At 43.3% G+C, this 905858-nt stretch overlaps 57 protein-coding genes, 5 long non-coding RNA genes and 1 other non-coding gene across 145 annotated transcripts in view; 28 read left to right on the top strand and 35 right to left on the bottom strand.

Annotated features, from left to right (window-relative positions):
- vrtn (vertebrae development associated) overlaps positions 1-4591 on the top strand; it is a 4738-nt gene extending 147 nt beyond the window's left edge. The window contains exons 1-3 of the mRNA XM_058056937.1: positions 1-465; positions 1840-2166; positions 2326-4591. The exon at positions 1-465 is cut by the window's left edge and continues 147 nt beyond it. Coding sequence (XP_057912920.1) covers positions 1855-2166; positions 2326-4068 — 2055 coding nt within the window. The 5' untranslated portion in view covers positions 1-465; positions 1840-1854 and the 3' untranslated portion in view covers positions 4069-4591. The remainder of the gene's footprint in view (positions 466-1839; positions 2167-2325) is intronic.
- A 21211-nt stretch (positions 4592-25802) lies between these two features.
- syndig1l (synapse differentiation inducing 1-like) lies at positions 25803-78218 on the bottom strand. Of its 2 annotated transcripts, none has more exons than XM_058057402.1 (4): positions 78113-78218; positions 50810-51466; positions 33909-34046; positions 25803-29626 (listed from the first exon to the last, which is right to left on the bottom strand). In XM_058057402.1, the coding sequence occupies exons 2-4, from the start codon at positions 51341-51343 to the stop codon at positions 29468-29470; spliced, it is 831 nt and encodes a 276-aa protein (XP_057913385.1). In that variant the 5' UTR covers positions 51344-51466; positions 78113-78218; the 3' UTR covers positions 25803-29467. The 2 variants fall into 2 exon arrangements, with proteins under 2 accessions (XP_057913385.1, XP_057913384.1); XM_058057401.1 differs by lacking the exon at positions 78113-78218 and adding an exon at positions 58088-58403.
- Positions 78219-83598: 5380 nt separating this feature from the next.
- LOC131106749 (uncharacterized) lies at positions 83599-113535 on the bottom strand. Of its 2 annotated transcripts, XR_009120136.1 has the most exons (14): positions 113431-113535; positions 109226-109292; positions 108878-108967; positions 108360-108491; positions 98208-100079; positions 97977-98090; positions 96313-97719; positions 94808-94873; positions 94622-94722; positions 91003-91098; positions 90831-90883; positions 90324-90476; positions 86568-86863; positions 83599-85735 (listed from the first exon to the last, which is right to left on the bottom strand). It is a non-coding gene; the product is annotated as an uncharacterized LOC131106749 (long non-coding RNA). The 2 variants fall into 2 exon arrangements; XR_009120137.1 differs by lacking the exon at positions 108878-108967.
- Positions 113536-173092: 59557 nt separating this feature from the next.
- Positions 173093-183438, top strand: dll4 (delta-like 4 (Drosophila)). The gene is made up of 11 exons (XM_058056126.1): positions 173093-173451; positions 173522-173773; positions 173932-173989; positions 174702-174965; positions 176400-176460; positions 177605-177735; positions 177903-178072; positions 178892-179111; positions 179810-180536; positions 180614-180722; positions 182128-183438. Exons 1-11 carry the CDS (start codon positions 173404-173406, stop codon positions 182131-182133), a joined length of 2046 nt encoding a protein of 681 aa, XP_057912109.1. The 5' UTR covers positions 173093-173403; the 3' UTR covers positions 182134-183438.
- A 4111-nt stretch (positions 183439-187549) lies between these two features.
- Positions 187550-188952, top strand: chac1 (ChaC, cation transport regulator homolog 1 (E. coli)). The gene is made up of 3 exons (XM_058056127.1): positions 187550-188200; positions 188278-188313; positions 188396-188952. Exons 1-3 carry the CDS (start codon positions 188030-188032, stop codon positions 188777-188779), a joined length of 591 nt encoding a protein of 196 aa, XP_057912110.1. The 5' UTR covers positions 187550-188029; the 3' UTR covers positions 188780-188952.
- ino80 (INO80 complex ATPase subunit) lies at positions 187604-221904 on the bottom strand. Of its 4 annotated transcripts, XR_009120135.1 has the most exons (38): positions 221751-221904; positions 220551-220584; positions 220226-220437; positions 219816-219970; positions 219692-219750; positions 219462-219608; positions 218706-218826; positions 218380-218585; positions 218250-218303; positions 217972-218175; positions 217412-217616; positions 217279-217346; positions 216999-217217; positions 216822-216902; positions 216104-216199; positions 214916-214975; positions 214688-214830; positions 214109-214193; positions 213912-214029; positions 213734-213819; positions 212612-212779; positions 212397-212530; positions 212261-212328; positions 212091-212184; positions 211123-211333; positions 209498-209638; positions 208963-209188; positions 200603-200730; positions 197312-197406; positions 196845-196917; positions 195801-195959; positions 195619-195721; positions 195462-195550; positions 193575-193730; positions 192849-193059; positions 192200-192415; positions 190041-191951; positions 187604-189956 (listed from the first exon to the last, which is right to left on the bottom strand). XR_009120135.1 is itself a non-coding variant. In XM_058056123.1 (37 exons), the coding sequence occupies exons 3-37, from the start codon at positions 220375-220377 to the stop codon at positions 191746-191748; spliced, it is 4734 nt and encodes a 1577-aa protein (XP_057912106.1). In that variant the 5' UTR covers positions 220378-220437; positions 220551-220584; positions 221751-221904; the 3' UTR covers positions 190831-191745. The 4 variants fall into 4 exon arrangements, 3 of the variants coding, with proteins under 3 accessions (XP_057912106.1, XP_057912108.1, XP_057912105.1); XM_058056123.1 differs by lacking the exon at positions 187604-189956 and having other exon boundaries at positions 190831-191951; positions 193575-193727; XM_058056125.1 differs by lacking the exon at positions 187604-189956 and having other exon boundaries at positions 190831-191951; positions 192849-193020; positions 221751-221903.
- Positions 221905-222385: 481 nt separating this feature from the next.
- On the bottom strand, positions 222386-228028 carry vps18 (VPS18 core subunit of CORVET and HOPS complexes). Its single transcript, XM_058057524.1, has 9 exons — positions 227601-228028; positions 227369-227510; positions 227064-227155; positions 226094-226344; positions 225669-226022; positions 224282-225547; positions 224003-224212; positions 223087-223323; positions 222386-223014 (listed from the first exon to the last, which is right to left on the bottom strand). Exons 1-9 carry the CDS (start codon positions 227698-227700, stop codon positions 222718-222720), a joined length of 2949 nt encoding a protein of 982 aa, XP_057913507.1. The 5' UTR covers positions 227701-228028; the 3' UTR covers positions 222386-222717.
- On the top strand, positions 227814-230760 carry rhov (ras homolog family member V). Its single transcript, XM_058057525.1, has 3 exons — positions 227814-228449; positions 228560-228618; positions 229465-230760. The coding sequence occupies exons 1-3, from the start codon at positions 228245-228247 to the stop codon at positions 229909-229911; spliced, it is 711 nt and encodes a 236-aa protein (XP_057913508.1). The 5' UTR covers positions 227814-228244; the 3' UTR covers positions 229912-230760.
- Positions 230761-241763: 11003 nt separating this feature from the next.
- Positions 241764-244650, bottom strand: pigh (phosphatidylinositol glycan anchor biosynthesis, class H). The gene is made up of 4 exons (XM_058056430.1): positions 243932-244650; positions 242980-243189; positions 242816-242899; positions 241764-242744 (listed from the first exon to the last, which is right to left on the bottom strand). Exons 1-4 carry the CDS (start codon positions 244106-244108, stop codon positions 242673-242675), a joined length of 543 nt encoding a protein of 180 aa, XP_057912413.1. The 5' UTR covers positions 244109-244650; the 3' UTR covers positions 241764-242672.
- Positions 244651-244709: 59 nt separating this feature from the next.
- zfyve1 (zinc finger, FYVE domain containing 1) lies at positions 244710-249892 on the top strand. Its single transcript, XM_058056423.1, has 12 exons — positions 244710-246008; positions 246082-246325; positions 246426-246686; positions 246755-246969; positions 247050-247156; positions 247503-247611; positions 247681-247778; positions 248105-248222; positions 248294-248464; positions 249121-249301; positions 249381-249494; positions 249570-249892. Exons 1-12 carry the CDS (start codon positions 245514-245516, stop codon positions 249803-249805), a joined length of 2349 nt encoding a protein of 782 aa, XP_057912406.1. The 5' UTR covers positions 244710-245513; the 3' UTR covers positions 249806-249892.
- Positions 249893-250819: 927 nt separating this feature from the next.
- Positions 250820-257231, bottom strand: wdr21 (WD repeat domain 21). Its single transcript, XM_058056424.1, has 13 exons — positions 254851-257231; positions 254618-254721; positions 254338-254495; positions 254189-254271; positions 254039-254120; positions 253801-253944; positions 253637-253686; positions 253464-253543; positions 252672-252764; positions 251737-251834; positions 251479-251658; positions 251300-251414; positions 250820-251234 (listed from the first exon to the last, which is right to left on the bottom strand). Exons 1-13 carry the CDS (start codon positions 254991-254993, stop codon positions 250990-250992), a joined length of 1575 nt encoding a protein of 524 aa, XP_057912407.1. The 5' UTR covers positions 254994-257231; the 3' UTR covers positions 250820-250989.
- On the top strand, positions 255586-267715 carry dpf3 (double PHD fingers 3). 5 transcript variants are annotated; one of them, XM_058056428.1, is made up of 12 exons: positions 255586-255743; positions 259739-259899; positions 261042-261149; positions 262512-262645; positions 263373-263468; positions 263551-263623; positions 264000-264041; positions 265207-265347; positions 265453-265581; positions 266079-266191; positions 266267-266348; positions 266574-267714. In XM_058056428.1, the coding sequence occupies exons 1-12, from the start codon at positions 255592-255594 to the stop codon at positions 266639-266641; spliced, it is 1299 nt and encodes a 432-aa protein (XP_057912411.1). In that variant the 5' UTR covers positions 255586-255591; the 3' UTR covers positions 266642-267714. The 5 variants fall into 5 exon arrangements, with proteins under 5 accessions (XP_057912411.1, XP_057912408.1, XP_057912412.1 ...); XM_058056425.1 differs by having other exon boundaries at positions 266079-266348; positions 266574-267715; XM_058056429.1 differs by lacking the exon at positions 264000-264041 and having other exon boundaries at positions 266574-267713.
- Positions 267716-268905: 1190 nt separating this feature from the next.
- Positions 268906-271258, bottom strand: ccn2a (cellular communication network factor 2a). The gene is made up of 5 exons (XM_058056836.1): positions 271000-271258; positions 270710-270926; positions 270375-270629; positions 270076-270287; positions 268906-269954 (listed from the first exon to the last, which is right to left on the bottom strand). Exons 1-5 carry the CDS (start codon positions 271060-271062, stop codon positions 269658-269660), a joined length of 1044 nt encoding a protein of 347 aa, XP_057912819.1. The 5' UTR covers positions 271063-271258; the 3' UTR covers positions 268906-269657.
- A 13668-nt stretch (positions 271259-284926) lies between these two features.
- Positions 284927-294780, top strand: LOC131107470 (uncharacterized). The gene is made up of 3 exons (XR_009120263.1): positions 284927-285041; positions 292052-292191; positions 293116-294780. It is a non-coding gene; the product is annotated as an uncharacterized LOC131107470 (long non-coding RNA).
- A 2753-nt stretch (positions 294781-297533) lies between these two features.
- On the bottom strand, positions 297534-302356 carry stx7l (syntaxin 7-like). Of its 2 annotated transcripts, none has more exons than XM_058057549.1 (10): positions 302288-302356; positions 301685-301778; positions 301481-301550; positions 301286-301376; positions 301074-301211; positions 300708-300754; positions 300152-300242; positions 299780-299852; positions 298447-298529; positions 297534-298226 (listed from the first exon to the last, which is right to left on the bottom strand). In XM_058057549.1, the coding sequence occupies exons 2-10, from the start codon at positions 301767-301769 to the stop codon at positions 298131-298133; spliced, it is 774 nt and encodes a 257-aa protein (XP_057913532.1). In that variant the 5' UTR covers positions 301770-301778; positions 302288-302356; the 3' UTR covers positions 297534-298130. The 2 variants fall into 2 exon arrangements, with proteins under 2 accessions (XP_057913532.1, XP_057913533.1); XM_058057550.1 differs by lacking the exon at positions 302288-302356 and adding an exon at positions 301953-302280.
- A 1550-nt stretch (positions 302357-303906) lies between these two features.
- LOC131107623 (protein LEG1 homolog) lies at positions 303907-307187 on the top strand. Its single transcript, XM_058057824.1, has 8 exons — positions 303907-304264; positions 304375-304455; positions 304720-304793; positions 304873-304977; positions 305066-305184; positions 305255-305396; positions 305488-305584; positions 306876-307187. Exons 1-8 carry the CDS (start codon positions 303967-303969, stop codon positions 307025-307027), a joined length of 1068 nt encoding a protein of 355 aa, XP_057913807.1. The 5' UTR covers positions 303907-303966; the 3' UTR covers positions 307028-307187.
- Positions 307188-307209: 22 nt separating this feature from the next.
- chga (chromogranin A) lies at positions 307210-310365 on the bottom strand. 2 transcript variants are annotated; one of them, XM_058057827.1, is made up of 8 exons: positions 310003-310365; positions 309867-309919; positions 309464-309557; positions 308724-308792; positions 308560-308649; positions 308194-308313; positions 307657-307928; positions 307210-307579 (listed from the first exon to the last, which is right to left on the bottom strand). In XM_058057827.1, the coding sequence occupies exons 1-8, from the start codon at positions 310040-310042 to the stop codon at positions 307496-307498; spliced, it is 822 nt and encodes a 273-aa protein (XP_057913810.1). In that variant the 5' UTR covers positions 310043-310365; the 3' UTR covers positions 307210-307495. The 2 variants fall into 2 exon arrangements, with proteins under 2 accessions (XP_057913810.1, XP_057913808.1); XM_058057825.1 differs by having other exon boundaries at positions 307217-307582; positions 310003-310347.
- Positions 310366-312904: 2539 nt separating this feature from the next.
- Positions 312905-318935, bottom strand: si:dkey-177p2.18 (phospholipase B1, membrane-associated). Of its 2 annotated transcripts, none has more exons than XM_058057469.1 (16): positions 318807-318935; positions 318661-318725; positions 317494-317584; positions 317361-317419; positions 317158-317225; positions 316327-316370; positions 316124-316244; positions 315957-316008; positions 315803-315883; positions 315652-315717; positions 314785-314876; positions 314601-314682; positions 314423-314524; positions 314251-314349; positions 314109-314180; positions 312905-313281 (listed from the first exon to the last, which is right to left on the bottom strand). In XM_058057469.1, exons 1-16 carry the CDS (start codon positions 318862-318864, stop codon positions 313141-313143), a joined length of 1293 nt encoding a protein of 430 aa, XP_057913452.1. In that variant the 5' UTR covers positions 318865-318935; the 3' UTR covers positions 312905-313140. The 2 variants fall into 2 exon arrangements, with proteins under 2 accessions (XP_057913452.1, XP_057913453.1); XM_058057470.1 differs by having other exon boundaries at positions 314251-314346.
- Positions 318936-319104: 169 nt separating this feature from the next.
- On the bottom strand, positions 319105-327105 carry sel1l (SEL1L adaptor subunit of ERAD E3 ubiquitin ligase). The gene is made up of 21 exons (XM_058057465.1): positions 326578-327105; positions 326406-326443; positions 326106-326304; positions 325557-325724; positions 325367-325472; positions 324874-325036; positions 324057-324110; positions 323594-323653; positions 323433-323514; positions 323207-323361; positions 322970-323026; positions 322557-322625; positions 322339-322416; positions 322195-322257; positions 321447-321534; positions 321207-321355; positions 320748-320913; positions 320589-320663; positions 320352-320524; positions 320160-320288; positions 319105-320044 (listed from the first exon to the last, which is right to left on the bottom strand). Exons 1-21 carry the CDS (start codon positions 326666-326668, stop codon positions 319808-319810), a joined length of 2400 nt encoding a protein of 799 aa, XP_057913448.1. The 5' UTR covers positions 326669-327105; the 3' UTR covers positions 319105-319807.
- Positions 327106-327398: 293 nt separating this feature from the next.
- On the bottom strand, positions 327399-341777 carry arhgap18 (Rho GTPase activating protein 18). 2 transcript variants are annotated; one of them, XM_058057467.1, is made up of 18 exons: positions 341689-341777; positions 334834-335038; positions 334645-334774; positions 334405-334487; positions 333475-333624; positions 332825-332894; positions 332491-332609; positions 331904-331975; positions 331742-331835; positions 331539-331630; positions 331401-331478; positions 331164-331323; positions 329749-329831; positions 329468-329674; positions 329261-329395; positions 328254-328375; positions 328119-328174; positions 327399-328041 (listed from the first exon to the last, which is right to left on the bottom strand). In XM_058057467.1, exons 1-18 carry the CDS (start codon positions 341772-341774, stop codon positions 327953-327955), a joined length of 2031 nt encoding a protein of 676 aa, XP_057913450.1. In that variant the 5' UTR covers positions 341775-341777; the 3' UTR covers positions 327399-327952. The 2 variants fall into 2 exon arrangements, with proteins under 2 accessions (XP_057913450.1, XP_057913449.1); XM_058057466.1 differs by lacking the exon at positions 341689-341777 and adding an exon at positions 339640-339962.
- A 45-nt stretch (positions 341778-341822) lies between these two features.
- Positions 341823-345352, bottom strand: fkbp6 (FKBP prolyl isomerase 6). 2 transcript variants are annotated; one of them, XM_058057473.1, is made up of 9 exons: positions 344956-345079; positions 344586-344703; positions 344418-344507; positions 344155-344357; positions 343974-344093; positions 342870-343067; positions 342678-342787; positions 342501-342591; positions 341823-342419 (listed from the first exon to the last, which is right to left on the bottom strand). In XM_058057473.1, exons 1-8 carry the CDS (start codon positions 344959-344961, stop codon positions 342510-342512), a joined length of 927 nt encoding a protein of 308 aa, XP_057913456.1. In that variant the 5' UTR covers positions 344962-345079; the 3' UTR covers positions 341823-342419; positions 342501-342509. The 2 variants fall into 2 exon arrangements, with proteins under 2 accessions (XP_057913456.1, XP_057913454.1); XM_058057471.1 differs by lacking the exon at positions 344956-345079 and adding an exon at positions 345137-345352 and having other exon boundaries at positions 341827-342419.
- A 330-nt stretch (positions 345353-345682) lies between these two features.
- Positions 345683-377024, bottom strand: tmem244 (transmembrane protein 244). 4 transcript variants are annotated; one of them, XM_058057475.1, is made up of 9 exons: positions 376552-377024; positions 374641-375585; positions 373922-373988; positions 356611-356769; positions 347236-347321; positions 347093-347169; positions 346885-347010; positions 346684-346728; positions 345683-346263 (listed from the first exon to the last, which is right to left on the bottom strand). In XM_058057475.1, exons 3-9 carry the CDS (start codon positions 373937-373939, stop codon positions 346166-346168), a joined length of 609 nt encoding a protein of 202 aa, XP_057913458.1. In that variant the 5' UTR covers positions 373940-373988; positions 374641-375585; positions 376552-377024; the 3' UTR covers positions 345683-346165. The 4 variants fall into 4 exon arrangements, with proteins under 4 accessions (XP_057913458.1, XP_057913457.1, XP_057913460.1 ...); XM_058057474.1 differs by having other exon boundaries at positions 345684-346263; positions 375316-375585; XM_058057477.1 differs by lacking the exon at positions 356611-356769 and having other exon boundaries at positions 345687-346263; positions 375316-375585.
- On the top strand, positions 353561-364423 carry tmem200a (transmembrane protein 200A). Its single transcript, XM_058057468.1, has 5 exons — positions 353561-354172; positions 360992-361130; positions 361199-361500; positions 361574-361737; positions 361952-364423. Exons 2-5 carry the CDS (start codon positions 361000-361002, stop codon positions 363023-363025), a joined length of 1671 nt encoding a protein of 556 aa, XP_057913451.1. The 5' UTR covers positions 353561-354172; positions 360992-360999; the 3' UTR covers positions 363026-364423.
- A 128-nt stretch (positions 377025-377152) lies between the features above and the next one.
- epb41l2 (erythrocyte membrane protein band 4.1 like 2) lies at positions 377153-415009 on the bottom strand. 14 transcript variants are annotated; one of them, XM_058057452.1, is made up of 23 exons: positions 414849-415009; positions 403093-403326; positions 402820-403014; positions 401520-401741; positions 398099-398203; positions 397968-398010; positions 396567-396642; positions 395118-395214; positions 394924-395048; positions 394758-394845; positions 394051-394203; positions 393779-393876; positions 393539-393711; positions 392540-392622; positions 387097-387156; positions 385100-385267; positions 384846-384902; positions 384095-384601; positions 382325-382453; positions 382034-382132; positions 381201-381281; positions 380619-380733; positions 377153-379811 (listed from the first exon to the last, which is right to left on the bottom strand). In XM_058057452.1, exons 2-22 carry the CDS (start codon positions 403309-403311, stop codon positions 380629-380631), a joined length of 2883 nt encoding a protein of 960 aa, XP_057913435.1. In that variant the 5' UTR covers positions 403312-403326; positions 414849-415009; the 3' UTR covers positions 377153-379811; positions 380619-380628. The 14 variants fall into 14 exon arrangements, with proteins under 14 accessions (XP_057913435.1, XP_057913436.1, XP_057913433.1 ...); XM_058057453.1 differs by lacking the exon at positions 387097-387156 and adding an exon at positions 387567-387617 and having other exon boundaries at positions 414814-414980; XM_058057450.1 differs by having other exon boundaries at positions 414814-414980.
- Positions 415010-419468: 4459 nt separating this feature from the next.
- On the top strand, positions 419469-437312 carry itpkb (inositol-trisphosphate 3-kinase B). Its single transcript, XM_058056255.1, has 11 exons — positions 419469-419786; positions 421732-421902; positions 422411-422801; positions 423024-423902; positions 431195-431294; positions 431720-431757; positions 431836-432011; positions 432160-432364; positions 434290-434391; positions 434688-434759; positions 435144-437312. The coding sequence occupies exons 2-11, from the start codon at positions 421856-421858 to the stop codon at positions 435351-435353; spliced, it is 2220 nt and encodes a 739-aa protein (XP_057912238.1). The 5' UTR covers positions 419469-419786; positions 421732-421855; the 3' UTR covers positions 435354-437312.
- A 208-nt stretch (positions 437313-437520) lies between these two features.
- coq8aa (coenzyme Q8A, genome duplicate a) lies at positions 437521-451001 on the top strand. Its single transcript, XM_058056256.1, has 17 exons — positions 437521-437831; positions 441222-441325; positions 442032-442114; positions 442179-442390; positions 442458-442620; positions 442690-442756; positions 443953-444027; positions 444401-444529; positions 446802-446887; positions 447160-447300; positions 448294-448375; positions 448464-448557; positions 448709-448850; positions 448965-449072; positions 449135-449200; positions 449272-449358; positions 450142-451001. The coding sequence occupies exons 2-17, from the start codon at positions 441232-441234 to the stop codon at positions 450436-450438; spliced, it is 1926 nt and encodes a 641-aa protein (XP_057912239.1). The 5' UTR covers positions 437521-437831; positions 441222-441231; the 3' UTR covers positions 450439-451001.
- A 366-nt stretch (positions 451002-451367) lies between these two features.
- LOC131106819 (uncharacterized) lies at positions 451368-468872 on the top strand. Its single transcript, XR_009120144.1, has 5 exons — positions 451368-453384; positions 453497-453641; positions 457738-457884; positions 463963-464078; positions 468324-468872. It is a non-coding gene; the product is annotated as an uncharacterized LOC131106819 (long non-coding RNA).
- LOC131106820 (uncharacterized) lies at positions 452704-456057 on the bottom strand. Its single transcript, XR_009120145.1, has 2 exons — positions 454472-456057; positions 452704-453614 (listed from the first exon to the last, which is right to left on the bottom strand). It is a non-coding gene; the product is annotated as an uncharacterized LOC131106820 (long non-coding RNA).
- stum (stum, mechanosensory transduction mediator homolog) lies at positions 457051-461455 on the bottom strand. Its single transcript, XM_058056258.1, has 2 exons — positions 460827-461455; positions 457051-457888 (listed from the first exon to the last, which is right to left on the bottom strand). The coding sequence occupies exons 1-2, from the start codon at positions 461035-461037 to the stop codon at positions 457641-457643; spliced, it is 459 nt and encodes a 152-aa protein (XP_057912241.1). The 5' UTR covers positions 461038-461455; the 3' UTR covers positions 457051-457640.
- Positions 467042-480679, bottom strand: ehd3 (EH-domain containing 3). The gene is made up of 8 exons (XM_058056257.1): positions 479766-480679; positions 475388-475564; positions 473771-473868; positions 470528-470669; positions 470349-470448; positions 470020-470190; positions 468889-469053; positions 467042-468825 (listed from the first exon to the last, which is right to left on the bottom strand). Exons 1-8 carry the CDS (start codon positions 479990-479992, stop codon positions 468298-468300), a joined length of 1608 nt encoding a protein of 535 aa, XP_057912240.1. The 5' UTR covers positions 479993-480679; the 3' UTR covers positions 467042-468297.
- A 324-nt stretch (positions 480680-481003) lies between these two features.
- il20ra (interleukin 20 receptor, alpha) lies at positions 481004-484594 on the bottom strand. Its single transcript, XM_058057057.1, has 7 exons — positions 484271-484594; positions 483478-483601; positions 483198-483409; positions 482937-483112; positions 482700-482844; positions 482491-482627; positions 481004-482417 (listed from the first exon to the last, which is right to left on the bottom strand). The coding sequence occupies exons 1-7, from the start codon at positions 484320-484322 to the stop codon at positions 481545-481547; spliced, it is 1719 nt and encodes a 572-aa protein (XP_057913040.1). The 5' UTR covers positions 484323-484594; the 3' UTR covers positions 481004-481544.
- Positions 484595-485293: 699 nt separating this feature from the next.
- On the top strand, positions 485294-497332 carry med23 (mediator complex subunit 23). 2 transcript variants are annotated; one of them, XM_058056301.1, is made up of 31 exons: positions 485294-485691; positions 486133-486164; positions 486254-486341; positions 486417-486541; positions 486636-486747; positions 486890-486988; positions 487050-487151; positions 487221-487290; positions 487494-487606; positions 487672-487767; positions 488917-488934; positions 490848-491054; positions 491331-491474; positions 491542-491681; positions 491761-492006; positions 492072-492214; positions 492812-492986; positions 493061-493224; positions 493308-493432; positions 493519-493724; positions 493873-494053; positions 494134-494304; positions 494379-494595; positions 494670-494779; positions 495407-495533; positions 495616-495781; positions 495843-495915; positions 495995-496209; positions 496290-496410; positions 496470-496601; positions 496775-497332. In XM_058056301.1, exons 1-31 carry the CDS (start codon positions 485641-485643, stop codon positions 497060-497062), a joined length of 4257 nt encoding a protein of 1418 aa, XP_057912284.1. In that variant the 5' UTR covers positions 485294-485640; the 3' UTR covers positions 497063-497332. The 2 variants fall into 2 exon arrangements, with proteins under 2 accessions (XP_057912284.1, XP_057912285.1); XM_058056302.1 differs by lacking the exon at positions 488917-488934 and having other exon boundaries at positions 485295-485691.
- A 2695-nt stretch (positions 497333-500027) lies between these two features.
- Positions 500028-502084, top strand: LOC131106847 (uncharacterized). Of its 3 annotated transcripts, none has more exons than XR_009120153.1 (3): positions 500045-500137; positions 500822-501014; positions 501749-502084. It is a non-coding gene; the product is annotated as an uncharacterized LOC131106847 (long non-coding RNA). The 3 variants fall into 3 exon arrangements; XR_009120152.1 differs by having other exon boundaries at positions 500822-501022; XR_009120151.1 differs by lacking the exon at positions 500822-501014 and having other exon boundaries at positions 500028-500137.
- On the bottom strand, positions 501157-525615 carry LOC131106845 (A-kinase anchor protein 7-like). Of its 3 annotated transcripts, none has more exons than XM_058056304.1 (9): positions 525082-525614; positions 524824-524995; positions 524588-524736; positions 524380-524516; positions 522891-523051; positions 517199-517311; positions 516878-516924; positions 516619-516719; positions 501157-503932 (listed from the first exon to the last, which is right to left on the bottom strand). In XM_058056304.1, the coding sequence occupies exons 1-9, from the start codon at positions 525196-525198 to the stop codon at positions 503733-503735; spliced, it is 1197 nt and encodes a 398-aa protein (XP_057912287.1). In that variant the 5' UTR covers positions 525199-525614; the 3' UTR covers positions 501157-503732. The 3 variants fall into 3 exon arrangements, with proteins under 3 accessions (XP_057912287.1, XP_057912288.1, XP_057912289.1); XM_058056305.1 differs by lacking the exon at positions 501157-503932 and adding an exon at positions 504129-504893 and having other exon boundaries at positions 525082-525615; XM_058056306.1 differs by lacking the exon at positions 501157-503932 and adding an exon at positions 512638-515780 and having other exon boundaries at positions 525082-525615.
- A 3724-nt stretch (positions 525616-529339) lies between these two features.
- Positions 529340-559670, bottom strand: LOC131107248 (triadin-like). 5 transcript variants are annotated; one of them, XR_009120230.1, is made up of 6 exons: positions 538112-539043; positions 534253-534442; positions 531131-531188; positions 530144-530191; positions 529865-530032; positions 529340-529718 (listed from the first exon to the last, which is right to left on the bottom strand). XR_009120230.1 is itself a non-coding variant. In XM_058057101.1 (6 exons), the coding sequence occupies exons 1-5, from the start codon at positions 538139-538141 to the stop codon at positions 529921-529923; spliced, it is 438 nt and encodes a 145-aa protein (XP_057913084.1). In that variant the 5' UTR covers positions 538142-539051; the 3' UTR covers positions 529340-529718; positions 529895-529920. The 5 variants fall into 5 exon arrangements, 4 of the variants coding, with proteins under 4 accessions (XP_057913084.1, XP_057913086.1, XP_057913085.1 ...); XM_058057101.1 differs by having other exon boundaries at positions 529895-530032; positions 538112-539051; XM_058057103.1 differs by lacking the exons at positions 531131-531188; positions 538112-539043 and adding an exon at positions 559579-559670.
- On the top strand, positions 540910-612542 carry nkain2 (sodium/potassium transporting ATPase interacting 2). Of its 5 annotated transcripts, none has more exons than XM_058057093.1 (9): positions 540910-540996; positions 541071-541184; positions 550885-551122; positions 584442-584579; positions 585492-585572; positions 595056-595256; positions 602108-602168; positions 608386-608467; positions 610767-612542. In XM_058057093.1, the coding sequence occupies exons 3-9, from the start codon at positions 551069-551071 to the stop codon at positions 610774-610776; spliced, it is 627 nt and encodes a 208-aa protein (XP_057913076.1). In that variant the 5' UTR covers positions 540910-540996; positions 541071-541184; positions 550885-551068; the 3' UTR covers positions 610777-612542. The 5 variants fall into 5 exon arrangements, 4 of the variants coding, with proteins under 4 accessions (XP_057913076.1, XP_057913077.1, XP_057913075.1 ...); XR_009120229.1 differs by lacking the exons at positions 540910-540996; positions 541071-541184 and adding an exon at positions 550405-550554 and having other exon boundaries at positions 610767-611439; positions 612465-612542; XM_058057094.1 differs by lacking the exon at positions 540910-540996 and having other exon boundaries at positions 541052-541184.
- A 2154-nt stretch (positions 612543-614696) lies between these two features.
- Positions 614697-623698, top strand: rnf217 (ring finger protein 217). Its single transcript, XM_058057076.1, has 7 exons — positions 614697-615921; positions 617805-618026; positions 618113-618277; positions 619468-619565; positions 619662-619765; positions 620293-620364; positions 620789-623698. Exons 1-7 carry the CDS (start codon positions 615007-615009, stop codon positions 620866-620868), a joined length of 1656 nt encoding a protein of 551 aa, XP_057913059.1. The 5' UTR covers positions 614697-615006; the 3' UTR covers positions 620869-623698.
- A 256-nt stretch (positions 623699-623954) lies between these two features.
- tpd52l1 (tpd52 like 1) lies at positions 623955-633130 on the top strand. 8 transcript variants are annotated; one of them, XM_058057080.1, is made up of 11 exons: positions 624011-624113; positions 626143-626214; positions 626423-626596; positions 626750-626767; positions 628032-628138; positions 628803-628951; positions 630035-630136; positions 630758-630772; positions 630976-631014; positions 631751-631811; positions 631912-633130. In XM_058057080.1, exons 1-11 carry the CDS (start codon positions 624095-624097, stop codon positions 632056-632058), a joined length of 903 nt encoding a protein of 300 aa, XP_057913063.1. In that variant the 5' UTR covers positions 624011-624094; the 3' UTR covers positions 632059-633130. The 8 variants fall into 8 exon arrangements, with proteins under 8 accessions (XP_057913069.1, XP_057913071.1, XP_057913063.1 ...); XM_058057081.1 differs by lacking the exon at positions 630758-630772; XM_058057082.1 differs by lacking the exon at positions 630976-631014.
- hddc2 (HD domain containing 2) lies at positions 632769-634652 on the bottom strand. Its single transcript, XM_058057091.1, has 6 exons — positions 634527-634652; positions 634146-634267; positions 633972-634074; positions 633838-633906; positions 633617-633755; positions 632769-633558 (listed from the first exon to the last, which is right to left on the bottom strand). Exons 1-6 carry the CDS (start codon positions 634596-634598, stop codon positions 633431-633433), a joined length of 633 nt encoding a protein of 210 aa, XP_057913074.1. The 5' UTR covers positions 634599-634652; the 3' UTR covers positions 632769-633430.
- Positions 634653-635471: 819 nt separating this feature from the next.
- clvs2 (clavesin 2) lies at positions 635472-643306 on the bottom strand. Of its 2 annotated transcripts, XR_009120228.1 has the most exons (6): positions 642908-643306; positions 642169-642343; positions 638582-638692; positions 638280-638512; positions 637549-637970; positions 635472-635928 (listed from the first exon to the last, which is right to left on the bottom strand). XR_009120228.1 is itself a non-coding variant. In XM_058057079.1 (5 exons), exons 1-5 carry the CDS (start codon positions 643294-643296, stop codon positions 637877-637879), a joined length of 1002 nt encoding a protein of 333 aa, XP_057913062.1. In that variant the 5' UTR covers positions 643297-643306; the 3' UTR covers positions 635472-637876. The 2 variants fall into 2 exon arrangements, 1 of the variants encoding a protein (XP_057913062.1); XM_058057079.1 differs by having other exon boundaries at positions 635472-637970.
- Positions 643307-647253: 3947 nt separating this feature from the next.
- Positions 647254-651739, bottom strand: smpdl3a (sphingomyelin phosphodiesterase acid like 3A). The gene is made up of 8 exons (XM_058057077.1): positions 651534-651739; positions 650522-650735; positions 650116-650260; positions 649940-650036; positions 649684-649847; positions 649415-649595; positions 648893-649017; positions 647254-648218 (listed from the first exon to the last, which is right to left on the bottom strand). Exons 1-8 carry the CDS (start codon positions 651658-651660, stop codon positions 647877-647879), a joined length of 1395 nt encoding a protein of 464 aa, XP_057913060.1. The 5' UTR covers positions 651661-651739; the 3' UTR covers positions 647254-647876.
- A 361-nt stretch (positions 651740-652100) lies between these two features.
- Positions 652101-654652, bottom strand: fabp7b (fatty acid binding protein 7, brain, b). The gene is made up of 5 exons (XM_058057089.1): positions 654513-654652; positions 653161-653415; positions 652905-653077; positions 652723-652824; positions 652101-652416 (listed from the first exon to the last, which is right to left on the bottom strand). Exons 1-5 carry the CDS (start codon positions 654580-654582, stop codon positions 652366-652368), a joined length of 651 nt encoding a protein of 216 aa, XP_057913072.1. The 5' UTR covers positions 654583-654652; the 3' UTR covers positions 652101-652365.
- A 113-nt stretch (positions 654653-654765) lies between these two features.
- LOC131107247 (cysteine-rich protein 2-like) lies at positions 654766-659425 on the top strand. 3 transcript variants are annotated; one of them, XM_058057097.1, is made up of 10 exons: positions 654766-654889; positions 655158-655237; positions 655702-655932; positions 656729-656823; positions 657738-657795; positions 657881-658003; positions 658206-658274; positions 658452-658546; positions 658627-658684; positions 658803-659425. In XM_058057097.1, exons 3-10 carry the CDS (start codon positions 655890-655892, stop codon positions 658853-658855), a joined length of 594 nt encoding a protein of 197 aa, XP_057913080.1. In that variant the 5' UTR covers positions 654766-654889; positions 655158-655237; positions 655702-655889; the 3' UTR covers positions 658856-659425. The 3 variants fall into 3 exon arrangements, with proteins under 3 accessions (XP_057913080.1, XP_057913081.1, XP_057913082.1); XM_058057098.1 differs by lacking the exon at positions 655158-655237 and having other exon boundaries at positions 654769-654889; XM_058057099.1 differs by having other exon boundaries at positions 654839-655237.
- Positions 656351-656423, bottom strand: trnat-ugu (transfer RNA threonine (anticodon UGU)). Its single transcript has one exon. It is a non-coding gene; the product is annotated as a tRNA-Thr (tRNA).
- A 106-nt stretch (positions 659426-659531) lies between the features above and the next one.
- LOC131107244 (proline-rich nuclear receptor coactivator 1-like) lies at positions 659532-662387 on the top strand. Its single transcript, XM_058057090.1, has 2 exons — positions 659532-660150; positions 661126-662387. The coding sequence occupies exons 1-2, from the start codon at positions 659803-659805 to the stop codon at positions 661543-661545; spliced, it is 768 nt and encodes a 255-aa protein (XP_057913073.1). The 5' UTR covers positions 659532-659802; the 3' UTR covers positions 661546-662387.
- LOC131107238 (tigger transposable element-derived protein 1-like) lies at positions 662045-666483 on the bottom strand. Its single transcript, XM_058057075.1, has 2 exons — positions 663421-666483; positions 662045-663314 (listed from the first exon to the last, which is right to left on the bottom strand). Exon 1 carries the CDS (start codon positions 665791-665793, stop codon positions 663979-663981), a length of 1815 nt encoding a protein of 604 aa, XP_057913058.1. The 5' UTR covers positions 665794-666483; the 3' UTR covers positions 662045-663314; positions 663421-663978.
- Positions 665457-683312, top strand: LOC131107236 (triadin-like). 8 transcript variants are annotated; one of them, XM_058057073.1, is made up of 28 exons: positions 667347-667667; positions 670817-671032; positions 671241-671291; positions 672318-672440; positions 672509-672535; positions 673079-673105; positions 673676-675175; positions 675239-675424; positions 675504-675566; positions 676554-676589; positions 676675-676728; positions 676800-676868; positions 677346-677381; positions 677453-677512; positions 677593-677646; positions 677721-677768; positions 677853-678299; positions 678461-678520; positions 678598-678648; positions 678732-678773; positions 678854-678886; positions 678964-679011; positions 679078-679119; positions 679195-679329; positions 680086-680115; positions 680533-680565; positions 681484-681528; positions 681716-683312. In XM_058057073.1, exons 1-26 carry the CDS (start codon positions 667652-667654, stop codon positions 680562-680564), a joined length of 3486 nt encoding a protein of 1161 aa, XP_057913056.1. In that variant the 5' UTR covers positions 667347-667651; the 3' UTR covers position 680565; positions 681484-681528; positions 681716-683312. The 8 variants fall into 8 exon arrangements, with proteins under 8 accessions (XP_057913051.1, XP_057913052.1, XP_057913054.1 ...); XM_058057072.1 differs by lacking the exon at positions 681716-683312 and adding an exon at positions 681622-681714; XM_058057068.1 differs by lacking the exons at positions 667347-667667; positions 680533-680565 and adding an exon at positions 665457-665575 and having other exon boundaries at positions 681622-683312.
- Positions 683313-683784: 472 nt separating this feature from the next.
- Positions 683785-686529, top strand: cenpw (centromere protein W). 2 transcript variants are annotated; one of them, XM_058057106.1, is made up of 3 exons: positions 683785-683982; positions 684058-684171; positions 685530-686529. In XM_058057106.1, the coding sequence occupies exons 1-3, from the start codon at positions 683896-683898 to the stop codon at positions 685554-685556; spliced, it is 228 nt and encodes a 75-aa protein (XP_057913089.1). In that variant the 5' UTR covers positions 683785-683895; the 3' UTR covers positions 685557-686529. The 2 variants fall into 2 exon arrangements, with proteins under 2 accessions (XP_057913089.1, XP_057913087.1); XM_058057104.1 differs by lacking the exon at positions 685530-686529 and adding an exon at positions 684550-685045 and having other exon boundaries at positions 683787-683982.
- Positions 686530-692974: 6445 nt separating this feature from the next.
- LOC131107581 (microtubule cross-linking factor 1-like) lies at positions 692975-694985 on the bottom strand. The gene is made up of 3 exons (XM_058057754.1): positions 694515-694985; positions 693688-694429; positions 692975-693616 (listed from the first exon to the last, which is right to left on the bottom strand). Exons 1-3 carry the CDS (start codon positions 694958-694960, stop codon positions 693362-693364), a joined length of 1443 nt encoding a protein of 480 aa, XP_057913737.1. The 5' UTR covers positions 694961-694985; the 3' UTR covers positions 692975-693361.
- Positions 694986-696704: 1719 nt separating this feature from the next.
- Positions 696705-704732, bottom strand: LOC131107575 (protein SOGA3-like). Of its 2 annotated transcripts, none has more exons than XM_058057738.1 (9): positions 704092-704732; positions 703300-703524; positions 703060-703218; positions 702922-702984; positions 702458-702727; positions 702019-702387; positions 701112-701765; positions 700747-701013; positions 696705-696856 (listed from the first exon to the last, which is right to left on the bottom strand). In XM_058057738.1, exons 1-8 carry the CDS (start codon positions 704239-704241, stop codon positions 700903-700905), a joined length of 2001 nt encoding a protein of 666 aa, XP_057913721.1. In that variant the 5' UTR covers positions 704242-704732; the 3' UTR covers positions 696705-696856; positions 700747-700902. The 2 variants fall into 2 exon arrangements, with proteins under 2 accessions (XP_057913721.1, XP_057913722.1); XM_058057739.1 differs by having other exon boundaries at positions 700747-700809.
- A 2192-nt stretch (positions 704733-706924) lies between these two features.
- On the bottom strand, positions 706925-712831 carry LOC131107584 (elongation of very long chain fatty acids protein 4-like). 4 transcript variants are annotated; one of them, XM_058057763.1, is made up of 8 exons: positions 712763-712820; positions 712582-712683; positions 711628-711713; positions 711359-711546; positions 711199-711279; positions 709288-709459; positions 708973-709100; positions 706925-708379 (listed from the first exon to the last, which is right to left on the bottom strand). In XM_058057763.1, the coding sequence occupies exons 3-8, from the start codon at positions 711692-711694 to the stop codon at positions 708095-708097; spliced, it is 921 nt and encodes a 306-aa protein (XP_057913746.1). In that variant the 5' UTR covers positions 711695-711713; positions 712582-712683; positions 712763-712820; the 3' UTR covers positions 706925-708094. The 4 variants fall into 4 exon arrangements, with proteins under 4 accessions (XP_057913746.1, XP_057913745.1, XP_057913744.1 ...); XM_058057762.1 differs by having other exon boundaries at positions 712501-712831; XM_058057761.1 differs by having other exon boundaries at positions 712582-712831.
- Positions 709349-751679, top strand: LOC131107582 (inactive serine protease 35-like). Of its 4 annotated transcripts, XM_058057759.1 has the most exons (3): positions 709349-709477; positions 745607-746583; positions 751572-751679. In XM_058057759.1, exons 1-3 carry the CDS (start codon positions 709453-709455, stop codon positions 751605-751607), a joined length of 1038 nt encoding a protein of 345 aa, XP_057913742.1. In that variant the 5' UTR covers positions 709349-709452; the 3' UTR covers positions 751608-751679. The 4 variants fall into 4 exon arrangements, with proteins under 4 accessions (XP_057913742.1, XP_057913738.1, XP_057913741.1 ...); XM_058057755.1 differs by lacking the exon at positions 751572-751679 and having other exon boundaries at positions 745607-748975; XM_058057758.1 differs by lacking the exons at positions 709349-709477; positions 751572-751679 and adding an exon at positions 743175-743528 and having other exon boundaries at positions 745607-748975.
- Positions 732233-736943, bottom strand: LOC131107583 (terminal nucleotidyltransferase 5A-like). The gene is made up of 2 exons (XM_058057760.1): positions 735933-736943; positions 732233-734060 (listed from the first exon to the last, which is right to left on the bottom strand). Exons 1-2 carry the CDS (start codon positions 736344-736346, stop codon positions 733245-733247), a joined length of 1230 nt encoding a protein of 409 aa, XP_057913743.1. The 5' UTR covers positions 736347-736943; the 3' UTR covers positions 732233-733244.
- Positions 748446-768630, bottom strand: snap91b (synaptosome associated protein 91b). 8 transcript variants are annotated; one of them, XM_058057748.1, is made up of 23 exons: positions 768156-768630; positions 767819-768059; positions 762702-762844; positions 762557-762632; positions 762301-762403; positions 761434-761527; positions 761228-761339; positions 761046-761152; positions 760923-760964; positions 760125-760198; positions 759530-759535; positions 759187-759199; positions 758978-759108; positions 758608-758681; positions 758514-758528; positions 757873-758043; positions 756021-756137; positions 753824-753895; positions 751895-751981; positions 751674-751735; positions 749986-750072; positions 749765-749871; positions 748446-749672 (listed from the first exon to the last, which is right to left on the bottom strand). In XM_058057748.1, the coding sequence occupies exons 2-22, from the start codon at positions 767946-767948 to the stop codon at positions 749785-749787; spliced, it is 1803 nt and encodes a 600-aa protein (XP_057913731.1). In that variant the 5' UTR covers positions 767949-768059; positions 768156-768630; the 3' UTR covers positions 748446-749672; positions 749765-749784. The 8 variants fall into 8 exon arrangements, with proteins under 8 accessions (XP_057913731.1, XP_057913723.1, XP_057913725.1 ...); XM_058057740.1 differs by having other exon boundaries at positions 751704-751735; XM_058057742.1 differs by having other exon boundaries at positions 751704-751735; positions 751895-751966.
- On the top strand, positions 751618-773699 carry pgm3 (phosphoglucomutase 3). 3 transcript variants are annotated; one of them, XM_058057749.1, is made up of 20 exons: positions 751618-751766; positions 755675-756250; positions 758412-758693; positions 758988-759115; positions 760154-760289; positions 761257-761353; positions 764797-764881; positions 767320-768618; positions 769351-769432; positions 769734-769942; positions 770023-770207; positions 770277-770344; positions 770411-770544; positions 770639-770831; positions 771181-771338; positions 771416-771598; positions 771666-771785; positions 771876-771998; positions 772749-772922; positions 772987-773699. In XM_058057749.1, exons 10-20 carry the CDS (start codon positions 769736-769738, stop codon positions 773074-773076), a joined length of 1635 nt encoding a protein of 544 aa, XP_057913732.1. In that variant the 5' UTR covers positions 751618-751766; positions 755675-756250; positions 758412-758693; positions 758988-759115; positions 760154-760289; positions 761257-761353; positions 764797-764881; positions 767320-768618; positions 769351-769432; positions 769734-769735; the 3' UTR covers positions 773077-773699. The 3 variants fall into 3 exon arrangements, with proteins under 3 accessions (XP_057913732.1, XP_057913733.1, XP_057913734.1); XM_058057750.1 differs by lacking the exons at positions 751618-751766; positions 755675-756250; positions 758412-758693; ... (2 more) ...; positions 761257-761353; positions 764797-764881 and having other exon boundaries at positions 767313-768618; positions 769791-769942; XM_058057751.1 differs by lacking the exons at positions 751618-751766; positions 755675-756250; positions 758412-758693; ... (3 more) ...; positions 764797-764881; positions 767320-768618 and having other exon boundaries at positions 768910-769432; positions 769791-769942.
- A 29-nt stretch (positions 773700-773728) lies between these two features.
- Positions 773729-777712, bottom strand: ngs (notochord granular surface). Of its 2 annotated transcripts, XM_058057752.1 has the most exons (12): positions 776972-777712; positions 776368-776568; positions 776139-776292; positions 775918-776067; positions 775726-775845; positions 775489-775584; positions 775216-775350; positions 775039-775149; positions 774860-774970; positions 774670-774794; positions 774372-774605; positions 773729-773933 (listed from the first exon to the last, which is right to left on the bottom strand). In XM_058057752.1, exons 2-12 carry the CDS (start codon positions 776544-776546, stop codon positions 773831-773833), a joined length of 1518 nt encoding a protein of 505 aa, XP_057913735.1. In that variant the 5' UTR covers positions 776547-776568; positions 776972-777712; the 3' UTR covers positions 773729-773830. The 2 variants fall into 2 exon arrangements, with proteins under 2 accessions (XP_057913735.1, XP_057913736.1); XM_058057753.1 differs by having other exon boundaries at positions 773729-773930; positions 776368-777712.
- ccnc (cyclin C) lies at positions 776996-782294 on the top strand. The gene is made up of 12 exons (XM_058057765.1): positions 776996-777159; positions 777494-777600; positions 777680-777764; positions 777859-777928; positions 778232-778283; positions 779620-779675; positions 780101-780136; positions 780202-780293; positions 780385-780452; positions 780538-780617; positions 781037-781155; positions 781223-782294. Exons 1-12 carry the CDS (start codon positions 777128-777130, stop codon positions 781275-781277), a joined length of 852 nt encoding a protein of 283 aa, XP_057913748.1. The 5' UTR covers positions 776996-777127; the 3' UTR covers positions 781278-782294.
- Positions 782295-782810: 516 nt separating this feature from the next.
- faxca (failed axon connections homolog, metaxin like GST domain containing a) lies at positions 782811-788369 on the top strand. Its single transcript, XM_058057804.1, has 6 exons — positions 782811-783365; positions 784282-784417; positions 784494-784690; positions 784778-784995; positions 785665-785781; positions 786416-788369. Exons 1-6 carry the CDS (start codon positions 783097-783099, stop codon positions 786721-786723), a joined length of 1245 nt encoding a protein of 414 aa, XP_057913787.1. The 5' UTR covers positions 782811-783096; the 3' UTR covers positions 786724-788369.
- Positions 788370-789600: 1231 nt separating this feature from the next.
- Positions 789601-792491, bottom strand: pou3f2a (POU class 3 homeobox 2a). The gene has a single exon (XM_058056935.1). It carries the CDS (start codon positions 792353-792355, stop codon positions 791159-791161), a length of 1197 nt encoding a protein of 398 aa, XP_057912918.1. The 5' UTR covers positions 792356-792491; the 3' UTR covers positions 789601-791158.
- Positions 792492-820176: 27685 nt separating this feature from the next.
- Positions 820177-828643, top strand: tmem63a (transmembrane protein 63A). Its single transcript, XM_058057410.1, has 23 exons — positions 820177-820332; positions 821790-821962; positions 822042-822121; positions 822364-822442; positions 822514-822551; positions 822625-822767; positions 822992-823043; positions 823341-823449; positions 823526-823596; positions 823668-823748; positions 823932-824049; positions 824301-824434; positions 824537-824680; positions 825300-825453; positions 825538-825644; positions 825708-825794; positions 825933-825998; positions 826123-826285; positions 826395-826500; positions 826609-826776; positions 826853-826968; positions 827027-827077; positions 827955-828643. The coding sequence occupies exons 2-23, from the start codon at positions 821792-821794 to the stop codon at positions 828099-828101; spliced, it is 2385 nt and encodes a 794-aa protein (XP_057913393.1). The 5' UTR covers positions 820177-820332; positions 821790-821791; the 3' UTR covers positions 828102-828643.
- Positions 828644-831379: 2736 nt separating this feature from the next.
- On the top strand, positions 831380-833280 carry rsph9 (radial spoke head component 9). 2 transcript variants are annotated; one of them, XM_058057413.1, is made up of 5 exons: positions 831380-831984; positions 832294-832450; positions 832541-832670; positions 832742-832888; positions 833009-833169. In XM_058057413.1, the coding sequence occupies exons 1-5, from the start codon at positions 831758-831760 to the stop codon at positions 833026-833028; spliced, it is 681 nt and encodes a 226-aa protein (XP_057913396.1). In that variant the 5' UTR covers positions 831380-831757; the 3' UTR covers positions 833029-833169. The 2 variants fall into 2 exon arrangements, with proteins under 2 accessions (XP_057913396.1, XP_057913394.1); XM_058057411.1 differs by having other exon boundaries at positions 831384-831984; positions 832957-833280.
- Positions 833095-835081, bottom strand: mrps18a (mitochondrial ribosomal protein S18A). Its single transcript, XM_058057414.1, has 6 exons — positions 834895-835081; positions 834683-834714; positions 834300-834404; positions 833718-833841; positions 833572-833641; positions 833095-833488 (listed from the first exon to the last, which is right to left on the bottom strand). The coding sequence occupies exons 1-6, from the start codon at positions 835037-835039 to the stop codon at positions 833344-833346; spliced, it is 621 nt and encodes a 206-aa protein (XP_057913397.1). The 5' UTR covers positions 835040-835081; the 3' UTR covers positions 833095-833343.
- A 23173-nt stretch (positions 835082-858254) lies between these two features.
- Positions 858255-888777, top strand: vegfab (vascular endothelial growth factor Ab). Of its 4 annotated transcripts, none has more exons than XM_058057293.1 (9): positions 858255-858372; positions 858766-858910; positions 874992-875760; positions 876836-876878; positions 878380-878576; positions 878899-878975; positions 880992-881024; positions 886745-886876; positions 887474-888777. In XM_058057293.1, exons 3-9 carry the CDS (start codon positions 875635-875637, stop codon positions 887493-887495), a joined length of 630 nt encoding a protein of 209 aa, XP_057913276.1. In that variant the 5' UTR covers positions 858255-858372; positions 858766-858910; positions 874992-875634; the 3' UTR covers positions 887496-888777. The 4 variants fall into 4 exon arrangements, with proteins under 4 accessions (XP_057913276.1, XP_057913274.1, XP_057913272.1 ...); XM_058057291.1 differs by lacking the exons at positions 886745-886876; positions 887474-888777 and adding exons at positions 871959-872049; positions 885270-886583; XM_058057289.1 differs by lacking the exons at positions 886745-886876; positions 887474-888777 and adding an exon at positions 885270-886583.
- Positions 888778-905858: the final 17081 nt, after the last annotated feature.

Below are 905858 nucleotides of genomic sequence, written 5' to 3'. Positions count from 1 at the left end.
GACCAAGTATTCCAAGGACTAAAATATCAATGTGCTTTCCTTTTGTCCTCAGTGAAGAGGTGCTAGATGGCCATGATTGCCCTTTAGTGTGACAACCCAAACAAAGCAAAGCAAGACATCATCTTTCCTAAAACACGAAGAGCCTGCAGACTTTTAACAAGCCACCTTGAACTTTTTGTTGATTAAAGTCAACTCGTCCTTTTGTTAGCACTTCACATTGAAGTTGACCCTGACGATGAGGAGAAGGAGGAGGAGGAGGAAGAGGAGGAAGAAGCAGGAGGGGGAGGAGAAGGAGGTGTTTCTTTACGTGAAGACACAAAACGCGATGGACAATTTCCTGGGGAGGTTTTTTTTGGAGTGTGCTCGATGGTGAAGCTTTTACAGTCATGATGGAGTGAGGAAGCTGCAGGAGGAGAAGTCTTTGCACACCTTTCCTTGCCTCCGAAAACAAGCGGATTATCTCAGGTAGGTTTGCACTTTTTCTGGGTTTCCTGCCGCTAAAACATTGCGCTAACGACGCAGGTAAATATATTAATCCCAAACTTTTCCACGTCATTGCGTCAGCGACGCGAGAAATGCGGCGTTTGAGTTGATTTTCTCACATGTTTGCGTTGTGCTGCGTTCACAGTCGCGTTTGTGTCGATATACGAAAGAGGCCAAGTTCTCGTACAAGGTGAAACTCCAACCACTGTTTGGCTCTTTGCAAGGAACCCTTGGCGAAAACCTCAACTCAAATTTTAGCTCTTAAGTTACCAAATATGGTTCCCATGTGACTTGGAGAAAGGCTAACTAATTCTTAAGTTACCAAATATGGTTCCCATGTGACCTGGAGAAAGGCTAACTAGTTCTTAAGTTACCAAATATCATTCCCAGGTGACTTTGAGAAAGGATAACAAGTTCTTAAGTTACCAAATATGGTTCCCATGTGACCTGGAGAAACGCTAACTATTTCTTAAGTTACCAAATATGTTCCCAGGTGATTTAAAGAAAGTCCAACCAGTTCTAAAGTTACCAAATATGGTTCCCAGGTGATTTTGAAAATGGGAAAATTCCTTTCCAAGTTGTTGAAGCTAATTTAGCTCCTTGTCCGGAACCTAACTTGGCGATTTCACAAGCCTTGTTTTGATCATTCATTTGTATTATGTCATATTTTCATACTAAAAGATGTTGTGATTTTACTATGCAGTGTTCTAGTTCTAGTAGTTACCAAATGTGGTTCCCAGGTGATTTAAAGGAAGGCTAACTCAGCTACAGTTGTGTAGGTGGAAATTGGAAAATTGTATAAAATGTTGCTTCTTGTACAATAAATGCTACGAATAGGTTGAACAAGGTGAAACATGAGTGCAAATTTAGCTCTTAGTGGGGAACCTTGAATTAATTACAATCCCTGATTTTGGTCATTCATTTGTATTATGTCATATTTTCATACTAAAAGATGTTGTGATTTTACTATGCAGTGATTTTTACTGTGCAGTGTCCTAGGAGTAACCAAATATGGTTCCAATGCTGATTTGATTTGATTTTACCAAAATATGGTTCCCAGGTGATTTAAAGGAAGGCTAACTCAGCTACAGTTGTGTAGATAGGTAAATGCAAGAAATGGTTGAACAAGGTGAAACATGAGTACAAATTTAGCTCTTAGTGGGGAACCTTGAACTAATTACAATCCCTGATTTGGTCATTTGTTATTATGTCATGTGATATTGCAGTGTGCAGTGTCCTAGAAGTAACCAAATATGGTTCCAAGGCTGATTTTATTTTATTTTGAAGGGTAATGGTCATCTTCCATTTGTGACTAACTGAGCTGTTGCTTTGTCCTCATTCTTGTACGCTTCTCAGAAGTCCAGCGCAGCCATGATCCAGAGGAACGAGTTAGTGCTATCCGTCCTGAGGGATCTCCAGGAGGCCACGGAGAGCCCGGGCCTGGACACTTTGACCAGGAAAGCCCTGGAGGCAGACCAGGTCCTGACTCCATTCCAGCTGCCCCGCACGCCTTGCCAGGATTTCCCAGAGTGGGTCGGAGTGGATGAAGTGGCTCAAGGATTGTACCCGGGTGACGCCCCCGCGGAACTCCTGCCCCTGCGCTGTAAAGGAAAAGGAAACCTGTTGTTTGACGCGGCTAGCATGCTGCTAGTGGGCAACAGTGCGCTGAGCTTGGAGCTTCAGGTAACAATCCAACACAGAATTTAGGTGTAACCGTGTATCACGTCCAATGAGAGTTGAGCGCTACGCAACTTGATGTCCTGCAAGACTCTTGTTTGATTTCTTGGTAGTGACGTTGGGTTCCCCAAGAAACCGTTTTGACTTGTGTTTTATCCTGCGCAGGTAAGGACCGTAGTGGAAATGGTCCTGTGGAAGAGGTACTACCTGTCCGGCATGATCGACTCCAAGATGATGCTCCAGGCGGTCCGCTTCAGCCTCTGCGCTGAAGAATCCGAGGACATGCTGAACCTCCCGGTGACTGTCCTGGAAGCCATCTTTGACGCCGACGTTAAGGCCTCGTGCTTCCTGGGCTCTTACGCCAACATGTGGCACGTGTACGCGTTGTCGTCTGTGCTGCAGTTCAACATCTACTCCATCTACCCCATGTTCAACCTCAAGATCCGACCTTACTTCAACAGACTCATACGACCCAGGACGTGGCCCCAAAACTCCAAGCCACAAACCCTGCACATCATGTGGTCCGGAGAACTTCATTCCGAGTCCTTGTTCCGACCAGATCATTTTGTAGCGTTGGTAATGTCAAGCGATGTCGCATTTCGAAGTCCTGACAGCGACCCGAGGCCCTCTCCTACCAAAAGCGTCGAGCTCCCGAACCACGAGCCGCAGTTCTCCTATCCCAGTCTGAAAGACAAGTACAACATCACCAAGAGGACCTTCTACCGCTGGAAGAGGCAGTCTCAGGAACACTGCAAAAAGTCTGCAGCCCGCTACGAGGCTAAGTACTTCCTCCAGGCGTGCTACCTGGAAGGGAGGCTCATCCCGCTGCACCAGTTCAAAGAGTTCTTCCCCGAAATCTCTCGCTCGTCTTACTACAACTGGAAGCATGAGCTCCTGAAGTCTGGAGGAAGCTTCTCCACGTCCTCGTCTACAGGAGAGATCAGTCCAGGAGAGAGCACCGAGCAAGAAGTCTGGTCCTCACCAGAAGCCAGGCAGGACGAGTCGGACCAACACGACAGTGTGGCCAGCATGTTTGGCCTGAGCATGGCTAACTTGGATCTGGACCGCGCCCAGAATGTGGCCCACATGCAGGAAGCTAAACGCTGCTTGCAGAACTGCATCGCCGTGAACGCCTCGTTCCCCTTCAGGATCTTCAAGCGTAACTTCCCGGGAATCTCCAGATCCACATACTACAACTGGAGGAGGGAAGCCATGTTGTTCAATAGAGGCTACAAAGCCAGCAGCAGCGAGGACAGCTCGGATGTCGATAAGAGTCAGAGTCCGAAAAGTCTCTCGCCCGTCTCGGAGAATGTCGCCCGGGATGTGGCACCCAGGACGAGGATCTGCAGGCAAAGGCATAGAAGTTTCCGCTTGGCCTACATGGGTAAGAAACAACTGCGAGACGGCGCAAAGTTGCTCATCCGGAAGTCGAAATTGTCCTTAAGCAAGTTCAAGATCAGGTTCCCGTCCTTGTCGCTTTGCTTCTTCTGGCTCTGGAAGAACAGCAACAGGAAGATGAAAGCAGCCAATCAGAGTCCAGAGGCCATTAAAGTTGAGGAAAGGCCCCTAGCCGCCTCCGCAGAAGTCCCGATGGCGGACAGCCACAAGTCGCTCCTTTTTGGGGAGAGCCTCAATTGCGCATCTCGTCCCAGCGTAGCCGATTTGGACCCCCCGCATCACCAGCCCAGCTTGGCGGGGGCGCGGCTGGACGAGCGCATGCTCGCCATGGATGTGGTGGCTCTGGCCAACTTCAAGGCCAAAGCCAAGCTGTTCCTGCAGCAGCGCTTTGAGGAGAAATCCTTCCCCACTTTCAAGGAGTTCCGCTCCTACTTTCCCTTCACGCCGCGCTCCACCTACTACATGTGGAAGCGGGCTCTGCACCACGGGGTGTCGCTGGTTCACGGCTAAAGCCTTACGCTACGGCTTGTTCGCACCCTTTCCTCCTGCTGGAAATTTGCACATGTGTGGAAATGCTGCGGGCGTGTTGGAAACCCACAGGCAAAAGGCAGTTCAAAGCTTTGACTTCCTGCTAGGCACCGTACCGGGCACCCTTGACTTTTCAATGTTATTATGACCCTCCTTGGATTTTTTTTAATGACTAATTCTGACAACTGAGCCTTTTTTTAGACAAGATTTTAGGTACACGCAACCTTTTTTGTTTTGCTAATCAACACGATCGCGACTTGCACTACACACACTTGATGAATGTCACGACCTTGGATTTAAAGATGCTGAATATAAATGAAGATGTTTTATTTTTTCTACTCATGCCAGAACTACCTACGACTTACGATAAGCTATGACTTGAGTCACTCCAGTGTTGCAGGAAAAAGTACCACAGAGCTGTTGTATTTATTTTCTGTTTAGACAAACTGTACTATGTTGGTCAAATAATAAACCGTGCACCGCCAACTCATACTTTTTGCTCTTTTTTTTTGAATACCGATGCAAATTTACACCTTCAGGTATACGGATGGCATGAAAGAAGCGCCCGGCATGCATACAACGTGCAAATGAGATGCTTTGAACAATAGCATGCTAGGTTTTGTGTGTTTTTTCTCTTTATTGTGCTCATGCTAATGAAGCTAATAGTGCTCCAGAGTGGAGGGAAGGGGGTTGGAGGTAATTGTATGCATGGGGATCAAGGTGTTGGAGATAAGGCTGAAGACACTCAAGGTTTCTTTTGGGGTGCGGGGCATGCTAGAAGTGGAGAGACAGGGTGGGGGTCCAGACGTGAAACTGGGACTTTGATCAAGTGATACTGCTTGCTGACCTCTAATGCGTAAAAGTCAGCTATGTTTCCAGCTATAGCAGGTATGCGTAAGGGACAACATGGTAGAATAATTCCATCATTTGTGAAAGCAACATGGTAACTTTCAAACTACCTTTTTATGAAAACTCATTTCAAAATGATTAGATTTTTGGAATAATTACATAATATGTTCAACATATTTTCTTTAATTGCTTTAATTGCATTGCTTTAATATTGTAGTTTGATGCTTTTGTATTGTATGTATTGTACAAATTTACTGTATTGATATTTGTAATTTTATATAACGTTGTTCTTATTTTCAGCACTCCCCTCTCCCGTCAAAGTGCTTTTCCTCTTTGTTCAGGCTGCATTTGTAAGAATAAGAATTTGTTCTTAAATAAAGGTAAAATTAAAAAAATAAATATAATATTAAAAAATAATATAAATATTTTCTATTCGCAAACTTCCCCCCCTGCAGTATAAAATGTCAAATAAGTATATTTATGATAATATGTTAAATAACCTACGCTGGTTTCTTCCTGAACTGGAGTAGAATGTAAATGCATCTCATTTGCATCAAAGTTATTTCAGGTAAGAGGCCTCACTGACTGTTACAATAGATGATTCAATGTGCGTGGGTGCTCAATAATAAGGGTTGGATGGACTTGGCACACTGAACTTGTACTAAATAGTTCATCAAGAGGCCTTTTTAATCAGTGCCGTCTGAACTACTCTCCATTAATGATGTGCAGTTGGAACAGGCTCACGTGCAGCTCCGGTCTTTGTCCACTAGATGGCAGTAATTGGCTGTGATATAAGCCATTGCATGATTAATTCAGGAAATATGCTGCCAAAATGTTTCACTTTGGACACAAAGTCGATTATTACAAGCTAGAATTTCACTTTTGGCTTGTATTTAACAGGTGAACTCCTGAAAAGGCACACACAAGTGGCCATGTGTTTGTTTGTAAGTGCATACAAACATGTACACTTAACTATACTGTTTGTTGGAAATGTAAACATACGCTTAAATCACTTTTTTGTGCTCCTGAAAGCTAATATCTTGATGCCTCTGCCCTGATGGTGGAATGGTGGTCCCATTCATTTTGCCCATGTAGCATACAAGTGTAACTGAAGTTGTAAATCGCTTGTTAATCCAGTAAAACTGTGAGAGCTTGAAGGAAAAGTAGTCACATTTAAACCCGCTCTCATACTCTTCCACCAGTGCATTTTAATATACCTTACATTAATTTAGGCCACTTTCTTTTGCGGCTGAGCTTCATTTTCCATCAGCACTAATCGTTTATGCTGCACAACGCTACCAATTAGGCATAATTCCATAAAAGAGGAATTAGTCTCACACCGCTGCCTCAGGTTTCCATGAAATCATAATGAGGAATCCCACACTTCCTGTTTTGCATTAAACAAACATGCTCTCTGTATATATATTTTTTAAGCTGAAGTGTGTCAGTGAAGGATGTGATGGATGCTCAATATACAGGCGGCCGCCAAACACGCTGCACTGGCACAAATCAACAGATAGATGTCGGTAGAGGGGTCAAAGGTCAAGCAAACACGAGCTGAGTCTATGTCTGCGTTCATCATTATGATGCACCGCTCCTTCTGGTGCAGTCTCCCATAGTTTGGATTCCTTGCAATGATGCCGAAAATAAAGGGGAGCATCTTCTTGTCTCTGCAATGCACCATTTATGTTATGAAAGGTTTCTGCAGCGGACATTTTTGTTTTTAAGTACAACTTTTCAGGGACTCTCGTGCTCATTTTTGTAACATATACATCTGTTTTTTTGTATTTTTGTCTCCCTGTGCTCCTAGACCAGGGGTGGGCAAACATTTTGACTCGCGGGCCGCATTGATATAACAAAATTTCCGGGGGGGGGGGGGCAGACTATATATTTTACATGTAACAGTCCACCTGGTATTATTGTATCGGTAAAATTGTCATGCAATCTGCTATTATTATTTATTATTTTATATTTATATTTAAATATTTAAAGAATAATAAAATATTATAATAATTAAAATAAAATTAAAATAATAATTATTATATTATTATTATGTAAAATATGCAAATATAACAATAGTATTATATATAATTAATATAATAATTAGCATAAATATAATAATCATAATAGTTATGATAATAATATAATAATTATTATTTTAATTTTTATTATCATTATGTGCTTGTGTCTCTTTTTTCAGGAGCACTTTGTAAACAACAGACCATGTCAAACAACGAAATTGATACAACCATCAAAAGGTTGGCTCAGGCCATGATGCCAGGTTGTATGTTGAGTTTAAATTAAATACTTTTGAAAGATTGGGCGGGCCGTATTCAAACACTTGGCGGGCTGCATGTGGCCCCCGGGCCGTAGTTTGCCCACCCCTGTCCAAGCCTGCCTGTTTTCATGCAAACTGTACCACCAGGCACTAGGACCCTGAAGAAGGTCAGCGATGCTTCTATGTTAATGAGCTCGAGCGTAAGGACCCTTGGGCAATGCATTAAGGTGCTGCTATGATACCATAGCGTCAGTAACAGCCTTGGTAAATGTTTGAATTGACCCATCTTGGAGTTTTGTACCTTTTACAATTGTAAATATGTACCAATAAACTGCTTAACCTTTAATAACTACAGGGAAGGTGGTGGTGGTGTGGTAACATCCGGGCGTCTGTATTTATTTGCATTACTATCGATGTAGCCGTTTGCTAACTAGCGACACAACAGCTAACTTTGCTAACTTTCTTGTCTGGTAACACAAGGGCGTTTTCTAGGATACTTATATGTGTAAAAGGTACGTTTTTATTTAATTAAAAACAAGGAATGACAACGTTTTACACTCAATTGACACTGTGCCTTCTTGTTTACTGATTTGCAAGCACAAAAGCATTGTAGCGTCCCCTGCCGTCGCCAGGTAGAACATATCTGCTAGCTGACCATACTTGTGTTGTCTGTGTGCTGCGTTCAAGTGCACATGTTTAGCAATGAGACAAATTGCTGCTGTTCTTCTAATTTGCTTCCCCAGGGAGGAATTAATGATACCATTTAGTGTATTGGTAATGGTAATAAAAAGTAATACAGCCGAACAACACACACCAACATTGTACATAGTGTGTTTGTGTGTCTCAGAGGACTGAATCACAGCATTGTCACATCCAATCAAGTGTATAACGTTTCACACAGAAAGCCAGGGGAGTCCTAAACTTGTCTGTCTGATTGTATTTGTACATCCAGGGCGATGCCTTGCTACTGTCTAGAGACTGTTGGATGGCTTTCTGCGAAAAGAGAGTAAGTCCCTCACATATATGAACACATTTTATGGTAATAGTAGCACCCTCAGCTCACGTGGAAGCAATCTAAATTAGAATGTAGAATCTCTTATAGGGATTGCAAACGTGGAGGACGTGTATGGTGACCAAAGCACTTGGTGCTGGCTCAAGTGGGCTCCTGTACACCCTGGACTGGTGGCCAGCCAATCACAGGGCACATATAGACAAACAACCATCGACAATAGACAATTTGGAGTGGCCAATTAACCTAGCATGTAACCTAGGAATGTGGGAGGAAACCAGAGTACCCAGAGAAAATCCACGCATGCACGGGGAGAACATGCAAACTCCACAATTGAACCCTGGTCTCCTAGCTGTGAGGTCTGCACGCTAACCACTCGACCGCCGTGCAAACCCATGGAAATATATATCTAGTGACTAATGGGGGTGTCACCAGATCTCGTCTCACCAGATCTTGCGAGATTAAAAGGGGACAAAGATTCTCATTCATTCGTGGGCCGGGGCAATAATAACTCCATTTATTAATTCATTAAGCACTTTGGTGTGTTTGTTCCATAGAACAACGGCACGAATGGAGTGAGCCCTTTGTCTGTCTTGTAGTTTTTTGACTCAGTGGGTGGAGGCGGTATATTGCAGTCTAATTTTTAATTCTACTTTTCACAAAAGTAATGTTAAAATCTTGTCTCGTCTTGTAGACCCGATCTCGTGTATGGTTTTGTGTCATCCCTGGTGATTAATTAATTAATTAATTTCTTGTCACATTTTAATATCGCAAGATCTTGTGACACCCCCACAAAACAAGAAAACCAATGAAAAACCCAATCAGATGTTTCTGGTGTCATGCCCGTGCTGTTCTCAGCCACTAGGGGGCACATACGTTATTGTTGCGTTATCTGGGCATCGCTAGACATAGTAAGAGGAAGATCCTCTTTCCCGAATGATATCCCCCCCAGTTATCTTTATTTATATCATCCGGCCTGTCGCTGTTGAAGTGCGATATCACGCTTATTGGCTCGCCTCCCGTTTTTCTCGCCGTTAAGAGGATAGAGTGGTTCTCCATCCCACATCTCACCGCTCTGATGTCCCGATCTCGTTCCCTTCCTGAGCGCGGGTGGTGAGCGGACTTGATTAAAAAGCTATAAAGGCAGCGAATGAGAGATGGATGCTTTAAGAGCCAGTCGGGAGCGATGTATGATTGCATGGAGATCCTCGCCATGCGTTCCCCCAGAGCGTCTCTTTTGATGGCTCGGCTTCATCCGGCGTCAGTTTGCCAGCGGAGACACTCTTGGCCGATAATGAGTAATGCGCCTAATATTCTCCAGACGGATAAGGCTTGTTTCAAATCGGACGTGCGGCCCAGATCGCACTCGAAGAAGCCGACTCACGGGATTTGGACGGTCATCTGTTGCGCAACTCCCGTGCTGTTTTTCCAAAGCTAATAAATCAAGACGGATTGAAGCTTCGGCCCACAGGGAGGGGGGGAAGTTCCATTTAATTTACAGTTAATAGAAACAAAGCGACTTGTCCTTGTATTTTTCCTCTTGGTTCCTAGCACGGGTCACTTCATTAGGTACACTTACACGTAGCGTGCAAGCTTCCCCGCAAAAGGATTGTATTTGGGGTGTAATGTACTAGACCAGGGGTGGGCAAACTACGGCCCGGGGGCCACATCCGGCCCGCCAAGTGTTTGAATACGTCCCGCCCAATCTTTCAAAAGTATTTAATTTAAACTCAACATACAACCTGGCATCATGGCCTGAGCCAACCTTTTGATGGTTGTATCAATTTCGTTGTTTGACATGGTCTGTTGTTTACAAAGTGCTCCTGAAAAAAGAGACACAAGCACATAATAATAATAAAAATTAAAATACGAATTATTATATTATTATTATAACTATTATGATTATTATATTTATTATATTAACGCTAATTATTATATTAATTATATATCATAATATTGTTATATTTGCATATTTTACATAATAATAATATAATAATTATTATTTTAATTTTATTTTAATTATTATATTTTATTATTTTTAAAATATTTAAATATAAATATAAAATAATAAATAATAATAGCAGATTGCATGACAATTTTACAGATACAATAATACCAGGTGGACTGTTACGTGTAAAATATATAGTCTGCCCCCCCCGGAAATTTTGTTATATCAATGCGGCCCGCGAGTCAAAAAGTTTGCCCACCCCTGTACTAGACGATTACAAGTGTTGCAGAGCAATATCAGCCATGGCCTTTAGGGGGCGCCAAAAACAGAAAAATTAGACTTTTGGTATAATTACGGTCATCCCTTGTTCATGAAGTAAAGCCAATTTCCCAAACCAGCTTCCATTTCCATGTAGAAATCACTAAAAATCACCTTCCTGTTCGTCCTTGCATTCCTGGACGTTCGCCATCAAGCACAACTTTCCTGTCATTGAGTTTGTTTTCTGTCTCATGACTATTCCAGTCTATGTTTACACCGGGAACGTGTGATGTGTTTGCGCCGCGTGTCCCTGGAGGCAGCGTTGAAGGAACAAAAGCACTGCCAGGAGAACCCCGAAGAGTTCTGCTAATAACTTTGCATGGAAGATTAGCAGCGATAAAAATAACAGTGATACTAATCCAGTAACAGGTAATCAAATTAACAAACTACACTGTGAAATATGGCGTGTCAATATGCGCTGATATCTATCACTACCGCTAGCGCTGTCACAAGATCTCGTGCAACAAGATCTCTCGAGATTAAAACATGACATAATCTCTTGTTCTCATGGGCACTCGGCCTGCGACGGTAATGGAATATTTTAATGAATTCATAAATGAATGAAAATGAAGTGGATAAGTTGGCCAGCCTCGGTATATTTCCTTGTGTACGCATCTGTTTCCCTCAAGTTTTGCCTCTCATGAAACATCTTTCAATGGCACATGTCGCTTCTAGCCCCCAATATGTCGCCAATTCATTTGCACATTTGAAGGTATTTAAAAAGTAAGACAATAATCACTTTAGAGATATTGTGACATGATTAGCTTTGTAACGGTCGGTAGTATCCGCCAAGCATCACTGAAGATAGCAACGCAATACAATACTGCACCATCCCATAGTGCAGCATAGCATACATCATCATAGCATAGCCTAGCATACCTTATTTATGCATGTACTTACACAATATGCAATGCTATACCATGGCATAGCATACATTACCCTTGCCTTATTATAGCCTGGTATAGCATATCATACTCGACCACACCACACCATACAGCACAGCGTGCCATACTGACAGCATAGCCTAACATAGCATCACATACCTTTATTGTAGCATAGTACCTGCTAACATATTTTCCCCAATGGATAGTTTTATTTATTTAATCCCCAAGTACTTGAAGGGGCTTCCAGTACCCACACTGTAGAACCAATAGCATAGCATAGCATAGCATAGCATAGCATAGCATAGCATAGCATAGCATAGCATGGCATATTTTACCATGTAATACTAGACTTGTCCTCAGCACACAATATACTGTTCTATACCACACCATAGCGGAGCATAGCATAGCATAGCATAGCATAGCATGGAGGACGTTGTTTGTTCTGCTGGAATATTTGACACTTAATTAGTCCAATGGCATGTATGGATGTATTAATATTTTGCATGCAGTGTAGAAACTGTAAGTCGCCCTGAGGCCCAAAGCGTATCGCTAATTGCACATTTCATATTCCGGCGATGCCAAATGCGGGTGCACACGCAGGCTAAACAGAAGCGTTCTGTAAGACACACTTGATAAAAGACTCTTGAATATTTCATCATCATCAGCCAGAGGAAAGCACTGACACAAGCCCACATTTATTCTACAGACGTCGCCGATCTATAAGAGAACGTCTTCATGATTCCAACAAGTCTTGGGGTGCTGTGGAGGATTTGATGAGTGTGGCTCCGCAAATTGATCCCAGATTTGATGGAGGAGTTCTTGGATGCTCAGGGGGGATCAATGCTGTCGCTTTTTGAGGCAATTTGCATTCAAAAAGTAGCTCTGTGCTAAAAAAGAAGACAAGTGCAATCCGGAGAAGGGTGTGTTTCCACGTACCCCTCACCCAGTCGCACCATATATGCACTCTGTGAAGTACCGCACAAAGGCACAGCAAGACCCCCCCCCCCAGGGCTTCAATAGCATATTTTCAAGAAAAAGATAAAATGAAAGAAAAGAAGGAAATTGTGGATTTTGGTCTTTGGAGGTAGCAGAGATGAGAGAGGATGCTGAGGTTCTCATTGGGAGTGACCAGGATGGATAGGATCAGGAACGAGTGCATCAGAGGGACATTACATGTTAGAGGCGTTGGAGATAAAGTCAGAAAAAACCATATCGAAACCTTAGCCAAAGTTGGAAGTTGACAGCTATGATCGATAGTCGTTTCAAAACCTGAAACAAGGCCGCTCTAATTGGCAATCAATGCATTCTCACATAAAGCTTTGTCTTTTTTCTCCTTTGTGAGCTCCTATTACTACACCAGGCACAACAAATGAGGATGATATTAAAGCGTCTGATGCCAAAATAATTAATGTCCCACTGTTTTGACACAAACAAGCCAATGCTCTAAGCTGAAGCAATTCATCACAACAGTGGCTTGTTTTCGGATGTTCCTCGACTGACATTTGCCGTTTAATCTGATGCAAATGTGAAATTAAGCGCAGGGTTGAGAAGACGGCGCAGCGAGTTTAATTGACTCGGCTTTTAACAAGATACTTTGTGCATTTCTGCCCGCGGGGGCTCACACGACGAGTAGCGGAATAACCTCCTCCCAATCCAGCCGACGCACACCCAGCATGCAAATAAGGGCGCTAAGCCTTTTTATTCCAGCGTTCGTCGGATGTCGGCGGTCTTAACTGAGACGCACATCTGGAGTGGAATTTCGGGGTGGGCCCCCAGGAGCAGGGGGAGGAGGGGGGGCTTAGGATCATCACGCCGCCTGCGCTCCAAAGCCGGGAGGGTATCGATGCTAATGGCTGCCAGCCAGCCCTGCAGGGCGCCACCTGTATAATCTCTGCTAATACTCTCACCACCCACGGCTGTTTACTTGGCCGTTTGCATGACTTTAGTCCTCCACATATTCCCCACAAATGCTGCACACCATGGATACCTCCAGTCCTTTGGCCCTACGCATTAACCTGGATTTGCATTTAGCAGGGGAGTTTGGTTTCTGAAACAGCTTGGGTGACTTTGATACGTTGGACTGAAATGTGGCAAAAGACTCAAAACGGGCAAACACGTAACACATGTACATATATATACACTTATATACTATGTATACTAAGATTGTGAACGATCATGTTCACAATGATATTTTAGTACCTTTTGGTTCAGGCTGATCATGTTTGTGATTTGAAGAAACATGTTTGCTCTTTCATCGCTGAACACGATTTATCTTTCACAGTTGCTCAATCGCTCGTGGATGTGAAAAACGTTTCAGTGGATAATTTTTTTTTGGAGCGACGTATATTATATTACAATATTATAAAAAATTGCAATATTATATAAAATTAATAAATTATAATATTATAATTAATTAATAATTATAATATATATTTTTTATATATATTTTAATATATATATATATATATATTTTTTTGACGGAAAAACAGTTAAGGCTCAGGATTTTTTTAACTTTAAGCCCTAAACATGCAAAAACTTTGATTTCCAATTCTATATTATTTTTAAAATAAATGAATGGCCATGATAAGCATTTACATAAAATGTGATTAAGTAATTATTTTATTAAAGAATTCGGCCTGACTATTTCCCGCGAGGGACCACTGCCTGACAGCATGCTTGGGGATATGATGCGCTCTATTACACATTTTAAAATATTGTAAGAATGCCCCTTCATACATTTGGATCATGACTCTATAGTGTAAGATTCATGTTTACATCAACAAATGTAACCCTAAAATCATATTGAATGGAATCGTTTGTTCACTATATCTGATCGTTATATCGTTTTTGGCTAAATGTGTGGCTAAATTTGTGTATCTTGATGCGTATCAAATCGTCCATCCCGACGTTAGACCATACCGTAAGTTGGCACTGCCTACCATGCCTTATCGTAGCATAGCATGACATTCCATACAATGCCATACTATACCGTGCCATGCCATGCTGATTTCAATTTCTTAGCATAATTCCGGAAAAACGGAAACTCTTTCCCAATGACCACGTCCACCAGGAGCGTTTCAAATCCTCTAAGCCTTGTGGACCTACTGAGCTGGCAAATGGCAAAAGTGTGGAGTTGGTGGCCCCGCTGGGATTACGACAGTCGTGTTTTTAATTAGCATTTAATGACATTATAATTACATTTTCCTGTCAATGTCCCCCAGTAATTGTCCCTGTGGGCGTTCAAACTATATGGACGCATGGGCGTGATATCGTCTGAATCGTGCTGGGCAGAGACAGACTACACGGGCAAACGTTTGCCACTTTTATCCAAGTTTTCGGGTTATGACTAGTCGGGCGCTCGGGTTTGATTGTGAACATTGCTGTGCATACAGCTGCTATGGTGTCCCGTGTAAACAACAGCGTTATAAATAATCTCCCAGCGTGAACCATCTGCTGTTTGTGTTTGCATCGCACAGTCTGCACCTGCAATTAGCATTCGTTCGCCAGAGACTGACTCAAACCTTTAATTATGTCAGAGGGGCCTACAATTTTCAAAACAGAACCCGTGCTGTGTGCTTGGTTCTGGCTCATGAGATGGGATCTTGATTTTAATTGTAGTGCGCTTGTAGAAACGTGTGAAGCAACTTAATTGGTTCCACACCTGCCCATGATAAGTGAATTTACTGTAAAGTAGGATTTACTGTATTTATAAATATTTTCATAGTTAGAGCTAAGAAAAACCTTCTTAATATGTTTTTTTTTTAAAGATTATTAGAGCCCTCTAGACATGAACTAGCACCCCTACAGTCACCGTTACATGCCTGTTGTCATTGTCCAATATAGTAGAATTAATAAGAGCAGATTTAAGACAGGTGCTTGTGTGTCACTGTTATTTGTGTTTTACCTCATTTAGCCATTTTTATGTTTGGAAATTCATGTAGTTAAAAAAAAAAACGGAAAAGCATGATTTATTATATTTTAATTATATTTTTGTAAAACCGTATTCGATGAATAAAGCTGCCAGAGATTAATGTACATATTTTTTATATTTAATACAGAGTGGGATTCAGGTCTGACATGAATCATGCGGGGATGTTTTTGATTGTAATTAATGTTTGACGCCTTTTCTGACTTCATCCCTGCCGGTTTTTCCTATCTTTTCAATTCAATTCCCTGCAAATTCTGCTTAGCAACAAGGGAAAAGAAGAAGTGTTGAACTTTTGTTATCTCAGCTACTAAATAATTTCAGCAGGAAGAAAAACTGGGAGTAAACACGGACGGACGTTTCACTGGTGGATAGTATCTAGCAGTATTTTTTTTCTTCCATATAAAAAGCCCACATTCCTTTCACCCATAGTCCAACCTACACTAATGTATCATTTGAGGTTAATTATTGAACTGTTCATACCTTTTCTAGGCTGAAATTACAATGTTGGACTTTTGAGAGTGCTGGATAAGAAGGTCCATTATGTTTGGTCTAGTAGAATCTAATAGAATTGTGTTGCGGTGAGATTGCACATTCTCTGTATTTATTACTGGAAACATCTACTGAGCTCTGCCAGGGAAAAAAAACCCCTTCTATTTCCAGTTTGTGTGCAGTGAGTTGGAACAGAGGTCTCTCACAGAGGACGCTGGTGTATAACCCACATGACAGCCAATATGCAAAAATGTCTGTCTGACTATTTCTGGTAGTGATGTGACTTAATTCCCAGCTTTGGGCGCACACTCCCTCTCGGTGGGTTTTTTTTTGCGTGGGTGGGAGTCAATCTTCTCCTGCGAGGCTTCTGTTTCGCTCCATTTAACATCCCGCTGGGGCATGAAGAATGTGTTACTTCTGAAATTTAGCAAGGCTCTTCTTTACAAATGAAATACAAATGAAAGGCAGATTTTCAAGTCATTTCTAGACCAAGTTTTATACAACGTGTATAGTTGTATGTAAAGTTTTCCATCATTTTTATGAATAAATCAATGGATATTTGGTTCTATTATTTCATTCTGATATATGGTAATGGTAATGGTTTTATTTCATTTGAACATGCATCAGATTACAATTGAATGCATCACATAATCAGTTCACAGTTCCACATGTCCAAAAGGAGTAGATAGAAGCAAAGCTTATTAAATCCTACCCTCCATCTGGTACTTTTACAATCAGTAACTGTTACATTTGTTCACTTCCTGCTTTCCATAATACAGTTTAAGGTTGTTTTTTTGTTTTTCTTTTAAATAATGCACCTCGTACAAGGTGTGCGAGGTGACTTCTAGCCTGAGATCATATTTCTCCTATATCACACAACTGATGGACCCAGTATTATTTCAGAAGTGAAATGAGGTTTATTGGATTAACACAATATAATATCCATCAAAACAAAATTAGGCAGTTGCAGCAATCTGGTCACCCCTGTCATTTTGTTGATTTGAATACCTCCATCTATGTTGTTCATTGAACAAAAAATGGGTTTTGTTAGCTATTTAGGCCTGGAATTGCATACATAGATACATCCACGCATCTAATCAAAGGTATTTAAGGTTGCCGTTTCCCTTTGAATAACCAGTGAAGACGAGCAACATGGGGTCCACAAAAGAGCTGTCAAATGACCTGAAAATGAAAATTGTTCAACATCACATTTTACCCAAAGGCTGCAAAAAAGCAGTGAGCTTTCCAAAGTGTGGAACATAATGAGGAAATGGAAGAGCACCAAAACAATTACTGTTAAGGCCAGAAGTGGTAAGCCAGAAAAATATCCGAGGCAAAGGTGAAGGATGGTGCGAATTGTCAAAGACAGCCTACAGACCACTTCCAAAGAACATCAAATTGTAGTTTGTCGCATGAAGGATACAAAAGCGAGCTTCATTTTGGAATAAAGTGCTGCGGTGACGCATATTGCACATCTTGTGCTAATCCAATAAACCTCATTTCACTCCTGAATGATTGCTCTAGCCATCACTTTATTTCATAGTAGATTTGCAAATACCTAATGATTTATAATTGAAAATGCTGATAATTGTCAGAGGGGCTCAAACGCTGGCATACCACATGACTTCCCCATTTCTCTTGTGTGAGTTGTTGGAAAAGAACAAATGTCTGATCATTTTACAGCGCCAGTTTCCATCGGAGAACCCCCGCAGGGGGTTCATAGATGAAATGGCCAGATTACATCAAAGCAATTATTTGAACACAGGGAGATTTTTTTTTCTTTCCCGAAATGAAATGTGGGTATTTTGCATTCAAATGAGATCCCGCCGAGCATCCCTAATCATTCAAACAAAACAGATTACGCATGTACGATAGATAGAGCCTCTTAAGTCCAGAAATACTCAAAAGAACCTCCCCCTGCTGTTTCTTTGACCTCTTCCTGTACACTGAAAATGAAAGAGTGAGAGAGAGAGAGAGAGGGAAGCAAATCCCATCCCTCCATTCCCCTGATTAATTAGTTCCAAGTTAGCCGTGAAAGTAATACGCTGATAAGGGCCCAAACAAACACAAGCCAATTATGGGGCGTCTCCGTGTGAACTCACCAGTCGTGGATCCGTGTCAGGCTGCTTCTGATTACACAGATTGTTTTCACCGGACCCTGAACAAGATGTTCCCGTGCATGATCCAAAACTTAGATACACCTGGAGATGTCGATGCTAACTGTTTGTAGCTATAGGCAGCCTGTGATCTCACCCGCTTCATATTGCGCCATCCACTGATTCTTCAGCCACCATGCTTCACTGACACCCTTTGACCTGGTGGCAAGTTTTTTTTTGTTATTTTCCCCCCCGGCAGCCAAAACAGCTGGAGGCTTCAACTTGCGGAATAATTCTGGATTGATTCACGGCAGAGCGGCAGGCTCATTCAAAACGAGGCAGTCGGAAGCTTTTTAGCCTTGACTCCAACTGTGCTTTGTAGCGCATTTCAGAGAGTTTTTGGAAGGAACCAGCATGAGCAAAAGCTTCCATTTTTTCCATTACTGTTCACCGTGGTGAAGTGACATCGTCGAGTGCAATTACCCACACAGCAATCAGCCTTATCTGCATGTTCAGGATATACTTTCATGTTGTGCTACAGCTACAGATACAGGATGTGCATCTTGTTTGTGGAAGCTAACTCTCCCACTCCTGAACCTCTGCATACAAAAGGGTGTCTAAACACGCTTTTGTCTGTGCTATTATTTGTTTTGACAAATACACCGCATCATGGTGTTATCATGAAACCCATAAGTGGGACTGAAATTTCCCCCGACAGCTCATTGCGCTCCCAGAATGCACCCACTGTAACTTTAGAGTGGTTAGCTGAATCATAATGACATTTGCTACGCACCATATGAGGACTGATAAGCACATGTGGGTAAAATCTGAGCAAGGTTGGTTGCAAAACATGGCTGCCGTCAAGCAAAATATCTTTTCTGGACCACGGGTGAGACTTTTCCAATGAATTGTCGATAGTCATTCACCATTGGTCTCATGAGTATAAAAAAAGGATATCTATATTACTTGTATGCCAGCATGTATTCCAAAACATTCGAAGCACATTGTATCATTGCGTGAAAAGTAGTTACAACCCGACTGGTTCCCGCAAATCAGTTGTAGAATAAATTCAGCAGGTAATGCATGTTCATATTGTTGCTAACATCATGCAAACGCTAACCAGAGATATATTTCAATGTTATTTTGAACATCAGTGTTTTTGTAAATATTGAAGAGAATTGTGTACCGTTCAATTCCACCCTCGGCCATCTCTGTGTGGAGTTTGCATGTTCTCCCCGTGCATGCGTGGGTTTTTTCTGGGTACTCCGGTTTCCTCCCACATTCCAAAAACATGCTACGTTCACCCGCGGTCGAAAATGAATGAATGATTCATTCATTCATTTTCTACTGCTTTTTCCTCACAGGGGGTGCTGGAGCCTATCCCAGCTGTCTTCGGGCGAGAGGCAGGGTACACCCTGGACTGGTGGCCAGCCAATCACAGGGCACATATAGACAAACAACCATTCACACTCACATTCATACCTATGGACAATTTGGAGTCGCCAATTAACCTAGCATGTTTTTGGAATGTGGGAGGAAACCGGAGAAACTCCACACAGACATGGCCGAGAGTGGAATTGAACCCGGGTCTCCTAGCTGTGAGGTCTGCCTGTACCTACAACAGGATCACCTGAGGTTCTCATGACTAATGAATATATCTGCATTGATGCAAATGTATTTTTTTTTTTTAGAATGATCATTTACATTAATTGCATTGCTTCTGTTTGAACCTTTGAGAGAGTTTTTCCTTAACTCTATCACCATTCATTGTTGAGAGGCAGGGTTGGAGACCACATCATGTTTACCCGCCTGGTTCAGCCAGCCCTGTGTTCAACCTGGGTTTGAGCCAAGGTCTGCAGAATGAGAAACAAGAGTGCAGGCTGTTGATCTGTCAGCTTGATGTCAAGTGCGACTCTTAAGGTGTGGGAGTGAGGTTTACCACTGCACTTCCGCACGGCCACATTACACTCACTTCTCAGAACCCTTAAACCTCTCTTATCGGGTCACAGCATCAATGTAACCTGACTGATCCGGCCAGCCCCTCGTTCCGCCCTGGGCTGGAAGCAACATCCACAGAATGAGAGACAAGAGTACTGTCAGGTGTCGAGTCGGGAAAGACGTATGGATAGAATACAGTACACGGCACAATCCGCCTTTTCCTGTAGTGAGGTAGCCTAAATACCTCGAATTGTGAAGGTGCACGTCTTGGCACCTCCTACCCAGGAAATCAAAAAGGAAGCCACAGGGAAGTCAAAATATAAAGGGACAACAGAACATAACAGGGGATCTTCAACAATGGGTCTTTCTTGCATACCGACCAGAATGATCGATCCCTCACAGCAGTATGGGCTTCACCTCGGGGATGACAACAGAGCTTCCACAAAGACTGGGTGGCCACTGGACGGGGGAAGAAGATAATTAAGTGTCAATTACAAGGAACAACACCAGGCAGTCAGTCAGTCAGTCAGGTGACCTTGGCTGCAGGAGAGGTTTGTCTTAATTTGCTCCACTCGCCCGAATGGCCGTCTCTCTCTGCTTTATGGACAGCTCACTCACCAACAATCCGCTTTCTTTCCCTCTCTTGTTGTCACTCTTGCCGGCGGTATTTACGACCCCTCCAATGCCGTTCTTCTCCTCCCCTCCTCCTTCATTCAGGAGAACCATTCAGGTCGATGGTACCCGGCGAGCTCTAAAGGCCACTCGCTCATTGCCGCTCATGTCTTCCTTTGATTAAAAGGCCACGACAACAGCCGCCGCGACATTCTCCACCCTTTCTACTCATCGACCGTTATCTTGTTGCGGCAAAGCGGAAGGTCGGAGCGTCGTTGGAGCGCCATTTATCCCCGGCGAGCTCGATTGAGTGCCGGCTTTTGTATGTGCAAACACAATGCACTCAGGGCGCTTTAAAAGGCATTTAAATGGAGCTGTTAATATGCCTGGACTCTAACACGTCTAGTTCTCCGGCTGTGTCCTGGAAGGTACATCATTTACCTAATCATTATTTATGTATACAGTCCATTCTTGCCATTCGCCTGGATTATGTTCCTGGCGGAAGACCCCAAATAATGGAACTATTCATTAGGAATGTGTGGTTTTCATTGTCTAGGGCAGGGATTCTCAACTGGTTGGTTCGTGGAGCCGTTTTCCGCATGACTATGCCCTGGCAAAAAAAAAAAAATAATGTAAAGATCCGATGTCCATGAATACACCTCGCATTCTTGTCTGTGTTCATTGCTTGTTATCCGCCACAAGCTGCGAAACGGTTACAAACGTCATTTTACGTATAAGATATTTGAAGGAAGCTGCACGGTAGTCGTGTGGTTAGCGCGCAGACCTCACAGCTAGGAGACCAGGGTTCAATTCCACCCTCGGCCATCTCTGTGTGGAGTTTGTATGTTCTCCCTGTGCATGCGTGGGTTTTCTCCGGGTACACATTCCAAAAACATGCTAGGTTAATTAGCGACTCCAAATTGTCCATAGGTATGAATGTGAGTGTGAATGGTTGTTTGTCTATATGTGCCCTGTGATTGGCTGGCCACCAGTCCAGGGTGTACCCCGCCTCTGAAAGAAAATGAATGAATATTTAAAGGAAGCAGCTCTGTGATTAGGCAAGGAATAGTACTGTACAGTATTGGGAATAATACTGGGGGCTTACAAGGTAAAACATTAAATACAGCCATGGTCCAATCACAAAAATGACAGCACAAGGTGTAACAAGAAAGTAAACACACATGGGACAAGTAGTACTACTATGAGGAATAATGAACAACTGTGTTAACTTTAAATGCGTAACTTGTTACAAATACAAATACAAATAGCGGAAGCACTCCCAGTGGAATACTTGCTGCAAATCAACCTCAAGCCGACTTTACCTCCAGCAGCCCCCAGGTAAGATGGTTTCTAGACTCCTGCTTTAAACCCTACAGTACGCTTCTGACAGTTACTAAACATATTTATATTCAGTGTTGCACATTAAGAAACAATCATAGGAACATAGTAATTGTACTTCCAAAAGGTGAAGTTAGACAGTATCACGTTTTGTCAAAGCATCATTCTGCTGGAAAATGTTGAGTGTGACAGAGCCTTCTGCAGATAGATTATTTAAATCAATTTGGGTGTAACTGATTACTGGCCTCCTAGGTGTAATGGTGCATCTTTAAAATCAATGAGAGTTTTCCTTTGTAAGCTTTTCTGGGCTTCCAGGGCTTTTTCGCCTGGGAAGTCACATGACTCACAACTTTTTGACACCCTGAAGAAGGCAACAAAGTTCTTTTTTTGCAGACGAGAGGTGGTTGGGGTTGTTTTTAGTCGGGACTCCAAAGCGGAATCAACTTTCTGGGCTCATTAGCTAACTAGCTAGAGGAAACAATGACTTGTTTATGAGCGGCGACAAACACAGAAAACAATGCTGAAGCTGCTAGCAGACTCACTGTTTACTGACACACATGTACACACACACACACACACTGAGGAAGGACTACGATGGCGGCCGCAGGCGATGTTCTCAGCGGGCCGGGTGCATTGTTAAAGATAATGACGGCAGCCAGTGTGTGGGAGGGCGGGCGCATTATTCAAAGTGTCGCTCTCGCTCGCCGTTTCATGTTCGCTAGGAGAAAGTGCCATCGCATCACCGCCGCTAACTCAGGCAACCGTGACGACGACGGCGCGGAGGTTAGAGGTTTACCTCGGGGAATGGTACAGACACAGAAGTGGACGCCGGCGTCGCTTTGCAGGGTCAATGGTGACTTTTTCAGCATTTTCTCTTTTAATGTTAGCGCTAATGAAACAACAATTTCATCCCATTGGTGACACAGCACCCCTCTTTGCATACGATGCTATGCTAAGCATTGTAAGTCTAAAAAAATAGGAAGCAGGTCACGTCCACACAACTTTTTGTTGTTGTTTTTGGCACTATTCTAGCTGGGTTATTAGGCAAATGGAACACACACACACACACAATGAAATGGGAAGACAACAAAATGAGTTTTCTTCCAAATGAAATGTTTTTGCCAGAGGCTAAGTGAAACTATTGTGTGTGTGTAACATTGTCAGAATGGTAATCAGTTGAATGTGTTTCATGTAGCATAGCTGAATGTTGATGCTAACCAATACTCAGGACATAAAGGTTAAAAGTGCAATAAATAGTGTTACTTTGCGTTGTTTGCTAGCTGGAAGGTTGTTTTTTTGGTGATAATAAATATTAATTAATAAAACTGATAACACTTTATGCTCTGTTTTTGACCCTATGCTAGCAGTTAGGCTAATGTGATAGTTTGTGTACAGTAATAGCCAATCAGGATTATAAAGATAAATATAAGTTCTAGTGTCAACTAGCAGTAGTCTTAGCGGTGGTTTGTCTGTTTGTGTCATTATTTAGATGGAACTAAGCCAGATAATTCCGTTATTCTATGTCACGCTAGCTAGCTTCCTGTAAAAATGACAGCTGGATATCGATTTACACGTCCAAATCATTAAATGTGTCAAGCAAAGGCTTCCGAGAATGTCAAATGGTTTTTTTTTAAATGTCAAATTGTCCAAATGTGACACGGAGCAGGCCTAAGCACATGATTGGTGACCTAGCGGCTAAGCTAGTGTTAGCCTGCTAACAATAATGTAGTTTCTGCATAACAGTCGGGAAGTCACTGAGTGAGTTTTTATGTAATGTTCTCTGCGTTTTCATACATTAGCCACCACCTTTTCAAACATTAGTTAGGATCTACTGTAGATGAAAACATACCATGTATAAAACACTACTGGCTTATTTTACTCCCCCCAAAAATGTAGAACGCTTCCTCGAAGGAAGCCGGCGTTCTCCAGCGACCATGTGCAAATATCAGTACATGAAAACATCTCATGTCTCTCACTCTGCTTGCATTGGAATTGATAAATCTTTACACAAGCATCTGGCGTGCTCCGCGGGGCACCCCCAACCCCCTCCAACAAATCCATAAAATTCAGTTATATCACTCCCGCCTTTTCCATTTCTCGCTTCTGCGGGCTTGCAGACAAACCAGAATAAGATATGTCAAAAAAAAAAGAAGACAAACAAATAAACCATGACGATAGCTACTGTGAACATATACTGTAGATCATTTCTTATACACTTATTGAAAAATAAAAAGGATTTTCATACATTTTCTTTGTTTAATTTTATTATATAATTATACAGACATTTAATAATTTATTTTATGTTATAAAAACAAATAAATGAATAGAAATCTAATTAGAATTAAATTTTCACTGAAAATAATAAATAGACAATGTTGAAAAAAAAACATTGGAAAATGGTACCAGAAGTACAATAATTCCAGATTTCCCGTGTGGGCGGGAAGAGGGCAGCCATAAGCCAATTAAGACTGTGAACTATGGCATTGCTATTATGAAAGATAATAAATGTAATATGGCCGTGGCAGTGTGCAAGGCATTATAGGAAGCGCACACTGAATTCTTAATGCACACCTTGCAATCCAACCTGCCCCCCCAATGTTCACAGTTAAAACAGCTGCTTGCTACTTGTTGATGTCCAATAGGAAGCTGTAGTAATTCTACATTTGATCACATTTAAGTTAAGGTTTGTCAGATCAACCCACGTAGACGTTTGGGCTTGTGTGGACCGGGAATAGCATTTGACTCAATACCAACTTTCAAGCACCAGCGATCACAGGTTCCGTTTCATAACACACCTCATCCATCCATCCATCCATTTTCTACACGTCTTATCCTCATTAGGGTTGCGGCACATCATACATCGACGAGACAGTCTAGCAACATTGTTGCTATATTTAGCATATGTACTGTGTTTCTTGCGTCATGCGTTTATTTGATAATTAAAAACCAGCCACAAAGTGAAGAATTCCCCAAACAGGTGAGCGGGAGCGTTTTCCATCTCTGTAACACAGTGTACATTCCAAACGCTGTAAAAAACCCTTCACAATGCAACCCACCCCTGACAAACTGAGCCAAGAAAGTAGAGTTTGGACATAATCCGATGTCACCCCCCTGCAAAACCCGCATGGGTGTCCAAAGTGTTGCATTTGTGGAACGTGGCTCAATGTAGAATCAACAAAAAAAAAATAGGGCAAATAATTCGATTATAGTATATTATTAAATTAGCACGGTGGTCTAGTGGTTAGCGCGCAGCACCTCACAGCTAGGAGACCAGGGTTCAATTCCACCCTCGGCCAGTTTGCATGTTCTCCCCGTGCAAGCGTGGGTTTTCTCCGGATACTCCGGTTTTCTCCCACATTCCAAAAACATGCTAGGTTAATTAGCCACTCCAAATTGTCCATAGGTATGAATGTGAGTGTGAATGGTTGTTTGTCTATATGTGCCCTGTGATTGGCTGGCCACCAGTCCAGGGTGTACCCCGCCTCTCGCCCGAAGACAGCAGGGATAGGCTCCAGCACCCCCCGCGACCCTTGTGAGGAAAAAGCGGTAGAAAATGAATTATTAAATTATACTGTAAAAAAACCCACAGAAAACGATAGACCTAAAATGAAGTGAATTAAATACACTTTATATGAATAGGCTGTTTCTTCTACATTTGCAGCACACCGCCAGACGCAGCAGTGGGTGACTCACTGCCACCCCACCCACTCAGCCACCCCTTCAGTCCATTATGGGACCTCCTCCCACCCACTGCATGCGCACCCGACACCCGTCTCCATCATGTGAGCGTCCGCTGAGGATAGTTGTTGTTGTTGTAGGCTTGTTAGCTTCATGCGAGCATCCCTGATGTAGTAGCGACACTGAGTGCGCCCGCCTGCTCGACGAAACCCGCCCCCGCTGGTGAGTCAGTGTGCTGTTGCTTTAAGGACAACACATGCATCTCAATGACTGACCGAGCCACTTCTCACCTCGCCTTGTTTGAATGCGATCCACCAAAGAAACACAGATGCAAGCTTCCAAGAAGGAAAGGCCCTTATTTTCGGATTTATTTGCCATTAAATGTCCACTATGTACACGCTTGCCGGCACACACAAATCCTAAAACATGAAAACCAAAGAAAACCCCGTCTTTCATTCATGTGCTTATTAGAGTGACAGAGGAGAATCAAAACATAATCACACACAAAAACAAACACAACAGCAGGTTGCCTGTACGCAATATAACATAAAGCATGGGGTGAAAGGTCGTTAACCACATGTTAACTCCATTTTGAAACCTGAAAAAGAGCACATAAAGGAAAAGTGAACTTTTTTTGTATTTTTGCCCATCATCCTCAGTCCTTACAGTCTGTGGGACATGACCACACATGTGTTTTCTAAAGATACACAAACAGATAAAAAGAGGCCACAATGGGACACACCTATTCCACGTATACAACACCTCCAAAAGGCTCCAACATGGTTTTCTGGTTTTTCATGTAGTAACAAGTACATTCATGATAACATATCATACTTTTCACATAGCAACATAGACAGCGACGCTACACCTAGCCTCCAAAACAAAACACTCCAATGTGGCTTGAGGCATTGGGAGCCAGTGTGTTGGAGCTAGTCGCTAGCCGGCTGTGGTGTGGCAAGGTGTCACTACGCCAGGAAGGTAGTTCTTGGGTGTAACCACGTTAATAACAACAATAACAATGTTGACCTAGCTTTGTTAATATGCAGTTAATATATGTATGGAGCCTTGTTGGCCGTTTCTGGAGGTGTTTTCAGGACTCTATAAAGGCGGGAAAGATGTGTCACATTATGCGCATTCTTAGCCGACTCTTTTTTAAAAAAATTAGTTTTATATCTGGAGAACAAACAGAAAATAGAAAGATATGTCACATGTCACACAAGGGTTGTGGATGATAGATCAACAGTATCAAATTTTAATTATTTTTAAACTCGTCTTAAAATCGGGATGTACACTCAGCACTTGTCCAAGGTAATAGATATGATATACATATAATGTATTGTATTGTATTGTACAACAACATTAGACAGGAGACAGGAGAACACAAATGTTAGCAGAAAAAACAAAGATGCGTTTGTTCATGTCTCACATAAGGATTGTGGATGATGGGCAAAATTCCCAAAAAGAAAAAAATGTCCGCCTTGGAATTAGCGTGTTCCCTCGTGGAGACTTCTTTAGTGGATCGTTTACTCCACGCCACTGACGCCATGCCTATTATTGAAATTAATGTGCTTGTGCTATTTTAGAGCCACGCTCCAGAGAGTACGCACATTCCCTCGGAACAAAAAGAAAGAGGCCATTACACGGAGCTAATTTTGCTCCATAAATGTCAGGTATGACGGATGCCGGGAAGCTAAGTAGAATGTTACTTCTTGTGGTTTTGCGTCTTGAACCCCGCACCCCGCCTGCTTATAATGACAAATAAAATAACCTCGGTAATTAATAAGCTTTTTCACATCGAATGTTCCCAACTTGTGTCATTTATTCAAGTCTCACTCAATGTTGCTTGCTTTGGAACACGACTCAAATCCTTGCGCTCAGTTGATTTTCTCTTTCCAACACGATCAATTTCAATTTACCTTTTTTGTTTCATATAACCGAGGACAAAAAATGTATCAATCATGCATGGCAGCGCGCTGTTGATTGAACACGCCTGACAAAAAGCCAAATTTATTGCCGCTAAATCCGACGCAGTGTCGGAGTAGACCGCTACACGCCTCTTAATGACAACATTCATTTGATTTAGGACCTTTGTTTCCCAACAAACTTTGGGAACGTTCTGGGCTGTGATGTAGCGTGAGGTGTGGACGGGGGCCGGGGACGGGTCGGGGCGTACAAAATTTTGATTTAAAAAAATCCACAAGTCCAAATGATGGAAAAATATTCAACATGTGTAGTCATAATTAAAAGGAAAAAAGTTTCTTAGTTGCCACTGAACCCCAACCAATGCATGATGCCCCACTACAGATACTTTTGTCTTTCATCACCCCCAAAAGGGACCTCCTTGTGTAGAAACGTATTCTGGATTATGGTGAATTATGGTGTTAAGTTGACCTTCTCATGGGGGTAGGGTGTTATGGCGACAAACGACCACGATTGGTGAAACTCATCGCCAAGGCATAGCAAACTCTCGAGTTACATCAGTGAGCATCCAGAGCAAATTATGAATTTGGGGGTATCAGAGAAGTTCAGAGGAGGAAAAGCGGCCAATGATGCTCGTGTAGTCTTGCCCGTAACGGATCTTTTTAGTATCCAGAATAAACTTACATAAATGTTGGCGTAAACTTACCTCATATGCTTACTCTGACGCTAACAAGTTCCCAAGCCGCTCCTTTTTTAATTTCCATATTCCTTTATAAAAAGGTTAAATAGTGACAGGAAATAGTGACATGTTTACCTTCGAGAGAGGACCGACTGGCATCCGTCCGTTTGTCGGTCAGTTAATGAAACTAGTTTTTAATTTTTCATATTTTTGGGATTGTGTCGCAAGCCAGCGTGCGCACAAATTGACACAAATTTCGCAAATTGCGCGGCTTCCATTGCAAATGAATGGACTAGAGGCGACGTGGCCTCCCGTGGGTGGAGCCCATTAGGGCGCTGTAGCGTGTGGTGGTGGATAATTTTGTGGGTTTGCACAATTTGAAATAACTGGCAAATATATAGTATAATAGTAGTGGTCCTAAATAAAAACACCTAGTTTCATAGCGGCCGCTGAACCCCAAGGAATGTGCGTAAACGAATGGGACCGTTTATGGTGATTGTTGAACTTGGGGGTCGGTAGGTCCTTACAGTGGTGGTGAATGGTGGCTGGTAAAGGGTGGGGCTTGTTTTACCTCATCGACGCCATCTCCCAATGAATGATAAAAGTGGATATGATTCAGAGTATGAATAAATCCTTCAGTGTTTATTGTTTGGAATGGTTACTAGGTGGGCGGATAGACGGAATGCTGAGGGCATTTTTTTGACATCCCCGTCCCCTGGCAACGCTCGCTACAACTCAGGTAAAGGCAGATGTACGGAGGTGTCATTAGACTGCGGGGGGGACGAACACAAAGAAAGCACACTTGGGTTGTAAGCAAACAACATCTGGCATGAGAGGATGGTGTTAGATTTTTGAGAAAGACTTTGACAGATGGGTAGTCACATCTTCCCTAAGGTGAAGTAAAAAGCTCCGCTAAGAATGCCGTTATCAGTTCTGGTGTCTCCAGAAGTCCTTTGCTTGTTTATTAACATTAGGATCCCAGGTGGCAATTGAAGACAACAAAGATGCGGTTGGATTTTTTGGGGGTTCTTCTCCTTGTGATGGTGCTCACAGGCTTGTTTGTCTCCTTTCACCTCTTGGAAGTTTAGAAAAACAGCCAACAAGAGGTCAAGTCCAAAGGGGGGGGCGAGGTCAATAGAATGCAAACTGGGTTCCCATCCATTCCTCAAAACTTTTCCTGGCCTCAACAACATGAAAGCCGCCCAAATGCTTCCAGCTTGACCCCTTTTTCCTGTCGCTGTGCTAATTCTGGCTGACAGGGAGTCTGCAGGGAAAAAAAGGAAGGTGGAAAGGAAAACTGAACCAACCCACCCCTCAAAAAACTTTTCTCCAAATTTGCAGAAACAGCACTGCTGGTTTCCCCCCGAGGGGACTCTTCTCCTTCTGCGGCTCTCCCCAGGGTGGATGCGAGCAGCCGCTATATGTGTCCCGGTTTTGAAAGGTAGGCGATGAGCGCCACCACCACCCCCACGTAGACGCCAGTGCCGATGGTGATGGACAGAGCGGCCAGGAAGAGAGCGCGTCGGGAGGCGATGTTGGCCAACGGGAAGTCGCCTTTGTGCACCGCCTTGGTGGTCTGCAAGAAGAAAGTCAAGAAACAGCTCTGAGATCTGCGTGAGTGTCTTACATTTTTTCAACTTTGCAATTACACAAAATGTCTCGGTTGAAGAAAGTTGGAGAGCGGGCTTCTTGACAGATGAGCCAGAAGAAGCCTTTTTCACGCATGGCAGCCGCCGAGAGACGCAACCATTAGTATGAAAATGTCAAGGACCGGAGGTTGTGCTATCGGCGGTTGACAAACAACAAAATTCATCATCATCACTTAATGTTGAGGTGGCTCGGGCATCTAGTCCGGATGCCTCCCGGACGCCTCCGTGGTGAGGTGTTCCGGGCATGCCCAGCCGGGAAAAGGCCCCGGGGCAGACCTAGGACACGCTGGAGGGACTATGTCTCACAGCTGGCCTGGGAACGCCTTGGTGTCCTCCCGGTGGAGCTGGAGGAGGTGGCTGGGGACCGGGAAGTCTGGGCTTCCCTACTAAGACTGCTGCCCCCGCGACCCGGATAAGCGGAGGAAAATGAATGGATGAATGGATCACTTAATGCAGAATCCTCATCAACAACATCACCAAAAGCTAGAAATAGGACCATTTTCACCACCACAAAACGTTCGTGTTTTAGGACTAGCACTGGACTCAGGCCCAGTCTGCTCCCCTGGAAGCAGCAATAGAGTATGACAAGTGTCTCCTGTATTTACTTCTCTTTATTGAACTACTAACCACAGTAAGGAGACATCTTATTCAAAAGGCAGCAGCAACCGAGTGCTGTCGCAGCCAAACTGAGGGCTTGGCCACACGGGAATGTTTTCAGGTCCAAATGGTAATGCTTTTTATCATTTCAGCCTTTCAATCACTAAGCAACAGCGTTGTGGCTGCCCTGAAACGGTATCTTTTGAAAACGGCTTCCAGAGTGTATTGGCCAAAAGGATAAGATCCGTAGGGTGGCTGGGCTTTTCCTTAGAGATAAGGTAAGAAGCAACGTCATCCGGGAAAAACTGCATTGATGGGAGTCGGATGAGTTGGTTCAGGTCAGGATGCCTCCTGGACGTCCGACCGGTAGGAGACCCAAAACACTATGTTGCTTAATTGGCCTGGGAATGGATCGGGATCTACCGACAAAGTAGCCAAGGAGAGGGCAGTCGGCTGCTACCCCTGCGACCCGACCTCGGATAAGCAAAGGAAGATGGATGGATGAGCCACAGTAAGGAGACGAAAGGGCCAATTATCACTAGCCACGTTTACATGGACCCAAATATTCCAATTCCATTCGGGTTATTTGAATGTAACCTTTGTATACACATCATTCCGAAAGAAAAGTGCCAATCCGAATGAATATATAATCGGATTCACAGGGGTGGAATATTCCTTTCCCCAATCCGATTGAGGTATCTTGTACCCGCTCAATCGGAAAGTTGTCAGACTGCGTTCTTTTTCGTGGTGTTTTTCTTCTTCTGTTGTTGATTGGCGGTTGGCAAGCAGCTTTCGTGTGCATTAGCGCCATCTGCGGAACAGAATCTAAACCCTTCTATACGCCATTCACAAGTCCAGTTTTATTCAAAAAAGAAAATACATATCTATATAAAACATGTGCCGAGCTTAATTATAAAATATTAGCAAGTTTGAACTTTATCTTCAAAACGTTCTTCCATTTAAAAAAATGGAGGCGAGCAATCGGCACTGGACTGCTGCGGAAAGTCCAGTTGATTCAAACTAAATTTCAAGACTGGACGAACGAAAAACTGACAATATGGAGTTATTCCAACAAGTGAAAGAAAAACTCCAGGAAGTCGGTATCACGTGATGTTGATGTTTACGCTTTACTGCGCATACCCCATTGACTATTCTGGTTGATTATAGCGCCGCATGTAGACACACGATTGGAATATTCCTTTCCATGGATACCATTGCTTTCGGAAAGGTCATTCGCAAAGAGAAAAACTCCTCATGCAAACGTGGCTGTCTTTGAACGCAACAAAACCTCTTGGAAAATGCTAATATTGCAATTGCTACGTGACTTAGCATAAAACATGAATACACAGTCAACACACAACACACTTTAGCTCCAGATAAACAACCCCCTTCATCATGTAAACACTGACACACACACCATTTCGCAATAATTAACTCATTCATTCTCATCTATTATCCTGAGACCACGGCATGCCGTATGATCGTAACTTTGAGGATAGGGAGTAAGGGTGGCTCATTTGCATAATCATGAAAACAATCATTGCTTCTCTCGACTTGCGCCGAGAAACATTAATCAGCAATCTCCAAACGACACGCTGTCATGCGATTAGCGGCAACTTGATTCCGCAATCGCCCAAAACACTTCAGGTAGTTTAGTTCTCGCCGTGAATCATGCAGCTTAATTGAGCACACAATTAAAAAAAATGTACCAGGAAGTAAGCGAATGGATTTGTGACAGTGATTTAGTGGCGAGCTAGCTAGTGCCTCTCAGTGTGGTGACCTTCCAAAGACGCCATTGATCTGCCATCTGCAAAGCTCGTTACAGCCGCAAACTTGTTTGTCTTTTTTTGTCTTCGCAGTCAATGTGCCGGCCCTCATTTCGGCATGAACTCAAGAACCTGGACAAATTTGAGCTTTGACCTCAGCCATCATGGATCTTTTTTCGAATCATCTGGGTTTTCAACTAATCGTTTCAGATCATATCATCTAATCCCAAACGCGGTACGACGACAGAATAGATGAGTTTACTTTGTCTGAAGAGCAGCCAGGTGTGTTATTGAGCTATAAAATCAAAGCCCGCCCCACGCCCGCTAATCTGGAATCTTAAGTAAGGGCGACCGTGGCTAAAAGACCAGCCATCACTTCCACATAATTAGCTCAGAAGGATGGAATTAGCTGCTGACAAGATAATTCACTGAGTGCTTTCATCTTAGCTCCAGTAGCGCTCACTTCAACGGGAATCTACATGCCTTTAGGTGCTCTTACAGACTTTTTTTTTTTTGCTTTTTGCCTTCAAACAACAACGCTTCAAGGGAGTGATGGTTATCGATCAGCGCTGAAGCAGGAGGCGACACGTGGTTCAAACTATTCCCGGCAGGATTGACACTGTCGGCTTAAGTCCTACATTTTCCAAACACAACACCAATCAAGAGCTCAATATGGCAGCCAGTTCTTCGCCAGTCCTGCCAGGCCCCAGGGCACTGTGGCTGGAGATGCTGCATCCCGAGAGGACAGTTGAGTTTGCTGATGTTTGGTAATGGTAATGGTAATGGTTTAATTTCATTTGAACATGCATCAGATTACAATTGAATGCATCACATAATTCAGTTCCACATGTCCAAAAGGAGTAGGCAGAAGCAAAGCTTATTAAATCCTACCCCTCCATCTGGTACTTTTACAATCAGTAACTGTTACATTTGTTCACTTCCTGCTTTCCTAATATAATTTAAGTTTGAAATGCTATGGCTTTTTAATGTAGTCCTAGCATATAAGTGTTCCAAATTTACTTCTTCATATTTCTCCTAGATCATATTTCTCCTCTCTTGTCGAGATGTTTTGGATGACATTTTTAGCTAATTTGTTATTTTTAGTCTTATGCATTATTTTAGCTGTTTGAAGATGAACTATATCAGCAAGTTGAAGTATTTGTGATTTTAGAAATAAGGAGTTAGTATGTTCTCTGTAGGCGGCATTATGAATTATCCTGACTGACCTTTTTTGCAGTACATTTAGCGAGTGAAGATTGCTTTTATAGTTATTAGCCCATATTTCCACACAATAAGTAAGATATGGTAGAACCAGAGAGCAATAAAGAGTGTGGAGTGATTTTCTGATTGAGAACAAATTTTGCTTTGTTTAATATTGAAATATTTCTGGCCACCTTATGGTGTTTAATTGTAATATGAGAATTCCAGCTCATATTTATTTTCCTTCACCCTTTCAGGGTTTTTAATTGGTGTGGTTCCGCCGGCAGTCATTTTTCATATAACCCATTTACGTATACTTGTTTACCTGTGTAGCCGTGGATGAACCTCACATAATGTTTCTAGTTTTTTAAGCGAGTCTCGAGCTTAGGGACCAAAACTCCGTTTTTAATTAATTCATGAGGGTGCCTCCATAGCAGTGCCGTAACCTGAGGTCCACCGGTATATTTCATTTGTGTGTGTTTAGGCCTTTAAAACGGCCATTATTTACGTATATGTGGTAACTCCCAGTTGTGTTATGCATGTTAGCATTTTACGTGAAAGACTAGCTCCTGGTGATGTTCTGGGTCCATACAGTATTTGTAGGCATCTTCAGGAAGGGAGCGTAATGTAGTGTGTAGTCTCTCACCCCTTGCGAGAAGTAAAACGCTGCAATTCCCAGAGGCCAGAAGCAGCACAGCATGGAGAAGATGGCCAAGCCAAGGTGGTCCCGCGGAGGCACCACAATAAAATTATCCTCGCTCTCGCTGTCGCTGGAGCAGTCCGTCTGCACGGGAAACACATGGATATAGAAAATATAAAAATTTTATTACATGGCACAAAAGTCTGAAACCAGGATTCTCTTGTTACTCATCATGCTGACCTGTTTTTATTTTTATTTAGGTATACGTTCTTACTTACATCACAGTCTCGGAAGGGGACTCATTGGTAAGCCGAGGAGCACCTGTACGTGCTGCACTGCATCATTCAGCTAAGGAATTCATTTTCATACGGTGGGCTTCATATGGTGTTGCATTTTAAGGCGTGGTAACTGAGTGTGATTATATTTTCATTTTCAAAAACCAGGACTCTCAGGAGATGATTCTAATATTTTGGGAAAATGTGCCTTTTAAAGTCAGAAGAAGTTGTGCAGTGGCTCCTCCCGATCTACGACTACTCCTTGTAGTAGTAGTGTCATGATATTTAGAACCAACAGGTACCTTTGGGGGGCTGCACGGTGGATGAGTGGTTAGTGTGCAGACCTTACAGCTAGGATACCAGGGTTCAATTCCACCCTCGGAGTGTGTGGAGTTTGCATGTTCTCCCCATGCATGCATGGGTTTTCTCCGGGTACTCCGGTTTCCTCCCACATTCCAAAAACATGCTAGGTTAATTGGCGACTCCAAATTGTCCATAGGTATGAATGTGAGTGTGAATGGTTGTTTGTCTATATGTGCCCTGTGATTGGCTGGCCACCAGTCCAGGGTGTACCCCGCCTCTCGCCCGAAGACAGCTAGGATAGGTTCCAGCACCCCCCGCGACCCTTGTGAGGATAAGCGGTAAAAAATTAATGAATGAATGAATGTTTACTAATGTAAAGGTCACTATAGGGTTGTAATTTCATATCTAGAGATCTCTAATAATATTAAAAATCCATATTTAGAAGGTCATAAACAGGTTTTCTATGTGTAATATGTGTTATTATCTGTTATTATGTCTACTATATTGAGTAATAGTATATAATATAAATGTGACTATAGGGGTATTATTTCATGTCTAGAGGTCTCTAATAATGATAATAATGGTAATCACTCCCTGTGTCCTTATTTGGAGCAAGTCAACTCCGGTGTTGTGTTCGTGGACACCCCAGGGAGTGGTAAAAGTGTAAATGTCCAGGGGGCAGCATGTGAATGTGAGTGTGAATGGTTGTTTGTCTATATGTGCCCTGTGATTGGATGGCCACCAGTCCAGGGTTTACCCCGCCTCTCGCTCCAGCACGCTCCGCGACTTTTGTGAGGAAAAGCGGTAAAAATGAATGAAAGGTACAGTTGGTCAAATCCTGGTTTTCATTTTTAAAAAGTCGATCTAAAAAACATTTTGGTTATTGTATCATATTGGTTTTGAGAAGCAGAAAGCATCGGTTTGAAAAAAAAAAAATATTTTGTGCGTCCTTACTTACCAGAAACTGCTTCAAATAAGATAAGCTAGGATAAGATACACCTTTATTAGCAGATTAAAAGACTTGTTGTCCCCCTACACTTTTCTAGATTGTCGTATTATTGCAACCCCCCGTTACTTGTCTGTCAGCCTGATCAATTCCTTGTTTGGGCTTTTGTTACACGTTCCTTTGTGCAGATCGCCGACAAGTGTGCTCATCAGCTAACGCCTTTCTGTAGGAGATCCATCACTGGTGAGACTTTTTTTTTTTTCCCTATGCATGGATTTGATTGAAGCCTTGTCAAAAGGAAGCGCGGCAACACTGAGAGGAGGTTTTCAGGTTGAGTGGGTGTGGAAATAATATGTATTCAGTGAGAAAAAAGACAATGGGAAAAGACAGACTGCTTGTTGCCATCATCAAGGCTGGTATTCATAGGCTTTTTGTCACGGTCCATTGGTTTTTCATTAGTCTTTTGATGAACATGTCCTCCAAACATCACAAAAAAGGGAGTCACGCTTGAATGTACGCTTCATGTCCGACGTGAAGTGTTTCTGCATATTGTTAAAGCATGCTCCATGTATATATAAGTACACATTGAAAGTACCCAAAAAACCTTCCCCTCGAGACAGCCAAGGGACGGACAAAGACGTGTTGTGTAATGAAAAGACATGGGAGATTAAGGCCACATTTTGTGTGCGAGCCATTAAGCTGCATCCTTCACACATCATCCCCTTTGAAGGATCATCCAGCACCACGCCACAATGTAAGAAATGAATGACAACAACAAAAAAAAAAAAAATCCAGGGCTCACAATATGGTTTCATGGTAAAAGAGAATGGTATTTTCATCTGCGGTGGTGAGAACATCATTGCAAGCAGTAATATGAATCCACGTAATCCTTGGTTTTGGGGCGTGGGTTTATTGCCTTTAATCCTGACATGTTATTTGCGGTGTGTCTAATGAGTTTGAATATTGGTTTCACCTTCTGGAGCCAATGAGAGAACATCCCACTCTGATTTGTCTTTGCCTTCTCTGATGAAAAAAAGGGTTAGACAACTCAAAACAACCCAAGCTCACTAAAAAATAGATGTCTAGTTGACCGGTTTCTTTGTCTTTGTCTTTGTCATACCATCAGGACCCCCTCACTCAGACGTGTCTAGAATTTTCCAAAGCAGAACACAACATGGAGCGGTACGGTGGTCTAGTGGTTAGCGCGCAGACCTCACAGCTAGGAGACCAGGGTTCAATTCCACCCTCGGCATGTTCTCCCCGTGCATGCGTAGGTTTTCTCCGGGTACTCCGGTTTCCTCCCACATTCCAAAAACATGCTAGGTTAATTGACCACTCCAAATTGTCCATAGGTATGAATGTGAGTGTGAATGGTTGTTTGTCTATATGTGCCCTGTGATTGGCTGGCCACCAGTCCAGGGTGTACCCCGCCTCTTGCCCGAAGACAGCTGGGATAGGCTCCAGCACCCCTGTGACACTCGTGAGGATAAGCTGTAGAAAATGAATGAATGAATAAATATTAATTAGCATATTGGAAACGAGGTCGCACGGTGTTCGAGTGGTTAGCATGTTGGCCACACAGTCAGGAGTTGGGGAAGACCTGGGTTCGAAGTGGTTTGCATGTTCTCCCCGTGCGTGTGTGGGGTTTTGCCGGGTATTCCGCTTTCCTCCCACATTCCAAAAACATGTTAGCTTCTCCAAATTGTCCATAGGTATGAATGTGAGTGTGAATGGTTGTTTGTCTATATGTGTCCTGTGATTGGCTGGCCACCAGTCCGGGGTCTACCCAGCTGGGATAGGCATGTTCTCCCCGTGCATGTGTGGGGTTTTGCCGGGTATTCCGCTTTCCTCCCACATTCCAAAAACATGTTAGCTTCTCCAAATTGTCCATAGGTATGAATGTGAGTGTGAATGGTTGTTTGTCTATATGTGCCCTGTGATTGGCTGGCCACCAGTCCGGGGTCTACCCAGCTGGGATAGGCTCCAGCATCCCCCCGCGACCCTAATGAGCATAAGCGGTATCGAAAATGGATTAGTAATGACTGTAGGGGTGTTATTTATTTTCTAGAAGACTCTAATAATGTTAACAACCATATTAGGAAGGGCATGAACAGATTTTCTATGTGCTAACTATGAAATGATTCCAGTTCTAAATAATGAATTACTTATTGCAGGATTACTGCACAAGAGAGTTCTTTATCTTGCAAACTCACTGAGATTGAATCAACAGCGCCTCTACTGGTTGCAGCCAAGTACCGCACGCCTCCATTTTGCCTCCATATGCAATTTATCAACAAGACGTTTCTGTTTTCAGCCAATTTCTTTTCAAAGTACCTAATGACTTGAGAGAGCAGTTATACTTTCCATGAATAATCAAAGAAAATAAGCAGCTCTATGTTCTCAAGGAAGCTCATTACCTCCAGCCAGCCACTTTGTATTCAAAGCTAATTGTCCTCAACAAAGTATCCGCCCAGCCAGACTTTGTGGGAGTGAAATGGTTTCATTCTAATGGCCTTTGCCACTTCCTTGATTGATGTCGGAGTTAGCCAGGTGGGTGGTCAAGATCTACCCACCTGCCCGCTTAATGCTCGCGTGAACAGCGTATTAATAGACTCCTAAAATAGAGCCTAGGAGAAGAAGGTGGGGGGGAAGTTAATTTGAAAAAAGAAACAGCAAATGCAAATAGGAACACCCTGCTGCGCTTCTGATTATTTTGTGGGTAAGTTCATCAAATCATCAATTACCTTGATAAGTGTAAAGGTCCCCTGTTATGCAAAATGTACTTCTTAATGATGTTCTAACAGTAATATGCGTCCCCAGGGTCTGCTCACCAGCACCAAACATGAAGAAAATCCATCATCTTTCATCACTTTGAGAGAAGAAGCACTCACAGGCTTGCTTTTTGGTGAAGGGAAAAAATAAATATTTCTCAGGCTTTGCTACACGTCTTCAAATGCAGCTTGAAGACGTATTTGTGATATGAAGTTTGAGGTGTTAAAAGTCACACATCACGCAAAGGAAGCAACCGGATGCTCATTTTCCCATCGAACACGTCACAGCAGGCTGCCAATCCAATCCCCCTGGAAAAAACTCGTTCCCATGAGCCAATTACCGGCGTGATCACTCCAGAAAAACAGCCCTCCGATCTCTGGCTTTAACCGCAATGTCATGGGCCAGATGTTTAACGAGCGTGCGACCATGCATTGTCACGGCGTCACCGGAGTAATGGCCGTATGCATGCATGCATGCAGTGCAGGCTGAGCTCCGATACATCACGCGGGCTGTAAATCCTGTCAACACAAGGCGGCGTCCTGACAGGTAACAACCAGCTAATGGATGATTTCACAATCCTCCCTAGACACTTTTACAGAGCAGGCGCTTGGAAGGATTTATTTGTTGCTCAATGTCTATATCCATGATTTTTTTTTCTTACTTTTTGCTTTAATTGCTTGGCAGTTGCACATGGCAGGTCATTATGTGACAATGTCAGGAGTGTGAACGAGCAAAGGTTTCAATTGGACAGTTGGGAGCATTATTTTTCCAACAATTATTGCTCAGTTAGCAAGATTCAACTAAAGCTATGCAGTCGTGTTACGCAATAATTAGTGGCGTGCATTGAAGAAAGAACCCGTCAAATATCTGTCAAAATCTGGAATTGATTTTTGTTTGTTTTTGGTAGCCATCCTGCATGAACTCATTCATTCATTCATTTTCTACCACTTTTCCTCACGAGGGTCGCGGGAGTGCTGGAGCCTATCCCAGCACCCCCGGGAGGCGGGGTACACCCTGGACTGGTCGCCAGCCAATCACAGGGCACATATAGACAAACAACCATTCACACTCACATTCATACCTATGGACAATTTGGAGAAGCTAACATGTTTTTGGAATGGGGGAAGAAAGCGGAGTACCCGGCAAAAACCCACACATGCAAATCACTTCGAACCCAGGTCTTCCCCAAATCCTGGCTGTGTGGCCAACATGCTAACCACTCAACCACCGTGCGACCTCGTTTCCAAAATGCTAATAAATATTCATTAATTCATTCATTTTCTACCGCTTTTCCTCACGAGGGTCGCGGGGGGTGCTGGAGCCTATCCCAGCTGTCTTCGGGCGAGAGGCGGGGTACACCCTGGACTGGTGGCCAGCCAATCACAGGGCACATATAGACAAACAACCATTCACACTCACATTCGTACCTATGGACAATTTGGAGTCGCCAATTAACCTAGCATGTTTTTGGAATGTGGGAGGAAACCGGCGTTCCCGGAGAACCCTGGTCTCCTAGCTGTGAGGTCTGCTCGCTAACCACTAGACCATGTTACTGTAAATCACGCTGAGAATAAGCAAACTAATTTTCACGCTTTACTTATTGCCTTGGAAAATTGCGGGGCAATCCCGAGGCAAAATGCGCTTTGCAGTAGGTTAGAATCCGGTATCTATGAATGTTAACAAACACGTGCCAAAGAACGATTGGTCAAAGTCGATTAGCATCAATCTTCAACCAAGCCATGAGAGACAAACGGGCCGTCTTCTCCGTCCGTGTTTCTAAGCTAGGCTATTCAGGAAAACCCCCCAAAAATTGTCGCTCTGCATCATCTGGCACACAGAACCACGGGGGAACAACCGTAGCGAAAAGACGGAGACAAATCGGAATGCAATTAGAACTCCAACAGAAACCAACGCAGGCTTTAAATTGTCTCATGACTCAAAAGTCCGCGTTTGGAAATGACACAAATGAATCGCTTCACACGTGGTAAGCGGAAGCATAGGGAATAAAGAAAGAAAGAAGAAAAGAAAAGAAAGAAACGGACTCGCTGCCAAAAGGAATTCAATTACTTGGCTGAATGAAAAAGCAAAGTTAATGAGAAATTGCCATGTAAGATTAATGAGCAATTGATTAAAAATGCAGCAGGGTAAAAAAAATTTGAGCACATTTCTCAAACCTGATGTGCGATGCGTCTTCGCGGGAAGCGACAACAATTACGTCCTTTATCTGCGGCTTCTGAAAAATGACCACAGTCGCGTCAGATGGGGGGGGGGCTTTCACACGGGGAGTCCACCATTCATGTAGTCAAGTAATTACGCCTCAACAAATGGCGCCGTGTGTTCCACTTTGCATAACATGCTGCCGGCGGGCGGTCGGCCCTCCCGGGGGCGGGGGCGGGGCGGGGGGTTCGCCATCGCCGGTCCCGACATCCATCGTGCACCTGGTCTAAGCTCCTGCTCCAGATGGTCAGGTTAAGTTATGCCGGGGCCGGAGCCCAAGGTCCCAGAGGCGGGCAGGCTGTTGTCTTAAGACTTAATCATTCTAAGGTACAGTGACAGACCCACTTCCCAAAGGGGGAGGGGCTTTGTTGGGACGCTAATCGGTCCTTGAGATGTGCACGCCGAGAGGTCACTGTCGATTGCATTACACAGACACTTGGAGGCATTCATTACTGCCATTGCAGCTGTTATGTAGCGACTGTATATGTTTCCTTCTGTGGCACTTCTGAGTCTTAGATGTGTTGCCAGGTACAGTAGAACTGGAATGTGACTCAGTGAATCCATGACCTCCGCCAAGGCCACACTATAAGCAAAAAGGTGAAATTGCTCCAGACTTTCACAAATGAAATCATAAATAAATGATGGCTGTTACATACAAGTGATAAAATTGCCTTACATGACATTACCTTAACACTGCATGAACTCAGACATGGCATATCCCACATGATGGGACGGAAAACAAGTTCTCCTATTCCATGTGGAAGTTTTTGGCTTCTTAACTTTATAAGAAATAAATTCCAGCCTAACTGGCTCACCAGCTAGCGTCCATTTCAAGTCCCTGCGGCATTAGAGTTGCAGAGTATAATGATGACTATAGGGGTGTTATTTCATGTCTGCGGGGCTCTAATAATGTTAAACAACCATATTTAGAAAATCATAAACAACTTTATTGAATCCTATATAGTGGAAATGTATTTATGGCGGGGGGGGATCTGGAACCAGTGAGCCGCCATAAAGTGCCCCGACTGTAATAGTCTCCTTTGGACTGCCTGTAAAAGATGGCATTTCCCCCCCCAATCCCGGTTCTGTATAAATGACACCAACATGAAATGGAGGGACAAATGTTCCACCTTTGGTAGTGGTAGTAACCGACACTTCTTCCACCTTAGGGTGGAGGGGTTTTTGCTGGATGTTCATATAAAAGGAGCTAGTGTTTTCCTCTATTATTGCACTATTCTCCACTTTTAAATAAATAGTGTGTTGTTAGGGTTAGGGTTAGGGTCACTGTATTTATTGTCTGGGATCTGTTCTTAATGTTTAAATTGAGTGCCTCTGCTTAACGGATGACAATAAGAAAGGCATTTTGACTCTGATTCTGCTAACTGATAAACGAAAAGACTGCTGACTTGGTAAAAACGGTGATGACGATGACAACAAAGCATCAAGTAACATGCCCCATAAAACGACCTATAGCACTTAGGTAGTAGTAGTAGTAGTCAGAAAGTGGAAGTAATCTGCAGTGTTGACATCATTTTCATCATGCAATCATACCCCCCCACGCGGCACAATCAAAGACAAAAAACAATCCACTCGCTTTTCTTGTTGGGAGATCAGAGCTCAGTGATTGTGGCCGCCTGGATGACGGAGAGTGAAGCTTCTGTAATTTGTAAGAAAAATGTGATTAGATGCTGCCTATCGGCCGTAATAAGGGATATAATTAGCTACATTGAAGGCGTAAAAGACCCAAGGCCCCGAGGGGGTGGGGATTTGCTGTTGGCTAATTGCAAAAAAAAAAAAAAAAAACCCTCAGCTGTATCAGCCGGTAAATGAAAAATGTAGCAGCTTGCCAACCTGACACTGTGGATGATTTCACCAATGCTGATAGTTCCTGTTTAGAAAAGGCGAGATTAGAGGTGATTCACATCCGTTCACATCCGCTCAAAGGATGATCATAAATTTACCAACAGATTGCTATTTCACGCCATATCTGTCTCATTAAGGGGGAGATTTTAGCACCTAATATTGACTGATTGCATCCGACAGTAGACCTAATTGACGCGTTGATTAAAACTCTCCAGTTTGAACCTTCTTATTGTTGATTTAATCAAACCATTTAGACCAGGGGTCTCAAACTTAATTTACTTGGGGGCCACTGGAGCTAGGGTCTGGGTGAGACTGGGCTGCATCAGGTTTTCCAAAAAAAAACCAAACAAAAAACGCATTTATTAAAAACAGAAAAATGAATAAACTTTGCTTTGGTTTCGATTTTCTACAATAAAAGCTCTGATAAAACATTCCACTGTTCTCAAATATCTTAATTTGTATTTTTCTTCACAAAATAAGATGAAAAATAAATAAACAAATCAAGAATAAAGAAAATCAATCAATCAGTAATAAATAAATAAGTATAATAATAACAATAAAACGGCAAATAATAAAAACTTAAGAAACCACATATAGTTTTGGGTAGACAAATTATTTTTTTCAGATTAAAATTAACAAAGCATTATTAGAGCCCTGCTAAAACTTGCTAATTGGATAAAATGATTAAGTTTCATTAATGTTCTTGTTAAAGGTTAAATAACTGTTAATATTGTACATTTTAATCTGAAAAAAATAATTTCTCTACCAACTGTATGTGGTTTCTTACGTTTTTCTTATTTGCTGTTTTATTATTTTACTTATTTATTACTGATTGATTGATTTATTGTCTTTATTCTTAATTTGTTTATTTATTTTTTAATCTTATTTTGTGTATAGAAAAATAAAAATTAAGATATTTGAGAACAGTGGAATGTTTTATCAGATATTTTGTTGTGGAAAACCGGAACCAAAGTACTGAAAAAGTGTAGCAGAAGCAAAAGCATTGAAGATAGTTTTTTTTATTGATTTTTTTTCCCAGTTTTTAATAAATGCGTTTTGGGGTTTTTTTTGAAAACCTGATGCGGCCCGGCTTCACCCAGAACCTAGCTCCGGTGGCCCCCAGGTAAATTAAGTTTGAGACCCCTGGTTTATGGGAAAGAAGAGCACAAGACACTACACATTTTTACTATTAGTGGAATTTGTCAAGTCAAATGAGTTTATCTCTTGAATGACGTGGTTGAATATCGCAAACATCAACACAGAGCCCAAAATGGATGTCTGTGTGTCTGTAGCTCAACTTCCTGCCGCCGTGTTTTCCTTCTTTGGACAACAAAGCGGTTAAGATGCCCGAGAAAGCGCTTTTGTCATGTCGGGTTTGTTGACGACCCCTCCACCAGCTTTGTTTTGAACTCCGAGATGTCATCACATGATGTGTCTGCTGTTATTTCGGGTGCCTTCAAGAATCTTCCAGAGACAGGAAGAAATCTGCTGTAACAAATTCCGCACGTTTTAATCAGCATTCATTCATTCTTCCATAATCAGACCTCCTCAAGGGCACGTCTTTTCATTTTCTCCTTCCCTTGAACTCACGCTTTTTTTCCCCCTCCCCGGGAAACCATTTGCGTGACGTATGCGGCCATGTGATGCCACGTGCCAAGGGGAAGTGAAGAGGGCACGGCTAATGATTATTGAGCTGTGCTACATCAGCCTGAATGGCCCTCTTTAGAAGGGCTCTATGGCAGGAAGAAACCATGTCGTAAGAGTTACTTCCCCTGCCTAGATCTTCCTTCCTAGCACTGGACGTTGGCAATCACTGAACATATTTGGAAAAACACACCCAGAAGGTGTAGAAAAACATACTATTCATGGCTGGGATCACATTATGTGGTATACTTTGACATACTTACTTGTAATGGTAATGGTAATAGTTTTATTTCATTTGAACATGCATCAGATTACAATTGAATGCATCACATAATCAGTTCACAGTACCACATGTCCAAAAGGAGTAGGAAGAAGCAAAGCTTATTAAATCCTACCCCTCCATTTGGTACTTTTACAATCACTAACTGTTACATTTGTTCACTTCCTGCTTTCCATAATACAGTTTAAGGTTTTTTTTAATAATATACCTCGTACCGAAGTATGAGGTGATATGAGCATCCAATGACATAATGTGTACCATAGTAAGTGTCAATATAGTGATATATATAGCACATCATGACTGGTTCAAGACTCTTCATCCTTGTATTTAGCAAACATCAACTGCTTGTATTGTTTCTTGAATTGGCTCATCGTTGTGCATTGTTTGACTTCCTTACTCAATCCATTCCATAGTTTGATTCCACATACTGAAATGCTATGGCTAGCATAACGTAGTCCTAGCATAGAAGTGTTTCAAATGTACTTCTTCCCTGAGATCATATTTCTCCTCTCTTGTAGAGAAGTATTGGATGACATTTTTAGGTAATTAGTTATTTTTAGATTAACTATAGATGAACTATATCAGCAAGTTGAAGTATTTGTGATTTTAGAAATAAGGAGTTAGTATGTTCTCTGTAGGCGGCATTATGAATTATCCTTACTGGCCTTTTTTGCGGTACATTTAGCGAATGAAGATTGCTTTTATAGTATACTTGTGATATGAAACTTCCTTTTACAGACTGTGGTTTTTCTGGGTCATAGTCGGGTGTCATAAAAAAACCTAATGCGGACACACCCATAGATACAAATGTAAACACCTCATAGAGGTGATGGTTGTCAGATTAAAATGAACAAAGCATTATTAAAGCCCTGTAGACATGACAAAACACGACTATAGTCACATTTATACTTTTTTTTATTTACAACATATTGCGCAACTGCAGGGTCTTGAGACACATGCTAACTCGCCAACTAGAGAGCTAGCGACCTCAACGGTAGCCTCCAAGTTATTTCCTTTCAACTTAAATAGCCAAAAACTTACCACTTCCACACGGATAGGGAGGATAACTATTAACAGTTATTTAACCTTTAACATGAACATTAATCAAACGTAATAATTTTTTCCGGGTACATGATACCATACAGCATCCATATCAAACTTGCGTGGTGCCGCACTAACATTAAACTTTCATATCAAGGCGGGGGCCGCAAACTAGTGTCTCCCGTTGCAGCGATACGTTTGGATGTGGCAGATCTGCCCCCCTCAAGGTAACTGACATGTCTTCTCCGCTTTGCTTAAATATGTTATCGATTCTTCATTTCCCGAAGTACAGGGATCGGAGTGCTATGACTGAGGTAGCCACACAGCGTGTACGAGACGAAGGATGTTCATGGTGGTTCTCGCCATTTTAGCACTGTTTCAGAAATGGACAACTTAAGCCTTAAGACATGGAGATGAAGATTGGTCGGCCTTACAACACAGAATAGCGAGTGTCAATTCCTCTGGAGTTGCTTGTCCTTCAACTGTTGTTTTAAATGGGTGTCATCCAAGCCGGAACCGCCACTGCAAGTGTGTGCTGGCTGATTATAAGGACCTTTTTTCAGCCATATATTTTGACACGGGGGCCATTACATTCCCATATTCACAGAAGGCCGCTTATGGTTTTTATAGGCGGGGGAGACACGCAACCCGGCGGGATAAATATCGTCCGTTCGCGGTGGACAGCCGGTGCTCAAATCAATGGCGTAAGACTCGCTTACTGCCGCATTGGAAAGGATCCAATCGTTATTGTCGTTTACTACCAAATGAGAGAATGGATACCTGTGGAAGAATTTATGACTCAGGCTGCTGCTGCTTGGCCCTTCAATATGTGTGCGCTGAACTGAGACGTGACCACATTTTAGATTTAATGACGGTATAAGCGCTTTTCTCCCCCAGTGAATATGGATAGCCCTTCCAATCAGACCCACCATTATCCCCGGCACTGAAGAGGTGCTGCGCTTGGAAATACATTTATTCTAAAAACGGATCACTATTGATTGACACGTTTCTCCCTGTGAACACCACGCTCGTCAAATCCGAGACGAGCGTTCTTCGTTGAAATTACGCAGGGGGCGATCCGACCACATGCTCGTGGCATCACGTGCATATAAAATGTGAAGATAAATGCAAATTTCATGCAACAGAGGTGGCGGAACAGATGGCGGACAAATAGAAACGGGTGCTTCTTGCTTTTGCGCGAGTGCTGTTTTATATTCAGGCGAAAACAGCGGAACATTTTAATGGGGGATCAAACAGGCTGGCCGGTTGATCACAGGTGAGGTGCACATTGACCGGGAAGGTGGAATGTCTAACAAGCGTGTAACAAACGCAGCCGTCATAACCTGATCGTATAGCCTGTTCTTCACATGAAATGCTTTTCCTCACATTAGTTGGCGGCCTTAATTGAAGCGGCCCGTGGGTTGGGTTGTAATGGTGGAATTATTTCATTGTGAGTATGATAGGCGTATTATGTAATAGTGCTGGAGGCATCGGCCTTGAAGACCTACTGCTGTTCAACGTCACTTCTACTGGAGTCTCTTTTACTCGACCCGTCCAAACTGCAGTTGATTGCTGTTGTTTGGATCAGATGGAACGAGTCTTTGCTTGGTTTTCTCATTATATTTTAGGGATGTCATAAAAAATGATTAGACTAGCCTTGTTTCTTCAGTTTCTTCTTCATTTTAATGCCTGGTACAACTAATGGTTTTTGTAAACCTTTGTTTGCATAAATATAATGGTAATGGTAATGGTTTAATTTCATTTGAACATGCATCAGATTACAATTGAATGCATCACATAATCAGTTCACAGTTCCACATGTCCAAAAGGAGTAGGAAGAAACAAAGCTTATTAAATCCTACCCCTCCATCTGGTACTTTTACAATCAGTAACTGTTACATTTGTTCACTTCCTGCTTTCCTAATATAGTTTATTTATTTATTTATTTTATTATAAGTTAAAAAAAATAAAAATAATATAATAATATGTAATAATAATAAATAATTATTAAATTTATTTTAATTTAAATTAAAAAAATTTGTCACGTACCAAAGTAGGAGGTGATATGAGCATCCAATGACATAATGGGTACCATAGTAAGTATCAATATAGTGATATATATAGCACATCATGACTGGTTCAAGACTCTTCATCCTTGTATTTAAACAATCAATAAGCATAAATCAATAAGTTTGATACATTTTTTTACAGGTATGGACATTTTGATCAAGCCACAGGTTTATTGCACTGGTATTGCATGGTTTATTGCACAGTTTTTGACCGGTTATGGTGCAGGATTGTTGGAACCGTTTTTGTGATGGAGTTAAATCCTACCCCTCCATCTGGTACTTTTACAATCAGTAACTGTTACATTTGTTCACTTCCTGCTTTCCTAATATAGTTTAATTTTGAAATGCTATGGCTTTTTAACGTAGTCCTAGCATAGAAGTGTTTCAAATGTACTTCTTCCCTGAGATCATATTTCTCCTCTCTTGTAGAGAAGTATTGGATGACATTTTTAGCTAATTGGTTATTTTTAGCCTTATGCATTATTTTAGCTGTTTGAAGATGAACTATTGTTGAAGTAGTTGAAGTATTTGTGATTTTAGAAATAAGGAGTTAGTATGTTCTCTGTAGGCGGCATTATGAATTATCCTTACTGACCTTTTTTGCAGTACATTTAGTGAGTGAAGATTGCTTTTATAGTTATTAGCCCATATTTCCACACAATAAGTAAGATATGGTAGAACCAGAGAGCAATAAAGAGTGTGGAGTGATTTCTGATTGAGAACTAATTTTGCTTTGTTCAATATTGAAATATTTTTAGCCACCTTATGTTGTATATTTGTAATATGAGGTTTCCAGCTCATGACAACAAAGTAGTTACATTTTTTTGGCAGTACAATGATATAGTTATTCATGTAAGAACTTAAGAACTTTTGGTTATCAAGAAAACCATAGAAGCTGCTGGATGTCATCTTTTAAATGACACTATTTTTGTTATCATCATATTTGTGGACAGACAGATTGGTGCGATCTGCACTGACGCGGACGCTTCATTGGTCCGTTATGTTGAACCAAAATGCGAAGCTCTCAACTTAGCGTTGAATCTACGTTACAACCGTCACCTATGGTCGTGAACTTTGAATAATGGCCGACGGGACAAGAGCGCAGGTACAAGTGAGTTTTCTCGGAGGGCGGCTGAGTGAGAAACATTGCCGGCATCAGGTCAAAATAAGAATAAAACAAGCCCTTCTAAATACGGATATTTTTCCAAACTGTAAAGAAGAATGTTGTTAAGTATTTGTGGGATTTCATCGTGTCAGACTGGAGGCTGGTGTGGTCGGCGGAGTCAGTAGTCGACTCCTAGCAGCAGGCTACATAATGAGTCCCACTGTGTATTTTTCCTCTCTCTTTATATCCGGAAAACTGTCTTGTGGAGCCCCGTTGATAATATTTTGATGTGCTTATTCATTTGTAAAAGGCAGGCGTGTTAAGAAATCATGAGCAAGAGGCTAATTTGTTTGATCACCTGGGAGGAGTCTCCGGTCAACTTTCTTTGGAATGCATTTGCAAGCAAAACAACGCATGTTATATTTCCCTTTTTTTTTCATTTTAATGGTCTTTCTTGTCTGTCACGTTGCATTTCCAGCTTGTTTATCAGCGGAATGCAGCGTAAATCTCGCCGACTTACAGCCGTGTGTGGCAGCGGTGCAGGGCAACCGGTCAAAGTTGGACGCCCTAGTCCTGCTTTGGCAATCCCCCCTAAATCCTTTGGAGTATTTTGCACTGTTGGCCGTGCCAGTTGAGAGCCAAAATAGTGCGGCTAATGCAGCATTTTTGCTTAATATCCCAGGGTAGAGCCGGCATCGGGGACTTACTGTATCGTGATGGGAATTTACTGCAGTGGGAAATTGATGACAAGGGTCAGTGGATGGAGTGGGATTTGTGGGCTGGTAAGACACCCGATCCTTTTGGTGTGGTTTTATTTTTTTTTTCCCTACAAGCGTGCCCCTCTGCAGGAATACAAACCTGAGGCTTGTCGGTGTCTGTCAGTATCAACACAGAGCAGCTGGTGTGAGATGGATGGAGCTGACAAACAATATCACTGAATATGCTCTTCACAGATGATGGAGTCGTCTGTCAAACCCGCACATTGTTTCTTTGTAGGGGTGAGAGATCTTTACACAAGATTTGAGCATCTTTGGTGGTAGTTTGTGCCCAATTTGTTCGTTCATTCATTCATTCATTTTATGGTTTTCTAGAAATTTGCAATTACAGTAAACCTCGGATATATCGGATTCAATTGTTCCCACTGGTTTTGTCCGATATAAGCGAAATCCGTTATATGCGTATACCGGAAAATGTCTGTTTTACGTAAATCGGATTTGATCCGTTATAAAAAGGCACTTCCTTGACTATGTTTCCAATGTACCTGGACGCGCAGGCAACGCTGCAAACGCTGCAAATGACGTCGTATAGCGGCCTGTCACGATTCAGCGAATTGGAGCGCCACGATGCGGCCATCCGATATATGCGAGGGAAATTTAATGGAAATGCATTGGAACGGGACTGGAGATTTTGTCCGAAATAGGCGAAATCCGTTATAAAAAATCTGATATATGCAATGAATTTTTATTGGAAATGCATTACAGAAAAATCGGTTCTTTTTTATCTGTCCGTTGTGAGCGAATTTCCGATATATCCGAGTCCGATATATCCGAGGTTTACTGTATAACAATTATATATTCATTCATTTTCCAATAATGACTATTTCCACCAGTCATTATTTGCACTATGACCCATTTATCATTGCACTAGAATTAATATGTCTGCTCCTGCATATGCTCCTGTGTAATACTATGTGTATATTTTGGATATCTTGTATATAGCTTGTATATATCTTGTCAAATTCTCTTTTTTTACTCTACTTTTGTATGCTTTTTTTTTTAACTTGACTACTGCACTGAAAGGGGAAGCTCTCCAATCTCGTCGTACATCTTGTATAATGACAACAAAGGTCATTCCATTTCTACCGCTTATCCTCACGAGGGGTGCTGGAGCCTATCCCAGCTGTCTTCAGGCTGGACTGGTCGCCAGCCAATCACAGGGCACATATAGACAAACAACCATTCACACTCACATTCATACCTATGGACAATTTGGAGTCGCTAATTAACCTAGCATGTTTTTTTTGGAATGTGGGAGGAAACCGGAGTACCCGTAGAAAACCCACGCATGCACAGGGAGAACATGCAAACTCCACACAGAGATGGCCGAGGCTGGGATTGAACCCGGGTCTCCAAGCTGTGAGGTGTATGCGCTAACCACTCGTCCGCCGTGCAGCCCCAATTCGTTCAATGATCAATGGGATTTTCCATGTTGAGTTTACATTCGGGATGACTCCTTGGGGAGGTGCTTAGCGCTGGTAGGGAGCCTCGGGGAAGACCCAGGGCACGTGGGCGAGACTATGTCTCTCAACTGGCTTGGGAATGCTGGCCGGAGTAGCCCATAGACTACTATGGGTAACCTAAAGATGGAATAATAACATCAAAAAGTATCCTACCTCATACTCCACGTATTCTTCCTCCTCCACCTCGTATGAAACAGTCTGGATCTTGACATGCTCGCCGTCCTCCATCATCTTGGCCTGCGGGTCCTCGGGGCCGGTGCCATCCCCTCCGACCGTGTTGGACGCCTCCTTGGCCTTCTTCTCCGTGAAGGTGGTCTCGCAGCACTCGCTTTTGTATTCCTTGGCCTTGATGCTGCCATTGTCCTCCTTGTACAGGATGAAGTTGGGTCTGTAGAAGGCCTCCACGGCCAAATGCAGCGAGGTGGCGTCCAAGAGCTGCTGCGACTTGATCTTGGCATTGCTACTGTAACCACCTCCGCTCACGACATTGCTCGCCTTGCCTCCACCGCCACCGCCGCCGCCACCACCGCCGCCGCCGCCGCCGCCGCTCTCGCCACCACCTCCGGCAAAATAATTAATAATGTTTTCCTGGTACTGGTTGTTAGGGAAGTCTCCTCCATAACCGTTGACCATGTGCTTGCTATTTTTGTCCAACAAAGGGTTCTGGAGCTCGCTGAGATTCTCCATAGCAACAAAAGTCAAAAGGTGAGGTGCCAATCACTACTTCTTATCTAGCAAAGAATCGGAATAATGATCTGTGCTTCCTTAATGCGCACGGAGGACTGTAAAGGCACTCCACCACTCAGAGATCTGCGGAGAAAGGAGACAGTAATAGAAAAGGAGGGGAGTCTTTAGAGTGGAGGTAACAAGCAGACATTTTGAAGAGTTTACTCGCGACACATCAAAGTTGTCGAGATCCGCAGCTTGCAGGACGACTCAATTAGGTTCAATTTGGCTGCTTGTTTCAGAGACACCAACGCGCCTTGACGCACAACCCGGAATAGCAGCAGCCATCTATCAAAGACGGCGAGGATGGTGGCTGTGTTTGTTTTGTTCACCCTTGTGTGATTGTTTTCGCTCCAGTGCTCGGGTCCTTTTACATTAGCTAGCAGTAAGGTGACGTACGTCAGAGGCTGTAAAGGCTCAGAAACTGCTGCTATCCATCTCATCTCTGAATCGCCTTGACATTGGTGGCGTATTTTCCCCCCCGAGTAAGTCATGGACGCTACACAAGCTAGGTGGTGATTGTTTATTTTGGTTAAAAAGATCAAAACATTGGTAAATAGTGGCTATACCGGTTTCAGGTTATAACATTTAAGCTACATTTATTGGTTTGTGCTTTTAGGCTCGGCTAGCATAGTAGAAATAAAAACAGGACAGTGAAACCTTACAGTTTTGGAATTTTGATCATCGTCCACAATCCTTCTGTGAGACATGAGCATTCTAAAGATATAAAAACTGGTAAAAAAAAATGCTAATTAATGGGAGACACCTATTCAGCCGAGAAAGGCGCTAATGAAACACCTCCAACAAAGTTTTCTGTTTTTCTAGTTTTGTGGGAAAATTTGCAATTATAACATTCATTCATTCATTTTCTACCGCTGGAGCCTATCCCAGCTGTCTTTGGGCGAGAGGCGGGGTCCACCCTGGACTGGTCGCCAGCCAATCACAGGGCACATATAGACAAACAACCATTCACACTCACATTCATACCTATGGACAATTTGGAGTCGCTAATTAGCCTAGCATGTTTTTGGAATGTGGGAGGAAACCGGAGTACCCGGAGATGCACGGGGAGAACATGCAAACTCCACACAGAGATGGCCGAGGGTGGAATTGAACTCAGGTTTCCTAGCTGTGTGGCCTGTGCGCTAACCACTCGACCGCCGTGCAGCCCACAATTATATATATGCAATTATATATATTGTATTAAAATAATAACAGGTGTGTTGAGAATATCTGTCGATCGGTTAAGAACAGAACTTGCACGATATCAACATCATCATCGTAAAACACTTGTTTGCACGAACAAGACAACCATAAACACAACATGATGTAAACACACTCGTAGACCCTGAGTCAAACACTCGCAGCCACATTAGCATAAGCTAAACCAGCTAGCTAAAACCATTTTTTCTGACAACTTTCAGGTGGCCGTATCGTATGTTTAGTTTGGGGAAGGGGTTAGTGTTTGTGATGACATGATGACATTTCGCCACGATTGAGCGGACAGGTAAATATTTCCCCACACAAATGTTGGATGTCAATGTCTGTGAGATTCCGCGTTTTTATTGGCCAAATTCCGCGATCCCAGGCAGATCCAGAATAAACAGCATAGGCGGATAAACAGCATAGGCGGGGTACACCCTGGACTGGTCGCCAGCCAATCACAGGGCACATATAGACAAACAACCATTCACACTCACATTCATACCTATGGACAATTTGGAGTCGCCAATTAACCTAGCATGTTTTTGGAATGTGGGAGGAAACCGGAGTACCCGGAGAAAACCCACGCATGCACGGGGAGAACATGCAAACTCCACACAGAGATGGCCGAGGGTGGACTTGAACCCTGGTCTCCTAGCTGTGAAGTCTGCGCGCTAACCACTAGACCGCCGTGCCGCCCTCCGTTATCAATCAGTGTGCTTCAGTGTCATTTTCGAGTCGCCATGACGGTCAAGTTCTCCCCACCAGGTTTTTTTTAACCCCGCTTAAATGCGTGCGACAGACGAGACATCAAAATCCCATTTAGTCGTCAGGAAAACATCAAAACACAATCACGCCCACGCCTTCGCCCTTCCAGCTGTTTTCCCCTCCGCGCTCGGAGCCTCCTTTTTCTATGACGCCACCCCTTGACCTTCATCTGATTAATGTGCTTCGGAAATAGAAATGGCAAATGCAGATGAATTCCGGGGGTCCCGACCCCAATCGTGCGGCGGCTGTGTGGTATGGAAAGTGCTTAAAGAGGTACGAGTATAAACAAGGCTCGAACAAACGCTCGATGGCTGCGTTAATACGTCTTTTTAGAAAGCTTAAAGTTGCATGAGAAATTGCATCATATATTACGTCATTCATGCGTCGATTTAGAAATGATTAAACTTTCTAGCTTTCTGGAGGGTACACTTTTTCCATTTTTCCTCTCTCTGCCTTCATGAATAAAATTCAATTCCCACGTTCGCTGTTTTTTTCCTGGAAAAACAGTTCCGGTCCCGCCTCCCGGTCAGACCTCCTCCTTGCCTCCTTGCAGTATTCTGACACTGCAGTTCCAGCGCTCTCCCACAGGTCCACAAATAGCTCGGGGGATGAAAACTCATGCAGTTCTTCGGTAAAAGTGGATGTGATTATGCACAGGAAGTATAAATAAAAGGCATCCCCGCGGTTGCTGTTGTCTAGTTAGCATGCCGCTCTGGCCCCTCCCCCTTGTGACTGCTGACCCGGGATCCAGGCTCCCGGCATTATCAACTTTGCACGTTATTCTAAGTTATTCTAACAATATGAAACTTACGGTTAAATGGAAAGTTGTACTTTCACTGCATATGTTTTATGAATAATAATCACTTTTATATACAATCCTATTTTTTAGTTTGCAGCAATTTTTTGCTTGGAAAGATGGTTGATACACAACATGAACAACACAACATGTAAGACGCCATTGCTTGTGGTGTTTTCCCGGCCTGCGGCTGTAGTAAACATGCAGCCATTCTCTGCTTGCCTGCATTTTGACGTGTCGGGAGCAGAAAAAAAGGCGTCAGTGGGGTCGAACACGTGGAGCATCCGTAACCAGAGGTGTCGGACACGACGCTGGCAGATTAGCGAGCGACCTGTTGGCATCCAAGTACGATTGGTCAGCAAACTTCAGTCCCGTCAGAGACGCTCCGTCCGCTTGTGTCAGCCTGCCGCCAATCATTCTCCGACCTATGACCCCCTGAGCCAAGAGCACGTATTATCAGCCGGCGTGGCGAGACGCACCCGAATACCAATACGCCTTATCTGTCGGCCATGTTTATCAAGCCACTCCATCCCGCTCTGCTGCGGGCGCTTCGACAACAGCAAATTCATCTCTCTGTGATTTCATTTGGAGCGCTGCGTCATGCGCCACGCATAATAAAATCCGGCGTCTGGCTCCTTATTGATGAGCGCCGCGGTTCGACGCACACACTTGACGCCAATGTAGTGGAGAATGCGCATGCATCATGGGAACGCCATCAGGAAATAATAAGTCACTTATGGAGCTTTTTAGGAACTATTAGCAAGAATAAAATGTCCTAATCCACTTTTGGAATGAACAACATGCCCCCCCCAAAACAAACCCCCCCCTCGATGTCACCCCAACACCCCATTGGGTGATTTTAAGTGTTCCTTGATGTGTAAATCCTGTGCTGCAATAATGAATAATTCATTGGGAGCTTGCTGTCAATATAACAGGCTGCTGCCAGCGTTGGGGGGGGGTGTGTGGGGATGGGGGGGCGACCTGTCTTCACGGCCAATTGATTGAGGTTGTTTTGTCTGCTGCCATTATATCTGCCGTTTGTTTTTTGCTTTGCGGCTTTTGTCTTTTTCTCTCAAGCAGGCTAATTCATTTCTTTTCCCAGGAGCAACAAAAAATGACAACACTTAGGCCAGTTTGGAAATTGGAAATGTAAGAAACAACAAAACCGTGTTATTGTGGCCTCCTTGTACCGTTTTGCCTCTGAGAGGGTCGGAATGGGTCCTCCGTGCTTGATGACAGGCTTTCACAGAAGCTGAACAATACTGGCTGTGGTGGGTTTATCATAATGGGGATGGCAAACAAATGATTTGAGAATAATGGCCGATGGCGTGCAGTAGTGTAAGGACAATGTGACGATGCCAAATAAGAATACGTAACAAAAGGGTCAACAACAGTTACGCTTTTCCGGGCCTCCTCCCTTCCGCTTCTGTGTACGTAAGCCGCCATCTTATTATTAGTCCATAAATATGCATATTTAAGCCAATTTCTCTATTTTATGCCTAAAGGAAGCCTGAAAATGACAAAATGTAGTCAAATACAAATATGAGGCATTCAGATGCTGTGATATAAATTAAGTTTACATGCAGACAACAATAGAAACGAGGAAAATAATAAATAATAAATGAATGTTTAACATGATTTTGGCCTTCAATTGTGTCTCGACGTTCTTTGGCCCCATGTTGGCTTATTTTGCAGCCATACACAATTCAAGTAAAACAGAGACTTGTGGTGGACCGGTGCTAAAAAGCAAAGAACTACAGAGTCAAGCGGAAATGATGTCCGAAATGAAAGTTTAGTACTTTTCATACAGTGTCCTGGCATTATACTGCATATGTTAGCATTACATTTATGAAAAAAGCTCTCAAAATAACCCATTCATCATTTTTCTATGCCGCTTATCCTCATTAGGTTGGCAGGGGTATGCTGGAGCCTATCCAAGCTGACTTGGGGCGAGAGGAGGGGTGCACCCTGATGGCCAGCCGAGTACCCGGGAAAAACATTTAAAAATAATTTGCCATAAACAATACATGAATATGAATTTTATACAAATCTCTTGTGCAGTCATCCATCGCTATATTGCGTTTTCTCAGAAAAGAATGTGTGAATAAATGATGGTGTATTATTAGTCAATAATCAGTGGCATGTATTTATTATTGTGGCCACTAGGGAGCAGTAATGCCACAAAACATTGAGGGATTATAGCAGGGGTGGGCAAATATTTGGACTCGAGGGCCGCATTGAGTTAACAAAATTGTCCGGGGGGCCAGAACATATACGTATTTAACACACACACACTATTTTATGCTTATCATTTTCCTTGAATTATTTGTCTAATTTTATCTGTAAAAGTGTTATCCTATATCAGTTGTATGTTCTCATGTCCCTTTTTTAGGAGCACTTTAAACATCACACCACATCAAACTATGTCATTTAATTTGACAGTTTTGTTGTTTATTTTTTACTAAATCAGACATCCGACTTGCAAGTCATGTTGCCAGTTTGTATGTTAAAAGTTGAAGTTACTTAGAAAGCAACTGGCGGGCCGGATTCAAACGCTTGGTGGGCCGCATGTGGCCCCCGGGCCGTAGTTTGCCCACCCCTGGATTATAGCGTCAGGCCCTGCTTAGTTTATTTCTCAGCTTCAGTTGTTTTGCTCTTATTTTGTAGTACTTACTTTTTTGTTCCGGCCTATTTTTTTGTGCACCTGCTGCTAAATTGTGTTCCCTTCATTTAGTTCAGCTGGTTGAAGCATTGTTGCATGTTTGTGTCGGTGTCGACAATTAGCTTACATGGCATTAGCATAAGAGTGCATGAAATCAGCCGTAGCATGTCATCAACATAGAGTGAAAAACAGTTCTCCTCCCATCCTGTGTGGCAGTGGTAAGTTTTTGTTTTCTTAAATTCGGGGCTAGCTGATTCGCTCGTTAGCCTGCGGCCATCTTGCAGCATAAGGGTTGCAACATGTGATAATGAAAATGTGAACATGTGTAAAGGTGACTATAGGGCTGCTATTTCATGACTACGGGGCTCTAATAATTTTTAAAAAACTGTATTTAGAACGGTTTCTATGCTGTATGAAAATATTCAAAAATTTATTGACACTGAATCCTGTTTTGCAGAAATTCATACAGTGGAACCTTGGTTAGTGTACGTCCCGGTTAGCATTTTTTTGAAGTTATTGCCTGGGTTTGCGGTGGATTGTGAAAAATGTTCGAATAAAAGACGTCAAATAAATGAAAGGGATGACATGAACATTGAAGCTGACTGTCACCTTCATCTGAGACGGGATTGTTCCCAAAGATGCGATGTGGCAGCGAGATGTTTTCAGGAATGACGTCTTCAGTGAAGGTAGAGGCAAACCTTAAATGTTCGCTAACCCCTTTTCATTTATCATTTATGCGTCTCACATTGTCTTCTGCATGTCAAACCATTATTATAAAACAATAAAAGCGCATTTTGTGTTAATATTTTTGGCTTTCTGGAAGGTATTGATTGGATTTAGATGATTTCCTATTGGTGAAATTGATTCGGTTCCAGTCGGACCTTCTGGAATGAATTCCTGCATTTTCTCCCTAATCCAGATTCTTCCCAAGATCTTCCTCACCAACTCCAAAGTTTTTAGAAACAGGCAGTGTAGTTTTATAGTGTAATCTTGCAAACTATGTGATGAAAACTACGCGTAGTACAAATACCTCCAAGCATATTCCTCATGTTCAAATCCACTCAACATCTCCATCGTGACTCACACACACAAAAGAGGATGCAGGTGGAAGTTGTGGACCAGCATCCATCCACCTCACTCATGAAGATGATGACGGACACATTACAAAGCTGATTCCAGCCAACAAACGCGTGGTGCCTGGTCCCCCCCCCAAAAAAAACAGTCCGTGTGGCTTTGTGACTTTAAATGTCATCAAGATAACAATATGGTGTCCTACCTTGCCTGTTCGCAGGCTGTGCATGACGCTGTGGAGGCATGTCGCGGACTTTCCCATGCGGGGGGGAACAGGCGATGGTCTCCGGCCGAGCTGGTGTGCGCTGCGCTCGGCCGAGAAGCTGCGCTCCCTCCTCCGCGTAAAGCTCTCAAAAAAGCGCTCCTTTCCCCCATCCAACTCCTCCCTGGCGTCTTTAAAGTGGAAGCATCATGTTTAGGTGCGATAGGATGACGGGGTGCAGAGTCCCGAATCCTTGTTGTGCAGGCAGCGTCCTTCCCCTCCCTTTTGCGTGTGCGCGCCTTCACTTGGACTATTTGGATGCTTGGACGAGGTTAATCATGTGTGGGAGTGGGCTGGCTGATGCTCCTCCTGCACTGCAATATATTGGCTATTTTTACTGAAACTGTTGCCGCGGCAGGTGAGCGGACTGGAATAGAATAGAATAGGTATATAGGAATAGGTATACCCTATTGTACCCCATATCACTTTGGATGGACACTTATTAGTCACATATTATGATTGGGAGCTGTTCCTAATGTTTGAATCACCCAAGAGGGGGTCAAAATATTAGGAACAGCTCTGCAGTGCACCGCGGCAATCCTAAAGTGTGTGTGTGATACTGGACTGTAACGCACGGGGGTGTTTGGAATATTTAGCACCATCCTATGTAGGTGAAACATTAGGTACAGGGTACAGGGTGCACCCCGCTGGGATAGGCTCCAGCATATTTGCATTATGTGAATGATCTGTTATGTTTTAGCAAGTTGTCTTTATCTTCCTATTGGAAAGCATCAAGTCGGATTTTATCTTCCAGAAAAGTCCCATCCATCTGTCATCCATCCATCCATCCATCCATCCATCCATCTATCATCTATCCATCTATCCATCTATCATCCATCCACCCATCCATCCATCTATCATCTATCCATCCATCCATTCATCTATGGTCCATCCATCCATCTATCATCCATCCATCCATTTATCCATCCATCTATCATCCATCCATCTATAGTCCATGCATCCATCTATCATCCATTCATCTATCATCCATTCATCTATCATCTATCCATCCATCCATCATCCACCCATCCATCTATCATCCATCCATCCATCCATTTATCTAGTATCTATCCATCTATCATCCACCCATCCATCCATCTATCATCTATCCATCCATCTAGCATCCATCCATCCATCCATCCATCCATCCATCTATCATCCATCCACCCATTCCTTCTCCATCCATCCATCTATGGTCCATCCATCTATCTATCTATCATCCATCAATCTATCATCCATCCATCTAGCATCCATCCATCAATCATCCATCCATCCATCTATCATCCATCCACCCATTCCTTCTCCATCCATCTATGGTCCATCCATCCATCTAGCATCCATCCATCTATCATCCATCCACCCATTCCTTCTCCATCCATCCATCCATGGTCCATCCATCCATCTATCATCCATCAATCTATCATCCATCAATCTATCATCCATCCATCTATCCATCTATCATCCATCCATCTATGGTCCATCCATCCATCTATCATGTATCCATCCATCCATCTACCATCCATCCATACATCCATCCATCTATCATCCATCCATCCATCCATCCATCCATCCATCCATCCATCCATTCATCCATCCAGTGTTTTCCCCATTTTCTACACTAAACGTGAAAGTACATGTTTATAGATGTTTATAGAATGTTGATATTTAGTTAGATATATTTCTCTAAATTGTGTTTGCAGCAGAGTAGAACATTGTGTCCACTTTGTGTTACTTTCTTCATTGATGGTTTTGTGGGTTTCCTCCCAACAGAACTTTGTTCTTGGTTATTTATCCATGAGGTGTTAAGTTAACAGTCATACAGTATGTCATGTTTGTTGAACATGTAACATGTTTGTTGAACATGTAACATGTTTGTGAACATGTGCATCTTAAAAAGCCTCTCCATGGAGTTGTGTTGCATGAGTGGAGAAAAAATACAAAATAAAGGGATTGCCGTCCAGGCATAATCTCCTCTGCTCCTCCCATCTCTTGGCTAAAGTAGATAAAAGTGATAAATGTTCAGTTGCCCATTCATTTGTCATTATTTTGTAAAACGGTAGTTTTTTTGTAAAACTGAAACAGAAACATTTAATTTATATTATTTTCTATGGGAATATTTGCTTTGATTAGAGTCCGTTTTGGTTTGAGTCTGACCTTCTGGAATGGCTTCATGATGTTAACCAAGGCACCACTGTACTTGCTTTTTATGAGTTTTTAACATCGGCTCAGCGCAGCTCAGATTTGCAGTACTCTTCCATGTCAAGCCGTGTGCTGCAAAATATGACGTGACAGGCCTAAAATGGCCCGCAGGCTGCAGATTTGAGACCCCCCATGAAGCCCGAAAAGCCTCTGAGTGTGTTTATTTCCCCGTATGTGGTGAATAAGCAGTCATTATATTGGGCGCTAGCGTTGGGTCATGACGCCATCTCTTACCGCCCAGTTGTTTATCTTTCTTTCGCTCATAAATTGTGTGCTGATTGTGCCCCCCCTTCCCCCGCTACTGTATTATTTCGCTGATTTGTTATTTATGAAAGGTCATTTTTTTCCCCAGCACAACAACTTAAAGCATGGCGAGCTGATGCTGATGATGCATTAGCGCCTGTTTGTTTGCAGCAATTTTGCAGAAATATGTGACTCATGTTTTATGACCGGCCTTGCAATAGGAGCTAAATTATGCTGTTATGCATTTTGCTGAAGCTCATTTTGGGCGCTTGCTTGCTTGAGAACAATGGTGTCGTCTTGCATTTCCACGTTGGAGAAAACTTGGTTAGGTTTTGGTGCTTTTTTTTGTGGGCACATTTGATGACAAACACTTTAACAAATTATATGTGTAGCACCCCCTTGTGGTTAAAAGGCTTTGTAAGCCATGCTAGCATGCATGTCAAAACATCAACAAACTTATGGAGCATTTGTTGCAAAGTCCCGCACAAGCTTCTGTATTTGATCAATGGCGGCCATGTTTTTCTACTAATTTTGCTAAAATGTGACACCTGGTGTGGCCCAGCAGGTGCACTGGATTCGGGCACACACTCCAAGCAGCCGGTGTGACGCCATGGAGGTCTCTGGCAAACCTTTTTGCACTGTGGAAATCCCGCGGCGCTGGCGTTTCAGGTGGATGAGAAGGTTTTTGTGGCTTTTTTCTTGTTTACAAGTGAGCACAGGCAGGAGAAAAAAGGAGCACTTGATTTACTCACCCAAACAGTACAGGTAACTTCGCCTCAGTGTTGTGTTTTGAGTGTTTTTATTTAAATGATGAGTTATCTATGTTATATTTATTGTGATCGGATTCGACGTCATAATTCCCTCATCTCAGCCCAATTGATAATTATTGTGCACCCCTAATTTTGATGACTGTGCAGTACAATATGAGTACGACTGTGATTGAGTAGAGCTCGAACGAACAAGGCCTTTATGCCTTTGAGTGCGATGCAGGCTTTGTGAGCGTTTAACGCAACTTCAGCAGTAAGTTCAAAGTGACTTCAAATGCAGGCCCCGCCAAAATCCCGCCTCATTATCTTGGATCTACATCTCCCGGAACAGCACGTGCTGTAAGTGGAGTCCTGACCACAATCTTCTTGTCGTGATCTTTAAAGCGTCTGCAGCTCAGGGATTTTGCAGTATTGACGTTTCCTCGCTTTTCAAGTAGGATACAATGTCGGGTCAGACCGAGAATAGACTCACTCATATCGGGTAGGACTTGGGCAAGATTCCCCCAAAACGTCATGTAAACAAACGGAAACTGAAGCCCCTAAAGGCGATGTTTGCTCCAACAGTCTGCACACCAAAAGGCTATTATTGCTGCTTGTTCTTTTTAATAGAAATTCCAATGTATTATGTGGATGATTGAAAATAGTGGATGATACCATCTGTTGTCTAAGGCATGCAAGCGCACCAATTTGTAATTCATGTGGCTGATATGAATGAAATTTTGACTCAGTGGAACCTGAACCATTCACAAGTATTTGCTATCATCGGAAGCCATTATAATTATCGAGATGCACAATTTTTTTTTTCTTCAAACCCATACTGATGACTTTCTGTTTCACAAGATCGATATCGTACCAATAACTTTTTTATAGTTCCTTTTTCTAAATGTAGTGTAGGTAAGAAGGTGCAAATTTGGATTTGACCAACTGTACCTGTTGATTTGTCCTAATGCAATATCAATCAGCTGCACGGTGGGCGAGTGGTTAGCGCGCAGACCTCACAGCTAGGAGACCTGAGTTCAATCCCACCCTCGGCCATCTCTGTGTGGAGTTTGCATGTTCTCCCCGTGCATGCGTGGGTTTTCACCCATTCCATGCTAGGTTAATTAGCGACTCCAAATTGTCCATCGGTATGAATGTGAGTGTGAATGGTTGTTTGTCTATATGTGCCCTGTGATTGGCTGGCCACCAGTCCAGGGTGTACCCCGCCTCTCGCCAGAAGACAGCTGGGATAGGCTCCAGCACCACCCATGACCCTTGTGAGGAAAAGCGGTAGAAAATGGATGAATGAATGAATGTTTGCTGGTAAGTCAGCCATGGCAAAATGTTCACCTCCCAGTAAATGTGGAAGTGGTCATTTTTGGCATGTTTGTTATTGTGCCCAGCACCACCCACGACCCTTGTGAGGATAAGCGGTAGAAAATGAATGAATGAAATATAAATCATGATATTACTACGAGCACATGACTACTACCAGGAGAAGCAGAGTATAGAGAATAGAGTGGCCCAGGAAGGTGCACTGTATTCGGTTACATGTTCTGAGCAGCTGGTGTGCGGCTATGGAGGTCAGGAGAACCAGAGTATAGAACGGGAGGAGCCACCTGATGTGGCCCAGGTGGGTGTACTGTATTCGGTCACACGCTCCGAGCAGTCAGTATGATGCCAGGAAGGCTATTAGCTATTAGCTATTTTTAACCTTATTGGATTTATCGGTATGACATCATATTTCCCTCATATTGGTCCGATAGTTATTGTGGATCTCACTCGCTCTTGATTCCGGGGACGTTATCTAAACAGGCTGAAACCGTGTGACGTAAACAGCGCTGGGGGGGGGGTGGACAGTGTAGACCACCTTATTCCCTTCCATGTCGACATCCATTATACCGACTTAATATCTCTGCTTGGTGGTCTATGAGCTGCGGGCTCACCTTGCACGTTTCCGCCACGGTTGTTGAGATGATTCCTTGGCCACGCGTCATTACGACCACGAGCCTGATATCCCGCAGCAGCCTCCAGACAGCAGACAGCTGAGGATAATGAAGGATGCAAATAGACAATTCTTTACCCACCCCTGAGGTATCTTTGTCTACTCCACTCGCCCCAATCTTTTGACTTTCCAATCCCCTCCTGGCTTAATCTGCTCCCCGCCTTCAGGAAGCGGCGCCTAAATGAGTTTAGACGGCGGAGGCCGTGTCTGTGTTGCTGTCGTGCTTAGGGTTCCAACAGCCACTAGACTCCTTGAGAAGGGACCACATACAAATGAGCCGTCATATGAAAGTAAAGTTTTAAAGAACTTGGTTGACCTCCTCTCAGAGAACAGCCTGTACGTGTTCATGGACGGCCACGCCTTTTTGTTTTTGTCGGGGTTAATTACTCTGCCCACTAGGTCATGTTTTCGTCTACGTTGCAGCAGAGCGGGATTATATTAAAATGCCTAACTGATTTCTACAAAACGTTGGGTCAGGATGTTGACATTTCGACATTTCGAGCTAATCTTCATAACAAATCCCGGCTTATCCAGGAAGTGGCTACAAACGTGTACGATTTACTACTCAACACCGTTCTGGACTGACTTGACTTGCAGTACCGCTTTCTTCCTCAAGAGGCAGCGACAATGAATAAATGATGTCAATGCTAGGTTAATTGGAGACTCCAAATTGTCCATAGGTATGAATGTGAGTGTGAATGGTTGTTTGTCTATATGTGCCCTGTGATTGGCTGGCCACCAGTCCAGGGTGTACCCTGCCTCTCACCCAAAGACAGCTGGGATAGGCTCCAGCCCCCCCACGACTCTCGTGAGGAAAAGCGGTAGAAAATGAATGAATGAATGAATGTTTGCTGGTATGTCAGCCATGGCAAAATGTTCTCCTCCCAGTAAATGTGGAAGTGGTAATTTTTTGGCACGTTTGTTATTGTGCCTTCTACCTAAATGGTGTCATATTTTGACACCGGAGTGGTGCAAATGTGTTTGTGTGGTGTTGCGCTAACTCTGATTGTGCTATGTGAGTGTGCGTATCCAGAAAGCCTTCTACAGGAAGGTGTTAGACTGAAAATGCCCTGAGTTAAAGGTGACATAGTAACTGTCCAATGTATTAGAGGCCTTGTAGCGCATGCAACAGGAGGACACACTAGCATAGCTACGTGAGCTACACGTAACATTTTAGCTAGGTTAGCTTGTGGTCAGACTTACAGTTCCCACATGTGTGGCTAACCTATATTTAGTTAAGAGTTGGCAGCACTCCGGGCTTTATTTTAAGATGTGTAGCAAAGCCTGAGGCAACTTCAAAAGTTAGCGTTTGAGAGCCTCTTCTCTTCCATACTAGCATAGCTGCACTAGCATAGCTATGTGAGCTACGAGTAATTTTAGCTAGGTTAGCTTGTGTGCTGAAGAAAAACAAAACAGACTTACAGCTCCCACATGTGTGGCTAACCTATATTTAGTTAATAGTTGTCAGCACTCCGGGCTTTATTTTAAGATGTGTAGCAAAGCCTGAGGCAACTTCAAAAGTTAGCGTTTGAGAGCCTCTTCTCTTCCATTTGGAGGAAACAAGTAGGGGAGGTGTTCATAAACAGGCCCCCAGGACACATATTACTGTTAGAGCATCATTAAAAGTCCATTTTGCATAATAGGACGGCTTTAAAAACACAAATCTACCGTCTCCTCGCTTTTAAGTCGTGAGATTCATATTTCATCACACGCCTCGGATGCTCTTTTCCACCACCTCGGTGTCAAACAAGAATTGTTGTTCCCCTCATACGGTCTGTTCCGTTTGGCGCCTCCGCCTAATAAGCTTCACAGGGAATCTGCCAAGCCTTTTTGCATCATCACGCCTTTGTTGACGTTGACGTTCTTATTTCTACTTAGTGCCGGCAGAAGCCAAGCGACAATGTTCCCTCGACAGATCTGCACGCTTTATTGCTACGCTACTGCTGGAAGCTGCAACTTATCATGTTTAATCTTTGTTGTTCTTTAATGGAGGGAAAAAAAGAGCTCTTCTGCGTGTCCTTGGCTGCGTGAAGGACAAACGGCGTCTTTGCGTGTGTAAAGCTGAATGTGACCAGGACAATACGTCACTGCTGGATGGCAACCTTGTGAATGGCGTTGTTGGCGTTGTTGACGTCCTTCTAACCTCTTCTGCTGAATGTGCTATTAAATCTTATCCGTCAATTAACCGCAGATTTGGAAATGTTTTGGCTTCACAAAAACACACAAAAATATCCAAGACAGACTGACGGTTACAAGCTGCAGCCGCAGTTCTTTCTCATTGTTGTTTTTTTTCTTTTTTTGGTTCTGTCACCAGCATCAAAGTCAGCACGTGAGGGAAGGACGAATGACAGCATGAGCGATCGCTCAATCAAATTGTGGTGAATAGGCGGAGGCTGATAAATTTAGCGACTCTGGAGGATTCCCTCGGACAATCGGGAGGTGATGGGACAAACCGGGGTTGGGGTTTTGGCCTATGCGTGAACTTGAGAAGCTTGAGGCGTACCTTCAGGCCTTCTCTTGTGTGAGTGACTGACAGTGGACGGGATTCCCAAGGTCAAACTTCACTCACGCTTTTAGCTAGTATATTTTTAATTTTATTTTCTCACATTTTAGGAGGGATTTAAATATTGAATCTATATGTTAAATATAGATAAATGCTCTATAAAATGTAAATGTTATATATACTAAATGTAAATGTTGAATACAAAAGTAACTATAAATATAGATTACATAAATGTAAATCCAAAATATAATATAAATGTTCAATAGACATAAATGTAAATATTAAATATAAATGTAAAATACAAATCCAAAATATAAATGTTCATCAGACATAAATGTAAATGTAAATCCAAAATATAAATATTCAACAGACATAAATGTAAAATACATATCCAAAATGTAATACAAATGTTGAATAGACATAAATGTAAATATTAAATATAAATGTAAAATATAAATATTCAACAGATGTAAATGTTAAATATAAATGAATGTTCAATAGACATAAATGTAAATGTTAAATATGAATTCAAAATATAATGCAAATGTTCAATAGACATAAATGTAAATATTAAATATAAATGTAAAATATAAATCCAAAATATAAATATTCAACAGACATAAATGTAAATTTTAAATATAAATCCAAAATATAATACAAATGTTCAATGGACATAAATGTAAATATAAATCCAAAATATAAATATTCAACAGACATAAATGTAAATGTTAAATATAAATGTAAAATATAAATCCAAAATATAAATATGAATGTTCAATATACATAAATGTAAATATTAAATATAAATGTTAAATACAAATGTAACTAAATGGTTTAACCTGTTAAAAAAATTATCTACAAATATGCAAACGGCCCACACCTCCCAGTGTGCAAACTCCACCCCACCCCAACCCCCATCTCCGATTGCTGTGCAGCGAATGCGGGGAGGGGAGTGAGTGGGTGAGTGAGTGGGTGTATGGGAGAGAGTGAGTGGGTGTATATCGCAGGTGTGAGAAGGAGCGAAAAGTGAATATTGAAAGTACATCAGGTAAAAGAAAACAGTGAATGTCGACATGCCTGCACGTAGAGCTCACCGTGGCGGTCCCATACTAAAACCATCCCGCTTAAACCTGGTGCCAAAATGGTCCAGTCTGATCTTGTGTTCAGAGACATGAAAATGCAATTTAAAAAAATGTCCCACTGAGCCCCTCTCATTACCAGCATCTTTGGGTCTCCCGCCGAGCGGCAGTCTGTGTCTTTGATTCGACCACCTGCCTGCGCTTGTTGTGGCGTACTCGGCCTTAACCCCCCAAGCACCAAAGCGCCGTCAGAACTCAGTATGCGTGCACCAGATTGAACCCAAGACCGCCACTGAAGAGCCAACATAGTCTCAGCGGTGTTGATTTTATGCCGTGGACCTACTTTCCACTGCAGACTGACGTGGAACAACGCAATGATCTCTTTCTGTCACTCAGCTCAGACTACCAATGTTCCTGAGTCCAGATACCAAGATATGTGATTGGCAAGTTTTTAATGAGGGCCGGTGTGCCGTTGATTAGTCGACCCCCGCTAACGAACCCGGTGTCACTTTGGCCTTATTAGCGAGAAAGATCATCTCTGCACTCTCAGCAATCAGTACAGCAGCGTATCCTATCCAAATGCCAGTCAAAGGGCACCATCGATATTTAATGCGGATACACGAGGTCGGCTCTAATCAGAATCAATTTGGTTTCTCTGGGTTCCATCCTTCTTGGCGCCATCAATGACACCATCCGGGAACGCTAGAGCATGAACGCTTCAGTGGACAACTAGGACAGCGTCTACGTAGTAGAACCTGAACCTAAATGAGTAAAACGACGAGTCAAAGCAAAGCAACAGATGACCTCCTTCTCCTCCCGCTGACTTTTTCTTAGGGTTTTATGCTTTTTCCTACTTTTGGTTTGTTTGCATCTATAGATTTTTGTTTTCATTTAGTTAGTGATCAATTTTCACATGTGTGCCCAGCATTCTTTGGAAGAGAAATGCTAGCATACTACATGTAATAAACATATCCTGAAATGTAGACAAATCATCATCGACTTACAGCTGGATGGCGGCCATATTTTTAAACCAAACTCACTAAAATTTTGCACACATTTGGCTAAACAACATTGTAATGGTAATGGTTTAATTTCATTTGAAGATGCTACAATTGAATGCATCACATAATCAGTTCACATGTCCAAAAGGAGTAGGAAGAAGCAAAGCTTATTAAATCCTACCCCTCCATTTGGTACTTTTACAATCACTAACTGTTACATTTGTTCACTTCCTGCTTTCCTAATATAGTATTTAATTGAATTGAATTGAATTTTATTTTATTTTATTTTATTTTATTTTATTTTATTTTATTTTATTTTATTTTATTTTATTTTATTTTTTATTTTATTTTATTTTATTTTATTTTATTTTATTTTATTTTATTTTATCCCAAACATGACATAATGTGTACCATAGTAAGTGTCAATATAGTGATATATATATATAGCACATCATGACTGGTTCAAGACTCTTCATCCTTGTATTTAGCAAACATCAACTGCTTGTATTGTTTCTTGAATTGGCTCATCGTTGTGCATTGTTTGACTTCCTTACTCAATCCATTCCATAGTTTGATTCCACATACTGAAATGCTATGGCTAGCATAACGTAGTCCTAGCATAGAAGTGTTTCAAATTTAGCATGAAGTTATTTATAGTGGCTGTTTTGTAGAACTGCACAAGTGTACAGTGTATCTGTTGGGTATATGATGACTAAGAAGCCAACTTGTATTGGGGCTCATTAGAGGGTGCAGGTGTATGAGTGACGATGGGTACCCCCGACTTTCTACCGATCGCATGTATCGATATGCAATGTAGAGCAATCCGTAGGGAAGCAGGAGATTATTTGAATGGCCGCCAGGCAACTGCAGCGGAGGAAGGGAAGAATTGCTGCATTTTGGTGCCACTGAGAGCAGACGCGGGCGGCTGTGCAGATAAATAACCCAAACTCATCGTGACTTTTCCAGTGTGCTCGTTTACCGCTAAAAACGTACGCCTTGCATCCACAGCTCATTTCCCAAATCAGCGCTCAGTCAGGCGCTTCATCAACTTCATTGCCGCTCTTAACCCGTAACCTTTTAGCCCGCTTGTTTACGTTCCACTTCACCGCGCTCACAAATGACGACTTATCAGGATTTATCTGATGAGCTTTTGATGAAAATGTTGTGGAAGGTTTGGATCTGAAGTTGTTAACTGACAGCATGATGACGGACATCATCAAGATACTTCTTGTTATTGTCTGGTTGGTAAAGTACAGGCAATAAAGATCAATTAAGGTTCGGATGATACAAGGGAAAATGTTTCAAGATTCACGTTTTTAAGTACAATAATATATTCATGATACTTTTGAAGTGATGAAACGTTTTGGAGTATTTTGAGGATATTGAAAGTAAAGTGGCTGCACGGTGGTCGAGTGGTCAGCGCGCAGACCTCACAGCTCGGAGACCGAAGTTCAATTCCCCCCTTGGCCATCTCTGTGTGGAGTTTGCATAATGATATATTCATAATACTTTGAAGTGAAGAAACAATTGGAGTATTTTGAGGATATTGAAAGTAAAGTGTCTGCATGGCGGTCGAGTGGTTAGCGCGCAGACCTCACAGCTAGGAGACCTAAGTTCAATTCCACCCTCGGCCATCTCTGTGTGGAGTTTGCATGTTCTCCCCATGCATGCGTGGTACTCCACTTTCCTCCCACATTCCAGAAACATGCTAGGTTAATTGGCCACTCCAAATTGTCCATAGGTATGAATGTGAGTGTGAATGGTTGTTTGTCTATATGTGCCCTGTGATTGGCTGGCCACCAGTCCAGGGTGTACCCCGCCTCTCACCCGAAGACAGCTGGGATAGGCTCCAGCACCCCCCACGACCACAGTAGAAAATGAATTAATGAATGAAAGTAAAGTCCGAATTTTAAACCAAAAAATGTTTTTAAAAAAACAAAAAATCAGTGTAAAAACATCGTAATATTCCCTGAATAATCCATATGGTGCTGCTGTTAGATGATGGATGGATCCGACTTCACAAAATGGAACCAATTAACAGTGATAAACGAGGGACGACAGTATTGCCAGAGATGTTTTTCCGAGAATAACATGAAAAGTTGGAATTCTCTGAGGTCTTAAAGTTAATGTGAGAATTTCATGACATTTAGGAAGTACATATTTGTAGGCGAATGAAGTTGTGGTAGCATAAAGACGCGCTAAAGTGTTTGTCGCTTAAGAAAAGCTAACGATGAGATCCCTCATTGAAGGCGTAACGAACAAGAAGCTGGTGTTGCGTTGTGACGTGCGTGGCTAAAAAAGAGCCGCGATGCAGTCACCTTCGTTGTGGACACGCGAGGACAGAAAGCTCCTGATGAGACGCAGACAGACTGCAGAAGAAAGAGGGAAGCCAATCAAAGCTTTGAGTTTGAACGAAGAGATGCGCTCTCATCAGCGGCCAAGACTGCAGGCACGCATCACAGGGAACCGCAGCCGCATTGAACGGTGGCCACAATCCAGCTCATGCGGACCACGATAAGAACATTCTGAACGCGGGAAAGCCTGAACGCAAATGACATCCGAAGTCGGCGCTACATCGTTTTAAAGGCGACATGATTTGTCAACTTTGCTTAAGTATCGTATACAAATGTTGCACGGAGGTGAGTGGTTAGCACGCAGGCCTCACAGCTACGAGACCCGAGTTCGATTCCACCCTCTGCTATCTCTGTGTGGAGTTTGCATGTTCTCCTTGTGTGGGTTTTGCTTCCGCTCCCATTCCAAAAACATGTTAGCATGTTAGCTTAATTGGTTCATTGGCTCAAATTGTATGAATGGTTTTTGTCTATATGTGCCCTGTGATTGGCTGGCCACCAGTCCAGGGTGTACCCCGCCTCTCGCCCCAAGACAGCTGGGATAGGCTCCAGCATACATGCATGAAAATGAATGAATGGAAATGGAACAATGTAGAGAAAAATTACACAATAAATGCGTATAACATTCATTCATTCATTTTCATGCAGGTATGCTGGAGCCTATCCCAGCTGTCTTCGGGCGAGAGGCGGGGTACTAATGAAATTCATACTATAATTCATAGTATGATGAAATTCAGTGAAATAAAATTCATACTATAATAATAACTATAAATAATAACTATAAATGTAAATACATGAATGTTCCAATGAATGAATAATTGCAATATAAAGTACAGAGGAGATAAAAACCAAATCATATCAAATATGTGAAACAATAAAGCATTGACCTGAGTGATGAGTTATTAACAACATCTTTAAGAATGAAAACTTTATTGGTCAACGTTCCAACAGACAAACATGAGCCGACATGACGGACGTTCCAAAGTATTGATTAATATTTCCTCCTTCAGTGCATGAAGAGCCGGCATGGGAAGCGTCCATACTGCCGTATCGACATATCGCTAATGTCAATCCTGATAGTGTAGTAGGCTTATCCCCAGTGTCTGATATCATTTATCCAGGCTGGGATCCATCGTATCGCCACAGTCCGCACATCCAGGAAGGCTTGCATGTTCAGTATTGGGGGCAGATGTGTCCAGGAATAGCAGCGTGTTTGCGTGTAATAAAAACGTCATCACACTCACACGGTCCTGCCTTCCAACAGAAGGGAAAAAGGCCTCAGTGAGCGGCAGGAGGCAATTTTGTCTCCATTATGGTGTGGAAAGCGACGAGGACTAAATGAAACCAGCCAAGCCGTTTAAGGACTCACCGTGTCAGACATTTTTTTTTTTTTTGGATAAAGCAGCCGGAACACTTGTCTACCAGATGGGCTCTTTTTTTAAATCACGCTCATCACCACTGATATCATCAATTTCTATGTAGAGTATGAACCTATGCAGCGGCTATGCATGATGACGCAATCAGGGTCCCGTGTCCATACTTTAGATCAGGGGTCTCAAACACGCGGCCCGCAGGACACTAGTTTGAGGCCCCCGCCTTGATATGAAAGTTTAATGTTAGTGCGGCCCGCGCAAGTTTGATATGGATGCTGTATGGTATCATGTACCCAGAAAAAATTATTACGTTTGATTAATGTTCATGTTAAAGGTTAAATAACTGTTAATAGTTATCCTCCCTATCCGTGTGGAAGTGGTACGTTTTTGGCTTTTTTAAGTTTAAAGGAAATAACTTTAAATTTCTATGTAGAGTATGAACCTATGCAGCGGCTATGCATGATGACGCAATCAGGGTCCCGTGTCCATACTTTAGATCAGGGGTCTCAAACATGCGGCCCGCGGGCCAAATGTGGCCCGCAGGACACTAGTTTTGAGGCCCCCGCCTTGATATGAAAGTTTAATGTTAGTGCGGCCCGCGCAAGTTTGATATGGATGCTGTATGGTATCATGTACCCAGAAAAAATTATTACGTTTGATTAATGTTCATGTTAAAGGTTAAATAACTGTTAATAGTTATCCTCCCTATCCGTGTGGAAGTGGCAAGTTTTTGGCTTTTTTTAAGTTTAAAGGAAATAACTTGGAGGCTACCGTTTAGGTCGCTAGCTCTCTAGTTTGCGAGTTAACATGTGTCTCAAGACCCTGCAGTTGCGCAATATGTTGTAAACAAAAAGAGGCTCTAATAATGCTTTGTTAATTTTAATCTGAAAAAAATAATTTGTCTACCCACCAACTATATGTGGTATGTTAAGTTTTTATTATTTGCTGTTTTATTATTATTATTATATTTATTTATTACTGATTGATTGATTTTCTTTATTCTTGATATGTTTATTTTTCAGCTTATTTTGTGCAGAAAAATAAAAATTAAGATATTTGAGAACAGTGGAATGTTTTATCAGAGCTTTTATTGTAGAAAATCGGAACCAAAGCACTGAAAAAGTTTGTATATTTTTCTGTTTTTAATAAATGTGTTTGTTTGTTTTTTTTTGTTGGAAAACCTGATGTGGCCCAGTCTCACCCAGACCCTAGCTCCAGTGGCCCCCAAGTAAATTGAGTTTGAGAGCCCTGCTTTAGATCATAATCATAATAACCATCATCAGAACTCTGCCTAGCGACAAGGTGTGAAATCTTCCTTGCTGTTTTGCATGCTGACATGTAGAAAGTTTGCAATGAAGTCCTTAAACACCCCCCCATTCTTTTCTAGAAAAACATCACGTCCAGCGTTCCATTTTTCCAATGACATCCCGTACGCCAGCGTTGGTTTTCCAGTGAGCAAGAGAAGCTTTTTCTTTTTCTCATTTTCTCGGTCTGATGAAAGCGTGCTCCAGCAGTACCTTCTGGCGCCATGCTTCTGGCATTTGGAGCAAGTCGTGGGGCCTTTCTAATGGACACTGACACGTTTCTGCAGAGACGAATGAGGCTGTAGCGTGGTGCACGTGGACGAAATGTCAACTCCTGGGCTTTGTTGTGTGCGGCAGTCTCTCTCCGTTGGCCAGGTGAGAGAAACATCCATAGTTCTGACTTTATTTCACATATTCCATCCAGTAGAATACCCCAAACATGACGCATGCTTCAGTTTTTCTTTGAAATAGCTTATCAGGTCATGTTTCCCTCTGAGGCATAGTTAGATAAAAAATGATTATAAATAAATGTTTTTTTTGTGCTTTTCCACTGTGGAACGAAAGAATAACAATAAAAATGAAAAAAAAAACATCCCCCAAATAATTTCAATTCAAATGAAAGCTCTGTGCCCCGCCCACATCCTAAAATCCTCAGCAAGGCCCCGCTGCCCGTCCGTCTAGTATCTGTGATTTTCGTTTGGGCTTATTTGGTCAAAGTTCCCGGGACTCCATCCATCCATTTTCTATGCCGCTCATCCTCATTTATTATAGATAAAAATGTATTTCTATCTGCTATTAAATGCGATTAATTGTGAGTTAACTACAGACAAAATGCCATTAATCGTGATCAAATATTGTAATCAATTTACAGCCCTAATATGTATGTATGTATGTATGTATGTATGTATGTATGTGTATATATATATATGTGTGTGTGTATGTATGTATATATATATATATATATATATATATATGTGTGTGTGTGTGTGTGTGTATATATATATATATATATATATATGTGTGTGTGTGTGTGTGTGTGTGTGTGTGTGTGTGTGTATATGTATGTATATATATATATATATATATGTATATGTGTGTGTATATATAAAATATACAGTAGATAAGTATTCATGTTTTCCAAATGCCTCATTTTGAATTGATATTAGACTCAATCTAAATGCAAGGTAAAATTAAAAAAAAATTAATCAGCCTGTAATAAATAATAATAATAATACATTATATTTGTATAGCGCTTTTCAAAATACTTCAAAATACCAGAGGGTGGGGGCAGCGATGGAATGTCTCCCCAGGTTCGGGAGAATATTACTAATAAAGTCAATGATTGTGGAATTCAAATGACATGTGATTTTCATAGCCTGTCGATATGATTCCATATTAACTCCAAGACTCCTGCTATCACCGTAGCAACGTTTTGTTGTTGTGACGGAATCCTCCTCCGTACCTGCATCGTCTTTGCTGCAATCTGATTGGCTGAGTGCCACGTTCGCGTGCTGGCAGAAGCCGTGAGGGCGACACCGGGGTCAAGTATGTTTCTATCTAAATAATATTTACCTCGACGGAGAGCAGGAGCTTTTCTAAAAGGGATTATTTATGCCAGACGTATCTGCAGCACGTCATATCTCGGCGTGCGCTTTGTGGAGCAGATGAGTAAATATAGAGTTGAAAGTGATTATAGATTGCTGCTATCTGGGAGTCCATCTGGGCTTCTGTTCTATCTGCTTTGGGCAGTGCGACCCCGAGGCTACTCTCTATCTGCAGCCGCAGATAGCGATTGGACGATTGGACGATTGGACGGCGCTTGTCAAAAACTCTCAAAGCTTCTTCCTTCTGCTGTCTTCTTTCTTTGCTTTTTATCACGTGAAACTCTCCAGACGCGTCCTGTCTCGTTACCGTGATGGATGGACGGATGGACGGATCCAGAGAGCCAGCAGAACATGCTCTGACTGGCGTTGTGTTGCTTTTTTTAGAGAGGTTTCTTTACTTGAAAGTATATTCCCGTTTGATATGGGGACGGTGTGCCTAATGAAATGGCCAGTGCGGGTATGATGATGATGGTACAGAGGTCATCCCAAATATGAAATCTCGTCAACGGTGTTGAGGTTGCTTTCAGCTTTGTGTTCTTAGCTACTTTTTAGCTTACTGTTTTGACGTTAACGCTAAATTAAAGCCACATTAGGTGATACCGTGAAGCTACTTGGGATGCTACAGTATGTTTACTTGTGATATGTCGCAGATTTAGAAAAAATAACGCAATGCTAACCCGGACACGCCGAAGCTGTGTGCAATGCTTACAATAACAAAAAAAAGAAGTTTTGTTGTTGCCATGGCAACCCTCAGTCACCTGGCTGGACACCTCTCATGCTGTGTTAGCATTAGCTTCAGTGCCAATGAAAGTTGTCTAATGTTGAAGCAATACTACAGTATTTATTATCAGCTCTGTTGTTGCCATGGTGACAGGATCATCTACTTTAGTAGTGGACCAGCCTGGACACCTCCAATGCTGTGTTAGCATTAGCTTCAGTGCTAACATTGGTGAAAAATGTTTGAAGTAATACTCCAGTAGTGTCAGTTCTGTTGTCGCAGTGGTGACAGGATCATTATGTCACACTATGTTAGCATTAGCATCTGTGCTAACTTTATTGTTGTTCAAAGTAGCGATGAATGGTTTTAGCAACATTTTTATTTATTGTTGATGGCACAGAGGCACCTACTGTAGCAGTGGACCAGCCTGGACACCTAGTATGTTAGCATTAGCTCCAGTGCTAACATTGGTGAAAAATGTTTGAAATAATACTCCAGTAGTGTCAGTTCTGTTGTCGCCGTGGTGACAGGATCATCTACTTTAGTGGTAGACCAGCCTTGACATCTCTCATGCTGTGTTAGCATTAGCTTCAGTGCTAACATTGGTCAAAAGTGTTTGAAGTAATACTCCAGTAGTCTGAGTTCTGTTGTCTCCGTGGTGACAGGATCATCTACTTGAGCGGTGGACCAGGCTGGTCCCCCAGTCACACTATGTTAGCATTAGCATCTGTGCTAACTTTATTGTTGTTCAAAGTAGCGATTAATGGTTTTAGCAACATTTTAATTTATCGTTGATGGCACAGAGGCACCTACTGTTGCAGCGGACCAGCCTGGACACCTAGTATGTTAGCATTAGCATTAGCTTCAGTGCTAACATTGGTGAAAAATGTTTGAAGTAATACTCCAGTAGTGTCAGTTCTGTTGTCGCTGTGGTGACAGGATCATCTACTTTAGTGGTAGACCAGCCTTGACATCTCTCATGCTGTGTTAGCATTAGCTTCAGTGCTAACATTGGTCAAAAGTGTTTGAAGTAATACTCCAGTAGTCTGAGTTCTGTTGTCTCCGTGGTGACAGGATCATCTACTTGAGCGGTGGACCAGGCTGGACCCCCAGTCACACTATGTTAGCATTAGCATCTGTGCTAACTTTATTCTTGTTCAAAGTAGCGATGAATAGTTTTAGCAACATTTGAATTTATCGTTGATGGCACAGAGGCACCTCATGTAGCAGCGGACCAGCCTGGACACCTAGTATGTTAGCATTAGCATTAGCTTCAGTGTTAACATTGGTGAAAAATGTACCCAGGATAATCTACTTGAGCGGTGGACCAGGCTGGACCCCCAGTCACACTATATTAGCATTAGCATTTGTGCTAACTTTATTGTTGTTCAAAGTAGTGATTAATAGTTTTAGCAACATTTGGCACCAACATGGCACCTACTGTAGCAGTGGACCAGCCTGGACACCTAGTATGTTAGCATTAGCATTAGCTCTAGTGCTGACAGTACTGTTGAGATTTGTGACCGTGTTGGTGGAGATGAAACATATGGATGAGTTTCCATGCCCTGAGGCTACGGCACAATAATAACAATGACAATAAAAAATAATAGCGGTAATAAAAATAGCAAGTTCGTGGCTGCTATCACATCCTTTTGATGTGCTAACAAAGCGAGCTAAACCCAGAGGATGAGAGTGCAGAGCAAGTGCAGCAAAACACACTGATGGTGATGCATTTAAAAAAAGCAGCTCTCCCAATGGAGTGGTTTTTTTTGTTTTGTTTTTTTTTCATATTAATTCTCAGTCTGGCTTTGTTGTAGCAGGGGACTGCGACCATCCATCATACATGACAAATGCACAACACGTACGCTACATAATGCACTCTCAGTGGCCCAGAAACCTTCCGAGTGGAACAGAAAGTTCACCGGGATGGATCAGCGCCCATGGGACCACCTTCTCCTTTCCGCTGGCTTGCATGACAACAAGAACACGGGAAGTACAAAACGGTTTTTAGCACCTTCCACTCTTGGCAGCCATATTAATACAAAATTGTCAAATGCGTTGAAAGATTAATTAATTTTGTTAATTCGGATCAGGGTTAGGCTTAGGTTCAGGTTGTCCCTCACCTCCTAAGATCCTAAACCTGACCCCTTTTGTTGTTACCGCAAATACAGTTTTCCGAATTTGTGTCAGTTTTTGCCGGTTGAGTTACGTTACATTTCTTCCCAGATGGTAAAATCCTGTATGTCCATTCCTAACGTTCCTAACTTTCGCCTGGGCACAGAAATTAATTTTTAATTAATTTAATTAATTAATAAAGTTTGCCAGAAAGTGTGTTAGGTTTTTGATTATTAGGGGTGCACGATAATGATGTGAAGAAATTGAGACGTCCTACCGACAAATAATAATTATTATAATAAATAATAAATAAAATAAAAAATAAAATAAAATAAAATAAAAAATAAAATAAAAAATAATAAAAATAAAAATAAAAATAAAAATAAAAATAAAAATAACAATAACAATAACAATAACAATAACAATAACAATAACAATAACAATAATAAATAATAATAAAATTGAAAAAAAAATCCAATGAGGTGAGATTTACTCGTACTGTACAAAACCGGAACAGATATGACGATTTGAAGAGTCTGCGTCTAAACGTGAATAAACATGGCGGATTCTTAACAGGCAGCGCCAAATCTACGGTAGCTGTACTGGTCCATATGGGAATCACTGGTTTCTGTTGGCCTGCATCTTCATGAAAAGAGCATCCATCTTCATGAGAAGAGCACTCAGATGATGCAAAAATGGGCAGAGCTTTTATTTTGCATGATCCTACCTCGAGCAGAGGAACATTCCACTTCCCACACGTCCTCTTAACGACGCTTTGCCGCGTTTCCCATCAAGGAGAAAGATCATCAGCTGAAGCCATTTCATTTGTTTCCTCATATCTCTTCCTTAAAGTCATCCTCCGCTGTCGTAGCATGGCGGCTCCATTAGGGACCACGTCGGTCTGTGCAGCTTCTCCTCCTTCTGGCTGATGTGCTAATGGACTCTGTGGATTCCGCCTGACCCCCCCGCCAGTGGAGCAGCCGAATCAGGCCAGCCGGGTTAGACGGGCCTCGTCGCTGTCATCTCGGCTGGTGTTGCTCCATTTGAAGGCTTTTTATAGCCCCCGGGAGGCACGTCGGCCGCTTCCCAGGTCGTAGAAGCTCCCCTGCTGTGCCAACGTGGAGCTATCAGAACAGACACAACATCAAACCCAGGACCGTTATCACTGGTCGGACGGTTGCAGACTATATTTTTATTCTAGACCGGCCATTTCATTTCCAAAGTAGCATATCTTACACGTTTCTGCTCCTTAGGGGAGACACAATTCCTCGTTGGCGCTCGAGGAGGACAATCCAGCCTTTTTTTCACATCAGCATTGTTTAGTTTTGAGGCGTTCCTGTGTATTATGGAAATGCTATCAGGTGTTATGTCACCTTCTCCAGGCAAGAAACCAAACAGCTGTACTTCCACTTTATTATCTTCTGGTAATATCATGCCTTTATTCCCATCGTATATCTTTTCCTCAAACTAATTTGACATTTTCTTTGTTTGTTGCTCATAAAATTATGATAAACAACAACAAAAAAAACAACAAATATGTAATGTTTCAACTCTATGCTACTAAAATGAGTATTTATCCTCATAATATGACAAGTTTATTCTCGTGAAATTGACACTTGTTTTCTCGCTACAAGATGCCTTTTTCCTCTTAATATTTGGACTTTATTCTCGTAAAAATTAACTTTAACTAATTAATTTTTTGCTTTTTTTTTAATGTTCCAACCTTTGTTTGTAAATGTTCTTCTCATAATATTCTGACTTTATTCCCATGATATTTTTTACTTTATCTTCTTCCCAAAACAATTTTCAATAAAACACATTCATTCAGGGTCGCGGGGGTGCTGGAGCCTATCCCAGCGGTATTATGGCGAGAGGCGGGGTATTGAATATTTTTGCTAATAATTACTGCTTTAATTGCAGCATGCACGGTGGGTGAGTGGTTAGCACGCAGACCTCACAGCTAGAGACCAGGGTTCAATTCCACACTCGGCCATCTCTGTGTGGCGTTTGCATGTTCTCCCCTTGCATGCGTGGGTTTTCTCCGGGTACTCCGGTTTCCTCCCACATTCCAAAAACATGCTAGGTTAATTGGCGACTCCAAATTGTCCATAGGTATGAATGTGAGTGTGAATGGTTGTTTGTCTATATGTGCCCTGTGATTGGCTGGCGACCAGTCCAGGGTGTACCCCGCCTCTCGCCCGAAGACAGCTGGGATAGGCTCCAGCACCCCCGCGACCCTCGTGAGGAAAAGCGGTAGAAAATGAATGAATGAATGAATTGCAGCATGCACGGTGATCGAGTGGTTAGCGCGCAGACCTCACAGCTAGGAGACCAGGGTTCAATTCCACCCTCGGCCATCTCTGTGTGGAGTTTGCATGTTCTCCCCGTGCATGCGTGGGTTTTCTCCGGGTACTCCGGTTTCCTCCCACATTCCAAAAACATGCTAGGTTAATTAATTAGCGACTCCAAATTGTCCATAGGTATGAATGTGAGTGTGAATGGTTGTTTGTCTATATGTGCCCTGTGATTGGCTGGCGACTGGAAATGCTGTAATTCATTTTCAAGCGCTTTTCCTCACTAGGGTGGGTTGCTGGAGCCTATCCCAGCTGTCTTTGGGCGACAGGCGGGGTACACCCTGGACTGTGTATTCCCAGACAGGCTGTTATTTGTTATTATCGGTGTGAGAAAAGGACAGTAGAAGTTGTTAGCAGTACCGGTCATGAAGTATAAAGTATATATGTGTATATATATGTAAAAGAGTATATGTAATTGTGTGAAAGCGTTGAAATGAAAGAGACAAAGTCTGGTGGCAGCTGAGTCTTATCCACAGTCGCTCCTGCCTGTTCCTTCCTCACACTTTGGGGGAAGCTGACAGACACATCACAGGAACTTTTCTCTTTTCTTGTCCCCTCTCCTCGCCTTGCGATGCGCCGCGACGCCAGCAAGGCTTTAAAACATCATCTGAAGTTAAGCCGCAGAGGACGAAACGCTCGTCTAAAGCGAGGTGATTGTTCTCTTTTGAATCCGGCACGAGCGAGCGTCACTTTCACCAAGTGAAGAACAATCGTAAAGGACTGATGGTGGTGCTAGCTCTCACCGTGAAAGGCCATTCCACCGCCTCCGACTGTAGGTGGCCGTTTATTTCAATGTTGAACGTAGACATTAGGATGCACATAAAAAAAGGGGACTAATCTTGTGCTTGGCTCGCGTCCTAGCAACAGATTTCCCTGCAATCTGCAGGACTCAGATGTCATTCTAAAGCGCAAACAAACACAAGTGAAAGCATCTCCAGCTTGGCTAAGACTTAGCATGAGCGTCTGATGGATTTCATCTCTTTGTCGTCACTAAAGAAGCAAGATTGGAGGAGAAGACACAAATGCATCTGCACAAGACGTTGCCTTCTCTAGCCTGGTGATCAGGCTGGAGCCCACACCGTGACTCTCCATGCAGCAGTGTTCAATGTATGGCACACGGGGCCATCTGTAGCCCGCGGCTGTTTTTCATTGGCCCGCGGTACATTCTAAAAGGATAAAGTGATATTATCAATAACAATAACAATAGGAAGAAATATGTTAATGTTATGTCTACTATATTGGGTGAGAGTGTAAAGGTTACTGTAGGGGTGTTATTTCATGTCTAGAGGGCTCTAATAATGTTAAAAAGAAAGTGGTAAAGGTTTTTTTAATGCTATCTTTGAAAAGATTTGATTAATGAATAAGGAATCCAACTTGGGCTGCACGGTGGACGAGTGGTCAGCATGCAGGCCTCACAGCCAGGAGACCCAAGTTCAATTCCACCCTCGGCCATCTCTGTGTGGAGTTCTCTAATAATATTAAAAAGTTTATTTAGAAGGTCATAAACAGGCCAATTATGTATAAAGGTCACTATAGGGTTGTTATTTCATATCTAAAGATCTCTAATAATATTAAAAAGTTGTATTTAGAAGGTTATAAACAATGGCCAATTATGTGTTCTTTTCTCTTATGTTTACTAGTGGGCGGCACGGTGGACGAGCGGTTAGCGCGCAGACTTCACAGCTAGATCAGGGTTCAATTCCACCCTCGGCCATCTCTGTGTGGAGTTTGCATGTTCTCCCCGTGCATGCGTGGGTTTTCTCCGGGTACTCCGGTTTCCTCCCACATTCCAAAAACATGCTAGGTTAATTGGTGACTCCAAATTGTCCATAGGTATGAATGTGAGTGTGAATGGTTGTTTGTCTATATGTGCCCTGTGATTGGCTGGCCACCAGTCCAGGGTGTACCCCGCCTCTTGTCCGAAGACAGCTGGGATAGGCTCCAGCACCCCTGTGAGGATAAGCGGTAGAAAATGAATGAATGAATGAATCCAACTTGGCAGAAACTAACTCATCACTTAACCGCCATAAATTAGGGATTCATAAATATGTCTTGCTTGACTTTTTTTTTTTTTTAGATTTTTCTTGGAAAATTGGAAAATTGGAAAAAATATTAAAAGAAGCAAGAAGACTTTTGAAAAGAACAAGACTGCTCAGGATCAAGTCCAGATATTTTTTTCTTTTCTTCCAGCAGTTCATTTTCCTCCCAAAGCAACAACAAACGAAAGAAAAAAAGCGGTGAACAATGTCCTTTTTGCACCCGCAGGCTCTTTCATTTGCCTAAATTCCTTTTGTGGAAGTCATTTTTGTAGCCGAGAAGCCGTGTGCGTACTAAGATTAGGTCTTTGAAGGCAGCACACGCTTGACTTTGCACTGAAAGGTTCATATTGTGTCTGTAGCACACTAAAAAGATGACTTTTTTTCTTCCCCCAGCGACTGGCAGCTTATCAGTGACGGAGCAGGCTAACAGAATGCTAACTAGCATGCAACGCTCACAGGACAATACAGGCAGGAGCTCGGTAGAGCACATTTAGTCCTATTTCAAATATTGTTCAAGTTTCCAACACTTGTGTGTCTACACAAAAGTCTGTTGTGTACTTAACACACATTTTGTACTACATGTTGTAATACATGTTATATACTGTATCTACCAATACAACCAAATACATGTCATATGTCTACCAATACATATTATATACTGTATCTACATGTCATAGATCTACACACATATACACATACACATGTACATATATTCACAAAAATATGTGCAAAAAATATATACACGCACACACATATACATTTATAAACATACACATACGTATATGTACATAGTACATATATACATTTATAAACATACACACATATGTACATACATATAAACACACATATACATTTTTACACACAAATGTATACATGAACACACACACACATATACACAAAAATACACAAACATGTCAAACATATATACACACATACATACACCTGTATACACATCTTATACACTCTTATGATTTTTTTTCAAAAAATCACCGCCCTCAAATAGTACATGTATATATGTATGTATGTTCATACATGCATGTGTATGTATGTGTGTATGTATGTATGTGCGCACATGTATGTACATGTATACATTCATGTTTCAGTATGCACATATGTGTATGCATATACGTATGTGTATACTGTATCTGTGTGTATACATTTATGTATGTATATACTGTGTATATATGTATCTATAAATGTGTGTACATGTGTATATATGTGTGGGTATATGCATTTATATGTGTATCTATAAATTTATGTAAATGTGTATATACGTGTGTGTATGTGTATATATGCATGTACATATGTGTGTGTATATATGTATGTATGTGTATACATATATGTACACATGTGTGTATATGTGTGGATACATGTATGTGTATACTGTATCTGTGTGTATACATTTATGTATGGATATACTGTGTGTATATATGTATCTATAAATGTGTGTATATATGCATTTATGTGTATCTATAGATGTATGTACATATGTATGTAAATGTGTATATACGTGTGTGTATGTGTATATATGCATGTACATATGTGTGTATAAATGTATGTACATGTGTATACATATATGTACACATGTATGTACATACAGTATGTACGTATGTGTAGCAAACAAATGAAGGAGCTGATACATATTTTTTCTTCCTTTGCTGCTGGGGTTGGCATCATTTATTGAAAACCAATGTTTGAACAAAGCTTAAAAAGTGAAGTAATTTGAAGCAATAACAGGAAGTACGGTCCCAGCGTGTACACTTTTGTCATGAAAGAACACACCACAGGACAACAGCAAAAACACGCTTTTAAAAAGCTGACATTTAAAACAGTGGAGGTGGGTGGGGGCTTGGGGGGTGGGCATTGTTGCTGAGGAAAAAGGTGCTTTTAGGGAGGGGGCAAGAACACACAATCACTGGTTCATGTGTGTGGGTGTGTGTGTGTCAGGAGTCAAATACCAGACTTGAGCGCAGATCAAAGTGATGCAATCCCTTACACTGATGACCACAGCGGTGAAGCAGAGACGTTGTGGATGGAATGAAGAGAATAGAAAAGTTACGTGAGATAGAGTTCAATTCCTTTTTTGGTGCCCTGCTATTGCTGTTGGAATTTAGCCTGGAATAAAAGGTGGATGCATTGGAGACGTTCACATCAGTCACGCATTCAAATGCTGCAGTGTGCATGCCTGGTAGAGCGAAGGTTAGGGTTATGCTTATGGTTATGGTCAGGGGTATGCTTATAGTTATGATTAGGAGTATGTTATAGTTATGGTTTGGATGGGTTATGTTAGGGTTTAGGGTTGTGTGTGAGGTTATGGTTGGGGTACGGTTATGGTTAAGGTTAGGGTTATGGTTAAGGGGTATGGTTATGTGTAGGGTTTAAGGTTATGGTTAGGGTTACGGTTATGTGTAGGCCTAGGGTTATGGTTTGCATTGGGTAGGGCTAGGATTAGAGTTATGGTTAGGGGTCATTTTATGGTTAGGGTTATTGGTAGGGCTAGGACTAGGATTAGGGTTATGGTTAGGGGTAATTTTATGGTTAGGGTTATTGGTAGGGCTAGGACTAGGATTAGGGTTATGGGTAGGGCTAGGATTAGAGTTATGGTTATTGGTAGGGCTAGGATCAAGGGGTATGGTTATGTGTAGGGTTTAAGGTTATGGTTAGGGTTATGGTTACGGTTATGTGTAGGCCTAGGGTTATGGTTTGCATTGGGTAGGGCTAGGATTAGAGTTATGGTTAGGGGTCATTTTATGGTTAGGGTTATTGGTAGGGCTAGGACTAGGCTTAGGGTTATGGGTAGGGCTAGGATTAGAGTTATGGTTAGGGGTAATTTTATGGTTATTGGTAGGGCTAGGATCAGGGTTATGGTTAGGGCTAGATTATGGTTATGGTTAGGGTTACAGGTGGAGGTATCCCTTTCCAGCAGCTGTATGTACTCGAGGCCAACATGATAACCACAATATTTACGCATGAATATATATTTTTTCTCATTACTTTTTTTTTCCAACTTAACCTTTTTTTCATCAGGTCTGACTAAAGTGGTCCAAACCACCAGACGTAGACTTCTCAAGCCTGGGTTAGATGAACCTACAGGGCCCAAGGTTGATAAAAAGTGCAGTCAAGGTATGTTTCTATCGTGTTATTAGACCTGGTCCACTTTAAAAACCTGATAGGCAGTCAAAGAGGTTGGACGTGAAAGCGAGCAGCTGCTCGCCGTGTACTTTATGGCATGTGAGACAGGAAGAGGAAGCTTTATTTTCCAAAGTGTGGTCTGATGAAATATGCAATGATCACTTTACACGTTTTACTCCCTTGCTCTCTTCCCCTCTCAGTCGGGGTCTGCAAGGCTTCACGCATGGTCAAGCTTGCAGCGCGTCCTTTTTGTCCCTGACGTTCCATCTGGTGCCCGGCGGCACGAGAGCATGCACGGAGGCAGCGGGCAGGTGCGTGTCTGAGCCTCTGCCAGTTTGGACAAATCACAGCAGGTAGGCATTAGCTTGGACGGCGGCCCGGTGGGACGGCGTCCACCAAATGCTGCACGCTCGCACGGGATAAACAACAGCTGACTGCGTGCTTCTTGTATACGGGTGGACGTAGTGTGCACGTAGTCAGCATCTTGCTTCATACTTCACGGCAAGGAACATCCTGCAGGGATCTGGAATGCACGGTTTTCTCATCTGAAGACACAAAGTAAAACTTCTGTAAAACTTTATTTCCAAAGAAAAGAGGTTGGTAGGTGGTGGGTGGGGTTGGGCTGGTTGGTGGGTGGATGGGTGGTTAGGTAGGTAGAGAAAAATTCCAAGAATAAAAATCACAAGATTTTGCACCAAAGTGTGCAAAGACAGGATGATGCTGATTTGGTTGCCTAGCAACAGAGGCCAGCCAAGCGCTTCTCCTCCAGGCGTTGATGCTTTCCTAATTGGAGTTGATGACTGCGGGAGCAGCAGACGAGCCAGCCTGTGATTCAAAAGCCAAGCAACATGAGAGGCACAAAGGTAACACAACTGCTAAAAATACACATCGGTGTGCGGCGTCCGTGTACACGTACACACACACACACACACACACACTCTTTCTTTCTCTCTCTCTCTGCTCCGTCAGATGAGGCTGCAACCGTCTTGGCCCGCTGCTTCCAAAGTGCCGCCTAAATCTTTGAAAGGAGCCGAGTGTGTCTCACTATATTTTTCGGCCCGGGTCAGTTGGCTAGCCAGGTAGCTAGCTGGGTGCAGCTAGCTTATCCAGGTGCAGTACAAGATCCAGTCATCGAAGTTGGCATTTAAAACTATTGATATATTGATCATTACGACCTATTGTTTGTAATTGAAACAAAAATTATATTTAAGCATAAAACTCAACTTCAAACCTCTGACATCACTTCCTGTCCCCCACCCACCCATTTCTGTCCACTATGTCTTATTTTCTCTGATTATGTCTACTATATTGATGAATAAGAGTGTAAATGTGACTATAGGGGTGTTATATCATGTCCACAGGGCTCTAATCATATTAAAAAGTGTATTTAGAGGGTTTTAAACAGGTTTTCTATTCCCAAACTAAGAAATATTTGACCTAATAATAAGAAATGGATTTATCCCAGTTGGGTCTGGAAGCAGTGAAGTACAATAAAGTAGGGATCGCTCTACTGCCTGAGAAAGATCCCAGTTGATTGTCAGTGATTTATGTGTGAGCCAAGATACTACAATATATAGTAAAGTATGGGATATAGTCTTATGTATAATCCCCGATTGCTTTCTCTGAGACCAATTTGACAGTCTCACAATAAAATCACCTTATTGATCCGGTTGTGGTGATCAGATTAGATGGTTTCTTGTTTCCTCTCTCGGGAGAGTGGGGGGGGGGGTCCCCCCCACCCCAACCCCTGATTACCATGGAAACACGGCTTCCATCCATCATCCACGTTTCTTTGCTCTGAAGGCAGAGCTTGGCACGAGCACCAAGCCGTCTTTCACGTTTTGTCTCGTGCGTGATGGAGACATCCGTCCAGCTGCGCTCTTCCATGTTCCGCCTGTAAGCAGGTACTCGTCTGGCACGGCCTCAATCCCGGCGTTCCGGGCAGCGTGCCTGCTGGAGGAACCAGAAATATAAGAAGAAAATAGTTTAAAAGGTTAGAATATTATAATATCATGTTGTTGTTTTTAAAGAAAACAAACTGGAAAAACACTTCTAATATCACAAATGTTGTTGAAAAATTTGCCAAAAAATGTTTTATGGTGTTTGTAGGTGTTGTTTTTGTTTTGGATTATTAGTTTTTTTTTTTAAGACAAATATGAGAATAAAATAGCTTTTTTAAAGAAAAAAAAAATTAAATTATTAATAAATTATTACCATAATATTGTATGTAATTGTAATGTCATGTTATATTTAAAGTATTATTACTGAAAATAAAGTTGAAATATTAGAAATAGATATTAGCTATGGAATATTAGATATGTTTATATTGTATTATTTTAGTATTTTCTTTTAAATATGAGAGTAAATAATTTTGCAAACAGAAATTTGAATCAACTTTTGTTTTTGCATAATATATAATTATATATTTATTTATTTATTTATATATAATTATATATGTAATATTGATAATTATAATTATTATAATGTTGTTTAACAACAATAAGGAGTCCATTTATGACAGGAAAAAAGTTGTCATGTTAGAAAATAAATTTTCGAAAATATGTTTTATGGCGTTGACATGTTTTTGGTTTTAGATTATTTCTTTATTATTATTTAACAATAAAATATATATATTTGTTATGTTTGGGATTATTTCAGGGTTTTGTTTTTGTCTTTTTGAGAAAAAAGTCTGATAATAAAACAGCTACGTTAGCTAATGTTCTGCGTGTAAGCAGGTCGTGGTTTGGCACGGCTTCAGTCACGCAGCGTTCCAGGCGACGTACCTGCTGGAGGCTGGCGTCGGAAACATGAGGATGAATTTCCATGCACGCGTGCACGTTTTGGCGTGGGAGTCCCACGTTGGCCGGCTCTTTTGCAACGCCGCAGGACATGAAAGGACTGCAGCAGCAATTAGTGGCTGGGCCGCGTCACACGAGAAGCGGAGGAAAGCTGGCGCTGACACCCCCCTCATCTTTAGCAGAACATCTACATGACATACGCTCGCGTCTGAAAGCTGAAAACGGACGTTAACCGAATCAAATGTTCCCGTAAGAAATCATTTCAATCCAATGAAACGGATGAGAAAACACGTTTGTATAGTTTTACAATGGCGCTTTGTCAGGCAGAAAGCAACGTGAAAGGCATAGCAATGATGAATGAAATGAACAAAGAACACTGAAGGTGACGTTTACCTTGGCTGAGGATGTTATTCTTAACGGGAGCAAAAACAGGAAGGCGGCGGTGGTTGATCTCGCCGCCACATTGTATCTTTGGGAACAATCACGTCTTTCAGCAAGGTCAGAAGAAAGAAGGTTTTAATGTTTATTTATTCCTTTCATTCATCATTTCCATGCATTTACGATTCTTTCATGCATGTAAAAAGTCCTGATTTGACCATAATTCATCAATTCATCATAATTAATCAGGATTGTTTAAGCAAAACATCCCAGTCCCACTGGAGGAAGTTGTCATGTTGGAGAGGGAATTTAGATGCTTTGTGGGTTTTTGTATTGATATGAACCGATTTATGTTTTCTTTTTTTATATATAAAAATTTTATTTGCATTTTCTCAAGTTTGTTTTCCAAAATCAATAATAATACTAATAATAATAATGTCATAGTAATATTAGAAATGTTATTTTAAAAATTACAAAAAAATTCTTTATGGTGTTTTGAGTTTTGGACAATTTCTGTATTTTTAATTTAATTACATTTTTACGAGAAAAATCTGAAAAATTATATATTTTTGCAAAGATTAATTTGAATGAAGTTTTGTTTTCGTGCCGATATTACCATAATGCTGCTATCATTTGTTAAGTTAACAAGTCATTGTACTGCGGCTAAAAAGTTGTATGTGTGTTTTTGGTTTCAAAGTATTTCTTTTTTTAGGCAAACATTTTTAAACATAATTTGTTATTTTTAAAGAAGTTATTAACTTAAAGACATTTCATTGAAGAAATGTCCAGAAATAGTTTCTCTCAAGAAAAAACATTATATGAAAAACATAAACAAACATAAAGAAGCTATGTGGCACATGGGGCACAAAGTGGAAAATGTACGTAAACAATACGCAATATTGCGGCGTACATTTTCACGTGAACTGAAATGCTAGTAAGACGTGACACAGTCTTCACTGGGAAGGCAAAAAGCAGTCGGGATGCAACTTTCATACTCTGCAACTTTAGCGCTCAAGCACGTTAGCAGCTAGCCGCTTTAGCTAAACGCTACGTCTCCCCAATTCCATGGTTTCATCAAGTGCATGCGATTTCGTGTCTCGTCTGTCATGTTTTTCTTCTTGCTACTCTGCTAAACATCAACCTGCCCTCAAGGAAGGAAAGATGCAAATGAGCTACTGGCTACAATCTTGCATATTTGCATGAAATGCTGATTATGAATATGCACTGTCCCCGTCTTTGGGAGGTCCATACATCTACGGCATTAAAAAAAACATGCACACATGCAATGTGCCAGATTGGACAAATGTGACGTCTTCATGCATTTGTTAGGCGCTCGTTCAAAAAGGTTTTTCCTCAAGTCCCGCCCATCGAGCTCACGGAAATGTGTTTACGTTGCTTTAAATTCCAGTCAGACGCGAGCGGTCCGTGTTGGGAGCGCCAAGCCACACCGGGCTTCCAGACATGAATTATGGCTCGGCTTTAAACAGGTGGGGAGAAGAAGTGAGGACAGCTCGCTGTTCCCCGATTCATCACCCTGTCCACATCCAACTGTGGCAGCGGACCCCAGATCAAGTGCTCCATTTATTAGCAGGGATCTCCCGGTCCCCGTCCCCATTTCGTTCCTCCTCGGATCCCACGGGCCTTTTAGCGCCGACAAGCGGATGGATCCTCCTGCTTTGGCGCCAACAAATGGTCGCCATGCTGGGATCATCACATCAAACTTAAACATCTTAGGTCGCCAAGGGAAACCTTGGCTGCAAACTGATAAAAGAACTTTGGAATTAAAAAAAGGTAATTAGCATCACTCTCATATCTCGCTAGTCTTTTCAATCGTCTTTACGGGAAGAAGTCCAAGCCGAGGTGGCTTGATCTGGTGTGAAAACGCTATCAATACATGGACGAGCCCACGGCGAGAGGACCGGTGTTGGATAAATACTTCACCCCTTCCTCAGCGCCGTGTCAGCGCTGTCTGCTTCCCAGCGTTCTAAACGTGACAGATATAAATGGAAATGTCAGCTGGAAGGAGTCCCTTCCTCCGCTCCTCGGCGCCCGGATAATGGCCCTTCTGCCCACGGTTTTCCGCAGGGGCCTCGACTCTAACCCGCACGTCCTCAATTACCGACAGCGCCAACAGGTTCCCAGATGGTCCAACCCCTCCCCCCACACACCTACCTACGTTTTAAAGATGAGCTGAGGGTTCAGCGGTAAAGCATACACGTTCTTTCACAGCACGCTACCTTGCTGCTAGCGGGGACGCGCTAAGCTGCTAGCATCCTCTTGGGTTGGTTCTGATTTGGGGAAACGACGCTGGTGTTGAGCCGCAGGGCCAGATGGTGATCAGGTGGTGTCGCAGTCGGTGGCAGGTTGTTGGTTTGACCTCCGTGTTCCCCCTTGAAAGCAAAAAGTGTCGTCAAGTTAGCATCAAAGAGGATGCCGGGAGTCAGCTACTGACTAGCACAACAGTTTCTGACATCTTACTGATAAATCCCATAATAGAATGTAATATTTTCATAGTTGGAAAACCTGTTTATGACCTTGTAGTTCTTAGATTAGAGCCCTCTAGCACCCCTATAGTCACTTTTACATTTGTATTAGCCAATATAGTTGACATTCTAACAGATAATCAGACATCTTAGACATCAATAAGACATCACATGGACGCGCACGTTAGCATTCATAGTTGGTGGTCATTTTCTTGACAGCTAGTGACCGGTTTAGTAGAAGTAGTCGCCACAACTGCTTACCTTCTTAACACTCAGTAGCTAGCTAGCTAGCGTCACTTCCCAGGTCCCGGCTCCTAAAGAAAAACATTAAACTGCGTATAATATCTTCATGGAACCATTTTTAGCATAAAAAACTTAAAGCCGGCATCATGATACAAACATTAGCAGGACTGGATCAGGTGCAAGGACGTACCCTGGGTTCATCAGAACCTGTTGACATGGAAACGCCATTGGAGAAAGTTGTGTTGGAGACAGAGGAGCTGGAGCATCGTCTTTTTCGTCGTCTCTTCTGCTAGCAAATCAGGACAGGACATCACATGTTCAAGAGGCAAAAAGAGGTGATGATGCAACTCTCCACGAATGCATTTCACTTCAGAGCAACGATGATATCCCCCACGACCATGACTGATCACATGGATGGATACAAGCAGGACAGGACCTCCTTTCTTGCCTGCCAGGGGGGGAAAGGTCATGTGACGTTCTCATAGAGCTGCAGAAGTCCCATGTGGCCCAGATGACAAAATGTCAGAATTCAATCGCAGAAATTGCGGTTTTATTTCCCAGAGGTGGTAACCTCAATCACTGCCAGACAGCGTTCTTTTTATTTTATGGAAACTTGGCCACAAAGCCACACCCCCTCCACCCCCACCCCCACAACTTAACAGCCCCTTTTTATCCCAAGCTAGGAAGTCATCTGTTGCATCTATTGTCTCTTTGTGACATGATACCTTCACTTGCGTTGCAGCCGCCGGAACTTTATGTTCTGCTACTTTTACAACAATGAGACGATAAGTGAATGTGGTATATCTTAGGGGGGGCAGGGGGGGCTCACATCAGTCCCCCGTAAAAGCGCAGTGTTCTGCACCATGAGGGACAAGGCGGTCCTTTCATGAAGCTTTTAAGCGACGTCGCCAGCATCCAGCATCCAGCATCATCCAGCATCATCCCGCATCCAGCATCATCCAGCATCATCCAGCATCCAGCATCATCCAGCATCATCCAGCATCATCCCACATCCAGCATCATCCAGCATCATCCCACATCAAGCATCCAGCATCATCCAGCATCATCCCACATCAAGCATCCAGCATCATCCCACATCAGGCATCCAGCATCATCCAGCATCATCCCACACCCAGCATCCAGCATCATCCCACATCCAGCATCATCCCACATCCAGCCTCATCCCACATCCAGCATCCAGCATCACCCAGCATCATCCCACATCCAGCATCCAGCATCACCCAGCATCATCCCACATCCAGCATCCAGCATCATCCAGCACCATCCAGCATCATCCCACATCCAGCATCCAGCATCATCCCACATCATCCAGCATCATCCCACATCCAGCATCCAGCATCATCCCACATCATCCAGCATCATCCCACATCATCCAGCATCATCCCACATCAAGCAGCATCATTCCACATCCAGCATCATCCCACATCCAGCATCCAGCATGTGTTCCTGCCATGAGGTCCTGTGTGTGTTTGACACCAATCTCTTGCTCCGTGTTAATGAAGAGCCCAGAAAGGAAAAGCAAGTTCACCGGCGTTAATGAAGAGAAATTGCTGCTGTCGGCTAGCGTTAGGGCGCACACTGTGAAATCCATCATATTGTGGGGAGGGGGGTGGGGTGGGGGGGGGGTAATTAGGCGTAGATAATTGCATTGTGTATCCGTCGCACTCGGACAAAAGCTAATGCTTGTTTGTGTTTCTCGTGCACCGCAAATAACCTTCTTCTTGTTCAAGCGCTTCTGCCTGTCAACTGCTACAGAGAAAGCAACTTAACAAACGAGGCTAATGAGTGATGAGCACGCTAGCGACAGAGTCCGATCTGGTTGCTGCTTTGGTGTAAACAAACCCAATGAATGACTTATACTGCCTCTGCAGGCCTGGCATGCAAACTACAGCCTTATACACCAAATGAAAAGTCTGCTTGAGGATCATCAAATTCAACTAGGCCTAATTTTTTACATTATTCGCGTGTAAAGTATAAAAAGAAGCTAACCACTTCTCCAGTTGCTTGTTTGGAACAACTTGTGTGGAAAAAATGCACAAAATGCCAAAAAAACGCTAGCTTGCTAAATGCTAATAACACTGACAATGACAATACTGAGGACTGTGACAGTGGGAAATTGCCACGCCATTCCTGCGAGGGGACGACTTCCATCTCAAAGTTCTCCCCCCAGCTGGCAGTGCGTCCCAGTCTGACCCAAAACCGGAAGATGCCTTGGCCGTGGAATATTTGATGGAAGACGACCAACCTCAATGCTTCTTAAGCTCTGCTCTTCAACGTGAAGCAGAATTTGGACTTAACCGGGGGCTGCACAGCGGACGAGTGGTTAGCGTGCAGAACTCACAGCTAGGACTCAAGGGTTCAATTTCACCCTCGGTCATCTCTGTGTGGAGTTTGCATGTTCTCCCCGTGCATGCGTGGGTTTTCTCCGGGTACTCCGGTTTCCTCCCACATTCCAAAAACATGCTAGGTTAATTGGCCACTCCAAATGTATGAATGTGAGTGTGAATGGTTGTTTGTCTATATGTGCCCTGTGATTGGCTGGCCACCAGTCCAGGGTGTACCCGGCCTCTCGCCCGAAGACAGCTGGGATAGGCTCCAGCAACCCCCGCGACCCTCGTGAGGAAAAGCGGTAGAAAATGAATGAACCATACCATAACCGGATTTACGTAACCAGAGGTTTGGAAAACCTTGGCTTTTAGTGCCAGATATCTGTGGGCTTGTGTAAAAATAAATGTGTTTTTATGAGATACCCACCCGTGTGGACGGAGCCTGAGCAAGATTGGTAAAGATAAAAATATAAAATGTTAACGTGAGGGGAAAATAACAGCTTATAAGCTAGCTAAAGTGGTGCAGAAAGCTAAGATGTATCATTTCTTTCTGATATTGGACTTTCAACGGATGACTTACTAATCTCATGTAAAACGGCTCAGGTAAAAAAAAATGGCAGCAGTAAGCTAGCGATGCATGCTAAAGTGAGATGAGGACTTTTTAGCAACACGTTGGTGACGATTCCGTGTTCTAAAGCAGTTTTTAAGGATTGTACTGTATGGCTCCACTCTGACGGCTTGACTTAAATGCCATCGCCTCTTAAGGTACTTTATATTCTAGACGCCCCCCCCCCTCACCCCCACCCCCCACCCGTATCCCACTGCTGTGTCTCTGGAGATGATGATATGTCGCATTTCAAGGGGAGGAAATGAAGCCGCATGTATCTGGCGGAATGTCAGGGGCACCCTTAGCATTCCGGGTGTGACATCATGAGGCGCTATCATATCCGTAATGGAATTCTCTAGTCTGGGATACGTATTTGCTATTCTGACAGCCACGCTTTGTGCTCCTGGATTGTGTGGGGAGGTTTGCCATCCGGGATTATTTTAATGGGCTCGGACCGCTGCGGTATTAAACCCTGTAAGCTGGCCCTTCATTAGGCAGCAACATTTGCTGGAAGGCCGGCAAATGAGGGGAGCTCCAGATGCCACAAATGCTCTGCTGCCTGCAAGGTTTAGACCACACGGCGAGGTTTGGTTTGTCTAATGACCGCTGGCACATCTGCCTCCGACTTTGCCATTCCTGAAGTGGATCATCATCCGGTGGTGACCCCAAAAGCTCCTTGCACCCCTGCTCACCTCTGCCACTGCTTAGTAAGTCCTCTGGGTGGGGGGGTCGCCCCTGACACCCGCTAATTAAAATGTCCCAGAGGACTCTGTCAGGGGTGAGTGGACCAGGCATCCCAAACAGACATACACGGTTGTAACACAAAAAAAATAAAAACAGCATGAAGCTGTTACCTTTTTGCCATGACTCGCAGAATACTAAAAACGTGAATCCCTTTGCCGTGGAAAGGCGCAGATGGATTTCCACGTGTAAAGCCGGACAACATGGAGGAGCGCTTGAAGGATGCCGAGAGAAAAGCACCATTAAGGGCTGGCCTCCTTGCACAGGTTGGATGATTAAGCAACAAGCCGGGTCCCCACCAGGGCTTTACTTCTTTGCATTGCAGGCTTGTTCATGTTTCCTTCGCGTGGGCGATCTCGGCGCCGCTGTAAATGAAAATAGAAATGTCGGGTGTTAGGAATCTCCACATGAGCTGTTTTTTGGAGGGCATTCATTATCATTTAAATGACAACTTTGACTTTTCATCCGACTGGAGCTTGTTTTCATCTCACACTGATAGCAGTTCAGAGGGGGGGGGGTTATTGCTTTTCATGGAGGAAGTCAGTGGTGCACAAAGGCTCTACGTTTATTGGCAAAATTAAAAAGCCAGACATCAGGAATCCATCCCTCCATAGCCGACTGAGAATCCGCAAAGTAGGATTCTTTGTTTCTAAGTGGAATATTAGGTTCATAGTTAGAGGATAGAAATCCTGTTTACCACCTTCTAAATACAATTTTTATCACTATTAGAGCCCTTTAGACATGAAATAACACCCCTATAGTAATAAAGTAGTAGTATAAAATGTATTTAGTATCAACAGTGTCACTCTTTGCTCCTTTTTCCCCATTTTAGCAGTTTTTTAAAAATGCATTTTGACTTTCTAATCTTTGTGATTTGTATTTTTTTAGTTTATCCTTGTAAAAGTGTGACTATTTCTCTTCATCTTTTGACTTTATAACCATAATATTGCAGCTGCTTCTGCTGTCATTGTTGTATATTTTTTAATGACATATTTTGACTGTTCTTGTAAATTTTCTACTTGTAGTTCTGACTTAAATTTCCATAATATTCAACTTTAGAGAGAACCTTTTCTGCAGCATAATTTTCCCAAAACTTTGTTTGTATCTTGTATTGTTTGTTGTAACTTTTTGATCCTTTTCCACACAATATGTTCTTTGACTTTTTCTCATTAATATTTTTACTTCTTGTAAAATTAATGCACATTTTTCCATTTTGGCTGTTTTTTTCATTTTCTTGTTAAATTATAGATCATTTGGAATATAATTAAAATTTATATCTGAATTTAGTACAATTTAAAAGTAAAGTAAAATAAAAATGTCATTTGAAATACTTTAATTAAAATACATTATTTATATTATTTTATGTGACCCCCCAGCTGCACTTTGAAAGCTCTCCAAAATAAGGAACTGTCATTTACTAGAACTAAAATGATGGAGTAATCATTGGCGGCCTCCAGACTGCAGGAAAAGGAAAGCTTGTAAAAAAAGACATTGTGAATAAAATAGAGAACGTCTTCGCCATCGGGATTCCAGGGACTGCACTTCGCACACGGTCAGAGAGGGCAAATATAAAAAAGACCAAAAGATAAGACACAAATCTTGGCCAGCAACTTGGAAGTGCACGCTTGAGTCTCTCGCCGTCTCCGCGCCGCCGCCGCTATCATTTCCTGCCTGTCTAAGCCTCCTTCTTTCGCCCGCTTTATTGCCAAACGCCACTGAGCTGTGAAGAGCTCCGTGATTCCATTTCAGAGGTGATTGGAGCCTCCGTTTGTGAAGTGTCGGCTGTGCCGGGCCTCGTTCTTACCTGTGGTCGATGCCACGCTGACGAAGCACCTTTTCACTTGATGGCAGTCTCTCCATCTCCAACCCCCAGGTGCTCATGTGTGAGGAGCCAGTCACAGCCATTACAGCAAGTGGGCTGCAGACAAAAAAAAAAACACCCACGTGCAGCAAATGGCCCTCGGGCACACTTTGGACAAAGTTGCTTTAAGGAACAGATTTTTGTGGCGTATTTGACTGGATGTATGGCAGGAAGTAGGTTTTTTGGTGGATTTATGAAGGTGCCAAGCAGAGCCATACACCCGCAGAGTTTCTGTCACACGGGTCACTTCCCCTGGCGGAGACACCAAATCTTTTGCTGAGTATGGACGGCTCTCGTCTTTGTCCATTTTAAGCGGCGGGGGGGCTGACGCTTCATTTTTCCCATTGTGTGGTCCAGGAGACAAAGAGAAGAAGACAGAAGAACATTGAAGCCTCCATGGAGCGTATTAGCAGGAAGCAGAGGCCTCGCTCCAAATGACGGATCATTTGTGGCACGACTTGCAGGATCTAAATCACCCGCGTCAAAGTCAAGGAGGAGAGTGGGGACGAAAGGGCTGTCACGGATGGGCGGAATCGGGGCGGGGCCCGGGTCAGCCAAAAGCTAGCCCGTCTGCTATACAGCCGGGCAAAGGCACGCGTTATTAAAGTTGAGGAATGCGGCGGAAGAAGGTTGTAACGACTCATTAACGACCTTGACGGGTGACTTGAGCAAAGGCGATGTTGTCAGCGTGATGAAGTACGCGCCGCGACAAGGACGCCGAGATGGAAGCGCTCCGTCTTCATCCGTGGACGCCCCCCCTCTCTTCTTCTTACGCCTTCTCACACTTTTACAACTCATGGAAGTGTGACCACGTCATTGTCCTTCTGATCAACATCGTCTGTGATAGCTTCACTCATTATTATGGATGGGGGGGTCCAAATGGGGCCAAGTGGGTGCCCCTTTGCCATAATTGCTGTGGCTGGCCCCCAGTGCCCATCCCCTGGTGGAATACCATTTAACAAGAAAACTAAAAAAAAAACGAAAGCTGCAAAAGTGTAAAAATCAGCAAAGTCAAAATATTATAGGAATATTATAGGAATAATCCGATTAATAATAACGGGCGGCACGGAGGTCGAGTGGTTAGCGTGCAGACCTCACAGCTAGGAGACCAGGGTTCAATTCCACCCTCGGCCATCTCTGTGTGGAGTTTGCATGTTCCTTCCTCGGTTTCCTCCCACATTCCAAAAACATGCTAGGTTAATTAGCGACTCCAAATTGTCCATAGGTATGAATGTGAGTGTGAATGGTTGTTTGTCTATATGTGCCCTGTGATTGGCTGGCCACCAGTCCAGGGTGTACCCTGCCTCTCGCCCGAAGACAGCTGGGATAGGCTCCAGCACCCCCGCAACCCTTGTGAGGAAAAAGCGGTAGAAAATGAATGAATGAATGAATAATTTACTAACATAATTGAAGAAGAAAGTTTAAAAATTTGGAAAATATATTTTTTTAAAAACTGGGGAAAAATGGTGATTGTCATAATAGTTTTTTCACCTGTATATAAGACAAAGCTGAGATAACTGAAATAAACAGTATATGACTTCCTAGCATCTGATCTAAATGTGTTCCTGATAGCCCAGTCCAAACCCAACTGTAAAATAGTTACTCACTGGGCGGCATGGCTCACGCGGTACGGTGGTCGTCTCCCAACCTGAAGGTTGCGGGTTCTATCCTCCCGTGATCATGTGGAAGTATCCTTGGCCAAGATACTGAACCCCTTGCTCCTGACGTTGCGTCATCGGTAGGTAAATATGGTAATAAGGTAATAGATGTAAATGTTAGCATGTGACGCATCTTCCCCCCCATCAGCAAACATCTGACCGCCACCATCTTTATCTCACCTGTGTAGAGAGTTAAGAGAAGGAATTGAATTAAAGATCCAAACAGAGCCTCCGTCCATCCATCCTCCTTCCGTCCATCTCCTGCCAGCGATGTTCTACTTACAAAAACGAGATAAGGAAATCCCATTAGGAGAAAACGCCCACTCAGCAGCTCCTCAGCAGCGTGAGGAGAGCAGGTTTGGCCTCGTGGGGGTCAACCGGAGATAATGCCGCTTTGATGGTGGCGGCCCAAATATGTGTAACAGGATATTGTTGCTGCGTGACCGCCGTTATCCCAGCCCCCGTTCTGGAATGCAGGGTGACGGCGAGGTCACATCTCAGCCGCTGTTGGAGTTATTGTGAAGATAACAAGTTCAAAAGCATCTGCAGATACACCAGTTCACTGACGTCCAAATGTTCCAGTACACACACGTGCACATACACACTGCTACACAAACACACACACATGATGAATGTAATGTAAGATTAATAAGATTAATCTATTGTAAGATAAACAGAATGTAAGATTAATCAAATGTATCTAATGTAAGATTAACAATATGAATGCAATATAAGATGAATAAAATTCATGTAATGTAAGATTAACGTAGTGTAAGATGAACATGAGATTAATTAAATTAACACAATGTAAGATTAAGAGGATGAATGCAATGTAAAATTAACAAGATGAATGCAATGTAAGATGAACATAAGATTAATCAAATTAACACAATGTAAGATTAAGAGGATGAACGTAATGTAAAATTAACAAGATGAATGCCATGTAAGATTAACATAAGATTAATCAAATTAACACATTCATCCACATTAAGAGGATGAACGTAATGTCAGAAGGCAAACGTTTCTTTCTACCCATTCAGTCTTTTTCCCTCCACACACTCCGAGCCTTCACTTGGTCTTCCTCCGCTTTGCGTACACACGCGTAACCATGGCGACTGACAGACAGACAGCATCCTGTGGTTTCAGTGGTCTTGCTGCTTCCCCCTGAGGAGCTGCTGGTGTGAGAGATGGCAACCTCCATGCGGTCCACGCTGTACACAAGCCATTCCGACTAAAAGATCTGCATTCTGGCACCTCGGTCCTAACCCGACCAAGATCGGCGATTATGGAAAAAGACTGAATTTTCAAACCAAGACCTCATTGAGGACGCCGCATCAAAACCAGCGGGCTTGGACCTTGGGAGGAAGTAGTGGATATCCAGTCGTGGGATCCCTTCTATCTGTACAACCCACAGCAGGACGGCCAAAAGACAGCCTGGCGTTGGCATGTGATGGTGATCCTGGTTTTCCTCTTGTGTAAGACTGGCCCTCAGATGCTGACCAGGTGGCCTCCAGGTAATCCATGAGCCAACGGATGATGCCTTAGCCTGCCTTGGCAGCCTGGACTTACCCCTAGTATGTCCGAGATGGAACAACACGGCATGAACCTACCTTGAGGGACAAACGTCCTCTGAGATCTTTCTGTTTGATGGCCACCGAAGCCGTGGCCTGAACTGTTCATATGGCGACAACTTAAGGATTTTTTTGGGAGGTGCTGATGGTACTCTTAAGGGAAGAACTGCAGAGGGTCGTATGTGCGAACCGTCGAGTACTTCAGTTGCTAGTACGAGTATCCATCCTCTGCCTGCCACTGTTCATCAAGCAAAAGTTCAAAGAAAGGAGAGAATGTTGTTGCTGGGTTTTTACTTCTAGCTGGCTGAAGGTGTCCCGACAACAATCCTGTGGTCCGCTGGCCGTAAAATGAGCCGAATTTCAGCCAGCTTCACACACACACACGAACACACACAGCATACCTGGAACAATCAGAGGCTTCAGATGGAATTCCAATTGAAGGCGAAAAGGCCAGCAGCACTCTGGCAGACTCCCAAAGGCACTGAAACACAGACACAAAATGCTGTTTGGATGGTGACGAAAAGAAAGACGCCTTCCTTTAAAATGTTGAATCTAATATCAGACAGCATTATGGGCCCATGTTGCCATAGCTGTTCGTGGTTATGTTAAACTCATATTGGTATTGTATATTCCCAAGGTACTGTACCTTGAGTGTTAAGTTGTTGCGTGATGATTTTAATTATGTTACATTCAGTAATGACCTCTAATGTAACATCCAATGTGTTAGTAAGCCTGTGGTGTTTCCTTGAGTGTTAAGTTGTTGCGTGATGATTTTAATTATGTTACATTCAGTAATGACCTCTAATGCAACTTCCAATGTGTTAGTAAGCCTGTGGTGTTTCCTTGAGTGTTAAGTTGTTGCGTGATGATTTTAATTATGTTACATTCAGTAATGACCTCTAATGCAACTTCCAATGTGTTAGTAAGCCTGTGGTGTTTCCTTGAGTGTTAAGTTGTTGCGTGATGATTTTAATTATGTTACATTCAGTAATGACCTCTAATGCAACTTCCAATGTGTTAGTAAGCCTGTGGTGTTTCCTTGAGTGTTAAGTTGTTGCGTGGTGATTTTAATTATGTTACATTTAGTAATGACCTCTAATGTAACATCCAATGTGTTAGTGAGCCTGTGGTGTTTCTTTGAGTGTTAAGTTGTTGCGTGATGATTTTAATTATGTTACATTCAGTAATGACCTCTAATGCAACTTCCAATGTGTTAGTAAGCCTGTGGTGTTTCCTTGAGTGTTAAGTTGTTGTGTGATGATTTTAATTATGTTACATTCAGTAATGACCTCTAATGCAACTTCCAATGTGTTAGTAAGCTTGTGGTTTTTTTTCATAGCATATGATTGGCTCCTGTGAGATAAAGAGCTACCGAGTCCTCACAGACTCGTGCGTGATGACGTTTGCGTGCTGAAGGAAAGACATGATGAATACTTAAATGAGGCGTCTCTGTGAGTGGTAAATGGCCGCCATGTCGCCGCCATCTTGCAGAGGCCGCTGCTTCTTAACGTGTGAATTGAGTCGAAGTCGGCGGGCTGAATTTTCGTTCCAAGTTGAAAATGTCATGTCAGCACTTTCTGTATGCACTGCAGGGGGCGCCGCTGCGGAAAGAAGCGCACACACGCGGAGGTGAAGATCTGTCATGCAGCTCGCTAATGACGCTCCTCTCAGCAGCAGTTTGCGGGAACATCTTCATTCTCTCCTAATTAACACTTTACCTGATGATGCTCCACCGCAGCACCGCCGCTTATTTGGCCCTAATGCCTTCATGCAGATATACTCGCATCTTCTGCATCCCAATCAAAGTGATGATGGTGGTTTTGCTAATTGAAACAAATGAAAACGCTGGGAAACAAATGCAGGTGTGGTTTGTTGTTTTGATCTCGGCCGCTAAATCTCATTTATTTGTTTGCCTTTTTTTTTATAATTGCCAATCCCAGGAAGTGAGAGTGAGGGCCAAGAGTGAAAATCAGCTGGTAAATTCTTACTAACAATTCTATTTGTTGCAAAGAGGAATGAACAAACACATCTCTGACCCAAGTGACCGCTTGTGAACGCTTTCCTTCCTAGCAGCAACTTTGGAGTTGTGGGAGTCTTTCCAAAGGACTGATGTTTACATGACTAAATGACAAATGAGCAAAGAGCAAATCTAGTCTGCTAATAAAGTTGTCCCTGGATTATTGTAGCGAATTGGTTCCAGACTCGCCCCCTGTACTGTTACTGTAATACACCTGGCAGGCCAGTAGTTGGCAATGTTGATACATTTTCTCATTTTTGAGTGTTAAGTTGTTGCGTGATGATTTTAATTATGTTACATTCAGTAATGACCTCTAATGCAACTTTATCTCTGAGATAAAGGGCTGCCTGGTCCTCACAGACTCGTGCAGGCCACGTGCGACTTATAGACCGGTAATAACCGTTTCCTCGTAATGCCAAGCGTGATGACGTTTGCGTGCTGAAGGAAAGACATGAAGAATACTTAATTGAGGCGTCTCTGTGAGTGGTTAATGGCCGCCATGTCGCCGTAATCCTGCAGAGATGTTCCAATTAACTACTATAAACGAGGGACGGCGGTACACTCAACAAAATTCCAAATCTGGCCACAATAAAAGGCCACCCCAAAATGTGCAGATTAATTATATTTGGAACAGGGGGGTCAGAGAACCAGACAGTATCTGGTGTGAGCAGCGTTTGCCTGGAGTAGCGGGTACATGACCAACTGGGGCCGTGCATTAACATGCTGCAATATGACACTTTTATGAGAAAAATGTATTGGACTCATTTATTCATTGCATTTTCATGTATTCATGTTCTTAGAATCAAACCCTAACCCTGTTGTGTTGTAACCAAACGACTGAAATGATGTGGTTTTTAGCATCTAACAGACACGCAGGGAGCCTCAAGGAAAGCATGAAAAACCCCACCAGCCACACAAAGGCCTTATTGCCACTCATCCTCTGCTTCGTGCAGCAGTTCCTCGTGCTTCGGTCTCAGCATTCGTTTGGGACGCCAAGAGGTGCCGTGTTCCGAGCAGCCGGACTTGCTACATAATAGAACACGCCAAGGTCAAGCGTACTGGGCATCGTTTCTGGGAAATACAGAAGTGCATGAACACTTCTGAAGATTAGCTGTCGTTAGCGGGAAGACAAGGCAAAAGTGGAGAGCCTGGGATGGAATGGAAATAATGCATAGCTTTCTTTATTCTGTATTTTCTTTCTATTCTATTTGAGGTAATGCCTAAGGGTTTTGGGGGCGGGGGGCTGCGGTCTTAACGTGTTGATCAGCTGATGAACAGCCTATTTCATTTTAATGCTTTGTTGCAATAAATTGCATAGTGAAAATAGTTTCTGTCTCGCTGGCATTTATTCTTTTTGCATGGAACTTCCTGAAGATGTTAAATGTACTTTCTTGACACTTTTCAACTACTCTTACATTTTTAATGAGTATTTATGCAAACACTTAAACGTATGTGTCTTATTCTCAAATGTACTTTGATGCATGAAAACAAAGGGAAAGTGATGGACTTGTGGTTTCTCTGTAAATATTTAGTTATCTACGAGTACAAGCACATCCGATGAGGCTGCATGACACCCGAGGACTAAATCAACACAATCTTTGTGGTGCTTCCTGGCCTAAATGTCAAACGCTTGTTTTTCTCCTACGATGGTGTTAATTAGCGGTGGGATGAATGTCAACATTATCGATGGCTGATAAGTCACATACATTACGTGCTGGTGGAAAAACATGGGAGGAAAAAAAAGTCTTTAAAGACGGGCATCCCTCTAGTCAGTCCGTTTGTTTGCGTGCACTTTTGTGTTTTTCACCCTGAAGGAGATTCATAAAAAATTCAGTCTTAATGAAGATAATAAAATGACTTGGAATAACATGTTTTTTTCTGTAATACTTGATTGTCTATATGCGCTCTGTGATTGGCTAGTGACCAGTTCATGGTGTACTCCGCCTCTTGCCCAAAGTTAGCTAGGTCACATCATAACCCCGCAACCATGATGAGGACAAGCGGCACAGAAGATAAATACATTAATTTGAAGGTTATGCTACTCATGCTACATACTACTACATTTAGAGTTTCTTTAGTATATGATAATTTCACAATGTGCCGTGGCCAATAAAAAAACGCTGCAGGGCGCATATGGCCCTGAGCCGCACTTTGGAGACCTTGATCTAACATGCTGTGTTTTATTTGCAGCTTTAAAGAAGAAAAAAGCAGCAGCAGCTACTTCCTGTTGGTTGTTCAGTCTAAATGGTTTTGCTGAATGTGAAGAGCAATCATGTTTAATTTAAAGAAATATGAGCCTGTTTTTTCTTGCAGGAAGAGTTTTTTGGGTTTTTTTGGGGGGGGTGGGGGCGTACTTGATGGCTTCTCTGCTCACAGCAGGGATGATTCACTCCAACGAAAAAACAAGCCTAGCCGGGACTTGTAGCAGAGAGGAAAACAGGAGGTGGGTCAACTCTGGAGTGGTGGGATTAGGAGGTGCAAAATAGCTTCATCGGCGTCTGAGTGGAGGGCAAACACTTTTCACGTGTCTTAGCGACATGGGAATATACTCCAATGTACACAGAGACAATTATTTGAAGTAATTATACACACTGAACATCAGGGTTCTTAATGCATTCTCGTGCCATTAAAAGCATAAATACAGTAGCTATAAAAATAAAGGAGGAGCCACATGCTGTGGCCCAGCAAGGTGCACTGTATTCGGGTACACGCTCCGAGCAACCATTGTCATGCCACAAAGGTCTCTGGCAAACCTGTTGCACTTTGCAAACGCCATGATGCTAGGGTGAGCTCAGGGGACGTTACAACAGGCCATTAACGTCAATGCAGGGGAAAAAAAGAAGCGCTCGATTTGCTCACCCGCACAGTATGGGTAATGTCGCTGTAATTGGAGCATTTTTTTAAATGATCAGTTATCAAGAAATGATCAGCACCACAAAGTCAGCTGTTTTGCGTGTTCATGTGAAGAGAGTCCCATCTCTGCCGTTCAGAAAGGTTCTATGATGGCCAAGTTTGACCCTGGAACAGACCAAGTCCATCCCAGTTCCAATATTTGCAGTTTTCTCCACGATTCACACAGTGTCTTTGAGGCCCAACGGCATTGGAACAATAATTGAGCTCTCTACAAGGCCGCCGCTGCATGATAAATAGCAAACACCTGGAGGCATTGACGCACCCCCTCTTCGCCTCCCCGACCTGTGCGAGCTTTGTACGAGCCAACGTCGTTCACCTTGACAGGCAGCAGCGTGAAATCTGCCGGCGAGGGTTGCACCACCAGCGGCGGCGTGCAAGGAAAGCTTCATTACAAGTTAGCGAGTCACGTGCACTCGTCATTCCTGCCTTTTTCCAAGACACCGGCAGCATCGCGCTCACGGCAAAATCTAAATTTTAGCATCGTTTTCATTGTTTATGTGAGCCATTTAACGCAAAGACCTCACAGATGCCGCACAAGAACCACAAATACTCGTTTATGGTGGTTAATTGGTTCCAGAGAGAAATGACTGTTAGAACTCCTCACATATAAATGGAATATTTTCACGGTTCAAGCATAGAAAACCTGTTTACTACCATTCAAACATGCTTTCTAACACTTTAGAGCCCTCTAGACATGAAATAACATCCCTATAGTCACTTTTACACCCCTATTACCCAAAGTAGTAGATATAATAAGACAGAATACGACACATTGGACATAACAAAGGACATAACATAGACTCACACATTAGCATTGGAGATTTCCTTTTGTTTTTTTTTCTGGACAGCGTACTTCCTGTGGTGGCTATCGTCTCATCAATGTAACATTACTAACATCTCATCACAATGTCAACGGCTCTAAAAAGTGTAATTAAGTGTACAGACAATTTAAAGGATGTTCCTTTTAGAATGGAAAACACAATGAAGCAAACGTAAACTGGAGGTGCAATGATGTGGTGGCGTGTTATGTGTCATGTGACACCTGTCATGTGATCCAGTATAGTTGATTTATGTATAAAGTATCAAAAGTGAGCTGGGGTTGCATTAATGATGCTGTGCGGTTTAAGGTATACATTTGAAGATTTGGGTCTCTGCAGCATCCTGGACCTGTTCTGAAACCCCCACCCTCACCCCACCCCCCATAATCCCAGACAAGAGAACGTGCAGTGCTTCCCAAGAACCCCCAAGACGATACAAACATTTAAAAAGCAGCAGCTGCCTGCCCATACTGAAGCGTCAGGATTTTTTTTCCCCCCGCATTGAACAGTAAATAATCATTTGTCCCAGCTGGATGGTAGATGAAAGTGATATTTCACTGGAAAAGCCCTAAAAGGGACTTTATAGCTGCGGACAAGGGGTGGGATCTTCAACATCATTTATCATTCATTATCATGTCTCATTTAGCAAAGATTATGATGGACACGCTTTCTCACTTCAATTAGGCAGACTGGCTTTCCTAACTCATGTAGATTCATGTAGTAATTAGGAGAATAATAATAACATGCTGTCACAATGAATGACAGTCTACAGTATATACTGTTCACTGTAGGATTTGGGAGGAAGGCTTTGGTAGTGTTTTTGGTTTCTACCTCAAAACCGAAAGCCAAACTTCTGCACGCTGACATTCTCTACTATCGGTCCAACATTTGCATTTGTCTTCTATTGCTTAGTTTTGCACTATGGCCATCTGTTATGGGGACATTCTTACATTTATTGGTTGTTTTTTTTCTTCCAGAAGCTTCCATGTGTAGCTCAGACCCCAACCCCAGTCCAAATCATAACCCTAGTTAACCCTAGACCAACCGTGGTCCAACATGAATGCTGACTCTAGCCCCAACCCTAACAGAACCTAAAGTCAACGCTAGCCCAAATCCCACACCAACCGAACCCCAACACTGACCTCAACCCTAGCCAAACCTAACCCTAGCCCCAACCCCAAACTTAGCCCAAACCCCAACACTAGCCCCAACCGTATGCACAGCACAACATTAACCCCAACCTTAGCCAAACCTCAACCCCAAACCCGATCCGAGCCCCAAGTCCAAACCACCACCCCAACATGAGCCCCAAGCCCTAGCCTCAACACTAACCCCACTTTTAGCCCTCGCCCCAATACTAGCGCCAACCCCAAACCCAACAGCACCCTAATCCTAACCCAAAGTTTAAGGTTAATGTTAAGGGGCTAGGTTGAAGTGGAAGTCAGTTTCCTTCCATCCTATCTGTTGGTAAGCTAGAAAGATAAAAGCGACCGTCTGTCTACCTTCTCTGTCTTTTACTGAAGAGTTTTGGTTTCTAGCGAAATGAGGGCAAAAAAAGAGACCCGATCCACCGGCTCCGGCTGTCAGAAGTAATTGTTGCCTCGGCTCTCTTATCGCCGACATCCTCAAGCAGACTGAAAGTGCACTTGACTGACTGACTTGATGGACAGCCTTGATTGACAGACTGACCTGTGTGTCACCTTGACTTCACCAAAACATTTAAAGATGCCGCATCTGCTGAACAATGGATGAAAGCGGCTGAACTACAATCATGTCTCCATGGACCCGGCGTAAAATAACATGAATGCTCTCATTATTAGTCACACAGGTTTCTATGCTCTAACCACCAAAATATTCCATTTATAAATAAGGTCTTCACTTATCACTGTTGGGTCTGGAACCAATTGCCTGTGATAAATGAGGGATTGCTGCATTGCACAACACAGCAGCAAGAGAACCAATGTTGTAATCATGCTAAGGAGTTGATTAGTTGCTTTCACACTAACTGCTGAGTAGCAGGCTGCACGGCGGTCGAGTGGTTAGCGCGCAGACCTCACAGCTAGGACACCCAAGTTCAATCCCACCCTCGGCCATCTCTGTGTGGAGTTTGCATGTTCTCCACGTGTGTGCGTGGGTTTCCTCCCACATTCCAAAAACATGCTAGGTTAATAGGCGAATCCAAATTGTCCATAGGTATGAATGTGAGTGTGAATGGTTGTTTGTCTATATGTGCCCTGTGATTGGCTGGCCACCAGTCCAGGCTCCAGCACCCCTGCGGCCCTCGTGAGGATAAGCGGTAGAAAATGAATGAATGAATGAATGAATGCTGAGTAGCAATGTTTTAAAGTGCCCGCAGAGGTAAATGCAGCTACTGCCATCTTGTGGGGTTCATTACAAAACAACATCATCAGGAGGTTGCCTGCAGCCACAGCTGTTACTGTCAACAGCAGTTATTCGTTTTTGTGAACTCTGAAGTTCATCGGAGAATTTTCTCTTTCTATAAGACAAAAAAAAACTCCAAAAACTATGACATTATTTTCTTAAAAGAAAAGGTTTGATGGATTTTTGAAGCCGTGTTAAGTGAAACTGAAGTTACCAAATATGTTCCTCTCCTTGTGAAGGGGCTGCAGCGGGTGATTTATTTGTCTTATCTGCGGCCGCGGTCCATCCTGCAGATATCCAACCAAGCTTGACAGCCTTCCCCGTGCACTTTTCCAGGCACATAACAGATAGCTGCCCCCACTGGTGAAAAGTTTGACAGTATATTAAAAATAAATCAGTAACTTTCCACAGTCTCAGTGGCATCGGGCTCATCTTCTCTCTCTCGGCTTTTTCCAGCCGCCCGCCCGCCTGTGCTGTGATGATGCTTCAGCTTGGGCTAGCCGAGTGACAACTTGTAGCCAGCAGACAATACCAGTGCATAACGCTGGATTTTATGTTTTCTCTTATATTACAGTATTCGTGGTGGTAAAAAAAAAAAAAAAAAAAACGGGTAGGAGACAGAGTGAGGTACCTTCTAGAGTCCACAAGCCTCCAGGCGTTGAGGAGGAGAACAGAAGCATCCATGTAGCGGCTTGGGCTCCTGAGGCGAGGTTAGCTCGATATTGACCTCCCTCGGGTACACTTCTTGCTTTTTTTTTCTACCCTGTGGAAGAAAAATATATATAAAATACTTTTTCTATTTCTGCTGCTATATCGTACAGAGCACGGTGCATTTCCAAGATGCTTAAATGTAGAAAAATGCACACACTGTATGACTCTTTAAAGCAATAACGCAAATCATTGCATTGCAAATGCATGCACCTTCTTATACCTACTGGATGTTTAATTCATAAAGAAGAGATTGAATTATCACGTTTTACCACCACTCCACCTCAGCAGGCTGCAGGCTTGTCGTAAAGACTAATAAAGGTGCGGGCGCAAAATACCACACACATGCATTACACCACGCAGTGTGTGTGTGTGTGTGTGTGTGTGTGTGTGTGTGTGTGTGTGTGTGTGTGTGTGTGTGTGTGTAGCTCAGCTCCTCACAGGTTCTTAATGGATGTTTTGTTTCCAGCAGTCACACGTCTTCTTCTGCTTCTCCTCTGTTTTTTTGACCTCATGTGTCGCCTCGTGCACCTCAGCGTACGACACACACACACACACACATTAAAAATGTATCAAGTTATACATAAGTCATTGATATTAAACAACGCCTCGTCTTCCTATTAAAGTGAATAAACTAGCATACATTACTAGGTAGGACCTGAACTATACCGTGACATCCAATACAACAGAGGTAAATAGAAGCCTCTACTCTAATGGATGCCACAGCCCTAATTAATCACCCCACCTCAAATAGGCTTTTTTTTTGTCCCAGGTGATGCATGTAATTACCTTTTTACACCAGCCTGTGTTGCTGTAGATGTTTTTACAGCATACGTGGCATCTGTAAAGCTGTCGTCTGTGGAGGAAGTAGACAGAAAGCTATATGAGAAGCAAAGCAGACCCTTTTTCCACAAGGATTTAGTACATGAGGGACAAACAAAACAACTATATTGTGTCCACGTTGAACCCAACAGAGATTGTAATACATTAGATTAGATTAGATTACATTACATTAGAGTAGATTAATCTAATCTAATGTATTACAACCTCTAAAGATTAGATTAGATTAATCTACTCTAATCTAGATTAGATTAATCTAGATTAGATTAATCTAGATTACGCTAATCTCGATTGGATTAATCTAGTTTAATCTAGACTAGGTTAATCTAGATTAGATTAATCTATTCTAATCTAATCTTTAGACGTAATACATTAGATTAGATCTGAATAGATCTACTCTAATCTAATCTTTAGAGGTTGTAATACATTAGATTAGATTAGAATAGATCTACTCTAATCTAATCTGGATTAGATTAGAATAGATCTACTCTAATCTAATCTAGATTAGATTAATCTACTCTAATCTAATCTAGATTAGATTAATCTACTCTAATCTAATCTTTAGAGGTTGTAATACATTAGATTAGATTAGATTAATCTAATCTAATCTATTTGGTGGGGGCCGCCCTTCTTAGTTTTAGCGTTCAAACAGCCAACGCCAATCGTCATCACATCCACGATATTTGGCAGAATCCAAACATGTTTACATTTTCCGTGAAATTATCCGTTTTTGGTGGGGCCCTGCGACAACGCAACAACAACGCGTCAACAACTGTACAAATGTGAGGAATGAGAGTGCAACTAATTCAGGCCCGACTAGTTTGCTGCCTAAATGGGCTACGGGAGAACTCAAAACAGGAAGGACTTTCAACATTTTCAACACATGGACCATAAAATCAAATTTTTAAAAAGCCGAAAGAAAAAAAGCAAACAATAATAAAAGACAATAAAAATGTAGGAAAAAATAAACCAATATTGGAAGTAGTCTTGAACAGGAAGAGGGGGCATGTTGTGTAAAACTGTCTGGTGAAATGGAGCGAGGTTCCCCAGGATGCTAATGTTACTAACATTTTGGTAACATTTTTGTACCACAGGAAACTGACGTACAATGAAATGCTCCAAAGTGAGAGGAAAATCGATATCCGACATCGCTGCCTGTTAAGAGAGCGTAACCAATCTTTCCTATTATGGTGACACGGACCCATAAATTAGCACTTATCAAGCATTGTTGATGTGTGCTGGCGCCACGGCGATGGCCTGAAGATGAGCAGACATGACGTGACCTTTTCTCCCCGAAGACAAACGAGGTGAACGGCAGCATCCTCTCACAACGGAGACTCGCAGCTCTTACCACCTCGCTCTGCAGTCATTTTTTTCTGTTTGTTTCTTCTTATTTGCGAGCCTCTGCCGCAGGCGCAAAGAAGCCGCCACCTTTACGTTGACTTTTCTTGAGGATAAAACCAACACGCTGCCCCCAATGTCCCTCCCAGTGGATACAAAATGTGTCCACGGCAGCACAAACGTCTCTTTGCTCAAACAGAGGTGGAATATACTTGGATGTTCTCATGGGGGATTTCAAGATGGCCACCATCACAGACCAACATTTCATATCGATAACCAACTTCCTATTTATTATGTCCTCTGCAGTACCCAACAACAAATGAAGTAATACCGGTATATATACCTTTGATCTTGTATAATACTATTATGAATGTAGTAATACTAGAGTAATGTAATACAATCATGAATGACAACCAGTCGCATACATTCCCAATAGAAGCCCAGCGGCCATTAACCGGCTCAAGCTGCACACTAAAACTATTTGAATATTGACGCAGCCTAAAACGTCCATCATTCCGTCTCGCCGGACCAAACTGGGCCGCCTTCATTGTCTCGCTGCTTCTTCATTAGGCAAGAAAAAAAAAGCCAATTATCTCAGACGAGCACCCCGGGAAGTGACCTCGGCCGGAGATAAGAATTTGATCCATTTATGGGGAATAAGTTGGCCGCTATCAGCGGATCGTTGCAAAGACCAGACATCTTGTCGTCCTCACGACGCTGGACAAGCAGACGGTGTTGGGACGTGGGGGCGGAGGGGGTAGAAAGAGGAAAGGATGCCAGCTTTGTACCAACCTACTCAAAGGGACTCCATTATTTAGTGGGAGCTGCAAATAAAGCTTGATTGATTACTTTAGCACACGAGGAGTGTGTGTGTGTGTGTGTGTGTGTGTGTGTGTGTAACGGTTAAGAGTGATGGGATTAATGTATGCAATAATTGAGGTGTTTGGGGTCAATGTTGGATTGTGAATGAGGTTCTTTCAGGGTCGAAGGGGGATGGGGGGCGGGGGGGCATGGTGCCTTGTGTCATATACACTTATACATATTTCATATGTACACGTATACATACATATACATATTTCTGTATGTCAGTAATAAGATATGTATGTTCAGATTATGCATCCTGCATGGGCAGTACACCAGCTACTACTCCTACTACTAATAATACTACTTTGGGTGTCACAAGGTTTCTCCTTCCTAAAAAAAAACTGTCTCCAGGTCACTAGGCCTGGGACATTCCTAAATTAATTCATCACATCAGTCATGAAAATCATGGATCATTTTGTCGGCCTCAATATATTGCAGAGGGTGGAATTGAGCTCGGGTCTCCTAGCTGTGGGGCCTGCATGATAACCACTCGAACACCGTGCAGCCCTGCAGTATATACAGTACATACTAATAGAGTGCGATACAACTAGAGTATGATAGCAGTACATAGAGTACATACAACTAGAGTACGATAGCAGTACATACAGTACATACTATTAGAGTACAACAGCAGCACATACTACTACAGAATGATAGCAGTACATACTACTAGAGTACAATAGCAGTACATACTACTAGAGTATGATAGCAGTACATACAGTACATACTACTAGAGTACAATAGCAGTGCATACTACTAGAGTACGATAGCAGTACATACTACTAGAGTACGATAGCAGTACATACTACTAGAGTACGATAGCAGTACGATAGCAGTACATACTACTAGAGTACGATAGCAGTACATACAGTACATACTACTAGAGTACGATAGCAGCACATAATACTAGAGAACGATAGCAGTACATACTACTAGAGAACGATAGCAGTACATATTACTAGAGAACGATAGCAGTACATATTACTAGAGAACGAAAGCAGTACATACTACTAGTGTATGATAGCAGTACATACTACTAGTGTATGATAGCAGTACATACTACTAGAGAACGATAGCAGTACATACTACTAGAGAACGATAGCAGTACATACTACCGGAGAACGATAGCAGTACATACTACTAGTGTACGATAGCAGTACATACTACTAGTGTACGATAGCAGTACATACTACTAGTGTACGATAGCAGTACATACTAATAGAGTACGATAGCAGTACATACTACTAGAGTACGATAGCAATATATAACACTACTATGGCCGACCGTGATCCTCTCCGGCAGTGTCAAAATGGAAATGACGGACAGGTAATCTATATGGAAATAGTACACAGGTGTAACAACACAATGTATCCTGTAGGCTTTATGGACATCCCTCCTCTTAATCTGTGCTTCTTCCCTCCGCAGACGGATTTTCTATTTTCTCTAAGGAAATACACTGTGTGTATATATACTGTGTGTGTGTGTGTGTGTGTGTGTGTGTGTGTGTCACCATCTTTCAGAGTTCATTTCAGGCACAACTGTCTGCTTTGGCTTTCTGTATATTCAACTGTGCTTGTTCTTTCTGGACATATCACTATTTATTTTTCATAATGAAAGCAAGACACTGGAGGTAAGATAAGCCAGCCACAGTATCAGCAAGGCCTGCATGATGCAAACTGTAAGGTGTATCATACAGCAGAATTGTGTGCTGCATTTGATTGGATGGTGCAGGTGTACCTAATGTTGTGGCCTGAATGAGATGACTATGTTTGTCCCACGAGACAAGGTTTACAAGCCTTTTCCTCTAATCACGCCACCTTATGTTGCTATAGCTATAGCTAGCCAAAACACAGACGTTACTCCACCAGCACGTCTCAATAAACATATTCCAAGTAAAATTTCAGGAACAGTTGAGACTACTTGAAGTGTTTGTACTCAAAGATACTCACAAAGACGAAGGCTTGCCGAGGCTCAAACGTTTTAGAGCTAACATCTCGTTAATGATCTTTTTTCGGACTTCCTTTCTGCCTTGCTTGTGTTTCACTGGGGAGGAAAAACCTCAAAGATTGTCTAATAGCGAGAAGAGCGCTCACTGTTGTGGTCACAGAAACGATGATTCCTGGAGAGGATGTTTTTTTATTCAGTAATAAATAAGATCTTATTTACACATTTTAAACCAACCCAGAAAACACAATGATATAATAATGTTAATAATAATGTTAATAATAATAATGTTAATAATAATAATGTTAATAATAATAGTAATAATAATTGTTATTATTAACATTATTATTATTAACATTATAATATTAATAATAAATAATATTAATAGTTATTATTAATATTATTATTATTAACATTATTATTATTAACATTATTATTATTATATCATTGTGATTTCTGGGTTGGTTTAAAATGTGTAAATAAGATCTTATTCATGAGCGCTCCTCTCGCTATTAGACAATCTTTGTAATTAATAATTAATAATTATAATTATTATTATTACAGCACAGATTGTTATTTACTATTATTAAAAATATTGTATATAATTGCATTCACTTATTACTGTTTTTTATTATATCATAAAATTGGTGCAAATCTAATCTTTTATTTTATTTAATTGTACTAACTATCACTATAGCAATTTAGTTTTCAACAGTAATTACAGGCTGTGTTGTTTCCATGGCAACGGGTCATACTCTCAGTCTAAAGGGAAGAATAGTAGTATATATATTTATATATTTTTTAAGTGCTCAAACGTTGGATGCGCTCCCTTTTATCCATCCCATCTCAAGCCGCATTTCCCCGCTGATCCCGCTTCTGTTGACTTTGACTTCATCCTCCTCAGCCCTGACTGGACCGTCTAAGCTCTTCTGAGCTGGACTGGATCGCTAGGAACACGCTGCGGTCCTGCTTGGGTCGTTTCCGTGCTTTTAGGTCACATTGCACCAGTAAGAAAGTCAAAGTACAAACTTTATACTCTTGATCAAAATGTGAAGGGAGGAAAAAGTGAGCCAAAACCAAAATTAGCGTAAGTGATGGCGATGGCTATACATTATGGAAATGGAACCTCGTTGGCGCCATGTTTCCATTTGTGTGCGTAACAAGCAAGTGTTTCCAAGCCTGTTGCATTAAAGTGGGATGCTTGTGTTACCTTGACAGGTTGCTGCTGATTTAAAGTAGGCCACCCCGTTTGATTGGCGGCTCCAGCAAATCCCGATGTCGTTAGCCGTCTTCCGGTTCAGGCCGGGTCTTCGCATCAAAGTGCATTTCGTCCCAAAAGCAAAACCGGCGGCTGTCAAAACAAATAGGTTAATGACGCTTGACGTCGCTTCCAGTTCACCTGGGAAGCAGCTTTTTATACTTTCCTGCTGCGTTCAGGACCACGGGAGAAAGAAAAACAAGTGGAATTTATCAAAGGAAATATATGTAATGTCCTGTGAAAGGTCCATTCAGATCCTCCTTAGAAAAACAAAACAAGAGCTTTATACCACAAAAGTGGTCTTTGATTTTTAATTGCAGTGTTTTCCGTTTGAGTCAAATCTCTGCAGGCAGCGCAGAAAAAAAAAAACGCCTATCAACACACGCACCGTTTGCAGCGTTTGATGAAGGCTGCTTATAATGAGGCAGCATGAAACTCCACCCGTCAAGACTATCTGGAACAAAAACCTTTGCAGACTGAAAGAGAATCGACAAAGTCGGCCTCCATGTTGGAAAGCGGCACCGCCTTAAGCGCTTTTCCAATTTATTTTTTTCTGATTCTCTTTTACATTGTGACTCGCCAATGGCTTATTTAACACAACTGCCACAGTCAGGGGCCGTTTCTAGGGGCAGGTACCAACACTGCCCCACCAGATCCAGCAGATCTGGTGGGGCAGTGTGGTAGACAAAAACCCAACAACCAATGAAATTATTTCATCTTCAATCCTGTCGGAGTAGTGGACTCAAACCTTGAAAAGTCGTTGATTTGACTGAGTTGCTGCCTTTCCTGTCCTTTCTCTGCTGGGTGGGGCAGTAGAGGCCTGTGCCCCACAGACCACAGACAGGAAGTGTTGCGTTTTAGCTTGGTGCAGCCTATGTAAGGGATTATTGTGCATGTTGTGAGATAATTCAATCCTGCAATAAAAGGCTATTATTGTGGCATTCCTCAGAATATTACAGTAAAATTAGTGACCGGTGTCGAGTACTACAGTAAACCTCGGATATATCGGACTCGGATATATCGGAAATTCGCTCACAACGGACAGATAAAGAACCGATTTTTCTGTAATGCATTTCCAATAAAAATTCATTCAATACATTCAACGGATTTCGCCTATTTCGGACAAAATCTCCAGTCCCGTTCCAATGCATTTCCATTAAATTTCCCTCGCATATATCGGATGGCCGCATCGTGGCGCTCCGATTCGCCGAATCGTGACAGGTTGCTATACGACGTCGTTTGCAGCGTTTGCAGCGTTGCCTGCGCGTCCAGGTACATTGGAAACATAGTCAAGGAAGTGCCTTTTTATAACGGATAAAATCCGATTTATGCATATACCGGATATAAATCCGATATATGCGTAAAACGGACATTTTCCGGTATACGCATATAACAGATTTATCGGACAAAACCAGTGGGAACAATTGAATCCGATATATCCGAGGTTTACTGTACATCTACTGAGTGCCTCATACATTTAGACATTTTTATGCTTACAAATGCTTCATTTAGGTGTGAATATTTTTGTAATAAAAGGCCATGTTCAACAGCGAAACAATATGATTTCTTAATGAACGTATCTTAGTAAAACTGTGACAGAGTGAAGCTGCTAAATTGGAAGCAGGAAGCGGTGAGGGATTAGTGTCCATGCATGTTTTCCAGTGAGAATGAAGCTAGCAGTAGCATACGCAGTGATGAAGACAGAGAAGGTGTCCTCCCCGCAAGAACACAAATATTCCTCCAGGGACAACACAAATATTTGCCTCCCAAATGAGGAATTCACTTTAAAAAAAAGCGCTGCAGCAACAAGAACCCAAATAGCCCAGAAGCAATTACCAAGGCTGTCTAAGGAAGGATGAGGATGAGGATGATAGTCTATTCTTAGGAACGTACAGGGTCCCTTTGGACAGGTACTCGTCCCTTTTCGAGGTGATCCCACACCAGCTTCATTTTTAGCTGCTTTGGCAGATTATCAGCTTAGTTTTTGTGGTCCGGAGCTTCCCTGGCAGGATTTCTTCTCATCAAGCGACTTCTTGGTTGGCAGGGTGAAGCAAACAGCCACACACGACTCGCCATTCAAGCTAAATAGGATCCAAAAGCTGAAGCTGGATGGGGAACATTTATTTGCTAAAGCCCAAAGAGAAAGAAGAAGAAGCAGCACATCAGCAAACAAACTGTGCATCTCCTCCTCTGTGAATACCACATGAGAGTAAATGTTTGTTGCGAGTGTTTGTTCGATGGTTCTCGAACACACCATCTAACTTCCTCCGACTCTGTGCAAATAGACGACTATACTGCATTTACTGTCTTTTTCTTTCACATCACGTTTGGTCCCAAATGCTGGTACTATGTGGGGGTGGATATAGGGAACATTTGATGACCCGATTGGGTGCTAATGTATGTATTTGTTGGGTACACAGTTTTTCAGCTCTCTGAAAAAAAACAAAGTCCAGGCTGGGACTGGTGGATGGTGGCTCTGTATTCATTTGGTGCTTTTAATTTTGATGTTGTTCCTGTCAGTTTTACTTCTTCTTCTTCTTGTTCATTTATTTCAGACATGCATGCTATGTTACATTAATGTATCTCACATATACATTTAAAATACAATGCACTTACAATAGCTATATATATATATACTTATATATGTATATATACACACATATACACACACACACGTATATATATATGCAGAATACATACACATATTCATACATATACATACACACATATATACATATATATATATGCAGCATACATACACATATTCATACATATACACACATATATACATATATATATGCAGCATACATACACATATTCATACATATACACACATATATATATATATATACGTATATATATATATGCAGCATACATACACATATTCATACATACACACACACACACATATATATATACACACATATATATACATACACACATATATATAGATATACATAAACATATATACAACATACATGTATATATATAGATACATACGTGTGTGTGTATATATATACATATACATATACATACATACATACATACAAGGAGCAGGAAGAAGCAAAGCTTATTAAATCCTACCCCTTCTCCACGCCTGAGCAGTTACCAATTCAATAAGTGATTTTTCCACACTTATAATCACAGAATCTTACATAAGACAAAATAACGTACGTAAGATAAATGAGATGGCTATAGTATTTGTATGTTTTGTCGAGGTGTTGGAACTCTTTCCCGGAGACTAGCTAGTGTGTCGCTAATGCTATGTATTTACATCCATTCTGGTCTTTAGTCATGCTAAGACAATCATTTAGATGGTGGCCCAGGCGATTGCGTTGTTTAAGAGATGGACTGCCAACCGGTTGCTAGCCTAGCGATAGCCGTGCATGTCTGTACAATACATTCGTCGAAGGATTTACGGTCGATCCAGGATTTCATCGCTTTTCATCGGATGTCCGGTAGCATCGGTTTATTCTTTACAACCCGAGCAGATCGCTCGATCAATATATTGTCAAATATTGTTTCATTGTACCTTTCTTAAAAGTCACGTTAAAGTCTCGTCTCGTAGAGCCAATCTCGTGGATTGTCGTCACGTGAACCGAGTGTCCCCTGACAGGCCTTAGTACTGAGTCCTAATCCTAATCCATGGTGATGGATTGCTGATGTGAATGATGACAGGCTGCATGGAGGTGCTTTGGAGAGGACGGCAGTCTATCAATCTAGTGGACAATGGCGGCCCAGCATCATGGTGCAAACAGTTGGCCATTTAACGCTCGGTCTGACAGCTATCGAGTGTGAAAAGAGACCCTAATTGCCAAATCAAGTCACAATATGAGAGCGCGGCCGCTGCGATCGATGCCTGGATTTCAACGCCACCGGGATCTCGTTCCGGGAGTGAGAGGCTTCTGGCGGGCAATCTCAATGAGGCTCCCTGCGATGTGGAGGGTCTGTGTGACCTTTTCCACGGAGCACCTACAGGGAGGGGAGGCGACCTGGGGCACTCCCCCGGCAGAGCGGATCGATGAAGGCGCAAGGCTGGAGTCTGGAGTCAATAGCGGCCTTAATATAGTCCAAAGCAAACATTGGCTTTTAATGGGAAACCAAGTGAACTTTTTCCACATGGCTTCATGCGTTTGGCTGCCAATCCGCCCCCCCCCCCCCCCGCCGTAGACCGTCTCACAGCAAACATTTGGTCTCTGGGGCCACTGATGGTTATTAAAAGTGATGCAAGTTAGCTTGAAGCATAATATAGACATCAGCGACGTGCGGGGCAGAGGAAGCAGGTGAAGCAGAGCTTCGGCTTCCTGCTGTGCCAAGCTGTGCCAACCCTCTTTAACAAAGGGTTTTAACAATAGTCCACTGTACCAACGCAAACTGCAGTAATCGATAGGAACGTCCACAAACATCCTGGTCCTCTACCCGTGCTTGAAGTGATGAAAGATGGTATCTTCCAAGTCTCACAATATCACAATCAGAGGAGTTGGATCGTGTTTCACAAAAAAATGCCAACATTTGTCCAGATGGATGGTCGCTTATTCATGCTAAAATGTCACATTTGCATCCTTTTGGAGTCGACGGCTCCGCTCATGGCCGCCTGCACGGCTTTACCTTTTAAAGGAGACATTCACACATGGATAAGGAAAGGAAATGTACGTCTCGTTCTTGTAGACTCGTCTCGTGACACCACTACTATTTAAGAATGAAACAATAAAATAAATCAAATACATTTGTTAAAGTGTATTTTTCCAGACTTTCATAAAACTACATGGCAGGCCAAATCTGGCTCTGGCCTTGAGTTTAACACATGTGGTGTAGAGGTTGTTCATTCATTCATTCATTCATTTTCTACCGCTTTTCCTCAAGAGGGTCGCTGGGGTGCTGGAGCCTATCCCAGCTGTCTTTGGTCCAGAGGCAGGGTACACCCTGGACTGGTCGCCAGCCAATCACAGGGCATGTAGAGGTTGTTTTTCTAGGAATTCTCCCAAATTAGAATACTCAAGACTCAAAAAAATGGGCTACAGGCTGCATGGTGGACAAGTGGTTAGCATGAAGGCCACATAGATGGGAAGACCTGGGTTGGAATCTCCACTTGGGCATCTCCGTGTGGAGTTTGCATGTTCTCCACATGCATGTTATCTTCATTGGCCACTCCAAATTTTCCATAAGTATGAATGTGAGTGTGAATGGTTGTTTGTCTATATGTGCCCTGTGATTGGCTGGTCAACAGTCCAGGGTGTACCCCGCCTCTTGTCTGAAGACAGCTGGGATAGGCTCCAGCATACCCCCACCCAAGTGAGGATAATTGGCATAGACGATGGATGGATGAATGAATGGATGGATGCAGACAATGGAGGTTTATTTTAAGGCTGCACTGACCTCTAGTGGTCATTTATGAATGTACCACTACTTCTACTACTGTCACCTTGTTCAATTACAGTATTTTCCTCTGACAAAACTTTGTCATGCTGACACAAAGACTTGCCAGGCCAATGAGGATCATAACAAAAGCCCAATTCAGCAACAAATAACGACAGCAGCTACTTAAAATGTGCGGGGAGAAGTTTGTTGTTCCCTCAATTGGGATTGAAGGGAAATCTTTCCACATTTTTTTGCAAGATGTTTCCATCCCAGAAAAATTAATTTTCATAGCATATCTTTTAATTGTTATTTTCAAGCTGCTGTCCCTCCCCGCTCCAGGTCATATTCATTGTGTTGCTGTACTTACTTATTGTGACTGGTACAAAGGAGTCCTTAGAGGGGTGGGGGGGCGGTGGGGGTTACAGGATATCCCTCCCACGGGTACCACATAGACCTCCTGGCATGACCTTGTTGCGGGGTCAGGTCTGGATCGCTCTGCCCTGCTCGTCCTGAGAAGAGGAAAAGGAAGCCATTAACAACTTCCTGTGTGATTGACACATTCAAATACCACCAATGGACCAATGTGTGTGTGTGATCGTTGGAAAACATTTTAGAATGATTTATTTTAGAGTTCGTTGTTTATTTTGGAATACTTACTGTTAATTGTGCTTTTAAGAAGTGAACATGAAGACAAAACGGTCACATTTCATGTAAAACGCTATCGTTAAAAAAAAATGGGACAAGCAGTTCTTGTCTTTGGCCACTAGAGGGGAGCATAGTACTTATGCTTACCTGAAAGCACGCAACAATACATTTTGTGTCAACATAGTAATTCCTGTCATAAAAAGCACAGATTAAATGTAGTATTTGAAAGCGTTTTTAGCACGATACTAATACATTTGTTATGTTTCATATAACATTTTAACAGCTGTTTTTTCTTCCTCTTTTTCAGGTTTAATTTCAACAGCATTTGGATTAAAACCAATAAAGGCGTACATTGGAATTAGAGTCACAATCATCCACTTTGACTGACATTGTTCCTCCTAAAAAGCAGCATCCATTAAATGTATCCTCTGAATGGTATATGTATATTATGGAGACCTATGGAAGGGGGGCTGATTAAGGCCTGAGGGTTTGGGGGTTGTTCAATAGGCTTTGAAGCATCAGAGGCTACCTTCATCAGTAGTCTTTTAGGAACATAACAACCACAACATATAATAAATATATTTTTGTCAAAGCTAAAGTAGTTAATACTCTTACTGTGGCTTGATTTAATTCCCGCCCAAAACAGGCACAGACAGATTGAAAAGGGCTTTACGGGCTCAGCGATGGATATAATAGCGCGCTTATCTTTACAGGCCTGATGTCCATGTATGTATGTATGTATGTGAGAGAGCGTGTGCACACTGTGTGTATATTTCAAGAAAAGAAGGTGGGGGGTTGTCATGCACAGATAGATTAAAAAGGGGGGGTGCAGGGCCTGATGACAAGAAAAAGGGGGTAGCCGAGGGTTCCCAAGGCAACCTGCTGCTGCTTGGTTCTTGCAAGGTGGCATCGGAGGACGGAGGGTGGAGCACCTGCACAATGTTTACACAAGCAGGGCTGCTTATTTTTATGCTCTCTGCTCGCTCTCATCTCCCTCTGGATTGTCGTACATTTGGACAGCTGGAATTGGGAAGGAGGACAACGAGGAGTCGCAGAAGTAAAAACACAAAGAGTCCAAACCTCGGAGTTAAGAAGAGCAACAATCAAGACATGAGTCAACCTCCGTTTGACGATCCCCTTCAGGCTACGAGCCCCCCTGGTGATGGCTGTAGTTTGCTCATCAAAGTAGGGAAGAAAGAGTTTAGTTTCAGTGGTCTAAGGATCTGCTACTTTGCTCCTGAATTTTTTTGTGGAAAACCACTAAAAATGAGGGGAACCGCACTGAAACGTGGTCAGAAGTCGTGTTTTGTGTTCGTGTTAAACTGGTACCGTTTAGTCTAGTAAAAACTGATCATAACAGCAGTGTTCCAGGTCAAGGTCTTAGCTTGGAGGGGGGCAACGATGGTCTCAGACATAGTGGTCTATGATAGGTAGCCCAGAAAAGCGAGACATGGGTCTACACTTCAGCCTGGCATGCAACAAGTAAGCAAACAAGGCTGAGAGAGTGAGGAGAGAAGGAGGTCTCTGGAGACAGATGACATGAAAGTCATACCTAGCTTCATCCTGTAGTTCCCCAGCATAAGAGTACCAAGAACCGGAACGAACCAAGAACCGAACTGAAACCGCGTCTCCTGTGACTGAGCGTCCATCAGCATAAGCACGACACGGTTAAAACCAATGAATTCATAATAGTCAATGAGGGAATCCTTCTTGGATATGGTCCCCAACATCAGAGCACCAAGAACTGGAACATCAAGACAAGTCAAGACAGACAAGTGTTCATACGTAAAGTTACTAAGAAGGAATCAACCTCATGAATTTGGGATCTACTGTCACAATCAAATCAAAACAACAGCAGTATACCCGTTGTGTTCATGGTGCCCCTGTTACACAGGACAAAATAAAGCGTCAAGACAACTTCACCCCTCCTGAAGACCTCATGCATTTCCTGTTAGTTCCAATAATGTAGGAACACTTCCTGATTCTCAGGCTGGCGAGGAAGGAACCACAGTCTGGCCACACGGTGCTCGCCACTTCCCCTCCACTTGGACCCACCCTCTAGCTCCTTTCCTCACTTCTTTCAGGTTTTCACCCAAGCTGCCTCCCTTAGTGGACGCGCTCCAAGTAGGTTTTACCCCGTCCAGGTGAAAAACTGCTCAGCACCGGCAGGATGTTTGACGGGATATTTTGGTTCGGCATTGATACAAATATGGTTTCTGTATTTATAGATGGTGTTTGGACCCTGGAATTAAACACTGCAGAGGTACTGGACGGAAGTCAGGAAGAGTCTCAAATCAAATTCTGGTACGAGTAACACAGAAACGTTACATAATGGTATAGATCACATGTTTTGGTACCTTTTTCTACTTTTGTGGGGTTTACAGAAAAAGGAAGCATGTGACCACAATCATCACATTCATCGTACTCATGTACTCCCCCCAAAACTCTTCCATAAGTCCCCCACCCAGGCCCATCCCCGAATTTGCTGACAAAATATTGCAGTTATGCGTCCCTGGAGACGTGTAGCAGCATTAGTGTCTGCTGCTGCTAGCACGCCCCATTAGCGTCCCGCTACAACTCACTGGCGGCACGAGACACCCCCGCTGCTGCATTATTAACCAGCCGCTTGTTTACGCTCTCCCCGCTATGATATGGCGCACATGTTGTTTACTCTCCCCCCCGTCCCCACGCACCCCCTTCCATGCTGCCTCCCAGGCCTCAAGCCCCCCGAAATTGGCACTCTGGTTACGGTGGGCAACAATGGTGGCATTTAATATGGGCGCTGGTTACTAGGCAACCGACAACCAGCGGACCGGTGTTGGATTACTGATCGTTTCATAATTAATTAGGGATTATGAATAATTGATTGAGAGGAGTTGGGTAATTTACAGTTGTGTGTAAATGGGAGACACTCCATTGCCTTGACCCAAGTGTGTGTGTGTGTGTGTGTGTGTGTGTTCTGTAGGACAAATTAGACAAATTATTTCTTAAAGGGGTTGGAAGTGCTTTTAAAAAGATGTTTTTCCCAACAGGAAATAATGTTCAGTGTGGCCATCGAGTAACCGAGTAACCAACATTTCACACTGTAATGACCGAGGGAGCGTCTCCAAACTTTTGACCGTCGGTGTTTGTATCTGCTACACCGCAAAGCCTCGCTGACCCTTTCCTGTGTTGCTATTTCCCGTTCTATGGTTATCATCACCTGTCTGTAGGTTAGGTTCAAGGTATCTTTATATGGAAAAACATATCGGGGAATAGCATTCACCTTCCAGCTTTATCACTTGCCTTTTCCTGTTTTTATGTCATTGTAGCGTTGGAAGAGGACTGTTGCTGTGGATGTTGGCATGGAAACAATAATGAGAGGGGTGAGAAGTGTGTGTGTGTGTGTGTGTCAAAAGAAGAGAGAGGAGGATGTAGGTGAGAGGTAGACGAACGCGTGTGTGGGAGTTTTTGAGTGGGACGAAGAGCGAGCGAGGGAGGAGGGAGGAAGGGGCGATGGGGAAGGATGGATGGAAGGAAGGATGGAAGGACGGATGGAGCTGAAAGAACCATCATGGCGAACAGAAGCCTCCTCATTCCTCATTACATCATCTCAACTTCGAGCTACACAAAAAACAGTTTACTTTCAAATCATTTTAAATCTTAAAATACTTTTTTTCAAATGTATCCAGCAGATGCATAACTTTTGAATAGAAAATATGCATCAAAACGGTACGAATATGAAGAAATACATATTTTCATGAAATAATATTAATTATATGCAGCTTCTTAGCCCTGCAGGTGGAAGGCGGGGCTTACAAATGAAAAGGAATGATAATACCTCATCATACATTCTAATATTTTTATACAATTCAAATTAATCCCTGAATAAAGCATGTATAAAAACGTAACTAAACTAAAAAGTAATTACATTTTAATTCAGAAAAATACAAATAAAGTAAAAGTAATGCCACTAAAGCGGACATTTGAGCAAAGTAGGACACCAGCAAATTAACTAGGATTTTATACCAAAATTGTAATTACTGTAAAACCTGCTCTTTTTATTTATTTGGTATTTTTAATTCATAAATGTGGCTTAAACCCACTAATCCTAATAGCTTCGGAATGATTGCAAATATAATGATTTAAGCCAAGGATGTAACGATAACAATCATTACATTCAATTCCTGGTTTTGTTTTGGTTTTTTACATTTTTTTAAAAAAGAAAATAAAGTTTTACTATAAGCAATAACTAACAAAAAAGTAAGAAAATTATTTTAAAAAATTAAAACAGAACAATTTTAGCCAACCTAATGGTAAAGTAGTAGTAGTAGTAGTAATAGTACTTCCTCCCTTTGACAATAAATGCAGATTAATGGAAGCGCGGCAAAAGAGCAGAAGAAGTGATGGAAAGAAAGAAACGGACACCGCTTGGAGAAGCGGCACGGGCGGGAGATGTATAAAGGTGGGGAGGGAAAAAAAGAAAAGAAAAAAAAACAAACAGAGTGTTGGCTGTCAATAGAAAGCAGAGGAGGGAGCTGAAAGGAGAAGCAGATTAGCGAGGTATCGTTTTCCTCCTTAAAGGCCCGCCATCGCTACTCCATCCCCTCCACACACACACATACACACACACACACACATACATACACATGAATACCACTATGCGTGTTTCTGGTCAATGCTTAGAACACACACAGCCTTCTGCGTCATTAACAGGGTAGAGCGTTATGGGGGTCAAAAGTTCCGTGATTCACATGTGTGCTTTCGCTAATGATGCAAGTGACTTGAAGTTTACTTGGTTCCACGACAGCACCACACTTTTCAGATGACGTTCTAACAGTTCCGTGTGTCCCTCTCTTGTTTGCTGCACTTTTGAAAGAAGAGGTGCTCAAATGATGGTTGCGGGAAAAGGGGAACACGTTCTTCAGGCTTAGCTACACGTCTTAAAATAAAGCTGTGCCGACTATCTGCCACTCAACTACAGACATGGGAGCTGGAAGTTTGACCAAAATATGATGTAATAGAGACATGACAGATGACAAAGTAATCTGCCTTTAATAAATTTAGCATAACGGCTAGTTGGTGTTGATGGCCGCACTTTTCTCAACACTGTGTCGTTAGGATGTTTCCTAGGTGACATGGCATTGTTCCTCACAAAGCTCCACTCGTGTGCACGCTCGCAGCCCCGCCTCCCCCCACAAAGACAAAGCGACAGGAGGTCTCACTCTGTTTGCTGTTGTTCTATAAAACACAATATGAAGTGTTTCATTCATTTATGATCACAATATTTTTTTTCAATCTTTTTTCAATCTTGTAATCACGTCGTAATCTTGCGGGATCTTGTTGGGACCATTACCAGGTTGCTGAGATTTTGAAGCGCAATGACTCTTCAAAAAAAGCTGAGCAGCGCTGTCAGAAAGAAATACGAGCGGCCGTTTTGCTGACAAGCGGCGTACGTGGAAGCTGCCAGGAGTCAAACTGGAGAAGACGTAAAACGGCGGACAGTTTAATGGCGGCCTGCTGTTCGTTGCGTCTGTGTTTGTGTCTCACGTCGAGGATTTTTTTGGGCGTGTTAGCCGGTGACCTCATGAAGGGGTCTCGCCCTCCTTAAAGGTTAATGTTGGATGATGGGGGGCATCCTGTGTTAAAAACTCCACCACCGCGGTAAAAGCTAGCTACTGTACTGTAACAACCTTGCGCCGCAGGAAAGCTAACGTGTAGTTTTCAGGCGTTTTGCAGCGCCAATGACAACCTCATGACAACGAGCGGGCCGAGTCAGGAAGGATATACCTGAATAAACATGCACTGTGTCCTGCAATAAGGGAGACGTCCTCTTTTTTTGTTTGTTTTTTATGACGTGCTTTCAGCCTGCTGGTGCTTGCATGGAGTGTCCGTATGTTAGCAAGACAGGGAGCATGGACGCTCATGTAAAGGGGGCAGGGGGCCGGGGGGCCGGGGGCAGGAAGGACCCCGGGGGAGCCATCAGGGTGAACTTGCTCCTCCAAGGGGACGTGCCCTGGGAAGAGACACCATGTCACGGCGATAAAGACAACATACACACCCTGTCAAACAGCGGGGAGGGAAGGATAGATGGGCGGAGGGGAGGGGGACGGGGGGGATAATGAATGGATGAAATCAAAAAAAGGAAATAAGACTAAATGGAGACTATTGTGGAGTCGCATTTTAGAATCCCAGTGGGCTTGGAAAAATACAGTATATGATGTCTTTTGTTGAAATAAATAACCAATAAAGACACCAGATGCACTTTCCAAAGCGAACCAACATAACACTGCAGATGTGATTATTTGGATTATTATTGGATTATTTGGATGTGATTATTATTTGTGTTTTAGCTTTATTATTTGTGTAAGCTTCTAGCTTACTAGGGGCAATGAAACAAACACTAAATAACATTATTTTTTAAATTTTAATTGAAATAAATACCAATTAAGTCAACTTAAATAAGTATTTCTATATTTTTAGTATTTTTATTTTTTGTGTTTTAGCTTTGGCCACTAGGGGCAATGAAACAAACAAACAAACAAACAATAAATATCATTATTTTTTAATTTTAATTAAAATAAATACCAATTAAGTCAACTTAAATAAGTATTTTTCTATATTTTTAGTATTTTTATTTTTTGTGTTTTAGCTTTGGCCACTAGGGGCAATGAAACAAACAAACTAAATAACATTGTTTTTTAATTTTAATTAAAATAAATAGGAATTAAGTTAACTTAAATAAGTAATTCTATATTTTTAGTATTTTTATTTATGTTTTTAATTGAAAAAATATTTTTATAGGTCTATCTTGCCCAATGGCTTCCAATTGCTACAATCATTTTTTCTATTGACCACTAGGGGTGTCAGTGAGCAATGGGACCGATAATTAAAGTGGTCAGACATTGGGCAACGTAATTGAGTATTTCTTTTTGTTTTATTTTGACTTTTGATTTTTTTCCTCCCATTGAAATAAATATTATTTTATTATTTTATTATTTTGTATTATTATTATTTTTATATTATATATAGAAAAAAATGCATCTGGGCCAGGTTCCATAAAACATATTTATCTTGCTGTACATCTTTGTATCATAACCGCCTTCATTTAGAGCCATGACAGCAACATGGACGACACAGACAGGTAGTGAAATCTTTGTCCATCCATGAGGAAACACTCCCCGACTCGGTCCCATAAAGTGTCCCGAGCTGCGGGACACCATCAAAGCCTGTTCCTTGTCCTGCGGCATCAAACAAGCTTGGAATATTTATTGCTTTGTTTGGTTCTGTGGCAAAGAGTCCACCCTTGCACAAGATGCAGACAGGAAGGATGCTCCACTCGGGGCGATAAACAACTACTAATGGCCTCCAGAAGACATCCTGGAGTTGGACTTCTATTTTGTCCTAAGTCTAGATGAACCTTGGAAAGCGGAAGACGATTGGTTCTGTAATTTGTAGTTCTGGGTTCTTTCTTCTTCTGTAGTTTGGTGTGTCACGTGGTTCAATTATCAAACTCATCAAACTTAGGCTGTTCCCGCCGCAACCCGACCTCGGGTAAGCGGATGGAAATGAATGGATGGAGCACTCTCAATGGTTCCTCAATGTTCTCAACAAAAATGAGGGATACAGTGTGTTGACATCTGGAATTGTAGGCCGCAACATTCACACAAACACCCTGTGAAATCCCGGAGGGACTGACCGAGGAGCCATGCGATAAACAAGAAGTTCATTTGTCCAGTTCCGACATCAAAAAGAGCATATGGCCAATAAGACTTTATTGGATGACTTCAGTTTATAACACTGATAAAATATCCACTAAAGTCCATTATGACAACACTGAAACAGATGTTTTATGGCTTAAGTGTGCAGTTTAAGGACTACAGGCCCAGAGCCATTAAGACCTGGATTGACATATCACGTATTGCCACATTGGTCCATGTTTTGTTTACCCTCATTTTTCATTTAGAATGATTTTGGCCTGATTTTTAACTATTGTCTATAAAACGTTAAATTCTTTGGAAATTACATTACAAAATGTGCTTTGGTGAGAGTACGTTTTGGTTTGAGTCCACCCTCATGACTTTAACCAAGGCACCGCTGTACCATAATGTATATTAGGTGAAACTGGACTTGAAATGAGGCGAACTGCGCAGTACTAATATGTTGTGTAGCTCCCTGTACTAAACACGGAGGTACACATATCAAGTACTATATGATGAATTACGGTGTATAAGTATTCTTCTTTACTCATTTCGGCTTTGGGTTGGACACCAGTCCAGCTTGACTACCGCCTTTTACCCGAACCAAAGCCCTCTTGGCAACAGGTGTGGCGTATTGGTGTGATAAATAGCATCCCTTCTAATTGTCAAGGCCGCCCAGACCCCGATCTCTCGGTCCCAGCTGCTATCTCAGCCTCACAGTCACTCTTACAGAGTGAGAATATTCATTAAGATAAGCGTAGCCTCGCCAATGTTTGTGTTGCGGGGCCACGAGGGCCCGTTTAAGCACTTTGGGTTGCATTTATCGGCGATGAATGTGGAATGTATTTTTAGGCCACGTCCCTTATGAGGACTACATCACGACGCGCACATTGCTTCCATTAAAATCGCAAAATAAAAGAAGTACAGGATGTTGGCTAGTAATCGCCAAGAACTTTCCTGTAAATCTTTTGGGAGAAAATGAAACAAAAATGCGTTTAATTGTGTCCAGGAGGACTTCGCCACAAAAAAAATTCTCGCAACCAGCCCATCCCAAATAGTTTCAATTTATTTCCCTTCTTGATCCTGCAAGCTCTGGATGGCACGGAGATGCTACAAAAACCAGTTGGAGGCATGCTTCCCGCCTACACCAACAAATCACTATTTTCAAGGCTTGAACGCACCCCCGCCCCCAGAGAGCCAAAGCTCCTTCTTCCCCAGTGGTGTACTTAGCGAGAGCTTTAATGCCTGAGTATGTCTTGCCCAATCCCGTTAGTCCAACAAGGACCCCCGGGCAGGAGGAGATTGGGTGGAAGGCGTAAGAGCAGATGGTCAAATACCCGCAATTTGCTTTCCCTGCAAATGAAATTGGCTGGAATCAAGACAGCTGCCTGATTTCTTTCACTTCAGGATATCTTCAAATACCATTTTTAATAAAGAGGAAAAACGCTTGGCATTGATGGTGGCTCCATCTTTCACTTCTAGTTTAGTGGCTATGTCGGTCCATTCACACACACAGTCATATCTACCCATGGATGTAAACACCTTATACACACACAGTGTCAACACCGGACGACCATTCACATTATGGAAACATCACTACCCATGTGTCGGTCCATTCACACACATAGTCATTTCTACTCATGGATGTAAACACCTTATACACACACACACACACGCACACACACACCAGATGAGTATTCACATAACGTAAACATCACTACCCATGTGTCGGTCCATTCGCACATTTACACAGTCATTTCTACCCATGGATGTAAACACCTTATACACACACGGTGTCAACACCAGACAAGCATTCACATTACATAAACATCACTACCCATGTGTCGGTCCATTCACACACACAGTCATTTCTACCCATGGATGTACACACCTTATACACACACACACACACACACACACACACACTGTATCAACACCAAACGACCATTCACATAACTTAAACATCACTACCCATGTGTCGGTCCATTCACACACACACACAGTCATTTCTACCCATGGACGTAAACACCTTATACACACACACACACACTCACTCACACACTCACACACAGTGTCAACACCAGACGACCATTCACATAACGTAAACATCACTACTCATGTGTCGGTCCATTCACACACACAGTCATTTCTACCCATGGATGTACACACCTTATACACACACACACACACACACACACACACACACACACACTGTATCAACACCAAACGACCATTCACATAACTTAAACATCACTACTCATGTGTCGGTCCATTCACACACACACAGCCATTTCTACCCATCAATGTAAACACCTTATACACACACGGCGTCAACACCAGGCGACCATTCACATTATGTAAACACTACCCATGTGTCAGTCCATTCACATACACAGGGACTGTCACTGATAATATGAAGATTCACACATACTATGCGAGTCTCTCCATTCGCATAAACACTGTTCACATAGGCACGTCATCCAAACATATACACACAGTGTGATCTGTCCATTCACTTATAAAGATGACGTAAACACCATTCATGTCATGGGAACATCTGTATGTCCATTCACGTAGGCATTTATTCTAAACATCAGTTGGTTCCATTCGGATTCACATGCCTTATAATGTAAAAGAAAAATAGTTTGTCAACTCACAGAACATGAGAATCCACATACACACAATGTGATGGTCAGTTTGTCCATTCACATATTATAATGTGAACATCTGTCTCTCAGTTCACAAACATGGTCTAAGAGCATTCTCTTCACTCTGTCCATTTGCATACACATGAAAGGTGAGTGTGGGTCTGTCCATTCACGTAATTGCCCTCTCTTTCCTCTGATGAGTCAAGTGAGACCCGGGGGGGTTGGAGGGGGTTTCAGTCAAATCAGGCTGGAGAAGGAATGATGACTAGATTTGTGTTGGGGTGCGTATTCAAAGAGATGTGGTGTCAGCACACCCAGCCGACCTCCTGGAGGCTAAATGGCCAACCTCTCCTGACCAACTTCCTCCCTGGGAATGGCACGCCGTGCTGCCTGGTTGCCATGCCGGCTGCGTGTCCAGCAGCAGGGTACAATTTCACACCATTGTGTCCCGCACCATGCGCTAGCTACTGTTTATTTTTGAGGGCATCATGGGAATGCCTTTTCCAGCGAGAATGAATGAGCGACGGCACTTGGCTGATGATTTAAACACACTTCCTTCACGCTGGGGATTTATGGGGGCCGGGCACAGGAACAGGGAGTTTTTTGTTTATTATTTTCCATTCATTGCACCAGTGACGTAAGGAAAACCTTTGTGTGCCCCCATCCTTTAACATACGCCTCAGCCGCAGATTTATGTCCATAATTGTGCCATTTCGGCCATATTTAGCAATACAAACTGATTGCAATCGCCTTGTGTTTATTATTGTGGGGATGACAACTTCATCGCATCACACTGACACTATTTTGTGGAAGTGAGCATCCGATGAAACAAAACACTGACATCGCCAAGAAAGCACACGACTTCAGGAAGCAGGGGAAAAAACGATGGCATCATCTCCACGACGCAGCTTCATGTCATCAACAATAACGCTCCAATAACGCTAACATCACTTGTAGTCAATTCAGCAATACATTTCATTCATTCAACGTCACCAATAAGTTATGAAAATATATGCAGAAATTAGTTATGGTTCATATACCTACTTATTCTAAGTCCTTTATTTATTTGCTTTTAGCTAAAAGTTATTTCAAAATGAAAAGAAAATGTTCCTATTACATTTTAATCTGATTTATTGTTCATTTTATGTCTTCCTGTTCTTTAACTATACATATACAATTACTAATAATAATTAAAATTAATATTTTAAACAGATTGGCTGGCGACCAGTCCAGGGTGTACCCCGCCTCTCGCCCGAAGACAGCTGGGATAGGCTCCAGCACCCCCCGCGACCCTCGTGAGGAAAAAGCGGTAGAAAATGAATGAATGAATGAATATTTTAAACATTTACTTGAACATGAAAACTAAATATATTCTAATTTTATGACTTCTATTACCTTTTCAATGTGTAAAAGATATGCTGCGAGCTGGAGAAGGGGTCTCACTCCTTTCAATGTAATGCATGTTCCTTAACGTAACTTGTTAAGCATGCCTGAAACAAGTAAGCTACGCCATCGCCGCGACACCCGACGCCGTCGCTGATGGATGTACAAGTGTAACGTGACAGCTCCCTTCCTTCCAATCCACATCCGCTCCATTTCATCTGGACACTCTGATAGAGCGGCTGGCAAACACGCATGCATACTTTTCTATAAGCTCCTGTGTCAGGAGGGCTGCAAGGGAGGATTCAGACATCAAGTATTCATGACAGCTAAAGCGCCGGTCAAGCTCCATTAGGGAGAAAACTCGCTCATTTTTAATCGCAAGCACAAGAAAACAATCCCTGGTTTCGTCAAGTTGTTGGCCAACTTAGACGGAACGTCCTGGAAATGGTCCGGACAAGTGAAACGGATCCAACACAAATCAGCTGGATTGTTTCAGCAGCTGCTGGAATACAAATCCAGGCTCAACGGTTTTTGATGCTGTAGTCAAAAATCTAAATAAACTATCATTCTACTCTAAATTACATTCTCTGCAAATGAGGAGTAAAAACAATATTAAATACATCAGTGACGCCTCGTTTCATTAAAATGTGTTCACATCTTTTTGTCGGGTATCTTAATCCTGATCCAGATTCAAGGTTCAGATTTCAACCTGAGATCCAGATCACTATCAAACATAAATCAGGTCTTTCTTCAGACACCATGAAGACTCACACTAAACAAAAATGCTGTAAATGTTACAAAGACTCAAGGTCCAGAGCCCAATTGGGATTAAACTTTTGTCTGCTACACAAAAAATATCACAACTGGATTCCAACATTTTCCCATCATTTTCCCAACATTCCAAAGATGGGTAATATTGATGATTATTAGCAAGTGTTGTATCTTTTCATCCTAATCTGGATCCACATCACAAACGTAAGGCAAGTCCTTCTACTGCTGTATGCAGCATCCACATCCTTAATCCATATCCAGATCAGGATTAAACGTCTGTTGGATAAACTAAAGCTACGCTCGACAGCTCAGGAAGTTGCTTCCAACCTTTTAAAAAAAAGGATTTTGCAACCAGATTCAGATGATTGAGAAAAACATACTTTTCCCGAGGTAATACTAAAAGTAAACACTGCATCTTTCATCCAGATCATTCTCAAAGTTCATCAAATTAATCGTGAATTGTTTGTGCCGTTTAAAGCAGCGGTCTCAAACACGCGGCCCGCGGGCCAAATGTGGCCCGCAGGACACTAGTTTGAGGCCCCCGCCTTGATATGAAAGTTTAATGTTTGATATGGATGCTGTATGGTATCATGTACCCAGAAAAAATTATTACGTTTGATTAATGTTCATGTTAAAGGTTAAATAACTTAATAGTTATCCTCCCTATCCGTGTGGAAGTGGTAAGTTTTTGGCTATTTAAGTTTAAAGGAAATAACTTGAAGGCTACCGTTTAGATCGCTAGCTCTCTAGTTTGCGAGTTAGCATGTGTCTCAAGACCCTGCAGTTGCGCAATATGTTGTAAATAAAAAAAAGTATAAATGTGATTATAGTCGTGTTTTGTCATGTCTACAGGGCTCTAATAATGCTTTGTTCATTTTAATCTGAAAAAATAATTTGTCTACCCACCAACTATACGTGGTTTCTTGAGTTTTTATTATTTGCCGTTTTATTATTATTATTATATTTATTTATTATTCATTTGTTTATTTATTTTCATCTTATTTTGTGCAGAAAAATAAAAATTAAGATATTTGAGAACAGTGGAATGTTTTATCTAGCTTATTTAGCTTTTATTGTAGAAAATTGGAACCAAAGCACTGAAAAAGTTTGTATATTTTTCTGTTTTTAATAAATGCTAGCTCCAGTGTCCCCCAGGTAAATTGAGTTTGAGACCCCTGGTTTAAAGGGTCTTTGTGCGTCTGGTGATTCCATAGTCCAGCTCTGAATGAAACCAATGTAGACTCATTCTATTTTGTGCTGTAAAAATGATCAGTTGTGTTGTGTTTACCAAAACAACCGACCATCTTCTTTTCATCTGGAGATGACGGGGGCCACAAAAACACCACAAAGTCTTAATTTAACCGGAGGATTTGACCAGCACAAACCTCAGAGTCTACTTTGAGTCCCGCTCTGCATGTGGCGGGCGGCCAACTTGATGTAAGTGCTCGTAAAGGCGATCGAAGGAAAGCTGCCAAAAACCCAACAACGTTAGAAACCAAGCTTATTTTCCAGACAAGTGCACATCCCAGAGAGGCTGAGTGTTTTTACACCTGATGTGGGAACAACCATTGGCTGACTGTCATTAGGGGCCCACTGGGGGGAGGGTGGGGGGGTCCTGGACATCCACCACCTGCTCCACTTCACACATTGTGTCACACCTTCGGGGGGCCGCGTCTCGTCCCTGTCCACGATGCAATAATTACTCTGTGACACGTTTGGATGGCATCAAAATCCACACAGTGGGGTGGGTGGTTGGGGGGCTTCCGGGTAGCCCGGCTGTTGCCATGGCCACCATCACTCAGAAGACTTCCAAGGATGGGAAAACGAGACGGTGGCGCAGTGATTGGCTGTGTGAGGATTTGGACCAACAGATACTGTCGTTATGCAACTTGAAGCTATCGGAATATTTCCGAAGGCCGCCTCGTCCAACTGGAGGGAGATCAGCAAATCAGGATGGAGTGGGATCGGTACTTTTTTCCTTGTTTGCCATGAATCAGCGGCATGTGCTCCCTCATATGATCTGGGAAAGTATTGGGACAAGGACGAGGACGGGGACGGGCCCCACATCCATTCATTCATTCATTTTCTACCGCTTTTTCCTCATGAGGGTCGCGGGGGTGCTGGAGCCTATCCCAGCTGTCTTTGGACGAGAGGCGGGGTACACCCTGGACTGGTCGCCAGCCAATCACAGGGCACATATAGACAAACAACCGGCCCCACATCCACTCTGTGATATTTGATGCTACAATGGTCCCTGTCTCCTTCCCATTGATGCGTTCAATGCCACTGGGCTTTCACATTTCTAATGACAGCACATTACTTTTAGTACAAAACCAATCCAATCAAGTCAAGAGACACCTAAAACCTTCCGTTTGGGTTTATTACCCCACCCCACACCCCCGCCCGCCACCGCCTTCTTTCACTTTCTAACATTGCTGCGACCCCCCACCCAGCCTCCCGCCAAAACGGTCGCTGTAAAAAAAAAAAAAAGTCTATCAGACAAAATGTGAGGCCATCAAAGCAAAGGAAACGCAGCGCCGCTCCATCATGGAGTACAAACACGCTGCCCAGGCCAGATACCAGAACCAAACGGATGCAGAACGGAACCCACCAGGCTCTTTTATCCATCGTACTCACAGATACTGTACTGGAGGGGGTCGAGGGGGGTGGGGGAGACGGTCACTAATGGGGACCAGAGGGCTGCCTTGTACGTGACGCTGGCCAGGGGGAGCAGACGGCCGATGACTGATCTAGGAAGGAGGTGGGGGGGGGGCATTAATGAGACGCTGTAATCGCACAATAACACTTTCACTTTTATCTCACTGGAGAAAAAGCCAAAGTTCACCGATGCGTCTGCGAGACATCTGCAAGACGTCCATGTGGAAGAAATAAAGGCGACTGCTGCTAGAGGGGAGGATTAGAGACGCTAGAGAGGAGGATTCATGGGATTTACTGTGTTCGAGTCCGGGGTTTGCCATCTTCACACAAGTCCTTCAGCCACAACATTTCCATTTAGAAGCTTCAACACTTCAGTCTAGAGCTGCACGGTAACATTCTGGTTGCCTTACAGTCTGACGACATTTTAAAATAATTCAATATGTCCTAAAAATGGAGACCCGAGTTCAATCCCACTCTCGGTGTGGAGTTTGCATGTTCTTCCCCTGGATGCGTGGGTTTTCTCCATAGGTATGAATGTGAGTGTGAATGGTTGTTTGTCTATATGTGCCCTGTGATTGGCTGGCCACCAGTCCAGGGTGTACCCCGCCTCTCGTCCGAAGACAGGTGGGATAGGCTCCAGGATAAGCGGTAGAAAATGAATAAATGATGTCTATCTTTCATGAGATGTTTGGGAGTGGAGAGGAGCTCAGCCTCAGTCATGGTCTACTTCTTCGGTCTTGAGAGTGACTCCTCAGCGCCTCTGCTGGTTGCATCCAAGTACTGCACTTCATTCTGCCTTTGTGGTGATGGAGAACGACCGTTTGTGATCAAGACAGTCCCGCTCAGATGTTTCCACAGTGGAGCAATCTAATTTCTTTGGCAAGGCATCGGTCACCTCGTGAACTTGCACTCACCGCGCACGTTGGCACGCAGCGTTCGGTCTGACGTCCATTGTGGCTCGGTCTGTCAGTGGGGCGGCCAAACAATGGGCAAGAATGAGTGGTGCCACAGTGAAACGGGTCCCCTGTTAAAAGGCCGCCGCGTCCCGGCCGAGCCATGGATGGATGAATGGGAGCACGACCCCAGCTGTAAATCAAAAAGTTGCCAGGTTGACGCCGACACGAGTGGAAAAAGCTGCCCTGCATGACCTCGCTGTCACCTCTTTGTGGAACGTAGAACCTCTATTTTGATTTCTAAGAATTCAATTCATTTTATTAAAAAAAAAAAACAATTTCAGAAAGGTTGGCACACACGAATCTTAAAAAGACAAAGTAGAGTACTAGTAGAGAAAATTAACTTGCAATTAGTAGCATAACAACATAAACACTAGCGGAGGCGTCTATCTGATATTTCATGGTGAGACGCTCTTAGGACGCGCTGAAAGATAAAAGATGAGAGATATTTCTGTCTCAACACGCTAGTAGAAACGTGTCAGCGGCACGCCCATCCCACGAGGGACGCCAACATCCCAACACAAACACACCAATTTACTATGAGACACTATTTTGCAAACACTAGCAGGTGCATCCGTTAAAAATGCTAGTCGGGCTTGATAAAAATGTTTTAATTTTATTTATCACTCGCCATAACTGCCAGTGACTTCAAGATGGCAATGGAGGACCTTTTGAGTTAACTTTGTGATTAAGAACAAAATCAGACCTGGAATGACATGCTGGAGTCGCTAGGAGTTGCTCTACCTAGTGGTGAAATTGGGAACTGCAGTTTGGTCAAGTTTGGGGGAAAAATAAATTTAATTGAGTAAATAATGCAGTTAGAGCAGGGGTCTCAAACTCAATTGGAGTTCGGGTCTGGGTGAGACTGGGCCGCATCAGGTTTAAAAAAAAACACAAAAAAAACAAAAAAAAAAAAAACGCATTTATTCAAAATTTAAAAAACATTGCCTTGGTTCCAATTTTCTACAAGAAAAGCTCTGATAAAACATTCCACTGTTCTCAAATATCTTACTTTTTATTTTTCTACACAAAATAAGATGAAAAAAAAATAAACAAATCAAGAATGAAGAAAATCAATCAATCAGTAATGAATAAATATAATAATAATAATAAAAACTTAAGAAACCACATATAGTTGGTGGGTAGACAAATTATTTTTTTCAGATTAAAATGAACAAAGCATTATTAGAGCCCTGTAGACATGACAAAACACGACTATAGTCACATTTATACTCTTTTTTATTTACAACATATTGCGCAACTGCAGGGTCTTGAGACACATGCTAACTCGCAAACTAGAGAGCTAGCGACCTAAACGGTAGCCTTCAAGTTATTTCCTTTAAACTTGCATAGCCAAAAATGTACCACTTCCACACGGATAGGGAGGATAACTATTAACAGTTATTTAACCTTTAACATGAACATCAAACGTAATAATTTTTTCTGGGTACATGATACCATACAGCATCCATATCAAACTTGCGGGGGGCGCACTAACATTAAACTTTCATATCAAGGCGGGGGCCTCAAACTAGTGTCCTGTGGGCCACATTTGGCCCACGGGCCGTGTGTTTGAGACCCCTGAGTTAGAGACTCTAAACCAGGCAATTGTTGCAATTGAATTAAACGCGTATCTTTTATGTCATCATGATAGCATTGCTCATGCAGCTCAAACACCACTTGAGTTAAAGTCACAAAAAAGAACAAAAAAAACAAAAACAGGATTGTTGGAATGTTCCACTTTCAAATGGGGTTATATTAAATTACCTTTAAGCGGCAACAAGGACATTGTTGCCTGCCAAGCCCTATTCTCTTGGTCAAACCTAAACTAGAACAATGTGTCCCCCACCTTAAGATCACACACAAAACACATACTCTGGTGACAAAACATATAAAACATAAAAACTAACGTCCTAACGGGCCAAGAGAGGAAATGGCATGACGCTAGCAACAACATCGCACACGCACATCCCCGGGGAGTCCTAATAAACGTAATAAACGCAGCGTGCAAATTGAATTAGCTTGATTGTACCTGCGCTCCTTCCAGAGAAAACACACGTTATTACTTCACTCACTGGGACTTGGATCCCACAAAATAGGGCTTGAAACACCACGTCTGTCAATCACATAGTCTAACGCAGGGGTCTCAAACACGCGGCCCGCGGGCCACACTAGTTTGAGGCCCCCGCCTTGATATGAAAGTTTAATGTTTAAGTTTGATATGGATGCTGTATGGTATCATCTACGAAGAAAAAATTATTACGTTTGATTAATGTTCATGTTAAAGGTTAAATAACTGTTAATAGTTATCCTCCCTATCCGTGTGGAAGTGGTAAGTTTTTGGCTATTTAAGTTGAAAGGAAATAACTTGAAGGCTACCGTTTAGGTCGCTAGCTCTCTAGTTTGCGAGTTAGCATGTGTCTCAAGACCCTGCAGTTGCGCAATATGTTGTAAATAAAAACAGTATAAATGTGACTATAGTCGTGTTTTGTCATGTCTACAGGGCTCTAATAATACTTTGGTAATTTTAATCTGAAAAAAATAATTTGTCTACCCACCAACTATATGTGGTTTCTTAAGTTTTTATTATTTGCGTTTTATTATTATTATTATATTTATTTATTTATTACTGATTGATTGAATTTCTTTATTCCATTTATTTTTCATCTTATTTTTGGTAGAAAAATAAAAAGTAAGATATTTGAGAAAAGTGGAATGTTTTATCAGAGCTTTTATTGTAGAAAATTGGAACCAAATTTTTTTGTTTTTAATAAATGCGTTTTTTTTTTTTTTTTTTGGAAAACCTGATGCGGCCCAGTCTCACCCAGACCTGAGCTCCAGTGGCCCCCAAGTAAATAGAGTTTGAGACCCCTGGTCTAAAGGAGCAAAAGTCCTTTTTTAGGTGGAAAGTGAAAGTGAAAGCAAGAGCTGATGTCCTGGTACGAGTCTCCCTCTCTGCTTGGCGTGTTATTTAAGACAGCGTACGATGCTGCTGAGTCGCTGCGTCTCCGGTGAGGACGGAGAGCTGAGCTCAGCGGCGTCAAATTTCACCAGGGGGCACGTCGGCCGGCTCAGGCGCAGGTAACCGCAAATCGAGTGTAGGGCGTAAAAACATCTGAAGGGCCCCTGAGGGCAAAGCAGACGTTCCTCACACCTGCAAAACAACTATTTCCTACTCTGACAAGAATTTGGAGCCAAACTTTAAGAACCCATTCAAAACTTCAACTTAACTTTCAACGTGCCTTTTTTTTTTTCTTTTTACAATGAAGCACTTAAAGGGGCTGGGAAAGCTCGGTGGACGTCCACTCCATTATTGTCTGCATGTGCTGCCGCCATTGTGAGCGACGGTGCCCACCAGTTCTCACCAGCTAATGGCTTCAACAGAAGGAGCGCCACTTGGAATGAAGAATAGTGTTTCCGGGCCAGCCGGGGCGGTCGCTGGCATTAGAAGTGATAAAACATGTGTCAAGGGTATTTTTTTTTTTTCCCAACTATTAGACTCTGACTAGACGGGCTGCAGCCTGCTTGCTCTACGGTGGAACCTCCAACATCAAATACCCCCTGAGGGCGGAACGTTCATTCATGTTTGAAATAACATTTCATCCCATATTAGCAGCGATAATGCGTCTTGTTTTAGTCACATTTTATATGTGACAGTTTTAGTTCAGATTTAGTCAAGAAAAACTAAATGTCAGAAACTAAAACGGAACCCTTGTACTGTTAGGAATGGAATATTTTCCACCCTTTTTTAGTGGGTATTGTAGGATAATTGCTGAATATATGAAAATGTATTGGAGTAGGTTCTTGAAACACACAAACATAAAGAATATTCACATGATTAGCAATTTGATAAGGGCAACAAAATGGAGGGACTAGGCTAAAGGTGGGCTGTGCTGTGCACGTGTTCTATTCCGTAGAGAAAAAGGTGCTGATGAAAGACACAATTATCAGCTGTTGTCATCGCACACACACACACACACACACACACACACTCCACTGAAGAATGAGAAGGATGAGATAGATCTTGGCTGGAGGCGGCTAACCACTCACTCCAGTGCTGGCATTGGAGTTGTTTATTTCTACTCCTTTGAACACTGAATTGGAAAGCTAACTTAAATTTTTTTTTGGGTGATCCAAAAAAATGAAAACCCAACTTTTTCTTGCACAAATACCACTTTTTCAACTTTTCTACATAAAATATTGCTATAATAATGCTAGATATATTGCTATAATAATGACAACTTTCAACTGAGACCGTCTTTGTAGTCAGTCGGAAGTGGTCATCTCGGCCTTCTTTTCTTCCTCGGTCCCCCCCCCCCCCCCCTCAGCATCATAGCTTGGTGTTACCGCCTACAGATGTGGAAGGAGGTCAAAAATGATGACCTGTCTCTTCGTACCATTGCAGCCTGAAAGTCTGATGGAGGTGATTGCCTCAACGCCCTCCCTCCCTCCCTCTTTCCCTGCACTCCTAAATGCCAAGGAGGTCTGCAGCATTCCACAGAGACTGCAAGAATGACAGCTCGCCTGGTGATTGTCTCAATTTGGGTTTTGAGAGGCGAAAACGCACTCACACACACACACACACACACACACGGGCCAAAGAGCAAACAGGGAGGAATCTCCTCCATGCTAAATTCTCATGAAATGAGATGAGAAAGAGTTGGGAAATAAAACATAGTTTGTTGTTTTTTTACAGCTGCATAAAGTATAAATCACTATAGTTGACAGAGAAAGTGTTTCCTACCACCTAAAATACAAACTTTGCACCACTACTACTGGTACTACTACTGGTACTACTACCAGTAGATTGTATGAGCTGGCCATGAGTCTTGGTACAGATGGTGGCCGGTTGTGTTTATTGAGAAGGGCCCAAATAGTTTGCACGTCCTCGCTTATCGAAACATCGCAGCACATTTCGCTTTCAGAAGCTGCCAGTCTGCCATTGTTGTCCTTATCTGCCTGACAACAACATGCCCCTCTCCCTCCCCCATGGGAACAACACAGCCTCACAATGACAAGAAAACATGAGTGGAAACTTTGAATGCTGTCATTAATGTGCAGTATATACTGTATATACATACTATATACGGTATATACATACTGTATACTGTCAGTGTGTGTGTTGACGGTGATGACAAAAAGCAAAGTGATTGATTCCTTTGTATTTCTCTCTATTTGTTGGTAAATACCACTCAGGGCTGCAAGAGACTAAAAACACAGGTGGAGACAAAACCACCTGGAAGCAAAGCCAGAAGCTTTGCTATGACATGCAGTATTTTTGGTAAATATTATTCATTCAATTCAATAATTTCATCCAGCCCCGACTGTGATGGGTGAATTTCTGCAAAATAGGATTTTTTATGTACCTTTCACACTGCATGGAGACTGGCTACTGAGCAGGCAGAGCCAATACGGCATGTCATGGCTGAGATGGAGACGGACACGCCACGGCTGAGACGGACACGGACAAGCCATGGCTGAGACGGACACGCCATGGCTGAGACGGAGACGGACACGCCATGGCTGAGACGGAGACGGACACGCCATGGCTGAGACGGAGACGGACACGCCATGGCTGAGAAGGACACGGACACGCCATGGCTGAGACGGAGACGGACACGCCATGGCTGAGAAGGACACGGACAAGCCATGGTTGAGACGGAGACGCCATGGCTGAGACGGACACGCCATGGTTGAGACGGAGACGCCATGGCTGAGACGGACACGCCATGGCTGAGACGGACACGCCATGGCTGAGACGGACAAGCCATGGCTGAGACGGACACGCCATGGCTGAGACGGACACGCCATGGCTGAGACGGAGACGGACAAGCCATGGCTGAGACGGAGACGGAGACGGACACGCCATGGCTGAGACGGACACGCCATGGCTGAGACGGAGACGCCATGGCTGAGACGGACACGCCATGGCTGAGACGGACACGCCATGGCTGAGACGGAGACGGACACACCATGGCTGAGACGGAGACGGAGACGGACAAGCCATGGCTGAGACGGAGACGGAGACGGACAAGCCATGGCTGAGACGGACAAGCCATGGCTGAGACGGACAAGCCATGGCTGAGACGGACAAGCCATGGCTGAGACGGACACGCCATGGCTGAGACGGACAAGCCATGGCTGAGACGGACACGCCATGGCTGAGACGGACACGCCATGGCTGAGACGGACACGCCATGGCTGAGGCTGAGACGGACAAGCCATGGCTGAGACGGACAAGCCATGGCTAAGACGGACAAGCCATGGCTAAGACGGACAAGCCATGGCTGAGACGGACACGCCATGGCTGAGACGGACACGCCATGGCTGAGACGGACACGCCATGGCTGAGACGGACACGCCATGGCTGAGGCTGAGACGGACAAGCCATGGCTAAGACGGACAAGCCATGGCTGAGACGGACAACCGATGACACCAGCAGATACACTTTGGCTGTGTTGCGGTGTCTTACAGAACAAACTTTGTTGTGTAAAAAGGTTGCATGTGTTGTGGTTTGTGTAACTATGCAGTGTTGCTGTGTGAAATGGGCATAATGTGTTCTGTGTGAAAGGCACATGAGAATAAGTATCCGATACGGCAACACTGTGGGATCTCTGTGTAAAAGCGCTTAAAAGACGATCACCCTCGTCTTATGTGAACACGGCCCAAGAGTGTCAAGTCAACAAACGATTCATCATCTCGGCAGCGTAAGTGCGCCGGTCTCGCTTGAGTTGAATGAAACGACGCGGCGAGCTCACTACGCTCCTCGCACGCCATCCACGCAGCAAGATCCCACACGCTGGATGAAGACGTGAGGAGGGTGTCGGCATGGTGACTGATCCATGTCGGCCATCATCCCACCGGATGAGTCTGAACAAGACGGCGGCGGTGCTGATGAAAGGTCCATCAAAATGTCCACGTGTTTGCTAGCATAAGTATATGATTTTAGGAGAATAAAATGGTGTGAAAAAGATTGTATTTTTAAAACATTTCTAATATTACAACTTAAAACCGCGCCTGTTTTGTGTTGTATGAGCGGCATGAGGCACGTGAGTGCATGAGGTGAACCGGACCCGATGATGCGGTCTGGCCCAGATGGCTGCTGCGCTGTTTGTGTGCTAGAAGGGAGGCCATGTGTTCCACACGGTGATGGAGGGGCTGCCTTTCTCCCACCGAATCAAACTCTGGCCAATGTCACACTCGTGCCTCGGGGAGGAAAATATCCCTGGGAACCCAAGACCCCACTCCCACCCCCCTCACCCCTGCTGAGAAAGGCTGCATAGTCGGGCTCCTGCATGAATCTCACTTGCTGCAAAGTGTTTCCAAACATGCTGCATTTGTCATCCAAAGGGGTCCGATGGGGCCGTTAAAGCCACGTCGTCTCAAGTTGCAAGCAAAGCCCACCAATGAACGCAATTAGCATCCCCGCCCCATTTGTTGCCCCTGCCTTAAATGATACGTTCTTAAAGATCTGAAGACCACAAGGAGTTCACTCCCAGACTTCATTAAAAGCAAAGCAGGGGTGACAAAGCTTACCAATTAGCAAAGGAAATCACCCCAATGACCCTTCTCCTTTGTTTCTTCTACGTTACTAAGGGGGGGACGGGGAGGGGGGGGTGGCTTGGCAACACCTGCTAGTACAAACACAAACCGAGACGGGACAAAAAGAAGGGGGAAGAAATATTCCTACTGCAATTTTAGATTATCACATCCAGTGCAACACCGGCATCACAACAATGAAAAGGCTGGAGCCTACCCCAGATGACTTTGGGCAAGAGGCAGGGGTGCACCCTGGACTGGTGGCCAGCCAATCACAGGGCACATATAGACAAACAACCATTCACACTCACATTCATACTTATGGACAATTTGGAGTGGCAAATTAAGCGAACATCCTTTTTCTTTTCATGCTAAACACCTGCTAACCAAAGTGTCAAGTTTTTCAAGCTCTACGACAAAGCAAGAAATATCTAGAACTTGTTGGGATGGCCGTGCATGTGTGCCTAATAAAGCGGCCAGTACAAAAAGGTTTTGTAGTATTTGCAGTATTTGCTTTCAAAGCCAAACAAATCAGACAATTTGTCCGCCACAGGAGGAAGAGGTCCAGGGAGGCTCAACAAAGCTTGTATTATGGTATTGTTGTCCCCGTAACCATGACGACAAAGCTAGCCTCGCTTAACCCAGGGTTCGGGTTCCTTCCGGCTCAGACTTGGGACGTCACTCACCACAGGCTCCGCACCTCCTAATCTGGATTTCACTTCACGTATGACGAACACAGCTAGCATGTAAACACAGCTAGCTAGAAAACTTTTTTCTCGTCATATTTGGATGTAATTTTTGTCAAATTTCAGCTGTTTTTATTCCAATTCTGTTGTTTTGATGTCTCAACTCTCTTTTGGTCAATTTTCTTCTCGTAATGATGAGTTTCTTCCCAAAGTATTTTGTCTTTATTCTTGTAATATTAGCATTTTTCCCTCAACCAAATTTTTTTAATGTTTTTCCTTTGATATTTGTTTGTATTTTATTATTTATTTTGTTTGTGCTACCAAAATGATGTTATTTTGCCAATGTTGTTCTCAAAAAAACTTTTTTCTTTTCATATTTGGATGTCATTCTCGTCAAATTTCTGCTGTTTTTATTCCAATTCTGTTGTTTTGATGTCTCAACTCTCTTCTGGTCAATTTTCTTCTAGTAATGATGAGTTTCTTCCCAAAGTATTTTGTCTTTATTCTTGTAATATTAGCAATTTTTCCCTCAACCAAATTTTTTATAACTTTTCCTTTAATATTTGTTTGTATTTTATTATTTATTTTGTTTGTGCTACCAACATGATGTTATTTTGCCAATGTTATTCTCATAAAAACATTTTTCTCTTCATATTTTGACTTTATTCTAGTAAAATTTCTGGAAAGTTTTTCAATTTTTGCTGGGTTTTTTTTTTTTTAAGATAGAATGCTACTTTTAGAATGTGCCCCAGACCACAAATGGCCCCCAAGCTAATTTGCTAATGCGTGTGGAGAATCAGAAGAACATCATATTTGCTCTGCTGTTCCATAAAAGACGTATGAGCGTTTTTGTGTGGACAGCCTTGGACGCAAACAGGACGTGGATCCCAAAAGGAAAAAAAACGTGCCCTGCAAGTATAAATCCTGCCATATTTGCTAAGTACCCCTTTGCGTACATCGGAGCGAGGTTAGCTGGTGTCACACGGCAAAGTAATTGAATCCCCCGCCTTGAGGCCCCGTCGTATGGAGCCGTTTTCTTACCGCCACTCCCGAATGCTTGGTGGGCCGTCCAATGGGCCCATTTGTCAAGGCGCCGCCGCTCTTAAGGCACAACAGTCGGCATAATTTAGCCAAGCGGGGTTGCTTGGAGCGGTTATTGTCCAAAGGCGCTATTAGGCCGCTTATTTTAATACATCGTGAGGCAGAGTGGGGGGGGGGGGGTTGTCCTTGTCCAGACAAGGACGCTGCGTAAAAAGGAGCTTTTTCAACTCAATGATGATTGCTGTCGACTTTTTCCTGTCTGCGGACGGGTAACCTTGGCGTTGGCACCGCGGCGGAGGAAAAGAATATGAGGAATAAAAACGGCGGAGGAAGGATGCTGGTTTTCGTGCTTAATCTCATCACGGTGACCAACAGCGGATGACATCATTAGCGTTGGAAACACACATGCAAATAATTGCGTCTGCTGGGTGGACGTAGGGAGGGAATGAGGGGAAGGAGGATGTCTGCTTTTTGCCGCTCAACCCCCACCCCCCCCACCTTCACCGCCGCCGTCATCGTCACTCGCATGAGTCTCAAAATGTAACGCGTTCTTCAGGAAGCACCAGCTGCTGGGATCCCAGCGTACAGTGGACCTTCCTTTGAAGGGATCAAGGAAAAGCCCCCCACTGGGAAACAAACTAAGTTCAAAAGCGCCAGGCTGGAAAACAAGGACACGTTTGTTTGACAGAAGTCATTTCAAAAGTCAGAGGTGACCCTTTTACACCCAGACTACGCCACGGCATCATAGCTTCTTTGCCAGGCTATGAACAACTTCACCATAGACGCCCGTTCAGGGTCTTACAATATTTTACTTTCTTTTTTGAACTTTTTTAAATGCCACAGAATTTTGCTGAATTTTTACTATAGTTTACATTTTTGTAAATTTTTTCAAATGGCCCAGAATTGTCCCAGAATTTTGTTGAATTTTTACAGTATTTTCATTTTTTTTTATTTTTGAAATGCCACAGAATTTTGCTGAATCGTTATATTTTACCCTTTTTACATTTTTTAAATTCCCCAGAATTTTGTTGAATTTTTACAATATGTGACTTTGTTGAATTTTTACAGTATATTCAATTTTTTTTTTATTTTTGAAATGCCACAAAATTTTGCTGAATTGTTATATTTTACCCTTTTTACATTTTTTAAATGTCCCAGAATTTTGCTGAATTTTTACAATGTGAGACTTTGTTGAATTTTTACAGTATTTTCATTTTTTTTTTTGAAATGCCACAGAATTTTGCTGAATTGTTATATTTTACCCTTTTTACATTTTTTAAATGCCCCAGAATTTTGTTGAATTTTTACAATGTGTGACTTTTTTACTTTTTTTTTAATGGCCCATATTTTCTGAAATTTTTACAGAAATTTTTAAAAACTTTAAATGCCACAGAATTTTGACATGAACACACATCTTTCTTTTTTTGTGTGTTCTAAAGCTATAAAAACAGATTTAAAAAAGTCTGGTAATAAAAAAAAATTTAAAATCTCTTTTCCTTTTCTTTTTAGCTCCTCGAAATGATTTGATTGTAGAATATTTATTTGGGGGCTTTTTCAAAGCGAGGTGTAAAAGCTGGAGAGAGGAGTATGAGAGCCAGCCAGGCGGCAGCCCCCCCTCCCTTGTTAAAAAAGATCAATGAGGGTCTGCAGCGGAAGGGGCGGGGCTTAAAGGCCACCAATCACAGCCAGCCTCGGGGAGCGGCAGGTCTGACGCAAGCCAGGAAGCCACCTGATGTGAGAGGGGTCAGATAAAACGCAACACCACCGACGGCCACACGGGACAGGTGCTTCCTCGGCCGCGCACGCACACACACACACACACACACACACACACAGAGGCCTACTATTTTAGGCTCAGCTGTGTCAGAGGCTTTCCCAGACGTGGGGCGGGTGGGGGGGTGCACGCACGCAGGAAACTCTTGAAGAGCGTTCTTGTCTCCTCCTCCACGATCCCAGCCTTCGTATCAGACAAAAACACTACAAAGGCTAAAATAAGAACGTCAACAGTTTTACGTACGAGAGGGATTTGAACGGCTCATCCTTCCCGTCTTGTTTCCTCCTTGAAAGGAAAGCATGCATCAAACAGCAGAGGCTCCATACGTAGCAAAAAAGGAGGGGGGGGGGGGTCATCTCCATGATGCAATCCTCCAATCCCTTGGATGAAGCTAGTGATTTGTTTAGGACAAAGTCACGAAGCAAATGAAACATATCTGCTAACGCTCGCTAGTCAGTCGATATGAAACGTGAAAATAAAAACCAATCCGCAGCATCACTGAAACGCCAAGTTGCATTTTTAATTTTACACCAACAAGCCGTTGGCGGTTTTCAAAAGAATGAGGGTGGGGGGATTTGTAAAATCTCACAGCCAAGAATGTTTTATTGTTTGTGTAACAAAGCAAATTATGGCACTAGCCCAATGGGGTGAGCGGCAGTTGTGTTTTATGTTGTTGTTGTTGTTTGCCTGTAAGCTGCCAGAATGGAATTATTATTTTTTGAAAAAAGAATATCTATCATATTTCCACAACCACATTTTTAGGAGAGAACAAGTAGGATATTTTCTGCTTTATTTGCCCATAAAAAGCTCCTTATAAGGTACCAAATGTATGATTATTAAATATTTATTCATTTACAAAAGCAATTTTATTCTAAAATTAAAACAACATAATAGTGGGTCCTAGCTTTTATGAAAGAGGCTAGTAATCATGTGAGTTAAGAGCAATTCTACAATAAAAGTCCCCAAAATGTTTTTATTAAATGTATTTATTAAAAAAAGCCATAACGCAAGAATATTTGTATTTCGGAGAAAAAGTCATAAAACTGCCAAAAAAAGAAGTCAGAACTCCGCAATAAAAAGTTGTTATACAGTAAACCTCGGAAATATCGGATTCAATTGTTCCCACTGGTTTTGTCCGATATAAGCGAAATCCGTTATATGCGTATACCGGAAAATGTCCGTTTTACGCATATATCGGATTTATATCCGGTATATGCGTAAATCGGATTTTATCCATTATAAAAAGGCACTTCCTTGACTATGTTTCCAATGTACCTGGACGCGCAGGCAACGCTGCAAATGACGTCATATAGCGGCCTGTCACGATTCGGCGAATCGGAGCGCCACGATGCGGCCATCCGATATATGCGAGGGAAATTTAATGGAAATGCATTGGAACGGGACTGGAGATTTTGTCCGAAATAGGCGAAATCCGTTATAAAAAATCCGATATATGCAATGAATTTTTATTGGAAATGCATTACAGAAAAATTGGTTCTTTTTTATCTGTCCGTTGTGAGCGAATTTCCGATATATCCGAGTCCGATATATCCGAGGTTTACTGTACATTTTACACTGCTAGGATATTCCAAAAAAGTTCAGGGTAACTCAGAGACAACTGCAGGAAATGCGAAGAACGGTTCTAATTGGAGGAGAAAAGGCCGTTAGAATGTGAGAATAGTCATAATTCTGCTCTTAAGTCAAATAAAAAGTCGTTACAACGCGAGAAGTAAGAATGAGGTAAATCTGCGATAAAGAATAAAGAACGATTTGACCATCAGAAGATGCTCTATTGCAAGAGGATGAGGAAAAAGTGTTACTCGTGCGACAACGGTTGGAACTGGAGGACGGAATGAAAGTGCAAGAATACGGTCATCAATTGAAAAAAAGGGAAAAAGCAGTCCAGTAATGTGAGAAAGGAATGCTGATTGAATGATTGGGTCCCGTACGCAGCCAACACTCTGGGATTGTTTTGAGCTGTGTGGCGGAGGAAGGAAAGCGGTGTGAGAAAGTGGCTGTTTTTGCGGAGCGGACAGGAATTGCCCTCACGGTGCACGGTTCCTCTCCGCGCAGCGGGAACAATGCCGTGGCGTCACACCCCAGCTCTGACCCTCGCCGTTTCACATGGAAAAATGTTCCCAGAATTCCGCTCCCAGGCTTTGGGAGGTTTTCGGGCTGTGAAGCGGGGAGGAGGGAGCCGTGTCAGGCTAGGTAAGAGGTGCCTCTGGGCTCATTTGTTACCGTGGCGACCACTCCTGGGGCGGATTAGTCAGACGGCGGCGGAGGCGTGGCTTCATGGGTGAAGTAAACGCTGCAAATTGTTGCATTGTCATAACACAGAGCCTTCGCTCGTTAGCTCATTGGCGGCCTTCCCACTTTGTTGTATGACGAGCTAATTAGCTCCTAAAACATACCGTGTCACGCAAGCATCAACCTCATAATGAGCCACAATAGACACAAATCCATCATCGCACCACTAGGAACTAGGGGTGAGGGAATTTTGACGTCATAACTATAAATATGAAAAAATAAATATCTTTTTAAAAAACCCTCGAGATTAGTGCAGGTGAGCAAATCAAGCACTCCTTTTTTCTCCTGCCTGCACTTGTAAACAGACATTTTGTGTGCTTGTTGTACCAAATGCTCCACAATAAGACCAGACCAGAGACATCCGTGGCCTCGCACTAGCTGCTCAGAACGTGTGCCCGAATACAGTGCACCTTGCTGGGTCACGCCAGGTGGCTCCTCCCCCTCTATACTCTGGTTCTCCTGGTAGTAGTCATGTGCTATTACTTAATGTCATGATATTTTCTAGGACAAATCAACACGTACAGTTTGTCTCTCCTTGACCTCCGTAGCATCACACCAGCTGCTCAGAGCGTGTGCCCCAATACAGTGCACCTTGCTGGGCCACAGCGGCTGGCTCCTCCCCCTCTATACTCTGGTTCTCCTGGTTGTAGTCATGTGCTATTACTTAATGTCATGATATTTTTTAGGACAAATCAACACGTACAGTTTGTCTCTCCTTGACCTCCGTAGCATCACACCGGCTGCTCAGAGCGTGTGCCCCAATACAGTGCACCTTGCTGGGCCACGCCAGGTGGCTCCTCCCCCTCTATACTCTGGTTCTCCTGGTTGTAGTCATGTGCTATTACTTAATGTCATGATATTTTTTAGGACAAATCAACTCCAATCAAATCCAAATTTTTTGAGTCCTTTTTACCTGCCGGTGTACACACACTACACTTAAATCGAAAGCAGAACGTTGTCGGTATCACTTTGAAAATATATAAATATATATTGTGCATCTTCTAGCAGGGCAAAGCTGTGAAAATCAAACAAGAGACACATTTTGAGAAACTGAAAGACGTCATTTTGCAAGAGAAACATAATACTAAGTGAGAAGGGTGTTGTATATTTTAGTGAGGCTTGAGTTGGTCTTTAGGCAGATGGCAGATGATGGAGCAGTCGTGCAAACGTAAAGCATAATCGTCCTCGTGCATTGATCTCTCAGGTCTCTGCTCGCGAGTAAAGTTAAGCACATGAGTTCATAATTCTTTTACCGGAGCTATTTTACCGTTTTTATAGCCTCCCCCCACCGGTAACGTTATACCCCCACTTTGGTGCGCCATAAACAGTTTTATACGTCTCATGAACTTACAAACATCTCAAGCCATCTTGATAAAGCCGGCTCCATTACAGCAGAGACAAAGACGGCAAATATATGACGTGTTTTCCATTGCAGCTTCTTGTGAGGGAAAACTAGGGCTAATGATGCAATTCTCCTGTTTACAATATATCAGCGTTTTATAGGAAAATATTACCTCTAAGTGGATGCTTTACACACGCCACACCAACATTTTGAAAACAGCTGAAACATTTCAAGAATGTACGTAGTCGTACATGACGTTAAAAGGAAACCTATGATGCTTTCTCCAATTTTCTGACCGACAAACGCCGTTACATGAGCCATGTTTACATGAGTTTTTCTCTTTCCGAATGGAATCTTTCCGAAAGCAATGGGGCATGCGCAGTAAAGCGTAAACACCAACATCACGTGATACCGACTTCCTCAAGTTTTTCTTTCACTTGTTGGAATAACTCTGGACTTATGAATGGCGTATAGAAGGGTTTAGATTCTGTTCCACAGATGGCGCTAATGCACACGAAAGCTGCTTGCCAACCGGCAATAAACAACAGAAGAAGAAAAACAGCACAAAGAAGAACGCATCCTGACAACTTTCCGATTGAGCGGGTACAAGATACCTCAATCGGATTGGGGAAAGGAATATTCCACCCTTGTGAATCCGATTATATATTCATTTGGATTGGCACTTTTCTTTCGGAATGAGGTGAATACAAAGGTTAGATTCTTTCCGTTTGAGCAAATAACCCGAATTGAATTGGAATATTTGGGTCCATGTAAACGTGGCTAATGTTGTGTTCTGGTGTTAAACCAGGCAAAAGTTTGGAAGTTAGCAAAAAGAATTCGGAGATGGCTCTGAACACTCTGTTTCAGAGAGCTTTTTCTAACACTGGCCGACTGTGACATCACAGACTTCCTTATACGGGCGTGCCTGGGTACAAGCTGTGGGACCAATCACAGCAGAGTGGGTGTGTCCGGAGGTGGGATCGTGGGTGGAATAAATAAAAGCAGAGCGCTTCGGAAATCCAAGTAAATCCGGCTGGAATAGGTGCAGGTTCTGGAAGATCTAGAAAGCTTTCATTGTGGATTATGGTGTGTAGCTGCTCTATAGGAGTCCAAAACACCTATTATCATCACTCTGATGACGTATGATGATAGGATAGCTCATGGCGTCTCGTGCTCTCAGCCTGATGTGCACGCTAATGTGTACAGGGCTGTCTAAAAGGTGGTTAAATGCAGCTCTTTGACAGTATAAACATTGTACCCGCCTCTCCCCACTTATTTTCGGCAGCTCCTATCCGAACGCATGACTTCAATTGATTGAAGCGACTAAGTGACCCCTCTAAAAATAATATCTGCCAGCTGGGTTTTTAAAACAGACCTCTGGTGCACATACAGTACATATAGTACATTATGGAATTCATCGCGGAGGCCGCAAAATGTCTATAAAGTCGTGTAAGCGGTGCTCAGAGAGCAAGATGATTGTTTAGGCGTCGCAGTTTATGGGATTTTGCAGACGCTCATTAAGTATGAGAAGACGCTTGTTAAGTTGTTTTATGGTTTGGACATTTTTGGACTGTTGAGGTGCTTAGGTAGATTGCTACTGTATATAAGTCTACAGTGCATGGCTGCGGTCATGATGATTCATGTGCTGATCAAAGTTAGTTAGTTAGGTAAAAATAGCTCACCTTGGTTCCCACACCGTAAACAACCTTGTGATGTCAGCGATGAACCCGGGGCCAGGATGAGGCCAATGCACAGGAAGCGGCTCAGCAGCAAGCTGCATCCCATAATAATCACGACGACAAGAAAGAAAACACGCACGAGGCGACAGATAACCCGAAAAACAACAGCAACAAGCACGCTCGTATCAGATTGTCTGTTTAGCAAACGCGAGCAAACAACACGAGTCGTTTGTAAACAAGGAACGTGTGGCAAACAACATGGAAGCCATACTCCATAATTCCCTTTGAACTCGCCGGCCGTGCCTGCGAACAGCTGGTCCGTGTTTTTACCCTGTGTAAACACAACGCTAACACGCCATTGATTCGTCTCATTCCGTCCTTTGGATGACAACAACTTGATAGAAAGCATCTGCACAGCATCCTCATCACGCTAATGAGATGTGACTCAGCATCCTGACGTCAAATTTCGCAATTGAAATGACTAGTTGTCAGATCGGGGGCGCCCGAACACATTTAAAAACAATAAAATAAGAAATAAATAAAGCAAAGCTTGGGGTTCTTGCAAGAATTTAGCGCAAACATTCGGTAAAAAAAAAAATAATGTCGTGTATAATGACTCCATCAAACACATTTTGGGAGGGTTGGTGGAACCTTGGTTAGCAACATAGGAAGGTCCGACTTTAACCAAAACGTACTCTAACCGAATACATTTTTCCGACAAGAGATAATATAAATCTAATGGAACACCAAATGTGTTCTTGTAGTTGTTAGAGTATTACATTTTTCGAATTTGATATTTGACAATCTCCCACATTCCAAAAACATGCTAGGTTAATTGGCAACTCCAAATTGTCCATAGGTATGAATGTGAGTGTGAATGGTTGTTTGTCTATATGTGCCCTGTGATTGGCTGGTGACCAGTCCAGGGTGTACCCCGCCTCTCGCACGAATACAGCTGGGATAGGCTCCAGGACCCCCCGCGACCCATGTGAGGATAATCGGTAGAAAACGAATGAATGAATATTTGCCAATAATGTAATCAATGTTGGGGATAAATGAACATTTATGGTTATTTTTGAGAAAGTCACAATGTGGCAGCAAGATCAACAAAGCCACCAGGATTTGAGGGTACGTCATTATTCCTTCCTGTCACCTCTGCAGCTGTTAACCCCCCCACCCAGCTCTAGAACTACAGTGATGACCCCCACCATGGCAGCAGAAGGAGTGATGGGAGGCGAACTTGAAAGGCCACCTAAGCGACTGTACTTCACACCTATTACACACACATGCTGTCACCAACGCACTGCAGCCTGGACGCTGAAGATAAGGAGCTGTGAGAGATGGAAGGATGGGGGGGGGTGTTTGTGTCTGTTTGTGTGGGGAAGGGTAGGAGGAGGTTACGCGACAGGACGTCCTGAGAATGGCCAGCTTCTGAATGAGAAGGCAGCGACAGCACAGAAACAATGGTCCATCATCACAACCGCGATCAGGGCTAGCTTGATGACGCGTCACAATAAGCGTACTAAATAAATACAAGGATGAAGAGTCTTGAACCAGTCATGATGTGCTATATATATATCACTATATTGACACTTACTATGGTACCCAATATGTCATTGGATGCTCATATCACCTCGTACTTCGGTACATGATGAAAAATAAAATAAAAATAAAAATAAAAATAAAAATAAAAATAAAAATAAAAATAAAAATAAAAATAAAAATAAAAATAAAAATACTTAAACTATATCAGGAAAGCAGGAAGTGAACAAATGTAACAGTTACTGATTGTAAAAGTACCAGATGGAGGGGTAGGATTTAATAAGCTTTGCTTCTTCCTACTCCTTTTGGACATGTGGAACTGTGAACTGATTATGTGATGCATTCAATTGTAATCTGATGCATGTTCAAATGAAATTAAACCATTACTATTACCAAATATCTTAAGTATAACAACCTTGTTACTGTTCAAAAAGAAAACAGTGGAAGAATAAAAGGGAGCGACTTCTCGGTCACTTTTTTACTTTAACCTGCATTGTTCCTCCCAAGCACAAGGAGGCTTGTCAGTGCATCAAAAAGGAGGAAAGTGAAAGTGAAAAGTAAAATTATAAAATGCAACCCTACATTCGCGGCATGCCCGGTCCCAATTGCTCAAACACGGCGACCATCATGAAGAATGAAGATGGTATCCTGCTCCTATGAAAAGGACACTGATAGCTAGGGCGGCATAGCGGTTTCCCAGTAAGCCTGTCTCTCCCTCCTTTGCAACGACCCTTTCTTCAGTGTGTAAGACAATCACATGGATAAAAGGTTTCATTTCCTTCATGTGTTCTGTGTAGTTCCGACTGAAATTAAAACATGGCCATCGTGGGACAACCAAGGACTGTATCTTGTAATCCCCTTAGTCAGGGTACAAGCTGGAGCCTATCCCAGCTGATGTAGGGAAAAAGTATCAACCGAAATCCATCAACAGTACATACAAGTCAGCAAAGCGAACCACTACGCTACCACTTGCCCACCAGGAACGCCATAGGAAGAAGTTAGGAAGGAGTCTTCCCAGCAATGGTTTTCCTCTTATGCGTCGTAAAGGGGGAGAGGGTTTTTTGGGGGGGGTGGGGGGGTCTTCCTAGGAAACAACAAGAGTAACCAAAAGGAAGAGCAGAAGGAAAACAAGGACCGCTCCCTGTTAGACAAACACGGTGGACGTGCGCGTGTTAACACGCACACCTCCCCCGCTGGAAGGGACACCTTTACACAATTTAACGTTCCAAGACCCCCCCCCACACACACACTTCCAAACAGCGTGGCTCGTGCACCTCCCTCTTTGAGCTGATGGCAGGTGGGCGGAGGATGGGAGCTGGCAGGCTGCCCCGCTGGAGCAGGTGCAGCCATACTTGCCGATAACAGATCAAGAGCTGGTTGAGGTTTTGGATGAGCGGCAAGTGGGTGGGTGGGTGTGGGTGGCCCTGGATTAGAGGAAGGGGGGGGGTTGGGGGCGACATCAGCATGTGCATTAGTGCGGTCTATGCCAGCACTCCTGTGCGGCATCGTGGAAAATCCTCAGTGGTTTCCTGTGGGTCTCCATTATCAGCCACCCCCCCAACCCCCCCTTTCAACTTCCTGCCTGTTTTCCTCAACCTTTTCCACCCCACTTCCCCTCCCACACTCTGCTCAATCCCATGAATCACCGCTGCCACAGGGAGGGTGATGGGGCTTGGCGGGTGAGGGGTCCACAAACACAAGCGCCAACCCCGGCTGATGCGGGTCACTGGACGAGCGTTTTTAATCGACATCCCCGACGGCGTCCGGCGTATCGCTTTGTCACAGACGTTGAGTCACTTCAGCATGAGGTCATTCCTGATAGCGGCAGAGCAGGATGGAGCGGAGCTTGTCCTGTTCGCGGAATACTGACAAAACCGGGAAGATTGTGGGTCACACAAACCGCATCCACGCATGGTGTACACACCACAAATTTACCAGTAAAAATAAAGACAGTCGTCCTTCCTTGATCATTGTTTCCAGCCCCCACAAGGAATTTGGGTCAAGATGTAATTGGACCATTCTTACAACAAAAAAAGTGATGCACTGTATGATTAGCACAAAAGAATTCATTCATTCATTCATTTTCTACCGCTTTTTCCTCACGAGGGTCATGGGGGGTGCTGGAGCCTATCCCAGCTGTCTTTGGGCGAGAGGTGGGGTACACCCTGGACTGGTCGCCAGCCAATCACAGGGCACATATAGACAAACAACCATTCACACTCACATTCATACCTATGGACAATTTGGAGTGGCCAATTAACCTAGCATGTTTTTGGAATGTGGGAGGAAACCAGAGTACCCGGAGAAAACCCACGCATGCACGGGGAGAACATGCAAACTCCACACAGAGATGGTCGAGGGTGGAATTGAACCCTGGTCTCCTAGCTGTGAGGTCTGTATGCTAACCACTCGACCGCCGTGCCGCCCCACAAAAGAATTATAATTCTTTTATTTATTTATTTTTTTTTTGGGGGGGGGGGGGGGGGGTGCAGATATTTGGGTATACAAAATGGATTTTTTACATTTTACACTAAAATATCTGATTGGTTAAATACTTGTTAGCACGTGCATCCCGGCACGCCCCCTACTACGTCCTCTAGTTCTTCTAACCTCCATACCAGCACCCCCAACCGCTGGAGCACGTGCCCGACATGAGGGCATGCTGGCGGACAGACAAGGTGTCCACGCCCCCCTTCGCTCTGTACTCCTGAATTCCATAGCCCAGCTGCTTTGTAAGATAAAAAAAAAGTGCAACATTTATTTTCTGAGGTTCCAATTGGATGATTGAATTATTTGGTCGGACCCCATCACGGGACAATGCACTTTACACTATTTGCACGGTGCCTCTCATGTTGCTCATTGTCCCGAGCTTCCAAGGCAACAAAAACAAATCCCACCTAAGGAGGAGATGGTAATTAAAGATGGCCACTGGTCATTAACGATGCAACATGAGAGTCGTGAAAGACTTCCAAACCAGAGGCTCAAAAAACATGACTAATCTTGCTGTGAAATTCTCCACTAAATCTTCCCCCGACTTTGTCATGTATGCACGGAGGGGATTGATGGATGTGCGCCGATTCCGCCTTCCAGGGACGGTACAGGACGTGACACGGAGCATGTGCGGGGAGCCTGATAGAGCGTCGCGGGCCAGCGAGAAAAAGGAAAGAAAATAGAGCGAGGGAGGAAAGGGAAACACTTAGGTGTGCTTGATATCCTATCAGCACCCCAATAGCCGTCTCTGGGCATGAACAAAAACAGCTCAGCCATGTGAAACGTCACTTCGGGTTGTGGATGAGAGCGGAGATCAAATGGTGGACGGATAAAAGCTGTTGAGGGAGGTAGGGGGCAACAATAAGACAAGTTCCTTTTTGTTCTTGAAAATGCTGCTCAGATGTCCGACGCGGGACAAAAGCAGAGGAGGCGGGGGCTGAGGTCGGAGGGAGACAAAACAAACAGCAATTAAGGTCGTTTTTTGTGATTGTGTCTGAAAAGGTTTCATGGTCCATCCTTTAGGAAACATCTGCCATATTGATGTACGACGCCCGGAAAAGACAAATTCCTTCTATCCCTGAAAAAACCTCCCGGTCCAGGCGGGTTGCGTGTTTATTCATCCCGCTCGGGCCGACATACGCACACGGAGCCGATTGAAACACACACAAACATTCACGGGCTGTGTTGTTTGCAGCACTGTGAAATATATCCCTTGTAAACATTGATAGTCCAAACACAGATAAGACTACCCCTATCACTCGCCCGTCAGCTCGGGAATTCCAGACCAGATCGGGAACCGGGATAAGGAAGATCTCTAAAGGCAAAGAGCTTCTGCCCGTCTGGCGAAGAAACGTTTTTCATAATCCGCAGCAAATGCGACACATTGTCTATCTGCCGGCGAGATAGGAATGAAAGGAGTTCAAGCGTCCCCTCGACTTGTCTGTCCAAATATCCCTTAAGGTCCGTGAGGCAAAGCAGACGACACCGCAAGATAGATTGGGGGAGATACAAACAATAGTGTTGCAAATTCATCGGGCGCTTTTCCATGATCGTAAAAGTCAGTGAAATGCTTTCTCGGGTGCTCAAAGCACAGAGCCTTCAGGCGAAACCGGTTTGGAAAATTGGAAAAAGTGGGTCAGGATTTACAACACATATTTCCAGTGACACAATTCCGATGTTTTTCCTTCAATGTGTCCCAGTTCGGATCGGAACCGCTTATCCTCACGAGGGTCGCGGGGGTGTCATCGAGTGAGAGGCAAGGTACACACTGGACTGGTGGCCAGCCAATCGCAGGGCACATATAGACAAACAACCATTCACACTCACATTCATACCTATGGACAATTTGGAGTCGCCAATTAACCTAGCATGTTTTTGGAATGTGGGAGGAAACCGGAGTACCCGGAGAAAACCCACGCATGCACGGGGAGAACATACAAACTCCACACAGAGGGCGGGATTGAACTCGAGTCTCCTAGCTGTGAGGTCTACGCACTAACCACTCAAGCGCCATGCAGCCCCACTAGGCATCAGTACCCATGACCCTAGTCAGTCATATTATCGAGTGAAACAACTTCTCCTCCCCTTCAGTGTGGAAGTGGTTTTTGACTTCTTACTTTTGTTCTTCTTCCCCAATCCATTCAAAAATGTTTTCTGGAGGCGAACAAGCTAGCCCAGTAGCATGCTATCTGTAAAGCGTCTGCCGTCTCCATTCCTCATTTTGAGTTATTTAACATTATTCTCAATAAAATGTCTTTTCTGTTCATATTTTGGGATTGACATGATTTTCTATGGGACATATTGCCTTGGTTTTCATACGTTTTGGCTTTCATTGGTTTTTGAGAATTAATGAATAAGATGGCTGCTTGGTGGTCGACTAGATGCTAAGATTAGAGAAAAGATACTAAAGGTGATGTCATTCTGGGAAGTTAACGGATGTGATCGGATCGGATAGGATCGAATGTGACTGAGTACTGAGATACTCAGGTATGGGGGGGGGGGTGATGTCGCTTAGTTGAAGTGCGAAGTTAGTCTGTGTTGATGCTTTACATTGCAAGGTGGCCGTGACTAAGTCGCTAAAAAGAGCTCACTGAGGCATAAGGAGCTTTGTTGTGCAGTAAACAGAGCCGTGTGCTCATGTTTTGATATCAACAAGGAGTTCTGCTCACCACGCCTAACATACACACACACACACACACACTTTGACCGAATAAGTCAACACTTAATCCTTGCATTTTTGTTTTCTATTAAGCCTCATCATGTGTGCCAAAGTCCGAAAGAACAGATCCTAACCTCTTCAGCCAAACTGGTTTATGACCCCCCCCCCCCCCCCCCCCCCCGCAGTGTATTAAATAAAAGTCATGTGTGGCGACGGGGAGGAGAAACGGCTCTCAGATGAGGAGCAGAAACACGCTTTGGACTGGGCCAGATCCTGCAAGTGTTTAGGCTAAACGTGCGGCAATCAAGAGCCAAGGTCGCATGTCTGCACGGAACAAGACGGCTTCATGTTGCTGACATTGCTCCATGAAAAAAAAAAATACACAATCATCTTTATTTTGTGTTTCATTCCAGACTTGTACGGACCGAATGTATATATTCACGTCACGTGTTTAGAACTAAACCAAATCATCTGAGCTGCTGTATCAACACGGCACCGCAGCTCAAATCAAAAGCAGTATTTGTGTACTCGGGATATTTACTGCTCTTTGAATGCTGCTCGGCGCTCCAGTGGTTAGCGCACCGACCTCACAGCTAGGAGACCAGGGTTCAATTCCACCCTGGGTCATCTCTGTGTGGAGTTTGCATGTTCTCCCCGTGCATGCGTGGGTTTTCTCCGGGTACTCCGGTTTCCTCCCACATTCCAAAAACATGCTAGGTTAATTGGTGACTCCAAATTGTCCATAGGTATGAATGTGAGTGTGAATGGTTGTTTGTCTATATGTGCCCTGTGATTGGCTGGCGACCAGTCCAGGGTGTACCCCGCCTCTCGCCCGAAGACAGCTGGGATAGGCTCCAGCACCCCCCCCCGTGACCCTCGTGAGGAAAAGCGGTAGAAAATGATTGAATGAATGAATGAGTTGGAGTAGCTTAGCACATGGCTAACAGGGTGATTTATAATCATTATGCACAACCTCTGGGGGGGTGGGGGGGGCATCCCTGCTATTTGAAAGTATTTTAAACATGTTGTAAAGTGTTAGCGATGATGCTCAAACAAGCTAGCTTTGCACTCTTATTGTGATGGACGGACACAATGACATTTTTCGGTGCAATTTCCGACTTAATTGCCGTGAAAACAAGTGAAGTGTGTTTTCCGACTCAGACGGCGAAGATCCATCTGTCTGCTCTACGTGCACGCGCACACACACACGCGTGCACGGACACACACCTCCCATCGCCAGCTGGATCGGGGAAAGCAGCACTTGGGGAACAGTTGACACTCTGATCTCCTTAATGGTTACATCCTCCACGCCCGACACCAGAGACGCTGCCACACAGCAGAAAAATACAAATTGCAACATTCCCTCACACACACATGCAAACACTCTAATCGCATACGCTATCTTGTTTAGCAAGCCCCCCCCCCGACCCCTCCTTCCTCGTCCTCCTCGCAATCAGAGTCTCAGAATAGGAAGCAGGGAGAGGAAGCGGCCCAACATTCACAGGCTGGGAACAAGGAGAAGGAAAAACAGCCGGAACCTGGAATTTACGAAGGAAAAAACAGCAGCCATCCCAAAATACCTCAGAAGCATCTCGGCAGATAAACACTCTCATCCTCGTTTCTGTTGGTTACGCTACAGCGTCATGGCGATCGAGGAAGCGGGTTTCCTTTAAAACGCCACGTGTAACAACCTCATTAGCAGACGCTCAGCTAATCAGCGCTAAGTGCTGCAGACCAGACACCCTTAGCAGAAGTCTCTGGCCAGCTGGGGGACGGGGACGGGGGCGGGGGGTGGCACCAGTGATTTGGAACTGTGCAATAATGCTTTACATCAGGGGTGCTCATTAAGTCGATCGCGAGCTACCGGTCGATCGCGGATGTGGTACTGGTCGATCGCTGGTCGATCGCGGCGTGACTTAAAAAAAATATCATCCTAGCATCAATGCCGTTACTTGATTGACATACAGGACAACCAATCAGATGACAACTGAATTTTGACCTTTAGGTCACCGCTCATGCGTAAACAACGATGCAAAGTGCTAAGCTAGTCGGCGAATTGCGAGATTTTAAGCCCTCGCTAAAGTTTATGGTCACTAAAATGAGTGAAGGAGCTGGACCAAGTAAAAAGGCAAAAAACATATCACTTCCATACGGATATGGAATATTATACGGATATTATGATACGGATATTATCCATGACTGATAAACATTTGGAAGTGTGCTTGAGGCTGGCTATCAGCAGCTACTGTCCGGACTATGCATCCCTGGCTGGTTCAATTCAGTGCAAGTCATCAAAGTAAACTCAGGTAATTACAAAAAATGTTAATAGTTAATTATGTGTGTTTTGCAATATTGGCTCATTTGGTTATGTAAGGTACATCAACATACATTGTACGTACAAATAATCCTCAATACATTTGAAAATAAATAGATGTTTTGCATTTTTGTAGTGGGTAGATCATTTTGACTCGGTCATTTTAAAAGTAGCTCGCATGCTGAAAAAGTGTGAGCACCCCTGCTTTACATGATAAGGTCTTTACATGATAAGGTCTTTGTCACAGCCAAAAAAAGCTAACAGCTGTCCAGTAAATGTTGCTATCATTCATACTTATATGGAAAACAGCATCACAACAAACCACATGACTTTGTCCTGGTCTCTAATTGGGTGCAAAGATGTAAACAAGCAGAGGCTTTATGCACGAGTAAGTAAAGGCAACATGACAAAACAAATGAGGCTAACTTGACTCGCTCTGGGGACGATCTAGCAGGATATGGTACACCAACATCTCAACACACCACGTGGCATCATTGTCTTTTTTTAATGGTCGCAAGGACGTAAACAGGAAGAGGTCTTTGCACTAGTGAGTGAAACAGCGCTAATAAATGACAAAAAATGTCAATAACCTGACTCACTACAGGTAGAATGTACCAGGCTATAGTACACCAACTATGTGGCATCATTCTCTTGGGATAACTTGAATCTAGTAGGTTCACCAACATGCCATCAAACCAAGTGGTTTCATCCTCTTCTCGTGGGTGCAAGGATGCAAACAGGACGGTTTTTGCTAAGCTAATAAACACAACAGAGAAATAAAGAAACAATAAATGTAATAATTAGTCACAGCATTCTGAGAAATCATGTGCTATTACTCTCCGCCTACTGGCTACAAGGTAAACATCCTTCTGTAAGCAGACAAAACATCTTCCTCAGACTTCGCTACGCGTCTTAAAACAAAGCCAGGAGCTCTTCCAGCTATCCGTCAGTCAGCTCCAAAGTTTGATGATGTTTTACTCCAGCGAATAGCTAGCATGATGTTGCTATAAAATTGTCAGCATCATGTTAGTGCTTTAGCATGACATATGCTAATATTGCTAACATTTGCATTCTCCTGTTTGATGCATTTATTACGTTGGACAAGCGAAAAGTGAATGAAAGTACACGCTAGCCCTTCTTGGAGATACAAACACGTCTCATTAGCATTAAAGCTACAGACAGTGTTTGCTGGTGGGCTGACTAAAAGTAGTCTCAAACACTTATGGGACATTGAAAATACTAAATGTTATAAATAAATTCCTCGTTGATGTAAATATAAATGAAGTGTTTCATCTGTCCTTCCTGTGGTTGAGGTTTGGGATCAGCGACCCTGAGGTCATTTCCTCTGACCTCTCCTTCCTAATAGATTCCTAATTGATTGAATTTCCCCCTGCCAATGGCCTTCTATTAGGATGTCTTCATCCACACATGCAATATCCCTGTGCTTCGTTTGCACAACGAGGGACATGTTTTCGGGTAGCTTTACATTGCTCTCCCAGCGACATCAACATTTGTTGGGGGGTAAATGTGGGGCAAAGCATCCAAACTGGACGCCGCAGCTGCGATGTGACGCTCAACAGCACAACCGTCAATCAAAAATGTCACTTAATGATGCAATGCAAGGGGTCATATGTAATCAGATCACCGCATGCTACCATGGAGTTAGCAAGTTGGGCGGGGGAACATGTGACCGCTATTTAGCCTGCAGACGTTGGCGTGTAGTAGAATGAATAAGTTCTATAGACTATTTACGGATGCGTACATGTTGATCGAACCATGGGGTTTTTGTATGGTTATTGTACAGGATTTTTGGAGCAGTTTATAGAGTCTGACAGCTGAAGGAAGGAAAGCCCTGCAATAGACGTTTGCACCATCCATCCATCCATCCATCGGGGGACGTCAGTTTGAGTACGTGGAATGCAGCACCATTTAAATCCTGATTTAATGGTCTTTATTGGTTAGCTTGTACCCTCAAGTTCAACCAAAAAAAATGGACTCCTGCGCAAGCTTGGCGTTTCTGTTTATTATTTTTACTTTTCGACATTTCTCCGGCACAGCGTCTTATACAAACAAGCTAGCCGCAGCTTCAACCGCGTACGTTGAAAACAAAATACCACCGGGCAGTCCGTCCACAAGACATGTCGCAAAAGAAAAAGTTTGCGGTCGCCGACATATGGCGATGTGTGTGTGTGTGTGTGTGTGGCCCCCACCGAGAGCGTTAGTACAAAGAGCCAATGGCAGCAAAGGACCTCACTCGAGCACATCCTGTTTGACTTGACCTCAGAGGATATTCTCCTTTCCCAAGCAAACAAACGGCTCAGCTTTTTGGATCGTACCAACGTCGGAGGGGAAGGGAGGCGACGGGAGAGGACGGGGAGCCGGGGGACCGCTCTGGCAAAGAACCAGCGGCCACAAGTTTGCAGGGTATGCGCTTGGAAGCCATGCAGGTGTGAAACTGTCGGCTGAAACGTTGGACCCAGCCGATATACTTAACGACAGACACAACTGGCCAGTGACGTTAGAAAGTGCAGCGGGTTCAAGGGAAGTGAGAGACCGAGCACACAAGCAAACCTTTTACCTCAAGCGCACCCCTGGGGTTGCACCAATGGGGGTTGTCAGGTCAAGCCCTCCAAATTGGACCCGGTACTTTTTATCCACGTTCCTGTCCATTGGCTGTTGCATCACCCATTTGTTGGGCTTCGTGTACGTATTAAGCAGAAAAAGACAAGGCCACCGCCTTCTCTGATTAATCCATTATTAGACTAAGTCGCCGCAGCCCTCTGCCCCCGGCGTGCCCGCCATCTTTTACTCGGCTAATGGCGCTTGCTGGGAGACGATGGGGATTAACGCCGCCGACTGACACTAATCTCATTGTGCCAGAGGATTTGGAAGAGACGGCGTGCGACCCTGCTACTTCACTCTCACTCGCAAAAACATCAGAGATTTATGCGTCGGACGCTAGCGGTTCTGATTTGTACTTGTCTGTGTGTGGGCTTCAGTGGCATACAAGCTAATGCTAACATGCAATGTATAGTATAGTGTATGGTTACTTCAAAGTAAGTACTCCAAAGACCCCGTCAGTTACTTTGTGGCAAACACTAATGACGTTTTGCATCAGAAGCCAATGAGGCTTCACTACACATCTTGAAATAAAGCCTAGAGCTGTGCCAAGTACCTGTCAGTCAGCTACAGATTTTTCTATGTTCCATATAATAGGCTAACCTAGCATAATGTCACTGTTAAAATATTAGCATTAAAGCTACAAACACACAAAACAGAGTGTTGCTAGTAGGGTTTAAGAAAAAACAGGATTTTGGACAATGTTAGCACCGACATTAGCAATAATAACATGAGATGTGGTCCTGGCTGGTCCACCATTATTATACAACAGTAACATAGATGATCCACGGTCACCATGACAATGACAAAGACGCTATTCTCCCCATTACAAATCACAGTACCACCAAAATGATTTCAACCATGTTATGTTCAGGTCCAATTATTCCATATTGTTGCTTTAATGCGGCCATTCACTAATGCCGTGTCACTCCACCTGATGAATAAGTGCTAACCATCAGGGCTATGAGTGGTGCCACACCAGATTGAATAATGGAGGCTCTTCGCTTATTGTGAGAGAGCTTTTCATCAACTTGCTGCCACTATATTTAGCCTATATAGCCTGCGTTTCCATGGCTACGGCGGTGCGGTGAAGGGGTTATATACAGTATATGCTTTGTGTGTGTGTGTGTCAGGAATAGATGGAGGTTGAAAAGATTGGAGTCCCACCCAAAAAAAAAAAAGTGCAAGAGGCCTACTGAGAATTTCAATGTTGCAACATCCCTGACACGGACACACACACGCACACACACACACACACACACACACACACACACAAACGTATGAGCTAAGACAGAAAGGACGTCACCTTCTTGTCAGAGACTTGTGGATGAGGACGTTGATGTTGCCAGTCCACTCGGGTCGGTGCTGGTAGGTGGTTGTTTGGGGTAAACAGTGGAAAGGTTGGACAGGAGAAAGCGAAGTTCCAAAACAGAACATGGCGGAAGGAAAGTTAGGTAAGATGAGGATAGAAAATGGCCGATGTGGTGCCGAAAAAAGGCAAAATATCAATGAGGGTAGCAGACAAAAATATATGTATTATTTTCAGTCATTTATGAATAATATATAATTCTATATATGAAATTATTAGTGCTTGTGGGGGGACGCTACCTTTGCCTGAAATTATTTAAAAGACCTAAACATTATTTATAATTGATGTGTAATACATACAGAAGTATTCATTGCAATATACAGTACATTTATTTGCAGTGTAGCGATGATGGAGTAAAACCCATGAGCTTATACTCTATTCCCCCTTTTTCCTTATGCGCCTATAAACCTTTCAGGGCCTAGACCCGACCCTGGAGCGTTCATGGACCTCCATCAAAGACGTCTGCAAGTCCGTCCTTTCACCTGCGAGTCACGCAAACGAGAAACGCAGCCTACACCTTTCTTTCATGTGGCTAACTTCCTGTTGGGAGCACGCTGAGACGGGGATAAAAAAAAGTGATCTCGCCCCTCGAGGAGCTGCTCGTAAATCCCCCCCCCCTTTTTTTCCCCTCCTGGTCGGAGCGCTGATGTCACCGCCAATCTGTGGCAGCACATTGACCCGGCTCCTTAAATCACGTTTTTTACGACTGTAACGATATGGAGGCCAGGCTGCCTGGAGAGCAAACAGTCGTCAGTGCAACAGGTGGCCTGTTAGCCAGCTTAGCTTTGGCTGATAAATATGACATACTGTACAACAGAGACCGCTGTCGTATACACTTTGTAGGATATAGCAGCACAAAAGTACTTTATATCCTCGAGTGTGCGTCACCTCATGAATCAATATCGGTAGAAATAGCGTGTGAATGCTCAAATGCGAGGATGGAACCAGCAACGTCGTTTATTGGGAGACTATCCCTCTCCCCGGCTTGAGCCGTGCCACCATGCAGAGTATCAACAGAATGTTACATGCAATGCTAGAATGGTAAAATGACATGAAAGAACATTAATTGCTTATTTTGAGAAAAATTCCGACTTATGAGCCGAACATACGTATATCGGAATGGTTTGAAGCGGTTGGGAAATCTGGGAATATTCTTCTTCTTAGTGAGACAAAAAACATCAGAATTTGAAACGTTGGAATCGTTCGAAAAAAACAATAGCGGAAGAACTGAGGATCGAACCAGCAACCACCGGGGTGGGTCATGGAAAATATAAAATTATTTTTCACCAGTAGGGGGCACCATTTTATTTGCCTGTTTGTTTTTAGAAGGCTAAAAGGGTCAGAATTTGAAATTTTGCAATGTAAAAACGGAGAATGGTGGTTGAAATGATCACACCAGGACTAAGGATCGAACCAGCACCACCACTTGAGCCATGCCATCCTTAGGAATCAGTAGAATTCTACAGTTATATAATAATTCACCAGTGGGTGGCACCATTTAATTTGTGCATTCTTGAATGATACGGGGGTGGAGGATCGAACCAGCGACCATCTAGTTGGGGAGGCAACCACGCTACATGCCGAGCCATGTCATACTGTAGAAGAAGCTGACTGTTACATTAATGGGAAATGTAAAGTGTTTTTTTTCACCAGCAGGGGGTGCCAAATCAACTGCCCATTCATTTTCAATGGGAAAATATATAACGACGTTAATGATGTTAAAAGTCCTGATAGATAGCCATCGTGTCCTGGATGCGCTCAACGTTTCAGCATTCCAAATCTTCACACTCCAAATCACTATTAAAGCGCTTGTGTTGTACTACAGCGATTCATGTACAACGTGAATGCGAGGCCGTGGATTTGGTGTCAAGGCCGCAGTGACATTGAATACAGCAACATTCCTCACATTCTGACACCAAGCCTGTGTCACCTGGCGGATCCATGGCGCTGGTTTATGTTGTCACCGTATCAAACGACACTTCTCAGAGCTTTTGTCCAGTCATCCCTCGTTATATCACCATTTTTTCCAGAAATGACTGAATGAATAAACAATGGCTGTTTTGTTGTAAATTATGATCTGTTATTGTCAAAACGAGTTGAAGTACAAGTGGTATGTAGTACTGTGGTCACTACGCGGCAGTAATGACACAAAACATTGATGACACATTAGCATGAAATCATCAAGTCAGTCATGGCATGTCAAACATGATGATTGAAAAACATTCTCCTCTCTTTCCATGTGGAAGTGGTACAATTAGCAGCATTAGAATGAATACTAGGAGTGTAAAGGTGACTATATGCAGGTTTTTTGTGTCTACAAGGCTCTAATAATGTTGAAATAAATATTTAGAAAGTCATAAACAATTTTCTATGCTCCAACTACAAAAATATTTCACTTTTAATTTAAAATCCACATTTAATGCTATACAGCGGAAATGTATTTATCACCCATTAACTATTATAAACGAGAGATATCTGTACACAAAAGGCCTAGTAGTACATATATAGTGTTCCCAAATCTGTCTAAACCTGTGTTGCAAATGTGTGACCAAATTGTCCTGCTTTCCCAGGACATGTTTTCACATCCCGTCCAGGCTGTCCTAGTGTTATTTTGGTTTGTTGGTCTTCAATTGGGCGGCACAGCGGTCGAGTGGTTAGCTAGGAGACCAGGGTTCAATTCCACCCTCGGCCATCTCTGTGTGGAGTTTGCGTGTTCTCCCGGTGCATGCATGGCTTTTCTCCGGGTACTCCGGTTTCCTCCCACATTCCAAAAACATGCTAGGTTAATTGGCCATAGGTATGAATGTGGGTGGGAATGGTTGTTTGTGCCCGGTGATTGGCTGGCGACCAGTCCAGGGTGTACCCCGCTTCTCGCCCAAAGACAGCTGGGATAGGCTCCAGCACAGAAAGCCTCAAAAAGCCAAAGAAAAAGCTAATCATTTGCACAAAGTTAAAGCCTCTGAGGCTTGCCAAGTTGAAATCTAGTTAAATTAGGGATGGCCTGCACAACAGCAGTACAAATTCTCAACTTCCTGCGACTTAAGGGGGTACATTTGTCCTGAAAATATTGGTTACATTCCAAAATATCAGCATTGGGCACAGGTTCCTGTATCATTCTGGTTTTGGAATTATTTCTGCATTCTGCTTAATGCCATTGCAGATACTGTACGTATATAGAGTATCTTCACAATGACTTTCTTTTGGGGCTTTAGGTCTACCTTGTCCTTTGTGTGTCTAAATCACAGCGTTTAGATAACAGATGTGATGACAGACAAATAAAAAGCAATTGGCTTGCACGTCAATCACTTTTCCTCAAAGCAAAGAGTGTTATCAGCTCTGCTCGGCTACTAAAGCTGCTGCAAACTGTTCCTGTCACACCTTTTACTGCCCTTCCATTGCAGGTAGACGGGAGACGTGGCCATAAAACAAAGCAGATAGGGCTGACTCTATTTGCCGTGAGCCTTCATTATGGCACAAAAATCCCAGACGACAACACGGGAAAGGACGGACGAGCAAAGACCGATGAAGGTTTTGAAAGTCAACAAGCAGGAGAATTTGCAGCTGATGGAGCGTAGTATGTGTATATTTAGAAAGAGAGCAGCATGCATAAGCCATTGTGCCCGTGTGGACTCACTGGGGACACAACAGGTGTGTCAATAGCAGCGCAGCCCCGCGTAAACACAATAAACGCTCTCCATTTTCACTCTCGGCGAGGCACACGGCTACTGTAGAACGACAACAGAGGGCACGGCAACAATCAACAGTTTTGACCAAACCTATAAGACAGGGGTCTCAAACACGGGGCCAAATGTGGCCCGCAGGACACTAGTTTGAGGCCCCCGCCTTGATATGAAAGTTTAATGTTAGTGCGGCCCACGCAAGTTTGATATGGATGCTGTATGGTATCATGTACCCAGAAAAAATTATTACGTTTGATTAATGTTCATGTTAAAGGTTAAATAACTGTTAATAGTTATCCTCCCTATCCGTGTGGAAGTGGTATGTTTTTGGCTATTTAAGTTGAAAGGAAATAACTTGAAGGCTACCGTTTAGGTCGCTAGCTCTCTAGTTTGCGAGTTAGCATGTGTCTCAAGACGCTGCAGTTGCGCAATATGTTGTAAATAAAAAGAGTATAAATGTGACTATAGTCGTGTTTTGTCATGTCTACAGGGCTCTAATAATGCTTTGTTCATTTTAATCTGAAAAAAATAATTTGTCTTCCCACCAACTATATGTGGTTTCTTAAGTTTTTATTATTTGTCGTTTTATTATTATTATTATTATTATTATTATATTTATTTATTACTGATTGATTGATTTTCTTTATTCTTGATTTGTTTATTTATTTTTCATCTTATTTTGTGCGGAAAAATAAAAATTAAGATATTTGAGAACAGTGGAATGTTTTATCAGAGCTTTTCTTGTAGAAAATCAAAACCAAAGCAAAGTTTATTCATTTTTCTGTTTTTAATAAATGCGTTTTTTTTTTTTTTAAACCTGATGCGGCCTAGTCTCGCCCAGACCCGAGCTCCAGTGGCCCCCAAGTACATTGAGTTTGAGACCCCTGCTATAAGACATAAATACATGCTTTGATGGAAACGGGTTTCTTTGTCCCACCTTGTCGTTGACCGTGGACTGTGAAGCCTGCCCAGATGAACAGTCCGGTTCTCGATGCCCTAAGAACTGGTTTGGTGTTGTGCAAAATTGTATACGTACTAAATGACCATGCTTTCAAAAGAGAGCTATGCTTTCTCATGCACTCTACAGCATTATCAGTTCAATTCTCTATAAAGAAAGAAATACAGCCTCTGTCTATTTTTAATCGCCCGATGAGAACTGACGCAGTGTTAGCTAAAGAGCTAACGTGGTAAGACCACACAACACACGTCCGTCACGTTGGCAAAGTCAGGCCAGTGTGGAGACGTTACAGGAACAGGTTGGAGGTTGGAAAATTGGCCCGTTTCCCTCTGTGAACAGATGACCAAAAAATGGCGGGCCCAGCCCGCCAGATGGTAAACGAGACGGATAGAATGACAACTTCGAGCCATCGCACGGTGAAAACACGTTTTGTGCACGTTTATTATCAGAAAAGACCGCTTTGATGTCATTTTCCATAGATTTGGAAATACATAAAGATACATCAGCTACAATAATGCTTCTCTTTATAACACAATATGGAAGCGAGGGCTGCACATTTCATGCAACTTGACATCTACAACCTAGTGTGTGTGTGTGTGTGTGTGTGTGTGTGTGTGTGTGTGTGCACTCATTTGCATACAGCTGAATAGTGATGTGCCCGCACACTGTGCACCCGTGTGAAGGCGAGTGCGGGACACGCGCCTCAACAATGGAGAGGGAGGGATGCAGGGGAGGGGGTCACTGCTTAAACTTGTCACGCGCCATCAAAGAGGGCGTGAGGGGGGGTGAGGGGGGCGGGATTACACACCTGCACACATTGATGATGGTAAATGTGTGTCAGGTAGAAGTGTACAGTAAATCATAATCCCTTGTTTATTATTTTCAATGTCAACTGGATGTTTGCCCCAAAGGCCCGAAGTCGCTGTTATGCCGTTATGTTGTTATGTTGCTGCAGCTCATAAAAGCACTGCTGACACCTGTTAATAGTGTTGCTGTTTCTGGAAAACGCATCATTGATCAAATGTATCTATGCGGCTTTTTGACCTGCAGCGTCTTTTTTAAAAAAAATTATAAAAAATGATGATGCATGAGCAGCAACGTTTTGACTGTCAATTAGCAAGATGGCCGACTGGATAGCAAACACCACCACACCGCACCGTAATAACACTGGTAATCATTTATCTACTCCATAGAGTAACACTTTATCTACACATTATTATGACCGCATTTAATAAGAATAATTATTAATAACAAGTAGGAATATTTAAATTGATTAATATATGTGTTATTAACATGATTATTAATATGCAGTAGCAGTACAAATTATACTAATTAATTGATACATAGCTTTTAAAAAGTGTTTACTAGTATAATTCAAGCTAATTTAGATGTATTATATCAAATATTTATTTATTATATATATTATTTATTATATACATTTGTCATTTAAATAAGCGATTATTATTTTCAGAACTACGTTTCAATATTATTCATTAAATTAGCTGATATTGACTGATAAGTCAGTTAAACTGTATTTTTAGTGATATATTATAATATGAATAATATATTTAATATTATATAATTACTGTATATGTATCCTTATGTTCTACACAAATTATATATATTTAATATATTGACAATTATACATAATATATCTGATATATTCAATATTTGTCAAATAAAAATGTACATAATTATATTAGAGTATTTTTTATGAATAATGAAATTAAATCCTGATTTAATTAAATGTAATACATGAACGTATAAATGCAATTAGTCCAACAGCATTTGCTTCAACTTAATTAAAAGTAAGGTCATTTAATACCTTTCATTAACAAAGAATAATCCAATGCAAACCAAAATAAATCATATTCATAGGTTCTATGGCTTCATTAAATATCATACAATTAAATCATTGCCCCCCCCCCCTCCAATGAGACACGTGACATGGCTAAATATTTGCACTAATTAGGCAGCCCTCATTGTCCGCCAATCTTTGCACATACTGAGCAGCGTGTGCGCCAAAAAAGAAGTCATCAGATGTTGGTGCTGGCTAATAAATGACGCAGCGTGCACGTATTCATCTGGATGTTTGTTGTTGGGTCGTACAGGGAGGGGGGGAGGAGGAGGATGAGGAGGAGGGGGGTGAGTACTTAAAAAAAATAGGAAAGTGGGCGTGGTCCCGGGCCGTGGTGATTGGCAGTTTACGTAATGAGGCGGCTGGTGAAAGTCTATAAATGAGGGAGGCTCACGAGCCGTGGCTCCAATGAAGAGGAGGAGGGCTCCGTGGACGCACCGTGGACCTCTGCGCAAAAAAAAAAAAAAAACACAACAACTCCTACTACTACAAGACGCCGCGCGTACACGCTGCAGCGGAGACGTGCACGTTTGTGGAGTACAGTGCCATGCGAGGGGGGGCTGCAGGAGGCGGAGGGGGGGCCAAGCTGCTTGTGGTTGGATATTGGGTCACATTTGGATAACTTTTGGGAGATCCGGGAGCTGCGGGAGTGGGAATTCGGAAGGATTTATCCCCTCTTTTTTTTTTAATTCTCTGATTTCATTCATCTCACATTTGGAATTGTACGTCTTTTTGGGGAAGGGGGGGTCATTCTGCTGAGGAAGGATGGCAGCGTGGTTCACCTTCACCCTCGCATTCAGCACCATAGCACAGGTATGAGTGAAGGACGGGACTGGCTTGTTTTTTTGGGGGGGCTCTAACATTTTCATTGCCTATCTTGTAGGTTTTTTGCTCGGGGGTTTTTGAGCTGCACCTCCACGAGTTTCGGAACCACAGGGGTCTGCTGGCCAACGGGAGCGCGTGCAAGCCCACCAGCTGCAGGACTTATTTCAGGATTTGTCTGAAGAACTACCAGGCCGTGGTCTCGCCGGGGGATTGCATTTTTGGGAGTACCAGGACGCCGGTGCTGGGCTCCAACTCCTTCAGTGGCACGCCGCCCGGACCCATCCAGATCCCCTTTAACTTTGGATGGCCGGTAAGATTTGTGGAGGGGTTCTTTTCTAATCATTAAACACGCTGCACTCAGTTGATTGCTTTATCTTTGAAGCAACTCATTCAATTACGAAAAATATAAATGATATGTTCTATATGAGGTGAAAAGATCCACTCTTCCTTTTTGGTTTCTCCCTTCAGGGCTCCTTTTCTTTAATAATTGAAGCCTGGCACTCTCCTCATGGAAATCTACCTGTAGGTAAGTGCAGTGTTCGACTTTCGCCACAGGAGGGCGCCCCAAGTGCACACTCTCCATGCAAAACTCAAGTTTACCTTTCAAGATGTAATGGTTTAAAAGAGCTAAAAGCAACATTGCTACATTTCAAAAGCACTTTTTTTTTAATCTCCTCCATACTTTGAACACATGTTGACACCTTATTCGGCCCTCTTTGTTATGAACTCGCAGACACCTTCTTCATTCTTCTTCTCAACACAATTGAACTTCCTGCGGTTTATTTTTGGCGTGGGAACGATCCGTGGGCTTTGGTGAGAATACGCAGCGGCTGCCAAGAAGCCCTGACTGCATCTTCCTGTATTTTACACCTTACTCTGTTCCGCCCTTCTGGAAGACGGGACCGGGGGCCTGGGAATGTTTTTGCCGACGGAAGAGAAAGAGGAAATTTCAAACTTGAGTTTATCTTTCATCTGGGCTGTATAGGATGTGATAAGGGATGCAGCTTGCCACCGGGCAGATTAGTCAAGTGGAATGAGGCGACGTTTGAAAACGCCAAAATTTATGATACGCTCACATGGGAAGAAAGGAAGTCATTGTACCTTTAAGGGTACAGTTCGTTCTGATTTGGTTCTGGAAAAGCTAGACATAGTCACCTTGGAGTCCCAAAACCACCACACAACCTTAGAAGATGTCTCTAACAGAACCGTAACTCATTCTGCCTCCTCTCCCCTTCCAGATACCGAAAACCAGGACTTTTTAATAAGCTTTTTCGCCATCCAAAGACAACTGAGCGTCGGCACCGACTGGTGTCAGGACACGCAGACGGCCGAGCAGACCGAGCTGAGGTATTCCTATCGCTTCGTCTGCAACGACAGCTACTACGGCGAGAGCTGTTCCAAGAAATGCACGGCCAGGGACGACCGATTCGGACACTACACCTGCACCAGGGACGGACAGCTGTCCTGCCTTCCTGGCTGGAAGGGGAAATACTGCGATGAACGTAAGGCATCAGCTGTTACCTCGGTTTGGGTTTCTACTGGGGCTTTGTTGTCGTTTGGTCTTATGGTGGACTTGCCGTGGTGCTGTTGTGGAACAAAGATGCTAGCATGTCCGAACATGACTATTGTTTGCATTTTAACTCTGTTTTCATTGCCAAGACCACAGTGGTGGTTTATTTACAGACAGAATTACGGTGATTGACTTTTGTGTAAGTTATTTCTACAAACAAAGACATTTTCTCTTTTTGACAAACCTGGGTTATGGTCTAATTCTGCCTTCACGCCCAGTTGGAACTACTTATCTAAATCATAAACCAGCACATTGTCTTTGTCGGAATGGGCCAATGAGGAAGCCTGCTGACATTCATCCCCCAGAAAGCGGTTTTAAAGATGGCGGAGACTTGCAAGTATCCAGAGATTAGACTGCATGCAGAAAAAAAACAATTTTATTAAGTTGTAGTTGCTTTATGAAGGAGATTAGCATCCAAACGAATACCCATTTGTCATGGTGAAAAGGAAACATCACATAAAGATACTTGGTTTCCTGGGACAGCAACACAACAGCTTTCTGTTGTATATTGAAGCGATTGTACGTATTCAAAATGTACACCGGAAAAGGTGGGAACGGGCCAACCAGGAGGCCCGATAACATTTGCAGGCCACCCCCAATGTGACAACAAATTAATCAAAAAGTGGCGCCCAGAGACTAATGGCAACCATGTGCTGGGTAGGAACACCGCGGGCGACAATGGATCTGTCAGCCATGCCGTTTGGTGGCCAGAGAGAAATTGGCACGTTTCTATTTCGACCAAAATTCCAAACATATGGCGTGATGTGCTGCAATTAGGAGAATCATACTTCATGAGTGACTGCGGGGGAAATAAGCCAGACTGGGAGTGTTTGGGGGGCTGCTAGAGTAGCTTCCGAGCATGTCGGACATTTAGCATAGACAGGTGTGCTTTACCTGATACTCTATTATTTACCACAGTACTGGGCCGCGCGTGCGCTGTAACCTAATCCGCCTGGGGAGAGGCTCGCGCGTGCGTGCCGCACACGGCGAGGTTAATCACGCTGCTATTATCCCGCCACGCGCCACCGAGCAAGCGGGCGCGTGGCGCTTGCAGCAGCAGCTGCAAATATGGCGGCGGCGGAGCGACAAAAACAACAATAGTGACAGCTGTCTGCTATTGAGAGCGAGCATCTGTTGCAGGCTAAACTGGCTGCTTTTACCGTCAGCCGCTGCTGTAATGTTTGAGCCCAGCGAGTCCGCCCCATCAGCACAAACAACTCCCCCCTCCCCGCCGTAACGGGCGGCGGTGGAGCGAAGTTATTTATAAAAACATCAAGTTTGACCTCTAACAAGTTGCTATTTCTCTTACTACTAGAAGCAACAAGAGATGTATTTTCATTTGTTTGTGTGTCTATGTACCCTGCAGCGATCTGCCTGGAAGGCTGCAGCGAGAGGAACGGCAATTGCTCCAAGCCTGGCGAGTGCGTGTAAGTATTTGAAAGGGGTCATATTATTAGGTACGGTTATTATGAGGTCCAGTGCAAGAGCAATGCGTCAAAATCTTCCTAACCCACCACCGTGAGGCCAAACTCCACGAGTGATTAACACACCCATAAAAATGTCATTTTGACACATGCCCCACCCCCCATCCACCCAAAACCCTCCTGCCATTGTTCACTCGCAACACAATCCAGGTTCAAGCCCTAAAAATATTCCCCACACACTTAAACACATTTTCAAGTATAAACTATACATGTGCTCATCACTAATGGATGGTCATGTATAAGATGATTGATTAACATACAACAATGGTGTGTTCAAGGGCCGCTGAACAAAGTGTGACATTGCAAGCTTGGTGAAAAAAAAAGCATGACTTTTATTTATTGCGTCGTATTTCTAAATGAAACAGTTTGGTGCCAAGGTACTTCATGTTGTTTTGGGATTCAAGTAAACAACCTCATCAGACACAAGCTCAATGCAGCAAGCGTTACTGTAGTCTTACCGTCACCTACTTCGCCGACCTTTTGTAATAAAAACAAGCTATGATCATCAGTAAATTCCCTGTCTGTGGGGCATACGCTGAGACAAATTCTTACCCGGATCATATTTTTGCCCTCTTTTTGAGAGACGCAAATCCATCATTCCCCAAGCAACAGAATGAGGTTAAAACCCTTTTGGATGCCATCATTAAGCCGCTCCCACGTCTCCGCACACTCAGCAAAGCAGCGTCCTACAGACCATAATAGCATAACATCTTGGCCCGCGCTGGGAGTTCTGATGAGAAATTTAGATTGGGAATTGGGGGACGTCGGTGTCACCTGTTTCTATTTTTGCAAAACTTGGAACTGTTAGTGATGAATAACTGATTAGAATATTGGACTATAACACTTCACTAAGGGGTCCAAACATTGGATCAAAATATTCAGCCTTGAGGTTTTGATTAGTTGTCTGGCATTTAGAACTTAGTTGCCTGTTAGATTTTGCAGATGTGCCTAATGGTTTGGGGCTTTTGAACACACACATGCACACAAATAAATCATGATTACACTAAAAATCTGCTCAAAAGTCAAATAGTGAACTAGTTGTAGTGCATATGAGTGGAAGATCAGTATGTTTTGTCGCCCCCTACAGGTGCAGAGAAGGCTGGCAGGGCACCTTCTGTGACGAGTGCAAGAAGTACCCGGCCTGCAAGCACGGCACCTGCCAGCTACCGTGGCAGTGCAACTGTGAGGAGGGCTGGGGAGGCCTATTTTGTGACCAAGGTAAGAGCAGTGCAGTGGTCCACTTTCCAAAACCCCTCTCATGTTGCCAGAGTCTGCAGTACATTAGCTCAATTGGGTTTCCGCCCCGAGTGTCCCCTCGATGGATTACACACATCCGGGGCGGATAACGTTCTTTCCACTCACTCCTCTCTCCTCTGTCTTGTTAGACTTGAACTTCTGCACGCACCACCATCCCTGTGTCAACGGCGCCACCTGTATGAACACGGGCCAGGGAAGCTACACGTGCACGTGCCTACCAGGGTTCACGGGGGTCAACTGCGAGCTGGAGATGCAGGAGTGCGACAGCAACCCCTGCAGGAACGGAGGGATCTGCACGGCAAGTTTTTTCATTCATTTCTTCCTGCTTCCTGCAAACACGTTCGTCCTTAACGGGTCAAAAATACCCTGGAGACTGTTAACATGTACGTCACAACAAGTAACCGTTAGCCATAAGTATGTTTTAGCTCATCAGAAGCCAGGAAAAAGTCATTTTCAGTAATTTGCAGAGAGATTAGGACTGCTGGTGAGCTGGAGCCTATCCTAACTGACTTCCAGTCAGAGGCGGGGTCCATCATACAGAGACATTTACACCAACTGACTAGATTCTCCAATTAGCCTAACCTGGATGGTTTTGGAATGTGGGAAAAATCCGGACTACCCAGAGAAAACACCCGGGAAGATCATGCAAACTCCACACAGACATTCTGCAAATTCAAACCCGTAGCACCTGACTATGAGGAAGACGGGCTGAGCCACTACGACTCTGGGCTTGCAAGCCTTGAAGAAAGTTCATCAAACGTCAGGTTCACACAAAATGTACTGCAGTAAGTTCAAGGTTTCACTAGTCAAAAACCTCCAGACCCTTTCAGTCAACTGAAACATGATTTGTTTCAAAACGGGCTACCAAACTGGAACATAAAACCCTGGCAGACTTCCACCAGGGACCACACAAGCCTTGTTTAGATCAGTAACAGAATTCTGAATCATGGTTAAGAAGTAATCAAGACCGAAGCTTGGAACAAACCCTGCGCTACTAAAACAAACAAAAACCTGAATTCCTCCACTGGCAGAACTACAGGTTTAGCTGTGTTTGTAAAAGTATGTCTAAGTCTTAATGTGGAAGTCTAAAGCCAAATTTCCATCTGTGTTCCCTCAGAATCTGGAGAGCGGCTACATGTGCACGTGTCTAGAAGGCTTTGAGGGTTCTCACTGCGAGCACAGCCTCCTGACGTGCGACGATTCGCCCTGCTTCCACGACGGCAAGTGCTGGGAGAAAGACAACGGGCGGAGCTACATGTGCGAGTGTCCCCGCGGCTACACCGGACTCAACTGTGAGAAGAGAGTGGACAAGTGCACGTCGCTTCCCTGCGCTAATGGTACGACCTTCCTCCCACCCCGACACCCTCCCCCCAACTGGAAGTTGTGCGGAACAACAGGAATTGCTGGGAACTGGGTGTCCATTGTCCTCCGTATAAACAGTCGACAGCTCGGAGCTGAAGCTTGTAAATGTCACCGCAGCTCGGGGCGGATGGTTGTTGATGAAAGCGTGGGACAAATATCTTGTTTGATTTGGGTGGAAATGTTCTTTGTGGGAATAACAATCACGGCTTTGTAGTGTGCTACTCATTGGATGCAGATGTGTGAATTGAGACCTCCTCTTAGGCGAATTTGGGATGTTGACAAGTCAACACTACATGGATACTCGAATCAGTAATAATCAGTCAGCAGGGGTTGGACTAGATCGCTTAGATCCCTCCGAATTCTCCATTACTTAAGGAACAATTTCATATTTTTAGTGTAGAATTGGGTGTGGAAGAACTTGAGAGTCCTGACTGTCAAACACCTTTGGGGTTCGCTGCGAGAGAGATGCTGAGTTAGGCATCATTGGAATCTTGTAGGAAGGGGGGAGGTACCCGCAAAAGGGTACCGTCTTGGCCTCGTAAAAGAAAAACACTTACCCTGGAGTCTGACAATAAGTCCTATGGGGTAGCTTAGTAACGTACCTTGAGGGACTTGGTTTCTAACAAGGTTGGCGTAAGGGCCGTGTTAACAGGACTCTTCCTCCCCTCTGTAGGTGGTCAGTGCCTGATCCACGGTGGCATGCGTGTTTGCAGTTGCCGTGCAGGATTTACAGGCCAGCGCTGTGAGATCAACATCAACGAATGCGCCGGCAACCCGTGCATCAATGGCGGCACCTGTCTGGACCGAATCAACGACTACACTTGCGCCTGCGCGGCAGGCTACAGCGGACGTAACTGCGACAAAGTCCTGAACGAGTGCCCCCTACATCCTTGCCTTAACGGTGGCGTCTGTACCGTCGGGCCCGGTAAAAGTCCAGGGACCTGCGTCTGTCCGCCTGGTTTCACCGGTCCGAGCTGCGAGTTCTTTGCCGCCGTGACTTCACAAGTGGGAGAGATTCAAGATGGCTTCCAGTGGGCGGCGGTCTCCCTGGCCGTGGGGCTGGTGGCGCTGCTGGTGCTGCTGTGCATGGTGGGCTTGGCCTTGAGGCACATCTACAGGCAGAGCCGCAGGCAGCACGACGACACAGAGACCATGAACAACGTGTCCGGCGCTCAGAGGGACAACCTGATCCCGGCGTCGCAGTTGAAAAACACCAACCAGAAAATGAGTCTGGAGGTGGACTGTGACTCGGAGAAATCGAACTTTATCTATAAAAACTATCATTTGGACCCTTACAGCTCGAAAACAAAGGAGTTTAAGGATGAGAAGTCACAGGAGGACAAAAGTCTTATTTATGACAAGTGTTTAGAAGAGAAGAGACCCTTGAGTAGAGTGTGCAGGTAAGACAAGACCTCCTGAATCATTTGCATGGCTCTGCTTCCTGTTTGCGCTAACACCGCATGATTTGTGTCCGCAGTGAAAAGCCGGAGTGTAGGATATCCACAATATGCTCCCCCAGAGACTCCATGTACCAGTCGGTATTTGTCATAGCCGAGGAAAGGAGGGAGTGTGTCATAGCCACCGAGGTGAGCCACAGTACCGTCTAGCAACTTCTGATACCACTCCGTACCAGGTGTCGGGGCATTAGTAGAAACTGTTTAACTACTCATCCAATCTTTTCCGGTTCGGATAAACTGCCGTGTTAGCAGCCATGCTAACCCCTACAACGCACGTAGCTATCCTAAGATACCAAGAATCTGAGATCATGACTCAGCACAACTTGTGTGTGACTGTTTACCAACTTCCTGCTTCCATGGAGGGGTGGGCTCAAGGAAGAACACACTTCGGGGTTGCTGGGTTTTTTTTGGACATTCTGCTTCGTTTCTCAGTGAATAACACTTGAATCTTGACATAATTCAGGAATATAAATATGGACATTTGACTTGTACAAGTGGCAGGTTGAAAAAAATAAATTGCGTCTCCACTGTGTCGGATTAGTAAGTAGTTGCAACCAGACAGAGACAGGATCCGTGTAAGTTGGTAAAAACTCAAACCCTCAGCCTCAAGACCGTTGGTTTGACAGTCCGGGCTTTTTCCAAAGGTCCTGTGTTGAACACACACGTGGCGCTGAATCACGTTACATCAAAACTATTGAAGAAAGAAAGCATGCAGATAAAGTCAGTCATCTTCTGCTTCCCAAGGCTTATCTCGACTGACAAGGAAGTGGAATTATTTCTGCCAGTCAGTTCGTAGTATAAGACGACAAAATATCAGGGAGTGAGCCAAGTCAGTGGAAGTAGTCAGATATTTTGTCGGCATGTCACTTCTGGTCACATGACTGTGACATCTTTTTTGGAAAGCAGCGTTTGCTAGTTTACGCAGCAACGACAGGCCAGCGTTTTCAGATTTCCCGTTTTCCAAAAATAGCCTTACAGACCACCCAGAACATGTGGATGAATGATGTAAGACTCATTCGTTTTCTACCACTTATCCTCACGAGGGTCACAGGGGTGCTGGAGCCTATCCCAGCTGTCTTCGGGCGAGAAGCGGGTTGCCAGCCAATCACAGGGCACATATAGACAAACAACCATTCACACTCACATTCACACCTATGGACAATTTGGAGTGGAATGTGGGAGGAAACCGGAGTACCCGGAGAAAACCCATGCATGCACGGGGAGAACATGGGTGGGATTGAACTCGGGTCTCCTAGCTGTGAGGTCTGCGCGCTAACCACTTGACCGCCATGCAGCCCGGATGTAAGACTGGAACGCTAATATACTAGACCTGAAAACGTTTCCTTGTGGACAGCTCAACCATAGTGACGTTTTCTGAGGTCCCATCATCAAAACAACTTAAGTTAACTTAAGATTCTGGAAACCCCAGAATCCAAAGCGTAGTTCCAGAATTGAAGCTGCCATGCCCATGGTGTCAACAACAAATGAGGCCGAAGCTTTTGCTGACATTGTCCTCTCCTTTTCCCAACTCCAGGTTTAAAACTGTGAGCGACGCAGGAAGAGAGGACACACAATCGAGGCAGAATTCAACATTCTGGATTGTTTACAAATGCCGAGGAGAAGAGACTAGAGAGGTTTTTCCATGTCCACTGCTGCTCTCTGGAACACTTGAGGGACCCATGAGAAGCCTGCAAGGCCTGAGCAGTGGGAGAACATTAACTTATCATCTCTCGGACTTGTCAGAAGGAGGTGAAGGTGGATTGCCCGCCGCTCCTTTCCTGGCCTTGTGTGATAATCACTCTTACCAGCCAACCAATCAGTGAAAGTTGCCTGAGATTTTGATCCCGTTCCGGAAAATCCAACCCAACTTCTTTGCCCAAAAAAAAAAAAAAAAACCCAACCGCTGCTGCCACCTTCGCCTTCTATGCAAATAAAAAAAAACTCAGGGTGGAGCCCCACAATCCGACGTCACAAACACTGAGAGTAATGAATGTCTGAAACGTCGTCTGCAAGAATGAAGACGACATGCAGCCGAATTTCACTAGAAGCCTTAAAAGTGGGATGTGTCGCTTCATCTGTGCCCTTGCTTGTCTCCTCTTGGATTGTTTGCACTACAAAAAAAAAAGTGGGGCGAAATTAACAAGGTATGGAAGCCCGTTTCGCCACTGAAAGAAAAGAATATCCCTATGCGAAGTTGCAATTATGAGATAAAAATTCTGAATTATGAGACTAAAATGTCAAAATTATGAGATAAAAAGTCTTCAATATGAAGTAAGTGAAAATTATGATATAAGAAGTCACAATTATGAGATAAAGTGAAAATGATGTGAAAAAAGTCATAATTATGAAGTGAAAAAGTGAAAATGATGTGATCAAAAAGCCATAATTATGAAGTGAAAAAGATGTGATAAAAAGTCATAATTATGAGATACAATGTCAAAATTCTGAGATATAAACTGTGTATGATATTGATCACATGGCACTGGGCACATAATCTAAATAAATAAATCTCATAATTGTGACTTTTCACCGCATCAATTCCCACTGGGATCTTTTTTTTTTTCTTGGAGCAGCGTAGCGGGCCTCCATGAGAAGGACTGTGAAGAGAAGCATGCATAGAAGTGTTTCTATGCAACCCAAACCAGATCACACCACTGCCTGCCTACGACACATTTCACATCTACACAACCACTTTTTTTAAAGTGATTATTTCCAGAGTTTAATTTAAATACGACACATTGCTCTTTATATGTTTTATAATATTATTTTGTATATAATGCATATTTATAAGGACCAAACTTCTGAGGAATAAATTTTTTTGTGGAAAAAGAAGAGTTCAAAGAGCTTTTATTTTGAAAAAATATGAAAAGGAGTACACATGATGATCAGATGTCGTTTTGATTTATTGCTCTTCCGCAGAGGATCACTTGGAATTGAACAAATGCGACCTGGCTTAAGAAGATGAAACCCAGCTGAATGTTTTTGGACATCATTGCCGCTTGAAGTCATTCCTGGAAACGCCTCTGGCTGTCAGCCCAAACCCTGTCCTGCCCCCCCCCGCCCCCCCGCTCCTCAAATTGGCTTGAAATTCAAATCCGTTTCCAGGGATACCGCCCCCCCTTGAGCTGGAAACGATGAAACAAAGCTTAAGCACGAGGGAGGCAAAGAAAGAAGAAGGGGTAAAGCCCCCCCCCACCTCTCATAATGCGCTCACACACGCGTCACCATAAAAACAGATGCTGCAAGGGGAGCCCATTAAAAAAAACAGCAGCATATGCCAGCCATAAAATAACACACACGTGCACACTCCCCAACTGCCGGCCTCCCCCTCCAGGGTTAAGAGCGATATTTCACTACCCGCTTCTGTACCACCCACTCGGGGGCAAACAAAAGGGGCCTGGCACTGGGGGTGTCACCTCAGAGGGGAAGGGGCAAAGGGGGTAGGCTTTTTAGACCAGATGGGAGGCAGTGCCATAAATCCATGAAAATAAAAAGAACAACATCTCTATTTTGCACAAAAAAAGGGGGATATCGTTTTTTTCCAGGGGAGTGGGAGGTCATCCCGTGATAAAAATCTTCATCCAAGACATCCGCTTCCTCAAAAGTCCTCTCCTGCCTCCAATTAATGAACCTCACGCGACAAATAACACCCGCTAATCAGCAGCATCCCGACTGTTTGGACCGGAATTTTCCCCTCACATGCATCCTGTTGGCTTGCGTGTGTGTGTGTGTGTGTGTGTGTTGTGTGGCGTTTTTAATGGGACAGAGGGAAGAATACCAGGAAAAGTACTGTTTCATGGCCTTTTTTTATTTGAACTATCAAGCCCAACAATGTACAGTACTTTAAAATAATGACTGTTTTTGTTGAATGGGCACATGGCACATTTGGATGTCCACTTGTTGCTAGGCAGAATTCTTTGGGCTCAATTGATTTTTACTTTACTACGGTTGTAAACAATCAATTTGGGTCAAAAGGCACTTTTCGCCCTTAAAAGTGCTTGAAAGAGACTTGATAACAAGTTCAATATAATAACTAGAGCTATCAAATGATCAAATTAATTAGTTGTTCAAATTAATTCATCATGATTAATCTCCATTTAAGATATGCCTTTATTCGTCCCTCAGTGGGGAAATTTGCAACTATGTTTGAAATATGAGCAAAAAGATAAAGGACAGAACACAGGCAGAATATCGGGAAGACCTGGGTGTGGACTCTGTGTGGAGTTTGCATGTTCTCCCCGAGCATGAGTGGGTTTTCTCTGGGTATTCCGCTTTCCTCCCACATTCCAAAAACACGTTAGGTTAATTGGCAACTGTAAATTGTGTGAATTTGTTGTTTGTCTATATGTGCCCTGCGATTGGTTGGCGAGTCTAGGGTGTACTTCGTCTCTTGCCCAAAGTCAGCTTGTGATAGGCTCCAGCATTCCCTAACCCTAACACCCGTGAAGTATAGAAAATGGATGGATGTTTGTAATCACAGCGCCAAATGAACTGAAAATGTAACACAAGCTATGATAGAACACGTCTGAACATCTACTAGGCCAAGACTGGTCTCTTGAATAGTAGCACAACAAAAACTTTTATGTAATTAATGAATTCAATTAGTTACTGCCTCTAACGAGTTATTTTTGACAGCCCTAGTAATAACGTGTCATAGCAGCTGCTCAGTCGGTGGTTAGTTAGCTAGCGACTAACGCTAGCAACCAGTGCCAGTAGGAATAATGGACTGGCTGTCCAAGAGCAGGTTATGACGTAAAAGCACAAATGTCTCTCTTCTGACACACGCTAAAGCTCCGCCATTTGACCCCTGGTTCACCACGCACATTACAGTCAGGCATTTTCATTGTGTTATAATCACAGCATCCTGTTTGTGACCCAGTGACATCACTTCCTGTTTCCGCCCTGATTAAAACACATACACACGCAGAAAATAAAAAAAAAAAACAACACACGATACAGATTTTCTCACGCATGGCGTTTTGTTTTTTTCTTATTTTCCAGGAAGCAACGTCAAAACAAGCGACCTAATCAGCTCCGCGGGTTATGAGGACAGAAAGGACATGCAGCTCCAAACACAAAATTCCAATCCTCACAAAACAAAATTTGGTTGTGGAAAAGTTATTATATTATATGACCGAGTTGAGATGCCTTGAAATATATACGATAGAACTTCTTAGCATATCTACATGCCTTGTTTTACAAAACATTAAAGTTGGATGCTTTCATTTTTCACTATGTGGCCCTTGATGGCCCTTGGTTTCCAGTAAAAGCTGCATTGCATGGGGGTTTTGTGGATTATCACTAGGTGTCAGTAATAAGCACAGACAGAAAGTACTGTACTGTATCGAGTACACTGGATGTTCTTTTACACACACAGCATTAGGTACACCGATGCAATTGAATGACAGTGGTGCAAAAGTCTTGGGCCACCAATAATGTTAACATTTTTGCCATTCACTTTCATATATATTAGCTTTAAGAGAGGCTACGTTCTGCTATGGCTCTATTTAGAGCGAGAGATTCAACTAAATATTTGATAAAATAATAATGTAGAATATACTGTATGATATAGTTAATTCAACAAAATGTCATGTTTAGATGCTGGAATTAAAATGAGTGGCGCTTGTTTGACATCTTTAGTGACGTGAGAAGGAGCAAAGCATCAGATGTTTTACAGTATATTGCTGTGTTCCAGCCTGGAGGCTCTTCTGTCTGCTGTTGACGTACCAAAGAATGTTCCTCATCATAAGACAACCGCAACGTTCGCTTGTGTTTAGGTGGCATCTTGTTTGTTTGGATAGGACAGGCTTTAAGAACTGAAGCTTTTAGGAAGGCAAGTTGGTTGCAGTGTGTTCTTTGGACAAAACGCAGCTGCAAACAACACCTGAAATGCGGCATTAAAACATGTTTAATGTTTGTGATCACACCAAACGCCTGTAGCAGGAAGGTAGCAAAACAACCATTTGGTCTGCTTTGTGTTTATCAAACAAGAGCAGCGATAAAGTGCACTGGAGTTTGGAAACAAACATGAAATGTGAACCCGTGGCCGCGTGGCCCAAGTGCCTACAGCACTTAAAGCCAACTCATGTTCCCATCAGGAAGGTCCAAACCGTTTCCAGTAATGCATTTTTTTCTTTAATATTTCAACTTTATACGACTAAAATGTCCTCATAATATTACAATGTTATTCTCAGAAATTCCAACCTTTTCTAATTAGATTAGATTTTTACCCACAACCCTGGTGACGATAAGCGGCATAGAAAATGGATGGATGGGTTAGATTTTTTTAATCTCTTAATATTTTCATTTTATTCTTGTCAAGTGACTGCTCATTTTTCCATTTGCTGCTATTGCTTTGATGTTTTAAGTCTTTTAGTAGTCTATGATAATTAAATAATTTTTCCACATAATAGTATTTTCATAAATTCTGACCTTTTCTCATTATCTTACATTTTTCTGTTCATATTTTTACTGCAAATTACTTCAAATGTTTGCTGTAATTGGTTTTTATTATCTCGTTTAATTATATTTTAGATTAAAAATTTTAACATTAGATTCGAGCTTTTATGAAAAACAAAATCACAGCACATTTTAGGACTGTGCTGGTTGCAGTCTGATGCAACGTCTTGAGGTGTTGCTTATCAGGGCGGCTGAAATCCTGAGAAAGGGTTGCATCAGCCAGACGACTTTAAGAGAATTGGATTGACAACGCAGGTAACCAATAGCACTCACAGCTGCTGTGAGTGACACCTCGTAGACCAGTGAAGCAGGAGAATAAAACGACGGTTCCGCGACAGGTTTCAGCCAACAGAGTGACGAGGTCGTGGAAGGATGCCGCCCATTTCAGCGCAAAGGCATCTCATTGGCCACAAGGGGAAGGCGGCTACGAAAATCCTTACTTCTATTGGTCGAAGCCGGTGGGGAGCTGCACTTTCTGAAGTATATAAAACAGCGAGGCTGAGCTCAGATTTTCGTCGAGATTCGAAGACGACAAGAAGAGCACAGCAGAAGTCAGCATATCAAGCCAGTGTTTCTTTAGTATCTATAGTATTTAATTACCCGTCGTCTTACTGCTCTTGAACACGGCCGGCGGAACTGCTGGCCGAAACGGGTTCGTCTTTTCCCCTCATTTTGACACGTCGTTAGGCCCCAAGCGGCTACCATGGATTTTTGAAGGGCATAATGCGGCAACTGTAATGCAATGGCAATGCATCGGCAAAACCCACCTCTCACCCCCATCGTCGCAACTGCCAAGCAGTTGGGCTCAAGTACCGTCCGCGGTATACCATCGAGCCAACCGGTACCGCTGCTGTTGGACCGGAGGAAGCTAACGTTAGCCAGCTAGTTGGCCTGAGGCGACGACTTGGCGGAAGTCAATCCATAGATTCATCATCATCTTGTTTTTTACTAAACAAACGTCGCGTTTGATACACAAAATGAAGCCTCAAGACATCTTGGTCGCCAAGAGCAGCCTGTGGATCTTCGGCTACGGCTCTCTGGTGTGGAAGCCCGACTTCAAGTACAAGAGGAGCAAATTGGGCTACATTCGAGGTTACAAGAGACGTTTCTGGCATGGCGACAACTTCCACCGAGGCAACGACGAGTTGGTGAGTTTGATTTTTGTGGCTTCTTGCCAGCATCTGAGACGACGTCTAATCACGTGACCCTTTCTCTCCTCCTCCAGCCCGCACGAGTGGTGACGTTGATCCCAGAGGATGACGTAAGTAATCCACTTCCGGTTTGCTCACCACATCCTGCTTGATTGACGTGTGTAACAATGTTGTCTTCTTATCCAAACACAGGCGAGTACGTGGGGCGTGGCGTTTGAGGTGACGGGCACTCAAGTGGAGGAGGCCCTGAAGTACCTGGATGTCCGTGAGGGCAAGTGCGGCGGCTACGTCACCCAAATGGTGGAGTTCCACCCCGAAGGGCACGAGCAGCCATCTGTGCCGGCGCTGCTGTACATCGCCACTGCCGACAACCCCATGTACCTGGGGCCCGCCTCGCCCGAGGAGATCGGCGCCCGCATCGCCGTGTGCCAGGGCAAGACGGGCCACAACCTGGAGTACCTGCTCCGGTTGGCTGCCTTCATGAGGAGCAGCTGCCCTCAGGTGGAGGACCACCACCTGTTCTCTGTGGAAGCAGCGGCCCTGTCCATGGTGGCGTACATGTTGGCGGCGCAGTAAAACAAAAAACCCTCATATGAGGCTTGTCATCAGTTGACGTGTAATAAGTGAATGCACTGTAATGCTAATATGCACACTTAAATGTTGACGTCCATTCACACTGCATTGACGGTTGTGTATCAAAAGCTGTAACAATGTGAAAAGATGTCATAATAAAACATGGAACAAATACATTGAAGTCGTAAGTGGTCAAGTTTGCTGGGGGGCTGGGCTATACAGTACAAAGTATCATTTAGCACCTAGCAAAGTGTTAAATGGTCTGCCATGGACCCCTTTTTTGTCAGAAGGCTTTAATGGGCCATACAGTGTCCCCACAGACTGTTGCACAACAAGAACACGTATAAAGGTGTATGCAAGCCACTGGTAAACATAGTCCTTATGAAGTCCTTATAAAAGTCACTAGCAGCTATTGGATGAGATTATTAATCAGAATAATCCAAGTGTATAAATCCCACCAAGATATACTTTAAGGGAACTATTCTCAAATACTGATTGTAATTCCATATTCCGTTTTCACTGTAAACATCCCATAATGTGGTGTCATATCCTTACAATATTTTGTGTACAAAAATAGAACTAAAATAAAAATTAGGACACAATAAAAATGTCATTGCAAAATTAAACTATCCTACCGTGTATCAAAAAAAGTCAGTCAGTTGACATTTAGTAATATCACCTTCAAAATTGCTGATGATATTTGAATACAATGCATTTTTAAAAAAATCTAACTTACAAATAACTTTAAAGCATTGTCAAATACAGATCATTATTTGCACTATTTTACAATTAATATTGTCAGACCTTTGTAGTATCTGGGGCAATAACCTAGCACAGAAAATGAAACATGATTGAATAATGAAGTAATAGTACTGGGCTGTCTAAGGGAACCATACTCGTGTCTCATTCAAATGATTCCCCCTTGCCACAGTTTAACATTCAAAAGGTTCCCATCTGCGTATTTTGCCCAAAACGCGCACGCTTATTTACATGTGTTTTATTTTTAGGTCATTATTGACGTGTTTTAATTGCGATTCACCCAGTGTAAGAAAATAAAAGTTCTGATATGTTTACTGTTGTTTGTACCTTTTGTTAGAAAACATATAGTTGTGAAGAGAAACACTTACCCGGCATCTGCTTGTAGTTGGGGAAGACCTTGGAGAAGTTTTCGTTTCCAAAGCTGTTTAAAAAAAATATTACATGTAAACGTGTTAGTGGTCTAACACAATGAGAAACACAAAGAAAATTTAAAAATGCTACTCACATTTACACCAAAGCCACAAACAGTCTCGCGATGTGTGTAGCAAAAGAGTGTGGTGATAATTACAATACACGTAGATCAAGACATTAGTGACCAAACGCTGAAAAAACCTTGCTAATTCAAACTCTACCGACTGCTGACGAATTATTTCCCGGAATTGTATTGTTCCACGCAAGACGCCATCTTGAATCCCGCAGAGAATTGTGGGAAAGGTTGGGGAAAACCCGCCATTTTGAATTCTAACATTCTATAGCATTTTTGCTACATACAGCACTGTATACAGTATAGTAATTGTTGTCAGCGTTTTGGGTTATTGAGTGGTTTAAAAAGCTTTCAAAAATTCACCTTTATAACCAAACAGTCTTGTTGTTTAATGGCCTTCTGATATAACGCGACTGCACTTTATCTGGTAATTATATGCAAAAAATATGTTTAACGCTCATGAATACCTTCCTGTGCACTCAGGAATCCAAATGTGAAAATGAAAACAGTACATTTACGTTACAGTAACAGCACTTCAAAACAGGAAGTGCACCTGAGATTTCAAAATAAAGGCGTGTATGAAGTCTTGATCACTTTTACCACAGAATGGTGCTGTTATTAAATTGTGACTTGATCACTGCTATAATTTCCAATTACATTTAGTTCAAAAGCATAAATTATCCCTTTATATTCTAATACTTAGCAAAATGGTTCTTGTCCACACAGGTCTTGTACACCAGGGATTTCAAAATAATTATCTACTCAACATGTATCTCCTTGTAATAGTCGCATTGTGGCACAAGATTTCAACTCAAGACTGACTCAGCACGTTTATTGTTTCCACCTGACTCTTCCTGTTAGTAAAACAACAGATGCATTTATCAATTATGTACACGTGACCTATAAAAATAGACAGGTGAACGTGGGGGAAAGCCAGGTGCGACGTTGGCCCTCCCCCTCGTCGCTATGTACATATATGCCAGGGAAGATCATACATTAATCACATTATCAACACAAACCTGAAACTCACACATTGTAAACAACACCAACGATGAGCCACGTTAGTCACCCCTCACCCTCCCTACCCCCCCAAAAAACAATATATACCATATATAACGTATTTACTGACTTCAATACAATGTACACAAGTTTTACAGGTGGATGTGCTATTCACAGTTATGGCAAATTGTCAACTGAAATAACTTAATGACGAGAGGAGGCACTCTACTCAATGAAATCATTCACCTTCATAGCAGCATCTCTGCTTTTGACAATTTAAGCCTCATTTTGGAACGTGTTACATGGCATATTTGACAAAAAATATCTATTCTATATAGAAACCCTGCTGGCTAGTCTTTTGATTAGAAAAATAGGCGCTTTTAGTACAAACGCTGCGGGTCGGTGAAATGCATGTGGAGCGTATTCAGTGCACGAGGACAAGCGCTAACAAATATGGAAGACGTGGCTCAGTGTGTTGGACAGCCCTTGGAACCCGGCGATGCATGAACAGCTTCCTGTCAAAGGAAAAGCAGTACATCGTGTCGGTGACCGCAAAGTGTGTGTGTGTTTTGTGACAATTAGCATGAGGGCGTTGATAAACACGGCACGGTACTGTCTCAGGCACGGGGTGTGGTTGAGGATCACAGTGAGAGTAGGTCGGCGGTTGTCGTTCGTCATGTCGCGCAGCCGACGCACTTGTATGCAAGGTGAGGTGCGCGTGAGCGCATCATTGTGGTCCAGAAACGCCGGTGCCCTTCGTCTTCCTGACGGCAGCCAGGTGATGGCCGTGGACCAGCTGCTTGCTGGGGCTTGGGGCAGAGGTGCCGCCGCCCGTGGTCTGCGGAGACGAGGAGCTTCTGGCGGCATTAAAAACGGGACCGGCGCCGGAACGGCCCATTGAAGGCTGCAGGGGGCTGGACATGGCGAGGCCCGCTGCAAGTGCAGACAGCATCAGGTTGCAAGCATCATGCATGTTTGTTTTTTTTAATAGGGCTGTCAAATGATTAAATCAAATTAATCAGTTTTCAAATGAATTAATCACGATTTTGACTATTTTATGGTCAGAACGCTAAATGACGTTTATGTTTGCATTAACAGCTCCAAATGAACTACAAATGTACTGTCCCCTTAAGGTGCCAACTTTGAGAGCTCTGCTTTTAAACTTTGGTTTCATAGCTAACCTTTGGAAACACTGTAGCCATAGGCGGCGTAGGCTGCTGCCGAGGCGGCCGCCGCGCCCGCCATCGCACCCGCCATGGCCGCCGCGCTTCCCGCCGTCGACTTGCGGCCGCGCCCTTTGCCCCCTGTCTTGGGCCCACCTCCGGATCCTTTAGGACGTCCTCGACTGCGACCCGACCTGCCTCTGCCTGGGCTGATTACATCCGAGGCAGAAACACCTGAACGATTGAGGGAAAGGTAGACCAAAGTACATAATATTATTTGCAAATGTGAAGTCTGGGTGTTTTATCCATTAATTAAAGTCGATGAGATATTACGACCAAATTATTTATTAAAGTATAACCAGAAAATATAAAAAAAAGCAAAATTAGCAGTAAAGGAAGAGAACCCACATAAAACACATATGAATCTGATCTACTGCTGATGGCTAGTGGTGACCCAAGACTTTTGCACAGTGCTGTCCATCAACACTGTATTGTGTACTACAAAAACAGAGAACAAAAAGCCAATTTCCATATTGTCAAGGTACTATTGTGTGTTAAATACGCCAGCAGCTTCTCCAGCTCTCCTGCTCCACCGGTCCCTTTCTGACAAATGTTTACTACAAGCACAGGCTCGGGGGTGGGGGCGAAGGGGGACAGGTGAACTCACCGTTCATGTTGTCCGAGACGGAACCGGACACGGATGCGGGGGAGCTGGTGGCACGGGACTGCTGCGCGGACGACAGCGGCTCGTCCACGATGACTAACATGTCGCTGCTGCTCTCGTCGGCGTCGGCGTCCGGCGGCAGCGAGCCGGGTTGAAGCTCGCTGCTCAACGAGATCTGTTGGCCGACAGGAGCACACAAAGACACGCACACAGGCTGGGGGTCAGCGCCACGGAGGGGACAAGGGGCAAGAGGGGAGGGGGGGGTCATAGCAAGGGACCGGTTCCATAAAGACACCCGTAGAGAGGGACCAGAGTGAGGAGTGAAGTGGAACGCAATGGAGAAGAAAATGAAAAGGAGGAGGAAGTAAGAGCAGTAGGGCCGCAGGAAAACATGAAAAACACACAGAACAACCATTAAAGTTGGAATTATTATTATTATAAGTGAGAATATTAAAGTCAAAATATTAGAAGATCATTTATACATAAAGAAAGTTGAAATAGTTGGAAAAAACAGCGGCCAAAATGGAGAAAAGTGCTGAAATTTTACAATAATAAGGTCAAAATATTAAAAGCAAAAAGAGAATAAACTAGTAATATGAGGAAAAATAACATCATTTTGGTAGCTTAGAGTTGAACTATATCATGAGAAGAAAGGGACAGGAGGATGAAGTGAGAGCAGAACTTGATGAAGAGTTTGTGGATGCGAGCCACGCCTTCGTAACGCCTCACCTCGCTGAAGGGGCTGGGCATGGCCGAGTCCATCTCCACGCTGAGGAAGGAGTCGTCTCCGTCCGCAGACAAATTGGAGTTGTCGGCCGAGGGCGCGTGCGAGATGACCAGGTTGGTCTCCTTCCTCTTCTTGTTCTCCGACTCCTCCGTCTTCTTCTGTCAACCAAGAGCAGACCTTCAGGTGATCCAGTACAAAATAATGCCAATAATTCTCTTGTTATTATTAGCGAAGGCAGCGACTTGTCCTGGAAGGGAGACCAAGACAACCCTAACCCTCACCCTCTCTCACAAGGACCACCGGCCAGATTGGGAGGATATCTGATATATGATTCCCCGGAGGAACATCTCTAATGATTCCCTGACCTCACATGTCGCTTCAACGTCACTTGTATACCATCAAGCGCACCATCTGAACAGATTTAATTTCGGAGTCACATTATCAGCTCAAGGGTGAACCTTCACAACAGTGGACATTGAGAATGATCGGAAAAATACACAATATTTTTTCCAAACGTTCTGCTCCTCAAGACCAGTATGGTAACAAGAACATTGAACACATTTGGATTTGACCAACTGAAGATGGTTTGGCCTGAAGATGATTTGTCCTAATCCAGTATCATGACATTACTGCTACCAGAAGAACCGGAGTACAGACGAGGAGGAGCCACCCGGTGTGGCCCAGCAAGGTGCACTGTATTTGGACACATGCTCCGAGCAGTCGGTGCAATGCTACAGAGGTCTCTGGCACATCTTTAGCACCTTTCAAACGATGCGGTGCTGGCGTTTGGATAATACGTTTTTTTTTTTTTGTGCTTGTGGGTTTTCTTTCCCTCCTTGCGGAATTTTGGTACAATTAGCACACCAAATGTCTTCTTAGGAAATATAATATTACAAGAAGAAAATGTACAAAGATCATTTAAGAAGAAAACTGAAATATTTGGAAAATGTAAAAAACAAAAAGAGTGAAGCCGATACTAATAAGCTTCTTCACCAATATGACAAAGCTGAGATGCTATAGAACAGGGGTCTCAAACACGCGACCCGCGGGCCGAATGTGGCCCGCAGGACACTAGTTTGAGGCCCCCGCCTTGATATGAAAGTTTAATGTTAGTGCGGCCCACGCAAGTTTGATATGCATGCTGTATGGTATCATGTACCCAGAAAAAAATATTAAGTTTGATTAATGTTCATGTTAAAGGTTAAATAACTGTTAATAGTTATCCTCCCTATCCGTGTGGAAGTGGTAAGTTTTTGGCTATTTAAGTTTAAAGGAAATAACTTGAAGGCTACCGTTTAGGTCGCTAGCTCTCTCATTTGCGAGTTAGCATGTGTCTCAAGACCCTGCAGTTGCGCAATATGTTGTAAATAAAAAGAGTATAAATGTGACTATAGTCGTGTTTTGTCATGTCTACAGGGCTCTAATAATGCTTTGTTCATTTTAATCTGAAAAAAATAATTTGTCTACCCACCAACTATATGTGGTTTCTTAAGTTTTTATTATTATTATATTTATTTATTACTGATTGATTGATTTTCTTTATTCTTGATTTGTTTATTTATTTTTCATCTTATTTTGTGTAGAAAAATAAAAATTAAGATATTTGAGAACAGTTGAATGTTTTATCAGAGCTTTTCTTGTAGAAAATTGGAACCAAAGCAAAGTTTTTAAAAAATGTTTTGTTTTTAATAAATGCGTTTGTTTTTTTTTTTGGAAAACCTGATGCGGCCCAGTCTCACCCAGACCCGAGCTCCAGTGGCCCCCAAGTAAATTGAGTTTTTAGACCCCTGCTATAGAACTTCCTAGCACATCGATACGTGTTGGTTCACCAAATATCAAAGTTGCATCTTTCATTTTTCTCGATGTGACCCTCGCTGACATGGTCTTACCTTCTCGGCGTACTTCTCCCTCTTCCTCTTGCGCTCCTTGACTTTGCTGCTCTCCTCCTGCTGTCGCTTCTCCTCCTGCCTCTGACGCACTACAGGGGGCGACAGTCCAAAATAACCCCAGATCTTTGCACGTGTGTGTTTGAACATCAGCACTCACGTTTCTTCTCCAGCTCGTCATCATCCAGCAGCAGGCTGACCACCTCTTTGGGTTTGAGCGTGTCGGGTTTGAAGTTGCCGCCAGAGATCACCACCCTTTGGATCTGACCGCCAAACCAAAGAAACATAAGCGAAATGTAATTTACCACTTTTTTTTAATTTTCACAGTGAATGACGACAGACCTCGCTCTTTTCCTTGGCGCGCTGCAGAATGCGCTCCTCGATGGTCCCCTGGCAGATGAGCCGATAGACGGTCACCTGTTTGGTCTGACCCAGCCGGTGGGCCCGGTCCATGGCCTGCTGGTCCACTGTGGGGTTCCAGTCGCTGTCATAGAAGATAACCTGGAGAAAGACCAGGACTGGTGAGTCCCCCTGAGACCCTCACTGAGCTGCTCTTTTAACCTGACAGATGTCGCTGGTTAGCCATCGCTTCCACGTCTTTTGTCAGGGAATGTTAATTCCACTTGAACTCACGGCAGAGAGAGCGGCAGATTAAGTCAAAACGTGTTAAATGCAGATATTGGTGGCCAGCCAATCACAGGGCACATATAGACAAACAACCATTCACACTCACATTCATACCTATGGACAATTTGGAGTCGCCAATCAACCTAGCATGTTTTTGGAATGTGGGAGGAAACCGGAGTACCCGGAGAAAACCCACGCATGCACAGGGAGAACATGCAAAATCCACACAGAAATGGCCAAGGGTGGAATTGAACTCTGGTCTTCTAGCTGTGAGGTCAGCGTACTAACCACTTGACCGCCGTGCGGCCTACTAATTGGTTCCAGACCCAACGAATTAATTTCTGCAACACAGGATTCAATGTTAATAAATGCGTTTTTACATTTAGACGTTTTTAACATTGTTAGAGCCCTGTATACATAAAATAACACCCCTATAGTCACCAATTCACTCATATTAGTCATCGTTTACTCTAAGCTAGCTAGCTAACCAGTGAGACCCAAATTTTCAGATCTACTTTTTTCCTTTGGATGGAAGTTCCAGCATTCCTGGTAAATTGTGCTATCATGTGATGTGTTAGCATGCTCGCAGTTAGCATGTAACATTGTTAGCATGCTAACATTAGCACAGTATCATTTTCTGCCATTTCGATGAGTATTAACATATGCAGACACTTAGCGCTACCATGCTAGGTGTTACATGCTGATGTCAACACGGTAGCATGCTAATACTTTGTCAAATGTAAATAAATGCCGACTCACCGTGTCTGCAGCAGTCAGGTTAATGCCCAGCCCGCCGGCCCGGGTGCTCAGCAGGAACACAAAGATGTCCGTCCTATTGAGGGGCAGCGATAGGGCAGTTACATCACATGGTCAGGCGTCATGAGTCATAATGTTGCAATGTCAACTCCAATGAAACTGGATGAAAAGTGGAAAAACTGATGGAACAAACATAACAACGTCCACATGACTGTACATGACTGAAACCGGTGTTGAACATGAAGTTGACATGCGGAAAACCGGCTTGCAGCTGTGCATTATTATCCGAATGGAAGAACTTTTGAACCTACAAGGGGCTGCCCAGTAACATAGACCAGAGCATGTAATACACAACACAATGACACTTGCACACATAAACACACACAGGGGTCTTTACTGCTCCCTCCACATTCCTCTTGATGTTTGCATTCTGCAAAAAACACACACAGGTGGGCTTGACGTGCACCCACCGACTCTGGAAGTCCGCCACCATGTCTCTGCGCTCGGAAATCTTGGAGGATCCGTCCAGGCGCATGTAGGTGAGCTTGCGGTACACCATGTACTCCTGGAACGCACCAAGCAGGAAGAGGGAGTGAGCGTACAGGAAGTCAAGCCTCGTCTCAGGTGGCTGCCACGTCTCCTATTGACGCCGGGGTCGTGGGCTACCAAAGTTAATAACCGCCGGGGTTTCCACTGAGGTGGTCAAAGAGAACTTTTCCTTTCCACTTTCTCATGCACTCCAAATTATTATTAAAGTTTTTAAGAAATGTACTGAAAAATATATTGTATATAAAATTAGCTTTAAACCTGCACTTCAAACCAAAGATGCAGGTCACCACTTAGATATATTATGTATTTTTTTTACATTATGTAACAATTAATTAATGTATTTATCGATTAGCATCCGAGGCCCATTCGTTTTTTTTTTTAACAAGAAATCTTGTCACTTTTAATCTTGTTTTCCTTTGTGCTCTACGTTCTCACCAGACAGCGTGGCGTGATTTAAAAGCTCCTACCATTAGCGCATCTTTGATCAACTCATCTTTAGGAATTCCTGCCCGACTCAGACATCTTCAGCTCAGACACGCGGCGACATTCCATCTTCCCGATTGTGTGCGCGTTGAAGAGCAGGGGTCACACGGCGGTGATGAGGTGACATGTTGATCTCTCTTTAAACGTCCTAACCCCTGTGCCCGCCCCTCCGCCCTTCCCCCGACGCTCTTGATGGACATCAACACCCACCTCTCCCCGAATCATTACAGATGATAGCAACCATTTGATACTAGGCACCCCCCCTCCCCCCATCCCACCCCTTCTCCAAAGCTCCATCACAACACGGCCTGCCCTCGTCAGGCTCCCATCTGTTCCGAGTGAAGGCAACAACATTACGGGCCATTAGAAAAAGAAAAAAAAACACTCTTGGATTTGCTTTTTGATTTCTTGCCAGCAGGGTTGAAGCCTTCAGCAATCAAAATCCATCAAAAGTGATTATTAAGTTGGTAAAATGCTGCATTTTTTACACAGCGGGGGTGCGTTGACTATATATACCCTAACAGCATGCCTCGTCTTTTATATAAGACTGTTCCTGATTTATTGTTTTTTTTTGTTTAGTCTTGTACACGTGGATGGGTCAGGTTTTAAAGGTTGTAAAGTTCTTTTTAGGGATGACGGGGCGGACAATAAAAGTATTCGCCGACATAAATTTGTTGAGGACAGCAGTAGGATTCCTCATTTAATATTTTCATAGAGCATAGAAACTCTGTTTATGACCTTCTAAATACACTTTTAACATTACTGGAGTCTTGTAGACATGAAGTAACAACCCTATAGGTACCTTTCCACTTGTATCGCTCAATGTAGTTGACACAATAATAGACAATAAGCACGGCGGTCGAGTGGTTAGCGCACAGACCTCACAGCTAGGAGACCAGGGTTCAATTCCACCCTCGGCCATCTCTGTGTGGAGTTTGCATGTTCTCCCCGTGCATGCATGGGTTTTCTCCGGGTACTCCGCTTTCCTCCCACATTCCAAAAACATGCTAGGTTAATTAGCGACTCCAAATTGTCCATAGGTATGAATGTGAGTGTGAATGGTTTGTCTATATGTGCCCTGTGATTGGCTGGCCACCAGTCCAGGGTGTACGCCGCCTCTCGCCCAAAGACAGCTGGGATAGGCTCCAGCACCCCCCGCGACCCTCGTGAGGAAAAGTGGTAGAAAATGAATGAATGAATGAATAAACTAACATGTTAGCATTGACAGCACACTTCCTGGTGTATGCCTTTCAGTGTCAAGTTAACAGGATTAACATGACTCTGTGTCATGACCACTTTTAGGTGTGTAGCAAAGACTCCTTTTTAGCCATGCTCTTGAAGTAGTGGGAAAAAGTCCTCTTCATCTCAATCATACCGCATCATTCATGAAACAGGAAGTAGCTTGCCTGCCAACAGCACTTTTAGCAATTTAATCGGCGGCCACTGCGCTCGCCTCAGCAACATTCTAGTCGATAGCATGGCTAAGACTTTTAGTGTTAAGCCGAGCTTGCAGGCAGACACAGATGGAGTCTTGTGTTTTTGGCCCTCTAAGCAGCCAACTTGATCCCAAATTCAGGCGTTTTGCAAGAACTCCAAGAACTCCAAACACCCCGTGAGAACCCCGCTGTCACCACCGACACAGTTGGGTTGCAGCGGCCCAGCAGCAGTGTTATTCTTCTTCAGGCCACCTAGTTCTCCACGATCCATCACCTCCAGCAACATGATGTTTGCAAGGGCTGGGGTGGGATAGGGTGGGGTGGGGCGTTCGCTCTTTCTGTCTCCAAATCAACTCCATCTGCAGAAGTGTCACTGCTGCTGTGTGATTCTCATAGCGGGCCTCTTTAACCCATTAGCGGAGGGGACGCTGTCACCGCCATCCATTATGACGGTATGAGGTCACTAGCAACAACACGCCATCTTGGCGTTCTCACCTCCGACGTGAGATACTCCCAGAGTTTTCCAGACACACAGGAAAACGGCCCTTACCAGCGTGGGGCCGGCTGCCCCCTGGCCATCCAAGATAATGGAGCCGGGCTCCATTGTGGTGTTTGCGACAAATATGGAGGCAACAACAGATTGGGGCAAGAAAAACATTCCTAATTGCTGTACTTTATCTTATTCCCCTCCCTTTTCTTGTGCTGAATCGCTTTCTCCCTTTTCAACCCCCGAGGCTACTTGCCAGTCCCGTCGCCGCCCTCCCACCCCACCCAGCTGGCTGCCTCTCGCTCCCCTCCAGATGAGACCCAGCTAATTAACCCCGACCTGCTAATTAGTTGCCTAATGGCAGCACTAACGAGGGACAGGCAGGCTGATTAGGCAGGAGCTTCTACCGGTGGAGGTGAAGCACTTAAATGAGAAGCTTCGGGATAGGAGGGGGGGTCACCTGACAGCTTAAAGCAGGGGTGTCCAACATGCACCCAGTTTTAATAGTGAAGACAAATTCTTAAAGTAATTCATTTTCTATATCACTTTTATGAGAAACAAACTAAAGTAAATAAAGTTGCTATTTTGGAGAAATTACGTTGAGGAAAAAGATATAATAGTCTAAATATTATGGAAATAAAGAGTCATCATATTACAAAAACAACATTGATGAAGGTCATTTAAGAAGAAAGTGGAATTATTCTGAAAAATTAAAAAATTACAAAAATAAAGTCTAAATATTAAGAAAATAAGTTGTGATGTAACAAGAAAAAGTTGTGTGTGAGTGTGTGTGTGTGTGTGTGTACCTCCAGCAGGTCGATCATGCGAGTCATTTGGGAGTAGATGAGGACTCGGTGTCCCTGCGCCTTTAGTCGACTCAACAGGACATCCAAGGTGTGAAGCTTGCCGCTTTCCGTGATCAGACTCTCCTTATCTGCAGGTGGGGAGGGGGATGAGAAGCATCAATTCCCAACACGAGAGCCTCGGCAGCCATCTTTATTCAGAGGTCATCCACAATCTGCTAATCAATGGCAGTCTTCAATAAGCTCTATTCTTCAGGATAAAGGTCCTTTCACCTAAGGAGATCAGCTCAGGGTTCAATCCTCTTAAAGCAGCCTCCACTCGGCTGATGGGTTAAAAAAGCCTGTGCCCTTATTGAGCGGGCCGCTAATCGGAGCTAGAAGCAGGAGAAAGTGTATGCTTTACTCCGCAGTGGCACAAAAGAACAAACGTGTAACGGGGCAGTTGGTGGTTGGAGGTTAGAGAGCAGCCTGAGGCCCGCTTGATGAGGAATTAACGTCAGCTGGACAATGGAGGGGTCGAGTGAAGGGGCGAGGGCCGCCACCGACCCGCTGACGGACACACTATGGTCCCGAGTGTGACCGGGTCCGGGGACGGGTGACAGGGTCAGGCTAAGGTTTACGAGACAGTCCCTACGGGAGAACGGTCACAAGTCTTGGAAATGATATCTAGAATTATTCCAAATGATGGCCAAGGATTGTCGAATAATCATAATTTGCTTCAAACTGTCAATGCATCACAGGTGGTATGCCCAACGGACCCCTATGAAGACCAACAGGGTCTTGCCCCCTTCAGTGGCAGCATTCTATGCTAATGTACACTCCTACTGAACCGTGACCCGTGACCCTTTAGTGCAGCCACCCCTGCAAGGTCAGGGCCTGTCGAGGTGTTAAAGAGGAACTAATAGAAGCGATGAACAAGAGGGAAACACCCTGGGGGGCTATTGAAGGGTCTCACCTCCGGGTCAATGGGCTAAGTTCAGGTCGACGAGGGAAAAAAAAAAAAGGGGGACGAGTTAAATTGTGAGGTAATTTCTGGGACGGCGATATGTACGCACGTCTGAGAAGAAAGACTTCATTGTCAAGGTACATTAACATCGACCTACTTAGTAGTGAAAAAGAAAATACCTTTATAGGCTTTAAGACGGAAAAACGGACCTACGATGTCTCCATTGACGGAATTGGACAATGAAAACACAACTTACTTGGGTGTCACAAGATGAGATGACACAAGATTTTAACATGTCTTTTAAGAAAAGTACAATGAAAAAAAATATATGACGATGCACTGGAATAGACTCATTTAATTTCTACTACGTTACACTCCATGTGTATGCCAGCAGCCCCGCCTCCACCCACAAAGACACTGCTGTTCTACGGAACAAAGGCACCAAGGTGCTGAACGAAACAGGCGGCGTGAACCCTCTTCCCGCCTGTTTGGAGGCGAGAGACGAGGAAAACAGACACGTTTGTTGCACATGGCAATATATGGAAGCCGGCAAAATGATCAAGTTCATTTTTATTTGTTGTGTGATTTACATATTTATTACCGTCCCAGGTCTTGTGCACGTAAGTCATGTTTTAATCTGGCGAGATGGTTGTGACACCCCTGGAATCTACTGACGTTTGAAGGCCGCCCACCCCCCAGCACTGCTGCTGCTGATGTGTCGGATGAGATGGTGTACGCCACAAAGTTTGGAGGTAAACAAAACTCATTTAACAGCTTCTTTTCATGTTTGTGTCTGGATCATGAGCCCCTTCTCTTTGGGCAACATTTAGTAAGAACAAGCAGATGACTTCCCAGCGCAGCGAAGTAGCACGTGACATGGAGGCAGAGGTGGGCGGGTTCAAAACGCTTAGCTCGTTAGACCACTGGACACCATCAAGTCATGCCAAGAAGATGAATCAATGTTGGGAGGGTTTTTTTTTTTTAGGGGTTCTGTGGCTCGTCTGGACCCACCATTGCACTTATGGTTCATATTATATAACACAGTAACCTCATGGCGGCGGGGAAATGCAAGACCGCTGGGCAAAAATACGTGAGTAAACTTGGGAGGGGAAAAACCCCAGAGGAACAGTTATGCCAGAGACGGTCATAAACCATGACACGATTAATGGGAAGAAACATTTGTTTGATCTTTGCATCAGATTTTCTTCATAAATTTCATATCGGACATCAGAGTGCATATTTGCTTGTTGGTTCGGAGACAAATGGACTGCCTACTAAATTGGGTAGGACTGCATATTTTGGTCCCGTGCAAGAACAAGTGCTGTATTCCTTACTGCCAATCCTCTGTAGAGAAGTACTATGAAAAATACATAACATTATCGAGACATGACAATACACATACAAGATTAGTGTGCCGGAATAGTGTGCCAGGAATTGTGCAAAAGCAAATGAACCAAACCATACCAAAATGACGGCATGGGGAGACCCCGCCCCGACAACACAAGCAAATCCCATTTGGTGTCACACCACTCCGCCGTTGCCATGGCAACACATATCAAGCTTCACCACCTGCCCCGCTTTCACAGCACCCCCCCCCCCCCCCCGAACCTCCCCACTCCAATCCAGCCTAACAGGGGTGTTGGCCCTCCCGCCTCCTCCTGTCCGTGCCTCCTGCTGGCAGATTAGGCAGCGCTCCCTCTCTCCCCGCCACATCCTCCAGCTCCTTCGCCATCCTCGCCACCCTCCCAGCCGCCACTCCCTCCCTCTGCTGTCTGTCCCCTGACGGTGTAATCCAATCCCTGTAGGGCCAGAGCCAGAGGCCTGACACGGTCCTGACCCAATTAGAGGCCTGCTGCCAGCTAATTAACCCCGGCCCAGCCCCGGTGCCTGGTGCCTGATACTCCCAAACTCACTACGTTGCTAATTTCATTAATATGACACGACGCTCTTCTCGTCCTGTTCTGCCCCCCCCACGGGCCAGGAATGGGGCCAAACTGGAAAAAAATGTAATGGGGGACGGCCTGATGAACGATGATGGATGGTGGGTTATGTGAGAAAGAGAGACAGATGGGGGGTCGATGGCGGGCCCTCACTGTATAATGATACATTACACTGTAATCAATAAGTCAATGGGCAACACTTGTTCGCCACTGCTGATGATGGAAATATCAGCTCACTGCTACTTGGCCGCTATTGACGGGGACCTCAACTTAAACTTAATTTCCTGGTGGAGGCAGATGCCAGACACTTTTGGATGCCGGAGCTCCCCCCACCTCAAATTTTTTTAAAAATCTCACCCCCCACATATAACCCCGACGCCGCTGCCTTCCCCACTAACTGCAAGGAAGACAAAGTGAGAGGACTTCCATGGTCTGTCATTAAGGTCAATCATAGTGGCTGTGGGAAGCACACTAGTCGACTGTGTGCATCATGTGGGTACTGTCGCCCCCTTCAGTCTGCATTGGGATGTGCACCTGATAGTACTTTCGTATTATTATTAGAGATGCACTATATTGTTTTCTTTTCAAACAAATACAGATAACTGTCAGCGGTCCCGATAACCTTTTTGACATTTTAAATTATTAAACTGTAATTTGTACACACCCGGAGGTAATAAGGATTGAAACTAATTTGCATTTGACCAATGTGTCCTTATCAAATGACATGATGTAGAACCAGAGCACAGAGCAGGAGGACCGACCTGCTGTGGCCCAGAAAGGTGCATCGTATTGGGGCAAAATGTCTTCCTCGGAAAGTGAACGTTTGTTTACAAGTGAGCTGAGAGGACGCTATGACAGGCCGTTAACATCACAGGCAGGAGGGGAAAAAAAGAAGCGCTTAATTTGCTTACCTGCACAGTAAAGGTAATCTCACCCCAGTGAAGGTTTTTATAATTATCATGTGAGCTATTTTAAATGTTATCTGATTTTTCGTACGCCACCATAATAATTTCTTATAATTTCTTACATGCTTACTTGCACATTTTGAATTCCACAGACGGGACGGCGGTGCCAGTTAAATGCGGCTTTAAAAAAAGTGATACCATGTTGTTATGAGCCCGACTCTATCAGAGCGCTTCCTGCCATTTTGCCCGGAGAGCTGAGTTCCTTTGAAGGAACAGGAAGGCCGAGCTGCATTTCCCCACAAGGAGTCAGACGGGACTCTCTCTCCCGTGGCCTCCTGATTGATGCCTGATCCTTTCAATGCTTGCATATTTCCTCTCATCGCAGTGCTTATGATAGCGGTACAAAAAAAAAAATTGCCTCTCTACTGTGAGAAGGCCATCATTTTGTGGGGGAGGAGGTTCTTCGAATTACCGTAACGCGAGCAGGAGCCGCCGAGACAGCGTGGACGGTTATTTCTGTGGCGCCGCCGGAATGTTCCGCAAGCAGATTTCCTTTCATACTGGTGATGTTTCTCATTTAAACACAAAGAGGCTCCGTGTCGAGTACAGCGGACCCTTGGAGAACGTCACTTGGTCCGACTCTTAACTCAAATGGATGCTGACCTAATCCATTTTTCTATAAGAAAACCAATGAATCCCTTCCAGAAAGCCAGAAATGTCAACACAAAGTTATAGTCATTATAGACATGCAGAAATCAATTGGAAATGCGTATGAATGATCATTTCTTTTCCCTTCATTGAAAACGTGATTCTTGACGTGGCTGTTCCCAAAGACACGATGTGGCGGCGCGATCAACACCTTCCTCTAAACATCACCTTCCTGTTTTGCCTTGAATGATTTGTGGAATTCAATTGACTCTCACGGCAAAACAGGAAGGTGGTGTTTTGAAGGGGAAGGTGTTGATCCCGCTGCCGTATGGTGTCTTTGGGAACAGTCACGTCGTCAATGAATTGTAAAAGTCGGAAAAACGGGTTTTGCGTTAACATCGTTGAGAGCCAAGTGCTTGAGTGATGATATGATATGAGTGATGTGATATGAGTGATGATATCTGACTTCCAGTTCCGGTTGCCATTTTATTAACAAGCTAAGGATGCTAGCAAGGGCGTTTTGTGATGGAAATACACAGGTGGACTCGTGCAGTGTATTCATAAATTTTCAACGTTAACCAAAAAAACACGCTAACCAAGATTCCACTTGGTCATGGGTACGTGACATCCCGTCAATCGTGTGGAATTAATAACGGATTAGTCCTGTCACGACGCATTTGAGGCCAAATGTAACGCAGTACTTGGTTGCAGCCAGCAGAGGCACTGTTGGGTGAATTTGGACCTACTAGAACAGGGGTCAGCAACCCGCGGCTCCAGAGCCGCATGTGGCTCTCCAGCCTCTTTGTTGCGGCTCCCTTTGCAATGCTTGAATATTTTTTAGCACCCGTGTGGTGAAAATGCACGTCTTTGTTATGAGTTTACAAAAATCCAACTTTGTGTGAGACCATGAATGCATCCTGACTGAGTTCTGACTGGTGACTGAATGAGCAGACAGGATGCTATCCAGTTCTCTCTGACAGGTTAACATGAAGGGAAATGAGTAATACTTTGAGTTATTTGAGTTATTAATTATTATTAATGAGTTATTTGACGATTCTAAAAAATAAATTAGAGCTCATTTAAAAACAAAAGTTTATCTCCAGTACTAGCAAGAGTACTCCAACTCGTCTTTTTTTTTCCCTCCAATGTTGTTTTAAACATACAACGTTTTGCGGCTCCAGGCTATTTTTCTTTAGTGGGCAAGTGGGTGAAATGGCTCTTTTCATAGTAAAGGTTGCCGACCCCTGTACTAGAAGAACACTGCAAAACACACCTGCATTGTTTTGTGACTCGGTTATATAAGCTTTGTTTGTCCAGTCATAGTTTTCATAAATACTTTTCATAAAATTAATTTTAAAATCTCATCTGGCCTCGTTCTCGTGGCCGCAAACTCACACATTGGCTCGTTTTGTGACACCCCTAGTCAGTACAGTGAAAGACCAAGAGACTAAATAACCTTGAAAGATGGCAGCTCCGACTGTTTTTTTCCTTTCCTCATTCCTAATCTGTCCCAATTAGATTCTGTCGTCGATATCAGCAGGCAGCCGCACTCACGCTACGGCGCTGAAAACAAACAGTCACTCGTTTGTGACAAAGGTGTGTACGCGGTAAGGCTGGGAAACTTGGGACCGGGCTACTGTACATATCTGAGCCTTGATGTGGCAACAATGTGTTCGGCGAAGGACGGGTGTCGCGGCGTTGGGTCACTTCCTTCCTGCTTAGGCTGAGAAAGGAGCGGTAGACCAGGACGCACCGAGAGGAGGTCCAAGCCCTATTACTCATTCAGCAGACCACAACGGACCACCAGTCGGGACTGGCTGAGACGGACGGGAGGCTTTAAGCGTGAGAGAGCCTAAAGAGACAACTCACGTCCCTGAACGCACGCACGCACGCACACACACACGGCATCTAATAGTGTTACCTAACGAAACACTTGAACAATGAGCAGCAGATAAACTTCCTCGCTTTGTCCGCCTCCTCGTGACTTCACAGGAGCACTCAGACGGGTTCTCACAGACACGCAAATACTTGTTTTGTTTTCTCACTTGGACGCATTCACGGGCAAGTGGAAACAACTCTAAGTGTTTGTGGGGGGCTGAGGGGGGTTATTGATGGTGTTATTATTTTCCGTGGGATAAAGCGACTGTGGAGTGAGTCGGCCAGTTGCAATAACGGCATTAAATGAAGGCGGCCAAACCTTCCGAGGGAGAATAAAAAGGCTTGTGCAGGTTAGCTGCTATTTCTCACTTTCAGCTGTAAAAGTATTGGAGACACAAGGAGACCCAATATCATGGCCTATGCCGATACAAGTACCTACACCAGGGCTGTCCAAACATACGGAAACATGGATGCAAGGACGACTTTCATATTTTGTATTTGAGGCTATTTAGAGAATATTTAAAAGAAAAACTGTATCTCAGCTTTTCATAAAGGTAAAAAATAGACTTATTATTTGCTAGCTCTTTCCCATTTTTGCTGTTTTTTTTTAATTCTAATAATTATTTTTAATTATTTAATATTTTAACTTTATGCTAGTATAATTACATATTTCATCCTCATAGTATCATGTGTTTATTCTTCTAAAATTGTCTTTTTCTCCAATTAGAATACATTTTTTCTCTTAAATAATTAGATTTTATTTTCATAAAATGTACAGCTTTTTTCCATTTTTGCTGTTGTGTTTTTTTTTTTATTGTCTCATTCACTATTTTAACTTTCTTCTTGTAACTTTTTGTCATCTCATTGACCCTAAGTCAATAATCATTTATGAAAATGTGATAATACAGGTCAAATCTCCTTGAACGCACCATAGTCGCAGTTGCTGTGAAACATGTCTACCGTATAACAATCCCGCCTCAAAACTAAAAAGCTAAGATGAAATAAACCTGGATGATGCTGCATACGCCATGTCGCCTGGCTCCTCCCCTGCTAAATCCTACCTACCTACCTTGACGTTCAAAAGATCTAATCTCGCCTCGGCTGCAAGGGCTGTGATTGGTCGGCTTGTAGTACTTGTTCACATGCCCAACTGCTTATTTTGACTCAACATTTACAATAAAAATGACAACACTCCCTTTCTCTCTTTAACTGCCATTGTTCACTCATGACGAGGGAAGCTTATGAGCTCATAGTTCAATGATAGCACACTTGAGTGCCAAAATGCTAGATGCTATTGTGTCAACACCTGCTGGTGCCGCGTGTCCTTAAATGCAACAATGCTTATGTCACCCATATGGTATCATCACTCCTGGCTGAGCAGGTACTATTAGCAAGTCCAGCACTGATGCTGTTATGTAAAGTGTAGTAGCACTAATTGCAAAAACGACCTAGAAGAAGTCATTGTGTCTATAAGAGCAAAGAAAAGTGCACACAAGAACATGCGTGATCACTTTCCCCTGCCAAAAGACTTTCCTGTTGTTTCGCGCAGCCAATGTCTGACAGAGACAGTTTTATCGTGACCGGCGAGGCCGAGCGGGTCAGCGAGAAGGGGAAGTGCTGTGTGTACGACTGCGGTGGCCTCTCTCCTCGTGCGCATCCATCAGCCGTGCATGTGAGAGGCCGGCAGCCAATCAGCCTATGCTGCGACCGCTCTCACCGCTTGGGCTCGGAGCACACGTACGCACACGTAATCTCTTGGGGGAAAAGCGATTGTGATGACGCGTACGTCGAGGGGGAGAGGACTGCTGATGCGACACTTTCGACCCTGAGCTGACCTCTTGTGGCATTTCCCACGGGCCGCGGAGCAGGTAGAGGTGTGCATGTAGGAAACGAAGCTGGAAATTCAACCCGTGTTGATCAGTGTGGGAGCACAACAGTAAAAAGCACATTCACCGGCCACTACATTAGGTACACAAACGGCTCTCAAGTGATGCAATACAGCTGCACGAAAATAACTCAAGAAGTTCCAGACATGATAAGCCTTACCTGGTATCCGTATGTAGGACCAGCCGTGTTGAGGGTAGAGGGCCATGACGCCGCCGGGGCACGGCGGGAAGAAAGCGCCGCTCCTCTGGCGCCAATCAGACGCGAGCTCCGGCGTGCCGTAGAGGAAGCACTCCTTGAAGACGGTGCCCCCGCCGATGCGCGTCACCCGCCACTCGTGCTCGGCGCTGCGGTCGGTGGAATAGCGCTCCATGGGAACTGCGGTCACCTAGGAAACCAAAATCACAAAGACTTTCTTTGTCACTTGAAGTGAAACAAGGATTTACTGACTCAGCAGGTTTTGTGTGTGTTATGTTTCGGAAATGAGAAGCTGAGCACCTACTAGCTAACCGTGTTTGTTTTAAAGGCAGCAGGAAGCCGCAGTAGTCATCCCCACTCCCTTAACACACACATGTCACAGATAACAGCTCCTCATTGTTCACTGGGCTTCCCACTTCCACGACCACCCAAAATGCCGGTCCGTGTTACACATAAAAACAAATAAAAACAGGCATTACACACACAAACGTACACACACCCTGGGCGTGGTGCTGAGCAGGAACTTGGGTGGAAGCGTGGGCTGGCATCTCCACAGCCTGGAGGTGGAGGAGCGCCTGCAGTGTATCGTCACATCCGAGTGTCCCACCAAGCCGGGCCTAAGGGCCGTGAAGACCAGATTCTGTTGCACATGGGAGAAAGTTTTCCTGAAGCCAAAACCTTGACTGGAAAGATAGCTAGAACGAGGCCTGTCACGATAACAGACTTTGCAGGAAGCTAATTGTTCTACAAATGAATGCAGATAAACGAGATAATTGTCAACATGATTTTGATAGCATTTATAGCACTGCAGCATGGCCAGTACGCCCGGGAATACTTCCATTGGCTGGCAGCCCGTTCAGGACAAACCGTTTGTGTTTGCTTGCTCGTTACTCCTCACCACACTCGCTTGCGCCTTGCTAGCGGCAACAAACACGCATGCACATGTCAATTAGTTGCAGACGGAACAATTGCAGAGTTCCTTTGTATTAATTGTGCAATTTCATCAATTGATTATCTAGCTAGAAGTGCAAGTTATTATGTAAAAGTGACTTTTTCATGATGTTCTAACAGGAATATGTGTCCCTTGACAAAACCATTTTTAATGGAAAATATTCCCGAGGCTTTGCTACACATCTTAAACATGTAGCCTGGAGCTCCGCTAACTACTATATTGGGATTTGCACATTTGATCAATTTGCTTGTCTTCAGCGAATAGGCTGGCTTTGCATGACTTTAGCGTAGTGTGACTTTAGTGTAGCATCACATGGCTATGCTAGTGTTGCTGCTTGTGCCCTCCTGCCCCATTCTAATGTTACTTTGCTGCAAGCGCTATAAGGCAGTGATTTTCAACCACTGTGCCGCGGCACACTAGTGTACCTTGAGAAACCGTCAGGTGTGCCGCGAGGAATTATCCAATATCACTTTTTATAATTAACATTTATTAATCATCATTTGCAAATATTATATCAATAGCCATTATGTCAATAGTATACATGGACCCAAATATTCCAATTGCATTTGGTTTATTTGCTCAAACGGAAAGAATTGAACAGGGATGGAATATTCCTTTAACCCAAGGGTCTCAAACTCGCATATGCGGCCCGCGAGACATTTTGTAACATTTTTGGTTAGTGGTGTGCCACAAGATTTTCCCAATGTAAAAAAACGTGTTGTGGCTCAAAAAAGGTTGAAAAACACTGCCATAAGGCATCGATGATGTTGGCCAAGTGTATACGGAAATGGTGGATAAAGTGCATCCGGAGTTCTTGCTTTGTCTCATTTTTCAACATGAGAAAAGTTCAGTGAGTGCATGCTCTGTGTTGTTGGCGCTCAACTGCCAACAAAAAAGTGTTTACGTTAGTGACGTGCCAAACGTGTTATGTAAATGCCTGACGGTCGCAGCTTAGCAGGAGATGGAACGAGGATGCGGGATAAATTTACAGCAGCGGCGTGATGACGGTCTTTCCTGCAGAGACATTGTGTGCTTCCAGATGCAAGTTTGACTGAGGATAATTATCTATAATGTGTGGACACAGAAATGATGGATACACAGTGCCATCTAATGGCAAAGGATAAAATGACACACTCTCATTTGTCAATAAAAGAAAAAAAGGTAGGAATTACCCGCAGCACGGGGCTGGTGTGTGTGTTGGGGAAGGCGGTGGGTCTGTTGACCCACAAGATGAGGTCTCTGCGAGACAGATGGCGACTCGAGGAACTCTGTGACCTCCCCCTGTTATCATCGCCTTCATTGTGGTCGTCTTCCTGGAGGTCAAAGAGCCGCTGAGAGTGTAGCCGGTACGCTGCCTTCAGAGACAGAAAAAGGGCTAACCACCTGTGGGAGGGGCCAGCAGCAGGAGGAAGGGAAAATATATTAAATACAAATATTAACTCATACACAACATACAATTTTAACCAGTTTCTGCAGCCTGTGGATAATTTTTTTTATTTAATTCTATTTTTAAGCATCCTTAAAATGCTTATTTTACTTTGTTATATTAACATAGATTGGATAAGATCAACCAGACCCACCTGACCAAGGTATATTGTTATGATTGACGCACCTGACCAATGTATATTGTTATGATTGACCCACCTGACCAATGTAGTATATTGTTATGACTGACCCACCTGACCAATGTATATTGTTATGAGTAACCCACCTGACCAAGGTATATTGTGATGATTGACCCACCTGACCAATGTATATTATTAAAGGTATATTATTATGATTGACCCACCTGACCAATGTATATTGTTATGATTGACCCACCTGACCAAGGTATATTGTTATGATTGACCCACCTGACCAATGTATATTATTATGATTGACCCACCGGACCAAGGTATTAAGATATGATTAAGATATGCCTTTATTCGTCCCTCAGTGGGGAAATTTGTATGTATGTATGTTGTATGTATGTTGTATGTATTATTATGATTGACCCACCTGACCAAGGTATATTGTTATGATTGACCCACCTGACCAATGTATATTATTAAAGGTATATTATTATGATTGACCCACCTGACCAAGGTATATTGTTATGATTGACCCACCTGACCAAGGTATATTGTTATGATTGACCCACCTGACCAAGTTGCCTTGCAGCATGAGGTTGGACATCTCGGCCGGTGACACGTCGATGAAGCGTAGGAAGGCAAAACAGCTCCCTTGGTCGTCACCTGAAATCAGTGCATGCATAGATGATGATGAAAACACGAAGGGGGGGAGAGGGGTGTGACTTTGATAGCAACCCACCTCTCCTGTGAAAGAGCGACTGCTGGATGTTATTTGGGGAGAAGGGAGACAGAAGCACTCGCAGTAACCTGATGCGGAGACGCTGGGTTAGCGGGTTCTGATCAAACACTACGCTACACTACGTCTATTAGCTTACTTGTCCTTGGCCTGGCTGTGAGCGTGGAGGAGGCCGTGGCGGTAGAGGAACTTGGACACGACGTAAGGCGCGAGGGACATGTGGAAAGGAGAGCGTGTGTCCTGCCGCTCAAACAGGTCGGGGTGATTGCACACCTGCATAAGGAAAATGTAAACCAATGTGAGAGGCAACCCCAGCTTCCCGGAGTATGGGTGAAAACCGAACCGAATCCGAACCTTCCTGAACTGCATGACCAGGTTCATGAGGGACGACGTAGTGCTGTGGGCCTGCTGGGCCGTGCCCATGGAGGACTGCAACAGGTCCTCGATGGAGATCTTGTTCCTAAGGGCCTGGTAGAGCAACCTCTGGCGAGACGTCAGCTGGCAGTAGGTCAGGATTTCGATCTGGACGAGGGCGGAGGACAAAGCGGATTGCAGATTTATTCCTACCACGATGATCAGCGTTTCCCTTCAAGTGTTTTTTTGTTGTTGTTTTTTTTTTTTTTACACATATCCCCTTGCAAAAAAATGTAAATAAATAAAAAAATAAAATAAAGTGTCTCATGCCTCACTAGGAGAACAGGTAAGATTGGAGTGTAGCTAACATTGCAAGGTTTATGCTGTAATGCATCTTTGTGTAAATATGTTACAATGTGGACACCTGTGGCCTATGTACTTAAAAAAAAAATTCTCCCTTTAAATTTGCTAGCTCATATTCAGGGCCGCTCGGTAGTTAAGATGGCAACAGTTTGACCCCGGAACAGACTATTTGTCTTTGCAGCACTGCAGTGGACTAATTGACTTTCATCAGGTTGGCTCCAAGAAAAGAAAAAAAAAAAGACAAATATGGGGGAGTGGTGAACTCTTGACTGTTTTGGGACTCCCACAGAGGGGGTGGGTGGGCATCCTGACACATAGCAGCCCCCCCCCGTCCAACGTGGACCCTCATTTCATCGTGTCAGCACAGGCTGGTTATTTCTACATGTTGGATTTATTTTGTCAACAAGCAGCCCGAGAGACTAATGGGGGAAAGGTGCGGGTTTACTAAGCATGATACTTTGTCTGCATCCATGTGGTACCCGTTGACAAGAAACTACGGTGGTACCTCTGTTAACATCCGCCCCAGTTAGCATCCAAACGTTTTGCTAAAATGTTGCCTTGGCTTGCATTCGCTCACTTGTTTAGCATCCAAAATACCAATTCATTGCATTACATTATTCCCTATGGGGAAACTTGCCTTGGTTAGAGCCTGTTTTGGTTTGAGTCTGACATTCTGGAAGGGCTTAATGATGTTAACCAAGGTGGCACTGTATTTCATTTGTGAGTTTTGGATTTTAGAGAAGGAAGTGTGCACTCTACCTTGTCTGAGAGCTCGTTCTCCACATCCTTCTTGATCCTGCGCAGCATGAAAGGCTTAAGGATCATGTGCAGTCGCGAAAGTTGGTCTGAAACATCCAAAGATTGTGAATCACAGGAATAAAAAAAGTTGTTGTAATGTGTTTGTGGGACAAATAAACAATGGTCAGGGAGTACTCACTTTCATCAATGGCCGATTTGTTCTCCGCATGGCTCTCGATGTCCTTGGAGAACCACTCGTTGAACTCCTCGTGGGAATCGAACAACGTTGGCATGATGAAGTGGAGCAGGGCCCACAGCTGAGAGGGACAGTGGCGAAGGTTTTATTTTTTTTTAACAAAAGCGGCTGTGAGATGCGAGTTACACATGAACACTCACCTCCGCCATGGTATTCTGGATGGGCGTTCCTGTGAGGAGCAGCCTGTTTCGACATTGGAACTGCAGGAGGATCTTCCACCGCACGCTGAAAACCAGAACAGTGGCCAGGAATCACACGTGAGAATTATTATTATTACTATTATCATTACACACGATGACCGGGAATGTGGATGCTTCAACCACTAAAAATGTGATCAATATTTCAACTCCTAGTTCTTAATATCAACATTTAAGCCTGCTTCTTGTTGTATTATAGCTTTGATGTATTGTTGCCATTTTTTGGGTTCAGTTTTTAGTTGCTGCAGGCCAATAACATGTCCACCGGACACCATTTAGAGAGTTGGACTAATAAAACATTCCTGTTTATTAGGGATGTCCCAATCTGATATTGGTATCGGGTCAAACAGCGGGTTTCTCCTGACACCCCTGTTACTATATTCTACCTTTTACACTCTTTTAACAGACCAGCTATGCAGCTACAATAATATTATTATTTTACTAATAAGCCACACTTAAGTCAATGAATTTCTGTGAACACTGTGTGAAGCCTCAGACCTAAACTAGACCCACTTGGTTTACCTGGTACTGCTTTTCAGTGCCTGTGCCTCGTCCAGGACCATGTACTGCCACTTGACTCTCTGGAAGTACTTGACGTCCTGGACCACCAGTTGGTAGCTTGTGATCACTACATGGAAGGGGGCGTTCTGCGTGTAGAGCGTTTTCTGAAAGCAAACATCATCAGAGGTGAAATGATGCCCTGAGGAGCAAAGAGTGAAGGTCAAACTATTATCATCTTCTCCTGCTCACCTGGCTCCAGAACTTCCGAATGACTTTGCGGTCATGAGGGTTTCCCCAGTATGGCAGCACCTGAGGGACAAATGCACAGGCGAGGTATTTCATACATTTGTCTTGGTATGAGAATCAAACGTGAAGAGTCTTGGATCCCGATAACTATCATAAAAACAACGCCTTATGAAAACAGAGCTGCAACGATGTTCCCAGAGGAAACATGGAGGCATTACGTTTGATTCACTGCGTCGCTGACGAATGCGAATGTGAAAAGAATTCATGCGTGGTTCCATCCGTCGACATGCAGCGCCATTCAATTGTTTTCTGTGAGTCTTGAGGAAGCTTATCTTCCAAAGTGTAATACGGTCTTTTCACACCTCATTAGCAAAATAGACGGGCCTTGATTTATTGTTCAGACGTGTTGGGAAAATGCTATACTCTGTGTGTGTGTGTGTGTGTGTGTGAGCACTGCCTGTAACTTGATTGTTTTGGGATGCAATTACAGTTGTGTAGTGATATTTCCACACGGTCGGGACAATACTGCCCCCTAGTGGGCAGTCGGTATGAGAGTCTGAGCGCATGAAAACCTTGAGCAAAAATATCACTGTTTGCTAGTTTCATGGCATTCTAAAAACAAACCGTCGTTTTTAAACCATATAATGTAACACAATGAAAGTGGAACATAAGTATATAAAATAGTGTGTTAATTTTGATTTAATTAGTTACATAAACATTTGCATCATAATTAACAAATCCGCACAATGTCAAAGCTCTGCATCCCCACAGTGTCCTGTCACTGCAACGCTGCATGGCTCATGATATAAAAAAGGTTAAAGTGTGATTCAAATATTCTGATACCGTTCAAGTGTCAGACATTCTTGGTTTAAAAATGCATTTTTTTGAATGGTTATTATTTATTATTATTTATTATACTGGTTATTATTTGATAGTGGCAGGCCAACTCTTGTTTCCAGGTCATGTGACCCCTTCTCAATCCCATGACTCTCCGTGTTAGTAACAGTTTCAACAGTGAGGAACAACACAGGACGTGAAAAAGTATTTCCACGTACCGGCCGCGCTGGACCTCCACTTTCTCTCACGTCGCACAAACAAAAATGTGACTTTTAGATACCGTGGTATACGACGAAAGCGGTAAAACGCCCATGCCTCATATATACGGTTTTGCTATTTCCCATCTTTGCCCACCTTGAATTTGGGCACAAAGCGCGTGAACTCCTGATGCCAGTTGTTGAGCGTGGACGCCGGAGAGATGATGAGAAAGGGACCCCAGATGTTGTCTCTCTGTGGTTAAAAAGGACAAAAAGAAAGAAAAAGAAAGCGTGTGAATATCATATATATTTCATTAGAAATAATGGCAGCCACTCTAAAATAGAGACGACAGTAAAACCTCTGTTTTCATATTGCCTCGCTTTTTATACACCGTCTCATTAGGCTGCACGCTACAAACCAGTTTGTTAGTCTCGGGGATGTGCGGTTCCACCAGACAGCACCATCTGTGTTGCTGCAGTACGTTCCATTCATGCTGCATTCACGGTTATGTCACATTGTTTTATGCATGAAAGACGATAGCTATTCTTTATTTTTGTGCCAATTGATTGGGTTTACATTATTTCATTTGGAAAATTGCCTCCGTTTTCCTACGTTTGGGTTGCTGTTGTTGAAGCTTTTCGAAGAAATGAATGACAATAAGTGAGGTTCCACTCTATTACATTAGAGCGCCAAACAACGTTTTCAGGGGAAAAAATAATAATTTTATAAGTGTACCACACAAGAGTACTGGTGGAGGAACTACAGTTCATTTGAGCAACCGCCAAGTTACTTCCTGGGATGAAGTACAAACAGCTCTAAGCAACAAGCACAAACCAGGAAGCATTAACGCTGTTTTAGCTGTGTCTTTTGGTACCTCTGCTAGGTGGGCCAACAGCGCGATGCTCTGGACGGTCTTCCCGAGCCCCATCTCATCTGCGAGGATGCCGTTGATACCCTGCAGACACCAGAAGGAAGCATTATATTCTATTTCTCCATGACTACTACGACTACTATAACTGATGGCACATCGCTACTAATCATGGTTCAGTACCTGCTCATAGAGGTTGGCCAGCCAGTTCATGCCTTTCAGCTGGTAGCCCTTCAGCTTGCCGTTGAAGATGGTGGGCTGAGGGATGTCCTCGCCCGCTTGGATGGACGGGTTGGAGAGGCTGTAGCTCTCGCCGAAGCCGCAAGCTGCGGAGGAGGAGGAGGAGGCCGATGCCAGCGATGCATGGCGGCTGTCCTGGGCGTCCTCGTCAAACATTTGCGTCTGCGGGGTACGAAAAAGGGAAGAGCGTGCCATACCAACCAACAGGGTGGTGAAAACTTACTCTGGCCTGATGGATCTGGTAGGCCTCCTGGGCGTTCCTCAAGGCCTGAGACTTGTAGTATTCACTGTCTGAAATGACATGATGCGTTTAGACCCCGAGGACTTTGTACTGGGTGGAAATAAATAAACCGCACCGTAGTCTTCCTGCCCCATGTTGACCATCACGCCTCCTCCGATGTCGATCTGCCTGTTGGCGCTGGTGTCATCCAGCTTCTTCAGAATCTCCTCCTGCGCTTCATCTCCTCCCGGGCCGCCCACCGAGGCTTTGCCGCTCATGAAGTGGGCGTACAGCTCCGTCTGGGTGATGAGGAAGTTGAGTTTGCGTTGCTGACGCTTGGCCTGAAACAACACAAACAACAAAGTGGTTTGAGGCCCCCCAATATGCAAACGTGATCATGTCAAGTAGCAAACATGAGATCATTCATCACTTTACGAAGAAAAGGCACAGTCAGCCCTTGTTTATCGCGGTTCGTTGACTTTTCCGCCAAGTAGAATTCCTTATTTGTATATGGAATGTTTTCATAGTTGTTTACAACCTTCTAAATACAGATTTTAACTTTATGAGAGCCCTCTAGACACAAAATAACACCCGTATAGTCACCTTTTCTCCCCTATTAACAATATAGTAGACAGAGAGGCTGTAGAATCCAAACTGCAAAGTGACGACGGACTTTGTTGTGCCGCTTCCGCTTACCTCTTTCATTTCCTCATCCAGTTTCCGCTGCTCCAAGGCCTCCTTCTCGGCCCTCTTCCGGTGCTCCTTTTCCACTTTGTCGTACTTCTTCCAGTAGAGCATCATCTCCTTGGTGAGGCGGCGGGCACGGGGAAGGGTCTCCTTGCAGTTCTTCTGGGCCTGGATGGCCGCACGTCGAACTTCCCGCATGCACTGGTGGGCCAACTAGGGCACGGCAGCGGAGAACAGCGGGCGGCGATGTTAGAGAGGTCAATTACGATATTTGCAAGGTCACTTACCTTCTTAGCGTTGGTCAAGACGAGGTTCTTAGCCGAGGTCTTCTGCTTGAATGACTGCGAAACAGATAAGATAAGGTTAGAAACCCTTAGGGAACACATGTGTTCAAACAAATAAAAAGAGCTTACTAACCTTGGGGATCTCCTTCTTGGCAATCGTAAGCCACACTTTGCGGCGTCGTGCATTCAGCTGTTCCACAGTCAGATGTTTCTTCTTCACCATGGGCACTGGTGCATCGTGGGAAAACTTAGCAAAGGTCTTGGTGACGTAAGGGAGGCCATCATCTGTAAAGTCTCCTTCTCCACGTTTCTTCTTCTTTTTCACTTTTTTCAGCTTTCCTGCAAAGACGACCATGGAAAGTGCGTGTTAAAAATGGAGATTTGTTTTCATTTCCAAACTAGATCAGGTCGTCACACTGCAAACACTTTATTTACAGTATATTTGGACTTTTTTTTAACCTTTGAATTTCTTCTCGTCCTTGATTTTCTTCTTCTTTGGACCCAGTAGGTAGCGCTGTTGCTCACGGAAAAGGTCTTGAGTGGAGAGCAGGCCTGTGCTGTAGAACTGGTACTGCTGAAGCTAAGACATAAACATCTTAAGTACAACATGGCTTCTATGTACCAAAGCGGCACTCAAATCTGAAATTGTGCTTAGCTTCTCGTACAGAAATGAATATAAATCTTGATGGGTGCAACAAAAATTAGAAATAAAATCATGAAATAAAAAGGCCAATAAATAAAGCATAAAAATTAAGTCATTAGGGCATGAAATAACATGAAATTACAGTCAAGAAATGCATTAGGCTCAACATAATTATTATTTTAATTATTATACTCCACAATTGAATTAATTAATGGACCATTAAATGAATTAATTCACTTTTTTGCAACATTTGATCTATTTAACTGGCTTGATCATTTTTTTCATTTTGGCACAAAATAACTAATAAATGTAAAATGTCATTCAAAAGAGGTATATGAATGATATTCATGTGTATGAACAGCTTTTGCTCCATTATATTTGTTTGTATTTGTATTTTTGTATAAGGTCAGTCGGTGCGTCACACTGTTCTGTGTGGAAGTTGGTGTGACGACTATGACCCACGATGCTGTCTTTTCACACAGCGTTAACCACAATGGAAACAATTCTCGCCGCCGTGTATTTTTCCTCAGAGTGCCAGTTAGCTCAAAGGCAGCCTGAGCGTCCTACTTTACCTCGGGGTCCACGTGGAACTTGCTCTGGTGCTGCCTGGTGTAGCGATGCAGCCTCAGCATGTCGTGGAGCTCCTCCCGTGACAAACTGAAGTCTGAGTCGTCCGAGTCCGTGTCTGAGTCCGTGGTGTTGTCGCTCAGTAGTATGCTCTGAAAGAGCGGACGGGCGATGAATGTTAGGGGATGCGCATCACGTGTATATATCCATGAATACGAACGTGAACGCTGCGTACCTTCAGCCATTTGCGGTTCTTCTTAATTTTAGAGAAATTGTAGAGATTTGTCTTTTGCTCTGCAGAGACAAAAACAGCAGCATGACAGAACTTGTGCAGTCAGAGAGCAACGTCTTATCGTTACCTTGCAGCAGGACGCCATTGAGGGGCTTGCCTTCCGCAAAAGCATCCCCTTGGTCACATGGCTCACTTTTCACCGTCATAGTGGCGTGTTGCACAGAGCAGGGGTCCATGGAGAGGGTGGACCCCAGAGCGCCATCGCTGTCGTCACTGTCATCACTAAACAAGAAAAATGTAAATATGGGTCATATGCTGGAATTTATAATCACATGAAATATACTTGGGTTTTTCTTTGGCTTTATTAGTTGTAAAAGGTGGAAAACAGGAAGTGTGATGATAACCATAGAAGAGGAAATGAAACCTAAACATCTGACAATAATAACAAGAGATATAGTTAATACAGGATTTCATGGCCACAGTTTGACCCTGGAACAGATGAGTTCCACTGACAGGATTTCATGGACGATATACTACCTGGTGATGTCTCTGTTGAAGATGGCGGCCGTCTGGCGCAAGAAGCTGTCCAGCCTCAAAGACCGCTCCAGGCGTTGCAGGTAGAGAGGTTTGGCCAGGCCCGAGCCCCCCGCTGCTCCGACCTCCGGCCTGCCACCCTGCCCTGACGCCATACAGTACGGATAGGCCACCCCCCCCACCCCACCCGTCCAACTGCTGGCCAGGGACTTTCACTGGACAAAAAGGGAAGAAACTCAAGGTTAAAAGGATCATTTATTGCATATACGGACGTTCATGCCATGATATTTGGCATCTTTATTCAGTGAAATACGTATGGTAGACGTACCTTCTCAATAAGAGATGTCATTATTCCAGACTCCCTTAAAACAGGAGAAATGTATGGTCACTTGTATGGTCAATTGTAAAGAAAAAATATTGTTTTCAGTCCTTTCATGAAATCTGAGCTGGAATATACAGCAGAATTGGAAAATATCCAACCCATTCAACCAATAATACAACATTTTGGCTTGGAAAAATAGAGTTATGTGGCATAATAAGCCAGCAGTCATGTCCTTACTTTATGCTTTTTTGTACTTTTCAATGAAGCAGACAATACATATGATGAATGAAATATGAATGAAAAACACACACATTACATATATATAGTATACTCTTAACACATATTTGCAAAAACAGGACTTGAAAAGGAGTGGTGTCTTCAAGGTCGTCAGTGCAGTATTAGCAGTAAGTCAGGTTTTTATTTAAATGTGAACATCTCGGGTATCATTATATTCTGTATACATGGCTGCAATATTTAAAATCATTTTTTTCTAACAATTTATCTGACAAACAAAAACACGCAATGTCGTTTAATAATTTATGTTTTTGAAGTCATACGAGCAGGACATTAAGTCAATAATGACACTACATTTGTGGAAATTGTTTCTGTGAAATATGTAAATAATGTCATACTGCATCCTTCACTCGTCACGCTAACGGTAGACTCGGCTAGCTTAGTCAAGCTAGGCGACTAGCTAACCTTGGACGTTGAACTGAACGTGAGTTAGCCTACGTGCTAACTCCCAGCTGCTAGCATGGCATCATATCAACTTAAGTTAAGGGGTCATCGATGCACTGTAAACACTGACATCTTGCACATTAAAAAAATGTACGGGTGACATTTGGGGACTTTTGGACATTTTTGAGCTTGTCTGTTTGCTTGCTAGCGATATTAGCATTAGCCCGTGAGCAACAACTGTGTTTTTGACACTCGCACAGCATTAATATGAAGCAATCAAGCCCGCCCTGTCTCTTTAAGGCCACCACCTCCATGCCTAAACAATCTATTAAGGTGTAGCTGTAATGCTTTATTGTTTATCCAGATAGTCGCGTTGCGAGGACAACAAGGCCCTCCGCCCGCCCCTGGAGTGTCCTTGCAGCGGGAGCTTGACAGTGTGGTGCACGATCCCCATGTTTTTTAATTCTTTCTCCCTCCCCGGCCGTCTTCCCCCCCGTCGCCATAACATCCAACCACGGAGTCTCTCACCTCGGCCCCCTTTTGCGTCTCTCTCGTCGCCGCTGCCGACTCTCGGTTCCCTGACTCCAAAATGGCGGTGAAGGGCGCCGAGCGAGTACTGCTGAGCTTTGAGTCGGCAGCGGCGGCGGCGGAGAGGCGGCCACTTTCTGTTACTGAGAGAGCAGAGACACGACGCCATGGAGGCACAAGCAAAGGAGCAGGCTTTCAAATCGAGTGCAGAGCAGCAGCAACTCGCTTTTTATGGTCTCTAACCGTAATGCGATGGCATTCAAGTCCCACAAAACACAACATTAAATGTAAAAGTGTCGGCGACAAAGTTTGCGTCACGTTGTCGCGACTATTTTACAAAACACACACATATCGATGAGTTTCCGAGGTTGATTAGTAGTGTCTGTTCCTTGCGAAGGCTACCGAGCTACGTCTTACGTCATCAAGGAGGAACTCCATATTTGGCTTGGTCAAGTACAAAGAAAACCATGTTTGATTAATATAATTATTATATATAGTCATAAAAGTAAAAACGTCTGCGACCTATATATGAGTACATTGGTATTGTTTTTGATTGACACTAAATTACAGGTATTAAATAATAGCTTTCTGAATAAGTGACCTATCAGCACAGATCAGCTTCATCACACCAGCTGTTACATTGAATGTAGTTTATTCATCTTTCATGATTTGGGAGACACAAACAGAGCAGGAGATGTTCAAATAAGGACATTCAAGTGCAGCTTCTGTGCACGAAAGGTTTAGATGCATCGTGTACACATAATAAGAGCTTGTTTGATCCAAAAAAATAAAACAGCCTTCAATACTGGTAAGAAAAGCATGATATCTGCTGCAAAAAGCTGAAGCTGTCCTCAGTAGCGGTCATTATCAGGCACTAAACAGGCAACCCAACAGGTGAATGTCAACATCCACTGAATCCAACCCCTTTTAGAATGTTGGATGTTAAAAACAGCGAACATCATCTGAGTCACAGCCAGCTCGATTTCTCCTCCTCAAATTTCTGCGGGTCAATAAACGGTTTGTCGATGGACTTGATCATCAGCTCGCCGCAGTACGTGCACTCTGAGGCGACAATGTCGTCAATGTCCGACTTCATCTGCTCGCAGCTTGTGCCGGCGCTGCTCTTTCCCAGGCCGGAGGTGTCGTCATCCTCCTTGAGGGTAGGACGGTGCCGGGACTTGGACGACTGCGCGGAGGCGGAGAGTTTTTTCTGCAACTCCTCCAGGCGACTCTGCTTGTAGGCGGATAGGTGGGGGGTCACTTCCTGTGAAGAAGAGGAGGATACACAACATATGTGTCATCCGAATCAATAAGGGACAATGTTGTGCAGCCTTACCTGTATGAGGCAGTCGTAATGGAACATGTGTCCGCACAGGAACAAATAGAAGGGCCTGTTCAGCAGCGGGAAGTCACACGCCGAACACTTGTCTTGGGAATCCACCATGCCGTACTTGTTTCTCATTTCTTGGATGTCTTCTCTGATGCGTTTAGCGCTCTCTGTTGCCTCCTCCATTTCCTGCTTTAGCTCTTCTATGTGCTTGTTGTACTCCTCCAGGGAGCTGCAGATGGCCTCCTGCAAGGCCCAAACAGAGCATTAACATTTACATTTCTTCTCAAGGGACAATGCCACAGAAAGTAAACTTGAATACAATTTAGAGTAGACCGTGTACAGCTTGTATAAACAAACAAAATACAGCCACTATGTCTATAAATGTATTTATTTTGTCTTGCCTACAGTCAAGCATTCTAGCATGGTGGTAGCGTGAACGAGTGCTGCCGGCAATGGGGAGCTGCGGTTCACTGAGGGAAAGATAAACCCCAACATGTGCCTTGACATTGTGAAGCAGAAATTGGCTTTCCAACATGATAAGGAGCCCAAACGCATCTCGAAGATGATCAAGTGCTTTCTGATAAAGCTGATGGAACCTGAACCCACTTGAGCACCTGTCTGGTATCAGGAAGGTGAGGGAGCACATAGTGTCCAACGACCACCAGCGTTGTTATCATGGAGAGAGTGGAGCTCTGGTCAATTTCGTGCCCAAGAGGATTAAGGCAGTGCTAGATTGCAATGGTGTTCAGACTACATATTTACAGACACAATTTGGACACGGTGGACTCACTTGTTGTCTCATGTGTGTTGTCTCGCTGTGTGTTGATAGTACATCTACTGTTATATGAGCTGTACACTGTCTGCTCTATAATATTGTCCTCATAAATATAATGCTGAAATGGCCTCCATCAATGTTACAAACCTTAAAGTGGTCAATGGTGACAAAGTCAGGGAAGAACGGGAGGATGTCTTCAATCTTGAGCAGGTTGCAGCTGGACAAGCAGTTCATGGCTTTCTTCACATCCTTCTCCTCCTGCACTACGTGACGGGCTATCTTCAGCCAGAGCTTCTTCCTCAGCTCCTCGTCATCCTCGGGTAGGTCTGCACAGGTCTTGGCCAAGTCTACGTCCACCTGTGGACAACACAGCATATTGTCACAATGTTCTGATAGCACCTCCGAAAGTCACTCGTGTTTACTTACTTGCAAAGCCAGATCCACCGCCTCCTCGTACAGTTCCATGATTCTGTAGACCAGCACACATGCGCGCAGGTAGCCATGCTCGGCGCACAGCCTGAGAGCATACTTCAGGTCATAATAGATCTCTGAGGCGTGGTTGCCCGCCTGCTCGAGGTACCGCAGCAGCGAGTCGGGCTTGTACTTGGCGTAGAGGGACAGCAGGTAGTTATGGATGGCCTCCTCGGTTACCTTCAGCTCGTGCACGCAGAACTCCATGTAGCGCAGGGTCTCGTTGGTCTGCTGACTGGTGCTGCCCATCTGGCTGTAGTTCATCAGGGCCGGGATGAGCTTCTTTGGGTCCAGCCGCTTGCCCATCTGAATCCAAGCGTCTACCACTCTTTCCGGGATGTGCTGCATGAGCACCGGGGAGAACTTGTAGAAGAGCTTCTCGTCACAGTGTTTGGAGAGAACGTCCAGGGCGCCGTGGTAGTCGTCGTGCTGGCAGTAGTGTGAGATAACTCTCTCGTAATCCTGCATGACCACTGAGAAGTAAACCATGTCGTCCACGTTGCCGTGGCTGGCAAGAAGGTCGTATATGATGCTGCGGTTGTTGAACAGGCAGTCCCTGTGCTTGGAGGTGTTCAGAAAATGGCGGAACTCCTCGCGGGTCTCCCGGAAGATGACGCTGTTGCCGTCGTCTTCCAGCTGGCCCAGTCGGTTGAGGTACAGCTCAGCGAGCCACGTGACCAGCAGAGTGATCTGCGTCCTCTCACTTGCCTTCAAATTGTTCAGTTTCTTCAGCAAGAACTCCTTCAAGGCGTCCTCTTGCTTAGCCTCGATGAACTTGAGCGCTATCTCCTCGAAGTAGTTCTGCGTCAGGGCGTAGCACTTGGCGCTATCGAGGTAGCGCTTGTTCTGGAAGCAGTGCTCGGCCTCCTTGGCCAGCACCATGTCCATGCACTCGGGTCGCTCGCGGCAGTATTCTTTGGCCAGGTCAAATTTATTCATGCTCATGTACATCTGCCACACGTCCCTGGACTCGCGCTGGATGTGGTACCGGAAGACGGCGCGCTCTGTGTAGAGCCAAACCAGACCACCCACCGGGTCCTTGATCATCCTCAGGAGGGAACCAAACTTGTCCGGGAACACATCCTCATGGACCACCTGACCGTTCAGAGTGCAGATGGCCTTGACCCGGTCGTGTAGCAAGAGCAGGAAGTGGAACTGGGTCAGCACGATGGAAATGGGCTTGTTGACACTCAGGTCGATGTCGGCGGTGTACTCCCACACCTTGTTATAGTTACCATGGAGACAGCATGAGAGGAAATTTTAGAACATAATACAAGAACCACTGAAAATAAATGCATAAATAAATTTATTTTACTGCAGAATAAAAGATTAATGGGGTTACCTGTACGTCACTCAACAAAGAGTCCAGCCTGACGTAGTCCAGCTGCCCGTAAAGAACGCCGTTGCCCATCATCCAAGCAAAGGCCTTGGGGGAGGTGCGAAGCTTGGACGTGTAGAAGGTGATCTCACTGTAGCCCATATTGGCCGGGAACTCTTGGAAACTAGGCAGCAGGTCCTGGTTCTGCGTGAAGATGGAGCTGAAGCCCTGTTGCTCCGAGCCCTCGGCCACCTTGCCCACAAACTGGAACAACCGCTTGCGGGTGGTCGCAATGATGAAGTACTTGTTCTCCAGGCCACGTTCCACCTCCAGGCAGCAGACCGGCGCCGGCCTCCCATCTTCCTCCAGGGAGTGGACCTGCCTCACGGAAAGGAACGGTGTCATTTGTGTACTATTAAATCGAAACAACACCCCGACTGTGAGCTGACCTGTCTGAAGTACTGGTCAGGGTTGGTGTTGAAGAGACTGCCCTCGGTCGCAGAGATCTCGGCCTCGAAGATGACGCCTTGGCTGGTGCCGACCAGAATGGGCCCCGTATTGGTCTCGTTGCCCAGCAGCTTGTTCCAACCCACGCTCTCCACCAGGTGGCCTCGCCAGCGAGACAGACTGCGCACCTTCTGTGTGTTCCTGTTGAGGTACAGACACTCGCTGGTGCTCATGCTGATCAACAGATGGGAGCCTGGAGAGAAATAATATCTATTCAGGTCTGGTAAACACACACCCTTTATTGTTATTATTTTTTAAACCTTTACGTAAATATACTTCAAAAAGAATAATGAACCCACATAGCGGTGGGAACAAAGACCAAATAAAATGTTAAATGTGTTTTATGTTAACATTTTTGGGTCTGTGGAACGGATTAACTGGACTTACATTATTTTCAATGGCAAAAACTTGCTTTGGTTAGAGTCTGTTTTGGTTTGAGTCGGACATTCTGGAAAAGATTAATGATGTTTAACTAAGACAGCACTATTTTTTTTCCCACATGTTATTTTTGGCTCACAGGGTGGCCAAATTATTAGCATATTGGCCACACAGACAGGAGATCGGGTTCGAATCTCAGCTTGGGCATCTCTGTATGGCGTTTGCATGTTCTCCCTGTGAGTGCATGGGTTAAGTTAATTAAGTTAATTGGCGACTCCAAAATTGTCCATAGGTTTGAATGTGAGTGTGTGAGAACAAGTGGCATAGAAAATTAAATATGGCTACTGCTGGGCTTACATTTAACTCTTTATTTTTTAAATACTTTTCCCACTCTGCTTCCTGTTTGGTGCCGCTATGCATCGCCCTCTTACTTTAGCATTTGGTAACATCATATCCGTTGTTTTAGTACGTTGGTCCACTTGACCGAACAAACCACACAAGTAGAACAAACTGACTTTAGTCTGTTTTCCTTACCTGTGGGATCCAGAAAAAGCTTGTGTACTTTGCTGTCATCCTTTCTTCCCAATTCAATCTGATTGGGTTGATCTGGTTTAGCCAAATCAATCCTGGGAAAGAAGATAAAAAGAACAAACATTAGCATCTGCCTCCTTCATCTCCAATGTCATCATCTTTGAAAAGCTACAATAAACATCATCCCTGTTGATGAGGACTACTGATCACAAGATTGCCATTGATCTGTCATGTAATCCAATCAAAAAGTTGTGCTTCGGGTGAGCATTACGGTAAGTGAGTGGGCTGTTTATGATTGTGTTATTTGCCTCAGCAGGGTGTCCTTTCCCAGACTCATGCATAGCTGATTGTTGCAGACGGCCAGGTGATTTATCTTGTCGGGTGGAGTAAAGTCGATCCTCTGCTTGTTGAAAATGGGCTTTTCCTCCTCCAGTCTCACATTGACGAAGCCTGGCAGAAGAGAAAAGCGAAGAGAAGCATGACCCGAAGACACCGTGTTCATAATGCCATCTTTCTTTCGATAAAGAACCGGGTGCTGACCTGAGTGTGTTATCCCGATGTTCGATGACAGGCGGTTGTGCTGCTGCGAACTTTGCCTGGTGTTTTGGGAATCCTCGTACTCGTCCAAGATCGAAGCCATATTTTAGTCGACTTATCTCAATTGTTAAAAGACGAAAACGACATGAATGAGCAGCTAGCTTGCTTGCTAGCTAGCTAGCTAGTCAGTTAGCCAGCCGCCTTAGCGAGCACCTCTGTGGCGTAAAAGATGTCACCGAGGCACTTCCTCCAGTCAAATGTGCACATTTAGTCTGTTTTGAACATGGAGGATCCTTAAGAAAAACGGTTAAACGGTAAACATTGTATAACAGCTTCCGACGAGCAGTGCGGACTCCAATAGATGAAGAGTCAGGTGACTCAGTTGGCGCAGTGTTTTTCTCTGACACCCGATGTCGCTGTTAGCAAAGATAGCCGAGTCTCTCCCGAACACATTCGACAGTTTCCGCCAACAGTGCTTGGAGTGGGCGTGGTTATGCAAATGACCAACCTGTCTTGAGTAGAAAGTAAAATAAAAAGAAGCGCCCATCCCTTCCGCACCAGAGCAAAGACAAGACACCCGATGAGGAGAGTCTCGATCGGAAGGGGTGACTTGAGTCCGCCATCAGACCCTTCTTACACGGCACGAAATGCCACCCCACATGGAGTACTTCTCCCATGAGTCCCGGGTCTCCTCCGGTTGCGGGCTAACCCGGGAAGACGAGCTGGAGCCCGGTGTCATCAGTTGCATGCTGGTCGGGGACGGAGCCGTGGGCAAGACCACCATGATCGTTAGCTATACCTCCAACGGCTACCCGGTGGATTACCAACAGACCGGCTTTGACGTCTTTTCAGGTAAGAAACATCTGGTGGAGGAACTGTCTGTATGATGCAACGTATACTAATTTATGAATTTATTGTTTTTATTCAATTTAATAATCTAAATCATTACTGGTTCCCAACAGGTCAGGTTCAAGTTGATGGATCCCCAGTCAGAGTTCAGTTGGTGGACACAGCAGGACAGGTAAGACAGACAGAAACCTATTTGATCTCATTTTTTGTTGTTGTTGTTGATACCCTGTTAATATTTACTTTAGCAAAATACAAGAAACCCTTTCTTGCATTGTAATCCTATGTAATTAATAATAGAACTAATAAAACTGCATTTTTTTCTACTAACATTACAACTTTATTTCCATAAAATTATATTTTTCTGTACATTTTATATTTTAATACATATTTATATATTTTTACATTTTACATTAATTTTTTTTACACTTTTTTAAAATGTCAATGTATTATTACTTTAGTTCTCTTAAAGTTCTAATGCCTTTTTCTTGCGTTTTAATCCCATTATAATTAATAAAAACAATGAATTTTTTCCTTTTTCTTGCAAATTAAATTTTTGTCATGTAAAATTACACATTGTTTTTTCATATTCATTTTTGTAAGAAAAAATAAATAAAATATATATTTTTAAAAAGGCTATAATAGTCTCAGAAAATATTTTTTAAATGATAAAACAGTCGTGGGGATGGATGCATTGAGCAGAAATATTTTTCCACATCTAAAAAGTTTATAGTTTCATAGTAATCTCCATTTCTATCTCAACAATCTTGTGCTGACGCTGCTCTTTGTAACAGTTTCCTCCATTGTGTTGCTAACACAATGGACTCCACTGTCAGTCAACTTTATTTAAATAGCACTCATTCACAACAAAAGGCTTTTTTATATGGAGCAGGTTTAGGAGATTTAGCTTTAGTCAAGCAAACAAAAACCAGCAGTGACCATTGAGTTTTGTAGAATAATGTATATGATGTGTAGATTGACTCATCCTAACCGTCGTAACCGTCGCTCTCTGTCCATTCAGGAAGAGTTTGACGAGTTCAGGTCGCTGTCCTACTCCCACACGGACGTCTTCCTCCTGTGCTTCAGCATGGTCAACCCCGCTTCCTTCCACAACATCACCAAGAAGTGGGTCCCCGAGATCCGCGCCTCCAACCCGTCCTCACCCATCATCCTCGTGGGCACCCAGTCGGACCTCCTCCTGGACGTCAATGTCCTCATCAGCCTGGACCGCTCCAACGTCAAGCCCGTGGTCAGCGCCCGAGCGCAGAGCATGGCAGAGAAGATCCGTGCGGCCGACTACATCGAGTGCTCATCCCTCACGCAGAAGAACCTGAAGGAGGTGTTTGACGCTGCCATCTTTGCCGCCATCAAGAACAAGGCTCGTCAGGCCAAGAAGAGGAGGTCGTCGGACAGGCGTAGTAAGGCCTTCTCCCGGTGCAGCTGGAAGAAGTTCTTTTGCTTCGTCTGAGCATCCGCCTGTCCACGTTGTCGGCCATGGACCCAACTTTTAATTTATTCTCAACGTCTAGACGTTTTTCCCAAACGGAAATGACTTTAAAGCAGAGAGAGAATATGCTGGAGCTCCACGTTGGCCTTGTGGTCCTGTTTACATGCAGTGGAGTCCGGCCACCACGGCATGCAAATGACGTCACTTTGCATGCCTGCATGGTGAAACACAGGGCGTCAAGCTTGAGTTTCATCACACGCTCAGAAGCGCTCTCGTTGTTTTCGTCTATTTGAAGGTGCCACATTCTTACCAGCCGCTAATTATCTCACTGGGACTTTTTGCATTGTTGTGTAAGGAACGCGTGTGCACCTTTTTGTCTTACATGTCTGGAGGCATAAACTAACTTTTGCTTCAGGTGAAAGGTCAGAGGAGGCCAATCCCCTTTGACTTTCACCCTCCCGTGCAGATTGTAGCTCAGTGTGTAGCATTTAAAACCAGGGTTTGAGGCTCTGCTGCCCCACAAAGCAGAGAAAGGACAGTGAGAGTCGGCATGAACTCAGTCAGGCAAAATGACAAAAACAGCACTAAAATGAAATTGTGAGAAATTGTGGCGGGGCGCCGCCCCAATGCCAACACTGTGGGACATGTATGCAAGAAAAGTGTCCACTGACACTTGAGTGGATTTCAACGTGTATATATATATGTATATAATTCAGATTACGCTTCTTGTGGAAGTCAGCTGAATGCATTCTGTTTGTTTCAAAACAGTTTTTGTATCACTTATCTGCTACCATGCCTCACTCGCCTCGAGCCCATGTGTCTTCTTTCCATGTCAGAGTGATGTGACACAAATAAATCAAGTGCAAATTACCTCCTCTGTGTTACGTATATTTTTAGACTCTACAATTCGCAGGAGAACTTTACATTCAAGGAAGACTTTTTTTTTTCCCCCCGAGTCAGTGAGTCCTGCTCTCCATGGGGATCCGGGATAACCCCCATCACCCCAACAGGGACCTTTCCTGAACCGTCTCCCGCTCCAAGCATATGATAATTAACGCCCTGCCTGGGGGGGCCTGAGCCTTTGGAATGGCGGCGCCACGCTGGGACTGCTTTTTGTGTCACTTTGAAAAAATAAAGAAGATGAGTTGGAGAAACATCCACGGGGACGGTGATTGATAATCCATTGAAAGGGAGTGTGGGGGTGGGGGTGGATAAGCCTCGCTGACATGAGGCTGAATAGCCCCACAGGAAATACTAAATAAATAGCGATTTAATTCAAAGTAATACCTCTATTAACCACACAGGCATAAGAAACTATAACCTTCAAAGTGTCAAATAAAAGTAAAATAAATAAAAAGTACTCAAGATTAATTCAAGCTAAAAGGAAGAAAACTGCTCATTATTCATAATTGTATTGATCATCTTGTACTGACTACAAAACCTTTATTTACCATAATTTTTGAAATAGCTGTAACTGTCATAGAAGTGTAAAAATAAATTAACTAAAATAAATTAAAAGTAAAACTATTATTATTCATGAATTAATTGTATTGTTTACATTGTACTGAGTAGTGAGACCATTTCCAGCATCCTTGACTAGGCCATGGTTTAATGATCATTATTTAACTAACATTCCTAGCTATACAATAAAACTAAAATAAAGTATATCTGCTCATTATGAATTAATTAATCTATAGTTATCATCACACTATTAAACCCATCCCATCATGGGTGTGAATACATGTAGACTATTATTGTGTACGTACTGTATATACTCACGCATTCCTACACTGAACTGTGTCGTGTTCCAATATGTCCATTTCAGATCTTCCCCCAAGCGCTACATTTCTGTTGTCATGGCAACTAACAACCCCCAAACAAACACAGAGCAAAGCCGAGGCAATAATAAAACACTTTGACCTGACATTTGTTCTGAAGGCAGGGGGGGAAAAACAATACATCAATGATCTGGTAGCCATTAGAGCCATCACGTAGTCGATATCAGCAGGCAGACACAGACCCCTCCCTATACTTCAACAAGGAGGTCAAAGAGGAGCGGCGGTAACACTGTGAACTTCACCGTGATGGACTGCAGAGCTCTCGTATTCAAATGGTCATATTTGACTTCCTGCCATGTGTTTCTGTATTGCGTTTGCTCTGCTCGCAGCTGTTTTATCTTCCTGGGTTCATGGATCATTGAAATTACCTTTAATGGTTTTTAGGTACTTCAAAAAATGCTGAACTCTTGACTAATGACTATTTTGCAGACGGCAAATCAGTTTGTTTGTTGCATTTTTCCCAATTTCCCGTGCATGCGTGGGTTTTCTCCGGGTACTCCGGTTTCCTCCCACATTCCAAAAACATGCTAGGTTAATTGGCGACTCCAAATTGTCCATAGGTATGAATGCGAGTGTGAATGGTTGTTTGTCTATATGTGCCCTGTGATTGGCTGGTGACCAGTCCAGGGTGTACCCCGCCTCTCGCCCCAAGACAGCTAGGATAGGCTCCAGCACCCCCCGCGACCCTCGTGAGGAAAAGCGGTAGAAAATGAATGAATGAATGAATGAATGTTATTATTATTTCTAATGATACAATATTTTTTTGTCATTATACCACGAAAGGAAGCCATTTGTGTTTATTTGTGAAGATAACTAAGACAAAACAATACATGGTAAGGGCATACACTAGCTTCTAAACACACAACTGTTCCCTAAATGTAAGGTTGTGTGAAAGGCTGCTAATGATAAGGTGCATGTGAAAGAGGTGAGGGATGTTTGGGGTTGATGTTAAGGTCAAAGCTGTGATGACCCGGCAGGGTCAAGGCCGGCTGTCTCAAATGCACTTTTTATTTATGATGCTGTTCCGTTCAAAGACAAAGCACAGATGCTTCGCCCAACATCAAAAGGGTGTGTGTGTGGGGGATCATCTTTTAAGGGATGTGTGTGTGTTGTTGTGCAACGATGAAGGCCACGTTGGACCGGTTTTATGTTCCCAGAGTCACAGCTCACCTCTCGTTTCACGGGGTTAGTCATGTCCTCTCCTTCTGCTTCTTCTCCCAGGATATTTTTCCCCAATTTGGCGATTATGTCGGGAGGAGTCAAACAAGTCCTCCTCTGGCTGAGGGCCAGTTTCGCTCTCGTCAAAAGTTGCAAAAGTTTGGCAGGCGTGTTGTGGGAATCAGCAGGTGCACCGACTGGTCCGCCGGGCTTTGCAGTCAAGACGCAAGGACTTGTGGGTCCGGGCTCAGCTTCTGGGAAGAGAAACAGTTTATTGTTTTTATGAGGTAAATTGTTTTGGCTGGGAGAAATGTTGAATGGACTCCATTTGAATCAGCCCCATGTTGTCCATCCATATATATATATCCCTCTGCTTTATGTGCTGGATTCATGGATCATTTACTGAAACCAATGGGAGGGAATGGGAAACATCATTACATTTTATTATGTAATATTGTATTTACAGGAGGGGTCTCACAAGATTTTCTCGTTTGGGTCTTGAAAATGAAGTGGAGAATTTTGCCGGTCTGGAAGAGAGTTCAGCACCTTGGAACGTTTGTTCCACAGAGCAACGGCATGATGGGAGTGAGCCCTTTTATCAGTCATAGAGTCTCGTTGGGTGGAGGCGGGGCCACAAGCATACACACAGAGAGCAGAAGACTTTTCCTAAAAGCAACATTAAAATCTTGTCTTGTAGACCCAATCATGTATAGTCTTGTGACATCCCTCAATTTACATAATGTAATTTTATTTCATTCAATTATAATCTTATATTGCATTATGTATCATTAATAATAAAAATACATAAATTAAATATATGGTATAATATATGGTATAAAATACATATATACAGTAAATCTCGGATATATCGATTCAATTGTTCCCACTGGTTTTGTCCGATATAAGCGAAATCTGTTATATGCGTATACCGGAAAATGTCCGTTTTACGCATATATCGGATTTATATCCGGTATATGCGTAAATCGGATTTTATCCGTTATAAAAAGGCACTTCCTTGACTATGTTTCCAATGTACCTGGACGCGCAGGCAACGCTGCAAATGACGTCGTATAGCGGCCTGTCACGATTCGGCCAATCGGAGCGCCACGATGCGGCCATCCGATATATGCGAGGGAAATTTAATGGAAATGCATTGGAACGGGACTGGAGATTTTGTCCGAAATAGGCGAAATCCGTTATAAAAAATCCGATATATGCAATGAATTTTTATTGGAAATGCATTACAGAAAAATTGGTTCTTTTTTTATCTGTCCGTTGTGAGCGAATTTCCGATATATCTGAGTCCGATATATCCAAGGTTTACTGTATAAATGAAATATATGGTATACAATACATATATATTTCAAAGTATATAACAAAAACACATCTTATTTTTCATTTATCATGCATAAAGCATAAAGCCTTTTAAATGCAACATCAGCTTGTGAAATGTTTAAAAAACACATCCCACTCTCGTTTCCCACGTAAGCCTGTGTGCATTCCCGTTATTTCTCCTGCGTAAACTGCCAGTTTCGGTGTTGCGTCCGTGAGAATTGTCCCAGACTGATTTCACCTTGAGGCGACGGCTTTGTTTTTTTTTCAAATGCTCCTCGCTGGTGATGAGTAATACACATGTCAATTGTTTTCCTTCCTCGGCACGTACACGGCAGCCATGATGCAGTCTTCATGGTGTCTATGAACCTGCAGGCGTCAGGAGGTAAATAACGACCCTTGCAGAGGAAGTGGCAGCTGCAGAGTGTATTTTTGCATGACTGCACGGAACAACGTTTGTTCTCTTTTTGATGTTCGATGCCCGATAGAAGCCCGCTTTGACTCTTTGACACCATTTTCCATGCAAAAACTGGAATAAAATAATGGCCCATATTTACATTTAAAATGTGATGCAGAAATTTACATCACCACTAATAGATAAAAACTTATGTATTTCTATCTGTGATTCAGTTAAGATTCATTAAGTTAAGTGTGGACAAAATTCATTGAAATTAAATATTTTTTGACTGACAGCCCAAATATAAACCGTAAAACCATGTTGAGGTTTTTGGAGGCGTTTTAATAGCAGGCTTTCTCGAAGGAAGAGGTGTGTCCCATTTCCTTTTTGAGCTGTTTTTCTATCTGTAGCATGAGTTCATGTCTCATAAGGATTGCAGATGATGGGCAAAATTCCAAAAACAGCTCACGTTTGATAAAAGTGTCGTCCTTGCACATAACATTATTGCATTATAACATCAGGAAGCAGGAAGTAGCGTGCTAATGCTAGGAGTCCACTGGACAGGCGCCAGTTGCTGCCACTTTGTGCCAAAGATTATGTGATTGGCGCGTAGTGGCCCGCTGTGGCGGCGAATAAACGGCAACATGGCAACAAGCCGAGGGAACATTAATTCGGCCCCTAGCATAACATGCAACTACAACGAACCACCAATGTTTCTTTCACTAGATAACCCTCTTGACATCTTTCATTCGTGCTGTTAACAAATGCAGATTGTAACCAAAAAAAAATCAAACAGTGATGTAAAGATGTTCCCCTCTTATCAACAACGCTAGCAGGGAATATCAGGCCACCTATTCTCTTGCAGATCACTGCACCAAAGCTCTAAAGCACTAAAGTACTGTTATCTCCGCAGAATAGACAATGGAGTGGTCTAACACCTTTCCACTTTAGAATTCAAAAGAAAAAAAGAAGTCGTCAGCGGCTCGTTCGGAATTAAAAGAGCAAAATGAGGAGGAACCTGCTGGGACCCATGCAAATACTCAACAAGTAGGAGATACACAAAAGGTTGTGGATTTAAAAAGCGTCTACCCCTGCAATAAGCAACCAGAGCGTTCTTTGTCAACGATATGCTGGGCTCTTTAACTGAGCAAAAAGTACATTCTTGCAATATTATATCAACCTTTTTTGAGCCACGGCACGTTTTTTATGTTGGAAAAAATTTTGCGGCACACCAATAACCAACATTATTTGCTTCTTTCAGCTTTTACCTGATTTTTCCTGATTACTCGCCACAGCAGATCCTTTTGATCCGCATACTAATTTAACCAACAATGTTACAAAATGTCACCACTACCTCTCACGTGCATCACTAAGTCTATTAGAGGAACGAGGCAATCAGCTACGTGTTGCCACACGGACAAATATTACATTGCTCTGCCAGTCTTTACACCAATGACATGCAACAATGACATAATATTTGCAGAAAATTATTAATACATGTTAATTAAAAAAGTGATATTGAATAATTCCTCACGGCACACCTGACGATTTCTCACGGCACACTTGTGTGCCGCGGCACAATTGTTGAAAATCACTGATTTAGTGTGTGTCAAATAGCAAGACCTCTATGACATTTGAGATATCTGACTCAAGATCATCCAAGGCCAAAAGCTCCTTTGGCCCCCCCATCTTGTGGCCCTGTGTCTTCTGGCACAGCACGTCACACTACAATGTCATCAGGATACGGTGTATGATGATATGAGCTTGCATATAGATCTTTGGAGACGTTAGCGACACCAGCGTCAACAGCTGACGACTTTCGTCTGTGTAAACTTTGGTGTGTCAGGACTTGCTCAAGTCTGGTAGGTACACACTGCTGCCGCCGCCGTCAGCTCGACTCACAACACACCGTAAATCACCTTGCTCAGCCTGTTTCTGTGTCATGCATGAGTGAGTGTGTGTATGTGTGTGTGTCCGCGTTTGGGTGGCAGGGGGAGGGGGGTATCGATACCTCTCCCAAGGCTAACGGTTGAACTGCTGAAATACACCGATGATGTGGAGGCTGATACTGTTGTCTGAAAATGAGGCAACACACAAACATTACAGTGGAAAATATCTGGCAACGCAGGTTTTTAACAGTCTGAATAACTCAAAATTCCAACCTTTTTTTCTTGTTTCTCTTAATATTTTGACTTTATGCTCGCAAAACTTTTGGTGTCGTTTCTATAAAAAAAATGCAAATATTTAAATATTTATATTTTAAAACAATTAATAATTGTAAATATTATTACATTTAAATTTACTTTTAAAAATTTCAATTTCATTTGCATTTCACAGTTAAAGTATTTTGTTTTAATTCATTATTTAAAATGCACATTTACATTCGAAATGAATGTTAACGTTTGAAATTAAAAAACGTGAACATTCTAAACATTTTTATGTTACTTTGAAAAGGTGAAAATATAAAAAAAATTAAGATTTCAACATTTAAATTTGATACAATTTATTACATTTTAGTTTCAATTTAATTGACTGATATCATTAAATATATAATGTATATCATGTAAATGTAAGATTGTACTAAATTCCATTTCAGAAAACCTTTCCAAAACAAACGGTTAGTTCTGAGGTTCAGAATAGATTTCAATAGATTAAAAATGAGAAAATGTCATATTTGTAATATCTAACACTTATGAGACAGTGTTATACAAATACAAAAAGGTGTACGTTGATTTGCCTGGGGGTATTTTCTTATACTGAATATTAGTAGTAGAGTACTGTAGTACTGAATCTGTAGTCTGCAACGTCTCTCAGTATGATGCGGGGCAAGAATATACAAAGTCACTTGTTGCGGTGAAATAAGACAGGCCTGCAAAGCCTTAGTAAAGTAGCGAAAGTGATACATAATAAATGAGAAGAGTCCTGAGCACCACTGTTGGTGCGGCCTCTCCTCTAGTCTGATGTTAGGATTAACACTTGACGTCAAACAGGACATCACACGACACACCCTTTTTAATGACTATTTTAATGGTGGTTACTGCCACTACTCTAGTCCCAATACTTATGCCAATAAATGCAGAGTGGAAATGATTCACCGTCTCTGAGTCACGTGCGGGTCACCAATGAATTGCGTATTGGCATCCCGGTTGCTGATGTGGCGTGACATACCTTCACAGTGATCCTTATGATCTTGTGACATAGCGTCTTCATCATCACCGTCGTCATGGTGCCGAGGCCCAGCAGATTAGAGGCTGCATCCATTATCTGTGTATGTTCAGACATGAGGAACGCTGTGACATCATTCCCGGGGGGCCATCTGAACAGGTAAAAAAAAAAAAAAAAAAAAGACCAAGGTGAGACAAAGCATGCTGCTTGTTTGTTGTTTATCAAACTGATGATGATAATGATGATGATGAGGACACCAATGAGGTCACCAGAATGTATTAATGACTGGAGAGCCCCGTGCAAGCTGCTGCTGCTCGCTCTCTGCCTGCCGACGAACCGGCAGAACCGGCTGCCAGCTGGTCTGACGGGAAGCTCGTTTCACTTACCTGACGCCTCGCAGGTGACGCGGCCTTGTTCCACTTGCTGTCTGCTGTCGTATTTTTAAAAAAAATGCTTTTACTGATGCGTCATTAATCAAGTGACATGTACCAATAGAGTTGGCATAATGCAGTTGTACATTTTATCCAATATGGCAGATCATTCATTCATTCATTCATTTTCTACCGCTTTTCCTCACGAGGGTTGCGGGGGTGCTGGAGCCTATCCCAGCTGTCTTCCAGCGAGACTGGTCGCCAGCCAATCACATATAGACAAACAACCATTCACACTCACATTCATACCTATGGACAATTAATTGGAGTCACCAATTAACGTAGCATGTTTTTTTTTGGAATGTGGGAGGAAACCGGAGTACCCGTGCATGCGGGTAGAACATGCAAACTCCACACAGAGATGGCAGAGGGTGGAATCGAACCCTGGTCCTCCAAGCTGTGAGGTCTGCGCGCTAACCACTAAAACGCCATGCCGCCCCCCATGGCAGATCAATGGTTGGTAAATATTGGGAATTTTCCAGCAAGGAAATGAAAATGTGCTAGGGAGAAAAACAATGATGTCATGGCACAGTCTGAAAGCATTCAATCAGACTGCTGTGACTTCATCCTATGTACAAGGGGGAACACCGGAAATAGTCCCGTTTCCACTTGAGGGAAATCTCCCTTTAAGATTCCTATGCAGGAACTTCTCATTTACAAGGAATTTTGATACATTGTTTCTACAGAGCACGGCGGTCAAGTGGTTAGCGCGCAGACCTCACAGCTTGGAGACTAGGGTTCAATTCCACCCTCGGCCATCTCTGTGTGGAGTTTGCATGTTCTCCCCGTGCATGCGTGGGTTTTCTCCGGGTACTCCGGTTTCCTCCCACATTCCAAAAAAAACATGCTAGGTTAATTGGCGACTCCAAATTGTCCATAGGTATGAATGTGAGTGTGAATGGTTGTTTGTCTATATGTGCCCCGTGATTGGCTGGCGACCAGTCCAGGGTGTACCCTGCCTCTTGCCCGAAGACAGCTGGGATAGGCTCCAGCACCCCCGCAACCCTCATGAAGAAAAAGCGGTAGAAAATGAATGAATGAATGAATGTTTCTGCCGATTTTACCCAGGTCAAAACGGTCTAACTGTCTCCTGGAAAAGTCATAAAAATCCCCAGGATGTTGCTGGAAAAAGGGTTTAGATTAAATAACCATTAGAGAATAATCTGTAATGGACAACCTGACAATACTGTAACACTGGATCTCATCGGATTGTACATGCAGGCGTACCTAAGGAAATGGTGAGCTGAGGTGTCGCTTACGCTATTGTGACACGTCCCACACTGGCACAACTACTTCCTGTCCATCATCACCACAAAGCCTGCAACAGAGCGGCAGTTGCGTAAAGACCGGTTCTAGGGTATTACCCAACGGACTGTAGTGAAGCTACCATGGGCTTCTTTCTATTGGCTAGCATGATGCGTGTGTCATTTGAATGGGCCGAGCTCTGTCAGGTATCCCAGCATGCATGTGTCATGATTGATCTACTTTCAGATTCAAATCCAAACTGACGCCACATTACACCTGTCTGCCTGCACGGACCGTTAAGAATAGACACAATTTCAATAAAAGCAAGCCGTGACTCACGGGACCTCCGGCAACAAAATGGACGACACTCGACACCACCACGGCGAGGCATGGTGTGGTATCAACAAAGCCTAAACACTAGTTCTACATTCACACAACGCAATGGCAAACCTTGGCATATGTAAAAGAAGCTAAGCCATGGGTGTCCAATGTGCGGCCCGGGGGCATTTGTGGCACTTGGCTGTTTTTTTATTGGCCCATGGCACATTCTAATTTAGTTTAACAAGGAAAAAAAACAGCAAAATAGTTAGGACTCATTACTCAGCTCGATGGTATTCATATTTCCAGCTAAGCACTCTTAGTAATAAAATTAAAAAAGAATGGAATAGCCTCACTTTCACTTTGACATTTGAGAACAAGTAAATGCCCCCCCCCAAATAACCAAAGAAAGTTGATCTTTTTGTTTTATGGTAATGATAATGGTTTTATTTCATTTGAACATGCATCAGATTACAATTGAACGCATCACATAATCAGTTCCCAGTTCCACATGTCCAAAAGGAGTAGGAAGAAGCAAAGCTTATTAAATCCTACCCCTCCATCTGGTACTTTTACAATCAGGAACTGTTACATTTGTTCACTTCCTGCTTTCCTAATATAGTTTAAGATTTTTTTTTGTTTTTTGTCACATACCGAAGTAGGAGGTGACATGAGCATCCAATGACATCATGGGTGTCATCGTAAGTGTCAATATAGTGATATATATAGCACATCATGACTGGTTCAAGACTCTTCATCCTTGTATTTAGCAAACACCAACTGCTTGTATTGTTTCTTGAATTGGCTCATCGTTGTGCATTGTTTGACTTCCTTACTCAATCCATTCCATAGTTTGATTCCACATACTGAAATGCTATGGCTAGCATAACGTAGTCCTAGCATTTTTAGCACCCTTTAGATGTATAAATAAATAAAAAAAACAGCGAGAAAACACTAAAAACATTCAGGCTGCTGATTTAAAAAATGTCTGAACTCCAGAAAAATGCATAAAAATATTGGATCTTAACTTTCAGGTGTTTATAATGGTACATTATTGTTTGAAATGATGAATAATAAAGCCCAGGAAAAATCAATAAAATCATTTTTAAACTTACCGTGTTAAAGGAATTTGAGCAGGGACCATCCAAGAAAGATTATACCTGCAGTGTATTTAAGCAGAGTCAACAACCCTGCTGTTTATTCTAATTTTACAGGAACTGCTGACCCGAGGTTCTGGGAAAGATGAATCTCAGGACATCTCCACCATTTATTGGAAATCTTAAGGGATTATTTTGCTATAAAAAGTACAGGAAGTTTTAGTTATAGCCTCAACGATGTTTGAGGAGAGGTCAGATGTCACTAGTCAATGGTTAATGGGGGCGGGTGGTGGGGGTGGAGGGGACCACAGGTGTTAAGGGAACCACCGCCCTGCTCGGTGGGGAGTTAAACTCCCCTCACCCGATGCACAACACGCTTCTCACACGTGAGCAGACTTCACACGTCCACAAGTGGTGTCAGTGATGGTAAAGGTTGAGTAGATGTTCCACAAGCGTACGACTTTAGACATTCGAAAAGAAGAGTACTGCATGTACGTAATGGCTGATGAGGAAAAGCAGAACTTAATGAGAGTTAAATGGGCATAATTACCAGTCCACACCTGTGCCTGAAGAAAGCCTCGCATCTGCATGAGCTATAATTGACACTCAGGGTTCACCCCCCCCCCCCCCCCCCCAATCTGAAGGCCCGAGGTGCGCCCCCCTCCCTCCTCTGTGTGGTTCCCGGCTGTTCGCACCTCCGAGGTGGTGGCAGAGGGGGACTATTATCCTGTCAGGGGCCGTTCTTCACAGGGCCGTAACGCTTCTCGCCGTGAAAGTCACACCCTTGTGCTTGTTTTGGCGGCTTCGGGAGCGCCGGGTTCAAACGCTCGGCCGACTCGGGGGGTCGCAGATGGTGTGGGAGAGGAAAGAAAACACAAGACAGGGCGGAGAGGGGCTTTGGCACTTGGTTAATGAATCTTAGTGGCCGTTTAATGCAAGCATTGCGGTAATTACTGGCGAAGGGGGTCTCAGGGAAAGCAGTTTGATTGACAGCCACATTGTTTGACATTACTACACAGACAACACACAAATACACCAATTTAAGTGGTGTTCCTTGAAATAGTACAACATACAAAATATATCTGTTTATTGACTCACTGTGTTGCATGTCAGCCTGGTGCTGCCACCTGCAGGAGAAATCTATGTACAACAGTTCCAGACTTTTTGGAAGTCAACAAATAAATGTCAAGTGACGCCACATTTTTCTTTCAAATTTTTATGTGGGAAAGTATGTGGAAAGTACAAGAAAATATATGTATTATATTTAAATAATATCCCAAAGAAAACTATTCTATTTTGGCACTCAATTTGAAAAGCTAGTGTGTTATACTTTAAACTGGCAAACTTTTCTATACAATTTAAAGCAGGGGTGTCCAAAGTGCAGCCCGGGAGTCATTTGCGGTTCACAGCTTGTTTTTTTACAGGCCCGTGGCACGTCATTGTGGGAAAAAGTTTGGACACCCCTGATTGAAAGCAAACATCCAACAGTGCAATTATACTGTAACAATATTATTGTTGCACACACACACACACACACACACACACTCATAAGGGACTTGATTAGCTACACCAGCAGCATAAAAATAATGCCTTTATACAAATAGTAACGCTCAGTATTAAGAGGTATTCGTTTAACAATATGTCCATTCAAAGTAAGCATTACCTTTACAGAAGCTTACAGCCCTTACATGTGTACCTAATGTTGTGCGAGTGGACCTACCATGAGAAAAGGAGGAAAAAATGGAAAGTAAAATGAGCAAATAATGTTTGAAATCATGACCTGGCTTGGCTTTGACTCCTGTTAGCACGTGGAGAGAATCTCCTGACAGCTTTTGTAAACTTTCACCAAACAGTTCAGCCTTGGCTTGGAGCTCTGGAAAACAAAATAATGATATGATGTGATAACAGGAAGTATTTGAGAAGCAGGTGCACGTCCGTTCTCACCTGAAACAATGGAACGACATGTGAAACTCCATCAGGAGTAGAAGGGTCCTTCAGAAGTATGCATAGGTAGTAAATGATTTGATGCTGCAATGACAAAAAAAGCACTATTCAGCTCATAATGTACATGAAACACAAATGGTGGAACCACAATCCTTTCTTATCACCATGTACACAGCTTCATTGATGGCGATGTCCTTGACTCGGCTCATTTCAATGAAAGTGCTTGTCTCCCGACCCGAGGCGTAGCTGGAGGACACCTGGATGCCCACAGAGCCGATGATGAGCACCGACTCGTGATCCACCTTCACAAAGTGAATGTGGAGCATCATTCCCACCAGGGTGACCAGGATGGCACAGGACAGCACGGCAGTGTTCTGCATGGGGCGGGAAGATCAAAATGGTTACAAATTTATATTATTTAACAATTGTTATACTACTGCAATGGTTGCACACACAACCACAATAAGGCAATTGCCGCAACATAGGGTTCCTATTTTAGAAATGGATATTTTCATATTTATAGCATAAACACCCTGTTTACAATCTTCTAAATGTTTTTAAAACATTATTAGTACCACCAAGACATGAAATAACACCCATATAATCACCTTTACATTCATATTACCCAATATAGTGGATATATTAAGAGTTGTAAGTTGAATAAGTTGAGTTTTAGCTTGATGTGGGCTATGGCCACAACACTAACCATTTTAATTACTATGACTGTTATTATTATTTTTGCGGTTAGTGAGATCATTTAAACCTGCAATAAAAACCAGTTCTTGGGAGCCTGGTGCTTCGGTGGTGGTCTCAATCGAACAATTACTGACACCTAGCGGCCAATGTAGGGTACTACATTCACAAGTTGTGGTTTTCATGGCTGTTTATGCTTGAGAATGCTTAGCTTAGGTGGGGGAATGCACAATATGCTTAAATATGTATATATATTTTGACTAATAATATCACTGACTGTTTTAATATTAATAATTGAATAATATTTGTAAAATGTACAGTTATTAGCATTCGGATTGAACTTGTCAATATGTTTTCAAAGCCATTTTCTAAAGCGATATTTGACATATTACTATGACATTGCCGACAGTGAGTCTCACTTACTTGTGTGAAGAAGAACACGGTATATGCAGCTAGCCAAACAGAGCAGGTGTACACCATCACCTTACCGATGGACACTTTAGGGGAGCTGACAGTGAACTCCCTGCAAAAGCCAGAGTGATTTTGACACTCCAGGGATATTGTTCTGCCAGAAATGTCCGTGTAGGCTTGGTCCTCCATCTTCCAGTGAATAATAAAAGTTAACCGAGTTGACTCAAGCTAGCATGGAAGCTAGGTGGTCAGCATAGAGCTAGAATTAGCATCCAAGGTCAACTGTGCAGATATTGGTAACTTTCCCGCAATTAATTAAAAAAACGAAAACTGACTTTGACTTTGTATGCAATGAAGAATATACTGTATTACATTCGAAAGAAACTAATACTAATTGACTTATCCCAACTCAATTGACGTTAGGAGACGAAAGGCTAGACGTGTAGCTATTGACACCCGGGCGTCCCAGTTACACTTAAAAGAGGACGATCAAAGGCGGGTCTGTAAACGTCGGTGTGTTCCGGGCATTATAAGAAGCAAACCCCCGACAGCTGGCGGAGACAAAGCATTCTGGGAAAACGTACTAAGTAGAAACAACAGTACAAACATCGCTTGTTGTCGAAATAGACAAGCAATTACCGTCAAAATAGCTACCTGCTGTTATATAATATTGTTGTTAATGTTATTAAAATCCAGCTACAATTACACAAACACGGCGGTTTATGGCTCAGCGCGAAACTCACACAGAGGCCACGGGACTACAATTCCCAGAATGCATTGACTGCCGATGACTTTTCAACCCTCGATAAAAACAAGCCGATCAGCTGATGTAAAAGCGACAACATCATTTCTTGGGGTTTCTGACACATAATAGCCCAACAGCAACCTAACTTCCGCACTGTCAGGTCAGTACGTGGCACCGGGCCCTATGTTTGCTGCTATTATTAGACTTCGGGGCTAGTTTTAGACCGTGACAAGGCAATGGTTTACAGTTGTCAAGTCAGTCGTCGTCGGCCGGACTGCTAACAACAACTGTGAGGTCAGTCGATGGAAATGGTGACGGTTATTGCTTTCGTCCACGGTACCACGTCTGCCTGCATGGCTTGCTAATTATTAATAACTGTTTGGTGTATTTGAGTAAACACCTAGCTATGGGCATAGCAGCTAGCATTTAGCGAGCCATTTATTACTGTGTAAACAAGGCAGAAGATGCTGGATAGATAATGTTTGCTTCATTAGTGTTGGGTCACAACAACACAACCATTCAAGCCTGTACTACTTTTTGACAGTAATTGTGCAATAAAATAAAATAATCAACACCGTTATATTACATATAGTTGGGGTAGTGTTAAGGATATTTTCAGGGCTCAAGTTTGAATGCTTTTTATCCAGTATCCTACACAATGAAAGTCCAAAAAATATTAAAAACAAATGAATAAAAAACAATAATTAACCTCTATGAAGGAGGAACAGCATTAGTCTCAGACAAAGGTCAAAGGTTGTGCTTGTAGTGAAACTTTTGGCTTTTTTAAATAGTCCTCTGTAGTAAATAAGCAGTCTAGTCCTCCATTATCAGCATCTGTAAAAGTGGGCTATGAGCGGTCAAGGTCCAGCTGTAGATAAAGGGATGAACACAGTACTAGTCTGCCAGGAGAGTTACGCCTGCGGGGGCTCCGATGAGGCTGCCTTTGAATGCGACGAATGCAGCAGCTTGCAATGCGCCCGCTGCGAGCTAGAGCTCCATCGCCAGGACCGTATGAGGAACCACGACCGCGTGCGCATCTCCCCGGGTCACGTTCCCTTTTGCGACGCATGTAAAGGGGACGGGGGCGGCGGGGGCTCTGTCACGGCTGGACGGCTGCGAGCTGCGGTGCGCTGCCAGGGATGCAAGATCAACCTGTGTTTGGACTGCCAGAAGCGAACGCACAGTGGCGTGAACAAGAGGAAGCACCCTGTCATGCCGTACCCCCCGGCCAAAAAACCCCAGGAGAACAGTGTCATATCCGGGGAGTCGGAGATGGAGATCCTTAGAGAACAGCTGGACAAAGTGTGCAGCTTCCTGTTAGTGGACGAGAGAGAGGAGATGCAGGTGAGTGCCTTGAAATGAAAACTCACGGATGCATGGATGGGAGGGGTTACTCTTGTGAGCTTTTCGCGTGCAGGTGAAGGATGAAGAGGAGTTTGTGAGCAGACTGCAATGCGGAGCCGATGAGCTCCTCAAGGTGGTCTCCATCTTTGGGAACACCGGTGAGGGGAAGTCCCACACGCTGAATCACACTTTCTTCCACGGAAAGGAAGTGTTCAAAACCTCGCCCACGCAGGAGTCCTGCACGGTGGGCGTGTGGGCAGCCATGGACCCTTTTCACAGAGTGGTTGTCATTGACACAGAAGGACTTCTCGGAGCTGGTAAGCTTTACAGAACTTGACACAGCAGAATCGGCCTTCAGTTGGACAAAGTGACATCATTGCCTTAGCACTTTCTGCATCCTTTCCCGTTTCCACTCAGGATCCAGCCAGGGTCAGCGAACCCGCCTCCTCCTCAAAGTCTTGGCCATCTCAGACATCATCATCTACAGGACCCATGCCGACCGCCTCCATGACGACCTCTTCAAGTTCCTCGGTGATGCCTCGGAAGCTTACCTGAAGCATTTCTCCCGGGAGTTGAAGGCGACCACGACGCGCTGCGGCCTGGACGTCCCGCTGTCCACTCTGGGCCCCGCTGTCATAGTCTTCCACGAAACGGTCCACACCAAACTCTTAGGATCAGGTACAGAAACAAACGAGGATCGCAGAGATTTTCCACGGAAGTCTTAGAAAAGATGTTTTGATGTGTAGACAAGCCGTCCGAATCTGCAGACCGTCTCCTCCAGGAGCGTTTCAGGAAAGTGGGTCTATTTCCCGAAGCGTTCAGCTCCGTGCAGTACTGCGGGACTCGGACCTACAACCCTCCCACGGACTTCAGCGGGCTGCAGAGAGGCCTGGAGCAACAGCTGGACAACAACGCCACCCGCTCGCCGCGGTCTGCCGGCGTCATCTTCAAGGCTCTGCAGGTCTACTGATGCGTTTTGGTTAGCCAGGGTTGTCACCAGTGACGACTCCACCGATATCCCGCCTTTCCTGCTCTTTCCAGGCGCTGAGCCAGCGTTTCAGTGGCGACATCCCAGATGAACACACGACCAGTAACTCCTTCTTCCCAGATGAGTACTTCACCTGCTCCTGCATCTGCCTGAGTTGTGGGTATGAATGCATACTGTTTCACTCCTCCTGGGTTAAAAACACCTGATGTATTTGAAGCATCCAGAGTGATCAGCAACTTTATCTACCTCTGTATGCGCTATAAAAAGTTGCTTGTGGTACTTAGCTGTTGTTGTGCAAGCATGCAGGTTACACTTTTGTACTGAACTCATCAGCGCTGTTACTACTATTAATCCTGGCTGAGCAGTTAGCTCTTTACCGCTGTTACAACATTGGTTCTGTTTCTTCTGTGCTGTTCAATATACCTGTCATATATATATTTACATATAAACTTGAGAAATGTCCGCTCTCCAATTATGGAGATATCCTCACTGACGCTGTCTTTCAGCTCAGGCTGTAAGAGAAGTATGAATCACCTCAAGGAGGGACTCGAACACGAGGCCAAACATCGATGCCGCTACTCGGTGCAGTACGACAACCGCATCTACACATGCAAGGTGAGCGCACGTTGACGCTGTTGATGTCGGGAGCTGCTTGTTGAGGATCTGAGCGTCCAAACGTTGCAGGCCTGCTACGAGGGAGGGAAGGAGGTGATTGTGGTTCCCAAAACGACCGCCTCGTCTGACTCGCCGTGGTTTGGCCTGGCCATCTACGCGTGGTCTGGGTGAGTCAGTTGGACAGTTTCATGACGGATGCATTCAAAAACTGCACAGTCCGGTCTGGCCCACTATGCTGTTTTCATGGGGCTTCCCTGTCTCACCCGGCACAGAAAGGACAGGGAGATATGGCAGGAAAATACACTTATGTGTATTATTCCAAAATATAGGTTATTTATTGGCATGTAACCAGCATGAAAGTCAGTTTAAAATACTACTATAATAATCATATATAAAATATTTACTCTCATTTTAAAAGTTGGCTTCAGGATGGTAAAAAAAAAAAAACAACTCTAAAATATGCAGCACTATTTGGCTCTTGTGTGTGTTCCAGCTATGTCATCGAGTGCCCCAACTGTGCCGTGATTTACCGGAGCCGGCAGTACTGGTACGGAAACCAGGACCCGGTGGAAACGGTGGTGCGAACCGAGATCCAGCACATCTGGCCGGGGGTAAAACAACCTTATTCCCTATTGCCTGTAGTTATCAAACGACATCTATACTCACTCTGCCCTCATTTCAGTCTGACGGTTTTCTGAAAGACAACCACAACGCTGCCCAGAGGTTGCTGGACGGAGTCAAGTACATCTCCCAGTCCGTGTCTGAGCTCAGCGTGAAGCCGGCCAAAGCCGTCACCTCTTGGCTGACCGACCAGATCGCTCCCACCTACTGGACACCCAACTCTCTCATCCTGGTACTGTGACCAACATGCATGATGAATCAGTTTCATCTTGTGAGGGGAAAATGAAGTTGCCACAGCAGCATCCACTGTATGGTGAGAACAGGGCAGCCAGAAGCTAACCAAAACGGAGAAATCTTGCATCGCTACTATGAAGGATAATGTCGTAATGTGGAAGTGGAAGGCAGGGTGTGAGGCATTACTGGAAGGGCCAGTTAAAGGGACCCTGACATGATTTACTTAAATATGTTGTATATTGTATGTCATGATGTTCTGAAAGTGAACTGTAAATTCCATGACGAGCTACTGCTTGTAGTTCAGCCTCATTTGCACAAATGACACCATTGTGGTAATATCGATCAGGTAAACCGAAGTTAACCGTAATTATAGCAAAGATTTGAGCAATGTGTCAATAGATGTGGCAGAAAGTAGGTACGGTAGTTATGTGCATGTTCTAATCTTGTCTTGTAATACTCCTGTCTACCTGTAGAGGTCCTAATCAATCACCATAGCATGAACTCTAGCGTCTACAGTTAAACAAGATATAGCATAAACTTTGGAAGGGCAATGCTTCCCCTGTTGTTTTACTGTAACACACCCATGAATGTGATCCTTTTAGGACATTGCTAACATTAATAAAAAAAACATGGTTTGTCCTGTTTAATGTGCAGCAATGCCAAAAATGTGCGGTGGCGTTCCAACCCAATGACACGAAGCATCACTGCCGGGCCTGCGGTGAAGGGTTCTGTGACGCCTGCTCCTCCAAAACCCGGCCTGTCCCAGAGAGAGGCTGGGGGCTTGCGCCCGTTCGAGTCTGTGACGCGTGTTTTCATAACAGGGGGATCCCAGCGGGTATGCAAATGAAGGACGGTACCCAAATAAGTGAGCTGTACTTCAGTGTGTATCAGTGATTGATGTCTGTCTGTTGTAGAGCTCCTAGATGCGGCCTTGGAGGAGGAAGGAGGCACCCTGATGGCAAGGAAGGTTGGGGAGGCTGTTCAGAACACCCTCGGCGCTGTGGTCGGCGCCATTGACATACCTCTAGGTGAGAACCATTCAAAAAAACTGACCTCTACACTGACCTGAAGCCACCGTGTCACCTCCCCTGCCGTTCCTCCAGGCTTGGTGAAGGACGCCGCGCGCCCCGCCTACTGGGTCCCGGATCAGGACATCCACTCCTGCTGCGGCTGCCAGAGGGAGTTCTCGGCCTCTCGCCTCTCCATCCACCACTGCCGTGCTTGCGGTCAGGGCGTGTGTGAGGACTGCTCGCAGGAGCGGCGTGCCGTGCCCTCCAGGGGATGGGATCACCCGGTGAGGGTGTGCAGCGTTTGCAGCCAGAAGACGGGAGAACTCTAGCAGAAGCAGCCAAAGGGACATTTTGATGGCATTTCCTGTTTTCAACTGTTGTCAGTCAGTGACTATAAAGAAGGCGAGAACACACGAGATATCAAGTTGTGGACAATCCCTACTTGTGTTCTTACAGGTCTCCATTGTTATTACCCAACATGTAGCCCTGCTATCCATTTCCTGTTTGGAGGAGGGTCGTTTGCAGCTGGTTGGTTTGGGGGGGGGCCCTCCAGTCACCCATCAATCACAAGACTGACAAAATAGACACACAACCTGCATTGTTTTTGGAATTGTAAGGGTTTATCTATAAAGATGCGTCCCATCATGTACATTCTTAGCAGCCTCCTTTTAGCTGTTTTCACGTCTTTTAGAACACAGAAAAGAGCAAGACGTGTGTTCATATCTCACATCGGAATTGTGAATGATGGGCAAAAATTCCAAAAAGTGCACTTTTCCTTTAAGTACACTTCATGATTCGTGATGATAGCATTGCTACTATAATGGCGTCCTGAGACTTTTGCACGTTTTTGGTGCACATTGCTAAGAAACCTCATTTTGACCTTTTAGCTCCTCAAGCTTTTGCTTTATTGCCTTTTTCATTATTTTTTTAGACGTATAGATGCATTCCAACTTATATATAGAGCCCATATCTATGTAATACTTACCTACTCCAATAACCTTGCCAGCCTTTGTAGCTAGTGCATAAAAAGGGCAAAATAATAGAAGAGCCTTAATAAGACTGTTGTACTTATTTGAATTGAATTAGAGTTATGTTGGTTTTTTTTTTTTTACTTGCAGTGTGGCATTAGCAATACGACAACTTGACGCCAACTTTGAGGCTGGAACCTCAAACCCGCTTTGCTGCTAGTTCAACTCAGTCAAGGCATGGTGGGACCTGAGAATACTGTCTTTGTTATTGAAACCCTCAGTATATCTGCCAAGGACACAATCCGAAGGAGTATTTTGACCTTGTGTTGATGATGATGTCAGATAAAGCAGCTTGAAGTCACTGCACTCGTGGAATAAACTGGTCACTGTTTACTTTTTTGTTTTTTTTCCCAGCATTTTTCAGTTTAAACTCACCCAGACAGTGATGTATCCAAAATATTAGAAACAACTCTCAGTATGAACCACAATAATAAACAGTGGGCATTGTCTACAAAGGCAGTGTACCTAATGAAGTGTCCTGTCATTTAAAAATCCATCTCCCCGCCTTCCGGGTCGTCTGTGTTGTAAGGGAAGTAGAAGACGTCCTGCTTGATGGCCATCAGCAAGCCAGGGAATGGCGGCCATCGATGTTGGGAATGGCGGCCGCCGACGTTGGACGAGAATACGACGCTCGGGATAGCGTCGTTAGCAGCCGGGTGGGGCGACGGGACGGTCCTCAGGAGATGGCCGTCCCTCAGGCTCCAGAACCTGGTGTGGCAGTCCTGACCCACTGTGGACAAGAAGAGGCGTTGTGAATATTATTTTTGAGCTTCTCAGGTAGTTTATTTGTCCTACCAGCCAAGAGAAGCCCCTCCGGCTCGCAGACGTGGACGGGGAGGAGGGCGTGCTCGTTGTGGTGACCCCTGTACTCCTGCACAGGCTTTGTGGCGCGCACATCCCACAGCTTGATCTGCACACACTTCCAAATCAGCTCTGAATGATTCTCTCCCGTCTTAAGAGTCGCCAATCCTGACCTGGCCCGACATGTCTGCAGCCACCAGGAAGTTGTCATCCTGCAGCACGCGCACACACGTGATCGCCGACTCCTGCCGGAAGCTTGTGGTCTTCCAGCTCTGATACCTGCGGCCGCCGAGCTGTCGCAGGTCTGTGCCGAAGATCTCGCCTGATCGACAGCCGTTGAACAGCACGGGAACCTGGACGGCATCCGTAAACAGTTGGCCGTCATGTTGTAATCCATATAACACTAAATCGAAATCTTGCTCTTGACTCACTTGAGTGCAAAACTGCTGAGCCAGGACGTCACTTCCAATGTCGATGGTTAGTTTGTGTGCCCTGACTGCATGCTGCACTACCACCTTGTGAGACAGACCTGTATGAAACACGTCAACACAACCACACTGTTTCAAAATGTACTTCATTAAAGATCTTCTAACACAAATAGTGTATGTGTCCCTAGAGCCTAACATAAGAAAAAGGCCACTGGTGTGTGCTACTTTTGACAGAAAAGGTGCTCAAATGCTCGCTTTTCATACAGGCTTCACTGCACATCTTGAAATAAGCTCTGCCAGCTATCCAACAGTCTACTACAGACGTGGGCGCTGCAAGTCTGACCGTGTGTGTTTTTCTTCAGCAAATAGGTGAACCTAGCATGATGCTGCTTTTATGTGAGCGTAATGTTAGCACTTTAGCATCACACAGGTATGCTAGTGTTAGTGTCCTTCTTGTTATGTTGCTGTATGCAATATATGGCATCTGCAGTATTACAGTACAAAGTCGAGATGCACAATACCTTGTTTTCAAATACTACAATACCGTTAACTTTCTGCTTCTTATATTGACCTTTTTAAATTTACATATTAAACTGTCGTCTGCGCACACCTGGAGGTGAAGCACTGCAGTGCAGGCGTTTCAGGTTGCTGAAGTTATTTTATGTCTCCTCTAAGTAGGTTTTCCCTCATCGTGAAGCATTAGGTAGAACATCCTTCCTCTTAAAGTGAATGCTTGTTTACAAGAAAGGAGCACTTGATTTGCTCATCTCGTCTCATTCCAGTGTTTTATAAAATGGTTATTGGATTGATATGCTTACCCAAATCTTTCAATGGTCTACCTTCCAGCATCAAGGCTAACACAATTCCAATACACTAGTGTGGAACCCATTTCTAGTTGTTGCCATATAATAGAATGTGAAGAACAGCGTTCTACTTACCCACACTGAACATCTTGTCAAACTGGGGATGTAGACACCAAGAACAAGACCAGGCTGCAGGCATCTTAAAGTTGTAGAGCATCCCTGGTTGATCTGTTGATGGAAGGGAAGACTTCATTAGGTACACCTCTACCATGCAGTATCATTCTCAGGGACGCCTTTGGCCAAGTTGGGGCCCTGAGCAGAATTTTGTTTGGCGTGACTGTGACTACTAGACACTGTCAGTAGCGGGTGAGCCCACTCAAGCAGGGCCAAACCATTTCACGCAGACATGGGGGGTGGCCGGCCAATAAGGGTGTTTACTTTATGGTCAGTGTGGATATGGAACATTTGCAGAGTATGCACCCCCTTGGATCGTAGGGCCCTACATACAGCACATGATCTGTTTATAGGGAGTATGGATACAAATGTCTTTGGGATAGACGATTTGATACATATTTAGATACACGGGTTACGATATACAGTATATTTAAAAAATGGAACGAAGCTGCTTATCTTCACTAGGGCAGCGGTATGCTGGAGCCTATCCCAGCTGACTTCAAACAAGAGGCAGGGTACACCCTGCACTGGTGGCCAGCCAAGCACAGGACACATATAGACAAACAACCATTCACACTCACATTCATACATATGGACAATTTGGAGTCGCCAATTAACCTAGCATGTTTTTGGAATGTGGGAGGAAACCGGAGTCCCCATAGAAAACCCACGCATGCACGGGGAGAACATGCAAACTCCACGCATAAACAGGGCCACCAAAATAGAAGGCAAGCATGAAAACAGTGATGTAACCTGGGTTGGAGTTGCCGAAGAGTGAGGCCGGAAGCAGAGTCACGCAGCTGGGATTGCGCTGCTCCCCATCCAGACACAACCTAGACAGCGTGTCAAGGAGGGTAGCAACAATGAACTGGCTGAAGAAAGCAACAAAGATTCAAGTCTATAAGGTACACCACATCTGAGGATACAACATGTGAGAGTTGGGGTAGTTGACAGAAGCCCAGCAGAGGGAATTCACCTGAAAGACAATAAAGAAAGACTCAAAAATATCAAATAACAGCAAATTTACATTTGGCTGGTATTGAATCTAATTAAATGGTGCATGATTGTATAGTCCAGTGAGTGCAGATACCTTTTGATAGGTAACATAGAGCGTGTCACAGGTTTCCACCGTCAAAGACCCTTGGCTGTTGCTGCTGAAGTTCATGACGCCGTACTTGCAGCCCGCATGAGCCATGTCGTTGACTGTGAAGACTTGCTCGCACGTAGAGTCGGCCTGAGGAAGCAACAAGTCGGTGAATAACTCCAAAACATTCGCTTCTCGACTGCACTCACAGTGCCAAAAGTTTACTTCGGCCGCAGTCACCGACCACAATGTGCCTGATGTTGTCCGTGGTGTTCGTTTGCAGTTGGTGCCGTCTCATTACGCCGACCTTCCCCTCGTGGACTCGCCTGAAAAGTGCACAGGAACTGTGGTAACACAAACTTGGGACACAAATGTGTTTGCCACCACACGGTACCTGCAGTAGGACATCTCAGGTAGCAGGCCAAGACGTCGTTTGTGCAGCAGCAACAAAGTGTTGAGTCCCGGCCTGGGAGCTTTCTATGAAGAGATAACACTCATCTGATTTGCTGCCATATTGTATATAGTATATATATAGTATAGTACCTTTCTGCTCTTGCCATCCTCCTCTAGCATCCGGTTTCTCTCTTTCTCCCGTTCCTTATTTCGGAGCTGCTCACGGGTCAGAGGGTTGCAGTTGTTGTGTCCCGGCAACAAGCGGAAGTATCGGTTTTTCTCCGGGTCAAAGTAGAAACCTGGTAGTTCTGATGATAAAACTTGTACTCAGGGGTTGCTTGTGGTGTGTTTTTTTTTAAGATTGTTTAATAAACAGAAGCAACAATTAGGAGGTAGCGTGAGATTGGCTGTGTTTTTGTCTGGCACCTACCTGGTGCTGCACTGCTGCTGTTGGAGGAGGAAGACGAGCTAGATTGGTTGTCAGATCTTCCCTCAGATCTACTGAATGATGGGCCTGCATCGTCATTCCCATTCCTGTGAATATACGTATAATAAAGTATTACAAATTATATTTACATTACTTGCTATCACTGCTTCACGTTCAGGGCAAAACACACAACAGATATGACATTCCCTAGCATTGAATTAAGTCACTAAACGCACCACCGGTCGTCCCATGAAGGTCTCCGCTGCTTTCCTCGGTACCGTCGACGGTTCCGAGTGGCTTCTTGTCCTCTGTGGGGGAACTGAGTCTCTCTTTTCGTCCCGTCGCACTTTTTCATCCTTGCTCTTTTCGTACCTACCATACGGACGCCACGTTGTTATGACTGTTGTTGACGTTCATTCGTTCCAACGTAGCCTCAATCTAGCTTTCCAAAGTTGGGTGATTGTTAAGTTGCACAAAACTCGCTGCGTAAGATTCAACAATTATAAGGGACACCCAATAAAGATGTAACAAGCAACACACCACAGCTAAAAAAAAAATATGACACTTAAGTAGTTTTGTAGGAGTAAATAGCATAGGTTAGTTTCCTGGCAGAGCTTCCGCCATGTTGGCCCGCCTTTAAACGCTAGTCATTGGTCAACTTCTTACCGTAGTAAATGACGTGTCAGGATCTCATTGGCTGACTCTCGTTTAAGCGATACTGTAATATAAATAACACAACTTCACCGTAAACATCCAAATTTCATTCTAGTGTGCCATTTTATTCTATTTGTATTGAATTATTGTGACTGTTTTGTTTATTGTGTTCTTATTACATTCAATGAATTTATCACAGAACGAGACGTTCTGTCCTCGCATCAGAAAAAGTGAATAAAATAATTTTTCACATATAGTAATATGAATATAATAAGCTAGCGGATTGAGTGACAGCTTTCTCAGAAGCCACGCCCAGTGCATCGATGCTGCTGTTGCATTGGCTGCACGGCGTGCAGGACCGCATTGGTGCTCCCCCCCACCACCTCATTTGGGTCCCAAACTACACCGAGATTTGGAATATTACGTTACAGTCCTGCTGGAAAATGGCGACTGTAATTCAGAATCCATTAAAATCGTAAGTAAGCCTTTATTGTGGTAAAAAATCATTTACGCGTGACTGTCGTAAGGAATGCAAAGGAGCGCATTGTCGGTTTCAACGTCAGAATAAGCGATAACCGGAGATTTGTTACCCTTTGTTATTATTACAACTGGGTGCTCATCTGCAGGTTTCCCCCTTTTCGATGCAATGTATGGAAAATGCAAAGAAAGGACGATGCGTGTGCAAATGCTTTCTCAGGTGCGCTTTGACTTGACTTTAAACTCACGAAAAGCTTGTTGCCGTAACCGTTTATTTGCAGCGATACTAAGCCGTTTTGCACGCCGAGCGCTCCATTTGAAAGCCATACTTTCTGAATTGTTGTCATTTTCAGTTCGTTACTAGTACCGCTTGAACAAACTGCAGTTGACTCCTGCAGTCTTGCGCACAAGAGCCATTAAGTTGGGCATGATTTTTAACCCTTTTTACTGTCTGCCATAAGATACATTACATTTCACATTCAATTACATGATAGGTTTGTTTCCCTTCAATATGGTTTATTTGACACTATATCTTCCTGGTTGAAGGCTCTGAACCAGAAGTGCATTCTGTTACTTTCCCTTTACTTCTGTGAAAGTGAATTGGGGGCATTAGCTTTACACAACTCCACAGGAGGCCACCAAGGTTGCTCTTTAAGCTGTTGTATTCCTGCAAAACAGTACTGTAGCGTACAGTATGCGTGCATGATTGTGTCGACGTGCATGTGGAAACAGCAGATTAGCGAGCGTCCCAGTGTCCTCCAGGGTCCATGTCTTGTCAGCATAGAGCCAGGTGGATGGAACCATGCTGGGGTACGCTCAAGCAGGGGGGAACCTGGGAATAACCCTCGTAAGGATAAGACTCTTACATGCTTCAGTTTTGTCATTTAGAATAATGCATTATTTACCGAGACGTGAAGACAAATGTGCAAAAATGGCAGAAAAAAAAAATCCTGCACCCACACATTTATCCAGACTTTCACCAAAATGTAATAGCTGTGTGTATGAGTCAATTTGACTTGGTCTTATAGTTCAACCATGCGTGTTTTCAACGCCTCCTGGCAGATTTCATTGTCATATTTGTTGTTTTGATGTGATGAAGACGTCGTTGGTGTGTGGCAGGGTAACTAAGAAACAAACAGCAAAAATTATTGGATGAAATCCTACATGCCGCTCCAATTTTGATGTGTTGTCCAGTAATAAAATAGAAGGTGTTTTTTTCAGCTGTGAAGAGGAAAAGGAAGTGCATGTTTTGTGTTGAAAAAGCTCATTACTGCTCGTGTGTTTATGCATGGCGAGGGTGAAGGGGGTCAATCGGATTGTGTATTTTTATTATGATGTGCATGTCGACGTGCGCCCCTCCCCCCGTACTGCATGATTCAGTGATGGAGGGGTTTGGTTTTGGGGGCGGGTGTGTGTGTGTGTGTGTGCTGCATACATTCACACAACAAGACAAGCTTGGCCTTTGTGTGTGAAAGAAACGAGGGAACTGTGATGACATTATTCTTTAAAAAAACACCACAAGCGGTATCTGAATCAGAGTCTTTAAAAGCCCCCACCCTTTCCCTTCGACCACTCCCGATTATGCCCCCCCCTTTCCCCTTTGTGCCTGCACATAAAATGAGGGTGACATGGGTCGAAAGGGAACACGTGTGCCCCCGCAGCATGTCAGACCACCCCCACCCCCACCTGGCCCCATTTTTGCCATCTTGGCTCCCCCCCTAAACCTGCCATTTATGTTTGCATTGACCTTAACCGGTCACTCCACTGTATAACACGTCGGAAATGGGGGCGGTTAGTCTAAAGTTAGTGTTGATCGGGATTGAATTGATGATAAATAAATTAAAAAATCAATGAGCGCTACGTGTGTCTATAGAAAGTCTGTGTATACTAGTTTAGCATCATAGATTCCACTTGGAGGAAGCTGACAAGGCAGTAAAGTCAGGCCCGACGGCCTAGACGGGCTGCAGCTGTCAGTCACAGAAGTCGTTTTTAACCCCCCCAAAATGTAAATATTGCAAAACTACACATAGCTGAAAACAGAGATGAGAGGGGATGGTGTGATGTTACACGTGCAAGCGAAGTCACTATTTCAAGAAAAATGAGTAGTCCGAGTTTGTCAGGTCTGCAAAGATCGCAAGGGGTGTCATAACTTTTTCCACCGACAAGCAAGGAAAAATGAAAGGATGCAAAGCTGAGATGTATCAACTGTACTCGTTCCCATTTTGCTCCATTTCCCACTAATATTTCATCTTTCTTCTCAAATAATCTTGGTATATTCTCTTCTTGGAATATTATGACTTTAGTCTCATGATATTTTGACTTTATTCCCAATTTATTTTTTTTGTAATATGGCTTTATTATTTCTTTATTATTTCAACTTAATGCTACTAAAATTATGCAATTTCTTTTCATAAAATATTCCTGTAAAATTAATTTTTTTCTCATTAGGATCAATTTTTTTTCTCTTAATATTTTGACTTTATTCCCAATTTTTTTGTTTTGTTTGTTTCAACTTAATGCTACTAAAATTATGCAATTTCTTTTTATAAAATATTCCTGTAAAATTGGATTTTTTTTCTCATTAGGCTCAATTTTTTTCTCTTAATATTTTGACTTTATTCCCAATTTTTTTGTTTTGTTTGTAATATGACTTTATTTCTTTATTATTTCAACTTAATGCTACTAAAATTATGCAATTTCTTTTTATAAAATATTCCTGTAAAATTGGATTTTTTTTCTCATTAGGCTCAATTTTTTTTCTCTTAATATTTTGACTTTATTCCCAATTTTTTTGTTTTATTATTTCAACTTAATGCTACTAAAACTATGCAATTTCTTTTTATAAAATATTCCTGTAAAATTGGATTTTTTTATTTAGGCTCAATTTTTTTTCTCAATATTTTGACTTTATTTACACACAATTACAATTTTTTTGTTGTGGCTTTAAAAAAAAAATCTACAATGAAAAACACATCCATAAAGATCCGTAAACAGGTTTTTCATGCTACTGTATACCTATGACAGTATTCCATTTGTTAATGGTGAATCCTACTTTATCATGGTCTGGAACCAATTAATGGGGATCAACAAGAGATGACTGTAATCTGTATTCCATTCGAGTCCAGAAAGTTCATCGATTGGCTTCTCAGGCCTCAAAGTCATCCGAGCATGCCTTCATGGACCTTTGCCCATGTCAAAGTGTTTTTTTTTTACATATGGCAAACACACACTAGCTGCAGAATTCATAAGTACGCTGGAAGCCGTGGACCCAGAGGAATGTGTTTTCTGCCATAAACGTTACGTAAGCGCCAGACGACTAAATGGGAGGCAAACAGGAGATACATAATGTCATCTTTGATGCCGGAGTCGTGCTCTTGGTGGGTAAAGCTGCAAGCTAAAGGATGCTCCCAGGTCACGCATCATGGAGCCACGCATGCAATCATAACACGCATACACACAACTGGAGCCTGATGAAGTAAATGCATGTGATGGTGCGCGCACACACACACACATACACACACTCCCTCGGACACTTATGTAAGAAGCGGCCTGCGGACGTCTGAGGGAGACGCATGCAAAGCAGCAGAAGAGCAGTATTATCTTATGCGAGGCAGAAGTGTACCTAATGTTGTGTCCTAAGGGTGGGACTTTTGCTATGCCTCTTGACCCCCTGTCACCTTTCACCCCACTCCCCCTGCCAAACAGTGCACGTCTTTGTGAGATCTTTATGTGCTGGTCTCTGTCCAACGTGGCATTCTTTGCATATCTGGGAAAAGCCGCTTAGAAATCAACATGTTTACACACAAGTAGAACGTCGTTCTAACCGCGGGTTGCATTTTAAGATGTGTAGCGAAGCCTTGGAAATTAGGAGTTTGGGTGCAAACGAGTGAGGGAGATGATTAAGGTGTTCATTAACGCAGTCCACTTAAATTCAACAATCAAATCAAGCCCTTAACAGGAAGTGTCCACCTAAGACTGTCTGTGTGTGTCCAGGCTGGGGGACCAGTTCTACAAGGACGCCATCGAGCACTGCCGCAGCTACAACGCCCGCCTGTGCGCCGAGCGCAGCGTGCGCATGCCCTTCCTGGACTCGCAAACGGGCGTGGCCCAAAACAACTGCTACATCTGGATGGAAAAGTGCCAGCGGCAGCCAGGTGAGATGTCTCACTCGGAGCGGAAACCCCCTTGTGGGGACGTTTGAGCAAGATCGGTTGGAAAATGGCCGCCATCAAGCAATACGTTTTTGTGGGGACCCGGGGGGGGGGGGGGTCTAAATGTTTATAGGTCACTTTGACTATATGAGTGTGGCATGTGTGCATGCATGTATTTGTTGGAATACAACTTGTTTCTCGGCGGCACGGCGGTCGAGTGGTTAGCGCGCAGACCTCACAGCTAGGAGACCAGGGTTCAATTCCACCCTCGGCCATCTCTGTGTGGAGTTTGCATGTTCTCTATGTGCCTGCGTGGGTTTTCTCCCACATTACAAAAACATGCTAGGTTAATTAGCGACTCCAAATTGTCCATAGGTATGAATGTGAGTGTGAATGGTTGTTTGTCTATATGTGCCCTGTGATTTGCTCGCGACCAGTCCAGGGTCCCGAAGACAGCTGGGATAGGCTCCAGCACCCCCCGCGACCCTCGTGAGGAAAAAGTGGTAGAAAATGAATGAATGAACTTGTTTCTCTTCATATTGGGACGTTATTTTGTGAGACACCACAGAACTATTAGGACACATTGTCATACCGTCTGCAGGAAGTGAAAAAGTAAGAACGAACGCCATATATTCATATGTTTGTAGATATTTAGCTGTGTATTTAGTTATCTATTCTGCACCTGTGTGGCCTGCACGCTCAGCCAGCGCATAGCAAGGTTGTTGTCGTTCCCGAGCAGGAGAAAGCCGGACACAAATAGACCGTTCTGCGGCCGCACCCTACACTTTGTGGCAGACCTGACGCACGTTATGTTTTTACATTTATGCCGGATCGTCTCCCGCCTCCTTCTTCTTCTTTGCTCGCAGGGACACAAACAAACGTGGATTGAAACTTTATCTCTGGCTACCTCATGTATGGGAGGGATCGCATCTCGCTAGCCTAAGCAGGATTTCCTGAAATATGTGGATCATTAGCCTGAACACTGAAATAGTTGTGTGTGTGTGTGTGTGTGTGTAGGTCTCAATGGGAGTTTTGTTCCAATTCTGAAGCTTGACAGTGGTTGTTAAAATTCTTCCTGTCTGCCTGTGTCGTCTCATTTGTGTATGTTTATATGTGTGTGTGTGTGTGTGTGTGTGTGTGTGTAGGCAAAGCGGCGGGACAGATGTACGCCTACCCGGCACGTTGCTGGAGAAAGAAGAGGAGACTCCACCCACCCCTCGACCCACAACTCCGCCTTTGCGAGCTAAGGCTAGGTAGGCAACACAAACACACACGAGGAGCGTGCTGACATAATCTCACTTTTTTCCCAACAGGACCGCAATCTATTTGTGGGGTTGGGGGGGTTGACCTAATGACAGAATCATCAAATCTGCATTTGCATCTGGCCATGACGCAGTGGCAAAACGTAATTGGAGTGACAAATATGTTTACAACTGCAAAATAATTTTGGACTCAGACTAAGAGGACCTTTTTTCCCCCCACTGTGGGGACCCAAAATCAGGAATGCAAATAATATGAATGCAACAGCTTGTGTGTGTGTGTGTGTGTGTGTGCCCTGTGATTGGCGTTGAAGCTAATATCTGACCATCTGGCTGTGGTTAGCCAGGTCTCCAGGTTCATTCTTTCCTCCAAATCAATGCTCCCTCACTGTTGTACACACACACATACACACACACACACACACACAACACAGAAGCACCCTAACCGGGCCTCTAATCATTTGACCATGAGGCATTAGACTGTAAAGTGAGTCTTATGAAGTGGATGTGTGTCCTTGATGTTATGTGCATACGTGTATGTGTGTGTGTGTGTTATGGGTTGTTGGTGGTGGTGGTGGTGGTGGGGGGGTTCTTTCCAGCAAAGGAATGGCCCAGGAACCTGATAAGCCATAAAGACAAGCCATTGTTTTTACCTACTCCCCCCCTCACACACACACAGACACAGACACAATGTCAAAGTTGTTATTCATTCCAAAAACACGAGGAAAAAAAAAGAAAGTTGTTCAGTGTAGCCCAGATATCAATCACAACACGGCGGAGGAATGTGACTGCTCCCCTCTTAGCAGCGTTTGGTGTTTATTTAATACTTCCTGAGCGGGTTTGTGTGCCTGAAGGTGCAAGGTTAGCATCAAGAAAACGTCCAAATGCAGAAAAAGCTGTAGTTGAAATCTGTGTTTAGTGTCAGGGACGTGTTGAAAAAGCTTTGTAAGACATGCTAGTGTACATGGAACACATACACCATCCAGCTTTGATAATCATTAAACAAATCATCAGTGACTTATAAACTATGGCGGCCGTGTTGTTACACCAATATTGCTGAATGGACACACATGTGCTTGTTGGTCTCCCAAGGGTGTGTACCAAATGTCATTGTAATTGGGAAAAACACTCAAGTCTTACTGCTTTCAAGTCAATCCAACTCATGACAGCGCCACCATATGGTGCATTTGTCAGAAAAATAATAGCAGCAGCACAGGAGCGGTGCGTGTTTTGACAAATTTTCACCCTATAGTGTGCAGCGGGTCAAGAGTAGAAGCGTTAGCTTATACACACAAACAAGTATCAGCCATCCTGAAAATATCTACTGTATATCTTTTTTTCATATTCTTTCCTCAGAGGCAGAGCTGGCCCCCAAACGTGAGGGCCCCCCTGGGGAGGCAACTGCCTTGGAGGCCCTGCTGAGGGGGGACAACCTCCTGGAGAAAAAAAATAACCTCTGCAAGGAGGAGGAGACCCTGCTGGAAATACAGGTCTTTGTTTTTGCATGGAAAATGTTTCTTTTTGTAAGCAAATGCTGGTGTATAGCTTTTTACTTTTGTATGGTGTTTACTTTTTTGGGAAATATACTTTTGTATGGAAAATACAGGTGTTTACATCCATGTGTATTGTTGAGGTTGGTGCCCTCTAGTGGCCGTAGTGATGTGCGACCTGTAAACAATGTGTTCGCTATTGCCATACACTAACACTTCGCTATGTTGCGTTTTTTCCCAAAAATATAAATTAATAATCGCTGTTTTATGAGTGAATAAATTATGAGTAGAAATAAGCATGGATATTTAAGCACATTGTACTTATTATTAGCCTAAATTCAGCATTTTCAAGAATAAAAAAGGCTAAATGTGTCTCTAAATGAACAAAAAACAAAGGGCAGAAGCGTTCCATTTTTACTGTGTTCTAATTGGTCTAACTGGTGAGGGTGCTGGGTGAGACACTGACTCCTCACAAAGGTTCCGCCAGGGGACACATTTACTGTGACACTGCTCGCGCAGGGGTTTTATTGACGTTTTGCGTTTTACATTTACTCTTATTATGTCTACTGTATAAGGTAATACGAGTGTAAAGTGACCACAGAAGTGTTATTTCTTGTCTTGAGGGCTATATTAATGTTTTAGAAGACCGAAAATAGTTTTCGTATGTGCCATAACTACGAAAATATTCATTAGCTATATTCAATTCTACTTTGTGTTTGCTGTGTAGAGGGTTCTCGAAGCCGAGGAAAACGGCGACGGCTTTCAAGATGACGAAGACTTTGAAGTGGATACGCCGAAGAGGAAGAACAGAAACAGAGGGAAAGTGAGTCGCCACTCGTCATACGTTAATGCAGCTATACCGCCATCTTGTGGTGTTAGTTAAAAATGTGTCTTCCGTTTTCCAGAATAGAGGGTCCAGTCGCAAGAAGACAGAAGCGGCGAGCGTGGACGACCAGGACAAACCTTACGTTTGTGACAGTAAGATAAGAAAAGTATTTTTTTAAAGTATATAATATATATATTCTGTGTACTTGTTGGTTAAATCGCACATTCCGGACATGCAGTGTGGCTGTGGTAACACTTCAAGTCACTTCCTGTCACCTGTCAGTGATCGCCCCGCCCCTCGTGTTCCTAAAAAATGCAGCGTTTTGCAGCATGAAGAAAGACTTTGTTGTTCAGCCCTAATTAGCATGCTACTCTCCTCCACAGGAAGGATGTGGACTGATGAATGAACCTTTTATACGACAAAAAAAAAACAATCATTCAATCTCATCCTCATTTTATGTCTTGTTCGTTTTTTCTGTCTTTCTTTTTGTTTGGTTTTTTTTTTGCTTGTGTGTCTCCTCTGTTCCAGATAGACACAAACAAAAGCATAACTCAAAAAAGGCTGGAGAAGGTATCGGAACCCGAGGCACCATGTTTGCAGATATCTAACATGTCAACGTGCTGAATGTACCAAACGCATGGCCTCAATGCTTTGCAACGTACCTGGAATGCTGTCTCACGATCAAACATGCTAACTCGCTAACTCGCCGCCTTCCACGCGTGCATGTGCCCCGCCCCCGTCCCTTCATGTACTGTACTGTACTCCTATTTCCACGTGACTAATACATCCTGTAGATATTCATGTTACACAAAAGGAGTCACACTGGGGGCCACTCTAAACATCAAAAGATGAACTAAGTCGTAAAGTTACGGGAATAAAGTTGGAAATGGTGTTATGGAGAGAAAGAGGTTGGAATATGATGATGAATGTTCACATAGAAGCTGCAGGAACTTTAAAGTTGCGGAATATTGCGGCAGTAAAGTGACGTGAAAAAAATCGCAACTGTGTGATAAAAGAAAAAACGTGTTTTATGAGGAAAAAATAATATTTTTAAGCAAATATTTAGAGTTCTAAAAGGATGAAAAATACTAAGATACAAATTGTAGGAAGTTGAAAGAGTCATAATATTACCACAAAAACATTTCTTATGTCAGGAGAATTGTTGTGAAAAAAAAGTTTGAGGAAAAAACTTGTATTATGTGAAAGTAATATGAAAAAATCCATAAATTCATAATATGATAGTAATGCAATGTAAGCGTTCAACAAAAGCAGTGGTAATATCACAACAATAAAGTTACGGAAGTATGAAGACAGACATTGTTGTAATATTACATGGTATTCATTTTACACCAATAAAGTCTTACAGAAATGTCAAAAATAAAGTAGCGGTATGTTTTTGAGGAAAAAAAAGTAACAATAAAGTCATGAGGTTAGCGGAATAATGTTCTATCAGGGCTTGGTTACATCATAACATTACTCTTCCCCTCATAATACAACTACGTTTATTCTTAATTATCATTTTTTTATGTCATGCTCATATTTTTAATTGTCATTCCTGTTTTCTTCCTTTGTGTGTTTGGGCTTTAAAATGTATGGCCAACTTTATTCCCATCACTTTTATTCCCAACCTCATTCCAGTATTGTTACTTTTTCCAGTTTAAGGTGGCCCCGGTACTCCTTAGTAGTTTCCAATATGAAGGAAAGAAGATGTGATTGCCTTTATTTATGCTCACAGTCTGTGGGAAGCGCTACAAGAATCGTCCCGGCTTGAGCTACCACTACACGCACACACACCTGGCCGAGGAGGAGGGCGAGGAGGAGAAGGAAAGCGATCCGGCCCCGTCTCCACCGCCACGCGCCTCTGAGAACCACAAACGTACGCCACAAAGCCAAAAGCCAGAAGCTAAAAGCCATCCTTTACAAATACAACAATGGCTGTTAACACGTGTGTGTGTGTGTGTGTGTGTGTGTGTGATTGCAGCCCAGAAGGGTCCAGACGGTGTCATCATTCCCAACGACTACTGCGATTTCTGCCTGGGGGACCAGGACTCCAACAGGAAAACGGGCCAAGCCGAGGAGCTGGTGTCCTGCTCGGACTGCGGGCGCTCAGGTGAGTTCTTGCCACAAGAACGCTCTGACACTCCCTAGTCTAAGACTAATGAATGTATGGATATTGTATTTTAATGCATATTTTACTCTGTTTTCACTCTAGTCTATTTTTATTTATTTTTCTCTACTGTAAAGTGTCTTTGAGTACTCTTAAAAGCGCTATACAAATGAAATGTATTATTATTATTTATTATTAGTCACTAGGGGGCAGCATAGAGCCAGCGTAGAGCCACCTCCATTGTCAGGGAGCAAGAAGTGCTAACTTTCTAATATTTCACTAATCCAGCATTGTACATGATAATATACATCAAGGGTGTTAAAGCCTAAATGGAGCTACTTTTGCTGCTAGCTAGATTTGAGCGGGTGAAGCTTCATGAAGCTTTGAGGCTTTTTTCTTCAAGCTCCGAAGCGCTACGTTGAAGCAGTGTGATTCAGGAAGTCTGACACAAGCCTCGTTGCTTCGATCTCATTTGACCATCCCTACTCTTGCGTCCGCAGGTCACCCGACATGTCTGCAGTTCACGGACAACATGATGCACGCTGTGAGGACGTACCAGTGGCAGTGCATCGAGTGCAAGTCGTGCAGCCTCTGCGGCACCTCGGAAAACGACGTACGCACCCGACTGTTGCGGTGTGGAAGGTTTGCGTGTGCGGAGGAGGCGTTCACGTGTGGCGTTTGTGTGCAGGACCAGCTGCTGTTCTGCGACGACTGCGACCGAGGATACCACATGTACTGCCTGAAGCCGCCCATGACGCAGCCGCCTGACGGTACGACTGAAGATGGCTGGAGAATGACAAAAAGACTTTTTCAAAATCATTTTATTACTACGATTTATATTTTTTTATTATTATAATTTATATAATTTTGTTTCTTTTGTAAGTATTTCTAATAAAGTAATTAGTTAAAAAGAAAACATATTCTATAGTGCTATAATATAGTATTTATGTTATTACAATTACCATACTATAAGACTCTACTGTGTGTTTCTACAGGAAGCTGGAGTTGTCACGTGTGTCTGGACTTGCTGAAAGACAAGGCGTCATCCTATGGAGAAGCATAACCCCCTGGATACATTGTGGGCGTCTACACCCTTGCAATTCTGCTACTTACCCTAAATGCTCTAATTCCAGCCGCCCCGGAATGAGAAGACGTGAAGACAAAAGGGGGCGTGAAAAGTCATCATATTAAAAACAGTTCTTTTTGTTACCTTAAATCATAATTTGGAGTGCATGAGAAAGTCATTTATGAAGTAGGTTCCACGACACGCATATAGCAACAGAACCAATGTTGTATGTTGGTAAGGAGCACTCACACGGACAGCTCAGTAGCATCTTTAGCATTTTAAAGCGCATGCAGAGCTCAGAGATACCTCAAACGCAGCAACAAGCGACTATCGGAGCATTTGGGGTATTTTTGGACATCCGTCACATGACGTCCGCATACGTTAAGACAGGATTTCAGGTGTTTTGGGCTACACTGCTTTCATGTAGCTGAGCCGCCATTCTACCTCGCCGCAGATCTTTCCATTTAGGAGAAATCGTAAACACGGCGCATACGCAAGGTAAACACATCCTTGATTAGAAACAAAACCGGTTTTGTTGTGACTCCTGTTATGCAAATGTGACTTTTCCGCACGGATCTAAGAGTAACGTGTCCCTAAATCTATCATCGCCTCGCTTTGGAAGTTCTGGCTTGTTTTCATGAAGCCACCAAGGCTTCGCTACACATCCTAAATAAATAAATCCCAGAGCTCTGCCGTCTGTCCATCAGCCAGCCACACACATGGAAGCTCCAGGTTGTGTTGACTTTTTCTATACAATTAATCTACCGTGTTAGTGCTCATGTCGTGTGTGTGTGTTTTAAAATGTTAACACGCCACTGTGACACACTCCACAGTTACACACCTTTTTCCTTGCATCCTTCAGGCTGTGTAGATTTCTTAAACCACGTCTGCTTTGTGTGTCCTTGCAGTCCCACGCCACCGATGCCCAACCTTTACATTCATTTGCTTTGCCGCAGACAATCCTGGGGTGGTTGTGTGTTTTATATCTCTGTCTCATTTGATGACAGCAGCGTGTCCTATTTTTCTTATGTAACTGTTAGTTTTGTTGTAATAAAGATTTTTTTTTACAAAAAAGAATAAGTATCGAATTTCATTTGCCATACAATTATGTCATTTCCAAATATACAGTGCCTCACACAATACACAATAGTGTTTATACAACAATATATGTACGCAGTAATGTGGCCACTAGGCGGCAGTAATGACAAACATGAGCTTACGTTACCTTAAAGCTGCATGAAGTCTAGCAGTCAGCCACGGCATGTCCCAAATTCGAGGTTAACTGGCTAGCTCGCTAGCTGGCTAGCAGTTGCCCCGAGTCACTGAAGCACAAGAGTTGCAATGTGGTCTAAACAAGGAATAATAGCAGTGATTAAAGGGGTGTTTTCATGGCCACAGCCTAGGTGTCTAATAACATTAAAAACATGTTTTCAAAATCATGAAAGTATTTGCTACAAAAATATTTAATTTATAAACGCGGATATCGCGGAAGTTCATTAAACGCGGTCGGGTCTGGACACTAATTAAAACTGTACATGCAGAACAGCATGAAGGACTGTCAACACTTCCGCATTTACTTCTTCTACGGATTCATTCACTATGAGGCGTAGCCAGCATGCAACACGTCACTGCCCTCTGCAGCCCATGCCTTGAACAGCAGTTTAGGAACACACAATACACAGTTCCATATGTCCAAAAGGACTAAATATTATTATTACAATATAATTACATTATAATGATAATATTGCATTAGTTTACAAATATGGAACGAATGTGTTTTTGTGTAGCGTTGCTAATATTTAAGTTAATTTAGGCTAATTTCACGTGACTGAATGAATGTCTTCGGTCAAATTGATTGATAGGTGTAGTGCGTTAATCTGCCACTAGAGGACGACAGACAACAGCAAACTACTGTGACGCTTGCACGTAAATACAAGGTTTTGCCCTTATGGTATTGCAACAAAGTGGACACCATAGGACGCCCCCTGTTGGTTGGTCGTTGAAGGCCCTCAATTTATTCATCATGAGAATATATCTCACAGAACACTTTGTTAGGTGCGCTATGTAATAAGATCCTGGCTTCATAAATATAAAAGCTCGTTTTAGAAGTATTTCACAATTTGTTTTATGATTATTATTGTAGTTTGCAGCGCTGTAGCATTCATTGCTACATTATTGCATAATAGGCCACATGATGCTTAATTTGGCAGACGTTTGTCTTGAAATTGATGTGACAAAAGCAAAGGAAGAAAGGGGAGCTGTCACGTTTGTATCAAAAAATATAACCTTTTTATTTCCAGCTACAAAGTGAAACATGTAACAATGTGTCACACTTCTCAATAAAATAGTACAAAATACTGTCGTCCAAGAAACACTAATGATACATTTTCCAAAGCACAGAACAAATTTGGCTTTTAAATTAACTTAAACTGTACAAATATATACATCATTTACACAAAAAAAGAATGAAATCACAATTCTTCCAGTCTTTTCCTTCTATTTATGTACAAAATAGACTCTTTTGTTTCCTTCTTCTTTTTTTCAGTGCGTCCTAACTTCTTTTTTTTTCCTCCTTGGGGCGGAAACTCATACATACACGCACACACAAACAAAACACACACACATATTCAGCCATGTTTGCAAAGGGAAGAAGGGTGGCCTGCTGTGGTCTGCAGACGCCCTCTATGGGTGAGGGGGGGTTATTACACACCTCATTTACAGAGGAGGTCAAAATTGAGAGCAAAAAATGGACGGGTTGATTTGGAAAAGCTGCCCAAACCAACATGGACGTGATAGTGCAGGAATCTCTCTGAGCTGCGAGGCAACTCTCCGTCTGAGCTTTCAAAGTGCACCAGCCGCTCACGCCACGGACACGACACGCGTCCGACTTACTTTTTCAGCAAAGAAGATCAAAATAAAACCAAAAAACTTGCAGGCTTTTGATATACCGAGCTGCGAAATGAGATGTTTTCAAGTCACAAAGCTGCCGCGTGGTCGCCCCCTGGTGGCCCCATCACGCCATGTCGCCCATCATCTTCTTGTAGTACATGGACTCGAAGATGTCGTTCTCGCCGGGGCAGTTGTGGTGGCAGGCGCACGACTTGATGAACATCATGTGCTTCTTCATCACCTGCCCGTCGGGGCACTTGAACTCCATGGGCAGGGTGGTGGTCCGGTGGGGGGTGCAGCAGCGGCCGTCCAGGCACACGCCGCAGAACTTGGGTCTGTAGGACTTGGTGGTGGTGCAGCCGGAGATCTCAAACTTCATGGGCTTTGAGAGCCTTGGGGTGCGGATGCATTTTTTCCCTTTCTGAGAAAAAAAAACAATAACTTTAAAAACTTTACTATTTAGCTGAATGTAATGCAATGGTGTTGCATTCAAGTGCTATCATATTTGAAGGAAACTAGAAAAATGTGGATTTAAGACTCACCCTGATGCTCTGCTCCAGCTGGGACTCGCAGGGCCGTACCATGCAAAGCCGGGTCTGCTTCTCTAGTCGGCACTCGCGGTTATCATTGGTGACCCGGGTGGAGACCCCAAGACCGCAGGTTTTGGAGCAGGCGCTCCATTCGGTGGTCTGAACCAGGCAGTTCTCCCTCATCATGGAAGGATCTGGACCGTAGGTCTCTTCTTGGCGGTAAGCTGTATGGACAAGAAGAAGCTGCTTTTAAGAGTGTGTGTCGGGTGGGATTGGGGGGTGGGGACGGGGGGACGGGGGTCTTTACTCACCAGGCAAAACAGAGCCCATGAAGCTGTTTGTGTGCTGCGGAGTGTCGCACACCCACTCCTCACAGCACTTCCCTGGAACTTTGACCCGTCGAGGCATGGGGCAATCGGGGCTGGGGAGGCGCACGTCCATGGAGCAGAGGGGGACGCATCCCACCGCCCCGTCCAGGCACGTACACTGGTACTTGCAGCTGCTCTGGAAGCTCTCACCGCTCTTGTACACCATTCCTCCAAACACACAGGTGGCGCCCTCTCTCGCTGGAACAAAAACACACACTCACCATCCAGCTCCTTAAAGACACCTTAATGGGGCGGGGGACGGGTGGCAGGTGGCTCACCTGTGCAGACTCCGATGCGTCTGTTAATAGGGGAGCCAAAGTCGCAGTAGAGGCCCTTGTGGGGGTCGCAGGCGTCCCTCTCGGTGCAAAGCTCCCCCATCTGCTTGGCGCAGACCCTGCAGCAACCGCAGCCGTCCGGTACCAGGCTCACGCCGGGGGCGCACTGAGGGGGGTTTGAGGGGCACGTGCACTGCCCGCTGCACTCCTGGCCTGCCGCCTGGAAGCAACGAAGACGCTTAGTTGGGGACGGGACGGACGCGAGTAGACGCCAAGAGAAGGTGAGGACTTACCAGGCAGGAGAAGAAGATGCAGGCAAAAGGCAGGAAAAGAACTTTCTTCATCCCGGTGAGCATCTTTTTCTTTCTGGAACTTTGACAAAGATTCTTCCTGGAAGTCGGTAGAAGGGGGAAAAGCCTTGCTGTCCTCGGAGAGAAGAAGAAAGCGTCCGCGATCGAGTGGATCTCGTGTCAAAGGAGGTGGGACTCCGTGGTGAAAGCTAGAGTTTAGCTTCGGTTGGTCCGACGGCTCGGTCTGAGTTCTGGTCGGAGCGCGGCGCCGCTTTTATGGCCAGTCGGCCCTCGTGGCGACACGTCACTTGGGTGGGAGGGATGAGGTAGGAGCGGGGAAAGGAAGGGGGGGGGGTCTGAATGGGGAGCCAGCCCTGGACAAACATGGACATGCTTGGCATTCTTTCCTGGCTTCCTGACCCCCCCTCCCTCCCCTCCAGACATCCCACATTCCTGCTGTCTGAAGCGCAACACCAGCGCCCCCCCCCCAGCGGCTTTCATCTGGAAAGGTGAAGTCTGCCTGGAGGCCTGGGACCCCCCACTGGGAATTCCTCAAGGCTGACTTCACAAACACGAGCTATAAATATGGATTTAAGGAAAGCAGAAGAAAGGAAGGTGCTGTGGTATTTTTACTTTTTTTTTGGGGGGGGGGGCGTTTATTGTTATTTTTACACTTATACGACTGATATGTTAGGATGGGGGGGGGGTCCACTGCGGTGTATGCTGTGGTATTTTTACTTTTTTTTTGGGGGGGGGGGGGGGGGTATTGTTATTTTTACACTTATACGACTGATATGTTAGAATGGGGGGGGGGGGTCCAACGCGGTGTATGTTTTTTTTAACAGTGCTTAACTTCTTTTTACACTTCCACGACTGGCTACCGTCTTTGTTTACTGCTAAAAATGCTGAAGTCTGACCTGGAACAACATGGCCGACGCCTGTAACCATTTCCACGTGGGGGCGGAGCCCAAGGATTAATGTGTCGTAACATTTGCTGAATGAACACGCGGCGTGAAGAAAGAAAAAAGAAAAGTCATTAGTCTGAGCCGGAGATCCATCAAAGTGGAGCGGCCTGCTCATGTCGTAGCGCTCTGGGCTCGTGCGGTTACGTCTGAGGACGCCGCAAAAAAGGCATTTTTGTCGGAGCACGTCACGGCCTTATGATGCGTTGGATGAATGGATGTCATCTCAGCGCCTCTCATCTACGGCCAGACTGACGTTTTAATGGCATCTGTTGCAGTCGTTAAAGGGCCAGCGCCAGGATCTATGTGCTCTACGTCTATGATACACAGGCAGACTGTCGACACAAACATACCATGACGTGTTTGTTAGGTTGCATGTCACACATTTGAATTGATCTCACATTCTATTTCATATTTAGGGCTTTATTTTGAAATATTTTATATTGTAATTTCATTATGTTGTAAAAATGTTTGCACTTCATCTCATCATTATGACTCTTATTTGGTAATCCCGACTTTTCATGAGAAAACATTAGGATTATTTTTCTTTTAGTGGCAGAAACGGGCTTCCATTGTTTACGTTAGGTGGTTAACGTCTTTTTACTGAGCGTTAAAAATGCTAAATTACGGCTGAACACATCTCCTTCACAGGTAAACAACTTAAAGTGGCCACAGTTTGACTCTGGAACAGATGATTTCTACTCCAGTGGTACCTTAGTTTGTTCTAAAAGGTTTGACAAAAACCCAATAATGTAGATCCATGGCCACAGTTTGACCCTGGAACAGATGATTTCTACTCCAGTGGTACCTTAGTTTGTTCTAAAAGGTTTGACAAAAACCCAAATATACGAAAACCCAATAATGTAGATCCATGGCCACAGTTTGACACTGGAACAGATGATTTCTACTCCAGTGGTACCTTAGTTTGTTCTAAAAGGTTTGACAAAAAGCCAATAATGTAGATCCATGGCCACAGTTTGACCCTGGAACAGATGATGGTACCTTAATTTGTTCCAAAAGGTTTGCCAAAAACCCAAATATATATCAATTTTTTTTTCATGTAGAGTACAAACGGAAGAGGTTCTAATTGGTGATGGAATTATCCAATGACTTTGGCCCCATGACGGGTTATTTAGTCAATAAAAACTGCACGGACAGTGAGTTAGGAAGCTTGTTGCTACTTAGCCGCTAACAGCAGCAGCTTGAAAAGGCATCAGAGTAAATAAAGACACGGGATGTACTTTTGTACCCTGTGTCCCACTTGAGAAGACAGCCAGTGTCGGTACGCAGCAGACATCAAATATGTACGTTTGTTTGGTACAACATGAACCTTGAAAAAGTCTGCTTTTCAGCTCGTCTGAGTCAGGACAAAGAACTGCCAAAAAGATCCCGACTTAAGTGAAAAAGCAGCCGGCGAGACCCCGCCTGGACGCACGTACAGTATGGCGGAACATATTGACGGGAATAACAACTCCATGTTCCGTGCTCATCTTCCTAATGACCTGTGGCGGGCCTTGAAGAGACCGAGCGTACCTGGCCGGCCTTGCTAAGAAGCAAATGCAGGAAAAAAGGCGAGACAGAATGGCTGTATTGTTTTGTTCACACACCAGGCGAGACTCTTATGAAAGGCATCGGAAATGAAAGCTGGAGCTGCAGGAATGTGTGAGGAACGCCAGCAGACAGGCTCGTAGTATGTGGAGGAAGCGTTGCCATATAAGGGCGTGTGCGCTTGTCCTAATATGGATATGTTCTCTTTCCACGCTGGATCAGCACGCCGCTGAGCAGGAAGCAACACGGGGCCTCAGTGAAAGTGATGTCAGTCATCACAGCCTCAGGACTATCAGGGGGGGAGCATTCCATCCAAACACCGAAACCAACCATATGGAACTACTTCACAGGACAGCGAGGCTGGCGTCTCTGCTGTTGCCATGGTGACGTCACGTACTGCTTTAGCTCTGGATCAGCCAGGACACCTATTAGCCAACTTGGCTTATTATCAAGAAAACCATTGAAGTTCCGCCCTTAATGAACACTTCATTCATTCATTCATTCATTCATTTTCTACCGCTTTTTCCTCACGAGGGTGCTGGAGCCTATCCCAGCTGTCTTCGGGCGAGAGGCGGGGTACACCCTGGACTGGTCACCAGCCAATCACAGGGCACATATAGACAAACAACCATTCACACTCACATTCATACCTATGGACAATTTGGAGTCGCTAATTAACCTAGCATGTTTTTGGAATGTGGGAGGAAACCAGAGTACCCGGAGAAAACCCACGCATTCACAGGGAGAACATGCAAACTCCACACAGAGATGGCCGAGGGTGGAATTGAACCCTGGTCTCCTAGCTGTGAGGTCTGCGCGCTAACCACTCGACCGCCGTACCACCCTAATGAACACTTATGAGCTTTTTTTTGTTGTTGATCAATGAAGTGAAGAAACAAGGCCACAGTTTGACCCTGGAACAGATGATTTCTACTCCAGTGGTCCCTTAGTTAATCATTTTCTCAACAGCTGTGTTTATTCTGTATATTTTTTGTTCAATCTCGTGGTGTGTTAAGTGCGTCATTGGCTTCCAAAAAAACGAACGCTAACAGCTCACAGCCTGAGAGAAGGTGAGAGAGTGTGAAAGTAAGGCATACTTTCTGATAGGAGTCACGCAAAACACACGCTCCCCTCCCCAACCCTCCCAGTCAAAGTGCTGACATGGGCACAAACAAGCATGGCGTCATGCTCGACGTCAAGTGCGAATGGCAACCTGGAGGTCACGTTCAGGGATCCCGGGCGGCGATGCCAGCGCCGTGACCTCATGGTGTGACATCACGAGCGCCTTCTAAAGTTAGTCAGCACCTGTGATGTTGACAGACAGATCTGGTCGGTGCGGCTGACGACGGAGGCGGAAAGATCACGCCACTGCCGGTGATGTCATACACGACGCTAAAAAGGGTGTCTGTGTGTGTTCGCTAGCTCTTCTACTCACAGCCTCAATGTGCGCTTTTATGAGGATTGATGAACATGGCTCCTGTTTCGCTGCTGCTGTAAGGCCTGGGAGGTGACCAGGCAAAATTATACTGCAGCAATTTGTTTCTGAGGTAAAAAAATAGGATAAAAATTAAAAAATCAAAAATGCTAAAATATATAAACCTCCGAATGTCCTTTTTTGTAACTGTGGCTAAAAGTAGACAGAACATGAATGTCTAGGAAATAATATTCATTCATTTTCTACCGCTTATCCTTACGAGGGTCGCGGGGGGTGCTGGAGCCTATCCCAGCTGTCTTCAGGCGAGAGGCGGGGTACCTAGAAAAAACCCACGCATGCACGGGGAGAAACTCCACACAGAGATGCCCGAGGGTGGAATTGAACACTGGTCTCCTAACTGTGAGGTCTGTGTGCTAACCACTCGACTGCCGTACAGCCTGAAAATAATATTAATAAACGGAATATTTTCGTAATTAACATAGAAAACCTTTTTCAATACAATGTTTACCATTATTAGAGCCCTCTAGACAGGAAATAACATCCCTACAGTCACCTTTGCACTCCTATTACCCAACATAGTAGATATAATCAGAAGGTATTTAAGAAATAAATAAGACTTGAGCTTGTGTGTGTTTCAATAAATGTTATTATTGTGCCTGTGAGATAAATAATAACAATATGTGAGTTCATTTATTTTGTTTTCCTAGTTAGCAATGTTGTGTCCGTACTATAGAGTATAATACATTTATATATCATTGTATTATTATTGGGCGGCACGGCGGTCGAGTGGTTAGCGCGGGAGACCAGGGTTCAATTCCACCCTCGGCCATCTCTGTGTGGAGTTTGCATGTTCTCCCCGTGAATGCGTGGGTTTTCTCCGGGTACTCCGGTTTCCTCCCACATTCCAAAAACATGCTAGGTTAATTGGCCACTCCAAATTGTCCATAGGTATGAATGTGAGTGTGAATGGTTGTTTGTCTATATGTGCCCTGTGATTGGCTGGCGACCTGTCCAGGGTGTACCCCGCCTCTTGCCCGAAGACAGCTGGGATAGGCTCTAGCACCCCCCACGAAAATGAATGAATGTATTATTATTGTCCCAAAATGTCTTTCATTTAAAAATATTATTTGTATCGAGTGTCCCCGAATGCACCGTGCTGGATGTGAGCGCTTCCACTGTACGAGCAGAGAGTCCCACGCATGCGAGCCAAAGTGTGTCCGTATTAAAAGCGTGTTTCCATCCCAGCTACGGTTTCAGCTATATATTATATTATATTAGCAGAAGCTGGCAGGCGCACGGAGGAATGTTCCGCCGCCGCCATCAAAGCGCCAGCGCTGTGTAAACTCCCCTGCCAGAGAACCACATCTCAGAAATGATTAGACTTGCTTGTCCATATTTTTGGGCGCGTCTTTGAACTGGCGTGGGTGTAAACAACACCTGCACTAAAAAAGATAGAAGAGTACTCCCCTCTAGGCCGCCCCATGTGATACTCGTTGCTAGGCGGACTTTGTGATGGCGCCCACCTCAAAATAACAACGGTTAGGGACACAGCAGGGAAAGGACAAGGAGACGGGGGTCACATGATGCATGGTACTACTCCTCTTGGGTCATTGGAGAAGCAGGAACATGATTCAATTCACTCCGACACCACTAAAACATGCAACAACATGAATAACAATAATAATGCTGGAGTATACAGCTCAGGGGTCACAAGGAAATCATCTGTTCCAGTGTCAAACTGTGGCCATCGCAAAGTGTACAGGCAAAGTTATGGGTAGCATGGTCATACAAGTTCAGATAAGTAAGAAAAATGTAAAAAACATTGGTTTCGATAACAAGTGACACAGAGTCTTACTTAGGAGAAATGATCCGTTCCAGGGTCAAACTGCGGCCATCCTTAACTACTGTACAGGCGATGCTTAAATAGCAGCATTTCAACTGAAAAAAAGTTTTTTAAAAAGTGCAAACATAAAAACACGACTTTGGGGTGTTGGGTTGACTTTGGAGGTATCCGGTGCAGGTGTGCCTAATGTAGTGACCGGTGAGTCTATACCGAAATGCATTATGGGAAGACGACTCCTTAATGATAGTTGGCATCAATGGAAACTTTCCTGAAGCTTTGAGAATGGAAAGTAATAACGGGCAGGGGGCTGGGGTTGGGGTGTCCTAAATGATTGGTTCAGGTTTTAACAATAGCGGGGAGTCGGGGTGGGGGGGTGGTTGGTGGGTAGATGGATTCTCAAGATGGAAACAGTGTCTATTTAAAGACTCGCCGGCTGGGAGAAAAAAAAAATGTCCAGACTGGAAACATGCAGCCATCTTTTTTTTTTTTTTGACAGGCACCAAATAGCTGCGTTTTGAATTACGGGGCCTTAATGGGCCGCGATATAATATACCGAGCGTCTGATTCCGCTGGGGCATACTTGGAAGGTCGGTCGCATTTTTGGGTGCAAGGCTTTCTCATTAATCATTTAGCCGCGCACTTTTAAGAGCTGGGCTTATGCTAACAAGGGAGGCCGTATCGCTTACGCCGGCGCTGTGGACAAAGCGCTAATAAAAACCACGCTCACAGGTGGAAACCAGCAATAGATGGAAGGCACGGCAACATGGACGCACGGCGGGGGGCGGGGGAGGCTAACAGAGAGTGGAAAGTGTTTAGACTGCAAGACGCGGGATGACCATTTCGGCCTCTTTCAACAAACATCTCAGCTGCGGACGCTGCGGCGCCACACACATGGACGCCAGCAGTCAGGTGGTCTCCGTCCACGTCGTGTGCGTCCCGGATGGACTCGCGTCTGCTCCACTGACCTTTCCGTTGTTAGGTCAGCGAGGTTTCTAATCTTAGACTCCTTGTTGCACAGCGGCTACTTCCTGTACTGGACCTCACACCACTCAACTATTCACGGCTGGCGGTGGTGACCATCACTTTGTCTCGGCATCTAACCGTGCACGGACAAATCACATCTGTGACCCCCCCCCCCACAGCAAGCTTTCTAAATATAGCAGTAGGTCTTCCCCGCACACGATGCCGACGGAACACATCCAAACACAAGGAAACCTCCGACATCTGACACAAAGTCCAACTTCCCCACCAGGACACAAGAGAAGAGAAACGCTATTACATAATGGGGGGGGGGGGGTCACATGATTAAAACATGACAAGATTTGTAGTACGAAAACAATCACACGCCATGTGCATGCGTGTCTGTCCTCATGTCTGGCCTGCAAACGGGCACGTTCACTCTTAGCACCCTTTTGTCATACAGTATTATTGTCTCCGTGGGTGGAGGCGGGGCCACTAGGATACACACTGAGTGTAGGTTGCAGAAGAGTACCGGAGAAATGAAATTAGTAGCATTCAGCATACTGTATAAAAGTTACTACCTATTCATGTACTCATCGTATTACCAGCATACTGTATGGAGGTTACTACTTATTACTACTCATCTTATTACCAGCATACTGTATGGAGGTTACTACCTATTAAAGTACTCATCTTATTACGAAGCATACTGTATGGAGGTTACTACCTATTAAAGTACTCATCTTATTACTAGCATACTGTATGGAGGTTACTACCTATTCATGTACTCATCGTATTACCAGCATGCTGTATGGAGGTTAATACCTATTAAAGTACTCAACTTATTACCAGCATACTGTATGGAGGTTACTACCTATTCATGTACTCATCGTATTACCAGCATACTGTATGATGGTTACTACCTATTAAAGTATCTTATTACCTGCATAATGTATGGAGGTTACTACCCATTCCTGTACTCATTGTCTTACCAGCATACTGTATGGAGGTTACTACCTATTAAAGTACTCATATTACCAGCATACTGTATGGAGGTTACTACCTATTCATGTACTCCTCGTATTACCAGCATACTGTATGGAGGTTACTACTTATTAAAGCACTCATCTTATTACTAGCATGCTGTATGGAAGTTACTATCTATTAAAGTACTCAACTTATTACCAGCATACTGTATGGAGGTTACTACCTATTCATGTACTCATCTTATTACCAGCATACTGTATGGAGGTTACTACCTATTCATGTACTCATCATATTACCAGCATACTGTATGGAGGTTACTATCTATTAAAGTACGCAACTTATTACCAGCATACTGTATGGAGGTTACTACCTATTAAAGTACTCATCATATTACCAGCATACTGTATTGAAGTTACTATCTATTAAAGTATGCAACTTATTAACAGCATACTGTATGGAGGTTACTACCTATTCATGTACTCATCATATTACCAGCATACTGTATGGAGGTTACTATCTATTAAAGTACGCAACTTATTACCAGCATACTGTATGGAGGTTACTACCTATTAAAGTACTCATCATATTACCAGCATACTGTATTGAAGTTACTATCTATTAAAGTATGCAACTTATTAACAGCATACTGTATGGAGGTTACTACCTATTCATGTACTCATCGTATTACCAGCATACTGTATGGAGGTTACTACCTATTAAAGTACTCAACTTATTACCAGCATACTGTATGGAGGTTACTACCTATTCATGTACTCATTGTATTACCAGCATACTGTATGAAGGTTACTACCTATTCATGTACTCCTCGTATTACCAGCATACTGTATGGAGGTTACTACCTATTCATGTACTCATTGTATTACCAGCATACTGTATGGAGGTTACTACCTATCAAAGTACTCATCGTATTACCAGCATACTGTATGGAGGTTACTATCTCCCCATCCTGCAGGAGGGGGCTGTTTATTGCTGCTACAAATGAGGATGGCGGGGCCTTGGAGGAGGTCTGCGGCCCGACTACTTGAACACATTTTGATCCTTGCCACATTCTGAGCTGGGACCAGCCAGGTGCGGCGGACGCTTTGAGCATATTTCCAGCAGCACCATTTCAAAGCCATTTCTTTGGCCCTTGGCAGCTCTAGCGGCCATCACACAAATTTGCTCAGCTTTGCGGCGCGGCGATGCTGACCACATCCTAACATGTAGCCATCGCCGATTGAATTAAAACTCTTGCGGCCAACACAAGAGGAGAGCGTAAATGTAAACATGTACTCCTTTGAGGAAGGCAGCCGCTTCCCCAGTAAAGGCCAAGTCGCCGCCCCCCCCCAGCCCCCGCGCCCTATTAGGCTGGCACACGACTGCATAGCTGCACTAATTAGCTTCCTGTAAAAGCCTTGGATGAAAACACGGCCTTTAATCACTCGCCGCTGCTTTTGTCTCAATGGCTGCCAAAGTAAATGTTGCCTCAAGCCCAAAGAGAGAGACTGAATGTAAGCGACTGAATCTGCCTTTTTTTTTGGGGGGAGGGGGGGGGGGGGGGGTTGTTTGCTTGGCCGTGCAGGTGTTTTCATGTTGTGAAGACTTCACCTGAACATTCCTCAAATGTCCACTTTCATGTCCATGCACAGGTTCTTCTTCAGGATTCTTGTGTGTACGTGTGTGCACGTTGTGTCCAAATTCTCCCCGGCTTCTCTAAACATGCCAATCAAGCTGCTTTGACCCACACAGGAAGTTAGACGCAACGCTGCAGAGCTGGGAAGTCTTATTATGGGACAAATCTGAGGTTGACGTGTTTAGACTTCCAAGGTCCAGTGTTGCTCTGGAAGCCGTCATGAAGTCCTCGTACGTTGTTCTCACGGCTACAAAAAGCATTTCTTCTTTGGCTGCACGGTGGCGTGGCTTTCTGTTAAAGTCCCGCCTTCCTGGGTGTACCGCAACCTGTCAGTTTCTGCAGTCCTACATGTCAATCATGTTAGAGATTTCTTCGACAGGGGCATCTATGGTCAAGTCCCGCCTTCATACGCGAGCAGACTGTATGGCAATTGAACAATTGATTCTCAGTCATCGTTTGTGCAGTCATTGTTCAGTCTATATGTCAATCATATTAGATATTTCCTGGACAAAAACTTGTTGCCATTGGACAGATTGTCATTCATTGTTCGTGCAGTCATTGGGTAGTCTACTTGTCAATCATGTTTGAATCTTCCAGGACAGAAATATTTTGTACCTTATTTTTTCCTGTTCAATCTTACGGACAGATCCTCCATCATTGTTCAGTCTATATGTCAATCATGTTAGATATTTTTTTCTCGACTAATCCGCCATCATTGTTCAGCCTATATGTCAATCATGTTAGATATTTCCAGGACAAAAGATATTTTGTTTGTTACTGTTTCCTACACAATCTGACTGTCTGGTGATTGGACAGATTCTCAGTCATTGTTCGGTCTACATGTCAATCATGCTTGATGTTTCATGGACAAAGACATTTTGGTTCTTACTGTTTGCTGTACAATCTGACAGTATGGCAATCGGACAGATCCTCCATCATTGTTCAGTCTATATGTCAATCATGTTAGATATTTCCTGGAGAAAAACTTGTTGCCATTGGACAGATTGTCATTCATTTTTCATGCAGTCATTGGGTAGTCTACTTGTCAATCATGTTAGATATTTCCAAGACAAAAGATATTTTGTTTGTTACTGTTTCCTACACAATCTGACTGTCTGGCGATTGGACAGATTCTCAGTCATTGTTCGGTCTACATGTCAATCATGCTTGATATTTTATGGACAAAGACATTTTGGTTCTTACTGTTTGCTGTATAATCTGAGTGTATTGACAGATTCTCAGTTTGTGCGGTCATTCAAATCATATTAATATTTCCTGGACAAAGCCATGAGGCTTCCTGCACAATCGGACTGACTGTATGGGAATTCGACAGATTGACAGTCATTGTTCGGTCTACATGTCAGACATTTTTTTTTCTGATTGACCGTATCGCTGTTGGTTTGAGTCTCAGTCATTGGTTGGTGTACATGTCTGTCAATATGCTCGAGCATTTTGACATTTTTAAACTTAATTTTATTCATTTATTAATTTTAAGGACATATTTTTTGGTATTTGTAATACTAAATGAAACAGCGCTGTGGCTTATGGCAGCAGCCGGGCTGGTGTTCCCATGTGTTCTAATTGTTTCCAGATATTTTTTTGCACACTGGCTAAAAGGACCCCTCCCTGTCTGGGTCTTTCCCCATGTGAGTGTTAGCTGCAAGGTCAAACACCAGCTCGTGTTAGTCCGTCCATCCGTCCGTGCGTCAGCTAGCTGGCAGGTCACGGCGGGTCGTTTTGTTACTCGACGCTTTTGCACGGATTTGCGAAATGTAGCTCGCGCGCTGACAAGTTGAAATCAGCCAATTTGGGGGGGATTTATGACTGATTGTGATGAAGAATTGTGCCTAGGCTAATAAAGAGCGTACCTGGCAGAGAGGTAGTCAATGAAGAAACGCACCTTAAGTGTGGCGCTAATGAACCACCATATAAAATGTCTTTTTTTTTGGTGTCAGCTGCAGACTTGGCAGAGGGAAAAATAGAACGTTCCCATCTTCGCGGCTTTTCACAACGACATGCAATTATTCCCCCTGCTGAGACAGAGCGGGGGTGAAGGTGGATTCCTCACCGAGGTGAGGAGGAAGTGATGACGCAGGAAGGAGTCATCGCTCAGCTCGCTGTCAAAACTTTCACACGCTCCTCGTAGGGACCACGACACGAGTTAATAACGTTGCATGCTAAACTGTGCTAGGCGAGGCAAAATGTCTACTTCTTGTACAAGTAAAGTTGGCGTAAAGTGTGAACATGAAAAGGAAAAATAAGTAAACTATATCTGAATATGTTTTTAGCGAAATAGCTATCTAATCTCTTGGCTTGTTAATGCTAAAGCAGCCCGATGTATCTTAACAATTAAATCTAAATATTCTTAGCTAGTTAACCAGACATACTATGTCGCTATCATTTTGCTAAGCTATGCTACCTAAATGCAAAATTTGAAAATAATCTACAATAAACTTTATTTAAAATGTAGCACTGTTCGCTAGTAAACTCCTAGCCTAGCACAGTATATGTTGCTACTGAAGTAAATAGCACTATTACTTGCTTGTTAACCACCTTGGTTAGCCTCATTAATTCATTGCAGAAAGTCTGGAACGAACGTTAAGCAAATACATTTTTACAAAAAATACAAGAAATCAGGTCAATCATGTAAATTCAATTCATCCATTTCATTTTTTTAGTTTTCCAATTATACTTCTACCAGGAGAAAACATTAAGAACACAGTTGACGTTAACAAAAAAACACGCTAACCGGGGCAGACGCTAACCAAGGTCCCCCTACAAACTTCTAAGCTAGCTAGCAAACTGCAGAATCTGAAAACATTTGACTACTTCCACAAATATACTTCATTTAAAGTGTAAATTGGTTGATTAAATGTGAACATTTAAAGCAATAGCCGGGAATAATTATTGAGTTGTGCGGTCATCACGGCACCAAAACGTCTACTTGAGAGCTTTAGCGTGCACGCAAAAAGGATGCTAATGCTAACGCTGACTATGACATGATATATTCGATTCCCAAGCATCAAAATGTCAGTCGCACATCATTAGTTGACGCCCAATGGCTTCCTAGCTAGCTTCCCTGTTAGCTTATGAATCCATCAGCGGCTAAGGAGGAAGGAAGGAAGTCAAAATTTTTGCCCTTGCAGATTGCAAATGTCTCCATTTTTTTTCTTTCTGATGAAAGTTAAACTACGGGAACTTTACGGTAGAAAAAAGACGGGATCTTCCCGAGGGAATCGGGAGGGTCGACAGGTATGCGCTAGCACCACATTGGATGAAGTAGCCATTTTAGCTGCAGCGGTGTAAAGGCCAGACTGTGCCAAAAGACATTCATCAGGCACTCCTCATTCGTCTAAGTCCAGTCCCTTGTGTCTTAAAGCGGCGCAGCCATTTTCGGCGGGCTGGTTCACAGTACAATTATTGAAACAGCCGTTACGTAACACGGAGGTGTTGTGTGACACCGTGTGAATATGAAGCCTTGTCCCACTGAGGACAGCCTTTAACGGGGGCGCCGTCGACCGCTAGGTGTTCCGTCAAAATCTCCGGAGGCCACATTCTCACACATTTTTTTTATATTGCTCCTAAAACACTTCAGTCAAATATTCCACAAGTCCCCTAACTGTTTTTCCACATCGATACGGTCTCTTTACTACCTCACCCCCATTAGCTAGCTTTGTGTTTCATGAAGACAGTGCCGTTGTTTGTACCAAACAGGCTAACTATGTTACAAATCTTACCATCGACGTCATTTGATTATTCTAGAACTCCACAAGGAAAAAGAAAAGTTTTGCTAGCTACCAAACACAGCGGCGCAATTGCTCCAATTGGACTTCCTGGTTTGCCCGGGGCTTGTTGCTAGGTAGAATTCGAAAAGCATTGCTCATGCTCAGGTACAATAAGTAGATCCACCCATTTTCTATGGCGCTTAACCTCACTAGTGTCGGGTATGCTGGAGCCTATTCCAGCTGTGTTTGGACGAGATGCGGGGTACACCCTGGACTGTACAATAAGTCGATAATAATAATAATAATAGTCATCATCATCATAATGGAAGTAGCTACTGTTATGGTCGTACTGGAACTAAAAGTCAACTTTGAAATCACCTCTGAAAGTCACTTCCTGTCCACACGTCTGTAAGACACACAAGCATGGGTCTTAGTTGTATCTTAAATGGCTTATTTTGTCTGATGATATACACTTTATTGGGTAATTGCAGTGCAAGGGTGACTATAGGGGTGTTATTTTATGTCAAGAGAGCGCTAATAATGGTCAAAACGGTATTTAGAAAATCAAACAGGTGTTCTATGCTCTAACTATGGCCGATAGCTAAACTAAAATATTGCATTCATTATTGTTAGAAAGCCCATAATTTACATTGCATTGTATGTTCAGCTTAGAGTGCAGTGTTAGTTCTCAGGCAGTATTCAAGATTACATTCTGTTACTTAGTATTTGATATTGATATTAATTTCATAAACATTGTGACTGTTAGAAAGCCCATAATTTACATTGCATTGTATGTTCGGCTTAGAGTGTCGTTTGTCCTACGGTGTTCAGCGGTCAGTAAACGCACCACAGTGCGGGACGTTTTTTCGGTTTAACAATATATAGATCTCTGAGCCTTATTGCGCCTCATACATCATATCACCACGTTGATGCTGTGCGTGAATGCATAAAGGTGAGTTTTTTTGGCTTATTGTGGGAGCTGTGGAGTAGTTTGGGCACCCTTTTCACAAAGTTAGGCTCCCTTTTCATCGGTGCTAATATCAGTATTTAAGCTAGCTATGACTAACGGTTATTCTAGTGAGTGTCATGTTTGCTTGGTTTCTTTGTTGAATTTCTGTGTGTAGCGTGCCTTTAGCTCATCATACAGGAAAAAAACACATCTAAAAGTCCCAAAAAAGCTTGTTTTTGCAACTTTACATCAAAGTAGTGATTCAGTTGCTAATCTAACAATGATTCCATCCATATTTGGTTGAATTGCAAATTCCAAAACCTAGGAGGGAATACTGACCCAAATTTTCAAACCGCCGACATAGATTTTTTGTGCGACATTAAGAGGCATGTTTTTCCCCCCAAAACTGTGTCAGAATTTTCATCCGTTACTGTTTAGCGGGCATGACGCCGCCTGCCCCGCAGGCATCCATCTTTGCTTGTGTTACTGGATATGTTTTGACGGTAACTCCACTTTGCACGCCGACTTTGATTTGCATTAAAACGACTCTGCTGAAAAAAGGCCGCTCTTGTCTACGCCGGCCGGCCGACCGACTTGCGGTGGACTCGTATTCTGGTCTTCTCACGGTAAGCAGGTATGTTTGCTTTAATGTGCCTGGCAGGGCGGCCATTCAGCGCTCCGAACTCGCCGTGTTTATGCAGGTGCAGGACGTTCAGGAGAGCTTTTTTTTTTTCCTCTCTAGAGCGGCCCTATTGGAAAAGGGGACGCCTTTATGTGGCGTTTACTGGGACGGGCCCATAGAAGGCATTTCCTCAGGTTACTGGAAATGGAGCAGTAAAGGGTTAGAAGCATGTCACGCCAGGGGGAGAAATATTTTAGTGTCAGGAACGAAATGGACCCTCGCACCGGATTGGACATCGCTTAGCACAATTTCTGAACATTTATGTTGACTTTGTGCAGAGCTGTGGCTTGTTTTTCTTTATTTTTTCATGCCATGATCGTTCAGAACCAAGAATGAAGACATCTAGTGCAACATGAATGGAGTGAGGTTCCCAGGCTGTAAAAGTTAGCACATGGATTTGTGTGTTTGCTCTTTTTGGCCAATCAAGTAGACTAGAAATAGTTTTTATTTATTATGTCAACACCTCACTTGTGCAAAAGTTAGCTTGGAGCCTCAGGCTTAGCTTTTTGACAGTTTGAAGCAGGGGTCTCAAACACGCGGCCCGTGGGCCAAATGTGGCCCGCAGGACACTAGTTTGAGGCCCCCACCTTGATATGAAAATTTAATGTTAGTGCGGCCCGCGCAAGTTTGATATGGATGCTGTATGGTATCATGTACCCAGAAAAAAATTATTACGTTTGATTAATGTTCATGTTAAAGGTTAAATAACTGTTAATAGTTATCCTCCCTATCCGTGTGGAAGTGGTAAGTTTTGGGCTTTTTAAGTTTAAAGGAAATAACTTGGAGGCTACCGTTTAGGTCGCTAGCTCTCTAGTTTGCGAGTTAGCATGTGTCTCAAGACCCTGCAGTTGCGCAATGTGTTGTAAATAAAAAGAGTATAAATGTGACTACAGTCGTGTTTTGTCATGTCTACAGGGCTCTAATAATGCTTTGTTCATTTTAATCTGAAAAAAATAATTTGTCTACCCAGCAACTATAGTATGTGGTTTCTTAAGTTTTTATTATTTGCCGTTTTATTATTATTATTATATTTATTTATTACTGATTGATTGATTTTCTTTATTCTTGATTCATTTATTTTTCATTTTATTTTGTGCAGAAAAATAAAAATAAGATATTTGAGAACAGTGGAATGTTTTATCAGAGCTTTTATTGTAGAAAATCGGAACCAAAGCACTGAAAAAGTTTGTATATTTTTCTGTTTTTAATAAATGCGTTTTTTTTTTATGCAGCCCAGTCTCACCCAGACCCTAGCTCCAGTGGCCCCCAAGTAAATTGAGTTTGAGACCCCTGGTTTGAAGTGTCTCTAAAAACGTCCACAAACACATTGAAAAGTCCTTTGTGTTGGAGTGAGGCGATGATGTCACTACACCAAACAACAGGCGTCACCTCTCACCTAACTAGGCAACCCTTGGCTACATTTAGCTAAACATGGATGAGAGCCATGAATATTCTGGAAATGTACAAGAGGAGGCAAGGTCAGCAAGATAATCAACTACGCATCCACGTTGGAATAATTCAGGCCCACACAGAGGCCGACTAGCGTGTTTGTCCGGTCAGCACAGAGGGCGTTAGCAAGCTTTATGAAATGTGGCTAATTGCAGGTCACCGCTGGAGATAAGCCGATTTACTCGAAACGACGTGAGTCCACAAACACAAAACAACAAAATGTCCAACCTTTTTTTTTTCTGGAACCAATCAAGCCTGATTGCTTGTTCAAACATCACAACAACACATTCACTGTGGTCCAAAAAGCATGTCAGCGTCCATATAAACAAGCTGCGCGGGGGCCCGGGATGTACACAGCGCTCAAAACCCGACGGCTTCTTATGTACGCGCCACTTTAAAAGCTTGTCAACTTTGGCTGCGGTGCCAAATGAGGCCGCGCTCAATGAGCCGCACTGTTGCTGCGTGGACGCAAACACAGATGCGCGCTTGAGCACGCCTTTCAAAAACGTCGGTGAGCGCACACATACATGTGCCGTGAACTGGGTTGAGAAATTTGAAAGAAAACAAACAGGATTCCTGAGCGGTGCGCTGTGGCGTGAGGCCGCTGGACGCCGACACAAAGAGGGGCCTGTTCGGCGGGCGTACACGAGCATTCCAGCTAACAGAACAGGCTCTGGGACGCTGTTGACCTAAGCTACTTTAGAATGTTTGTGCAATAGGTTTTCGACCGCTTGATTAAAAATATCGTTTGATGCCCGAGTGCCCGTGCCCCGAGCCAGGGGGCAGTTCAGACCGGTCTGAGCCGAGCGACGCGAACAACATGGCCTCTCATCAATGTGGAAAAGTCAGCCACAGTCAAACTATTGAGGCTGATGTCTGTTGCTTGCTTTTTTTTTTTTTTTTTTAATTATATAACACAAGCGCCAGTCAAAGAGCAAATGTCACATCACACAATCTGCCAACAGTTCCAGCATGGAAACATCAGTCAGTCAATGCCACGTTTGAGCCCAGACACTTCTTAGACGGACGATCAACGCAGATGATCATGATTCCCAACTTCCATTTCTGGATGCTTGAGAAAATTCCCAAAACATTTCCTCTTCAATTACGGTGACGGTTACAGTCTGTCGGGATAACTTGAAACCTTCAACCTGCCACAGTCCATTACCGTTGCCTTGACGTTCCTATGCCTGCAGACTCATTTAAGACCTGTTCCACCATACCATCCATTATAAAAGCTCCCGATTGGTCAGTATACTATACTATACTGACCAATGGATTTATGTATTTCATGTCCATGGTCTCTAACAATGTTAAAAATCCGTATTTATAAAGTCCTAAAAGTCCTAAAGGTTTTCTATGCTTTAATTACAAACAAATTCAATTTATTAATGTTAATATGGACAATTTGGAGTGGCCAATTAACCTAGCATGTTTTTGGGATGTGGGAGGAAACCGGAGTACCCGGAGAAAACCCACGCATGCACGGGGAGAACATGCAAACTCCACACAGATAGCCGAGGGTGGAATTGAACTAGGGTCTTCTGGCTGTGAGGTCTGCGTGCTAACCACTCGTCCGCCATGCAGCCGAAAACAGCATTTTTTATGTAAAAAATATTGCAGTAGTGTTTCAATGAATTTAATAATAAAACATAATCAAATAATTAGATTTAATAATTATGATTGAACTCATTGACTTCAGTGATTATGAAAGATGTACAGGGGAACCTCTTTGAGTGTAGTTCCTACAAATTCCACTTTGTGCAACCTCAGTGTTATTTGGTTTTAAAGCTTTTTAACTGTACTGTGTTTGGGTCAACATTACTGTTTCTTGGGGTTATTATTTTGTCATTTCCAGTCAGGGACAACAAAAAATAGTCTCCATCATCGTGCTTCCAGTTCGGTGTGACCCTCGAAGCTATCAAACGTCCACCGCATCAAAGATTTTCTGAAAAGATCTTCATATAGACTTCTTTTTATGGTGGCCCTGGACTGGTCGCCAGCCAATCACAGGGCACATATAGACAAACAACCATTCACACTCACATTCATACCTATGGACAATTTGGAGTCACCAATTAACCTAGCATGTTTTTGGAATGTGGGAGGAAACCGTAGTACCCGGAGAAAACCCACGCATGCACGGGGAGAACATGCAAACTCCACACAGAGATAGCCGAGGATGGAATTGAACTCGGGTCTCCTAGCTGTGAGGTCTGCGCGCTAACCACATGACCGCCGTGCCGCCCTGCTCAAACAATAAAGGAAAAAAATGTGACTTATAGTTGAGGAAAATAGGGTTAACAACATGACCGATCTACCTCTGGTGGGTTTTTGGTTCTTGTTGTGGATCAGCTTATGCTATGCGGCCTGTGTAGACGCACATACTATGACTGACAGAAGATGTAAAAACACAACCAACTTCTTCATGTGGACCAGACAAGCCAGTTGGAGCCAGTGACTGCACCGTCAGTCGAGCAGGCAATGTACCTTTTTCCCACTGCAGACAAAAACCAGATGTTGGCGGGCGTTTGTGGCTTTTCGTCCGGTGGGAAAGGTTTCTCGACGGAGACAAATGTACAAAGAATCAGACATAGAATAACACTTTAAACAGCACATTCGCATTCCTCTGCCAAGGCCAGTGTGAGCAAAAAAAAGTGTTTTCCTCCAGAAATCTAGCACAGTAAAAGTTGGCCTGCGTGGCGTTTTAGGAGCAAAACATCCGATGTGGAAAAATAACAATATAATAAGAGTTGCCTTGGCCTTGGTTACACCATTTTGCTGACTTTCAACATGGGCCAAGTTGTAGCAGACACATCCAAGAATGTGGTATTATGCCATAGCAAACCATTACGTCCCAAATAAACACACGGGAGAATGGCTGTGCAGGTGCCAGTCAGGAATGTTCAAACTGTGTCAACGTGTGTGTTTGATAAACAAGGGCATGTGTGCCTGGCAAATAGGAACAGGATAAATTAAGGCCACCATAAAAAGAAGTCTATATGAAGATCTTTTCAGAAAATCTTTGATGCGGTGGACGTTTTATAGCTTCGAGGGTCACACCGAACTGGAAGCACAAACGACGGAGACTATTTTTTGTTGTACCTGACTGGAAATGACAAAATAATAACCCCAAGAAACAGTAATGTTGACCCAAACACAGTACAGATAAAAAGCTTTAAAACCAAATAACGCTGAGGTTGCACAAAGTGGAATTTGTGGGAACTAAAGAGGTTGCCCTGTACATCTTTCATAATCACTGAAGTCAATGAGTTCAATCATAATTATTAAATCTAATTATTTGATTATGTTTTATTATTAAATTCATTGAAACACTACTGCAATATTTTTTACATAAAAAAAATGCTGTTTTTGGCTGCACGTCGGACGAGTGGTTTAACGCTCAGACCTCACAGCTTGGAGACCCGAGTTCAATTCCACCCTCTGCTATCTCTGTGTGGAGTAGCTAGAAAGTCAAAATTTTGATAAAATGTAAATTTGGGGCTGAACGGAGGACGAGTGGTTAGTGTGAGTAATTACCATGTTCGATTCCACTCTGGGCCATCTCTGTGTGGAGTTTGCATGTTCTCCCCGTGCATGCGTGCGTTTTCTCTGGGTACTCCGGTTATCTCCCACATTCCAAAAACATGCTAGGTTAATTAGCGACTCCAAATTGTCCATAGGTATGAATGTGAGTGTGAATGGTTGTTTGTCTGTATGTGCCCTGTGATTGGCTGGCCACCAGTCCAAGGTGTACCCCGCCTCTCGCCCAAAGGAGGTCATGACTCAATGTTGTCGTTTGACCCACAGTTTCATCTTACATAGAAGGCTACAATCATCACACGGCAACTTAACACTCCAAAGGGTAGCTAAGAAATATACAATACAAGTACTTAGTGACTTCTCATCGTGCATTCGGGGAGAGGAAGCTAGAGTCAAACATTTTTTTTAATATTCTAATCTGTTATGGCAGCATGGCGGTCGAGTGGTTAGCGCTCAGACCTCACAGCCAGGAGACCCGAATTCAATTCCACCCTCGGCTATCTCTGTGTGGAGTTTGCATGTTCTCCCCGTGCATGTGTGGGTTTTCTCCGGGTACTCCGGTTTCCTCCCACATTCCAAAAACATGCTAGGTTAATTGGCGACTCCAAATTGTCCATAGGTATGAATGTGAGTGTGAATGGTTGTTTGTCTGTATGTGCCCTGTGATTGGCTGGCCACCAGTCCAAGGTGTACCCTGCCTCTCGCCCAAAGGAGGTCATGACTCAATGTTGTCATTTGACCCACAGTTTCATCTTACATAGAAGGCTACAATCATCACACGGCAACTTAACACTCCAAAGGGTAGCTAAGAAATATACAATACAAGTACTTAGTGACTTCTCATCGTGCATTCGGGGAGAGGAAGCTAGAGTCAAACATTTTTTTTATATTCTAATCTGTTATGGCGGCATGGCGGTCGAGTGGTTAGCGCTCAGACCTCACAGCCAGGAGACCCGAATTCAATTCCACCCTCGGCTATCTCTGTGTGGAGTTTGCATGTTCTCCCCGTGCATGCGTGGGTTTTCTCCGGGTACTCCGGTTTCCTCCCACATTCCAAAAACATGCTAGGTTAATTAGCGACTCCAAATGTATGAATATGAGTGTGAATGGTTGTTTGTCTATATGTGCCCTGTGATTGGCTGGCCACCAGTCCAGGGTGTATCCCGCCTCTCGCCCGAAGACAGCTGGGATTGGCTCCAGCACAGGATGAATTAGCATTGGCAATTGAAAATTAAAGCCTTGAACGTGCGCTTCCTTAGGCTTGTTTTTGATATAAACCGAAGACAAACGGTGATTGAGTGGACTGGATTGGCTGACTAAAATAATAATGTGTTTATAGATCTACAGAGTCTGAGGTCTGCTTGCCGTCCCAAACCCTGCTGCATCCTCACTACTGTAAGGAAATCCAGACGGCGAAATGGAAAACTGTCGTCTGAGGTTCCCACAGGTGTGAAAACATGACGAACATCTCACGATGCTGTGAGTAAATCCCTCTTCCTTCCCGCCGTCACCCCTTCGTGATGGACCTTCCTGTCTCCCTCTGCACGTCACACCTCGCCATATATCACCTGTCTGTGTCGTCGTTTGCATCTCCGCCACCTCTGCCCCACCCCTCTTAACCTTTGACATAGAGGGCCCGCCTTGACCCGTCCCAACACAATGCTTCTGTTAGCTTTGTCCGCCTCTGACGTCAATTCACTCCGGGCGCCAAGTCAAAGATCCTCTAGGTGACAGGAACTCTGCTATCTATTCTGCTCTTTATCAGAACCTACTGTAAAACCGCCATTGAAAGATTCTCCATACTATGCTCTTTTTCTTATTTGCTTCAAAGTTTTGGGCCGGTCTAATGGAATTCAGGGCTGAATTTGGTCCACAGGCCACCAGTTGAATAAGCCTGCCCTAAACCCGAGCCTCAAGACCTAAAACCTAAACTCTAATCCCTTAACTCTCCACCTCCCAAACCCCGACCCCAAGCACCTAATCCCAGAATCCCCAAAGTCCCAACCACATGAAAGTCCACCAACATTCAGAGTTGGTCGGGGGCCACCTTATCTTGAGGTGTTTGCGTCCACCTCAGCCTCATCGTCAGATACTTCCACCGGTCTGGGTGGCCTGGAGGGGGTTTCTCCGAGTTGGGAAGGGATCTAATCTCAGTTCCTCCATAATCTCCTTAAATCCCATGCTTCCTGCTTGCCCCTCAAAGTTGAAACCTTTCGTGTAAGGCCTGATCTCCAAGCTCAGACTTTTCAGCTCGCCCTGATTTGCGTTAACAGTTTCCACACGCCTGCAGACATTCCTTACGGCCCGTGAGGCCGCTGATTTATCTGCAAAAAAAAAAAAAAAAATACAAATGCCATCTCAGTTTGCCGTCCTTTAACACAGCTCTTATATGTTTGCTCGCAGGAACGTAACCAGGGGAAGCAATGCGAGGAGACAAACTCCAGCGACCTTGCGTGACGCTACTGATGTCATAACCTCCGTAACCGCCTCACAGCTGGTGGGAATGCAGAACCAAGCATGGAGGCCCGGGCGGTCTCAAAGGTGGCCGTGTTGTTCCGCCGCAAAGGATGTGGTCACTGGTTAGACCACACACGCACACAGACATGCAGGTACACACACACATACACACACACACACACACACACAAGCAAGACCTCACCAAATTGTTATTGTGTTAAATCGCCGCAAGGATTGACACAACACTGCGGTGCATCTTGGAAGCGGAGGAGTTAGCAATCTGCTGGCTATTTGACCGCTCGGTTATGCTGTCATACATAATTATTATGTATATTATATTAATTAATAATAAACTATTAATGGGGCTGTGTGTAGATGGCCAGAGGGTAGAAATGGAAATAAACGGGCCTAAATTAAGCATGTTCAGGCATAACATTGTTGAAGTAAAATACAATAACATATTGTAAGAATGAGTGTATCAGCGTAGTGTTGTACACTGGCCACTAGGTGTCAGTAATTGTTCAGCAATACATGCTGTCCAGACTGCTAATGTGTGATTCTATGTTATTTGTACAGTATTTATTTAACTTCCTAGCATGTGTGAACAAAAAGTATATCAAAGTATCCTTTATATTTCACTCTGTGGCTAAAGTCTGGACACCGCCGGTGTCAGTAATATCTTGCCAATGTCCGTAAGAATAATAATATGAATAACATAATATGAATAATAAGTGTACCCAGGTGTGCTCACTGGCCAATTGCAACTTTAAACACGCCGTCATCCGTTGCTTAACTGCATACCGAGCGACTTCCTCTTCATGTGAAAAACATCAATATTTACCCCCAAACAAGACCAAGAGAAGCCTGCAAAGCTGAAAGACGGGCAAACAACGCGCCGCAAAGCTTCTGTCGAGCGCCAGTCGCCGCCACTGCGTGCCAGCTGTAGCTCATCTTTATTTATGACAAATATTTCTCTCCTCCTCCGGAGAGCCAAAGTACATGACATGCGGAGACTTATTTTTTTTAAACAGCATTCCTCCCGCTCGCTGCACTGGCAGGGTCGTTAGGCGGACGCCACAAGTAAAGCTGACATTCCTGGGATGCTGGGAGGACTTCTGAGGATGCAGCTAGGTACCAATAACATACACCACGTTCCACTTTCACTGTTGATTCTCTTCTTTTCAACTTCCTCCACACATGCTAAAGTCTCGGGGAGGCTAGTTTTTTGCACGGTGTCATTAATAAAATGTAAAAATAGCACAGACATCTGGACTTGTAATAGTGTAAGTTGGCACGCCACACCGCGGAAAGGAACGCTGCAGAAACCATTAGAACACGTCACAGTGTGACAATGAATGAAGTTATAAATGATGTGTGTGCAAAGTGGGCAGGCTAGAATATGACGCCACTTATCGTGGATCATGTGGGGAAAATTATTCAGGAGATGAAAGAAAATGAGGGGTGATTTTACGGCATGGGTGGTGTCGGGACAGCTCATGAAAATGAGGTTTAAAAACATTGCATTTTGGGGTATGTGTATGTTACACAACATAACCACTAAGCAACTACTGCCCCCTGCTGGGAGCAATAACCACCCACTCCAGAGGAACAATCAATGGGCCATTTTAATAGAAAAAAAATAATGCTATTTTGGGGAAATATATATATATATATATATATATATATATATATATATATATATATATATATATATATATATATATATATATGTATGTGTATATATATATATATATATATATATATATATATATGTATATATATATGTATATATATGTATATATATATATATATATATATGTATATATATATATCCCCAAAAATATTTTTTAATAAAAAAATTATATAAATATATATATTTCCCCAAAATAGCATTTTTAATTGTATATTATTATGATGTATTATTGATGTATTTTATTCTAGCATTTCATTATTGAAAAAATGCTATTTTATATATTTCCACATAAATATACATATTTCCCCAAAATAGCATTTTTTTCAATTAAAATGGCCTCTTGACGCTCTCTCTCTCTCTCTCTCTCTCTCTCTCTCTCTCTCTCTCTCTAAATGGAGTGTATAGATGACTATAGGGGTGTTATTTCACGCCCAGAGGGCTCTAATAAAGTCAACCAGAATTTTTATGATCTAACTATGATAATACTGCATTTATTAATACTGAACCCTACTTTGCGGGAATTCACTAGTCGTGGTTGGGCCTGAAACCATTAACTGCCATAAACGATGGGTCATCTTTAGAATATTATTTCATTTAATATCCATGTTATAATAAATGATGTGTCATACATTTCAGAAATGTGTTATGAACCTTACACCTTAAAATGTAAATTATTCTGCTCTCTCTGCCCTGGTAAAAATGGAAAAGAAATATGTGCTGAACGGTTGAAGTGACCTCATAAAAATACGCGTAATCATTCCCTCCCTTTCACACCCAAAAGGCCGCAGTGTGAGTTATTCCTCGGCACGACAACAAAGTGAAACATCACTCAGACTGCGTGATTCATCTGGTACAAACAGCCTCTGTGCTCGGGTTCTTTTAATTCCGTAACGAGGACCTCTTTGATAAACGGTGCCCGTTGACAAGTTTGGCCTTGACTACAAGCGCAATATAAGGTGGAGTGAAAGGAAGCAAGCTAAGTAAGCACGATGTGTTCCAGGAAGTAGGACATATTGTTGATGTTTCCAAAGAACCAGCTAAGAAAGATTGCAACTTGGTGCATCAGCGTTGTCTTGATGTCGTATTCCTGATCTCAAAATGCCAGCATTTTGACCCATGTTCGATGTTTTGACCATGTCAACACCAATACAGTCACCTTTCCATTTCTATTACCCAATATAGGAGTTATAAAGAGAAAAATGAGCCTCAAACTCAACACCTCATTACGACTCACAGCAGAAGCCACCTTAGCTTCTGCTAAGGAAGGAAAAACCAGCTGGTCTCCTTTGCAGCTACCTGCTACATTCTCCCTAAGCCATTCACCTATGCCTGGACGCTGGCTGTCCCGCTGACACACCTTCCGGCCTCCCGCCGGCCAAAATGATGTATTGGCACCTCCTCATCTCTCTCCGTGCCAAACAAACATTTTCCTTCAACGCACCAGCAATCCGTTACTTCCACCGCCGTCGTCCAAGTCAAAACCATGACTCGTTCGGCGTGATCTCATCCCCTCGTGGCGGGGCATTTCCAGCGCAAAGGTGACGCACGGTGCGGTTTTCAACTCTGTCAATGTTCATTTCAATTTGACCCAAAACAGTCACCCTTCTGGATTGTGGTCCGCTAGTGTCACCTTTGACTCTCATATCGTTTTTGGTCATTTTCCACCTGTTAAGGAGAACATAGGGGCCAACTACTTCCAGACCACATGAACTTCAGCTATATTAAGATTCAATGCTAATATTTTGATAGAGCATAGAAAACCTGTTTATGACTCTCTAAACACATGTTTTTCAACATTATTAGAGCCCTGTTGGTATGACATAACACCCCTATAGACACCTTCATACTCCTATTATTCATTGTATACTTTTTTCAATGTAGCAGCATACTGTGCTCTCTGGCCAATTGCCTGCAACTTGTTTTTGCAAGTCACTCAGCTAAGCTAGTGAGCTAACAAGCTAGCAAGGTAATGTCATGTACATGTCATAATGTTGTGTGGCATTACTGCTGCCAAGTGATCAGAATACTACATATCACTTGTATTTCAATAATAATAGACCGTAGTCTACCAAACAGCCATCATTCATTCATTTCTGAAAACCCACAATATAGCAGAGGAGCAGTAATCGAACCGCAGTATTGCGGGTCCGTAGACCTCGTGTACTGTCTTGTTGTTTTTAATATAACTACGACACAAAATCTGTCAAGCATTTACTGTACAATAGAATGGCCTTTTTATCCCAATATTTTGGTTTGGCATTTCCCTGCCCTCTAGCGGTGGAACATGGAAATGACTGAATTCATTATTTTAATTACAGGTGCACGATAATTACATATCTGACCGATAATTCTTGGGACCAATATGAGGGAATATGACTTCATATCGATAAACACAATAACAAAAAATACATCTCCAATAACCAATAATTTAAAGAAAAATGTTCCAATGAGGGAGCATGAGTGGTTAGCATGTAGGCTACATTCAGGAGACTTTGATCCAGTCCTTCTAATCCTCCAGGTGAAGACCTGGGTTGTAAATAAAAGCAGATATGAAAAGGTTATGGGTACCATATCGGTGTTGAGAAGCAGGAAGTTATCGGTTAGAAGAAGCAGCTGTCGTGCGTCTGTCATTTTGCTCAATTCAAAGTGTCACAAACAGGACTCTTCTCACTCTGCTATGATAAGGTTCATTTATTTATAGTTTTATTTATTTAATCAAAACATTTTCACACACACGAGGCAGCATAGTCTTAAAAAAAAACAATCAGCAGTTTATGCACTTTTTTGGCAGCTACCTGCTTTTTAACTTCCTTCATATCACCAAGTTAGAAAAGGCAGCATTGCCATAACTTCCTGTGAGGTATGTTCAGGTTATAAATCTTTTTTTTTTTAACTCAAAACAAAGATTTTTTTTAAGGCAAACTTGAACATAGATTTGGTGTTATGGCGTTATGGTGTATATATTAATGTTTATGGTGAGACTGTGGAGTGTATAAAACATGAGCTCATCAAGTTCCATTGTTCAAATATGTCAGACCCTCAATTAAAACTATGTGTACATTAACAAGTGATTAGAACTTAATGCTACTGTACATGACAATGTTTGCGTCAACTTTTCCCTGCAGACGGGATTTGTGGACCGGTAAGGATTGTCTGCATATCATTGGCCATTACATTAGGTACACCTGCACAATCAAACAAAGGGTCGCTTGAGAAAGCCAGCATTTGTAAAAAGAATAACGGTCACTTTGAGGAGCGTGAGCATCCCTCACTTACGGACTGACGCCCAAATGATGAGTCCAATAACAACAATGACAACAATCAACACTAAAATCAGGATGCACATCTTCTTCCGAGAGCTCCGCTTGATTGATTGAGGTTTAGGGAAAGGGGAGGGAGGGACAAAAATGAAATAAAAAAATCTGATTATTCATGTAGAGAGTGAAGCTTTTTTGTCCAAGAGACAGAGGTTAGAGGGTTTATTTGCTATGCTATGGTTTTGTGACTTATGCTTGGAACACTTCTTGTTACTTTGTCCTACTTCTTATCTCAAATGTGTTTGTTGTGGGGGTTCTTTTCTTTACCTGATAGTCTGCAGCACGTGCCAGCTGCTGCGTGGCTCTCTGGACGTTCATATCTGCATTCTCCACGTTGGCCTCTATACTGTCTGTGGACGACAGGCGAGCTTTTTAACATTTATGAGTGTATTTGAAAAGCTTTTAGGGTTTCATTTTCATGCTTTTTGTTTTGTTGAGATACAGTGGGATTACACTTCTCTTGAATAGACCATTGTTGTTACTGTATTTCAAACAGTATTTCTTTTATGTTTATAAATGGAAGACAGGAAGGGAAAAAAATAAAAGTAGTTATCGATCCATTATTTAACTATACAAGATGTTGTCAGTCTATGTGTAAGTCACAACATATACATAAGTTATACCCATCTGAACTCCTAAATACGCTAAACACATGACAGCCATGAAATACAGTAAATCTCATAGTGTTGGTGGGCTATGTGTCTTCACTTTGCCTTTACATGCTACACTACTGACCTTCATGCTACACTACTGACACCTTCATGCTACACTACTGACCAAGATAAGGAAGAGAGATATTTTTGTTTTTGTTACCGTTTTGATCAAAGCGTTCACTTTCCTTGTTCACATTTAAAAAAAGACCTACAAATGAACCCTTAGAGCAGAGGTAGGGAACCTATGGCTCGGGAGCCAGGTAGGGCTCTTTTGATGACTGTATCTGGCTCTCAAGCATTTACCACAATAAAAATGTAACATTTTAAAGTAAACATCACAGAAATCACTGTTAAAAATATTAAAAATCAACAACTTTCTTATGCATTTTAATCCGTCCATCTATTTTCTACTGCAATACGGCCGACCATATCTATCTTTCCTGATGATATTTTCCAGGTCAAACACCAAAACTTGATTATTACTGGGTAATGCGGTAGTCTACCTCGGTCATTGAGATGTAAATGTAAACTTTCCTCCTTTAGTCAAATAGTCACCTAGCTAAAGCTGCAGAACCAAGCCTTCTGGCAAAGATGGCCAAAAGAATGAAATATACGGAGTACGGTGCAAAACCATGCAGCAGCAGAAGTTGCATTAATGGCAGCAAGTATTTGATTTATTATTGGACACTGCGCTGCTCACAAAAGTGTGCTGGCCACACCCTCTTGGCGTGGGGTAGTGTGCCTGGTCTACATAATTAGAGCCCATTATATCTAAAACTGTTGGTCTTACATAAAAATGCACACATTTTATTGCATTCAATGTTTAAAAAAATGTATATGGCTCTCACAGATACACATTTTAAAATATCTGGTCTTCATGGCTCTCTTAGCCAAAAAGGTTCCCGACCCCTGCCTTAGAGGCAACGCATGCATGCACAGGAGCTTACCAATCATGTCGCCCTGCTCGTGGACCATCATGCCCAGGTCCTTGAAGATGTCATTGATGTCTGTGATGTCCGACTGAAACGCAAAAATAGAAGCAGTTCAAGTTTAAATGTCGCACAGTTCAAGGAAACGTGCTCCTCTTTTGTCATGACGGCCATCATGTACAATCCTTCGATCCTTATGTGAGACATGAACGCACAGGTCTGTCTCTTTTCTGTGTTCTGAAAATATAAAACCAGCTAAAAAGAGGCAGCTGTACATGCACGTATTGGGACGCACCTATTCACAGAAAAGAGAAAGACCTGTGTGATCATGTCTCACATAAAATTCCAAAAATGCACACTTTTTTTGAGACAGCTCAAAGTGTTGGATACCTCAAGCTGCCTGATGGCGGACTCTCGCTCCTGGATCAGCCTGAGGTCGTCCTCAGTGACCGCCTCCACCTGATCCTGCAGCTGGGCATCGCTGCAACACCAAATCACCATGTTAATCAATGCACATGCCTGAGATTCAAACACTATATACACAGATTAAGAAAAAAGAACATTTCAACTCAGTACTTGAGTAGTTTGGGTTTAATCCTAACAAATGGTTATGGTAATGGTTTTATTTCATTTGAACATGCATCAGATTACAATTGAATGCATCACATAATCAGTTCACAGTTCCACATGTCCAAAAGGAGTAGAAAGAAGCAAAGCTTATTAAATCCTACCCCTCCATCTGGTACTTTTACAATCAGTAACTGTTACATTTGTTCACTTCCTGCTTTCCTAATATAATTTAAGTTTTTTTTAAATTAATTTTATTTTTTAATTTTTATTAATGTTATTTTATTTTATTTTTAATAATTATTATTATTATTATTTTTATTTTTATGGAAACATAAAGCTTCCTTGGTGGCGGTAATAACAAAACACAAGTAACTACCTTGAGAAAGGGCTCACATTTCCATGGTGGGCCTCAGGCTGGCCTCCCTGCGGGAAAGAACGTGAATAATAACAGTTTGACGAAATGCTAGAGCTTCTTTTATGGCATCACCATGGAAACCAGGAAGTCTTGATACCAAGCTATATGATGCAACTTTCAAATGTGAAACTAATATAAAGCACACTGCACAATCTTATACCGTATCTTATGTGACAGTTAAGAATGTGAAAAGGTCCCTGCACGGTTAGTCAAGGGTTTATGATGGCCACAGTTTGACCCTGGAACAGATCACTGCTATTCCCATTCTTTTTCTAAGGCAATGTGGTTTTCACGTCTTATTTAACAATTGTGGCTCGGGCTACTTACCGACACCCTGGAGCTGGCTCTGACTCTGGCCACAAACTCTCGCTCTTTGTCGGCCGCCTCCCGCTGAGTCCTCTGGAAGTTGTTCAGCGCCGCAGAGAAGTCGTTCAAAAGACGCTCTTTCTGGATCTTTCTCTGACGCTAAAAGAGAAGTGTGAAATAAGTAAGTCACACAGCGAGAAATGTAAACAAAAACATAAAACAAGACTCTGCACCTGGTCGGCGCCGACCGGAAGCGCGCTGAAGGCCTTGATGAGTCGGTCAGTGTCCTTGGCGAGTTGATTACCTTGTTGCTGGTTCTGTTGCCTGGCAACCAAAGACACAATCAGCCGTGGGTGATCACTCTCCTACCGGAAGGGATTCAAGTTTTCATCCTTCACAGTTGATGATGAGAAACACGTCCAACTCACAGCGTCTGTTGCAGCTGGTCGCCATCGTGCTCCGTTCCTAGCAGTGACAACGCCCTCTGCAGCTCGGAGGCTGCACAGGCGGGAGAGAAGAATGGTCACATTAGTCTCATCATCAATTTTACAAGAATAGTTTTTATAATACAAGAAAAAAATATGCATAGTGCATGTTTTAGCTTGTAGCTATATGAGTGTGTGTGTGATTACTGAGCAAGGTGAGCCTCTGGATGTTGGAGCTGATGTTTTGGACCAAAGCATTAGGCTCCTCAGCATACCCAGCCTGGTAGGCCATGGTGGACACCTGCAAGATGACAAGACTTCATTTTGTACTTGTATACAATATTTAAAACACGTACACAACGTGATCTTGGTCCACACATAAACACAATAAAAGGGCGCGAGAGTAACGCTGAAGTTTACGAAGTGATACAAGTCACGTGGTTCGTTAAGACTTCCGGAGTGTAAAACGTCTTACCAACCAGGAGGGTTCGGCTTGGTGCTTTCACTTCTCCAAAACGCCCCCCGCCCAACAAAATAGATGCGGAATTGGCCAGATGTGGTTACCAACGAGACGGTGGACGTTCTGAAAATGACTTATTTGTGGTTTGACGTGATTTACGTCAAGGTTTATGCCGCCCTTTTATCCCAAAGTCGAAGCTTGATGCGCAATCACGTCGACTCGTTCAACTCTTTTTAATCACAAACCATTTCACCAACACTATAACATGTTAACTTAAATCCGATTTACATCTACAAACTAGAAAAACAGTCGAAAAGGGAGCAAAAACTGTTAGAAGTTTTTACTTTTACCTTCAGTAGCGATGACTTGCCGAGCGGCTGCTTCCTAGTTCTTGACCACGCCCTGTCATGTGACCTGCAGTGACGTCAGCCAGTCAAATCACAAGGAAATCACAAGCTGATAAAAAAACCACAACAAAGCTGGATTTATTTTCCTGTCCTCTCGTGCAAAATATAAGATAACTTAAACATTGTTAGTATGGTCACCTATTAAATATGCATATTAAAACGTGCTTCATTATGTTTTACAAATTATGGATTAACCAAAAGAAAGAAAAATAAATTAATGACAATAAATAGTTGGAATCTATATATATCTATATATATACTTTTTTCCCCCACTCACTGCTCTGTCCCCGCCCCCGACTGCTGAACACCAGTCACTCATTGGCTGATCCGGGCATGCAGTGCGGCCTCACCAAGAAATGCAGCTTTCTGATATGTTTTAATTGTTCCCGAATACAAACATTTTTGTTCAAATTAATTATTCATAAAAAAATACGTAATTATTCAAGCCGTTCCGAATACCGTATTCGGGTTCGGCTCCACCCCTATAGCATGCACTAGCTTCTTGGAGCACAGCACACAAAAACATTACACCTTTCCTCGAGTTGTATTGAACGCAGCATAATCGTAGGATTGGACAGTAGCATTTTGGGGGGGCAGGGCCACTAAGGGGGCCCCAAGAGCAATTAACTTCCTTGTGTGAGGGCCCCAAAATCAAATTTTGCTTAAGGCCCCGTGGAGGCCCTGAATTTAAGCTCCCTTTCTTTCTTTGCACGCCCAGTGCGATATCACAATATGAAGCACATCAGTTTGTGGTCCAAGAACCGGGGTCACTTTGAGTAATGCATGCACATGATAAAGCAAGTCACATGTTATTGGATGAACTTTAGCCGCCTGGTAAATTTACATTCAAACGCATATGCCTTCATCTGAGCACAGTGTGGTGACCTGCCGGCTAGTGCATGAACGTTCACCTTGCTTGTCTGACAGGACGTTGGACTTTTGGAAGCCAGCTAAGAAGTTCACCAACGGGCTACAGAAATCAAGGAAATTACAATAAGGTTCATATCAAAGACGCTACATAGCAAGATAGCTCACTTTGCCACAAATGCATGTAACCGAGTGGAATACTGTAGGTCATGGAGTCGGTCATGATGGTAAGCAACACAAGCCAGCCAGCAAGCTGGGCGGGGCTATAATGTCTTCACTAGCTCTTAGCTGAGTGTGAAATAAAGTTATGTGCAAACTTTGACGTCAATAAAAACCTGACATCTTTATTTGACTTATTTTCTTCATTATGCTATTACCAACAATTAATAAACAACATAGAAAATAATATTTTATTATTATTATAGGAGTGACTTATAAAGTTGATATGTTTGTTAGGATGTCAATGATTACATTACATTACACAAAGCTAATAAAGAAGCTAAAGCTAATAAGAATAACGTTAGTGAGACATGTGTCGTCTGCTTGTCTGACGACTGCATTGTGAAAGTACACAGCGTCCATTGATCCAAAAGTCAATAGTTTTCGGTCTCAGGGTACACAATCCTTTATGTAACAGTCACTGACCTCAGGTGGGTGGACCGTCACCCGAGGCGGAGTATAAAAGTCCCAGGCCTCTGCGCTCCTCTTCAGCCCGGCATCTCTGCTGTTGACTCCTTCCTCCCCAGCTTCCAACCATGTTGCGTCTCCCGGCTTCCTGCCTCCTCCTGGCCCTGGCGGCGTCCCTGGCCTACTCGGCGGTCATCGTCGACAACGGCATGCCCATCAAGTGGTCTCAGACGGCCACCCAGGTGGCCGAGCTGTCCGTGCAGGACAATGTTGTGACGCCCGACCCTTGGAACTTCCTGCACCGTATGAGCTTCTACCGCTTGATGATCGTCGCTACTAATCCCTTCATGGGCTCCATGGGGACCAACCCGACTGACAGTCCTATTTGGGGTCTGCCTCTGCAGTTGGGATGGATGCAGACTTCAGGTCAGCCCTTCTTTGGAACCCCCTTACAGCTAAAACATGCATTTCCTATGCAGTTTCTGACTGGTTAATGCATGGTATGTATTATCATATGTCATGTTCCGTCTCCACAGGACGTCTCGCCGACCCGACCAGTGCCGCAAACGGCGGCCTGCAGACCGGAGACAACATCTCGCCCAATAGCTGGTGGGGCTGTAAGTACAGGATAGCCTGCACACTGGTGGTACCATCAATGCTCTAATTGCAGCCATGTTATACCAAAACATTAATTAGGTTTTATCATTTTTTTTTACTTTAATAATGACTTGGAGTGCATGAGAAAGTGAAAAGAAAAACGTAGCCACATGATACTGTCATCTTGTGATGTTGATTCAAAAACTACATCTGGAAGTTGCCTACAGCCGCAGTTGTTTATGTTTGAAAAGCAATAGTCCTAAATGCTCGTCATTGTCCTCCAGGTGTGAACCACTTCACGTCCGTGCTGCCTTTCCTGTCCGCCGCCCAGCAGGGCATGTTCGGAGAAGTAGTCCCGGTATGGACTCACACAGAGTGGACATGCAGACCAAGGATATTTGAAGGTGATGCTAATGGTCCAAGTGCGATGTCCCCAGGTCCAGATGCAGGCGCCTGAAGGTACAGAGGACTACTGCACCACCTACACCGACTGCGCAACTCGGCACTCCGATGTCATGGTTAAGTGGGACGCCTTCTTCCAGGTGTGTAAGGAACCGCCCTATTCGGGAGTCACAGTTGCTCCACTCGCTCCAGAATTGCATCTTTGAAGGTCTTTGTGTTTGTCTAAAGGGGCTGAAGGCCTCCATTGACTCCACCCTGCCCAACAATGAGAAGAAAGACGCCATCCTCGGTCTCTACTGGGAGGCTCACATGGCTTCACTGCACGCATCTGCAGTCTGCAATACCAAGTAAAGTCCAGCGTGGAAACGGTACGTTTCTTGGCGTAGGTCACCGTGGCTTACTGGTCTTCATATCCAGGCAGAACCTCTACTCCTCTGCTGAGATCAACTTCGCCTCCAGCTGGCTTAACTCGGCCGAATACGTGTCAGCCACCAACTTCCAGTCCAACCTGGAGAAGTCCATCTTGTTCCTGTCACCGCTGCCGGGCCGCATCCTGCAGGTCGGGATCGCCACTACTTTATTCATCTGTCCATCAGTCCAGGTCCTCTGTGATGAAGGTAACTGAGGTTGCGTTTGATCTCATATGCTAGGAGGGCGACAGCGCCCCCAACATAGCCGACATGACCCAGGAAGAGAACCACACTCTGTCTGTCTTCTCCTGGATGAAGAACATGAACACCATGCTGGGTAAGGAACAATCTAAATGTCCTGTCCTATTGCCTCAGATGATGGCCTCCACCCCATTACATGCCATCCCTCAAAGATGCTGAAATATAAACAAATACAAATAGACGGTGTAGACATTGAAAGGGTGAAAGAAAATACATTTCTGGGGATCACAATAGATGAAAATATGAGCTGGAAAAATATGAGCTCATATTACAAATATACAACATAAGGTGGCCAGATATATTTCAATATTGAACAAAGCAAAAATGTTTCTCAATCAGAAATCACTCCACACTCTTTATTGCTGTCTGGTTCTACCATATCTTACTTATTGTGTGGAAATATGGGCTAATAACTATAAAAGCAATCTTCACTCGCTAAATGTACTGCAAAAAAGGTCAGTAAGGATAATTCATAATGCCGCCTACAGAGAACATACTAACTCCTTATTTCTAAAATCACAAATACTTCAACTTGCTGATATAGTTCATCTTCAAACAGCTAAAATAATGCATAAGACTAAAAATAACCAATTAGCTAAAAATGTCATCCAATACTTCTCGACAAGAGAGGAGAAATATGATCTCAGGGAAGAAGTACATTTGAAACACTTCTATGCTAGGACTACGTTATGCTAGCCATAGCATTTCAGTATGTGGAATCAAACTATGGAATGGATTGAGTAAGGAAGTCAAACAATGCACAACGATGAGCTAATTCAAGAAACAATACAAGCAGTTGATGTTTGCTAAATACAAGGATGAAGAGTCTTGAACCAGTCATGATGTGCTATATATATCACTATATTGACACTTACTATGGTACACATTATGTCATTGGATGCTCACTTTGGGACGTGACAAAAAAAACAACCTTAAACTATATTAGGAAAGCAGGAAGTGAACAAATGTAAGAGTTAGTGATTGTAAAAGTACCAGATGGAGGGGTAGGATTTAATAAGCTTTGCTTCTTCCTACTCCTTTTGGACATGTGGAACTGTGAACTGATTATGTGATGCATTCAATTGTAATCTGATGCATGTTCAAATGAAATTAAACCGTTACCATTAGCATGGTTGGTATGAACAGTACTACACAGTAAAACGTGCAAGCTCTAAAGGCAATTACTGCCATCTAGTGGCACGTGGAGCATGTACATATTATCGTGTAGTTGTGGGGGGCCTTATTTTGGAAACGGAGGCCATTATTTGAGGATTTCCATATTTCTGTGGCCTTTTACTGACATTATGGTAATGGAAGTACTGTATTGTAAAGACGAGCACTGACACGTGAGAGGTTGGCTTTGACAGGGGGGTCCCTGGTGCGCATGTGGCGTAGCGCCATGTGCTCCGTGACCAACAGAGAGAAAGGCAGAGAGATGCTGGAGCAGCTCATGCTCAATCCCAGCTTCGCTACCAGCACCTTCCTGTCCATCATCACCGGCATGGCCACCAGCTGCTAAGGGACGGCAGGACGGGCCCGGAAGGGGGCCGGACGCTCCATCAAGAAAAAAAACCCAAACAAATCTACATTGAGTAACATGATTGAGTCTGTTTGACTTCAAAATGTACCAGGATGCTGAGATGGAAAACAGGTCATTAAAACGGTTAAAAGTCATCAAATATTCTGTGATTTCTTTTATCATTTGAAACTGGAAATAACCTCCATTCAAGCAGACAGCGTCCACATGTTGAAAGCAAGTTTATTTTATTGCAATTTAATCACTTGGACGCAAGAAGTGATTGGCGTTCACAGCCGCTGGATTGATTATCAAACAGTTTTTCAGTCAGTGCCTTTAAAATGGGTAAAAAAAATGTCCTCCGTACGTCCGTCATACATCACTTCTAACACACAAGGATGAGTGACAGAGGAAATGAAGTTGAACAGCGTGAGACCGGAGTTGGCGATGTGTGCTCACGTGGACGGCGTCTCAGCCTCGTCGGAGTTCGTGGAGCTTCTGAGCCACGTCCTCCAGCTCTGATTCGATGGCGGAGAGGCTTCCGACGTCAGCGTCCTGCTGATGTAAACATGGAAGATATTAAACATGGAGTATTTATGGAGTATTTATTTGACATGGAGAGTCGGTGGTACCTCTGTCTTCCGTCCGGCGCTGCCCTCCTCCTCTGGTCCCTTTCCAGCAATCATCTGCAGCTCCTTCTCCTCTGGAGTCCTGTTCCTCTTGGTCTTCATCTCCTCCTCCTTGAAGTGATGCTGCTTTGTGCTCCTCTTCATCCCGTTCTCCTCCTCCTCCTCCTCCTCATCACTCTCGTCCTCCTTGGAGTGCTGTGAGACGGTATCTCTCTTGTCCTCCTCTTCCCCGTCAGCGTGAAAGTCTTTAGCTGCTGTTTCTTCTGGTCCTGATGCTGAAAAAGTTGAATGTTAGCATCTCATCATGTGTTGAAGAAGATGGTGAGCACTTCCTGCGAGGGGACCGTTGAGTTAATCAGCTAAAAAGCTCAACAAATCCACTTTGGTGGTGGAATTGATTCCATTCAATCCATCACGTCAATGGAACGCTGTGACCTTTCACCCACATGCTTATTCTTATTCTGTCATAGCGTATCATTCATCTGGCGTGTCGACATGGAAACATGCTACAGTTTCGTTTGTTTTGTTTGGTGGGACAACCTTTATTCTCCATTCTTGCCTCCTCTTCCTCCTCCTCCTCCTCTTCACTGGCAGTCCTGCTCTTCTGGGACAGGATGGATCGCTCGCCAGGACCTCCCAAAGCGACCAACATGGATCGATCTGGTAAAAAAAAAAAAGGAATTTACAGGAAGGGCTAGATGTACAGGGACGGCTAATGGAGGCAGGAGTGGCTCAGATTGGATCAATAAGAAATTTGTCTTTATAATTGTGGCCTTTTTTACTTTTTAAAAGGCAATCATGCCTTGTAGTACCACTTTCTGCCACAGGAGGTGCTAGAGTTGATGTTTTACCATCTCTACTCATGAAATTGATGGCTACACTAATGGAGTTATTCTGAAAGCTCACCTGGGACGTCCCCTTCTACGCTCAGAGGCGCTTGCGTCACATGATGAGGTACCATGGCGCCCCCATGTGGCCGGGCTCTCTCTTTCCCTCCTAGGAGATGCAACGTACGGTACAGTGTTATTGCCACATGTTCCACGTAACAATACGGGAAAAAAGAAACGCACCATGGGTGGCGATGTCCTGCAGCTCCTTGAGGAAGTCGAAATGGCGAAGAAGTGAAAGCAAGCGCTGGTCTGGAACACACGCACGGTGATAAATGTCAAACGGTAATAAAAGACTTATTTTGCAGCTCTCAGGTGGCTCGTTATACAGTAAGGACGTTTGACTGCCAAGACTGGGATTGAACGTTCTGGCTGCAGCGTCTCCACACCCTCGTTTCCAATCAGTGGATTACAGCCGTGGCTCCGACCCAGAAGTGTCTGTGATGCTCCAGCGGAGGGGTCCTGTTTCAGGAAGGGGGGGCGGGGGGGGGCTTTTCCACAAGGTCACATGTAACTTCATTCCAGTTATTTGCTTTACCCAGCATCCTTTGCATCATCAATCCATTAGCCTGATGGAGTTGAGCCAAGCCCAAAAAGTATTAGCGGTAGAGAGGGGCAGTGCCCCACCACATCCAGCAGATGGAGCTGTTTTTCCTAATTGTGCCGTTTGGATCGTATTGTAATGACCCTTATGGGTTGAAATGGAGAGATATGTTCCAGGGTTGGGAAGGAAAAGGGGTGACGGACAGGAAGTGAGGCATAACCCGCATGTTAGGGGAGTTGTAGGTGTGGGTTACGGTTATTTTTTGAGTGAGCAACTGACCAGTCAAACGAGAAATGAACACAATACATCTTAACCTGCTGCTGAACACACACACACACAAACACACAAAAGACACACAAAATAAATAAATATATATCACCTGTCCTCAGCGTATGCAGACATTGGTGGCTGACAGGTAGGGGGCGTGGCCTGGCCAGCACATCAGCAAGCGCTTCCACGACACATTTCATCACCTGGACATGACAAACGCCATCACAGTTTGACTCCATTGATTACACTTTCAAAGAAAATGTAAACATTTAAGATGATGTTCAGCCGTGAGATCTTCTCATCCAAGGTCAAAGTTCTCCACTGTCATGGAATACGGCATACATTTAGATGGCATGAAAGCCACATCGCCCCCTAGTGGGCAATCTACTAATAAGCGCTTAAATGAAGCACATAAACCAGAATATTAGGAAGCACTAGACCTGCGTAACAAAATCAGCATGATTACAACTGAGTCCCCTTCAGGGACATATAATAAAATAGTTTTTTTCTACCTTGGCGTCGTCGTCATTCTCCAGCACACTTGGAGTCACCGGCAATGACAGAACTGTAAAAAAAAAGCAACAGAAAAAGACATAAAAATACGGAGTGTATGTAAACCAATAATGGAAGAAAAGATAGTAATCTCACCGCATTTCATCAGGAGCGTCACAGTCAGCAATGCAATCATTTTTTTTCCCCACGAGAAGAACAGTCAGTAAAATCCCTCCAGAAAAAGAAGCTTCTTTCACGGTGTTAATCCGCACTTTTCAAAATATCAACGTCGAGGGATTTATGGACGCATTCCGGACTAAATAAAAAAGTGCCAGAGTGAGGATGGAGCCGGCGGCAGCCTCCTTCTGTCCTCCTTTTGTCTCGGCTGACACCTTCACTGACAGCCACCGCGCTAATTTATAAGGAAGCTGGGGGCGGATGTGACGTCACGGCGGCACCTGCTCGTAACCTCCACTGTTAGCTTCCAAATACATTAGCACTGCATTTCAACCAAATCTGCCCTCTTTTGTTAGCATTGTAAATGACATTTCTTTTATTAAATAATTGTGTATTACCTCATAATACTTAAAAAAAACTAAATATAACTTTTTTTGGGTGTAATAAACCCTGAAATAGAGAAGAATGTTGCTGCTTGGCTACAACACAAATAAAGTTTGTACTGAATTACAGAAGAGCATTGTTGACACGGCAGCCATCTTGGCTCCATTGTTCCTCCCAAGTGGGCTTTATTGATTATACTGACATATTCATTGAAATAAGATTCATGATGGGACTGTTTGCTGGCTCAAATGTCCACAAAGGACTCCTTACATCATTCCTTTTTTAAAAGGCATAATAAAAGGCTGCTGTGCGTCAGAAGCGTGCCGGTGTTTGTCCTTTTTGTTTAAACATGAATGAGCTTTTCTTTGAAGCTCATAATAAGAGCATTATGCAAGCCGCCGGCGTGCACGCACGGCCTGGATGGAGCGCAGGTGCACGACGCCATTGTCCATCCATGAAAGCACATCATCTATTGATCCATCCTAGCGTTCTAAAAGCCATCCTTGGTGGAGTAAAAACACACACAAGGAATTCTATGGCTGTTAAAGCTATGCTAACATGCGTTGCAAAACTTGTTACTCTGGCAAACACACCTCACCATGGGACAGCATCACATGATAATATCACAGATGAGATTAAATGAAATGGTGCCATAGATGATATGAGATGAGGTCAGACAAGATCATATGACATCACATGAGATGATAAGATGAGATGATATGAGATAAGAGATGATGACATGATGGGATAGATTATACCAGATGAGATAACATGAGACAGATGATGGCATGATGGGATAGATGATATGAAGGAGATGAGATAACATGAAATGATGAAATGATGGAATAGATGGTATGAAATGAGATATTGTGCGAAAATGAGATGAGGAGACGATGATATGAGATGATATAGATGCGATAACATGAGACGATGAGATGAAACAGATGATAACATGAGATAAGAGATGAGATAGATGGTGGCATGATAAGATGGATGATATGAGACGATGAGATAACATGGGACGATGACATGATGGAATAGATGATATTGATGAGATATTTGTAACAATATGAGGAGATGATATAGATGACAAGATGGCATAGATGAGATGATGAGGTGAGATAATGAGACTATATGACAAAAATTGATATGAGACAAGATGACATGAGTTGATGAGATGACATGAGACGATCACATGATATGAGGTGATGATCATATGAGATGATGGGATAAATGATGGCATAGACTATGAGATCAGACGATGAGATTATATGACATGAGATGATATATTACAATGAGCTGATGAGATGATCGTACATGATATGATCATATGTGATATGAGATAAGAGATGATGTGAAATGAAATGATGGGATAGATAAGAGATGATGATATGCGATGAGATGACGATGATGAGATGACAAGATGTGATGATGTATGACATGACGATGAGAATATCACATACATCATATATGATATATATCAGAATATCATATTATGATATGAGATGGGATGATCAGATGAGATGATAGTGTATATAGGACATGACATACAGTGAATGCAAAGCATGAGGTAGAACTGCACTATGCACTGACATCCATCATGCAGACCTTTTGATTGACGCTGTCATTCAACAGTAAACAGAGCTGTTTCTCATATTTTTGTTATGGGGGGGTAACAATATTAAAAACAGCTCCGGGTGGCTGACGGCAGACGACCACAATGTATCCCACAGGGAGTTTTCACTGTTTGTACTTCCATTTGACCCAGATAGCGGGGTGCCTTGTGGTGGTCTACAAGAGTGACAAGTGGCAGTGGTGGCTCATATTGGCGTCTCACTGCTGATGTGGTGATGATGGCCTGATATGGGGATGGGGGGGGGGGGGTGCATTGTAATGCAGACGACACACACAGGAGCATCTAAATGGAAGTGGGCCAGCAATAGTGTGTGTGTGTGTGTGTGTGTGTGTGTATGCGTCACTCGTCTCTGGTGACAAGCTTCAGGGAGACTCCGCAATGCCAAGGCGGCGTTCGTTCTCACAGCAATGATGTGATGGAGGCAGCAGGGAGAGAGAGATGCTCATCATCCTTTAAAGTCAGCATACGGTTTAAATGAAGCATACGGTGCGTGATTTCCATCAACTTGCCAGTTGATATTACAATGTGCGAGCGTTACTCTGTGACGATGAGGGAGGAAGGGAAAAAAAGCTCAAGGCAAATCTCGCCTCATCAATAATTCACTTCCACTTCAACTAAGGGGAGAGAAAAGTTCAAGTGGGAAGGAAAAACTAGTCAAAGAAATCAACAGGAGAGCCGTGTGCTACGTGATGGAAGACTGGAAACCAAGATGGAGGGAAAGCTCTCCTCTTGCTTCTCAGTAGTAGGGGATGCTGGGGGTGCGCGGTGGGCAGAGAGGCCGGTTTCAGTTTCACTTTCTTGATAGTATTTCAAACCGGGAAACTGTCCCCGGACAGAAAATAACTGCCATATTTTGTATTGAAAAAGTCCAAATAGTCCAAATAAAGCTTTATAAATATATTTGTTTTTCCAAGGTAAAAACAAGAAACAGACAGAAATTAAAAAGAGATGAAAATTATTGTTGAAATGTCCATCCCGTGGAGTGTAGCTCATTATTGATAGATCATTGACACACTTCCTGATAGCCAACACTTACGGTACGTCTTCCCCAGACAGCTAATAAAGCCTCAGTGGGCGTGGTCGCCTGCTCTGCTGAGCTACAACAAACCAAGACGCCCCGACGACGACGCCACGAGGAGCCATAGCAGCGAGGAGGCGGCCGCCAGCGATGGAGCGTCTCGTCCGCAGTGAAGTCCGGGCTGGGCCGAGGCGGGCCGGGTGAAGATGTACGGATGCTCCTATGGACGGGATACAAATAATTATTCCTAAAAATCATCACACTCTTATATCCGAGCTTACCTGAACGCACCCTGCAACCGTTTGTGGGCCCTCCTCATTTGCAATCATATTTGACAAAAGACTAGCTAGCAAGCTGTAAATGTAACATCTTTCTTCTGTTTGCTGGAGCCTATCCCAGCTGTCTTCGGGCGAGAGGCGGGGTACACCCTGGACTGGTGGCCAGCCAATCACAGGGCACATATAGACAAACAACCATTCACACTCACATTCAAACCTATGGACAATTTGGAGTGGCCAATTAACCTAGCATGTTTTTGGAATGTGGGAGGAAACCGGAGTACCCGGAGAAAACACACGCATGCACGGGGAGAACATGCAAACTCCACACAGAGATAACCGAGGGTGGAATTGAACCCTGGTCTCCTAGCTGTGAGGTCTGCGCGCTAACCACTAGACCGCCGTGCCGCCCTATGGACAATTTGGAGTCTCCAATTAACCTAGCATGTTTTTGGAATGTGGGAGGAAACATGCAAACTCCACACAGAGATGGACGACGGTGGAATTGAACTCGGGTCTCCTAGCTGTGCTGCCTGCGTCCTAACCACTCGATCGCCGTGAAGCTTCAACCACTGAATATTAGAAGTAAATACCCGTAGAATGTCAAAGCCAAAAATATGGCTTATTATTATATTTCAGTTGATTTGATATAGAAAATCAACATATAATCATATAGAAAATATATAGCGGTATATTGAACATTTGCCCATTCCATCCACCCACGTATTGATGCTGTGATGGCCAAGTGCATACAAGAAGAAAGCCTCACCACGGGTGGACAGACGAGGCTGATGGGGTCAGAGAAACTGCTTACGACCGTCTTGTCTCCCTCAGGCTGAAACTGAGAAATAACGACTTGGTTAGTAGACGAGGCTGCTAAGCGAAGGTGAAAGTGGATTTGTGCGGCGCACCATGTTGTTCCACAGTCCTTTGGCCAGCTCTTCGTGACCTTTGATGGTGAAGTGGAAGCAGTCGTGGGTGAAGAAGGTCATGTCGATCTTGCCGCTCTGCTGGGAGAAAGAAAAAGGAGAATATTGGAAGAGAGAGGAGGAACCCCCTGCGGTGTGACGTGCTGTGCAGTACCGGGAGGCGAGGAGGGTCGGCGTGTTTTAAAAACGGCTGCAGAACCACGGCAAAGTCCTCCCTGAAGAAGCGGTCGCCGCGCAGCATGGCCTCCAGTCTTCTCTGAGGACGGCAAGCCGATTCCAAAATGGAGTGTCACCCAAAACGTGAGCGAATGATGGCACGAGGCAAGCTGTACCTGGAACTCCAGATTGACCTCCACCAGCTCACGCAGCTCAGCCGAGCGACCCACAGGTTCGATCAGACACGAGCAGAAAGAGCTGGAGAACATCATGGGAACGTCACCATCAGCCTTTTACATACCTCGGTGGTCAGATATGAGAAGACAGATTCTTCTGGAGGTTTGTCGCTGCAAAACTCACCGCTGGAGAAGGCAGCCCGGCGTGGGCTTGTGCACCTCCCGGAGAGTCTGCATGGGAAGAATCTGCACCACGTTCACGATCATACGAGGAACCTGAAGGTGCACAAACAAGACAATTCTAGAGGAAAATGGCGCATATATACACAATACTATATACACGCCTGAACATTTGAAGAACGGACATGTTGCACTGCTGGATCTCAAGGAGCTTCCAGGTAGAGCTTCAAAATGCAAAAACAGGAGCAAGAGCTTTCTCTCTTTGAACGCGGTGGAAAGCCGGGACCATCCTCGGCCCAAATGAAGGTTGCTACTGGTGCCGAGTGCAGTCCGACAACCATCAGATGGCATCTGCCAGGGAAGGCTTTTAAAACCAAAATGTGTCTTCAAAAGGTCTCGTCTTCTTCAAGGCCACAACATTTCTTATTTGGAATTAGCAGGAGAGCATCGAACATGGGGTATGACGGTCCTGATGGCTTCCATCGTTACTGACAAGGAGATCCCACCTGAGATGTTGGCACGGTGGAGAGGGCGCCATTACGATCCTTCAATGGAACAATGGAGCTTCAGGTTGTGCAGGGGTGTCAAACGGCAGAGAGCTATGTGGGGTAACTCCACCAAGGACTCTTTTGGAGCATCCTGTGTCTTCCCATCATCTAGCACGCCCAGACCATTGGTGGAGCTACTCATTACTTACTCCTTTTTTCAGCATTTTATTTCTATTTCACTTGAAGGCAATAAATGACAATAAATGTCTGACTCCCATTTCTTCTTGTTCTGTTTGGTTTCTGCTTAGAAGCTCTCTAAGATCCAACAGTGCAACATATACATTCTTGGTGGTTAACATTTGGATGAGTTCATCCTCCCTGACCTCGTTCATCAGCATTTCCAAGGAGACGGTCATGTAGTGAATGAAGTTCTCCGCCGAGAAAAGAGCCTGTGAGGAACACAAGCGGTTTCAGGAGAATCATATGAGGTCATGATGATTAGGATATGTTTTCATAGAATGAGAGCAGCACCACCTTGTCTTTGCAGTAGTCGCAGATGTCGTTCATGCCCATGAGGATGGTTAGAAGCTTCCAGTCCTGCTCAAAGTTCAAACCCTGGAGGAAGATAAAAGCAAGGGTGAGGAACCTGCGGCCTTACGATGGCAAAACATCTTGCTTGGAGACCAACCTCGTAGCCTCTGAGGGTGTCAATCAAATGTCTGGTCTGGCTGGGGAGGTTGCTGATGAAAGAGAAAGATGAATATCTCACCTTATTTGCGGCGTATGGAATGCAATAAGGCGAAGTGGCATGTGAGGCAGTTGCCATGACGACAGAACAACAGCAGACGACCTTACAAGGTGTTATGCCCCGTCACGGCCAGATTGAGGCCGGTCTGGCTGAGGTGGGCCTCCATGCCGTGGACCGTCTTCCCCCGAGCGGCGCCCAGCAGGTTGGGATTGAAGAGTTTGATGATGTCTGACACACGACACACACACAGGAAGTGAGCAACTGGCGGGAAGGAAGCAGGAAGTGAGGTTCCTGGGGACAGCAAACCTACTGGGTAAAGTGATCACGTCCTCGTACGAGCCGTAGCCGCCGATGCTGGGACACAAAATGACAATTTAGTCAAGAGACAGTTCATTAGGTACACCTGCACGATCCAATAGGAAGCAGACATTGAAAAAAAATATAGCTAATACTAACTATAATATATTATAACTAGCTATAACAATATTAAAGCACAAAAAGTTTTACAATTAAAAATTTAAAAATGTGTATGAAATACAAACTATTAGCTATTAGCTAGACAGAAATTACTACAATATAATGACAATATTTTATACAAAATATTTCTTCAAAATTGGTACAAAATATTAGCTACAAAATATTTTAAATATTAAAACATATTACGAAAAACAATTAAATATTTTTTTCTACAAAATCTGTACAAATTAATAAAAATATAAAAACATAAATTACACATATTTGTGAACAATTAATATTAAATTTGAGCAATAACAATATTAAAAATAATACAGTAAATAACTAAATATCCATTTTCTATACCGCTTATCCTCTAGGGTGGGGGTGTGCTGGAGCCTATCCCAGCTGTCCAGGGTGAGAGGTGGGGTACACCCTGGACTGGTGGCCAGCCAATCACAGGGCACATATAGACAAACAACCATTCACACTCATCATTACTTTCATTTTTAAATAGTGAGATGTATTATTTCACTAAAGCCTTCATTAGAAACCATACAAATAAATACAGCATCACTCAGAAATATGGAGACACAAAGGCCTCCCCGTCTATCCACAGTGGCTGCCTGGTACTCTCTGCAGTCTATTCATCACCTCACGGCTTTTATTACAGTGCCAAGTCATTTACCTCCAGGAAACGTGACGAAACTCGATGGGAATCCCGAGGACGGTGGTGGCGTTGGCGCCGATGGCCGTCTGAAAAGAGGAAAAAAAAAGCAACATGGAAAAACGGAACACCTTTCTGGAAAAACCACAACCAATGGAAGCCATCATTCAATGAATACCTTCTTGCAACCAGAAGACAAAGGAGGAAGTAAAAGCGGCACGTACTGTGAGAGAATCTCCCAGAGCGGCGACGACTTTGATATCAGCCGCCTTCACCAGCTCCACTGTGAAGAAAGATGACCACGTTAGCATTGATGAGGTGTGTGTTGGGGGGTGGGGGGGTGAGACAGCCACACACCTGAGGAGGGGGCTGAAGTAGAGGGGCTCATATCCGGACACTGGAAGACCGGATGCTTGAAGCTGATTGGACGAGTTTTTTCTGGAAACTCCTTGAAAAAAACAACAGAGAAAAGGGCAGCCATCTTTATTTGTTGTTAGATGTAGTTTCATGACTGTAGATGATGTTAGTGGCGCTGCCTGTGGGCTGGGTTTAAAATGCTTTGTAAGGCATCCCACTATACACGTCTTCAATGTTTCATCATCAGAAGACAGATGCTCACTGGTTCATATGGACAATGAAAACAGCAAAGATGGAAGCTGATACTAATAGGCTCCTGTATATCACAAAGCAGAGATGTACTTTTTTCTTAAACTATAACATTTTTGTGTGAAAAAGTCCTGATTTCTTTTTTTTTACATGTTTTATCATCAAACAAATCTAACCATTAGTCATGAACACCATTGGTGGAGACCAAACACTGACCACTGACTCTTTGGATGTTGTTGTGGGGTCTTTTGTGACCTCTTGGATGAGTCGTGGCTGCTCTCTAAGGGCCACCCATGTGAAAGTTCACCACTGTTTGTGGATAATGGCTCTCACTATGGTTGGCTAGAGTCCTAACGCTTTAGAAAGATGTCAATACAAAGTTTTGACAGGGGAAAGGCAAATCACTTTTTCCACACAGGGTCATGTAGCTTCGGACTTAATAAATTTTTTTATTTAAAAACAGAATTTAATGTTCAGTTGTGTTATCATAGACTAATATTTGTTATAATTACTGCAGGAAGTGAGCAGGTATCGGGAGGTCTGGGCTTCGCTACTGAGACTTCTGCCCCCCGTTTTCAGGATAAGATTGAAAAGAAATGTAAAAAATGTACGTGAGATGCTGCCCCCGCGACCCGGGCCCGGATAAGCGGCGGAGAATGGAATGGAATGACTAATATTTGCAATTGTTAGACAATATGAAAACATTCAAATGTGACAAATATGCAAAAAAATAAAATTAAGCAAGGGGGCAAACAGTTTACCATCTGTTGTTCATATGTTGGTTTAGAAAATATCAGTGTCAAAGTCACATGCTTTCATTTCACACTCCATGGCCCTCACTAGAAAGTTATCCATGTTGGTGAGCTTTACCAATAACCAGCCAAAAGCCTAAATGCGGTGTTAAAAGGTCAAACATACCTTGGTGAGGGCCTCCTTGCTGTATTGTCGTATCCCTTCTTCATACTTCCACCACCAGTCGTTGCCTAATAAAGACGATTAACACGCATGATATGCCATACTTTCCATTTAGCTTCAGACAATACAAAATGTTCCAGCACTTTTACCTTTCACACAGCGCGACACCAGCACGCACGTTGCCAGGGCGATGCAAAGCCACCCCATAGTAAGTGTGCACCGGCCAAATATGAGTGGGGCACCCCTGCAGCAAAAAAGCACAATGCATCCTGGCTTTTTTTAACACTTAGTCAGGCCCCGCCCACAAGGGATGACTGGCAGGCCGGCTGGTCCAATAGGAGCCAAATAAAACAGTAACTTTACTTCAGACACAAATCAATCATCAAACAAAATATAATTAGGCAGGAAAAAAAGACTATTTTTAATATTCTCCTATCATTTATTAACTTATAATAATGTGTTAAAATGACCAGTGTTTGATTTTGATGTGCGGATGTGATGTTTTCATGCAGGGTAACTAAAAGTGACATGATGTTGTTTTGGTTGACTTGTACCCCCCCAGATTGGATGTCAGGGTCATACTGAATGACTGAACGTGTGCAGGAAGGGGGCAGAAACTCTAAACAGATCAAGTTGTGGAAACAAAAAGACATTTCCAAACATTCATCGACATTCTTCCGTGTGAAATTAAGTGAAATTATCCATCAAAAAAAGAAGCTGGAAGATCCAGTCCAGCTTTTCTATAAATTAAAGTTTAAACACGGAACCCAACATGTCTAAAATCAACATCTGCAAAGAAAAAACATGCAAACATTTTTTTTCCATGGTAAGATTGAAAAGAAATAATTTCCCCCCCAAGATGCAGCAAAAACCTCAAAAGGAAGCAGGAATGAGAAAATAAATTGCACGTGAAAAGTTGCTGATGAGTCCAAAGCGTCTTTCATCCATCCGTCAAAAAGCTCAGGGGTGTCTCCGAGGTGAAAACGCGGGATGCCGCATCCCGAGTCAGTCCCAAATCTATGTTTGGGGGCCCCACACACTGGCAACACTGAACACGTCAGCGGCCATTTTGGGTCTTTTGGAGCAGGCAAGCACAAGCTTCTCCAGGGGGAGCGTCTGTCCAGGTTTTACTCAACTTCGGGGCTTCTTCTCACTGCTGTTCCTCTTCCTCGGGACGGCCTGCTGCCTCCTCGGCTTGGGGCGGCTCTTGTGGGGGTCTGGGAGGAGGAGGCGGGGCCTGGGGCCGAGGGGGCATGATGATCTGGTGCTGACGCTGTCGGTAGGCGATGACCGTGCCCAGCAGGAGGGCGATGACCGTCATGAGGTAGAGGTCCCACTCGGGGCCCAAAAGCTGGTCCAGGTCCACCTGAGAGACGAGCTCACGCAGCTTACGAGCGAGCACAGATTGAGAGGTGGTGTTACAATCAGGACAGAACGGCAGTGGTTAACTTATTTTTACACTTGCATTACATGAATGGCTTCCATCAGTGTTGAGGACTCACATTAAGGTCTTGCAGGTACTGCAGCGTGTAGATCAGGCCCAGCTTGCACAGAGCCAAGAAAACTGGCACCTGTGCATCAGGACTGGCTTCTGCTGCCAAGTCGTAGAAGCGCTTGGCCAGGTGGATGTCCTGGAGGACACAAGTGGCGTTTATTGTCTGGTTTCATGGTGGAAACCCGGAAGTATCACACACCTTTTTGATACCCAGGCCCTTCTCGTGCATGTAGCCCAGGTTGAACATGGCCTGGGCGCTGTTCTGCTGCTCTGATGCCAGCCTGTAGTGGATGACGGCCGTCTCGTAGTCCACGTCGGTGCCGAAACCATAGAAGTGGTAGTCCCCCAGTTTTATCCTGGCCACGGTGTAACCTGGATTGATTGTTTAGATTGATGACTAGTAAATGATGGGAAAGAGGAAGACGTGTGAAGGCACCTTGAGCAGCAGCTCTGGTCCAGTGAAGCAGAGCCCGAGGATAGGTCTCGTTCTCGTTGAATATCTTTGCACCCCCTTTGGATGAACAATTCAGAAAAAAAAAATCAGATGGCAAAATTAAAAACAAACTCAATGAAAACTGATTGAAAGTTCTCCTACTCTGGTCCAGGATGAAGGCCACGTTGCTCTGTGCCACCTCATAGCCCTGCTCGGCCAGCAGCAAGTACTGGACCAGCGCCGCGTCGCTGTCGCCCTCCTTGAAGCTGCTGTACGCCGACAGCAGGCGGTCGGACCAGCGGCCACGCTCGCACACGTTCTTGAAGAGCTGCAAAAAAGACAATCTGTTCATTTTGTTGCAACTCTGCAGCAAAAAAAAACACTTTCTGTCGCTGAAAACATGGGGAAAGGACGAATACTAATTCATGTAAATAATAAATATGCAATTGTACATGAACTTTGTCATTAAAATTTAAGGTATATTCATCAAAATTATGACCATGAAGCCTCATTTTACAGCTTTTTTGGTAAAAATGGGTTTCTAGTGATGGGAGAGAATCAAAATGGCAGCAAACGTGCAAGTTCTGCATGTGTCAGTGGGTGCAATACGCGGCTCCTCACCTCCACCGCCGTGTGACACGAGCGCATGACGCCGGTACCGGTGGCGTGCATCTGGGCCAGATTGTAGAAGGCCAGGATGTGGCCCGCCTGCGAGGCCAGGTTGAAGAACTTCAGAGCCTGCTTGTAGTCGCGCTTTACGCCGATGCCATCTGTCGGGTACCAAAGAAACAAAGAACTTTTGTGGATGAAGAAGGATCGCATACAAGCGTCCAGGGAAAGAGAAGAGGTCACGTGACTTACTGTAGTACATGGTGCCCAGCTGCAGCTGTCCGTCCACCCAGCCCTGCTCTGCCGCCTTCTGGAAGTATTTCAGGGCCAGCTCGTAGTTCTTAACACAAATTGTGTATATTATCTGATTATTTCACATACAGCTATTTTTTATAGGGGTTTTGTCCACCATCTACAATCCTGATGTGAGGAATGAACACATTGATCTTTTCTGTGTGTTCTAACAATATAAAAAAAGTTATAAGGAGGTACGTAATGGGACACACCTATGCAAAAACAACCTCCAAAAAGGGCTTTATTTACATAATGTGAGATGCATATTAAGCAAGCTAAAGGGACATTAGTATAATTACTGTTATTAACATGGTTACGCCCAAGAACTACGTTACTGGTGTAGTGACACCTCACCACATCGGCTAGCAAGTAGCTTCACCACATGCACTCACATTGCCTCAAGCCACTCGCTAAAGGTAACGCTACATATCGGAGCTGCCACCGCTGCTGCTGTCTTTTTGTTTTTGTCCCGAGTTGTAGCATTTTTTTGATGAGGCTGGGTGAAATCATGGCATCCAGGAAGGAAGTTCCACTAAAAATGCTGTTTTGATCGAAAAACATAAACCCCTGTTGGAGGCGTTTTAGTAGCAGCCTTTTTTGGCTAGTTTTTATATCTTTACAAAGCACAGAAAAGAGAAAGACATATTCATGTCTCACATAAGGACAGTGGATGATGGGCAACAGGTTCATGTTTATGATGTCATACCACTGAGACGCCTCTTCCGTACAAGTAGGCCATGCCCAGGCCGCTCTGTCCCACTGGGTTTCCCTGCAGGACGCACGGAAACAAAACTGTCAGGAAATTAAAAAAAAAACCAGCACATGCTGACTGCAAAAAAAAAAAGTCTACCAAGTCTGAAGCCTTCTTAAAGTACTGCAGGGCTGTCTCATTGTTCTGAGGCAGAAACTCGCTGCCTTCAGAGTACATCTGCGGGACAAAGAGACTTAAGACACCAAAAAAGTCCAACAGCAGCAGACAACAATCCCACCAGTCCTGTGGGTGGCACTATTGCCCATTGCAGGCTGGGAGAACAAGATGTCTGCCATGAAGGACAGTACAGTACTCACCTTGCCGAGGAAAGCCATAGCGTGTGTATTTCCTGCATTTGCAGCCTGGTTGAAGTAGTCATACGCCCTCTGGTGGACAACAAAGCCCGACATTCAGACATATTAGCATACAACAGTTTACAGTCATCCCTTGCTATATCGCACTTCCAATGTGTGGCTGTTTAGAATAAAATAACTACATGAATGAGAGTGTGAAAGGTCGTTTGTCTATACGTGCCCTGCCATTGGCTGGCAACCAGTCTAGGACGTACCCAGCCTTTCACCCCAAGTCAGCTGGGATAGGCTCCAGCACACCCACCCAAACAACACTAATGAGTATTGAGCAGCATAGAGAATGAAGTGAATCTGGAACCCATTAACCACGATAGAGGAGGGATGCCCATATCTAAACTCAACTCCAGGCTACAAGATACCTGGTGGTTTTGTTCCACGCCACGTCCTCCGTGCAGGTGAAGCTGACCTAGTCCCACCTAAGGAGGGTGACAAACGCACAGCTTTAGACCATGTCTGCAATGGAGCATCTAAAGTGACAGTTAAGAATAAATGACATGATGACAGTATATGGTGGTTTAAATGCAAATGTTGCCCCTAGACTAGAGTATTTGTGTTATTTCTGTGTCTAGTATACCTCCACTGTAGTACATTCATACCTGAGCCTGCACATCCCCCTTCTCAGCCAGAAACTGGTAGTACTGGATCAGATCCTCCTCCAGCATTCCACTCGCGGATCCCGGGTTCTCCAGCTCGTCGAGAAGCCTAATCTTCTGCACGGCTGTGCCTCCCGTCAAGGACACGTCACTGGCCACTGTGGCAGGTGAGGGGGAGCAGGTTATGTGTGGGGGGGCTCATGACTGACCGAATGCGAGATGGTCTTACCCTGATTGGCCACCAGCCTGTAGTGTGTGAGCGCAGACTCACAGCTCTGAGGAACACCCACTCCCCCCCAGTATCTGTAGCCCTTAGAAAAGGAAGAAACAAACACATACATTTATATTCATGCCATCATGTCGTTGCTTCCCTCAGTTGGGAGAACTCACCAGAATCATATGCGCAATCAGATTTCCTCCCAGGGCCCCAAAGGTGTAGTAAACCAGGGCCTGCAGAAGATGAAGCATTCAAATTGATCTCTCTGCAATGCTGCAACATTCACACATGACAGCCCATCATAGCAATTCCCAGCTACAAAGCAAATATACCCCCTTCTGACGATGCCTTCAATGCCGCATTTCTGTCCCTCTTTGGATTCCCTTGCAGAAAAAGCACCAAATTCTCTCAACTATAAAAATAATACGCTAAAAATACATTTCACTGTAAATACAGTAAATAGCACAACTGAAGAGAAACTAGCTCCAAATACTACAATATGAGCGAAAATTAAGAGAAACAAGCTTTGATCCCTTTGATGTTCCACTGACTAATGGTAGTGCACATTTTTGTCCACAATAACATCAGCACAAATACTTTACTTCCAACACCCACAATTCTTAAAAATAATAATACCTTTGCCTGACTGGAGTTAACGCCAAGTCCTGCAGCATACAGAAATCCAAGCGCCTGTAAAGGAAAAGAAAAGACAAGAGCTAATTTTATATCATAGACATTTTATTATGCTCATTTTATTAGCAATATAGCTTAATGTTCATTTCTACCCTAAAGAATTATTTACTACTTTTTTCCCACAGTTATTATTCTTTAGTACTGGGTTGTCCAAGCGTTTTCCACAGAGGGCCGCATGCTAAAATATGAAAGGATGAGGGGCCACTTTCATAGTTTTTCTAAACTGAGGAAAAAACAAAAAAGCAGCCTGCATCGCAAGCTTGTGTTGTTTGTTTTCTGCTTACATAGCAATTCTTTGGTCATTGTTCCATTTTCACTATTTTTTTTTTTCCTATATCCCCCGATATTATGACTTGAATAGTTTGATTTCATTTTTGTATTTTAAAAAAAGTTGTGTTTTGTTCCTGATAAAATACTTTAAAAAAGCATCATTTTTTCCCTTTAATATTTAAACTTTTAGCTTCTAAATACAGTTTTTCTTCATATTAGTTTTGGAAAATTACGACTGTCAACATTATAAAACATTAGTCGCCTAATATTTGGACTGCTTCCCCCTTTATTTTAGTGTTTTTTGACTTCCTGTTTAAAATGTGCCATGAGCCATTAAATAAACAGCTTTGGACACCCCTGATTTAGTCCATTATTCTTATAAACAAATAGCTTAAATCAATTTTTTTTCTTTTCCAAGCAACACTTTACGAGGAATAAGAGGAACGAGATGAAGCGTGAACAAATAGTGATGTGACATAGGACTGTGTACCATCTGCGCTTTGGGGGAACCCTCGGTGGCCAGCTTGTCAAACATCTCCCTGGCTCTGCTGATGTTCTGGCTCATGTAGTCTCCAAAGAGCATGGCGTACGCCACCTTCTCCATGGCCTTCTGGTGACCTTTGTCCGCCACTTTCAGCAGCTTGTCGTACAGACTGGGCAAGCACAAGTTGAAGATTACCTCAGACTGCTAAGACGTGCACAGACACCCAAGTTGTATGGCAATAAAAAACACACACAAAAAGACATCGCTGTGACAAACTGGGATATAAAACAAGCAGACAGAGCACACTGATTGATGTTGGGTGATAAAAAGCACACTAAAAATGATCATCTATGTGCAGGTTGGGGCTGCTATCCCCAGATTGAATGCTGAACATTCTGCAGTCTTACGAGAAGTTTGTATTGGGGGAAATTTTTTTTTTGACAAGACAGCCCTGTAATATCTGCATCACTTTTATCTTTTGATACTTTGGGGCACTCACTCCTTCTTCCAGCTCCGCTTGGTGGTGGTGTTGAGCATTCGCAAGACCGTCTGGTACTGATCTTCAGCTTCCTCCGCCTGCAGTCTCTGCTGTGCCTGCTCCTCAGCTGGAAGAAACGACAACAGCAGCAAAAAACATGAGGGAAACGGCAAAATGTGTCAGCGGAGGAGGTGCCGCGTTGCACGCTTACTCTCACAGAACCCCCACTTCTTGTCCTGGTCGTAGTCGTAGGTGGTGGAACACCACAGTCGACCGTCCCCTCGGCCGTTGGTGGTGCAGTCGGCGTACTCTTTGCCTTGGAAGACGAAGGGGAACATGCAGGTTTCTCCATTGGCTGTACCGCCGTTCACCACAGGAACTTTAAAAATAAATAAATAAATAAAACATGTTCATCCATCATACATTTATATCTTTAAAACACACATAAAAGTGTGTTCCTGTCACACATAAGGATTGCGGATTTGTACAGTTTTCCTTTAACGTCTATTTTGGTTAAGAGTCAGATCTTCTGAAACGAATGAGTGACGCTAACCAAGGTTCTACTGTAGCTTGCTTGGTAGAGACACTAAAGTGTGACACAGGGGCGGACCCAAGAGGCAACACAGGTGGCACGGTGCTTATCATTTCTCAGGGGAGCAAGACAACAAAATTGTTGGCATTATTTAGACTTTCACATTAGTTACACTATGGTACAACTTCTCATGCACTCTACTGTATACCCATTCTTTTGAGTCCTTGCCTTCTTTAGGTCTGTCCAAAGAGACACGCTGTTCCGGCAGGTCTTCCTTCTCCTCTACCTTCACACCATCTCCACCTGGCTGCTTGCTTTCCTCTTTTTCTCCGTCTTCTGTCACAGACACAGAGGTGATAGATGCACTTGCTGCAATTCTTGAGGCCAAGTGAGCGTCATCCTCCTCCGATTCTGGATCATGGTAGGGCTGCAGACAGTATAGAAGGGAAATGGATGCACAGGAAGCAGGCACATTTTTACATAGTCGTTTTGCTAAATAAAGGTGATGATGATACAGTATAAGCTTACCTTTAGCTCTGGGCTTTCATTCCCGTTTTGCTCCTCATCTGGAAACAACCAACAAGTCACTGATCTGTTAGCTTGACTATAGTAAAGCAAAGTGTTGCTGGACGCCCAACAGCTGCCAGCTTGATGTTCAAGCTCCAGCAAACCCAGTCAAAGTGTGGATTAATGCACTTACCAGCCGTTACTCCACTGGTCACAACCACTAGCAGAAGTGTGCAGATATAAAAGGCTCTCGCAATGTTTAAACCTCCTTTTAAAGAAGCCATTGCTGGTGCGGTGACTAGCTCCCAAGCTGCTAGCTGTTGCTCCCGTCTCCACTGCTGCCACACATTCAGCCACGAGATGTTGCTTTAAATAAACAACCTCCTCTCAATTAGTAATGTTATTTAAAGCTACTCCTGTGTGCCATCGACCGTAGTAGCCGTCAAAAGATGCTAACGAGTCCAGCACTAGCAGGAATGACGTTTAGCTAACTGGGTGCTGTGACATTAGTCCTACAAACACGTATAAAATAGCTCAAATTGCAACACAAATTGTGTTTAAATAGTTAGCCGGCTACTTCGTCATGCTTGTAAACAGCTACGTTTGACGACGAGCAGCTACAACACAAACAAACTGACGTGTCGGTGAAGAGATATTGTAGTACTTAGCCATTAAGCCCTTACTACAACAGGTCGGCACTTCCGGTTCCTGGAATTCGACCTATCGTTGCACGGGATGTGGGCCAATCAGGGATGAGACGGGGATTTGTAAACCAATCGGGTACGTACACAATTATATTTCGAGCAGATGGGTGGGTCCAAAAACACGATAGTGATTTATTAATTTATTAACAAGGGTGATACTTATTATAGAAACAAATATACATTGTTATAGTATCTTTAAGACGTCAAACCTTACCATTAGCTTATTGACATATCATACAATGATGCAACTCTCTGCGTTTGCATATACTGTTCACTGTCGTCACAAAAAGACTTCACACAACAATACACACACTTTTAAGATGTAAATGTTTATTTACAGGCAGCTTAAGTGGTGTTTTGAAAAGTAGATAAAAGAATGTCATCACCAATAATTATACAAATCACAGTAAACAAAACAAGTACAAGGCTTGGTTCAATCATTATTTTCAAGATACGTTTGTTTTTGTTTTTATGTGTTAAGATTGGTCTGTAAATCATTCACTGCATGCCCCTTTTAGCGGATACATTTTTTGGGTGATGAAAGCTCACTGCTGACGAGGCTATGCTTCCTTATAAGTAACATAGTCCTTGCCTCCAATCTCTAAAAAGGTGTGTGCCATTCAGGTACACAAAAAGAAGAATATTGATAATAATTTTAAGTTAAAATAGTCAAAATAGGGTGGCTCAAATCTTCCAAGTGTGTATTTTGGAAATACATGACAAATTTCACAACTAATATTATAATCTTTTTTTGTAATACTAAACACAGTTGAAGTGGTTATAAGGCATTGGAAGGTCATAATAACCAAGTAGTGGGTGTCTGTAGATTGTGGTGTCAGTGGCGTCTTGCGGTTAAAGTGGTCGTTACTGTGCCGATTTAATGACCCACTCTGCTGCTGGGTTGAGCTGGAAGAGGTCTTTCATGTAGGTTTCCCCGTCCAGACATCTCTCCTCTGGAAGAAGGGATATTTGGAATTTACACACGCACTATCATTAAAAATGGACCGTCTTCAATAGAAGCTGGACTTACTGATGTTTCCGCCAATCTCATAGAGACACAGCTCCTCTCGCCCCACTGCCACAGAACTACGTGGAAACAAAATAGAGGGCAGTGACAGATGCAAATAAGACTTCATGTTAGGTTGACTAACATACATACACATACCTATCCTGGCTGAGAAAGCGTGTAAGTATGTCGGCCGCCTGCAAGTCTTCAGTGAGCTGAACAGCCATGGATACTTTGCTGAACTGTGGCGCCTGGACGCGGATGAAACCCTGCGAGCTCTCCTGCATGTCATGAACACACACGCAAATGACACAACAGTGACTTCCTGAAACTGTCAAAGTGCAATTTGGATGGAATAAAACTACAAAAGAATTCCACTCAGTTACAGAAATACAATACATTTAAATAAAAATATTGTAGTGCATGTTAGTGCAGCAATTAAAATGTTGCATTTTTACACCTCGTCACTAGATGTCGCTGTTACCCACAACACTGCAATGGCGTTATAAATGTAGTCATTGCAGAAATTATGAAACCTTCATACCTACAGCACTCAATAAAAAAACTTTTCTTTACCTCAGCAATTTTTAAAATATGTGATTAGTATTTATATTCGCCCCAAGTCAGCTGGGATAGGCAACCCTAATCAGGATTAAGCGGCAAACAAAATGAACAAATTAGGTATGCTCCGATCCCTTTACATGAATAAGGCGTTTGAACAACAAACACTGCATTGTTGACTATTATACTACTATATTTATAATATATAATTTCAACCACAAGCAAGTTTTGCAATATTTGATTTTACTTTTTAAATTCCAATCATATTAATACAATAGCAGCAGAATTAATTTTTGTTCATTTGATTTGGAGTGTATCTATTGCTGATTGGCTGGGGAAAAACACATGATTTTACTGGCATAGGTTGAGGTGTCTAATGTCCGTTTTCACCTCAATTCAAGTGACCAAATATGGTTCCTTGGCACGCAAGGGGCGATGTTTGAAGGACATCATCAGCTTGTAACTGATTTTATGTCCTGTGAGATGTATAATAAACAATTTGAAGCACGGCTCTCATTTCTTTCAACAGCACACACTCCATTATCACTTTAATAACAAAGACTGACAGGTTGTTTTAATGGTGTTGGACAGTAAGCTCCGCCTACCTCAGGCACAGCTTTGTCAGGTGGTTTGTCAGTGGTGATCTTCTTCAGCAGCTTCCTCATTGCTTTCTCTTTGTTCTGCTTGCGCTGGCTCTCCATGTTCTGCTGTCGCACCTGCGTCAGGATGAACTTGGGGATCTACAACACACACGCACACGCAACGTCACACTCATGCAACGCAACAACACGGGATGTCCTTCAGAGTCTTACAGTCCACAGCAGGTTCTGGTATCTAATGAGCAGGCGCATGATGTTGGCCGTACCGGTCGCCATGGACAACTCCTGCTGCTCTGTGACCTTTGAGCGACATCCCTTGAACATGAAGATGTTGGGCGCCATGACGACCGAGACATTGTTGAGGGTCATTTTGTTGTTGGCCTGGTGGTCGATCACGCGCTGGAAGAACTCCACCAGGGCCTGCCGAGGAAAACAGCTGTGGCCATCTGACGTGCCGCACTTAAAATGCTTGTGTACTTTTAAACCTTAAATACCTTTAAACTGTCCCGATTGGCCTCCGGTAACAAAAGGAGCAGAAGGTTCAAAGCCTGCAGCTGCTGCTTCTTTGTGGGCAACTCTGAAAACCCAAACATCAAAGTTCAATGTGTGATAATTAATGGTACCAACAAGGAAATGACAATCATTTAAAAAACGCTCCAATGAGGTGAGATTGCTTCTTGAGCAAATCAAGTCCTGCCTGTGATTTTACCAGCCTGTCGTCTTTCTCTGAGCTCACTTGTAAACAAACATCCACTTTAAGAGGAAGGACGGCGTCCCAAATGTGGCTTAACGAGGGGGAAAAAACCCATGGAACACACAAAAATCACACAGGCAGCTCGGAGCATGTGCCCAAATACAGTGCACCTTGCTGGGCCACAACAGGTGGCTCCTCCCCTCTTATACTCTTCTTCTCCTGGTAGTAGTGTCCTGCTTTGACCAACACCGGGGCGCTCCAAGAGTGTCCGACCGCAGTGCACCTTGCTGGGCCAGTCTGGGCATCTCCCCCCGCTCTCTACCCTGGTTCCCCTGACCTCCACGGCGACAAACTAGCTACACGGGGAGTGGGTCCGACTACAGTGCACCTTGCGGGGTCAGGTTCAATGTTGCAAGCTCTTTCAACAAGACGTCTGGTCTTTTAAAAAGAAGGATGAAGACGGCAATGACAATGCAACTTTTCTGGTGGGCTGCTGTTAATGTTAGCGTTTCATGTAACGTCTTTCTGTCTACTAAATGTCCTGTGTCACGACGTGGAAACATGCGGCTTATCAATGGATCTGTTTTATTAGTGGGTGTGGCTTACTGTAGTCCGGAAATTAGGGTAGATGTAAGGAAGTTATTGCTTATCTGCACCTTATCGGTCTTGAGAATAAAGAGATCCATCCATTTTCTATGCCGCTTATCCTCACTAGGGTCGCGGATGTGCTGGAGCCTATCCCAGCTGTCTTTGGGCAAAAGGCGGGGTACACCCTGTACTGGTCGCCAGCCAATCACAGGGCACATATAGACAAACAACCATTCACACTCACATTCATACCTATGGACAATTTGGAGTCGCCAATTAACCTAGCATGTTTTTGGAATGTGGGAGGAAACCGGAGTACCCGGAGAAAACCCACGCATGCACGGGGAGAACATGCAAACGCCACACAAAGATGGCCGATGGTTGGATTGAACTTGGGTCGCCTAGCTGTGAGGTCTGGGCGCTAACCACTCACCACCGTGCAGCACAATAAAGATGTTTAAGTTGTTAATTTGTGAAGAGTAACGTGAATGCTGCAATGAAGTATTTTTAATTAGCCACACATTACAGCAGGTGTCTGGCCTACATACGCTAATAACCACCAAGGCAAGGAGGAACGTTTGGTGCAGAAAATGGACAAAGTAGAAGCCAGGAAGGAGTCGTACGCACTGTCAACGGCGATGAAGGCGTTGAGGTACTCGACAGTCAGCAATGAATGCGGCAGCTCCCTGATGAACAACTTCAAGAGGCTAGCCGCGTCGTGCTGTTTCAGCTGTTGCCACGGAAACGTCCCATCGTAGAAACAGGACTCCAGCTCCTGGCACAGCAACTAGAATTTTTTTTTCCCGGGAGAATTAACAACAGTAAAACACGCGCTGGTCTGAGCTGTAAAATGAATTTGTCTACCTTGACTCGAGTGGAAGCGCCGGGGATCCTTAGCAGGCCCTCTGTGTCTAATCCTAATTCTTCTATGTGGTTGATCAGCTAAGAAGGACAGAATGCGTTGAAAAATGCACGTGGAATGATGGAAGCGGGCGTGCTCACCCTCTGCAGGATGAAGGGCACTTTGGTCCCGGCGGCCCTCCTCTGGTCCTGTTCTAGTAACGTGACAAGGGGTACCCCAAAGAGACCACTTTCTGCACAAAACCCAAACATCGGAAGGTCATTTATCGACATTATCCTGAGTGGACTGGAGTCTGTTCATCTGGATTGCATATTATGTGTATTTTTTTGCACGTGCTGCGCACCTTTCGTTTTGGTTTTGCCAGCCTTGTGAGCCTTTAGGTCGATGCCGCCTGTGTCAAAAAGGGCCGTCATCTCCACCAGAGCGAGTCTTCGAACCTGACGGGACATGTAGACATTAAGTAAGACGTCACCGATGTATTATGTATCTGTGCTTTTTATTTTACCTTTTTCATATCCAGGGGGGACAGATGTCCAATTCTGGTCTGGCCAGTTTTGTCTCTCAGTAACCTAAAGTTCTACAAAGGGAACATTAATCAGATTAAAAATTATGTTTTCAACTGTTGTGTATATATTTGTACTATATTTAATTTTATAAATATCATTAAAGTAGTAATTATATATAGAATTTTACCATATTTTTACCATTATATTTAGGTCTAAAAATGGCTTAAAAAAACGTTGAGCATAATAATTCCTCTGCAATACCAGCTACCACCACCACATGTCACTGTTTCCCTTTCTACACGTACACCGAAAGCAAAAGGCCAGACGGCACGCTTCCAATTCTCAAGTACACTAAGTTGTTTCTCTCCAGATGTGGCCCACCACATCATTTTAGGTGGCCCACGGGCGTTCTTTATCCATCAATTTGTTAGTAAAATCTAATGAATGCATGGGCAATTGTGTAATAATATGATGAGGTTATACCGTATTCATATACAATGACAGATACAAGCGGCCCTCTGAAGGGAGCCATCGTGGCACCTCCATATTGGCCCTCCTTGAAAAGGTGTTTGAATCAGTATCTCACCGGTAACTTGTCATCTGGCGAGTTGGGGCTGGTTTTGTTGGCAAGGCCATGCTGGTTGTCCCTGTAGCTGAGCGCCTGCTCTGAAAATGCCACGTCAACGTTCATGACCGTCTCTGCTTCTGTCCGACACAAGAGACAGGACGCCATTTACAGGACATTTATTACGGCCAAAGCAAGGGTTTGACGTTTGTTTATGGCGCTAAAGTGCAGTTCCGTGTTGCGTGTTTTACTAATAGAGAGTCTACAGACATGGAAAGGAGCTAAAAGTCATCCCTAACAGTGAAGTGATGACTGCATGGAATGCTTTAGCTGACTCATGTCGCTGAGACGTTACCGGTTGAGTTGGAGTCGCTTGGTGGGCTCTCGTTTCTCTCTTTGACCTCTCGTGGCTCTCTGTCCTGTAACTAGACAAAGACACATAACAGCGTCATTAATCATCAGCTTCCCTGCAAGAGTCTTATGTTAAATATTGGCTTCCTTCAGTTAATGGGATACTTCAGTACAGTGTAGTCCACAAAACTAGCACTACTCTTTTATAAATGCTTTTCACCCGAATTATTACACATTTTACACTTGAAAGTACGGCTGTTGCAATCATAAGACTTGAAAGTTAAGGAGGGATGACTAGTTTTGGACTTTTGGAGGAGGAACACAAAGTGCAAAGTCAGCGATGTTGTGGGCACTTCCATTGCCTTCCAAAAACAACAAAGAGTTGTCTTATTTAGAAGAAAGGTTTTCTGGGGTTGTTTTGTTTCCTATTCCTATTCTCAGATGCTAAAACTTATTTGCATTGTGGCAACTCTTCATCAAAATGACCCTGGGTGTTCCACAGGGATCTTTACTATGCCCCATACTGTTCAATCTAATGGGCTCCAATACACACAAAAAATATACAGTATGTATACCAAACTTGAACAACCGGCTTTTATTGCAGGTACCTAAGAGTACTATATGCTTACTATTACGAAACGTGCGTGTTCCAACCTTTTCGGGCGGCCTGAATATATCCCTGACGTCGGGGAGGTGCTGCCGGTTGCGCCGCCGCAGCGTTTGATGCAGCGAAGCCACCCGTCGCTCCACAGCCGCCGCCTGAGTTCTGGTCAGCGTGGACAGGAACACAGCGCTGTCTTCTTCCTGTACGATAAACCCCGGCAAGTATGTGTGAGTGTTTCATAGCGCAAGGGTGTCCAAAGCATTTCCAGTCAGGGCAACATACTCTAGATATGCTGAGAATTTTTCATTTACCGTATTTTCCGGACTATAAGTCACACTTTTTTTCATTGGTTGGCTGTTCCTGGGACTTATACTCCAGAGCGACTTATAAATGAAAAAAACACCGGACACCTTTTGTGTTCATGTTTATTTTTTGTGTAGCTGAATAACCATTGTGTTAGCATATCTTACACCTATTCAGCCTGTTGTATATTCTTTTATTAATGTTAGAACTTACCTTCCAAGATGACATAATGTCTGTTTTGGTCAAGTAGTTTGTAAAATAAATTGCCTACAAAAAATGCGACTTATACTCCATACATTTTTGGCCTTGTGCGACTTATACCCCGGAGCGACTTTTAGTCCAGAAAATACAGTAATAGTATTTGTACATTTCCCTAATATTATTAATGTATTCCCATAATCAACTTTTTCCCAAACCTAATTTTCTAAAAAAAAATGACAAATTTATTTTTTTCGCATGACATTATGGTTTTGAAATTGATGAAAATGATATTTCAGCTCTATGCTACTAAAATGAGATTATTTGCCCTCAAGTTTATACTCGTTAAATTACTGCTGATTGATTTATTTCTTTAAATGTACTGTATATTTTTAGCTTCTACCACAGGCTAAATATGCCCCCCCCCCAATCCCCTGTGACGTCTGTGATATGTGTCCTGACGGAGCCATGATTGACACCTGGTCCTGGTCAGCTGCCATTGAGTCATCAAAGAGCTGCGTAAGTCCCGCCTCCGTGAGCCACGCTTCCTCTTGCTCCCCTTCTAAAAAAAAAAAGGGTAACATGAACCATTCATTACACATTCGGTGCAGGTGCAGGAAGAGGAAGTAGTGTTTGCTCCAAAGAACAATACCCCTCATAAAAGTGCCAAAATAAGACCCGGATGTCCATTAAGAACGCTATTTAAGGGCCGGTCCTACCATCAGGGGTTTTCTGCTGCTCCTCGTCTTGCGACTCCCCTTCATTCTTTTCTGCTGCGGCCCCTGCAGAGCGAGTGATGTTCTCCACTTCCTTCCAGTAGTCGTCCATCTCCAGCTCATCCAGCGAGTCCTGCCGGATATAGTTGTGATAATAACAATAATGATCATCCCAAAATAGCGGTAGCATACCTGAGAGTTGCAGCGCTGGCATGCTGGTCGAGGTCTGAGCCTGGAGTTGGGGCTTTGTTGTTTGGGGCTGGAGCCAGGGTTGGAGCAGACGGAGGACCGGGGATGCTGAGTCTCTACGTTTGGATTGGGCTCCACCGAGCCGCCATGTCTGTTCCCAGGAACGCCGCTGTGGTTCTGCTGGACACTGTAGTGGCCTGCTTTTCGGCTGCAAGACAGACACACACGACCCCTGTGATGCAAACGTGACTTTTCAAGGGTGTTCCAAAAGTAACATGATGTTCTCAGAGTCTGTCGAGGAGCAAAATCTATCATCTCAGAGAAAGAAGAGGCTCTAAAACGCTCTGTCAAGTTACAGCTTCCCATGAAGGAAAACCCCCAGGCTTCACTACGCATCTTAAAATGCAGTTTGAAGCTCTGCCAACTATTGGTTGGCATCGTACCTCACGTAACTCCTTCATGTAAGGTGGTTTGTCGTATATCTATTATGCAATAACAGTATTAAGCTGTTTTTTTTCCAAACTGACGTACACCCTGTTCTTGCTTTCCTGCAATCCCTGCACTTTGCACCATGTTTAACAGTTAGAGGAGGTGCCGCCCCATGCCTAATAAAAGATAGCAGCCTGCTTGTACACATGTATATATCTTTCACGACACAAGTGGATCATATCAATCAGTCTCTGTGTATTTTTTACTACTACAACTAGTGAAGCGCGGATCCATCCTGAAATATCGATACCAGGTCTTCATGCTCTAAAATCGATTCTCAAATATTATATAATATAACGCTTTTGATTCTTCCGTCATTTAAGGTCATGTCTGAAACATTTGTCTGTTGAAACAATGGCCAATACTAAACGACGTCATGTATGAATAACGTTTTCATCATTGTAACAGTTCTTAATAATTCATTAATGTAAATCCGGTGTATAAGCTGCAAAGGTCCACGTCATAAAATGGCACATTGACAGGAGCCAATCATGAGCTATGAAAAAACTCACCGCAAGCTGAGTGAGTCAACCCATTGGAAATTGTATTACTCAATATAACAGTCTGACTCACGGTGTCATCTTACAAACAACACTAACCTCATCACACAGCAACTTAACACACAAAAGGTATATCTAATAAATATACAAACAAATACCAATGCAAGTTTGAATGAAATACAACATTCATTGGAGAACAAGCGGCGTAGAAACTGGATGGATGGATAGATGGTGCTGCAATGCTGCCTCTGTCCACTAGAGGGATGCTAACGTCAATGCAGCACCAATGAAAATGCAGTAGTGCTAGCGCTAATACATGAGAAGTGTCCTGGCTTGTCCAACGTCACCATAAAAATGACCAAAATGAGGCTTTAAGTTGAAACTACAACATGTTGTAGCGTTCATGTTAACAAGTCAAACACAAGCATAGAAAACCAGAGATATTTGCTACCTACAGGTGAACCCACAGAGACAACTTGCCTCCTCCCGTCATCGTCCGCCTCAACTTGTCTCAACCCGTCCTTTCCTGGAGCAGTTCTTACTTCCACTGGCCTCCTATCAGCTTCTCCTCCCAGTCACACGTATCCATGGTTCCATAACTTGATTATGACCATCATCTGCTTGCCCCCGTTTGACTCAACACATGCAGCGAACGCTTTGCGGCTGTGGGTCAATCTCATCATTCAGGAATGACAAAAATGTTCATGTGTTGACCAGGGAAGCGGTTCCTACACCTGGCAAGCCGCACATGAGTTAATCATTTAACTTCATCAAGAGCTGCACTGTGCAAAAAAAAAAACAAAAAAGAAAAAATATTTAACATAACCATAAATCCGTTGCAGCGCCGGTCCTGATCCAGTTCGCTTTGCCGCAAAATGCCACTCACATTGACTCCGGGAGGCACTGCGGTGAGAGTCCGCTCCGGCTGCTCGCAAGAGCAGATGTTCACCAATACCAAGACTTCCTTGTATACAGGAAGTCCTGGTAAACAATAGCCGTATTTGCCTAGTGTCCTAGATGTTTGTGGGGTTTTGTTGGTGCCTTTTGACTTCATACAATGAGCACGTACAAAACCCTATCATATCTCTCTATATGTTAAATATGTTAAATGTTTGAGTGTACAATGTTGATTAACCGATGCTCACTGTAACTTGTATTGTATTGTTTCTTGTATTGCCACCTGTTGGTCATCATTGAAATGGTGACAAACTATGAAGGGCAATATTTGCATATTAAAAAGGAATATAAAAAAGCGAGACATTGCTTAAATTGTGTTGTCTTGAAAAATACTGATTAGTTTAATGTCTGACCTTGGAAAGATCCTTTGTCAAAAAGCCTGTCTCCAAAAATTAACATATTTGAGGTCCACTTTAGAGGTTCTGCTGTATTCCACGGTTGTTGTTTTTTTTTTGTTCAGCTAAAAGATGAACCTCTACTTCCTGGAATGTTCTGGGTCATCTACAACTTTCTGTCATTTCTAGAGGAAACAATGAGCACCAAACAAGGACGAACACACACACACACACACACACACACGCACACGCTGCGGGAGGCAAGACAAAGGCAGGCTGTAATGTGACGCTGTGGGTTTTTTTCTGGATGGAGGGGCAAGCCATCTGGAACACACACACACAGTACATGTACACAATACTGTGCAAAAGTCTTGGGCCAACACAACACATTATGGATCATTCATTTGGGTTCCAGTCCATTTGTTAAGACTACATATGAGACCTAAATATGACAGCTTTTAGCCAACACAAACTGTTTTTTTAAATAATAAATTACGGTCTCAAGTCGCCTGGCCAAAACCACAACGCTGGAAGGGGGGGGGCAAAGACGTGTGTCAACAGGTGTGTCCATTTGTGCACCATTTGGACTTTTGCTCTGAGTTTACAGTGTGTTGATCTAAACATGCACACACACACACACACACACACACACACACACACACGCACGCACGTACGTTTCCAGCATGTAAACAAGCTGCTTATAAATAAAAGAGTACGGTTTCCGTCGTTTCCAATACGAGCTTAGTTCCTGCTAGACAAACCTCAGGCTTGCGTTAAGAGCGTTCCCCTTTTATTGTCACGGTTGTCATGTGATGCAAGCAATGAGCTGTGACGTCCAAAAAAAAAGCAGAACACAAACACACACACACGCACACATAATCATGAATGAATTGAGACATATAAAGTCATAGCCAAAAAGATTACCATTGCCCATCATCCCCAGTCCTGATGTGAGACATAAACACACGTCTTTCTCTTTTCTGTGCCTTCTAAAGATATAAAAAGAGCTAAAAAAGAGGCAGATAATTAATGCATGTATTGGGACACACCTATTGCACTTCCACAAACCTGCAACAGGATTTTCTGATGTTCTCTCCACGCTGTGAGCATGTAGCAACAGGTCCACTCATGATAACATGTAATACTTACACTATTTTACTCATTTTAAGCATCAGCGCAACTTCAATAAGTACAGCGACCTTTCGCTAATGGCCTGAGGCATTGTGAACAAGTGTGTGGTGAAGCTAGTTGCTAGGCAGCTACTAGCTAGCCTGTGTGGTGTGGCGAAGTGTCACTACGCCAGTAAAGTAGTTCTTTGGGGTGAGAATGTTAATAATAATAACAATGTCGCTGTAGCTTGTTAAATATGTAGGTCACATTATGTAAATGGAGCGTTGTTGGCGCTTTTGGAGTTTTTTCAGAATGCTTTATAGGTTGAATAGGTGCGTCCCATTACCGGCATTCTTTATTAGCTGTTTTTCTATCTTTACAGCACACCAAAAAGAGAAAGATATGAGAGACACGTCTCACATAAGGACTGTGGATGGGTGCACTTTTCCTCAACACTGAAACCAGCGGAATAGTTGTGAAGCATACAAGTGTATTCAAGAGTCATATTGTATGCTGAGTGAGATATATGCGTACATGTTGGCAGGTCAGTACGACCATTGAAAGTCCTTCTCAACTGTCAACAAACAGTCTAGCTTAAGTCTGAGGAGATCCTGTACGCTTCTGCGTAATATTAGCTATCATGCATGCACTAACTGCTTGTTACTCATTACTGTTTTAACCCAACAGCTTCACACATGACTTTGGACCTGACCCGCTGGAGATAAGATACATACTTAACCATCTCCAAAAGCAATAATAATAATAATAATAATAGCATGTAACTCAGACAAGTTATTCCTTTATTATTATATTGTCTTCCATATCAAAGCAATGCCCTGCCATACCTTTGATATTATTAGAATATAGGCATAAATGAAAACAAGCAATATGTGTGCTGTGGTTTTCTTAAGGACATGCTGTCAAAAAGCCCCTGTATGTGCTCTGGTGCTTTTAGGAATCTACGGCAAAAAAAACTAACCTAGTTAACCTCCCATCAAGTTTTGAACTTAACTCGCTGACCATGTTTGGAGTCTTACTGGCCCGCGGGTCACCACTTTCATATCCCTGCTCTGTAATGTCCATGTGTGCCTCATGTTTTGGCCCAGTTCCTGTTGTTACAAAGTGTTCTTCCACTATAAAGTGTCTACTTTGCAAAACGAGGGCATGAATAACAAGTTGGTGATGATTAGAAAGGTACAAAGGGGACCACAACACCAAAAAAACATAACCCAAGGCAGTGGGCGGGGCTAGAGTCATACAAGTCAAAGCATTTTGGTGGCTTGTACCTCTAAGATGTTTGTGCAGTTAACGTGTTAGTACTAGCGTGACTCATTCATGCCGGAACACACAGCAGAGAATAACACTCGGTATGACATGTCATGATTGTTATCGCACAAAAACACATGCAGGTGTCCCACCTGGCCGCAGGGGGGTGGTGCTCCTGGCCTGATGGACACGGCACACACAGTCCAGGTTTGGCCAAGAGTTCTGCGTTGCTGTGGTAACCCGTCAGGACCACTCCCTGGGACTGCTGCTGCTGCCGACTCATGTTTCCCCTCCTGCTCGTCCTTCTATTTTAACAACAATATGACGTCCGGTGACCGCACGCTGCTGTGTGCCACCCGACCCTCCATCTACGCGTACGCTACCGACTCACGGTGATCGCAAACGAACAGAAAGTTTCCATTCCCTCCGTCCTTGTGTTGCACTAGAATAAAAGTGTGTCATCACAGCATGGGTTGGACACTGAGTACAGGGGCTGGACCGCCGGTGGAATACAGCGACCTGATTGGCTGGGAGCCTAAGGCAACGTTTTAATGTGATGGCGTCCTCTGTTGACCGCGAAATGAAATTGTCTAGTTGGATATCAAAACAGTTTGAATGTGGAGAGTTACTTTCGCAGTCGTTGCTCTGAATTACCAGTATAAGATACACATTGAGCGTGTATAAGTACTTACTCCCCACAATTATTTGGGGAAAACTATTTGGAATTTGAGGTTTGCCTGTAGTTACTTCCGTACTAAACACATCTGACCAATAAACGAGAGTCTTAGTCATCCCGTGGTTGGAGGTGATGCATTTGTGTCTCCTCGGATTTCTGATGCTAAATTGTTCTATAAACTCGGACCATAATTTGTCTTATTAATGTACACACAAGAGATAGAATACGTATAACGTATGAAATGTTGTAAACCTTAACTATTTTGGCAACGAAGTTTGCATCGTATTTTCTTTCTGGGTTTACTTCGGCAATAAGGACGTTTGACAAATGAACTTGTGGTAGTAGTCACGTGGTTTGGAACGAGCAAATTTCGGGTCTGCTCAAATTTTCGTAATTTTGACGGGAAAAAAGCTTCAAACTAAACAAAAAATATGCGGATATGTGTTCACACTTTATTGCTCGTTGATGAATATGAAATATTCTTCTTCTATGACGGTATATCGCCTTAAAACAATGATTCTTACAGAAAACTATTCTATGGGTATGCTTCAGAAACGTTTTCATAACATTTACTGAAGTTCAAAGAATCCTAATTAAAAAGAGATGGGGGTTCTGGCACGTGTGTGTGTTTCGAAGTAGTTTATGAGGTTACTAAGTGGACATGAAGGATGCTTGGTGGTGGTGTTCACGTCCATATTAGGTAAAGAGTGAGAGGAATCCTCCCCATTTTAAAAGACACTCCTTGCACATTTGGGACACAGACTTCCCCTAACATAGTGACATAATGAACAAGGATTTATCAGCCAGAAATGTTCATAAGTGCTGCAAACTGCAACACACCTCAAGAAATTGATGTATTTAATTTCAGAGGGAGGAGGAATTATATTACAACTTGGGCGCTATCGCTTTAAATCCATATTGCCATAACAATACACACTCAAAAATATAAACAACTTTTGCTCCCATCTTTCATGACCTGAATTCAAACAAGTAAACCTTTTTCGATGTAGACAAAAAGGCTATTTCTCTCACTAATCTGTCTCAGTGAGCACTTAGTGGCTGGCTACACTAAAAGGCCTTTCCAAAATGTGCTGTCGTTGGAGTGTATTTTTCGCCATCTTCCCATTTGCTTCTTACATGGTTGTTGTGTTGCACCTTGTCGCTCTCAATTTAGCAGGCAGCGGCTACTTTGCGTCACCGACATGCAGGGTTGCTTTTGTGTGTGCTACAGATATGTACGTGAATACCAAGAGTCGTGAGTGACCAGAAACGGTGGTTAATATTCACAAAAAAAATTATGCCATTGTGAAAAATACGGCTACATATATTTTGAACAAAAATTATTGTATTTTGTGTTTCCAAACAATGTAATCTGGATCGAGTCACATACAGTCCCTTTAAATGTCTTACCATAGGCAAAATATAGTTCCTACTAGTTCTAATGACACTTAAAATGCTGACAGGTAAATATGACATGAAAAAAACTCAATACAAGTTGCATTATATATTAATATATGCCTCTTACCTGAGGTGACGGTAAAAGGGCAGCCTGGAGACCATAACGGCTGCGTGTGTCCAACCAAACTGTCTCTCTACTGAGGAGATCACCATGTGCTTGGGGATGATGTTAACACACACACACACACACACACACCCAAGTCGATTAGTCTGAGAGGTCAATCAGATTGTCCTGCTTCCCTGCTTGCCCCTCCCCCTTTCTGATCCCATTTCATCCCTTCTATTTTTTTCCATCCTTTCCTGCTGCTTCTCACGTTTTTTTTTTTTTAAACATTGTGCGTCCATCTATCTCTGGCCATTAAGAACCAAAAAGCAGTGTAGCAGTACATTGTAGTGGGACTTGAAGCTGTTTCCATTGTTTTGCCCCCTCATGAGTCTCTTAAGTCACTGAAAAATATGTGAAACAGCCCTGAGTATGATTCAGTGCAGCTTCACACCAAAGCCAACGATAAACGCCAGTACATAGTTTTCAATTGCTTTATGACTTTACTCTCTGCACTAGTGCTCCCCCATGTGTTCGCGTTTGGTATTATCACAATTACCTGGCATATAATGCAAATTCACACATTTTTATTTGTGCTTTTGCCAAAATCACAATCCCGTCATCATAAGGTGGAAAAAAAAAACCCCAACGCACTTCAAAGTACAACACAGCGCAACAATTGTGATAAGATTAACAAAAAAAACCACAAGCTTAGTGACTCAGGAATTGCAGTGGCTCGTCACTGACTGGATCCACTGTAAAATACACAAAGCTTTTACTACACGAGATAAGCAGGATGCTAGCAAGCAGTAATACATAATAAAGTAAAGCGGTACCGGTTGTGTCTACATTTCCACTGGTCCCTTGAAGCCTTGAAACATCTTTGTGTACAAGTCTTTCTCTTTGTCCAAGCTGTCTTTGTAGGCCCTGCATCACAAAGCAGCAGAGGTTGTTCGATAATGATTGTGCAGTGTTCCACCGTCTGTGTGGGTGAACGTGTGACATCAGCTTACAAGGTGACTTTCTTCAGCAAGTTGTTGATGTCACAGTCAAACGGCTTCTTGCGCTGGGCCTTGACGAGGCATTCGTGAGCCTTCTCGTAGTCTTGCAGCTCCACGTAGGCCTGCCAAGGACGACAGCGCTTTTAATCGATTTACTTTGAGTTTGCTTATTACAACCGATGACTGGAGTGGATCAAGTCTGACCTGTCCGCAGCGGAAAAGAGCCTTGGTGCTTCCCGAGTCCACGTCTAAAGCTTTGTTGGCGTATTTCAGAGCTTTCTGCAGGTTCTCCAGACGCAGCTCTGTGAGGGACAGGTTCAGGTAGAGAGGCAGCAACGCCATCTGAAGCTCCCTGGCCTCCACATCGCTCTGCTGGACCCGGTTGGCCAACACCACCGCCGCCTGTTGTCCGAGGAGTGCCCATGATCAAACACTTGATGCATTAACAAGCAGATGTTCATTAGAGTTGCACATCTCTTTTTTTTCAAACCGATATGCCTAACTTTCTGCTTCTCAAAACCGATATCTACTTTTTACATGTGGTTTTGACCTAATCAAGTATCCTGACATTACTACTACCAGGACCAGAGTATAGAGCGGAGGAAGCCACCTGCTCTGGCCCAGCAAGGTGCACTGTATTCGGGCACATGCTCCGAGCAGCAGTTGTGCCGCTACAGAGGTCAGGAGAACCGGAGTATAAAGCGGGAAGAGCGACCTGGCGTGGCCCAGCAAGGTGCACTATATTCGGGCACATGCTCCGAGCAGCTGGTGTGACATTGCGGAGGTCTCTTGCAAACCTTTTGTACTTTTCAAATGGTCGGCGCTGCCATGTCAGTTGGCTGATAAGGTTTTTTTTGTGCTCAATGTTTTTTTTTTCCACACAGAGCATTTGGTAAACTGTCTCCCTCGGTGAATGTTTACAAGTGGGGTATTGACAGGCTGTTAAACTAAGGAGTGCTTGCTTTGCTCACCTGCACAGTACGGGTATTCTCGCCTCATTGGAGTGCTTTTTTCCTGTTATGGAAGCTATTGATATGATGTCATATTCCTCTCCTATCGGGCACCGCTAATTTTAATGATGTTGGACCATTGATACTTGTCCCAAGAGGCTGTTTATGAGCACCAAAAGGTGAGAAAAAATCTGGTTTGCTGCACTTTTCTAAGTTGAGGGTTTTCATGAGGCTTCACTACACATCTTAAAATGTAGCCTGGAGCTCTTCCAACCGTCTGTCTGTCAGCAAGTTTGTTCATGTTTTTCTACAACCAACAAGCTAACTTAGAATAATTTAGGAGCATTCAGACTTTCACCTGCTTGTAGCGCTCTTTGGCTTTCTCGTAGCGATTCTGCTTAAAGCATCGGTTGCCGAAGCTGCGCAGCGTGTTGACCACTTCCATCAGTTTGGACAGAGGAAATGTGTTCTGCTCCTCCTGAAAGAAAAAAGTTGTTATTGATGGAAAAGCTTATACTTGATGTAGCGGATCACCGTACTGGACTCAGTGTGACAAAGTCATCCACTTCGCCGGAATTGAATATGTCGAGGATCTGGATTTCAAACAAAACTGGGGATGCGGCTGGGATGAGCGGAGGACAGCCCAGTTCTCCGTAGGCGTAGCAAGGCTGCAGCAGGAAGCGGGAGAACTCCCCTTTCCGCATGGTCAGCAGGCCGAACTCCATTCCGGGCAGCGTCAAGTCTGTTTAAAGCGTTGTCTGTTAGACATGTTGAGCTTGTTTCTCTTCCATCATTCTCCAACCTTGGCCCAGCTTCATCATGCGCGGGTACTTCAAGTGAGTGGTGGTCTCGAACGGCCGGTCGGAATATTCCAGGAAGCCGGAGTAATGGACTGTGTGGGACAGAAGGAAAGTCTTAATACACAGTTATTAAAAAGTGCAGCAAAGACGTAAGAAAGATATGTAGCTACTCAACACTGAAGCATTTTGGGGGACAGGCGGGCCTTCTCCAGGGTGGACCATCTCTTTCAGGATCCCTCCATTTCCCACGATGTCATCCATCTGCTGGCGGATATTCTCAAATGGACTCTGGGATAATATTCAAATAATAGACACCAATTTCAATAATTCCATTCCTTTCTCTTCACTGTTGACCATTGATGCCTTTCTCAAACTTCTCTTATTGGGATTATGCTGAATATTTGGCTTCACTGAACCCCTTCTATCATGTCATTTTCCAAAAACTATTTTCATATACATTTAATGAGGTATTTATATGTTCTCGTTTATAAAATACAGCAAAGTTTGCTATTCGTGGTAGCTTAAAACATAAATTCATACTTTCATCTACATTACTAAAATATCACTCATAACTCTTAAGTAACTTTAGAAGCTAAATGCAAACAATGTTGAGCTAGCTACTTCAAAGGCTAGCTAGCGACAAAGCTTGGCGACGGGTTACATCCACTTCCGTTAGCATTTAGCGGCTAGCTCGCTAAAAGCTCGCCAGTTGACAACTCACCAGATTTCGATTTCCCACCGGTGAGCTCCACGGAAAACTTAATCCGTTTGTTGCCATTTTGTCGGCGGAGAGATATTAGGTAGTCGTTGACCGAACAGAAATAATATTTTTGGACGGGAGGGGAGGACACTTGACTTTCCATACACCTCTGTGAACAGTCACGTGACGTACCTTGGCGGCCATGATGCCTTTGGAATCGCATTCCTTTATTTAAAAAATGACAATTCGACAAATGTCATTGATAGCTGCATTAAAAACGAAAAAATAAATATTCCAATGCTTATGGGGGCGTATAATTTACAGGTTGGCATATGTTCCCAAAGTGGGGTATTCATCCACTTGTAGGAGACCATTTTTGGACCACTAGGGGTCCCAATTGTAATGGGAGTACGTGATTAAAAACGAAAAACTCTAAGACTACTTATCTATTTATCAGAGTTTAAAAACTTTACCAAACTTACAAAATTTTACCAAAATATGACCATACAAATACACATTTTAAAATTCTATTAGACACATAAAATATGTGGAATAATTGTACAAATACACATTTTTACCCACCTCATATGCAGCTCATTATGAAGCTAAAACACGAAGTACAATTACATATTTTTTCAAGTACTTGGTGTAAATGTTTGAGAACCATTGAATTAAGAGTTAGGAATATGAACCAAAAAATAATGTCATTGCAGTTGGTATTTAATCTAAACTAAACTAATGCATACAGCACAGTGACGATGGAATTTTCACATCTAAACAACAACAAATATTCAAAAAAAATGGTTAAACATGACACATGTTCAAGCCTAATAAGAAACAACAAATATATTGCATGTTGTATGTGTAAGGTGTCATACTCTAACCCTACTATCACTTCAACGATGTAGTTCAACAATACAAAAACAGTGGATCTGTACAGAATAATATAGAATATAATATACAGTATATATATTTATATGTACAATATTGGGGTATTTGTACAAGAACGGTGCTATTCCACATTTAACCAAATCGTTGTCATCATCGTCGTCAGAAGTTCTGCAGCTCAGCCGGATAGACAAAGTTGCTCCTGAAGAGTTTGTAGGCCAGGAGCTGTCCTCCGAAGATCATCATCACTAAGCCTGAGCCTACGGAGAGGAAGAAGAAGCCTCAAATGCAATCATGAATCTGAAATCCGTGAAGGAGTTCTATCCTGCTCATTTGGGGCACTAGAGTCAAAATTATTTTCATGAAATATAGCCCATAAATCTCACCGTAGGCCTAATGTGGATAAAGAAAATGGATGGATGGTACTACATAAATCTGCAGCCTCCTCCCCTGACCACGCCCACTCCATTGCAATTGGTCAGGGGTCAACGGTCGGCTTGTGAAATTTGCTTACCCCCGCTCACGGGATTTAGGAGTGGCATAAAAATGAATGAAAAACCCAAAACACACCAACTTCCAATGCGGACGGCACTTGTGTATCATGTAGAACACGAGTAGAAGAGTTATAAAAGTTCCAACTGTAGCATCGGGCCCCCTTTAAGAACGTGAGGAAAGCTCACCCAGTGCGATCCACCAGTGCTCCGTCGACGGGAAATCTGACATCACTGCAAAAATGGGCAAAATATGACATTTGGTGAGGTCAAATTATATTTTTAGTATGTGCTGTGGGCCAATAAAAACAACAAATGGCCCCCAGGCCACACTTTGGACACGCCTGGGCTCTTAACCTTATGGTACCCCCCATGTGTGTGTGTGTTCACCTGCTACAGTCATAGCCACGTGCAGCAGGGTGACAGTGATGGCGTAGTCCCACACCCACTCCTCCACTATCCAGGCGAACACCAGCCCCCCCAACACATAGGTGACCTCCGTGGAGATGACGCCCACTAGAGGGGAGGTAGAGAGTGCATGCTATAGAGCGAGACACCTGCAGCCATTTAGGGAGAAAAAGAGGAAGAAGATGCTCACCCAGGTATTTGGGGTTCTGCCATGACGGTTGTGTTGTGTAGTCAAACGGCGCCAACAGGCTGTTGACTTCGTGAACCCTGTATGTGACACGTAAACACGCTGAAACGTCAGGAAGAGACCATGGAGTTCCAGTGTTGGGCTACCTGAGCAGGCCGATGCAGAGGCCGACCACCGTGTAGTAGAGGGAGTAGAAGCAGACCATGCACATCAGCAGATTCTGCAGGACGACCTAAGGAGAGGAAACAAGCGAAGGTGACGATGTTGCTATATTTGTTGTATTTGTTGTGCTCCCTTTGGGTTACGCTCAACATGCTAGCATGCATGAGATACTTGGCCCCCAATGGCAGAGATTTAACGCTTTAATGGGAGTATTCAAGTGTGGTCTTGCACCCCCCCTGGGGAAACTCAGGTTAGACAACATTAAGATAGAATCCATGCTGATCAGGCAAAGATGCAAAGACGTCTATTCCAGGAATTCATTCATTTTCTACCACTTTTCCTCACAAGGGTCGCGGGGGTGCTGGAGCCTATCCCAGCTGTCTTCGGGCAAGAGGCAGGATACACCCTGGACTGGTCGCCAGCCAATCACAGGGCACATATAGACAAACAACCATTCACACTCACATTCATACCTATGGACAATTTGGAGTTGTCAATTAACCTAGCATGTTTTTGGAATGTGGGAGGAAACCGGAGTACCCGGAGAAAACTCATGCATGCACGGGGAGAACATACAAACTCCACACAGCAATGGTGGAATTGAACCCTGGTCTCCTAGCTGTGAGGTTTGCACGCTAGTCTGAAACTAGACTAATTCTGTCCAAATACAGTACAGTATACTGACCTACACTGCATTGCTTTTAGCATCTTTAATGCATAAAATGTCTGAAAGTATAGTGCCCTCCATCTTTAGTGTTTTGTATGCGATCCCAAGGGTGGAAAAAGTTTGTACACCCGTGGCATATGCGTTTGAAAAATGGAGAGCAGCAGGCCAAGTGTGTGCTGGTCTGGAAGCAGAGCTCCACACGCACAGATGAGCTGGTGCTATACTTAGCGGCAGTGATACACATCAGCCAACCCTCGGTTGGGCTTGTTTTCCCATCTCCGGACTAGACTGTACTTACATAAAAAGTGCTCTTGGAAGGAAGCACTGAGACTAAATAAACATGGGGGAATGTGGGAATGTTTCCCGCTATGTCAAGGAGGTGCACACCGAGGCGTCCTTACCCAGGTGTCGCTGGGTGTGGCTTTAAGCGACACAGGTCCATGGCGTTTTATCAGCGTAAATCCACAACAACGACAGCAAAAGTCCAACAACATGAATGGCTGCGACTCTGGCAGAGAGCACCTCACCTACATTCCTTCATTCATTCATTCAGTCTGTGCTGGGGCGAGAGGAGGGATGGATTGAGGGGGGCTGGATTATTGAGAAATGGGATTACGACTAAGAAGTCTGAGTAAATCCCAGGAGGGATAACGGCGTGCAGAAACCTGTGTGCGTTGAAACTGAATCCAAATTAGGAAAGGAAGCTGTGCTTTCTGGTTTACTTTTCCACCTGAAGCTGCTAACCTCATCACATCGCCGCCTCACTTTGTCTCCTCATCTCATAGTTTTGGATTGGCTCAGTTCATTTATCTCTCCATAATGTAATACATACTCATATTTGATAAACATTTACCATATTTGACTCTATATTTGCAATACAATAGGATATTGCATTGCAACTTCACTGTTGTATCTCTTTATTCCTCATACATAGTTGTTTTTACATTGATTTATTTCCACATTTTTGTCCTTTATTACATATAATTTGATTTTTTTATCTTTCAAAAAATTACATTAAAATAATATGCAATAATAAATAGCATATTTATACCTAATTTATAAAAATACAATAATAAATATATAAAATAAGACTAGTTCAAATAGCAATAAAATAAATTAGAATAATATTATAAAATATAGACAAAAAAACTATTGAATGAATTTCCCCAATTTGTTGTTTTATCCTGCAACTTCACAGATTTACGGTAAAAAAAATTATGTTTTCCTCCAAAAATAGAAAACATACAATACACCATAGTTGTGTTCTATATTGATATTGATATTGATATAGACCAGGGGTCAGCAACCTACGGCTCCAGAGCCGCATGTGGCTCTTCAGCCTCTTTGTTGTGGCTCCCTTTGCAATGCTCAAATATTTGTTTTAACACCCAAATGAGGAAAATATACATCTTTGTAATTACTTTTGAAAAAAATGGGACTTTCTGTGAGACCGTATACTAGCAAGAGTACTTGATCAACTCCGCTTTTTCTCCTCTGAACTACTTTGATACCCCAAAATTCCCTCCAAATCTGGGAGTCAATCAAAATCTTGGGAGACTCGCAATTTGCTCTGGATGTGAGCATGTTGCTACACATTTCTTGCACGGGGAGAACATGCAAACTCCACACAGAGATAGCCGAGGGTGGGATTGAACTCGGGTCTCCTAGCTGTGAGGTCTGCGCGCTAATCACTCGACCGCTATGCAGCCCCTATATTCTGCTGTTAAATTATGTTTCGCGGCTCCATTCTATTTTTCTTCAGTGAGCGAGGGGGTAAAATGGCTCTTTTGATAGTAAAGGTTGCCGACCCCTGATATAGACACTTTTACGGGCTTATAAATGACTCTTGTTATTTAGCAGTTGATGCCAGTTCCTAAAATGACCAGTAGATGGCAGTAAAGCCTGGCTCATTAGACTGGACGCGATAAGAGCCGGATAAAGTGCAGCCAAGCATTTTCGCGTGTGGCGTGTCGATAGCAGGAGCGCTATCCCAGCCCACGTCAGGCCAAAGGTGGGGAGCACCCTGGATTGATTAGCCGTCGATCACAGCACACAAATAAACAAGCATCCGCACTCACATTCACACCCAATTTAGGGTCTCCAGTGACATGCATGTTTTGGGGGCTGTGGGAGGAAGTACACGGGGAAAACCCACACATCGTATAAGCAGAAATGCTAACAAAAACAAAACAACCGGAGATTCAAACCAGGGGCGCTGCCAGCAATTCTGGATGCCATGAACAATAAATCACATCTACCACTATAGCTGCTGTCATCAGCACACCTTGAGACCTTACATTTTTTGTCTCCATCTGTGTGCATGTACACACTGTGGAACACACACACACAACAATGTACAGGTGAGAGGACGTAATACGAACGGAGAGGAAATAACACCGAGCAGTCTGACTTTTTATGAAAGCGACGGTTTTGTGATGGAAATGTGATGCTCTTTTGAACTCATATTGTTTTGGTGAAGCCATTACTTTACTTAACTGACCCCAGCAACTAACTGGAACTGTTCCTCCTCGCCAAAATCTAACCAGAACTCACAGGACAAAGTGTGGGGGTGGAACTATCGCTTTAAGAAAGGGTTTCAAAGAGTGGGGAAAAAGGACAAAGTACCACTTCCACACAGAATGGGAGGAGAAGCTTTTTTTTCACTCTGCATCCATGGCTGGCTCCATGGAGTGCAAGGTAGGGTAATGTAACAAGGATGGATGTCTTAGCCATGTAACATTACTGCTGCTTAGTAGCCAGAACACTACATTTGCCTTTCAAGTGTATTTTGGCTAAAGCAGCAGTCATTATAATGCGATGTAATGTAGATCATGTCTTCCCATATATTCCATAAAGAAGGGCGACCCCATCCTGAGCAGCGTCCCATCCACAAATAGCAACTTTTGACTCACAGCTTGTGTCAGACACACACTCCTTGGCTGCCTGAGTGAGGTTAATTTGGCTGCCACGGTAACCCGCATCAGTGTAACCATAGCGATGGAGTGCGGGGAATGTGGCGAGAGAAGAGTGGGGTATTTGTCCTTCAACTGCTGTGCATTTCTTTACTCCAAGTAAGTGTGGGTGTTTGTCACAGCACATCCTCAGTGTGATGGATGAAAAAGCTTACATTTCCACGCATTCATTATTAAAGCGGGCCTAAAAACCTGCGTGTTGTTTTAGAAGACACTCAAGTCAGTGTGTGCTTCCAGACGACAACGAAACGAGACAGAAAGAATGAAAAGACAAATCTAAAAAGATGGCGAGCGAGATGAAACAAATGGTGTTGTGTAAAGCGATGTGAACACACTACTTACAGATCCCAAGGAAATCAATGCATCCCACAGGGAGGATGCTGACAGAAAGATTGAAGCTCGCTGAGAGACGTTAGTGATGGTGTGTGTGTGTGTGTGTGTGTTTTATAAGTGCACACTCGCAGTATGTATGATGAATCATAATTAATTCAAGATATGTAAAAAAAAATATGGGGGAGGGCAAAGGAAGGATGAAAACAGAGAAAATCAAATAGACTGAGTTATTTTCACATATGACAGCCAAGAAATACATTTGATGTGTATACATATTCACATATGTATGTATGTAAATATAATATTTGACCCCCTTCTGTGGCTAAATAAGGCAAGCCAACCAGAATAGGAAGGCTGTCATTGTCAGGGGCTGCACGAATGCTACCGACACTGGGGGGGAGCTGCGGTTCACCGTGACCATACATGAATTCCAACATGTACTGTGACATTCTGAAACACAAACTGGGCCAAATGGCAGCTCAAGATGTCTTGGTATAAGCTATACAAGCTGTACAGTGACTACTCTAAAATATATATCCAACTTACTTGCTACAGTATTGACCTTTGACAAGATATAGGTGCATTACAATGTCAGAAAACATGTTGGAATTCAGATTTCCTCTCAATGAACCGCAGCTCCTCCACTGCCGACAGCACTTGTGCAGCCCGAGACAACATGATACAATTATCTAACAGTGCACTCATGTTGCTAGCTATTTAGGCAATAGCAGCTGCGTGTCAATACCAAAGCTATAAAAGCTGTACACTGACTCATCTACGTATACAGTACATCCATCCATGGATGACGGACTCGAGCCGCTTGTGACCAGATACTGGTTCAGGGTATCATCTGTTGGCTGAAGCCGAGAGTGAAGCCACGGTACGTCGTGGTGGGCTGTCTCGCTTTGTGCTCATTTTCCAGCCTCTGAGAGAATGTAAACACCACCAGAACTGTGTGTGACCATGTCAACAAGCCAAAAGGTTGGACTCACAAAGGACCACCGCGGTCGGGAAACATCTGAGGACCCCCTTGGGAGTTATTTCTAGCAGCCAGGCTTGTGGGGTTGTCCGGGTCGAGGTCGGGGGGGGGCCTGCTGAGGATGACATCCACAGGGCCGTGCCAGCAAACAAGCCGTTTGTAGCAGTCAGGTCCGGCAAATAAATACAGGAAATGAGCCGCATGCCAACATCTGTCATGTGTTTTCGGGAAATAAACTTATGCTGATAACATCTCACGGCCATTTTGAAAGTTGTACAAGAACAAGAACATTGTCAGGAGAGTGCAGACCTCTACCAAGGCTCAGCAACAGTGCCAAATAGCCACAACTCTCTCCAGATGCTTCTTCAAGTGTTGTGCTGTTATTCTAACACACAGCACTAAGTATCAGTTGTTGTTATTCCACCCCAGTCTGGTAGGTGGCAGTAATGAGCAGTACAACGTGATGGAGAAATGCCAAACACTGATTGTTGTGTGGATTAGCATTTCATCCAGGATCCATACAAATAATTAGAGTAGCTGGACATGCACAATAGTGGTGGGCAAAACTGTTCATTTCAGTGAATCAGATTATTCAGTAAAAAGATCCGTTCATTTCAGTCAATTGGTCGTTAGCCTGTGATCTCCCCCTGCGTAAAGACCCGTTCAGCCGTGTCGAGTCAGTCCATTCACTCATGTTGACGTTCGTTCCGACTCAACTGTCATTTACAACTGAACGAACTAAACGGGTATTTTAGGGGTGGTGACCTTGTTGATTTTGTTCACAAAAAAGAAGTAGTTCTTTTGACCCGTTCGTTCATGACCGACACACCACTAATGCACAAGTACATTATTTTTAGGATAACATTTACTATGTGGAAATATAATACACATGTTTTCAAGACAATATCCAAAAAACATCAAGATTTGTGATTTATAACACGAGTTTACACGTCAAATACCTTTTTAGCTAGCTACAAGCCGCAGTCACACAGATTATGTTGTTATGATTGGTTACTTGTTGCTAGGCGGAATTCTTTACTTAATCATAACTTTCCTAATGACAAAATGAGCAAATATTTACTAGGTGTAGAGTAAGCACTCATTTATGGTGGCTAATTGCTTCCAGACCTGACCGTGATATGGGAATCCCACAAAGTAGGGTTCAATATTAATAAATGAAATATTTTCATATTTTGATGGCATAGAAACCCGTTCACAATACCCGTTTAGGACATAAAATTGACATATTTTAAAAATAAATCATTATTTATAGAGGCTAGCCAGTTGTGTACAAGTGGTGCATTCAAAGACCAATTTACCCCCGGACAACCCAATGGCAAGCCCCTCCCCCTCCGTTATATCCACGCCTGACACATGTTCGCCCGCACGGAAGGGCTTTGGAAGCATTTGAAGAAGAAGAAGAAGGAGCGTAGAAAAGAAGGAGAGAACGCTGAAGGAATACTTAGAAATATTTTCCCACAAAGACGTGTTTGTGTGACTCATCACCGGACCCAGAAGGCAACAGTTTGCTGCGGTGGATTTCGTGTTTTGTTGGCTTTTAAGAAATCAACATTTTGACGCGAAACCACGGACGACGAGGGTTTTTTTTGTTTTGTTTTTTTTTACGCACAGCCAGTCTGGAAGAAGGACGTGACGACGGCAGCTCCTGTAGGTGTATTCTTCCAACTTGGTCGACTTTGGAGTCATTAAAAGTGGGCGCTTTTTGCAGAGCTTTTTTGATGAAGTGGTAAAAAGTGTTGAGGTTGGCAGCTGAGGGAGAAAGTGGTGACATTGGAGTCTGCAGCATGCATGCATGCATGCATGTATGCATGCATGTTGGATGTGCAAAAAAGTGTGGATGCTTGCAGCCTTCGCAAGGGAAGATGGAGATGTCTTCGGTCCAGACTGCATCCTCTAACGGTCCTCCCTGCCTAATGGACCACTGACCCCGGCAGTTCTTCGTGTAAAAGGTAAGTAACAACACTCACTGTGCTGACTGAACAATGCACAAAGCATCTCTTCTACAGCGCCTGTTTATACATATTTCATCTTCTTCAATATTGCATGCACGACTAAAAGCCTATTCATTATTTCTCAGCACTTGGCGGTATTTACTCATCTTGAGAGAGTCCACCGGGGTACATGATACACTATCTGGTCACGTCATTAGGCAGCCCTCATGTCATGTAACACCGGCATCAACAAATCTGCATTAACTCCAGATCAGAAAGTTAACTTTTGGGGGGTTAACTGACGAAAAGAGAGTTTAGAGCAGCGGTCTCAAACACGCGGCCCGTGGGCCAAATGTGGCCCGCAGGACACTAGTTTGAGGCCCCCGCCTTGATATGAAAGTTTAATGTTAGTTTGATATGGATGCTGTATGGTATCATGTACCCAGAAAAAATTATTACGTTTGATTAATGTTCATGTTAAAGGTTAAATAACTGTTAATAGTTATTCTCCCTATCCGTGTGGAAGTGGTACGTTTTTGGCTATTTAAGTTTAAAGGAAATAACTTGAAGGCTACCGTTTAGGTCGCTAGCTCTCTAGTTTGCGAGTTAGCATGTGTCTCAAGACCCTGCAGTTGCGCAATATGTTGTAAATAAAAAGAGTATAAATGTGACTATAGTCGTGTTTTGTCATGTCTACAGGGCTCTAATAATGCTTTGTTCATTTCAATCTGAAAAAAATAATTTGTCTACCCACCAACTATATGTGGTTTCTTAAGTTTTTATTATTTGCTGTTTTATTATTATATTTATTTATTACTGATTGCTTGATTTATTTTCTTTATTCTTGATTTGTTTATTTATTTTTCATCTTATTTTGTGCAGAAAAATAAAAATTAAGATATTTGAGAACAGAATAGCATGTGCCACACATCAGCGTATTCCGGGACAAGAAATGGAATAACTGAATACAACATTCTCTTATTGTTTCTAGCATAAATAGAACACTTTTGCGAGATAACATTAAACTTTTGCAATTATTGCGAGATCTCGCAACATTATATTCCCCCCAGGGGCTGTGTTTTTTTTATAACACAAATGCTAGCCATCATACAACGACAACACACATTTTATCCACTTGTAGGGATATTTTGGAGAAAGAAATAGCCATTCATTACGATATTGACATCGCACATCATACTGAGAGCTGTTTGTAAATATTCAGTTGGTTCATTTATTGCTGGAAATTGTTTCTAGATAAGCCGTGATAAGTTAATTTCCACAAAGTAGGATTAATAAACAAGATCTTTTTATCGAAAAAACAGTTTACGATAATCTAAATACAGTTTCAAGCATTGTTAGAGCCCTTTAGACATGAAATAACACCCCTATAGTCACATTTACATACATGTACTACAAGGTTTAACATCTAATCATTAGACAAATGGATCATGACTTGCAGACCATTATTCAGAAATTCCATCCGTCCATTTTCCATGTTGCTTATCGTCACTAAGGTCGTGGGGGTATGCTGGAGCCTATCCCAGCTGACTTTGGGCAAGAGGCAGGGTAGACCCTGGACTGGTCCCCAGCCAATCACAGGTCACATTTCATAATTTGTCCCTGGCAAAAACGTTTTGCTTGATGGCGGCCATGTTTTTCAAGCAATCTTGCTCAAATTTGGCACACGTGCGCTTACCCGTCTCTTCAAAGTCTGTTCCGAATCTGGTGGCATTTCAACTAGACAGCGTAAAGTTACGGTGGCCGTTTGGTAGAGCTGTGTGAGAAATTTTAATGACATGCGTTTGTGATGGCGTCTCGTATCAGCCGTCTGTGGCTTTACAGATGCCACCAGGGTAAGGTTCAGAGGTCATCACTGCAGGCTTGTTTGCAACCGTCCTTCCATGGTCAACTATCCATCCCTCCTCCTCTTCCTCCTCCGCAAGTAAAAAAGAACAGTAAAGTGTACAGAGTGTTCTCAGCGAGGTCAAACGGGAGCTTTTAACGACGCGTGAGATGCTACTGCTTCTACGTGGATGAAATTTTTGGCGGCCAAATTCTTCATTTAAGGAAGTCAACAGGTGACGTGACATTTTTAAATGCAAGTGTTGGAGAAAACAACAACCAGGGGACAGTTTTGTGTCAGGATGGAGTGTGGGTGACTGACAGAATGAGTAATCCCTGCTGGAATCCACACACACACACACACACACACACGCTTGGCATGATTCTGCATGTGATGATTCAATTCCAGATTCAATGGAGTGCAAAGAGACAGTCAGTCACAGCTAAAAGATGCCAGACGTTAAAGACACACACACACATCTGAAGGCATGCATCATCAATGGAACAAGGAGCTTTCTAAAAAGGTTGCTGAGGAACGTACGCTGGTGAAATAAAAAGAAAAAAGGCTGGGAGGGAGAAGACAAAATGACATCTTTTCCTGACGAGTGACTCACCCCTGGAGGAGGAGGCCAACAAGAGAGAGAGAGAGAGAAAGATGCGCGCCGCCCTTCCCGGCCCCGGCGCTTCACCCTTTGATTGGGACGCCCCCGTGATGATGCTCCTCCCGGCTTTCCTGACAAACGATAGACGGGTTCTGGAGGGGGAATGGCTGGCTGCAATATAAATAGACACGTGTAAGCTGTGCATATACACACAAGGATTTCATTTGCACTATTTCAGTCATGCCTTTTCCGTCAAGTTGCTGGAAAAGCCAGACGCGAGCAGGAAAACATACCAAGTTGTCTGAAAAAAAAAATGTTATAGAACACCAGAAGACGGGCATGGACCACAACGTATCCTTTCAGGCATCCAGCTACTCTTTATGATATTTTACTTAAAAAAGTAAATGGCCCCCGGACTACATTTTGGACACCCCTAGTCTATGCACATAGCTATTTAGCTTCCTCCGTCGCAATCGAACAATGGCAATTTATAAGTGACTGGAAGGGTTTTATTGCAAATGTGGATGTAAAATCGGAGGAGAATGTCAACGTCAAGCTAGGATAAGCGTTTGGGTGGGGGTCAAAAATAGAAATTTTTATTGGTGTCTCCATTGCTGGCATTTTTTGCCATTTGCGGGTGGTCTCACACGTAGCCCCTACGAATAGCAGAGACCTTCTGAGAGCTGTCATGTAGAGGTACGGTATACGTATACAGGAATTAAAAAATGGAAAGGAAAATCTTCTCTATCTTTGACCACATGGTCATTTATGGATATTTAAGTTTAATGCAACAACACTGCTGCTATTGTAATAAAAAATAAACAAATCAGGAGGTTGCCTACAGCCACAGATGTTAATGTGAGTGTTAATTGGAGACCTTTGCTGTTATTTAGCAGTTGTAATGGTTTTATTTCATTTGAACATGCATCAGATTACCATTGAATGCATCACATAATCAGTTCACAGTTCCACATGTCCGAAAGGAGTAGGAAGAAGCAAAGCTTATTAAATCCTACCCCTCCATCTGGTACTTTTACAATCACTAACTGTTACATTTGTTCACTTCCTGCTTTCCTAATATAGTTTAAGTTTTATTTTATTTTATATGAGCATCCAATGACATCATGGGTACCATAGTAAGTGTCAATATAGTGATATATATAGCACATCATGACTGGTTCAATACTCTTCATCCTTGTATTTAGCAAACATCAACTGCTTGTATTGTTTCTTGAATTGGCTCATCGTTGTGCATTGTTTGAGGGTCTTACTCAATTGTGATATTGGATCTATGAGAAAAATGCCAACAACAAAACACCTCCCAGCTAATAAAATGGACAAGGTTATTTAAGAAGTTATGCAGCCAATTTCTTGAGGTGAAAGAGACGTTATTATATTATACAGAAAACCTCGGATATATCGGAAATTCGCACACAACGGACAGATAAAAAAGAACCAATTTTTCTGTAATGCATTTCCAATAAAAATTCATTGCATATATCGGATTTTTTATAACAGATTTGGCCTATTTCGGACAAAATCTCCAGTCCTGTTCCAATGCATTTCCATTAAATTTCCCTCGCATATATCGGATGGCCGCATCGTGGCACTCCGATTCGCCGAATTGTGACAGGCCGCTATACGACGTCATTTGCAGCGTTTGCAGCGTTGCCTGCGCGTCCAGGTACATTGGAAACATAGTCAAGGAAGTGCCTTTTTATAACGGATAAAATCCGATTTACACATATACCGGATATAAATCCGATATATGCGTAAAACAGACATTTTCCGGTATACGCATATAACGGATTTCGCTTATATCGGACAAAACCAGTGGGAACAATTGAATCCGATATATCCGAGGTTTACTGTATATTTAAAGTTTCATGTCCATTTCATCCTTCTCAGGAAGTCATGTCTTCATAACTCAAATATCTTCTCCAACTAAGCCTTTTACCTCCAAAGCCCGCCGGAAGCGTGTCAGGTGACCTTACCAACCACAACAAGGATTGTGTATTCGTCCGGGCAGGCCAAAAAGCCATCTTTGACGCCTTAGTATTTCGCTTAGTCAGCCTGGTTTCAAGTGAAAACACAGGTTGGCGTGTTAAATGACTTCCACTGTTGCCACACATCCAAGGGCGATGCATCCGCTGTTCCATACGGTGTGAAAGGCATACCTGTGCTCACAGCTGGCAGTTGCCATAGAAACGTGTCACCTAGCAGCAGCGGCAGCTTCGAAAACGGGCCGTGCATCATGTGACGTCCGTTATAGATCAAAAAGCATCTCCTTGTGCGTCTTCTGTGGCAGAGAAAAGCGCTGTGGGCCACGGTGATTTGGTGATCAGTGGGGAGTTAGCTTCCTTGCGTTGCCACAGCCACTGGAAGGGTTTTATTGCAAACGTTGATGGGAAATCAGAGGAGAATGTCAACATCAAGGGGCAGGAGTGTGGCATGTGTCAGCTACGGGTCCCAAATGGCCACGCATCACACACTCTTATTGTTTTTGGTTTTAGTTTTCCTGTTAAATACTATTTTTTCAAATGTGTTGGGGGCCACTTTGGATTACCCAGCATGTAATAAATATTACTATTTACTAATCCGACACAGTGTGGATGCCGAAATCCAAATCCCGGGAGCGTTCCTGTGTCATTAACACCCCCTCGAGCGCTCCTAGTTAGCGGGTGTGAGGCGTTGGTTTGAGTGTTGTCTTGTCGTCAGGCATCTGATGTGCTATGACAGCTCTTTGAGACACCTAAAGTAGACATGCACTTGTCACAGTAATGGAGAAGTTTTCTACTCCCGCTCCTTTAAAAAGTAAAGGTGCTGCACCGCACAATACAAATGAACTCCCTTTTCTTGACGCATACTTGACTGGTGAGGAAAGGAAGTCATTGTCCTTGTGTAATTCTACATCTGTGGCAAAGCCTTTCTTTTTCTTTGCTGTGCAGCACCACGAAGATGACTGACATGGAAAAGGCATTAAAATGTGAGACGGAGACATGAGAGAGCGAGTGGGCGGAGGAAATATTTGGTCTTTTGTGCGACTCCCAGTTCTGATTGGTAAATGTGCAAAGAAGGTAAAGTGACAAAAAGAACACTAATTACATTTGAGAGAGTTTAAAAATAGATCCGTGTGGGGAGCATAAAGCGGAATAGATTGAAAACATTCCTCCACGACTCATCCTGCAAGGGGAAAGTGGGAACCAAAATGGTCACCCTGGTTGTTGGACGCCAGCTACGGTGGCGCTAATCTTCTTAGCGCTTCAAACGGGACAATGCTAATGTCCATGCCATCTGAGATTAAACAAGCATTTAAACCCAAATGAAGGACGTGCTCAAAATAGACATGTTTGTTTTTAAGCCCTCTGACATTTGAATAACTATTCATATCCCAGATGAGGGCAGCTGGTGATGATTCAGATTCACTGGAATGCTATGTTAAGATACCGCCATCAATATGTAAACAATCAATAACACTGATCCTGTTTCCCTACGCCTTTGTCATATTGATTTATATCAAAAATCATTACCACAAGAAAACTCTTTCTAGAGGAGAAATGGGTGCTGTAAGAAAAACGTCACTGTCATGTTAGCAATGTATTTTTCATGACCTCCTTTCCGAGGCTTCGCTACACGTCTCATAATAAAGTCAGTCAGTGTGATCATGTGATTTTTCATCAGCGAATGAGCTAACTTAGCAGGATGTTGCTGTGAAGTCATGAGATGGACGAACACAGCTCATTAGCATTAAAGCTACAGACACACATCCTCACTTTTAAACATGTCTGAATTTCAATATCAAGGCTACTGTACATTTTGGACAACATATTTCCAATACGCTATTGTGGGACCTTTCAGACATATTTGAAATTGTTGAAAGATGCTAGAAAATGGGCAGAACTAAGACATTTTGCTGAACAACAACTGTCCTACAAATGACTGCCAATAAATGATATTATCAACATTATTTTTTCAAAAGTAAAGAGCATATATGGCAAAATTAAAGTACACCATATAAAAAAGAATACACTTTGATTTTTCAGGAGTATTTCACATTTGAATTGGAATGTAAAAAGAAAAATTACAGAAGCTAGGTATGACGTCTGGCGTCACACGGAACCGCATGAGCAATCCAAAGGTGGTGGTGACAAAGCATACCCATGCGGGAACAATGCGTGTTTGGGGCATAATGCATGTACACTAGACATAAACAGTACTCGGAGCGCGGCATTTCGTGCCTATGCGCAGTGCACAAATTGGTCTCCATGCATTGCCGGAGGGAACTTGCGGGACACTGTGGAGGCAAACTTGGCCCAAGTGTCCTCAGAATCCACAATATGGGAGTAGATTAAGCAAGGTCACTACCTTGTGTTTTTCCCATGTGTCTGTCCAGGTCTAAGTATGACAGCCGCAGCGGGTGTGCTAACAGGCTTGGCAAAGCTAAAGCGCCAAGACTCGGCCCGCTCTCAGCAACGGCCCATCCCGCCCACATCAGGGGGCCTGAGCACTGGCGCCTCGGAGGGTGCTCCAAGGTACTTCTTGCACATCCATCAGAGAGTCAAGCTATTGATGTTGTGTTTGTTTAATATTATTTCTACAGGAAACGTAAGCGGCGTGCGGATGTTGTGGTCGTGCGCGGCAGGTTGCGCCTCTACTCTGCATCGGGGTTCTTCCTCCTCTTAGGCTTGGTCATCCTGGCAGTAGGGATTGGCATGGCCACACTGGGCTACTGGCCACAAAGCGAAAGCTCATCCTCAGGTCAGCCCCCGCCTGGAGGAGGATCTAAGACGCAAGCTGGCAGGGGAGCCAAAGCGTCCGACCGGGGAGACGCCAGCGATGCCAGAGTGACTGCTGCAGCAGATGACGCCACGGGGAACACCAGCACAAGTGGAAATGTGGAAGGTAATTTGACTCGCAGGTTTTGGTTTGTTTATTTGACAAAGTGTGAAGAGGATGAGTCACTGTCTGCATGCAGGTTCGCCTTCCAAGCAACCGGGGGGCGCTCTGACGCGTTTCCTGGAGCAGCATCGCCACTCTGAGAGGATGAAGATGCTCGGGCCCTTCACCATGGGAATAGGGATTTTTATCTTCATCTGCGCCAATGCTATTCTCCATGAAAACAGAGACAGAGAGACAAAGGTGGGCTTGAGATCCACAATCCTCCCATCAGTCATTTAGTCTAAAGGAGCAAGTGCAATGAGTCTTGAATGGAGAGGGGTTTCCACGACTCGACTGGCAACTTGTTTGTTACAGGACGTAGTTTCTTTAGTGACTGTAGTCGTCTGAAAGCAAACTTTATTCCAAGCTGATCATCGGCTCTTGCCGTTCTGTTCTTCTTCGTGCTGTGTCGTAGATCATCCACATGCGAGACATGTACTCCACAGTCATCGACATCCATCGTCTGCGGCAGAGGGAGCACAAGCAGCACCTCCAGAACAACAACATCTATGCAAGAGAAGATCTCCGAGCCTTCGGCGCCGATTACAACCCTCTACTGGACTTCTCTTGGGTTGGAGGCGGAGGGGTCTCCATGGAGGAGGAGGTACTGCTGGGTGAGGAGGAGGTGGAGCGGCAGAGGGAGCAGATCAAGTTGGACTGTAGCTTCGCTGGGTTGTTGGCGCCGCTCTACAAAGATCGGGCTTTCCCTGGTTTGGGTGCATCGGACTCGGTGCGCCCTCAGTGGTCAGTGGATGGGGACGGCGAGAAGGGAGGACACCACGCTCGCTCCATCGTGTCCTCCTCCATCTCGGCATTTACACTCCCTGTTATTAAACTAAACAACTGTGTTATCGACGAGCCCGACATGGAGGCTATTACCGAGGAGGAGGCAGGAGGACACAGGAGAGACGGTGAGATGTCACAACCTCTCAGCGCCATGGAGTCTTTGGCGGTTCCGGTGGCGTCTGTTGCTAAGGCCTCCAAACCACCGGGCCTGCACCGGAGTAATTCCGCATCCTTCGCCTCATCCTCCTCCGCCCGCTCGTCAGCGTCTTCATCCTCCTTGTCTCCAGCTCCGTCCTCTACCTCCGGCTGCTGGCTGTCCCCCGGAGCAGCCAGAGCCGACTTTGGCTCTAACTCCTCCCTGCACATGCTCAGCAGCCACTCCAAGTCTCTAGACCTGGAACGCAGGCCCAGCATGCTCAGCGTGCACCAGGAGCAGCAGCGCAAACACCCCAGCTGGCCCCGCCTGGACCGCAGCACCAGCAGCCGCAGCATCGCCAAAGGCTACACTCGGTTGGAGGACAGAGAGGACCACGGGGAGCGCCACATGGATGCGGCGGCGCCTGCCGCGGCCAAGCATGACTACAGCAAGCGAGAGAAGCTTCTAATGATATCGAGGTCGCACAACAATCTGAGCTTCGAGCACGACGAGTCGAGCGGCGGTGGTGGCGCGCTGAAGAGGGGCAGCTCCGAGACCCGGTTCTGAGGTGTTCAAAGAACTTGTTTTGTGCTTGTTTGTAAAGCAAATGGCGGGCTTTTTGGGACAAGCTGCACTTTGCAGGGAAGCAACTCAAAAGATACTTGAAAGTAGAGCTGGAGAAGAGCTTCGGCAGGAACACAAGCAGGGCGCAGGTTTTTGGGTCAACGCCGTTCTGCTACAAAAGGCTTTGAAAGTAGATTTTTTTTGTAGAAGTGTTATTCAATAAAAGGTGGCAAGCTGTCATTTCTAGCAAGGTCAGTGGAAGTTATTTTGTAAGCCAGGTCTGGTCACAATAAATGAAGGGCAAAACTAGCACTCCTACAAAGCTGAGCAACCTTAGTTAGGATCGGCACCGGCAAAGATCCTTCAGGGCAGCATTTGCATATCAAAATATGGGAAATAGGAGAAAAGAAGGGATTTTCATTCATTCCCATTTTTTCATGGGAGGTAAAAATACAGGAAGGAGACAATGGCGCCAACTCACCACCAGCTGCGCCCATCTCTTCACCCGAGAGTCCAAAACATATGGCTTCGAGTCCAACAACACGACTACGAAATCGACCATTGAACTGCGGCCCAGGGTGCCTTGATGCCAAGTCCACATGTGGACTCTCCGAGTTGGGGATGAGAACCTGCCCCAAGTGGAGAAGCTCAAGTATAATGAAGGAAAGAATATCAACAGTGGGATTGGTGCGGCGTCTGCAGTGATGCGGACTCTGCATCCGTTCACTGTGGTGAAGAGGGAGCAGAACCATGTTCCAACCCTCATCCATGGTCATGAGCTTTGGGTCGTGACCAAAAGGACAAGATCGTGGGTACAAGCGAATCAGAATCAGTTTTCTCCGTAGGGGGGTTGGGCTCTCCCGTAGAGATGAAGTGAGAGGCAACCAGAAGACACTCAGAGTAGAAGTTTTAGAGGAGGAAGTTTTTGAGGTGGCTCCCGGTAGGAGGCCTCGGGGAAGGTCCAGGACACATACTGGCCTGGGAACACCTCGGCATGTGCCAGGAAGAAGAGAAGAGGAAGAGATTGGAAGAGGTGGGCCAGGGCACGGTATGATTGCTGTTGATTGATTGTTCTTCATGATAACCAACACACATCATCACAGCAACACACTTGTGAACTATAGGTGGATAAATGCGTGTTGGATAAAAATCGTTTCATTCTTCATTTCACTCCTAAGAATCTCCATTTAGATACAAGGTTGTGTTTGCAAAAAGTGCTTTTTCCTCTTCCGTTCCATCCAGTGTGTTTTGTCAGCAACAATGCTGTATGTCTTCCGTTTAATGGCACCCATGAATGCTTTTAACAGTTTAAACAGTCCCCAGTCAAAGCACAAGAAGTGCAAGAATGAGCTCAATGAATCGTTGATGTCTTGAATAAACACTTTTTCATGGAAACCTGCATTGCTGCATGGAAAATACTACTTACTCCTACTTTCAGGAATTCTACATAAGAGCAAAGGACGGGTGAGTCATGATTAATCAGCACTCAGCTGTGTCTGATACACACACACACACACACACACTGAAGCATGAAATACGTGCACACAATTCAGAAGCAGGCAGCGGATGACGCGGTGTTGTCGTCAGGTGTAACCGTGGGAACAGCTTCTAAAAGACTTTGTGTATTTCATTCAATGACTGAATATGAAGAATCTGCTACTACGTAGTACTACTACCACTAGTGCTACCGCTGTTACATTCAAGGCACAAAACTTCAGATACTTCCTTCCCGTAACCATGTTCTGGTTGCTAAGCGCATCATCCTAACACAGATGGCGAGTAATCAAGTGGTCCATGTGGAACACAACGTGCAAAAGACAGCGCTCCTGTCATATAGAAGATCTTTGAAGCAGTAGATTGAGGAAAAACAGCAGTGTTGCGGTCATATTGATGGTCTTTGACTCATGTTATTGCAAGAGGTCCTAAAAAAACAGCAGAGCCAAATCATTTTGTCATTTGTCAACAAAGGAATAAGCACAGGTACCTCTATGAGGGTTTATATGACGAGATGAAACTACAGTAAATCCCAACGGATCACATGTTTCTAGACACCTTGATGGAAAAAAGGAATGACTTTGAAGGCGTGGGATACAGGTGAGACCTCCCCAGCGTGAACCGACAGAATTGATTTTTATTTCTTTCATGTCTCTGGGTAATAAGGCGGTGCTTTATTGTGGGCTGCTCGGTCCTACCCTGCACACGGCAGCAGCAGGAGGTGTGGGCAGTTGGCTGACATGATAACGAACAAGCTAATTACTCCAAAGCATCAGCATGGGAGTGAATGGATGTAGTGAAGTGTGGTACAACACTGCTGCAAAGATGATGGTAGTAGTTGGGAATATTTGTTTTAACGGTATTTCAATGATAATCCAAAAAATTAGGGTTCATTTCATAACAATCCTGCATTATCTACAGTCAGGATGTCATCGGCTTCACAGATATGGAGTTTTAGCTTGTATTTAGCTTGTATCAAACACGCTAATACACACGCTAACCCTGTTTCTGTGCCTCAGCTCTGGAATATTCAGCTTTAACAGTCTATAGTCTCCACTTTACTGCAGTCTTACATTTTACTGCTGCCCGCAGTCTCCCCTCGGATAAAATGAGCGTGAAATAACAGCACATTTTGTACTTGGATTGACTTAAACGGGCGTAGAGGAACGGCACAGCAACTGCTTTGGATTTAGTGGAGCACGGGGAGGATTAATAAGCAAACAAGTGTAATTTCTGAAGGCTGATTTAAATGCGGCCATAAATAGCCACACGGGCATCTGTCTGTGATTTTATTTCTCCGCAGGCGCCTCATGTGACACACTGACAACACTCCTCATCACTTTGCACCAACTCCAGACCAATTAAGCAGAAAAGTCAGCATCCCTGCCGCATGGGAGGAAGACCCTCGCGGTGACAATTCCACACATGTGTGTGTGTGTGTTTGCATGACTACAGGGCATCAGTGGGAGTGCCCGACTAGTTGCCATGGCAGCCTGCGCATGGCGGAAAAGTTTATGTCACATGTGCAAAACAGCGGGGTGGACACGTCAGGAAAGGTCAACACAATTCATGTACAGTATGTGACACACACACACACACACACACACAGTGATGGGGTGGACTAAAGGGATGTTGTATGAATATATTAATGAATGCGTTCATATCTAAATATAGATAGTGGGGGATGCTCCCATGTTGTCATACCTTGCTCGTCTTGGGGCACGTTGTGAGATGGAGTACAAGATGAAGGCTTCTTCAGACCTTGCCAACCTTCAAGTCACTGAAATATCCTGAAAGATCAAAAGGTGTGATATTGAGGTTAAAAACATGTGATGTCTGAAAATGGTAATGGTAAGGGTTGCGTTCAAAGACACCATGTAACTGATGTTGAATTGACGTGTGTTGAGTGTAGATGTTTAAAGATTAAAGAGTTACAGCATGTTACGTTATATACCACATTGACGACTGTAATTGGATGTACACAATTTCTGATGGAAAAAATGGATTCCCTTAATGTCGACTTGGGTTAGACTCAGACCTTCTGGGACGACTAAGGGATGAAGACTAAGGTTCCACTTTATATGTAAAAAGTGCTGTACCATGGCACTTCTTGGAGACACACACACAGAGTTCTTCCCTGGGGGGGGTTATTAAACCCTGCTAAGCTGTCTAAAGTCCAGCATTAAGGCGAGCACGCTTCCAATACGCTATGGTGGCACCTCTGACACCATCAGTAAGGTTCTCTATTGAAGAGCATGTGCGTGATGCGAGTGCATGGGCTCATTCAATGGGTATGGATGCAGTTGACAGGTGAAATCTAGATTCATCTTGATGCGTTTGTGGGTATCGGTAAAATCCGATTCGAGAGCCGTTTTATTAATGTTAAACTGCACCCCATAAGCTGTTCCTCAGGTGCATTGAATGCACCATCATTATTTCGCATTTTGTATTGAATACGGACAGAAGCCGTGAGGCACATACAACTATTAATAAAACAGCATGGTATGTTTGGAAACACTACAGATTCGCAAAGAGCGACAGAAAGCTCGACAAAACGTCCGTCATTTGCAAAGAATGCCACACAACGGCAGCATGACAAACATGCAGACCCCCTTAAAAAGGGGACACCACAACACGGACAAGTCTACCGCCAACCCCCAACTGTTGGAAGTGTCACTTTAATTTTGTTGTTGCTGCGTACTGTATTTTTTACAGCAGTAATTATTGTTTAATTGTTTTACTCCAAGGCTGCACGGTGTTCAAGTGGTTCGCGCACAGACCTCACAGCTAGGAGACCCGAGTTCAATCCCACCCTCGGCCATGTCTGTGTGGAGTTTGCATGTTCTCCCCGTGCATGCGTGGGTTTTCTCCGTGTACTCCGGTTTCTTCCCACATTCCAAAAACATGCTAGGTTAATTGGTGACTCCAAATTGTCCATAGGTATGAATGCGAGTGTGAATGGTTGTTTGTCTATATGTGCCCTGTGATTGGCTGGCCACCAGTCCAGGGTGCACCCGGCCTCTCGGCTAAAGACAGCTGGGATAGGCTCCAGCAACCCCCGTGACCCTCATGAAGATAAGCGTTAGAAAATGAATGAATGAATGTTTTACTGCCAAGTGCGTACGTATAAGGAATAAAGCCAAATCCTTTTTGTGGTAACCATACTGAATTCCATTTTTCCCTTTGCTTATTTGCATCATGTTGAATTGCATCATATCACAAGAAATCGGATCGCATTGATTTGAACTAAATGATTATCGCATCGTATCGCCATAAAATTCCATGTATCGTTAAAGTATCGTATCGCTGGCAGTGCATCGAGATGTGTATCGAATATCGTTCTCAGTGCTGACATTCACACCCCTACTTGGTGTGTATGTGCAGATTTGGAGACAACTTGTGACCCTTGGGCCAACCGTAATGAGAAGCAGGATGTCTATGGACCATGTAAGCATGTCTTCTGCTGTCTCATGAGGCATCCATGCTCGCTCGTTTTCTCCAACTCTGCCAGGCGAGTTCATCCCCCCATCCTCTTGTCTGCCTTTCAATTACTAACTACCTCTCTCTCTCTCCCTCTCTCGCCCTCCCTCCTGTACGTCTGTGATCCTCTTGCTGCTCTCCCGCTCGCCTTCTCTTTTCCTCCTATCATGTCTGCTTTGTTATACAAGATAGGAGACTCCAGCTCCAAGAAGAAGCAGCGAGCTGGAAGCCATGCTGCTTCAGTATAATGCTTGGAATGACAATCGGCAGAGGACAGGCGGCCTCACAACAACACAATGGGACACACAAGCACAAAGATTATATACAAGTGAGTCAAAATGCTTCTGTGTGAGTTCAACTTCCGACGCCCCCCCCTTCTCTTGCATACCCTGCGGGCCCAGGCATCATCCACCCACTCACCCAATCAAGCAGAGGCATCCTTCATCTCTGGTAAGGAGCCAATTAAATGAGCCGGGCTGCAAGGAGCGACCTCTGGCCACGTCTTGCCTTGATTTGTCTTTTTTTGGTCTCCATTAGAGGCCGTGTCTCCAGGAGATCATGTCAGACATGTGTGATGAAGATTTTTGTACATTGCCAAGTGGCGTCGTCACACGAGCCAATCAAACACAACATTTCCATTCTGCTGGTGTAAATGGTGCATATTTTATCTAAAGCCACATGAATTATACACAAACGCATTGCACAATAGCTCCATCCCATCCCTGTCTGCACTTTTGCCCATTCAAGTCTTGATTTGACTTCAAAGCCTCCGTTTCACCCCTTCTATGCCTCCGCTTCCACTCCCCGTGCCGTCATTCCGCTCGCTTTTGAAATGCTCCATGGCTTCCCCCTAAAGCCTCTCCCAGATGTGTAATGAATGGCAGGATTACCGATGCTAAAGGTATTCTTTAAGGGATCATTAGTTCGGGGGTAAGGAAACCAAGCATACTGAGAATACGCTTTGCTGCATAGTCATACGGGGTCTTGAAGGCGGGGGAACTTTTTCCATTTAATCAGGAATAAAGTCTATAGTCAGAAATGAAGACAAAGGTGCTCCATGGTAACACTAGTCAAAGATCCTATATTTAGCAGCAGGGTGCTTCTGTTTTTACATTCTGCTGGTTTTAAGGATGTACTGCACAAAATGCTAGCCGGAGCTAGTCTGAGATCCCGAGCTCACTTGCTAACAAACTTCCATTTCACATGATAGTTGTACCAAATGCTCTGCCCCCTCCCCAACTGAGCACACAACAAACTTCATCAGCCACCTGAAACGTCATTGCTGAAAAGTGCAAAAGGTTTGCCAGAGACCTCCGTGGCGTCACAGCAGTTGCTCTGAGCATGTACCCGAATGTAGTGCACTCTGCTGGGCCACAGCAGGTGGCTCCTTCCCCTCTATACTCTGGTTGTCCTGGTAGTCGTGATGTGCCAGTAGCGATGTCATGATCTTTGACAAATCAACAGGTACACTTGGTCAGTTTGTTGGAGTCCTTCTCAATATCCAGGTGTGCACAAACTTCTAAAAGGTTATGGGTACCACATGGTCTGGAGAAGCAGAAGGTATCAGTGTCATATATCTTGCGTCTCTAGAATTGACCCTTTATTTTGTCTTCACATTGCTAACTGTTTAAATTTAAACATGGCAGGCTGAAAGGAACATTTGTACGTCTTATTTCTCTTCCAGCACCCTGGCTGTATTTCCTTGTTCTTTTTTTCTCCAGTGTTTTTGTACTCTAACCAGCATTTCTGAGTGTTTGATCTCAAGCCCACTTGTAATAATGTGAGGAAGCTGTAATAAAGGCTGCTATGATATGAAGCCTGCCTCATGAAACCACCGCATCTGGCCTGGTGATGCTGATTTGTTGCCGTAGCAACAGAATTAGCCGCCCACATCCGCTGTTGTTTTTTTTCCTGTTTTATTACCCATCTCGCCCTGAGTTTTAATCCAGCTTGAAGGGGCTTTGCAGGAGTTAATGCTCCTTTCAGTCTGCCAGACATCTCCCACGTGTCAATCAAAGCTTAATTAGTGGACGCCTGCCACGTCCACCTCTCACTAACAGAATGGCCAAATTAAATGAACAGATGCCTCGGTATTTCTTTCCTGTTACTTGATGTCTCACGCGTCCATCACACCCACCATCCTTCCTCACCTCACTCACTCACTCTCCTGGCATCATGTCTCAAGTCCGTGTCTCCAGCCTTCTGTCCACACTTCAGTATCGTCATCGTCACAATCATGGATGTCCCATGGAGAGGGGGAATGTGGAGGGCAATGGTGTCTCTGTTTCCCTCCGTGTCTCTGATGTGATTACATTTAAATTTGTCTTGCCTCTCGCCCAACACCGTCTGCATGGCACCGTGCTGAAGGGCGTCTCGGGCTTCAAAATGCTGCCTGCCTGGAGTGTAAACAGGCGTGGGGCGGGAGGAAGGAGGGAAATCAAAGTGTTGTTCTAAGCAGAGATGAATCGAGGCATCATTGACTCTGATCGTGTTTAACAGGCGCAGGAAGCAAACTTCTTCAAACGCTGCTCGCACATAACTTGGATTGACCTTGAATCTTTCATTTTCTCACATCAACTATCTTCTCATACGGTGGTAAAAAGCAAAGAACAAAGACCAACAAAGAACCTCGCCAGCCAGTCTATGGCTTAAAAATCAGCAGATCATGTTGTGACCTAGGCTGTTACGGACCTCCCTCGGCCCAAATGAAGGTTGTTACTGCAGCTGAGTGCAGTCCAATAACCATCAGAACCAAGCATTGAAAGGTGGAAGAAGGTTTTCTTCTCCCTTGACGGTCCTGATGGCCTCCAACGTTGCTGGCATGACAAGGAGATCCCACCTGAGATGTTTTCCACACGGCACAGTGGAAGGAACAATGGAGCTTCAGGTTGTGCAGGGGCGTCAAACGTCAGCCGGCTACGTGGACACGTTGCGGGAGGGCATACCTCATGACTGAAGGCCCTGGTCTGTGTGGTAATGACTGGCTTTTTCAACAGGACAACGCTGCACTTCTCCAGAGGAATAAGCTGACTTTTTTTGGACCATCCTGCGTCTTCCCCTCATCTACATGCAACTGAGAACATTTGGGGATGGATGGCAAAGAAGGTTCCAGACAGTGGACGCCCTCTGTGAAGACATCTTCACCATCTATTTGACTACTTTCCTTTCATGTATTTTATTATTGTTTGTGGGTGGAGTCTATTGTTGAAAAAGGAGGAAAAAAATTAGCTTAATGTTGTAATGCATGACTAACAATGCATTTGGAGCACATGAACTGGGAGTTAAGTAATGCTTTGCAATTTGCAGTACGAGAATCAAGAATTTACAACTTATTTGTTGTTTTTCTACCATAAAAAGCATACATTTTACTTCCAAAATGCTCCCAAAGAGGGTTCGACAAGAAGAGAACCAAGAAGATTCGACAAGACGGCGTACTTCCGCTACTTTCCTTGCGGCTGTAGGTAAATGTCACACCTGTTACACTGCCACTCATTAACCAAAGGAACTCTGTAACTATGGCAATGAGCATCACGGGCAACCCCCGGTGTAACGTATGCTAAAAAAGGGCCAGATGGGTTGCCATGACAACTGGAAGAAATAGTAAAGAAGATGAAGATAGTAAAGGAAAGCAGGCTTCTTGAAGGCAGGATAACAACGTCTTTAAATACGATGGCAGCGTTGGGTATGTGCCCCACGTTGGATCTCTGTGCCTCAGCGTCATTGTCGACTCCTTATGCTAATTAGAATACAAAGCAGCGAGATGGGAGCATTTGCAAATGAATTACAAATTAAGTGGCCGCGCAGCAACAGAGGCTCATCATGGCGAGGTGATCGTCAGGGTCTGAGGCTTTTTCAGGCAATATTTGAGACAGACCTGTTCACAGCGGGTCAGGAAGCAAGAACGGCTGTGGCTGTAGGAAACCTCCTGATGTCCTTTTTATGCATTTTAAGTGACATAAGTCATCCCCATCTCTGCGTGCGCTTTAAAATATTGGAAACTCCAGTGTGTTGCACTTGTCGTACGGTTTGCAATCACGCTATTACAACATTGGTTCTTTTGTGGTCCAAAAGAGCGACGCTATCCCTTCCACTTTCTCATGCACTCCAAATCATAAAGTTAAAAAAAATAATATACCTGGATGTACATGAGATGCACAAGATATTGTTTTCAAACCGATACTGAGGACTCAAACATATTTGTATTCGACCAACTGTACCTGTTGATGACATTACAGTATTTGTCTAGAAGCTATCGTATGTTAAAAGTACGCACAACTGCGTGTACAGTAACTTGTTCATCCACAGGAATTTGACACATCACATGCAAGCGTGTGAAAGAGATTGGAGTAGCTTTCATATCAATGTACAATCAATAAAAAGGTCCATTCTCACAGCGCTGTGGGACCACCCCCGCATGCACACACATGCAGACGGCTACTGATCAAAGAGGATGCAGCCTGATACAAGGAAGAAATGCAGACAACAGGCAAGAATGCCAACGTGAGGGAGAAGGCCAACAAAAAGGGCTGTTATCTGCTGATCGATCAAAGCTAATCAATGATACAGTATTCCTCAATTAGCTGCACTTCTTCTCACCAGCCTGGGCCTGATTGCATCATCCTAATCCTCCTGCTGTTCCTCCCCAGGGAGAAGACGAGTGAAATTTCAGCCAGTGTCTGTATAACAAAGAGGAAGCTAAATGAGCTACTTCGGTGCATGGCTTAATCAGTTAACAAAAGCCTTGTAGGTGAAGAAAACATTGCATCTGTGGCTGTAGGCGACCTCCTGATGTAGGTTGTGTTAACTCCAGTACAACACAAGCAGCTCTACTGTATCTACCTCTGTATGTGCTTTCAAAGGTTGCTTCTCAGCAGTTGTTTAAACTTACCCTACAGGATTCTATGTCTATAACTGGAATATTTTCATAGTTGGAGCATCGAAAAACCTGATTGTGACTTTCTAAACATGATTAGAGTCCTGTAGACATGAAATAACACCCCTACAGTACCTTTACAATCCCATTGGTCATTATTTGCGTCACATTGCGCAGCTCTTACACTGCACAGCTCAATGTATTTCTTCTAAACCTATGAAGCCAAGAACCTACCACTTCCACACAGAATTGGAGGAGATTTTTCTTTCACTCTATCATGTTGGACATGCCCATAATACAACATATCGCTTGTACTAAAATGCTGGTTGAGCAGTTTGCTCCTTCCTGCTATTACAATATTGGTTCTGTTGCTGCTTTCTCCAGCACTCCACATCATCGTTAAAGTTATGAAATTGCATTGTACAGTGATTCATTCATTCATTCATTCACTGCTTATCCTCTCGAGGGTCGCGGGGGTGCTGGAGCCTATCCCAGCTGTCTTCGGGCGAGAGGCGGGGTACACCCTGGACTGGTGGCCAGCCAATCACAGGGCACATATAGACAAACAACCATTCACACTCACATTCATACCTATGGACAATTAGGAGTCGCCAGTTAACCTAGCATGTTTTTGAAATGTGGGAGGAAACCAGAGTACCCGGAGAAAATCCATGCATGCACAGGGAGAACATGCAAACTCCACACAGAGATGGCCGAGGGTGAGATTGAACTTGGGTCTCCTCGCTGTGAGGTCTGCGCGCTAACCACTCGACCGCCGTGCAGCCCTAGCCCCAGTGATCTATTGCCTAAAAATAGCTTCCAAGTGGTGTTCTTTTAAGTTCAAATGACACATGCTGTTGCGTTAGTAAATCAGGGCGTCACACTGCAATTCTACGGTGAGGTAAATATGAAGAAAACCTGACCCCCCCGCCTGTCAAAGTCAATGTGTCCACACTGTATTTGTTCTCTGACAAGAGCAGGATGAGGGTTCAAAGTATGACAGCAAAAATGGCACAGGCAAGTGCTCATTTTCATGCTTTCACGTCACTGACCTTTGTAGTTGAACACATGCTATCTGCCGGTGAGGCTAATCTTCTTAGCAATCACAAGGCTGGAGTGCTGCAAAAGAGCAAAGTCCACATCGTCATCATCATCAACAACAGCAGCAGCAGCAGAAGAAGACACACGCTGGGCAGACTGAAAGGACCAGGAAATGGATTTTTTTTTAAAAGAGAGACCTTCACTCTAATGGTGGGTTGTAGAGTGAAACCACGCATTAGCTCCTCAAATCCTGGCGTTGGGACAGCATCTCATGTGAGTATGTGAGTTTGCTTTTTTACACACAGTGTACAGATGCTTATGAACAAAATTGAAAATCTTTAAAAAAAATCTAATATAACTTTTGTTTTCTACTCTTCGAAGCAACTGGACAAATGAAGTGTAGAATAGCTGAGGTGGAACAGAGCATACACATGAATAATATGATTGTGACTGGGCTCCACGTTACATGCAGGTCTTATGTCAGGCCGGTCCAGACCTGAAGAGAAGCATTTGACATGAATGTAGTATCTGTCTATCTCGTGGAGCAGGGGTGTCCAACTGTCCATTGGCAGCCCAGGGCTGTTTTTCTTTTGGCCCGAGGCATATTCTAAAGAACTAAAAGAACTTCACAAGAAAATGTAATCGTTTTATAATTTGAAGTTGAAATATTAAAGAAAAAATGTTATATTTTAAAGTCAGAATGTTATGAGAAACAAAAATCATTAAATACCTTTTTGGAAAATTGGCTTGGGGAAAAAGTTATAATATAATGGGTTATAACTTATAAAAGTTATGGGAATAATGGCATAATAACAAGAGGAAAAAACATCAGAAAAGGAAAAGAATAAAGTCAAAATATTAACAGAAAAAGAAAGTTGCAATTTTACAAGAATAAGCTGATTATATTAGGAGGAAAAATGGCATTATAGCAAGAAAAAATATTTTAAAGTCAGAATTATTATAACCAAACTAAACAAAATAAAAGTTGCAGTTTTTGAAAAAAATGAGCTAGGGGTAAAAAGCTCAAATACTAAGGGAATAAAGTCAAACTATGATGGGAATTGTCCTTCATCCCCTTCCTCCCCTTGCCTGCCTTTCATTCCTTTATGGTAGCACCCTATTGTGCAACATCTTTGATGTCTTTGACATGGAATCATTGTTGCATCATCATTGATGTTCATCCCTGCCTGGGCCTGCTGCTGCTTTCACTGCCCGGTCGTCTTTACTCACACCAAGAGCTCTGCACTTTGGAGTTCCCCCCTCATATTCCAGACAGGAATAAAGTCGGAAAATATTTACAGATTTATTAAGAAAGTTGAAATATTCAGAAAAATAAACAGCATGAAGCCAAGAAAGCACACAATTTATGGAAGCAGGGGAAAATCCAAGGCACTTGGGCACTTACTTTGTTAAGAGTGTTATTTTGTGACAATTTACACATGGAGCATTGCGTTCCGGGTCCCACAGGAGCGTGATGGAGGTTCTGAGAGGTCCGTGGGCTGGTCTGACTCTGCTGCTGAGAGAAACAATGAGAGCGTCAGACAGCTTTACTTTACCACTCTGGCTGTTGGGTCTGCTCCTGTTCCTGTCCGTCTGTGGGCTGCTGTTACAACTGATGGTCTACCTCCACTGGAAGCTGTGCCAGGGTATGCAACCATGCACTTCACTTTGATTGCTGCAAAACATTAAGGAATAGTCGGTAGAAGGCTGCGTGAAGAGCCAGTCATATTCATATTCTTATACATAATATTGACAAAGTCAAGGTGACTGCCGGGGCTTTGAGTCAGCAGCTCCCAGCCTATGGAAGAATAGCAACCTCCAACAATGTTTTTCAAAACCTGCTAAAAACACTTCTCTGCCTGTCAATTTCTGATTTTGACAGATGACACAATATGTTATTATCGATAATTGACACTTTATTCTATGCTATTATTCCAAAGCACTTGGTGATCTTGAAAGTAGTGATGCTGAAATATCAATACTTACCAGCTCTTCATGCTATGAAATCGATCCTCAAATCAGTTTTTATTTATTTATTGCTTAAAATACAGTTGTTGCATATTTTCAATAATCGTGTACTGTTTTTTCTGTTGTTGTGTATCGGCTACATTGTGAATAACCCCACTACCTCAGAGTTTAAAATGAATTAAACCGATGAGTAAATTTGTATTTTTAATTCAAATACACCAGACACATGAATTTGTATCGCCGATACCACACTGAATTTTACTCAGTATCGGACTGCACATCATAACGTTGAGATAGAGATAAAAGGGAGATCAAACTTTATTTACCAAAAGGACACCGGAAGTAAATGACGTTTCCGCCTTCAAAATAATGAACTGCTCTTGTAAAATAATGAACTGCTCTCGTAAAATAATGACTGAAATGAATGATAATATTCTCAGTTAAGACACCAAAAATTACGTGGACTTAAATGTTATTGTACTACCAAAGGGTCGGTGCTAACGTCAGCTAGCCAACGTAGGCTAACATACGGTTCGCCTGGCGTTGACACCAAATATATCAAAACTTATAGCACAAACAACGACTAAAAGCAGACAGAAATGATTATGTCGACAACATGTTGTGGATTCTTATCAATTTTTAAATGATACAGCGTCTTAAAAAATGTACTTACATTGTCATGTTGGGAACCAGTTGAGCGTCGACGGCTGATGACGTAAATGGTCGACGCGGCCGCCATATTTGAAACATGCTGACAATGTTTCAAATGCTGACATTGTGTTGCCAGACGTACGATAACATCGCATTGTACGATTAATACTAAAAAATGTTCCATAACAAGTATTTTCACCCTTTCGATATAGAGCTATTAGCAAACACAAGCGGACTAGAATAGACCCTGTGTGTATAGCCAGGTGAGGGCGCTGTTCTGTCATGGCACCCACAAGCCTGCAGACTAAACGTTAATTTTAGAGAACAGCTTAAAAAGTGTTTTTAAGCTGAATGTGTAAGACAGTTTACACACCTTGGGACTGTTTTTTTCCATTAAAATAATGACTAACGCTGGTGTGTCCGTAGCCGATGCTGACCTAACTGGGTTTTCACATGAACGAAGCGCCATCTACAGGACGATACACCAAAGTGCACAACGGAGGAAGCAGAAATCATCGGATCCCGAACATGACTACACATCTGCAAGCTTTCACAGAACTCGTTTCACATAGTGCCAAAGATTGAATATTTTAATTGAATATTAAAAGAAAGGGACACACCGAGAGTATTACAATCCTTTATTTAAAGTGTTACACAAGGTAGGAGTTGTTTTGGGTGTTTTGGGGAAAGTGATACACAGGACAATTAAGTGTCGAGATAGACAGGAACCTCTTTGTGGACACAGTGGAGCACTGGACTCCATATTATGTTTTGCAGTTAAAATACACAAAGATTCTGCAACTGGCTTTGACTGTTGCTGACAATTTCATTTTACAGCTTTTTTTTTCTTCAAAAGGCAGCAATTAGTGACTTTGTGGAGCTGCCTTGGCTTCAGGAATCCTGGTGAAAGCACACCTAACAATGACCAGGAATACCAGGAAAGCTGGGTAATTAAAACACTTTGCTTCTACCGGAGATAGAAAGAAGATTCAAGTGGTGTTCATAAAAAAAAAAACATATCAAAGAGGGCACAAGAAAATCTGCCCATTTACACCACAGGCTGAGAAAAATATACTGCCAGTACAGATATTGTGTGACATCATATGCATTTTTTTTAGCTTTTGTAACTTTTTATTTGAAAATTCTTCTTTGCAAGGAGGAGGAATGTCATTGCAATACAGTCAAAATAACGAAGTTAAAATAATTCCAATGAAAAGTGTACTCAAAACAAATCCAATTCAAATGTTTTTTTTGTTCCAGGCTAGACAGGACAGTGTGGCTCAATCGAAAAACACGGAATGTTACATTTTTCCATATTTACTTTAATGCTAGTCACGATTGTGCCTCTAATGCTCAAAAATGCGCACCTTTCCCCTTTAGTGCTGCGTTCACTGCTGCCGATTGTGTGTAAAAAGCAGCACCGGTGGGTCTAAAACAGGCTGACTTTAAACATCTTTTTAATGACATCACATAACTCGCACTGTCATATAGTCAAGCGCAAAAATGATTCTAGTCTATACACACTGATAACGTGACCTTTACTAGAGATGCACGATATCGTTTATTTTTTCAAACCGACATCGATAACTTTCTGCTTCTCAAGACCGATATGATACAGATAACCAATAACTTTTAAGATGTAGATGTAAGTGTAGTTTGTGTACATCTGGAGGTAAGAAGTCCTGGAACAAATCAGGATTTGACCAAGTGTACCTGTTGATTTGTCCTAGTCAAAAATGGTAACATGACTACTAACACATGACTACTACCAGGACAACTAGAGTATAGAGCGGAGGGAGCCACCTGCTGTGGCCCAGCAGAGTGCACTATATTCGGGCACACGCTCCGAGCAGCTGCTGTGACGCCACGGAGGTCTCTGGCTAACCTTTTGCAGTAATCAAACGCGCTGCCGTTTCAGGTGGCTGGTAAGTTTTTTTTGTGTGCTCAATGTTTTTTCCCCCCTTCATCAGAGCATTTGGTACAACTAGCATGGGAAATGTTTCTGAAATGTCTTTGTTTACAAGTGAGCTCGGGGGAAATTGCGGCTGGTAACGTCACAAGCAGGGGAATAAAGGAGCACTTGATTTGTACACCTGCACAGCACGGGTAATCTGACCTCATCGGAGCGTTTTTTGAAATGAATGGTTAACTGAGCTATTTTTAATCTGTATGATGTCATAATTCCCGATAATGATCGTGCACTCCTAATCTATACCTACAATACATGTTTAGTTTCTTTTCTTTTAGGTATATTAGACGGTGTTAGGTGATCATGCTTTGGAAGTATATTTTTAGTACCCTCTGCAGCAAAAGGCAACAGCGGTATCATGACACCAACATGATTGACAGGTTAGCTTAAATCGCCTCTACGGCAATGATGTGCATTTGCAAAGAATGTGGCTTTTTCTGCAAAATGTGTTGCCCCCATGGGGGGGACCCTGCACGTCACAGCAGTAGTGTGACACTTCTGCTGACGGCGGAAGCATGTCAAGGTAAACCATCATCTAATATACCTGAAAACTTGCCTGCTAATGAGGAACTAAACACAAAATGAAGCCATGTGAGCTATACACTTCCAAAGCCATCATGTACTGTAGCCTCCTGTCCCATCACTTCCCTCCAGGCGGGGGTCAAACAAGGACTTAGAAACGTTCTCTCCCAAACAAACGTGCGCTCTCTTGCCTCCCTGCACAGGAACAGGAACTATACATACCTATTTTTCGCTTCAAATCATTCCTATTAAGTATAAAAAGTTTATCAAGCTTGAAATGTGAACACGCCAGGAATGTAGATGAAGAGTAGAGGGGAGGGGGGAAACAATGTTCAGCAATGAGTGGTTGGAATCCCACCTGTTGGTACCATTAGTTGTGGTTATATGTGGGTAGTACTGCACATTTCACACACGCCAGGGAGGGAGCTGCAGTCTTACGCTAACGGCAAACCAATACGGCAGATGAGGAATGTGTGTAGGACAAACGTATGGTGGTGATTCTGATGTATCAGTGCATCCCCTCTTTCTCTCATTTGGAAAACAGTTAAAATAAACACTATAAAAAAAAAAAACACTATAAAATGTTAAGCTAACAAAAGTGGGCTTTCTTTCGCTCCCTTAGTGTGTTGGCGTTATTTTCACGTCTTGGAGGATTTCTCTTTGTGAGAGCAACTTGGAGGAGGTGTTCTCTCTCTCTCGCTCTTATCAAGGTCATTGTGGTCGCAAGGGTGATGGTGATGATGATGATGGTCTTCAGCGGAGAGTGGACCTTCTGGTTGGGCTCTTCAGCTCTGCGTGTTGAGGGAAAGTTGCAATCAGCATCAGTACCACTACTTTAGTCAGTATTACATTTCAACATTTACACTGCATGTATTGGTATCAGTATCGGTCGATGATCGGTATTCATATTGGCGGCATAAAACCCTGATGTCAACATCCCTGATATATATTTTAAGATATATATAAGATTATAAAATTACTGCTCATTTTGCCATTTTTGCTGTTGGGTTTTCCTGTTCATTCATTCATTCATTTTCTACCGCTTATCCTCACAAGGGTCGCGGTCGGCGCTGGAGCCTATCCCAGCTGTCTTCAGGCGAGAGGCGGGGTACACCCTGGACTGGTGGCCAGCCAATCACAGGGCACATATAGACAAACAACCATTCACACTCACATTCATACCTATGGACAATTTGGAGTCGCTAATTAACCTAGCATGTTTTTGGAATGTGGGAGGAAACCGGAGTACCAGGAGAAAACCCACGCATGCACGGGGAGAACATGCAAACTCCACACAGAGATGGCCGAGGGTGGAATTAAACTCAGGTCTCCTGGCTGCGCTAACCACTCGACCGCCGTGCAGCCTAATTTTCCTGTTGCATCATATGTCTAAAATGTTCCATGGGCCAATAAAATAACAAAGCAGAGGGCCACATTTTGGGCACCCCTGACGTAGACTGAAAGTCAATAAGTTCCTGTTCGGTTGTAAAATAATGTTGAAAACACATGAGATGTCGTCATGGTCAATGATGCAAATCAAGACAATGTCCCGCCCCCTCCACCCCCTCTAGGAAACTTAGTGGTGTTATTATTGATACCTGAGTTGCGTCAATCGTCCTCCTCGGCCAGTTCAGTTTCTTTATGAACCACCACTCTGGTGACAGACATGTCAGGATGTTGCTCTTTGGCCTCCTTAATGGCCTGGGCCAGAGCCTGCAGTGCCGGTGGCCACAAGGGGGCGGCGGTAGCGAGCACAAGCAAGCAGGTGGGTGGGTGCAAGGAGAGGAAGGGGAAGGGGGGGGATGACATAAAATGAAAAAAAATGCAACATAAAAACATCAAAGAAAGAAGGAAGCCGTATGATCGCTGCTACGGGAAATGTCAGACGGTGTGGGTGTAGCGTGAGGTTCCAGAGTCAAACATGTTGAAATGTAAGCCACACGTTGATGCTTACATTTGGAACACAACATAAACCAGTGGAGTGGAGATCCATGCAGATCTCAGCATCTTTTCACTTCAGACATATTGATTTGTTTTGAATGAAATGGAGAAACGCATCTGTGGTAACCACGGCAACAGCAGCCCTGCTTGTGTCTAAGTCTGTCAAACGTTGCTAATAAGTCAATAGAAAAAAAACTAATAAATTAAGACAAAGTTTCCACCGATGCCGGGCCACTGACCTGGTCGTGGTCGATGTCACAGTCGCCGGTGATGACGATGCGTTTCTCGATCCTGGTCTCCGACAGGCCGCCCTTTAGCGTCTGCAACAGCGTGAGGACATTAGCGGGGTTCATACACTTAAAAAAAGCACTTGAAGACAGATTTCTGTGCATTTGGAGCACCTCATAGGTGAGAAACATTGGTTTGAAAAAGGACAGATTTTTTTTTCGTGGAAACAATCAAAAACAATAATAATCAACATCATATACACATGCAAAACCCAGCTTATATTGACTCACAAGTCCCTCTTTGACATTTTAGTAGCATGTTTGAGACTCTTGGTCTGCGACTATAATGGTCTGTAATGTAATGAAATAAAATTGAATATTATATAAATATAATATAAAGTGTCAATTATGTTTTTGAACAATGAGTGTAATTGACTTTTTTTAACACTTAATTGACTTTAATTAACACTTTTTTTAACCGTATAATTGACCTGAGGGCTGAGGCACAGTGGTGAAGTAAGCCCCTCCCACACTTGTAACAAAAACATAAATGGAACATACTGCAATTCAACATCAATGATTTCATTGGATTTAATGATAATGATAATGCCATTGTGTACTACTTTTATTTTTATTAACAGTGTCTCATTAACTCAAGCTCATTTAGCTGTTTTTCTCTCTTAGAATGCACAGAAAAAGGAAAAACATGTGGTCGTGTTTGTGGATGATTTCCCAAAAAATTCCCCAAAAGTGCAGTTTACCTTTAAGAGGACACAGTAAAATGGAGTAAATGTGCATAGTGTGGGGCTAATTAGCTGCTGTGTGTGTGTGTTGTGTGTTTGCACCTTGGTGATGTGCGTGGTGGTGGTGGTGCACAGAGATTCCGAGGTGATTGTCTGAGCGGTCATTAACACTCCAGGCTCGCCGTCGCCACTTCCGTCCAGCTAAGACAAAACAGATAAAGGAGAGTTGATAAATATTTCACATGGGAAAATCATCTTCCTTGATATAAAGTCAATCCTTAACACTGTTTTCCCTGCAAGAGAAGGAATTATTGTTTAGAGACATCACATTAATAACACGCGCACACACACATACACACACACACACACACACATGACAACTGCTTGCTGCACCTGTGCGGCTTCGTATGTGATGGTCTTGGTTTCCGTATGTACGATGGGCACCTCCTTGGTGGCTATCTCGGTTTTCTGCGCCGCAAACGTGTCTGATATTGTCACCATTTCTGTCTTTACCACAGGCGGCTGGTAGGGGGCGACAGAGAGGGGGAGGAGAGAGGGGGTTAATGCATTAAAACAGGGTTTGTTAGGAAAAACATGTAGGACCACTGAGGGGTGGGGGCAAATGCACTTCCAGGTCAATATATTAGTTTTCTTATTAGTTGTGTTATCTTCAAGTGGAAAATGTCATCAATCATTGTACTGTTGGCCATATTGAAGGGGAAGTGACTTTCTCCACGGGCGTGCACACACACACACACACACACACACACACACACACACACACAACACTTGTGCAAGGCAACATCATCAAACACAACTACGGAGCATCTTTGGTGTCGACATGCAGCATGCACAAAAACACACAGCAGCACGTAGCACCGTCTAGCATAGGTACACAACACATGCAGAGAGCTTTTTCACCATGTTGCTATAGCTACAAACCAATAACCATCCAGAGGAATACACCCTACACACATCACTGTACATGGAGGGAGAATATTTGCTAAAAAGAAGCATCATGCACTTTCCATGCCCTCTTTTACATCACAACACACAAATGCACAGCAGCCAGTAGGACAAGTAAATGCAACACACACACACAAAAACTATGTGGCGTTGATGGTATGAAATGTATAAACACAATGAATGAGCATGTGACACGTAAAAGGTTGGAGGACCCGCTTGAAGGTCCTCCATGATGAATAATGATATTCTAACAGCCGTATGTGTCTCCATGTTTGTTATCCATTTATCATCACTATAATCGCTATAACCTTTTAGGGCAGGAAATATCTCATTCACATGGAAATCTCAATTGTTTCCGCCACTGACAGACATCAAATATCCCAAAGTTAAGTCATAATTATGAGAGAAAAAGCCAAGTCATTAATATGAAGTAAAAAGTCAAAATTACGAGATAATATGTCAGAATTATGATACCCAAAAAGTTGATGGACAAACTCTTTTTCAAGGGAGTTTGTGCAGTTTGTATCTTGTAATATGGACTTTTCATCTAATACTTAAAACACATAAATATGACTTATCATTGGCATATTTTTTGCTTTCAGTGATGACCAGCGGCTACTTTATGAATGAAATGATTCCTGACCATTTTCTGAGAAATAAAAATAGCAACACTTGACCAAAAATCCACTCATTTGCAAGGTTGTGAAAGTGAAATCAAGAACACTGTACCGCCTTCCCCAGGCTTCGCTACACATCTTAAAAATAAGTTTCTCCAGCAAATCGGCTAACCTAGCATGATGTTGCTGTTAGCGCTGTAGCTCACATAGCTATACTAACGTGTGTGTTTTCCTGTCCTGCTTCTGATGTGATATCTGGCATCAATTACGTTGGACAAATGCTGTGTCAGCTGTGATAGCTCATTAGCATTAAAGCTACAGGCACCCAGAGCAGCGTGTTCCCAGTGGGGCTCGGTTAAAGCACTTCTAAACAGCCTAAATTCCAGCATCCATGCCAACACACTTCCAGGACACTATGGTGGCATCTAAGTGTGCAGATGTGCGTGGGGTACTTCAATATTCATGTACAAGCAGGAAGGATACGGCGATAATGGGAAGCAGGAAAGAAAAAAGGTAGGTGGACGGCAGGTAAGGAAGGGTTGAAACCCCAGGAGAGCTCCGCAGGTGGCGCAGACTTTACCTCAGTACAACAAATAACATGCGGCCGCGCCTCCGCCACCGAGGCCTCCCCGTTCACTTTGGGCACCTCTTCTTCCTCCGCGGTAACGGACAGCGCTTCTTCATGCGAGGTGATTCCATTGGGAGCTTTGTCGGGCGTCACCATCGGTTCTTCTGTGCTCACTTCCTTCTTCCCCTCCAATGGGCTTTGCTTCTCTTCTTCCACTACAGCGGCTGCGGCCTGCTCAGGCTCAACAGGCGAGGAAGCGGCACCGAGCTTCTCCTCCTTCTGCTCTTCTTCCTCATCCTCCTCTTTCTCCTCGGGTATTTGAGTGTGGGAGATGGACACAGAGACATTGGGGTGATATTCAGCTTCGTCGTCGCTCTCGCTCTCCGACGAGACGCTCTCGCGCTTCTTCTGGAGCCCCGCTCCATCTTTCACTTCCTGTGTGTGAAGCTCCTCTGCGGCTTTGGGCACTTTGGAAATCTCTTGGACGACAACCGTTTCCTCAATTTCAACTTCCGTCGTCTAAACACACACACGTAGTGCACAAACACATGCACACGGAACGAGCGCGCACGCACACACACACACAGCGTGGGAGACAAAAAAAGCAAAATATGATCATTGAACATAAAAATATGAAGACAAAAGGAAGTGATGGAATATGAGCAGGTGTTCCACTGTGGAGGTAAGAGACAGGATGAAGCTGGAATGGAGGACACCGTGAAGCTGGACAGGCGGAGAGAGAGAGCAAGTGAGGTTAGAGCACCTTGGCGGGTTCTTTGGCGTCGCCGTTAGCAGCTGCGGCGGCCTCCGTGTCAGTCACCTGCGTCACACACACGTCAAAACGTCACTGCCAGCATTTCACCCACACTCGTACCGCTCGGCAGCGGGATGCCAACATGCCACAAGTCAGAATCTACTGGCGTAGACCACCACCATGTGTCCCACCAGGCATCCTCTAGTTGTGACTAGAGAACGGAAAGGCAGGTAAGGAAGCGCCCTCCCCTGGACGAGACGTACCACTGTCTGCTGTTGTGCACGCGTCGCCGTGGCCGGAGACGAGGTCAGACGCTGCTCCCACAGGTTGAGCTGAGGAGGGGAGGGGGGCGGCGCCTCCATAAAGGAGCGCTTTAGCTCGCTAATGCTAGCTTGGTGTTTCAGTACCTCCTCTTGGGTCTTATCATGGTCCTGATAAAAGGTAAGTGCGGGGGGAAGGGTGGGATTGAGGTTAGGATGGGTGGATGGGGGGGCAGTAAGGAAGGACAGATGAGAGGGGGAGGGATAACAGGGGAGAGAGGGATGGATGAGAACATTTGGTCATAGGAACAGTTGGTATGGGGTGTCCAAACTTTTTCCACTGGGGGCGGCAATTGGTCAATTTAGACATTTTTAGTTTTGTAACCGATAAGTGGTCATGATGAAGAGCTACATGTGGTAAGTCCCCACTTAGAGGGACAAGTGGGACACTCTATCACAGGTTCAAATATATATCTTTCAACCCTGCTGGTTTTGGTTGAAATTATTACTCAACAAATATGCTAAACATATTTTACCTATTTTTTTTCATAAATGAAGCATTTCTAAGCATGGAAATGTACAGTCAAAAACACTGTAATGGCATGTCCTATTTTACTCTGGTCACAAGGTGTCAGTCATGTTGTGTGAGACACACAAGCAACAGACTTTCATTGCAGATCAGGAACCAATTAACCACAAAGAAACAGGTGTTACTGTATACATGTTTTGGTTTTGCTTCTCACAGCGATGGTGAGTTCAATGACCACTGAACCAAGTGTGAAATTTCAATGCTTGATGAAAAAAACATTATCAGACATTATTAAAGATGTAAAGATTGTGGGCTTTGTGTTAAAGATGAAAAAAAAAAACATGTATTTTTAAAATGTTAACTTTTTTGCAGTTGTCGCATTGTTTTTCTACTACTTAACACAATAAACAAAAAAAAAAAACGGGCCGCAAATTGCCCCCGGGCCACACTTTGGACACCCCTGCATTAGGCTGTCAATCAGGATGTTGAGAAGAATGCCATGTTTCACTGTGGCCATGTGTGTGTAGCATGTTGGCTGCAGTGAAACAAGGCAACTCCATCTCTTCTTGAATTGGCATTACCAGGATCATTACCAGGAAGACTTAACAACATGGAGGCGAAAACAGAACTATTCGGGTCAGTCTTGCTTGTAATGAGATTTAGACCAGCCAGGTTGCTCCAAGTCCACTAACAGGTCACCCTGCTGTGTTATCGCCTCCATGTTGCCTCGGAAAATGCAGTGTATATTTTTGCTTTTAGTATGTTACCACGCATCACTCCACACGGGCAAAACAATCATCTGAAAACAGGAGGAGGGATGTTTCCTCGTGGAGGTTATCCAAGCAGGGTTAGTCGGGGTTAGGCCAAAGTGGTTATCAAAAACCTTTCAGCAGCCTAATAAATACGGAGGCCTCAAAGCAGCATTCTACATGCACAGTCCATGCACGACAGCCACAGTTCACAAAGCAGCTACTCCTTGTAATGGCGTTTATACCTTTGGATATACATTAGAGTAGTCAGTGTACAGCTTGTATCAATTGACTAAATGAGCCTTACAGGTTGTTACTGGAATCCTCCACCACTCCTCCATGATGACATGATGACTGGGGTAGCTGGTGGATGTTACCGTGTGCTTCTTGTCATCTTGGAGGTGTGTTTGTTGTGTTGGAAAACTGGTTTCTGCTTCATAATATAATATACAGTCTAAATACTTGTAATGCAAGTATACGCCATAGCTCATCAGAAGGGTAGCTGTGTGAAGTTTGGACCGTTGCACGCCGCGACATTCTCAACGTCAACAACATCAGCAGCAAAACTAAAAACGTTCACAAAGAAAGATAGCGGGCATGCAAACAAGAGCCTGAGAGTGCGGAGAAGTGGCCAGGTCCGATGGCGCCGGATGCACACAGGGGAAAACGCCAAAGGTCGATCTGATTCAGATTCAGCCATCAAACACGACAGCAGTACCAACCTCTAACATCAATTTACTGTGCCTCACATAAATATTATCCCCACGCACTCTCACCGGACTCTGGAGGGCGGACACACAGCACACACAGAAATGGGGGAGGGAAAAATAAGTTAATGTGCTTTAAAAACTAATTCAAAAATAAATAAAAAAAAACACACAATGAGAAATATTAAAATATAAAAAAAACTTAGAAATAAGCATAAATCAATATAAATCAAAAGAACCAATGGAACACCAATTTACCAACAAGCACACCAAGCACACCCTCAGGACCAGTTTTTACCATCAGACCCAATCTGTCGGAAAAGTAAAACCAGTCCAGTCTGCTTCCTGTCGATTGCAGACTGGCAAACCGATTCTGTGTCATCATGCCAGGGTCGTAAAAGCACACCCACCAACATCAAATTCATCTTTTTCCATATACTGCAAGCAAAGCATGCCGGGTACGACAACCCCCGCCCCCTACAGACCTGAGCGGGCGTGGCTTCCATACTGCCAGGGATGAAATCTGGCTCCTTAACCTTCGGTAGCGATGGTGGATAAGATAATGGAGGGGCATGAAGAAAGTAACGGTGACATGGATGATGGGGGAAGCGGTCATCGCCTGACTAGGTTGGTGTTGGTATTCGGAGCATAGGATGACACCAACTGCTATTTCAAAAGGTACAGTGTGGTATGTGTTGAGGATTTTGTGGACTAGTCTAAAATTATACATGATGGTGAACATAACAAAATCAAAATGTGCAAAATAGTACGTAAGATGCAGGGCAACAAAACAGCCCCCATTTTGCATTTTAATGTGTGGTAGTCCATCAGGCATGATAAATATGACTTTGAATGCAAGTGTTAAAGTGCTTTGCTAGGATTTGTCGCAATGTACAGCTTCTACGCTACTAATCTCTTTGGCTGCACTACAAAAGGCAAAATATAGTCACCAAAAAAGTTAGCAGACATGTCACATCTACTTGCTGTAATACACTTGATTGACTACCAGTTATCGTATTTCCTCACATCGTGCTTCAGATATACAACTGCCGAGAGCGACGGAGCACTTATGAGGATAGGTGGCAGTAAATGGCACCCCGGACGGATTTTGGACAACCCTGTAATTGAGGTATATTTGTAAAAATGTTTTTTTCCAAAACAAAATCTGGTACAGTAATCCCTTGTTTATTGCACTTAATCATTTCCAGACCAACCATAATGAGTGTATTTCAGTACTGTGGGAATCCTTATTTATAAATATATTTTTTATAATTTTTACTTGTTTATGACCTTTGAAATACAACTTTATAACTAATAACTTAACTTAACATTATTAGAGTCCTTAAGCCCTGAAATAACACCCCTATAGTCCCATTACGCTCATGATATTCAATGTAGTAGACATAATAAGAGACAATAAGCTATTTAAGACATAAATAAGACTTGTGTGTTGCTGTAAATGTGTTCTGGTGCTAAGATAGTTGGGGGGGTGGCTGACGTGATGTTGAGGGTTCAGAGTTGAGTTTCACAGCTGCAACAGTAGCTGGTGCTAGGGATGATTGTGTCTGTTGTGAGATCATTCAATCCTGCCTTATATTTGCATTGTAGTTCATTTTTTTTGCTTGAAAATGTGAAATATTTTTGGACTACTAATAGGCCGTATTCAATCATGAAAAGTATGATTTATTAATGAATATATTTTTGACAAACTGATGCAAATTTTTAAGCGCAAAATGGCAAGGGATTACTGGATACACATTTCAATTTTTGAGGCTATTTCGCTTTAAACTAAAACTGCTTTTTCTTTCAAAGTTTGCCCGTCGTCCATAATGCTTATGATAGACATGAGAACATGGCTCTCCTTTCTGTGCGTTCTAAAGATATATGTACATATTTGTTTCTGAGTTTGGAAAAGTTAGTAGTGTAGTAGCGTAAGTATTCCATGTTATCATGAATGTACCTGGTACTACACACTCATGGAAAAGAGAAAAGACAAGTGTCCATGTCTCACATTAGTATTGTGGATGATGGGCAAAAAAAAATTGCACTTTTCCTTTAACAGAAAAAAATAATTTTCAGCTTTACAGATGCCAGGTCTTTTTGTAGGTTATTAGATTAAAGGCAATTCTAGCCGCCTGGCAGGCACTCGCTGTTGTTTCTCCCCAAGGAGAAAACAAGGAAGTGTCTTTTTACGACATGTGTATGATGCATCCATTTTGGGTGTGGCGTCTATTTGAGGAAATACGGTACTGAGGACTACCTCAAAAGCAAAAAAGGGAAGTATGACCTCTGTACTAACTCATGTACTATCTCACTACTGTTTCAATATTTAGCACCTTCTGCCAAATAATGTAATATGTATCCTAAATCTTCTTTATGCATAATCTTTCTATTCAATCATAAAGCACTTCCTGAATGCTCTTCATATACAATACATCTTATTAATATAACATATCTGTTAACTATGTCCAATCCTACTGTCTGGATATTATAAACATCAGTGTTGTACACGTCAACCCTGCCATATAAATACTTTCCCCTAACTGTCCCATATTTTAACTTTCACCGAGTGCAGGTGACAATGGTGACGGTGTCCACGCGTGTGCCACAGCAATGGTGCAGTACGATGGCAGTGGGCAGTCCAGTCTTTCCATACACAAGGAAAAGGCAATTGTTGACAGGTAAGGACTGGAAAAGGAAAGGGAACAACGAGGCAGGAGAGGAGGGGGTGGGTGACACGCAGGGGGACCAAAAGAATAAAAGCGGCGGGTATGTGAATGGTTTAGGCAGCGGGGTCGCACATCTCCTGCGTCCTCGTGTGACGCCTGATGAGCGGGGACATCTGCGTGTCCGCGAGGAGGAGGGAGTCTCGCTTGGACCCGTCCTCCTCGGACACGGCAGTGGCCCTTCGTCGGCTGGAGACCAGCCTCTCGAGGTAGCAGAGGGTCAGGCCGAGGGGCGTGGCCAAAACCAAGGCCAGGACCAGAGAGCGGGTCGCCGTCAGCATCACGGCCAGCAGGAAGAGCACCAGGAGGCAAGGGAGGAGGAATGGGGAGGGCTGGGACAGGCGGCGGTGCACTGTCTCGCTAAGGGAGCGGGACCACGGAGTCGAGGACAAAGTGGGGAGGTCGAAAAAGGGGGACGGATGGTGAGTGATAAGAGGCAAACATGGCTGCCTTGTGAACCTGGCTTGCAAGCTGTGGGAGAAGACATCCCGCAGCTGCATCCACTTTGATGCCAGGTGGTTTACAAGCCGGCGCAATCTTGACACGGCGACGCTGGCGGCCATGCTTTTGGCTCTGGTGACGATAAAAACCTTCACGTTGCCAGCTGACTTGGACACGGTGAGAGGAAGCGAGCGCAGCCTCTCTGTCAAACCCAGAAATATCTCCTTCACCAGCCTGGCCTTTCCCAACGCCGAGCAAAAACCCAGCACTATGAAAACGTATTTCACGACGCCCCTCAGCCAGCTCGGCGGTCTGGACGCTTTACTTTCATCACCTTCCTCCAAGGGCGAAAGCTCCAAGGTGTGTGTGAGGGGGCGGTGTGTGACCGGCGATGAAGACGGGGGTGTTTGTTTGTTTGTAAGGTGCTCGAGGTCCACTAATGATGACTCTAAGCAACCGTTTAAGACGGCCGTGTCCTCGGTCAGGTCGCCGTCCTCGGAGATGTCAGACAAGCCGTGGTCGAGCTCGGAGATCGAGTCGAGTGACGGGGGTATGGAGGAGAGTGAGGATGAGGAGGAGAAGGAGAAAGGAAACATGAAGATTGACTGGCAGAGCAAGCAAACAACCAAGGAGGAAAGAAACCGTGTGAAAGAGCAGAACAGAAGATAATAAATTCATTTTGAAAAAAAAAAAGGCCGTACGTTTGTGCCCAAAATAAGCATGCAAGAGTGACATGGCATAAATAAAATGTGTGTGAAGGGGAAATAAAGAGAGAAGGGGAAAGAGACAACATTAGTCACAACATCAACAACAGCACAAACAAGGCTAAACGTGAGCACAGCAGGGTAGAGTTCAGTGCACAGTGCAGCTAGCAGTCAGGTTTCCAGATGATTCATTTATCTAATAAGTAAGACTTTATATTTTTTTTAAGATGCACAATATTTTTTTCAAGCTGACACCGATACCTGTCTGCTTCTCCAGACTAATGCCAATACCCAATAACTTTCTTTCTGTATATTATGTACACATATGGAGGTAAAAGGGACTTAAACAAAGTTGGATTAGACCAACTGTACCTGTACAGGAGTCAAACCTTTTACACTTTTCTTACACCACGTCACAACACGTTCCAAGCATTGTAGTGATGCTGGTGTTTCAGGTGGCTGATGACACTATGTTTTTTTGCTTCTGAAACAGTGAATGTTTGTTTACAAGTGAGTTATGACAAGTTGTTGACTTCACAGGCAGCATAAATGTGAGGCATGTCGACGTTTGTCAGTCTGCTACACGGAGACATGGGAGATTTAAGTTAGAAAAAATTATTACGTTTGATTAATGTTCATGTTAAAGGTTAAATAACTGTTAATAGTTATCCTCCCTATCTGTGTGGAAGTGGTATGTTTTTGGCTTTTTAAGTTTAAAGGAAATAACTTGGAGGCTACCGTTTAGGTCGCTAGCACTCTAGTTTGCGAGTTAGCATGTGTCTCAAGACCCTGCAGTTGCGCAATATGTTGTTTGAGAACAGTGGAATGTTTTATCAGAGCTTTTATTGTAGAAAATCAGAACCAAAGCAAAGTTTATTCATTTTTCTGTTTTTAATAAATGCGTTTTTTTTTTTTTTTTTTGGAAAACCTGATGCGCCCCAGCCTCGCCCAGACCCGAGTTCCAGTGGCCCAAGTAAATTGAGTTTGAGACCCCTGATCTAGAATGTTGTTATTGTTAAAATGTGAGTGAATGTTAGCACTGTAGCTCACATACTGTAGCTACGCTGTGCTAGTGCTGCTAACATCCTGTACAACTACACAATATACTATTTTGACACCAGTTAGGGCTTATTGAAAATTAGTAACTTTTCATCTTGGTCTAAAGAAACCGGAATAATTTCCAGTACATCATAAATATATGGATGGAAACCCGACTGCTGTCAAAAAGTCTGGTGAGAGAGTGCTGGGGTGTGTGTGAGGGGTTTGAAAAGGGGATAAAAAGGGATAAAAGTGAGAAAGGGGAGGGCGGGAGGCTTAAAGAGGAGGCATGCGTAAACAATATGTATTATGTATATGCAGTCAACCTGCGCCTGTGCTAAGAAATGTGGCGCCAACTTGCCGGGCTGGGCTACTACGAGCTGTTAAAGCGCGTACTGGTACATGACAACATGATAACATAGTAGTAGGCCTCTGCTTTCATGGTGATATCCACCTAATGGAGGCACACTCCCACAGCTCTCATCAACACACAAACAACGTTAAAAATGGAACTCCAAAATGAGTTCACTGCATGTGATGGAAACACACCTTGGAGTCAGAGTGGAGGTCCAGGTGAGGTTCGCGTCCGTTCTCAGCCTCCCTGCTGGTATCTGTGATGCTGATCATTGGAGCTGAGAAAGAAATAAAACACATTTAGTTGTAGTGGATGAGGGCCACCAGCAGGGGGTAATATCACACATTGACGGGAACACCATTATGTGGCTGTGTGCTGTTTTAAATAAACTCCAGGACAATTGGCATACACCTTGATACAAGTCTATTTTTGACAGACATGCCCATTCGCTTGCCATTGTTCAGTCGTAGTCCAGGCTTAAGCCCCAGATATGCCTCATATACTTATTAAACATATTTAAATTGGAAAAATATCTTTGTGTCAGACAATTCAATATATTTTATAAACAGAACAATTGGATACAGCCTACAAATGATACAATTCCATTACATGGTTATGTTTGTTGATGTTGGCATTAATCTTACATTATAAAATAAAGAAGACAATTCTAAAAAAAAGTGTCATTCTTACAGTATACTGTAAAGAAAGGGTCCTCAACCACAGGACTACCCCAGGTAGTCTGACGGACACCCCCTCCTCCAACCACCCCTCACATTCACTGGCATTCATACATCAATGTGGGCAGCACTGGAGCAAAGGTGGGCAAAAAGTGTCCTGGGTGGAGGGAGTAAGGATCAAACCGCCAACCTTGACCTGCTCCACCTAAGGAGCATTTGCCGCCCCAAAAGGTAATTTTTAATAACCAAAAATGAGCTAATTTGCAGTGCTATGAATGCTGAATGGCGCATGTGCAGGGATTGACTGTATTAAACATCAACATCAAATATCAAAACCAAAACGTCTATTTGGTATGAAGTCTTTGAGGTATCTACATGACACATTCATTTCCTAGTCAGGGTATTTTCATTACACTCTGCAGTTTTCAACTTGTGCGTGTGTGACAGGAAACAGCTGCAGCCATTTCCTGTATCTGGTCAGACAGTAGAAGATGGGAGTGCATTCCTACGAGTTACCTCCATCTAAACTACGGCTGATGCGTTTTGACGAGGTGCGTTCAAAAGCAGGGGCGGGGCGGTCTATGAGCGTGCTGGCCAGGCGGGTTTGGTTCTGCGTGCGTCCGCTGTAGCGGAACTTGGAGCCCAGAGTCAAGAAGCGGGCCTTGGTGGGTTGTTCTGGGGCGTTGAGTCTAGGAAATGAAAAGGAGGGATGAATCACCTTCATGTTCTGTACAGTAGTCCTGAATGGTTTTCTACCTGAAGAAGCTGTGGTTCTCCACGCAGACCTTCCACAGCCGTTTGGCTGATCGATGATTCTGGAGTTTGAATCCCACCGTGCTCTCAAACTGCTCCGTCTTTTCAGGTACAAAGACAGAAAGCTAGTTAGCTTTAATTATGATGTAAGGTCAATAAATGACAGGTGGACTTAAAAGATTGTGCAGTACATTATATAAAGGGTTTGATGCTGGAACAGATCATTTGTGTTTCCACTCTTTCGAGCAAATCAGAATACAAGCAGCAGTACGCACCTCTCCCGGTCTGATCTTGATGTAGAAGTTGTTCCTCTTGTAAGAAATCTTGAGTATTTTGGGCCAGGCAAAGCGATTTATCCGCAGCCTGTCCTTGTAGACCAGGAGTCCATTAGCGCACACCCCCAGGAGGATGTCCACACCCTCGCAATCCTGCCATGACGACATCACGATATATAGTAGAGTGTTCAAATGAAAGCACCATCGGTAGCATTTATTGATTCCTGCAGAAACATCTGCTATCCGACATAACACGGTTAGCTGACAGGCTAACTGGTTGTGAAGCTTTTAAGTCCAAGGCCATGGAGTAATGGTCAGTGGGGGTATTGATTACAGGGCCTGAGTTAACACAGGAGAAAAACTAATGGCAGTTGGGGGGTTGGAGTGGGATAATGGAAGGCGGCCTTGCCCTGCTGATGGCAGCTCATCGACCTCTGCTCTTTTTAGCACTTGCCAACAGTGAGGATTTTGACACTGGTATGCCCCATCAAATGCTGTCATCCGTTGTCCTTGTCATAACCGTCCTCCATCTCACATCCTCCATTTTCTATTTTAAGGAGACATGACGCGCATGGGAACGGGCCTGCTGATGGGCTGCGATCCCAGTGGGGGAGACGAAGGCTGTTCCCATGGCCTCTCGTGAGTGTTTGCACAGCTGACACTATGCTAACGCGGACCTAGAGGAGTGGGGGTGGATGTGTTAGTACCTTGGCGTGGTGCAGGTCGACCCCGTACATGGACAACTTCTTGGCATTTTCCAGAAACTGGCAGTCAGCCTGTGCTGGTGTCATTCCCCTGCAAGTACAAAAGGTCACATTTCATTTTTCATTTCCATTTTAGACGCTTTTTGTTTTTTAATAGACAGGGCCTCACTTGTGGGACTTGTGGAGCTCCAGAATCTTCTCCTCCATCTCTTTACTCTGATTGGGGGCAGAAGTCAGCTGGCTGATGTAGTCCAGAGGACGACATTGGTCGGGTTCGTAGTCGCCCATTTCGGCCTGCAGACCCAGCAGGAGGAGAAAGTCACATACGATGCACGTATACTTTTGCATGCACGTGGACTGTACCTGCAGTGTGTACGAGCCCAGCAGAGAGTGGGTGACAAAGGAACAGGGAAGTCGACCCGACGCCACATCTTCACGTAGCTGCAGACACAATAGGTACCTTGACAAAGAGATGTCTGAGTTATTTGCTGCAAATGCTATAGACACGCAGTCATGTTATTGTTGGTAGGACTACCATTCCGGCTAGAAGATCATGCAAATGCATGCTGGTTAGGGGTGTCACAAAATCTCACAAGGTTAAAACGTGACAGGATTTCTGGTTCAGGATAAATTACACAACAAATGAAAATGAACTTGATCATTTTGTCATATGCGTGTGCATGGGTCTGTTTTTCCAGGTAGAGCGTACTGGTTCGGCACCGAGATGCTTCGTAGAACAGCCTTCCATAGAACAACGAGAGTGAGACCTCTTGTTAGCCACACAGTTGTTTTATGTCTGTGGGCGAGGTGAGGCTGCTATTATACACACATGCACAAACACACACAGTGCCGGAGCAATGCAAGGTAACATGCTCAATTAATTAGGAATATTAATAATGAGCAGAGTGAGCCCATAAGCATGAACAAGCCAGTATGACAAAGTTAAAGACAATTAATGTTAAAATTTCATATAGTCTTGTTCTCATATAGTCTTGTGCATCATCTCTCCTCATGACACCCCTGATGGTCAGAAATAACCACAATGTATCCCACACATCATCCTCCATTGTTTACTACGCCTTCTACTTTATAGAAATAAATGCTCCTCATGATATAATTAGAGACTGTACTATGTGTAGCATTCAAACTTTTCAATAAATCTAACAAAGAAAAGTCTAATAACGATACCAACCTGTGCCCCTCCTCCCGGGAGGCCCCAGCCCACCTCATCTGGCAGGGGATCAAACGTTCCCAGCGGGGCTTTGCTTGTTGTGTAATTTTTTTTCAGATAACCTTTACGGATCATACTTGATACAGCGATCCCAAAGTCAGTTACATAACAGCTACACTGGCCCGTTAGGAAATTGTTTTCCGTGTCCGCCGCCAACCTTCGCGGAGGAATTCATTAACTAAATGGGAGGTTTCTGAAGAGAATGACGGCATTCAGACAACCCCCAGGGGGGGAAATCGTCTACGTGCATCTGGCGGCTGTGTCGGTTTTGGATCCTGGTTACGAGAGGAAAGTCTTTGACGACGGCACCAATAATACAGCGGCGGGGCGGACACTCGCTGACAAGGAGGCTTAAGTGGCTGTTCAGCAGGCAAACACGGTGCCTTTAAAGACCCCTTTAATGACTACTTATCATCACTTAGGAGATTGTATGTTTCAAATCAACCGAACCATTACCATTAGTTCTTAGGTCTGGAATAAGAAGTTCCTAGTCCTGTGTTGTTTCTTTTGGATGCTCAAAACCTGCCAAGGCTTTTGTCACGGATCATTCATCATTGAACAGCAATCAGTGTTTTGTTTACCTTGTGATGTCTTCAGACAGCAAAGAGGGGTCAGGTGGGTAAAACTTGACATTGAATGCAAACTGCCAGTTGTTACCTATAGAGAAGAAAGCAATAGAAAGTGAAACCACAGGGTGAGAAAAGACAGGGGGATCCTTCACGGCAAATCCCGGAGATTTTTGTGTGATTGAAGCCGTTTCCATCCATCTGGCATCATTCCATCCATCCTGCCTCCTCTCATCTGTCTGTGTGTGTGTGTGTGTGTGTGTGTGTGTGTTTCGGCGGGTTGGAGCGAGGGCAAAGAGCAGCTTTTAGACGCCGCTAAGCCCGATGCGTCTCGCACGCAAGCATCAACACAAACAAACAAACACGTGGTGCATCCGGTATTGTGTAACCAAAAGTGCAATCTTCAGCGTGGTCGGGAACAATCTGGTCTCCAAATGTTCCCATAGATAAAAATCAGTTGCAGGGTCAAATCATCACCACCGTGAAACCTGCATTGGCTTTTATATATTTATATTATTCATACTAGTGTAAAACTAAGCTAACCACCGTACCTTTAACTCTTAATATATTACATGGGTCTCACAACTTTTTACACTTTAATGGGATTCTGGTAACTACAGGTAAGCTCCGATGCATATTCTTGTCTCGGGGTTGGGTGTGCGGGGTCGTTTGACCGAACCGGTACTTGAAAAAATGTGTCTAAAAATGTTTTTTTTTTTGTGACCAGCGATTGGAACAAAATAATAATTTACATAATAATTTTATAATAATTTAAGAATTAAAAATGTATTCAATAAATATACATAAAAACATAATTATTTTAAAATAAAACTATTTAATAATAATACCAACCATTAAAATAATATCAATATAAAGTAATAAATCCAAATAAAATCGACAAATTATAATTACCATGGCCAAGTCAGCAGCAATACCAAATACAAAAATTAGGTTTGTGAATGCATCTCATTTAATCTATTTACTACTGCTCACGTTGGTACAAAGTTTTGCAAAAGGCCAAAGAAGAAGAAAAAAACAGGTGCCAATTTCTTTTCTTGGGATTTGCCTGCATTATGGGATTTTGGGTGAATTACTCCAATTTCGAGGTGCTTGCTTTCAGTTTATCAGCTTCATGAGGTTCTTATTTAGGTCTTGTGTGCTGGAATCACTTTACTAACGCACGCTGCACATTGGCTTCTAGCTGCTTTACACAAAAGCACACATTCTTCATACTATAGGTAGGTGTACAGACAGCCATGAAAACCTCCTGGGACAATGTTGGCTGTCAGCTGTCTGTAATTAAGCAGAGTGGTGTCGAATAATAGTACCAAATAATACCATTTAACACCACCTTCCACTTGACACTGTCTGTACACGTACACAGTGATGGGAATGTTTGTTAAGAAGCAAACTTACTGCGGATCTGTCTCTTGATTTCCTTGGTGGGATCCAACCAACACTGAAGGCCAAGAGAAGAGCGGGAGATATTTGACATCCACACTTTGTGTGCATTTCTTTGTATGTATAATGCAATAAACAACAACAACCTTGTGCTCGTGGTGGTCCTTGTAAGTCAGACCAAAGTAGTCTTTCTCCAGTAGATTAAGATGCTCGCACACTTTGAAGAATAAGAACAGGCCCTTGGCACGTTTCTGTTGGCGAGGAAAAAAACAAACAATCATTTATTAATACATAACGAATACAATCAAGTGTGACTTTGCACATTTATGTAGCCCAGAAAGAAGACAAACATTTCATTAATTCATTTTCTACCGAGGGTCACAGGGGGTGCTGGAGCCTATCCCTGTCTTCGGGCAAGAGGCGGGGTCCACCCATAACTGGTGGCCAGCCAATCACAGGGCACATATATACAAACAACCATTCACACTCACATTTATTGTTTATTGACAATTTGGACAATTAACCTAGCATGTTTTTGGAATGTTGGAGGAAACCGGAGTACCCGGAGAAAGCCCACACATGCACGGGGAGAACATGCAAACTCTACACAAAGATGGCCGAGAGTGCGATTGAACTTGGGTCTCCTAGCTGTGAGGTCTGCGCGCTAACCACTCGACCGCCGTGCAATCCAGACAAACATTTTGAAATATTAATTTAAAACAAATCATATATTAATGTGAAAAAAGATAAATATATAAGTATAAATATGTAAAAATAATAGCCAGAGGACAAAAACTAAGAGATAATTAAAATATAAAAAATCCATCCATCTCCTATACTGCTTATCCTCATTTGGGTACGGGGTGTGTAGTTAGAGCCTATCCCTGGACTGGTGGCCGGCCAATCACAGGGCACATATAGACAACTATTCCCACCCACATTCATACCTATGGACAATTTTTAGTGGCCAATGAAGCTAACATGCCAATGAACCTAGCATACACGTTCATGTCTGCATTCCTTTTGCATTTCCACTTAAGCATTATTATGAATACAGGCGGACATAGTTTCTACTCATACATGCCTCTCACTTCCTCTCCAAATCGTCTTTCCATCAATGCATCTCTGTCTCTTCCATATTTGCTTGAGGACTCTCTTTCAGAGGGGACACATTCCATCAAGAGTAACCATAAAATCCTCCACACTGAGCAATGACAATGACATTTAACACACATCTATGTTGTGCGCACAAACACACACACTCATAGAGGGAGAGACGGTGACCTTTACACAGGCAGGAGGTCAGACAGCGAGGGTGGAAAAAAAATGAAATAATGAAATCTCCCAGTCATCGAGTGCGTGTGTGTGCACACGCACACACACAGCAAGAGAGAGATGCATTCCACAGAGAGACTTTCAAGACGGTCAGTACAGCGTGCTGAAAGTGGAAGGAATGGGAATAAAAGACGGCCTTTTTTCCAGTAGAAAACATCTGCGGTATGTTCTTCTACTCGGCGGAGCGCACAAGTGCCTTTTCGTAGGCAAGCCTGCTGTGTGGTTGCATTCAAGCATGATTGCGACCTATAGGCGAGAGCCTGGCACTTAGCCGCTTGGTCTTTTTCTTTGCATTTCTCTTTATTTAGAGCACACATACAGGCATGATAAAAGACGTTGTTGTGATGTTTGGAGTGTCAGTGAATGCACCTCGCTGTCATTCAAGGAGGCCTAGTGACATGTTTGTGAGTTGGTGGTAGATATACGGTGTTGTGGATGTGTTCAGGTCACAGTAAAGTCATACAAGAGCATCAGAGTGTGACTCATCGTAACAGAGGGGCTTGACATGGACATGGTGTGTGTGTGTATTTGTGTGTGTGTGTTAATTACACTACAAATTTGAACCTAAATCATGAAGGAGGAGGTCAGTACTGCATAAAGCAATTACTGAGGAAAATGTTTTGCAGCCTTTAGTTGATAAGCATAGCAGATGGATGATAAGTCACACAACCACCAGTGATTCGGATCGTAGAAAGTGATGTGTGTGTGTGTGTTGGTGTGTTGGAGGCCTGCTGGACAAAATAAAAAAGTTTAATCTCTGGAATGCATTGTGCATCTCTCCCTCTGCTAGCCTCGCCATGCCACTGTGTGGATGGATGGATGGATGACTGTGTGTGTATGTGTGTGTGAGTGTTTGGGACAATAGCAGTTGTTGCAGTATCAGCGTTATCTGTTGGGAGGACAAAGACACTTCTGTTCAAACAACAACAAAGGCTCGGGCGTCGGCACACTGTAATTTTGGGAAATGGCTTAGGGCCTTCAGTTGAAATCAAATAACAGTATCATGCGTCCCGAGAGTCTGATTGTGAGCTTAAAATTTGATGAAACTCATTCATCTCTCAATTTTCACGTTTACATGAGGTGATGAAGGAAAAACCGTCAAAACCGATCATGTTGTTTTTCTTGAGCGAACAGGCAAACCAAGCAGGATGTTGCTGTTGAATGTTGAGAGTAAAGTTATCACTATGGCTCACGTATGTATGCTGGTGTTGCTAAGGTTTGTGTCCCCTGTCCCGCTCTGTAATGTTACTAAAAGTACTTTTAAGCTGTCCAAATTTCAGCATGAAGACTCATACACTTCCCATGAACCATCTCTTGAGATTAGACTATTTCAAATGGGTGCTCTACATCCAAAAGTTGAAAAGGCTCTGGCGCCTGTGCTTAGTGGAGAGTAGCAGATGTAAAAACTAATCTTGTAGGGACCCCCCCCCCAACCCCAATCCAAGCCCCACATAAGCTTCTAAATGTGTGTGTTGTACTCTCCAGACAAGCCTCCTCACCCAGCACCATTATCCCCTCGGAAGCCACCCAAACAATGGAAGCGGCTACTTCTACAATAAGTCAGAAAGTGCACACGCATACACATGCTAGATCCTATCTCACGTGCACCGACTGCTCTGACTGACTGAAGTTTGGAAGAGAAAATGCATCACTGCTCTGCTCTCCGGCTGGGCGTGTGCGTGATAACGCCGCTCTTTAAACATATTTTTAGTAAACTTTTTGTAAAACAAAACCTGGTAAAAAGAGCAGAATATAAAAATAACCCATGTATACCAGACCAAAGACAGCATCTTGTTCAGAGGTCACAAATATATTTTGCAAGATTTTTGTAAACTCTAAACTGGTAAATATGAAAGAATATAAAAATAACAATCCAGGAGATGGCATTTTGGTTAGAAATATTAAATGATATTTGACAAGCTTTTGGGTAAATTCAGCTTTTAAAAAAAACCCTACATATTCAACCAGGTAGACCGCATATTGATTTGGAATATTTGAGTTACATCACGCAATGTTACAAAAGCATTTGACAAGCTTTTTGTACAATCTAAGATGGCAAATAAATAAAAATAACCTACACATTCAACCCAGCAGAGGGAATTGTGTTTTGGAAAACTGTAGTTGTGCAGACAAAAGTACTTTTGAAAAAGTATATTTGACAATATAAATATAAAAGTATGTACTGAACCCAGTAGAACCCATGTATGTATGTATTGTTGTGTTGAGTCTCACCTCCACTTCGCAAGTGAAGTCTGACCCGTCCAGCAGGGTCACGTGACACACCACCAGCTTCATCTTGTTCTTCCTCACCAAACGAAGTGGCGACTGGAAAATGAAAGTTTGGCCTTGGCCTCCCTCCTTGTCCACCTCCTCCTTGGCTCCTTCTTTAGTCGTCTCCTCCGTCCGCTCTGGACTTTTCTGGGCGCTCTCGTCCACTTTCCCTTCCCCGGCAGGCTGACGGAGCAGAAGGAAAAGAAGAAAAGACAGATGAGGCTTCTCAGCACGTCCTTCTTGTGTGTCTCTGCTTCTACAAGACTGCGGGCGTATGTTTTTGGCTGGCTGGCTAAGTGGTTGATGTCACAGGGTGGGCCTGGGGGTTTATTGTGACCACTGAAAGGAACACAACAGTCCAAGAGTGGGTGTCTTGTCCGACAAATATGTGTGAACACAGCACAAGCACTTCTTTTTACCTCTATGGTGTTTATTTCTATTCATCTGCACAAAGACTAATGTGTCTAGGAGTGTTTCACAAGCCTTACTCTCAGTGCTGCTTTCACTTTTTCACGTTTTACACTGCGCCTGTTGCAAAATGTATGCCAGAGAGTAATGACTGTCAGCGCTCAAAGCCACAAAGGGCTTGTTTTTACGCTTTAATATGGTGGCACATTAAATGCCATAATCCCTGATAAACATCAAGATTTGTGGGATTTCCCTGGGCAGTGTTTAAACCTTGCAATGCAGCTAATAACCCTCCAGCCTTCTTATTTAGTCTATGAGCTTTATTGATCTCTCAGCACCAAAGCTGGAGTTTTCAAGCTGTGGTAGGTATTTACACAAATGCCTTGCTTCACTTTGGACAAGAAAAAAAAAAGAAAAAATGTGTTTATTCATTCATTCATTCATTTTCTACCGTATTTTCCTCACAAGGGTTGCAGGTGTGCTGGGGCCTATCCCAGCTGTCTTCGGGAGAGAGGCGGGGTACACCCTGGACTGGTCGCCAGCCAATCACAGGGCAAACAACCATTCACACTCACATTCACATTCATACCTATGGACAATTTGGAGTGGCCAATTAACCTAGCATGTTTTTGGAATGTGGGAGGAAACCGGAGTACCCGGAGAAAACCCACGCATGCACGAGGAGAACATGCAAACTCCACACAGAGATGGCCGAGGGTGGGATTGAACCCTGGTCTCCTAGCTGTGAGGTCTGCGCGCTAACCACTCAAACGCTGTGCCGCAAAATGTGTTTAAATAAATAATAAAACATAATAATTTTTATCAGCAGTGCGTATACGCCATATCATGGTACCTCGGTGTCGGCGCTGGCGTTGGAGTGGGACTCTGCTTCTTTTTCCTTCACTTGCTGCTGCTGCTGCTGCGGACTGACCACTTCCTTCTCTTCCGCTTCCTCTGCGTGCCCGTTGACCTCTGGAACGTGCGCTTCCTCCTGGTTCACCTTGATGGAAAGCTCCTCTGTGGGTGGGACCTCCTTGGTTGGGGAGGTCTGTACAGAGCGGCATTTTCAGACGGGAGCTAAGGTGACAAAAACACATTTGAAACTAAATTTGAGATGGATGCGCACCTGGCTTTGAGACTTCTGCTTCTTAAACCATGTCGGCAGGTAGCGAGTGATTCCTTTGCCCTCTTTCTCCTTCTGCTTCTCCGTCTGCCTCTCCTCTGCCTCGGTGGCGGCCACTTCCTGGGTCCCCTCTGTGGTCTTTTCCGATTGGTCGAGCTGGTCAGCTGACTTTTCCTCAGCGTTCTCCTTCACCTCCGTCTCAGAGCCTGCCTCTGTTGTCATGGCGACACGTCAAACCTGAGGAAGCATGGGGAAAATAAAAAAAACAATCAATCATGAAACATATGCAAATGAAAAAATAATTCTCATAATGAAATCATATTTAAAAATGTATTTAAAAAATAAATGTATTTAGAAAAATATATATTATTAACATATGGTTCATAGATTTTTTAAATTTGTTTTAATTAAGCGACAATTGTTATGAATTATATTAATTTCAGCATATTTATTATCAATAAAAAAGAGCTAAAAGGCATCATATCTGTTTGTTTTTTTTTTCAAGCACTGACACTTTTAGCATCAACATCTTTTATAAATGAGACACCTTTTAATGTAGCACAAGGCAGGACAAAAATGAAGGGGCACTACTCATTTATGTTGACACGTGGAGGAAAACACATTTGGGTGGTTGAAAAGGAATAATGCATGACCTTTGAGCTCAAGCACTGACACGTTAAGGACAATAATTGCTTAACAACTTGTAGGGAAGGGGAGAATTCCTGGATTGTCACCTTCACTGGTTTCCCCCATACACACAAACACGTACGTATCAACCTAAATATCTTTGGCAGCCCTGTGCGCTGGAGACGGACACATTTGGACAGCCAGCACACATGCTGGTCGTTACGTGGTTCTTCACAGGGGGGTAGGGCAGCGGGGGGGGCATCCACCTGAGAGTCTCTATGTAATGCTGCGTGTGCGTGACTGTGTGTGCAAATAGACAGCTTCGAGGCCGAGGATTAAAGTGTGATTCACTTCCTATTAAGCCATTATGATCATCATCAACTGTCCTTTCAAGTCTTCTAAATCTAACCCAGCGGTCCATCAGCAGCACTCCCTGTACGCCGTCTGTGTACTCATTTCTGGTCATCTTACCACTAATTTTTTACTCTGATTCTGCAAGTCCACCATGAGTTAAGAAAATAGACAGTCAGAGCAGCAGGAAGGGCGCAGGAATAAAAATAGAATACTGTGGGTCCCCTTATGCATGAGTGGCTAATAAGGCATGGATGGAAGGAGGGGGTGCATGTATGAAGGTGTCTGTGTGTGTGCGTGTGCGTGTGCACATGCATTGAAAAAGTTAAGTGTCACGAAAGTGAAACGATCCATGGAGTGAAACAAGTACAATTTATGAAGGACACTCCTTTTGCTAATAAAATGTCAGTTTTCCACAGGGCTACAATCTATTTGTGGCAAAGGTGGGCATGGCATAAGTAAACGCTAAGACTATGTCCACACAAATATGGATTAAAAGAAAATCCCACATTTTTCTATGCAGTTTTGGCCTTTCGTCCACACGCAAACATCCATGAAAATTGAGATTGTGGGAAACTGAATTTCATCTTATGTGTGTGGACGCCAAAGACGGAGCTTTTGGCTTCTGGCCTGACAGATGACATAAGATTTATGTCATTGGCCGTCACACCCATCCCAGGTGAGACAGATGTATCAAAGCCGGTTTAGAATTAGAGAGATTATTTTTAATTTTGGTGTGGTTCATTGAGTTATTGATTTTTGTGGCAGGCCTAATCTTTACCAATAAAATTAACACATACCACTCCACAACATGACAGCGATCATCAACAGTTGATTAAAGAACATATCTTTCAGAATTTTCAGTTTCATGAAATTATTATTATCTTAAAGTAACGCTTCTTCGCTAGCAATCCGCATGTAGCTTTCTTCTACTGCGAATCACCATGTTTGTTACTGTCGTCTATGGATACGATGTCATTATGATGCTTCTGATTGGCTAAACTTGTCCGCAGCGCCACCATGACAACCTCTGAATGCGTATTCAGGTGGACAGAAATAGTTTTGAAAATATCTGTGGTCTATGTTTGCAACATCAACCCGTCCTACCCCGTCCTCTTACTCTCTGACAGAGCGGTGTGTTGTAACGACTTTGTGCGGCAAATCTATTAAAATCAATATGTGGGAAACACTGAATGTTGGAACCAACACGCTGTTGTGTCTCCAGGATGCGGCAAATGCAAAGACTAATATTTACACAGACAGGGACACTAATTAAACAATAAAGATTTCACTGGAGCGCACTAGCGGTTCTGCGGTGTGCATCTGTCAGGATACAGAGTGAATCCACGCCCATAATTTAGCTTTTTACGAGAATGACACGGGCCTAATGGGATCCAGTAGATGGTCTGTTGTCACAGTGACAGAACATATACAGTATGGTTAGCTCCTCTCAGTGTGGGACTGACACTGTGACTTTAGGGCGTTGGGAAAAGTATGGCGGCCACCAAGAGCTTGGGTTAGGTACAAGTCACGATCCTGGACAGTGATAGTTGAAGTTGAGTTTAAATCAGACCTCATTTTAACTCCTAAGTCACTCCCACAGAGCACATGAAACAGTAATAAAAATACTAAGCAAAGGACTAGAAACCTTTCCATCTCAATAATAAGGCCACTGCACTGCTTTATTAGAGCTGTTGCTTTCAGAGGGTCGGCAACGTTTGTGATTTCTGACTGTCTGTGAATGAGACACGTGTCCCGACAGGACAGTTAAGTTTGCTGATGTTGTTTTATTTTGGCGTGGCTCCATCTTGTGTATCATCTCGTCTTGTGAACCGAGTATTTTGATCACAAGCCATAAAGGGACGGCACAGCTAACAAGGTTACACCTACAGGTATCAGTCATAAAAACGGGCATCTGACTACTGACCTCCTACAGTCCTGCAGTGGCCACGCCTTTCAGAGATTCATTACGTTGGCATCAGGCGTGCATCTGTGTGCAAGATGTAGGTCACAACCACTTTAGCACTGCTTTACACTTGCTTGTCCTTTACTGCGATTAAAAAAAAAAACAAAACACGAGGACTTTGCTCTTTCCACGTCATAACTTTCTAACACAACTTTGTCTCTTCCGTCCTCTGCAGTGTAGCAACCTCTTTCTCCCGTTTTTACTAAATCTCTGCTGCACTTCACACAATCCCTCTCTTCCGGGGGCCTCTTTCCAATCCCCTCCAATCGGCCGCTCACATTATCTCACCCCTTGCCAACCCCCCCCCAACTTCCCCTGTTCACTCGTCTTCCCACAGTCCATGTAAACAATGGCGGTGACACTATTATGGCATTTGTACTATACACATACGGTGAATGTTTTATGGCAGTAGAATTGTGGAGTTACTGTATCGCTACAGCTGATAAAATGGGGGCTGGGTGGGGCACAGCTTTCTTCATCCAATTACATTGATGTGAAGGTTTTTGCGGTTGCATAACACAGCATCTGTTTGTGCGGCGATGCAAACGATCTGACCATTTCACAGCCAATTAGCGCTCTTAACGTCGGTGACTGCACGGCCAAATGGACAGCAGGAAAAGCCCTCACATTTTGCACTTGAACGCAAACACATTGACGGCTCTACATGCACGCATGAGATCAGTGTCAACGGTTTCACCTGCAAATTCGGTCGTGTGATCAAGCGACAAAACGTAACTAACAAATTGCAGAAATCTTAGAAGTTTGAGTCGGCAAATCGAAATCTGTCAATTCAGAGATGGTCAAAGGAACACAAAGTGTTTTTCTTCTAGAAGGTAATGAGAAGAGAAGATGACATTTACAGGGGTGTCCAAAGTGCGGCCCGCCGACAAGTTGTGGGCTCCAGTTAATTTTTTTTTAGCAAATCACCTTTACACTTACACCAACGCGTTCTATATCACAGGTGTCAAACTCAAGGCCTGGGGGTCACATCTGGTCCGCCACATTATTATTATGTGGCCAATAAATCATATCATCATTCTTGCTAAATGTATTTGTTGTTTCTGTTTTTATAAATACATTGTACATAAATACATTGTAAAGCAATTGCATATTAAGAAATAATAAAATAAAAAACAAAAACAATAGGCACACATGCATTTGCATAACATCACAATAATTCTATATTTCTATTCAGATATGGTATATTCACTGTTACAGAGAGGAGGCATTATGCTGATGTGGCCCTCAATGAAAATGAGTTTGACACCCGTGTCCTCTATGTCAAGCATTTTAACATGAACTTCCTTTAACACCAGTAAGAAGGCTACAAGTGTCTCTTTAAATCATTGTCTTCAGAAACAGTTTAATGATGGTGGCCATTTAAACATGGAATGGAATATTCCCCTTTCCATTGTTTCCTATGGGAATTGTGAGACTGCCTCAGAGTTTAAGAGGTTCTCCTGTATATAGCACTCGTCATCGTTACATCTACAGATAAAAGGTTATGTCCCCAAGGCTTTAACAACAACAAAACAAGCTAACACGACCAGCAAAATCCATCCGTTCTTACTGTATGTTCTACAACATATTGATTGATTCAAATATCACCAGCCCTTACCTTATGTTGCTTCCTTTGTGGTCTTCTATGCTCTTTCTAAACGTGCGTCCTCCTCTTACCCCTATTCTTCTTTCCTCCGTTCACTTTCCACACACACACACACACACACACACACAAAACAACCCCAGCGCCCTACAAAGCTGTCGCTGTCATTTTCCTTCCCTCCATCCTCCCGGCTCTCTCCCTCCGAGCTGTGCAGCCTGCCTCCCGGGGGGACTTTCACCCGCGGAAATGAGGGCAGAAAATGACAGGGAGAGGGGAGGTGGAGAGAGAGGCTAAATGGGGGGAGGCAGGCGGGAGAGAGAGAGTGTGAAGGAGAGTGCAGGGCTAATAGACACAACTATCTGTTTGTTTGCTAGTTATCAGGATGACGCATAAAATACAAACAATGGGAGTTTTAGTTGACAATGTAGGCATCCCATACCTCAAATGCAACTACTGCAATCTTTTGGAGTTGATAAAAAGCTACATCAGGAGGTTGCCTACAGCCACAGCTGTCAATGCCAGTTGTGCTAATAACATATGTACATGTGTTGTTTTTCAAATGTTTCATGGTCGTCACGGTCCATTACGTCATTAAGCCTCACCCCCCCACACACAGGAACCCACGACAGGAAACACTTATTGCCTACAATATGAAAACGGACAAATCTCAAGACAAGTTGGACTTTTTTCAACAAAACATTAGAAAATGCATGGTTAGATTGACTCATTACAAAGCGTTAAAAAATGGCGATTATAATGAAAGTCAAAAGGGAATCAAGGGTTCTCTCAACAGTTTGTAAAAAAAAACAAACAAAAAAAAAACAACCCTGATCATTGAGATATAGCCTAGCCCTCTAACATTTAGACCTTTGTTATATGGAAAATAACTAAGCAAAAAAAAAAAAAGAGGACAAAAATAGTAATCTTTTATATTTTTATCGCAATTTTTGGGGTAGCCTTTTTTTTTTTTTTATCCTGGAGGGACCTCACCAGGTAGTAAATGAAATGGACCCCAGAGTTTTAAATACAGCAGTACCCATTTTTCTACACACTGATCACACTAAATTTGAGCAATAGCAAAATCCAAATCTCTCTCACACAATGACGCCGGCCTAGCAAATAATTGTGTGTTCATTTGAGCCAAAGTGCTGATAACGTCTCCGCCTTTTATCGTCCACATTCAGTTAGCGCCAAACTCCACACACTTACACACTTAATGGGTTAAAAGGTCATTGTCATGGCAACAACTTCCTGATCGTAAGATACATCATTTTATGAGGACTGTGACTCAGCAGTGAGTGAGAAAGCTACTTATTACACAAGATAACAAAAAGCATTTTATGGATTGGAATCAGATTAACGGGCGTTTCCTGGTTCTCTGGCAATGCCAAATGTTCATAATAAAGATGCACGTACATACAAACTGACCCATGCATGAAGGGCCGGTCGAGGAGGGGGCACATGCTGCCATGGCAACAGCATTCACGGACACCAACCATAAACCCCCATGGACACAAGAGATTACCACAGCAAAAATAAAGATTATTGAGCAAGCATAGAAGTGACAAAAGAGATTACGGCCGTGCCTAAACCCGTTTCGGACCAGGGCAGATTTACCTCCAGGCTGGACCTGCAGGAAATGCTCCTTTTTTTGCCCCTCCTTCACACCCCACGTGTGCCAAACTTGGAATACAATTGAATGACAATCTGCAAAATCTGTAGAAAAAGAGTGTAAATGTTTGAAGACAGTATTATTTTTTTGTGTGGAAGGCAGTTCATTGAGTTTTACACACAGTGACGGTGTGAAAACATGCCTCATGTCCTGTCACACTGCACACTGATCCTCAAAGTGAGGATTACACAAAGGATAATCTGTGTGTGTTTGTGTGTGTGGTTCTGTCTGCATGTCTATTTGTCTATTAGATCCTCCATCTTCTGCCTCGTGCATTGCCAACTAGCTTTTTCTGTTGTTGCTTTGCACAGCATTCGTTTCTTCACATATTGTGGTATATTGCATGCATCGCAGTTTGCGACAGCACAAATACAGCAGACTGAAAGCACTGCAAGTCATTACTGTGCAAAGCTCACTTACACTTCTTACAAAGTTCAAAACGCTTTCAATGCTAATAAGACAAAGCGCAGTGTTGCCGAGTCATGAATGCTTGTACGGTGCTGACTCACTGTCAGTGCATTTCATATGGAGCGAGACTGCTAAATAAGTCACCATGGGGCCAAAGAAGGTTGAGAGCGCCAGCAATTCTCTAAAGAAGGTGAGAAGCATAACTGAATCCATCCGGCCAGGACATACGGTAGTCGGCAACGACAATAAGTTCCATCCATTCCTCACTTAGAATTATTTCACATTGATTTCTGCATCTAAAACTAGAATTTGTTTCTATGAAATGCATTTATTGTTAATAAACAGATGAATTGAATTGACATTCTTCTAACCTTCTAACGCATTTTGACACTATATTTGACCTATAATGACTGGTAAAGGCACTGTATGCATCATAAGCACAACCAGCCAATGACCAGCAGAGTTGAAAGTAAGCTCTGTGTCGCCTCTACCTCTCGCTGTGTGACTGAGAATAAAGCTCAGCTCATATCTGCCATTGTTGCTCACTAAACCCCACTATTCAGCCATGATTAGGGCAGCGAGGCGCGAGTACCGTACTGTGAGGCTGTGCCAGCGACTGTGAGCGTGCGATGATGGGCGGGTCCCAGCAGAGGTGGTAGAGTTTACTGGGCAGGCGTGCATGAGAGAGGCATTTAAAAAAAAAAAGAACAAATATTATCTGGGAGGTAGGAGAAAGACAGCAAAACCTGTGATGAAACTGCTGCCAACGACCCACTTTCAAGCTTCTCTCGCTGGTAGCGGTGGGTGTGGTGTTGTTACGGCAACCTACAGCCCATAGAGGCCAATCATAATGAGTTTGCTCACTAACAGAGAGGAAACAAGATACAGTATTCACACTCACATTCACACCTATGACCCTAATCCTCCTTTCAAAATGTTCTGATGTGGTCAACTACATTTAAATAATTTTTTAAAACAGCTTTTTAGACGGGCTATGGAAAATCTGTTCAGGTCAACGCTAACAAGGCAGCTAACAACTTTTGGCAACATATCAAAGCCCAGTTCCGACTGCGAGGAACACGGAGAGGACGTGACAAATATTTCCATGGAGTGGCCGCGCTACACCTCCATTTTTGCTCATATCGTATAAACGGTTAGATTTTGAAAGTGTGACTTTTTCATACCGTTGTATACCTTAAAACCGGTAAGTGGCCCATTCCTAATTTGAATGGAAACCAACTTTCTTATTAGAAACTGTGGTCGCCTATGGATACAGATACAGTCATCCCTGGTTTATAGCAGTTCATTGTTTCCATACACTACCATGCTAAATTAAACTCCACGATATAGGTTTCAATGTTAATAAGTGGAGTATTTTCATAGTTGGAGCATAGACAACTTATTTCCCACTTCTGAAATACTGTAGACATGAAATAACACGCCTATAGTAACCTTTACACTCCTATTATTCATTATTAACACCACATTGAGCTTATCCTGCAGGGGCTCGAATGCTAACTAGCAAGCTAGCGAGAATAACGAGCTAGCAAACTAACCAGTTTGCCTCAAATTTTTCTTCTAAACTTACCACTTCCACACAAAAGGGAGGAGAACTTTTTCACTCTTACTAAGCCACAGTCTAGACCATAGTCTCCCACGCTGTTTGCTTTAGTATTATTATTGTAGCGTCTACATTTGCCCTAAGACTCTGTCCACAAGGGAACGTTCCTGGGAAGGTGAAAAAAGGTGCGTCCACCCAGTGCCAGATTAGTAAAAAGTCTCATCCAGACAGGAACAGATCACTGGGTGAAAACGATGTAACACACAAGGCACGCCATCGTGTGGCACTGTGAACTGACATAAAGACAGAACCATGTGACAAACCAAAGTTGGAAAAGGATAAAAAGGATAAAATACTTTGCTGTTTCTATTTGGATAGGCCCCCGGGAATGATGAGCAGTGGTTGATCAACGATCGTTTTATCCAACAAAACAGGTTAAATTCAGTTTCAAACGTGCCAAAAGAATATCAGCAAATGAAGCTTGGTTATATGGGAATCCTATGACACGTGAATCGTGCTGGTATCTCAACCCGATACCATACTGGAATGGATCGACGCCATCATTCCTTCCTCCTTCTCGGGCAATCCAATCAGGCATCAACATCACAAAGCTGATTAATGACGCAAGTGATGAATGAGACGATCAATCAGTGCCGTCAGCCTGCTTGCCTCGTATGTCCTTTAATCACAACGCTTGTCGAAGAAGTGGCCTTTATGAAAACGACGGGGGTTCACTTCCTCTCTGTGAGAACATGACCCGATGCTGATTAATTCGTTTTTAACTACTTCTGGACCCCCGCCAAAGCCACAGGACCACTTTCTGTTTTGTTGTTGTTTGATTCCTTGGCTCCTTTGACTTGGACACTTGCTGAGGGAGTCAGTTTCTCCTAAAGTGATTTGCTGTTGGTCTTAAAGGAGCTATTCACTCAACTCACAATTACATCCACAGTTCAATAAACACAGCACATAATAAGTGTTTTATACACTCAATGCTTCTCATCTCTCCAGAGTCCTCTTTGCCCCGTCCAACCCAGCCCACGTGTTCCTTATATCTCCATCCTTGTTGCCCCCGCAGCCTCCTAGGCAGCAATGGGCTGAACATTGCATTACAGTGTCCTTTCACTCTGCAGCTTTCTGATCTTTCTCGGTATGACTTTGATTCCCGCCGTGCCCACCGTCATGTAACGCTTTGAGGGCCGGGGTGAGCGGTCACGAACGAGCGCTCAACTCGACGATTCCTCCCAGTGCCTCCATGTCACAAGAGGCGATGTACGTGTTTACATGTCATTCCAGCTTTCAAAAAGGAGCCACATTTACAAACCACTTTCTGCTCAGAAGAATGAATGATAGAATGAATGGACTTGAAATTGCACTTCCTTTGGAAAGCAGCATATGAATGTGGATACCACATCACAGCAAATCATAGCAATTCCCAGACATCTACCCTCTAAAGCAGGGGTGTCCAAACTTTTCCTCACTCTTAACATGTTTTACTTGTCTATTAAATAGCCAAGAATATGAAAATTTAACTTAAAACACAGTTAAACAGGTAGAGTATTCATGACGGCGACAGTTTGACGACTTCTATGTGCATTATTTCCTACGGGAAGCATTCATTTTAAAAATGAAGGCATCACAAGTGACAGTGGGGATGCCAGCGTGGGTTGATGCGCGCACATACACACCAGCACACTAGTGATGTTCCCATAGCCTTTCCGAATGGTTAAGCAATATCACTCACTCTCTCTGTCGCCCTGGCTCAGCCTCTTTCTCACTTCCTGCCTGTAAGTTCCCTCTCTCCATGTCGTCCATCCGCTTTCCTATTTTAGCCTCGGACTGTGCTCTCCTCCTCTTTCTTCATTGTCCTCCGATGGGAGCTAATGCTAAATGATGTACAGTACGCCGATATTAACTTGATGTGGATACGTTGCACGACACGCTGCACCCAGCAGAGGCGCTGATGAGTCACTCTCAACTGTTTTGCATAAAAAAAACATAAGTACGGCAAAAAATGCAACCAATATCCACTACTCATTCTGACCACTACCTATAATGAGCAGAGGAATCTCTCGGCAGAGCAAACCAATTAAGTCTTCTCATTAGCGAGTTGGGACAGAGCCGCCACTGTTCTTCTACGCGTCCTGAGAGGCTGAGAATGGACGGTTGTAGATGAACTCTCCACACAGAGGGCAGATGCATTCACAGTCGGAGGACGAAATCCTTCCTGTTTCCATACACTCGATACTTAACTCCAAAATGCCCACAAATTACACAGCAGTGAATACAATCGATTTTCTGTGAAGACGTTCAATAGTTCAACAATAGTGACTTATAAAGCATTATAAAGCATATTGGTCTGTGTATTGCTGTTTCACATGGTGCTAGCGCAATGACTGCCATTTACATTGCTTTTACGTTACATTATTTTAGTATGTTATGTTGCTAGTTTATGATCTACATGGGAGTATTGAGTAACACGAGATGTGAACGTTAAGAACGTCAATAGCTGAAATTGTTTTAGTAAATTCACAGACAGCAAAACAGTCCTCGGCATAGCAGTTTTTGTATTGTATGCACAAACATCCAAGGTAATTTTATAATCACAAAAGCAAGCATGCCTTGAAGTAGTAACGCCGCATATCGGGGTTAGATTATTTGAAGGGTGCAAAACAGACAACTTTCCGTACCTTCGGTATTGAGTTGCCACTAGTGGGCGTATTTGCAGGGGTTTGCTATAATATACAGTAATATGATTTCCATGATAGCCCTTTACTCGTTTCTGTGTAATGTTATATCTTGACTGTAAGCAATTTCTGGAAGAAACTGTAACAGGATATACGGTTTGATAACCAAGGACCAGTCACGTGATTTGAGCAAACCTACTACATTTCCCAGAGGTCCTTGTAAACAAACTAGCTAAAATTTAACCAAGACGAGTGTAAAACAAGCTAGCCAACAACATGCGGATTATCCCCGAACAGGAAACAGGTAAGCATGCTAGAAAGCGCACTGGTTCCAAAATTAAGCACGAAACACCTTTAAACAAAATTTCAAGCCACAACATCTTATTTACGACGTGCTCCGGGAAGAGAGAAGCGGGACGGATGAATGATTCCCCAGCCGCGAGACGGAGACGGAGGCGGATGTTTGAAGGCGTTAGCACGAGGGAGCCAACCGTTAAGCCGACACCAGGAAACACAGCCACAACCAGCGTAGGGATTCACTGAGTAAAAATGGAGCAGGATCATTTGAGTGGTTAAAATGGCGATATTCGTAGGAAATGTTACACAGGGGAGCCGTCGATGCAAATGAGAGCACGCGCAAAGCGAATGCGTTAGTTGAGGTGATGGCGACAACCACGAGAAAACTCCTTAAAATGGCTCTACATAAGCTAAGGGAATCAGTTTGTGGAATTTGAATGAACAAATGGAACACATGTAGTTTTAACTTGACCAAATACATCAATTTCATTGAGTACAACACGACGGTGACCACCATCACGTGATTTAAAGGGGAGCAAAAACCAGTATCATTACCTTTTTGAAAAATCCCAAGCGATATGTATATGTACCTTGCAATCGTAGCCTCTCGGTTTGCTTCCCGAAATTATTCCTCTATCGTGTGGAAAAAGGAAATCCACACGAGACTAGACGCGTCCTCGCCGAAAACCTGGCTCGGGCGCAAGGCAAGACGTGTCAATCATCACCAAGACCCACCCCGTAATGTAAAACATGTCTCGTTTGGCTCTCTCATTGGCTGATATGAATTGCTTCATGAAAAGACGTGACGTGATTGGCCAGTCGCTTTGCAGAGGGATGTAGCTTCGAGTCGTGTGACGCTCTAGCCCCCTCCGAAGGACAAGGATAGTCACTACAGCCTGTTTATTGCCACTGCACATTACAACACAACAGCGTTTACCTATTTAGAATTATTAAAATATTTACCCCAGTATTATCAGACACATAGGCAATCATTCTAAGAATACATGTATGCAGGAGGTAAGTGTTTTTTTTATACTTCACCACTTGCTTTCTCACACATACAGATTACAGGAGTTTAATTGGCTTATAGTGAAAGGCAAATTGGTGTTTACATCCACGAAAGACTAGAAATTATCAAATAAAAAACCCTAAAGATTGTTAATAATATATGAAATTGGATGCATGATAGACTAAGCTTAAAGGCATATTTATAACAAAAAGAAGTGGGTGTTGTTGTTTTTTGCAGTGTACTCACCATTTGCAGAGCATCATGCATCCAGCAGGCAAGCACGGGCGTAGAGGCATAAACAAATAGATAGAAAAGGACAGACAATCAGAAAACAACATTATTTTATATGCTGTATCTACAACCACTGCTACAAAAAAAGAGATCAATCCCTCCATGTGGTTACACGCAAACATAACACAGTAAAAGTGAGGCACACAACTTTTGTCAGGTGTGGAATCAATATAGATCATTGTTGACGACCGGCCTACACGGCGGGGGAGCAAACCTCCTCAATCTGATTATAACGTCACAAGGGCAGTGAAAACATAGTTAAAGTTTAATTATAAACACTCAGAAGTCAACAAAATAGTCCTGTTTTGTTGTCAGTGTCATCTAATGTTGTCAAATTCTTTGCATTGGCTTCTTTTTCATATTATAATTGCCTTTAAATGTATCATGATAATGCTAGGCAGATATTTCACATAAGTGTTGAACTTGCGCTTTCAGTAAAACATATAGATGCCTGCAAATACCCCCTGAGGCATGCCTACTTCTATACAACACACATAAACAAAGGTGACTAAAAGTGTACCTGCTTGTCAGAGCTTCCTCATTGCAAGAATAGTTCCCACACAGAGATTAGCACAGTTGATACACTGTGCACCTAATAAGCCTGCCCTGATCTGAAAAGGCTCTCCGCCTCCCCTCCCTTCCCCACGACAACACCCAGAGGCACCAACGCCAATCACACTTTCAGCCGTAAAGCCACAGATTTGTGCAGCGAGCGACACCACAAACTGTCCTTGCTTCAAGCCAGAGAAGCTCACTCAAGTCATGCAGGCAGCATGGATTCTCTTAAAGGAGGACGAGGGGGGGATTAGTGGTTAGTGTTCTCCCTGAGGGGAATTACCCCGACGCTGCCATCTGGACAGCCAAACATCGGCCATGCTCGCCCGAGTGCAGCCATCTCTGGAGGAACAGGCGTCTTATCACGCAGCTATGCTCAAAAGAATCTCTTGTTTAGAAGGCAGTAAATGTGACAGCCAGCAGAATGAACCGGGGCCCGAGATTGATGACGAGACATGCTGGTGCCTGGAGATGCTTACTTACAGGAAAAAGGCCCTCAGTAATATTTAGTAGGTTGGTAGGAAAGCTGTGAAACGCCAAGTCAATCACATTTCCTGGATGTCGTGAAGCTATAATGATTGGGATAAATATTAGGAATGCTCCGATCCATCGGTCGTTGATTTCCACAAAAAACATGTGATTCCTTTGAAAGCCAATCACAAAAAACGATCGTGTGGCGGCAAATCCTACCTAGTATGTACACTTTGTCCCGCCAGAATCAACACTAGTCTGTAAAACCTGAACGGCTTCAATCCGTGCCAGCATATTTGATCAGACCCATTACTTTTCCACTTTTTTTTTTGCATCAAGCAATGCGGTTAGTTTGGAGCTCATTTTTGTCTCAGGGGGTAGGAGTGGATTTCATGTTCATCGGGATCCCTGCAACCTGGGCTTATTTATTTGTGTTCTTTTATTCTGTTCCATTTTTATCTAGAGTGAAAAAATAATTAGTAATCAATTTATGTCGCACTGCTCTAAAACATGCATCAAATTCAATTCAGGTTTGTGTCAAATAGTACAAAAGTTGTTTCACACAAATAAAGGCGCAAAAATAAGTGTTATATGCCAATAAATGAAGTAAAAATGTACAGTTAATCCCGTGATTGGTGTCATTCATGGGTGATGGGAATCAGAACATCCCTAATTTTGAGAACGACACTGTTTGCACCAACACAAACAATGTCTATACTTCGGACCCCCTGAAAATATGGCTGTTTTTCCAAAATGATAAATGCTATATTTTGGAAAAACTCTTCAATTAAAGATCATAGTCTACACTTCAATCACATTTTCTTTGTTTTTGTTTTTCCACACAATTGTGGTGGTTCATGAAGGCAAAATAATGCCCTTCAAACACTTTACAGCATGCAAATGTATGTCAACAAAGACGCCAGGGTAGCCCGTAAGTAGAAAAAGCGCGCATTATGATGGATATGTACCAGCAAACCATATAGTTTTACCTGACGCCAGCAGGTGCAGCAGTTGTTGAACAGCTCTGACACTCGTAAACACCTCGTTGCGCTGTGCAAACACAATAACCTATACTGTTCTCTCGCCGCGCACCTGTTTGCTTGGGGTGAAGTCAAGCTCCCGTCGTTCTCTCACACCTTTTGTGTGCATGGTAACTCTAAACGCTAGGATCAGGTGTCGTGTAAGGAAGAACTGAATGACGGAGGCCTTAAAAAGCTATAGAAAAGAAAGAAAAAAGGGTCATACAGTTAAAAAAAAGTCAAATTGTTTAAAAAAAGATATAATTATGAAATATTTTGCATAACCACAAATTTGTGACATAACAAACATTTGGGTTTTCTCTGTTTATATATTAACAAATCCCCTGCAGCACTACAAAGAGCAGCGAGATAAATGTACCGACTGACCACAAGAGGGCACCCTACACACATTTTCTCTGCTTCCCCGTGCACGCTGTGCAATGTTAGTCTGTGCATATATGACTTATGCATTTCCCAACATGCTTTGCTTCACTTTTGACTGCATGTTATTTAAGGTGTTATTTTGTACAGACAGGGTGTAATAGTTAGAATGCTGTTTTTAGCTGTGTATTATTTTGACTTTTGTTCTGAATCCTCATTAAGAATGGTTGTGAATTCTGTGCTATGTAAAAGTATTGTTTTCACTTTTTAAATGAAAATACCAGAGGCATAATTTTGCATCGCTTAGTCATGCAGATTAAGGCTGTAAGCGCTTTGTTTGATAAGGCCCACGAGGCGGGTGACTTCCATGCTGTTTTCCAAACAGTTGCACAGGCCAGATTTGGCAGTTTGACCCCCTATGCCTTAACTTTTGCTTTTACTCCTTATATTTAATATACATATGTTTGAATGGCGTGACAACACCTTCCCTGAGAAAAGAACACATGGACTTTGGTGGACTTGGAAGGGAACATTATTGACTCTGATCACCCTTGAGCTATACAAATCATCTTTATTTAGGATAATGCGAGCACAATATCTATTTGAAGAAAAGATTAAAACCAAAACCTTCTACAAAAAAAAAAATTAGCGAGCGATTATATGACCTGAAGGTTTGATGCTCAAATAGACTTGAAACAAATGTTTTCATCACTTTAGAGACCTGAAGAGTACTTTTCTAACACAGATGTCAAGAGAATGACAAAGACATTGTTACATGATTCTGTCCTTGTTGCCAGTTTCCTCATTTCCACACTGATCTTTCATGTTCAGTTTCGCTTCGGAAACTGAACAACAGTGTATCATTTGGGATACTTCCTCCATTTCAAACACAATAGATGAAAAGTAAAAGTAAAGTTGCATGTATACACACACACACACACACACATAAATAAATTCAGACTTATTCTATTACTATATAATAGTATTAGTCTGCCCTGCCCTCAACTGGAGGATCCCTGCAGACTCTATATGGAAAAGGCCAGAGCTGGGACTCAAACCCGGAACCTTCTTGCTGTGGGACAACGGCACTAACCACTTGATGGCCATGCATCCCAGGTGAGCAAATATTGTTTAGTCATAGCAGATTGAAAAAGGAACAAATACACTCGCTCTAATGTAATTGTATCGATTTTAAAGTTGTTTTTAAACTCTGTGCCTGTACACTTTACATGTAAGCAGTACTATTACTGAGTACATATTAAAAGTTCATTCCTTTTACCTGAGTATTTATATACTTTTGTACTCTTTTGATCAGAAGTGAATTGTCTCGTTGTAAATAAAGTTGAATTGAATGACAAAATTGTTTGTCCAGTCCGGTGAGCATGACCAGTGACGTCATGTTGTGGTTAACCAGCGCCTTGAATGAGAGTGTTTGTTTGTGAGTGCGCGCGCACCCCCTTCTGGTGACTTCCTGCTTCGCGTAGACGAATGGCAACGGCGGCGTATGGAGATCCTTCTCACTTGTGGATGGAGTTGCGGAGCTGCTCACAGGGCGCCACGCACCTCCCGGACAGCCACCCCCGGGGCCGGGTGTCACATCTGCCGGCTTTTAGCGACACGAACCGAGGGGAAAACAATCAAGGAAGACGGTCTCTGTAATCTTGTTTGGAAATCCTGGTGGAGTTTCTTGGCTAGCTCGGACGGCGAACAAGTTTCAGAGCAGCGAATAAAAAGCTTAAAACTGTTTTAATAATTTTTGGAGTAATTTAAAAGAAGACATCTTGCAGAGAAGAGCTTATAAGGTAGGATTCTGCACTTTAATAGCCGTAAAACAGAAACTATTCTCTGTAATACCAATGTTTATATTCATGCAACAGTAGGCTGTAATGTACAACAACTACTGTATTCTGTTGAGTTTTTATCCATACTCATACACACTTATCCACATATTTTCCCACAATAATTTACATACTTTCCATCTTACTTAAATACTGCCAACAAATATTGACCCCCAATATTGGCTTTTCAGCTCAACTGACAGTCTTTGTATGTAAGTAAATATTGATGATTTATAAAAGACGCCGACAAGAGGGCCTAAAGACAAAATTGTACTGTATTATTTGCCAGTCCATCATGGAGAAATTTCAGGGTTAATTTAGAAACATGCTCTTTTTTCCATTAGAATAACAATCTTTAATAAAAGCAAACAAGCAAGTGTGTAGACAGTGAAAGAAGTTGCAGCCAGAATGGCCTGTAAACACAACACATTCCATCCTCTCCCCTATTGCTGTTCCCCAATCCCCCCCTTAATCTCAAACTCTGATTCAGATGATCCTGTCTGTGACCACTAACTGAACTATTTCCCTGCAATTGTGTCACTTCCTGACACCCCCCCCCCCCCCCACCCAAAAAAAAAGGAGGAAAGCCGGGTGATTGTTCCTCTCTGCTTGGGGCGGAAGAACATCCCCGGGGCAGTTTAAGGCCGTACATGACGGGAATACCAGCAGGATTTAAATGAGCCAAAGGGGCTTTGAGAGGCTTCTTCACATAGTTGCTGCCCGGGTGATTAGTTGGTGTGGAAAAATTGGGTTTCTCCGCTCAAATTTGGAGTCGCTCTGGAACACAGACACACACATTGCTCCTGGACCGGCATAGAAAACAAATTTGTAAAGACATTTGAATCACACAACACTATCAGTTAGCAGGATTTATACTAATCAAAGTAGTATACTTTGGTTCTACTTCTACTAGTAATAGCCTTAATAATCAACATCCCTCTCCATGGCTACTTTGTTCAGCTCCTCCTGTTGGATCCTAAGGGGTTCCCCAGCCAGTTGAGCGTGATCTGGGTCTTTTTTGAGGCCCCTTACTGGTCGGACGTGCCCTGACCACCTCCCCACCAGATGCCTGAGCCACCTCATCTGGCTCCTCTCAATGTAGAGAGCGTTTTTACTGAAGTTCCTCCCTTGGAGAGCCCAGTCACCCTACAGAGAAAACTCTTCTCGGCTGCTTGTACCCGGGATCTTGTCCTTTCGGTCCCTGCCCAAAGGTCATGACCCTAGGTGAGGGTATGATTGTAGATGGACCGGTAAATTGAGAGCTTTGTTTTTCGGCTAAGCTCCCTCTTCGCCACAACGGACCGATGCAGACGCTGCACCAATGTGCATGTTAATCTCACGCTCCATCCTTCCCTCAATCGTGAACAGTATGTACAGTACTTGTAGTAACTGTAGTACTTGTAAGTACTACAGTAAAAAAATGAAATGATAATTCTTTGGACTATAACCATAACCTTGGCTCGTGTCTGATACTGCTACTGAATTGCAGCGAGCTTCTGAGTAAAAGCTTGTGGAGGCAGTCCTATGATGGCCTCGAGGCTTTCAACTTTGGAAAAGAATTGCTCTCTATTTATAAGAATGTTTGGCAGGCAACTTTTTTTCCATCCACGGCTTACTACAAATCTCATCTTCTCCAAAACATTGTGAAACCTATTTCCTCGCCTTTTCTCTCGTGGTCATCCCTCATCCTTGTCTCTCTTGTTATTTTCCCTTCCCTAGTCAGAACAATGGTTATCTTTTATTTTTGAGGCTAACTCTCAGGACATTGTGAATAATCTTCTCCGCTCGTGACGCACTAAGCGATGCACGAGTGTCCGACCGAGAATGGACAGTCTCATTCTTTGAAATGTTTTTTTTTTCTTGTTCCAGTTAATTTGATGTGATTTGTCTTTCTTTTTGTTTCCGGCAGGGTTTCTACAAAGCCCCCCCCCCCCACCCTGACTCTCTAAGCTATTCTCAGGAACTCCTTGTATTGGAAGGGGAGCTCGTCAGATGTGTACCCAGCCTTCAGGTTCCCTGTCCTGGCTGCAGGGATGGCAGCATCTGCCTTAAACCGTAACAGCCTTGGAATCATGAACGGGTAAGTGGATCTTGTTAAAATATTGAAATATGGTGAACTATTGTGATATTTAAATGGGACCTATTATGTTTTTTCTACTTTTCTGACCTCTAGTTTTTTCAATGTGGTATCCTCATGTTAAACTATTTGGAAGTGAGCCCTGAATGAAGTTTTGAATGGCTCTACAGACTAACATGCGATCCGGACTTCCTTGTATGGGCTGCAGATTGCCTGCACTCAGTAAACGTGGACCTACATAGGTCCTTGGGAGTGTAACCAGTCACAGCGCAGTGGGCGTACCTAGAGCAGGAAGTCCATGGAAACACTGCTGAAAGAGGTGCAGGAATCTGGAAGGTCTAGAAAGGAGTCCACAACTCAGTATAAAATGAGCATAATAGATCCCCTTTAACCTCGTGATGTATTATTGTTTAAAAAAATCAGATTCCTCTTTAGTTCATTGAATCATCGTTTTTATAGATAATGGCAGTATTGATCGTGTATCATGTGGTCCTTTCCTCCCCGATTACAGTGGTAATCAGTTTCACACCCAGCAAGGTTCCACTGGTACCAGCTCCCGAGATGGCTCCCAGCTCCCGGTTGGCCGGCCGGTGCTGCCGGTTCCAGATCGGGGTACCTACTGCCAGCTGCTGGGCAGGGGTCTAATCAGCTCAACCAGCCCTAAGGGATGTACAGGCGACACCCTCGCTGTCGCCCCTCGCGCTCGATCCCCTTCGCCGCGGTGCCCAGAGCTCCTCGGCGTCAACGTGGGTCAACGAGTCAGGCGGCTGAGCTCGTCCGGAGCTGAGGAACGGGATGAGGAGGAAGAGTCGGGAGCAGCGGCAGGAGGTGGAGAGAAGCAAGAGGAGAGGAGACGCCAAGCACAACTCCTGCAGATTCACAAAGAGCTGCAGAACGTGGAGGTGAGAGTATAGATAAGTTTACTGCTTTACAATGTGTAAATTCTGCTGTACTGTTTCTTCTTCTCTTGTTGCTTTAGACATGTTGTACTGAGCAGCCAGGACAGACCTACAATATGTTGCACTATTTCTATGGTCAGCTTGACAAGAAATGCAACCTTTTCCTCCTCGATGCTTCACAATGGAGCTTCAGTTCAAGCCTTCACCTGTCTCACTGTGTTGCAGGTCAAAGGAAAAGTGGGCCTTTTCGAGGCCCACATTTCTGGGATGCGTGCCCACGTGCTTAATACCGAGCTTCAACGCAGCCCTCGCTCTCTGAGACGAACGGTGGGAGGCCAAGTCCCGCCCCGTCCTGGCCATCACAGCGCAGATCTCCAATGCTCAGTGACCCGGGCCCACCAGAGTCAAGTCCCTCCTGTTTTCCAAAATGGGAAAGAAGGGGAGGACGAGGAAGGAGAAAGTAGTGTTATTAAAATAAACTACTGTGAAGCAAAGACATTGTGTGGTCAGAATGGTGGCCATTCAGAAACAATACAAACTCCCTCTCTAGATGGGCCGCTTCTTGTCCACGGACCCCAGGAGACCTCGGACGCGCAGGCAGCCAAAGATGGAGAGATAAAAGAGGACAGCGGGGAGAAGGAAAATAAACAAACACCAGCAGATGACGGAGATTCAAAGGAGAGAGAAATGAGAGAAGGACAACAGTCGGGTCTTGAGGTGCTGCTCCAGACTGAGGCTGACATGCTGGAAGCTAACCCAGACACCGCTACTTCACCTGGGCTTCAAAGCAGCCAGAGCCCCCCTTGTTTGCTGGACCATCCCACTCCCGCCGTCCTTCCCTCCATCCCCGCCGTCATCATCACAGACCACGGTCTAGAAAGCCATCCTCAAACGGCGCATCACGGGGGAACCCCGGGTCCCAATCCTAGTCTCACGCTCCAATCGAACGCCTCAGTACGCTCCCTCAGGAAGCTGTCCTCCTCCTCGGCATCCTCCGCAGGGTTCTCCTCGTCTTGGGAAGAGTCGGAGGAGGATATTTCCAGCGATACGGAGAGAGGGGAGCAGCTTCTCAACCCAGCGCAACTCACTTCTCAACAGAAAGCAGTAAGTCCATTCGGGTCACTTGGGGGATTTGTGTTTCTCTTATATACTGTACTGCAAATAGTACTAGCCACAGATCAAAGATCCTCTATATTTTAAAGGCATAGTTCTGATTTGACATGACGTTGTATGACATCCCCATCAGCAGTGTAGTGCATCAACGGTGACTTATCTATGCGTGTGAATGCATAGAGGTTAGCTTTGATGACTTTTTTGTGTTGACTGCTGGTCTGCGTATTTGTCATGTTGGCACACTGCCCGTCACCCACACAGCAAACAATCGTGATGATCTTTTCTCTGGAAAACAAACTCCAGACTAGTACCCATGGTGAGTTTGAATTCACGTCGTGCTTTTCATTTCATGTACTGTTGTGAGATCTTTATTCATTGCCGTCAGACAGGATGGACATTGCTGGAAATGTGTTGTTGGTAGCCATCTTTTCTTTCACGTCAGTGGTCATCTTCATAAGACCTTTGGTTTACGGTGGGCTTGTTTTTTGGTTTATACACAACACATGCGGTAATAAATAACATTTCATGACATTACATGTTGACGCACGCACTTTGAAGGAGGTTTGTTGGGAAGCTAACCAGCTAACCAGTCCGTCGACTAAAAAAGGTTGTTCTATATGACATTAATGCTGAATCGAATGCACAAATGCTAGATTTGCTGTTTTGTGGAAAAAAAACTCTAAGTTTTTAAGGAATCTGCCACCAACTTGAAGATCCTCTATTTTGTTTTTAGGAATCCACTGATCTATTTTTTTTTGCACTTTTATTTAAGTCATTTTTATTTTCATTTATTTGTTCTTATTTTGTATAATTTTAAGTCATTTTTATTTATTTTTCAAATATTTATTTTTCATTTATGTATGTATTTTATTGATTTATACTTTAATATTTAAGTCAAACCAAGCAAATGGATTTGTTTTTTAAAATTGGCAAAGTCATCTTTTGAAACACTAGGATGTCTAAAGTGAAAAATTTATTAAGTAATTAAAAAAAAAATGAGGGCGATCATAACTGCATGCATACAAATAATGCACCATTATTACATTTAAAATATTTTTAAAAATGGTTGTATATTCCACATTTTAATGTGATTTTTGCGACCCACCCTTTTGGGGTCCTGACCCGCCAGTTGAGAACCACTGCTTAGTATGACGGGAGTGCTCTGCTTTAATGCCTATCAGACGTGGATCGTTTGCTACAAGTGCGCTGACGCATGGACAGCACAGTAGCGTGACACCAGGCTTTCCAATAAAGATGCCCCCCCCCCCCCCCCCCCCCCACCCCCCCAGGTGTCTTGGATTGCAATTTGTTTAGTTTGGCTGCTGGATTTGAATGGAGGGTTAGCGCCGCTCTTTGCATATTTCCACTGGTGTTTTTGTTGCCCTGAGAAGTTGTGTCCTGCAGACTGTTTGCAGATGAATGAAGGTTTACAGATGCGTTTCTCACCCCCCCTCTCATCCCCCCAACACCACCACCACCACGACCATGACCATATTCCAGTCCTCGTGCGCGCGTGCCTGTAGCTCATCACCTTTTGTGTGATGAAACCTGGCATGGCTGCACGGACATGCAGCAACATATTAAGCATGCTTGATCGTGCAAGCGGTATGTGGCTGAGAGTCGAGGCTGAGGAGTGAGAGTCAACAACAGCGACACAAAACCTAGCTGTGTTGGACAGCAAACATAGCAGAAAGACGCATGAAGAGCTTCTTTAAGCGGTCAGCATGGGCTCGCAGAGAAAGGAATGTTAATTCCCCTTTCCTCCTTTTCATGACCCCCTCTCAAGTATGCGTTGCAGCCATCATTTTTTCCGTTTTGCACACTTTATATCAACTAGTATTCCACCAGCATTCGGGCCGACTGGTTGGAGGCTGGAATGGTGCACAAAGAGCCTTGTATAGGCACGGTCTGGCTGATCTTTTGACACCGGGGCATCGCTCCAAGATAGGAAGACACGTGCGCTGCCAGTGTGTTCTTGTGTTCAAGGAAAATTGGCAGCCAAGGAACACACACGCTCAACTCGTTCATCATCATCATCATCATCATTAGAGTGGCTCCTCTACCAGCTTGTTGTTGTTGTTGTTGTTTGAGGAGCGCCTTTTGCGTAACGCACGCATAGCAGTGGTGACAGAACCAATGTTGGATAGTGTTGTTTATCACGGTCAACTGGTTCCACACATGGCCGTGATGAGTGAATTTAATTATTTAATCCAACATTTACAGCATAGAAAACCTGTTTACGGTATGAGTTTTAACATAATTAGAGCCCTCTTGACATGAAATAACACCCCTATAGTCACCTTTACACTCCTATTACCCAATATAGTAGACCTAATAAGAGAAAATAAGGCTCCTGCTTGTGTGTGTTGGTGTAAATGTGTTCCGAGGTGAGGTAAGCTGAGTGGGGGCAGACAGGAAGTTGAGTTGTAGCTTGTTATAGGTTAAGGATTATCATGCCTGTTGTGACATCATTCAAAGTCTAGTGCTTGTGTGTCTCACTGACCATTACGACAGTTATTTTCTGTCATGCCCCCCGGGGGACAGAAATGTTGCGACCGCAGACTACTCATTACACATGTCGCAAATATCGAACATTTACAAAAGACACATCGGATACCGACACACAATTGTGTCGCCACTGCACATGTGCAGTTTGTATGTCATAATTTTGACTTTTTATCTCATAATTATGACTTACCATTGGGATAATTTTTTTTTCAGTGGCGGAAACCATAGTATTTGAAACTGAAACCAGGAAAATGCAACACAGAGGTATATACAGTTGCATATTACTACTTTATTGCTACTTTGCTATGAAGCTGGTGCTCAGGTGCTCTCATCCTAGCACTCTCTTTTTTAATTGACACCTAGCGAGTTTGCAAAGCTGCTTTTTAAAAAAATAAATAAAGAGATATGTCGTTGCGATGATGACTGCACCCATAGAGTTGACTCTGTGAAACACACACACACACCCCGACACACCCTCCTGCCTGCAGACACCACAACTGTCACAAAGTGCGACACACAAACACACAAAGAGAAACAAAACACACGCTGTGCTGTGCTGTGCGCCGCAGTGGAAAATCTTCACTACCACAGCGACCTGTTGCTCGGCAACCCTGTGACGTCAAACCGAGTTTCCCTCGCACACAGCTGTAGATTTCTTCGTGTGTGTGTGTGTGTTTGTCAAACTCTTGACTGCCTGCACTGCAGGGACACACGCACACTAGTTAATCGTCATTTACAGTTGAGGGATAATAAATGATGACTTTGCACAACACAGCATTGAGACATCCTGACCAAAATGGCTATGCCGTTTGTTCTTGAAGGTGGATCTCACACACACACACACACACACACAGCATTCTAATTTTAACCCTGAGTGCAATTGTGTGTTCCTCCCCAGTCAAAATTTTGCAGACAGTTGTTTGTTTCTGGCAAGAGGACTCAGTGGTGAGCGACAGCAGAGTTGTTGTTTCCTCCCTCATAAAAGAAGCGTGCATTCATCATCATCGTCGTCGTCCTCCTCGTTTTTGCATGCATACACTACAACATCACACACTGAATGTAATTCTTTACTATCACATATTGATATTGTGGCTGTTTGTCGTATCAAGGAAGCAAGTGAATGAAGCTGTGTTCCAGTGTGAAATATCAATATGATGGAGAGGTATCGATAGTCCCCTTGTGTCCTCTCCTCTCTGTGGTTGTCTTTTTGTGTTGTTGTTTGTGGTCAGCAGCGGATATGGAAAATACTGTAGCTGAGGCAAGCGGCATCCCCCCCCCCCCTCCTCCTCCCTCCACTTCCTGCCTGCAAGAAGTTCCTTTGCTTACCATTTCCCCTCTTTCTGTCTTGTGCTCTCTCTCTTTCAATGGAAACTTTGGTGGCTTTACTGCTTTCCCTGCCCCTCTCTGCCTGTCATCCAGGCGGTCTGGTCATGCAGATAGGATGGCACTTCTAACCCCCCCCCAATCCCAAATCTTTAATGATTTGGACAATTTGTATGCGTGCAACATTGTTGGAACACGTTGGGGAAGGGCCTGTTGCTGCTTCCTGCATGTGCATGGTCCATTAAAGGCATACCTGGGTGAGTTTGGTGTGGAAGAAGCCCATCAAACACATTAAAGATTTTGCAGTATGTCTTCCCAGACGAGTGGAAGCTGTTCTGGCTGCAAAGGAATGCCATATTGTGTATTTTTTGCTTGCTTTCCTGTAAATGGAAAGCCTGAAAATGTACATTAATAGGACAGCAATTGGTGAGCATATTATTTACACTTTAATAATATAAGTGCAGAGGATGTCACCAGACACTCAGACACACAGATTGGGTCAATTATATACTGTATGTATTATATCCATCCGTCCATAGATTGGGGGTATGCTGGAGCCAGGGCTCTCTCCTTTCACGTCGTTGTTCTATCTATGGAGCCGATGTGCTGAAGCCAAAGCGCAGAGTAAACTCTCTTCCTGCCTGTTTGGAGGCGGAAGACGAGGAAAACATGGCGGGGTACACCCTGGACTGGTGGCCAGCCAATCACAGGGCACATATAGACAAACAACCATTCACACTCACATTCATACCTATGGACAATTTGGAGTGGCCAATTAACCTAGCATGTTTTTGGAATGTGGGAGGAAACCGGAGTACCCGGAGAAAGCCCACGCATGCACGGGGAGAACATGCAAACTCCACACAGAGATGGCCGAGGGTTGGATTGAACACGGGTCTCCTAGCTGTGAGGTCTGCGCGCTAACCACTCGACCACCGTGCAGCCCAAGATCATCATTATTGATGATTTATTGTGTGGTTAATTAATTTCTTTTTTTTATTATGCCAGGCTCACAGTTTTGCTCTGAATGAGAAATCTTGTCAATCTGACGAGATCTTGTGACACCCCTTTAAGTCAATGATAAAAATGGTCAGATCAGGTCTACATCCATCCAGACCTGCATGGAAAATAGGAGTTCAGAACATCAATTTCTTAAAATATGAAAAATGTCACAAGTCATTGCTTAATTGTCATGAATTCTTCCAATATTCAATGTTGGGAAATGCCCTTCCCATTTGTGTCCTGCTTCTTGCCACAATGTTTTCCGATACGTTGGGTAACCGGAGTGGATATTTGCATGTCCCGATTGCTGCTTGGCTGTTTTGCCAATCAAATGATGAACGATTGTCGACCCCCGTCCTTCACTCGCACGTGTTTGTGCCTTTGAGTGATTTTTTTTTTAAGCATGTGCAGCAAGAGAGAGGCGCATGTTTCATCACGGCTGTAGCTGCATTTGAAGCCGCACGATTTTACTGGGACGATGTGGTCGTACTCCCTATGGAGCGTCGTAGCGTCACTTGGCGTCGTCCTCGTTATTACGGCCGTCCACCTTCAGGTACTGTCGGCGTCTCTGGAAGGAGACCGGATGGTCCCACAGGAGTGTGTTGGACATGTGTTAGCCTTGATGCTGGAATGTATGTTTGTGTGTAGCTTTAATGCTAATGAGCTGACGATGACCATGAGGTGCTTTTCTTCAAAACGTGGAGCAAACAAGTCAGAGAGATGATAGATGTGTCTCACGTTTGGTACATTATTAATGCTAATGGAAACCATGTAACATCATGTTGCTACTCTCGGCATCCGTTGCTATTCTGTTTGAATCGAAAAATATAATGTATTTATATAAATATAATGTATATAATGTATAATCAAAATAATTAATTCATCAAAGATGGCTGTTTTGTGCTTGACTATGGCATATTATTAGTCAAAAAATCTAGAAAGTCACTGTATGTGTAGAATTGTGGACTAGGCATCAGTAATGTTATAAGAGTGTTCTCCTCTTGTTTTGTGTGGAAGTGGTACATTTTTAGCTTCTTTGTCCTTCTTCCCCACTCTGTTTCAAACATTGTCTTAAGTTTACAGTAAGTAAACTACTTAGCTCGCTAGCTTGCTAAGCTAGCGGCGGCCGTCTGTTATGTCCTTGCTGTGATACTGTAGCCTGCTCATTGTGATGAATAATAGCAAAAGTGATAATAATAGTAACTATAGACTATAGAGGTGTTATTTCATGTTTATTGATATTGAATCCTACTTTTTGGAAATACACTTATCACAGTCTGGTCTGGAACCAATTAACCCCCGATAAATTAGTCATGAGATGCTGTAAGGGGGGTGGGGGTGGGGGGGGCTCGTGCGACTCCTCGTTGCTTAACACTGCAAGAGCCACTAATATCGATATTAGTCCGCAACCATAGATAGTCATGGTATCATCCAATAAATTTCATCAGGTCCACATTGGGTGACGTCATGCCTTTCCTTCTTTGGTCCTCGTGTCCTCTCTGCACCCCCACCCCCAACCCCGTGGTAGAGGCATAGACATAAATCCCCCTGTGTAAAGATTTGGTCAAAAAGCAACATGCTGAGAGAGTTTGTGTGTGTATGTGTGTGTGTGTGTGTCACGAGAGTCGAAGGGGAGAGCCCTTGGAGAAACACCATAAGTGTTTTCATTGGTTGCCAAGGGAAACCTCCACCCTCTGGATCCAGGTCAACGTGTTCTGGAGTCAAAGGAAACACAGAGTGTGGGAGAAGCAGGCCGGGCCACGGATGGAAGAAACTCCCTCGTGGTTGGGGACACGTGTGTGTGTGTGTGTGTGTGTGCGTGTGTGCATGTGTGCGCGCGTGTGTATTAAGTTGTGTTTTCCAGCTGTTAAGCCTCAGACATTGTTTTCCTCAGAGATCCACTCTTGTAAGATCATGTACAATATTATTTATCCGAAGCAAAATTAACTACCTCTAGTGGGCCATTTTTATTTCCTCATCATTTTGTCTAATAATAATGATAAGTATCCTACTTCCCATACAAGGTTTTATTAAATTAAACACATTGAAGTGCAACAAATTATAATAAATAAAATTATTTTTTTATAAATTATTTTTTTATTATATATAAATAATATATAAATTATATATAAATATATATAAATTTTATAAATTATAATCACATCAAATAAATAAACAAAAAAATGACATTTGTTAAAGCAAAAATTATGGAAGCCTGCTTGTTAAGTCATAATTATGAGATAAGATAGACATAGTCATAATTAGCTATTTAAGTTAAGTATTAACGATAATTATTCTTAAAAAATGTAATTAAATAAATACATAAAAATGAAGTAAAAATGGCCATAAAAGAGGAGGATTTGTTTTATTCTGGTCGTCTGCCACAGTTGAATACCTTTCTGTTGAAATCAGATGATCTAATGATTGTCTTGGTGTCTTTTTTTTTGCAGCACAAGTCATGGAAGAAGATCAAGAACATGGTCCACTGGTCTCCATTTGTCATGTCCTTCAAGAAGAAATATCCCTGGATCCAACTGGCAGGGCATGCAGGTACAGTATATGTTTTATTTTGGGAGCCTAAAATGAGTCCATATGTTGATGTGATCCATCAGCGTGATGGAGTGGCGTCGTACAAACCACAATAATAAACATCCACTGTTGTTGACTCAATACACGTCTAATCAGCTGACTCCACGTGAGTCCATGTGAAGGCCGCTACGTGTGTTCTTTTCCTTGAAAACGTTGTGATCAACCACACCAAAAGAGTTTGGGGGTCGCGTGGAGGTCAGAGACGGGCCTTTTATAGCATTGGTACAGGAGGCCGTGTTGACGGTGGTTCCCCGCGGCTGGTCCCACACATCAGGGCCCTAAAAGGAAGCGGCAAAATGGGAGCGCCACATGTCACGAGCGTCCATTGGGATCAGCTCGACCTGGGTTGACCGTTCAGAAAGCTAACGCAGCGTGTCTCTTCACAGGGAGCTTCAAGGCTGGAGCCAACGGCCGCATATTAAAAGTAAGCAAACAATGGCCGTCTTTGTGTACTCGGGTGCCTCCTTGTCGCCGTGTTAAGTCAGAACCATGTTCTTTGTAGAAACACTGTGACTGCGAGCAGCGCTGTCTGTCCCTGCTGATGAGGGACGTGCTTTGCCCCTATGTCCCCGGTTACCATGGGGACGTCGAGAAGGACGGCCAGAAGTACAACCAGATGGAGGACCTGCTGGCCGAGTTTGACTACCCGTGCGTGATGGACTGCAAGATGGGAGTCAGGTGAGACACGTACCAGTGGGGTATGTAAAGGGGCGGAACAAGACCACTGATTGGTCGAAAGAACCACATGTCATGAGAGGACAGAAGATGCTCTGGCTGTGATGAAATATCCATGCTGACCCTGCCCCCCCACCCTCACATCCTTCAGGACGTATCTAGAGGAAGAGTTGACCAAGGCCCGTAAGAAGCCCACCCCGAGACCGGACATGTACCAAAAGATGATCGAGGTGGACCCTGAGGCGCCGACGCCCGAGGAGAAGGAGCAGAAGGCCGTGACCAAGCCCCGATACATGCAGTGGAGGGAAACCATCAGTTCCACAGCCACGCTTGGCTTCAGGATAGAAGGAGTCAAGGTAGCAGCACACACACACACACACACACAAGACGGATGTGTGCGTCTTTCCTTCGGCCATTGTGTGTTTGGATGTGCTTGTGGGTGTGGATGTCCTTCAGGGTGTGATCTAACTTCCTGTTTTTCAGCAGAAACTCAAGTGTACGTCAGCGCGTCTCTTTCTTTGTCATGCCAGAGGCCTGTCGGTGGCAGCTCGGTTGGGCTTTAGCATCTGGCCCTGACACTGTGCTCTCACACACACACACACACACACAGTCGTGACTATATAAGGACATTCATGGCCTCCCGGTGGTCTGTTGCCATGACACTGAGGGTTATCCCAAGAAACAGGGATGTGTGTGTGTGTGTGTGTGTGTGTGTTAAAAGAGCTGTTCCCAGACTTGAACCATGAAGGGGAAAATACTCTTGTCTCTCCAAATACGACCTTGTTGCTTGGCAGCCAGCAGAACACAAAACGTGCGTCTCCTTGTGCTGCTACCTGCCGGCTACTGATACTCACGTCTGCCAATCCCTGCCGAAAATACCTGCCCCCCCCCACCCTTCTTATGATTGCTTTCCTTCCACTATTGTTTGTCGTTTTTGACGGCCCTCCCTTCCTTCCTCTTGAGAGCCCATCCTTTTCCTCGCCTCACAAGAATCTGGGAAGTTTGGCTCCAAGACTTCTTGATGTCTTCTCGATGTACCTCAAAACTAATACCGTATATTACATAACCTGGATCGCAGATTGTCTCACAGATTTACGTCATTACATGAAGATGTGGCAATGTAGGTGTTCCACAGGGTGCTATTCTTTGCCCCTTTCTATTCACTTCACTTTTTCACCTTTTACTTGCGTATGTTTTTTAAAGGTCCACTTTTATGTTTATAAGTGTTTATGTTTAGTTATGTTGTAACAGTGAAGTCTGTCCCTAGAGAAACTAAGACAGGAACATCTAAAATGAATACAGGGCTGCATGACGGTCGAGTGGTTAGCACGCAGACCTTAGTTCAATTCCACCCTCGGCCATCTCTGTGTGGAGTTTGCATGTTCTCCCCGTGCATGCGTGGGTTTTCTCCGGGTACTCCGGTTTCCTCCCACATTCCAAAAACATGCTAGGTTAATTGGCGACTCCAAATTGTCCATAGGTATGAATGTGAGTGTGAATGGTTGTTTGTTTATATGTGCCCTGTGATTGGATGGCGACGAGACACCTCTCGCCCGAAGACTGCTGGGATAGGCTCCAGCACCCCACCGCAACCTTTCGTGAGGATAAGCGGTACAAAATGAATGAATGAATAAAATGAATGAATGAATAAATGAATACAGAGCCACCAGAGACATTAGCACTCGATAAGCTCATCAAATCTTATCTTTATGCATTACCATCAGCATTTGGGAGAAAATATGATGGGAAGGAAAAAAAGGGGAAAAATACAGTATAGTAGTACTGTATCTGGCTGCACGGTGGTCGAGTGGTTAGCATGCATCCTCACAGCTAGGAGACCCGAGTTCAATCCCACCCTCGGCCATGTCTGTGTGGAGTTTGCATGTTCTCCCCGTGCATGCGTGGGTTTTCTCCGGGTACTCCGGTTTCCTCCCACATTCCAAAAACATGCCTTTTGGCAATTCCAAAATTGGCGACTCCAAATTGTCCATAGGTATGAATGTGAGTGTGAATGGTTGTTTGTCTATATGTGCCCTGTGATTGGCTGGCCACCAGTCTAGGGTGTACCCCGCCTCTCGCCCGAAGACAGCTGGGATAGGCTCCAGCATCCACCACAACCCTTGTGAGGATAAGCGGTAGAAAATGAATGAATGAATGAGTACTGTATCTGTGCAGCATGGGAGAAAGTTAGATGGTGCGTTCAAGGACCGTCAAACAAAGAGGGACAAGTCGCCACTCATGATGCAATTTGTGATGTTTGTTGTTAACGTGTGCTCGCCAGAAAGAGGACGGGACGGTGAACCGCGACTTTAAGAGGACAAAGACGCGGGAGCAAGTGATGGCAGCTTTCCATGACTTTGTCAAAGGCAACAAGGACATAGTGGTAAGTGTGACCCAGGGTTCCCCCAAGGAACGCTTTAGGCAGCAATTTGTGTGTGCAGGTGCAGCTGTTTGTCTTTTTATGTCTTTTCCTCCTTCCTTCTCACCCACATACACACACAAACAATATACCGTCCAGCCCGTTACACAAGACACACATACCTCAACACTTTGTAAGCATTGTGCGGTCACATTTATGACTGACATAAGTGAGTTCTATGTCAGAACTGGGCTAACTAGATGTTCAAGCATGTCTGTGTGTGTGTGTGTGTGTGTGTGTGTGTGTGTGTGTGTTTGCAGAACAGCTACGTAGGCAGGCTGAAGGAAATCAGGGACACCCTGGAGATCTCACCATTCTTCAAAACTCATGAGGTAATGAGGTTCTCCAAAAAGATGGACAAAAGGAAGACATTTAAACACGATTCATTAACTTTGCTTAAATATGTTTTATATTGTTTGTATTATATTGTTGCTCTACATTGTTTAGTAAAAATGACATTTATAGTTCAGCCTCATTTCCGGAAGTGGCGTCATCGGGATGCCGCCTCTTAGCTAAAGCCGAGTAAAGAAACGCTTCTCCAGATAGATGGTGGTTGACTAGGTTTAGTATAAGTTAATCAAAATAGTAGTTATGGCAAAACATTGTGTTGCTGCTGGATGTTTACAGTATCCAAGTATTCAACATATTGAAACAAAGTTGGTGAATCACGTCAAGAACCCTGTAAAGCTCTACTAACTGTGGGTGTTTCTGCGCAGGTGATTGGCAGCTCCTTGTTGTTCGTCCACGACAGCAAGGGGAGGGCCAAAGTGTGGATGATTGACTTTGGGAAGACCACCGCTCTCCCGGAGGGAGAGGAGCTAAACCACCGTACGTCCTGGAAGGAAGGAAACAGGGAGGATGGCTACCTAATCGGATTGGATAGTTTAGTGGACATCATTTCTTGCATCTTGGACACTGAAACATGAGTTGTTTTTTTTTCAGACACACACATTCTTGCCTTATACATCAGACCTTTAATGTGACAAAATATTCAGCAAACTTGTGAAAGCGTTAATGACTAGGTTAAACTTTGGCACACCCCAGTGGAAGTCTGAGGAAAGACAAGCTCGTTTTTAGTGACATATTGTTCGTATAACACACAGAAGACCACTCCGGCCATTGTTTTTTTTTAAGTAAATTCCCAGCTATTTTTATGCATATGTAAAAATATGTAAAACTACAGAAAATAGATTAAGCCTGAATTTTAGAAACATGCATGAGTACAGTTCCCCTTGTTACAAATTGGTCAAGCGTGCTTTACCTCATCATTTTAGCAGTTAGTGGAGCAAGATGCTAATTAGCTAACACAAGTGCTTCCCTTCTCTCTTGGGATTTGTTCAAACACTGTACAGTAACTTTTTTTTTATTTGAACATGATTTTAGTGCAGTCCAGTCCTGCTGAACACTTTACCTGGCGTGAGAGATCTTATTTAAACTGTAGTGCCTTGACGGGCTTACCCTCATTTGTCAATGATGGGATGGATTATCCTCCCATGTCTTATAGTGTATTTTATTCCCCAGTCTTAAATGAGTGCATGTTTATTTGCATCTTAAAGGTGGTTATTGACTTTGTGCTTCACTATTTATAACATATTTGCTTTTGGCATGACACTGCAGGGTGTTTTTTGTCTCCAAGGGTGTGCTACCGTCCTATCTCATTGCAATCTGGCAACATGGTGTTGTAAAGCTTACTCTACTACAAATTTGTGGTTTTTTTTTGCTGTTTGTTTTTCTCCCAAGCGGTATTGTGCAATCTGTACCTTACGGTGCAGTTTTCCTGTTTAAAAGCCAGGAGTGTCATGTAGCAGCTGGAGAGACGCGCGACTTGTTTTTGCTGCCCTCGTGTGGCCAAAAAAAGAATACTCCAGGGAATCCCAGCAGAAGTAGTCCTATTTCCCGCTGGTTGTGCCTTATTAACGCCTAGTGTTACGTAAATGTTTGCAGTGGTTACACAGTAGTTGGAGCAATGTTAAGTCCATAGAGTGCCTTCTTTAAAAGTATCAGTTTTGTTTTGCACACACTAAAAGGAATTGTAAGCCCACAACGTTCAGCTAGCTTTGCTTATGAATTGTTTTGAATCATTTAACCAGTTGTCGCACCAAGTGGATTCTGTTGCTCTTTAAGCTACGACGGAGAATAAACATCCCGAAATGTTGCTGCAATACCAAAATTTTTGACTTATGTCCCTTGAATGTGCACTTAAAACTCTCTGTTAGGTATTACATATGCTATGGTTTTGCTGTTTGTATATTTATTATTATTATTTGGATGGTTTCTTTTTAAAAAATGGTGACAGAAGATGTGTATGTGTGTTTTATTTCTTTCGGACCTTTGCAGAGTTTTTATTTGAATTGTGCATAAACTATTAACTACGTAAAATACAATGTGTAATAATCATAAAAGATTTTTAAGCATAATTTAATTATTTAATAAAATACACATTTTATGTGTATTTTAAATATATTTGAGAAAAGCATTTTTAATTATTGTTTTCAGAAAAGTACTAGCCCATAATTATGTTAATATTGTGTCTGAAATTAGACTAATAACTAGAGAAAGTGAATGCCTGCATTGTAGAATCGCATGACCGAAATGCCGTTGAATATTGAAACATAAAAGGTTGTAAAAATATATATATATATTGTGTTTTTCATAGTGTTTATTCAACAATATTTCTCACTATTCTTTCACCTGCATCATATAGTATCAGTAGAGTCGACTTTCAAGTCCATTCATAATCCCAGTTGAGCAGGGAAAAACACAATAAAATAACACTTTATAGGTGGAATAAAGTTAATTAATTAATTGGTTGCCTATTTAAGCTGTTTTATATCTTTAGAATGCTCAGAAATGAATGTGTGTTCATGTGTTCTCATAAGGATTGTGGATGAAACTTCCATAAATGGTGCAGTGGTATACTCTATGTGTGTGTTAGGTATGCTTTAAATTTTGACCGTGTTGAAACACCTCTGCTGACATAAACAAACTACTTCCTGACTGCTTCCTGTGTGAACGAATGAGAAGCGGCCTTTTGGTTTCCGCCTCCTGAAATCATCCAATGCGAGGTGAGAAGGGGCGGGGCAAGAAGCACCAAGTACAAGTAAACGGACGCTGAACAAACGCTCTGTTTCCTAAAGTCGGTCAATTTAGGTCACGGTGATTTTCAGAGTGTCCATCGACACCAGAGGGTGGCGTTAGTGTTCGTGAGCGTGGTTTTGGATGGAGTGGGTTGTGTCTGTGTTGTAGTTGATAGTAAATGAGGAGTTAAGAGTTCATATGGTGCAGAGACGCGTGCGCCGATTGGAGTATTAAAGGCAAATATGAACATCCGCTGTTGTTTATGGTCCTGAAACAAATCAGAATCATTGCTTGAGTCGTCTTGGGAGAAGCTACAACAACAGCTGGTGAGTGCCTCAACTTCGCAGATTATCACGCATTATCAGACTTTGACGCACGGGCGACCTGCGTGGACGTGTTTAATCCCACCATTGCCCTTTGATTTACCCCGGTCTGCAAACACCAGCACTTAACTATCCGGACGTTATTTGACGCAAAATGCATGAAGTTCAGCCTGTGCTAGCTTGCCAGACCTAGCTAGCTAGCCACAACGTGGCGCAGCTTGTTTTCTAGCGGACTCACCGAACGATATCTGCTAACTAATTAATAATTTATGAAGCCATGGAGTTTATTACTATGCGTTATGTGCCTTAAATGACCTCTTATGATGTGTCACAATGTGGTGGGAATGCTGTTTTTTCCATGCTAGCGTGCTGTCAAAAGTGTATGTTTGTTGTCAATACAGTTGTATAAATCGTATTTACGTGAAAACTCAGACTTAACTTTTAAGTCGCCTAAATAGTGGTCATTAATGAATATAAGATATTGATAAGACTTTGTATTGATAAGACTGGCGCCTGTTCACCAGTACCTGTTTATTTATTGACTTATTAAGTAGGTCAGAATCACCTGCATTATGCACGATACAAATGATCATCATGTATCACATTTAGCATCATAGCAGCTAATATTCCAATGTTCTATTTGAAAGCCAACAAATAAGCTTCTTTTCTAAGTATTGTCCTTAAAATGGAAGTTAGAAAGGTGATTCTTATTTTTGTATCCATGTTGTACTGAGCAGCCGGGACAGAGATGCTTCCCCGCTTTCCGTTATGTTACGTTTCCTGTCACAGTTTGACATCTCAGCTAAAGTTTTTATTTTTCGCCGCCATTCATTCAAAATATGAATATGAATGGCTTGGCTTCCGCTTGCTAATAGACCATCACGGTTGGTGGTGCATCAGCATAGCAGCTTTTAATTGGAGAACTGGAAGACCAACAATTCCCGTCTTTCATTCCCAGATGAGCCCGAAAAAAAAGTTGTTGTGATCATCTTTCACACACTGCGTTAGCCCTATTTCCATGGCCGTGACTCAACAGGGTTTTGTTTGGAGGGACTGCACAAGAGTCCAGACAACAGCTGAGGCTTACCAGTGTGTTTACCTGACACCATAATAGTACGCTTAATCTGCAGTCAGCGTGCACGAGTGCCATGGCTTGGAGCTCTCGATTGTTTTGTTAGGGAAGTTGGAAGTGACAAATGGGAAGTGGTTTTAGATTTTGCAATTTTGCTTCCTCACAATTTGGAAGCGTTAAAAAAAACGCTTCTAACATTTACTTTGGATTAGGCATGTTGGGTATTCATCAGTTATGTTTATTTTGTGATGTTGGTTATTGTTTGATCGCACTTTATAGACATTGAGTTCTAATGGGGGTGTACTCCTTGGTCGCAACCAGCATAGGCGCTGTTGATTCCGTCTAAAGAGCAAGGGTTGGTAAAGGGTAAAGGTGACTATAGGGCTGTTACTTCATGTTTAGAGGGCTCTAGTAATGTAAACATTGTCATTCTAAACAGGTTTTCTATGCTGTAGCTATGAAATATTCCATTTCTAAAGAGGGAACCCTACTTTCTGAAAATGGCCATATCTTGGTCACGTCTGGAAGCAATTAACTGCGATAAAAGTGGAATGACTGCATAAATAAATGTCTTTGATTTTTTTTGGTATTTCGTGGAAAAAGCCACCTTGCTTGACCCACTTTCTGCATCAAGCGTGTGCACGATCGAGCACTATCACACATGCTCACATATCCTTTCCCACTTTTTCCACCTCTCGACCCGCTGGCCCTGTTCCCATCACAGCCGTGTCCAAGCACGTCGTCGCACCTGCAACACAAACACACACACACACACAATAACGCAAACGCAGTGGTAGCGGAGGAATGTGGGCAAAGTGGAGTCGTTTAAGGTGTGTCGGAGATATGGCGACATCATAGTCACTGGTGTTTTTATTTTTTATGGTTGTTGTCATGTTGGAAATAATGCATTAATCATGCCTCAAATGACCTTTGTCATGTTTTGATGGTCGTTAACAATTAAAGTGCGAAACGCCACTTTCCAGCACTTGGGGGAGCACTGCAGCAAACACAATAGAGATCTTCCGTGTGTGTGTGTTTTCACAAGTTTCGCATACTATTCAGATTCAAAAGCTGCATAAAACATAAGTATGTTTTGCAATATGCATGAAAGGTCATTGAAGTTGTTTATGGATGAAATGAAAAATTTATATAATAATATTTAATATTTTGACTCGAAGCTGCACGGCGGTCGAGTGGTTACCGCACAGACCCCACAGCTAGGAGACCCGAGTTCAATCTCACCCTCGGCCATCTCTGTGTGGAGTTTGTATGTTCTCCCCGTGCATGCGTGGGTTTTCTCCGGGTACTCCGGTTTCCTCCCACATTCCAAAAACATGCTAGGTTAATTGGCAACTCCAAATTGTCCATAGGTATGATTGTGAGTGGGAATGGTTGTTTGTCTATATGTGCCCTGTGATTGGCTGGCCACCAGTTCAGGGTGTACCCCGCCTCTCGCCCGAAGACAGCTGGGATAGGCTCCAGCACCCCCCACGATGGTAGAAGCGGTAGAAAATGAATTAATGAATTTAAACTTGAGGCTACTTTTTTCATTAGAATATGATTTTTTGTTAATTTGACTTTATTCTTGTACAAAACTGCTCATTTTTCAATTTTTGCTGAAAGCATTTTTAAAAACCTTAAAAAATAGTTTCACCACCTGTCATCAAATTGAAGTGGTTAACTTCTTTATACACTTTCACCACGACTAAGAATGTAAAAGAAAAAAAAAGTGCATTTTCCATCATAAACTGAAATTGCCTCTCCACTTATTGAAGGTTTTATGATGGCCACAGCTAGACCCTGGAACAGATCATTAGTATTTGCATGAGTTCCTCTGGGAACATTGAAGGTGGAGTCAATGGAACCTAAAGATAAACAACCTTCTGGTTGATTGTGTAGGGCACTGTCCACAATTTATAGCTCTTTACAGGGGTACTTGTACCACACGGGAATAGTGTGCTATATTTAGTGTGTCAACAATGTGTGTGTGTGTGTGTGTGTGTACATATGTCCACTGGGCAAAAAGAGATGTATTCAAATGTGACACGTACACAGGAATAGCTGCCTCTCGTCCAAAAGATTCTGTGGCATCCTCTGGTCCAACTTTCAGCAGCATTCCTCCCGCCTCTTTCAATATGTGTGTGTGTGTGTGTGTGTGCGCGTGTGCGTATGAGAGAGAGGGATCGGTCGGTCAGGGAGTATTTTTAGTTTCTGTGAGGCAGCTGTGAGCCTGAGAGGGGAAAAAAAGCATTTGTTCTCTGCAACTTCTCCCCTTAATGTTGATCCTTTTGCTTCTTCCCTCCCCGTGCGTGTTTGTGTAGTCGCTCCATCATGGCGGGCGACATGATGCTCCTGATGCGAGGCTTGGCCAAGCTCAGCCAGGCCGTGGTTGAGACGCAGAGCGGCGCCCTACGCAGCGGGACAGGTACGTCTGTAGGTGTTGACTTGTGCGCTTTTCTGTTCCACAGAAGAATTGCTTGGCTTTGGATGCAGATAGTGAGCTAATAATGCTACATTTATTCAGATGTGGTGTGTATTTCATCCTTATTGTCGCTATATTATCACCTTTTTGGCATTTATGAACACGATAGCTGTTTATTATTGATTTTGCACTAAGCAGGCATGCCTCCAATATTGTAGTAATGTACATTGGTCACTAGGTGTCACTGATTTTTCAGTGAGACGAACACCAGACTTTGATTTGATTGCAGGTTTGAATGATCTCAAAACAGGTACAATAATAACATAATGATAATCATCATTATAGTTACTATTGCGGCCTTAAGCTACAAACTAAAACTCAACATTACTTCCTGTATGCCACCCATTCTGCTCCACCTACAAGGTAAACTGTCTTGAACGGCTATACTTCCTCGGAATATGTCTACTATTTTGGATTAATTGAATGTAAAAGTGACTATAGGGGTGTTATTTCATGTCTCAAGGGCTCTAATAATGTTAAACATATCTAGAAGATCAGAAACAGGTTTTCTATGCCATAAAGGCCAAGTACTTTGTGTAAATTCACTCATCACTGTTGTGTCTGGAACCAATGGAGGGCAATAAAGGAGGGTTTACTGTATGTATATTATTCAGGCAACATTTGAATACCCTTTTCATTCAACATGAAGGTCTTCCGGGTGTGGGCGCTGCGGTCCAAAGCTTCCAGTCGGCGGCGGAGCAAGGCCTCTCGATGGCCGTGATGAAAGTACAGGTGTGTCATCTACAGTTTAACCTTCTGGAACTTTAACCGCTAACATGTCTTCCCATCCACAAAGGAGATGTCAGGGCAGCAGCAAATGTCGTCGACGGAGTCGGACTTTCTCCAGGATGACTTTGCTGCATCAGAGTTCAGGGAGGAAGACTTTATGGCAGATCAGCAAGGAAGTGAGAAGGAGGCGGCGTCATTATTTGAGGGCTACAAGGATCCTTCCAGAGAGTTTCGTGGTGGTGGCGGCGGGCAGACCAGATCGTACCACCAGGACGCTCGGTACGACACAGCTCATTTGATAGAAATGTCGATTGTTGGCATGTTAATGTTCGTTGTTGATCCGCAGACGTTTTATGGGGAGCCAACAGTGGCTTCAAGGAGACGCTGGACCCTCAGTGCGACAGCAACGCGGCTACCATCAGGACCCGTCCTCCGTCAGCGGGCTGACGGCCGAAGACCTGGAGAAAGCCAGACAAAGCAAGACTGACATGAAACCGCACAAGCAGATGGTGATGGCGCTTTCTTTGTTGTCTTCCTCTAGAAATCCCTTGCTAATTCAGTGTTTGTTTTGATTTTAGCTGAGCGAGAGAGCCCGAGAGCGGAAGGTGCCCGTCACTCGCCTCAGCAGACTGGCTAATTTTGGAGGTAACGCTACTTTTCCACTGCACCTCGTGATCGGAACATTTATAGAAATGAAACTTTAGCGTGCTCATATTGTACTCCGTAGTCTCCTGAGGGGCACTCAGTCTCCTCTTGGATAAAATGAATGAAACAGAAGCTCCTCATTCTCCTCTTTTACATACAAGCTGGATGACAAGAGGGTTCAATCTGCATCTGTTTGTGTGTACTGGTTCTATAAGTGGAATGGACGGAGAGAGAGAGTGGGCTGTGTTCTCATTCTGCCTCGATTGGGGGAAAAAGTAGCGATGGAGGTGCTGGGCAGCGACGCCACCACCGCTTGCTGAGGCCTTTGGTCGTAAAATTATAAACAAAACGGTACAAAATGGTGCGCGTCCACACAGTTGACAGTGTCGCTGGCTACATTACGAAAACATACACACATATTGGCAACCTCTGTGTGGAGCTAATGTCTTACACAGGTACAGGATACACTCGTGGTTCAAATGTGAATGACAGTTATCCACCAGCTAAATTTCATATCGTGACAGGCCTCGGTTTTGCCATTGGCAATAGCATCTTGCATCATAACCCAGTGAAAGTGCTGATATACTGCATTTGACATGTTAGCACATCGTGACCCATATTTGGTTGATTGTGGCATGTCCAATGAATGAAAATGTGATGAATACTTTTTGGATACAAAGGGGGAAGCTCTGTAAACACCACACGTGATGGACAGGTGAAGGTTGTTTTGCCACAAGAGGCGCTTCTGGATGGGAAAGCGCCAAGATTAGCACGTAGAGGGAAATACTTCTGGGTACTTTTGGACAGGCGAGGAGAACGTCCGGTCAAAGAGGCACAGGTCGTCCTTGTTCGCTCTGCTGCTCTTGTTGCCTTGCAGATTTGTGACTCAGTGATTATGTAACGCCGTGTTGCGTAACGGACCACCATACACATACACATGTGGGTGTGGGGGGTGTGCGTACCGTGTGGGGACTATCTTGGTTATCTACCGTATGAGCGTAATGCTTTCTTTTAAATAAAGTTTTTCCAAAATTATGTTTTCAGTATTTGCCTGCAGTTGAGTTGAATAATTGATAGGCCAATATTTTTTTTGTCATGTTGTGTGACAATATTTCTGATTGTTGTTATATTCTCTACAACTTTCACAGATGACCTGCTATGATTTATTGTAATCTGACTTCATGTGTTGACACCAGGTTTGGCTGTAGGTTTGGGCATTGGCGCCTTGGCGGAGGTTGCCAAGAAGACCATCAGGCATAATGGTGCAGCAGGTAAACGCACTTACATTCACAATGAATACAGGCTCTTACAAGCTTCACTGTTTGATGAGAAGTCAAAAGTTTACCGTGTCTATCCAAAGCTTTAAATAAAGAAAAGTACAGGTATGCTTTTGTTTGCAGGCGGCTACATGTAGCTTGCACACTCCTCTTAGTCAATCCAAACAGACAGACGCCGCCCACTCTGCAGAATGAGCCTGCTAATCCTGAGCAGATCTGTTTGTTTGTGTGCTGTAATCCAGTCAGGCCGCTTGTGTGTTAAATCCCCTGCAGTCAGAATAATATGCAACCTGGTGACCCACTGACACGTTAACATGTTTGCTTCAAATCACTGCCACACAAATAAAAAGCATTTTTCTCCATGTAGGTGAACATAAAAAGTCCGTCCTGGACTCCAGTCCCTTTCTGTCCGAGGCCAACGCCGAACGCATCGTGAGAACTTTGTGCAAAGTCCGAGGGGCGGCCCTGAAACTTGGACAGATGCTCAGCATTCAAGGTGAGCTCCCACAACAGGCTTCAAATATAATTACCCCGCTCTGGGACTTTAAAGGTACCCACCTATCATGCAAATGAATAGTACTGGATGTTTGAAGCCAAAGTGAAAAGTCACTCAAGACATTTTGAAGTGTTAGGACTTTTTGAAAAGCAACTCAAGACTTGTTGGAGGCAAGTCAGTGTACTATTCCTCGGTTGCCAAATCAGTGGCCTGATCTCAACTCACTAGAGCATTTTTTCACTCAGCAAGAAGCACAAAACAGCAAGAGAATGGCGTTGTAGTCAAAGAGTTGATAGAAAATGGCTGTCGTTCCTAAATAGCAAGTGCCATATTGTTGAGAAAAGTACATGTGGTTTTGTACAAAGACAATGTCATACAGCGGGCCTGTTCTTGTCAGTCCTGGCGTTGGACACGACAGGTGAGCTACCACTGGAAGGCAGTAAACATCCCACCGTCGGGGTCGTGTTGCAGTCGTGAAGGCGTCATTATTTTTATTTATGCCTGTCCTTTGCCGGGACGTCCTTCAGCGTTCACAAACAAGTTTATCCAACGTTTTACAGCTCAGTGAGGTTTAAGTGAAGTTGATTGACAGCTGGTCGGGTGTTCTCGGAGGTGTGGACACACTTTAAATCAAAATAAAAGCCAGCACTATGAAGTGCCCTCTTTGGCCCTTGCGCCCTGAAGGAAATGAAAGAGGAGCTAGTCATCATAGTGAGACGTCATTCTGGAGGCTAAAATCACCCCTGTGCTCCTTTCCAAGTGGGTCACATCCAAAGAGTGCGCTAACCTTCAAGGCCTATTTTAACCCTGACAATAACATAGTGTGCTGCTTTGCTGTTTGACTCCCTGGTCACCTGCTGTCTTAGCATTTACTGGATGCTTTCACCTCCTAAAATTTACAGCCGAATTACGCTCTTATCATCTGCGTCTGCATAACATGTTGTCTTGAACGTGTCATATAACCTTTGGCTGATGAAAGAACACTGTAAATGTTGCTTTATGATAACTGGCCCGGTCCTGAGTTGTACACAGGGAGGTAATCAAATACGGTAATAAAACACTAAAGAATTAAAAGGTCATCACAAATAAATAAAAGCCTAAGCACTAGCAGCATTTCCATCTTAGTGTCAGACCGCTACACTGCTTTGTTGTTACTGTCACTACTTTTCCCCAAAATGCCGACTTTACTTTTATTTACGTTTATTGTCATTTTTTATGTGTCAGACACTTTCTCTCCAAAAGAAATTCACATTTCCAGCAGCTCTGCAAAAGTCTCATGATAAACTTAATGACATAATAATAACATTAACGTAATAATAATAATAACATAAGTTACATTAACGCCCCGTTTGGACTTTTAGGAAAAGCAATCAGACTGCACTTCCGGAATAACTAACAAAAAACAGACTGTGTACATATATTTATACTGTTGATTCTGTATATTTTGTATTTTTCATTCTTTTTTAATAGATGTGTCTGCACCTACTATACCAAAACAAATTCCTGGTATGTGTTTGATCATACCTGGCAATAAACCCTTTTCTGATTCTGATAAACATAATTAGAATGTATTTATTCCCAAATTATTCAAAATTTGGAAAAACACATTTTTTTCATATTTCAATTTTACGCAGCTAAGATGCTGTTATTTTTCCACATAAAATGATGCCTTTTTCCTCTTTAATATTTTCCAGCATTTTTTCTGATGTTTGGCTTTGGTTTTTGTGAAATTGCTGATTTCTACGTTTTTGCTGCTGTTGGGTTTGCTTGTTAAATTGCATTTTTAGAATGTACTGCGATACCCCCGATTTAAGCAAAGGGAAATGTTCTGTAACTTACTTTTAGCAAATGCGTGTTTATGGTTATTTCATACAAGTGTATGTTTTGGAATATTTTAGTTTCACATAAAAACTAGTCACTGGTTTCCCTGAGTGCCATGAGATGCAACCTGCGTACCAGCAGTGGTTCTGCTACCGCAGTTTGAGAATCAGTGCTCCAGTGTTGGCCAAATAGTGAGCCCACATTGAAGTATTATTTGTTACAATTTGGCTACTTTTTGTTCGTCATTGCAAGATGAAAGAGGTGAGAATGTATGAAGAGCTTGAGCTTGCCAAATAGTGAGCCAACCAGTGTTTGTTAATGATGACCATGTGAGTGCGTATGGTCAAGTGGTAGCCCAAATGTGAAAGTTCAGGTTCAGTTACCGTGATCACAATGCTCTGAATCTGTTTACCATGGATTATGCTTTATGGCTGTGACTTTTCTGTATCAGATGATGCATTCATCAACCCGCAGCTGGCCAAGATATTCGAGCGAGTGCGGCAGAGCGCCGACTTCATGCCTATCAAGCAAATGACGGTAATTTTCCTCATGTTTCATGCTTTCATTGGAGCTGACCTGAACATGATCGCTTTCCTTGTCACCACTGTGCTGATGCATGTACTGTCATTAACACTTGTAGGATGCCTGGTGGGGTACGTTGTGGTTACCTACACTGTGCATAGTATGCAGTTTAGTTAGAAATAGGAATGTTATCCTTGATGATTACAATTTTTCACAAGAAAATATGGACGTGGAGAAATGCAAGACAAACCCGCTGACGTGTGTGTGTTTGTTTTGATGGTGTGCAGAAAGCCTTAAACAGCGATTTGGGTCCAAACTGGCGAGACAAGCTGGAGTCTTTCGAGGAGCGTCCTTTCGCAGCGGCGTCCATCGGCCAGGTCCACCTGGCCAGGTTGAAGGACGGCCGGGAGGTGGCCATGAAAATTCAGGTGGGGCTTTGACACTGTGTGTGTCTACACAACACACACATATGCACTCATGTTGTGGGAGGACCACTATTTGACTTGTGTATCTTGTGTACACATTACACAACAAAAAGAACCCGCAGCTTGTCTTGACAAACTTCACGTTTGTTTATCTTTCATTCTTTCAATGTAACACCCTCTATTGGACAATACATATCCTCTTTGAGTGGCCATACTAACTGAAAGTAGCAGTGGGTGACTTAGGGCACGGCGTGAATCATACACACATTTTATATGTTTTAAAAATTTTAAATAATCTAGTCTTATTTTGTTATTTTTCAAGTAATTAAAAGGCATTTATTGGGAGTTCTTAACAGGAAACCAGGGAAAACTCACCGACGCACGGGGGGAGAAAATGCAAACTCCACACAGTTTTCTCCCTTTTGGGGGGTGCTGGAGCCTATCCCAGCTGTCTTTGGGCGAGACGCGGGGTACACCCTGGACTGGTGGCCAGCCAATCACAGGGCACATATAGACAAACAACCATTCACACTCACATTCATACCTATGGACAATTTGGAGTCGCCAATTAACCTAGCATGTTTTTGGAATGTGGGAGGAACGCCGAGTACCCGGAGAAAACCCACGCATGCACGGGGAGAACATCCAAACTCCACACAGTGATGGCTGTTTGTGGAATTGAACTCTCATCTCCTAGCTGTGTGGCCTGTGCGCTAACCACTCGTCTACCGTGCAGCCCGGCTCAAAACGTAACACCTGCAAACACCGAATCTCCTGTCATTATTCATTTATATGCTCCCCTGTTGTATACAATATACTTCTATTTATCATTTAGCATCTTTGAGTACCTTTTCACAATGCTGTTAGTATAACACAGGTTGTTACATTAGAGCTGGTTATGTTGAATTGTATTACTTTTAATATATTATGTATCATCGTGTTGGTGCAGCCGTGAGCTAAAAATAGTTTTTAAATGATTAATCCTCTCTTGCTCAGTACCCCGGTGTGGCCCAAAGCATCAACAGTGATGTCAACAATCTGATGACAGTGCTGAATATGAGCAACGCGCTGCCTGAAGGTACACACACACACACAGTGCTGTATGTGTATGCAGTACATACAGTATATTGTCTTACATCATGTTTACATGTCAATGTGGCTTGCAGGTCTGTTTCCAGAGCACCTGATAGACGTGATGAGGAGGGAGTTGGCGCTGGAGTGCGACTACATCAGAGAGGCTCAGTGTGCTAAGAAATTTAGGTGAGCTTCAGCTGAAAGTAATGGAAAGTAAACATCTTGGATCATCTACCAGGGTAGCTGTGTTTGACCACGTTTTTTTTTTGTCCACCGTTTTTGACATTTACAGTCAAAAAATGGCTTTTCCTTGAAATGTGTTTCTAATCTGCCTAAGGGAGCTGCTGAAGGACCACCCCTTCTTCTACGTGCCGGAGGTGATCGATGAACTCAGCAGCCGCCATGTTCTCACCACAGAGCTGGTCCCTGGATTTCCACTGGACCAGGCCGAGGGCCTCCCGCAGGAGCTGAAGAACACGGTACGGACTCCATCCATCTCCATAATGAACACTTTCATTAGTGCTAGTTGGACCTCTAGTGGCAAGAGATGGAACCCCTCTTTTCATCAGCGGCGTTTGTTTTTTTTTTTCCAGATCTGTGAGAACATCCTGATCCTGTGCCTCAGAGAGCTGTTTGAGTTCCGCTACATGCAGACCGATCCCAACTGGTCCAATTTTTTGTACGACCCACAAACGCACAAGGTGAGTCACTGGAGGAGGAGAAGTTCGCTCCAACGGCTTCACCTCTCCGCATCTGTCTGCAGGTGGCGCTGCTGGACTTTGGAGCCACCAGAGGATTCGATCAAAGCTTCACCGACATCTACATAGAAGTAAGCCTCGCCTGGTCCACTTGGAACTTGCATGCAGAAGATGAGTGTTTTTTAAAGTGACGTCACTGCAGGTGATCCGCTCGGCCGCCTTGGGGGACCGAGAAGGCGTTAAGAATAAATCCATCGAGATGAAGTTTCTCACTGGCTACGAATCCAAGGTAACGCACTTTGTTTTGCAGGTGCTTGCGGTCTGGTACTTGGTACTTTTGAATAAACAAACATGCTCATGTGAGATTAGCCCTGTTGTTGCAGTACAATGTACTCCACAGTCTCCACTTGGTTGCCTCAGTCTGCTCCCCGATAAAAAGCAGTAAATACAGCAGACGCTCCTTCTTCCTCTGCTGTTCTTGCTTGTTAGCGTGTCGCCTTACCACCGGTGCATTCAATGCAGCTTGGTTTTCGCAGCTTCTGGTGATGGCGTGACTATTTTCAGAGGCAATTGATGCCAAGACATGATGGTAGTGCAATTACTAGTGTGTACTGCAACTCCAAATTAAAACATTAGCAAGACGTCAGGTCATGTGGAGGATTAATTTGGGCTTAAATTAAATACACATGAAGCAAAATTCATCAGATAATTGAAACATGAAATAAAAGTAACATAAATATGATAATTCAAAACAATTAGCACATTTCATGACCAATATATTTTAGCACAATATTTTGTGACGTTATTATTTTTAGATTATTATATTATTTATTAATGAAGAATACCCTAAATCAATTGAATCTGTCAGTCACCCATGAATGATGTGGCGGGTGGGATCAATGATGTGATTGATCAGTTATTTTGATGTAATATTTTAGATCGACTTAATAGCCATTTAATCCTAGCAGAGGTAAGGTGGGATACATTGTGGTGGTCTACAACATACATGTTTATTTTATTAACAAGTATATTATTATTCTATGTCTGTACACCTGCTGGCGTCTGCGTCTAGGCCATGGTGAACGCCCACGTGGACGCGGTGATGATCCTGGGCGAGGCCTTTGCGTCGTCTGACGCCTTTGACTTCGGCGCCCAATCCACCACCGAGCGCATCCACAACCTCATCCCCGTCATGCTGCGCCACCGCCTGACCCCGCCCCCAGAGGAGACGTACTCCCTGCACCGCAAGATGGGCGGTTCCTTCCTCATCTGCTCCCGCCTCCACGCCAAGCTGCGCTGTAAGGACATGTTCCACGCCGCCTACCAACGCTACTGGGAGGGGCGCACGCCGCCATCCAGCTCAGCCTGAATGATGTTTTGCTCTTTTTTTCTGTCTTTTGACGGACGGGTCCGAGGACCAATCGCAAATGCCAAATATTTGTGGAGGCGGTGAGGTTTTAAAGCACACACTTTGTATGTTTTGGACAGCAAAGTTGGGATGAGACGTGGGCTGGGCCAGGACTGAAAGCGCTCATGTTGGCATTTTTATCTCTGCTGCATTTTTGCTATTGTTGATAGGCCTTCAGGACAATCAGGGTACCAGAAGACACCTTCAGGAACACCGTGAGCAATAATAATAGTAAAAGGACGACATCGGCCAGTGTGGACCGGGACTTAACGTGTCCATGTCCTCAGTTTTTCTGCTTCAGCCTTTAAATGAGCACAATCAACGTACACTGGAAATGCAAAGTTTGTTGATTTCAGTTTTTGTAGGCTAAATATAGCGAGCATTAAGTTTTAAATGAAGCTCAGGGTGATTTTACTCCTATATAATGTCTACAGAAATATATCCATTTTCCTCCATTTTTTGTGGGACCTGGTGGGAGCGTTTGGATGTAAGTAGGTGATTAAAAACAAAGATGATTGCAGTGAGGCTTGGGATTTGTCTTTTTAAATGTAGTTATTCCCCTGGTAGTATCTAATAGTGTACAACTTTACTTGTGTGGTTTGTGAATGTGTCATGCAGTTCTCCGCCTAAACACGAGGGGCGCTGTTTTCCGAAGATATCTATTGTAGTGCACAAGTGCAACCACAACTATAGTCGTCTCTCCAATGCGACATCGCTATATCTCGTTTTTCCGGACATTAATAAATTGGCGCTATTTCGTGGTAGATTATGATTGTACGATTATAACATTGAGACATTACCTTAAAACTGCCTGAAGTCAGCCATGGCAAGCCCCATATAACCGAGTGAAAAAGAACCTCCAATTCCACGTGGAAGTGGTAAGTTTTGGGCTTAAATTTCGAATAAATAAATTCGAGGCTATTTAGTTCAATGGCTTGTTAGCTTGTAGCTTGCTAGCTAGCTACAAGAGAGAATAATAGGAGGGAAAAGATGACTAGGCGTGTTATTTAATGTATGATAATGCTAAAAAAAATTAAAGTCATAAACAGGTTCCTATGCTCTAACTATTAAAGTGCTCATTTTTATTGAATCCAATATCGCTGATATTAATTTATCGGTCGGGCCTGGAACCAAATAACCGCTACAAACGAGGTACGACTGTAGACGATATGTATATGATTGCTGTTTGGTGGTTGACTGTGGCTCACTAATAGCCATAAAATATTGAAATACAAGTGATATGTTGTATTCTGGCCACTAGTTGTCAATTATGACAAAACAGCGATGACAGATTACTGTCACACTGCGTGTAGTCGGCCATAGCATGGCCACCTTTTTTGTATTGTAATACACGTAGCTCACCAGCAGATGGCAATGTCGGAATATAACCCTATTGACACAAAACTAAGTCATACAGCTTAAACTTAAACGCCAATAACATTGTTAAAATAATTAAAAAAATTATAATCTTGATTAATTAAATTTTTGTCAACATGCAAAACCAAATAAATCATAATAAATAATGCCAATTCGTAGTGAAGTTTCTTTAATTGGAAGCTTTGTCACTGAAATGTGGTTCAAATGAAGTTTAAGTGGTGTGTATATATAAGTGCTGTCTGGCTTCATTAGAATGTTACTGTAAGGTTATGACCTGAGATAGTTTGGAGGCTAAAATAGCCATTTGTGTTTTGTTTTATTTAGTTTTATTGACCTCCCACGTTGACAAGTTGGTGGGAATGTCCTTCTGGCGACGGCCACGGATGTGTTGTTTAACCGTGGAAACATCTCCACTGTCTCAAATGTTTACTTAACTGCAGAGACGCTTTGGTCACATGCCAGCCAGTGAGCAGAGAGCATCCTTATTTGGTCAGAGAGGCCTGTCACGGCGTCTCAACAAAAGAAGTCCCCGGTGTCTTTGCTTTTCATCTTTTTCATTTCCAAATAGTCCTGTTCATTTTATTTTCCTTGTGCAAGGTTTTTATTCACCTTGTATTTGTCATGATTGGGGATTTTTTCAGCACATTGTTCAGTTTTTGAGGGAAGAGCCATCCTTGGTTACAAACAGGAAGCAATTTGCATATGTTTTGTGTGTGTGTATGAGATAAAAAATAGAGAGAGGAGATAACATGTCAAGCATGTAGAAGACGGGAAAGTCTTCATTGAGCCTCCTTTTCAGGCGTCTCCACTCAGCACTTTCAGACTGAATAAATGAAAACAAGCAGTGACTCAACTTAAAGTACTTTAATGGCAACGTTGTTATTGTTTACGGTCAAAACCATATGCATGCAAGAACACTTTTGACCGTTTTATTTGAAAACACCAGAGCTAAAATAAAACAAAGAGTAATGTAACAATTTGTACATTAAAACAGTAGAATGGAGGCTAAAATTAGAACTCAAATCTTATTACAGCTAATGCACAGTTTCCCTGCCAAGTTTGGATTATCTTGGATTTTTCTCTTGCAAGATTATCCCTTTAAAAAAAAAAAGCTAGCTCACACTTGGAGAAAAAAAAGTGGTAATACACACACAGAAGTGAGAGGCAATTATCACAAGCGACATCCCATAATAGCATGTGACTTGCAGCTTTTTAAAATCAAACTCCTGCACGGGGAAAGTATGCTTTTTGTATGTAAACATTGTTAGAATTGAACAACAATGTGTAATCACATGTATGACTAAGTACATGCATGTTTTTTTCTTAAAATGTAACAATCTTGACTAAAATGATATAAAAGTCAGCAAAAATCAATGAAGCAACATTTACATCACAAAAGTAGCAATGTCCTGTCTTTCTTTTGTTTACCAGATGCATTTCACCAACCCAAAACACCAAAGAACAACAACAAAAGTCCTCCTCTGCTGAAATCCTTTGACTTTGTGGAAGATTATATCAATTAAAAAAAAAGTAACCACTTCCTGTTTTTCCACTTCCTGGTTTTGTTGAAGCTAGCAGCTAGCATGACTCAGCTGGCTAGCAAGCTAGCTAACATTTTGGTGATTAATTCCTCTTTTTGCAGTTAACTTGCAAAACGCAGACGCAGCTAACGTTTAAAGGAGGTGTTTCCGGGTAGGCCAAAAAAGACGGCCCAGGAGGGTCCTCTCAGACGTCCTGTGGAACGCTCTGGTCCCGGTAGCCTGCATAGAAAGCAGACAAGATAGAAGGTATTTCCTTTTGTTTCATTTCAAACTTTTTGTAGGTTCCTGGAAACTCATTTTGAAAAAAAAAATCTGGAACTCAGAATTAGATTTCGTGTTTTTTTGCAATGAATTGTGTGGCTAATGAATGATTTCTGAACAAAAAGAGCAATAAGTCCATTTCAACCTATCAAGGGACCCGAAGAAAGTTGTTTCTGGAAAAGGCGCATGAACATAAAAGAAAAGAATAATAAATATAAATAATAAAAATATGTTGGATTATTATTATATTATTATTATTTTAACCATTTAAGGCAAGCATGTTTACCAAACACTACTATTTGTAATTGAATAAAATACAAAAAAATAGAAATAATAAAATTAGTTTCATTTAATATTTGATGATGATGATGATTATCATTATTAGTGGCAACAACATTGATTTAAAAAATTTTTTTGTGTCACATTTACAAGCAACCACAAAGTCCTCTTGTGAGAAAATGTCAGTTTGGGCCTGGAATATACTTATTAGGTATGAATGATATTTCGGGCTATTTTAACCATTTTATCTTACTATTAGAAAAAAACCCACCTAAAATAATAAGACACTCATTTTGCTGCATGCTTTGAATGGGGAAAAGTAGCACCATCTGGTGGACAAATATAAAAACAACAAAACTTAAAAGGCAGTCATTGAAATCCCCACATACTGTAAAGGACTGCATGTAATTGATGTTGACATACATGCAAGGATCAAAAACAACATTTTTATTTCTTTTCAAAGGGCCAATTTTTATTTTTTTCACGTGTGTCACTTTCTGTGCAACTTTGGAAAAAAAAAGAAATAAACAACCTACCGTCAGAAACTTGGGATCGGGAAGATGACGACAGCAAACAGAAGAAGAAGGAGAAGACAGTTAACATTTGAACATCACAAGGTTTCCATAATGAGATGCAGAAAGATCACGTGACTCAGGCAACACAAGCTGGATTGACTGGATCGACGACGAGGAAGAAGACGTGCGCATGTAGGGAGCAGTGTGGGTGGAATTAATGGCAGAAAGATCACATAAGGAAGGAGCGATGGATGCGGGGAGGGGGTCCACCACGTGGGAGGAAGAGAATGATGCTCATTAGAAGGGTGGACGCCGCAGAAGAAGAATGCGAGGCAGGACCATCATTAGAGAGGGACAAAGTCATGATCCATGAGGAGATGCTCACATGTGCAAACACTGAAAGCATGTATAAGCAAGCATGTTTAGGCTAATGGCTGAAAGTGACTTTTTAACGATCTTGCAACAGCTAGGAATATGCGTCCCTACAGCCTACTGTGAGAACAAACAATAAGAACCAAGTTATTAGCGTTGACAGTTCAGTGGCCAACTGGCTGATCAATCATCAAAGCTTGTTGCCATGCCCCGCCCACATGTTTTGCAACAGTCTAAAATCCTTGGCAGTGTTACATTGCCCGTCTGTCTAGTATCCGTGATTTTCATCTGGTCAAAGTCCTGAAGACTAGTTTGCCAAATATGACCCTCTCCTCCTTGTTTTGGAACATGACTTCTTGAGCCTAATGGCTAATTAAAAGGGGGCGCTAGTGAGTGAGTTTGTTTTCGGAACTCCAGGGGCCCTGATGATAAACATAGCGCTTTCAAGAAGGCCTTTCCAACACTATCAATTGGTGCTTGGGCCCTAATGATAAACATAGTGGTTTCACAAAGGCCTTCCCAACACTATGGCTTGGTGCTCGGACCCTAATGATAAACATAGTGGTCTCACAAAGGCCTTCCCAACACTATGGCTTGGTGCTCGGGCCCTAATGATAAACATAGTGGTTTCACAAAGGCCTTTCCAACACTATGGCTTGGTGCTCGGGCCCTAATGATAAACATAGTGGTTTCTTGAAGGCCTTCCCAACACTATGGCTTGGTGCTCGGGCCCTAATGATAAACATAGTGGTTTCACAAAGGCCTTCCCAACATTATGGCTTGGTGCTCGGACCCTAATGATAAACATAGTGGTCTCACAAAGGCCTTCCAAACACTATGGCTTGGTGCTCGGGCCCTAATGATAAACATAGTAGTCTCACAAAGGCCTTCCCAACACTATGGCTTGGTGCTCGGGCCCTAATGATAAACATAGCGGTTTCAAGAAGGCCTTTCCCAACACTATGTCTTGGTGCTCGGACCCTAGTGATAAACATAGTGGTTTCACAAAGGCCTTCCCAACACTATCGATTGGTGCTCGGGCCCTAATGATAAACATAGTGGTTTCACAAAGGCCTTCCCAACATTATGGCTTGGTGCTCGGGCCCTAATGATAAACATAGTGGTTTCAAGAAGGCCTTCCCAACACTATGGCTTGGTGCTCGGACCCTAATGATAAACATAGTGGTCTCACAAAGGCCTTCCCAACACTATGGCTTGGTGCTCGGGCCCTAATGATAAACATAGCGGTTTCAAGAAGGCCTTTCCCAACACTATGGCTTGGTGCTCGGGCCCTAATGATAAACATAGTGGTTTCACAAAGGCCTTCCCAACACTATGGCTTGGTGCTCGGGCCCTAATGATAAACATAGTGGTTTCACAAAGGTCTTCCCAACACTATGGCTTGGTGCTCGGGCCCTAATGATAAACATAGCGGTTTCAAGAAGGCCTTTCCCAACACTATCGATTGGTGCTCGGGCCCTAATGATAAATATAGTGGTTTCTCGAAGGCCTTCCCAACACTATCGATTGGTGCTCGGACCCTAATGATAAACATAGTGGTCTCACAAAGGCCTTCCCAACACTATGGCTTGGTGCTCGGGCCCTAATGATAAACATAGCGGTTTCAAGAAGGCCTTTCCCAACACTATGGCTTGGTGCTCGGGCCCTAATGATAAACATAGTGGTTTCACAAAGGCCTTCCCAACACTATGGCTTGGTGCTCGGGCCCTAATGATAAACATAGTGGTTTCACAAAGGCCTTCCCAACACTATGGCTTGGTGCTCGGGCCCTAATGATAAACATAGCGCTTTCAAGAAGGCCTTCCCAACACTATCGATTGGTGCTCGGGCCCTAATGATAAACATAGTGGTTTCACAAAGGCCTTCCCAACACTATGGCTTGGTGCTCGGGCCCTAATGATAAACATAGTGGTTTCACAAAGGCCTTCCCAACACTATGGCTTGGTGCTCGGGCCCTAATGATAAACATAGCGCTTTCAAGAAGGCCTTCCCAACACTATCGATTGGTGCTCGGGCCCTAATGATAAACATAGTGGTTTCACAAAGGCCTTCCCAACACTATGGCTTGGTGCTCGGGCCCTAATGATAAACATAGTGGTTTCACAAAGGCCTTCCCAACACTATGGCTTGGTGCTCGGGCCCTAATGATAAACATAGCGCTTTCAAGAAGGCCTTCCCAACACTATCGATTAGTGCTCGGGCCCTAATGATAAATATAGTGGTTTCTCGAAGGCCTTCCCAACACTATGGCTTGGTGCTCGGGCCCTAATGATAAACATAGTGGTTTTACAAAGGCCTTCCCAACACTATGGCTTGGTGCTCGGGCCCTAATGATAAACCTAGCGCTTTCAAGAAGGCCTTCCCAACACTATGGCTTGGTGCTCGGGCCCTAATGATAAACAGTGGTTTCACAAAGGTCTTCCCAACACTATGGCTTGGTGCTCGGGCCCTAATGATAAATATAGTGGTTTCACGAAGGCCTTCCAAACACTATGGCTTGGTGCTCTGGCCCTAATGATAAACATAGTGGTTTCACAAAGGTCTTCCCAACACTATGGCTTGGTGCTCGGGCCCTAATGATAAACATAGCGGTTTCAAGAAGGCCTTTCCCAACACTATCGATTGGTGCTCGGGCCCTAATGATAAACATAGTGGTTTCACAAAGGCCTTCCCAACACTATCGATTGGTGCTCGGACCCTAATGATAAACATAGTGGTTTCACAAAGGCCTTCCCAACACTATGGCTTGGTGCTCGGGCCATAATAATAAACATAGCGGTTTCAGGAGGACCGTTGCTCAAAGGCTCCAGGTATGGATGGTGAGAAGCAGAAGAGACAACAAGGTGAAAAGTCCAGACTGACTTGCCAGGATGACCATGTCCATCCCCCAGAAGATGCTCATGATCCATCCCACCATGATGACAGCCGTCAGGATCTGGATGAGGGCGGCCGCCACGTTGAGCCAGAAGACGCAGCACACGCCTCGCTCGGGGATCAGCTCGCTGCGGGCGCCGCACAGCACTGTGAAGGCCGAGATGAAGGTACCTGCAGCACACAGACACAACAACACAGCCAAAACGGAGATGAGAGAAAGTCAGATATCAGTGATACAGCCAATATCGAGAATCTCATGTTCGTTTAAATGATTAAACAACAAAACTAATAGACTAAATAGTAATCAGGATGTATTTTTGGCAAATATATTTGACTGGTGTATCTAAAGCTGTATCTCATGTGAGTATGACCTTGTTTGCCGCATGTAGTAGTTTACATTCAACATTCATAGTAGCGTGTGAAAGACAACAAAGTGTATATTGTGTGTGGGTTGTGGCTGTTTTAGCGACGTTTTTTTTCTTCCCCCCTGTGGGTTTTTGGTAGAGAATCCAGATAGCAAACTAAACAGTGCCAGCATGAGGAATGCTGGGTGGGCGTTTGTGGCTTTTTCTTGTCATGCTGGTGGAACAGAGCAGCCTGAACAGGTGCAGCGTGTGCGTGTGTGTGCGTGTGCGCACACTTAAATTTATCTTTGCACACAAACGACAAACAGCGCTTGCTTCTCTCGCTAATCTCAACAAATTGTTGAGTGTTTGACAAAGTGTGGCCGCAAGCAGACATCAGTGAGCGAGCAGCACAAATGTCGAGGGCGATCAAGGAACTTTCAAGGGGTCGAGACCCCGCCCACCAGCAAGATGCTCTGGCGGCCGCCGTCGATGCCCGCCTCCAGACATGCTGACGGCAAGTTATGTACGACCGAGCATGATTTAAACTGTCTCTAGCTAGCATGACTAAGACCTGTGTTATGTTGATCTAGTTTGGCTCCAGGGCCCCCCCTACAGGTGTTTTATGTAACTGACATTTACTGGAAGTCAATGTGGATGATGTTGCGAAAAAACAACTTCCATGTGGATAGTTGGCAGCACTTTATTTTAAGATATGTAGCGAAGCCTGTGGTCTATATTACTTTAAAAGTCAATTTTGCTTCATAGGTCATTGACGTGAAAAAAACATCATCTCCCTATTTTGCATCTAATGGCTTATTTTTAAATAGCAGTTGCTTCAAAAACCTTATTCTCTTTATGTTTCCTAAAGTCAAAAGAGTTCATCACACATTCATTTTTTGTAATGCCACCAGTGATGCCAAATAGGACAAATGTGATGATAACCATAGAAGACAGTTAAGATTAAAACTGCTCAGCTTGAGAGCCAAGAGGGAATTAACTCCATTATTGAACAGAAGGAATGATTCTCGAGTCCTAAAGAGGAATTAAGTTGATGTGTGAAAGAAATCTCGGATTCTTTATATGAGATGAGTGAGCGTGTGGGAGACAACGACGTGTGTGTGTGTGTGTGTGTGTGTGTGTGCGCCCAGATATTAGCTGGACTAATGACTATAATTACACAAAGAACTCTACAAAGCGCCCACTGCTCATGTGGGAGGTTAATGATGGAGTGTGAAAGACAGAAAAGACGCCGAGGAGGAGTAAAAGCAGACAAAGAGAAACATCTTCTAAAGCCTTGGCCCTCAATAGGTGGCCCGCGGGCCACATCCGACCCGTCAAAGCTTTTCATTTGGCCTGCTGAACATCACAACAAACATAAACCAAACTACAGAAATGCAGTACTTCCTTCGCTCTGCAGGGGGAAACAGCGAGTTATGATAGGTGTTGTAGGTAGGCATCATGCTAAGTTAAGCATGTTTTTTTGTTGATGTTTTTTTTAAGTAAGTGAGCGTGTGATGCAGGTAAATTGTCGGATTATGTTTGTCGTTTCAATAACAAAGAGTACACACTCCTGCGAGGACACGCTCGGCTCCTAATTTCATCACACAAAATCTGATTATTTTTATTTTGGCCTCAGGTTGACAAGAACAACATGCTGCGTTCAGTCTCGGTCAATTTTAAGTGAACAGCACTGACACACACACACACACACACACACACAAGAATTGTGTTCATTTCAGACATCGTTGTCATGGCAACTGGTCACAGCTATTCAATGAAATGTCAAGGCATTCAGGGAAAGCTAGACACACACACACACACACACACACAGGTGTTTAGTAAGACATGTCGAGTCAACATGGATGCCAAAAAGAGGAGGATTGGTGACCATGGGGGGGGCTTTCAAAAAGATGGATGACCCTCCTTTGTTTATGTAGACGTTAGAGCTCATAGAAAGTTTCTCTGTGCTGAGTGATGGCAGGATGGTACAATTTTTTATTCTGGCGTGGAGTGTTCTGTCGTCACTCAAAAAAGATACAGTGGTGCCTTGTTTAACGTCCTTCCGATACCAGTTCCGTGACCAAAACCAACCAAAACTTTAAATTCTTATTATTTATTCTCAATTATTTAAATTATTTGTACAAATTACTGTTTACGCTGTACATTGTTGTTCATATTTGATGTAATCTATTTATTCTCCACATTATTATTTACTATTTATTATTACACGGGAGCCAGGCAACGACATTTCGTTGGCAATTTCACTGCTGTGTTATTGTGCAATGACAATAAATAAAGTCTATGTTTTGTAAAAGACGCAAATTACAGTCATTTCTGTATTTGTCGGATTGTTAGTCTAGTGTTACTTCCTGGTTCACTGAGGAAGACGTAAGACATTTTCATCCATTTTCATGGATATTTCTTATGTCGCCTTTGCGCTTAGCGGCATTAATCATTTACACGTACCCCTCTTATGGCCAGATGTCGCCCCCTGCTGGGTGTCATACACTTAAAGCAGATCATTTACTCATCCGCCCTGATAACTTGATAACATTTCTCATCTTAGTTGACTGAAAATGAAAGACAGTTAATTTTTTACTTCTTTAGCTGTCGTGTTTTTCCTTTATATTTATCTTGGCGGTCGCTGGAAACACTTCATCATCATTCGCGTATTTTGTAAAAAATCAGCTAACGTTGCTTGCACACCCTGCATATGCTGAAACTTCTTCCATACGTCAGCAAGACGCTCATTTCAAACTCACCAAGTCCAGGTATGAAGGTGTTAAGGAAGAGGCAGATGACCGCCAGAGGGAAGGGCATTGTGGGTATGGCGGCCCTCAGGGGTCCCTTCTTCTCGCGGACCTGTACTACCACACCGCCTCCTGGCGCGGGGGCCCCCGGCATGGCTTTGGCACCAAAATTGTCCCCGGTCTTGACGCACCACTGCTCCGTTTCTCCCTCCTTCTGTGCCATTTTTACTTGAAATTTGGTCTCAATCTCAAGACGAGTAGCTCCTTGAACTCAATAAAAGTGAAATAAATGTAAAAATGCCAAAATAAACAATGCTATTAATACTCAACAAGTCATCAGAGCATCTGGTGAATCTATTTATAGCAGAAATAACTGCATTCAAGCTACTAAAGTTGAGAAGTGACTATGCTTGGGGACGCAATGGAAGTCCATTCCTTTGAAATCTTCACAACAGGAAACAATAACACAAAACTAAGCACAAACGTGAAGAATTCCTCGCATGTGTCCTCAAGTCCTAAAAAGTGTCTCAGCAGTGACGTCACTCATTGGTCTCCTCGCTGCTTGCAAGGACAAAAATAAAAAGAAGACTTCAAATTCCTGGAAAGGTTCTCCTCCCGTCAAATCAGTGCTCCGCATCCCCTTCTCTTCATCACTGAGACGAGAAAGCTGCTTGCAACAAAACCCCCTTTTTTTACTCCCTCTCCCCCTCCTCATCACATTGCCAACATTTAAAGCTACAGTACAGCATCATTAGTACAGTAACATATACTGTACATATAGTATATCATTGCCCCCAAAACATGTCTACATACCATTCCATCTCAGGCTAATTTTAACCAAAAATCTATTCTACGGTCGTTGTATTCATGTTTATGTGAAAGTGTATTTTAGCGTCAATGCTACTATTCACACAATGCTGGAAGAGAAGCATTCTCATTGTGTATAAAGGACGTGGAAATGCTGACAGACATTCATGCAAGCTGTTGTGAGTAAAAATATGCAAAACATGAATGCTGAGTGATGGCGTTGAACACAAATACTATGCCAAAACATACATTTAAGGTAAACAAAACAGCATATCATACTATTCAAACTTATTTATTTGTGTGTAAATATATATAAATGCTTACAGCCAATCATTTAAATGACTGGAATTGTGAGTCATATATATTATTGTATCAATGCTGATAGCTGGACATGAACACAAATGCTGTAACACACCACAACAGCGTGAATGCTGAAAGTCAAGCATTGCAACTAATGCTCATTTTCATCAAAAATGCTTTTTAGGGTCAATTCATGCAAATGTGCTTATAGAGAATGGTGGGAAGAAAGCATTAATACTGATGCCTAAACAATGTGTGAAATGATAAGAGACGAGCAACACCAACACAGTGTGACTGACAGGCAAGCAGTCTTGCTGACAAAAATTTTCATCAGGTGTGTGTGCTGTGTGAATGCTGAGAAACAATTGTTCATGCTCAGGTTTGTTGTTGTGTGAATTGTGATAAACAACTCTTCGTGCTCATGTTGTTGTTGTGTGAATGCCTAGAAACAACTCTTCATGCTCATGTTGTTGTTGCAGTAGTTGGGTTACTTTGGTGTGACACAATAGCAATGTAAGTCATGTTGCCAGCTACACTTTCCATCTTAAAGCTTCAAAAAAGGGAATTTGGAAATGCCTGATGGGTATTAAGACGCTTTGCGGCCCCCAATGTGCTTTGTTTTTGTCATCATTAAAACAGCAACCATCCAATGAACCTGCTCTGACATCATCATCTACGCTGCTCACAGCCCCTAGGGGGCCTATGTGCAGGTCAAAGTGTAATAAGAAGCACCTTATTGACATTTTTCATGTGGCAATAATCCCTCAGAATTCCCACATAGGGAAAGCAGCATCCCACTCATGTTCATGTTGTAGTTCTGTGAGTAATTGTGTGTCTGTTATTGATCTCAGGTGAATGACTAATGATGAATGTCTTTCCCATCCGAATGAAGACAAAGTTGGATGTGTTCTTCATTGAGAAAGGGGGCCAGACTGTTATTTCGTAACCCATAATAGACAACAAAGCGCACAAGAGTAACCCTCTTAACAACAAAATTATTCTCAATCTTTGCCAGCGCATCTCCGTCTCCCGCTCTCCCGTCTCCTAGCAACAGCAGGAAGCAGTGTGTAATTACACCTGATATTGATCTCTGGCTTTTTTTGGGCTCACTTTCCAATTTAAATTCCCCCACCCCGCCATCCCCCCTCATGTCTTTTACAAAGCTAAGACAGATAAGACAAGGACAGTGTTAGAAGTCACTTTTGTCATGTAAATGATGATGTGTCTAATGGAGGGGTGCAATGTGGACAATCGGGGCCACGACAACATGGAGGAAGGGGGAAGAAGGCCAAATGACTCGCTCATCCCTCAAAGCATTCCCAATTAGCTTCTAATCCGTGTGTGTTTTCATTTAGTTTTGATTGGCACTGTTGCTTGTGGATTAAAATGAATTCAGGATTATTTTCAAAAGCAAATAACCACCGCGGTCTCTAATTGGCGAGGGCTCATAATATGAACAGCTGTGGCTGTAGGCAAACACCTGATATGTTTTTTAAATTAACTTTCCAAGATGCATGTGAAGTATCATCAGGTCCAAGTCAGTTTTTCCTTTTCCATTTTCTCATGCACCCCAAATCATTATTACAGTTCCACAATGAACTTGTCACACGTAATGACAGGCGTGCCTAATGAAGTGGCCGGTGTGTGTACACTGTCAGATAAAGCTGACACAGCACACCAGTGTTGTGTACTTGACACGTGTGTGTGTGTGTGCTACTGATGGCGTCCATTGTGTGTCTCTCCACAGTGACTGCGACAATCACACTTGCTGTACCTCTTCACCAACACACTTTTGCATTTGTGTGTGTGTGTGTTCCGCCTCGTCCTTCACCATCTGTTTACTCTTAGTATACCTAATATATGAAATATATTTAGGATTTATACTTTTCATATGTCACCATGCAATTCATGCTAATGCTAACCATTGTAAACACCCTGTTAGCATTTTAAAGATAATTTCTGACAACATTGTAACCACAAACTATGGGTGTTATGTGGAATAATGTAATAATAATAAAAATATGTGTGAATATCTTTACAGGGCAAAACGAGTCGGGTTTGAAAAACACAATGGAACTGGAGCTCAAGTTCAGTTCAGATCGTTACGTGTATATGGCGACATCTGGTGGACCAACACTGAATGCACATGCTGGCAAGGTAGGTCATAGTTTAACACTTATAAATTAATATAATAAGATTACAAAGCTTATTGTGGGTTTCTTTATACAAACATGTCTCTTCATTTTTTCCCTTACATTCTAAATTCCATTTCTATTCAATTTCCATTCTGTGAAGTATGTTAGTGACCACGAGGGGGCACCAGAGACTCGTAAAACAGTGAACAGTAAAACAATGTTAAACATTACAGACAGTAATCCACATACTTTTTAATATTACTTTTATGAATGTATTTTGGTATGATTGCAAAAATGTACAACATTAGATTGGACTGGAGTTTGTTGTCATTGAATGTAATAATAAATAATTGAATTTGTATTATTTATTGTATAACTTATTGTATAATTTATAACACTAATAATAATAATAATAATAACAATAATAATACATTTAGGTGATTGAATAAAGGATTAATTTTTCATGTTAATGTTGTGGCCTCAGAAGCTTAGTTCAGTGAGCTGTATATGCAAATTTTAAAATATTTTTAGGAAACAAATAGTTAAAAAAAAAAACAATACTTGTGACTTTCCTCCAGATCTTCTGGTCATCCTTTCTCTTGACAAGTGCAGATAGCAGCCTCATTCATCACTTTGATACACAAACGAACCCCCTTGATGGCCTGCTCAACAATCATACACAGCTTCACAAATAATTAATAGGGATGGAACAAAATGTACTAAAACAACAAGCATTCAAACTTCCTTACTCTCTCTCTTTGTGTGTGTGTGTTTTATCAGGAAGTGGTTCAAGGAATGCTCACACAGTATCGATGAGAGAGAATATATTTAGTGTAAGGGCATGAGTCACTATTAAAACTAGAGTAACCATAGCAACAACTTGTTAACAATTAACCCTTCTACTACATAGTTTGTTTTCTTTTGGCTCACACTTGTCTCCATGACAGCCCACCTCATTCATTAACATCCCAGTGTCACCACTCCTGTCTGACTTGTGACTCCACACCCTCTCTCACATGAAGCTACAGTATATCTATGGAATCCAAAGAATGAACTCCATCATGGTCCTCCTTTAGTTGGTATCTTTATGACAGCTAGCAAAAACCCCACGCATATTTCTACCTGCAGACATTCACTCGAACCACTAAATTCCCTAAAGCTGTACATGCAGTCAAGTCGTAATTCCACCTCAGGTCAACAAAATTCCTCTGAAGTTGCATGTTAGTCATGGAGATGATCTTTGACCAGCATTTCTCTAGTAGATCCTTGAAGGTTCCTGTTTAAAACAACGGCTGTATGGAGTGGTTAGCACGCAGGCCACACAGCTAGGCGACCCATGTTCAATTCCACCCTTGGCCATCTCTGTCTGTTTGCATGTTTTCTCTGGGGACTCTGGTTTCCTCCCACATTCCAAAAACATGCTAGGTTATTTGGCGACTCCCAATTGTCCATAGGTATGAATGTGAGTGTGAATGGTTGTTTGTCTATATGTGCCCTGTCATTGGCTGGCGACCAGTCCAGGGTGTACCCCGCCTCTCGCAGCTGGGGTAGGCTCCAGCACCCCCGCGGCCCTTGTGAGGATAAGCGATAGAAAATGAATGAATGCTTAAAACAGCAGTGTTCCTGTTACATAGAAGTGTAATAATTTTTTGCAGTAGATCCTAAAAAAACAGCAGAGCGCCTCTGTCATATAGACAATCTTTGACTGGCATTGCAGTAAAGACCCGTAAATTACAGTAAAGGTTTTATAGTGTACAGTTTGACCCTGAAGCAGATTAATTTCAGTTCTCCTTCTCATGGGGAAATTCTAAGACATGATCAAATATTAAGCATAATTATTAATTTCATTATTATGATCTGAAAGGCAGAATGTTTCATGAACTGTAGTTCACAGACATGAAGTCTGCAGTTCCTTGTGTGTTTTGCACTGACGTATAGCTTCCTTGTGCTGACAAACACACACATCCATCACACGATTACATGCATCTCTGTCCTTCCTAATCAAGCATACGCCTGTTGCACAATGCTATATATGTATTTTTTCCTCATGAAGCGATAAGCCCAATATCTGCGCTCGTCTCCTTTTCCCTTTGACCTCCAGGAAAGACGCGCGTCCCTAAAATAATCTGCTCCTTCCCATTTTGCAGCCTATAAGAACACGTGTCATAATCATGCATGCATGCACACACACACCCTGTTGAGTTATTTGTGTGTGTGTGAGAAGGGGGGAAATGGGGTGGTCAAGGTGAGACTGACAGGAAGTTGCAAACAGGACCAGAACTTCCTGTGCCAAGAGGAGAAAGTGATGCATTTTGCCTGCATTTACACACACACGCACACACACACACCAATCTATATTTAAACGATTTCACCCCACCAACCTTCTGATGATTTTGAAATAATATAATTCATCCGGGTGCACAGCGGCCGGATGGTTACCGTGCAGGCCACACAGCTACACACAGAGACACCTCAATTCCACCCTCGGCCATCTCTGTGTGGAGTTTGCATGTTCTCCCCGTGCATGCGTGGGGACTGCTGTGTTCATTTGAACACTTCAAATCCAAAAATGTTAGGGTTAGGGTTAGGGTTAGGGTTACGTCGACCTTATAGCATGCAATTAACTTCTTTTTACACTTTAAAAATGCATTGACCTTATTTTTCACTTGTATGACTCTTAAATGGAGGTCAAGCATGCATTTGATTGTTTTTAAGTTTCAGCCTGAATCTTTTTACTCTTTTATTTCTAATGTAAAGACATACACAAGTTAACCTGTGCTAACATTCAAACTAATACACAACCCTGATCAGTTGAAAAATGGCTACAATTGACATTTTGTATGCATTGAACCTCTCTATTTACGTCTGGTAATTGCATTTTAGCCATCATTTGAGCATTTCCCTGCACAATTAAATTACTGTTATTGTTTTGAAATAAACAAATACACCTTTTGAAACGAATTAGTCAAAAATTTCCGATGTCGGTCTTGTTCATGATGCAGTTTATTGTGCCGATAACCACACCACAGATATAACATGGATGTCTGCACACACATACACACACACACATTACATTCACATTAAAGGTGACACACACATACTGTTAATGTGTGTGTGAACATGTAAGGCTACAAGTTGACATTTATAGTCAAGGTCAATTCAACCAGCTCTTAATACATCAAATGTTTGTTTACTGGCATAATGTGACCATGATGTAATCTATATCATAATGAGTCTAGTCATGTTATAATATTACAGACATTAATGGTATTGACGTTGAGGACAAACAAAAGTTAGCCAAAAAAATAAAAGATTAGCACAATACATAATAGAATAGAATGTGTCCACTGTCCGCACCCCCCCCACACATGTCTATTCTTATTTATACTAAATGATGCTCACAGTATCATAAACATGTTTATTCATTGACTGCACATTTAAGACTCATTTAAACTCATTTCCCTGCTTCCACCAGTCATGGTGAACGTTTGGAACGCTGTTGTGCTCCCAAACACCTCTGCCCCCTTTTTCACGTCTGTGTGTTTTCCCAAATTAACAACCAGGAAGTCAGTGGCGACTAAGAAACAAAAGGGCGACAACGCCTCAGTGGTGCCAGGACACCAAAAATAAAACTATTTTTTACCTCGCCACCCCTGCCCCAGAAAAAAGATGCTCCCCATTATTCTTCACATTCTTACAGCATGTATGTGCTGACTGTATGCTTTTTCCAGTGTTTCTCCTTTCAACACAACCTCACCAGTTTTTAACTCAATGACCCAGAACATCTCTTTTAAAGGTCCCTTATTATTCAAAGCCTGTTTTGTGTCTGTATAGCTTTCAAGTTAGCAAGACTAGCAGAGGTACGTGTGCCAAATTGCTAACAATAGGCTGATATTTTAACAGCAGCATCATGCTAGGTTAGCCTATCCGCTAATGTAAAGCGATGGTAGCTACACTAATGACGGATACAGTTGCGGTTTTTCAACATTGTCATAATAGGGGACCTTTAAAAAGTGTTTAGATTGTAAAGACAATAAAAATTGCTGACTGGTATTTAAACCACTTTTTGACAACTCTCCATCGGGTCCTGCATTGTTGAACTTTGCTTTTACCAATCCAACCCATGCTGACTGAGCTGAACTGGTGGAAACATGGCTTTGTTTTCATAGGTTTTCTTAGCGCTAATGCTAACTGCTAATGAGGATCGCTAATGGGGACTTTCGTGGTGAGATCAGCAATGTTTACTCGGGTATTTTCTTCTTACAAGGAGGCACCAGATGCAGCGGCAGCTCCGTGGGAAGTTCATGTCCCTCCAGCTTGACCTTAATGAGGTGATTGGCCAAGGCAAACTCCTCATCGTCGAGCATCCCGTCCTTATCGATGTCCGCCAGCTTCCAGATCTTTCCCAGCACCGTGTTAGGCAGCTTGGACTTGACCATCTCCCTCTTGGCGTTGGCCCCCGTCACTTTGCCGTTGACGGGCGACAGCGTGTAGAAGATCTCGTCGTAGGCCGGCTTGTCGCGCGCCACCACCCACTCGGCCTCGTCGATGCCCTCGCCGGCCCCCTCGCCGTAGCCGTGGCCGAAGGGGCCGTTGAGGGTGCCGTCGAAGGCGCCGCCCTTGACGACGGGGTTGGGGCGCTGGTTCTCCTCCTGCCGCACTAGCACCATTAGGCCGGCGATGTCGTGGGCCAGCATGTCGTCCACCGACTCCAGGAGTTTGGATTTGAGAGGCTGGAACTTGGTGAGGTCCTGAGCTTGGAGTTGGTCCTGGAAGAGAATCAATCACATCACCGCTGAGCTGTTTACAACGACCCACTTACACAACCTCACCTGCATCTTCTTCAGGTTTGGGAAATCTCCAGGTGATATCTGATGTTCCCTCTCAATGCGCTTGTAGATGTCTCCCAGGCTGCCGATAAGCTCCTTCTTCTTGTTCTCCTTGCCGAACACGGAAGGCATCTCTTTCTTCAGGGAGCTGATAATGTAGGCGTGGACCTGCATGAGGATTACAAGATGCCAATCAGGACAACGCCGCCATGGAGGAAACACACACATGAGGTCCACACACAATAAAGCTTTTCTTTAATTCTTAGTACATAGAATTGGATGTATTTAAATATAACATTTATTTATTTGTTTAAGGCCGCATGGTGGACGAGTGGTTAGCATGTTGGCCATACAGGAGTTCGGGAGGACCTGGGTTGGAAGCCGGACTTCCTTCTATGGGCGTGCTCAGGTAAAAGCTGTGCAAGCTGAGTGTGACCAATCACAGCGGAGTCGGCGTGCCTGAAGGCGGGCCGTGGGTGGAATAAATTAAAACAAGCCATTTTGCTGGAGTAGGTGCAGATTCTGGAAGATCTAGAAAGCTTTCTGTGTGGGTTTTCGTGCATAGCTTCTCCACACAACTCAATATAGGGGCCAAAAATGAGCATAATAGGTCCCCTATAACTAATATAATGTTATATACATTACAATTATATATAAAGAAATATTTTAATCAATAACCATTGTTATGGTAGTATATCATACAGTATATAGTAATATGTAAATGATGGTATGTTCTGCATTTTATACAGTACTGGTTGCCTAAAAAAAGAAAGCAATCAATCAGGCAAAAGGGCCATCTTTCTTCCTAACATCATGAACAATGTAACATAGCATGACCTTGACACTTGTCGTTAGCATGACCTTGACGCACTTCACAGCTGTCAGACAGGAAGAGTTGCTGAGTGTACATATGTGCACATCCTCTCTCAGGAAAGAGGAAATCATTGAGAAAACGTATATGCGCTACAAGGCTAACAGCTGGGCGGTGAGAGGAAACGTTCCCATCCTGGAAACGCCACATGATGATACGGCAACTATGTGTTTTTAACAAAAGTACCGGAACACCTGGGCATTTAAACAAAAGTGACGATGGCCGCAAATAAAGGAATAACCGTGTCGGACGTTCAGTGTTACCTTGGCTAGCCTGGCCCGCTTGATCAGGTCGTTGAGTTTCCTCAGTGCGGCGTTCCGCGGCAGCGACTGGATGTCCTTAAACAGATCTTGCTCCTCTGCCTCAAACAGCTTCCTGTTATCGGGAATCAGCAGAGGATGGGACCAAAATGATCCGATGTAGACACGGATCACCTGCAAGGGAGGAAGAGCGGAATTTTGGAAATGAATGATTTGGCGTGCATGAGAAAGTGGAACGCTAATACAACAAGCACATTTAGTGGTTATTTGTTCAAATATTAGGTTTGTCAAATAATCATGGCTGGTTTCTCTGCATGTGTTAACTGGCTCACCTCAGGCGTGTTGACTATTTTTCCCAGCGACCACATGAGCGCCCCGTAAACTCGCATCAGCTGCTGGGTCTCGATCTGGTCTGCCTTGTTCAGAACGACTCTACCAACAAAAAGTTAATAATAATAATAATAACACATGCGGGCTGTCATAGCTTTAGTTTGCCTAATCTTGTTGTTACCTGATCTTGTCCTCATGGTTCTTCAGGGCCTTGATCACCTCAGAAAACTCATCGGAAATGTCCAATTTGTGGGCGTCAAACAGGAGTATGATCCTGTCCACGCGTTCGGCGAACCACTCCAGTACGGCAGCAAAGTCGTAGCCTGCGAAGGACAACGGTGAGTGGAAGAACTCCAGCTGTTTAGTGTCAGTAAGACACACACACACGCCGTCTTACCTGGGGGGGCCGTGAAAAGGATGACGCATGCCATGCAAAGTTAACGCTGTTGGTGCAAGGGTTTGCGAACCTTTAATATCGAGGCGAGGGCTGCATGCTGGGGGGGTCGGCGATACTGCAAATTTTGTTATCGATCTGATACCAAATAAATGCGGGGCCAGTATTTTTGGCCACACTTTGGACACCCCCATGCTAGCGTATTGTTAAGTATCACAAGAATAGCAAGTCAGCTGCGTTGTAGTAGTAGTAATAGTAGTAGTAGTAGTAGTACCACCGCTCCTTTTGTTATTGCTTAGCTTCTTGTGCAAACCAACAAGGGCTTCAACCTTGCTAGTTTTCATCAAGAAAGTGAATTTGGTGGAGTAAATCTGCACATGGCGCCACAGAAAACAACCGTTGTCTGTTTGATGAGACCATGTGACAAAGATTCAGGCAAAAGGCAAAAAGTCCACAAATTCTTCCAAGCTAGTTTCTCTAAATATTATCTAGCAGCACTTTGGCGCCTGCTTTAATGGACAATACCTCCATAAGGACATCTACGTAGGCAGCTATAGCCTGATAACGCCTCCTCTAGACACACACACGTGTACAACATTGGTGGGTGCAGCACCACACAGACAAAGACACACAGAAGTGCAAAATCAATCAACACTTTAACCACTCGTGCACAACACTTTATGGAAGCCCAATTCTGCCACTGAAAGAAAATGCATATCCCGATACTAAGTCAGAAATATGCCATAAAAAGTCATAATTATGAGATAAATGTCAAACTTAAGAAATAAAAAAAAACACAATAATGAGATAGTAAAGTCAGAATTATGAGATAAATAGAGGACATCATGAGATACAAACTGTCTATGTGTCACCTTCCGCTTTTTATCTCATAATTTCACCTACATCATAGTTGTGCACTTTTATCTCATAATTGGGACTCTTACTCACATAATTTCAACTTTTATCTCATAATTATGACTTGCCATTGAGATTTATTTTCCAGTGGTGGAAATGGGCTTCCATTGCAATTAAACCAATTTCCACAAAAATGATCTAAATCTAAGTTATTAAAAAGTGATTAATTTTGTAATTTTCCTTAATTTTTCCAGAAATAATGTCATAAAATTAAATGCTATATTATTGGTTTCATATACAACACAAAAGTACAGATTAATGTTTTTTTTATTAATATTACACACATATATTTTTTAAAAGCCTTTAAAAATGTTTTACAATATTTACAATTTTACAATAATCAGTTCCAGGGTCAAACTGTCCCCATGATCACACCTTTTAATGTTGAAAGTATTCTTAGCTGCCACTGGGTGCTTATGTCTTAGTAATACTTTCACATACGTACAACAGTGGTCCTTTTTAGGATTCTCAGTGTAAGAAACACGACCGTGAGCGCATGCAAGGGAATAATAGAGCATTCAAAGATGGCGCCACAGTGTGAGAATCACGTCTGGGGAGGAGTGAAATAGCGGCGTCTTCTATCATCCTGCTGCTTTTGTCCGTGTCAGTGGTTGGTATGGCGATGCTGCACTTGAACTTTGGGAATGTTGGTGAATGTGGAGACTGTAAGGATGCTCGGAATCCCTTTTTTTCAGGAAAAGTGCACTTTTTTTAAATTTTGCTCATGATCCACAATCCTTATGTGAAACATGACCACACGTCTTTCCCTTTTCTGTACTTTCTAAAGAGAGAAAAAGAGCTAGCATCTGGGAGCTAAGAATGTACATAAGGGGAAACCCCTATTTAGACTATAATGCCCTAAAAATGTAGATCAACCTGTATATAAAACAAGCTACAGCGACATTGTTATTTAAGCAGCTAACACGAAGAACTAGTTTTCTGGCATAGTGACACAGCGCCTTATGTCACTCCAAAACATGGCAATATGACTACGATCTGTATTGACTGGGAAACGATGAGAAGCATGTGAATAATCAGGTATTCGGCCACATTACATGTGTTGTTTCTACACGGGTACATGGACTGTGTGGCAATATCATGTGCTGTGTGTGTGCCACGTGTCACACTTAATATTGTAGTGACTTGCTCCATGATGGACTGTTGTCAGTCTGGTCCAGTTGGTCTGTGGCGTCTTGATTTTGGCTAAATGGGTTTGTTAGCGCTCACATTTCTTGTTGTGATGAAATCTCTTGGAGCAATACCCTCCTTGTCACACACACCAAGCCTTTTCCATCCATGTATGACACTCGGCATGGCTTGGCAAGCCCCACATGGACACCACCACGTCACGCCGGTGTGATGTCTTGCTCCTGAGTTTCACTGTCTTCTTGCGGGCTTAGCTTCTAAAACTGCTAAGCTCATCCTCCATATATTCATGCTCAGAAAGATAAGGTTCTCATTTGTCCAAAATCTCTCACAAAGTCCGCCATGATTAATAGTAGCACACACACGCTGGACACGCTGCTGTTGTTGACGGAAGCAGCTCTAGTTCCTATCTATGTTGCCATGTGAAATCAATGCTCCCGGGAAAGAAGTTCTGTTTTTCTGTGTGAAATGATAAATACTGTTTGTATCACATGTTATGAATGATGAATATACCTGCTATTACAGTCACAGCATGGATATAAAACCATAAAACCTTGACTTTGACTTAAAGAAATGCTCCTGTTTCATGTAAGGATTGTGGATGATGGGCAAAATTCCACTAAAAGTGCAGTGTTCCTTTAAATCTATTTATTATTCATTTCATCGGGTACTTTTGTTGGGTAGCTTAGCTTAGATTTGCTTGCCCGAGTGGACATATTGAACATGACGTGTGGAGAGAGGGAGAGAGTCAAAGCTCATCTTTTGCTGGCCGCTTCCTGTTCTTTGGAAGCAAAAAGACCAGCGTAATCCTCTTGATGGTGCCGGCCACCAACGTAAACACACGCTGAAATGCTGACATTGTCGCTCAGCGTTCAATGAGACTGGACATGTTGTTACCGAATGGCTGAAGTCAACACACACACACACACACACAGCGGGGGGTGAAAGAGTCACGAGAGTGTGCTTTACCTCGACTGATTCTCTGTTTCTCTCCTGACAGGATCCCCGGGGTGTCAATCACGCTGATGCTCTCCAGCACAGGGTTAGGCAGCTGGGCACACACAAACCTACACACACACACACACACACACACACACACACAGACAACCAAGAGAGTGTAAAAGTGTGAAAACAAACTTCACCCACCAGTCAGCTGTATAAATAGAAATATACTACATATATTGGAAAGTTCGGTCTTATAAAACCGCAACGTATCCCAGCAGACACCTCCCCTCGGAGGTCATAAGTGGATCAAATTCAAGAAGATCTACTTTTTGGCTAGTACAGTACTCTTTAATACACATGTAATGTGCTCCAAAGAAAACAGTGAGCTCTGTTCTCCATGCACACAAAAATCCCTGTAGGATAACATATTCCTGGGAAGGTGGTGGTGGGATACTCTCAACCTTGCACCTTCTTAACGCTAAATCATGGCAAGCTTTCCTTCCTACCGCAGCAACAAGGTCTCATCTTGTGTCATGTGGTCTGTCCCTAATGACAGAAATGCTTATATTATTCTAGTATAATGTAAATCTATATAATGTACATAATCATCTTGTGCATTTGAATGCCCATCATCTCCATCACTCCTCCTTCCTGGGTCAAAATACTAAAAATACATACATTTCAGAAAAATAAAATAAATAAGTGAGTTTGCATGTTCTCCCCGTGCATGCGTGGGTTTTCTCCGGGTACTCCGGTTTCCTCCCACATTCCAAAAACATGCTAGGTTAATTGGCCACTCCAAATTGTCCATAGGTATGAATGTGAGTGTGAATGCTTGTTTGTCTATATGTGCCCTGTGATTGGCTGGCGACCAGTCCAGGGTGTACCCCGCCTCTCGCCCGAAGACAGCTGGGATAGGCTCCAGCACCCCCCGCGACCCTTGTGAGGAAAAAGCGGTAGAAAATGTATGAATGAATGAGTTTCAATAACTGTGGACGTAAGCCAGTGGTGTCCAAACTGCAGCCCAGGGGCCATTTACGGCCCATGGATGTTTATTGATTGGCCCTCAGCACATTGTATGAATAGGATTAACCAAGAGCATGAAAAACAACAGCAAAAATAGAAAAAAGAACAGTAATTATACAAGAATAAAGACAAAATATTAAGTCAATACAAGCTAGATTGTGCCCAAATGATATCTAAAATAGCTGATAAATATATAAAAAATATAAGGTGCATGAAAGCTATCTTTTTACTCCACTGCTAGAAGCAACACAAGGAGCAAAAACTGAATCTGAATCTCCAACAGCTTTTTCTGTATTTTTTGAAGTGAGTGTGAACTTTGAACGACTTGGATGGAAAGCTCTCCAAAGACAAAACGTGGCTTCTTTTTATTTTAGCTTGGCCCGAGCAGGACGGCACTATGTTACGAAAGCAAAAGTGAGAATTTGGCATTTGTTTTCTTTGCCTGTGGGATCACACACACACATGTGACACACATGACACAGCCTGACTGGTGAGTGGAGGGAAATTCAATCACGCAGGAATGTAGAACCACGCTGTGGATTCTCACTTTCTCGCTCTTTCCACCTCTCCTCCTCAGCCTAAATCAGCGTCACAACGCGGAGGACGAAGGCGTACCTGTTGAGGAAGGCGTTCCCAAAGGCATTCAGCTTCCTGAAGGGCTTCTTGGGGTCCACCACCAGGGCGTTGCCGGGCACTACTCCCTCGGTGTCGCCGTGCATCACCGCGATGAAGGAATCTGTGGTGGGTTCGGGGCCGATGCGCATGCCGGGAAAATCCTGCTCCAACAGGTAGCTGTGGGCCAAGTGAGGCATTCAATAACAAGATATCCAAGATCAAAACCACTGTTTAAATCACCAGCATGCAGTACAGTTGAGTTCAGGCTGGTACATTGTGCAAGTATGGGGGTTTCTATTTAGAAAAGCTTCCTTTAGTACCCACATGTTGGTGCCAAACATCAGCTGAAGCCGCTCTACAGCTCCTTTTGCAGTATTTCATTCACTAGCCACTGGAAATGAGATGAAATTGTGTCCCAAGTGTCAAAATGTTGTGGCTCACACACTATGGAGGTGCGTTTGGGTTCCTTATCTTGTGGGAAAACAGTTCCCCCCAGGGTAAGGGATTATATGGTACACTGGAACCATGGGGCAGATGGTTCATGGTGGCTTTAAAGGCTCGGTCTAATCCGTCCCGAGAAGACGCCAATTTAAGTTAATGCTCTTTAGTGGAACTCCCCAAAGAAACCACGCCCCAGTCCTCAAATTGCATCGCTATAATCAATCTTGTCTGGATGAAATCCCCTCAGTCGAGAGCAGGGAGGAAATCCAGAGCTGCAAATATTCAGAAGAATTCTCCTCAGCGTGTTTGGATGATGATGATGCAAAACAGCCCAGCTCATATGAGTCAGCGGGGTTAAAGAGCAGGAATGTCTGCAAACACGCTACAGTACGTGAATCCATCCATCGTCCATTTCATCCAGAAATGTCACAATTGTATTGACAGCTATAGCAACTTCAAGTCATTTGAATAATAACATTTTAAAGCGCATATTAAAAGATATTGTCTCGTTTTTCTTATTTATAATGAAAAATTGGGGCTGCACAGCTAGGAGACCCGAGTTCAATTCCACCCTTGGCCATCTCTGTGTGAAGTTTGCATGTTCTCCCCGTGCATGCGTGGGTTTTCTCCGGGTACTCCGGTTAATAGGTTAATAGGTTAATTGCAGACTCCAAATTGTCCATAGGTATGAATGTGGGTGGGAATGGTTGTTTGTCTATATGTGCCCTGTGATTGGCTGGCCACCAGTCCAGGGTGTACCCCGCCTCTCGCACGAGGACAGCTGGGATAGGCTCCAGCACCCCAGCAACCCTCGTGAGGATAAGCGGTAGAAAATGAATGAATGAATGAATAATGTCAGAATTTAAAGCTGAATTCCTTTTGAGGGCACATTAAGACAAAAAAATCTGAAATATTTTACAACTTAAATTGAATTGTATATATATTATTTGACACTAAATACATAATTATTTATTTGCTATATCATGGTACTCTTATTTTTTTTTAGAGGGCACACACATTAAGACATTTTTGCCCCCCAAAAAATCTGAAACTGTGGAATTTCCATTTAATTGTACACACAATATTTTATAATAAATATATATATTATTATTAATTACTGTATCGTGTTAATAAAATTTTTGTCATGTTAAAATGCAGTCTCACAAAAGATGCATAACTTCCTCATTTTTTTAGAGGGCACATTAAAAGACATTTTCAGCCCCCCAAAAATCCACAATTTTGTATTTAAATCGACTTGTACATCTAATATTTGAAAATTGATATAATTGATTTCATGTTAATTTAACTGTTCATGCCGTTTATCCTCACTAGGGTATGCTGGAGCCTATCCCAGCTGACTCGGGCGAGAGGCAGGGTACACCCTGAACTGGTGGCCAGCCAATCACAGGGCACATATAGACAAACAACCATTCACACTCACATTCATACCTATGGACAATTTAGAGTAGCCAATGAAGCTAACATGTTTGTGGAATGGGGGAGGAAACCAGAGAAAACACACATGCGCACGGGGACAACATGCAAACTCCACGCAGAGATGCCCCAGCCAAGAATCTAATTCGGGTTTCATGACCTCCTGACTGTGTGGCCTACATGCTAACCACTCAACCACTGTGCGGCCCCCATATCACTTTTTTTTGTAATTAAAAATAGGTGTATTTCTCAAAATGTACTACATTATTAATGTAATATTTCCATTGTTTTCCTTTCCCCTGCCCCTACAGTCCATTTTTAAAGATTAAGGCTCCCTAAAATGGTTCCTCTCCAATAATTTAGCACGTGTGTAAGTTGTGAATCGTGATTGCAGCAACATCAGACATATTACATGCGTGTTAGTGTTACGTCTTCAGCATGTGAACACAGGCCGACATGGGACTTACGGTCATAAAGCGACAATAAATCTGAAGGCCGAGGATTACTGTCAGCATCTTAAGTGCAAACAGATGTAAAGATGGTCGTCTTTTTTAACATCTTTACCATAAACACTTTGTTGAGAAGCAAGCGGTGCCTGGTGGAGCCATCACCAGCCCTCCTGCCGACGCGTTGCGTAAGAACGACACGCACCAACCAAGTGAAAATGTTTGATAAACGGCGTGTAGCAACCAGAAATTCATGTTTATCACTATCCCCTCCCTGTTCAGTTTCTATTCTACTCAATTCTTCTCGAATCCTCTCGAATAAAGCATTAAACCTCAAAAAGATCCACTGGAATGCAGCATGAGATCATCTGCAAAGAGCCTTGTAGGCGACTTAGATGCTCTAAGACAATCAATTTCATAATTAATAACTCAATTTATTGAGCAAAATTCTTATTGAGCACCAAGAGAAGCAACAAAATGGAATTGAACTAATACAAAGATGAGCGTAAAAGCCACTTTTAGACTATTTTGAGGCCGACAATAAAACTGATATGAGCTCTTTTTACAGTCTAACATGTTACGTTCCATTTTACTAAAAAAAAGTGAATTCATATTTAAACCAGAAGCTAGTCTCTATTACAACATTGGTTCTGTTATGCAACAAACTTGTTAATAAATGACCTTGTGGTCAAAGAGGGGCACCTTTTCTTTTCCACTTTCTCGTGCCAATTATCGCCCGCTTCCAATATAGAAGATTCTGAAATAAATCAAACAGCCTGGCTACAATACGAGCATTTTCAGTATTTGTACTATTTTGTACTGACGTTAGCAAAATAAACCTCTAACGGTTAGAATGACTGCAGTCGTCCTGACCAAAGGTTAACGCAGCCTTTTGGACATTCCTCAGCGTAGCGTTACAATGTCACTGCCGACTGGGGGTGGGGGAGTCAGGGCGGGGCTAGGGTGCTAGTAAAGGAGTCATGAGGAGAGAGAGAGAAGGAAGGAGATGGGGTGACGGCAAGCAGGAAGTCACTAAGAGCATCCTTTCTGTCTGCAGACCGCTAATTAGATGTGTGAGTGTGTGTGCGCGTGTATGTGTGTGTGTGTGTGTGTGTGTCAGAGGCCCGACACCAAGCTTGTATCTTGATGTTACACGACCTCATGTTGTGTTTTAAGCAGGGGCTTCAAACTGGTTTTCACCACATAAATGTACAATCAGCTCATTATCATTATTATTGGTATTATTAGTATTATTTTCATTTTACTGAGAGTCAAGGTGCCTTTCAGGAGCTAGATATTTCAATGCATTTTTTTACTTGATAGATTTTTTAAACTAATAATAATAATAAATGTATAAAAGTATTGTAAAAAAAAAGATTGATACTTTTTTAAAAGTGTCTTTTTAATGTGTTGTATTTTCAGGCTCTCGGGGGCCACATAAAACGATACGTTGGGCCTACTTTGGACCTGGGCCCTAAGTTTGACACCCGTGGTACCATTTTTTAACTGCCCAAAAAAATGTGTAGAAAGACCTGAACTCCGGAATGTTCAAACCGAGAAACATCCGGAACTTCCGCGTGTGCCTGGGAGGCGAATCTCTTCACATGAAGACTACGTACAGCTGTAAACATGTACAAAAAAAAAAAGAAAAAAACACAGCATCATGTGAAGGGCTTATTAACTGTCACTCAAGTGTAAAAAGAAGTGAACCACTGCGAAAATAGCCTCGCTTGACATGTCTAATCTCATCAGCTCTAGTAACTTCCTATGTATCTTCTTCTCTTACTGATGTCTCTATTTTTACAAATAAATATCGCCCCCCCCAAAAAGCCAAAGAAAAAGCCAAGCACGCCCAGTGTCAATATTTTGATGCACTGGTGCTGTATGCTGGCGTCTCCTATGATGACATCTCCCAACACCTCCTAAGCCGTTAGGGACCGTCTGATATCTTCCCACTTTGGATGTTGACAACAACCACATTCCAAAATATGGTTTTAAAAATGGACTTCCTTTGAAGTATTTCTTTCACTAATCAGACATGTGTGTGTTCTTCTCACCGTATGAAGCTGGTCTTGCCCGTGGAGTACTGACCCACCAGCAGGACCATGGGCTTGTTGTCAAAGTCAGCATCCTCCAAGGCCGGTGAGTGGAACTCATGGAACTTGTAGGTGTCCTCCAGGGGCAGCAGCTTGGTCTTGTAGAGTTTCTTCAGGCCGTCGCTGACCGTCTGGAAGACTTCAGGCTCTTTCTTCCTGCGGTCGTCGCCACCCAGCCAGCTGAACATGATGAAGGCACTTTTTCTTCTTCTCAATTCACTCTTTCTGGTGTTTTCAGGCAAGACCTAATCTTCTCTGAGGTCAAGAGTGCATCAAAGGGTCCTCATTTACGAGCCACTTAAAAAATGTCAAAACTTAAAGCACACAGAGGTGGTATAACAGAATGTTTCAGTTCAATTTACAATATAATTTTAAATCTATTTATGCAAGATCATATCTGGTATATAGTAAACACGAGTAGATTCAATGTTGTTTACTTGCTATTTATGCAATTTAAACAGTCAATAAGCTAGATTGCGCCGTGCCAATTAAAGACAAACACCACTCTTAATTGCATTCTCGTCATCCAGGTTCTTCCCTATCCGATGCTGCAGTGATCCAAAAAGACACCTTTCTCTTATAATATTGATCAATACTACCGCTAACGGGCCGACGGCGAGTACAGGAATCCCATCAATGATGCACCGACAAGCCCCGTTATCCTCCTTGGGGAGACAACCGGAAGCGATAAAGATGCTCACAGGCGAGCGATTATATCTGTTGTTTTTAGAACAAAACTTAAAATCAACATAAAAGCCCGCAAGATGTGCCGTTTGTGTTTCGGAACCGCCGGTAGCCTCTCCTCACCAGCCCGTATTTAAATGCCGACTCGCTGGGAAACCCGAGCCCGACCGGAAGTGGGCCACAGGCGGCCACTGGTCCCGCCCAGTGATGCGGCAGCCTGGTGGAGCTGTGAGCGGTGCGCCATCTAGAGGTAGAAGAATGCGTAACACAAAGGCAACAAAGCAAGATGGACGTTTTGTAGACAAAAGTGGGTTAGTGACACAGAGGTTAATCAATGAATGATTCAGTTTTCTATAGTCCGCATTAAGAACTATAAAACAATATAGACTCCATAGTTACGAAAAGTGTAACAAGTCATAACTACCATTTTCTCACTTTTTTGCATGTATAGCTTTATATGGGCCACTTGTACTTCCATATTAAGAGGAATATAATATAGACTTTGACAAACGCATGAAAGGAGGGCAGTGTATTTGTGTAATATTAATTAATTCTGCATGGGAAAAAAATATATACAGTGTATATAAAAAGCAGCATTCAAATTCATTATGTAATTCCTGGTTGTGTTTGAGAATAACAAACAAAAGGGAGATAGAGTAGGAAGGAAATACTATCCTTCCCCACACTGTTAAGGTTACACAATAACAGGGCAGTACTCACAAAGAAAAATGTCCAAACAACAGCACTTCTTTCAGTGTCTTACCAGAAATATTTTGGATACAGTATGTCATAACCAGGAGGATAACGTATCAGTGTGCTGTCATATGCAAAGGTTGGGCAAAGCAATGCACAGCAGGGGTACGAGTGCTGACGTGTGTCATCAACTACATAACAAGTGTGTTGCGATACAGCGATTGTGGTGTAATCGATATCACAATGTAACAGCAGAAAACCGAAGCAAATTTTAGCAAAACAACGCGCATGTTTTGGAAGTACGTATATGGATACTTCTTGCAGTAAATTGAGATTTTATTGCCCGTTTGGAGTGTTCCATTCTTACTCCTCCAAGGAGATAACCAACTTCCATTTGCTGACAATATCGTCCACCTCCCAGCCTGCATCGTCCCCTGGCAGTGACCCCGCCTCCTCCCTGGAGGCTCGTCTGAAGAGCACATTGTCCAAACTCAGGTCCTTATTTGCCGCCTCCTCTCCCTCGCTGCCTCTCTCCTGATTGACCTCCATCCCCGGCAACACTAGTTTCCTCAACCATGGATCCCAGTTGACGTGGAGCGACTGGTCCTGCCCGTCTTCCTCCAATCCCACCACTGCGAGTTCGCCGTAGTCATCTGGGGAGACGTTTGAGGGTGCGGCGTGGGTGGTAGAGAGGTGGTGTACTCTTTGAACGTCTTTGCCAAGTGTCCTCACGTCCTGCTCCGTCTGTCCTTCTGAGGGTATTCTGAGGCCATTTGGAGGTTTATTGGTCAAATAAGACCTTAAAAAGTTTCCCTGTTCTACGATGTCCACATCAAGCACAGGAGAACGTGAGGGTGCTTGTGCCTGTGTGCTCCTCTCTAACTGTGCTTGGGTGGACTCCTGCGGGAAGTAGGACTGAGAGACCACAGTATCAGTATGATCATGTGAGTCGTTTCTCCGAGCTACACCAACAACCCCGTAACTGGAGTCATTGTCCAAGGGTCGCTCCAGCTCCAGGGGAAGCTCCGGGGACAGCTCTGAGGGCAGCTCTGGTCGCTGTGCGGCGTATCTTGATAGCGGGACGGCAAGATTAGACTGCTGTCTCCACTTCTCGGGAAGTCCACGGTATGATGCGTTGGCGTCTGATAATAGATCGTTTGTGACGGTACTGACGAGGATGGGGTTAAGCCTCTCGGGCGGGAAGGTCAGGGTCGTAGAGGGAAGCAATGGCGTGTCCTTCAAGGAACAAAGGGAGGATGAGAAGATACAGCATCCTACAAACGATTGAGCAACAAAGTCCAGTTCTTACCAGAACCGAGGGCCTCTTGTGTTCTTTCCCTGTCAGATAGTGATAGAGAAGGTATCCTACCACCATAAGAATGCAGATGCACATCGACGGAACCACAATACCCACAACCACCTTCTGCAGCTGCTCCTTCACAGGATCTGGGGGAAAACAGAGTCAGAATTGGCATCAGTCAGCTGAGTGACACACAAACAAAGGCAATTAGTTTGTACCTTTAATGGTGGTTAGGCAGTGAAGCTCTGACTGCTGGCACTGAAAGGGCAGTGAAAGGAATCTGGCCTTGGCAGAAAAGCAGTATTCCGTGTCATAATCCCTCAGATGGTATGTGTACGGGCTGGACGTGACTGGAAAATGATGCTGCCAACATGAAACGCGAGCCTTTGTGAACAGAACTTTTCATAGGCAGTACCTGTACTCTATATGAAAAGTTGCTGCAATAAACCACTCACCACCTGGTCACGACGCCTATTGTGGACCGAGAGGTTGTAGGTCATGTGGGGGTACAGTGTTACCATTGAGATGGGTGGGGCATGGTCATCTGGCTGGTATCTGATTGGACCTTTCAGATGGACGATGGCGTTGTTGTCCTTTACTTCCACTGAAAGCAGAGGCTGCCCAAAAGCAGCTAAGAAAACGAAACGCTTGTCATAAAGTGTCTGATATCATTTATTCTATTTGGAATAGTCTACCTTTTGTGGCGTTCAACTTACTGTCATACTTTGGATTGAATCGCCCGCGTGTCACAGCCCACTTGGAGAAGGCCTCAGAGCCCACGGCTGAGCGCACCCTGCCGTGGTAGCTCTGCCCCACATCCCATGTCTCGCGGGTCAGGTCGCACCACGTCTCGGCTATTTCCTTGCACTTTTGCACAGGCCTCCAGTTGACCCGCCTCCCTTTGCTGCCCTCCACGCTGTCCCCGTAGCTAGGAACATAAACGTTTGTCAGCAAGTGAAGCTAAAAGTCTTTGCTCAGTTTGACGTCTTTGCTTACAAGGCATACTGCACGGTAAAGCGAGTGCCGTCCGGTGTTGCATTTCCAGGGAGCCACTGGAGAACGTTTCTCAGGTTCAACGAGGAGAACCTGACGTTAATGGGGCTGGGGGGAGGGGAGGTGCCTGTGTTGGCGACAAGGTAGTTAGAACTCACAGACTCACATGTTGTCTATGGTAGCAACAGTAGAGTAACTCGTAGGCGTGTCACGGGACAATACATGAGATTGGGTCAATGAGAACATTACTTTTAAGAAAAGTACAATGACAATACAATACAGTAATTTTGACTACGTTACACTCTTCTGCAGTCCGTGTGTATGCTAGAGGCCTACACCCACTGAGACACAGAGACAAGCAGCAGTTTCCAGTGCTGGAGAGCCAAGCCACCCTACTATAAAAGTCATTTTGGGCGCTCATACCCAAGCTAGCGTCCTTTCCGTCACTACCCAAAGCTCAATCATGACCTTGGGTCTTACGGGGAAGTTGCACACAAAGTATATACTGGAACTATTTACATTTTCAAACCCACAAATGCGTGGGTTTGAAAATGTGCCAGAACCGTCATTACCAACCAATTATCGACGATGCCAAGTGGCAAGTATTTCCATAATCATAACAATGCACCTGCCTTTGTCAGAGGGACATTGCGTTCCAGTGCAGTGATAATAGATTTGGATGTAACATACTGTACTGTACTGTAAACTATACTGTAACAATACAGTATGGTGGCAGGAAGCAAATTAGTCTCTACGTAAACACATAAAACGTATTTAGAAACAAACAGGAACATACCTGTAGAGTAGCACACAGCCCCGAGGTTTAGGAGTAACAAAACAGTCCACATGAGTGGAGGGAGAGCTCATGTTTCCACAAGGAAGCGCGATGATGCCTCCCCGGCCATCAGCCGTCTCACCTGCCTGCCACACCGGGCGACCGCAGATGAGAGAAGTGGTATAGCAAAAGGGTCAAGTTAAAGTAGGCAAACAAAGACAAAAACGTAGTGCACCTTGTGGCTCAAAGGCAAATAACAAATCTGGCAGCCAATCCACAGGTGTTCCGTGGTTGTTACGGAAAGAATGTGACTGCACTCGTTTACACTACGGCTGGGTAGATCCATCCAAATGTCGATAGTAACGATACCAAGTATCTCTCCATACTAGCTTAATGAGATTGATTGAATGTCTGTTTTTTTTGTTGTGTTGTTCATATTCTTACATAGATGTTTTTGTAAACAAAAATATCAGAGAATATGTCATTGCCTGCTTTGGGCCAAAAACGAATTATTTTGTACTATATGAACTTTATTTTGCTCAAATAATTGTATTATTCTATTCAATATTTTACATTGCCTCATATATTTTTGTATTTATATATTGTTAAATTCTTCCTAAAAGTAAATGAGTTGTTGGTAGAATACTTTTTTGGGTTTTGTTATGATTAAAATCATAATCAACAGATTAATACTAAATAAATAATTGTGATCAACAGCTTAACGGCAAAGTCAAAAAAATCACTTGGTATCATGTAGACACCAACAATTGCAGTATCGCCCACCTCTAGTTTGCACCCAGGTGCGCAAATTATGGGTTTGCGCACAAATTGTGGGTTTTTTTTTACCCAACATTCATAAACCGCATTTCTTTTGTATTTGGTACCATTTTAAGTAAGGTACAGTATTTAAAATAAGGTGCACTAGCAAAAATAACAACTTTATTGATGATGTAGCCATGCAAGTACAGTACATTCCCTTTGTATGCCAGCGAGTATACGCTACAGTGACATCTGGTGGACAAATGTTCTCGCAGATTGCCAGAAGAAAGGAAGCCCAAAAACAATACAAAACGTCATCCTTCAATCAGCAGATTCGCGTGAAACTAAAAACTCAGCCTAATACAGTGACCAGCCTCTGAGAAATTTAAATGTTCTCAGAATAAAATATGAATGTGACATCGTCCAAAAATTAAATCGAGAAGATCTCAATTTTACAGTGGGTCGGAACTACATGTCGTTGCTTGGTCGTTCTTCACCGGATTCTTTTTGAGGTTGCACCCGCCTCATCTTTAGTTTTAGTGATAGCATTTCGGCTAAAAGCAAGTGATAAGCTACCTTCAGGGTTCATGTAAGGCTGTACTCTCCAAAACAAGCGCCTTATTTCTGCAAACATGGCGCTTACGATGGAAACGCAGCTGCAGAGCATCTTTGAAGATGTTGTGGTAATATTTGTACACATTTACCATCTTTACATCATTAGCACCGGCGATCTCCAACATTGGGGAGCCATCATTGTACGTTTCGGTAATGCTAGTAGTAACATCATTTGTTAATAGTTTCATCACATATCTTATAAACTAACACTCCAAAAAGTACTACTGTACTTCAATACATCACGGATAGACCTAAATACTGGAAACGACCCAATGGTAGCCGAGTGATATTCATTCATTTTTACCATAGTTTTGTTATTGTGAATGTAATTTCTGCCTCATACTGGGAACTGTTACTTAATATTTAGATTAGCTAAATGACAAATAGTAGCCACCGCTAATGTTTTTTCACACTACTGCAACATCGTATGCCTATTGTCAAATTACCACAGTACCTTTTAAGCTGATGTGTGTGGGTTTTTATATTGTTTTTTCCTCTTGTTTCCTCAGAAAACTGAGATGGTTGAAGAGGCGTTTGCTGGGTAATGTCACCCACATAAGTCACAAAAGTGTTATTTGAAATGTTAAACGCATCGGGACAGAGTTTGTAATGTGTTTGTTGTGATATCAGGATGTGTATGGACTCTCCAGAGGATGAGAGAACAAAACTGATCAGTTGTCTCGGAGCCTTCCAGCAATACTGGGGAACTTTACCTCAGGTTTGTCATACACACTCATAAAGATCAAGTACATATGATCGCATATGACCAGAAGGACTTGCCGTCTCCCTGCAGGAGTCTCACGAACAGTGCGTGCAGTGGATTGTGCGCTTTATACACAGCCAGCATAGCCCCAAAAGAATCTCCTTCCTCTACGATTGTCTGGCAATGGCTGTAGAGACCAGTCTCTTACCACCCAGGTACACAAAATACTTTCTCTCTATCAAAGATTCTTCCCCATCAAAGATAATACTGCCAGAGTGGTATTCATCTAACAGTATGTTGACATTTCAGGATGGTTTGCGCTGCACTGATCAGCTCCGACAACTTGGAGTGGGAGAGGACGCAGCTGTGGGCCTTGACCTTCAAGCTCATCCGCAAGATCATCGGAGGAGTGGACTACAAGGTCTCTCATCACTTGCACACACACATCCTTTAAAAAAAAGAAGAAAAAAACTTTAGAAAAAGCATGTGATCAGCACATGCTGATTAAATTCCTTTGAGCGCCGATGGTGTGTGCAGCCCGTTCCTCTGTATTCGTATTTTAGGGTGTTCGAGACCTACTGAAAGCCGTGCTGGACAAAATCCAGAGCATCCCCATCACCGTCAGCTCGGCCATAGTGCGACAGCTGCTGACAGCCCGAGAGGTGTGCACCCTCAATATGATTAAATGCATGCTCATGTGAATTAATGAAAATTGATTGACAGGTAGTGGAGTATATCCTAGACAGGAACGCTTGTCTGCTGCCCGCCTACTTTGCTGTCACAGAGATCCGAAAACTCTACCCAGAAGGTCAACTGTCACACTGGGTGAGTGTCTTTGTGTTTTTTTATATAAAGTTTGTACTGAGGTCTTAACTTAGCTTCTTGTGTTTTTAGCTTCTCGGGAGCTTGATATCAGACTTTGTTGACAGTTTCCGACCCACAGCAAGAATCAACTCCATCTGTGGTAAGAAAATGAGCACTCCTACCATTTTTTACATCAACACTGTAGCTCTTCATTAGTCCAACGTAATTTTACAGACGTCTGAGGCAGCATTCATTTCTTTGCAATGTTGTTGTCAGTGCACATAACTGTAACTATTTAATTGTTTGCCGTCAGTTGTATTTTCAGATTAAGAGTACAGTAATAAACATACTGTTTGCCCGTAGGTCGGTGCAGCCTGTTGCCGGTAGTCAACAACAGCGGCGCCATCTGCAACTCCTGGAAGCTGGACCCCACGACCCTGCGCTTCCCGCTGAAAGGCATGCTGCCCTTCGACAAGGTGAGACTCATGGACACTCGTGCACTAAACAGGAGCATTAAAGTATGTTTCATGTGCTTGCACAGGACCTGTTTGAACCGCAGACGGGCTTGCTGCGCTACGTGCTGGAGCAGCCCTGCTCAAGAGAGATGGTGTGCAACATGTTAGGACTCAGCAAACAGGTACATTTGCCACCACCACCACCTTCACGCTTCTTCCTGTCATCAGACACGGGGCCTTGCTAGACCCCTGACCCGGAAATACCCCTTCTCCTCAACTAACCAAACACGATAACATATCTTTGTTTATAGTTGAGTTCCTGCTTTCTGCATCTTCCTTTTTTTGCAGCATCAGTGTTTCCCCGAGGTCGCCTTTCTAGCTGGCATCAAAATACACGACAAAGAAAGCTGCGTACAATATTTCCTCAAATAGTGACCGCAGGATTTGGTGCACACGACTACTGAGACTATCAGGCATAGATTAGGTTAAAGGAAAAGTGTGTTTTTTCTTGCAATTTTGCCCATCATCGAAAATCCTTGAGCACATGTCATTGCAGCTAAGAATACATGGAATTGGACGCACCTATAAAGCCTTGTGGAAAAATATCCGGGAAGCTGCAGCAACATTATTATTATTATTATTATTATTGTCAACAACCCAAGAACTACGTTACTCGTAGTTACACCTTACGTAACACCTCGTCACACACACCGGCTGGCGACTAGCTTCACCACACACTCTCTCACAATGCCTCAGGCCACTACAGAAAGGTAACATCGCATGTAATATTTACGACGTTATAGAGTCACCTAGTAGATGAGCAACGTTGTTGACATAACCAACATATATGAAGACGAAGGCCACTATTTGAGGAAGTAGTTGAACTCATTGGGCATATCGGTGATGATGATTGCCGTGATTTACCCTGCTGGGGTCGTCACATCCAGATTGAGCCTTTGTGTAGGAACCACTGATCCTTACTTTCCTCCATCTTTACCTCTTTATTCCTGCAGTGCCCCTCCCCCAAGCCCTCCTCTGCTAACGATACTGCATACGTACAAAACAAAGTATTTTTACCCATAATGCTTTTCTACTGGTCAAAACTGCAAGGTGACTGACGCGGGGGCAGTCAGCAAAGAGGAACGCTCTGGTCTCTACACATCAACAATGAACTCCCGTTTGCATGTTTGGGTTTTTTTTTTCTTTTTTGGCGGCAAACGACCTCGCTCGTGAGTCACCACTTTTTCTCTCTCTCCCTCTTTTCTCCCTCTTTTGTTTGTTCGTCCCTCTTTGTTTCTCGTCTCTTGTGCGACACACGCTTCTCTTTTAAGACTCTGAACATTGCTCAGGTATGTCGTTGCTCCTCCTTCTCTCCTCCTCCTTCTCCTCCTCCTCCTCCTCATGGTCACACGACCAACCTGGAAAGGGAAACAAATAAGTCTGCAAATAAATGTGCCACAGCAAAGCAAAAGCGTGGAGCCCAGAGAAAAGGCCACGGAGCTTGGGGTGAATGGAGCAGATGTGGACTAAAGTATTTAGACACAGCTTCTTTTTCCTTCCTTCAGTCGAGCACCTCGGTATGGAAGCTCATTTCCATAATATCTCAGTACCGAGTCATAATTATGAGATAAAAAAAGATTTCTAATTATGAAATAAAATGAATGAATGTCAAAAATTCAATTAAAACCCCAAATTATGAGATGAAAAGTTATAATTATGAGACAAAGAAAAATAAATGAGAGATAAAAAGTTGAAATTATGAGATGAAAATTCTGAAATAAGAAAGTCATAAGATAAAAAGTTGAAATTATAAGAGAGGAAAAGTGAAAATCGAGACAAAAGATAAGTAAGGAAGATAAGTAGCTTTTAAAAATTGAAATTATGAGATAAAAAGTTGGAATTTTGAGATGAAAAGTCAAAATTGAGAAAAAAGTCGCAATTATCAGATGATTATGAAATAACTAATTATGAGATAGTCATCATTATTGATCCCAAGTCAAAATTACTAGATAAAAATACCATAATTATGCAATAGGAAAGAATAAGAAGTATAAATTAAGTGCCATGTGATGAAGATGCCAGTGAATTTCGACTTTCCAATCTCATAATTCTGACTTTTTATCTCATATCTTTGACTTTTTCTGTTATAACTGGGAGTTCCCACTGGGTTGCTTGTCAATCTTGGCTAGTTGGATGTGGAAACACCACTTCTTCCCAGAATAGAAGATGCCATATTTCCTTCCATTTTCACCAATTAGTTTGTAGATAAAAGTCCACTCGGATCTGCTTCTCTTCTAAGACGACATGGCTTTTTCCTTCTGTTGCTCTCTTTTGCGTGCGCCTTATTCTCTGCGTGTGTAGAAGAATAGTTGCGTTCAAGGCTGTCCAAAACCAAGCCTCACAACTTCTCTTCTTCACAAAAACCGCGGCCTGCATGCCTCGACTGTGTCGCACCGCCCGTTCCTTCTGCTTTATCATCTGGTGCTCACGCCTCGTTCCGGGGAAAGAGCGGCGCGAAACGTCCTCCTTGCTTCTGCCGTGTCTTTGCCAAAGCACAAAGTTTAGTTGATGGTTGGGATTCTGGTGTGCATTTTTAGGGAGGCAGACATACCCATTATCACTTTTCTACTTTCACCTGCGCCCTTATTCCCTCCTTTGTCCTGTCGTCCTTTTGATTCATTTTCCTCCATTACTGGCTCTTGTGGCGTTTGTCAAATGTACAAGTATTCCATATGTGTATTATTTCTGTTGTTGTTGTTGTTGGCATGACCTGAAGATTGCAAAGAGAACAAATGCATTGCATGTTGTACTGCTGTTTCACGTAGCAGACATTGGGCCTCATTTGCTAAACTCAATGGTTGTTATTGAAAGCCGGTGCAGTGTCGGTAATGTTACTGTAATGCTGGGTGAGACACACAAGCACCAGACTTGGTCAGGCTTTTATTGCAGGACAGACACGGTCGTCCCTAACATGAGCTACTGTTGCGCCCGTTACTCAAAGCAATTTTTTTTTGGTGAATGAGGCCCATAGAGCTCTATTTGGAGGACATTTTGTCATTGTTTGCCTTTTATTTTCTGAATTTATGCTTTGCCTGTGAAAAAAAAAACATTACAATAGTATATGGCAGCATAGAGAGATCAGTACATGAATCCATCCAATCTGCACGCACTTTAAGGAGCTCCAGCAAACTCAAATCAAATAATGATTGAGCGTTCTCTCTTCCATATTTATCTCTGTCTCTCGCTCTCTCTCTCCTGCTAGCAAAAGCAGCGCTGTCCCGTGCTGGAGGAGCAGTTGGTGGACCTGGTGATGTACGCCATGGAGCGCTCGGAGACGGAAGAAAACTTTGATGCCGACGTGGGCGGGACCAGCCAGCTTCTGTGGGAGCACCTGTCCTCGCAGCTCATCTTCTTTGTCCTGTTTCAGTTTGCCAGCTTCCCACACATGGTGCTTTCTTTGCACCAAAAGGTGAGGGGACGCTTTTTCTGCAAGTTATACTTCATAAATGACCAAAAACAAGAAATAAATATTTCAGTATTACGTGAAAAATAATATTTTGCTGAGTTCTCTAAATTCTACTGTATATTCTCTGACTGAGCTTCTTACCACTATTACAACATCGGTTCTGTTGCTGTTGCGTTGTAACAAATCTGTCAAGGAGAGCCTTCAAATTTCTCATGCATGCTGCACCATTATTGACATATTGAAGATGCTTCATATAGCATCTCTGCTGCTTTACTCCAGCTTGCAGGTAGAGGTCTTATAAAAGGAAGAGACCACTTGATGTGGGTTCTGCTGCAGTTCATATCGGGAAGCATCCTGAAGAACGCCTTAGCAGACTTCCTGCCAGTCATTAAGCTCTTTGACCTGCTGTACCCTGAAAAAGAGGCAAGTGTGTGCTACCTTTTTCGTTTAGTTTTCTGGCTGTGACACCTAATTCCTCTCTGTTCCACAGTGCATTCCCGTTCCGGACATCAACAAGCCACAGTCCACTCACGCCTTCGCCATGACCTGCATCTGGATCCATCTGAACCGCAAAGCTCAAAGCTCCAATCTACAGATTCCCATTCCGCATTCCCTGAAGCTGCACCACGAGTAGGAAGGATGTACTTTTACGTTCCAGTGGATACCTTCAGAGCTTTCCCACATCTTCTCTTCCATCTGTTGTTTACAGATTCCTCCAGCAGTCGTTGCGGAACAAAACGCTGGGCATGACCGACTATAAGATCGCTCTTCTGTGCAACGCTTACAGCACCAACCCGGACTGCTTCTCCCTGCCGATGGGCGTTCTGGTGGAGACCATCTACGGAACACAATCCATGCGCATCAACCTGCCGGGTACCAACTGCACGGCGTTGGGCTCCTTCACGCCGCTGCCCATGAACCTGCTGGACTCACTCACCGTGCACGCAAAGATGAGGTAGCGAACCACAGCAATCCTTCTCGGGAAAACATAACACCGATACGCTCCGCTCGTCCGTCCAGTCTGATCCACAGCATCGCCACGAGGGTCATCAAGTTGGCCCACGCCAAGTCCAGCGTCGCTCTGGCCCCCGCCCTGTTGGAGACGTACAGCAGGCTGCTGGTCTACATGGAGATCGAGTCCTTGGGCATCAAAGGCTTCATCGGTGAGTCCCCAAATTTACTGTAATATCGTAATAATAATACCGTAATACTGTAATACCGTAATATAATACTAGATAGAGTTCACCAATGTATATCAGCCACAGCCAGTACATTTAAAAGACAAAAAGAAGGCTAGGTAAAGCAGGAGCCTACCAGAAAAGTCTTCCTCCTCCTGGGAACTAAAACCAATAAAGTTGTCTTCATCAGCGTCAAAATCGTTTCCTTCATCACACACCTTGTCAGTCTCTCTCTCTTTTGTTGTCAAAATCAGCTTGATATGTCATTAGGAGCTTTATCTATCTCTACAGGCGCTTTAAAATATTTGTACACAGCTGCTGAAACTCGTGCGTGTTCCACTTGCCGCCTCAATGTTTACAATCAACTCATCACCACTATTAATGCTGACTGGGCAGTTTGCTCCTTGCCGCTATTACAACATTGGCTCTGTAATAGTATACTGTTGATAAATGACATAGAGCTATGGTTTCCTTTCCACTTTATTACTGTTCATAAACGCCCCATCCTTTGCGTGCTTTAGCTGGCTGTAAATGGAGCATTTCCAGAGTATTGCCCATGTGATCACTACTCCATCTGTTCAGGCCAGCTGTTGCCCAACGTCTTCAAGTCTTACGCGTGGGGAATCCTCCACACCTTGCTGGAGATGTTCAGCTACAGGATGCACCACATTCAGCCGCACTACCGCGTCCAGTTGCTGAGTCATCTCCACAGTCTGGCCGCCGTGCCACAGACCAACCAGAACCAGCTGCATCTATGGTGAGCACGGCGCGTGAGAGGTGACGAGGCTGCTTTGAGTGTTTCCTTTTCTGTGACCGTCTGTCTTTGCTCAGCGTGGAGAGCACCGCTTTGCGCTTGATCACAGCGCTGGGCAGCTCGGAGGTGCAGCCGCAGTTCACCCGCTTTCTCAGCGACCCAAAGACGGTGCTGTCAGTCGAGTCGGAAGAGCTGAATCGAGCGCTCATCCTCACCCTGGCCAGAGCCACGCACGTGACCGGTATGGCAAGCTTGGACCTCCGCTCTTGTCTTACCAAGCATCCTGCAGCTCAATAAGGCAGGCTTTATGTGCCCGGGTGTTAGATTTCTTCACAGGCTCCGACTCCATCCATGGCACCTGGTGTAAAGACATCCTGCAGACCATCATGAACTTCACCCCTCATAACTGGGCTGCTCACACACTCTCCTGCTTCCCCGCGCCACTTCAGGTGCTCATTCGCTTCCTATTCACTCACCTCCTACTACGCCACCAGTCCTCCTGCCTTGATTGCTCGTTGATCGTTTCCCCTTTCAGGCCTTCTTCAAACAGAACAACGTCCCCCAGGAGCCGCGCTTCAACCTGAAGAAGAACGTGGAAGAGGAGTACAGGAAGTGGAAGTCCATGACCAACGAGGAGGACATCATCACGCACTTCTCCATGCAGGGCTCGCCGCCGTTCTTCCTGTGTCTGCTGTGGAAGATGCTGCTGGAGACGGACCACATTAACCAGATTGGCTTCAAGTCAGTAGCAAAGTTGATCCTTCACAAGCCTTCACAGATGCCAATGGCGACAATCATTAGAATGATGTTTCATCAGAAGGTCCTCTGGATCCTAATATATCTACAAATATATGAAATGCAACCACGGTGTTACTCTTCCCTCCCTCAGGGTCTTGGAGCGAATTGGGGCCCGTGCCCTCGTGGCCCACATGCGCACGTTCGCAGACTTCCTGGTCTACGAGTTCTCCACGTCGCCCGGCGGTCCCCAGCTCAACAAGTGCATCGAGATCCTCAACGACATGGTGTGGAAATACAACATCGTCACCTTGGACAGAGTCATCCTGTGTCTGGTGAGTCATGCCGCTGCGCACGCGGCCGAGACGCCCTTTCGTTCTTGTCGTGACTCATCGCCCCCCGCCGTGTGGTCCAGGCGATGCGTAGCCACGAGCGCAACGAGGCGCAGGTGTGCTACTTCATCATCCAGCTGCTGCTGCTCAAGTCGGACGACTTCCGCAACAGAGTCAACGATTTTGTGAAGGAGAACTCGCCCGAACACTGGCTGCAGAGCGACTGGCACAACAAGCACATGAGCTACCACATGGTATTCCGTCATGGCACCGCGCAGCGCCGCTCCTGGTACGGATGCTAACTGTCTTTCTGCTCCTCCTGGTGTAGAAATACCCAGAGAAACTGTACTTTGAGGGCGTGGCGGAGCAGCTCAACCCCCCCATGCAGGTGCAGCATCAGTACATGCCCATCTACTTTGGCAACGTGTGCCTGCGCTTCCTGCCCGTCTTTGACATCGTCATCCACCGCTTCCTGGAGCTCATCCCCGTCTCCAAATCGCTGGAAACCCTGCTGGACCACCTGGGCGGCCTCTACAAGTTTCACGGTGAGTCAGGATCATGTTTGAAGTTCGGATAAAAGTGTCCCATTCTCACGTTTCAGCGTGTACTTTTACCACAGACCGTCCTGTGACGTACCTGTACAACACCCTCCACTACTACGAGCGACACCTGAGGGACAGAACCAGCCTGAAGAGGAAGCTGGTGCACGCCATCATGATGTCGCTCAAGGTAGGATGCACCTCCTGCTTGACGCGGTAATCCCTCACAGCCTCACTCTATCACGCTTTTACCTAAATATATTCAGAAATATATCATGCTGTTAAATATGGCCTATTATTACCCAAAAAATATGCACAATAAAGCCAATTTTTTTATTATTATTTTTTTACCCATTTACAACAATGCACACAAGCATGACTTATTTATGTTTTATATGACATTTTCTCTCCTAATTTGGGTAATAGGAGCATAAAGCCTACTATAGGGGTGTTATTTCATGTCAAGAGGGCTCTAACAATGTTAAACGTATATAGACGGTTGTATGCGTTAACTATGAAAATATTCCCTTTAGAAATAAGGAATCCTACTTGGCAGAAATGAACTCGGAAGCAGTTAACCGCTGTGGAATAGGAGGGAATAGGAGGGAATACTGTACTGATTAAGGATCGTCCGATATTTGCGTTCTTTACTTGAATCGGTATCGGTCGATACGCGCGTGGGTTCACCGATGTATTTTTCCGCCGCATGATTTACAGACAGGCATCCGCCGGGCAGCTTTGTGTTGCCGCACCAAAGTTTTGTTTTGTGCGTTCCCGTGCACCTCACGGCTTTCCGCTTTAACGTTGTCTTGGTCAGGACAACCGGACCCCCGGATGGTGCCTCAGCGAGACCTACCTGAAGTTCGGCATGAACCAAAGAGACGATAATGTTTGGACCCCCGACGACACCTACTACTGCAAGCTGATTGGACGCCTGGTGGACAATATCCTGATCAATTCTTTGAGGGAAAAAAAAAAGCTTCTTCTTCTTTTGTTTGAGCCGCTGTTCCTTAACGCCGCCATCACCCATGGCTGGGAAGTCGCCCGGCCCCTTCCCCAACTGCGACTGGCGCTTCAACGAGTTCCCCAACCCGGCGGCACACGCCCTGCATGTCACCTGCGTGGAGCTGATGGCGCTCGCCGTGCCCGGCAAAGACGTGGGCAACGCTCTCCTCAACGTGGTCCTGAAGAGGTGAGGAGCTAAGATGGCGACACCTTATTTACTCCTTACATGGTTTATTTCTTCATGGCAGCCAACCTCTTGTTCCTCGTGAGAGCATCACAGCCTGGATGAACGCCATCGGCCTCGTCATCACCGCCTTGCCGGTGAGGAAACAGAAGAACATAAGAGGAACGTCTCCTCTCTCCTCGCTCCACGCTGCTTCAGCTTGTCTCTTCCCTGCAGGAGCCGTACTGGATCGTCCTGCACGACCGCATCGTGGCCGTCATGGGCTCGCCGGCGCTGACGTCGGAGACGGCATGGGCGCGCGACCCCTTCTCCCTGCTGGACTTCACGGCGTGCCACCAGAGCTACAGCGAGATCAGCTGCAGCTACGTGTTGGCGCTGGCGCACGCCATCTGGCACCACTCGTCCATCGGGCAGCTGTCACTCATTCCCAAGTCAGACGGAACCACTCGCGCTCCTTTTGCCTCGCTTCTTCTTTTGGACGCTTCTTCATGTTCCGTCTGTGTTTGTGTAGATTCCTTTCAGAGACGCTGAAGCCGGTGGTCCAGACGGAGTTCCAGCTGCTGTACGTGTACCACCTGGTCGGACCCTTCTTGCAGCGCTTCCAGCAGGAGAGGACACGATGCATGTTGGAGGTAAACCAGTGAAGCAACGTTGGAGTCGCTGGACGGAGTAAAGCTCATGTTGTTTCCAGATTGGCGTGGCCTTCTATGAGATGCTGCAGGTGGTGGACCAACACTGCCAACATCTCGACTACATGGACCCCATCTGTGACTTCCTGTACCACATCAAGTACATGTACACAGGAGACAGCGTCAAGGAGCAGGTCACTTCTTCCACCAATCAATAATCAATGCCAATACGTTCTCAATAGTCGTGGAGGGACGCATATTACATTTAGCTTAGAATGGACATCGGCAACAACTATGTTAACTATAATGGAAAAAAGTATAAATAGAAATCGACTATAAAAAAATGTCCATCCGTCTTCCTGTGCAGGTGGAGAAAATCATCATGACTCTTCGTCCGGCCATGAAGCTTCGTCTTCGCTTCATCACGCACAGCAGCAAGATCGACACGTCTGCATCGTCAGCGGCGACGGCCCCATCCTCGTTGTCATCTTCGTCGGCCGTCACCGTGTCCACCGTCCCGTCCGCCATCACCTCCACGCCTCAGCCTTCATCGTCGTCTTCATCATCCTCCATGGCGACCTCGGCAACCGCCATCGCCGTGGCCACTTCCTCGCCTTCCTCCTCCTCCTCGCAGCATGCGCACGCCTCCATGTAGGCAAAATGGACTCCTTGAGCATCATCAGTGTTTCTAACCCTCTACGGACGTTCTTTCAAAAGCGAGGCTCAGTCTTGTTTCTGGCATTATTGGAAAACTTTACTCCCTTTTGGGAAATGCATCTTATGCTCATTTACATCATGCCCCCTTCCCAACTCGCCACCGCCACAAATAGATTGCAGTCCTACGTGAAATGTTGATCATGGTATTTTTTATTGCCTTCTTTTTACAATAAAAGTCGTTTCTGCTAACAAACGTTGGTCTGTGTATACCCACGTGGACTCAAATATACTAATTAATCTAAAATGCATCTTATAAAAGTATTGGTTCAAGAAGTGGGGTGCTGTGGGATTTGTTCCAGCACCGCGACCATGACGGCATTTTAATTAACGATGAGAAGACAAGTCCAAATCCCAGCAGTGTTTTTTTTTTGCTGGGCGGGTGAAATAAAAAGTAATTAAAGTGTTGGCTTTTGGGCTATAAGTAGTGAAATATAAGCGTCTTTAAGCTGCCAATGACTGCTAAGGATACCCCAGTCAACATGAAGGCTTGCACTTCCTTTTTCCACAGTTAGAGGTCGCTAAAAAGACAACAACACCAGCTGTACCACGGCAGGGAAAGCACATGACAGCAGTGCCAACATTAGTGTGGCAACATTATAAAACAAACAGTCCAGTCATAGGAACATTTTCACCTGTTTGACGAGTCATTTGTTTAACTGGTCTTGTAAGGATACACGCCTGTAAACGTTTTATGGTGCCAGCTTCAGATAAAATGTCCCTACCGTATACCAATAGCCATTCAATAAAAAAAGCTGTTATTTGGGTTGGGTTTTTTTTTTGTTTGTTTTTTTCAACTTGCTTCGAATGCTCTTTTCTGGTCAAAAACACAGGAAACCTCACATACACACTCAACAGGGACCCCAGAAGCACCCAAAAATGGCCTAAAATGCTAGTGTTTGAGGGCGATTATTTTTGACAAAAATCATAAGGGGTTAGTATGTCATTTTTTTCAGTTTTTTTTCAACTTGCTTCTAATGCTCTTTTCTGGTCAAAAACACAGTGGAGACCTCACACACGGTCAACATGGGCCCCAAAAGCACCCAAAAACAGCATAAAATGCCAGTGTTCGAAGGCGATTATTTTTGACAAAATCATAAGGGGTTAGTATGTCGTTTTTTATGTTTTTTTTCAACTTGCTTCTAATGCTCTTTTTGGTCAAAAACACAGGAAACCTCACATACACACTCAACAGGGACCCCAGAAGCACCCAAAAATGGCCTAAAATGCTAGTGTTTGAGGGCGATTATTTTTGACAAAAATCATAAGGGGTTAGTATGTCATTTTTTTCAGTTTTTTTTCAACTTGCTTCTAATGCTCTTTTCTGGTCAAAAACACATTGGAAACCTCACACACGGTCAACACGGGCGCCAGAAGCACCCAAAAACAGCATAAAATGCCAGAGTTTGAGGGCGATTATTTTTGACAAAAATCATAAGGGGTTAGTATGTCGTTTTTTCGTTTTTTTCAACTTGCTTCTAATGCTCTTTTCTGGTCAAAAACACAGGAAACCTCACATACACACTCAACACGGGCGCCAGAAGCACCCAAAAACGGCATAAAATGCCAGTGTTTGAGGGCGATTATTTTTGACAAAAATCATAAGGGGTTAGTATGTCGTTTTTTCATTTTTTTCAACTTGCTTCTAATGCTCTTTTCTGGTCAAAAACACAGTGGAAACCTCACACACGGTCAACACGGGCCCCAAAAGCACCCAAAAACAGCATAAAATGCCAGTGTTCAAAGGCGATTATTTTTGACAAAAATCATAAGGGGTTAGTATGTCGTTTTTTTCTGTTTTTTTTAACTTGCTTCAAATGCTCTTTTCTGGTCAAAAACACAGGAAACCTCGCATACACACTCAACAGGGGCCCCAGAAGCACCCAAAAACGGCATAAAATGCCAGAGTTTGAGGGCGATTATTTTTGACAAAAATCATAAGGGGTTAGTATGTCGTTTTTTATGTTTTTTTTCAACTTGCTTCTAATGCTCTTTTCTGGTCAAAAACACAGTGGAAACCTCACACACGGTCAACACGGGCCCCAGAAGCACCCAAAAACAGCATAAAATGCCAGTGTTTTGAAGGGGGATTATTTTTTACAAAAATCATAAGGGGTTAGTATGTCGTTTTTTTCTGTTTTTTCAACTTGCTTCTAACGCTCTTTTCTGGTCAAAAACACGGGAAACCTCACATACACACTCAACAGGGGCCCCAGAAGCACCCAAAAACAGCATAAAATGCCAGTGTTTGAAGGCGATTATTTTTGACAAAAATCATAAGGGGTTAGTATGTCGTTTTTTCTGTTTTTTTCAACTTGCTTCTAATGCTCTTTTCTGGTCAAAAACACAGGAAACCTCAAACACGGTCAACACGGGCGCCAGAAGCACCCAAAAACGGCATAAAATGCCAGTGTTCGAAGGCGATTATTGTTTACAAAACTCATAAGGGGTTAGTATGTCGTTTTTTTCTGTTTTTTTCAACTTGCTTCTAATGCTCTTTTCTGTTAAAAAAAAACACAGGGGAAACCTCACCCACGCTCAACAGGGGCCTGAGAAGCATCCAAAAATGGCTTAAAATGCCAGTGTTTGAGGGCGATGATTTTTAAAAAAAATTTGAAAAATCACAATGGGTTAGTATGTTGTTTTTTTGTGTCTCATAAATGTATTGTAAGTGCTGTTACAGAAATGCACTAAGCATAATTATTAAATCAGTTCATGAATTTAGTTAATTATTTATTTATTTAATTGGAGCTTGTAAACAGGTTAAAAGGTCGTACATTATTATAATGAGCTGACAAATAAGTTAATTAATTTATTGTGTATGTTTTGGTTGTTCCCATGGCGGAACTAAAGATTCTTGTTTGTGCTGCTAAGTGGCAGCATTCATTGAAGGACAAAAGGAGGAAGTTGTAAACGCACAGCACGTCATTTGCACGTACTGTTTAAGTGGCAAGCTAACAGTCATATAGATTTCCAAGACTTTAAGGACCTTTTTTCACGACCAGCAGCCAACGAGGTATATTTTTCTAAGTTGTTAATTAGTCTTTCACGATATTAAGGTTAATTTGCATATGTTTGATATGACGGGATCATTTTGTGACATGTACCGTTTGTATCTGGTTGAATGTAAGTTCTCACGGCGTGAAGGCAAGGATGTATGAGAAACAAGTTCATGTATTGTCGTTATTGTCGGAAAGTTACTACTTTTCTCTCATAAATGTATAACATTATTCTCGGAAAGTTACTACTATTCAGCTCAGAATATACAGAGGCGACATACTCACTCCGTGTGACTCTGTGGGGAGCTCCACTGTGCCGGCGTCTGTCGTCATAACAGAGAGCGGTGGCTTGCCCAATGCGCATGCGTTACTTACGCTAAAAAATTTAACGCAATTATTGAAACAAATTAGCTGCCGCCGTTAGCTCGTTATTTTTGACAGCCTTAGTAAATACACGTGAGTATTAATCACAATGGAAATTATACGCACACAGAAATGCACAACAGTGTTCCTCTTTCACATTCAATTATGTCTAAATGGGAAGCATAAACTAAACACACACACACACACACAATTCCATTCCTCATCTGTGGTTGCCATGGTGACGGGTGCACTTGGGGCGAAGCCAGTGTGTCCCCGTGTCTGTTGTGTTCACGTGTGTGTGTGTGATGATCTGCCAACCCTTTCTTACTGAATCACAGCCCATCGAGGAAGGATGGAGGAAAAAAGGAAGGAGGGAGGGAGGAAGGAAGTGAGCAATAAGGAAGCATGGGTAGGACGGAGGAGGCAGGTGAAGGATTGGAAGTAGAGGAGGTCATGAAGGATGCATGGAGGAGGACAACAAAGAAGGAAGAAGATAAAGGATGGAGGGAGTAAATGAAGGAGATGAAGGGGGTAAGAAGGTGACTGCAGCTTCCCATCATCATCATCTTTGTGTGTGTGTGTGTGTGTAATGAATCCAAAATGGAGGCATGCGCAGCAGCTGTGATTGGTGCAATGAAAGCTGTGACTAATTAGAACGTCTCACTATGCAACATTCTTCAGTACACACAATAAAAACCATCCAACTGTCGTCAAAGATCCTCTATTTGACAAGAGTTGTTTCTTGTCAAGTGACATGAAAACAAGGATATTGCTTTGGATTCTCATATCCGCTTTTATTGTGAAGATATGACAACATGAACACACACACACACACGCACACACACACACAGGCGTGTGCAAAGCAAACAGACGCACACACAAGAGTTCTTTGCTGTGATAATGGAATGAGACAAGTAAGTCCCTGGAGAAGCACTGATCAAATCATCTGCACACACAGATAGAACACACACGCACACATGTGAAGATAAAGCGAGCCAAAAGGACAAGTTGTGTATTAAAGGGGATTTGACGAAGATTTAAGGACTCGGTGACAACAAAAGATGAAAATCAAACACAAATCTTCTTGTTTTCATTTTTAAAAAAAACATGACTCGACATCATAGTTTGAAAAAGACAACAAGTGTGTAGCGGCTAAACAGAAACACAAAGTCAAAGATCATCTATAAGCCAGAAGCGCTCCGCTGCCAGTCGAAGATGGAGGTCGTTTTCCAAGCACAACAGTCCAATGTTTGTCTTTGCTGCAGAAACAAGCGACGTCACAACGCCCTCGCGGGAAAAACCAAGAAAGACAAAAGCAAGAGTGACTGAAGGCCACGTTCAACCGCAGGTGATGGCGAACATCAGCGGCCGCCATCTTTCATCTCCGCTCACCAACACAAAATACTAACATCAAGACGTCGGAAAAAAGGAAATCAAATTATTGTGTCAGTCAAATATCTTCAGGAAGCCACAAGTTTCATCGTGAGCAAAGAGTTTCTATAAAAACAGACAGAAGGACAGCTGACGCCCCCTTGTGGTTGCTTTTAGACTTTCGGACTCATTCTGCAGCGAATATTCCTTACAGTCGTTTACAATAAGCATTAGCGCCTGATTTTGTGTGGTTTAAAAAATGGATTCCCGAAACTGAAAATGTTTTTGGTTTTTCGTATAAATACAACAACTTTTCCTTCGCTTTCATTGCAATGAATTCTGTGCAAAATAAAGAATTCTGTTACAAAACAAACATTTTTGGAGGGATAAAAACCAAAGCAAAAATGAGGATACGCCATGTTCTGGAGACAAATAAATATCAGATAATTCATTGCAGTCTTTAAAAAGTACTTCATTCAAGGTGTTCTTTTTAAAAATGAAATTAATAAAACATTTGTTGCAGTCTTTGAAAACTATTCATCTTTTATTAATGTGTTTTTCCTTAGATTGTGACCAATTATGTCTAAAAAAAAGTCTCAAAATTAAATTTCAATTAAAAATAAAAAAATAAAATAAAATAGAATAAAAATAAAAATTGGAGATGGATAATTTTCCTCGGACGGCAACAAATGAAAAATCTAAAAGAAATACAAAAATTAAATGCAAAAAAAATCTCATTACCAAAGGAAACAAACAAAAAAACAGTAAAACATTCTTTGCAGTCCAAGTCGTATTTTTTGTATTAAAAACAAAAAAATTGACTTTTCCGTAAAAGGTGATGAATAATGTGAATTATGTGTTTACAAAATATTTTTTTGTGTAAAAATAAATACAAATTGGAGATGCATTGTTTTTTCAGACATAATACAAACAAATGTAATTACCAAATGAAATAAGAAAGTTGTCATCTGACTGTTTTTCCACGTGATTTTTTCCACAGTATCAGTTTTGGAGATACTTGCTTTCCTTTAAACACGGTGAATATTGTGAAGACATTTCCAATTGTAGATACAGGATCTTCTTGGGCAGCAAAGGAAAAAGATGGGGGGGGGGTGGAGAAGACTTATCGTTGGCGCCACTCTTTCACGCGTCTTTATACGCGACCAAATGTTCCTTAGCGTTCACAGTGCGTGTGAGAGGGTGGGGCTCTGGGCCACTAGGGGGGCGAGAGGGCTTCGCTCAGCAGCTAGCATCATCGGTCGTAAACATCAAACATGGCCGCCAACCCAAATGAATAAAGTGAGGTGAAATTGTGCATTGTCAGCGAAGACTTAACGTGATTATAAGTAAGGTAAAAAAATGAAAAAGCAGGTCGTTCCTGGTATTAGTTTTGGGTTCTACGCCAGCATGATTAGTGTTAACAGAGGACACTTTTTTTGTGCTAACTCGGAAACAAGATGTTGGCCGCCGGAGCTGGACGATGATTGTCTCACTGCTGCCCCTACAGGACACGAGGAGAACAGGCGTAGTGTTACATCGCCTTTGGCCGTGCAACATGTTGTGCTTTAACAAATCCAACCAACGCTTTTTGGCATCTCGGACTGATTCTTCCGTAATAAAATAGAAACCACGTGAGCCACCACTCTTGATGTAAAGCAGCAAATTAGCTTTTAGCGAAGACAAGATACCCGACAACCCCGCGCCAAGGCGCCGAGGAGCGTTTGGCACTTTTTCCATCTGCTACCTGAGTCAAGCTAGCAAGATGGGCTAGCTTCGGAGGTTAGCTCGCTGGTTTCGGCTAGCTGTCCACAGCGTTCCCGGTTAGCCAAGCCCGGTGGATGCCGAGCTGCGTGGGGTCGCTGACTCCTTCCGATGATGTCACTTCCTGGCGTCTGTGGCGGTGTCAGGTGTCATGTCCTTCTTTGTCGCCGTGTCCTCGGTGGGCACGTTGGGCCCGCTCCCGTTCTGGAGCGTTTCCTGCTTGTACTGCTGCAAAGCCCGATTGACGGCATCTTCCACCAATCGCTTGCTAATCCTCAGGAGCTCCGCCTCGTCGGGCTCTGATCGGCGACGCCCACCTGTGATGAAGAGACAAAAAAAACACACCTTTGTAATCATTCATTCATTTTCTACCGCTTTTTCCTCATGAGGGTCGCGGGGGTCGCCTATCCCAGCTGTCTTTGGGCGAGAGGCGGAATACAGCCAATCACAGGGCACATATAGACAAACAAGCATTCACACTCACATTCATACCTATGGATAATTTGGAGTCGCTAATTAACCTAGCATGTTTTTGGAATGTGGGAGAAAACCCACGCATGCACGGGGAGAACATGCAAACTCCACACAGAGATGGCCGAGGGTGGAATTGAACCCTGGTCTCCTAGCTGTGAGGTCTGCGCGCTAACCACTGGACCGCCGTGCCGCCCCCTTTGTAATCATTTCATAGCAAAACTTCGGCACGGACGACAACATGGACTTGGAAAGCGATTGCGTTCATTTTCCAAAGGGCCAACAAGATGGAGGAATATTGTCGTGATCAATATTAAAAGTAAGTCACATAAACTTGCATCTATTTTGCATGAAATTACCATCTATAAACACCACGTGTTGCCTTATGCATCTCATTGATGTGATTTTTTGTGTGTGTTTGTGCGGCTGCAGAGGTAAGACGATACACCACCCACTGCTTCAAATTCTTGTTTTTTTTTTGAGTGTGTGGTTGTGCTTCCTAAAATAACAGCAGAAGAAAGCGCAACAAGTCTCTTTTATGACCTTTTCGCAAGCGGCGGCACCAAACAAAGCTTGGATCAATGATGGTGAATGGACTGATTGCTTTGGATCAAACAGGACACCAGACATCAGACATACATGTTCCATGAAATCATTCATCACTCATCAATTTCCTGATTGCAATGATAATGGATGGGATTCATTGTGAGTTATAATAAATCAGCGTATGATTGATTATTTTTTTTAAATGTATGTTTTGACGACACATACTTGAACGTTTGGGATGGAGCGTGTGCGGAGTCAAATCTGCAACATAAACACAAACATGTTACATAATAATAAAAAAAGGGCACATTCAGAGGGATGTCTCCTGGGTTTCCTGTCATAAAAGCTCCTTTGTGTGATAGCAGAAAAAGAAAAGATGCTGATGCAGCCCTATAGGACCCAAGGCTTCGTGAAAGCATCCTGAAAAGTTCAAAAGCATTGTTGTCCAGATGGGACATGCAAAAGAATGTGTTTCCTTCACTCACTGGCATATTTTGGACAAGTGGTTACCAAGGTGATGTTTCACAGAGCTTTCACGTAGGAGTGCGATAGGAACTGATTGGATGTTTTCATGAATGGTTATTACTACGAGCAGCAAGGCATGTAAGAGTGTGAATAATTCAGAGTGGAAACCTGCTGTGGGAATGATGATTTTTTTTTTGCCTTAAGGCCTTTCGTCAATTGCTCGCCTTACTGTGTTTGTGTTCAGACCAGCATGAATCATTTGGAAAGAAATTGTGCTAATTCAGGCCCCTGTAATGCTAATGGTAATTGTTTAATTTCATTTGAACATGCATCAGATTACAATTGAATGCATCACATAATCAGTTCACAGTTCCACATGTCCAAAAGGAGTAGGAAGAAGCAAAGCTTATTAAATCCTACCCCTCCATCTGGTACTTTTACAATCAGTAACTGTTACATTTGTTCACTTCCTGCTTTCCTAGTATTTTTTTTAAATTTTTGTCACATACCGAAGTATGAGGTGATATGAGCATCCAATGCCATAATGTGTACCATAGTAAGTGTCAATATAGTGATATATATAGCACATCATGACTGGTTCAAGACTCTTCATCCTTGTATTTAGCAAACATCAACTGCTTGTATTGTTTCTTGAATTGGCTCATCGTTGTGCATTGTTTGACTTCCTTACTCAATCCATTCCATAGTTTGATTCCACATACTGAAATGCTATGGCTAGCATAATGTAGTCCTAGCATAGAAGTGTTTCAAATGTACTTCTTCCCTGAGATCATATTTCTCCTCTCTTGTAGAGAAGTATTGGATGACATTTTAGCTAATTAGTCATTTTTAGATTAACTATAGATGAACTATATCAGCAAGTTGAAGTATTTGTGATTTTAGAAATAAGGAGTTAGTATGTTCTCTGTAGGCGGCATTATGAATTATCCTTACTGACCTTTTTTGCAGTACATTTAGCGAGTGAAGATTGCTTTTATAGTTATTAGTCCATATTTCCACACAATAAGTAAGATATGGTAGAACCAGAGAGCAGTAAAGAGTGTGGAGTGATTTCTGATTGAGAACAAATTTTGCTTTGTTCAATATTGAAATATTTCTGGCCACCTTATGTTGTATAATGCTGTAAAGAAATGTGCGTGTCGTGTTAGCGTTCCCATCCTTCTTGTCGCTGTTGAGATGCACAAACATGCTACAAGTTGCTGGAGAGAACAGGCAAAGCTGACAAAGCAGCAATGACAAAACCAGTGTGTGTTTTAAGGAGCCAGAGAGATCTGTTACTGTTTGAAGTGCCAACAGTGATTGAAGGCCAAAAGAATCCTTCATGCTTCAAGGTCCTGTTATGCAAAAGCGTGTTTTTAATGATGTTCCATCAGTAAAATGTCCATAGAGCCTGTTTATCAGCCCAAATGTTCACTGTTAAAAGTAGTTTTCCTTCCCCGGGCTTCGCTACACATCTTAAAATGCAGCTTGGTGCTCTGCCGACTATCCGTCCGTCATTTATGCTGTTTAAATTTGATGATTTTGCTTTCCTTAGGCTGACCTAGCATGATGCTGCAGTTAAACTGCCTAAGTATCATAGCACCTCTGACACTTTCACATATGAAAAGTATAGCTTATTTGGATCGTGGTATTCTTTTCACGTATCCACGCTGCTTTCGTTTTCACTCGCTACAAGACGGGTGACAAAGCGTACAGGCTGTTGACATCCAAACATTTTATTTAAGGCTTGAGAGCACTGCAGATTCCGTGTTTACATCTGGGCCCCGATAGACTCCGGAGAGCTTGAAAAACAAAAGTACTTCAAATACCAGCCTGACACACACATTTTATCTTTAGCGGTCCACTTCTCTGACACAAATTCCAGTCAGGCTTTTAAAATGTGGGAGGGAGGTGTTTTTTTTTTTTTTTTTTACAATGTAGTATTGGCTATGCAACACACGCACCCAATAATGTCATTTATAGCCTTAATAAAATTGGAGTAGCGCTGCCATGCACTACTACACTAACACTAAAAATGTGAACACATTTATTTTTGGCCTGAGCAAAAAAAATGGGGGATTTGGGCGAGGAAATTAGTGCAGGTGATGGCGGGATAACGGAAGGTTGAGGTGGAAGAAAAGATAGGGAGGATGGGTTAGATACAACCTTGAAGTACTAGTACTGTAAAAGACCAAGGACAGGAGACGGTCATCAAGTGGAGATCTGCAGCACTGATGATGATGATGGTGGTGATGGTGCGGCAACTTCCTCAGGAAATGCCTTTGACACGAGTTAGTGACTCAAAGTCAAGCTGCTCATGCTAAAGGTCCATGGCTAAATTCACTTCAGAGTCTAAGTTGTGCTTGAAATCTATCTTCACCTAAAAGTATTTTGTTGCATTTGGAGGCTCTGCTATGTTCTACTGCTGATTACTAAAGAACAATAAATGATGATGAAAGATGATAGTCTAGTCTTTCTTTCAATATTCAGTGTGCCTTGAAAAATCAGCCAAATTGGCCGGTATTGAAAGGGATGACTTTTGAAAATTTTATTAATAATGATTTGGGGTGCATGAGAAAGTGTGGCTCAATGACCACATGGTCATACACAGCAAGGGTAACACGCATGGGCTGACACTTTAAAGAAATACATCATGAGGTTGCCTACAGCCACAGCGGTTCAGGTGAATTTTTCTTTTTATCTAATTGGAGTACCCAGCGGTTTTCAGCTCCCACCTTGATTGAATAAAGGCTATAATTGGGGCTAAAAAAGTGGTATTTCTGTAGTTGTTTCACCTTGATTAGCTTAGCTTAGCTTGAACGGAGACGATGAATATTTCAGTGCTTTTACATTTGTTGAGTTTTAAAAGGAAAAAGATGAGTGTGCAAATAGTTAATACATGAGGAAATAGCAAAAAACTTGTCCGAGTCTCCTCTCGTCCCTCCCTTTCATCTATTGCACATGTAAATGCTTACATTTAGATGCTAAACACTGCACACAGCACCTGGATGGAGACGTCTCACTGTTCCATTTCTATCTGCATGCAAAGCTCGGCACCCATTCATGCACACGCCCAGTCTCCCAAGTCTCTCTTCTCACTGAATAACTAAAGTCTCAAGGCAAAGACAATCTGCAGTCATATTGACTTTTTCCAGCTCAATTCCAGAGAACAATTTGAGTGTTTGCTAGCAAACGTGCGTCATGCTGTGTGTTCGCTGGGGCCGCTGTCATCATATCACGGGGGGGGCAATACTCACATGCGATCTCTTCAACCTCCTATTGCTCAGCCCCTCATTAGTTTTCACCCCCAGCATTCCTCCTTTGCTCCCCCCCTTTTTCTCCATCCCCCCGTCAGCCCGCAAGAAGTAGGCCACAGTGGCTGGACTGTTTATGGCCGTGCAGCTGCAAGCGGTGAGAGAGCGTGTGGACACGTGCGTGGTGGAGGCGGGCGAATAAACAGGAAAACACGGCGCTAGGCCGCTTTAAATCAGAATTGTGTTTAACACACCCACACATGCACAAAGAGACACACGTGCAGTGTCAAAGTCTGCATTTATGATGACTTTGAATGCAAAACAAGCCTCCCGGTTCAATCATCAACCTGTGCAGCAGCGATAATGCAAGCACTTAAGTGAGCACGGTGCAATAAATGCGGCCCACTCATAGCAGCATGGCAGTTCACTTGAATCGACTGACCTTGTATGTTTCTTGTGTAGTGCTACCATATCGCTTTGTGTGTACAATAAGCACCAGTGTGCACACACTCAAAATTAAGCATTTTGCTATCTAATGCACATGAAGAGTCTATCTCCTTGCAAAGTACTCTGAATCGGTCAAATTGCAAGGGCATCGCTTGTGCACAGGGTCAAACTGCTGCCATCGTAAAAGCTTATCTGTACAAGCGATGCTGGAAGTTACCTTTTAAACCAGGGGTGGGCAAACTACGGCCCGGGGGCCACATGCGGCCCACCAAGCGTTTGAATCCGGCCCGCCAGTTGCTTTCTAAGTAACTTCAACTTTTAACATACAAACTGGCAACATGACTAGCAAGTCAGATGTCTGATTTAGTAAAAAATAAACAACAAAACTGTAAAATTAAATGACATAGTTTGATGTGGTGTGATGTTTAAAGTGCTCCTAAAAAAGGGACATGAGAACATACAACTGATATAGGATAACACTTTTACAGATAAAATTAGACAAATAATTCAAGGAAAATGATAAGCATAAAATAGTGTGTGTGTGTGTGTTAAATACGTATATGTTCTGGCCCCCCAGACAATTTTGTTAACTCAATGCGGCCCTCGAGTCCAAATATTTGCCCACCCCTGTTTTAAACCTTCGTAGCCGTCATGCAGGCCAGTCGCTACACATTCCGACTGTACACGGATACTTTGTTTGGCCTTCATTGCCGACATCGACTTTAGCCATGACAGCGTCTTCCACTTTCTTGAGTCACGTTAGATTGTATTTCCTGTTCGATTGGTTGTCATTGCATTTATAAACTTTGTAGTTACTGTTACATTTCCATCTCACAATGTACAATGTAATAGTGGGTGATGGTCAGTCAAAGCAAACGTCAAGTTCATGTCAATGCAGCGCCACTAAAGTCCTGTAGGTGGCCAATATTGGAAATGACATTAATCTATTCCGGACTCAAATGAGTACAGTTAATACCGATGGCAGCAGTTTATCATGGTTACAGGCCTGACCGCAATTTAGTAGGATTCAATATGAATAAGCCAAATATTTTTGTAAGTAAAACCAGTTTCTACCTTTCTAAATAAGTTTTTTTTTAACATTGTGAGAGCCTCGCAGACACAAAATAACACCCCCTTTGTCACATTTACACTCCTATTAATCTTTCTTTATAACACATTGTTGGTTACTATTATGCAGGCTCAGGGATCACTGCAAGGACATTAGAGACAGCAGATGCTCACAGCATATAACAAGCTAAGATTTATTTGTTCATTATTATTATTATTATTTGTTTATTTGCATTTTAAAACAAAGTAAAAAGACAAAAACATACCACTTCCACACAGAATAGGAGGGAAGTTTTTTTTGAATATCATGTCGGACATGCATGGCTGCAAGGTGATGTCTCATCGGTGTAAAATTACTTACTCCTAGAGGCCAGAATACTACATATCGCTTGTCGTTCTAGATTTTTGACTAATAACAACCACGAAACAGCAATTATTAATACATTTTTGGGAAACCGTGATAGAGCAATGGAGCGATGTTCGAACCGTGATGTTGCGAGGGATGATGTATAAGTGACATCATCACATTGTTTGATTTTAGGATTGTTGTAGTCAAACTCACACTGTATGTCGACAAAAAGTCAAAACACAAGACCGCAGTGGTCAGCCATCTAAAACAACTGCTATTTGTGTACGTGTCCATTTGGGCCTAAAACTCTTAGAAAGAGATCCAGGCTCCCATTGGCTCACAGAAAAGTCTACATAACTTCATTTCTGCAAAGCTCTTCATGCACTTTGCACCGGCAAACGTCTCAGAGTTGGGAAATCCACTTGCAACTGGGTTTCAACTGTATGAGATCAGGCCAGAAATTCACCCAGTGGTCTTGGAGCCATTCAGGAGCTGCCCATTCAGGCTTGAGACCGGCGTAATTGGCTCAGCGTATTATCCGCCTTAGAGACACCAAGCCCCAGAGCATGACACTACCACCACCATGCTAAGGAGGGACTTGGACTGGTGTGCACACACCTACCACACAAGTCAACTATTGTGTGCCACCACTGCAGCTAACAGGTCACATGCTAAGCACACGCAGCCGCCATCCGAGTGACCTCGTCATTCTCCGCTAAACACTGTCAACAGCGTGCTCTATTACAATTGTTCACACACACACACACACACAACAATAATGCTCCTTGTTGGCCATCATCTGCAGGACACGCAATCCCCCAAAAGGCACATAAGCGTGCACACACGTCACCGTGGACCTCAGTGGGTACGGACAACAGACACACACCCACACACATGGCGGACACTTACTGATTTTCTCCTCGGCTTGTGAGAAAGGGAAGCAGCATAGTTGACCCATGGCGCCTCCAACGACCCCTCTCCTCCCTTTTTTGAACCCCCTTCCTTGTTCTAAAAGCACATTTAGAATAAGAGTTCACTGTCCTACAGATCGATACCGGTGTGCCCGCGTACAGGCACGTGCACACACGCCGCAAGGATGGCGCTAAGAACGTAAGCGAGAGGATTAAAAACAGAAAAGGAGGGGGCTTGCCCTTTTTTCTCTCAGAAGTGAAGGCAGTAGAAAAAATGAACGAGTGGCTCCTCGCTTGTGCTCCACTTTGCACTGACACAGCGAGGAGGAGGAGGAGGAGGTGGAGGACGGAGACAAGCAAGAGAGGGCGGGAGATAGCTCTGTGTGTGTGTGTGTGTGTGTGTGTGTGTGAGTGTGTGCAGCAGAAAAGATGACTGAAATGTTTAATGACGGTGTACAACATCATGCATGGAGTGCGTCTGTAGACGATGCTAAAATCAGCGTTGGTGGTACGAGTGTGAGCAGGGCTATGAAAAAGGCAGCAGGAGGATGCCAGACTGCATGTGTGTGTGTGTGTGTGTGTGTGTATGGGAGGAAGAGGAGATGGTGGAGGAAGAGGAGGAGGGAGGGGTTACAGGCGCCACCCCTCCTTGTCACTGTAGCTTGAATAATGCCTAGTGAATAGCCAGCAGCTGTGGCTTGCTGCTGCATACGAATGCCTATTATTTTCATACTGCTTAGGTTGACTGTGTGTGTGTGTGTGTCCAACGTATTGAGAAACACTTTAACCCATAGCAAATCGTGCAAAGAGGCATAATGTGTTCTAAACTGCAGCCATTATTAAACCTGTACAGGCATTAGAAAACAAACTAGTTGTTACTAAGTAGTAGTTCCAAGTGTAAAAAGAAGCTAACCACATTTAAACATAACATCTAAGCATAACTTTGATAAAAGTGTATGGTGACGCTGGTGTCTTAGGGTACATTCACACTGCAGGGTTTGATGCCAAATTTAGATTTTTTTTGTTCAAATCCAATTTTTGTGTAGTCGTTGACATTACATAAAAAAATGTGACTTGGTAATGTGAAGACAAAGCATCCAAAAAGTGATGCGCATGTGCTAAAGCTTCAATGTATGCGCTCCTTTATGCCTTTCTAGCAATTTAAAGGACTTTGAACGGGAGTCAATATTAAGAAGAAAGAGGGCAAGAATTCTGGCTATGGCCGTTTGTGGAGAATTTGCTGTGACGTCTGTTCCGAGGTGCGTGTGGGTTGCCATTGCGGTGAAACGCATCACCGATTCTTTCAAAAAAAAATTTTGGATCTGTGAGTACCTTGATAAAAGTCCTGCACGGTAAACCACGCCTTTCCATTACGTATAGGTCGGATATATATATATATATATATATATTTCTCATTCTCAATTTAGCCATAGCTAAATTAGCCATAGCCATTAGCCAAAATATCAGCAAAAAAGCTGAGTGACCATACAGGTGGATCTGAAGTTATTTAAGGGTCCGATTAGGTCTGGTCTGCTGTTTTTATATCTTGCACAATTTATCCAAGAGGAGACTGCGGGCACAGTGGAGACTGGTTGGTGTAGTAGTGGGGTACCTAGTTTAGAGATAACCCACTAAAAGGTGCTTGTACTCTTTATAATGCGTTTTAATTATTCATGGATAGCCCAGATGCAGCTATGACGCCTAAAAAAGTCAAAGTGGTGCATTTCTAGTGGCCTTAATGCCGTTTTTACATTTCGACTTCAAGGCTCAGACAACATGCATTTTGTATGAAGCCCCCCACCCATCCTCAGCCCACTCCACTTCTCGTAAATGTGTGATGCATATAAATAACTTTTTTTTTTCACTTGTTTGTCACTTGGATTAAGTGCACTTGAATTTGTGCGGTGCCAGCACGGCCAAATGGAAGGCGTCCTCGCCAGGCAACAACAAGAGCGCCTGACAAACAACTGTTAGCTGTTTGTACCAAAGCCAAAGCAACGCCAAGACTAAATGTAAAAAAAAAAAACAAAGATCTGGCTTGTATTGACATGTACTCTACAGCTTGTGTCCTGGTTCCAAGTACTGTCTTAAACCCAGTACATCCTTTAAGGCTGGTTTCTTTCATTCCCTGCTTCCACCCGATACTAACATACAAAGTCATGTGTCCTTTGGCCACGTTACAATGCTTCTGGAGTCATTCTCATTATGGACTGGAGGCGTCCTGTTCACACAGCTGTTTAGTTGTTTACAGTGTTGAGTGGAGTTAAAAGCATGACAAGAGGCGCGTAGGAAAAAAAAAAAAAAAAAAAAAAAATATATATATATATATATGTATTTTTTTTTTAAAGGGTCTTGAAAAAGTAGAGGTCGTCCTATATTTGGGTCTTTACGGTTATTATATTGGACCCGGAGATTTTGATGTTTTGATGTTGATGAGTTTTGTTTGAATCCCATCAACTATTTTTTGTAAGTCGCTAGTAGCTAGCTGAGAAAGGAAGTTTTAGGATGCCATCCATGTTAGCACTGGAGTGATAATTCATCCATGTCTGGCGGCGAGTCTTCTACCACACACGATATTGACGAGGCTGCGTTGACAAACCGCTTCCCTCAAGGAACACGCAGAACTCACGTGTTGACCTTCAGGCTCTTGTTTTTATTTTGCTGCATTTGCTCTTTTGCATGATCGGGTGCTGAGGTTGCTCTTTAGCTAGAGCGTACATGTGACCTCCTCCCACGTCGCTATTTCTGCATTTTCTGCTTCTTTTGTGGTGAGAACACCTGTACCTGTTACGTACCACTGGGATGCCGTTTGTCACGTAGCCAACACATTTAAACACTTCTGCTTTTTTCTGCCGTGTTCAGCGGGAACAGAAGCTTGCAAGCAGCAGTGATAGCAGACTGCACGGAGATCTCGCTAAATGGAGGTCGGGCTTAAATGAATGAAGTAGAGACAATGTGGTCTAGCTCATTATAATGGATTGGCTGTGCTTTAATTAAATGTAAGTGCAAACAAAGACGCACCAGCGCACCCCATGAATAGAGGTTCTGGAAGTGTTCAGAGAGGGAAAAGCACCATCCATTCTTTTCTAATTCCTATGATAATGTAACCTCAGTCAGCTGTTCTCAGGACACAAATATCGAGTTCCTGTCCCAGGAGAATGGACTCAAGATGAGATTTATGGCTGTAATGATTTAGTGTCCTTGTCCTTTGTCTAATGCAGTTTTCACAAGTCAAAAGACAAGAAGTATTTCGTTTTTCGGGTCTAAAATCAGAGTTGTGTGTGTTATTTGTAATTCATGACACTGCCTTGCATTTGCTCTGACCTTCTGTTTTAGTCAAGACATCTCAGTGTAGTCGTGAAACAGGGAATGGATACAGTAGAATAAACTTGGAATTTGGTCAACAACATGCCTCCAATGTCACATAAAACTTTGGTGCTTGAATCACCATCACACATGGGTGAGATCTGAGGCTTATCTACACTCGTGATCAAAATCTTAAGAGTAGTTGAAAAATTGCAAGAATTTACATTTTACGCTGTTGGGTCTTAAAGGGGCCCTATTATGCTTTTCCTCTTTTCTGACCAATAAATGTTGTTACTGTGTTGTAGTCTCATGTTTTTTTGTTTGTTTTTTTAAACACAGAGTTCAACCGACGTCAACGCAGCCCGGGCTTCCTTATATGGGCATGCCCAGGCACTCGCTGTGCAAGCGGAGTGGGGGACTGCGACCAATCATAGCGGAGTGGGCTGGGTTGCAGGAGTACCCACAGGAGGGCCTGGGGCGGACTAAATTACACAGACCGTTTTGGCAGAAGGCAGGAAACACTGCAGGAAGAGGTGCAGAGTCTGGAAGATCTAGAAAGCTTGCTGTGTGGGTTTTTGTGTGTAGCTACTCTATAGGAGTCCACAACTCAATACCAATGAATATAATAGGTCTCCTTAGACAAACAACCATTCACACTCACATTCATACCTATGGACAATTTGGAGTGGCCAATTAACCTAGCATGTTTTTGGAATGGGAGGGGAACGCGGAGTACCTGGAGAAAACCCACGCAAGCACAGGACGAATCGAACCCAGGTCTTCCTGATCTCCTGATTGTGTGGCTTACATGCTAAGCACTCTCACCGTGCGGCCCAGAGGCGATATCCGACCACTTCTAAGTGATTTTCATGAAGGAAAAAATATTTTGAAATGGAGGTTGCACCATGGTGGATTCAAATAGCGGAATCATGAAAAGAATGAATCATATCCTATTATTGCTTTCAATATCTTTTCATCTGTGATGGAGCGGCGAGACTGGCCTTTTCTTTAGCATCCGTCACCCGCTTTTGTCTGTTACATGCCGCCCTCATTTTGACGCTTTTGTCTGGCCATCCAATCTTCAAGTCCATTCTCCATCATCCATTTCATCGTGACAATCAGACTTGTTCCAATTTTCCTGGCTCTGTCCTCTCATCACTCAGGTAGCAGCTGGACCTTCCTAACCTGGCCCCCCGGCACCTCAGAGTGCCCAACAATGTCACCTTCATCGACTGAGCCTGATGGAAGAGCAAGTCGGGCGGAGAGAGGAAATCGATGAACGGCATAAGGTCACGCCATGGAGACGCTCATTTGTACCAGGCTCGGGGTGAGGTATATTGACTTTTACCTGTCAATCACATGGAGATTTGTCAATCTTAATATTTGTATCCGTTTGTTTTCTTGAACAAAGTAAGAAGGCTTTTACTGGATGGTAGCAGCCAGCAGAGGGCGCAATTACTTCAGGTCTGGAGTGGATGAAAGATGAATTGGAGTGAGGTTCCCCAGGTTGGCCAAGTTAATGCATCCATACATTTGCATCACCCTCCACTAACTTGCTACTTATTTGCATGTGTTTTGATTTATGTTGTCACAGGCTTTGGCTATAACGTTGCCACCTTTTTTGTTTAACATTAACAAGGATACCGTCTACTTGGCATGTTTCTCGTTAGTCCTCACGTCACTGTGGCACATGAGAGCAAACATAGAAACGCAACAGTGTCACGCATGTTTAGATTCCCCCCTCCAAGTGTGTCACTGTAGAACAAGTCAAGCGTTTTCATGCTCAGTCTTTCACTAAACCCTCTCGACATATTCTGACAGCCCAGTGGTCCGCAAGACATCGTGACAGATGATTGACAGCAGGGAGAAGCTGCACAACGACAAGATTTTAGGTATGGATTTGTATGGATGGGCCCATTCCCTCCATAACGTTGTTAAAAAACATGTCTCTTGATTAATATCCAGGCATCAAGTCACAGTCTTCTTCTGGAATTGGAAACTAAACTAAACAACAACAGCTGGATGGAGTAAAATATGCTTTGCCACGTCTCAGGGACAAGCTGCCTAGAGGTCGAGCTAACAGCTCCCTCTGGTGGCTCAACATTGCACCTACTTGCCTGGTGTTCGCTTCTGGTGTGCATGTGTGTGTGTGTGTTCGTGGGTGTGAGATGTGTTCGCCTACTGACCGAGCTGCAGCGATGTCTCCGTGTGGTAGTATCCGTCCTCCTGCTTCTTTTTCAGCATGGAACAAAGATCCAGACGCTCCACCGTCTGGTTGCCGAAAAACCTGCATGTCAATTCACGGCAAATTGAGCTACAATGCAGATAATTATTTTTCAACTCATACCTCTCTGACTGCATTGTCTTTACAAAAGGAAGAATGTTTGATACAGCTCTTGCATTGATCTACGGGTCTACCTAAAGGAGTTTCCAATGAAGTCGTACCTGCTGGTGTAGTTGGAGTAAAGTGCCGGGTCCACTCGTTTTATTCCCTTCGAGAGACAAAAGAATAATCATTATCAGCCAAATATTATTCAAGAAGAAATTTGAAATATTTGGAAAATTAAAAAAAAAAAACCCAGCAAAAACCAAATTCATACTAATAATAGGCCTTTCATCTATATGACAAAGATGAGATGCAGTTTTATCTTGGAAAAATATATCAGGTCTTAGAAAATGTCGAAGTGGCATCCTTTCTCCATTTTCCATGTCCATGTGGCCTGGATCTGGGTGGGAAAAGTTTGGACACTCCTGCCTTGTTCTTACCTGGGACCTCAGTTTCGGCGCTTTGGACAGCTTCATAATGGTGAGGTGGGGTTCGAACCCGCGGCCGTCGCCTTGCAGGAGGCCCAACTCTTCAAAACGGCCGCGCAACAAGTCTGCAACACAAACATCCCCAAATTTCAAATGTCACCAAATCTCCTCAGACTTCAGTTCAGCCAACACCAAAGAATGAAGATGTTTTTTTGTTTGCTTTGTCTTTTTTGTGGCTTTCACTGTAATGCAATGTGAAGCTAATCCAATCCAATCCACTTTATTTATATAGCACATTTTATAAACAGAGTTTCCAAAGTGCTGCACAGACGAGTAAAAATAAAAAGTAATAATCCAAAACTAAAAGAGCATTTAAGAAATAAAATAATAAAATAGATATTAAAATATTAAAAACAAGAAACAAAGCAATAAAAGTATAAAAAATAGAACCAATTACAATAAAAACAAAGAACTAAAAGACACAGGACCATACGACTCACTCTGAGTTAAAAGCCAGAGAATAAAAGTGGGTTTTAAGACGAGACTTAAAGCTTTCGATATTGGGGGCCTTTTTTACTTGGGAGGGCAGAGAGTTCCATAGTTTGGGGCCGACCACAGAAAAGGCTCGGTCCCCCCTGGTCTTAAGTCTCATCTTGGGCACCACAAGTTGGAGCTGGCCCTCGGACCTCAGTGACCGAGCGGGAGAGTAAACTTGGATGAGGTCCGAGATGTATTTGGGGGCCAGCCCATTCAACGCCTTAAAAACAAACAATAAAATCTTAAAATCAATCCTAAAACGAACAGGCAACCAATGAAGGGAGGCCAGAATTGGGGTGATGTGCTCCCTCTTTTTGGTTCCTGTTAAAAGCCGTGCCGCAGAGTTCTGGACTAACTGTAAGCGGGAGAGAGACTTTTGGCTAATTCCAGAGTAAAGTGCATTACAGTAGTCCAGACGTGATGAAATAAAAGCGTGCATGACTTGCTCAAAGTGTTGCAAAGATAAAAAAGATTTAATTTTAGATAAAAGCCGAAGATGATAAAAACAGGATTTTATAACTGCATTAACTTGTTTGTTGAGTTTAAAATCACTGTCTATTATGACGCCAAGGCTGGTGGCTGAGGGACGAATGTTGTTTTGGAGGGGACCGAAGTCTATAGGGGGGCCTTTATAGTTGAGGAGGATAGCTTCGGTCTTCTCCTCGTTAAGCATTAAAAAGTTGTGAGCCAACCAGGCCTTGACATCCCTTAAGCACTCAAGAAGGGGTGTCAGGGGGGCATGATTATTTTTTGCGAGTGGCAAGTACAGCTGGCAGTCGTCCGCATACAAGTGATAGGAGATGCCATGCTTTTTAAGTACTGCGCCAAGTGGGACCAGGTAGAGGGCAAATAAAATGGGCCCAAGAATTGATCCTTGCGGAACTCCACAGTCAAGCGGAGCAGTGGAGGAGTAAGATCCCCCAAGTCCCACGGCAAGGCATCTCCCTGACAGGTACGACCTAAACCACTCAAGAGCAGACCCCCTGACACCCACACAGTTCTCCAGGCGAGATAAAAGAATGGTATGGTCCACTGTGTCAAAAGCAGCAGTCAGGTCTAAAAGCACTAAAATGGCTGAACCACCAGAGTCAGTTATTAAAAATAGGTCGTTAAAAACCTTTAAAAGTGCAGACTCAGTGCTATGAAAAGCCCTGTAACCTGACTGAAAAGTGTCTAAAATCCCATTCTCATCTAAAAAAGGTTGCATCTGTGCAAGAACACTTCTTTCTAAAATCTTTGAGATAAAAGGCAGTTTAGAGATTGGCCGATAATTTGATAAAATTAAAGGATCCAGACTAGTTTTTTTCAACAAAGGTTCAACAGTAGCCTTTTTACAGAAAGATGGCACGGTACCAGAGGCCAGGCTACTGTTGATGATGGCACACACAGAAGGACCCACGGTTGGCCACACCTCCCTAAAAAAGCGAGGTGGGACTGGGTCGATGGGGGAAGAAGAAGGCTTAAGACCCTTTACCATCTCCGTGATAAAAGCCAGTGACACCGGTTCAAACTGATAAAAACCTTTAGAGCACTGTGTCAATGTGGGCATATTAAAAGAGGGGGGTGATATATTACTTCGTACAGATGCAACCTTGTCCTTAAAAAACTGCATAAAGTTTTCACACGTTTCATATGATTGTTCAAGTATAGTGGATGGACTGGGATTTAAAACAGAGTCAATAGTTTTAAAAAGAACACGTGGGTTGTTAATATTGTCTGATATCAAGTCTGAGAGGTATTTTGTTTTCTCAGTCTTCACCACATTCTGATAATGTCTCCAACTGTCCTTGAGAATTTGATAGGAGACCTGTAGACCGTCTTTCTTCCACCTGCGCTCTGCTTTTCGGCATTCACGCCGGGCTGCTCGAGTGACATCGTTGAGCCACTCTTCTTGTTTAGTTTTGGGGCGCATGACTTTCAGAGGGGCTAAACTGTCCAAGACAGTCGCACAGGTAGAAGTAAAGCAGTTCATCAGCTGCTCGGTGTCCAGTGCAGCGTCGGAGGTCATAAAAGCCTCAGACGCAGTGGAGAACAGAGTGGCAAAGGCCGAGGCCGCGTCAGGCTTGATAAAGCGACCAAAGCGAACAGGAGCAGGCAGGCTGGTGTTACAGTGTGCATCTAAGTCAAACCTAACCGGACTGTGGTCCGAGAAGACCGCATCACCTACAGAGACGTTATGAACAGTAAGACCATAAGACAAAACGAGGTCTAAAGTGTGTCCATGTATCTGTGTAGCTCCTGCTACACTTTGTGTCAAATTAAAAGCTTCCATCAATTCTAAAAAGTCTTTTGCCATAAGCGTAGAAGGGCAGCAGACATGAATATTAAAATCACCCACAATTAAAATTCTGTCATACTTTATCAGCATTGCAGCGACAAAGTCAGAAAAGTCCTGAATAAAATCCTTGTTGTGCTTGGGTGGTCTATAAATGACAGCGCAAAGCACCCGCTCATGTTGGTGCAGTTCGAAGCAGCTCACCTCAAATGAGCCGAAAGACGCCACTGACAGTGGCTTATGGCGCAAAGACGCTTTTAAAATAATAGCAATACCTCCTCCACGGCCAGTGGTTCTTGGCGTGTTGATGAAGGTACAATCAGGAGGCACCAGCTCAGAGAAGGCAGCGGACTCACCGGCATTAATCCAGGTCTCCGTGATGAATAATAAATCCAAACCGTACGATTTGAAGAGGTCCTGGAGGATAAACGTCTTGCTTGACACTGACCGCGCATTCACCAGTGCACATTTCGTTGGGCACCTAAGTGCCGCTGAAACTGCACGGTTTAGCGGCCGAAGGTTGCCGGGGCTGACGCCGGCAGCGGCCCAATGAGGGCGGCGAGTACGCAGTACAGGGCATTCGTCGTGTTGCCCAACGATCGGCACCAGCCAGGCCCCAACGGAAGCGAGGAAACGCCGAGAGAGGAAGCGGCGAAAACAATCATTATAGTCGCTCGGAATATTATGTGGGGACCGTGCCACCTCGGGAGAGAATGCCAGCCAAGCTTTGAGTTTCACGAGTCTTCCACCCCGTGTCCCCCGGCGGCGTCTACGTTTCCTGGGAAGCGACGGCTCTGCCCGCAGCAGAAAGTTTGGCACATCGGACAGGTATGAGGGACGCGGTTTGTGTGACCCCCAATGTTCTTGTTTCACACATACTGCAACAATGTGCTGGATTTTAAGTAATTCTTGGCGGTTATACACCAGCAGAGAGTCTATGGTCCTTAGTATAATTAAAAAAACAAGAAAAGCCAAAGTGAGATGAGCGGGACGGCGAGCCAGACACACCGGCGCCATCTTGAATCTCACAGCCAGTACACTGGTGTCCAAAAAGGGCCAATTTTGTGAAGATATGCTAAGAAATGATATAATGATAATGTTCTTCTACTAACAATCATGATTTTATTCCCATAATGTTTTGATTTTCTTCTCTTAACATTGTGACATTTCTTCCCAACCTACTTTACTTTATTTTCAATTACATGATTTTATCTCATAATATTACAACATCAATTCTCAGACTATTGCCAACTTTTTTTTTCCTACTAATTTTAAAAATTAAATTATGGCAAATTTTTATTTTATTTTTGTTGATTTTTTTAATTTCTATTTTAAAGTTCTCCAGTTCAAAGACATGTCGGGGGACGCAAATGGCCCCCAGGCTGCACACTGGACACCCAAGCTCACCTGTTTTACCATCTTTACGTTACAGTTGTGTTGTGTATAGATTTTATCATGTCCACAGACTCTGGAACAGGTTATTAACAGATGCCATCATTTCCTATAGGAGGATTGAAACTGTCCGTCTGATTGGATACAATAGTTTTGACGTCAAAAATGAGGTAGTCTGCTGTGGCTGAGGCGCATCACAGGATGTAAAAGCAGGTACCTACAAGGTCGTGTGTGCACACACACGCACACACACACACAAACACACACACACAGCAGGAGTGTTATTTTAAGAATTGCAGCTCACCAGGGGCTGTAAGGTTAGAATGTAATCAATAACAGCGATGGAGGCTGCAGACGGGGAGGACGGGAGGGACGCTTCCTGTCGTCTTCTACTTATCCTGTTCAAAACAACCACCTTCATGTTGAGGAAGTGTAATTAAAAGGATTACGCTTCAATACTTGGCCTCCTGGAGTGAATAAAAGCACTTTTAGAGGAGTCATCAATAATGTAATCTACGTGGCTAATCTTGTGTCTAAAAGGTGTTTATCGCACGGTAGGGCAATTGAAGTACCTCGGGATGCTTGGCTGATTGGTCTAATTGCCCTCAGGGACTTATAATGTTTCTCAATAACTGAGTTGAGTGGAAAACACATTAAAAAAATCTAGAAAATGCGGAGCTGATGCATTAAATGAGTGGCGCACACAAGTCCCCTCCGGGGTTGTGAAGCCTCTATTCTTCAGATTTTAATATGTGCCTCATTCTTTGTGTCTAGTGTAAAGCCCAGGCAGGAAATTCCCTTTAGGAGGACCAGACCAAAAATCCACAAGAAAAAAAACACATGTATGTGTTTGAACATTTTCATAGTGGATTCCTAAAAGCAGCAGAACACGAAAGACGTGGAGGATTGCAGAGTATCCCTGTCGACTGTGTGTGTGTGGGATGTTCTTGTAACAAATAATAACCTCCTCTCACTTCCTGTTTACTTTAGCTTGATTTCAATTCAATTCAAATGTATGTTAGAATACGATAAACCAGAGGATAAGTACTTGGCATGTGAGTGTGTGTTGGAAATGGAGCAAGAATCCTCTTTTAAAATTCCGGCTTAATGTCATGGCCAAAAGCACGAAAAAAAAAAACCTACACGCAAAAGCTTCTGGAAACATCCGTGTTACAGGAACAGAGTCAAAGGCACGGCAAACGGGGGTACAAAACCTGATGAAATAAGAACTACATAGATAATATTTACATGTATAAATGTACATAGCAGTATATTTTCAGAATTTTTTATAATTTATTTTATAAGCGATCATTTAAATCACATTGATTTTGCATTACCGTTAGTTAGCTCATCAATAACAGGTACAGCATATGGCAACCAATGGCCACAACATTAGGTACACCTGCTCTTATTAGCTTCCACATATCAACAATTCCGATGGAAATGGAAATGATATGAACACCACAACACAAAAAAGTAAATAATGTGTGTGAGACTGACCTGCCAGGCTGTGCAGCGTGTGTCTGTGCAATCCGGGGGTCAGGCCGACAAACACCACCTCGTTCCTGAAGTGAGTGACGCCCGAGAAGGGCAGCACCAGATCCGCCCCCGCCAGCAGCTCTGCCAATGACGCCTCGACCTGGGCCAGCACCGCCGCCGCCCTGACGGTAATAACGCACATGTATCACGTCATCATACACACACAGTGACACAAAAAATCGCACACTAATCCCGACCCCCACCCCCTCTCATGTTACATAATGACGGAATGTAGTGATTACTAATGTGGGCATCTTCTACTTAGTGTAGATTAAACATCACTAAAAGGAGGCTTTTATATGACCGCCTTAGGCAAATAAAATATGACTCTATATAGCACATCATGTTTGAGGTCTGAGGGATTCCCTTTATTTTTTAATAGATGCAGTACAGTGGTATATTACCCCAGGAAATGAAGTCCTGACAGGGCATTTCCAAAAGTATTATTTAGCATTAGTATTTATTTACAACAAATATTTCATTGTACTCATTCATTCATTTTCTACCGCTTTTCCTGTATTTCTGTATTCATGAGATTTATATTATATGTCATAGGTGTCCAAAATATTTGGACCCACTGAGGGTTGCAAGGATGCGGGGGCTACATTATACTTGTGTTTCTCATTACATCTTTTAAGAAAATTACACATGCATCCATTTTCTGTCCTCACGAGGGTTGCGGGCATGCTGAAGCATAGTCTTTAATATTTCAACTTTGTTGTTTTTTTTCTCTTGCATAACCATTTTAATCTTGTAAAATTACTGCAGATTTTTTCATTTTATATATCGATACCTATATATAGATATAGGTATAGATATATAGAGACACAGACACACCTTTTATTATGACTACATTTATCTGATTGGCTGGCTGGAGTGCACAATACGTATGGTTCCCTGTCTAAATAAATAAATAAAAATGTTTTATTTGAAATAAATAACATTTAGGCCCTAACAAAAACACCATCTTCCACAAATAAATCCACCTTAACACTCTCCCCTGAAGGCTTGTTATTGCTATCTGGTGCTGAAAAATGTTTGGGTCTGATGCAGTAGTTTGCTGGGAGGCTCTGAAAGGAAGAGATAAGACAGAAAAAGTCTCCAACACAACATGTTGGTAATTAGTCACGGCGAGGTGGAGTATCTGCTACTTTTAGTCTCCACGCTTGCACAATACTTTGTTGGGCGCTGACATGATAAGAGCAAATAGAACAGAGACAAACTGCTGTTGGCGCCCTACACACATCTGAACAGTGTCGGAGACACGTGTCTATTCTGGGGCTTCTCTCAGTGTTCAGACCCTCCATGTTCCCAAATGTATGCTTTGAACATTATATCAGAGCTTTTATTATTATTAATGTTTAAAGTCAATATAATGCTATATAGTGCTTGTTGTTAAGGATTGAGCTCATACTATGAGCAGGCTTAAAAGGCAGACGCTTACACTCACATGTCCACTTGCTCTTGGTTGGCCAGATGCATGACGAGGAGTGTGATGTGGAGGGTGGGGACGGGGATCATGGCTTTGGCCAAGCGGGGTTCCTGCTCCAGCATAGCCTCTTGGACCATGGACACTGCTGAGCTTATCTGTCACAGGATTGCGGATGAGCCAACACCACTACCTGGAACATGAGCTTAATGCTTTTGTTTTGGTTTACCTGTGAACTGGTGATAGGGATGGAGATAAAGTAGTTAGGTCGTTGACTGGGTTTCTTCTTCTTCCTCGTCTCTGCGTCTTCCTCACTGTCCACTCGTCCGCCACTGCCGACACGCTTCCTCTTCTTCTTGCGTGACTCCCGCTTGAGGACTGGGGATAAACAGGGCGTCCATGCATTATTTTACATATGCAGTATATTTGATACATGTGCTTAGTTGTTCTCTTCCTTCAACTTACTCTTCTTGGAATGAGCTCCAGTGTCAGTCACAACTGTATTCACCTGGCCTCGGATGTCTTCAGAACCACCGTCTCCTTCCACTTCTTTCTCATTGTTGTTATTAATAATGTCATCAGCTGAGTGCTCATCATCACGGGAGATGCTGACAGACGCCATCTTGTTTATGTTGAGCTGAGAGCGACAAGCCCGCAAGAAAAAAATGCTTTCAGAATTGTCTGAAAACTCTAAAGAGCTTAAAGATCTGCTAAATTCATTACCTGTGGTCTTGCGTGACGATAAGAAATCCAAATTGATCGCACATTGATTGCTAAATTCTGGCGTGCAGTTCTGGGATGAGTCGACAGGAGTCCGAAAAGGAGGCGACCCAGGTGCATGACACACACTCAAGAAAGTTTGTTCGATAGGCTAATGTTTAATAACCGACTACTGGCCTGGTGCTTTAGATGCCACGGTGATTCAGTAGTAAAATGTAGCAGGCCTCGCCAGAAAAAAATAACACTTCAACGTGACATTTTGAACGTTTAAAAATGAATTCCACACCTGTCCAAATGAATCAAGCCGCCATGCTGGCGGAGCGGGTGTGAAGCTAGCAGGCTAGCATCTGACTTTGACGAAACTAGAAACAAAACTGACACAAGTATCATTTTTTCTTGTTCTTGTGCGATAAATCCCCTTGGCGGTAAACATAATCTTCTGACAAACAGCCAAAAATGAGGAAAACGGGACGTCTATCGATCGATTCTCGGCGACCGGAAGTACAGTCTGTTTGTAAACACAGTCTCACTTCCGATCCAGGTCGCTTGTCAAAATAAAAGTCGTATTGGAAATTGACACGTCATCGCAAAACTACAATATATCCAAAGATATAATTATTTTGAACTTACAAATTATTTTACCAGTGCAATTTTACAAAATTGTATCCAATTGTGTTAAGTTAGTTAATGGCATGAAATGCCATTTAAAGCTAACAGATCATGCCACTGTATTATACAAGTTATGAGAAAGAGATATTCTCATCAGAATTCACTCCTGTAGAGGTTCAGTGTGAACAATACAGTTGAACTAAATAAATGACATATTCACAGTTTCAGCTTTTGGCCAGCAGATGGTAATCAGGCACCAGGAGTGGATCTGCTTCAGTCAGCAAATATAGCACAGTACTGGATTCTGGATATCTAGTTAGATTAAGATGTTTACACTTGGCCTCCGTGATGACGTTGGAATCAAATCTCCACTGTGTCAGCCATGAAATTAGTTTTTTTTTTTTAAAGAATGCAGGGTTGATAAAAATGGAAGTTGTGTAGGGAAGATGGTGCTCATTACTGGTGTTTGATAAGCATTATTATAAGCATTATTGCTTCTCGGCCTGTGATGTTGCCTTTTGATCCACTGAGGACTCTTAGAAGAAAGAAAATCGGTTTGATGCCAAGTATTTCAACCATGTGACTGACTAATAACAAGGCCCCCTTGGAGCATTCTGTGCTCTAAAAGATAAGAATGCTGGCCCCTGAGAGGCTCTCAAACGTCAAGCTTTTCTGGTTCTTAAAGGTCAGAAAAGAAAAAAAAAAAGCGGTCAGAGCGTGATGATTGCTGACATTAAAAAGTTGAGTAGACGAGCAGAAAGCATCTCTGGTGGAAGCACAAACTGGGGAAATGCACAGAAAGACAGCCTGGTCTCGGCTATCTTCTATCTGGGTAATGTGTCCTGTGTTGGACCACATCCTTGAAAGTGAAAAGCAGAGCGATATAACTGGAGGTGTTTGCCAAAGAGCTGTACAATCACAAGTATCTGATAAGGAGGATTATGTGCACAGTGGAGTGCATGTACAGTATTTGGGCAAGTAGGTGACAAATATTTGCACAGTAATACTGTATTTGTGGTGGCTGAAATAGGAAGAAAGACAGTTTCTTTGTGCATGAAGATGTATTTCTGTTACTACCTCAATCATATTTATTTATTTAACAACCCATTACAATACACTCATATGTGACTTTACTCATCTGTATACACCAGTCATTATTTGCACTATGACCCACTATGACCCATTTATCATTGCACTAAAATTAATATATCTGCTCCTGCATATGCTCCTGTGCAATACTATGTGTATATTTTGGATATATTGCATATATCTTGTATATATCTTGTTAAATTGTCTTTTTTACTCTACTTTTATATATATATATATTTTAAACTTGACTACTGCACTGAAAGGAGAAGCTCTCCAATCTCGTTGTACATCTTGTATAATGACAATAAAGGTCATTCCATTCCATTCTATTCCATTCCATTCTATTCTGCTGACCTGTTTGACACAGAAACAGACGGTTTCTATAGTAAAGCTCTGAGAGGTTCTATTCTGCAATGCCAGGATTGGGGTATCGGCCCCAAAACAATACATAAGTCATAATTAACATTGAAAAATGTGTGTGTGTGTGTGTGTGTGTGTGTAGGCAGAAAAAGAAAAAGGCAGCGTAGTTGAACTGAAGACAGTGGACCTGAATGACAAGCAGTAAATGAAAGATGTTCCTAGTCTTCCTGTTAACATGCTCAATTATCATAACATGAGATGCTTGGTCATTCAGGCGGTAGAGGCATGGTAGATTAAAAGATAAAGACACACACACACACACACACACACATAAACACACACGAGGCTGCTCCAAGTTATTAAGCCTTCATAAATCAAAAATGTTAGGACAGGAATTAATCTGCAGCGATGGCGATGGAGGAAGTCGGCGGATGTAAACCTGACAGCTTTATTAGGAAACTAGATTGTGTGGATTTGTCTGAATTAATGTGACACTTTGCTTTTTTTTATGTACCATTACCATATTTAGCCAAGTAGGCACACGACTCATTCTTTTCGCTCGTTGTTGTTGAATTTACCGTCCTCCTCCTATGGAGGTAAAACAGCCAATCATTCTTGATAAATTATCTTTATTCATTATTTTATTAAACAAAAAAGCAAATTCTAAAATTTAACCTGTGGAAAGTGGAAAGAAAAATATGTTATAACCCTTTTTCTGCAGTGACCGTTTTGGGTCCCAAGGGTGCTTAGTGTGAGGTAACTGTAACATGGAGAAAAAAACACCAATATCAATAATCATCAAAATAAATATTGCTGCCGCCTCTCCCTGTCCTTTCCTCTGTGTGTGTCAAAAAAGTACACTTGATAAGTTAAGAGTTTGTACACTGACATCATTTCACAGCTGCCAAATGAATATACTTTACTACAGTGTACCCATTTCCGTAAAAAGAAGTGAATAAACCAAACAACACAGTATCATTGAAGCATATTTTGTATTTTCCAGCCAAGCGGCAGCCTCCTTTGGGCATTGGTTTTGCATGCAGCAGCCTCAAAATGTCTTATTTTAGATTTAGCGCGGTGGAAAATAATCTGCAATGCCTGAAACAGCAACATTAAATGTGTCAACGTCTCTAAATCTCACATGATGTTGCTGGATTCTCATTGCCTGCTACTCTGTGTGTGTGTGTGTGTGTGTGTGGATCCCCTCCCCAGCATCCCCAGCAGGAGCCAAGCTTCTTAAAGAAAACACAACATTGCTTTGTGTGTGCAGTCGGTACATTTGCATGACTGTAGGGGTGTGTGTGTGTGTGTGTGTGTGTGTGTGTGATAGTGAGTGGTTCCAATGGTGACAGCCACATGGAAAGACAGATCAGCGTTCATGTCGCAGCATGTGCACTTGTAAACATGACAACCTTTGTATTTTGGCAGGAAACGCTAAGTGAAGTAAAATTAGGGATGGTGTTAAGGGAGGCTGCTGGTGCATTTGGTGTACAAATACCAACACATCATGTGACACATTTTGATACTCTTCATAGGTCCAACCAACAAGATGGTTGACATGTGGACTGATTGAAGGTCACAAGGTTACTTTGTATTCATTGATTCATTTTCTACCGCTTTTTCCTCACGAGGGTCGCGGGGGGTGCTGGAGCCTATCCCAGCTGTCTTTGGGCGAGAGGCGGGGTACACCCTGGACTGGTCGCCAGCCAATCACAGGGCAGGTTACTTTTTAATGGTTTCCCAAAAGCAGTACACCCCTGATTGGACATTAAGGAGGTTCTAAGTCATTCATTCATTTTCTATGCCGCTTATCCTCACTGGGGTCATGGGGGTGCTTGAGCCTATCCCAGTTGTCTTTGGGCAAAAGGCGGGGTACACCCTGGATTGGTGGCCAGCCAATCACAGGGCACAAAATGACCATGTTGTCTCGTGTTGTCGTTTTAAAACGGGTGTTTTGGTTCATATAAAAGCTTAAATTGCGCCCCTTCACAGATGAATCATTTGTCATCCATCGTCTGGGCTTCAACGAGCGCTGGTTACATAACACAGGGGTCTCTAAAGCTTTTATTCACACAAGAAGCTGTTTTCCCGTGTTTCTCCTACGAATTCACATGTAAATGCATCATTTCTTCTTTTGCGTTGCGTAAAAAACACAACGTGTGTGAGACGCGACTGAGACATGTTGACTGCCGTGAATTGCCAGACTGATTAAAATGGAAGCGATTGGAAAACATATGACATGCTGCTAGGCACACGCAACGTTCCATGTCTGATGTGAATTTTGAAGCCAGACTTCAAACCTCCTTAAGATTCAACAGTGCAAAACATACATTCTTCAACTGGAGTGTGTTTGTCCCTACAGCTTGTTTACGAGCATCACAAAAAGCCCTCCATTCCCAGGCTTCACAATACATCTTAAAACAGAGCCCGGTCTTTTAATGTCTGTATTTCAGGCACTCAAGAAGCAACAGATAATAAGGACTAATAGCTGTTTTTATTGATTAGATTCCAGTATTGCTGCCATTTCTACTGTACATCATCTTCCACGTTGCCCCTCCATCAAAGTTCCTCGGAGTGCAAAGCTAAAGGGCAGAAAAAAGTCATGTACTGATAAGTGAAGAAGTATTAAAGTAAAGCAGTGTGGTTAGAAAAGCACCGCAAACGTCGTTGGACACGGTCATGCGCCACTAGATGGGCGATTAGCGTGCGAGATGATGGTTTTTCTTACATGTGAAGGTTTCGGTTAGCTGGTGAATACCTTCCACACCCTCGTCAATGTCTTCGTCATCCGGGGCCACCAAGCCGGCCGCAAACGTCCACATCATCTCCAACCAGTCGGTGCTCTCCTGTGGCGGGGCCACCTCGCTGATGGGGGACCTTATTTGGCGGACGCCTCCTGCATGGCAAACTCACGTCAGGCTAAAGTCTGCATATCTGAATGTGGAATTATTGACTGGACTGCAGGAAAATATTGAAAGATGTGATGATGGATTGTGTTTGCGCTCGCCTCTGGCCTTCAAACCTCGCTTGGCGATGGCAGGGGGAGGTGGGAGACCTGAGGGAAGAACAAAGAGCGGTGAAATCAGAGCTGCATATTTAAAATCCACACGCTAACTGGTATTATTATGCACAAAATGGGATTGAACACAAAAAAAGCAGGCCTGCAAAACACATCACAATGTTTTTTAATGCATGCTAAGAAGGCAGAATACTGACTCTTTGAAGGCGCCTTTAAACAGTCTCAGGCATTCTTAGTCAAATGAAAAAAGGACACCTAATCAAGAAGTCAATATTATGTTAATGTGCATCTTCTCCCCAAAACCCAATATCACGAATATGTATTTTATAGACCCAACTCAGATGAAAAGAAACAGCTATTTCTTTTATTTACAGTTTTTCTTTAAAAATGTTTTCATTTTATTTTTTGTAATTAGAAATTTTAACATTTTTGTTATGGGTATCATTTAAATGTGGAGTTTTAATTTTAATCAAATTTTTTAAATTTGTAATTTCCTGTAATTTTTTATTTTTTAAAATTTTGTCATTTTTGTTATTCCAGTTATTTATACAATTATTGTACAATATTTATTTCTTAATTTTTACTTTTGTTTTTTTAACTTATTCTTTTTAAAACATTTATAATTTTTATTTACATTTTTTATTATTATATAGGTATCATTTAAATGTGCAGTTTTAATGTTAATAACTTTTTTGTTGTTGTATTTGTTTCTGAATTTTTTTTTTGACATTTGGTTATTTTTGTTATTCTGGTTATTTATACAATTATCTGATATTCCGGTTATTTATATAACTAATAATTGTATACTCCATATAAGTTACATAGCAACTATATAATATGTATCTGTTAGAATGACTAAAAAGCTGACCAATCACGGTACGGTGCAGGAAGGCGGGACTTAAAACAGAATTGCAAGCGTAACAGAATTCTTAATACGACATATTTCATTTCAAATGTCCCAAAAAATGGACATACCCTGGAAAAAAGTTGTCTGTAGAGTAGGTAAGAGTGTGAAGATGGCCGTAGTTTGATGCTGGAACAGATGATGAGGATAAATAGTAGAAATAAGTGGTGTTGTTGTGGGCTTTTGTGCCGTCAAAGATGCATTCAGTGAAATTTACACATTCATGGCTTTTCTGTTTCTGTTCCCCTGTCCTCCATGAATTTTGAATAATCCCCCCCCCCCTCTCTCTCTGCTTGTCTGCCAGCTGGAAGGTCAAGCCGCTGTCTGTCAAAAGTGGAGGCGAGGTATGTACGGTTTGACGAGCGCCCATAAACAGCTGATTAATGCGCTGACATTTCTCTGATGGGCAGACAAACACACAAAAGACGGTGTTGGATTCTCGGCCCCTCTTTTCAAATACTTCCTGCTTTCCAGTTCTAATGAAGCACTTCTCTGATGCGACGCGGGCAGAAATATCCCCATATAAAACGCCATGGGTCTCATGGAAATGTTTCGGGAGGTGTCTGATGCGTTGGCGGGTCACCGCCCACCCAAGAGCTGTTGTCCACGTTCTTTTGCCTGACGTGTTTGCATGCCATATCATCTCCACGACAAGCATGTAGGGCAGAAAAAGGCTACATAGACCATTCATCTCAAAAACAAAACAACCTTGGGATTTGTGAGTTCCATCACACAGAAGTAAAAATAGATTTGAAACACTCCACATGCTATAGATCGATGGGGTCAATCACTCAACATTATTTCCTCAAACGGTGGCCTTGGAACAGTGGCGTTATATACTCAACTTCACGAGGACCCGGCGTTTACTTGAGAGCCTTGACTGACTTGATGTGTTTTGGAGTTTTCAATTGGATTTTTTCTTGAGTTTAGTACGGCGAGTATCTCGGGACAAATATTTTGCCAACAATGGCGAACTACCAATTATGATATCACAATATGACTTAGTGATTACGTGATAACTGATATACAAAAACTACTATCACAATCATATTGGACGACAATGGCGATATTAAAACAACAACGATGACGCAACAATTAATATATTAGGGGAAAAGAACAATGTGTAACAACTACCGATTACAATATTGCACCAGCAATATTGCCAATGATGATGATAATATCACCAATACTTGTGATTATAGAATTTTATACATGGGTATATTAAGAGGAAAATAACACAGAATATGCTTCAGATATTACACTATTTATGCACATATTATGCACGAACTGGTCTATTACATATCATGTGTAACCGACTATGGTGATAGTATCATGATACCATGGAGGCCACCATTTGAAAAAAAATATACAGTATATTTCTTGCTCAACACGTTAATACAAGCAAGCAAGCGAGCAAGCAAAGCGGTCCAAGTGCACAGTCGGGGTTTTTACCAGGAGATAAACACACGGGGTCATCACAGTATGACGTGTACTCTTTAGGGGTGAAGGGGTTGGATGGCAGTTGATGGACGGCGTGAGGATGGAGGAGGCATGAATGGGAGGAGGAGAGGCGTTAAGAGATGAGTGTGTGAAAAATACAGTATGAGGAACTGCGGTGGGAGAAATGATTGAGGAATCGATGGAAAGGGACGCACGCCACCGCGGACGGCATTCGAGCACGGATGACGGTTTTATGACAACCATCAAAGCGATTTCATTTAATGTTACATTACGTCACTTTCATATACTCTGCTTCATCATAGAGTAAAGGATACATAATCATTTGGTCCATTACACATTTACATGGACTTTCAAATACAAACAAATATTTGCCGTATTTTAAAATGGCATATAATTGTAAAAAATTATTTAAAATATTTGAAAATATTTCAAGATTAATATGAAATATTTTAAAAAATATAAAAAAATATATATATTTTAATTATTTGCATTTCAAAAAAGGGTTACCGCCCACAAGTATTGTTTTTGATGGCTTGCGGAAAAATTCTACAATATAATTTAAATAAAAAAAAAACAGCAGTAATTTTACAAGGATCAAGTCAAAATACTGAGACAAAAAAGTTGCAATTGATCGTAATTTTGTGAGAATAATGTTGGAATATTAGGAGAAAATTGCATAATTGGTTTACAGAAAAGGTTAGAATGTTACAAGAATAATGTCAAACTATTAACACAAAAAAGCAATATTTTAATGGGAAAAAAATCCGCAATTTTATAAGACTAAACTTGTAATATTATGAGGGAAAATAATGTAATTTCCTCTGTCAAAAATTTTATCGAGTTTAAATATTAAATAAAAAAAGGAAGAAATAAAACAAAATAAAGTTTGATTATAGGAATAAAGTCTAAATATTATGGGATTAAATTCCCAATATTATAAAAAAAAGCAAAAAAATCACAAAAATTGTTGAAGAAATATTTGGAACGTAAAAAAAAGCAAAAAAATGGGGATAAGACAAACCTGAGATAGTTTTTTCATGAAATATATACATACTGGAACTTGTGAAATATACGCGTATATGTATATACTGGAACTTGTTGGCATATGGAGAAAGTTGGCAAAGTTGCATCCTTTGGTCCAAAACGCCACGCCAAGGTGGGTTTCTTCAGGTAGAAAGGAGACCAGATGGTTCTGCAAACAAGCGTGCCTCCTCCAGCATATGTTTCATTATCACTAACGACATAATCGAGCTGCTTTGAAGCGCGCCGTCACCATGCCGTCTAACGCTTGAAGAGGAGCTCTTGACTCCCGCGTTTTAATTAATCAAGCACTTCGCCAGCCTGAATCCTTTTGCCTGTTATCCTGTAACGATGAGAGTAATTAAAAACACCATCATAAAAATCTAATGACATTTGATCACTGCAGAAAATGAAGTGACGGGAAGCGACGGACGTACAACACTTGGAGTAATGTTGGCGTTTTTAATGGAACTTATTAGCGTGTGCCAGCGGGTGGTCTTTCCATCAAGTGAGTGACTGGGCTCCATGTAGCCAGCGGCGCTACAGCAAGCCTCGCCTATTAATGGAAAATTAACAGAAAGCAGTTGAGATTGTTAACGTGATGACGTCCACTTTTGAAGTCTACTTCAAAAATGCCCTCATTAAATATGACATTTGAGCAAAATGGTGTCGTAAACAGGCTGTGACCAAGATGAAGGTGGACTGGTGTCACCTGCGAGCGTTTTGTAGTCCAGAAGGTCAAAGAGAACCACGGCCACGGCCGTCCACGTGATGACCAGAGCCACCACCAGCAGCCACGCCATGGGCGAGCTGAAGGTCAGGATGATGTCGTCTAAAATCGTCCTCTGATTGGCTCTCGCAGGAGGGGCCGTGTCCCCGCCGCTGCTCATTGCCGAAGAAGACTAGGTTGAGGAAAAAAAAAGGTTGAGGAAATGTGACAGTGAGTCATTTTCAGGTGAGACGTGTGAGCCGTAAACGAGTCGTTCAAAACTCAAAAACTGTGAACCTTTTTCCTGGGTAGGGACTCGGTACCCGTCCGTGTCCATTTGTTTCTTGTGATTGTTTGGTCGATATCAATACGACATAATGTGCATTACCATTAAAAGAGTCTTTTTTGTATGTTTATATTATACATTTATGTAATTAGGGCGGCACGGTGGTCGAGTGGTTAGCACACAGACCTCACAGCTAGGACACCAGGGTTCAATTCCACCCTCGGCCATCTCTGTGTGGAGTTTGCATGTTCTCCCCATGCATGCGTGCGTTTTCTCCGGGTACTCCGGTTTCCTCCCACATTCCAAAAACATGCTAGGTAAATTGGTGACTCCAAATTGTCCATAGGTATGAATGTGAGTGTGAATGGTTGTTTGTCTATATGTGCCCTGTGATTGGCTGGCCACCAGTCCAGGGTGAACCCCGCCTCTCGCCCAAAGACAGCTGGGATAGGCTCCAGCCCCCCCCCCCCCCCCCCCCCGCGACCCTTGTGAGGAAAAGCGGTAGAAAATGAATGAATGAATGAATTAATTTATGTAATTAGCATAGTTTCATACTAGCCGTCAAGCTAGGAGGCTAAAATATGATACATTATGGTATCAAAACTGAAGAAAGAAATGCCATTTTGGGTCCATATTCACATCTCAAGTACTTTCGTGAACACACAAAATCTGAATGTGGTCGGAATACAACAGTGACCTGTGTTCTGTGCACAAAAACCCGCAAGCATACTTAACATACTTAACATACTTAACATACTTAACATACTTAACATACTTAACATACTTAACATACTTAACATACTTAACATACTTAACATACTTAACATACTTAACATACTTAACATACTTAACATACACATGACAGTGGCATTCGTGGCCACCAGAGGGCGTAACTGCAATGACGCATGCTTGACATGATTTTCATAGAAGATGTCAGGCATGTTTGCTGTAAGGTCACACGTTACACGTTGTTGTTGTTTTGCATGTGTGTGAGTGTGTGTATGTGTGTGTTAGCGTTGGGGTTGATTAAAGCACGCAGCAGCTGTTTGCTCGCCAGGGCGTCGGTGAATCACCCGAGCGTGTGCTGCTTTGTGCACCGACGAAAATCAGGGCCACGAGGCAGAGAGATGAGCCGGGGATGAAGAGTGGGAGAGAGACGCAGACCAAGATCCCCCGAGGTGATTTGGAGATTGAATTCCGTGTTTGCTTTGTGGAATCTGCTCGACAACACCAATGACTCTAAATAAAAAGTGTTTATTTTTTTCCACATACGCTGCTTATCTAAACATGCAGAGTGCAGACTTGACTGGAAGAGGCTCTCTCTCAAGGCACGGTCCATACTATACGATACAGTACTATGCTATATACTATACCAGAGGTGTCCAAAGTGCGGGGGCCCTTTTGCAGCCTGCGGCTGTTTGTTATGGGCCCACACAACATTCAATAGATCATTTAAGAAAAAAAAACACCAAAAATGGAACAATCAACAGTAGTTTTACAAGAATAAGTTGAAAACATTATGAGAAAAAAGTTGGAAACAGAATAATATTATGAGGAAGAAATATAATTTTAGTTGCAAAAAGTTTCAATTATTTAAAACAAATTATTTTTTCCAGTTGTGAGAAACAAAACATAGATCGATAAAGTTCTACTTTCATAAGAATAAAGTCAAAATATTAAGAGAAAAACGTTATCTAACAAAAAACTTGTACTTTTACAAGAATAACAATAGCAATATTGTGAGAGAAAAAAATTACCTCATCATCAACGTCACTTTGGTAGCATAAAGTTGAAATGTTCAAGAAAAATGACGTATTGTCAATACAATTGAAGGGGGTTAGTAACAGCAATTATTTTTGTCTGAAAAATAATAGCAAAGGCAGCACAGTAGGGGTGCTAGTTTTGACAAATGCTCACCCTTTTGTGTGTGTATATTTTTATACACAGTCATGTGTCTACACTAATTGGTTCCCGGTGTCAAAGGTCACCATTTGCAGTTTGTCTCCATTGATCACACACTATGGCTGCCTAATGCTGGGTATTTTGCAGTAATAAAAATGTGGCTTTAGATTGAAGCTTGACGGTCCATGGAGTTGACCTTTTAATGTTGCTGCATTGATATCCTCCAATTTGAACACGTTTGCCCCCCACCCTACTGGGAGAGCTGTGTATGTGTATGCTATATAAAAGCTGAACATTGATCCAGCGGCACTCCGACGGCGGTCGTATCGACCCACTGCTGGCGAAAGAGTCACGGCGACAGCCTTCACGGTGCATCGGAAAAGGCCACAAGCGCTTTTCAGTGGCCAAAAGTCTGACCTGCTCGTCCTGCCGGGCTTTGAAAGGCGCAAATGATGCCGAGCACCTGTTGGTGCAACTGCTGACCACAGGATTAGAAGGATGCGGGTGCAGGCTATTTTCTGGCCGCATTGTTGTAGATGGTGGTGGACTAAGGTCTATCATTAGTCAAAACCTATACAATACGTACAATAATACCAATATATTAGTGATATGCAGTATTCTGGTCACTAGGCAGCAGTAATGACACTACCCAACCACAGCCATGGCATGTCCACATGACGGAGGAAAACAATGTTCTCCTCCCATGTGTGGAAGTGGTAAGTTTTTGGCTTCTAAGAAATACATTTGACGCAAACCGTTAGTTGGCTAGCTTGTTAGCTTATGGGTGTCTAAAATCCCTGCAGAACAAGTGTTGCAATGTGGTGCAAACAATGAATTGGTGTATAAACCACTATCAAAATTTTATGGGAAGAAAGTCATGAATGTTTTTTTTTTTACAAGGATTATTTAAGAATTGAGTTGAAATATTTGGAAAATTAAAAAAAGGACAAAAATGGTTGGAGCACAGAGTGAAGTTTATACTAATAATAGGTTTTTTCACTTATATGAAAAAGTTGAAATGCAGTTTTGCAGTGCAAAGTTTGGACACCACTGGGTTAAACCAACTCCGACAACAGAGTCTTAGAGGGGCTATGTCGCTTTTTATTAGCCGTACCCTACCAATCAAAAGTTTAGAGACGCCTTATCATTCATTAACATGACTAAGTGTGTCTAAAGTTTTGCTAACTATTAGTAAGTGTATGTAACAGGGCATATGGAAGCTATGATTTCATGAAGATAACCACTGCGAGTGAATGTGTGATTGAATTGTTGGTTTTGTTGCCGTGGGAGGCAATCAGTGTGCACGGGCCGCCATCATAGCACATGAGTCACGGTGCCGCCCACTACTAGCTTTGTGGGTCGCTAGCAAAGCTGACGTGGTGTAAAAAATATACGATGACAGACGGACTTGGGCCACTTATTGCAAAAAAGACAAAATCTCTCCTCCTTAACATTAAAGTGCTGCATTGGATATTTCAGTATTAGCAAAACACATCTAATTGAATTGCCGGCAACATCATTCAGGTGCACTTTTCCGCCTAATAAAGTTCCCCTCTTGTGTCAGCTAAATGGTAATTAAATTGCAAATGAGTTCTTAGTAGCAGATCATTATTTGTGAAGTTGAGCCAGAGTGAAATGGATTTGTCGCTTTTTTTTTTTTTTTTTTTACTGTACCTTGGACTTGGAGCTGGCTTGGCTAGCCATCAGTCACTTCAAAGGCCGGGGAAGCACAGCGTTACCATAGAAACAAGCATGAAAGTCATTAAATCCTTTTTTTACGTTGCAGAAAAAGATGGCTGACTCCCGGCAACAAAAAAAAATAGAACTATCACAGCTGTTCTAAAAATACCACAACCTTCGCCACAAGAAAAAAACAGTCCATTGATGGTTCTTGATAGTTCCCAAAGTGTTTGGTTCACTTGAAGAAGGTTCTCCAGGCAGCGCTTGTTAGTTTCACTTTGTAGCTGGAGAGACTGAGGGTCACCCTTTCTGTCACCCCACCCCCCCCATCTCAGTGTCCAAAATAGAGACAGAAAAACTGGGGAGGCAGGAAGGGGGGGGGCGGAGGACAAGGTGAAGAGATGGAAAGGACAAAAAGTAAAAAAAGAATTGCTGAGTGCTGAGCTAATTCATCATCTTAGCAGGCTACTTCCTGGTTTAATGAGGATCACGTAAGATCACAGGACTGGACTGTTTTGATTCATAAAGAGGATGAAATATCACTATTGTGACTGAAACAATTTAAAAAAGGACACATTTGTCTGTCTGTCTGTCCATGTGTTAGCTAGCAGGCTACTTCCTAGTTCATGAACAAACAGGAAACAAACAGGATTGTGCCATTTTGGATTGTGGGGCGGGGGTGATGATATCTCAAATGGACTTAAAGGAGAAAAAAGACAACTGGATTGTGACTAAAACGATAAAGGTGGACAATTCCTCTTTTAAAAGACTGTGTTAGCTAGCAAGCTACTTCTTAATTTAAGGCGTGTGAACCAAGACAACGGAACAGTACCATTTTGATTCTGGGGCAAAGTGGAACAATTGTAGTGTGACTAAAATGGCAATAATTGACAATTCCTCTGAATAAAAGTGTAAAATTTGGCATATTTTTTGTTTGTTAGTTAGTTAGTTAGCAGGCCACTTACTGGTTTATAGAGAATGATAAACACTATTGTGACTCAAATGGCAATAATGGACAATTCTTGCGTATTTTTGTCATTGCATTTATTTTCTTAGTGAGCAGGCCACTTCCTGGTCTAAGGAGATGACGAGAGATGACTGGGGGTGGGGGGTGATAGGAAAATGAAAATGAATCCTATTACAAAAAAAAGTTTATTTTGTGCGTCTGTGGATTATGTGTCTGTCCAATTACAAGTTATCAGACTAGTAGTCTCCTGGAACGCGTCAACGCGTGGAGACGTTTTTTTGAGCTCCAGTTTAAAAAAGGAGGCATCTTATCGCCAGCAAGTGTGAGGAGGAGAGCAGTAACCTGACCTCCAGTCTAGTCCCGGGAGCCTGTGCTGTGGAAGCTATAATTAGACGCTTCAGACAGCTGCTGGTGTTGTGACACTGGACTGGACTTTGAATGTAGAGCACACTGAAAGGGGAGGTTTCATGTCACGCTATAATTAGAGTGATATCATAAAAAAAGATTATTCTTAAGAAATGTTGTAGTATAAATTGTAATTACACTCATTAAAAATATAAATGCAACACTCCCCATCTACTACGACTGTACATCTGGGATGTCATGTGATATGGTATTATTTGTTTTTATTTAGGACCATAACCATACTTCATACTGTGTATGGGTAACACATAATTACAGTAGTTCATGGAGAAGGAACTTACTTAACCATAACCCTACCCACTATTCATTAGTTCTTCATGTGTTCCTTAGTAACTACTCTAAATGTATGTGCCTTATGTCCTCAGTCACTCCTTGTTAGTTCCTCAGTAACTACTCCAAATGTACTGTATGTGTCTTAGTTCCTCAGTAACTACTCTAAATGTACTATGTGCCTTAGTTCCTCAGTAACTACCTGTATGTTAGTTCCTTAGTAACTACTCTACTAAGTTCCTCAATAACTACTCTAAATGTACCATGTGCTTTAGTTTCTCAGTAACTCCCTGTATGTGCTAGTTCCTTGATACTCTAAATGTATATGCCTTAGTTCCTCAGTAACTACTCTAAATGCACTGTATGTGTCTTAGTTCCTCAGTAACTACTCTAAATGTACTATGTGCCTTAGTTCCTCAGTAACTACCTGTATGTTAGTTCCTTAGCAACTAGTCTACTAAGTTCCTCAATAACTACTCTAAATGTACCATGTGCTTTAGTTCCTCAGTAACTACCTGTATGTGCTTTCCCCTGGAATATATTTAAATTCCATTCATCCATTTTCTATGCCGCTGGTCCTCAATAGTGTCTTGAAGGTATGCTGGAGCCTATCCCAACTGACTTTGGGCAAGAGGCAGGGTACACCCCGGACTGGTTGCCAGCCAATCGCAGTGCACGAATACACAAACAACCATTCACATCCACAGTCATACCTATGGGCAAGTTAGAGTCTCCCAATTAACATGCATATTTTTTCTGGTATAATTACATTCATGAAGGAGTCATTCTGTCACATTTCATAATGCACACTGGCAGCAGTCATCCATCCAACCACAAGGGGCTTTTACCTTGTATGACAGCACTAAAAGCTTCACAGAGACGGAAAAGAATGCTAAAATAATAAAGACAGACAGGCGCATTGTTGCTAGCGCCTACATGCCTCACTCCTGCATTATCATTTTTAATCCTCTCTTCCTACCGTTATTCAACCACCATTATTATTATTACTACCATTCTCTTGTCTTAAACAGCTAAAACGTACAATAGTTATATTACACAATAGTTGCCTGCATGCTCAGGGGAGATGTCTTGTGATGAAAGCAAGCTGATGAAACTATACAGCAATCAGCGCACCGTGTCTGACAAAAGCAGCACTCGATAGACGCTTAGAAAAGTCTTCCTTCCATCTGCACGTCCACGTTGACAGGCGGGCTTTATGGTGAGTACCCCCACCCCCCACACCGCCTCCCTCAACAGTAGTCTCACAGTCATGTAATGGTTGTTTCTTTGCAGGGAGGCCAGAAATGTTCTCTCTGTGAGGATCAAGCACCTCGGACAGCGCCAGAGGTCAAGTCCAGATACGGCTGGAGGCGATGAGGAGCGGTGACTGTAGCCTTCTTTTTCCAGGTTCTATTTTATTTCAGCCATTTAGTATACTTATGTACTGTATATTAATTGATTGAACCTTGGTTAGCGTTAATTTCATTTGCTCCAGAAGGTCCAATTATTAACAAAACGGACATTAACCAGATATTTCCTATATTGCAATTTGAATATTGCTCAGTCACAATATAGCAGTTTTTCAAAAAATAATTAAAGGTAATTTGCGATGTTAATCGGAAAATACCTAAACTGGGGCAGACGGCACTGTACAATTTCATTGACTTTACATGACTATTATAATGTATTCATTCATTCATTTTCTACCGCTTATCCTCACGAGGGTCGCAAGGGTGCTGGAGCCTATCCCAGCTGTCTTTGGGCGAGAGGCGGAGTACACCCTGGACTGGTCGCCAGCCATTCACAGGGCACATATAGACAAACAACCATTCACACTCACATTTATACCTATGGACAATTTGGAGTGGCCAATTAACCTAGCATGTTTTTGGAATGTGGGAGGAAACCGGAGTACTCGGAGAAAACCCATGCATGCACGGGCAGAACATACAAACTCCACACAGAGATGGCCGAGGGTGGAATCGAACTTGGCTCTCCTAGCTGTGCAGCCCATATCAAGTAATTGATAATAGTTACAGAGCTGATTTGGACGATATCTATCAACATTGTACCCTCAAAGAACAAACAATATGAAGTAATTAAACATTATTTAATAATAATAATAAACATGACAAAACATACATTTTTGTACTTAGTCATTGTATGAAGGGATGGCCGAGGGTGGAATTGAACCCTGGTCTCCTAGCTGCGAGGTCTGTGCGCTAACCACTTGATCGCCGTGCAGCCCTATATCATTCATTCATTCATTTTCTACCGCTTTTTCCTCACGAAGGTCGCGGGGGTGCTGGAGCCTATCCCAGCTGTCTTTGGGCGAGAGGCGGGGTACACCCTGGACTGGTCGCCAGCCAATCACAGGGCACATATAGACAAACAACCATTCACACTCACATTCATGCATTCATACCTATGGACAATTTGGAGTCGTCAATTAACCTAGCATGTTTTTGGAATGTGGGAGGAAACCTGAGTCAGCCCTATATCAATAAAAATAATTCTCATTTGTTGTATTTTTGTTGTTGTTGTTTTATATTGAGAGCAGAAATACACAAAGACGTGGCAGGTTGTCTGCAATGGCGCCTGCAGGTTAGCAGGACAAAGTAGAACTGATAGGACACAGGGACAGGCAGGATAACAAAAAAGTGAAGGAAAAACCTTGACAGGGTGATCTAAAAGGCAGATGGTGTGCGTGATGTTACGTGTAGACTGTTAACCATCAGAGGACGGGACAGGACAGGACACGGTAAACAAACGCTATCTATAAATCTTTGTCACGTCTTCCACGTTTGGACTTCCTTGCCATCTCCTCACCTATCGATCATGTTGTTCTTTACCTTTTCAACTCTTGCAGACATTTTGGGGACACAGCTGACACACACTCATGCATGCATCTGCGCATCATCTCTTATTAAATTACTAATAATGTCACCGCGTTATTGACTTCATTATGCAAATACAGCCAGCCTCCAGCAACACACACACACACACTCACACAATTTGTAGGCCCAGCACACCGGCCAGGAATAATGTCTGGCTGTTTCAGATAATTACGTCAAAGAGAGTCGCTGATGTGTTTATTAGCATGAAATCAGCTTAATCCAATGTGCCTGCAGGGTTTGACATCCCATCTTAAAGTGTCAATAATGTGTCATTGTGACTGGAGCTGTCCTTTTAAAGACGCACGTGTCTTCAAGAGAGTCCAATGAGGCCTCCAATGCTTATTTTGTTGGAAGGCTAGCCATGTGTTGAAGCCAGGAAGTGACGCCGTTGCCAAACCATGCTGTGTGTTGATAGAACGCCACCCACCCACACACACACACACAGAGCGTACACACAAACATTCTGGCAGAGACAGGCCTGGACAGATGGAAGGACGACAGAGAGCAGCATGGAAATGGAAATTAACCTGACGAACTATTTAGCCTTTACGATGCCCTACCATGCTTTTTTGAAGCCGATAGCAGTTGAGTCCCATATTATAGTATTTTTCACCAATATTAAATAAGTATACCACAAAAGTGTGGTGTTGGTATCCTCTGGGAGGGGGGCTTCAAAATACAAAAAGAAGAAATGGGGTTGGGAAGGAAAATGGGTTTGGGCATGCTTGATGCCAGTGTTTCCATGAGGCTTGTGGGAATGTTGCACCAGGTGGTGAAGATGGCTTCATGGAGGGCGTCCACTGTCTGGAACTGATGTCCATGTTTTAAACTTCCCTTGCCATCCATCCCCAAATGTTCTCCATTGGATTTCGATAAGGGGAACATACAGGATGGTCCACAAGGGTGAGTTTATTCCTCTGAAGAAGTCCTTTGTAAAGTGCAGCTTTGCCCTCTGCAACATGTCCACGTATCCGTCTGCCGTTTGACAGCCCTGCGCAACCTGACGCACATGATGTGATCCTTCTACTGTGCCGTGTCGAAAACATCTCATGTGGGATCTCCTTGTCATGCCAGTAACGTTAGACCGTCAAGGGAGAAGAAGACTTTCTTCCACCTTTCAATGTCCCATGTTTGGTGCTCTCTTGCTCATTCCAAATGCCCAACTTTGTGGCGTTGAAGGAGACGAGACCCCTGAAATGTTTTTTGTAACTAAAAGCCTTCTCTGTGATTCTGGGGGGATGCTACCATCTGTCATCATAACAGAAGAGGCATGGCTTGTCATGATGCATCTGCATTAACTGGGCTAAAATAATGTAACGTAATTAATAATTCATTCATTAATTTTCTACTGCTTATCCTCACGAGGGTTGCCGGGTGCTGGAGCCTATCCCAGCTGTCTTCGGGCGAGAGGCGGGGTACACCCTGGGCTGGTCACCAGCCAATCACAGGGCACATATAGACAAACAACCATTCACACTCACATTCATACCTATGGACAATTTGGAGTAGCATATTAACCTAGCATGTTTTTGGAATGTGGGAGGAAACCATAGTCATGTAATTAATTGATTAAATTAATTAATTAATTACCTTTGCTACTTTTGACATCCCAGTATATATAAAAAAATTGAATTTGTGTTTAGGGTGGAGGGCATTAGGTAGGACGTCTGCCCAGGGTGTCATGCAAGCCAAAACCGCCACTGATCCTGATGTTCAATTATGACATAGACAGGAAGTGACAAAGAACAGGTCTACACCATCTTCCAGATAGCGGGTGTGTCTTTATTATTACTTTATCTGTCTGAAGCAGATGCCACCAGATGTACGCTGCTGCCAGCGTATTCGGCCCAAACACACGCAAACACACACACACACACACACACACACACGCAAACACACACACACACAGGCCTTCTGCCTCGTCCTATCTTGACAACAATCCAGCTGCACAGCCAGGTAGCGGAAATAGCCTCGTCTGAATGTTCAATGGGTGTCTGAGGCATTGAGGTGGAAGAGCTAGTGCTTACACCTGGCGAAATTGAGGATGGAATTTAGATAAGCCAGGGAGAGAGAGTAGAAGGTCGAATGCACGGTAGGGTAAAAACAACAGTTGTGTACCTCCATGGTGAGCCGTTGTGTTGTGTTTGTGCTTGAATTCCAGATACTAAGTACAAGAGGTGTAGAAAATGAAAGGGTGGGTCATTTCCTTGATCTAGTATGTGGGGGGAATCAATCTCACCTTGATGTCATGACAGTGCATGATATGCTGCTTGCTGTTAACACCTTGACATTTGACCCAAATCTACGTTGTGATGGATAATGTTATGACTTTCTCTTAAGAATTATTGATTTGGATCTGGCCTGTTGTCACATGACACATAGCATGATCGACGTGTGCGTAGAAGTCCTTTGTCCGGCGGGCATTGTGAACTGCAGCATTGCTTTGTTGAAAAAGCCAGACACAGATGAGGGCCTCCACTTAATAAGGGATGCCCCCATTCTACATCTCCACATAGCCAGCTGCCATTTGACGCCCCTGCACTACCTGTAACTGTATTGTTCCACTGACGGAAAATGTAGCCCAGGTCATGATGGCGCCTCTGAACTGTGGAAGGCGCATTTCAAAGTCTGGCTGGCTTTTAAGTTGCGTTTGTCGCTGTTATGACACTACATGATATGCTGTTTGTGCCGTTTGACACCCCTGCACAGCGTGAAGCGCTATTGTTCTACTGATGGAAAAAGTACCCCAGATCATGATGGTGGCTTCATGTCAAGTGCATCACTGTACTTTGTTACTATCGGACACTGCATGATATGCTGCATGCTGTTTAACCACTCTGAACTCATAGAATTGAGAGAATTTGAACAAATTTGACTCCTGTGCAGTCATCTATCACCCTGGTTAGAGGGAGCTGTGGTGCACTTCTGTCTATGAACAAAAATAAGCAAAAATCCGACATATAAATAGCGGCAGTATGATGATGAAACTATGGAAGTGACATATAAAAGTCATATAGCGTGCAGCACATGTGTGCATGGCTGTGCTTTGATGTCCCAGTCATGACACTGGAAAAGAATCATTCATTCATTTTCTATGCCACTTCTACTACTACCGCGTCTGCTAACAAATGGAGGCGCTATGCATTGTTAGACCTACTCCATGCGGTGAACAAAGCTATGAAGAAATTGCATATTAAAGTGTATTTTCCGTGTTAAAATCCATGCTTGTGCATGAATTAATCTCCTAGCTTTTAGCGACACACAACACAGACCATTAAAAGAAGCCTGAAGTGTCTTCAGAATGTCTTTTCATCCCTTTTACTCTCCCCTTGGACACGTTATCATGCAAAAACAATAGCGTCGGCATTTTTACATGCGTTGTGCTTAAACAGACTTGCCATGAATCAAAGCCTAATTCCGTTTTATTGATGGTCTTTGTCCGACGAAAACCTTTTTTTCCCTTTCTAATAAATAGCTTTGGTGTGCGTGTACGGCCGCATGTGTTCCATCATGTGTTGGTGCCTGCAGGCAGACTTCCAAGTGGTGCTATTAGACCTGGATATTGCAGCAGTAGCTCACAGCGGCTCAATACAATTCAGTCCATTTGTCATTTTTATCAAGAGGCCAGTCAAAATGTAAATCACATCAAGTCCCATTTTCAGGAGCCACCCCCGGGTCAACTTCTACCATGTCTAATTTTGCTGCTTTTATTCGATAAACAGACGCCCTAATGAATCCCCACTTGAAGACAGCCACACATTTTCTAACTGAAATCAGTTCTCGAATCATTTTTATTTTAAAATGACAACAATATCAAGGAGGCACAGTGACTTGTAAAAGGCGGAATTAGACTTCATTCCGGGTTTTGGCTCCGGGCACGTGCTCTACACACCGAGGGAGGCGGTGCATCAAACCTAAGTGACAATTCACGTTAGTGGAAGCAAGCTGGCGTTATTAGGAGGGCCAGCCATGCAGGAGGCCAAAAGACTTAAGGCAGAGGAGGTTGACGGCGGACAAATTCGATGGATGTCGTCCCTCGGTTGCACTGAGAAACAACATGGCTCCTCCTGATCATTAATAGAAACTGAGCCTTGGATGGTCTGATTTTATGAGCATCCCACTGGGATACATTTGGGTTTATAGTCATCCATATTAGCCACACACTGGCCCCTTTAACATCGACTGAAGACAAAAGAGAAGTTATCCTGGCTACATTCCACCTTCAGAGGAATCTGCTAGTCAGATCCTGCGTGTAAGGGATTGATGGGACAGTTTATATTCTTTTAAAAGCGCTTTGTGATATATTTCATGACGTTACTGATACTGTATATTCCAAACCAAGATGCTGTCTGCTGGTTTGAATACATAGATTATTTTTGTATTGCTGTTTTTTCTTATTTCTATATATTTCTATTTATAGTTTCTATAGTAAGTACAGTATGCTGTAATACAAATGCTGAAATATGAGGGCTGTACTCTTGTGTGAGATAACATACAACAAAGGAAGCAATCATTGACTCCGAGGAGAAAGACATTTAGGCTGCAGATGGATGGTGTGAGCTTCTGGAAAAGGGACCAAATAATCATTCCGGTAGCTGTTTGAGGAGGAAAGGTGAGGGAAAAACAATTACAGAACAGACAGGTGCGGCGCGATGGCACAGGGAAGGCAAGGAACTGGGGGTAGAAAGAGGCTCTGGCGATAGAAGCAGAAGAGAGGATATTGATCGGTAAAAAATGCATGAGGTGTCTGGCGTGCAGCCGCTCATCCTTAATGGCCTGACGGATCGGGCCGAGCTAAAGCATTAGCCCCTCACATGAAGGATTTCAGAGTGCTCATCCTCTACTTGTGTTGTTTTCTTTCCCTCTTAGTCATCTGCTTGCACTTGGTCTGTGACGGCGAGTGAGCGATTCAATAGCTGAGTCAGCGAGTAACACACTCAATTAGAGAATCGTGTCTGAATCGGTGAGTCACCCCGCAAACCCCAAACAAATCTCTCTTCTAGTTTTCAAAGTTTAGCCTTCTGCACACCAAGCACCCAAACTGGAAAGCTGCAAGAGAAATGGGGGCCAATGTAGAGATGTGGTTCTGTTTTCTTCAGGCCAAAGACCTTCAGAATGCTCCATCACTGACTCACTCAGTTCCCTCGAAGGACCCCCTATTAGGCAGAAGGGACTTGTTATCATGTTCTAACAGTCAGACACTTAAAAAATGTCCCTCACTTGTTTGCTGCACTCTTGAGCAAAGCGCCGCTTGGAGGCTAGCTTTTGATGTACTGGGAACAGGCTTCGCTACGCATCTTAAAACGCAACTCAATCAGTCATACGCTACCCTAGCAGGATGTTGCTGTTAAAATGTGAGAGTAATGTAGCACTTCAGGTCACATAGCTATGCCGGTGATGCTAATGTTGGGTTTGCACTCTGAAGCCGGGTGGGGGTGTGGGTGGGGAGGGCTTTGATGACACTTTCTTTAGCTGGGGTTATTAACAAGCTGTGTTAACGTGTGTGTGTTATTAGGTCACTTATGGCAAACCATGTGGGCTATTAACAAGCACACACACACACACAGAAGTGTAAAGGCTATCTGTTTTTTGCCGTACAACATAATGCCTCGCCATCCATCTTTGTCACAGTACACTCCTCCCACCCACACACCCACACACACACACACACTCACACACACACGTACAACAACAACTCACACTCACCACACAGCGTGCAACGGGAGTTTAATTATGCCACTAATCTTGATTGACAGTGGCGCACATAAAGGCTGATACCCACAGGCAATGTGTCAAAGCATCCGCCCATTCATCCGCGCCCATTTAGTCATCCATCCAGTGACCATTTTTTCTTCAGCTCTTCAGTGTCCCCCCACCTCTCTCTCGTCTTCCTGCTATCTCTGGATACTACATGTGTGTGTTTGTGCTTGGCTTACCGATACTGAACACTACGTACTATCCTTGATCAAATATGTGTATGTGGGGGAGTCATGTTGCTGTCATGACTGTGCATGATATGCTGCTTGCTGTTCAGGACCCCCAGGTGAGGTTTTGAGGGTGATTGAGTCCGGGAGTCAACATGACAATCCTCCTAACTAGATGACAAATAGTTGACAGGAGTGCTCTGCTGTTTTTAGTTTTTACTGCAAAAACGCTCGTCGAAAATCCTCCTTATGACAGGAGCATACTGCTGTTTTTAGGCATCTACTGCAAAAACCCTAGTCAAAGATCCTCAATATGACAGGAGTACACTGATGTTTTTAGGGATCTACTGCAAAAAAAACTAGTCAAAGATCTTCTACATGACAAGTCAAAGACCTATTACAAAAACCCTGGTTAAAGACGACAGGAAGGCTCTGCTGTTTTTAAGGATCTGCTGGAAATCACACTGCTGCTTTTAAGAAATTAGGTGGAGAGATAAATGAAATGTCATAACTGAGTCCCCCCACCTCCAGAGTATAACTTTACGCATAATTGATGGATATTAGTAGAGCAATATTGAATATATGATATGAAATTCATTAAGCACCTGCTATCAAGTATTCAACATCAATTTCTAGTTAGCAGACGAGCCTGCAGTTGTTAATGAGAAATTGATGAACTTGACTCAAAGAGATGGAACCCTGCTGGGTAAGGTAGGGGGCTAAGGGGTGGGTGGTTGGTGGGCGGGGGGCGGGAGGGGGGCATCATATGTTTATTAGCACTCTTGAAGGCCACGTCCTGGAGCAGCTGCACAGCGAAACACTGCCCCTAAAAAAATGTGTTGCCTTGTGCAACGCAGGGAATGAAAGGAGCCCTGCTGAGCACAACATTGGCCGACACAAAGGCTTTCAAAATAAAACCACAAGACTGCAGAAAGGTCAAGAACTGGCACACACAATCCTTTTGCTCCTCCACTATAGCCCCTTCTTTATGTTCACCAATTTGGACTATAGTCTCAAAAATGATATCTGCCATTCCATGACTAAAAACAGCAGTCTGTTATGTAGAGGATCATTGACAGTTTTGCAGTAGATTCCCCAAAATAGTAGAATGTTCTCGGCATACATTGCTTATGATTTCATGATATATTTTCTATATATTTGTTTATTGTTTTACATATTTTATTGATATTATATTACAATATTATAATATATTAGGTGTATATATATATATATATATATATATATATATATATATATATGTACACACAAACGTACATATATTTACTAGCTATTTATTTTTATTTCTTTATCTATTTTTTGTTTTGACTATATTTTGATGAAATAACAATGTTACGTTACAGAAGTGCATCTCTGTGATATTATGAGAAGAAAATGAGAATAACATAATAATAGTGAGGAGAGAGAAGAATTTAGTTAAATGTGCTCTACATTAGTATAAAATAAAACCGGAAGTTACATCGACCTTATACAGGGCGAAGCGTGTGTCTACGTCTTATTTTGAAAGGGTCTCTCGGAACTGCCACGTGGTTACATAATGAACTTGACGTTTGGCGGCCGAGAGACGCTCCCCAACGCGGCTGTCTCTTCTCGCAGGGTCGGTCCATCTCTGTCCCTATTGTCTGAGTCGGTTCACTCCGTCTCCATTGTCAGTCCGGTTCACTCTGTCAAGACGAGCCCACAACTTCGACATATTCCTCATCTTCTTAAATGTCAGCAATGGAGCGTCACCGCGTCCTTTTTGGCCACCAAACGTGTCTTTGATATTGAACGGTCCGGAGGTCTGCTGTGTTACCCGAAGCGGCGGCGGAGCCGAGAGCGACATGAGCCCGCTGAGGAGCAGCATCAGTCGGGGGAAGAGGACGTGAAGGGACCGCTGACACTTTCACTCCGGTCGTCGTCTTGGAGGATGTTGTCGCCTGGCGTCCGTGACTTCCTGTGAGAGGACACTTTCCCGGGTTATGTCCACATTTAGACAAATTAGCCGTGGATTTCAATCTCAATAACAATATTATTATCATTATCATATCAACTGGACTGATAAATAAGAGAACGACCAGAATCAGTTAGTGTCTAATCAATAATTGAGCAGTTTTTCAGATACCTAACTTTACAGTCTCTTACTTTTATTTTTTGCTTGCTACGCATTTGCACCGTTCCTATGACTATGAAACAATAAAAAATACATCGCCACGTGATAAGCCGAGGTAACCGACCGTCTTTTACTGCTGTCCCTCCTCACCCCCCCACCCCGTGAATGTCCGTTAGTTACCTAGAACCACGTCTCAGCCTGAGCTACGGGGGCCAGCATCCACTCCCCCAGGCCCGGAGGTGAACACCTCTTACCTGAGCAGCCAAACGCTCAAGACAGCCCTGCGGAAAGGAAGGAATTGGATTGGGAGACTGTGATTTTGGAGAACCGGGGACGTCTGGAGACGGGGCGGAGGACGACATGGGGTGCTGCAGTGGCAGGTGCACCTTGGCCTTCATCTGTGGCATGCAGCTGGTAAGTGTTATGATTACTATTGATCCCTCTAAGGGGGTGGGGGGCTGGATGGACAGATCAATGCCAAGACATGAGAGACATAAAAAAAAAAAAATCTTGTCAACACGCTTTGACCTTGTGTGATTTGTCACAGCGTGGATGGATGGATGGATATGTGACTGCTCCTAAAAACAGCAGAGTGCACTTGTTATTGAGAGGATCTTCGACTAGCATTTTGTGCAGGAGGTTATCAAAAGGAGGGGAGCCATCCTGTCAGAAAGACCATCTTCCTCCAGTGTTTTTGGCAGGCGGTTCTTAAGAACACTTCAAAAACAGCATTATGTTGTTTAGGATCTTTGTGTAGCATTTTTGTCATCAGGTTGTTAAAAACAGCATAGCAGTATTGTCATATAGAGGAGTATTGACTGCAGTAGTTCCTTAAAAACAGTAGAGCACTCCTGTCATATAGAGGATCTTTGACTAATGTGTTTGCAACAGGTCCTCAAAAACAGCACAGCAGCCCTGTCACATAGAGAAACTTGAACAAGTGTTTTTGGTAGTAGGTCCTCAAAAACAGCACAGTGCTCCTGTCAAATAGATGATATTTGACTATTGTTTTTGGTGGTAGGTTCTTATAGAAGATTTTTGACTAGTATTTTTGCTGTAGGGCCTAAAAAACAGCAGCACTGATGATGATGTTTGAAGTTTTTGGCTCCAGGTTCTTCAAAACAGCAGGGCACTATTATGAATGGACTGGGAAACGAGAACAATCAGAACTGGTTCACAGAGGTGGCATATATTTTATTTGGCGTGTGAACGAACATGTGGAGCTGTGATATTATAGATCAATAAGGTAGCTATTATGGATAGGTAATATTTGCCTCGACGGAGCAAGATACATGATATTCACAAGCGATGACGATTAGACGCCATGTTCAGTCATGGAAGCCAACTGCTGCCATTCCATGTTTGTGTTACGTCTCTCCCGTCACCATCTGTGTCGGCGGCGGTGCCAGGAAAGACGGCAGGCAGGGAGGAGGTGAGTTTGTGTGCAAACATGAGAGGATGTTTGAGAACACCAGTGATCTCATAGGGAAGTAGAAACCTCAGCTGCTAGCTTATTACTACTCCCCTTGCCCAAAAAATGTCAAGAAGTAACGGTTGCTAGGGTGTTTTTACAATCTAGCCTCTTTTAGAAGCTCCACTCTGTGCTAAATTGCCCGTTTTGAAGCATCACATCACAGAAAGCGTTTGAGGATGCTTTTGAAGTTTTAGCAAGTCTGCGAGTTAATGTGCTTAAGGCGAGTCGGTGGGGGGAAAAAAACCCTCAAGCTCAAACAGAGGCAGAGGAGAAAAAGGTTGTAATCCGCCGTTTCTCCAAGCGTTATTGATATAAGGAGGGGATAACCGCACAAAGTGTGGGAACCGAAGGCAGACGCGTGATGTTGTGCGCCGTTTAAATGTGTGCAAATGCAGGGACATGAAGCTAAATGTGGCCACTTGAGGATACGACATAAGACATAACTATTAATCTCAACCTGAAGCCGTCGAGGCAAAATGGAGTGCAGTGCTTGACTGCAACCAGCAGAGGTGCAGTATTTGGCAATACAGGGAAGAGCAACACGATATTAGCGATGCAAAGTTGAACTGCATCCATGCAGTTATATAAAACTACATACAAGATTAATTCATTACATATCACGGTTCAAATTTTCATGAGTAAAAAAATGAATCCAAAAATATAGAAAGCCAAGTTCTAAGTAGTGTTGTGGTCATTAGGCATCAGTAATTACACTACCTTTCACACCGGCTGCTGAGCTGGCTGAACCCAGTCGACATTCTCCTCACATTCCTTGTGGAAGTGGTAAGTTTGAGACCCGAAAAGTTTAGAATATTTAAATTGGAGAAACTAACTAGTTAGCTCAGTAGCTTGCTATGCTCACGGCTGTCTGTTTTGGTTACGGTGATCCCATAACCTGCATAATGAAAAGAGAATACTTACTATGCTCTAACTACAAAAATGTGTTGTTTATTAATATTGACTCCTACAAATTTACTTTGGTGGGTCTGGAACCAATTAACCGCGATATGACTGCAGATCCTTTTGAGTGTACAGGTGTGACAGAGGATTGCATCGCCATTTTATACAAAATAAGAATAACAGTGATACAAGGCCTTCTGAAAAGTGGGCCACCCGGAGCAATTCACTTAAATAGCCGTCTACACTATTGTCCTGCGAAACAGAAGCACTGCTTGGCTTGTTTTCCCTCAAAAATCAACATGTCTTGCAGCAAAATGCCCAACCAGCTTCTAGCCGCCACTGGAAGCGTGTACGCTGTGTACTACTACTGTAGGTGAAGTAGCTGCGAGGGCGCGCACACCACGCTTATTTGTGTCTAATGCGCTGGAACTAATGCAGCGCCGTAGTCGTCAACAACAACATGTTTTGCTCTGTTAACCGTTGTAATAGCTGAGCCCGCTGATAAGTCCATTAGCGGTAGCTGCAAGTTTTTAAAAACACTGGCACATGCTGTGAGCGCCGCAGTTTGAGGGCCATGGCCCGTTAGCTCGGTTCACTGGCAAAACCGTTTGAGTCAGCAGAAGAATCCTGTTGGTAAGACGTATGTCTTCACAAAAAGGACTACAATACTCTGTCAACTAATTGAAGTAATGGACCAGTAATGAATTCAATGAACGTATACCTTGAAGCTGAAAAGCTCCTTTTTCCACTAAATCAGCCTGTCAAATATTCATGCCCAAATGTTGTCAGTTTGAGCCTATCCACATACTAATTTTATATCTTCTTTGTTAACTTTAGGTTTAACTGTAGTTTGTACACACCTGGAGGTAAAAACGACTCTTTGTAACTTTGTATTTGACTATCTGTACCTGTTGATTGATCCTAATCACCTATCATGACATAACTACTACTACATCACTACTATAAGGAGAACCAGAGTATAGAGCGGGGGGAGCCACCTGCTGTGGCCCAGCAAGGTGCACTATATTGGGGCACCTGCTCTGAACAGTCAGTATGCCGCTACGGAGATCAGGAGAAGCGGAGTATAGAGCAGGAGGAGCCGCCTGGCCTGGCCCAGCAAGGTGTACTGTATTCGGATACATGTTCCGAGCAGCCAGTGTGACACCACAGAGGTTTCTGGCAAACATGTTTTTTTCCCCATTATCACAGTGCATTTGGTACAACTGGCAGGAAAAAATTATTCCTCAGGAAAAAGCAGAAAGAAAAGAAAGTGAAGAGTTTGATAGTTATGGCTGCTAACATCACAGACAAAAGGAAAAAGGAGCGCCTGATATGCTCATCTGCACAGTATGGGTAATCTGGCCTCATTGGGGTGTTGTTTTAAAATCAGTTATCCAAGCTATTTTTAATGTTATTTTATTTCAATGTTTTTTAAATGTAATTCCCTCATATGGTGCACCCCTAGTTGACCAATATTATACATTCTGAGCAGATAACTGAGTCGTTATTGTTGATTTCATTTGGTTATGTCACTCAGGCGGACATGTCTTTCTACCACAACGAAAACTTGGTTTACTTAATAGTCTTGCAAACTACTATGTGCTGGAACCGATTCTCTTTTCTATTTCTATGTATTCAGATAGATTACCAGCGTTATTGCTCTGGGAGCAGGGAGGAGCCACAGGGGCGGTCGACCACATCCTGAACTGGTCACCAGTGAAAAGCAATGACAAAAGTAATATATGGCCGTCTTTGAAATGTTTGCTTTTGCCTGTATCACCGTTGGCAGATGGTTTCAATGGTAATTCTGCTTTCAAATGCTAATATAACCATCGGTAAACCCTTTCATCCCTAATCAGTTGCTATTTTGTCGAGTTTGGGGATTGTCTCTTTCATTTTGATCAAACCCCTTTTTTATATAATTTTTTTTGATGGTGCAACAGATGCCGACATGCGCCGCTAAATGGCGCGTAGCAAAGGAACAGCAGCAGATGCATGGTGTTGTTTTCTGGGGAAAATCAATGGAGCCAATTAGAACAATCGTCTGCAGATTCGAATGCGACAGAGTCGGCGTTTGTGTGTCTGGGACTGTACATTTCAGTGACATTTCCAACCACTGAGGGACAAAATGAATTATTTACCACTTGGAGGCACTGCCACTAATACACAAAGGTGCCGGGTGATTGCCGTGCATTTCAGGAACCATCACATCCAATCGGTATTGCAGAAAGACTAATAAAAGTTGCTGTATTTGGTGCTTGATTGCATAGAGTACCGTGCAGGTTTTGCATGTGTTTTGGACTCCGATTAGACCTTTCTATTTGCTGTCCTTTTATTCTTGGTTCCTATCAATAATGCAGTGTAGTTACAGCAGAACTAATTTGTCCCCTACTTCAGTTTCCTCACTGTCGCATAGCATAGATGGGTTGATAGATAGATGGATGGATAGGTGGATATTTTATTCACATTTCCGGCAGCTCTGCAAAAAATATCATAATGAACTTAATCAGTTATTCACAAAATAAAACATCCAAGGCAAGGAATGAGAGATGAGAAAAGTAAGAAAGTAGAATATGAATAAAGAAATGAATAGGGAACAGATCATGTCAAATTCGTCGTGCATACATTCATTTTCTACCGCTTTTTCCTCATGAGGGTTGCGGGGGGTGCTGGAGCCTATCCCAGCTGTCTTCGGGCGAGAGGCGGGGTACACCCTGGACTGGTCGCCAGCCAATCACAGGGCACATATAGACAAACAACCATTCACACTCACAATTTGGAGTCGCCAATTAACCTAGCATGTTTTTGGAATGTGGGAGGAAACCGGAGTACCCGGAGAAAACCCACGCATGCACGGGGAGAACATGCAAACTCCACACAGAGATGGCCGAGGGTGGAATTGAACCCTGGTCTCCTAGCTGTGAGGTCTGCGCGCTAACCACTAGACCGCCGTGCCGCCCTGCAATGATACATAATAAATAGTAATTCATAATCTATAACTACACATCCACAGCCAAACTAAAAGCAGTATTTCATCAACTTAGAGGCCACTGGTATCACAGTCAGGAAGTACTATACACGGCCTACCCAAACGCCTCTGAGGTTTTACCTTCTCAATAGTGACAGTAGATTGCATAGTTTGATCAGATAACTGTGTAGCTGTTTTTGATTTCTTTTGGCGACCTCTGCTTCTGCCAGGTGAAGTGGAGCCTGAATCTGTGGGCGGGAAGGCCACTAAGTGAGGATACAAGGGAAGCATAGGTTCCTGTGTATGTATCCAAAGATCCACAGGCCACATCCATCTCCTGTTCTTTTCATCAATTTAGGGGAATTACACTTTAAGAGGAGTTTGAGTTGAAAGTCAACTCTGGTAACAAACATAATCTTCAGACCGTCGTACTTATTGGCACGCCTCGGGGAGATAAGAAAAAGGCTTTGCAATGCTTTATGTGCAAGGCAGCTTTTTCGACAAAAAGCCACACACAATCTCAGCTCACGGTCTAAAGATTTTCTGTCCTGCGCTCTTTTTCACAGTGTCCAATTTGTCAGTCTGTCTTCCCCTCAGGTAGCCAGGCTTTTATAAATGTCCTCTCTTTGTGTGTGTGTGTGTGTGTGTATCTGGCCCTCCTTTATGCCTCCATGCTCTTGGCTGAAGCAACCTGGGAGATTTTGTTGTGGGTTGTTGGTTCAGACGTCCCATTATCTCATTATTTCAGGCCTTCAGCGAAAATTTTCCAGTTTGGGTCCACTTGGACTTGGGTCTTGAAGGTCAAAGTTGGAGGCCTTGGTTTCTTCCACTTAATGAGCTTGTAGTGGTCGACCACAATGTCACATAAAGGAGTTGTTTAGTTGACTGAGCAGTTGACTAAGTCCAACAAATGAGACTTGCTCACCCTGACGCCTTTAGGCCAGCTGGCCTGTCAGTCATGAGTCTCTTAACCAGATTGTTCCATTGACATCTGTCAGTTGAGCTGCTGTCTTCTCGTTGGGTGATGTCTTTGATTTGGTCCTGCTAGGGTTTCCTTGGTTTGTTTAAAGGCCATTTCCTATGGGGCTCCCAGTCATACATTCTTGTGGTATCTCTTGTCTCCTCAGTTCATGTCCATACCATCGTAGTTGGTTTCCTTCAATGATGGACGCTGTGTAATGCAAATGGGAGCAGCAAAGCTGGAACAGGCTTACAAGCTGCCGGTAGATAAAAAAAATTGCTTAAGTAAACCTCATAAAACTTTGAAATGGATGGACCATCAGGAATCTGACCCAAAAAACTTGGTCCAGGACTTCTGGATATGCAAATATTGGTGAGCCTCACCAACATCCAAAAATACTTGTTGTCACTTTGGCTTAGTTTTTACAATGGTTGACCTTCCTGATGCAACAGACTTATTCTGGCCTGGGGCCGTCCCTGGATATCTCCAGGGGCTGGGTGTTGGGTCCCTAGTCAGGAATGAAAGCTGGCAGCAGCGTGTTCCGCTGCACCACCAACTGCTGGTAACTCGTGCAAAGGGATCAGTAAGACTATTAACAGCCTTTCCAAGCTCTTAGTGGAAGATGCTTGCAGAGAAAGAAAACAACAAGCAACAATCACACGCTGGTTGTATTGGAAAGACTTTCCTGCATCCATCATGTCCGCCCTGGACTCTACTCTCCCAAAACAATTATAGTCAACTTCAGGTCTGTACATTTCAAAGCACCGGGCGGCTGTGATCTGTCCGATTGGAGGCTGGACAAATAGATCAGCCTCTCCTTTTCCTGTTATTACAAAGTTCATTCCCGTCTGTCCGGCTTACTGCCTGGCACTGATCTTTGATGGTAAATCCACATGGGATGAATTATGGTGCGGGTATTTGTTTTGGCACCCGACAATACAGATGTTACCTGAAGTAGTCCATGTTTTATGGCGCATATGCTGAAATGTATCTCTCAATATTAAAATGTATTTCCCAGTGTTACGTACCAGGCAGAAACAACCTTGTTCATAAATGTCTGACTTACCTCCAGTCTGCCTGGAGCGCAAACAGACAGTAATTCTTCACTACTTCCAGTCAATACATTAAGATTTGGATCAAGGCCAAAGGTTGAAATGGAAATAAACGCATTGCAAAGTGTATCCTACGCTGGAACCTGTCCAAGGGCTTAGTGGAAAACCGCTAGCGCTTGACGGATCCTTGCCCATGACAAGGTGCACGACTGAACACGAGGAGGTGATGGCGCTTTGCGAACGCGAGTCTTCACGTATTGATCCCGCGATACTCAGGACTTACAAAGTCCAAGTATTTTAGCCTCCTTGTACTGTATCACATTTGTATCCCATCTGGATAAGGAATTCAAAGCCTTTGTTATGCAAAAGTGACTTAAAGTGACATGTATATCTCTTTGTGCTAGATGATTCCATATGCATTAGGATACGACACATGTGATTAAAAAATGATGTATTTTAAAAACAGAACAATTGGATACGATTCCATAAAATTCCATGCGGTTCTCTGAAAAACAAACAAACAAAAAACAGAGGCTGCTACTGGTGGATGGCGGGTCTGTATTCATTCATTCATTCATTCATTTTCTACTGCTTTTCCTCACGAGGGTCGCAGGGGGTGCTGGAGCCTATCCCAGCTTCCCAGCTGTCTTCGGGCGAGAGGCGGGGTACACCCTGGACTGGTCGCCAGCCAATCACAGGGTGGGTCTGTATTAATTTAGTGTTTTTAATTTGATGCTTTTCAACACTCTCCAAAAGTCAGCTGGCATAGGCTCCAGCATAGAAAAGGGGTGGATGTTCCACTTTTATCATGTTTTATTATATGGTTTAAAAATTACGATTTTTACTTTACCTTGCTCAAGGGCACCTCAGCAGTGCTATGAAAGCAGTTTCCATAATCAACTAAAAATTTTGGTGTCCCCCTTGGCTCCTTTCTTAGCCCTCTGCTGTCGTCTGAATATATGCCTTGGAATTGGTTTTCATGAAAAGAGATATTTTTGTTTAAGATAGAGATGCTGACTAATTTACGTTTCTCACTGACGCTGGCAGCGATGATTTGCAACCGCACACTATTTTAATCATAGAAATGAATCCCCGTAATCCATATTTCCAAAAACTGAGGTTTCTGGTCCTCCTAACTGGCGTGGTTATCAGCAGCATTCAAGGGCCACCACTGCTGCAGCCGCTAGCATTGGGTCTCTTCCGAGCATGCTGATGGCCAATTTTAATCTCCCTGCATCACATTCCCAAGTCTGTGACCCCCGTCTTTCAAAAGCACTGCCGGTTTCATATCAACATTTAGCAGCGGGGATCGCAGAGGAGTGGGTGGAATGGCAAAGCCACAACACGCAACAAAGGTCATGTCCTGCATATGAGCGAGCGATAACACAAGCAAAGCAGAAAATATCTGTCTGGACAGAGACGCCTTGCCTCAGTAATTCAGAAACAAGGCAGACTGACTTGCAGGACAGACTTTCATAGAAAACAACTTAAAAGCGCTGGTGTGTTGTTATTTACCCCTCCAGGTGAAAGGCGCCTCTTTTGTTCTCCGACAAGTGTTGATGCGGGTTGTTGCTATTGTGGTGGTAGTTGTTGTTGTTGTGGTGTTGTTGTGGTGGGTTTGATCTGATTACATCAAAGCATCACCTCGCTTCTAATAGCCATCGATGGCGACACAAAGCGCGGGCCTTCAGCCTCATTATGCATAATTTGGTGATGCGGAGATGACTTGTGTCCTCTCTGGAGAGAAAAGCATTGTCATTGACATTTATTCCGGAGGTCCAAAAAAGGGGAGTTTTCCAAAATAAGCCCCGTGAGATGTCCCCGTCGTTCGAACACCGCTACCCTCACAATAGTGAGGTTTTCTAAATAAATAATGAATAAATGATGGCTGTTTTGTGGTTGACTATGGCCTGTTATAAGCAGTGATGGGAATAATGCCTTTTTTTTTTTACAGTAACGGGTAATCTAACTAATTACTCTTAATCTCAGCATAATGCCGTTACCATTTGTTGACACCCCGTTACTGCACGTAGCCAAAAAATATATCACCGACTTCATAACTAATCTGCAGCGCTGTGAGAGTGTTGCAGAGTGACAAGGAAGTCGGTGAGATAACCACATAAGCAATGAGGATTGGCTAAGGTTTAGTAAGATTGCATCTTCAGCCAATCAGAGAACTTGGGTGGGCGGGTGTTTAGAGCATCCAAAGTGCTGGGTCGTAGCTGCAGCATAGCGAGAGATAGGGAGTGAGGAGGACTCTAGTGAGAAGACAGCATTTGCCAAAGGGAAGTACAGACACTACTTTAACCTTGTTGAGTTTAAAGGTAAAAAATGTACACATTGAATGTACATTATATCCCCGAAAAAATACTTTGGGGGATGAGTAATGCAATAGTTAATTTTACTGGTAACTAGTACTTTTGTAGTGGAGTAACTCAGTTAGTAACTCACTTACTTTTTTGGAGAAGTAACTAGTAACTATAACTATAACTTTTAAAGTAACGTGCCCAACACTGGTTATAAGTCACAAAATATTGAAAGACAAGTTATGTGTAGTATTGGCGTTACTAGGCATCACTAATGTTATGAGACGACATGCCATGGCTGAATTAAAAAAGGTGCTCCTCTAAACAGGTTCTCTATGCTATAATTATGAAAATATTGATACTTACATACTTGGCGGAAATTCACTTATAATGGTCGGGTCTGGAACCAATTAACCGCGATAAACAAGGGGGGACTGTAAATGACATTTGTGGTACCCCCTATGGGTTGTGGTCAAAATGCTCCAGAAGCCATGTTATCATACGTGTAATACAGATATAAGATAAGCTGAGATATTATAGTATAATACAGATATAAGATAAGATAAGGAGTTTTTATTGTAGAGTCTGACAGCTCCAGGAAGGAAAGACTTGCAATATCTCTCCTTTACCCACTACGGGTGGATCAGCCTGCCACTAATGGAGCTCCCTTGTGCAGTAAGTGTGGACAGTTTGTTGCTATGCCCCACCAAAGACCTTTTGCTTGACGACGGCCATTTTTTCCAACCATACTTGCTCAGATAACATGTGTGTGTTTGTGTACCAAATTGTGTGATGATTTGGCCAAACAACTTAAAGTTACAGTGGGGGGGGGGTGTGAGCTGTGTTGAGAAATCTCAAGTCAGTCCGACGTAAGGGGGTTTGATAACAGCGCACCCCCCCCTCCGGTCCACCTTGAAGACCTGTATTTGACAGTATACTTCTAACAAGCGGCATTTTCACACCAATGGATCTAAAGGTGCTTTCATTGTGTACTTCAATCTCTTTGTTTCACTTTTTGTATCATGGTTGGGTCTCTCTCTCAGTCCATCTCAAAGCTCTCTGTTTTATCCTTGCTTATTTTCCTGCTCTGTTCACGTCTCTCCCAGGCTGCTTTCAGCTGCTCAGGGACCTGTGAAAATGATGTCTGTGTTTTTTTTCTTGCTTCAACCTGTAGGGAGTGCTTGTGTGTGTGTGTGTGTTAACGTGCAGGTACAGTGAAGGTAGCCAAGCGTGTTAAACGTTGCCGTTGAGACCCTTCGCCAGGGATAAGGAGCAGAGGGAGGGACTGAAGAACCGTTTGATATACTGTATACACACCCACTGGCCTATCCATTAGGTACGGCTGCAGATTCCTTTTTAATAATGCTTAGTTGTTGTTATACATTATTCAGAGAGGCAACAACACCTCTTAGTATGATTGTATATACGTTAGTGATGGTGCTACACCAGTGGTGTAGTTCTAGCAATGTTATGCAAGTCACATTTTTTAAATGGAGCATTTTTGGAGTTTCCAGAAGGCTTTATCGGTGGAATAGGTGCATTTGTTTTTCTGTTGTTATATCTTTAGAATGCACTGAAAAGAGAAGGACGTGTGTTCATGTTCAGGGTTGTGATGATGAGCAAAATTCCCCCCCAAAATAAGTGTTGTGTCCTTGAATGATGGTCTCTTGGTAATATCAGTGCCTCGTCCCGGTTTATGAGCACCAAAAATGAGAAAAAATGGTTGCAGACAAGGGATGTTGATGACAGGATTTTATTGACTTGGCAAAGTATGTTTTTTCTGGGGTCCCAAGCTGTGTTTTACTTCTACTCGGTAAGAAAATGTTCCTTTTAAGGAAAGATTCCTGTGTCGGAGTAGGAGCCTGAACATGGGCTGAATGGAAATAAGCTTGATAGTGGTTGATTGATGAAAGGTAGATGAGTCATCCTCCATGTCATCATACCGCTTTCAATATTGAACCACTCTGACGTGATTGGCTGCCGGCAGTCAGCCAGCAAGAAAATGCCAAGACTGAAGTCAGAGTGAAAAACTTGCCAGCCAGGATGAAGGCCGACCTTTTTTTTTTTTGAAGTGTATCTGCTAAGGATTTGCCGTCACTTGGTCTGAGACGGCTTTGGCCCTCAGAGGATGGATTTATGCAGTGACCAAGGAGGGAAAAAGTGTGCGCGGAAGCGCTTCTTGAACAAATGAAGAATTTATCATTCCATTAATTTGAGATTACACAGCAAAGAAAGTGATTTTCCCACCCGCTGCATTCGGTGCCGAGCGGCAAGTTGAGGGAGTGGTTGCCGTGGGCAACAGGAGGAAAGCTTCAGGTCGTTGTCATAGCACGACATGAAGTTTGACATCAACTTTGTTGGGCGTTTTAATGAACAGAGTCTTTCACGTTTCCTATTTCTACAACGGAACGACTCTCTTTAGTACCGCTTTTATCTTTTCTTCTTTCATTCAAAACCATGTGATGTATTGTTTCCACCCACTCTATTAGCGTAGCACAATATAAACCATATACATCATCCCTTGCAATATCACAGTTTGATTATCGTGCAAGACGTTCAAAAGAGTAGTACAATAGCAGCACAAAAATGCCTCTCTCCAGTCGTAACGTTTTACTTTAGCGGCTTCACCAACTAACCGGAACGACCTTCCTCATCTGCCAAATCCCACCAGAACTGGGACAAAGTGCAATACACTGCTGAAGGTGCTGTCATACAACTTCATGTAAAAAAAACAAAACAAACTACCCCTTTCAGTGTCTCCCATGGAAAATGCCATTTGACAAATACATTCATTCATTCATTTTCTACCGCTTTTTCCTCACGAGGGTCGCGGGGGTGCTGGAGCCTATCCCAGCTGTCTTTGGGCGGGAGGTGGGGTACACCCTGGACTGGTCGCCATATAGACAAACAACCATTCACACTCACATTCATACCTATGGACAATTTGGAGTCGCCAATTAACCTAGCATGTTTTTGGAATGTGGGAGGAAACCGGAGTACCCGGAGAAAACCCACGCATGCACGGGGAGAACATGCAAACTCCACACAGAGATGCCCGAGGGTGGAATTGAACCCTGGTCTCCTAGCTGTGAGGTCTGCGCACTAACCACTAGACCGCCATGCCACCTTTAACAAATACAATGAATGCATTTTTAATTTTTGAAAAGGAAAAGATGTCTTGATGGAAATTACATCATAGCTCACGTTAGTTGAATACGTTGAAAGTCAAGTCTAAAGTCATCAAATGCGTCCACACCTCCGTCACACACCGAACATGAGAGAGATGGAGGAGAAGCCATGCGAAGCTATGCTAAGCTAGCTTGGATGTAAAGTAGCGAAACAGAGAAATAAGTACTTAGTAGACTTGAACAGGATTGCAGCTGGACTCGTGTTACAGCAGACCGTAAACACTGAGTGTGTTAACATTTGATGTTGTTTTAACGTACTGTAACTTTGTGTGGTGTATTCCAAATAAAGTCCACTATTGGCATCAATGCATGCATGTAAACACTCAATATTACCTGTTCAGTGCTGTGATGGACTTATTACAAGACTTAGAAGTGTTTCTATAGAGCTGATCCAAAAATACCAGTTTGTTTCCTTTTCACACACACAGGAGAATTGTCCGAAAGAATAACATGCTACTCTTTTATCATATCATAAACTGAAAGTCTTCCTCGGGGAAACACTTTTATGAAGGACAAAAATCCAATTTCTCCTGCGTGCCCCTTCTTCCCCGGCCCCGACATCATCCTCGTCTTACTTTAATATTTCTTTCACTCTTGCCGGTCTCCGGCATCTTCCCCACTTGGGCGTACACACCAGCATGTAATCTTCTTTGGGTTGAGCCACGGAGACATACAATGCATTCTTTGGTTGCGGCGTAAATCTCAGCCTACTTGCTGCCTCCAAGTCTTACCTCATTTATCGCTGAAATGTGTCGATTACCCACTGGAAGGCTGGATTTACTCCACGGGTGGACGTGGATGATTTTTATGACAAAATGCATACACACGATTAACAGTATACAATCATAGTTTATAGAATGCATCGGTTAATGTGCTGCATGGTGGATGAGCGGTTAGCATGTAGGCTAAATTTGGGCACCCCTGATCTACCTTAGAGGTGTAATACTCCATTTCAATCCGGTCCATGATAATGTGACGGATGACTATAAATAATAAGAGAGATGGGTCCAGATCGACCTTTGGCCTTTGGCCGCCAGTGTAATTGAGTTTGCCATTTTGATCTGTCTATTATTTGACACACTTTACTCTCCCCATCGGAAGCGAACAAACTCTCAGTAATTGCTCTGCTTCCTCCTACGCCTTTTCGGACATGTTGAATAGTACAAACGTCTTCTCCTTGTAAAGAAGATTTTAGTTTCACTTTTGGACACCTTGAAGCAGCATGGGTCTATATTTGGTAGAGCTTGAAGTGTGTGTTGGAGTGCAGAAGAAGCTTGTACACACACGTCACACGCTTTCATCTTCACCTGTAATCATCATCTCCTCCTCCTCGTGGCCTACTCACCTCTCCTCCGTCCTCCGTCTCCTTTGCAGTATGAAATGATTTTGTGTCATTACGTTACACACCTGCCCTCTGGTTAGGCTGCACTCTTATCTCAGTCTCACACACACGTTAAATGTTACACTTACGCTCGCTCTAATCGCATGGAACAATCTCTTGTATTTATTTATACCGCAGCTCCAGTAAGACACAGCTTTTATCTTGTGTTTGTGTGCTTTTGTGTGATGCCTCTTTGAGTGGTAATAACTGACTGGATAGCGGCTTTCATTTCCTTAAATGAGTGCAAACTTTACTGGATGTGTTTTTCGGACAGGCTTTTCTCTGTCAGACAGACGTGTTTCCGTAGCTTCATGTTGGGTTCGGTCACCCGGCTGGATGGTCGTCCCTCGTTTATCGTGGTTAATTGGTTTCTCACTCCGTGACAAGTGAATTTCAACAAAAGTAGGATTCATTCATTCATTCATTTTCTACTGCTTTTTCCTCACAAGGGGGGGTGCTGGAGCCCATTCCCAGCTGTCTTCGGGCGAGAGGCGGGGTACACCCTGGACTGGTCGCCAGCCAATCACAGGGCACATATAGACAAACAACCATTCACACTCACATTCATACCTATGGACAATTTGGAGTCACCAATTAACCATGTTTTTGGACGCATTCACAGGGAGAACATGCAAACTCCACACAGAGATGCCAGAGGGTGGAATAGAACCCTGGTCTCCTAGCTGTGAGGTCTGCGCACTAACCACTAGACCGCCATGCCGCCCAAGTAGGATTCAGTATTAGGAAATTGAACATGTTCGTACTTAAGAGGGTCCAAAACCTGTTTATGACCATGTTAATACTGTCTATTAGAACATCATTAGATCCCTGTAGACGCTCCACAACAACCCTTTACACTTGTATTATCCAGTATATCTCCGACATAATAAGACTCACATAGTAGCATACTTCCCAATGGCTACCGTCTCATCAGTGTCACATTACTGACACCTAGTGACCAGTCCGTGTGGAATACTATTCTACTTCCACTGTTTGCGGTGAAAGGAAAAAATACGTTTTTGGTCATTTTGCCCATCATCCACCATCCTTCTCTTTTCTGTGCCTTCTAAAGATATAGAAACACATAAAAGAGGCAGTTAAGAATAAACATAGAGGTACCTATTCTGTTTGTAAAGCCTTCTGTGACCTGTATATGAACCAAGCTACAGTGACATTGTTGTTATTGTTGTTGCTGGCGCAGTGACACCGAGTTAGCATGAATGTACTACATGCTCACAGCATCGGTATTAAAGCATTAAAACCTGTTGGAGGATTTTGGAGGTGTTTCAGTAGTGGGTTTTCAGGGCTCTACATTAAAAACCAAAATGACTTGCCCATAGGGAATCCTTAAGGTGAGAACTACTTGCCCGAACTTGCCCCATGTAAAATGAAAAGACTGCCATAATGATATCATGTAATTTTTTGTGGCATCACATGAGAATCTCAAATAAATAAAATAATGAAATAAATAATACTTTACACATGGTAGTCGTAGTAAGCAGTGATATTTATAAGTTGTGCACCACAATGAAACATTATTGAATAGACACATTTGTGTACTAGTAAAGTGTTTTTAATCCAGAAAAAAAGCTCAATGGTCAAACAATAATTTGTGAAGCAAAGGTGAGAAAAATACACAGAGAAATGAAACCGCTAGGTTTTGTAGCTTGTGCAAAATCAGCACTTGGTATTGGATCTAATGGGTGGTGTTTCATTGTGACCACTTCAAATTGTCACAGCAATGTGATTCACTCACCTGTGCCATCATTTGATTTGCTGCCGCTAATAAAATACTTGTTTAGGAGGCACTGGTTCATCACTTTTTGCTGTTTCCTTCAGAATTAGACGATGTTGGCAGCGCCGCCATGACGGATGTTTTCGTAGTCAAACGATCGCTGATTGGTTGATCGCGAACAACGGGCGTGGGTAAAACGCGGACTGTGGATTACGGACCGCGGTCTAAATAAACGATTCTGATTGGTCCATTTCAAGATTTGCAAGGATTGCTTTGCAAATTACCACCGGAATTACTCAGTCCGTGTTTTACCAACACCCAACAAGAACCGCTTTAAAAAAAAACTCTTGGCAGTATGGCATTCCAAAGTGCACTTGCCCGACGGGAATATCGCTGATTGGATTTACTTGCCCGAATTTTGTTTTAACTTGCCCCGGGCCATCGGTACATCGTTATTGTCGAGCCCTGGGTTTTGTAGGTGGACTTGGTGTGTCCCATTACATGCATTAATTAGCTGCCTCTTTTCACTGTTTCACTGTTCATCTTTAGAACGCATGCTGTCAACATTCACACAGGAGCTGCTGTCAGCCACTCTCTACACTGTTGACATACTGCTCGCACTTCCCGGGCCCCGCCTCTTAAAGGTGCGCCTCATGTTTGTATTTCATTTCGCCATTATTATGCCGAAAAGGGTTTCATTTAGGCCAATTATACATATAATTGGATGAACATGCATTAAAAAAACAAATAATAGGCCCTATTCAACCACAAAATAGCAACCATTTATTAATGAATTTCTGAAAAACTGGGAGTGCATGAGGGAGTAATGTCTGAACGTCGATGAAGCGAGGGACGACTGCATAGCATTGCAATCAGGCGTGCTGTTATATATGGCTATGTGCATCTGTACAGTCGGCGGCGTGGCACTGTCAAATATACTGCACACCCCAGCAAGCGCATTCCCTCCCCTGAGTAAGGATTAATCACTGATTACGTCTGAGCAAAGGCAGCCAATATCATTTGGCAATCTGGGGGCTGGGGGCCGTGCTCAGGAAAGGTGACTGACTGAAATATAGGGAGATGATGCTTAATGCCCACCGCTGTCAGCTGTCCAATCAACCGAAAGGATTTTTTTTAATGATTAATGTCCGGCAGTAACGTGTGGATGTGGTACACCTCTTGACCGTACTGCACTCTCAGCACTCCCCGTGATTACATCTCATCCTGTGTGGCAAGAGGCGGGGTTTTGTTGGTGTGTGAGTATGCAAGCGTGGGGTTGATTAGGGTGTGAATTGCCTGCCTGCGTACGCTGTTGTGTTAGCGGCTAAAGGTGATAGTGTGGTCCCTTTATGTGTGTGTGTGTGTGTGTGTGTGGTGCTGGAGAGCTGAAGGAGCATGGAGGTAATGAAGGGCAAGTGAGGATGTAGTCGGAAGGCTTAGGGCGGAGCTCTGCTCCAAGCTCTGCTCTTTTTTTAACCACACTATGCAAAAATGCTAGTCAACGAAACTACTTTTTTTTTTTGCAACATTCCTAAAACAGCTTAGCACTCTTGTCATATTGGGGATCTTTGACCAGCATTTTTGCAGAAGTTCTTTGAAAACGGCAGTGCTCGTGTCACATCGAGGATCTTTGACTAGTGTTTTTGGAGTTAGTCTTTAAAATCAGCAGTCATCAATCCTGTCACACAGAAGATCTTACAGCAGATGCCTCCTGTCAGATAGGATCTTTGATTAGTTGATTTGCAGTGAGTCCTCAGACTAGTGCATTTGTAGTAGGTCCTCTAAAAACAGCATAGCACTCTTGTCATATAGAGGATCTTTGACTCATGTTTTTTACAGTTGCGTGAAAAAACAAGGCTGTCACAAAGAGGATCTTTGACAAGCATTTTTTGACCTGTGTCATACAGGATCTTTGATGAGTTGATTTGCAGTGGGTCTTCAGAAACAGCTGAGTGTTCTTTGCATGTAGAGGATCTTTGATTAGTGTTTTTGTAGGTCCTCAAAAACAGCAGAGCACTCCTGTCATATAGAGGATCAGTACAGTAGGTCCTTAAAAACACCTGACTGTTCCTGTTGTGTAGACAATCTCTGACAAGGGTTTTTGTTGTAGGTTATCAGAAACAGCAGAGCACTCCTGTCATATGAAGAATCTTTGACTTTGACTGTGTTTTTGCATTTGATCCTTAAAAACAGCAGTGTGCTCCTGTCATATCGGAGATCTAGTATGTATGACCAGCATGAATATAAGAGAGGCTGTATAGAGTACGTTATGATAAAAAAAAAAGATGACGATAGTTTGTTGTTGGTCCAGGTGTTGCTGATGCTGTAGTTTGTTCCCGGACCTCCTGCTGATCCGGAACTTTCCCAATAGAACAGAATGAATGCAAATCTGGTGTCTACACTAAAGTCCATTGACGGGCCATTAGGGTAATGAAAAAGAGGCTCAGGCAGACAATGGAGCAATATCTTTAAGTAGCGTGACGCTTGGCATTGGAAAGCAGTTGGCTCCGGAATGTTCCACGCAGGCCCAAATGCACACTGTGCACGCACGTGGCATAGCGCTACTTTCTAAACAAGGAGGACAGCGAGTCACATGTCAGCTAGCCTGTCTCAGCGCTGAAAATCAGGTTAGCTCGAAGACATCAGCCAAATTTCATCATGTTTGACCTCGTTACCTGGTAGGTGAGTTGCTAAAGTGAACCCGCACAGATACGGCGCCGTGAACAGCCTATTCTGCGAAATAAACCCCATGCACACTGAATGGGGGGCACTGGATGCAAAGATAATGCCCCCGAGGTAATATGATGGAAATGCACATTTTTCTGTTCCAGGACGGCGAGCGGTGGAAATAAAGCGGCCCTCGCGCCCTTTAACGCTACGAGCCCCGTGAGCACAATGAAGCTCATTTTTATAAGGTGACAAAGTTGGCTGCCAGACCGCCACTACTAACTTCCTTTCAACTCCCATTAAAGCTGGAACTTTCCGGACACGCTGAAGCTCTCTGATGCTTTCGTCGCACCTTGGTATTAAGCACCAGAAACACTTTGTCTTTTTGTCAACTGCATGTACACTCTTTTGGTGTTTAAGGCTAGCTTCCGACTGATCCTAGTTTCTAATACAGTAAACCTCGGATATATCGCAGGGCTCGACAATAACGATGTACCGATGGCCCGGGGCAAGTTAAAACAAAATTCGGGCAAGTAAATCCAATCATTAATATTCCCGTCGGGCAAGTGCACTTTAGCATGCCGTACTGCCAAGAGTTTTTTTTAAAGCGGTTCTTGTTGGGTGTTGGTAAAACACGGACTGTGTAATTCCGGTGGTAATTTGCAAACCAATCCTTGCAAATCTTGAAATGGACCAATCAGAATTGTTTATTTAGACCGCGGTCCGTAATCCACAATCCGCGTTTTACCCACACCCGTTCTTGTTCGCGATCAACCAATCAGCGATCGTTTTACTAGGAAAACATCTGTCATGGCGACTGCCAACATCGTCTAATTCTTCAACAACTTGTGAAGGAAAACAGCAAAAAGTGATGAAGCAGTGCCTCCTAAACAAGTATTTTATTAGCGGCAGCAAATCAAATGATGGCACAGGTGAGTGAATCACATTGCTGTGACAATTTGAAGTGGTCACAATGAAACACCACCCATTAGATCCAATACCAAGTGCTGATTTTGCACAAGTTACAAAATCTAGCGGTTCAATTTCTCTGTGTATTTTTCTCACCTTTGCTTCACAAATTATTGTTTGACCATTGAGCATTTTTTTCTGGATTAAAAACACTTTACTAGTACACAAATGTGTCAAATGTTTCATAGTGGTGCACAACTTATAAATATCACTGCTTACTACGACTACCATGTGTAAGGTAGCATGGCTTGCCATGTTAACATACATCTCCACAAATTTTCAGACATTCCTCCAAATACAATGCATCAGTACTATTATCTGATGAATTATCAGCATATATTGATATATGATATCATTATGGCAGTCTTTTCATTTTACATGGGGCAAGTTCGGGCAAGTAGTTCTCACCTTAAGGATTCCCCATGGGCAAGTCATTTTTGTTTTTAACGTAGAGCCCTGTATCGGATTCAATTGTTCCCACTGGTTTTGTCCGATATAAGCGAAATACGTTATATGCGTATACCGGAAAATGTCCGTTTTACGCATATGTCGGATTTATATCCGGTATATGCGTAAATCGGATTTTATCCGTTATAAAAAGGCACTTCCTTGACTATATTTCCAATGTACCTGGACGCGCAGGCAACGCTGCAAACGCTGCAAATGACGTCGTATAGCGGCCTGTCATGATTCGGCGAATCGGAGCGCCACGATGCGGCCATCCGATATATGCAAGGGAAATTTAATGGAAATGCATTGGAACGGGACTGGAGATTTTGTCCGAAATAGGCGAAATCTGTTATAAAAAATTCGATATATGCAATGAATTTTTATTGGAAATGCATTACAGAAAAATTGTTTCTTTTTTATCTGTCCGTTGTGAGCGAATTTCCGATATATCCGAGTCCGATATATCCGAGGTTTACTGTAATAAAAATGGATTAGATTTTATAAAGCGCTTTTCAAGGCACCCAATGCGTGACCCTATTAGCCATTCACTCACTGGTGGTGGTGGTAAACTACATCTGTAGTCACAGCTGCCCCGACGGAAACATGGCTGACAATTTGCGCCAACGGCCTCTCCGCCCATTCATACACCAGTGTGGGCAAGGGGGCGTGAAGTGTCTTGCCCAGGGACACAATGAGTGTCATTTTTGTAGGGGGAGCGAAGATCGAACCGCCAACCGTCTGATTTCTGGATGACCTGCTCTATCACCTGAGCCCTGCCGCCTTCTGACTGATGCTAGCTTGTGACCTAGAAACAGTCGGGCAAGGATCCATATTTGGTTCCTGGCAGGAGAACAATGGCATTTGGTCTGCCTCCATCTTCCCTCAACCAATTAAGATGATTATTTGCTTCTTAGGGGCGCTTAAGGAAATGTAGTCAAACGGTCATCCCTATCAAAAACACAAGTTATTGTGTTAATTTTTAATCATTTTGTCCCACGGTGGATTTTATGAGGCTGCAGTAAAGGACCTTGGTGATAAATATCCGTCTGAGTACTTCTTGGTGTGTGTAGCAGGTAGTAAGAGCACTGCTTGGTGCGCTAAGTGCCGTCCTAATGTTTCTTGGCCTGCTGGGCGTCCATCTGTGGGTTGGCCTGCTGTCATTTACACTCCAAATTGAGCAGGCGCGCACACATAAATACTTCTTGCAGGACCATTATGTTGTTGGATAAAAATGGATGAATACCAGACCCATCTAGTCGGCGACTGGAATGTGGACTATTGTACCGAACACAATAATAAGCACCTCGGGGTATGATAGTGGTACCACCTAATACTTTCTATTTATCAGGGAGCAGTTAACCCCCCCCCCCACTCCCACCCACCATCAAGTTCCTCATAAAAGCAGCAACTGCACGATCGTCCATTAAGGTATATAAGAGTCAATGAAGAGAAAAGCCACTGGCGGGCGCATAATTCATTTACAGACCCGGCGGAGGACAAATGCGACTTGTTTGTGTGCTTGCGTATGCATGCGCATGCCGTGCCGCATAGTGGCACATAAAGCGATTAGGAGAAGGAGGGATGGAAGGAGAGCAGAGATGAGGGAGGGAGCGATAATGGAAGCAGAAAGCCAAAAAAAAAAAAAAAGATATAAATAGAAGGGGAGCAAAATGGAAGGATGGAGTGGAGGAGGGAAGGAAATGAGTAGTATTGACAGCGGGCGAGATGTCGAACAGGAGGGATGATGAAGGGGGGGGAGAAAGTAGAAAGAGCAAAACAAAAAAAAAAGTGCTTTTGTGCAAATGATAGCCTCTGACATCTGCTGGAAATCACTGTCTGCTACACTCCAGACTGAAAAGTCCTTGATTGTACAAGCTGCAGGGCGGAATGCCATTTAACTGAAACAGATCTGATACATCGCAGGAATATGAAGTTGGCGCCAAGAAGGTCCTGCAAACTTCTTCAGCTTTTCCCCGCTAGCTCTTCACCCCAATTTCTTTTCTGTCTGGATTGGATAAAAGCAGCAGACACCAGCAGTGTGTTGCTGCTGATCCTGGGCAGGGCGGTAGGGGAGCTGGAGCTCATCCCGGCTGGCATGGGTTGACACTAATACCACCCCCCTCCCCCCATCACCAAATGTGGTGTGAGATACTGTAGATACACATGCTCCATTGATTGCTGTCATACTGCATTTATTTCTTTCTTTACCCAACACTAGCTTGTAACCATGAGGTTACAAGCTAGGTTATAGTCACCAATTTGGTGACTATTTTTCACCAACCCAAATGTCCCAAATATGACAACTTTAGGTTATTTATGTTTGTTTTCCAGCTAGTACAACTTTTAAAAACGTCTTCAATATTTCAAAACCTGTCCTACTTATTTTTCCTCATAATATTCTAAGTTTATTCATTCATTCATTTTCTACCGCTTTTTCCTCACAAGGGTCGCGGGGGTGCTGGAGCCTATCCCAGCTGTCTTCGGGCATGACCAGCCAATCACAGGGCACATATAGACAAACAACCATTCACACTCACATTCATACCTATGGACAATTTGGAGTGGCCAATTAACCTAGCATGTTTTTGGAATGTGGGAGGAAACCGGACTACCCGGAGAAAACCCACGCATGCACGGGGAGAACATGCACACAGAGATGGCCGAGGGTGGAATTGAACCCTGGTCTCCCAGCTGTGAGGTCTGCGTGCTAACCACTAGACCGCCGTGCCGCCCATTCTCAGTTTATTCACATCAAATTTTAGCTTTTCTTCCTCGATAGAATTGGATTTTTATTCCACTGAGCAGTACAGTGGAGTAAAATTGGAAAAGTGCGTATAGTAGAAGGTATCCCACTATTAGGGTGTCCATCGGTACGCTCATGGGGGGAGGGTGGTGCCGGTGTCGTTTGATTGGTGGACACCACTGGCCGTACCAAACTAAACTGTCTAGTAACTCACACGGAAACGTGGCTTGCACGTGCACAGACAAGGCATTCACAGTCTTCAATCAGCCCAAGCGCCCGGAGAGCCAGTGGGCCTCCTGCAGGGTGTCGAATCCAAAGATCCATCCACAATGAATAAAAGAGACGAGCAGTGGACAGTCCCACAGTCAGAAGAGAAGATTGGTTGAAATACCAAGCTGATTATCCTGCCATTCTGACATTTAAATGTCACGTTTACATAAAGGAACGTTTCCGAGGAGAATATTAATCACACTTGTTAATTCGCAGGAAGATATGAAATTGATCCGTGGTGAGAATGACACAAAGAGCTGATGAGGAAGGAGGTTTGGTGGATCGGATTCCGATGCAGCCTTGATGTCAGCAGTTCTCGTCTTTATTTGCAAATATTTGCTTTCATTTTAGATGTATTCCTATCGGGCGGCACGGTGGTCGAGTGGTTGGCGCGCAGACCTCACAGCTAGGAGGACCAGGGTTAGATTCCACCCTCGGCCATCTCTGTGTGGAGTTTGCATGTTCTCCCCGTGCATGCGTGGGTTTTCTCCGGGTACTCCGGTTTCCTCCCACATTCCAAAAACATGCTAGGCTAATTGGCCACTCCAAATTGTCCATAGGTATGAATGTGAGTGTGAATGGTTGTTTGTCTATATGTGCCCTGTGATTGGCTGGCGACCAGTCCAGGGTGTACCCCGCCTCTCGCCCAAAGACAGCTGGGATAGGCTCCAGCACCCCCCGCGACCCTCGTGAGGAAAAAGCGGTAGAAAATGAATGAATGAATGAATGTATTCCTATCATCACAGGAGCAGCGAATGGTGCACAAAATGGAGTCCTGGACGTTTACATGAGGGGGTCCAAGCTGTGTGACATACGGCAGGAGAAAGTGTTTTTTTTTGTTTTTTTTTTATGTGACAAATATGTCGAGCCAATAAAAACAGCCACGTGCCGCAAAGGGCCACCAGGTTGCACTTTTGGAACACCCCTGATTTAGATATATGACCCTCATGGGGTTTGTTTACATCTTGGGGCTTTAAAGAGCGACTAAAACTCAACCAAATTGCTCATTGCAAATGAAAACGGCAGACTTGGAATCCATCTGGTCGTTGTAAGTCATCAGCAGCATGAAGATAAATGACCTTAATGGCGTCCCTGCGAGTGCCACTTCTCATCACTTTACTCTTTAACAATCTTCATCTTATCTTTCTTCTTCCTCGAAGACGCACAAGGAGACTCTTGGCAGCTTGGGCTGATGTTGCTTGCGTCTTCTCTGGCTGTCCTTTGGCGGAGAGAAATGTCATGAAGAATGACACTTTGATGGGCCCAGTAAAGTGCAAAGCAGATGAAACAAATGCGTTTCATTGCTGAGACCGGCCAATATTCTTGACATCAAATACTGTTTCATGCAGGCAGGCGGGCACGCTGTCTCGCTCAGCACAACCTTTTCTCACAAAGTACACCCAAAATTTATACTGCCGCGATTTATAACCGGGGTGTTAATGTAGCCAAAGAACTTCAACGGAAGCAGAATTGGAGTGAGGCTGTTATTTCCAAAATTAAATTAAATTAAATTAATTAAATAGGCCGCATTCATCCACCAAACACGATTTATTCATTAATATATTTCTGAAAAAACGCAATAGAGTGAAGCCACAAAATTTTAACCATAGTTGATTGTAAACAACATCCAACATTTTAAAGCACATGCAGAGGTAGATGATTGCTGACCACTCATGATAGATAATAAAAATAATAATAATGGATTTTCAAGGTATGGCGTGAACCCATTATTCATTCACTCAGTCACACACTGGTGGGGGTAAACTACATCTGTAGTCACAGCTGCCTGAGGGAGTGTGACGGCTACCAATTTGTGCCTACGGCCTTGCCGACCATTCATTAACAGTCATACATCAATGTGCGCGGCACCGAAAACAAGGTGGAGAAGCCTCCTACCCAGGGACGGAGGGTGGCGTTTCAAACCGCCAACCTTTCGGTTTCTACTGGTCTAACTCCCGAGTCAGTGCCTCCAAATACTTGAAATGATGGCTACTGCCATCTTGTGGAGTTCGTGTCGAGGGGAAACTACATCAGGAGGTTGCCTACAGCCACAGCTGTATTTTGTTTTTTTACCCAATTGGAGCCCGCTAGTGACTATGTTAAGTAGTATTGTACTTTTCCTGTCTACAGTGTAGATTGTGTCTCTTAACCACTTTAAAGTGATAATAGGGACGCTAAAGCTAATTATGGCACAAACTAGCTAGCACTAGCACTAGCTAAAAGAACAGCAGCTGCTTTATGTGTGAATTCATTTTAGCTTCCATTTCATTCTTCCATTCAGCTTCCAAATGACATAAAGGTCAGAAAGCTTGGCTTAGAATGGGTGGGTGTGTTGGGGGGGTGGGGGGGGTGGGGGCTTATAGCCATGCACAATTTCAATAAAAGTAAGGTACCAACACTGCAGTCGCATGTAACGCTATCTGCCTCGCGCTCACTTTTACTTCTACCTGACTTCTCCCGGGGCTTTAGCAGCAGCATCATTTCCATAGCAGATGTTTGCAGCAAGTCATCAATGACTTCGTATCCCTGTCAGCATCTGCTGCCGAATGCTAAGAAGATGGAGAAGACACTCTCCTCTTCATTTTGTCGTCGCTGCGGGACAGTCCTTGCCGCGCTCAACATCTGCCGTTAAAAGTACACGCTCTTCCAAGCATTTCCTCCGCGACAGAATGCCGGTAAAAGGTGTTTTTATTTGGTGAAACAGAGCCCGGAGCGATGCATGGGTGTGCTATCAAATGTTTCCAAATCTTCTTGATGGAACACAGCAGAGATCTCCGACATGTTTGTGTTGCTAGTTCCTCGCTGCGTTCGCCAAATGAAAGACCTTTGACACTGGGACCCTCACCCATGCTGACCACACGAGGAAACAAAACAACACCGAGAAGGTTCTCTGGTTGACTTCTGATTTGTTTGACTTTAGAAAGAAGGAGGTTGAAGATGTGCCTCGGACGTCCTAATTACATATTGTATTATCATGAATGAACCTATTAGCGCATGGTAGATAAAGCCATCGTGGGAGGCTTTGTAGTGGAAATAGGTGTGTCCCATGACGTGACCCCCCCCCCCCCCCCCCCCCCCCCCCCAAAGCGTGCTATTTGAGTCAGACACGTGCACAATATGGTTGCTACCAGGCTTCTTTTAAGGCCATGTGGTACGGAGGTCACGTGGATGTCAAGTGCAGGTTAAGTGAAGCTCTTATTGGTCTTATCAGCACATCTGCCTAAAGGATGTACAGTGGGGGCGCGGGGGGGGGGGGGGTGTTCACTGCTATACTGTAGCTGAGCATGCAGTATTACACCTCTTACTGATATGATTCCATAGTGACACACGTGCTCCTGAATGGGAAGATTTCCCCCCCGCTGTCTCTGCTCTCTCAACCTTAACTAGCCACAAATGCTTCCTAATAGCTACCAATGGAGATGAATTGATTGTTGTGCCACGGCGATCGATCGGAGATTGCTTTTGCACCACTCGCTGGGATGATACTGTTGCCGGGTGGGCGGCGGGCTTTAATTAAGTTAACAGTAAACCACCACCACTTCTGCTTTTATTAGGGGAGTAAAGTTTACGATGACCAAGGGGGGTCGGAAAGAGGGTTTTGGGAGGGAAGTTATATAAAAAAAAAAGAAAATCCTCTTCATTTTCCGGCTGGTGTTATCCACAAACCCTGCCTCCATCTCTTCCTTCACACGTCTTCTAACTATCTGTGTCATTCTGTTCTGCAACCCCCCCCTTTCCATCCCTGTTGGGCCATAACGGGATGAGCAATTTGATCAGCAGGTTTTTATTTTTTTTCATATTTTAAAGGTCAGAGAGCCGAGCGGAAAACTCTCAGCCCAAGCGTAGCGGGATTGCGTCAGAGTAAGGATGAGCTGGAAGAAGGGAGGCGGGTGGAAGATGTTTGAGAACAAAAGACAATGAGGATGCATTCAATTTGTAGGTGCAGGACAGGAAGAATAAGCGGATCGGTGATGAAGAGTGAATATCGGTGAGGAAGATGCCCCACGATGTCTCTCTTCTACTAGTCAACCGCTGCACACAAAAAGGGGGGGAACATTGGTCGAAACATGCACCCCTGCTGTGTTGCCTGTTAGTTTTCTGACAAATAGACCACAGGGTGGCGCTGTTGTTAACTCCTTCCATACCAGTTTGTCTTCTAAATTCAACCCCTTCAGTACCGACCATTCATTCATTCATTTTCTACCGCTTTTTCGTCACGAGGGTCGCGGGGGTGCTGGAGCCTATCCCAGCTGTCTTTGGGCGATAGGCGGGGTACACCCTGGACTGGTGGCCAGCCAATCACAGGGCACATATAGACAAACAACCATTCACACTCACATTCATACCTATGGACAATTTGGAGTGGCCAATTAACCTAGCATGTTTTTGGAATGTGGGAGGAAACCGGAATACCCGGAGAAAACCCACGCATGCACGGGGAGAACATGCAAACTCCATACAGAGATGGCCGAGGGTGGAATTGAACCCTGGTCTCCTAGCTGTGAGAGTACCGACCATATTAGACGATTTTTAGGACACACAGAATATTGTGTCCTAGGAGTATATATCTCATTTTTCATCAGAAAAAAACACTTTTTTTCTACCATTTTCTGTTCTCAGTAGTAATCAGCAGTAGAACATACGTAGGTAAGCTTCAGCAAAATGTCAAAAACACAGAAAAACAGCTTTTTGTTTTCACTGTGATGCAATTTTTTGCTTTTGTGACAGCTCAAATCTAATCAACTACACCACAACGAAAACATGACAAAAAGGGTCTGTTTTACAATAAATAACAAAAACACAGCATGAAGAGCCATCCCAAACTGCTCTCAGTTGATGGGCAACATTCCTTATTTGGGAATATATCATGGCTAATCTGTCTTACTTGCTTAAGTGATCAAAAAACGACAGTTTTGCTTGATGTTGTGTAAATGAGTTTCACTCACTGACTGGGTAAACACCCTAAGATGCTGAATGTGTCAACCTCGGTAATCATAGCGTCACTAGCACACCGTGTCTATACTGTATGCGGATGTGCAGCCTTCTGCACAATCCGCCTCGCGTGAGGCCAAAATCCCTCATGGTTTAAGCGACTCGCTTGTCTTGTCGAAAGCGTGTCTTTCCCAAATTGGCGAGATGAGAGGAGCTTTCAGAGTATCCGTCCATGTCCTGCTCTTCTTTCATTAGCATTGTGTACAAGTTCTCTCAGCAGTATTGCACAGAAAGGCTAAATTGCAACAAGACAACCGCTGCTGTCGGTGCGTCACGGCGAGCTGCTTGGGAGGAGGAGTGTAACCTTCCTGGGCGGCCACGACGACATCCAGGGAATAAGAAGCTGTGAGACGATTTAACAAAAGGTGGAAGGAGAAATGAACTCCTGTGGGTGCTGCTAACCTTTATGATACAGACGCTTTTCAGCGTGATGATGCAGTACATGACTTTTCATCGGAAGTCTTGAACGTGCGCTAAAGACCGGCTTCGGTTACAAATTGTCCCATGGCGACAGCAAAGTTGTATGGAAGCAGTCCACTAGCAGGGAAAAATCAGATGGCTATATTAGCTGGCAAACAAGGAATTACTGTGATTTTAACGTAAAATAACGAAACATTTTAGTGACTTTGTGAGCTGAATTTAGCAATTAAAGCTTGTTAGCCGCTTTTCATTCATGTGTGGTATCAAATTGCTGTTAAAACATGCTGTCTTTACAGTGTATACAGTATGGGAAGCACAAAGTAGCACCCGAGACCAGATTTTATATTAGTTTTATACAATAAATATAACCTATGCATTTAACCCAGCACCCAATTTACATGGTTGACAATAGATAGATACAGGGTCAGGCAAAATTACATTTGAGACATTTGTAGGTTAAATAAAAGGCATATAAAGTAAAGAAACAAAAAAGTGTTTTTATTTTTAAAAAGTACATATAATGCCATTTTTTTTATATAATGCCATTGTTTTTCGTTTCTTTTTCAGTCATGAATTGGACTGGTGAGCATCGCGCTTTCATTGTGGAAACGTTTATCAAAACAAACAAATCTGTAACTGCAACACAACAAGCGTTCCGTTTGAACTTCAAACTTGGTAGACATGATGCCGTACCAGCTCGAAACACATCTTGTTATGGGTTACCGACTTCAGAGCTGAAACGAAAATCAACCGGCCGACCTTGCACTGCCAGAAGTGATTTAATTTTTAAAACATAATGAAACGGAATGGCATTATATGTACTTTTCGAAAAAAAAAACACTTTTTTGTTTCTTTACTTTATTTGTTTGGGTTTGGAATATTTGAGTTATGGCATGTACCATGTCACTAAAGCGCTTTAATAGTATCTTTTACAAGCTTTTTGTGAAATCTAAGATGGTATCTATAACATACAATAAATATAACCTATGCATTTAACCAAGTAGATGGCGTTTTGGTTTGGAGTATTTGAGTTACATCATGTAATATGTTACAAAAGTGCTTTAAAAGTAACTTTTACAAGCTTTTTTGTGAAATCTAAGATGGTAACTATAACAGACAATAAATATAACCTATGCATTTAACCCAGTAGGGTGGTTTTGGTTTGGAGTATTTGAGTTACTTCATGTAATATGTTACAAAAGTGCTTTAAAAGTAACTTTTACAAGCTTTTTGTGAAATCTAAGATGGTAACTATGACAGACAATAAATATAACCTATGCATTTAACCAAGTAGATGGCATTTTGGTTTGGAGTATTTGAGTTACTCCATGTAATATGTTACAAAAGTGCTTTAAAAGTAACTTTTACAAGCTTTTTGTGAAATCTAACATGGTAACTATAACAGACAATAAATATAACCTATGCATTTAACCCAGCAGGGTGGTTGTTTCTTTACATTATTTGCCTTTTATTTAACCTATAAATGTGTCAGATCATTTTGCCTGACCGTGTAGATAGAGAGATGCCCTAGCAGAGATTCAAACCCAAATCTTCCCGATTTCCTGACGTTGTTGTGATGTTCAGGCTGGCCCTGAATGCACCTTGCTGTCTAGAGACGTGTTTGAGTGGGGGATACAATAAACAGTGAGGCAAAGGCAGCGTTGTTGGTGTGTGTGTCTATAATAAGCCCCATGAAGACTCCATTTCATTCATCTAGTTTACCTGGCTTCCAATGTAGCTGACCTTGAAACGCTTGGTGACACAATTTATATCGCTCCACAAGCTGAACATTGACCAATCTAAACTGTATGAGCTTCTGCAGAGAGTACAGAAAACAGAAATAAAAACACTGTCGTATCAATAATAATAAAGACAGATAATTGCCACACGCTTGGAAAAAGGTGCAGGATGTTCTTCTAAAATAACTGCTGGTGGTAAAATGTGTGTCACTCTCACACACATACACACACACACACACACAGATACTTGAGATGCTCAGGCGCAAGATTGACAGCTCAGAGATGAAGGTGTTGAAAAGGGGCGGTTAGGAGAGGAAACAAGCAGATCCTCCTGTGGATTTGGAGGCGATTTGATGGCCAATGATGGAGCGATATCAAAGAATTATTATCGTTCCAGACAGTGAGGCAGCTGCACTTTGTCGTACGACCATTAGCCGATGCTACCAGGAGACAAAAAGTGCCTTTGAACAAAGAGACAAGCAATAAGCAGCGGACACAACCCCCCTAATTTGACTGTAGCGGCTTTGTAAGGCATTCGAGCATACATGTAATACAGCTAACCTCAAATCATTATTACACAAAAGCTCAGACCTCTGGACAATTAGTTGTTAAGTCAAAGACATTTTTGTTTGATGTCGGCCATGTTTTTCAACCAATCGTACTCAAATTTGACACACAAATGCTCATGAATCCACTAAAAGTAGGTACCAAATTTCAAGAAAAGTTACAACTGGTGTTTTGCAGAGCTGTGTGATAAATTTCAAATCAATACGGTTGAATCGTGAATTTTTGATGACATTGCATATTCCAAAAAAGAAAAGAAAAACATAAGCAACTTTTCTGCCTGGGAGGCATCTTAAAGGAGCGCACATCGCTTGGCCTGATGTGATTGATGATGTCCGTATCGCATATTAGGTGAGTCCCTGCATCCCAGCTGGACCTTTTATTATCCTGATGAAGAGGAGGGGGTCGCCCTGGGGTTGGGGAGGGGGATTCAGTAATAGGCTGGGAGGTCCCCTGACTTGTTGTAACGTGCGTTTACGGGAGAAAATGAGCAATTGCGGCGTTAAGTCATGGTGGATAGGAAGGACACGCTTTTGCATAATGACATGGAGATGATACACAAAGAAACACACGTGCACACATTTCAGCACCAGCTGAGCCCACTATGTGTGTGTGTGTATGTGTGTGTGTGTGCGCTCGCGTAACAGCAGGCACTTTCAAGTGCAAGGCACCCAGACCTGCCCTGACGCACGCACACACACACACACTAACGATGCACGTGTGGAAGTGCATAATATGTTAGCACATTAAAGTCATTAGTGCGCCTCTCTGCTTTTTTGTATGTGCTATAAACACTAAAAAGTGACTCTATGGTGTTTGTGTGTGTGTGTGTGTGCTGGCTGTGAAAGGCCGTAGTGTCACCATATGGTCCCACATTAGCACATGCTCAACTCAGCCATGCAGAAGTGTGTGTGTGTGTGTGTGTGTGTGTGTGTGTGTGTGGGTGCACGGTGAGAATAATCGGCAGTAAAGCATCTGTTTATGTTTCATGAGCTGTGATATTAGTTGATTTAATCCTTCTCCTTCAGTATGATACTGTTCATTTGTTCACTTCCTGCGCCTTAGGGTGCGTTCACACGTGGACTCTGTGACTATGGTTCAAGTGGGCCACAAAGGCGCTTTGAAAGTATATTTTACCACCTTATTGTGAAATCTAAGATGGTAAATAAACCAGAAAATAAAAATAATTGATGCATTCAACCTAGAAGGTGTTTGGGTTTGGAATATTTGAGTCATGGCATGTACCGTGTCACTAAAGTGCTTTAAAAGTATCTTTTACAAGCTTTTTGTGAAATCTAAGATGGTACCTGTAAAAGACAATAAATATAACCTATGCATTTAACCAAGTAGATGGCATTTTGGCATTTTGGTTTGGAGTATTTGAGTAATAGGTTACAGAAGTTCTTTAAAAGCAACTTTTACAAGCTTTTTGTGAAATCTAAGATGGTAACTATAACAGACAATAAATATAACCTATGCATTTCACTCAGTAGTGTGGTTTTGGTTTGGAGTATTTGAGTTACATCATGTAATAGGTTACAAAAGTTCTTTAAAAGTAACTTTTACAAGCTTTTGTGAAATCTAAGATGGTAATTATAACAGACAATAAATATAACCTATGCATTTAACCCAGCAGGGTGGTTTTGGTTTGGAGTATTTGAGTTACATCGTGTAATATGTTACAAAAGTGCTTTAAAAGTAACTTTTACAAGCTTTTGTGAAATCTAAGATGGTAATTATAACAGACAATAAATATAACCTATGCATTTAACCCAGTAAGGTGGTTTTGATTTGGAGTATTTGAGTTACTACATGTAATATTTTACAAAAGTGCTTTAAAAGTATGTTTTAAAGGCTGGTTGTGAAATCTAAAACGGTAAATATAATGGAACATAATAATTTGGTTTGGAATACTGAGTCCAGTCATTGTTCTTCAAAGATGATAAATAAATACAGGAGTGAAACAGTGAAAAGATTTCATTATACAGACTATAGAATAGTAATTTCTAATGTTTATCAGTCTGTTTTAAGTAAAGAAATACAGGGCCTGCGGTATACTGTAGATGATACCATATGAAATAATATCTGTAAATATTAGACTTTTCTTCTTTCACCTGGCTTTGTCTTTGTTCCAGCCTAATTCCGTGTGTGTTGTATATATTTAGCATCACACGCCGCGCCGACTTCATTAACGACCACAGCGGGAGGCTTTAGCAGGCGAGTCAGCCGTGACGCAGAGATTACTGATTACACTTCTATCCTGCAATAATAATGATGATGATAAAAGCATAAATTGTCACCATGTCCTCCTTAACCTCCTCGAGTGCATTAGTGCATTTTCAAGTCATTAGAATTCCAAATAAGATGCACTAATGCAAATTCATGATGGTACTGGTAGCTTCCTCTGGGGGTAAATACAGCATTAAAGCATTGTTTAATGAGGTTATTATTATTATTATTACCCAATTGTCGCCTTCAGTCAACAACGGAACCCGCCTGATGCAAAATTATTGACTTATCCAACAACGCATCCAAGACCTTCGTGCTCAGCTACGTCTATCTGCTCTCGCTCCTGGGCTTTCGGTGTAATGGCAACACCAGGAGATGGAACATAGCGTGAATGCTTTGGTGGTTAATAAACCTTGAGCTTCAGAGGCTGATTTTGCCGGACATATGTTTAGTAAATATCATTTATCTCTCATCTACAAGGTGTACTGGGATGATCTTGGCATCAAAGTAAAAACAAGGCTTTGATGGTGGCTCTAGATGTGGAAATTGCTGCAGTAGTGAGTTTGAGACATGACATATTTATGCACTTGATATATAACTAACCATCCCGCAAATATGACCGGCACAGTTAGTTACTTGGATCATTTGGTAATCAGAGAAGGAAGAATCCATCGTCTTTAACTTGTTAATGTGAACGGAATGATTTTGAACCTTTTCCCCCTCAGGTCAGCGTCTTGGAGCGTCAGATCATCGACTTCCTGGGCTACCAGTGGGCTCCCATCCTCACCAACTTCATCCACATCATTGCGGTCATCCTGGGCCTGTTTGGCACCATCCAATTCAGACCGCGCTACGTCACCGGGGTGGGTGATGATACTGCTTTTATCGCTTATGCTTGAGTGGAGTGGTACCTTGGATTTTTGTTGTTAATGCATTCTAAAAGGTTCAATGGAAAATGAAACGTTTGAAAACCAAGGCAGTGTTCCTCATACGAAATAAGGTACATCGAATTAATCCAAAAACAAGCATCATGCAGAGAGGAATGAGAAATAAGTTCAAATGATGAATTTTTATCAAATTGTTGGCAATCGCAACTTTCTTTGGCCTCGAGGTGGGTCATTTAGCAGTCACCTTCAATTAAAAAATAGTGATAGTGAGTCCGCAATATGTCGGGTGCTTTGTTTGGGCACTCGCATATGTGGAACGATACAGTACCGAGACACTGAATGCAAAATTTTGGTATTTTTCACTGAAAACTGAAACATAGGTTTGACTGTATTTGCATGCAGTCATGTGAAAAAAAAACTCTGGCTAACTCTTCTAGTCTGAAACTGCTGCACACTAAATTTTTCAACACTGCTGTAATTTTTCTGCCAACCCGTAGGTGGGATCGGAGTGACTTGACATTTCTCTCTGCAACTTCAGGGTGTTTAGCCCAATCGTCATGACATTTTGTACACACCAATAACAGACTGAGAAGCACATCAGTGCATATTTTAAGAAAGATTGATTGAAAAATATGGCCGCCATCAATCTAAATGTCTGCAGGCGGCATGTAGGAACAAAATTGTCATCAACCATTTCTTGAATAACAATAAAACTGAGGATATATGTTTGCTAGCAAGACCTACGAGGCATTTTGACCACAAAGGTCATTCATCAGGACCAGCAAAATAAACTGTAAACAGTGTAATTTGCACGTCAGGCCAGTAGTTGGCGATGTCACAGATGTATGCTATGTGCTCACCGCTTGCTCTGCCTCTGTTCTCCCACAGTACGCCGCCTGGCTGGTCGTGTGGATGACCTGGAATGTTTTCATCATCTGTTTTTACCTGGAGGTGGGGGAGCTGTCCAAGGTAACGTTTAGTTTCAGTGTGTCGTTCTTACGCAAGCTGCCCAATCACACCCAGGAAACAGGCCGCCCGCTGCCCGCCACCGCACCCCGTCAGCTAAATGCGACACCCGACAACCTCAGCATCCTGCTTTATGTGTCAGATACATCATAAAAAGCCAAGAGCAAGTAGCAAACACAAGATTATATATTCATAAATCATATCAGTCACGTCCTTCCTGTTTGCAATATTCCCATTTACAGCACAGTCGGCACAATGAGACGATTCTAATCACAAATGATCTACTTGGACAATTAATTAAGGCCAATCAGTGCTCTATAAACACAAGAAATCAGTTGATGGAAGCCTTGATTGTCTTGATTGCGCTCCATGATGTGGGAATGAAAATAAGAAGAAAAAAGTGTTGTTGTTACTCACTGAAAATGACTTCTATTGGAGTGTGTTTGCAATCAAGAATCTTCCCAGCACTTAGTAACCAGTCACTTATTAAAATGAGTTGAAATGAGTTCCATGGAGGCAGGCTTTGCTAGTGTTATTTATGCTTAAATTGTGCTCTGTATTGTTTATACAGTACGCATGCAAACTTGCAACGCACATGTGCTAGTCAAAACCATGCTTCGATGTTATGGTCAAAAATGTTATCAAATCCACCCCCTATCTATGTCAATAACTACTTTGATTTGGGGGGAATTTCATTTTATTCTTTCATTGTCTAATTTTTACATTTGATTTTATTTGTTCATTTTTTTGCATTTACTTATTTAGTGCATTATAATGTATTAATAAGTATGAGTATTATAATGAGTACAGATTATATTATTTTAATCAAGAATCATGATTCTATAATTTTATGTATTTAATAATACAATTTTACAAATAAATCCTGGATGCAATTTTAAAACTGTCAAACTATTGTCAACCAATATTGTTTTTTGAAACGGGTGCGTACAAATGAAGGCCAGATACCCTCTGCAGTTGAGTCAACTATGAGGAACTATGACCTAGAACAGTGTACGAGGCTGAAATGTCATTTTAGAAAAATGGGTTGGTGTTCTACAGCCCCTCTGGGTGGGATCAACACATCTGTCGTCAAATAAGGCCGACCCCCCCCCCCCCCCCCCCCCTCCCCCGGTTAATTAGCTGCACCTTCATCAATTAAAACGGCGTCCAATCAGAGCACGGCACACTGCACAGCTTGCTTTTATGACCAGAGCAGTATGTGTGTGTGTGTGTTAAGCTGAAGGGCACATTAACCTTGACCTAGTTATTACGGGGGGGTGCGACACCTCCATCATGCACCAGCTGTTATACAACTCCATCAGCAGCAGTCCCTGCCTTGTTTACTGACCCGTTACTCTGTATTGTATGTAAAACAAAGCTCCATAAATAACGTGTGGTTCCACATTAAAAAGCCAAGACTTTGAGGAATTCCCTCGCAATAATAACAATAAGCGGGAAAGTGCCTCATTAGCATTTTGTACTTGCGGGCTATTAGCGGTAACGAGCGTTGGCTTAACGCGGCCTCTCTCCTCGCTTTATTGTCGCCTTATCGGCTCATCTCGGGGCTAAACCCACATCCGTGTGTAGCACGCAGGCATGTCGCCATAGCAACTGTACACATAAAACTGAAATGAAAGATGCCAGGCAAAAAAAAAAGTCAACTTGCGAACGGACGTGTGACACCATAAACACTTTCACACCGATACCGATAACTGCTGATCATACCGATATGATACAGTTGAAGAAATTAGGATGCCACCCAATGAAATATGATGACATTACTACCACACTATCAGGAGAACCAGAGGATAGAACCAAGAGAGGCAAGACCTGCTGTGGCCCAGCAGGGTGCACTGTATTCAGGCACATGCTCCGAGCAGCCAGAGTGATGCCATGGACGTCTCAGGCAAACCTTTTGCACTTTTCAAATTTCAGTGGCTGAAATGTTTTTTTTGGGGTGCTCGATGTTTATTTTTCCCCTTATCGCAGAACATATGGTGAGTTTGTTTACACGTGAGCTCAGGGGAAGTTATGATAGGCCGTTAACGTCACAGGCAGGAGCAAAAAGGAGCTCTTCATTTGCTCATCTGCACAGTATTTCATATTTAATACTCATATTTTTCAATTTTGGCAGCGTTCCACCCGTACCAGCGATGTATTCATGTTCTTGTAGTTCACCTTGTAGGGAAATATTTCAGAACTCCGAGTGCTGCTTCTCTTCTCATCCTACATTTCCATGTCGTTCGTCTCCACTCAGCCTATAATCAAGTCTCTCTTAATTGCCTTTCTCCTTCTTCGTGTGCTGCTGCTGCATTTATAAGTCAAGCCTTGACTTGCCAGCCAATTCTTCTTCCCGTTATGAGACCTTATGTACTGTCCACTTGAGTACATCACTAAAGTCAGTGTGCTTGTTACTTAGAGTTCATTTGACACAAAGCAAACGTGACAGACTCCATTTTTCTTCATTAAAAGACATCTGACATCCTTTTTGTGTATGTCATTGCCAAACGCTAACAACCTCGTTGTTCCCCGCCCCTCCCGGTTGTCCAGATTATGAAATCAAATCATGTAGCAAAACTATTGTAGTGGTAGGTTACCGGGACATAATTCACCCCGGAACGATTGATAGTAGAAGAGTTGCCACCCGGAGGGATGGCGCAAGGGATGGGGGTTTTCTGCTTCCTGTTGTGGTTGAGAGACGGGGCTTTCATGTCTTATGTAGCAAAGAGTGCAATTTAATGTTTGCAAGAAAAATTAAGTTTTCTCCCGGTAAGGCGCCCCCTGCCGGGGCAGGCGTGCCGACCCCCGTGTGGACAATCTTGTCCCCTTCACCACACCCTTCTCCCCTGCCACAAGCAGTATACGCACACGGCGGGGCCGTGCGGTTGTCCCAGCACACACGGACGATTTTGACTATGGGTGAATTCTGGGGGGGCTTGTGTAGTGGTAGGTTACCGGGACATAATTCACCCCAGAACGATCAATAGGGGAAGAGTTGCCACCCGGAGGGATGGGTGCAAGGGACAGGGGTTTTCCGCTTCCTGTTGTGGTTAAGAGACGGGGCTTTCATGTCTCACGTAGCAAAGAGTGCAAGTTAATGTTTGCAAGAAAAATTAAGTTTTCTCCCAAATTCGACACTCCGCCTCAGTTTCACTATAGTTTTTATACACTCTTGACCCTGGAACAGATCATTTCTGTGTCTCATATTTCCCACAGTAAAAATAATCTTCCCAAATTCAGGTTTCAGGCTGCTTGGGAACCACAGAGCCAAGATGAGCAAATGTAGAGTTGACAGAAAGGCGAGGTGATATCAGTCCATCACACCCGTTCCTTGCAGTGTGGCTGTAATGCTATGAAAATAAGTCTTTTAAAAGATTTCTGACAGCATCCTGTGTGGATTTGGAGTGGAGGCTGTGGAGCAAGAAGCATATTACCATGCATTCAGACACACACACGCACACACACACACTTAGACAGCCAACTGTCAGCCGTCCACTGTCATAAAATGGATGCACCACCTCCTGGGTGACAGACGCACACACACACACATATACACACGCACACAGACACACTCGGCTGTCAATCATTCATTGAGTAGATGGCGTGCTGTGCGGGGTTTCCATGTGAGTGTGGGGGGTGCTCTTAGCGTAGTGCATGTGTTAAAGCGCAATTGCGAGTGTAGGTGTCGCTTGCTCACTTGTTCAAGGTGTGGTTTGTCATGCGAGTCATTGGCACGCGCACACACACACACGCACACACACACACACACAGTCCGCGTGTTTTTGGCAAGACTCAAATCAGAAGAAGGTGTCCCCCACGCACATGCACATAGAATGACGTGTGAAGACGTAGGCGCGGTTCACACTTGGAGTTTGGTACTGGCTAAAAAAGATACAGAGTGAGCTGTGACATATTATTATTATTATTTTGCTGCACGCACCAGCGTTTAAATGACATAAAGATATTTAAAAGTCTATTTTACAAGATTTCTGTAAATATGACGGAATATAAAAATAAGTCATTGAACTCATCAAATGGCATTTTGGTGTGGGATGCGTGTTACATAACACGTCAGTCACAAAGACGCTTTAAAAGTATATTTTCAAGCATTTTATGAAATCTAACCACATCCCATCAGGTTGGCTTGGAATATTTGAGTTCCATCACATAATACGTCTGATAAGCCTTTGTTTCTGTTATTTATTGTATAGCAGGGGTCTCAAACTCAATTTAACCTGGGGGCCACTGGAGCTAGGGTCTGGGCAAGGCTGGGTCGCATCAGGTTTTCCAAAAAAAACCAAAACGCATTTATTAAAAATAGAAAAATATACAAACTTTTTCAGCGCTTTGGTTCCGATTTTCTACAATAAAAGCTCTGATAAAACATTCCACTGTTCTCAAATATCTTCATTTTTATTTTTCTGCACAAAATAAGATGAAAAATAAATAAACAAATCAATAATAAAGAAAATCAATCAATCAGTAATAAATAAATATAATAATAATAATAAAACGGCAAATAATAATAACTTAAAAAACCACATATAGTTGGTGGGTAGACAAATTAATTTTTTCAGATTAAAATGAACAAAGCATTATTAGAGCCCTGTAGACATGACAAAACACGACTATAGTCACATTTATACTCTTTTTATTTACAACATATTGCGCAACTGCAGGGTCTTGAGACACATGCTAACTCGCAAACTAGAGAGCTAGCGACCTCAACGGTAGCATTCAAGTTATTTCCTTTAAACTTAAATAGCCAAAAACTTACCACTTCCACACGGAGAGGGAGGATAACTATTAACAGTTATTTAACCTTTAACATGAACATTAATCAAACGGAATAATTTTTTCTGGGTACATGATACCATACAGCATCCATATCAAACTTGCGCGGGCCGCATTAACATTAAACTTTCATATCAAGGCGGGGGCCTCAAACTAGTGTCCTGCGGGCCACATTTGGCCCGCGGGCCGCGTGTTTGAGACCCCTGTTGTTCAGTCTTTGGTATCATGGCGAAACTAGCAGCGAAAGGCCCCAAAGTATCTTTGGTCTTCTCATGTTTGAGAGTACCCACCAGCCTTCACACGTAACCCTGCAAACAGTACTAGCTAGCCTAGAAAACATACCACTGTTCTTTTGAGGTTAAGTCATGTGATATTCATGCCCGCCTCTGATGGAATGACAGGAAGCTGATTGCCGTGAGGAAGAAATGAGCAGATGTCAAAGTAAAAGCATCTGACCCCGCTTGACTGCCTTTTCATCATCAACTTCTATCACTAGAGCCCAACGTTTCAGCCGACGTGACGCGTGATTATTCGCCGTTTACTGTATGATTTCACACGCGGCAAGAATTAGTGCCGGCTTGTTGAAACAAAAGCGGCTGATTGAACCCAGATTGAGTGCGACGATGGCTTTCATCGCTACAATTACGTCTCTATGTGGCAAATCGATAAAAATGACTTTGCTGTAAAAGTCGCTGGCTATGTCTGTTCCTATAATTGGGATCCGACGGATGGAAGCATTGATGTTTATTATCGGGAATTGAGACAACTTTATGGACGCACGGCAGAGCTAAACGTAGGATAACTTAAGTTTGTACTAATATTTCTCCCCCAAACATTTGACTTTCTCCAATTACGACCGCTTTTCAAATAGCAACCAGAGCTACCGTTATCTTTACAACTTTCTCATGTGCTACAAATCATTATCAAAGTAAAAACAGTAGTTATATAATGAGTTTTCACATTTAGGTTAATTGGTTCTAGACCGGCGGCACGGCGGTCGAGTGGTTAGCGCGCAGACCTCACAGCTAGCAGACCTCACAGCTAGGAGGACCAGGGTTCGATTCCACCCTCGGCCATCTCTGTGTGGAGTTTGCATGTTCTCCCCCGTGCATGCGTGGGTTTTCACCGGGTACTCCCACATTCCAAAAACATGCTAGGTTAATTGGTGACTCCAAATTGTCCATAGGTATGAGTGTGAGTGTGAATGGTTGTTTGTCTATATGTGCCCTGTGATTGGCTGGCGACCAGTCCAGGGTGTAACCCGGTACCCCGCCCAAAGACAGCTGGGATAGGCTCCAGCACCCCCCGCGACCCTTGTGAGGAAAAAGCGGTAGAAAATGAATGAATGAATGAATGAATGGTTCCAGACCTGATGTGATGAGTGAATTTACACAAAGTAGGATTCCTTATTTAGTGAGGATAAGCAAGAGCCCTGTCTAGAGCCCTCTAGACAGGAAACAACACCCCTATAGTCACCTTCATGCTCCCATTACCCAATGTAGTAGATAAAATAAGAGATATTAAGACATAATATAGACTCACATGTTAGCATCGGGAAAGTTCCTTGTTGTTGTTCTTTTTATATTTCCTGTTCCGTGTAGTACTTCCTGCGGTGTCTGTTGTCTCATCAATTTAACATTGCTTTGCGAGCAGTATCGAAAACTACAAAGCATCCCAGCGTCCTTGAATGTCGGGCAAATAAACAATAAATGCAAACACTGGTGTGATGTCAAGGAAAGATTATATGAAAACTTGGATGTTTACCATTTCATAACAAGTCCTTGCTACCAAAGGGCTAGATCATTTTTGATCATTCAACGGCAAAGAAAGTGAACTTTTTGCAGCTTTCTTATTGACTAAGAATGTTTTATTGCTTTGGGTGTTGCCGGCGGTCTTTCAATAATCCGGGGAAACTCCTGAGAACTTAATTAGTTTGAATTAGCGCCCATCCTTCGTGCCGTTTCACCCTGATCTCACCGAGGCCGCACAAGACATCGGCGCTATACCATCCAGGCGCCATAGAAGGTGTTGCTGTTGTTGGGAGATTTGCTCCGAGATGGTCAGGGCCAGGATATTATTGACTTGAGCTTCGCTCGGGCAGCCACCTGACACCTCTCCTTCAGCACATATGCACACACATTCACACAAATAAAAAAAAAAAATGAACCACATCCCCCAACCAATTTGAAAGAAGAGAGGTGCTTCAGGCATTACGGGTTAAGGTCTCATCCAGCGCCCATGGGAAATCAGGGCCAAACAACGTAGGGAGATGCAGCGTGACTGATGATATTGCTGCCAAATAACACCAAGTGAGTTGCAGAGGGGCCAGCAGAAGAAAATGATGGAGTCACAGATGGAGATAGTTTGTTAAATAGAGTGAAAAATCGACTTCTGCCAGAATAAAGCTTATTTTCTGACCTCTCTGGTTTTGTGGACGCCCCCCGAATGTCTCGTTGTTGTTAGCGCATCCAAAGCAAACATTTATTTACTGCTTGGTTGACTGGCTGCATGACCACTGGAGCTTGTGTTTGTGTACATTTAGACCACGTATAATCAGGTCACATGTCTATGTTTGTGTGTGTGTGCGCTACGTGTAGGAGCCTCTGAAGTGGAACAGCCCTCACATTGTATGAATAGGACTTTTGGGATAAAGATGCCTATAAAGTCGGACAACATGTCAGCCTGGATTGGGGCATATCTATCCACCACATTATGTGGGCATTCGGGGGTGAGCTATAGAGGGGCGTTTGTGTTTGGGACCACTGAAATATCACACTTTTTTTGCGAAATTATTGTTTGTCCGCATCCGTCAGCTCATGATACTTGCTCAAAAAACCCAGATTATTTTACACATTTGTATGTTTTACTTTCCTGCCAAGTCATTATGTTTATGAAGGTGTCACGCCCTGTGTGGGGTCCTAAGTGACAGTTTGGGTTTGAGTTTACGGTCTGGGCTTTGGTTTCCTTTTGGCACGCTCTTATTTTGGTTTGACTTCCTGTTTTTCCTTGTCTGCCTCCGTTGTCTTAGTTACCCACACCTGTCCCTAATTTGAGTGTCTATTTAGTTCAGGTGTGTGCGTCTCCCTTTGTGGGATTATTATTGTTTGTTCGTCCTGCTGCTACCTGAGTTGCCTTTTTCTGCTGCTGCTTTTACAGCTAGAATAAACATTATTGACCTGCTATTTGGTCCTGCTCTCTGCATCCTGGGGTCGCACCGCAACACAGACATGCCGCGCCGTGACAGAAGGAGTCATTTCCTTCTTTTTTTTGGAAAAATAACTTGTTACTACAAATAATGACCTTTTTAAACATGGTGAAAACTAAGACAACCCCATTTACACACTGCGTATGTTTTATTATTTTTGGTCCGGATGACTGTGACGCTTGTAAAGCATGCTTTGTATATCCAGTAGGATTTGCTTTGTATTAATTGTTGTGGAGCGCTGCACGGTGGTCGAGTGGTTAGCTAGGTGACCCGAGTTCAATCCCACCCTCGGTTATCTCTGTGTGGAGTTTGCATGTTCTCCCCCGTGCATGCGTGGGTTTCCGGGGACTCCGGTTTCCTCCCACATTCCAAAAACATGCTAGGTTCCATAGGTATGAATGTGAGTGTGAATGGTTGTTTGTCTATATGTGCCCTGTGATTGGCTGGTGACCAGTCCAGGTTGTACCCCACCTCTCGCCCCAAGACAGCTGGGATCCAGCACCCTCCATGACCCTTGTGAGGTAGAAAATGAATGAATGAATGAATAATTGTTGTGGACGATTGCGATGAACAGCAAAGGCCACAGGTTAAAAAAACAGGAGCACGAGACGGAAATGAAGATAAACAGAAAGAAAGGGGAGGAATATCTGCGACAATAGGCGGCTGACGACAAGAGAGAGAGAGAGAGCACGTAGCAGAAATTAAGTGCGATTTTTACTCATTACAAAGACGAGCACAACACAGGGAGAGGGTATTAATCAGAGCTCAGCGCTAATGAGGCATTAAGTCATTACACGAGAATAGAAAGAGAGCCAGAAAAAGAAAAGGAAAGCACAATATAAATTAATTAGAGGGCGAGGAGAGAGGAACATTAGTAGGAAAATGAACATTTTGGAAAAGGATGTGGCACAGCTGAAGGATGATGTGATGGGTGGAAGAACGAAACCCGGAAGAGTCGCCTCATGTATGCAGAAACTGAAACGACCCTTTTGTTCCTTGATGCATTGTTTGCATTTTATGTACATATTTTATACTTATACTTAACATTCACTTTTCACTTATTTTCATACTATTATGACTTTAAAAAGTATAACTATTTCAACTTTAAGCTACTAAAATGTTACGGTTCCTCATAGTATTACGATATTATTATAGTTTGACAGTAAAGTTACTGCTGATTTTTGCTGGTTTTCAACTCTTCATGTTGTAGGAAGTCAACACATCATCAATGATGGACACCATATAAATGATAAATTGATAATAATGATAAATTCCAAACAGTGCCACAGTTTCATGCTTTTGAATGCATCATCTTTCGGTGTATTTTTAGTCACAGCCAACCTCTCTATTTATCTGTCCGTTCACTGGAGATGACAAACTGTTTGGCTTTAATGAAAACATCTTGACATTCAGCTGTGACCCCCCCCCTCCCATCGCTCCTCATCATGTTGAGCAGCCGTTTAACCTCACTTTCCCTCTCTCTGCAGGACTCTGACCTTGTCCTGACGTTTAACCTGTCCATGCATCGGTCCTGGTGGATGGAGAACGGCCCCGGGTGCACGGTGACTCTCGTAACCCCTCCCCCCGCCTGGGCGCCCGAGGACCACCGCTACATATCGATATCGGGCTGCCTGATGGACTTTCAATTTGTGGAGGTGGCTCACTCCTCGCTGCAGATACTGCTGGCTGTAAGTACTTTTTCAATAGCGCAACAGTCCTACATTGATGGGAGGAAGTTAAAGAGTCCATAGTATTGTATTTTTTACCCATTTTAAACACTGTCTTGGAAGTGTGCTAGCCATGGTGGCGGAATTTAGACTTGTAGCTGTAGCTTTAATGCTAATGGGCAGTGTTTGCCCTTTAGTGTTTCCAGGAAGTGCTATTGTGCACTCTATTCACTTTTTATATAAACACTGTAATTAGCAACAGTAGCATAGCTAAAGTGCTAACATTACTTTAACATTTTAACAACATCATCATGCTAGGTTAGCAGATGCTATGTATCACACCCAGCAACATAACATTAAGGAGTGGGACAGAAGGACAAAAACGTTAGCAACATTAGCATTGTTAGTTAAAGTGCTAACATTACGCTCACATTTTAACAACAACATCATGCTAGGTTAGCAGATGCTATGTATCACACCCAACAACATAACATTAAGAAGTGGGACAAAAGGACACAGATGTTAGTAACATTAGCATCATTACTTAAAGTGCTAACATTACGCTCACATTTTAACAACAACATCATGCTAGGTTAGCAGATGCAATATATCACACCCAACAACATAACATTAAGGAGTGGGACAGGTGGACACTAACGTTAGCAACATTAGCATCATTAGTTAAAGTGCTAACATTACACTCACATTTTAACTACAACATCATGCTAGGTTAGCAGATGCTATGTATCACACACAACAACATTAAGGAGTAGGACAGGAGGACAAAAACGTTATCAATACTAGCATAGCTATGTGAGTTAAAGTGCTAACATTAGGCTAGGTTAACCTATTTGTTGATGAAATCATTATGATTAAAGGTACAGATGATGGGATAGTTTGGGAGGGCGTCGGTAGACATTTTAATGAATAGTGAAGTTCTAAGAAAGGCGGTCTTGCCGTCATGACAACTTCAAAAGCGACATGTTGAGCTGCACTTTTCTATAATAAGGAACCTTTTAAAGCGGTTAGACTTCTTCACCTCTTCTTTAATCTATGCCAAAACGATTTCCCGCCGCCTGCTTTCCTCCCGACCCCTATCTTAGCCTCGCCCTCTGCAACCTCTCCTCTCCAGCACAGTCAAACTGGGGTAATTAGCAGGAACCGAGGAGACCAAATAGAGTGACGGAGGCCTGTCACCTTTCATCACCGCCTTTGCTTTGTTTGCATACTTGTGCATAGCAGTGAATAAAGCGGCACGTATATGTGGCGACTGCCTCGGTTATTAAATCAGCAGAAACAGTCTGGGTAAGCAGGTGCCTCTGCATCCTCGTCTCTTTGGATGACGGCCTCCCACCGCCTCAGTCGACAGTGATACTTATAGCGTGGCTGAGCGCCAAGCCGCCACACAGCTGTACCACTGTCTCCACGTAATTGGTGTGCGGAAAGGCTGTCATGCTTCATGAGAGCACACACACGCACACACTCTCCCTCTCTCTCTCCCTGCGAACCTGACCGCTTCAACGGCCCGGCTTGGTTGGCTCAAATTGGTGGAAATGCTGTCAGAGTTCTTAATGGTGTCCGTTCTACACGTCGACTTGCTGATGAAGTTGTGGGGGTTTGTGTTGGAGTTTGGGATGCTGGATGCCGGGTGGCTACTATCAAATTTGAGAAGCGAGAATTTGCAGTGCAGAAAGTAAAACTGTTTTGGAGAACCTCTCTGCTCAAACTTACTGGAGCTGAGATGTTCCAAGGCCTTCAATGACTTCAGCTTTTCAGCTTCACCAATGATCTCATATCCAAAGTCTCCTTAAAGAAGCCGTCTCATCTTCTGTAAGTTTCAGGTGTGATATACTTATAGGTTATCACATGGTTTGTCTGGTATCAGGCCAGGTATCATGCCCCCAAGTGTCAGTATCAGCCCGAGACCGAAGGTCTTATTATCACATACTATTTAATCATGAGCTTATTATCACGTACTATTTAATCAAAAGACCATTTTGTTTCCAGAAAATGTTCAGTTTATTACATGTATTATATCTAAACAGTGCAAACACAATAATTGCAAAAATATTCAAACAATAATATTTTATCAACAGTCTTATCTTATCAATGTCTGACAATTAAAGTTCCATTAATCAAGTTTGGGTTTTTTTACTGACTGGAGAAGCACTAGGCACTAAGCACTCGTGTGCTGTTCTCTGATTGGTTGTTTCACGGACACGATACCAGAGCAGCGCGCTCTGAGTGGACAGCTACGGGGGCTGATACTGGACATGGTTAAACTCTATATTTTATCAGTATCACTGCCCTGGGCTTTGACACAGTATCATTTCGGCCTTTTCCCGTATCATTCATGGGCGGTTTCGAGGGTACAGGGCCAATTAATACTGTAGTATGTGATAAAGTATGTTCTTTTATCAACTTTTTTTTTATTATTAAACTCTTAATTTTTTATTAGAAATGACTAGGGACGTCCGATAATTATCGGCGCGACATATCGGTTGATATCGGTATATTTAGTAATTACCTATGTTTTGAGCCCCTGGCAGTCAGGGGACCTGCAAATTCTCCCGACTTTTCCCTCTTTTTTACAGCACCCCTAAGCCAATAGCACTCATCATATATAAGTTGAAAAATGTCTAATTAATCCATGTGATCGGTATCGCTATGGGCCGATTTCACTCATGGATGATGGGTTTGGGAATCAGCAGTATAAGACCTGGCTTGGAAAAACATCTTTTTCCAAGCTACTCCACACATTGCAGCGTCCAGACCTGTAAGTCAAAGGATGTTTGGGCCTGAAGCGTTTGCTCCTTTGCTGAGCCAGCGTCTCTTCCGCTCTCTGCAGCCTCATTGCCCCTGAAAATGACTTTTGCTGCACACGTTAGCGGGCCGGGACACGCACACAAGTCGCGCGGTGCCGCAATGCACATTAATATCCTGTTAATATTCCGTCCACTCAAATATTCCATCTTGGCGTTGCTGCGTGTAAACATAATATCCTGTTGACGAAGAGGGGGGGTGGTCTGCTTGTATTGTCTGTTGGTGTGAAGGAACCCAAGTAAGATGGATGAGCGGTGCCGTTATTAGACTAAAGTCTTATCTTTCTTTCCTGTCGCACTGCCTTCTCACCAATCTTATATTTACTTTTAACATTCATCATTGCTTTACTCACACACGTTGGCAGCCAATAAAACACAGTCAAGAACATTTTCATGTTAGTGCAGACTGTATGAAAGAAGTATTGTTGGTTCCACTGAAGAAATCCTTCATTAAAATACAAAAAAACCTCTTAATTATTCCGTTATTTACAAATTTACATACATTTTTAACATGTGTGTATATAATTAAATAAAATATCTCTAAGGTGTTAAACATTTAACAAAAATACATTCATCTCTCACTTCATGATGGTGCAAACATCACGCTCTCAGTCGTTGGTGTTTCAAAAATGTATTAATGAATCAATGCTGTTTCATGACTGAATACGGCCTATGATTAGCATAAAATTATTCCATATCTAAGACAATTGTACTTATTGTTGGCCTAGATTAAGTATTTTCAAGCATAAAAATGTCTAAATGTCATGGCTGAGATAGAGTGAGGTGGGTTAAAAGGTTCTCCTCCCTTCCATGTGGAAGTGGTAAATAAATTGGAGAACTCGTACGCTTGGTAGCTTACAGTCGCTTATATCCCTGCAGTGATCCTATAGCGTGCGCAATGTGATATAAACTAAGAACAATAAGAAGTGTAAAAGTAACTATAGGGGTGTTATTTCATGTGTACAGGGCTCTAATAATGCTAAAACCCGTATTTAGAAAGTCATACAAGAGGTTTTCTATGCTCTAACTAGGAAAGTATTGAATGATACTTGACTGAAATGCGCTTATTGTGGTGGGGGTCTGGAACCAATTATCAGGAAACTGATTTAGAAAGGTCCTGGAGGCCACCTCAAGTGGATCACCCGATGAGACCACGATTCCGCCACCTCCAAGCTTACGAAGCGACTTTGCAAAGTGATGGTGCAATTTTTTTTCGCTCCCAAACGATATCTGATAATCCCGGTAAAACCGAATCAGCTTTGCGGCCGTCTTTTGTGAAGATGGCGACATTATTTCAACTCTTAATTGATTCCATCCCGGTTCCTGCTTGTTGTGGTTGATAAGTATGTTTACAATCGCAGATGATGCTGCGTGTCTGCGCCTGATAATCTTGGTTTTTTTTCCCCGTGGCAAACATCTTCCTTGCTTTATCATTAATCCCGCATGTCCGCTTGCTGCTGATAAAATGCGGCTGTCACTAAGGTGTCTCATTTACAGGATTACATTTGTTTATGTGGCGCGCTGATGAACGCTGACTTGTTTTGGTTTTTGTGAGCCAGTTTACCCAAATGATTATTTTGGTGATGACAAAATGCAGCTTGCGGCTCATTTAGCCGCTCCAACCGGTAAATAATGATTTTAACACCGAGTGAAGCAGAAAATGTCTGCCTGACAAGTCCTCTCTAGCTTGTAACGTATTTTCAAGCCCTTTTAATTGATTCAGGGACTCCAAGTTGCAAACAGCAAAGCGTAAAAATGTCTTTCATCGACAAAGCAAACAAAAGACCCACAGGTTATTACTTATTCATCAAATAGAGGATTAGCGCAGCCGAGCAGAGTGGCAGACTGACATGCATGGCATTGTTCCTTCTCCTTTTCTTCATCTGTGAATAACAAGCAGACGGAAGCTGCTGCTGTGGTTGTTTGGACCCTCACGGGTGCTACATTAAATACATGCTTCATATTCTGGGGATCCTGGTGTGGATTTTACACCCACGCTGCTCTCTCACACTGCGGTCACTTGAGACTTTATTATCCACCAGGCAGCACAGTCAGTGTCACGACTTCTGAAGGGTACCACTGTAGTAGGGCAGTACAGTATGGAAGTGGTAGAGGTGGAGCTATACCGGAAGAATGGTTATGTGCAAACAAAGTCTTCAGGTCTACGGTGTAGCATTGACTCAATGGTAGCCCACACTAAACCGTATGGCTCCACCGATGCTGATATACACACTCGGACCTCGGTTAAAGCGGTTAACTGGTTCCAGACCCCGACCGCGATAAGTGAAGTTCTGCAATGCAGGATTCAATATTCCATGCGCTTATCCTCATCGGGGCCGCAGGCTATGCTGGAGCCTATCCCAGCTGACTTCAGGCGAGGATTCAATGTTAAGAAATAGAATATTTTCATATTTTTAACCTGTTTACAATCCTCTAAATACGTTTTTAACACTATTAGAGCCTGCCAGACATGAGCTAACACCCCTATAGTCACCTTTACATTTGTACTATTGTACATTATGTCATTGTATGGTCATATTACCTTGTACTTTGGTACGTGACAAAAAAAATACACATAAAACTATATTAGGAAAGCAGGAAGTGAACAAATGTAACAGTTACTGATTGTAAAAGTACCAGATGGAGGGGTAGGATTTAATTAGCTTTGCTTCTTCCTACTCCTTTTGGACATGTGGAACTGTGAACTGATTATGTGATGCATTCAATTGTAATCTGATGCATGTTCAATTGAAATTAAACCATTACCATTACTATCCAATATAGTAAATATAATCAGAGAAAATAAAACATATTAGACATAAGTCAGATAACACTTGAAATCAAACACATATGACCTTCACTTTAATAGTCGCAAAAGATTTGTATTTTCTGGGATTTCCATGGATATTTAAATACAACAATTTGTACTTCCACTGTAAATTACGTTAGTGAGTAATAAGAATACCCATTCAATGCCACTCATCCCCACTAGGGTGCTGTGCGGGAGCCTAACCCAGCTGACTTGGGGTGAAAATCCACTTAGTGTCTGTCTTGGTCTGTGTGCATTTAGACACAAAGTGAGGATGAGAGATACTTGGGAATATCATTTGAACAATTCAGCCGTCTAGTTTGCCGCTGAGCCCCGCTACTTCTGCGCTACGGGAGTCACGACAGCAGATCCTGTCACATATAAAATGGGTCGATGAGAATACATGCTGAGCGCTGTTTTGTGTGACGCCAGTGGAGCTTTTCCGCGCACGGGCCTTGCCGACATCCGCGTGGACCACTGTGGATTCCGTTCCACTGAGTTTAGTGTTAAGGTAAGGTTAAGAGTTAAGTTGTAAGCAGAACGGTTACGGCCTATGCAGTGAATGGCCTCTCCGCTGATGTAGTTGTCAGTCAATGTATAGCGTGGGCGAGCGAGAGGGCGACAGAGGTGAAGCGAGGGAGGAGCGAGGGCTCCCTGGGATCTGAACATTATTTAAAGTAAATGAGGTCAAGACCTTGAGATAAATGCTGAATGTGGAATGTAGGCGCTGGCGCACGCACCTCGCTGAATACCAAAAGAGGTCGTGGCTAAAGCCTATTCCAGCAATAAACGCTAAGCCTCCTCATCTGGGGAGAGTTTGATTCATCTACCGACGTCTGCTTACGTCTTCTGTCTGTCCTGCGCTTCTTTTTTTTTTTTTTTTTTTGAGGTCGTAAAAGGCCGACCTTCCATCGACCGCCCTTTCCTCCATCCTTGCCCCAATTGGCGTCCTCCTCCTGGTTGCTGAGGAGACGAGCAGCCAATGAGAGAGCAGAGTTGTTCTGGTTTGGCATCCAGTGTCACGCGTTTGTAGCTAAGGAGGCGGCACAAGCCCCGTTTTTGTGACAAAGCGCTACGTCACGATGGCAGTAAACATTTCAAACACATCCCCCACCTTGTGGAACGTGAAGGCGCCGAAGCTTTTGTGTGCGGGCCATGAATTGAAGTGATTCAAGGTAACACAATACGCAGTTTCATTGCGTTCTTACTCCTCACCAATGTCTGCTTTATGTCTCCTCCAGTTGGCGGGTTTCATCTATGCCTGCTACGTGGTCAAGATCATCTCAGAGGAGGAGGACAGCTGTGAGTGCACCCACACACACACACACACACACACGATAATTTAACGCACGTTTGTTAAACTAAACCTTCCATTAGACGTTATCTAAATTAAATTTGCAGCAACTTGAATACACTTTGTAATACACAATTAGTTGCTATATGTCAAAGACACCTGATGGCGGTCATGGTTTTCAACCAATCCTGCTCATATTTTTCACATATGTGCTTCAGACCACCACGATAATCAATGAAGTGTATGATAAATGAAAAACAAACTCAATATTTTGATTGTTTTCCTCCTCTCTCTATCAAACAGGCTGGATGACAAGAGGGTTCACTCTGTGCATCCGTCTCCACACCTGGCAGCATTGGTTCTATGGTGGAATTAACAGAGCGAGTGAACCCTCCTGTCAGTCTTCCGGTCTCCAGTCTTTATCCCAGCCGGGACAGGCGGAGTGCGAATTTGCACTGTGTGTGCGTCGTGTGTCATACAACCTAATACTTTCTCATGGTCATGGTTTGTGACATGAAAATATCACAGACTAGGAAAATAAATCATCAACTTCATTGAGTGCCAAACGCATTGTGCTGCATTTGGAAAATGTACTTTGACCAAATGTGACCCCCCCCCACCATGAAACGTAAACAGCTTATTCCACACACAATGTTAAACGTGCGTCAAGGAAGTGTAAATGAGCTGAACTTCAGAGTATTTCTGTATTATTTTGCAGGATTTTCGTCAATATTCAGACAAAGGGAATCAAAATGAGAAATATGGTGCAGTGCCCTTAATATATAATAACAACATGTACGGCATATATCATATAGAGGAGCAATAATAGTATGAATATAATATTAGGATAAAAATGGGTGACGTTATGGGTGTACATTATGTGAACAAACGGCTACACAATAGAAATGGCGGCGTCTTGCACAGTACATCGTGAATCAGTCTCACATCCATTAAAAGAGAGGAGAAAAAAAAGCCCCTTTTTGCATGGTGGAACATGTGTTTAATCCACCAAAGTGTTGTGTTTCCTCCTTATCGTCTCTTCATCTCGTCTTGTTTTTTGCTCTCCATCCTCTTTGGATGGATGAAGCCGCTGCGTAAAATCAAGCATGAAGTCTCCAATGAAGCCGTTTTCACTCGGATGAAATTCAAAGGAAATCGAGTCACCTTTCACATTTTGCAGCCAGGCACATTCATTTGCAAGGAGAGAGAGTGTGTGTGTGTGTGTGTGTGTGTGTGTGAGAGTGAGAGAAGAAGAAGCAGTTTCATGCCGGCGCAAAGCTACCCTATTCAGACGACATCATGAAAAGGAAAGATGCTATTCTTAATCAATCCAAGCATCTCGACTAGCTCAATGAAATGTGTTTGGAGGAACACATGCACTGTGTCATTATGCCTGCTTGAAAGTGTGCGTGTGTGTGTGTGTGTGTACCATCTCTCCAGGCAGGCAGTTTAGCTAAAGCGTACTTTAGATCAATAAGCAACCTACAGGTGGTCCTCGGGTTGCAAATGAGTTCTGTTGCTACACTATAGTCAGTCACACTGTTCACATCAAGCTAAAATAGTCAAATACACTAATGCAGGGGTCTCAAACTCAATTTATTTGGGGGCCACTGGAGCTCGGGTCTGGGTGAGACTGGGTTTTCCGCAAAAACCCAGTTTTTTTCCGCAAACCGCATCAGGTTTCCCCCCCCCCCCAAAAAAACGCATTTATTAAAAACAAAAAAATTTAAAAAACTTCGCTTTGGTTCCAATTTTCTACAAGAAAAGCTCTCATTCTACTGTTCTCAAATATCTTACTTTTTATTTTTCTACACAAAATAAGATGAAAAATAAATAAACAAATCAAGAATAAAGAAAATCAATCAATCAGTAATAAATAAATATAATAATAATAATAATAAAACGGCAAATAATACAAACTTAAGAAACCACATATAGTTGCTGGGTAGACAAATAATTTTTTCAGATTGAAATGAACAAAGCATTATTAGAGCCCTGTAGACATGACAAAACACGACTATAGTCACATTTATACTCTTTTTATTTACAACACATTGCGCAACTCCAGGGTCTTGAGACACATGCTAACTCGCAAACTAGAGAGCTAGCGACCTAAACGGTAGCCTTCAAGTTATTTCCTTTAAACTTAAATCGCCAAAAACTTACCACTTCCACACGGCTAGGGAGGATAACTATTAACAGTTATTTAACCTTTAACATGAACATTAATCAAACGTAATAATTTTTTCTGGGTACATGATACCATACAGCATCCATATCAAACTTGTGCAGGCCGCACTAACATTAAACTTTCATATCAAGGCGGGGGCCTCAAACTAGTGTCCTGCGGGCCACATTTGGCCTGTTTGAGACCCCTGCACTAATGAATAGATAAGAAATACAAGAATGAACAAAAACTGGAATAAAAAGGACAACAACTCCTTCTCCCCTCCTTGTAACAGTGCACAGAATACATGACCCCTCGAGCATACAGTAGCATCTTTCTCTTTTGTAAAGAAAAACAACTAAAAAGAGGCAGCGAATGAATGAATGACAGGGAATAAAAATGTTCCCACACATGATAGACGGCAGACATACTTTCCGATCTAAAGCCAAGCCAAGCCCAGGAAAGTCCTCTTATATAGAATGGGACTAATTCACACCTAGTTATGTAAATGTTGTATTTTGGCCCCTGGCTGTGCTCTGCACACGTCTGTTTGCGGAGCTCAACAACCCGCGTTTTAAGATTAGTCAAAGCTACAGTAAGACACTTATTATCAAGCACGTTTCAGCGTCTTATCTTTGCCAAAGCCTCCACAGAATCTCCTGTTCAAATCTTTACCAATTAATTTTGTGTTCACAGGCTGTAAAACTCGTGTTAATCCCACATGCAGAAAAAGCAGTTTGGAAAGTTCCAGCTGACAAACTTGGGTGTGTGCTGTTCAATCGGAAAAATACAATACTACAAATATGGATATGTGGATATATTCAAGTGTTACGGTAATGCAGGGGGGTCCACACTTTGGAGGGCTCTGCGTAATTAGCGCAATTAGTGTACAGCTCCTAGAGCAGTATAGATTTAGATTCCGATTGTGGCAAGACAAATGAGTGGCGAGATAATGGTGACTCGCCTACAGCATAGACGTGGTATGAGCATGAGTGCTGGGAGAGATCCGGTTATTGACAGTTTGGACACAATATGCAAATGACCCCTGTCAGGTGTACCCACTTGTGTTGCCGGCTATTTAGACAATAATGGCTGTGTTGATAGTAAATCTATACTACTATACAACATCAACATCTACTTCCTATAGTACTGTCCATTGAGGACAACATGAACTTGTCCATCAATTGATCATCAAAGTTTTAGAGCTTATACGCCACAGCCCCTAGTAGGCGTCGTAACTTCACCGCTCTCAGAAAATGTCCTGAAAATGATTTCTGGCAAAGAAAAAAGCCTGTTGTCAAAGTCATTTTCCATTATGCTACAGTAATTCTCTGTCTTGATAAGCCTTCAAACTAATGGATATGTCACTCAAACCTGCCTCGGCGGATTACATTGTATCTGAAGCAAAACATCCCTGCTAATGCAGCCTCGTGCGTTGGACCAAAAATGGACTTTTTCCCGGATATTTGGGTCTGAACTAGTATAGTAGCTCATAATATTATTGCAATATTTTCACTTTCACTGTATTGCAGTCATTTTGCACTGTAAAAGGTACAGTAATCCCTCGTTTATCACATACTGGACCCATTGTGACAAGTGAATTTCATTACTAATGAACTGAATATTATTTGTATTTTTGTAGTTCTACTACCAATCATAAAGAACGGAAAAGAGTAGAAAGATTTTATTTTTTCCTAATGAAAGATGAGCTATAGCTTTCTTTTCACAGGTAGCATGTTTATATCATGTTTTTAGTTCTAGGCAACAAAATGGACTTTTTCCCCGATGTTTGGGTCTCAACTATTACAGTAACTCACAATATTATTGCAATATTTTAACTTTCACTGTATTGCAGTCATTTTGCACTGTAAAAGGTACAGTAATCCCTTGTTTATCACGTACTGGACCCATTGTGATAAGTGAATTTCATTATTAATTAACTGAATATTTTTTGTATTTTTGTAGTTCTACTACCGATCATAAAGAACGGAAAAGAATAGAATTTTTTTTTCCCAGATGAAAGATGAGCTATAGCTTTCTTTTCGCAGGTAGCATGTTTATATCATGTTTTTAGTTCTAGGCAACAAAATGGACTTTTTCCCCGATGTTTGGGTCTGAACTATTACAGTAACTCACAATATTATTGCAGTATTTTCACTTTCACTGAATTGCAGTCATTTTGCACTGTAAAAGGTACAGTAAGCCCTCGTTTATCACGTACTGAACCCATTGTGATAAGTGAATTTCATTACTAATGAACTGAAGATGAGCTATAGCTTTCTTTTCGCAGGTAGCATGTTTATATCATGTTTTTAGTTCTAGGCAACAAAATGGACTTTTTCCTCGATGTTTGGGTCTGAACTATTACAGTAACTCACAATATTATTGAAATATTTTGCCACCAATGCCAGTAGTATTGGTGTTTTACTGTATGTCATTTTGCACTGTAAAAGGTACAGTAATCCCTCATTTATCACGTACTGGACCCATTGTGATAAGTGAATTTCTCTGTTTGACTTGAAGACGTGTAGTGAAGCCTGAGGATGGTTTGAGCGCCTGGAACAAACAATTGAGGAAGGGATGTGTACTTTAGGGTCATATTGAGTACTACATCACATTTTCATGACCTTTAAGTGGACAGAATACTTGCGACCAAACATCCCCATATCATTTTCTCCTCAAATTATCTGGGGAATCAATTGAAGCTCCAGAAAAAGCTCGATAACACAGAGGCTGAACAATAATTGCGTCCGAGTCGGGGAAATGGCCCTCGGGTGAGGAAGCTAATGCTTGCTGGAGGGGGCCCGTGAAGATTCCGACTTGCTGAGAAAGCTAATTAGTCTGATAATTGTTTAGCGTGTGCGGCTAACTAACTGGCTTTAATCGGACGGCTTGTAATCAGCACATCAACAACACACACAAGCAAGCTCTGAGGAACGCGACTCGTGTTGTTTGTGTGTCAGAAAGCCATCTGGGACATCTTCACGGCAGCGTGAGTCAGCAGGAAGGAACCTCTCGTGAGGGATCCACCAAAAAGGGGGAAGGAATCCCAGCGGTGGCGGCGATGATTGTCGGAATAATGATCCCGCACGGTCTGGAGTTTTCTGGCACGCACTGCGATCCAAGGACACTGCTGACAGGCCAAAGATTAGCGCTTGTCCTGTTGTGTTTAATAATCATCAGACTAGCTCATGAATACGTGAAGGAGATTATGGATTATTGGATATGTGAGCACTCGAGTAATAAAATAAAGGAAGTAGTGTGAGGATGGATTCTCACATGTGTTGGAACAAATGATGCGTAAAGAGATATGTTATCAATAATTGTTTTAATTGATCTAAATGTTGCTTTTGGTTGGACAAGCTAATGTTGTGTAGCGTCGTCCCAATCGTCCTCATTGTCCCCATCGCTCTATTGTAAATCATAAGACAAATAATAATAAGACAATAAATAAAAATAATACAAATACACTGCATAAAAAAGCATTCTAATTGTGAATGTAGTATTCTACATTGGCCACTAGGTGTCACTAATTGTTCAGTGAGACAAGCACCAGACATAATCACCAGAACAGGCATAATTGATCTCACAACACGCACAATAATAATAACATAATCATCATAATAACACTGTCTACTCAAAACTTAAATGCAACTCAAAATCTCCAACATCACTTCCTGTCCTGCCCGCCACTAAGGTCCCCATAGGGAAGACATTTACTGTGACACGTCTGCATTCCAAACTGGCATCTGCAAAGTCCCCTAAATAAAATATGTGCTGCCGACGGAGACGAGGAAGTAGCCTTTTTTTGGAGCTCGCTGACATCAAAGTGTGGGGGGGGGGGGACTTTCACAGATCCTTCCAGCCGCCTCGGCCGTCTGAAGGAAGCAACCACCTGCCGGCTGCCTCTGGGCTACCAATCTGCCGCTCCATGCTGGATAATTTAAGCTTTACGTGTACAGTAGTCTCCGGGCATGATAAATGTATTACTTCGACAAACGCCTTGCTCCGAAAATAGCTTTTAATATGTGGATTAACAGACGCTCTCCCCTGTGTAGTTGACTTTATAGGCGGCTTCGACTCGTACGGCTACCAGGGGCCTCAGAAGACCTCGCACCTTCAACTACAGCCCATGTACATGTAAGTATTACATGCTAAATACACGCTTCATAAACCACCACGTTAGCATGGTCATGAGTTTACACAAATAATGGTGCTAGGGCAGGGGTGGGCAAACTACGGCCCGGGGGCCACATCCGGCCCGCCAAGTGTTTGAATACGGCCCGTCCGTTCTTTCCAAAGTATTTCATTTAAACTCAACATACGAACTGGCATCATGGCTTGAGCCAACCTTTTGATGGTTTTATCAATTTTGTTATTTGATGTGGTCTGTTGTTTACAAAGTGCTCCTGAAAAAAGGGACACAAGCATAATGATATTAATAATAATAATAATAATAATAATAATAATAAATTTTAAAATATTTAAATATAAAATATTTAAATATAAAATATTCAAATAAAAATATTTAAATATAAAATATTTAAATATAAATATTTAAATATAAAATATTTAAATATAAAATATTTAAATATAAAATAATAAATAATAATAGCAGATTGCATGACACTTTTACAGATACAATAATACCAGGTGGACTGTTACGTGTAAAATATATAGTCTGCATAAACCCCCCCCTTTGTGTTAAATCAATGCGGCCCGCGAGTCAAAAAGTTTGCCCACCCCTGTGCTAGGGCCAAAAATAGCCACTGATTTCATCAAAATTTTGGCAATCCAACTCCCATCTTGGATTTGCTTGACCAAACGTTTTCGGACTAAATTCATAAAATGTTTTTTTCTGTCGTAAAGACACCCAAAATGTTCTTTTTTATTAGTATTTCACTCTTAAATCATCTGATGAGCGACTACAATGTAAGGATTATGATAAGTAATGATGGGTGGGTCTGTGCAGGATTCTCTAGAAGTGCTCAGAAACTGTTTCGACTGTTTAGGATTAATCTGCAAAGAAGGACACCTTCTTTAGCCGTAGATAGGCTTGAAGGGAAGAGCGTAAATAGACAGGGATGGTGGAAACAAAGAGTGATGGATGAAATGTGGAACTAAACAAAGAAGAAAGGCAATAAAGGACCATTCTGTAGTTTTATGTGTCCCTGATGGAGGCCATAACACACATCATAAATCATGGACACCCCCCCACCCCACACACACACACACATACACACACACAGTACCACTAAAGATGGTGCGTTAATGCACACATGCACATGCACAAACATCATCAATATGCTATCATTGTTCCCTCAGCTGTTGTCCTTTCACTTTGCTGTTTATTGGCTCTGGCCAGAGGGACCAATAGATTGTTGTGTCCCAGAGGAAATATCCAACTCTTCACACCTTGCCACCCACCCCCACTTACACACACACACACACACACTTCACAACAATTACTGCCTCCAGAATTGTTTACAATGTGTGCTCTTTTGCAAATGACAAAAACAAAATCTTCAGCTGAACTCATTGATCTCCTCCAGTCAACGCTAACGTACTAAAGGCCGTTACATTAGGTACACCTCCACCCTAATATAACAATAACATCATTTATTGTAGCTTGTGTGCAATGCTGTTAAAGCAACGATACATTAAACAGCCCTTGCTTAAATACTATCATTTCCTGTGTATAAGACGACAACCAGGTAGCTCTTCATTTGACAGCAGCCAATCAAGCGCTATGAAAAAACTCACACAACGATCTTGTCAACCCATTGGAAATCACAGTCATGGCTCAATGTTGTCGTCTGACCCACAGTTTCATCTTACATAGAAGGCTACAATCATCACACGGCAACTTAACACTCCAAAAGCTAGCTAAGAAATATACAATACAAGTACTTAGTGACTTCTCATCGTGCATTTGGGGAGAGGAAGGTAGAGTCAAACATTTTTTTTCATATTCTAATCTGTTATGGCGGCACGGCGGGCGAGTGGTTAGCGCGCAGACCTCACAGCTAGGAGACCAGGGTTCAATTCCACCCTCGCCATCTCTATGTGGAGTTTGCATGTTCTCCCCGTGCATGCGTGGGTTTTCTCCGGGTACTCCGGTTTCCTCCCACATTCCAAAAACATGCTAGGTTAATTGGCCACTCCAAATTGTCTATATGTGCCCTGTGATTGGCTGGCGACCAGTCCAGGGTGTACCCCGCCTCTCGCCTGAAGACAGCTGGGATAGGCTCCAGCACCCCCGCGACCCTTGTGAGAAAAAAGCGGTAGACAATGAATGAATGAATGAATAATCTGTTATTAGGTGTAAAAAGAATCTAAGCCATGAGATGTCAGTAGAAATCAACTGAGGTCAGAAGCTGTACCTTTTGTCTTTTTCCATATGAAAATAATAATAATGATATTTTTTCTCTCTGTCCAGGTCAAAATAAAAGACCAGGAGCTACTTTACTGCTATGTTTTTTTTTGTTGTTGTTGGACAAAGGAGACAGGAAGACACCGCCGTCCTTCCAGTGCTTTGCAGATGATGTAACACTGACCTCTGGTGGTGAGAGTCAGCAACTACAAGGCAAACTGCTTTTATTTGCCTGCAGGCGGGAGGGAGGCTTTTTAACCTTACATGCTGCTGTGTTTCTGCACTGGAGGCGTAAAACATCACACTGACGAGCACCTTGGTCAACTTTATGGTACTTTTTCTTGCTCTCTAGTGCCTGAGAGATGCGGAGACGTTCTGACAGTACACTAACAAACAAGGAATGTCAGCCGTCTTTCTTTTCTTCCTACTTCCAAGTTTGTTTGGATTCTGGATACATGCGATGGATGCTTTCATGATGAACTTTGTTTAAAAAAAAAAACATGTAGAAAGACACAAAGCGATGTAGAAACGTGCTGATATAAATTCATGTTTACAGCCTTGACGGGAGGAGTAAGATTTTTTTTTTTTTAATCCGAGAACTTTTTTGTGTGTCTTCATACCTCGGCTGTCTGAATACTTTGTCTTCCACCCACGAGAGACAGGCAGCAAGAAGACGAGGGAGAGGTCAGGCAGGTTGTTAGCAAGCAGCATCCATCCGTGACTAAGACATCTCCCAAAGGTAACGTCTTACCTTGACACAAACGACAATCACAGTCAGTGGCCTCAATCTGCAACTGGGCTCTTTTTTTTTTACATTGTTAACGCAAAACACCCAAAATGGGCTGCTTTTATACTATTTTCCCCGACATAATCCCATTACGCATATCTGAGACATATACAGGTACGAGGTTCCATGTGTATGCTTGGGACTAAAAATGGCCGCCAATAGGGAAACAAAGCACAATTTTTTTTTCTGATCTAATTACATTTTAAGAAGCCTAAAACTAAGAAACAGTTGATCTACATCAGGGGTGTCCAAAGTGGGGGGGAAATAATGTCATTTTAGGAGCATAAAGTTGAAATGTGGAAATAAAACAAAATAAAGTTGGCATTTATGGGAAATTAGGTTGGGAAAAAGTTAAGTTATAATATTATGAGAATAAGGTCAGCATATTATGGGAATAAATGTATAATATTGGCGGCACGGTGGTCTAGTGGTTAGCGCGCAGACCTCACAGCTAGGAGACCAGGGTTCAATTCCACCCTCGGCCATCTCTGTGTGGAGTTTGCATGTTCTCCCCGTGCATGCGTGGGTTTTCTCCGGGTACTCCGGTTTCCTCCCACATTCCAAAAACATGCTAGGTTAATTGGCCACTCCAAATTGTCCATAGGTATGAATGTGAGTGTGAATGGTTGTTTGTCTATATGTGCCCTGTGATTGGCTGGCCACCAGTCCAGGGTGTACCCCGCCTCTCGCCCGAAGAAAGCTGGGACCCCCGCGACCCTCGTGAGGAAAAAGCGGTAGAAAATGAATGAATGTATAACATTACAAAAAGACAATTTAAGAAGTTGACATATTTGGACAAAAAATAGGAAATGGTTTGCACATGCCTGATGTACATCAAAAGAGACCTTGAATTTTGCTCTTTTCATACAATTTTCCTCCCAATCCCCTCATAACTAAAACAGTGCAAGAGTCTTTTGTCCAATTCTTCATGTCATAAGTGCCAATGATGCGTTGCTTTGTGGAATTCTCTACAACAGGAAAATAACAGACTGCTGGAGACAAAAAAAAAGGGACGCCAATATGGAAACAAAGCAAAAAAATATGTTTTTTTTTTTGTACCAAACTACTTTTTGGACTTGCTGGACCAAACATTTGAGGCCTTGTTCCAAACACTTTTGGTGGCGGACACATCCCGGGGACGTGGAAGGACGTTGTGTGTGTTTGCATGAGATGTTGCATATTTACTCTCATGCGTACTTCTTAGCTACTCCGAGGGAACTTTGGTGAATGCTTCTCCTCAAAGAAATGTGAACTTTAGTTGTTGGTTTTTTTTGGGTTTGTTTTCCAACAATGTAACCTGTAACAATGTTTTCTAAATGGCGTGTTTCTTGTTTTCTACCGTATGATGTTGTGTAACAAGTGGCCCTGTGTTTTATTTTATTGGATATTTTTTACACTATGGCTAGGGATGGGCATTCTAATCAGTTATTTGCCAAGAACTGTCCGGATTTCATTCATTCACTCGAGCAGTGATGACAAAAACGGAGTGCAGTACTCGGCTGCTGCTTCAGCCTCAGCTAGTTTGCTACTACTGTACAGTATATTAGGTAGTATGAGTAGCTAGCTAGTATTATGGCCGCATTGAAAACATAAGAATAATCTGACATTTCCAGAATCAATTTGTAAATTCGTGAGAATAAAGTTGTGAATTTATAAGAATAAAATTCAGAACTTTACGAGAAAGGCCAAAGGTCGCCTCAGTGCCCCCTTTTCATAGCTGTCTCAGGAAATGCCTGCTACGACAGAGTATTAAAATAATGTGAGATTTTGAGAATAAATTTTCGTAAATCGTAAATTGTTCTCGTAAATTTACAACTTATTTCTTGTAAAGTTGTAATATGAGAATAAAGTCGTAATTTACAACTTTAATCTGATAAATTTACCACATTTTTCTCGTAAATTTACAACTTATTTCTTGTAAAGTTGTAATATGAGAATAAAGTCGTAAATTTACAACTTATTTCTTGTAAAGTTGTAATAGGAGAATAAAGTCGTAAATTTACAACTTTAATCTGATAAATTTACCACATTTTTCTCGTACATTTACAACACTATTCTGGCAAATTTATGATCTTCCTTTTTTTTATGTGGCCCTAATACTTTGTTGTAAGTTTGCTGTCCAAAGACACCAAAATAAACACCGTAAATGCTCTAATTATAGGTCAACCAAGCTGGTATGTGGAAGCAGGTGATAATGGGAGAAAGGAATGTGAAATCTACATCAGGAGGTTGTCTACAGCCACAGCTGGCCATGCCAATGCTTTCTGACCTGGTGCTAATTAGGTTTTATGCTTTTGCTATAGGAGACTGGAGGCATTAATTGGAGCATTTATGGCCGCTACATTATTAGGCTCAATACAACAATGACACAGAAGATCAGGACTTCAGATCACTCAATCTTCTCACATCCTGTTAGAAATAATACAATTTTTTTTTTACCATGGCTTGAAATCAAGGAAATACCATGAAATGCCCATCTCTAACAAGGACCATCACTGTAGAATGAAACTAACTGATTGTAGTCCAAAAGCTGCATACACTAATTGAAACCAAAAGAACGTTTTGACTCGGTAGCGATATGGACGAGTAGCGGTAGGCCTGATAAATTAAAAAAAAAAAAAAAAGTCTTTCCATGTCGTTGTAAGCAGGAGCGCAGTTATTGACAGTGGAGGCGGGTTTGGGGTTCGGGGGAGGTGTGCAGACGACGTTTTAGACTATGAAGGGGTCAATAGGTCTTTTGTCTGTGGACTTGTGGGGACACAGTGGGGCTTACAAGATGGACATTTGTGTCAATAAACATTCAGACCAGGCTTTCTACGCTTCAAATCTCACAACACAAGCGTGTTTTGTTTGACGTTTGATAAAAGTAGCGCGAGCATTTGCATTAAGAACAGCATGCATGGTGACGGCAGCCATTTTGGGAGGGGATAAATCAGAACCACTGTTACAGACAGTATCACTGCAACGCCCATGATGTCCTTCTCTACGACACCACAGCTTGCATCCTTTGATTTGAAACAAGTTGTGATCCCATCATTTTGGATTCAAAGGCTGGATTTTGGGCTTTGACCATTACCAAAATAATACTGATAAGTTTGCTGTTCCATCATTTTGGATTAAAGTTTATTATACTCTATTTTATAAGTAACTAATGTCATCACGTCAGAGTAAAGTGGATTTTATTGATAATAAATTAAAGAAAGCACCTTACCTCCAAAAACAGATTTAATTCAATACATATTTACATATTTACAAAAGAAATGGTCTTAGTAGAACACACAGCATAGCATGCTACAGCAAGTATGCTAATTAGTTTACTTTCACCCCCTCTCGCGGACATCACGAGTGCTGCATGCTGTTCACCAGGTGGCCGCTTTCCGCATCATGCTGACGTCACTACCCGGAAGTGTGAGGTTTTTGTTTTGTTTTGGTGCTTGACTTTTTAGTTGGACTAGCAGGCTGACATGCGGCGGGTCGGGACAGGGACGAGGACCAGAACCAAAGCCGAACATTGAATAAATGGGGCAAGACCGACCGGTGATGGAAGATGACGCTTCAATACATGACACATGCAAAAGGCCGACTTTCACCGACGACAAGGTGAAAGCTTTCAGCGACCTGCCGACAGGAAGCAGCAAAGTTGAGGTGTCGCTGCGAAATCTGGACCGAAGACGTGCCAGCAGAGGAAAGTTATCTCATGACGAGGAACAAAAGAAAGAAGAAGAACAAGACAGCGATGCGGAGGACAACAACAATAACAACTGCAACGGGGCGCCCAGGGGGGCGGGCATTGTGGAGCTTCTCAGGGGGAGTTTGCTGGCTTGGACGTCTCCCCTTGACTGCACAAGCCCGGGCGGTCGGATGCAGGGAGACTCCGAGGTTGACAAAGCCGCTGTTTGCGTCGACAAAAGCGGCCACGAAGGCGAGAAGGACCCGCGTGGCAAGCCGGGAGAAGCTGGGATAGAAAACGAGGCTATCCCTGTCGTTTTAACCTCTTCGGACACCAGAGGAGTTGATATAGTTTCACTTTTAGATACTCAGCGTCTGAAACGCGACACAAATCAGACTACTGTAAGCCTGGACGCCACTTCTAGCGGCAAAGAGCATGTTTATTGCACTGTCTACTGCATCGCTGACGACAGCGACCTGGATGACACTGCTCGTTTCAAGCACCGCGATGACACTGTAACAACTCAAGATGATCGCCACACTACCAGTTCTGAGAACGACTTGGTCCTGTACACTACCGAAGACCTAGTGGACCCCTTGGGGGAGGCAGACCTCCAACGCCGGCTTACAGCACTGCAGACAGGTGCCCGTGCAGCCGAAGTGCAGCGGTGCCGGGTGTGCCTGGAGGAGAAAACAATCGCACCCTTGCCGTGCTGCAGGAAGCTGGTGTGTGATGAATGTTTGACTCTGTACGTCGGCTCCCAGGTGGGTAGCAGGAGGGACAAGGGTTGCAACGTGGGGGGTAGTACTGTTTTAATAAGTCACCTTTTTAATAAGACAACTATTTCCTTTCTGCTAACTTTGTGCCAAAGTGATTACCGCCTCTAAGCTTTTTGGGAAAATCCTCATTAGAACCGTCATAAAATTACAATTATGTAAAACTACTGAAAATGCTATGGGGTCTACGACAAAACCTTGCGGTACACCTCAGCAGCTTGTTCTTTTAATAGTGTCCTCATAGGTTCAAAGTGGGATCATCGACAAGAATAAATTTGGAATTTATGAGGAAAAAGTCATCATCATATCATAAAACTAAAGACATTTTAAATTTGCAAGAATTAACTAATTTTACGACTATTAATTTTACTAATAATAAATAATGATTTTACTAATTTTATGGAAAAAGTAGTCAGGTTTAGTGAGTGATATTAACTATGGTTGTCTGACGAATAAACTGTCATGTTATGTTCAGGGCTGCACGGTGGTCGAATGGTTAGCGTGCAGACCTTACAGCTAGGAGACCAGGGTTCAATACCTCCCTGCATGTGTGGGTTTTCTCCGGGTACTCCGGTTTCCTCCCACATTCTAAAAACATGCTAGGTTAATTGCCGACTCCAAATTGTCCGTAAGTATGAATGTGAGTGTGAATGGTTGTTTGTCTATATGTGCCCTGTGATTGGCTGGCCACCAGTCCAGGGTGTACCCCACCTCTCGCCCTGAGTCAGCTGGGATAGGCTCCAGCGACCCCCGTGAGGAAAAGCTATAGAAAATGAATGAATGTTATATTCAGCCAGATCATTTCCTGTACTCTACCGTTTTATCATCAGCAGTTAATGGTCATTTTATGGCCCAGGAAAGCAAATTTACTTGGAATTTGAACACATCGTGAGTGGCAACACGTGCATGCGGGTGCCATGAACCTGCCCAACGAGTTGGGCGGCATGTTTTTTTTCCCTTCTGACAAATGATGGCTGGAAGTGCTTCGGTTATCCATTATGAGGTGGCTTGTTGCATCCAATACAAGACCTCTATTAAAAAAAGGCTGTTTTTTTTAATCACAACATAATAGCTTTTGTCATCTGATTTGGTTATTTGAGTGTAGAAAGTTGAAGTTGAAACCCCTTTGAGTGGCCGTTAGGGGTGACACAAGATCCCGTGAGATTATAATGTGATTTCCTGTTCAGTCTTGTGTGTACTAGGCCTGGGACGATAATAAACAAAATGAAAAAGAAGTGCATCATTTTGCTAGCCTCAATTAATTGCCCTGTGAAAGGCGTGTCTGTTTTCCTCGTCTCCGCCTCCAAACAGGCATCGGTTTCAGCACCTAGGCGCGTTTCCTCTGTAGAACAACGGCATGAATGGAGTGAACCCTTTGTCAGTCATACAGGCCGGGCTGCTAGCATACACACAGTGCAGAAGAGTGTAGCTTCGTCAGGAGCAATGCAAGGTAATATAGAAATTAAACGACTAGATCGCCGTATATTGGCATATTTTTTGAAGTATACTTTTCTTAAAAGTAATGATAAAGTCTTGTGAGTGTCTGGTGACACCCACCTCTATGAAAGGCAGGATTTTTGATACAGCCCATTAGATGGTGTCCCTAATATTGTGGCCGATAAGTGTGTATTGTGATTATGTGCATTTGTGCTGTTGCGTGCATGCCAGCTTGAATGACCCGTGCTCGTTATGGATTAATGAATGTATCTCCAGGCCTCCTCCGGCCCTCCATTTATGTAACATTTAATCGCATTATGTTGTGAATTGTTAATCCTTTCCCATCAGGAATGCTTTTCCAATGCACGAGTAACGCTAGTAAGGAGGATTCACGTTTTAAATACCCACTCCACTCTCTCTATCGTGACCTGCAGGTGCGAGTGGCCAAGGCTTCCATCCGCTGTCCCATCTCGGAGTGCAGCGGCCTGCTGGAGGACACCCTGGTGGTGTCCCACCTGGCCAGCGAGGACGTGCTCAGGTATCGCTACTTCCTGGAACTGAGTCAGCTGGACTCCAGCACCAAGCCCTGCCCACGCTGCAGCCACTTCACCTCGCTGACCGGGCCCAGCCCCGGGCGCTCGGAGCACAAGTACAAGGTGAAGTCCGCCGAACGTCTTTACAACTACTACGACTACTTGCGAGGACTAGACGTGACATTATGACATCATCTCTTTTGTTGTAGATCCAGTGCAGCAACTGCCAGTTTGTGTGGTGCTTCAAGTGCCACGCGCCCTGGCACCACGGCATCAAATGCCGCGACTACCGCAAGGGGGACACTCTGCTGAAAAGCTGGGCGAGCGTCATCGAGCGCGGCCAAAGGAACGCCCAGAAGTGTCCCAAGTGCAAGGTGAGAACTGACCTTGAGGGTTTTTCGTCCATCATAAAGAGATTTACATCCCCCGCTACCTGATGCACAGCCATTTTTAAACATTAAAAAAACAACGTGTGACAGATGGCTAAAAAAATGCTGCCTTACGAGTCAAGACGACCCAAGAAACGATGCTAAATGTTTGCTGGCCGTGTCATAACGTGAACTTGAGCTCCATAGAAGAAGAGGAGGGCCTGTTTTGTTGTCAAGTCCAGTAAATTGATGTCAGGTTGAGCTTTTAGTGGAGCTTAATGCACACTTAATAGCCGGACATGCTAGCTTTAGCTAAGTAGCAGAGAGTCATTAAGTGTCCTGATGCGTGCATACATTAGATCAGGGGTCTCAAACACAATTTACTTACAGCTCGGGGCTGGGTGAGACTGGGCCGCATCAGGTTTACAAAAAAAAAAAAAAAAACAAAAAACGCATTTATTAAAAACAAAAAAATTTAGAAAACGTCGCTTTGGTTCCAATTTTCTACAAGAAAAGCTCTGATAAAACGTTCCACTGTTCTCAAATATCTTACTTTTTATTTTTCTACACAAAATAAGATGAAAAAGAAATAAACAAATCAAGAATAAAGAAAATCAATCAATCAGTAATAAATAAATATAATAATAATAAAACGGCAAATAATAAAAACTTAAACCACATATAGTTGGTGGGTAGACAAATTATTTTTTTCAGATTAAAATGAACAAAGCATTATTAGAGCCCTGTAGACATGACAAAACACGACTATAGTCACATTTATACTCTTTGTATTTACAACATATTGCGCAACTGCAGGGTCTTGAGACACATGCTAACTCACAAACTAGAGAGCTAGCGACCTAAACGGTAGCCTTCAAGTTATTTTCTTTAAACTTAAATAGCCAAAAACTTACCACTTCCACACGGATAGGGAGGATAACTATTAACAGTTATTTAACCTTTAACATGAACATTAATCAAACGTAATCATTTTTTCTGGGTACATGATACCATACAGCATCCATATCAAACTTAAACATTAAACTTTCATATCAAGGCAGGGGCCTCAAACTAGTGTCCTGCGGGCCACATTTGGCCGTGTGTTTAAGACCCCTGCATTAGATGAACTTTTCAACCTGATGGACAGCGTTTTCATTGAAATGTGTGTGTGTGTGTGTGTTTGTGTGTGTGTGCAGATCCACATCCAGCGCACAGAGGGATGTGATCACATGATCTGTACGCAGTGCAACACTAACTTCTGTTACCGCTGTGGAGAGCGATACCGTCAACTCAGGTATGTCTTGTTTTCTTTTTAAAAATGACCTCAGTACCCCTCTGCCCCCCCACCCCCACCCCAACTGGTTTACCTCACCTGAGATTTGCTGTTAAGGTTTTTCGGGGATCACACGTCCAACCTCAGCGTGTTTGGCTGCAAATTCCGATATCTGCCCGATAAGCCCCATCTGAGGCGGCTAATAAGAGGCTCCATCTGTGGTCAGTGTGTGTGTTTTCGTGTGTGTTTCCTATACAGTGGAATTTCTTAAGCCCAGCGCCCCCTTTTTGACCAAAAAAAAAAAATCGGTATCTGAAGTCCGATTTCACGTATACCGCCCCCCAGCACATCTTTTACTTCCTGTTGTGACTTTCTGCCAAACATCAAAATGAATGAACGGCAGACATGTTGAGACCTTTTTTTGTTTCGTACTTGACCCTTAAATCCGCCGGTACGCTTGGCTTCTCTCCAAGTACGCATTTCGCGAAGTTCAGATTGTGTCTGAAACACTTAAGAGAAAAGCAAGAGTTACGTAGCGCGCTTGGAATGACGGGGCAGTGTGGCAACCAAATCACCTTGTCATGATGCTTTCCCCATTTACATTTTTTCCACTTTTTACGAGTAGCAGTTCTTAACTTCTTTTTACACTTTTATTCATAGAGGTTCCACTGTCTGGAGTTGTTCATTTATTCGTTCACCAGCCCTGGTGTACATGTGGGGATGTGTTTATATGTTCCTGTTGTTGCAGGCTTGAAGGTGCTGGTAGCGCCGGTGGTCATTTCACTGGTCCTGGTTTTTGGAGCGCTGGCGCTGGTCATAGGTAACATCTTTGTTTATTTAGCTTAAAGCGAAACAAAAGCTTGGAAGCAGGTGTTCTTTGCATAGAGTCTGTTGTTTTCAAAGTCGTTCGATATAACAAATACATTTTTATACTTATAATATATTAATAATAATAATAATAATACTTTAATGATTTGGAGTGCATGAGAAAGCGGAACAGTGGCTTTCTTTTAAAGTATGCAGCAGCAACAGAAGCTGCATTATGTAGCATTACATTGTGTGGTGAAGCTAGTCATTAGCAGGCTAGCAGCTAGCCGGTGTGGTTAGGTGTCACTACACCATAAATGTAGTTCTTGGGCGTAACAATGTTAATAACAATAATAATAATGGAGCTGGTTAAAATGGAGGTGACATTATGTAAATGATTTTGTCATATCTTCTGAGCCACGTCTCCGTGTGTGTAGGTGTGATCGGTTTCCCCATCTACTACGTGTGCAAGAGGAGGAAGAAGCAGCGCTTGATGGGATCCGTTCGGTGGGTCTGATGTCGGCCGCGCAGAAGGAGCATCTCCTCAGGGACACGTCGCACCCACGCTACCCGGACCACTGCTCGCAATTAAGTCATTTTTTACTTGTCCTCATGACAGGAAGTTGCAGTTTTGCACAAAAAAAAAAATTTAATCCACGCTTGACATCTATCGGATCACGTTGGATGAGTTTGGATGGTTTGTTTGCACCTGCACACCTGATTGATTGACGTTGGGATGAGGTGGGAGTGTGTTGACACGGCAGGAAGCGAACGCACTGATAAGCACTGGTGGACACAAGATTGGATAAAATGGAGAATTTTGCAAAAACACACATTAATGCTGATGAATAATTCATGCCACATTTTTAAATATCTGCAAGCTTTTTGTGCTTACATTGGAAAGTGATGATACTAGAAGTTTCCATGAGGATTGGAGTGCAAATATTAAGGATGCAGTGTGTGTGTGTGTGTGTGTGTGTGCCCTGAGTGCCCACACAGTGCATGTCAGCATGTGCATCATCAGAAAAACAAAACCAGACAGTCAGCTTGTTGCACCGTGCCAAAACAATCCTGCCTGAACATTGCAGGCTCAATCAATCTACACTTTTTTTTTGGAATCACGGCTCAGATGGGATTTCCATGTCAGGATTTTTTTCTTATTGCCAAAGAAAACGCTGGATGTTTAGGTACTTCGCTACCAAATAACAACCCTTGCCACTGGCTGATGACAGCATTGTCCTTGTAAGATGAAAACCAACCTCTGCTATATTTAGATCCACAGGTGTGGATGATGGAGGAAATGCAATACCATTCCACCTTTATGGATATATGACTTCCTTACAGAGAAAGCAAACTGTTAGAATAAATATGAGGGCCACAATGAAAAGAAACAAATCATTTTGTGTGCACTTGCTTAATATTCACAGAAAAAATTGTAAGCTAAAACACCTTTTAGGTTTTTGGTGCAGAATATGAAAGAATCTTGAAATTATTATGAGGCAAAAACGTTCAAATGAAGTCACCAGAATAACGTTACAAAATGGTACAATAAAGAAAACAAATGGGGACATTGAAAGAAAGTTGTAATGTTGCAAACAAAAAAAGTTATGTTATGAAATTGTTGTGACATTACAGTGGAGTTGGAATGTTAAAGCAACGTATGCAATAATTTAGTCATAATGTTACGAAAAAGGCTGTATTGTTACGAGAACAGAGGAGTGGTAATATTACTAGAGTAAAGCCGTAATACCAAATATTGTTGTAATGTTATGAAAACTGTCAATCTGGAATACTGTCGTGATGCTCCAAACATAAGTGGTGATGTTACGAGAATACGGTTAATGGACATTTTGCGGTTAACATGTCTAAAGAATAAAGTCGGGATTTTATTAGAAACAGCGAGTAACATTTGAATGAAGTTGTTGGTGTTGCGAGACAAAAAGTCGTAATACTACGAAAAAAAAGGTTTGGGTGCCACAACAATAGAGTCGTAATTTAACGAAAAAAGTTGGTAAGATTGCAATAGGGTTGTTGGTGTCGCGAGACAAAAAGTCGTAATGCTACGAGAAAAAAGGTTCGGGTGCCACAACAATAGAGTCGTAATTTAACGAAAAAAGTTGGTAACATTGCAATAGGGTTGTTGGTGTCGCGAGACAAAAAGTCGTAATGCTACGAGAAAAAATGTTCGGGTGCCACAAGAATAGTCGTAATTTAACGAAAAAAGTTGGTAACATTGCAATAGGGTTGTTGGTGTCGCGAGACAAAAAGTCGTAATACTACGAGAAAAAAGGTTCGGGTGCCACAAGAATAGAGTCGTAATTTAACGGAAAAAAGTTGGTAACATTGCAATAGGGTTATTGGTGTCGCGAGACAAAAAGTCGTAATACTACGAGAAAAAATGTTCGGGTGCCACAACAATAGAATCGGAATTTTACAAAAAAAGTTGATAACATTGGAATAGAGTTGTTGGTGTCGCGAGACAAAAAGTCGTCAAAAAGTTACGAGAAAAGATGCGGTTGTGTGTGTCACAAAGGTAAAGTCGTAACTTTACGGCTTTAAGTTGATAACATTGGATTAAAGTTGTGATGTTACTACGACAGCCACGTTACGAAAAAAAAAGCAATCATGCCGCGAGAATTAAGGCAGAATAGTACAAATAAAAATGTTACAAGAATAACATCGTCCGTCGGTTTAGTTTATTATTGATTGTTTATAAGTGATGACTTTTCACAAAATATTCAATTTTGTTGTGTTAATATTTTTTTCCGCCAATGTGACTCTATCAGAAGGATGTTTTGTCAGAATATGTTCGGTGTCACGTGACTGTTTCAGGCCAATCAACGTAAAGGTTGCTAATTTGTATTGGCTGGCTGTTATACTTGACTTTTTTTTAACACATCACGTTTGAAATGTGCCTTATAACTGCTAACAACAAAGCAATGTATCACACCTGTTGATCATGTGCTGTCAATGGAAAGACTATTATTATTACTGTATTATTATTATTATTAGATACGGGGTAATAATGTTAATAGTACACACTTCACAGGGTAAATATTATGTACAACATTCAGTTGTGCTCTCAGATATCTATCCAGTAACACCACCCAGGGTCTCAGCTGCATCCCAAATGTGTATAATTGTTCTTTTGCACATATTGACCTACCCATGGCGGGAAAGGAGACATTTCCAAGTACAGTACTGTAGATGAATGTAAATATATACACTAGATTGTGGTCACGAGGATACTGCACCGTGTACGCATTCTTCTTCATATTTAGGGGACTGCTCACTCCGTCTAATGAAGTTTATTTAAAATGTGGCTGGAGAAAGAATAAAGTGAAGTTCACCTCCTAACTTGTTCCCTTGTTTTGTTTATACTGTACACTGTGGTTACAGTTTGTTGTCAGCAGGGGGCAGCAGAGCACCAGCGCAGGTAAATCCATTTAAGCTATAAATAAACACTCAGTGAGATAAATTGACATACGTAGCGAAAGATACGTGTTTTGTATTTTACAGGTATGTCTACAAAAGCAGATAAAATAGCATTCTGTCACTCAAACAGACGCGGAAGTAAGCTAAAGGTACGCCCGCCCTCATTGGCTGGCGAACAACGTTAGCCCCTCCCCGTAACCCATGACAGGCAAAGCCAAGGAGACTCGCTAAACAAACAACTGACCCGGCGACCCGGGCCAGGCGCCTACCGCTACCGTGACGTGTTTCTGTGGGACTCGTACTTAACGATGGAAACCAGACAACAAGGTCAGTCAATGTTTATATACTATTTATTCATTCCATTAAGAGCGGGTGGGCTTTTTAATAGGAGCTCCCCCCCGCTAGCTTCGCTGTAAACGAAAGTCAGGAGTGGCACATGAACGCACCATACAACTGTCCATAGGGGGAAAAAACGACTATATTTTCGTTGGCGTCGTGGCTGTGCTGTTGCTTTCACGGCCCATTTCTTCCTAAATGACTTTTGAATTAGTTTAGATGTTCACGTTTTCTGATTTGATTTTTGAGACGTTTCTAGAAGCACAGGTAAACTGAAATGACGTCGCAACACAGAGACTTTGAGGTACCTCGAATTTTATGGTTTATTCCAAACACTTGGGACTTGTTCGTGTTTCCTGGGTTTCAGCCTCTTTCTAAGCATAAACGTGGCTGGGGAAATGCATTCCGAATAGCTAATCAACTTTTCAGTTGAGTGCTTTTCAGTTTCATCCTGCAGTCTGGGGCTTTATTTCAGGCGTTATCGCTGCCAGGTAGTCGGATGCAAGGAGCTGTTTGTGCAGCCAGTAAGTTCAGTGCATTCCTTTTTGCATTCCGCTTTGGACGACTAGCTGTCTGATGGCTAACAGTCGACAGAAGAGTGTGTGATCTGATCTGATCTGATCAAGCCCCCAACGTTCCCATTCAATAATACTGTGCAAAACATGGCACCGATATGAATGAACATGTGTGCTGTTTTATTAAGGCATCTTGTTGGACCTCTGGTTGGGCTTGAGTTGATTTTGCAGCCATCTGACCATCCTCGGGCCTCTGATTTAGCTTCACCACATGACTAGATTGGAATCTTGTGACCAGAACTATTCAAGGCCAGACCAAATGAAAGAGAAGGAGGAAGAAGTATGTTTGCCTTTTATCTGGTATTTTGCCAAAGGGAAATAATATTTACTGTCCTTGCCTTGCACGTTTGGGTCTTGTGTATACAATCACTGCACACTCTTTATTGCTCTCTGGTTCTACCATATCTTACTTATTGTGTGGAAATATGGGCTAATAACTATAAAAGCAATCTTCACTCGCTAAATGTACTGCAAAAAAGGCCAGTAAGGATAATTCATAATGCCGCCTACAGAGAACATACTAACTCCTTATTTCTAAAATCACAAATACTTCAACTTGCTGATATAGTTCATCTTCAAACAGCTAAAATAATGCTAAAAGGCTAAAAAATAACCAATTACCTAAAAATGTCATCCAATACTTCTCTACAAGATAGGAGAAATATGATCTCAGGCAAGAAGTACATTTGAAACACTTCTATGCTAGGACTACGTTATGCTAGCCATAGCATTTCAGTATGTGGAATCAAACTATGGAATGGATTGAGTAAGGAAATCAAACAATGCACAACGATGAGCCAATTCAAGAAACAATACAAGCAGTTGATGTTTGCTAAATACAAGGATGAAGAGTCTTGAACCAGTCATGATGTGCTATATATATCACTATATTGACACTTACTATGGTACCCATTATGTCATTGGATGCTCATATCACCTCCTACTTCGGTATGTGACAAAAAACAAAAAACAAAACTTAAACTACATTAGGAAAGCAGGAAGTGAACAAATGTAAGAGTTACTGATTGTAAAAGTACCAGATGGAGGGGTAGGATTTAATAAGCTTTGCTTCTTCCTACTCCTTTTGGACATGTGGAACTGTGAACTGATTATGTGATGCATTCAATTGTAATCTGATGTATGTTCAAATGAAATAAAACCATTACCATTACCATTCCGATATTTCCTGGAAGTGTAACAGACCATGACACGTCACACAACAACAGCAGTCAAATGAGGAAGTGGCAGTTTGCACAACCCCTGCTTCATTGTTTGAGTGCCAGCGAAGATAAGGTTTTCAACAGCTTCAATCAGTGACGTGATGATGATTTCCTTTCCCAGTTCCCGTGACAACTGCAGTGTCAGCTAAGTTAGTCAAATTTGGCTTGTTTAACTTTTTATTTGTGTCTCCTCTGCTGCCCGCTGCCTCGCCCCGCTGGCTGCAGAGTCTTGGGACTGGGGCAGCGTGGGCCCCGGAGAGGAATGGGTTAACTCCGCCACGCACCGGGCACAGCAGGGTAAGGAGACCACGCAAGAGACATTAGAAGTTGCCCACAAATGAAAAATGATGAGATGATTTACGCCAGGAATCGTCTTTTTTTTTTTTTTTTTTTTAAAAACAGATCACTTTCACTTTCTTTTTCTTCGACAGTCATCAGAAATCAGTCTAACTCATTATGATCAATAATATTCAAAGGTTTGATAGCTGGATGTAACTTTGTGCAGGGTTGACAAAGCGCATGACTGCCCCCTCTGGCGAAGAGGTGACTAGCGGGTGCTCGGATTACGATCAGATGTTTCCAAACGGAGATAGCTACGGAGCGGAGCATGGCGAAACATCGCCACGTCACTGGGGCGGGGCGTCTGTGTGTCACTCGGATGACTGGGTCTTATGGACAGGTGACCAAGAACCCGTAGAGACAGCACCGGCAGGACATGAAGCTACTTGGTGTAAACGTGGTTGTCGTTAGGCGTAGTTTAGTGTGCTGGTAGCAGTAAAGTAGATGCCAAGTACGTGTGAATAATTCGCTTTTACTCCTCTGCTGCATCAAGACAGAGGACGTCTCTCAGGTATGTTTGCTTTTATCTTAAAAAAAAAAAATGATGATTACTTTATGTTCAATGTTCCTAAAGGTCAAGTATTCAAGTATTCCATTGGATTGTCTGATTGATTGGTTGGTTTACACCACAATTGCCGCCATGAGAAACTTGTTTGTTTTGGAACTCGGGTTCTTGAGACTTTTTGGTGCGCCCTGTCATGATTGATGTCTCCACCAAATTTGGCGACGTTGTGTGAAAGTGGTGGCATGGGCTCATTGGTTCTAAATTGGAAAAGAGGCGCTACTGTGTGACTTTGGTTTTGGTTATCAGAATCAGAATCAGAAAAGCGTTTATTGCCAGGTGTGATCAAACACATACTAGGAATTTGTTTTGGTGAAGTAGGTGCAGACACATCTATTATAAAAGAAGGAAAAATACAAAATATACAGAATAAACAGGCTAAATATATGTACACAGTCTGTTTTTGTTTGCAGTCTGATTGTTTTTCCTAAGAGTCCAAACTGGGCGTTAATGTAACACAGATATTATATTATTGGTGTTCGGGACCACTGGAAATGTCACATTTTTTGCGGGATTTTTCATGAAAATGAATCCCCCCCATCCAAACCCCGTCCAAAATGCGAGGAAAGTGTCGGCATAACAATAATAATAAACACAGCCCTTTCAAGCCGGTTCTCGTGCCCTAAAAATATCATATAGGAGCGTCACTGCATGCTGTGCGGAATTTGTTTTGTAAAAAGGTGCGAAAGTTACAGTAGTTGCCGTTTATTATTCCCTGTAATAGTAGTATATATACATGTTTACATTTTTTGTGATTGTAGTTAGTGTTCTGGCTCCAAAATTGTGCTCTCACTTAACTTTGATGTCAAGTCGAGGGGTCGTGCGTTGCGTTTGAGACCCCTGGTGTTAAGCCACCATAATTCAGGCCTGCAGGCATCTTGTCGGTGTGTGTGTGTGTTGGGGGGGGGGGGGGGGGCATAATCCACGTCTGTTAAACCAGATTAGAGCTCAACAGGCTACAGCCACACATTACATAACAGTCTTGACCGAGACGCAAACTGGGACACGGAGACGTTTAGAAGCATTCTGTAACTGTCATACAAGTGTAAAAAGAAGTCAACCAATATTTGAGTGTTGCGTTTGTTTATGAGTTTCATTTCTGGCTCTATGGTTGTCGTCATACTTTTCCCTGTGCCCTTCTGCGGTGGCATCACAAGAAATAAAAAAAAGAATGGCTGTCATACCTTTTGTACATTAAAGATGCGCCTTTCAGGTTTCCTCGACTCGGATCCTCTCAGAGAAGCGGATGAGCATGCGGCGGAGTCAGACGTCAACCTGACAGAAGAAGAGAGAGATGAGATACAACGAGAGCTGGCCAAAGTAAGAAGACACACACATGCAGAAATTTCTGTAGGTTAATTGGTTCCAAACTCAGCTGCCATAAGTGAATTTCCACAGAGTATGATTGAATATTAATAAATACAATATTTTTTTCGTTAAAACATAGAAAACCTGTTGGCAATCTTCTAAAAAATAGCTTTTAACATTATGAGAGCTCTCTAGACATGAAATAGCACCCCTATAGTCACATTTACATTTGTATTACCAAATATAGTAGATATCATCACAGAAAATAAGACATGAGACATAAATAAATGGCTTTAAACGGCTTTACACGCATTTTACCCATTTTACGTAATGGTAATGGTTTTATTGCATTTGAACATGCATCAGATTACAATTGAATGCATCACATAATCAGTTCACAGTTCCAAATGTCGGAGTAGGAAGAAACAAAGCTTATTAAATCCTACCCCTCCATCTGGTACTTTCACAATCAGTAACTGTTACATTTGTTCACTTCCTGCTTTCCTAATATAGTTTAAGTTGTTTTTTTAATTAAAAAAACTTTTTTTTTTGGCCGTCTTCATAAATTTGAGAAAAAACACAATATAGCAAAGGAGCGATAATGGACCACAATATTGCGAGGGAGAACTGCAGATGCTGGGACACGCTATCAAGGTGTATGTGTGTGTTTGTCCAGCTGGAGGACGAGATCAGCACCCTGAGACAAGTGTTGGCGTCCAAGGAGAAGCAACACGCTGAACTCAAACACAAACTGGGCATCACTCCTCTGAGCGAGATACGCAACAACTTCACCAGAGGCTGGCAAGACGTGCAGAGCTCCACCGCGTAAGACCGCCACCTCTAATAACTCTTATTATGCAGACACAATATCATCGAGTCAGTGGTCCCCAACCACTTAACACCCACAGACCAAAAAAGTTAGATGGTGCGTTCAAAGACTTCGGGACAGATTGCCACATGCGCCAACAACATAAACATGCAAAAACTAGTTGATTTCTGACTGTATATTATTTTTGGAATACAATAATGGCCTAGACCAACAATATGACAGACTGATGGTAAAGTTACCATGGCAACAGAGAAGCCACTATGACAACACTGCCATCAGCATGCATGAAGGAATAAGATAACCACACGGCAGATGTAGGCAACATCCAATTGAATCTGCTGATGAATAAGCTGCTTTTGTTGCACTGCAGAGTAAATGAGGGTAGCAGAGAGGCCGTTGGAGGCCTTATCTAGTTACACTGCAGCCCGGAGATCAATTTAACACACACACACACACCATCCTCATGTATAATGTAGCTCAATGGCCTCAGAGATTGGGTAACAGATGTGGACAGAAACAACAATTAGTGCCAGTAGATGTGGCCCACCAGTTTCAAAAGGTGGTTTTGTTCATGTTAAGAAACGTATGAAGATTTGTTTAATACGCACGTTGGCGTGCCAATGAGTAAATCGGTCATGAACAGGTTTCTAGTTAATTGCCTCCTTCCTGCTCTTTGCACATTCTCATTTTCTTGGTTCAAAAGCTTTTTTTTCAAGGTTCCACATCTTGTAGATTCTTGCTACGGCATTATCTATTATTGCCACGTACGAGACGTACACGGTAGTTGACCAGTCGTACAGGAGTGTGGTCATTTTGTGCACCATTTTCGCTGACGAATTTCATGTCAAGTGCGTCGTTTATGCGTAAACAGAACGCAAATCGATCTTCACATGTCATGAATAAATCTATACCACGTATTTTGGGACTCTCCGGCAGACCAGGCACACGTGAGATGTGTTACGAAGCAGAGTCACGCCGCCATCTACTGTTGGGTGTGACATCCAGTCCCGTTCTAACGTCTTGAAAATGAAATGAAAATGAATGCATGGGGAAATTCTGATGTTTTGTTTGCGTACCAGCTACAAGAGGACGTCGGAGACGCTGAGCTCAGCGGGACAGAAGACCTCGGCGGCCTTCAGCACCCTGGGCAGCGCCATCAACAGAAAGATTGGAGACATGAGGTGCACAATAACGCTTGTTCTTAATCACCTAATGCTACCTTTACTGCTACTAGTGACCTCAGAGACAACGCTAAAGACATTTTATTAGGTACACCTGCAGAGATAATGTTAGTATGAACATGAGTTGAATTTATGGAAGGTGTAGTTTGCACGGTGCAGTATAAGGGAAGCACATTCTAAACAATGTTGTTCATACAGCATGGCTGGTCTACACTTACTGTTCCCTAGGAGGTATGTGTGTGTGTGTGTGTGTGTGTGTGTGTGTGTGTTTGGGAGTAAAAAGCATGTTTAGCACTTTTTTTCCATCTCTAAGGTTATGCTTGTGTGCCGTGTTTTTGCACTACTTTCAACATATGTTAACTATATAATAATGGATATGTCCTTGTCATGTCCAATCAGCAGATGGCGCTGTTCAGTTGACCATGCATGAATACTGTAGTGTGTTTTGCTTGCTTTGTAACGCATTCTGGTTTGTTGTGATTTGATTCTCTTCTAAGAATCAATTAGAGAAGTCAAAGTAACATAAATCAGGTGTAGCGCAGTGCAGGTTCCTTCCAGTTTGTAGCGATTACGCAAATAATCAATTCAACTTTAATTGTGTCCTCCCGCATGCTCCCCAAGGTCTGGCTCCATCGGGTAAGGACACCCACGTGCTACTATACAACATAATAGAACACAACACCGGCTTAGTAAATGCTTACCATGTGTGCTGAGTCGCTTAGCAATGGTGTCTGTGCTTCCCATGTGCCATGTCAATATGTGTGCTAACCGCTAACAGCTAACTCACATCTGTCTCCCCTCTTGTCATGCTCACACTCTGGCTCTCTCTGTGTGGACAGCTACTCAATCTCACACTCTGTCAGCATGCCCGCCATGAGGTAACTGTGTGCGTGCACGTGTGATGTAGGAGCATAAAGAAGAAAAAATGTTATTCACAAGAAATGCTTGTAATTTTGGGGACATTTGGTTGTGGACAAAATTGTAATATTATGGAAATAAAGTGAAAATATTCAGGGAATAAAGTCATAATTGCGAGAAGAAAGCTGAAATTGTTGGAAAATGTTAAAGATAACAGAAAACAACAGTCGTCATTTAGAATTGAATTTTTTTTACAAGAATTGTAATTGTAATTTTACAAAAATATCATCATCATTTTTAGTAAAGCTGAAATATCACAGGTAAACCTTTAATATGTGAAATAATTAATAAAGTTGTCATTTTTTTATGAGGTTGAGGGAAAAGTTAGATATATTACAGTAATTTACAAGAAAGTTGCAGTTGTAGTTAAAAATGAATTAAAAAATAAATAAAATAAATTTTAAAAAGTATCAAAATTGATACTAATAGACGTATGCATAACCTGGTAGCATATGTACATGTACTGGTTTACATCTTTCACTACGTGTCCCTGGCTGGACAAAGTTTGGATACCCCTGTGCTAAATGCTAATGCTAGGTAGCAGTGTCCTGGCTGGTCCAGCACTTAATTACAGAACACTCACATAGGTGATGAAAAGGCATTTTTCACTTTTAGGTGACGTAACAATGAATGGTGTTTTTATTATGTTACATATAGTGTCTTTAAAGACTTTCATGACCTAATGTTTATTTACAGAAACTCGCCCAGCTTCAAGTCTTTTGAGGAGAAAGTTGAGAGTACAGTGAGCACTATCAAGGTGCGTCCAAACACGATTATTATGGGGTGATATTTCTACCCAAACTTCATGGATGACAGCGGTGACGCTTCAATAAGCATTTAATGTTTACATTTCCTAGACCAAAGTTGGAGGATCCGGGACAGGGGGGAGCTTTGAGGACGTCCTCTCCTCAGCAGCCAAGGCCAGCTCCGGGGACACGCCCACTAGCACCTTGATGGACACGCCCACTAGCAACTTGATGGACACGCCCGAGAGGCCGCAGTAGACTAAACCAACTCCAAACAATATTCATTCACCATTCCATATACACTTGTCCCTCACTTGAACGTGGTTTTTTAAATGATGGCTGTCTCGTGGTTGACTCTGGCCTATTATTAGTCAAATATACATATACTGTACATTGAAAGATAATTCATGTGTAATATTCCGGTCTGTAGGAGTCATTAATCAAGGTTGAAGGATAACTAATTATCTCGTTAGCATGCAACTTCTTAAAGCCGCGGCAATCTGTTGTGTCCCTGCAGGGATTCCGTAGCCGGCGCATTAGCAATGTTTTGTAAACAAAGACTAACAGAGGAGTTTAAAGGTCACTGTACGCGTGTTATTTGCTGTATGAAGGATAATAATGGATAATGACGGTAAAAAGTATCACAAACAGATTTTATATGCTCTATTTACGAATATATTCAATTAGTATTGAATCGCGGTTGGGTTTGGCGTTAGTCTGAACCAAGTGAATTCTCTCCTGACACCTAGTGGCCACTAAGCCATATTACATTGAATTCCGACTTTTCAGTAACAATACAAACTATGTATGCAACGCGGGATTTACAGATATATTGTGTGTTTTTTGAATATATACAGCTTTATTTGAAGTAGTACTTAAAGCAATGTAAACTATAACATGTGTAAATAACCCAATATGTCATATGAAACATATTCTAATATGTAACCTATAATGTGTAAATAACCCAATATGATGTTATATGAAAATACTCCAATACTAACACATTGCTGCTGCTGTATGACATTTGAATGCTGGATCGTGTTTTCAAGCCAAGCGGACAAGCTGTACCTGCACAATGAATTTAGAGAAATCCAAATAAGCACTCTGAATAATTCAATGGTGCTAAAGAGGGGGGAAAAAGCTCCCTGGTTTTATTTATTTCTAAGAATCCAAGCTCTTTTAAGGTAACAAAAAACCCAACATGTGCTATTAGAAGCAACTTTTTAAAGTTTGTCACACCTTTCATATTGTTTGTTGTGGTTTGAGATTTATTGACATGTCAACATTTGAAGGCCTCTCACATGTTGAGCTGAAATAAAAATGAAACTCAGGACTTGTTTTCTATAATAGTTCCAAAAGCTGACATAGTAAATGTGTGGAATTCCAATGACTTTCTTGACTAATTTGATGTAATGTATCAATACAGGCGGTCCTCGTGTTAGAATGTATGGTCCCATACAAAAAGAACTAGCTAGTCGTGCGTTACAACACGGGGGAAGGACAACATTGTGGCACTTTTGTTCTTTTTAGTTAATTTCTAAAGTGAGTTTCCTTAATTATGTGGTCGTCTTAAGAAGATAACTTTAAATATGTTAAAGGAAAACATACTCTTCTAATCTATACAATTAGGTCATAAAGTGTGTGCAGTGGGGTCTGGCTGTGACTCCCCAGAGTTCTTTGCTGCACGTGTCATGTGACCCCTCCTCTCGTCATTCAAAGAACTGACAAGCTGCAGAACATCCGGGTGTCGGAAACGACCTAAATGAGGACGCAAATTAATCGAGTGCTCGTTGCCACAACGAGGTCACTGACGCACCTTCCGTGGAGTCGAAAAACTCCTGCAGTCTTCCCGGCGCTCCCTCCATCTCTTCGTACTCGTGAGCCTGCAGGATCATCTCCAGACGGTCAAACTCTTTCACCAGCCTGGCCTCGGGGCTGCTTTGGTTTTCGTACTCCTGAATAGTAAATGTAAACATTTCCTGCGTGAAAGTCAGCTGGTCATATGAGAACATTGTGTGAAGTAAAAGATCACGTTACCTCCCACAGGCCATACATCTCCTGTCCAACACGGCCTGGCGTTAAACTTGTTAGCTGCCTCATGGCTGCCTGAAGGAAATGTTTCAACCAATAAAAGAAAAGCAGCGGTACTCTACATCAATCTACTCCCTTACCTCCTCTTGCCTGTGTTTCTCAGCTTTACCCACGTTGTCCAGCGGAGTGATATCTCCCACAATGCACTCGGCCAGGTCATGAACCAGAGCCATCTTCATACACCTGAAGACATAAGACACAAGACAGGCGGTGAGGCCGCATCCAAAGGGGCCGTGGGCGTGTGAAAGACCCACCTGTCCTTATCCACGGTGGGGTCAGTGATGGTCAGAGCCATCAGGGCCATGCGATACATGTGGTCCGACACGCTTTCCGGGTCCTTCACCTTCCTGTACACCCAGCCTGTCCGAGGAACCCTCTACAGTACGAGTTGCGTCGTATTAACATATTATTTATCAGAATTATGACTGTAATAATGACATCATAAATAGGATCTCAATGGAGGAACACTGGTACATAATTGTAGACAACCATGATCATTACAACAGCAGTAAAGAAACATTCAGTACTCTTATTAACTGTTTACTACCACTAAACGTGATTAGGGTCCTGTAAAAAGCAGGAGCAATAAAGTAAATGCAATAAAGATAAGTACTGTGTATCGACGCGTGTCTTACTTTTAGTTGTCCGATTAGTTTGAGAAATTGTAGCATCTGCATGCCACCGGGGCCGTCCAAGGGGGCCGCCATGATGTTTGTTTTCTTCTTCTACGCTACCACCGCTACACTACCCCACACCGCCACCTACTGCTTAGAAGTGCGCATTACCACGGGATAAGAGACGCTGGAGGGTTACACATAACTTGCATTCATGATAAATTCACATACATTTAGCATAAATCCAACATATATGTACATATATTTATATATATTCAAAATTACAATTACAAAAAAGACATGAGCCACACTCATGTAACATGTAGCATGTTTGTTATACTTAAATCCCCTAAAACCGAGCATTATCTTTGTAAAGTCTATAATATAGATTGGATAACATAACATTTTGTTTGTCATAAGGTATTCGGTATTGTAGTAATATTGCATTGACTGAGTATTTAGTTTGTTTCGTAGTGACTCTTTTAACATGCAGTAAACCAGATCTCCACAAGATGGCAGCACAAAACAACTTGAGTTGTTCCTGTCTTTTTTGGACTTGTGTCCTGTTTTTTTTTTAAGAATTCAGTTTTAAAAAAAATTAAAAATCCGGCTTACTATGTTAAATGCCAAACTCCACACAGAGATGGAGTATATACTCCAATATAGAGAGTGGAATTGAACTCGGGTCTCCTAGCTGTGTGGCCTGCGCGCTAACCTATAAAAATATAATTATTTTAAAATATATGGGATTTAATTTCTCATTTAGCAACACATTGAACTATAAAAATATTATATTTATTATATATATTTATTTATTTTTAATTATTATTTTTAATTAATGGCTTGTTTTTCTCTGTTGACAGAATAAAATATTTTTCAAAATAGTATAATTATATTTAATGGCTTATTTGTTAGTGTTGTCAATGTGTATTTTAAATCTTTATTTAGACACGTGGAGGTCAAGTAGACGTACAAACATCATTCATTTTAATAAGAACAATGTGGACAATCAATACATTTAGTCATGTATGATACATTATGTGAGGTTTGTGTCTACAAACAATCACCTCTGTGTGACTTTTAAGTGTTTATTCCCTCTGGAAGACATAAAAAAAATAAAAATAAATAATAACATTCTGTATTTACAGCTCAATTTCTCACAAAATCATTTGATCTCGTTTTGCAGCAACAAACTAGCGTCTCTGTTTTTACACCGAGGAGCAAAAACAACACATAATCCAAGGAAAGTAAAATACATAAAATAACATTCAGTATGGTAAAGTGTATTTGTCATAAAAGTAAACATCTTCACCTGCTGTGTTTCTTTACATATGAGGTGTGTCAACCAGTCCGGCTGTCCTTGCCTGCAATACCAAAGCCCACCTTAAGAGGCGACGGCGAGTCACATGACACAATTTGGCCCCTGGTAACCACAATTTCAATCAACAGTAAAACAAGTTAGCAATTCCTTCTGACGTACATAGAGTCTTTCACACGGCAGCACGTTTTTTTATTTTTTTAAAGCGACGTCTATTGAATGTAAACGTTGTATCCTAGCAACTGGAAGCATCTTCAGTGACCGAAAAAGTGATGTTTAGCAATAAAAGTATAATTATAATAATAATAATAAGTACATTTGCTGTTACATCCATGTGACCAAAGTCTGGTTTGAGCTGCGATGGTTTCAACATTCACCGGTCACAACTTTGGACGTGATGTCAAGCGGCATCAAGTGTTACCAGCGCATTAAAACACCAGAAAACAAGCTCATCCAGGGGTGTCCAATACTGAAAATTGTTCTATTATTAGTACAAACATTACAGCTTCTTCTCTTTATATTTTGCCCTTATTTGCTTTATTTATCCCAATTTTGCCCCCGGGCCACACTTTGACCACCCCTGAGCTAATCAATAAATAAATATCAAAACCTATTTCGCGATCGTGGGGGAAACACGTTTCTAAACCGATCGCTAACACTGAGTGACACGTCATCACAACATGAAAGAAGCTAATCGTTAATACATTTTCAGCCAATTTAGACTTTAAATTTAAAGGTTTCCCTTTAAAGTCTCGTCCTGCAATAAATACCAACCTTGTCACACCTACAAAAAGTCACTTTTTTATTCAGTCTGCTGTGAGGCTAAGCTAGGCTAGAGGAGCGCTATGCTAGCAGCTGATGCTAACACATTTAGTAATGTCATTACTGTCCACTGAGTGTAAAATACCAATGACCAATGTGTGGTTGTTAAAGAAATATTTTTAAATGTGTGAAACAAGTTAGCTAAGTTTAAACATATTAGCTGTTAGCGTGACAGTACAATGTTGACATGACTCTTTCTGCTTTAGCTAGCATACGTTAGCTGTGTTTAGTAGCGAATACTTTCACCCCCACCGGCAAACGAGGAGCTAGTTTTGGTTTTAGTGCTTCTCTTGAATTCAAATGTAAATGTCTGAACGCATTCCATATGCAAACATTAACAACACACTTTTAGGTTTTATTCAGTCATGGATACAGTCGTCTCTCGCAATACTGCAGTTTGATTAGCGCTAACTCGCGGTATCATATTTTTTCGGAAACCGTCTCATGAATGAATGATGGCTGTTTCATGGTAGAGCATGCTGTATTATTAGTCAATGCCAATTCCACGTGGAAGTGGTACGTTTGGCCTCCTTCTCCACCTTTCTTAAGTTTAGAAGAAATAAATTAGAGGCTAACTTTTTAGCTTGCTAGCTAGCGGCCGTCTAGAGCCCCTGTTGTTGCAAATTGGTGTAAACAATGAATAATGGGAGTGCAATGCTGACTAGAGGGGTGTTATTTCATGTCTACAGGGCTCTAATAATGTTAAAATCTGTATTTAAAAAGTCCCAAACAAGTTTTCTATGCTTTAACTATGAAAATATTCCATGTATTAACTTTGGATCCTATATTAGAGTCGGGTTTGGAACTAATTAACCGCTATAAACAAGGGACGACTGTACTTGTTAATAACCTACGGCAGATTACAACTTCCTGGTGGTAATGAAAAGAAGGAAATGAAAATACCAGTGATGTCCTGTAAAGGGACGTTTGCTCGTTATTCCATCTCTTGTCTCCAGGAGTAAAAACGTCCTTTCTGCTGATCCTGAGCCGAGCTTGTGAAAGTCCCTTAAAATCTGTCTTGTTGTTCCTGGAGCTTGTCCTTCCTGAGGACAGAAGTATTTCCAGACAATCATCAGAATTTTCCAGAGACTTGGCACTTGACAAGGAAACATGGAAGTCCATCATTAGAAGCTCCGTGGGGGACCTTGAGGAGCGCCTGGAGACGTCCTTGAGAGGACGGTGGCTCTCTCTGTGTCCTGTTGAGGACTCTGGAAGTCTTCCAGCTGCTTTTTTAGTCCAGCGAGAGCAGCGGCTGCATGTTGTCCTCATCACACTTGACCTTGTCTGGTCGTTTTAGTACGCCGGGCTCCACCACCGACTGGGACCTGCAAGGACACAACATGTGAGTGTGGTTGCGTGATGGTACGGTGGTCAACCTCACTCCCTGATGCCTTAAGAGCTGCGCTGGATGAGTTGATAGCTTGGCCTCTTAGCTCATTGCCTAGCGCTACTCAACTTAACCCTTATTTAGCGGGGTAGTGTGGACGTAGGTTCAAGCCCCGCCTGGACTGAGGCGCATTAGCACGTTAGCATCAGGTCGCCTCAAGTGGTCCTCAGGTTCTTTGCACTTTAGGTTGAAATAATCCAATCATTAGTTGACAGTTTGTCTGTGGAAAAGATGTCTGTCGACTCACCTCTTCATGGTTTTCGGAGACAGGTCCTTCTCCAAGTCTCTCTCCAGGTCTTGTACCGACAGCGTGTAGGACTCGGGACAGTACTCTGTCTCCTCGTCGTAGGCGTGCTCCAGCAACGTGCGCGCCCACGTGCCCATGTCGTAGGGCGGCATCATGCCTCCCAGTTCGGATGGTAGGATCTCAGGGTGGATCAGCTGATGGAGGCTGTTCAGGTTGTTGCCGTGCATAAAGATCTGAAGACGGTAACATTCATGAGGACGACGTCCTTTGGAAAGGATCTTGTGAAGATAACACGGTCTTACCCTCTTCCTGGTTTTGTCCTTGAGGAAGGGCCTGATGACGGTGTAGAGAGCGTGGATGTACCACGGTTGGTTCACAAAGTGGATCCCTCCGAACCTAGCAGGAAAACTGTCCTGTCAAAGCACAAAAGAAGACATGGATGGACATCTGGTGCAGCCTCTAATACTGGTTTTACATTCCTGGACAGACATCAACAAAATGCACACATTAAACATGGACTTCCTCTCCTGATGGATCAGATTAGTCCTCAGGGACCTAATCTCATCCTGAGCAGGATATGCTCTTGTCTATTTTCAGACTTCTATGCTAAATGATTTTCTGGGAGGGACACAACAAACCAGAACCTTCAGAACTCAGAGAAGTTAAAGGGAGACAAGAACCCAGCTTCTCGGAAACAAATACAACATCAGCCGGACGGCTGACACACTGGGAAATATGGAAGCAAACAAGGGGACTGGTTGAACAGGTCCAATGTGTCCCCAAGGAAGACGCTCCCCTGTGTTTGCCAAGAAGACATGCAAACACATCAATGTTTGGAAAACGAAGCCGTCCTCAAGTCAACAAACAAAACAAACAAGCGTCAACAATCTTCACTCAATGTGGACGTGTCTATTTTTGGACGTTGGCTGCAGGTGACCTCAAAGTTTGACGGGAATTGAAGGTGACAGTGAAGTCTGTCCCCGTTCAACACAAAAACAACGATGGAGTGTTTTGGAAAGCACAGAGTACACACACTCGTTATTTGTCCGTAGTTGCTTGTAAAGACACAATGGAGTGTGTCCTAGTTCGGCACATTAAAGCTTTTTGATGAAGTAAACAAACATTTGTCCTCCGGGCTGCACTTTAACTCCCTAAGAAGGAAAAGCACTCTTCTTCTTCTTGTCTTGACTTGACTGGAGGACACGTTAGTTCATCTTTGGACAGATGACAAGTGACAGAAACACGGCACCGACCCCTATTTTGATACAGAAAAAGCACCAGTCTTCAGTTCCACATGTGACTCATCAGTCTGAACTGGTGGATGACCCACATGTCTTTTTGGGTCTCATCAGTCTGGGGTCCATCTCAAAAACCTCCTTCGGTCTTCATGCACCTGTCTCCCAGCAGTCTGTCTTTGGGGGTCTTGTCAGTAAGGGATGGATCTTAAAAAAAAACCTAGTGCTTCACGTAGCAGTGTCTCGTCAGTCTATCCTACTCAACAGCCCACCTGATTTTTGGGTCTCGTCAGTCCGGGATCAGTCTGACCCACCACTTCAGGCAACTGTTTCATCAGGCTATCCTTCTTTTCATCAGTCGGTCCTGATCGACAACCGTCTGCCGTTTTAGGTCAGTCTATCCTGGTCCACCATCAACTTGTGTCAATGTGTCCTGGTCTGTCAGTCCGTCCTCGTGTCTCATCAGTCTTTCCTGCGTCAGCATCTTGTCAGGGTTTAAACCCACCGGTGTTCATAAAGCTCCGAAAGAGCCCCAACAGAAAAGATCAATAGTTAGAAAGCGTTCCTATTAGTCCATACACTTCGTGTTCCACCTACTATCTCTGCTCAGTTAGTCCCGGTGGGTTTTTTCACCTGCCATAGCATCCTTTGTCTTTACTGGGCTGTCCAAGTCTCCAGCTCGCCTGTGTGTCACACTGTGACTCAGAGTCTGACGATTCTACTATTTTAACTTAAATAACGTTTGTCACAAATGATTCTAAATGAACACACAAGTTCATGCTTTCATGGCTGACTGCTTTTTGGCGTTTATCCACACGCAGGCTGGTTAAATGTTACAACATCATCCAAAGCTCATAAATGAAAGACGAGTCAAGCGATGCATAAAACATCACACACACACACACACACACACACAACAAAGCCCAGCCCATCTGGAGGAAAGACCAGAGCAGACAGCCAGGCAGTCGGGCCGGTTGCTGTGGAAACGGGAGGAGGGTGGGATGTGGCGGGTGGAGAGGGGGAGGTATAAGAATGGGAGGGTGGGGATGCGGGGGGGTACAACAAAGCACATTGCATCACGCAAGATGATGATGATGAAAAAATGGAAATATTCCAGGGCATCCTTCATTTACATGAAGTCAGGTTAGAACATCCAGGAAGACATCAGCATCTTCTCTGGAGAACAATGATGAAGGGAAACGTGGGGTTGATGTAAAAAAAATAAAAATGGGGGGAGGGGAGAAGTGAACCAGAGAGCAAACAAACAAAGAAGAAGAAGAAGTAGGACGTCTAAACACGTTCTTATTGTTAGAACATTAACATCTTCACGCACAAATGGCTGTGTTCCACTTGGCACACTTGTGGACTTACTCGCGGTCTTTTCACTGCACGAGTGCGCTCACACTGAAAAATACAGAATTGCAAAGGGATGGACCCTCCCCACTGAGTAGTACAGTGCAGAGGTTCTCAACTGGTCTCATCATGGGACCCACAATTCCCATGGTCATATAGATAAAAATATACTCATTTCAATTGTTATTGCATGCATTTTCAACATTTTTAAATGAACATAAAAATACACCTAAAAATACAGTCTGAAATATTTTTTTTATTTTGAAATACAAACACTTTGAAATGTTAAACATTTAACATAAACATATTTGACAATTCAGTCAAAATATTTTATATCATTTTGTAATGTATAACTTTTTTATTTTTGAAATACAAATATATTGAAAATGTGTTATTTTGAAATACAAATACTTTATATGTCATAATATTATTATATATTAATGTTTTATTGTCATTTTCTCATCATCTGAGATATGTTTTTATTATTATTTAATGTTACAGTTTAACAAAATTTTGTATATTTTGAAATACAAATCTTTATATTTCATTTATTTCATTTTATATTTATACATTAATATTTTAATGTAATTTTCTGACCATCAAATTTATTTATTTTCAGATTCATTAAATTTTTATTTTGTATTATTTGATTTTAATAGTATTTTTTTTTATTAAATACGAATTTTCCAAAACATATATTTTTGACCTGCAACCCACCCAGGAATGGTCTGTGATCCACTTTTGGGCCCCAAAGCACCAGTTGAGAAACCCCAGTATAGAGAAGGGGGAAGTTGCAATTCCCAATTAAAAATGACAGAAGAAGAAGAGGACAAATATTACTAAATATTAAGTGTACAAGGACAATAATGGATTTGGGACACTGTCAACATTCACGCACTCAGTAACTAAGTACACTAACTATTTTTTCACCAAATGACTTGAAGAGAACAATCCAGAGAGGTTTCACAGTCATTTTTAATCTCTTAACAACACTGTAATCCTGCAGGATTATGACTGGATTGGGTTGAATCCCGCACACTGTTCACCTGCTGCGCCTCCCCGGAGGCTAGAATAATAATAATCTTATCTTTGTGCTCGCGGAAGCACGTGTGTGTGTGTCTAAGGCGAGCAGGGAATGGAATAAAGGTGATAAGGAAGTCTGGATGGGGGGACAGCAGGTGAGGTGAGGTGTCACTGTTACCGGTTAGAACACACATAAAGCATCAATGGAAACACGCTACACGTCCCAAGACACGTGGTCTACATGCGACCCAGGAAGTGACTCTTCCCGGTGGTCTTACCTGCAGCCCCTCGATGGCGAGTCGAAGCATGCTGGGGGTCAGCTTGGACGCCTGCTTGAAGGTGAAGTTGCTCCAGTCGATGATGAGGATGAAGCCGTTCACCTGCAGCTCGGCGTCTTCTATCATGGCCTCCAGGGACAGAAGGATGGACCTCAGGATGTCCACAAAGGTGTACCTGGCGCAAGATCACACACAAACTTATATAGTACATGGTACCACAAGGTAGTTTAGTGTATTTTACTGCAACATTAGAGTCCCGGGGGGTACTGGAGGGCACCAAAATTGGCACAGTACACAATAGCCGAAAGGTATGGTGCTAAAAAGATACCACGATGTTAAGTGTTATGGTACCACAACATTAGGGTGCCATAAAGTGGTAGGTTACCAAAAATAAGTGTGGTACCACGTACCCCACTTTTATAGAGGAAATGGTACCATATATGTATGGGGGGGGTTACCAAGTAATACCCAAGCATAATGGTGCGCCACAAAATGGTACATCCTGAGTGTAGGGGTACCAAAAACTCATGCACTGCATTGTATCTGAACATCAAAAACTGGAACAAAAGTGTCAGAGTAACATTGAGAGGGGTGCCAAAACTGTAGGGTACCAAAAAGTGGTACAGTACCCCAAAAAGAAGGACCCCAAAAAGTGTTGGGATACAACTAAGATATGTGGTACCCTTAACAAGTGGAAAGAGGTCTCATGAGGTCATGAGTGGGTGTGTGAATGTGTTACCTGCTCTGGTCCCAGTTGGCCGCAAACAGAACCAGTATTTTCCTGCCGTGTCGGTCCAGGTTGGAGAGCACACCGGGGAAGCCGTCCTTGAGGGCCTGTTTGATGCCGTGGTCTGTGGCCTTCAGGTTCTTGAACATGTCCAGGTTCTGCTGGCGGTACTCAAAATACTGGGCCAGCAGCCTAAACGCCTCAAAGTGGTTGAACTTCCTGGCTCGCAGGAACCTGAGGATGAAGGCGTCGTCCGTCCTGAGGAAGCCGATGTCCGGCCGGGTGATGATCATGTCCCGGACCTCCTGGATGTCCTGGTGGAGAGTGTCAGAGTTCTCTTTGAGCTCCGCCTTAGCTTTCTCCAGGGTGGCGGCGGACAAGCCCGCCTGCAGGTGAGTCATGTCGGCAAGCGCTGCAAAGTCCAAACGGAACCGGATCAGAACCAGCCGGAGGCCTGCAGCTAATCCCCCCCGAGGTGCTGAGGATGCATCAGCGGCATATGATCCACAACTACTTCACTGACGCCACCCGAGGAGGACGATGATGCTTCCCGCCATGCCGCAACCGCTTCCTCCCTCTGTGTGCGTGTGCACGATGGCGCCCACAGCATCACCTTCTCCCGCGGAGGAGGCCCAGCGATGCGGCAACACCTGCTACATCACCCTCGTCTTCATCAGCGTCTTCATCCGCCGAGCCGCTGCTGCTGTCAGTAGTCCACCTCCCTCCTGCCTGTAGCCCCTCCCTCCAAACGCCTTTAAATCATCCTGCCTGCAAGTTTTTGCTTCCCGTCCAACCTCACAGGTGTGCCCCTGGCTCCTGTCTCCCGTCCGTCCTCCGTTTGTGTTTAGGTTGGGTTGGGTGCGCTGTGCTCGGGATTAGCGTCTGCTGCTGCCACTGTCTGTTGGCTCAGAAAGTGAGTGACAACAAGCTGGGAGGAGCAGGGCGGGGGATGCTGGGGGAGGGACTGAGGAGCTGGTAGATATGTGTTTTTTAAGGCCGGGGGGCATGGAGGGATGGAGCAGGAAGGGGGAGGGACAAAGGATGCTGAGGAGGAGGGAGAGGTACCAGCCTGCGTGGACAAAGAGAGGAAGAGTGAAGGCAGCATGAAAGGATGGATGATGATGATGATGATGGCGATGGAGGGGAAGGGAGGGATTATACACTTGAGGCCTCGCCACGGGACTTTCTTTTTTTTTTTTTACTGCTTTTACCTCATGTTATATGAAAAGACAATAAAATATATACATATTATTATTCCATTAAAATGCCCATTAATTCATTTACTTGTGAAAAATTGTCATATTTGCTTTATTTAAATGTATTTATTATTAATAATTGTATTCATTTTATTGTTGGATCCTTACGTTAAGTTATCCCATCCTACAAGATATTGCATGTTGATTTGTGTGACATAACTTAGCATTAAGCATTAAGCATGTGTAACACAAATAAACCATACCAATATATTATGATGGGGGCGGGGCTTGGGATAGGACAGCTGCACTATGATGGATTCATTTGCATTGTGTCCACCTTAAACACACACACACACACACACTTCCGGGAGGGGGGGGGGGGGGGGGGCTGAGGAGAGTGGAATGGCCCCGAGCTGTGATTGGCTGCTGCGGGAAGTGCAACACATTAACAAAGAAGAACAACAAAGTGCTTTTCGACCACCTGACTGCACGGATTGTTGATTAATAAATGACTTCTATTTGTCACGTTTCGTCAAACTTGTATTGGCGAATTATCATTCCTCATTCGGACGTTCCAATGCTCTTAGGAATATCACACTTCCCATTTATCTTGAACACACCATCAGTGGACGCTTGTTTGAAAGATGGTGACGCCATCTAGTGGTCACTGCTTACTCCTGCACCCACAGAGAGTACCGTCATTTTATTTACTTAATTCCGCTTAAATGTCTAAATAAAATCACACGAGTGAGGCTCATAAACAAATGTTGTACAGAAAGTGTCTGACCCAATACAAATATTGATTAAATGCATTTGAAATGTACGAGGTAGTACTACAAGATGAGCAGCAGGGGGCAGCATACACACAGCTTACTCTCAAAACAAAAACACACAAAAAAACAAAGTGGCATGTTTAAACGTCCAACATAAGGACGCAAACATTCGTAAATCTATGGTAACAAGGTGAAGGTCAAGGTGGTAATCAGGTGGAAATAAAGAGGTTGATTCCCCCCCATAGCTTGCACCCTCAACTGGGGTAAACCCAATGACCCCCACAAATTGTGCAGACAGGACAGGAAGGGGGAGTGGGGGGTATGATAAGAGAAGAAGAAAGAGGAGGCTGGCCATATTGAGAGAAGAAGTGGGATTAACAGTAATCTTAACCTCTGACCCCCCCTTGGAGGGTGGCTGCTGGTCTTTGCAATATGTCCACTCAGACACACACACACACACACACATTCCACAGCAGTCAACTACAATTATCGGCCATCTTTCTAGTTTTATGCTCCCCGAAGAATCACCTCTGTTTTCTCCTTCGCGGTGCGTATAAATACTTTTCCTGGGAAATAAAACATCTCGCGTGATGAAGTAGTTGTACACTAATAAATAAGAATCAAATACACACTGTACATGTATTTTCATTTGTTGCATGTTTGATAATGTGTGGCTGTGAAGTAATGTGGAAGTTGATTGGCTGAGGGGGGGTGGCCTATGGTGGTCCCATGCAGAGTAGCGACAAGAGGCTTAAGTCCAACCTCAATCCCAGACTACACACACACACACACACACACACACAGTAGTAATAAAGGAGTCCATTCATGGCGGCTGACAAACGACGAATGAAGCATGAGACAAAAAAAAGAGACCCCCCCTCATCCCCTCCATTATGGACTGTGTGTGAGACTTGGCAGCGAGGGGGGCGGGGGGGCGGCAATATCTCACGGGATTCTCAAATAAAAAGAGCTTTATGTGGTCCTGCTTGAAATATTTGATCACGCACACAACACCAACAAACGTCCGACCACAGGAGACGTCTGTCTGTTGACTTTCAAGGCAACAAATGAAGTTGAGGCCAGATTTTTTTTCTTCACTTAACAGACTTTTTAACGAGATGCACAATTTTGTAATCATCATGTGATTATGTGACTAAAGTTTAATATCCGGTTTGGAATATTCCACCGCGCAGTAGAAAATGAAGAAAAATGATCCTACTTTCTGACATCACTCCATGGGCTCTGTCCTTCCTCCACACATTGTGCTGCCATCAGTCACATGACCATCCCACCTGAAAGTCAAGTCCAGGGGTTAGCATTAGCACATGGTGAGAACTGAAGTGCAAGGTGTTGACATTTAAACGGCACTATTGACTTCGGGCTCACCGGAGCATCAACACAAAAAGAGGGGCGGTTAGGGGAGGTTACCTCGGGTCAAAAGGAGTTTTTGTCAATCTAGTATGCATGCCAGGCCAGTAGGTGTCGCTATCACTTTGCACCTGCAACAATTTTTTAAAAACATCACGTTCACGTTGATATAAAAAAAAAAACACATTTAAATGTTGATGTAAGAGATGTTTGCCGTCTTTGTGTTCAAACTTCTTAACCAGCGAGACAAAAGACTGAAAGAGCTCCGCTGCTGTTACCGTGGCAACCAACACCCCGGCAACTGTGGCCTGGCTGGCCGGTCTGTGGGCCGTCGCCGTGGTTACGTCCCGAGAGAGCAAAGTGGCAAGGGATGGGTGAGTGGGTTGGGGGGGGTTCCTCTGCAAAGACATTCATCATTCATCTAAACTCCTTTTTTCTCCTCCTGACACTTTTCTCTGCTTTTGGACATCAAGTTCCGCTTAAGTCTGCTTTTTTTTGTGTGGTTACATAAGTGGATTTTAAAAGAAAGGGGGGGGTGGAGGGGTACAAGCACAAAAGCCATGGAATGTTCAGAGGGGAGGCTGAGAAAGGAGAGTCGCTTTCACCCCATTCAAACGAGAATAAGATGGAGGGTGGGAGGGAAGGGGGTGGGGGGGTTGGGGCAAGTAAGGTCAGTCGCTGCTCTCTTTCCTCCTGCAGACAAACTTTTCATTTCCTGTTAGCAATCCCGTGTTGGCATCAATGACTGCCAAGTCAATATATGAAAGATGCTGCACATGAAAGCATAAATGGAAGATCAAAGCACTTACCAAACGTCCAATCAGTTTGCTCTGATGTCATTTCCAAAGATGCTTATAAGGGGTTGGGTGCCAGGGGTGGGGGGCAAATGCTACCATATACTTACAGTATATGAACAGTCTGGCCATACGGGGGCTGATAAAAGTACAAGTCGTCGGAACATTAATTAACTTCACTTTTATGGAATCTGAAATAGCTTCTATGAAAGGCAAAAGCAAAATACAGTCTATTATTTATTTTTTCCTCATTTGAGACAAAATAGTATTGTCACATAGCAAAATAATGTATGGCAGAAATTCTACTTTATGATCTCATGAGCTCCCTCTGGTGGCTCGGCAGCCATCAGCCAATGAACTGCTCTGTTCGGAATCATGCATTATTGGAAAAAGTTAAAGATCGTATTGGTGCCTACAATGTTATGCTATTTTTGAGTCCTGCCCACGCAGGAGCGGTACCCTTTCCTGAGTGGATCAGTATGCGTCTGCATCTATCTGGCTCCAATCAAGTGTGTGTGTGTGTGTTTGTTGGCAGCAGTTGCAGGTTTGCTAAAGCTGCCAGGCAACTTGTTTGTGCAAAATTCAAGTGCATACATTGTTTAATTGTACAGTACTTCTACTCTGTCAACTCGAGTAGAAACAATTCAAATATCCTCCAGGGAAGCAGCCTATTCATTTGTGTCCTTTAGTTCATAAGCTCAAGAAATATGTCAGTAATATTAAAATCTTGAGGATAAGCTTCCTTTTAATTTTTAGTGCATTAAAGTGTTGTTTTTTTGGTTAGCATTGTTGTGTTGAGCATCCTGAGCATGCTGCTAAAGAAGCAGCTGTGTAATTCAAGTGTAAAATTTCAAAGTGACTCATTAGAAGAAGGGTTGCTGACGAGCAGCTTGTGATGTTGTGTCACACATGCGGAGTAAGAGGCCTGGTCCAGGTAGAGTATGGAGCACAGCTGGATGACCTTACACTCGGCCCTGCACAGCAGCTGGCTGTCATAGCCCACAATGAAGTGAGTGTAGTAGGTGTCAAAGGTGGAGGTGGGCGGAAGCCACATGCTCAGACCCAGCTTGAGCAGACTGGCGGGTCGCAGGTCCTTCATGCCGAAAGCATCCGTCATGGTGTACTCCAGCCTCCAGTCGGCTCTTTGCCTGAGGTTGGCTTCAGTCAGATTGAGATAGTACTGCCAGATATCCTTCACGGGGGACACAAACAAGACGTCTTTTCAGGGCTTCTTTTTGTGACACACAGACTTTTTGTCTGCCGATTGGCAGCAACATTCATCATTCATCAAGTCAGGACTCTTTCTTCATCTTCTATTCAGATGGGGGACGCCTTTGCTTTTAGTTTCAACTCACACTGATTGTCAAGACGCTTTCCCTCTGGAAACATTTTCAATACAACAAACGATATTTTATTCGTATTTTGAGTGATTTCAGGTCCTAAATGGCCATTTGGAGCGAATGCCTTTTTTTTTTACTGGCCCACGACACATTCTAAAAAACACCAGCAAAAAGGCGTAATGTAAAGAATAGGGGTGCCCCCGTCTTATATTGATATCGGTCTGATGAATCAGTGAGTGATGTCAGGTTTCAATGCTTCATTGAGCACCTCGAGCGTACTTATGCTTGTCACCAATAACATAAAGCTGACATGCATTTCTTATACTATAATATATATCGAACTTCTTCGCACATCTACATGTTTTGCTTACAGCCTGTTTAAACAATTTAAACAAACATGGCCCCCTGCAATCCTTTGGACTTTCAGTCTGCAGCCCTGACACACACACACACACACACACAATGAATTAAAAACAATTTTGCATCTGCTACGGTTATGCTCACGATTATGATTTTTGCTTCTTACCAAAATCCCAAAGTCGTCGGTGTCGTACAAATACAAGCGCACTGCCGGGTTGTTGGAGAACAACGCCAAAACGTCTTTGATGGGAGTCACAGCCGGAGCCACAAAGAGAGAATTCACCGGCTTACCTACAAAACAACAAAACATACCAGCATGGACTTCAACATAAACACTTGTCTGTCTTTTAGAAGCACCAACCTAATTCGGTGTGCATCAAGGTTCAACGTTAGGTCACCTACTTTTTTTTTAATTTGTGACTTATCTAATTAAGCCATCTTTCATACAGAACAGTGTTCCTCCTACCAATTGGGTGGCTCCCCCCATCAGACCCTCCCATACACTGTACATACTCTGAAAGGGTGCACACCCCAAATGTAGCTGGAGAGGAGTGGTTAGGAGTGAATAGCTGTATCATATCTGCCTGTATGACGATAATAAAGACATTACATGAATACTTGACATTATTATTGTTTGTAAAATTAGTTTCGTTTGCAAGTGGCCTGTGGGTGTATCTTTTTTTTGTACCTTTCTTGTCCAGGAGCACCATGATGCTGTCTCGGTGGGTGTGGCCATAGAAATGTCCGGCAATCACATGACTGTGCGCCCTGAAAATGTCGACCAGCCTCTCATTTTGAGCTTTTCTAACGGCGGTGGTGTTCCTGGCCAAGGGCAGGAAGCCAACTGGAACGTGAGCGATGATGAAGACCTGCAGGAACGAGTTGTCATCCCAGTCACAAAGACAGATAAAGATGTTTGGGAGTATTAATGACTATTATAAACAAGTGATGTTTGACCTTCTCCATGCTCTGTTCAGCTCTCTTCAGAGTGGCCTCCAACCACTCAAACTGTCCTGCCGGGTCGCTCATGTTGGCGGTGACTTTATCAGGACTGTAGTAGAGGATGGTGTTGACGCTGACCACTCGCAAGCCAGGATAGGCCAGCTGGGAGTAGAAGCCACCTGTGGAAGACAAGCACAGTTATAGGAGCTACAACAGAAGAACAATCGCTACATGCTAAGCTCTCAAGAGTGTGTGTGATGGCATTGTTGACCTTGCCGCAGCGTTTCCAGGGCATCCGTCTGCAGCCAGGGCTTCCACATGTGGGCCGCAGCCTTGTAGATATCATTTGTGGAGGTTGGCATCTGATCCTGAAACCATACATACACATTGTTGTATTGTCCAAACAAAAATTTCAAATCTCCAACACATTATTGATTGGATTTGTACCTGTGGCCAGTAGTCGTGGTTTCCCACGGCTGGAAAGACGGTGATATTTGGGAAGTGCTGGAGGAGTGTTTGAGTAATGTTGCTCATCACCTGGATGACCATGTCTGTGGAGAGTTCACCGACAGGAACGTGAGGCGGACTGTCTCTGCAGGAGGAAGCACCACACACTCGTTACTAATGCTAATGTGGCCTCAACACACGTTACAGATTCAGAACAAGCCTCAGCTGGGCCTAAGTATGAAATGTTTCTCAAAAGGAAGGCTTCAAAGTGCATCAAAGCAACTCCCAACATGGCAACTGTCATCTACATGGAATTTCCCCATACCTGCAGCCATTACTACAGGAATGTTACTTCCAAGTTCACATTTTTCTATCAGCACTTTGGAATCTTGGTTGCTATTCATACCCAGTCCAAATAATAAAGTCATCAGGGCGTACGAGGCGGTCCATGTGCAGGAATGCAGACTGGATGAGGCTGTATGGCGAGTCACACAGGAAGTCGCCGAATGGGCCAGCACCAGCAGCCGGCGCTCCTTTGGAGGAGAAGCACACCTTGGTGGGGTCTGGTGCCAGGTGGTAGGTGGGGTCCAGATGCAGGTCGGTAATGTGCCAGAACCTTCCTGCCCGGGAGAAAAAAACACTAAACATTTACAGAAATGCAAAAACGGAAGTGTGTCATGACAGACTTGTTTTACTCGATTTATTGACTCTTTGCAGTGGGTGTAGTTTATTACTAGCCACATTATTGTATAGTTTTAAAGGGAAAATGCGTGTCCTATTACATGCATTAATTAGTCACCTTTTTAAATCAGTTTTTATATCTTTAGAACACACAGACAAGAGAAAGAGGAGTGCTCATGTCTCAAATAGCGATTGTCAATGATGGCCAAAATTTTAAATAAGTGCTTTATAATAGCTTTTTAATAACTTTTTATATTTTGCCTCAGAAGCCTGCTATTAAAACCTCCTAAAACACTACACTTTTAGCTTTCAGCTACAGCAAAGCTGACAACTGAAATATTAAAAGCAAAACAACACTTTAAATTAAAATGGGAGGACAAAATGGCCGCAAAAAATGAACTTGTATAAATGTATTATTTTGTTTATTTTGTATTTTGACTTCTTCCGATTGGTGTGGGTTTTACTTATATTGTGCAATGATAGGTCTTGTTTTTAACCTCCTATCAATTGAAAATATTTGGACGATTCCCATTAAACTAGCAACATTACAGCAACATGTCAAGACTTTGTTCGGTGCTACATGTCTGGGAGCAATTCCGCAGAGTTGCCCTGCTTAAATGCGTCCGGGGACGTCATTTGTGGAGCGTACAGGCTCCTAATCTGTCTTGGTACGTGTGGAATCCGAACCCTTCAAAGCAGTTCATTTACAGAAAAAAACACCTCGAACGGTGTCTCACCTGTGGCCCCCAGGTCGCCACTTCTTCCAGGGGGGGCCGCCTTCAGTCGGGTGGCACCAAACAGCAGGACCACAAAGCAAGCGAGTAGAGCCTTTGTGAAAAGACGAAAGGCGACATATTTTCCCATAGCGATGACGACAAAGTAAATAAAGTAATGTAGCCGGACGCGGGAATCACGCTGGTGTGTTGTCAAAGAAACCGGAAGTTGTAATGGTCAGGCTGTCTTGTGTTTTCATGGGTCGAGGGGGCGGGGCTTCGGCTCACAGCTAGCAGGCTAGTCACGTGACGGAACTGCTACAGACTGTTTTATTTACTGTACTGAAATAGAGCGTTTTAGAGCGTTTAGTAGAACTGTAGTAACTGTCTTATATTAAGTTCAATTAGCTTTTACCGCACAGGTAAATACTTAAAAAGCCTTCTTGTTAAAATTAAATTAAAAATGCAATCGTTCCTTGCAAAATATATGATGTGTTGCCCTAACATTGGAATATACATTGAATGAATCTTCAAGTAATTGCTCATGTAGTAAAAGACCAACAACAAACAAATGAAAAAAAGAGTCCACCATTCTCCCTCTGTGTTTATTTATTTAACGTTGCATGAGAATCGATTCAACATTTTTTCATATAAAAAAGAAATTACTTAAAAAAAAAAACATACACACAAACACACACATACACAAGTGCAGCCTCCAGAATGAAGAGGATGAGGAAGTGCAATGACAAGCAGAACAGAATACAACCAAATAGTCAACACTTCCTGTCCGTAGACAGAATGGTGTGTGTGTGTGTGTGTGTGTGTGTGTGTGTCTGTGTGTATGTGTGTGAGCTGTCTATGCTTTCTCGTAGGTGCGCACGGCGTGGATGTCCTGGAAGGTCAAGTTCTGCAAGAGGAGAGGTTAGAGGTCAGATTCGGGTACATACATGAACTTGTGAGATATGAAAGGCCTTAAATAAGGGATATCCAAAGTGCGTCCCATGGGCCATTTTCGGTCTGCAGTTCATTTTTAAAAAATTGGTCCTCTGCATGTTGTAAAAATAAATCCGGCATTTATCTTTCACACCGGAATTCCGTATGGCCGTCCACAATCTGCTTCTTAAATGCGTGTTTGTGGTGTTAACTTCACATGTTCACACATTCCCACAACCTGTTACGGCGTTGTGTGGCGTGAAAGAGGCTCTCATCTCACCATGACCATCTTGCCATCCTTGATTTCCCTCACGAATTTGGTCTCCTTGCCATCCCACTTCTGGACGTGGACGAGCTTGTCTCCGTCCATGCTGACTGTGGACTGACAGAGCGACGTGGGGAACGTTATAAGCTCCAAAGTTACACGGTTTCAGGTCAAAAGCTCATCCGAGGTGGTCTTACTTTGCAGTTCCTGTCGTCGGCGGTGGTCTCGTCAAACTCCTCGCCCAGCTTGAAGGTGATCTCGGTGTTCTTGAAGGTGCTCTGAGTGCGGATTGCCACCTTGTCGCCTTCCTGGCTGATGATGACAGTAGGCTTGGTAACGTTGCCCACCTGCCGGGTGGCAAAGCCCACGCCTGAGGGGAGAGAGAGAGGCACCGTTAGGCCTCAGCCTGAGCGGGCGCTGCATGTAGGGGTGGCGGGGAGTGGAGCTACTCACCCAGAGCTTTCATATACTCGTCAAAGTTGTCGCTGTCCACCAGCTTCCAAGTGGCACAGAAGGCGTCGACCATGATGAAGCTTGTCTGTTGGGACTCTCCACACTGAGCGAGTGCTGCACCCCCTTTGGGCTTCTTATGCAGCGTCCTATTAGTATGCTCGCAGGTGGGCGGCGCCATGCTCCCCATTGGCTCAGGAGACTTTTTTGGAGTGCTACGATTGGCCCAAGAAACTGGGTCACTGTCCTGCTGACCCCCTGGAAAGAAAAGAAGCTAAATTATCCCATTGGAGTGATTAATGATGCAATTACTCCCGTTCAACGCAGGCTCACAATGTGGAAAGAGGAACAATTGGAATTTGAAAAGTTCATCTCCTATAGGAAAGTTCATCATTTTCATTTCTTCATTTTTTTTGGGGGGAAACAATCAGACTTCCGGGCGTTCCCGTGTGTGGAATGTGTCAGGCACTCATGCGTGATCATTTTGTGTGACAGCCCTTTGTCCTTAACGGCATTAACACAACCTCCCGCCGCCCCCAAAAGCATCGTCACATACTACTCACTGTGTGTAAAAGGGACAACACATGCCAACACTGTCACACACTTTGTTGCCACTTTAATGCTCCAACTACAATATCTTGTGCATCTGAAGTTACTATGCTATGAATTATAAATGTGTTTCTCATGCCGAGAAAGTCGGTTTCATGTATAATCTCATCCGTTTAATTTGCATTGAACTGTAAAAACAAGACTTTCAGATCTGTGCTGTTTGGTTAAACAAAACAAATATCTTTACAAGGAAAAGTGCACTTTTTATTATTTTATTTTTATTATTTATTATTATGCTTTTGCTTTTTGTGCGTTCTAAAGATATAAAAACAGCTAAAAAGTGGCGGCACAATGCATGTTATAAGGCACACCTATTCCGCCTATAAATCCTTCTGTAAAAACCTCCTGAAAGTGCCAACATCACTCAATTTGCATAATGTGACCTGCCTATCCAAGCTACAGAATTATGATTATTATTATTAACATTATTACGCCAAATAACTACATTAATGGCATAGTGACACCTTGCCAAAGCACAAACTAGCTACTAGCCGGCTACTTACTAGCTTCACCACACACTCACTCACTGTGCCTCAGGCCACTAGCGAAAGGTAACACTAAATACTGAAACTGCTACCACTGCTGCTGTGTTTTGGTTTGGAGTTTGGAAAAGTAAACGTTAGGTTTAGCGTTCCTTTCTATGTTGCTATGTGAAGTCAATGCACCCAGGAAGTAGGTTCCGCTGAAGAGCAAAATACTGTAAGTATTGCATGCAATCATGAATGTGTCAGTTACTACATACTCACAGCATAAGGATTGTAGATTCCGCCCAAAAGTGCACTTTTCCTTTAAAGGCCAAGCAGGCTGTAGGTTCATCCTGTACAAAAGTTCTCTGGCGCCATCTTCTGGCCAACTGCCTTCCGTGCAAAGGCCCAATACAGTCCAAGTCCTTTTATTCACATTTATGCCATAAATGTACATCATGTAGGCCACTGTCATTATGCAAAATACACTTTTATGTTTCCTGTGTACTTTTTCATGGCGTCACTTCCTGTTCCTCTTCCTGAAAGGACGTTCATGGTTGCAGTCTGCAATTGATGACTTTTTTCACTCTGTACTTATTTGTCATTTTTTAGAATGACTTGAGGTCTTACATTGTCTGAACTCACTCAACGGGAAGAGGGTATGATTAAATTATCTTTGCTTCTTCATACTTCTTTTTGGACACGTGGAACCGTGAATTGTACTATTTGATGTATTCCAGTTTAACTTGTATGCATGTCCAAAATAAATGAAACCATTCCCATTACCATTTGATTAACTTTAAGTCCAACTGATACACATCATTTCAGGTTTACATTTGTTGTCAATACCAAAGTACAGTCTTCTGTGGATGTTTATGTCATGTGACCAAAAAATAATTGTATTTTATTTGTATCTACCTACTTAAGAGGATCATCCAGTGTCCGGTCTTACAACGCACTTAACATTCCTGCTGCCTAGCGACCACGTGGCAACAAACACATAAGAGGTATACAAGAAACGTGATTGGACGCTTTGGGAAGTGCTATGATCTTCATGTTGCTAGTCCGCTACCTTGATTTTTGACTCTTTGAAGTCCTATGATCTTTCGACATAAGACGTACCATACATTGAAATCACAACTGTCAACCCTTCTGTTGACCCCGGAAAACTGTGCCATTCTTTCCTGTTACCCTCCAGTTTAAATAATTTCACATATTGTGACTCATATATAACAATAGTAATAAGGTATCAATCAATCTGTAAGGATTTGATTTATTTGCTGCAAAATTTCCCTTATTTTCAAACAGGTATTGATCCTTTTTTTTCCTCAAACACTCCTAATCACACATCACAGGGCTTTTAGCTTTGTTGTCAAGCTTGGGCTTTCTTTGCCATGTCCTGCCAGTCATTTTAATCGTGTTAATTTGTGACTTTTATCGTGTACAATCTACTTTTCTTTCATTTTACAAGCCTGCCTTTGACTTTGTGACGTCACTGCGGTGGAGGGGCTAGGCAAAAGCATACGAATCAAAGACAGGGTGATGACGTCATCGCCAACCTCCTCTTGAGGTGTTTTGGGAGCTGCAGGAGACAGACCACCGAGCCCACCGGCACCGAACCCTACCGGGACTGAAACCCTGCTCTGTGTTGGGAGGACCATGTCGTCTCCATGTCCCAAATGCGGAAAGACGGTGTTTTTTGGTGAGTGCACGTGCTGTGGATGTGGGCGTGGCTTTTTCGTATTTATTTAATCAACGTCTTTTATTTTCTTTTCGCGAGTTATATCTTGAGTTATATCTTGCAATGTAACGTTCTTTTTAGCGTCAGTCGTCTGCATTGGCTCGATTCAAAATATTTTAGAAAGCTCTCATGGATGTGTGATGATATTAGGTAGTGTTTGTTGGCCAAATCATCTTATTCACTGACTAAATTACACGAGGGATGTGTTTTAGAAAAATAAAAAGTAAAACACAATGGATACACCCACAGGTGGTAAAGATCATAACTCAACAGCTGGACAGCAAACACATCCATGTGATGTATTACAAAGAAATGGCACATTGTGTTAACATCAGGACTCTGTCATTGGACACTATAACCACTCTTTAAAATAACTAGCAGGCCCCAGTGAGCATTGAACTCACGACCCCTGGTTTACAAGACCAGTGCTCTAACCACTGAGCTATGAGGCCCTTGGATATTGTCTCCTCCAATGTGAAAACTGTCAATGCCTGGCATCGTTCCTCCGATGCAGTCCACACAGGAGGCAGGACTTCCTACCACTTGGAATATTTTGGGAGATGGTCCGCTAGTCTTGCCTACAGCCGCAATCTGGACTACAAACCCATATCTAGACTCACACAAGCACAACAACAACAATGATGGAGCACAGTGCCACATCGCCAGCTAGTGGCGTGGAATGCATACAGCACTGTTTTCACTCTTTCTTGGAGCATTTTTTGACAAGTGTTAACATTTTGTGTTTGTGCTTACTCAGCGGAGAAGGTGTCGTCTTTAGGCAAAGACTGGCACAAATTCTGTCTGAAATGTGACCGCTGCAGCAAGACGCTGAACCCAGGAGGTCATGCTGAGGTACTGGACACTCACTCACACATGCTATTTTGGCTCATTTATTCTTTATAGTGTGCTCTCTTGTGACAGTAAATTAATTAAATGCAAAACTCCTTATATTAAGTGGTGGCGGTTTAGTGGTTAGAGCGCAGACCTCACGGCTAGGAGACCAGGGTTCAATTCCACCCTCGGCCATCTCTGTGTGCATGTTCTCCCTGTGCATGCGTGGGTTTTCTCCGGGTACTCCGGTTTCACATTCCAAAAACATGCTAGGTTAATTGGCGACTCCAAATTGTTCATAGGCATGAATGTGAGTGTGAATGGTTGTTTGTCTATATGTGCCCTGTGATTGGCTGGCGACCAGTCCAGGGTGTACCCCGCCTCTTGCCCAAAGATAGGCTACAGCACCCCCGCGACCCTCATGAGGAAAAAGCGGTAGAAAAAAATGAATGAACTCCTTATATTAAATTAAATAAATGATGAACAAAGGATAAATTAATAAATAATAACATAAAAATTATATGTAATATTTCTATCACTAGGTAGCAGTAATGACACAAAAACACTGTATTCAAAAAGCCATGATCAGGTTTTCTATGCTCTTTAACTTTGAAACTATTCCATTGATTAACAGTGAATCACATATTGCGGAAATTAATTTATAACCAATTAATCACTATAAATGAGGGACGACGGTGGCAAATGGCGCTCTTATGTTGAAGACCGGAAGTCGCACACACACATGCACACTAGCATGCTCTGCTAAACTAAGGTAACGCAGCTAGCGTCCATTCATGCACTGTAAGAGAGGAGTTTCTAAGTTATCTCAACAACTGGTTGCATTTTATGTGGAATTCCGCATATAGTAGTAGCCATAGGGTCCTAGGCTTAGTGTGGACTATTTACTACAACTTTATGTCCCTTTTTCTTTGCAGCATGATGGGAAGCCTTTCTGCCACAAACCGTGCTATGCTTCCCTCTTTGGACCAGAAGGTGTATTTTCCTCACATTAAAAATGTGAATTATATGATACTTTGTATGTGTGTGTGTGTGTGTCAATAATCTGAATGCGTTTCAGGGGTGAACATTGGTGGAGCTGGCTGCTACGTGTACGCCGCTCCTGTCATCGAGGCCTCAGCAGCTGTTACCACGGAAACCAAAGTGGAGGAGAAAAAAGCCCCTATGCGGCGACCAGTGAAGGGTGAGAAATAAGTGACATAAAAATAGAAAGAAATGTCCTCTGTTCTGAAAAAGCACTGACAGTGAGAACGGGTTTGGGGAATTGTTTTGACGACTTGGATGATATGTTGAGAAGAACAGGAAATGATGACAACCACTTTTTGCTCAAAAGTTTCTAGTTAGCAAAAGTTTTCTTAACACTGTTTTTCCCTGCACACACACAGCTGCCAGCTTCTCTGCTGTCACAGAGGGACCTAATGTCTGCCCCCGCTGCAACAAGACAGTTTACTTTGGTGAGTGCACCAACGAGCACACGGCATGTGTACAAAAGTATTGGGACACAAGCTTGAAGCGTGACTGGGAATTTCCAGAATCTGATAAAGAGCTGTGTCCAAATAATTTCGGCCACGTCTCCATGTCAGCGTACTAGTATGTGTTCAGTGGTCACCATGGTTACCGTGTGTTTGTAGCTGAGAAGGTGTCATCTCTGGGAAAGAACTGGCACCAGCCTTGTCTGCGCTGCGAGAGATGTAGTAAGACGCTAGCGGCTGGCGGTCACGCTGAGGTGAGGACACAGGACACTCCGCAAACAAGGATTGTGGATGAAAAAAGTGCTTTTCCTTCAAGACAAATGTTTTTTTTCAGCATAATGGCCAGCCATATTGCCACAAACCATGTTACGCTGTGCTGTTTGGACCAAAAGGTATGAAATGAACACCAAGAACAACAAATCAAATCCAACTGGCTTTCTAAACAAAAGCAAAACCATGGAAACAAACCTTCAAAACCTGCAGAAAAAACTTTTTTCCTCTTCTCCGCAGGTGTAAATACTGGAGGAGTGGGCAGCCATATCTACAGCAAGGCTCAACACTGAAATGAACACATCACTCAAGAACCCCAACGTCTCTTTGTGATAACTTCACTGATAACTTCAATTCCATCACACTTGAATCTTTAGTATGTCCTTTCATGCCTGACTTTACCTGTTCCCTTTAAATGAAGGCTTATGCTATTGTATTATAGATATAGAAATTATTTTATACAGTAAGAATTTAATGGAAGCACACATTTCCTGTGCCTTTTCAGTCAAATGTATTCCAAAAAGCAACAGGCCAACTTTAAATGTTGTCTCTCTAATCACATGGATGCGGTGATATAATCTGGAAGCTAAAAATAAACTCCACATACCGATGGAACCTGTTTTTGCTTCAAATGAAAAGGTTGAACTGAAATTAACATGTTTTTATTGCACTTTGATGTAACACATTGTAAATCTTTATACACTCATTACACCCATTCAAAATGAATGAAATTGTTAGCCTTATTTTTATTGTGGTTGTAGTTTGTATGCATGATTGTTTTCAATGGTGTTACTGATGTTGTTAACTTTGGGCATAACTCACGAACCACAACAAATAAAGCGAAAAAGGTCTGTACTCACGAATTTGGGAATGTTTTTTGAGTCTTTACAGCTCAGTAAAGCAAAGACCTCAAACGCTGATGGCGACTGGAATTTGGACCCAAAGTCCGCCTTTTCTTATTTTGGAAACCGGAAGCGAATATGTTGTGTTTTGCCAGAGCTGCTCTGGGTTATTGACGAGCCGCATCGACGTTAAATGTCCTTTTGCATGCTATGCTAGAGCGATGTCTAATGTTTTTTCTTACGAACGCCCGATACGATAGACACGTTTTACGCGGTGAGAGAACCTGTTACATTTTATTGTTGCATTTATGCTTCTCTTGCTAGCATCACAAAAGCTAGCTTGTGACGTCGTTAGCTAGCAGGCGCTGCACAGCGTGTTTTGTTTTGTTTTATGGTACATGTTTTACATGTTGGACGGCAGGGATGAGACACGCATTGGTAACTGCGAGAACAACCACCCGCTGGCGGTGATTCGGGGTGGCGATGGGCTGAGCAACGTTGGACCGAGGCTGGCGAACCTGAAGAAAGGCGGCAAGAAGAGGCAGCAGCTTCGGTCGACGGCGGCGCCGCTGCATCACCAAAACCCAGCAAGAAGCGCCCACTTGTCAGACAACAACAACAACAACAACTCCCTGCCCCCCTCGTCTGATCCCAAAGCTGCAGCCCAACCTGGCTCCCACCTGCCTGTCCGAACTCAAGGCGTCATTATGACCCGACATCTTTTGAAACAGGAAACAAAGAAAGAGGTAAACACATTGCTACTTCCTATTTTTTTTCCAGGATGATAGAACTTCATTCTTGTGCATAATTATGACAACATAAACACCTAACACACAAAGTACATATAAGATGCAGGGATACAAAAATTAAATACACAAAATAGTCTTTACTACTACCCCTTGAGGTTTGCTTAAACACTGGAGGGGTGTTGCAAAGGTGGGAGAGAAGGCTTACTGGGAGGTGGAGGTCTTAATGAGACCACTACACTGTGTAGTTATGATATTATCCATTTCAAAGGAACATATTACTTTATGATGGTAGTGACAGCATGCAGAAGTGATTCCCTGTCAACAACAATTTTCACTGGCTCTTACAAAGTATTCATTCAACATCATTTTGTGACCATTTTGTCATGAATGGAATGATATGGCATAATATTGGAAGTGCTGTACACAGTATCAAAAGCAATTAACTTTAATTTATCAGGACTGTTTAACATTAATCGTGATTGGAATGTCAAAACCTTTAAAATAAAATAAACAACACAATTAACCAATGGGCCCGGGTGTTGAAACTGATGCACAGAATGAACTCTCATGTCATCCAGCCTGTTAGTTAAAGCGATAGGAGCAAAACAAACAGACACATATCAGTATATCGAGGTGGGCAAAATGATGCAGTTAATTGATTATCATGTCTGGCCTACCCACACATTCATATACAGCGGCTATATACTAATGGACTTGGTCCTACATGTTAGGTGCTAGTATGTATCACAAAACCGCTTTAAATTCCCATGTGGTAGCCGTTAAAATTGAAAAAGAGGAAACAACATGCACTTACTGGGTTATCGGATACAAGTGGTCATGAAAGGCGAGGTATTTGCCCCAGGAGTGTGCATTACCACTGCCATGAAAGGCTGCAACCCCAGATGTATGCTGGAGACGGTCACCATGGCAACACAGTTGACTGTTTTGTTTTTCAATTTCTGGCCTTTGTAGCTGCCGAAATCCAAATGTGGCCGACTGGAGCGAGGACCCGTTCAGCCAGTGGGTCCGGCAGTCCGCGCTTTACTAAAACACGAGCAGATCAACGCCGGTTGCCACGGAAGCATCCGCCGACACAACCCGGGCCAAACCCCGCCAAAACGAAGCGGGAAAAGCGGCCCAAACAAGCCTCAGTCTCATCCGCAGCAGAACAATGTAAAGAAGGCACCGCCTCCGGATGCCATGGCCGAACACCTCAAAGACGGTGAGAAGGTCTACGCCGGGGCCAAGTTCAGCGAGCCGCCCTCACCGAGCGTCTTACCCAAGCCACCAAGCCACTGGGTCGGGGAGGACGGGCCGCAGCGGAGGAACCAAAGTCGAGAGCTGATGACGGTCCACTTAAAGTCGCTGTTAAAGGTTCAGGATCAGGTGTGACCGCTCTCTTTTTTTGGTTTTCTTCCGGACGCCGTGCGTGAGGACCCTCGGTCACATGGTGGTCCCTCTGTTTGGACTAACATGTTTGCGTGATGCACCTGATGCACTTTTTCTACCACTCAATGTACATAATATTTTTGTGTATTCCCATTTGAGAGATTCTAGTTTTGTTACTGAGTATTTTTTTCCCCCGCAAGGGGAAAGACAAATCCCGACTGATGAAATGATGGCTCCCGCTGAGCAGTCGACTCCTGCTGGCGTGGAGTTCCAGGAGCACGCACATTATGGACTAACTGAAGGCTGCTCGCTGGTCAGACGCAACTGTGTCGGTGATGAGGCTCCTCGGTAGAAGATGTGAAACATTCACGAACCATTAGAAGCACTTCCAGGCAAGACAATGAGTGGCCGTGCGCAAAGACGGAACACACTGCAATCATGAAGACAACAGAAAAGACCTCACCTCCGACCAATCATTCTGGTGTTCCTTTTACGATGAACGTTTCAACTTTATTTTGTTTTGTTTAGTCAAATAACAAACTTGTGGGACGTGTCATCATCACAATCTCTTTTAGATGATCATGAGGACAGAATGAAGCCATCCTCTCGTCTTACTCGGAAGAGAACCTTTTTAATGCTTTTGGTTGTGTATGTAATGTCAACATGATCATGTTCTTGATGGCTGTAAGTCCACACGAAGCTGCTATGGAGATGATGATGAGGATGCCTGGTCCAAGCCATGTGACTGCACTCAGGGCGATAACGAACATCAACACTCCTTCAAAATATTCAACAAAGTATTTTATAACTACATTGTGACAATAAAGGATTAGTTACCAAAATAACATGTTAGCACATTCCCTGGATTTTTTTTTCTCATTGTGCGAGTTTTTCTTTCTCGCATTTTATTTTGCTACTTCACATTGTGTTCTACTGTTTCAAGCTGCCGTATGTCACCGATAGGTAGCTGCCTAAGGGGGAGTTGACTTTCAAATGTGCTTTAAGGATTATATCCTGCTTTCTTCCAAACATGCATGCACCTGTATTAGTTATGTTTGGCGGTTTGACAAAGTTTATCTACTCACATTTACCTATCATAACATGACTGAAAATTGTTGATCACTTCTAGTACTACCACAATAATTTCTTTTTCCTAAATGATAGTCAACAATTTGACACATTTTTTCATGAAGGTAATGATAATGTACAGCAACATAATGTGACTACACTGTATTTTACATTGAAATTGGAATGCAAAAAGCTTTTTAGTGAAACATAAGACAAACAACCCAATGAAAATGAAATCCACAATACTTCAGGTTTTGAATCAGTCACTTTCCTTATTGCCAGAATATTGACAAAATGGAAAAACAATGGAGCGGATAATTTTGCCAGCTTCAACATATTGGAATGTGCATGCATCTCTCACCTCCCAACAGGCCAGAAGAGAGTTCACTGTACACTGGTTTCAGTACTGTGGCGTGTTTCATAGAAAAACAGCATGAACGCAGTGAGCCCTTTTGTCAGCCATACAATCTGTTTCAGTGGGTGGAGGCGGGGCCGCTAGCATACAGAGTGCAGGAGATATCACAGTCGTAGTAGTAGTAGATATGACATTTTGCAATATATTGTCATATTTTTTTCATTATACTTTTGTTAAAGTCTCTGGTAGACTGTCATCTTATGACACCCCTAATTGATGGTGCGTGGAGGATGGATGAAGGTGCAGGTCTTGTCTCCACTTCCACTCTGGATCTTCTTCATGTGAAAGTCTTGAAAAAGAAAGAAAGTAATATTCAAGAAGAATCAATCGAAATTTTGTTTATTTCCTCTCTACTTACACAACAAAACACAAATAAACAGGATGGAAATAATTACCAGGATTTCCTCCTCCTCTGCTCCAGAATACGTTGTCATTTCTTCATCCCAGCCTGTGCTCCAGGTATCTTGACCACCTTCGGCCGGGTCCCTGTCGCTGCCTGGCATCCACATTTGATGCTGACTGGCCTGACTTGCTCCAGAGTTCCAGACTTGTTCCTGGTGCCTCTCTCCGGCTCAAGTTCATGTGTCAGTCTCTCGGTCCTGAGACTGTGATGACTTTCTGCTCGTCACATATTTGGGACCCAGTCTTGCAGCGGGCGGAATCATGGACCTGATCTACTGATCCGATGGAAACACCATGAAGGCTTTGGTACGTGGTAGAAACATCTCCATAGTGTGGCCCCTCACAACTCAAACTGTCCAAAAGGCTGGTCTGACTATGGAATTAGGTTTTGAGTTCCGTTCCAGAGGACAACATTAAGCCACAAGAAGCATTGTGAATACTTTAGAGGTAATATTTGAACATTCTTAATGGTCATGTAAGTGCAAAAAGAAAGCAATTGAAGCATTGATGATATTGATGATGGCATAATGGAGAAAAGGAGAGGAGGGAAGTCACTGCATGGACGGCGGGTCTCCTTCCATAAAGACTTCATCCAGGTCACATTCCATTGCACAGTCCTTTTTTCTTCTTTTAACTCCACTAATTGAGGCTTGGAGCTCAGAAGCGCCGCTGCTGCCGCAACTCGCCTCTTCCTGTGACAAGATATTGTCCAATGCAGCTTGTCTTTTACGACTCTTTAGAATCTTTCTGAAGTGCTCCACCACATTTCCATCAAACAGCTTGATGTTCCTCTTCACAACGCCAATACTGGGGTGCCACTTTGTGACAAGGCTCTGCGTCTTGGCCCAGTAGCCCAACAGTTCCTTGATTTCTGCCGTGGGGATGTTGTCATTCCAGCTTGCGTCCTCCTCGTCAGAAGAAGCTTCCTCAGGATTGCCTTGCTGCTGCTGCTCCCGGTCAACATCCTGCACTTCATCAGTGCTTAGCACGAGAGTGTGCTCCTCCACCAGCTCCTCCACATCGTCACTGTCCACCTCCAAGCCCATGAACTTTCCCAGGGATACAATCTCGTCCACCACATCCGTTTCCAGAACGGGATCAGGCTCTACGTTTTCTAAGAACCTGGGGACCACGGAGGTTGGCCACAGTTTCCTCCAGGCACATTGCACCGTCCTCTTGCTAACTTGTTCCCAGGCTGTCTCTATGATGCTCAGACAGTGGAGGATATTTAAGTGGTCCTTCCAGAATTCCCGCAGGGTGAGGTTTGTCTCCATGGTCACCTCAAAGCACCTTTGGAAAAGTGCCTTTGTGTAGAGCTTCTTGAAGTTGGAGATGACATGCTGGTCCATGGGCTGGAGGAGAGTGCTGGTGTTGGGGGGTAAAAACCTCACCGTGATGAAGTCGTGCTCGCTGCTCCAATCTTCTCCCAATCCTGTAGGCTGTGCCAGAGCCGCATCCAGGACCAGAAGGACTTTGAGTGGGATGTTCTTCTCCGTTAGGAATTCCCCCACGCTTGGAGCAAACACTTCCTGGAACCACTCAGAGAAGAACTGCCTGGTCACCAGAGCTTTGGGATTGGACCTCCACATGACATTCAGCTTATCTTTTTGCACGTTGTTCTTTTTAAACGCTCTGGGGGTCTCTGAATGATACACAAGCAGTGGTTTTACTTTGCAGTCTCCACTAGCATTGGCACAGAGCAGGAGAGTCAGCCTATCTTTCATAGGCTTGTGTCCTGGTAGGCTTTTCTCTTCCCTCGTGATGTATGTCCTCTTGGGCATCTTCTTCCAAAAGAGGCCTGTCTCGTCACAATTAAACACTTGCTGGGGAAGAAAGCCTTCGCCCTCTGCAAACCTTTGAAATTCCTCAGAAAACTTCTTTGCTCCTTGTATATCCGCACGGACGTTCTCCCTCTTCCGAACCACATAACGGATTCCACTTCTCTTCTTGAACTTTTCAAACCAGCCTCGACTAGCCTTGAAGTCATCAGCACTATCCCCTGGGCTGTCTCTGATCAGGTCACTATACAGCTGCCTTGCCTTCTCGCAAATAATCGGCTCGGACACCTTTTCCCCCCTGGACTGTCTTTCAGTCACCCATTCAAGCAAGATCTTTTCCACTTCTTCCATTTTTACATGGCGTTTACTGGTAAGTATTTTTACTCCTTTTGCCACATCAGCAGCTTTGATGGCTTCTTTTCTTTTTAATATGGTCGATATTGTTGACTTTGCCATATTGTATTGAGCAGCCAGATCAGAGACTCGTGCGCCGCTTTCAAACTTGGCAATGAGTTCTTTTTTTAGCTCTATCGTCCTCGTCACATTGGTCCTTTTAGGTGGTGGTGGCGGCATTTTGAAAAAAGGCATCCGTCACAAATAATTACTTTAAATTCTTAGCAATACAAACGGCAAGAAATGTTAATGATATTAAATATTTGCTTCGAAGCGTTCCCTTCAAGGTACTTCCGCCTTCCGACCCAAATGCCGGATATGGCGTCAGTGTTGATTCGCGTTGCTATAGGGAGTTCGTAGAAGCATGATGGCTGCCACCGGAACACATTTCATTTGCCTCTCAGACATAAACACTGTTAGCAATATCAACTATTCATTCAAGGCAGCTGCCCAAATAGTTTTGGATAAGGCTTTCATTCCCGAACAATGCAGAGTTACGTAAAGAGTTCTGCTCGTTCACGGCGGTTTGCCTTAGCCACTTCACCCATTGTTAGCACTGTATAGCAACACTGTTACCCACGAAAACGCCACAATAAAACGTCCAAGGATTTATATTATATTGGTCACATTCTAGTCCTATGAGAACGACACAGCCAATCACTGAACTACAGGCAACGTCCACTCAATACGTCACCGGGTTCCACGCAAACAATTAAACGTCCTTGTGTGTTCCACAAACATCGACACCACAGGAAACGTTGAATCAAAGCGCAGGACACGAAGCATCATTTGTCCACATTAACATAATATGATGAAAAATATATCCGTTATGACGAACACACGCTCCTTTACAGGGAATCCACGACCACTTCCGCATCGTATTCTTCTTCGTGTGCTTTTTAATCGTGGTAGAAAATGGTAGTTGACAAACAGTTGATGTCTGTATGCGCCATCTTCAGGCAAGGAGTGTTTCCTCTCATATGACCAATTAAATCTTTTCTCATTTTCGCTTCAAATAATGAAAAGTTTGTGTTTTTGTATTTTTTAATCCTAAATTACATAAAATAAAAGTAAAATAAAAAGTGGCAAATGGTGATTAATTCATTTGAAAACTGTGATTAGAACTTGTAATGAAATGATTCATTTATTGTCATGGCAGGCCTAGATACCCCTATAAATAGCACATTCTGGCACAAATTGTGCATGCACAATAGTGATATTTGTCACGTTGCTCCTCGTAAATATGTTCGTATGACGGGCTGTCTGAATGCAACGTTGAGGTTAATACAAACATCACAGCAAGATGTACTGTAATCACAGGTCATAGATAAACTGCTGTTTCTGGACTGTCATTAAAAATGTCAATGTAAAAACTTTGTCGAGCTCAAACCACATTATTAAAAGTATTCCCCCCTTCTCCATGCATGACAGCTCTGCATTGAGCGTTCTGGAGGAAGGGAGGGGACTGTACAGGGTGCTAAGGTCACGCCTCTGGCCTAAAAAGGCAGCAGCGGCAGGCAGCAGCTCTAAGAATAACTCGGCTGCTGCACGTCACAAACACGGCGTGAATGTGGCCGTGGATTGGGTTGCTTATCATCAACCAAATCACATTCAGTGTCCACATGTTGGTGTAAATTAATTAGACTTCCAAGTGGAGTCAAGCTGCGGCTGTCCACATGTGAAGTTGTCGGGACGAGGCGACGTCTCACTCACCCCTCCCAAAATCTAATTCTGTTAGGAGGAGGTGGGGCTGACTCTGAGGCAGCCCCAAAGGGCAAATACACCCTCATCCTGGTCTTCGTCTGTCCCCCCCCAACTGGACCACCTCGCTCCAGCTTGCAGCCACCAGGTTGTGTTGTCTCGCGGGGGGAAGAAACGGAGTGAAGAATGCACAGTGTTGGAACCCAAGAGTGACACATACACAATTTTCTTTACCACTTTGGGATTAAACACAGGGATTAAATCTTACACAGGAGTGAAGGACCTGCCATCACTGACTGTTTTCATGGCAACGTAAACTGCCACAAGGACAGACGACTTTCAGCCAAGCGCAATGACTGAAGCAGAAGGTAAAGTATGGCTGGAATATGAACTTCCATGTGTGTGAAGGGTAGTTAGCATGATTGGACGCGTCTAAAAATATGCTGCTATCATGTATCGTCTATTTGTAATGCAGCCTGCTGACGTCCACGCTGACTGCGGTGTTAAAAGTCAAGCCTTTTGCCTTGAGGCTCATCCAGTCCAATTTATGCTGCACCATTTATGTTACGGGTGTCCAGACTGTTTCCAGACAGGGTCACATGGTGAAAAATGAAAGGACGCAACATTGAACAAACAGCAGCGTGGCCGCAAATGGTCCCCGGCCCACTCTTTGGTCACCCACCCCCCCATCATGGACGTAGGCACTGTCAGGAAATAGTAGACGTTGCCGTCATTAGCTTTCTTCTCGAAGATAACAATTTGGTGCATGGCGTACATAAACTCATTAATTTATTAATTTATTTCAGTATTTTCACCCTTTGTGAGTCTGTCAAGTGTACTGGCTGGACAGCGCTTCATCATCGGGGTCTTTCAACTGATTTTGTTGTGGGTGTTTACAGCAGTTTTGAGCAGAGTGTTGCTGTTGTGTTTGTGTTTATTATCATTATTAGCAAGTATTATCTCCCATATGGAGTGGCCTGGCATGCACAACATTTTAGAAATACCCCCAAAACAGCTTGAAGCGGTACAGTTTTCATGTGTGAACAATTCCAAAGCAGGTAGTATTGTGAAACAAAATGCTCGGTGAAAATCCACTGAAAAAGTATTTTGTGGCAAATTAGTATTTTGTGGAAATGCTGTGCTATAGCATGATATATTTTTGGTTAAACCTTGTTATATGTATCAGGAAGTCCAAGCTTGTGTTTCAAGGGCCACACATCCGTGCTGGTGTTTCTCATGTCCTTGGACATGTCGTCTTAGTGTTGGACAGTTGAGGAATATGCTGTTTGTGACATCTACGTTCTCCCAGGCGTACTGTCTGTCAAACAGATCTCCCAAAATCTCGGCTTTGAGCACACTATTTGGAACTGTTGCGTTTAACTTTTACTTTGAGACTCAAACGCCTCAGTCAGCGTTGACTGTCAGGATGAAGGCCCTGCTGTACCCCCACACGGGGGCTGTGGCAATGACTAAGGCACATACATTTAGAATAGTTACTGAGGAACTAATGACTAAGGCACATACATTTAGTTATTGGAGAAGTAATTAGGAATAGATGGCTAAGCCACACAAATTTAGAGTAGTTACTGAGGAACTAATGAAGAACTGAGGAACTAATGCGTAGAGTAGTTACAGATGAATTAAGGCACATACATTTAGAGTAGTTACTGAGGAATGAATGAAGAACTGAGGAACTGATGAGTAGAGTAGTTACAGAAGAATTAAGGCACATGTATTTAGAGTAGTTACTGAGGAACTAATAAAGAACAAATGAGGAACTAATGAGTGGAGTAGTTACTGAGGAACTCAGGCATATGCATTTAGAGTAGTTGCTGAGGAACTAATGACTAAGGCACATGCATTTAGAGTAGTTACTGAGGAACTAATGACTAAGGCACATATTTTTAGAGTGGTTACTGATGAACTATGACTAAGGCACATGCATTTAGAGTAGTTACTGATGAACTGATGACTAAGGCACATGCATTTAGAGTAGTTACTGAGGAACTAATGACTAAGGCACATATTTTTAGAGTAGTTACTGATGAACTATGACTAAGGCACATGCATTTAGAGTAGTTACTGATGAACTGATGACTAAGGCACGTACATTTAGAGTAGTTACTGAGGAACTAATGCACATATTTTTAGAGTAGTTACTGATGACCTATGACTAAGGCACATGCATTTAGAGTAGTTACTGATGAACTGATGACTAAGGCACATACATTTAGAGTAGTTACTGAAGAACTAATGACTGAAGCACATATTTTTAGAGTAGTTACGGATGGATTAATGACTAAGGCACATGCATTTAGAGTAGTTACTGAGGAACTGATGACTAAAGCACATGCATTAGAGTAGTTACTGAGGTATTAATAAAGAACTGGGGAACTACTGAGTAGTAGTAGTTAGTGAGGAACTAATGAATAGTGGTCAGGTTAGGTTAGGTAGGATGGTTCCTCATTAATTACTGTACTTTTTTGTAGCTTATTGTTAAGTGTTACCATAGGGTCTTGCTAGCAGAGGAAATGGAAACATGGAGGCTCGCCTGACAAGGCTAAAGACTTTGCTTTGGCCTCGTTAAGGGAATGTTTTCACTCATTTGTTCACTTCTCAGCAGATCAGAGTTTCCTCTGCAAGGCGTACAAGGGCTGTCCTTAAAAGGAGGAGTCCAGCACGGAAGGGATTATCAAACCACTGCAGCAGGGAGAGAACAATTTACGGCTAAAAAAGGGTTTAAAAAGTGCCCTTTGCCTCTTGACATATAAGGTCAGAAGTCATAATTTGCTGGAAAAAAAAGATGTTCAAGTGAACATGAGCCTTAAAGTGTGAAAGAAATTACTGGAGCTTTGCTTGATTTCTTGTGGCGTCCTTCAGCTCATCAAAGTAAGCAGGCCGCGAGTTGGTGTGTGTGTGTGTGTGTTGTGCTGCCGCTAAGCTGTTTGAGTCAGCAATGGTGATGCCAGTGCCAGCTGAGTAGAGTCAACAGGTGGACTGAGGGATCCTCTAACACCCTCAGGAACTTGTTGTTGCTGCTCTTGTCCATCACACACCTACTAGTGGGCTACTAGAACAGCATACAATACATGACTATACAGCCAAAGTCTCAGGTACCACATCGGAATTCATTCATTCATTTTCTACCGCTTTTCCTCACGAGGGTCGTGGGGGGTGCTGGAGCCTATCCCAGCTGTCTTCGGGCGAGAGGCGGGGTACACCCTGGACTGGTTGCCAGCCAATCACAGGGCAGATATAAACAAACAACTCACATTCATATCTATGGACAATTTGGAGTCGCCAATTAACCTAGCATGTTTTTGGAATGTGGGAGGAAACCGGAGTACGGGGAGAACATGCAAACTCCACACAGAGATGGCCGAGGGTGGGATTGAACCCTGATCTCCTAGCTGTGAGGTCTGCGCGCTAACCACTCGACCGCCGTGCCGCCCCACATCGGAATTGTTCAATGAAATTGACATGAAAATAGTTTATTTCTGTCAATGTTTCTCTTCAGCGAGGTCGTCCACCGCCACCACCACCATGGTCATCGACGGTAAGAACGGAGACGCCGGCGTGCTGTCCGTCCGCCTGTCCAAGAAGACGTTCACCGATGACCTGTACTCCACGTTCAGCTCACCGCTGGCCTGGATCCTGGTCCTAGCCCTCATCATCACATGGTCATGTGTCTTTGTCATCATGTTCGACCTGACCGACTACAAAACCATCTCAGGTGAGGGCCACCAGGGTCATGACCTACATGCGGCTGACACTTTTTATTGAATATATTTCCAAGTCGGGATGAAGACAAGCAGAGTGTCTGATCTTGTTTGTCACACTACCGAAGCATCTTCTCCACAACCTCTTCTTCTTCTGCCGGGTGCTGCCACCTCCTGCTCTTTGTGCTTTGTGCTCACTGCCGCTGTCTCTCATCCAACCAGGTCACCCCACTCCTGGCGTCAGGAAGGTTTTAAAGGAGTCAGAGCGTAGAGGCAAGGACACCCCCCCCTACTAACCCCCCGCCCCCCCATCAAAGAGAGAGAGAGAGAGAGAGAGAGAGAGAGAGCAAGCCTCACTAACTAACTTTGTCCTAACCTTGACTGTGCCTCCTAGCTGTCACAAAGTGCATTGCTGCCTGTCCGTACCCCACCTAGAGGTACACCTAGATGCCTTCATGTGATGATGCTTGTGTATTTCTATGAGCAAAAAGATCTTCAAATGTTCTAAAAGCCACCATGATACATTTGTGGACTTCCATCAAAAATGTGGTTTTTAAAGATTTGAACTTCGTGCTGAGCTTCAGTTTAAGCTCACCTGAAACGTTTCATTGAGATGCATCCTTGTTTTTAAGTCCAAAAGTAGTTTGCATTGTGATCGTTAGGTAGGTTGGACATACTGTAGATTAGAAGGATGGAATCGCACTCCCTGGACACTTTATTAAGTACACTTTCAAAATCCTGACAGCTTTTTTGTTTGTTTGTGGAGAACATAGTTGACGTACGAATCATCTGAACTTGCATATGTGGGGTGCACTTGTGGCACAAAACTCAAATCTGAACCCCAAATGTCACTTCCTGTCCACCATCAACAAAATGAACTAACCTAAATAGCTTCTTTTTTTACTCTGAATATCCAATAATCTACTATAACGGATAATACGTACAAGGGTAAAGATGACTATGGGGTGTTATTTCACGTCCAGATGGCTCGAATAATGTTGAAAAGATTTTAAACCGGTTTTCGAAATACCTAATATACCTAATGAAGTGGCCAGTGAGTGCATCAGACCTTTAAGATGACTGAGACAGTTAGGTAGTGCTTTGACGGATGTTTATATAATATATTGTATAATATTCTCTTGTATTGCAGTAGTCAAAGTGAAAGGTTGTATTCAAAGCGGCATGGCCTTGATGCTTTTCAATCACATGTCAATCAAAAGTGTAGCTCCTCCTCCGCTTGGCTTAATATGGGGGATGAGGGGGAATAAAGTAGGTCTTTGACCAACGTCTCTTTCACAGGCGGCCTCAGCAGGATCGGCTCTGACCCCGTGAAGGCCGTCAACGACGTGGTGGAGACGTCCACCAACGTCGTAAGCGTCATGTTAAAGTTTGCTGCCAGCCTCATCGCACCCGAAGACGATGGTACATGTTCTTTGACACCTTGGTAGGCTTTTTCTCGTCTTCTCAAACGTCTTCTTCCTTTTCTGTAGGAAATCTCTACGCTGTGAGGAAAAAAGGTTGGTCCTCATCACTCGCATACACCCGGAAAAATTTGAAAAAAAGCTTGCTGCTCTTTTAGCATCCAATGCATCACAACGCATCACTGCACATCCATGCAGAAGCCCCAAACATTGGAAACTCAGTAGACGACCATAATGTATCCCACAGGGTGTGTGTATGTAGCTTAAAAAACAACCCACTTGCAGAGTATTATTTTAGTAGTAGACTAGACATGGAATCCACGGTGCCAAAACCTGACTGAGTGTATGAACCGTCTCAAAGAGTCGACGTGGTTGGAGGAGGAGGAGGAGGAGGAGGAGCAAGTGGAGGTGAAGCTTAAGAGGAAAAAAGGTACTTGATGCTAACTGTCTGTGTTGGTGTCATTAACTGTGGAGACGCCCTTCCTCTTCCCCGGTAACAACAAGACCAAAATATAAAACACAGCTTACCAGCTAACGCACGTGTTTTTCTTCTATGGCTTGATGCTAATCGCTAATCTGTTCACTTAACGTGAATTCTGTGTGCTACGACTGAATTTGTATTTTCTACTTGTCTTTCAGGGGAGTTTCTACCATCACGAAGTAAAGGTCTGTACACTCACGTTACTGTTTGCGGGAAACATGTCGGCGATAGTCCATCATTGTTCTCTAGAAGTGGAAATACTTTGGACTTCACTTGACTTTAGTTTACCTTTCTTTGCTTTACATTAATTCATGCAACTTTACTTACATTTACTTTTATTCAATTTACTTGACTTTAGTTTAGTTTAATGTACTTGAGTTGTTTTAGTTTCATTTACCTTAGTTTGTTTAGTTTAGTTTGCTTAAATTACTTTAATTTGCTGTATTTGGCATTACTTAGTATTTACTTTAGTTTTGTTTAGTTTGCTTGACTGTAGTCCAATTTACTGCCTAATTCTTCTTTACTTTGGTTTCATTTACTTTATTTTAATTTACTGTATTTTACTTTATTTTGGTTTAATTTAGTTTATTAACTTTGAGTTTTATTTTAGTCAAATGGAACTTAGTTTAGTTGAGTGTATTTCCTTGACGTTTATTTTCCCGAGTTGAATTGACTTGTCTTTTACATGACTTACTTTGATGTACTTTACTTGACTTTACTTTGTTGCTAGCGACTTGTCTCCATGCTTGTTCCAGTCATTGGCATGCAAGTGAAGAAGTCACGGCCAGCGGTTGAGGTGGTCCATGAGGACGATGAGGAAGAGGAGGCTGCTGAGGAGGAGGAGGAAGAAGATGCCCAAGATGAGATGGAGGAACTGGTAGAAGATGAGGAGGAGGAGGAGGAGGAGGAGGAGGAAGAGGAACTGGTGGAGGAGGAAGGGTATGAGGAGGAGGAGGAGGAACTGGTGGAGGAGGAGGAGGAGGAGGAGGAGGAGGAGGAGGAGGAGGAGGAAGACTATGAGGGGGTGGAAGAGTATGAGGAGGACTATGAAGAGGAGGAAGAGGAAGCTACTGAAGATGGAGTTGCTGTGGATGAAGAGGAGGAAGCCACAGAAGAGGAAGATGCTGGCGATGAGGAAGAGGAGGGAGAAGAAGAGACTGGTGAGGAAGAAGAGGAGGAAGCCACAGAAGAGGAAGATGCCGGTGATGAGGAAGAGGAGGAGGAGGGAGATGAACAGACTGGTGAGGAAGAAGAGGAAGAGGAGGGGATGAAGGCGGAGGAGGCTTCAGTGGAAGAAGGAGATGATGAGGAGGAAGAGGAGGAGGAAAAGGTGGTGAAGGAGGAGGGAGAAGATGACAGTGAAGAAGATGAGGCTGGCCCAGATGAAGATGGTGAAACCAAAGAGGAAGAAGAGGAGGCGGCGGCCAAAGACAGAGGTGATGATGATGAGGAGGGAGCGGACACTGTTGATGAAGATGACAGCGAAGAAGAAGCTGAGCAGGAGGAGGACGCTGATGAAGATGTCCCTGCCAAGGGGGAGGAGGAGGAGGAGAAGCAGGATGAAGATGAAGTTGTTTCTGCCAAGGAGGAGGACGATGAGGAGGATGAAGATGTCCCTGCCAAAGAGGAGGAGGAGGAGGAAGAGGAGGATGAAGTAGCCCCTCCCAAAGAGGAGGAGGAGGAGGAAGAGGAGGATGAAGTTGCCCCTGCCAACGAGGAGGACAAGGATGATGATGATGTTCCTGCTGAGGAGGAGGAGGATGAAGATGATGCCTTCACTGAGCTCTCACAGCCTGTGCTTCTCTATGGCGAGGAAGAGGAGGAAGATGATGCCGCTGCAGGAGACGACTCCTATCTTCCTCCTCTGGATGATGATGATGATGATGAAGAGGAGGGGGAGGAGATTCCTCTCCAAGTTTTGAAGGAGGACATCAAAGTTGGGGAGGATGATGAAGATGTCCCTTCTGTCACGACTGACGAGGAAGACGAGGATCTTCATGCTGACCTCTACGATCTTGACGACAAAGACGACGATGTCACTGAGGAGGAGGAGGATGATGATGATGGAGAGGAAGAGTTGAGCCTTCCTCCCTTTGAGACTAGCGACACCTTGGCTGAGGATGAGGATGATGAAGAGGAGGAAGGTGAAGGAGAGGTCATGCCATCACTGGCCGTCGATGAAGTTCTCCTTGACGATGACGTGACATCAGAGTCTCATCAGGAGGACGACGATGATGAAGATGACGTGCTGTCAGGTAGTTATCGTTAATCATGATGGAGGTCGATGAGGTCAAAGTTCATGTCAGTCTCTCATGCAGCGCCGTCTGCAGAGTCACTTCCAGTCCAGGAAGTGGCATCAGAGGCTGAAAGAGAGGAGGATGAGGGAGATGAAGCTGAGATGCTTGGCTTGTATGAAGCCATGACGCCCGCCCCTCTGGGGGGTGAAGACGAGGATGAGGAGGACGAAACCAAGGCGAGCAAAGCGAGGGATGAAGCACCCGCAGGTCAGCCAGAAGAAAACATGGCCGCTTCTTGGTCACATTCACATTCAACTGACTTGATTCTGCTTTTCCTTTCTTCTAGTCTGCCCCTGCATGACTGCTGCTAAGACCAAAACGTCTGCTGGCAGGACCTCCGACAACAAAGGTTAGAACATGGTGGAACACAATGGTACAACATTATGGGAGAACATCAAAATATCATGGTAGATCATCATGTGTTAGACTGTCGTGTAAGAACATGGTCATGGTAGAACACTATACTAGAACATCCATCCATCCATTTTCTATGCCGTTTATCCTCACTAGGGTAGCAGATATGCTGGAGCCAATCACAGGGCACATGGTAGAACACCATGCTAGATCATATAGTACAATGTCATGGTAGAACACCGTCTTAGAATATCATATTATGAGATCATATCACAACACTATGGCAGAACACCATGTGAGAACATCATGTTAGAACATCACGGTACAGTACATGCTGGACTAACATGTTACAATATCATTGAAGAACATCATGGTAGAACACCAGGTTGGAAAACAGTGGTAGAACACCATACAGGAACATCAGATCCAAACATGGTAGAACACCATGTAAGAACATTATGGGATAACATCATATCAGAATAATGGTAGAACATCATGATAGGAGATCATAGTAGAACATGATTAAAACATTGTGTTAGAACATCTTGGTAGAGAATCATGGTAGAGCATCATATTAGAACATCATGTTGAAATGTTCCACCCTCGGGCATCTCTGTGTGGAGTTTGCATGCGTGGGTTTTCTCCGGGTACTCCGGTTTCCTCCCACATTCCAAAAACATGCTAGGTTAATTGGCCACTCCAAATTGTCCATAGGTATGAATGTGAGTGTGAATGGTTGTTTGTCTACATGTGCCCTGTGATTGGCTGGCGACCAGTCCAGGGTGTACCCCGCCTTACGCCCGAAGACAGCTGGGATAGGCTCCAGCACCCCCGCGACCCTCGTGAGGAAAAGCGGTAGAAAATGAATGAATGAATGAATGTTGAAATGTTGTGGTAGAAGAACACAATGATAGAAGAACAGCATGTGATTTTTGGATTTAATTTGACAACTTCATCCATGTTTGTGCATGGACTTTTGCAGAAGCTTCCAGGAGGGTTTCTGCTGTGAGGAGGAAAGGTGTGTGGGATTCATTGTAAGGTTCTTGGTGATGTTCAGATAAAAGGTGGTAAAGGTGATGTTGCTTTTTTTATTCTTGCTGAAGAACATAAAGCAGTGAGGAGCACAGAAAGATCTGATGGCAAACCCAGGAGGACAGGTAGCAGTCAGTCATGACATGACACTTTACTGACAGGACATTGTGTAAACAATACATACTTTACTTCTCAGCTCTTCCCAGAATTGCCACTTTGGAGCCAAAAATGAGACGGATCAGGAGAATTCCAGCTCTTCTTAAAGGTACAGTACACAAACAGAACATCATGCAATAATCCATACAGTACAGTATTGTGGTTAATTGGTTCCAGACACAATCATGATAAGTGAATTTCTGCAAAGCAGCATTCAATAGTAATAAATTGAATATTTTTAGTTAGTTATGGCATATAAAACCTGTTTACAATCTGTTATTTTGATAATTGACGGTTTTCCCAACCAGACGAGGTAAAGGTGATGTTAAATGTTCAGTTAATTAATTATTTTTTTAAATTAATTAATTTTGTCATCAAAAATGTGTTTTGGGTTAAAATTTTTGGGTGTCTGGAACGCATTTATTGGATTTACATGATTTTCTATGGGAAAATGTGCTTTGGTTAGAGTCAGACCTTCTGGAATGGATTCATGACATTAACCAAGGCAGCACTTTATACAGAATATATTGTATGCTGTACTTAACCGGGTATTAGTTTTGTATTTCACACCTTTGTCTTTTAAAAGCTAAAAGACAAGAAAAGAGCAAGAAGTCTAAAGCAGGTAAGTGACTAATTTCCTAAAAGATCACATTAAAGCGGATCAGAATTAAACAGCTTCTGTTTGTTCATCAGAGCAACCGACTGAGAAACAAAAGCCAAAACCAGCAGAGGTTCCAGAACCACAGCAAGATGGTAGATCATCACTTCTTATACCTTCAAAATAACATTGTAATTGTAAACCTAGTGATCTGTTGTTGCCGTGTTGCTTTCAGTTGGCCCTTGCAGACCAGCACCAGTCTACTGGCCATCCGCTCCTGGCTGGTATGGTGAGTGTGAAACAACACGGACCTTTCACTGGATCGACACTTTCTGCATTCACTTCTACATGTTTATCTTCCAGTTCATCAGATTGTCACAGACAACCCCTACCTGCCTCCGAGTGTCTCAGGTACACACAAAATCTCCACTTCCTGTCATGTTCTGATTAGACCTGAACATAGTTGTCTTTATTTTATTACATTTATTTAACAAGGGTCGGCTGCTCCGGTTCTGACCGCTCATCCCGTCCACCCTGCTGCCCCACCCGTGCAGCCGCTTTATCACCAACAACCAATGATGGCGCCGCTTTATGCCCACTATCCACCACCCTACCCTCAGCCGGTACCGCCTGTCATGCAGCAGATGCCGGAACCAGTACAGCCAGTCCAACAAACTGAGCCCGTGCAACCAGTGCGGCCAATCCAACCACCAGAACCTCTCCAACCAGTTCAACAAGTTGAACCAGTGCAGCCAATCCAACCACCAGAACATGTCCAACCACTTCAACAAGCTGAACCAGTGCAGCAAGTCCAACCAACAGAACCTGTCCAACCAGTCCAACAAGCTGAACCAGTGCAGCCAGTCCAACCAGAAGCTGCAGAACAAGCCCCACCCACTCTGTCTGAAGTCCAGACTCCACCCACTGTGGTTGAGGTGAAAGGTGAGGAAGAGTCCAATCACAGCTAAATGACGTGTAGATGTATTTTTAGGGGCATGCGTCCATGAAAAGAATATCACATTGTTTCTGTCACAAGAGCGAATGGGGTCACGTTTTCAATACGAAAGTCAACTTCTTCAACCTCCACTCTTTCCCCTTTTAAGAACCAGAACCCAAAGTGGAGCCAGAAGCAGAGAAGGTTCATGAAGACACGACAAAAAAAGGTTTGAAAAGCGGTTTAAACCTCTTGTGTCCCTTATCTTCTCCTGCTGTGTAACCGTTTCAAATCCCACTCTGCTAGCTGCAGCTGCCAAGAAGAAGAAGAAGATAAAGAGCACCGTTGGCAGTGAAGGTGCTTTACTTTGGACTCCACGGTCAGTCCATTAGGTTCATGTTGCTACACTAACAAGATGTGTGGATGCTTGTCTATTCCAGGTGGTACGCTCACAAAAGACAAAGCAGCAACTCCAAAGAAAGGTGACTCGTAATGATCTTGTTATTATTTCACCCCTAAGCTTAGAATCATCAGATCTTCATGCCTTCTTTTATTTCCACAGCTCCAAAAGAGAGAAGCAAAATGTCAAAGAGAGGTGAAGCCGCTAATATGGATAACACTGGTTGCCATGGCGATGTATGTTATCATCAGTGATAATTCTTCCTTTGTTAGAATCTATGATGACGCGACACAAGAGAAGTTCCGCATCAGCAAAAACAGGTGAGTCATTGGCCGTCAGTGGCCGGATCGTCGCCATGGAAACTGATTGTTTTTGTCTCCTCTAAGACATCATAAGGACCAGAGTCAGGTCCTCTGCAGCCAAAAAAGGTAAACAAGTTCATGTGAAGTCTTTCTTTTTGGTGGCCTGACGTCTTCAAACTCGTCTTCCGATGTCATTACCAGCTCCCGAAGCAGAGCCGCGCTCACCAACAATCAGACTGAGGACCAGGCTGGAGCCCGAGAAGAGGGCCAACGTGACCTCACAGGTCAAAGAAGACAAACAAGCCAAATCTTCAACATCATCAACAGTAGAACCAGGTGAGACCAACGTTGCAGCCAAACCCAAAATGGACTTCAGAGTCCGGGCCGGACTGAGACGTGTGGCTATTCATTTTGTCTTTCGCCAAGACCAGAACAATGTTATTGGCGGGAAAGACGAGTAAGTGTAAGATGTCAGGCTGCATGCGTGTGTCACCAACTTACCAAGTCCTTGTTGACTGTTATTAATTATTGTAAAAAAAAGTACCCGCTTAAGCCGCCGTTGACAAAATTTAATTATAAATAGTTCCGTATTTGTTGACAACCTCGTCATTATTGCTAAGCAGTGAGAAGTACTACAACATTTACATAATAAAATAAAGGAAGTGTTACAGAAAAATAAGGAGAAATAAAACGAAATTACGATCTTCTACAGGAATTATATAAAAAAAGACCAGACTGGAAGCTGTGCTGCTTCAGCTGAAGCAGGGGTTATTATTTTTTCTTTATTGTGACCCTTTTTCTAACGTTTTGGTTTCTATTTTGGTTCTGTGAATGTTCTTACAGTTTGATATTTGACATTCTTGACCCTTAAATAATTCAAACTATTTCACCACGACAACAACGTTGTTTTTAAAAGTAAATAACAGCCAAATGAAGACACTAATTTTACTTTTTAATATATTAATATCAGCATTATTATTATACGCAACGAGCAAAGCTGATCAGGCGGCAAAGGGAGCATCTGTAAAGGTTTGTGACCAGAACTCCAGAGTGTATTTATTTCAATTAAACACTCTTTTTGTTTTGTTTTAGAAAAAGCAGAGAAACAACCTCCAAAAGCCAGTAAGTATAGAAAGACTTATTGTTTGACTGTCATAACATTTCAATGAGATGGCTAGATGAGAAAGAAACATTATGTCGACAATAAAAATGTATCCATACATTAAATACATACTTGTGCCATTTGGAGGGTGTCAATAATATTTCCGTCTAACATGTTTATGGGGATTTTTTTCTTCAAATAACTGTCTATTAATGCTACTGCTGCTAACAGACACGGCTTTTTTTATTATTCTAACGCCCCCAAGTGGTCAAAAGGACATATGACATGCTGAAGTTGGCACAAAGGACAGAAATCAAAGAGAAATAATACACTAATGGCTAGATACAGTAGATCACCTCAGTAATAACTAGACAGTGGTGCCTTGTTATAATTCTGATGGTTATTATGATTATTATTAATGTGCTTGTTGTCATTAGAGGGAGGAAAAAGATCTTCCATTAGAGCCTGAGGTATTGTCTAATTGTCTTTCCTGGAGTGAAGTCCACATGAAGAGGCTAACATGAAGATGATTGAAATGCTTGTAGCTTTAGCAGCAATAATCCTCTTCATGTTCTCTTCTTTTACTGAGTCGTCCTGTAGCAACATTCCCTCTTCCCTCACTTCCCAACTTTGACACCATAGATCCCAGAACCTCTAAGCTGGAACAAACTTCATATTTGGAAACTACAACTATGTTTTGTGGTCACAAACGCGTGAGCATTAATTAATGAAAATGTTGATTTTCATGAGATTCGCTACTCACCGGTGGAAGAACATGCACCAACTCATGCTGTGAGGAAGAATACCTGGGCCTGCTCAGCCCTGGTGAGGAAAAAAATAACTTCTTAGCTAAATGAATAACATAAAAAGCTGCAATTTATTTTATTACCTTATATATATGACCAATTTGGAGTCACCAATTAACCTAGCATGTTTTTGGAATGTGGGAGGAAGCCGGAGTCCCCAGGAAAAACCCATGCACGCACGGGGAGAACATGCAAACTCCACACAGAGATGGCCGAGGGTGGGATTGAACTCCAGTCTCCTACCTGTGAGGCCTGTGTGCTAGCCACTCATCCGCCGTGCAGCCGTTTCATTAAATATCACTTTGTATTTATTGTAATTTTATTCTCAAAAAGACCCCACAAACTACTCTGAAGTTGCGTGACTTTCAAGGTGTTTTTGGTCGTATGAAACTACATGAAGGTCTTCTAGCTTTAGAGGTTCCAGTATATTAGATCCACTATTCAAACTAATAGTACTACTTGGTGGATGTACGTTCACATTTCATCACTTTGTTGATGCATGATAAAACTCCCTCTGCACTTACATCCTGTTCTGACATGCAGTAGCATTCTTTGTCAGCATCATCTATTTGTTTCTCTCAGAAAAGTCAAAGACAGGAGCTGATCCCACCGAACAGAAGAAATCAGGTCAGATTTGTTTGATTTCCAACGGCATTTCATCCTCCTAGCCAGCATTATGAGTCCAGACCCCTACTAAAGCCACACTTCCTGTCCTTGCAGGTCAAAGATACTTCCAGTGTATTTACGTCCCCGGCAAAAACGCACAGTACCCCCTGCGGCCTTTCACCCCAGCCATGTCCCCCACCGTCATCAGGTCCATGATGGAGCAGCAGAAAGCCGCCCGGACGTCAGGACAGTAACCGGGACCCCCTCCCATAAGGACACGGGTTGGAGAAAGGACTTGTTTACACTAGAACACAGAACTACTAGTCTCTTTATTTATTGTTCAGTCACCACCAGGCTGCCATTTTGGCCGCCAGTGGTGACATGTAACATGTGACACATACACCGGCACACACAAACAACAAAGAGTTGACTTGATTTGACTTGACAATTTCCTGGTCATGTGACATCTTTGCACCAATTGTTGCTAGGCAGAATTTACAGGGCGTTTAAAAAGCTCATGCATATATCCACTGTACCAGAGCAACACAGAGCAGAGAAAGGACAAGGAGAGACGGCAGGAACCTACTCCAAAAACAGCACTACCAGGACACACTCGGCGATTCATTGAGGCACGGCGAAGGCCGAGGCCCCGCATTGATTTGTCAGTCATTTCTTTCTACCAATCATGTCCAGCTGCGGTGTTAGCATTGGCATTATTTTGCCGTAAACACTACAACATTTCGACCTTTACTTTAACGTGACCAACTGTGAGACGCCGTGACGCTGACCCACATTGCGATGAGCGCATGCTGGTTATTCATCACTCTTTACCTCACTTTGGCGTCTATGCAGCGGCAACACAGCAGCCATGTTGGCACTTACGCTGCTTTTAGCGTTTGCTATTCATCGATGTCTTACTTGGTGAAAACGCTCAAAGAAAGCCAGACGCTTTAAACCTTTTCATGACCATCGTGTTTACTTAGCATGAGGCGCTACACGTGTTGCTGTGGTGACATGAGGTCATAGGTCAACTTTCCAAGTCTTAAGACGTGCACGGACTTGATGATGATAATGATGATGATGATGTACGTTGAACACCGGTGCACATTTACTTTTTGATTAGACATATTTCCTCTTTGACTTGACAGATTAGCCGTTAGCATGTTGGCTAAACAGAGTTTGCTAAATTAAATGAAAGCATTTTAATGTTCTGTTTATTGTCGGAATTGTCGCAAGGACACTTTTAAAGTTTTTAATTGTGTTCCTGCTTGGTTCTGTCATGTTGCTATCTAGCATGCGCTAACCACTCAGCTAGCCACGAGCTAAGCTAGGATTTAACTATGTTGCTGCTTGTATTTTTGGGTCACAAAATGTTCACTTTTGTGTGAATTATAGGGTCAACAAGGTCCACATGATTTTAAGTGTGACTCTTCGGCCTGATGGCTCATGTTGCTTTCATTTCTCCTTTAATAATAATAATGATAATATAATGATAATGATGATGGAGCCCTGTAGAGTGTGTGAACCCAGATGTGAATAATTTTATTTCATAGAAAGTTTATAAAAATGAGTAATTTATAATAAAGTTGTATGGTGATTCATGTTCTTCAAGTATCACAAACAATTCAAGTTGTGCTCAAAACAATGCTATTCATAGTTACAATGCAGTTTATCTACACACACTTTATGGCCAAGTAGTAGGATGCTCAATATTGTCAAAGAGCTTCATATTTTTTCCCCACAATCATCACTTTTTTTGTTATCAATCACACATTAGATCATTCTTTATTCAATAAAACTGAGTCCTGTGCTACTTGGAAAATCCGACTACTGCATTTGTTGTCAGTGACAGTGTATGCTAAGCTATGTGAACAAAACAGCATCTTAGCAAGGGGACAAAGCAAATGAACACAATATTTTAAACGAATATTAATAATGAATGTATTTTAATATGTCTCTTAAAAGTGCTGTATATTAACTTTTTAAACATTTTTAAACATGGTTGCATCCTCACGCCACCGATGTTGTGTTAAAGAGGCCCGCCATTATGTTTTTTCTTTTTTACATTCAAACGTGACAGAACCTACACCGCCATCTACTGTTTCAAAGTGGTAGTGGTTAAGTTTAAGTTTTTTGAACCCGCTTACATTTTCGTTTCTAAAGAATGTACATTTTATTGTATTTGAGTCATATTTTTTCAGGTTATCGTTGGTATTGATCTTGGACTACATTCTTAGGAAGCTAATCGACTGCAGAGCGTATTATACACCGGGTGTACAACCCGGAAGTGAAAAGCAAAGAGGAGGACCTACCGGAAGTGAGGAAAGCGGGCTTTTTGAAACCGTAAACTCGTTTCTGTTTTCCCCAGTTGTACAAGATAGTTGCAACATGTTGAACAAGGCACCGAAGTTGAAAAACACGGTCAAATCAAAGATGAAGAGTAACACTATCGTGAGGCCGACGACTGAAGCCATGGTAAGTTTGACACGCCGGTGATATTTGTGACCTAATGCTAGCAAGCTAGCAAGCTGACTGTGTTGTGTTGTATAGATTGAGCTCCTCGCTCTGCTCTTCCTGAACAATTTGGCCGAAGAGGCAAAGACGAAAGCCTTTGAGGATAAATCTGCTATAATCAGGGACCGACACGTCAAAGCTGTCTCCAAGGTTTGTAAATAACCTATTGAATTGTATAATACAGTATGTTGATGTGACCTACTACTGTACAGTCGTATACTATATGGCGATGCATGGTTTTATGGTAAGTACAAAATGAATGACCACCCACATTAGCATTTGCATAACACTAAGCCACTGTGACGAATAAACACACACTTAAATCGTGAATTTTAGTGTGTTTTAGATTTAGAAATTAAATAGCACTGCTCGACCATCAGGGAAAACGAGCAATTTGAAGAAAAAAAACAGCTAAACAACCAATTTTAATTATTTAAATATACTCTCGAGTCCATTACAGCATGTCTTGATACAGTGGTTGCTGCTATATTTAACAATGGATTTAATATCATTATGATTTCTTTACAGAAAGTGCTGAAAAGGGCACGTGGATGAAGACCGTGTACGTGTGTACCCATTAAATGTTTCCCTAGCCGCCATTAAAAAAAAAAAATCTATCCGTTTTTTACTGCCCAAGCAAAACTTTTTCAAAAACTTCTTGTCTGAGATGTTTGCTCTGTTTTTGATTAAGATTATTTACAAGCATAATGTACTTCTTGTGTCAAAACCCAAACTCTTGCAACACACGACAGAACACATTTGTTTTTATACTTAATTACCATGATATAGATTGTATTATATGATAATGGTCCTGAAACTCTTTAAATAAAGCATGTTTTTCGGAACTATTAATTTAACATGCGGGGTTGTGTACTAGGTTACATGTGGAAAGGCACTTTCTAATGTCTATTTCTTGAAACTGGCCGTGCTTTGCTGGTACTCAGTCCCCTCTTGTCATAATTGTATTTTACGTGTGTCTGATTATTACAATGTTCATATAATAAAGTGTGATGTTGACCCGCTAGTGCATTGTTCACACGTAAGATGATTTAGTGGAATAATACTGACATTTACGTGTAGGGAGGTAAAGTGGCATTCACCAACAGGCCTATTTTGTACACCACAAGATGGCGCCGTTGAATAACTAGTAGATTGTCAGCTGTAATTTTTTTGTGAAGCTCGTGTCCTATTTTTTAAATTAGTTATTACATTCAAAATAACTACATATAACTAACATACATACATTTAATTAATAAAAAATATTCAATCTTTTTAATGTTGATGTAATATTTTGAGATTAGAATTATTTAATTATGAGTATTTCTACAACTTAAACTACAAAGCCCCCATATCTTGATTTGATTATTTTTTCAATGTGAAAGTTTTTATATATTTCAAATTTATTATTTTTTCTTTTTTTTTTAATGTGCTGGTCAAGACTACAATGGTGATGGTGGGAGATGAAAGACCCATGATTGATGATGAATGAACGTCTGCTGCTATTCCAGGGTGTCAACTTTGCTTCCCTGCTGTGAGGCTTGGCACATATAGGTCATGGAAAAAGAGATGGAACATGCATGCATGAGGACGGGGGGATCGTGTCGGGACGTGAAGCTCTCTGGGATGTTTAAGGAGGAGACAATGACATGATGAGAGAGCCAGCCCAGCCAGCTTCGGAACCATAAGGTCACTGAGTGCTCGTAGAGGTCGGCTGAACTCTATGTGATCGGGGGTATATATACTACAGTCATATACGATATGGACAGACATAGACACAGACAGACAGGAGACACTTTACAATGTTTTCATACACATATATAGCCGTCCCTCAAGTGCTCCATATACAGTACAGTGCTCTAAGTAACTGTCATTCAAGTATAAAAAGAAGTGGAACAGTGCATCTCAAAGCAAAATTATTTAGCCTTTTAATGGCAGTGCAGTCGTCCCTCGTTTGTAGCTGTTAATTGCTTCCAGACCTGGCTGCGTTAAATGAAATTCTGTGAAGTAGGATTCAATACATGGAATATTTCCATATAGCTAGAGCATTGAAAACCTCTAAATAATGTATTTTTTTGTTTACACATTATTAGAGTCCTGTAGACAAGAAATAACACCCCTACACTCACCTTTACACGCCCATTATTCATTGTTTACAACACATTGCAAGTCTTATACTGCAAGCTCACCATTTATCTTCAAATTTATGTCTTCAAAACTTAAGAAGCCAACAACTTACCACTTTCACACGGGATGGGAGAACTTTTTTCCCCACTGTATTGTGTCAGACGCGTTATGTCTGACTTCATGCTAGTGATGTGTGGAGGGATGCTGTAATAACGATATCAAAATATAGATGATACATCAGTCAATTCAGGAGACATTTGACTTTTGGGGCCCCTCTGCTTTAGTTGCTCACTGTGCTAAAGTCTCACAAGATTGAAGTTTATGAGCCATCTCAAAGGTATATTTGTGAATTCATATTGTGGTCCGATGTCTCCCTGCAGCCCCTCTCCTCACACCGCAGCAAACCCCACAGTATTGGATGTCCATACCCTCCACGAATAGTCCTGTCACGCATCTTTCGCCACCCGGAGGCCCGCGTCTATGGCTTTATTGTGGAGGATTATTTACGACTTTAATCAAGCTTCCATTATGCACTCTTATAGACTGAACATTCATACTCTACTGCTTTAGCTCTGTCATCGCCACAGTATTTGAGTGCAGATTTGGCGGGTGTGCGTGTATGTTAAATGTATGTCAAGGGTGCTGGCAGCCGTCACCTGCCGGGAAGTGGGGGGCCAAGAATGACTTCACCGCGGCTACCGTGGCTACAGTATCATCGCGCTAACGCCATCAGAACCTATCGTGTGACCCCCACCCGGCTCTCTAAGCCAAAGTCGCTACTGCTGAACCATTTATAACGGCGATGCATCACCGTGATGATGACATCTGAAATCTGTAAAGTTGATATTCTGGGTATAATGCATGCACAGATACGGCGGCCATCATGATGATGGCATAGTTTATTCTCGGGTCTGTCGCCTCAGACGTCATGTAGAGATGCTCAGGTACTTGCTGATTTTTTCAGCAAGTGTTTACTGTTTACTTATAGGACAAACAATACACACAAGTGAAAGAAACCGATGTATGCTTAATCAATGTATTTCCTTTCGAATACAAGTACGCAGAGAACACTAGCTAGGACCAGATGTTAGCATGTAGTTTAAAAACATGAGCCTAATAACCATCACAGAATTGAAAACTGAAGATGGAAATAAAATGATGCATTTCCATCCGATCTTTGCAATGTGGAGGTAGGCTACGACTCCGTAATTTTCCCCTACTTCCCCTTGGGTGCTGTGTAATAAATAGCCGTACGTGGTGTAACTATTTGTTGGCATGGGGTGCTGACTTCCTGGTGTCTCCAAAGGTGACCAATGGAAGGAAGGAGGCGGTCAAAGAAAGGACTGCAGAAGGGGGCTTGAGGTGCCGTATTCTTCTGCCTGGCAACCTCACAGCAGAGGCTCTCTGTGAGGTGTAATGACGAGAGGTGGATTTTGTTACCTTTTTGGGTTGAGTACAGCGCTCCATCCCGTTCCATGCAGATGCTAACTGGCTGTCTCTGGTGGCTTCATGTTTTGATGAGCCCCATCAATCTGTCAGATTGAGTATTTACAGCCGCTGGATATAGAACAACGTGGCACTGATATGGTCGCGTTACGACCACTGCAGGCTTGTGCCGCCTCATGTTTTCCTTCTCTGACATGATTCTTATTTTCTTCTGTCTAGATCAGTGGTTCAGTGTTCTCCCTGCGCATGCATGGGTTTTTGCCGGGGAGTCCGGTTTTCTCCCACATTCCAAAAACATACATGTTAGGTAAATTGGCGACACTAAATTGTCCATAGATAAGAATGTGAGTGTGGATGCTTGTTTGTCTATATGCGCCCTGCCATTGGCTGGCCACCAGTCCAGGCTGTACCCTCACCAGAAGTCAGCTGGGATAGGCTCCAGCACAATTTTGCAACCCTAATGAGGATACGCGGCTTAGAAAAAGGATGGATGGATGGAAATTTTGTGATGTCATATGTGTGGCCAACATGCTAACCGCTATCCACCGTGCAGCCATCTTATATTTGTATTTTAGTTTAAGACTTATTTAAAAAAATATTTCATTTAGAAACAATGTATATAAAATTTGCTTATTAGCATTTTTTGATGACTATTACAAAACAAAGATGCATTCATCTTGCATCAGTAGCTTACTCGAAGATACTGTGGCAGTTCCCAAGAACAAACAATCACCAATTACTCCAGTTTTCATTTGTTTTGGTCTGAAGCGGGTCATCTAATTTTGCTGGCTTGATGCCAATCTCTAAACCTAAAGCCATCCAGTCCTCATGCCATGAACCTACAACCACTGGATCCTTAAACCAAGTTCTTAAAATCCAATAGTCCTTAGACTGTGAGGATATCAACATAGCCCAAAGTAGTCTGCAGTAAAACAATCCCAGCGCTCTACACCATCTGGACTCCCTCAGACACCAAAGACAAAAACATTAGAAGAGTTTTATCTCTCATGACGGCGTGTTAATGTCAGCTTTGGTCTATGAAAGACACAATGATATCATGCCACCATTAAGATGAGCAACAAAGCACCGCAGCGTCGTCTGTCACTTTCATGCGCTTTATTCCCCTGAGCTAAATGTGTGAGCGACGGCACGTCGTCGCTTTCAACCTCGCACTGAATACAAATTAGAATTGGTCATTCAGCACATGACAAATGGAAGCGCTCTCTGCCGGGCAACACCGGCTAATCCTACGAGATCACAACTCTCCCCTTGCTCTTGTTTTGAAAGACGAGCCCAGCAGGTTGTCTTTCAAAGAAGGGGGAGGGGGGGGGGGCAGGGCCCGGGTTTCTATTTTAACGGAGAGGCCAGAGTGTCTCAAGACCCCTTCACGGACCTCCTGGCCGTCCTTGATGGTGCAACCTCTCACACTCATCGGCAGGGTATTTGAGATGTCCACTTCAATGGAACCACTCAGACGCAATGACAGATTAGACAGACGGGCGAAGACGGAGTGGGCTTGACAGCGTCTTGGATCTTTTCTGAGTGTAAATGAGGTCTTGGTTTAAGACCGTCTTTGGCAAAGTCTTTTTTTTTTTTATGTAAATCCATCAGGAGTAGGTTTGGACCACCTTTGACTCGTAATTTTGTATCTTTAGAAAGATATTTTGAACTTTTTTGGAAGCAGTTTTAGGGAAGACCCTTTTCTGTTCCGTCCTACATGACTGGAAGCATTATGCGAGTGTCTAAGATCGTTCAGATAAACTACAACAGAGATACTGTGCCATACACAATCAGTGACTTCTGACCCATAAACAGACAGAAAACCCCCAATATGCCCACTCACAAATCTTCCAGAAGTGTTAACTGTTGCATTTCCACTTCCCAATAACATAACAATAACCTTTTCACACTAAGATCCCACAAAACGGTTTCTGAAAGAGTAGTTGCCCAATTTATTACCCAGTGGGATATAGTCATAAGAGACATGGAATGGCAGTATCGAAGTCCGGTAAAAGACTTGTTGGACAGCGACAGTTCCTTTTAAACACATAATCTGGTCCCAGCATTGTGGAATACACTCTTTTTCCAAGCTGATACTACCCCTGAAGCCGTAAAAAACGGACAGGTCGCTTCCCAACCGACATGGTTGAAAACAACGTAAAGCCCATAGAACCTCACAATGCATCAGAATGGATGCCGTTCAAACCACGCCAATACAAATTCAACGTCCCCTGGCACAGGGTGGTCCGGCCCCTGCATTCATGTTCAAACAGGCCGTTAAGGCTATTTCCATCCCCATCGCAGTAGCAACTGACACATGCTGAGGATTTTAGAGCGCCGATCTCCAAATGCCAATGAGGGTGCCCACTACGGGGCCCGTGGGGAAAAGCGGGACAGCTGGGTGCGGGTGAGAGCGTGGGATTCACACGTGGCTCGGGCACAGCGTGGAGACGTTATGTCAGCTATCGCGGGTTGACGGATCGTAATCACTTTAAGAGAGAGAGATATTATGTCCGGCTGCGTGGCAACCCGAATAGAAGCGTAGGAGAATAGAGGAGTCTGCCTGGCACCAGCGTGGCCGTAGCACTGGTTAGCATTGTAGTTGATGCCGCTCTTGAATAGTGTCAAAACAATTATTCTCATAAGAGCTACCTTTTCTAGTTTTGTAAGGTTTTTTTTTTGTAAGGAATACTTTTCGCTTGTCATAAAACAAGGGAGTCATTGCTATTTTGTCTTTTTCAGATGTTAGCATGCTGTGTTTGGAGCTCATTGGGAACAAAACCACATTTTGAAGCACCAAAAAACTGTTAACTTTATGCTACAGGCTTTGCCTGAGACAGCTACTATGAAAAGGGGGAGCTTATGTGACCTTTGGCCTTGTGGAGGGGGCGGGATAAGGAAGGCGGAAGTGAGAAGGGCTCGACATACTAATGTTTGTGCTCAACTGCTGTTTTGTTGCCACGTAAAAAAAATAAAAGCTTGTCTGAAGCAAGAGGAAATTTTCCTTTTTTCTGAAGATCTATGCTATATTTTTCCCAGTGGCATGTATTATTATGACTATTCGTGTAAATTTACGACTTTAGTCTCTTTAGTCTTTTTTTATTCTCATAAAATTACAGCTTTAATCTCGAAATCTCAGATTTTTTCCCCAATGTGGCACTAATACTCTTTTGGGTTTGATTCCTTAAAGTCGCGTTGTACTTTTGACGGAAAACCGAATTGCGCACGTATAACCCTCCAAAGTCCACCTCCCGCTCTTCTTGAGGGATCCACCCGTCTCCATGTTGGAGTGACAGGAGGAAATGAAACTACACGCCACACTTTATCTTTTTTTCCACACTTTTTAATGCCTCGCCTATCGCCTTTCACTGTTAGGTCACGGTGGCACGGTAAGCTTTCCAAGAGCTAGTTAGCTAGCGTCGGGTCACATGAGGGGAGCGAGCAGAGAAGGGGCTAAGGGGACGCCTCGTTAAAATACCCCCATGCTGCCTGAGGAGGTGGCAACCTGTAAGCTGTACCCTCGGCGCACACACACATATTTATATAAACTCACCCTGGGAGTTGAGGCAGGCTGGAAGCTTGGATAGAATGTACAAAGTCATAATTGGGTTTAAAAATGACATTATGTTGAAAAGTCCCTCCATTTTGACATTTTACTTAATTGTACACGTTTGTCATTTATTCATAAGGAACAGGCCAGCCTGTCCCGCTCTTTATTTAGGCAGAAGGCTAAGATTTCTGGCACCAAAACTCACGTCACGCTCGCTATTTTGGTCCGCGTTGCCACACGGCACCAGGAGCTTGGGTGTCAGGGGCCTGTGTGAGGCATCATCATTGGGGGGGGGGGTCGGAGTCCACGAGACATCCATGCACTCCAGCATGCACATTTTACACTTCACGCCCTTTGTGTGCATGTGTGTGTGTGTCAATGTGTTAACGGTTACGTCGTGAGAAAACTGGCCAATGTGTTATTATTACATAGTGACGCCATTTTTTTTTTAGCAGGTGTAAAAACCGTAGTTGCTGTACAGTGTTAATGGAGCTCCAGTGTTGTGTTTTTTTATTCATTCATTCATTCATTTATTCATTTTCTACCGCTTTTCCTCACGAGGGTCGCGGGGGTGCTGGAGTGTATTTTTATATTTAATTAAATTTCTTTGATTCATTGTTTGCATCAAAGCAAGACTAGTCAAAATGAGACAATATTGACTTGCAGGTCCTAGAAATACAATAAAATATTAGGGTCAGTTCAAAATATTACAATAATGAAGTCATAATTTTACAAAGTCATATCATGAATGAAGAAATAGATAATGTTAGCATATTAACCATTTTACTGGAATGGTTGTCTTTTGACAATAATTTATCATCAGAAAAATGGCTGTAACATTACAAGATTTAAGTCTGCATGCGAGGAGAAACTGTCATAATTTTTAAATATATGATATAATTTTACTAGCATTAACCAGAGAAGGGTCGTTAGAAGGGTCCATTAGTCTGGAATGACTAATTCATCATCAGAAAAATGGCTGTAATATTACAAGATTTAAGTCTGCATGCGAGTCATAATTTTTAAATATGTGATATAATTTTGGCTGCACGGCGGTCGAGTGGTTAGCGCGCAGACCTCACAGCTAGGAGACCAGGGTTCAATTCCACCCTCGGCCATCTCTGTATGGAGTTTGCATGTTCTCCGTTCTCTGTTCATTTGCTCCGGGTACTCCGGTTTCCTCCCACATTCCAAAAACATGCTAGGTTAATTAGCGACTCCAAATTGTCCATAGGTATGAATGTGAGTGTGAATGGTTGTTTGTCTATATGTGCCCTGTGATTGGCTGGCCACCAGTCCGGGGTGTATCCCGCCTCTCGCCCGAAGACAGCTGGGATAGGCTTCAGCACCCCCGCGGTAGAAAATGAATGAATGAATGATATAATTTTACTAGCATTAACCAGAGAAAGGTCGTGGTAACAGTCATTGCATTAGTGTGGGCCATAGCTAACCATATTTTACCTCATTGTGGCGAGCATCCTGTTGTGCTATTAATTTTCTGCTTGAGTGCAACTGTTCATTCTCTATTTTTATGACAAAGCATTCTTGTTAGCAGCCAATTAGTTTTTGATCCCTCATTTATCGCGGCTAATTGGTTCATATGTGACTATATTATATTGGACATTTTTCTTCATGTCATTGTGCGAACAGTACGATATTTACATAACCCACACGCGTTTGTGCATGCACATCACTTCCCGGAGGCTTTGCCTTCACATTAACAAGTTGCATACAGTGAACAGTCATAAAAAATATGGCATCCTCCCCTGCGGTGTGAATGTAGCTGTAATGATTTTGTAGTCTCACAGCATTGCAACGAGAATCCATACGTATAAAGAGGCTTTTATTTTCTTTAAATCACTGTTATATTTATTACCAAGAAAGAAAAAAATACATGAAGTCATACCAGAGTGAACATGTGAAATATATGACTGACAACATAAAACTAAATCACGCTGTTTGGTTAGCAGGTAGTAGTAGCAGGCTGCTGCCCCTACAACTGGGGCTCCATGATGCAACATCCCATCGTTTATAAATAGACATGAAAGAAGTTCACATAAAAAAAGACGTGGATTAAAGAGGAGCAGCGGCTAAAGAAAAAGCTAATGTGTTGACCAAGTGAAGAAGCACAGCAAGAAAGGAGAATGTCGTCTGCCCTCATGGCACAGTCCTTCCTATTTACAGAGAATGTGGCATGGATGGAAAGAAGATGAATGGCTATCACATGATGACTGTCTCTGTCGGGAGCGAGTAGGAAATGATTGGACGGTGTTTGAGGGCGGGGCTCGGGGTTCTGGTCTTTGGGCTCGGAGAGCGCACTAGAGGACTTGGGGGACGGTACATCGGGCCCGACGGGGCGACAATCCTAGCAGCGGGTGTGCGGCTGGCCCATCTAGAAGGAGGACGCTGATTGGCCGGCCGAGCGGGACGAGAGAAACTCCTTTTGGGCTCTTCGGACCACTGAGGTGGGTTTACCTGGACCAAGAAGACAAAAAACCAGTTAGCATTGATGCGTCAGAATTGATCAACAACTTTCTGGACTGTACCTCCTGCGATTGTGTTTTGTAGGCTGCGTGTCCAGCTCTAGAACTGTACTCGTGTTGGATCTCCAGCATGTCCAGCAGCTCAATGAGTCCCTCATCTGTGCCACAGCCTGGATGGTTTCCTAACCTGCCCCTCTGGATCTTCTGAGGATCCCCATGATGGGATGCGGGCTTCCTCGCTGTTGCGCTGTTGGATCTGGGTCTGGTCCTCAGGCTCCCCGGCACCTGTGATCTGGACTGGCACTGCTGCGGGCTTGAGTAGGATCCTTTAGAACCACTGTAGGATCCTCTTCGCAGGTTAAACCCCCACTGCTGGCTGTGTTCCACCTCTGCCGTCAGTGCTTCGGAATCCGCATAGCATTTCTGGACGGGCGCCCTTCCAGCGCCCCCCCTTCGCTGGCACCCTGGGGTGGCACACTTCACCTCTGGTGTCGCCATTCCTGCGTCAGTGAGCGTTTTGCCCTCGTTCTCCTGCAGCATGGCTTCAAACTTCCTGACAACCAAGGGGCTTCCGCACTTGCGGTCGCTGAGGATGCTTGGACTGTACGACTTCCTGTCCAGGGCCGGTGATTCCGCAGTCGGGGGCTGAGCGGTGGACCGCGAGTGTGCAACAGGAGCGTCCTTCTGGCCAAGAGGCGGCTTGGAACCCGAGTTCTCTTTGTTGGAGCAACTCTTGGTGTAGGACACTCGGTTCTTTCGATTTTCCAACTCTTCAAAACCGCCCAAAAACTGCTCATGGGCCATCCTATTGTGAGATCATAACAAAATCAGTTACCTTCCTACATAGTTCGATAAAGAGTCACGTCACAAGACTTTTGTACGCCCCCTACCTTTGATTTCCTGCTCGTCTTTTACCGTCGTCCTGGTGTAAGGGGACATCCCGACTCACCTTGATGGTGTCACTGAAGTGCTGAAAGATGAAAACATGTATTTTGTGAGTGTGCCACATACCCCTCTCGTCATCAAATATCCATCGTCCTCTTACCACGTGGCGGGCGCTGTTGTTCCTCCGACTAGCAAGATTCCCATGGCCCAGGTAATCCTGCAGCAAGTCTCCGATCTCCGAAACACCGTTCTGATGGCCGGTGGAGTAGCCGTGGTGATGCGGCGGATGGAAACCTCCATGGTGATTGTTGCTGTGATGGACAGGCTTAAAAATGGGGTTGCTGTGGTTCCCCGGGTCATGTTTGGCATATTGGTGGTTGTCCATGGCCATGCCGCTTCCTCCCCTACGTGCCTGAACCTCAGTGTACAGCTGGAATAAAACACTGGACATTACTCTTCCATTCACGCAACTGCCTTGTCATAATGATGATATTATTACACAAAATGTTTACCACCGTGATATTCTGCATGGCAACATGTACTTCCTGAGGGTGTCTGCTTTCAAAGTACGTGTGTGTGAGCACTTAGCACGTCTGTCAGCGCGTCCTTTCATTCGCCTGGAGACATTTGTCTATATCAGGGGTCAGCAACCCGCGGCTCCAGAGCCGCATGTGGCTCTCCAGCCTCTTTGTTGCGGCTCCCTTTGCAATGCTTGAATATTTTTTAGCACCCGTGTGGTGAAAATGCACATCTTCGTTATGAGTTTACAAAAATCCAACTTTGTGTGAGACCATGAATGCATCCTGACTGAGTTCTGACTGGTGACTGAATGAGCAGACAGGATGCTATCCAGTTCTCTCTGACAGGTTAACATGAAGGGAAATGAGTAATACTTTGAGTTATTTGAGTTATTAATTATTAATGAGTTATTTGACGATTCTAAAAAATAAATTAGAGCTCATTTAAAAACAAAAGTTTATCTCCAGTACTAGCAAGAGTACTCCAACTCGTCTTTTTTTTTTTATCTGAACTACTTTGACACCCCCAAATTCCCTCCAATGTTGTTTTAAACATACAACGTTTTGCGGCTCCAGGCTATTTTTCTTTAGTGGGCAAGTGGGTGAAATGGCTCTTTTCATAGTAAAGGTTGCCGACCCCTGGTCTATATCATTGCTGCCACGCTAAGACACAAACATAAACATGGCATACTACACTAATGAACACGCTCCAGGGACGAGCAAGCACGTCATAACACAGACAGAAAACTATTCATGGCTTTATGCAGGCAAAGTGCTCAATAAGTGTCTTGTTTGGGAGGGAACCCAATATTTATTTGAATTCATTTGTTCAATGCATTTATTTTAATAAATGCTGAATGCCCTACGATTGGCTGGCCACTAGTCCAGGGTGTATTCCGCCTTTCCCCCAAAGTCAGCTGGGATAGGCTCCAGCATAACCCTGCGATCCTAGTGAGAATGCACGGCCAAGAAGATGCAGGTCGCGGAAAATGAAAGGATACAACTTCGCCACTTTGATAGTTTGAACAATTATATTTGAACAATACAAATTTCAAGAAAAAAATGCATCTCAGAAGCTATCAACTTTGCTCTTTTTTCCATATTTATTCTGCTTCTTTAAAAAAAATCTAAATATTTCAACTTCTGCATAATCTTGATAAATATTGTTACTTTATTCTCATTACTTACATTGACATAACAGATTTTTTGCAACCTTATTTTCCAAACAAATACTACTTTATTTGTTATTTATTTTCATAATACATATTAAATAAATGTTAATATTTCAACTTTATGCTACTAAAATGAGGTGAGTTTTCTCATGTTAGATTATTCTTGTAAAATTAACGTGCACTTTTACATTTGCTGTTTTTATTTTTATTTTTTTTTAAGTTAAATTCGATTTTCAGAATGTACCGCGGACCAGCAATGGCCCCCACGACACCCTGGCCACCCTATTGTAGTATGTGGCAAAGACTGAAAAGTTTGAACCTTCCTCAAGTATAATTCCATGTTTCGGGCTCACCTCTTCTATTTTCCTCTGGATGTCCTGCAGCTGGTCCTCCCACTCTTGCATCTCTGAGTCAAAGTTGTCCATCACGTCAGGCCTCTCTTGTCCCCAGCCGCGACTGCCGTGTTCCAGGCCACGCTCCAGATCAATGGCCGCCATGACGCCGGCCACCCGACGCTCTGAGACCTTTTTCCTTTGTATTTTTTTCAAAATGGCAACTTGCGTCTGTCCTCTTGTTGTACTTTCTTGTAGGGACGTGACGGCAGGGATGCCGTTGCCGATGCCTGGACGGACGGATGGATGGATGGCGACACTGACACTAGAAGGCAAACACGTGGGCTTTTTAAGGACTGGCACGCTTTTGGAGGTAGATAGTTTACTAAGACATAGCATGTACATTTTAAGGAGCTGAAAATGCATCGTAGCTCACTTTTTAAAAAAGATTTCATGCATTCCTGTAGACAAGTGGATAAACAGAATTATAGTTTTTTGACTTATCAAACTGTTAAAGTGAAAACGCATGTTTGTACACAACAACAACATGAGCTTTGTTTTCATGCACCCTTTTCACAAGCGGATAAAAACAAAATTATAGTCCAATCGCTCTCTCTAGTTGACAAATTCAGGAGACAAATAAAAACAAATTTGCTGAGCGGCACACCATTTACGCCTCATGTTGTGATGCTGTTAAAGGAAAATTGTAATGAAATGCAATTTTACAAACGGTAATAAAAAAAACTCCACCTTTATCCAGATTTGCACCAAAACCCAGACAGAACCCAACCTAACAATTTCTTTGTCGTGTGGGCCTTCCTGCTGTAAATTCACAGGCATGTACGACTAGCTTAACGCAGCACGCGTGGACATGTTGGACATGTTCCATGACACACGTTAGCGCCTTTTAGGCACTTGGGGGGGGGGGGGGGGGGGGGTGGAGGTCATCTCCGCCTCTGACCTCCACCCCTGCCTGCGTGCACCTCACTGCGTAGCATAGAAAGACATCCCTGGCATGTGGCAGGGCGGCCATTTGCCAGGAAGGGAACACACACGTGTTTCAAGCATGACGCATGAAATGCTAATGTAATGACAAGGGTTTTTTTTTTCCAAAGCGAAATATCAAAATAAAGAGCTCATCAAGGGCTTGAAGTATCTCGTTATAGAAAGCGTGACAGAAAGCCACCAGCGTCTGAGAGTAGGAGCCATACTGTTCCTGTTAATTATGCATAACGTGAATGGCATCCAGTAGAGAACAGACCTCCACCAAGGCTGAATAATCCCAATTTGGACCAACGCCAATTTGTAAGCCATATTTCCTGTGTATACATGCACGCCTACAATGGCAAGAATTGGATTATGGTGGCTCCATCATAAATCCTGCTAACTAAAAAAACATCAATGGAAGTGAAAATAGGCCTTCCTTAAGGATGACTGTGATCCATCAATGCATCAATGCCCTACCTTCTTCCAGGTGCACAAAGCTGTCCCTGCCCTCCAATAAAATCCCCAGCTCTGGGCCTAGTCCCTGCTCCTGAGTCACCCCCTTCCAAAGTGTCCCTCTGCTGTGCAGCCCCTGTGTTTTTCCTCCCTGTCGTTACGTAAAGCCGGGCGGGCTCACTTTTAAAGAGCCCACTCCCGTACGGAGGTCAAGTCGTTGGAACAATAGAGTAAACAACTTGTTCCCCCCCCCAAGCCTTCCTCCGCCCCCACCTCCCCGTTTCATATGTGAAGGTGGCCGCGCCCCCGCCGGACCCTGGATCCAATATCATAATGTCAAATTTATTCCAGCATGTGAAGCTTCCAGCGGGACAACTGTCGTCACCAGCACCCTGGCTAAAAATACTCAAGGGCGGGGGTGGGGAGGGTGGGAAGAGGGAAAGTGTTTACATAGCTATTTAAGCCTGCCGCCACCTCTCGGCCAATGAGCTTCTCTGTTGCTACTCTGCTTTCAGGCGCCCGGGCAGATTTTGTCTTGTGACATGCGACCATTTTTTCCCAATGGACGCCAAGTGGGTGAGTCATTTTATTTGATTATATGTCAGCATTCATGCGGCACCAATCATGAGTCGTGGATGATATACAGTCATGTGATCAAATCATGCGGTGTAACGCTTCACATCATGCACTCCTACCAGGCTACCTGTGTCCTTATTTCTCAAACAAACACACCGCACGGTGGCGCTGATATCAAACCACATAAGACATCTCGCACATGGAACTTTAGGGTGAAAAAACATGGCACACACCCTGAGAGGATTGGGAAGCATGTGACTGTCAAATCTAAGCAATCTTAGTTGAATGACATGGCCGCCATGAAGCCACATAACTTTTTTAGCAACTAGCCGTCCAGAAGTCAATCCAGGGCTGGAAAAATAATAATATATTTCCATTACATATATGGCATTTTTTTAAAGGAAATATAATGTAACAAGAAAAAATAATCAGCAGTAAGTCAAAATATTTGGAGAAAAGTTGTAATATGTCATCATTTTAATCGTAGGTACAATATATAGGAAAAAAAGTTGTAAAATTATGTGAGAGAACCAAAACAAGTTATCATTTTTGGAAAATCAGGTTGCGGAAAAAATTAGTACGAGAATGAAGTCAAATATGATGTAGGATGCAGTTAAAATACGTTGTTGGGGGCAAAAAAAACAGCTGTAATTTTACAAGAATAAAATATATCAAAATATTGAAAAAAAACTTACTCAAACATGAAAAAAGGTCTCCATTTTGTGAGTTAAAGTTGTACTTGTAGCGCAGAGTTGAAATATTGAATATGAAATAATTATTTTCCAAAAGTTGTAATTTTAGGCAAAATAATAAAGTTGTAATATTTGGCAAATGAGGCTGGCGATAATAATATGGGAATAAAGTCCAAATATTATGAGAGTAAAGTATAACAAGTCTTTTGAAAATATACATATGTGTTCCATGTACGCTAGCGTGATTTCCAAAGCATTTTCAACTGTTTAATTTCATTTTATTTCTAAGCAAGAAGTATTCCAAATATGAGTCATAAGGCAGATTTCCAGGATGTTAAACACCACAGAAGCGTGCGGAATGCCACCCCACATCCTCCTGTAACGTGAACCCGTGGCTGACAGTTGCTACTGTTCATCTGCCTGACCACCCCGCCCCCACCCACGCACCGCCTCTCCTCGTTTGCTAATTCTTTTACTTAGAGGCGTCAGACCCCCCCCCCCCATGTGGGAAGCCTGCGGATCACCTCCATCATTCCTCCACCTGTCACGCCCTCACGCCAGTAATGGATGACAACGCTGTGCCCTCAAGAAGTTTAAAGGGGGGGATTTCAAAACAAAGTGTCCCCGCGTTACCTTGAGGCAATGACAGCAGGGACGGTATGTAATGTGTTTTTCACCAGCGAGGAACATCTGACGGCGGCTGTGAGCTTCTCTGAAGCCCCAATGTATTTACAAGCAAGGTTAAATCGGGACATAGAGGTCACGGGTCCTTGGAGCCATTAAGTTCTAAACATTCATTACTCTTATTATTCATTTTTAATTGAACAATATCTGTATTATTGTGGTTTTCTGTGGTGTAAAAACTACCTGCGAGGCTTATCACTCCTAACCGCTGTTCGTAACATTTTGGTTACCTTCAACTACACATTTAGAGGCCAAAATGATCCAATTCTCTGAGGCATCCCAGGCCAGTGGAACCTTGGTGAGCATCATTAATCTGTTCCACAAGGTCCAACGCTAACTCAATACATTTTCCCATAAGAAATCATGGCAGTCCACTTAATCCAGAAAGCCAAAAATATTAACACAAAACATGTTTTTATAGTTTTATAATTGTAGTTTCCCATTCAAACTGCATGTAGCTAATGAAGAAAAGGGATAAATGAACATCTAAGGTGACTTTTACCTCCACTGAAGACGGTTCACACAGTTCCCCATTCACCCCCAGGGGGCCCTGCACTGATTTAGGCCAAGAGTTTGCTTAAATATGCAAGGGAGGCCTGTACACCAACACTCCACTTGTTCCATAGTCTAGGAACTCGTACGTAAACACATGTATATTTGTAAATGCTTATAAATTGAATTAAGAGCTACTCTAGCTACTGGAGGCTTTAACGCTAACAGGTGCTAAGCTAAATTAATTATATACGTACATAGCAGGATTGTTATGGTTGCTGTAAAGCAACAATTTCCAGCCAAGACAGACATGCTGGAGCTACAAACTCACCTTCTTCTGGGTTTGATTCCAGGCTGGGACGCCAGCTCAAGCTTTCCCTATGCTTTCGGTAACCTTGGCAACAAATAATGCGGTGAAGCGAGGTGAGGTAAAAAAGGAATCAACAGAGAAGAAGCGACAAAGGATTAACGTAGATGAAGAAAAGAATCACAGAACAAAGAAGAGGGTGAAAAGAAAGACGAGTTTAAAGATGGTGGCGTACGAGAGGGAGGAGAACAACACGAGTATGAGGATGAGCAAAATGATTGGCTGGAACATCTGGGAATGTGAGGAACATGAGATCGCAAGTGAGGGAGAAAAGGAGTTAGCACAAAAGTATTGTAGGATCGACGGTGAATGTTTTTTTGGTTTCTCACCGACAGTGGCTCCTCGCTGTCCCGCTCCCCCTGCCTGGGCCCCTCCAGTCTGTCTATGAAGGCCTGCAGTTCTTTCCGGAAGGCTTTCATCTGGGCGTTGATGCGGTACAGCAGCTCATGCTCTCTAATCCGACTCCCGTCATCCTCTGCTCCGTCATCCCCGAGCACGACATCGCCGTTGGAGACGTAGACCCTCGCCTCTGAGATGATGGCCGCCGTTTCGGCGATGAGGCGGTCGATGGTCCGAACGAGCCTCTCTGCTTCCACACGGATGTCAATCATTTGCTGCCTTTCATGGAGGCTGCACCGCCCGCCAGGCAGGAGGCGGGATAAAGACGGGGAGGCGGCTCCTTCTGGTCCGGTGGGGGTAAGGAGGCCCCTCGTAGGGGTCAAGCAACGGCTGCTGCCGTTAGTGTTCCTGACCTCGTCTGAGTCGCTCTCACCGCCGATGGGACCCTCGCGTTTGCGGTGGGGCGGGAGCAGGCGGGACGACGTGGAGTCTTCGTCGCTCTCACGGCGACCGCTAGTGCCACCGCCGGCGTCGCTCTCGGCATCGCTGTCCCTCGGACTGGGCCGCAGGGAGAGGTGGGAGGCCAGGTCGTAGCGCTGCATGTTGGACAGGAGCACGCGGTTCTCGTATTGGAGCTGCATCACCTGAGGAGACAAAAAAAGATGGTGTCGTGCATCAATGTGACCAGTAGAGGGTGCTCAAACCAACATAAGTTTTTTGCTGTTCGTAGGATTATGAACCAATTTTGAGCATACTTTGACAGAATATTGATACAGAGCTGGACGCAGGTCTGGATATAGCCATTCCTTTCCACTTCATATTGTTACAGTCCACTTGCAATGGGGCCGAAAAGTTCAGCCAACAAAGGATGTTAAGTTAGGAGCAAACTTTTCCAACCTTGCCACTTAGGTCGTTGATTTGAAGCCTGGCCGCCTTCAGCTCCTCCTGGAGGGCCTCTGTCTTTAGTCCCTCCGTCCCCACTCCTCCTCCGTGCCGGGCCCCGCCTTCGTGGGTGCCGGCTTTGAACCGAAGCTTGTTAAGCTCAGTGGTCACCCTCTGGTTCTGCTCCTCTGCATCCGCAAGGTTCCTCCTCAAGAGCTCAGCCTCGTCCTCCACCAGCTGCAGCTGCTGCCTAAGCTCCGTCAGGTCGTCCCCCAGCCCTCGCCCCATGCCTGAGCCGCCCATCACCCCACCCCCGGAGCTTCCTTCCCCTTCGCCCTCACCGCGGAGGTCATCCAGCTCAGATCTCAGGCCTCGGTTCTCCACCTGAGGAAGAAAGATTTTACAATCTCACAACTTCCACTCTGTAACTTCCTTCAAAGCATCTCTCTCTCACCTCCAGTTCTACAATTTTCCTCCCCAAGATGTTGGCCTCCTCCTCTACCAGGCGGAGACGGAGCTTCAGCTCTGACTCGCGAGTGGATGGAGGTCCCCCGACCTCGCCTTTGGGATGGGTGCTGTCCAGCTCGCCATAGAAGGAGCGGTACTTCTGCAGCTCCTGCTCCAGGCGGTCCTTCTCCTTGTCAATGGTGGCCGTCTTCCTCCTCATAAGTACAGCCTCCTCTTTGATCAAGGCCAGCTGGCACCTCAGGTCCTCGTTGTCCTCCTGCAGCACCAAGAGAAATGCAGATAGCGGGCGGGGGGGCTTAAGAGCTTAAAAGCGAAGGGAAGATTTAGTGGCTTTTAGTGCCAAAAACCTCTGAACTAAGATGAGCAGGAAGCTCTCACTAAAGACGGGAGAAATTTATTTGACACTTGATTTGAACATTTTTGAAGAGTGGAGTGGACAGTGGGCCTGACCTCAGTGGGAGTCTGTGCTGCTTTCTTGTCCGTCTTCTGGATGTCCCTGCCGCCTCGCCTCTTCTGAGGAAAGCCAATTTTGGTAGATTCTTGTGAAAAATGAAAGATCACATGATTCTAGCTGACATTTACACCAACCTCTTTGGATTTGTCCAGCTCGTTCTGCAGAGCCTGTTTGGTCACCTCCACCTCGATGAGATTCTGCCTCAGTTTCTCATTCTCCTCCTCGGTTTTGGTACGGTTCTCCTCCACTTTCTCCAGCTCGTGATGCAGCCTCACTGACACGTCTTTTGCAACCTGAGGCCCACATTGAAGACCGCATTCATAAAACCGCCATCTGTAGTTTTAATATCATTTGTTCTCCAGCCTGCACTGCACCTTCAGGTCTTGTTCCAGACTCCTGAGAAGCTCCTCATCGATCTCTCCCGTCTGGGCGTAGCGCAGCCGCTTCCTCTCAGCTTTGCGCAGGCGATACTGCAGGATCCGGCAGTTTTTGTTGGCTCTCTCCATCTCCCGCCGCATTTCCTGCAGCTGACAGGTGTCCTCCTCGTAGAACGTGTCCCGCATCTCTTCCATCTCGGCCCTCATCTCCTCTATCTCGCACTGGAAACGCCAAATAACCAAATAAATTGTGATTTTCTATTGTTTCGATGAGAACTACTGAACTAATTGCGCAAACGTGGCTCATCTCCGCTTTCTCTGTTGTCCCTCGTTTGGAACAAAATATGCTATTGATTGCAGGAGATCAATGTGAGGCAAATCAATAACCAATTAGTCATCTGCCAGAGTGATTTCAGCACAGATCCAAGCTTTATGTAAACAGTGTTCAGCACAATGCTGACTCAGCTGTGCACTATTGTGGGTCTATTCTATGGACACCTGTGTAATCTGAAGAGATGCAAATGCTAAAACTGAGCTTTTGCTAACAAAATAATGCCTGTTTTTTGTCAGAAAGCAGTAGTTGGTTGTTTTTTGCAGGGGTAGAGACGTGCACTGCATCACACTGAAGCTCACGGTTTGGTTACCTCATTTAGCTGCAGGAAATGGTCTAGAAATTGCTCTACAACAACAATTATACACATTATGGATGCAGCTTATGCATAGCGTCTTATTTGTGCTATCAGGTTGTAGACATAGCAAGATGAGGGGAAATAAAGCAGCATATACAACCTTCAGGATGTCGTTTTCCTCTAAAAGTCTGTCCATCTCCTCTTGCAACAGGCCCTCCTCCTGCTGTGTCATGGAACCCGCCTCGGTGGCCTCTGCAGCCGGCTCTGGATCACCAAGAGCAGCCTCCTGCGTGTCGGTCATGCTTTGCATCCTGCTGTTTCCCCACCTCCTAACGACACCACTTCGTCTGCTTCCACCCGCTAGATCAACTCAGCCAGCCAGCATCCTCCACTCCACTCCACTCGCGAAGCCGAACCGAATGAGGCCCTGCCTGTCCGACTTGGTGTGGACTTCCGCTGCTATTGCAGACGAGCAGCTTCACTTCCCCTTCACCGAGGGTGTACTGGACCACAAACGTCCATGTGAAGTCGCATTTAAGATGCATAAATATGAGTAAACAGACGAGGGAACGCCAGCATCCGCCCTGTTTGCTGGGACCAGCCTCAGCACCATCCAGCATCCGGGTGAGCGGACCCACCAATGAGGCTCGCGGGCTCCCTCTTCCTGCCGTCAGAGTCCCTCTACTGGTAAGCTTCGTCAGCCGTATTCTATCCAACCTACTTCGAGCAGAACATGGTACAAGGGATTCCGCAACTGGACAATTTCTGTTCCTGAGGAAGTCCCCCTAGAAAACTCCCTATTCTGATATTGATTGTGAAAGTAGGACTTGTAACAGCGCCCCTCAGCGGCAGATTTAAGCTCTGCAACAATCTTGGAAATGTTCCTAAAATGTTATTGTTGATAAACTACAATTGAAAACTCTTAAAAACAGGAATAGCGTCAAAAGGCGAAACTTTTGGGCAGCATATCTCTATAGGTTTGTATTTAATCCGGTTTATAGAACCTAACCTCATACTGAATGATACAATCTATTTTGACACTGACGACGTACCGTAGATATGTTTCAAGATGGCGGCCCAGTATGCCTGATTAAAAGTTTGTATTAAAAGTATTCAGTTATACCATTAAACTCCATGTTTTCCGCCAAAAAGTGATTGGTGATTAGATCGAAGTTCTGTTCTTAAAAACGTTGTGTGTTTTTGCTTTCTTTTTTTTTCTTTTTTGCATGCTCGCTAATGTAGGTATACCAGCTTTCGTATACTCACTGTAAGACACTTTGGAACTGTTCTGTTGTGAACTTCTTCTCCTTCAAGGGACATTTATATTGTTCGTGTTCCCTTTGTTTTATTCCCAGGATTCCAGCCACTAATTTTATGTCCAGCAGGGGGCAGAGTGGACACACAGAGTAGATTGACGCTCCAACAGGAGGAGGGTGAGTGAAGGGTGACTGTTTCCGCTGTGTTAGGAGAGAATGAGCTCCTTTGCTAATGAGATGAGTGAGTGGCGGGTCAGGTTTGCAAGACTTAACCCCCCAGGCGACCCTTTACCCTATACCCCAACAGCTTGTGGACGACTGAATTCTATAGTAAGAATCTGTGCTGTGTTAAACCTGCAACAATTGGCCTTCAAGCTAGCCTTGCCCAGTGTGTGACAGTTGCAGTGTGTGCACCTTTCTGCAGGAGGTGGCATGCAGGTTATTGTGACCCTGTGCTTAAATGCCTTTGATCGAAAAGCCTCAGCCCTTTTGCAATCCCTTTAATCCTTGGCTTACATCCCTCTGTGTCCCCAAGGAGGACAAACACACCTCTCTGCTCTCCTCTGATCCACAATTCAGTGTCCGCATCCTTCATGGTGCGAGGGCAACGTCTTTTGGGAGCCCTGGAGTCGGGAAGGGTGCGCCAGGATGAGAAGTAGTACGGGGTCCACTTGAAACAGGTGTGTCCAAAGTGCAGCCCGGGGGCCATTGTGGTCTGCAAAATTAAATTTTACAAGAATAAGATAAAAATATGAGGAGAAAAAAGTTCAAGCAAGAAAGTCATAATTTTACAAAAATGTGATAAGAGTTAAAATAACATTATTTTAGTAGCATTAAGGTTGAAATATCCAAAAATAGTTTTGTAATGTTAAGAGTAAGTTATGAGAAACAGAACAAGGTCAGGTAAGGTTTCAGAAAAAGTTATGTCGAATGAAGCCACAATATGGGAATAAAGACATAATTACGAGAATAAATGAAGAAATACAAGAAGAAAGTTTGTTGTGGTGGGGGAAGGGGCAACCAAAATAGGGGAAAAAACAACACATTTTATGAGAATAAAGTAAAAATATTGTGAGTAAAATAAAGTTATTTTTGTAGCGTAGAGCTGAAATTGATATTAAAGAAAAAACATTTCTAAAAGTCGTCATATGAGAAGCAAAACATTATTTTTACTTTTAAATTACTGTACGTTGGGAGAAAAGATAATGTTATGGGAATAAAGTCAATATTACGAAAAACAAATTTACAAAGTTTATTTAAAACTATGTTGTATTTGGAACATAACACTGCAAAATTGGAGAAAAATAGCAAAGTTGATACTAATGACATGGTATTTCATTTCTCATGCAATGGATGTATTATGAATGCCCACAGATTGAGACACGTTTGTGAGCCATGTTTAAGAGAAAGAGGCCTTTTGTGTACACGGAGAAGGCCTGCCCTAGCAATTAATTGCATGTCCCTCTCCTAGTGAAGGCCCAATGTGAACTGGCCACCGTCTTGAGTTCCAGAGGAGACCTGATGGCAGATTAACTGAAGGCTTCTTCTCCAGTGACCTGCTTTCTCGGGCAACCCGTGAAGTGACGTAGAGGTAAGCTCTTTTGGAGCTAAAGCCAATTTGCCCCCAAAGATTAGGGCAGATCTGTCTGGACAGGTCAACGACAGACTAGCGCTGCTGCCTCTTGGGCACCTGCAGATTGTCTTCTCCATGAGAATAAATAAGCACACAAAAGGACACACGCTGCAAAGAGTGCTGTCACTCTTTTATTTGAGTTGTATGTGCAGTTTGTTTCCATAAAAAAAGGACAGACCCTACATGGTGGCAGTGAGACGACAATCAATCTCTTTATTCTCGGCTACATCGCACAGCAAAAAACAACAAAACATGGAGACCCACAAAAATATGATGCCAAGTAAGCAAAAAAAACTACTGTCCCCTCCCCTGACCAGGTATTTCAGATTGAAAAACAAAGACTAAAATTGAGTGCAGCACAGTGACGGTAAGAGCTGCTGATGTGTTTTTTTTTTTGCAGCTAATGCCGTTAGTTTGGGTCTTTTCAAAGTGTGGCACGGTGAGCCTCTCCTACATTTTCTTGAGCGTACTTTGTGGTTTTTGATTCACCCAGACTGCAGGAACTATAAAGCAACTCAACCCCCACCCCAAAACAAATAAATGAAGTTGGGTAGCTTAGGTTTGAAAAATCGAAATTGAAAAGTTTTTTGTAATTGTTTCTTTATGCAGCAGTTTTAAATAAATGTACTGTAATATGAGATCCATTGACTTATTAATGAAAATGATGCAAAAAGTCCGGGGTGCCCAAACCTTTGCATATGTACATGTTTTCACAAATACATTTGTTGGCTATCCTATGTCCTTTTTTTTTATCCCCACATTTTTTTGTGGTTTTCTTTGGAATTAAAAAGTGGCGATACATTCTTTTTATTGGATATCAATAATTGTGTAAACAAAAGCTCTTCCGTGGGTGCAGACCTCATCGGGTGTCCGTGTAATTCATGAAATAAAACTCCGTCAAGGGGCGAGAAAAAAAGAATAATCACAAGCAGAATTTGTTAAGACTATGGAAGCTCTCAAAGAAAACATGACCGGGGCTCCAGTGTAAGAAGAATTGGTTGGTGCATGCTGAGTAAGCTCTTCAACGACATTCTGGGTGCGTGACGTGGTCCATAAAAACCATTTTGGCCACATGAAGCCTACGTGTTCAGCATGTTTGCTTTGCTCACTTTTAAAAGAAACCAGCGATGAAAGACGACCAATAGCAACTCTCGTCCAGCCTTCATTAGCACCGTGCTCACCTGGTTTTCCTCCCCATCTACCCGCCTCCCCCCTCTCATCCATCTCTGGTCCCTTAACACTGTCCTCTGGTTCATCGTCCTAGCCAGCCAGCCTTACTCCCGTTTCGCCCGTCCCTTGCCCTTTTGCCTCTTGCCGTTGTCCTGCACCTCCTCCGACTGACTGTGGCCGTTGGTAGCCTTGGAGACGCCGTTGGTGAAGGGCTTGGCCCCCTTGTGCGCCGGGGAGGGTTTGCGTCGGTAGGCGTGGTAGTAGAAGTTGGCGAAGAGGATGATGAAGGTGACGGCGTAGCCAATCAGGGCCCACTGCATCCAGTTGGGGAAGGGGCAGCCCGTGTAGAGGGAGTGGCCGGCGTGGCCGATGGTCACGTGGAACTGGATCTAAAGGGAATGAGAACATTCAAATATTATTTCAATTTACATCCAAGCGAGCTTTGCTGTTGGTAGCTGATGTGAGGAGGTCCCCAGTAGGGTCATAGTTTGGACTTCTGACAAGCTGGGGTGCCAGACTGCATCATGTGAGACCTTAGCACAAGTCAGTTCAGCAAGGATAAAGTATATTATTATTATTAGTTGTAGTAATATAACATTTTAAATTTTTTTTTTATTGATTTACATTTCTCCAATGTGCTGCAAATGGCACCCAAGCTGTACTTTGGACACCCCTGCATACACTATGCCCATAATGGTTCTTTTTGGGAAATCCAAACACTTTGGAAGTTCTGCCGTACTTACTAATAAGCAGTAGGGATTCACCAATTTGCACGTTTTTCACTTCTGATTCCATTTTCATACCTGAATTTGAATACCAGACCTGTTGTCTTTCATATGCGACCACGCCAAAATAATATCAGCAAACACAGCTGTCTCCACACATGCAGTGCCTCACTCACACACATGTTCATGGCTTCAGTCGGTCAGACAACACAGAATATACCCATTCCTGGGCTGTACTTAGCGAAGGCAACACCTACCATCTGCATGATGGTGAGGTACTTCTTCCACCAGAGGTACTTCTGCATCTGAGGTCCCAGTGCAGCCAGACCATAATAGCCGTACATGATAACATGGATGCAAGAGTTGATGGTCGCACCAAAGAAAGCTGTGTGAGCGAGAAATAACATGGATTAATTAATTTTTCACATGATTCATGGGACACGCAACACCAACTGTTACTGGTTCTGTCATATTGCACTCCCAGTAATCACTTGTTAAGTAGCCATGTTAAGCATTCTAACATCATCATCTCAGCAAATATCACTGGACTTAACCTTCTCCGCTCGTCTCACCTTGCCCACCAGGCACCCACTTGATGCCGATCCACCAGAGGATGAACATGGTGCAGTGGTGGTACACATGGAGGAAGCTGACCTGGTTGAACTTCTTCCTCAGGATGAAGAAAACCGTATCCAGGAACTCCACTCCCTTGGAGATGTAGTACCACCAAAGAGCTGATGCTATCTAAAGACGGGAAGGAAGGTAAGTGAAGAAAGCGTGTGGGAATAAAAAAGCGTGTGGCCGCATAAAAATAGATGCCGTTGATGTTGAGTACTTTGAAAGCATCCGGATGAGTCTGCTCCATTTAAACGACATGAATGCAGAATGCGCTCCATTTGTTAAATGGCTCTTAACATTAAAGAAGCAAGGCAGCTCATGTACTTACTCAAGGTCAAGGTCAAATATATTTATATAGTGCATTTCCAACAGTTAACCGCCTAAAGTGCTGTACAGCAGCCAGTAAAACACAAAACACAGATGCATAATAATAAGTCGTACAACTAAAAGTAAAAGTACAAATAATGACGCTAATAAAAACAGTAAATCAATAAATGAATACTAAAAACAATAAAAGCACACAATGCCCAGGTTAATCTGATTTAAAATGCACCAGTGATTGTTCATAGGCAGGTCGTTCCAGAGTCTCGGACCTGCGATAGAGAAGCCCCTATCACCCCGAGATTTAAGTTTAGACTGAGGCATTGTTAAAAGAAACGTTACTCCACATAACATTCTTAAATACCATCTATATTAATATATTAAACCACGTGAATAATTCAATGTATGCAGATGTTGCCTGTAGTCAGTCCAGAAGGTAAGTGAAATGTAAAATCCTGCATTCAGTCGTGTCTGACATGTTTGTGAGCATCTTTTGTGTATAAATAAATGAGGCCAATTAATATTACATCAGCACTCTGTTATGCATGCGGCGGTGCGGCACGTCCACGTCCACGTCCAATTCCAAGCCAGATAAGCACATGGGACAATGACATAGTAACACATGGTTGCTCTCTCTAAGCCACTGCACTGTGGCATCTGTTAACCCAGACCCCACCACCACCACCACCCACACCACTCAAAGAGCATGACCCAATGGTGGCCTGATGGGGGCGGAGCTCTGGGGTGGCTCCTGCCAAGCCTCCTGCACCTTTTGTTGTCCTTAGAAGAACTTTTGTCTCAATATATGACCAAATTTCTTCACATAGTGTGCACTCAATTGCAGAGAGGACCGGGCATCTCTTAGGGTAAGGGATATACTGGGGCAGGGGCATGATAAAATAGTGTATTATTGTATTATATGAATATTGTTTATAATATTGTACATTATGTGAATATTGTACAACAACACAACTCTAGACATTGACTATTAGAGAAAGCGTGCAGAAAAATGGTAATAACGTAGGTCGGCTGGGCAGAAGCAGAGGGGGCGGAGCTAATCTAAATGCATGCAGCTTCCCAGAAGAGAAAGATGGATGCACAAAGCACACCACATTTTAAAAACTACAGTAACGTAAGATCTTTTCAGTCATTTATTCTCCATCCAGCATGCCTCGGTAGGTGCTGCTGTTTTGGTTAGAATTGTCATACTAGAATTGTGACCTTGATCGCAACCCTATTTGCATTTAAATGTACCTCCCCATAATAACTCCTATCTTTGATACTGCACCAAAATGAATCTGTCACGCCTCTGTAGGTGCTGCTGTTTTGGTTAGCAACAGCATAGCTAGCTCCGTAGTCTGTGTCAACATTAACATCCACAGGGATGCTTCTTTGTGTGGTTGAGACACGGTGGAGGCAATTATCGAGGAAATATGGTAGTAGGGAAAAATGAGTCCACATATTCGACTCTTCCAATAGGTCTTGTTTATGTGAGACATAATGTGCATGAATGTGTTTATTTCAACAAGGAGGTGGGGTCTCACCCTGACTTCATTGACGTCGTTAGAGTAGTTGACAGGTTGACAGAGGTAGCTGTACCCGGCTGCTCTTGAGCCAAGCAGGAGCTGATGAGGAGACGATAGTGAGTTTATGTTTCTGTACGGAAGAATGATCGCTATCTATACAGGATATGGGGGCGCTGACCTCTTTGGCGATGTAGAAGTTGAGGACGACCATGCTGAAGTTGTACACTATCAGGGTCTTCCTGAGCGTGTAGGGCTGGCGGTCCTGCATGTATCTAGGCCCCGCCCACAGGAAGAGCAGGTACAGGCTGCTGATGGCCAGCGTGGGGAAGGGTGATGACATCATTGGCCAGCTTTCCACCCGCTTGTCTGCAGGGTGCAAAAAACACACGTATGGATATGCTGTTTTTGTGTTGGTTAAAAAAAAAACAACAAAAAAAGGCCACTCACCTGCTATAGTAAGGCTCCATTTGTAAAACTCTACTGTGTCGTTCACCATATGCGTTACAACGTCCATGGCTTTCGTCTTGATTGTACTGTGACGGAGACAATCGTTTAAAGCAAAAATCTGTGACACAAGTGGCCGATCAATTATAATTTCATTCTTAATTCTTAATTTAATTATAATGATTGAGAAATTGGAATTAAAAAAACATCTATTTAGAAAGTGAACTAGTCTGAGCGATGTCCACCTCAGTAAAGTAAGCAGTTGCATCATCTCTTGAGATGACAGCAGGTGTCTGTTTATTAATCTATAATTAATCCCATGCACCAGATCGTATGCCCTTTCAATAATCAATGGGTAATTATCAGGAGCTAAAACAGTAACCTCAACAGAACCTGCAAGCATAAGAGTGCCAGGCATCTTTGCACGTTTTAAATAACGTTAATACAGAATGTACATGTTTAGGCTTCATGCAAAACTCTGCAATGAGAAGAGAGGCGCACAAAAAAAAGGACAGCAGCCCATGTGTCAGCAGGTTTGTGCCGGGAGCGCTCAAGAGGCTTAAATTCAATTGATCAACGAGCTTAGAGGTGCAGGCCTAAGTACAAATGCCCGTTGTTTCACGCTTCTCTGCCTGATGGTGCTGGGAGAAAAAAGCACACAAGTGCAATTATTTTAGTCATTTCCGGTTTGCAAACTAGCGGAATTATGTTGCTAGTGGCTTGCGACATGACCTCAAAATGAGGGAAAAACTGATTGCACTGACAACGAAATAAATAAGCTGTACTTATAAATGGATTAACTCATAGGTGTGCCCAAATTCAGTAACCGTTATTCTGCCGATAATAAACCCATACGGTAAACTACACTGGACTCACCTGTGTGCAAATGAAACGCTTTGGGCACCCCAACACGACAGAAAAATGAACAAAAACCAGACGAATGTAGCATGCGCTCACCTCCTTGCTATTTATGAGGCGTTTAATGACATCCGGTGCAACTGACCGTGTTCCTTCTTCCAAGTGTCACGCCTCGTCCCTCTCAACAGCTCTCCGATCACACTTAAACGACATTAAAATTGGCAAGAAACTACAAAAAAGTAGACGAAACGGTCGATGTTTAAAAAGGGGGCTAATTTACACAGTAGGTGCGAGCCGGCCGCTTATCCTCCTCATCTTCTCGCAGTCTACTCAAAGAGAAGCCGATCACCACTGCGCACGCGCAAAGCCTCCTCTTCGGGTGCATCGGTGTGCGCCTGTCGACACTTGCCTCACATCCTCCAACTTTATCATCTTCATTTCATGGATTAAAAATGGATATTTATTTACATTAAAAGTGTTTGCATTGTGTATAAGTTCTTGTATGAGTTAAATCCGCCGACTTTAAGGTTGCTCACGTGCAACACGGAAGTAGCCAAATGCTTTGTCAATACAGAGTTTTGTCCAGCAGATGGCGACGTCGGCCTGATGTCAATGCTTACCTTAACTCACCTGCAATACGTTACATTTTATAGTGTGAAAGCTCTGAAGCAAAAATGTCCAAATTACATTTTGGTTTTCTGGGATATAATATGTACTTCCAACCTCAACATTGCTTAACCCATTCCCGCCATTCCAGCATCAAAACATTCAGGAAATTCTGGACAATTTTCCACCTTTCAAAATCACCACTTTTACCACAAGTCCATATTTTCCATGCATCATTTCTTCAAAATGTTTAAATAACACGATTCTACCTTTGTAGATTGTGCAATATTTACCCGACACCAATAAATAATTTGCTCCCAGGCTCATTTGTTGCATTTATTCAAGTGGTTTATATAATGTTATGCAACCGGTTGTTAAAAATGCCTCCATTGTGCCAGTGCTAATATTGGATTTATGCTGTTAATTAGCTTTTTTCCATGGGTACGGCTGAGACATCCAGCATAAAGTGCTGTTATTCAAAACCAGTGGCAGAACGGAGAGTCCATGCGTGTCTGTGTGTGTTGACAGTACCGTTTATTCTCACCAGTGCTGTCATGTTTAACTATGTGTTTATTAGTGTTGTGTAGAACTGCACTGCATCTTGCTGAGAGTACACACAAAATACTCAAAATAGGCAGCATTTGGGGGCAGAACCATGATGCATGTGTACCTAATTATGTGTCTGAGTGTTGTAGGTGGGCCGTTGAAGTATTTTCATCCATTCTATAGTTTTAGTTGTTGCCATGCGCTTTCAAGCCCCAGTTAAACAAACAGCAAAATGCTCAACAACGTGGAAATTGAGCAAAGGCGTCTCCTTCCAGCCCCTGAAGCGTCCATCATTATTAGTCTACTATGACATATGCACTGTGTGTAAACCACCGAATCTGTAAGGGAAGTGTCTTCCGCCACTGAAGGGCATATTCACTACTACCCACCTGGGACATACTCATTTTCCACATACCTCTGGAGCCTTTTGAGGGAAATAGCACTAGGACTTTTCTTTTAGGCAAAAGGCTTCCTGTTATGGGTACTTGCTATGACGTGAAGTGAAAAATAATGCAAAGTTCACAGGTTCAGACGCTCACATCCCTGCATAAAAACAAACATGTGGCGGGTGGAGTGACTTTTAATTATGCATGGCGTTTCAGGAAGTGTCTGAGGGACATTTGACTCACCATGTGTTTATGTACTGTATACGTATGTCCTTACAGCGGGTACTCAACCAGCACGTGAGCCAGTGTGCGACGACCCAAGGATCTCATGGAGTGTATTATGGATCGTATGCCTATAGAAATCAAATCTCTGCTCAGTTTTATTAGTTTTCCGGCTCTTTTCTCCTCATATTGCATCTAATTGCAGAGTGTCACTCTCCGTCAGAGTGTGTGTGTAATCTGGATCCAGTGTGTTCCATTACAGTCTTTTTCATATGGTTTTAATTGGAAAGGCAAATGCGTCAGGCTGAGATTTGACTGGTTCCATTCAGTAGCTGCTCTCCCGCTCCCTCTCTCTGTTCACAGTGGTTTAATATGTGGCATGAAAGCTGGTGCCATTTGTACAGTCAATGTTTTCTTTTACCGCTCCGTCATAAAAGCTGAATTGGAGCTGCACGCACGACCGCATGCATGTTGTGCTTGTGTGTTTTTGTGGCCCGTGGAACGGAACTTGCATTTTGGCCAGGAGCAATGAGGGGCCCAAACACATGGCAGATGATGGAGCGTCACTTTTCTTTTTTTACTGTTCCTCCTCGCTCTAACGCTTTACTTCGCCCTTTATGGCTTCCCTTCGCCAACTAGGTGTTTTACAGTGAAATAACCCATGCCGCTCAACATTTATATTTGACATTTTCTAGGAAGAAAAGGAAATTCCCCTCCTCCCTCAGGGTTAGTCATTAAAGTCATTAAATGACTAATTGACAGGACAGGATTTAGCAAAAAGTGTCTTCTTTTGAGGGGGGGGATTTTTGATTGACAATGGGATATTCCCCACCCCTTATTTCAATCTCAGTGAAACAGGAAGTAGCTTCCCAAGTTAACACTTGGACTAATATATGCCGCTTTTTGATTGTGCCTTGCGATTGGCTGGCGACCAATCGCCAGTGTACCCTGCTTCTCGCCCAAGATCAGCTGGGATAGGCTCCAGCTCACCCGTGTGAGGAAAAGCAGTATAGAAAACTGATGGATGAATGTTTTTTGATTGTTCGACACGGGGAGTCAAACTCATACCAAGGAGGGCCGAGACACTGCAGGTTTTCTTTCCTGTCTGTCACGAAAACAGCTGATTTTTAATGATCAACACTTTCTTCAACTTGAGGGAAAGAGCTCATCAATTAAATCACTTGCTGGAGAATCTCGTTGGAGAGAAAAACCTGCAGGGTCTCGGCCTTTCTTGGCACAAGTTTGACACGTGTTCAAGGGGCTCCTTAGCATCTTGAGGACCTTAACCTGATAGACGGGGGAAAAGTGGAGTGCAATGCAGATGGGTGGTCGGTGGTGGAGGGCTGGACAGACTGACTGCACTCCCTTCTTCTCAGATGAAATAGGAGTCTTGGCTCCAAACTGCCGGCTCTCTTAATAAGGACTTACATTCTTTGTCCTTAGTGCAGACATACCTATGAACCCCCCCGCCCGTCCCCGCCCAGAGAACAAAATATTGTTTCATGCATGACTTACTTAAAAGTGGTGTTGCAGTTATTCACACTGATCAATATGGTGTGTGATTGTATTTTTGAAGGGTAAATATTTTCCCCAGACTTCAACTTGCTGGAGGCAATTGCGCTTAGTTCACTGACTTGGCAGCACTAAAGGAAATCTGAGCACCGAGCAGGATTTGTCCTCATTGGGTACCCAGCGTGGCCACTCTCTGCTTTTGGCTGCCTGGAGTAGAATTAGTCATGGTCGATGTTCCATAAATTCATACAAAAAGGCACTACTACAAAATAATAATTGTTTTCCAGATCCTTTTTAGTTTTACGGGACGTCAGCAGAAAGGGTCCGCGAGTGTGGCCTGGCAGGCAGATGTCAACACGAGGCCCTTCCAACGCCGTGTGGTCACTAATTACAGCTGCTTTCGGCCCAGTTCTTCTTTAAACTCCCTGGCCTCGTCTCTTTCTGCTCCAACAAGTGACTCAGAAACAATCAGTCAGGCAAAGATAACCGTGTCAATACGCTCTTATCTCCTCTGTGGTTGCAACACTTTTGAAAATGTGTACATTCATGTACATACATGTGCATTGGAATTAGGGTCCGTAAAGGGGTAGGACAAGGCCCATGAAATGGTTTGGTCCACTACTACCTTCCCCGTGCTTGCTTTGTCGCTGCAGCTATAATCGACAGTTGGGGCAGAGCAGTGTGAAACAAAGCTGCCAGTGCCTAATTTTCATAGGGCCCAGAATTCCTACCGGCATCTCCGTGGACGTCATTAGTTAGCTGCAAGTATTGCAGTCGGGGCCGCTTAAGCCGCTGGCCGCAGAGAGCTCAAAGCCTCTCAGCTCTGTCATCTTCTGTTAATGTTAATCTGAAGTGGACGATGACCCACTGCCTGCCAGCGACCCGGCCGCCGCCGAGGTCGGCGTCTGATGTTGACAATCACATGGACTCCCAATTTCACAGCTGCAATGTGAAATGGTGATGGTGGAGTTTGAAAGTGCTGTTAGTAAACCTTACTGGGAACGTCGTATTGTGTGTCTGTAGCTTTAATGCTAATCAGCTGTTTTTGACACTTTCTATACTTATAGTAGACTGTAACTCTACACTTGTCCCATACAGTAAATGCCATATTGCTGATTATCATCATTTGTCTATTTGGCATCATAGGAGACCTTTAAAGTAGACCAGGGATGTTCAGAGTGCAGCCTAGCACCATTTCTAGCCCACAACTCTTTATTTCGGGAATAAAAAATAGGAAGAAAAATAATGTTATTTTAGTAGCATAAAGGTGGAATTTTAAAGAAATATATCATTTTACAGATAAATATAATGAGTGAGAAACAAAACAACAAGAAAGTTTGGTTGTGAAAAAATTCCAAGATTTACAAAAAGTAATAGGAATAAAGTTAGAAGTTAATTTACAAGAAATAAGTTCAAATAGTCCAAGAAAAATGTCAGAAATTGAAAAATCAGCTATAATTTTATGAGAATGAGACATCATTTTAGTTGAGAATACAGTTGAAATACCAAAGAAAATATATTTCTTTTTCACCATGTGGCCCTCGCTGGAAAAAGTTTGGACACCCCTGAAGTGGAGCAAGCCAGGAGGAAATAATTCACCGCTATTTAGTTCTGCCATCACGTAGATCCGTGCTCTTTCCGCTTTGTTGAAAACGTCGGTAAATCAGTTTGGTCATGGGAGCATTTAAAAGTGCATTGCTGGCCTGATTTTCATTTTCCCGCTGAGGCATTGCTGTCTGCACTTGTACATACACAGAGCTGGAAAGCTGCAGCGATGATTGAGTCATTCAAATACGTTTTGCAAAAAAACTTAAAAGGACTTGCAGGCATTGTCCAACACTTGTTTCCCTTCGGCTCGGCATCATCAAAAGTCCAAAAAAAAAGAAAAACACTCAACTGTAAATTGGAAACTAGTGTGTGGAAAATGCATGTGCTGCAGTTGATGTCATTCCCTCTCCCTGTTTTCCCAAAAAAAAACCCAGTCTCGATGTCACAGCATTTGCCAATACCAATTCCAGATGATTATTGATTAGGTGTAAGACGCAGCTGTTCACCATCAATAGGCAGCTTGGGCTTCATGTGTCAGTAAATGTTGTCGTTATTAATACCAAAGGAGGAGGCATTGCATGAAAACATCTCAACCATGTGTAGAGCCCAAGGGGAGATATTTAGTATTTATGTCGTTCTTGGAATTCTAACACAAATACGCCAATATGAGATGCGACACAAGGCTGATGTTTAATATGTCAAGGCCCTGATATGAGCATGGAATCATTTGCCGTTCCTGCGTTTGTTGATTTGAACGCAACATGTGCACCGTTACTGTCGGTGATGAGTCATCACGAGCATCCCGTCATTCCCAGAATATCTGCTGTTGTTGCTGATTCAGTAAATGATTAAAAAAAGCAGCCAGAGCAACAAAGGTTGTCTTTTTCTTCACCACTACAGTAATCTCTCCTTTTATGGCGGTCCGTTGGATCCAGACCTGACCGTGATCAGTGAATTACCGCAAAGTAGGATTCAGCATTAATAAATTGAATATTTTTTGTAGTTAAAGCGTAGAAAACCTGTTCATGACCATCAATTCTGCCCATTTTGCTTGATGTCAGTCATGTTTTTCAACAATTTTGGTGAAATTTGGCACACACAGCACAAATGGGTGTACCACATTTTGCGGTGATTCGGCTAAATACCCTGAACTTACAGTGGATATTTAGTAGTGCCCCACCAATGGGGCTCAATAACAGCACCATCATGTGGTGTATTTGTCAGAAAAGTAATAGCACAGGCAACACATGAGGGATGCAGCTTTTGATGAATTTTCAGCCTTTTGTGTGCAGCATTTCAGAAGTGGAAGGGTTTTATTTTCACATGATAGTACAGTATGATCCTTAGCAAAGATAGGAGTGTTATTTGTGTGATGAACCTGCGCAACACGGCCAGTCAGTCATTTATTTCGGTTCACACTTTAGTCAAAAATGTGTGGGAGGCTTTGCAGTCCTGTGACTTTCAGATAGATGAGTTACTCTGACAAGTACTTGACCTCATGATTCTTTTGGTGAATTAGTGCAGAATTATCGTCACGCTACATGGAGTAATGATGGTCTGTACGACACCTGTATTTGTACTTTTTTTTTTAACCAGTAAACTCATCAAATCAAACATTCTCTGAGGCTATGATTAATGATTTACTGCTGTCATCGATGACGCCACTGCATTTCACCATGCACTGGAGGAACCCAGAGGCTGTAATTTGGGAGGGAGGAAGGGAGAGACTCCTAGATTTTTATGGCTCTTCACACTGGCTATCAGCGTGTATTATTTACGATTGTGACAGTTGTGTCTGTACGTGGGAGGAGCAGGACTTGTTTTCCTCTGTAATGAATTCTGGGGGAAGCGTGTGAGCTACATGGCATATCTGGAAGACACCGAGGGACATGGGGGGGGGGGGGGGGGACGCTAAATTCTCACTAAAATAAGCCTGCTTATCTGTAAGCTGGTGTTGCATAATTAACACAAAACCCTTATCTTCCCTTTAACTGTCAAGTGATACAGCAGGGACGTCCAAATTAAATATATTATTTTTATTTAATATTAATTATTATTGAACAAGAAAAAAAAAAACAAGACAATTAATAAAATTGCAATTTTTGGAAAATTTGGGGGGAAAAAAATTATTACAAGAAGAAAATTTACAGGGAGAAAGTTGGAAAATGACAAACAAAAAAAAGACCAAATGCAAAAAGCATCTGTAATTTCAGAAGAATAAATTCAAAATATTAGGAAAAAAACTGTCGCAATTTTATGAGAATACAAATGTCATTTTAGTAGTGTGGAGTTTATATTTATGTATATATATATATATATATATATATATATATATAAAGATTATATATTATTATATATGTGTATATATATGTGTGTGTGTGTGTGTGTGTGCAGACAGACAAAAAGTCTAATTTAAAAAAGTTGTAATTCAACAAACCAAAACAAGTTGGGGGAAAAGGTTTTGAAATTACAAAAAGAAAATTGATCAAAAATATCCATGTTGGTATGGACATAGCCTAAGTTTGGTTTGTTGCCCTTGTCGGTTCTAAAAGTCACTGAGTGCATTGGGCTGCAAACAATTCCACGGCCATGCGGTCCCTATTATCTCCAGGATGAGTTGATGTCCAACAACAATTTCAACATGTTGGGATTACGACCCTTGGCGTGCTACCCTACCGGTCCTTAAATGCTTCATTTTGTTACCCTTCAAAACACCACCCTGGACCGACAGTTCTTAGAGTCTGCTGTCCTTTTTGGTTTGGTAAGTCATCGAGTGCATTGTGTTGCAAACAATTCCCTGGCCATGCGTTCCCTATTATCTGCAGGGTGAGTTGACGTCCATCCACTGAAAGGGGAAAAAAAAGCCCAACATCAATTTCAGCACGTTCAGGCTTGCTTTTGTCAACTTGTTATTGACCAGATGTGTTTGCTTTGGCGTGGTGCATCATTGTTTCTTAACCGCAAACAGAATTATTAAAGTGTATATCACCTTTTAAGGCTCTCTCTCTCTCTTTTTTTAAAGCAAATTTTAATATATTGGGAAAAAAACAGAAGTTGATTTAATTAAGACCCCTTTTCACTCATTCTGAGATTCCTTGAAATATGTAGAACTTTACAAAATATCAAAGTGGCAAAGTCTCCTTCCATTATCAGTTTGTGGTTCTTGCTGGAAAAAGTTTGGACACCCAGTGAAAAACAATTTGAAGATATACAGTGTATACATAGACCCAAAGATCCCAGTTTCGGAGAGCACATCATAGAATGTATGAAGACCTGTAGGGAAAGGATACGGCTAAACGTCGAAAGTGCTTCTCCTGGTGTGGGGCTCCCTCAGAATTGCCCCTGTTTTTCCGCCCCCTGCCGCTGGTCCAAACCAGCTCCTATTCTTCAGGGCACGGCTTCATCCTCACCACCTGCTGTGTGTGGTGGCAATCTGTCTTAAACTGACAACATGATCTCATTTCCTTGCCTTGACATCTGTGAGGGTGTACATTTTCAGTCATTCTTAATGAGGCGACACCCCAACCCGCTTGAATGAAAGCTTATTTTGAAGTCCCCGAGTTACCTTTGTCCTCGCCGTCACCCCCAACTCGTCTTTGCAGCTTTGCCTTCGCTCTCCCTTTCCCCAGATGTCTGCTCACCAGCTGCGCTCAGATGGCTCTTTTAGCCATCGTGCGCACACAAACACGCGCATCCTCTCCGGGGTGACACTCTTATTACCAAAGAGCTCCGGGTCTATTGTCTTCCACATGTAAATACTTTCACTTCTCTCTTTTCACGGCTTTTTTTGTTCCCCGTCTACGACCGCTTCAATATGAAACAGATGCCCGTGGCTCTCAAGTGACTGCAGACAAACACGACTTATGGTCAGAGAAGGTCAGGAATTTGAGTGTTTTTCCACCCCTAATCGGATTAGTTTTTGAGACTAATATGAAAGTGATTAGACTGCAGCTCTTGGCACACCGTGGTGGTGAGACGGGGGTTGGTTTATTTATGTTTTATCACTGTTGGATTTATCCCACACTTTGAGAGCGATACGCTGACTTTCCTGTATGGAAACACTAACAGTTTCAGGGATGAGGGTGTGAATGTGACCAAAGTTAATTAGGCTTCAGTTTGCACTTTATTTACAACACAACCAAACTCATCTTCTATAAAATATATACAACCGAGGAGAGGTGTCTTAGAATAGTCGCCTTGAATGATTCCATTTGGAGGAGTGTGATTCGACTGTCAATCTCGCCGTTGTATCATATGCAATCTGTGATCAATTATACCATTCTGACAACATGGGGGTGGGGGGGGCACAGCTACTGCTGAGTATACATTTTTATACAGTGTCTTGTTTTTGTTATAAGTAACCTATTTTCTGTTGTTGTTGAAGAATTGAAAATGAGGTGTGTCATGAACAGAAGACCTATGCTTATCTGAGATGGTGGTGCATACACATCGCAAAGTCCAGCGTGTCTTCCAGATTTGTAGTTTTGTAGTTATTTACTTTTATATTGGCTCTGGTTTAACACTCGACAAGAGCTTTTGCATATTGGATTTGCAGCACCAATGTTTTATCACCAATTTCCAGTACTCTAGAGTACTACAGTCTACAGACACACCACCCAGTCGGGTGGAAGCGCATGCCGGCGGTGTGGAGAACATAAACCAATGAGTGGAGTGACGATGCTATTGAGCCAGCCGACCGCCACACTTTGGCATGACACCATCAAGATTGCAACTGCTTTCTGTTTTCTTTGTCTGTGGGCAAAATATGTAAACAAAGATGGTTGAAAGGTTGCGTTTGAAACGTGAGTGAGCATGGAGAGACTTGTCATTGGTCACACACGATTGAGTAGATGAAAAAAACATTCTAAATTGAATATATGCTGTTGTAATAGCTGTACACTAACTACTGTCATGTAGTATATCCAAGTTTCATCCATCCATCCCTTTTCTTTTCTATTATTCTCACTAGGGTCGCGGGTATGCTGGAGCCTATCCCAGCTGTCTTTGGGCGAGAGGTGGGGTACACTCTGGACTGGTCGCCAGCCAATCACAGTCCAAGTTTCATTTCTATGGAATTGTCCCTCCAGAAAATATAACAAAATACTTGCTGAAATATGAGGGCTGTACTCGGTTTTAGTTTAGCAGCACAATGGTGGTCTGTGTGGTGCAGTGTAGTGTTTCCATGGTGACAGGGGAGGCTGTCATGATGCCGCCTCTCTAAACTAACAGAAATTTGGACTTATGCAAAGTTCCGGCCAGTGCTTGACTTATGGCGGTGACATCATGAAGCATTACATTGAAGCGTGGTGTTCAAGCTTGCTTGCTTTTCAAAGATCCAGCTCATCCCTGATCCCCGTTGCTGAGATGATAAATGGCCTCGAGAAGCCGTCGGAGAAGAGAGTCTGATCTCATCTTTTTTTTGTTGTTTTTCCCCTGACGCGTAACTCTTTCCGCCCTGCTCTCCTCTCCGCAGTCTGTCTCTCTTTATGGCTTCTTCACCTCTGACCTTCAACCCCCTCAGAGCCTGCACCCGTGTCGTTTTTGAGCCCAAGGTGGAAGATCATAAATCTGCCACTACTAAGACAAGCACATCAGTGTGTAAAAAGAAAAAAGTTAGCAAAGGGTCTCGCCGCCGCGTCACAGAGAACCACAGAGGAGGTTAGCATAGTTTGGACTCTTCATTGCGCATGCACCCTTGCTGTTCATCATTCATTAGCTACACCTGTATTCATATGAACAATGGTGCCTTTACATGCACTTTTAAGATCAGATAAAAAAAATCTTTAGAAGGTTGCGCAAAGAAAAAATGAGAATGAGACCAAAAAAAACATTGAGAGTAAGCAATTTGTTGCAAGGAAGCATTCAAGTGAAAAAGACCGTTTAACAGCTGATCAAATGTTTAAGACCTGAGATGTTTTGAGTGGGTTGTGCAGGGGCGTCAAAGGGCAGCTGGCTACAATACGTGGTGATGGTGCAGGGGGCACCCTCATGTCAAGCTGGTAATGATGAGCTTTTTCAAAAGGCAACGCTGCACTTCATATCAATTCAATGTCAATTATTGAACTGTCAGTAGTAGTTCACCACATTGTTAGTTTTAGTGTTGAAGTTTTCCTAAGTCCCGACAACGCATCTCCATCCAGTAATAGCACCACCACACACCAGTATTTGATGCCGCCGTTCAAAGTTTTTCTAATTTAACTTTGCATTTGATTTATGAATGGGAGCTTCATCGCAGACTTAAAAGGGATCATTGTGTGTTTGCCGTGTGCAAACATGGCACAGGGCAGACCCATGCGCCGTTAACGTGTCCACACACACACACACACACACACACACCGCCCAGCGCTCATGCACAAACCTGAGCCACGCTTTACATGAATGCTGGGGCTTGCATCAGTCAATATATGCTATGTTGTGTAAAGGTAAACAGAGGCAAAAGCTTTTTTAACGGTGCTCTAATGCAGCACAGTTTGCAGAAGATAGGGTAGATTGATTTGTTCTAGAGTCAAACTGTGGCCATCATAAAACCCTTTAACTCTACAGGCTATGCTTTCAGTAGAATTGAACCTTTCTTCACTGGCCTACAAGTGTAAAAAGAAGTTAACCACTGAAGACATGTTAAGCCATCATAATAAGTCATCCTCTGCTGATCCGCCGGCTCCCTGTGATGTCATATTGAGCTGGACTTATATAGGTCTGCGCGAGTCCAAGCTGTACAAACCCTTAGCTGAGTGGACCAATCACAGCCGGGTGGGCTGTAGGTGGAATAAATGACAACAGACCATTTTGGAAAGCCAAGGAAATACAGCTGGAATAGATGCAGATTCTGGAAGATCAAGAAAGCTTTTTGTGTGGGTTATCATGTGTACCTGCTCTATAGGCGTTTATATAGACTCAATACAGATGGTCGAAAATTAGCATAATAGTTATGAAAATCCTTGAAATCATCCTTTTCCCCTGCTATGGAAATGCTATGGATTTTTAACGTTGTCCTAGCATATAAGTGCTTCAAATTTAGTTCCTCCCTGAGGTAATAGCACTTTTAAAAATCCTCTTAGCTGCCCTACCAGTGTAAAAAGATGTAGTGACCACTGTATATGAAGCTATGGGAAAAATGACCGTCACCCATTGTCACAGGGCAAAAATGACATAGCATAGAGCAACTTTTCAAATCAGTTTCGCTGCCAAGTGTAAAAAGAAGTTGTCTTGTAGCTAATGTAATCGTAAAACTTTGAACCAATACATTGACCCTCTTCTCTGACTGTAGAATCGGCTTCACAGATTGTGACGTGGATATTGGAGGTGTCTGCTTCCACTCAGCAGCTCGTAGAAAGACGTACCAGAGGTCAACTTCCATGATAAGTCATTTACACAGCTGGGTCCTGGCTCTGTTTGGGACAGGAGGAGATATCTGGTTTGGGTCACATGGTGTATGCACGCCCCCCCACATTTAAACATACATGCCACACTTGGTTAACATACGTGTTTTACTTTGCCCAGTGTTTTCCAGACAATTGTGGTGAAAAAGATCTGTGCTATCGCTTTATGTTATGGATGTATAACGGGAGGGACGTCGTAGCGATAGCGGGAGTCATAGCATCACAAATCATATGGCCGCCTCGCACTTATGGGGTTAATGACACCCCACATTAGACACACTAAAACATTTATTTCCTGCTTGCAGTTTGTCTATACATGGCCCCATTCACAGAGCCGTGTGTTAAGTGCTCAGCATGTCAAGTGCAAGCAGATATTTACAATGTCGTAAACACCGACGCATACTTGCAGCCTCTCTCCACTCGGGTGCGAGTCGGAGCTGTACTTAACCATATACAGGTGTGTTTCTGGCACGGGTGGAAAGCTGTCAGGTGTGTTTGCTATTACAACCTGATAATGACTGTCATTAGGGCCCGGCTTAGAACAGGCATGCTGGCAAGGAGGGCCGGTGAAAATGTAATAATGCTTTTACCACCGTGGAAGGCATTTTTACACTCTGTACGTCCTCCATCGACATATAAAGAATTTATAGAGCAGCCTTTACAAAAATAATGCTCAGTTATGAATAACACTATTGGAGTCTATCCCAGTTGACACTTTGGGCCAGGGGGCTGGACTGGTCGCCAACCAATAGCAGGGTACAATAGACAACCTTACACATTCATACTTTTCATTCATTCATAAAATTTAGAGTGGACTCACACAGAGATGCCCAAGGGAGATTCAAACCCAGATCTCCTGACTGCGTGGCCAACATGCTAACCACTTTTACGGTGCGGCCCAGAGCTCTCATCTATAAAGCTTGCGTACGCACAAAACAGCGATATTGTGAGGGAGCGATATTTAAACCGCAGTGTAGTGATGGACGACTGTACAACCCTTATGTGCGACCCCAGTAGGTGCTGCATGCGTGCCTAATGTTGTGTCCCTATCGTGTACAGTAGTGTAGCTAGCTGCCAAAGTTTCAAAGCTGCAAATTCTCACTGATAGCCTGCTGTCTTATGAGATGACATGCAGTTGTGGCGGCCCACCCTCCTCGCTTCCTGTGCTGCTCGGCCTCCTCTTCATTCTGCAACAGCCTGACGGGATCACCCGAGGCACAGCTGCACCTGAGACGATGGAGGGTTTTTGGGGGGGTATATAATGGTGCTTTCATGAGCATGGGGGGGCGGGCTCTTTGGAATGGGATGATACACTGAAATGTTGTAGGGAGACGAGGTTGACTGTATGTGGTAAGATAATGGCATTTATTAGTTATTATGTCATAGTCCGTTTAATGTGTTGATTTGTTGTTGTTGGAAGGTGCATGAGTGCAAGATTTGATGTCTTTGGCTTTTCCTGTTGAATTGTATTTTTCGAATGTGTCAAAGACCATTTAAACTACTTTGGACACCCTTAGTCTAAATGAACTAAAACACAAACATAAGGCATTCAAAGACATTATGAGGATGTGTAGTGTTCTACACTGGTCACTGGATGTCAGTAATGTCACTGTAAAATTTAGTGAGAGACACAAGCACCAGATATGATTGCCAGAACAACAGGCTTTTATTGCAGGGGTGAGTGATCTCACAACAAGCACAATAATCCCCAAAACGGGCTAAAAGTGCTGCAGCCATGAATAAATTAAACTGATCAAAACCACTGATTCTGCTCCCCTAGCACTGGAACGCATTTAAAGCAACACACACACACAAGTCTTATGTCATATTATTTTCTCTGATTATGTCTACTATATTGGGTAATATGAATGTTAAGATGGCTATAGGGGGTGTTATTATGTTGTTAATGTATTTAGGTCTTAAACAGTTATGAATAAGGACATTTTAGTCTGTATAATTTGCGATTGCTGTATTCATAAATCTTGAATAACAGCTAATTTTTAACAATAAATTGTTACTTAAAATGGCGCCATTGTATTTGGGAAATAATTTCGAATTCAGACCAACTGTATTTGATTAATAGTCACCAGTTTGGGTTGTGCAAAGAAATCAGTGTGAAAAGTAATCACAGACAGAAAGTGGACAAATAGTGGAATTAACATAATGTCCTCCTCACCGCAGTAAATGTACCTCATTACCGTCGAGCGACTTACCCAACTTGTTTTTGTCATGAGAACCCTCTCCGCCTGGAAGCGGAACATTCCCAAACGGGAACCTTGCCTAATTCCCAGCTGTCTGAATGCATAATAATAAAAACCTCCATTCCGCTCCCTTCCTCTCTGGACAGCCTTCCATACAGTCAACGCCTCCTTCCAGGCTTTGAGTTGACTGTGTTTGGCACCTCCAATGCAACATGTCTCAACACTACTGATTTTCCTGCACCTGCACCCATGCAAACATATACGCTCTTTTGACTGACAGGGAATCTTGGATCCCTTTTCGTGTTGCAAGCCTGAGCTCAGTTGGTTGCACAATGAACACATGGGCTTGTTTATTGACAGTACCGCGATCAAACTTGACGCCATTTAAGTGCACACTCTTGTTTTCTTTAAAGGCTTGCGCTTTTTTATTATTACCGCCTCGCCAGCTGGGATGGATCCATCGATGATATTCATGACCTCCTCGGGTGCTGTAAGCAGAAACACAGGCAGATGTGCTCACATTCACTCAATACTTCAGCTGGACATCATCATAGCTTGTTGCCCTGTAATCAATTATACTCCTTAAACCTCCTGACCGTCCTCCGATAGATATAACATGGGTGTCCATACTGTCCACAGAGAGCCGCATGACTATTATTAGTCCAATATTTACTTACTTTGTACTTCTTCCCTACTTTGTTTGAAACTATTTCTTAAGTTTACAGCAAAGTAATTGGAGGCCCACTAGTTAGCTCGGGAGCTTGCATCTACAGTGGAACATAGTTCTGCTTAGTTGCTGTGGCCATTTCAGTAAAGATTTTGGCTTCTCAAAATAATATGCATTCAAAAAAGTAGTACATTTGCATCATAAAAATGCCTTCTTGGAAAAAAAACAGACCTCATAAATCGTTTGGTGTTACTTTAACTCTGTTCCTATCAATATGTGCTATCGAGGTTGTGTACGCTCCCGTCGCAGCCAACTTGTTTACTTATGTGTTCCACATTGGATGAAGATGCAAGCGTTGGAGTCGTTGCCTTCTTTCTCTCTCGGTTACAATAAACCGAGCAAACATTTCCTGACTGTTCATATCTTTGTAAATGGGGTTGGGTAAGCTAACAAAGCCTATGTGCCAAGCATGTATTTTCCCACACATGAAGAGCCAGTGTGTCTAGTTGCTACCAAAACAAAACAATAGATAAAACCATAACATCATGTCCTAGAATGAGAACACCACACAATGCAAGGTGGCCGTAATGGTTAAAAGGAACTTGTAATTCACGATGATGACGGTGGTGATTGGAATTAGACAAGCCACTTTTGATTGACTACGGGGAGGCTCGTTTGATTAATTATAAATCAAACACAAGCTCAAGTACAATACCACAAAGAATTGTGACACTGGCTGGGATCATTCAAAGGCTGGGCTCTTTTTTTTTTTTTTTTTCTTCACTGTGAACCACCATTGCTCTTGTCTCTCCCTCTTAATCGCCGCTTATTCAGTTGGCTCTGTGTGTGTGAGTGTTGTGTGTCTTTGGGAGTGTTGTGGCACCTTGTTGCATGACTGTATCTCATTCTACATTCTCCTTTTTGGATTTTTTTTTTCTCTTTAACACCAAACAGCCGTTGACTCACATCTGGTGTATTTGAAGAAGTGTATAACCTTTCAAAAAGTAACAAGGCTGTGTCAAGAAGGGGGAGGGTAAATAAAAAAAAAAAGTGAACTAGCCACAACGTTCACCATCTTTCTTCCGTCAGAACGTTGAGTATTTCTTAAGGATGCTATGAAAGGTGCTCGCCGAATACATCCTCATCTGGCTCGCTGTGTTTCTTCAGAGATTAGGACTTTTGAGGGGTTTTGGGGTTAATAACAAAAGAACGTACCACTGTTTTGTCATACAGTATGAAGTATTGTGGTCACAGTGTGTCAGTAATGTTACAATGATGAGACATAACGTTATATTACATTATCTTCACACTGCATGTAGTCAGGCATTCGCATGACACAGTGAAAAAAGTTCTCCCATTCAGTGTGGAAGTGGGAAGTTTTTGCTTTCTTTCTTTGTCATTCTTCGACACTCTGTTTTAAACCTTTTCAGTTTAGAATAAAAACATTTGAGGCGAACTAGTTAGCTCTGTAGCATACTGTGTTTAAAGCGGTGGTCATTTCTACTGCAATATGGCGTAAACAAAGAATAATAGTGTAGAGGTGAAGTCTGTTTGCATGCACATGCAGACACGAGAGAGAGACCCGATGCTGCCAATTTACGTAACCATTGATCTTTTTCTTACCAGCGAAGTGTCAAGATCTGCCAATCATTTCCCGTGCCGCCGTTGCATCGGGTTACACGTCATCACCGTGCTGTGCGCGCCCGAGGCTGCTCTCTGCCCCTCAACAAGCTAATCTCTGTTTCCAGCACTGGCCTGGCTCCAGCTGGCCAGCGTTTACACAGCCAGGCATAAACACTTAAGATTATGGATGAGTCTGATTTATTGCTCCAGCCCCAGACGGCTGTTTTGGCATGGGATGTCGCGGAAAACTCTCATGGCGATCATTGCTTACTCTCCAAGTATGACTCACTGTTATTGTTATTGTTGTTTTCTTTCCGCATAATGGGGAGGATCGAGTGTTGCTTGTGGCCGCCTTTGCTAATCTCTAATAGCAAGGAATTATGAAGAGAACTCATGCCCAAAACTCAGCAGTCTTCCGTTTTCACACACTGTATAGACAAAAGTATTGGGACCCAGGGTTCTTTGGTCTCTTCTAGTTTGTACACAAGGTGCTTGACAGGCTTCTCCTAGGCGATGTTGTAGCGATGTTTTGTAAAGCAACACATGTATATAAGATACAATGTTATATACAGTATATTTCAAGAAAAATGCATCTTTGCCCCCCCCATTTTTTCAGTTTTTTAAATTTCCAAATATCTCTACTTTCTTCTTAAATAAACTTTGCGAATTTTCTTTTCATAATGTTATGATAATAAAAAAAAAAACAGCCACAAACAGCCCCCAGGCCGCACTTTGGACACCAAACCCATCCACGCTTGCCGAAATGGATCTTGTGTTGTACTCTTGGGAACAGAAAAGGGCCCTCCCCGAACTGTTCCTACAAAGTTGGATGCTTGCTGTATATGGTCCAAAATGTCTTGCTAAGATTCAGAGTGGTAGTTCCACGCCTGATTGAGGAATTCATTGATTTAAGGAACACGTCTCAATACTTATCTATTTGTACATACGCACACACACACACGTATGCTCTCTCTCTCAGACACACACCAACACACACTTGTTGTTTCTCACAGTCTTGCTGTTGTTTGATTTACTTGCTGACCTCTGATCTCGTCTGAGCGGCGCTGGACTTTTGGCCCTGCTGCCCTTCCAACTGGTCCAGCTCCAACATAGCTGCACTTGTGTTTGTGTGAGATGACCCAAGCAACTTTTACGTTTCCTGTCATAATCCCAAGTAGTATTATTTCAGTATTCTGTATTGGGATTGAAAGTCAGTAAATTCACAGGCACACAAGACATCAGCTTTATTAAAAAAAAATATATAAATATATCTTGGATGTTGAGGTCGTGGAATTTGACCAAAATTTTTGGTGAAAAAAACCTTACCGGGGGCCTTTGGCATTGATATTTCTGAATGTTTGATAGTTTTGACGATATTGTCTGTGACATTTGTGGATGTTGGGCATTATAGGAAATCTATCAGGTCGTGTAAAAAAAAACATAGTCAAATAGGGCAGGACAAACAGCAAAAATGTGGTTCTCAACTGGTTTGGCTGCGGGACCTGCCATCACCCCTCAGTGAGAAGCAACAACCCAAATTGTGGACATTTTTTTCCTCCAATATGGAATTTCTTCAATAAATCCCATTCATTTATTTAAATGTGAAATGTTTGCAATGCTTACTTAGCTGCCTAGAGTGTGCTAACTTTTGAACATTTTGCAAGCATGTTATAACCCGCCCTCTTCCTGCTCTGAGCATGTATACTGCGCCCAGCTCCTCCCTCATTTACGGACATGGACTCACCACACAATATTTTTGGCAAAAACCACTGGAAACGGAAGTGGGTCACGACCCACCAGTTGAGAATACGACGAGTGCTCACACTAGGTCCTTCAAAACAGCAAAGATCTTACGTATGACAAAAGTAGTAGCTACTGCAAAAGAAAAAACACAGGTCAAATATCTTATTTATGACAACAGCTCACTACAAGAATGTTGTCCGGTACATGTCGAGGCAATGAAGTCATCAAGCTATTGTGCTTTAGCAGGCCAATGTGATGATACATCATGTTCAGTAAATGCACAATTTACTGAACGAAGAGAGAAGTTGGTAAAAAAAAAAAAATGAGGTGACACACTTCCAGCGTCTCCTGTTGAGACTGGCTAGCTCCATCGTGACACTTTTAATCTGCTTGAGCCTAGTGGGTTAGCTCCTTCTCCTCATTGTGCAACACTCAAAACACCTCAATCCCTTGTTCTCACTTCCCGTTAAGCCCCTGATAAGGAAGTCGATTGTTTTTTTTATTCTTTCCAGTGAGAGTGAGACTGTGGGAGACCAAGCGGGGGGCAGTAAATCTCTGCAGTTCCCAAGTACATATGGAGGGATGATAATCAGCTTTCAGCAGATGAGCTAATGTCCTTACAGCGGCTGAGCAGAGAAGGGGGGGGGGGGGGGGGCTATATTTAGTGTCCACTCGCTGCCTCTTTGATAGAGGATCACAGCGATGTTCTCGTTAGAATATCTCATCTTTATACGCTTAAATACATGCAAACATAGAGAGAGGATGGGATTGAAGGAGAAATGGAGGAGAGTTGCTGGGTGAGCTAACACCAGTTAGCACGCATCCCCGGGAGGAGGCCAAGCACTGCCGGTAGTAACATCAGCACGTGTTTCACCATCCTAGCCCGCCGTTGCCAACCCGCCTGCCACTAATGAAGTTTGGCAAACGGTGCAGTGACGGCAGAGTGACGTCTCTCCAAGGGGAAATCCTTCACATTCAGCTGTCACCTGTTGGCAAGGTGGCAGAGCGGGGGGGGGGGGGGGGCACCTTGGGGCATTGACCTATAAAACCTTTCCTTATTTAAATGCCCACGTGCCACTGAGACGGGCATGCCATGACTGAGATCGAATGAAAACCATTCTCCTCTTGCTCATTCTGTGTGGAAGTGGTATGGAGACATTTTTATTGCAAATGTTGATGCGAAATGGGAGAACACCAAGCTAGCAGAAGGGAAAATAGACTATTTTTTTAAAGGCCGTATTTTTTATTTTTTTGCCATTGACTGCTGGTCCCAGAATGTAACCCACCCCAAGTGGAGGTGAAAGAAAACAATCAAGATGTGGCTTTCAGCTTTAATTTAACAAAAGAACTGTGGCATTTGCCATTTAGGAATTACAGCCATTTCATACAGAGTACCGTGTGGACAATGATTGTAAATAGTCATGAAAATAATGACCCCGTCACCTGCTATTGGAACAGCTTGCTGGCGTTTATTGATGATGTGACTTCCTGTTTTATTGGTCCAAATCTTTGTGGACTTATTTGGTATTGATGTACTAATCCCAGGGTCGGTGAGGTGCAGTGACCGCAATGACGTGTTTACTTTTGTTTACTGAAAATCATCGACTCACATTCTACTTTTTGCATATGTCAACTGCTGCTTGTCATCGCATTTTCCAGTTTTCTTCAAATGTGACGTAAGGCCGTCTGAGTTGTGACTCACTTTATGGTTGTAACCACTTCACCTTATTTTGCAGCACATCAGAAATGAAACTGTCTGCAAACAAGCCTTCTATTTCATGGGTATAAGCATATTCTTTTTCCGGCTCTCTTTAATTCTTTACAGTCGTGTGTTGCTACTTCCTCTTTGGTAATCGCCTTTTGTGTTTGAGAGTCTTCTGTCTAAATATTGCAGCAATGATGACAACAAGAAAAAAAAATCACTTGGTCCCTCACAGCACAGGTAAACTCTGCTTAGCAATACATTCATTGAATGGACCGGATTTCTACAAAATCACAAAAATATATATTTCCCTTTTTTTTCCCCAGGCACTTGAAGACGTAAAAAGCATGCATTGTTTTGTTGTTTCTCTTGTAGCGGTTATGTAAACAGTAGTTGCTTCCTCATTTTTGCATTATTAAAGAAGTCACACAGTAACAGACAGAAAGTGACTCAACATCTTCACCGTCAAGGGGATGTGGATATTCACACTTCCTGTCAGATATCGCTGAATAAAGTCCAGGCTGTTGAAGCCTCTTGACTCTCCGCCATGTTCCATTGTCCGCATTCGCCCTTGGACTCTTTCACTACCCCCATTTTAGGGATAGGACGGTTAGTAGTAGTGGAGGTTTAGTTACAGGGCAGCCATGTGGTGTACATGGGATGCTGTGTGGGGGGGACGTACTGCTGGGGTGGCGAGGGTGGGCAGGAGAAGAGAGGCTGGACCTGAGCCACGTAGTAGTTGCTGAAGTTGCAGTTGGCGACGTACGGGGCGGGCTGGTAAAAGCATGTGACATTTGCGGCGTTGGGGATGGCGTTCTGCTCGGCCAGCACGCGCAACGCCAGCGAGGAGATGAGGCCCAGCGTCTGGCGCCTCTCGTGGCCCATCAGGCACACCGTGCTCTCCTGCACCACGTCGTACAGCACGGCCAGGTAGTCGTACTTCCTGTCCTCCAGGTCCACAAAGTGGTTCTGCAGGTAGGACTCCAGCTTCCTCTTCTGCTCGCTCACGTCGGGGAAGTCTATGAAGAAGCGCGAGCACATGTAGCGCTGCAGCACTTTCATCTCTGTGTCGCAGGCTGCACGGAAACCCCGCACCAGCAGGTGGCAGTACTTCAGCAGACCCCCGCCCCGGATCTCCTCTGGACTCCTGGTGCAGATGAGACGCTTGCGAAGGTGGTCCAGGGCAGCGGGGAAGTCACCATAGACGCTCTCACCGAGGATAGTGGGATGGAAGGTGGCGGCCATGGGGTGCTCTGAGCACTCGTAGAAGAGCAGGAGCGAGTCCAGTCGGATTTGAAAGGAGTCCACGCTGAACTCGAATTGTCGCCGGAGGGAGTCCACGAACTTGAGCTCCACGTTCTTTCCTCGGTTGTTTGAGAGCGAGATGAGGCTCCAGCGGTCCGAGTCGTTGCAGACCTTCACCATCTTTTGGACATAGGCCTCCTGAAAAAACACGGAGGAACATGTTGTCAGGAAGGAAGTGTTTGCATGTAGCATTGTGCTTGGCCTGCCTGTGTTCCTCATTTTTCCATACATTTGAGTGAAACACTTGACATTGAACAGAAATCATCACCTCATAGCACATCTTGTATAAAACATCCATTGTTGTCAATGCGTCACAACAGATAATGTGTGTGTTCCAAATTTGCGTGCTGCACCCTTGGGAGGACCCATTCGACAATACTGTAAGGAGAAACACCTCAGAGAGCCGCCTCCGCCCTTATTAAATGAGACATGGCAGCCCTTCCTTACCTATTTATGGAAAGATGCTAGGGCGGCTCCATCGCCAACATCACAACTGGACAGCTTTAGGACATCATCAGCTTTCATTTGTAGCAGGCCCCTAATTGGGACGCAGTTATATTATTTGGCTTTCACCACTCATTTCTAAGGGAACGAGAAGCTGGTTTGGCGGCCTGTTAGCCACTGTGTCTGCAAGTACTCGTGATGGCGGAGTATTGACAGAGGTGTTCAAAAAACATTCGCTGAACCGGGTCTCGCGGGTATTGGTCTCTGTTAACTCTTTCACTGACCCTCCTGCTGCTGGCTAAATGAAAAGGCAAGCAGGTAGCATGGCATTCATTGTGCTACTGTTACTCCAACTGCATTTGTATCAATGTATGGACCCCATGGAAAAGCTACTCCTTTCTTCTTCCTGTTCCTTCCTGAACTCGCGCCAAGTGAATCATGAACCTGATGTGGGCTCATCGGTTCAATGAGTCGGGTAGGCAGACTTCTCGTTTGACAAAGACACCGCATTGAGCGACGTCACCGCCATATTGGATGTGGCAAGACAGAACAGGGAAGATGCCTGATTCATGCATGAAATTGTGCCAAAGAGTTTACAGTCCAAACCAGGTCTCACAGGATGACCTTTCACTGGTGAAGCTGAAAAAATACTTTTGGATTGTATTTTGGCATTGTAGCATCATTTTACCAACAGAATTAGTTGACTTTGTAGTTTGGTCCATTTGCTTGCCTTTGTTTAAGGGGCAGACCTGCCACAAACAAACATATCGCTGCAATGGGCCAACCATGTCAATGAGGTGTCGTCATGTATATCTATGGGAGCATGCATGATGTGACACATGACTATTCAAATTTGCTGTTGTTTCATAAGAGACCAAAAACGAACTAAATGCAGAGCAGGGAAGCATACAAGCGTATTCACAAGTCAAATTGCATGTTGAGTGTGATATATTTGTACTTTTCTAAGTACTCCCTGCCGCTCACGCTCCCCCTGACAGTTCACCACCCCTCCCCCCCGGGGGGGAGGCCCGCCCCACTATTTGAGAAGCACGGCTATAGCTGGACACAAAAGCAGGACCTTTCGCAAAGAGCAGCCAATAAACATGACACTTTTCTAAAGTTTTGTTGCACAAAAGCCGTTACCTAACACACTCTTCCTTTTTTTTTTTTCCTTCCTGAGAGATAATATGTTCAACTTCGCTGCTTATCGTGGAAACATGTGCAGGACATGTTTGCCTCTGGACTAGATGGAGTAGATAGGCATGGTGATTTGCTGCTTGTGGAGATGATGTCCTTTGCTGATATCATCATTCTCTGGTGTGTCATTGGTCACCCAGTCCGGGTCAGCATCGGAGTAACTTAGAAGGCCCACCTATTAATGTTGATTGGATCCAATTGGATTAGACAGGACCCTTTTAATATCTCAAATAGGTTCCAATACTCGAGATGTGAAAGATCTATATGCTCCATAGTAGTTTGCTGCAGCATATATGGCCAACCAATCTAATCTTCACAACACACTTACTTATGTGGTCTTACATTTACCTACATACATTTTACAATTACCTTTAAGGTCATAGGTGTGATCTTCTCCTTGTTCACCCCCTCAGGCAGGAAGTCCAGCAGGCAGTCCAGAACCAAATCTTTCACAATTTGGAACTCCATCTCCCCTTTGAGGTCCGCGCAGAAGATGAGGTCCAGGTCCTTCCACCCCAGGCCGCTGTCCTCGTGCAGGACGTAGCTGGCCGCCGAGCCGTTGAGCCGCACCTCCCGGACGTGGATCCGCTTCTCTTCCATACGGCTGCGGACCACCTTAACGATGTCGCGCGGCTTCACCTCCAGGGTGGGGAAGCTCCAGCGGCCGTGGATGGGGATGGAGCCGGTGAGGATGGCGTCCAGTCGCTGCACTTGCTCCCAGTTGAGCACGCTCAGGTTAACGCTCTTCCCGTCGGCGCCCACACAATCCACATTCTCACCCATCTTCTCTTGCCTCTTCTTTCACAAGTTTCCGGCAAAAGTTGCTGGGCCACTTTTACGCACTGCAGCCCGTCTCGTGGGTGCGCATGGTGGAACAAGCTCTTAATATGATTGTCCTACTTCTTACATAAGGTCTGCGCTCCAGACAAATTTAATTCAAGAGCTTCACGGCCGTGCGTTTTATTAGTCACCGTGCGTCGCTGCAGGGCTGGGGCGTCCTCATCCACTACAAAAGTCCCCCTCTGTGCACTTTTAGTCCACAAGTCCCGCTACCGCGTCCATAACGTCCAAATAAAAGTTGTCCACCACGCTAGAAGTCTCTTGGCTGACTTTTACGCACGGTGAGGCTCCGTGTCTAAAAGTGCGTAAAAGCCGAGCTCTCACCTTTGCGCACCTTCTTTGAGAAAGCGGTGTATGCAGGTTTGGGGACTCACATTTTGGCTCTTTCTCTGTCGCCGATAGTGCATGTCATAGTTTTGAAGCTTCCACAGCCGCAAACTAGGCGAGCTCTTTCCTGTGGCCCTGCTTCCCGTCTAGATTGCTTGAGAGAGAGAGAGAGCGATAGAGCCCTCAAGGTGGGCGGGCTCTCTATTGACAGACAGGCGGAACCACCTCCATGGCTACTGTCCCTGTTATTTGTAGAGTGACTGAGGAGGCTGCAGGCAGGAGGAGTGACAAGGGGAGGTCCGCACCGGACGCTCTACTTGAAACTGAAAGCTTGTTATTCTCCAAAAATGAGAAGTTTGCCCACACTGACCTTTCTTATCATTTTGATGCTTGCACTTAATTCTTGCTCGTTATATGAACATGCATTGTGCCATGATGCAAAATTACGCATCAAGTTAATATGATATTACTCTCAGCGATATCATAAACTTTAAGTTTAGGAGAAATAAACGAGTTAAACTTGTTAGTTCGCGAGCTTGCTAGCTAGTAGCAGCATAAGAGTTGTGCCCTGCGGTGTAAACAAAGAAGAATAGGAGTGTTATTTCATGGCTACAGGTCTCTAATGTTAAAACCTGGATTTAGAAAGTCAAGCTCATTTTCAATGCTCTAACTATAAAAATATTCTATTTCGCGGAAATTAATTTAACATGATCAGATATGGAGCCAATAAACCGCTATAAACGAGGGACGACTGTACAGCCTTTACTATCCACTGAAAACCCTTGGGGGGGAAAGGGCAGAGCGTTTACATATAAGGAAGTCCGATCCTCTGTGATGTCACAAAGAGACCGTTTCACCATGCCTTTTGAAACCGAGAGTTTTGAGCCATCCCAAACTTTCTTTCAGGGCTCACTTCCAAATGCGCCAACCTCATTAACTGAAACTTTGGCGTCATGTAACACGAGAATACTACATTCTAGCTACATGTATAGGTCATAAGAGGATAAGTGGTATAGAAAATGGATGGATGGAAGTGGATATACCTTTAAGGATATACATTTTTACTTTTACATGTGATGCATCAAATGTGAAAGTGAACGCTTGTGACCCTGTTTGTCCGGAAGTAGGCTAGAGGCTCCACGGGCCCGCTCTCGCCTTTTGTGTGCGGCGTTAGTTGTCATGGAGAATCTGTCAGCCGGCATACCTGCGTCACAGCAGACGAGCCCATTAACCAGCTTACTGCAGATTACCGTGTGTGTGTGTGTGTGCAGTGATACACACACTCAACTTTTACACTGGCATGTGCAGAGAGAAGCATGCATGTTTGCTGGCACACGCTCATGAAATAACCACCACTTTTGCATGAATAATAATTTGGTTCATTACATGAGACTGGCTTTTAAGAAAAGTACAATGAAAAAAAATGACAATATATTGCATTAAATTTCCACTATGTTACACTCATCTGCACTCTGTGTGTATGCTAGCGGCCCCGCCTCCCTCCATCCAGCCAGACAAAGACACTGTATGACTGACAAAAGTGCTCCCTCCGTTCATGCCGTTGTTCTATGGAAAATACACACTGAAAACAATGCAGAGAGGCCTTAACGAGTCAGCTGAATGACAAATCTTGTCACATTTTGATTTCTCAAAATCTTGTTAGAGATTTTGCGACACCGCTAATAATAATACTAATTTGGGAGGAGGGCCTGTAGTAGGTAGCTGCTACACACAATATGGTCACCGGACCACAACAACTCTTAAAACATCAAGCCTCTGCCATCTTTAGCTAGAAGGTTTCGGTTTGTGTTTATGTTGGCTGCTAAACAAAAGGTTCTTACCAAATGACGCAAAACATTTAGAGGCAGTAATTATTTCTATTTGCTGCACGGCCTTAAGACAATGCAAACCCTGCAGTAGAGATATGTAGGTGTGCAGGTTTTTATTTTATTAAAATGATCTTCCCCATAGTGATCAATTTAATACACTGTCAGCATCCATCCATCCATTTTCTATATCACTTGTTCAGCAGGCTAAGGCGGGAGGGCGAGTCAATCTCCCACTTTCTCCTCATTCATCAGCTGGCTCAATATCAGACTTAGCGCTTGCGACTCTTTGGCGTAAAGCGACTGCTTAGCCGACCTCTGACCCGCCAAGTGGATGACACCGGCTTGCTCTCCAGCGTCTGACGACATCGGAGGATTGACCAGGGGATTTCTGACCAGACCCCACGTTGGCCTGCCAAATTGTACACTATAGCGAGCGTTGGTGTCCTCTGAGCTCGCCTAGTTTAAAGTGGGCATTGCCTCATAGCTGCTCATTGCAAGTATCGTTTCTTTCAAGGCCTGTAAGGGGGAAAAAAAAGAACTTCTGTTGTAATTATGACAGCATCCAAACCCACCGTTGTCTGTACGTACTGATTCTTCCTTCCTCCTGGTCTTTCACCTTTTCCTCTCTTCCTGCATATGTGGAAGTTCATTAAGAGATTAGACTGAGCTGAACGTGCCTTCACCCACGTACCTCTTTCCCACCGCCTCCTCTATTTTTACTCTTTCCTCTAGATTTTCACGAGTTGACGGTCAACGTGAACGTGCATGAGGAGGAATAATGGTAAATCCAGTAAGGATTTTCAATCCGATCTGATGTGTTCACCTCTAATGGTGATCCTTACAAATAAACTGATTTGACACTTTTTCCATGAAAAAACGCCCACTCAAATAAACAAGACTACCTCTATTATTAAGTTCACATCGATGCAGTCAGTCCAAAGTGTGGGTCGGTCAGCTATCTCAATAGCCTTGTCCGCTGTTTAGTCATGTTGACGTTGCAGTCCAAAAGTCTCTTATCTTATTGGAATCGTAACTCGTTCATTTTATTCACTAAAGACCACACATTATAAAGAAAAATACTCTGTAAAGAGAGTCTGTGCGGTGTGATAGCTTGGTGTTTGCTACTATTCCTCCGTGCCTTCCTCGCCTTTATGTTCTCAACAACGTGTGTCTGTAGACTTCTGTACTGTGGAGCTCGCACTGCGGAATCCAATATCCAAAAGGTCTTGTTCAGTGTGAGGTACTAAACCGGACCTAAATAATAACTAGAAAACTGGAAGAAAATGTTTTTCATATGATTCCATGGTGAGATTGATAGTCAAATCACACTCCTCCGAATCGGATTGTCGAATAGTTGACTATCCAAGATACCGCTAGTTATAGCAATGTTGACGATTTGAATAAACCGCTCAGCTAAATGTAGCCTAGCCTCGCATTATTTTCCTTGGTTGCACATTGGCGAGTGACAAGGTAGTAGTTCAGCGAACCATACCTTTGCTCAATTTCTTGACAACAGGACATAGCCAACTACTGGCATGGTGTACATCATCAGCCATTTTGGAGGAACAGTGTTATTGGGGATCATTTTCCTTGATAATGGTGTTAGTATGTCATAAAATAGGGCGGCACGGTGGTCAAGTGGTTAGCGCGCAGACCTCACAGCTAGGAGACCAGGGTTCAATTCCACCCTCGGCCATCTCTGTGTGGAGTTTGCATGTTCTCCCCATGCATGTGTGGGTTTTCTCCGGGTACTCCGGTTTCCTCCCACATTCCAAAAACATGCTAGGTTAATTGGCGACTCCAAATTGTCCATAGGTATGAATGTGAGTGTGAATGGTTGTTTGTCTATATGTGCCCTGTGATTGGCTGGCGACCAGTCCAGGGTGTACCCCGCCTCTCGCCCAAAGACAGCTGGGATAGGCTCCAGCACCCCCGCAACCCTTGTGAGGAAAAAGCGGTAGAAAATGAATGAATGAATGAATGTCACAAAATACACAAGAAAAAAAAACGTCCCTGTGTGATGCCATCTCCTCACATCCGTTAAAAGCGACGCCAATGCACAAAGCTGCATTTTTATCGTGTTTGAAAATAGTTCAAGCCTACTTCCTATCAGCTCTAGTTCTGACCTCACTCACAGAGACCTTTGCTGACCACGATCCACCTTGAGGAGCGCTCTGTGGTGTAAGCCCCCACTAAACTCTTCCAAACCCACTAATGAGATTCGCTGACGTGCCCTGCTGTGTAAGCCACACTGCAGCACTCTCTCTCCCCTTCGTGTGGGTGAGCAAACACATTCACATCGCTTTGTTTAATAAATAGATGCCGTCTTCTTTGCTCACACATTCCATCATTGTTCCCCTTTTGAGGGGCAGTCATTAGCAACAGGAAGTGAATCGTTCTGTGGCTCCATTTCCTGTATTGACTCGCGGTCAGAGATGCGGAGACCTTATTCATACCTTATATGTTTGCCAAATGAGATGTCGACTAGAAATGATCTGTTTGTTCAGTCCCGCCTCGGACAGGATGTAGAACAAAACAGGAAGTCTGTATTTGCTGAAATAGCTTGCCAGCAGATGGAGCTTTTAATTCCCTTTAAGTCTCAAAAAACATAACCTGATCTAATGTAGTCCAGCATAGGATGCTCAGTCCAAGAATAATGTGGTCTATCCCGGCGAAAGGGCATTTCTCCTCACAAAGGTCAACTGCTTGAAGGAGCTGCAGCGCCATCTGCTGGAGGCGTGGTCTCAAGGCAATATATTGCAAAGCAGCCTTTGGGTGGCGCTGTTTTCTTGCAGCAAAAGAACCTGAAATGAAGCATGAACAGATGTGTTTGCACAGCTGTGTCTGCATAAACAGCATCCAGTCCTGGTCTTTGGACGCAGCATAAGTACGGTCTAATTGGTAGGGATGCAACTCATGTTCAAAGATTGTTTACATGTAACTCGGAGTGATGATGCACGCCTTTTGTTCTTGAGAAAATGCTGACCTGACTGTCTGGAACAGGCAGGTTGCTTTGCGGTGACTCATTCTCATCTCTTCGTATCAATTATTTACTATTTATCTTCTCTGTTCTTGTTTTAGACGGGGACAGATTATTTTGGTGCTGTAGCAACAGCACACGGTTGCTATGCATTGGTACCCAGTAACACCATTCTGCAATTAGAAATAAAGGGAATAGAAGGAATCCACAGCTGGATCGGATAACTAGCTGGAAAGCCTGCCGACTCAATGATTGCTGGATAGCTACAGTATATGCATGGTTGATGCCACCTAGATGGGTCTGATGATAGCCAGTGTGCTATCAGTGACTGTCACCAATATGAACACTTTCATCCGTTTTCTTGTCCGTATTGTATTCGCCTCTAGATCAGTAGGGAAGTCCAGACTAAAGGAAACGTAGGTTGCCATGGCTTGGTAACACTTCTTTGCTTTGTGACCTCCTTTTTGTTGTTTTTGTGACCTGCTTAAATATGTGGCAACAGCACAGAATTGTCCCGCTAACCAAAAAAAACACAATACTAAACCAGCCCCTTACAGCCGGCGTCTGCTGGTGTGTGTGTTAGATTCTTGACATGGTCTCATATACGACAGCTTTGTGCAACAAGGCAATGCAGTTCATCGAGACGTTCATTCCCGGGCTTGTGTGTCTTATCAAAATTATTTATCAGACCGCATTCCTTGCCGCTGCGTCATAAATAATTGCAGCGTGGTGTTTATAATCAGAGTCCTTTCCTGTTTAGAGCGCCGTGGTGAAAGAAGCGTGTGTATGTACACTGTGTCCAGCTGGTCCGTGTTCGAGCACGTCACTACTCGCACATGCTGAGCTGCTTTAAGTTACATTCAAGGCAGAAATTAATGCATAGAAAGAGACACCGCAGCAGTATTGAAACATTCCTTACACATTTCCTCTTGGCAGATTTGTCGAAATTCGACCATGGGAATGTTAGAACGTTAGATTGAGATCAGCAGCTGTGCATTATTTGGCTCAGTTCTTCTTCTTCTGCGCCAGTGAATCAATCTTGCTACGTAGATGAAAGTATGTTTTCAACCAATGGAATCCTCAAGGATGGGTTTTTTTTCACACACCTGCACTATGGAATGTAATACAATACAAGTGGAGGGGAAATTGAATGGTACTTTACATGAAATTTACTTGAAGCATTTTGGAATCATTTAAAAATATTTATTTTATGTGTTTGTGTAAGTCCTCCCCTGCTTATATAATACTGTAAGTATAGTTTATATGCTGTACTTACATAGCTAGAGAAAAAAATAAAATGTGGGTTACTTTCACCCAGATGGAAGCAGAAGAGCATGTGTTTGGAAAGTCAGGATGAAGTTAGCCAAATATCCCGCTGTCTCTCCTGACAGAGAGGCTAGAATCCCAAACGCTCCTTCTCTCACAGGCTGGATGTTAAAGCTAAAAGAGCGCGGTGGAAGTATGAATATATTTAGTATGAATTGGTATTAAGTATGAATATCAGTCATAAGTAAAAGTGTATTTTGTGGTCCACGCTTGTGTGTGTACCTGTATCGGGTTCCATTCAACGTGTTCATAGACTATAGTTGTCCTGCAACAACATGGAATTGGAGGTGTCATGTGACCCTCCCCAGTTAGGCACAGCTGTTTCCACTTTGACAAAGCAAAGGCTTTTATATCGGGTGTCTCCACATCCTCTAACGAAGTGTTGGACGACGGCGCTCGTCATCACTACACCACTCGGAATAAATACGGTACAGAAAAGGCTGTAAACTTAAATGAAGGACCACACGCGTGTACGCATACAATCATGCTAGAACAACAGTCACAAACACTGCAGCGTGACAGCAAGCCAAGAAACACAAATGATACAGGGACCATTTCATAACAAATCCACATCAGGATGATGGAGGACAGCAGGAGCGAAACTTTGTACATCAAGAACAGGGGCCTTAAGGGATCCGGGTCCAGAGCCCAGAAAAGGAAAGAGTGAGTCACAAACAAAGAGCTGCCGTCACTCTTGACCTCTCTCTGTGTTTGCTTTTTATTAACTGTGCCGTCTAGACAAGTCAAAACCATGAATGTTGTTGTTTCCTTTGCAGCTGAGGGCTTGAACGCTGCATACAAAAACCTGCTGTTGTGCAAGATAGACCAATAGATCGGCCAGATAGCCAGTTTGACAAGCAAGAGATACGGCTGCATCAGTAGCAGTCTCCTGGGTCAATAAGAATCAGCAATAAATCCTTAAATGAATGCATTGTCGAGACCCGCAACTAGAGCCTTGCTACCGATGATGACTAGATGTAAATAGCATTAGCGGTACGCTAGCTAGTCACCGGGAATGATTTACAACATTTCAGCAATACATATATACTTTTCGCAGTCTCATTTATCGTATTTATTCTGTATTGTGTCAAACTAAGACAGCATCAACATAAAATTAAAAACACTACCACCAGTATGAGCCTGGACTTTAGAGAAGAGGTTCTAGCTGCTGAGATGGATGGGTCTGATGAAAGCTAGCTAGATGGACGGACGGATGGATGGATGTAGCATAGCTAGCCAAGTCCCTAGCTGAATGTAGTACATGTGCATGCATTATAAAGCTTTTCTCCTCCTCTTTGTTCTTTTCGCTCTGTCAAAGCAACCCAAACGCACATCTCTCATTTCTTCCACTGGATGCTCTCCAACCCAAACATTTATTCAATCTTTTCATTAATTTGGTTGCCTTGTAACTGCAGAGAGACAACAATCAATCCCCTGATAACACGGCGATGGCCTGAAGATAAATCTTAGCTAATATGATAAGAAAACACACTCCAGACGTTGTAAGATAGCAATCACTAAAAAAAGGTTATTAAAATGTACAATAAACAGGAAGCCCGCTCTCTAAATGTTCACCAGAGGCTCTTATTTGAACATTTTTGGCCGTTGTAGTCAGCACACAGCGGATTTGAGGGGAAACAGCGCTTTGTCAAACTTGATTATGAAGTCATGAATCATGCTGGAGTCTGTGGGAATTAAAAGACACTTTTAACCACAACTTTTAAAACTCTATTTTAGTCTCAAGGCTTTTTTTTTTTAAAGAACTAACTACAAGCCAACCTAATGCCTAGCCCTCTGTTGCCCTCTTTGGTGTAACATGGTATTGCATGAAAAAACACAGCTACAGTTCATAAATAGAATAAAATTAAATATATAAGTTTAATTGACACCAAATAAAAGCAATCTTGCAGGAAACCTTAATAAGCGCCACTATCGGTATACAAATTATTATCCCCAAAATATCAACACTTATATCCACGTGGACCCAAAATGTGACATCCTTATGATCAACTCCCAGCCTCCCACTCCAAATCCACTGTTCCCACCCCCTCATCACAGTGGGATGTACAGTGGGTATCTGTGAGGATCCCGCAGTGTACTGCACGTCTTTTAAGTCATAGTAACTTTTACTGGATCACACATTAAAGGTAGGATTTGAATGTTTCCTTTTGAATTCACTGTGTTCAACAAATGTATACTTTCAAGTCATTTTTTGTACATATTTTGCTAAGGCTTAGTTTCATTTTTATGCTTACTAGATTTGTTTTAATAGCTTATATTAATTGATATATTGACGTGTATTAAATGTATTGATTTGTAGTCCAGTGGATGCAGACATTGCTCGCGCCGTTGGGGGATTAGATGTTGATTTTGGCGACATCTTCGGGCCAAATGGTGTAACGCAATCTTTTGGACGATATGTTACTTCTCATAATGTTATTTTTTTTTTAAGTCGTGTTGCATTCCTGAAACCTGGGAAGTCTTAATGTTCAGACTTAGGAAAGTGCATTCAAACACTACTTGGAGTTTGTTTTGAGCTATTTTCATATATTTGCTAAATGTTACTTTATCTTTGTTGTTATTCCATAAAATACGATTGATGCTGACAAAATAGATTAGGTTTGTTGTCAGGAGAAAAGAAATACAACCATGTTTTTGTTTGCTGGAACTGTCAATGCGACATTTTTCCTATATCCTTATCCCCTTAGCTTATTTCTCATTTACTTTGTCTTTTTCCCCAGATATGGGTCTCCTGGAACTTCTTTGTCTCCTGTTTTATGTGGCTTCCAACCATGCAAGCAGCAATTTGCACAAGTGGACCAAGCAGAGCCTTCCTGTGCTGATGGACCGACGCACTGAATTTGTAAAGAAAACCTTATTCAGAAGCCCAACGCTTGATACAGATGGAAGCCCGGTGGAAACACTCTGCGGGATTGAGTGCCAAAGACGTTTACCAGACTTAACTCAGAACGAGCAAGAGAGGATTCTGGGCTATGAGACCATGTACAACAACGGCACGTGTACGCGCACCGACGTGATGCTGCAGGGTTTGAATGCAACAAGACCTCCTGAGAATGCTCCAACTCGCCAGAAGCGGCAGGTTTACGGCGCTGATGGACGCTTTGTTATTTCGGACTCACAGTTCATCACCAAGTACCCCTTCGCCAGCGCCGTGCGCCTGTCGACCGGCTGCTCGGGGGTCTTGGTGTCCCCGAAGCATGTGCTGACGGCGGCGCACTGCATCCACGACGGCAGCCGCTACTTGGAGAGTGTGCAACGCCTAAAAGTGGGGCTGCTACAACTCAGAATGAAAAGAGCGGGTAGGAAAAGGAGGAGGCGACAGAGAGCTGCGAGGAAAGGGAACAGAAGAAAAGTGGAGGATGAAGAGAAGCAGAGTAGCATTCATGAAGATCCAGTGAGAGGCCAACAAGGAGGCAAGGCACAAGGGGAGCAAAGAAGCACAGGACTGAGGAGGAAGCCCGTTTTTCGCTGGACACGCGTCAAACGAACACACATCCCTCAAGGATGGATGCACTCCAGAAACTCCACCGCCTCCTTGTCCGCCGACTACGACTACACTCTCCTGGAGCTCAAACGCCCTGTCCAACAAAAGTACATGGGGATTGGTGTGGCGCCTCCCAGCATCCTCCCATCTCGAATCCACTTCTCAGGCTATGACGATGACAAAAGCCTGCTGACCGCTCTTGGGGGCGAGAAGGTGGTCTACCGCTTTTGCTCTGTGACTAAAGAGTCTAATGATTTGATGTACCAGCACTGTGATGCTCAGCCGGGTGCCACAGGAGCGGGTGTTTACGTTCGATTGAGGCAAGAAAGCGGGAAAGGGAAGTGGCAGCGAAGAGTGATCGGGGTGTTCTCCGGCCATCGGTGGGTGGAGGTGGGGGACGGCGAGCAGAGGGACTTTAATGTGGCAGTGAGAATAACTCCTCCAAAATATGCACAGATCTGCCACTGGATCCACGGGGACCTGAGTCACTGCAAGGAAGTTTGAAAGGAGGACTTCCTGTAAAGCCGTTTGTGTTCAAATTGTAGGCCATTAAGGCGGCTCATCATTTAGTTTGATTCATTTAGTACGACTCTTAGTGTGTTAAGTGGTGATGTGAACGGGAAACTCACTTCTTTGTATCAATGCGGTCAGGCATCGTTTAAGTCTACCAGCGTAAACAAAAAAATATTGGCCATTTTTGACATACAGTCATTCAACAATCGGTCACAATCTTTGTTCTGACGGTAATCCTGGACCAATGTAACTATGAGTAGATTTCACGATCTCCTCTTTGTTGCCTGCAAGTGAGAGTTCAACTCAAACGTAGCAAATAGAAGCCATCTCTAATGCAGTGTTTTTCAACCTTTTTTGAGCCACGGCACGTTTTTTTACATTGGAAAAATCTTGTGGCACACCACTAACCAAAAATGTTACAAAATATCACCACAACCTCACACGTGCATTAATAAGTCTATCCGAGGAACAAAGTAGGACCAATATTACATTGCTCTGCCAGTCTTTACACCACAGACACTCGACAGTAGCCACGTTTTTACATGACCACTTTTTCTCTTTCCGAATGACCTTTCGGGAAACAATGGTATCCATAGAAAGGAATATTCCAATCTCTTGTCTACATGCGCCGTGAAAATCAACCAGAATAGTCAATAGGGCATGCGCAGTAAAACGTAAACATCAACATCACGTGATATCGACTTCCCCAAGTTTTTCTTTCACTTGTTGGAATAACTTCATATTACCATTTTTTTCTTCCGTCCAGTCTTGAAATTTTGTTTGAATCAAAAACAAACTTTGCTTATTCCAGTGCTGATTGCTGGCCTCCATTTTTAAAACTGAAGAACGTTTGGATCTGCATGTTACGTCATATCTGAAAGAACGCACCTGGGATAAATTTAAACAGGAAAAGATCAAATTCAATCTTGCTAATATTTTATAATTAAACTCAGGACATGTTTTATATAGTACATATATATATATAACTTGTGAATGGCGTATAGAAGGGTTTAGATTCTGTTCCACAGATGGCGCTAATGCATACGAAAGCTGCTTTCCAACCGCCAATAAACAACAGAAGAAGAAGGCACCCTGACAACTTTCCGTTTGAGCGGGTACAAGATACCTCAATCGGATTGGTTAAAGGAATATTCCATCCCTGTTCAATTCTTTCCGTTTGAGCAAATAAACCAAATGCAATTGGAATATTTGGGTCCATGTATACTATTGACATAATGGCTTTTGACATAATATTTGCAAATGATGATTAATAAATGTTAATTATAAAAAGTCATATTGGATAATTCCTCACGGCACACCTGACGGTTCCTCAAGGTACACTAGTGTGCCGCGGCACAGTGGTTGAAAATCACTGTTGAAGGCCTCAGACATGGCGCAGTGTTGTGCATGTGTTCCCATAATGTAGCAAGACTTTGTACACTGCGAGCCTAATCATGGCGGACTAATAAATGCTTCATGTATCAGGATAGTGTGGGTCATATTGCTAATGTTCTATCAATCAATGAACAAGATGAATAGAGATAAGTGACGAGCCGTGAGGGTGGTTTGGGTCAGTGTATTTGTATTTTATTGCATCTCATATGGGGGGACTCACATGCAGGTTGGACAGGGAAGAAGGAAAGGGAGCGGGGTGGCCATCCCCAGAAAATGACTGAGCAAACATCTATCCGCATTCTCTTTTGTATGTAAATGTCATTGTCGTCTTTATTTTCCTTTCTCAACACATAAAATGCCACAAGGAGATTAAGATACAGTCACTTGTTTCGAAATAAACAACACAGAAGAACATCCAGCGTACGTATACTTTGAGTGCTTTACAGTGAGTCTTCCCAGTGAGCAAATGTACCGCACGGCGTTCAATCACGGTTTAATCACATGCTAGCATGTCTCATTGAGCCTGTTCGGAAAAACAAAAGAAGGCGGGACCAGTCGTCATGCACTCCACACCAGCAGAGAACACCACAGAGCAACGTTTTGTTCAATACTCTACTAGACTGACAGGTTTTTTTAATCCAAAATCATGCTCCTTTTTGATATGTAACTAAAATATATGATATTTCTGATCATCAAAATGAATAAAATATGTAAAATATATCATCAAAATAGTCTTGAATGCATATGTCGATTTGAGAACGATGAAAAAGAAGGTGAACACAGTGGATAACGTCGTGTTTGCATGTATTGTTGATATCGGTTATGAGCATGGAGGGCAAAGCGGACATATTGGAGGTACAACCATGACACAAACATCGCTCAGTATTAGTTGGGACAACGAGGATAGCTCAGTATTAGTTGGAACCAGGAAGTTAGAGGTTAAAGGAGTAAAGGGGGGGGGGTTGGCCAGTGAAGTTACACACACTGAAACACAATCCACATTTAATTAACAACACAGTCCTCGTCTGCCAGATGCACAAAGAAACCACCATACCATTCCAAGTCAGCTTGTATGCGGAAGTCCAGAATGAATCTAAATACACATTCATTTTTTTTTAACTTTTTTTTTCTCCCCTCTTTGTATATATTAAGTAAAGTTTAACACTGATTTACACTCACACACACACACACGCACAAGTCTTTCTGTATCTAGGGTTCACATTCACAGTTGTGCTACAACAGTACATCATGAAGGGCAGGGGGGGAGTTTGTGAGGGGTTGCGGCCTCTAGAGGGGAGCAGGGGGTCGTTGAGGTGGTGGTCCGGGTGGGCGAGGGAGGCGGCAGTGGGGAAGTGCAGACATCCACAGAGCTCCAGATATGATAATAATCCAACCTGCGATGGCAGCGAGACATTCACGTTAGCGTCTATTCTGATTGGACGATTGACCTGAATAGCAGACGATTTTGGTCAATACTTGAACTTACCTTGAAGGTCTTTGTGGGGTCTACATGAAGTCCTTGATGTTGAGGTCATCCAGAGCGTTCCTCGGTGGAGGAGGCTTTCTGGGGCTCTGGGCCACTCCAGGAGACATCTACACACACACACACACACATGTCCGCTGTCTTTATCAGATGTAGAGCTGTCGACTCACACAACTGACTGACATGCATACAAATCCATGAGTCTGTAAACAAGAGTGGGTTACCGGGCTGCCCGGGGTGACACCGGTGGCGGGGAAGCCCGGCCTAACCATACTAGGCATCATGGGAGCTCCAACGCCCGGTGCCCCGGGCTTTTCACAAAGACAGACACAAAGAAAAGGAGACGCTAAGACACAAGCTCTGACATAAAGTGTGTTGTAAGGGGAGGGGACACCTGATAAAGGGCTTGACTTTCCGGTAATGTCCGCATTGCTTTGAGGGACATTACTGGACCGGACTGGGTGGGCTTACCATGCTGTAGCCTGGGTGGCTCCCCATAAATGGAGGAACACCCATGGGTGCTGGCTAAAGGTGTAGAGGGGAGGGAGAGGAGGCGGAGTTGGGGTCACTAACATGTAAGACAAACAATGCAAGACAATGCACGGCAAAGAAAAGCACACACGGACACACTAACACACAAAAACATTTCAACCTGAAAGGTAAATATCAGTGGTTCATAGATCAGCACGAGCGCTAGCCTGCTAGCATGCACCAAGATGTGAGAAAGCTTTAATAGCAAGGCAGCCTTTAGGTGAGAAAGTTTATATAAAGCCCATTCCACCACTGAAAGAAAAAAAATACCAATTGTAAATCAGAATGGGCGGCACGGTGGAATAGTGGTTAGCGCGCAGACCTCACAGCTAGGAGACCAGGGTTCAATTCCACCTTGCATGTTCTCCCCGTGCATGCGTGGGTTTTCTCCGGGTACTCCGGATTCCTCCCACATTCCAAAAATAAACATGCTAGGTTAATTGGCGACTCCAGATTGTCCATAGGTATGAATGTGAGTGTGAATGGTTGTTTGTCTATATGTGCCCTGTGACTGGCTGGCGACCAGTCCAGGGTGTACCCCGCCTCTCGCCTGAAGTCTTTGGGAGAAAACCCACGCATGCACGGGGAGAACATGCAAACTCCACACAGAGATGGCCGAGGGTGGAATTGAACCCTAGTCTCCTAGCTGTGAGGTCTGAGCGCTAACCACTAGACCACCGTGCCGCCCATTTTGACCTTTAATCACAGTTTTAAAAAAATCGATATTTTTTCAATCAAATTATGACTTTCACATCTAATAATAATGAGTTTTTATGCCATATATATTTTTTCCTTCAGTAGCGTACACAGGCTTCCATAAGTTTAATAAAAATCTGTGGGGGCGGAGTTTAGCTGCAAAGCAAGTACCGCATGAACTCCAGACAAGCTGCCTCCAAGCTACAGCTTCCATCATTGGCCATTTCATCACTCTCCAGCAGATACCCCAGAACTGATATAATGAAAGGGATATTTAAAGGTCCCCTGTAAATTTGAAGTTCAAGAAAGAAACACCACCTTCTTCAGGCTTCACTACACATCTTAAAATCAAGCCTGGATTTTTTGCCAACTATCTCAGTCAGCTATAGACGTGGGAGATGTAAGCTAGCGAGATGTAGCTCACATTGCTATGCTTGTGTTAATAATGTTTGTGTCCTCCTGCAGCACTCGTGCACTACTGTGTGTTCTATTGTATTGTTATGCGTATTTAAAAAATATCCTAATATGGGACCTTTCAGTGAGATTTGATCTAATCTTATCTGCTTTCTCGCTGCCTTTTCAGACACAAAGTGGACCTGCGTCCTGGAGAGCCAGATGAAGGCAACGGGTCTCTGCCCCTGCCATGCGGCTCCACTCCATGCTCATAAAGACACACAACATTTACCATGGGGGCACCCCAACTGGGGGGAGCTACCTGAGGGGCCGCTGGGGTTCCCATCGTCAGATCTGATGTGGAAGCGACAAGAAAGAGAGACAGGTACTGCATTACTGACTCCAACATTTCCTTAAATACTGAAAACAGCGGAGCCTCGGAAACTAGACTTGTGTTCCAGTTCCGAGGCTTTAAATATGAATGATATTGATGTGACTAAAAGGACTACTTACTACTTGCCATGTTAGCCATGGAGGTGTCAACATCACCCGCCTGGGGGGTCAGGGTGGGCTTCATTAAGTCTCCTAGCCCATCAAATGCTACAGGAAGGAAGGAAGGGGGGGTACAATGGGCAAGAAAAGGGAGAGGAAGTAGTTTAGCTATCTACGGTGTCGCAGCAGACACGCTGGAGTCACCATGACAACCAGTCGCAGTCGCCATGACGACAGAGAGAGGAGAGGAAATGAGCTACAAAGCCGATAACTATGATTTAAGCTCAGAGGGAAGCACGTGTTAGGTAGCACGTTAGCATTTTAGTCTCAAATAGCCCAAAAATTCATACATCCTGTAAATGTATAAATATATGGAAAATATGTAATACTATTAAAAACCTTCTGGTTTTTTAATATATATATATATATATATATATATATATATATTATTTTTATTTTTTTTACTGAATGTAATGACATTTGAATATAATATATATAAATGCACTGTTTTATTTTAGTCAGCTTTTTTTGGTTATATTTTGAGAGCTGAAAACAAAATATACAAAAATGGTAATAAGTAAAGGATTTATATTTAATTTATTTGTAGAATTTAAAGCAAAATTTGATTACATGTCAATATGACAAAGGAATTGTATTAATGTGCACATTTTATTCAACTTTTTAAAGTTATATTTTTAGAATTGAAAGCAAAATACTAATATAATACATTTTTATTTCATATTTTAATTAGATGTGTAGAATTTAAAGCAAAACATATAACATTTCCATACGACATAAAGGAATTATACTATGTCTCTACTAAAATTACATATATGTATATGTATATGTATATGTACATATGTATATGTATATGTATATGTATATGTATATGTATATATAATTTTTAGAATGAAAGGCATCAGACACATGCATTTTCAACTGTCAATCACTCCATCCCTGTCAGTTCAGTCTGGGCTATATGGGAAAGGGAAAGTCGATCTGCAGCAATGGTGGCGGGGGCGGGGTCTCCCTTAAAGAAGCACCGCACTGCAATGCAGCACTGCACCGTCCGTGACACACCATGAGCAAGGCGTTAAAAAGGAGCGAGGAAACTCACCGAGTCAAATGGCAGGAAGCAAGCAATGAGCCAGCCCGAGAGCCAGAACACAGAGAGAGAGAAAGAGCAGGGAAAATGAGAGGCGGAAAGAAAGAAAGCGCATCAATGCCAAGAATATGAGAGAGAGAGTCGAGAGGGTTAAGCCTCAAGGCGGCCGCACGGCACACTGTCAGTTACATAACCATCTTCACAGTATGATGTAGAGCGGCGGCACGGGCAGTTTGAGTTACCGTGGTTACCAGTGACACAGTGGGGGAGTGCAGAGGTGGAAGGAATTCCCCCGAGACTCTACGGCACGACGGCCGCATGCAAACGAGATGATGCTAGCATGAGTGGGATTTAGCAGGACTTTTGCACAAAACCGGAACATTTTTGGTTGACATTTTTTGCAGCGTCTTTGCTGTAAACCGGGTCAGGGGTCATCAGTTTGTTGCAATTGCCTGCCAAATTCTCATGACAAAAGGGGGCATGATACGCTACCAGTTAGTACTAGTTAGTATATGAGTTGCAACTAGGGCTGCCAAATGAAACTTTGAATCAAATTAATCATGATTAATCACCATTTGCAACTATGTGTGAAATATTAAAATCAATCTTAGTGTTTGTCTTAATAAACAAGTGTCAGTGATTAAGGAAGTGTCCTTCCAAGAGACGTGTTTGCGAGTTGGAGATGCATACCGTACGTGCAGGACAGAAACTCGTCACCGCCGTTAAAAAGCTATTTTTGACAGCCGTAGTTGCAACATACCTGAATAGCATGCATCTAGAATGAGTCAAATGTCATTAGCCCCCCCCAGCGTGCAGGGTTAGCGTCAACATTTCAGAGGTTTTACCTGACATGAGTTCCGCTCCAGGGGCGGCAGCGGCGGGGGCAGCTGCGGGGGCATCTCCCCCTCCGGTGGGCTCTGTCGGGTCAACCGAGCAACGAGCGCAATTGTGGCAGGTCAGAGCCCACGGAGAGACGCGTTCCATCGCGGCATTAAGGCAAAGAGGGGGAGGGGACAGTCAGCCTGGGGCTTCATAGCGCACCGCTAACGGCAAAAAGAGCTCGGAGTTAGAAAGGACAGGTTTGCAAAATAAACACTGACAGCACACATTCGCATTCGTAAACAAAGCCATCGCTATCAAGTGGACATCTTTCCAAGCCGTCCAAAGGTTTGACACCCTGCTGTGATGCTAGCTACCCACCACAAAACAGGCTCATGATGTCTCCGCCGTCGGTTTTAGGTGTGGGCACAGAGGAAAGGATGGGTGGGATTGCTGACACGTCGAATAAATCCGCTGGGGACGGGACGGGAAGGGAAGGCGTTAACATGGAGTTGATGATAAGATGGGAAATAATCGGTAAATAATCTTCTATGCATGCAAGAGCAAACAAACAATGTCCTTCACCAACTTCCCTTTTGTGATTTGGTGAAATTAATTGCAAACTTCATTCATTCATTCATTTTCTACTGCTTTTTCCTCACGAGGGTCGCGGGGTGCTGGAGCCTATCCCAGCTGTCTTTGGGCGAGAGGCGGGATACACCCTGGACTGGTCGCCAGCCAATCACAGGGCACATATAGACAAACAACCATTCACACTCACATTCATACCTATGGACAATTTGGAGTCGCCAATTAACCTAGCATGTTTTTTTTTGGAATGTGGGAGGAAACCGGAGTACCCGGAGAAAACCCACGCATGCACGGGGAGAACATGCAAACGCCACACAGAGATGGCCGAGGGTGGAATTGAACCCTGGTCTCCTAGCTGTGAGGTCTGCGCGCTAACCACTAGACCGCCGTGCCGCCCTAATTGCAAACGTGTTTTCTTATTATTATCGACAACGCCATCATGTGACACAGCAAGGCAGGAAATGCACACCAGAAGCGGGGATACAGCATGGATGCAAAAAGGGGGGATACCTGCTGTAAACAAGTCAGCAGTGGGCGTGGCCTCTGCTTTGGCACACCTGGTGTCAGGCGTGGACTCAAAGAAAGCTACAACGGCACAACCAAAATGTTCAAAAACATGACAGCAGGCAAGTGCAGTGACCGTGAAATTCAGGCACAGGTAAAAGCTCACAAACGTTACACGTTTCATTATCGTTTACCGCTGAAAAGATCGACCGCAGGGTCGGCGTTGTTGGGGGCTACGGGTGCCGAAACAGTTGCTGTGGTGACGATGCTGGATGCGGAGGTGAAGAGCGATGAGGGTGAAGGAGGGGGCGGGGCAGAGCTAAAGCCTGGGTTCTCCGCTGACATCACGGCAAAAAGGTCTAGACCTGGAGATGCGATGGCGGCGCTACCGTCTGAGGGGGCGAAGGGGTCTTGTGGGAAGATGAGGTGGGATGTTAGACACAAAAAAAACCACAATGTACGCTTGATGTGCTTCACTGATAAGCAATGAATAATGCTGCATTCAAGAGACCTGGGAAGTTAGAAGTTTAAAGGCAAAATTCCCCCAAATTTCCTTTAAGGAGATCATATCTGGATGGTACATCATACTTAGTATATTTTGTGGTGGTCATCCATGTTTTTTGTTTACAATCCAGGCAGGCTATTTCCCACTTCCCACTGCCCTCAAATGCAGCAGGAAAGCTCCCATCCGCTCCTGATGTCGCCTGATGGCTAAATGTCCAGATGCACAGCATCTAGTGTTAGCTAGTCCTAACAATAACTAATGTCCTTTTTTTACGCAGACATGTGAAGGCTTGTGATGAAAGAGAGGAAGTCTGTCTCCATAGCAACAAGAACCCAGAGCATCACAGAACACCTCCTGGAAACCTTCAAGCCACACTACTCCAATAGCTACTGCAACACTTGGTGTTGAGGAAGCCAGCAGGCCATCTCTCAGGTCCCACGTCAGTGACCTCACACCCCACCAGTGGACCAAAATTCCCACAGAGACAAACCAGAATATTTGAGAAAGTCTTCCCAGAAGAGTAGAAGCCACAAAGGACGGAATCAATTCCACAGTTCACATCCTTCCACGTCCATCCATCCATCCACTCTTTCACACACTCTTCCTGACTGTGGGTCACCCACCAGCTCCAGTGGTGGCGGATGGTGCTGTGGCCGGGGCGGCGGCAGCGGCGGCGGCGGCTCCGCCCTCCGCTGCTGCAGCAGAGGCCTCGGTGGCGGCAGCAGGTGTGGCGAAGGTGTCTGAGATTCACACGCAACGGCAGACAAACGAAGGAGAAGAGACAGAGAAGTCAAGAGAGAAAAAGGGAGTCAGAAAAAAAAGAACTTACAGCGCTGACTTGTGGCCATGACACGTAAGGCGACAGACAAATGGTGGTACGGACGAGGAGGCATTCTAGCTTTACTAACAGAGAATATCCCATACGAAAAAAACCCATATGCGGTGATGGTACGCGTTTGGGCTCACGTCTGTGACGAGAGTTTGATAGAAGTGCTTTTCCGCTGTGTCGGAGAAAAGCATGCCATGTCTATCAAACACAAACTCCATGTATGATGTAAGCTCATTACGTCACCAATGGCCAGCATTTGACCTCCAATGCATCGGCGAGGATCCATTGATTCACTTTTGTTGATGCATTTTGCTTGCAGATTATACACATCATTGAGTGACATACAGTGGAACCTCTGAGGTTGTACAATTCAATTGGCATTCTGGGGAAAAATTGTGGGTGGAATAAATTAAAACAGACCGTTCTGGAAATATAAAAAAATCCAGTAAGAATAGGTGCAGATTCTGGAAGTTCTAGAAAGCTTTCTGTGTGGTTTATCATGTGTAGCTGCTCTATAGGAGTCCACAACTCAATACAAACAAGCATAATAGGTCCACTTTTAACAGTCTTTATTCTCACGGCGGTCTAGTGGTTAGCGTGCAGACCTCACAGCTAGGAGACCAGGGTTCAATTCCACCCTCGGCCATCTCTGTGTGGAGTTTGCATGTTCTCCCCGTGCATGCGTTGGTTTTCTCCGAGTACTCCGGTTTCCTCCCACATTCCAAAAACATGCTAGGTTAATTGGCCACTCCAAATTGTCCATAGGTATGAATGTGAGTGTGAATGGTTGTTTGTCTATATGTGCCCTGTGATTGGCTGGCGACCAGTCCAGAGTGTACCCCGCCTCTCGCCCAAAGACAGCTGGGATAGGCTCCAGCACCCCTGCGACCCCCGTGAGGAAAAAGTGGTAGAAAATGAATGGGAGAAAAGGCAGAGGGTGGAATTGAACCCTGGTCTCCTAGCTGTGAGGTCTGCGAGCTAACCACTAGACCACCGTGCCGCCCATGGGAAAAATTAAAAAAGAATATTACAAATATGTATAAATATGTATACATATCTGGTAATATGTATAAATATTAAAGCTTGAGTATTTTAGATTTCTATGTTTTATTAGTAACAGTGGTCAACTTTGTTTCTATACTTAAATGTTACTTAAAAATGACACATGAATGTTTCATCCGGGAAGAATTATTTCTAACTCAACAAGAAAACGGCGTCCCGAAATATACATCGTGTTTGACCTTGAAGGTTCCACTGTATTAGCACATTTTCTGTGGTTGCACTTTAGATTACAGCCTGCAAATTTCAGTCACATGACTTCATCAAAAAGAAGATAGGGAATACTATTATTTACAGATAAACAACAGTGACTATTTTCATTGACGTAGCAAGGATGAGCGCTATACAACGTTAAAGTATCTCCATTCCCTCTCGGTCCTCATCGTATGACACCACCAAGACACTCCAGTCATTTTCCCACTCTGCAGAAAATGCTGACAACATGAATTTGGGCTGTACTTTAAAGCGCTACCATGCATGTGCATGCAACCAAGTGTGGCATCACATCATCAGAAGGGTTTTGGGTGGGGGGGAATTGAGCTTCCCAGAGTGGTTCTATGGTAAAGAACCCCCGGAAGCCCACTAACCTCCTAACAGATCCATATTGGTGGCGCCAGGGGAGGAAGCGGCCGCTGTGCTAGTGGGAGGAGCTAGAGGGACTCCTGCTTCTGGTGCCGCAGGGGTGGGGGTGCCCCCCGTAGGGGACTGGGCGGCCTCCGCTGCGAGGGTGGGCTCGGCTAGCAAGGAGTCGCCCATTTCTGCGAGTGCCGACGAGGAAGGGGGGGTGTGCAGGGGGTTGGCATCCCCAAATTAAAGGCGCCAAAGTAAGCAGGAAGCAAAAAGAGGCAACCATGGCACCCATTTACAAAAATAAAGGTCAAATTCAAATCAAACCCAGATAAGATTACAAAATCCAGATTGAAACCAAATCACAAAATAGCAAACAACCAAAAACAAAAGCCCCCGTTATAAACCAAAACCAGACAATGGAAGATGTGGAAGGTGGGGGGGAGGAGAGAGAGAGAGAGAGAAACAAGAAAACTCAGACTAAAGAAGAAGAACAGCTTAGAGGAGACAAACCAGGAGGTAAACATGACACATCCTAACACACTGACACTGTTCACAGGCTGGACTTGATCCGGAACAACACATAAAAACACGTGGAGGACCTCCATTATGGCGGACACCTGAAGGAAAGGAAGGAAGGAAGGAAGGAAGGAACACTCACCCGAACCGAGGAGATCTGCAAAGGACAACACAATGATAAATAATGATTATACAATGTTGGCGGTAACATGTAAACATGTATATTCTCTACCTACCTCCCCAGGACGTGGGGGCGGCCGATGTTGCTGGGGGGCCAGAGGAGGAGAGAGGATCCAGGTCCAACAAGGAACTGGAGGATAAGGTGAAAAAATCAGAGGTGCTCACACGTTCTCAGCCTGCAAGCTACTATGTATTTCCTACTATAAGCATACAAAATATACACTTCATACACATTTAACATATGTATACTGTAGATATGAGTATTTATGTATGTACCATATGTACTGTACAAATAACCTTGCCCAATGGTAATGTTTATGTGTCACAAGTTGACAAGGAAATTTCTGGGTAACTTTTTTTTTTTAGTGTGTGTTTTTGCAGGAATTCCGCCTAGCAACAACAATGGCCACATGAATCCTAACATACTCCTCTGCAGGCTCTGGTGCAGCCGGAGCGGCGGCGGCTGCGCTTTCCCCAGGCGGAGGCTGCAGCGTGGGGACGGCGTTTGAGGATTTGGCCGGAGTGGAAGTTGGAGACACGTTGTTCGTGGGAGACCCCTGGAAGGTACGTCATGGCGGCTCACCCCACGGTCCAAGAGATACAAATCTAGAAACGGTTTGACATGTGCAGCTTACCTTGGTTGGAGACCTACAAGGATGGAAGGGGAGGGAGATGTTTTCATGAAGTGGTATTTTCTTCAACAAAAAACACTAAATCATCATTTCATAGTACATCACAAGTGTGACTGAGACAACACTTGTCTCTTACAGCATGTGTGTAGATTTCACACATGTACACACACACACACATCACATGTAATCCATAGATTACTATTCCCATGGGGATGGCCTGCTTGCTTGCTTGCTTCCCATGGGAATAGCACGTCCGTTTACGTGCTTGGGCTACGATAAGGTCAATAATGTAACATTCTATAGTACGCCAAAGTCACCCCAAAGTCAACACACGGTGGATGCTCACCCTTCTCTGGGGATTCCAAATGAATGAAAAAGGGGGATAAAAGAGAGGAAGGGTTAAAGGAAAAGATAGAAATACACCTGGCTAGAAATACTACAAAATAATTCATTGGAAAATATATTATTATTCATCATTAATTCATCAAATATATGTAAACATTGTCAAATATTGTATTTTAATCTCGTCAAAGCAATGGAAGTTATTGCCCAAACAAAAATGAAAAAAACATTTTATTTCAAAATGTATGAAATATAATTGAAAATATTTTATTATATTATTCATAATGTTATATAATAATATTGTATAAATAAAATTATATATATATATATTAAAAGTAAATGGGTATTATTCCCTGAAAAAATTATCAAAAAAAACAATATTTTAAAAACTGGGAAAAAAATCAAGTTGTCTTTAATTTCTTAAAGTAGAAATAAAAGTAGAAACAAACAACAAAAACAAAACAAACTCGTTGGCGGTAACAACACTCTAAAGGTGACTGTGTGACCTTTTTAATTAAATGGCAAAGCCAAAAAAAAAAAGACATAAAAAATTAAAATGACAAATAAAGCTCCAAGATAACACCAAAAATCCAAATTACCCCTTCTTGCCGCCTTTTACGTCCTCCAGGCCATTCATGTGTGTTTCCAGAGACTCCAGGATACTGCTGGGAGCCTGACAAAAAAACAAAACACCATCACCAAGCTTGAAGTAAGGAAAGTGAAAAGCAAACCCCCACATCGGAAGACACCAGGGTCTACACCAGGTGCGTCCAAACCTTTTTTCCAGTGAGCCAAGCTGTGCTAAAAGGTTATACTGTATATATTTCAAGAAAAAAAGGTCATCTTAGCTTTGTGATTAGGAGGAAGAAGGCATATTTCTTTGGAACATATAATTCTCCAACGTAATTTTCCAAAAATGCCGTATTTATATTGTTTTCTTTTTATACTGCTGCTGTAGTTTTCTTTGATTGTTTTATTGGAATGTGCTGCGGGCCGATAAAAAAACAGCAGCGTGCAACAAACGGCCCCCAGTCCGCACTTTGGACACCCCTGGTCTACACGTATTATAAATGAGCTTCAGAAAACCCACACCCATGCATACACACACACTCGTGTGTCAAACAGGATTAAGATCAACATGCCAACACTTCATCCTGCAAACAGGCACTCGGCCTGCGTTACTACGGTTACCGCGTCCTCGAGAGGTTTAAAAGGACAGTCGTCATCGTCCGAGTCTGCCAGGTCCACCACCACCCCCGGGTGGAGACACTGAGGTCAGTGGGAGATGGCAGTGGGTGGGTGAAAGTGTGTGTGAGTGTATGAGTGCAGCATTCGTGCACGTTACCAATCTCCAATCTATTGTCAGATTTGGATGGAGAGATGATGCGGTGACTTACGTAGTTGATGTCAGGAATGTCATTTTTGTCAACTCCGACCGTCTGTAGAGAGAAATCAAGTGTCAAAAAAAAAACGCCACTATTTCTGCTCTGTTATCGTGTACACGAGTGGTCAAGGGGTACCTCTGCCAGCTTCATGAACTCGCCAATCTTTGTCACTCGGGTCAGGAACCTCTTGTAGATCTCCAAGGCCTCCTTACAATCACTCTTTTTCATCTTGAAGTATTTCTCTGTATAAAAACCATCACAATCTATTTTAGGGGCGATATCTCTGTCTGTGGTTACTATGATGTTGCCAGACGTACCTAAAAGGTTGATGATGCCATCATTGTAGGATGCAAAGAGTTTGACCAGGTCCTTGAAGAGCAGCATGAAAGCAGCGTTGATGATCCCGTTGTTCAGCTCCTTGGGGTGAACCTGAGCAGAAAGAGGTGAGAGCGTTCTTCCTACTGCTTTTATCAACTCGATTCAAAACATAGATGCAAACGGAAAGTCTTTTAGCGGGGCTTACGTCAAACTCCAGGAGCGTGTCGATCTGAGTCTGCAGGACAGGCATGCCCTTCAGGAGCTTCTCTGTGGTCATGGTCCTCATCACGCCCTCAGCCCTTGTTCACAAACACAACATGCTCACGCTAAGAAACCAATTCCGTCAAATGTCTATGAATATTGACACTTTTTTTCCTGGACTTTTGGTCCACATTTCCTGTAAACTTTCAGATGCTTCCTGTTGTAGCTAACCCCCCATGACTTAATATCTGGATGAAGAATCATAATGGTAATGGTAATGGCTTTATTTCATTTGAACATGCATCAGATTACAATTGAATGCATCCCATAATCAGTTCACAGTTCCACATGTCCAAAAGGAGTAGGAAGAAGCAAAGCTAATTAAATCCTACCCCTCCATCTGGTACTTTTACAATCAGTAACTGTTACATTTGTTCACTTCCTGCTTTCCTAATATAGTTTAAGTGTTTTTTTGTCACGTATCGAAGTATGAGGTGATATGAGCATCCAATGACATAATGGGTACCATAGTACGTGTCAATATAGTGATATATATAGCACATCATGACTGGTTCAAGACTCTTCATCCTTGTATTTAGCAAACATCAACTGCTTGTATTGTTTCTTGAATTGGCTCATCGTTGTGCATTGTTTGACTTCCTTACTCAATCCATTCCATAGTTTGATTCCACATACTGAAATGCTATGGCTTTTTAATGTAGTTCTAGCATATAAGTGTTTCAAATTTACTTCTTCCCTGAGATCATATTTCTCCTCTCTTGTAGAGAAGTATTGGATGACATTTTTAGGTAATTGGTTATTTTTAGCCTTATGTTTTTAGTCCGTGCTGATTGTGGGTCTGATGACATACCCTTTCTTGACTCTGGTGAAGTCAAACGCCATCTGGCGGTAGGCGAAGGCTTTCTCATTCAGGTATCGCCCGTACCGTCTGATGAATGTAGACATGTCGTAGCCTACAGAAGAGAGCAGATCATGTCCATGTAGGGTTTTCCACATTACCGACCCAAGAGCATGGGCCGTGCTAGTGTGCTCATATGGAAAGCAGCTGATGACTTATATTACGTAAGTCAGGCATGGAGGCATCAGGTGTTTTGTTGTTTTCTTACCATGAGAGCCAGTTTTGTCGATGAAGTTGCTGAGGTTGAACAGGGAGGTCCTGGAGGCCAAATACTGGATGAACCTCTGCAGGGAAAGACATTGGATTCAGCCTCAAAACCATCCGCTCCTTGTTGGCGCCTCTTGTTGACGTACCTCATTCCCGTGCACACACATGTGGTGGGTGGTGACGAGGGCCTTGAAGACCACCACCCAGCTGGCGTTGGTGGCCCGCTCGAACAGCGTGTCGGCCATCTGGGGGATGTTGACGTTGGTGGTGTTGGTGGCCGACACCAGGTCTGGGAAGACAAACACTTTTATTTAGCATCATCATTACTACTGCTTATGGGAAACCATACCTCATGGAGTTCAGCAGATAGTGTTATGTGTCCTCTTATTCAATTTGATTTTATATGTAATACAGAGCAATAATTACACAATTAAACAATGTGTATTAAAAGCCACCAGACAACTTGTTTACGACTTCAATACAGTTTTTAACAGTATTAGAGACCTCCGACATGAAATAACACCCCTATAGTTCATTTAATATATATCTATATCTACAGTATATATAATATAGACTCACACAGACACACAACAGTTTTTAATTTCCCTTTTATCATGGTTAATTGGTTCCAGACTTGTTTAGTGAATTTAAAAATAAGACATAAATAAGATAAAATAGAGGCGGCACGGCGGTCTAGTGGTTAGCGCGCAGACCTCACAGCTAGGAGACCAGGGTTCAATTCCACCCTCGGCCATCTCTGTGTGGAGTTTGCATGTTCTCCCTGTGCATGCGTGGGTTTTCTCCGGGTTCTCCGGTTTCCTCCCACATTCCAAAAACATGCTAGGTTAATTGGCCACTCCAAATTGTCCATAGGTATGAATGTGAGTGTGAATGGTTGTTTGTCTATATGTGCCCTGTGATTGGCTGGCCACCAGTCCAGGGTGTACCCCGCCTCTCGCCCAAAGACAGCTGGGATCGGCTCCAGCACCCCCGCGACCCTTGTGAGGAAAAAGCGGTAGAAAATGAATGAATGAATGAAGATAAAATAGACTCACACGTGAGCAATTTAGTGTTTTTTTCTGGACAGAGTACATCCTGTGTACTTCTGCTAATACAAGCCACTTGTATAACTCAATATAGTAGACATAATAAGAGTAAATAAGCCAATAAAGATGTAAAATAGAACACAGCAAATGTGTTCCCTTGGGAAGTTAGATGAATACCACTAAAACTGAGCATTATTATTTCTAATACATCTCTAGTATGGTAGGTGTCCCTATTATTATGTTCATAGACTGTATATGAGGCAGAGAATGACGAGTAAAGATAAGTGCTCTGTCAATGAAGTCTTAAAAAAAGGGGGGGGGGGGCATCGTTAATGGAAGCAGATATACTGAGCAGGCCTTGGCCTTGCTTTAAATAGACACAGATATTAAACAGTAGACAAGAGCAAGAAGTGCAGCTGAGGGGAGCACGTCGGCAACAAAACAGGATAGCAGACTGGACATGGGGGTGGAGGGGCGGAAAGGGGGGTCGGAAAGAGATTATATCTAATCACTCGTCTCAGTCTTCCTGCCCCAACCCCCATCAGGGCGTCAGTCACACCTGTTTTGACACACAATGTGCACCATTCTGCATTTTTATGGACTCAATTGTTCAATCTTTTGTGTTCCAATATGGCCGACCGCTACATGCATGACCCACAATGACTACTTATAGTGTGCAAAATTATCAGGTTATTGTTAATTTAATATTATATACAACCGCTTTGACTCCATATCATGTCATATTAGCGTCATATTAGTGATCATGTTTTGTATTTTTGTTGCTGTACAGTTTTTATGTCATGATATCATCACCTATAGTAAACAAACAGACAGTATGTGACACAGTATGTGTCATAAGGTGTGTGTAATAAGGATTGCCCAAGCTAAATAAAGACTCTTACGGTAATCCACAGGGTGCAGAAGCACTGTAAGAATGAACTGTGAGCTCTCCTGGTCATTAGGTACACCTACACACTATCCAATACAAGAGTTGCAACAAACATATACTTTTACAAGATAAAAGCATAAACTAAGGTAAACTATGTGTCCTGTGGAGAATCACATCACCTTTCCAATCATTGGATTACCCTGTTCGGATACAAGACTGGTGCAAAATATAGTTTTTTTTCCCAGTAGAGATTTTGTATTGGATCTTGTATACTATACTTATATACTATATGTGTGTCCTTGACAGAAAGACACCCTGGACATTAGCATCCAGGTCATGTGACCACACCAAGTCTCATGACCTCCCAGACTGTCCTCACACCCAACTTAAGGTGAGACTGCGCTAAAGAGGACATTGGACTTTTGGGTAATTTGTTTAATAGCGGGGCGGCACGACGGTCTAGTGGTTAGCGCGAAGACCTCACAGCTAGGAGACCTGAGTTCAATCCCATCTCTGTGTGGAGTTTGCATGTTCTGCCCGTGCATGCGTGGGTTTTCTCCAGGTACTCCGGTTTCCTCCCACATTCCAAAAACATGCTAGGTTAATTGGCGACTCCAAATTGTCCATAGGTATGAATGTGAGTGTGAATGGTTGTTTGTCTATATGTGCCCTGTGATTGGCTGGCCACCAGTCCAGGGTGTACCCCGCCTCTCGCCCAAAGACAGCTGGGATAGGCTCCAGCACCCCCCGCGACCCTCGTGAGGAAAAGCGGTAGAAAATGAATGAATGAATGAATGTTTAATAGCGACATTATTTACCCGCGATGAGAGCACTGTATGTCACGTTTTCTTTGTTGTCATGGAAACAGACTCTTTATTACGAAGATAGCATTGCTGCAGTGTACTGTTAATGAATTAAATGCACGGTTGGGAATATATGTGCTCATATACGTCTTCTGCTTGCTTTATATGAACTAGAATTCACTACAGCGTACTTTAACGTGGCCGTAGATTCATTTCAGCTGCAGTTGAGTCAGTTGACCTTGTGTGTGTGGCCACACGTTCTCTATGAATGCCCCCCAGTGTCCATTTGACTACAGCATCTAATTTGGGGTCGTGTTTTAAAGTTGAAGGAGAGCAATATAATGTGAGAGTTTAATATTTGCAAGTTAACAAACATCCAGTTTACCAGCCTCAACGACCACCGATACGTTCGCAATAATGCAAATTAATTCCTGACACTCCGGCCTGTCATTTGCCCTCTTTCTATCCTGTCATTTCAGTGCCAACCCCTGACATTCTTAATCAGGTACCATGGCAACAGCACTGCACCACCAACATGCACATGCACCCTAGGGTCACATGCACTGCAGAAACACCACCGGTAGGAGTAAAAATAACTCATTAAATCAATCTACAAAACCATGCACCATGCTAACCAGCCATAACAAGACACACAGAAACACTTGACGCTATCTAATATAGTTCCAGGCGAGTGTTATTGGTGAGCAGCATGTTTCCCTCCATTAATATGTAGGTTAGAAACACATAAAGAGAAGCACAGTAGCCTATATACCACAACAAGGCAGCCTAGAAATAGACACAAACAGGAAAAAGCATTCAAATAGTGTTGGATTGTCTAGAAGTGATGCCTCAAAGGTCTTTCAGGCTATGTGCATGCATGTGGAGCCCCTCCACAAGCAACCATGCATGCAACACATGCACAGCAGCAGATGCCTGCAGTTTCGTCTTAGCTCCAAGAAGCCAAAGACAGGCGGTCTTAACATTGACGCCTTTTGCTGTGTAAATAATGCAGGATAGTCATTGGCTGATTAGTGAATAATTCACAAGAGGGAGCGGATCACAAGATATGTAGCCTTCGTCCAAGAAGACGGTGAAGTGTACGTACAGATAGATGAAAATATATCTGCTGTTATGGTGCCGCTGGGCTCTGTGTGCCAATATTAGTCAATATTTACGTCGGGCTGTTGTCGGGGATTCATCCTGATTGCCTGTGCTGTGATAAAGCTGTTAATAGAGCTTATTACTTAGCTTTTATGTATAAAAGCACTTTCATTTCTACATTGTATTGACTTGCAGTTGGGTTAGGATTAGACGGTTAGGTTTAGGCGTATGGTTGACCTCCTATTTCAATAAGAAAGCACAGAAATAGCAATAATCTTTAACTGTCAGCATCATAAAGATACCATTACCTGCACAGGTAATTTGTTTCTTTATATTAAAGTGTACAAATAAGTTAACCAGCGTAATAGTAACACATTAAACAATATTAATCTTGTCAAACGCAGACAACTAATGCATTGAAAAACAAAACAACATGCTGTTGAAGGTTGCTACTCTTAATCTGGAGTTGATGTCTGTATTATCTGTTTTCTAGTTGTATTCTGGTAGGACTGACGATATTAAAACAATTCCTGGGCTAGTTAAAATGTCATGTTTCCATAATAAGTCATGGCAACAGTAATATCCTATTCCAGGGTCAAATTGTCACTATCATAACACGTATTTTCATGACAGGCTTCAAAAAAACTAATAACAATAATATTTTAACTCAAGTATATCAGTATGAGCAATGCAAAACACTACAAATAGGACACTACAAAAAGTAGCATTAGCAATTAAACATTCATCATCCAGCACAGTTTGGCATGAATTCACCATGGGTGGTCCACCCATGGTGAATTCACATGTGGTTCCTTTGCATTGGTCTGTTAAAGCATTGCTAAAAACACCTCCACCAGATAATATTACACTCCCTATGTTGACTTGGTGTCTCTGTTATCTCATTCTTGTCTTGGACGCTCTGCAGAGCTTATATGAATGCTGTGCAGGTGCTACATGCTAACAGCTAGCCTGCCTGCAGCACAGACTGGCTGCAGAGACATTTACTTCAGCAATCAGGTGGTTTTTGCGGCTTGGTTTAACCGCCTGTCTGGGTTTGTATCGTCTTTGCTGGAGCATCGCCATGGTTACAGTAATTAATTCAGTGGTAATGTCCAGATATTTACACCAAAGGATGCATAATGAAAAATCAAATGAGGCAGTATATACACATGTTTTATTTTCTAACTATAAAATGTTATATATTTGAATTATAATTAGCTATCCAGGCATGTTTGCTCTATTTTACCCGCTTTTGCTGTTTCGTTTAAAACATATATTATTTCCACAATGTGCAGCATGCTGCAAATACCTCCCAGGGCTGCCCCTTGGACACCCCTGAATTCATTACACCACCATTTTGCATGCAAGCTGTAGCCTTGAGAATATTTTGTGAATGGTTAAACTGCATGTTGTGCTTGACTTACAGTCCAGGTGCTTCTTCTTGGGCGCCATCACTTCATGAGTGGTGGCCTTGCACACGGCCCGGGCCATGTCTGAGCCCGTTAGCTGATATTGGGCCGCGGCGATGCGGTCCGTGAGCGTCTGCCCGGACATTTGGACCCCCTATGGAATTCTTCACCGCAGGAGAAACAATCAATCTAGAGATCGCCCACCGCAGCTTCCCGGGTGCTTCTGCAGCAAACAGGCCTTTGACCTTCTTCTTGCCTGTTTTGGTTAGAAACGACACAGGAAATTTGGGATTTTTTTTAAACGGGGCTCCATGCTGATTAAAAAAAAATCGTTTTTTGAGCTTCCACTTACGTGAATTTTTCACGGCTTGTCCGGTTTTCGGCAACCACCGTGCGCTTTCAGCACCTCGGACAGCTAAAGCCACTCGGTTATGTAACACCCCACTAGTGGTGGGAGCCCTGCAGCTGATATTAAGCCCCCAAACCAAACGACACACAAAATCCTCCTTTTTGCTCAACACTCCATGTGTAGGTCCGATATTACGTCCCGGTGTTGCATGCGGGTTATTCCTCTTACGGCGTCTTCAAAGAAAGGGAAAAAAATAATCATCCAAAAAAATTGCGGTGTTCTTCCCCAGATTCTGCGGCGACAGAAAATGTGCACCGAATGCGCAAAAAAAGTGCGCAGTACAAGGAGCCGAGGAGGAGGGGACAGGATTCCTATTCTCCTTCCCTACGCTATTTTTTTTATTTATACGCCTTTTATCTGTATGGACACGGAGACACTCCTCCCCCCAGTGGATGCTTGAACATGGGTGGGTGACACACACGGACCAGCCCACGTCTCTTAAAGGGGAGTGGACATGGGCGATTGGTTATTTAGTGGCCAAGCAGCCAACTCGTCATACAAAGGGTTAATAAATGGCCATGACATGGGTTTATGTACGGCTGCCGTCAACCTTAGAAATACATATTTGCAAATATGAACCCCACAGTAAACGTGATTTAAGTCTGTCCCCGTTTTGTTTTGGCGCAGTGCACTGGAAATGACGTGTCTGACATCCTGTTGGTCACTTACATGGTGAAATTTCTTGAATTCTATCATTTTAATTCTTAATTGTGCCATATTGCTTGTTTAGTATCACTATTTTTGATAGACGTGTATATTTTGCACAATAACTCACTGCTTCCGGATGTCACGTCACCTAGCGTCATGACGTCACATGACGAACACGGAAACGCCCAGCTCCCGCCTCCGTTGATCGAAAACGTTAAATTCTTTTCCATTTCCTGCCGTCTATTCACCGAAATGTGAAAATACTCTTTACCAGTTTCATCCATTCCCTATGTATTCTTGCATTTTCTCTACCTAATCGTTGCAGTACGATGGTATTATTTGCGTAGCATAAAATCGCTATGCGAATCGCTGTGGCCACTCCGAAATCAAGAAAAAAGCCAAACGAAACAAACATCCATTTTGTTTCATGTGTTTATTTTGTTTTTGTTATTTTTGTTTTTTTAATTACTCGACGCCCTGTGACTGATAGTGACGTTACCCGGAAGTGTCGCCACGTCGCCAAGAACTGCGAAAAACTGGAAATTTTTAACACGCCGAAAACCACACAAAATGTGAGTAGAAGTACTTACTGCTTTAACAAGTCAAAGTAAAATGAAGTGTTTAGCCATTTAGATTGACCGTGTGCAAGTTGGGTCATTAAATCAGTTTTATTGAGTTTAAACTTTGCCCTCTTCTTGTCCTGTGACATTGCTGGTCAAGTCGGAATTTGATAGAGGTAGACATTTGTATATTTTCCTCTAGCTGAAAACACATAATTAGGACATTGACAATACACGATTTCTTTCTGCTACCAAATGCTTGACCTAGCATTAGATTAAGCTGACTGAGAGATGTGTCTGTGATGTGTTTCAGCCATGGCCCACATTCAGGAAGTGTCAAAACAGTCCACTTTGCACCCTAAACCTATAGGCTTGGTTTTGCAGTATGGCACTGCTGGATTCAGGACCAACGCCAAACATCTGGACCACGTCATGTTCAGGATGGGACTGCTGGCCGGGCTGCGGTCCAAAAAAACCAAAGCGGCCATCGGAGTCATGGTCACCGCCTCCCACAACCCTGAGGTTCCCTGGAATTGGAATTATGTTTGATTGTCCGTTCCGTGACACACAAACTAATGATTCCTTCATGACTGAACTTGTAGGAGGACAACGGTGTGAAGCTGATTGATCCCATGGGAGAGATGTTGACTGCAGCATGGGAAGGCCACGCCACCCATCTAGCCAACGTGGAGCAGCAGGAGTTACTTTCTGTGCTCGAGGAAATTATAGCCAAAGAAAGCATAGACATGAGCCAGGAAGCTGTTGTGTTTGTGGGCAAAGACACCAGGTACGAGTGGAACATTCCCAAACGTTGGCACAGTTAATCCTTCATATCTTCTGATGAATGTCGCTGCAGGAGCAGCAGTGACAGCCTCTCACAAGCAGTGCTGGATGGAGTGCATGCTCTGCATGGTCAAAGCAAAGGTTTGTATCACTGTTCTTTATTTTCCTTATTTGTTTTTTACACTTTACCTTCTCATGTCCACTCAGATTATGGGTTGGTGACCACGCCACAGCTCCACTACATGGTGCGCTGTCACAACACACAGGGGCGCTACGGCGAGGCCACAGTTGAGGGCTACTACAGCAAACTCTGCCAGGCTTTCATTGAGCTCACCAAGAATGTAATAGAATTCTCTGACGTCATGCTAACACTTGATTTCAGGGAGAGTGTGTGTGTGTGTGTTTGATTTTGCCATCTATATATCCTGTCATTAGACACCCAACCGCACAGATGACCAGAAACACCTCACTGTGGACGGCGCCAACGGCATCGGCGCGCTAAAGGTACGAGAGATGGAGCGTCACCTCAAGAGGGAGTTGCAGGTTTCGCTCTTCAACCACGGCGAGGGACAGCTCAACCACCAGTGTGGCGCCGATTTTGTCAAAGTGCAGCAGAAACCTCCCACAGGTTAGATTTTTGGCTTAAGATGCCAATTTACTTGCAATTACTTGGACGCTCTGATTGATCGGCCACTGATCGGTATCGGCCGATTTCTGTGAAAATGCATGTGATCAGCGTATGCCCATATATACAATGTCATAGGGACAAAAATAACATTGCCCTCCACCCCTTCATTTTTTAATAATGACCTATTTTGGGTCCCTTGACGGTTCGGGGACCGGCCTCCCTCTTTCCCCTTATATGCAAATCTTGGCGGCATCATGAATAATATTCAGTATGGCAATATTAGTATCATTATATAATGATGATGATTAAATATTATGTTCATGAATCTCTCTTACTGTGTTAACGAAAGGCATGAAGGTGAACTCCGGCGAACGTTGTTGTTCATTTGACGGTGACGCCGACCGCATCGTGTATTACTACACCAGCACAGATGGACAATTCCATCTGCTGGACGGAGACAAGATAGCAACGCTCATCAGCACTTTTCTTAAAGAGCTGCTCATCCAAGTACGGCGGTAAACAGTAAATAAGCGTACTGTAGCGCCATCAATGCTAACGTGTGTATGTGATTTTTTTTTTTAAAGGCCGGTTTGAATTTGAAGTTAGCAGTGGTGCAAACGGCGTACGCCAACGGCAGTTCGACACGCCACCTGGAAGACAGCATGAAGATGATCGTGACGTGCACAAAGACTGGAGTGAAGCACCTTCATCACGCTGCACAGGAGTTTGACATGGGGGTGTACTTTGAGGCCAACGGCCACGGAACGGTGAGGGACGCCTATGAATAAGAAAGGTCTACTTCATACCAATCTTATGTGTCTGCCTTGGTGTCAGGTGCTGTTCAGCAAGGCAGCCGAGGAGATGATTAAGCAGCTTGCTGACGACCCAAACACCAACGACATCAGGAAGAGAGCGGCTCTTCTGCTGCGGCACACCATCAACGTCATCAACCAGGTCTCACACACACACACACACACACGCGCACACCTTCACTTTTGATGTATATTATTGCTGATGTCATTTGTTTTGTTTAACTCCATCAAGACTGTAGGAGACGCCATCTCTGACATGCTGCTAATAGAGGCTATATTAGCCCTGAAGGGAATGACTGTGCAGCAGTGGGACGCCATCTACACCGATCTGCCCAACAGGCAGCTGAAAGTCAAGGTAAGCAACCCCACCCAGCGCTGGAACTCTTTTATCATTAATAACCGAAGAAGCTTCATTTGGAAAAAGGTACTGGGACACATGGCAGCACGTATACATTTATACTGAATTAACAGTAGTTGGGTGAAGTATTACAGTATTAGTAGTGGTGTTGGCTTGCTCAACTGTAGCGAGTACCACACATTTAGTAGACAATTTGTACAATTGCGAGGTTGTATGAAACATGTAAGAAAGCAGATATCTAATTTAAATGATTAAAGGAGGGCTGCACGGTGGTCTAGTGGTTAGCGCACCGACCTCACAGTTAGAAGACCGGGGTTCAATCCCACCCTTGGCCATCTCTGTGTGGAGTTTGCATGTTCTCCCTGTGCATGCGTGGGTTTTCTCCGGGTACTCCGGTTTCCCCCCACATTCCAAAAACATGCTAGGTTAATTGGCGACACCAAATTGTCCATAGGTATGAATGTGAGTGTGAATGGTTGTTTGTCTATATGTGCCCTGTGATTGGCTGGCGACCAGTCCAGGGTGTACCCCGCCTCTCGCCTGAAGACAGCTGGGATAGGCTCCAGCACCCCCGCAACCCTTGTGAGGATAAGCGGTAGAAAATTAATGAATGAATGAATAAAGGAGGCAGAGGCCATTTTGGAGCAGTGTGTCCCATTACTTTTGTCTGTATGGTATATTCTGCTGTACTACAGCTAATGCTGATTCACAGATGCACAGAGTAGAATGGCTGTGTGTGCGCTACAGGTGTCGGACCGCAGGGTGATTGACACGGCCGACGCCGAGAGACGCGCTGTGAGCCCAGCGGGCCTGCAGGACGCCATCGACGACCTGGTGAAGAAATACAGACACGCTCGCTCCTTTGTGAGGCCGTCTGGCACCGAGGATGTCGTGAGAGTTTACGCCGAGGCCGACACTCAGGTAGGAATCGTTCTTCTAACGCTCTCCTGGATTAGTGTATTACTTACTCTGTGTTTGGTTTTAGGAGAGTGCTGACTCCCTTGCACATGAAGTCAGCCTTGCAGTGTATCGCCTCGCTGGGGGGGTGGGAGACCAACCCAAATCTTTGCACTAGACAACAAATAGACACTTTTTTTAACAAGACTGGAAGCAGACAGACATGCTGAAAGCTCATACTGTACATGTAATGGTGTACGTATACCTTTTGTGGGTGGGCATTTTACTGCTGATATCGTTATCACATGACTTCTACACTACAAGGGAATTAAGAAACACAATCAAGGGTATTTTTTAATGAAAAGGTACTATGTTCTTCTTGTTTCCGTTAATTTTGGGTACAGCAAGAGAACAAAATGCTGCACATGGCTTTCATCGTATCCACTTGTCTGTTTACATATTTTGTTGTGAAGGCAATGTGGGCTTCTCCTTGGCACTGTCGTACTGCCCACTGTTTATTTATACCTGTGATGTGAGAAACACTTCCTGTCCCTCAATGTGTACCGTGTGGGGAAACTACGCTTCTGTACTGTACCAAAAAATCTGACTTTGATTTAATATACCATTACATTCCTACATAATATCTGCCATTAATTACTCTTCCAGTCTCCATTAACAAATGATCTACTGTGTAAATGGCCTTTTTAATATTGTAAATTATAAAACTATCATGTTTACATCAGACTTTTAATGATTCCAGGGTGGAACTGGCTGCTTCAATCCAAATAAATCATGCAAAAATACATACACCATTCCTTCTCATTTCTTGCGTTGTTTATTTTCTTTGCATTGTGTATTGTAAAATAAGTCATCCAAACACACACACGGGTGAAGCAGGTTAGGTTGAATATCAGGTTGCGAGTTGGGTAGTTTTATCCTTGCTTTGCGTCAGCAGCAGCAGCAGCAGCTTCGGAAGTGCTGAAGGTATCCTCATGTGTGTCACTGTCGTTAGTGTCCTCGTCTGTCCTAACTCTTCTAGGCAGACAGAAGGGTCACAACAAGGGGAAAGTAGGATTAATAGACACAACTGGACATGATTATCTCTCCCTTTATAATATTGTGGTTTTTCAGAAATGAATGGGAAAATGATGGCTGTTTGGTGGTAGACTATGGTATATTATTAGCCAAAACATATTGAAATACAAGTGATATGATGTATTGTGGTCTTAGATGATTAAAGTGAAGTTTAGAAGAAACAAATTCAAGGCTAAATCGGCCGTCTCAAGTCCCTGTATTTATTAACATTGAAAGAGACCTGAATCCTCTTTCAAAGGACTGCAATATGAACACAATGACTGACTCCATTTTTTTTAGGGACCAAATGTGAAAGTATCTAAAGTGAACAGACCTGAGACCGGTCTCAGTTGTTGCTTCATTACTCCCTTAAAGAGTTTGGCAGATGTGCCACTATACCTTTCAGTTGTTTCCTTTGCCTTGTCCTCATTGGTTCTTTCAGGTGGCGGTGAGGCGCCCTCTGGTCCAGCTTCACTGGCACTCAGAGCTCCCTCCGCCTCCATCATGGGTGCGTCGGCGGCCAAGGGTGGGGAGGGGTCGCTGTCTGAGACCACTATTGTTTTGGATGCTGGACTCAGAGACAGGCTGCAGACCATCGTGCTCAGACGGTGGTCTTCACCCTCAATCAGTTTCCTGGCAAAGAGAGAAAATGCCAGTATCACTTTTGTCCATTTAGTGTATTGCGTAACTGTCACACCTGTAGGTTGTAATCTCAATCTCCAGAGCCATCTTTACATTCAGTAAATCCTGATGTTCTCGCAGAAGCATAGCAATCTTCTCCTTGGTCACCTTCAGCTCCAGATTAAGTGCTTCGATGCGCTCCTGTTCCAAGCAAAAGTTGTTTATTCTTGAAAGACTTTTTAGTGTATAATATATACCATAAATACCTGCAGTTCTTGCTCTTTCTCCTTGTATTTGCCCAAAGAGTCACGAATCAGAGCCTCCAAGTATGCGTTCCTTGTCTTTAGTGCATCCAGCTCTCGCTCTTTGATGAGAATCTACTCCCAAAAAACGGTACGTTTTCACCTTTTCTCAAGCAGAGACATGAAGTATAAGCTTTACTCACATCCTTCTTGTGACAGCCCATCTCCTCCCTCAGACGGCGAAAACTTTGGACGTGCTTGCTGGAGACGTCGCTCAGATCCTGAAACTTTGCCTTGTACCAAGCGTCCATGTCCTGCAGAGTAAAAACCCAAACCATCACCTCTGCAGATGAAGTCTGGCTTCAACTGCTGCAGCCCACCTGGAGGTTTTTAGCGGCCATGCAGTCGTACTGAGACTGGATCTGCTTTAGTGCGGAGGCCAGATCCGGAACACCAAAGGTCAGGTCAATTTTAGAGGTGACTGAGGAGATCTTCTGCATCAGCTCTTCAATTTCCTTTTGGTGGAACAAAAACAATGTGAATTATGTACATATTAGATTATATATTATTGTTGATGTTCAAGATATTTGTGCTTTCTAAGCGTCCATTTGTGCCATGTTTGCATTTAGATTATTTTTTTTAAGTAACCTTACCTCTTTTTGGACCCTCTGCAGAAAATCCATCTCCATCTCGAGGTTCTCAAGCTGTTTCTCCAACGTGATGCGTGCTGAAGTGGCTTTGTCCACATCCTGGAACCATGTCAAAAAAATATAACCCAGTAGATCAGGTAAAGCAGTTTTTTATAGGAATACAATTAAAATGTGAAGTAAAGTGATCAGGTTTTTTTTTTAATCTCTTTCTTTCTTTGGAAAATGGTGACAGTGCATTACCGGCCGAAGGGTGTTTATCTCACTCTCAGTCTTCTTCTGCGCTTCCACAGCAGACTCAAACTTGCTCTTCAGCAAGTTGAGCTGGCCCAACATGGCTTCCTTTGCAGCCACAGAGAAGTCCTACGGCGGCAGGGGGGAGACAAACAGACTGATGTCATCGAGTCATCATGTTGTCTTTATAGTCCTCCTCACCCTCTGGACTCGTGTTTGGTCGGTGACCCGGTTGAGATCCTTTAACTGGGATTCATACAGCTGCCTGAGACCAGATGGTTGGACATGGCAGCTCTTCAGGGCCTCAATCTCAGCCTCTAGCATTTTGTTTTTGGACTCCAGCGTACGAACCTGCAGGAAAAAAAGACATTTTTCTATCTTTAACTGTACTGACCCCTGAATGAGCATATCATGATGGTGACCTTTTCAATGTAGGCCGCCAGACGATCATTCAGAGCCACCATCTCCTGCTTCTCGCCGGCTCGGGTGGCCATGAAAGCCTGGTTCTCTGCTGCAGCCGCATCCAAGTCCAGCTTTGGTCCGAGTCCCATGGACATACCATAGCACACACTTGCACTAATAGAAACACATTACAGACACTGATTCTTCCATGTGAATGAACGATATGGAAACAATATGGAGGGGAACAACCTGGTTAGGCGAGACTTCTCAGAGCTGACCCTGTGCTCCATGGTTCTTCCCCTACGGGTGAGGCTCACTGATCGATGACGAGTGGGAGACACGCTGCACACCCTGTCGACTTTGCTGTCGGTTAAGGTGCTGTCAAAATGACGGCGGTAGGAAGACCTCCTCTCTGAACTGGAGCTCATGTTGGTGGTTCCTCTGCAGGGACTGAGTCACTTACAGTCAAATGGTACAGAGGTGCCGTGTGTGGGGTCCTTATATATTCAATCCTTCCCAGATATTTAGCAGGAAAGTAAGAAAGCTGCCCAGCCCATGCATGACTGTCCCAGCAAGCATCTATCATTGTCACAGCAAACAAGATGAGATGACAGATTACATTGACTTCCTAATTTAAAAAAGGGTCTTGAGATGGTCACAAGTAATTTAAAGCTAAAAATAATTAATACAGTTAGGTGATGCATATACAGTACCAGTCAAAAGTGTGGACAAACCTTTTCATTCAATTGTCTTCTTGCTGTTATACTTTTGTATTTAAATTAAATACAAAATTATATTTTGTATTATATATTATTTTGTACACGTGTTATAATCAATGATAAGGTTAACTTACTGATTTTTTTTCCATCGACTTTGACTAGCGGAACCTTCTGTTACAACCGTTTTCACCGGACGACTTTTTGCGTTACCCCGCCATCTCCGGTAAACACTTCTTTGAACGAAAGTAACGTCAATTGAAAGTGTTCTCCACTACCTCGTCTCGTTTGGAATGGCTGGAAACTTCTGGCAAAGTTCTCACTAGTAAGTTTTAAGTGAAATACCTCGATGTGATAGGTTTTCGGGGCCTGAACTGCAGTCTTTTTTTACGCGGCCTAGCGTTAGCATTGCGGAAGCTAGCTACCGCTCTCGAACTGTCACTACGAAAACCAAACTACTGTTTGGCTAAAACACTAGTTTGGGTTATAAAAGACGAGACTACTTTTAACCCTACATGTTAGTGTCATGTTAAATAAACATGACGGAAGTCCTAATTTTTAACAAACATAATTGGTGGTCACTTCTGCCGTGTTGTGCTATGTCTTACTGCTAATAACTGTGTAAAGTGAGTCAAATCCACTGTATTCGTCTTCCCCAGTCTGCAGTGGGTGCTGGACAAGCAGGACCTCATGAAAGAACGACAGAAGGACCTGAAGTTCCTCTCTGAAGAAGAATACTGGAAGCTGCAGATCTTCTTTGCCAACGGTAATTACATTATGTGCCATTGTCTTTGACAGATGAGGTCGAATAAAGGGTAATGTATGTGGTCTCTTCCTCGTATCAGTCATCCAGGCGCTGGGAGAACACTTGAAACTGAGACAACAGGTTATTGCCACTGCTACTGTCTACTTCAAACGCTTCTATGCAAGGTATGTCGTGTATAATCTTAATTCCTATGAAGTATTTTCACACCAGTTGTGGTGTAAACCCTCGGCTAACAGGCATTGTCACCTTCACTTGCAGATACTCGTTAAAAAGTATAGACCCAGTTCTCATGGCTCCTACCTGTGTTTTCTTAGCTTCTAAAGTGGAGGTAAGTACACCTTTTATTTAGCAGTTGTACTGAAAAGGGATATTGGGGCCACACTGCAAAGAAAAAATAGCTAAATTCCCATAAAAGCAGGTACACATGCTAATGTGTTTTTTTTTCTCCCATTATGACATTGTAGCATTATGAAAATGTGTACATTTTTAATGACAATTTGTCAGAAGATTACATTTTTTCACTATATATTTTGCATATTATTGTTTTTTTTCCTATTAGGGTGGCCCGACTACATATTGTTGTAGATTTAACCTGTAAAGTAAGTAATTTAGTAATTTTTATTTTTTGTAGGAATTTGGAGTGGTTTCCAACACCAGGCTGATCTCGGCAGCCACATCCGTGTGTAAGTCAGTGCTTCTCACTTACTGGGGCGGTGAACTCTCAGGGGGTTGTGAGAGGCAGGGTGGACTTTGAATACCAATGCAGACCTGTCAACATGTATGAATTTATTGTACTCGGCATACAGTTTATACCACTGGTATAAGTCAACACACACATTTAGGGGTGTCCCATTACAACTTTTTCGATCCAATATTGATATTGCAGCCTTGAATACAAGCCAATTCCAATATGGATGTGATCAGTACCAATCATACATACTTTTATTACTTTAATTTACTTTGTTGTGTGGGGAAAAGGCTTGATCAATTGATATTACTCAGAGAACAATAATCAGCAACAGTAGGTATGAGAAAACCTGACCTATCTACTTCTTTAGGCATCTGGGGTAGTGTTGGTCATTTGTATTTGCTGGTATAAATTATTCCAATGATAAGAAAATGACTGGTTTAAATGATAAATGTAAACAAGCGAAGTTGATGACATTATTGATATGTAATTTGAATGAAATGCTGTCAAGGAACGTTCGTGTGAGCAAGTATTTACTTGACGGACAGTGGCGAAGGTTGGCGTGAATGGAAGCTAGCGGGGTTAGCTTCGTCTAGCATGTAAGTGTGGTTATGTGTGTGCCACTCGGGTTGGATGGCTTTTACCGCCTCGTGTTTAACATCTTTCATAATGCGTGTCAGAAAAATATCTACTAGTCCTTCTCAAAAAAATTGCATATTGTGATAAAGTTCATTATTTTCTGTAATATACTGATAAACATTAGACTTTCATATATTTTAGAGTCATTACATACAACTTCATTGCTGATTGTTGCAAAAAGGTAAAGAAAAACCAAAAATCCCTATCTCCAAAAATTAGCATATCATGAAAAGGTACTCTCAACGAGCTATTAACCTAATCATCTGAATCAATGAATTAACTCTAAACACCTGCAAAAGATACATGTGGCTTTTAAAAACTCCCAGCCTGGTTCATTACTCAAAACCGCAAGGGCAGGGTCAATGCAGCTAGCTATCAGGAGATTTTTGGAGCTGACATCCCATTACAAAAATTAGCCAGTTTGTTACCAATAAATAAATGTGCTTAACAAGGTTAGCACTCTGCATTGTTGCCATCACATGGGCTCTATTCACCAATGTTGGGGCGGAGTCTGGGATCGACTGCTTGTATCTGAGCTTTTAAATGCACGCTGATGGTACTCTTTTTTTTTTTCTTTTTTTTTTTTTTTTCCCCCCCTGATATCGGGGCACCCCTACATTCATTGTCTCAGTGTGCTGAATGGAAAACTAAGAAGACATTGTTGATATTCTTTGTCTTTTTCCTCCAACCAGTGAAAACAAGATTTTCCTACGCTTTTCCAAAGGAGTTCCCATACAGAATGAATCATGTAAGTTTGTATTCACAGTGAATTGAATGGCAATTGAGTGTGTCAGCATGGTGTCAAGTTGTGAAGCAGCCATTTTTATTTATCCATCATCACCATAGCGGAAGCTTTGTTTGACATGTTCTCTGTCCAGGAAACATCTATTTATAATGTGTGTACACGGAATGACTAATGGGTGTGAATTAGCAGGTGGCTCCCACATAGTTAGTATATATTACAATATTATAATAAATAGGCTTTATGGACACTACAAAAGGGTGGGGTGGATTACTACAGCCATCGTACTGACTTGGGTTTTTCATTAATTTTATAGTTTAATGAAGTTTTTTTACTAGGAGTGCACACACTGAAATCAACTGGCAAAGAAATAGTCACATTTTCTCTCATTTTCATCTTTACCTCCTGCATTGAAAATATTTTTTCTGCAGATATTAGAGTGTGAGTTCTACCTTCTGGAGCTGATGGTGAGTTTAATATTGTTGTTGTGTTATTTTATGGTTGCTGAGTTTCTTTTTTTTTAATGTTTCAGGACTGCTGCCTGATTGTGTACCACCCATACAGACCACTGCTGCAGTACGTGCAGGACATGGGCCAGGAGGACATGCTGCTGCCGCTGGCCTGGTACATGTCGTTGCTTTTCTGTGCATCCAAAGCTTTGTAGTCTTCTTTGCATCACATACTGTGTGTGTGTGTGTGTGTGTGTGTGTGACAGGCGCATTGTGAATGACACCTACAGGACAGACCTGTGCCTGCTCTACCCTCCCTTCATGATCGCACTGGGTAAGATTAGTGGCCTCACTGCGGCCACTTAGTGCGTCTCCATGGTAGCTTGCATTGATCCTTGTTGCTTGTTGTCTTCCCTCAGCATGTTTACACGTGGCCTGTGTAGTGCAACAGAAGGACGCCAGGCAGTGGTTTGCTGAACTCTCTGTCGACATGGACAAAGTAAGACACTTTGTATGGTGCTTGGCAGTTGCTTGCCTGCAAACAGACTCAACATATATAATAAATCACGTTGAGTTATTAATATTTCAACTGGGGACATAGTGTCCAAGCCACACGCTTGACTCACTTGCTGTTGATGAATAACTATCGTGTTGCTTGGTTTCTGTTTTTAAAGATGAAACATTTACTTAATTATGCATGCATGCGATATGTATATATGTCACATCATATTATACTACTCTTAATCTAATAGGTCTACTTAGATTGGGCCTACATCATGCTACTATGATGCTTGATATTCCTAGAAAAGAAAGCAACACTTAACCAAATATTGCCTCCTCTACAATCCGCATAATTGCCCAGGACATTATCATGCTGTCTTGACAATAACACCATTGCAAAACAAACAATGAATCCAGATCCTGGAGATCATCCGTGTCATCCTCAAGCTTTACGACCAGTGGAAGAACTTTGACGACAGGAAGGAGATCGCCGCCGTGCTGAACAAGATGCCCAAACCCAAACCGCCACCAAACAGGTAAAAAAAAAAAAAGTGAGCATTAATTGTAAATATGTCAGAGAGCTCATTTTGTTTTTGTTTCCAGTGAGAATGATCAGAGCTCCAACGGCAACCAAAGCAACTCCTACAGCCAGTCGTAGCACTGAGAGAGCAGCACAACGTTGGTGACTTCGCACATTCAGACGACCCCGTTCCTCCTCTGGGAAGGAGCAGCAAAAAGTAAAGGTGCGCTCCACGCTCCCAATTAGACTGCTGGATAATGGTAGAGGGCAAGGTGGTGGTGGTGGGGGGGGTCTACATACGATGATCCTGACATCCTTGAACATCCTAGAAGACTCATTTCAAACTTGATCACAAGGTGTGCGTGCGCGTGTGTGTGTGTATGTGGGGGGGGGGGGGTGTATTCCTCAGGGACTGCGGTAGTCGTGTCCACTTACAGTAATAATGTGATGCTGTGCTCTTTCAAGACAAGAACAGACTATTTTTTAACACCCCTTTCCATATTTTCCCTCCTCCCTTTTGTAAATATATTCATTTATTATCAGCTGATTCTACTTGTGCTTCTTATTTTAGTGTTTACTTGCCGCCTATTATATATATTTTTTAAACCTTTCCACCTACTCAATGGAAGTTATGTTTGTGTTTGGCCGCCATCTATTTAATCAAGGAATCGTGGTGTTACACCTGTGCACAAATGTGAATGTGTGTGTGTGTGTGTGTTTGTACCAATAAGGTACTTTTTAAAGCCTTACAAAATAAAAGCTGCTGACAGAACATGTTCCATTTTTGGTAAAACTATAAAATGTATTTTTGGGGAGGATTTTACAGCAGTGCAGAAGCAGAGGAAGCATCTCACATTTCCTTCTTAAGGCTTGTTCGTGTCCCCAACTCATTCACTTTTACCAACGTGTGTTTGTGCTTGGAAGCCATAGACTGAAATGAAGTGCTTCCTTTTCCCAATTATACTCTGCCTTCTGGCATTTTCCTCCCCGGCCAGCAGTCTCCATCTGCTACATGACTGTTCACTTGAGTCAAAGATGAAAAAAGGGCTTTTTCCTTCACCGCGAGCGGGATATTCCAGCGTCACCTGAACTGTTTTTGGTTTTTGTCTACTTGAATATACCGTAATAAAAATATGGTGTAAAAAAACAAAACAAGCTACAAGTTCCAGTTCTATTTTTTTATGCCAAGTGCATGAATCTTCCGGATGATTAGAAAAGCAATCCAAGTGTGTTTGCCCTATGTATGTATGTATGTATATATACATGTATGTACATATATATGTAGTGTGTGTACAAGTGTTGAGTTGGACCCCTAGTGGTAAAGCTAAACGTAACAAGCTACACATGTGATGTTTTGATCATAAAGCAGAATACATCACGTACTGTACAATTACATACTGTTTAATGGTAAAATATATACAAACTACGTCTTTTTATTTGTAAAAGTGGCTGTATTAGTCTGTAGCTGTTGGTACTACAGAGAATCGTGACGTAACTGCAGTTTCATAAAAGTAGCGGAAGTACATCTTGGCTAGCCGCAGCTGGCCTTCAGAGTAAATGATTTAATGTTTATTTAGATGAAATAGAGCTGCCAAAATCTGACACATTTGATACCGTGATTTCTTATCTATACAGATAGTACCTCGTTATACTCTTGATTAATTATCGGACCTTTTGTAGTTCCAGCCGTCAACAAAATTTCCCATGAAGGACCCAAACCGGAAGTGCTGCTAATGACATGTCTAACTTGCTGGTAACAAGCGACGACAGGCGACATCCGTTGAGGATGCGGCGGACCCCGCAGCGGGGACGAGCCGCGGGCGGGATGCTTGTGTCCGCTGGCCTGCCGTTGTCGTCGCCACCCCATCTCTCCTGGACCCCGCTGCACCCATGAGGCCGACGCCGATGACGCCCCGAGCAGCGACAGCGAGGCGGAAAGTGTCCGCGGACGGCGAGCATGTGCTGCAGCTGCTGCTGGCGCGTCGGGTTCGCATGGACGCGGTCGTGTGTGGTTGATCTCGGCCGGAACCAAAGCGTCTCTGTCCCTTGCTACGCCGGCGAACCGCACTCGTTTTATGGGTCCGTCATCGTCCTTCCCCCGCACGACCACGGCGGGATCATGTCGGCGCTGGGGTCGGACGCCTGGTGGCGAAAGACGCTCTATTTGACCGGGGGGGCTCTGCTGGCCGCCGCTGCCTATTTGCTGCACGAATTGCTGGCTATCAGGTAGCAACACAATCGGGGGGGCATGGACCATTGCCACCTCTTATCCGTTCATGGCTTTGGGGTGCTCTGCTGTTTTTACCCTGGGGGGTTGTTATTACTTAATGTTGTCAGGTTAGGTGGGGGGTGAGAGGAGTCTGATTCGTGAGTGGGTAGCTGTGATGTAACGGAACATAACCACCCCCACCCCCCACTCCCCAGTCAACATGGCAGTATTTCATTTGTATTGAAATGAACAGAAGCTAATGCTAATGACACAACATAGTAGCGTTTTAAATGATCCCAATGCAGCTTTTGGAATGAGAATGATCCTTAAGGTTATAACCTTAAGGATCATTCCCATTATCATCGCTTTATGGGGGACAGGAAGTAACTGCAATCCATCTAAAATGTTTTTGAGTTGCTGTATTTTAAAATGTTGTGTTTCCTAGCAGATGTTGACATCCATGCAACGGCACACCCACTGTTAAATCATGTGACTTAACCTCTCGTAGATGCTAATATTTTGGTGTTTCAAACACATTTATTATCTCTTATGGCGCCGTGAAGTGGCTGTTTTGCTTTCACAGTGGATGCTGATGATTACATTGTGTGCTTCCCGTTTTCATCGTGGAGTGAGCTGGTGTGATTCTTCATGCTGCAGATAGTTGAGAGAGGAATAGCAAAACAAGCAACAAAAGGCTCCTATTTCAGCACTGGACAGCTCCATACAGGACTGCCCGTGGACGTAGTAACGTTGTAGTAGTGCAGTCTTTTAAATGACCAGCAGGGGCATAGCATAGTATGAAAGGAGCAAGAAGCAGTTAATATAGTGCTTTAACAAAGGTAATAACACAAGTTTTTTAGGTTATTAATTGAGCAATGTCTCATTATTATGAACGTAGATCTCTGTAATGTCATATGGGTTGCTGTGTTTCAGAAAAGAAGAAGAGTTGGACTCTAAAGACGCCATCATTCTGCACCAGTTCTCACGACCCAAAACCGGCGCCCCGTCCCTGTCCCCCTTCTGCCTCAAGATGGAGACCTACCTCCGCATGGTGGACCTGCCCTACCAGGTAGTCGTGGTCCGAGTCACTAAAACATGCTTTGATACAGCGGTAAAATCCTGAACGGGCAACGTTTCCCCTCCAGAACTACTTCGACGGCAAGCTTTCACCACAGGGCAAGATGCCTTGGATCGAGTACAACCACGAGCAGGCGTGCGGCTCTGACTTCATTATCGACTTCCTGGAGGAGAGGCTGGGCGTGAGTCTCAACAAGAGCCTGACGCCGGAGGAAAGGGCTGTGTCGCGTGCTGTCACCAAAATGGTGGAGGAACACTTCTATTGGTGAGGGACAAACAAAACAGAATGCTGTAATATGCATGCCGGACCAGTAGGTGGCCACTCAAGTTGACAAACACACTCCCCCCACAGGACCATCGCCTACTGCCAGTGGGTGGACAACCTGGAGGAGACCCAGAAGATGTTGTCCGTGAGCGGGCCGCTGGGCGAGCTGCTCAAGTGGATCCTGAGTCACGTGACCGGTGGAATCGTCAAGCGGGAGATGTACGGACATGGCATGGGACGCTACTCCAAAGAAGAAGTCTACGCCCTGATGGAGAAGGACATGCGCACGCTGGCCACCCTGCTAGGTGAATGCTATACTTACATAAACACTTATAGTCGTCCCAAATGCGATAAGTCAATTTCCCAAGTAGGATTCAATATTAATAAACAAAATATCTTTGTAGTTAGAACATAGAAAACCTGTTGATACAGGGTTTAACATTATTATTGTTTACGTCACATTGTGGAGGCGATGGTATCACTACAGGGACATAACAAGATGGTCGGTGCTAGCATAGCAAGGTACTGAGCCAACTATAGCTTCTTCAATTTACTTCTTTTAAACAAAATGTTTCAAACGGATTGGGGTAGAACGACAAAGAAGCCACAAATGTACCACTTCCACACAGAATGAGAGGGCTCGGCCGTGGCATGTCATGTGGGCTCGGCTGTGCAGGATCAGTAGCCAGCCTCCATGCGGTGTGAAAGGTAATGTCATCTAACATCATGTCGAGTGACCACAATACTACATAGAAGTTGTAGTACTATATTTTGATTAATAACAGGCCACCACTAAACAGCCATCACTTATTCATCACTCTGTACGGTGAGGGGGGCGATATTGGAACCACATACAGTGAGGGACCAGTGTATATGAGTATACGGCACACCCACAGGCAATGGTTGACATTACTGCCCTCCTGTGGTGACACACGGCACTGCAGCCTCCAGCTAAGCTGTGCTTTGTGTTGCAGGCAATAAGAAGTACCTTATGGGCTCCAAGATCTCGACAGTAGATGCCACAGTCTTTGGTCACCTGGCCCCCGCCATGTGGACCCTACCTGGAACCCGACCAGAGCAGCTCATCAAAGGTGAGTTCTGTTTTATTATTGTTATGTCGCTGTGCATGGTGCGTTACAGCGGCCAATGGCAGCAGAGAAAAGGTAGTGAAAGCCTACAGCAAAGCCAAATGACTTCAAGTGCAAGTTCTTCCCTCATTTATCACGGTCAATTGGTTCCAGATCTGGCCGTGATAAATGAATTTCCGTGAAGTAGGTTTCAAAAGTAATAAATACAATATTTTCATAGTTACCTGTTTAATTTTCCAAATACAATCTTTAACATTATTAGAGCTCTGTCGACATAAAATAACACCCCTACAATATCCCCATATATACTACAATATGTCTTTGTTGCTCAACTATACTTGATCACTGCAGGGACAGCATTAGCAAACCAGTTAGACAAACTAGTTAGGCTCCAATTCTAAACTTGAAGGGTGTAAAATTGAGTGGGAAGAAGGACAAAGACGCCAAAAATGTACCACTTCCACACAAGATTGGAGGAGAACTTCTTTTCACGTCGGACATGCCATGGCTGACTCCAATGGGGGTGATGTGATGACATGTCTCAATAATCGAACATGACTGATGCCTCGTGACCGGAATGCTAACGTTAGCGTGATAGCGGTAGCAGCAGTCATACAGGATCCTGTGTATCGTCCAGGTGAGCTGATCAACTTAGCCATGTACTGCGAGCGTATTCGCCGGCGCTTCTGGCCCGAGTGGTTTGTGGACTTGGAGGACTTCTGCTACAAGGACACGTCGGAGGGCAGCGTCTCGGCCTCCAGGCTGCCTGACCTCGGCCTCTATTCCCGCACGGACACCTTCCAGGACGACACCCACTCGCACGGTGCACACACCAGCCACACGCCGCCGCCGCCGCTGTCGCCCGCCAGCGACCCCACGGGCCACTCGCTGTACGACTCCGACATGGACACCGAGTGCTCAGAGATGGAGCTTCTCAAGTGTTGACGAAAGGTTAAAAGGAGGTCAGAGTCGCCGGAAACAACAACGACATAATCCACCACGTGCAGCAAACTTGCGTTGATGTCGCATCGCCGTAACCGTGGCAGCCGTGTGTGTTTGCCCCCCTGGTGAGCCAATAGCGCCACCTAGCCTCTACTCACTACGAAGGCCACATGCAGAAGGACGTTGATTGTGTAAATATGACCTACATATGCATAGAAATAGCATAGCTAGCCTGCAAATATCAGAGAATAACATCATGTCATGTAAATACTTCACCCACGTCTTTGCATTACTCATAGAAACGCCCCTTTACCTGATCTCAGATCAGTAGAAGCACCTTCAAATTGCAGTTTTAGCCCCCTTTTAGTCACCTTATCAAGTCAAAAGTATGGTTAGCACAAGGATTCATTTCATTGTTTTTTTTATTGTATTTTAGATTCATTTAGGATATTTATTGATTGATTTATTGAACGCCACCTCTATGATGATCATTTGGTGCTCATGATCCATATGTGGATAATTTGGCCTTGGCGGAGGTCTTCGCCCCGACTGAGTGCCATTCTAGTCTGTTTATGAGGATGCTGAGCTGTAACGGTGCCGCCTTAAAACACAGCTTGGTGTCAAATACAAAGAGGCACTGTACATAAAAAAAAGATTTGTTTGCTTGTCCATATTTATGTTATATATGGCTCCGCCCCTCCCACGGTCACGGATCACTGCGATGACAAAACACACATACGTGTAAAGGAAAGCTTTATGTTCCATGAACAAGAGCAGTAGATGGGACACTATTTATTTGCTGACTCATTCCCCCTTCCTTTGTCTTCTCGCACAAACATGCTGGTTGTTGTGTGCGTTTGTCGTTCAGCAAACGCACATGTTGCCAAAAAGCAAGGTCACATGTCAAAGGACAGCCTTATCCAAAATAACCATGCTCAGTTTCAATGGACACAGTCATTCACCCCCCCTCCCCCCAGCCAAAACATATTGTACGCTTTTTATCACAAGTTGCCCTACCAATGAATAAAATGAGACATTGTAATGCATGCAAACATGAAGTCCAGCCAAATGAACGAGTTCACGTATGTAGCGTTAATGTGTAGCGACATTCATGAGGTGTACTTTAAAAAAAAATAACAACGGTTTCCTTGATTCATTATTCTTTATTATTATTATTTTTTTTTTTTAAGAGGTCAGGCATGTTGTTGCCTCGTACCAGCATTATTCACGTTTGGCCTTAAGTGGGTGGGAAAAATGTTCTGTTTTATTTATATTGTGTATCTTATATTTTATTATGTCATATTAAATTGTGCTTATTTATTATTAGGATTTATATATATATATATATATATATATATATATTATTTGTATTTTTTTAATATTTGGGATGTATTTTTTTGGTTGTTGTTGCTTACTGGTGCCAGCATGCAATACTTGTTTTCTGTTATATTATTTGTACGTTTACAGCTATGTAGTAGAAAAGTGCAATATCCTGTGTATTTTAGTGCCCTTCCTGCGCTGTGCTGGTTGATATCTATGTTTTGGGTTGCCAGTTCAAGTCCTCACAGTCAACTTTCATCAGGCAAAAAAAGATAAGTTTTACCCAGAGAAATAAAACAAAAAAAACCCCTCATTTTGAATACATTAAATCAGATGGGTGTCACTAGAGGTCATAGACTGTATAAGCCATATAACATTGTATGTTATTGTATGTTAGTGTGTGTGCATCACATGTACATATGACAACATGATGTATTGTTATGAATGTATGTAGAGAAATCATTAAAAATGAGTGGAATATTATTTTTTTTCTCTCTCTCTCTACTCCAAAGGGTGCCGTTACTGTTGACTTGAAATTTCTCACACTGCGCTGTACAAAACAGCCACTGTAACTTGAGGGCGTTTCTCTGAATCACTGCAAAATTTAGGGAACCGACACGCACACGTGTGTAAAATCTGAGCAAGATTGGTTGAGAAAACATGGCAGCCATCACATGACTGTAGATACAACACACTGCTTGCATTACAAGTAAACCTATCTCGAACACAAATATTCCCCCCTTTTTCTTCACTTTACATCAAATCTTATTTAAAATATGTTGGATGTAATTATTGCCTCTACGGTAGTCAAACACAAAGAAGCTGAGAGAATGTCAAAACAGTCCCAGGAGGAAACGACTCTACACTGGCAGTACCACTGTTCTCCACTAGGTGACAGTCGCCGCCTGCTTCCTTTTTACACGTCACACAGCTTTTTCAAGTATGACGTCATGTTACAGTCGCCACAAGGTGAGCCTCCACTCGGGCACGTGACAGCAAGAAATGACGAGATTTTGGATTCAAATGAGATTTTCGATTAAAACACGAGTTTTATAACTTTTATACAATTTACATCCTTCATGATTGATTTTATGATGATGATTTTAAATGTTTTACGTCGTTGTTTCCACTGGAGCAAATGACAGCGGAAATACGTCATCCACGTCATCCAGTAGGATAGTTTTCATTCAAATACGAGTTTTTTGTGTTTTTTTAAATGGTTTTGGTCATTTAAAATCTATGTGTCAGCAATGTATATGTGTCTTACTGATTTTAAATGAGTTAGAAGTGAAAATCAAGGTAATGTTTTCTCATTTACATCAGTGTTATTAGCAACCAAACTCATTCAAGACCCCCCCCCCCCATCCCCACACATAATAATACACATAATAATACTCCCCTCATAATAATCCCAATTAAGGTGGTCTTTCACTGAGTTGTGTGGAACTCACTGAAAAACATTTGTTCCCACATTATGGAAATGTTTAATTTAAATTTTTTAATGTGTCCAATCTCTATCAGTTTCCCTTTCAGGTTAATAAGCATACAAGGACTGAAGTGTCATAGAAAACAAATAGGATTTAATGACAAAAAAGCATGTATAGAAATTGTGCAATCGTTGATTTGTTTTCCTCGTCACAGATTTCAGGTCGATAGTGATTTGTTTTGGTTTTGTATTCATTTCCACTCCCTTCCACCCACACAGAAACTCAAATACAGCTGGGCCTGCTGGGAAAAAATATTATTATCTATAATAATAATAATGCTAATAATGATAATAACCATTCCTGTAAGTATGTTGTCTATATAGCCTTTACATTCAGGAAGCTTTTGTGTTGTTGTGCATGTTGTTACAATGCACACACTAAAAAAAATGGCCTTAGTATTTATACTGAGTATATATATATATATACTGAGTATATATTTATAATGAGTATATATTCCACATCCTCACATCATCAAGCTGCATTTGAGTTTCTGATTTTCTCCCCAATTTATCAGGAGAATGAAGTCTCTTCAGCCTCCATATATGGTACAACCTCATCAGATAAGGTTACTTGTCACAGTAGCACAATAAAGTGTGTGTGTGTGTGTGTGTGTGTGTGTGTGTGTGTGTTGGCACAGACTGACAAGAGAAACAAACATAGAAAACAAGGCGTATACAAAAACCCAAAAGACAGATGAGATACATCCCACAAATAGTCTGGGTGAAGGTGTGAATCCTACAGTAGAGATGCTATGCCAGGAGATATCTCACTTCTTTTATTATTATTATTACTTTTATTTCATTATTTTTTTTTATTAATGTGCTCCATCTTCATAGGAGACGAAGGCAAAATTGGATTGCTTTTTTTTTGTTTGTTTAAATCTCCAGGCATTTTTTTAAACCCCTTTTTTTCTGGAAAAGTACAGAAATAACAAACAGCAAAACACACTGCACAGAAAAAGCTTTTAAGTGAAGCAATAATAGCTCTCAGTTATTATTATTGTCATTATTGTTGTATTATTATTATTATGAAATGGTGTATATAAAGAGTTTTCAGTAGAAATGTGCTGTGGTCGTAGCAAAAATGATTTGTATATTCAATTGAATTGTAATTATAAATAATATGAATGAGTGTAGCAGTATAGCAATCAGGACCCACGACAATAACAGCAGGCTGATTAAGAGATTCGTCAAATAATAACAACAACAATAATAATAATGATGATGTTTTTGCTGGCTTGAAATGTCATAGTCTGCTATTTCCTTCCTCACGTCGCCGTGGAACCCCTGTTGCTTTTGTTCCCCGGAAAGATGGCGCGTATTTACCCCTCACTGCGGTTCATCCAGCCCGTGGAAAAACATCCACATTTCACACACAGCCTGTTTGCACGCCATTTGGCAACAACGAAGCACCTTGTCTGCACACAGACGCAAGAAATTTGTTTTTTTCTTGTCTGCCCACGGCGGCCACATCCCAAAATACATGCCATAGTACATCCCATAATAGTCGCCATGAGTTCCGCAGCGTGCAGGAAACCTCCATCCTGCTGTCTGCTAAATCCAGGGTGTCCTTGCGGGTCGACATGTTGTGTGTGGAAAATGGCCTGATTAGGTCCAGAGGACGAGAGCGGGTCACTGCACAGGGGTCTGCCCTCCGTGGTGAGGGGGGCTGTCCCCGTACATGTCCTCCCCCCCCGGTAGTTGCCCTCCAGCGGGCGTCATCCTCTTCTCCTTCTGCCTCCTGTTACAGAACCAAACCCGAACCACCTCCTTCTCCAGCTGCAGGCTGTCCGCCAGGGAGTTGATCTCCGCCGCCCCGGGCTTGGGACACTTGAGGAAGTGGCTCTCCAAGGCCCCCTTGACGCCCACCTCGATGGAGGTCCTCTTTTTCCTCTTCCTGCCCTGCGCGGCGATTTTGTCCAGGCTGGTGGGGCTCCCCGAGGTGGAGTCGGCCTCCTCCAGCCACTTGTTCAGCAGGGGCTTCAGCTTGCACATGTTCTTGAAGCTGAGCTGCAGCGCCTCGAACCTGCAGATGGTGGTCTGGGAGAAGACGTTGCCGTAGAGGGTCCCCAGGGCCAGACCCACGTCCGCCTGGGTGAAGCCCAGCTTGATGCGTCGCTGCTTGAACTGCTTGGCGAACTGCTCCAGCTCGTCCGAGGTCGGCGTGTCCTCGTCGGACTGGTCCTGGTGGCCCCCGTGCTGCTGCTGCTGCTGTTGCGGCTGCTGGTGGCTGCCCGGCCCGCCTCCGTGGTCGCTCAGGTGCGGGCTGTGGCTGTGGTGCTCCTCGTCCCGCAGAGGGTGGTGGTGGTGCGGGTGTGCGTGGTGGTGCAGGCCCCCTTGGTCCCCCCCGGGCATCATGCCGAAGCCGGACTGGGCGTAGAGCAAGCCCTGGCCCTCAGACGTCGCCATGGCGGGGATGTGCGTGGAGGCGGTGCTGCCGGTGCGCCATGCTCTGGCGTCGTGATGCGCGGCGTGAGGGTGTCGCTGTTGCTGCGCGTCGCCGCCGGAGTCGCGCAGCTCCTCGCGGTCGGCGTCGTGCAGCACCGGCTTGACGTCCTGCTCGCCGAGGGGGCTGGGGGGCCACGTCGCCCCGCCGTCCCCGTGAGACAACGCCGCGATCCACTGGTGCGCGTGGCTGAGCGAGTGCGCGCCACCCGGCAAGCCGCCGTAGTCGCTCTGGAGGAGGGCGTGCGCGTCCCTGTACGCCTGCTGCTGCTGCTGCATGCTCCCGGATTCCGTGTGCGGCGGCGGCGGCGGCGGAGGCTGCGGCTGCGGCGCGCTGCCGGGGGCGCTGAGGACGCTGAAGTGGTTCGACGTGGCGGTGGCCATCACCACCGGAGTCGGGGGCGAGTCAAAAGGAGGCTTCCTCGGACGGGAAGCGGTGCGCGCCACGGGGCAGCCGGGCGTCTCTCTCCAGCATCTCCGGGGCGCTGTGCCAAGGGGACGCAGCGGCGCGCACCTGTGGTCCGCCTCGCTCCGCTCTTTATTGGCCGAGAGTGGCTGACAGATGTGGTTACCCCTGACAGCACCCCGCTCATTGGTCACGGGAGATTGTGCACAAGCCCCCCATCACTCTGCCCCACAATACTACCGCGTCCTGCAGCACGCCGGAGCGCTAAATGGAGGGAAAGTGTAAACACAGGAGACGCTCCATCCATCCTGGAGCCTATCCCAGCTGACTGGACTGATCACCTGACTGACACTCGACCATTCCGGCACTATTCGAAGCCGCTCTTTGGGGGTATGTGCTGTATTGCCGTGGAACATATCCCCACGGTTGAGGGGCAGGGGGGCGTGTATTTCAATATAATGGCTCTATTCAGTAAACAAAGACAGTGCAGTAGGTCTTTGGCTAGTGCCAAGGAGAAGTCTGAGCTTGAAAACCTTCTTCTGTAGTTCGAGTCCCTGTTTGGGAACACCGGGCCTTTCTCCAGTGAAATACGTCAACATACAAATCCAAGTCGGTATACAGGATAGCAGGATACCGCGTTTGTTCAGTATAACGATAGACAGCTGGAAGTATTCATGCACAACTTTACTACAAGTAAAATAATCCTTCACAGTCTCCGCACACATTCGAAAAAACTACCGTAATATTTCATCTTTAGTATTTATTGGAGAATTACTTAGTTTTTTATGTTGGTTTGCAAACCAAAGCGTGGCCTTAAACCGAGGTACGCCATAATTCCAACCCTATGCTGTGATTACACCCAACTGACATATCAAAACATTTATTTTTATATGATTCATGTTGTAAAAAAGGCTAAAAGCAACCTAATATGCTAACAAGTTACATATATATTTATATATATTTATATATACTTTTGGGTTAGGGTTAGGGTTAGGGTTTTTTTTTGTTTTTTTGCTATTCATTTTGTTATTAATTTCTTACAAAAATCAGTAATTTATAAAAAAAAAAAAGTAATTTGCATAGGAAATAATGCCAAATCAAATGAATCCGTTCAAAACACACAAAAATATGAACCAATTTTTTTTCCTCTAGAATGCTTACAAAATAATTCTAATTGAGGAATGAAAAATGGATGAATGAAAATTTAACATCACTTTTAGCTACATGGAAGACTCTTGTTGGCGGAAACGGTGAGGAGCGGGGAGAGAATTGGAGGAGGGGATCCACACCAACAACGATTTGACTCTAGTATCAAAGTATCAACGTTTTAATTTGAGAATGGATTTCAGAGTAAACCAATCTGGCATTGGAGGTATAGATATTTTAGTATCGATCCGCACATCACTAGTGTTGGGTGTGTGATCCAACAGGCGATGCTGGGAGTATCGTCCGTCTATATCTTTACTGATACCACATGATTCAATGTACCGATGGGTAAAATACGTACAAATATCATACGATACCAGAGGCAACATTTTGGTATAAATCGTCATCAAAAACCGAACTGTATGAAAGGTGGCGTGTTGGAAACCAGAGTTTTGACTGCAAATGTACTTCCAAGAAAACAAATATGAGAGTTGGGCCGCACCACTTTGAACACCCCCGCCCTGCACCGCTATCATCCAGCAACAAACTAGATAAGTGAACGTTCCATTCCAATATTAAATGAAATGTACACTATTTTAAAAAGCAAAGTATTTAGTTCCATCAAATCAGGGCCCGGGGCCTTGAGGTTGACACCTGAGTCTTGATGAAATAAAATATTAAAATACACCAAATCAACATTGATAAGTTGCGTTAAGATGAAAACGGTGCCTTCAAGTCCCTTCAAAGGAATATTTGAGATGCTTTTCCAGCATGGAAGATGCTGCAGAAGGAGACGTCCAGCTGGCTCTCCTGTCCAGAGAAGCTTCCAAGGGCCTTTTGCCCTGTTGCCATGGCGAGGGCGCTGAATGGAACAACAACGCCCACGTCACAGCTGCAATTGCTCTTCTTCTTCTTCTTCTTCTTCTTTTTGCTCCCTTCCAAAAGGGCCCAATGGGGGCCGCGCGCTCAGCCCGTAGGGACAAATAATAAGAACGGGGAGGGGAGAATGAGAAGGGGGGGTGGGGGTGGGTGGGTGGTTGTACGAGGGCAGCGAGAGGCCAAAGAGAATGGAGACCCTCAGCCCACACGCTGCCCTCCTCCACCTGCTTGTTGGCTAAACTTTGCGATGGAGGCAGCGGCCATGAATGCTGTTGTCTCGCTAAGCTCTGCACACAAAAAGGCGTGGAAAAGGAGGGGGTGGAGGTTGCGCCAATGTCAGGATTTGTTTTGGAAATACACCCGGCAGCCACAACATGAGGACCACCTGCACTATCTCACCAGAATGACGCCTTTATCAGCGTGATTGGAAAGAAATCCTTGGAGAGGCACATCTTGGGACGATTAGGAACCATTTTCATACCTCACATTAGTGGGACTAAATCTTTATTTTTCAAAATGTATCTCAGACCAGTCGTTTCAATTCTAATTGCATTTAAAAATAAGGGAATTTACTTTTGTCTTAAATTTATAGTTTTTCACAATGTTATTGACAGGAAGTAGGGGTGTCCAAAGTGCGGGATGTGGCACATAGTAGAAATAAAATTAAATTGTAAAAAAACAAGAAAAGTCTAGAGACATATAAGCTGAAATGTTGATACTAATAATTCATAACAAATATATTTGTAGGGTTTCATTTATTTTTCTACATAAATAAAAATATCAAAGAATATCCTAGAATTTTTCTGTACACTGCCCTTGGTGGAAAAAGTTTGGACACCCCTTTTAAGTTTTTAGAGTGAGTCAATTGTCAGGTGTGTAACTTCTTTTTGCACTTAAATGTCAATCAACTATGCTAGAATGCACTTCAAACACGACTTCATGGGATTTGGTAGGTTGAAGGTGATAAATTCTCCCACAAATGTACTCACCGCCCCCGCGGGTGCCCCCGATGGCCCGTAAGCCAACACGTAATGCTAACACTATGTGAAAAAAACAGCCTGATTTATTGTCTTCAAATATAAGACCAAACAAATATGATGTGGTTAAATGAACCCTGAAGGACAAACTAGCGGAGGTCAAAGCCGGCAGAGGAGGTGTAAGAAAAGGACACGTGTCCAAAACAATAAAAGGTAGCCATACCAATGCTAAACGAGGACATGCTAATTAATAAACACATTAAATCCAATCAAGCCGACGCCGCGCCAACGCCACAGAGTTATGGCGGATCAAAAGAACACTGCTTTATGATTAGTGCGTAATTCCGAGAATCACCAAATGTGTCGCTCGGGGGGAGTTGGGGTTTGCAAGGGGTGGGGGTGGGGGGTGGGGAGGGGGAGCGTGTGCAGCGAGAAGCAAAACATATTAGCCTAATGGTCTAATATGCAAACTACTGGCTGCCCAATTAGGGGACTTAATAACGCATAAACGATGCCAATCCTGCTCTTACAAGACGAAGAGGTCGCCGCTAATTCGAGTCAGAGGACTGGCTGTGCTGTCAAAACACTGCTTGCACACACACACACACACACACACACACACACACACACACATACATACTGTATTTGCCCACTGTTGTTCTGTGTCCAAGAGTGGCTTAATGATGGAGAATCTGAGCGTTAAATTAACACTAATTAAATGGTGCCGATGCAGTAAAGATTCAATTTCTGTGCCTAAGTGTCCCCAAACTATTTATCAGACGTTTATGATTAAATGCACACAACACAGAGCCAACACACACACACACACACACACACACCAAGAGGATTTTACATGTTAAATACTCCTTCTACACTAAGACAGTAAGAAAGCACCATTTTGGGGGCTTTCACTTTGTGTGACCGGCCCGTGTCCCTCCCCCTGTGGGAACCCAAACGCAGGGCTAACTAGAGTAAAGAGGGTGGGGTGCTGGGGGGGGCTCCATTATGCTGTCGGACACATGGAGATAATGGCCATTCCTCCACAGCTGGCCCACACAATCAAAGAGAGAGTGGAGCTTGGAGGATTCCAGCTTTAACCAGGCCATTGTGGCGGCTAATTACATCTGAATGCTAAACCCAGAGAACTCACCTCGCACCCCCCCCTCCCCATGAAGGGAAACCTGTGCAGAATACCCCAAACAACCCTTCAGGGATGAGGAAGAGTGCACACACACACACACACACACACACACACACACACACACACACACACACACACACACACACACACACACACACACACACACACACACAGCTTCAAAGAGTCCCAGCTCCCACAAGTACATGCACAGCCACCCTCATGTGGCACTCGGCATTAGATCAGATCTCAGCGTGCCGCACTGGCCAGCGATGAGGAGGTCTTAGAAGACTTAAGGTTGAATAGAAAACACACTCCAGAGCCGTTCCCCAGCACCCCCCCCCCCCCTGCCCCCACCCCGTAATCCCAAGCCACACATTCACTCTGCCCCCAACCGACCACCGTTTGGCTCCATCAGTGTCCCCCCAACACACACACACACACACACACACACATCAACCAACCACCATCAGCTCTGTTGCAGCAATGTTGTACAGTATAATGGCTGCCGTGTTTGCAATTCTTTATTTAAAACAATCATATGATGTTGTTTTTGTTTAGTGTCAGAAGTACAACAATAGTACAATAGTACATTGGACGTGTGCCAGCCTTGATGCTGGAATTTAGACATCTTAAAAGTGTTTTAGTAAGATCTATATGGAAGATCTATATATCTTTAATGCTAATGAGCTGTGTTGGCTGAGTTGGGGTAGGGTAACCCTAACCATAACCCCCTCTAACCCTAACCCTAATCCTAATCCTCACCATCTCTAACCTTCTAACTCTAACCATGTCTAAACCTCTAACTAACCTTTCTAATCCTAATCGCAGGGTTAAGGCTAACCCTCTTTTACCACTCCACTCTAACTCTAACCACAACCGTCTCTAACCATCTTCTAACTCTCTAACTGTAACACTTTCTAACCATCTCACCCTAACTATCTCTAACCCTCTAACTCTAATTATCTCTAAACCTTTAACTAACCATATCTAATCCTAATCGTAGGGTTAAGGCTAACCCTCTTTTACCACTCTAACTCTAACCACAACCATCTCTAACCATCTTCTAACTCTCTAACCGTAACCCTCTCTAACCATTTAACCCTAACCATCTCTAACCCTCTAACTCTAACCATGTCTAAACCTCTAACTAACCCTATCTAATCCTAATCGTAGGGTTAAGGCTAACCCTCTTCTACCCCTCTAACTCTAACCGCAACCATCTCCAACCCTCTCTAATCAGCGAACCCTAACCATCTCTAACCCTCTAACCTAAACCTCTCTAAACCTCTAACTAACCCTCTCTAATCTTAATCCTAGGGTTAAGGCTAACCCTCTTCTAACCCTCTAACCCTAACCCTCTCTAAACCTCGAACTAATCCTAATCATAGGGTTAAGACTAACCCTCTTCTACCCCTCTAACCACAACCGTCTCTAACCCTCTCTAACCATCTAACCCTAACCATCTCTAACCCTCTAACCTAAACCTCTCTAAGATCTAACCCTAACCATCTCTAAACCTCTAACTAACCCTCTCTAACCATCTAACCCTAACCATCTCTAACCCTCTAACCCTAACCATCTCTAAACCTCTAACTAACCCTCTCTAACCCTCTAACCCTAACCATCTCTAACCCTCTAACTAACCCTCTCTAACCATCTAACCCTAACCATCTCTAAACCTCTAACTAACCCTCTAACCCTAACCATCTCTAACCCTCTAACTAAGCCTCTCTAATCCTAATCCTAGGGTTAAGCCTAACCCTCTTCTATCCGGTTCTAAACCTAAACCATAGATCAAATTGATTAAGATAAAAGCAAGAAGACGCTGACACCTTCTGTCCAGTGGTTGGGGTTCACGTTGCTGAAGTGAACTGTCATAAACAACTTGGGCACAAGTTGACAAACTGTGGCTTTTTTTCTTCAATAAACTTCTCAAAAACTTCAAATTCAATCTAAGATTTTATGCTAATTCTTTCAAGACATTGTCAATTAAAAAAGGTAGAGTAGACATACAGTAATATGCTTCAATCCAATATGGATACACGTTCATACATCTTGAGATATATGCATAAAAGTAATCATATGCTGACAATACTCCCTTTCCCAATCCTTGTGTGCACACTATAAAGGTTTTGGGACACAATGGAACAGAATGGAAAGAACCTTGGTTAGCTAACCTAACATTGATTTACTGTTTCTTCTATTTATTTCCCCTTTTCACCCAAACTGCCTCCGAGAGGACAAATGGAGGAGAAACACTAACACACACAAATGCGTCCTCCATCCGCTGTCTTATTATGTAGCACCAATCAAGGGGTGACCACCATTCCGGTGCAAGCGTAAATTCCCATGGCCCCTATAAGACGTCCCATGTTGTATCGTGTAAGTGTCTTCAGAGGCCCCATAAAGACATAAAGGGAGGCTCCTCGGCTCTGGATGAGTGCTCGTAAGTCACTAGCAGGTGTTTTTAGCCTGACACTGGTGCACACCAGCACAGATCCATCTCATCTCTGGCTTTATAACATCCTACACACACACACACACACACACAAAGACAGGCACCATGTGTAAGTGCAGCCATATTTTACAAGCAGTTTGCTGCTTGTCATGAGCGTAACATGGGTGTGGGGGGGGGGGGGGGGGGGGGGTTGCTGCATGCATGTAAGACCTTGTGTCGTGTCTGCTTTGGAGGTTGCAATAACGAAAAGTCTCTTCCCTTCCCAAGATGGGGGAAGAGGAGGCGGGGCAGGTAAGTCGTTAAACCTACTTGAAAGCACAGCGCCCCCGATCGATAGTCCCGGGCTGAGCGGGGATTAAAATCAGGCTAAGTCTGTTCCGATCAATACTGATGGCTAACCCTGGGGTTAAAACAGGAGTAAATCTCCATACATGTCCATACACACGTCTGCACCGTGGTGTCCGCTGCAGATAAATCTGCATGCTGCCATGCAAATGGACACACAAAAGCTAGCTTTGCCGGCGCAGTCGATATAAACGAGCGCTGATTGGGTTCCCTGCTGTGACATACTCCGTTATGTACAAAAGTGTAAAGATGCAGCTCTTAATCAATTAATGAATCATTCAGGAATTGGCCTCTTTAAAGAACAAATGCACTTTTTAAAAAACATTTTGCCCGTCATCCACAATCCTTATCTTTTCTGTGCGTTCTAAAGCTATAAAAACAGATAAAAAGGGGCAGCTAAGAATGCACGTCATCGGACACAACTGTGACTAAAAGCTATCAAATGAACCATGACTACTGTATGTGTCCCAATACTTTTGTCTGTAGAGTATTTAAAGACAAAAGCTGTAAATACAGATTCTCAATTGAGGGGATTGAGGTAATTAGCAAAAACACACTAAGTGTCGTGTTTCCGCTGGCTGGAACACACACAATAAAAAGTGTCAACGAGCATGATCGATTTGTTGCGCACCATAATGGAAGATTGACAAGCGCTCGTATTGATTTGACAAAGCACAGGTCTGCGTATCAATTGCCGATAACCCATCCATGCCATTGTATACGCTCACAAGACAACACATGGAGGTAATGTAGCAATTGTAGTCTCGTTTATACAGTAAACCTCGGATATATCGGATTCAATTGTTCCCACTGGTTTTGTCCGATATAAGCGAAATCCGTTATATGCGTATACCGGAAAATGTCCGTTTTACGCATATATCGGATTTATATCCGGTATATGCGTGAATCGGATTTCATCCGTTATAAAAAGGCACTTCCTTGACTATGTTTCCAATGTACCTGGACTGGGCAATGAAAAGAGACGTAAGGTAATGAGAATTTAACTTTATTGGACTCTGAGCATAACAAATTGTTAATTAAGCTAGGCCCTGTTACGCCCGTCAGGCCTACGTTATTTCCAATAGTGAGGTTAAGATCTCATTCACTGCTGTGCTAGTATTATTGACGTCACTCACTTTTATATTTGTCCTAAATCTGGAGCCAGGAAAAAGACAATAGCCAGTGACATCAACAAGATTAGCATAACGATGCGGCCATCCGATATATGCGGGTGAAATTTAATGGAAATGCATTGGAACGGGACTGGAGATTTTGTCCGAAATAGGCGAAATCCGTTATAAAAAATCCGAATTTTTATTGGAAATGCATTACAGAAAAATTGGTTCTTTTTTATCTGTCCGTTGTGAGCGAATTTCCGATATATCCGAGGTTTACTGTACATCTCAGGAACACACAAAAAATAACAGTTTAGTTACATAACAAAAAGGTACGAGACAATTTTCTGGTTGTAATGACACATAGTGTGGGCTCAAACCAGGGTCCGCCTCCAGCCACTGAAATAAATAAAATATATGACTGATAAAAGTCGATGAAAGCAATGCACAGAGTGAACTCTCTTCCTGCCTGTTTGGAGGTGAGAGCCAAGGAAAACAGACACACACGCCCATGGAAATGATCTAGTTCATTTTCATTTATTGTGTGATTAATTAATTTAGTATCGCCCCAGGCCTAGGGCTCACGAGACACTTGTGACAGCCCTGGTGTGTTCCCAGTAGTGCTTACTAAAAAGCACTTTTAAACTGTCTAAAATCCAGCATCCAGCAAGGCTAACACACTTCCAATATACACTACTGTGGGACCTGTTTCCCTGGGACTTGCAGAAATCTATTAGTCGCTCCCAGTTAGGCCAATTTCGCCTTAGAAATGGTTTCCTATGAAATAAATTGCTTGACAGTCAGTCGCACTGCGTCCTCATCCTTTATTGTCATTACAAGCATTCAGAAGCACAACATTACTCCAGTCAAAGTAACGCTGCGTTACACGCCTTTCTCCATGCATCTCAAAACGTCTTTCAATCATTTGGAAAAGCATAATTCAGGGTATGAAGGAGGGGGGGGGGGGTGAAAAAAACACTCTTTCTCACTCTCAGAGGCAAACCTCGCCAATTAATTTGCAGCTCAGATCTCAAAGGCTCCAGTGGAGAGGTGCTAGGCTACAATGTACTGCCAGGCTAATTTGTGCAGCAGGTTTGGCCTTAAATATATGCATGAGGCTAATTCAGCGAGCGGCGTACAGGCCCGTAGCACGCAGCGCTAACTCCCATTAGCGTCGCCTCTGCCTGCGGTGGAAATCAAGGCAGGAGCCTGCATGCAAACAAAATTTAATTTGCTTTGGTAAATCAAAGTGTAGCGCCAAACGTAGTGGTACCCCCCCCCCCCCTTCACCTCCCCCGTCTGTCTGTCTGTTTGGTCGCCTCTCTGAGGGATAAATTACTCCAGCATCATAAAAGAGCAGAAAATTACACAGAAATTTCACTCAAGTGGGATTCCCTTTCCTAAATAATCATAGCATGTGTCTCCAGTGTGTTGCACTCATTTTTATTTTGTGCATGGGGATGCAGAAATAATGCATGCCCCCACCCCACACCAATGGTTTCCTGCTCCATGAATCCACTACATTTTGGTGCAGGTCTGATACCAAAATGTACCGACTTGTGTTTTCAGTGACTGATGTTTTAATTAAAAATCAGAGATGGATATACAGTACATTCGTAGCTCGGTTTTTGTACGCCACCCTGTTTGTAGGATTCGGTTTTTGACAAACAACAACGCTTTTCCCCAATTCTGTTATCGTATAACCAAACACCTAACAAACTACAGTAAACCTCGGATATATCGGAAATTCGCTCACAACAGACAGATAAAAAAGAACCGATTTTTCTGTAATGCATTTCCAATAAAACTTCATTGCATATATCGGATTTTTTATAACAGATTTCGCCTATTTCGGACAAAATCTCCAGTCCCGTTCCAATGCATTTCCATTCAATTTCCCTCGCATATATCGGATGGCCGCATCGTTATGCTAATCTTGTTGATGTCACTGGCTATTGTCTTTCTCCTGGCTCCAGATTTAGGACAAATATAAAAGTGAGTGACGTCAATAATACTAGCACAGCAGTGAATGAGATCTTAACCTCACTATTGGAAATAACGTAGGCCTGACGGGCGTAACAGGGCCTAGCTTAATTAACAATTTGTTATGCTCAGAGTCCAATAAAGTTAAATTCTCATTACCTTACGTCTCTTTTCATTGCCCAGTCCAGGTACATTGGAAACATAGTCAAGGAAGTGCCTTTTTATAACGGATAAAATCCGATTTACGCATATACCGGGTATAAATCCAATATATGCGTAAAACGGACATTTTCCGGTATACGCATATAACGGATTTCGCTTATATCGGACAAAACCAGTGGGAACAATTTAATCCGATGTATCCGAGGTTTACTATAGTCAGTTTGTCCGTGTATCACTCAGTACGCTGTTTGCTGAGTACGGCTGCAAAATAATCCACCATACGGCAAAAAAAAAGTTACAACTGCTAGCGTCTTGCTAAAGACAGTGAGAAACACTGTTAAAGTACAAATGTACCTTTCCTTTGCTACTCTTTGCCAACAACGGTCTTCAATAAAGATGTTAAATAGGGAGGTCATGAGGCAAGAAGACACATGAGATTGGGTTTATGAGAACAAGACCAGTCGAGATTACTTGTAAGAAAAGTGCAAAATATACAACAAAATATGGCAATTGACACATTTTATTTCTCTCTTCAGCACTCTGTGTGTATGCTAGCGGCCCCGTCTCCACCCATCAAGACAGTGAGACTGTATGACAGATAAAAGCGCCAACTCTGTTCATGCCGTTTGCCGTTTGGTCTGACCTTTAGGAAGCAATTACAAAAACCAAGGTAGAGCTTTATGTGACTCTGATTCAAAATAGGATGGTTTGGCTCTGGCGGGGATTGTATATGTGTTATTTTTGTGGTGGTCTGGTGCTCTGCTCCGCAGGAAGTATGTAGTATTTTGTTGTTGTTTTCATCAGTCTGATTGGACTTGTTTATGGGAAAGCCTTGAAGGCGCCGAAGCAGGAAGTGGTTTGTCAATTCTCAACTGTGTATATTTTGTGTGATAGTGGCGGATTGAAAAAATGAGGGGGGGGGGGGGGGGTTCTTCCTATTGAACTTGACCCGCAGGCCAGATCAATGTGTGTGTGTGAGAAGACAGCGGGGTGTGTGCGTGTGCGCGCAGGCATGCCAACACACGAGTGCTTGCTGCCAGATCAATGTGTCTCTGTGAGCCACGGAATGAGGGAGCACACTGATTACCCGAGGGTGGGGGGAGGGGGGGGCAGTGTGAGAGGGAAGGAGGAGGAGGATGATACATAGGCGAAGGAAGGATGGAAGGATGGATGGATACAGGGAGGGATGAGGTGATGAGATTGAGCAGAGAGCAGCATGAGGAGAAAGAGAGAAGAAGAGCGATGCGAGGCCCATTTTCATTCCGGCCCTTCCAGTGTGTCGACACATTCCACACGGATGAGGCGCCGACACTCGCATCCACAGGCAGATGGCTGGGATCAGTCGGGAAATAGGCAGACGATCGGAATGGAATGGGAAAATTGGGGTGGTGCTTTGCTGTGGGGGATCATAATTTTTTTTTTTTACTCGCCTTTTTCTCAATAGTGAAATATTCCATTTATAAATACCATTTGTGAAAAAATTCAATTTGTTCAAACATACACACCTACTGAGTTGCCTGTGCTTTTCAGCGTGGGGGTGCTGTTATGAAACACCATATGTTGGATTTGACCTGAAATTTCTCAGACAGCTCAACACGCTCTACAAAACCCCCACTGTAAGTTTGGACTGTTTTTCCTGAAGCACTACGAAATTTGGCACACAACTTCAAGGGACTGGTTAGCGCATGTCTTTCATATTAGAGCAAGATTGGCTGAGAAACATGGCCGCCATCAAGCAAAACATCTTTGCGTTCGCGGGGGCAAATAAAAATGGTGTTGTCAAAAAACAGAAAAAGCAGAGGCATCTTCATTGATACCACCCCTAAGACCGGTACTTGTACTATTCAATGTTTATTTGAAAGTTTTGATAAAAAATAGTAAAATGCCACCACACTACTGTATACACTCTATATACTGTACCTGTACATCTATGTAGTACATATGTGGCTAAGAGAATAAAGATTCAATTCTCAGCACGGCAGGGGTTCCTCAGCTCTCTCTCAGTCTGGTTCCTGGTTCCCATCAGCTTTGTTTGCAAACCCCCTCCTGTGTGTGTGTGTGTGTGTGTGTGTGCAAGCCTTCTTTCCAGTGGGTAGGGCTATATTTCATCTGTGATGTATTTTCTATGTGCAAAGCACAGCCCAGGAGAATTGCAGCAGCTCCATAGTGCAACAGCGTAATGGTGTGTGCGAAATAAATAAAGGTGAACCCTCCCCCTCCCAATCCATTCCAAATGAAGATAAAACAGTAAATGGCGTGTATTTATGCGTCAGTTTACTCGTCAGTCAACGTGCTTTTACGACACGGTTCACGCCCACACACCTGTACGTGCACACTACCGACTGCTCATCAATAACACTTGGCACTTCAGAGGAACGAGTCTCTTAAAAGAGGAACAAAGCACTTATGGAATCCTCAATATGGAAAATGTCTGCTAAAAATACAAACAGGTACAAAACCCTCCCCCACTACAACAACAATACACCACATGCGGTGAACTGTCAATCATGTGGCAGCACTGACACAATGCTACATTTGACAGCTGCAGAAAGACTTTACATGCTTGTAGAGAACCACAATGTACCTCCACTGGGCATCCTCCAAATGTTGATGATACTGTATTTGTGCATGTAGCATAAAAATTGTCACATTGCAACAATTAGCTCAAATATAATATAATATAATATAAATATAATCAGTATAATGATAATACATGCCGTTTTGTTTGTTTGTTAGAAGGATTACTCAAACACTACTTAAATGATTTGCTCAAAACTTTGATAATTGGTGGTGTTTGGGCAAAGTATGAATCTGCTAAATTTTGGTGCAAGTCTGGCAGAAGACCTTTCTTTTGTTGACAGTGCAAGTTTTTTTTTAAATTAATTAATAATGGCAGTTTTGTTGAAGACTATGGTCTATTATTAGTCAAACCATATTGAAAGTGATATGTAGTATTCTGGTATTCTGGTTCAATGACACATTACATTGAGACATTACATTACATTACATTACCTTAACACAGCATGAAGTCAGCCATGTCCTACATGATACAGTGAAAATAAACTTCTCTTCCCATTCCATGTGGAAGTGGTAAGTTTTTGGCTTATATTGGTGTAGCATTACACTCTGTTTCTAACATTTTGGCTCTTACCAACATGTAAGCTTCAAAATATTAGACTGTGTCAATCCAAAGTGACCGTTATTATCTTTCTGATACAGCATTTGTATTAGATGGCATTGCATTGTGCGGCGGGTGTACCTAATGAAGCATCCAGAGAGAGCATGAATGCAAGGTTTGCACTGATAGATGACCAAAGAGGAGCAGCATGAGATGTGACCTATAAGGACATACTGTACATCATGCCCGCGTGGCTCTATCCCAGGAGGAAATTGAATTGGAGAGTTGACCCCACCTGACACAAGGCAAGCACCATTGATTTTTATTAAAACATGAACCGTCGATACCGAGATTGCTTTTTGCTTCACGGCGCCGGGTGTGTGTTTGTTTGGCCGGGTGGTGAAAGGCACAAAAGTTGCCGTGAATCTTTCCCTCTGGGAGCTGCACTGGCATGCATGACATGAGAAGGGCTATTTTCAACATATATGTACAGTATATTGGGGTTTTGTAACAGTAAAATGTATTGAATCATTGCATTACTAGGAAGAGCTGTCACTTTGGGATGTTAACCATAGCTTTAATTGGGGTGCATAATAATTATCAGACCAATATGAGGAAATGATGACGTCACACTGATAAATCTGATCATCCGATAATTTAAAAACAACACTCCCATGAAGTGAGCATAAAGTTATCAATATGGATTTGAAAAAAAAGATATCATGAATCTCTACGTTTCATCATTAAATATGGATTTTGGGATAATAAATTCTGCAGTTAATGAGCTATTTCTCACATTTAGATTATTTAGCTGCATGGGTTGTGCTGAATATTGTTCATTTGACATAATAAATGTATAAATATCCCAAGAGATGATGTGTAGTTTGAAGGCAACAGGCTTAATGGGCATTCTAGGTGCTCCAATACATCATTTTTATTGCAATAAAGCATAATTTGACATTAATTGAGGACTGCATGAGGCGCACTGGAGTATAAACATTAAAGTCAGCTACATTGCATTAGAATTCATGTCACACAGTTTTGTGACATCGTGGTGGCGTTAAGCTGTTTTGACCGGGTGACCTCGGGCAGGAGTTTCTACACCCCTAGGCTTTAATAAGGTGAAAATGAGTACAGAGAGGCACATGTATAAATGTGTCAGGTCAGGAATTCTACACAGCATTGAGACTGTGGTGCTGCATACTGACGCAAAGAGTCCACTGAGAGCCTAACCTGTAACTTTCTGCACATATAAATACTATATAGAATAGAGCAATGGCGTCCTAAAGTATGGCCTGGGGCTATTGGAGACCTGCGGCTGTTTTTTTTTGTTAGTTTTTTTACTAGCCATCACCACATGTTAGACAAGTAAACTCAACACTGGACAATGATGAACAGTAATTTGACAGGAATAAATGCAAAATAGTATGAGCTCATTTTAGAAGCATAAAGTTGAAATATTAAAGACAAAACGTGCAATATTATATTATGCTGTTGTTCTAAGAAACAAATGAGCCCTAAGCATGAGGAAGAGGGTTCACTCTCCGCATCTCTTTCAGCATCTTGGCGAGTTTGTTCCATAGAACAACGGCATGAAGGCAGTGAGCCCTTTTGTTAGGCATACAGTCTCTTTGTCTCGGTAGGTGATGGCAAGGCCGCTAGCGACCACAGAGACACAGAGGGTAGAAGAATGTAATTCATTCATTCATTCATTTTCTACCGCTTATCCTCACGAAGGCATGCTGGAGCCTATCCCAGCTGTCTTCGGGCGAGAGGCGGGGTACACCCTGGACTTGTGGTCAGCCAATCACGGGACACATATAGACAAACAACCATTCACACTCACATTCACACCTATGGACAATTTGGAGTCGCCAATTAACCTAGCATGTTTTTGGAATGTGGGAGGAAACCGGAGTACCCGGAGAAAACCCACGCATGCACGGGGAGAACATGCAAACTCCACACAGAGATGGCCGAGGGTGGGGTTAAACTCTGGTCTCCTAGCTGTGAGGTCTGCGCGCTAACCACTTGGCCGCCGTGCAGCCCCAAGAATGTAATGTAGTAGAAATTAAAATAGTCGATAACAATATATTGTCATATATTTTTTTCATTGTACTTTTCTTACAAATAATGTTAAAATCTGTTGTCCCGTCTGGTGACCTAAGTATCTTGTGACACCTCTACTTAACGGTCATTATGGTGTCGTCTTAGTGCTCTGAAGAACTCTGAAGCTTTGCTCAAAGTGTTTCATGTATTCCGGATTTTATCACAACGCAGAGTGTTGTCGTGTGTGTGTCTAATTAATACACGCTGATCAACATTCATATTTCCTGCGATAACAAGTGTGAGGATGGCCCTTGTAAATCCAAATAGGGTTTTATGGAGACCACATGACTGGCGCTGTGTAAATAAAACAACATGCCATCACATCATCAGTAAGGCTGGCCCGTCGCCACCCGCTACATCATAATGACTCAACGGGGGACTTTTAGTGGAATGCACTAACACTTCGATTAGGCGTGTGGCGGTACACAATTGAGAGTGTGTGTGTGTGTGTAGGCCTCCCATGCCGACATGCCTCCACTCCATAATGTGATATTTCATCATAAGGCGCGTCTCCCCCCAATGGACCAATGCACTACTACAGCATCACAAACACACAGCTGCACTTTTCATACACAAACTCCCAAATTCGGTCATTCACGCGCATGCTGGCAGGCCCCCGAACGCCTCGACCCGTGATGGATTGGCTGCACTCCCGCCGTGACAGACGAGCGATGGATGTGGGGAGCTGAGAAGATGAGGAGGGGAGAGAGAGAGAGAAACGGAAGGAGAGAAAAAGAGCTGAGTGCAGCGCTCTTGATGCCAGGGAGGATCTTAAATGGAGAGGGGTCGGAGGGGGGGGGCAAGCAGATCATTTCCTCCTCGGCAACACGTGTCGTTTCCTATGAACAAACAGCCCTTCAGAGGAGTGCGTGTGTGTGTGTGTACGTGTGTGTGTCATGAAATTAGAGGTTCTTACATGACTTCTCTGACCTTCCTCTAATATTAAAATGAATGAAGACTGCATTGAGGAACATATTTACATGACATCATCACCTTCATACTCTAATGGCATCTACACCCTAATCCCCTAAAAGTTTCAATAATGAGGTCCAAGCTCTTAATAATAATGCAAACCTGGCTTTTGAATGATGTTCGCCTGTTTCTGTGCCCCAAACGTGAGAGAAACCTATAATCTCTCAATGATGAGCAAATTCAAGAAACAACAAGCAGTTGATGTTTGCTAAATACAGTCTTGAACCAGTCATGATGTGCTATATATATCACTATATTGACACTTACTATGGTACCCATTATGTCATTGGATGCTCATATCACCTCATAGTATGTGACAAAAAATAAATATATATATATAAAATAAAAAATACATAAATAAACTTAAACTATATTATGAAAGCAGGAAGTGAACAAATGTAACAGTTCCTGATTGTAAAAGTACCAGATGGAGGGGTAGGATTTAATAAGCTTTGCTTCTTCCTACTCCTTTTGGACATGTGGAACTGTGAACTGATTATGTGATGCATTCAATTGTTATCTGATGCATGTTCAAATGAAATAAAACTATTACTATTACCATTACTTGTCAGGCTTTGCTACATATCTTAAACTCCAGGTCGCAGCTCTGCCAACTATCCGTTAGTCACCACTCCCACATGCAGGTGGAGTTGTATGTTTGATCATGCTGTTTCACTTCAGGAAGTAGGCTAACCTGGAATGTCATGTTAGCACTGTAGCTCACATGCTGTCACTATGGTAACGTTGCTAATACAGGCATGATTAGGAAAACATGATTATACCAACCAAGTTTCTTCAGTTTATATGTCCACTTTAATGCCTGGTAAAACTAAAGGTTGTTTCTACAAATATAATGACAAGAAAAATAGATTATAAGAGTTTAATTTAAGAACTTATACTGTATCTAGCCATTTCTGTGTTTTTGGTAATAACCAAAATCACTGGTCCATCACGGGCGTATGAATGCCAATGAATGTTTGTTGCTCCGAGAGCGGTGGGCACAATTGGCAGCCACGTTTCCGTCAGACTACCCCAGGGCAGCCATGGCTCCAGATGTAGATTATATCCACCTGGTTGTGAGGAGTGAATGAATAAAAAATGTGCTCTAAAATGGAATCCATTATTATTATCTAACATGGCTTTCAATGTTATTTCTCATCGCGGAAGTAGACTAAGAAGACTAACATGTTTTGGTGTCATGAGCACTTTAATGTTACGTTGTTGCGTATGTCATGTATAACATGTACAGTGGACAAGCGCGTGTGTGTAAAAAGCGGATATAGTGCACTAGTACTTCTCGGACACACACAAGCGTGGACAAACATTAGGTGGTCGTGAGGTGAATCATAATTTAGGGGACTAAATTAAGAAACTAAGAAACAGGAATAGATGCTGAGTCGTGTGCACTCTTGAACTTTATGATTAAATTGCACAATACGTTTTCGCACCAATATTTTGTCGCACCGACGGGCAAGTCAAATCATGTTTGTGAGATAAATTGTCTCATCTTGAAAGATATTAGGCCGTTTATGAGGGAAAATGTCAACTGTAGTGGAGTTCCAGCCTCCCCAAGGTGAAAATTACTGTTTTCTTTAAACTGATTAATAAAATAAAGCTGAAGACAAAAGTTCTTAACAATTAAAATGTGAGGCTTGGCAAGAAAAAAGGAGGCAGAGACAGCGTGTTGTCTTTAGGTTTGGCGTGTCTTCTGAAGAGGACGCTACGTAACAACACCTGTCGTTACAATCGCTAAATGGCCGCATTAGGCACAGTGTCAGCCGTGATTTGTGTTTCCCCCCACCAAGAGCGTGCTGTGTGTGCAAACCACCAATTATGCTCGCCTCCTAATTACACACTTAAAGACGTAATTAGGCTTGTTTCTTTCTTTCCGGAGCTGCTGCAAAGAGATATTGCAGAATGAGAAGGTTCACACTTGGACGGGCAAATACATACGCATCTTAATTAGCATTAGCATGTGAAGTGCATACACATTACATATGTGGTTGGTAACAAAGATAATGGATTGTTTGCTACTGAGAAGCGTCAAGAAGAGAAGAGATTCTTATGACAATTTAAGGCATAGGAGTCCAAACTATTTCCACTATATTGAGAAATCCCAAAATTTGGGGCCATTTTGATATTTGTAATTTTTTAAATAAGCTACAACCAACTAGATACGCTAATAGACTAAATCTTGGTTTTTGACATAAATCTGTTCCAAAAGTTCAGATGTGAATGCAATTTTTGCCATAGGAAAAATTTTAATCCAATTAATCCGTTCCACCCCTGTTAATCTTTGTTTAGGCCTACATTACATTGCATTACATTACAGACTGCAGGGAAATAAGAAACGGTGGCCGCTAGCATAGCAAGCTAATTAGTTATCATCTCCAATGTACTTCTTCTAAACCTAAGAAACTGTTTCAAGCAGAGTAGAGAAGAAGGACAAAGAAGCCAAAAATGTACCACTTCCACATGGAAGGAGAGGAGAACGTTCTTTCCACTGGAGCCAAGGCTACATGCCACGGCTGTGCTGGCTCAGTAGCCTCCAGTAGTCTCATCCAGTGTGGTAACGTGATCTAACGTCACAATACTACATATAACTTGTCTTTCTATGTTTTTATTTTCTATAATAGGCCACAGTGTTCTCCTTTATGTCGTCTCCAAACAGACAGGAAATCTAGTCTCGTCTCGGAGACCCACATCTCGTGTCTTGTGAGACCCCTACAAAATAAGACTAAACGCCTTGTCAGGTTTACTTGTAAATCCACCAGGGAACACGGTCCAGTTGATCAAAGATCTTTCCATCGACATGAGTGCATAACAGGAGTAACACCCTCCCAGCTAAAGCCGAATATCTCCATTTAATCACATTTAAAGAACCTGCACACGCCCTCCCCTCTGCGTTACACACACTAACAAACACTTCCTCGCCTTCAGATTTCACCTGAAAGGTCAATAAACGTGATCAAAGCTGTCAGGACACCATGGGAAATCACGTAACACATACTACGTGCATAGGCAGAAAAAGTGTGCAAACAACCCTGATGATCGCTACCTCGACGAGCACACTGAGACTCGGAGGCACGGAGCTACAAGAGGAATGAGACACCAGCCTTCATCTGAACCTTGAGATATGAGCCGTACGTGTGTGCGTGTGTGTGTGTGCGTGCGTGTGTGTGTGTGTGTGTGTGTGTGTGTGTGTGCAGAGGGCCTCACTCTTGCTCTGGCTGCTTAAGAATCCAGTCACATCTCTTGCTAGCAGGCAGGCAGTAAGGCGCTTTCACGCTCACAGGTTTGCTTTGCTTTGCTCTAATTCCCCTTTCTTTCCCTGCATGAGTGTGTGGATGTGTGTGTGTGTGTGTGCATAATTCTAATGCATTTGGTTGTTGTTTCTTGACTGTGCAGCACTCATGTGTTAGTGTGTTGCCTCTCAGCGCCACTGATAAAGCCCACTTTTAGACTCTTCCCCTGATCTGTTGGCTCTGGGCTGGCAGACCCCTGCATGGGCTAGTGCACACACACACACACACACACACACACACACATACACACACACACGAGCAAGGCTTTAGCTGCTAGCCGATGCGTGACGGCCTGCCAATCAAACGTAGCTCCGTAGAGACGCCTCACAAAGGAGGAGGAGAGATGACTGGGAGTGGAGGTAGGGGAGAGCAGAAAGGGTATCAGTGTCTTTCTGTCGAGGGGGGGGTGGGGGGGGGGGGGGGGCTGCTAGCTGCCGCTCTGTGGCTGTCTCCTTATCTCCTCACTCCTCACTCTCACCCCCAAGTGACTGATTTTGGCAGCTCAACCTCTCTTCCCCTTCTTCCCTGCAGCCTCCCTGCTGCACACCCCCCAGATTCTCATACCTGACCAAATGTCAGTTCCTCTTAGCCGCATTCACTCATCACCAGTCTTGTGCGCAGGAAAAAGACATCGTGTGAAGGCAAGATATAAGAAAAAAAACAACATGTTTTGATGGGCGAGAGACAAGAAGAGAGCAGCGCAGCGCTCATATACCTGTGCAGCTTTTTCTTAAATGCTGGAAAGCAGCCAGAAAGTCACATCCCTGCAGCTGTGCAGCTACCACGCAGCACCATTCTACTCTCCTACAATGCAATTAAAACTAGAAAACACGCTCTATTAAACATCACAGCAAAGGATTCAGGCAGCAAAAGCATAGATTTGCAAGGATTCCATCAAAATGTAACGCGTTGTACCTGGAAAAGCATGAAAGAAGATTACAGTGTAGCCCACACCTGGTCGAGAGTGCTTAAACTGTGGCCTGGGGGCCGTTTTTTGGCCTGTAGCATGTTTTTTATTGGCCCTCGATACATTCTAAAAATTAAACTAATTTATTGTTAACCAGATATATTAGATACTACACTAATTTGCTTTGTAACTTATATCACAAAGCTAAGATGTGCTTGGTTTTGTTGTACTAATATGTCCTGTAATTAAATGTATTTATGTGTCATTGGTGATTTTAATAAACAATTCCTACGCTTGATGTCAATAAAAGCAGTGATGACTTAAATGACTCCTGCAAAATATATAATTTGGGATTCTTTTCCACTTAAATTTAGTGTATCTACACATTCAGTCCAAAATATTATATCTTATATTTAATAGGGGTAGTTTTTAAGGGAGTAGTCCACAGAAACGGCACATTGCTACAGCCCCATTGCCATCACACACTACAGTTTGGTTCAACTGAGTACACATGTGTTAGTATCTCCACGTTTCGGGTACAAAGCCATTGCTCTTTTTTGGGCTACCGATGGCAGTGTCAAGAACAGTCACTTCCAAGAACTCCATCCATCCGACAACAAGACTAATGACTTCCAGGGAAGGCTTATGTTAATTTTCAAGAGCTATCATGCCATCAAAGTTATGATTATTCTGTGAATCCATCATCAATCCAACCAATCATGTCTGAATGTAATCGTGTGGTGACGCCCTCGTGTGGCTGTAGGCGTGACTGCAGAGGGAGATTTTCCTCCCAGCAAGGCCAAGCAACAAGACAAAGAAAAGAGTTGAGGGGAAGGAGCTGGCTCAGCAATATGGATCTGGAGGTTATTGAAGACAAGGAAGTCTTCATCAGCACCTCAGCGGCTGCCAATATCGCTGATTCATCATTTCTGTGATGCACAATATATTCTTTAAAAAGTTTCACTCATAATCACTGCCATCCTCGTCACCCTCTCTGACATTTATCATTCTTGTCATGATGACTGCAGAAGACAACGCCATCATTTAAGTCTCATTCTGAGCAGAAATACCAGCAATTTGAGAGACAATAGACTAGAAGGTAACTGTGTAACTCGTGTCACCGATCAGTAGGATGGTGCAAATGCAGCGACCCTCCTATCCAGTAGGTGGCACTACAAAGAAGACCAAATATTTGCAACAATGGTGTTACTGTCTGGGAGATGCTACTTTCAGATGCTACTTAAGAATTGTCGGAGATGAGCAACATTTAAAACTTTTACTTGAAGGGTCTTCAACCTCTAATTCAGGTGCGTCACAATGTTTTGGTCCAGAATTGGACCTCATGTTCCAATTAAAAAAAAAAACAGAAGGTGATTTTTTTTTGTTGCCTCTTCCAGAAGCCAAGTAGGAAAAGCTTGGAGCTATCAGGCTTCTCTCCAAGGCACCCAGCACACATCTGCCGCTGGCAAGACTGGAATAAGTACAAGCAAAACTCACTTTTCGCTCCCGCTTCCTTGTTTCTATCGTCTCTTTTACACTTTTTAATTAAGCCGAAGCTAGTAGGGGAGGCTGCTAAAACCTGCGACTAATTACACAGCCACTGCCCCACACTCTCATTTTACTCCTGTCTATCTCTGCTTGTTTCTCTGGCTACTTCCCTCCCAACTTCCTCAGGGCTGTGTGCTGGAGCTCAGCCAGCCACCACCAGCGCCACAGGCATTATTAACATCTGCACGGACAAAATGGCAAAAAGGGAGAATGTGCAAAACACACAAAAGGGTTACCTTGGACTCATGCAGACAAGCTCATGCTGAGTCCTGACACTTTAATGAAGAATTGACTCATTTAACATGTGCATAACCCTAACCCCTAACTATAACCCTAACGCTCATGCCTATTCCTTACATTTTCCAAATGTGGCCCGCAGGACACTAGTTTGAGGCCCTCGCCTTGATATGAAAGTTTAATGTTAGTGCGGCCCGCGCAAGTTTGATATGGATGCTGTATGGTATCATGTACCCCGAAAAAAATATTACATTTGATTAATGTTCATGTTAAAGGTTAAATAACTGTTAATAGTTATCCTCCCTATCCGTGTGGAAGTGGTAAGTTTATGGCTATATAAGTTTAAAGGAAATAACTTGAAGGCTACCGTTTAGGTCGCTAGCTCTCTAGTTTGCGAGTTAGCATGTGTCTCAAGACCCTGCAGTTGCGAAATATGTTGTAAATAAAAAAAGTATAAATGTGACTATAGTCGTGTTTTGTCATGTCTACAGGGCTCTAATAATGCTTTGTTAATTTTAATCTGAAAAAGATAATTTGTCTTCCCAACAACTATATGTGGTTTCTTAAGTTTTTATTATTTGCCGTTTTATTATGATTGTAATTATTTATTACTGATTGATTTTCTTTATTCTTGATTTGTTTATTTATTTTTCATCTTATTTTGTGCAGAAAAATAAAAATTAAGATTTTTGAGAACAGTGGAATGTTTTATCAGAGCTTTTATTGTAGAAAATCGGAACCAAAGCACTGAAAAAGTTTGTATATTTTTCTGTTTTTAATAAATGCGTTTTTTTTTTTTTTTTTTTTTAAACCTGATGCGGCCCAGCCTTGCCCAGACCCTAGCTCCAGTGGCCCCCAGGTAAATTGAGTTTGAGACCCCTGATTTAAATTGTGGTTCACCCTAACCCAACCCAAACCCCTAAAAGTAACACTGACTCCTACCCCTCGTGCCGATTCCTGACATTTGCATGCCAAAACAACTCATTTAACAGGTGGTTAACACCAACTCCAACCCTGACTCACTTGAAACATATTAGACTCAGATAGACCCCCCCACTACATGCCGAGTCTTCCTTTCCATCCACCAGATGGAGTTGAATAGCTTGACGTTTTGTATTTAATATATGAAATGAATGTGAACAGGTATTCCTATAGTCTTATAATCCGTAGTCTTATACAGATTATACATGATTATACATGAAAATATTTCCACAGTTACAGGTGGCTCGATGAGGGTAACGTGCAATGTGGCCCACGCGGAAAGGGCTTTGACGCCCCTGCTTGCAAACATGGCCTGTTAAAGGTTACACTGTATGATGGCAACAGCCTGACTCTGGAACGGATTCATTCCATTTCCATTATGTTGAACGGGAAAATGAGGGACAGGTTGTATTCAGTCTTCTGTGTTTTGCATGGCATGATGGGGAGCATCCGTGCCACGAAACGACGCAGCGATAACAAGTAGGCGTTCCAAGACGATGCTCCCACATGAAAGCCTTGATCGTCCGAGGACGGCAAACGCAGGAAGGAGAGTTCTTGCGAAGCGAGTGGGCTAACATAAAAAGATGCAGTTAGCTGGACAGCAGGAGGGGGCGGGACTTTGAGAGCCCTGCTGCAATCAAGCCTCTGTCACCATCTGGACGCCATTTTAAAACCATCAGCTCTGGCTCCCTCTTGTAAACAAGGGCGCGACCCCAAACATGCCACCCTCACTAAACGGGCTCTTTCAAGCAGCTGCACACACCACCCACCACTGCCAAAATGGCGAGCCAGAATGGCTATTAATGCCATGTTCCAAACATGCTAACTAGTCATCATTTAGCCAGACAATATTAGCGAAAGATGACATCTCCTACATTGTTTTTATATTCCTTTAGGTGCCCATAACTTTGAACTGAAAAACTGCAGAAAACAAAAGAGGAAGCAGGATTATGAACGGCAGATTATAGAGAATTAGGATGTGCTTACATGGGTGTAGGGCACAGATAAAGAGATGGCGTGTGAGACAGTGAAGGAGGCATGTCGCGGGGTGTGCGGGGAGGATGTGTATTCAGTGTGTGTGTGTGTCTCAGACGAAGAGAAGGAGTTGATCTGATGTAAAGTTCACATACACATACACACAACTGCATGATGGTGTTACTGGGATAATGATATGGAAATGATATGCTAATGCTATGCTAATCTGGCAACAATATTCTGCCCACCGGGGACTTGGAGGAACCTGCCACAAACTGCTCTCTCTCTCTCTCTCTCTCTCTCTCACACACACACACACACATGCACAAAGCCAAGGAGAGTTGGCTAAGTTGATGTCAAAATATTGACAGTGGGAGGAAGCGCAGTGATGCAAACTTTGACCAAATGTGTGCGTTCAATTGAATTCAAGCTTTGGCCTGTGACAACCAGTGAACACACTGTGTTAATATTAATGAATTACATGGACACGCCGTAGACAGTACCAGGAGAAAAAAGAGAGGAGAGAAGGAACACTGGATCAGTTTGCAACCTTAATACTACAATACTAAGGTTGCATGCAACAATGCCCCCTTCTGGACAAACATATCCTAACATGACACAGATAGATACTTGATCAATCACCAAAAGAAATGGGCAGTGGTTGTCAGCTGGATTGGCTGTGGGCCCAACCATCATACTTTAATGACAAGCGATTACACAATTTTAACCCAAATATTTCAAATGTTTTATATTAATGAGAAGAGGGTGGGATAGGGTCGGGGGAGGGTAGCTACAGAAAGGTTACCCAGCATGCCTTGCGGGCTGTAGATGCGGCTATAGTTATGCAGTTAAGGTCGTCCCTCGTTGATAGCAATTAATTGGTTTCAATGTTAATTAATTGAATAGTGTTATAATTAGAGCATAGAAAACTGGTTTAAAAATCTTAATCTTATTAAGATTAATTAAGATTAATCTTATTAGAGCCCTGTAGACATGAAATAACACCCCTATGGTCACCTTTATTATTCATTGTTTACAACACATTGCACAAATCTTATGCTGCAGGGACTCGAGATGGTCGCTAGCTAGCAAGCTAAACAGTTAGCCTCAAATTTATTTCTTCCAAACTTAAAAAGCCAAATACGCACCACTTCCACACAAAATTTTCTCCTCTATAATTGGATATGCCATGGCTGGCTTCATGTATAGTTGAGGTAATGTCATGTAAGGCAATGTTCGGTGTCAATAGTGCCACCTAGTGACCAGAGTACTACATATTGCTTGTGTTTCACTGTGTTTTGACTCATAATAGACCATAGTCAACCACCAAACAGCTATCATTTATTCATTAATTAATTTTTGAAAAAACAGGGTATGGTGAAGGAGCGATAATCGATAAACTGTATGATAGTGTGATGATATGAGATTCAGCATTTATTTCCTAGCAAAGGAGATAAGGGTATTTCATTTATTCATTACTTAATTTAAGTATTACAAATAAAATTCGCAAAAAATATAAATAAACATGAGGATTACAAGTTGGCAAAATCTTAAAGATGGCAGAAGCATTACTAATCCTTGCCTCACTTCCTGACTGTCACTGTTCTCCCCCTCCCTATCCCTTCTAAGTGGCCGTGATTGACAAGCGGGCTATATCCACGCAATATCACTCAGCACACGTTCCTATTCCCTCCTGGAGGCTTCATCCGCCGGTCAAATTAACCTTCCGTGCCAGGGGGAGGCGAGCGGAGGGGGTTAGCCCTGCATGGGCCAATCAGCAGGTGATTAGGCTGAGGGCGGGAGGGGTGAGGGGTCATTGTGATGGGGCCAACGCAAGCCTGATTGGTTTCAATCAGCGGCCAGCCGAGAGGACCACTGGGAGCTGAGCCGCGGCCAGCGCTAATCAACGTGTCCCACAGTGAGGCATGAACGGTGTCACACACACACACACAGAAAGACATCATGGACATCACTGTGAGTACACATCGACACAAAGAGACACAAACACACAGCAGGAAGAAATGAACAGTCTGAGGGAGAAAACATATAAACATCCCATAGTGGGAGGATGGAGGAAAAACCACAGAATGTTACAGCAAATTGAGTGACTAATTGCATCGGATTCATTAATTTGACCTTCTGATAGGCGCCCGTGACATTGCTTAGTGATGCCTCGTCCCGCTCAAATCAGATCGCTACACATCTCCCAAATGTGGAACGAACCACATTCTGCCCGCTGTGTCGAATGCTGTGCTAATTCCTGATCACTTTTTTTTAGTCAAGCTAGGCAGACAGACAGTGAAATCAAGAAAAATCGTATTATCTTATAATTCTTACTGCCCCCACAATGACCTGCTGGTTTCACCGTTGCAGACTACCAGCAGTTGGTTAGAAATGACATCAGCAGTCACATGATGTGGATTGTTCTTTTTAGATAAGACTATTTACGCACGCTTTGCTTGTGTTGTGAAATGACCCCTTACCCACTACGGTGCTAGCCGTTTTGATGTCGCTTGGCATGCGTCTGTAGCCGCAGCTGCCCTGGGGTACACTGACGGAAACGTGGCTGCCAATTTGCGCCCACGGCCTCTCCGACCACCACTAAACATTCATTCGCATTCATACACCATTGTGGGCAGCACTAGAGTTAAAGGTGGTGAAGTACATTGCCAGGGACACAACAACAGTGATCGTGGTGGTGGGGGCTCAACCTTGCTGTTTCTGGACAGCCTGCTCTACCAGAGCCACTGCCGCCTGAAGATGAGCCACTCTTGTACTCTAAAGTAAAAGTGATCTTTTTTTTGCAATTTTGCCCATCATCCATAATCCTGATGTGAGACATGAACACACGGCTTTGTCTTTCCTATGCGTTAAAAGGTATAAAAATAAAACGCTATAAAAATAACTAAAAAGAGGCAGCTAGTGTAATTAGCCATATTAAGCAGCCAAGACAGAGACTGGTGCTATTGTTATGTCACTGTAAATTCCATCCATACATCATCTATGCTGCCTGTCCTAGGGTCTCTGGATTATGCTGGAACCTATCTCACCTGACTTTTGGGCCAGAGGCAGAGCACAACCCAGACCAGAGGACAGATAACAACCATTCACATTCACATTGCTATAAGGTTTTATTATTTAGTTTGAAGTGGTACACCTTGGCTTCACTGGTCTCATCAAAAAAAATGAAGAAAAAGCAAAAACAAATACACAGAAGTGTCACATTACCTACTAAAAAGATGACAAAAATCGTTCTTAGATATAATAATGTTGATGCTTTACTGAATAACAAAAGAGAAACATTTATTTTAAAGTTGTTTTTTAGTTAAATACGACATAATATTGTTAAGCTCGAATTGAAAGCAAAATCATACAAATATGTTGAAAATTGTGTTTACTTGGTATCGCCCAAACCGAAAGACTGCTGTCAAAAAACCCAATGTCAACGCAACACAGCTGGGGAGAGTGCGCATGTGCGGAAGATGAAGGTGGAGGAAGGCGGTGGAGGAAGTCTTTTAATAATGTTGACGTTGTTTGGCGTCTTTACAGCGTTAAGAAGTTCATTTTGCGGCTAAGCCGGGGTCGCAAACACAACAGGTAAGACGATCTCTACGTTGGCCCTTTTTGACACGTAGACAAGTCAAAATACGCCATTTCGACCAAGCAAGTTTCGTTATTGAATGGCGGTTTGTTGACATTGGTGACTTGTCACTGAAGTAGGCAAAGTTGTCCAGTGTGGGGTCTCGTAGCTTGCAGCATATCACAATGTCACTACAGTTGCGAGACTATTAACCAGTTAAAAACAAATAATATAGGTTATTTCAAATGTTAAAAAAATGGTGGTCACTGCAGTCACACATCCACTTGAATAGGAACGGCAGATGTTAGACGGAGCCGCGCTGTAATGTTGCATTGCGTTCTCGTGACTCACGGCATGTTGGCTCTATTTTAAGTTGAGGCGTGGTGGGTCGGGTGGATCTGGACAAGGGTGGGGGTCAAAACATCACATTGTTCAGCCCCCATCCACGAATCCCCATCCCTCCCACCATTTCACGGCACTCCGTGACATGACCTTGTGGTCAGAGACAAGGAACCGTAGAAGTTCAACACTAAGTGGAACAAAAACGTTGTGGAAAAAGAAACCCTGAAGCATGAGAACTCAACCACAGGTTCAAGATATATCCATTTCATGGCTGCACAAAGAATATATGTCACGATTTTCTTGCTCAGAATTAAGATCATGATTTTTTTGGACCATTTTTTAAAAATTGTTTTCATCATTATTATGAAACTCTTTGTCCTGTTCTGCTTTAAATGAAAAGCACACTTTAAGAGCTGCCTCTTTTTAGCTGTTTTTATATCTTTAGAACGCACAGAAAGGACGTGTGTTCATGTCTCACACAAGGATTGTAAATGATGGGCAAAATAAAAAAAAAGTAGTTTTCTTTACTTTAAAGAAACTTCCTACTTCTTGAGTGGTCACAGAAGGACAGAAGATGGGGACTTTTAATAAAAATGAATTGAAAGGCTGAAAATAATTATTCAAGTGCAAAACCTAGCACACTCGCTCACGCTGCAGTACATTCATGCACGTAATAAAGACAAGTAAAACGAAAAATTAATCAATGAATGAATGTGATCGCTCCTCCCGTGGGCTGATGAATGATAACCAGGCTCCCTAGGGGGTGGGGAGTGTGAGGAGCAAGTGTTCGCCGTCATGCTATTGACAGCGTAGAACCTGCCGGCATCAGCTACTTCAAATGTGGTTTTGTCACATGGCACAGAAGTGTGCCAAATGCCTTGTGTGCTGGACACGTTTGTTGTTCCATCATTTTGTATGAAAGTTAAAAGGATTTATCCAGAACGTTGTGTGTAGGTTCTCAGTCATTCAGGTTATGGCCATTTGCAGCGTTGAATCAAGGCAACCGGAGTTCTTCTTGTTAGTTGAAGATGTTCCACCTTTGATCTGAAAGGCTAAATGTTTACTTTTTTGGTATTTCCCACCATACACACAAAATATTGTAATTGAAAAACTGTCTCTTCTTCTACTGCAGTGATGTCGTCTTGGTGGTGGGATCAGTGGTCGCTGCTGGCCCCAAACGAAACCCGGCGTTCCACCGGGCCGGACGACAAGACCTGTTTCAATGGCACGCAGAACACCGTCCTGAGCGGAGTCAGCTTTGGCGGCGTGCCTGTTGTGTTGCTGCTCAACTTTAGCGTCTTTTTGGTACATCTTAGCTTGGTCTGTCATTTGATTTGGATTGAAGAAGACTGATGAACTGTTGCAATCTTTTGGACAACTCCAGGTGTTGCTGATGCTCTTTTCTATTATACGGAAGAAGTTCTGGGACTATGGACGTCTTGCGTTGGTGGCGGATAAAGAAGGGTTTGTTTATTATTTCTACTATATTGGGTAATAGGATGTTATATATGGATGTTATTTCATGTCTTGATGGCTCTAATCATGTAAAAAAAAGCACATTTTGAAGATTGTTTTCTATGCCATAACTACAAAATATTCCATTCATTATCATTGAATCCATTCCAGAGTTTATTCCGTAGTAGCAAATTAAACTAAGTGGTGTTTAATGAATATTATTTATCAAATGAATCGTGTTTGGCTTTTAGGGTCACTGAGTCTGGACGCCCTCAATATGGACGTCTGTCATCGTGTGCATCCAGCGGGGATGACCAGGAGTATGAACTAGTATGTGAAATAACGGCAAATCTCAACAATATTTACTCATGGAAAATAAAAATATATTTTTTTCCCAAAAGGGGTTCTGCTCTTGGCTGCCTTACATCCTCAGAATGGAGTAAGTCATTTCAACTAATGTTCTCAGGTTATATGATTGCATCTCACCTCACGTAATCTGTTTGGCCTTCCAGTGACGACAAAATAAAAGCCCGGTGTGGCATAGACGCCGTTCACTACCTCTCCTTCCAGCGTCACCTCGTCATCCTGCTGCTGGTCATTACCGTCACCTCCCTGTCAATCATACTGCCTGTCAACCTGACGGGGGATCTGTTGGGTGAGTTTGGTTTTGAGGTTGTTTTTATTTGACGCTTCAGCCGTACAAATGAAGTCAAGAGTGGCTAGTCAGCGTTTTAACTGTTCTACTGTATGAATTGGCTTTATGAGGACTGACTGCTAAAAAACGACTCATGTGTGAACACACACCCTAAACATAGCTAAAAAAGAGGTGTGGCAAATTGAGTCGCTGTCAATTGCGTCTCACATTTTCCTGTCTTTCAGGCAACGATCCGCAGAGTTTCGGGAGAACGACGATCGGCAATCTTCAAAAGGGGTAACAAACAACTGTGACTGCAGAACACTAATCGGTTAAAGCTACAGTACCGAGTGCTACGTCTTGGGCCACTACCTGCTGTTTTGTTGTTTTAATGACCTGTTTGCACAGACACTGTGTACAGTAGCATACATGCAGCTAGCTTGATTAAATAGAAATGTAAGTCAAACAAAACTTTGTTCCATTTTGGTGAGGATCTGGGTAAAGGTGCAGGAATAATTCAGGAAGGAACCACAAATATGGGGCGCTTCATGGATTCTTGACATTTTCCACAAAACACTTTACTGTTGTTGTCAGAAACGACCTGTTGTGGCTGCACACCGTGTTTGCCGTCCTCTATCTGGCCCTGACCATTATTCTCTTGCGAAGACACACATCGCAAATGAAAGGCACGCAAAGAGACATGGTGAGTTTTCTACTTCTTCAACTGTTACTTCCAGGAGCTACATGCAGGAACTTGATGCTACTAACTATGTCTGCAGACCAGAAACACCTTGTTTGTGATGGGTGTGCCAAAAACGGCCACAGAGGAGGACATAAGGACACATTTCATGTACGTCCACAGATGTGTTTGCATTGCACACCATTTCCACCTTGGTATTAATCCGCCCTGCTTTTGTGTAGGGAGGCGTACCCCACCTGCAGGGTGTGTGCCGTCACCATTGCCTACGATGTGGCCAAGCTCATGCATCTGGACAAGGAAAGGTAAGCATGCTGAGGTAACTACAAATATAAAACAAAGTGAAAGGATAGCAATAAGATTTAAAGTGGAAGAAAAAATGCCTGAGCAATTTTTTTCAGGCATTAAACAAATTTAAAAAATAATGAATAAACTTTCTGCAAGGTCGCAGAAGATCGCACCACTGATTTTTTATTTTACTACCTTAGGCTGCGAGCTGGAAAAAACCTGCGCTACTACGAGCGTGTCCTGGAGAAGACGGGGAAACGTGAAACAATATACCCCCGACCGTGCGGTCAGCTCTGTTGCTGCGCCAACTGTGACAAGGTAAGACTGAGCAGAAGGCTTCACGTCGTCATCGTGAAAAAGGTGTACTACGGCATCATCTAAAACAAACACTGCAGCCCACGCGGGTTTGTTGTCATTGTGAGATAATTGTGTGTGTTCTTGCCAACAGTGAAGGCTAATCTGGTTTTTGAATCCCTTTCTTGAACCCCTTGTCAGTGGGGTGTGACTTTAATCCTCCTATTTGTCATAAGTATGCAGGACAAGAAGTATTCATGTGCGTGCTCCCTCAGGTGGACGCCATCGAGTACTACAGCACTAAAGAAAAAGATCTGCTGGAGGAGGTGAGGCAGCAGGTGGGGGTGGTGCCACAGCGCCCCCTGGGGCTTGCCTTTGTCACCTTGCAGACGGAGGCTATGGCCAAGTAGTGAGTAGTCATTTAGCAACATGGATTCCAAATTCACTATTTTTGACACAGGACAAGAAGAGGTGATCATTGTCATCACTAACTGTACTCTGGTCTCGTTAGCATTCTCAAAGACTTCAACGCGCTGGAATGTGGCAGCAGGAGTTGTTGCTGTGGAAAAGAGCCTCAGCCTTCCACCAATAGCGGAAGTCTCAAAGTGAGGAAGTGGAGGGTCAGCTTCGCACCCCATCCCAGAAACGTTTACTGGTAAGCGCCCAGCATCTCATTTGTATAGATGGTTATAGAATTTAATCAAATATTTCAAGCAAAAAAAGTGGTCTAAAAAAACTAGTGCCCATAACTATTACTGTTACTATTAACAACAGTTAAGCGTATGACGTCTTGCTGCCAGACTGAAAAATAAAAGGAAGCAAAGGCCACTTTGATCATTTGTAAATATGCTAAGAAGTTATATATATATATATATATATATCACAAAACACTGGATTTTATCACTGTTTAAAAAAATAATAATAATTAATGATCACTGTTTCATGGTTATTGGTCAAAGGCATCAGTAATGTTATGAGACATGATGGGAGATGGCATTACCTGAATGGAGATTGGCTACTCATTCCGTGTGGAAGTGGGAAGTTTTTGGCTTCATTGTACTTCTTCCCCACTCCATTAGATACAAGATAACTAGCTTGCTATGCTACCATGAAATTCCCTTTGGGTCTGGAACCAATTAACCGCGATAATGGAGGGATGATTGCATACTGGACTTCTTTTAAATTGAACTGTTTAACTAGTCTTTTGTTTATAGTTAACATTTATTACTAACATGTGAAAGAATGACGTCTTCACATTTTCCTTTTCTCTGCAGGAACCACCTCTCAGTGCAGGGCTTCTCCTGGTTCATCCGCTACGTGATGCTCAACTTCCTGCTTTTCTTCCTGCTCACCTTCCTCACAACGCCCACCATCATCATCAACACCATAGACAAGTTCAACGTCACCAAACCCATCTACTATCTGAACGTAATACTTGTTGCTCATCACATTTTTAGGAAAACTGCCCCCAGTGCTACAGAACTAATCTCCCCTCATTGCCCCTCACCATAGAGCCCTATCGTCAGTCAGTTCTTCCCCACGTTCCTGCTGTGGTCCTTCTCTGCCCTTTTGCCCACCATCGTCTACTACTCCACGCTGGGAGAGGCCCACTGGGGCAGGTGGGACACATTCAGATTTGTCATGCTGGGAATGTTTGGATGGAACACTCTGTGCTCTTTCAGGTCCAGTGAGCAGCTGAGCATGATGCACAAGCTTTACTTCTTTCTGCTCTTCATGGTGCTAATCCTTCCATCGCTAGGGCTCACCAGGTAAATACAACTTGCAGCTGGGCTACTAGCATGACACATTTCATAGACAATATGCTAATTTCTATTGGACGGACTTAAGAGTGGACGTTGGACAAGCCCACATTTCTCAACGCATGTCATTTTGTTTCTCCCTTTTAGTCTTGCGCTGTTTTTCCGTTGGCTGTTTGACAAAGAATTTCTAACCGATGGGAAACTGAGGTTTGAGTAAGTTCCCCTTCTTTGTGAACATCTCACATTTGCGCAAGTCCTACAATTTACACTTCCTGGCTGTAAAGTCACTATTAACTTTAAACTATTTCTGCTTACCTTTTGGCGTCTGTGCACCAAGGTGCGTGTTCCTACCTGACCAAGGGGCCTTTTTTGTCAACTACGTGATCGCGGCAGGCCTGGTGGGCTCGGCCATGGATCTGCTGCGGCTGCCTGGCTTGCTGCTTTACACCATTCGCTTGGTGCTGGCTCGCTCCGCTGCAGAGAGGAAATACGTCAAACAGGTAAGCAAGACACTTGTTTTTTTTGTTGTAGGAAGGTTCCTTTCCATAGATCACAGAATGACAGCGAAACATTGAAGATGAATGTAAAGGTTTGTGTTTCCACCAACAGAACCAGGCTTATGAGTTTGAATACGGGGCCATGTACGGCTGGATCCTGTGTGTCTTTACGGTCATCATGGCATACAGTGTCATTTGTCCCATTATTGTGCCTTTCGGTGAGTGCCAAGCACGTGTGCACATCCAACAACATTGAACACATTTCAACATTTTCTTCTGAAGGAACACCACTATGGATACTAAATGTCTCACTTGTCTTCCACCAGGTCTCTTATACATGATGCTGAAGCACCTGGTGGACAAACACAACCTGTACTTCACCTACTTGCCGACACGCATCGACCGACAAGTACACCTGAAGGCTGTCAATCAAGCTCTGGCCGCGCCCATCATCTGCCTAATATGGCTTTATTTCTTTTCCGTCCTGAGAACCGGTGAGTGACAAGCACGTCAGGTCACATGTTCACCAAAGTCACCATGTAAATGATGATAAATAATATAACATTTCAGGTTTCTGGGCTCCCACGTCTCTGTTCACCCTGGTGGTGCTGGTCATCACGATCCTCATCTGCCTCAGCTACACCTGTTTCGGCCATTTCCAGTACCTCAGTCCACACAATTACGAGGTGAGTTGCTCCTCATGACTTACCGATTTCTCATTCTGATGGTTTCTTTCTTCTGCAGGTGAACGAAGAAGATGAGGGCACCCCGGAGGAAGTGGAGGAAAACACTATGGTACTGCACTTGTCTCTTGAGGTCACTCATTGGGGGGGGGGGGGTTCCACTTCTGATCTTTGCAGCCTTGACTATTGGCTGATAGCAATGTCAATCCTATATCAGCACGAATTGAATGGTCAAGTGACACAAACAGTACAATAATTCATTCATTTGTTTTCTACCGCTTATCCTCACGAGGGTTGCGGGGGTGCTGGAGCCTATCCCAGGTGTCTTCTGGCGAGAGGCGAGGTACACCCTGGACTGGTGGCCAGCCAATCACAGGGCACATATAGACAAACAACCATTCCCACTCACATCCATACCTATGGACAATTTGGAGTCGCCAATTAACCTAGTATGTTTTTGGAATGTGGGAGGAAACCCACGCATGCACAGGGAGAACATGCAAACTTCACACAGAGATGGCCGAGGGTGGGATTGAACTTGGGTCTCTTAGCTGTGAGGTCTGCGCGCTAACCACTCGACCGCCGTGCAGCCCCACAGTACAATAATCAGCAGAGAAAAAAACGGAACCATTTACTTCCTTAAGGATCTGGAGTATCGTTTTATACTGGCAGCCAGGTGTAATATAGCAATGTTAAAGGTGCTCAATTTCATCTTAGCTAATGACTTTGTCGTCCTGTGGGAGTTTCCCATGTAATGTGGCTTCAAACGCGCAATGAGTTTGGTCGTATTAAACTTCTTCGGTGCACTCTCCCGGCCCCTGCTGGATTGATTTTGAGATTTTAGATGCAGGTCGATATAATCCGATTTTCTTTTCTGATATATGCTCTATATCCGATGTCAATATGGGATCGGGACATGCCTAACATTGACAATAATAATTATTTAGCCACACCATTGAGCATTCTGTAATGTGTATTCTGTATTACAGGTTTACCTTCCCAGAGTGCTGAATCCCAAATCGGCAGCGGAGGCCCCCAAGGGGTCCAAAGCCCAGCAGTCCTACGGTTCTACAGAGGGCAGCCCGACACACGGCTTCAGTCCTGTAGAAGACAAAGGCATTGAAGTTCAACACTGAAAACTGAGCTAAATGAAGACAGCATGCCGGGATAAAGACCCCATAACATGTTTACACAAAAGCACACTAGTGCGCCTTTACAACAGGTGTCAGATGATCAAAGAACATTCCGTAAAACGCTGAGGCACTTTTGTTTTGGAAGAGAATGCTGGGATGCTTTTTCTTCCATTTCTTGTAGAATGATGAAACTCAATGTTGCATAAGAAGGTAATCAGCAGCGTAACTGATGCCAAAGACAAGTGAACACCTGCCAAGGTAAGCGCTTAAGGCTTAGCCATAATTAATTATGCACTTTTTTTTCTATACACATTGAGGCCTGTTTGTTATTAATTAACAAGTGCCTTCTGTAGTTACTTCGGTGATAAGACATATTCTAGCATTGCTGAAGTTGAAAACTAATCCAGATCTGTTGCATTTAACACAGTTCTAGGTTGTTGTTGTTTTTTTTTTATATGTAATCGTGCTTTGAACAGTGACAACTTTTTAAACCATGCATTTCCAAAATACAAACATTCAAAGTAATGAGTGTGGTTTGTCAAAAGAGGGTGCTGTCGAGCTGAGTTGACTGGGGACTTAACTTTGGTATGTGTTACTTTTACTGGACAATACGGCCTGTATCTCTGCCCTCTCACCTGATTGCTCATTATGGGCTGCTCTTTTTAAGGCTTTCCCATTACACGCTTCTTCCCGCCTGGCCTGATGGAGGCCCTGGTCTGTTGTCATCTAAAGCTTCTTGGCTGCGCCCATTAGCACTGGACTCTGCTCCCAACACACATTTGTAGGTTAGTGGGTGACATAAAAGACAGGTTTTTTATGACCAGAAGTGACCAATTTAGAATTGTGCCTGGGAATGGAAGGCAGCTTAGTCCAGTCATCGGAACCGTGGCTTTTTCACAACACACACACCAACACCAAATAACACAGCTCTGTCCCACGTGGCTCTGCCGCACTTAATGAGCGTGTGAAAAGTGAGAGTAATTCGATTGTGGACGTTACACATGAAGAAATGTGGGTCACAATGCCCCCCCCCCCCCCCCCCAGCTCTAGAGTGGCATGAATCCAGAACCAGTTCAACGGTCTTTCCGACACACTTTGCAAAGCCAACGATCCAAACGAGAAAGCAATCACAGCACACGACTATTTTCATTCTAATGATACTCCTCAACAAAGCCAGACAAAGTTAAAGGTGCCACAAAGATCCACACCTAGAGGTGTCACCAGACGAGATTTTAGCATTACTTTTAAGAAAAGTACAATTAAAAAAAATATGACAATATGTTGCAATATACTAATTTAATTTCTACTGCAATACTCTCCACTGCTCCATGCTAGCGGCCCCGCTCCCATCCACCGACACAAAGAAACTACATGACTGAGAAAAGGCTCACTTTGTTCATGCCCCTGTTCTATGGAACAAACGTGCCATGGTGCTGAAACTAATGCAGATGTAATCCTCTTCCTGTCTGTTTGGAGGCGAGGGAAGAAGAAAACAAACATAAGTACATGGCAATATACTAAGGCTGTCGAAATTATCACGTTCATTTATTGTGAGTCATTCATTATTTAAATTTTCTTAGTGTCCTAGGCCTAGACCCCACAAGACTTATTTTTTCTGAATGAGAAATCTTGTCACGTTTTAATCAGGGATTTTAAATTCCAGCATCAAGGACACACTTCCTGTACACTATTGCGGGCCCTCGGGGTGCATATGGTATCTTTGCCAAGTAAAAGCTGATGTTCAGTCCTGTTCCCTCAGTGCATCCTTGCTATTGTTGTGGGCTATGCTTTAGTGCGACACAGACACTATTATTTAGTCCACTCTTTCAAAATTCACTTCATCCAGGCTATTGAAATGACGAGAGAGGGAGCTGAAGCATTCATATTAAGTGTATCGAATAGGAATTAAAGCCATTTGTGGTCAAGTTTCGCTCCATGATTGATGGACATGAGCCAGCCAATGAGAGCGCCTGGCAGCGACATGCTCTGTGACGCTCACGCCTTTTGTCCTCGTGGGATTAGTGTCGTGGCAACGCCGGACGGCTGGGCCTCCTGGGTGGTGGGTTTCCCAGGGCGAGCTGGACGGGCACAGAACGTGGCTTTGGCCGAATCTGATTCTAAAGTCCACAACCAAATTTCCTTGCGGACTGCCAGTTCTAATCAGGTGCTACCCTGAGCTCAGTGTGTGGGCGGTCCTTCCGTAGAAACAAGTCACCCCACTCAGGCTCCTTTTTTTTCCTCCACATTAGCTTGGCGGGCAGAGGGCCAAGCAGCTGAAATCACCACTGCTGATGAAGCATGTGACTCTGGACTGAGGCTCTTTTGTTTGGTCAATTGAAGCCGACGCTTGGGAAGAGGCGAGCATGGGAATAGGCGGACATTTCAAATTCATAAAAGGGCGAGGAAAATGCATTTGTTCTTGAGAGAAAGCTGCTTAAACAATAGAAGTAGTGGTCTCCACTTTAATAGACACGGCAGAACCCCACTTGATGGCTGTCACTACCTTCACTATGATTGTGTACATGGCAACTGTAAAGCTGACATGTACACAGGTACATTCACAACTACTATGTTACCAAACGTTACTTCAAATCAAAAGTATCGATATTTGTATTTGAGAATACATTTTAGAGCATGAAGAGCCGATACCGGAAGTATTGATGTCTCACTACCATCCGCACATGACTACTACTACTACTACTCTTTTAGGGCACTCAGACAACAGCTTATTAACACACATAAACTAGACGTTACAGCTCTTATTTGTAATCAAATTAATTATTGAGTGTTGTACACCTATTGCCTACTGTCACATATTTTCATTTTGGAGAATGCCAAAAATGGTTAATATGTTATCAATGTTAATAGCTAGCATGCTAACAGCAAGCAAATGACTCCATTGCTCTGCACTTTCATTGTGGGCCTGCACACAATGAAAGTGTGTGGTGCTTAAAGACACTAATACACTGATAATTTGATAATGAAATTATATGTTAAAATGTAAATATTCAAACCGATTTAAGAAGTGCCAAAGAAATCTTCAGAGGAGCTGGGATTACCTGGCGTCACGTGGCCCAGTAGAGCACCGTCTGGTTGTTGGTCACATCAGTGTTGGGTGTATCATTCGGTAGTATCGGGAAAAAAGCAGCAACAACAACAAAAAAAAGAAGAAACACACGAAAAAATGTATTGGAAATGTATTTTAAACGGACCTGCCTGTTGTTTACCTCTAGCTTGCTAGCATGTTGTGAGCATGGCCTGAAGGGTGGGCTCCTGAGTGTTCATTTCATTTAAAACCTATAACCTCATCAATATATATTCAAATGTCAAATTTTGGACACATGACAGTGTTTACTGTTGACCGTACAGTGTGTCACAACAATGTATTTGATATGTTATAACCGAAAAATGTATGGCCGCCATTTTTTATTTTCACGCGCTGGCTCGTGACGTCAAGGCAGACGACTCATACACCAATCAGATGCTTTGTTTAAGCGCTGTCATAGCAACCACAAAGTTCGCTGTGAGTGATGCTCAGTGAGTTCGAAACGAGTCGAAACCCGACGAGAGAGACGCAAAAGACGAGCTAAATGATAAGAATTTGTGCCTGAAGGTGCTGTGTATTAGCTAGCAAGCGAATTGACAGCTGCAAGTGACGAATGGACGCGAATTCGTTATCCTACTTCCTGGAGCTGGTAGCCGGGAGCGGGTGCATTTTGAACTCGGAACAAAGGGCAGCTCTGCAAACTTCACTGATTATTTTGAGGAAGAACTACAAATTCAACCGGGTGTTGTTTTGGGGCAAAATACTCGGATTAAAAGAGCATTACTTTATCGCTCAAGGGAGAAGGGATGATGAGCTGAAGGACACGCAGCATTTCTACAGGTAATCAGTGGGCCTGAGCGATACTGCAAATTTAGGTGTCGATCCAATACCAAGTAAATCCAGGGTCAGGTCAATATTGCCGATACTGGTGCATTTTACTTGAATGATTTAGTCTTTAATAACAAGAAAAAAGACAATCGTGAAAATAAACTGATGTGAACAGGAAAGTGCTTGTATTGATACCAATATGGTATTACCGTTGGTTATCGATATTTAGATGGATCGGCCCACCCCTGCCTTTCAATGCAACTCAGATGAACTTTACTGATGCTATATTTATCCTGTATTATGGTGTGGGGGGGCCTCCAGCTTCAACTGCATCGACTGGTTCCTGATCCCCTCCACCACGACTGAAATGATTGAGGACGTTTCCAAAACTGCCAAGGGCCGATTCGAAGGTGACCCGTCTTTTGTGTACGAGCAAAAGCAAGGAGACAAATTTGACACTTCAGCCGAGGAGTCAACGGTGAGTCAGGGGTGTCGTGAGGGCATTTGTGATGAGCTCTCCCTTCAGGTCAGGCTTTTATAGCCCTGTGGTTTCTTTTGGTGTTTTCAGAAGAAAGTGACAGAGGAAACCAGGCTCGCTGTGACAGTTCACCTCATCAACGAGGAAGCATCAGTGGTACCGCGGGGCGCCTTCATCAACACTACGCACGGGGTGGTCCAGATTAATCGCAGCTTTGGCGGTGACTCACGCTTTTTTTTTTAAATGCTCTGCCATGGATGGTTGTTTGTAAATGACTGATTTGCCCTACAGGTCTTTCTTACTTTCAAGCGGGGAAGTTGGAACACTTTCTACACTTTACTCAACCTAAGCACCTGAAGAAGAAGACCCTTCTGGAGATGGCCGATTTGAACCCCGCCTTGGACTTCCTGGATCCACTGAGTGAGGACATTCCAAAAGGTAACAAGAAATAGTGCCATGTGAATCATGATTGGGCACTGTGATCACCTTTGTGTGTTTGTGTATAGGATCATGGAGTCTTCAGTTTGAAGGTGCCAACAAAGTGTGTGTGATTCGCAGCCTGCTGTGGTTGGGCCTGACCTTCTACCACGTGCCCATGACACCGCTGCACGGATGCGTCTACATCGGATACGGAACCAAGAACTTGGACCTACCCTTCATGCTTTAAAATGGAGTTTATTGTGAGTGAGGAGTTTATTGTTAGTGACATTCAGTTTGCAGAAAAAAATCTTAATTATATGACTTTTCTCCCTTATACAGTATCACAATTAGTTCACTCTAAGGGTTTTTTTTGGCAATAAACAATATTGATGTAGTCTGGGTTGGTGTCGCATGTCAATGACAAAAATATCACTAGTCAAAGACTTATTTTGCTAGTGCAGGTTTCGTGTCCCTCAGTGTTTTATGTAAAGGGGCTTGGGACTGTAGCGCACATTGTTTTGGAGCAGTGGGCTTCCAACAGACATGCGATTCTTGCACCACTTTAGTCCGCGTTTATAGATGGGCTTGACAGAATTAATGGACCAGCGGGTCAGGTATCTGTGCAGGAGAAACATACCACACAGAACAAGCTTTTAGTTTAGGTAATGGTGGGACGCATAGTGTATAAAAATAAACATCACCTGTTGAGTTGTGGCTTAGGTTTTGGGACGTGACCCTCTGGAAGTTTGGGCCTGTGGTCAGGAAGCAGACCTTAGATCACAACAAAAAGTCATTTTGTTTACTTGTATCACGGCAAACTTTTCACAGTAATGAAATGCGAACAAACCTGCTCTGTGAGCCATCTTCACACATTCTGCGATCTTGCGATGCTCCTGCGGACACAAGCCAGTGATTCTTTTGGGCAGCATCCCTCCGTCTGACCTGATGAACTGGCTGAGCAGGAGCACATCCTAGAAAGTGTAGAATACAGAATGTAGTGTACTTTGCTCTATTGTCTGGTGCTCCTGATAGTACTGATGTGGTGATAGCAGAATCGTGATCCAAATTTGGTCAATCCAAATTTGCTCCACCGCTTCTTACCTGCAGGTGGACACAAACTACACTTAAATGAAAATTTAAACTGTCTGAGTGGCTTGTAGTTACAACACCGTACAGTAGATAGCATTGTTACTCTACATCAGGGGTGTCAAACTCATGCCATGGAGGGCCGAGACACTACATGTTTTCTTTGCAGCCGGTCACTAAAACAGGTGATTTTAACGATTACCCCTCATTTGGTTTGAGGGAAGGAGCTCGTCAAATCACCTGCTGAAGAAACTTGTTGGAAAGAATACCTGCAGTGCTTCGGCCCGCGGTCGACACGTGCTCTACATGGTGAGAGGTAAGTGAGTAATGTATATTTATTTACCGTGTAGCTGTATTTATTCTGCAGGTTCCATCTATAAATAGGACACTTTGCTGCAGGGTTTGGGGGTTGCGGTGCAGCTGGAAGATCCAGGATTTTCCCTTCAATCTGGCAGAGATTATGACATTAATTCATCCATATCCTAATTAGCAGGACTCGCTCATTTGCCAGTTGTCCCCAAACATCTTCATAAGCATCGATGTTAGCTATGATTTCCCACCAATAATGCCACAGGACTAGTATATGAATGAACATGAACTTTTTTTCTGGATAAAAAAGATGTTATATTGTTTCATAAAGAAAATAATGTGCATGCAAAACAAAAGTACTGCCATGGAGATTTACTTCTTAGACATCACTTATAGTTATTGCACGTCTGTACTTACAGTTACCGTCTTTCCCTCCCGTTTTTCCACGACTGTAGAAGTGCACAATGAAGAACATATAAAAACATGTTTAATGTTGTAGTATATTAATATTCAGACGGATAAACATCCATGTTGTTGTACCTGTATAGGCTAGCAATGTGTATGCGCTATTCGCTATCTAGCACTAGCTCACCGTTTATATTTAACATCCCTCCGTTAAACTGTCTCACCTTGGCGTATTCCTCTCCTCTGGGTCACTGAAGATGATAACTGCGGTATCGTTAGCCTTTGTAGAACACTTAATTTCCCGTTAATGTTGTAGTTTAACGCCGTAAATGAGCTCCACACAGACTTCAGTACACTGGGGGCCGCCATGTTTGACCTTGTTCGCTCGCTTCCGGCTTATGGTGTCACAAGATTGAAAACAGCGCTACCCTTGGGCAGGAGGTCGAACTGCATTCAGTTGGTGACGCAAGAGTCACTGCAGTTACAACTCTGCTGATGTAATTCACTTGGGTTTCGTCCATTTATCTATTCAGGCTTTCAAAAACGATATATATTTCCAACAGGAAATTTCTTTTCACTTTTACAACGTGTATTTATACCTAAAGGGACTTTTATCAAATAACTTTTCTCCAGTGATATTCTAGGTCAAGATCTAAATAGAAAATCACTGATAAAAAAAAGCTTTGAAGCACAATGCTGGACAAAATTAAACACAAGGGAGAAAAACATGTGTAAGCCTATGTCTTCCAGGACAATCAGACTATTATGTGCAAGGGTAATAAATGTTTGGATTTATTCTCTTCACTCCCCGTTTTCAGTAAAAAGAATGATGTAAGACTGCTTTGTTCATGCAAAGGGAGAGCTTAGAGGACAGCAGCGGTTTCGAAACAAGCCAAAGAAAACAATAAGATGCAGGTATACAGTCTTCTTATCTTGATTTTAAGGAAAAACAACTCAGTGGAGATAAAACGTTGGATGGTTATTCTTTATCTGGAGAACACTGTGCCTTTGGATAATTGGCCATTTGTTAGAACTTATCTCACTGAGTCATCTGCTTGCATAATGGAAGCAGGTAGGTAGGTTAACTACACGTACTTTAAGCATTTCCTTATCTTCTTTTCACCTTTAATTACCCATGACCTTACACTTTTCCAACAGTGTTGCAGGAAAAGTTATTATTTTTTATTAAATTTTTTACTAGTCTGTGCAGTACTTTGGAAACAGTTTGTAAAATGTGCTACAGTATATAAATAAAGTGGATTGGATTGGAGAAAAAGTACCTAATAGTGTTTTCTAATGGAAAAAACATCAGTAGCAGGTTGAGCCATGGTGAGTGGAGTGAGTACCGTGAAATGGAAAAGGGGCATGTGTCACCAAACAACAATGGCAGACGTTTGTCGCGCCCCTGAGGGGTTGTGTTCAAAGTGTTGTGAAAGATGACTAAAATATTGCTCAGTTTTTTTTCAAGAAAAATAAGTCATAAATGGACGATTGTCATTTTTCACCATTTGCCTGAGACCCACCCAGAATGGTCCCAGAACCCACCAGTTAAGATTCGCTGACGTAAGCCATGACAGATCAGACTTCTCTATACTTGAACGATCTGGAGTGTTTTTTGGAAACAATAGATTGCGTGTCTTCCCAGCATTTGAGGAACATGAATTTGCATTCAATTTTTGCATGGGAAAAAAATACTGCAGTGCTCACGATTGTTCTATTTGTTGAAGGCACTCCATCCTTGTTGGAATTTCTAGTTGTTGCCAGTGAGCTGATTGTGGTCCCGGTGCATGAGAGGAAAAAAGAAAAAGCTTCCGGCGCCATTCTTTTGTCTCGGGCGCAGATGTGTGAGCTTTGTCGTTGTGCTAACGGCGTGGTAAATACAAACACCACACCAGACCGGGCTTGTGTGCCACGACGCTTTCCTTAATGGGTGAAAAATGTGAGCGATTCATTCAAGTGTCATTTTAAACCATGGGGAGAGGCGCGCAGTGAGATGCAAATGGGTCTGGGCTCTTGTTAGCGGTGAAGAGGTTGGATAGATTACCACCACAGAAGCCATATTGTCTCAGCTGATCAGCTCTCTTTTGTCAGCAGTCACATTCCTTGAGGGAAGTCCGAAATATTGCATTTAAAGTGTCTGGCCACCCCCTCGCAGGCTTTGATATTTAAATGAAACATGGCCCCGTACAAACAGGCGCCGTACCCAAAGTAAATCAGATAGGATTCCCCCCAACCCTCACATGAAAAGAGTCGGTCTGACATTCTCACAGCGAGAGGCGAGGAACACTGAAGTAATGTTGGTTTGATGTCATGGTGGGAAGTTATTGCTTTGTGGAAGAAAGGTTAGTGTCTTCACCTCACTTCCCGGGATAGAGTGCCATGGGCCCAGCATGGAGCAGGCAGATGAGCTTGACCGTCGGGTAAAAAAAATGAATCCGCACCACCCGGACGCATTCCGCTTTTGTTATTGTCACGCTGCTCAGTTTGTTTTGCCTTCAACGTTTTGGTGCACACAAAAGGCCCCCGATGGTTTTGCGTTTGCTGAGGGGCCCCGAACACAAGCAGTAGAACCGCAAGAGGGTTTTAACAGCTAGAACCAAGGTACCGCGTCGTTGGGAGCGCCGAAAGCACCCTGCTGTTGTGTCAGAACATCAACAACTGTGGGGGGAAAAACGTTTATTTTTGTATGCGCTTTGGAGTTTTGTCCGTATGCAGCGACTGGGATTTATTCTTGGGCAGCGGTCCTCATCCTTTTCAAGCCTTGGATCTTCGGTCTCTGGTCAGGAGATAGCTAACCGCCGCCATGATATATACTGTATTTACAAACAAGCTTTGTGGGTTTTTTTTGGGTGGATGGTAAAATGTTGTTGGAATAAGTCTGGTTGTATCGACTCCTGAGTCATTTCTATATTTATCCTTGCAATATTCAGCATTTATATGTTCATCATTGCTATATTAATCATTTCTGTGTCATTTGACTCCACTATACAATCATATGAACAGAGAAAAACATCAGAATGTAGTAAACAGTACCAGGTTGTTTACTAGAAAGGCGATTTCCTGTCCAGGAACCTTCCAGAAACAGTAAGGATTCCTTCTGACTATGGGAGTTCCTGGAAGCAGCTAAGGATTCAGAATAAGGGCCAGATAGCTGACATCGGGTGATGAGCTACACATCCTAGCACCAACACTCACACACTACTGCTTATCTCCCTCAAACCGTAAGAGCGAGAAGACGCCGACACCCTCCCTAAAAGGCAGCGTGCCCAGCAGTGTGGGCTCCTCTTGCAGAAAGTGACTCGACCGAAGCGATGCCGGCATGTGACTCTGGTTGTGGCTTTTTTCCTTAAATAAAATGTTGAAAATTGATTTTTGGAGTTTTTTTTTTTTTTTTTTTACAATTTTTTTTATTTTTATTTTTTTTTACAAAGAATTCGGGGTCAAGTCTTTCAGTCAAAAAAAAAAAGCTGAGCTTTGGGGACCCAGTTCAGGGTGAGTGCGGTGAGGCGTCTGCCACTCAAAAAAATAAATGTTTAGCCTCAACAAAAAAAAATCAACGCAACAATTTCCATTAGTCTTTCTTAGTTATGACAACTTAATTTGTATAATTGCTTTGAACCAACAAACAATATTGCATTGCACAAATTAGCTTTTCCTCTTCGCTCAAAGCTCATTTTAAGTCATAGGGACAAGTTTTTAAGTTTGTAACTCAAAGAAATATGTTAAGTTAACTGACTTAATCATTTTATTCAAAGTAGTTTAATTTGTTGTCTACTTAATTATAACAACAATGTACACAGCTTTTTAAGTAGCAGTAACTTAATACACACACATATATATATATTAAGTTACCAAGCTAATTTTATTAAGTCATGGCAACTTGAATTTTGTTTTAAGCTTACCAACAATACAATTTGAGTGTATATGACATGCTAATTAAGTTCATGTAATAGCCAACATTATTATTTGAACATAACTTAAAAAATAAAGTTAGCAACTTTAGCAAGTTTAAATCAATGACATTTTTTTACATTGCATTTATGTATTAAATCAAGTGGTGTCAACAGATACTCTGAATGACTTTTTAGAGTGTGGGTGTGTTCAGGAGTCACTCTGGAGGGGAGGCATTTACTTTGACTCATATTTTTACAATTGTAGCAGCAAGCTAAGACTATTTCCAAAAAAATTGGCTCCAGGTACACATTGGACCGGTGGTCAGCTAATTGCAGGACACATAGAGACAACCAAGCATTCACACTCAGTCAGAATGTGGAAGCAAACCAGAGTACTGGAGATGCCCAAACGGAGATACAAACTTACTGTAGATATTGACTGCGTGGCCGACGTGCCACCACTAAACCACCGTGACACCTCATCAAAAAGTCCATTTTGCATATGACTTAGAAAGTACTCCAATGTAAAAGACGATCTCATGTCGGGTGTATTGGTCGAAGAGATAAAAAGCGAACGGCCGGTCATTCCCAAGCAGCTGGAATGTGAAGATTTGCTGCCATCCAGATTGATGGTATGCAATTAAAGCCTGGCTGTCACTAAGAGGCTTTGCTGGCTGATTAACTTGTAAGGGCCGCTGCATCCAAAGAGGTCAACTGAACACAATTAGCCTATTTCAAGGGGATGACTTTGGCTGCCGGCTTGAAACGAGGTGCGAGCAAAAACAAGAAGAAGAAGAAGCAGCGTTGTGAAGCAGACAAGTGGAAAACGGGAGATCAAGGCGTCATCATGTGTCATCGTCTCGTCTCATGGAGGGCTCTGTGGAGGTGACATGAATCTGTATTCAGACAAGTATAACCCCTCTGCCCCCCCTCCCAGTCTGTGCGTCTTCCCACACTAATCAGGGTGCTAAATGACGCTGGCTTCTTCGGTAAATGTGTTGCTTTGAAGAGGCTCTCAGCCTTGTTTTATCCTTTTAGTCCTCTCGTCCCCCACCCCCCCACCCCGTATGAACACATTCCGTGCGTCAGGAATCCAATTTCCATGCAGGTTGCATTGCCAGTGATACAATGGGACCCGGCGCCCCAAGCAGGCCTCTTCAAAATGTTTGAAAACATTGTGGATTTCTGTCCATCAGGATGTTTTTAGTAGGGGGGGGGGGGCACGGCTAGTTTTGAAAGATGTTATGTTTTTCTAGGTCATTGAAGCGTTAGGTGGCTCTAAACATGAATGTCAGCATACTTTGGAGGATGTTTCACAAGCGTTCACTTTAGTGTTCATTTTATTTCATATTTAAAAAATCATAGCACGTCTGAAAAATGTATTTACCCAACAATACTTTCTTTAAGGGGGACTTATTGTGCTTTTTCCACTTTCTGACCTATAAATGTCACAGCAGAGTGGATGTGCCTGGAGGTGGGCCTTTGGTAGAATAATTTAAAACAAGCCGTTTTGGAAATCCGAGGAAATACAGCTGGAATAGGTGCAGATTCTGGAAGCTCTAGATGTCTTTCTACGTGGATTATCATGTGTAGCTGCTGTATAGGAGTCCACATGTCAATACAAAGGGCATCAACAATGACTTTCCAAACCACTTTGTCCCGTGAGCCAAGTTGTGGTCGGTTTTCTAAAGTAGTTCTGGTTAGTTGAACATTTAGCTTCTTGAAACAATATGCGTTCAAAAGAGTAAAACAAAGTCCGATCTCTCCATCGCTCTGCATTATTTTCACTTGGTGTGTACCACTGCATGCTGTCGCTTTCTCATCGTCGTGTACGTGCGCTACAGTGTTTACATGCTCAGATGAAGAGCGCTCCAATGCTAACTCTCTGACGTCTTTTTTTCAACTGTGGCGTAAACAGACTCGCTTGGCTTTAAACTGCACCTCCTGCAGGTTCACGCTTCCTCTGTGTGAGTAGTGTTTGTGCGACCTCTACAAGGGTCTAACTCCAACACACACACCCCCCCCCCCTCACCCCGCAGTGGCTCGGAACAAGTAAATCAATTAAAGCAAAGGGGGGAATGTGCCAAGGCAGCGATACTCTCCCCTCTCGCCCGCAGGATCACAGCTCTTGGGTCAGAAACATGTTTAAAACAAGCAAATCGGGTTTCAGACCACTTTCCATGTTAGTTTGCCAACATGGCCTCCCCCCCTCCTGCACTTCCTCTTGTATGGATGTTGCCTTGGTGGGATAAGCTCTGTTTTTTCAACTAAATCCACCAGCAGCCTTCTTCTTGCTGATGTGATTCATAATAAATATTGTATCTATGTAATATAGATATAACACATAACCAGAAAATGATTTTAAATACATTTATTTTTCATTTAAATCAGAATTTTTCTATTTCATGTTTAATGTTTATTTACTTTTCTTTTCCGAAGTGATGTGGCTGTTGTGTATAAACGGCAAAGCATTAGGAACACCTGCCTGTAGTTTTACACGGACGCAAACCGCAGTCATAAACACTCATTCATGCCTTTATGACTTCATATTTTTGTGCAAATGAAACTAAACTGTCCAGGTGTAGCTCATGGTTGCAATTACCAGCATGTGCGTGGTTGATTACGACTCTTCCTCATAGAGCATGAGTCGGCCTGGCTTGCAGACAGGCGGTGCCCAGCAGGGGGCAGTAGTGATTGTCAGGTGCCACTAACAGGTCAGTCATGTGAGAGGGTCAAAATATTAGAAACAGCACTCAGCATGATGCGATGCAGTAAATCAACAGTGTTAACTGCATACCAAAAATGAAGATTTCATCATTACGATTGTGCGAGTGTACCTAATATTGTGGCTAATGAGTGCACGCTAAGTGCTATGTGTGTGAGTGCGTACAGTCAGAAGAACAGCAATACAGTGAACAGCAGTCAGGTCAAGAGCTTGCCAGTCATTTCTGCTTAATGAAGAGGCATTTTGACTCGCAGATGCAACAAAAGAGAGCAAGTTGAAAAGCAAACCTCAAGTCCTTCCTCGTCCCATTCACTGGCCTCGGTGAGGGCTTGAAGGCCCGACTCCTTCAGTAGAATTCCACTGCAGGCAAACACAGGAAGAGGAAATGTAATAATGGAGAAGAAGCCAAGAATCGCTTTGTCATGTGGGAGAAGACTCATTAAAAAGGTTTCAAGAAGAATCATGTGACTGAGCGGATCCCATCAGGTGCCGCCTGCGGTTTTCACCTTTCAGGAAATTCTGCCAAAAAATTTGATTAACGTTTACTGACATTTTGCTTTAAACATCCGGCCAGTTTTTTTTTTTTTTTTTGGGCCAACATGAGGACAAGCACTGAGGGACTTTTTTTTTACACCTCAATGCAAGGATGATCGGAGCCAATTGGACTGAAAACATCACCAGGCAACATGATGGAGTGCAACATTGGAGCACATGACCTCCCACCATGCATCATTTCACCATCGAGTATTGGGGCCACATTGGAGGGGGAAAAAAAATCCAGATTTCGACAAAGTTTACAAGAATATTAAGTTTACGAGAATATTTACAAGAATAAAGTCGTACATTTACGAGAAGAAAAGTTGTACTTTCACGAGAATAAAGTTGTATAAACACAAGAAAAATGTCATAACTTCATAAAAAAATTAATCATGCTCTGTTTTGCTGCCACCTTCTAAATAAAAGTTTTAATTGATGCCTTCCTGAAGAGCTACACTTTATTTTCACTCTGACACTCTTTTTAAAGAATTCATTCATTCATTCGTTTTCTATCGCTTATCCTCACGAGGGTCGCAGGGGTTGCTGGAGCCTATCCCAGCTGTCTTCGGGTGACAGGCGGGGTACACGCTCGACTGGTGGCCAGCCAATCACAGGTCACATATAGACAAACAACCATTCACACTCACATTCATACCTATGGACAATTTGTAGTCAACAATTAACCTAGCATGTTTTTGGAATGTGGGAGGAAACCGGAGAAAACCCACGCATGCACATGGAGAACATGCAAACTCCACACAGAGATGGCCGAGGATGGGATTGAACTCGGGTCTCCTAGCTGTGAGGCCTGCGTGCTAACCACTAGACTGCCGTACAGCCGGTTTGCAACATTCATTCATTCATTCATTTTCTACCGCTTTTTCCTCACGAGGGTCGCAGGGGGTGCTGGAGCCTATCCCAGAGGTGGGGTACACCCTGGATTGGTCGCCAGCCAATCACAGGGCACATATAGACAAACAACCATTCACACTCACATTCATACCTATGGACAATTTGGAGTGGCCAATTAACCTAGCATGTTTTTGGAATGTGGGAGGAAACCGGAGTACCCGGAGAAAACCCACGCATGCACGGGGAGAACATGCAAACTCCACACAGAGATGGCCGAGGATGGGATTGAACTCGGGTCTCCTAGCTGTGAGGTCTGCAGGCTAACCACTCGACCACCGTACAGCCGGTTTGCAACATATTCTACAAAATGATCCAAAAACTGTAGTATTATTATTTGGGTGTGAACCACAATATAAGGGAACTATGCTACGTCACAGTCTTGGTAGCCCGTTCAGGAGACCGACCTATGTACCTTTAACGTTGCATTTGAACATCTTTGTTTGTCGGTGGGCATGGACTTGGTGGGTGTCTTGGAGGATGATCTGGATGGAGGACTTCCAACGTCTCAGAAGTCCACCAGATGGTTCAGATCAGTGGAAAATAAATCTGCGAATGTTGTATATTTGTTGAAAAAGTTGGATTGTTCGGTGGGATTTTCTACAGCCCATGTCAGTCCTGCAGACCAAATGGTCCTTGAGGCCCTCGGCATGTTGCCTCCTTGAAGTCCGCCTCTGTGCCAGCACAATAAAGACAACCAAAACAAGTTTGGAAAACTTGTCATAAAGTTCCTCTCTGGACTTTGTCTTTCTTTGGATTCTCTGATTGATTGTCTGCTTCTAAATGGATCTGGCAAAGTGGAAGTGAGAGGCCTATTGGGGGAGATTAAGATTGCAATTTTCTTCCTTTTCTGAAATAATTTGATTATTGTATTGAAGAGATCTCGATGTTAAAAAACATCTGGAGAAAAGAGAACGCCATTCGCAACATCAATTCCCATGACGCAAAGGCGAGTCCAGAGGGAAAAAAAAAAAGCTTGGCGCGTGTGATGATTTATAAATCCCTAACAGCTTGTATCATCACAAGAGCGACAATAAAAGGAAATCTTCACAATCTCACTCAGCGCTGGAGGCTCGTATCGGGCAGCTCAGAGGATGATGTCAACCTCCTCAAAATTAGACATGATCACAGGTTTTTTTTTTTTGGTTTGACTGAGGAGAATGCACGTCCTCTGTCCCACTGTTTAAAGCTTGTTTAAAGAAAGGCGTCTACAAATGTGGGCTGTTTTCTCTTTGCTGCGGTCAGCGCAATGATCCCAAAGCCGGCAGCTCACAAGGGACCTTCATGGGCCGCCATGTCGGCGGTGGAGAGGGATTAAATGCAGCAAAGTGAAGCAAAAGAATACAAAGTCCTCTCGGCTGAGTTGCTTCTCTTTGTGCCTGGTAAACACCCTGTTTTCAGAAAACCACCACCGCCCCCCCAGCTTGAAAAAAAAAAGCTATGCAGGAAAAATAAGCACAAAAGCATCAAAGAGTGCGGTCCCTCACGTCCGCCACACGGCTTCAACGCTTTCATGTCTTTCACCTCACAGCTATTTGCTGCATGCAAGACCTTCTACCTGGCAAGGTTTCTTTCTTGCAGTGCTAATATCTAGTGCCAATGCTGAGGATCCAGTATTAATAACAAGGATGGTGGGCACCCTGATGCTAAGAATCCAGCATCCACACTTAAAAATGAGTACAGTAAACCTTGGATATATCGGATTCAATTGTTCCCACTGGTTTTGTCCGATAGAAGCGAAATCCGTTATATGCGTATACCGGAAAATGTCCGTTTTACGCATATATCGGATTTATATCCGGTATATGCGTAAATCGGATTTTATCCGTTATAAAAAGGCACTTCCTTGACTATGTTTCCAATGTACCTGGACGCGCAGGCAACGCTGCAAACGCTGCAAATGACGTCGTAAGCGGCCTGTCACGATTCGGCGAATCCGAGCGCCAGGATGCGGCCATCCGATATATGCGAGGGAAATTTAATGGAAAAGCATTGACTGGAGATTTTGTCCGAAATAGGCGAAATCCGTTATAAAAAATCCGATATATGCAATGAATTTTTATTGGAAATGCATTACAGAAAAATCGGTTATTTTTTATCTGTCCGTTGTGAGCAAATTTCCGATATATCCGAGTCCGATATATCCGAGGTTTACTGTATTTCCAAATCCTGAACTATTACCATCCATACAATCCATGCACTTCCAATCCATAGAAAGTTAGGGTAAAAACCATTAATGAACAAAATATGGACGTTCAAATGAGACTGGTACAAACACAGAGTGTCACCTTCAATGCCCCCTCTAAGGTGATAGGCGGTTACATGGGAACCTGAGTAGGTGACGGAACCACCCGTCACATTTACATACTACTTCTGAAATGATGCTGGTCTTCTCTTGAGGCCATAATATTCTTGGTACGATCCATCACCTTTCTCTTTTGTGCAGGGCATGTGTTTGCTACGGGCTGTACGGTGGTCGTGTGGTTAGCGTGCAGACCTCACAGCTAGGAGACCAGGGTTCAATTCCACCCTCGGCCATTTCTGTGTGGAGTTTGCATGTTCTCCTCGTGCATGCATGGGTTTTCTCCGGGTACTCCGGTTTCCTCCCACATTCCAAAAACATGCTAGGTTAATTGGCGACTCCAAATTGTCCATAGGTATGAATGTGAGTGTGAATGGTTGTTTGTCTATATGTGCCTTGTGATTGGCTGGCTACCAAACCAGGTTGTACCCCGCCTCTCGCCCGAAGACAGCACCCCCTGCAACCCTTGTGAGGATAAGCGGTAAAACTCTGATACAAACACGCTAAAATGGTCCGAGGTTGGAGGAATGGGCGAATGCAAACATATCCAACATTAACTGAAAAAAAACACAAATCGAACGTTAACCAAGTTATCATTGTACTAAGGTTTGAGCGTTCATGCACATTTTCAGCCCAAACGCTGGGAATCAATCTATGGTTGACAAATCAGTGATTCATGACGACGGCCATGGTATGCACTCGTGTATTAGCTGATTCATTTCTTTCTTTGGCATTTTAACGTCTCTCTGGAGTTGCACGCGATGTATATTGCGCATCGTGCAGATCTCTTTGACTGACAGCCATCCTCAGAGTATAGCTAATAATTGAATAACTTGTGATGATTTGTGGGTGAGGATGGTTTTACCTAAGATGATGTTGTGTTTTAAGGCCACATCTGGATCACGTCAGTGTGGCCACAACATACTGTAGCTATGAAAAGCGGCTTCACGTTTTCCTCAAAATCGAGCTGGCCTTTTTGTATTATTGACATGTGGACATGTGATATGTCCAGTGCTAATAGTCGATCCATGCATACCGTACATATGGACTATATGATGCAGTAGTAGTGTGGTTGTTTCTGTTTGACGCTGATAAGCGCTCCACCTGTTAGACATTAAGGAGATCTGCGCGTTGTTCGGAGCTCATCTATTTAATGATCCACAGGAAATCTGCAGATATTTGAGACGAGGAAGATCTTGTTTTTAAGAAGTTGTTTGGGACAGGACTGAACGGACAGCACGCTTTTGTGTTGTTGTTTACCAATCTAACTTCACGCTCGAACGTTACACAGAAAGTCGCATGCTGTCTGCTACCAGCACAGAAGGGCTGTCCTACTTGGCTTTACAGTATGACCTGAGCCATGTAGTCTGGAATCCCCTCCACTGCAGCACAAAATGTGGATCTGATTACTGGAGCTGAGTGCATGCCGAGTGAGTCGTAGGGGCAAACCTTGGGAGGCAAGGTAATGCAAAACAGATATTGTGTATCGATAATACGACGGCCAACACTCCCAAGGAAGACATACCATTGTCTTCATCCAGAAAATCACGTTAAAAGTCAAGACTCTAAGACAAAAGGCTGAGAGGACGCAGGCCAGTACTACCTGCCTGCCAGAGGACCAGAGGAGATCCGTCTCACTGCTTGGCCTCAGGCGCCACAACAGACGACGACACGAGGGATTGGGTTTGCGTGCCGGCAGTAATGTGATAGTCCCACGTTATTAAGGTGAAGGTTGTACATTATGGTAGGTGAGATTTGCCCTTTTTATCTAGAAAAACACGTGGGTGGTTCAACTTGATTGGGTTTCTACAGTGGAAACTCATTGAATGTCATACAATTTAGTACAAATTATTGTGAAAATGTTCAACATAACTCGGGAGTTGTGACATCATATTACATGTCTTGGAATTTACTCATTTGCTTGTTTTGCTTTTTCCTTGGCTTTTTATTTTGTGACATGACATAAGCCAGGGGTCTCAAACATGCGGCCCGCGGGCCAAATGTGGCCCGCAGGACACTAGTTTGAGGCCCCCGCCTTGATATGAAAGTTTAATGTTTAAGTTTGATATGGATGCTGTATGGTATCATGTACCCAGAAAAAATTATTACGTTTGATTAATGTTCATGTTAAAGGTTAAATAACTGTTAATAGTTAACCTCCCTATCCATGTGGAAGTGGTAAGTTTTTGGCTATTTAATTTTAAAGAAAATAACTTGAAGGCTACCGTTTAGGTCGCTAGCTTCCTAGTTTGCGAGTTAGCATGTGTCTCAAGACCCTGTAGTTGCGCAATATGTTGTAAATAAAAAGAGTATAAATGTGACTATAGTCGTGTTTTGTCATGTCTACAGGGCTCTAATAATGCTTTGTTCATTTTAATCTGAAAAAAATAATTTGTCTACCCACCAACTATATGTGGTTTCTTAAGTTTGTATTATTTGCCGTTTTATTATTAATATTATATTTATTTATTACTGATTGATTGATTTTCTTTATTCTTGATTTGTTTATTTATTTTTCATCTTATTTTGTGTAGAAAAATAAAAAGTAAGATATTTGAGAACAGTGGAATGTTTTATCAGAGCTTTTATTGTAGAAAAATGGAACCAAAGCGAAGTTTTTTAAAATTTTTCGTTTTTAATAAATGCAGTTTTTTGGGGTTTTTTTTTGAAAACCTGATGCGGCCCAGTCTCACCCAGACCCGAGCTCCAGTGGCCCCCAAGTAAATTGAGTTTGAGACCCCTGACATAAGCGATATGGAAGTTGATATTAATAAATGCCCCCCTAAAGTCCCAAGCATGAAACTGTGGGGGATATTAGCAAAGGTAACGGTAAAGGTAGCTGAAATATAACAACTTATGATAGTTCCAAATAAAGTATTCATGTAAGCAAGTGAAGAAGCAGACAACATCATCCAAAGGAAGTAACCAATCAGTTGTTGATGAAAATTGTATTGTATTTTTGTTGCATCTGATAAATTTGATTGCATTCCGGTCGCATGTTGCTCCAAGCCCCTCTGAGGCAGAGAAATTGTCATTCTGGAACCTCAACTAATCCAAAACGACCGACCTTGTCCTCCTTCTGTGTTAATGAATTTGACTCCAGAAGTAAAACATCTGCCTTATTTTCTCTGTTTTGGTTGCACTCAGCCACACTCCACACTAATAATATTTGACAGGACAGGAAAGGAAAAGCTTTCTATCTGAAAGATAATTGACAAAACAACCTGGAACCTGACCAAATTCAATGTACCAGCCCTGCAACCTTTCCCTCGGACTTTTGCCAGATTGCAATCACCGTGATGATGACCAATCAAAGTAAAGACCCTGGCGTCTATCCCCAGGAAGGGTGGTTGTCTGCCATGTTTAATTCAATGGCACAGTCATCACATCGCTTTCTTAAAGCCGTTCAAATAAATCTTATATAACAGCTTCCAGTTGTCTGTCTTGGGTGTGATTTTCTTACCTCACTGAGGAGATATGGCTGACTCCCAGTACCAAAGTCAATGAAGCAAGATGAAACAGACTCCAGTGCATCCCTACAGACTTATGATTGTTTATGTTGTAGCCTTACTTAATAGATTTGGGAGCGAGGTTCCTCAGGGCGTACATCCGGAGACCCCCCGGCTTTTAGAACTCTCAACATGGAAGGTAAATCATCATCTTGTAGCCGTCCAAGGAAGACATCTTATTAAAGACGCAGTTCACCCAGCAGGGGATCATCCTGGTGGTTTTTGCGCCAAGGAAACGTCTTCCTTTCCTGGTTGGAAATTGAATTAGCGTCTCTTCACAACAACAGAGCGGCCACAAGCAGAATAACAGAAAATTCATTCCGACGATCAGTTTCTCACATGTACTCCAGCATGTTTTGTGGTAGTAGATAGCGTTTTGTCAGTTTGCATTACATACCGACCAAAGGAAAAAAATGTGTTTTCGCAGATGTTGCGCCGACTTACAGCTGTGAGCGCTCCACGTCTTTAAATCATAACGCGGTTTTCTCTCCCCAAAGTGCACTGAATGTGGCCCTTAATGTGTACATTCTATCTTAGATTGCACTGTCAAAACTGATTTGCTCATTATGGAAGCAAAGGCCATGTTTTTGTGCTAATGGTATGTTTCTTGGGACGGGACGTGTCAGTTTGCATTCATCGGCGCAGACTGAAACATGGCAGTGGATTCTTGATGGATTGTCACCATGCTTCATCCAGACAATCGCCGTCTCACGGGGATGAATCCCACTGACCCCGTTTCCATTCTTTCCCACCAGCTCCTCGGTTAAATGCTGACGTCAAAGTTGATTTGTGCAACCTAGACCTCAAAAAATCAAATCGAGTTTTCTCTGAATCCTGCTAAATTTCTCACGAGAATTTAGCAGGAAATCGCACAAGAAGTTCACTGCTGTTACGTTCCAACTGAAGTATGTTCACATGGTCTGACAGTGGGCGAAACGCGCATCCGCCACAACTATGTAGCATTTTAGGGTTAGGAGGGTAATGTTAGGGGATCTTATTTTCAACAAGAACAGCTGGTTAGCAAACAAGGAAAATGGGGGCTTCTTGGCATTTTTTGGTTGTTTCCTGTACTTTTTCCCCGTTATGATGGACTATATCAGTCATTACAATACAATACAATAAAATACAATGCAAACAAACAACCATGATTAGGCAAAGCAAGTGAAGACTGGTCATTGATAAAACCTTGCTTTTTAATGCACAAGACTAGACACACACACAACTAATAAACACATCTAAAAACCTAAGGTAGGGTTTAACAAGAAGATACTGATGTTTGGGTTGGTCACCTGTTCAGACACAGTCTCAAGTTCTTGTTTTTTACTGCACAAGATTAGACACATGCAATCCAGGAAATGATATGTAAATGTGACAAAAAAGTGGGCTAATAAATTGACAATAAAAGCAAAAATACTGCGGATTTCAGAAAATAACAGATGGAATCATACAGCACTCTACAAGAAGCAATGAAGTCTGTAAAATTAAATAATAATAAAAAAATTAACTATAATGATGAAAATGGTAATATTAATGATGATTATAATGATGGTAATAATGATAAAGATTATAACAATAATGATAATAACAATAATACTATTACAATGACAATAATAACAGGGGAAAACAAGACAGTGGCATGAACATGATTATATCTTGCAAAAAGGGGTAAAAAAAAAACAAAAAAATAAAATTGAGTGTTTAGTATTTACGTATTTAAATGAGTCCTAGTTAGGAACCCTTCATTCGCCTGACGCTGCAAGGGGTCTCCACGAGCAGACTAATGTTTAAAAGGAGCTAATTTATCGTTTCCTCCTCAGGATGAGATGAAATTGCGTCTTTCATGATGATCCACAATGTTTCTGTGCCCCCCCCCCCTTCTTTGCTGACAGCCCACCGCCGTGATACAAATGAGAGAAATTCTTCAAAGCTTTCTCTCTCTCTGTGCGGCCCCTCCATGCCATTCATTCTTTTCTTCTCAAATATCCCCCGATGAATGACAGGAGAGGATGGATGGCCCTTAAACGGGGCCGCTACCGAGGTGACCGCTTGTCTTCCTGCTCCATCAGCACATCCCCAAACAGAGACAGACATAACAAGATGCAACGTAACCCCAACAAAACACGCTCAAATCTTCCAGTGCTCTTCTTAAATTAGATTTGGTTAAATTGCATTCCATTGGATAAAAAAAAAAAGAGACGTCAATTGTGAGCTTTCCCAAAAAGACCCTCCTCTGGAGGCACTACATTATTTACATTTCATCTAGGCAGCAAGGCCATGCATTCGTCTGTGCGTCAAAGCTTTCTTAACCTAAATACTACACTTTATTGACCTTCTCAAGCAAGTCTTGCCGCCTTTAGGCGCACAGTCTTTATTTCCTGTCCCATCCTCCCCTGTGGTCCCACCACCCAGACAGCAGAGACCCCCATCTCTCTCACCTCTGCATCCAGACCCCCCTCTCCCTTTCATGCCTCTCCCCCGGAGGCAGCGACAGTCTGCTGTCCCTCTTATGTCGCCCCTCAGGATGTGTTCTCACAATGCCTACTTTCCGTACTCCCTTCAAGATGACAATGTTAGCCAAAAACAATCACTGGCCACACTGATCTTCAAAACTCAACCAAGAAGGCTGTATATATGTCATATCATATACGCCATATCATATATGCCATATCATATACGTATGCCATATCACTTAGTCCGCTACGATCTTAGATTCTTAGCTTATGGAGGTTTGTTTGCTTATCTGTTTTGTGAGTGGATCTAGCTATCCAGCTTAGCTAGCTTGTTAGCTATTAGTGCAAGCTTGTTTGTTTAGCTAGTGAGGTAGCCTGTCTAGCTTTAGTGTTGAATTTTTACATTTTTTAATTAAAATTTTAATTTTTCTTTTTGGTTAAACATATATGATAAAATGTAAATTAATTGAAACTTTATTAGATTGATCAATTTATGTACAGTGGATCCTTGGCTAGCATCATTAGTTTGTTCCGGAAGGTTGGACGCTAACTGAATTCCATTTTTCCGCAACAAATGATGTAAATCCAATTTTCCTGTATATTTGTCTTAGCTAGTCGTCAGTTATTGTGAGCTAGTTTGCTTAGCGAGCTAGCTATCATTTGGGGGGTGTAAAATGGTGTTTTGATTTTCAATGAGGGATGATTATCTTGAGGTTAATTTTTATTTTTGGATTACTTTACTTCTGGTTCTTTTGGGTAAACATGTGACGTAGCAAAATGTAAATATATGTTGTTTTTTTTTTGTTTTTGTTTTCGTCAATGATGACGGAATCATTTGGTTGGCGAACAGTGGAGAGGGGTGGGGGCACGTCAGGCACATCTGGCGGAGGCACCCCGTTAAAGCCATTACGACACAGAGTATCTTAAATTACAGCCGCAGAACAAGAGTGAGCAGCTGTGAGAGCGATAACCTGCCAGAAAAGTCCCGTTAACACACACTGACACAGGCCGGCAGCTTCACAGGGTGTGAGATTGACTCCCAGCTGTAAAAGACAATCAGGGAGTGAATGCTGTGCTGTCAGTAAAAGTATAACAATACTGGGGGGGGGGCGGTTGTCGTGAAGGTGCATTCCCATAAGCATTTTACGTAGAGCTAACTTTAGTCTATATCTCCTGGTTGTATGGCTACTTCCCAACGCTAAGCTTACCTCTTTCCTTTGGGACCAGTGGAAGCTGGAAAAGGGGAGCCTCATTAGGGGTCCTTAAGGGGGGCCCCTGTGGTATTTGAAGGATGGAGTGATGACAGTAGCGTGTTGTTTGTGTACCAAAGTGAAACGGTTCGGAACATGTCAGCCTCGACACTTGTCACCCCCCCAAAAAAATGTGTGTTGACCTGTTCCGACGACATGTGCTAACATATGTTACAGCTTATATACTTTTTGTATGTGTGTGTGGGTGTGTGTGTGTGTGTGGGGGGGGGGGGGTGTTTGCTTAAAACAGGGGTTTCCAACCTTTTTATGCCCCGTGCCCCTGTAAAACTTCTGCAAGCACCCACCCACCCACACCCACACACACACCCACACACACAAACACATACACACACAAAAGTAAATTCAATTTCAATAGATCGGAAACTTTGACTAAATTAAAACATTAAAATAACGACACACAGGTACATAGGTTTTCCTCTCATTCTGTGTGGAAGTGGTATGTTTCCGTCTTCTTCTCCTTCTTCTCCACTCCCCATGGTAGCGGCGGCCATTTCTTATGTCCCCATAGTGATCCTGTAGCTTGCGCAATGTGATGTAAACAGAGAATAATAGAAGTGTAAAAGTGACAACTGGGTTGTCAAAAACAGGTTTTCTATGTTTCATTTATTTAATATTGAATCCTACTTTGTGGAAATTCACTTATCGCGGTCAATGTCAATTCACCACACATTTTGTGCGCGGGGTCATTTTCTTCAGCTATGCTGGAGCCTGATGAAGTCCGCCTAGCAACAAGTGACTCATCAAGGAATATGGGTAATTCAGTATTGGATAGAACATTATAATTTTGAAAGGCACTTGAGTGCATGAGTCAGTGGTGTAGTTTTCCCGGAATATTAGTGGTCAGAAGCAACGTGCAATTGTACATTGGGAAGGTCGAGCTGTAGAGGATATACTGCACAGACCATTTAAATGTCACAATGCCTCGTGCCACACACACACACACACATACACACACACACACAGGGGGTCATTGCATAGTTGCACATAGTGTACAGCATGTTTGGGTGTTGATGGCAGAGCCACCTGTGCAGCGAGGGTGCTGCCAGGTGGGTCAGACAGCTGCAAGTGTCTTATTTTAGTTTGATATTCAAACACGGTGACCCTATTGTGGGCGTGAAGACAGCGGTGACATGCAGTAAATAAAGACTGGAGAAGGTTAATGCTGATCTTTTTGACGGCTTTCCCTTACCCTCAGCGTTGGCGTATAGATTTGGCTAAATCTCTTATTAAAAGTTGGACAAGTCTCAAAGTGGATCAGGTGTCGGCTTTCCAGTTTCATCTGCTACCTGCTGGCTTATTTATCTGACAGACAGCAGAAGGGGGGCGAGGATGGGCTGCACGAGTGCTTCCCCGAACTTAGTGCATGATAAATACTTTCCAAATGAAGCTCCTAAAGGCATGTAAACGGCCCACCTGTGTGCTGCAATGTAGCCTCCTCCTCCTCCTCCTTCTCATTTTAGTGGGAGACAGCGAGGCCCAAGCAGCGCTTCTTTCAGGATAATCCTCCTCTGAGAGAGAAAGCTCTTTTGGCAGGAGCCAGCTTTGATCCCAGACAAATGAAGACCAAAAAAAAAAACATAAGCTACTTATTTCTTTCACTTCCTTGCCTCATCGCTCACCTCAATGGCCCCGACGAGCTGTCCTGTCGGATGCCGAGGTCGTTGAGGTCGCGCAGGGCAGCGGCCTCACATGTTAGCAGCTTGCGTGGTCCTATAGGGGAAAGATATCTTCTGTTTATTTACCTCCACCAATAAAGGGACATTGAGAAAATGATCATGAGTGTATGATGCATAAGATATATTTTCTCAAATCTGACTGGGATAAGCTCCAGCGTACCTGTGACCCTGGTGAGGATAAGCGCCATAGAAAATGGATGGATGGACACATTGGAGGGACTATGTCTCTCAACTGGCATCGGGATCCGCTAGGAGGATCTGGACGGAGTGGTTGTGGAGAGGGAAAAATTAACTTGGCTTTTTTTTCTGTGTAATTATAATACTATGAAATGGTCAGAATACTGTGAGAAGCTCATGCCAGGCCCATCCATGCCTGCACAATACAATAATACAATACTACACTACAATACAAAACTTGAAATGTCAACATACTTACAAGTCAGCAGGTCTGAAATAGGATAAAATTGAAGAATATATATTGTCACATGTTAATTGTCACATAAAAAAATCAACACAATCCAAAAAAATGTTTACTTACCACAAAAAATACTTTTATCATTAAAGTGATAGAAGTACAAGTACATGGGCCTGACACGTGTTCTTCTTCAAACTTCACAAGGTGGTCGGACACTTGTGTGTGTGCGTGTGTGTGTTTGCCGGACACATCTGCGCAAATGCCAAGCTGGAAACAAAACAGCTGCTTGTTGTGTTGAAGTTTGTATCAACAGACGCATCTGTGTAATGGTTTTGGTGTGCTGAGGTCAAGGAAGCACACACACACACACACACACACACACAGCCGAAAATGTGTGTGTGTGTTGATGTGTGTGGTGACATGGGGAACCTTTGCAGCGACCCTTACACTGAAACATACACACATACACACACTCAAAACACCATTCAAACTGCAGGTGTTCCGCACACACAAACAGAGAGAGTGACCAGGAAATGACGTTCATCCTTTAAGGTATTCTCTTGCACTCATGCAGTATTCCGTCACCAGTTTTACTACAAGTGTCACAGTGACATACAAAAAGACACAAAGTTAAAGAGTACAGCTGCTGTCACTCTCAGTAATCAGTCTTTCACTGCCTTAATGCAACTACAGCCAAGTGAGGATGGCTAGTGACGCCTTCTTTTCCTCCCACGCACTCCGTCATCTGCTGACTGCGACGTGGGTCTTCCAAAAAGTCACGCAAATTCAGCTGGGATAGACTCCAGCATACTCCCACGACCCCATTGAGGACAAGCGGCATAGGAAATGGATGGATGGTTCTCAGCACATTCTAATAATACAATTAAATAGAAACATTTGGTAAGGAAAAAGTTAAAATATTATCGGGCATATTGTCATGACATTACGAGAAAAAGAAAATACAAATGTTGATATACACGAGAAAGGGAAAAAGTGTAATTAAGGAGAAAAAGTTCATACCCAGGTTGCACGGCGGTCGAGTGGTTAGCGCGCAGACGTCACAGCTAGGAGACCTGATTTCAATCCCACCCTCGGGCATCTCTGTGTGGAGTTTGCATGTTCTCCCCGTGCATGCGTGGGTTTTCTCCGGGTACTCCGGTTTCCTCCCACATTCCAAAAACATGCTAGGTTAATTGGCCACTCCAAATTGTCCATAGGTATGAATGTGAGTGTGAATGGTTGTTTGTCTATATGTGCCCTGTGATTGGCCAGCGACCAGTCCAGGGTGTACCCCGCCTCTCGCCCGAAGACAGCTGGGATAGGCTCCAGCACCCCTCGCAACCCTGAATGAATGAATGAATGAAAGTTCATACCAATACAGTTCATAGTTCATACAAGGCATGATTTACACAAAGTAAACTATCAAAGTGGCCCATCCACCCCTGCACATTTGCTATTAAAATATTGTGTGCTCGTACTCTATTAGATTTAGTTTTGTCTATTTTTGGAGGATTGCGATCAACAAAAAGTTAATTTTTTTTCAAATGAAAATATAATACCAATAATAACCGTCCCCTAAGTTATAGCATTTTGGTGCCCCTATTTCGCACACAACTTTCAAGTCATGTGTGAACAGCGTTGAGTGGTGACTGAGGCTATATGGGTGCACTGCTTGGTTGCAGCCAGCAGAGGTGCTGTTCTTGTTTCAGTTTGTTAACACAGCGTCAGCTATGTGAGGTATGTGAGGACTCCCCCAGGCAGATTTATCCTGCCCAAATAAGGCACTGCGATGGAAAAAGGTGTTCAGAACACTCAAACAGAGATGGCAACATCCCTTTGTTAAAAAATAACAACTAAGCCATTCATTTTGTGACCGTCCACCAAGGAAATGCAGCCATGTTCATCCACTCAGATTAAAAGGTACTGTTTTTCTTTCCTAATCAATTGATTCATGGGTATAATAAACTTGCTTCCTGATGTCTTTTTACTATTTTCCAGATGCTTTGCGCAAATAAATAATCGTCTCCTGGACGCACGGGTCTGTGATGCGAAGAGCAGCAGGGAAGAGAGGAAGAGCCATTTATTTGCTAAATATTTATGAGTGTGTATAACCAGTCCTCAACGTGTTCTGCATTTAGGTTCCTCGCCCCCCATTGCTGTTTATAAACCATCTTTCTGTATTGCCTCCTGTGGACCGCTGCAGCGGGGGGGCGGGGGGGCGTCTTGTGATCCGCGCTGACCCCGCTGTTCACCGCCGCTCAGATCCTCGGCCAGGCTAAGATTTGTCCACAAAAACTCCCACAATACATGAGCAGTGGAGAAGGCTTCCAAATATTTGAGAATTTCTTTAAAATAGTTCCAGTGGGCCTTATCTCATTTTGAACGAGCTTAAATATCAAGGAGGGAATATTTTACTGGCCTGACTTAAAGATTCCTGCATCCATCACATAGATGGTCGCACGCTCTGACAGTACATGTCAGCAATCTGCTAACAAATACTCCTTTCTGCTCCATCCTCCCTTGGGGAGACGTCACCTTCACAAGCGTGCTTGCAGATACACTAGAATACACACGCAGATGCACGCACACATTCCTCTCCCACACTGCGTCTGTGTCAGTGCTCCGATGGGGAGACGCTACTGTACGGTGAGCCGTCAAACATCCTGCAAAATTACAACAGCGCTACAGCGTAAACACTTGTTGCACGGCACATTAGCCGCACGCTATCATCTGCACAATGCTATTTGGAACAGCATTTGAAAGAAGCGCATACCCAAACTCAAAACTAACTAGATGTCCAACAGAAATGAATCACTTACAAAAAAATGCCAGAATTTTAGCTCCACGTGTATGTAAGGAAGGTGGGCAGTCATGCTGGAGCCTATCCCAGCTGTGGTGACTTGACAAATGCACCAGCTTTGGAATTCTTTCCATAATATTGAATTTTTGTAGCAAAATAAAGAATTTCCAGGTGGTTTTCCAATTATGTGGCTGGGAAATAGTCCACTTTTAACTTAATGCTTAAATTTTTTGGTCCATTTCCGATAGAAAATACTCGTGAGAACCCCGGCGCAGTGCGTTACCACAAACACATGTTTCTGGATTCTATCGTTTATCTGAGACAGCGGGGAAAAAACACTTGGCACCTGGTTCCTATTCTATTCTGAAACTAAATGTAAATGTTTATGCCACGTGTGTGTAAAGTCCTCCTCAAAGAGGCTACCAGTTCATTGCATTTGAAGAGCGTACCTGCCATCACGTTCTACATAAAGTAAGTCTGGAATGGACATATTCATTTTTGAGGAAAAGACTGACGGGCTGACTTTGACAGTAGTAGCAGGTGTTGCTAATAATGCGAATAATGGTTCATGTAAATCACAGCAGTGTAACACTGACCTGGCATTATGAATGGAATTTGACCACTGTCAACGTTATTGTTTGCACCTGGGCCTTCTCGACTTCAACTTTTACATTTCTTTTCCCCTCTGTATCTTTTACCAGCATTCTTCTTTTGTCTTTTTTCAAACAATACATACTTGAAGGTGATGTTTTTTGGCTGTATTATATACTGCTTATGGGCTAACCTGGTTATAATTTCATCCCGTCTGCTTCCAATCCATTTTTTTAATATCTATATGTCTGCATGCAGTTGAACCTTCTGCTGTAGAGCTGGCTCACTTCCTACTTCCTGTATAGACAGGAAGACAGGAAGAGGAATCTTCCATTACCTGTTTTTGTTTCATTTGGCTGTACTTAATTGTTTTAATATGAATGATTTCAGTGTCTGAATTACATTATTCTTGTGATTTTCTAAAAAAAATGCTATTTTATTTAATTCATTTTAAATTTACTTTTTAAATGTTGACCTTTTTTGTTGGAGTTCTATATTACTTCCTACTTCCTGTGTAGACAGGAAACAGGAAGCATAATCATCCACAAGCTAAGGAAGCCAAGGAAGCCATTTTGTAGGTGAATCTGGTGCCATTCTACTGATCCTCCTGATAAAGCATTCAAGGTAAGGCATATTTATTTGTTGTTTTACGTATTTTGGTGGGTTGTTAACATTTTTTTTAAATGGATGAGAGTTGTATTTGAGATTTAGACTTCAGTTAGCTCCCAAGCGAGCCAGCTTGGAGGCCTTTTGATTAATTAGCTAGCTACCGACTAGGAAAGACTTGGCAGTAAGCATTTCAAGTCATCATCTTATATGCTTAAATCATAAGACATACACTTTTCTGCTTGAGTGGACATAATGGCGTCTGTAAAAGTGAGCTCTAAATAGATGATGATGGAATGAAGACATCTCCCTTGTTAGTAGGAGAAATTTTATTTCACCACATACTTTAGCTTGCCTGGAGTTATTGTTGGACTGCATTCACATGTTCAGGTTGACTACCTTTCCGTGTAGCTTCCATGGGCGCTCCAAGGAAGGGATGGCCAAGACAAGCTTGTACTTTTGCTGCCGTTCCCCAAACAACTGCAAATGTAGCGAGAGAACACGCTGAGAGACACCATATGTCCTCACCAACAACCTTCCTGGGTCCAGCTGAAAGGTAACACGTACACGGATAACATTAGCTAAAGCACATGTAGCAAATTGCCTTTTTTATTCAGTTACAACTTTAGATTTATAACAACTCAAGTCTGCACTTTCCCTTTGAAATGATTATGCCCCAACAAACCCCTGCAACTATGAAATTAAAAAAATCTAATGTAAAAAAAAATATATAGACTAGCTATCTGAGTATGTAACATTCTCGGTGTACTCAGATACTACGCAGCAAAAGCTATACATTGCATCACTAACTCCATTGAAATCTGTTTTTCAATGGACTAAAAAGGACTAACGTGACAACTGACGAGTTAAAGTGGAAACATCGAGTACGCATACTTAAGTTTAGAATAGGTCAATAGGAGAGGCTAACAAGCTAGCTCAGTAGTTTGCTGTGCTAGCAGCGGCCATCTGTTATGTCCCTGCAGTGATACCACAGCCTGCGTCATGTAAACCAAAAAATAATAGTAATATAAAAGTGACTCTAGTGGTGTTATTTTATGTGTACAAGCCTTTAATAATGTTTAAACCCATATTTAGGAAGCCATAAACAGGTTTTCTATGTTTTAACTAAGAAAATTGTGTCTAATCAATATTGAATCCAACTTGTCGCTGTCCATGTTCGATGTTTTGACTGGATTGCGCCGCTATTATGCTACAAGTACTCTACATGGCTGCTAGTTAGCAAACGATCAAGCTAACCAGTTACAAAAGGGTTTGAAACAGAGTGGGGAAGGACCACACAGGAAGAAGCCACAAACCACTTCCACACGGAATGGGAAGAGAACTCTTTTTACTCTGACCATAGACCAATCATTATCATTAATTTCTGAAAAAACTTGATATTGCAAGGGGCAGTTGTAATGCAAAATCACCACTACACTACATAACATCCTCAATCCTCCCTGCGTCTCTCTCTCACACTCTCTCTGTCCACAAACTGTTATCTTGCACTTTGTAAAATATTATTTTTGTTTTGGGTGAGGATTCCACAGAAGACGACGTAATAGCGGCATGTCACTGAGGCAAAAGTTTAATGAGCGGCGTGTTAAAGCTCATGGGAAACGTAATGCCGGCGCGCCAGGAGGCTTTCCTCACAGTGATGGAGGCGGGGGGTTGGGGGGGTAGCTGGTGTAGTGTCAGGGCAGGGTTCACTGCTTCCCAAACTCCTGCAGCGCTTCAGTAGCCCTCACTGCCACCCTTCATCTCCCCCCTTTTTCCTTCCCCTTCGCTGGCCCTCTCAGCTTTTTGCTTTCTTTTGTCCCTCTTACCTTCTCCACCACCCCCCCACCACCCCCACTCCCTGCACGTCATCGTAAGTTCAATTAATCATCATCCATGTGCTTCATGCGTGGCGCTCCCATACGACTCTGGATTTTACTGTACGCACTAAATCATGTTTACATCTGAGGCTGCCCCCCCCCCCCCCCCCCCCCCCCCCGACTGAGGGTCAATATTGACTTTCGACTGAACCTGCGAGGCGGGAGAGCACAAAATGCTAGCTTCCCTTCCTTGCTGCTTGCTTAACACGTGAGTATCGCAAAGTCAACGGTGTCGGGAATTTTCCGACGAGATTTGGTGCGATTGGCTCAAGTAGAAAAGTCAGCACTTAGCACCAGAGACGTTGATCAATCAAATAGGTTCTTTGCCAATCAATCAGGGTTTGGTCGTATGGACTATAATGCAATGCCGCCTTATTTGATGTCTTTATTCTGGAGAGTGTTAAACAAATGTTTGTTCCCAGTCCATTATTCCACAGTTGGCGCAATTATATCTTGTCACTAAGGTGGTACATACAATGACTTTTTACTACCTTTATACAATATGTTTATAATGCAGATATGCTATTTACATTTTTGTTGTTGTTACTTTTTTGTTATTTGTGTTTTTTTTATTCAAGCACATTTAACAACCATTATCGGTTAGCAGGTTAGCAGCACTCCATTTTGCTTCAATTGCATCAAGACCTGATTAATTTACGGCGTATTAATCGATTGTATTGCCCCTCCCTTGTCCTGTTTAACACCTTAAATAACAGTGTTAACATGTATTTAACGGCACAGGTGTCAAAGTGGCTGGTGTTAATTGTACAAGCCACATGATTTGTTTTTCGCAAGTTCACACTAAAGGCTGCAGGAGGAAGAAAGCCTGAGAAAGGAAGCTAATCAAATGGAGAAATCTGTCTCTGGAGGCCCACCACACCTCCTGGCTGCGAAAATCTAACACACACACATACATTCATAAACATTCAGCTGCTCGGTTGCTAACCAGAACCAGCCACTCTCGTAGTATAGCCCGTGTACATGCATAAAATGGTGTGCATTTTGTGCATCCTACGCTACAACAGCTCATGAAAAGAGAGGACCAAGACTTCCCTTTGGAATATTTCAGTCTTCCCAAAACCGCTGTAAATACTGCCGTATTTTATTGAGTTCCTAATCCCCATCATTACATTTCTGAAGTTCCCGTAACTGGAATTCATATTCTGTGTATCTACAGAACATGGAGCTTCAGCATTTCCTCCAAATTGCCAATGCACTGAAAAAACAGGAACACCAACCTTGTCGGCAGGGCCAATCTTGAGACATTTCTTTACTGTATTTCAAAATACTGTCATAAAATTTGGCACACAGTTTTAGCTGAATGGTGGCAAAATCATACAAAAAGTTCAGACTAAATTTGGGCCATACTGCACTGGAAAAGCTGACTTCGCCATCGAAATGTTGGATCATGCCATAATTTAAAAATGGTCCACACTTTCCCAGCCAAAAAGTCAGTTTTCTACTCATTACATGACTTTTTTGTACAAAATGCCCCGTCCATAAAGACAACATGTCCTTAATCAAAACCATTTGTCTGCAAAGAGGTGCGCCCTCCAGTCCGCCCTTCGGGGGATTATTCGACTGTAACATTTTGTGCCGTTTTAAGCAGGATCTAAATGTGCTGGCTATGAAAGGGCCAGGAATTATTTACGACTTAGCACATACCTCCGCTTCCTTCTCACTTATATCGCTCACATTTGGATATTTGCAAGCTGAGGTGCTGAAATTTTTGTTGGGTCACATGTTTGTAAATTGTAAATGCCAGATTGACCACCAAGAAGAGGAAAATGTTTTTTTTGTTTTTTTTGCATGTGCACATAGACATTCTGAATGTGTCATTGCATTAGAACATAATAGAATCCATATCTAATTCTGTTTGTGGATATCTGTAGGCCATCATGCAAGCTTTAGATTCCAGAGATCCAGTTTCTTCAGCAGATATTTTAGAATTTTTTGCAGCGACTGTACACTATATCAACATTATCTCCATTTATTGGGTTTATCCCAGCAATGAAATGATATTAAATTCTCTTTTTGCCAATATTTGGGTTTGAGGCAGGCTTTCAGGAGCAAAGGAGCATGCACGGTTGTGGCTTGCTTCAGTGTTTTTTTTTCCTATCATGCTATTTATTTAAATGACGTGTTTATAAGTGACATCCGTTGCATCGCGGACTAACTCAACCGAGCAAAAACAAGCATCCCTCAAACGGCAGGCTACCTGCTACTTAAATTGTGTTTTCTGCTTCCTAAATCGCCTATTGGCACCCAAATAAAGATGCAGGCTTTCCCCAAAGGGAAAGTCTAAAAACATGGATGAGCTCTGATTGACAGGTTTGGTTTTGTTGGTGATCATTGAACGAATCTTCCCTTCCTCTCTTTTCTTACGGGAAGGGTCACGAGCGGGTCACTGTCAGACAGGGTCACGCACTCCTGCTGTGTCCTCAGCCATGTGCAGAATGTGGGTCATCTCCAAGATGATTGGGTCTCAGCACCGGGCTACTTCCATGCGCTGTAAAGCAGCCGTAGTTCCGACGACAGAATCTTGGGCCTGCAGGTTTTAGGCTTGTATTTCAACTGCAATTAATTAATTAATTTATTTCTCATTTCTAAACCAGGAGTGCTCACACTTTTTCAGCCTTTGAGCTATTTTTAAAATGACAAAGTCCCAAAGATCTACCTCTTACTCTAAAAAAAAATGTATATCAGGGGTACACACACTTTTTCAAGTTGACATGATCAGGCACAATAATCCTTAATGTGGGCTACTGTTTCAGCCGTAACTCACAACAATCTCTGAACCCCTGATGTCACTTCCTGTTCTTCCCCTACTCAGCTCCACAATCTCTGGAACACAAGTCTTATTTATGTCTCAGATGACTTGTTTTTTCTGAAAATGTATACTATATTGGATAATAGGAGTGTAAAGGTGACTATAGGGGTGTTATTTCATCACTGGAGGGCTCTAATAATATTAAACAACATATTTACAACAGATTTTTTGTACTCTATGAAAATATTCCAGTTATGAATAAGGAATCCTACTTCACGGAACCATGATAGTTGAAGGATGACTGTAAAATGACCAAATTAATGTGGGTGAGGGTTTGTTTGATTTCCGTGTGTGTGTCCCCTCCATCAGGTGTCTTAAATTGCTTTGTCTTTGTCAGCATTGCTTGTTTCCCGGCGACTGAATCCACATGCTGGTAGAGAAACCTAACACTCGCTGGGAGGTTAAAAAAAAAGCCCTTTACAAAACCTCCTGTTTGACTTCTTTACGAGGTGCAGCGGTCACACTAGGTGGGCCGCACGCTGGGGAGTCCGCTGAACCAGACACTGAACGCACCCAAAACGCGCCCACACCACTTAAAATTTACTCAAACATATTACATTTTTGGGTTTTTTTAATACTGTCGACGTAAATCAAAGAAAGACCGTGAGAGACAAAAGGAGTGGATGAGAGGATCAGTGACCTCTGCTTATGTGGGAAGGTGATTTATATGAGGTGGGGGGGATCAAGTTGAGGTGAAGGCCACATTGACACTAAAAATTGCACCTCAATTCTAATGGCAGGCACTCCAGAGCACCTGTAGGCATCTTTACTTTCTCTCTTGTCATGCCAAATGTTGAATGTTGCAGCTTTTCCAAACCATGAGCTGGAATGTGCTTTTTGTCACTCACATCCAGCAGTTTTTTTTTGTTTTTTTTTTGCTAGCACTAGCTTGTAAAAAAAATAAAATGCATTTTGTTACGCTCTGCTGAATGAATGAATGAATGAATTTGACTGCCAAAATGGAGGATTGTATACACCGGCTCACCAGAGGGTGATCAGTACAGTAGTATCAGCCTGCGTGTACTTCATATACTGTACAAATGAACACAAATGCCCACACCGACACAGATATTTTTAGAAACTTCCACTTTATTTTTTCAACTTTTGAAACACAAAAGGATTGTTTTTCCCACTTTTGTAATAATTTCCAGTCACAATGGAACCTCCCCATAAGGCAAATGGTACTGTCTGTGTAGCGATGTCCACCATCTACCAGGAACTAGCCTGCTAATTTACAAACAATTCCCGTTACAGTCACAATGGAACCGCTCAAAGAAAGTCTGCAGAAAGTTTGTTAGAATTTCTCGATTTATAATGGCATTCGTCTCTAGAAGAGTGAAGAAGGTACAGTACGGTTTGTCGTAGAGTAACTCTCTGTGAACCTATTAGAATAGGTCCAACTTTGGCTAGTCCCTTTTGGCTAACCATCAACCGACTGTCTTTCAAGTCCGCCTTTATGGAATGAATTGGTGTAGAGATGTGTCTTTAATTACCCTCAGCTAGACATGAAATAACATATAAACTATTTATTAACTTGTGTACCCTTTCACCCCTCATCATTTGGAGGCTGGTTGCTGTTTTTTTGTTTTAACGAGGGCATAGACACCCACTTGGCTTCTGCCATTCTCCACACACTCAGACTTTACAATACAAGCGTGTACTCCATAAACCAAAGGTCCGCTCCGTGCAGCACCTTTTTACTATCGCTGCAACACATCAGTAAATGTGCAACTCTGCCTGTAACAAAATGCTTTCTAATATTTTTGTTACCTTATTTACTAGGGATGTCGCAAGATTCCAATGTGATCAGAACTCTGTTTTTTTCATTGTACGTTTCTTAAAATGAATGTTACAACCTGGTCTTGTGTCGTTCTCGTGTACCCCATCTCCCGCGTCCTCTTGTCTTGTGACACCCCTCTTATTTACCTTACTGTAAATACACGATTAGAAAGAGCTGTCAATAAGTTATGTTGTAAAATCCAAGCATAATAATATTAGCTCTGTTTATGGTAAGTTGTGCATGTGTTCCTAATGTTAGTGTTTTACGAATCTGTTCCACACTGACTGCAGTGACCCTGATAGGCAAACGAAAACAGAACAATAACTCTGCCCGTGAGAAGTGGTCATATTTCTATTTCATAGTTTCCTCTCTCAGCAGGTCTTTTACTTCACCAAAGTGGCCTGCAGCAATACTTTTCATCCCCTGCTGTACTCTTTCCTCTTTTTTTGGATTTCTTGACATCTGACCTCACAAAGACTACGGTCCAAAGGAATATTGACTTACATGACAGACGGATGGATAGAGCTCGTTCGGAGATGTTTTTCCTGTGGGTCAGTGTAGCTTCGATCGCATAATGTTTTAGTTGGCACTGAAAACCAAACCGGTAATAACTGTGAGTATATTGACAGAGCATTAATGTTTATGTTTTCTCCAGTATACGGTCCCTCCCAATGGCACGTTTCCCTCGCTATATGCTATACATGCTATTGAAATGTATTCATTAATCTATGATGACATTAATATATATATATATATATATATATATATATCGTGCTAGACTAATCTCTATTATTAGTAAAAAAAAAAGCAGTATTTTGGTCACTAGGTGGCAGTAATGCCACAAAAGTTGAGACATCACTTTACATTACTTTACCTTAACTCTGCACAAAGTCATGACGTCAGCCCTGGCATGTTCGACATTAAAGTGGAAAAAAGTTCTCCTCCCATTCCGTGTGGAAGTGGTTATCTTGGTTAATGCAGCATCAGAGAGGGAAAATGTGGTGTTAACAAAGAATAATGCTACATGGATGAGACGTTCATCCTTTACCCGACCTTGCACTCCATGTAGCTAGCCGTGGATGCAGAGTGAAAAAAAGATTCTCCTCCCATTCCGCGTGAAAGTGCTTAGTATGTGGCTTCTCACTCTGTTTGAAGCCTTCTTCGCCACACTGTTGAAAACCTTAAGTTTAGAAGAAATACATTTGAGGCTATCTGGTTAACTTGCTAGCTAAAGGCCTTAAAGAGTCTCTGTAGCATAATAGTTTTGTAAACATTCAATAATAGGAGTGTAATGGGGACTATAGGAGTGTTATTTCATGTCTACAGGGCTCTAATAATGTTCAAACACGTATTTAGAAAATAATACAAAGGTTTTATATCCTACGAAAATACAAAATTTGCAGAAAATAATTGATCGTGGTCGGAATTAACCTCTATAAACGAGGGACCTGAGTATGGTGGAGTAGGAAAAGCACTTGACAGTTTCAACTCCTAACAGTAAGTAAGTCACATGTGAAGCAATTTCAACAGATACTTGTGTGTTCTTAATTGCCTCCATGGTGTTCTTGAAAGAGTCATCAGATTTTCACTTTCAGCTTTCACCCCCCGACCCCCCCTGCCCAGCAATTAGCCCGGACATTATCTTTATTAGTCAGCCACCTCCAGGGAAATCAGATTTCCAGCCCGTGAAATCGTCTTTTAATTGGATTCCGGACCACAGTACTGGTCAAACGTCTTTTGGGGAAACTGATCGTCTCTTTATTGTTGAGCTTATTGATTATGGGATAGAAGGAAACAACTACCAGTTTAAACTGAGCGATGGCTCTTTCCTGCAGCTCTATTAGAATGGATGCGTGCAGTGAGGTGGGTCATTTTTTTTTCTCTGTAGAAACTGTGTGCGGGCTTTCGGAGGGACAAGTGTCCAAATGAATATGACGTCACTTGAAGGCACGTTTCCATTTGGAACCATTTTCTTACAACTTATTTGTCCTAATTAAAACGTGTTTATCAAGCAATAAGCACTTTGGCATCCTTATCTGGAACTTTTATTTCCTTTTACTGGCACATTATCAGGCCTGTTATGTAACAATAAATAACAGTGCAGTTTATTGAGGCAACTTCCTGATGCTTTACTTGTATGCAAATGTACAGTACAGGAAGCCCATTCATCTTTTATATGATAAGATATGCCAAGACGTTTGTCACACTTTTCCAATGTGGCAAATAGCAGTGGATGTTTCAGGAAGCTGTGGTGTTTAATAGAAATCCTTCTTCGATGGTTCGTATTCAACTTCCCTGCTTCCGTGCCAACACGGGAAACTTGACAACTTGTGTATGACAACTCTTGCACTTAACTGGAATGTCTTTTTCGGACCTTAACGGAAAAAAAACACAGCTGCATGCATGTCTGTTTCCTTCATCGCCCGCCACCAAAAAGGCAGGAAGAGGGTTCACTCCATGTTTGCCATGTTTGTTCCATAGAACAACGGCATGAACAGAGTGAGCCCTTTTGTCAGTCATTCATTCTCTTTGTCGCGGTGGGTGGAGGCGGGGCCGCTAGCATACACACAGAGTGTGGCAGAGTGTAATGTAGTACAAATGCAATTCGTAGATTGCAGTATATTTTCATTGTACTTAAAAGTAATACTAAAATCTCATATGTATTGTGTCATGACACCCCTAGTCAATAGGATAGTAACAATCACTAACTTGCCTAATTAGAATCAGTAGAAATAATCCCAAATCCCAAATGTTAAGAACGTTGAGTATTGTAATGTGTTAGGAAGCGATGGCACAAGTAAACAAGTTGAATCACTGATGAGTGTGGTGTATATTTCTTCATCAATCCACTATTCATTCCTGACTTTTAGGTCACATGTTGTTTCATCCCAATCCATGTCCCGGGGGCCACAAGTCCCTTTGATGTTCCTACCTGGCCCCCACCCTCTCGTGGTCAAATCAGTTTGAATGTTACGATGACTCTCAACCTCCCGTGGGAATGATGCATGGCTGTGCGTTTTGGCAGCGGTAATCACGCCAAATTTCACGAGGCTTTCCTTGCTTGTCCACAAAGCGTATGCAGGCAGTTCTGGCACACATGCGGACTAATTATGTGAAGACGTGCTTTGTTAATTGCACTGTGGGAAAAGCTACATGAGGTAGTCTGTCATGCAGTGGTTACAAGTTAGGCTTGTCGAGACAGGTGTGACATAACTAAATTTGTGTGTATTGATCGGTCATCTAGTTTACTCGGAGGAGCTCAGAGGCATGTGGTCCCTTTTTCTTGCCAGTTAATTTCCACACACCTCTGGAAGGAACCACAATGTTCTCAGCCTTTTCAAAGCGCTGACTCCGGGTGTGGCATCCACAACAGCGACTGACTGACAAACGTTTACAGAGCCACGTATATGAAGCGAGCGCTGTTATGACGCAATCGTGCGACCGAGTTGCGTTTTATGGGCAAGGCCCTTTTGATGTGAAAGGAGTAAATACTTGTTCAATTAGGCCATGCCCTGCACTCGTTCACCTCCCAGCAAATACACCCATGGTAGTCATTCATGTAATATTACTGATGCAACAAATATGCTGTACAATACTGTACACACAGTCATGGGTTGCTGTGTGGATGTAGCCGAGATGTGCTAGTTGAGTAAACCAAAGTTACATTGCTGCAAGTTCATTTAGACAAAATAATTAGGTACAACTTTGTGTTGTAAGTTCTAATCTACACAAAATAACCACAAGCGATAATCAAATGGCGATATTGTGAGGGACGACTGTATAAGATATCTAGATTTGCGGTGACTGTCATGCAAAACTCCAAAACAAAGCTCCAATTATGGCAATACACTGTTCCCGCTGCCTAATGACATAAAGTAAGTTAAGTCACATCTGGCACTCAACCTGAAGTGAAAGGTGAGCTTTATTCACTTGTTTGTGTTTGTGATGATGCTGTGTGGTCATCAGCATTGATTGGCTGGGGTTGGTGCTTGTGACAAGAACACAATGGCACTCAGATAAGACCGTGTGTCTTTGTCTTAGCAAAGTGACCAAAACCCAGACTTCCCCAAACACACCTGGGAGGTGTTCTGACGGCCGATAAAAGCTCCAAAAACAACCAGCGCAAACAACATTCATTTAAACGACTTGGCCTTTGGGACTGGATAAGATTTCAGCTATTTGCGGCAGTGAATTGTACTTATTTGGGGGGGATGCTGTTTGAAGAGAAGTTAAACACAGAGATAAGTCTTGCTTAACTCCACAAACACAGACCGCAGGTTGCATCCTGCCAATGTCATTAGTCATCACTGAAAAAAAAAAACTTCCCTTAACCTTTAAAGGTTGATCCAGTTCATATTTCAACACTATGAGAGCATCTCTTCCATGGTGGACATAGTAAGATATTTTCCCAGAAATTCCTGGACAAACATCATATGTTAATTTCCCATGTGCATGGACACCACGTAAGCCTCCATACCAGCAGGTTGCAGTATTCCTATACATGAGATGAATATTGTATACCATTTTCTATTGGTTGGCAGGACACGTATGTTTTTTTTATACGTTGCATATACACAAAACCGATCGTGTTTTGGTTCTTACTAGAATGAAGAATGATCTGGCATAATAAGTTTAGTATTGGCAGCTACAGATTTTATTATTTCGCATATGGTTAGAATAAGCTACAGTACATATCCATTCCCTGTAGTGATGAAAGCTGAAATATAAATAAGGTAAAATCTTTTCTTAATATGGTCAGCATTAACATCATATCTTTCTCTGAAGGCTAAACGAGCAAAAACTAGCATAGTCCTTAAGTGGTCAGCATTAGCATCACATCCAACATGACATGAGCCAAGACAAAGGACTCATTCATTCATTTTCTACCGCTTATCCGCACGAGGGTCGCGGGGGTGCTGGAGCCTATCCCAGCTGACTTTGGGCAAGAGGCGGGGTACACCCTGGACTGGTGGCCAGCCAATCACAGGGCACATATAGACACACAACCATTCACACTCACATTCATACCTATGGACAATTTGGAGTCGCCAATTAACCTAGCATGTTTTTGGAATGTGGGAGGAAACCGGAGTACCCGCAGAAAACCCACGCATGCACGGGGAGAACATGCAAACTCCACACAGAGATGGCCGAGGGTGGAATTGAACTCTGCCTCCTAGCAGTGAGACCTGCGTGCTAACCACTAGATCGCCGTGCAGCCCTGACAAAGGATTGTTTATCATAATTAGCATGCAAGTTTATAGCCTAAGTCCAGTATTGATGTAATGTGGTTAGCATATCCAAGCCAACCGCAAGCTCTTTTATTATGGTGCCAACTTGGCTGTGGAGTTGTTGTTGTTTGCGTTGTTTCACACAACTTCCTCAACAATCCCAATCAACGGCAGCATTCCAAATGTGGGTCATCAGCATTGACTGGGCTTTGCTTTAGGTCAGTTCAAAGTGCAAAAGTGCAGATTATTTTCCTCTTCCTTCATTGTGTTTTTTTTTATTTTCCCTCCCTTTTCTGACTAAATTAGTTGAACTCTTTGAACCGCCCAACTGGGAGTGCGCAGTTCACTTACTGGAAGTGACCACGGAGCAGAAAAAGAGTGACGAGGGGGCGAGAGCAGTCCGAGCCTCTCGGGGAAAAGATGAGTTCCCGCTCTGCTTGTTAACGCACTTGAACTTTATCGCTTGCGTTATCTAAAAGCCCCCCCGACTTATCTCCTCTTTCTAATATGAGCGCATGACGGGGGGAGGCCCCAAGGGGGACACGGAGTTGCCTCTGTGCGGCACACTCCTTCCAGCTGGGCCGGGTCAACGCTGGCCATGCTGATAGGCTGATGATTTATTCTGACACTCACAGATGTGAGCGAAGTCATCTGCACGGCGTTGAGTCGAAAAGGCTGCCAGATTCCCTTTGAGCAATGGAGTGGCGTTTGGCGAATGGTCATAAAAACAAAACAAAAAAAAACCCAGAAAGCTTTCTGTTCCAAAGACTGCAAAACAAGGATAGACTTCTTTTGGAGACAGTAAACAGACTTAACAGATCATTTATGTGTACCTCGTCCAACAAACAGAAGACTATACTTCGGAATGGTCCAACAACGCATTCATCATGATGTCCCGCAGTCCAAAGCGTACGGACGAACAATGCCAAAAAAACTGGCCCACCAGGGGATAGCTCCCTCCATCAAGTCCAAAGGACCTCAGTGGTAGCTTTCATTCTCACAAACAACAGCAGCAAAGCTAGAAAAAGTGCATAAACGTGGCGTGAAGTCTGACAGCGAAAAGAAGCAAAAATGTGAGATTTGGCACAAGGTACTTAGAGGCCCGGCAGCTGGTTATTTGGGACGTTTGCTAACGCCTCCCGATGCAATCATCCCACACATGAGGTTGCCTCTTGCATAGGCATCTATTGTTTAAAGGATTAGAGGACAAAATACGGCTCCACACACTGAAATATCACACTTTGCATGACGGACTTCAAGGACTGTCCTTTGGATGCAGCATCTGAAGGACAGGCTGTATAACCTAATACTTCGCTCATTTGAACATCTAATGTCAGATATGTCAAGCATAATGCATGTTTGCACTACTATCCAAAAGACTCTGAACATGTTGCCATCTGTAGCATCAAAAATTTAACAAAAGCCCATCAACTTTAGCAAGTCTTGCGTCCTTCGGAGGTTGCATTTGAAGGATAATTGCATCGTAACTTAGGCGCAAGATATAATGTTGCCTTGTGTGGGAGTCTATTTATTGTCATTGCTGGAAAGGCACGCTTCATTAAATCGTGTATGTTTGTGTACATGTCAGCACAAACATACACAGTCTACATACTGGCACCTTCAACACCCTCCCCGGCAAGCGTATACACCGAGTCAGCAGAAAATGCCATGTCATGAACCCCACGTGTCATTCTTCACTTAAATGGACTATCGACTCCTTTGGAGTCAGGGAACTCCTCTCTGAAGTTCCGGTCTTCATCCCTCCTCTGCCAAGGTGTTGTCATGTGGGCCATGTCGGACACACACACACACACACACACACACACACACACAGCAGCAGCAGTGTTGTGTCATCACGCACTCATCAGCCTGTCTGTGCTTCACAGGCCCCTTGATGCTTGAGCTGTAGTGACCTATTACGCCAGCAGAGGGCGTCAACGCTGTATGGCCATGCCTGGAGACCACAGTACTCAGGCAGTATGTACAGTATGCTGATACATTATTTATTTGTATTATTAAATATTAGCAATATTAGCATTTATTCTATATTTTAATGTATTTTTGTATTGTGTTTGGGCAAATGGGGGGCAAATTCCAGACTCTAAACTGTTTCTAACGTCAAAAAGCTACAGGTATGTTTCCAGCATGTTCAGGTCAGTGGTACAAAACCAGAACCTTGAAGGCTAGTACGCCTAATTGTACAGCAATGTAGCATTTCTGGAGAAAAAGTAAACGTGCAACGGTTCAAATCCTGAGTGTGTCGATCTGCACGTCAGCCCATCCTTGCTATCATTAACATTTCAATGAAGTCCTTCATCTGTCATCACTTTGCATCTCTGACCGTCCCTCCTCTTTTTTTTTTTCTTTTTCCTCCCACATCCTTACTGGCATGGATGACCCAGCTGTTGCTCGAAAAAAAAGAAATGGAAGAAGAGGAAAAAGAAGACAGGTGGCTTCTTCAGAAGCCCCATTCAGGGGGGGAAAAAGAAAAAAGAGTGAAGTCTCGGGGGCCACGTTGTCTCGCTCACGTACACTTACTGAGTATACATAGGCCGAGCTACGTGTCCAAACTCACTCACACACTTTTGGCAAGGTGCAACCTCCTCCCATGATTAGATTGTTTTAGCAGTGCTACGATGACAGTATGTAATTAACAGTAGACTCTAACCTGACTCATTTGGTGAACTACTGTGTCAACTAAGTGCCGTGTCATAGTGTGCCACTCCTTTCCTGTAGGTGGCGGTAATGCGTTTTTTCCCCTGTGACCGATGTACCAACCCGCTACGAAATACAGATTTCATTAAGTTTTGCTTTTCTAAGCAACCAATAAATTGGAATCAAAATGAAACTAATTATCAGTTTCTGGATGACAAATGTCCACTTACACTTGAGCAATAGAAAAGAGTCGAAAACTGCACTTGAAACAAAAACTAAATGTTTCTCATCATCCACAATCCTGACTGAAAACTAAACACGTCTTTCTCTTTTCTGTGCGTTCTAATGATATAAAAACAGCTAAAAAGAGGTAGATAATTCATGCATGGAATGGGACGCGCCTATTCCACCCACAAAGCCCACTATGAAAAACCTCCAGCAAGTTTTTATGGTGTTCTATCCATGCTGTGAGCTTGTAGTAGCAGGTACATTTATGATAACATGTCATACTTACACTACATTGAGTTCACATAGCAATATATTACGACGTAGCAACACTATATGTAGCATTACCTTTAGCTACTGGCCTGTGGCGCTGTAGACGGCAAGTAGCTAGCCGGTAACACCAGTAACGTAGTTCTTTTGGGGCGCAACAATGTTAATAACATAACATAATATGATGATGATGATAATAACAATGTCAATGTAGCTTGGTTAATATGCATTATGTAAATTTTGAGGGTTTTTCAAATAGCTTTATAGGCAAAATAGGTGCGTGTATTCTTAACTGTCTCTTTTTTTGGCTATTTGTATATCTTTAGAACGCACAGCAAAGAGAAAGATGTGTGTTCATGTCTCACAACAAGGATTGCGGATGATGGGCCAAATTCCAAAAATAGTGCACGTTTCCTTTAAATGTAAACGCTAGTGAAGTGAAAAAAGTCATTAAAGCAACACTCTGGTCGTGACCCTAAGACATGTGACCTTGCCTCATCAGCGTAAATGGATTCAAGGCCATGCAGCAATATCAATCACATTGATCTTATCAGGGTTATTGGAGCTGCACCAGCATCAACAATCCATCTTGTTGCACACTTTAAATCAGAGTGGCTTTTTTTTTTCCCCCATCACGATATAAATCTCTGTATTTTCCATGTGTTCACTTATGAGCAAATACAACACATTTACATTTCTGCTGCTAAATCCAAAATAAGGGTACAACTTATTTGAGATGCAATAAAGCGGTGCATGCCTCTTCATCAAATACTCATAAAAGATGAAGGTGGTTTTAGTCTGAACGGGATTAGACTCCCCGCCCAGATACAGTTTGGTTGGGGGAGTGATTGTGAACAAATAATTTCACAGTATTAATGAAAGAAGAGCACATAGCAGCTGTGAGTTTTTAGTTTGAATGTGAAGAGACTCGCCTCCCAGACACACATACTATTGTTTTTATATTTCCTGCTGGATGCACCATTTACTGGCAGCGCTTGACTTATTTTTAGAGGTAAGATGGTTTAAAAGTGACTTAAAGCAGTTGATGGGTGTTTTATGATGGCCGCAGTTTGACCCTGGGACAGGTGAACTCCATTCCCACTGGTTGTTGGGGGGTCGATTTCGATCGCGGAAGAAGAGTACATACCAGCTGCGTTTTAGATGAATTGTGAAAAGACCGACTTCCCAGGTGGTTAACTTATTTTTCCACTTTTAGGAACATGCTAATGAGTCTGTACAATTAATAGAGTTGTTGTTTTTATTAACAATAGGAGCAGTTTCCGGCTGAGTTAACTTGGGCTTGACTACGTGTTTACACACACACACACACACACACACACATATTTGAAGGCGGAAGTATAATAGAAGGATGCAATGTAAGCATTCTTAATATGATGACATGTTAGTGATGTGGATTGATACTGAAATATCAATATCACTTACATATACCAACTCTTCAGGCGCTATCATCGACACTCAACCCAAAATATCGATGCTCATGTATCATGTGCAAATGTATCTATTATTTAATTAATTACAGTTTGAAAAACCGCAATAAAGTGATGGATTACTGGGTTTTATTGAAGTTATTAATATATTCTAAAATGTGTCTTGACTCGCCATCGATATCGCACATCACTAGAGCATGTAATTACAGTCAACAGCGAGCCCCCGTGGGTTGAAATTGATTCTGAAAGCCGCCATACGGGTCTGTTAATAGATTGCACCCCACTGTGAAACTAAACATTAACACGCTTTTTTCACCACAGCGCCACCTGCTGGATGTGTGCCGCCTCCCCGCAGCATCCTCCACTCGCACAACGTCATGGCTCATTCCAGCCACACATAGCCGCCAAGGGTGCGAGCAAGACACACCCCCGCAAGCCTAGTCCACCAATCACGAGCGGCCCGCTACAAAAGTAAGTGGAGTGGAGCTGGACGGAGCGTCCGGGTTTTGTTGGCGGATCATCTGACCCGCTTGGGTGCGCGCGAGGAGACGTCAGAGCGGACTCGGTGAAGCCTTGGTCTTCCTCCCCGCTGAGCGTCGTCAGTCACCCGGTTCGGTTCAGGTTGCAGGCAAGGAGGAAGAGGAGACGGAGGAGGAGGAGGAGGAGGAGGGTGACGACGGTGCGCCACTTTCCAAACTGGACTGACGCTGGCGCAACAAGCATGGGATTACTGCGTGCGTAATGCTGCCGCGACTCCACTGCGGGACCATGTGAGACGTCCTGGATCCTCCTGGTTCTGTCGTTTCCCCCCCCTTTCCTCTCTCGTGTGTGGATATCCTAAAGGATCAGAAGTTTGGCACAAAAGAGGATTTGCACGCCGCCAACGACATGGACTCGCCACTGCTGCACCCCCAGGCCCCTTTTTTAGAACCCTTCCCAAAAGCTGCTAAATAATAATAACTTCATGACCGTGAAGACCCCCAACACCGACACCGCGGATTCTGACACCTCGCCCGGATTTGGATTTGTCAACACCATGAACTTTATTGACAGTTTGACACTATTATTTCTGACGCTGTCGGCTGTCAAGGTGAGTCCGCTGTGCTTGGGTCCCTCGCCCTTGTGGGGTCACTGCTGACCTTTTTAATCACCTAAATCATTCTTGCTAATTATTATGAGAGCCAAAAAGCCAAAACCACACATTTTTATCTATCATCATTCATCCTGAGTGTCATTTTCATGTTAGCCTTTCATGTGGCTTGCTCAATGAAAATAAAAGTCAAATCACGGAGAAATTAGTTTGAAATCAGTAGATTTTAGTAGAAATCAGCTAGAAGTTATTCAGATTTCAAAATAAATGTTTTTAAAGCTAATTAAATGAGCATTTTTTACTTCTGATAGCTGCTTTAAAGGGCGAAGTGTGAAAGGCATATAATCATTAATCACACTTGAGCAAAGGTGGCGACCAAAGGGGCTGCATTTTAATTCAATTTATAATAATTAGTGCAACCCCCCCATCACTAATTTTTTGCAGCTTGACACCCATCAGAGTGTTCTGACTGTGTGTGTGGGTGGGTTGGGGGGGGTGCATGTTGGGGGTTCACACCCCCACCCAACTGGACCCCCACTCTCTTCGGTCTCACGCCACCCGGAAGGGGTGGAGCCTGCGTTCAAGGGGAAGTGGGGGGCTAATGACTCTTTTTCATTAAGTCAGTCCAATCGGAGCAACATGAGCAAGGTATTGCAAACTCACGGAAACTTGCCAGTAATCCTTTTGTGTGTGTGTGTGTGTGTGTAGTGACACACACACACACACACACACAGTGAAGGGGACGAAGTGGCTGGTTGACATTCTTACCGGGCTTTTAATGGAAATGAATGCAGCCAAGAGTCCTTAAATGTGACGTTACTTGTTGCACTTTTAGCTTCCTGGCTGTTTTGGGGGTCAGAGTTCATGTCACATCGTTCCTCGTTGGTTCATGTGTGTAAAGAATGATTATGCGCATGTCATATGTCTGCTTTTTATGTCACTGGAAAATGAGTTACGATAAGAGACTTTAATGTGATGACTTTAACTCTCACTGACCTCCATGTTGTGTGAAAGCCAATATTAGCTTTTAATTTGTCACCTCCTAACACACCTTTGTCTGTTTGTTTTCTGTTAGAGTGCCAACGTACCGAGGGAAGCAGAGAGAGGTCCACATGACGGTAGGTGTCCCACAGGGCAGCGTGGGAATGAATAAAAGTTAAGAGTACTTAGAAAAGAAAGCACAAAAAGGGCCCGGGAGGCCTTCTTTCTCTATGGACTTTCACCTTGACACTTTGATGCAGGGACATGCTCGCCCTCTAGTGGCCACACTTTCCCTCAAAGGCCTCACAAAGTGAGACATTTGAATGGCTCGCCAGCATTTTTCATGGCTGAGGTTGAGCTGGGGAAATGTTACGCTCACCAGACTGGCTTTTATAGAACGGAATGGAATTTTACCCGGGTTATTTTTTCTTCTTCTGCACAACAATCCCTCCGCCGTTGCCCAATCTTGATTTGGGACAAATGAGAAAAAAGGAAACGTGTAGTTTTTGTTCAGGCGCTGCCGTGTTTGTACTGGCCACCGTCAGCGTTGTTTTCCGCTCACTTGTTCTCTGATTGATAGCTCAGAGGAGGCAATAATGTTTCTCAGGAGACTTAAATAAGCAATAAATAGATTTTTCCCCATTTGTGGTGCTGATAGACATGGACCAAAGTAACCAAAACCCACGTCTTTATCCATCAGGAGTTATCCTCAGCACCTTAAAAGTCTTCATGCTTATCTTTAGCAAGGCTGGGGGGACCGTCCATAAATTTGGTGTTGGAGATTTGTCAATGACCTCTGACATCACAAACGGGCCAAAATGACCACAGATGCACTCCAAAATCTCCATATGATTGTAGTCTGAATTTCCAAGTGCGCCCCAATACACAAATACTAGCCCTGGAAGCCAAACATCTGTACTGTAACTATCAGTAAAACTGCAGTATGCTAGCAGTAAATGGCAAACTCCAGTTTATAGACTACTGATTATGGTGAGTGTTTGGGCAACTTAGCTGACACTCGCCCCCTTCTGGTGCGGAGGGATACGGTAGTCATGACGACGGATAACACTTAACACCAAACGTGCCACAGGGTGCTCTTCATTCCACAGTAAAATACTCAATAGCGACACTTAAAAGCCATGTCATATAATACTAAAATAATAAAAACATTCATGCAATTATAAAACTGTAAAGATAGTGTCATTATGTGTCATTGCTGTCACTGTCAATAGAAACCGAAACCATCTGTGTATAATGCCATTCATTCCTTCATTCATTTTCTACCACTTACGGGGGTACACCCTGGACTGGTGACCAGCCAATCACAGGGCACAAAACAACAAACAACCATTCACACTCACATTCATACCTATGGACAATTTGGAGTCGCCAATTAACCTAGCATGTTTTTGGAATGTGGGAGGAAACCGGAGTACCTGGAGAAAACCCACGCATGTACAGGGAGAACATGTAAACTCCACACAGAGATGACCGAGGGTGGAATCGAACTCCGGTTTCCTAGCTGTGTGGCCTGTGCGATAACCACTCTTCCACCATGCAGCCGCAAGAGTGTATTATGTTCATATATAGCTACACCATGTATCTAAATCACTGCGTCTCAACCCCCTCCCCCCCCAGTGATCCCCTTAATGGAGGTGTACAACAAGAGCTTGTGTAAGCCTCGGGAGCTGCTGGTGGAGATCCTGCAGGAGTACCCCGAGGAGGTGGAGCACATCTTCATCCCGTCGTGCGTGGTGTTAACGCGCTGCGCCGGCTGCTGCAACGACGAGACACTGCAGTGCACGCCCACGTCCAGCTATAACGTGACGATGGAGGTCAGTCGCCTTATTGTCACCCCGGTTGTGTAAAAGCAACAAAGCATTTTTTATTTTGGACACATTGTCCAAACAAAATACCCCCACCCAAAAATGTCTCCAGTGGGACCTTCTGAGCTAAACAACAAGTGACCGCAACCACTTGGAGGTCGATGGTGTGATGCTGCAAATGAACAACAGCATTAAATGACTTTTCCCACTCCTTCTCTCGCTGCTGACGCTTTTTTGGACATCATTTTTTTTACCCGCGTCAGCATCTTTTCTTGCTTCTTTTTAAGCTAATTCTGCACAGTCTTGATTGTCTTTTGTCTTCTTTCCACAGATCAAAAGAATAAAAACCCAAAGGCAACAAAATGATATCTTTATGAGTTTTACAGAACACAGCGCATGTGAGTGTAGGTAAGAAAACCTCCAGACACACACACACACACACACACACACACACTACCGGTACTTAGCCAGGCACTGTGTATGCACGTTATGCACCAAATGTTTAAAAAAACAAACAAAACATGGAATCCTCAGCTTCTGACACATTTGACAGGTCTGCTAGATTCATATCTCCTTATCGTCTGCTTCCTTTACTTGGCCGCTGATAAAAAGGCGGCGGCAGGTCGAGGCATATCCCAGCAGACGTTCACCGCGTTTGTACGCCAGCTTATCCTCATTCCATCACATTGCTCAAGCAAAGGAGATACATGAGTGCAGCTACCAGTCATTCTCTTCTCCCCCCTCGTTGGCGTACCGAGGTAAACGGCGAAAAATATCCCATTTTGTGTATAAGCGTGGTTATAAACACATAATCGTAAGGGAGGGATGTCGCCTTCCTGTGACGCTTTCCACAGCTGTAAAGCAGCTGTGAGATGCATTTTTATCTCCTCCGGGGAGGCTGTGCTCTATAAATTATACACTACAATTGCAAAAGTAATGGGACACGTGGCGAAAATGGAATGTGTGCGCGTGTTCAACCCAAAGGTGCCTTCTAACACACAACACATGCATGCCCTTATGGACCTTGCATTTTGCACTGAACAGAACAGAAAAGGCCTGCCCCGCAAACTGTTCCCAAAGCATATCATTGTCCAAAATGTCTGTTGTATTATGTCATGTTGGATGTTTAAGCTTGATGGAACTAAAAGGGCTAAATTGTATAGTATATTAAATGGCGACATGTCCACTGTTGGTATTTGAGGGGAGGGAATGTCCAAACTTTCATTAAAAATCGGAAAGGGTGTCACGAGACAAGATGGGTCTATGACATGAGGCAAGACTTTAACGTTGCTTTAAGAAAAGTACAACAAATAATAAATACAGTATGACAATATATTGTAATCTACCAATTGAACTTCTGCTATGTTACATTCTTCTGTAGTCTGTGCGTATGCTAGTGGCCCCACCTCCACCCACCGAGACATAGAGACTATATGACAGACAAAAGGGCTCACTCCGTTCATGCCGTTGTTCTATGAAACCAATGCACAGAGGGAACTCTTTAGAGGAAAATTGCACATGGCAATGTATTCATGTCAGCAAAATTAGCCAATTCATTTTCATTTATTGTGTGATTGATTTATTTATTATTGTCTCAGGCCGAGTGCCCAAATCTTGTCACTTGTAATCTGGTGAACCAATCAAATGTACAGTAGGTCAATATATGCTAAGCAAAACATCAACATATTGGCTCCGTGTAATATCTAATCATATATTTTATGAATAATAATGAATCCAGTGAAGCCTCAGTTAGCGTTTTTTTCAGTTAACTAACCTTTGCCTCGGTTTTACGTACATTGGATTAGCATACAAATGGCGCATCAGCTCGTTACTACGTGGAAACGAGGAAGTCAGCTCCATTGCCTCATTTATCCTTTAATACTGTATTTACACAGTATTAAACGTTTTCTACATGTCAAAGTGTAATTTCAGAACAATAACAATGTGTTTTGTGGTAACATTTATTGTATTCTGGTGGGAAAAATGTATTTGGTCAGCGTTCATTTTGGTTACAGTCGGACCTTTTGGAACAATTTCATGACTCTAACCAAGGTTTCAATGTTTCTTGGTTGGAAATGATTGAGCCAAATATCCCAAACATGAGGCCTAGGCTTTAAAAGTGCATCGATTCTCCCTTTTGGCGGTTAGACAGTGATAAAGATTACATTTCGTCCAAAAACAGAAAGTTTCAAAACCCCCTGCGGTCCGTGACCTTGCAGAATGAAATCCTGCACATTTCCCAACGCTTTTGCTTCACAAGAAAGGATTTCACCACAATGCGCTATCAGCCCTATTGTGTTATGGAGCTGCTGTTATGCATGCATCCGCCCCTTCACCCTTATTTTACCTGTCTGGTTCATTTAAAAGTGAAAGCTTGTTTGGTGACATTTTTTTTATGTCCTGTTGTTTTGTCCCCGCTTTCAGGTTAAAGAAAGAAGTGAAAGAATTGAAAGAAAAGTGAGTACAAAGCTGCTTTTCAACTTTGAAGGCGGGCAGTGGTGGTGATGAGGGGTTGTTGAACAATAGCAAAGCTGAGATTTGATCTTGTTCTTGGCTTTCATGCAGGGATGGCCGTTTGACAAGATAGCCTCCAAAGTCAAACACAATCCCCTAAAAAGCAATGTTTTACTTTGGAAATTATGGAAAGTCACCACTTTTAACTATACAGGCGACTATACACTTTGAACTATACACTTCCATTTTTTAAAAACTATTTGTAAATAAGTACTTTGACTTTTATGTAAATGTTTGTAAATTTTGTAAATATTATTCCAAAAAATAATATATAGTTGGCTTTGTTTGATGGTACTTGAACACACCATATAACGTTCTCCCATGCTCCACAGTCAGCCCTCGTTTATAGCGGTTAATTGGTTCCACAAGATAGGAGTCAGTGTTTATAAAGTGAATATTTTTGTAGTTAGAGCATAGAAAACCAGCTAAGACTTTCTAAATAAGTTTTTTTTTAGCATTATTAGAGCCCTGTAGATGTCAAATAACACCCCTATAGTCACCTTTACACTCCTAATATCAATATAGTAGATGTAATAAGAGTAAATAAGCCATTTTAGACGCAAATAAGACTAAACCTTGTGTGTGTTACTATTAGTCATTGTTTACACCATATTGCGCAACTCTTATTCCACAGGCACTCAAGACAGTTAGCGAGCTAAACACTCAAGTTTATTTCTTCTAACATCAAGAAGCCCAAAAATTACCACTTCCACATGGGATGGGAGGCAAAGTTTTTTTTCCACTGTCTGAGTGCTACTGTGCATATTCGTTTGGTGCACAACCTCATGCTAGCACACTATTAGTACTATACTAGTACTAGTACTAGTACTATTAGATTGCAGGTCTGATTTCATTTTGTGCTTTTAATTTGATGTTGTTCCTGTCTCAGTTTTACTTAATAAATAAGATAATTAGATGGCTATAGGACCCCCACACCCAACGGTAAAGATTTGTGGGAAAGTGAGCCTGTCCATGGGTCAAGGTCTGGGACCACTGCTTAGAGCACAAGCTAGTTGACTCAACAGCGCCTCTTATGGCCGCAACCAAGTAGTGCTCCCCATTTGATCATGGTGTCAATGAAGGCTGTATTATTATGCCCATCCCTACTCTCATCTGCTGTGTTTCTTTTTGTTGTCGCTGCATTAAGAAAAACCTATATCGTATATAGTCAGTGCGGAGGGAACAAACGTCACAGGTGAATGAGTGACTCTTAACGAGGTCATCGCCCTCGCCACACCTGACCTTTACACCTTTCCTCCCTCCCGGCATTATCTCCTATTTACATTCTTCTCCTCTTTTACGTCCACTTAACTCCCGCTACTCCTGTCGCCTCTCGCCCTCGTATAGATAACGCCGTTTTTTTTGAAGAGCCGCTTGGCTTTTTTATGGCGCCTGCTCCAGAACACACTTTAATCCTCCCCGTCACCTCGTTAACGCGCTCCTTGTTGCTTACATTTGGGCTTTACGTCGGCTGTTTTGCCGTACTGATAAGCGCCGGTGTCGGGGGGCCTCCTCTTTAACCTCGTTGTGATTTTGTTTACGAGTTGTTCTGCAGTGGCTTGACAAAAACGATGCTCTCGGGGTCATTCAACTCTGGTTTGGTTTGGGGTTTTTTTTTCTCTCTCTCAGTAGTGGCGAGTGGTGAGCAGCTCTGTCAGCATGAGTGTGAGAGGTCGTGAAAGCAGCACCATGTTTCGTAATTACTCATGGCAACAACAACATGTATTCATCTATCAAATGAAAGAAGCTCAGAGGTCCCACAATAGCGTATTGGAACTCTGGAAAGTTTTTTAGTACGGGCAACCGCCGCAAAAGGAGCGTTTTTATGAGGGATTTTCCCTTTGGGATTATTGTACCTGTTGCAAGATCATTCAAATCTGCATTAAAAGCATCACAGAACATCACCTAGTGGCCAGTCTAGAGTGCTACATATCACCCCAGCGTCTTTGAAAGCGTCTTCTGATGCCTTATTTGTATATTAGTTCATGTAGCTATTTTGGGCGTAATTTAGGTAAAAAAAATTATTTTGCATTTTTTTCACTAATTATAGCCTCTATTAAACCACAAAACAATATGATGTATTAATTAATATATTTTTGAAAAACCGTAAAGCAACACATTTTCAAAGTGGTGACAAACGACTGTATTTTTCTCTTAGAGATTAAACCATGGGGCAAAAATGATTGTGCCCCACAAATCCACCTAGCAACAAGTGGCGTTGCATGCATGTTGAGCTAACATTGTGATTTTTTTTGTAATTGATTACTTTTTGTTGGTCATTTAGATAGTTACGAGTTTGGCTATGCACTTGTCTGAAATGCTGTCACAAATGACGGAATACAGATGATGGCGTGTATCAGTGGCTGCGTAATTTACGCTACTGACACCAAGTGACCAATGTTGAGCTAACATTCTGAATTGATTTCATTTAAAATATGCATATTGTTTTACTAACAGTGAGCATGATTTATTAATTCATTTATTGATAGTTCAGAAGTAAAAACAAAATTAATTTATTCCAAACTACACCTCAGGTTTCAGGAGATGCTGAAACCTGTCGTCTGTCTGTCTGTCTGCTTTGGTTGACTAATAACTGATAGGAATGCCGTTATTCCTAAGGAAACAGGCGACTGAGGAAGATTCCAAATAGCTGTGGTCCAATATGCGGTATAAGGTGGAGGAAGCATGTGAGGTTACAATGTGCCGGTAGACACTGTGGCGTTTTCAAAGCGGCGGGAAACATGACTTTTAAGTCGTTTTTAATGCATTTGAAATAACGGATATAAGCCTTTATGGAAAGTTCTATGCATGCTTTCTTGTGAAGTGCCAAGTAAGGTAAATGTGTGCACGTGAAGCCCCCCGGGTGCATCCCTCGTAATCCTTTATGAGCTTGTTCACATTGTGATGTGCTTTGAAACAACTTGAGTCAATAATAGCGTGAGCTCGGCTGAAGTGGTCCGGAGCCCCTTTTCGACTAATAATTGCTTCCACCGGTTGGATAGAAAGTGGTTTTCTCACGCAACGTTTGACTTTGACAGTTTGTGTGGGAAGCGCCTAAAGCAGACTGCATTGTCGGTTGACCAATCACCACAACATCCCGTCGCCACGTGATTCAACTCCCTTAAAACTAAACCACAGTCTCATGTATGTTAACAGGAGCACCTGTAATAGTATCATAGTATTAACGGATAATTGTATATCACAACCTGGTTGATGGTAATGGTCTTACTACTAAGCTAGGTGACTCCAGCAAAGTGGTGATAATTCTAAGGCTGCTAAGGAAGCTCAGCTTCCCCTAAAACAGGGGGCCAAAACTCATACCCTGCTTTAGGTTGAATAGACCTTTTAGAAAGGTAAAGGGTTTGCCATCTTTCAGCTGTGCTGCGGGGCAGCCATTGATAAAACGTCTTGTGCTGTTAAATGTTCCTTCAAACGGACTGTTTAAATATCATGTGCATTTGGACAGCAGGACAAATCATTTGCAAATCGGCCAAATGACTCTAGCAGGTCTTTGTTCCATTTCCCGTACTTGATATATATTTTTTTATTTAGCAAAAACATGGGTATTTGGCTGCACGGTAGTCGAGTGGTTAGCGCGCAGACCTCACAGCTAGGAGACCAGGGTTCAATTCCACCCTCGGCCATCTCTGTGTGGAGTTTCCTCCCACATTCCAAAAACATGCTAGGTTAATTGGCCACTCCAAATTGTCCATAGGTATGAATGTGAGTGTGAATGGTTGTTTGTCTATATGTGCCCTGTGATTGGCTGGCGACCAGTCCAGGGTGTACCCCGCCTCTCGCCCGAAGACAGCTGGGATAGGCTCCAGCACCCCCGCGACCTTTGTGAGGATAAGCGGTAGAAAATGAATGAATGAATGTGTATTTGAAGACAAAAGTTTGTGTTATTATTAGGTACAGTGGAATCTCCGTTTGCGTGTTTTTTAGTTAACATTGAAAATGTACTTTGCCTCGGTTAGCATACAATAAGGCACCTTTCATGTTAATGACACACAAGTAGAGGACCTAGATTGTACCTAGTCTTGTGGTTGGAACGCACATATGACACTTTCTACACTAAAACCTCCTGATCTTCAAAAAAGGATCAGATGGTAGCATCCATCAGCCATCCACTTCCTCTCTTCCCTCTCTCAGACGTCTCCCTGCGTTGTTGTCCTCTCTCTCTTCCAGAAATTCCCGGCCACCAGGCAACAGGGCAAAAGGCCAAAAAAGAAAACGAAAGAAAAAGCCTGACATAACAATTGGCGACGCGTACGTCAGCTCCGCCTTCTCCACCTACCTGCACCTGAGTGTCGTGCTTCTCCTAATTAAGCTCGTTTGGGAGGAGCTCCTTTGTCCCTTTTAACGTCCATTCCCATTCCCGCCCGCTAGCGTGTGGCTAACATACCAGTCCATCACACATGCCTGTGTTCCGCTAACATAGCCGCTAATCATAAGCAGCTAATCCATCATAACATAACAGTCATCCATCAGGATGACCCAATATAATCCCCCGTCTCGGCGTAACGCCACTGTATCGTTAGAAAGTAAAAGCAGAGATACATGTTACTCCTCAGTAAGATGGACGACACACCGTACGCCGTGGGATGTTAGCGCTAGCTGGGTGCCGCTATCGCCGGGATCGTAATCGCTGTGTTTAGTCTGTGCTGCTTTGCTGTGTCTCGCCCTCCCGTCTCCTTTGGCCTCTTTGTGCTTTTCATCTTCCCTTCCTCGTGATGCTGGTACTTTTTCTTTATGTCGTGCAGGTACAGTAGAGCTGATTAGCTGTTATCTCTCGCTTTCATTGCTTTTGGAAAACAGACCCATTGTTGACCAAGTACTGTTTTTTTTTATGTCTTGTCTCGCAAACAATGCCACGTCATTTTGTGCCCCGAGTGCTTTTACTGTGAAAGGATTCTCTCCCTGTGTGTGTGTGTAAATGGAGCAATGGTGTAGCTTAACAACTTCAATGTCATAATAAAATGTTCTAACGAAGCACCGAGCAGATTCTGGAGTCTTCTTTGACTTGAATAGTTGACTCTTTTCAAACTTGTGTTTCCATCACGTGGTACGGTACCCAAAAGGTACCCAAAATAACTGTCCAATTTTCACTGCTACCAGGCGCTACAAGGTACTATTTCCGGCTCTTTGTTTGAGCAGATTGTACCCTTTGAGGGTATGCAAGAAGAAATGACCAAAACAAACCATGCCCTCAGTCTCCTCTTGGATAAATACCAACAATATTTCCCCCGTTCTTTTCCATTTTTGCCGTTTCCTGTCCTTTCAAGTAGAGAAAACGGAGCCTAAACCAGCAGAATCGCACCAGCACTGTAAGGTTGGATGCGATTCTGAGGGACCTTTAAGCAAAGGTTTCTTAACAAATGCCAGTGGTCCAATCAAAGACGAATAGTTGGGGGGCGTGCAGGCGGTTCGTTTTACTGCTTCGCTATGTGTGCAATACCAGCCAGACTAGACTGCCACATGCTATGCAAACAGTTGGAAGAGCAAACTGGGGCATATGAAAAAAAAAGGGGGGGTGGGGGGGTGACCTAATACTGACCTTTTTTCTACCATGTGGTAATTCTACACTGCTGATAATCCTCATCTCTCCTTCCGTCCTGTCTGTCTGTCTGTCTGTCTCTGCGTCCTCGTGTGTCTCCGTCCAGTGTTTGCAAGCCGTGCTCGGAGAGGAGAAAGCATTTGTTCGTGCAGGACCCGCTAACCTGCCGATGCTCCTGCAAACACACAGACCAGTTTTGTAAAGATCGCCAACTAGAGCTCAACGAGAGGACCTGCAGGTATTTCATTATGGTCTTATACACTTTTACGCTGTTTCTTTTTTTTAAGGAACAACTAGTTTTGAAGAATTTAAATAAATAAATAAATAAAATAATAATATAATAATATAATAATATAATAATATAATAATATAATAATATAATAATATAATAATATAATAATATAATAATATAATAATATAATAATAATAATATACAATAATTGAAAAAACAAAAAATCTATATATAATAAAATGAATAGTATAATAATAAGTGTAAAAATATAAAAGTTATTATTTAGATTTTTTATTATTGTATTATTATTTATTTATTTTTATTATTATTATTATTAGAATAATATAGTTGTCCATCGCTTATGGCAGTCAACTGGTTCCAGACCTGGTTGTAGTAAGTGAATTTCCGCAACATAAGATTCATGGAATTTAGAAAACCTGTTTACGACTTCCCATTATTAGAGCCCTGTAGACATGAAATAACACCCCTATAGTCACTTTTACACAAGTAAAATGAGTTATTTCATAGTCATCATTTAACATGACTAACATATTTGGCAATGGTTTAATTTGATTTCAATATCTTTTCCTTTGCATCCTTCAGATGTGACAAGCCCAGAAGATGAGCGGGGACGCAGGAGGGAGCAGCACATGTAACAAGAATGAAGGAATACTCTGTTGTATTATTATTCCTAGAATATAATATAGGAGATATTTCACAGCACAGCACTTTCACCTTTTTTCGTGAGCCACCCACCCGCCGGTAGGCCCTTTTCTGTGTGGAAAGCATTCCGCGTTGTGGAGAGAGAGAGAGAGAGACTCGCCTGTACAGCCACAGTGCGTGCGCGTGTGTGTGTGTGCGTGTGTGTGTAGACCAGCATAAAAGTACACAAAGGTTTGCTGCTACGAGCCCGCCAAGGAGCGCCACGTGGTTTTTCTTCTTTTTTGCCTTCTAATAACCATCGCTTTCACTTCACTGGATGCGAGTCTACTGTGCTGGTGTGCCAAGACGCTGCAATGCGACATTGAACTGAACGCTCTGGAGAAGGAGAAGATGCATTCAAACGTGGAGGTCTTGCTTTTTAATGCGGAAGACAAACAGGACAGCGGGTGGGAATCTTCCAGAAGAAGGCTGCCTTTCTTCCAAGGAATGCTTTTAAAGGGATACTGGAATGAAAACCACTGAAAAAACAAACTCTACTGTCGGAAGACAACAAAGAACAGCGCCTCCCTGGCTAAAGAGAGACTAAAGAAGTTGTTGAAGTGCTTTATAAATTATTTGGAAGGGGGATTTAACATCGGTAATGCGTCCCCTCCGAACGTGTACATAGCTTCATAATAACATCCCTCCGTGCCGTCGTCCATTTTAGCTAATTTATGTCTTAGAGGATTTTTCAGTATTCCTTTTCTGTCCCGTATTTAATATGCTCTATTTATATATGCAGTGTTGTCCTGCCCCCCCTCCTCATTGTCCATTTTTTAAAAATATATATAAATATATATACATAAGAAACAAAAAAACACCAACCAAAAAAAAACAAAAGACATGAGAATTGATTTACTAACATTCCCTAAGTGGTTCCCTTGTATAGAGGACACCTGGATTATTAAAAAAGAACACCACACACACACACACAGTGAAGAGGATGTAGATGATGTACATGAGAAAGTAGCGCCCGTGTGTCTTTTAATGCATCCCGCAAAGACAAATAGGAACTACTGCTGCATCTTTTGGAAACATTGAAAACAAACCCTCCTGAACCCGCCATCGTGTCTTAGAAACCTGATTTATTAGTGCCTTCCTTTTTGTCTCTTCTACCACTAATAACCTGTTTTTATGTGTCCATGTAAAGCAGTAAAGCATATTTATTTTCAAATGATATTGTTTTTATATAAAAATATAGAAAAGGTTCTTGTGTGGTCTTGTCCGTGACCTTTTTTTTTTACTTTAATTATTATATTTTTGGGCCCTAAAAAAAAAAGCACAAGCAAACCAGAAAACTGAAAAATACCCAAACAATTTTATGATAATAAAGTCATAATATTTGGAGACTTAAGCTACAATATTAAGAGTAAAAATTGTTGTCATTTTCCTGCGAATAATGTTGAAATAATGGGAGCGAAAACATTATACTTGGAAGGAAAGATGTCATTTGAAAAAAAATAATGTTGAAATATGACGAGAATTAAGCGATAAAATGAAGAAAGAAAGCATTTTACGAAAAAAAATTGTACATATATGAGAATAAAGCTGAAATATGAGGAGAATAGAGCTATAATTTTAAGAGATTTTAAGAAAAATGGCAAGTAAAACAGTTTCAGCTAAGCAAAGAAGCTGGTTTGCATGTAGGTAATATTTCTTTGTAAAGTAACACTGCCACCTACTGGTCTGGCATGCAAAGGCGTGTTTGCAGGGCAAATGCGTTATTTTGCAACGTGGACGTTCGGCATTTGTTGGAAAAATGTATTTATTTTAATGAGAAGTCAGATATTAAAATATTAAATGTTTAAGAGAATATTTAGTATTATTATATAAAGTCATTAAACATTTTTTAAACTATTGGCTTTTTGCTATTTTTTTGCAATTTTATTCTGGTTTATTTATTTATTATTAAGTCATTTTGTGTTGTTATTTACTGAAACGCTAATTCTGGCCAACCTTACGATGTGTTTACTTTTTCACTTGGAACGGTAAACTGGAATCTGGTTTGCATTTGTAGCTCCATCCCTTTTTGGTACCACGTTGGTGGCTAGCCTACCAGCATGGTGCCAAAACCAACATTGGTCATCAGTATTTCCCAGCAGAATGACATCAGAAATTCACCAGAAGAAATCCCTGCAATCTTTTCCCTGAAAGACCCGCCATTATTCGCTTTATTGCTCAACATTCACACGGTGTGTACGTGTGAAGTATGAGCGGAGGTAATCGATCACAACGGCGAGGGCGACATTGCAGCGAGAGCAGCTGTCGGCTTTGCAACAACACCGAGATATAACATTTACGCCCGAGCCAAAAATACAATATCAGATGAGCGCAGTCATGTGAGATGCTTGACCTGTGAGTTGTTAACACCATTTAGGGAGTCGTTACTCTTTTAACAACCCTCTGGGAGCGGACCCTTTCCGCCATTGTACCATCGAGGATACCACATTGTTACAATCTTTTACATCAAGGGCGTCTAAGTAGCCTTTATTGGCCCACTTTTACAAATACAATCAAACAAGAAGAACAAAAACAGCCAAAATTGAGTAATTGTATGAGAATAACGTCAAAATATTGCAGCTATAATATTAGCCAATGAATGAACTTCAGCCATGTTTGTTTTGTTTCTTTCCCTACCCACCCGCTGCATCTGCTTCTGCTTCCTGCTGGGATTAGCTACTGGGAAGGTATTAACCCCGACTCATGCTCTTTACATACATACCTATATGTATAGAAAGCACACGCCGGATAATCCCAGTAAAGTCTTCCCCCAAAAGAATGCCATAAACATTTAATCTGTGATTAACGGGAGCCGCTGGGGTGCCCAGGGTCCAAGCTAACTAGTTAGCCGTTAGCTTCTTTTACAATTCATAACTCTTTCATGGTTGTTGGGCAATTTACTGTTTGTTAGCATAGCCGCTAATCGTCCTAACTATAAGTAAGTTTATAGCTTTCTCAACTTTACTATTGTTTGACTGATTGCTATTCATTTGGTTTAAAGTTGCACTAATTTATTTACATGGTGAAACTCAGCATTAGCGTTAGCATGTTCAAGCTAACAGGGCAGCCAGATTCAAACCAAATGGTTTCCATTCAACATGAACATGTCATACAATCCGTGACCAGCAGGGGGCAGAAGACATAATACGTAATGCTATGACTTTATGTATTATCTTCATTTGTTTCCTCACAATAGTATGAATATGTTCTCTAAAAAAAGGAGACATTTAGCTTTTCTATGATGACATTGTTTTTCTTTTTCTCTAGGTTGTCTCGTAATTACAACTTTTTCTCACAAAATATGTACTGTTACAACTTATTTTTTGAAATATCATAGTTAATTATATTATATTGGTTAATATAAAACACATATAAATATAATACTTGTAATAGCAGTTATACAGTAGTCCCCCATTTATGGCAATGAATAGGACCTGACCGCAATAAGTGAATTCAATGTTAATAAATTGAATATTTTTGTAGTTATGGCATAGAAAACCTGTTTACAATCTTCTAAATACGCTTTTTAACGTCATTAGAGCCCTCAAGACATGAAGTAACACCCCTATAGTCAATTTTACATTTGTTTAACCTAATATAGTAGATATAACTGTAGAAAATGAGACATGTTAGACATAAATAAGATAAGAGACACACACGTTAGCATATGAGTATGATGTTTTTGTTTTACTTATTTTGTAATAATTTCCATTTTTGTTCTGCATAGTATGACTTTTTCATATGATGTATTTCTTTTAAGGTTATAAGTTCTTCCCAGTAAAAAAATTGGTTGTTATTCCAAGATTAGAGTTGCATAAGATAATCAGTAAGATAAGATAAGTATAATAATAATCAGTATAACTATTATGACTTTCCCCCCCCTATTTTCACAGAATAGAATGTGTTTTGTTTCTTATGATATTATGACTATTTGTGAGTATTTTTTTTTTCATAAATTGAAGCAATACTTTTTTTCATCTTTTCCCCGTTGAGACAGAAGGGCCAGGCGGCAGCAAGAGAGACTAAGAGCGCGTCCATCTTGAAGACCTGAGGCAGTAAACGTGCTTGCATGCAGGTAAAAGATCTGAATGGTGATATTAAAGCCGTCCAATCAGCTCCTGGCAGGGATCCAGCAGGCGTGTGTGTGTGTGTGTTTGCAGCGTGGTCAGAATCTAACACACGACGTGCTGCCTCACACGTACCGCTTTCACCTCTCAAACACGCCGACAACCAAAACCAATTCAACAACCGAGACAAACTGACCTCAAGAAATGAACGGTCCTGTCATGTAGAGGATCTTTGGCTAGCTTTTGGTAGCAGATTTCGGTAGCAGATGTCACATAGTGGATCTTTGACTTTTTGCTAGTTCCTAAAAACTAAGTGCTTCTATTGTTCCGTAGCGTTTTTGCTATTGGTCCTTAAACATAGCTGAGTGCTCCTGTCATACATAGGATCTTTGGAAGGTGTTTTTTTGTCATAAACAACAGCAGAAAACATCTGTCTTAAAAAGATCTTTGGCATTTTTTTCAGTAGGTGCTTAAAAATAAGAGAGCGCTCCTGTCATACACTTGATCTTTGTAAGGCATTTTTTGCAGCAAATTCCTAAAAACAGCTGAAAATATTTATCATTAGTAGCATTTTTGGATTACATTCCGAAAAACAACAAAGTCCTCCTGTCATGTAGATTTTAGAGGATCTTTGAAGTGCGTTTTTGCAAAGGATTCCTAAAAACAGCAACAATTTTTTTTTTTCAGATTTATGGAGTAGACAAAAACAAGAGAGCACTCCTGTCATATAGAAAGGATCTTTGCCTAGCATTTTTGGGGCACATTCCTACAAAAGACAATAGAGATCTTTGACTGGTATTTTGGGAAGGGATTCCTCAAAACAGTGGAGCGCTCCTGTCATAGAAAGGATCTTTGGTGTTTTTTTTGGGGGGGGGGTGTTTTTTTTGCAGTTGGTCTTTAAAATCAGCAGAGCACACCTCTGTCTAATAGAGGATCTTTGACTAGCATTTTGCTTTGTTGTATGCTACCATACTAGCGTTTATTCTACATTGGAAAAGAGAAAATGCAGCAGCTGGTTGTATGGGCCAGAGTATAAACACACTAAATCTTACCTTTCTACCCCCGGTAACATTTGGCCCCACATTAAAATGATGCATTGTCAAGTATGTATCTTATCTTCTTTTATTTATGGGTAAGAGGTGACATTTTCCACGTTTGTTTTGCTTCATTTGATGGCGTCGTCTGTCTCGCGGCCCCATCACGAGAGTTGTGTTGTTGATGGTCAAAGTTGACGTTCCTTCCTGTGATTTACTTCTCAGAACCTGCAGGATTTGGATTTTCTTTCCCTGCTAAATGAAGACTTTTAACTTTGACCGACACGGAGTGGTCCGATGACAATAAACACACACACACACACAAAGCGTCATTGACTTTTCACACACTGAACCCCACTCTGATTTCTCTCCTTTTCGCCTACGCCTGCCTTATTTCACCAGCTCTTTGTACTTCTGACCTGAAAATATCAATATATGCACATTATACATCATATACCACACATCAGCTTCTTTATTATTCAGAAAAAGAGAAAGTATTTATGTTTAAATCCACATAGCATCAGCAGATTGGAAGAGCTGAGCTAGCATGTAGCATGTGTTGCTAGCATCCATTTATTAGCGATATTGTCTATGACACTTAGCTAGTAAATATGTTATAAAAGCTTTACTGTCTAAATAGTACAAACACTAACAGCCAATAATTACTTTTAGTAGTTTTTTAAGATGGCTAGTTGTAACTATAAGGCTTTTTAGCTCTAAATAGCACCACTTGTTCTGGCTTTTTTTATATAAACAACTCCATTCTTGTAGGATTCCATCTTTCTTTTCTTGAAAATAAACAACTTTTTCCATAAAGCTATGCCTTTTTATATATTGTTTAAAAAAAGAGAGAGACAGCTTTATTTTGGAAATATTACAACTTAGTTTTTTCTTAGGATTCTATCTTTTTTCTTGAAAAAAGTAGAAATTCAATGACAAATTACGAGGAAAAAATCTATGCTTTGGAGAATTAAATCTGTAAATTGATGAGAAAAAGTAAATTGCAGATAAAAAGGCGGTGTACCCTGCCTCTCACTGCAAGATAGCCGGGATAGGCTCCAGCATCCCTGCAACCCCAGTGGGGATAATCAGCATAGTAAACGGATGGATCATTCCTGTAACTATTTTTGGTTTTGAACAATGCTAATTAATGGGCTGCACGGTGGTCGAGTGGTTAGTGTGCAGATCTCACAGCTAGGAGAGGGTTCGATTCCACCCTCTCTGTGTGGAGTTTGCATGTTCTCCCCGTGCATGCGTGGGTTTTCTCCGGGTACTCCGGTTTCCTCCCACATTCCAAAAACATGCTAGGTTAATTGGCGACTTCAAATTGTCCATAGGTATGAATGTGAGTGTGAATGGTTGTTTGTCTATATGTGCCCTGCGATTGGATGGCGACCAGTCCAGGGTGTATCCGGCCTCTCGCCCGAAGACAGCTGGGATAGGCTCCAGCACCCCCGCGACCCTCGTGTGGATGAATGAACAATGCTAATTAATGACTCTTAATATTGCCACTAGACAAATCTTGTATATCTAATATGTATGTTTTGTTTTTCTAATTAGGTGGTTAAATCTTACTTGTGGTGTGTTTTTTGGACAGGTTTTAGTACCTTCCATCACGTAACCATCGGCGGTGGAGCGACATCCGGCCAGCAAGTAGCAGATATTTCTGCGTGATTAGCTGAAAGGTAAGATTAAGACATTCTCTGCGTGTTCTGGCTAAAGCTGCCTATTTGTTGACCACTTAAATCAATGACATGTGATTACACGGGCATGGCTGAGCCGTGGGGGTCTGTCCAGTTGCATGACAGATGGAGATTGTCATAAAATATTATTGTTTATGTTTGCGACGTACCCTCGTGGGTCAGTCATGTCGCTAAAATGATATCACTTTTTGCAACTCCATTTCCTGTTTCACAAGCATGGCGGGTGTTTGAGTTTGAGTGGCATTACATGTGACCTTGTGGCATTAAATGTCATGTTGTGATCACACACTATATTGCCTATACATTAGGGCGATAATCTGAAGCCATAAGTGGATTTCATGTAATCTTCTTATGCTCATGTACGTGCATTGATAGCTGCTGCTTCAAATCCCCCCGGCCCCTCAACAGGAAATGCGCCACTTTGTCGTCAGACAGGCCAAATCGTCATCGTGAGTACGGTACGTGTGCAGCGTCACGGCGTCACTGCTCAGCACGATACAGTGTGTCGCAACTTGGGAAGAAAAACTGTTGCATCACAGGATGTGGTCCTGTCACAGCAGATGTGTTGTTGTCATGGTTACCAGCACTTAATAAGTGAATCTTGATCATTCATTCATTCATTTTCTACCGCTTATCCTCATGAGAGTTGACGGGGGTGCTGGAGCCTATCCCAGCTGTCTTCCGGTGAGAGGCGGGGTACACCCTGGACTGGTGGCCAGCCAATCACAGGGCACATATAGACAAACAACCATTCACACTCACATTCATACCTATGGACAATTTGGAGTCGCCAATTAACCTAGCATGTTTTTTGGAATGTGGGAGGAAACCAGAAAAAAAACGGGGAGAACATGCAAACTCCACACAGAGATGGCCGAGGGTGGAATTGAACTCGGGTCTCCTAGCTGTGAGGCCTGCGCGCTAACCACTCGGTCGCCGTGCAGCCAAATCTTGATCATATAACTCCATATTGAAAATTATATGTTGTATATTATAAACTATAATAATTATAAAGCAATAAATTATCTTATGCTAAATTATTTTGGTATAAATGATATCTTAAATAGACATTTGTATTAATTTGAAATTAATTATATTGTGCAAAATTGTATGAACACAAATTGTTTTGTATGAATTATTAATTGTAATGATGAATTAATCAGGATTAATTTTGTAAATCTGCACAATAAAACCTTATGAAAAAATAAAACATAAAAAATGTTGAAAAGGGTCAGGGTCAGGGTTGTCTCCTGCATTGATTTGTCTGTGTGTTCTATGTGTACGTCCTATTTAGGTAGCAGTGAGACCATTTTAGATGCGGTAGTAACTTCATTTATTTAAAGGAAATGTTTCCCTACATAGGAGTGACTACAAGCAGGAGCACAGCCCCATCAAACCGCCACAGAAACAAATTTGGGGAATCCGATTCCTTGTGTTTTTAGGCTTTTGGTTTGTCTGGCGAGCTGAAGCTCAAGGACGGACAGATAAGAGCACACACACACACACACACACACACACACACAGACTATGCATACATGTTTCCAAGACTAAATCAAACATTTATCAAATTCAAGGAAAAAGGCAGGGAGGAATTGGCTTTTAAATAAAGTTGTATTTACTTTATAATTAACGTATACTTTGTTTATGGAGCAAAGCTGTACTCAAGAACCAGGTTGACCCATTTTCACTAAAAAGTACTTTTACCTTATGCAGTACCTTACACCGGTGATTTTTCCTCTATGGAAAGTAACCTCGGATATACTTTAGAGTAGTCAGTGCACAGCTGGTATAGTAGTATAGATGTACCATCAACACACATTATGTCTAAATGGTGTCCTGGGCCATTGTTATGTGGCATTGCCTTGATCCTCTTGGGCGTGGAACTGAGCAGTACTGCACAGGTTGGTGCTGGAATCCTTTTCCCCTCCTCCATGGCGGAGGACTGAACAGGTCCAGCACCGCTACCTTCAGCTTTCTCAACAAGGCACTGATCATCTTGGAGATCCAGCTCCAGGCAGCACTCATGCAGCCAAGATGCAACACTGACTACTCTAAAGCATATGGAAAGCAGTCCAGATAGAAGCGCGTGGTGTTTTACACAGACCGGATGAGCAAGCGTCTACAAATAGAAGCCACGCTCGCTCCCTGTGCTGTGGTTGAAAATCTTTCCCGGAACGCCGGCCTGACGTTTGGCTCCGGCAGCCGCTGGCTATGCTAGGCTGCTCTCGGAGGACATGAATGAGAAGACGTGCGGATTGTAGTCGTAAATCTCCCTCCGCAGCTCTGACCTTGCTTGTTATACAACTCGTGCTTGACTCTTCCAAGCAAGCAGATCTTTTGCAAATGGGATGCATTTCTCTTGCGCATTCATCTAATTCCGGGCTTTTAAGCAAACAGCTCGTTCTCATCCCCTCTGGATCTTTGAGGTGACCATGAAGAAAAGCGCCTATTGTTAATTTCAGAGCGGGGAGGAAGGAAAACTGCTGAGCTGTCACTTGAATGAAAGATGCGGACATTCCAAACATGGGAAGTTGGGCTCATGTGTGACTGGGATTTTTCACTGGCCTGTTGATGAAGGAGAAACTTGATTTTTATTTGTCTTGTCCTCATGGACTGGACTTTACGGAGAAGCAGTTGTATAATCCCATTAATTGACATGAACAGAAGGGTACCCTGAAGTACAGTATGAATCATAGAATCATAGAATCAATGAATCATGCCCTGGCGGAATTTTGAGGAAATACTACTGGAAAATTATACGCATTAATCAACATTCACAGCTCAAACTTTGGCTAAGGTATAAAGGCTTCAAGTAACCATAACCCTCAAAAATATCTACCAAATATTTGCTAACCTTTGAGAATTGAATTATTAATTGAAAATATAATAATAATAATAATAATACCTGCCCTGGCTGAATTTTGTGGAAACACAAACTGGTCAGAATGTGTATGAGGTATTAGGGCTATAAAAATGCTGAAAATAACATGGGTTAACACATGTATTTTCCACCATTTACTGGAAAATGTAAAATAGATATATTTAAAATGTACCACAAATACCATGTCGAATGTATTTTACAATTTTCTTGTGTCATTAAATTAAATTAAACCCATTCATGATATTCCAAGAACAATATCTACCAAAACGTTGTGGCTAAATAAATATATTACAAAACAAATATAGCGTGGTTAGCGTGCAGACCTCACAGCTAGGAGACCAGGGTTCAATTCCACCCTCGGCCATCTCTGTGTGGAGTTTGCAGGTTCTCCCCGTGCATGTGTGGGATTTCTCCGGGTACTCCGGTTTCCTCCCATATTCCAAAAACATGCTAGGTTAATTGGTGACTCCAAATTGTCCATAGGTATGAATGTGAGTGTGAATGGTTGTTTGTCTATATGTGCCCTGTGATTGGCTGGCCACAAGTCCAGGGTGTACCCCGTGTGTACTCCAGCACCCCCGCAACCCTCGTGAGGATAAGAAAATGAATGAATGAATGAATATAATGTCAGTCGGAAAAGAGAAATGATGAGAATGATCACTTATGAGTGGGATGTAGTAGAAGTGGCATAAAAGTCATGTTGCAAATGTTCCAAAGTAGTTGTGCATTAATCACAGTCCATTACTTTATGCTGACTTCTGGTAAGAACACTGACTTTGTTCCAGTACTTGTGGAAAACTCAGCAGGATGCTGTTAGCCAGTGTCAAATATTTGCTTTGTCATTACAGCCAGCTGTCTGTGACTACACTGAAAACACACATTTAACATGTCCTGGAAGAGGACGCGTGCAGCTTAAACCCAAACCATACACTAAAATAACTGCTTAGTAAATCATTCAAGTGAATTTGAAGAGTTAAAAGTGGAATTTAGCCCCATTCTGAAGTAGGAATCATGCATGTTGTCATGTTGCATCATCCCGTGTTACATCATGTAGCGACGTGTGCTTACGGGACGAGAGGCGGTGATGATCAACGTCCAACCCCCAAAGCAAACACGACTCCGTGACATAGCGGTGACGCATGAGCGAAGACGCCGCGACCTAACGACGATGACGACGCGCTCCACTAAACTTTACAGCACCCCTCCGGGCCAACTGTTGAGTATTTTTATCTTAGCGCAGCAGAATGTAGATAAACACATAGCATTTAGCTTCCCCCGTCACCAGCCTCAAGCCAGCAAGCCTTCCTTGGCGACAGCGTTCCCATCACTTTATAACACTACAATTACAGCACCCTGCAATTACCGCTAACCACAGTGTACACGCCAGGCGTGTCAGCTAGGCTCCGCTGGGGAAAGTGTACGGAAACTTGATGTTGGGGAATCCGCACAAGCTGCTCATTCATTCCTGCAATGCCTATAAAAGGTCACTAGGGGGCACGTTTTGTGTGTCAATGAACTGAATGACTCATTCATTCATTCATTTTCTAACGCTTATCCTCACGAGGGTCGCGGGGGGTGCTGGAGCCTATCCCAGCTGTCTTCGGGCGAGAGGCTGGGTACACCCTGGACTGGTGGCCAGCCAATCACAGGGCACATATAGACAAACAACCATTCACACTCACATTCATACCTATGGACAATTTGGAGTAGCCAATTAACCTAGCATGTTTTTGGAATGTGGGAGGAAACCGGAGTACCCGGAGAAAACCCACGCATGCACGGGGAGAACATGCAAACTGATTGAACTCGGGTCTACGTGCTAACCACTCACCACCGTGCAGCACTATTCATTATAAGATTTATAAATAATTGTCAATGTTGATAGCATGTAGTTTCTCCAATTTTATGATCGTAAAATTATCACTATCTTTTTTTTCTCTACTTTATCCTTTAAAGGACTGCTGATTTTTCCATTTTTGCAGTTTTCTACCTGTTTTCTTGTTAAATTGTATTTTTTTTTACATATATTTAGGATCGCACAGTGGACGAGTGTTGGCCACACAGTCAGAAGATGGGGGAAGACCTGGGTTTGATTCTCCGCTTGGGCATCTCTGGGTGGAGTTTGCATGTTCTCCCCGTGCGTGCATGGATTTTCTCCAGGTACCCCCATTCCCAAAATGTTAGCCTCATTGGCCACTCCAAATTGTCCATAGGTATGAATGTGAGTGTGAATGGTTGTTTGTCTATATGTGCCCAGTGATTGGCTGGCGACCAGTCCAGGGTGTACCCCGCCTCTTGTCCCAAGTCAGCTGGGATATGCTCCAGTGTACCCCCGCCACCCTAGTGAGGATAAGCGGCATAGAAAATGGATGTATATATATATGTTTACATTTTTTCTAGTATCAACTTTATTTGTTTGTTTTTTGTTCTTTATTTGTTTTTTTAATATAAAAAAACAGCCGCAGGCCACACTTTGGACACCCTTCTGTTGCTTCAAGCTTTTCAATTCACTTTACATTATTTTCAATAGGAATTGTTTCAAAGGGCAGGGAGGGGGGTAGAACAGCTACGTCTTTGGATGGATTGTGTTTGAAGTTGAAGGCTTACTTCTTAAAATGTCATGCAAAAACGAATAGAAGTCATTCTGCAGACAGCCAGGGGAAAGGTGACGTCGGAGGGCGGGGGAATTGAATTATTGAAAATGGAGGAAAGCGGAGTGTGGACGTGACATGGTTTATTTACTGGAGAGCTGCACAAAGACAGGCGGAGAATATAGAAGGAAGAATACCAGAAGTAAATGTTCAGTACTGGACATCCAGTACTGCGTTGTGACTGCTAGCATGCACACAATGACATGCTCCATGCATGTCTGTGCTGCCATCGCTTGCACGGTTCAGACAGGTCATTATCACTTCCAGAAAACCTCTGGCTCCCGCTGTGCCACTTTCTTCTGAAACCCGAGCACCCACATTGACATTATCACTATCTTTGCCCACTTTATAGTGGAGGGGGGCAACAACAGAAAGGAGGGAAACGGAAAGGGAACAAGGTTTGTGGTAGGTTTGCATCCTCGTCTTGCACTTACTGGGGTGTCGACCCCAGAGAGCCCCTCGCTTGTTGCGGTCAGCGCCCCCGGAGCTGCCAATTGAGCTCACATGCCATTCCTCGGAGCCTCAAGGGGACAAACGGGTTTAGGTGGTGGAGGGGGTGGATCTGGTGACAGAAGCACTTGGCTTACAAGATATCCATGCTAAAAGCAGATCATGCCGAGGCCTTGTGGGAGGTATGACGGGGAAAAAAGAAGGTTTCTCTCCTCGTTATAGGAGTTAAGTGCTGCTCACTTGTTGGGCTTTTATCTCTTCTTGATTTAACATTGTTTATACATTCAAGGAGAGAAATGCCATCAGGGAGCGCTTGGCAGTCCTGGATATTCATTTTCTATAGAGGAAGAACATCTCTAGCTGTTTCTATGCCAGTGTATCTTCTCCAGGGGGACAATACCGTAGGAATGGATATGCTTTAGATTAGTCAGTGTACAGCTTAGATCCGATTATAGATGCACTATCAACACATAGCCATTATTGTCCAAACAGCTGACTAGTAAGAAAACTGTGTCTTGCCGACTTGGTACAAGTGATCCAATCCATAGGCCATAGAGACAAATGGCAGTGCTTCCGACTTCCGAATCATTGCTAATTTTATGTGTTTAGCATTAATGTAGTTTATTAGTCTACATAGTAGTCGTAGTAGTAGTAGTAGTCAGTTCAGTGTGGCCTATTGCTTCTGTTAAGCAAGCTAAAGTGCCTACAAACACTGACTACTGTAATGTACATCCATTATTGACAGTGGTGTCTGTTGATGGTGTACTAAAATGCTAAGAGGATGACGCTGTTATCCGAGTGTTAAGGGGCTCCCCCTGCTGGTCAGGTAACAAGTTACCGCCCCCTGGTGGTCAAGGGGTAGTGTTTTAATGCCCCGTATGACCTGATACTACACCATACAGTGTCAGAGTACAGCTTCCTTGATAAGAAGCGATTGGTTATCCATGGAAAGCAAAACACAGGGAAAGTCACTGAGAGACTACGTGGCCGCAATCACACACACACACACACACACACACATACACACTATGACCTGCAATGTGTCACCAGTTAGGGACTTTTTCAATTCAGCGCTTTCTGCGGGCCACACACAAAGCATGGCCGTGAGGAATGAAAGAACAGCTGATCGTGCATGCAGGTGGCACAGGTGGACTTTATGGGGACGTGTCCGCATGGAGACATGTGCTCAGGACAGTCGGGTGCTGTTGACAGCGCCCGCATCCACTGAGGGAACGACGGTCTCCCTGCTAAGATACCACCGACACTCCCAGACGTCCATCTGGGCTTCACGTCCCTTCAGCTTTAATCACACAGACTTACACAACACACACACACACACACACACAATCCATTAGACTAAACTGTGCCAGGTCCTCAGAGTTAATGTTTAGACGGGGAGATATACGCAGCCTGGGCTGAAGGTCAGTCTACATGTCCTCTTTGATCCGTCTGTGTGTCCATGTGTACTTTAGTGTATTCTCAATGTTGCATATCCCAACAAAACCACACTTTGACGGCTCCAACAACACAACATGATTAAAAGTTTTGGTTAAGGCAGATAGTGGAACACTGTGTGTGTGTGTGTGTGTACTTTTCGTTTTCTTGATGTTATGCAGACCCAAAGGAAAATAATTGGACACAAAAACTCAAGTGATGTCCCCAAAACACAAATCATTAAATGAGGCATATACAGTAGTGTGAAGTAAAATTGTGTATCTTTAAAAAGAAACAAAATGTGTGAACTTTTTCCCAACATTATTAGAGCCCTGTAGACATGAAATAACACCCCTATAGTCACCTTTACACTCCTATTATTCATTGTTGCAACTCATATTCTGCAGGGACTCAAGATGACTGCTAGTTAGCAAGTTAACTAGCTGGCAAGCTATTTTATTTCTTCTAAACTTACCACTTCCACACAGGACGGGAGGAGAATCAGCGCTATTAATGCTAGCTGAGGAGTTTACCGCTATTCCAACATTGGTTCTGCTGGTGCTTTGTTGTGCGACTTAACTTGAGAGTGTACAGTTCATTTTCTGGGGACATGCTGCCCGGAGACAGCTGGGATAGGCTCCAGCATGCCCACGACATTAGTGAGGTTCGGTGGTATAGAAACTGGATGGCTTGACTGATGATTTTGGGTGTTGAATGGTGTCACCTGATGGAGCTAGCTCGAATAAGTGAGCTACTTAGTCCAAATTAATCCGAGTGATGGCGGACGAGCGAGAGACAGATTGACAGGCGAATGGCTTCACCGTCAGACAGACGCAGAGACACAAGAAAAAAAATAGCACAACACAATCCCGCTTGTGGATATTGTCAGACCGCATGAAAGGTGGCGGGAGGCATTGTTGACCGATCAAGGCTCTATTTTTATTGGCCGCCCTGGTCACATGACGGCTTTTTGCCAACACAACCTGTCGGTGGACTTTCCACAGCGTTAGTCTCCAGCTGGCATCACGTTACCACACAAAGTGCAACCTGACAAAAGTCCCGTTAAAGACGTCCACCTGCTGCCTCCAAAGGATTCCAGCCTTTCTCCGCGAGGCTCAATCGGGCCAAATCCCGCTGTGTTGTTGGCTGCGCGGGGCTCCCATCCGTGAATGGTTTTGTGTCTCTGCCCAGAAAGAACATGACCAAGAATGACCACACACACACTCCCAGAGCACATGTACAGTACGTAGCGAACAAGAATGTCAATGTAGACACAGACGGTGCATGTCAAGGTTTTTACGACCAGGGAAAATGACACCAACGGAGGTTTGGTTTAGTTGGCGACGCATTTTCAGGCATTCCCATAGTCCCTGAACATTCATTGTCAGTACAACATTAGCCCATTTTCACCATTTCCTGTTTGCCAAGAACTTTGTTTTGGACCCATTAGCATTGCCCAGCTGGCTACCTGGAACATTTTCACCTGGGTAATTTTGGTGGGAACGCAGTGGGCTTTGAAAAGGAGTGGAACCTCCAAAGTTAAAACTTCCAAATCAGTTTTTCCCATAGGAAAGTGGATTGATTCCTCCCAGCTTTACCATCCTTGCTGATTCAACAGTAAAGGGAAAAATGGAATGAGTGGAAAAGTCATCATTCATTCTCTTTTGACTTTGAGTTTCCAAGTGGGCAAGCCAACGCTTCAACTTGGGTCAAGAGGCTTAAGTAGAAATACTTAAGATTCTCTTTCCTTCCAGTATTTCAGACATGACATATTTTATAGTCTCAATAATGTGCACTGGTACGAACGTGCCGTGGCTGAGACGGACAGTGTGGCCAATTTGGCGATTTTGTCCGTAGAGCTGGCGACATTCCAACCCCCATTGCCGACATATTGTAGCGACTTTTTCTGGCGTTGTTGGGCAGTTTTCGAGTACTTGGGAACTTCCAAATGGAGTCATAAGCTGGTAGAATGCATTGAGCTTCCGAGCCGGGATGCAGCCGGAATTTTCATTAAGCCTGAATAAAACAGGAGGGTGTGTTATTTGTTATTGTTAGTCTATCTCTACTCTTTATTAGAAAAATTAAGGGGATTATCTTATAATTCTTTGGGTAAATGTACATTTTTACTCATTTTTTTTGTTTCTCCTACGGGTTATGCTTTTTTCCTTCAGCAGCATCATATGCAAATATGCCAATAGCCAATTTCTGGAGACAGACATGCCATGGCTGAGATCATGAAAAAAAATGCTCCCCTCATTCCATGTGGAAGTGGTAATTTTTGGCTTCTTTGTCCTCCTTACCCAGTCCTTTTAAAACACTTGGCTGATATCATGAAAAAAATGCTCTCCTCATTCCATGTGGAAGTGGTAATTTTTGGCTTCTTTGTCCTCCTTACCCAGTCCTTTTAAAACACTTCCTTAAGTTTAGAATAAGTAAATGGGACAGGTTAATTAGTTAGGTTGGTAGCTTGCTATGCTAATGGAAGCCGTCATTTGTCCCTGCAGGGATCCCGTCGCCTGTGCAATGGGACATAAACAAAGAATAATAGAGTGTAAAAGTGACCATAGGGTTGTTATTTCATGTCTACAGGGCTCTAATAAAATTAAAACATGCTTTGTAGTGTCCTAACAAATCATGAAGGTAGTTGAAGTGTTAAAGAGAAAAGAGTGAGCTCACAGTGTGTGTCTGTCTGTGTGCACATTAGAGCGAGAGAGAGAGAGAGAGAGAGAGAGTGAGTCTCTTGACTATGACCCTCACCGGTGCCAGTTGGCAAGCGGCAATCTGGCCGGTTGCCATGCGAACCCGACGCCTCTCAGACAACGTGCAGCTTGCCTCGTTCACAGCGGCGTTGTGGAAAACTTCCTCTTCTTGTAGGAGGCAACAGCAGCCACTAGTGGTCAAATGGAGGCATAGCGTGCATTCATTCATTCATAAAAAGAAACAAATACAAGTTCACATATTGCTGCATTCTGATGCTGCTTATTCAACCTTAAACATACTGCGAAATTAATCATTTAAAAGAATTAAAGGTCCAATTTGTGAAAGAGTAGCAGCAGTTTGGGCTCATAACATTGACATTGACATTGACATTGAGCTCGGTCTGGCTCTGAAATGTTGCTACTCAGCCATCAATGCAAAACTCATGCGTGTAATACTTGCCGTACTTGTCAAATGACTGCCTCTTTTAAAGGCCAGATTTATCACAGAGCTCGTGTGTTGGATATTCATAGATCAGGGGTGTCCAAAGTATAGCCCGGGGGCCATTTGCAGGCCACAGTGTGTATTTTGCTGGCCCGTGGCTGTCAAAAACCATAATCATTTCAATCATGTGTTACGAGCAATGAGGTGTTGTGTTTAAAGACACCATGTAACCTAAGATGCGATTTCCAAGCATACTTAAATGCAGCAAATTGTAGTACTTGCAGCTAATGATAAGAATATTCACTTTTTGGTCTCTCTCTTCATTTAGACCAGGGGTCTCAAACTCAATTTACTTGGGGGCCACTGGAGCTCGGGTCCTGGGTGAGACTAGGCCGCATCAGGTTTTCCAAAAAAAAAATGCATTTATTAAAAACAACTAAATTTAAAAAACTTCGCTTTTTTATACTTTTTATTTACAACATATTGCGCAACTGCAGGGTCTTGAGACACATGCTAACTCGCAAACTAGAGAGCTAGCAACCTAAACGGTAGCCTTCAAGTTGTTTCCTTTAAACTTAAATAGCCAAAAACTTACCACTTCCACACGGATAGGGAGGATAACTATTAACAGTTATTTAACCTGTAACATGAACATTAATTAAACGTAATAATTTTTTCTGTGTACATGATACCATACAGCATCCATATCAAACTTGCAAGGGCCGCACTAACATTAAACTTTCATATCAAGGGGGCCTCAAACTAGTGTCCTGCGGGCCACATTTGGCCCGCGGGCTGCGTGTTTGAGACCCCTGATTTAGACCACGCATATTCGCATAATAAAAATGTTTTTGCGATGTTGGGAGTGTCGTTCCAAGGCTTAAAGAGGTGTTTGTGAGTTGGAGATACATATACGTATACACGT

This window comes from Doryrhamphus excisus, chromosome 19 (assembly GCF_030265055.1).
Source record: "Doryrhamphus excisus isolate RoL2022-K1 chromosome 19, RoL_Dexc_1.0, whole genome shotgun sequence".
Taxonomy (NCBI): Eukaryota; Metazoa; Chordata; class Actinopteri; order Syngnathiformes; family Syngnathidae; genus Doryrhamphus; species Doryrhamphus excisus.
This window is presented reverse-complemented; position numbering and strand designations above follow the sequence as displayed.

Excerpts from the sequence above, each read along its gene's own strand:
- tmem200a (XM_058057468.1), top strand. The coding sequence starts at position 361,000 with ATGACAGCCGCAGCGGGTGTGCTAACAGGCTTGGCAAAGCTAAAGCGC. Across the intron at positions 361,131-361,198 it reads GCCTCGGAGGGTGCTCCAAG|GAAACGTAAGCGGCGTGCGG; the intron begins GTACTTCTTGCA and ends TTATTTCTACAG. Across the intron at positions 361,738-361,951 it reads ACAGAGACAGAGAGACAAAG|ATCATCCACATGCGAGACAT; the intron begins GTGGGCTTGAGA and ends GCTGTGTCGTAG.
- mrps18a (XM_058057414.1), bottom strand. The coding sequence starts at position 835,039 with ATGGCGGCCCCCAGTGTACTGAAGTCTGTGTGGAGCTCATTTACGGCG. Across the intron at positions 833,642-833,717 it reads GAAGATGGCTCACAGAGCAG|GTCTGCTTCCTGACCACAGG; the intron begins GTTTGTTCGCAT and ends TTGTGATCTAAG. Across the intron at positions 833,489-833,571 it reads CCTAAGCCACAACTCAACAG|ATACCTGACCCGCTGGTCCA; the intron begins GTGATGTTTATT and ends TCTCCTGCACAG.
- med23 (XM_058056301.1), top strand. The coding sequence starts at position 485,641 with ATGGCGCTTACGATGGAAACGCAGCTGCAGAGCATCTTTGAAGATGTT. Across the intron at positions 486,989-487,049 it reads AGCTGCTGACAGCCCGAGAG|GTAGTGGAGTATATCCTAGA; the intron begins GTGTGCACCCTC and ends ATTGATTGACAG. Across the intron at positions 491,055-491,330 it reads TGCTTTCTTTGCACCAAAAG|CTTGCAGGTAGAGGTCTTAT; the intron begins GTGAGGGGACGC and ends GCTTTACTCCAG.
- vps18 (XM_058057524.1), bottom strand. The coding sequence starts at position 227,700 with ATGGCTTCGATCTTGGACGAGTACGAGGATTCCCAAAACACCAGGCAA. Across the intron at positions 227,156-227,368 it reads GGAAAGGACACCCTGCTGAG|GATTGATTTGGCTAAACCAG; the intron begins GCAAATAACACA and ends CTTCTTTCCCAG. Across the intron at positions 226,023-226,093 it reads CTGACCAGTACTTCAGACAG|GTCCACTCCCTGGAGGAAGA; the intron begins GTCAGCTCACAG and ends TCCGTGAGGCAG.
- chac1 (XM_058056127.1), top strand. The coding sequence starts at position 188,030 with ATGAAGCCTCAAGACATCTTGGTCGCCAAGAGCAGCCTGTGGATCTTC. Across the intron at positions 188,201-188,277 it reads ACCGAGGCAACGACGAGTTG|CCCGCACGAGTGGTGACGTT; the intron begins GTGAGTTTGATT and ends CTCCTCCTCCAG. Across the intron at positions 188,314-188,395 it reads CGTTGATCCCAGAGGATGAC|GCGAGTACGTGGGGCGTGGC; the intron begins GTAAGTAATCCA and ends ATCCAAACACAG.
- epb41l2 (XM_058057452.1), bottom strand. The coding sequence starts at position 403,311 with ATGACAACAGAGGCAGGCTCTGAGACGGAGGTGAAGGAGAACGCTGAG. Across the intron at positions 395,049-395,117 it reads TGGGCTCGTACACACTGCAG|GCCGAAATGGGCGACTACGA; the intron begins GTACAGTCCACG and ends CTGGGTCTGCAG. Across the intron at positions 393,877-394,050 it reads TCAAGATCAGACCGGGAGAG|ACGGAGCAGTTTGAGAGCAC; the intron begins GTGCGTACTGCT and ends GTACCTGAAAAG.
- LOC131107581 (XM_058057754.1), bottom strand. The coding sequence starts at position 694,960 with ATGTCCAGTGTTTTATTCCAGCTGTACACTGAGGTTCAGGCACGTAGG. Across the intron at positions 694,430-694,514 it reads AGACGAGCAGGAAATCAAAG|GATGGCCCATGAGCAGTTTT; the intron begins GTAGGGGGCGTA and ends ATCTCACAATAG. Across the intron at positions 693,617-693,687 it reads ACAAAACACAATCGCAGGAG|GTAAACCCACCTCAGTGGTC; the intron begins GTACAGTCCAGA and ends TTCTTGGTCCAG.
- pou3f2a (XM_058056935.1), bottom strand. The coding sequence starts at position 792,355 with ATGGCCACCGCCACGTCGAACCACTTCAGCGTCCTCAGCGCCCCCGGC.
- rhov (XM_058057525.1), top strand. The coding sequence starts at position 228,245 with ATGCCACCCCACATGGAGTACTTCTCCCATGAGTCCCGGGTCTCCTCC. Across the intron at positions 228,450-228,559 it reads CGGCTTTGACGTCTTTTCAG|GTCAGGTTCAAGTTGATGGA; the intron begins GTAAGAAACATC and ends GGTTCCCAACAG. Across the intron at positions 228,619-229,464 it reads TGGTGGACACAGCAGGACAG|GAAGAGTTTGACGAGTTCAG; the intron begins GTAAGACAGACA and ends CTGTCCATTCAG.
- snap91b (XM_058057748.1), bottom strand. The coding sequence starts at position 767,948 with ATGTCCGGGCAGACGCTCACGGACCGCATCGCCGCGGCCCAATATCAG. Across the intron at positions 762,404-762,556 it reads CGACAAAACTGGCTCTCATG|GCTACGACATGTCTACATTC; the intron begins GTAAGAAAACAA and ends TCTCTTCTGTAG. Across the intron at positions 761,153-761,227 it reads TGGCATCATCAACCTTTTAG|AGAAATACTTCAAGATGAAA; the intron begins GTACGTCTGGCA and ends GTTTTTATACAG.
- tmem244 (XM_058057475.1), bottom strand. Across the intron at positions 347,170-347,235 it reads CTCTGCATCGGCCTGCTCAG|GGTTCACGAAGTCAACAGCC; the intron begins GTAGCCCAACAC and ends TGTCACATACAG. Across the intron at positions 346,264-346,683 it reads GCACTGGTGGATCGCACTGG|GCTCAGGCTTAGTGATGATG; the intron begins GTGAGCTTTCCT and ends TCCTCTCCGTAG.
- si:dkey-177p2.18 (XM_058057469.1), bottom strand. The coding sequence starts at position 318,864 with ATGGGGTGGCTTTGCATCGCCCTGGCAACGTGCGTGCTGGTGTCGCGC. Across the intron at positions 316,371-317,157 it reads TTTCGTCACGTTTCCTGGAG|CATCGGCGGCTACGGCTCGT; the intron begins GTAAATGACTTG and ends TTTGTGTCCCAG. Across the intron at positions 316,245-316,326 it reads GGACGTGATCACTTTACCCA|ACATCATCAAACTCTTCAAT; the intron begins GTAGGTTTGCTG and ends GTCGTGTGTCAG.
- sel1l (XM_058057465.1), bottom strand. The coding sequence starts at position 326,668 with ATGGCTTCTTTAAAAGGAGGTTTAAACATTGCGAGAGCCTTTTATATC. Across the intron at positions 324,111-324,873 it reads GTTCCCCCAAAGCGCAGATG|GCGCTTGGATTTCTGTATGC; the intron begins GTACACAGTCCT and ends TTTCCTTTACAG. Across the intron at positions 321,356-321,446 it reads GCTGGGCACCATGTACTACA|ATGGCATCGGCGTAAAGCGC; the intron begins GTAAGTCACGTG and ends GGTACCCGACAG.
- itpkb (XM_058056255.1), top strand. The coding sequence starts at position 421,856 with ATGGCAGCATCTGCCTTAAACCGTAACAGCCTTGGAATCATGAACGG. Across the intron at positions 421,903-422,410 it reads AGCCTTGGAATCATGAACGG|TGGTAATCAGTTTCACACCC; the intron begins GTAAGTGGATCT and ends CCCCGATTACAG. Across the intron at positions 432,365-434,289 it reads TCAGGATAGAAGGAGTCAAG|AAAGAGGACGGGACGGTGAA; the intron begins GTAGCAGCACAC and ends TGTGCTCGCCAG.
- LOC131107236 (XM_058057067.1), top strand. Across the intron at positions 676,729-676,799 it reads TGGCAAACCCAGGAGGACAG|CTCTTCCCAGAATTGCCACT; the intron begins GTAGCAGTCAGT and ends TTTACTTCTCAG. Across the intron at positions 677,513-677,592 it reads TCCAGAACCACAGCAAGATG|TTGGCCCTTGCAGACCAGCA; the intron begins GTAGATCATCAC and ends TGTTGCTTTCAG.
- vegfab (XM_058057289.1), top strand. The coding sequence starts at position 875,635 with ATGACCGTGAAGACCCCCAACACCGACACCGCGGATTCTGACACCTCG. Across the intron at positions 875,761-876,835 it reads TGACGCTGTCGGCTGTCAAG|AGTGCCAACGTACCGAGGGA; the intron begins GTGAGTCCGCTG and ends GTTTTCTGTTAG. Across the intron at positions 876,879-878,379 it reads AGAGAGAGGTCCACATGACG|TGATCCCCTTAATGGAGGTG; the intron begins GTAGGTGTCCCA and ends CTCCCCCCCCAG.
- LOC131107584 (XM_058057762.1), bottom strand. The coding sequence starts at position 711,694 with ATGGACGTTGTAACGCATATGGTGAACGACACAGTAGAGTTTTACAAA. Across the intron at positions 711,280-711,358 it reads ACTTCTACATCGCCAAAGAG|CTCCTGCTTGGCTCAAGAGC; the intron begins GTCAGCGCCCCC and ends TCTCCTCATCAG. Across the intron at positions 709,101-709,287 it reads GTGGGTGCCTGGTGGGCAAG|CTTTCTTTGGTGCGACCATC; the intron begins GTGAGACGAGCG and ends TCGCTCACACAG.
- chga (XM_058057825.1), bottom strand. The coding sequence starts at position 310,042 with ATGATTGCATTGCTGACTGTGACGCTCCTGATGAAATGCG. Across the intron at positions 308,793-309,463 it reads TCTGCATACGCTGAGGACAG|ACCAGCGCTTGCTTTCACTT; the intron begins GTGATATATATT and ends CGTGTGTTCCAG. Across the intron at positions 307,929-308,193 it reads GGCAAGAATGGAGAATAAAG|CATCAGGACCAGAAGAAACA; the intron begins GTTGTCCCACCA and ends CAACTTTTTCAG.
- LOC131107575 (XM_058057738.1), bottom strand. The coding sequence starts at position 704,241 with ATGCAAAGCATGACCGACACGCAGGAGGCTGCTCTTGGTGATCCAGAG. Across the intron at positions 702,388-702,457 it reads GGAAAATTGTAGAACTGGAG|GTGGAGAACCGAGGCCTGAG; the intron begins GTGAGAGAGAGA and ends TTTCTTCCTCAG. Across the intron at positions 701,014-701,111 it reads ACAGCGAGGAGCCACTGTCG|ATGTTCCAGCCAATCATTTT; the intron begins GTGAGAAACCAA and ends TCACATTCCCAG.
- LOC131107244 (XM_058057090.1), top strand. The coding sequence starts at position 659,803 with ATGTTTTACATGTTGGACGGCAGGGATGAGACACGCATTGGTAACTGC. Across the intron at positions 660,151-661,125 it reads AACAGGAAACAAAGAAAGAG|CTGCCGAAATCCAAATGTGG; the intron begins GTAAACACATTG and ends TGGCCTTTGTAG.
- fkbp6 (XM_058057471.1), bottom strand. The coding sequence starts at position 345,193 with ATGGCAACAAACGGATTAAGTTTTCCGTGGAGCTCACCGGTGGGAAAT. Across the intron at positions 343,068-343,973 it reads CCAAAGAGCGCTACAAGCAG|GCGGCGGTGGTGTTGGCCAA; the intron begins GTGAAAGTCTGA and ends CTCGGACAACAG. Across the intron at positions 342,592-342,677 it reads TTGCTGAAGAAAGTCACCTT|GGCCTACAAAGACAGCTTGG; the intron begins GTAAGCTGATGT and ends TTTGTGATGCAG.
- LOC131107238 (XM_058057075.1), bottom strand. The coding sequence starts at position 665,793 with ATGCCTTTTTTCAAAATGCCGCCACCACCACCTAAAAGGACCAATGTG.
- zfyve1 (XM_058056423.1), top strand. The coding sequence starts at position 245,514 with ATGAGCGGTCAAGGTCCAGCTGTAGATAAAGGGATGAACACAGTACTA. Across the intron at positions 246,326-246,425 it reads AGAAGGACTTCTCGGAGCTG|GATCCAGCCAGGGTCAGCGA; the intron begins GTAAGCTTTACA and ends GTTTCCACTCAG. Across the intron at positions 247,779-248,104 it reads GCCATCTACGCGTGGTCTGG|CTATGTCATCGAGTGCCCCA; the intron begins GTGAGTCAGTTG and ends TGTGTGTTCCAG.
- ino80 (XM_058056122.1), bottom strand. The coding sequence starts at position 220,377 with ATGGCGTCAGGGCAGGGTGGCAGGCCGGAGGTCGGAGCAGCGGGGGGC. Across the intron at positions 212,185-212,260 it reads GTCGCTCTTTCACAGGAGAG|GTGACGACCAAGGGAGCTGT; the intron begins GTGGGTTGCTAT and ends CACTGATTTCAG. Across the intron at positions 209,639-211,122 it reads ACACCAGCCCCGTGCTGCGG|AATCTGGTCTTCACGGCCCT; the intron begins GTAATTCCTACC and ends CATGTGCAACAG.
- hddc2 (XM_058057091.1), bottom strand. The coding sequence starts at position 634,598 with ATGGCGGCCCCCTTGGACGGCCCCGGTGGCATGCAGATGCTACAATTT. Across the intron at positions 634,268-634,526 it reads AACTAATCGGACAACTAAAA|AGGGTTCCTCGGACAGGCTG; the intron begins GTAAGACACGCG and ends CTCGTACTGTAG. Across the intron at positions 633,559-633,616 it reads GTTTTTCGACTCCACGGAAG|GTCGTTTCCGACACCCGGAT; the intron begins GTGCGTCAGTGA and ends GTCCTCATTTAG.
- dpf3 (XM_058056425.1), top strand. The coding sequence starts at position 255,592 with ATGCTGCTGTTGCATTGGCTGCACGGCGTGCAGGACCGCATTGGTGCT. Across the intron at positions 255,744-259,738 it reads ATTCAGAATCCATTAAAATC|GCTGGGGGACCAGTTCTACA; the intron begins GTAAGTAAGCCT and ends GTGTGTGTCCAG. Across the intron at positions 261,150-262,511 it reads CCTTTGCGAGCTAAGGCTAG|AGGCAGAGCTGGCCCCCAAA; the intron begins GTAGGCAACACA and ends TTCTTTCCTCAG.
- cenpw (XM_058057106.1), top strand. The coding sequence starts at position 683,896 with ATGTTGAACAAGGCACCGAAGTTGAAAAACACGGTCAAATCAAAGATG. Across the intron at positions 683,983-684,057 it reads GGCCGACGACTGAAGCCATG|ATTGAGCTCCTCGCTCTGCT; the intron begins GTAAGTTTGACA and ends TGTGTTGTATAG. Across the intron at positions 684,172-685,529 it reads ACGTCAAAGCTGTCTCCAAG|GGTGTCAACTTTGCTTCCCT; the intron begins GTTTGTAAATAA and ends CTGCTATTCCAG.
- tpd52l1 (XM_058057080.1), top strand. Across the intron at positions 628,139-628,802 it reads TACAACGAGAGCTGGCCAAA|CTGGAGGACGAGATCAGCAC; the intron begins GTAAGAAGACAC and ends GTGTTTGTCCAG. Across the intron at positions 631,812-631,911 it reads GTACAGTGAGCACTATCAAG|ACCAAAGTTGGAGGATCCGG; the intron begins GTGCGTCCAAAC and ends TACATTTCCTAG.
- pgm3 (XM_058057749.1), top strand. The coding sequence starts at position 769,736 with ATGGCCCACATTCAGGAAGTGTCAAAACAGTCCACTTTGCACCCTAAA. Across the intron at positions 770,832-771,180 it reads GCAGCAGAAACCTCCCACAG|GCATGAAGGTGAACTCCGGC; the intron begins GTTAGATTTTTG and ends TGTTAACGAAAG. Across the intron at positions 771,786-771,875 it reads CCATCAACGTCATCAACCAG|ACTGTAGGAGACGCCATCTC; the intron begins GTCTCACACACA and ends AACTCCATCAAG.
- ehd3 (XM_058056257.1), bottom strand. The coding sequence starts at position 479,992 with ATGTTCAGCTGGCTGGGTGGCGACGACCGCAGGAAGAAAGAGCCTGAA. Across the intron at positions 475,565-479,765 it reads GGCAAGACCAGCTTCATACG|CTACCTGTTGGAGCAGGATT; the intron begins GTGAGAAGAACA and ends CTTGGCCCACAG. Across the intron at positions 470,670-473,770 it reads GAAACAGAGAATCAGTCGAG|GCTACGACTTTGCTGCCGTA; the intron begins GTAAAGCACACT and ends TGTCCTTCGCAG.
- dll4 (XM_058056126.1), top strand. The coding sequence starts at position 173,404 with ATGGCAGCGTGGTTCACCTTCACCCTCGCATTCAGCACCATAGCACAG. Across the intron at positions 173,452-173,521 it reads CATTCAGCACCATAGCACAG|GTTTTTTGCTCGGGGGTTTT; the intron begins GTATGAGTGAAG and ends CCTATCTTGTAG. Across the intron at positions 179,112-179,809 it reads GTCGCTTCCCTGCGCTAATG|GTGGTCAGTGCCTGATCCAC; the intron begins GTACGACCTTCC and ends TCCCCTCTGTAG.
- rnf217 (XM_058057076.1), top strand. The coding sequence starts at position 615,007 with ATGGGGCAAGACCGACCGGTGATGGAAGATGACGCTTCAATACATGAC. Across the intron at positions 618,278-619,467 it reads AGAAGTGTCCCAAGTGCAAG|ATCCACATCCAGCGCACAGA; the intron begins GTGAGAACTGAC and ends GTGTGTGTGCAG. Across the intron at positions 619,566-619,661 it reads GAGCGATACCGTCAACTCAG|GTTTTTCGGGGATCACACGT; the intron begins GTATGTCTTGTT and ends TTTGCTGTTAAG.
- il20ra (XM_058057057.1), bottom strand. The coding sequence starts at position 484,322 with ATGTGGACTGTTTTGTTACTCCTAAACCTCGGGGCTGTGTGCTACTCT. Across the intron at positions 483,602-484,270 it reads GGCTGTGTGCTACTCTACAG|GCACCTCCCCTCCCCCCAGC; the intron begins GTATGTTCCTGT and ends TCGCCAACACAG. Across the intron at positions 482,418-482,490 it reads ACAAGAGGCCCTCGGTTCTG|GACACGCCATTGCTTCCCTC; the intron begins GTAAGAACTGGA and ends TGTTCCTTGAAG.
- LOC131107582 (XM_058057755.1), top strand. The coding sequence starts at position 709,453 with ATGCTATCTAAAGACGGGAAGGAAG. Across the intron at positions 709,478-745,606 it reads ATCTAAAGACGGGAAGGAAG|ATATGGGTCTCCTGGAACTT; the intron begins GTAAGTGAAGAA and ends CTTTTTCCCCAG.
- stum (XM_058056258.1), bottom strand. The coding sequence starts at position 461,037 with ATGGCACAGAAGGAGGGAGAAACGGAGCAGTGGTGCGTCAAGACCGGG. Across the intron at positions 457,889-460,826 it reads CACCTTCATACCTGGACTTG|GTACCTTCATCTCGGCCTTC; the intron begins GTGAGTTTGAAA and ends TGTGTGCTGCAG.
- syndig1l (XM_058057402.1), bottom strand. The coding sequence starts at position 51,343 with ATGGAGAATCTCAGCGAGCTCCAGAACCCTTTGTTGGACAAAAATAGC. Across the intron at positions 34,047-50,809 it reads AAGAATACGTGGAGTATGAG|ACGGACTGCTCCAGCGACAG; the intron begins GTAGGATACTTT and ends TTTCCCGTGCAG. Across the intron at positions 29,627-33,908 it reads CGTTTTACTTCTCGCAAGGG|ACCACCAAGGCGGTGCACAA; the intron begins GTGAGAGACTAC and ends TTCTTCTTGCAG.
- stx7l (XM_058057549.1), bottom strand. The coding sequence starts at position 301,769 with ATGGCCTACCAGGCTGGGTATGCTGAGGAGCCTAATGCTTTGGTCCAA. Across the intron at positions 301,551-301,684 it reads CCAGAGGCTCACCTTGCTCA|CCTCCGAGCTGCAGAGGGCG; the intron begins GTAATCACACAC and ends CCGCCTGTGCAG. Across the intron at positions 301,377-301,480 it reads GACCAGCTGCAACAGACGCT|GCAACAGAACCAGCAACAAG; the intron begins GTGAGTTGGACG and ends TTTGGTTGCCAG.
- ccnc (XM_058057765.1), top strand. The coding sequence starts at position 777,128 with ATGGCTGGAAACTTCTGGCAAAGTTCTCACTA. Across the intron at positions 777,929-778,231 it reads TCTTAGCTTCTAAAGTGGAG|GAATTTGGAGTGGTTTCCAA; the intron begins GTAAGTACACCT and ends TATTTTTTGTAG. Across the intron at positions 780,618-781,036 it reads TCTCTGTCGACATGGACAAA|ATCCTGGAGATCATCCGTGT; the intron begins GTAAGACACTTT and ends CAATGAATCCAG.
- LOC131107247 (XM_058057097.1), top strand. The coding sequence starts at position 655,890 with ATGTCGTCTCCATGTCCCAAATGCGGAAAGACGGTGTTTTTTG. Across the intron at positions 656,824-657,737 it reads ACCCAGGAGGTCATGCTGAG|CATGATGGGAAGCCTTTCTG; the intron begins GTACTGGACACT and ends TTTTCTTTGCAG. Across the intron at positions 658,004-658,205 it reads TATGCGGCGACCAGTGAAGG|CTGCCAGCTTCTCTGCTGTC; the intron begins GTGAGAAATAAG and ends GCACACACACAG.
- arhgap18 (XM_058057466.1), bottom strand. The coding sequence starts at position 339,770 with ATGAGTCGGCAGCAGCAGCAGTCCCAGGGAGTGGTCCTGACGGGTTAC. Across the intron at positions 334,775-334,833 it reads GCCAGCGCTGCAACTCTCAG|GACTCGCTGGATGAGCTGGA; the intron begins GTATGCTACCGC and ends TATATCCGGCAG. Across the intron at positions 328,042-328,118 it reads TGAGATTGGCGGAAACATCA|AGGAGAGATGTCTGGACGGG; the intron begins GTAAGTCCAGCT and ends CCCTTCTTCCAG.
- smpdl3a (XM_058057077.1), bottom strand. The coding sequence starts at position 651,660 with ATGGGAAAATATGTCGCCTTTCGTCTTTTCACAAAGGCTCTACTCGCT. Across the intron at positions 649,848-649,939 it reads CCTGGAAACGCTGCGGCAAG|GTGGCTTCTACTCCCAGCTG; the intron begins GTCAACAATGCC and ends TGTCTTCCACAG. Across the intron at positions 649,596-649,683 it reads CTGAACAGAGCATGGAGAAG|GTCTTCATCATCGCTCACGT; the intron begins GTCAAACATCAC and ends TCGTTCCTGCAG.
- fabp7b (XM_058057089.1), bottom strand. The coding sequence starts at position 654,582 with ATGAACCTACAGCCTGCTTGGCCTTTAAAGGAAAAGTGCACTTTTGGG. Across the intron at positions 653,416-654,512 it reads GAATCTACAATCCTTATGCT|GGGGTCAGCAGGACAGTGAC; the intron begins GTGAGTATGTAG and ends TTTTCTTTCCAG. Across the intron at positions 652,417-652,722 it reads AGGATGGCAAGATGGTCATG|AACTTGACCTTCCAGGACAT; the intron begins GTGAGATGAGAG and ends CTCCTCTTGCAG.
- wdr21 (XM_058056424.1), bottom strand. The coding sequence starts at position 254,993 with ATGGTAGGTACGAAAAGAGCAAGGATGAAAAAGTGCGACGGGACGAAA. Across the intron at positions 254,121-254,188 it reads CCTGAGATGTCCTACTGCAG|GCGAGTCCACGAGGGGAAGG; the intron begins GTACCGTGTGGT and ends TGCACTTTTCAG. Across the intron at positions 253,544-253,636 it reads TACCCCAACTCTCACATGTT|GTTGTGTCTGGATGGGGAGC; the intron begins GTATCCTCAGAT and ends CACGCTGTCTAG.
- rsph9 (XM_058057411.1), top strand. The coding sequence starts at position 831,758 with ATGGACGCGAATTCGTTATCCTACTTCCTGGAGCTGGTAGCCGGGAGC. Across the intron at positions 832,451-832,540 it reads CTTCAGCCGAGGAGTCAACG|AAGAAAGTGACAGAGGAAAC; the intron begins GTGAGTCAGGGG and ends TGGTGTTTTCAG. Across the intron at positions 832,889-832,956 it reads GAGTGAGGACATTCCAAAAG|GATCATGGAGTCTTCAGTTT; the intron begins GTAACAAGAAAT and ends GTTTGTGTATAG.
- ngs (XM_058057752.1), bottom strand. The coding sequence starts at position 776,546 with ATGAGCTCCAGTTCAGAGAGGAGGTCTTCCTACCGCCGTCATTTTGAC. Across the intron at positions 776,293-776,367 it reads GAGAAGTCTCGCCTAACCAG|TGCAAGTGTGTGCTATGGTA; the intron begins GTTGTTCCCCTC and ends TGTTTCTATTAG. Across the intron at positions 773,934-774,371 it reads GCAAAGGAAACAACTGAAAG|AAGAGTTAGGACAGACGAGG; the intron begins GTATAGTGGCAC and ends CTGTCTGCCTAG.
- coq8aa (XM_058056256.1), top strand. The coding sequence starts at position 441,232 with ATGGCGGGCGACATGATGCTCCTGATGCGAGGCTTGGCCAAGCTCAGC. Across the intron at positions 442,391-442,457 it reads TCGTACCACCAGGACGCTCG|ACGTTTTATGGGGAGCCAAC; the intron begins GTACGACACAGC and ends GTTGATCCGCAG. Across the intron at positions 444,530-446,801 it reads ACAGATGCTCAGCATTCAAG|ATGATGCATTCATCAACCCG; the intron begins GTGAGCTCCCAC and ends TTTCTGTATCAG.
- LOC131107623 (XM_058057824.1), top strand. The coding sequence starts at position 303,967 with ATGTTGCGTCTCCCGGCTTCCTGCCTCCTCCTGGCCCTGGCGGCGTCC. Across the intron at positions 304,794-304,872 it reads TGTTCGGAGAAGTAGTCCCG|GTCCAGATGCAGGCGCCTGA; the intron begins GTATGGACTCAC and ends CGATGTCCCCAG. Across the intron at positions 305,397-305,487 it reads TGCCGGGCCGCATCCTGCAG|GAGGGCGACAGCGCCCCCAA; the intron begins GTCGGGATCGCC and ends CTCATATGCTAG.
- faxca (XM_058057804.1), top strand. The coding sequence starts at position 783,097 with ATGTGCTGCAGCTGCTGCTGGCGCGTCGGGTTCGCATGGACGCGGTCG. Across the intron at positions 783,366-784,281 it reads CACGAATTGCTGGCTATCAG|AAAAGAAGAAGAGTTGGACT; the intron begins GTAGCAACACAA and ends GCTGTGTTTCAG. Across the intron at positions 784,996-785,664 it reads CACGCTGGCCACCCTGCTAG|GCAATAAGAAGTACCTTATG; the intron begins GTGAATGCTATA and ends TTTGTGTTGCAG.
- ccn2a (XM_058056836.1), bottom strand. The coding sequence starts at position 271,062 with ATGCTCACCGGGATGAAGAAAGTTCTTTTCCTGCCTTTTGCCTGCATC. Across the intron at positions 270,630-270,709 it reads ACGCATCGGAGTCTGCACAG|CGAGAGAGGGCGCCACCTGT; the intron begins GTGAGCCACCTG and ends TTTTTGTTCCAG. Across the intron at positions 270,288-270,374 it reads CATGGGCTCTGTTTTGCCTG|CTTACCGCCAAGAAGAGACC; the intron begins GTGAGTAAAGAC and ends TTGTCCATACAG.
- LOC131107248 (XM_058057100.1), bottom strand. The coding sequence starts at position 538,141 with ATGGCTAGCCAAGCCAGCTCCAAGTCCAAG. Across the intron at positions 534,443-538,111 it reads AAGCCAGCTCCAAGTCCAAG|TCTTCTTCGGCAATGAGCAG; the intron begins GTACAGTAAAAA and ends TCCTCAACCTAG. Across the intron at positions 530,192-534,252 it reads GGACTACAAAACGCTCGCAG|GTCTCCCACCTCCCCCTGCC; the intron begins GTGACACCAGTC and ends TTCTTCCCTCAG.
- nkain2 (XM_058057093.1), top strand. The coding sequence starts at position 551,069 with ATGGGGTGCTGCAGTGGCAGGTGCACCTTGGCCTTCATCTGTGGCATG. Across the intron at positions 585,573-595,055 it reads AGGTGGGGGAGCTGTCCAAG|GACTCTGACCTTGTCCTGAC; the intron begins GTAACGTTTAGT and ends CTCTCTCTGCAG. Across the intron at positions 602,169-608,385 it reads CTCAGAGGAGGAGGACAGCT|TTGACTTTATAGGCGGCTTC; the intron begins GTGAGTGCACCC and ends TCCCCTGTGTAG.
- clvs2 (XM_058057079.1), bottom strand. The coding sequence starts at position 643,296 with ATGACTCACCTGCAGGCGGGCTTGTCCGCCGCCACCCTGGAGAAAGCT. Across the intron at positions 638,513-638,581 it reads AGGACAAAACCAGGAAGAGG|ATCTTTATGCACGGCAACAA; the intron begins GTAAGACCGTGT and ends TACCGTCTTCAG. Across the intron at positions 637,971-638,279 it reads TCTCCGAAAACCATGAAGAG|GTCCCAGTCGGTGGTGGAGC; the intron begins GTGAGTCGACAG and ends GTGTCCTTGCAG.
- LOC131106845 (XM_058056304.1), bottom strand. The coding sequence starts at position 525,198 with ATGCACCTGGGTCGCCTCCTTTTCGGACTCCTGTCGACTCATCCCAGA. Across the intron at positions 524,517-524,587 it reads TCCCTATCACCAGTTCACAG|ATAAGCTCAGCAGTGTCCAT; the intron begins GTAAACCAAAAC and ends ATCCTGTGACAG. Across the intron at positions 523,052-524,379 it reads AACCAAGAGCAAGTGGACAT|GGCGGCGGCGGTGCTGGCCC; the intron begins GTGAGTGTAAGC and ends TATTACCGTCAG.
- pigh (XM_058056430.1), bottom strand. The coding sequence starts at position 244,108 with ATGGAGGACCAAGCCTACACGGACATTTCTGGCAGAACAATATCCCTG. Across the intron at positions 242,900-242,979 it reads TCAATGAAGCTGTGTACATG|CATCAAATCATTTACTACCT; the intron begins GTGATAAGAAAG and ends TTGTCATTGCAG. Across the intron at positions 242,745-242,815 it reads ATGTCGTTCCATTGTTTCAG|AGCTCCAAGCCAAGGCTGAA; the intron begins GTGAGAACGGAC and ends TTTGTTTTCCAG.
- tmem63a (XM_058057410.1), top strand. The coding sequence starts at position 821,792 with ATGTCGTCTTGGTGGTGGGATCAGTGGTCGCTGCTGGCCCCAAACGAA. Across the intron at positions 823,044-823,340 it reads ATCGGCAATCTTCAAAAGGG|AAACGACCTGTTGTGGCTGC; the intron begins GTAACAAACAAC and ends TGTTGTTGTCAG. Across the intron at positions 824,435-824,536 it reads ACGGAGGCTATGGCCAAGTA|CATTCTCAAAGACTTCAACG; the intron begins GTGAGTAGTCAT and ends TGGTCTCGTTAG.
- LOC131107583 (XM_058057760.1), bottom strand. The coding sequence starts at position 736,346 with ATGGGTGAGAATGTGGATTGTGTGGGCGCCGACGGGAAGAGCGTTAAC. Across the intron at positions 734,061-735,932 it reads TCACACCTATGACCTTAAAG|GAGGCCTATGTCCAAAAGAT; the intron begins GTAATTGTAAAA and ends GTGTTTTTTCAG.